This window comes from Panthera pardus, unplaced genomic scaffold, assembly GCF_024362965.1.
Source record: "Panthera pardus isolate Hobbes unplaced genomic scaffold, ASM2436296v1 HiC_scaffold_7, whole genome shotgun sequence".
Lineage (NCBI taxonomy): Eukaryota > Metazoa > Chordata > Mammalia > Carnivora > Felidae > Panthera > Panthera pardus.
Genome location: NW_026527002.1, coordinates 61,564,715 through 62,704,340, shown reverse-complemented (window position 1 = coordinate 62,704,340; position 1,139,626 = coordinate 61,564,715). Strand labels below are relative to the sequence as shown.

General features: G+C 40.5%; 5 protein-coding genes, 7 long non-coding RNA genes and 1 other non-coding gene across 26 annotated transcripts; 6 read left to right on the top strand and 7 right to left on the bottom strand.

Moving 5' to 3' along the window:
* Positions 1-75,116: 75,116 nt before the first annotated feature.
* On the bottom strand, positions 75,117-83,210 carry CCN3 (cellular communication network factor 3). Its single transcript, XM_019459969.2, has 5 exons — positions 83,010-83,210; positions 82,667-82,892; positions 81,375-81,626; positions 79,954-80,168; positions 75,117-76,605 (listed from the first exon to the last, which is right to left on the bottom strand). The coding sequence occupies exons 1-5, from the start codon at positions 83,079-83,081 to the stop codon at positions 76,309-76,311; spliced, it is 1,062 nt and encodes a 353-aa protein (XP_019315514.1). The 5' UTR covers positions 83,082-83,210; the 3' UTR covers positions 75,117-76,308.
* A 75,136-nt stretch (positions 83,211-158,346) lies between these two features.
* LOC109273274 (uncharacterized) lies at positions 158,347-165,742 on the top strand. Its single transcript, XR_002082961.2, has 2 exons — positions 158,347-158,554; positions 165,292-165,742. It is a non-coding gene; the product is annotated as an uncharacterized LOC109273274 (long non-coding RNA).
* Positions 165,743-179,761: 14,019 nt separating this feature from the next.
* Positions 179,762-208,913, bottom strand: MAL2 (mal, T cell differentiation protein 2). Its single transcript, XM_019459970.2, has 4 exons — positions 208,666-208,913; positions 195,092-195,262; positions 184,822-184,977; positions 179,762-182,021 (listed from the first exon to the last, which is right to left on the bottom strand). Exons 1-4 carry the CDS (start codon positions 208,795-208,797, stop codon positions 181,950-181,952), a joined length of 531 nt encoding a protein of 176 aa, XP_019315515.1. The 5' UTR covers positions 208,798-208,913; the 3' UTR covers positions 179,762-181,949.
* A 68,568-nt stretch (positions 208,914-277,481) lies between these two features.
* Positions 277,482-316,515, bottom strand: COLEC10 (collectin subfamily member 10). 2 transcript variants are annotated; one of them, XM_019459971.2, is made up of 6 exons: positions 316,239-316,511; positions 294,937-295,008; positions 293,492-293,563; positions 283,679-283,732; positions 281,949-282,044; positions 277,482-280,105 (listed from the first exon to the last, which is right to left on the bottom strand). In XM_019459971.2, the coding sequence occupies exons 1-6, from the start codon at positions 316,384-316,386 to the stop codon at positions 279,714-279,716; spliced, it is 834 nt and encodes a 277-aa protein (XP_019315516.1). In that variant the 5' UTR covers positions 316,387-316,511; the 3' UTR covers positions 277,482-279,713. The 2 variants fall into 2 exon arrangements, with proteins under 2 accessions (XP_019315516.1, XP_019315518.1); XM_019459973.2 differs by lacking the exon at positions 283,679-283,732 and having other exon boundaries at positions 316,239-316,515.
* A 62,503-nt stretch (positions 316,516-379,018) lies between these two features.
* LOC109273226 (uncharacterized) lies at positions 379,019-397,540 on the top strand. Its single transcript, XR_002082926.2, has 3 exons — positions 379,019-379,185; positions 396,990-397,103; positions 397,276-397,540. It is a non-coding gene; the product is annotated as an uncharacterized LOC109273226 (long non-coding RNA).
* A 49-nt stretch (positions 397,541-397,589) lies between these two features.
* LOC128775389 (U6 spliceosomal RNA) lies at positions 397,590-397,696 on the bottom strand. The gene has a single exon (XR_008420113.1). It is a non-coding gene; the product is annotated as a U6 spliceosomal RNA (small nuclear RNA).
* Positions 397,697-415,199: 17,503 nt separating this feature from the next.
* TNFRSF11B (TNF receptor superfamily member 11b) lies at positions 415,200-444,751 on the top strand. The gene is made up of 5 exons (XM_019459974.2): positions 415,200-415,487; positions 433,950-434,319; positions 438,012-438,203; positions 440,764-440,988; positions 443,536-444,751. The coding sequence occupies exons 1-5, from the start codon at positions 415,458-415,460 to the stop codon at positions 443,922-443,924; spliced, it is 1,206 nt and encodes a 401-aa protein (XP_019315519.2). The 5' UTR covers positions 415,200-415,457; the 3' UTR covers positions 443,925-444,751.
* LOC109273229 (uncharacterized) lies at positions 439,323-692,691 on the bottom strand. 8 transcript variants are annotated; one of them, XR_008419897.1, is made up of 11 exons: positions 692,379-692,691; positions 678,992-679,094; positions 642,919-643,046; positions 579,524-579,775; positions 549,316-549,512; positions 496,438-496,510; positions 487,842-488,202; positions 483,240-483,396; positions 476,338-476,521; positions 445,882-459,609; positions 439,323-442,991 (listed from the first exon to the last, which is right to left on the bottom strand). It is a non-coding gene; the product is annotated as an uncharacterized LOC109273229 (long non-coding RNA). The 8 variants fall into 8 exon arrangements; XR_002082929.2 differs by lacking the exon at positions 439,323-442,991 and having other exon boundaries at positions 444,280-445,957; positions 459,493-459,609; XR_008419894.1 differs by lacking the exon at positions 439,323-442,991 and having other exon boundaries at positions 444,280-459,609.
* Positions 692,692-692,703: 12 nt separating this feature from the next.
* Positions 692,704-1,074,903, top strand: SAMD12 (sterile alpha motif domain containing 12). Of its 6 annotated transcripts, none has more exons than XM_019459978.2 (6): positions 692,704-692,831; positions 730,041-730,219; positions 858,802-858,931; positions 913,176-913,316; positions 992,826-992,903; positions 1,071,801-1,074,903. In XM_019459978.2, the coding sequence occupies exons 1-5, from the start codon at positions 692,819-692,821 to the stop codon at positions 992,852-992,854; spliced, it is 492 nt and encodes a 163-aa protein (XP_019315523.1). In that variant the 5' UTR covers positions 692,704-692,818; the 3' UTR covers positions 992,855-992,903; positions 1,071,801-1,074,903. The 6 variants fall into 6 exon arrangements, with proteins under 6 accessions (XP_019315523.1, XP_019315522.1, XP_053752104.1 ...); XM_019459977.2 differs by lacking the exon at positions 692,704-692,831 and adding an exon at positions 693,648-693,787; XM_053896125.1 differs by lacking the exon at positions 692,704-692,831 and adding an exon at positions 728,300-728,560.
* Positions 917,380-925,536, bottom strand: LOC109273232 (uncharacterized). Its single transcript, XR_002082933.2, has 3 exons — positions 925,440-925,536; positions 920,258-920,395; positions 917,380-917,713 (listed from the first exon to the last, which is right to left on the bottom strand). It is a non-coding gene; the product is annotated as an uncharacterized LOC109273232 (long non-coding RNA).
* On the bottom strand, positions 927,856-931,321 carry LOC109273231 (uncharacterized). Its single transcript, XR_002082932.2, has 2 exons — positions 931,239-931,321; positions 927,856-928,425 (listed from the first exon to the last, which is right to left on the bottom strand). It is a non-coding gene; the product is annotated as an uncharacterized LOC109273231 (long non-coding RNA).
* A 9,933-nt stretch (positions 1,074,904-1,084,836) lies between the features above and the next one.
* On the top strand, positions 1,084,837-1,103,650 carry LOC109273235 (uncharacterized). Its single transcript, XR_002082936.2, has 4 exons — positions 1,084,837-1,084,962; positions 1,085,563-1,085,642; positions 1,097,729-1,097,904; positions 1,103,309-1,103,650. It is a non-coding gene; the product is annotated as an uncharacterized LOC109273235 (long non-coding RNA).
* A 17,062-nt stretch (positions 1,103,651-1,120,712) lies between these two features.
* Positions 1,120,713-1,125,342, top strand: LOC128775343 (uncharacterized). Its single transcript, XR_008420071.1, has 2 exons — positions 1,120,713-1,120,810; positions 1,125,117-1,125,342. It is a non-coding gene; the product is annotated as an uncharacterized LOC128775343 (long non-coding RNA).
* The last annotated feature ends 14,284 nt before the right edge of the window (positions 1,125,343-1,139,626 follow it).

Below are 1,139,626 nucleotides of genomic sequence, written 5' to 3'. Positions count from 1 at the left end.
AGGGTATGGTGGAAATGAGTTGGAATATGACTTCTTATACATTTAATGGTCAATAATGATTTATTGGTGAGTTGCTACACTCCAGTATTTATACTTGCTATGGGGATGACACTGGAAAAGATAACCACGGTTCCAGATGTCATGCTTGTGACATGTGCTGTGAAAGGATTAAATAGGTGCAGAGAGACACAGGGGTAGAAAGAGAGGAGCGTTGTAGGTGACATTAAAGCTGACACTTGGAGGATGAGAAGAGCTGGGACCAGGAAGAAGGGCATGGCCAAAGACTGGGGGTGGGAAAGATCTTGGAATGGGTGAGGATGTGAAAGGAGACAGGTATACCTGATATAGCAGCGAGGTTGATAGGGACCAGGTGAGTAGATCCTTAGAGGCCCATTGAGGCATTTGGATTAGATTCTAAGTACGGTGGAAAATAAAGAAGCCTCAAGCAGCGATGTGACGGAATCTGATTTACAATTTCAGGATGTTGACATAGATATGCGACAATTATAGTATGCTCTAAATGTAATTCCACACAAAATACACCTAATACCTATTAGGTGCCGTAATTCTGTTTCCCAGCAGCAACATTGCAGGAGAAGGGGCAGTTCTGTTTTTTATTAATAGTGGCAATGGTCGCAAGCTCTTTGCTTAGCCAGATTGCTAGATCACCTCAAATTGAACTCTTCTCAAAATAGGTTATACTCGAGGCTTTTGGGGTGAGCAGTTGCAAATTTAGTTGAGTACTTCTGCTCTATTTTTATCGTTAGGTCAGATCTTTCTTTCTCATGAATAAACTTCATATCCAGAGAGAACATCAACCAGTCTGTATTTCAGGTGAGTGGCTTTGCCGATAAACACATGTCATTAATTGTGGGGTTATTTACAAAAGTCCCTGAATGGACAGGGGCTCTATTAAAATGAGAACCGAAAGACTATTTTAAGTTGGGGTACTTGGTATTTTTTTACATGGAGACCTTCATGCTTTCATTGAGCAAGTTGCCAACTGCTTGCTAGCATGGTGGTCCTGTTCTAGTGGATGGATTCAGAAACTGCCTCTCTAAAATGAGCTCATTGTAAACAGTGTAAACCAGGAAAGCAGCCACATAGTTTCCCAAGAGCAAAATCATTCTGAATTGTTTTTAGGAGAGTTGACTTAAAAAAAAAAATCTCTGAACGAAAGTAATGGTTGGTGCCAGTTGGGTTTGTACGACTGCCTATGGGCCAGAGACCCCCAGTCCAGTGCCCATTATTCCTTGTGGTGGTTGGGAAGAGGGTGGCTGCAGTGAAGTCCAGATGATTCCTCCTGTTGGTATTTCTCTCACTTCAACTGTCTTTCACTACGTCTTTGCTGAGTCAGGACTGGGCTGCCTTGTGGGTGGGAAGTGGTAAAGGCAAAGGGAATTCTCCCATGGCTTTGAGCAGAGGGATTGTATGGGACAGTGAGGAACCAGATTTAGATGTTTGAGTTTGTAGGCTGGGGTAAATAGAGCAGTGCCGGAGGACCAACCACGTGTGGCAGTAGGTTCCTCTTTGGGCTGCGTTTCTAGGAAGCGCATGTGCTTGACCCCTCTTGGCAAGGATGTTCAGTTTGGGCTGGAATATAAAAATGGAAATGGTGCCCTTGCCCAATGGAATTTTGCACTCTGGTTATTGGGAGCAGGCAAAACTCCATTACTTGTGTGACACTGGGCACTGTTCCTTCCAATCCCTTCGGGTGGCTCTTTCCCTGCCTTTAGGTAGTTCCTCCCCAAAAGCCTCAAGTGCTGATTAGTGTTCGACTGAATACTCGAGACCCTCTGCAGGATTCTGGAAGAAGAAGACCACCAGCATTTCAGGGTGGAGGCAAGGTGACAGGCTATGAGGCCATGGTTAAAAGCTGGAGATTTGCAGTTACATGGCATTGAGTGATGTACACTCTAAATTTTTTCATCTGCAAAATAGTGATAGTAACGTCTACTTCTCAGAGTTGGTGTAAGAATTGTGGCAGGAAGTCTCACTGGAATATAATTTGTTAAATTTTTCCCTTCATTTTTATCTCCATTTCCTACCAAGGAAGACATCCCTCTTTAAAGTATTTTCTTGGCTTTGGGTCTTTTTGCAGAGTAGGGGTGGAGAGCAGAAGCAGTCTGCAGTTCATGGCTTTCCTGCCTTTTATGAATCAGAAACCCACTGAAGAGGTGAAAAGACGTAGCCTTTAGAGTGCTGAGAGAGGGACCTTTCCTGAGATTCAGATTGGAGAAGTCTGTGGGTTTGAGCAGGTGGTTACACTTCAGGATGTGCTGTGTGATCCTTTCAGGGAGGTGGGACCCTAGGCCCTGGGGGTCCTGGCCACAACTTGGAAACAACAGATCAGCAAACCTCAGGGGACCTAGACACAGGTACAGTGAAGAAATGCATGCTAACTGCACTTCTCGTCATTTTTCATTTATTAGATTCTGGTATGACCTGGGGGGATGATGGGAGCTTCAAGAAAGACTGAATGAAAACATCATGTAAGCCATGCGCACTGGAAGCATAGATTAGAAGTGAAATTTGGGGTGCCTGGGTGGCTCAGTCAGTTAAGCATCTGACTCTTGATTTCAGCTCAGGTCATGATCTTGTGGTTCGCGAGTTTGAATCCCTGCACCGGTCTCTGCTCTGGTGGTGCAGAGCCTGCTTGGGATTCTCTTTCCCTCTCTCTCGGCCTCTCCCTGCTCTCTCTCTCTCTCTCTCTCTCAAAATAAATAAATAAACTTAAGGACGTGAAATTTATTTTAGGGAGATGAAGTTTTATTTCTTGTGCAGTGAGATATATACCAGCTACATTTGGAAAATGCTTAGCCCTGTGCTTGCTACATGCCAGGTGTTCAATAAATATGAGCTGAATAAAATCAAGCTAGGAAAAAAGAAAAAAAAAAAACATGGAAGGAGCAGACTGAGAGGTAGAGAAAGAACCAAGAAACAGTGGGTATTATGAAACCTAAGGATAAGACACTTTCAAAATGGAGGAAGCGGTCAGTGACATCAAATGCCAGAGAGAAATTAGATGGGAATTTGAAAGCATCCATTGAATTTTGCGATAAGGTGGTCATTTCTGACCTTCCTGGGAGCATATTCAATGAAGTAGTCTGAAAAACAGCCAAATTGCACTGGGTTGGGAGGGAATGGGAGAGCAAACTGGAGGCAGTGAGTAGAGACTACTCTTCGAAGAAATTAGAAATAGGATGAACAGACAATAATGAAGGATGGGGGTAGACTTGAGGGAGGATTTGATTCTATTTAGGATGCGAAAAATCTTTTACAGGCTGTTGAGAAGATTTGATAATACTGGAAAGGCACTACTGGATCAAGCAATTGGATTGTAAACAAATTTGAAATTGAAAGCAACTGATAAATATTGAGTCAGCTGTAATAGATTTGCCTTCAAGTTAAGAAACTAATAGAATTCCCTCTTGGGGTCGGTGTTAGTATAGAACACATTATGTACATCACGCTTTGCAAAATGGTAGCCTGAAGGCTGGATACAGACCACCGATTGCTTTGTTATGCTCGTGGGATGTCTAAAAAAAAAATGGGTTAGATGTCAAATTTGAAAATCAACAAATTTCACATAAAAATCCAGCCTTTTGACTTTCCCTAAAATGTTAAACTATTTTAGTTAGTCCTCGTAAGCTATGTTTCTGTCAACAATCAGTGGAAGCCTACTTGACTGCCCTTAGGGCAATCACTCTCTAGAACAGGCGTTGGCAAATATTTTCCATAAAAGGTTCTGCCATACAGTTTCTAATTATTCACTTCTGTCATTGCAGTGCAAAGGGACCATGGGCACTACATAAATGAAAGACCTTTGCTCTTGCTTTGTTCCACTAAATTTTATTTGTGGACACTGAAATTTCCATTTCATTTAATTTTCATGCATCAAGAAATATTTTTCTTTGGATTTTTTAACAACCATTAAAAATTTTAACTACTCTTAGTTTTTTTTTTGTTTTTGTTTTTTTTTTTTTTTGGCCAGAGAGAAACAGGGAACTGGCTGGATTTGGCCGTTAGGCCATAGTTCCTAACTGCTGCTCTGGATCACCACTTGTCCTATTGTTCTTTCCATTCTAGGTGGAGAACAAGTTCCATTTTATATTGTGTTTGTGCGTTTGTTTCTCTTCAAGTTATCCTTCTACATTAATTTACTTTGCTTGTCTTTAGGCATTTGACTCTGACCCCCACGTAGGGCGACCAGATGTCTGGGACTAAAGGACTGTCAATACTAAAACCAGGAAAGTCTTGGGAAAACCATGATGAGCTGGTTTGCATTATTTTACATTTCTGTTAGTACTTTGCCTTTGAAAAGGCATTGCCATTTTAATTAACTAATTTAATAATCTTCAATAATCTTTCATCGTTTTCTCTCCATAGGGCTTTGTTTGCCATCTCAGTAGTAACTTCAACCAGTGTTGTATTTTAATCTCTTTATCTCCTCCATCTTAAAAGTGGTAGATCTTTTCTTGTTCATTATATTCAGAGAACTTTGCATAGTGCCTCACACAGATATGATTATCATCAAGTTATAGATGAGTGATTGACGAACCTTATTCTCTTTTTATCCTCTGAGACAGTTAATGTCCTTACAAGTGAAAAATGGAGATGAGATGAAGACATAATGGCCTACATTTTACTCATGACTTCTGGCTTCCTAAAATGAGAACTGTGTTTTTTCTCTGTGTTGGTGAAATCCACTCTGGGCCATGAAAACACCCCAGCAAGAAACCTGAAGTTTGTTTTGTCTTGTTCCCCCACTTTGCTGAAACTTACTTGCCCACTTGGTCAAATAAGTCTCACCTCTCCGCTGTCCCCTTTCACATAAACAGCTTGAATCTGCAACATAAGGAAAGACCCTAGGGCCCTGAAATCAGAAGTGGGTTCAAGTCTGGGCTCTGCCATGTGTTGATTCTCAGACATGTTTCTTGCATTGTGGCCAGCTCATTTGTAACATAGGGATGGTCATATGTACCTCTTTGGATATTGTGAAAATTAGAGATAATGAACGTACAGCACCTAGTATTGTGTCTGATTCAATGAATATTTGGTATCTCCATGGAAAAGAAAAGCCATGGGTCTGGCAATGGGGATATATACTAATCGTATTGATATTTTGAGAGCTTCTTATGTTCCAGACACTGTGTGCATCACTTCACAGGCATTATTTTATTTAATCTTAACAAAGGATAGAGTCACCCACTGACCTAGGAATGAGGGGGTTCTTGGGACTTCAGTTCTGACACAGGGACAGTACCAGGCACACTGGGATAAACTGGTCCCCAAAAGCCCATAAGTTAAGTATCTTAGTGAGACCATTGAATTAATTCATTTATTTATCTTTCTACACAAAGATATTTTTATTGTTCTCTACTCTTTCTTGCAGTCCTTTTGGGTGGGTTTTTTTTTTTTGGTATCATTTTTAAAGTTTTTATTTAAATTCCAGTTAGCATACAGTGTAGTATTAGTTTCAAGTATACAATATAATGATTCAACAATTCTGTATATCACCCAGTGCTCATTACAACAAGTGTACTCCTTAATTCCCATAACCTCTTTCCCCCATCCCTTCCCCTCCGGTGACCATCAGTTCTCTATGTTAAGAGTCTGTTTCTTGGAGTGGGACCATTTTACAGATAAGGAAGCCAAAGTTTAGAGATAATAAATGCATAGCATCTAGTATTATGCCTATCTCTCTCATGTTGGTGCATCCCATTGGTAAGCCCAACTGGATGCCAAAGGACAAGAGAGCCTGATAATAAGTCACTGCCCCAGTTGAACAAAATGGGGGGGGGGTGGTAGTGAAGAGCGGAGATGCAGGAACAAATAGAGGATATATAGCATAATTTCTGGCAATGAAGATAAACCTTTAATCTCTTCACAGTATCCTTTTGTCCCTTCTTCCTCTGGCTAACTTTCAAAGGAGTATCTCCTCTAGAAAGCATTTGCTGTTTGCTATCCCCTTCTTGTGCTCTCTTCATCCCTACTGTTAGTATTTAGTGATTTTTGTCTGGGGTAGGCTTTACCTCTAGAGATCCTCAGGAGCATAGACTGTGCTTCATTCAACAGTTTTCCACCCTCAGGTCTCAGCACCATGTTTGACCCACAGCACGTACTCAGTGCATGCTGAGTACGACTGGACTAAAGCAGCAAGATAAACCCTTGGTTAAATCATGAATTTGAAAACCAGGGTTTGCATTTTATGTTGCCACTAATTTTGGGAGTTATGTACCTTGATTGTCTCAAATGCAAAATGAAAGCTAGTTGGATGATCTCTCTAGTCTGATTCAAGGATTAGAATTTTGTAATTTTGAGTTTATAAACTTTCCATCCCACTCTACTCCTAATCTCTGAATCATTCTGTCTACTCAAGTCAAATGTAGAATTCTTTATGTAACCTTTACCAATAATTTGTTCCAAAGTCAAGATTTTTATTCCCATCTTCATGCTCCCATTGTAATCTATCCAAGTAAGAGATAACACTTATCTCATCATTCTTTTTTTTAATGTTTACTTATTTATTGTGAGAGAGACACACACACACGCCTCAGCAAGGGAAGGGCAGAGAGAGAGTGTGTGTGTGAGAGAGAGAGAATCCCAAGCAGGCTCCATGCTGTCAGTGCAGAACCCAACATGGGGCTTGATCTCACAAACAATGAGATCATGAGCTGAGCTGAAATCAAGAGTTGGGCGCTTAACCCACTGAGCCACCCAGTCGCCCCTAAGCCAGACTATTTAATTGACTCTAGTTTTGTTGATCTTCTTTGAAGCTATCAGAATCTAGAGATTATCACAAAGACTAAATAAACTATGAGGGACATTTGCAATGTTTTTGGCTGCTGGGACCTACACCTCCCCCTTTGGGTAGCAGCAATCCAATCTTCTTCTAAGATACCACCATTTTTTATCCCTCTCTGAGTTCATGCAATTTGTGTGATACAGATCCACTCCAGTTTTATGAATGTTACTCAGATCTGACCAATTATATATTTGTATTTTCCTGGGCACAGTGAGTTGTTCTGAATGACATGTGACCTGATCAGGACCAATGAGACACAGTAGGACTTTGGCGGGAACATCCAGAAAGGAGAAACTCCTTCCCAGTAGACTTGAACCCAGTAGGATGTAAAGCTGGACCATTATATTCTTCTTTCTTCCTGGAGGAAAGACCACTCCAGATATGGTGTATTATAGTGGACACAGAGAGAGATAAAGAGAAATAACCGGGGTCCCCTGCCTAAATGTGGCATGTTAGGTAGGCACTATCACTAACCTTTTCAGTAACATGGGTCAACAAATGTTTTTTGTTTTTGTTTTTGTTTTGTTTTTGTTTTTGCTTCAGCTAGTTTGGGCTTGAATATGACACAATGGAAAGAATTCTGATTACATAGGAGCTAGTCATTTTGTCCTTCTCTAGATTAAGGTATATGAATCAATCCAAGACTCAGAAAACAGTCATAGCCACACAGCCCCCTTCCACCTCTACCATCGTCAGCTGCTTTGTTTCAAAGCTCTTGCTTCAACTCCTTTTTGCCACACTGCCATCTCCACTAATTTATCTCCTCTATGTCCTGCCTAGTCACAATCATACCCTCCTCACTAGCTCCCTCCCAGTGCCTGGCTCCCTCATCAGCACCCACTGGTCTATGACCGACTCTAACCTGGCCACCAACACCCTTCAAATGCAGCAATGAACAAATACATAATCAATACTAATCTAGCAATTGGTCCTGTCATATTCCTTCTGAGATTTCTGAGTTATAAGGATAAACTTGAGGGTCCAGATGCTGCATGAGGCTAGTGAGAGACCTAGTTCATTTCATTTCACAAACCCACAGGCCATTTCATTCAGCTGAATTAGATGAGAGTAGCTCCAGAGGCTTCCACTGTTAAGCTTGTAGGCTCCTCATATGTAAAGGCTGGAGAAGAAGGGAGGAGCAAAGGAGAGCCAGAGTGTGGTGTGATCACAGTATAATTTTCCTCCCTCTGGGAGCAGTTCAAGCATATTCTACAAATGTCAGGGAACCGATGACTCATCAAATAGTCGAGTGTTGGTTTTGGAAAAGGGAGAGGAAGTCACTGCTTTGGAGCTCAGTGATGGATTTGCACTAAGGTGAGATCTCATCACACCAGTGGAACTGAAATGTTGGCAGTAATCCCTTGCTCTCTTTGAGCCCGGGAGAGGTGCCATGTCCCCTAGATCCAGGAGTGGGGTGACGTGCTTGTAGCCAGAAAATATTGAGCCTAAGCCTTCCAAAGGTAACACCTCCTGTGCCTCCAAGGACCAGGGAGCTGATTGTAAAGTGAAGCCTCAATTTCCTTAAGACAAATAGGGGACAAGCCTCACCTATCCCACAACACTGGCAAAAGTGAAGGTGGGGAGAGCATCTGTTGCTTGGTTAATCTGGGCAAATGTGAGCTGCAGATGAAAAACAGCGATAAGAGAGAATCTTCTAGACATTTCCACTCTTGACCCATATCTCTGCTACACTTGCTGAGTTTGGGAAGTAAGAAAGCACAATTATTGACTCAGAAGCATGAGAGGGGGACACAAACCCAAGAAAGGGAAAAACAACAATGGGTGGGGCTATTCAGAAAAACCACAGTTCCTTATGTAACACTTGCTTCATGTGAACTCATGTTACCTACATATTACAGATCACATGTGTGGCTGATGTAAATGATGTGTTGAAGTGGAGATAGCTCATGGAGAGTGAGACACCTTCTATGACTCTCCTTTTTTTTATGGTCTTGAGCAAAGATCATAACTTCCTGAACACTTCTGCATCCTCCAGAAAGTCTATAACTCTCCTGTTCAGTCTTTTCTTTTTCAAAATTATGAAGAGGTACATGTAGATGCTTGTGTAGGTTTGGTGGCAGTGATTGGGAGTTAGGAATGAAGTCCCATGGTCATAGGGCCTGTTCCATCTCTTAGTAAGTCCTGGTGGTAAAAGTAGGGAAAGGGAGGGAGACAAGAGCCTGGCCCTAGTTGTTGACAGCCAGTGACGGACATTCCAATTGGAATGTAGTTTACAGGTGGCAACTGGGTCATCACTCAGCTTTTGGCCTCTATTGCAACTCTGGAATGCTGGGAAAAGGGCTACTTAGTAGCCTGTAACACCTACATGTAAAAAGAGAAGTTCAGTAGCAGTCCTCAGACTTCCTCTTCTCTCCTTTCTACTTTCTTGACCATTTGTCTTTGTCTCACATTGAAATGGCAAAATCCTAATGTTATTTTCTACTTTTCCAGGTCCATATCTGAGCAGTGTGGTGATGCTGGAGAAAGCCACATGACAGGGACATAGTGGATTCACAACATTCATGATCATCCCTCATATGGGCCCTCCATCTGTCCCATCAGCTCTCTCACGACCTTCTACAGTGACCACTGTCAGTCTGCCCCAACATCTGACCATGTTTCATGCCCCTTTGCTCTGAGCTTTTGATTTCTTCTCTTACTTTCAGTGGCAGTTGAAACCGTCAGATGTGAATTTCTTCAAACTCAGATTAGCAAGGCTATACCTGCCTTATAGCAGAACCCATTTTTACTTCAAGTTATATTATTGGGGTGTCCCTCTTCCTGAGATCAACCCCCCCTTGTTTTTTAGATTCTGTATTCTTCTGTCTTTGCAGAGACCTTACACTAGCAATGAGTCCTCACAATAGGATCTTTTTATAAACAATTAAATATGCTTAACTCTCTTCAATCTGCAAAAAAAAAAAAAAAAAAATTAAGTTCCTTTTATATTGTACATGTTTTCTTTTACAGCTTCTTCTTATATTTTTCTTCCAATAGTCTTCTAATCCTTTCCAAGTTTCAGAGCTAAACTTCTCAAAAAAAAAAATCGGTCTACACTTGGGGCCTCCATTTCCTCTGGACCCCGCACCTGGCTTCTGCCCTTACTCCTCCAACATAGCTTGCTAGGTTCACTAATGATCTTGATGCCGCTTAATCCAATGACCGCTTTTTAGTTCACATTTTCACGACCTTTCAGCAGTATTTGACACTATTGACGCCTGCCTCTTCCACCATTACTCCAAAATTCTATACCTTCTTGAACTGCCTCCTCCATCTTTGGTTGAGTCTTCTTTCTCTTTGTAGCATCTTGCTTTTGTAACCTGCCATTAAATATGAAAGTTTCTCAAAGCTTGGTCTTAGGCCTGCTTCTCTTCCTTTTTCCTCTTCTTCCCTTTCCTATCAGAAACCTCGCTGATCATGTGGCTGCCTTTAGCATGTAACCAGGGATGACCTCCCACTCAGTCTCCAGTCCAGATCTTATCTCACAGTCTCATACTTGTATATCCAAATTTCTATTCAGTATCACTCCTGTATGTTTCAAAGCCACCTTATGCTCATGATACCCAAGACAATGTATATACTTTCCCTAAACCCACTTTTCCCCCCAGTGTTCACTATTTCAAAGAATGGTAGAAAGTTGAATCCCTTTTGCTATTATCTTTGATCCTACTCCACTGTCACCAAACCTGTCAGGTTTACCCCTCTTTCTTCTTCCTCCTTTCACTTTGCTGCCTTTATCCTATGCTTGTTTTATCCTTGCTGCTCACATGAGCTACAGTAAGAGCTTCCTGTTTGGTCTCCCTGCATGTGTTGTGGTCCTTTTCCAACCCACACTTCATGTGACAACACGAGTGGTCTTCCCAAATGCAAATCTAACTATGGGTACCAATCTTCTCCTTCCTCTTTCCTCTGTAAACTACTTAAAAGTCTTTAATATTCCATTTCTCTTTGCCAAACACACACACACACACACACACACACACACACCAAAACAAAAAGACAAAAACACACGTGCAAAAAAACCAAAAAAACAGAGACCTTTAATGCGACCAACAGAATCATTTTTTGCACTGGTTCCTGCCTCCCTCTCCAGCTCCATCACCCACCATTTTCTTCCTCACTTTGTGTGCTCCTGTCACACAGGACCTTTCTTGTGTCTCTTGACTAGGTTGGGTTCCACGTGGACACAAGGCTTTTGCATGTGCTATTCCTTTTTCCTGGAATAAACTTCCTTTCCTCTTCTGCCTCATTCAGTTCGAGTTATTCTTAAGCTCTCAAGATAAACATCATGTTCTCAAGCATTAGATTACCTCACAGTACAGATCAGATTCTTTTGGGGTGGCATAGTATCACAGCACACATCTTTGCTTCGGATAGTACATTCATTTAGGCTTCATATCTGTCTGTCTGAGTGGACCATATGGACCATAATGGACCATAATGGACCAAATGTAGTGATTTGCTCAGCATTGTATCCCAGTATCCAGCAACTGTCTCATATTTGTTAAGCACACAACAAATATTTGTAGAATGAATGAATCAAAAGTCCTATTAGGCCCCATTTTCTTCATTTTGTCTTCACTGTGAGGCTTACACAGTAAGTGATAAGAGTTGCGTGACCAGTATGGGTATATCTGACTCTAGAACCCCAAGAAATACTGGTATACAATAGCTTGTGCAGTTACTAGGGAAACAACCCATTCACAGTGTGTTATGTGTATGTGTGTGTGTTTTATTGTTGTTATTGTTTTAAAATAGGGACCCAGAATACAAGATAACTTTTTAAAGTCTCAAATAATCTCGTAATTATCACACAGGCTGTTATTAGGAGAAATACCTAGAAAATGTAGAGCTTTCTGTGAAACAAGGACCATGAAATTTTACCATAGTTTAAAGGGGCTTAGATGTAGGTTGATTATAGTTCTGATTTACACTTGTTGCTTAGGTGTAATTATTAATTTAACTACATATAATTACAACAATACAATAATTATGATAATAATTAATAATTTAATTTTACTAATTCTAAGCTGAATTATTAAAGGTAGGTAGGTTTTCAACATGGGTAGAATGGCCTGCTAACCTTAAGGTACGTATGAGCAAGGCCACAGAGACATCAAACATGCATAAATTATTTAGGATCACCAGGAACTTAGTAAGAGAGGGCAGAAATAGGTTGGAGAATGCAAATTAGATCATATCTTTTTACTGTCTAATTAGGAGAGAATATTTAATGAATGAAGAAAGATGGTTGAAACACATACTTTAGATAAATCTGTAGGAACAGACATGGATCTGAGATATGTAAGAGGGATGTAAGAGAAACTTACTTGAAACAGATACAGTAAAAGGTGATGGAGAGTTAAAGTTGGACAATAACAGCAGTAAAGAAAAGGGACTTGGTATGCAGAACCAGTATGAGGTAGAAATGAATGTTTGGTGACTGAGGAATGATTAGATTGGGGAATGATTTATTCAACAAATTCTTTTAACACTTACTTTGTGCCAGATATTAGGAGTGTTGTGGTACAAAGGTGAAAAGACTTGATTATTGATCTCAAGGAAATATACAAAGTAATACTTGTAATGAATACAAAAAATATTGGAATGGGGCTATGTTCAAGGAGCAGTTAAATCATAAAGAAGAAACTTTTAAGTCTTCATGAGTGCATGAGGATAAGCATCATAGAGGAGGTATTGACCTGAGGCTGAAAGAATGAGCACAGGAGGTGGTTGGGATGAGACAGATCAATGCTTATGTCTTTATCATCTTTATGTTCCTAGAACCCATTATAGTGTCTAGAAAATTAGAAGATCCTAAGATGCTTGGGTCTAGCAAGAGGCTGCTACAAAGGGAGGTAGAAGATGATGAAGCAATGAAGGAGAGGAAGGAAATAATGACAATTCAGAGGTTGAACTTAAAGACTGCTTTGGTATCTTCCACATCCTGAATGGTGCTGTACTAGCTTGAAAGAGCTGGTACTGTCTTTGAAGTTTGCTAGCCTGCAATTAGGAGAGCTTAGCCACCAGGGGACTCTGACTCAATAAACAGAATTGCAAATTTCTATTCTAATTACATTCAGAAACCTTAAAAGATTTGATTATATTTTGGTCTAAGGGACAGGCCACAGATTTAAAGGAGTCAGAAGTCTTGATATTTTCTGGAATCTTTCTGCTCATCTTTAATTGAAAGGATACTTACTTTGAAACTCTATTTTCAGGTCAATCCAATTATGCCTCTCCGTAACACATGCTCTCATTTCACCTTGGCAGATTGGTTTCATTAGAAATAATCCATGGTGGGGGTAATGTTAACATAATATTGCTTCTAAACTAGGCACAGTTTGATGAAAGATTTGGATGTACTTGGTGGGTTGCCGTTCCAATTTCAGACGTTTTGCTGGCATTCCCTGAAAGTCTGCCAAGAGCAGGGGATGACAGCTAAATGGGCTTTTCATACTCCTAGTGTGGTGGTGGAGGTTTAGCCTTGTGACTCTCTCTAAAAGCCTTGGGGAACTGATGATCAAGAGGCCCCAAAACTCCTCGGGGAAATGTTATTTCAAATGAGTACTTGCCAATTCCAAATTCACCAGTTAAAATTTGAAGATGAATTAAGTCATCTCTCATATTTATACATTGTTTAATATAATTTGCAATGCAATGCCACATGCATTATCCCATTTGTTCTTCATAGTAACTCTGGGTTGTAGTCAAGAATGGCCTTGCTTTTTCCATTTTATGGGTTTTACGGATGAGGACTAGGTTTAAAGAGAGTAGCTTGTTTGTCCATATTTGCACAGATAATTAAATGTTTATGAGGTCTGGGAATCCACTTGGTCTACTCACTCCCAGTCGAGTGCTTATTATACTTAACCATGAGGACTTTAGATGGTAGAAGTTTAAAATATACTCATTGAATAAATGACATTTCAGTCTTTGCAGCAGATAATGTCCAGACAACAGGTTTAGGCAGGCAGGCATGATGAAGATAGAAAAGGCGTGAAAGACAATGAAATTGCTCTTCAAGGTTTGGACTTTGGTATATCTTCCTGTTAGCACAATGGCAGTCTTACTGATCCACTAATCCAAATTGTGTCACTATATCTTTTTTTTAAAGTTTATTTATTTTGAGAGAGAGTGTGAGCGTGGGGAACGGCAGAGAGAGAGAATTCCAAGCAGCCTCTTCATGTCAGAGCAGAGCCCAATGCGGGGCTCGATCCTGTGAACCTGAGGTCATGACCTGAACTGAAATCAAGAGTCAGGGGCTTAACCAACTGAGCCACCTAGGCGCCCCCTTATTACTTTATCATACATTTGCCAAGACTCTCCTCCCAAGACAGAGAGGGCTCTATTAAGAATAGGGAATGCCTGTAATGGAAATCTTTTATGGGTAGAAATTTCATTTAACAAAGGTGATCTGCCTTACCAGCTTAATGGTATAAATGAAGCTCCTTTTTTGATTCTTTTGATATTCAAATTAATTGCATCTCAAGTTGCTTTAGCAGAATGGCATTGCCAGTCTAGATTCCTGTACCTGCCACAGTGATTTTTCAAGAGAACAATATGACTCCCGTATTGTGTTCTGCTGCTAAAGATAGCTCTTTGGTTTATTCTTGTATGAAGATGTTATTTTCACAATGCTCATAAGTGCTGTTCAATCAGGAAGAACTTCCACATCAGCAAAAATCAGTGCTCTTCCTATGAGCAGCATACCTTGAATTTGAACCTAAATCTTATGTCCAGGCTCCATCTTTCTTCATTGTGAGTTCCCTCTTGAAGGTCTTTAGTGGACATCATCATAATCTAATAAAGAGAGTGGAATGTTGAAACATGGAATGGAAGCTGATGAAGCTTCTACCACTCATGTATCTAAAAGTTCTTTAGCCTCTGTGCAAACTTGTCCATCTAATCATGCCAGGGTTTTCAATGCAACAGAGTATCAGGAGGGGAATGGTTTGGGAAAATACCCCCAAACAATTCCATTTAATAATGTCCACTCACTTTATCATTACATGTCTAAGAGAGGCATTTTAAATGACTCTTCCTGGAATCAAGAAAGCAAGAAGATATGTCCTCCACATCTTTTGCATAGCAAAAATGAAGAACAAATTAATGTTTGCCTGTCAAGGCAACTTGATATAACAGTGTTGCAGACTGAAAAAGTTGAAAGCCTTAGTGTCACACAGATATTTGAATACCTTTGGTGTGGGAATAGACATTTGTTCTGACATTTGAATATGAATGGATCTAAAAAAGAAATCTAAACAATTATATAGGAATAATGAATTTATGAACATCTGATTTATACCCACATAAGCTAAATTTCACTCTATTGTCAGAAAAAGAGAGCAGAATGAATTTTCTTATGTTAGAATGCTTGAAAGGGAGGGGCACCTGGGTGGCTCAGTCAGTTAAGCATCTGACCCTTGATTTCCACTCAGGTCATGATCTCGTGGTTCGAGAGTTTGAGCCCTTCATCAGTCTCTGTGCTGACAGTGTGAAGCCTGTTTGGGATTCTCTCTCTCCCTCTCACTCTCTGCCCATCACCACCCCCTCTCAAAAGAAATAAATAAACTTAAAAAAATAGAATTTTTGAAAGGGAGAGAAATGGACAAAAATGATTTGACAGGAAAGGCAATGGAGCTGAGTCCAAGAAGGATAAGAAGCCTCAACTACGTGTCGACATTAATACCAACGTTGATCTGTGGCTTGTGTAGAAATGTTGGGGTCAATGGACTAGAGAAAGAACTGCCATGAAGTTACAGGTTACTGGGACAGCTGCAGTGGAGCTGAGTAGCCAATGGCAGAGGGGTTCAAGTCCAGGGGCACTGGTGCCATCTATAATGACAGTGAGTATTTTATGGCAATGACATCAGTGGGAGTGGTGATGATGTTTTGGTTGTTTTGTCTCATTTTATTTTCTTTGGAACATCATTTTCCAGCTTTCCTGTCAATTCTGTGAGCTACCAATTATCTTCCAGTGACTTGCTATTTTTGCCTAAAAAGTACTTTGTCACTTTTTGTCATTTATAAACAAGAACCCTCACTGATGTAGATACTGGTACCAGGAGTACATGCAGGTGTATCTCGGAAAATGTGAGAAATATGAGGCAACCTGAATCAATTAGAATTGAAGCAGTGGAAGTTCAGCTTGAACTCAGGGATGAGAATCTGAAAGCTCATGGCACACAGTTGGGAATCTGCTAATTAAATTACCATCCATGGTAATGTAGAATGAAGTGTACACCAAAGGCAAGAATTTGGTAGACTGAGTAGTTTAATGCCCTAGAATGGAATTGAGACCCACAGGAATTTGAGAAGTATGGGTTGGGGTGTGTATTATTTGGGATCTCAGCAGGAAAGAGATGGTACACTCAGATGGGATTTTTGAGGTGAGTTTAACAGAGGGCTGCTTATTTAAAATATTGTGGGCAGGGCTAAGAAAAGTCAACAAGGGATGGTGAAGTATCTTAGGGATTTGAACTACAAGATCCCTTGCTGCCCCCTATGCTTAAAAGTGCAAGGTGTAATTATTAGAACCTAGAGAGAACTATCGTTGCAGCTGTAGCTGTAAGGTTTTCCAACAGAAACTGTGGGCTTTGGTAGAAGAATCCAGCCACTGCTAACTCATGGCCTAGAAGGTTGGGGGCCAGGAAACAAATTCCCCCCATCTCCATCTGAATCTCCCCCTCATCCATTCCATTGGCTGGACCCAACTCAAAGCTGGAAGGTTAAGGTCACCTGGTTGATGCAGTACATGGAGATCACTTTTCTGGAGTAAAGAGCAGGAGGAAAGAATGAAGTGTAGATCAGGATGGGCAAGTGGAGACTAAACATCACAGGGCAACTAATTCTAATGACACTAGCTAACTTTGAAAAGATTGACCAATTCAAATTCCTGCATTCTTGGCTCAAGGAACAGACTGAAAGAGAGGTATTTTTTATGACTGTGAATAAAGAATATCTTATTGCTTGGAGGCTTAAGATTGGGATAGTCAACAAGGGATACAGGAGTGCTGAGGCACAGGGGCACTTGTACCCCAATGTTTATAGCAGCACTCTCAACAATAGCCAAATTATGGAAAGAGCCTAAATGTCCACCAACTGATGAATGGATAAAGAAATTGTGGTTTATATACACAATGGAGTACTATGTGGCAATGAGAAAGAATGAAATATGGCCCTTTGTAGCAACATGGATGGAACTGGAGAGTGTGATGCTAAGTGAAATAAGCCATACAGAGAAAGACAGATACCATATGGTTTCACTCTTATGTGGATCCTGAGAAACTTAACAGAAACCCATGGGGGAGGGGACAAAACAAACAAACTAACTAACAAACAAACAAAAAGAGGTTAGAGTGGGAGAGAGCCAAAGCATAAGAGACTCTTAAAAACTGAGAACAGGGGTGCCTGGGTGGCTCAGTCGGTTAAGCATCTGACTTCGGCTCAGGTCATGATCTCATAGTCTGAGTTCAAGCCTCACGTCGGGCTCTGTGCTGACAGCTTGGAGCCTGGAGCCTGCTTCTGATTCTGTGTCTCCCTCTCTGTGACCCTCCCCCATTCATGCTCTGTCTCTCTCTGTCTCAAAAATAAACATTAAAAAAATTTAAAAAAACCAAAACCTGAGAACAAACTGAGGGCTGATGGGGGGTGTGAGGGAAGGGAGGGTGGGTGATGGGTATTGAGGAGGGCACCTTTTGGGATGAGCACTGGGTGTTGTATGGAAACCAATTTGACAATAAATTTCAAATAAACAAACAAACAAACAAACAAAAAAGATTGGGATGGTCAAAAACCAGTTTCATTCTATGGTTTAACAATTTACAATATCAATTCAATTCAAAGTTTCATTAGACTTCTCCTAAAGCTGGGACAATGAAATAGGAAGAGACTCCTAGATTAGAATGGGAATATGTGGGAGAATTTAGTGTAACTGAAGTGAGCCTTCATGTTCACTTGAAAGAGCTCCTCCCTTTCCTAGCTTGCTGGAAGGCTTTGTTGCAAGGGAAAGCCAATTCTCCCTTCGTCCTTTCTCCACCAACTGCATTGACTTTCTATGTCTGTAAAGTTTGCTCCTAGAATACATGAGATAAAAAATTGGGGTGCCTGTGTGGCTCAGTCGGTTAAGCATCTGCCTTCATCTCAGGTCATGATCTCATGGTCAGTGAGTTTGAGCCCCGCGTCGGGCTCTGCACTGACAGCTCAGAGCCTGGAGCCTGCTTTGGATTCTGTCTCCTTCTCTCTCTGCCCCTCCCCAGCTCATGCTCTGTTCTCTCTGTCTCTCAAAGGTGAATAAACGTTAAAATTTTTTTTAATAATAAAAAATTAAAAAATTAAATTAAAAAAATTAAATATGAGAAGAGAAATCTTATACTTCAAAAGTATTACAAGAATTTACTAATTTATGTGGACCAATATCTAAGATATATGTGCAGGAATGTATTCTAAGGGTGTCAGATTAAACATAGAAGATGCTCATTTTATTTCAGGCAGAATTTCTTGGTATGGATCCATTTTCTGGTTATTTTGGGCTCAATGTGTAGGACTGAACATCTGGGAGTGGTTCTACTTGTTCACTTTGTTGATTGAAACCCGGGCCTATATGAAAAAGATGCCAGTTTCATTGTAGAGATAGAATTCATAGACTTTCAGAGATAAGAAGGTTGAAATGGATTAATTACGTATGACTCACTCATTCATTGCCTAATCATGGCCTTCCAAATAGCCCACACTGCAGCTTGACTCTTTTGTTTGTCTACTCTGCTTCCCTCCTCACTTTTCCATTGGTGTTGATCCCAAGGGTTCTCCTAAATAAATATCCTGAAAACTAAATGCCATCTCAGAGTCTACTTTCCAAAGAACTCAACTTGTAGCAACAGTTATAGCCTCATCTCAATTACAAACAGGAGAAACGTTTGAAACCATATTACTTTCCTTAGTGTGCATGTGTTTGTGTGTGTGTGTGTGTGTGTGTGTGCATGTGCGCACTTGTTTTCCTTTTTCTTCTCTCTCACTGTAACCCATCTTTACATGTATGAACATATAGTGTATTGTTGGGGGCTGACTTTTAGTTTAGTCAAAGTGGCGGGATAACAAGAAGGAGAATGGACATCATTCTAAGATGCTGGACCTGGAGCTGGTGACAGAACCAGATGAGGCCATATTTTGCATCCCATTAGGAGATGGTGAGAATTGGTTGTCCTTTGGTTGTCATTGTGTTCAGAGCAATATTTTTGGAAATGTTAAAAAGAGAAGAAGGATCTGGGAAGACGTTAGGCAAAGTGGAAGATTGTGATGAACACTCCACTTTGGCTGCCCAGAATCTAAGAATGTCCTTTGTATTTGGGGAAAAGTCCTAAGAGAGGTGGGAGGTGATTCTGTCTACAGAACTGAAAGAAGTGGACCATCTTCTCCTTAGCTCCGCCATCTAGTAGCTGGGGCAGTGACATGTGACTCATGTTTAGCCAGTGAGATTCTTCAGCATCAAAGTTTAAATGTTGAGGGAACGATGCAAGTGGCATGGTCAGGTAACATGAATTCCTGCAGACTGGCAGATTCACAAGTCCATGTCATTAGAGCAAGAATTTGGTGGCTGAGAAACATTCCACCTGGAAGTGTGGCATTCTAGTCAGACAATCTCTAGGCGGGACCTTGGCTGGGTTTCATTTGGTTCCCGCTTCTCTTATCTTCTTGTCACTTCTGTAAGGTCTCCAACGCCTGTTCAGTCAATTCCCTTTCTTCTTGAGTTAGGCAGAATCTGTCTCTATAATTTGCATTCCAAGCTCTAACTAGTCATACAATACTCCAGGGCAACTAAGTCCTAAGAGTACAGGTACCTAATGGGGTTGGGTAGTTCAAGCACTTGAACTTTAAGGTAGATCAGTGCAGGGTAGCTAGAGATAGAGGGGAATGAGCACTCCTGAAAGGAGATCCTGGGATGAAATAACCTCCCTGTTTTTTGCCCTAAAAAGCCTGGGGCATTGCAGTGAGGGAAATGACTCACTGATAGGCCAGCAAATATAACTGACAGGGACCTACTGTTCTGTGGCCCTGTCCCTTGTAGTCTTTATTCCCTGTTTTCCATATTTATATGTGACACTGGGACATTTTGTGTTGGCAGGAATACATCTCAGATACTCCCTCCCTAAAAATGAGAAAAACCTGATTTTATTTACAAGTGATTACCAGTGAATTGAGTAGCAGCTGTATCATAGACTAGGACTGGTCACTTAGTGAAGGGCCCAGGGTTATCTTAAAGGCCCCCTTTCCAGTTCTGCCACAGCTGTAAAACTAGAAGAAACAAAGAAGTCTGTTGGGTCCTCCAGTCAGGAACTTGAGAGCCATGGACCTTCTCTCCATCAGAGTAATTCCCTAATTCATTCACTTAGATGCATTCTCAAATTTATAGGTCAGATTTATGAAAACCATAGCAATGGCAAGCAAAGAGTTTGCTTGGCAAATCCCAATAGGCTGCCAAGGCAACTACCAGCCATTACACATTTCTTCATGACTCTTATGACATCCTCATTGCAACAGGTAATTAACACATCTCCTCTTATATAAATGACAGATGATGTTAGAGAGTGTTACACTTGTTTTAGTAAATCCATAAGAGGGGAAAGTTAAGGGGCACCTGGGTGGCTCAGTTGGTTAAGCATCTATCTCTAGATTTCCACTCAGGTCATGATCTTACAGTTTGTGAGTTTGAGCTTTGCATCGGGCTCTGCACTGACAGCGTAGAACCTGATTGGGATTATGTCTCTCCCTCTCTCTTTGCCCATTCCTGGCTCATTCTCTCTCACTCTCTCTCCCTCTCTGAAAATAAAGAAATAAACTTTTTTTAAAGAAAGGTGGGGGGGGGGGAGTTAATCCCTTAGGATTAAGGAAGGGGTTGAGAAAGGAATTCTGAGCTGTAAAGACCATCCTAGAGACCAAGAATAAACAGAGCAGAGTTTCTCTTGTAGTCTGAATTTGGGACACTGTTAGCAAAACACGAATATTCCCTTCTGCTATGGACTGCCTTTTTGTGTCCCCCCACCCCACCTCCTACACCTTCAAATTCAAATTTCCCAATACGATGGTATTTAGAGGTGGGACATTTGGGAGGGAACTAGGTCATGAGGGTGAAGTCTTCATGAATGAGATTAGTGCCCTTCTAAGAAGGGACATGAGAGAGCTCTCTCTCTACCATGTGAGACACAGCCAGAGGATGGCTATCTGCAAGCCAGAAAAGGAATCAAACTGGCCAGCACCTTGACCTTGGACTTTCTAGCTTCTAGAGCTATAACAAATAAATAATTATTGATTAAGTTGCCCAGTCTACGATATATTCTATTAGAGCAGCCTGAGCAGAGTAAGACCAAGATAGCTTTCAACTAGGAAGACAGCACGTTTCTCTTGACGAGATGGGAAGTCATTCACTGAAGGACTGTGAATAGAGTAATGGCTTGGATCTCATATACAACTGAACTACAGTACTAATTCACCAGGAATTGAGAAAATATATAACCTTAGGAGAATTATAAATGGAACATCCATCATTTTGCTTGTTAAAATTCATCGAGCCCTTACTATATGCCAGCTACGTGCTCAATGCTGTACATACATTCTCTTATTTCAGTCTCAGCCATGCTCTGTGGTAGGTTTCACTCTGTTCACTTTACGGATGAGGCTCAGAGAAGATAAAGTCACTCGTCAAAGCCTCTTTTTCTGTGTGACAGGGTAAATCGGAACCCAGTTTTGTCTGATTCTGAAGCCCAGGCTGTTTTTACTAGAGATGGAGCAAAACATCCATGAAACTTCTGCCCACAAGATAGGCGTGTTTGTCCGCGCAGAGCTCATCCCTGTCCTTTTGAGGTTAACAACAACCAGTGTTTTTTTTTTTTTTTTTTTTTTACCACATGTCCCTGGGTACCACTGTCAGATTCAGAACCCCAGGCTGCCCTGAAATTCGATCCTACCCAGTGTGGGATCTTTCATATTTTTCTGTTCTTTGGCCTCACGGTTTACATAAAGCACAACATCAATCCAGTTTACCCTGGAATGAGTTCTAAAAGAAAGCACATTACTTTACATGCATGAGGAAGAGAAGATAAGGGAGTTAGGTTTGAAACCAACTTTGTTTGTGAGAGCCTTTGTTTTGTCACAAGGGCCTCTGTCACGTGTACTTTAAAAGAACCCAAACAACCAAACCACTGAGATGAAGAGTGGTTTTAAAGACATACGGTTTGAATCACCCCTGTTCCATGGAGTCACAGAAATAAGAGCTGAAAATGACCTGCTTGGCCATCTTGCCCTTCCGGAGCCAGAACAGATGGCTCCCTGTAGATGAGGCTGCCTTAGTTCTGTGGGGTTCGATGAGCTAAGTGTTGGGGGACTCCTCATTTCCCTCCTCTATGAGTCGGCCACCAAACAGTTCTTATTGCTTGGAAATGTTCCCAACCCCAAGCCCAAGTTTTCCTTTGCTCCATTTCATTTAATTATTCCTCCTTTATGCTGCTGGGCCTCTGACTCATTCTTTTGTCTCTAGCAGTTTCCACTCTCCCCAAAGAGTGGAAGTTTCCCCAGTGCCGGGGCTTTCCCAAACGTTCACCAGTGCTTCACCTTCTCTGAGCTAGGGAACCTCCAGAATGAAGCCCCGAGACTGGCACACAAACCAGATGGTGCTTCCAGAGGTGGTGATGACCCTGAGTTTTCCCCAGGTCTTCTCTTTGTAACTAATATATATATTTTTAATGTTTATTTATTTTTGAGAGATCGCAAGCAGGGGTGGCGCAGAGGGAAGGAGACAGTGGATCTGAAGCAGGTTCTGCACTGACAGCCAGCAAGTTCAATGTGGGGCTTGAGCTCATGAACCTCGAGATCATGACCTGAGCCGAAGTCAGCTCAACCTACTGAGCCACCCAGGCAATCCCATAACTAATATTTTTTAAAAGCTGCTCTCAATATCCCAAACGACAGAGAGGAGTGAACACATATCTCAGAGGGATCTGCAGGTAGTCCGAAGTAGCTTGAAATTTCTTTGACGTCCCCTATTTTTGTCTTGAATATTTAGATCTTAAGTGCACCTGTGTTTTATTTCGTGAGAAAATGTTTTAAACACTAACCAGTTAAAATCCTCAACCCTCCTCCATCCCCCAATCTGCAACCCCGCCCTGCAAAATCCTCAAGTCAAATTGTCATTGCAGGAATGTGCTTCATGCTAAGTCTGTGACCTCAAAAAACCTTAAACATTATAACAAGATTACAAATTCCAGTTTGAGAAGCATGACTCTAAGAAGTACAAAGTGCTATCAGAGTCAGGTGAGGAATGAAGGATCTGGAATAAAGGAAGTGTTGAGAGAGAGTTTAGTTAGTAGGAAATGATTGTGCTCTGTCTTTGGGCAGACTAGAGTTTGAGTCCTGAATCTGTGAGACTCAGGATGGTTATTTAACATTTATGACATTCAGCTTCTGCATTGGGAAAAATGAGGATAACAGACTTCTTCGTAAGGTTTTAAAGGGAGAATATTTGCAAAAACACTTAGTGCAGTCTTAGCAGAGATGGCAGTAAATGAACGTTACTTGCTTTTTCTTTTGGGGGAGGGCTCTGGAGGAGATGGAGACGGTCTTGGCCCATATTTTAAGGCCCCCCAGCCCCCTTAGCATTGAAAAGAATTTGTGTTGTGTTGGGGGCAGGGGGCATGGGTGTCTACGCATTTTCTGAGCTTCACTTCTCCTCTCCAATCTCCACCTTTGGCCTTGGTTTCCTGAGTCTTTTCTCAGCACCGCATCTATCCAGCTGGACCTAGGATCTGCACGAATCTCATTAACTCCTTCTCACCAAGAGATGGTCTGGTGTTCAGTGCTTCTTTCCCTGTTTTGTTTTATCAGCCCCTTATCTGTCTCCCTTTCATATGTTGTTAGGCCCTGATATCTTTTTGACTCATTTACCCCTTCTCACAAGTGGGGAGCCAAGTTGATAGGTCTTTGTCCTTTGAGCATTTTTAAAAAACCAGTCCAGTGTCTGATTCCCTTCTGATTTTGATAATACGTTGAGGTAGGAGGCAGGACCTCACCTCCGGCTAAGGAAGCCCAAGGAGCCATATGTTTCCCTATCCTCAGCTCTGACAGCTAGAACATGGGCACCTGCTTATACTTGGTCAAACAGGTGCTTCTGCCTGGATCTCTGAATTTGAAGCCAGTAATTCAGAGCAGCAGGAAACAGGTCAGAATTTATTCCAGAGGCTCAACTGGTGGCCCACACTGCACTGGCATCAGAAGTGGCACCCAATCCAGGCTCCTTCTGTGGCAGAAGCTTGGTTGAGATTTTAGATGTCTACCCTCTCTCTGCTATCTCTGCCCATTATTAAGCTTGTTTCTTGGGGGCATCCCATCAATGTCCTGAATGAATTCAGGCTCTTCCATAAATCCTTTCATGCTTTAGGTAAAAGGCACCCAATTTGGTGGCTTGCATCCAAGAAACACTGACCCAACACAATCTTTTAATCCCAGCTGACCAACCATAATTGTAATACTGCCATCTGCTGGAAGAGTTGTTTCATGTTTGTACCTCAGAGGAGACCATGACCTCCAGGAAGCAGAAACTGTACTGTTCTTGGGGTGATTACTGTGACGTGTCTCCCAATTCTTTGTCAGCGAAGGATTTATTCCACTAGATGCTGGCAGTGCTATTGATAGATGGCCTTCAGCTGTCAGCCCCTTCAGTGATGCCTCATCAGTACAGAGCTATCTTGCCAAGCCCACATCCCAGGATGGTTGCCACCTAAGGTCTGGTGGATGTGGCCATCTCAGCCCTGCTGGGGACAAGTATGAAGGGCCATGCCAACTCCAGGGTTCCCTGTGAGGTTTGCTGAGGCTGTCAGTGGCTGTGCCTTGCAGCTTGAGCCCTCCCTCTCTCTGTCCAACCCTACTTTGCCCAACCCACTCCCCTTTATCAGGTGTTGGTCTTCACAAACTCTTTAAAAAGCCTTCTGCATGCTGATCTCCATCTCAGAGTCTGCTTCCTGGGAAGTACAGTCTTTCGATAAGTGAATTGTGGAATCTAGCTCACTTTCTCACAAAGAGTAAGTGCAAATATATATTTGCTGGAAAATGGAGTGATCCTTTTATAAACAGAGAGGCTACCCTTCTCTTCCCTAAGATGGATCACCACTTCTGTTCTGGATCCCATCTCTTCTCACAAACTCTTGCTTATCCACAGACCTCCTTTCACCCTCTTCCTCAAGTTTCTTACATATCTGCAGTCCTTAAATATAGGAGTATCACAGGACTTTGTCCCGGGCCATCTTTTCTAGATGTTATCAACCACCAACATGAATTGCCAGCTCCAAGGTCAGTTGACAAGTCTGTTTTTTATATTCCCAATATCTATAACAGTGCTTGGTACTTAATAGCTACTCAATAAATACTCATTTTATCCACTGCAAGTTCATATCCTTTACATTTCTTTGTTAGGGGACAAGAAAAGCTAACCTATTAGCAGCATGGAAGAAATTTTGAAGAGAAGAAGGTTTATGTTCAGCCTCCTAAGTGACCTGTTTTTGTTTTTTTGCTTTCTTGGTGTAGTCTCACGTTTTTGCTGTTTAGAGCCCTCCTTTGGTCATCTCTTCTCCCTTACTTTAATTCTTCATTCACATTACAGTGCAAATAATCAGTGTGGCTAATGGGCTATTCTCAAAGGGAAAAAACTGTTTTAACAGATACCAGTGATAGAAATTAGAGGTGTACTGAGTAATAATTATAACCATCTTAATGTTAATCATGTTTATTTTGTTTGGCTTTGCAAAGGAGAATGACCTCCGTTCTCTCATTTGATATGTACAATGCCATGAAGCCATCCAAATGATTTCCATTTTATAGTTGGTGAAACTGACACTCATAGAATGTAACCTTTCCAACCCAAATTACACAGCCAGCAAGCAGAAGATCTGGAATCAAATTCTTCTGTTTCATTCTAAATTGCATGTTCTATTTTTAATATGATGTTTTTGAAGCAAAAACCTAGAATTGCAGGCACATTTGGATTGCCAGGTAGGAGAGGATTGGTCAGGTTCTAGTGTATGCTCCAGCAAGATCTGTCCTGTTGACTAAATCTGAAACCTAGTTCCTTTCTGATGCCTCTTAGAAGAAAGACTAAGGCTCCTTAGTCCCACTGTCTGGCTGTCTAGCCTTTTCTTTAAAAAAAAAAAAAGAAAGAAAACAACTCCTAGATGAAATAGAAGCCTATCTTCATGTGGAGAAGACATCCAATTCATAGGATTTAGGGACGACACTTATTGTGGGAATCAAAATATTAACAGGTAGAAAAAACAAAACTAAGTAACAAGGCATAGATGTGCCATCTGTACTGATTAAAATTTGACAATTTTACCCAACTTCCATTGAAGCAAAAGCACAATAATGAAGCTTATTTCTTTAAAATGGAGGAAGGAGAAAAGAGTGAGTGCTTCTTGAGAGAAGAACCAAGGGACATCCTGATAGTGATCTGGCCCCAGGCTCAAAAATCAATTTCTGTCCCCCCAAGGCATGGTCTTACCAGAGCTCTTCATGCCAGAATACCAGCTGTGATTATGCTATACTTTTCATTTGGAAAAAAATCTTCCTTTCCAGTTTTCCAAGCCTTTCTGTCTAACCATGTTCTTGGCACACTATTTCATCACAGCTCAGAGATTTTAACCTGCCTGAAAAATACTGTGGATGGATTTTCCAGGAATGCTAACCTAGACTTGAAAACAATGTTTGATCTTAAGTCATAGTTTCTTTTTTCACTTTATTCACTGTCATGCACAAAATATACCTCAGTAAGCTGCTGTGTGTGTGTGTGTGTGTGTGTGTGTGTGCATTTGGATGCTGGAAAAGCAATTTCATCTTATTGATGGAGGAAGGAATTGCCTGAAAGGTTGTGCTCTGATCTTTCACATACGTGATAGGCAAATTCATTATTTGAGAATGTGGAAGAATTGTTAAAGGATGAGGCAAGAAAATGTCAGTATAGACTCCCGAGGAGGTCTGGGTAATACTTCTTAAACATCTGCATGACCTGCTCCCTGTGACTCATCTGAAAATCACCCTTACCCGGATGTTTAACCAGAAGTGGAGGTTGCTATTATTATTTCCACTTCCCCTACTTTTTCATAGCTAATATTTCTTGAGTGCTCACTATCTGCTAGGCACTGTGTTAAGTGATTTGTGGAGATCACTTTACCAAAGCTGTACAACCCCAAGAGGTGGGTATTAATTGTCATCTCCATCTACAGATTAGGATGTGAAGTATGTATAGGTTAAGAACTGTGTCTAACGTCACAGAACGAGTGAGAAAACAGACCCAGGAGTGTCTGACTCCAGAGACTCCACTCATCACATTAAGCCAGACTGTCTCCACCTAGAAGCTGCTGAAGGTGCTTGCTTGCCCAGAAATTTCCGAACTGTCTCCAGGTTCCAGCCTTCCAGCTGTGGCCCCCAAGCCTTCTGGGAGAGCTTGGTAGAGTAGGTGTCTGTGTGCTTTTCAGACCAAATGTGGGGGTGAAACTTAGTAACCTGGGAAGCCAAAAAGAAGATGAGTTTAACAAACACAGACTTTCTCTACTGCAGAACTGTGTTGCTGGCTGAGGGCTATGATGTTTATTAGCAGTGGGGACAAGGATCTGCTCAGCTGAGGAGTTTTATGACATACAAAGAACTGTGTCTGTGGCCTTAACTACTTCTGAGAAAAGCAAATGCCAGGAAACAGGATTTGAGTGAGTAAAATATAAAATTGGTGTAGAGCACACCCCAGCTATTCTGATGCCTTCTGAGGACATCAACACTAAGAAAAACCATCACAGTCTTTTTTGGTCCAAGTTTTGGTTCTTTTTCACTTCCTGCTTCAGTTCGAGTTTTGTTTCTTTGTTGCTTCCCCTGAGTGGGGCACTTTCTTTAAGGTGCTTTAGGAAATGCCAGACATCTCAACATTATGGAGGGAAATACAACTTTGATGTTTTTAAAAGATCTGGCCCATACAGATGGTGTGTGTGAAGTAACTTTTAGGATGTTTTTGGTTGCACCTAGTAAAAAAATAAACTCAAGCTCTTGAGCTGTTGTAATCATAAAGAAACTGTGTTAATTTAAATAAGTGTAAAGTCCAGTGTTACTGTGTACTTCAGGCAGGGTTTGATCTAGTGGCTCAATGATGGAACCAAGGCATCAGTTTCTTTTTATTGTTCTTCTTTGCCTTCCAAGGGCTTAACATCATTATAAAGTCCTCTCGTGGTTTAAACTGGTTGCTGGCAGAAATTCAGGCCAAATGTCTTCTTGTTTATATCTGGGAAAGAAAGAGGGAATCTTCTCTCCACCATCTAGCTCAAGTTCTTTGCTTAACTATGATCAATTTAGACATAAGTGCATCTGTGAATCAACCATGGTTGCCACGTGAACTGGAAGAGATTCACTCCACCAGCTCCAGGAATGGGTCCAGACTGGCTTAAGTCAGTCAGTATAATCCCATCTCCCTTCCTGTAGTAATTGGTTCAGGATTGGATGTGTAGCTGGCGCCTAAGCCAAGCTGGAAATGGCACTCTTTGGCAACAGTGTTTGTTTCATACTAAGTGGGGGCAGGACCAATGGATGAGAAGCCTACAGCTACGCCATCCACCTCAGATGGCAAAGCAAAATACAATCAACAAGTCAGGACTATTTAAGTTTTTGGTCATTGAGAGAAATGCTTACATATAAGAAAATTAGTCACACTGTTTTAAACAACTCTAATCTTTTTTGCATGCCAATTCTGCCCCTACTTAACTAAACAGATTAGAAATTCTTAGTTTGCCTCCCATGCAGCATTGAGGTAGATAATGTAAGCTGATAGAGTCACTCTTTCTGGTCAGAAGAGTTCAGGAACCGCTCTAGCTTTGGGGAATGTGTCTTGTTTTTCCTCAAAGACTTTCTTATTAAATTTCTCTGTAAAACTACACATACACATAAAATGACAAGAAAATGTTCATACTACATTCACTGTATAAATGCAAAATTACATAAAGCAAATGTTAATCAATTTTTTTTCATCCAAGTTACCCCAGAGATAATTAATGTCAACATTTTAGTATATGTTTTCCATGCTTTTCCCACAAAGAGCATAAACACATGTATAGAGTTGGTTTGGCTCTGTTTTTTAAATTAAAAGAAATGAAATTATATCATGAACATTACAAATATCTTTTCTCACTTAACAATATACCACTGATATATTTCCATTTCAGTAGCTGTAGATAGAACTTATTTTTTCAGTAGATCCTGATTTGGAATATGTTCTACAAAATTTATCCAACTATTGTGTTATTCTATTCTATTATTGATGGACATTCAAGTTATTTGCATTTATTTGCTACAGAAAACAATGTGATTTCACTTCATTTAACTCAGAATGGTATGTAAATTATACTTCAATAAAGCTGTTATAAAGTGTGTGTGTGTGTGTGTGTGTGTGTGTACGTGTGTGTATGTGCGTGTGTGTATTCTTTATTAATGAATCTATCCTCAGAGCTTAATGATGTGCTTGGCACATGGTATCAACTAAATAAATGTTCACTTAATTTCACTTTGTAACATGGATTTAGAACATTGACCTAAGTAGTGAGTAATTCATGAGAAGTAGATTCCAAGGCATTTATGAAACTTCAAATTCTTAGCACCACTTTTTATCAGTCAAGTTTTGACAGGAAACAGATTAAACAGGGCGATAGAGGTGAGTTTAATGAATGGACTAATGATGAGGGTAAGAGTTGATTTAAGGGAAATCAATTCAGAATAGTGAAGTAGCCCAGGGCTAGCAGGGAGCCTTACCTTACCCCCGAGCCTGCAGGTGAAGGAGTGGAGCCAACACTGGAATCCAGAGAAGGGGCTACATCTGGTGGAGAAGGTAACTGCCTGGAACAGTGAAGTGGCTTCAACAGAGGAACATGGCCCCTAACTATCCATGGCTGGCCAAGGAAGAGTTCTAGGGAGATAAATGTCCCAACCTCATTCTTCTCCTGTCCTTTTCTCTCCTGTTGCTGCTTTCCATTGGACAATACTAAGTGGAGAGAAAGGAAACCCAAAGATGTTGTTGACAAAGGTCAGTCTTTTTGGCCCCTGAGTAAGATGGAAAAGTATAGAGAATATTCACTATACCCAGATGGGCTATAAAATAAGTCGTCCCAGAAAAGAACTCCATTCTACCTTGGTGAGACTGATAATGAATGACATTGTATGATTCAATTACCTCAGCAACACACTCTGCAACAGGATTTGTACCAGGTACCAGGAAGAATTTAAAGAGGAATTAGACATAACCCTCAAGAATCTCACCATCTCCTGGAAGACAGAGGCAGGTAAGCAGATGTTTGCAGTGTACTGTGTAAATTGAGTACTGGAGCCATGAATGGACAGTAGAGTGTAGGAGTTATGTGCTTGTTTGAAATATGTTTTTATCGCCTACCACATCTGTGGCCGTTAGCCAGTCATTTAACTTCATATGTAGAATAATAACTGTAGCAGATTATAGTTTCTCAAAATGGCACAAAACAATTCCCATCCCACATGTGACATGATCTTGCCATCTAAGCCCCCCCAGAAAAGGGTGGAATTAACTTTTCTGCCCCCTTGAATCTGACAGTGTCCTGGGACTGCTTTGACCAACAGAATATGGTAGGAGTAACACTGCCAGTTCTAGATATAGCCCACATTCATTTGGTCTGACAAATTTCATGTCTAGCTTTCTTGAATACTGTATGATTGCAGTCAGTGATGAACATGGAGTTCATGTTAACCATCTGGCTAACCTCAGTAGAGCCTAGATCTATAAAAAACCTAAGTTGGACAAGGCTGGTAATAGAATACAAAAATACAAGAGGGTAAGAATGGAAAAATTTAGGAGTCTGATGGTTACAGATAGTCACTTCTGTCATAACACCTCCCAGAATAGCAGACAAAGGTACTGCCTTCTAAATATTTAGTGGAAAATGCAAAGTAAGTCTACATTTCGGCTCAGACTTTGAGACAGGTAGGCAGTCAAGGTGGTTGCAATCTTTCATGGATTTGTTGTTCCTATTGCTAACTGACATTCCCCCTATTTGTGGCTTTGGAAAATTCAATCTCTCTGGGCTTTAGTTTCTTCACTGATAAAACTGGGATAATGTAAAAACTTACCTCATGGGATGATTGTGAAAATTCTTGAAGCATTGTATGTGGTGGCTTAGCCCAATGCTGGCTGATATAGACCACTCAACAAAGGTTTACCAATTGCTATAGACTCAACATTTGTGTCCCCTCAGTATTCAGATGCTGAAACCTAACCCCCAATGTGATGGTATTTAGAGCGGGACCTTTGGGAGGTGATTAGGTAATGAGGGTGAAGCTCTCATGATATGGGATTAGTTCCCTTATAAAAGAGACCACAGAGAATTTCCTAGGTCATTCTACCATGTGAAGACAGAGCAAGAAGGCTATCTATGAACTAAGAAGCAGGTTCCCACCAGACACTGAATCTGCTGGTGCCTTGATCTTGGGCTTCGCAACTTCCAGAATTGTGAGAAATAAATTTCTGTTGTTTAAGCACCCTCCCACCCCTGCCAATCCATGGTATTTTGCTATGACAGCCTGAATGGACTTAGACATAATTAAGGCTATTAATTATTATTGATAAACATTAAATCAGTGCTCAACTCCAGGGGAAGTTAGGCTAATTTTGTAAACTTCCAATTTAGAGTTTCAGCATCAAAATATACATTCAGGAAAGTTCCCACCTGTTGTTGGGACTGTGGCATTCCCATCTCTTTAATGCAAGAAGTTTCCTCTGAGATGTGAGTTGGGAAAATAATGGCTCGTAAAGGATATTTTTGTCTTTGCCTGCTCAGAGATCTGCCAATGACTGGGTTGGGTCCTGAAATTTAGAGAGGAGATTGATTCTGAAACTCTCTCTAGAAGGTCAGTTCAGCTGCCCCTACCACTTAAATAATCATAGACTATTTACCTAATACTTCTGAGCTTCAGTTTACTTATTTGTAGAATGAAACTATAATAGGTTTATAGGAAGATTACACAAAACTAAATACACAAAGCACCTAGTATAGTGCCTGGAGAAGGTGATCTATATACATTAGTTTCTGCTCTCCTTGTATTCATTCCCAACCACTGTGAATATTCACTGTAAACAGCTCACAACTGCTTGCCCTTTTCCCAGGCAAGAAAAGCCACCTAGCCTAGAAGGGTACATACCACTGGAGCCAATGACTGAGGGATATGGGAGTACAAAAGATTGACCTTGGCTTTAATGTGGGATTACTCTGAGGAGCAATTTATGTTCCAGAGGGCCACCATGGATAAGGCCAAGACTAGACTTTATGAAATATTCTTGCTTCTTCCCTTGCTTCCTTAGAGGTTCTTCCTGAAGACTAATCCTTCTATACATCACAATTACTGGCCACCCCAATTCCTGCTTCTAAGAGATCCAGACATTAGATACTTAACGAAGGGCCCAAGCTAAAATAATTATCCTCAAAGTCTTTGACAACAATTCCTGTAGAAACTACCTAAATGTCTTTTTCTATTTTGAATCAAAGAATTCCTCCATTCTGACGTGGTCCCAGGAAACTTGCTTGATTACTAGGGACCTTTCACCCAAAGGATGCCAGTCTCCTATTGTTTAAATGATTGACCTCTACAGGGTTGATACCTCTGTGCCCCTCTTTGAATGCCATTTTACTTCTACCCTTCTACAGTTTTTCAGAAAAGTGGAGATTATGTGGAACCCAGAAAGGTTGTGTGAGATTTCTTTATGTTGATGAGCCTGTTTTTGAAATTGGTAGATTTCTAGAGGCAAGTATTTTCAGACTAACCTGGTTGATATATTTGCATGGTTATTTATTTATTTATTTATTTATTTATTTTATTTTTTATTTTTGGTTTCTCATGAAGCAAGTTCTGGAGGCTGGTAACTGGAAGAGGAATAAAGACTTTTGTGAGAAAACATTGGGTTTAAAAACTATTCCATGTGGTTCAAAACACGTTTCAGGCACTCAGTGGGAAAAAAGTGTGGACTTAATCATAATAGTGTGATTTGAAAAAAAGTTCCTATCAGAAGACTCCAGTGTATAGCTGGGGATTGTGAGACATAACCTTGAATGTTGCTGTGCAATGATTGTTCTCACTAGGAAGCTTCAAAAGAGAGCACAGGTTGACTAAAAGAGGGTCGATGATTATGGGGAAATAGCATAGGGTGGAGGGGTATTTAAAAGGGTTGGAAGTGTTGCTCTGGACATTTAATAAGGAAATGGCTATGAATGGGTACAAATATTATCAACAATCAAGTAGCATCTAGTATAACTCTGGTAGTAGGAATTTTAGTAGAGCTAAATACATTGATTCTGTCATACGTGTGTTCAAAACTCTAAAGTGCCTTTTATGTACTGGGTATACAAGGACAAATAAGACTTAGTGAAATTTCTGTACTCAAGGCCAGCTGTAAGAATGGAACCTAGCTTATTCCACTTACCATAATGTCCTCAATGTTCATCCATGTTATTGCATATGGCAGAATCATATTCTTCTTTTTTATGGCTGAATACCACCCCCCCCCCCCACCACACACACACACATTCACTTTCTTTACCCATTCATCCATCAATGGATTTAGGTTGTTTCAAATTATATGAGGTAGCTAAAATAGTCAAAGTCATAGAAACAGAAAAGAGAATGGTGGTTGCCAGGTGCTAGGGGCAGGGAGAAATGAGCAGTTCTTGTTCAACTGGTACAAAGTTTCAGTTATACAAGATGAATAAGTTCTAGAGATCTGCTGTATGACCTTGTGCTTATGGATAATAATATTGTACTGTACACTTAAAGATTTAAGAAGGTAGCCTCAAAAAAGAATTGAACCCAGGAGCATCTTGATCTTGGATTTAACAAGAAAGGGAAATGAAAATTTGAGAGAATAAGGGTTCTATGGTTCTAAGAAAAGGCCAGGTTAGAAGACCAGTGAAGCCAGAAGACGGTTAAATATGAGAAAATAAGAAGAAATGAGTGCCTCTGGTGACACTAAGCACAGAGCAGGAAGATATGTCAATATAGGACATTAGGGACAGAGAAGGCAATTTCACAGCTTGCTACGATGAATACGAACAATTAAACTTCAGGAAGCCTAACTTTTTGGGCATATGTGTTTTCTAAAAATTTTTCTTTCTCTATCTCATATATCCAAAATTTTGTGTGAGCTCATCAGTTTTACCCCCTCTCCTGCCTAGTGAGGACTGTTCCATCCTAGTCAATCTGATTCTTTTTTTAAAGCATACTTATGAAAGTAAGAAGAGAGGGAGACAGGACTGGAGGGTTGGAAAAAACTGGAAAAGAGTAATTCTTCAAGCTCTCCTTTGTTGTGGAGAATCTGAGGGATAGGTCAGGCAGAAAGTGAAACTCCAAAGAAAGTATCAGTGAAGCTAGGCCAACATGCATATTAAAGAGCTAAGAGAGACAGAAGGAGGAGGAAAAAACCCGGCAAAATGACAGGAAGAGAAAGAAAGAAAGAAGAAAGAAAGAAAGAAAGAAAGAAAGAAAGAAAGAAAGAAGAGAGAGACAGTTGGGAACAATTATAGGATGGGAGAATAAAAAAAGGAAAAGGGATTTTAAAAAATTTGCCTTGTGGGGCATCTGGGTTGCTCAGTCCATTAAGCATCTCACTCTTCACATCTTCTCAGGTCATGATATCACGGGTTCCTGAGTCTAAGCCCTGCGTCGGGCTCTGCACTTACAGTGTGGAGCCTGCTTGAGATTCTGTCTCCCTCCAACTCTAGCTCTTTGCCCCTCCCCCACTCATTTGGTCTCTCTCTCTCAAAAAAAATTTGCCTTGCATTATTGACAAAATTTCTCTAGGAGATGAATGTGATTCATGGAATTATAATGTTTTTTATAATGGAACTATTGCTTTGATTGCCACATTTAGCTGAGACTGGACCATATTGAGACTCATTCAAGATGCAGAAGTTCTATAGTTGAATATAACTTCAAATTGATCCATTGAGGATCAAAAATTAATTGTAATCATCTCCCAGTTTGCATGTGCAACCTGGGGATAGCTACCATTAACTGATTTGCCCATGTCACAATACTAGTAAGTGATGGACTCAAGGACTGAACTCCAATTTTTTGGATTCCATAGGCTTTGAGTTTTCTGCTGTTTAAAAATGGAATGACTCCAAAAGAGAATTTATTTCAAGGAATAATAGCCTCGTATGTGTGAGCAGCACACAGCTCACCAAAGTTGGACGAAACGAACAAATGTCAAGCCTGCAGATGTGTGGGTGATGGTATCTTGTCAGATAATAGGCTAATGAAGGAATCAGAAGCCAGATTCACAGAGCATTTATCCAACTCTCATCACATTATCACCACATACTCAAATAAATATTCATCCCTGAATGAAAATGAGTTAAAATCCTGAAGTTGATAGATGCCCCAAAGGAAGAGAATGGTTTGGGGAGATGGCATGAATTCACCAACGGTGGGATTATTAGGCAATGGTGGGGGAATAGGTTTTTCATTCTGTCAAATAAATGGTGTGAGTGGGAGAACAGCAGGAGAAACTGTTTTATAGACTTGTCATAATTTCTCTGAATCTTCCAAACTTTCTGTAGTGATATTACATTATTTCTTTACTTTTAAAACTATCTTTTAGATGAAAGCAATCGGGTTCCAGAAGCCAAGTCTTAATTCTGTTCTGTCTTGAAAATTACTTAACTATTTGCAGTTTGGGTTTCTCGATCTGTAAACTAAAACTTACGATAGTATCATCCTCTTAAGATCATTATGTGGTGTTATTTATTATTTCATTTAGGTAAATTATGTGTAAAGGACTTTGTAAACAAAAAAAAACACCCCATTTCTATGAATGCTAGTTTTACTAGTAATGAAAGAAATTTTGTGTTCATAAAATGTTGTAAATATTTTTCATATTTCATAATTCTCATCCTTGTTCTAATGCCTAATATTCTACCAAACTGATGTATCGTAAGTAAGTTAGTATGTGAAATTCAGTGACTTGACCCAGGTAGTGTTGGCACCAGGATTTGAACATGATTCTGCCTGACCTCAAAACTTATGCCATTAATACAATATTGCCTAGAAATGGAAATAACTGTGCTGCAGTTACCCCAAGTCTCTATCTCTGAACTATAAAGAAAATAAGGACAGAAAGGTAACTCTGCAAGGCTAGGGCTTAAATCTAAAACTGCCAATGTTCTCAGCTAGGAAAAGAGTATTCACATGTGTTGGGTGTGAGAAAGAATAAAAGGTATAAAAATAAGTTTTGCCCGGAACAGCTGACCAAGGGAGAAGGCACAAAGAGTAGTCCTCACTGGGGAGTCAAAGCTTCAGTGCATTTGCAGCTCAAGGTTGAGGGAGCCGCCCTTTAGACAAACACAGGGTTGGGGCGGAGGGATGCTGTCTTGTTCAGGCCAGACCTGCTCTGGAGAGCCACGCACTCACCTGGGCTCTGTGGTCAGCGATGTGGAACACCTTTGAAATAACATTTGTTCCCCTTCAACTGTTATTCTGTTATTCCTAGGAATTGGTTTTTTTCCCCCTCCCAGAAAGCCACAGCATTGGGTATTACTCTTCAATAATACAGACTAACTTGGCAATGAAATAGGACAGATTGCTGTTACAGATTCAATATGAAAGAGTTATAAAATAACCCTTCAGCTTTTTGAGGAAACTGATCTTCAAACTTGGTCTGCCCTCCAAAGGAAAGAAAAATGTCATGTCCTCGGAAAGTTAGATTTATTTTCCTTCTCCAGATTGTGTTTAGAAGCTGTGGGCCAACCTTTCATTCAGCAAATACCCAATGTTACTGGAGTAGGATGCCCAGAGCCACAGTAACTGGAATGTATTGGCTTGCCACCTTTCTTCCTTACAGTTCTCTGACATGTCCCCGGCTCCACCCTCTTGCCCACGTGGCACCTGTAAGGAGGCCCAGGCACAGCCATCTTGGTCACTTTCATGGAGCTATGGGTCAAATGATCAGCAACGTTTATTTAGTTAGTGCACATTGAATGCAGAGTGCTCTGTTAGGCTCACCGTGGCAAGTGGGAGCAAATCAAGGAAGATTATCAAACTGCACCGAGGATAGAAAAATAAATAAAATACCATCCCTGTTCTTAGGGAGCACACAGTCCATTGATGAATTACATAATCAAATGCTTATACAGAAACCAGGCAGGTAAGGTCAGTGAGGGAAGAAAGCCATGTGGGGACTGTGGGATTTTGGAGAGCAATTTCTTTATGTAAAGGGGCATCCACAACTCAACTCCAAAAATGGTTGCTATTTTGGAGGATGAAACAGTGTGGCCTGATGTTTTAAAAGATACTAAAAATCCAATTTTTTAAAAAAAATTATGGAAAATCCCCAGATTTTTAATGTTGTCAACGAACCTAGGGTGTGATTTTAAAGGGTTGTTTGGGTAAAAATAAAATACACATACGGGTTGGATACAGTGTGTGGGAAATCATTTTGTGACCTCCAAGGGAAGACAGATAAGAATAGTGATCCCTTGCTGTCCTGCCCACTGCTCCCTTGCAGTCTCTTCAATAAACTTTTTTCCTTTCTTTTTAAAAAATGTATTTAAATCCAAGTTAGTTAACATATAGTGTAATAATGATTTCGGGAATAGAATTTAGTGATTCATCATTTACATATGACACCCAGTGCTCATCCCAGCAAGTGCCCTCCTTAATGCCCATCACCCACTCAGCCCATCCCCCCACCCCCCTCCCCTCCAGCAACCCTCAGTTTGTTCTATTTGTAAGAGTCTCTAATGATTTGCCTCCCTCTCTGTTTTAAAAACAAAATACATACATACATACATACATACATACATACATACACAAACTTTTATCCCTTTCAGAGGAAAAAAAAAAGTGATCCTACACCAATTTGACAGGAGTTATGATAGGGAAGGTCCAGATGCTGTGCGAGCAGAGGCAGGCACTAGTACCGGAACAGAAATTCAAGATGGGCTTTCTGGAGGAGGTGGCATGTGTGTGAACTGTGCCTGCACAGTCCTGGCTGGTGAGAAGAAGGTGTAGTACATTGTGAGTTCTTGGCTAAGGAGACTGCACGTCCAAGGGCAGGGCCGTACATGAGGGAGGATTTGCTGGGGTATCTGGACATGATTTAGAGGAAATGAGGCCTGCATACAAGTTAGGAAGCATTGAGAAATGAAGCTTGTGAACCAAGCTGGCACCAGATTACAAAGGACCTTGAACATCCTGCTAAGGATTTTGCACTTTATTCTGCAGCATTAGGATTTTTTTTAAAGTAAGTTTAAGCAGAGGATTAGCATAATCAGATTTGAGGTTTAGAAAGTCTCTGCTGATGGAAAAAAGGCAAAAGTGGGTAAGTTTGGTGTTTCTTTGGAGGCTCTTTCAGTGATTTGAATGAGACCTGATGAAGTATACCAGTGGCAACAGAAATACAGAAGAGAGATTGAAATGATTGATGTTTAGAAGCTGACTTCAACTGGGGCTTGATGAGAAAGGGGAAGCTGAGAGATGAGTCCAGAAAGACTCCCAGGTGTCTGGCTTGGGGGACTAAGCTGGTTGTGTCCCCAAAGAAGGGAGGAGGTACAAGAGACATAGTTTTGTGTTGGAAACGCAGGAATTCAGTTTCAGACAGGCTGAGTTTGAGGTGAGCAGGCAGAGGCTGGCACGGGGGGTATCACCTAGAGGACCCGGCTTGAGAAGCGAGCTCTAGGTGGAAGGTGTAGATTTGGGTTCCTTGGCTCTATCGGTTAATACAGGAGGGGGAGGAAGGATGTATGATGACTCCGAGGATAGAAGATTGAACCTGGTGAACACAGCACCTGGGGAGGGCAGGTCAAAGTGGAGGCATCTGAAAGAGGCAGCCATTTAGGAAGTCGGAGGAACAGGGGGAGGCAGGGATGCTCTGCTGGCTAACCGACCGGAGAGAGACTTAAGGAGAAAGTGGTACCTGCAGCCGAATGCCATTAAAAGGCCAGCGTGTGGAGAATGATAAGTATTTGTCTAACGGATTTAACCTCAGGATGGTCATAGTTGATCTTAGCGGTGGCAACTTTAGGGACGGTGGGGGAAGAAGCTGGCTGAACACCGAAGAAAGTGGAAGGAGGTGAGAAAGTGGACCAGGGAGTTCTGAATGCCCTTGTGAAGGTAGTTTGGCTGTAAAGGGGACGAGAGATAAAGGACAATGATGGAAGGACCTTATGTGGTAAAGGGAGGAATATATAAACTGAAGATGCTTAGCAGTGCTGGCGTGTTAACAAAAGAGCTAATACGGATCCAGATCAGGGGCTCAGCTACTGAAGACAGGGGCGTGGCTGGTACTGTGAGTGGCACAAAATGGGTGACCAGATGGCTCTGTAGCAAATTTCATCCACTGTCTCTTGTCTATCCTGCCGCCACCCCCCCCCCCCCCCCACTCCTGGTGCCGTGGTCACCTTGCTTTGCGCTTTTCGCTCAGCTCCTGCTTCTTTGCCCCTTTTGTTTGGGTCGATTTTATGCTAAACATTTCAACTGCTGCCAATGCCCACACCCTTCTCATCCCCCACCCCCAGCTCCCATTTCCAGCCTAACTCAGACTGGATACCGGAATCTTAATGAAATTTTTATCAAAGCATGACCCCGAAAGCCCAGGCACAATGAAGAAGGCACCTATGGAGACTCAGGGTGAGAAGGACACTCACTTGGATGAGGGCAGCTTAGTGCGGGAAGTCAGAATCCAGATGCAATAGGGAGGGTGTCTGCATGGGAGACTGCTGGGGAATGTCAACGCCTCATTGGATGGGAGGGCAACTATCTGAGGGAGGGGTTGCTGAGACTATGGAAGATTTGTTACATAAAATGGGATTAATCATGTCAGTAAATATATTAAAGATAATGAGAGTAAGACTTCTCTGTCAGAAAAAGGAGTTACAAATATGGAAAGAAAGAATACCCAAATTAACTTGATGGTGTTGAACTGGACTTGGAAGTATAATTGTAAACTCATGGTATTCAGTATATAGGTATATAGAAATACAGTGGCTGTACATGTGTGTATACGTGTATGTGTGTGTGTGTGTGTGTGTGTGTGTGTGTGTGTGTGTATGTGTGTGTGCATGTATCTGTTCCTTGTTTCTGTTCACTGAGAGGGCCTGGGAACAGGGACATCCCTATAGTGGGAGGCATGCCTAGCACTTAGATCTTGGCTTCTTTTTTTTTTCTTAAATGTTTATTTATTTTGAGAGAGAAAGAGAGAGGGGGAGAGAGAGACAGAGAGAGAGAGAACCCCAAGCAGGCTCTGCTCTATTAGCAAGGAGCCTGAGGTGGGGCTTGATCCCATGAGCACGTGAGATCATGACCTGACCTGAAATCAAGAGTCGAGCATGTAACTGACTGAGCCACCCAGGTGCCCCAAGATCTTGGCTTCTAAATTATGTTCTCCACTAAAAAGAACCAGGGCTCCTCAGAGAAGTGGCTAATTCCAAGTCCAGGGCAGGAAAAATGCAACATGAGCCTAGAACATCTGCAAGGAAGCAAGGGAATGCTTAAACAGGGATGGAGATTTGTCAAAGGAAGTAGCAGCCAGTCTGAAGTGCTTCCTGCCAAGAACACAGAGATGACAGTAATTGGTGGTAAATAGGTGGTAAATAAATAGGTGGTAATGGATAAATTTGAGTAAATTAAGAAACTATACTCCATATAAACATATAAAAATATATCTATAGATGGATATATATAGATATATAGATTCATTTTTATATATAATTTATATATAGATAGATATAAATAAATACATGAATAAATTGAAAGTTTTCTGAGGAATGCAACATTTACATGGCTTCCAATCACTTTCTCCCAAAACATTTATTAATTTCAAAGGTAAAAGAATTACTTAGCAGAAAAGTCTGGAAGACATCATTCCAAATAAGGACTAAAGGGAATGCCATCACTAGCAGGACAAATGGAAATCATGTGTCACTTGATTAGATACAATGAAAACAAATTCTCAACATTACATTTGGGGTATCCCTGCCCAAAGTGGGTAACTTGAATCTAATCATGAGGATACTTTAGTAGAAAGACCTAAACTGAGAGCTATTATACAACGTAACTTGCCTGTAATCTCCAAAAGAAACAAGGTCATGAAAGCCAGAAAAAAAGGAGAGAAGTTGAGATCAGAGAAACTGTTAAGACTGAAGGAGTCTCGAGAGACTTGATAACTAATGTAATAAGGGATTTCTTTCAGTATAGACGATATTATCAGGACAACTGGTGGAGGTTAAGAGAAGCTGGAAGAGTGATGGTGGGAAGGTGTCAGTGTTAATTCCTGATTTTGATGGTTGCACTGTGGTCATGTACATGTCCCTGTTTGTAAGATATGTACCCTGGGGAGGTTAGGACATCATAGTTGCAACTGAATCTTAAATAAAGTTTCAACTTAAATCTTAAATCTAAATCTTAAATCATTAAAAAATCTCTTTGCACTGTATTTGCTATTTTTCTGTAAGTTTGTGATTACTTCAAAAGGAAAACAGTATATAGATATAGTGTGTGTGTGTATCTATCTATCTATCTATCTGAATTTATTTTTTAAAAACAGTTTTAAATTCACAGTAAAATTGAGGAGAAGGTACAGAAATTTCCCATATACCCCCTGCCCCACATACAAACAATTTCTCCCATTGCACTCCCTGCCAGAGCACTACATTTGTTACAATAGATCAACCTGGTGCTGTACATTCTATGGGTTTGGACAAATGTGTAATGATATTATCCATCATTATCGTTTCATGCAGAGAACTTTCACTGCCCTAAAAATCCTCTGTGTTCTGTGTAGTCATCTCTCTCCCCATTCCAACCTCTGGCAGCACTAATCATTTTACTGTCTCCATAGTTCTGCCTTTTCCAGAATGTATAGTTGGAATCACACAGTATGTAGCCTTTTCAGACTGACTTCTCCCAGTGATATGCATTTAAATTTCCACCCTGTCATTTCATGGCTTGATAGCGCTCCTCCCCCGCCATTTTTAAGCGCTGAATAATAGCCCCTTGTCTGGATATACCACCTCCATTTACTTTATCCATTGGCGAACTGAAGGACGTCTTGACTGCTTCCAAGTTTTGGCAATTACGAACAAAACTGTCATAAACACCCATGTGCAGGTTTTTGTGTGTCTTTGTGTATATCAATTAGAGGTAGATGTATAGATCAAACCTATTTAAATCCAATCACTGGATTAGGAGGCATGAAATCCTAGCCTTTTCCTTAGTTAGATTCATCGCACTCAATAGGTTTCCAGGCAGGGCTACTAATATAATGTGCATTCACCTCATGACATAAATATGCTCATTTTTGTCAGATGAGGAGACTAATTCCCAGATGGTTTCAACAATGTGTTTTCCAGGTTTCTGGCCCCCTGACACCTAAAGCCAGCATCCTTTCTCCATGTCAGATTCATCTCTTCCCCTTTCGACACCTACAATGCTAATGGCCCAAGTAAAACTCTCAAAGTCAACATTTTCCATGTCTTCTTTTCCTATTTTTTTTCCTCAGCTAGATTTTTCCCTGTCAATGGCTTACTGGACTTGGTGCTCCCCTGGGGATACTTGTTTGAGGTTTTGGAGGTGTGGATGATGGCGTGCTTGGATTAACTCTTTGGATGTACTGCCCAGTCTCATTTCAGGTCAATTTAACAGACTCTTTGGATAACACAGCAGTATTTGGCCTCAGGTACTTCCATGCGTAGAGTGCAAATGGCATGAACTTCAAAGTTAGCTCTTTCATGGTGCCAGTGCCATGAGTACTGATCATTTATTTGAGCTTTGACAGTTGTAAATTAATCTCAAATATACCTGGAGGCCAGAACTAGCTGGAGGTGTGGGAACAGAGTGCTTTTACCCTTGCTTCCTGAAAATTTCGAATATTTCCCATTTTCAGTGTTTAGAAGTTTAGGGTCAATTTGAAGGTTATATTTATTTTCACGGCTTTAAACAGACCTGAGCTTCTTCTGGGATCTTTTCCTTGATCAAGATAATGTTATTTTATTTATGTCCCATGTATTTTATCAATATTTCTTTTTGATTCATTTTCCATTCTATAATCTTTTTATTTTTTAAAAGTTTTATTTATTTTAATGTTTGTTTGTTTATTTATTTATTTATTTATTTATTTATTTATTTATTTATTTTAGAGAGAGTGAAAGAGAGCGGACAAGCAGGGGAGGGTCAGTGAGGGAGGGAGAGAGAGAATCCCAAGCAGGCTCTGTACTGTCAGCTCAGAGCCTGATGTGGGGCTCGAACTCACAAACCATGAGATCATGACCTGAGCCAAAATCAAAAGTTGGATGCTTAACTGACTGAGCCACCCAGTGCCCCTATTATCTTTTTCAGAAGCAAACCTATTTTTGAGGTATAATTTACAGCCAGTAAACACACCTTTGAAAATACAGTTTGATAAGATTTTATAAATGTGAATACCCATATACACATCACTCCAGTTAAGATACAGGCTATTTCCACTAGCCTAGAAAGCTCCCTCATATCCTTTTGCAGCCATTTTCACTCTGTGTAGGGGGTTTCACCACTAAAATTTCTATCACCATTACTTTGGCCTGTTCTTGTAGTCCATATAAATCGAGCCATACAGCAAGTCCTCTTAGGTCTAGCTTCTTTTGCTTAGCATAATTTTTTGGAGATTCATCCATGCTTTTGCATCTATCAGTAGTTCATTATTACTCTTTTCTACCTTTAATTTTTTTTCTTAATGTTTGTTTTTTAAAGAGAGAGAGAGAGAGAGAGAGATTGAGTGTGTGTGTGTGTGTGTGTGTGTGTGTGTGTGTGTGTGCATGAGTGGGGCAGCAAGCCCAATGCAGTGCTGGAACTCACAAACCAACCATGAGATCATGACCTGAGCCCAAATGGGATGCTCAACTGACTGTTGAGAGGTGCCTCAGCTAGGCACCTCTGTTTTCTACTTTTAATATAGCATTTAATTGTAAGTTTACATAATTTGTTCTTTAAAATTTTTATTCTGAAACAATTTAGACTTACAGAAAAGTGGCAATAATATTACAAAGAGTTCTTATAAACATCAGGGAAATTTCCTATTAACATCAAGGAAATACATGTGTTTCTACTAAGTCTTGTGTACATAGAGCAGGTAAACACACGGATCCTAATATGAACACACACATCAGAACAAACATGAGGTCACTGTGGTATCTTTAACCTGAATCCAGCAGCATTCCAACAGTGAGAAGCCTGATTCTCATTACCTACAACTTATTCACTAAATCGTTCATTCCTAACATACCTGTAAAGTACATTCGGAATGGTTATCCATATTCCCCTGAAAAACAAATTGTCCAGCTAGAGTACAATGTCTGTATATAGTTTTTGTCTTTAGTTTTATAGTACACAGTCAAAACACGTTTGCTTGGGTTTTTTTGCTTTTTTTTTTTTTTTAATAACAGATGTGTCCTCTCAGCCCCAAATACTTTTTTTTACAAAGATATTTAGGCCAGTTCATTTTTTCCCCATCCGCTTCAGTTGGGTGATATCTTTTATTTGTAATAAAGTTAGATTTACTTGTTACAGTTTGTGTTTAATCTTGGTTTCTCTTCACTATCTTGGTTGAGTTTTTAAATTTTGCATATGGTAACATTCACTCTTTGTGGGGCATAGTTTTAGGGATTTTTAAAAATGCATAAAGAGGTCCCGGGGTGACTCAGTTGGTTAAACGTCTGACTTCAGCTCAGGTCATGATCTCATATGTCTTGAGTTTGAGCCCTGCATGGATCTCTCTGTTGTCAGCACAGAACCTGCTTCAGATCTTCTGTCCCCCTCTCTCTGCCCCTCCCCTGCACTCTCTCTCTTTCTCTCTCTCTCAAAAATAAATAAACATTTAAAAAATGCATAAAGTCATGTACCTACTACCAGTAACATGCAGAACAGTTCCATTACTTTTGGGTAGTGTTCCATTGAATAAATGGTATATTATTTTTAGCAGTATGTATAAAGCGTCTATGAACACGTGTGTGTAGGTTTTCCTGTGAATATGTTTTCACATCCCTGGGATAAATGAGCAAGAGTGCAATTACTAGGTTGTGTCATTGTTAATGTGTTTAATTTTTAGAAGAAATTTCCACATGATTTTCCAGATTGACTGTACCATTTTACACCTCCACCAGCAATGTCTGAGTGACCCAGCTTCTCCACATCCCCAGTACTTGGTGTTATCGCTACTTTTTATGAGTCATTTTGACAGGAGTGTGGCAATATCCCAGTGTAGTTTTAATTTAAATTTCCCTTATGGCTAATGTTGTTGAACATCTGCTTTTGTTTCAACTGTACGCTCTTGTTGCATGCCTTTTGCCTACTTTCAAATTGAGTTGCTTGTTTTTCAATGTTGGGTTTGTAGAATTTCTTTATATATCCTAGATAATAGTTCTTTGTCAGATCTGTGGTTTGCTCGTATTTTATCCCACATTATAGCTTGGCTTTTCATCCTCTTGTCAGGATCTTTTGCAAAGTAAATTGTTTTTAATTCTGAGAAAAAAAATCCAGTTTATCAGTTTCCTTTCATGGGTCATGTTTTTGCATCAAGGCTAGCCTTTGATCCTGAAGTTTTTCTCACACGGTTTTCTAAACGTTTCATAGTTCTACATTTACATCTAAGTTTGTGACCCATTTTGTGGTTTTTGTTTTTTTTTTGTTTTTTTTTTTTTCTCTTAAGGTATGAGGTTTAGGCTAAGGATTATCTTTTTCTCTGTTGATGTCCACTTGGTCCAGCACCATTGTTAAAAGGCCATCTTTCCTCCACTGAATTGCCTTTCCACTTTTGCAAAAAATTGGTTCTATATACCTACTCCTCTGCTGGTTCACATGGTCTTGATTTCTGTATTTAATATTCTTGGTTTTCTAAATTGTTTTAGCTACTCTGTTTCCATTGCCTTCCTATATAACTTTTTGAGTAATCCTGTTTATATGTACAAAAAAAAAATCTTGCTTAGATGTTGATACCAATTACATTAAAATTTTGCATCAATTTGGTGAGACTTGATATCTTTACTATATTGAGCCTTTCAATTCATGAACATGATATGTCTCTCTGTTACAGCAAATACTTGGTGCCCAGGAAGAGACAAGCGACATGCACTTGGGGAATCAGGGAAGACTGTTTATTTTGCACTGGTGCCTGCCCAGTGGAGTCACCTCTGAAGGCTGAGCCCCGAGTCTTGGCATCGGCCTCTTTTTATGGGTGGGATTGCAGGGGCTCGAGAGAGAAAAAAAGGGGGGCACTTATCAGTTGTACTACAAAGGCAGTTGGCAGATGCAGGAGGCAAGCAAGATTACAGAAGCCAAAAGCATGCGAGGGGAGTATCCGACCTGGGACATCTGGCTGGCCTCTTTTATCTTGCTGTTCCCACTTTTCCTTCTCATTTCAATTTATTTTATAGTTTTCAGAATACAGATCCAGACATGTTTTATTGGATTCACACCAAGCTTTACTTTATGTAAACAGTTTATAGCTATTTTATATTCTGAGCTTGATCATTCTGTGCTCCAAAGTCTTAGGGAATCTAAATTGTCTGTTGCTGGTAGCTTTTACCCATGGTGGCTTATTTTCTGTGCTTGGTGACCTTTGATTATAAGCTCGTATATGGGCTGCTGTGAATTTGTGGGAATTAAGGGTGTTGCCCTCCAGAGATTATTTATATTTGCTTTGGCTCAAAAGCAAAAGCTGATTCCAACTTGGGATCTTCCATGATCCTTGGTAAGTGTAGGGTCTAAAGTTTATCTCCCTCTTTGGAATCCTCCTTCTGTTCCAAAGCTACTTTTCTTATTTACATTGAAAATATAGCTTTAAGGCAACCTTAGCTTTTGTCTTTACTTACTTGCCCGTCAATTATTTTGAGGCTATTCTACATTTCTTTTTTATTCTATAAAGGCAATCTTGGAAGTTTCCTTTTTTTTTTTTTTTTTTAACTTTATTTTTTAATTTTTAAAAATTTACATCCAAATTAGTATATAGTGAAGCAATGATTTCAAGAGTAGATTCCTTAATGCCCCTTACCCATTTAGCCCATCCCCCCTCCCACAACCCCTTCAGCAACCCTCAGTTTGTTCTCCATATTTATGAGTCTCTTTTTGTTTTGTCCCCCTCCCTGTTTTTATATTATTTTTGTTTCCCTTCCTTTATGCTCATCTGTTTTGTCTCTTAAAGTCCTCATATGAGTGAAGTCATATGATTTTTGTCTTTCTCTGACTGACTAATTTCACTGAGCATAATACCCTCCAGTTCCATCCACATAGTTGCAAATGGCAAGATTTCATTCTTTTTGATTGCCGAGTAATACTCCATTGTATGTGTATATATATACCACATCTTCTTTATGCATTCATCCATCGATGGACATTTGGGCTCTTTCCATACTTTGCTATTGTTGATAGTGCTGCTATAAACATGGTGGTGCATGTGTCCCTTTGAAACAGCACACCTGTATCCTTTGGGTAAATGCCTAGAAGTGCAATTGCTGGGTCGTAGGGTAGTTCTATTTTTAGTTTTTTGAGAAACCTCCATACTGTTTTCCAGAGTGGCTGCACCAGCTTGCATTCCCACCAACAATGCAAAAGAGAGCCTCTTTCTCCACATCCTTGCCAACATCTGTTGTTGCCTGAGTTGTTAATGTTAGCCATTCTGACAGGTGTGAGGTGGTATCTCAGTGTGGTTTTGATTTGTATTCCCCTGATGATGAGTGATGTTGAGCATTTTTTCATGTGTCAGTTGGCCATCTGCATGTCTTCTTTGGAGAAGTGTCTCTTCATGTCTTTTGCCCATTTCTTCACTGGATTATTTGTTTTTTGGGTGTTGAGTTTGATAAGTTCTTTGTAGATTTTGGATACTAACCCTTTATCTGATATGTCATTTGCAAATATCTTCTCCCATTCTGTCAGTTGCCTTTTAGTTTTGCTGATTGTTTCCTTTGCTGTGCAGAAGCTTTTTATTTTGATGAGGTCCCAGTAGTTCATTTTTGCTTTTGTTTCCCTTCCCTCCAGAGATGTATTGAGTAAGAAATTGCTGCGGGCAAGATCAAAGAGGTTTTTGCCTGCTTTCTCCTTGAGGATTTTGATGGCTTCCTGTCTTACATTGAGGTCTTTCATCCACTTTGAGTTTATTTTTGTGTATGGTGTAAGAAAGTGGTCCAGGTCCATTCTTCTGCATGTCCCTGTCCAGTTTTCCCAGCACCACTTGCTGAAGAGACTTTCTTTATTCCATTGGATATTCTTTCCTGCTTTGTCAAAGATTAGTTGCCCATATGTTTGTGGGTCCATTTCTGGGTTCTCTATTCTATTCCATTGAGCTTCATGTCTGTTCTTGTGCCAGTACTGTACTGTCTTGATGATTACAGCTTTGTAGTATAGCTTGAAGTCTGGGATTGTGATGTCTCCTGCTTTGGTTTTCTTTTTCAAGATTGCTTTGGCTATTTGGGGTCTTTTCTGGTTCCATACAAATTTTAGGATTATTTGTTCTAGCTCTGTGAAGAATGCTGGTGTTACTTTGATGGGGATCGCGTTGAATATGTAGATTGCTTTGGGTAGTATCGACATTTTAACAATATTTGTTCTTCCTATCCAGGAGCATGGAATCTTTTTCCATTTCTTTGTGTCTTCTTCAATTTCTTTCACAAGCTTTCTATAGTTTTCAGTGTACAGATTTTTCACCTCTTTGGTTAGATTTATTCCTAGGTATTTTATGGTTTTTGGTGCAACTGTAAATGGGATTGATTCCTTGATTTCTCTTTCTGTCACTTCATTGTTGGTGTATAGGAATGCAAACGATTTCTGTGCATTGATTTTATATCCTGCAACTTTGCTGAATTCATGAATCAGTTCTAGCAGTTTTTTGGTGGAATCTTTTGGGTTTTCCATATAGAGTATCATGTCACCTGAAAAGAGTGAAAGTTTAACCTCCTCCTGGCTGATTTGGATGCCTTTTATTTCTTTGTGTTGTCTGATTGCAGAAGCTAAGACTTCCAATACTATGTTGAATAACAATGGTGAGAGTGGATATCCCTGTCTTGTTCCTGACCTTAAGGGGAAAGCTCTCAGTTTTTCCCCATTGAGGATGATATTAGTGTTGGGTCACTCATATATGGCTTTTATCATCTCGAGGTATGATCCTTCTATCCCTACTCTCTTGAGGGTTTTTATCAAGAATGGATGCTGTCTTTTGTCAAATGCTTTCTCTGCATCTATTGAGAGGATCATATGGTTCTTGTCCTTTCTTTTATTGATGTGATGAATCATATTAATTGTTTTGCGAATATTGAACCAACCCTGCATCCCAGGTATAAATCCCACTTGGTCGTGGTGAATAATTTTTTTAATGTATTGTTGGAGCCAGTTGGCTAATATCTTGTTTAGGATTTTTCATCCATGTTCATCAGGGAAATTGGTCTATAGTTCTCCTTTTTAGTGGGGTCTCTGTCTGGTTTTGGAATTAGGGTAATGCTGGCTTCATAGAAAGAGTTTGGAATTTTCCCTTCCATTTCTATTTTTTGGAACAGTTTCAAGAGAATAGGTGTTAACTCTTCCTTAAATGTTTGGTAGAATTCCCCCTGGAAAGCTATCTGGCTCTGGACTCTTTTGGCAGATTTTTGATTAATAATTCGATTTCCTTACTGGTTATGGGTCTGTTCAACTTTTCTATTTCTTCCTGTTTCAGTTTTGGTAGTGTATATGTTTCTAGGAATTTGTCCACTTCTTCCAGATTGCCCATTTTATTGGCATATAATTGCTCATAATATTCTCTTATTATTGTTTTTATTTCTGTTGTGTTGGTTGTGATTTCTCCTCTTTCATTCTTGATTATACTTATTTGGGTCCTTTCCTTTTTCTTCTTGATCAAACTGGCTAGTGGTTTATCAATTTTGTTAATTCTTTCAAAGAACCAACTTCTGGTTTCACTGATCTGTTCTACTGTTTTTTTGGTTTCGATAGCATTAATTTCTGCTCTAATCTTTATTATTTCCTGTCTTCTGCTGGTTTTGAGTTTTATTTGCTGTTCTTTTTCCAGCTCCTTAAGGTGTAAGGTTAGGTTGTGTATCTGAGATCTTTCTTCCTTCTTAGGAAGGCCTGGATTGCTATATACTTTCCTCTTATGACCACCTTTGCTGCGTCCCAAAGGTTTTGGGTTGTGGTGCTATCATTTTCATTGACTTTCATATACTTTTTAATTTCTTCTTTAACTGCTTGGTTAGCCCATTCATTATTTAGTAGGATGTTCTTCAGTCTCCAAGTATTTGTTAGATTTCCAATTTTTTCTTGTGGTTGATTTCAAGTTTCATAGCATTGTGGTCTGAAAATATGCACGGTATGATCTCGATCTCTTTGTACTTACTTAGGGCTGATTTGTGTCCCAGTATATGGTCTATTCTGGAGAACGTTCCATGTGCACTGGAGAAGAATGTACATTCTGCTGCTTTAGGATGAAATGTTCTGAATATATCTGTTAAGTCCATTTGGTCCAATGAGTCATTCAAAGCCATTGTTTCCTTGTTGGTTTTTTTATTAGATGATCTGTCCATTGCTGTGAGTGGGGTGTTGAAGTCTCCTACTATTATGGTATTACTATCGATGAGTTTCTTGATGTTTGTGATTAATTGATTTATATATTTGGGTGCTCGCACATTTGGCACATAAATGTTTACAATTGTTAGGTCTTCTTGGTCTGTAGACCCCTTGATTATGATATAATGCCCTTCCGCATCTCTTGATACAGTCTTTAAAGTCTAGATTGTCTGATATAAGTATGGCTACTGCGGCTTTCTTTTGTTGACCATTAGCATGATAGATGGTTCTCCATCCTCTTATTTTCAATCTGTAGGTATCTTTAGGTCTAACGTGGGTGTCTTGTAAACAGCATATAGATGGGTCTTATTTTCTTATCCATTCTGTTACCCTATGTTTTTTGATTGGAGCATTGAGTCCATTGACGTTTAGAGTGAGTACTGAAAGATATGAATTTATTGCCATTATGATGCTTGTACAGTTGGAGTTTCTGGTGGTGTTCTCTGGTCTTTTCTAATCTTTTGTTGGTTCTGGTATTTACATATATATATATATATATATATATATTTTTTTTTTTTTTTTTTCCATCTTTTCTCCCCTCAGAGAGTCCCCCTTAAAATTTCTTGCAGGGCTGGTTTAGTGGTCACAAACTCCTTTAATTTTTATTTGCCTGGGAAACTTTTTATCTCTCCTTCTATTTTGAATGATAGCCTTGCTGGATGAAGAATTCTTGGCTGCATATTTTTCTGATTGAGCACACTGAATACATCCCGCCACTCCTTTCTGGCCTGCCAAGTTTCTGTGGATAGGTCTGCTGCAAACCTGATCTGTCTTCCCTTGTAGGTTAGGGACTTTTTTTCCCTTGCTGCTTTCATGATTCTCTCCTTGCCTGAGTACTTTGTGAATTTGACTATGATATGCCTTGTTGATGGTTGGTTTTTGTTGAATCTAATGGGAGGCCTCTGTGCTTCCTGGATTTTGATGTGTCTTTCCCCAGGTTAGGAAAGTTTTCCGCTATGATTTGCTCACATAACCCTTCTATCCCTATTTCTCTCTCTTCCTCCTCTGGGACCCCTATGATTCTGATGTTGTTCCTTTTTAATGAGTCACTGATTTCTCTAATTCTTAAATCGTGTTCTTTTGCCTTAATCTCCCTCTTTTTTCCTGCTTCATTATTCTCTATAAGTTTGTCCTCTATATCGCTGATTCTCTGTTCTGCCTCGTCCATCCTTGCCGCTGCTGCATCCATCCATGATTGCAGCTCAGTTATAGCATATTTAATTTCATTCTGGCTATTTTTTACTTCTTTTAGCTCTGCAGAAAGGGATTCTAACCTATTCTCGACTCCAGCTAGTATTCTTATTATCATGATTCTAAATTCTGGTTCAGACATCTTGCTTGTGTCTGTGTTGGTTAAATCCCTGGCTGTCGTTTCTTTGTGCTCTTTCTTTTGAGGTGAATTCCTTCGTTTTGTCTTTTTGAAGGGAGAAAAGGAATTAATGACGTAGAAAAATTAAAATTAAAAATTAAACACACACACACACACACACACACACACACACAAATCGAATAGATGATGCTAGATCCTAGGTGTGTTTTGGTCTGGGTGTAGAAAGTGGTTTGACAGATTAGAGAAACAAAACAAAACAAAACAAAAACAAAAAAAGGGAGGGGAGAGAAAGAAAAGGAAATCGTTTGAGAATTTGAAAAAATGAATACACTAAAGTAGACTAAAATACACAAAAGTAGAGAATATAGTGGAAAAAATTATAGAAAAATATTTTTAATAAAAATTAAGAAGAAAAAATATGATTTTTAAATTTTCTGTATTTAAGAAAAAAGAAAAGAGAAAACGATAAGAAAAGAAAAAAGAAATCATTTAAAAATTTGAAAAAGTGAATGCACTGTAGTAGACTGAAATAAAATGATGGGAGTAAGATAGAATTTGAAAAAATTTACATAAAAGCAAAAAATATAGTAATAAAAAATTAAATAAAAATATTTTTAAAAGAAATTGTAAGTAAAAATGAAGTTTTTCTCTTTATTCATTCAAAAAAAAGAAAAGAGAAAAAAGAGAAAAAAAGAAAAAGAAAGAAAAAAGGAAATTGTTTGAAAATTTGAAAAGGTGAGTACACTGAAGCAGACTAAAATAAAATGATGGAAGTAAAGTAGAATTTGAAAAAATTTACACAAAAGTAAAAAATATAGTAATAAAAATTAAAGACAGATATTTTTTAATAAAAATTGAAAATAAAAATGAGTTTTTTTCCCTTTCGGTATTCAAGAAAAAGAAAAGAATTGTAAAAGAGAAAAAGGAAAAAGAGAGAGGAAAAAAATTGAATAGATGAACCTGCTAACAGATTGAAGTAGGACTGAAATTGCTTCGTTTTCCCCTAGAGGTCAGTCCATATAGCTCTTTATAGTCCATAAATGAAGCCGGAGGTGAGGTTGTGTTCTTGAAGAGCGAAGTTGGCCCAGTTGGGTAGGGCTCAGTGTAACATCTCCGCTCTCCCCTAGATGGTGCTGCTAGCCTACTGGGGTGGATTGTTGCGGTGCTCGTTGGTGCACATGCACATGCGCAGGAGTGGTGAAAAATGGCGTCACCCAGCCACCCAGTCTGTTCTCCCGGATCAGCAGTCGCATACCGTTCCTGTGTCTTCAGCTCTCATTCACTCCCCGCTTTTCCACTCTCAGTGACCAGGCCCCAGGCAGTACCTTTCTCCTAAGTTTTGTCTCAGATGCGGCTGTTTTCCTCGGCCCCTTACTTCTGAAGGACTGCAGCTTTGACCCGCTCCGCCCCTCTGCAGGAGGGTCTCACCGAGCAATGGCTGAATGAGCAAATGCTGCTGGACCCTGCTGTTGCCGGTGCCCTGAGACTGCGGCCAGGTGCCAGCCTGCCCCCCACAAAAAAAATTGCAAGACAGTGTGGCCTCAGCGTTTCAAGGACCATGGAAAATTGCAACACACATCTGGCACTAGGCTTCACCCTCAACAACCTTGCCCCAGCACCAGCGAATGTGGCTGCCTTCCGGGGTCTGCTGGGACCAGGTGGCTTCAAGAGTCTCTACCAAATGTTCTTCCAGCAGTGGAACCGCTTTTCCCCGTGTGGCCTGAGAACCTCCCGGACCCCACGCTGTTCCTGGGGATTCACCTTTCCCACCACAGCACCGCCAGGTATGGAGCTGCCGAGTTGTAGCCTTTGCGCTCCCCTTGTCTACAGTGTTAATGGAATTGAAACCCTCTCCTTTCTCCTTTCTCCCTTTTTAGTTTAGTTCCTGCGGCTGTTTCCAATTTTCCACTTTCTCTCCAGCTGCTTTTGGGGAGGGGTGATTTTCCTGTATGCTCCCCCCTCCCCAGTCTCTGTCCTTTCTCCGCCCACAAAAGGGTTTTCTTACCTTTCGGGGCTTCTTGCTCCCCAAGTTCAGCTCTTCGTGTCACGTACCTGCTGAATTCTGTGGTTCAGGTTGTGCAGATTGTTGTGTTAATCTTCCAATCGGTTTTCTAGGTGTGTAGGATGGTTTACTGTTGGTCTGGCTGTATTTCATGGATGTGAGACACACAAAAAGCTTCCATGCTCTTCCGCCATCTTGGCTCCTCTCTGGAAGTTTCCTTTTCTTCATTCATTTTGAAAGCACATTTTGTACAGAATTTTTTTTTTTCTTAGAAAATAGGCCTTAAATAGTTGAAATCCATGCCTCGTTCTTTTAAATTTCTAGATTGGCTTTCCTTTCCCCTAAGTTTGGCCAACTCTAGTGGATTCAACCCATTTGTTTCCAAATTCCTTCTTTGCTGCCTTATTTGCATATATATTCTCTTATATTGCTCACCTCTTGCAAATGTAAGAAGTTATTTGCTTTTTATCTTTTTTTACTAAAGGTAAATATGAACCACCTCTTACTTTTTTTGTATCTTTACACTCCAGTACAGTGCCTTACCTCTGACAAATGTTGGTTGAAATTTTTCTACCCTCCATATTTTCTATTAAAGTAGCTTGCACATAGTTGGAGATTTGGAGATGTTTGTTTCATGAAGAGTTTGCTAGAATTAGAGAAAAGTGGAGAGTTGAATTTTCTTCTTTGAAAATATTTGAAAGAGGACTGTAGAAAGATTTCTGAGTTGTATGAAGAATGGAGATATGGGTTAGGAAGTTTACATGCTAATTTTCTTTGAAAAATCATGAATAAACAAATTGGGCCAGAAAAGAATTTTCATTTTCAAAACTGATTTTTGCCCTAAAGTAAATTACTTGAAAGATACAAACTATATGTAACTATAATGCTCCCTAGTGGCTATTTTCTGCCAAAGCAAAGAACAGAATTTTAGCATTCAACAAATAGATGTGTTGGATATTCTGAAATGCAAAGACTATATATATATTTTTCAAGTCTTTATTTAAATTCTAGTTAGTTAACAGACAGTTATAATATTTTTAAGTCAAAATTGCCCATGCAGAAATCTAAAAAAGTTTTCCTTTTTCTATCAAATATACCAATTACTCATAAAATAATATAATCTTGGCTGAAGAATAAACACTCCTCCTTTAAAAAAAAAACCATTTTACATACTAAAATCTTTTCCCCTCAGCAACATATGGACATTTGCTCTCTGACAGTCAAAAAGTTGAATTACTCATGACTCCTGCTTCCAAAGAGATTAGAATTTTGTGAGGATACAGATATAAATAAAAACCATTGCTCACTGAGATAAATTCAATAGTATGGGTTTGCACAAAGGGAAGAGAGGGAGTAGATTGAGGATGGTCTAAAGAGAAAGTAATCTTTGATTTATGCTTTGAAGGGTAGGTTTGCATCTATTAGCTAGAGCAGTAGGAGAAGGGCATTCCAGGCAGATGACGGGCGTGGTACAAAAGCTTGGAGAGGAAAACATACCACCTACTCAGGCACTTCCTGGTAGGGGCTTGCACATAGGCTACATGTGGGACTCAAGCAGAAAATACTGGCAGGAGATGAGTACAGGAGTCAAACAATGCAAAAATAGTATAGTATAGTGTAGTGTAGTATAGTATAGTATGAAGGAATTTGGGTTAATGTGTCAGAAATGGAAGATCACAGATTTTAATCTGGACAGTTTTAGTGAAAGATCTCTGGTACTAGTGTGAAGGAAGGATTGGAGAGGAATTAGTACAAATCTATTATAACAATCCAGTAAAAAAAAAATTATGAGGTGCCTATCAAGAATGTTGCAGTAGTGATGGAGAGCAGGAGAAAAATTCCAGAGAGGCTTTGTTAGACAATTGAACAGACTTGGTGACCAACTGAATGCAGGAGGTGGGAATAATGGTAAAAGCTGTTACCTGTCTGCATGGGGGAAATACAATTAATCCAGAGGAAAAAAATATAAAAGGAGAAGCAGACTGGGGCAGAGGTCAATGATAATAAGGATAATGAATTTATTTGGGGGTAAGTTCAGTATGAGACATCGACAACACATGTCGAGAGAGCTTTTACTAGGCATTTGGAGATAGGAATTTGGAGCTCAAGAGAGAGAGGTCTGGAGTGGTTCTACATTTGTGAGGGAATCTCCCACCCTTTGATTTGAGTGTAGTTAACTTAGTGATCACATCTAATGAGTGGAAAAGAATGGAAATGATAGTTTGTGTCTTCAGACCCCCAGGTTGTAAAAGCATTGTGGATTTCTGCTTGCTTTCTTCCTTGGATCTCTTGTTCTGGGGGAAGCCAGTTGCCACATTATAAGGACGCTCACCTATAATGAAATCCACATGGCAAAGCAGTAAATTCTCTGGCCATCAGATAGCAAGGAACTGAGGCTTTCTGTCAATAACCTCATTAGTGAGACTGGAAGAGGACCTTTCAGTCCCAATTAAACCTTCAGATGGCTGTAGCCCTGTCCAAAATCTGTGCTGCAAACTCATGAAATACCCTGCAACTAAGCTGCTCCTGAATTCCTGATCCACAAAAACTCTGCAATAATAATAATAAAAAAAATGTGCATTATTTTAAGCCACGAGGTTTGGGGATAATTTGTTATGCCTCATTAGACATCTAACACATAAGGCCACATGCAGGTACAAACAAGGAGGACAGTGTCCCTGGCTGGGGAGCTGCATCTCTGCTACAACTCTTAACAGAGAGGAAGAGAAGAGATTTCAGTAGATGGCAGTGGAGTTGTCTTCCCCAGCCTAGGGCAACTAATTTGGGTTTTATTTAAAATACAATGGGAAGCTGCTAAATAGAGGAGTGAACTATTCCAGTGATTTGTGATGAAAACAATAAAGCCGGGTTAGGGAAGATGTGGGAAGATGAGTCAGAAACGTCTTGAAGTAGTTCAGGCAAGACCTGCTTCTGCTTTGAACCTGGGCGGAGGCAACTGGGAGACAGAAGTAGGTTATTTCAGAAGTAGGAAAGATGAGAGGACTAAAGAAAGGTTTAAAGTTTTCACCATTCCCCAAAAGTGCCCGGGCAAAGAGGAGAGGCCAAAGTCTGAAGCCCCACAAGACGAAGACCTTATGAAGCCAGTGTGTGAGATAAATGTAAAGAACACATGCTAGAGCCCCTCTCAAATTTACCTCTGGACCTCCGTGATTGGTTTTGATCTGGTCTATGAGTGCATGTGCTGCTGTGTTTAAGACAACCCAGTGCAACAGATGTAATACAGGTTTGCATCCCCAGGACCAAACACATCGGGAACCTAAATGAGAATGAGAGCTGCTGTATTTTGATCATGGTGCCAACATTACATACATCATGACATGTAATTCTCATAGCAAACCTGTGAGAGAAGTCCATTAGATTTACATTTTGCAGGAAAAAAAAAAAAAACAGGCTCAGGGAGAATAAGGAACTTGACCAAGTTCACAAAGCTTGTAAACGCCAGAGTAGGATTTGAATGTGAGTATGTTTGACACCAAAGTCCTTACGCTTAACCACTAAGTGCATTTCTTCCCACCTCTGCTCAGAACCCAGCACCTCTCTGACACTTCCAACCTGGCCAGCTTGGAGCATCCAGAGACAGCTCCCTTGGGTATTATATTCACATTCTCAAAATGGTTGTTGACAATGACAATGGAAAACCTATCTCAAGCAATTTGGTGGACAAGAATTGACTCAGGGAAATCAGAGCGAGACAGAAAGAATACAGAAGATTTTCAAATGGTGTCAGTAGCTAACAGACTGAATGTGAGGATACATGAACATTTGCTTTGGAGGATTCTCAAAATGCTTGAGGGAAAAATTTGTGTGTGTGTGTGCGTGTGTATTCTGCAGATGTAGTTCGAGGTCAAGAACAGAAACTTTTATTATGGACGTAAAGGTCACTTCATTTTTATCTGCAGACAAGAAGGATCTGGTGACTTTGAGTTATAGCAGTGCCTGATCCAGGGAGTAATTTGTGCAGAACTGATAAGCCATCGATTTGAATAAACCTGAGTAGACTTAAACATAGAAGCTTAGAGTTAGAAGGACTCTTAGAGGTCATATACTTTAGCTGCTGGCTCAAACGTGAACACTTCTGTTAGTAGGAAAGGCAATCATCTCCCTCATACTGGCCTGGGAATGATAAAAGAAGTATATTCTATATTTCCTTAAAAATATAGCTTTCTTAGAGGGTTAGGGAAGAAATGGGAAGATTAGTCAGAAACCTTTTGAAATAGTTCAAATGCAAATATTACAGAATGCAAATATTTTATGAACATTTCTCACACATTTCTCTGACGTTACCTGGAATATGAGATAAAAACTCAGCTTATAGACAGTGGCCTAATATTTTGGAAGTATAATAATAATGATAATAATAGTAGTTATATACATTATAACAATTTCATAATTTGATTATGAATTAATCATAATACTAGTTTCCATATCTTCTGAATTTGAAACATCACCTAATTCTGTTGCTTTATAATAATAATGATAAGGATAGTCATTATTATTGACATTATAAGCAACAGAATCAGGCAATCTTTCAAATTAAAAAAGATTTATGGAAAAACCAGTATTTGATGTTTGTACATACACTACCTCATGCAATTCTGGAGTAGGTATGATGATCCATATTTTGTATATGAGAATACAGAGGCCCAAAGAGTTGAAGGAACTTGTACAAACTTACACAGATAATCAATAGAAGAGACAGGACTTGAACGTATGGCCTATTAAGCTTATCTTGCTAACATTCATTCCATCTTTATCTAATATTACTTCAGTTTCCAATTGTTCTTGGGAAATCAGTGCTTTCCCACATGTAGTTCGTGGGTTGCCTCAAGTTGGGTCGACCACACTCCCAATGCAGTAAATGGTGCCTTACTGAATCCAACCAGTCTTAGTGCTGTGCACAAGTCCTCTTGTATTGCCTGGTCTACCACTAATGTCCACTTCCTCCTTCTTATTGCCGCCCCCCCCCCCCACTTTTATCAGGGTGGGAAATTTTCGGCAACGAGAGAAGAAATTCAACAAATTCTCACCACACCATCTCCCCACCTGCCTTACTGTGTGCTTACTTTCTCTGCATTACCTTCTGTTATTATGGATAAAATGTCTACATATAGCAAAGGCCAGTTCTTCTGTGTCTTAGATGCCATAGCTGCAGCGATTCTCTTCTCTCCAGCTCCTGATTCCGACAATTTTTTCCCTCTTTCTCTAGTTCGTTCCCATCGGCATGCAAAAATTCTGTGTCTTCCATATTAAAAACCAAAGCAAACCAAACCTCTTGACCCTATGTCATTCTTTTTCCTTCATTTTATTGTAAGCTCCCTGAAATGTTATCTGGAATCACTGTCTCTGATTTATCTCTACTGAACCCAGTCTACTCAGGCGATCATCCCATCACACCCATGAAACTGCTCTGGTTGACATTTCCAATAGGGTGACTCACGTCTCAGTTTGTACAGACAGTTGTGGCCTCTGCCTGTTCTCCAGGGATAATTTTTCACTCTCAAAGTGTCTTCATTTGGATGACAAATTTTATATTCACCCTATTTATGACCTCCACATTGGTAAATCCAGCTAACCACAGCACTTCTCAGTGCTCATTATACTTAAACTGATAGCATTTCACACATCCTATCCCATCTTTGTTCACTTGTTTTCCAGGATCTCACGTGGTCCTCCTCTTGTCTTTCTAGTAGCTTCTTTTAGCATCCTTAACTGGTTCCTTCTCATCTCCCCCATTAGTGGGGGTTGCAGTTCCCTCAGGATCAATCATTTGAACCCCCTTCTTCTCTTCTCCTCTATACTTATTCCCTTGTTAACCTCATTTGGTCTAATGGCTTTAAACACCACTTACATACTAATTGTGCCTACAATTAAATCTTTATCCTAGAATTTCCCCCTGACCTTCAGACTCCTATATCTATCTATTTACCTGATAGCATCAAAATCATGACATGTCCAGAAGTGAAGTTTTGACCTACTCCGACACAAAAAGTTGCACTTATCCAATCTTCCCTGTCGTAGGGACCAACTACAGTTTGCAGGAAGTAAACACCTTGATCTAATATTTGAGCCTCATTTTCTCTCATTATAGCACATTCAATATGTCATCAGATCCTGTTCTACCAGCAAACCCTACACTTCTCACCACCTCCACTACTTGTGCATGTATCTCTCACCTGGATTATTGCAGTATCCTCAAAATAGATCTTTGCTTCTGTAGGATATATTCTCAACAGAACAGCCAGGGCAATCCTTTTCACAGAGAAGTCATGTTATATGTCACTTTTTTTGTTCAAAATTCTCTAATATCATATCTCACTCAGTATAACACCTAAATTCCATGCAGGGACCTACAGACCTGCTATTATCCTGATCCTTTACCTCTCTGACGTTATTGCTTTCCTTTCTCCTCATGGCCCACTCTGCCCTAGGCATCCTTGTGTTCACTCCTGCCTCAGGACCTTCACGCTCACTGTTCCCTCTGCTTGGATTCCCTTCACACAGTTAGCCCTGTGAATCACTCCCTCACCTTCTCACTGAAGCTTTTCCTTCCCGTCCCTTTTCCAATGGTAATTCCCTCCCTTCCTGTATGGTAGTTTCTTAGAGCTGCTGTAACTTAGTACCACAAACTGTGTGGCTTAAAACAACAGAAATTTATTCTTTCATAGTTCTGGAGGCTAGGGGTCTGCAGTCAGGTTGTCATGAGGGCCTTGCTCCCTCTGAGACTCTGAGTAGAATCCTTTCCTGCGTCTTCCTAGCTCTGGCAGTGGCCAGCAGTGCTTGGCTTCCTTGGCCTGCAGCTACATCCCTCCAGGATCTGTGTCTGCCAGGGTCCTCCCAGTGTGTCTCTGTCCTCACTTGGGATTTTGTCTCCTTATAAGGACTCCTGTCATATTGGATTAGGGCCCACCCTAATGACTTCAGCTTAATTTGGTTACATTTGTGATGACTCTATTTCCAAGATAGAATTGAAGATCACATTCACAGGTACCAGAACTTAGGACTTCAACGTACGTTGCTGGGGGACACAGTTCACCCTATAACACTTCCTTGGCACAGTATTTCTTACCTTTCTTACCTTTGAAATTTTCTGCATAGCACTGTCATTTCCCTTATAAGACATTTTCATTCTTTAATGTTTGTTTGTTTGTTTATTTAATGTTTATTTATTATTGAGAGACAGAGAGACAGAGCATGAGCAGGGGAGGGGCAGAGAGAGCAGGAGACACAGAATCTGAAGCAGGCTCCAGGCTCCGAGCTGTCAGCACAGAGCCCCACGCGGGGCTTGAACTCACAAACCGTGAGATCATGACCTGAGCCAAAGTCAGATGTTCAACCTACTGAGCCACCCAGGCGCCCCTGTTTATTTATTTATTTTGAGAGAGAGTGAGAAAGAAAGAGTGGGGGAGAGGCAGAGAGAGAAGAGGAGAGAGAGAGAATCACAAGCAGGCTGCCAGCCCAGAGCCTGACGCAGGGCTCAAACTCACCAACTGTGAGATCATGACCTGACTGGATATTAAGTCAGATGCTTAACCACGTGAGCCACCCAGGCGCCCCATAGGACATTTTAAATTCTTTTTTTTTTTTTTTCAACGTTTTTTATTTATTTTTGGGACAGAGAGAGACAGAGCATGAACGGGGGAGGGGCAGAGAGAGAGGGAGACACAGAATCAGAAACAGGCTCCAGGCTCCGAGCCATCAGCCCAGAGCCTGACGCGGGGCTCGAACTCACGGACCGCCAGATCGTGACCTGGCTGAAGTCGGACGCTTAACCGACTGCGCCACCCAGGTGCCCTTAGGACATTTTATTTTATAGATTATATTACAGATGGTAAATGTGAGCTCCACAGTGACAGAGATTTTTGACTGTCTTGTACCTTGCTGTTACCCTGGTATTTAGAACGTGACTGGAACCTAGAACACATACAATAAATAGTTGTACCAGTGTTATTGACTAAATGTTGATGTTCCTTCTTTTTGCAGTGATTCTTTCAAGTCTCCTGAAATTTGTGGAGGGCGTGGGTGTGGTGGGGCAGTTGTTGTGCAGATTGAAGGAGCACATAGAGCCGCCTGGGTGACTCAGTCAGTTAAGTGTCCGACTTTGGCTCGGGTCACTATCCCACGGTTCATGAGTTCAAGCCCAGCATCAGGCTTTCTGCTGTCAGCGCAGAGTCTACTTTGGATCTTCTGTCTCCCTCTCTCTCTGCCCCTCCCTCGCTCTCTCTCTCAAAAATAAATAAACACTAAAAAAAAAAAAACAAAAAAAAAACACATAAATACTATCTTCCTTTGCAGAGGTTGGTACACTATTGCCTGTGGCCCACATCTGGTCTGCTGCCTGCTTTTGTAAATAAAATTATATTGTAATACCGATATGCTCATTTGTTTCTGTATTGTCTAAGGCTGCTTTCCTGCTACAGTGGCAGGGTTGAGTAGTTGCAACAGAGACCACATCCCCCACAAAGCCTAAAATATTTACTCTTCCATCCTTTATAGAAAAAGTAAGTGTTCCAACCTCGTTCTTCTGCTGTTTCCATATGTTTAACAGTGGGGAATGTTAATCATTAAAAGAGGATCAGATTTAAGAGTCAAGAAACATCTTCCAAGTGAAAATAAAATGAAGTGGAAGATGTTTTCCAGTAGCTCAGTGAATTTACACCACTGGGTGTCTCTCTTCCCTAAACTTTACAAGTAAATGTTGAACCAGACATCAGCCAACTGGGACTGTGACATACCAGACAAATATTGACAGTTGCTAAGGCAACTGGGATAAAGTATTGGCCAAAGGATAATATAGGCGCCAATTGTGCGTGCCATGTTTCTCACATAGGGGAGAGACACAGAGAATATGAATGAAAAATATATTTCAATATCCCTTTTCAACTGTGGCTTAAGAACAACTCACAGCTGATGTTTATCTTAACTCCTCTTTCAGCTTTTCTGGAAAATTAACACTTTGGGGACTTGGGGGCCCTTAAGTCAGCTAGCATATGTCACAAGGGGGAAATCTGGGTATCAATTCTCTTTTCCAGTTATCCCTGGAATTTACTGTTCTGCATTGTGTTCTCATGGCCAAGTGTAAGGCCACATGTAGTTTTTGGCTTGCCTGCTCTTTTCACAGAAGTGGTTTCTGCAACACCTCCTTTCAGAGATTTCTTATTAGTCAACATTGGAATAATTAGCCTGCCTTTTTAGTTGTCTCCTGCAATGTGGTCTGAGGGAGTTTTTAACCTGTGGTTGAATTTGAGCTTTTGTCACTGATTAAACTCGGGCTTTTGTCATTACGCTAGTGCAAGGCTTCCTAACAGTGGAATTAGTGACATTTTGGATGGATGATTCCTTGTTGCGTAGGCTGTCTTGTGCATTGCAAGGTGTTGGGAAGTATCCCTAGCCTCTATCCACTTGTTGCCAGTAGCAGCCCCCCAGTTATGAGGATCAAAAATGTCTTCAAATATTACCAAACATTCCCTGTGTAGCAAAATTATCATCAGTTGAAAACATTGTGCTAGTAAATGCTAAACCATATTTCTTTTCAGGTTATTCTTAAAGCATCCTCAAATAGAGCTGGAGTTGCAAAACACTAATGGGAGAAACTGTGGAAATTATAGATTTTTCAAATTGCACAGGAGAACTTCAGTCTTTCACAAAATTAGGAAATTCAGAAATTAAAACATTGATGATGAACCCAGAGAGATCACACAACAGGAGCTGCTTTCATTCAGTGAGAAACAAGATAAGATCTCCCAGAGGATATTTTGGGGTCTTTTCTGTATGGACTATTTAGAAGTCCTGCAATCGAGATCTCTTGTTTAGTGAGAAGTCTTTCAGGATGGTCTCTGAACATGCCCCCGCTTTGCTGTCCCCTGAGCCTTTCAAATGACTGAGATTGGATCAGGCAGGTGGGATTGATAATGGCATGGCATCTAGGAAACTTGTACATCTGATATTTGTCTTCTGGAAAACCATCCGCTTGTCCACAGCCCCTGTGAACTCCCAGTCTTTGAGTCCCTCCTTGAAGGCTGAGTAATCCCATTTCCCCACTGGACAGGAGGGGCTGGCTGAGGTCATTATGACGATTCATTAGTAGCATGTTGGGCTGTAACTCCCAGAGGAACTTGAAATATTGATTTTATGCATGCCATGCTAAAGATTGAGCAGTTGTACTCCTACTTTGTATATTCCTTCCTTCAGATTTAAAACAAGATGGCTTTGCCACCAGGGTAGCTGACTTGCTCTAATTAATCTTTATGGAAAGAGTTGACATGTTTAAATGAGCTCATCCAAATAGCATCAGTTATTCTTCTCTGATATTGAGGATAAATTGGAATGAAGCATGATTTAGAAAGAATAGAAATCTCACCCTTATTTCTTTATTTTTCTTGGCTGTATCTGTCATCTGCAAAATGGGTTGTGATTTATAAAGTCTATGAGAATAGTGTTGTATAACATTTTTTGCTATCCCTTGCAATACATAGGAAATAGGCAAACTCCCAGTGTATGATCATGGGGTGACATCCATTTAATAAAGGTTGTCTTCTCCATGTTCTCTAATGGATACTGTTTAAGAGCTTTCTAGAAAAGGCTGTAAGCCACAAAACCAGCAGGATTCTTAACTATTCCTTTGGAAAAGTTAGGCAATTAAAAGCTTTTGTCATTTGCGGGAAACATGACTGATGGTTCAAATGAACTTATTATAAGTTATTTCTTTTGAGCTTACAGATTGCATATTTTTCTCTCAAATGCCAAGATCATTAACTAAAATGTGAGAGCACTAGAACTCTAAGGGATCTTAACAAGCAAAATGGGCAGAAAAATCAGTACCTCAGTGGGCAGTTATGAGAATTGAATGAGATAATGTGTGTAAGGATAATTTGGAATGAAAACCACCCTAATTAAAGTTGGAGCTATCTCATTAGGATGGAGAAGCATATATCAGACCTAAGAATCAAAGTTTCCTCCCTCAATAATTCCACGGTCAATTGTTTCCACAAAGGGTGAGGTCAAAATCATGCTGAGAGGACATATATCATTTTTCATGTATCAGAATAGACTTTTTTTTTCCTTTTGGTTTGGGCTTGTTTTGTTTTTGACAAAAAAAATCAATCCTTGCCCTGAGATATTCTCCCTCCTTGGGCTAACCCATGAGGAAATCAGCTGAATCTCTTGATGACAAAATATGGAACTTCAAACATTCACTCTCTGCCTCATTCACAGGACTCTGATCCAGCCCTAATCTCTTAAGTCAAACAGGTCCAGTTGAGTAGGCCTCCCATCAGCCTGAGGCTAATTCTCCAGGCACCTGAGTTAGGGAGTTGAGTAGCACTAAAGGGACTTTATTGGGAAGGGATGAAGTTATCTGAGAGACCGTTTTGGACTTTGGAGTAGAGGGCTTGGGAGAATGTTATGTGAAAAAGAAAAGGAATATTAAGAAAATATAAAAATTCATTTGGAGCATGCTTTCAAGAATTTCCTTCACTAGTGAGGCACAAAGGAGTGCCTGAAGTTGGACAAAGTTAACCTCTCCTTTATTCCCCTGTACTCTTCTTTTGAGATCTACACTACCTGTCCCTTTGTATGTTTCCATCATAGCCTAGTAAATGTTAGTATAAGGAAGAAAGGTAAGGTGGCTCTCAGGGAAGGGAAGGTATTAGTTTCCCAGGCATCTTGTTGATTCTTGTGGTCATGTAATTGGGAGAGCATATTTCCCCTATTTTATCCCTCACCCTATGGTAGATTACCAAATGAAGCTATTGTTAAGTATCGGCATGATGGAGCAGGTAAAAGGTTCAGAATCTGGTAATATCAGCAGAAACGTTCCTTCCAGGCTGGAGAGAAAATAAAATTGAATTCTTTGAGTACCCTACATAAGTTAGGAATGAGTATCTTTTGCAATAGGAAAGGAGGATCTTGCTGTATTTGAGTCTCATATGTGCTCAGTAAATGTTAGGTTAATTGATTCTCACATAATGATATACTATGTTTTCATGGAATTAAGTTTAGAGTTCAAAACAACAAAATCACAGGTAGTTTTGCCTATCACCTTCATGAGAATAATCTTATCTAACTGGTTGCTTAGTAAACATTGTCTTGTTAAATTGAATCAAGATAGAGAGGTATTATTTGTGACACATCATCTTCTTACCATCATGAAAAATACTTGTAATAGACGTTGCACTCTAAAACATTTGATATGATCGTCTGCAAAGTACAGAAACATATCCAAAACCAAGGTAATTGTTTTGTCTGCTAGTGGTCATTTATTCTTTTAGCTAAATGACTCACATTGCTTGACCATTTTTGCATATGGTCAAAAATTTTAAAACCTAGCTATAATATTTCCTTCTCTGCAGCACAGTTAAGATACTTAAACTTTATAGGGAAAATGTCTACAAGATGACAAACATTGACTTTTCCTCCTTATTGCTCCATTAATCATCCAGAGGGTTGGGACTAGAATGTCAAATGGGCTTTTTCAAATACAAGCATCTGGATGATGAAAAATTTGAATTTATACTCAAATGTCTTAGAGTTACATAGACAGCTAATGACCCCTAATAGTAACTTACTCCAAGTGGGAATTTAGAATTTACAGATTACTTTTACACACATTTCCCCCCCTAGAGCTGAAGAGAGTACTGCCTTCTTTAAAACACTATTGACTTAATCCTGATAAAAATTGGGTGTCTGGTGGTGAAGAAGAATCTCTAATACACAATGATGTTAGAGTCTTTTGTTATTCAGGCAAGGACAAAGGGAATCAACAACATTATTTAAAACTGTGCTCATTTTGAGTCTAACAGTTTAAGTAAGCTATCCAATTCCTATGTCTTGATGGATAGTTTGGGAGATGGAAGTCCAAACTCTCTGGCCAGGCTCAAGGAGACAGAAAGGACAAATTTAGGGAGAGCATGATTGGAGGACGTATATCAGAAAAATGGGCCAGGTTAAGGCTGGGAGCAAGAATCAGCAGGAGCAGTGCAAACTAAGGCATATAACTAAAAGGAGGGTTGGGGCGCCTGGGTGGCTCGGTCGGTTAAGCGTCCGACTTCGGCTCAGGTCATGATCTCACGGTCCGTGAGTTCGGTCCGTGAGTTCGAGCCCCGCGTCGGGCTCTGTGCTGACTGCTCAGAGCCTGGAGCCTGTTTCAGATTCTGTGTCTCCCTCTCTCTCTCTGCCCCTCCCCTGTTCACGCTCTGTCTCTCTGTCTCAAAAATAAACGTTAAAAAAAATTTTTTTTTAAAAATAAAAGGAGGGTTGCTGCGAACCAGGAAAGGAAGCATAGGGCAGTATGTGTGGGCAGGTGTGTTGGAAAAATTCCTGACATCATTGATGATGGAACTTTCCAGAATTTTAGTATCAGTTTTACAAAGGTAAACTGTTTTTTTAAAGGATTAGGGAATGGCAGTCATAAAATTCCATTTCTATTTGTTTACTCATCAGTTAATAACTTTATCCACCCATCTACTCTTTTTGTCTAATCATACTTCCATCTTTTCATCAACTTATTCTTTTATGTTTTATCCAACATTTTATTGAGTACCCATCTTGTGCAGAATTATTGCTTGGTATTTCATGGAGGAGTGAATAGAGTTAAACATAGCCCATAAGGTATTATCTATGACCCATAATAATGCATATGATAATTTCAGATGGAGCTGAGGTGGCTCAATGGACTCTATTATGGATGAATAAAGGCTTTTCCTTAGTTGTGCTTATGTAGAGATTTATTCTGTGTTTGCTTTCCACCTCTTATGTTTAGAGGTAATCCCAAAGATGGGTTTGTAAACTCAATAAAGGCAATTTGAAAGTTTAGCCTAGAAAAGAGGCCATCAGTGGCCCACGGAGCAAATGTTACAACTTAATGTCACCCCAGTGGACCAATGGACTAGAGAGTGCCTGCACTTTCCAAAAATCTTTTGAAGAAAAGAAAGCAAGAAACTTGTAATTTGGAGAGAGAGAGGCAAACATAAAAGCTTGGAAACAAAGCAGAACCCTTTCAATATTCCTCTAGGTGGTTCCTCATGAGTTGTGATGTATCAACTATTCCTTAAAACCAAATCATGTAACTAGTAGGGGAATCTGAAATTACAAAGACCACCTACATAGGTTTTGTTCTATAAAATACACAAATCCTGAGTAGGTTAAAATTTGGCCAATTGCCTAGAAGAGCTCTATATAACCAATAAAAGCACATTTGCCTCTGGGCTTACTGCCCATGTACAACATGCTACATACACCTAGCTATCCAGGGTGGGGTGAAGGCTTGTAGCAAAAATCAAGGGGTCCTGGCTGTTACTATATATTTCAGAGTGAGACTACAGAGTTCAGGGAATATCCAAGCCAAATAATGTTATCTTCCTTTCCCCCAGAATACAATAAAATGTCTTCTCTGGACATTTTCAAAGCTATTTGCTCACCAAAGAAGAGAAAGGCACAAAATTAAAAGAGTGGTAGAAAATCAGTGAAAACAATGGCAGGGTGTAAGGGAGGATTGGGTAAGAGAAAATTAAGTAAAACTTAATAGATAGCATTTTGTGATGGGCCTTGAATCATAGGTAAGATTTCAAAAGGTAAAGCTAATGGGAGAAGGACATCCAGGTAGATGATATAGCAACAAGAAGAGTCTGGACACAAAAAAACTTGAGCCCTTACGCCGAAGGGAGAAAAGAACACATGATCCCTCTAAATAAACTATTAAACATAGGCTTGGAGGATAGATAGTTCTCTTAATGATTGAGGGATTACTGGGAGGCCTCACAAACTCCTACATCACTGTCTTGAAGTCTTCCAGATATGTGCTTATTGGGCTTAAGAGATGCCCTTTTCCCATAGTTGCTATAGAGAGATCTCTGTGAGTAGCTGACCTTCAGATGTGAAACTGGCTTATGTAAGAACAGAGGTCTGAACTGCTTCAGACTTAGTTTTGGGACATTACTTTCTCTGGAAATTCTCTGGAATTTGGGGGCACCCAACATGGGACTGAGCTCTAGAGAGTCCACTCTCATGAAAATAGTCAAAATGACAAGCAGAAGAGGAAAGGCTGGAAAGTCTTGATAATTTAATATGAAAACCTGAGGTCTAAGGACAAACTAACACAATACCCCAGACTATAAGCTTCGTGAAGGCAAGCACTGCATTTGCTTTGTTCACTGCTTCCCAGTTCCAGCACATTACTTGGAATGTGGTAGGTAATCAATCCATATTTGTTGAATTGATTTATTACTTAATTTATTAAGACATAAAAGAAGGAACACTTGCTTTCATCCCAATGGTTGGTGAAAAGCTCAAGACCACATTCCTCACAGTTCTTGGTCTCAGAATTATTACCCAGATTCAATGGTTTTTCTTGGCAAAGAGCTGCACATACCCCCCATGCCTCCTGTTAGGGAAGTTCCTTAGGTGGTGACCGGTACTCAGAGGACAATTTCTCCAAGCTTAGTAGTAGCCCTTCATCTATTTGACTGTCTTGAACATGTATTACCTACTTTCCCAACTGGACTATATGTAACTCAGAATGTAGACAATAGCACAGAGTGATTAAATGCACAAATTCTTGTTTCAGAATCCAGGCTTTGATGTATAATAAATTTATGTTCCCGTATAAACTATTTATCTCCCCAAAGCTTTGTTTTCCTCATCTGTAATTTTGAGATATAGTAGTACCCAACTCATAGGATATTTATAAGAACTAAATGTAGTAATCTATGTAAAGCACTTTGCCTATTGCCTGGCACTTAATAATCTTGTAAGTATTATTTCTCTTTTTCCTCTACTTTTCCCTTAAAATTTCTAAATTTTATATACTCTAAAATCAACATTTAAAATATTTTCATATTTATGAAAGTAAGATAAATCTCACAATTGATGGTGTGTCCTAGGTAAATTATCATAGTTTTTATTTCTTTTTGATACACAAATTAATGGTACATTTTACAATTGACATCATCTAAAATAAGATAAAAATTGACATTATTGTTATTACTGCTAATTTGACTATGTGAGGTACACAAGGAGATACGAAGCTTCAGGGTAGACATTGTGCATCATTCTGGGGGCATCAATTCTACTTGAAGATTTGGGTGGGAAAAGTCAAATACACCAGCCAATTAGAGATTTTAGATGTTAGGGGTGCCTGGGTGGCTCAGTCTATTAAGCATCTGACTCTTGATCTCAGCTCAGGTCTTGATCTCAGGGTAGTGAGTTCAAGCCCCACACTGGGTGTGACACCTACTTAAAAAAAGAGAAATATTTTGGGGTTGCCTGTGTGTCTCAGTCTGTTAAGTGTCTGACTTTGGCTCAGGTTACAATCTCACAATTTGTGGGTTTGAGCCCTGCATGGGGCTCTGTGCTGATAGCTCAGAGCATAGAGCCTGCTTCCTATTCCGTGTCTCCCTCTCTCTTTGCCCTCCCCCATTCACTCTCTGTCTCTCAAAAATAAATATTAATTTTTTTAAAAAAGAAATTTTAGATGTTATTTTTATATTTAACAAACATGGATATATGAAAGAGAAGTCAAGATTTAGCTGAATTTTTTATTGAAAACTGTGGCGTGCCATAGAAACTTTGGCCTGAGATACTGGATTTCTGCTGTAGGTGTTCATTATGCTTTGCTGCTTGGAGTCATGTGACAGAAAAGTGTGAGAAGTACAGCGTGAAGCAGTGGTGAGATAATCAGACAAAGTCCCTGCCCTCCTGGAGCTTAAAGTCTAGTGGGGGACAGACTTCAAAACTGGTAACAGGGGCGGGGCGCTTTAGCTGTTGCGGTAGTCATTGTGACAAGAAGCAGCTGAGCACAAAGCAGGGTGTGGTCAGTTCCACTGGAGGCAAATGGGTGCCAGTCAAGAAATCTTAGAGAAGGTGAACTTACATTTGATTCTTGAACAAGGATATGGAGTTTGTTTGGGGAGATGACAGAGCCCACCCAACAGGATCCTTGTAGTCTTTGTCCTTTTTTTTTCTGGGGGCTGAGATGCTCTGCAAAGTATCAGGGAAGATCCTCATGGCTGAAATTTTAGAACTAGAACTTGCATTTATTGGCATCAACTCTGCCAAGGTCCTCTGAGCATCTTGGGGGTGGCCTTGCTTCAGCAGGACAAATCTGGGTCCCTTTGGAGCATACTGACCCTTATTTAACCCACACAGAGAACTCTGTAACCTCTTCCAGACTTCTGAGCCTCTGCCACAAGTAGAGCCCGCTTCTCAGATTTTGCTAATAAAATAGAAGTCCAAGCAATGTCCTCTTCTTGGATTATAAAATATTCATTTCCAGGATCCTTCCAGTAGAGCCAGCAGACAGTTCGTTCTGTGAAACACTGCCATTTGAATGGAACTATATATTCTTTTGTAGAGCTCCCTGGGCTGAAATTCAGACCTTCCTTTTCTTGTCCTAAGGAGAGATACACATCCTTTAGGAAGAATGGTACAACATTGACATCCTTACCCTTTGCACCTCTTGATTATCCCCAGAACAGCTGGCTTAATGTAACAGTAATTCACAGTCCTCAGCTGGATGGCTGCAGAGAATTCATCATTATTCAGAGTTCAGCAAGTGCCAGTAGTGTTATTGAAGTGGTAATTGAATTTGGTGAACCCTCTGTGGTCCAGACAGCATAGCACTGCCGGCAAGAGCCATGCAGTGTGGTTAAGATGAATACATTTCCAATAATAATGAACCTTCAAACTAGGCTTGATAGCACACAGCCAAAAGGACATACTGTTTTGATAATTTGACTTATGATACTGAGCATTTTGGATCGAAGCCATGTGGAAGGATGACAATGTGTACCTGCGGGAAGATCCTGGGAGAAAAATCCAGTACTTCCTAGAAATCTCTGTGGAAAGTTCTATTGATAATCTCATCAGGCAGAGATATGTCTGTGGCCAATTATTTCCTTGTACAAAAACGTCCTTGCCACATTCTTGAACTGAACCCTTGTGTGGTAAAAGAAAAATTTCCAAATAATTTTCAATGAAGTGTGCCTTATCACTAAACAGCAATTAAGTGCTTTCAAAATTTCACATTCACAGAATGATCTCAACAATCTCACTACTTTGCAATGCTGTTTCTAAAAGAGAACATTTATAGTTTGGGAAAATAGCACAAAAATGAAAACTGCTGGAATTGTTTTGGTTGCTGAAAATATACTTGGCCTCATGGCTGCGGCACTGAAGAGGGAAAGAGCTTTGGCTCTGAGCTCAGGCAGACCCTGACTTTGAACCCCATCTCCTTCATTTACTGTGTCCTTAATAGGTCATTAGCTTCCTTTATATTCTCCATCTTTCCCCGTAAAAATGAGGTCAGTAGTATCTACCTCTGAACATGACAAGCAATGAATAAGGAACAGAGCTTGGCTTCACTGGATACTTACTATTAGAATAGCTGTCATTTGCTGGCCTACTATGTGCCTCGCAGTCAAGTGCTTATGAACGTGTATTATTTTACAACAGTGTGTGGTTGCTACTAAGGGTGACCTGGTTTTCCTGGTACTGTCCGATCTTACAACCAAAAGTCCTGAGTCCCAGAAACCCTCTTGGTCCAGGACAAACAAGGGTGGTTGGCCACTCAATCAATATTATGGTCTCCTCTTACAGGTGTGGAAACTGAGGCTCAGAGAGTATGTACAAGTTGTCCAATATCCCACAGCTAGGAAAGAGTAGGCCTGGTATTCAAACCCAGGCTTGAACAGCTCCCAAACCTGCACTCTTTCTCCAGCCTTCAACCCTGCTCAGTAAATGTTGCTTTCCTTGCTGTATTACTAGAACATTCTGGATTTAACAGATATTTGTAGATCAGATCACATTTTTTCAAATGTCTTCAGTTATTTCAGGATTGCATGCATGCATGCGTGCCTGTGTGTGTCAGAGAGTGGGGGATTGCTCTCCAAGTGATAGTAATAATGAAATTGATAGTTTAAAAGCCTAACATTTATTTCAAAGAAATTTCTACCTTTTGTTCATTCATTCATTCATTCATTCATTCATTTAATAGATATATAGTGAAGTCCTACCGTGTGCCAGATACTGGGGCAGATACAAAGAAGACTTAAGATGCTGGCCTCAAGATGCTCAGTGTAAAGGAATTTAAAGAATTGGTTGTAAAAGACTGGGAGATTATGATGGTAGAGGGAAGCCTACATCATTCCTATCTCCCCTTGCACACTCAAGCCATGCAGATCTTCTGTAATGAAGCTACAAGCTTATTCCTGACACTAGGTTTTCTGCACTAGCTGTTACTTCTGCCTTGCAGATTCTTTCTCCTAATCTTGGTCATTCAGATCTAGGATGAAATGTTACCTCTTCAGAAAGAGCTTCCTTGCCACCTCCAGCTAAATTGGCCACGAGAAATTCTTAGCTCACCCTGTTTTGATGATCTTCTAGGATTTATTTATCACTATTTGATACTCACCTTCTTTGACCGTTTACTGCTTTTTGCCTGCTTGTGCCAACAGGGAGAATGGAAATTCCAGGGAGGAGAGATAACTTGTTTATTTTATTGTTTCTTTTACTGATGGCGATATTCCCAGAACTTAAAACAATGCTAGGCACCCAGAAGCAGTCAGTAAGTATTTTTTGAATGAACAAAATGAATGCCCTAACAAGTGTTTTGGATGCTGGAAAGGGCAGCCAACTCAATGAGTAGAGGTAGGAGGGGAACTTTGCTTGAAGGGATCTCTGAATTTAGCTTTGCCCTTCCCCCTCACCACCTGACCACCACCCCTCTGCTCTTAAAGGTATGTTTTCAGTTAAAAAAAGAAAATACAAGAAAAAAAAAAGGGCCCAACTTGGCATAACACTATACTGCTTTACTGCCCATTGTCTCTAGTTCTCTTTACATTTGTGTCCATAAATATTCTTGAACAAAACCCACTTTTTTTCATAGTTCTACACCTTTTTTGGGGACGTAAGTATTTTCTGACATTTTCATTTTAAAGGTAACTTTGTTCTTCATCATAATGGCTGTACCGGGATTTATCTAAACAAATCTACATCATTGGACCTTTGGATGTCCCCATCTTGCCATTATGGACAATATTGGACTGAGCAGCCTCATAGATAGATTATCTTTGACAGATCCACATGATAAAGTAGAAACAAAAGGACTTTGGTTTGAGTTCTAGATCCATATGTTTAAAAATTTTTGAGTTTACTCATGTGTAACATGGGGAGGAGTGTCTACTTCACAGGGCCACTGGGAAATTAAAGGCTTTTAATGAAGGTAAGTGCTCAGCACAAAGTAAGTGTGCAGTAAATATTAGCTATCCTCAATAATTTCCTTTGACTAAACTCTAGAAATCCAATTGGCTTTCCAATCTATCTTAAGGGACAAATAGAGACATCCTAGATAAATGGGTAAGGAAGGAGGCTGCAGGTAAGGGGAAGTAAAGTTGGGAATATGATTTTTTTTTAATTATGAGAGAACTATAGACCCATTGCAACCACCAGGACTTTAACATAAAGGTTATATTAACTCTGACCCTCACCCTGCCCAGATGGCAGCCCTGGTCCCTGCTGGGCTTTGCATTGCCCCTGGATATATGCTTTTCTGGGCACAAGGTAAGAGCAGGTTGATCGAGATAATGCTGGTGGTTTAAGCTGGGTAATTGGGAGGATGGAGAGCCCTTTGACTAGAGAATGAAGCCAGAGAGGCAAGTTTTGTTTGATCCATGTTTAATTTTTAATACACAGATGTGTCTAGCAGGTTGTCCAGAAAAAAATATTAGGGCTCAAGATGTTGGCTTGAGTAAACAGTGTGGAGAATATCCGAGGCCTTAGGAATAGAGATCACCTAACTCAGCAAGAACTGTCTTTTGCTTCCCTGCTGCTAAGACATTGCAAGCTCATCTAAAAATAGCTACATTGCTTTCAATAGATGCTGTCACTTGGTGTCTGATTGAATTTGTTAATTTTAATTTTAGTTATATTTTCCTTTTAATATTGAAGTATAATGAACATATAGTGTTATATTAGTTTCAGGTGTACAATATAAGGGGCCAACAATTCGTTACATTACTCAGTGTTCATCGCGAGAAGTGTGCTCTTACCCCCCTCTATCTATTTCACCCAACCCCGGACTCACATCCCCTCTGACAACCACCAGTGTGTTCTCTGTATTTAAGAGTCTGGCTTCTTTTGTTTGTCTCTTTTTTTCTTTGTTTTGTTCCCAAAATTCCACATGTGAGTGAAATCATATGGCATTGGTCTTTGTCTGAGTTACTTCACTTAGCACTGTGCTCTCTAGGTCCATCCATTATTTATATTTTCAATGAACAACTCATAAGCCCATAAGTAATGGCATAGTCACACACTGATAAAATCGTGTTTATTTAGTGATGTCTGACAAATAGAGAAAGTAAAAAGAATATTAAAAAATGTATAATTTACATATAAATACTTTAAAAGAGAAAAGCTGAACACATATGGTGACATTAAAAGGATGTATACATTTAAGTTTGCAGGCTATCTTATAGCTTGACAAATTAGATACACATATGTATACACATCTATCTTGTTTGTGAGTTTGCATAATTAGGGCCCAAGGATAAGTTTTGGGCATGTCTACAATAATTCTGAACTCCCATAAAATTTATGGTATTTTACCACCACGGTCATGGTGATTTTGTTCTTCTTTTTCAAAATCTACTACCAGCACATTTGAAAGTCATCAGAGGGCCCCGGTTTCCTCATCAGTAAGGTGAGAAAGTCTCTGCCGATATGTTCTGCTTCTTCTGAATGAAAAAGTGGGGAGCTCCAGCAGCCTCCAGCGTGTAGAAATGGAAGGGCTGAGCGGCCTGGTCTCCTCTGCATCAAGCAGAGTTTTCTGTTGGCTTCTTTCTTTGGAAAGGAGTCAACTCGTGTGAAATGGAGCAAGTTTATCGCACCAGTCCACTTAACTAACAAACATTCCATTCCTGTAGATACAGTCTGCTTCCTAGTATGCAACGAAACAGAAGACTAATGGTCTCTGGATTTCAAATTGAACAGCTACACGTGTCCTCGGATCTTGAACTTGGAAGTTCAGAGTTGAGCTGCTCAAAAAGAGTGCTCTACAGAGGCCTGTCAAGTCAAAGATATATGCCAAGATATTTGTATGACAACGTGTTCAGTATGATATTAAACATCACTGACATTTGTGACAGTGACATTTTCTTGACATTCCACTAGTGTATAACAAAGTAAGATGAGTGTAATGTGATCATCTACACAGTAAAAACATGTATCTGATTTCTTACATTTATAGAAATTTTCATTTGTAGCCAATACCACAGAAAAGTAAATCACCCCTAAGTACTATCCTGAGCTTAACTTGATTTCAAGTTTACAGTTAATCAGATCTTTTATTAAAAAAACAAGACAGATATAACTGACCTCATATGACTACAGGCAATACATAGGACTCAGGGGTAAAGTAATAATTCTTCCTAATTTTTCTTATATTCATTTGATGTTGGGTAGCTACACTTTGCCTCTGTAGGTATCCTCCTCAAGGAACACATCTTACATTTCCCCTCTGCTGGTGTTTGGCTTTAACTCTTGGAGTAAGGCCTCGTGGTTATGAGGACAGTTGCTGTGACAGGTGCAGGTCCCGATGGTCATCACTGGTTTCTTGATGATTTGCCCTGGGGAGCACTGGAACTCTACCTGGATGGTTTTGGTGTTATGGGGGGTGCAGCACCGGCCATCGCTGCAGACCCCACAGTACCTGGGCTTGTAGGTGTGCAGGCTGGTACAGTTCTTGAACTGCAGGTGGATGGCTTTGAGTGACTTTGTGGTACGAAGACACTTCTTACCTTTCTAAGAAAGAAGAAAAGGAGCAATTCATGGAATGGCTACCATTCCTCTGTGGGACCATTTTAGGGATACGGAATAAATTGCTAGTTGCCTACCCAATATCCATTGTGCTTTCTTCTTTGCTGACATACATTAGTTTTGTTTGGACAATCTGGTCAGGTAAAAGTATTTGCTTCCCCAGAGTATTTGGGAGCTTGAAATGGCTTTGTGCTAAAGTTCTGGCCAATGATATATAAACCAAGGGATTCTTGGAAACCCTTTGCCTTTCAGACAGGTACAGTTCTTTATTGCTTCCTGGATTCATTTTCTTTCCTGCCTAGAATGTGAAAACCTGGCCTAACCGTACACAACTATCTTTTGACCTTGTGCCGATGAGGATGAGGGTAAACGTGCATATAGGCTAAAGAAAGCTATTTTTTCAAGGCACTGAAACAGTCTTTGATGTTTTTTTATCCAATGCATTCTTAGGTGTTATAAAGAGAAAGGAAATATACCTGGCCACATTGCACGCCTTCTAATGTTTCAAATACTTTTCAGCATTAACTCACTTAACCTTATTAACAACATTCACCCCTACAAGGATCTGTTATTCACATAAGGGACAACTACCCACGTTTCACAGATGAGTAAATGGAGTCTCACAGGGTTAACATCACCCGAAATATCTAGTTAGTGAATGAATGAATGACACAAGCCCAATCTTTCTAATATACTATAACCTCAGGAACGTCTAAGACAATGAGATATTAAGGTTATTTTCCATGAAGGCAAGGTAAGTGGAGAATTTATTCAATATGCCATTAGTAATGGTTGATAAGGACCCCCCCATATTTATAATTCAGGACAACATTGACTCTATGGTTATTTTCCACTTAGATTTCTTCACATACTAATTCGCCACAATTCTCTTCTGCTTTTCACCTTCTTAGGCAGAGCCCACAGCTATGGAGAGCTGAGGCTTGGGATTCTCTTAAATCAGTGGCTCTCAAATTGTATTGTACATCAGAATCTTCTAGAAAGTTTGCTAAAACATAGATTATTGGGCCTTAGATCCATGGTTTCCGATTCAATAGGTCTGATGTGAGCCCCAGTAATTTGTATTTCTAACGAGTTCTTAGATGCTGCTGCTGGTCTTTGAGAAGCACACTGAAACATCTCTTGGTGTTAGGAAGTAATGATTATTATGCTAGTATTTCCCTAGATTCCAAATAAATTTTTGAATCTTTATGAAATGTATGTATCTCAAGTATAATACTTCCTAATATTATACTGGGTGCAAGTTACATTAAAAATATAAATTTTGGCGAAAGAAACAATAGAAAAAGCAAAATTTTAGAGGCATGACATGGAAATGCCTTATTTAATAAAGAAGCAAGTGTGTCCTTGACAATAGTAAGGGTCTCTTGTTTCTTACCTTTTCATATTTAATGTGTAGCATATATTCTTGATAATGTCCACAAAAAAGGGTACAAGATCAGTAACATCTGAGTGTGTGGATGTGTGTGTGTGTGTGTGTGTGAGAGAGAGAGAGAGAGAGAGAGAGAGAGAGAGAGAAGCAGAGAGACAGACAGGAGAGGGGAACAGAGAAAGAGAGACAAAGGTGGCTTTGTGGGTGAATCTACATAACTGTGCAATAGGTATGTTAGAATTCCCTAAGTGTGTGGGGCACCTGTGTGGCTCAGTTGGTTAAGCGTCTGATGTCAGCTCAGGTCATGATCTCTTGGTTCATGAGTTTGAGCCCTGCGTCAGGCTCTGTGCTGACAGCTCAGAGCCTGGAGCCTGCTTCGGATTCTGTGTCTCCCTCTTTCTCTGCCCCTCCCCTGCTCATATACTATCTCTCTCTCAAAAATAAATAAAAATATAAAAAAAAATTTTAATAAAAAAATAATTAAGCGGCTCAGTTGGTTAAATGTCCAACTTCAGCTCAGGTCATGATCTCATGGTTCGTGAGTTTGAGCCCCGCATCAGGCTCTAGCTTGAGCCTGCTTGGATTCTGTGTCTCCCTCTCTCTGCCCCTCCCTCACTCTCACTGTGTGTGTGTGTGTCTCTCAAAAATAAATACACATTACATAAATAAATAAATAAATAAATAAATAAATAAATAGAATTCCCCTAAGTGTGGGAAGGTGCAGCTTCTAGCTTATCTTAGAGATAAGATGCTTCTAGGTGTTATTTCAAAATTGGTGGAAGAAACATAAATTAGGATGGACTTCCAAGTCATATAGCTAAGTAGCTATTTAACTAATATGACCACTAGAGACTCTCATTTTAGCAACAAATGGAAATGAGGCCTAATGTTAAGTAATGGTGCCTAATGTTAACAGAGTAATCTATGCCCAGACACTTTGCAAATTCATTCTACTTAATCTTCATGACAACTTTGAGGTAGGTACTGTCGACGGTCCCATTATATGGGGGAAGGAATTGAGGCTTAGAGGTTAAGAAAATGGACCCAGATTCCACAGCTAGTTCATGGAGTAAGCCAGGGTTTTAGGCTGTCTGGCTCCAGAGTTGCACCCTTAGGCATTCGATGATATTGCCTCAGTGTGGAGATATGTAAATCTTTCATTGCTAGAAACCGTTTTATTTTAGCATTAAGTTTGTACAAATTTCCAACTAATGGTTCAATTTGGGTATTGAATTTATCTGATCTAGGGCTCTGGTAACAAGACGTGTGATGTCATCAGGAACCAATCAGAGCTTCTGATCCACATGCCTTATACTCCGTGTTAACATACTGAGTTGATATAATTCCAGCAAAAAAGGAAAGAAATGTGCTATTTTATTTGGCACATATCGCCTTATGCTGGCAAATATACTATTCCCACTAGACTTTTTAAAATACTGAAAATAATTCCCAGACACCCATTCATTTATTCGTCCACGATTGTGTATCAAGCACACAATATGTACAGGTAGGATGTTGGGGACTGAGGGCTGAGTAAGGAAGACATGGTTTCTATCCTGTGCTTCCTGCAGATCAAGCCTAAAGGGGTGAAGAAAACTGAGGTCAGAAATCACTTCTCTCAAATCAACTGTGCTCGGCAACTGAGCTGCCAGTTTTTCTCCAGGAATGCAGTGAGATTTGCCAGATCATTCTCAACTCGGGCTCCACCCTCTTTACCTGTGGACCGGCTGTGAGTTGCTTGGGATATTTCAATACATTAAAGAGAAGGAAGAAAAACAAGGTAAACTCACTCATTTCAGGAACCTCTCTGCCTTTCCTCTGGGGCTCACTCCCCGCTACAGCTGACCTCCGAGTCAATAAGTATCACAGTGTCACGGTGACTGTCTAGAGCCCAGATGCCCATCAGGCAACATGACCTCCTCTGGCTGCCTCCAGGCTCCTACCTTATCTGTCGGTTGCTTGTGTTCTTGTTCACAGGGCCGCACCATGCAGAGGCGAGTCTGCTTCACCATCTCACACTGTGGATTCCGGTTGGTGACCCGGGTGGAAAAACCCATGCCACAGCTCTTGGAGCATGCGCTCCACTCCGTGGTCTGCTCAATGCAGTTGATGCTTGAGTCAGAGACTGCAACACCTACAGTGGCTTCTGTCCTGTAGGCTGTGGGATGTACAAATCAAGGTGGCCATATTGAGTAAACCATGGGGATTGCTGAGTGGTCCTTTCAACCATCATTGGAAAGAGGGTTCATTCAATTCTGTACCTACTAAACTCAGGTGCTTTCAGGGGCCAGAACTGGATCTCTGTATTTATAAACCCTAAAGAGGTAGCACAATACCAGCACAGTGTAGGCCTTTAAGAAAGCTTTGAAGGACTGTTGAATTGTCCTTAAGAAGCTTGGGAGACGCTGTCTTAAAGAAGCCTGGTAGTCTCAAGAATGTAGAACAGTATAGCATCAACAGCCATTCCATAAACTGTAACATTTTCAACATGCGATTTTGTACAGAAAAAGGATCATGATGGAATTTTAAGTAGATGAGCAATTAGAACCTCTCAATTCAAGGCAATACTTTGAAATACTTTGCTCTAGACTGGTAAAACTGGTTGTTTGGATTATGGGATATAGACACTTGGACTTTGATTACAAAAAGTTCTGTCCCAACACTTAACATGTATGGCTTGGGGCTCTCTCTTCTACATGGCAGTTTTCCTATCTGTAGGTCATGGTTGATCATTTCTGACCTCAGAAAAACTGTAAAGCTCCATGTACTGCCAGTATAAATAATCTGGGTGATTAATGGCTTCTAAAATAGTCTCTCCTGACTCTTGAATTTTTCTTTTCAAAAAACAATTTCCTTTATATGATAAAACAAAAAGAAAAGCAAAACAAAGACCCTTCACCCTTCCGCCAGCATCTGGAAAAGTGACAGGTCTCTGTGATACCGGTTCAGGGAAAAGTAGCAGTCTTTACGGATGCTACTTGAGAGCCCAAGGTAATACACAGAATCCAGAAAAGAGTGATAATTTATATTTTTTACTTTTATCTTTGTGATGTTTTTAAGGGTCAAATGGGGGCAGATGAAAATCTAAACAGCAGTCATCCAATAAGACAAAATCAATCCTCTTGCTCAAAAGAACCACTGAATGCAGCAGGTTCTCTTTAGGAGAAACTGTGTGCATACTTCAACAACTTGGCTAGGATTCCAACATGTGATGTGCTTGATCTCAGTGGGCAATCTGGAATCCACAACCGAATGGGCAGAAACTGAGGCCAGTTTCTCGTTGCAGATCCCCAAAGAGGATACGTGCCTCCTGCCTGCATTTAACCTGGGCTCTGATCACCGTCAGGTATCCTGAGTATCTTACCTGGAAGGGCAAGGCCTCCTAATTCTGCCTTCTCATTTGAGTCACAGATCCACTTTTCACAGCACTCCCCGGGCACTTCGACTTTCCTGGGAGCTGGGCAGTCAGGCTGGGGCAGGAGCAGGTCTTCCTCGCAGCGGGGCACACAGCCAATCTGCCCGTCTCTGCAGGTGCACTGGTATTTGCAGCTTGGCTGAAAGGTCTCTCCACTTTGGTAAATGACCCCATCAAACACGCAGTTGTCTCCTTCTACAGCTAGGGCGTCAGGGGAGCAAGGCACAGAGGGAAGGGCAGAGAGAATAAACAACAACACAGCTAGAAAAGCTACATGCAAACCTCGGGTCCTTCTTTTCCTAGTTTCTTCTCTATCTCTGGCAGAGAGATGTCCTCCCGGAGGCCTCCCTAAGCAAGAAGAAACCCATCTCATCCTGCCACTTATTTTGCAGATGAAGAAAGAGGAGCACAGCTAAGAAGTGACACTCCCCAGGTGCCACAGCTCTTGCTCCCAATGATAAAGTCATTTAGCTAGAACCTCCTTGACCTCTCCTATTCCAGCAGGTTAGAATTAAAAAGACAAAAGTGCACTTTGTATTCTCCAAACAGGTTAACTGGTCAAATCAGCAAGGGTGCTGGGATTCCTTGGCACTCCAGCACAATAAATCATCACCAGCTTAGAGAAGAAAGGAGAAGCCTATTCCAATCCCTCTTGTGGGGTTGGAGGGATGCAGGCAGCCTCAGACTAAATGGTGCATCACGTGGAAAAATGATCCCCCATCGATTAGGTCTCACCAGCCTGGACTGGCCCGTTGCCTGCATTTTATTTTATTCACAGTCCAAACTGGGGTTACATAGTGGTCCCAGGAGACCAGGGGCTGTTTTAGCTCAAACAGGACCATTACAGGTGTGAAAACAAACGTGCTGGGGAACTGTGAGCATGGGAGTTATCCCAGAATCCCGTCACCCACAAGCATCCCCTTGGAAATGTCCAAAGGAAATGATTTCACTGGCTCTAAACTCTGCTCCGCTGCCCCTCTATCTAGAGGCAAGTGACGAATGCTTCTCACCTTTGCGGGCAGGTTTCCTCTCTGGCTTCTGGCGGCTCCCCAAAGCCGCAAGCACCCGCACCCCGCCCCGCCCCGCCCCAGACCATACCTGGCGCACAGTAAGCGCTCCACAAACATCACCTACTGCACCATCACCATTATTATTATTTGCACGTCACCCTCTGGGAAGAGGAGGAGAGGAAAAGGCAGCTTGCGGGAGCAGAGGGCAGGAGGCGCAGGGGGCCGGATTACCCATGCAGATGCCGGTTCCCGCGTTGGGGTCCGCTCTGCGGTCGCAGAAGAGGCCGCGGCTCTCCTCGCAAGGCTCCAGCAGCGAGCAGCTCTCGCCGCGCTGGCGGGCGCACACCAGACAGCAGGAGCAGTCGTCCAGCACGGCCCTCACCCCGGGGGCGCAGGTTGGCGGCGTCTTGGGACACCGCACGGGACACTGGGCGGGACAGCGCTGGGTCGCAGCGACCTGGTGCAGGACAAAGCTCTCAGCAGGAAAGATCGAAGGCAGAGCCACTCGGTCACCGGGCGCGGGCCACTCATTAGGGCAAAGTAACCAGACGCAGCTTAGGGGCGCGCCACTCACCTGTCCCAGGACGTGGAGCAGCAGAAAGCCCAGGCAAAAGCACCGCTTCGACAGACTCTGCACACTCTGCATGATCGGGCTTTTCCCTCCCGCTTTGACGAGACGAGACTTGGCGCCCCAGATCGGCCCGGCTGGCCCCGCTGCAGGTCCGGCGCCCGCCTCTGTCCCCCGGCGGCACCGGCGCAGGTTTTATAGCGCGTTCCCGGGACGCGCTCGCGCGGGTTGGCTGCAGGGCCGGCAAGGGGAGGGGGGGGTTGATCTGCTGGGTGGGGAATGGAACGAACCCCGGGGTTGCCATGGCAATTGGCCGTGGGTGCCGCTCTCCTTAGGGCGCGGCCCCGGGGCCTGCGTGTGCCTGTGTGTGGCGACTGGCTTTTTCCCGAAGCGCCGGGAGGGGCAGGGTGGAGTCTCGGGGCCGGGACCCAGGGCTCGCTCGAGCGCGTGGGAAGGAAACGCCCGTTTCCTCCTGGAAGCCGCTTTGCCTTCCCCCAGGACCGAGACACCGGCACTCCCCACCACGCTGCGCGCTGGCCGTTCCAAGCACACGTGGGGCTCTCCTCCGGGGGTGCCTGCAGTTCGGGGCCATCTGTGGGGGGTTGGCGAGAGGCCCAGGGGTTTAGTCATAAGGGAAGCACATGCAAGTTTGTCACCGTTTAGGGCACTCTTTGAATGTGTTGAGAGAAGGGGAGGAGAGGAAAGAAGGGAGGGAAGCAGAAAGAGAGAAGCAAGAAAGTGGAGGGGAATGCAAGAAAAGAAAAAGAGCAAAGCAGAGCATCGCAGCTATGGGTTGAGGGATACTTTTGGCCAAATGGCAAAGTTTCTTTGATTCTAATCATTCCCAGCACCAACCCCCCCCCCCCCCCGCCCAGTCCCCCATTCTTAAACTCACGATTTCTGCAGGCTGAGAAGAAATAAAAGCAAAACATAATAACATAAAAATGTAAGAGGTAAATACAAACTTTCTTCCTGATGGAAGAAAGCCTTGAAACACCTGTCGTGTCATGCCTGATGTGAATCAGCACATGCCAAAATCCAAGAGAAGTTGAGTGTCGGCGAGGCAGGTTCAGCTCAGCCACTGTCCAAACGTCAGTGAATCAGGTGAGGAGTGAGGCCGGTCGCTGCTTTACTTGGCTGACTCCCGCAGCAAACCCAGTCTCTCCCTCACTACTCTCCCTTATCCACGATCAAAAAAGGGCTGCCGTGCCATTTCCATCATTGGGCATCTCTCGTGAGGTGGAGAGCGGTTTTGACCGCTCCGAAGGTGATACTGCTCCATGGAGTAACAGAAAATTTCTCCCCTGTACTTCAGCTTGGCTGCTGCCTCGGGAATGATGATGCCCAGCTCCTTTGAAGATAGCCACATTGGAAAGACACTTTATAAGAAATACTGTACAGTCTTGTGATGTAACTCTACACTTTAAAAAGAAATGAATTTCCTCTGCATCATCCATCTCCGGCATGAAGGAAATCAAAGGCAGCTTGTATAAAGGGCCAGGCCTGCCCCCGTAAGGCCTGTGCCCCATGGTGACGTCATCCCAAGCCCCTGCAGGATAGTTCTTAGAGCAGCTGGAAACGGCTATTACCTATTTCCAAGCCTGCAGTCATTCCGCTTTCTGTGAGGTAAACCAGACTCGGCAGTTCTCGAAGCTTGACGAGAGATTGAGCAGTTAATTTGTGCCATGTCTAAGACACTCCTATACTCTTCAAGTTGACAAGCTTCTTGGCTCATCTGGCCTAGTGATGCTTCCATCTGGCTGCACATCAGAATCAACCAGCGTGTATTTTTTAAAACTACAGATCCTTGGGCCCTACTCTTGGCCTACTCTCAGTTGGATTCTCTGGTGAGGGCTCCTGGTTGTAGTTTGAAATGGGAGCTGGCTTTGAGAAACCTATCGATCCAGAACTACTAGAGGCATAGCTAGAAGCAAGAATATTAGCCAGGTTTTCAAAATATAAATAGCCAGAGTCAGGAGAAATTGGCAGCACTGAGGCTGGGCTGACTCTTCTTGGAAAGGGGGAAGAGGAGAGGAGCAGTGTGAAATCAAAGGTAAGGATGAAAATGTCAAGAAGTTGCGGCTAACATGAGACCCTTGACTGCAAGTGGTAGAAACCAAATTGGAACCAGCTTCGGCAAGAGGACTTTTGCAGGGATGCTGTGGTATTTCCCACATAACTGAAGAGGAAGGGTGCTACTAGGCCTCAGGGGCCGCTCGGATCAGGGCCTTGGAACTATCAGACCCAGTGTCTGCCATCTATTTTCATTGTGTCTTTTGGGTGTCAGTTTCTTTACTCTGTCCCACTCCAGACCAGCTTCTCCCATATAAGGGAAGTGTCCATCTTAAAGTTTTCCTAACCTCTTACATTGTGACCTTATCACCACAGAAGGAATGTCCCTCTCCCTTGGCTCAATTTGGAAAGTTCCAGGAGAGGATTTGGATGAGTTCACCCTGGGTTAAGTGAAAGAGACAAGAAAAATGAGGAATGGGGATTAGCGAACACCACATAGTTGGAATGGGGTGGGAGAACAGTTCCCTAGGAAAGAAGGGATTATTCTTTAAGAAGAAAGCAAGTGTGACAGGCAAAGCCATACATGTCCACCCTACCATCTGCTGTAAATGCTTCTAGACAAGGATCTCCACATTACAACAATGGGAAACTGAAAGTGAAGCTGTCTGATGATTATCAGGTCATGCTTTGCTGTGTCCAGGTCATCTTCTGGCAAATCCTCCATGCTGGGATAGATTTTTGTCCTCCGTAGGCCTGACACTGGGTGCTTTCCCCCTCTATCTCTGAATACATTGAATAACAATGATATGACCATTTCTGGGTCTGTCTCCCTCTCCTGCCCAGGAGAACAGGGAGAATGTCATAGTTCCCATAACACTCCCAAGGATGGACTAGTGGTCAGTCCACTTGTTTGAGTCTGAGATACTGCATACCTCGCTTTAAGTTTTGTGACTTGTTACTGCTCCGCATAAGTTGAGGTAAGAAAGAATTGGGGGGCTGTTTGTTCCTCAGCAGCAGCCTATCAGCCATCACCATCTGCTTCTGACATGCACCTTCTCTCAATCTTTCCTGGCACTATGAGTCTAACCGATGGCATACAGGCTGGTTATTGTTCTGTCTGAAATAGACCCTGTGTCATCAGAGATCTCTGGGGAGGTCAGGGGAGGTCAGCAACTCTTCATGAGTGGCTGGTCTTGGCTGCCTATCAAGATGGCAGCTCTCCTTGGTTATGAGGTGCAAGTACTTGGGTGGATTCTTTCCTTTCCTTTCCTTTCCTTTCCTTTCCTTTCCTTTCCTTTCCTTTCCTTCTTTCCTTTCCTTTCCTTTCCTTTCCTTTCCTTTCCTTTCCTTTCCTTTCCTTTCCTTTCCTTTCCTTTCCTTCCTCTTTCCTTTCCTTTCCTTTCCTTTCCTTTCCTTTCCTTTCCTTTCCTTTCCTTTCCTTTCCTTTCCTTTCCTTTCCCTCACCCCAGATGTGACACCACAGACTCATTTCTTCTTCTCTGTTAATTGATTTATATTCTTATTACTTATCAATCAATACTCCTACCTATAATACATTTAGAAAACTTCTTACATTCTATAAAAGTTTCCACTGTTGTTGTTTTATATTTTCCAGTTTTATAAAAGATTTAAAAATATTTTGGCCCTGGTTTCTGTAGCAGGAAATGCAAAGCACAGAACCTCGTATTAAAAATGAAGTGAAGAAAAAGCAGGGTCTATGATGTTATCACCTCCAGGACAACTCTATCCCTCTTCTTTCCTCAGTGATTACATTCTCCATAAACTCATAGACATTTATTGCATCTTCGTTCAGTCATTGTTTAGTGAAGCCACATGTCCTTAGCTCTTGTAATGTGCCTCGTAAATCACCCTCACAGCTCTTTAATAATTTGGTTGCTCTTTTCTGAATTTCCTTCACATGTCCCTTTTCTGGGGCCCTCGGGAGTTGGTAGAACACAAGGTAATGCCCATTATGTGTTAGGCAGTCCAGCTCTACATGGTGTACAGTGTGACATGGCTAATTTCAATCACACCCTCTTGCTTTTCTGACAGATCTTTTGAGTTCTTGCTTTTCTGGAAACAATGAGGGGCAGAGGAGAGGCAGTGATGGGAAGTGAAATAGCAAGCATATAATGTTTAATGTTATCCCCTTTTGCAAACATCTTGCTATTGCCCACATTTTTAAAATTTGCTTTTTTAGTAAAAAAAAAATTTTTAGTGTATTTCTTAAAGAAAACAGAAGTCCAGAAGATTGAGTAGAAAGAAACTCAAGCTAGAAATTAATTAGAAATGTGAGAAATATGTTAATTTCTCCCACTGTTAAATGACCTCCTCATAGGGGAAACGAGCTCTTTGAAAAGGAAATAATTTTTTTTAAAGTTTTTGAACTGGAATGGAGTCAATCAAACTTATACACATGTCATACTCCCTGCCCCCTGGCACTAACACTACCCATGTCCAGCCCCAGCTGAGGAAAGTGGCCATGAGCAGTTCTCTCCATGTGACTCCTCTATGGCTTATAATAGCCAGCTAGAGTATAACCAGTTCTGCTCCATGGACCAGAATCCTTTGGACCAGGAATTTGTGTCAGAGACAAAGGCACATGTATATGGACTGGATATCAGGTTAGTCAGCAGCCTCTCGGGAGGGCTCCATATTAGATGACACGGGCCCAACTCATAAATGTTGGTGGCCAAGTGAGCATAGAGAAGGGAAGTAGCATCACTTAAATATAGGCAAAGTCCTGAATAAATTTAAATGATTGTTTCTGAAGAAAGAAAAAAAATGTAGATTGTTTTTTGGGAGAGTCCCTATTCCCAAATGATATCTCAGAGCCAGAAAAGTTTGTACAGCCTCTCCTACCCAGTTTATGAATTCACAGCAACAAATAATGTAGACTTTTAGGAGAGGCGTGACCACAGAACTGTGTTGCACTTGACAATGTGAATGTTCTTAATGTCTAATTTATTAAGTGATAGCTTTTTATACTTCATGGCATGAATCAAAAAGGAATAGGATGTTTTGTGCTTTCAAGGATTTTATAGCCTAGTATGAAAATGAGGTAAAAAAAATAGCTATCACGTAAGGCAGAATGTGGTAATTTCTGTAAACAAATATAGGCAAAGTAACTGAGGAGCATAGAGGAGGATGAAATTAATTGCTGTGAGGTCATGGGAGTAGTGGAGGCTGGGGAATGAGTGTTGGGAAAACTAATCGCTCCATGTTCATTGTTTGTCTTTTCATGAAGCCACATTGCCTTGAAGACTAAATAACATTGAGCTGGATAATGCATGGGTGGGATTTTGCAACCTGGAAATGTGGGTTGAAGAGAGACAATGGAAGAAAAGTGTAAGGATAGAAAAACTCAGAACTTCTTCAGGAAATGAAGAGCAGCTTAATTTATCTGGAACAGAGAAAGGTAATGAGAAATAAGGTTGGAAAAGTGGAACCACAGCCACCAACCCTTGGAAGGATATAAATGCCAAACTATAGAGTTTAGTTGGTTTTTTAAAAAATATCTCTCCATATATTATCTATCTATCTATCTATCTATCTATCTATCTATCAATCTATCCATCTATCTATCTATGAGCCATCTGTCAGCAAGGAATTACATGACCAGAGCCATATTTAGGAACACTTTCTTCAGAAATTGTATGCTTGATTACAAGAGAAGGTGACTAGGGGTGAATAATGCTGTAATGATATTTTTGCAACAGTTCAGGGAGAGATAGTGAGGACTGGACCTAGCAGACAGGAACTGGGAATGGAAAGTGGAGGTTGAGATAAAAGAGGATTTGCTTTCCATGGAGCTCTGGATGGCTGTGGAAGGCTGGGGTAGTGTTTATAGAAGTATGAGTCTAGGTTTTGACTCTAGATGACTAAGTAGCTGTGACAGCATTTTGGTGGAAAACAAATAGTTTCTGTGATGAAACACCTCTACCAACAGACAACCTGGGTTCAAATTCTTAGATCTTAGACTATTTACCTGGCTAGTCTGTGCCTCAGTTTCTTTCTCTGTTTGTCAGATAGAAATGATAAATAATAGGTCTTTCTTTCCAGGATTGCTGATTGCATGAATAAGGGGTAGATGGAAAGCCCTAGGGCCCTTCTCAATGGGGCTCTGTGAAAGAATTAAGCCCTAACACACCGTGAGGCAGCCCTTTCAATGACTTAACTTCTCCTTCCACATCTGGAACAGTATTAGCATGGAAATGCACACTGGGGAATCACAGGGCATCTCAGAAAGAACTTAGGAGAGACTTATTATAATACTCGGGCTTGGGTTAGACGATATGGAGGATAGTTCAAAGAACTTGGATTCTGTTCTGGATTGGGCACTGACAGAAAGTGGAAGCAGTTTCACAATTTGTTATCTTTTTTTTTTTTTTAATTTTTTTTCAACGTTTTTTATTTATTTTTGGAACAGAGAGAGACAGAGCATGAACGGGGGAGGGTCAGAGAGAGAGGGAGACACAGAATCGGAAACAGGCTCCAGGCTCCGAGCCATCAGCCCAGAGCCTGACGCGGGGCTCGAACTCACGGACCGCGAGATCGTGACCTGGCTGAAGTCGGACGCGTAACCGACTGCGCCACCCAGGCGCCCCTGTTATCTTAATCTTTATTGCAAAAGTAGGATAAATGAAGTATGGATAGAATTGTTTTGGAGGAAGAAATGATAGTTGCTCAGGTTAGCTGGGTGAGGGGAAGCTCGATCATTTTTGTGTTCGCACCATATCTTTATTTTAATTTCTGTCACACATGATTATAGAGTCTTGTCATGGAGAGGCCCCATCAAATGTTAATTATTTGCAGCAGCAGAAACTCATAACCTAGTTGGTAGCAACAGTTTTAAGTAGTCAGGGCTGCTCTTTTTTTTTTCTTTTTCTTTTTGTGCGTAGCTTTGATCCCCCCCCCCCCCCCCCCCCTTTGAGAGGAGTAGAAGTAGTCTTATCAAAGCAAAAGTTTGAGTAATTTATGGTTTGGGATACAAATTCCCAATTTGCTTTCTAGGAGTATGTCAATGTACTCTTCTGCTAACAGTGTATGAAAGTAGGATAAAAGTTGGACAGTTACCAAAAAAGCCAGTCCCCTGGGTAGTTGGCGTGATTTATTAGAATGACCCAAACTTGTGATGCTTTTAATGGTTCTTCCTACCTGTTCTCTTTCTTGAGGTTTTACTGCTGAATTTGCTGCTCACATGAGGAGGACTCATTCATATTCATTCCTTGCCACTAGTCTTCCCTCTTCCTGTATTAGCGGACTTTTTCCTTCCTGTTGCTTGAGATCAACAATACCAGCCAACACTGGGAAACCGTTTTTTTTCTCGTTACCAACTCCTGCCCATTTTGTCCTCCCCATGTCACGAATCAGGAATTGCTATAGTTCATTCCTTCAAGTCATGTGTCCTTCAGGTTAAATGGACCAAAAGATGTCACCAAGCAAACTTCTCTTTTTCATGGTCTTTCTGGACTTTCCAGCATCCTGCCAGACACTACAAGTCTTCTTTCAGAAGAAACTCCTCCTGTTGGTGCTCGCCTATATGTACCAGGTCACGTGTAAACCAGCAAGAACAGCGGTCTCAAATATTTCTGACCGTGACACTTGGTAAGACATACTGAAAATTTACATCATTGGCAGATATGCAGAAATGCATGTTCACATACACACATACCAGTTTATATAAATCATTTCACACGCGTAGCTGTGTAATTGGAAAAAAAGTTTCACAAAACAAATGTGTCTTTACTACATCCCCTGTGTCCCAGATATTTGCTATTCTAGTCTCTTTTATTTAAAGAAAAAGCTTGTCATGATCCTCTATAAACTCATGTTTTAGCTTCTTAGTGATGGAGGAGTGTCTCCTTGGTTAGGGGAGGGGAATGGTGACATATAACAAATCTCTTCCTGCATTCCTGTTTTCTCCGTCTTAGAATGTCTTCCTTTTTCTTGGATCAAGAAGTTTCAGTTTGGTTGGTACAGCTTAGCCCTGATTCCAGCTATTCATAACTCACCACCAGTTACCTAAGCTAGAATATTTAATTCAGAATCTCCGGTAAATTCAACCACAACCATAAATTCAGCCTGCTCTGAAATGATGTTTCCTTCCTCCTTGGATATTACCGGCATCCATTTTCATGAACACAGTCCCCATATTTTTGTCCAAAGCTTGACAATTATTTTATGAGTTGTAAATCTGTACTCCCTTCTTCTGGATTCTGAGGAACAGGAAGTTAGGACAGGAGGAGAATTGGACCACCTGGGCAAGGTTAGAGTCTCAGGTAAAGAGGAGGCCTGCCTTTAAGTAAGAGAGAAAACATCTTTATTAGACAAGGAAAGAGGAGCTCCTTCTGTTGCTAAGCTATTCTTAGAGGATCTGTAGCCCCATTTCATTCCTCTTATCAGCATCCAACACTTTCCTTATCTCCAGGATACTGCTAAGGCTTAGATACTTGACTCCACTGACATTTCTCCACTGTGAAAAAATTGGGTTTTGTTTTGTTTATCTCAGCCTTGCAGCTGAAAGAGAGGAGAAGGGATGAGATTCTTTTGACTTCGCTAAGAGATTGCCCCTTCATCCTCTGCTATCCCATCAATACCACACAAAGTGGGAACTTTCCCCCCAGGTGGATAGAAAGGTTCAATATTAAAATAGATAAAAACCTACTGTCTGTATACTATGAATAATTTTCTAGTTTGTCCTGTACCCTTAAATTTATTTTTCATGATTTTTGACATACAGAGGTTTATAAGTTTAAGTCAACAAACTTGTAGAGTGTTTTTTCATTCAGGTAGTTATTTTAATTAGTTTTTAAAAATTTCAATTTTTTATCAGAAAATCTTGTGGTCTTTAAAAGTTAGTTTTTATGAAAACAGTACTTAGTCTAAAAATATCGACAAGTGCTATGCAATTGTAAGGGACAATAGTCTTCTGCCCTACCCCTACATTAATTTTCATTCTTTATAGTCAAACATTTAAAAATCTTTTAACTGGTTGTATGTAAGCGATGAATCATGGAAATCTACTCCTGAAGCCAAGAGCACACTGTATACACTGTATATTAGCTAACTTGACAATAAATTATATATATTTTTAAAAAAAAATCTTTTTTTAATGTTTATTTATTTTTGAAAGAGAGAGAGAGAGGGAAAGAGTGAGAGTGAGCGGGGGAGGGTCAGAGAGAGGGAGGGAGACACAGAAACCAAAGCAGGCTCCAGGCTCTGAGCTTTCAACACAGAGTCCAACTTGGGGCTCGAACCCACGAGCTGTGAGACCATGACCTAAGCCCAAGTCAGACGCTTAACTGACTGAGGCACCTAGGCGTCCCACCCCCCCCAATCTTTTAGCTGCATTTATCTTCAAATATTTGTCCATGTATTTAGTCATAATATAGCTTACACTGGTATTTTTTGCTTTTTCAAATTTTCATATTACCCACTGACTTTCTTGTTTGGAAGATGAGGGTTTAGGTTTCTTACATCACGACCACAACATATTCCTATGCTTCCTTCTCCCCTGTAGATTCTTTCTTCATTTTTCCAGTTTTTTGTCCTAATGTCTGTTTAAATAAATACTATCTACACCATCTACTACTGTAATATGAGTTACAGGTGACAATGTACTATAACTACATTTCCTTTCTTATAAAACCCTTTGTTTTCCCTGGAATTACTATTTCATCTTTTTGCTTTTCTTTGTATTCATTAGTAATTAAGCTTCAAATTTTATGATAAACTTATAAAATTCCTCAAAAAATGGCCAAGAACTTCAGATAAATGACCTGTTGCCTTTTCTTTGCTCTTGGTTACATCTTACCTGGGACCCTGCAATCTTTTATTCCAGATCGGAGTGGTACTTTCCAAATCTGCTTATTAGTTGTTGCACTGAGACCTCCTTACCTCTGGGGCCTCTTTTTGCTACACTGCTGTGTTGGATCTTCTATTTTTAAATCCTAGGTATTACTTTACACTTAAGATAATAACTTATATTTAAGTAAAGCTGTATTGATAATTGTTAAGCAGTGGAATTAAATGATCCACAAATACAATAGTCCCCTTGTCTGCAGGGTATATGTTTCCAGACCCCCATTGGATGTCTGAAACTGCTAATAGTTCTGAACCCAACATATACTGTGTTTTTCCTATACACACATACATATGCACCTATGAGAAAGTTTAATTTATAAATTAGGCACAGTAAGAGATTAACAACAACTAATAAGAACAGAACCATAAGAATAGAACAATTGTAACAACATTCTGTAATAAAAGTTATGTGAATGTCGTCTCTCTCTCCAAATATCTGACAATTCTGTACGCACCCTTCTTCTTATGATGATGTGAGATGATAGAATGATGTACCTACGTGATGAAATCAAGTGAGGGGAATGATGTAAGCATTGTGACCTAGTGTTAGACTACTATTGACCTTCCGATGCTACATCAGAAGGAGGGTCATCTGCTTCCATGGTGCTTAACCATGGGTAAGTGAAACTGTGGAAAGTGAAACTGGAGATAAGTGGGGGGTGGGGTGGGTAGAGGGTGAGGGTGGGGAGGGTAGGTGGTGGTGACTATTGTAATCCAATTCAAGAGTTGACTGGGTGGACCAAGAGGACATGTAGGGAGACTAGTTAGACCACTGCAATTGTCCAGCTAAGAGATGATGGATGGCCTGGACCAGAGTTTGGCAGTGGAGATGGGGATAAGAGAAAATGTTCCAGAAACAATTACAAAATAAATGCTCTGGATTTATGATTTTTAGTAGAAGTGACAGAAACCAACCAAAACTAGAAGAATAAGCCTAAAGGTACGATTATGGGATGCCTCCACAGAAATGAAGGTATATAGCTGAGGCTTAGAAAGTGCTTGGAACCAAGAAATGGACAATCTTAGAAAACTCATACAGTATTTTTTTTGTTTTTTAATTAATTAATTAGTTAATTAATTATTAAAATTTACCTCCAAGTTAGCATATAGTACAATAATGATTGTAGGAGTAGAAGCAACTTGTTTTTATCTCTCAGTGTTATTTCTAAGTTTTCACTACCTTCTCTATCTATGCACACTGGTTTAATCTACCCCATGGACATAGGGTGAAAGATGGCCATAGCACATTGCCCCCATTTATATCTCTATTCAAAAGAAAACATGCAAAACTGTATTTTTAGTTCTTTAGTTTCAATTCTAATTATTCAAGAATGTGAACCAGGTTAGTCCACTTTGAAACTTTTTAAGTGGATTCAGGGAGAAGTTCTTTGGTAAAAATAAGATTCTGAGCACCCACCATATTGAATGGGGCTAAGGTTAGGGTTAAAAATCTAATGATTTTTATTTTCTCCTAAAGAGGTAGAGGAGGTAACTGTTGAGAGTAAGAGAAAGTGATAGAGTCAAAGATTTTAAGAGCCTGGTTAAGGTTTGAAATTGCAATTGCAGAAAGAGAGAGTCTGAGGAGAGAGACTTAGTATGAACTTAGGTAACATTGAGAGCCCACTGGGATGAATAAACTTCAATATATGATGGTACAAATCTGAAAATTGACAGGCACAAAGAGTTTAGGTATTAGATAATGACATTGATGGACCATGCATATTAAGGATGAGGACATATGCAAAGAGAGGAGACTTCCTAGAAAATTCAAAGAACAGCATGTATAAAGGCCCTGAGGTAGGAGAGATTTGGTGCGTTTGAGGCACCATGAGAAGTATAGACTGGGCACACTATTTGCAGGCTGGAGTCACAAGTTAGCTTTTCTTCATCATTCAGCAGAGTGATTCCAATGTCCAAGCCAGTATCTGTTTGTAGTAGGTACTCAGTAAATATTTGTTGAATGAATGTAGCCTTATCTCTATCTAGCAATTTTCCTTCAAATTCTCTGTCCTCTAGATGGCACCCTTCCATAATTTACAGAGGTAATGCAAGCTTTCATCCATTTTTATATTGGAAAAATTACTTAAATATTTTGGGTCTCATTTTCCTGATCTGTAAAACATAAGTATAATAATAACCCCAACTTCATAGGTAGTTGTGATGTTTCAATCAAGTAAAACATAAAAGTGTGTAGCTTTTGATTTGGTAGTCAATCAATACCTATTACCTAATGTAATTATTAATTTTATTGTTGTTATGGGTATTATTTCAGCCTATGAGACTATTTGTGTTCATGTCCTTGTCTTGAACAAAAATCTTACAGTTTTTACTGGACACTTTAAGTTGAAGGACACCAAACACCCTTCCCCATCTTAATTATATCCTGACTTTTCCTTTGAGATGCTAGCCCTTCCTAATTCTGAGTCCACAGTGTTTCGAGGGAGATATTTGCTCCCAGTTACAGGGGAGCCACCCTAAAGGCTTAATGTCAATATTTGTATTTCATCCCCCTTATCATGGGGAGTCTGGGAGTCCAACCAAAGCCAATGAAATGTACAATAATTTGGGACTTTTGTCTCTCCTCTGTGGAAACCGTGAGATCATCACTTTTTCCCACAATAATAAGAGGTGAGGTCATGAGGTCTGTATCAATGGAAGCCACTGCTGCTAGAAGGATGGCCGAGAGGGTCCTAAAGGAGATCCTGAGGGTCAAGCAAAGGACAGAACAGAGAGAGGCTTAAGAATGAAGTTCTAGGTAATATTTTTTTGAGCCCCTGGATTCAGCCCTGCCTGAAACTAGTTGTATTTCTGATCTTTTTGCATTATATGAGCTAATACATTTCATTTATTGTTTAAACTGGTTTAAGTTGGGATTTTGTTCCTTACAATATACAATCTTAATTTACACATGATTTTTATTAAGAATGCAATATGTCCATCTTATGTTAAATATGCAGACAAAAGTAGAATATTCTTTTAGTAATCTTTATCTAAAAATTCCATTAGTGCAATAATCAATTGATGTTATGCCATTAAGTAGTACATTCATTAATTTTTTCCAGTATAACTTAAACTCTAGGACAATATGGTCTTTTGAAAATTAGTGACTGTTTTAATAATTATTTGTGGTTCTCAGGGGCTTTAACTGGGTAAAGACATTTCTACATACAGATTAGTTTTTATTTTATGGCTTATTTCACTTTTCAATGTAAAATAAGAAAGTTACTGAAATTTGTTATTGTCCACTTATTATAAAGTTGAGTTCAACTTTTTGCTATTTAAATCCATTATTTAATTTCTACCTTTCCATTATATCCAAATTTTGAGAGACTATGGTTTTTATTACTCACAGAGGGAACATTTGAAGTGGAAGGAATTTTGGACTCAGACAGAACTGGGTTCCAATCTCAGCTCTGCTACTTGCTAGCTCAGTGAACTTAGACTAATTATTTAACTCTAAGCCTCAATTGTTTGTTTTCAAATTGGGAGTGACAATACAAACTTTCAGAGACAGAGGAATAGTGAGGAATACTGAGACAGTACATAATACTCCTAGTGTATACTATGATACCTAAAGGCTCATAACAAGTATGAGTTCCCCTTTTCTAATTAGTACATTTAGCTTTGTCTCCAAAAATTTTAGTGAGAAGTCATGCCAAGCCAATATATTGTTCTGTGAATCAAAAGTATTAAATGTTTTTTCTTTATTTACTAGTTTCTAAATACTTAGTGAGAAACTAACGTGTATTCAGATTAGATCTTGTTCATTGCTAATTTGATGTCAGGTTTACGAATTACTTGATGTGGTGTATCTATGGATGACGATAGGAATACCCATATTTCTTAGCACAGTGTACGTTTGGAATTATGGGGAGCTTAGAAAGCCATTAACTCCCTCTCTTATCATAGTGTCCATACATCAGTTTTTCTGTGTATTGTTCCAGTTCCACTGGAGAATTTTGGCTTCGTGTTTTTTCATTTATTTTTAAACTTTATATTATTTTGTGTTGCTGGCTGTGTAGCTCATAATAAGGAAATTAAAAAAATATGTGTGCAATCATGTTACACACTATGACCCATCCATTTAATATGAGCTGGGAGAGAAGTAGCTCCCCCTTTATTTTATTTGTATTATTCAAACGTTCTCGACATTTGGATTTCAAGTCCAAAGGAAGAGTTTTGTTCTTCACAGTGTTTTTTGTATAAATGTCTTGAATGGTTTTCATGTGAAATAAATTTTGCTTTCCCCCTGGACCTCAGTCCTAACTCTGACAATCATTTTAGAATCTCCCAATTACATACCCTGCCCAATGGACTAATGGCCATGACCTTTTCCTGCCAATTGGATCCTTCCTCAGTTCCCAGCTGGAGAGTGAGCTGGAGTAGCTAAGGAACCTTCTTAAACAGAGGGATAAACATATCCAAGTTTAAATTTGTCTGAGTACTAGTATAATTACATGAATGACTTAGCTATCCTTTTTTATTGTTCAAGGTGAATTAGAAGGGAGAAATAAGCTCCTGAAAGATAGTGAAGACGGAAGTCAGGACAGGACACTATACCAGAGATGTCTCTTTATATGTAATGATACAATTTAGGACCAAGATACAAGATGGTACGATGGTTAGAAGCAAGGGCTCTGGTGCTGCTGGGTGTGAACCCAGATCTGCCACTTGGTAAGCGTGCGGTATTGGGAAGGGAGCCTCCCGTGTGCTTCTGTGAAATGGAGATAAAACACAGGACCTACCTCATGGATTCTCGGAGAAGAGGTAGAGGTAAATTAAATACATACACTTAGAACAGTGCCTGGCATATTGTAAATGCTCAAGAAAAATGTTACTTTTGGTTGTTACTGTTATGTTTCTGGATATTTAATTCAACAATACTCTGAACAGAAATTTCACATAAGTAAGTAAATAATATATGCTGACTAAATACAAATATAATTTTAGGATTCCAGCAAATTCAGTCATGTGGGAATCAGGGAGATGATATTTTATACTAATTTACATCAATCAAAATGGTGACCATTGGCTCTCATATAAATTTTACAGAAAGCTTCAGAAATCTCTTGATAAGCACAAAAAGTAGCACTTTACAAACAGACCCTAAAGCCGAAAAGGGACGAAAGCATTTTGACTTCCTAACAGTGTTTCTGTTATTTTTCTGGAAACCAAATCTGATACCTTCTTTAAGCTATTCCAGTTCTCGCCTTACCTCCTTTCTTAAACCAAAATTATTGAATGAATCCTCTCCACTTGAGGCTGCAATTTATTACCTGCAGTTTTCTCCTGGCCCCAGCATAACCTCACTTTGCTGTTCCTCTGCAGCTGTCTTTTCGGAAGCCACTGGAAAATTTGGAACTTCTCAAATGCAATGATCCTTTTTAGTCTTTATTGATGGATGCTTCAAAACATCAGACAGTGTTTGCTTTTCTTTCCTTCTTGAGGCTCTTCTGCTTTGGCTTTCTTATGCCTATTCCCGCCACCCCCCGCCCCCCCCCATCTCTCTGTACTTCCTAATCTTCTCAGATACTTATTTTTGCAGCAATTTTGTTGATTATTATATTCCTTAGGATTTGTACCCCAGACATCTCACTGTGAGACTCTCCTTGGTTGATTTGATCCAAGCGACTAATTTCTGGTGCCACCTAGAATTGTCCCAATTTATATTCCCCAATTTCTGTTTCAGTTGTTTATATTTCAGTCTCTTAGATACCAGGGGGCCCCATAAACATCTCAAGGTCACTGTGACCTCAACTAAAACTAAATATTTTTCTTCCAACTCCAAAATTGCTTCTACGTTAATCCTTATTTAGATGAATGATTCTACTCTCAACATACTTGAAAGTACACTAGACTGTTTGCTTCGCATTTTCCAATATTTCCCATCGGTCCCCAAGGCAAATGGCATTTACCTTTTAAATTATCAATCCTTTTGTTTATATTTATAGTCCTATAACTTGGTTTCAGGTTTCCTCATCGTTTGCTTACATTATTACAACAACCCCTACATTGAAGGGGAAGGAAAGACCATAAAGACACCTGAAGAATATTGAATTTTCAGAGAAAGAGAAATCTAGATAAGTAGAACCTTTAATATAAAGTGAAGAAAAGGTGCGGGTAGTTGGCATTTGATTGAGAAATTTTGCAATAAGATGAAATCTCGAGCTACTGTCACTGACGTGTTATCCTGAAGGTCAGATAATAGTTTATGGGTGAAGTGGCATTTGAAGACTACTGAGGGATTGTCTACTCTAATGATCAGCCATGCCAGTCAATGCACCATGCACAGGTGCATTTTTAAAGTTTTAATTCATTTCAGAAGGGTTTGTCAATAGTGCAATAAAAATTTGGCATGCACAGATACAGAGCTAAACCTATCACCTTGCCCCAAACCATCCTTCTTTCTGTTTTTCCTCTCTTGGTAAGTGGTACCCATAAATGCTCATTCTCTCACTCTGAAACCCCAAGAATTTTCCTCCTTTCCCATCCCAGAATGCTCACTTGATTCCCCACTGTCGACAGCTTAGTTCCAAGTTCACCGTTCATTTTCTTGAGAGGTGTAGTTAATTTTGGATCTTTAGCGCTCTATTGGACATTGACTAGTTTTTTTATTTTTATTTATTTTGAGAGGGGTGAGGGGCAGAGAGAGAGAGAGAGAGAGAGAGAGGGGGGGGGGGGAGAGAGTAAATGCCAGTCAGTTTCTGTGCTGTGAGCGCAGAGCCTGATACAGGGCTTGATTCCACAAACTGTGAGATCATGACCTGAGCCAAAATCAAGAGTTGAAGGCTCAACTGACTGAGTCACCCAGGTGCCCCTGGACATTGACTATTTTTAAATAACTTTTTATTGATTCTCATTTCAAAATCCTAGACATTGTCATCTATGATGTGGACTACTCCAATAAACCTCTACCTTGACTTTCTAACCCTAGCATTTTTCCCCAGTTCAACTTATCCTCCATGTTGCCTGCACAGTTGTCTGCCTGAACACTGAAGTCAGTAAGTCCTTTCTTCTTCTGGCTTCCAACAGCCTCAAGTACAAAGCTCAGTGTCCATTTGCCAGTCCAGACCTTTTACCAGTTGGCTCCATTTTTCCCCCTATAGTCATATTCCTGTACTTTCCTTCCTACATCCTATGCCCCTGTTGCTTCTTGTGGCTCCTCAAATAAGCTACACCCTCCTCCCTGTGTTTTTGCACATGCTGTTCCCTTTGCAAAGAAGCCCATCTCCCTTCGTGGATACCCTGCAAATTTCTTTTGTGTTCACAGGTCACTCAGGCAGCTAGCCTTTCCCCCACCATCCTCACCACCTTCACAAGGCTCCATTCTACCTTTTGGTATTCTAATAACTCATTCTTGCCTATATACCCCACACTTTATGAGCACGTGGAAGGCATGAATTTTGATGTAGACACCTCAATATTCTCAGAGCTTCTTATGCAGTGTGTATGTAGTTACTCCAGTAAAGATTTATTAAATGAATAATGAGATTCTAAGATGACATTCTATTTTCAGCTATGGACATATCTTAAGGTCTTACACACCATGTGCAGGTGCATTTTTAAAGTTTTGTTCTAATCTTTGATGAGAGAGATATTTTTTATGTATGTTCTACAGAAAAAAAAGGAATCACTATAATTTCACAAGATTTCAATGGAAGTATTTAGTGGTCTTATTAGGCTCTTGAAAGAAAGAGAAAGAGAGAGAGAGAAGAAAAAGAAAGAAAAGAAGGGAAAGAAAGAAGAGAAAACAAAAGGAACGGAAAGGGCAGAAAAGAAAAGAAAAGAAGGGAAAGGAAAGGAAAGGAAAGGAAAAAAAGGAATGTTAATTAAGCACAAATGCTAGAAAAATAATAGACTAGCATGGGCCTAAATGTGACCTGGCTCCAGGAAATGAGACCTTTTATAATGAAAGTTCTGAGTTGTTAGCTCCCTGGCAGTCATTCTGCAGTGGCCCAACCCACTTTTTCATCCATATCTTCAACTTCCTCCAACCATTCAGTGTGATTAATTCATTACTAAGAACACATCTTCAGTTCCCACTCTATTTTTTACTCCACTATTTCCTTTGTCAGAATGCCTTTAACCCTCTATTCTTTCTCTCCTCTCAAGATCCTACCTAGTACTGAAGACACTTCAAGATGTCTCCTCTTCCAGGAAGACTTTTCTGATACTTCCACTAAATGAAAACTTTTTTCCTCCTGACTTCTTAAATACTTTATACCTTTTTGATGGCACTTACCACAACCTGCTGTATACTATGATTATTTGTGTACTTGGTTCATCTTACCTATCAGAGTTTAAGTTTTTTAAGGTCAAGCACTTTTTTTTTTTTTTTTTTTTATTCTTCCACCTTCACCCAGGCAATGTTTGGTACAGTTTTGGTATTCAATAAATATTTGCAACATAAAGTTGAAATGGGTTATGAGCCTGAATTTTATCATTGATAAATTTCTTGGGGCCTTGACTATCAGACACATACATGCACTTGCCTTAATCTCCGTTAAATTGTGTGGAATGTCCCTGTCTACTTATTTCCACCACTAGAAATCTCTTTTTTCAGAGCTATTACACAAAACGTTGTTATAACAACCATAAGAATAATTGTAAAGATATTTAAAGTAGCAGTCCCTAGACATCTTAGCCCTGAAGCCTCATCATGTGGAGGAGGCAATAAGGTGTATTGTCAGGAGCACAGACTCTGAATCTGGAGTTGGTTGGTTAGGTCTGAATCCTGGCCCTGTCACGTACAAGCAGTGTGATGTGGGTAAACTACTTAACCCATCAGTGCCTCACTTTTAGTATCTATAAAACAGGTATTATACCAGTACCTACCTCATGGGGTTGGTGTGAGAATGAAATGAGTTAATATATGTAAAATGTGTAAAATGTAAAAGTATGGCACATGGTTAGTTTTAGTTTTTACTGTATTATTATTATTATTATTATGTGCACGTAGGGTATATGCCTACCACCTATTTGAAAGCATGAGCTTTTAAATGGTTGAAACTGTGTTTTCTTCGTCTTGGCATTTCAGGTGACTGGTATGGTACCTCATACAAAGTTAACGCTGAAAGACATGAACCTGGAAGAAAATTCCTCCCTGCCCTAGAGGTGAACCTGAACTTGCTTTCTCCCTGTCATGGATATCCAAAGAACTTCCTTTTTGTGCTCTCAGCAACCTCATATTTAACCCTGCTGGTTTTCATTTACTTTATAATTGAATCATAATGAATTTTAAAATCCATTCTAACTTCCTAAGATCTCTAGAGATTTGCTTCATCAGTCTGACATCACGTTCATTTACATTTCTTCTTTTTTCGTTTCCTTGTATGAGGTCTAAGAATTGTTCCAATAAAACACTTTTAAGATTGTATTACACATACTGTATGCTATTTATTCCTGGCTACATGTTCAAATTAACAAGCACGAAATTGCTAATGCCGTGATCGACTATTACAAACTGTAATGCTATAGCTGTCATAATTGAAAAAATTGGAACTGGACTATTCTTTTGTAACCATCTAAGCTAATAGTTTAAGTGGAAAATATTTATACAAAAATCAAAGCCAATTCAAGTTCAGGGAGTTGTTAGAGGCCATCCAGCTTGGTCATTCTCCTAAGATGGTAAGTTCCTCAGTAGCCCCCAGGATAAATAATCGTCTTTTGCCTAAATTGTTCCAGGAAAACAGAATACATTAATTCTAAGGTCATTTTCTTGCCTTGGTGGGCAATTATAATTGGTGGGAAACTATTTCTCCTGTTGAATATAAACCATTGCTCTGAAAAACAACAGAGTAGATCACCATCTTCTGTGATAGCCTTCAAATATTTGCAAACAGGTGCTTTACTTCCCACTATGTTATAAATTAACAGATCATAATGAAGCAACTCAAGAATTTTTAGACCTACAAGGCACATGAATATGATTTAATCTTATTGTTTTATAGATGAATACATTAAAAAGAAGAGAGGTTGAGTAGTTATATGCCCACATAACACATTTGTTCATTTGATCATTGTGTACTTAGCTACCAGCTTAATAAACTTATAATTTTGTAATTTAAAATAACATAGTTTTATAACTTAATATAACACAATTTACTATTTATTATAACAAATAAATTATGAAGGAATTTATAGTTTATTAGATAAACAACACTGAAGACCTTGGTGAATTATAGCCAGCTCATTCTCCTTCTTTCCCCCCAAGCTATCACTAACGTATAATTGTTATCCAGCATCCCTTTTTTCTTTTAAATGCTTGTTTATTTTGAGAGAGAGGGAGAGAGAGACAGAGAGAAAATGAGCAGGGGAGGGGCAAAGAGAGGGAGAGAGAGAGAATCCCAAGCACTCTCTGAGCTATCAGTGCAGAGCCTGATGTGAGGCTTGAACTCACAAACTGAGATTGTGACCTGAGCTGAAATCAAGAGTCAGACACTTAACCAACTGAGCCATCCAGGCGCCCCTATTCAACATTCAAAGATTCAAACATATTGTGTCATTACTTCTCCAGCAGAGAAACAGAACAACTACAAGTGATGTGGAATAAGGGATTTATGATGAGGACTTGATTTTACGTGGTTGTAGGTGTGGAAGAAGTGGAAGCCTCTGCATCTGGGCTTGAAGTCATTGTTGGTTAGTAGAAATTGCAGTCAAGAACACAATCCAGACGTGAAGTGGGATGAAATGAGGACAAACAGGAACATACATCCATCCCTCACTGCCTCCAACCTTGACAATGATGGTGAAATGGAAGGAGCCGGTGCTTGTTGCCGTGGAGCTGCACACACACCTACCATTGGACTGAGTAGCTGAAGGAGGAGTTGTAGGCCTGCCTGCTGTTCCCTGCCAACAAGATGGGTAACAGCTAGACACAGTGCACATGGATGTAGTGACTCCTGGCACCCACGCTGACCTTTGGAGCAAAACAGCTGCCCCACAGAGCTCTGCAATTCTCTGAATGTTGTGATTGTCTATGGTTGAGTGTTTAACCTCTGCAGATCGTCTAATGCTGGGGCTCATCACCAGTGATGAGCTACAGGTCTCTTCTCTCACCCTGTTTATTCCAGCAACTTTCTCTGTGTGGCTCAGTTTTCTTATTTTCTACAGGCTCCTGGGTTGGACTAAAAAATGGCATCATGCTGGTCAATTCCAATATCTGAAACATTTGCTCCTTTAATCACTAGCAAATGGAAAATGAATGATGAAAAATGAGAATCAGCATATTTCCTACATCATCTTGAGGGTGAAATGAGATGTTTATGAAATACTAAGTTTAGTGAGAGGCATTTGCTCAATAAATCTTTGTAAATAATATTATTACTGCACCTAAAATCTCTTGCGGTTTCTACTTTGTGTGTCTCACCATTAAACTATACAGTTCTTGAAAATAGGATCTGTGCCCGATTCAGTCCTACATCCTCAGAAGCTTAGCTAGTAAAGCCATCAAATTTGGGGGGAAAATATGTAGAAATGAACATGAGACCTTGGGGTAACATTTTCTAAGCATGTCACCAAAGGAAGATTTGATAGAAGATTTAATCTTATAAGAAGAAAAATGGTCTATTTAAAAATCTTAATGAACTAAAGAAGAAAAAACAAATTATAATGATATTTGCAAGTGGTATGTCTTAGCGTTCATATTCGCAACATGAAAGAGACTCCAATAAACAAGTATGGAAAACAAAAAAAAATCAACAGAAAAATGGAAAAGAGCATGAACAGATATTTCAACACATGTGTTCTCTTAAAGTTCTAGAAGTCAGAAGTTCAAAATGCATCTTATGGGGTTGAAATCATAGTGTCAGCTGGGCAGCTCGGTTTTAAAGTCTCTAAAGGAGAATCCATTCCTTGCCTGGTCCAGCATCCAGAGGCTTCCAGAATTTCCTGGCTCATGGCCACGTCACTCCAATCCCTGCTTCTCTGGTCACGTTACCTCCTATCAACTTCTTGCTTTGTTGTTGTAAGGACCATAGTGATTACACTGGGCCTATTGGAAAATCCAAAATAATCTCCCCATCTTGACTTAAAAATATCTCCAAAGTCCCTTTTGTCATATATGTAAAATAATATGTTTGCAAGGTTCTGGGAAGTATGATGTAGATAGACACTTTTGGGGAACCATTATTGAACCTACCAGAGTAGGTTAAAAGTCATTGACTATTATCTAGATTTGTCATACTCTTCTCCTCTGGGAGAGAGCACCAATACACAGGGCAATCAGGAAAAGTATGCTAGTTAGTGACTGGCTATAACAACTTTCCTGGCATTTGAGTGGTCTGGGCATGGCCACATGACTCTACCCTTTTTAATTAATTTTTTTTTTCTGATCATCTCTGCTACATATTTCTTTTTTTTTCTTCAATATATGAAATTTATTGTCAAATTGGTTTCCATACAACACCCAGTTCTCATCCCAAAAGGTGCCCTCCTCAATACCCATCACCCACCCTGCCCTCCCTCCCACCCCCCATCAACCCTCAGTTTGTTCTCAGTTTTTAAAAGTCTCTTATGCTTTGGCTCTCTCCCACTCTAACCTCTTTTTTTTTATCCTTCCCCTCCCCCATGGGTTTCTGTTAAGTTTCTCAGGATCCACATAAGAGTGAAACCATATGGTATCTGTCTTTCTCTGTATGGCTTATTTCACTTAGCATCACACTCTCCAGTTCCATCCACGTTGCTACAAAGGGCCATATTTCATTCTTTCTCATTGCCATGTAGTACTCCATTGTGTATATAAACCACAATTTCTTTATCCATTCATCAGTTGATGGACATTTAGGCTCTTTCCATACTTTGGCTATTGTTGAGAGTGCTGCTATAAACATTGGGGTACACGTGCCCCTATGCATCAGTCCTCCTGTATCCCTTGGGTAAATTGCTAGCAGTGCTATTGCTGGGCCATAGGGTAGGTCTATTTTTAATTTTTTGAGGAACCTCCACACTGTTTTCCAGAGCGGCTGCACCAGTTTGCATTCCCACCAACAGTGCAAGAGGGTTCCCGTTTCTCCACATCCTCTCCAGCATCTATAGTCTCCTGATTTGTTCATTTTGGCCACTCTGACTGGCGTGAGGTGATATCTGAGTGTGGTTTTGATTTGTATTTCCCTGATGAGGAGCGACGTTGAGCATCTTTTCATGTGCCTGTTGGCCATCCGGATGTCTTCTTTAGAGAAGTGTCTATTCATGTTTTCTGCCCATTTCTTCACTGGGTTATTGGTTTTTTGGGTGTGGAGTTTGGTGAGCTCTTTATAGATTTTGGATACTAGCCCTTTGTCCGATATGTCATTTGCAAATATCTTTTCCCATTCCATTGGTTGCCTTTTAGTTTTGTTGGTTGTTTCCTTTGCTGTGCAGAAGCTTTTTATCTTCATAAGGTCCCAGTAATTCATTTTTGCTTTTAATTCCCTTGCCTTTGGGGATGTGTCAAATAAGAAATTGCTACAGCTGAGGTCAGAGAGGTCTTTTCCTGCTTTCTCCTCTAAGGTTTTGATGGTTTCCTGTCTCACATTCAGGTCCTTTATCCATTTTGAGTTTATTTTTTGTGAATGGTGTGAGAAAGTGGTCTAGTTTCAACCTTCTGCATGTTGCTGTCCAGTTCTCCCAGCACCATTTGTTAAAGAGACTGTCGTTTTTCCATTGGATGTTCTTTCCTGCTTTGTCAAAGATGAGTTGGCCATACGTTTGTGGGTCTAGTTCTGGGGTTTCTATTCTATTCCATTGGTCTATGTGTCTCTTTTTGTGCCATTATTTTTTTTTTTTAATTCAAAGAGAAGTGAGTCTTTCAAGTTGTTGGTTCTGAACCTAAAAAACATTTTTTTATTTAAAGAAATTAAATAACCATAAATAATAATTTTTTGCTTTTTCATCTCTCATTACTCAGCTTTATGGTGTGTTGAGTATTATTTTATGCCCAAAATATTTTGGGGGAGGGGCATTAAATTGAGGGCTGAAACAAAGGAAAACATCTCATCAAGGAGTAATGATACTCTCTAGCAGCATGGGGGAATCACCACTCCCCCCATCTTCCCAATCTGGACCCTTCTTGCAGTTCTTTTTTTTTTTTTTTTTAGACAGAGAGAGACAGAGCATGAACAGGGGAGGGGCAGAGAGAGAGGGAGACACAGAATCTGAAACAGGCTCCAGGCTCCGAGCTGTCAGCACAGAGCCTGACGCGGGGCTCGAACTCACGGACGGTGAGATCATGACCTGAGCCGAAGTGGGACGCTTAACTGACCAAGCCACCCAGGCGCCCCCCTTCTTGCAGTTCTTATGGGACAAAAGATTGGGTTGCCATCCAGACCCACTGACCCCCAATACATCATTCAAAATAGCCATAAAATCTGTAAAAGGAAATTATAGCAATTCTTACTTCGAACTTAGTTGCATGTTTATTTGTCCAGCTTTGGCAGGAGGTTAGGTTTCTTTGAGGGCATTGATTAGTACTTTATCCAGCACCTAACACAATGCTTGACACGTAGTAATTACCAAAATATTTGTTAAATATGTAAATGAATGGAAGGATGAATGACTTCACTTTATGGCAGCCTGTCTATAGAGTGGCCCCTGACATGGATAAGGATGATTAGTATGTAATTTTAGTACCTTCAGTTTAAGGAGGGAGGGGAATACTTTAGGAAAAAGTGTTCGTTCTTCTTAGATGTTTGAATATATATCTGACTGCCATTGGCAGTGGAAGAACTGACCTCAGAGGTCTGGAAAGGCATTTCTTAGGCATTTTCCAGAAATATTTAGAAATTGCAATTCCTGGGGAGAAAGGTTGACCTCAATGTTGCCCAGAGCAGGTGTGGAGGCTTCCTATTGGGTAATCAATTCCTCCCACGCATCAAGCATTTTCTTGCTTAAGGCATCACCTTGAGGCAGCTGGAGCAAAACTGTGAAAAGGAATTGAATGTTCTCAGAAATAGTTTGGATTTTAAAAAGAAGGTTCTTAAGATTAGGATCTTAGAATTCTAAGGATTCTAGGGATTTCTAAGAGTCTTAAGAATCCTAAGATTCCTTAAGAAGTTCACACTATAAAGGACTAAAATAAGCAAGATATAAACGGGAGAGAAAGAGGCAGATGAGAGGCATTAATCTTACGGTGCAAAGTTTTATTTTATGAATAGAAATACATGTAGAAAGTTACACATAGGACACTCGAGTCGACTGGAAACTTTGGGAAGATTTGATTCCGAATTCTTCATTCTATAAATCAGGGGCCCGTGGCCAGGGTGTTTAAGCAAACTATCCAGAGTGACACAGGGAATTGGCGGCAGAGCCAGGATTGTAAAGTGGGGCGCCCAGTTTCTAACCCCTCTTTCCACTCTCCGAGCCGGCGGCCCGAGCCCAGTGCAGAAGGAGAAACCACTCCTGGGGTTTTTTGGAAGAGCAGCTGTCATCTGGCTGCCACACTCAGGGAAGAGCCAGACCACTTGACGGTGGAAAAAGAGGATGGAAACGCAAAAGGCGAAGATGCAACTGTAGATTTTATATGGAAAACATGAACCAACTATGGTTTGAAATATTAAAAATAGGTTAACTTCGATTTAAATTCTATTGGACACCAACTTAAGGTCTATAAAGAAAATGTCTGGAAAAATTTGTGCAGCTATCTCTCTTTTTGCTGCATTAGGCAAATTAATAGGATTGTCTCCCTCCTCTAGGAACTTATTTAAAACTTGAAAACATTAACCTTAATAAAAGAACTTATTTAAAACTTGCAAACATTAACCTTAATAAAGAAAAGGGAGTGAAATATAGAACAAAGATTACTCCCATGATCTCTTGGTCTTGCCCTCTGTGATGTAGAACCAACAGCCTGGGCTGGAAATGCCAGAACTAGAGTCTAATCCTGTTTAAGCTACGACTTTATTCAATTCATCAACAACATTCTGGCATTCAGTTTATTTATCTGTAAAAAGGGGAACAGATTAGATGGAGGTCTCTAGCAGTCTTTGTCAAATTTAACATTCTAAAACAACTTTTTTTTTGTTTTAATGAGCACAGATGTTCATTTATTGACTACTTGCTATGCATCAGGTACTGGGTCTGATGTTGTGCATAAGGTGGTGAATAAGACAAATATGATCCCTGACCTCATGGAGCTCAGAGAGACAAGAAGTAAACAGGAAACACTAAATAGATAACTCATTACACTTTATCCATAATAAGTAGATAATACAACTAGTAATAGGAGTTAAGCTGGATTAAAAAGTAAACGTCAAGGATGGAAGGCCTCGTTTGAGTCTCATCCTCAAAGACAAACATTTAAATAGACATAGGAACAATGTGCCCAGCAGAGAAGGTAGCATATGCAAAGGCACAGAGGTCAGAAAGAGTTTGCTACAATTGAGGACTTGACAGAAGATGGGAGTGGCTCGGAGATAGTAATTAAAGGAAAAGAGGCATAAAAGAAGGGCAGAGCAGGTCTTGCAAGATATTGCAGATTACAGGAGGCAGTTTGGATTTTATCCCACAGGCAATGGGAAGCCATAAGAAGCTTTAAAAGAGATGAGTGTCATGTTTTAATTCATGTAACAAACAAACAAAAATACCCTCAGGGCACCTGGGTAGCTCAGTTGGTTAAGCTTTTGACTCTTAGTTTCAGCTTAGGTCATGATCTTGCAGTTTATGGGCTCGAGCCTCATGTTGGGATCTGCGCTGGCAGTGCAGAGCCTGCTTGGGATTCCCTGTCTCTCTCCCTGTCTCTCTGCCCCTCCCCTGCTCATGCTCTCTCTTTCTCTCTCAAAATAAATAAATCAACTTAAAAAAATTACCCTCAATTCTGTGTAGAGAGAATGTAGCGAGGCCACGGTACAGAAGGGAGTTTGGGAAAAGGTAGTTGTAGAAATTTAGTTAAGTGATGTGGTGGCTTGGGTGAGAGTTACACAGTGGAAATGAAAAAGAGTGAGTAGATTTAAGATCTGTTTTAGGGGGTACCTGGCTGGCTCAGTCAGTTAAGCATCAGACTCTGGATTTCTGCTCACGTCAAGATCTCATCAGGTCATGATCTCATGGTTGGTGGGATCAAGCCCTGTGTAGGGCCCTGTGCTGACAGCGTGGAGCCTGCTTGGGATTCCCTCTTTGTCTCCCACTCTCTCTGACTCTCCCCTGCTCTCTCTCTCTCTCTCTCTCTAAATAAATAAATAAATAAACATTAAAAAAATCTCTATTTTACAGGTTTATTGACAGGACTTATTTAGCATATGGTGGATGGGGGGAAGAGAAATCAAGGTAGATGATTTGAGCAAGGAGATGAGATCGTGGTGCCATTTATTGGTAAAGGTTGGAGGAAGAAGAGGAGTCAGAAAACAGTGACTCAGGTTGTCCTTGTCAACTTTGAGATACCTCTTTGACACATGCAGGGACATACTAATTAGATAATTAGTTAGAGGGGTCTGGAGATCAAAGGTATGGCCTGGGCAAAAGAGGTATATGTTTTCAGAATTGCCAAAATATAGGTTATAGCTAAGGCTACAGGGATGCTGAAAGAGTGGGTGAAAACAGGGAAGAAGAAGACCCAGGAACTGTGGCCTAAGTGGAAGAATCAGCTGCAGAGACTGAGAAGGGATGACCAGTGGGGTAGTTGGCTAAAAGTAAAATAGAATGTTTCTCCTTCTCCTTCTCCTTCCTTCTTCTCCTTCTCCTTCTTCTCCTTCTCCTTCTCCTTCTCCTTCTCCTTCTCCTTCTCCTTCTCCTTCTCCTTCTCCTTCTCTTCTCTTCTCTTCTCTTCTCTTCTCTTCTCTTCTCTTCTCTTCTCCTTCTCCTTCTCCTTCTCCTTCTCCTCTCCTTCCTTCTTCTCCTTCTCCTTCTCCTTCTCTTTTCCTTCTCCTTCTCTTCTCCTCTTCTCCTTCTCTTTCTTCTTCTTCTTCTTCTTCTTCTTCTTCTTCTTCTTCTTCTTCTTCTTCTTCTTCCAGGAGAAACACACCAAAGATTTATTATTTGAACACAAATTCTCAGTGATGAAATTGAGACAAAAAAATGTCCAAGTTAGGCAGCTTTTGTATTTTCTAGACAAAGAAGTATAAATCTTTGATAATTTATGAGACAATTATGTTTTTGTTTTTAATATTTGGGAGCTAAAATTAGTAAGGAATTTTAGAAACGATTGGGTCTAGGGTTGTAAATTAATAAAAGTAACAAAAGTTATTTATACAAAACTCTTGGAACTGAATTCTTTGACAATGGGAATGTCTCTCTACCTTCTGGTGTGTGAAGTGGTACCTTTCATATGGGAAATTAACTTCCTTCTTTCTGGAGACAAAGGAGGGGTAAGTGTTCTTTTTGCATTTCTTAATGCAAGTACTTACATTTCTTAAGTAACTTGAATTCAAAATAATCAATATACCACTGTGGGACATTTTGTGGTAGACACCCCCCAAAGACCCTAGAGTTCCCTCTCTAAAACTTTCCTGGAAGATTCCCATCCTAAAAGCTGTGGTGGTAATTTGTTCTATATCATGGAATCAGTTCTTAGTCCTGACAATGGGTCAGTTTGGTTAAAGTTATTTCAGGAGGTGGTGATGCAGGTGTGTTCCCAAAGTTAGGTCATTGGTTCAAGTAATCATGTATTAAATTACAGGTATTTCTATAGAGGTAAATGAAAAACAATGGTTAATGAGTGTAGTAAATTATAAACCAGTTTCTGAGTTCTGGGTGTAGCCAATTGAGAAGATTTTTGATATCAGGGTTGAAGCATCTTTAGATGGAGTGAAGCAGGCAGTGGCAAGAGGAGAGGTTTCCCTGGTTTGAGACTGTGATATTATTATATCTCTGGTGATCTTTTTTCCTTTTTCTTTTTTTTTAAATGTTAATGAAAGAACATGTTAGTTGAACGATGCATTACACCCAGTGTAATTTCAATGATTTAAGCATACAGCTATTTTCATATGTAAGAAGAGAATGTTTCAAGGAGGGAGTGGTCAGCTGTGTTGAAAACTGCTGAGAAGTGGAATAAAATGTAGACTGAAAAGTATCCTTAGATTTGAAACCATGGAGATAATTGGTGACCTTTACAAGAGAAGATTTCTTTTTTATAGTGGCAGAATGAAAACTACATTAGAATGGTATGAAGAATAATTGAGAGATGAATACGTGGAAGAATGTGTAGAAAAAAATTTAAGCAGTTTTGCTGCGAAATCAACAGAGAAATAATATGCTGGCTAGAAACACTTGAAGAATCAAGAGAAGATAAAAGTTTTTAAGAATATAAGACACCAGAGCATATAAAATAGTTGTCAATAGTCTTTTAAGTAGTGAGAGAGAAATAATGTAGAGCAGGGACGGGCAAGCGATGGCCCGTGGGCCAAATCTGGCTTGTTGCCCATTTTTGTAGACTATTGATGGTCCATGAGCAAGGAATAGTTTTTAGGTTTGTAAATAGTTTTAAAATTTTTTAAAAGAATAATATTTAGTGATGTGTGGAGATTATACAAAAATCAGATTCTAGTGTTCATAAAGAAACTTTTATTAGAACACAGTTACACCCAGTGGTTTATGTATTGTCTCTAGCTGCTTTTAAGCTATGGTGGCAGAGTTCTGATGTAATGACAGAGAATGTATGGCCAGCATAGCCTCAAGTACTTACTACCCGGGCCTTTAGAGAAAAAGTTTGTTGACCCCTGATGTAGAAGAAAAAAGAATTATTTGGTGAGATTAATTTGTGAAGGGAATGAGTCTGGGTCCTAGAGAATGAGAGGCTGGCCTCTCACAGGGTTGGGGACACTTAATCAGTAGAGCTGGAAGAAAGATGTTAAGCATGAATATAGATGCACAAAGAGTCTTGACTGTGATGACTGTGGGACAATATCATTCTTCTTTGTGCCTCTTTTCTCAATGACAGGTAGGTAACCTGATATAGGCATAGTCACCCTGGAAAGTCTGACCTAAGCCTTCTTTTTCTCAAGAAAGAAATGTCACAGTGAAACAGAGATCAATGTATAAAATTCATGAATTTTAAATCTCAAAAGTGAAGTATAAAGGAATATCTTAAACTTGAGATAATTCTCTGAGCTGGGGAAGGAGAGAGACTCTGAGGGAAAGTCAATTAGTTGGATGCTAATGGTTCTCCAAAGGGCTCTGCCCTTTCCCTTCTCCTGGGATTAGTCATAAAAAGCAGGAAGAGAGACCTCCCAAGCAATTTGGGGCAAATTCAAATAAAGGGGACAAGGCTTTGATCTTTCCCTTTGAAGCCTGAGAACCACATGACTTGGAAACAGTAGAGGAAATGGCTACATGGAGGCCAGAGCAGAGAGAGATGAGGCCATCCTTCCGAGGTCTCTTTAGCTGCAGAGAATTGTGGTAGACAATCCAGCCATGCCATGGGACCACTGTAGTAGTGGACAGAAACATGGAAGTGGATGGAAGTAGAGGATAAAAGACAGGGACCAAACATAAATGATATCAATGAAGACAACATACGTCTGAGGAAAACCACGGATCAAATGGGGCTTTGTAAATCTCAGTATAGTCAGCAAGGACAGCTGAGGACCAAGAACCATTCTGGATGCTAAAGTAATTTTGAAGAATGTTGGAGGCTACCACAGACAGGGCAGGTGTTGAACCATATGTTGACTGAGTTTACTTTGAATTAACTGAGAAAACCCTTAAGTAACTGAATTTCTCTTGAAATTGCAAAATCCAGTTTCTGCTGTAGATGCCATAGGAGTTTTGGACAGAAACTAGGAAAAACACATTTTTTGCATACTTGAGTTTTGTGGTTTGAAAACTTTAAAAATCTTAATAGAAGTTGAAAGAGAGAGGGGGAGTTTGAAATTGTTACTTATGCTCTCTGGAAAGAGAAAAATGTTTTTACCACATAAATAATTTCTTCCTCCTGATACACTAAGAAGTTTACTTCTTTAATCATAATTGTCATATATTATTATGTGCTTATTATTTGCAGAACATGATATAAAATACTTCTTGTGCATATTTCATTCAATTCCTACATTATTCTATATCCTTATGCCATAAGGAGTTATGATCATTTTATCAATGAAAAAACAAAGGTCTAGAATATGTTAAATACTTTGCAAAATGTATTTGAGAGCAGAATCCACTTAATCACAAAGTTTTTCTTTCTAATCTCTCTTTCTACTCTCTGTTTCTCCTAGTCAATAGCTAACAGTAATAACTTCCATTTGGTAAAACTGCTTTTTGATGAGTATTGAGCTGATTGCTTTTAAATATTTAGTTTCCCTTAGTCCTTAGAAAAAGCCCATGCCATATAATTACTCTGATTTTTATAGATGAGCAAACCGAAGGTCAGGGATGTCAAGTAATTTATTCCAAATCATCCAACTAGTAAACAGCAGAGCCAAGGTTTAAATTCCATGAAACCCACATTCTAATACTATTCCCCCTTCTGCCACTCAGACATCTGAAAGTCAAGTGCACGTGGAAACCTTTTCTAACAAAAAGCAAGAGTGATGACAAACAATCTTCTCTCTGTGCTAACTTAAAGGGCATATACTAGGCATCTGCAAAAAAATTCATGCCCCCTTCTTCTTGGGCACTTAACTAGGCTCCTTTGCACCTGGGCATGGCCATATATAATATGAGTGGAAACTATATGTGTTATTTCCAGGCTTGGCCCATTAATCCTCCTGTGCCATCCATCAGGATCTTTCGCCTTGATCTGGTTGGATGCAAATGTGGAGTAGACCCTAGGTGATGGAAGAGAGAAAACATAGGAGCAGCTGGGGTCCCTGAATAACAGCTTGGAACAGAATCATCCCCAGAGAACTGATACCTATTCAGGACTGTATTTGGCAGGGGATGCAGAAGAGAGGAATGGCCTTCATTGTATTGGATTATTATATTTTGGCCTATTTAGTATTTGCTACCGTATCATAGTTTATTCTGAAAAATACAGATGGAAAAGGAACTTTTCAGGTAAAACAGAACCAGAAGGAAGTAGGGGAGCTGTGCTAAAATCAGACAGAAATCATAATTGTGAGATTATAGTAGGCTCATGGCAGCCATCCCTCAGAGAGAGAGAGAGAGAGAGAGAGAGAGAGAGAGAGAGAGCACATTCTGGGCATAATGTTTGGACGGGAAGAAGCCCAGAACAACACTGAGTAGGAAGGTCAATTAAGAAGCCGTAGTAGCAACTCAGGAAATAAATAGTCATGGAATGACCTGGAATGGTAGGAGAAGGGTGAACAGGTTTAAGCTATTTTAAGATTGTACAATCAATAGGACCTGTAGTTGATTATGCATGAACTGAGAAAGGGGAAGGCCTCAAGGATAATACCTATGTTTCTGGCTGAATGATGGTGGTGCCATTCACAGATGCATGTAGCACAGGAGAAAGGCCAGGTTGGTGGGATGGAGTTGGGGGGGGGGGGGTGGTGTGACATATATTATGTATATAGATAAGGAATCTAGCATGAGAAGATTTAGTATCTCTTCTAAAATGACAGAAGCCATTCTTCTGCCTTCCAAACCCAGGTTCTTTTCACTAAGACAGGTTGCAAGAAAATTCAGAGCTTCTAGTTTCTAGTACCTTTCTCTTTGCTCTGTTCAACACTGCTTTCTTATAGAAGCGAGTTGTCTTTAACAGGTGTGGTCACTGGAGTGTTTAGGAGAGTTATGTGCAAAGATGACATTTCCATGGCTAGAAGAAATTCTTGGGAGGAATCAGACTGAATGAAATATGATTCCTTTCTATAGGGTTATATTTCTGATCCACAATAGTGCTGTATGCCAAAATTAGCTTCCCCTCATTCTTGCCTCCCTCGTGGTACCTTTAATGCCTAATTTATTTCAGCTCCACACCCAGTATCTGTACCAATCTGAGTGATTCATGAAGCTTAAAGCATAGCTGTATTCAAAGGTGTCCTGGGTGACCTGCATTTCATGGGCTGCTGCATCAGAGCTGAGCATGGTTCCCTGGGTTTCTGTGATGTTCTCATCTGCCAGAGACTGATTGGAATGTGCAGTCGCTCACGGTGGAAGGGGAAACATGTTTCTCATTCAGCAAGAATGTGGTCCCATCCACAGAGTTTACAGCACGGTTACATTTGAAGTTCAGCCCTAGAACTCTGTGGCAGTAAAAATGGTCGTGATTTATAGGAAAATGTCACTCGTCTGTCTCCTCTATAAAAGCCTTTTACAACTCTCATTGAATATAAATCAGAGTGTATGCAGCCAACAAAATGATGGTTTTGGCATAACATCTTCAAGACAAAAAGAAATGGACTAGAATTGTCTTGGCCTTTTTGCTGAAGACAGATATTACAGGAATTTATTGCTGGTCCAAAATCAATATTCTTGTTTTTAAAAATAGGTATGAGTAAATTTATGCCTCGGTGAAATTCCAGATTAATTAAAGCTATCATTATAGAGTTTACCCACAGATACTGAGGGTGCCATGCTTTTGTAGTTTGAATTTAGCTGAAAGTGTTTTCCTTTTAGTTTTTGTCTTGCTAAACCATATTCTTAGATACACAACTTAAGCTTAAAGCTGTATTTCATTCTAATGTGGAGAAAAGATTCGGCCTCCAAAGGATTGATTTGCTAAATTCATTTTGGAGGTACATAAGAAGTCTTACAGTATATTCTTCTCCAAGTCTCAAAAAGATGTTAAAAACGAATGATCAAGGAATTAAGATCTGTGTTTGAAACAGCATTCTCCATTTCCTTGTGTATTTCGGCATCCTAGGGCACTCAAAGGAGAGATCAGGATAAAGAATTGACAGATGGAGGGAGCCTGTGGTTCTCTGAGAATCTGGAGAGAATGTCTAATATCGTGGCAGGAGAGAGGGAGAAGACAAAATGTCTTCATGTGACCGCTTAGGGGGTGGAAACAGAATGTTGAGAGGCATATGGAAGGATGATCCTATAAAAGACTATCAGGAGGATTTGAGAGAGCAAGTCAGGCAAATGGCAGAAAGATTTGGCTTCTCTTCCTGGCAACCCTGGCCCTCCCCTACACAATACTTGCCTTGGCCAGATCCCACTTGAAATATTCTTTTCTGAGTGCTACATACTGGGGGAGGGAAATCAATGATATATTCAAATATATTCAATATATATTGAATGATATATTCAATATATATTGAATGATATATTCAATATATTCAAACATATTATGAATATTTGAATAACTATCAGAAGACTCATAATACTCATTCTCAACAAGTAAAGACCTCAGTAGGTACCATGTTGTATGGAAGAGGAAATCCACCTGTTCTGTGAAGTCTCAGTGTAATATCAGTAGGAAGATCTTTCTTTCATGCACTCCATGAGAGGTGTATTGAGTGATATGTAGTGGGCAGAGGTTTAGGCACTGGGTTCCAGTGCAGTGAGATAGAGTTTTTGTTTAAAATAAAGAACACCATTCTGTCCCTCTTCCATAATCAACATTATTGATTCTAAACAGGATTCTTAAAAGTCATTTGACGTATGGTTCCACTGCTCTTTTCGTTGGTCCCCGTTCTCTCAGTCTTTCTTAATGTGGACATGTAATCTCTATGGTGACTATAAATTTACTTGCTAAATTTAACAATAAATCAATAGCTTCCTACGAGTATGAAGTATGAGCTTTTCAGTGATGGGCTGAGCTGACTTAAAATCTGTGAGTTTCCTACCCTGGGGTCTTTTAAGCAGAATCTAGGTGGTTATTTGGAAGAGATAGAGTCGTAGTTATTCCAACATTTATGACAGAGAGGTGGGGCTTGTTTTTGAGATGATATAAAAGGAAGCATAGTATTGTGGAAAGAGGCCTAGTGACTCAGAGGTATGGTATTAATATTTACAAAGATATTTAATATTAAAGCAATATTAGAAGCAAACTCAGAGAAGTTTATATTTCTCTCTTCTACTGTCTAGTTTATGTTTCAACATTTCTGGATAATAGTGTTTTCTATTTTTTTCCTAGTTATTTTCTTAACAATACTATGACTTTTTCTTCTTAATATTCCTCTGATAAGGAAAAATTCTTCTCATATAGAAAATTCAGTTACCTTGGGATCTTCTAAACATACTGCCATACTTCTAGTATTAGACTAAAAATCTCCAAGGAAGAGACAAAGTTCCTAGATGAGATAGTGTTAGGTTTCTATTTCTCTGCCTTTTTGTTAAGTGAATAATCATGGTACAAAAGAGGGCAAAATTGAGCATAGAATTAGCAATATGTTATACTAATTAGACATACAAAATCTTTGTAAAAAAATTTTCTCTCTGAGTTGCACTTGAGCCCTGTGGCCTCCATGACATGGTTGAAGCCATTAGTCTACAAGTAACATTATAAAATTACAAAGTTCTACTAGCTACATGATCTTAGATTCTTCTATGTTACCCTAGAATTATGAAGTATTATGACATAGGTCCTAGTACTCATAACATTATCAAATGGACATATTATCCATTGAGTTATGTTAAACTTTTCAAAAGGGTAACAAATGTATGTAAGGAAACACGGTTAAAAACATCAGAAAAAAAATCAGTTTGAATACTGAGGCAATGGCAACCTCAGTATGACTGGAGCTTGATATAGTGTCCCTAAACGCTAAAGTCATTTTAGTTTGCTTTATTAAAGGACCCATTTGCAGAAGAGAGCCATAAGACTACCCTTGGATTTTGTTCAGTTAAGAGCACATCTGAAGCATAAGTTTCTTTTCTGCACACTACACCTTTGTGAGGAACATTGGCAAATGAAATGCGCCCAGAAGTGGTTCCTGGTATGCATGGCAAATCATCTGGAAATAATTGAAAGGACCGAGTACATTTAATATGACTTAAGTAGTTTTCATCAAATAAAGGACAGATGGAAGAAGAACCCCTATGCCTGAACTACTCTAAGACCAGAAGTATAATTCAGGCTCAACATAAGGAAATGTTTTCTAATGGTCCATATTACACAAAGATAGAAAGAATTTCCTTTTGAAATGTCCTTATCATTGGACATGTTCACGAAGATAAATAACAATCCCACTGGGGCTATTGGAGAAAGGATTCTTGCAATCATTAGAAGATCAAAGTGGAGGGGCGCCTGGGTGGCTCAGTTGGTTGAGCAGCCGACTTCAGTCAGGTCATGATCTCGCGGTCCGTGAGTTCGAGCCCTGCGTCGGGCTCTGTGCTGACAGCTCAGAGCCTGGAGCCTGTTTCAGATTCTGTGTCTCACTCTCTCTCTGACCTTCCCCCATTCATGCTCTGTCTCTCTCTGTCTCAAAAATGAATAAGCATTTAAAAAAAAATTAAAAAAAAAAAGAAGATCAAACTGGATATTTCTATTTCCCTCAACTCTGTTATTATTGTTATCATCAGGGTTCTCTAAGCTTGTTGGCCAGAATACAGTGTTTAGAGGCCTATAGGAGAAGCAATACTTTGCGGAGATAGTGCAAGGCTGTCTGGAGGAAGGAGTGATTTGGATGGCCTTTTGCAAGGGGGCTGTAACTTGTGCAATGATAGTACCATATCTGACTGAACTTCAAATTTCCTAGAGTATGGATCCCCAGCCTTTTATTTAAGGAAATTCTCTTAATGCCTTATGGTTGCTACAGAGTAAAAAGATATAGGAGAGCAGATGGGGACATCAAGAGAAATAGCAGGTGTGTAGGAAAGGAATTTTGTTGCCATTTTTGATCACAGCCATGTGTCGGGGCTATTGAAAGGGCATGATGTCAATAACTTTCTAGACATTTCTTCTATTGACACACTCCTGGTGGGTTGAGGGAACTGATACCAAGACAATAGGATCTTGTTGATCAACTATAATTCAGGTGTGTGATTTCCGTCACATTTATATAAACTAACTCATTCCATCTTTCTTATCCATGGGACGCACACTGACTTCCTACAGCCATGCGGACATCTCTACTTCTAATTTCCTGTGCTTTCTGAACCCTATGTCTTACCCTTTTCTCACCACCCTGTTCCAATATAGATATGGAATAGCATCCCTTTTACTTTTCAAATACTTCTTTTTTTTAAATTTTTAAAATTTTTATTTATTTTTGAGAGAGAGAGAGAGAGAGGGGACAGGGGAGGGGCAGAGAGAGAGGGAGACACAGAATCCAAAGCAGGTTCCAGGCTCTGAGCTGTCAGCATAGAGCCCAATGTGGGGCTTGAACTCATGGACCACAAGTTCATGACCTGAGCCGAATCGGATGCTTTACTGACTGAGCTACCCAGGTGCCCAGCTTTTCAGATACTTCTTATACAAGAGTTGTGAGCTGAGTAGATTTTACTGGAAGTTTGGGAAGATAAAAGATGCTTTTGTATAGCAAATAACTTGAACACCAAATGTAGGTAATCCTTTGTTATGAGAAGTCTTTGGAACAATTTGCCACTGGAGATTTCTCATACACAGCATTTCTTTTAGGCAATAGACCACTGCAGTGTCGTCTAGCTCCCTCTCTCGTTTGTTCTTCTCCTTCCATTTTCATTATTTATTCCAAATCCAAATTCCTGTTTTCTTCTCAAACAGAGCCGTTAAGCTTCTTTTCTCACTCAAATCATGCTGTCACCTTCCCCCAGCTAAAGTGACTAGTCATCGTCAATGTCTCACAGAGAAAAATTCTTTCCTCAAGGGAATTCAAGGTGCCAATTGTTAAAATATTTTTTTCTACCAATTTCTCCTTTTGGTTGTCTGAAGGGGGACCTCTGATCGCTGTATCATTGAATCTGGACTATTGATCATTGAAGGTAGAGAGTTAGGTGGAAGGAATGTGAGATATGAAGTAAAAAGGTCTATGTTTTGAATACCTGCTTTGCCATTGAATGGCTACATGACCTTGGACTTTTGACACAGCCTCTTTGAGCCTCTTTTGTCCTCATAAAATGCAGATAACTTATACCTTACAGAATAATTATGAGAATTATTTGAGCATGTGTAGACAAATCATCCAGTTAAGTACTTAGCATATGCTAACCTCTCAATAAATGTTTATTTCTATCATCTGGGAACCCATTTCTGTTCTTTCTAGCATTTTCTCAACTTCTTAGAATCATGTCCTGAGCTATAGCTTGGAATACTGGGAAATATTTGTACTATTGAATAGACACAGATGAAAAAAAAAGTAAGTGTGGTTTATAGACACATTCTAGTCTCTCTTTATACATTCTCAAACCAAACTCCTACATTATTATACATCCAAACAATGAAGTTGAGAAACAAGATTCTAACAAAGTTAGAAGCAGAATAACTGGTGACAGACAATTTACTCAGGAGTTTGGAATTCCAAGCTTTCCTTGCAATTTACCCTGGAAGCTTTTAAATGTTGGGATTGTGTGGAAATATTCCATACACTGTTATTAATATGTTTCCCTCATTGTGGCAGCTGATGAAACTGGGGGAGGGAAGGGTAGGGCAGAGCATTTCTCAGAGAATGATGTCAAGCAGGGTAAAAGGTTGCAGTCCAAGCCGGACACAGGTCTGGTCTTAGGCAGCTCTTTGGAAAGTCTAATGACAATCTGATAATGGAAAAAGAGTGCTGTTTACAGCAAAATCTAAAAAATTATGTCCATCTCTCCTTTGGCAATTTTTATCTTTAACAGATCTTTTCTCCTGTTTGCAGAGTGGCTGGACATCAACATCAGATCAATTTGGATTTTCACGCAAATAAAATACACTAACTTAATGGGATGTGAAAGAGCCAGCTTCAAAGTAAATCTCTGTTGAAAGGCACTTGAATTACATTTGAAATGGAAGTGAAACAAAGTTGAATTTTATGGCATTGGCTTACAGGCACTGTCTTACACCATTTACAGATTGACCTAGATAAAGTAGAGAACAGAATCAATCAATCCCGCCATATGCATTTCCACTGTTTGATAACACAGACTGATTCCATTTTAATATACGTCTTTCTTTTTTATTTATTTATATCTGTTTTTCCAATAAATGTTTTCCCTCGAAATACTAACATTAGTTAGCCTTTAAATACAGAACTGTCAGTTTAAAATAGATTGTGTTGGAATAGATACCATATAAAATTTCCTAATCATCACTCTCCTGTTTCATTTAATTTGTAGAGTTCCTTGCAGTATTCAAATCTGTCTTCCAAAATCTCATTTTGCCTCAATTGTTAATCCAGCATTGATCAGGTATTATCCCTAAACTACAGTTAAAGATACTCTAACTCAGAAAGATGAAGAGATTTACCTAATCCATGTATCCAAAAGCAACATAGCTGCTTTCTTGTGGATCTAATTTCCTGACAACCTGGCTTTGGTGGTAGTAAATAAACACATATGGTTTTGGTACTAGAATGTAGATTTTAATTTCTAGTGAGCTATGTTCTCTCACCTGTGGTGAGCCCAGGCCTCACCATACCCTCCATGCTGCTGTCAGAGGCAGCACTAAAAGGTACCCTGTACACATCCTTCTCTCAAACTCCTCCAACTCCCTGGGACCTTCATGTTTTCACGTTGACTGTCGGCGATGAAAATCATGGGGAATTTTACTTCATTTTGTTTAGACTAGATTTTGCATGAGCCTTATTTATAAAGGATAGATTGTGCTTTCTATACACGAATGGAGACTTGCAGAAAATCAATGCCTATAGGGTTCCAATTCTTATGACTATACAAAACCATCAAGAAAGAAGTATTATAGAATAGGACACACCATCAAGGACTACCATGCTCATTCAATTCTTAATTAAGTACTTGGATTCTCCTTTCTTCTTTCCTTTACCCCCATGGGGATATGGGCAGGAGCGCCCTAGTATACTTTTGAAGGAGATTTTGGAGGGAGAGGAAGAACGTCTCTGTATCACTCAATTCTCTGGAATTGCATTTATCTGCAGCAGCTATGCAGACCCTTTGGCACCCAGCTCTCAAAGAGGTGTTGTGTTTTGGGAAGCTGTGAATATGCAGAAATTACAAACTAAGGTATGAATTGTCTTCTGCTGTATAACAACTATAAAGTAAGTAACTTTCCTACTCAGTGAGTCTGTAGGTTGAGTATGGTTTGCTGATTCAGAGAAATATTAAGGAAACTCAGAGAAGTAAGGTGAGAATGCTACTTGGTATCTTCTCTCTGGGGCCAAAGAATATGGAGTTCTTAGAAGAGTACTATAGTACATCTAGAGAGAGACAAATGTCTTTTCAAAACAGAAGCTTGGACCTAATGGGCGCTGCTTATCTCTCTCTTTGGAAACTAGAATACTGATTCTAAGTAGCAGTAAAGTTGGATTGTACACAGAACAATACCTCAAAAAGTTTCAGGCTAAGGATTTTATGAAAATGACATCAACATTTGTTGAGAATGTCTGTCTGACCTAGCACCCGAAAAGCATGGCAGTGAAGTGTTTACACTGTATATGTAAGAAACTATAAAGGACACACACTGAGTAATAAATTCCAGTCATACATTCCAGTCACACTGAAAATAAATTTGTCTCACATTCCTCTTCAGTTAGAAGCTAAGGCACATGGGGACAAGTAGGGGACCACCTCCCAAGATAGCCAGTTACATTGATATCTAGTTCTGGAGTTTATAAATCCACCAAAGGAATGTTTTCTGTTCTGGTCTGTACTCTTTGACTTTCATGTCCTGAGACCTTTCCAGTAGCTCCCACAACACTGAGCTGGAAAGAGCTCTGTAACGATGAACAGTGTCACTTCCCTCAGCATCTTCTGAAGCAGCATCTTACTGCTTAATGACTCATTTCTGTTGGTCTGAGGTCTTCAAGCACACAACATACATATTGTGGATCCATGCAATCTCCATGCTTGAAGGGACTCTAAAGAGACTTGTAGTCCAGAAAGGCTCACCGAATCATAAACACCCTCATACAGTCTCTGAGCCTTCATAATATCTCATTCTTTCAGAAAGGTGTACAGGAATAGGAACCTGTGTCCTGTGGTTGCAAATTTCATTTTGTGTGTTCCAGCTGTTAAGGATTTTTTGGTTTTTGTTTCCATCATTTTGAGAAGGATTTCATCTCCCTACAAGCTCCTCTCTGGAGTCCTAATTAAACCTTATTGGATTAAAATCAGCTATAAAAACTCAGTTTTTGTAGCTCTCTGCACACCATACTGGGGGTTCTTGGGACAGAACGTTTGCTCAAGGACTCCATGCTTTTGACTTACCTGTCTATTCTTACAGTTCTCTCCTTAACTAAACTGGAAACACCAAGAGGCCTCCAGGGTAGAATATGGAGCCCTAAACAATTAACAGATGCTGAGGGTTATAGGAACACCGAGAATTACTATAATTGGTGTTTGGGGAGTCATAGCCAGGGCTTGTAGCCCAGAGACAGATGATTCGGATTTCCCACCTCCCTTTGATGTCCTTGTTGACAGATGATGTGAAACTAGCTCCCCTGAGCCTAGTTTGCCTGAATTTACTGGATTCACAGGTGTTTGGCTTCATCCCATTAATGAAAGATGATACAAATCGTCTCTCAAGGCTTACTCAGTAAGGAAGGATCTCATGTATCATAGAAAACCGGAACGGTAGAGTGAGAAGTGACTGTAAAGATCTAGTCTTCTCTCTCATTTTCCCTTTTTTAAATCTTTTATTTCTTTATTTTAGAGAGAGAGTGAGTGAGCAGGGGAGAAGGGCAGAGGGAGAGGGAGAGACAATCTTAAGTGGGCTCAACTCCACAACCCCGGGGTTAATGACCTGAGCTGAAAGCAAGAATTGGATGCTCAACTGACTGAGCCACCCAGGCGCTCCTTATCTCTTTCTTTTATTAAAAAAGATTTTTCTTTCTCCTAGATTGCAAGTATAAAACATCAGGTTAATCCTATTTCCTAATAATCAATATTATCATTAGAAGCAATGCACTCCTCTTATCTCTTTTCAGTATTTTCTCCTTAATCCCCCATCTTTCTCTGTTCTCCTCTTGGGGGCATGAACACCACTCTGATGTCCTTAAAGATAGATGGTTCTTTGGAAAATGAGTGTTATTATTTTGTGTATATAGGTGCTTTAAATTTGCATGAATGCAAGGTAACTTATATCTTATGATTCTTAGGATTTTTTTTTTTAAATCCACATTTGTTTTGTATGTTTGTATTTAACTTTGCTTCTGATAACTGCTTAGTAAACCGTTGAACACACTCACCACTTTCTATTTGTGTGTCCATCGTAGATGCATACCTAGGTTGTCATCAATCCCCCACTTCCATACATAATGCTGAGATGATCATACTTAGATAAGCCTGTTTATGGATGTGGACAATTCTCTCTGGGATATATATTAAGGAGGCGCTTACTAAGATTTATTAATATTTCATTTCATTTCATATTTCAAATTATTCTCCAGATGACTGCATCAGCCTACAGTTCCACCTGCAGGTGTGTTTCCTTTCCCCTCCACCCATCTCAAATGTGGCATTGCCCGTATTTCGTGTAAGTCTCAGCCTATCTATAGGGGTGCCTGTGGGCGCTCACCTGAACCCTAACTACTTGTGGCAAGCCCCCACAGAGATTTCCCTACCAGAGCCAGTGTTGTGGCTGGACCTGTTCCTGTGGTTCTTATTATGATTGCAGCAACACACCCAGGGCCACACAGCAAGGTCACAGAGGGAGAGAGTGCACTCGCGTGCGCAGACCTGGGACTGTGTCTTTATTAAGGTTAAGGGTGGGGTCCCAAGGGTTTTACAGGGGATCACTCTTTATTGGTGAATTTAAAACAAAGTATGAGAATTAAAACATGAGAAGGGAAACAGGGTCACCGAAGAGGTCAGTTATCTAAATCACCCAGGGCTTTCTAAAACGGGAACTTAGTGGGTGGAGGGACCTGACTCTTTATCCAGATGTGTTCATTTGAGATGGATATCTTTGAAATGGATGCCTCAGCAATCAAAGGCTTAATGTCAGGTACTTCTATTACATTTAAAAAAGCTAACTGTCGACACTTACACTACAACTCTCTTCCTAATTTTTGTCAAATTAGTGGGTATAAAGTAGTCTAATGTTAGTCTGAGTTACATTTCTCTGATTACTTGTATTTCAAGCATATCATCGTACTTTCGTTAACTTTTTGGGTTTCATTGTGAATTGCCTGTTGATAAACTTCGCCTATTTTCCAACTCACCAGTTTTTAATGTATACGGTAAGAATTCTTTCAATGTTATAGATATTAACCTATGTTAATTTTTCACATTGTAGGTGTTTATATCAATTAAGCTGCGTGGGCATGATAAATCAGGTTCCCATATTACACAGATCTGTTTTGACTATTATGTTTTATTGCTTAATTTACTTCTTATGTACTACACCCTAACTATTTCTAAGGCTTTTTTTTTTCAATATATGAAATTTATTGTCAAATTGGTTTCCATAAAACACCCAGTGTTCATCCCAAAGGTGCCCTCCTCAATACCCATCACCCACCCTCCCCTCCCTCCCACCCCCATCAACCCTCAGTTTGTTCTCAGTTTTTAACAGTCTCTTATGCTTTGGCTCTCTCCCACTCTAACCTCTTTTTTTTTTTTCCTTCCCCTCCCCCATGGGTTTCTGTTAAGCTTCTCAGGATCCACATAAGAGTGAAACCATATGGTATCTGTCTTTCTCTGTATGGCTTATTTCACTTAGCATCACACTCTCCAGTTCCACCCACGTTGCTGCAAAAGGCCATATTTCATTCTTTCTCATTGCCATGTAGTATTCCATTGTGTATATAAACCACAATTTCTTTATCCATTCATCAGTTGATGGACATTTAGGCTCTTTCCATAATTTGGCTATTGTTGAGAGTGCTGCTATAAACATTGGGGTACACGTGCCCCTATGCATCAGTCCTCCTGTATCCCTTGGGTACATTCCTAGCAGTGCTATTGCTGGGTCATAGGGTAGGTCTATTTTTAATTTTCTGAGGAACCTCCACACTGCTTTCCAGAGCGGCTGCACCAATTTGCATTCCCACCAACAGTGCAAGAGGGTTCCCGTTTCTCCACATCCTCTCCAGCATCTATAGTCTCCTGATTTGTTCATTTTGGCCACTCTGACTGGCGTGAGGTGATATCTGAGTGTGGTTTTGATTTGTATTTCCCTGATGAGGAGCGACGTTGAACATCTTTTCATGTGCCTGTTGGCCATCCGGATGTCTTCTTTAGAGAAGTGTCTATTCATGTTTTCTGCCCATTTCTTCACTGGGTTATTGGTTTTTCGGGTGTGGAGTTTGGTGAGCTCTTTATAGATTTTGGATACTAGCCCTTTGTCCGATATGTCATTTGCAAATATCTTTTCCCATTCCGTTGGTTGCCTTTTAGTTTTGTTGTTTGTTTCCTTTGCTGTGCAGAAGCTTTTTATCTTCATAAGGTCCAAGTAATTCATTTTTGCTTTTAATTCCCTTGCCTTTGGGGATGTGTCGAGTAAGAGATTGCTACGGCTGAGGTCAGAGAGGTCTTTTCCTGCTTTCTCCTCTAGGGTTTTGATGGTTTCCTGTCTCACATTCAGATCCTTTATCCATTTTGAGTTTATTTTTGTGAATGGTGTGAGAAAGTGGTCTAGTTTCAACCTTCTGCATGTTGCTGTCCAGTTCTCCCAGCACCATTTGTTAAAGAGACTGTCGTTTTTCCATTGGATATTCTTTCCTGCTTTGTCAAAGATGAGTTGGCCATACGTTTGTGGGTCTAGTTCTGGGGTTTCTATTCTATTCCATTGGTCTATGTGTCTGTTTTTGTGCCAATACCATGCTGTCTTGATGATGACAGCTTTGTAGTAGAGGCTAAAGTCTGGGATTGTGATGCCTCCTGCTTTGGTCTTCTTCTTCAAAATTACTTTGGCTATTCGGGGCCTTTTGTGGTTCCATATGAATTTTAGGATTGCTTGTTCTAGTTTCAAGAAGAATGCTGGTGCAATTTTGATTGGGATTGCATTGAATGTGTAGATAGCTTTGGGTAGTATTGACATTTTGACAATATTTATTCTTCCAATCCATGAGCAGGGAATGTCTTTCCATTTCTTTATATCTTCTTCAATTACCTTCATAAGCTTTCTATAGTTTTCAGCATACAGATCTTTTACATCTTTGGTTAGATTTGTTCCTAGGTATTTTATGCTTCTTGGTGCAATTGTGAATGGGATCAGTTTCTTTATTTGTCTTTCTGTTGCTTCATTGTTAGTGTATAAGAATGCAACTGATTTCTGTACATTGATTTTGTATCCTGCAACTTTGCTGAATTCATGTATCAGTTCTAGCAGACTTTTGGTGGAGTCTATCGGATTTTCCATGTATAATATCATGTCATCTGCAAAAACGAAAGCTTGACTTCATCTTTGCCAATTTGAATGCCTTTGATTTCCTTTTGTTGTCTGATTGCTGATGCTAGAACTTCCAACGCTATGTTAAACAACAGCGGTGAGAGTGGGCATCCCTGTCGTGTTCCTGATCTCAGGGAAAAAGCTCTCAGTTTTTCCCCATTGAGGATGATGTTAGCTGTGGGCTTTTCATAAATGGCTTTTATGATGTTTAAGTATGTTCCTTCTATCCCGACTTTCTCAAGGGTTTTTATTAAGAAAGGGTGCTGGATTTTGTCAAAGGCCTTTTCTGCATCGATTGACAGGATCATATGGTTCTTCTCTTTTTTTTTTTTATTAATGTGATGTATCACGTTGATTGATTTGCGAATGTTGAACCAGCCCTGCATCCCGGGAATGAATCCCACTTGATCATGGTGAATAATTCTTTTTATATGCTGTTGAATTCTATTTGCTAGTTATTGAGAATTTTTGAATCCATATTCATCAGGGATATTGGCCTGTAGTTCTCTTTTTTTACTGGGTCTCTGTCTGGTTTAGGAATCAAAGTAATACTGGCTTCATAGAATGACTCTGGAAGTTTTCCTTCCCTTTCTATTTCTTGGAATAGCTTGAGAAGGATAGGTATTATCTCTGCTTTAAACGTCTGGTAGAACTCCCCTGGGAAGCCATCTGGTCCTGGACTCTTATTTGTTGGGAGATTTTTGATAACCGATTCAATTTCTTCGCTGGTTATGGGTCTGTTCAAGCTTTCTATTTCCTCCTGATTGAGTTTTGGAAGAGTGTGGGTGTTTAGGAATTTGTCCATTTCTTCCAGGGTGTCCAGTTTGTTGGCATATAATTTTTCATAGTATTCCCTGATAATTGTTTGTATCTCTGAGGGATTGGTTGTAATCATTCCATTTTCATTCATGATTTTATCTATTTGGGTCATCTCCCTTTTCTTTTTGAGAAGCCTGGCTAGAGGTTTGTCAATTTTGTTTATTTTTTCAAAAAACCAACTCTTGGTTTCGTTGATCTGCTCTACAGTTTTTTAGATTCTATATTGTTTATTTCTGCTCTGATCTTTATTATTTCTCTTCTTCTGCTGGGTTTAGGCTGCCTTTGCTGTTCTGCTTCTATTTCCTTTAGGTGTGCTGTTAGATTTTGTATTGGGGATTTTTCTTGTTTCTTGAGATAGGCCTGGATTGCGATGAATTTTCCTCTCAGGACTGCCTTCGCTGCATCCCAAAGCGTCTGGATTGTTGTATTTTCATTTTCATTTGTTTCCATATATTTTTTAATTTCTTCTCTAATTGCCTGGTTGACCCACTCATTCTTTAGTAGGGTGTTCTTTAACCTCCATGCTTTTGGAGGTTTTCCAGACTTTTTCCTGTGGTTGATTTCAAGCTTCATGGCATTGTGGTCTGAAAGTATGCATGGTATAATTTCAATTCTTGTAAACTTATGAAGAGCTGTTTTGTGACCCAGTATATGATCTATCTTGGAGAATGTTCCATGTGCACTCGAGAAGAAAGTATATTCTGTTGCTTTGGGATGCAGAGTTCTAAATGTATCTGTCAAGTCCATCTGATCCAATGTGTCATTCAGGGCCCTTGTTTCTTTATTGACTGTGTGTCTAGATGATCTATCCATTTCTGTAAGTGGAGTGTTAAAGTCCCCTGCAATGACCACATTCTTATCAATAAGGTTGCTTATGTTTATGAGTAATTGTTTTATATATTTGAGGGCTCCAGTATTCGGCACATAGACATTTATAATTGTTAGCTCTTCCTGATGGATAGACCCTGTAATTATTATATAATGCCCTTCTTCATCTCTTGTTACAGCCTTTAATTTAAAGTCTAGTTTGTCTGACATAAATATGGCTACTCCAGCTTTCTTTTGGCTTCCAGTAGCATGATAAATAGTTCTCCATCCCCTCACTCTCAATCTAAAGGTGTCCTCAGATCTAACATGAGTCTCTTGTAGACAGCAAATAGATGGGTCTTGTTTTTTTATCCATTCTGATACCCTATGTCTTTTGGTTGGAGCATTTAATCCATTTACATTCAGTGTTATTATAGAAAGATACGGGTTTAGAGTCATTGTGATGTCTGTATGTTTTATGCTTGTAGTGATGTCTCTGGTACTTTGTCTCACAGGATCCCCCTTAGGATCTGTTGTAGGGCTGGTTTCGTGGTGACAAATTCCTTCAGTTTTTGTTTGTTTGGGAAGACCTTTATCTCTCCTTCTATTCTAAATGACAGACTTGCTGGATAAAGGATTCTCGGCTGCATATTTTTTCTGTTTAGCACACTGAAGATCTCGTGCCAATCCTTTCTGGCCTGCCAAGTTTCAAAAGAGAGATCAGTCATGAGTCTTATAGGTCTCCCTTTATATGTGAGGGCACGTTTATCCCTTGCTGCTTTCAAAATTTTCTCTTTATCCTTGTATTTTGCCAGTTTCACTATGATATGTCGTGCAGAAGATCGATTCAAGTTACGTCTGAAGGGAGTTCTCTGTGCCTCTTGGATTTCAATGCCTTTTTCCTTCCCCAGTTCAGGGAAGTTCTCAGCTATTATTTCTTCAACTACCCCTTCAGCACCTTTCCCTCTCTCTTCCTCCTCTGGGATACCAATTATGCGTATATTATTTCTTTTTAGTGTATCACTTTGTTCTCTAATTTTCCCCTCATACTCCTGGATTTTTTTATCTCTCTTTTTCTCAGCTTCCTCTTTTTCCATAACTTTATCTTCTAGTTCACCTATTCTCTCCTCTGCCTCTTCAATCCGAGATGTCGTCGTTTCCATTTTGTTTTGCATTTCGTTTAAAGTGTTTTTCAGCTCCTCGTGACTGTTCCTTAGTCCTTTGATCTCTGTGGCAAGAGATTCTCTGCTGTCCTTTATACTGTTTTCAAGCCCAGTGATTAATTTTATGACTATTATTCTAAATTCACTTTCTGTTATATTATTTAAATCCTTTTTGATCAGTTCATTAGCTGTTGTTATTTCCTGGAGATTCTTCTGAGGGGAATTCTTCCGTTTGGTCATTTTGGATAGTCCCTGGAGTGGTGAGGACCTGCAGGGCACTTCCCCTGTGCTGTGGTGTATAACTGGAGTTGGTGGGCGGGGGCCGCAGTCAGACCTGATGTCTGCCCCCAGCCCACCGCTGGGGCCACAGTCAGACTGGTGTGTGCCTTCTCTTCCCCTCTCCTCGGGGCGGGATTCACTGTGGGGTGGCATGGCCCATCTGGGCTACTTGCACACTGCCAGGCTTGTGTTGCTGGGGATCTGGCGTATTAGCTGGGGTGGGTAGGCAAGGTGCACGGGGGCAGGAGGGGCAGGCTTAGCTCGCTTCTCCTTAGGTGATCCACTTCAGGAGGGGCCCTGTGGCAGCGGGAGGGAGTCAGATCCACTGCCGGAGGTTTGCCTCCGCAGAAGCACAGAGTTGGGTGTTTGCGAGGAGAGAGAAAGTTCCCTGGCAGGAACTGTTTCCCTTTGGGATTTTGGCTGGGGGATGGACGAGGGAGATGGCGCTGGCAAGCGCCTTTGTTCCCCACCAAGCTGAGCTCTGTCATCCGGGGGCTCAGCAGCTCTCCCTCCCTTTGTCCTCCAGCCTTCCAGCTTTCTGAGCAGAGCTGTTAACTTATGACCTCCCAGAGGCTAAGTCGCGCTTGCTGTCGGAACACAGTCCGTCCGGCCCCTCCGCTTTTGCCAGCCAGACTCGGGGGCTCTGCTTGGCCGGCGAGCCGCCCCTCCGCCCCGGCTCCCTCCGGCCAGTCCGTGGAGCGCGCACCGCCTCGGCGCCCTTCCTACCCTCTTCCGTCTGCGCCTGGCTCCGGAGACTCCGTTCTGCTAATCCTCTGGCGGTTTTCTGGGTTATTTAGGCAGGTGTAGGTGGAATCTAAGTGATCAGCAGGACGCGCAGTGAGCCCAGCATCCTTCTATGCCGCCATCTTCCAACCGCCCTCTAAGGCTTTATTGTAAGTCTTCACATGTAACCAAGTGAACTTCTCTTTCCTTTTTATTTAAAAAATGACAACTAATCACATCATTTTATATTTTCATCTAAGTTTTAGAATGCATTTGTATGGAATTCTGATTGGAATAGCATTAGATTTATAAATTTGGGGAAAAGTAACATGCTTATGATGCTAATCAGTCTCATTCATGAACATGGTATACTGCTATTTTTTGTAAATTTTCTTTTACATATTTTAGTGGAATTTAAAATGTTTCTCCATGAAGTCTTGATCAATATTTATAGAGTTGTTGAGAGGATTTGTTTCTACTTGTAGACTGGTATTTTAATTTTTACTGTATTTTCTAATTGGTCATTACTGGTAGAGGAAACTTGATTTTTTTGTATTAAACTTATTGATGTCTTTGGAGATCTATAAATATTAACTCCTTAACATGAGCTTCAACTCAGTTTATTCCAATCTTCCCTATGTTTTTAATAAAGTTAAAAAATTTTTTCCTGTAAGAACCATGGGCATTTTTGTTCAATTAGTGCCTAGACAATGTACAGATTTCTTTATTTGCTCTTATAAATCACATATTGATTTTTACAATATTTTCTTGTTGATGTATTTGTCACAGAGGAACACTATTGTTTCATAAATTGGCCTCAAATCCAGCAACCATGCTCATCTCTAACTTTTCCCACATATTTTCTGTTGATCTTTTTCAGGTTTTCAATGTGAATTACATCATCTGCAAATAAGAGCAGTTTTATCTCATTCTTTTATATCTTTATTCCTTTGTTTTTCTTTTTTAAGTTGTATTAGAGTACTCCTCAGTTCAAAAACTTACAATGGCTTCCCATCTTATTCAGATCAAAGCCAACCTCTTTGCAGTGCCCCAGAGGCCTTGCATTGGCCACTTTATACCTCTAACCTAGTGAGGTGCTGTCCATACAGGATGGATGCCTGGATGCCCTTTGCATGGGGCACAAAAGGCCACATTGGTTCTGAAACCTTCTGGGGACAGTTTGCCTCCCAGCCTTTCCAGGATCAACTGTATTTGCATAAACCAAGAGGGGGGGCTTCCTTAAATTTTACAACCCAGGCATCTTTTACTCTAGTCCAAGCTTCACTTCTCACTTAATCTGTGTTTGCCTACAAGCTCTGATCCCATATATCTGCATGGCTTACCCCCTCACTTTTTTCAAATCCTTGCTCAGATAACCCCTTCTCAGAACATTTAAAACAGACACCTGCAAGCATTTTCTAGCCTTATGTATTGCTCTATTTGTTCTCTCAAGTATTTGTAACTACTTAACACACTCTGTGACACGTATTGATTTATTATTTTTTACTTCTCTCTTTCCCCTCTAGAATATAATATCTCTAAGGGGACACATTTTTCATCTGTTTTGCTTACTAGAATATCCTCAATGCATGTAACTCTCTGGCATACAGGAGTCCTATAACCATTTGTTGATAAGTAAACAAATGAGTAAATTAAATTATTGATGTTCTCGTCTTGTTCTAGATTAAAAAAGAGAGAATTAATCTAACATTTTTCCAATAACAGGAGCTTCACAGGTTTTTGACATTTAGCCTTTTTCATATTAAAGAAGTTAGACCTGATGTATCCAATATTATTTTTTAAGGTAAATAATAGAAAATAAATTCAGTTAAAAAAACCTTTATAACATACAAAAAGGATATCGATATCTAAGTAAAAAATATCAAAGTATTAGAAAGAAATGCAAAAGAAGTAACAACAGTGGCTATCTCTGGATGATGGCATTATCGTCTTTGTTATATTTACAATTTTTCTATATTAAAAATAATGTTTTTCCAATAAAAAGAAAATGTCAGAAAATAAGCTCACTGCTAGGCAATTAAACTGTTCATGAATTTACAAGAACATTAAATTCCATTTTATTCTATTTATTTCCATTTACCAATCCTCTATTGAGCAAAACGTTGTGCCAGATACTAGGAAAGATACAAAGATGAATAAAACACAAGCCATGTCCTTAAAAGAGTTTATAATCTGACGTGCACCAATAATATAAGGGAGCAAAGTGCTGAGTGCGCACCAGCCATGGAACTCCTGACCCTCTGGATTCCAAATTGGAATGCTGGCATACTTCCGAGCCTTTGCAATTTCCATCCCAGGAGTATGCTTGACATTATTCTTCCATGAACCAAACCAGAGTTACTGTCTAGGAAGACTTAAGAAAACCCTCAAACACTAGAAGAGGCATGGAAAATTTTTTGAAATGGAAGAAAGAAGGGAGAATAAGGTAGGTTGATGAGAAGGTGACTTGATCAGGTGGACTGGTTGATGGTAGAGCATGGCGGCAGAGCAGAGCATGAGTCGGTGCTGTTTCCCATGGCTGCTAAGAGCATTCCTTCCATGGAGAGGACAAAGAGGGTGAGGATGAGGCAGGAGCGGTGGGGAAGCTTTTAGGATTGGGCATGTTCCCCAACTTTTAAATCACAAAATCTCTGAAACTCTGCCTTAAAGGAGATTATAAAAGGCCGTTGGGTCATTCTCTTGCCTGTAAAACAACCACAAACTGTCCTCAAGATGGGAAAAAATCACAACCAAACTTACAGGGTGTTCATTATATGGGAGACACTGATCTAGGTGTTTTAATGTACTTGAACATGTTTATTATCACAACAACCCTCTGAAATAGGTACTGTTGTTATCTCTGTTTTACAGAGAAGGAGAGTGAGACACCAAGATGCTAAGCAACTGGTCCAATGAAAGCTCATAAGAAGTAGAGATAAGATCGAACCCAAACAACCTGGCTTGGGAGTCCATGCTTTTTAACTACTATGCTTTCCTGCCTCTCTTTAAGATGTCCAATTTCTTTAATAATAAATAAATAAATAAATAAATAAATAAATAAATTCTTTCAACAAAGAAAGAATACCTATAACTCTCTCACCAAGAGACAAATTATTTATTTTGCCTGGGTCAAATCCCTTTATTTTCCTCATTGATACTCATATCATACTTGAAGATTGTTACAAAGTCAGCCATCAACAATTATTATTGCTTTAACTCAGAAGTTTAATTATGGGCAACAAGGGTGTGTATAAATGCCAGGCTGACAAGGGACGGACCATGGTAAAGTGTCTGTGGTTAACTTGGTCTCACAGCCAACTCCTTCTAGGTGCTCTATATCACAGAAGAAGGTAAGAACTGTATTTCCTGAATTCTCTTGCTCAATTGGTTCCTGGGTCATTTTCCAATGAAAGGCATTCATAGGAGATTTGGGACTAGGAAGAGAAATAGAGGCTATTATTCTCATGAGACAGAAGCAGCCAGATGCACAGCAGACATGAGATTCACAGTGATCCAATATAGTTATCTTGTCACCAGGTGGCTGGGCAGTCTCCTCAAGGAATAGGGCCATGTTAGGGATACACTTTGGGGCTCTGTTGTTAAAGGTTAGATTTTCAGAGGAATTCGTAAGGGAGAGCCCATGATTATTCTTCATCTCTGTTGCTGTAGCCACTACATTCATGGAACCATCATGCCAGTACAAGGGTGGCTGATGATAAACACTGGCTAATGTCAAATGGCTCAGCCAATTTTTCTCCTTGTTTACTCAATGCCTTTTCAATTATGAATACTTTCTGGGAGTTATTAATATGTGATAAGAATATATTTCAAATACATATATGCTCACTCCCATGTGTACATCTTCACCCTCCTACACCGAAATTTTAGTCTCGAAGTCTTTTTTCAAGAATTCACCTCCAACCTTCTAGCCTCTTTTCCTTCAGACTCCTGACCAACTTGCCAGGCTTATATGCTACTGATGTTGATTCCATATATAGTTTCACCTTAAGCCACTTATCTTTCCGTTAAAAGTGGATAAACCAGTTGTGCTGTTTAAGATTCAGCCCAGCGTAAAGATTTTCCTCTCTCTGTCTTTCAAGGTCATTTCTGAGTGTGGCTGTCATGCAGTTATCATTTAGTTTTGGCTTGCACCCATATACTGAACTGTTCATTAACTAAGTTCAGGCTGTTTCTTGTTGCTTCTGATGGTTTTGTAGATTCTCTCTGCTGTAGGTTCATTAGTGTGAGCTGATGGAGGGGCACGCGGCCATTATGATGACATGGGGGTCTGGTATGCTTGATCATATAGCTTTCTTGTACCCTCTGGTCTTGCCAGTGCTTAATCCTGGATGCATCTACCATTTGCATCTTAGTGTGAATTGCTGCTGGGACTATTTGACTTGACGACTTGATAGTTCCAATATAACTCAGCTCTTGAGAATTTCTGGCATGGTTACTTGGTGTCCCATGGTCAAGTATTCCATCTCAGCCAAGGCCTACTAACTCCCAGGAAGCTGTTTTTAAAAGGCAAATAACTCTCCCCTGCATATGGCGTGCCCTTGCTGTTGAACCTCAGGACACTGCCTTGTAGTACGCCCGATGGTCCTTGCCATAAACTCCATGCTGCGTCTTCTTCCACAACAGACACCTCCAATAATACAGGATCTTCTAGAATGTACGGCCCAAGTGCTATGACTACTCGTACCACAGCCTGGACCTGCTGCATAGCTCTTCATGTTCACTCAAAGCTGGCTCCTTTTCATGTCGATCAGCGTGTAGGTGAGAGCATTATTCCTGGAACCAAAGAAGTTCCTTCCTTGTTGTAGGAGATGCACATTGAAACGATTTGTCTTTTACTTCACAGATGTCCTGGCAAAGTTCTGACCACTTGCGTCCCCTTACTGGCAGCTTGAAGGTAAGGGATTCAGTTCTCAAATCCTATTCTCAACCCATTCAGAGTATTAACTCTGGTAGTTCTCGTCCTTCAGGAAGTAGACACTGAGATGAAGTTAGCAGTGGAAGAGGTTCCCTATAAGAATCTCTGAAAGGTAAAGGGGGAAGGAAGCAGATTAATAGGGGAAAACTTTAGTTCATGATCCATATCTGACATCTGTGAGATAAAGGGGATAGAAGCAGCATTGAGTAGGGAGAGCTTCAGAGAAAGCAAAGGGAAATTTTGGAGCAAAATTTCTTATTAAATGAATCCCATGTTGAGGAGAAATAGATCCTAGTAACGTTTTAATGGTCCATGATTAGCTGAGGGCTATACAGGAAACCAAAGTCTTACCTTGAAAGCTAGATCCAAAAAAGCTCTGAAGTTGAAGGCTATCATCTAACTGCCCTCCTTGCAACTGAATAGCAAGTTTGTTTCTTCTTACAATTTTTTTTTACTGTTTCTTTATTTTTGAGAGAGAGACAGAGAGAGACAGAGCATGAGTGGGGGAGGGGCAGAGAGAGAGAGAGGGAGACACAGAATCCGAAGCAGGCTCCAGGCTCTGAGCTGTCAGCACAGAGCCCAACGCGGGGCTTGAACTCACAGACCGTGAGATCATGACCTGAGCCGAAGTCTGATGCTCAGCTGACTGAGCCACCCAGGCACCCCGCAAGTTTTTTTCTTGAAGGGAGATCTCAGTGGAGTAATGGCCTTGGGCCAACAAGAACATAAGGATCTAGCACAAACATACAGGGGCCGGCCTTGCATAGAAGCATGGGCATTTTATCTATAGTAACAAGAAGAAAGGCAGTGTTTATAGGTACAGATGCTACGGGGTCTATAGTTATGGTGCTGAGAGCGGTGTATTTTCTTCAGTTTTCTTAGCGAAGCAGAAAGCAACGTTATCTCTTCACTGTTCTTAGCGAAATAAAAGGCAAAGTTATCTGCTGTGTATGAGGAAGGAAGAGGAGGCATTAGAAGTTTGAAAAAAGAGAGAGTCCGTATGGTGCCAAATAGAGAAGGATGTTCCAGAGAGAGGAACCAGTACGTGTGTATGGATTGTTTGAGCAAGGGCCTTTGTATGGTTTAGAACATAACTGGCAGAGGTTAGGATGGGGCTGGAGAGATAGGCTGAGTCGGGTTATGAACGGCCTCGAATGGCATGTTCATGGTTTGGAATTTTTTTCATACTTGTGAAAAACTATTAATGGTTTCAAATAGGGAAACTTATTAATTAGAATAGCATTGACATTAGAAATATAAGCCTTTTGGCAACAGAGAGTACAAAGCAGAGAGGAGAGGCATCCCTCACTATGGGAATGCTCTCTCCAAATATTTCCTGTGTGTGACGCCTTGTAAAATATTTAGCCCAAACTTACTACTTTAGTTGAAATCCATGCTAATGGATCTGCATACATTTGCTCGCTGTTAGGTTGGAATCTTTACCGGAGGATTCAGAGAGCACTGTTTCCATGTCTCCACTGCTCTGTTGGGATGGCATCTCATGCTCCTGTGTTTAAACCTTTTGTGTACCTCTGTATCATGTGCCCAGCATTCTTAAGTAAAAAATATTTTCAAAGAGAATTAGAAAAAAACTAGAAAGAAATGAATTGTGTAGAAAAGTCCATATACTTAAAAGAAATGCTAGAGGTGATAAAGTATGTTGAGTGAAGGGAATGCATGAAATATATAAAGCTTGTCCATGCACATGTATGTATCCACTGTGCACATGATAAGAAAATAAATATCGTGAAAGTGCTGTTGATGCTGGAGAGCTTCACTGTGTTACTTGAGTCCAGCATAATATTTTTCAATAACTAGAGAAATGCCTTATGTAATTGGATTGAGAGCCACACTCAGCATGGGATGTCCTTGCACCCATGTCAAAATAGCAGAAGGCTCTAGACATCCCTAAAGATCTGAAGAAGGCAATGGAGAAAGTGAGTGATTAGGTGGGGGAGCTGAGTTTCAAAGCAAGTCAGGAGTGGTTTGAGAAATTTGAGAAACTGTAAGATTTTATAATTTGAGGATCATTGGAAGAACCACCCCTAACACTTACAGAGCCTGCAGGAGAATAAAAAGAAGGGTCAAACCCACACCCAAGCCGCCCCCCACCAGTTCTAACCCATGCTGTGAGGGATCTCATACACATAAGTGTGGACACTCCAGCCCATACTTCAGAGCTGCATCCACTGACTCTCTCCCAACCCTATGCTTAGCAAAGAGCCGTGGCATGGACACCCCACACGTGGCACCCAACTTGTGCAGGCCTTGGAAGTGGACTTGTGTCCGTTTAGGCAGGGGACTCCTGAGTCTTTCCCTGATTTTGGTCTAAAAGAGGGACAGAGGCACGGGGTGGTCACTTTCTCTTGATTTCTAGGCCTACCGGTCTGTGGGGAGGGGTCTGGCAGGAGGAGGGCCAGAGCTCCGCCCGGGGTTAGGTTTGCTGAGACCGGAGGGCAATACTGATGATGGTCAAAGCAGTCCCTACTAATAGTGAAGACGAATCGATCTTTCTCAGTGAAAGAGGGAACCACTGGTGAAAAAGAAGAGCCATGAATAGTGAGGACAAACCTTCAAAATATATTTTAGATGATGCAGACAAAATTATTGCAATTGCTTGTGAATGTGATCATGCCCTGAGCAGCAACATCACAATTTAAAGAGTGATGATATACACCATCTCATACTATCAGGAGATATACAACTGCAACCAAAGGGCTTGAAAGAAATGACTAATGAGACTTCCGTCCCAGTGCCTTGTCTACGGTATCTGATAGTGATCTGTTTTTGAAGTACTGAGAGCCAACAAATGAAGTCTTTACACCTCAGGTGTTTACTTTTCCACTCACTTTTTTCACCAGCTTACTCTGGCTGATTTTCACTCACCACCAAATGGCTCCCATGACTATAAACTCCCTCCGCCTCTGCTCAAACCAAACCTCACTCAAGCAACTCTTGAAGTAGTACTGAACAGTTTGTCTTTTTGTGTTTATTTGTTAAGTATTATTTGCTTTCACTATGTACCTTAAACGTATTACTGTATTTTATTGTTTATTTACATTATAGTTCATATTCATTGAAGTATAAAAGGAATAAAAACATAATTTGTCTAAAATTCCTAGAGTTGCATTGTGTACTGCAGGCAAATATATCTACTGTGTCCATTAAACGGTAGATAATTAGGTAATTAGTGTTTTGAATGCTTTGTATCATGTAGGAATCCTTGAAGGGTTACTGTACAGAAATCTACAGCAGTGTCTCTGAGGCCAGCTGAGGAGGAAGGTCCACTCATTTTAAAAATTTCCAACCCCACACAGGAAGTATTATAGAAAATATAATAAAAGGAAATGACAAGCATATGAGGTAGGGTTAAACTGATTGAATTCAGGGAGCACTGCTGGATGGTGGCAGTTCCTACTGTCATTCATATGCTGCTACCATCTAGCTCTTCAGGAAAGCCAGAGCCCCCTCATGAACGTATTCCCCACAGCCCTGGAGAGGGGAGTGTGCTCTGAACCCACTGGAGGAAGACAGTTGGAAGTTGAGTGAGCAGATTTTACTTAAAAAATCCACTCTAGCATTCCAAAGCCATTCTAAGTCTCTGGGTACCTTATTCGACAGCATACAAGAACATTCTGGCATTTAAATTGTACTTAGTGTAATGTTATCTATGGGTCCAGGTTTGAGTTAACAAACCAAGCAAAATGATAAAGCCAGTTCATGACCTTTGAGACATGTATTGAATCCAGACTCTACTTAGTGCACTCACATTAATGAAGGGTATCAACATCCTTCTTTCACCCTGGTCCAATACCATTAGGATCCATTCCCATACATATTCCTTTGGTCTGACAATTTCCAGCATCGACACCCATGTGGAGCAGCAGGAGCTTCACACATTTTTATGATGGCCAATTTTAGGTGTCAACTTGGCTGGGTTGTAGTCCTCAGTTATTCATTCAAACACTAATCTAGGAGTTGCTCTGAAGACATTTTGTAGGTGTGATCAACATTCAAAATCAGTTGACTTTAAGTAAAGGAGATTATCTTAGGTAATCTAGGTGGGCCTGGTTTAATCAATTGAAAGTTCTTAACTGTAGAACTGAGATTTCCTTGGGAAAAAAGAAGAAATTTCACTCATCTACAGCAGCTTTAGCTAATATCCGAGAATTTTGGTTTTCCCTTACGAATGGCCGGGACACACCAGACCCCACAGGAGCAGAAGCCAGTTGTTTGCAACAAATCCCTTAATATACATGCACTACTGCTCTGTGTCTCTTGTTGAACCATGACAGATACTGCTTAGGATGCAAATTAATTTGTATCTTCGTAGGCAATTTGAGATATTTAGAAAGTTGAAAGCATGCTCACCCTAAATCCAAGTTTAGTATAAATGTTTAAACATTTATTTTAGACATCTAGTTTAAACACGATTACTTAAAACCCCAAGGAAACTCTCTTTCATTTGTGCGAAAGAAATATATATTTAAGAATTTTTCTTGTAATATTGTTTACTGTGTTACTATTTAGAAACTAATTGTTCACCAACTGGAGAATGAATGAATGAATGAATGAGTACCGTGTAAGAGCAGGAAGTAGCAAACCAAACTCTCTGTATCAATACACATAAATATAATAATATACTATATAATAATATACTAATAATATAATATATAATATAATAATATTATTATATATACATATATATAATCATATACTATGGATACGATACAATATAATGTAATATAATGTAACATAACATTATATTTTATATAAGAAGAAAAATGGTGATGGTGAGATATCAGGGGAGTAGTTTCTCATTCTCTTTGAATTAAAGTCAAAACAAAATAAACAACCACCATAGAAACCAAACAAATGAAAAACAGGAAATATCTTCAACCAAATTAGGTAACAAAATATTCTCACGAATTCTAAATTGTAAGTGAGTGGGGCCAAGGTATCAAAACCAGAAAGACCCTATGTGATTAAACAAACAAACAAAAAGTAGAGCATAAAACAAAATAAAACAAAACAAACCCCAGAATATCTAAAGGCCCTTGACCTGGAGCACTCAGAAATCACTAACAAGTACTCATTTCCTAAGGCAAAGTCTTCTTGGGAGCTCAGTGCCCCTATTACAAAAAGTGGACGAGACCGCACAGCCCTAATTCAAGGGCAAGTGTAAGAGTACCATAGAGAGGTCAAATAATGCTGGGCAGTCTGGGCCTTATCAAGTCTTGAAATTACTCAGGATGCACCCTCTTCCAGGGCTAAGACCTGCATTGAGGAGAAACCCAAATTAAGCAGGAGAGAGTGACTGGGGGTGACTCTGGAGTGATCCTCCAACCAGCTGGTGGCACTCTGGACATGGAAGAGGCAGCTCTTTGTTCTTACTGGAAGAGTCCCTTACTCTGGATTTGGATTCCAGTGTTGCTGATACCTTAGCCTCTGTCATAGTATTCTACACACCCTATTCCTTGTCACTGCTGTCAGAATCCTCAAGCTTCTCTCTCACGTGTGCTTTCTCATTTCCTGCTGGTACACAGTAGCCAAGTTCTGTAGGTCTTCTGGTGAATAATCTCTTCCCTCTCTTAGCAGGACAGACTACCTCCAGTAATGCGATGCTGATAATTAAACTTGGTTATCGTCTAGTGGCCAGCAATGGAGGTAGAGGCAGATCTTGAAGGGCATGTATATTAGTTGAGGTCCATGTACATCCTTCAGGCAGGAAGGTTGCAGGGGTTGGAGACCTGGTGTTATCTTCTAGCAAGGAGAAAATAGTCCACTTATGCAGACCCAGAAGGCTCCAGGGCATGTAGAGATTCAAGATTTTCAGTCACATATAGCCTGTGGCCCCTATCCTAAGTCTTAGGGCCCAACTCTTCTGATCTGGCCTCTGACTTTGGTTAGGAGCTTGTTGAGGCTGTTAATTCTGACTTTCTTGAAGTTTTACTTCGGTTAAATGCTGTTAAAGAGGCTTTCTGATTTTATGCCATGCTTTAAGTTGTCAAGCGGCTGACCTGAGCCCATCATTTAGTTTTCTCTTCAAACAAAGGTGCCAAGAGTATGAAACCATCTGAGTATCAAAATGAATAATTTCTGCCATTGATAGAAGCACCAAATCTGTTATAATCCATGAGATTATAAAGGTAATTTTTAAAAATACCATTGGTCACCTTTGGAGGTTGCAAGGGAAACAACTTATTCTGAAACCTGGTGAATAAAGGAAAATGATAATAAATAAAATTTTCCAAAATGAAATAATAGCAAAGTTGTAACATGAAATAAAAAAAAAAATAGTCAAAAGGTATGTATGGTATGATGCTTTTTGTGTAACATGCAAAAGAATAGTGTATATTACTTATAGATACAAGCATATGCAGCAAACTTTAAAATATATACAAAGTGATAAACAACATTTCAGGATAGTAATTATCTCAGAGAGAAGAGAAGATAATGAGATCAGGGAGTTTTATACAAAAAACTTTATAGTATTTATAATGTACTTCTCTAAAAACAATTAGAAAAAATATCTGAAGCAAATATTGCAAAATGTTAATATTTGGCAAACTTAAGAGGTGGTTGGTACACAGTTGCTTGATTATTCTCTCATGATTATGCTTGAGGTTTTTCCTGATTTTTAAAACAAATAAATAAAATTGGGGCACCTGGGTGGCTCAGTCAGTTAAGCATCTGACTTCGGCTTAGGTCATGATCTCATGGTTCATGGGTTCGAGCCCCATATTGGGCTCTGTGCTGACAGCTCAGAGCCTGGAGCCTGTTCTGGATTCTGTTTCTCCCTCTCTCTCTCTGCCATTCCCTGCTTGTGCTCTGAATCTCTCTCACAAAAATAAATAAACATTAAAAACATAAATAAAATAAAATAGTAGACTTCATAAGTTCTGTGTCTAGTCTGAGTGCCTGAATGATGGTGGTATCCTTCAATGTGACCTAGAGGAAAAGAACAACCGATTTCCCAGCGAGGGAATAAGGGCTGAAGCTTTGCCTATATTAGTTCAGAGAAACTAGTGTATTTCCACCTTGCACAGAGCAAACACCTTCATGCCTTTCTTTTCTTTTCTTTTTCTTTTTTAATTGATTTTCTAGACTAGTTAGGCATGTCATGAGAATGAATGGCCTCACCTTAGTATGTCTAGATTTTTATAAGAATGTAATAACATTTTCTATGTTTTCTGAAGGCCTGAAGGAGACACATGGACGAAATAGAAGGCCAGTTATGTGTGCTCAAGGTTTTGCATAGGATTATAGTTTGACCCTGAATAGATTAGTATCAAACAGTGAAGATGTCTTCAGCTTTGGCTCAGGTCATGATCTCACAGTCCGTGAGTTCGAGCCCCATGTCAGGCTCTGTGCTGACAGCTCAGAGCCCGGAGCCTGTCCCAGATTCTGTGTCTCCCTCTCTCTCTCTGCCCCTCCCCTGCTCATGCTGTCTCTCTCTCAAAAATAGTAAGTAAACATTAAAAAAAATTTCAAGTCCATTTTTAAAAACATGGATGATAAAACACCTCATGGTCAAACTGATGTGAATGAATTATGTCTGCTGTGGACACTCTCCTCACATACTGATGAAGCTGAAGTACATGGGCTAGTTGAGCAGCCTGCGATGAAGGGGCAGCAGTAGCAGGTGTTGCTGAAAAGATGATGTCCCCAACAATCCCTTTCTGCTGAGGATCTGCCCCTTTGTCCTATTTATTTTGTCCCAATTTGTAAGTTTAAGAATGTGAATTCTAGGGGCGCCTGGGTGGCTCAGTCGCTTAAGCGTCCGACTTTGGTTCAAGTCATGATCTCACAGTCCGTGAGTTCGAGCCCCGCGTCGGGCTCTGTGCTGACAGCTCGGAGCCTGGAGCCTGCTTCGGATTCTGTGTCTCCCTCTCTCCCCGCCCCTCCCCCACTCATGCTCTGTCTCTTTCTGTCTCTCAGAAATAAATAAAACATAAAAAAAAGAGATATCTCTAATATTTAAAATGCATTTTGTTGGAGTTGTTATATTGGAAGGAGTAAGAACAGGTAATGAGCTAATCTTCAGAGCAAATAATAGACTAACATTCATTTAGCATTCTGAGTGCTAGGCTGTCTCATAAACACTTTGTGTGCATTATTGCCTTTTAATAATTACAACAACCCTTTCAAATAAGAATTGTTACTTAGTTTCACAACTACGGGAGCTCCAACTCAGATGGGTTAAGTAACTTGCCAAGGTCATTCAGTAGCTCACACACTTACTTACTGCTTTGCCTGAAATTCCCCAGGAGTCTGGGGAAAAGGCAATATAGCAGGATGGTTATGAGTATGGGGTGTGGGAGTCAGGCCAGACCTGAGTTTGAGTCTGAGTTTTTTGTTCACTATCCCTATGGCTTCCGGCAGTCCCTTAATCTACTTCTTAATTTCCTCACTAAAAATGGCAATAATACCAAGTCCCTGATTTCACAGGGTTTTTGTAAAGAGAAATGAGATGATCCATATAAAGCCCTTCTTACGTGGACAAGACCTTGTATCGTTGCATGCCAGCTAGGAGATGCTTTAGGATAATACAGAGGTATGACTAATATGAATGGTAGGCTTTTGGCAAGATATTTTTGCATGGTACCTTTGGGATTAAACTATCTAGTTGGCTCCTATATATAGACTGGCTCTAGGTTAATCCATGGATCCATGGATCATATGCATGTGGATCATTTTAGAAAGAGCTCTTCTCCACAATGGTGACAAAGCAGAGAAATGACTTCTCGGACTTCCTTTTCTTGTTCGGAGTCCAGGAGGCTAGGATCCAAGTTCATTTCTCCTCTGAGTGATGAGAAAGAGTAACCCTGTTGACGGGTGAGGTTATCACATATTTTTAAGTTTTGGACAAGCAATGAACTCACAGTGGATGTCCTGTCCGTGCTGAGCAGGCCACGGTGGAGCAGCTTCAAATGAGAAGTCAGTGGTAGATGCTTCTCTCAGTCAACTTGCCAAGCTCAGTCAGACCCAATGAGAATTGTTAGCAAAGAGCCGAGGAGACCAGCTCAAAGTTTTTAAAGGCTTTTATTATTTTTTAACTTTATTTATTTATTTTGAGACAGAGAGAGAGAGAGAGAGAGAGAGAGAATGCACAAGAATGAATGGGGGAGGGGCAGAGAGAGAGAGGGAGAGAATCAAGCAGGCTCTGTGCTGTCAGCGCAGAGCCTGATGGGGGACTCAACCCCACAAACTGTGAGATCACAACCTGAGCAGAAATCAGGAGCCTGACGCCTAACCCAATGAGGCACACAGGCACCCCTAAAGGCTTTTGAGCATAACTACTAATTATAAATGTAAAATACTATTTATTGTGCTAAATGGGAAAATAGAGAATTTCTATGTATACTGTGAAAGTAGGGACATTTTCCAGTAACAGTCCTAGTTATAATCACGTCCTCCTCTACATTTTCTCTGAAATATGCATTTTCATGGGAAAAAAAAGGGATTATTTTAAAAGACAATTTCACAGATATTTTTCATGGCTGCTGTGTATTTCCACCATTCTGTTGAAAAGACTTCTTTTTGTGTCATGCTATGAAATTTAAGTCAACATGACATAATTCTTTCCCCCTTAGAAAAGCAAGCTCACCTCCTTGGGTGCAGCAGTTGGCTAATTTAAACATCAAAGAGAGGGCCTATGAAAGTGGTCACCTTTCATCTGGGGTTTCATTCTGGGAGATGGGGTTTCATTCTGGGAGATGGTGTTTCACACACTAATCTTAACGTATAGCTGAACCGAGCCCCCATACAGTATGGTTCTTTGGAGGAATGATTGCTTGCCTTTAGCTTCTTGCATTCAGGCAGGAATTCTCCAAGTGCAGAGATCGGGATAGTACAAGCATTTGTTTTTGATAAGGCCTGGGGGATTTTCTCAAAAGTGTGTTAAAAAACATATTTTTCTTTTTTTGAAAAAATTTTTAATTTTTTTAAAAAATTTATTTCTGAGAGAGAGGGAGACAGAGCATGAGTGGCGGAGGGGCAGAGAGAGAGGGAGACACAGAATCTGAAGCAGGCTCCAGGCTCCAAGCTGTCAGCACAGAGCCCGATGGGGGGCTTGAACTCATGAACCAGGAGATCATGACCAAGCCAAATTGGACGCTTATCTAAATGAGCCATCTGGGTGTCCCTGTTTTTTTTTTTTTAATTAAAAAACCAAAGATTTTTAAATTTATTTTGAGAGGGAGACAGAAAAAACATATTTTTCAATCATTTTTTTTTTGTAGTTGCTCAGAGAAAGTTTGGAAAGCTAGAAATTATAATTTTTATCTTTCAAATGAAAGGCTTATTTTCTGGAACTGGCTACTTGGTCTCTTCCTCAGGCTGTGTCCTCACTTTCTGAACAACTGATAAGGCATTTCGAGTCACCTATCAGGTGCCATGGGAGAACCTGGGATTTTCAGATTTGGTGATGCCTGTTGTGTGTGTTTATGTAAATCCAGGAATATCTATTTTACCCACTAGCAAAAAAACCCAAACAAACAAAACAACAAAAAAAAAAAAACCCCCAAAACGAAAACAAAAACAAAAAAACCCTGAGGCAAATAAGTCGATGTATAAAATGACATAGGAAAATGTGAAACTTCTCTTGGAGATTTTTGGGATACAGATAGAAAAAAAATATACTACTTAATTAAAAAAATTGTCTTGTATTTTAGAGACTCTTTTAAAGCTTGGTTGTACCTGGAAATAATTACTCAAGTGGCAAGTCTGATTTGCAGTCAAGTGAGCTCTGAAGTCAGGAAGTTTAGCTTCTAGGAAAGCTATTCCTTAAACCTCCACCAAAGGGTGAGTCTCAGACTGCTTCTCGAAAAGAGTCTCTGAAGCCGTGACCATCAATGGAGGAGGGTGAAGGTGAGGGTGCTATCTCCTATGGGTTTTGGTTTTGTCTTTTAACTGTATATGATCCCAGATTAAGACCTCTGGATATGTGTACCGAGAGTGAATTATATATAACATTGGGGGAAAATATGGCTAGACCTCCATGAATTAGCTGACTAGCCAAATCCAACTGAATCTCTTTCTGAGAACATCCAGATTGCCTGAATCAAGGAAAAGCACTCAAGAACCAAAACATCTGAAAATATCTGAGAGCTGCTGACACAGCCAGGATTTGTGCACCCAAGATCCAAGAGAAAAAACAAAGGGCCGAAAGCATAGCGTTTGGCATCACTTTTCTTTCAAGGTGTTTGCATATTTGAAAGCGACAGAGAAGTTGAGGAGCTAGGCAGAGATTTTGGCTAACCATAGGGCGAGAAGGATAATAGTTGAAATGTGGAGCCCTTCAAGGTTTTGCCCTACCTGTGAGGGTGAACTGGAAACCCACCAGTCCTCAAAAGACAGAAGCCCAGCTTCAGATGTATTCGCTCTCAAAATGGAAACAAAACAAGATGCAAGACAGTTGTCCCCTCTGTCCATCCTATGTCCTATCAGTATTGGGAAGGAAGTGACCTCTCGTACCCAAGGTCAACCCCTCCAGGGCTCTCTGTTAGTTATCCTCCATCTATCTCCATTAATTACCATCTCTCTCTTTCCTATACCAATAGGCACACCATATTGCTTTTTCATCAACCAATATTTTTTGCTCCTTTGGCATGAACTGTGCCATGAATTGTTTCTTGTGATTGCACTTCATCAAAATGCTTCTCTGAGTAGAAAGGATGGGCACTTCAGCTGGACACAGGGCCTTTTCTGGGCTTCCTTTTTTTCTTCCCCAGGTGATTTTTTTAAACACATTTCAGGAACAATAGAGTGCTTATTATGTTAAACACATTATGTTTTTGTCAAGAATCTTGCTTTTCCCGGCTTATTTGTCACAGCACCAGCCATGTGACATGGCAGACCCCCTTGGATAAGTCCATGAAACCCGTGGGCTAGGGACACCAAATACACATTTTGGCTGAATGTTAATGACCAAGGGTTAAAATGAGTATTCAGCCAAAACTGAAGCTGAAGACTAATGTCACCTCATGGAGTGAATTTCTGGGACATAAGAATACATATTAAATTTTCCAATTTTAATTTTATCATTTGAAATGCCAGTAGTCAAATTTTTAAAGTTTGACATTATTGTACAAGACTATAATTTCTTAGACCTCTTAGTTGAGGTCAAGATACTCAACCTTTGCTATGCTAAATAGATTCTAACCTTCACTTCAGGTCAAGAGGGGTGAAGCTATTCTCTGCTGAGCTTTGCCATTGTAAATGCTGCAGTGGTAAAGTGACCCCCGGGGCACTGAGATTTCCTTTTGGACAGAAGTGTAACACACAAAGCACATAAGGGGATTACTTTTTACCCTAGGTCAATTTTGAAAGTCTATCTATATTTGGAAGTGAATATTTAGATATTAATATTTAACCTGGTAATTCATAACTAATATTGCTCATATGATATGTGCATATGGGCATATTACATATATTATATTAATATAATTAATTATATTAATTATCATTAATATAATTAATTATATTAATATCATTAATATAATTAATTATATTAATATCATTAATATAATTAATTATATTAATTATATTATATTATATTATATTATATTGCCATGTTGGAATATAGTTTCTTTTGTTAGCTGTGCATCACCTCCATGGCCATTCCTGCTCTCATAAGAAATAGAAAACAGTAGCAATCTCATCACCTGACAGATTCATATTATGCGTGTGCTGTTCTCTGAGTCAGGACACTCTTCAATCCCTCTTAACCCTTCACTAACCTGCTCACATTGATTTCTTAGTTTAAACATATTCCTGAGAGAAGTTTAGATGACCCTCTGTATTTATTTCCTAGGTATGCTACAACTAATTACCATAGATGTGGTGGCTTAAAACAACAATTTATTTTTTCACAGTCTGGAGGCTGGAAATTTGCAATCAAGGTGTTAGAAGAGTCACAGTCCCACCAAAACTTCTAGAAGAGAATGCTTCCTTGCTTTTTTCAGCTTCCGGGGGGTCCTGGCATTTCTGGGTTTGTGGCAGCTCTTATTTTCTGCCTTCAGATCTTCATGTGGTTCCCTTTCCTTACCTCCGTGTCATCTCCCTGTTTCTTCTCTTATAAGTACACTAATCATTGGATTTAGGGACCACTCTAAATCCAGGATGATGATCTCATCTTGTGATCCTTAATTATGTTTGCAAATGCCCTATTTCCAAAAGCCATATTCATAGGAACCAGGAGTTAGGGCTTGGATACACCGTTTGAAGGAGACACAATTCAACCCAGTCCACCCCTCCATATCTAGGTAAGTGCGCTCCCATATGTCACCCATAAGCATTGTGCTTAGCTCCAGAGGAACAATTTTTATAATATGTTTTAATTGCTTTTGCATTGTCTCTAGATCACTGAGGGCAGGAATTGGGTCTTTACATTCCTCAATACCTAGCCTGGTGCCTAGCACATTAGTAAAAAATCAGTAACCATCATGGAATAAAAATCAATAGACACAAACATCAAGAAGACACATTTTGGGCCAACATAAGGGTTTAGGGAAGACGTCTGGGATATTTTAAAGCTAGTTACAGTTTGAGCTGGTTACGTTAGGAATCAAGGGAATAGGGTTAATCAACGTGAGAAAATTGTTCTTTTGCACACAAAAAACACCCTATAATACAATTTTACTGTACAAATATAATCTCCTACACCAAAACTAGTCTGAGTGGGAGAAACTAGAAAGAGTTACTTTCCATAATAAGGTAAGACAGAATTGACTATTTTTAGATGTCAGTTCTGGACATTCAAGGTTGGAAGACAGAGAGAAGGAGGGAGGGAAGACGGGAGGGAGGGATAGAGAGAGAGAGAAAGAGAGAGAGAGAGAGAGAGGGAGGACTCATAGAGAGGGTGAGAGAGGTAGTGAAAGACCAGAGACTGAGGAGAACGGCCAGTGAGAAACTGAACCTGTGTGTTGACCAAGTGACTTCATAACTGTCATATCTCATAATTGCTCTCCTTCTGTGACCCCACCAATTTACAATAACAGGTTTCATAAATGGCTTTTAGTAGTGGGTGCTTTGAGAAATGAAATATGGGCAAGGCTATCACATCTGGGGCACAATAATGTGACAAATGAACAGCTGCCTCCAAAAGTAAGATAATGAACCCGGGTGGTGCATTCAATGTGAGCAGGAATCTAAAATCAGAAGGTCCAGGAAGCCCAGTGAACCCACAGATCATCCCCCAGACTATTGTAAGAAAACTAAAATTTTCAAGTATGTAGGATGGAGGCTTGAGTCCTTTTGCTTTTGCATTAATGAAAACTGATGTCCAGAAAGTTTCATATTAGCAGCTTAGAGACCCTTGAATTGTAAAAGTTTTTTTTTTTTAACAGCCTGAAGTGTCTTTAGATGAAAAAGAACTGAGTGTTTTGGCATCATAAGTGTATAAGCATGATCCAAAAGAAAGCTTGGCAGGGACATTGTGTAGAGAATTCATGCTTTTGATTTTTTATATCTATCATCCATGTTGCTCTACGGAGCAATGATTTTAAGATTCTGAGGTTCACTGTGATCAATATATCTCTCTTTTTAGTTAGAATTTTTTTATACAGTTCAACTCCATACACAGATAATCTATGGTGAGTGGCTTCAAAAAATTAGAAAGTTCTGTCCTTTCGTCTACTTAAATGAGATGTGAGTTTCTATCTCATGTGGCCCAAGGTTGTGTTCTGTCCATGGTATGTTCATTCTTACTGCATTTCTTGTTTGTTCTCTGGAGTCTTCAGTGGGTTTGGGATCCACATGCATGGAAGCCTGGGTAGCTATTCCTCCCCACCCCAGCTACCATCCTCTATGAGCTTGTTATAAAGAAATTCACAGTGTTCTACAAATTCTGGCTGGCATTCAATGCAGATTTGAATTACAGCTCCAGATGGAGACACCTACATGAATCTACAAGAACGACTAAGGAAAACAAGTAAATGTCACCACCGCCTTCTATGTTAAAAGCAGAATGGGAGATGTAAACAGGCCATGTAAGTGGCATCTCCCCACATTGATATTCTGTGCCCACCAGAGCTGCCTTGATTATTGCCTAAAGTTTACACTATAGAAATTTATCAAAGAATCTTAGCAATACAAGCAAGATGGCAAATTTGCCTTCAGATGTAGGCCCTGCTATTTGTTTTTATTTGGAATTAAATAAAATTGGACTTTCTTTCTTACACTCTTATATTGGTTTACTGATTACCTAAATCAAATGTAATCTCTGAGACGGCAGGATATTGGTCACCGCTGTATTCTAGTGCCCAGAAAAACATCAGAAACATAGCAAGAACTTGTAAAATGCTTGTAGAATTGATAAATCGTGCTTATATTCCATAAATAAGGACATAGATTATCAAAAAGGAACTGACTGAAAACTGACTAATCACACCAAGAAAGAAACACAAAGAGTGAACGTGTAGTTAGGGTGTGGGAGGAGTGGCCCTGGAGGAGACCTAAACCACGTGCAAAGGCAGAAAAAGAACATCACAGGCAGAGAACGAACTCTGGAAGTCCAGAGAAAGAAAAGGCTTTAGTTGCTCTAGGAATTCAAGAGGGTGGTGTGGTTGGAGCAGAATGAGCGAGAGGAAGAATCAGTTAAGTTTAAAGGAGGAGGCAGGAGGCCAATAGTCTCCACTTCTCTACAGAGTCACAGTGTTCTCCAAATGCTGGCCCGTCTACTCAGTGCAGTAAGATATCACTGAAGAAAACTCATGATCTGACTTAGGTTTTTAAGTTTATTCTGGTTGGTGTGTGAAGATAACATTAGAGGTGGTTAGGGGTATTGGGAGGTCAGAGAGGGATGATTGTCACTTAGATTAGGGTGGGTGGCTTTGCAATACACTTTGGAGAGAAAATGGAACCAATTTACTTATGTATTGGAGTCAGGGGAGGGCAGGGAGAAGGACAGAGAATGATGAGTAACTTTTCTTCCTTTAGCTTGAACAAATAGTGGTGGCTTCTTGAAATAATTTGTTTGTTTGGGGATGTGAGCAATTACGAGCTTTGTTTGAACTATCTATTAGAGGGGTTAAGTGCATAGCTGAAGATACGAGCTGGAGCTCCGTGGGGTACGGGTTGGAGGTGTAATTTTGGGAGCCATCAGCATCTGGATGCTATTTTAAACGAGGTACTAGATGAGATAACTGGAAGATAAATATATATAGGGAAGAAAAGATAAGCTAGGGATGAGCCCGGAGTCACTCTCTCTAGGAACCCACCTTATGAGAGGTCCTGGCCACACCACATGGAACGGTAAGTCAATAAGGGTCTAGTCAGGAGACAGAAACCACACCTGTTATCAGAACAGGGAAAATGTAATGTAGGTAATTGTCATCTAGTAGAGGTGGTCAACTACTAAACGAAGAAAGAGTGGATTTTCAGAGGCCCAGAAATAGCAGGTGCAAACCATCATCTCTAGGATGAGAGAAGGAATTTCGGACTAGGAGAGAGTCCTGTTCCCCAGTGCTGAGATTTGAACTTTTTAGAAGCGGTTGTGACTACCCCAGAGACACAGCTTGTAAGTGGCAAGAAGGTGAGAGAGGAGGGTTGAGGAGCAAGCCGGGGCTGCCCAGAGGAGGCCCTGGTGGTAGCACGTGGCCCGAGTGCACAACAGAGCTACAGCTGAAGCTGCCGGCTGCAAGTACGCCAACGGTGGCCAGGGGCAGAGCCTGATCTGAGGGTGGATCTGGAGCTTGTCCACAAGGACCATCAGACTCTCAGGCTGCATGATAACAATGGAGATCACAACCCTGAAGAGAAGTGTCTTCTTGCCACTGTCACCCAGGGATACCAGGGTCACTCCAAAGCCCCCTGTGAAAAGCCTGACGTTTCACTAGCTGGCAATGAAGAATTGATTGCAGGGTCCAGTTGCGGTATCCCGCCAAAGGGCAGGGAAAGGTAGATTTGGAGCTGAGAGACAACACACTTAACATTGGCATGAGAAGCCACGCGTAGATGCTCCAGGAGATAGCCCCAGCTGAGCCCCGCGCCCCCCCGGCTGACAGACAGCCTGAACCACCAACCATGTGAACGATCCATCCTGTTGGCTCACCCCAGTTAAGCATTCAGATGATGGTAGGCCTAGCAGATATCTGACTGCGTCTGCATAAGAGACTGTGAGCAAGAAACATCTAGCTAAGTCCAGTCAATCCAGAACTATGAAAGATGATACGTTGTTTTCAGTCAGTAAGTCTCGGGGTAGTTTGTTATATAGCAATACATTAACTGGAACAGAGGGAGGCGCTAACTGTACAGAAGGTGGCTGAAAGACCGTTTGATACGAAGACAGACCAGAAGTGTCCATGCAGGGGTGTCTGGGTAGTTCAGTCGGTTAAGCATCAGACTCTTGATTTTGACTCAGGTCACAGTTCCATGGTTTGTGAGATAGAGCCCCACATCTGGCTCTGCACTGATAGCACGAAGCCTTCTTGAGATTCTCTCTCACCCTCTCTCTCTCTCTCTCTCTCTCTCTCTATGCTCCTCCCCCACTTGCGAATGTGTACTCTCTCTCAAAATAAATAAATAAACATTAAAAAAAAATAACCTCAAAAGCCACACGTGCAGCATCAATTTTTTCCTGGGGCTTGGACATACACATTCAACTCCCCATTTAACATTTACACTTGCTTCTTCCCAAACTGTTTATGTCCAAAATTGAAGTCATGAGCTTCCCTAACCAACTTCCTCCTCTGCTTGCCCTATCTCAGTGAGTGCTCCATTGTGTACTCAGTTGTCCAAGCCAGAGTCCTGGGGGTGACCATGGATATGTCTGTCTCTCCCATCTTTCGCATCCAGTTCTAAGTCCAGATTTATTCTACCTTTTATTTATTTTTATTTTTTTAATGTTTACTTGTTTATTTTGAGAGAGAGAGAAAGTGAAGGGGAGGGGCAGAGAGAGAGGGAGACAGAGAATCCCAGGCAGTCTGTCACTGTCAGCGCCTACATTGTCAGCGTCTACACTGTCAGCGTAGAGCCCCATGTGGGGCTCAAACCCACGAACCATGAGATCATGATCTGAGCCGAAACCAAGATTTGGATGCTTAACTGACTGAGCCACTAAGGTGCCCCAGATTTATCCTACCTTTCAGCATCTCCTGAATCTTTCTTCTTTTCTCCATTTCTATGATCATTACCTAAGTCTGAAATAGTTTTGTCTCTTGCCTGTGTTGCCTCACTAAACTCCCAAATGGTCTTTTCATAGCCTGTATTAACCCGGTTGTAACCAGTCCGCCCCCAGCCTGCCAGTGTAGTCTTCAGATGTTGCCAACGCAAATCTGTTGCACCTCTGTTAGAAGCCCTGAAGTGACTTTCCGTTGCTTCCCTGGTCAATATTAATGGTTCTCAGATGTTCCAAGTGGCCTGCAAAGATTTTCCCTTTATGGTTTCCTCAGCCTCATGATTTCTCGGTTCCTCACACCCCTCATTTATCTTTATACACTATCATCCTATCAAGGGTTTTAGCTTTTTTTTTTTTTTTGCCTGAGACACTCTTGTAGATCAGATCAGTTGCCCAATCCAGACTAGGTTAGGTACATTTATTCTTCTATAGAGTGAACTGTTCTTTTCCATTTATGAATTCACTGTAATTTCAATGCATTATATTATCACTTGCCTCCTCTGTTCTACCAAAAATTCCATGAGGGCTGGGAACATGTCTGTATTAGTCTGTACTATATCTCTAGTGCTAACTATAGTACGTAGCATTGAATATGGAATTCAAGATTAATTGCTGAATTTTTAAATAAAAAAGGACCTATAAATATGAGAATTTAAGTTTTATCATTAAGTTGCTATTTCAGACTGTGCCCATTTAAATGAAAATTCCACTTATATCCTAACTGGGCACGATGAATTCTATTTATACCAAGTATTAGGAGAGTTTGCAAATACCATCTTTGGTAAAAGGAATACAAATAAGAATGTGAAGCTTCTTCCCCTTATTCTAGGGCTAGAATAAGGCTCTTGCCATAAAGTACAAGCTCTTTGTCTCAGAAAATCTTTTCATTAGGCCTCACTGAAACAATATTGTACTCTTATTAAATGTAGAAATGACAAGGGAAATAGAAAAATTATCATTCGGCAAAACTAACAGCAATAATTTTGCACATAAGAACACTTGATAAATGTTAAAATTAGTGAGCAAAAGTGTGTGACTAAAAGCATATTTGTATGAAAAGATGCTATACATTATATGTCATCAGAAAGATGCAAATTAAAACAACCATGAGATACTACTATATACCTTTTGGAATGCCCCAAATCTGGAACCCCGACAATGCCAAGTACTGGGGAGGGTGTGGAACGACAGGAACTCTCATTCATTGCTAGGTAGGAATGTAAAATGGCACATTTTAGAAGACATTCTGACTATTTCCTACAGGACTAAATATACTATATGATCCAGTAATCTTTTTTCTTAATACTTACACAAAGGACTTGAAAACTTACGTCCATGTGAAAACCTTCGCATGAATGTTTATACCAACTTGATTCATAAGTGCTAAAATTTGGAAGCAACCAAGATGTCCTTCAGTAGGCAAATGGATAGACTGTGGTACATCTAGAAAATGGAATATTATTAGTGTTACAAAGAAATGAGCTATCAAGCCATGAAAAAACATGGAAGTAGCATTAAATGCGTATTAGTAAGTGAAGGAAGCCAATCAGAAAAAGCTACATATTTTATGATGCCAGCTGTATGTATTTTGGAAAAAGACAAACCTGTAGAGACAGTAAAAAGAGCCATGGTTGGGTTATAGAGGGATGAATAGGTGAGGCACAGCGGACTTCTAAGGCAGTGCAAAGAGTCTGCATGATACTATAATGATAGATACATGCCATTATACTTTTGTCCAAACCCATAGAATGTACCCCACCAAGAGTGAACCCTAAGGCAAAGTATGGACTTTGTGTGATTAGTAGGTGTCAACGTACATTCACTGATTGTAACAAATACCCCTCTGTACCAAATACCACTCTGCATCACTCTGGTGCGGGATACTGAAAATGGGGGAGGTTATGAATGTGTAGAGTAGGGGGTATACGGGAAAGTTCTATCTTCTCCTTAATTTTGCTGTGACCCTAAAACTGCACTATACACATAAAGTTGTGTTTTTTTTTAAGAAAATTATATTTGCATGATCTCAGAATATTTCTTCATAATCTAATCATAAATTACAATGGGGGAAAGCGTTTTATAGCAAAGAACTCCGACAGGCACCGTGTTAACCAGTGATCAAAGTTGACGTCACCAGTAATCAGGCATATCAACATAGTGTCCACCTGATCTGATGTACTGAGAAAGGCACGGCATCACTTCTGTGACATCCTGGCCCAATTTCTCCTATCTAACATGAGGAAGTCTCGGACAAACCCAAACGGAAGAATATTCCACAGAATAAATGACCAGTATTCTTTGAAAATGACAAGGTAAAGAATAAAAGAAATGACTCATAAACTGTCACTAATTGGAGGAGACAGAGGAGATGTGGCAATGAAGTTCAATGTAGGATCCTAAATTGGATCCTCCTGCAGAAAAAGGACATAGTGGGAAAACCAGGGAAATTTGAATGAAGTTTGTAGGTTAGTTAAGAGTATTGTATCAATGTTGCTCAGGTCATTAACTTGCAGTTCATGAGTTTGAGCCCCACATCGGGCTCTGCACTTGACAATATGGAGCCTGCTTGGGATTCTCTCTCTCTCCCTCTCTCTCTGTCCCTTCCCTGCTTGTGCTCTCTCTCTCTCTCAAAATAAATAAATAAACTTAAAAAAAAAAAAAGAGTATTGAATCAATGTTAATTTCCTGGTTTTAATAATTGTACTATTGTTATGTAAGATGTTAACATTAGGGGAAGTTTGGTGAACAGTATATGTGAACTTGCTTTACTATTTTTTGCAACTACTCAGTAAATCTAAACTTATTTCAAAACAAAAAGTTTAAAAAAAACCACACGTGCTCAATCTTCTTAACTGGACTGATGAGCAAGATCTTTTTGCTTGACATTTTCAAATACCTATTATGTCTTTCAAATTCTCTACATCAGAAGTTTTCTCTTTCCTAGTTTAGATTTTCTATTTAAATACACTCATTTTCCTTTTCTAAATGCCACCTATGCCTCTTCCTGCCCTGATGTACAGCTACTCGTTTTTCAATTGTCCTCTCATTTATACTCTACAGGGAAGCCCTCCTGATTTATATATCACCAATTTCCTGCTACATGGAGATCCAAAGCCTCTCCATTATCCTGCATTCATAGTATACCCAAGTGCCTATGGGTGAAGTCACCAAAGCCTTAGATGGTATTTAATCTATCTTCAGCCTTGTTTGAGTGGTTTTCAAAAATAATAATGTCAAATTTGTAGTCTCAAAATTTTAATCCCGGGAACAAAACAAGCCCAGGCTGGTATCCTGACCTTTTATATGGCAGCTTTCACCAAGGAATGCAAAGCATTTTATGGCATTGAATTGTGGTCATTAGGCCTGGCAAGTTGGGCAAGAGCTGCGAGGCTTATTTTTATGAAGGGATAAAATACTCAGCCCAGAACTTGAGTGCTTCATCCAACACTTACAACAAACTGGCAGCAGGAGAGGCAGTGGAGTCTGTCTTCTGTCCTTCATTTTCCTGCCTTCATTTAGAACTCCAACGGCTCTTCCTTTTTTGAGATTTCTTATTTGCCAGTTGACAGGCCGGAGGCTAACTGAGAAGTCAGCAGAGAGGTCATTGCTCTGTCGAGTCTCCCAGCTGTGGTTGCATGAGGTGGGGAGGTAGGTCATGGCTTTGTTGGTCACACTCGTGCTGAACAGCTCAGGTCCTCTACTCAGAAAGTAGGCTTTCAATTCATGTTTGCAAGTCGTTTGTTCTTGTTCTCAAGGAGACGGACTATTTTTCTTTTCTCTTCTTTGGTGAAGTGCACTATATTATAGGCACTACTTCAAAGGGAATGCTTGGATCGGGCTACACTGAAAAATCCCCAGTAACCTGCCATAAATTTAAAACTTTTCAGTACAGTCAATATTTTTCAAATGCTAAAGATAGGAAATGTGGCAATTTGAAAAAATTCAGCAAATGTATTCCCCATGGAGAACTCTTGCCTTCTCCCCACTCCTGGCTGCTGGCTTGTTCTAAGGAATCTTTCTTATCTTAAAAATGTTGACCATAGGAGCGAGCCAATAGGAGCCAGCTCCCAGATTGGAGATATGGATATCTGGAGTGGGAACCCTGGGATTCATATCTGAATAGATGTATCTTTGTTCATTTCATATCAATTCGGTATACTGAACTCTTTTAAGAAAACATTAGTGCACCGAGGATCCTGAGACTGCAGATACTGTAACCTAATAACTCCAAGGCAAATAACTTCTCACTTTAAAATAGAGGGTTAATATTTCTCTCCACCAGAACAAACCGTATGAGAATAAAGTAAATCTATCAGGTGATCATTGCAGAGATGTAGTTTCTTAAATCCAGACCAACTGGATGTGGGTTGAATAAGAATCACCCAGAAATTTTGCTAAAAATACAGATTCTTTAGCCCCAATATCTGGTAACCCAGTTCAGTGATTCAGATGCATAGCCAGGCTAGGAAATCATTCACCTTGAAGGAAATGAAAACTGAATCATATCAGTGGGTTACAAGTTTGGAAAACAACTTATTTTTTTATCCTTTCAATTACCCATGTACCCATTTATCCTCTCAACATGTATTTATTAAACCTCTATATAAATGCCTCCTTTATAGTAGGAATGGAACTATGTACTAGGTGTTTAATTACAGTAAAGAAGCATCCAATCAGAGGGGCAGATGTACAAGAAAGCAGATGTGCGTGTGATCTATTAAATGTAACCCTAGGGCATGCACATGGTGAAATGGAACCAAAAAAACCATCACTGAATCCGGCCTCAAGGAGTTGGGGTGGGGGGAATTTCATAGAGGAAGTAAACTCTGATCTGGGTTCTAAAGGGTAGCTGGGTGAAGAACAATTGGTGAAGAGAGATGAGATAATGAGAAAGTGTGTATTAAGACCCCAGAAGTGAAAATACTATGATGTAGGGATTTCCAGTAGCTTAGTCCAGCAAGAGTACAAGAAGGCCATGGGGAATTGGTGAAGGGTGAGTAGGAAAGTAATGAGCAGGTCATGAAAGGCTCTCTAGTAAGAGATCACATGTCCTTATTTACGTGGGACAGTCCTCATTCATGCCTCTTGTCCCAGGTTAATTTTAGTAGCCTCCCCTTCTCTTTCAAAAGAAGATACATTTTTAAAAAGTGTATCTTATTTGTTTATTTATTTATTTATTTAGGAGCAGGGGAGAGGGAGAGAGAGACACAGAGAGAGAATCCCCAGCAGGCTGCATGCTATCAGCACAGAGCCCAACAGGGAGTTTGAACTCACAAACTGTGGGGTCATGACTTGAGCAGAATTTAAAAGCAGACGCTTAATGGGCTGAGCCATCCAGGCACCCGAAAAGAAGATACATTGTATGGTTGGCCCACTTATAGCCATGGCTAAGGAGTCTGGCATTTTGGTCAGAGGAAAACATATTGTCTTTGGAAGGATCAAGCAGGAGAGTGAGTTGATCTGATTTTTGGTTTGATAAGCTCACCTAGCTGCAGCACAGAGAATAGATTGTAGCCGGACAGGATTGGAGTCAGGGGTATTGTTTGGTGAGTGACTATAGGAATCCCGGCAAGAGCTGTAATGGGTTGAAAAGAAAGGATGGCTGTGGGGGTGAGCGGAAGGAATGGATTTCAGCAACGTTAAGAATCAGACTGGACTTACCACTTAACATGTGATTGTGGATAAGTTACTTAATTTTTTTTCCCTCCGTTTGAATGAGGGGCTATAACAATTCCTCTTGGGATTCTCCTAAGACATAAAAGAACAAATTTAGCACACATCCTGTGAGGCCCTCATTAGTTGTTTTCCCTTTTCCTGCCAGCCAAGGCCCTCATCTCCATAGGGCACTTCCCAGCTCCACCTCTGGTGGTCTCTTCTGCATCTCCCAAATTAGGTGACGTTAATTCTATTCTCAATTTCCTGGTGCTTCTATCCCTGCCTCTCATTCCCTCAATGCCCAGATACCAGGTGGATGTCTCCCAGAATAGCTTAATTTTGTTGGAAGATGTGCTTATGATTTATAGTTGCTTGAAGGATGCACGTATCCATTAAAACAATGACAGCAACAAAAACCCTATCAGGCTTTAACTTAAAAACATGCCTCAAAGGCTGTACAGGTAAGCAGTCTGACCTATGGACGTGGTAGCTATGCACCCAGAATTTTCTATAGCAGCCAGTCATCTGTCCTAGTGTTTTCGGTTTAGGAAATAAGGTGTCTTTAGGGACACCTGGGTGGCTCCGTTGGTTAAGTGTTCGACTTGAGCGCCGGTCATAACTTTGGTCCATGAGTTTGGCCCCGTATCAGCCTCTGTGCTGACAGCTCAGAGTCTGGATCCTGCTTCAGATTCTGTGTCTCCTTCTCTCTGTCCATTGCCACCCCCACCCCCACCCCACTGTGCTTGTGCTCTGCCTCTCTCTCAAAAATAAATGAACATTAAAAAAATTAGAAAATAAGTTGTCTTTGAAGAAAAATGACAATTTTTTTTGGGATCAGCTTCACCCTCTACTATAAAACACTTCTTCCTTTTCTTTCTCTCCTTTTCTCCACTCCTTCTTCCCTTTCATTTCTTGTCTACATCTTTCCCTTTTACTCACTTTCCTCTTCCTCTGCTGTATATATGTTTGCCTCTAATGACACCACCAGGCACCTTGACCTCTAGTTTGGCTTCAAGATTTGTGTGTGTGTGTGCGTGTGTGTGTATATGTGTGTGTGTGTGTGAGAGAGAGAGAGAGAGAGAGAGAGAGAGAGAGAAGAGAATCTTAAGCAAACTCCACACTCAGCACAGAGCCTGATGCGGGGCTTGGTCTCATGACCACAAGATCATGACCTGAGCCAAAATCAAGAGTCAGGTGCTCAACCGACTGAGCCACCCAGGTGCCCCTTTGGCTTTAAGGTTCTTTATAACCCAGCTTCTCTCCATCAAGGTAGACCCTTTGTCCAAGTCAGTTTCTTTCCCAAGGTATGGCATACTTTCCCCCTTGTCAGTGTTTATGTGAAGACTTTATCCACCAAGCCCTTGTGTCTGAGTTGGCTCTGCTGAGCTGAATTTCCATCTTCTTCAAGAAGCACTTTTGTTGTCTACTCCAGTCGTGGGTTGATGCCCTCCTTTTCACCTCTGCCTAATTCCTTTAGCACCAACGATCTGAATCTGCAACTCTTACAAAACCTTTTATGTGTGCATGTCTGATCTTACACTATGTCGATAGCTCCTGGTCAGGAGATTTTTGTCGTACAAACTCTTATGTCACCCACCAAACCCAGCATGAACTTTACACACAATAAGTTATCGATTTTTAATTATATGAGAAGTATAGAGAAAAGCTCCTTATTATTCCCTTTCTTAAAACTAGGCTTTTCTTTTCACTAGGCTTACAGACACCATGAGTATTCTTGTCTGTCAGTAGCAACCAGTGGTCTTATCTTCAGAATTTCTGGTTTGGGAAGTTGGGAAAGGTTAGGGTCTCACATCGAAAATACGGATATGAAATGCTTATTATTCCTGTATTCTGAGTTTTCATAAAGTTAATTTTTTTAATGTTTATTTTTGAGAGAGAAAGAGAGAGACTGCATGTGCCTGAATGCGCCCTTATGAGAGGGGAAGCGGCAGAGAGAGAGGGAAACAGAGGATCTGAAGCTATCAGTGCAGAGCCTGATGTGGGGCTCAAATTCACAAACCCTGAGATCATGGCCTGAGCCAAAGTCGGACACTTCACCAACTAAGCCAACCAGGCACCCCTGAGTTGTCATAAAATTAAATGAAGCAATGTATTTATGGTTTCTGTTCAACTTATTTTGTGAGTACACATAGATAGATGGGCAATTGACATATTGTTTTAAATAATTGATCTTACCATGGACAATATCCAGCCTGATATCTTTCCTGTTTTCCATTAAGACTGAGTCACTTCTCCTGCGGGCAGTTAGTGTTTGTCCTTAAACTTAGGGCAAACTGTACTCCTGGTTCATCTCTAAGAGAAGGTCCAAGGTAAAAAAAAATCATAGAACTCATTCTAGTACCCTAGAATTCTGGATGTTTGGTTTTTCCTAATTTGTAGAGACAGTTTAACAGTGTATGGTCATTGGTGAAGCAGTTCCTGATGAAGTATTAATGTTTTTTAGATTAATGTTTTTTGGATCATGAAGTCATGGTTCATGTTGCTTTTCTTAATGGAACTTAATGGAAACTAAACAAGTAGAGAGAAGCCTGCTTATTCAACCTTATCTAGAATAGCTAACATTTGAGCACAATAACCTTCCCCTTCTATAAATAATCCTTTAGGTGAAGGAGCATATTTGCACAGTTTCATCCTTCATTCCTTCACCCTCTCATTCATTCCACAAATATTTATTGTTTGTACACTATGTGGTGGTCACTGTTCACAGCTCTGGAGATATAGCAGTAAACAAACAAAAAAATGATCTCTTCACTTTAGGTGCTTATACTTTAAAAGGGAGAGACAGACAAAAGAGTTAATAAATAGGATGCATACAATTGTTATAATAGCTATGAAGGAAGTTGATAGGATGATATGAGAGAGAATAATGGGGCATGGAGATAGGATGAGCAGTGAAGGTTCTTCTGAGAATATCATATGGACCAATTTGCAAGGAGTCATCAAAAGAGTCTTCTAGATAGAGGGAATGGCAATGCAAAGGCCCCAAGGCATGAAAGAGTTTGACAAGTTCAAGATAGAGAAAGGAGCATGATATATAGCTAAATAGGCGTTAAGAAAGAGGAGAGTGGCATAAGGTTGGAGAAGCAGGCAGCCAAAGCCAAGAATGAGAATAGAAATGAGTAGGCAGGTGGTTTGGAAGCTGAACAAGGGGACTGAAGTCTCCTTTCAAAAGAAGATGTGCATAATCAGTTGCTGTTGGTGTCTTTAAGCAACCATGTCCTTTTCTCCTAAACCTGAAATTGCCTTGCGACTGGCTCATCTCATCTGAGTAGTGGCACATGAGCTGTCTTCTTCATTGATTTTACTCAAGAAAACACCCTGTTTGGGAGGCCTTTCCATATGCAAAGGAGATAACTATTCAATAAAAAGGGCCTAATTTGGCATAGACCAACATGTTAAATATTACCCACTCTCCCATGGGCTTTTTAACGTATCAAAGCTTCCCTTTGGTCTATAAACTTATGTGGATTTGAAGGTAAATTTAATCTGAAAGTTTCTGATTCATTTACATTTAGCTCATATCATGTCATTCTTTTACAGTGGTTTGAAGTTTACGAAACCTCTTAAGACTTATTTATTTAAAAAAAAACTATGTAACATAAAAAAAAAAACACCCTTGTAACTCTTCTTGTTCTTAAGAACAAGAGACGATGATTTTATAAACACAAATAAACAGAAAAGCCCAATGCCAGAGCTCAGTTTGCAACATTAAAAGTTAGGATGCTTGCATACGTTTCAAATTAAGCAAATGGAGTCACACACCCAGCATAAAATGAGAACATCGGACTTTGGTAAAATGTGCAATGCTATCATTTATGTAGAGTAGAAACTATAGCGTATTATCGAGACACAAGTGTCCCTCTGTGTATTTCCTCACTTCACCTCAATTCCGCAAGTTATTGAATTTCAGAGATTCCAGAAATACCAGACCTTTAGAAAAAAATCATCAAACCACAAACAGACAGTATTTGAAGAGGCTTTATAAAAGGTCATTTTATGTGGTAAGGAATTTTTGTTTGCAAGTGACAGATAATCCACTCAGAGTGAGCTTAAACAGAAGAAGAAATTAATTGGTTTATGTGACTGAAAAAATCAGAGGTAGAAGGGGTTCAGGCATGGGAGAATTTGGAAACTCAGTGTCATCAGAACACCCTGTCTTTCCACCTCTAGGCTCTGGCTTCCCTTCTTGGCTTCATGTGATAGTCAGATGGCTCTAAATAACTCTGGGCCATGTGGTCCCAGATGCCACTGAAGTCCAATGGGGATTAAAGAGTGCACATATGCCCTCCTCTTGGTAATTGTTCCAAAGCTTCCCAGATCTCTGTCCGACTGGTTTGGGAGTTTATTTCTGTGACTGGCCTGGCTCCAGTTATTTGCTACCCATGGAATTAGGGAGTTGAGTACATTTGCTTGAACCACAGGGATAAAGATGCGGAAGTGATATCCCAGAGGAAAACTGGAGAGTAAAATAAATAATCCAACAAACAAAGCAAACAAAAGTGTCCACTACAGAACCTACTGCACCCATGCATCTGATGTTTGGCTCCCTTGAGCTGGGGAGGTGAAATAGCAGGCTGGATTGAAGTCCTCACTTGGTCATAAATTACCTAGGCAATGTGGCCAAGTCCCCTCATTTCTCTGCCCCTCAGTGTCCTTGTTTCTACAAGGATGGGGACTAAACACAATGCTCTCTCTGAATTTTCTTCCAGCTCTGAAATGGTAATGATCCCAAGCTTGCCAAATAAGAATGGGAAGAGTCTCCTGGCCTAAGATTTCATGGAAAAGAAAACGGAAGCAGGCCCAGGTGCAGGGCAGAAAAGGGAGCCAGCAGACCCTGGGCCATAGAGCGAAGGAAGCAGAGAGAACGCTCAGGGGAGTGAGGTCAGCTCTGGGACAGGACATCTCTTTGCAAGCTGAGGAGCACCCTCCAGTCTCTGCTGCTATACTCGGAGTGAATGCAGTGGCACAGTGGTGATAGTTGCCATAGAGAGGGACAAATAGACTATTGTTTAGTGCAAGGACTTGATTTCTGCCAGAAAGTTTCACACTCAAAATAAATATTATATATGGCTCCCATCAGAAGTATCTAATCTAGAAAGAAGAAAAATGTCTATTTTCTGAGGTGTTTTAATAAAGTGCTTTAATTCTAGATGTCCATAATCTCGCATCGTATGTGTTTTGGAATTTAATTATTGAAGGGGGAGAGATTTTAAGAAGCAAATAAAGAACACGTGCCATGTATTTTATGACCATAAGTGGGGTACAGTACAGTACGTTATAATCATCTGTATCAATATTTCTGCAGTCAAACATATGAATGTTCACATTAAGAGATAAATAAAGACTAAAAATAACCTCTTATTTGTCCAGGTCAGATTCTTGAAACAAAACAAAACACAGTTTCCAGAGCTGTTTGGAGCTTAAAGTTGTGGATAAAGTACTATGGACCTATAGGTACATAGGCACCTATAGAGCGGACTGAGATCATTTTGGATAAGACAAAGGAAAGACCTGGGATTTTGGAATGTCACAGAATGAATTGAATTGTTTTTCTTCATGTCAAGGGACCTAGAATTTACTCTCCTGTTTTTTTCCTCAACACCCAGTCTCTAGTAGGTGTTCAGTGACTATGACATAAATACTTTCTACCTAGTTTGGCTGCTTGGCTGTGTTCTCATCATTGCTTTGGAGTCTCTACGGAACAGCCAACAACAAGTTCATGCCTCTACAGCATTTGATGGGTTGGTGACTATTCCTAGGTCTCTCTTTCACTGACTATGTCAAGCCACGTTGTATCTAAACCTCTGGAGAGTGCCCTTTGGTTTCTTTTTTGGGCTGTTTTTCCTCCACCTGCTTTGATGTGCCAGTGTTCTCATCCCTTTTCCCTCTGTACATTTCTCCATGGTGAGCTAGAGATCACCATGGCATCACTGACCACTTGTACGCTCACATATCCAAAGCTGTACCTCTCTCTAGCTTATATCGTTCTTCTGAGATCAGGACTTGTCGTTGGCAAGGCATTTCCAAATTCAAACGTGCGAATGAGTTTCAAATAGAATTTATTACTTTCCCTTTCCCCCAACTCCACTCCCATAGATTACTTTAGTGAAAGGTATCACCTTTTATTCAGGTGCTCGAGACAGAATCCAGCTCTATCAATTACACCTAGTTTATATCTTCCCTATGCATTTTTTTTCTCCATTTTTACTCTGCCACTATCTTATTCTAAACTCCATCATCTCTTGCCTGGATTTGTTCCGTGGCCTCCTAACTCAATTCTCTGTTTTCAGTTACCACTTCCTACAATCCACCTATTCTGTCAGTATTCGCGAAATCTTTCTCGAGTGAAAAATCTGATCAAGTTATGACTCTGCATCAAATCTTGTGGCTTTCCTCACCCTCAAGATCAAGTCCAAACTTCTTTACATAGATGCTAAACTCCAAGTGGCCAAACCTCTAATTTCTAGACTCATTTTTGGCTCTCACTCTATGCCCCAATCACAGGAACTATTTGTGGCTCTCCCAACACACTCAAGCCATTTTGCCTTTTGCTCCTCTGCACATGGTGTCCTTACTTTCTAAAACTGCTCATCCCCTCAAATGCCTAATTAACTTACGTTTGTAATTCAGACTCAACTTAGAAACCTGCTCCCTTAGCAAGTTGTTGTAGTCATACCCACCTGGGATTAGTGTCCTCTCTGCACACCTACAGCACTCTGCTTCTATTATGTAGTATAACATGCTTTCTGATGTCTATTCTCTTTCATAAGATCGTTAGCTCTTTGTGAGCAGAGGCCAAGAAACTCATATCTTCATTGCCTAAAAAAATGCTTGACCCATAATATCCCTCAGTAGATTTTTGTCAAATGGAGGAATGAATGAATGAATGAATGAATACACACACACACACACACACACACACACAGGCTCCTATAAAGCATTCTTTTTTTTTTTTTTTTTTTTTTTTTTTACTTTCCTGAAATGTTAAATGTTGGCTAATTAACTCTAGGAAATTCCTTTTTAATTTTTTCATGATTCAAACAACTAGTATATCATTCAGGATAAGTGAGGTTCTTCTGCAGTAACAATCTTTTTTTTTTTTTTTAACGTTTTTATTCATTCTTTGAGAGACAGAGAGACAGAGCGCAAGCAGGGGAGGGGCAGAGAGGTAGACGCAGAATCTGAAGCAGGCTCTGAGCTGTCAGTACAGAGCCCAACACGGGGCTCAAACCCACAAACTATGAGATCACGACCCGAGCCAAAGTTGGCCGCTTAACCGACTGAGCCACCCAGGCCCCCCCGCAGTAACAATCTTTAATCTCAGAGGTCATATGACCTCAATTCATTTCTTGGGCCCCAAGTAGTGCAAGCCTACTATGTACTCAGAATCATGGAACATCTGGAAAATTTGAGGACCAGCAGAAATTTATTTATTTATTTATTTATTTATTTATTTATTTATGTTAATGTTTATTTATTTATTAAAAAAAATTTTAAATATGAAATTTATTGTCAGATTGGTTTCCATACAATACCCAGTGCTCATCCCAACAGGTGCCCTCCTCAGTGCCCATCACCCACCTTCCTCTCCCTCCCACCCCCCCATCAACCCTCAGTTTATTCTCAGTTTTTAAGAGTCTCTTATGGTTTGCCTCCTTCCGTCTCTGTAACTTTTTTTTCCCTTTCCCTTCCCCCATGGTCTTCTGTTAAGTTTCTCAGGATCCACATAAAAGTGAAAACATATGGTATCTGTCTTTCTCTGTATGACTTATTTCACTTAGCATAACACTCTCCAGTTCCATCCACATTGCTACAAAAGGCCAGATTTCATTCTTTCTCATTGCCAAGTAGTATTCCATTGTATATATAAACCACAACTTCTTTATCCATTCATCAGTTGGTGGACATTTAGGCTCTTTCCATCATTTGGCTATTGTTGAAAGTGCTGCTATAAACATTGGGGTACAAGTGCCCCTATGCATCAGCACTCCTGTATTCCATCAATAGCACTGCTAGGAATTTACCCAAGGCATGCAGAGTTTTAAATATAAAGACTTTTCGTTTGTTTTTTCATTTAGAATGTCACATTTATGTGTAAAAACATGCAGTTTGACATCAGTTTGATTTTTAAAAAGCAACTCCTACACCACTAGGAATTTGATTCATCCATCTTCTTCGACGTCAGCACCCGAAGTCCTGATTCTCTCTGCCTCTAAATCCTGATAACTTCCTCTGAGCACTACACACCCCATCACCAAAGGAATCCCTCCCTCCTTTCCTTCCTTCCTTCCTTCCTCTCCCTATTCCTCCTACCCTGACCATTATCTCTCCATGTCTGAATTATAGCACTAGCTTGCAGGAGATCTCCAGTCTCTCCTCCTTCAATCTGCCCTTACACATTGCAGCTAGAATGATCCTACTAAAGCACTGCTTTGTGTTTCTTCAGAGTTTACAGAATAAAATATTAAACCTATAGCTTATCACCCAAGGCCTGTTATAATTTGTTCCTGACCTCCACTGTGACCTCATTTTCTCATTATCTTCCTGCAAAAGCCTTTGGCTTATGCAAAGGGGCCCTCCTTGAGCCTTCTCCTTCTTATCTGGACTGGTTTAATAATGACAGCCCTTATCTCATAGGATTGTCATGAAGATTGAATGAAACAATATGAGGAGGGCTTCTAGCATACTGTCCTGCCATACACTCGGCCCATGATATTGTGGCACATGGTTAAAAATATGTATTACACCTTTATAACACTCTTATTAGCAATCTCTTATTAAGTATCAGCACTAGGTAGGATGCCAGTGTCCCTGTCATTCTTTAGGATTCCCTGAGAATAAAGAGTATACTAACAAACACACAAATTCTTGTCATTCATACTGAAAAAACTAGATAGTTATAATTCAGGTTTTTTGCAAAAAATAATCCTGGTTTGTATCACCCAAATGATGGCATGCACTTACATAGTCTTCAGTTTTGCTGAGTTTCACTGTGCCTTCCAAAAATTAAACAGCACTCAAAGTGTTATTATTTTGAAGATGGAAGAATTTGCTTTTTTTTGTTGCCAGGCTGTGTTATAAATCTGCTATGCTTTGTAGTAGTAAAGGTGGTCAAAAGATGTTACATCAGCTACTTGTGCACTCTCTGAGAATAGGGATGGTACACCTGTGGGTCCCTTATAAATGCACCCATATTTAGATTGCCTGAGGTAGGGCTGTGAAGATGATGCTGTACTGAAGCAAGAGCACTAGACTAGGAGTCTGAAAAAATCTGTCTTCTGAGATCTATTTAGAGCTAATGAACCATTAACATCATTTTCTCAGTAGGATGTGAACCATATCTGCTTTCTTAGAAGATTGTTGTAAATAACAAACTATACCTGTCAAAGTGTTTTGCTCAAATTGGTAGATTGATTTCTGCATGCAATTTACATATGTAAAACGTAACGTAATATGCAAAGCATGTAAGAAAGATTTTCATTACATATGTGGTATTTGTTGAAACATTCTTTCTTTAAGACCAAACTAGATTCCTTTCTAAGAGGAATTAGAATTCCTTCTAAGAGGAATTCAGAGTCAACTACAAGTACTAAAAATGCTTTTTACTATTATTTCTTATTTTTGGTGCTGGTATTCCTGAAGAGAAGGAAGACATAAAGAAGGAAAAGGTTTTATATAAAAAAGGAAATTTGAGAAATATGACCTTATTTGGTGAATGAAAACAAAAATTAATTTATCTCCTTGACATTGAAACTAGGGTTGTTAGATAAAAACCAGATTTCTTTGGGCTACTGTCTGTATTTCCAGAATGAATCAAAGTCTCTGCTACCCTTTGGGAGGATGTCACTGGTTAGTACCTTGCTACTTTGGTCAAAATATCAGTGGCAAAAACAACAGCAATAGCAATTTCTGCTTCAAGTCCTACCGTGCAGTAAAATCAGAGCATTGCACATCTGCCAGACTGGAGAAAAAACTGATCCAGAAATTAAGACACTGGCTCTGAATCGCACAACTGAGCCAAAATATGAAACAAGTCCCACCTGGCTCCGAACTCCGTTTCTATCATGGCACCACCCGACCAAGCTTGTTGTGGGAATCACAGTGACTTCAATCAAGAAGGCGAAGGTGGAATGAGAAAGTTTACTACAAGATGCAGCATTGTAAATAGTTTTGATTATTGCATGAAGCACAGGACGGCCTTCAGTGTGTGTTGTTATAAACAATTCAATCACCACATGGGTATAAGGTGAAGGCTAGAAGAGCAATGCCCAAACTCAGAAGTCATGGCCAACTTTTGCAAGTGGAGCCCAGTGAGTATGTTCCACAATTGCGTTTTGATGAACAGCGAAAGAGATTGAAAGGTGTTGAAAAGGGGACATTTAATTATAATATAGTGAGTATCTCAAGGACATGAAAGACACTGATGTTTTTAGTCCCTCTCCACTGTGGAAACAGGCATTCTGATGACAATTATTGCTATCTATGCTTTTTAATGATTAAGTTTTAACTAGTGACTCAAGAGAGGCCTTAGCTCTCAGCTCTTAACTTAGACCAGCATGCTGCATAGAGCCTTACACTTTGGGTTTGCGCGTTACCCTGAGGAAAGGGACTTGAGAGGACATCGTCTTAAAGTGGAAAACCTTTCTGCAGTCCCCCACCCTTAAGCAGCTGCCTCTGAAGTCTCTAACATGTACTCTGACTGCCCTCTCCTGGTTGGATGGAAAAACAGCTAAAAGAAAAGTGAACATGGGTTTTTAGCACTGCATGCTCTTAGACTAACCTGAATTTCATAGAAATGGAAATTGCCAAGGGATCAAAAGCGAAAAACAACAGGACAGAAAGAGAATTCTTACTTGTGACTTTGTAGTGCAAATGTAAACCGAGACTAAACAAATTCCACAAAAAAGTATCCCCATGTTGGAATTAAGTCATGCTTTAGAGTCATTTGATCAATAGGGCTGTCCCAGAGCTATCTAGTGCGTGACCAGAATTCATCCAAGTTCTGGACAGGTTTGTCTCAGATCCCATAAACTATAAGGCAGGACTCAGTGGAGCCGGGGACACCGAAATTGCATTGATTTCCATTCACTGACACACTCATTGCCTGGTGCGCTCTGTAGTACCCTACTGGCAGCTCTAAAGGCTGATACCAGACTGAAATGCAAACAAAGAGGTAGCTGGTGATCCATGGAAATAGTTTGTGTTTCACCGTAAAATACTCCAGCATTTCTCCAGTGTTTATCGACCAAATTCGTGGCTATGATAACACCTAAAAGTGTGTATCCACTCAACTCCTTGCACTTCGTTCAGAATTGTAATCTTTAAAAATGTTTTGGATCCCAGTACTTACTGGGTTCTTGGACCACACTGCTTAGGTTTGAAATGTGACTGTGCTCCTTGCTGCATGATCTTACACAAGTCTCAAAATTTCAGCGTCCTCAATTTCTGTACCTGGAAAATGGTGATCATGAGTGTCTTGGGTTATTGGAGAGAGTAAATGGGAAACATCTAATATTCTTAGATTAGTAACTAGCACCTAATAAATGTTCAGTAAATGTTACCTGCTAGTGTTATTCTATGTCATTAAGGAGGTCCTTTAAAAAATAGAACTGTGGGTAGGCAAGACATTTACAGAGCTTGACTCATCAAAAGAAATAAGGATGATGGAGCCATGATGCAGTAGAATCCAGGTGATACTTAACCACCCAAATCCAGGGCGGGGGGGCTATAAATTTTGGGAGAGGTCATCACAGAGCCTTGACCCACTGGAGTTTATGCAGTTGGTTAGTAGAACGTGGCTCCTGTAGGGGCAAAAACAGATGAGCAACCAATGAGAGTACTGCATATTACATCCAGCCAAAACCAGGAGAAAATGGATGAGCATGAAACTATTGGCAATTATTCACTTTTCTTTCTCAGCCACAACCTGAACCTATTTTCAGACCTGGAAACTTATTAACTGAAGGAGTGGCTAATTCCCCACGAGGAAGGACCTCAGATGTACACTATAATAATACCCTTGATCCTTCTCCATGTGATTAATATTGATTAAAGGAGAGTGGCAAGATATTTTGAGGGACTTTGGACAGAAGGGCTGAGTTGGCATGGATGTTTGGAGATTCAAGCATGATTATCATCCCTGTTTGAGTAGGGACATAGGGGGACAATAGATTCCTGGCCAAAATCCAGCTTACAAAGAACCTACTATGTGTGTGAACCAACTTGGTTATCATCTTCCTGGTTCCTAAATGTATAACTGGATTTACCATACTTGGCAATTAGAGTAAACTTCATATTGGATCCTTGGTCTGTAGATTAAGAGCTATCATAGAAGGAGAGGCCAAGTGGAAGCTTCTGAAACTGCACAGCCCCTCAGCCAATATACGAAATGAAAAAAAAAAAAATATATATATATATATTACATTCTGGGGGAAGGGATATGACCTAGAATAGTGCCATCATTAGGATTTTAAGGATGCAGGGGAGAAGGTCCCTAACATATCTCTAATTCAACAGTTTGGCCTCTGAAGGAATCAGAAACATCTTTGTGAATGACCATAGAATGGTCCTGATTGTGGCTGGCATGCCAGACAAGATGTCAGGCACTTGGTAAGGTGAAGGAGTTCCATCTTAATCAAAAAAGGGGATCAGAAACAGTTGGCTTTCATATGGATCGGATAGTAATACACATCACAGATGTGTCCAGAACTAGAATAAATTTTCTGTTATGTGCCATGATATAGTCTGCAGAGATCTGGACGATCTTGACATAACCACAGCACAGTTTACTGAACATGACATTAATACTACTAGGATGAGCACAAGAGCCAGCTTAAGACCTTGGTATGATGTGCGCTCCAGAGGGCATGAGAGAAACCCTGCAAAGATTCAGGGATCCTCCTTTTCTTACAAAACTTGTAGTCAGCAGCATGTTGGAGCACCCTTTCTAAAGAAGTCAAATTGCTGCGTCTTGCTTTCTTAACCACAAAGATGGAAGCACCATGGTTTTCTCAAGCCAATACATTCCATGTGTAGGAATATTGTTCTGGTCCGTATTCTGGCTGACATAAAAAGGATACTTCTTTGAGGTCCAGACCCAAGTTCTGGCACAGCACCCTGTCTTAGTCATCTCAGACTGCCAGAACAAAACACCAGACTGAGTGGCTTAAATAACAGAAATGTATTTCCTTATGGTTCTGGAGGCTCTAAGTCCCAGATCCCAGTCCAGCAGAGACAGTTTCTGGTGAGGACTCTCTCCCTGGTTTGCAGAAAGCCCATCGTCTCGCTGTGTCCTCACAGTGGGGAGGGAGAAGAATCTCCCCAATGTCGCCTCCCTCTAGCCTTTGGCAACCACTAATTTGTTCTCTGTCTCTAGATTTATTCTGTATATTTCATATAAATGGAGTCATACAATATGTGACCTTTTGTGTCTGTCTTGTTTCACTTAGCATAATGTTTTCTAGGTTCATCCACATTTAGCAGGTATTCTTTTTTATGACTTATTAATATTCCATTATATGGATAGACCACATTTGTGTATCCATTCATGCATTGATGGACATTTGGGTTTGTTTCCCAATGTGCTACAATGGTCATTCGTGTACAAGTACTTGTTTGAATATCTGTTTCAACTCTTTTGGGTATATATTTAGGAATGGAATTGCTTGCCAGGTCATGTGATAACTCTCTGAATATCTGCTAAAATATTTTGAGGAACTGCCAAAGTGTCATTCCACAGTGATGGTATCATTTTACATTTTTTTTTAGAAGTAAGTTATTTTGTTTTATTTATTTTGAGAGAGAGAGAGAGCATGCATGAGCAGGGGAGAGGCAGACGGAGATAGAGAATCTCAAGCAGGTTCCACATTGGGCGTGGAGCCCGATGGACACAGGGCTCAATCTCATGACCATTAGATCACGATCTGAACCGAAATCAAGAGTTGGATGCTTAACAAACTGAGCCAGGCACCCCTCATTTTACATTCTTATAAGTGATTAATGAGGGTTCCAATTTAGTTATTTTTCTTCTAAAAAACATTACAGCCACCCTAGTGAATGTGAAGTGGTTTTGATTTTCATTCCTTGGTGGCTAATGATATTTAGCATCTTTTCGCGTATTTGTTGGCTATTTGTGTATCTTCTTTATAGAACTGTCCATTCAAGTCCTTTGTTTCTAAACTGGGTTGCTTTTTGTTGTTGAGTTATGAGTTATTTATATATTCTAGATACTAGACCCTTACCATATATATGATTTGCAATTTTTCCCCCTATTCTGTAAGTTGTGGACAGTGTCTTTCTGGACAGTGTCTCTTGATGCACAAGAATTTTGAATTTTGATGTTAAATTTATCTATTTTGTCATATCCACAAAGCCACTGTTTAAACCAAGGTCATGAGGATTTAACCTTATATTTTCTCCAGTTTTAGCTCATGCTCCTCTTGTGAGAGGAAAAATATCTTGAGGTGAGAATGTTTACAAACTCATGCACCACAACATTATGGAGTGCTGGTCCATAAGCGTGGAATCCCAGTCAACATAGCATCTAACCAGGGAGAAAGCTCTGTGACGGCGGTCATTGATCATGAGAGACCATGCAGCATCCATAAGCAGCTGGCCTGAAATGGCCTGTGGAAAGCAGAGGTGAAGCACCAGCACAGAGGCAATAATACACTGTGAGGGTGGGGAGTCATCTTCCTAGATGCTAGATATGCCTTGAATCTGAAACTTCTATAAGACACTATGTCCTCAAAAGGACTCATGGGGCTGGGGCAAAAGAAGGTGGAACAGGAGTAGCCCCATTTATCATCACTCCCCATAACTCACTATGGACTTGATACTGCCTGCCTTTGCAACTTTGGGTTCTGCATGGTTACTGCTCAGATCCTCAAGAGAAATTCATTCTTGCCAGGGACAAAGCAAAGGTCTCATAAGCTGTGGCTTCTGTTGAGGCATTTAGGATTTTAGAAACCAACAGGCAGAAAGGATTCACCATCGTGACAGGGGTAACTGATCCTGGTCAGGAAGGAGTAGGGCTATCACACAATGGAGACAGGGAGGAATGTGTATGGAACTCAGGTGATACACATGGGTACCTTCTTGGTATTTCCTTGCCCAACAGTGATGGTGAGTGGACAAGGACAGTGACCCATACCTGTAGAAAGTATCGCTGCCAGGAGTTTAGACCTCTTAGGGATTTGAGTCACAACACCAAATCAGTGACCCAGACCTGGAGAGGCTGGTGGTAGCTGCTAGGAAGTCAGAATGGATAATCACAGAGAGAGTATGGGTACCAGTGATGACCCCAAGGCTAACTGCTGTGATGGAGCTAGTAGTTTGTCTAACCTCCTTGTTCTGATCCTTCCCTTAGGACAAGAGGCCCACTGGAACCTCAGAGGAGGGGCGCCCAGGACAGGTATGGAGAAGTGGACTTATACGGCAAAGGGGCAGAAAGTGGCAGTCACCAAGTGTGCCATTCAGCTCTCCAACAGGTTACCATCCACAGGGAGGGCAGTTATTGGACAGCCTCCACTTGCAGGTGCCTTAGGATATTCCTTCAGGTTTTAAGCCGAGGAGGTGAGATCACATTCTTTCTGGGCAATCCAAGGCCAATGACTGAGCATCGTGTTGGTACAGGATTCCCTCTTCCTAGCTAGTGTGGGAGTGCTCTATGGGCGATCTTGGTGTGGGAGCTCCCTCCTAAGTTGGTTGAGACTTTTCTCATAACTAGAACACGGTCTGAAACTCTTCCTGCCTAATCTTATTTGTCCTTCTCTTTATCTTTCATAGGCATTACCTCCAATCAATTTCTTGTATTTTTAAATCTTGGGTTCTTCTTCCCAAAGGAATTATTGCCACAGGCTTGTATATATGATCACCACTGTAGACAAATATATAAACTTAAATAAAGTGGTTCAAGTCACACAGCTCTTAATGGAATATTTTTTCCTACTTAAATGTTTAGTTTCATGCTGAACAATATCCATGAAATCATGCCTTTGATGTGCAACTTATACTTTCCTAGTGCACACTGGAAGTATAACTATTTAAAAAAGCTATCTGAGGCAACCCTTACTCATCTCACATTGGGAAAGAGCATAGTATCCTATGCATTTGCTGAGAATATATTCGTTCCATAAAAATTTATATGACCAGAGTATTTTTTGAAAGACAGGCAATTTTCCACTCAAAAGAAATGGAGCAGTACCTATCATCTCGCTAGGAAACCAAAGATATTGATAAAAGACAATGTCTATGGTTGCCAGACCCTATATTAGACATTTTCCTCTCTGATTTTATTCAAAACTTTCATCACACCAGTAGAAGAGATAAATCCAGATAAATCTGACCTCTGGATCAATGATCCATTCATTCCTATGGCCTCCAAAATGAGTATATGTGCCTTAAGAAATATTCAGAATAAATTTATTACACAGCATGATACAAGAAAATACTTTAACTGTATTTTATGATTTAAAATTAAAATGCTTTACTAATAGTTAAAATAAGTTGACACTAATTCACATATTTCATATACATAAATAGGGTATGCATGGTCAAAAATTGAGACAACTGTTAAATTGTTCAAAAGTAACAAATCTTTAGTTAACCACTGTTAAATATTCTATATACTTATGTATATAAACAAATGAGTTTATTCACATTCCAAAAATTTTCCACACAAAAGTTTTAGGGTATTCAGCAAGATGGCATATTTAATAAGCAATAACATGCGCAATTTCATGAAAAGGCAATGTGGCCCAGTACACGGATGCTTTGGCAAAACTATACATTGCCTCAGGACAGAAGACGTACTTAGAATGATACAGGAAACTGTAGATAGAAAATTCAACAATATCCTTCATCTGGAATACCTCTCACGCATATCTGAGGATAAAACTTGGAGTTGGGAGACATAAAAAATCAAAATGTCACATGATATATACAGATATCTCCACCTCTTGTTAGTCTTAGAACAGTGACTATTGTAATTTTTAGCAAACACCACTAGCCATAGCCCTCCACTCCCATCGTAATTATAGAAAAATGACAGCCTTTGACCATTAATTCTTAGTTCTGATGATGCCTTGAGGACTATGTCAGTTGAGTCTACAGTGACATCTTTTGTCATGAAAAAGGCTGGAATAATGACCTAATGAGTTTACATGGGATGCCTCATTTTTATATGCAAAGCTCCTCTGCTATAGAAGACTGATTATAAGGCAGTTTTACAATACACATATATTTAATTACTAGGGAACCTGTAAGGTAGAATTTGCCCTAAATACATCCAGAGCTAGGTGAAAAATCCCTAGTCATTTTACACCAGAAATTTGCAAGTGCTAACAAGATCAATTTTTATAGAGTATATTGATTAGAACACAAAAGTAAGTAATGCTACAACATTCATCCATTTGCCAATTCAATATATAGTTACTGAGTACATGCTTTTTGCTATGCTCTTTTCTAGGCACTGGAGAGAGAGCTGTGAACAGATGGCTCCTCTCCATAAGCCTTACATCCTAGTGGAGAAGAGGACAAATACAGTAAGTACGTAAAATATATGCTATTTCTATTGATGCCATATTTAAAGGTATGTCGTAAGTGCCTAGGAGAAAAGCAGGTATGGAGGAGGAGTGTGCCGGTATGAGACTCAGGGTGATGATTGAGCAAAAACCCAAAGAGGGTGAGGGAACAAGTCGTGCAAGTAATTGAGAGAAGAATGCTCCAGAGAAAGCAACTAGTCTTGACCTACTGCCCAGGGCACAGTTAGTACTCTCTCAAAAAGCCAAACTTTCAGAGCATTAAACAAAATGCATACATGTTCTAAAGATGATCACCTCCCCTTAACTCTGGACCCGTCCCCCATGAATCTATTCCATTGCCACCTGACACTGGCTCACTCAATGACAAACCTGAAGCATCATGATGTTAGAACCTTCGTGACGATGGCTCAGGATTCCAGATTCTGGCAAATGCAGAGGTGCAAATTCAGAGTTTACGTATGAAGATCGAATGGGGGGGTCTCAGACTAGAGACCCTCCTGATGTCAGCTCCAGGGCCGATCAGGAAGCCAGGCCAATTCAGGAAAGAGCTGACTCTTGATGTAAGAGTCAATGAGGAGCTGACAACGTTGATGTAAGGCAGCAGAGGAGACCGAAGCCCCGCAGTCCATGCCAGAATTAACGGACTAGAGAAACAGGCAGTCAAGCACTCTGGGGACCTTTGCAGACCAAAGCTGCCTAACTTTTCCCTTATATGGCAGGTTTGGCCTAAATTCTTACAGCTAAACTCATGAGTCCTTGGTTATGACAAAAAAAGTTCTAAAAGATGGCATCTAACACAATTAAACATTCTGCTAAAAACTTCTTTAGGGGAAAAAAGGGTCATATATATATATGATATGTATCATATATTTTATACATCATATATATATATATTCATACGTAAAATCTTGAACTGAGGGATGCACAGCCATTGAGTGCCTGAACTTTGGAGCCAGACTACTAGGGTCCAAAGGCCAGCTTTCCCTCTTGGTAGGCACATGACCCTGGGTGCTCCTTAGGTCTGTTTTAGTTCCCTCATCTGTTTTCTTTTTTTAATTTTTTTAGGTTAATGTATTTATTTTGAGAGAAAGAGAGCACGAGCAGAGGAGGGGCGGAGAGATGGAGACAGAGAATCCCAAGCAGGCTCCACGTTGTCAGCGCAGAGCCCGATGTGGGGCTAGACCTCACAAACCGTGAGTGAGATCACGGCCTGAGCCAAAATTAGGAGTCGGACACTTAACCGGCTGAGGCACCCAGGTGCCCCAGTTCCCTCATCTTTAAGAGGAGATGTTATCTACTTCACAGAGTGGTCATGATGAAGATGATGAGCGATATTTGAAAAAATGCTTAGAGCGCTGCCTGGCATATATTAAGCACTATATAAATGCTTTTAAAATAAAATAGAGCATAATTTTAACTTCCTTTAAAATATGACTTCCAAAGACTTACCTCTTTGACCTTCATCAAAGAAAAAAGGCTCAATGACATTTCCTGAGAGACCATTTTTTACATAGAAAGGTTTAAAGCAGAATTTTTATATGGTATGAGTCTAGAAATTCCAAATCTGTCAAGTTTATATCAAACCTTTAACTGAGTTTCAAAGTGAATTGTATAAAAAATAGATGACCAAAAAAGATTAGCAAATGAATACTTTATTAGAGTCATAACACTTATAAAATAAATTTCTTTTCATCGTGGAGTTACCAGATTTTAAAACCAACCAATACTTTCTCATTTCTACAGCATATATAAAGAATTCTCAAATACCATAATTTTTGTTCAAGTGCTTTGTCACTCAATTCACAAACCCAGAACACGATTAATCTACAAATATAACTATTCACAGTCAGATGAGTTTTAGGCTTGGTTCTTAATGATCTAGAAGCAATCCATTTACAAAAATGCCACCAAAGCCATTTCATGAAATCATTTAATTTAATGCCACCAAGCATGAACCTGTTATACTTTGGAAACAAAAATAAAATCTCACAACTAAATCTAGCAGACTAACTTTAAACGATTCCAACTTGCATGGACTATATATCCTTATGGCACATTTATGACTTTGTAATATACAATTCATAATACAGGTTTAAGTGTGTGGTATGGTGCTAGAAAAAACATGGAAGTCAGGTCATAAGACTGATTTCTTCTTGCCACATATTGAAACACGTCTTTATATCACAAACCAAACTCTAAGAAGATTCTTCTTTTTGGAGATGATTATATAAACAGCATCTGATCACTGAGCATTGATCATGTTACTCATTCAAGACTGTTCTACGTCCATGAAATCTACCAGCATAACTTATACATGGCACTCTTAGGGGATGATTCAGCCACAAAAGCAAAGGGCTGAAGATTTAGCACTATCAAAAGGCTTCTTTTCCTGGAGGCAGCCCTCCTGGGGCAGGACAAAAGTACCCCACTTGGATGTGTCATGGGAGTGGGATCTAACTCTTGCCTGTTTTCCCATTCAAGCCATTTTGGCACTTGCCACAACCAGGATACCTCTAACAGATGCATTCAAATATTTTCTGTGCAATTCAGTCAGAGACAAGTTTTTATGATGGCTATTGTTTTAAAATGGATTCTGTACATGTCACCAATGCAAACCAACATAAATGTCGGGGCTACTATTAAAACACATATGAAGTTACAACTTTAAGTTATATTTAGTATTCTACTGAAATTTAACCCAAAGTAATGTAAAAGAATGAGAAGTAAAAAGTTAACTCTTCAGGGAGTTCTATTTGGTAGAGCCTCATATAGCCACACATGAATATTCCCATGTTCATGCACAGGGACAAACAGCTGTATTCTGAAGCATAAATAAATCCAAAGTAAGACAGAAGTAGAAGAGACCAGTTCCAGGAGTGGTGAAGGGTCTCTGGGGATCTCATTGGAAGGATGCCGGATGACAGGTTTGCTCAGTTGTTAAAGAGACCCTTGGTCAGATTAGGCCACTAGGATTTAGTTCATAAATTACTTTTTCTTGTATCCAAGACTCTGCTTGAATTAGCTTGAGCAACCATCCACCACCTCAAGGGTAAGCACTTGACCATCAACACAAAGGTGATATGATTATTGCATAATGAGGCTAAATATTATGTGGCTTATCTAGTTTTATAGCTTTCAGGATCAGTTCAATAAAATACATAACATAGAACTAAGGTTTTACACCAGAGGTCGGCAAACCGTAACTCACAGCCCACAGGCCAAATCCAGCTTGCTGCCTGTCTTTGCGAATAAAGTTTTGTTGGAACCCAGGCGCGCTCATTCACTGATGTGTGGTCTATGGCTGCTTTCACGAAGTAACAGCAAGGCTGAGTCGCTGCAACACAGACTGTATGGCCCACAAAGCCTAAAATATTTACCATCTGGACTTTTACAGAAAAATGGTGCCAATCTCTGTTTTACGCTAAAAAGACAGAATTCAGTGGGAAGACTATTTAAAATGTGTCTTTTTTCTTTTTATGAAATTTTAGTTACCTAGTAAAATTAAGGTTTAGGTGACTCAATAACCAAAAGATATACCTCTTTTTCATGAACAATATCGGTATATTTTATGGATATAAGGGAAAATTTTCTTAAAAAAGGAAAGAGGCAGCTGTAAAATTAAAGGCCACTTCTCTGTTTATCATCATAATAAAATTAAAATTCCATCCATGCAATGAACCAAAACTTGTCCTTAGGTGCTCTCTCTATATAAACAAGTTGCTTTTGGAATGTTACTACATTTGGACAAAATGGTATCCAAATTGATCAGACATGTAAAGTAGACAAATGAAACCAACACATAGACTGTTAGTTTCTCAGGAGTGTCACGGTCGCCATCTTCGCAACGCCAGGCCCAAACTGCAACCATAACAGGCTGTCGTCACAAAGGCAAAAATCTAAGAAAAAGGAAACAAAAGCTCACATCAGATTTATAACACTGACTTTAATTTTAGAAAAACCCACTCATCCCAAGGAACAACTATCTGAAGACTGAAGTACCTAAAGATACTTCAACACTTACGAAAATGGTTTGTATTCATTCATCTTTTTGATGATTGTACTACCATCTAATCCCCTCACACCATTAACCCTTCCTTTCAACATTCTAGCCCCTAATAATGTTTTGGTTTGTGGACAGGCCTAGCTTTAACGTTTGTTCACATGCTGGACTCACTTGTTAAGTATTTATGAAACTCTCAACACCGTATTCAAAAATTCGCTGCGAGGTGTCTATTCATACAGTGATCTCATGGCCAAGAAAAGTGCAAGTATGAGAGCTGGAGGATGTATAAAATCCTACCGGTGACAGTGGAAAGGGATTTTAGAAGTAAACAAAGAAAACCCATAGAAATGAATCAACAGATTCATTGGGCGTGGGAGATACTTCTGAAACCCGCACTGGACTCTGAATTACTGTCCTTACTATTTGACAAGGATTTCTTAGCAACAGCTACGTGTACATCAGTGCATTTGGTGCATATAAACAAACAGTAGCTATTCTCCTCATCCTTTTTGAATTCACGATCCATAGAAAAGTATAAGACGAAGCAATTAAATGTGATAAAACATTATGACTTAGTGCAGCAATCCTTTACCAGAAAACTCCAGCTCTGAGAGGGAATATCGGATTCACCTACAGAACGTGACCATTCTCTAATTGCCATTCTGCTATTCTCCCCAGCCGCCTTCTGCTGGTTGTCTCTCTGATGCATCTCTAATCTAGACATCGTCTACTGAATGAGAATGACCACTGTTGATATCTATTGTTAACAAAAATGAATTTTCCTCTCTCAGGTATATTGAAATAAAAAATAAAGTGAGGGACTCAATATAGTGTTACAAAAGAACAAATCATACATTTAGGTATGATTAAAACTCAGAAACTAAAGGTTTACTTCTATGAGAACATATGGATGAGCTGCTATGTAATGCAGAAGGAAAGCATGTAGAGGTTTACTAAGGCAGTTTCACTTAGGCACAGAGAGAGGGAAGGATAACAGGGACAAAGTCACAGAAGAGCGTCAGCCACAATGGAATCACAACATGGCAACACTGAAAACTGGGCTCCTGGGACAAAGGAACGTTAGTGAGAAATTAATGACATGGATCAAGTCCTTAAGCACCTGCTACTCTTATGAAAGTAGGATCTTAAGGCGACTATAAATAGACCAATTTGGTGCTAGTACAAGGATCTGGCAGGTAGTGCGAAGACAGCCTGCAGCACTAAAAAGGAGGGGACAGAAGTAGAAAAGGAAAATTCTGTGAGAATTGAGGACTAATAGGAAGGACACCTGGTAGGAAAAAAGTCAACTCCAAGGCCCTGAACTTTTCTTCACTTCATAAAATTGTTAAAAGTCCAGTGGCTTTCTAGCTGTGGTCTTTGGTAATAAGGATCTCACAAAAGTGCCTCAGAGATGATGAGGCCGACAGAGGTGGCTTAAGAGAAGGAAGAACGTCTTCTCCCAATCCAACTAGAGCATCTGTGCTCTTGCCTTCTATATTCATTGGGTTTTCAGTAAGGTTTCATTACGTGAGACAGTTTCACTTCCTATAAAAGAAAGTATAAAAACACTGATCTAAACTATAAGCCTGTCAAAGCTGGAGCCATGCTCCTTTCTGTTGCAATCTATCATCAGTCTAATCATTGGAGATGCTCAATGAATTCTGACAAATTGTCACAGAGGTTTGAGAACCCGGGGGATGATAGGAGGTCTTAGAATCATCACAGCTCTCCCCTTTGAAACCCAGACTCTAGACCTGTGCTGTCCAATAGGATGGCCACAGCCACATGTGGCTGTTCAAATTGAAGTGTAAATTAATTAAAATGAATGGATTAATTGGATTAATTAGTGGCCGCTATATCAAATAGTGCACACACACAACATTTCTACCATTTTAGTAAGTGCTGCTGGACAGCGCTGCTCCAGAGAGATTTTAATGGCCACATGGGGAGTCCTGGGATGTCTGTATGTGCTGTCTGCATAGAACAGTAAAACTTGAGGGTCACTAACTTACTATATAGTCATATTAAATATCGGCACATTTTAGGGAGTAAGTTGGATTTCTGGCATTTTCAAGATTATAAAAACAGAAATAATATGTCTTCAAATTCCCCATATCAACACAAAACAACAAACTCACTTAAGTATTATGAATTAAGGAAGATAAAAAAAATCAAAATATTTCTCCACAGCATGTATTTCATCTGTCATCTATCGTACTGGCTGGCGTATTCACCCCCTCACTCACGGGGACTTTCCCCAGTGGCAGGAACTGGACCTTGTTCATCCCTGTCCCCAAAACCCAGCAAATTACCTACCTCGTGCTAGGCTCTCCATAAATATTCACTGAATTGAAAGGAATTACAATTATAATTAAGATGAATTACCACGTCTGGAGTTACAGGAATTCTTTTCACAAAGTAGACTTGGTTGTACCATGCCAGCCACAACCACGGACTGGCTGTCATCTTACACGGACGTCAGCCTCTGTGCTTCAACGTCATTGTCTACAACACGAGGGGTAACGGCAGTACTTTGCCCAGCAGGTTATTACATAGATACTTAGCTAGTATATGTTTAAAGCCAACGGCTATTATTAGAGAAAACTACTGCTGCCTGAGGAGCTTCTGGGAGACCATGACAGCGAACGCAGGGCAGGGGTGGGTGCTGGTAACCGGGACTCCTCGACACTCACTGTGGCTGCTACATTTATGTTATACTGGTTATCACTCAAGAGTGGCTGCACAGCCGTGGTCACATTGCAATGCAGGTCATGCAGGGATGTGGCTGCTGCCTCCAGTAAAAAGGCTCCAAAGTAGAAGACGAACACGGTAAAATGATACGCAAAATCCTGAAACAGGAAAAAAAAAGACAGCTACAATTTAAAGTAGTACTTTTCCCCCCCCGTTCCTTATTTCAGTTGATGAGGTTTAGGTTCCGGAAGGTTAGAACATGTAGTCAATCCTTCACCATACTCACCATTTGCTTTGGCTGCTTGAGCAACGTCAAGCTATCAAAATCCAAAGGAAAATCAACCGACTCACCGTAATCGGTAGTGGCAAACCTTCTGCTACACTTAATTTTACAGTAAAATATGTAATTTCAGCATAGAGTAAGGTGCCACAGAGATCAATATTAACATAAAAAAGGAATAACGTATGCTGTTCTTAAAATTCAAGTAAAACAACATTTAAATTACACCTTGTTTGAAGCATCTGGGTGGCTCAGTCCGTTAAGCATCCGACTCTTGGTTTTGGCTCAGGTCATGATCTCACGGTGTGTGAGTCTGAGCCCCCGACCGGGCTCTGTGCTGACAGTGCAGAGCCTGCTTGGAATTCTCTCTCCCTCTCTCTCTCTGTCCCTCCCCCACTCACACACACACTCTCTCTCTCAAAATAAATAATAAACTTAAAAAAATTACACCTTGTTCTTATAGTTACTAGATAATAATTATATTACTGTAGTACATTATACAGTTATGTAATAATATACACACATTTATAATTAAGTCTTTTATTTCTGAGCAATTATGATTTTCATCCACGAGACTGTCACCTCATACACTGAAAAATGCAGACGACCTATGACATCACAGAATTCAATAACGTATCTCCTGATATTCTAACAAAGCAAATATTATATCATAGGCTTCTACAAAAAGTACAGGAACTTCTCACACAAAAGTTAATTGTCATCAGGTGATTTCGTACATTGCTGGCACTGTGAGGCGCGACTCTACTGGAACTCACATCGTCTCACGTGAACGGATAACATCCATCAACACATTGCTGTGTGTGTCTGTCAGCAGCTCCCAGGTACCAGGTACTTTACACTCATTATCATCCATCCTTACAACTACCATTTATTATTCCCATTTTACAAACAAGTAATTTTTTGTTTTTTTAATTAACTAAATGTTCTTTAAAAACAATTTTTTTTAATGTTTATTTATTTTTGAGAGAGACAGAGACAGAGACAGAGAGACAGACAGACAGCGCATAAGCAGGGGCGGGGCAGAGAGAGAGGGAGACACAGAATCCGAAACAGGCTCCGGGCTCTGAGTTGTCAGCACAGAGACTGACACGGCACTCAAACCCTCGAACTGTGAGATCATGACCCAAGCCCAAGTCTGATGTTCAACCATTTGAGCCATCCAGGCACCCCTAATTAAATAACTGTTCTAAAATCATACAAAGATGAACTTCTGAAAGGAGAACTCAAAGCCACATAAGTCTGTCTGGTTCCAAAGTCCACTTTCTTTCCTCTATCACATGGTCTATTACTGATACAGCAACATTACAGAGAAAGAACACAGCTCTGCCTTGGTAAATGCCCATTCAGCAAACAAAATTATCCATAGGAATTGTTCTTACCCTGCCTAGAATAATAAGGAAAAGTTAACTCATCAGGAGAATTAAAGGTACACGCTAAAAATGCTTTCTACTGAACACCTAATTCATAAGCTAACTCACCAGTGCCTTCAAAAGTTTTAAGAACAGTGTTACATACTGACCATGTGTTTAGTCCAGAGGAGAAATGCTCAGATATATGTAGTTATTCAACAATGTTAATTGATGAAAGTCAAAGTCCACGTGTGACTACTTTTAGGGATTAAAAATAATAGAGCTGGATCTCAATTAGTAACAAAGATTGAGAGGATATGTTTGAGATCATTAGGCACTCAACTAATTTACTGCGGTGGATCCTCAGGAGCAGCTCATGTTACCTTGAAGAGGCGAGGAGTTTGGTGACATGGCCTGCCACTCTTGGTCCGATGAGGCCTTTATCATCTTCACCAACCTCATCTCCTGCCACCCTCACATCTCTGAATATCGGCCACTTCGGCCTCAAGGTGGTGGCCTTTGGTGCTAGGAAGCACTCTATGCCTCAAGGCTGATGCTCCTCACACAGTATTGTGTGGCTGGAGAGACTCTTCCCACAACCAATTACCACTTGCACCCTTCCCCACCTCCCACCAACTTTCTATTCTTGTCTAATTTTACCTTCTCCCTCCTTTTCAGGAGTATCAGAATTGACCTGTGGTAAAGGCTTCCCTGTCCAACCCTTTTCCTTCCCTCTTCATCTTTCATGGTGTTAACCATCCAGTAAACTTTGTGCACTCCTAACTCTGTTTGGCTTAGGCCATGTTGTCCAGCTACCCATATTATTCTAGGGCCACATGTACCCTAAAGTGTTGGAGGAAAAGAATTGAATTCATGGCAACACTGGAGAGAAAATCACCACGCAGGCGCTTGGAGTTCTAGAGTCAGGCAGGTAACCTGCAGCAAGGGGTTACATGTCCTTGTAAAGCAAGTTGCTCCTGATGTTCTACGGGGCCCACGTGGAGAAGGAGCATTTTGACTTGAGACACCAAGGACTAAGTATTCAGAATGTCCCACCATGAATGGAATTCTGTCAAAACTACCACCCAGTAAGTCAAACAGGTCAAAAGCAATCCTTAAGATGGGGTGGCACATCAGAGATCAATCTGAGCCGGGCTAGAGGGCACATCAGGTGCTAGCCTGAACCCCCAATCACCTACCACAGTGGAACTGTCCCCCTTCCTCACTCACTTGTGGCCACATGAAGGAGGGGGTCCCTTATGTCTAGCTGAAGGAGAAAGAAAACACCTGCGCTTCTTTATGGTGGCATGATTCGTGGCTGCAAGGTGACAAGGGACAGTGGCTGTATCATATGTGCACTGTAGCCACAGTCAGGGTTGGCTTTGAAAGACAGTGGTTAGGGAATATTTTCCTAATGGGTTGAACTGTGAATGGTGCATTATGCCATGTACTTTGTTTGGAAAACAAAGTGGCCCAGAGTGAGGATATACAGAGACTCATGGTCAATGGTAATGGTCAGGGCCCTGGGAGAATAAAAGACTGAAAGTTCTGAGACAAGGAAGTACAGAGCAGGGAGATGGACATATGGGATTTGGTGTGAAGTGTGATCTGTCTGTCACATGGTGATGCCCACCAGCAGCATCCAGGCATGGAATGACACACAGAAAAAATGGCCCAGCCAGTTGATGCAAGCCAGGCTTTGTCACCAGCTACCTGATTACTGGCATTATGGGCCCAAGAGCAGAACGACCATAGTTGGGAGAAGGCTATGTAACGCCCAGTAGCATTGACTTCCAATCGCCAAAGCTGATTTAGTTACTGCCTCTTCTGAATGTTGAACCTGCCAACAGCAGAGACTGAGACTTTGATATAGCACAATCCTTACCTGGTAGCAAATTGATGAAACTGGGCTCCTAGCTTCCTGGAAGGCATATGGTTTATTCTCATAAATCAAACACTCATTTTGAGTTTGTATTAGCTATTCCTTTCCTGAAAGCCTCAGCCACCACCACTATACAGGGACTTACAGAATGCCTGATTCACCGGCATCTACTCAACAGAGTATGTGACCAAAGGACCAACTTCTCAGCAGAGGAAGAGTGGGAATGGGCCCATGACCATGAGTTGTGTCATAGTGCACCATTTAGAAGCTGCTGGCCTGGGAGCATGACGGAATGACTGGCTAAAGGCACAGTTTGGAGAACGTGTGGCCATCTTTTGGGATGCGGTAGGTATAGGGCACATGAGTTTTCTACATGGTGTTATATCCCCACTGAAAGAACGGGAAACGAGGGGTAGAAGCAGGAATTTCTCCACTTACTATTACTCCCAATAACCTGATGACTTTGTGATTGCTGCCCCTGCGACTCTGAGCTCTGCATGTCCAGAGGCCCTGGTCCCCCAAAGGGTATACTCCTGCTGGAGGATACAGCAAGGGTCCCACTGAGCTATAAGCTATGCTGCCTGCCTGTGAATTTGGGGAACAAAAGGCAAGAGAAGGAATCACCATCCTGACAAGGGTAGCTTGCCCGTATCATCAAGGGAAGGGAAGGCTGCAGATACATAGGAGGGCAGTGCATGTGGAACTCAGGTGATCTTGCTCTTGGAACTCTCATGCCCGGTTGGGACTAAAAATGGACAGCTGCAGCAAAACAAGGATATGGTTACCAGGGGCTCAGCCACCTTCAGGAAGGAGGGTTTGGATGACACCGCCAGGTAAACCACCGAGACCAGCAGACCTGAGTGTCGAGCAAGGGCAGTAAGACGGCTCGTGGAGGAGGGAGATGATGAGCACCGGTTGTGGCCCTGAGACCAATGCCAGTTAGAGGGGCTGTGCTTTGTCCATCTGGCCTAAGTGCTCACTCAGGAAGAGAACCTTGGAGGAGCAGTTCCTCGGACACAGAGAAGTGGATCCACCGGTGCAAGAAGTGGACAGTAGCCTCTGTAATCACGCACTGCACGCATTCCCCGTTAAGAAAGAACCTGGCATTAGCTGACAGCTTCGGCTTCAGTGGGGTGGGGACCTACTGCTGTGTTTCAGCCAATGCCACATTCCTCCTGGCAGCCCCCAGCTAATGATGCTCCAGTGGGGATGCTGGATGCCTGGCCACTTTTGCCCAATACAAGACTTTTGAAGGAAGGACTGTGCTCTTCAGCTTCTCATTAATTTGAACAAGACTGCCAATCTACATCCCACTCTAAGACTTTCCTGCTTTATCCTACTTCCTTGCCCATTACCTTTGACAGGTGTTATCTCTTCCCCTCCTTCTAAAAAAAAAAAAAAAAAATCTTGCACTTTTAAATCCATCTTACAGTCCGCTTCCCAGTGGACCTGAGATGACAGATATGTTCTTCTAGTACCCTGAGCACTCCCTGCTTGGCCAATAACATCATTTTGATTAATGCATCAATCGTGTAATCATTTCTTTAATGCCACTGCCTGCTACAACAAGCTCTGAGAGCCACTGCAGGCCTGTCTTGTTCACCACTCTATTGCTAGGGTCTAGGATAGGGCCAGATACGTATTAGGTGCTCAGTAAAGATCCCCCGCCACTGGAGAGCCACGGCCATGTTTATATTTGGCCATCCTTGTCATCTTATTCCAACTGCTGTTCTGTGTGGAATGTGTGCAAGAAGGTCTTCCACACGTTTTGCTCGTTCTGGACAACGCAGATTGTTTATGCAAAACAAGTGGTTCTCAAAGGTAAGCATGCCTCAAAATCATCTGAAAAGCTTGTTAAAACACAAACTATGGGGCCCCACCTTCTGAGTTCCTGACTCAGTAGGTCTGGGTAGGATGGGAGAGTTTACATTCTACCAAGTTCCCAGGTTGACGCTGCTGCGGCTGGTCAGGGACCACCCTTTGGGAACCACCTGTCCTGAGTCCTTGGCACATCCCCATCAGCAGATGGCCCCGTCCTTCTTGAGTCTCCTTTGCATACCCTTGCTCTTCTGCCAAACTTTCCAATATTCATACACCCCAGAGTGCCGCCCACTTGTCTTCACCTTTTGCTCAGGTAAATGGCCTCAAGCATAGCTTGATTTTTTTCAGCAACAAATGACCGCCCCCCCCCCCCATATTCTTATCTTAAGGCCATGTTTTGCTCCACGCTTCAAGGTGAAATTTTTACTAGTTAAAAAAAAAGCTACATCATAAATAGGGGAATCCTGGTTTCTGCAACGGCAGCATGAAAAGGGGTGATGGCCACACAGAGCCTCAGCCTTCTCATCTGAAAAAATGAGAAAATGGTATCCCATAGGAATCGACCTAAAGATCAAATAAGTAAATGAAGTGTCAGGACAGAAAATACAGATCAAGACATTCACAGTATTAAGTGATGTCCATAATGGGCAAATGTGGGTCAACTGTGTTGGGGGAATAAAATGAATTTGTTTAATTGTACAGGACTTCTTTTTGTAGCTTTTATTTTCCTAAAATATATCTTTCCTTCACACCCCTCCTCTCCAAAAGTGGAAAATAAGTATGGTATCCCTTGTTTAAAGTTAGGCAGAATGGTGTTATTTCCTCTACACACACACACACACACACACGCATACGCACACACACAGAGTACAGAAAAACCATTTCAAAATGAAAACCTGTTTCTTTTCTCAGAATAGGGCAAGTTTTTCGCATTTAGTATAGCTTATTACATATATTACATATTATATTTTTATTTCATCATTTATACCGAAGCTAGAAAGCTTGGGGAAAAATACTGAGGACATCTACCACCACGGATGTTAACTCAATCTCATGATCAACAACAGTTAGAAGCTATGAATATTTTAGTCAATATCCCACAACAAATACTTTTAGAAAATAAATTCTTCATCAAAATGTATTTCTGCTTCCTTTGTGCATTGTATGCAGGTAGCATTAAACTGTCACCACTAGGGAAAATGATTATCTTTTGAGCAGTTAATGTCTAACAGTTCCAGAACACAGCAATTGAAAGTTGTTACCATCTGGTGGCAACTCCCACAGTACGTTTGGCTCAAAATTCTTTCTGGCTAGGAGTACACAACATAGGTTATGAAACCCACCAAAAGCAGCCATGTGGTCAAAAAATGACTGATTATGTAGAAAATCACACAAGAGGAGAAACAAAAGGAGCCCTCTGGAAACATGGCAAGCGTTTAAGTCTGCTCCTTGAAGGCGTGAGCCAGGTCTGTAAAACGTGGCTACCGTCACCAGGCTGCGCAGTGACCCCGCTGCACCGTGTGCTGTGTGTGGCCACCACCGTTCGCTCCCTCAGGGTGGACGGCCGCAGCTAAGAAAACCACAGGATACACTCTGCAGGGGACCATGCAACAGACTGGGAGGTCTTCCAATTTCAACGGCCTCTTCCATAAAGTGGTTTAATTAGGAAAAACAAAAAACCAAAAAACCAAAACCCACTCTTACATTTTATTGCCCGAACAACAGATATAACATTACAGACTGGGGGGAGGAACACAAGTTTAGGAAACCTAATACATTTATAAGAATATTAACAACGTACTCAATATCAAAAATTAGACTCAATATAAACAAAAGGAAAACAGATGTTTACAAGTCTTTCATGGTTTGTTTCCCTCTTTCTCCCCTCCCCACCCCCATCCCATATGTTCATCTATTTTGTTTCTTAAATTCCACATATGTGTGAAATCATACGGGATTTGTCATTCTCTGACTTCTCTCACTTACCATAATACACACTAGCTCCATCCATGCTGTTGCAAATGGCAAGATTTCATTCTTTCTGAAGGCTGAGTAATATTCCATTGTGTATATATACCACCTTTTCTTTACCCTTTCATCAGCTGATGGACATTTGGGCTGTTTATAGAGTTTGGCTATTGTTGACAATGCTGCTCTAAACATCAGAGTGCATACCCCTTTGAATCTGTATTTTTGTATCCTTTGGGTTAAATACCTAGTAGTGCAATTCTGGATCATAGGGTAGTCTATTTTTAACTTTTTGAGGAACTTCCATACTATTCCCCAGAGTGGCTGTATCAGTTTGCATTCCCAACAACAGTGCAAGAGAGCTCCCCTTTCTCCACATCCTTGCCAACACCTGTTGTTTTCTGTATTGTTAATGTTAGCCATTCTGACAGGTGGGAGGTGGTACCTCATCGTGGTTTTGGTTTGTATCTCCCTGATGATGAGTGATGTTGAGCATCTTTTCATGTGTCTGTCAGCCATCCAGAGGTCTTCTTTGGAAAACTTTCTATTCATGTCTTCTGTCCTTTTCATATCTGGATTATTTGTTTTTTTGGACTAGATGGGTGATGGGTATTAGGAGGGCACTAGTTATGATAAGCCGGGGTGTTGTATGCAAGTGATGAATCATTGAATTCTACTCCTGAAACCAATATTGTACTATATGTTAACTAACTAGAATCTGAATAAAATTTGAAAATAAATTAAATAAATGAAAAAAAGATTGTATGTCTAATAAAACCAGGAGTGATGTTGGCAAAACATTTAAACATTGGTACAGCATGTGCATCAACCAGTTAGAAGGAACGCTGGGCAGTGCAGGCTCCTGGAGACTCACTACCTTTCCAGGCATTAACCTTTTAGTTGCTGAGCTATTCGGCAGTCCGGGAAAGTCCCAGAGGAAGGGCCAGGATGATGGGGAGCACAGCACTGGGGAAGAGGTAGCAGGGTGGGGGCAGTGACTGTGTATTAGCTAGGACTGAAGGCTATACTGGTACATGGTGGCCAAACACCATCTTTGAACCTAATACTAGAAGAGGCTGCTGCTGTACCAACGTTAGGTATCGATGGTTCATTCATACATTATTACAGGAAAGCCAGGCAATTAGGGAGAGGAGATTAAGTGTCTATCTATAACTTAGACTGAGATTTCTGATCTTCATCACTTGACCATTTATTAGAAATATTTTCTCATCATTAATGAGAAATCAAGGCAAAAATGTAGGAACACACTGCAGCAGCAACCTCAGAAATAGGACTTCCTGTATGTGTGTGTGTGTGTGTGTGTGTGTGTGTGTGTGTGTGTGAGAGAGAGAGAGAGAGACAGAGACAGAGAGAGAGACAGAGAGACAGAGACAGAGAGAGACAGAGAGAGAATGAGAATATGTTTTTTTCTTAAGTCTTTATTTAAATTCCAGTTAGTTAACATACAGTATAACATTAGTTTCAGGTGTACAATTTAGTAATTCAACAGAAGGGCTTTTATTTATTTTTATTTCTTCTTCTTCTTCTTCTTCTTCTTCTTCTTCTTCTTCTTCTTCTTCTTCTTCCCATTTATTTATTTTTGAGAGACACAGCATGAGTGGAAGGGGCAGAGATAGAGGGAGACACAGAACATGAAGTAGGCTCCAGGCTCTGAGGTGTCAGCACAGAGCCCGACGTGGGGCTCGAACACACAAACCATGAGATCATGACCTGAGCCGAATTCGGATGCTTAACCGACTAAACCACCAAGGCATCCCTCAACAGAAGGGCTTTTAAAGTTTCAAACTGCAAGCCTTGTGTATTTATGGAATTATGACAATTGCTGATCACTTACTATAAATCACAAAGCTGATGAGCGCTTTAGAATGCATTCGTGCCATTATTCCTTAATGGTATCTAAGGGAGGTAGGTATCATTACTACCATTTTACAGAGGAAGAAATTGAAAGCCAAAGAGGTTCAGTATTTTGCCCAAGGCTACATAGTTATTAAGCAAACCAGACTTAAGTTCAAAGCCTGTGCAGGATTATAACCACTGTACCACACTTCCTCCTTAATTTTTTACACTAACCATTTGCCCCTGGGCTGGGTTAATGGGCAGCCACATTCACTAGACTTCACTGCTAGTAACATTTGGGATGATGGTTCTTCTAAGACTCTGTAACAAAGAACATTTTTTAATATGCCTAGCCTCTGTCCTAAAGCTGGTGAATACAATGTTACCATACTTGAAAGGAACAATATAAGCCTGATTTAAGGCTTGATTTAAATTTCTAACTACCGACTGATTGGAATTCAACCTCCACTGGCCATTATGAAATAGTCCCAGAGAATGAATAAGCATAAGCATGAAAAAGGACCCCTATGTTATATGGGAAAAGGGAAAGTAAGTGGATCCAATCTAATGGTGTCATAATTTTTAAAGTTATGTTGATTGTAAATTCATCTCTTAAAATTGACCAATTCTTAATAATTTAGGACAGGAATTAAAAATAAATACAAACTATCCCCTTTTGTAAGTATTTAGAGAAGAGAATATACCGCTCCTTGTTTTCTGAAAAGGATATATATATTTAATATCTGAAGCAGAAATCAATGGAAAATTTCAAGATGTATGTCATAGCATCCATCCCCCAAAAGCATCTCTTTGATAGTTCAATAACTGTAATGCAATTCATTTACTGTACGAAATAAAAGAGTCTTTGAGTAAAGGTCACCCAACTCATAAAGGAGTAACAGATTTCTCGGCTCTATTGACAGAAATTTCACAAAGAGGGACCCTGCTGTCCAGCAAGGCACTAGCACAGCAGACCCGGTGGTCAGACCTCTCTCTCTCACTGGGGATCGAAGAGGAGATCAGGCATTTCACGACAGAATAAGATATTTATACGTCTCTCTCATTTTCCTGAAATAGACTTAAAAATCCCTTACCAGGAAGTTCCAGTTGGCATCAATCTGAGTCACCATGCCAGAGAGGAACACGCCCAGGAAGAGGAGGGAAAAGATAAAAGCCGTCACGGACACGAACATGACCCATCCTTGTAGCAGAGGTAGAGGAACGTTGGAGGAGGCAACCAGAATCCAGACGAGTCCCCCGAACAGCTGAAGGAAGAAAGAAAGATGTCACAGGAGTGGGCAACAGAACTGAACGTCCATGCTTACACCTCTACCTCTACCTTTGCTTCCCCCCCAGACCCCTGTACACATGCTGCAAGCCCCCTACACAGACACCTGCTTTCCTCAAGGGCAAGGCCAGAGCTTCCATGCACAGGTCTGACCTGGAGCCACACCTGTTTCTGTACCTGCCTCCGTGGTGGATGCTCATCCCCAGTCCATGAACAGACACAGAACTCTTGCATCACCTAAAAATATCCTCCTTTGACCCCGTGGCCTTTCTAACTATTTCCTCTTCAGTCAACCATTTTTGCAAACTCATCTGTGCCTGGTCCTCACCTCCTATCCTAGCTGTGATCCTTCACACCTCTGGCTTCCGCTCTTACCACTTCTCAGAGAGTTTACTAGCACAGATCAGCCATGACTTCCTAACCTGTCAGCGCTAATGGCCACGTGTCCGTCCTTATCATGGCCTATTTGAACATGTGAGATTATTGCCCATCTGTCGAGTAAAAGCCGCAGCGGCTGTACGTGGTAGTGAACAAGGTCTACCTGATTTTTGATACTCTTCTATGTGCTGGGCACAGACCTAATATTCAGTAAGTAGCTGCTGCCTATCAGGGACTGTTCCAGATGCTGGGAATAAGATGGTCAACAAGCTACACCTGGTCTCCGCCATCACAGAATTCCTGGCCTCTTACAGGAAAGAGACAAGTAAGTGTGTAAAATGCTGCTTCACACCTGTCACAATTGGGCAAATACTGGGCACTGCAGGTTCACCGAGTGAGGGCTCTAAAAATCCAGAGCTGAAAAGACAGGAAATACACCCCAGTAGCAGCAACCCAAAAGACAAAGCTAGGGAGTGTAGAGGTGGGAGGAGAAGGCTGTTTCCTGCAGGAGATGAGCCCTGACTCGGGGGGGGGGGGGGGGGGGGGGGGGGGAGCTGAGGGGCGGAGCCCAGCACTACAGGGGCAGCAGGGACCACATAGGGGGTGGCCACAGGCGAGGGCTGGATGCTGAGCTGAAGGGTCCTGCGTTCTCCCAAAGGCAATGGGAGGCCACAGAATGCCTGAGCAGGAGTGAGCACCATCTAACGTGTATTTAGATGCTTCTCTCTGGCCAGAGAGCTGGACAGGGCTGGAGAGGAATGGATGCAGGGCTGGGGGACCACAGAGGAGACTGTGACAGCCACAGAGCACAGTCCAGACTCGGGCACGGAGGACAGAGGAAAGTGAGTGGATTAGACAGATACTAGAATGTTTCCAGTTTCTAGTTTCATGCCTAGAAGTAGGCATGGTGGCAGGTAGGGAACATGTCAGCAAAAGAACAGATAACGAAGAAACCCAGACTTCTGGTTTGGGCAACTAGGGGTGAGTGAGACATCATAGGAGGAGGAATGGTGTTGGGGTGAAGACGGCCAGTTTCACGAACCTAACCACAGCAATTCTCCTCTATGCTAGTGCTAATAGAGGCTACCCGTCCTTTGCATGGCATTCCAGGCCCTTTATGCTCTAACCTGTCTTTCCCATCTTTGTCTCCTGCCACTAAGCCCCTCACATTTTATATTAAAGAAAAAAAATCCATAGTCCAAAGACAAAGCACTTTCACATTTGAGTGGCCTCACATATGCTGGCCGAGAATGTCATTCCCTCCCCATGAGTATTTGAGAAACTTCCACTCACAGCTCATCTTGAAGAGGACAACACCCCAAAGTCTTTCCTGAGTCCCACCCCATGCTCAGGTACCCTGTCCCCTGGGCAAGCTCCCTGTATGGATATGTTATACTGATGTAATTGTAATTGTAAATGTTCTGGCTTCCACGCCAACTGCACGATGAGACCTTCTTGGCAGCCAGCCGCCTTATAGGCCTCTGCATCCTAAGCCATTCATCCATCAACATAATGATCCCTTCCTAACTGTCAGTCAGGCAGTGTGCTGGACTTGGTGACCCAAAAGCTGAGGCTGAAGAAACCTGTTCTGAAGAAACCTATAGGCAAGTAGGAATCAGCCCCCCTCCCTCCTCCACCCCCCCCCCCCATATACATGGAAGTGATATCATAGAAACATGTCTGTCTGGCAGGCAGAAGGCTCTCCCATATTTGTTTAGAAAAAAAGCTCCAAGTTTCCAAGAATAGCTAGAGCTCCACATATTAACAAACAGTAATCCCATGTATCTCGCTTAAGTGTGTAGATAATATCCAAATTGCACAAGTCGCTAAAAGTCAAAACCACAAGTTTAATTCAAGTTTCTCTACAAAGGCCAAGTCATACAATTCACTACCACTTTGAAAAATATTTTTATTTTTTTATTTTTTTTATTAAATTTTTTTTTTTAACGTTTTTTTATTTATTTTTGAGACAGAGAGAGACAGAGCATGAATGGGGCAGGGGCAGAGAGAGAGGGAGACACAGAATCGGAAGCAGGCTCCAGGCTCTGAGCCATCAGCCCAGAGCCCGACGCGGGGCTCGAACTCACGGACCGTGAGATCGTGACCTGAGCTGAAGTCGGACGCTTAACCGACTAAGCCACCCAGGTGCCCCTGAAAAATATTTTTGAAAGCATAATGAATTATGACTTGAGTATGATAACTAAAGCACCAATCGTTACATTTACAGTTGTGGTTTCTGGTATACCTGAAGTCCTGATTTCAAATTAAAAAAAAATAACAATAAACAAATTAACAATCAACCCACAAAGTTTTATGAAATAAATCTAAGTCATGAATATTAATGTACATTAAAAAATTTAACCACAAACTGATTAGTTGTTACGAAAGAAATAATGTTCCTCGTAAAAAGATTCTCTACTCTTTCATACTGTCTACTAAATACCCGAAGGTGATAAGATCTTCAAATTGTTTCCTTTATTCTCAGCATCCTCTTTCTGGTAACCTTTTCTTACTCTCCCACCACAAATAACTTATGTTACTTTAAATACTATTTAAGAAATACACATCACTAATAAATATCTATTCATTCAACCAGGGTAATAAAGAACCTGTTTATTAGGGGCAGGCAGACTCAGATATTAAAGCATAAATATATGCTACAGGGATTATGATAAATTTGACACTCTGAAGAAGGGCTATATGATCCCCCAGAATTAGGCATAACATTTAATAAACCCAGACTGGATCTCAAACTAGTTGACCTCAAATCTACTGCCAGGTACTGCAGAAGAATACTCGGGGAAAAAAGACAAAAAGGCGAGGTTCTGTATCCTGGAGCTCTAGATTAGGGAGAAACAGACACCATCAAAGCTGATTCCGGAGCAGATTGTGGCGAGTGCTATAAAAAGAGCTCCATGCAGTGTGCTCTGAGAGGCTGGGAGAGGAGAGAAGAAATCTAATGGGAGGCATGGAGAAAGAGAGGCAGGGAGGCGGGTTTTGAAGCAGGTTTACAGAGCAGACCAGGGCTCTGACAGCAGATGCTTATGTGAAACAGTACAGATAAACCGTTCTTACTCAAAATCAGAGCCCTTCCAACACCTCAAAGGCTTGGGAAGGAAACCAAGCACTTACATGGAAAGAGAACAGATTCGCCTCCTCATTCGCGGTGTGTGTTGTGTGGGAAGGGGGCAGGAGAGGGAGGAAGGTGTGCGAATGCCCCTCCCCCACGTAAACATACTCCACATCCCGGGTTTGAAAAGTCTGTGAAATCCGGATTTAAGTCCTGCTCACCACGGTAGCTTTAGCTTTGGGAGATACTGGAGGGACAGGTCAGAGAACGTAATTAAGCTCACTACAGAGCTCCACCTTCCTCACTGCACAGACTCACGTTGGCATATAGGTCACTAGGGCTCTGACACAGTTTTTTCTTCCTCACTTCATGACTTCCTTCTGCCAAAAGCTTCCCCTTCTCCTGAGCTTCCCAACCTGGCTGCAACTGTAACGACTGATCTTTTAATAATATTACCAACGCTCACTACACTCACCTCTTCTAATCCTGGGTGTTACTAAGCTGAGAGCATTTACCAGCCATACTGTAAATATTAGCATCCCTGTTTAGTAGAGGTGACTCTGGAGGGAGCCTTGATTGTAGAGGTGAAAAGCAGAGTCAAAAATGGTTAAAATCTGAGGGAGAACAGTTGATAAAGTATCGTAGCAACTGCACAGTACACACACTGTGAAGAAGGATGGGGTGCTGTGTCCGCCCACGTTTTCTCTTCTTGGATCTGAATCCACATTCTGACCTCTTGTCTACCACTGTCTTCCATCACTCTAGTGTCCTGAAAAGTCTGATAATTACACACAAAACTCCCCAATGCACCACATTTTGACATTTCTCTCAGGAACAAAGCTGGGGCGCATGACTCTGTACCTCAAGCTCTAACAAAAAGACAACCAGACTTCCAGGTATGTTGCAAAGGCAAACATTTCCTAGAAGTAGGTGTCAGCCTTCCCCTGTGTCTCAGTTTCCCCTTCCCTTCTGCGCTCAAATTCAGGGGTCCCTGGCAGCCACCTGGAGTGTTCATGTCTGTGTCGAGTTGCAGTTGTTAAACTGCTACACATCCCTGAAACCACAGATCTCCTTTGTGGCTTCCCATGTGTTGACCACTTCAGCTTGGCTCCTGCAGCCCACGAGGGTGTGAGTCGATTGAAGCCTTCCCATAAGAAAGTCGCGGACGTTTTCATCCGCCCATCACACTGAACTGAGCCCTCCGAGTTGGACTTAAAACGTGTTTTCACTAGAAACCGTGGACGGGTGAAAACCCATAACCCTGCAGGAAAACAGGGTGTTGTGCCAGAAACAACTCTGGCCACATCCTGGCTGTGCGATGACACACTTCGCGACTTGTCTCCTATTTGGATGGTTTCGTGTCTCGAAAGGATTCATTTTGCAAATAGCCTATGTCTTTTCAAATGTCACTTATTTCCTAATAGCATGCTTTTAAACATGCCCTCCAACATCTTAGCTGACAGTTTCCAAACCAATCTGACACCTTCACCTTAGTGCACTGCACTCTTATTATTGCACTAAGTAAACAGGCCAGTCCCTACTCTGACCTATTTTTAGTCAATGTTTGGAATGAGAACAGGGAAAGGTAAGTGAATCTGAAGGTAGGAAGGACTGGTTAGACTACCCCTAAGGAGAAATATTTAATTGTTTAGAACTTTCTGTATATAACAGAAAGTTTCCAATTTTCCTGCAATTTATATATTGAGCATTTCAGGGGTGCCTGGGTGGCTCAGTCGGTTAAGCGCCGACTTCGGCTCAGGTCACGATCTCGTGGTTTGTGAGTTCAAGCCCTGCATCGGGCTCTATGCTGACAGCTCAGAGCCTGGAGCCTCCTTCGGATTCTGTGTCTCCCTCTCTCTCTCTGCTCCTTCCCCAGTCGTGCTCTGTCTCTCAAAAATAAACATTAAAAAAATTTATATATTGAGAATTTCATCACTGTAGCAGTGAGAATGAACCCACCAGCAAGCCTAGAGGAAAAAAAAATGGTCTCTTAGTCTGGTTTATAGAGTCAGTTTGACTAAGAGGTTGAAGCTAATGAGGATAAAAGAAATACTAGCCAGCATTTATTGAATGCATATGTTCCAAGAACTGCTCTAAGGGTTTTATTTGTACCAATTTAATCCTCACAAACACTGAGAGATAATTACTATTATTACTCCCATTTCACAGATAAGTTGAAGCAGATAGCCATTAATAACTTGCCCTAAGTTACAGTTAATAAATGTTAGAATGAGACTCGAACTGACACCTGGCTTCCAGAGCCTATGCTCTCGATACTATGCTATTGTGTCTCCCCCAAAGGGTTTCTATCCTTTTGCTGTGGAGTCGCTTGGTGGATGTGGGAGCGCTGACTCCCTAAAGTCATATCCAGCTGGGTAAAGTGCATGTGCAGTTTTCTGAGGACACAACTTTCATCAGGATCACAAAGGAGTTTGTGCCCTCCAAAAGTTCAGAATATCGGGGCACTTGGCTGGCTCAGTCAGTTAAGGGTCCGACTCTTGACTTCAGCTCAGGTCATGATCTCACAGTTTTGTGGATTCAAGCCCTGCGTCAAGCTCCACGCCATGAGCTTGAATTTCTCTCTCTCCCTCTCTCTCTTGGCCCTACCCCACTCATGCTCCCTCACTGTCTCTCTCAAAATAAATAAATAAACTTGGTTTAAACATGGTTAAAGAGTGTTTAGTATATTGGGACTATTTATAGTCTAATGAATAGATGACCTACAGTTAGCTCTTTATACATAACCTGTATTCCAAGATTTTTTTTTTAACTGGGAACATACTTTGGTCAGCAGATAGATGTGCTTGCGAGGCAGCCCATAAGTATATAAATTCGTTCACCGTGGGACTGCAGTCAAGCTCACCTTCTTCCCGGCACTGCTGCTTCCCCAGCCACCCTCGCCTGGCACTCCGGGCTCTGGTCTCTTACCCCCTGCACGCGAGTCCATCACACTGGTTCATGCTTCTGCCTAGCATGCTGCCATCAAAGTTTTCTCTGGATAACTAAACTCTGGCAGCACGTCTTCCACATACACTTCCCTGGCTGGATGCCACCACCTGGTCCTTCCATGGTTACTGATAGGTGTATCCTCTGTAGCACTGACATCTACTGGTTTGAAATCATGGGTTCATATGGCTGTTTGCCCACCGGATTGTGAGGTCAGAGTCGGCAGCATTGCCTTAAATATCTCTGTACGCTCAGAACCCAGGACAGTGCTTTCTACAGGAGACGTTCAACTGCATTCTCCCTGAAAGAAGCGGAAACCAACCGGTATGTGTAATGAATGGTTCTAGAAGAAAATGATCCAGAAGTGCAGCTTGAGATGCTAAGAACACACTGCTGTCTGGAGCCTAGCTCATTCGCTGGTACATGGTGGGTGTTCAAAAATCGGCATGAAGTCTAGTGAAGCAGGAACATGTACTTCTCAATTTTTAAGTTATTATTGGCAACACCCACCCAGATCTTGTACTAGCAAGATCTCAGGAGGCGGGGATGGAAAGTTATGGGGAAGGTGGCAGCTTTTGCCAGTCTAGCTCATGACACTCCATTTTTACTCTTCTTCGAGTCTCAAATGTGTTCAATTCACCTATTCTCCTGCAATTGCGACTGGAACTCTTGACCAGGGTGGTGTTTATCTTGTGCCTTACCCGACCCCCTCCTGAGCCCTCCATCAATCCCCATCTGTTCTCTCACCATGCGGACATCCATCCAAACTGGTCCTGGCCCCGGACTAGCCCTGGTGCAGTTCTGATTTAGAGCTACAAGCTGGCAAGGTGTTTTTGTTTTAAATCAGAGAAAGGAGAACAAGACAAGTTCTGGGAAGCAATGGGAAATAGCATATACGGAAGGGGCCTAGGTACAAAACACACTAATGCAAAGGAAGTTTTACTTTTTAGATTCACATTTGAAAATTTCAAAAGTATGTTTGAGGATGCTGGGAAGCATTTGTTACTACAGGCCTTTCCTCCCCATCTGCCCCAAATTTCCATTTCAATTTCTTAAGTAGCTGAGGCTACTTAAGGTCCTAAAATGGAAAGCGCATCTTTATAGGGGAGAAATAAATTCTGGCCTCTTTTTATTCTTACTTATAACTGCCCTTGATTTCTTTTTTTTTTTTTTTTTAATCCTCTTTTCCTGTTTGCAGGTAACTAGTTATCACCTAGGTTAAAAACGTTCATGCAGGTCAACGCCTTGATGTCAGCAAGAACCACACAGATCAGTCATGCCTCTTTTCTTGCTTTTTACCTCCCTCCTTCTGAAAGCCATTATACAAAAGTTAAGAACGTCACATATGAAAGGACATGGCCCCTTTCATGTTAGAGAGGACACAGGAAATTCAGGTCAGACTGCAGATTCCTGGAGAAGAACCATGATGTTTTAAGAGTTGCTCAGGACATCTACCTCAAAGCTGCCCTTGTCCACTCCAGCCAGTTTCTCTAGAATATCTTCACACACCGTCCAGACCGTCCTCCAGATCAGATAGCATGGGTCAGGTGCTGTGCATGCACAATACTGTGTATGACAGCCCGGTCCCTGTCCTTGTCATTACGCAGTCTTTTCTATGCGGACACATCCACGCAGACATGCCACGGCCACGGCTCCTACCACCACGTCCAACATTTCTGTAGGGCTCTGCAAAACCAATCTCCTGTCCTTGACCTTTTCCTCTGGAGCTCCAGGTGAAGAGTTTCAGGAAACTGATGTAACTTTTTCTGAGCTGTAGTTCTTCCTATTTTGTAAGGGGCTGCTAGTCAGGGCGAAGCAAGTGCCGAAAATAATCTTTGGCAAGGGCATCAGTTCCTTTTCTCTTATGCAGTTTTAAGGACTCTTTTCACACGGCTGGAGATTTCTAACCCAGAGGAAAAAGGAAAATCCTACTTAGAGAATTAAAACCCCCACAGAGAAGGAAACATACCCACAGAGAGCCCCTCTTCACCGCTGCAAACACACAATGTCCCTGTGCAACTCAAATCTATTTTCTGGGCAAGAAAAGAAAACCCTACACATCTGACTGTTTATATGTTAGTATAATGTCAAAACTTCGGGTTGACAATAATCTGAAATCTCTTCCACAGGTTTCTCTGTGCACGCCCGCTCCAGAGCCCCTCCCTCCCCACCATCCTCTAACTTTTGTGCTCCTGCCGTAATTCCTCTGAGTTACATCTTATATTTAAGTTTACCGTAGTTTCACTTCAGAACATGTCAAACTTTATATACTTGGTTGACCTTCTTTCTAAAGGTCAGATCTCTCTTCTTCTGTACTTCTGTCATTTGTCATTGTCATTATCCCTCATTCAAACCACTGACATAAGTCCCTTAACTGATCTGCCTTCAGCCTCTGTTTTATCAGCAAACTTCACCACTTAAAGATTTTTTTGAATGTTTGTTTATTTTTGAGACGGGGTGGGGAATGAGTGGGGGAGGGGCAGAGAGAAAGGAGAACAGAGGATCTGAAGCTGGCTTTGTGCTGATGACAGAGAGCCCCATGCAGGGCTCAAACTCATGGACCACGAGATCATGATCTGAGCTGAAGTCGGACGTTTGACTGGACCAAGCCACGCAGGTGCTCGTACTCAAAGATTTCTAAAACACAAGTATGATCACATTTGCCCCTGGACTTCAGCAGCTCCCCATGTGATGCCTGGTCCAGTCAGTTCTCAGCAAATCACAACTCGGGCCTTTTCTGCTCTTTCTCCTTCTTCTGCCACCTTCCCATGTGTCATGTGAAAAAAATAAAAAACCAGAGGCACCTGGGTGGCTCAGTCGGTTGGGCATCCGACTCTGACTTTGGCTCAGGTCATGATCTCGTGATTCATGGGTTCGAGCCCCGCATTGGGCTCTGTGCTGACAGCTCAGAGCCTGGAGGCTGCCTCAGATTCTGTGTCTCCTTCTCTTTCTCTCTGCTGCTCCCTTACTGTCTCTCTCTCAAAAATAAACATTAAAAAAAAAATTAGAAAAAATAAAAAACAAAAACAAAAACAAACAGTTGCTGGAAACTTCGTGCCATGGTCTGTCTTGTCTCTAGGGTTTACACATGCCCTTGTTTCTACCTGGAATTCTCTTTCCCACTTTTCTTGTCTACTGAATGTCTACTCATCACTTAAGACTAAACTCCTGTGTCACCATCTCATGCGAGCTGCCTGGCTCGGACTCCCCAGTGGCCGGATGTGCTTTACCCCGTTTTTCAATAGTACTTTTCATGACCAATTTTATCACTTCAGACACTGGAATTCTTTCTTGACTGTATACTTCACTATACACGAATTTAAGGGCAAGAGCTATGTTAATTATCCTATTCCCAGGGCATAAAATAAGGCCTGATGCATAGCAGATTCTTAATTATTTGTTGGATGAGTGAAAGTTATTGGGACATCCACACCACTGCAGGTCAGAGCATGTGAATAGGAGTCCTAGAATATCTCCCATAAAGAAAAACGCTAGTGAATATCTTGGGGAATGTGGATAGTTTCCCAAACACCGAAACCATGCAATGCACTGAATTCAACATATTGACCTTTCTTCTTTTCCATGTTTAACTGTAACATCTGATCTATCTTGCGGATTATACAAGGTAAGCTCACTGAGGACAGGGACCTTAAGTATCTTGTTCGGCCCCATAGGACAGATGCTCTGACGTTCATTTTCTTATAAACAGACCTGCCTGGAAAACACTTTAGCTGTAGCCCACTCTCCATATTTACATCGTCCCTGAATGGCAGTTATTTGTATGCAGATCATCTCAACTAGGTTAGATGTTTTTTTCAGGTGAGGAAGGGTCTACCACCTTTTTTTCCCCCCAGACGAGTGTCTTGCACTCAGTAGGTATTCAATCAGCACCTGACAAAAGACTTAGAAAACACTAAACCAGGAAACACAGAGAATTTGAAAATGTAACTTTGAAGGTGATGTTTTCCATCCTAAACTAAAAGACTTAGCATTGCAAAAATAGCTTAGTATTACACTCTTCACGGCAAGCATGCATTGGTAAGTATAGCTCAGGGCAAAAACATAGGAGCTGACAACCTAAATCTCTGGGAGTGGACCACATTTGTCTCAAAAAACCGTGCCACGTCTATGTGGTTGCAATATTCTCCACCTATGAAGCCAGTGCTATAAATTGCCTTACCTGGTGCCATTAGGCAGGCACTGTTTGCATCTTTTGAATTATCTCTCAATAAACGGCTTACACTTGAGAGATTATGCATGGATATAATAAGAGGGACTGAAAATGAATTCTTAATGTAAATTTGAGAAAATTTATTATTGAAGTATAGTTGACATACAACGTTCTATTAGTTTCAGTGTATAACACAGTGACTTGACAATTCTATACATTACTGAGTACTCACCACAGTAAGTATAGGCACCATCTGGGACACTGAATTTTCTGAGCAAAGTTTCCAGTTAGTGTGAGAAGTGAACTCCAAGATCACGGTTTCATTAGCTTAGTCAGCTGCTGATAGCCCAGCCCACTTGTCAATTGCTGTTTTCCCACATCAAGCTTTAGATGGCAACAAGACGCAAAAAGAGAACTCACCAAGACAAATGCATTTGAACCGAAGGCCAAAATTGAGAAGGAGTTTGGGGATATCCAGAAACACTGGAAGAGGCCCCCAGAAAGGAGATCACCTGGAGTTGAGAACTGCTCCTAGCAAACTGTCACGTTTCATTCACAGGCAGAGGAATTTCTGAGGAGGAGCCGTGGGAGACTGAACACTTTAAAGCAACAAGAAAACTTGAAGAGATAAGGGGAACAGTCTGGATACTTCTTTGGGCCTGGGTCCCTATTAGAATGGGGAGGGGTAGAAGCTCTGGCTTTGCATGAGGGCTGTCTTGTCCACAGAGCCCTGGTAAAGGCCGCCCTCGGGGGTTCCCAGCCATGTGTTCACTAGACCCTCTGGGGAGCTTTTAGAAGAACCTAGCCGACTCAGGGTGCTTCCCCAGAGATTCTTATTTAATTAGTCTGGGCCAGCCACCGTATTTTTAAAAGCTGCCCAAGTAATTAAGTACAGCAGAGTTGAGAACTAACTCCTGGGCTAGATAAAGAGATATGGGGGCAGGGGAGAGAAAATAAATCACTTCCACTTTTTTCCCACAGAATTAGGCAGTGTTTCCAAAAGTATGACAAGACCATAGATGGCCCTTGGCACAGTATTTGATGTGATGGCACGTGTTTGAGCCTTCTTTGCGTATATATGTATACAGGTCCCTATATACATACATGTATCCTTACATATCTTTACATGTATGCATACATGTATGTAAACGCGAAAGTATATATTTGAGTAAATATTAAAAAAATATACCCAGTATATCAAATTCGAGAATTCATGTATACTGTTGCTTAGGATGAGGCTAAAGTAGGTACTGAAGTTTAGAAAGTGAATCGAAGTGAACATTCTGTAAATCCTAGAACAGGTGGAATGCAGATATGGCAAAAACTCCTAAAAGCGATATGCAAATGAGTAGAGTTTGAGGAACATGGGACTAAAGCAGCCCAGAACTTATACAAGCTTTCTACCGTTCTAAGAGTGTCTCCCCCTCCTACACACACACACACAACGGTGCCCGGGCCCAGTGCCATCCCCTCTCTACTCTCCTCACATGGATGCCCGCGCCTCATCCCAAGCATTCAGATGCTTCTGAACTGGGCTCAGACTCAAAACCAGCCTCTTCCAGCCTCGCAGTCACGATCCGATTACTGATGTCGTAGCCTGTAACTCACTTGTCTCCTTTTGCAGATTCAAATCTGAGCTAAACTTAACTTAGCACGCCTTAGCCACCTTCACACAATAGGGCAGAAAACCAATGCTCACAAGGCGTTCTGGCCCCACAAGCACAAAAGTGAAACCAAAGCGACCAAATCCAGGTTATGCAAACTCAGAGGAGGTGAGAAAAGAGAGATGAAAACTCCATAGGGAACAAACAACATCAGCCTACAGGAAGGGCAGGGACTGGCTAGCACTGCACTCTGGATCTGCCGTTCTCAGGGCATGATGCAACCTGGAGTTGCCCAATTTATGTTTGCACATTCCCCCTGGTCCACAAAGAGCTCCAAAATCTTCCAACTCCACAAAATAGCTTTAAAAAGGTTTAAAAAATCTCTAGCCCAATAAGGCGCACGGCAGGGCAGGTGACCTCACCTTCACCTAGGCCCAACAAAGTGGGCTGAGAAGTGTCGACTTGCACAGGTCGGCTAGGAAGCCAGTAGGCACAAAGGCAGGCAGCGAGGAACTTGACAGCCACCTCTGTACCTCCCCCACCAACGCCCCCGCCACTCTCAGGCCCACTTTATTAGAAACTGCCAAGGGCACGGTTCACTTGACCTTTTTCCCTGCCCTGCCTCCAGAGCTCTGCTCCTCTCCCCAATCCAAAGGGCACTAACAATGGAAAGGGAAGGGGGTGGGTAGGCTCAGGTCTTAAGCCCGCCTTCTCTTCCTGGCACCTCCCGCCTCCGGCTTTTCACGTCGTGGCAGCCTTCAGGTCACTCAGTCATCGGCTACACCTTTGCACCACCCAACAAAATGGCAGGTTAGCAACAGGCGAGGCCCAGAGAGCCTACTCTTGCCCTAGCCAAGCGCGGCCCCTGGCCAAGCCACCGGGGGTCTTCCGCGGCGCCCCAAGCCCAAGCACCCTTCCCCTCTCAAAGACCCCAATCCTTGGCCCCGGCGCTGGGACGTCTGCTCGCTCCCTCGGGGCCATTTCTGTCGCCAGCGGGAGAGCAGGTGCCAGCGTAACAGGTGCCAGGCGAGAGGGCCCAGGTTCGGGCTGCTCTGGGCATGGAGAGGGCAGGACCCCGGGAGGGGCGCAGGTAAAGGCCACGTCGAATGTAAGGGAGCTGGGGCGCGGGCAGAGGGAGCCAGCCCCGGGAAGCTAGGATGCCGCTGCCGGTCCTCGCTCCCCGGGCGACGCGCCGAGGTTGCCCCACTTACAATCTCCAGGCAGACGAAGGCACCCGAGTAGGTCCGCAGGATGTCCGGGCCGGCGGGCAGGGTGATCCGGGGCGCCGGGAAGGACACGGCGGGGTTTGGGGGCGGCGGGACTGGCGCTCCGCCGGCCGACATGCTGCCGCTGCCGCTCTGCGTCTCTGCGCGCCGCCGCCGCCTCCCTCCGCCCGCCTCCGCCGCCCGGGCTCCCGCCGCCGCCGCCGCCGCCGCCGCCGCCGCTCGGGTCCGCGGGGTCCCGGCGCGCCGCGCGGGAGGGGGCGTGGCCGCGCTGTCTAGGGCCGCGCGGGGCCCCGCCCCGTCACGTGGGTCCAGGTGAGCGCGCCGAGGCCGCCTTGGCGCCCGCACCGGTCACGTGCACAGGTGCGGCGGCCACCCGGCGCGGTCCTTCCCGCGCCCTCCTCGCCCCTCCGCGGGCCAGCGCCCTGCTCTTTATTTGTTTCTTCTAGCTCCCTTCGTTTCCACCTGTTCTCTTCCACCTGCCCTACCCCTCCTCCTACTCTCACGACTTCTCTACCCTACTTTCTTCAATGTAACTGTAAGACAAGTCTTGAAATTGTGACTCGGCAGGTAAAATGAAGGTCACTAGGCACACCTAAAAAGTGGAGTAGATCTGCCTTAAGTGAGACTCTAGTGGGATTTTTTAAACACCGCTAGGGCAGTCAGATGGCTCAGCTCCAACACCTGTTGGTGGTGGGTGCTGCAAAGGCTTCTTGGCGGGCCTGTGGTGTGTTCATCTGTGAAATGGGGTTAAGGATAGCTACCTCCTGTCATTACCGAAATTACACTAACATGGAAAGAGCTTAGACCATGGGAAGTGCTCTTTTAATGGTAGCTTTATGACGACTGCTATTTTTTTGAATTTTTACACATGTTCATATCGTGCTCTTGTGTACATATGATGTTGCCCAGGCTGTATTTTCCGCATAAAACTTTAATTGATTTTGCCTGTTCCAAACTTTGAATTGCTGTTGCCTTTTAAACACTTACGTGGATTTTTTTAAAAGGATGCTATGTATAGTTTAGATTCCCTACCCCAATTCATCCCCGTTTTATCTTTGATTTTAATGTCAACATTTCGTAAGTGAAATGAAGGATAGGAGATTAATCTTCTCAATGATCCGCTGAAGATAAACAAAAGTACACACACCAGTATGCACAGATAGACCAAGCTGGAAAAAATATTAGCTAACATCATCAGGCATTCCCCAAATTGAATACTGATCTTGTCTGTTGGTACTAGCCTTTATGGGACTGTGTATAGCTCTATGCATTGTCAGCAGCTTTTAGTCATTCTACCTCTTTATTATTTTAATAAGCGAAACTCATAGGTGTGGTGGCAGGATGAGGGCAAACACCACAAAACAGGGTGTGGGTGAAACCTTCTGTATATTCCTCCCATCTTCTCCACCTCTTCATCATTACTTTCTGATATTTAATGTGAGCTAGTTATTTCATAGGAAATAGAAAGTTTTCTCCTCTGACTTGTTTCATTAGTGAACTCTCTCTGTGTTCAGACCCTGACAGTAGGGAATAATCTTCCTGTGTATCATATCACATTGTATTTTCTGCCTAACGTTTCTCCATAAGCACTTGAAGAACATTCAAAAGGGAGCACTTGGGTGGCTCAGTTGGTTAAGTGTCAGACTTCGGTTCAGGTCATGATCTCCAGCCTGGCATCAGGCTCTCTGCTCTCAGTGCAGAGCCTGCTTTGGATCCTGTCCCCATCTTTCTCTGCCCCACTTACAATCTCCTCTCTCTCTCTCTCTAAAATAAATAAACATTAAAAAAATGAAAGGAAAATTCAAAGGGAAGACCTCTTCAAAGAATTTCATTAGGGAGATGCTCAGCAACTATGATGGGCCCCCCAAATTTTAGCAAATAAACTTAAAATGACTTTGGAGTTTCCAGAAATACAAATGACCCAGAGAGCCTCAATTTCACTTATTTTAAAAATTGCCACTGAGGGGAAAACTTTTCACTGTGTCCCTTCCAGCACGTTCCTTGCTATCCCATGTATCCCTGACCATCCCTGTTTTCCCTCTCCTACCCGCTTCCACAATGACCAGTGGAATGAAAAGAAGTATCCTCGAGGTTTCTTCTATTATTGTAACATACTATTTGCTTGAAAATTAATCCCTTCCTAGAATGGTTTTCCCTGCTCATGGTCGCCACCCATACCTCTTTTCTCGTGATAATACCAGTTTCCTTCTAATGAAAGTAATACCTCTGGACTCAGGAAGGAAAGCACTCACCCCCACCTCCACCTCACCACGGTGTCTCTTCCTCCACACAATTGACTCTGCGCTCTTCACAGTTTTACTTTCTGCTCTTTCCCTGTCCTGTTTCCATAACTGACTTCCAGCCTGACTTTTACCTTGTTCATAGACTTCCTGTGGAACCCCTATTTTGGAATGTCATCATTCATATTCATGACACTTCTAACAATCTTGCCTCACAACCACTTGCTGCCTTCTATGAAGTGAAATCACATCTGCACACACCTTTTGGAATTTCACTACTGCCATTCCTTTCAACGCTGACATTCTCTCTGATGGCTGTCTCCTATTCATCACACTCTCCTTCATTCTCAGTGCATTGGCCTCCAGACTTTCACTTTGCCTTTATTCTCCCATTGGCCCCATTCTGGCTTCCCTGTCCTTTCTATGCTCATGGGAAGGCATTTTAGAGATGCTCATGTTAGTCCCAGATATTGCCTTCCATCTTGTACTTTACTGTAAATTTACCCACACTGCCCCCATATTCTGCAGCTTGGCTTCCACCCGCCATCAATATCTGCTTTCTCTGATGCTACTTTCATAGTGTCCAGGGTTACTGAAAGAAGATCATAACCAAGCCTCTTGCTTCCACTAATTCATGTTATCTAACCTTGACTGGGACTTAAGGATTCCTGAGGTTGTCACTTTCTGCCACCACCCCTCCCCACTACTTGTCTTGTTTATTATCCCATAGCTTCTTTCACTTTCCCCATCTTTAAGCCTGGCACAGTAGACAAATATGTCCAGTGAACGAAAGCAAATCTAAACCATTCCAACCGTCCCTACTATCTCTTACTTTACAAGGAGTTTTAGGACATCTAACCAGTTATACTTGTTTCATTGAAAACAGGGCCGTCAATCCGGTTACCCAAGGCAAACATCTGAGTGTTTCCCCTGGTAGCTCCTCTTATGCCACATATTTAATCACTTATAAGATCTGGCAGTTCCACCATCTTATTCTCGAGGATGTATCACTTCTGTCCATCCCTACTATTCTCCTTCTATCTCAGGATATGATAGTATCCCTTGTCACAGTAACTACTCTAACAGTCTTGTTCCTTCCCTTATAGTCTCTACACTGATATCAGAATGATTTCTGACCACAAAATTGATTGCAGCCACTCCTCTACTTAAAACTCCTCTAGGATTCCCTACTGTTCTCAGGATCAGTTCCAAACACCCCAGAAAGCATTCAGGGTATTTGTGGGGGTGTAGCTTCTGATGAGCTCTCTGACCTCACCTGTCCTATTAATCCACCTGCAGTTCCAAAAATTCCTGCCTCCAGACCTTCACACATTCTCCTCCCTCTAATGGAGCATCCTTCCTTCTTACCAGTCCTACTCCCCTTATCTATCTGGCCTTTGAATATTATGTAGGGCCCCGGCCCATCCACTGTATTTCCATAACCTGATATGCAGAACGCTTACAGAACAGAACACTTGCTTTGCTAAATTGAAATTGTATTTTCACTTGTCTCATACCCCTTAGGTAATGTTATATCACAGGATTTTAAGTTGAAAAGATCAGTGGAGGCACCAAAAGATGATAAATACCAGATACCAATGTGAGCTGTGAATCAGACCACCAGAAGTTTTAAAGGAAGTTGGTTAAGAGCCCATCAGGTAATCTACAAAACACTCACTTTTATCAAGAATATGGAAAGCTCAGGAGGGAGGATTTGGAATGAGGGTGATTTGGGGGAGACATGTACTGGGTATCATGCTTCGCTCTCCTCCTCCATCCCCTGACCCACCCTGCAGAAAAGAGCTGAGATTTGTTCACATTACATAATAGGAGTGCACATAGTATCAGTTGACCACATGAAGCCTGCGTCTAAATTTCTATGCCTTATCACTATTGCTCTCCTACTTTCTTCCTGTCTCAGAAGAAGTGGGTTTTTTTTTTCCTTATCCAAAGTTAAGTCCCATCCCAGCTTTTCATTATATCTGCTTTGTACTTCCTTTAGGAAATTCATTCATTAATTTTTCCTTCTCTCTTCAATTTCAAATTCTACTTTACAATCTTTTCCCCTCTATGAGCACTTACAAAGTTCCTTTATTACCAAAAACAGCAACACGTGACTTCTGCCCAAAATATAATATCCAAGACTGGATTCATCTTTGTGGCTGAAACAAATTCCAGAAAAAATATGTGAAACACTGGTTTTCTGACATTGCACATCAGACAGTGCAGGGTAGTGATCGCTTAGGAATAAGAAAAAAGTCATGTGAACCCTATTACTTTCTCATTGAGGAGCAAGTTTCCAGAGTATGGGGGAGAAAGACCCTTGTGGAGGCTACCTGTCTTCATGAGTTGAGATGGTGAAGCTGGGTTTGAGGGGTCCAAAGGAGTTAGAGTTCACAGAATACTAGAGGAAAGAGCTGCATTCAGAGAAAGCTTGGGAGGTCAGCAAAGCGTTCTCCTTAAATCTTCAGATAAATGCTGATCAGCACATGAAGGTAAGTAACTTATCTGAGGCCAAGGAAGAAGCATGCCAAGGGAGCAGAGGAATAATTCCAGGAGTTCATACATGGCCAGGAACAATTTTTGTTTCCAGGAACTAGAGCAAAAAATTGATTAATTAATGGAGCACTGGATAGAGTACTCAGAAAAGTATTGTCTTGGTACTGGGACAAAGTCAGCCTTAGGTGAATGGCTGCTCTGGTCCTGCCTTACAAAGCTTTTTCAAAAGCCTCAAAATGCTCAAATTGTTTCTAGATAACTCAGCTGAATCACAGAGCAATCCTCAAGAATATTAAGGTATACAAAAATGTCTAGCACCCTAGAAGATAAGATTCGCAATGTCTGGCATCCAGTTAAAAACTACAAGGCACGCAAAGAAGCAGAAAATATGAAACATAATGAAGATAATATCAACCACCATAAACAAATCCAGAAATGGTACAGATGATAATTTTAGTGGAAAGATTATTAAGACAGTTAGTATAAATGTATGCCACATGTTCAAAACATAAGGATTGAGTATAGCATGTAGAAACAAATATAGGGTGCCTGGGTTCGGCTCAGGTCGTGATCTCGTGGTTAGTGAGTTCGAGCCCTGTGTCGGGCTCCGTGCTGACAGGTCAGAACCTGGAGCTTGCTTTGGATTCTGTGTCTCCTTCTCTCTCTCTGCCCCTCCTCTGCTCACACTCTGTCTCTCAAAAATAAATAAACGTAAAAAAAATTTTTTTTAAAGAAACAAATATAAAACACATAAAAAGGACCTAAATTGAACTTCTAGATATGGAAATTACAATGTGGAAGATGAAAAATACTCTGTGGAGGATTAACAGATTAGACACTGCAGATGAAAAGATTTGTTAACGTGAAGACATAGAAATAGAAACAGGAACTAAAATGAAACACAGAGGGAGGGAATACTGGACAATGAAAGTATAGTGATCAGTGGGAGAACCTTGTTTTAATATTTCTGCAATTAGAATCTCAAAAGGAAGAAAGACATAGAGAAAATTTTGAAGACATAATGGCTGACAGATTTCTAAATTTTATCAATTTATATCCACAGGTCTAATAAGTTCAGTGAACTTATGGACAATGGACACATGAAGAAATATATACCAAGCCATATCATAATAAAATTTCTTAGCAGCAATGATAAAGAGAAAAATCTTCAAAGTTACAAGCCAAAAAGATACATGACATACAGAGATGCAAAGATAAGAGTGGCAACAGACTTGTTGTTGGAAACAATGCAAGCAAGAAGAGAGTAAAATATGTTTAAGTTACTAAAACAGAAAAAACAAAACAAATACTACCAACCTAAAATTGGTTGCCTTTCAAAGTGCCTTTCAAAAATGAAGGTAAAATATGCACTTAAAATTTTTTTAAATTTATTTTCTAAGGCTTTATTGTTTTTTTTTATTAAAAAATTTTTTAACGTTTATTTTTGAAAGAGTGAGAAAGAGACAGAGCACAAACAGGGGTAGGGCAGAGAGAGAGGGAGACACAGAATCTGAAGCAGGCTCTAGGCTCTGCGCAGTCAGCACAGAGCCCGATGTGGGGCTCGAACCCTTATGACCTGAGCTGAAGTTGGACACTTAACCGACTGAGCCATCCAGGCGCCCCTAAGGCTTTATTGTTTTAGAGCAGTTTTTGGTTTACAGCAAAATTGAGAGAGACATAAAGATTTCCTATGTACACTCTGTTCCCATGCATACATAACCTCCCACATTTTCAGCATCTGTCACCAGAATGGTACATTTTATACAAAGAGTGAACCTACGTTGTCACATGTTAGTCACCCAGTCCATACTTTACATTATGGTTCACTCTTACTGAACTACACACTGATTAAAAAATGACTACTTTAACTATAAAGACACAAACATATTAAAAGTAGTAGGATGCAAATAGGCATGCCATGATAATAGTAATCAAAATAAAGCCTGAGGGGCTATATTAACATCAGACCGAATAACTTTCAATCACAACAAAGTTATTAGGATAAAGAGGGTAATATCATAATGATAAAACGTATCCCTTAACCAGGAGAACTTAAAACTCTTAAAGGTTTATGCAACTTATAACAGAGTTTTAAAAATCAGTGATGCATAAGCAGTAGAGTGTAAGGAGAAATAGAGAAATCCACAATTAGAATCAGAGATCTCATCACCCCTCACTCAAAAATTGATAAAACAAGCAGGAAGAACATCGGTGGCAATATGGAGGACTTGAGCCACATTGTGAGAACAACTCCCTGTGTTCCTTCTGGTTCCCCAGAGGCAGGCCCTGAGAAATGGATTCATATACAAATGATTCAGTGAAGAAGTGCTCTTATAGGAGACTGGAAAGGATTAGAGCAGGACAGGGAAGGGAGGAGGTCAGGCAAGGGTGTGATCTCAGGCATAAGTCAACCTGATCTTGCAGAACAATTGGAGTGTAAGGTACATCTCAGTGTTGCACAATTCAAGGCAAGGCTTTCATACTTCTTTACCTGATTGGCACCAGAAAGGGCTAAGGACAGAAGAGAAGAGCACGTAAACTCCAAACTCTTGTAGCAATCTGCACACGCAGGTAGTACATCTCCAGTAACTCACAGCTGTCCTCCAAAGTGGGCCACAGAGGCTGATGCCTGAACCCACACCGAACTGGGGAGAAGGGTACACAGAAATAATGTAAAGGGAGTTGAGGGGACCTAGAAGACCACGGACAGCATCTGCTTCTGTTCCTAATCTGGACCTCTAACTCTGATTTCTCTCTTGAGCTCCAGACCTCTACTTCCAGTTGCCTGTGGGAATGCATCTGTACCTTAAGCTCAAAATACCCTACAAAAAACTTTGATCTTTCTCTATAAAACTTCACCTTTCCCTATGATTTCTTTCCTCTGTTCTTGGTAGTACCATTTTCCTGGTTATCCATGCTTTATTTTCCCTTTTAAAAAACTCTTCACTTTTAAAGAAACTTCCCATATCCAGCCAGTTTCCAAATCTTTGCAATTCCACCTTTTTGTTGGCTCATAATTTGTCTCACTCATTTGTTTCTACTATTTACAACAGTGTCCTATTACCTCTCCTTTGAATTATACCCACAGCTTCTAAAACCTGATTTTTTTTTTTGGTCTACTCTTTCTACTCTGTTAAATTTTAAATAATTCTGTAATTTTGACTTTTTCATAGTGCAGCCTAGATATGCCATTTTCTTCCCTAATAGCTTTCCCCCTCCGGAATAGCTGTTAGTAGGGTGCCCATTACATTGTATGCATTTTGACCTCTGTGCCTTTGTCCATCCCTCCAACTGTCCAGACTTCATTGAATAATCCCTCTTCCAAATTTTGAATATCAAAATTTGATATACACTTCAAGATCCTGCCTGAAAGATATCTCTTTCATAATGCCTTCATTTCTTCTCCTTTTGACTTTTCTGTCTTTCCCACACTTTTCACGTTCTATCTTACATAATGGTCATTCATTAGTTCATATGTATGTATACAGTCATTAGTATATATATGTGTGTGTGTGTGGCTGTTTATAATTCATTATAAACAGATCCTCTCTATTGAGTATCATATATATGATTTTCCACTGTTGAACCTTATTATCCCCTCCCCTCTCTATCATTTAGGCACAGTGCTTTGCAGATATTAATTCACTGTTTTCATGCAGCAGATTGATTTTGTCCACTATGTGACAAACCTGTGCTAGGCAGCTGTGGCTCATGTAATAGACAAAGTACAAGTCTTCCAGCTTATAGTTCAGTTGGGGAAGCAGACATCACTGAAATATGTACTCCTTTTAAATCATAAGATTAAAAGGGAAATAGCGTTTTTTTCAGGGTTCTCAGTTGCAAGCAACAGAAATTGAACCTGGCTGCTTGAAACAGAAATATAATTTACTGAAAAGACATGTGTTAGTTTATAGATTTGTCAGGAGTGTTGGGAAACCAAGCTGAGAAATTGGATAAGGGTGGATGCATAGCTGGGTCACACCCAAAATTAAGCTACAAAACTAGTCAAGTATGGACACTACCAACTACTCCACTAACCACCAGGATCCATGACTTGTACTCCTTACATTGCCAGAATGGGATCAAGGATTCTACCATCGACAACAATCCTGTTGATGTCTCTGTGATTTCTCAAAACTGGGTGTCAGCACAGCCATTGTCACCATACTGGGGATAAATTCTCTTCTGTCCATGCTTCTTTCAGTCACGAGCTTCTCATTTGAGCTTGGAAGCAGGTGCATCTAATTTTCCACGCATCTGTGTTCTAGCTAAAAGACAGGCGGGAACAAGTATCTGCTTTTAGCCCTCCATAATGGGAGGTGGGCTCTATCCTTAACTATAACTTATACTTTGGGAAATTGACCAAATAAGGAATCAGTCCATCTTCAGGACAGCCAAAAAGACTTTGACAAATGTTTTCTTTATATATGGAATGTATGTGAATGAATAACAGGGTCTTCACCTAATGTGGAAAGTTGGGGAAAAGTTTGAAGAGGAAGCTACTTAAGCAGAGACCCAAAGGGTGAATAAAAGCTAGCCTGATTGAAGGGTGGAGGAGGAAGGGGTGTCATAAACAAAGGGGAGAACAGACATGAAAACTGGTATTTAAGAAGGAGCTTGGTGATAAGAACTGAGTGAAGTCCATGTACCTTGAAATGAAGCCAGGGAGTTAGGTGAAGGTTTGGTTCGTCAGGGCCTTCTAGGTCACACTTAAGACTATGAACTTTATCCCAAGAACCTCATAAGGACAATGCAAGGTTAGAGGAGAGCGAACTTATAAAGCACAAGTTTTACAGAGATAACTTGGGGCTCAGAGATAAATTGGCACTCAAATATTGAAACCATCCAACAGTGAATGGGAAAGCAGTGCGGTGAGGGCTTCCTTATCTTCAACAAATCATTTAACTTCCCTGAGGCTCATTTCTCACCCATAAAATGGGTTTATTTTCCTGTATTTGTTTCCTGTATTTATCTACCTTTGGGTTATTGTAAAGTGAAATGAAACAGAAGATGTAATTTTTTATTGTAAAATGCTCTCAGATATGATGGTGTGATAAATATTTAGTAAGCACTCAATTATTTTGCTAAGCATGGTAAAAGGTATACAAGTTTATGAAACTTATGGAGAAATATTCTAGTTTCACATTTCACAAAATGTCATTTATTCTCATGAGTCCTTGGTCTTTATATTTTTAACTACACTTCTATAGGGAGGCAGTATTATTCTGTAGATTGACACCTATCTGGAGAGCATTTATTGCTTTCCATGCTTTGTGCACCTAACACAAAGTAGGCACCTAATGAACGTTTAACATCATTAGTAATAACACATGAGTCATGAAATTATTCCTGAAATATACACAATTTTGTTCTTTATTTTGGTACTTATTTAAATGTATCCAATAGAAAATGACTTTCAACCCATATAATAGAAAAATGGGTTGATGTTTACAAAGGCAAGAGAGAGCAGGTGTTACAATTATTTTTATAGGGAAAAAACCCAAACACATTTCATCTGACCAATTTTACATTGAGCCCCTCATTACCCCAGAAGAGAGGAAAAAATCTTTCCCCAGGGAATTTGTACTAGTAATTATTCTTCAAAACCTTAGACATAATCAGATCTGACCTCACTAGAAGATTATCCAAGGATAGATATAGCCTATTAAGCGAATTTTCCTCTAATTATCTCACATATGAAGGCATAGACTTTCAAGAAATCATAGCAGAAATCAGTGACTTGTGATTTTTAAGGAGACAAATGAAGATACATTTTTTGAAGTGAGGAAAATAATTTACAGAAAAGTTAGGTAAAGTAAATACTTGGCATGAGTTACACTACCTATTACGCCCTACCCATGGCAAACATAAGTAATAAATCATAGCATTCTTTTCCTCAGAGAAGTTGGCACTTTTGGAAGAAAAGAAATCTTTTATCCTTGTTCTAGGTGTTCAAAATTGTCCTTCTTGTAGAAGGATGAGATATTCTAGAAGACTGGGAGATGGGAAGCTGAAAACCTTCCTGCTTTAAAAAAAAAAAAAATCCTTGAACTTTGCATCTAATAAAGGCTATTAATCTGTGTTGATGATCTCACCTATTACATTCTCAGAATCTCTTGGAGGATCCAGACAGGGTCACCTTTTTGCAGCCCTGGATTGAAACCCCCAATTCTGCTCTCCTCCACTCGCTATGCTCTTCCCTGTCCATTGGGCCACCAATGATTGTGTGACCTAAATAGGATGTGAAAACATGCTTTACATGTCATTGCTAAGTCCCACTACAAACTGGATCTGTACACATTTGGTTAATGTTTTGATTCTGTGAATGGATTTTAACACTATCCTGAATGAAACTTGCTATAAGTTGCATTTTCTAAGAATTTATATTAAAATATATTTTTTCCAAATGTATATCAAAATGTATTTAAATGATTCTCCTAAGACTTTCTTTTATTTCCAACTGGGCATTGCCCTCAGAAATCAGGGAGTATTACATGAAAAGAGCCTAGGATAGCTAGAATGCTTACTTTAGACCACAGTAGACACATTTATTTACCCTTCTTGTGTAAACCTTCCTTGTAGCCTTTATATATATCGTCTTTAGCTGTCTTTGGGGTTTTCCAAACTGGTTTACAGTCAGTATAATCATTAGGAAGCAGACTTCTTTTTAATTAAACATATTTCATTGCAATAATTAGTCTGCTGTATACTCATTAAATGGAATTATCTATCATTTTCTTCTAAACATTGAATTTGTTTCACAGCCTTATACTGTCTCATGGATCCTCCCACGCAGAGTACTTATTAACTTTCTCGATTCAAATGCATCCTTGCTTGAACATTAATGAGCTCAGCCCTTTCTTTCTTTCTTTCTTTCTTTCTTTCTTTCTTTCTTTCTTTCTTTCACCAATATTATCCAAAAAAGCAGTTTCACCCATTCCTTTTGGTTTGTAGGACAGTTTAGCTCTGGGATTTTATAGAAACTGGTTTTTCAAGTATTGCTTCTAATATCAAGATACCAAATGTATACAGTTGAGAATATATGTACATGTATGTATATTTTTAATTATACACAGGTGGTGATTTATTAGCTATTAGCGAAAACAGTTGAAAAATCAATTTCTATAAATTCCTAGAGTTAAATTCTATATATAAGTTGAATGTCTCTATATAATCAGTTACATAGTTTATGTAATATATATATGGTATCTGCTACTTATAATGCATCCTATATATATATATATATATATATATATATATCACATAGTATCGATATTATATATGATATGTATGATATATACCATCTATATGTACTGTAATGGCAACTATATAGTGCCTGTCTCTCTATATCTTCTGTTATGGCAGTCTATTATGATAGTTAACCAGATATTAAGTCAAAAAATTAGTATGGATTCAAATCTTACAGTACTCATCAGGTGTATGACTTTGGGAAAATAATTTTCCCTCTTTGTGCCTCTTTCCCTGTGAAGTAGAAATAATAATAGCACCTCCCTCCTAAAGTCAGAATGAGTGTGAGTTAATGTTCAATCAGGGAGTAGAAACCTTGCGAGAGCATGGAGTAAACAATAGGAGTATAAACATGTAGGAGTCCCAACTTCCACAACAGTGGGAGGAATCTAGAGAAATAAAGGTCTGAAAAGATTGGGGGAAATTCACCAACCATCAACCCTGGCATGGGTAAATGAATAAGAGTTTCTTAGAAGCTACAGACATCAAGCTGCCTTAGAAGTTCCAGCTTAGCTAAAACTTGATTGGTACAAAACCGCACACTGTGCAGTAAATGTGTCAGGTCTTAGAACGGCACTTACGCATCAGACACATTCATAAAGTGATCACTCTTTCATATTACTGTTATTTTTGCTGTTGTCATCGTTTCAGCAGTTTTGCCAAATGGAAGCTAGGACTAAGAGGGTCATGGGTTTTGATGACCAGTCGTGAGTAAGAGGAGAGGTACCATGGAATCGAACTGGTAAGAAAAGAGTTTCTTTACTGAAACAAAAGTCAACTTTGCCTTGCGGGTATAAAAGAGAGCTCTCTGGGGGCTGTAAATAGTTTCTCCAGCCAGAGGCCGAGGCCTGCAGGGCAGGCCAATGAATGGTGTGATAACAGTGGACTCTTGTGTGGGTGCCGATACCTTTGGTCTGTTGTGGTGATGGCGGTTGTAATGATTGCTGGATACTTGAACGTCAGTTTGTGCCTTTTAATCCTTCCAATGCAGACAGGAGTATTGGCAAATGGGCTGCAAAGAGGTTATACAGAACTGTTTAAAAATTTTTTTTATTTAATTAAAATTTTTATTTATTTTTGAGAGAGAGAGTGCAAAAGGGGGGGGTGCAGAGAGAGAGGGAGACACAGAATGTGAGGCAGGCTCGAGGCTCTGAGGTGTCAGCACAGAGCCCATCACAGGGATCGAACTCACAGACTGTGAGATTATGAGCTGGGCCAAAGTCAGACGCTTCACTGACCAAGCCATCCCAGTGCCCCTATACAGCACAGTTTTAGAAACATCACCCTCAGTATGGTGATCCTGGGCAGCCGTGGAAGAGAACTGACCTAACAATCTGTTTTCAAAACAAACAAACAAACAAACAAACAAACAAACAAACAAAACCAATCTGTTTTCAGAGCCCAGCTGTGCCCCTCACTGCCCACGTCCCTGCAGGAGCACTTAGTGTCTATTGTCCTTCTCATGGTAACAGGACCTAACTTTGTTTTGGGGAAACTCTTTCTCCTACTTGTTCCAGAGCTCTTTTTTTCCTCTTCTTCCAATAACTTTGTGAGATCGTGATGGGTTATCCCTTATTTATTCCACCTCACTGATTACAGTATGCCTGATGTAAGTGGGACAGGACTTTTACAAAGAGAGAGTTATTTTTCCAGATCACATTTACCTTTCCTGGAGAAGGATGTCCCATCCCGATTGTCCTTGTCAGTGACCATAGCCCCGCAGTTTTGTTGTTGCTTGTAATTCTAAAATGTCTGTCCTCTTCCCTTCTTTGGGCTGGTATTCCCTGATTTTCTTCATGATGCATATTTGCTTGACTGCATGTTTCTGAATGCATGTTCATTTCCCCTTTATGCTATGCATTTAAAAATGCTGTCTGTGGACACGTAAAACTTCTGAACTTATCAAATTTCATAGTTTGTATTCTATCCTTCTTTCTCTTGGATACCTGAGAAGCCTACAGTTCTCTCTGAAGCAGAGATCGCACATGGATTCATCATCAGCCATAACTGGCCCATGGACATATCTGTCATGAAATATCTAAACTTAAAAAAAATAAATTACCAATGTTTAAAAATCATGAGATTTTATTTACAAGTTCAGATTCAGCTCCTCTTAAAAAAAAAAAAAAAGTCTCTTGATATGGGAACACTGAGCCCACTTTATGGACGTGAGGAATGGTCTGGGCGTTAAGTGATGCCCGCTCCCTTCAGTGTGGTGGTGGGCCCTTCTACCATCATAGGCCCCACCCCATTTTATGATGCATATTTCTTTAAAGAAAGGCAACAGCACTTCATGGTTTGGAGCATGCTCAGACTGCTGGCTGCAAACCCCAGCTCTACCAGCTTCCTAACTATGTGTCCTTGGTGAGTTCCTTTGCTTTCATGTGCCTCAGTGTTCTTCCTGTCATATAGGATTGAGAATACCTACTTCATGGGGCTACTGTTTTTAGAAAACATTTTTTTAAGTGTTTATTTATTTTTGAGAGAAAGAGAGAGCATGAGTGGGGACTGGGCAGAGAGAGAGGGAGACACAGAATCCAAAGCAGGCTCCAGGCTCCGAGCTGTCAGCACAGACCCTGACGCAGGGCTCCAATCCACGAGCTGTGAGATCATGACCTGAGCCAAAGTTAGATGTTGAACAGACTGAGCCACCCAGACACTCCTATATTTTTTAATATAATAGCTTTATTAAGATATAATTTATATATCATACAATGCAATGGTTTTTGTTGTGTTCAAAGAATTATCCAATATTGACCTCAGTGACTTTTAGACCATTTTTATCACCCCAAAAAGAAATTCCATACCAATTAGCAATCATTCCCCATTTTCCCTCAAGTCTGCCTTCCCAGCCCTAGACAATCTCAAATGTATTTTCTGTCTCTATAGATTTACCTTTTTGGGACATGCCATATGAATGGAATCATACAATATGGCCTTTGTGACTATCTTTGTTTATTTAGCATAGTATTTTCAAGGTTCAATCATGTGGTAGCTGATAGTATATCAGTACTCTGTTTATATGACTGAATATTATTCCATTGAATGGTTATACCACATTTTTGTTTGTACATTCTTCAGTTGATACACATTTGAGTTGTTTCCACTTTTGTCCTATTATGGATAATGTTCCTATGAACATTTGTATATAGCTTTTTATGTGATGTATATTTTTTAAATTCTCTTGTGTATGCATCTGCTGTTTTCTCATTCGCATTTTTCATTTACATTTTTCTCATCTCTAGAAATTCCACTTAGTTTTGTAATATATTTTCCACTTCTCTCCTTTTATGTTGATGCTTTTTCCTTAAAAGTTTGAGCATGTGTACAATAGCTGTTATGCTCGTATCTGCCAATTCCATCATCTCTTTCATTTCAATGTTTGTTTCTGTTGACCAACTCCTGCTATGGGTCACATTTTCCTGCATCTTGGCAAGGATAATAGTTTTTGATTGGATAGTGGATATTTTGAAAGTTACAGTGTTGACTATCTGGGTTTTGTTCTCCTTTAAGTAGTGTTGGACTTTTTTGTGGTAGGTAATTTTGTTACTTGTGGACCAATTGGATGCTTTTAAGGCTTATTCTTAAGCCTTGTTAGAGTGGGTCTAGAGTAGCTTTTACTAGTAGTCTTATTACTAAAGTGTGGCCCTTCCGGAGTCTTTCCCAAATGTTCTAGTCATTATTAAGGTGTGGTCCCTAGACTAGCAATATCAGCATCACCTTATTAATAATGCAAACTCTTAGGCCACTCTAGACCTACTGAATCAGAAACTCTGGGGTTGGGGCCCAGCCATCTGTGTTTTAACAAGTTCTCCAGGTACTTATGATATATGCTAAAGTCTGAGAAGTCTACTAGAGCAATCCTTCTGAAACTTTCATTTGCAGATGAGTCACCTGGGGATTTTGTTAAAATGCATTTTCTGATCCAGTAGTCTGGATAATGCCTGAGGTTCTAAAATTTGGACAAGCTCCTAGGTGCTGATACTGCTGCTGAGTCTCTCACCTCACTTTGAGTACTAAAAACCTAGAAAGCTTACTTTCTAAGTAAGTCTAAGGAGTCAATGACATATTAGTTTTTAAGTAAATTCATAATAATTAGCAGCCCCATTCTGGAATTTCTGTATTGAGGCTCCTTCTTACTGGATATGCCACTCACAAAAACCAAACATATGTTAGTTGGAAACAGTATCGGAATTTATCTTAATTTCTAAATCTGAGCCAAGTATGAGAAGCCCATTATATTTAGTAATATGAATCTAATGTCACTTGTTGGAAATGTGCACCATATGCTGGACACTGCCTAATTTTTAAAATCCTTGAAATAACTCTAGGAGGTCACTATCATTGTTTTCACCTTTTTATGTTTCCTATTTTAATCTCTCCAATTGAAACACAGTTTAAATTACTTGTTTGATGTCAGCCAGTAGCAGTTGACAAAACCTTTACTTAAATCCAGGTCTGTCGATGGGGCGCCTGGGTGGCGCAGTCGGTTAAGCGTCCGACTTCAGCCAGGTCACGATCTCGCGGTCTGTGAGTTCGAGCCCCGCGTCAGGCTCTGGGCTGATGGCTCGGAGCCTGGAGCCTGTTTCCGATTCTGTGTCTCCCTCTCTCTCTGCCCCTCCCCCGTTCATGCTCTGCCTCTCTCTGTCCCAAAAATAAATAAAAAACGTTGAAAAAAAAAATTTAAAAAAAAAAATAAAAAAAAAAATAAATCCAGGTCTGTCGAATTCAAGTGCCAACACTGTAGTGTTGTTTTATTTTAGTATTTTAGCTTGAATACAGTCTTAAGAAGAAGAAGAACAACAACAACAACAAACAAACTTACTATGTATTGGGTCACCTTGATTACTATACCAAATCTGAGTTAAACATGAGTTCCAAGTCAATGCCACTGGCATAATGCCTACACTGCTGTGGGCTCATATAATCACTTTTAAACAAGAGCCTCTATACAGGTATTCCATTGCTTTAAAAAGTCATGTGCTAACACAGACATTGTGTGATTTTCTTTTTATTAACTAGCAAAACAATAGTTTTATTTTACTTAGAGAAAAGAGGTTAATCTTGGCAGATAAAGGGAAGACTTTGAAAAGATTGGCAAAACCCAGAGCTTTATATACTGTGGCTAATGCTGTATCACCTGTTACAAAGTCAGGGCACCTTGACTTTGAAATGGTGGCTCAGTGAGGGTTGCAGGGAGGGAAGATGAATTTGCTCAATGGTTCTCTCTCTCTCTCTCTCTCTCTCTCTCTTTCTTATTTGAAACACAGGCAAGAGAACTCTGTTCTCTGTAGTAATTACCTTATAGCCTGAAGCATGAGATTTGATCATGAATATCTTACCTTGGATCAGGAAATACATTATTATCAGTTTAAAAGTTATTCATATTTAAAAGGAATAGCAAACCAGCACAATACCCCACAGTTTTGGTCGTTACATACTGAATTTTACAAGTTGGGTAACTGCCACTGGAAAGACTCTCTCCCTTTATAAAAATTATTCAAATGTTGTTTTCTGTGTAGTTAAGAAACTTTCTTAAATCTGATGCTCTTTAGTATGAATGGTCCTAGGTGAGAGATATCCTAAATACATCATCTCCTCAGGGCTTTTTTTTTTTTTTTTTTTAGGATATGATTCTCCCCATGGGGCACCTGGGTGGCTCAGTCCATTAAGCTGCCAATTCTTGATTTTGGCTCAGGTCATGACCTCACAGCTTGTGAGTTCGAGCCCCACGTCTGGCTCTGTGTGGGCAGTGTGGAGCCCGCTTGGGATTCTCTCTCTCCCTCTTTCTCTTCCCTTCTCCTGCTCATGCTTGCTCTTTCTTTCTCAAAATAAATAAATAAAATTAAATACATATATTTAACAAACTTTAGTTTACAAACTCTACAAACTTTAGTCATGTTCCTACCTAAGGGTAAAAGGCAGGCTAAATGATCATTCAGAGATTTTTTTAATGTTTATTTATTTTTGAGAGAGAGAGACAGAGACAAAGACAGAGAATCTGAAGCAGGCTCTTCACTATCAGAGCAAAAGCCTGACATGGGGCTCGAGCCCATGAACCGTGAGATCGTGACTGGCGCTGAAGTTGATGCTCAACCCACTGAGCCACCCATGTACCCCTCTCTATATTCTAAGACCAAATTACTCATAAGCCTGATTTCACTGTCTGTATTCAGTGTGTGAGAAATAGCTGGGTCTAATTGGCTCCTAAGTCTTTAATCAAAATGGAAAGCATCGGTATCTCATCACAAAGCTCTCCATGGCTTCACTTGGAAAAATAAAGCAACATGTTTTTAAATGATCAGTGGGAGGAGGTAGAGGAAACAGAGCAGTTCACAAAGATCTCCCTCAATGAAGGGTCTGATAAAAAGGACTGACAGGCTTTGGATCAGAGGTTTTATAGGTGCTTAGAAACTGGGTCCTGTCCAGGCAGTGCTGGGAGATAGAGGTTTTAAGGGACAGAATGGAGCTGACACTGGAGCGTGAGTGGCTCAGAGCTGGGCACAAACCAAAGAGGAAATGGGTATCCTCGTGTCAGCGATCAAGAACTAGGAGGTTATCAACACCCAAAGGGAAAGTAACATGAAGACTCCAGAGTCTGAATGGGCAGGTAGTTACAAACAGACAGTGCCACAGGGAAGGGAAAGCAGGGAACCAGAAACTTGGGAGGCTGCGTGAGTACCGGCACCAGTAACAAAAGACCTCAATAAAAGGACCAAGCCCTGTTTATGATGTAGTTGGAAAGGCATGAGCCCAAAGAATCTGTCCTCATATCCCTCCCTGACCACACCCTGTGGCCCTGAACTTCTAGCCCAGTGCCCCAGTGCCTGGCACAGAAAAAGGAGAAATAAATCACCATGAAACCCAATTTCTCAAGTGCAGAATAGAGATTTTACTTGCCTCACTGGGTTGCTATCAGGAAAAAAAAAAAAAAAAAAAAGGAATGTGGTAAAGGTATCAGGAAATACCTAACATGCCTTGAACAGGTACTCTGTAAATACTGGTTCCTTTTCCTTCTTGTCAGTGACGATCTTCCACATTTACCTTCAGTTGAGGCAGGAGACAAAAAATGATAATAAGGAAAGGTCAGTGGTTCATGTAACTTGAAAGGGAGGTGAGAGGCCGTAGAAAAAGACTCCTACTGACACATGGTTGGGAACCTGCCGGCAGGATGTGGTGTATTTAAATTGTTGGTAGCTTTTAGAAGCAACTTCCAGCTGCAAATTCTTATTAGGACACACACTTTTAGAAGCAACTTCCAGCTGCAAATTCTTATTAGGACACAATTGTGTGATGTTTTCTATTTTGAACTCAAATAAACTAATGCTTTAAAATAGCCTGGTTAGTTTCTGTGCATGATCTCTTGACCTTATTTCCATTGTCAGTAAAGTTTCTCTTGGGAGGGCGTGGTGGTCTTGTGGGCAGTATGTATCCACATGTAATGGCAGGTAAGGAGAGAGAGAGGGATTGTCTTGAAGCTGTGTTTGCAAAGTGAGTGTAATGTTTTTCCTTCCATAATGTATTATTTGAAGTGGGTTGTTAGGTGTGTGTGGTGGGGTGGGGGAGGCTTGGTGAAGAGAACTTTCCGCTACAAAGAGATGATCTAAAACTAAATTCTGATTATGTTGTTCCCTTGGTTATAACCCTCAGCGATCCCGTGGCCTCTCCTCCCCAAACCAGTGCCCCAAGGATAGAATCCCAACTTCTCAAGACGACAGGCAAACCTTGTGATTTATCCTTAGCATTCTGTGTGGCCTCACTGGTCAGTCTTCACCCCTTCACTACAGCCTGAAGCCAGACTAAACTATTTTAGGTTCCAGTAGCATCCCTTGTTCTCTCTGAATCCTTGTAACTGATATTCACTCTACCTGCAATCTTTTTCTCCTTCTACCCTGTTTATCTTTAAACTCCTGCTTCTGCTTTACATCCTGATTTAGAAGTCGCTTCTTCCAGGAAGCCTCCCTGAATCTCCTAACACCAGGCCAATGTCCTTCTCACCTGTGCTTCTGTAGTACCTGGTGCCTATTTCTATTGCAGCAAAAAAAAAAAAAATACAAAATAAAAATAAAAATCACACCATGTAATAGTTATCTACATACTAATCTTTTTTTCCTCCTACAAAACGGTGAATACTTAAGGGATAAGACCTGTCCAGTTAATCCTGTATACCGAACACCTGAAAGATAGTAAATATTCAATGAATATTTGTTAAATAAAGAGTGAACTGTGTCTAACCTCTATATTTCTAGAACTGAAATGAATACCTGGTGCATAGCAGTGTGCAATGAAGTTATGAGGAATAAAAAGATGAGGGAATGAATAAATAGATTATATAGTTGTGAAAGAAATGTGAATACACTATGAAGTTATTATTTGGATCTCAGGATAAGTCTTTGTTTCAGTCTCTGCCTGTACAAGCTCTGCCCTAACTCCCAAATGATGCCTGCCCCCTCATGCTCAGCTTCCAGGCTTATACCCAGGCTGAGTTATGGTGTCTGTCATGTGTTGGGGTCATCACCTTCTGCCTTGGTCTTGGTTTCCAGATACACTGTGACTTCCTGTTGTGACTTCCTGTAAGGGCTCGTGTCCAGCGTTGGTCACCAGTGGACACCCTGGAGCTCCTGACATTAGATACTTGCTCTCACATTCTCAGGCTGTTTTCCCACAGGCTTCCCTACATGGTGTGTGGTACCATGCAGCTATATGGGAGGTGAAAGCAAAATCTCAGTGAGTTTTGAATAGAAGAATGTACTGAGCCTGAAAACACCAGTACTCTGAAATCTTGGTTTTCTATATAGGAACCTCAATCCTTGGCCACTGAACTTCACCCATAATGGATTCGAGTTTGCCATAATTCCTTGGGCTTTGTTTTGAACTGCTGACACCCTTCATGGTCATTGTTTTCCTCCGGACTCTATTATACGTTGGCCCAGTTTCAAGTTATCTCTTAGTTTTATTCCTTTATTATGTTATATCCCATGATTTGGACAATAGGATGTATTTATATTGACTCTATTCCAAAAAAAACATATTATCGTTTGTTGACATCATATTGAAATTTCAGGATCGAGCTTTGAGGGGAAAACAAGCCTATGAGAGTTGAATCTTGAAACACTGTGTGACAAAATGATTGCTCAGTCTCGTGGTGGCATCTTTCACTCCTCCCCCACCATTACTACACTCCGTGTGGAAAAAGTATCTGGTAAGACAGTCTTTAAGGTTTCTCAGCATACCATGTTCTCCTTTCCCTGGCCTTCACACTAACTGTACTGCTTGCCTCAGCAGTACCCTTCTTTACTCTTCATTCGGCTGATTTGGTTTAGGGTGTTATATTCTCCCAAATCTTTTCGCTGAGCACCCAAGACTGAATCTTCATTTGTCCTGTAGTAACAGCCTATTATCTGCTTTTTCTGCAACTAATTAGCTTTCAACCCCTGGATAATAGGATGAATATTGGCGCCCAGTGGCATGGTCCTAAAGCCTAGAACCTATGAACAATACCTTATATGGCAAAAGAGATTTTGCAGACGTTATTAAGAATTTTGAGGTGGGTTATCCAGGTGGGTCTTATATGCAATCGCAAGCACCCTTATAAGAGAGAAGCAGAGGCAGACTGGACACACAGAAGAGGAGGGCATGTGACCACTGAAGCAAGATGCTGTCACGGGCTTTGAAGATGGAGGAAGAAAATCCCATGAGCCAAGGAATGCTAAGGACTCTATATGTTGAAGCTGGAGAAGGCAAGGAAATAAATTCCTCCCAGAGTCTCCAGAGGTAGTTCAATCCTGCCTATACCTTGATTTTGCCCCACGAAACCAATTTTGGGTTCCTGATTTCCAGAACAATAAGAGAATAAAGGAATGTGTTATTTTAATCCACCAAATTTGTGGTAATTTGTTGCAGTAGCTTTAGGGAAGCTAATATCCCTCCAAACTATTATGACCCACTTGTTTGGTTTCTCTGAGGAGAGCTTTTTCTTGCCCTACCTTTACCCCTTTGAGTGTGGTTCATGGGTAGATGCTATTTTCTGCCATAACATCCTTTGTCTCTTTCCCCTTGGCACATTGTTTGTGTGCCTCACTACCTGAAGCATCAGTTTTGTGAGCACAGGGCCCACATTTGTCTGGTTAATCATGGCATCCTTAACCCTTCATCTCAGGTATTTTACATTTGATTGTATGAAATTACTTTTAACCTTAAAAATATAAAACTGCCTGTTACTTTACCAGCCAAAATGGGTTTATTCAGGAATAGCAGAGAATTGGGTCCAGGACAAGCAAGTTGTAGGCCAGTCCACAGAACAGAGAGGAATGCTCTGTTATAGAGGAAAGGGGAGGTAGAAAGACTATTACAAACAAAAAATCTCTGGGAGTAAACTGGACGCTTGAGCTATAGTGGGCTTTTCTTTGACTGAGTTGTGACTGTTATTGGTGGGGTGCTGCCAGGGGAGGAGAAAAGCCTTTCTTCCTCCTACTGGGATAGTAAAGTAGTGTCCATGTGCAGGGTCCCTCTTTTCCTGTTGGGTGTGCACTTGATAAGGAGTGATAGGGTGTGAGAGCTCCCCCTGCTTGCCTCCCCACTTCATTCTAAACAAGATTTCCTTTTATTAATTTTCATATTACCCGTGTTAGACCATTTGCAATTTCACATGACTCAGCTCAATAGGTTCACAATAAAGATGTATGGAATGCACACATCTAAGAAGGGTATTTTAAGTGCCAGGGGCTGGTCCTGGACACCATCCCCACCTCTTGAAGTTTCCCAATCAGAGAAGCTGGGAAGACCACATAAGTGAGGGAGTCGTGTGGCTGAAAGCCTCTTTTCCTGTAAATCCTGCTCCAAAATACAATAGTTACACCCAATTACTAAATGTTAGCAAATCCAGAATTATAAGACAAAGAACGGGAGTCTGGATCTCATCATGTTAAGTGTTTTGCAAGCATTAGCTCACTAACCCTGGCAGCAGCCCTAACGTAGATGCCATTTGATTCTCAGTTTACAGACAAGGAAATCGAGACACAGAGAGTTTAAGTAGCTTGTCCAGGGTCGTGTTTCTTGCTAGTGGCTGCACTGGGATTCAAGTTCAAAGGGACTCCAAACCCCACCCTCCATTGCCTCCTGTTAGAGGCATTAACACAACAAGTAACATATGAGAAATTTGTGTGTGTCTGCCCATCCTGGCAGGGTGGATGTCGCTGTGATTCGGCACGCTAGGGAGGGACTCATGAAAGTGTACACGAGCACAGTGAGCCCCACTATTTGGGAAAAGGAGACAGTTCTGCTGATAACGCTTCCTCCGTAATGTAGTAAGTCATGTTTTCTGCCGCATGGGTGCTAATATTTTTGCTAGAAAGCTTACATTTTACAAGACCTGGAAGTTTAAACAGTTCAGAAAGGTCACAGGAAACAAGAGACAAAGAGAGTGGGTCTGTGTGAAAATAAAATAATTGTATACAAAGCTTCTTTGGAGTGCTACTATATTATTAAGATAAAACTAACACATTTATGCTATTATCATATGGTCATAAAGAAGATGGGTTGTTTTGTTTTGTTTTGAGGATAATTTTCCTTGATAGGCTATTTCCCCCCAGATTTATTAAGGTATAATTGACAAATCAAATTGTATCTATTTAAAGCACACAATAGGATGATTAGATACATGTATATATTGTGAAATGATTACCATAACCCCATTAATTAACACATCCATCACCTCACATAGCTAGCTACCTGTGTGTGTGTGTGTGTGTGTGTGTGTGTGTGGTAAGAATACTTAGGATTTACTCTCTTAGCAAATGTCAACTGTAAAATATGGTATTATTAACTATAACTATCATGCTCTGCATTAAACAACCAGACCTTACTCATCTTATAACTAGAAGTTTGTACCCTTTGACATCTCTCCATTCTCTCCAACCTCCCAGTGCCTGGACCCTCTGTTTCTATGTTTTTGACTTTTTAGATTCTGCAAGTAAGCGATGCCATGCAGTATTTGTCTATCTCTGTCCGACTTATCATGATAAGTCTTTACCTTTTTTACATTGCAATTTTCTGAGATCTATCATTTTGCAAACTCCAACAAGGTTTAGCGAAAATAACCCAAGGTGGGTTTTTGAATAACAGCAATGGTGGATTTATCACTGCCCCACTTGCAACTTGAATGCACTAATTGAGAACCCATGGTTTTTGTTATAATAGAGGCTATAGTAGAGGTAGAGTCTTCTGAGACTAAATGCATGACGCTGGCGCATTTCTCATTATAAACATGTAAAGATCTAAATGTCCAAGTTGTTTTATTCTGGGTATTTAGTTGAGCTTCCAAACATCAAGAGCCACATTTACATGGCAAATGAAAGATGTCAAAGGTAAGGGATATCTGCTGTATCTTATTTCGTACAAGTGTGTCTTACCACAGAGTAATGTCCTTTTTATTAACTGGTGTTGAGACTCAACACTGCAATGCCCACTTGCAATCTCCTTCCTTATCACTTTGGAAATGAGACAGATGGTGAGGGGCACTCAGGACCCACATTTACTACATGCATCACACCGTCCAAGTTAAATGGAGCTTTTGATTCAATTTTGTCGAGTGCAGTATTTGTTGAAAGCCAGCTATTTCTAAGATGCCTTGATAGTCACAGCTGTTGATTGATGGCTGTTATTCAGCCTCATTTTCTGGAGTGCATCCAGAGTAGAAAGGATGACCTGAGAACACTTATTTATACCTGGAGGTTGGGATCGTGAGTGGAGTTTCGTCAGAGGCGTGCTTCAGATGAGTGAATTTTGTGAATACCTATTGTGCTATTCTGTGCCTTTCTCACAACACAACCCCAAATACTTAACTCAGTGGCCGTTCACTGCATATTCAGAGGCTGCCTATCATGAGCCGAGTGCAGCGTGGAGTGGAGGAGATTTGTTGCAGAGCAGTTGAGTCTTCAAAGAATGTACATCCTAGAAGCATGATGAGAAAACAAAGTCAGCAGAAGGGCAGCTACAATACAGCAGAGGCTCAAGCAACTCAGCTTCTGGCCCTGGTTGTTTTCATTTGCTCCTCCTGACTCTGTTTCCCCTTTTGTCAACCCTGCTCTACACCAAGGAGGCCAGTCTGTAAGTACTGCTTGGGGGACGCCATTTCCCTCTGGCTCCATGTTGTGCATGGGGACCACCAGAAGGAGACTGAAGAAGTGAACACGGTGAGGTCTGGACATGGGTCCCCAGCATCTTCCCTGGTCTCTCCTTTAGACCCTCTAGGCTGTAGCATTTGGCCTACAGGTACTAGACCTGATAGCACAGTTATCTTTGTGGATTCTTTTACCCTACCCACATCTTGTAAATGGTCCCTTTATTCATCAGCCCTTAAACTTTTCCCCGTATGTGATGTGTGTTTTCTGTATATTGCAGGCACCCAACTGTACAGTCCCTCCATTCCCACATGAAGTAGAACCTGCGGCTGACCTACAATAAACCTTTGTTGGCTTAAGTCTCTGAAGTGTGGAGGTTAATGTGCAGTGAGGCTGTGCTTAATATAGCCATCAACACAGCTGAACCGGTATGTGAAGGTCTTAAACACCATTCAAATCTACAGGATTGGAGGAAACCATACCAAGGGGTATGGCTTCCTCTAAAATACAGTAAGTTCGGGAAGGGAATGAACTATGTTAAGAGGCTTCACGCTTGAAGACCAATTGGACAATTGGTTACTGAACAAAGAATCTGCACCAGAGATGCCCATCACCAATAGTCTTTGAAGACGTAGGCAGTTGGGCACAATTAGACACTAGAAACTTAGGAGATGTTCCTTCTCTTGATCCCCCTTGGGGATCTACTGGATATGATGAGGGGCGCTGGCCTGACATTCTCCCTAGTATAAATAGATGAGTATCTGGAAAATATTTCTCATCTCCATTTTCTATCATTTTCCTCCAGTGGAGAGTTGAAGCTTATTAGAATATAAAGCAGAATCAAACAGAGGAGTTATACTTTTGCCAGAAACCTGGCCTTAGTCATTTTAGTCCACACGGATATTTACATAAATGTACAAACTATTGAAGTAAAACCATCAGGCTTCGAATTACCTTAGGCATGAGTTCTTATTTATTTTTGGGGTTCATCCTTAGCAAGTAGCTCAGACCCTAACATAAAGGATAGATTCACAGACACTTATTTAATGAATGAGAAATTAATGAGTGAAAGAATAAGAGTACAAAAGTAAATGGTAGTAGCTTTGTATTATGGCACGCTGTTATAGTCTTTCAGAGTCGGCCATGCATTCTTTTAGATAGTGGCAAATATCAATCCTGTGGGAGTTTAATTTTTTTGTTTTAAAACTGCTGAAAGTTATACAGACTCACCTTTTGCATGCACGTATATTACATATTGTATGTATGCATAAATATATACATACACACACTCATATAGTTTTTAAAAAGGCATGATTGCAAACTAATGAGATAGCTTTCTTTTTATTTTCCTTATGGACACAAATGTGCTACGGACGTAATTGAATTTCAAAGTGTAGCAATTCCACAGATATTCTGAGCAATGCCAGGCTGGAAAAGTGAGTGTATAGTTTACCAAGGTGATTAGTGTGAGGGGTAACAACCTTTTGAATGTTTAGTTTCTGGCCTGTTTCTTGAATAAATGTTACCTTACAGTGCCTGGTACTTGGCAAACATTCAATACAAATTAGTTGAATGAAAGTATCATTTCCTTATAATTACACTTCAGTTTTCCCTCCCTCCCTCCCATCTTCTTTTCCTTCCTCCCTTCCTTCCTTCCTCCCTTCTCTCACTCTGGATCTCTTCCACAATTCATGGCACACTCTCACTGTTGGTCTATGGAAGATCCTACTTTTAAAAAATATCATTTGACCATTTTCCCATTTTTTTCTGATCCTCACTACTGTCCCCCACCCTTCCCCTGTCTGGCACCTTTTAAAATCTATTTGTATATATTTTTGGATGTATATGTGTCTATAATAATGTAGAGTGTTGTTTGAGGAGGCATATTTTTTTCTATTTTTCACTCAATATTATGTTTTAACATTATATTTTCATGTTCCTGGATACACCTCTAGCTCATTGCTTTTGACTTGCATGATATCCCCTTGCATCTAGTGATGGAGACCCAGGGTGCCTTCACCTCCATGCTACAGCTGATATCCTTGGCATGTTCCCTTATGGAACTATGGGTGACTTTTGTCTCTGGGGAGTGTACCGGCAAATGAGATTGCAAATTTAATTCCACTGTGTTATCAGATTTCTCTTCAAAAAAGCGACATTAGAATATGCCCTATCAAATAGTGTGCAAGAATCTGTGTTTCTTTTCTTCAGGTCCATAGTGTCGTTGGGTATTTTCCAACTTTCTCATTTTTACCACCGTGGCGGATACAAAGTGGTTGCCGTTATCATTTTAAGTTACGTTACTCATACTGTCAGTGGGCTGGGGCATCTCTTCATATGCTTGTGGTTCATTTGGAAATCGCCTTCAGAATACTGCCTAATCCTGTTTTTGCCTCTTTTTATCTTGTTTGGTTCCATGCCTATTATCTTGTTGATTTGCTGGAGTTCCTTATACATTCTAATTTTTGTTCCTAACAATCTGGATCTATATTTATTCTTTTCTAAGTGATTCGTTCCTGTGACCTGTTGTTATTTTCTAGACTATTTAGCTAGTTTGAGATAAATGGTGCTAATTAACAACACATTAGAAGAATTTTAATGATTCAAGGCCAAATATTCATCCTTATTTTTTTAAATATATATATTTTTTACATTTTATTTATTTTTGATAGAGAGAGACAGAACACAAGTGGGGGAGGGGCAGAGAGAGACGGACACAGAATCTGAAGCAGGCAACAGGCTCCGAGCTGTCAGCACAGAGCCCGACGCGGGGCTTGAACTCACAAACCGCAAGATCATGACCTAAGCCGAAGCCGGACGCTTAACCGACTGAGCTACCCAGGTGCCCCTAATATTCATCCTTCTTAATACTTGTTCCCAATAAGCTTATTCTGTAGGTAACTTCTGCCATTGCCACAGATGTCTGTCTGATCTAGAGCTCACCGACTTCTGTTTTCTATTAAAGATCTCATCAAGGCTACTAACAAACTTGGGAGTGGCCAGGAGGTGAATCTTTCAGTCATAAAGATTGAGGGCTAAAACAATAAATAAACCATAATATCTAAAGCAAATAATCACAGTGTTGTTTAAATTTAGATTATTCTGTCTGCTGACGTGCGGTTTTTTCTTAGCACTGTATATTAAAAACCCCATTTTTTCCCCCCAAAATAAGATTACATCTGAGGAGACTGGTAATATGCAAAGAAATTCCTTCCCAGAGTACTTCATCCTTATGTACCAGGTAGACTGAGAATTAAAGATTAACCTGATTGTAGCAATACACTTGGATCCTCTTTAGATAAGGAATGATGCGACTGCCTCGTGAAGGAGGTACCAGTGGAGCAGCGATTTCATACACTTCTTTCCTATGTTTCTTAAACAACCAACAGGATGTTCTAAGTTCAGTACCCTTGCCTGCATATAGCAATGCTCTGGAAGAGCTGACTTAACAATTTAGTTAACATAGATAATATGTGAACCCAACAGTCAGTTTCTTAAACTAAACTTCCAGTCCCTTATCATCTGGCTTCTAATTCCGTCTTTGGGTTTTATGCTTTACAACCTTCCTACACATTCCAGACTGAACTGGACACTTCACAATTCCCTGAACTCTCCAACACATTCTCACTTTCATGCTCTTGACCCTCTTCTGGTCAAGAGCTGGTACCTCCTGCTGAAATCCTCCCCATCCTCGAGGCTCAAAAAGAGGCCATGCCTCCACGATGTCGTCACACACCTATCACTAGATGTGACCTCACTTTTCTGTTAAACACCATAGCATTTATTCATTTACTTATTCATTTATTTATGAGAGAGTGTGCAAGTGGGGGAGGGGGAGAGAGAGAATCTCAAGCAGGCTCCACGCCTAGCACAGAGCCCAATGTGGAGCTCCATCTCATGACCCACCATGAGATTATGACCTGAGCCAAAGTCAGGAGTCACACACTTGGCCAACTGAGCCACCCAGGTGTCCCTAAATACCATGGCATTTAAAACATGCATCTTATATGGCTCTTTTAAAATAATCTATTTCTGGGGCACCTGGGTGGCTCCGTCCATTTGGGCATCTGACTTTGGCTCAGGTCATGATCTCACAGCATGTGAGTTCAAGCCCCATGTCAGGCTCTGTGCTGACAGCTCAGAGAGTGGAGCCTGCTTAGGATTCTGTGTCTCCCTCTCTCTCTGCCCCTCCCCTGCACACACTCTGTCTCTCTCCCTCTCTCTCTCCTTCAAAAATAAATAAACATTAAAAAAATAAATAAAATAATCGATTTCCTGGAATTCTGCATACTGGGATATTTGAATTTGTTCACAGATGAGAGTGTTAACTCTGCAGGACAAAGTTCGGGTCTTGTTGATGTCTATCCTAATGGTGCCTGGCATGGTGCTGCTTACAAACCGAGTGTTCAAGTAATAATTACTGAATATTAAATGAATGTGCAGGAGATCAATGAACTGTTAAAAATATTGCACAGAGGATGAGGAAGAAATTGTCTCATATTTGCACTGGACCAAGGATGTGTGGCAGTAATATCTCTGAAGCCTGGGAAAAGCCAAGACAAGCCTTCTCGATTTACCGCCCATTTGGAAGACTGTTGTTCTTGACCATGGGCTCAAACACTTTAATCCTTATTTCCTAATTTCTATAATAGCAATAATAATATCACCCACCCAAAGTAATTTTGTTTAGGATTAAATACGATAATTTCTATGAAAGACTTTTCCTGAATGTCCATATACTCATTATCTGTTGGTTGGGGTAAGTATTGTTTTTGTTAGGATCTTCATGTGGGTACAGATTTTATTTAAAATTATGTTGGTTGTAGGTGGTATTTTGCCTGCCTAAATGACAGTCAGTGATGAGAAATATGTAACCAAAAAATATTAGAAGGTAAAATGAAAACTTAGTCAATGTAATTGGATAAGTTTTTTGTTAAAACAGGATGTACCCAAGTTCAAGAATAAAATTACAAGATTCTTCTTATATCAGAGTCATTTCTTTGTATATTACTATTCAAATGAGCAACATTTTTTCACCCAAGAGCTCCTTTAATAACCAAATTGACTTTTTAGATTTGGTTGGAAATGTAGGCTTTGGAAATTAGGTAGAAAAAAACTTTCTAATTTCATCTCAATTTTCCAGGACATGCTCTTTCACAATTTTATCATAAATTAAATATAAGCTTGAACAAACATGAAATGTAGTGTCAAAGCAAATTAATTCTATTGGATATCAGTGCTCAGATCAGTGAGCACATTCCCAGATTGATTTCCCAGTTCTCTGATGAATGTGTAAGGGGAGTAGAAAAGAAAGAGAAAGACATGAGTTAACCTCCAGCTTGCAGTTTCAGCATAAGAGCATGGAGGAGTGAGATTCGTATTTTGAGCTTCAGAACCAGACAGATGGACTCAAATCCTGTCTTGCTCACTCATTCGCTGCATGCGTCTTTCAGGCTTTCAGATGGTTCCTTCATTTACAATATGGGAGAGATGTTAGTTACATTATGAATCTGTTGTCTGAGCGGCTTGTGATTTATGCCAAGTGCTCACATCACAAAATTATCTTAATAATTAATGTAAAATTTTGAGCTCAAAAATGCACTAAAGTACATCCATGACACTGTGGATTTGAGGGGAGGGATGCATCTTTGCATGCCCCATGCCAACCACAAGGCCCGTACATAGCGGGTGAGTGTTAAATATAATCAGATGAAAAGAAAGACTTCAACCTCATTCTGTGAATACAGAGTAAATATCCTATAATTTTCATGCTCTCTATGTATAGACATCTCTTGTCAATTCTTCTTTGGGATGCAATGGCATTTGGCAGGAACTCAAGATCCAGGACTTCTCCAATAGCTGGTTAACACCTCCGTTGATTCAAGAATGCATTCTACCAAAGGGATACTCTAGGAAAAATCGTTCTGTTTATTTTTTAAAGACTTTTCACCAAATCCCAATAGAGTCTTCTTATCGTATAATGCCGTGAGAAAGCCTTTAGCAGGGACTATAGTCAGCAGGACAGCTGGTCTCCTTGGCCTCATTTTTCTAGGTCTACACCCTAATCTCAACTTTCCATCTTAATACCACGATGGTGAATAAAGTAGATCCCAAAGAAAAGAAAGTAGAGCAATTATTTATTTATACTTCTTGTACTAATAATAAAGTAACATGGCCTGAATTGTCCTTGGACTTGATCCCTGCACAGCAATAAATCTCTTGTGAGGTTGACATGTAAAGATGAGCCCTGAACACCAATCACTACTTTCTCATAATTTCCACCATCAGCTGAATCCGCACCAGCCCCACTGCATTTTTTTCTTTTCCAGTTGAATGTACACAGGTCTCTAGTTGCAGCTTAGCCCTTGCTAATTATGTCATCTTGAAGCAGCTATTTATTATCACTGAGTATTAATTTGTTTATATGGGAAAGGAGTTATCTCACTTCAGGGCTGTTCGAGGGAGAAAATAAAAGATTGTAGAAGAAATTTCTGGAAATTGGCTGGTACTCAAGAAGTATTAATTCTCCAACAAAGCTTTTTTTTTCAGATTCATTTGCTTTTCCTATTCATTAGTCACCTTGACTTTAAGAAAGATTGCACATAAACAAAAGGCAGAGATTAATAGGGAAAATAGGAAAACCAAAAGAGCAAAAGATAATATGCCAACTGGGTATTTACCCCAATAAACAGCCATTGCCTTGTCCAGTCATTCACCCCTCCTCCTTCTGGAAGTTGTTTCTCTGCACTCTCTCCTTTTGGGAAATGGTATTTCTCCCACTGAAGCCATCTGTTTTGAACGGGAGCTGTCACTTGTTGTATATCCCAGCAACACTTAATGATCTGAGGTGAGTAAATAAATCCAGAGTAACACCACTTACTGCCTGACCTTAGCTGCTTGGTCTGGGAATGAACCCTTCCATCAAACTGGGCAAAGTACACATCTTCTCCCTGGTTTTTAATTTGAGAAAAAGAGACAGCAGAAGCCAGCCACTTTCTGGTGATGACTCTGGAAGACTGAAGACGGAGGTGATGCCAGATTCTGTGTTTCCTGCTGGTGGGAAAACCTTTCCTAAGAAAATGAAGCCAACATGTGGATACAAGACATGTAGTACATTCTGGAGACACTGGAGTTTCTATTCCCTGTTGGTCCCTGGGCCATATTTGCTCTTTTTGTGGTTATACGTCTTCCAATAAATTTCCATTTTTTGGCTCAACTAGTTTTGTGTTGGCTTGCTGCCACTTTCAACTAGAAATAAACCTGACTTAGGCAATTATTTTTCAAAACTCAAGACTCCATAAACTTTCACTCCAGGGCCAACAGGAGATTCTAGGATCTGCCCAGATAGGAGAACTTGAAGCTGGGGCTGACTGAGGAGTGGATGTTGCCCTTGCCTGGCTCTAAGCAGGACTAAGTTGTAAGGGACCCAAGGTGGGGACAAAGGAGAGGCTGGGGACTAAGAGGCCATCCTCATGAATCTTCTAATCCTTATGAGCTCAGTCACATAATAAGTAACAAGAATAACAAACATAGAATCAAAGGAGGGGAGGTGTGTCAAAATCCAGAATCTGTGACAGGTCATAGTCAAATGGAGCAAACAGGCTAGAATGGGTAGTTAAGAGTCAGTATCTATCATACAGATGACAGTGTTTGGGGACTGACACAAAAAGGCCAGTACTTCAGTTAAAGGGTGACTGTGACTCTGCTTGCAGAAGGAACCCCATTAATTATTAAATGAGTAATAGTGTTTTAATTCTTTACTTATATTGTCTGTTAGTCCCACGTAGCTACTTTTTCCTAGTTCACATTAAAACAAAATCCTGGTGGAGTATATCCCCACTTTCACAATACTAGGCTTATAAAAATCCAAATTTACAACACCATTATTTTTCTACAGTGAAGGACTCTTTATTCTACAAAAAAAAAAAATTATCACAGCATTTCTTTAAATAATAACCTGTTTCCAATATGAGTCAATTTGTATGTAACATATTTGGATACATCTCTTACATGAAGAAAAACAAACCTATAAGCATAAGTAAATTGTACAATGTATTTAAATTTGCAAGGTTTTAAGCCTGCTGTCGATGACATGTAGGAGTTCAGAGGTTGGACATAAACGCATCTCATTACAGATGAGTCATATTTACTTTACTATTTTAACATTTCTGAGATGTTCTCTCTATGTTGATTCATTCATGCTACAATCAGGAAGAAAATGTTGTAAGGTCTTTAGAACTCAACATCCAAGGTCATAAATTCGCTAATACCATGGCAAGGACTATTGAATGGAGAATCATAACCATCATCTCTTAGATGAGTAGTCTTTTAGAACAGAGAGCACTTTCGCATTTATGATCTTATATGAGCCTCATTGTGGTCCTTTGAAGCAGGTATTATAGCCTTTTTAAGGATGATAAAATTGAGACTGTAACATTAAATGACTTGCCCGAGATTATACATGAGAGTAGTACATGGGAGAGCCAGGATTCATATCCATTTCTTGTGACTATTTCCTTTTCCAGTACAATACAGATGCTTCACAGCAAAATACCGTCCTTGTCCTTGAATGAGCTGTCTGAGATATCTTACAAATGACAGTAACAACTTCCTCTTAAGGCAGTTTCCTGTTTTCCAAGCATGATACTGCATAATTGGCCCAGGACTGAACTTCTTGATAGTTGCTCAGAAGTCAGAGCATGAAATGCATTCAAGCAGTTTCTCAATTACTTGGCACCAAACTTTTCTTGGCTATGATCCTGCTGTCAGATAACTGATAGATATGCCCGATTTCTCTCTGGTAAATTGACTACTGCTATTTGTCTGTGTTAAACTGATTTAGCGAAACATGTTTATTCTAAAACCAGCTGAAGTATATACTAAAGTGGAGTAAAACTTTGGTGGTTAATTTTGCATGAATAAGTCGGAGAATCATTTTTTAAAAATTGAATCCATATTTAAATATTTGAATTTTATTGCATTTTTAGAAGCTTTATTACATTTTTAGAAGTTTATATATTCACCATGAACATATATTTTTGTGAGTGTGAGAAATACATAGTCATCATTTGTATGGCAATGTGTTTGCTTTATTGAACAAATCCCCAGCTAAATACTCATTAGAGGCTAGGGACAATAACATAGGATAATGAGATTGCTTTGTTTTAATTGACGGATAGGTTTGTAGAAGGACAAAATATTACAACCATGTTAGAAATAAGACACCTTTAGGGATTCATCAAAAGTATTAGGGAAAGTTAGAATGTGCTTACGATTATAGGCAAGCAAAAACTTGAGAAATAGAGAAACTGTGATTAGCTAGGTTGTTTAATAAATAATTAGAAAAAAATTAACCTTCTCTAGTCAACTAATTCCACCACATCACTTTCCCTCCTCAAATGGGAAGTTTTAGTTATGTAATAAAACTCTGTTTGTATGAGGGAATAAATATTACTAGCCTTAACATGTTCTCATTATGGTTTTACATACACATTTACATATTTTAAAAAATAAAAGGAAGAACTTAATCACTTCACACTAGAGAATTTTGAGGGGACAGAGAATTAAGTAGCTGTTATTCTGCTTTAAAATCTGTAACAACTCTATCATATTAATGTTGGTGACATTCAGAGAGCCCCTTAGTGGGCATGTTCAGTCTTCAGCTAATTTGAATCTGTGAAAAGGTGAAAGTTTGTCTGAAGAATCCTATTGTTTCCATGGTTGCTTCCGTCTTAAAATCATTATCTGGTAAGGTTATCTGCTGAGCCCTTTTCCTTCAAATATGTGTGCAAAAGACGTTCGATTTAGTACTCCATTTATATGTGTTATTTACAGCACAAATCTTACAGCAAGGATTTCATGCTTGGAAAAGCCCTCTTGAAATGACTGCACGTTTTGCTTAATTTACAGTGTTGCAATCTGCAGCCAGTTTTTCAAATAAATGCCACATTAACAGGGTAATTATTTACATACGGGCTTCATCTTACAGTAGGAGAACCCAGGCCTTCCACATATTGTATCAGACACTCTGACCATGTCACATAATTAAGTCAATAAAACATTATACCTAGACAGACGTGCTTGCAGCATAGGTATTTATACAAATCTCTTCCCAGACACTTGGCCCATATTCATGGCCTTAGGGAGAGTGCTCTCAAGGGAAGCCAACCAGTTTTGGCCCTTCATCCTGACTTGGAATGAGATTTTTGTGGGTTAGATTCCAAATGTTATTGAAGTTGCCTAGCTACCATGTCTCAGTAGAAGAAACAGAACGTAGACAGCAATTGGTCATGTAGCCAATTCCCAGAGCCTTTCTTGACACCTGGGTGGTAGGGAGTTTTCCATTTTCACCTACCAGATCTCCTCTGAGTAAGACTGACTGTGGGCAAAGGCTAGGGTGGATATTCCCCCTTTGCTCCTGATTCACACTAAGTTGTAGAAGCTTTCAGGCCCTTGTGACCTGGGAGAGAAGTTAAAAGTCAGGGAACATGTATTGTGGAGCCCTGATTGTGTGTCAGGATAGGATAGAGAGGTACATAATGCTTGTTCTGAGGGAGCGGTGATGCTGAAGGAAACTTCCCCGAGGAAGAGATCATCAATCTGGAGCAGGAAGAGTGTGCTGGCACAGAAAAGAGCAAGAGACCTGTAGGCAGGAGCAAGTGCCCGTGTGACTCAAGGAAAAGAGCATCATGCGTTCAAGGCTCTTGGGCATGCTTACCGGGGCTGAAAACAAGATGATCACCTAAGAGGAGCAAGAGGTTTGGGCCGATCCTTGCAAGGTCTTAAAAGAATTATGAAGAATCTTAGACTTTCTTCTAAACACAATAGGGAATTATTACAGGGCCTTCGCAGAGGAGCTTTATGAGTCACAGTTATGGTTTTCAAGAGAACCTACTGGCTCCTCATAAAGAAAATGGATCAGTGCTGGCATGAGTGAGGCAGTATTGGATGCAGGAGACCAACAGGAAGCTATTATGTGTTTATTCTACTATTCCAGACAGAAGACAGTGGAGACATGTACTAGGATAATGCCACCAGAGATGGAGGGGATGAGGGACCCAGGGGGCATTTTAGAGGTACAACTGGCAGGACTGGATGTCTGGTTTGGCAAGTGATAAAGGGAAAGTAGGGGTCAAGAACAAAGACATATTCTCATGAATGCCCATGAGAAGCAGAGGAGGAGCAGTAATCCTTCTTTGGGAAGGTAGAGTTCCAGATACTTGTGAGAAATGCGAATCTTAAGTGATCGCTGGTTTTCACTGGCTCTCCCCGATTCACGGCAGAGAGGTCTATTGGCTCATCTAGATCTCTGATGCAGCTGTATTTATGTTCATTGCATTTGCTGTTTCTTTTTCTGGTTAATTTATGGATATAATAATAGGATCTAGGGGGAAAATAAACCTTTTCTCTTTTTTCTTTCTCTATAATTTTCCCCCTAATTTCTCTTTTGAGGCCATCCAGAAAGGCTATGAAATAGAAAGCAGAAGATTGTGAGGGTATGTGGATTGTTGTTGGTATTTGGGGAAGTTTTAATTTATGGTGAGTCTACCAATGATTGCTAAAATCGCCTTAAACCCACCACTCCCAAGACTTAAATGAAAAAACTCATGATAGTTCAGTATAATATCTCTGCCAGGAGATTTCTAATAACTATAATTTGTGCTAATAGAAAATGCATGATCTCTCATTACAGAGTTTGTGGGAAGGTAATAATTGCTCTATTGCCTAGACAAGAGGAGGAGTCCTAACCAGTAATGGCAGGGAAGGAAAACAGGAAGAAGCACCCATTTCCCCTGCCTGTTACTCTCAGAATAGTTTTTGTTAAGTCTATTCAAAATTCCTACCTGAGTTTTGGAATCCACATTGTTTAGTAATTTCAATCACTCACAATAAGACGTTTATGAAAAACATGCAGCATAAAGCCCCCTGTATAGATGAATTCCAACTGAGAAATGCAGAAAGAATGGTAAAATTAGAGAAATCACAATTTTATAATTCCTAATCAGGCAGAAGGGCCTTTAGGGCTCCTGTTTGTGACTTATCCCCTTAGATCTTGTAGAGTCCCATGGCTAGTAATAACATGGGCAACCGAGCAGAGCGATATGTTTCTGAAGTCGCCATTTTCTACCTGTGGGACCACATAGGGAATTTACATAGCCAGAATACGTTTGTTTTCTCATCTGTAAAATGGTGCCATTAATCACATCTGTCTCTAAGGATGAAATGCTATAAGACATAAAGTGTTTAACCTTCGTTAACAAAAAGTCTCTAAGTACCTACTCTGTAACAGGCACGAATTTAACACTCAGTTTGTTGTAGACATTGCTCCAGGTGCTAAAAATCAAAAGTGGTCGGGGCGCCTGGGTGGCTCAGTCGGTTGAGCGTCCGACTTCAGCTCAGGTCACGATCTCGTGGTTCGTGAGTTCGAGCCCCGCGTCAGGCTCTGGGCTGATGGCTCAGAGCCTGGAGCCTGTTTCCTATTCTGTGTCTCCCTCTCTCTCTGCCCCTCCTCCGTTCATGCTCTGTCTCAAAAATAAATAAACGTTAAAAAAAAATTTTAGGGGCGCCTGGGTGGCTCAGTCGGTTGAGCGTCCGACTTCAGCTCAGGTCACGATCTCGTGGTCCGTGAGTTCGAGCCCCGCGTCAGGCTCTGGGCTGATGGCTCAGAGCCTGGAGCCTGTTTCCGATTCTGTGTCTCCCTCTCTCTCTGCCCCTCCTCCATTCATGCTCTGTCTCTCTCTGTCTCAAAAATAAATAAATGTTAAAAAAATTTTTTTTTCAAAAGTGGACGAGACACCCCAGCCCCAAGCTTCATAAAACTTACGTGTTTGTGGTGGGAAGGCACCAAACACGGTGTAGAGACCAATAAGGAAACAATTACAAGTCATAATAAATGCTGGAAGGAAAGTAACTATCTCATTCTGGGTGGTCAGGGAAGGCATCTCTGAGGAGGTGACATTTTAACAATGCAAAAAGAGGGGATAATGTGGGTGGGGGAAGGAATATTTGTGTCAAGACTCTAAAAAGCTTTGGCTTCTTTGTGGAATCTGCTCTAGATTGAATGTTTGTGCCCACACCCCCAATTCATTTGTTAAAATCTAAGTCACAATGTGATGGTATTAGGAAGCAGAGTCTTTGGGAGATGAATAGGTATATAAAGATGAAACTCTCATCTATAGGATTGTGCCTTTATTAAAGAGCTCCCTTGACCCTTCTGTCACATGAGACACTGCCTATGAACCAGGAAGTGGGCCCTCACCAGACACGGGACCTTGATCTTGGACTTTCCAGCCTTCTGAACTATAAGAAATAAATTTGTGTTGTTTATATGTTACACAGTTCATGGTGTTTTTGTTATAGCAGCGTGAACGGGCTAAGACAATCGGTGGAGATAAAGCCAGCGCTGTGTCAAGGAGCAGGAGAAAATGAGCCTGAAGTCAGAGCCAGAGCCTGATCATTCCAGGTAAGGTTAGAAATTAGGGTTTTTTCCCAAGAGTGACAGGAAACCAGAGCATAGCTTTGAGAGAGATAAGTTAAGTGACCCGGTGTATGTTTTAAGCACACCTTTAATGTTATATGGACTTAGAGTGGGTAAGAGTGGAGAGGGCACAGTCAGGAGACCGTCGTGCTGATCCGTGAAAGAAGCAATGGCGGCCGGTCTAAGGTGGCAGGAGTGGAGAGGGAGAGAAAGACAGGGATTCCAGATGCACTTGTGACAGAATTAAGAGGACTGGATGGCAATTGGTGCAAGGAAATAGAGAGGAGAAAGTGGGAATCAGGATGGGGACCTGGGCTTCTGGCTAATTCACTGGGTGGGTGGCCATGCCATTTACAGGGCTGAGGAGAGAATAGGACCAGGGAGGAAATGGCCAGATCAAATCAGCAGCTCTTTCCAAGAAATACTAAATGTGAGCCATCTAGGAGAAAATCGAGGACAGAAACTTTATCCCAGCATGGGAACAAATCAGTGTCATTCATTGTTATTAATAATAACCTTACTATCTTTAGTGAATGGAACTGTTGCTTGGAGTATTTCCTTAGCAATTCTTCCTTGTGAACCTCAGATAATTACAAGTAACTATTCAGATATTTGGGGATTCTATTTTGGCAAAATGTAATTTTATCACGATTAAATTCAGCGTGCTAAATGATGTCAGAATTTGTTAACTTTTGAAAACCATAATTTTAAACACCGCACAAATAGAAAAAAAAAATAACATTAAATCCCGAGTGGCCACATTGAAATGGAGACCTCGCTTCCTTCAGTCAATAAAATCAGTCAGTAAAACTGTGCAGTTTTGAAAGCCAATGATAGCTCACCAATTTTTATTGTAGTTACATGAAAGGACAATATACATTCTTGGATTGAGTTAATGTGTTTGTTTTATGCTCCAAATTACCTTAACAGCAGCATTCTTGAAAAAGCAAATGGTATAATACCTTTCCTTCAGATCCTGGAACATTTAATCTACATCGCTATAAAAACAGATGTTCATTCACACTGTCACTTAAAAATATAGATACAAGGCCCCAGAGGGAGGTGATTGTAAGTTACTGTTCCCTCAGCAATTATAAATTGCTTGCATTCAGCTGACATTTCTTGTTTAACTGAGACCCATATGATTTGAAGGCTTGCACCTTGTTATCATTTGAAAAGTATAAGGCATTGTTATCATTTGAAAAGTATCAGGCACCTTGTTATCATTTGAAAAGTATTACTGCTTTTTCAAATAAAGAGATAAATAAAATTAAAACATTCTGTTCATTACGTGTGTTATGTTGACAAACAATCAAATGCTTGGTTGGAGCAAAAGTTTATATACTATTCGTAGCAGAGCACTAGACACAGCTGAGCAAAACCATTGAGCGCTTTTTAAATTAAACTAACTTGAATCTGGTCATGTGTGAGCAGGGTGGCCCTGTGCCCTAGCCCACTCAGGACTGAGGGAGTTTCAGCACAGAGACTGTTTTTAAATTGGGACTTTCTTGAGCAACCTGAACAAGTTGTTCACACTCTAAAGAGTCTGGTTAATTATGGCCCTTGAGTTGGGCGAGGAGGAGTGTTATTTTTACATATGTGTATTTTTTTTAGTTTGTGAGACCCTCCCCCCAAATCACTAAAAATTGAATCTGTTGATTTTGAGATTAAAAAAAAAAAAAAAATAGATCTTTAGGTGGTGCCTGGGTGGCTCAGTCGGTTAAGCATCTGACTTCAGCCCAGGTCATGATCTCATGGCCCATGAGTTCGGGCCCAGCGTCGGACTCTGTGCTGCCAGTTCAGAGCCTGGAGCCTGCTTCGAATTCTGTGTCTCCCCCTCTCTCTGCCCCTCCCCTGTTCACACTCTGTTTCTCAGACAATGGATAAATGTTTAAAAAAATTAAAATAAAAAGATAGATCTTTAAAAATATACAAAATTTTATTTGCATGTTTCAACATAGGGGTTGGGTCTTACCCTATTTTATTTAATTTATTTTTTTTATTTGAGAGAGAGAGAGTATATGAGCTGGAGAGAGGGGCAGAGGGAGAGAGTGAGAGAATATTAAGCATGTTCCATGCTCAGGGCAGAGTCTGATGTGGGGCTCCATCCCACAAACCATGAGATCATGACTAAAGCTGAAATTGAGAGTCGGATACTTAACCAACTGAGCCACCCAGGCGCCCCGTTCTTACCCTCTTTCTATGCTTGGCATCTCAATAACGCCTGCCATAGGCACTTGATACGTATTTGATTTAACAGGATGTTGATTTGTCAAGAAAATTAAAAGGGAGAGAGATACCACAGTGTAAAAGTTTCCTTTCCTTCCCCAAGGCCCCAAACTCTCAGATTTATATTAAAAAGGGAAAATTACTATAATCCATGCTTTATGAAATTTACCTTGGTGGGGGGAGAGAAATGTGTGAGAAACTTTCAGTTTCCAGACTGATGCAAAAAGTTTTATGAGCCAGAATGCAGCTTGGTAATAAAAGCATTCTCTTCATCAGAACTAGAGTTTGTTATATCGCTGCAACAAAGCCAAATATTAAGCCAAATTTGTCCCTTTTTTTGCTCTTTAATGAAATAGCTGTTCTTTCATGTATTTTTCAATGTTTAACTGAAGCATTTGATTGGTGGATTTTAAAGAAACTAAAGTTAAAGGAAACATTCTCTTTCTGTTCCTTTTATTTAATTTTTAAAAAAATAAACCCAGCAAACCAGTTAGTCTACATTCTTGGTAAAGCATTACCTGTTTCTTAACACGAGGAAGTAAAAATACATAAAATATATATAAAACAGTGTTGGATCAAGGCCACGTACCTCACTGCTTATGTTGTCATTTGAGACCAAAGATCAGAAACTCCCTTTTGCCACCCACATCCTCTTTTCCAGCCAAGCAATTGATTCAATGGAGATGCTAAGTGCATCTGTGAACACGGGTAAAGTTTCATTGTAAATGGGAAAAGGAGCAAGGCAGAAACGTTAGTGGGTTTCCCTTTCCTGTCATTTATAAACAGGGATAGGTTAAAGTTACTGAACGAGAACTGGGTGTGGGGGATGCCAAGGGAATAGGCGGTAGGGGTGGGTAGTGCCAGCAAAAGGGGAGGCTTCTGTCACGGGCTTAAACGTCTCAAGAGCAGTGGAATAACAAGACAATTTTCTCACCATGTCGATTATATCTTAATTTTCACAAAATTGGACAAGTTTCATAATGGCAGATATTCTCAAAATCCTGGAAATGTTTGTATCAATAATAGGTGTTCGTTTTAAAGCAAAAATATACTTCGTAGTAGTTTTTGTGACTGCCTGCCAATGTACATGCAGATACACATCTTTTTGCCCCTTTTATTTAAGAACTCTGCATTTAAAGAGATGTCTGACTTAGGTATCTTGTCTTTGGAGATTATAGTTAAATTCCTGTGAATTGCTACAGCAATTTGGAATGAGTTCAGAGAGATTTGAAAAATTTTTTTTAATGTTTATTTATTTTTGAGACAGAGAGAGACAGAGCATGAATGGGGGAGGGTCAGAGAGAGGGAGACACAGAATCTGAAACAGGCTCCAGGCTCTGAGCTGTCAGCACAAAGCCCGACGCGGGGCTTGAACTCACGGACCGCGAGATCATGACCTGAGCTGAAGTCGGCCGCTTAACCGACTGAGCCACCCAGGCACCCCAAGTTCAGATTGATTTGGATTGGTTGTGTCTACCCATAAACTATTAGATTAAACAAATTCCGAAAAGAATAAAAGGAAAATGTACTAGTTTCCTATTGCCTCCCTAAGAAATTCAGTGGCATGGAATAAACTTAAATATGTTATCTGACAGTTCTGAAAGCCAGAATTAGTGAAAACATATGTCTAAGAAATTTGCAAATGCATGACCTAAGATGGTTTTCCCAAAATAGCCCCAAACTAAAAACACCCAAAATATCTATCAGTAGGTAAATGGCTGAACGAATTGTGATGTAGCCATTTACCCTACTGATACACATGACCACATGGATGCGTCTCCCAAACGTTCCACTGATCCAAAGAAGCAGGACAGAAAAGCAGGAATTCCTAGGAATTCTGCATGCTTCCATTTATAAGAAGTTTTCCAGAACAGGCAAAATTAACCCGGGGCCGTAGAAATCAGAACAGGGTTTTCCGCAGTTGGAGGTATTGATTGCAAAGGATCCTAAGGAAAGTTTCTGGGGTAAAGGGACTGTTCCATACCTCGATGAGGCTGTTGGGTATATGGGTACCCACATTTGCCAAAACTTATTGAACCGCATTTTATTTCTAAAAGGAGTGAATTGTAGTGTATACTAATTTTAGCTTTATAATAAGCAAATAAAAATAATAGCGAACTAAATACATAGCATTATTCTAATTTCATTTTCATGAAAAGTATGTTTTATGTTTTCCACAAATTACTAGAGGTAAATAGATCCATGAATAAGGGTTATCTCCAGTTGGTAAAATCATTGGTACTTTTGCTTCTTTACATTGTCGATGTTGCCTGCAATCTATATTTTGTAAGGAAGTCACTTAATAAATGCATGCCATCACATACATGTCAGGTCTATGACAAAAGTATTTGTAACTTTTCATATCCTATTTTGTATTTATTTATTTAACTTAGATGTTAGTTATTAATATTTATTATATTTATTTACTTATATGTATATATTTATAATATATCACATATAATGCTTATTTCATTATATTTGGTTGTTTTATATTTATCTTTATTTTAAATTATATATTACTTATTTTATTATTTTTATTTTATTTATTATATTATTTTATACAAGTAATATTTATTGGAAGCCAAACATAATTTTTCAGTATAACCACACTGTTTAAAAATTAAAACCAAATTGCGATGCCTGGGTGGCTCAATCCATTAAGCATACGACTCTTGGTTTTGGCTCAGCTCATGATCTCATAGTTGTGATGTGGAGCCCCATGGTGGGCTCTACACTGACAGTGCGGAGCCTGCTTGGGATATTCTCTCTCCTCTCTCTCCTCCCCTCCCCTGCTCACACTCTCAATCCTTCTCAAAATAAATAAATAAAACTTAAAAAAAAATTAAAACCAAACAACAAAGAATGTCTTGAAGAAATCAAGACTTGATCCTGAGAAGCATGGCGGAGCTCTTTAAATGTTGGGTAGTTCCAGGGTTCCTGTCATTGGTTCCCTATCTTTTTATCCACTCTATATGCATTTTTGAGTGACCTTAATTATGTTTAATAACTGCCTCACCGCCAAGCTAACAACTTCCAATGTCTTTTTCTATAGGGCTAATCTCTCTCCTGAGTTTCACTCCTACATATTTATCTACCTTCTGGGTATCTCCAGCTGAATGGCAATTACCTCAAATTCAACACTTTCCTACTGGAAATAATTAACAAACCACTTGCCTAACTCTTTATGCATCTTTAGGACACACACTTGCTCCTCACTTAGCCAGGAACCAAAGGATTCCCCTGGTTTTCCCCTTTACCTTCACTGTGCATCTCATGGGCGCTAAGTTCTGGCCATTGAATCTTCTAGATAGCTCTTGTGTCTGCCTCTTGTTTTTTCTCCTGTTGTCACACAGAACCACAGTTGGGTCTGTCCTTTATTAGCTTGAGCCTGACCCATGTCAGTAACTTACTGCCTTATTTTTCTGCTCCCACCTCAACTTTTATAGCTATTGTGTTTGGGCCACGTGCCAGCGTGCCCTTATCAAATGCAACTTGGCTTCCAAAGAGGACAGAGAGCAGTAAGCAGTGTGGGTGCTAGAATTTTCCACTTACTATGTGCGACGTGGGCTAGGTAATTAACTTTGACTTCCTCATCTACAGTGAGCAAATAATAATGCTTATATCAAAGTGCAGTAAGGAGCCTTAAATGAAATGATCAATAAAAAGCGCTTTACATGGTGACTGGCTCATTCCAAGAGATCAATAAATTCTATGTTTTTACCTGTTATTCATTAAAAAAATGTTTTGTCCATTGTTTATTGGTGGTTTCATTCTGTTTTTATTTTTATTTATTTATTTTGAGAGAGAGAGAGGGAGAGAGAAAGCAATCGGGGGTAGGGGGGCAGATAGACGGGGAGAGAGAATCCCAAGCAGGCTCCATACTGTCAGCATGGAGCCCAATGCGGGGCCTGAACCCACGAACCTGTGAAATCATGACCTAAGCTGAAACCAAGAGTCGCACATTGAACCGACTGAGCCACCCAGGAGCCCCTCACCTGTTCTTCATAAACTTAGCTTGATTCTGTAGTTTAGCATATCTGAAATCTTGGAATAACTTATTGCAATTTGCTATTTTCTGTCTACTCAGTCATTTCTGTCCACTGTCTACAGTACAAAAAGCAAGGCAGAGGTTAAAAAGAATCCGTTGATTAATGGAATGCACTGAAGTGTACATACTACAAAAACACACCCCAATTCTCTTTTCTTTCTGCAACAGAAGGCATAACCTGACTTCTAACTGAGTGGTCTGTACCCATGTGTACTTCACAAGTTCTGACTAGGAATGTCTCCTTCTCTTTCTTTCCTTTTTCTTTCCTTCTTTCCTTCTTTCCTTCCTTTTCTTTTTCTGTAGTCATATAAGAAGTTTGCCAAACAGTGAAGGTGACATTGTTTTCCATTTATTTTCTACTACCTATAGAATTAGGCTGTTTCTTTCTCTGTAAAATAGGAATAAAACTGCAATGACCTAGCAGTGCAGTTGTGAGAATTAATTCATGTAAAGCGCATATTCCTGGCACATAGTAAGGACTCTATAAATGTTTATATATATTATTTATTGCTGCTACTATTACTATTATTATTATATCCTCAACTCATTCAAACTCTATGGCAATCTAGAGATGGCATCAAAATGGACACATGCACACACATTTAGACAGCAACATTTGTATATATACATACATAACACATAAAATACATTAAGGACTTCAGTTCATTTTCTTTGATGTAGTTTGAATTTTCTTTGCAGTAGGAATTTCTCATATTTTCAACAATGATTGAAATGACTTCCATACTGCTTCACCTGTTCAGTTTTGTTCCATGTAACTGATATTTATTGGGCTGAATATTATGTGTCAGGCACTTTTGTGTGGTAATGGGTACCGAGTGGCAGGTGGTATTAATATATCCCTGTTCTTGTGGGGTTTAGAGTCCAATCGTGAATATAAATATTAAACAAGAGATTACAAGTTTGATTAATGTTATGTTTGGGGAGATAAATGGTACTATGGGAAGGTGTGGCTGTCATCCATTGATTTATTGGTTTCCAGGCAGTGCATTAACCGAGTTATTTAATTCATTTTGATAATAGTTTCTCAGACTATATATCCTAAACAAGGAAACTTCTGCACTTCTTGCCTATATTATTTTAAAAACAAAACCTTTGAGCAGTGGACTTACCTTGGTAATCAGACATTTAAAAGCTTAGAATGAAATAACAAAAGTTTTGAACCAGGTTACTCGTAAAATTAGAATATACAAAGTAAATGAAAGAAATTTAGGCACTAAATCATACTCTGGAGAGATCAGTGCATTTAATGAATGAATAAGTGAATTCAATAAGTAGAATAGAAGTTTAATTATTACATAATTAAATAATTAATTTAATTAATTATCTAATTAAATTAATTAAATAATAATTAAAAATACATTATTTTTTTTTCAGTGCATACTATTTTGCTGCTAGCTTTTTTCTCATAGCAGTACATCATGACTTTCTATATCCATGAATAGATTCATAGTGGGTTTTTTGTTTTGCTTTTTTATTTATTTTTGAGAGACAGAGGGAGACAGAGCGTGAGCAGGTGGAGGGGCAGAGAGAGAGGGAGACACAGAATCTGAAGCAGGCTCCGGGCTCTGAGCTGTCAACACAGAGCCTGACGTGGGGCTTAAACCCAAGAACCGTGAGATCATGACCTAAGCTGAAGTCGGAAGCTCAACCAACTGAGCCACCCAGGCACCCCAAATAACATTCTTTAATTTTATATTTCCACATACTAACTTTGTAACCCTTGGCAATTCATATTTGCTCTCTTTTTCTAAGGTAGCGCTTTCAAAACAAAATAGAGATAAAATTGTGTACCTTAAAGTCTACAAACTACATCAACTATTTTGAATAAAAGTAGGTAATAAATGTGAGAAATCACATTGCAAAATTTTATAAACTTCAGTTTTACTTGACATTTAAAAAAGCTATGCTGCTGAATATTGTAGAAACAAACAAGCCTTAGATGTCGTCGTGTATGTTGTATCATTCAAAGGAACCACAGTCCTCTTTAAGGCAGGAAGTTTCATTGATCCATTTAACTTAAAGACAATACATAAATATCTTTGCAAGGAATGAAGTGGTTTTATTTATAATTAATCAAATAACTAATGAAAGATTTTTTCCCAATACATTTATCTATATATGCATGCATGTGTTCATCGACATAGCCAGCCAGCCAGCCAGCCATGTGTTTTGAGTTTATGCGGAGTTGACAGTCATTCTTTCAAAAACCCTTTCTAAGCACCTGCTGTATGCAGTGCTAGGCTAGGTGTGGATGGGAAGTGAGATGAACAAGATTGGTCCCTGGCTTCAAGCGGTTTACATTTATTTTCTAAAGATTATTCTCTAAATATAAATTATGTTAGTCATTTGTTTGCTCAAAGGCACTGAATTTTTATGGCTGAAACCATGTAATTCGTGTAGTTTAATGTAATGTAGACTGCCACTGAAAATAGTATGGACCAAACATTTCTTCAAATAATTTTCCATTTTTACGTTGCAATTCTTTTATAGTCGCAATTTCAGAATTTGAATTGTAATCCTGCCATCAGTCTAATATTTCTCTATCAAAGTCTTTGTCTTGGTTTCTTTCTTAATCTCACTCACTTTACTATATCTTCAAGTATATAAATATAATTGTCTATTATGAAATCATAATACCATAATCCTTCCCTTCCTTGTAACATATGCTTCATGCCTTACACTGTGTGTGTGCATATATGCAGTACGCACACAGGATGCACACACGTGTATTTATTTCCACATCATGCATGAGACTGCCTTTATATGAGGGGCAGAGTGAGATGCACAGAAATGAGAATGAGCAAACAAGTGAGCAAGAGAGAGAGACAGAGAGAGAGTTAGGTTTACTGCGAACCTGAAATGGCTGGCAAATAGCACAACTTAGAAGGCTAAGGAGCTTTACAACAGGGTGCCTTTAAGCTGTCAGTCATTAACTCCAGCTTACATACACTTCCTCTTCCTTAGAAAATAAGGGCACCAGGCACCTGGGTGGCTCAGTCGGTTAAGCATCCAACTCTTGGTTCCAGCTCAGGTCATGATCTCATGTTTCCTGAGATGGAGCCCCGTGTCAGGGTCTTGGCTGGCAGCGTGGAGCCTGCTGGGGATTCTTTCTTCTCTCTCCCTGTCTCTCTCTCCTCTCTCTCTCTGTCTCTGCCCCTCCCCTCTGCTTGCTCACTCTCTCTCTCTATTTCAAAATAAATAAATAAACATTAAAAAAAAAAAAAAAAGAAAGTAAGGGCACCCAAACGTACTGACCAGCCAGTGAGAACCTAAAGTCATTAAACCCATAATAGGAAAGGATAACTGGTAACTTAACATAAAGAAGGCTAATGTTTATGATGATGATGATAGCAATAATAATAATAATAATAATAATGATATCCAGACACAAAAATTCTGCATGCACAGACATCAGGATTAGTGAAAAAGTCCAAATACTTTAGAAGTCCTCAAGGCATTTTTATTTTATAATACAATACCATAATTTATATTCATCATAATCACTTCAGCTATCAAAAATGTTTCTACATTTCATGTGGCCTTTTGAAGAAGAAATGAAGTTATAATGATTCGGTGTGTAAAGTTGTCTTCTAAAATAGTTAACATTGTTTAAGAGTTTGATCACCCCACAGGGAAAGTTCCAACAATGTAGACACCCTTCTGTGAAATACTTTAATCCCAAATATCTGTGTAAACAAAACACTCACTTACTTTTCCTGGGCTCTCATGCTATACATTTCTTTCTTTCTTTATGGATCTTCTCCAATTAATTTTCCTCCCCTCAGTAATGAGATTTCCTTTAAAGTAATGCAGTATTCTAAGCATCAATAAACACCAGGTTTGCCTCTGCTGTGCAATGGGGTATCACTTTAAGTTTGCCATGCCTTGTCAGTGACAAAGTTCTTAGAAGTTTTTACCAGAAATATTGTATTTTCAAAGTTACTCCAAAGTCAAGAATATGACTCAATCATATGATCTTCCATTTGTGGTGTGCAATTCCGTTTACTTGGCTTTTTTGTTAATGTATCCAATTTCTCTGAATGACTCTAACATTTCTTGGCTGTTGACACCACCAGCCCTTCCAGAATCCTGAAATTTAAAAGCACAAGACCTTATAAATCTTTCAAAAAATATTATCTAATGTCTGTCTTCGATTATTTTAATTCCTTATACAACCACCAAATCTGATTACAATTTGGTTTTCAATCCAGATTCGGTGACTTATTGCTTATGTTGTTTCCATTTTCTTTTTTCCCTTTCTTCTACTTTTTCCCCCTGGTTGTCTACATCCATTTCTTCTTCTTCTGTTAACCCCAATTTCCTTCCCCTACTAAGGGCAATGGTTGGTGGTATGCCCATCAGAGTTCCTTGCCCTTTCTTAGCTAAGAGGCATCTGAAGTCTCAAAGACTGAAGTGTGAATTTGCGTAAATAAGTCATATGGGAATGCAGAAGATTATAGATTTTACGCTATCCACCAGGGAAAAAATGGGTAATATTTTTTCTTCATGTGCCAACTAGGTGATTATGAGTTATTCCCATTATTTCCTAGTGCAGATGGCTCTCTTCATGCAAAGGAAGATTTTTGTGATAGCTCTTGTTTCCATAACCTTTATTGTTTATACTCCCAGAGGAAGACAGACGCACAAACTCTACCATCATACAAATATACTAAACCTTGAAAAAAAGTGACTGGACTTGTGCTGGAGTCACATGCCTACTTCTTTTTTTTTTTTTTCTTTTCATGTTTATCTATTTTTGAGAGAAAGAGAGACAGAGCTTGAGCAGGGAAGGGCAGACAGAGGGAGACACAGAATCAGAAGCAAGCTCCAGGCTCAGAGCTATAAGCACAGAGCCAGACACAGGGCTCAAACCCTCGAACAATGAGATCATGACCTGAGCCAAAGTTGGACACTTAACCAACTGGGCTACGCAAGGGCCCCATCACATGCCTATTTCTGAACCAACCATAATAGCTGGAGAAAGAAATGTATCTAATTGGTCATTTTAGCCCTTGTCCTCATCCATGGCAAGAAAGAGGCCAATTAACATTTGGTAGCTGGATCACAACCACGTAGAAGTATTAAGCAAATTTCACCACTGTCTAATACAGAGAACATTCCAGCACTCTACTTTAGTAGACACCTGGTTTTATTTGTAATATTAAACACACAAATTCTACATTTAAAAAATGCTGTCTTGGGGTCAAATGTCCATTGATTAGACCTGCAGCTTTGTAGTAAATGTTTTTCTTTTCTAAATGGAACATAATAAATTGTCACCTGGAATGCAGGTTGACTTTTTAAAAAATGTAAGTCTGTGGATAGTGCCTAACAATGACAAGTAACAACATGTAAACCAGGAACATGAAAAGATCATATAAGAGCAGAATCATGTTAACAGTGGTGAAATCTATTTTAAATCCATTAGAAAGGCTTCAGTAGGTACAAGTAATGAGTTTTAAAGCACCTCGGCCAGACACACCAAACAAGCTGCTAGTTCACCACACAGGATTCATTCATCATTTATGTTGCCTGCCAAACTGGTCGCTTAAAACGGACCAGGCATGCAGTGGAGATGCTGATCCAGGAGATTTTCAGACATGAGGCCTGCACAGATGTTAACTACCAACAACAGCTTCAATAAGAAACGCAAGAGTTTTGATACTGCAAGGAAGAAAAGATTAGGAAAAATGACTTCTAGAATATTCTAGCCAGACACATATTTCTCCATTTAAGGTTCCAAGCAAAACAGTCAGATGCTCAGCATAGAACTTCACTAGAGGCTCTCTTTTCTTTAAATCTGATGTGCTGGTTTTCCTGATGTACTTCCTCACTTGGTAAACCATAATGACCCATTCCTCTGGCCATTGAATTCCTACAGAGACCAGGCACCTGTGTTACGTCTGCTGCTTCAGCTATTGCCCGCTGATATGCATGCCTGTTGAGAGCGAAATGGGTGATGTGTTTGTTCCCAAACCTGGTTTGGCCAGGTCGTTTATTACTATAATAAAATAATTAAGTATTAATAAGCTGAGGTAATATTTACAGTAAACGAGAGTTGTTTATATGAAAATTAGGTTAAATCCATTGTAAAATCTTGGCTAATATAATTTTTTAAATGCTGTGCAATTAGGTGTGTGAACCAATTTTAGAGTGGCTGTGGTGGCCACCTTGTTTTCTACCTCAGATTCATTTTCCTCCATTTTTCACCTGTGATATCATCTGATGCCCCCCACAAATTCACTCTTCTTTCTTTTCCCTCTCTTCTTCGGTTCTTTGGAAGGCTGACTCGCATGGACTCGTTCAGCAACGGGCTCCCCTGATCTCTGACTTCTGCTCGTTTTGGTCAGTGAGGGTCCCTGGCAGGAAATCAAAGAGAAGGAAGTATTGAGTATTTCTTGCCTCGGTTCCTTCCCTGTGGGATCACATTAGGTTGCTTACACTCTTGGACCGAAATTCTCATTTTCTGACAGGGAGCCTTCTCTCTCTGGCTTCTGGCAACCATCCCTTCTCTCTTCCTTTCAAACCTACAGGTAGGAACTTTAGTTAGATTTTACCAGCCCTACTGTATGACATTACCCCTGGTGTCTCCCCATACTTTGCCCACATTTTTATTTGTAGTCCCTTTTGAGAACTCACCTTGACTTACCCGTTTTGAGTGCACCAGCCATTTCCTGCCAGTGTTCTGGCTGACATGCTGGAGGGGTGAAACGAGGGGAGCTACTGACATGAGACAATCTGGATGCAAATTTTAACTCTTCTCCTATAGTAAGTGGAGAAAGCAGGCATCAGTGGTATCTTTTCAAACTCTGCATTCTTCTTTTTAAATTTAGAGAGAGAGTGTGTGTGAGGAGGGGACGGGGGAGAGAGAGAGAGAGAGAGAGAGAGAGACTTAAGCAGGCTCCACACTCAGCATGAAGCCCAAAGGGGGGCTCAGTCCCACGACCCTGGGATCACAACCTGAGCCAAAATCAAGAGTCTGACACTCAACCAACTGAGCCACCCAGGTACCTCTCCACATCCTCCTCCTCCCCCTTCTTCTTCTTTTCTTCTTCTTCTTCTTCTTCTTCTTCTTCTTCTTCTTCTTCTTCTTCCTTCTTCTTCTTCTTCTTCTCCTCCTCCTCCCCTCCCCCCCTTCTCCTCCTCCTCCTTCTTTTTTAAGTTTATTTGTTTACTTTTGAGACTGACAGAAAGCACAAGCGGGGGGAGGGGTGGTGGTGGTGAGGATCTGAAGAAGGCTCTGTGCTGACAGCAGAGAGCCTGACGCGAAGCTCCAACTCACGGACTGTGACCTCATGACCTGAGCCGGAAGTTAGATGCTAACTGACTGAGCCACCCAGGCGCCTCCTTCTTTGTAAAAATGTAGATAATAATAAATGCTACTCCACAGACATACCATCTCCTTCTACTGTCACAGGGAGAATCCATTATGTGTAGCTTTTTTTGGTTAGCTCAGTGTCTGGCACATGCTAAGTGCTTATTAAGTTTTGATACATGAATCAGTTATTTTATGAATGAACGACAATTATCTTCTCGTGCAGACTCACTTCTTGGTAAATTTGACAGTCGTCAATCAGACGACTCCTTATGTGTCTTTAGGAAGAACTCCTCGACTGAGAACACATCTGAAGAACTTTCACTAATGTCTCATCCCACTGGTTTAACACATAATCTGAAATAAATCCTGCAAAACTGAAATGAGCTAAAGTAAAAGGACAAAACGAGTTATGAAGGTTTGCACTATTTTGGCCTTAAAGCCATATGGGTTAGGACGTTTAAATGTCTGACTTCCTAACCAACTAAACTTTCTAGAAAATGGCACACTTGCTAATTATCCTGGTGTGCTCTGTACTGACATATTAACAGTTTGTTATTCAACACTTATATAACCTTACATAACACTTCCTGTGGACCAGACTTATTCGGATTACCCTATATATACAAAAACACCTTGGTTTGTGAGCATAATTCATTCCAGAAACATGCTTATAATCCAAAGCACTTGTATATCAAAGCAAATTTACCCATAAGAAAGAATGGGAACTCAGATATTTGTTCCACAACCCCAAAATATTGATATAAAAATGATTACAATACTGTAATCTAATACAAAATAATAAATAAAATACAAAATAAAAATAAACACATCAACCTGCACTTACCTTTGAAAACCTCCATGGCTGGTGTGAGGGAAACAAGAGAGAGGAGGGTTATTGTATAGGACAACTTTCACTATCCCTATGAGAATCACTGCTATCTATTGGCTCAATGGAATCTATTTCTGAGCGAGGGCCATTGTATACACTTGGCCGGAAGTTGACTACAGTACAGTATTAATAAACTTGTGTCAAATGCTATATTTAATGTAACTGGGGATAAGGCAGCAGAGGAAAGGATCTACAATCTGCAGGCAGCCTGAACTAGAATGAAGCAAAGTATTCCTAAGCTTCGTCTTGTATGGAAAAGCAAGCAAAGAAAGGACTGTCCACGGGTGCTTTGAAGTGACAAAAAATACACTAGTGCCAGATGTGGGCATCTTCCAATGTTCTGAAAAACCACTGATTCCTGCCAAACACCGTGGCCTGACACTTAGCATCCAAGCATGGGAGAAGATTACCCACAATCCTGCAGTGAGAGGGAGAGAGAGAGCGAGAGAGAGAACCATTGGCTCAGTTGTGATCATGTGATGTTCGGTGTCACATACTACTCATATTGCAAGACATTGCTCGTTTATCAGGTTAAAATTTATTTCAAATGTTTGCTCATCTTGCAGAACACTCACAGAACAAGTTACTTGCAATCCAAGGCTTTACTGTATAAACTTATGACCCCCCCCCCCACTGCCCACCATGTACTAATCCTTTTATTAGCCCATTTTACAGAGAGAGAAACTGAAGCACACAGAGGTTAAGTAACTTGGTTAATGGCCCATGGCCTATGCATGGTGAAATCAGAACCTGGACACTTAACTACTAGCTTGTAGTTGCCTATAGCAGAGAAACGGTTATGTGTTTACTACAACGTTTCCTTTTTCAGATAACACAGAGAGGCTACATTTCCTAGATTGTCCTGCAACTAGATGGGGCCTGTTAACTGGGTTCTGGACAGAGGAATGTAGGTAATGGTGTAACCTCCCCTTTCAGGCTTGGCCTTTGAAATCACCGTATGTAGTCCTCCCACTCTTCTGTGGCAGCTTAGGAAGTCAGGGGACCACCAGGGCCCACAGAGGACCGCAGGGGGCCACTATCAGATGGAAAAGGGCTGCCTGACCTATTTTCAACTATGTATGAATAAGAAATAAACTTTCATTACCTCAAACTATTATTATTTAAGAGTGCACTTATTCAGACATAGCTTAGTGTGTGCTAACAAAGAAATTGGTATTTTGAATCATATTGCTTTAACGTAAAACAGTAATCTATGGCATTGGCTTCATTGCTAGGCAACAGTAAGGCCAATATGAGAGATGAGGATATATAAGAAACGAACTCTCCATTTCATACTGTGGAAGCAGCTGGAAAAAACTGTTGCCTGTAGTAACTTGGGAGACAGAGTAAGTGTCTTTAACTTGTACGTTAAAAGAAATAGAATAATGGGATTAGAGAATTAGTGTCTATTGGCTATTATTGGCTGCCTTTGGAAAGGTTAGTGCCAAAAAAAAAAAAAAAAAAAATCAGAAGATACCTGGCCAGCATGAAAGCAGAATTGAAAGAGAATAGATTCTGGAAAACGGGGTCCTGCTAAGTGAGAAGATGCAACCAGATAGTTAAAGATGAGACTTTGGGAGACACTCAAGAAAAGAATCAGGCTTCAAAGGTTGTAAGGCCCCCAAAGAAGACATTGTCTCTTACACCCACATCAGACTGTATCCAAGAAGAATAAGGTACAAGGAGGAACTTCCCTGCAGATAGAACCAGGGGCAGCCGAGAACAGTGGTCAAATACACCCCCTGGGAGTAGAGCAGGAGCAGTGGGTCAGCAGAACAAGAGAGTACTCGTGCCCTTATTCCCGCACGCTGAACAACTTCACGTTCTCAAACTGGCTGATGGCCCTGTCATATTGCCAGGTACAGTGTGCGAATTTAACAGCGATATCTTGCCTTAAATCATAAAACAGCAGCTTTCTCACCTCAAAAATGCCACCTTGATAAAAAAATATATATATAACAGATAATAAGATCACCATGGACATGGCAATAATTTTAAATATCTCATGGCAGCTGCTTTCTGAAAAACTTTAATTGCTCTTTCCTCTTTTGGGAAATATCTAGTAATTGTCAAAACACTTAGGGGAACTGAAATTTTATTTTTTTAATTTTTTTTAACGTTTATTTATTTTTTTTGAGACAGAGAGAGACAGAGCATGAATAGGGGAGGAACAGAGAGAGAGGGAGACACAGAATCTGAAACAGGCTCCAGGCTCTGAGCTGTCAGCACAGAGCCCGACACGGGGCTCGAACTCATGGATCATGAGATCATGACCTGAGCCGAAGTTGGACGCTTAACCGACCAGCCACCCAGGCGCCCCGGGAACTGAAATTTTAGTATGAACGTGATACTGGAACACAGGATTGATCTCTGACTGGCAGGCATATCCCCATGGGCTTACCCACGTTTGGTTTCTGTGTGAGGTAGGAAGCTGAGCCTTGTCTGTTGGATGAAGGTATTCAGAGAAGGGTGCAGAAGAGGCGCAGGGCGAAGGAGAAATATGGTGGGCGGAATTCTTCTACTACTAGTTTACTTAAATGACTGGTAGATACATTCTTTTACCTTAAAACCAAAACATTATATTGTAGATGAGATTGTAGCATCTAGATGAGTTTTTGAGATAAGATATAGAACTACAAATAAATTTATTTCTGCATCATCCATAGACTTCAGCTTCCCTGGGCTGAATCATTTGGCAGGAACGAGTTTGTGTGTCTAAGTTAACCAAGAAGCTGGGAGGTGAGAGAGAACAGAAGGAAAGAAGGGGTGTAGGAGGCATCTTACAATTTAGCAGAGTGGGGGTTGGTGCTTCTTGATATTTATATCTAAATCCCAGTGGTCTTAGGTCACTGGAAAGAAGAACAAAATTCAGGCCTGGGATTTCTAAGGGTGAATGTTCCAAGTAATTATGATGCATGATGCCCTCCTGGCAGAATGAAGATGGAGTAACGGCACACCTGTGCCCTTTGTCCCTTTTCATTTCTTTCCCTTTCTGTCCTTAAGTCCTTCAGTTCAGTTCAAATGAACATGATTCCAAATGCTATCACTCCAGACAAAGGTATATTGATTTCTAGATAAGTAAGTGAATGGATGTATGGATAGAAAGATAGAAAGAAAAAGAGAGACACAGAGAAAGAGAGAGATCCCATGAGTTAATTAAAACATGACTCCTCTCCCCCAATCACCATTTCACCCATTCACCTGCCACCGTGGTGGCACAAGACCCAGCTACTTGGGGACAACAACAGGACATTGTGCCGCAGAAAGCAGGGCACACCGTATTTTTTTTCTGCAGTTGGTAAAGTGGAAGAATGGGGACCCGGGCTTGCAAGGGATCATCTTTCTTATCATGGGATGAGTCTGTAGAAAGGAGTCGAGCAAAGACCAGAGAACCCAGAGAAGACAGAGCCTTTCCAGGGCCTGGATCCAGATGAGTCATAGTCTAGCCCTTGTGTTTCCCACTTTCTTTCCCTGCTTCAATTAGTCTGAGTTGAGTTTCTGTTTCTTCCCATTAAAAGATTCTGGGCTGAAGCAGAACGAGAAGGCATCTACAAGAGTTGGTGGTGCAGAGGGAACGGGTATAGTCTGGAGAAACCATTACTTTTCCAAACGACCTTTTTCTTGATTGAACTGATGTGTTGAGATTTTATTAGAATTTAGATAACATTCAAAAAGGCAACTCACTGGTAATTTTTTTGAAGAACATAAGAATATCATTATATTATAATTATATAATATAATTATATTTTTATTTTATTATAATATAATTATATAATTATAACATAATTATATTATAACATAATTATATTAATAATGTATTTAATTATGTATTTAATATTATATTTATATTTATAATGATAAAATCTATAATAATATATTATTATAATTAGCATATAATTAATATATAATGGTGTAATTGATATATAATGTTAATCATTTGTTATATTGTTGTTATATATGTGCATATATATATATATATATATATCCACTTTATAAGCATGATGGCCGTGATGTCAAAGAATTTCAGAGTCTTTTGGAAATGTTCAAAAATAATTCTCAAGTATTGGGGTCACAAGAGAGATGTAATAGAACTGAGATGCTAAGATATGCCAAGGGGTAGACAGCACTCTTGGAATGCGTCCAGCCCCTTTGATTTTAGCAATTTAGGATGTTCCTAAAGTTAGGAGTCCTATCTTTTTTTTTTTTTTTTTTAATTTAAATTCGAGTTAGTTGACATACAGTGTAGTCTTGGCTTCAGGAGTAGAACCCAGTGATATATCTCTTACATATGACACCCGGTGGTCATCCCAAAAAGTGCCCCCCCTTAATTGCCATCACCCATTTAACTCACCTCCCCACCCACCTCCCCTCCAGTCTCCTATGGTTTGCCTCCCTCTCTACTTTTATTTTTCCTTCCCTTCCCCTATGTTCATCTATTGTGTTTCTCAAATTCCACATATGAGTGAAATCATATGATATCTGTCTTTGACTTATTTCACCTAGCATAATACACGTAGTTGAAAATGACAAGATTTCATTCTTTTTCATCACCGAGTAGTATTCCATTGCATATATATACCACATCTTCCAGCAATTACACTAGTAGGTATTTATCCAAAGGATACAAAAATGTTGATTTGTAGGTGCACATGCACCCCAATGTTTGTAGCAGCGCTATCCACAATAGCCAAATTATGGAAAAAGCCCAAATGTCCATGGATTGATGAACATATAAAGAAGGAGTCACATCTTAATCCTCTTTGTTATCTGCCAAAACCAGTTCTGTAGACTTACCAGCTCCTTCTTCACCTACGAGTAAATCTGTATATATTTTGAAAACAAGGCACTACAACCAACTGTATTGTTTTAGATAATTTATCCTGGCCACACCTTCTGTATTTCATTAAAACTACTCAGTTCTGGATTCCTGTCCCATTGGCTCACATCTGACTTCTACCAGAAATCTGCCTAGCTCTTTACTAGCTCTGATGCTTTATGAGGATTGACTATACTAATCCTGGCTGTACACTATTAGTTGCCTTTCTAATTTTGAAGCTCTTTCAACTTCTCCATCTCATCTTGGTCCCCAGAATCCACAATAAACCATCATCAGACTGCTTGCTGAAGAAGAGTTTGGACTCCAGTCTCTGTGCTGGATACCTTTGTTCAACCTTCGGTTCCAATTCTATCCGGTTCCACCATGTTCAAAGCCTCAGAAGGCTGAATTTTATAGCTTACAACTGGGGAATAAGATTAGGAACTCCCTAGGCTTGCACCAATGGGTTAACAAGGCATAAAGAAGTACAAAGTCATAGGATGAGATGGAGAAGTTGGAAGAGCTTCTTTTCTCAAGTTTGGATAAACAAGATTAAGACCCAGGATAGAAAGGGGGGTGCAAGGCACCCAGAATGGAGAGGGGGTGAAAAGGCACCCAGAATAGAGAGAAGGGCAAAGGCCCCCCAAATCAAAGGTATATGAGGTAAGCAAGATTGGGCATTCATGGCGAAAATGCCCCCCAATTTAGTATTATAGCAGAAAGCTGCTTTCACAGGAGGGAAGGACGAAATTAGGTAAGCAGATAAATACAGCCATAGACCACTGCACTGTGCTGTGGGTGATGCTGCCCAGAGCACAGATGGTTAACAAAAGAAAAGGTGCCTTGTTAACCCTGAGGTTATTTGCCCTATCTGTCTTATCCCCTAGGCTAGCTAAGATAAACAGACACGGCGCCTCCTGTCTGCTGTTAACAACCATCTGCCCATCTGCCCAGTGCCAGGATTTTGTTTTATATTGACCCAAACCCCAAACACCGTATATCTTCAAAACCCCTTTTCCCTCATGCCCATGAGTTAATGCTCACCGATTCATTGTCTCTTTGTGCACACCCATCATGTTTTTAAGCCTCCTGATCTTAATAAATACAGGGCAAGGACCCTTATTCGGGGTTCTTGTCTTTTCCCAGACATCAGCCATGTCTCGCTTTTCATCCTGCATCCCGCTCTCTTGCGGGACACGAGAGAACTTCAGACCCAGAGTCTATGACAACAACAACTGGATCCTTTACCCTCTGGCTCCCAGGTGGGATTGGCCAACGGGAAGCATTTTTATGAAAACAGAGAACAGTGAGAGATGTGAGTCAGCTAATGACCTCTTGGCTTCCCTGTGGTCCCAGCAGCAGAAGTGGGACCTCGCTGCTAAGGCCATAGGTCTTGTCAGGTATCTCTCACCTGTGGCTCTTTCCACATCTGGTAAGCTGACCCTCACACTGGCTCCTACAGGCCTTGCTGCCCTTCATGTTTCATGACCCCTAATGGTTTCCCTTAATTCTATTTACACCTTTGTGGAAGGTTTCCCTTTCAACTCCTCAATTACCTCATTTATGTGTGACATGTCTTTCCCATAAGAACCCGGATTGAAACACCCCTAGTTTCTAGAATTCTGCCCTGCACATAGTGGGGCACCAGGAGACCTTGAATTCTATTCCTGGATTCGCCACTTTTAACATAGTTATTGGGCAAACATGCACTGGTTAGTTCCTATATCCTGGACACTTTGCCTTTGCCTTTAATCCCTGTTCTCAACACAAGATGCCATGACAGGAACATGTAGAGCTGGGCTTACAGAACAGTGGGAGAGCCCCTGAGGGCCTTTGGGAAGCTGAGGTTGTGAGCCGCATCCCACTAGATGCATGAGAGGTTGCTGAACACAAAACAGGGAACAATACACAAGGGCAAAACACACAAATCAGAGAGATGAACTTGTTGTGGAAACTTCTAGCACATGTGTAGATTTGTAGATTTGTAGATTTGCTACCCACCTGGAAGTGGGTAGCATAAGGAGGGACTAAAAAGGCTGGCAGAAGCCATATTACAAAGAGTGGATATTCATTTATCAAATATCCAAGTTTGATAATACATTATATTATGAATTTGTGGCTCTATTCTTTTTTTAAAACTTAAATCCAAGTTAGTTAACACATAGTGTAATGATGGTTTCAGGAGTAGAATTTAGTGATTTGCCACTTACATATAACACCCAGTGCTCATCTCAACAAATGCCCTCTTTAATGCCCGTCATCCATTTAGTCCATCCCCCTACCGACCTCCCCCCTCCAGAAACCCTCAGTTTGTTCTCTGTGTTTAAGAGTCTTTTATGGCTTGCCTCCCTCTCTGTTTTTGTGTTATTTTTCCTTCCCTTCTCCTATATCCATTTTGTTTCTTGAGTTTCACATATGGGTGAAATCATATGATATTTGTCTTTCTCTGACTGACTTATTTTGCTTAGCATAAGACACTCTAGTCCTATCCACGTTGTTTCAAATGGCAAGATTTCATTCTTTTTGATTGTGTGGCTCTATTCTATAAGACTATGGGTACGAGATATAATTGGACATTAGAGTTAAGTGACTTTATACCTGCAACATTTAAAAAATTGCTTCCATCATGGAATAAGTGATTTTGCATTCTTAAAATTAAATAAAGACAACATATCATATTAAGTACATCACAATAATAAGAGAGGGAGGCAGCAATCATTTAAAAGAGCTAGGGGGTTGTTTTCCCAGTCTAGAATACTGTCTATACAGCAGAGGGACCCGAATGCTTTCAGAAGCCCAAACAGAGGACTTGATGTCCTCACCACATGGAATTCCCTCCAGAGGCACTCATGGTGTCCTAACGGAGGATCTTGTGTTCTCCATCTTCTTGTCACACTCCATCCCAGGATAACATCACTTCAGCCCAGGGGACCCCAATTATGTCATTTTTCCTTCTCTTAGAGCAATTGCTTCTCAAGGTTTTTTTCAGAGACTTCATGTTTGGTTTTAAGTGTTTTCAACCAGATCCCCCTGGAACAATCTATCTCTATTAGAATGTTTTCCTTTATGTGAGGCAGTATTTTTCCTTGCCTTCTGAAGGACAGAATAAAAGAGTTGTCTTCAGAATTCTTGAAATATCTGTTTATTCTTTTTGGGGAATGGATGAAATGTTCCTGAGTTTCCAACCTATCCATAACTGATGGAGGTATTGTGAAACAGTCAGGGCTTTGTACAGTTTTTCCTCTTTTCCATACATCCATCAATACGTGAATTGTATACGCAGATAACAAGCTCAGAAAAGTTATGTGAATTGTGAGCAGTCGCATAGAACATGAGTAGCAAGGCAGAAACTCTGGACCTTCCAGATATGCCCATTATCCTATGGTGAGAATAGTGCAGTGACAAATAATGCAAACGCTGGACTGGATGGCCTGCATGGAATCTCAGCAGGGTGAACTTAGGGATGTTACTTAATCTTTGTGTCCCAATTTACCCATAGGCAGACACAGATAATAATAGTATGTACCACATAGGGTTGGTTTGTGGATTCAATTAAAAACCACAAACCGCATGTAAAATGCTTAGCATAACACTCGAGTTACATCAGTTATTACCTTTGTTTTGATTGACAATGTCCAACCACCATTCTTGATCTTGTTGCTTTAACTCTCCTTTACAGAAGCTTCTTAAAAATATTTTTCGTCAGCAGATGTGACTTCCCTTTTCTGTCAAATCCTGTGGTTTTAAATTAAAACATGTGTCTCACATGGCACTTTTATTTTTTTATTTTTTATTTAAAAAATTTTTTTAAATGTTTATTTATTATTGAGAGAGAGAGACAGAGAGACAGGGAGACACAGAATCCGAAGCAGGCTCCAGGCTCTGAGCTGTCAGCACAGAGCCTGACACGGGGCTCGAACTCACAAACCGCGAGTTCCTGACCTGAGCTGCAGTCAGATGCTTAACCGAATGAGCCCCCAAAGCGCCCCTCACATGGTACTTTTAAAATGATCTACTTCCTGGAATTCTGTATGTTGGGATGTTTTCTATATCATCTCTACCTTCTTGCAGCCCATTTCTCCATCAACCCTACTGTACTTTGTCTTCTGCCTCCATCATACTACTGATATGTCTTCTGCTAAGTTCCTTTATGACTTCATGTTGACAAATTCATCATCATTGGGGACCAATAGAAGAAACCATACTAACAGTAAAGGAACTAAGGACCTATAATCCCAGTGGCTACATCGTTATTATACTTCAGGAAAGTGTGAGGGTATTTTCCAACAACTATGGCTAGAAATGCCCAGGAAATAAGGGGCCATAAAGATTATGATAAATGCAAGGGTGTTTCAGAATCTTAAACTCCTAAAATTATTTAGGAGTATTTGCAGAAAATTTAACAGTAAATATTTCCAGTGTAAGGAGATTGCACACCAGGACCCAGATATCACGTAATTTCTATCCATACGGATCTGAGGGCGTGTTTGTGGTGCTCAGAGGAACACATTCTTTGGTGTGTATAATTTCACCCTGTAAATATTATCTTGATAATTGGTAGTGGTATGAATCGGTGAGGCCAGAACATTAATGCATACCGAGCTACTGAATTTTTGAAAATGCAGGAAGGAGGGAAACTGATAATATAACATTTTGAAGGAGAGGCAGCAGTGTCATGCCCCGTCCCATTCCCAATGAGACGTTAGCTGAAAAAGGAAGAGCTTAGGTAGTTTTCCTTTTGCACTTTCAAAGGTGGAGATACAAACACACATATTCACCCCCTTCCTTTTTTTTTTTTTTTTTTTTTTTTTAAATAAAATCTCTCCATGCGGGGGCACCTGGGTGGCTCAGTCAGTTAAGCGAACAACTTTTGATTTTGACTCAGGTCACGATCTCAAGATTTGTGAGTTCAAGCCCCACACACAAAAAAGCTCTCTATGAATCCTTCTGGGTTTCTTAACACTAAATATTTTATTTTATTTTATTTTATTTTTTTATTTTATTTTATTTTAAAGATTTCTTTTTAAAAATATTTATTTATTTTTGACAGAGAGAGTGTGTGAGCACGAACTGAAGAGGGTCAGACAGAAGGAGACAGAAGATCCAAAGCAGCTCTGTGCATCAGCGCAGAGCCTGATGCAGGGCTTGAACTCATGAACTGTGAGATCATGACCCGAGCTGAAATCAAGAGTTGGACGCTTAACCGACTGAGCCACCCAAGCGCACCGGCATAGTAAGATTTTATTTAAAAACAAAACAAAACAAAAAAGTAAGGAAGGGGGTAAATATGTGGGTTTGTATCTCCACCTTTGTAAGTGCAAAAGGAAAACTACCTAAGCTCTTCTTTTTTCAGATAATCTCTTATTGGGAATGGGATGGGACTTTGAGAAATTTAACAGAAGACCATGGGAGAAGGGAAGGAGGAAGACAGTTACAAACAGAGAGGGAGGCAAACCTTAAGAGACTCTTAAATACAGAGAACAAACTGAGGGTTGATGGGGGAGGCGAGGGAGAGGGGAAAATGGGTGATGGGCATTGAGGAGGGCACTTGTTGGGAGGAGCGCTGGGTGTTCTATGTAAGTGATCAATCATGGGAATCTACTCCCGAAGCAAAGAGCACACTGTATACACTGTATGTTAGCTAACTTGACAATAAATTATATTAAAAAATAAATGAATAAATAAAAGTTAAAAAAAAAAAGAAAGAAACCCAGAAAAAATATTTTCAAGCTTCTTTAAAAACTGCGCTTTTTGGTACTTTATTTTGGTGTCTCCATATGTATTTTTGGACATATCAACCTATCACTTTTCTCAAGTATAGAGACCAAAATTAGAAATAACTTCTTGTGTTCATTCACTCTATTCTTAAGTTCTAAGGTCCTTTAGGGCAAAGACAATAACCCGATTCTGTGGAAGAGGGAATTATAGTGCTTGTAAGTTGCTAGTACAAAAATCCTCATCCACCCTGAAGGTTGTGTCTCTGTAAAATACCAAGCTCATCAAATTCAGAGATAAGATTACACAAAACGGGGTTGGGGAAGATATTTTTAAACGTAAACATTTCCAGAAATCATCCACTTATACAACACATGTTTCTCCTGGTAGCCTTCTCCAGAATCACCCTCTCCAAGTTGATTTAGGAAATATCCATGTGAAATTGTTACCTACTATGAGAAGAGTCTCCCATAATTCTTTGCCATGTTAACTGTACTTAATAAAAATATTCATCTAGACTTTATTGGATTTCAATTAAATGTGTTTGCAATTACATCTCTCCTTACCTCAGTTTCTCAAGACTTAGAAGATGTTCCTATGCCTGCCTGGGCTTTTCACACATCATGAAAGAGCTTATGAGTACTCGTCCCTGGAGCTGACATTCTATCAATATATCCAGGGGTTGACTGTAGACAGTCCTCATCTCCATCCCCTCTCCCAAAGGCCCACCAATCAGGTTTACACAAAGAGTAAGTGTTACCTATTGATAAATTAGTCTGCTTAAGGGTTTTAAAGTGAAAAATACATGTGCCAAAGGGTCATATAGCTTTAAAATTGCGTGGACACACATTAATCTCCATTATCTCTCAAATGCAGAGGCTAACATAGTGATTAATTTGGGGTTGCTGTACTCACATTTTAATGAATTGCAAAATGTCTGACTCACTTCTCGTCCCTTCCTCCTAAGTGTCCCTATTTTATTATGAAAGTGACAATCTATGGCAAATCTGAGTTTCACTGAAGGTCAGCTATAGGTCGCCAGGAAAAAATAAGACAAGGGGACATTTACCAGGTATCAATGCTCATTTATGCACAACCTCAAGGATACATTCTATCTTTGTGAGGAAGTGATGTGGGTGAGCATAGACACTGATATGAGAGCTTTTTGTTCACCTCAAAATGAGTCAGTTAAAATGGATGTGTAAATGTATTCAAAGGAATGTGTCTGTGTTACTCTTTGAGAAAGGGTAATGTGGTATTGTGACATGAAAATTCCTTGCCCAACTTATTTCAGGAGATCTTTGAAGAGGTGTTATGTTGAAGAGGAAGTACACATAAAAATAGGATAGATTTATATATTCCATCCCTGACAATGGAATAAATCTTGGGCCTCAGCGTGGTAGACTTGATGTTCAATGAGCATGAAGGGAGTTCTGCCCATCAGTCTAGAAATCCGATTTGTCTTCTTTTCCATTGTGTCTCCAGCCTTATCATAGTGCCTGCCACTTAACACATATTCAATGCTCCGTAAATATATTTGATAAATTAATGAACTTTACTATCCACCCAGGCCAGTTACTCATCGTGTAGGCTCTATGCACATGGACTCTGATTTGGACTTCATTCTCCCACTAGCATTGGGACACCTGCTCTGAACCCTCTCATCGAGGCCTTCCCCCACCATCTACCTTTTAACAGTATCCTTCCTGGGGTTGAACCCTGTGCACCCATGCACCTTCCTAATAAATAGATTATTTATGACTGAGATGCCCCACATGACTTCGAACACCATTCATACTCTACCTCTGTGCCCCTCATGCCTCACCAAAAAAATTTGAATTCACTGAATGTGGAGAATACCATCTAGGTTTAAAGAAACGTGTAAAACTGGATATCCACCTTAGTAGTCAGTGCCATAGTGAGGACAGTTCTCCCTGCCCTGATTCGTACTTTCATTAAGTACCTGCTCTAGCTTGTCTCTGGGCCAGAACTTTCAGAGGTATAAACAGCAGAGACCATAACAAGGACGATGGGTGGGAATTAGAAGGAAGAAGATTTTAGTTCACCATCAGGAAAATTTCTCTAATGGGGTTAGCGAATTACCAAAACCATTCAAATATGGATTGTATTACCATCTGTTACAAGTGTAGTGAAAGAAATTCCTATATTCAGAAAAAGATTTGTGTATAGAATATCTGTGGCAAATGGTTCCTTTCCTTTAATCTTCACTCTAAAGGACATGACTATTTTCCCTTCAAATTTTAAGGGACGCAGCTAGATGATGAAGGCCTTACAACCTCAAGGTGATGGTTTCCTTTTTAATTTTTAAAAAAATAGTTATTTTTTATGTGATCAACATGAGTTCAGATGAACCGCATCTTAGAAAAAGTAGAAATGATTTTAGGAATCAGTCATATCCAGTTATGAACCTCAACACTAATTCTAATCAGCAAATTTATTCACTGCCCTGAGGATGAAAATTTTCTCTAGAAATGAGGATAAGAAAAGTTATCTGCCTGTGTATACATACACAGACACACATATACAGCACATTCATATATATATATATATATATACACACACACACATATACAATGTATATATATGTGTATAATGTGTACAGAAATACATGCATATAGCGTATATGCTGTATACATATATTTTTTCACTTAAGTAATTTTTTGTGTATAAAATGTATATAGGTATCCCCCACTTTAAGAAAGTTCACATTGTGCCACTTTGCTTTTACAGAAGACCTACATTAGTATCTGCTTTCACTAACTGAAAGAATCTGCAGAGAATTTTCACTTCCCCGGGGAAAAAATCTGGAAAGTGAACACAGCGTTCAGCGTTGGTCTTGCAGGATCCGGGAGAGAAGGAGCCACACCCTGAGGAGCATGAGTCGTCCCACCAAGCTCCGTCCCTTGTGACCTACACTCAACATCTCAGCATCAACCGCCAGAGCTTTGACGTGTGCCCATGAGCATCTAGACTTTACCTCGATTTGTTTTGCGGATCATTAGCAAGATGTGTCCAAAGGCATCAAAAAAGCCTAAGACAGGTGATCTTTTTTTTTTTTTTTTTTTTAGGTCTGGAACACTCAAAAAATATTCCATATACATTAATGGTAATTGTTTCTTCACACCATTTCAGTTCACAAAAAGGTTTCATGGGAATGCTCTACTTTCGGATACTAGGGGGAAACCTGTATCTTAGAATATGACTTGTTTCTTTTCAACATGTGGCTGATGGTAATGGTCAAGTTTTATCGCACCCCTGTAATGTGCCTGGCTGGTACCCTGGTTCTTACCTCATTACACATCCTGTCTTTAATTGTCACAGTACTCTGTGGAGGAATTATACAGATTAGGAAAATGAGGTTTAGAGCGTGGAAATTTCCCCCTTAATAGGGCTAATAAGTGGCACAGTTGGCATTGGAATTCAAGACATCATGACACCAGATCTGGCTTTTTAATTTTTTTTTAAATTTGTATTTATTTCTGAGAGAGAGAGAGAGAGACAGAGAGACAGAGAACCAGCAGAGGAGAGGCAGAGAGAGAGGGAGACACAGAATCCAAAGCAGGCTCCAGGCTCTGAGCTGTCAGCACAGAGCCCAAGGCGTCGCTCAGACCCACAAACTGTGAGATCATTACCTGAGCCAAAGTCGGACTCTTAACTGACTGAGCCATCCAGGCATCCCTGGATTTTTACTTTTAAAGTGATACTCAAAGCTGCAGGGTTTTACATGGAATCCCATCATGATTTTCTTTCTTTTTTCTAAGTTTATTTATTTACTTTGAGAAAGAGAGGAAGAGGGAAAGGGAGAGAGAGAGACAGACAGACAGACCCGAGCAGGCTCCACATTGCCAGCATGGAGCCTGAAGTGGGGCTTGAACTCACGAACCTCAAGATCATGACCTGAGCCAAAATCTCGAGTCGGAAGCTTAACTGACTGAGTTACCCAGACGTCCCAAAATTTTTTTATTAGAGATAATACCCGCAGACATTTAGTCTCAAATCTGTTGACAATGTAGTGGGTGCTGCTATTTAATTAACCTTTCCTATTCAATAGATATCTTATTGTCTCAAAGTATGCAATCCAGAGAGCTGAAAATTAGTCGGTTAGTAACAATCAAATCAGCCCATATTTGGTTAATATATATCCAAGCAGGACAAAATACACACATATTTTTAATGCCAAGTTTTTATGGGTGAGGTGTCCAAAGTGTAATCAATGTCAGTTATATATGTCTCAACTCTGGGTATACACCTTTCCACAGTGTTTGGGCAATAACTCAATGATATTTCTTCTCACCTAGTTATGGAATGTGTTCCTCTGAGAAGGTAGTGCTGTGAAGTTGTCAATGTATTTTTAAAATTTTCTTCCCATGGAAACTCTATGTAGTCTTTGGGAAGTACACAGATGTACCCCTGAAAAGTTGAGTATAAACTTAACTTTTTGAGAATAAAATTGATTTTAAATGCTAATTATTTAAGGGAGTTCTTATGAATTTTATGGGGCAAATAAATTATTTTTTCATCTTTACTTTGAGCAGATCTTGATTTTCATATATCTGTTCTGCTTTCCTTTAGCAGTAGTTATCTGCAAAACTATAGGGAGGTCGTACTAAATCACCTCCCCAGCACTAAGGCCATGTAAAGACATTTATGAATTAAAAAATAAGCTAGTGAACACCAAATTTGTAAGGCAAGTTTCTCTATCTCCAGCATGTCTGTTAACTGACTCTAATCTTTAGCTTTGGAAAGTAATCAAGAGAGATAATTTGAGTGCCCACTATCATGAGAGAATCATGAATGAGCTTCCATTTAACATGATCAGTAAACAGGCTGGAGAGAGCACTGGAGAGAACACTGGATTGGAAGTTTTGATCAGCAGGTTGGTCTTGTTTTTCTCCCAAATGAATTGACTTTGGTAAATTGGTTAGCTTTCCTGGGTTTCAGTATTCTCGTTGTGAAAATGGCAGCAAAATGGGATGCCTTCCTACTGCACAAAGCGTATCAGGACCAAATGAGAAGTGGTGTGTAAGGGAATTTGTTTTGTTATTTTGTAAAGCACACAGGGCTTCATAAAACTGAAGCAAGTTTTATAGTAAATCTAAATGTGTGGTACCTTAGACATTCTGTCATCTTCTCTTAAAAGCATTGGCAGCAAAGATGAGTCATTGAAAGAAATGTTTTAATAGTAACAATGATAATAATAACTAATAATAGTGCTTACAGTACACACAATAAATATTCATATTTCTGCCACTGAGAACAAATCAGAATATGGATCTCACTGCAAGTGACCTCTAAGCAATGCTTGCTGTCCATTCTTTCTCTCCTTTCTTCTTATTTCTTTCTTTTCCTCCAACTGTTTCTAGGTTCTTGTTCCTTAGGCTCCATCCAAGGTTACCGGCTTTGATATCGTGTCCTGCTTTGTAATTTTTATTAAACTGTCTTGCCTTCCAAATATCATATGCCACATTCTCAAAAGTCTGATTAAGTAACGAGTTTATTAACTCCATCAATGGCAAACCCTGGACAAATTCCTGTCATTGAGCTGAACTGATTGAAGTACAAATGGGAGACCTTGACTTTGATGTCATTGTATCCTAATGACATTCGACATGGTTAAAACCTTCAGAACTTTTCCTCAGAGGTGAGAAATGAAAAGTTCAGCCTTTTGGCTAGGAGACTGTTTTGTATAACTTAGATATTTGGGCTAAAAATGGACTGATTGCAGTATTTTCAAACATGGATATACATTATGAAGTTGCAGGTTTCTGACTTCTCTTGAAATATCAGAGCATGTAGTGATATTGGATCTTCCGTAGGAAAAACAGCAGTGACTGAGGAGCAGCCAGTTTCTTTAGGAGAATAAGCTGTGTTTAACACTGGGATCCCCACCCGTTCCGCTTGATTTATTTATGTCATCTTGTATGGCCCCTGTAGGACCTGAGTCTGTGACTCTCAATAAACCCACAGAAATAACCTAATTAAATCTTATCTCATAACCAGTTAGTCATGGGTGAAATCATGGACAGATGGTTGAAGGTGAACATATGTTGTTGATCTGTTTCTCTTATTTCATTAACCATTTTGCCAGCATTTTGAATAGTCTGATCATATGTCACAAACTATAACTGGCACAGCAGTTTAGAAGGGGAAAAATCTAGAGTTTTGTTGACTATATTATTTTCAAATTTGAAACGAAAGCTGCTTTGAGTTTTGATCTGCAGTTCAAAGTAGAATTTTACCAGCTCAATAAATGTGAGTTCTAGGCAAGTTCCAAGCTCCACACCCGCCACATTCCTATGATGTCAGAGCATGACAAAGAGCATCTCTGGTATGGGGTTTTTATAACATACAGTTATGGAAAGTAAAAGGTCTCCCATGAAATGTCACCGTAAGTGATATATTAGGGGCAAGAAGGAGAGGACTTAGCAATTTGACATTGGTAGCACCTTGAAGCTTCTAGAGTTTTCTGAAGGTTTCACAAACTCCTTCCTTTGTTCCCCATGCCTAAGGGGAAGAAAGTTGATATGGATAAACCCAAGACACAGAAAAATGGAGCGATATTAGTAGCAAGGGGCAATTTAACAGGTTTACAAATAATACTGTTTGGGAAAAAATTCTCCCTTCCTTTTTTCTTTTCAATTTCTAAAGTTCCCCTTTCCTCAAATCAGAGTCAGAACCTGGAGCCCTAGGATTCAGTTGTGGGCCTATAGAAAGAGACCAAAGCAACTTCCTGGTAGATCTCAGTGAACGCTGTTAATCAGAAGCACAGTTCTCTGTGTGATTCCTTACGGTCTGGAACAGGTCATGGGCTAGAAGTTTCTCATACAGAGGCTTGGGGTTGAAAATAATCTTATGTCTGAGCAAACAAGAGGACCTTGCAAGTGTGGCTACAGGCATGGTGGGTGACCACTAAAAGAATAGGGGATCTCGGCTTCAAAGACAGATAACATCTCTGCACCCCTAGCAGAAGGCCTTCCGATGCATCTGGCTTTGAGCAAGGGTAAGTTAGCCTAGTCGTCACCAACCAGCTGTCCAATTATCCACTGGGTTAAATGGACAGTGGTTTAGGAACCCAAGGAGAGACAGCGGAGCAAATGCCAAGAGAACACTTCATCTGACACATGGATAGCCACATTCTGCACAACTAGTAATTCAAACTCTCTCTCAGGATCCATGTAACTCGGTGTGCTACTGACTCAATAATATACTGTGTATGAAAATGTTCAAGATCATCAGAGAAGACGACAGCAATGGAGATTCCAAACCTCAGTTCAGCATTTTCTACTTGTTTTGAGTCAGAATGAATTTGGCATAATTAGAAAGAAAAGGATGGATACAAATAACTGCAATGGTAGTCGCAGAGAAAGAACAAATGTGTAGCACGAGGGAAGTTACTTTTTCTTCTTGACAAACTCACAGACAAAGTACATGGTAAGATGGCACTCGGTGTCATTCCATCTGCCTGAACTCAGCATTTCCACACAGTCCTCATGACCGTAGGGGTCACTGGGCTCCCCCTCTCTCCAGTTGCTGTAGTTCTGCAGTGGAGTGTTGTCTGTGAACACATACTGTCCCTCCTTCTCAAGGTCGTTCACCCCGATGAACACCCGGAAGAAGCCACTCTTGGCGACATAGTCGGCAATGAGGGTGTTGGCAGCTTCGTCCTTTGGCATGGCCAGCATTCCACCCCGGATCCGGCAGTGGGTCAGGGATTCCCTATAGTTCTTCTCCTCCTGCACGATGTAGTAGAATTTCTCCTCAGTTTCCCTAATCCCTGCGATGACTTGGCAGAGAGGAAAAGATGAGCAAGATTATGTATCTCAAAAAGGGAAAAAGCAAGTATATAATATTGCTGTGATTAAATTCGTGTATTCGATGTTCAACAATTATTTTGCAAGCCCCTATTATGAGGTAGGCACTGGTTTAATATTTTTATCACCCTCGTAGTTATCAAATGGAGAACAAAGACTTCCCATTTGCCCTCCTTGTCCTTCCTCCTTAACTTCCCACGCGACTGTGAAGAAGAGACTGTTTTGACAAAGACTTGTCATATGAACTGCACTGAGCTCCTCTCAGACTGTTCTCCTGTCCTACTTTACGCTCTGCCATACAGAGTCCAACAGCCTGTCCTTCTCTCTTCCACTTCAATGACTTTTATGCCTGGGAAGTCTTCTCACTGATTTACCTGGAAAACTCCTTGTCAATTAGATCTAAGTGGAAGTATTTCCTCCTGTACGAGCTTTTCTAACATCCCCGCACAGACACAGGGCTCTTGTGCACCTTCCCCACATTTCCACTGCTCTTGGCTTTTTCTCTTGTGTATCCCTCAGTGCATTCCAGTCTAATGATTTGTCTGCATGTCTCGTGTACTAAACTATGAGTGTCTTGAGGACAATGTCTGTGTCTTTACCACTCTGTAGGCTCAGAGACTGCAATAGTGCCCAGGATGGTAAAAGCTTATCAAGCAGATATCAGAATAATGCAGAAATGTGTCTGTTTGGGGCCGAATTTCTGGGCTATGAACGTGTACATAGATTGAAATTGTCCATAGTTCACTCCTGATACATGAAGTACTGAGATACTATATAAGATTCAGGGCAGAATTGGGGACTCAGAATCGTCCTGAGCTCATAATACGGTAAATATGTTTTAGGTTTCAGGGACATCTGCATATATTTCTTAGGGTCTATAAATTAAAATTTGCCAAGAAATCTGTGACCATGCCAATATAGATCAAAAACTGTTGCTCTGTGTTGAACCTCAAGGGTCTGGAGTTTTCATGAGAATCCATGTCAGAGACAACATCTCTAAGAGTAGTTTACAAGATGAAGAGGAACACAGATGGCATATGTGTGTTTCTAATAATGTACAACAAACATAGTTGGATTACAGTAAATAAAAGTGTAGCAAAGGAAACCAATTTCAACTGTAACTACCATAGATTCTTCATTCATACTGTCTCCGAAGAGAACACATAGGCCCTACTTTAAGGGTTTCACCGCTAACTACAATGGGGAAATGGACCAGGGATAACAAAAATGGCTAGCGTGGGAAGTTGCACAGTTCTGAGAAACACATAATGATCTGTTGGTTTGTATTGAGGGTAGAGGAATCAGTGAAACCCACAGTCAAATCCCCGCTCCCCTGTTAATTAGCTCTGTATCTATGGGCAAGGTAATTTCTCTAAGCTTCAGTGTAAACATAATACCCACATGGCGATCACTATTTCAAATTCTCAAGAAAGTAGCTATTGTTTTTACTATTACTTCTCTTTTCTGAGATGCTAACTCTGTTGGACTCTTCCTGTCCTTTTTTATTCTTAAGGCATGGCTTGCTAAACTCTGCCCTTTTCTCCATTCCCTTTTCTCCAAAAAGTATCTTTTTCTATCCATAGGCAAATGAATGTATTATGTATGAATATATGTAGGTAGTGTCCTGGAGTCTGAAGGGATAATTAGCATTTGAGAGACCTGCAAAGTGGTGACACTATCTCAGTAGGCCTTTGCCTGACCCAAGGTATTTGCCGCTAAAATACTGGAAATACTTTGGAATTGTATTCTTGAATACTGGAATTAGTGTTGAAAGAGGTTGAATTGTCAGCATAAAGCAAAAGAGGATATACTCACCATTCTTGACAAACTTCATAGATGTCTTGAGGCGAGCAACACTAATATCCAGTTGTCCAACAACTTTCCGGTATCTTCCACAATCACAGACAGTGCCTTTGAAATGACAAAAACTGTGAATTCATGTTGAAGTACACATAGTTCAGTTGGAAAGGACAATGACTCTCTTCTCAATATTTACTATCATCTTTTCCTAGTCTGGCTGTGTCTTTCTGTGAATGGCTATACTTTTAGTCTTTTATTTAAAACAAAGTTTCCAGGGGCGCCTGGGTGGCTCAGTCGGTTAAGCAGTTGACTTCGGCTTGGGTCATGATCTCGTGGTCCGTGAGTTCGAGCCCCACGTCGGGCTCTGTGCTGATCGCTCAGAGCCCGGAGCCTGTTTCAGATTCTGTGTCTCCCTCTCTCTGACCCTCCCCTGTTCATGCTCTGTCTCTCCCTGTCTCAAAAATAAAAAAATAAAAATAAATAAATAAATAAAACAAAGTTTCCAATTGACATTGTCTTCAGGAATTTACAGAGTATCTTTTGAAGTATTTTAGATGAGCTAAAACACAGCCCTAAGCCAGATTTTTAAAGTGAAGAGTAAATTGTGGCAAACCACTGCACACACACTGTGGACCACTTGGCATTTTTGTTGAACACAGAATGTGCCCATCCAATCTCAAAATAGAATCTTTACAGCTTTCTTAAAACAAATTTCTAGCCAGTCTTCTCTTCTGTTACTGCATTGCTCACTGGCTCACACAACTCTCCCAAGACAGGAGAAAACTTTCATGATGAAATCCAATGGTAATTTTGATTATCCATTTCAAGTATAGCTTGAATGATCCTTGAATGTTTCAAAGACTAAATTTAAATCTTGTGAATAGATTCAACTTATAATTTCAAGAGCCAGTCCCCCCATTTGTGGATTAACTCTGATTTTAATTTCCACCATTCATTCTCGCTTTGCTCATTTACCTTTTCAACTACCTGCTGATGCCGAGGCAGAGAAAGAATTATAAGGGAAGTGATGTGAAATTCAAATGATTCCCTTTTTCTATTTAATGGCTGCTTCATGTAATCAGTTCCTTTTGCCTTCTTTTTTGGCAATTGAGAAGCAAAAAAATTTTATTACCCAAAGAGGGGGGGAAATCTGTGGCTTTACTTATCTGTGTTCACAGTTAAATATAAGGAATTTAAAACAGTTCTTACAATTAGTCTTCACTGCACCTCTGTGAGCTCCCCTCGAAGCAATCTACCTACATTCCCTGCACAGAGCATTGGAAACAAAACTCTTTCAGGACTCAGGAAGACTCTTTCTGGCCACCGAAGGTGTGTCCTGTACCCATGGGGTCTCTCTGGATCAGGCCAGTTTGCTGCGGGCCTCCCCTCCGTTTGGTTGAGATGCCGGTGGAATGCAGGGAACGCCGCTTCGGTCCCACTGCCACGGCCAACGTGGATTTTCCTCTGGCTCTGGGAGAATGAGGGCTGCTTCCTGATGTGCTGGGTTTGCTTCTCCCACTAAGCATGACTGGGATGGAATGTGCCATCACTCCCTTCCCCAGGGCTTGGAAAGTCACCAGCAGATGGAGAGGAAAGTTCCCTTCTTTCCTTTCCCCCAGCCCGAGTAAAACCAGATTAAGCACCGAGAGGACTATTTTTTTCTTTCATGAAAATGTATTTATTTTTAAAGATGAATATATTTGGAATGATGCCAGACATTGAAGAGAAAAATGAGCAAGCCTTACCTGCTTTGCCTTTTCCTCCTGGGATCCCCGGCAAACCCTTTTCCCCTTTGTCACCTGAATAAAAACAATCACCATGAAAAGAACAATGAACTAAAATGGCAGATTGTTTCTGGCAGACAATATCTTATACACCTAAAATCATAGGAAACAGTTTTTGAATTCCACTTGTAGTGTCGCCAACTAATATTCTTTGGTTTTATGTAAATAATTTGATTTTGCGTTGGCTGCACAGGTACGACTAATCAAACAAGTCATCCTTTATTTAGATTGTAGAATTCCTATAGAATGGGTAGGGAACATTTAAATTTGTGTCACCTGCCCTACTAACGTGGCCTTCTGAGAAAGGCTAATACAATGCTCTGCATATTTTTAACTTTAAAAGCACCATTGTTTTGTATACCTGGATCAGTTGATTAGCACATTGTGGTGCCCCAATTCTCCCATATGGCTTCACCCTTGGCTTCTCAAAAACATATTGTGCTTTTCCAATTTAATTCAAATATTTACTATTTATTACTTACACAGTGCGAGACAAAAGGCTTGGTACTTTGAGAAGGTATAAAGAGAGACAAGATTAAACTTCTGACTTGAAGGGGTTTATACATTTTGGAAAAGATGTGATGTATGCAAATATCTGTAATATAAAGCTGTGTCAAATATATTACGCCAAAATATCAACCTTGATAATTTTCTCTTCTGCTCTTCTTTGTATGTGTCCATTTTCTTATTCAGTCAGAGGCATCCACAAAATAACTCTCAGAGAATCAGGAGTATTAAAGCAGAGAGGAAAAAAATGTTGATTTTTTTTTCAACTTCAAAACAAGCCCTTGAAGCCTACATCAGACACAATAATTGAAAGCAAAAGCTTTTGATTTCCAAGAGGAAATGTTTGGCTGAAGTTCTTGAGAATCAAAAGAGAAGACCCTGATAGAAGTAAAATAGAGTTTATGCTTCAATGGTGAACTAGAAAAAGAAAGAAAAAAAAAAAAGGAATTTGGGAGGGATGAATATAGGGTGAAGGTCATCCAGGCCAGAAGTGTATGGGGCTTATCTCTGTAGGAGTTTGGTGAGTCCAGGGAATTAGTTATGTCCCCCAAAGGGGCAATATGAATGGAAATGGAGTCAGCATGAAGGTTCTACCTAACCCCATCCTTTACCAGCAAAAGGGAAAAAAATGGGAGCCACTCTAAAACCCGTAGGGTGGCCCATGTTGCCTGCTCATTAGCTATTCTTTTCATCACTGTCTGCTGAGTGCCTTTCATTAAGAGTCCTGTACATATTGGGGACGCCTCAGTGGCTCAGTCCGTTAAACGTCCCACTTTGGCTTGGGTCCTGATCTCACGGTTGGTGAGTTCGAGCCCCGTGTCAGGCTCTGTGCTGACAGCTCAGAGCCTGGAGCCTGCTTCAGATTCTGTGTCTCCCTTGCTCTCTGCCCTTTCCCCACTCTCACTCTGTCTCTTTATCTCTCTCAAAAACAAAGAGTAAAAGGAGTCCTGTACATATTGACTGTTGATCTTTCAGGAAAGCCCGCTTGCCCAGGCCCCAGGAATTTGCTGAACATTTCCAAATTGACCCATGTGGACACTTCTTTTTACAGGGATGCCAGATGGTCATGGGCTCCCCAAAGAGAAAAAGCAGTCCTTGAAACCCAAAATGCAATTTAAGTGTGTAGGAGGAAGCCTCAGAACTTGCACTTGAATGAAATAAGGCAATGATGAAATCCATGACAACAGAATGTGATAAATGCTGTAAGAGAGACATTGAACATTGGACAGAGATAACATCCTCTGGTTGGGGGAGGTAGAAGAGGCAGTACTTCAGCTGGAGGGATGAAGAAGACAGCATTGGAGCTTGGTTCTGAAGAACTTCAGCAGGTGAAGATGGGAGCAAGTTAGGGGACAATGTCCAACAGAGGTACAGTGGAAAAAGTGAGAAAAAATGGGAAACATGCCATGCACCCTGATGAGGAAGACTGATCTGCTCACACCTAAGTGGTGTCCTGCAAATGCCTCCATTTCTCTTTTATGTAAATTGTTAAAGGTAAAAATAGAATTTGAGGACATATTAATGGAAGAAAGGAATATGCCTTTGCTAAGTGCCAATCATTTTGTAAGTACTGTTCCAGATACTTTATAGATATTCATATTATTAGAGATATTATCGAGTTAAATCCATTAAGCTAGCTATTATCATTATCTTTATTCTACAGCTGAAAGAATGGAGGATCCTAGAGGCAAAATAACTTGTTCATGGACATCTAGCAATTCAGTGGCAGTGCTGGCATTGAAACCCAATCATTTCTGACTCCCTAGTTCATGGCGCTTCCCAAATGAGTGAACCAATGATTTAATGAAAGAAAGTGAAGTATTTAAAAAATGCTCTCAGTAGTTGAAAGGCATGCCAAGTCCTTGTCACCACGAGACACAATATGGACTTAAAAGTTCATATGAATATAGTTTAATATGCTATCTTTTTAAAACAGTGTGTTTTCTTTATATGTGGATCCCTTTCAATTCAACATGGGCTCAAAGTTGACTAGTCCTGCTATCATCCTAGTTCTGGGCTAAACCCAGTGGTGGACATTAAAGAAGCCTAAATGGAGTATTTGCTTTATAAAAGTAATGGGGTTTTAAGGAAAACAAAGCACACATCGCAGACCAAGGAAATGGGACACGATCACTATTACCTACTCACAGAATGAAATAAAGGAAATGCCTGCTGGGTTTTCGGCCAAAATGGCCATGGATCCAGGCAGAGAAGATGTTCACTGAAGCAAGAGCCTTCAGCTGGATACTAATAATGTGGAAAACGGATTTTTGAATTGAAAAATGGCATTTTTTGGAAGCATATACGTTTACAGATGTAAGCACTGTGACTACTTTCCAGTATTTTCCCATGAATGTCTTTCCTTTTTTGACAGATGGGAAAGTCAAACCAGTGTGGTAGAGTGAACAACCAAGGCAGTCTGAAAAACCAGGGCTTCAATCCTGGCTCTGCCGCTCACTAGCTAAACGTGCCCAGGTTACTTAATTTCTTTAAGCCTTTGTTTCTTCATTTTTTAAGTGAAAATAATGGCACCTAAAATCAGAAGATTATTAAGGAGGATTCCTTGGATAATGTTGTCTTATCATGGGATTAGCTCTGTGCTTAAGCCATAGAGGCTGCTCAACCAATGTGAGCTTCTGCCACATACTTAGCTGGTTCATGGAGGATGTGAGCTTACAATGCCTGTTTCCTGAAAATGAATTCAGGTTTAAGGCCATACACAAAAACTTATTTTGGCCCATGAGTGGGAACGTGTCAGTAATAACTGTCTTAAGCTTGAAGAATTAGAGGTTGTATTTAAAAAACAAACAAAAAAAATCATAATGCTTCCACTGTAAAAGGATTATTGACCTTAAGTAAAAACATTTATTTTGCTATGAGGTTGAATTTGCCTGTACTAAATCATTCTCTCTTATTCCTAAAATGAAATATCGACATCCAGAAAGCTACCTTGTCCATGCAAGTGACAACATTAAGGTCATCCCAGAAAGTTGAGATTAATCTGAGTCAGTGAAAAATTTAGAAGAGCCCCTGACAAAATGAGGACAATAAATTTCAAAGTACAGATTAAAAATGAAATTAATCCAGGTGAGCCAGAACACTAAACCTCAATTTTTTTTAAACTCCGAGACATGCTCATAAATTTTGATGGCATATCTCTGGAAGAGAAAGAAATTAGTGAATGGTGGAAATTGATGTTAAGGGACAGTAGTACTTATAGAAACAAAGAGTCAAAAAGAGGGCCACATCACAGGAAATAAAATATTTTATCATTCACATTTTCATTCTTAATGCAAAAAACATTTAGAAAGTTTCCACTGTATAATAGGCACTAGGATAAAAATGATTAAAAGGTAGGGTCCCCACATAGAGCTGATCTTTAAGCGAATAGAGCCAGTAAATCTTTCATTCATTTGTTCTTCCAGAAGTTCACAGTCTAGAGGGGGCAAAAAAGACAAGCTAATAAGCCATGACAATGAATAAAGTAATAATGGTATGCAGGTATGGAATTGGCTTGAAGAAGATAAGGTTAGTTAACCCTATAATTTCCAGACTGTTACTTATTCAACATTTGTGGAAATTCATCCACTGAGGCTCAGAAAATCATACTGAACTCGACTCTTCATCATCTCTGTTATCTACCACCCTCCCGAGACACATCGTCTTATTCTACGAAAGGTTTAAGACTTGATTCAAGATCACGAACTCCAATTCCCCTAGCTGGAGCCTCATCTGTGTTTGACACACTTAAATCTGGAAAATGAAGTCTTGAATTCTGGACGTGTTCATGAGCGTGACTCTCCCTCCGCCTCCACTTCTGCTCATCTCCAGGGAAATACTTAGGATCTCAACCTTACTGAACATGGCTATATCTCAGAAATCTTGAAGTCCAGCATCCCACTTTCTGGCTACATCTTTCCTCCTCTTAACTAGTTGCTACATGAAACTGATATAGCCAGGGGCAGATCCACGATTCATTTTATCTGAAACTTATACAATTTGGGGAGCCCTGTTTAAGAAAAATAATACACAATTACAAATAGAAAAGTGGTATAAAAATGAATACTTATAAGAAATAAAAACAAATCATTAAACTTTAAAAGTAGTCAAACACCACAAAATTCACTAATAATCATAACACTTTAATTAATAAATTTGTGCCTCTATAATTCTTTTTTCATACCTATGGCCTGCATATGTTTGGCTGCTTTCATGAGTATCCAATTGACCTCGCACTATTTATTGATAACTGCGTCATTTCCCATTGCCAAGTAATGTCAACTTTGCATAAACCAAATTTAGGAGTCTGTTTCTGCATATTCCGTTCCCTTTCATTGGTGTATTTAACAATCTCTGCATAAATTAACACTATCTTGATGGATGTAGCTTTAAAATAAATGTTTAAATTCAGGCTCCCAGCTTTGTTTTTCTTTTTTAAGATTGTCTCTGGGTATTCTTGGCGCCTTTCATTTCCAAATAATTTTTGAATTGGCTTATTAAATTCCAAGAGAGCTGCTTCTGGGATGTTGATGGAGATAACATTGATCGATACATAAATTTGGGGATCAACTTAACAATATTGATCATCTTAACGATATTGAGTGTTTCAATCTCTGAATGTAGTTTTAGTTCCATTTTTTCAAACATTCATTAATTTCTCTCATTATCATTATGTATTGTTTGTTGAAGAAGACTAAGCACCTTCTGTTTTAGCTTTGTTCCTAGATATTTAAGAATTTTAATGCTGTAATAAGTGGCATCGTTTTAATTTCATTTTTAACTGTTTCTGGTATATAGAAACAAAATTGTTTTTTGTGTGGCTAAACTGTGTAAAAAACTTAATACAAATAGTTAATCTGTAGATTCTTTTTTTTTTTAATTTTTAAAATTTTATTTTTGAGACAGAGAGAGAGAGAGCAGGGCAGGGGCAGAGAGAAAGGGAGACAGAATTCCGAAGCAGGCTCCAGGCTCTGAACTGTCAGCACAGAGCCTGACTCAGGGTTTGAACCCACGAACCATGAGGTTGAGACCTGAACCAAAGTCAGACACTTAACCAACTGAGCCACCCCAGGCACCCCAATCTGTAGATTCTTTTGTATTTTCTGATCATGCGGTCACATCATCTGCAAATAATGACCCTTTTGTTTCTTTGTTTCCAATGATTGTGATTCTTCTCTCTCATGCTTGCAGTTTTACTCTAGCTAGAACCACTGCTATTATGCTGGTTAAAATTGGTGATGAGGGCTCCAGATCTCAGGAGAGAAGTGTTCGAGGTTTCATTATTGAGTATGATTTTTAATGGGTTTTTGTTGCTGTTTTTGATGTTCTCTTTCATATTGAATATGTTACCCTCTATTTCTAGCTTGCTAATAGTTTTTGAAACGTGAATGGGTTTATGTTTAATTCAGTGTTTTTCAGAATTTCTGGAGTTCTAACTGAAAATGTTGATTTTTGAAATGAAAAAGAGTACCATTTTCCTGGGCCACCCTTCTTTGGCAGGCCTTGAATACCAACTCAGTTTGAGCAACTTTCTGCTTGAGCTTCTTAGTCTCATAGTGCTGCCTCGCTCATGAATTGATGAACAACTTGAAAGGAAAATTAGAATAGAATGCATAGCTCATCTTAGTGTGGTTCCCTTCTCCTCCAGATCAAGACCCTAAAGTCCTATTCAATTTGGTACCTCTCCCGTTTGTTTTGTCTTGTGGTTTTTTCTTTTTCTTTTCTTTTTTTCTTTTTTTAATTTTTTGGTGGTGGTTGTTTGCTTTTTTTTTTTTTCCTTTTTTTTTGACTCAGGTAGTCATTCTTTTTTTTCTTTTTGATTTTTTTTTAACATTTATTTATTTTGAGACAGAGAGAGACAGAGCATGAACGGGGGAGGGGCAGAGAGAGAGGGAGACACAGAATCGGAAGCAGGCTCCAGGCTCCGAGCCATCAGCCCAGAGCCCGACGCGGGGCTCGAACTCACGGACCGCAATTCGTGATCTGAGTCGAAGTCGGACGCTTAACCAACTGAGCCACCCAGGCGCCCCTCCTTTTGATTTTTTTAATGTTTACTTACTTTTGAGAGAGAAAGAGAGAGACAGAGTGCAAGCAGGGGAGGGACAGAGAGAGAGGGTGACACAGAATCCGAAGCAGGCTCCATGTTCTGAGCTGTTAGCACAGGGCCCTACATGGGGCTCAAACTCACAAACTGGGAGATCATGACCTAAGCCAAAGTCGGATGCTTAGCTGACTGAGCCACGTGGGCGCCCCTTAGGTAGTCATTCTTAAAGAATTAATGCAAGTGAATTTCTCATGACTTATAGCAGAAATCTGGCTTTTGTTTTATTATTAATAATGTAAGAAATTTCTTTCACCTTTACAACTTATTATTGATGATGTATGTAAATTAAGAATATTATCAAATTTGAGAACACCTCTGTAAAGTCTTGTCCATATAGGAGCTGTTGGATTTAGAAAAATTTTCCACAGCCTGTCTCTTGCCCTGTACATTTCAAATGTTGTTTCTTTTCTGCAACTCACACATTTCTTGTGCTGGGGTCCCAAGACACATTCTTGTGATGATTGGATCTCTGCACTTTTTCATCATGACTTCAGATAGATCTGTGCAGTAAGTGGTAGGAATATTCTTGGAAGCAATTCCTACACTGATATTGTTAGCAATAACTTAATTGTACCTGGAAGTAACTGCACACTATGTAAGTATATCCCATGAAGTCCAAACTAAATGTTTCTTTCCCCCACTCAGATTCCTCTTGGCGAGCTCCCTGAATACTTGTGTCCACTCCCATAAGCAGCTGATACAAGGAGAAGTCTGATGGAAGGAAGCTGGAGCAGAGGGAGACAGTAGGGGCACCTGTGTGGCTCAGTTAAGTCTGACCTAGATTTCAGCTCAGGTCATGATCTCATGGTTTGTGAGTTCAAGCCCTGCATCAGGCTCTGTGCTGACAGTGTGGATCCTGGTTGGGACTCTCTCCCTCTTTCTCTCTCTCAAAGTAAATAAACAAACTTTATTATTTTTTTAAAAAAGGAAGGAGACAGTAGTGTTAACCTGCGCATTCTTGATAAGGACAATACCAGTTCAAGGATATAAAAGGAGGTTCTAGAAGGGTGAAAAATCTTGCTCTCTTTTATATATAAAGCACAAATATACACATAATACATAATAGATATATAGTCCATGGATGGTATTAAAAATTCATAGGGGAGGGCAATTAGAAAAAAATACGCATAAAAAGACTTGTAAGGGGGGAAATAGTTTTGTTTTGTTTGTTTGTTTGTTTGTTTGTTTGTTTTTATGTTGAGGGGTACTATTTTAACCAATTGAGGATAAATGCCTTACTTCGCAAACTTTCCCAAGCCATACGGACATGTGTACCCATTGCTAAGGCTCCTTGTCAGGGTCTTGGGAAGGACCCAAACAAGTGTGGGGCTCCAAAGCCAAAGCTTCATTTGTTTCATGGTAAAACCACCCCAAATACATAAAATGGGAAGAGTCATAATCTCTGAGGAGTCCACGTAGCTCTTCCCCAACTACGAGAATTTCAGTCACAGGCAAACATACACTATAAGCCACGGGATCAAAAAAAGCACAGCACTTTCTTTTCAGTGGCACTACCCTCTGTCCCTGCCCTCAAATGCAGGCTGAGGGAAAATTATCAAAGGAATGAGTTGGAAAAGGATGGGAGAGAGGAGATAACCAAGCTCCAGGATGAATGGAGAGGGACCGCAGCCTCTCTCCCACTGTGCCAGTTCACCGCTCAAGAACGCACCTCTGGTGACCGGGGGCACAATATTGACTATGCCGCTGCTGGGGACGCGGATGGCAGGAAGGCTGCCGGGTGCACATCCAGGCTGCGGAGTCCCGTCGCCTGTGGCACTGAGTTTCCCCGGATCTGTACCTTTGCACTAGAATCTCTTGCCTCCCCTTCAAATGTCTTTCCCTCCATTTCCATACACGTCACCGCTCCTCAAGACCTAGGTAGGTTCTTTATATCAGTCAGGCCTTCCTCTCCCACCTGGCTCCTATAGTAGTCTTTTAGTTATTCAGAATTATGATTCTTTCTGAGCAAGTCCTGTCCTCCCAAATAGTCTATGAACTTCTTGCAAGAAAATTGGGATTCTCATTCAGCTTGGTATCTTCAAACCAAGTGGAACAAAGCATGAACTGCTGACCATCAGGAACAGTTAGAACCTGCTGTCATTGTGGGGCTTTATAAGAAGACAGGAGGGAGGAGTGCTCAGATGATAAAGAGGAAGCCACCCCTATTGTATAAGAGGAAAGCAGTAATTTTGTGCAGGATGGGGACAGGATGCAAAACAAAAGAAAATACATACATACACTCAAAGCTTCTAACCTATTAATAAATTCCAGATGAAGAATCTTTATTATTTCATTCAGTTTAAGAAAGAAAATTCCAGGGGCGCCTGGGTGGCTCAGTCCGTTAAGCATCCAACTTCACCTCAGGTCGTGATCTCACCGTTCATGGGTTAAAGCCTTACGTTGGGCTCTGCGCTGACAGTTCAGAGCCTGGAGCCTGCTTCAGATTCTGTGTCTCCCTCTCCCTCTGCTCCTCCCCTGCTCATGCTCTGTCTCTCTGTCTCTGTCTCTGTCTCTCTCAAAAATAAATAAACATTAAAAAATTTTTTCAAAGAAAATTCCACTGCCCTTCACTGCATTGAGTTTTAGGAATAATTGTTTTCTGTTACTGAACATGCATCATGGTGGTGATACCCATTTTAACTGTATCAAGGATTACAACCAGCAGATCCCAGGAAATAGTTCAATGTAGAGACCACCAATACTATTTTTTTAATTAATTAATTAATTAATTAATTTTGAGAGAGAGAGAGAGCATGCATACAAGCAGGGGAGGGACAGAGAGAGAATCCCAAGCAGGCTTCACGCTGTCAGCGCAGAATCTGACGCGGGGCTGGAACTCACGAACCATGAGCTCATGACCTGCGTCGAAATCAAGGAGTCAGCTGCTTAACGGACTGAGCCACCCGGGCGTCCCAAGGCTACCAGAACTTTATATGTGATTCTGTCCTTGAATTTCTGTTTAGTTTTGTTCAAGCCCCTTATTTATTTTTTAGACACATTGTTTATGTAAAGAAGGAACAGCCAAGATACGAAGAAAGAAAAAAACTCATATTTTAAAAGAAAGACAAGGGGTCATTTTCATGATACAGAACGTTTTGGAATATATCAAGGGTATGTTTGATTTGCCTCAAATTACCACTGGAGGAAAGAAAAATGCAGCTTACCCTTCTTGCCAATGGGCCCGGTCTTGCCAATGTTGCCCTGGTCTCCTGCATCACCCAGCTCCCCCTTAATTCCTGAAAAGCAAAGCATGTGTCATCTTTACATCCTAAGGTTTTAAATTCCCTTTGAAGATGTGGCTAGTACATGATATCCGCTTGAAGGAAATCCAAAAAGCATAGTCTTCTGTCTGTGGTATGGAACATATATCCTATGTTTTATTATCTATCTTAATAGCATTGTAGTGCATATACGAAAACTAAATGTGGGTAAGAATGAAAATCCTGGACCCAATGGTACTGAAATGTTTCCTGATATGATATTCCTAAAAGGTCTATAGCAGAGGATGTCTAATCTAGAGGTCAAATAAGGGGCTGAGTGGAAGAATTCTTGAGTTTTATTCTAATTCTGTTCCTTTCTAGATCCTTTTGGGCTTCACTTGGGAACTCTGTTTCCTCCCTATTTCAAAACAAGATTTGACTATCTTAGCCATTTTTAAGAAGGGGAGAGAATGTATAATCGTAAAACTTCATGATCAAGGGGACATCAGAGATTGCCCTACTGAGTTTTTACCCCCCAAAAATATGATCGGGATCATGATTTCCTCCAAAATTATCAGTTTTGTTTTTTTTCTATGATGACCTAAAAAACATTTACCAGTAATAAAGATGTATAATTTTGCAACTGATTGTACATAATTATAGAATATTATACATATTTATAGAATAGGAAGAGTATAAATCAGCATTTCTCAAATTGAGGTTTCAAAAGCTTGTGAGTCTTTTCTTCTCTTTAACTTGCTAAAGATTTTGAAGTCAGTGATCTAGGGCCACCACCTTGTAACAGTTGACGGAGAATATGTCCAGTGCTTGGAAGACACACGCTTAGACACCACAATCCACAAGCTATGTATTGGTGAAGCTACTCTTGGCGTTATGAGTAAAAACACTCCCTAATGGCCTTTGTGTCATTCTCATCTTCCTTGGCCCTGTTCCTCCCACTCCATCATCTACTGACAGATCTTAGAAAGGTGAGTAAGCCAACGGATCAGTCAACTCTTTCTGTTCTTCTCATCCCCCTCCTTACACTCTAGGTCAGCCAAAAGGAGTTGCTTAGCAGTGGATTCTGAGAAAAGACACAGCTATGAACCCAGCTGTGTTTCTAAAACTCGTGGTTTCTTAGATATTTCTGGAGACTGCTCCTCCCTAGGTCTCCTGGAATATCCCACCCCTGCTCATCCTAAGGAGACAGCCTGAGAAATGTGTGGTGATTTATTGACAGCCACTGTCATAGGAGCTCTCTGGTAGCAAGTACATTCATATCTGAAGTACCTTTCATTCATCTTTGGAGCCGAGAGAGTTCCAAAAGCTGCCAATCTCCAGGACAAGGCCAGTAGAGAGAGGAAAGCAATTCTAATATTACAGTGTCACATTCACATCATTGCACTTACCTTTCGGGCCCATGCGTCCCACTTTGCCATGTTTCCCCTCCTCTCCTGGATCTCCCTTTTCGCCATCATCTCCTTTGGAAATGGAAAATGAATGAGTGGAGCAGCTCGAATAATAACATAGCACATCCTCCCCAGGATATGGTGGTGAACATGGTTGGAATCCATTCCTCAGCCAAGGGCTTGCCTTATAACTCTGATGTGACTATGTTCATGGGCCCACATAGACTGGACAGTCAGGGAAGGAGAGGACACTTCTGGTATCTTTATTCTTTCACTTTTCCCACGCTGTTGGGGGAGGTCATTAAAGGGATGTGACCACCCATTGACCTCTGAACCAGACCCAGGAAATCAGTTAAAAGCTACTCACCCCTTTCCCTATCTTGCAATGTATGACCACCATTCCCACAGTGGGAGCCATTTCAAGGATGCAGCTTTGACAGAGTGAGGTGTTGTTGCGACCATCTGGCAGGTATATGTGACTGAACCCTGAAAAGGCATCTATATAAACTTTTGAGATTCTGGCAGGCAGGTGTGGAAACTTTCTTGTCTTACCACCACCGAAGTCAAGCTTCATATGTAACTTCCCTTGCTTATTCACATCACCACCTACCGATCTGGAGTGGTCTGCCTCTTTCCTTCGTCTCCCCTTGCTCTCAGTATAGGTAGGATAGGAGGACAGTTTCAAATTTTTCCCAAGAAATTCTCAAGTTTGCAAACCTAGCTAACTTTATGTTTGAAGAAATGTCTTTGCTGGTGAATTCCTGAGAAGTTTGCAAATCTTTTTTTTAATGTTAATTTATTTTTGAGAGAGAGAATGTGCATGAGTGGGGTAGGGGCAGAGAGAGAGAGAGAGGCAGAGAGGGAATCCCAAGCAGGCTCCACACTGTCCGTGTAGAGTCAGATGTGGAACTCGATCTTACAAACCATGATATCATAACTTGAGTCCAAATCAAGAGTTGGATGCTTAACCAACTGAGCCACCCACGCTCCCCTCTTTTTTTTTTTAACTGAATATAGTTGACAATTTTATGTAAGTTTCAGGTATACAAGTCTGATCTGACAAGTCTGTAGGTCATGTTACGCTTGCCACAAGTGTAGCTACCATCTATCACCATACAAACTATTACAATACCATTGACTATATTCCTTATGCTGTACCTTTCATCTCTGTGATTTACTCATTTCATGACTGGAAGCCTGTACCTCCTATTCCCCTTCACCCATTTTTCCCATCTTCCCACCTCCCTTCCTTCTGGGAACTACCAGTTAGTTCTCCATATTTACATCTGTTTCTGCTTTTTGTTTGCTCATTCATTTTGCTTTTTAGGTTCTACATATAAGTAAAATCATATGGTATTTGTCTTTTTCTGTCTGACTTATTTTACTTAACATAATTCTCTCTAGGTCTATCCATGTTGTTGCAAATGGCAGGATCTCACTCTTACTTATGGCTGAGTAATATTCCAGTGTGTGTGTGTGTGTGTGTGTGTGTGTGTGTGTATCACATCTGGCATGACAAGTCTTTATTTTTATAGTGAATTTGGCCAGTTCTGGAAGCATGTACATGTTCAAACGTGTATATTGATGTGTAATACATATATAAATAATATTCTATACTTATATATAATTATATAAATATATACAAATTATAAAATATATAAATTATAACTTATACTTTGTAAACTCTTGCTCTCGGACTGCATGTGTGAGAGACCCCAAGTAGTAGGCATAGACCAGGAAGCTAAGAATAGAAGACAGGTAGGAAACAGGAACAGCTGCAAAGCAGTTCTGTGTGGGCAGCAACTATTTTTTTTTAACGTTTATTATTTATTGAGAGACAGAGCATGAGCATGGGAGGGGCAGAGAGAAGAGGAGACACAGAATACAAAGCAGGCTCCAGGCTCTTAGCTGTTCACACAGAGCCCGATGTGGGGCTCGAACTCACAAACCACAAGATCATGACCTGAGCTGAAGTCGGACCCTTAACCAACTGAGCCACCCAGGTGGGCAGCAACTATCTTAGTCATAGGTGGATCTAGCTCTCACACCCCATCTAGTCAAGGACAGAATGAGTGTTTTAATGAAAAGTGTCCTGGACCATAAATCAGGAGCCCTGGGTTCTAAGGTCATGTTAGTCTCTGATGGGTTGAGCAACCCTTCAAAAGTCAGTGATAGAGTTTATTGGCTTTAGAATAAGGCAGATCTGGACTTTATCACTTGACCACTCATTATCTGGAGAAAGTTAGGTATGTGATCTCCCTTTCTGAGTCTCGATTTCCCCTCATACAAATTGAGCTAATAATGCCTACAAAACAAGGGCCCTTATAAGAACTTTAATAAGATCAAATACATAAAAGACCTGGAACATAATCTGTTCTTAGCAATGGTGGATATTGTTATTCTTTATATCTCAGTGTCCTCATCCTTAATGTGGACTTAATACCTGCCTTCCCTACCTCTCTCAGTTGTTTTAGCATCAACAAGGTAAGTATGCAATTGTGCTTTGAAAATAAAGAGCACAACACACACGATATTATGACCAGCTACCTGAATTATCACCACAGCAATCTCAGGATATGAAGGAGTCCTGTCCATCACTAATGGAAAGAAGTAGATAAAAAAAAACTTCTAAAGACAAAAGTGAAGCTCCTCAGATTAGACAATTTGGGAGAGAGAAAGTTGAGATGTCATTTACTTGTCCAGAAAAAGCATGCTCAGCCATTCTCTATGTTTTCCTGACAGCAGAATGTAAATATTTTAAATGAAAGCTTAAGTCAAGTATGGAACCGTTGGATTTCCAGGTCAAAAAGCCAAGTATGGAACGGTTGGGTTTCCAGGTCATGAGATGGGTCAAGCATTAAAACACTTCCCACGTGAAGCTCTAAAATCTCCTTCCGGGGAAGCTTTCAAAAAAGAACACACAGATGATTTGTATGATCAGACCAGAGGGGTGAAGTGGATGGACAAAGTGGCATTTCTTTAGATAAAGTTAGTAGCCAATGTTTATTGAGTTATTATAATGTATGCCAGAACTGTTGATCATCATACCAATTCTAGGAGGTGAAAACTATTATTGTGCCATTTTTTGAATGGAAAAGTAGACTCAGTGAGGTTAAGTTCCTTGCCTAGTGTCATAGAGCTTGTGGATGGCAGAGCTAGGATTCAACATGTGTATTTCTGTGCCTCCAGATCCCTACCAGATTCCTCCATTTATCCCTTCCAATCCAGGATTCTGTGACCCTTAGCAAATTGTGGATTTTAAATAATTTGATATTGTGTCAAATTTTTCAGGGAGGAAAAGGAGAGATGCAGAAAGAATGGCTGTTTTTGTTCCTTTTTAAAAAAAGAAACAGTGGGGAAGAAAAGAAAAAAAAAACAACAGCCAAGCATCTCAATGACTTAATCCACAGGGAATGTATCCTTGAGGTAGTTCAGTATAATTGAGACCTGGCTTTGCCACTCACTAGCTGACGGAGCTTGGGACGTCCTTGACCTTTGTTGAGCCTTGATTCACTGATTTGGAGAATGGACAAAATACTATCTTCTGCAGAGCTTCAGAGGGTTTTAGTCAAGGTAAAATTAGAAAAGTATTTTCCTTCAGGAAGCCCTTTCTAACACTTTCAGGCTGGGCTAAATCCTCCCTTTAATTACCTTCATTGTTGAAAATATCACTTTATCCTGAGTCCATTTTTCTGTGTTATTCCTTACACTCATCTGTGACCTGTGGGATGGCTGGGGTTATGGGTGATTTATTGTAGCATCTTCATAAATTAACACATTGTTTGTGTCTGGTGCCTAATAAATACAGTTGAGCTGGATATATTTTGTGAGCCATAAAACATTTTACAAGTGTAATGATAGTGTTTATTGAATACTATGGGCCAAAGTGTACCTAGCACTTGATATACATCTTATCATTTGGCCTCTACAACAACTTTGAGATGGATATTATTCTTAGCTCCATTCTACAGATGAAGAAATGGGTCAAAGAAAGGTTATGTAACTTCCTAGGGTCACAGAGCTTGTAAGTAATAAAGCCAGGATTCAAACCAGGGCAGTTGCCTTCAAAGCCCATGTTCTGAACAAACTGTCTGATTGGGAACAAATTCTTGTTAACATTTCTGGGTTTTGGATTGCTATTCTGTACAATGGGACCAAAGATACGTGTCCTGCTCACCAAAAAGTGAGATCAAAGGCAGGGATGTATGTGATACACTTTGTGAATCATGAAACCACAAAAATTATTGGTGCCATTATTACTTCTCCTTCTTTTCCACCTTCCTCTGAGCTTTCCCATTCGTTTTCAAGCAAGTATCTAACTGAAAGCAGCCAGATGAGGGACTTAGTCATCTACTGCTCCCTGGTGGCTCCTGATGGAGACCTGGGAGGGTGAAAATAGGATTATTATTCTTCTGACCTGTGTGCCTGCATCCCAGCCCGGTGCTGAGCAGGCTGCTGGCAGAGATGAAGTAAACAACTCGTGCCCTTGCCTTCAGCTTGAACCCTGGGTTCATTTGATCTTTAAGACTTGCTTTAATGAGAACAGAAGAGAGGTATAAAAGCAAGCTTTGGAAAGGATCCCCCACATGGCTCACAGTTGTCTGCTTTCATCCTCTTGGCAATATTTCATTGGATTAGTAGTGCAATTTAGACTTTCTTTTTTCCTTTTAAAAATAGCTACTTACATTTTAAAATTAAATGAAAAGCTATCAATTGAAATGAACTAATTTCAATTTTACAAAAATGATTTGTTTTGGCCCCCCCAGGCCGCCAGCTTGCTGTGATAATCTCTCCACCAGAATTCCAGCAGAGCGCACAGCTGACTAATTTTTCTTAGGGAAAGGGAAAGTTTTTTTTCCCCCAACAAGCAAAAAGTCTTTAAAAATTAAAGTCTAGTTTGAGTTGAAATTGCTGAACCTAGGTCAGTACCCCCTGCTCAAAGGAAGCAATTACTAAAAATTAGCGAATTGGTTTTGGAAATGCTAAAGAAAGATCACTAGAAGCTGAACTTTTCCCACTGCCAAAATAGTCTTATAGACTAGGAGGAGGTTGTTAGCAATCCTCCTCCAGCTCAGCCTTTGAATTGAGTGCAGGAGGTGGTATGGGGTGCTTTATTAACGGGGCCAGCACTCTTCTCTAAAATATATCCTTCTCGTCTCTACCTACACCTTCTTGCCAATTACATTCTCATTCTTGGAAAGCTCTGTTGTCATATCGATTATTCCCTGGACCTCTCATATACACCACATATCTTAGTACAGTCATAAAATGGACTATCTCCCAGTACTTTTACCTCCTGGATCACCACCTCATCCTTTTACCGAAATATTCAGCCATCCTTGGGACCTACTACTTTTGCTTTCTCCCCAGTCCCTCTGTTTATCAGTCCCTCTGTGCCTTTACTTATCTCCCCATTAATCCTGAATTCTTTCAACTCAGTCACTCCTACACAGCTCTCCCTAAGGCAAAGGGACTGCCCTCCTTTGGTGAAGAGAGCTCTGGGACAAATTATATCATTTTTCTGAATCCCAGTGCCATCCATTAAATGGAGAAAATAATTGTTACTTCATAGGATTGTTGTAGACTAATGGAGACAATGCATAAAAAGTGTGCAGCACAGTGCCTAGTGCTTGGCAAACTCATCTGTTCTTCTTTTAACAAGAATAGAAGGGAGGTGTAAGAATGATTATCATCATCATCATCACCACCAGAAATGACATTTCTTTTAAACTTTCCTTTGTATTCACTACCTCAATCCTTATCCTACAATCGTCACTTACTTTTTTACTTAACTATGTGTGCTAAGTAAATTTTCACACAATTAAAGATAAATGGAAATATATATATACCCATTACTGAAGTTTAACAATTAACATGTTGTCATTGCTTCATCTATGTATTTTTACTGATTTTTTTAAAAAAAGTATATTACGGACATCACGACATATCTTCCTTAAATACTTCAGCAGGTCTCTAAAAGGTAGGAACATTCTCCTGTGTACACATAATATCATTATGTCAATCTTAAATTTTAATTGACTACCGGGATTTGCTAAAGCCATCTTTATAGAGTTCTGTGACCTCGTTTATCTTGAGCCTGTACTACTGTGCTGCATATAAACTAATAAAAAGAGGTGAGCCCTTAGAAAGAAAGACAGACATTCAGAGGAATAAACCTAGGTTCACTGAAAACAAATCATGACAAAAATTCCATTTTTAATTCTGAAAGGACTCCTAATAAATCAAGAAACTGTCATGACCAGAGTGGCTGGGAGAAGACACATTTCCATTGGTCATTCATAGAAGACTGCAGTCCCTGTGAGGCTGGGAGGATATATTGATAAAATCCATGGGCTTCATTCTTACAGATCTTGAATTCAATTTCTAATTATATCCCTTTGTGTGTGTGGTATTTAACCTCTCAAAGTTTCTGTTTTGTCTGTAAATGGAAATAAATAGAGTAACTACCTGTTTAGTCTCCTGAATTGAGGGCTGTTTCCTTATGCTGAAACACATGATATTTTTCTTTCATTTCAATAGCTTTGTGATGGAAATTGCAGGTAGAGGAAGAAATCAGTACAAAGGTTTCTTATTTTCTTTTTCCCCTATCCAGTGTATTGCCAGGTTATGTCTAGTGTTACCTGCCCATTCCTTGAAGTTGGGATTTTTCAGCTCTCCAAATGGTCTCATATCCTAGGACTGGCAACAAACACTCGGATAACAGGAACCAACAGGAGAAGGTGATCTGTAATTTAAAATCAGGCTTCTGCAAGCATGGCTCACTGACCCTCAAAGATAGTGGTCATAAACTGTGGAGAGATTACAGACCCTTGGTGACATTTCATCACAGCTCTCTTTCCCCATTTCAGACATGGAGGGGGTTTTCTTCATATTTCTTTTAATGAAAGCAGAAAAAATGAGCAAGCATAGTTTTTAAAGGAAGAATGATGTGTAGACATTACTTTGCATCTTCACTGCCATGAGGCAACTTATCTGTGGGTCAAGGGAGACCCAGACCTTGGCCATCTTGGCTTAAGAAGAACAGCAAAATAATAATAATAATAATAAATAATAAATAATAATAAAAATAAAAATAATAATTTTCTCATTAATGGAAAAACATCTTTCCATGACAGTAGGGCAAGGGTCCTCTAAGAGATTTTTCTGAGCTCCTCCCTAACATTATCTCACCCAGTTATAAAGAATGTGCATGAAATAAGACCATCCTTGTAAAACAATTAACATCTTTCCCAATACATTTAAAGCATTTGCGAAATGTTTATTTTGGTCCTACAGTCGGGATATGATTACAAAAGAACTAAGTTCATTTTAGTCCATAGGAAGCTGCCTGCCTCTAAGGAGAAAAGCTGTCCAAGGGACAATCTTCCGTGGAAGAAAGCAGCTCTTAACCAAGATACAATTTGGCAAGGGTCTCAGCCTTCAGAACCACAGGTCTTTGGAAGCTTGGTGCAATGGGAAGAATAGGAGTTTTATAGCCTGTTTTGGGCTGAATTGTTTCCTCATCTCCAAAATTCATATTGGAGCCCTTCATGTTGAAGCCCTACTCCCAGTACTTCAGAAGGCAAATGTATTTAGACATAAGGCCTTTAACGAGATGAGTAAGTTAAATTCTGGCTGTTTGGGCAGTCCTAATCCAATCTGGCAGTGTCCTTATGAGAAGAGGAAATTTGGACATACAAAAGGATACAAGGACAAATGTAAAAAAAAAAAAAAAATCCCTGCAAAGGCCATGTGAGGACACAGTGAGAAGGCGGCCATCTGCAAGCCAAGGAGAGAGGTCTTAGCTAAGAGAGACCAAATTTGTCAACAACTTGACCTTGGCCTTTCAGCCTCCAGAACTGCAAGACAATGACTTCCTGATGTTTAAGCCACTCAGTTTGTGGTATTTTGTTATGGTAGTCCTAGCAGACTAATTCATAGTCACAGAGACCTGGGCTCAACTCCTACATCTCCACTTAACAGCGCTTTCATATTATACTAATATAAGTATAGTGTGTACTCTATCTGCTTCAGTTTCCTAAACTAGAAAGTTGAGATAGTTACATTTTTCTTACGGAGTTGCTTGAAGATTAAACGATATTATGGATGGCAAATTTCACAGAGGATACCTGTGCATTGAGTGTGCCCTTAATGATCCACTAAATGTTGAGTGTATAGTGGGGATCTCTTGCTTTTACCTTCCTGGTATCTTCTTCTGTGCTTCTAGTACCAGTCCCACAAATTTCCATAGGAAACCACGCTTGCTTATTCTACGTCCATGTGTTTTAAACCTAACCCACAGTGATTGGTTCAGCAATGGACATGTGACTCACCAAGAGCCAGTGAGTCTCAATTCGTAGATAAGTCTCCTCAACAACTCAAGTAGTTATCACTTTCAAAAATGGAGACTTGCTCTTACTGCAAGGGTTGCAGAGAGGATAAACTACTATTGAAATATCTGAATCTATTTGACCACCACGAAGGGAGAAGCTTCTTTAAAGTGAAGTCATTATTGAGGAAAGCAGAAGCAAGGTATGAAGACTGAGTCCTGAGCACCTCACTCCGGACTGGATCTAGTGCAGCTTGAATCCCTCCCTGTTACATGAGTCTATGAATTCCCCTTCTCTCCTCTGTTTGCTTGTTTGACTAACCAGTTTAAGTTTACTTCCTTACTAATGTAAGGAAACTTATATTATGTGTCTACTAGACACAGATCAGGAAAAAAGGGCCTTCCTATGAGGAAATCAAAACCTCAGGAGAAGATAGGCATGTAAGCATATAATTAGTGTGATAAATGCTAGAAGAGGAGCTGTTATGGGAGCACAATGGAGGAAACACCTGCCTTTACCTGCTTACACCTGAAACTCTCCCCTATTCTTTCTCTGGAAGAAATGGGATCCCTTGCACTGGGCTCCACCAGAATAAATTTATAACTTAAGTGAAAAAGAAAATAAGATAAAATACAAATTTGTCATTATATGAGGGCAGGCTGTTACTACACTGTTCTCATCAATAAAAGTTCATGTGGATTTTTATTTTCCATCCAAACCATGCATCCTATGGGTTCCGCTCACGTGTCACATCCTTTCCCCAGGAGTCTTCCTGGTACAGACTTTCTTGCTGCCATCTCCCTCTTTAACTGTCAGGATCATCTCATTTTCTGAAGGGAACACCCCTCCTACTTCAAAGCATCCACCACACTGTGTCACGTGATGGGACAGGTCAGGGATATGCACTATTTTCTCTGTATCCCTAGCACTTGGCACAGCGTCTCAGATGTAATGGGTGCTTTCTCAACAAAGGTTTTCAAAAGAAAGGGAATAACACCCTTAAAGTTAAGATAGATAAATGTGAGCTTAATGAGAATACAGTTAAATAAATTAGTAATTGATTGAAATGTCATTCTCTCAAATGGCTGATTAATGAATTGACTGGAGTCAGCTGAGAAAGGTCTGTGTGATGGCTTGTAATCTAGGAAGGCAGCCAGACTGGCTCTACTACTCTCTCCACCCCATATTTTTTTCCCCTCTTCTTTTTTTTTAAGTTTATTCATTTATTTTGAGAGAGGGAAAGAGAGTAAGTGCATGCACATAAGCGGGGTAGAGGCAGAGAGAGAGGGGAAGAGAGAGAATCCCAAGAGGTTGAACTCATGAACCATGAGATCATGACCTGAGCTGAAATCAAGAGTCAGATGCCCAACCGACTGAGACACCCAGGCATCCCTGTTCCCTCTTCTAATTTGCCCGTGTCTCCCAGTGTTGCCACCATGCTCTAATCTCCCAGGCTCAGTACCCAGATTGGCTTTGGCTATTCCTCCTTCCTAACTTCCACCTTGATTCTTACTTTTTCTCACATGTGTCCTTTCTTTTTCTTCCTAACACTACTGCCATCATTCTACCTCTTCCTGTCCTCATATAATCCCTATTGCTTGTGGGTGGTCCCTAAATGGTCTGCATGGTGTTTTATTCACCAGTGACTCCAAGGGCCTAGAACAGTGTCTATTCAATGAATAATTGTTAAAATACTGGTTTCCTTAGATCTGAACTTCACTTTTTCAAACCATCTTGCAGATTAATCTTTATAAAATAGCATTTTCATTATAAAACTGCCCCATTCAAAACATTTCAGCAGTTTCTCTGTGTTTATAGGCCAAGCCCAAACTAGTTAGTCTAGCATTTGGACTTTCACAGACTGGCATCGGTGGAAATTTCTGGTGTTATTTTCTGTCATTGAGTTGCATAACCTTCTATTCCTGTTCAACTTGGTTATTCATTTTTTTTATTAAAATGTCTTTCAATTCATGCCTCCATTGAGTGCCACACACTTTTCTCTCTGTTTGAAGTTCGTCTCTTCAGAGGAAAAAAAACACAGACGTCATAAAAGAAAAGAAAAACATATATGACCACATGAGAAATTAAAAGTTTTTATATGATAAAAGATGCCTCGTAAATATATACAGTTTATAAACAAATATATGACAGACAAGGGAAAAAAATCAAGCACTAAGATACAGAAAATGATTAATATTCTTAACATGCAAAAAGGTTTTGCAAAAAGATAATAAGTGAAATAAAAAGATGATCTAAAAATATAAGTAATAAATGGTAGATGAAAAGTGCCCGTACTCACTATTAGTCAGAACAATAGTACCTATGGAAATGTCTTTATTGTACTTTGCCTTTAGATTTAGTAATTATCTAAAAAGACTAGCAGCATCAAACGATGCCACAGATGCAGAGAGCACTCAGTCATTGCTTCTGGCAACATCAATTGCTACACCATTTCTGGAAGCTAGTCTGTCAATAAGGATTAAAATAAAGAATCCAAACCATCTATTTTACCTTAGGGAACCTATTTTACGGGAATAACTGTAAGAACTAAAAACTACTTGTAAGAACGTGTGTGTGTTGTGTGTGTATTTACGTATATGAAAACACTTGTTTGCTGTGGCAAAAACAAAAACCATAAACAATCTGAAAGTTTGTCATCGTGGAACTGATGAAAATACAAGGAGAAATACTGTGCAGTTACTAAAAATAATGAGTCAGAGCGAGACCTCTGGAGAAAGCAAGAGCTCCATGTTATAGTATATAAAGAACGTCTCTTGGAGAGTCACATGCATATGATCTTACTTAGAAGAAAGAATAATAAACAGAAAAAATATAGAGAAAAGTGCCAATACCAAGCTCTTAATGATGATTACATGGGAGAAGTGGGTCTGGAAAAGGAAGAGTGACAGTGAAATGTGAAATCATTAGTTTTTTCTTTACACATCTTTATTCTGCATATATTTATACATGCTATATGTTTAACAAGCATAAAATACTCTTTCAATTTAAAAAATAAATCATTAATAATGTAAAGAAACTATGGCCCTTCTCTCCTTTGTAAATTTTACCCATCAGTCTGTCTCAAATTCTAAATTCTCTGAATTTATTGATAGAATTATTTCCTTGGTAATTCACCATCTGCTTCCCTGTTACTACTCTATAATTGCTGCCTTGGAGTATTATTTTAAAATGCACTGTTATTTAACTTTTTGTATTAATGTCAACTCCTTAACTGGAGGGTAAGTTCCGTGTGATGAGGGCAGATATTTTACACTTTGTTCTCAAGAGCTGCTCAAAACTTCACAATTTGCTCACTCATTCTTGAACAAATATTTATTGAGTCTCTACTAACTACTAAGTCCTGTGTTGAGTCCTAGGCCTACGGCACGGTCTCAGACTAGACATGATCTAAGCCTAAAAGTTTGGTTGGAAGGAGACACCAAACAAGGTCTTCTAAATGTCATGAGTATTACGAAAGGGAAATTGTCATGTGTGTTGTTGGCACCTAACAGGGTGCGATTTTGAAAAGATCGGTGATATGGGAGTAAGGAGATTTGGCTTTTATTCAACTCTACTGCTCTCTCCTCAGATGACAAGATAATGTGTCAAATAAGGAAACAGAAAAGAAGTGCTTTTTCTATATTAATATGCTAAGTAATGCAAGGAAATAACATATATAAGGACATATAATTACGTCATCTAATAACAATATCAATGTCAGTAATGATAACAACTGTGTTTGCTGGGGGCTTCCTGTGATCCAACCCAGGTTGTTGACGTGCATGACCATGATATCAACCAGTTCTCTTATTGTGCCCCATCAGTTTCAGAGACCGAAAAACCTGTATTCCTCCTTCAGCTCATTCCTGTGTGACCTGGCAAAGAAAAGTGAAGATTTCAAATATCCTGCAATATTTCCTACTTGGATTATAAAGCACCTCCTCTTGTTTTCAGGTTTACTTGGTTTAAAAAGAATTACTACTTGGAACCTCCAAGTCTTTTGTAGTCACTGCATGTCTGAGTAACAGGAAGAAAAAAACCCAACAACAACTAACATTGTACTTAATGAAAAATACAATATCAAGGTTTGTTGGGCAGGTTTCTCCTGCCTGCACATATCATTCACTATTAAAATTCATTCACAGCCATGTCAGTAGAAACAAATGCAAGGAGAAATCCCATCCATCCAGGACTAAGTGGCGAGTGCTTTTGCAATGCAGTGCGGTAGTTAGGAGTGGAAGATCTGGGATCTAAGGGCTCAGTTCAAGACCTGGATCCATCACTGGCTCACTGGCAACCCACTTAAATTGTACAAGTCTAAGTTGTTTATAAATCAGAGTAGTGAAATATCTCCCTCACAGTGTTGTTGAGGGGAGTAATGTGATAATTCACATGAAGGGTCAAATGGCGCCTGGAATGAGGTGAGCACTGGAGAAATTTATAACAGTATCATCCAATAGCCACCTAGAATTTCTAGCCAGTAGAAATTAGAGGGATGCAAAGAAGAGGCCAAGGGCAAGCAGTGCCTCTTTTAGCCCGTTCCTTGGCTGTGCAGATTTGCAACTCCCTGGCTGAAGTGTATTTTTGCTTCCAGAGATTTATGCCACTGGCATTGAAACGTTCACAACACTCTGTAGATGTAACATACAACATTCTGTCTAAAATTCTTTTCAGTACAAAGTGGGGCAGAAACTAATTTGAAGAAAAAGAGTAGCATTGTAAGTAATAACTGTGCGATTATATCCCAGCATCCCAATCCATGGGCATCCCACCTATCTGTGAGAATGGCGGTATCCTCCTCCCTGATGATTCCCCTAAATGAGACAAGTCACAAAAACCATGAGTCAAGACAAATAGTGTGATTTGTTTTTGTAGAGAAGAAATGCCTAAAAAATGTTTGCAATATCTATTTCCAACTGTCTGCTGGACTTTTCCATCTGAATGTCCAGAGGCAGCCCAAACTGTTTAGAACTCATTATAACCTGCCAGTTTTGCTTCTGAAATCTCTCTTTAATCTCCCCCTCTCTTCTTATCCCAACAGCCCTCATTAATCTCTTGCTTTTAGTTCATATCCCACTGGGAGCTTCTCACATCCTTCAGTGTTTCAGTCTACCTTCAACCTTGCCAAGAGATTCATCTACCTGAAAAAAAAATCTAAGTTGCTTCATTCTCCTACTCAGACTTCCAATGGCTCTTCTGGTTTAAACTATCATTTGGCTAGTCAGACCTGATACAATCTTACAACTTCTACAAAATAGCATGAAAACTGAAAAAAGAAAAAAAAAGAAGAAAGAAAACCCAAGGTATAATGAAAATTAGGTTAACAAAATGTAATGAGCTTCCATTTACAATGAAGCCCTTGGAGCTGGAATAGGGAAAACATTCTGTGCTCTACTTTATTAAAAGATTGATTTTAATAAAAGGAGATGGAATAACACTTATTTTCTCCTCGAGTGGACACCCCTGTTCCAAGAGTAAGTTGCCACTGACCAGAAAATTAAGTCAATAACTTTGTTGCATTAGTGATGCATTTTGACATGGCAGAGTACTATACCCTAACCTCCCACACCCACCCATGTTTCTAAATCCAAAAAGTAAGATAGGAAGGAATACAGGAGAACAGGGGGTAAGAGTGATGCATTTGGGAGATTCAGTTCTCAATAGAAAAGCCTTATAGGCAGGTGCAGAAACACCCTGGCATCAATGAATGCTGAGCGTTTTAATTTTGCATACACTCATCTGTGCAGAGTTAAAATGTTAGAGAATCAGGAAGAGGGAGCAGGAGAAAGTTCCACATTGGCATGATTGGGTCACCTTCAAAACATACTAACATGATATTTCCTCCTTTGATCATGAGGAGACAAAATATAGAGACAGTTGAGATAGGGAGAGAGAGAGAGAGAGAGAGAGAGAGAGATTAATCAAAATGTCGAGCCCATTCTAATTTGAAAAATAAAATGTTATCTTAATGGTCCTCTAACCTAGGAAAGTAGGTCATCTCCCTTGCTTTTGCACACTCTATGTGAGTATTATTTCAGTGTATTTGGTCTGTGTCTATGGACAAGTACTGACTTTGCCTTAAGATCACTGGCCCAGCCTTACTCTTCAAGTGCTAGGGTAACACTGATAAATGCATTCCAGAGAACTTCCTGTGTAATATGTCAAAGTCCCTCCATCTCTTTGGGGACTTTCGCTTTGGTCTAGAGCATATTGTCTTACTTGCTTACTTACTAGAGCATATTGTCCATCTGCCATTGGACATAAGGGTCTGTTTGGTCACAGAGCATGTGGTCTGAGGAGTGGGTGGGGTGGGGAACTTTGGTGCTGCCTGTCAAAATCCTTTTCTAGATTTTTGTTCATCTCAAGCCAGGCAGAGCAACATCATTTAAACTATTTTTGACTGTACTCAAGACGGCAGTGTCTGCACATACAGTCACCCCTGGGTGATAGCAAATAAATGACCCTCAGAAGGGTCACAGGCAAGAGTAGTGTGCTTTAGTTTCTTCTCTTTAAATAGGAATAATGATTCCTGTAGTATGTCACTACAGCCAATGAAAAATAATTGATAAACCTTTGTAAATTCTAAAGACTCGTATTCGTATACTTTATTTAACAGATACCAGTGTTTTCAAGTGGCCACAAGAGACGTGAAACGATGGTTCTAGAGTTTTCAAATCAAGAATGATTACAGTAAATAATTTGCAAACAATTACATTATTTAGCCGCTACTTCACTTGAGCCTTTGAGTGTCATATTTTCACTGCACATATTTGTAGCAGAGAACATTGCAAACGAATTTTGTGAAAGTATAGAATATTGCAGATCAAGTATGTGGTGCAAAAACCAGCCAGACTGGTTATAGGTTGGAATATCCTGAAAATATGCGAAAAGGCCAAAACACACCATTTCTAACAGAAGTATATCCCATAAACATAAAAAAAGAGTGAGAGACTTAAGTTTGTATCTGGCCTACGTATATGGTCAAGATCCAAGGAGAACAAACCTGCCGGCCTGGGTCACGGGAAAACATTCCTTAAAGGAAGAAAAAAAGACCCCCAACACAAGAAACACATTCCTGTTTTCTCTCGAGTTTTGCTAATCCACGGTTTTCTAATATTTCAAGAGTCCTTGGCAATATGTGAGAGACAGTGCTAAGTGCTTTGTGTGGCTTAACTCATTTCTCCTCACCACTAATAGTGTGAGTACACTATTATCATCCCATCTTTTCTTACTGGAAAGAAAACTGACTTTTGGTTTTGTGGGTTTTAACTCATTTAATCCCATCCCATCCATAGGGGTATTTACACTATTGTGATTCCTATTTAATGGATAAAGATTACCAGGCTCAGTTGGAGAACTGCCAACTGCGGAAAGAAGGCAACATTAGTGAAGGGTAAGGGTGGTCTCAAGTTTGTGAGCTCCTGATGAACAAGAGTGGACTTTGCCTTGGGGCTACACTAGGCAGGAAATTGCAGCCACCTGCGGAAGACGGTGGCATTTCCTGGGTGGTTTCTATTCATAGAGCCAACTTTACAGTCTGTGAGCCTTTTGTCAGGATGGGGGAAAGAAGCAGCTTATGGTGGCTGGTAATCGAAAATGGAAGCTAACGGCAAAAAGGAGGATGGCTAAGCTGTATGCCGAACATGTTTTAATTTTCAAATGAAGTATTTGACATGGACAATGTCATTATCTCCATTTTAAAAATGAAGGCCCTGAGGCTTGAAGGTCTCGTGAGCAGGTAAGTGGTGGAGCTCAAATTCAAAGTCCATGATCTTTACCAACATGCAGGTGCCTACTACTGTGGCCCTAGCAGTGACAAATAGGTGGTCAAGTTACTGTGCAAGAGAGTTGGGGAAAGAGGGGGCATGAGTAAAGGACACATCCTTATTAAAACGAAACAAGCTAATTTTTTTAAATCATTGTCATTCAGGGCCTCCTGACTCGTCTTTGCCCACACTTTGATTGACTGGAGTTTTACTCTTCTTTTTCTGGTTTAACCTTGAAGTACTTTCTTGGTAACTATCCAAAAGGAAAAGGAGAGGAAAAATCGTTCAGAACAACCTGGCCAAACCATTTAAAATTTTGGTTTGTCTTTAGGCGTAGAATGCATATTAAAACTCTCAATGAAAGAATCTAGTGAATTAAAGCCGTTAATATAAAGGTCTTGGGAAAATACCTACTTGCTTAACCTCTCTGATAAAGTCACCAGAAAGAAATTAGCAACTTAATTTATATCAAGGTGACCGAGCTAAAACAATTCTGTACCATGTTTATACATTGACCTCACAGAACTCCTTTTCTAATGTTAATTTATAAAACTAAGGGAAGGATCATTTCATGCTTAATGAGAATGACAGAATGTGAGGATGATGATATAACACGGTAGAATGGAACAATGACTGGCCTGACAAATGGAATATGAGTTCCAGTTCTAGCCCTGCCACCAATTAACCACTGTGTGACCTAGACCAAGTTATTCTACCTCTCTGGGCTTCAGCTTTAACGAATGTAAAATTTGTAATTTGGGATGAAACCAAATTACCTCTGATAGTTACATTACAGGTAGTGAGACTTCCAATTTGGCTGTGAAAGTGATCCTGACATTTCTGGGCATATTTGGCCATCCGTCTGGGGAAGCCACAAGAAGGCTTGTTTGCACTAGAGACTGAGAAGATTCCCGGAAGCAACTCGAGTTTGTGCCAATTACCAGGACCAGAAAATGAAGGGTATCAGGTAGGGCCTCCTGTGAAAATGGCATTTGAGCTAAAACCTGAATGAGGAGAAGGAACTATCTTTGGGAAAATCTGGACTGGGGTAAAGTTGCGCCAGACAGAGGGGAGCATTGAGTACAAAGGTTCTGGATTAAGAATGAGAGACAAAGCAACGGCGCCTGAAGCAGACTACAGGTGAAGAAGCAGTTTCATGTGGTACAAGTAGGGAGAAGCCAGATGGATCGCAAAGGAACTTTTAGGCCACACACACAAAAGTCATTGAAAAGCAAAAATCTCCGAAAGAAAAGAAAACTAATGGAAGCCAACATAAGCTGTTAGGCAAAATACCTTTAATTTCCAAGCAAACTAATAAGGTAATGGAGTTGATTATCAAACGGGAGGCAATCATTATTTTCAGCGTATACTGGTACAATGTTGAGCTGTGATGTTGCATGAACACTGTGTTCTTAGGCATTCTTGCATCCATTTCTTACCAGCAAGGGTCAGTGGAATATACTTCCAAATCTGATTCTAATAGAAACCAGTGGGGGCGCCTGGGTGGCTCAGTCGGTTGGGCGTCCAACTTCGGCTCAGGTCATGATCTCGTGGTCCATGAGTTTGAGCCCCGCGTGGGGCTCTGTGCTGACAGCTCAGAGCCTGGAGCCTGTTTCAGATTCTGTGTCTCCCTCTCTCTCTGACCCTCCCCCGTTCATGCTCTGTCTCTCTCTGTCTCAAAAATACATCAATGTTAAAGAAATTAACAGAAACCAGCAGATGTCATGGAATGGCACTGGACCCAGAGCCAGACGCCCAGGGCTAAAGTTAAAATTGCATATCTGTTCTGTAAGTATGTGAAAGAGTTTGAGAGTTCCTCTTGGCCTCATTGAGATTGTTTCCTTATCTTTAAGTTTAAAGTAATTGCTACCACTTAGGGAAATTGTGAGAATTAAACAAGATAATCTACTTGAAAATACTTTGGAAATTGTGAATCATCACTCAAATATTTATTTTTTTACATTTCTTTTTAACATTTCTTGTTAAAATTTATCACCCCTGCTGTTTTCAATTAAAACCACTAGAGGTCAGACTTTTACACGAATTGTTTAAAGAAACAACATAGGTAGGAAAGAAAGAACATTTTCTGGCCGAACAGCATACAATAGTAAACTTAAGGCACAGAAAGAAAAGATGACTTTCAACAAAGAAGTTTTGATATTTGGAACAATGCTTATTCCCAAAATTGTTACTCAACAGACTTAGATAAACAAGGAGAGGAAGGAAAGATAAGTAGAATTTAATTATCTATTTATGATGTCTACATGGCTTAAAGTTTACGTTGTTTACCTTATATTATTCTTCAAACAGTTCTCTGATGAAGCTCACTTTGCAAATAAAGAAACTAAAAACTCAATAGGTGTAATAACATACTGAAGATCAGATTGAATTCAATGTCTTTCTTACCACCAAGTCATGCTCAGGAAATAATGCAGTAAAAAATGATCAGTGTATGTTGGAAAACATATTATATGACACATTAGCATTACTGGTTTTCCACGTACAACTCTAAATGATGTATTTAGCTCCCAGTCTCCCAAATGAATTTAGGGAAAACTCCTTTTAATGTTTCTCAGGGTATCTAGAGAAGTTTCTGCGTGCTATACTAGTGACTATGGTATTGACGTGATTAGCCTTGAAGAAAAATATAGACCAGCTTGCTCGTAGGAAGATATATTGAACAGAAGCAATAGTTCAGTCCTTTAAGATGTTTCTTTATCCATCAGGCTTGTTTCTTTATTTTTCTTTTTTCCTTCCTTCCTTCCTTCCTTCCTTCCTTCCTTCCTTCCTTCCTTCTTTTGTGGAAACAAATATGCAAATCTGCCTTGTTGGGAGGGGAGGAGCTATGCTCACTTTCACTAAGGAATGAGGTAGGGTAGATGGCAGTTTACATCTTGAGAGAAGACAAAAACTACGTCCTGTTTTTCCCTGTAAGCACAGCATCCAGCACAGGGCCTCGAGTGGCAGAAAGGCAGGGATGAACATGGATAAGTTGCTCCATATGCGTGCATACAGGCAATTTGCAAAGAGAAAAGGAATTAATTGAGCCCTGAGTCCAAGAGTTTGCAATCTGATAGCTTGAAATGAAGACACGTTCTAGGACAAGTGCTTTCATTTGAAACCTTTAGTATCTAACATGAGGCCTGAGATGTGATAGGTATTCAGCACGTTCCAGAATTGGGGAATCTCTTTTATTTTATTTATTTATTTATTTATTTATTTAAATTTTCTTTAACATTTATTTATTTTTGAGACAGAGAGAGAGCATGAACAGGGGAGGGTCAGAGAAAGAGGGAGACACAGAATCTGAAACAGGCTCCAGGCTCTGAGCTGTCAGCACAGAGCCGGACGCGGGGCTCGAACCCACGGACCGCGAGATCATGACCTGAGCCGAAGTCGGACGCTCAACCGACTGAGCCACCCAGGCGCCCCTGGGGAATCTCTTTTATAAGAAGGGACTTAAAATTCATTTTAATGCGAAGTCCCCCGGCTCTGGGAAAAGAAGAAGACATCATACCAGGTCCCTAATAGACTTAGTTCTGGAACCCAGGGTTCTAGAGGGCTCCTTTCCAAGTATCTCCACCCAGGAAGACTTACTTCTTCATTCTGTCATATTTTTGCTTGTAATCATCTCATAATTTCTACAAGGCTCAGGAAAAGAGTGAAGGAGATTTACATTGTTTGAAATCTTAGCAAGGTTTCTAGGAGCAAGGGGGAAATTTTGCATTAAGAAATGAGGGTAAGAAGACCATGGCAAATAGGCTGCTGCTATGCAATAAATATTAATTGCCCTCCGTCCCTCCTAAATTTTTTCTCTACTGTTCATGACACTGATGTATGTTATTGAATGCATCTATTATGCCTAAAACAATGCTTGGAACTTAATAGGTACTCAATATATGTTGGCTGATTGGAATAAATAGAATTGTTGAATAGGAATCCATTATATTTTGGATATTATTTTGGCAGAGCTTTGCCCATTCTTCTTATAGCTTGAACATTGTAGTTTCTCTGCAAGGAAAATTGTTCAACAGTGCTATTCTCAAATGGACTCTCCCATTTGCAGGAACAAAGAAAACTTAATTTTCAGCATTTTCCATGAGAGCCCAGGAATGGCACAAAGTTTCTTATACTCTTGATGGAAAGGCCACTAATAGTTCTAAGTAAATACTTTTATTTCTAATCAAAACTTTCTTTTCTGAACATTTGCCCTCACATTATTCATTTATTCACTCAAGAAATTATTTGGAAGCCCCAAGGTCTCATTGTTCTTCCCTGCATTTATTTTATGGTATCAAAGGTTAAAGCTTGGATTGCAATCTTAGGAGGAAATTAATTCACTGATTAAGAAAAATGCACTTTAAGCAATACACATTTAAATAACAGACAAGCATAGGGCGATGTATTTCTGCTTTTTCTGAAAGACCCTTTTTTTCTGCTTAAAATTTTAAGCAGCTGCGATTCTTCCACCCTATAGCCTGGAGAAACATAGCAGGAATTACTAATAAGGGCACCGATCTACACTGCAGTGACCACTTTCAGAACAAAAGGGTCAGAACTGAAACTAGGAAAACAGCAGCATTTTTTATCAACCAGTTGCTTGAAGCACATTTAGACCTTGGCTCTACTTGAAAAAATTTTGCAATAGTCTATCCTCCTTCCACTGAAGGCACTTGGCCCTGAAGACTCCACTTTCAATGAAGAAATGTTCATTTATATACTACCTGCAATCCTCAACAAAAATTTTCCTCCTCTTTGGAAGCCAGAACCCCATGAATTTATGGGATATATGAAATATTTAATTTTCTCTTTACTGAGCTTTTGCCTGGTAGCTTTACCAAAATCAGTACTGAGAAAGGCATTGGAATAGAGCAGCCCAAGAATAGAGATGATCTTCAGGAAAGTATCCCTGAAAGACCAAAGTTGTGGCTTGTGTATCTTCCCCTGGAAGATAGCACAATTTTTCCCCTGGAAAATTAGCACAGAGGAGGGAATTTTCCCCTGCCCTGGGCACATCCTGCCCCCTCCCCACATTCTCCTGCCTAACATGAAGGGAGGTTTTAAAATAAATAACAGGTTTTGCAAAATAGAAGGAAAGAAGGAGGAAGAGGGAGAAGAGAAAGTCATTGAGAGCTCCAGTAGGGTTGAGGGAGGAGAAAAGAGAGTTCGCTTATTATATATGAACATTTTGTTTTTCTTTCCTCACCTTTGGGTCCTGGTGCTATAGTGTGTGTGGCACAGACTTCAGTGGTAGGACGACTCTCCATGTCCAGACCCAGACTCTGAATTTGCAAAAGAAAAAGCACCAGAAGGATGAACTGCTTTCTTCCAAGTAGGGCTCCAAAGCCACTCATGGCTGTGGTTCTTCAAAAATGATTGCCCAGAAGTGCCAAACAAGCAGCTTTATTTTAAATAAAACTTCTGCTTTGGGGAAGAAGGTAGTGTATCTGGAGCACACATTCCAAAAAGGGCTACAAAGACAAGAAGAAAGCATATCCTAGGTTGTTTATTTTCTCAGTGCTCCAAATGGACCATACATTATCCAGACTGTTTATTTTCAAGTGACAACAGTTTACGGAAAATTATCTCTGAGCTAAACACTCTAGTGTGCAGGTCAGTAGAAACAACCTAGAGAGCAGAGAGGATAGAGATGCCTTCTGCTCAGTACATGAGCTGACAACTTAATATCCTATGTTGCATTTATATGTTGGGTTCCAGAAAGGTGGTGTCAGAGACTGCTTGAATCACCTGCATGACATGGAAGCACTATGCAGGGCTTTGAGCTTTTTCTTAAGGAAATATTCATTACCTGTTGGCGGCAGCTGAAAGCTAGGGCTCCCAGTGTTCTTCATGACCTTATTTCCTTCTCTCATTACAAAGAGTTGTCTTGGGATTAAACCCCCAAGGAATGAACAGCAGCTTTTCTACAAAGCAATTTGGCAATAAGTACCAAGAATATTAAAAATGTTTATAGCCTTTGGTCCAGTTATTGCCTTTCTGTTACACTATTTTAAGAAAATGTTCTGAAATGTGGACAGTATTTTATTTGAGAAAATGTGGCAAAAAGAGGAAGGGACATCAATTGCCTAACAATACATTATGGCTGGCAAATCATAGTAAATAACAAACATATGAGAGAGAGTGACATGACAATTTGACAACATTATTAAAATGATGTTTGTAGTAAGTTTTTGCTAAAATGGGGGGGATTCTATATTATTATATTTCTTTTTTTTTTAAGTTTATTCAATTATTTGAGAGAGAGCGGGGGAAAAGAGAGAAAATCCCAAGCTCCATGCTGTCAGCGCCGAGCTCAATGTAGGGCTCGAACTAATGAACCGCGAGATCATAACCTGAGCTGAAATCGAGTCAGACACTTAACCGACTGAGTCAACCAAGTGCCCCTATTATTGTTGCTTAAAAATCAGGACCTTATCCTGATAAGGTCTAATGAAGAATTATTTCTAAGAGATGTCATTACAAGTAATGCTCAATGTAAGAAATACAGGTGTATTCGTTTTTTAGGGCTGCTGTTAACAAAGTGCTGCAAGCTGAGTGGCTTAAGCAAACAAAAATTTACTTTTTCATAGTTCTGGAGGCTGGAAGTCTAAGACCAAGGTGTTGACAAAGCCATGCTTGCTCTGAAGACACCAGAAAAGGATCTAATCCAAGCCCCTCTCCTAGTTTCTGGTATTTGCTTGGCTTGTGACAGTACAACTCCAGTCTTCTCACAGCTTTCTCCCTGTGTGTTTCTCGATGTCAAAATGTTTCCCTTTTTATAAGCCTACCCATTCTTAGTGGATTAGGGCTGCCCCCCAATGATCTCATTTTAACTTGAATACCTCTTATAATCCTATCTCTGAATATGGTTATGTTATAAGGTACTAGGATTTAGGACTTCAACATATGAATTTTTTTTTTTTTTTTTTTTTGGTCTGGGAAGACACAATTCAACCCCTAACAAAAGGTTTATCATATGACATAACTGGACCTTTTTATCAGCAATACGAGGAGAGAGAGGAAAGGGAACTGGCATTAATCAAATAGTCATTACTGCAAAATAGGGTTGATCTCTTACGTGTATCTTTTTTAAGCCTTAAGATAGCCCTGTGAAATGCCCATTTTGCAGACAAAGTACTTGAGGTTCAAAAAGATAAGCGTTCTGTTTAACATCACTGTGAAGGTTAATTTTATGTATCAACTTGACTGCATCATAGAGTGCCCAAGTATTGGACTAAACATTGTTTCTGGGCTGCATGTGTCACTGTTTCCAGAGGAGGTTAGCAGTGGAATCTGTAGACTGTGTCAAGCAGATTTCCCTCCCCAATCCAGGTAGGCCTCATCCACATCACTGAGGGTTTTACTAGAACAAAAAGGTAGAGGAAGGAAGAATTCCCTCTCTGCCTCATTGGTGAAACTGAGATTTCAGTCTTTTCCTGCACTTGGATTGGAGCTCACAGCATCATCTCCCTGGGTCTCGGGCCTTTGCACCTAGACTGAACTTAGCACCATTACTTCCCTGATTCTCAGGCTTTTGGGCTTGGACTGAAACTATGCCACCAGCTTTCTCAGGCCTCCAGCTAGCAGATGGCAGATCATGGGACTTCTCAGCCTCCATAATCATGTGAGCCAATGTCTTATAACAAATCCTTCCATCTCTCAATTTAGAGATAATACTGATGTATACAGAATATGGATATCGATACAGACATATCTTGATGGTTCTGTTTCCTTGGAGAACTCTGATTAATAGTCACCAATTGAAAAAGGGACCAAAAAAGGAGTGCCGGGGTGGCTCAGTCTGCTAAGCGTTGGACTTCAGCTCAGGTCATGATCTCACAGTTCGTGAGTTGGAGCCCCATGTCAGGTTCTGTGCTGACAGCTCAGATCCTGGAGCCTGCTTCGGATTCTGTGTCTCCCTCTCTCTCTACCCCTACCCTGCTAGTGCTCTGTTTCTCTCTGTATCTCTCAAAAATAAATAAACATTTAAAAAAACGAAAAAAAAAAAATGAAAAAGGGACCAAAATAAGTCTAATACAAATCACTTCCCCAAATTCCTGCTTTTTAAAATGCTACTTGTCTTCCATAAAGGTGAATAAGCTTAAGCTTTGAAGATGCATTAATTTTCACATATTCTTAAAATGTCAAAATGGTTTCATTTGCCATATTAACAGTGATGGGATAATAGTGGGAATCCATAGAATGGTGTGAGCAACCTCAAATTCCACATCTATCATAACCAGACAAATGACATAGAGCAAAACACTCAATTTCAATTGCTATAAGGCATATAAAGTGAGTTTAGACTTGATATATAATGTATTTTCTTAATTCTAAGATACTCTGAGAAGAGGTGTTATTTAAGTTGTTTAGACTATTCTAAATCTATTTCATTTTTTTTCAAGCATTTCCTGGCAAACAGTGAAATACATTCATTACATTTATATGTAGAAATCCACTGGTAGCAGTTTGAAGCAAATAATAGTTCTTAGTACTTTTCCTTGGGATAGCCTATGCCTATTTTTTCCAACCTCTCCCTCCCCCCCCCCCTCCCCGCTCCTTTTTTTTTAGTTCAACAATTCATAGAGACTTCCAGAGAAGATGGCAGAGTAGGAGGACCCTAAACTCACTCATCCCACAGATACATCTAGATACACTCAGTTTAAATAACCCAGAAAATGACCCAAAGACTGGTAGAACAGACTCTCCCCAGCTAGATGTAGAGAAGAGGCAACATTGAAGAGGGTGGGAAGGGCAGAGACATGGTCAGAAGGCATACAGACCCTTGGTACTATCTGTGAGAGGGAGGAACACCACAGGTGTGAAAAGAGGGGAGGACCAGATCCCACCCCAGGCACCCCAGGCATGGGGAACTTGCAGGAAAAACAGAGGGACACAATTTCATGAGCTCTTACTCAGCTACATGCAAAAGAATGAAACTGGACCACTTTCTTACACCATATACAAAAATAGACGCAAAATGGATTAAAGACATACATGTGAGACTTGAAACCATAAAAATCCTACGAGAGAGCACAGGCAGTAATTTCTCTGACATCAGCCATCACAGCTCTTTCTAGATATTACTCCTGAGGCAAGGGGCATGAGCAGCATGGAGTCTGCTTAAGATTCTCTCTCTCTCCCTCTGCCCCTCCCCTGCTCTCTCTTTCTCAAAATAAATAAATAAATAAATAAATAACCTTTAAAAAATAAATAAAATAGAATAGGTCAGGTGATTGGATAAATGAAAAGAAGTAGTCAAATTATGTTAAGTGTATTCATTTTAGTGTGTGAATAATATACCTAATGCCCAGACAGATACCTAATGCCCCAAAGAATTTCTACTGAGATGTAAAACAATTCAATTGTTTTCTTTTTAGAAAAACATGGTTTGGAAATAGACAATAAACCTATCAAGTTTTCAGCAGGTATAAAATTGGAAGAAGTTAATGGTAACTAAAAAGACAGGACTTAGTGACTGGCTTATGAAACTGTCTCTGTAATTCCACATTTTCCTGAATGTTTTTCTCTTCCTCTTCCCAAGGCATTGAAATTTCAGGCTTGGTTTTGTGCTTGTCTGAATACAACATTCCACTAAAGTGAATGATATGTGATATTTCCCCACTCTTATTCTTTGACCCATTTTTCATGGGGTTGAATGGTGAGCCCATGAAAAATACGCCCACAACTTAATCCCTAGAACTTGTAAATGTGATCTTAGTTGGCAAAAGGGTCTTTGCAAATGTAATTAAGCTAAGGCTCTCAAGAGGGAATAATCTTGTATCATCTGGGTGATGGTGACAAGTGTCCTTAGGAGACACCCACAGGAGGGACATAGGGACAAAAGGAGAAGGTCATGTGAACACAGAGTCTGGAGAGGCTGAAGTTGTGCAGCTGAGGAACACTGGGAGCTACCAGAAACTAGAAGAGACAAGGAAGGGTCCTCTTGAACCTTCAGAAGGAATGCAGCTCTGCTGATGCCTTGATTCACCTCGGGCCTTCAGAACTGTGCGTTCATAAATTTTTCTTCTTTTTAATAATTTTTTTAATGTTTAATTATTTGGGGGGGGAGAGAGAGAGAGAGAGAGCAAGTATGAGTGGGGGAGGGGCAGAGAGAGAGAGAGAGGGAGACAGAGAATCCCACGCAGGCTCCACACACACTGTCAGCACACAGCCTGGTGTTGGGCTTGAACCCACGAACTGTGAGGTCATGACCTGAGCTGAAATAAAGAGCTGGATGCTCAACTGACTGAGCCACCCAGGTGCCCCCTCAAATTTTCTTGTTTTAAGCCATCACATTTGTGGTAATTTGTTACAGGAGCCCTAGGGAATTAATACACCATTCTTATGATATTCATGCACAGTTACTGGAAGGAATGACACATCAAAACATTTACTCAGTGCCTGACAGAGACCGAGCAACATCTATTCTTGTGCATTTAGTTGTCATGCATCCAGCTTATGTGATATCTGGAGGGAGATGAAATACATATGAAACCAGCACATCCTAGGCAGAACTCAGGCTATCTTCAGGATGGCAACAAAATGACACCCTCCTCTCCTGAAGGAATCTCCTGACAAATTGCTATACTTCCGTTTTGGACTTGGTTTTGTATGTGTCCATTCACATAAGCATCTTACTGGACTCAGGTTCTCTCTTGTGAGTTAATTCAATTGAATGCAGTTTGTAAAAAAAATGGGAATTAGTAGAATAGCTTTTAAAATGACATATAGTTAGGAAACAACATGCTAACAAACACACTCATAAAATTATTTTATTATCGTTCACTTTTTAAATTTCATATTTATAAAAACATATTTTTAAAAAATGGTTTTAACTGGCTTCTGAGATTAAATAGAAACCTCCTACTGTTCCCATCCCATTCTTGATTCTTACTTCTGTAAGAAAATTATTTTAATAATTGTAATGCTTCTTCTTTTATCTTTTCCATATTTTAAAATAAATTTATGCTAATGTTCTTGATTTTTATTTGTTTCAATTTGGATACTCATTGTCTTCTTAATATGGAAGATGGAGATTTTTTTCTCTTTCATTCTTAGCCCTACACCCCCCTCCATACACATTTCCTTTCTTTCTCTTGGTAATTTAATAATGTTATCATTTAATATAATATTCAATGTTTATATCATAAGGATGCTATAACAATTATTCATGCCGAATCACATGGTGCATTATGATTACATTCTGTTTCTTGTACTAATTTTGTTTTCACAAGGTTTAATAGTTGGGTTGTTTTCTTTTGCATAGCTTTCAATGTACCAATCCCACAATAACTACTAATTCTTTGAGATTTGTCAGTTCCGTGGAAAATGCAAAATGTCCAATTAGTTTTCATTGCTTTTCTAAGAAATACTTATTCTGGAACACTCATGCTTTTTGCTGCATCTGGACTGGATATTCTTTAGGCTTCTGGTAGAGCTATTCAATTGGGATGGGTCTTTGCCATTGTCTAGCAATGTGTTACAGCTCCTTTTCCTGTATCCACCTCTTTTTTTCCCTGGTTTCATAGTTGGTTTCTTTTCTCATTTTATGGTAGCATAAGTAATTTCTTATAAAGCATGTAGCTGTATATACATTTTTGAGATAGTGCACATCTGAAAATATGATAACTGTACCTCCAAATTATGACTATTTTGGCTGGGTATAGAATAAAACTTGTAGAAGAAAACATAATAGAAGATCGTTGTGACCTTGGGTTAGGGAAAAATTTCTTAGATATTGCACCCAAACCATGGTTCGTAAAAAAAATTTGATAAATCATACCAATTCAAAAGGTAAAATATTTATGCTTCGAACACACACACACACATGCACGCACACATCTTTAAGGAAAAAAAAAACAGACAAATCACAGACTGGAAGAAAATATTTGCAAATCATACATCCAATAAAGGACTTTTATCTAACTCAATAATAAGAATACTAATGACTAAGAAACATGACCTAAGTACTTGAACAGACACATCTACAAAGAAGATGAATAGCTAATATACGTAGGAAAAGATGCCCTATGTCATCACTTATTAAATCACAATGGGATACCACTACACACAGAGAAGACTAGTCAGAATACTGAAGAATGTGACAGGAGTAAGTGTTGGCTAATAAACTGACACTCTGATATACTGTTGGTATGGATGTAAAGTGGTACAGTCACTTTAGAAAGCAGTTTGGCAGTTTCTTAAGAAGTTAGTATAAACTTAAAATATAACCCAGCAATTCAACTCTTAGATATCTAACCAAGAGAAATTAAAAAGTGTGTCCACACAAGCACTTGTACATGAATGTTCATAATAGTATTATTCATAGTAGTAAAACACTGGAAACAATACACATGTCCATCAGGCAGTGAATGCATTTCGCCTGTCAAGTAGTGTATGTGTACAATGGGGAATGCTCTTCAATAATAAAAGGGAAAAACGACTGACAGATGCAGCAGCATGGATGACATCTCCTCTCCAAATTATGCTACGTGAAAGAATTAAGAAACAAATGACTACGTACGAGATGATTCTTTTTACATTACATTTCTAGAAAAAGCAAGATTTTACAGATAGAAAGTAGATGAGTGATTGCCTAGAACTGGGGGTAGAAGCAGGGATTGATCGCCTATTGGCACGATGGAACTTCTGGAAGCGACAGATAGCTATGTTGTAAAACTGAATCACAGGGATTGTTGTGCAAGTATACAAATACACTAAAGAATCCAACTCTCTACTTACAACGGGTCAGTTTTATGGTATATGATTTATACCTCCATAAAACTGTAAAAAATTTAACATTCAATTTGCAATCAAAACTCTTAGAATGTTTTCATTCTCAAGAAGTGTTTATAAGCCTGGAAATCATGAATGAGACAAACTTGGTTTTGCTCTACTTCGGAAAGCAGTCCTTACATGTTCAGTAAGTCATCAATCCTAAGATTGTTTCCAGTCCAGTGTATGTGGGTTTGGCACACCTGAAGAGTGTCTTTTTTCAGTTAAAGAAATCGATAGAAAATTACCAGAGAAAAGAAAAAATATGACTATACGTACACAGCTAAATTATATTACTTAAATACATCTAAGTATAAGGTTAATTATAACAATTAATTACAGTAAAGAGCACAGGCATCGCCAATCTTTTTTACCTACTAAGGGATCAATACCATCTGCTGGCCCTAATGGAAGTAGGGGCGAATTCTTGATTTTCATTATGTTTGTTCTGTGATTAATTATATATAGTAATCTCTTGAATAATATTGGATTAATGAGAATGGATAATTATACAGGCACATAATGATGGAAGTTTGAGTTTGGAAGATAGAAATGTGTGATGAAAATGCATTAATTCATCTACTCATTCGACAACTGGTACAATATCTGTAGCTACAATCACCCACAAGACAGTCTCTTCCTTAAGGATTTTATCATTGTCTTGTTGAGAAAACATAGAAGTTTAAAGTAGTTGCCATTACCTTTTTTTCCCCACCATTCAGATGGAGATAAATACCAGGTATCCAATTTCATAGACGCCTAGAGGAGAGGGACCTAGCTTAGACTTGGAGGCTCAGGAAACGTTTCCTTTAGGGGATATTTCCTAAGTGGGGTTTGGGAACCTGTCAGCGTTAGACAAATAAACTTGAAAAGGAATAAAGGGAAGATATTCCACATAAACAGACTAGTATATGCTAGTCTGTAGGAAGTAAAAGTAATTCATTGAGGCTAGAGTTTGGAACTTGGTGGGGAAGATGAGGCTCAAGCTATCAATAAAAACTAGATCCTGAAGGCACTTATGTGCCGCTCAAGAGTTTGAAAAATATTCTAAGGCCAGTGGGAGCACATAAAGGATTTTAAGAAAAGGGATGTCACTATTAGAACTAATAATCAGAATGTAAGAGATGTGTCAGAGATAAAACTTCATCAGCTTCGTGTAATAGAAACCCAGCAACAGTAACTTACTGGCTTAGTGAAATAAGACGTGTTTGGTTTGTTTGTTTGTTTGTTTGTTTTGATAATAAGGAATCTGAAGGCAGAGAATCCTAACAGAGCATTTCCATGCTGTCACCAGGAACTATGACTTCCACTTTCTGGCTTTCCCGTAATTTATTTGTGGCTTTTCTCCTCATTGTCACAAAAGGGCTGCTATAGTTCAAACACTCCACCTAAATTCTAGGCAGAATGAAGGGAATGGTTGTAGACAAAAGACTAAGAAAACAAGACAGCGAAGTTAGTCACATTTTTAAAGAACATTCCTGGAGAGCTTCTGGGGTGAAATCAACTTACACTTCATTAGCCAGGATTAGGTCCTATGGTGGCAGCAAGGGAGGCTAAGAGATCAACTATTTCAATTGGGTAAACCTGGGCTTTGGAAGCAAGAATGGACAGTAAGCAGGTAAACAGAAGTGCCTGACTCTGCGTGCCCTGAACTTTAGCAGGGCCAATGGGAATATAGAGAAGCAAATGGATTAAAAAAAAAAAAAAAAAGTGGAGGTAGCAAGACTTACTGACTGTTTAGAAATGGAAGGGAGGGGAGGGAAGAGTCTGAGGGATTCTCAGGTTCTTAACTTGAACAGTTGGACGTGGTGCCATTTACTGGGATACGCAAAGCAAATTTGGGGGGAAAGATGCTAAATTAAATTTTTGGATACATTAGTTCAACGTCCGTCTGTATTATTCAAGGGGATGCATCTGACGACCTGGAAGAAATCTCAGATTAGGTACAGATTAGAAAGTCATCCCCATATACACTGTATTTAAAGCCATGGGAGTGGATGAGAACTTGAGAGAATAAAAAGTGAGAAGAAAAGATAGTCAAGGTATTTCAAAGGTAGAATCAATAGAGTTTGGTAAATTGTCAAATCTGTGTAGAGAAGGAAAGTTCACATTTTATAACCGGGAGATGCTTGGATGCTTTTGGCAGCACAAAAACGAAATAATACTTTATGGCGCTTTTTTTTTTTTCCTTTTGACAAGGCATTTTATTATTTGCAGTCTGCTCAAATACATGATCTCTTTAGAATTGCTTTAATGCTCTCGAGGACAAATAGATGATTAAATTGAATATGTTTAATAGAAACTATGTTAAACAGTCGTCATGACTTGACATTTAAGAGGCCTGAGCCCAACTTTCAATTCCACTGCAGACTTTGCCTCTGGGAAGATTATTTACTTGTTCTACATCTTGCCTCTCCATGTGGCAAATGTGGAGATCCACATCCCTGCTCTGCTCGTGCAGATGGGTCAAATAAAGGTTCACGGTACCTGAGATCCAGGACACAGGCACCAGACAGATATAGATCGAGTAACTAAAGGGCATCTTTGTCTCTCTTCACTGTGCACAGAGGTCAGGGAAGAGGATTCTTCAGGGTAATTGCTCCTGTGCATTCGTCCCCTACCCCTTGCTTCCAAAAAGCCTAAAGCAGCAGGGTTTCCACACAGACAGAGAGTATGTGGTTGACCTGCTGTATCTGTTTGACGCTCAACACAGAGGAGTTAAAGACAGACTATCAGGCATTTGTTGAACTGATGAAATGCAGAATATAAGCCATTCCTGGGAAAATATTTCCTGCACTGTGGAGATAAATATTTATTTCAGCTGTGCTGGGAAGCATGTGACTAACAAATGGCATGCTCCTTTTTTTTAACGGTCTGTTTATGTTTTAGAGACTTCACATCACAAATCTTGGTCATTTACATCATATAGAACTCTCAAAACATATTTTCCTGAAATACTTTTGAGAAGATCTAAACTTAATAATCAAGCAAATATCCTTCGTTGCCTAAATTCTCATAAATGACTCTGAAGTTTCTAGTTGATAACATGCAGAGATACTGAAGCCTTTTACGCATGTAATTATTTTTTCCTTCAAAGGATACAAAAGCTCACAAGGACGTGTCACAATATATACAACACCGAAGGACATGTTTGTTTAAAAATGAATATTTCGTTACTAAAAATATTTTTTAAATGTGTTAATTTCAGAGGCAAGACTGTATCATAGAAAATGGAAGGCAGAACTTAGGGACTCCCAGGAATAATTTTGTGTATGTTTCTGGGCGCCGCAAGGATAGGTATGCAGGGGAATGTGTTAGGATATCGGGGCCATACCACTGAGCTCTGTTCACTTTTGGTGTCGTGTTCTGTTCCTCAATCTCAGTCCCCTGGTGCCTCTGCTAAGCGGCTCCCTGTCTGTCACATGCAATTCATCTCAATGTTCCACCCTGCTTCACTCACATGTAGGTGAATTCCTTCCTTAGATTTCTCTGACGCGTCACCGGCACGAGGTGGTTATATGCGGTCAGCATCCTACGGGAGCTGACAATTTCAGGGAATCTCAAACAACTGAAGTGTGAGTAGCAGGCATGTTCTTCAAAGTTCTGGAGCCAATAACATATGAGGAATATCCTCTTTGCTATCTTCTCTTGTGCTTTCCTTCTCCACATTTTTCTTGGAAATTTTACCTCTGCTCCTCTCTTCTTGGTTCCAGATACCCTCAGTTTCCATCTTCCCTGAGCTGCCAAAGAAGTCCCAAAATCATTTTTTGGGTTTGTTTTCATTTTGCAGATACTTTTGCTTTCTCACTGTGCGCCTTCACCTAAATTTACCCTATAATTTCTAAAATAAAATACCTTTTTACCAGTATGAATTGCCACCAGCAACGCTTCTTTCAATTAAATTAAAATGCGAAAATGGTTATTTTTTTCTCTCCTCTAAAAATGGAATGGGCACAAAAACAACATCACCAGCTGATGGGAGAGAACATTGGCTTGCTTTACTGTTTATAATTTGTTCCACAGATATTGCAGTGGTCTGATAGTCTTGTTAAGTAGGCGGAAATGGAGGTTCAGGGACTTTAAGCGACATAATAAATTTGTATAAGTAATAAGTGCCACAAACAGAACCTGAGTTATAGGAATTAAAGTATAGAAATTAAGCATAGAATTTAGAAGTTGAAGTACAGAAATTATACTTAAATACTTAAATAAACACTTAAAATAAATATATATTAAATAAATTATAGATGTATAGTGAAATATTACTAAGCCACAAAAAAGAATAAAGTCTTGCCATTTGCAACAACCCAGACCTAGAAGGTATTATGCTGAGTAAAGAAGTCAGGCAGAGAAAGACAGATATCATATGATTTCACTCACATGGAATCTAAACACCAAACCAAACCAAACAAATGAATAAATAAACAGAAATAGACTCAGAGATACAGACAACAAACTGGCAGTTGCCGGAGGGGAGGCGAGTGGGAAGGTGGATGAAATAGTTAAAGGGGATTAACAGGTACAAACTTCCAGTTATAAGGTAAGAGCACAGCCAAGGGAATATAGTCGATAATATTGTAATAGTGGTATCTGGTGACAGGTGGTAACTACATTTATTGTGGTGAGAATTGTCCCACCCCTACCTTGTACACCTGAAGCTAACGTGACATTGTATGTCAACTGTACGTCACTAAAAAAAATAATAATAATAAACAAAGTAAAAGAAAATTTGTTCGAAAAAATTAAAGTCAGCAATTGTCAGCTGTAGTAGCCTTAAAAACTGAATGAAATTATGCCTCGGGAAACGGAAGGGTCTGTCATTGTCATCTTAAAACACTTACCTGGCAGACAAACTTGTACGTGGCTCTCAGGGTTAAGTGTAGGTGACATTACCATGATCTTTGTGACAGATCAGTATGTGCACAGGCTTGGTGTCACTACTATTCTCCACACCTTGGCTAGCATCCGGCCTACTGGAAAAAAATGCATGTGTCTTGTGAGCCCTCGCCAGACTATGGGATGTTGGTGGAGCCACAGCGAATGAAATGTTTTGCTACGACCAAACCAAATGACTTCCTACGAATGAGAAACGTTGGTAATCTTGCGGGTGAGGATGATTACAGCAATTTCGCCATCCTGGTATATTTTCTACCAGTTCTTCAGGGGCTTACAAAGTTACCCCGCAAAGGTCCTATTTTGCTGAGTCCTGGGCACTCCGGCTATCTCTTTTGATGCTGTAAAAATATTAAAAATACATAATAAATAAAACTGTTACCTTTCCCACTGTACATGAGAGAAAACTGAGACACAGAGCGTTTAAGTGGCTGGCTTAGTATCACACGGCAATTGAGGCTCAGAGATGGGATTCAAGCGTGCCGTGGACTTAGGCTGTACTTAGGCTGAGCCTGGGTGTCTCTGAGCTCTGCCACCAGTTTGCCACGTTGCTCCGACGTGTTAAGCAAAGGGCATGTTATGCATTTGAGACCCTGACAAACGATGCTCTCACTGCCTCAAATGAGGGTGATGTCTGTGCCTTTGTCCATACCAGATGCACCTTTTTTCTTTTCTTTTCTTTTTAAGTTTTAGTTAACATACAGTGCAATATTGGTCTCAGAAGTAGAATTCAGTGCCTCATCGCTTACTTACGACACCCGCTGCTCATCACAGGTGCCCCCCTTAATACATCACCCATCTAGCCCATCTCCCACCCACCTCCCTCCATCAACTCTCAATTTGTTCTCTATCATTAAGAGTCTCCTGCGGTTTGTTTCCTTCTCTTCTCTCCACCCGACTTCCCATATGCGCATCTGTTTTGTTTCTTAAATTCTACATATGAGTGAAATGAGATGCAGTTTTATTTTCCTTCCTCAAGCGAAGATAAATGTCACAATCTTTCATTTATTGTACATTCATTTATTCATCCACACATTGATAAACATTCAAAGAACACGTATTTGGCTCCATCTGTGTGCCAAGCACACTTGTGTGTGATAAAGACCCAGACTTCCTGAGCAAAGTATTTTTGTTGCTGTTTTAAGACACTGATAACATTTTCATTAGATACATGATATTCATCTTCCTCATAAAAACCTGATTTTATAAATATAATAACTCAGTCTCAGGAAGGTCAAAAGACTTGCTTCAGTCTGCTGGTTAGGAAATAGCAGGGATTCGAGTTCAGAGCTTCTGATTGGCTTTCGTGGCTTTTGTCGCCGCAGCGCTGAAAAGGAAAGCAGTTGCTGTCAAGCAAGTTCTGCCTAAAACAGTTATCTGGGAAGAGCCAATAATGGGTACATTACTTGTATTTCATGCTTTTATTTCCAGTTCTCACAGGTGAATTGAAAATTTTTATTTTATTACAGACTCTTAATGTCCACAAGTAAATGCAGGTATGTTTTGAATTTTGCAGATCTTGGGGCGCCTGGGTGGCTCAGCCAGTTAAGCGTCCAACTCCAGCTCAGGTCATGATCTTGCGATTCGTGAGTTCAAGCCCGTGTGGGGCTCTGTGCTGACAGCTTGGAGCCTGGAGCCTGCTTTGGACTCTGTGTCTCCCTCTCTCTGCCCTTCCCCCACTCGTACTCTGTCTTTCTCTCTCTCTCAAAAATAAATAAACCTTAAAAAAACTGAATTTTGCAGCTCCTACTCCTCCAGCTTGGAAAGGAGCTTAAGTCAATAGCTCTGAAACATACATGTGTTTCAGTGAAACACTTGGTGGTGGGGGCGGGGTGGGGGGGGGAAGGATGGAAGGATTCATTCACTTTTAAAAAGCAGTTCATTTTCTCTTTTGCTCTATTTTATCGTTAGCCCAAGTATTTATAGATACATTAGTCTTTCTTGCTGGTAAGGAGGTTTCAGAATATTTTAGATGTATGAAAAGTTAATTGGCCTCATTGAAAATCGAGCACTGTAGGAGTGCTGGGCACATCACAGAGACCTGACCAAAACGGGCAGCAGAAACATGACTTTGGCCTCGTTGTTTCCATTCTGTAAACGAGTCAGTAAACCCAGGACAGAACTACTCAGATGTGGTTTCATAGGGGCAGAGAATTCCTTTGACAAGAATGTGGACTGATTCAATGGACTTTTTATGTCCAAAATATATATATATATTTTTTCACACGGTTCTTAGAATCATGCAGTCATTTACTTAATTTTGTGTTGTCTTAAAAGATAATAGCTTTAATAAAGTAAAATAAATTACCAAGTCAAACAAGATGAGTTTTTTCCTAAAAAAATATATCCACTCAGACATTTACTCAGACTATGAATGTATATATACTGTTGCTTGCAGATTCTATCTAATTAATAATTGATAAGATTTTTCTGGATAGAAAATCTTTTTACTGGCCAATTTCTGAGAAATTGTACCACTTTAAAGCTGCCATAAGGTGATTTCCATAGATGGGGTACCTGGGTGGCTCAGTTGGTTGCCTGTCTGACTCTTGATTTTGGCTCAGGTCATGATCCCAGGAGGTGAGATCAAGCTCCATGCTGGGCCCTGAGCTAAGCATGAAGCCTGCTTGGGATTCTCTCTCTCTCTCTCTCTCTCTCTCTTTCCCTCCCTCTGCCCTTATCCCCCACTTGTGCTCTCTCCCTCCCTCTCTCTCTCTTTCAAAAAAAAAAGGTGATTTCCATAGGTAACTGTGGGTTTATCATTAAAATTTTAAAGGGAAAATGAACTTTATTATTTATTTGTTTTCCTTGACCTCCAGGAATATATTAAAAGGAAACTCAGTTATTCTCTGGTTACTGTGGAGATTCTTAGAAATTATAAATGACGAGAGCTTTGAAATCGAGTGTTGACTTTTAGTTATCTCGTCAAAAATAGTGTAGCTAAGACATGTGGAGTGCTATGGAGTGCTAGGGAACATCCCATTTTACAAGATCTTTAATATACGAACTAGATTCTCACAAAAAGCCAAGTCATCAACTTCAGACTAGTTCAACCACAAACTATTCAACCATGCCAATAGTGTGTTCTCTGGAAATTGGAGGGAATTTAATCTTTAAATAACTGAATTCTCAGATCCCTGATGAAGATAGCCGGGAGTGCTGTAGCATGGCTCTTTTCCAGGTTCAGTCAGTGCTGAGGTGACTTTTTGTTTCTTCTTCATAGCCAATTATACAACTTCTATGATTGATGTTAAAAGAAGATTCCTTTGATTCATCAGAAATTTATGAGTAACTACTCTTCCCTGTACTTACCTAGTCAGTGGAGATAGTACAATGAATGACTTAGTCTTTGAACTTGAGAATCCCTCTTTGTTAAAAAACCAATTAAAAAAAATAAACCAAACTTTAAAAATACCATTACGCCACTCTTGTGTCTTGGTAAATAAGTATGTTAAAAAAATACTTTCTCGTTTTGATGATGAGCTTTGAGGATTGGGGCTGTTATGTGGAATGATGGCCCTTTATCTAGAGTAGATGACTATTATATATGGAGATAACACACAACTTGTTTGAACTCTAGAATTTACATTGAAAATCACCTTTTTCTAACATCTAGAAGATAAATATTTAGCCTGATATTTCCCTCTTTTTTTAAATAAAAGATGTTGGGCGCCTGGGTGGCTCAGCCGGTTAAGCATCAGACTTCAGCTCAGGTCATGACCTCATGGTTTGTGAGTTTGAGACCTGTGTTGGGCTCTGTGCTGACAGCTCAGAGCCTGGAGACTGCTTCAGATTCTGTGTCTCCCTCTCTCTCTTTCTGCCATCCCTGGCTCTCACTCTGTCTCTCTCTGTCTGTCACTCTCTCAAAAATAAATAAACATTAAAAAAATTAAAAATAAAAAATAAAAGAAGGCAACTCAGACTTTCCATGTGTTTGCATCATTGCTGAGAACTGTGCTTTTATTAATTGTTTTCTTTTTAGTATAATTGGCATGATATCCTTGGCATTGGACATTCAAAGCCATTTGTTTTTTCTTTTTTTTTTCTTTTTTTTTTTAATGTTTATTTATTTTTGAGACAGAGAGAGACAGGGCATGAATGGGGGGAGGGTCAGAGAGAGAGGGAGACACAGAATCGGAAGCAGGCTCCAGGCTCCGAGCTGTCAGCACAGAGCCCGATGCGGGGCTCGAGCTCGTGAACCACGAGATCATGACCTGAGCCGAAGTTGGACACTTAACTGACTGAGCCACCCAGGCACCCCCATTTGTTTTTTCTTACATGTTTTTTAGATTTTCTTTATATTAGGCAATCATATTCCTACAGAAAAATGTAGCAAATTGGAGAGCTTTAGTTCAGATATTAACAAAAACCATAAGCTAGTGGGATTTATGCTTAATAGAGTAAATATATGCTTTTTGTGCACATTTTTCAGAGAGGAAACTCTTCACCATTCCAACTGATGGGGAAGGTTTTGGAAAACCTGCCTCTGCCTAGTCTATACAGGTTAGCTCTATAAGAAGACAAATATGGATAGACTTTTGTCTTTTTATAGAAAGTAAAAGTTCACATTGCATTTTGGTCATTAGTTTCGCCACCTTTCTCCATCCTGATCCTTATAATTCAACTGAAGCTTCCTTGCTGGTGTACCAAATGCAAGAAAGACTCTCCCAACTTGATCTGCAAGGCTAATGGCTGGATTTGACACAGCATATGCTGTAACATACTATTGGTTACTGAGTACACACAGAGGCTAGAGATGGCTGGCCATGGCCACGCTTTTGGCTTGGAGTTGCGCCCTGAACTTCCACATTTGAAACGAGTCCATGATTTTCTGGCAGCCTGATCCATTACCCATGTGACAAGAGAGCCAAAGTGGTAAACCAGTTTCCCCAAGGCTCAGATGTACCCAAAATGTTTACCTTGTACACTGATCTATATACGCTTTTATTGGAAGGTGGTTGCTACTTTGTGAAAGTGCTGTACTATCTCTTTTGAGATGGTACCCATTAACATCTGTTGTTTTTTGGAATACCATATATTTAAAAAAATACATTTTTGAATAAAGTCCAAGGTAGGAGTGCTTGATGACTTAGGAGAGCTAAATCATCATTTAGGGGTTTCCCAAAGGAATGTTGTTGTCAACATCTTGTCACATTCTTAGCTGAGTTCTTGACATGCAAGTTCATGCTGGTTACTTCATACCAAAAGCTAAAGGTGAAGTAGACAATTCTATGATTCCATGTGTTTTAGGGACCATGGACTACACATGAGGCCATAGGAAGATAGTGTATGGCTCAGGATCAGGATTAAATGAAGAGAAACTTGATTCCTAAATAAGCAGCAACAGGCCAGAATCCATTTTTTATTTGTGTGTTTGGAAGCAGGTAGACAGAGAAGACATCACATAAAAGTCATGAAGACCGAGATAAAAATTACAACTGTTTGAAAATCAAGTCTTTTTTTTTTCATATTTGGAAGGAGTCTGACATCTCTAGCTTCGATTTAGAGATGGGATGTGTAGGGTGAAGCGTTTGAACTTTCTATTGTTTAAGAAGTGCCACTAAAGGGATGGGTTGGCCATTATAAAATATGAGCAAAGCAACCGCTAAAATAAGATGCAGCCAATATTTATCTAGATGATAAATTCATGTCAGGAATTCCAATTTACTGTACATCTATGGACTTATGATACCCACCATTAATCATACTTTTACCGAGAGAGCCCATTATCATCGGTACAGAGCCACCAATGAAGCAGAAGCAAGGATAAAATAAAAAGAGGTTGCTAGGATGAAGGTTGCAGATTCTAAACAAAGATGAGTGACACACGTTGGGTAGGATAAATCTACAAATAGCCTGGGGCCAGACATCAGACATTATTTGAAATGACAAACTTCACATTAACTAAAAGGGAGAGAAAAAGTTTATAGATGGAGACAGACGGTGGTGCTAAAAGTTATACAACTGCATGATTCATTTCCAGAAGAAATCAATGTTGAGGTGACTTTTTTCCTCCTTCAGAACCAATAATGAGCCTCCTATAATTAGGTAAACTTTCTCTGTCCTATCAAAACAAACTGTTAAGCCACAGCGAGGCCACTGACACATCTACCCCTCAACCAAAGCTATAGTATTTTAATCTAAGTACAATGCAAAGATGTATGAGTCAATCTACCGTAAATTTTCAGCAAGTAGTATGTGTCATTGGAAATAACTTCTGCTTTTCCGAAGACCGTAGATTTATTCTGTAGGAGTTTTAGAAACAAGCAACAATAATTTTAGCTAAAGCAATTCCCTGCGTTCACTAAACCATAACTGTCTGAAACTAGTTATTTCTAGAATTACACAGAACCAAAATAGCAAACATGTAAACAGAGAGCTATGGGTTAGATTCATCAAATGGGGGAAGAAAAAGTTTTGAATTTTAAGGTATAAAATATCACATCTGTGAACTATTTATAGGTGCCCAATTTTAATGCACAATTCAAGCACTAATTAAAAACATTCTCCATAAATAGAAAACCAATTTGCCCGTGTGTGCGCAGAGCGAGTAATACAATCAACTTTCTCCAGCTATCAGTTTTCTCTTCATACGGTCGGTCAAAAAGTAATTGACCTTTGGACTTCTCATTAAAACTCAGCAAGTGAGGCTGGAAAAATGAAGCTGGGTCTATTCATGCCATCAAATAGGGTTATAGCATATCTAATCCTGTCGTTTTCAGCTTTCTCTATTGTCAACACAAGTTGCTGGGCCGTGGTCTGAACCAACTAGGGGAAAGAGCAGAATTGAACCGATTGGCCATGCCACATTTATGCATCCACACCGACAGAGTCTTGGTTTGCCATAAAGCTAATAGACTAAAAATATAAGACAAGTGACATCTGAGCCAGCCTGGATACTGGGATGGAGAGACGGAGTCTCACTGTATCAACCCTATGTCTTTAGCTTGTGTGGATGCTTAAGGTAAATTCCAGGAGGAGAAATCCTCTTACCTTCTGAAAGTTCTGGGAAATACTTGTATTATAGACAACTTGGGGCAAATTGGTGGTGGGGGGAGAGATGGGTAATACGTTTTCCTGGGAAAGGATAAAATTATGGAAATTAATAAACAAGTCTATGGGAGTCTAAAATTGGAGCTGGGAATAACCAGAGATAGTGTCATTAATTCCCTTTATTTCACAGATCATGGAAAAGTGATAAGACCCAGAGATATAGAGCAACTAGCCCCAAGGCACACTTTGCTAAAATGTGTATTTGGGTCTCAACTCCAAGCTGTATTTTTTTTCTCAGTCACAGCATGGTTTTACTACTCTTTCATGTACTTTCATTTTGTTTGTTAAAAATAAAGAAAAATTTAAAAAGAGAACCAAAATTCTCATTGAGGACATCTTGCAAAGCCACACATATGTGCTTCCTGGTGAGGGTTCCCTCTGCTATGGCCTTCTCATGTGATCTTGGCCATTTTCAAGTACATAGTATCCCCTGCCCCCCTTTTTTAGTCCCAAGCTCTTGTGATGGTTTTTGTGCACTTCTTCATGGAAAGTCAAGATTTAGAATGTATCTTCAGATTTTTCGCAAATAAAGTGTGAATCTTTACATTCGACATGAAACTTGTGTTTAAATTAAGGTGATCATACGCATTATCTTTCAAAGCACACATTTGTGAGGATGGATGAAGCACTTTTCATTATCACAAAAGGGCAAAGGTGCAAACTTGAACTGTTCTTTGCAAACTAGCATATGTGATATCCCTAACTTTAGTGTTTCCAACATCCATAATAGTAAAAAGCTCCCTGTACATTCAGGTATCCGTTTCATTTGTGGGTATTTGATGATTTTGCTTTGTTTTTTTTTTTTTATTTTGAAAGGCAGCATTATGTAGTGGAAAGATAAAAAGAAATAGAAAAAGATCTGGTGGCCCAAGACCTACTTCCAACTGTAAGACCTTATGCAAATGTTCTCTCTTGGATCCAGTATTTACCCAATTAAAACACAGGGATGGACTAAATCATCATTAGATTTTCTTCTAGCCCTTAATAGCCGAGAGTTTATATGCCCTCCAAATTTCCATTTAACATGTATGTATTTTTATGTGTGTACATATACATATGTGCATATATACATATATATATACACACATATGCCTGTATAAAAAATAGAGGTCAATTATGAAAAAATACATAAAGTTTCAAAAATATTAAATAAGAAAATAACCAGTCTTGTGTCTGGAATATGCTGTTGGTAACGTTATCTTTGAAAAGAAAGCGAAATAGTTTATCTATATTTCAAACACACGTAGAGACATGATGTTAGAGCAACGTGGTAGTTCAGTGACAGACAGGAAATGTTTTTTCATGTGTGTTTTTGGCAAAACCCTACAGTTTGGGATACTGGTGGTTTTTTTGTTATACAAAGTCTTTCATGTGGCAAAGTCACATTAGACGCTGTCTGGTTGCTCTTGGTTACCAAGGCTTTTCCTATTTGACTCACCTTCAATTTTTAGGCAAATTCTGCAGCTTCCTGCCATTGTTTCTGGATGTCTGCAAGTTCTGGCAATCTTTTATGTGTCTACTGAAAGGAAAGACTAGGTGGGCGATAAAAGACTGTTACATGGCCCATGTAACTTTAGAGGTGCGAATTATTAAAAACATAAAGGTAGTTGGATAAGAAATAGAATTTATCATAAAGTTTAGATCCTTATCTAGTTTAATAAATCCCCCCTTTTAAATTATAAGCGATAAGCCTTATCTGCCTTCTGCATATGTCGCAGGCACAATCTAGGGCAGTGTTTTGTCTTTCCCTATTGCTTGTCTGAACTCATTTTGCAACTTCTTTAAGTAATCTTGCTCAGCCAGGGAGACAAGCACAAGCATGGGTGATTTCTCCCTTCTGCTATGACTTTTTTTAAAGGTTTTATTTTATTTTAATTTTAATAATCTCCACCCCCGACGTGAGGCTTGAACTCACAATGCCGAGAACAGAGATCGCGTGCTCTACCGACTGAGCCAGCCAGGTGTCCCTGCTATCACTCTTCGTTGTGAATTTTAGGCACAAGATTGTTTCTTCATACAATTACTATAATATATTCCTACTCAAGCTGCAGCAAAAGAATAGTTTTTTACAAAAGAACTTCTCAAGCTATGAGCTTGACAATGTGTTAAGCATTTTATACAAATAATCTCGGCCAATCCTCAATATGATCCATTACACAGATGAAACAAGGCTCAGAAGTGTCAATTACTCAACCAAGTCTGTACAGCTAGTTAGTGGCAAAACCAGACGCATATGAAATCCAAAACCTGTGTCCTGAACAACTGTAGTATGTTATCTCAGGGTATACTATGCGGTAACAACTCTGTTGGTTACTTTTTGAACAAAATCTTATACTTTAAAAACTCTTACTGGCACATCCATTTAGCATATTTGGTCCTCAAGATGCTCTATGAGGGCAGCATAAAGGGCGTGTGCTAAGGTTCGTTTCATAGATGAAGAATCAGTACTTGGAGAGGATGATCCAGTGTCCCCAAAATAGCAAGCCGTAGTGCCATCAGCCATCCCTCTGTTTTTGGGCAGCTGCTCTAGTGCAGAAATCCCTAAAACCAGAGTTATTTTCCAAATAAACTAAAAAAAAAAAAAAAGAGGTAAGTAATTAAAACCTTAAAGAGGCCAAAATCTGAAAGCTTAATTAATCAATCTTAAATAAGGAACAATTGCTATATTAATCACATGCTGGAGAAACCACTTAACACATCCTTCTCCCTCTCTCTTACCTATTTCACATCCCACACAATGACTGGCCAGTCTGAATTTGTGACAACCCCAGGAATGGTGGTTAATATGACCCAAATCTCTACGATTCCCTGTTTTATCATGCACCAGCTTATATGGAGTAGTCTGGTTTTCCTACTAAATGCTAGTGTTACATACAGAAACCATTCTTTATAGGTCTTTCCATCGAGTGGGTACTCACTAAAAGTGTGTTGACTAAAAGCAGAAGGTATTTTTACTAAGACATGTAATAACAACATTTATTAGTCCTTAATCTTTAATATACGCCGGGAGCTTTGTAAGTACTTTAAGTGTATTAAAATATTTCATCCTGACAGCTACCTTATTTTACCCCAGTCTCCCAGGTATGAAAAATGAAGCATAAAGAATTCAAGCAGTTTGCCAGAGTCATAACATACTAAGGGGCAAGGTGAGACTTTGAACACAGTTAGTGCAGTTTAGAAAAATTAAGATTTCTAACTCATTGGCACTTAGGGATTCTGTTAGGGAGTATTCTTTTTAGTCTCTGATTCATTTCATAAAAATAGAGAAAATGCATTCCAATAGTGTTTTGCTACTGAATTGATGTACTGGATGTAAAATCATTTTTAAAAAGAACTTCAAGTTTTTCTACCAGAATTAAATGGTACTCGATCGTTTGGGGATCAGACCAGGGGAAAAAAAAATGCTGCTTGAACAGATTCTCAGCTGAGTATCTGACAAGAGCTGGCATCAGGCAGTAGACAACAACAGGGGCCTTAGAGCAGGCGGAGCGAGGACAGGGACGCAGCTCCATCCCTGTTTCTGGCCAAGTTTGCCAGAAGCAGAACCCTTCGGCAAGGATGTGAACACCTCTTTGGCCTCGTGCCAAACTAAATGTGAAATTTTACTCCAGTTATGTCCGGGCACACAAACTATAATTTCCTGTTTGGGACTCATTCTATGTTACTGATTCTTGATTTGCCCCTGTTCTTTTATCCTGTCCTTTTTAGATGGTAGCACAGGCTCATTTGCCTTGTGGCTTCCAGGTTTGAATTTTCCCAGTAGGGAAGCAGCACTGGTTGGAGATCAGAAGGTGGGAAGAGAGAGAAGTGAGGTACTCCCTCCACACTCGCCCTGTGGGCCAGAAGGACATGTTCCTGTGAAGGACCTGACTAATATATCCCATATCTGAAAGGGTATCCTCATTGTGGATTTCAGCAGAGAGGAGAGCCACCACATGTTTATTTTTTTATATGCGTCTCTTACACCCCGCCCCCTCCCCCTGTGCCACTGGACCAGAAGGAATGGACTTTCCCCCTTTCTTTTGTGATAAATACATCTTTTACATCATATCCTTAATTTCACTTCCCATGGTTTGGAATAAAGCACAATTTGCAACCTCCCACTTGAATCTTCTGTAGAAACAGCTGTTTCAACTGCTGCAGGATGAGCAGGAGTGAACTGACCTTGGGACCGTCAGTGAGATTGGGATTTGGGGTGAGAGAGATCCAAGCAGAAGGAAGAGCTTATTCCAGAATAGAAAAAGGGTCTTAGTGCATTCAAAAGGAGATTCTACATGGTTGGAGCAAAGGCTTAAGGGGGAGTGTGGTGAGAGATGTGGCTGTCAGGGTGAGTAGGGGCAAAGGGACCATGCTTTACATGCTGAGACTGTGACCTCTGAGCCTTTGGGAACAGAATTTTGGTGATACAATTTGACACTATTAGCATGATGGTTACTATTACATATATGTAATCATTTATATTGTAATTTTGTGTATAATACTAATTAGATGGTCATGCAAAATTGCAAAGAACTTAAAGAAAACTAATGTGGCTAGAGTTGGCTGGTGTGGGGAGGCCTTGGAAGGGCTGGTGAGACAGCAGAGCCAAAGAAGGCAGTGTCTGATAAGGTTGGGAATCTGGTTCTGCAATCTGGTGATACCACCTCATACCTGTCAGAATGGCTAAAATTCACATCTCAGGAAACAACAGGTGCTGGCAACGATACAGAGAAAGGGGAACTTTTTTGCATTGTTGGTGGGAAGGCAAACTGGTGCAGCCACTCTGGAAAACAGTATGGAGGTTCCTCAGAATATTAAAAACAGAACTACCCTACGACCCAGCAATTGCACTATTGGGTATTTATCTAAAGCATACAAAAATGCTGACTCAAGGGGCACATGCACCCCAATGTTTATGGCAGTGCTATCAACAACAGCCAAACTATGGAATGAGCCCGAATGTCCATCGACTGATGAATGGATAAAGAAGATGTGGCATATTTATACAATGGGATATTACTCAGGGATCAAAAAGAATGAAATCTTTCCATTTGCAATAACGTGGGTAGAACTAGAGTGGAGTATGATACGTGAAATAAGTCAGTCAGAGAAAGACAAATATCATATAATTTCACTCATGTGGAATTTAAGAGACAAAATATATGAACATAGGAGAAGGGAAGGAAAAATAAGATAAAAACAGAGGGAGGCAAACCATAAGAGCCACTTAAATACAAAGAGCAAACTGAGGGCTGCTGGCGGGGGGTTGGGTGGGGGCTGGGTTAAATGGGTAATGGGTATTAAGGAGGGCACTTGTTGGCAAGAACACTGGGTGTTATATGTAAGTGATGAATCACTAAATTCTACTCCTGAAACCGTTATTACACTATATGTTAACTAACTTGGATTTAAATAATATTTTTTAAAAAGAAGAAAATACTGATCTGAAGCTTCACAAGGACTGGTCATAAGATTCACATATGGATGAGAGCAAGGGTGTTTCCTCCCCACTTAGGCTCCAACATCCATTGATCCAAATACAGTCCTAAAACAGTCTTAAGTAACAGCTTGTACAGAGAAAGGGGGAGTGAATGTACATAAACTCCTATGGTAGTTTCCTTAGTTGTTTATTTAGTTAAAATATTACTAACGTGAAATTTCCACAGCCTTAACTGAAGGGCAAACTTAAAGGAAAAATGCTGATTCCCATTATGTCATGCCCTTTTTCTAAAATTACAAAGTTCTTAAATCCCCTATTCAAATCCACTGCCCCAGCCCTTGACTTTAACCAGAGCAGTTTTTGATATCCTTTAGGGAAAGGTGATAGAGGAAGGGAAGCTAATATTTCATCATGTCAGTGAATTTACTATTTATGTAATCCTATTACATTCTCCTCGCAACCTCAGAGAAGTTGAATAATGCTCAAGGTTATCAAGCAAGGAATGGCAAAACTGTGTTGTGAGCTCAGGTATGCTTCCTATTAAAGCCCAAGTTTATTCTATCCTACCATGTTGATTTTCATGCTTTCTCTTCAGCAGCAGAAAAGAGGAGAATTAATTTTCTTGCTGCACATCTGAAGTCTAGGGATATATCAGGAAAAGGGAAGGAGAATGTTGGACTCTTGAATAAATTCTGTTCTATTTGATGAGCCTCTATTACGTGTTGAGCTCCATGAAAAAGATGGAGTCCAATCCCTCAGGTAGCTAGACAACAAAGTTCTGTATTTAATACAGTCGTTCAAGGAAAAAATGCAATTCAACATGATCAATGCTTTTATGGAATGAGCATTAACCAAGTCCAGAGAAAATTTCCAAGAATAATAATCTACATTTACATGGGCAAAAGAAGAAAAGTCTTCACCATGAAAATTGAAACTATGGGGGCGCCTGGGCGGCTCAGTCGGTTGAGTGTCTGACTTCGGCTCAGGTCATGGTTTTGCAGTTCGAGCCTCGCATCAGGCTCTTGCTGACAGCTCAGAGCCTGGAGCCTGCTTCGGATTTTGTGTCTCCCTCTCTCTCTGACCCTCCCCCGCTCATGCTCGCTCTCTCTCTCTCTCTCAAAAATACACATTAAAAAAAGGAAAAAAATTGATACTATGTATAGATGCTTGCGATGATCAATTCAGGGTTCAGAAAACTTTGGAGACTGAAGATCTAATGTACAGCATAGTGGCTCTAGTAACTATGGGAGGTGATGGATGTGTTAATTAACTTGATTGTAGTAATCATATAACATCATCACACTACACTTTAAATATATACAACCTTGTCAACTCTCAGGAAAGCTGGAGGAAAATAAAGCACTTTGGAGAGAGAAGGAATCCCTGCCATTACCTAGAATGCCATTTATACATCTGTAATTATTCCCATCAATTACACTCACTGTGTGGCTAAAATCCCATACACGCGGGCTGCACCACATAGGTGAACACATTGGAGGAACAGACTTAAGTATGATTTCAGGTTCTAGAAGTCCAGCCATTCTCTAGAAGGAGATTGTTCATCACCAACACTGAAAAGTTCATTAATAATGAAGAGATTGGCTTACTTAACAATATAAATTGTCAAGTTCCAAAATAAGAAATACTTTTTTCTGGCATTTATTTATTCACCCATTTATTCAACAACTAGTTATTAAGTGCTTCATCTGTGTCAGGCACTGTTCTAGGTTCTCCCAAAAGTGTAATGAATAAGTCCCTCCCTTCATACAATTAGTAAAGTGAGATAAGTAGATAACGGACAGGATAATATTGTACCAAAAAAATTTTACAGACTTTGCTTCTCAATGTAGTCTTTATCTGGTTTGAGATGGTTCATTCTTTTTTATTATTATTATTTAAATCCAAATTAGTTAACATATAGTGTAATAATGATTTCAGGAATAGAATTTAGTGATTCATCACTTACGTATAATACCCAGTGCTCATGCCAACAAGTGTCCTCCTTAATGCCCTATCACCCATTTAGCCCATTTCCCCCCAAAACCTGCCAGCAACCTTCAGTCTGTTCTCTGTATTCAAGAGTCTCTTATGGTTTGTCTCCCTTTATGTTTTTATTTTATTTTTCCTTACCTTTCCCTATGTTCATCTGTTTGGTTTCTCAAAATCCACATGAGTGAAATTATATATTTGCCTTTCTCTGACTGACTTATTTCACATATCATAGTACACTTTATCCACGTTGTTGCAAATGGCAAGATGTAATTCTTTTTGATCACTGAGTAATTTTCCCTTGTATATATATATACCACGTCTTCCTTATGCATTCTTCAGTCGATGGACATTTGGGCTCCTTCCATATGTTGGCTATTGTCAATAGTGCTGCCATAAACGTTGGGGTGCACGTGCCCTCCTGAATCAGCATTTTTTATCCTTTAGATAAATACCTAGTAGTGCAATTGCTGGGTTGTAGGGTAGTTCTATTTTTAATTTTCTGAGGAAACTCCATACTGTTCTGGAGAGTGGCTGCACCATTTTGCACTCCCACCGGCAGTGCAAAAATGTTTCTCTTTCCCCGCATCTTTGCCGACATCTGTTGTTTCTTGAGTTGTTAATTTTAGCCATTCTGACAGGTGTGATGTGATATCTCATTGTGGTTTTGATTTGTATTTCTTCAATGATGATTGATGTTGAGCATCTTTTCATGTGTCTGTTAACCATTTGGACATTTTCTTTGGAAAAGTGTCTATTTATATCATTGCCCATTTCTTCACTGGATTATTTGTCTTTTGGGTGTTGAGTTTGATACGTTCTTTATAGATTTTGGATACTAACCCTTTATCTGATATGTCATTTACAAATATCTTCTCCAATTCTGTTGATCACCTTTTAGTATTGCTGGTTGTTTTCTTCTTTGTGCAGATTTTATCTTGATGAGGTCCTAATAGTTCATTTTTGCTTTTGTTTTTCCTTGCCTCCAGAAACATGTCAAGTAAGAAGTTGCTGTGGCCAAGGTCAAAGAGTTGTTGCCTGTTTTCTCCTCTAGGATTTTGATGGTTTCCTGTCTTATGCTTAGATCTTTCATCCATTTTGAGGTTATTTTTGTGTATGGTGTAAGAAAATGGTCCAGGTTCATTCTTCTGCATGTTGCTGTCCAGTTTTCCCAACACCATTTGCTGAAAAGACTCTTGTTTCCATTGGATATTCTTTCTTGCTTTGTCAAAGATTAAACAAAACAAAACAGATGAACATATGGGGATGGGGAAGGAAAGAGGGAAACAACTACGAGAGTCTCTTAAAGATAGAGAACAAACTGCGGGTTGATGGAGGGAGGTGGGTGGTGGATGGGCTAGATGGGCGATGAGTATTAAGGAAGGCAGTTGTTCTGATGAGCACTGGGTGTTCAATGCAACTGATGAATCACTGAATTCTACTCCTGAAACCAATATTGCACCGTATGTTAACTACCTAGAATTTAAATGAAAATTTGGAGAAAAAAAATACCACCTTTGTTGTCTCTGAAGTTTCTATCCTTCGTTTACTTATCTGCTAACATTGACTGGTACCACACCCTCAACCAGGTGTAGAGGAGGACACATGGATAGAGACAAATAATGCCTGCCTAAATTAAGCACTCTCATATACTCTTAGTGGGAACTCAATTAATATATGTCAAAATTTAAAAATGCATTTACCCTTTGCCCCAGAAATACCATGCAAGAAAACTTACCCTTTTCATACAGCATTATTTGTAATAACAAAATACAGAAATCACTGGTTAGATACATTATGGTACATCCAAACAACAAATGATATGCATATGTTAAAAAAAATGTAATAAATCTGTATGTCTTAATATTGAAAACTGCCCAAGATACAATAAGTGAGAAATCAAAGTATTCGACAGTATGTTTATATACTGTTTGTGTAAAACAAACAAAATATATATGAGTAGGTTTACACATAAAATTTGCTTTGGTTTTGTTTTGAAGTTGGGTATTGGGATGGGTTTGTTTTCTTTTCTTATCTATTTATTTATTTATTTGACATATAGAGAGAGAATTTTTGAAAGGGATACTTTTGGGAAGCAAAGCTAGGGAAGGGAAATCACTACCTCATATTCTTTCTGCTTTCAGTATCTGTTTTATCTTTTAAAAACCATGAGCTTAAATTAATTTCATTAAACAACATAAAAGTGGGACTAGAAATGAAATCTCAATCCTCTATTTTGTTTAGCTTAATAAAGTAGTTCTGCCTTCCAAAATAGTTGTAATTCAGAGGAAATAAAGAAAGTCCCTAAAACAAACTTACAAGAAACAACATCAGGATGTTAAACAATATCACTTGTAAAACCTAAAACAGGAGCATATTACTAAACTTACTTCTCATGAAAATCTATTGAAATTGACTTCAAAGGCTGAACCACATGTCCTTGACAGCCACCAGGGGCCTGTTAACATAACCTCTGCTTGTTTTCTCTCATATTATTCTTGCAGTACAATTATAACTGGAAGTCCTCAAACCTTGTAATTGTCAACTAACTTTTGCAAATGTGAACGGTTGACCAAGAATTTAAAGGGAAGGCCCCTCCTACCTTCTCTGAACTTTGTGGTGGTCTTTGGGTGCAAAATGATCTAACTCAAACAATCCTCAAATAGGAGCCAAAGAATAAAATAATTGTCTTTTCAGGAAAGGTTTCTCTGCGGACAGCAAAGTTCTCTGAGAAGGAATCTGTATAAGATGATATCCTTTTCCCAGAAGTTATTGGCATCCATCCAAGATTTTTCTTTGAAAATTAACATCCTCATATATACAGATAGGTTTGCTATCTGAGCTCAGCTGGATCAGCCCATTTTTTGCACAAAGTGTATCAATATTCTGTCTATGCCCCAGACACTCTTATTAATCCAGCACAATTTCTCTTCTTCCTGTGTCTGCTTTTTACAAACAATCATAACCAACCATAGATAGCAAATATTCCCAAAAGTGCACAAAATAATAGCTAATACACGTAGAAAGCTGTTTGGAGCTCAAATTGCCTTCAAGAAGAATTCAGATCCTAAGCACTGTAATTTCTGATAGAAAGTCCCATGCGTATTAGCATATTGTGTTAATTATTTTCTATTTTTTTAATATAAGAAATTTATTGTCAAATTGGTTTCCATACAACACCCAGTGCTCATCCCAAAAGATGCCCTCTTCAATGCCCATCACCTACCCTCCCTTCCCTCCCACCCCCCTCTATTTTTCTTTTTTATTGATAGAGCAGCATCTGTTGCTATTGTTACTCAGGTGTGCTGTATAGAGACTAAATATGCAAGGTGGGAGAACATCTTGTAGACGGTCATGCCCAATGGACAGAGCATACTATGCCATTAGTGTTACTGCTGCCAGGCACTGGCCTAAGTGCTTGACATATACTATTGCAGTATACTTGACATATACTATTTCAACTTCCTGACGATCTTCGAAATAAAGGTGTTGATTCAATTCTACAGATGAGACATGGAGGTTCAAGAATATTATCTGGAATCACACAACTAGTAAGTGTTGTGACTTGAGTGTCTATGTATTTTCTTCGAAACCCCAAGAGTAGGACTAACATCACAGAGCTTTAAATGTCCAAAGTGGCCATTTTTTTTTTATCTCCTAAGAAGAGCAATGACCAAAAAGCCCCAATAACTTTCCTGTAGCCAAATAAAACATCAGTTTAAAGTCCAATGTAAAAGACCAAAGTTAGAAACAGTTAATATCTTCCCCTCTTCCTTTGCTGCCCCCATCTGCAGCTTGAAAAGACCCTTTCTGTGGGTTTTCCTGGAAATATTTATACTCTCCAATTCTCTAGTCAGAAGGGATTTTATTCTACCATATTTGGGCAGCATAACTACAAGGTAAAAAAAAATAGATGACAAAATTCAAGAGAACACAAAAAGTCCCAAGATCTTTATTTAAAGGAGAACAAGATTTTCCTCCTCCAGAGAAACTGGTCTCACTCCTTTTCCTATAAAGGAAGTGGCAATAATCCAAATAGTTCCTAGCCAGGGGAAACATTGCAGGAACTTTAAAAAAAAACGTCCAAATTAAACCAATGATCACATTTATTGGGCAACGTTCTGCCTTCTTTTCAGAGACATGCCTGTCCCCTCAGCATATTGTGTGTACCAGTCACCATATCCCTTTGAGCTCAGAGTCACTACCAGAATGAACACTCCACCGTGCACATCAAAACCATAGAATGCCATCACTTGAAGGGGCTACAGAGGTCTTTGATTTCAACTTTTCCAATGTCTTCCTGCCCTAGCAACTCGTTCCTTGACTTATATTTTTGCAGATGAAGAAGGGTGACATGACTGTGTTCTTGCCAATAAATGGTGATATGAGGACTCTAAACCAAGTTTCTGAATTCCCAGTCCTCTGCTCATACCACAACATGAGAGGACTTCACTTTGACTCCTGGCTAACTTCTTAACAGTGGGTGATCAAACTCTCTAAGCCTCAGATTTCTCCGTCTGTCAATGGAGAGAATACTGGTACTTGCCTTGTAGGTTTGTTGTGAGGCTTAAATGAATTGATGTCTGTGAAGAGCTTAATGTTTGATACACCGTAAGTGCCAATTTAACATCAGTTTGTATTATTATTATTATTATTATTATTAATGCAATGCTTTCTAAATCAAGGTCTTATTCCCTAAGATGTGACATATATGGGCTTTAAAAATTGCATTTACACTCTACAAATGCTCAATTTTCATGGCAAGTGAATTAAGGTCAAGTATAACATAATAGAAATTTATATGTAATTCTTCCTCCTATTTACCCTTCCCATGAATTGATGTGAAACACGATCAGGAGAAAGAATTCTGGATAACCAGAAGAAGTATTTGCAGTAGGTCATAGGTGAGTGGGAAGGCAGTCTGGAAATGGTCTAGCCCATCCCCCAATTTGCCATCTTTTTCAATTGTGTGCCCCATGTCAATCATCAGCATCTCTATTTACTAATTTATTTACTGATGTTAGAAACATGGTGATCTTCTTTGACTCCTACTTTTTCTCTTTTCATCCAACACTTCTAGAGTTAATCAATGACTTAGTCCTATAAGTTTTATCACCGTACTCTGCGTCTAATCTATCCCTCATCTCCATTCCCACCATGACATAAATGCTAACCTCATCACCTATCATTTTAATTGTACAAGAATCGCCATAGCTCTCCCCACCCCCACTGCATTTTCTACACCACAACTAGAGGAATCTCTATAAAACAAAAAATAAGATTGTATTACTCTCTTGTTGAAAATCACTCAGGGGTCCCAACTGTCCACAGAATAAGGTCTCAACTGCTCAACAAGATATTCAAAACCAAAGCCTTCTCCAGCCTCAATTACCACCAATATCCACTCCAGGTTATATGTCCTGGACATACTGAGACACTTGCAGTTTCCAAATATGGCATATTTCTGGCCTTTTTTCTAAGTAAAATGCTCCTCTCATGATAAGATCTTATTTAATGATTGACTCCTATTTGTCCTTCACAATTCAGCTCAGGTTCTGCCTCACCCTGTTCTCACTTCCCTTGTCTCCTTGTCTTAAATTTTACACACCTCCATTATCATACTGTATGGGAAATTTTTACTTGTCTCTTTCCTCTATTAATTGGAACTTTTTTGGCTAGAGGGTTTTCTCTTTATTGAAACCCTTATGTCGATCCAGATACCTGGCAGAGAGTAGGTTCTCAACAGATTTATTTTAATGAATAAGAACCTTCCACATTTTGGAGACTGGTTATCATTTGTTGCCACATGATATTTCATTCGGTCTACAATTTTCAGAGATGGAACTTTGAAGGAAGGTCCATGGGTCCTTGGTTGTGGAGTGCATACAACCATAAAACAGGGTGTGCACAACCACAACTCCAGAAACCTTTAATCTGGTCTGGAATATGACACAACACTGGCACCACCCTACGTCTTTCTTTCCAAAGAATACATTGGACCTTTAGATATGGGTTCCATGTGAGACGATCAGAGCCTAATGTGATGGGCTTCTCTCACAACTTCCCTTTCTGCATCCCAGAGTCATCCGTGGAATTTTGAAATCTTCATGTAAAATACAGGATGAATAATTATAAATTCTTTTCCATATAATAAGTCAGAATTGTGGGTGAGGAGTAGGGTAATAATTATCTTTAATATGAAATATGGTTAGTTCCACAAGCATGCATTCACATGTTCATAGCTTTATGGAGATTTATTAGCAGATAGGACCACATTTTCTCAAAATTTTCAAAACAATATAATAAATAAGTAATGTTTATGTGTCAAGTATTATTCTAAGCTCATGTATTGACCCATTTAATCTTCCCAACAGCTTAAGTGAGGTGACTACTCTCTTTACCTCTATCTTAGTGATGGGAATTGAGTCACAAAAGTGATAAGTAATCTATTTATGTTCATATGATGAGTCAAAGTAGAACCAGGATTCAAACTCCAGAGCAAACCACTGCAAAGTACTGACACATTTTTACATTTTGAACTGTATTTTCTTAAGAAACATTTAAGTTGCCTTATAAAAATTAAATTATTGCTGGTATCTTGAAAAGGAGAAACTGCCTGTGCTCTGAAAGTACATTTTTATTGCAGGAAAAATGTATGTCCAATGACTATGTATCTGAGGTTCCTCAAAGTCTTGTTACAAATGACCACAATTAAGATATTTCCACAGTATCTGACCATGTGTCTTCACCCTTCTGCACTGTCATATCCATTGTCTGCACTGGGGACAAGGAGGTAGATAATGTGGCTCCAAGTCCCAGTCATCTGAATGAGGGCTGAGTCCCACACAGTGAGAGGCTAAAGGAGGATGAATGGGGATATATTCTTATTCTATCCCTGTGTCTGTGAAAGCCTCATATAGAGAAGTGGAAAATTAAGCATTTCTTCAGAGCAAGTAGTGGTAGGCCTCCTGGAGAAACTCTAATACTGGCTATGAACTTATATAGGTTTGTTTAGAGCTGAAGCAGCCATAAAGATTTCCCATTCATCAGCAAGGGCATGGAAAATGCTTAGCTAGTGTGGTGGGAGCAAAATTAGCCTCGTATTCATTCTTTATCTTTGGCTTCAATTCACTTAAGTAGAGCTGTTTGTTTTCTTCAACCAGATTTAATCTTCCCTGGAATTAGGGAACATGCCTTCTATTTCTTTTCTCTTACTTTCAGGACATGGTACAATGTGAAGCACATGGGTTGTACCTAGGGAGTGGGACTCAGGTGAGATACTGGCCTTTGTGAGCCAAAATTTCTCCATCTGAAAGAGAGAGTCACAGAAAAGACGGTTTCAAAATGCTCCTTTACAGGGGAGCCTGCCTGGAGTCCAAGCTCTGCATAGGGTTCTCCTCTGTCAACACAGAGCCTGCTTTGGATCCTCTGTCCCCCTCTTTCTCTGCCCCTCCCCCACTTGCTTTCTCTCTCACTCTCTCTCTCTCAAAAATAAGCAGATTTTTAAAAAGTATTTTTAAAAATGCTCCTTTACGTGTAAGTATTTTTTTCTCCAGTAATCGCAGAGTCACTAATTGTCATTACATCTATGGTACCTGCTCTTTATTATTCCAATACCGTAATACTCATTCCTTGGAAGACAGAAATAGTGAATGGCCATCAGATTCTGAGGCTGAAGACTTAATTGTCCAGATTGTTGGTGGCCTCCCAGATGATTTTTCTGGCTTCAGTTTTGGACTTTTTAATCCAATCTCCATACAGAAACCAGAGTGGTCCTCACAAAAGAGAAATATGATTATTTTATTCTCTTGCATAAAGTCTAAAGGCTGAAAATGGACGACAAAGCCCCTCCGGAATTTTGTGCTCTGAGCTACTATACTGTACTCTTCCCTCCCTTGACTACCTCCAGACTAGTTAGGCAGTCTGTTACATGGTAGTATAGCATCCTGAACAACACTGTGAGAGAGGTCTCACACTTGACTATTGTTTTAACAGTCATCCCCCCACTTGCAGACTTCATGAGAGCAGGAACAGTGTTTGCCTCTGTTCAGCTTCTAATTGTTCGCACTTAGTATGGTTAACATTTAGCAGATGTTCAACAAATAACTGTTGAGTGAATGAATGAACAAATACCATGCTACCATTAATGAGCCAAAATGACTTCTACTCCTGTCAGCAGAGGAAAATAATGTTTATCTACCTGAGATGACACAACCACATATGAGTTAACCTTTGAAACAGCTTTCATTTTTTCAAAAGGATATTATGACTCATCCTCACTTTAAAATGGAGATAATAACTCCTTAAGTTTCTGTGTCATACATTTGACATTTCACTTTTTTTCCAAAAGTCTGTCCTTTACACTGCTGTGCAATTTCAATATGATATACGATATATATCAAACCTTTCTTTAGCCATGTATCCAGCAATTATTCGTTTAATATGCCAGACATTCTCCTAGATGTCAAAGCAATCAAGATGTATATGATAGGGCTTCTTCTGTCAAGGAGCTTGTACTAAATAAAGGAGACAAGTAGACGAACACAACAATACTCATATCTACTAAATACTGAGTACACACTTTGTGCATCTGGTATACATTTTCTCACCTAATCCTTACATGTACCTTCCAAAGTAAGTTGAGAAAATCAAGAGTGGAACTGGTCAAAGGCCACTCCACTAAGCGCTGAGTTAGGATTTAAATCTAGGACTGTCCCATTCCAGAGCTCACCATATCACATTATGATACAATATGTTAAGTGCTCTAAACCCAGACCTGAACAGAGGAGGCAGGGTAACAGAATCTGATAGGAATATTATTATAAATATTATTATTAAATATCTGTATTTAATAGGGTAATAGAAGTTTTCCTACAGGCAGAGAAAGGAAAGTCTGTGTGCATTTGTACACTCATATGTATGAGTTGGAGAAGGCTCCATAGAAGAAAAGATATTTTAGCTAATGGGAGAAGTTAAACTCACACACAAAAAAACTGGTTAAGGTCCCAGAGTAATAATGCCAGAGCCTCATAATGCGAGTTAAGAGTAATTAGCTGTTGCTGTAGAATTCACTGCATACGAGGGAGTGGCAAGAAATGGAATGATTGTCTCTCTAAGAAACTTGTACTTTGTCTTATTGGCAATAGTATTTTAAGTAGGGAAACGATGGTTGGATTTGAATTTGTATAGAAAATCACTCGCTATTAACAAAGACTTATTTGGAAGACGGAAAGACTGGAAGCAAAGACATGGTCCAGACAACAGAAAATAAGGATTTGAACTAGGAAAGTACTGTTGGAACTGGAGAAGAGGTCACAAACAAGAAAAATATTTAAAAGAAAGAATCCATAGAATTTATGACTTGAACGTGAGCACGAGTCTAGGACGAGTCCCAGGGTATAGCCTGACGATGGTCTGCTGAATTCAGGGGGCTAACACACGCCGTCTTGAGTGGCTATGAAATAAAACAGTAATTTTACTGGGCATGTACTAAATGCCAGAAATAATTTTAAGCAATCACAACAAACCCATGTGTTACGTACTATCATTGTTCCTCTTTTGTAGCTGTGGAAGTGAGGCACAGAAAGATGATTTCCTAAAGGATACAGAGCTGTGGTAATGGAAACTGTGAGGCTCTGCCCAGGGCATATTCCCCTAATGGGAGGCAGTGCTGCTGACTGACAGCCCTCGGCACTCAGACCCATTGCCCAATGGAGACCCATTGCCCGGAGAACCACATCGCCCAAAGTCCTAATGCCCCTTCCAGGGCTCAGCCTACAATCAGTGATCGACAAATACAGGGTTACAAAGGCAAGGCCTCTTCTCCACAGCTGCAGGTGATAACTCCACAAGCTTATTCCAGTTTTAGATCCCCACGCGATTACCTTTGATGAGTGACTGCACACAGCTCAACTTCTCTTTTTGCCCAATCTTGCTTCTTTCCCATGGTCTTGGTCTCAAGAACACTCCTTAATGAATCTCCTACAAACGAATCATTTCAGAACCTGCTCTCTGAGGACTCCCTTCTGAATGGCCACCAAGTGGCAGAGCTAGCATTTGAACTCAGGTCGGTTATAATAGCCATGGTTTTAAACACTCTTCTATGAGCTTCGCAAATTCAAAGACCCTAGGGCGATGCCTGAGACTGCAAAAATGATTCATAAATGGCCAAATTATGACTTCTTCTTTTGTATTAGTTCGTGATGCAGAACGGTCATTCAATAAAAAATTTACCTGAAATGAAAACGAGAGAACGGAGATCAGATGTTGAACCAGGTACTGGTAAAATCAAATAAGGAAAACATTTAAAGAAGGAACTAGTCAAATACATCAAATACTGAAGGGAGATTAAATGAGATAAGGACTAAAAATTGCCAATGGTTTTGGCAATGGAAGTTTGAGCAATCTGAGTGAGTTCTGTTGACATGACATGATGTAAGCATCACCATATTGCTGCGTGACAGACAGAATGGAGGCAAAATGTAAAGATGAGTGATTGTAAACTATGCTACCAAAGAGCGCGGGTTTCAAGGGAGCTACGATAGAGTCTTGATGGTTTCTAACATTGCCACCTGTCCAGGTTGAGTGGGGTCCACATCTGCTGCACACACACAGGGAATCCAGAGTAAGTAATAAGGTTTGCAATAAATCTTGAGCAAACATCCAAGCCTCTGGGAACACTCATTCATCACATCTTCTCCTTTCTCAAGAACTGGAGGTTCCCAAAAGTGAATTCTCAAATCCCACACTGTGATGTGGTCAAGCCGCGTGCTTAGTCACTTCGTGCCTAGTGTCCACACTGTCGACTTTTTGGAAGCCAGAGCTTTCCTTAAAGTCTTGCCCTGCCATTACACGATGAAGAACACCAAGCTCTGTTTCAGGTAAGAAGTTCCTGACCTAAGGCCACAGGGGTGGGTGGCCCAGGGAAATTAACCACAGAAAGTGTTTCCCACGAACCCGCAGAGCACAGAATCCATGTTCGAAATGCCTGTGTTCCTCTGTGCTTGTTTATTCTCAGCAGGGTGCAGTACCAGGCATTATGTAATAGAGGCAATGGCAGCTAAAACTTTAAAAAATAATCTCTGTGGTAAATTTGAAAGCAAATGTTGAAGACTGGAACATTTCAGATTTTCCACTCAGAGGATTGAATAGCCAGATACTTCAGTATCACTTTCTCTCCATTTAGCTTTGGAAAACAGAGATCAAATGCGTGACCTTGCAGTCAATTTCCACATTCTGGAAGGAATAGACACTGTAGATTTGAGCCGGAGACCCCAGCTCTGAAAACTGACACTACATAGATGCCGTTATGTGTTATTACAATTACTATAAATATGATATAGAAAGTGAGATCTTTTTGTTAGTTATGACAATCCATGTACATTCCCAGCTTACTATAACCGGTCGAGAGATCGCATGTCAATGGTCTTGCCCAGACCTCTTGTGGTTTAAAAAAGAGTGGTGTGAGAACTCTTAATTCATACATTATAAATCCTCCTTCAGTCTCCCTTTTGAACTATTATAGCAGGTGTAACTTTTGTTCCACATAACTTGGCCAGTAAGGAACTTTATATTACTCACTTTCGGGAAATTGGGTGGTCTGTTCTGAGCCTCCATGTTTCTGGCAAAAGTGAGCAACGTATCCAGGCTTCACTAGGCTCCCTTCTCCTCATTGTCATGCAAAAAGAGTTGAGGCCTCACACTATCTAGAAAATGCAGTGAAGGACCCTCCGCCCACTATTCTTAAGAGGTGGCCATACGTCATCACAGATGTGTGTGCATGCAATGTGTGTGCACATGCGTATGTTTGTGTGACCGTCTGTCTTTGTGTGTGTGTGTGTGGGGGGGTTCTACCCTGGGAACTGGGCCTTGACAGTCAGTGTCCACCATCCCTAGATGCTCCATGCAGCCATTCCCGTTTGAGGCTGCACCCATAATCTAGGCACTACAAGGAGTCCCACTATGAGAAAACTAGTAAAATACAATCTGCCCCCATCTCTGGGGAAGCTCTAAAAATAATAAAAATATTTTTCCTAGTTTGTTCTACTTCCAACTTTCCCAATCCTTGAAGCTTTTCTTTATACAAGGAGAGACCAAAATGTCCCAAAGAATATCTTAGGAATGAATGAGAGATAACGTCTGGGTACCAACCAACTATGTCTTTTGTCAAAAACTAACATGGCCGCCCCCTTCCCAAGCAGAGGCATGGAAACACGAAGTTTAAAACACTTTCTTGGAATCGAGTGCAGAAAATCTGTGAGAACAAAGCAAATTTCCTGTCTAAACTGCACTGCGTTCTCTCCAGCCCTTATCATGTTAGCGTGTGAACATGTTTCTGACAAACGAGACTGTCCAGAAGGAAGAGGCTTCCGTGTCCACGTGAGGCTTTGACCTGCAGTGCCTCTCTCTGGACAAAAGCAGCTGGGACGCAGGGCTGTCACACGGTCTTCTAAAACAAAAGCAGTGACAAAATCCTGCTTCTGCCTGTTCAAAAGCTGTTCTTCTGATTTCAAATGATGGTACATAATTGCAGCTTTTGCCAACTGTATTGACATCGAGTAAGCTGACTGAAAGATCGATATGGAAAGGGCTGTGGCTTTGGCTGTAAGATATAGTAATTGAGGTATAGATTCTAACAGAAACATCGTTGTTCTGTTTCACTAAATGTCACCCACTCTTCCAACATAACGAAAATTTAAAACCAGACTGTTTTCCAATTTTCATAGAAAGCACAAAGGGAGAACTAAGCTGAATAATTAATATGTTTAGAAACTGGAGGTTTAAAAGTTTCTGGAACATTTATCATCTCAGTTTTAGTCCTGTTCATTAAATCTGATGACACCATTTGTCTTTCTATAACTTGCCCTCTGTTTTTATTGGGTTTCCTCCCTTATTTACAAAGTACTCTCCTTTAGGCTCTGTGCTTCTCTCCGAAGTTACTCTTGAAAACACCTTCTTCAAAACTATGTGGTCAGGAATATCATCCAGTTATTCGTTCTATAAACTGCATACATACATGAAATGCATAGACATATATTCTTGCGTCCTTGGAATTTATATTAAAGGAAACAGATAGACGATAGGCAATCAATAATAAACATGATAAATAAGTAGATTATATGGTATATTACATGCTGACAAGGGCTACGAAAAAGTACAGAAGGGTCAGCAATATCGGGAAGCAGGGAGTGGGTGGGCAGGCTGTAGCTCAGGGTAGGCGTCGAGATGGTGCTATTTAGGCAAAGACTTGAAGCAGGTGAAAGTATGACCAGGTGGGTGTTGGGAAAAGAGCGTGGATGACTGCAGCTGCCTCCAGCAGAGCAAGTGGCCAGTGCAAAGGCCCTCAGGAGCCTTTGAGCTAATAAGGGATGATGTCAGAGAGTCAGAAGTGAGGTAAATACTGCCTTCTGGGCATTTTTTGGGATTTTGGCATTCACTCTGAGTGAGATGTAAGCTAATGAAGGGTTTTTAACAGAAGAATAATGACATGACTTTTTTTTTTTTTTTAAATCATTTTAAAAGGAGTACTCTGTTGCTGAATTGAGAAAAAACACAGTGGGGAAGACTAGTCCGGAGGCTACTGCACCGATCCAGGCAAGGCACTTTCTAATCTATTTTGAAGGAATAGCCAACAGGATTTCCTGAGAGACTGGATGTGGGTGTGAAAAACTGGCTGGCCTTCCTCCGGAGTTGTTACGCTACAAGAATGATGAGCATTTCTTTTATATTGTCCCCATTTTGAGCAGTTTCTTCTGCTTATTGTTGCAATCATTTTTATGAAATGCTAACACTCCACCCATATTTTCGTATCTTTGCTGTTTCATCCATCACAGACTTAGTAGGAAAAAAAAAAAGCTCGAGGAACATAACTGCTAGACAAAGGAGCAGCCTACCTCTCTAAAAGGGGGTGCTCATAGTCTGTTTCTCATCTGCTCCCCTTAAAAAAAACTGGCTATTTAAGCTCTCACAGAAAAAATAAAACCCATACGTGTTTCACAATTTATGTAGCTGATTTAATTTGCTTTCAACAATTCCATCAGAGTTCTGACAGTTACAGCTTTTATTTTTCCTCTGAAACGTCTGGACCTTGTATTTGGATGTTGCCAGGAGACAGGTATGCGGTATCTTGGCACTGAGCAAGATGACTGCCAGGGGCAGGGACACCAACCCTGAAATGGCCTCGCCAATTTCTGAGCCAGAGCCAGGTTTACGGGTAATGACGATACCACCTACCAAGTGTATACATTTCTCCTCAGTTGACTGAGCTGTTTTACGCACATTAACCTATGTAATCCTCAAAACCTCGGAGCTCTATGTCATTGGCTGCATCACGCAGAGAAGCGTATTGTCTGAAGCAGGTGAACTGATTTCCCCAGGTCGTATCACCCATAAATGGCTGATCCAGGCTCAAAACTGGGTTCAGAATTTGATTCTAGGCATATTCCTGCTAGGGGGCCCCGGGCATGTTCCTTCTTGTTGCAGTTGATGGTTCTGCAAAGACAAGGTGGACCGTAAACGAACACTATTCCGTTCCATAATCTTGCTGCGGACTGGTCTTTCCAAGAACAAAAGGTGGTGGTGTTCAAGAAGTTTCCAGGGTGCCTCAGGCCTTGACCTGAGAGGCAGACTCTGTCAGGATGAAACGCTGACTATTCCATTCCCCTCCAGAGGAAAGCCTTCAGCCTGTACCAACTCCAGTGGGAATGATTGCTGCTAGCTCCTCTGCTTTGATTGTAGAAGACATTCATTCCTTGCCCCTAAACTGCACGAGAGAATCCCTGTCGTAGATATAATTGCGGCTGTAGTTCATCGGCAGGGAGTAAAGATCTGTGATGAATGAGAGGACCGGTTTATGAAGTCTGCAGTGCCACAGAGCCCTTTAAAAAATGTTAAGTCCTGTTAGTATAAATCTAGAAATAATTTGATACATGTCTCCATTACAGGCTAGAAGAATAAAGAGTCACCATCTGCCTTTCCACAAAATAATATTAATGGGGCTAACACCACGGATTTAAATGGAGGCAGCTCCTAAAATTAGGGAAATAGAAGGCACAAAACTCACTCCATCAGAAGTTTATTGATTTTTCAATTAACGTTGAAGGTTTGCTCCCCCAAATTTTGCTTACTGGCTCAGAAATGAAGTGTGCCGGTAGATAATAATTGACATGAATTGCTATATTCCATGTATCGCCCTCAGTGTCAAAATGACTGATAATGAGCAACTCCTAGTTGTTTACACACTCTTCAACTAAAGTAGCATCATTAGAAGAGATAAAGATTGCACAGCATGAAATTCGTGTGCATTTTTAATGATTCCAGCTTAAAACAAACTACAAAAAATCTATTTCTAGGCGAATTTAATTTAAACATAATAAAGAGGATTATTTACTTAAGAAGGACCAGGCATTTTTTTCAAATGCAATTTAATTAAGTACAATTTTAAAAACTGGTTCAAGATTGCCAAGCTCTTAGCCTTCTGACATTTTAGGGTGCTTATAATGAAAAAGTGAAGAGCACCCTTACCGTTACACTGATATCTGTGCCCAGAAATTATTTGCTAACTTAGCTTCTTCTTGTATTTCCATCCATTATTGAATACACATCTTCAGGGTACTGAGTTCATCCATTAAGAATACCAGTAAGAAGAAATACCATTAAGCTTGACTTTTAATCACCACCTTAGAATTCAACACCTAGTATTTAGCAACTTGTACTAGCTGTCTATGTGCATGTCTTAGGTAAACAGCATTGCAAAACAAACCTGGAAACCATTTCTCTAGTTTTTGGAAAAGTTAATAACTTCCAAAATACTTATTTGCATAGGGAATATTTTATTGATACATTCCAAGCACCTGAAACGTCACCTGGTAAATAGTGGGGCTCTCAATAAATATTTATTGAATGTTGGTTAAATGAGTAGACGTTCTATTTTTCTCACCAAGATTTCAATCATTTCAGCAAATGTGAGTGCTTACCCAGTGCTCAGTAATGTGCGAGGTCCTAGGAAAAGTAGACTGAAGCAGAAGAGCCAGAGACCCAGTTCACCACTTTAGCTTGTGACCCAGTAAGACAGGATGAAAAGAATTGAAAAGAAACCCAGGCTGTGAGTAAGCACTGTGTGGTCATAGAAGAGAAAGCTTACTGACTGCCTGGGGAGCCTGGACGGGATCTCCAAGAGGATAGGATCTTGATCTGGACCTCTTGCAAGCCACATACTGAAGAATAAATGAAACTTCAAGAATCAATGATGACTCTGTTTACTTTTTGCTTCAATAGTCAATCCTCATCGTTCTTTAAGAAGCTAGATCACATCATATTGAAATTTCACCTGGGCTGTTTCACTCTATTCATCATTTATTGGGATAGACCTTCAAATGAACGAAGCGTATTAATTGTCCAGCACGGCCTGTGATCGATGTCAGGCCTCCATCCACATGGGAGATGCCACAACCCGTGTCCTAGAGGATTCCCACTCTAGTGTATCATTGGAGCCCTGAACAAGTGCACGCCCCTTCACCTGGGCTGGGGGCTGGAAGGCCTTCCCTCCCACAGGAAAGCACTTGGAAACTGAGATCTGATAAGTAGAGACAAACAGGGAAAACGGGAGGGGTAGAAAGGAGGGAAAGACATTCCAGGAAGAGGGAAGGGCATGTATGAAACCACCCACTCCCAATAGGATCCAAAGACCAATTTCTTGGGAGCCTTTCAAATGAATGGCTTCAAGAATGAGTGGAAAACTGGTTTTCCTGTCACTCCTCCTCCACTCCGCCTTCTCCCCAGCCCCTTCCATGCAGCCTGCACTGACAGGCAGCCAGGGACACGGGCTGTCAGTTTTCCGGTATTCTCCTCCCACTGACCCTGAATCTGCAAGCCACAGGTTTCTTGGAACTGCAAATATTGTTTGAACTCCAGCTAAAACTGGCCATGTGTTTTGAGTCACATTATGCAAGCATATTTATACCATCTGTTTATGACACTTACAGGTGGACACTATGATTCATTACACATACAGCTCACTAAAGATAGAAGCTTGGAAAATCCTGGGCCCTGGGGAGTCGCTGGGTATGGGCCAGGATGCAGAAGGAGAAGGTAATAGGGACCTTTTCTTCAGTTTTATGGCTTTTCACATAAAATCCTTACCTTGGTGAAAATGGTTTTGAGGGCATTTCATAAAATGGATTTGGTAGATAAGGATGGAGAAAAGGAAGTGAAAAAATAGGTGCTACCATGACCAGTTGTGGAAGAGTTCCCTCTTCTGCAGGGTGTGTGCGTGTGTGTATACGTGTGCACAAGTGTTAAGGAATCGGAAAATATTTGCTAACTATGGAGTCAGAAAGAAGTCATCTGGTGTCAGCAGGAGGGATTCCATTCTAAAACAATTCCTTCTTTCTCCTAAGTAATGTTTCTATATGATTTGGACTTTTTAGGTTGTGTTCCTTATCTTCATATACAAGTCATTCCTTGGTTTTTTAGTTTTTGTTTTGTTTTGTTTTTTCAATCTTTCAGGATGCTTTGCGACAGTGTACATGGACCTAAGATCAAGCTACAAGATTTATCCATTCTTTTGCTTTCAGAAACCATTCCCCAATCCATAAATTAGGAATATTACCCCCACAAGCTAAGGCTGGTACCACTGCATTCTCTCTGTTTTAGTCAAATGTGCAAACTTTTAACAGCATCATAAATAATAATAGCTTTTAAAGTCATTTCAATAAGCAAGTATCTCAAAGTCAAGCTGTCCGATCGGGACCCTTCCCCTTGGGGTAGTAGAAACATCCAAAAGAGTCAAGGAAGAAGGAAGTCACTGCTGTATTCAATTAGTTGAGAAACCATCAAAGTAAATAAGGCAATACCTTTAAGAACATACAAAAAGGGAGGCAGTGAAGTAGAACAGATTAAAAGAAAAAGGAGAAGTCTGTTTTAGCTACCAAGTGACCCCAGGGGTGAAGAATAATTTCTTCTTCAGGACAATTTTAGTAAAGGTCTCCTAGCAAGATGGCTCAGTGGAGACGATTCCTTTTCATGTCTGTGGGGAACTGATGAAGTTTTCAGGAAACACAGGCAGTGTAATTTCAAACAAAGTACAGTAGGTCAGTTAGAGAGAGCAAATTTAGAAGTCTTTTGTCGCCTCCTAGAATACTAATGGTTTTGAAAAGTCCCAGTGGTCATGAGGTAAGTAAGCCATTTGCATCTTAGGAATCAGATGCAGTGCAGAGAAAAATCTCATTAACTCTATGCCAACTCAAGATGGCTTTCACGGAATTCTCAACCTTCTTAAACTGACAGCTGATAATGCTCGTCTTACAAAATTATTTTTAGCTCTAACATGTTCAACAACTATTTATTGAATCCTGCTATGTGCCAGGATTCATGTCAGGCTGAAGAAATATCTGGATACATGAGATCTCTGACTTTAAGAGTCAGAGTAAGAAAAATGTCATTAGATATTTATATAGTTATTAATACAAAACCATAGAAGTATGAATGCAGTGATGTAGAATCTCTAAGGGGAATAACTCTACCTGGAAGAAGCAACATCTAAGACATCAACTGCTGGAACACAAATCTCAATGAGAGGTCCAGTGGATACGCTATGGGTGCTCCCTCAGTCAGGGCACACGTACCTGTGAAGTCGGTCATTGCACTCATTCCCGCAGAGCTGAGTGAGAGCCTCAGAATCCATCTTAACACAATTGACCACCGCTGACAGCTAAGAGCTGGTACAGAACCTACTTGCAAATCTGGCTCTTTACAAATGTAAGGCATTGTTACTAGATAGCTTTAAGAGCAAGTGCCCACCTACATTGCCCATTGCTAAAGGGTATAAGTTATCCAGATTATTTAAAGGGCACAGGACCAGGAATCAGATGATCCAAACGCTGGCTAGCTTTGTGATTGTGACTAAACCTTTTACATGAGAGCTTCTTTCCTCATCAGAAATGGCAGAAAATTCCCTCCCTGAGAAGTTTCTGGAAGTGTTAACTATAGAATTGTTACATATGTGGGTACTTTGAAAACTGAAGTGCTAAGCCAACACAAAATGTGAGCTTTTGTGACAATGTTTATTACATTCTTCATATTATGGTTTTAACTAATCTTTCCATAGTATTCTGCGATTTCTCCCCTGCATGCCTCCCAGCCCCCACCTTGCAAAATCCAGGATAAATACGTTCAGATGAAAATCAAAGTCATCCTTAAAAGGGAGAAGAAGTTTTAAAATGTGAAAGAAGGAAGAGATGGAGAGTTCCAGTGTAATAGTGTAGTGGTTGGGAGCAAAGGCTAAGGACCAGATTACGTGGGTTTAAATCTTGCATCTGCCACCAGCTGTGTGACCTTGGACAAATTGCTCAATCTCTCTGGCCTCAGCTTCCTCGTCTGTAAAATGAGGTTAACAGAAACTGTTTCACAATAATGTGAAACGTGAAGGAAATAATTCGTAAACTGTGTAAAGCTTACAGAACAGTGCCCATAGATAGCACATAATAAATATGAAATAGGTTTTTATTAATTAAATAGAAATTCACTGAGCAGAATGTGTTATATGCCAGATCCTTAGCAGCATGTAACGGCTTCCCCGACTCCCACCCAACCCCAGATTTGTTCAGTTTGGGATGAACATATTACTATGCTGAAGCCAATAATAGTCTGTGTTTCTCACCTAGAAAGTTTTCCAGCTATGGGGAAAAGATCAAGACTGTGTACAAAGTCTATGATCTTAAAGCTGCCTTAATGTTGTGTTAAAAAGATGTCAACTTTCCTTTCCTTCTTTACTTCTCTTCTTCTCCCCTTCCTTCCCTGATGCCTCCTTCCTGCCCTCCCTCCTTCCTTCCAACAATACTTTTTGAGAGTTCATTGTACATTAGATGCTATGCTAGAAATTTCAAAAGTTTGTGTTATGGTGGATCCGTCAGAAATATATGTAACTTTGATATAGCCCATAAATCCAGTGAGTCTTTAGAAGGCAGTTTAAATCATCCTGTAAAGGAGATGAAATTGATTCATTGAAATAAAACATTAAAGGTTAGTTTCCTAAATTCTAGGATTTTTAAAATAGGGATCTCCAAACTTGTTTGAATATTCACCTTTACAAAAAAAAATTTTGAGGGTTAACCTCCAATATAGGTTGAATATTAGTTTATAAATTACTCAGAAGGACTACTGTAACAATAAATATTATTTATTAAAAGACACTAACAATGGAACATTTAAACAAATGATAGAATAAATAGGTGCTCAGGTATTTTTTCTTATACCTTTGTGGATTGCCCTGTGCAGACTACTGTACTCACGCCTCACGTAGAGGACATCTTCTTTGGGTTTTATATAGGTTAAAAAAAAAAAAAAAAAACATGTAGAAGAAAATGTATCACTATAGAAGAGAAATGTTTTATTTGAATAAAGCCAGCATCTTGTGACATAACTGCCAACGTTTATTCTCTGTAAAGCCAAATAGGACTTTGCTGGAAGTAAAATATGCAACAAAAATTCCTCAAAAGAATGCAGCATATTTTGAGAGGCATTGCCTTTTAATTAAGAGCTGCTACATGAACTCAGCAGTAGGGCATAATGGTTAAACTCAAAGTCTCTGGAGCCACCTTTCTTGGATTCAGATTCTGTCCTCGACCACTCCCTAGTAATGTGTTCTCAGACAGGTCACTGAGGCTTTTGTGTGCCTCAGTTTCTTCATTTGTAACAGGTAGGATGATAGGATGCCTGTATGGTAAGTGGTTGTGAGGAGTAGGTAACTCCCTGGCACATACTATGTGTCCCAGGATTAGTTATTATTATTAACTTTAATAAAGACAGCATTAAAAGCTAAGCTTTCTTGGCTTCATTTTTGAGTAAGTTGTTAAACTGCGTTACAACCATCAGAAGCCAAAGCAGTCTTCTTGAAGTGAGTTTAATCCTTAATCCGAGGATTAGCAGATCAAAGGTGATTTACCCAGCTTCCCAGAGAAACAGAAGAGGAAAGAAAAACCAGACCCCCATTTGTACTGTGCCCCATGAATCTGTCACTTCTGTAGGATTTATTTTAACTTCGCACAGAATTCTTTCCCAACAGGAAGAGATTTGTACAGGGGATCTGAGTCAGTGGTCCTGTCCTCCCTCCCTCACCTGTCTGTATCTGTAGGGTTTTATCAGAAAGAATCTCAAAGGTGAATTTTATGGGTAAATGTTGGCAGAAACATGTATCAAGGTATGAAAGGCATGGCCTGCCTAAAGGAAGAAACTGAACAGTGTATGTTTGTGTTCAAGAATCCTAAGCTGGTACTCAATGAATTTTTTATTTTATTATTTTATTTTGTATTAGTTCATTTGTCTGTCTGCTTGTTTAACTAGGCTTCACACCCTAGTTAAACTGGGCCCACCACAGGGCTTGAACTCACGACCCTGAGATCAAGGGGTGAGCTGAGATCAAGAGTCAGATGCTCAACTGACTGAGTCACACAGGTGCCCCTTAATGATTTTTTAAATTGGACTTGCTCATTAAGGCCATCTCTTTTTACCCTTGCTGAATTCGAATGGAATGGAATGGGATGGAATGGAATGGAATGGAATGGAATGGAATGGAATGGAATGGCATGGCATGGGGGGGAGGGAGAAATTGTTACTGAGTACCTATTAAGTGCCAGGTACTGTGCTAGATCCTATATGTATATTCATTCTCTTTCAATGATTACCACAATTTGGTGGTGGAAGGCATCATCATCCTTATATTGCACATGAGGAAACTGAAGCTCTGAAGATTTAAGTAAATTTCTCAAGTTTACAAAGATATTAGGAGGCACAGCCAGGATTCATTGTCTAGAATCCCAGATGTGCCAGAATGTAGGCCACCACACATACTTGTCTCAGTGCCTCCCATGGGAAACTCACCAGGATCCTGAACAGTTCTAGGAGGCCAGGTTCCTAGAGTGATCATCCCACTGACTATTCTCTAGAAGGATCTCTCTAAATAAATGCAAACCTTTGAGCTCTCAGGGACCCCAAATGTAAGCACAAACTGAATCCTAAAGGCAAAATATATATAATATACTCTTTGGATAATGGTTTTATCAAGTTAGTCCTTCCTCGGTCCTATAGTATTACACTTAATAAATTACTCATTTTCATGGGAATCATGACTGAAGAATATTACCTCAAAATATGGGATCTAAGAATGTAAGGAGGGGCATGGTATTCTGGGACTTTCCAGCCTTCACAGTTGTCTGAGTTCCCAGATTACTTTTTGCTATGCCTTTTCCACTCACTGCTTGCAATTAATTGAAGTCACACATGTTACAAAAATGTCTTTCCAGAGAGTCCCAGTTTGAGAAACTATCATTGTTGTCCACAACTCACTTCAAATTCAATTGTTTAAGTCTTAAACTGCAATTTTTCCAGAGGATTCATGTTCTCAATTTAGAGACCAAAAATTCTCTGATCTAGAATATAGCTGAAATTTATTCAGTATCATCCTGGTAAAATGTAAATAATAGATTTGAATAAGAAATGTTCATTTTTTTGTCATTAGTAAAATTATAATAAATATAATAATAATAATTGCAACCTTGTACCAGGCTCAGTATTTAACATAATCTCATAAAAATCTATCAAGGTATCATATCCCATTTTTATAAATGAGAAATCCTTCCTGAGCCAGATTAAGTAATTAACCTAAAGATACATAATTAGTAAATCATCCAGATTTGAGCTCAAATCTGGTATATATTTGGTATTGTGGTTACTCAGTCTCTCTGGATTTTGATTAATAAAATACAGGTGTCAGAAACAGGATACTCAATTTTGCTAATATGCTTTGGGCAAGTTCTTTGACTTCCCTAGACTTAATTACTTCACTAATAAGTTTAGCAGTTTGGACAATTGGTATTTATTTATTTATTTATTTATTTATTTAAGTTTGTCCATTTATTTTGAGAGAGAGACAGCATGAGCCGGGGAGGGGCAGAGAGAGAGAAGGAGAGAGAGAAGCCCAAGCAAGCTCTGCACTGTCAGCGCAGAGTCTGATGCTGGGCTTGAACCCATGAAGCTGTGAGATCTTGACCTGAGCCCAAACAGAGTCAGATGCTTAACTGACTGAGCCACCCAGGTGCCCTGGTCTTTATTTCTTTAATATTTATTTATTTATTTTGAGAAAGAGAGAGAGGGAGAGAACATGAGTGAGGGAGGAGCAGTGAGAGAGGGAGAGAGAGAGAGAGAGAGAGAGAGAGAGAGAGAGAGAGAATGTGAGCGGGGGAGGGGCAGAGAGAGAGGGAGACAGAGAATCCGAAGCAGGCTGCAGGCTCTCATGATCCCATGAACCAAACTGTGAGATCATAACCTGAACTGAAATCAAGAGCTGGATGCTTAACCAACTAAGCCGCTCAGGTGCCCCTGGACAATTGGTCTTTAAATTCTAGGCCAACTAAGCCCCCCTGGTGATAAATTTCTCATCATTTATACCAGCAGCCCTATACCATTGCTCCATGGCTACATTTTTTAGAAAGTTTCTTTTTCCTAGTCAATCAAAAGACATCTCTCAATGATTTCTAAACATTTTTATCCTAGAATCATACAGAATAAGTCTACATGCCCTTCTCCATCCATTCATCTAATCAGTAAGTATGTAGTATCATACCAGCATTAGAGAACCCAAAGATGTTGCATTAAATGGATGGAAATGAAATGAACAATTAGAATTAAGTATTTATTTAATATAGTTACATTCTGATTGGAATGTATTAGTTATGATATGTTAGGCTATGCTGAAGTAGAAATAAAGGCTGACATGTCAGTGGCTTAATATGAAGAAAGTTTATTTTTCACCCAAAAGTAAAGTCTAATGAAGAGTGGGGATATTTCTAGGCAACTCTCCTCCAAGTGATGAACCAGGAACCAAGATGCTTCCAGCTTATAGTTTGGCCAAGTTCTATCCTTCATTTCCAACTGTATGGACAGAAATATATGGAGAATGGAAAATCATGCCAATTGTTTTATGGCTAGGGTTGTAAATCACTTATATCACCTCGGCCCACATTTCCCTGGCTAGAACTCAGTCACATTGTTCAACAGACATACAATGCTGACTGGGAAAGGTGTTCTTCCAGTATCTCCAGAAATCAAGCTGTTTGATGAACAAATTGCATTATGTTTCCTATAGGAACTGAAGGGAGTTTACATCGTAGACTTGCAAACAAATTAAGATTTGACAAATGGGTAGGAGTTTTATAGGTGATAAATCTGATGGAAGTGCGTAGGACAGAAAAGAAATTGCTGAGCAAAGAGCCAGACAGAGCCAAAGATACAGAAAGAACATGGCATGTCCAGGCACCAGCATTTATCACATAAATACTTATTGGGTCCGTACCATGTGCCCATCGTTTCCCTAGGTGCTGTAATTATTTTGGTAGTGTTGTTTAAAGTAGATGCCTTAGTAAAAGTTTCCCCCCAAAAAAGTTCCTGAGACAGATGTTTTAGTGAATATAGTTTATTTAGAAAGCAATGTCAAAAAGAAAATGTGATGGACACGGGAAAGCAACATAGAAAAAGAAAATAAACTGCCAGTTTGCATTGTCTAGTAGGCCCTGATACAGGCAACTGTGGCTCGGGCCTGAGAGTCATTACTGGCAGCTTATGAAATGTGTCTCATAACTGCTCTAAGAGGATTGGAAGTGGTGCACAAGATATATCCAACACCATCCATCTCCAGTGCCATCCACCTCTTATACTTGGGTCTTCCATTAGTCAATCCATTGCAAAGCCCCCTCTAAAGTAGAAGCCAGTTATTAAAAGTGGATTAGTGGAACCAGCCTCCGTCCCTGCTACTTTAACTCTCCTGAATCACATACTTCAAATGTATTCTCTTACTCTTACACTGTGCTGGGGACTGTATGTTTGGGTGCCCCCCAAAATTCCTACATTGAAGCCTTAAGCCCCAACATGATGGTATTTGGAGATAGAGATTTTAGCAGGTAATTAAGGGCAAGACCACATGAACACACAGTAGGAAGGATGCCACCCGCAAGTCAGGAAGAGAGCTCTCACAAGGAACCAAGTGGGCTAACACCTTAATCTTGGACTTCCAGTTTCCAGAACTTTGAGAAGTAAATTTCTGCCATTTAAGCAACCAGTCTATGGTGTTTTGTCATGGGTACCTGAGAGGACTAATGCACTATTTAATATTGTTTCCATCCTTAGCCAGCACTTTGGCTGGTCTAGTAGTCTTTCCTGTGGTCTAGGCTGCTTACCTAGAAAGATGGCCTGCACCTTCAATCCTGAGGGTTTTGGACTCATTGTTGTTATACTTGCCCAGTCATCGCTTTCAGTGTGTAGAGAACAAGCAGGACATTTCCAAGTAATTCCCTGGCTATACTTCAACTTATAGCAGCAACCCTAGCTCCTCATGGCGATAATGATCAATTACCCACACTAGTACTGTAATCATTCCTTGTTTGCTGGCCCACTAATATTAAGAATCCGGAGTGACAAAGTGGTAGTCCTAGCTTCAAATAGAGTGGAACCCTTCCTGTGGAGGTAAACTCTTTAGGAAAATAGGGCCTTGGGTCCAGCAGAGCTTAAGAACAAATTTTACAGGTTGGTAAACCTGTAAAACCACTCAGAGAATGATGATCAGTGTGCGTAATTTTCTGTAAACCTCTTGCTTCCTGAATCCATGTATTCTATGCACTGGGGACCCAGCACTGTCTTTTAACCATTGGCTCAGTACATTTAAAATCTTAGGGTCAATATTATTTATGTAACATATTACTTGAGTTTTTAATAGACCTTTCCACTATTAGGCCACTTACTTCCCGATGACTGGGTATATAATAATTCAAGTAGATCTCATGGTTATAATGATATTTCAGGCATTCTATAAGGCTCCAAATTGTGGGTGCTACTTACAGTATTGAAGAGATATAAGGCAACCCATATGCTTCCATTTAACAACTCCAGCAAAGAAGAATCATCAAAAGAGGTTTGATGTAATCAACCAATCAGCAAGACACTGGCTGGATTCATTGAGTTAAAGTACCATTAAAAAGGCTCAGCATTGGTCTATGACGCTTGCAGATACAGAGGTATCCAGATCAGCCTTTGGGAAAGGCATCTCATGTTATTGAGTCTGTGCATATAGACTTTATCTCTGCCACCACAGCCACTTAATTCATGAGCCCATTGTGTCATCCCCAAGCAGAAAACGGAGCTAGCTGTCATCTTCTCCAATTACTATTAGGTGTCTCCTCTTTGGTTTATGCTCTTCTCATAGTTTGAGTCTACTACCAGAGGTCTATTTGTATGAATCTATGAATCTTATGAAGACTTCCTTTTTGCCCATCTTCTTATCTTACTCATTCTATGTTGATGACCAATAGGCAAGCTATTTTCTAATAGCTATGAATTAATACATATCCATACTTCAAGCCATTTCTCCATCCATACAAAGTAAACAAACCAAGCATTTTACTCAATCTCATTTAGGAATACCCATGACTGGGTCTATGGTGTGGCAGCTGTCCTTTTAAAGTATTGTCCATATAACATACCAACACCAAAATATTCATTAATATGTCAGTACTCTGAATCATTGTGGAGTTTATTTCTCATCCGCTGGTTCTGGCTCACATGTCTCCTATGGGAGTATTTATATTTCTGGCTATTCATGATCTCAAGGTGCAACTACACAAAAGTATCCAATGCAGTGTAATACAAAGAGGAATCTTTATGATTTAGAAAGCTCTAGGCAATGCTTCAGCTACTCTATAGCCCAATGTTCCATCTTCTTTTTTTTTTTTAATTTTTTTAACGTTTATTTATTTTTGAGGCAGAGAGAGACAGAGCATGAACGGGGGAGGGGCAGAGAGAGAGGGAGACACAGAATCTGAAACAGGCTCCAGGCTCTGAGCGGTCAGCACAGAGCCCAACACGGGGCTCGAACTCATGGACCACGAGATCATGACCTGAGCCCAAGTCAGATGCTCAACCGACTGAGCCACCCAGGCGCCCCTTTAGACCAATGTTCCTTCTACCCATACTTCATCACAATCTACCACATGTGATAATCTTAATAATTATGATGCTACTGCATGCCAAATATTATCACCACCCACTTCCCACAAGTAATTAGAGTTTTAATTCTTTCTTATCTATGAGTGATTCAACTTCAAAATCTCATCACAGGGGTTTGCTTTATAAGAACTTTCTTAGTAACTACTAAGTCTTTCATATTTCTTTGAAAATAAATCCTCATTCAAAGACTTACATAAAAATAATCTTTTTGGGAAGTAATCTCATGTATCAAGAATTATGGAAAGAAGGACCAAAAAAGGAAAAGAGAAAAATAAATTAACAAGAATTGTTGCACTGGCCATTGGCACAGGTGGAACAATCTGAAACCTTCATGACCGGCAGTGGAAAGAGGCTTATAAAATATCTCTCTGAAATTTTGGCACAGGCTTCTATCCCCTGTACATCAAGGTAGTTCCATGTGTATGAATATCCCACACTTTGGGGCTACATCCCTGATAATGGGAGGCTTTCTCAGGGAGCCCCATGTTTTGATGACAGATATGCCCCAGGGAAGGAAGAGCTATGTGGCTTGAGCACAAGGTGAGGCACTTTCTGGATGCACCTGAGTGCAACTAGTCAAGTTCTATATAAAACTGGTCATGGTAACACCTCTGAAATAAGAGGTGAAGGTTGAGGAGATCTGACATAGTACACAAGTATCTGATGCATTGTAATGTGAAAACGATTGAGAAAAATTAGGATTGACACATAGAGAACTGATCCCAAGGATATTTCTATGAGATGAAAATTATTTCACCTTTTACCCTTTAGCAGGTGTCATTGAAGGATTTTGAGCATGGAAAAACTGTGCTCATATCTGAATGTTAAAACAATAAAGACAAGTTTGTAGGCAGTGTGAGCAGTGCTGGAACCAGAGGTATAAAGACAAACAAATAAGACTTCTCAGCAAAGAAGTGAGATTTGATGATAGTCAAAATCTGGACAGTAAGAATTCAGATGGAATACCCACTTAAAAGCTATTTTGGGGGAAGAGTCAGTGGACTGGGTTTGGGTTGACCAAGAAGAGTATAGGAGAGAGGAATCTAGGATTACTCTGAGGTGAGCTTCTGGGTGATTTAATTGTGTCATACACAAGTTAGAAACATATGCTAGGAAAAGTTGGATGGTATAGGTGAAACTGGAAATATGGGGTTCACTTTGGGTACATAGAGGTTAAAGAATGGGTTGGAAATTTGGATGTGTATATTCAAGGTAACTGGGAATATTAGTGTGGAATTCAAGAGAGAGACTTGGGCTAGAGTGGGATTCACAGCTTACAGGTGGAATTCCGAGGAAACTAAAAACAACAGCTTCAGAAAGATTATGACTCATCATGGGGTTCCCTCAAGGGTAGTTCTCGGCAGCTGTAAGGGAAAAGGGAAAAGATTGAAATTGAAGCAACAAGTCCATGACACTAGAAAAAAATGGCCTAGGATTCTTGGGATCATAGTTGTTGGTTTCCCCCCTTGATTCTATAGTTGGAGTTGCTAGAATCGATGGTAGGCATCATGGCTGAACGAGTACCTCATTTGGAGGAAATTGTTTTCCCAGGGGTCAAAACAGTTCTTCCCACTTAGACTGTCCATAAATAACAGCAGCTAACCACTTTTTAAAAACTGAAGTGTAGTTGACATACAATATTACATTAGTTTCAGGTAAACAACATAGTGATTCTGTAAGTCTATAGGTTATGCTATGCTCACCACAAACATAGCTACCATCTGTCAGCACACAACACTATTGTAATACCATTGAGTATATTCCCTATGCTGCACCTTTTATCCTTGTGAGAATATATCAGGTATTGTTTGAGTCTAGAGCTCCCCCAAAATGATACTGCTTGCTATGGATGGGTTATAGTTAGATTAAACATATGTCCTGGCTTGCCCAGTAGAATCTCAGTTTCTGCCTAATGTACTAATCCTAGTGTTATTATTAATATGCCCAATTCAACTCTCAGAAGCATCCATATCTGCATGATAAATTATACGATCCTCCTAATTATCAATGTGATGGAATATTGATCTCCTTAAGAATGCTAACCAGCTTAGCATAGTTGAAAACCTCGAACAAGTTTCCTCTGGCCTTAACCATTTGCTTCACTGTGCCCGGTGAATATCACAATTCTGTATCTGTGTTAAGATGTGGAAAAGGCGGAGAATCTGGACGACTTGCGTGGTGTTATTATCTCAACTCTAGAGGTAAGGATATACGGTAAGTGGCACAACCATGATCAAACAAGAGGAGAGAAGATAACAATGCCGGATCTCTCTAAAGTGTCCACACTGATTTCCAAGCATCTTCTATAAAAAGGACATTCTGTTAATTCAGGCTATGCTCAATGATGCCAATCACAGACTCATTCTGTTTGTGGTAAACTTATTTTGTGATGGCGACGTCACAAGGTCACCTTTTAAGAGGATATCAAAAAGAGAAATTGTTTTTGGAAGCCATTTTGCCATTTGAGGCCCAACCAAATATTTCAGGGAGTCTTAAAACCAGTGAACTAGAACCTGATACAGGGTATAATTTATTCTGTACACCATTTTCGTTTATGTGGTTCAAGATTTTGAATCTTCAAATAACATTGAAATATAGCCTTCTTGTCAAGCATAGTCTTAAAGTCATCTGACTTAGGAGGTTTATAAAAAGTAGCTGAAAAATATAATTTGGTAAGAACTTAGACTTCTCTCTGTTGTACCTGGTCACACATGAGTTTTTCCTAAGCACTTACCTATACATTTCAGTTCCTAAAACTAGTTATGACATTCAGCCAGAATATTTCCCTTTGCAAAGTACAAATTCAACTGGAACTAAGTCTGTGAAGAGACAGTTAAATAAATATGTTTATGTAAAGAACTTTTCTACCCTAACTTATTCAAGGTCACTCAGTTATTAAATGGCAGATCAGGGAATCGAAGCCAGGTTTAGATGATTTCAAAAGACCAGGGTTTTGAAATGGTGTTCATAGCTGTCTCCAATGATTTAGTCACTCACCCTTATGACAGTTCTCTTCATATTTCTTTCCGTTAGTGAAAACAGGTACATACTAATGTAGGTCTTTTGCAAAAACAAAGTGGTGTAACTCAGACTTTCAAAAGCAATCTGTAATCTGTCTAGGATACACTTCAAATAAATGGAATGGATAGCTAGAATTCGAGCCTGGCTCTCTTGACCCACATACCAAGTGCTTTTCACTCTCTACCTTATTTTAACTGTATAAAACCTCGATTTGAGTCCCACATCAATTACTCCCTGGGCAGGCAACTTTGGGTACGTCAACTCACTTCTCTGATGCTCAGATATCTTTTCTTAAAATAGGGACATCTAATTTCCTCCTAAGGCTTTAGAAAGACCAAAGGGTAGAAGGAACATCTGGATACCAGAGTTTTATTTTCCTGTTCCTGACGTGAAACATTTGAAAGTCAAGTAAGTAGAGGCTGATTGTCTAGCAAAATGGAAAGAGCGTGACCCCTGGGGATTTTCAGATCCAGGTCCAAGTTCTTGTTTTTGCCTTCCTAGCTTCACAACCTTACCCAAGTCCCTTATTTTCTGAGTCTCGGTTTCTTCGCCTGCAAAACTGGCGCACACAATAAATGCTGCTCCAGGATCTACCCGTTATTACTTTTAGAAAAATGAAATGGCTATACACAGGTTTTAATTACATTCAGGATATTTGTTTCAAGAGACATTTAGTATATACTCAGTACAGGCATATTTGCTTTCTTGAGAGTGACTAAATTTCATTAAAAAAATTTTTTTAATGTTTATTTCTGAAGGACAGAGGGACAGAGCATGAGTGGGGGAGGGGCAGAGAGAGAGGGAGACACAGATTCCAAAATGAGCTCCAGGCTCTGAGCTGTCAGCACAGAGCCCGACATGGGGCTTGAACTCACAAACTGCAAGATCATGACCTGAGCTGAAGTCGGATGCTTAACGGACTGAGCCACCCAGGTGCCCCTAAATTTCAGTTTTTAACTGCAAATCCCACTTTATGTTACAGACAGCCATATCAAATTGAGTTTAAAAAGAGGTCATTTATGTCCTTCTCAGTTAAAAACAAAACACGCCAAAACCTGAAATCCAAGCAGATGATAGACCTAAGAGAGAAAAGATCTGTATGAAAATGAAAGCTTTGCGCGGCTGTAAAAGTATGGGGAGAAACACAGAGGCTTTGATTGCTGTGTGAAGGACAGGCTGCTGGTATTGTTTCCTTGTTCAAAGCAGTCCATTCGGGCCACCTGGGGAGGCATGAGGCCTTGGAGGAGCCCAGCAAGCCGCAGAAATGACTCAGGTGCTGTGAAAGATCGCAGAGTAACGTGCTGATGTGAATTAGCTTCTTCCCCAGGCCCCATTAAGAAGGCCACCCACGGCCAAGTTCAAGCATTAAAATATATATTTGCCTTCCCGGTTTTGTGTTATTTGATTCTCAAACATTCCTTCTTGAAAATTCTGTAAATACAGCAGCAGCCAGGATTCATACCTTGCGATCACTTTCCCAAACTACTTTGGAGGGGGACCTGTCATATCCCACCCATGAGACCTCCTGCTGAGACGCTGACCAAAAAACAGATTGCTTCACACATCAGCAGCCCAGAGTTATTTTGGGTCTGCTACTTACCAGCAATGTGGCCTTGTATGGGTCACTTAAACTTTCTGGGTTTCTGTTTTCTTATCTATAAATCTATGAGGCTAGGCTGAATGTCAAATATCTGCCAGACCCCTCCTGTCCCCATTTTCTCTGATACAACATATGAACTGATAACAAGGATTCCCAAATGAAAACAAATTCAATGTTGCATCCAATTTGGAATGCACTGACGTGATGTGACTAGATTTAGCCTATCTGTGGAGAAGGGGAAAAAAAAAAAACACACCAGAGTTTACTGGCAGCCTGGGTGAGTCAAAAGGCCAAGCTATTTTTGGTAAAGACCACTAAACTGGTTCGGGCATTTATATGCATTTTCTCAGCAAAAGGACACAAGCATCCTGCTCAAATTCCAGGGAAAGACCTACCTACACTTTGGTGCAATTCAGTAGTAAAATAAATGTACTTAGCTGAATAAGGACAACACACACTGAATGCTGGCTTTGTAGCATTATTTGTTAGGCTTCTCAGTCTGCTGGTTTGGTTGGTAAGGTCATCAAGTGACCTAGTTATATGGTAGGATGCATAGCTTCAGTAGGGAATAAATAAGCATTTTTAGACTCTTTTAATTTTTTTCTTTTTGCCCACATTGAATTAATAACTTGTTGCCTTGCAAAGACATCTGTGGCCAGTGCTAGGAGATATAATGACCATTATTTGAATTTGGAAGGCAACTTTGCAAACTAAAGTCTTCCTAGTGCATGTTGATAATGCTAATAAATAATAGTACTTCCTATTCATCCTCGACATGGCTGTCATAATAAAACCAATGAAACCTAATTCCATAATAAAACCAATGAAAATGATTTCACATGTGAAGCAATCAGCATAGAGGCTAACACATATACATACGCATATACGTATACACATATATGCACTAAATCAACAGTAGTATTATTAGTCAATTGCTAAAGTAGACTTACAATTATACAAAGTATACTTTGTATCTTTTGTATTAGATCACGTGACAACTTACCCTTCAAAGCCTGGAAATTCACGTATTCTTATCCCTTCTCTATTTTGCTACTTAGGGTCTGTTTTTGCCACTTGACATTTATTTTGCCACTTTTCAGGTAAAAAAGTTAATCCGATTTACCCTTAACCCCACTAAATATGAACCTCTGAAGATGTAGGGCCTGGGTGAAGCCATCTTCCAACCACACGGGGACTGAGAAGTGGAGACAACATCGAGAAAGCAGATGGAAGAAATGTAAAAGGAGAAGCCAGGCTATTATGGCATCATTTACACTATAGAATGAGGTTATGGTACCCTTTAGGCTCTTGATCCAACCTAAAACCTTACTCTCCAAATGCTCAGTTATTCGTTTTGGTCGATCCAGCTTGAAATAGGTCTTATGCCATCTGCAAAAGAACAACTCCTATCAGACACTTGTTAAAAATGCAGTTCCCTTGACTTAATGAGTCATTCTTCAGTAGTGGAGCTGAGGGATTCTGAATCTCTAACCAGGACCCCAAGTGCTTCTCCTATAAAACCGGTGTTATGGACTGAATTGTGCCCCATCCTCCCCAGGACCTGTGCCGAAGTCCTAACCCCACTACCTCAGAAGGTGACTGTATTTGGAGATAGAGTATTTAAAGAAGCTATTTTAGGTACAAATTAGATATTAGGGTGGGTCCTAGTCCATTGTGACTGGTGTCTTTATGACAAGAGGAGATTGGACACAGACATGCATGGAGGGAAGACTGGGTAATGGATGACACAGGGAGAAGATGGCCGTCTACAAACCCATGAGGGGCGTCAGGAGAAGTTAACCCTAACCTTGACCTGGGACTGGAGGAAATAAATTTCTGTTGTCTTAAGCCACCCAGTATGTGGTCTATGACATGGCAGCCCTAGGAAACACGTATAATCACTTGGGGAAACATCAGTTCTGGGACAACTCATCCTATGCTAACATCTGTTTTGCAACCTTCCAGGCAAGCAATCCTGCAGCCTTTCTTTTCCCTGCAGAGGGAATCCATAAAGTTCCAGCATGGCCCGGTCCAAACTGGAACTACTCTCTCTGTGCAAAAGTCATCTTTACTTTATGCTGAAATTTATGTCATGATAATTAAGGTTCATAATGATGAATCTAAAGTGGTTTCAGAACAGTCAAAGACAACAGTTTACTTACTGAAATCCTAACATTATGTATTCTCTTTACAGTATAATATTTGATATGTATATTCTAGAATTTAATTTAGGACATTTGACAAATATTATTTGGTTATAACTAGCACTTTCAATGCACTGATCATTCTGGATAAAAGGTAGTTGATCATAGTTTCTAAAGCAGAATGAGATTAAAATGTTATATGTGAAGTTTTCCTCCCCTAGGGATTTTGAACTTCTGAAGTGTAATCACCAAATGATGATAAAATCTCAATAGGTTTAGCTTCCCAGTCCCTTTTGAGGACAGATCTTTTAGTCTGAGAAGAAACATTCCTTGCATACAGATTTCTATCTGCACATCACATGCAGATAAACTTAGAGGCAACACTCCCGTTAGGAATTAATATTTTTACTGTTTTATTTAAAACAGTTCTACCAACTCTTTTACTGAAATAATGAGTATTTTGGACAGGTGCTATCCAATGGAGTTGTAGAAACTGATTACCTGTATAAGTGACCCCCCAAAACCTTTCCATTTTAGAGACGATATTTCTCACATTAAAGCAGACCCTGACAGGCTTAAGTTTAACAAAGGTCCTTTCACTTCCGCTGACTGTATTGAAACTCATATTAATAGTGATAATAAAGTAACAACAATAATAATAACTAACATTTACTGACTGCTTACTGTGATTCTAGTAGAAGGCTTTAAATATATTGCCTCATTTAACATAATTGTCAACCGACAGAGGCTGTATTTACTATTTGCACTTTACAGATGAAACTCAAAGAAGTTTAATGACTCAAAATCATGCACGTCAGTAAGTAGCAGAACCAAGTTTGAGCCCAGCTGACACACAATGTTACATTAGTTTCAGGGGTACAACTTAGTGATCCCACAAGTCTATAGGCTCTGCTGTGATCACCACAAGCGTAGCTATCACCTGTCACCATACAACGCTATCATCATATTATTGACTGTATTTCCTGTGCTGTGCCTTTTATTCCCGTGACTTATTAGCAACCTTTTTTTTTAATGTTTATTTATTTTTGAGAGAGACAGAGACAGAGTGTGAGGGGGGCAGGGGCAGAGAGAGAGGGAGACACAGAATCCAAAGCAGCCCCCGGCCTCTGAGCGGTCGCTCAACACAGGGCTCAGACTCATGAACCGTGAGATCATGACCTGAACCGACATCAGACGCCTAATGGACTGAGCCACCTAGGCGCCCCTCCCATGACTTATTTATTCCACAGTTGGAAGCCTGTATCTCTCAGTCTCTTTCACCCATTTTGCCCATCCCTCTCCCCTCCCCTTTCCAAACTCTGGCAACCCTCACTTTGCAGATCCAAGTTTCTTACCAAGTTTGATTTGTCTTTAAAATCCTGCTCTCAATTACTGTGTTCGTTCCATAAGGAGAAAACATAGTCCGAGGAAAGAAAAAAATCATCCTCTAGGCAACATCTGTAAAACATCTGTAAAACAGGGATATTAACACCTGCCCCTTGAGAGTATGGTAAAGATTAAGTGTAAATGTAATTTACCTCAGTAGCCGGCCATAGTTCTTGGCAGATATTTCGTAAGTGCTTTGTAAATGTCAATTTCCTCTCTTTCAGCAATTGTTGCCATGTATTTCCAGGACACTAAACTGGGTCACACCAAAAAACCTGTACCAAGTGGAAGGCATAGTTGCTCCTGCCTTTCTAGAGTTTATATCCAAATGTAAATTCAAAAGACTGTGAAAGGAACAGGTTACAAAATACTCTATCTCAATGAGTGCTTCGTGTGGGCATTTTCAGCCAGACTCCGCTGGACTGGCATCCTGTCTCCACAATTGTTTATCCATCATCTGTAAACTCGTGGGCCAGTTACTTTCCGTCTCAAGATCCTTATCCATAGAATGAGGATCTACTTCATGGGGTTGACATGAGGCTTTTAAAGGTTATTCCTTATTGGTGTTCATTTGGACTAAGGAGGGTTGTGAGAAATTTGATTACTCATTGATGAGGTCATTCCGTCCTCACAATGACTTGGTGAGATGTGTACTAGTTAACTATTCTCAGGTTGAGGTAACCAAGGCACGGGAGAGTAAATAGGTGACAAATGGCACCTGGCCAATTCAGTGTTGCAGCCAGGATACCATTCCAGGCAGTGTGGCTGCACAGCCCAGTCACTCCTCAAACCACACAACACTGACTTACAGATCATAAACGAGGTATGTGAAGTTCCGGAAATATTCAAATGCCAAAAAGGGAATATTTATTATGTTATCAATGTGTACAAAATAAAAACATACTGATTAAAAAGTTTTCTTTCCCTTGGGCTGAAAGGAGAAAATAAAAGGTTGTCCAATTTGAGAGAATAATAATGCCCCTAAGGTACACTAAACAACATTATGCTTTTTTTTTCATTCCCTAAAAGAAAGGCCCAAGTACATGAAATTGATGACATTTCCAGACTCTTTACATTTTTGCTTCCTCATGTCATTTCAAAGGATGACTTCTAACTTGATGACTTTTCCCATTAGCTCTGGGCCACTCAGCTGGCTTTTTCTGACAAAGGTCCACAGATAAATCATGTGTGGCTGACGTGATTTCCTTGAAGTTCTCAGTGGTCTAATCTGCCTTGATGTGGCTCCTTTCATGGTTTCATGTGGCATTTGTGGTACATGAGTGGGCATAAGGCCAGCACGGTCATATTGCAGCCACTTGTCTCTTCAAAATGAAGATTGTGTTTAAATGAAAAATTGTGTTCCAGGCACAAATTATTTCTCTTTGAAGCTCTATCTCCTAACATGACATTTAAAGGTTTTGTGGAGAGGGGTGCCTGGGTGGCTCAGTTGGTTAAGCCTCTGACTTTGGCTCAGGTCATGATCTTGTGGTTCATGAGTTCGAGCCCTGTGTTGAGCTCTGTGCTGACAGCTCAGAGCCTGGAGCCTGCCTTGGATTTTATGTCTCCCTCTCCTTCTGCCCCTCCCCTTCTCACGCTCTCTCTCTCAAAAATAAATAAACATTAAAAATAAGGTTTTGCGGAGAGAAATAATTTGTACTTTTACATATTCATCAATGTTAATTTTGCACTTCAATTTACTGTGAGGAAGGAGAAATTCAGACCATCCTCCTTTCTTCAATACAATCCTTATTAAAATTCCAATGACATTTTTCACAGAAATAAAACAAACAGTCCTAAAATTTGCATGGAGCTATAAAAGACCCCAAATAGCTAAAACAATTTTTTAAATATTTATTTATTTTTGAGAATGAGAGAGAGAGCATGAGCAGGGGAGGGTCAGAAAGAGTGGGAGACAGAGGATTCGAAGGAGGCTCAAACTCACCAACCGTGAGATCATGACCTGATCATGATCTGAGCTGAAGTTTGACATTTAACCGACTGAGCCACCCAGGCACCCATCTCAAGCAGTCTTAAAAAGAACAAAGTGGGAGATCTCACATTCTCTGACTCCAAGTTCTATCACAAAGCTATAGTAACTAAAGCAGTGTCACACTGGCATAAAAATAGACACATAGATCAGTGGAATACGGTCAAAAGCCCAGAAATAAATCCATGCATTTATGGTCAACTAATTTTTTTTTCTAATTTTTTGAAATGTTTATTTATTTTTGAAGGAGAGAGAGAGAGACAGAGCATGAGTGGGGGAGGGGCAGAGAAAGAGAGAGGGAGACACAGAATCAGAAGCAGGCTCCAGGCTCTGAGCCAGTAGCACACAGCCTGACGTGGGGCTCGAACTCACGAGCTATGAGATCATGACCTGAGCAGTCAGTGCCGATTCTTGAGTTTTATGTACATATTTCTGTAACGAAGTAATATATTTATGACACTTAAAAAGAAAAGAAATAACTACTAGGATTATGGTCATTTATGAGAGCCATATTTTGAAAGGTTCAATAACCACATGATATATTTTTTTAAGTTTATTTATTGATTTTGAGGGATGCAGACAGAGGGGGAGGGCAGAGAGAGAGAAAGAGAATCCCAAGCTGGCTGTCAGTGCGGAGCCCAACGTGCAGCTCAATCTCACAAACCGTGAGATCATGACCAGAGAGGAGATTTAGATTTGGATGCTTAACCAACTGAACCACCCAGGCACCCCACCAAGGGTATCTTTAAATAGGATAATGATCTGTGAGAGGAGGGCACAGTTCTTAAAACAATAGCATGGTGTCTTACTACATTCTGGCTACTGTAACAGAAATACCACGAATTGGGTGATTTATAAACAGCAAACAGCAAACATTTATTTTTCACAGTCCTGGAGGTTGGGGGTTCAATATGATGGCACTGGCAGATAAGGTGTCAATTGGGGACCCTCTTTCTCATAGGCGGCATCTTTTGACTGTGTCTTTACGTGGTGGAAGGAGGAAGAGAGCTTTCTTAGGCCTCTTTTTTAAGAGACTAATTTCTTATAAAAAGCTCTGCTCTCTTGACCTAACCTACTCCTAAAGGTACAACCGCATAACCTCTTGGGCATTATGATTTCAACGTATGAATTTGAGAAGAGACATAAAGATTCCATTCAACATTCTACAAAACCATCATTGAAGTCAAAAGACAAGCCAAAAGCTGACAAAGGATTATCATCTAGAAGACATAAAGAACACTTCTAAGTCAATTGTGAGTTCCAAATCCAAATTTTTTTAAATGAGCAGAAGATTTGGGCAGATACATCATAAAAGTAAAAAAGATATTTGAAAGGTTAGAAGGCTCGTGGAAAGAGGCTCAACATCATTAGTCAGCAGATAAATGCAAATAAAAACACCGCTTAAATAAAATGTCGCTACCAACCATTAGAATAGCTAAAATAAAAAATACTGATGACACCAAGTGGTGCCAAGAATTTGAAGCAATAGAATTCTCTACATTTTGGGGAAAATGTAAAATCATACAGCTGCTTTGGAAGACAGTCTAGCTGTGTCTTATAAAGTTAAATAGACGCTTATTATATGTCTCAGCAATTGCATTTCTAGGTGTTTACCAAAGAGAGTTGAAAACATATGATCACACAATGACTTCTACGTAAATTTCCACAGGAATGTTTTTCATAATAATAAAAAAACTAGAAACAACCCACATGTCTAACAGCTAGTGGGAAGATAAATATTGTGGTACATCCATACTATGGAATACTACATAGAAATAAACAGGAGCAAGCTACTGATACATATACAGAATAACATTGATGAATCTCAAAATAATTATGCTGAATGAAAAAAGCCAGGCATGAAAGAGTACTTACTTTGTAATTTCTTATATTGAAGCAAAATGAATCCCCAGTTACAGAAAACAGATAAATGGCTGCCTGGGCCAGGGTGGAGAGATTGACTGAGATCAGGCACCAGGAAACTTCCTTGGGTAGTGTATTTATTCTATATCTTGATCTTGATGGTGATTATGTAAGTGCAGATATTTATCAAAATTTATTCAACTGTACACTAAGGAGTATGCATCTTGTGTGTAAATTATACTTCAATAGAGCTGATTCAAATAAAAACAATAGCCTGGGAACAAATAAAAATGCAAATGGTTATCTTGGAAGAGATAGAAGGTTTCAGGCAAAAGAATCCTTTTTATGTAATGTTTGATTGACTACCATGTGTTGGATAAGTATTCAACTCGTTCTGTGGCTCCTCAGATGATAAATAAGAAGAAGAACTGTCTTAGGAGAACATAAGTAAAATATTCTGAAAACTGGAAACTTTTGAGTTGGATATTTGAGAACTTTTCAAATTTTCTGAGTTGATAAAATGCAAAAGTCCTCTAACGTGAAAAGTTTTGACATCGTATTGACTTAATATAATTAATCGCATTACAACTTCCTTTGATAACACTGATGTTTTGTGATTTCCCTTGAAATACCTGAATTATGAAGCCAGAAATTAAAATTGCATTAAAATATGCATTAGAATGGGAAAATAATGGACCATGTTCCATCCTTGGCTCTGTGCTGGACTAGATATATGAACTTGAAATGAGTGGCCTTCATGCAACTTCTTTTGTAAGTTGTAAAATCAAAGTACATGTTAAACTTCTAGGTCCCTCCAGATCTTAAATCCCTCTACTAATTGCCCTAATTAAAGACTGGGATTTTATATTTGACCCTAAAAGGATTTGTGGAACCATAAGAGGGCAGCATTCCATTTACACAATTTCTTTTTTTTTTTTTTTTTTTTTTTAATATATGAAATTTACTGTCAAATTGGTTTCCATACAACACCCAGTGCTCATCCCAAAAGGTGCCCTCCTCAATACCCATCACCCACCCTGCCCTCCCTCCCACCCCCCATCAACCCTCAATTTGTTCTCAGTTTTTAACAGTCTCTTATGCTTTGGCTCTCTCCCACTCTAACCTCTTTTTTTTTTTTTTTTCCTTCCCCTCCCCCATGGGTTTCTGTTACGTTTCTCAGGATCCACATAAGAACCATTTACACAATTTCTTACACAATTTTCTATAAATGCTCAGTACACTAAAATTACAGGACTTTGACAACAAAAGACAACTGATAAAAAGATTCTGTCACAATGAGAGGGATTCCTATGTTTTGAATCAGTGCTCCAATTGTTAGCTATGTTATCTGCCTTACAAGTTCATCATCTGACAAGGACAGAAGGCCATGGAAGCTTGCTCAGTTCAAGGTTACAATAATAAATTCCAGATTTACAGACTGAACACTGTCTTCTCTTTGTGCTGTCCTGGATCATCATCTCCTGGTCACTGATCTTAACCCGGGGATTGGAAGTTCCTTTTTTCTCTCACATTGGCATTCAGTTCATCCTTCTATACAACGTTGAAGTACCTTCTCATTCTCTTAGGAAATCGCCTCCATCTTCCATAGTTAGAGGAAAAGAATGTTTAATCATTGGGAAAGAAAGATCCAAACACTGGGAAATTGGGGAAACTACCAGTTACCAGCTATGTCCATGCCCAAAGGACAATCTGTCATCCTGTTGGCTTCCATGTGTATCTGAAAGAATGCATTTGATTTGCTTCAAGTCACTACCTTCATTATACTAATTTGAGTATATAGTGTCTCATGGTAATGGAGTAAATACAAACAAACAAACAACACAACAAATCATAAAGCTTTTATTGACATAGAGAAACTTGCTTGGGCAGGCAAAATAATCCATGAGATAACACAGCAGAATTTACAAGTTGGGGGAATCTAGAAATGCTATATAAATCTGCACCTTGAAATGCTATATAAATCTGCACCTTGCTACAGGACCAGAGCAGTCATGCCTACAAATGAAAAAAATGTCATTTGATTACAAATGCTTTTCTAATTATACTCTGACTCCATTTTAATATGTAAAATCTATTTTGATGTAGTGTTAGGATGTTAATAAATGTAAATTGCTTTTATCCTGACCTTCTGTTTTATTGTTTCTCCTCAGCTTTTATTACAGAATTGTTATTGCTATGGAAATGTTAACTTCCTGTTTGTATTTCTGGAACCCTGAAGGGCATGGAAGTTGGCCAGTTTAGGCTTTATTAGGTAGCTACTGAGAGAAAAATGTCTGCAGCACTTTTGTTCTGTTTTGCTGCAGTTCACTAAATGAAAATCTGCCCATTAAAAGTAAACTTTGTGGTCAGTGCCTCAGAAATGTCTCCCTTTTCTCCCAGTAACAACCCATAAACCTTCAGCTCATTTAGGTTAATTCTGAAGATCTGCAATTGCTGCTTCTAAACAAATATGAACTTAAATCTAACCGTTCCCAAAATGTACATGTCTCTCTGGAATACTGGATGATAGCAGTAGTTAAAATTGGATGACTTTTCCGGATGTGTTTGATCATGTCTGCCTCCCACTGGAGGAAGATTACAGTGAAGAGTTGAGTCCTTGGCTTTTGAGTTCATAAACTCGATTCTGTGAGTTTACTCAAATTTTAGCTCTGATACTACCTCATAAACAGGAATGTCACTTTCCTAATTACTAAGGGAGATACTGAGAACAGTAAGAATGAACAACTAGCTCTCTATTCACAGTCTTTCCTCAGAACAAGGCAATTACAAAACTGAATTAGTGATAGAAAGCTGTTTGATGAGATAGCAGTAAAGGGAACTGAATGCCCTTGAAGGAATTCGCATCTTAATTAAAGGAAGATACACCTCTCTCTAGTGATTGGAACATAGTATGTCGGTCTCCTCTTTTGGATGATTACAGGATAATTATTAGAAGAAATTTGTGCTTTCTTTTTTCTCCTTCTGTAGTGCTCGCATTTGTTCTAACTAACATCCCCTTTATTTCACCAAATAGGTCATTTTATGTATATTGCATGGACAAAATAGACAATCTTTGCTCCATGGAGCTTTAATTTAAATGATGAAAACAGACAATTAAATGTGGTACGTAATATTTTATGTGGTTAAAAAACAACATTGGGAATAAAAATAAAGAAGGGTAAGGAGGGAGACAGCAATGAAGGAATTATTGTTTTATTTTATTTTTTTTTTTTAATTTATTTTATTTTTTTTAATTTTTTTAACGTTTATTTATTTTTGAGACAGAGAGATACAGAGCATGAATGGCGGAGGGTCAGAAAGAGGGAGACACAGAATCCGAAACAGGCTCCAGGCTCTGAGCTGTCAGCACAGAGCCCGACGCGGGGCTCGAACTCACGGACTGCGAGATCGTGACCTGAGCCGAAGTCGGCCGCTCAACTGACTGAGCCACCCAGGCGCCCCAGGAATTATTGTTTTAAATAGCATGGTCTAGAAAGGCCTCTCTAAAAACATGACATTGAAGGAAAAGACTGATTTAAGTGAAGGGCAGGCCATATGTATATGTGGGCAGGAGGGCTCCAGGCAGAATAATTTACAGTGCAAAGTCCCCCCAAATGGGACAGTGTTGTGTGGATTTGAGAAACCAGAAGGAAGTCAGTACATCTGGACAAGAGAATACAGGGGGAGTGGTTTAAGATGAGATATGGATGGAACAAGGTCATGATGAAGAATTTGGAGTGTATTATGAGTTAAATAGGAAATACCTGGAAGGTTCGGAAGAGAGAGATGACACAACCTGATTTGTGCTTTAAAGGGTCTCTCTGACCATTGCATGAAAAATAAACTAAAAATATGTGGTAGGCAATTTCTCAGATGCACCCAATGATTCTTGCCTCCTTCATGCTCTTATATAATCTCTTCCCCTTGAGTGTGGGCAGGATCTGTGACTTGAATTAACCAACAGAATATGATAAATATGATGGGAAAATTGCTTCCATGATTAGATTATATGAAATTGTAACTTCCATCTGGCTAGCAGACTATCTAGTGGCTTCTTGACTTACACACTTTGATGAAGAAAGAAACCATGTTGGAGAAGTCCATGTGGCAAAGGAGGGTGGATGAGGGTGGCCTCTGACTAGCAACCACATAAGAAATGAGGCCCTCTGTCCAACATCCCCTGAGGAACTGAACCTTGTCTATAGTCACGTGAGCTTGAAAGTGAATCTTTTCCCAGTCGTATCTTCAGATGAGACCTTTGCCCTGGATCACCTTGACTGCAGTTTTATTGGATTCCCTGAAGCAGAGGACCTGATGAGCTCTGTCCAGACTCCTGACCCACGGAAACTATTAAATAATAAATGTAGGTTGTTTTAAGTCAGTACAAACTGTGGTGATTTGTTATCCATCAACAGATAACTAATAAAGGAGATAAAGATAAAAGCTGGGAGAACATTTAGGTGAGAGGCACCAGTAACCTGGAATAGGGCTAGTGTAGTAGGGAAGAAGATCGATTCAGAATGCAGAGCTCATAGTTTTGCTGATGTTTCAAATGTGAACTATAAGAGAAAAAGAGGAGTCCAGGCTAATGCCAAGCTTTTTAGCCAGAGCAATTCAAGTTCCTGTTCACTGACCTAAGGAAAACTAGAAGAAAAGTTTTTTGTTTTTGTTTTGTTTTGTTTCGTTTTTGTTAAGTTTATCTTATATTTGACCTTTGGGGGGGGGGCGGTGAAGAGGGTACATGTTGGAAATAAAAGTTTTAGCTTAAATATGCCAAGTTTGAGATGTTTGTTAGACATTTCCAAGTAGATGTTAAATCTAGAGTCAAAGGGAAGGCCCGGGGGCGCCTGGGTGGCGCAGTCGGTTAAGCGTCCGACTTCAGCCAGATCACGATCTCACGGTCCGTGGGTTCGAGCCCTGCGTCGGGCTCTGCGCTGATGGCTCGGAGCCTGGAGCCTGTTTCCGATTCTGTGTCTCCGTCTCTCTCTGCCCCTCCCCCGTTCATGCTCTGTCTCTCTCTGTCCCAAAAATAAATTAAAAAAAAAAAAATTGTTTAAAAAAAAAAAGGGAAGGCCCAGGTTGGGTACACAAATTCAGAAGTTATGCAACTCATTCTCACATTCTCCTTGGGAAACAGTAAAGAAGGAAAACCCTGGAAAGTAAAGAAGAAAGTAAAGCATGAAAATAGCTTTTTACTTAATTCCCTGAGGGTCATGGATTGAGTAAAACCAGGAGAAGCTACAGAGAAGGGCTCAGAATCCATTACTGAGAGTCTCTGGTTTCTTCCAGTTCATGAGTGGGCTGGGTGGGAAATGAAGATAAACAAGTAAATGAAAGGTAAAGTCAAAAATTTAGTTATAAGCCCAACATAATTCTTTCCATTCAAGAAAATATGGCCACAAAGTAATAAATTAAAAGTTTCAAGTCTCCAATCAGGTGCCATTTTGTGAGGAGGGGTTAGGAAACAGACACACAAATAGTATTAACAAAAGAAGTGTGGGGTGCCTGGGTGGCTCTGTCAGTTAAGCCTCCAACTCTTGGTTTCGTCCCAGGTGATGATTTCACAGTTGGAGTGTGAGCCTTGTGTGGGGTTCTGCACTGACAGCATGTAGCCTGCTCGGGATTTTCTTTCTGCCCCCTATCCCCATCTCTCTATCTCTATCTCAAAACAAATAAATGAACTTAAAAAAACAAAACAGAACAAAAACAGGTGGTATCTGAGTTGCTAAGTTTCAGTAGAAACTGTACTTTAAATTTTGAATTGGGATCATTGCCCATTCCCCGGAGGGTACGAGCCTCTCTTGTGATACTGGGCAGGGACAGCAGGGTGCAGCCCCCAGTCAGCCACCTCATCATGAGGGTAAATAACCCCTCCACTGACAACCTATCTGTACGCATACGACCATTCTGCTTTTCACCTTCAGTACAGTATTTAATCAATGACATAAGATATTCGACACTGTATTATCAAATAGGCTTTGTGTTAGATGATTTTGCCCAACTGTAAGCATTGTAATGTAATGTAAGTAGTAGGAGCACATTTAAGGTTGGCTAGGCTAAGCAAGCTGTGGTGTTCAGGAGGTTGGGTGTATCAAGCGCATTTTCAAGGGGTGCCTGACCGGCTGAGTCGTTAGGGCATGTGCCTCTTGATTTCAGGCTTGTGAGTTCAAGCCCCATGTTGCGCACAGAGCTTACTTTAAAAAATAAAAAGAAAGAAAAAGCATTTTCGACTTAACAGTATTTTCAACTTACTATGGCCTTTTGGGGATGTAACCCCATCGTAAGTCAAGGAAGATTCATTCATTTAATTTGACCAGTTCTTGAGCTAATAAGGGGATGAGCTGGGAGTGGGGGTGGGAGGCAGTAAAGTAGGAACTCATCCTAAGATAAGAGAGGCTCAAGTCTGGTTTCAGACGGCAGTGTGAGACAGAAGTATCTGAAAGCTGGTGACCGTCCCCTCTAGGAGTTTTTATCCTAACATGTGGGTGATACTCTGACATTACTGAATAAGGCACCAACAGCTTCCCTGGAACGTGTTATATTTCTCTGGCAGAAGTCACTAGGAGGTGGGGCACCTGGGTGGCTCAGTCAGTTAAGCATCTGACTTCAGCTCAGGTCACGATCTCATGGTTCGTGGGTTCGAGCCCCGCATTGGGCTCTGTGCTGACAGCTCGGAGCCTGGGGCCTGCTTCGGATTCCGTGTCTCCCTCCCTCTCTGCCCCTCCCCTGCTCACGCTCTCTTTCTGTCTCTCAAAAAATGAGTAAACATTAAAAAAAAAAAGAAAGAAGTCACTAGGAGGTGAGGCAAGGACACATACATATGAAATCATTCCAGGACAATTTGTGAAATGTGCTTTCTGTTTTGCGAAGCAATATTGCACAATAATTAGCATATTAACAAGGTGTCTACAGTTTCCATGTCACTTTAAAGGAATGCTGCCTGGTCCTCTATCACTCAGAGCATTTCAATGTTTTTGTTTACTTTCACCCGTATTCCTGAGGCACCTCACATACAAACAACTTCAGGAATATCTAATGGGCATATATTAGTTCATTTAATTCTTATAATAACTCCACTAAGCAAATCTATTTTTTAATAGATGAAATTGAGGTACAAAGAGGTTAAGTAAACTGGGATTAAACAATTAGCAAGTGCTACTACTGAAACGTTCAACCGAGGAGATCTGACTCCATTGTTCTCACTACAATATTGCAATGGACTGAATGTTTGGGTCCTCCCAAATCCCCATGTTGAAGCCTTCACCCCAAATGTCACGGTATTAGGAGATAAAGCCTTTGGGAGCTAACTGGTCTTTGATGAGATCATGGAGGTGGAGCTTCTAGGATTAGTGTCCCTTATAAGAAGGGGAAGAGACCCCAGAGCTTGCTGTCTCTGCCATGAGAGGACACAGCAAGAAAGTGACATCTGCAAACCAGGAAGGGAGCCCTTAGCAGAACTCAACCCTGATGGCACCAGCTTGGACTCCCAGTTTCCAGAACTGGGAGAAATAAATTCTTGTTAAGCCACCCAGTCTATGGCATTTTGTTACAGCACCCAAGCAGATGAAACCAATTATATTCTACTACTTCTGAAGGTCAGCTGGGCAGTTGTTTGAAATTAAGTTCTATCAAAAATTATTGTGTCCACAGCACCAGCTCCCAACACTTTTTTGTATATAGGAAAAGCCAAATGAAAATTACTACTTAGGATAGTCTTAAAAGAGAAAAACCATCCTAAATGGATACAGTGCAATTGAGGACTTTGGTTTGGTAATGGGCAAAGAAACTGATATTGACGGTCCTTATCTACAGAAGGTATATTTTTCTTATACTATTTGGAACTATCTATTGTGTCACTCAAGGTCCTATCAAGAAATTAGGCTAAATTGAGGGAGGTATAGTAAAGCATCATTTACCCTAATGTGCAGCACCCTGATATTTTTACCAGTCCTAGGCCTCCTAAAATGAGGAGATGGCATGACTAATGGAACTCAGAAGAGAGTTAGACCTTGTGAGAAGCTGTGACTTTCAGTAGAGAAACCCAACCATCCAGAGGGGAACCTGCAAGGAGGGGTGTACTCCATGCCGATCAGCATCCCCAGGATGGGGTTGGGGTTTGCAGGTGAGGGATGGGTAGATAGCAGACACATCTTTTTTTCCCCTTTAGTTTGCCTGTCAGAGGCCCTACCAAGTTTAAAATGTGTGTCCCAGTCCTACAGAATAAAGGGGCTACACTCAACCTAATACGTACACAACTCCCCCTTTCCCAGTGAAGGTTCAACATGTCTAGAGTTGACTTTAGGTCAAGATTTTTCTAATGGCAGTGGAAGTAGGAAAAGTAGCAGGCAGAGACAGTGCTAACCTGGCTTGATCTTTGGCCACTACAGATTTCAGGCTCCATGCAAACCATGCAAATGTCAAAGAAGTAGTAAGGACTATGAAGAGAGGGGGTTCTAGGTCCAATGACTTGAGTGCAAGCCATCCCTGTGACAAGTATTATCTTTGTGATCACTGGTCAAGTTGCTTAATCTCTTTGTCAGTTTCTTTACCTATAAAATGAGCATAATTTTAGTACTTACTTATAAAATTATTGGGAGAATGAAAAAATATGTATGTGAAACAACATATGCAGAGAGCCACAGTGCTTTCTGATAAGCTCCCAGAGACATAAGAACAAAAGCACTTAGTTAAACCTGAATTAGAATTCCAGAAAAAGGAGGGGCACCTGCGTGGCCCAATGGGTTAAGCACCTGGCTCTCAGTTTCAGCTCAGGTCATGATCTCATGGTTTAGAGATGATCTCGCAGTTTTGTGAGTTCGAGCTCTGCATTGAGCTCTGTGCTAACAGTGCAGTGTCTGCTTGGGATTCTCTCCCCCCCCCCCCTTCCCTTTCTCTCTGCCCTCCTTTGCTCATTTTGTCTTTGTCTCTCTCACTTGATCTTAGCCAAAAGGCCAAGAAGTAATGTCTTTTTCTGTCCCAAAATAAATAAATAAATTTAAAAGAAAGAAGGAAAGAGAAAAAGGCACAAACATATATTGAGAGTCCGCTATGCTTCAAACATTACTAAATGTTTAACATATACTATCTCACTCAATTCTTTGAACACCAGCTATCAAATAGGTGTTGATATTACTATTTTACAGTAAGAAAACTGAGGCTCAGAGACATCAAACAATTTGCTCTAGATCACACATCATATAAGTAGGAAGGTCAGGATTTATACTAAAGCAATATGAATCTCAATCCAATGTATTTTGTTTGTCTCCCCCCACCCCCACCACATCACCAATCCTGCCTAGTGCTGCATCAGGAGTACAGAAAAATCGCGTCTCTCATTTCAGAGTTCTCCTGGGCATGAAGAAGACGGCCACCACCTGCCTCTGTGTCTCTGTGTGGTACCAAGAAAAAACCCTGGAAGCCCCAGAGCCCTCTGCTAGGTAGCAGCCAGGGCTGTGGCATCTCTGCCCAAGCTTCTCCCTGCTGGATTCAATATGAAAGGGTGTTCTGTCTCGAGTTTCAAAGTCCAACACCACCAATACTCCTTCTCATGTGGCAGCAAAAGTACAACAGGGATCTCTGCCTTCCCACCTCAGTGCAATGAAGCCCCACACCGCAAAGCTTAGGAACCCATGGGAAACCCATCATCACCATGCTTCACCAAATGCCGTTTGTTTCCAGAAAGGAAACGAAGTAAACAGCCCTTTGATTTGTTGCTTCTCGACTTCTAAAGAAATCTAGCCTGAGAATCTAGTTCAGCTGGGTCTAACACACCCAGAGTGGATGGGTGGTAGATCAGGAGGGTAAACATTTGGTTTTATTTTGGTTTGGTGAATGTGAGTTCCTCCAGATGAATGAGGCATGAGTTCTATAAAGGAGGGCCATTTTGCTAAGTGCAATAGTGACATGTTGTGTTAGGGAACTCAGAGCAGAAGCATCAGTCAATAATGGTGCTATTGGCTAGGCAGGATGGCACCTTTAGGCATGCCCAGAACCAATATCGACCAGGTTACATCCTTATACGCGTCAGATCTTAGTCAGGCATAACTATTATTTGCCCTTACGTCCATGTATGAAGAGTTTTGGCCAGCCCATTTTCATAGCTTTTCCTCTCCCACAGGGATGTGAAATTTTCTGATTGCTTTCCTCAGTTTTCGAATGGTAGTGAGTGGGCTCAGCAAAATCGAGAAGCTCATGGATATAAGGACTCTATCTGGCCCTCACCATGGAATTCATCACGTGTGGCATAAAGGATATAATCAGTAAACTTTTGTTAAATGAGTAAGCTAATCACCCCTGTGACCTCGCTTCTCATCCAAACTGACAGGTTACTAAGGGCTTTACATTTGGTTCCAGACTAGCTTGTGTGGTAGATATAAATAGTCCCCAAACATATCAATGATTTAAAACAACAAAGGCTTATTTCAGATGAGCTGGGGGCTCAGCACCATACTACCCTCACTCAAGGACCCCAGTGGATGGGGAGGCTACCATCTGGAATGCTGATGTTACTTGGAAGCAGACAATGAGACTCGCAATGGCTCTTTTTTTAATAGATTTTTATTTTTTTAATGTTTACTTATTTGAGAGACAGAGACAGAGCATGAGCAGGGGAGGGGCAGAGAGAGAGAAAGAGAGAGACAGAATCTGAAGCAGGCTCCAGGTTCTGAGCTGTCAGCCCAGAGCCCAATGCAGGGCTTGAACTCACCAGCCACGAGATCATGACCTGAGCCGAAGTCGGACGCTTAACTGACTGAGCCACCCAGGTGCCCCAACAATGGCTCTTAAAGACTTCTCCCAGAAGCAACAAATGCCAGTTATGCTCATATTTCATTGGCTAAAGTCAGTCACTTGCACTCTAAAAGAGATGAGAAAGTTCAGTCTTACCTACAAGGAGAAGAGAATGACAATATTTATAATGTCTCTATGACTGTCATCTGAGTGTTAGTTCACTTAAACCTTTTCAGCCAGAATGCAGACACTATTTTTGTCCCACTCTAAGGATCCCACTGAGGATCTTGAGGCTTAGCATGATCAACTGGGTTGATCAAGGAAATCAGACAGTGGAGCCTGAACTCAACTTCAATCATTTAACCAACCTGTTGAATGTTACTATTATCTGGCAAGTTCTATATGGAATGACAGTGAAGTCACAAGGGTGTGAGTCTAGGACAGAGTCTGTGCTTGAAATCACTATGCAAGCCTCATAGATCTGTGCCCATGCAGGCGGTGCCTCTGCTCTCTGATTTATCCTCTCTCTTTACTGGAAGAACTTACTATTCCTTGAGCAGGGTGATAGCTGCTTATTTAAGGCGTCACATGCCGGCCATCATCTCGTCCATGGCTATTTTTAAAAGCTAACCAACAACAGCAAATTTCCTTATTTGCCGATGGTAGATAATACTCATGGAAATTATTATGAAATTCATATTTACAACAAAACTATTATTTCCATAACAAATTCTAGTAGCTCAGACATCAGAAGATTGCAAATTCAATCTGTGGCTCACATTTTTCTTTCCACATAGACAAAGAAAAATATTTCCCAAATGCTGAGATTAGGATGTGGACTTAGCTTGTTGAGGATAAAACGTCAGTTGGCTAGTGACCTACAGAGAGTTTCTGTGAAATAAAATGAGCTCACTAAAAATAAATCATTGGTCTAAAGCACCATCACAAAACTTGGACATGATCAGAGGACACTATCAAGTGACTCTTTAGGTAATTTACCAGAGTGGGCATAATGGCCATAAAAACACTCTTGCCAGCTTGTGTAAATAAAGGAATTTATCATAAGGACCTGAGTGGCTCAAAAAATCAAAAGAAAAGCAAATTACCATACCTCTGGAAGGAATGGAAACAGCACAGCTCTGGGGATCAGGTGAACCACCATCAGAATTCATCAGTTCAGGGGTGCCTGGGTGGCTCGGTTGGTTAAGGGTCTGACTCTTGGTTTCGGCCTGAACTCATGGTTCGTGGGTTCGAGTCCCACACTGGGCTCTGGGCTGGCAGTGCGGAGCCTACTTAGGATTCTCTCTCTCTCCCTCTCTCTCTGCTCCTACCCCACTTGCACTGTCTCTGTCCCTCTCAAAATAAATAAACAAACTTAAAAATTAAAAAAAAAAAAAGAGTTCATCAGTTCAAACATCCTTCTCCTGAAGGGTAGTCTCTGTCCTGCACATTCTGATTCCCAGGGTCCCAAAGAAAGCTTCAGAAAGGCATAGCACGGGTTATATGCTTACTGTTAACAGTGTCTGGCAGATGTTAGCAGCTCAATAAATTGTTGTTGAGTGAGTGAATAAATGAATGACCAAGTTCTCTGGGCCTGCAAGAAATAACACCATCCTTAATTATCCAACCCAGTAATTTCTAGATGTCATTTTATGGTAGCTTAGGGTTTTATTAGTGCCATTAAAAGGGACTCTGGCATTCTCGATGCTAAGATAATTACTTAATTAAAATATGGCCCCAACATTTGTAATACCATGGTTCCCAAACAAAATCCCGCTTTGTATCTCAGGTTCTTAATGTTCTGTCTATCAAACAAAACACCTTTACTTACAATCATTCATGTTTTTTCATTTTTTAAAATCAGACATACTATTTAACTTCAAGTCTGAGCCTCTGAGCAGCCTGAAATAATAGCTGGCACTGTTTGAACAAATACTTTATGCTAGTCTATCAGCAAATACTTTATCAGTTTTAGTCTTATATGTAATATATGATTTAACCCCCAAATGACTGCAAGTATTATTGTTATATCCATTGTAAAATGAGTCAACTAAGGCATAGAGTGGCTACTTAATTTGATGCAGGTCACACACCAGAGCAGAAATTTGAATCCAGGGAGTTGATCTCTTAGCCCTTATCCCATGCCAATTCCCAGGACTGCCACTCTGGTTAGGTGTCATGGGAGTCAGATGCAAGAAAGTGGCTATGCAAGTTTCGCTTTCCTTTCTATTTCTTTTCGTTTTTTTTTTCTTTTGGTTTCTTTTGCCTTTTTTTTTTTTTTCTTTGAGGATAAATTCGATTTGAAGAGACTAATAATTCAAACCAGACCTGTACATCAGAATAATTCAAAGAAGTATTTCCAGGTATGTTCGCCAAGTCTAGCCCTAGAGATTCTGATTTGCTGTGCCAGGGCAAGTAGACACCTGTGTGTACGTGAAAGCTGCTTATGTAACTCGACACAGACTCCTGAGGAACAGCCGCTGCACCAGGGTTCGTTAGATGCCCAAAGAAGTGCAGAAATGACATCGTTACCTCCAACGACCTGGAGGAATCTAGGAAATCTAAGTGATGTTAGAAAGTTGATAAACAGGGGCACCTGGGTGGCTTAGTCGGTTAAGTGTCTCTTGATTTCGGCTCAGCATGATCTCATGGTTCCTGTGATCGAGCCCCTCGGTGCTGTTGGGATTCTCTCTCTCCCTCTCTCTCTGCCCCTCCTCTCTCTCTCTCTTTCTCTCTCTCTCTCTCAAAGTAAATAAATAAACTTAAAAAAAAAGTTGACTAACAAAAAGCATACCACAACTCCAAAACGATTGTGAATCCAGTCTAGGTGGGAAGAAAACTTTACAGCAGAAATGTGGTACAGCACACTATGGTATACAGCATACCGCTATGAAATTAGAAGCGTTTATAGAGGAGGCAACTGCCAATGGTCCTGTGTGGCCCCTTTTCCCGTGTTAGGGCATGCCTTTGTATTCATGAGAGGATAGGGTGGAGTGGAGCAAAATAATAAAACTCCAGATGAAAAAAACACTGAAAGTATATTGTGGTTAGAGTCAAATAGCCTCAGTCATTTAAAAATGGAGCCACCTCCTCCAAGAAAGAGCAGTGGGAAATAACTCCATACCTTTTATTCATTTCTAATGCTTTGCAGTCTCCAGGCAAGCTCTCGCTCTTCTGCAGAAGGGTTTAACGGACTTAAAAAGAAATGCGAGGAGTCATTTCAAAGGATCAGTGTGCTACAACGTGCTCATACTAATTTTGAAGTCTCTCTGCATTACTTCATATGAATTATTTAAAATAATCCACCCCCCTTTAACACGATGACTCATGTCTCTGTCAGTCTCTATGTGGTATTCTTTTTTGTTGTTGCTATAGTCAGAAGACAACTTTTTGGCTTTCTGCTTTGTTTGTACTTGTGAGAAAGGCAAAGGAAGTTTTTCAAACATGTTAATGGCTGCTTGTTTACATAGTCAATTTTTTCAAATAGACTAATTTCATGCCCTCTTCCTTGTTGTGAGTTTCCATGTGTAATCAACAGACACTAAGTACTTTATTAGGATGTACCGAATTTTTTCCATAGCCCTGGGGCCATCTTACACTCTGTTTTTTTCATTAGAACTTCACACATGGTGTTTTCCATAAACTCTTACTTCTTAGGATCTGGTCTTTTTCCATTTAACTCAGGTTTGTCCCTGATTTGCTTTTAGATTATATAACTGTTGCCAAATAAGACATGGTTTTGTAAAACCATCACCACCTCTCCTGATGTTGAATTAATATTTTAGTTTACCCACCCAGGAGAAATATCAACAGTTACCCATTTGAGTGACAAAATTAAAAATTTTTTCATCCAGTCTTGGACTGGAAAGAATAACCTATTTTACTATTCACTTGCCTGACCTGACATTGATTTTCCATTCCCATGACAATGATCCTACAATCAACAAATATCAGTTGAATGCCTATAATTCAGAAAGCAAAGGATTGTGCCAGAGCCTGACTATGAGATCCATTAATAACTCCCCACACCTTCTTTTCCTGTTTTGAAGATGATGTTGAAGGCTGACCCAGCAACCACACCCTTTATCACCTCCCTGCTTCACACATACACCTCCTCCTAGCGGACAGAATCTGCCATGTCATATGGAGACTGCAAATGACAGGTATATATATTATATATATATATGTATATAGGTATATATATTATATATGTATGTATATATAATATATTAAATATATTTAAATTATACAAATATATACTTATATTTATATACAGATAGATATAGATATAGATATAGATATAGATATAGATATTTTTTTTTTTTTTACCCCCAGCTTTCCTTGCATTTGGAGCACGAACATGCAGCCTGCCATGACCACTGGGATCCAAAGGGAACTCTACTGAGACAGGGGTGAGAAATGGAGGAAGCAAGGCAAGAAGAGCATAGTTCTTCTCTTTAATAAAAAGGATTTGGAGAACAGTTGTCCCTTTCAGCCTTTTTATGTACAATTGCTTAAAATACTATGCCAAATGACTTGGCTGCCATCTTGCAATCACGAGGGCAAAAAGCTTAAGAACAAAACCCAATATTCTGAAGAAGATGGAACAGAAGGTAGAAGATCTTGAGACTTCAATGATTTTTTTTTTTTTAAATATGGAAGGCTTCATGAATTTGTGTGTCATCCTTGTACAGGGGCCATGCTAATCTTCTCTGTATCATTCCAATTTTGATACCTGTGCTGCTGAAGCAAGCACTTCAATGACATTTTAAGCCATTGAACTAAACCCTTGCCTCTGTATTTTATATTATGTGGAACAACTATTGTACTTCTTATCAAATCCATCTTTAATTGGGTAGTCTATTTTGCAACTGAAGGCTAATATGTAAGGTAATTAGCCAACTAATAGACCTCCTTATTATTCTTCCTTCAAAACTCAACTGAGACATTAATGCCCTCCAAAACTTCCCTCAAAAGCATCTTTGACAACCGCCCCCCCCCCCCGGCATTCCCCCCCCCATCCTCTTCCAAGTGGAACAAAGCAAATTTTAGCTTCGATTCCCGTTACCCTGGCATACAGACACTTATTTTCCTACAAACAACTTAGGTTCTCAAAGCCACCTCTCATCTAATAGCCCTCAAATCCAATGCAATAGTGTCTAGTTGATATGACCACTTGCCCCAACTGTGGGTGGCAGGCGAGTTAAGTTCCTTTACTAAGAGGGGGACTTTGCTCACACCTGGAGGGGCAATAATAGTAGTTTAAAGTTCAGAAACAGAGGAAATTCTATGCTGCATTATATTTAAGTCATCAGTGTCCCAGTCTCTTCCTCAAGGTCCTAAATATCTTAAATGAATGTATTGTGCCTTTTTTCTTTCTTTCATCTCAATTCCTCCAGTGCCCTGCAGATAGGTTAGGAGCCTAGCACAATAGCTCCTCAATAACTCTGTTAAAACGGACCAATAATTAAAGAACTTAAATGTTAAAGCTCAGTAACACTTTAGATATCCTCTAATGTAAACTCTTAATTTTACAGGTACTGAGATCTGGAGAGTTTACACAACTTCTCCAGTATGTAAAGTAAGAGCAAAGCCAGAACTACCACCTAGGCCTACAGTCTCTTAATCCAGCGCTCTTTCTATTCTACCAGAAGCTGGATACATTTGTAATCTAAATGAACAGAAAGGATACCTGCGAAAATGTAACTACAAGTGCGTACAGAGACAGTAAGTGCCATCCATTGTTTCAAGAGGGGAAAAAATATTTTGGACTCTGATGGTCAAGATTGGCTATTATATATGTCAGGTAGCACAGTAGTCTGGATTCTTGAATTTATTGCCTTCACTCTTCTGACATCAGCTCGGAGAGGGCCTCTCTGGCTTCCCAGTCTAAATTTGGAAAGCACCCCATATTTTCTCTCCAAGCACCTTTAACATTTTCACTTCTCTCAACTCCCCACTTCCCATTTATTTATGTCTTTGTTTGTTTCTTTCACTTGAATCTCCTCCAGAAGGGTAAAGGCCATGTCTACTTTATTCCCCACTGTATATTCAGTGCCTCACACGGCTACTGATACATAAAGACACTCGCTATCTAATTGGTCATTAATTTATTCAACAACATTCCATGAGATGGGAGTACAAAGATGAACAAGGCAGACAAAAGTCCTGCCCTCTTAGAGCTTATATTCTGCTGGAGGAAGATAGAAAATAAGCAATATAACACAAGCACAATACTGCATATGACATCAACTTGATGCACTGTCATTTTTATGTCTAAACAAAGGAAAAGACATTACAAACTTTGCCATGCTATTGACGTTTCAATGAATAACTTTAAAGATACAAAAACACGAATAAAGGGGAATCTTAGAAATGATGAATATAGTATATTATATATTATATGAAGGCAAATGTGACAGTGAAAATTAAAAGCAGGCATGGTGTGTCGAGAGAGTTCCCTGAAGCGATGAGTGAATTAGATGGGAATGAGATAGAGAGATAGTGGGATATCAAAGGAGCAGGTAGTCGTAGAGAATTGATACATGAATTAGGAACCAACCTTGTATTTACATGGTATGTAGTACCTTTGTGGCAGCTATATCTTAACCCCAGTCCTTCCAATCATTTGTTGTAAGGGCTTGAGCAAGTTTTTGAGCCAAGGTTTCCTAATTTGGAAAATGGGTATTATAAAATGTGATATTTGAGATGAAGTATGTAAAAGACATTGAATTTAAGGGATACTTAAGTTGTAGTGTTTATTACTTTTATCATTTTATTCAGTAACTCCTGAATGGAATTCTAGTTGATATCCTGCTTGTTATTTGTTTGTTTATTTGTTTGCTTGTTTGAACTGTTAGACCCTCTCCTAGACTTGCAGTGCTGGGCTATTTTCCCCCTCAATTAACACTGTGTTTGTATTTTGCACCTTCTCTTTCAACTTGTCACTTATCTGTCTTCCCTACTAGATTATAAATTCCTTGAACGTGTGAACCCTGATCTACTCATATCTGTGATATTTGGAGTACAGTGCTTGGCACCTAGAAGGTCCTTATAATGTTTCTTGACTGAACGTAAGAACAAATGTGTTGGGTAATGGGTCTTCCAGGCAAAGGGAAAGTTTTCAATAAAGCCCTGGTGATGAATGCACTGGGCATCCATCCATCGCTCAACAAAACTTCTTTTGAGTGTTAACTGGCAATAGTTTCAGAGAATACTGCTCTTTGGAACACATAGGAATATCCCATGGAACGAATAGGTCAGTACCCCATCAGAATAGGGCTTTACCCATCACGCTAGTTAATCTCAGTTACTCCTTTCAGCTTGATTTAGATGACCCATTCTAGCAGTATCTTCTCATGGTAAGCTGTTAACTTCATAAGGTTCTAAAGAGATTGCAAATGTTTCTCAACATTTTTGTATGGGTGCCAGGATTTACACCCGCCCCGTGGGAGGGTTGCCTTTTCGATATTGCAAAACAACAGGGCAATGACTGGTTTCCCTGTGTCGTTTAGACAAGTATGCCCTGGACAGCATGAGCTCAGCTGTAGGCCCATAAGCTGACATGTCAACCTGCAAAGCCACTTCTTTGAAAATGATTTAACTTTTTTCATTTCTTAAGAACTGAGTAGGGCTTTAGAAAATGTCCAAAACCAAACTCCCCGTTGAAATTTTGAGGTCTCTAAGCAAAAATAACCTCCTTCTGGCTTCACAGGTCAAGAAACCATCAGAAAGAAACCATCTCAGCTGCCTGAGGATGGTCTTAAGTCCAGCCACCCAGGCGCCAAAGCCAACACCACTTTGACGCAGATGGGTATTGAGCCAGAAGAGGTACAGCTCCAGTGTCAGACTCTCTCTGCTTCTCCAGCCTAGGAGTGAAGGGAGTGCATGATGGGAAGAGAGGAATGCGGGCCAAAGACTCAACAAAGTGCAACATGTCTCATAGCCAACTCAACTGGCAGAGTCCCTTAATGCTACTAACCAGTTTGGGCACCATGCGGAGAGCCAGCTCCTGTATCAGATGAGCCACTTGTAGTCTTCCATATTGGCACCTGACCACAGGCCTCAAATAATTAGGAAAGGAAGAATTCTAATAACAGTTGAAAATAACCTTTAGTCTACAGAAGTTTACTGTCAAATGATGGAATTGAATTAAGCAGAAATAGCTAGCAAAAGAATGTAATGTATATAAATATCAAATCATTATGTTGTACACCTGAAATGAATACAGTATTGTACATATCAATCATTCTTCAATAAAAATAACAAAAATATGATGGAGCATGAAAGCTTTGAAATAATCGAGAGTTCAAGCTCTTTATTTAATTTTTAGCCCATTACTTGCTAACTGTGCCATCTTGGACTGGCCACTGGTCCTCGGAGTGTAACTTTCCTCACCATAGAAATACAAAGCATGTTTTAACCAATCTACCTGTCGGTTATTGGGAAGGTCAAATGATTAAATGATCTGATATTTTGCTGACCTAAGAACACAGTGCACATGTTTGATTTTGTCTTATGGCTTAAATGATAAAATGATGGGTATATTTAAAAGTACTGTGACAATATAGATATACTTTATGAATAAGAACATCATTCCTATTTAAACATTTGACCCAGTTCGAAACAAAGGCAGATTCTGTTTCCAGACAAGTAACTTTGCAAAGTGGTCCACAGGTGGTCCACGTCATCCAGTCCCTTTCCTCCTAATCCTTATCTGGGTGTGAACAGGACAATATCTTGATTTTTGGCTTTATTTGCAACGTGGGTGACATGGCTGGGCAGATGTGCGACAAATAATGGCTGCTTTCCTATTGCACTGTCTCACTCTAAGCACTAAAAGAACTGAAGTATGTAAAGTACTTTACAAAGAATAAAGTGGTTGGGGCGCCTGGGAGGCTCCATCGGTTGAGCGTTCAACTTCCAGGTCACGATCTCATGGTTCGTGCGTTTGAGCCCCGGGTCAGGGTCTGTGCCCACAGCTCAGGGCCTGGAGCCTGCTTCGGATTCTGTGTCTCCCCCTCTCTCTGCCCTCGCCTGCTCACACTCTCTTTCTTTCTTTCTCTCTCAAAAATAAATAAAGCATTAAAAAAAAAGAATAAAGTGGTTTATAAACGGTGCCTTAAGAGGTATCTCAAAAATCTTCTGAGCCTCCACTGTTCATAAAGCAATAGCAGCACCTGGCATTCAAAATCATCCCTATTTTTTCCTTCAGCCCCTCTCTTCCCTGCAGTTTCAGCCCCAATGACAAGGTGCTGTCCCACCTGCGCTGCTCACCTTCTCTCTGCTGGGGCCATGCATCCCGCAGCACCAGCTCAGCCACCACCACCACTCCGACTACCACACACACAACACCCCTGCCTGTCCCTGGGTCTTCAGTAGCCTCGTGTTTCCTGCCGGGAACCATTTCCTTCTCATATCTGTCTCTCCAAAGCCTGCTAATCTTTCAGAGCCCCTCTCTTTCAGGAAGCCTTTCCGGGTGCCTCCAATCCCATTTCAAATGCATCCTTCATGCCCCCTAAACCACTAAAGTCTTCATACCACGTTCACATCACTATGGCGTCTGACCTTGTGCAGCACTTCCTTCCTGTAATTTTTTACAAAGCATGTGTAACCGCATAAGCCAAGTTCTGATTAAGAGACCAAGTAATAAATTCCCAGAAGACAAGGAAGACACATGGACATCGGTGTTTGGTCAGTTTCCACGGTGCTCGGTGCAGGGCTGAACACACTGTAGGCACTCTCGGACACGTGTTCCAGCTGATTTCACTGCCACGGTTGCCAGATTTTCTAATTTGAATGTCTAGTTTATACTTTTAAACAGGTGGCACAAACAGTCTCTGGAACTATAAAGTCTCTCCATTCGATGGCCTGGACAACCACATCACATAGCCCAAGGTACAATCATTCTCAAGTAAGACACCAGTGAATTTGATTATAGATAACCGCTGAGGTTTGTGGAGAGCTTACTGCTTGCTAGGCATTGCTCTAAGCGACTTGCATATATTTGCCCATTTAATGCTCAGAAAAATTCTAACAGGTAAATAATATTATTAGCTTCTCCATTGTACAGATGGAGAAACTGAGACACAGACAAATGAAAGGGTGTAGAGCAAGGCAGCAAGGTTTCAAATCCTAGCAGTGCAGTTTCAGAGCCAGGGCTGAACTCTTGTTTTTCATCTAAAAGGGTCCCACATGACTTGACCATATTCGCTACTAAACGGCCAGATCTTCATTCTTTGCTATCTGAACTTTATCTTCCATGGTGTTTTGAAGTTTTTTTATTTTAGAGAGCGTGAGCAGGGGAGAGGGGAAGAGAGAGAGACATGGAGAGAGAGAATCTTAGGCAGGCTCCATGCTTAGCGTGGAGTCTGATGCAGGGTTTGATCCCACTACCCTGGGATCATGACCTGCATGGAAACAAGAATCGGACGCTCAACTGACTGAGCCACCCAGGTGTGCCTCATGGGTTGTTTTTGTTTTTTGTTTTTTAAGGTGACCAAAACCCCTTCTTTCACTCTTCCCACTGTGCATGCCCCTTGTGACTTATGCTTTTGTATTCCTTTTACCTCCCCTACTTCCAACAACCACTAAAGGAGGAGCAGAGTCTCCTTCAGATGTAAACTGTGGTAAGTACCAGGTTGTTAGGAAACCCAGGAGCTACTGAATCAGTCACTGTTTGCTGCTCCCTCTAACAAATATCTCTTTGAGATTCTAGAATGACTCAATCACACATCCCACACCTGCCAAATAGAATCAGCTACCCTGAGATCTGAGCTGTTCTGAGTGTACACAATTTCAAAGGGCAAGCCCATTTATAGTCTAGGTCAATAAAATGATGCACTAGGGAGGAGAAAACAACTCTCATCTATTAAACATCGAAAATTCAGGACAGGTATCTTAGACAAAAACCCAGGAAAAATAAATATTGAAATATGACAAATGATAATACAACGATATTATTCTTAACCAAGGTACATCTCTTTAAAACTGAGCAGAAAAGAGTTTCATCACATTCCAAATCAATCTCCCTCCTGGAGTCAGAAGCCAGGAAGCTTCTAAAATTCAATGCAAAACATAGGTGAGCCCATGTACATATTTTTGGCCAGAAGTCCCACAGCCTTTGTGAATTTGAAAGTCCCAGCTGTGAGGCTTGCTCTTGACAAGAAAGCATCCCTGCTGCACTATTGACTGGAGTTAGAACCACTAAGTCGCCATTTCTAGGTCCAGCCTTTGCTTCCACTGTGCAAATTCCTGCCAAGTGGCCAGGTTTCGAAGTTCAAGAGTGCTTTTACCTCTACTGGAACTCCTTTCCAGCAGAAGCAACATGTCTTTTGAGAGAAGAAATCAAAGCACAGATAATGTCCTTCTTACTGGGACCCAAAAGGTGACCTTAACTGTTTTTGGTTTTCATTGCTCCCACCTGCCTAATTCTCAGTGACTGCCATGTGGCGCCCACGGAAATATGAACCTTCAAAGGCCATTTCACATACGTGAGGAGAAACGGTAGTGACAGAATTTGGGTTGTTTTTCGTTCACACGTTGTTTATATTCTTCCAGAGCCAAACTCCATCCTTTTTCTCCCGTATTCTGAGCTACTTCCTGCACACAACTCTTTCCCCTGTCCACTCCCTTGCTCTGGGTTCTTGTTATTATGTCTGTAATTTATTTTAGAATATTTCAGCACAGTGTGATGTTATATATACATGAGTCAGGTGAATCTACCCTCTACAGGTAGACAGTTGACTTAACTAGGATTCCTACATTCTGAGAGGTGAGTTAGCATTTCAAGAGAAGGTCCACATTCCAGCAATTCAGCTCTATCCATCTCCTGGCACCACCAGACTGTGTTACTTAGCATGATGGTGGTAAAATGGGTTCTTATTTGGTGAAATCGTGGATATTCAAGGCCCTGGATTGGCTAAAACATGCATTCTTAGTGGGAGCAATATATCCCACAAGCAGACAAAATTTGTTAGGGGGGTGGCCTGAAAAAATTCTGAGATTTTGCAAGGATTTTATGTTTCTTTGGAGAAACATAGGCACAACCCTACCTGAAAAAAATCTTTTACCTTGGTATTTAATTTCTTTCTTTAAATTAAGTTAAATTAAAGTTTTCTCCTTTGGGGGCAATAATGAAAAAATAAGTGGGGAAACACTGGGCTAAATTTTTTTGGCCCCCTCTGTACCCTTGTAGGAAGATAGAATGTAGCCAGTTCTTTGCTCTTTCTTTTTAGAATTGGTGAATATGATAGCCGTGGGTTTGTCTGTATATGGCCTTTATTATATTGAGATACTTCCATTCTATACCTAATTTGTTGAGAGTTTTTATCATGAAAAGACACAGAATTGTGTCAAATGCTTTTTCTATAGCTATTGCAATTATCAAGTGGTTTTTATCTTTCTTTGTATTAATGTGGTTTATTAATTTGCATTAGTCAAAACATTCTGGCATCCCAGGGATAAATCCCACTTGATCATGGTGTAAGATCCTTTTAATATGCTGTTGAATTCAGTTTGCTAATATTCTGTTGAGGATTTTTGCATCAATTTTTATTAGGGTTATTGGCCTATACTTTTCTTGCAGTGTCCTTGTCTGACTTTGATATCAGGGTAATGCTACATAATATAATAAGTTTGGAAGAGTTCCTTTCTTTTCAATTTTTTTTTTCAAGAATTTGAGAAGGATTGGTATTAATTCTTCTTTAAATGCTTGGTATAATTACCTGTAAAACCATCTAGTTCTGGGCTTGTATTTTTTATTACTGATTTGATCTCCTTACTAGTGATTGGTCTGTTTAGACTTTCTATTTCTTCTTGATTTGGCCTTAGTGGTTGTTTGCTTTTAAGAATTTTTCCATTTTTTTCTAGGTTGTCCAGTTTATTGGCATATAGTTGTCCAGCATAGACTCTTATAATCCTTTGTATTTCTTTGGTATAAGTTGTCATCCTCAATGGTTCAACTTTTCTTTAGGATCAGGAACAAGACAAAGATGCCCAATCTCACCACTCCTTGTCAACATAGGACTGGATGTTCTAGCATCAACAATTAAGAAAAAGAAATAAATAGGATATAAACTGGAAAGGAAGAAGTAAAATGATCTCTGTTTGCAGATGGTATGATCTTATATATAGAAACCCCTACAGAGTCCACCAAAAATCTGTGAGAACTAACAAATAAATTCAGTAAAGTTGCAAGATACAAAATAAATAGACAAAAATCAATTTCATTTTATACCCAAGTGATGAACTATCTGAAAAAGAAATTACAAAAGCAATCTCCTTTTCAATAGCACCAAAAACAATAAAATATTTAGGAATAAAATATTTTTAGATCCGTGCCCTAGGTTTGATCCCTGAGCAGTGCTGTATCCTTGTGGCTGCATCCTCCCACTGGATATTGTCACATTTGCTTCAGGTCAACCTATAATACAAATTGTGCTTAGAAGATCAAATATTTGATGAGATCTGAGCCTTCATTAAAGTATAAATTTATGGGGCACCTGGGTGGCTCAGTTCACTAAGCAACCGACTTTGGCCCAGGTCATGATCTCTTGGTTCATGGATTTGAGCCCCCTGTTGGTCTCTGTGCTGACAGCTCAGAGCCTGGAGCCTGCTTCAGACTCCATGCCTCCCTCTCTGCCCCTCCCTCACTCATGCTCTATCTTTCTCTCTCTCAAAAATAAATAAACATTTAAAAAATTGTTTTTATAGTATAAATTCATATTACGTGACCATTGAGGGTCTTCTTGCTTATAAATATCTGTATATAGCAGATTCTGATCTAAGAAGAAAAGAAAACCCTCATCTACTTTTAACTGTTGGCTGTTACTGATACACCAAATACCTAATTTTTCTGCAGGACAAAATTTACTTCTACCTTTAGAAAATCCTCAAATTTATTATAAGCAGCAGAGCTAGTAGTTAAGAGGACAGGCTCTAGAATTAGACAATCTGGACTCAAATCCATTCATTAGCTGTTGATCTTGTGCAAGTTGCTTAAACTCTCAGAGCCTTAGCCCTCTTTTTAGTAAAATAGGAAGAATAATAGTGTCTGTATCATGGAAGTTAATAAATAGAAGACACTTAGCACAGTATCTTAAAAATTGTAGACACTAAAAAAATGCTGCCATTATTATTATTATTATTATCATTATTATTTATATTACCATTACTTTGGGGAACAATTAAACCTCAAGTATCTAGAAAAACATGTAGAAACTTGAACAAATGTGAAAGTTTAGGTACTCAGCATAAATGCTTCTTTTTGCATATTTGCTTCTTTTGCCATTTAGTTCTCTTGTTTCCTTCTTACATCTTAGTCACTTACTCCAAACATAGGACACAAGGAAATGTCCTTTATTAGTAGTATTGGAAATTTACATAGCACTTTAACACTAATGAGCTCTTCCACATATGTTATCTGATTCTCCTGGTATCCTTAGGAAGTACGTATAGATACAGTAGGTAACTAGAACATTCATTTTACAGACTATGAAATCAGAGGCTCAGAGAAACTAAATGACATGACTGAAGACAGCTGGTTATAAATGATGAAGCTAAGGAGTTATGTCCCCTCCTCGGGCTGCTGAGAACAACAGACACTCTGTTATCGTCTGTTGAGATTTTTGTTCCTTTTTCCCAACTTCCCCACCCAGAAATATCAGAAATTTGGCACAACCTTTGACAGACATTGCAACAAGGAAATTGTGATGTGTGTTGTAAGCTCAGAAAGCCTTGACATATGTTTTCCTCTGCTCAAGTGGGCAGGGTATACTTTTTAATGTAATTGAGCTCTTTTATTAAATCCTTTACCAAAGAATGTACATCTCAGGACCTAAGGGTTTGATGATGATTGTCCTGGTGACAACTACGTTCCCACTTCCTGTGGTCCTCTTGCTTCCGTTCTAGTGCATTACCACCACCAAAAACAATCCTTTTGCATGTATGTCAAATCACTTCACTCACATCTTGAGATAGGCCAGTGGCTTCCCTGCCCTTCAACTGAAGTGCTCAATCCTCACTGGGTATTTTATGAAAGCGATGAATCATGGGAATCTACCCTCGAAACCAAGAGCACACTGTATAACACTGTATGTTAGCTAACTTGACAATAAATTGTATTTAAAAAAATAAAAATTAAAAAAAAATAAAGTGCTCAGTCCTTACTCTGATCCTTTTGACACTGCATGGTGTGGCCCTGCCCACCTCTCTGGCCACATAGGGTTTAAATCTCCCTCTTCTTCCCTTAGCTCTAGCCCACTGAAGTTTCTCATCTGGGGTACCCCACTTATCCTTCTCTTGATCTGGAAGACTTTCACCCCACCTCATGGAATAGACCTCATCATTCCACTATCTGATCAGAAGTTGCTTCTTCAGAGGGTTCTTCCCTAAGGAGAACTCGGTGAAAGCAGCCCCTTCTTAGCTAAGCACCATTGTACCAACTTACATTATGGGCTTCAACCCTCTTACCACTCTCTGCAATTGGCTCATCCACCATCCAAAGAATTTATTTCCAGGTTTACTTCATTACTCTCTCACCCTAACTTCACAGGAAACTTCAAATGTGTGGGAACTATTTTTGTCTATATCAGGGGTACAATGTCTGGCAGCTACTAGGTACTAAGTAAATATTTGTTGTATAAATGAAGATAAGTTACTTTATTTGTACTGAAATAGATTTCCTTTCTCGGTTTTCTCAATGGTATCCCTTCAGCTGAATATTAAATAATTACCTTCTGCCCTTTAGATTGTATTCACCTAAAGAGACTCCTTTAGGCTAAACGTTTCATAGGCAAACTCTGGTTTCAGGAAGCATTTCTCTCTTGCAGGCTAGTTTCTCTGAAGACTATCTCACCAACAGCTTTATTTCTAAAGGTTTGTTTTAGTTAAAGGAGGGGAGTTTCCCAGGTAGAAGCACCTAATTGACTATTAAGAGAATAGTTCTAAGAGTTCTTATCTATCATATTTGTATGAGCCAGGTGCAGACAAATTACAGGGAGGTTGGGGAAGGGGGAAAATCTTTGCATTGACGCTAGAGGTGACCAAATTTCCTGAAGAATTTTTGAAGAGGAACTCTGAGTGCGTATGCAGTATTCCCTAACCCTCTTCAGATATAAACATTTATTTGTTCAGCCTCCCAGTGAGTAGTTGTTTGGGATATGCATCCCTGTTTAATTAGGAACCAATTTCTTGGGAATGAGTAGGCACTGGATGTATATCTGAGTTTCAGGAAACCCTAGTTGAAGTGACTAGAACAACTGGCAGATAAGGTCAAAGTATTTATAAACAGGAGTTATGTCCCTTCCTTGGACTGCTGAGAACAACAGATACTCTGTTATAGTCTGTTGAGATTTTTTGTTCCTTTTTCCCAACTTCCCCACCCAGAGATATTAGGAATTTGGCACAACCTTTGACAGAAATTTCAATGAGGAAATTGTGATTTGTGTTGTATGTGCAGAAAGGCTTGACATATGTTTTCCTCTGCTCAAGTGGGCAGGGTACAATCTTTAGTGTAATTGAGTTCTTCTATTAAAAACCTTTATCAAAGAGTGCACAAGATTTCCTCCCAGCTAGCGGCTTCCTGACCTCATACAGTCAGAGAAACCAGAATCCATAAATGGGTGATGATGTGTTTTATAAGATGATGTAGGCATAACTTGGAGCTGCCAGAACTATGGAGGCTATTTCATTAGATGGAAGAGGGGGAGAGTCCAGAGAAGGAGGAAAAAAGAAATGTAAGAGAGAGAAAAAGATTGACCTTACAGTTATATATCTATGACAGTAATTGAGACTTGTGGCAAAAGTCGAACTTCCCTGGAAACTTAAGCATGGGGTTGTGTCAAGAAAGAGGAAGGTAGACCTATGTGGCTAAGGACTGAATTGCATTTCCCCCAATTCATAGTTTGGAGTTCCAACCACCAACGTAGCTGCATTTGGACATAGGACTTTTAGGAGGTAATTAAGATTAAATGGGGTCCTGAGAGGGGAACTCTAGTCCAATGTGATTGGTGGCCTTTTAAGAAGAAGAAGAGAGATAGCTCTCTGAACAGGCACCAAGAAGAGGTTATACGAGCACACAGTGAGATGATGGGCCACATACAAGCCAGGAAAGAGGACTCAACAGAAGCTGGCACCTTGATCTTGGACTTTCAGGCTCCAAAACTATAAGAAAATAAATGCCTGTTCTTTAAGCCATCCAGTCTATGGCATTCTTATATGACAGCCCGAGCGGACTAAGACACGTTTCTACCCTCCACTTCTTGATGTGCTGATAGCAGTTGCTGAGCACTGAATTGTGAATGAGGCAGCTCTCCTTATAGATCTCATTTTGAAAGACCCAGTTTCCCGCTCAAAATGTGCAGAGCTCCCAAAGCATAAGAGACTGTTAAAAACTGAGAACAAACTGAGGGTTGATGGGGGGTGGGAGGGAGGGCAGGGTGGGTGATGGGTATTGAGGAGGGCACCTTTTGGGATGAGCACTGGGTGTTGTATGGAAACCAATTTGACAGTAAATTTCATATATTAAAAAATAAAAAAAAATAAAAATAAAAATAAAAAAAAAAATAAAAGTTTTTTGAAAAAAAAAAAAATGTGCAGAGCTCCTTCCAATGCCAGGGATAGGGGGTACAGGCAATAGTATTAACTGGTTTTACCGATCCCCCCCAAAAGTGGTAAGATTAATATTAAGAATAGTGACGTATTTGGGACACAATTTGGCAGCAGCTTTTGTAAAGGGGTGGGGGTGGTCTGAGGTGAAATGGAGATTTACCCTCCATTCTAGATGTGTCCATACTATTTGAATTTTTACCACCCGCAGGGATTTAAAAGGTTGAAACCTAGTTAAATTGATACAAATACTTGCGCACGTGTGCTGTGATTTTTCGTGTCGAGGACTTTTTCTTGAGTGTCTATGTTTGGACCTAGAACCCTAAGAAGTTGGTAGGGTGAAGTTCAAAGAATTCTACCTCATGGCAACTGTATTGATCATGTCACTTTCATACCTAAAAGCCCTCTGTGCTTGCCACGGTCCTTTGGAAAAATGCAAGAATCGATGACACTTTGCAGCCTGACCACTGTCCACTCACCTCTCCAATCTCACCCAGTCCACACGATGCTTTGCCTTCTATGTGTCAGCCATACTGGGCCGCTTCAGGTTCTTTTAAATCACACCCTGTTTCCTCCCGTCTCCAGGTCAGCTGGCCCCTGGCCTCCCTGCTCAAATGCTCTCCTTCCTACACCACCTTCTTAGCACTGATTAATACACATTTTGTTTAAAATCATACTGGGTCAGGTGCTCCTGCTCTAACTTATTTCTTTCCATGTAGCACACCGTCCTATTTATATTTATGCATTCGTGTGATTCTTTGCCAGTTTTCATCGAAAGGGTGATTACAATCGAATGAGTGACAATGCTGGTGTCACACCACTGAGTAGGGGGTGTGACAGTAATGGCTACTGACACCGGGTCTGACACTGCCAAGCAGACCCTTAAGTAACTGATGACTTACTCAGAAAGTGCTTTTGGTCCTCAACCTTGCTTTTCCATACATTATTTATTGCAAAGCAAATACACATTCTCTTCTGTACATAGTTTATAACACCTTAAAAGTCAAATAGCTTTTGTCTAGAATATTAACATTCTTAAAATCATGTGTGTTAGTGAAGAATTTGGCAAACATTAATAAGACAAAAGAAAATCAATAGGCAGGCTAGCTGCATCGTATTTCTCTTCCTTTCCTTCTGTTCTTTCTCCTGTGAAATCAGAAAGGGCTTCATTTTAATAGCAATGAAATAACAAGGAATATGTTTCTCTTCTCCAAGTTAATAACCTTTCATTTACATAACTCAGAACTAGTCTTTCCAATTTTCAGATGAGGGAACTTAGGCGCAAGATGATCTAGACACTTGATTAGTCACTTCAGAGCCCACGGCATTCCTGGTCTCCCAGATGACCTAAATCAATTCCCGTCCTGAGTTTCAGGCATTTCCATTATGATGATGGTTAAAGTGGCCTTCTGTAGCAGGTGCTTTGATGCTGTGCTAAAGAGATGAAGTGTTTTCCTCACGGGAGCTCCCAGTATGCGGGCGCTGTTTCTTAGGAGTGGCAGAAATGAAGGCAGGGGCAATCAGAGAAATAGAGGCAGTGAAGGGGCGCCTGGGTGGCTCAGTCAGTTAAGCATTTGACTTCAGTTCAGGTCATGATCTCACGGTTCATGGGTTCGGGCCCCACATTGCGCTCTGTGTTGACAGCTCAGAGCCTGGAGACTGCCTCAGATTCTGTGTCTCCCTCTCTCTCTGTCCCTCCCCCCCTCACACTCTGTCTCTCAAAAATAAATGTTTAAAAAAAAAAAAGAAAATACAGGCAGTGAAAATGTGTGCAACATGGGGCCTAAGTCAAAAGTGTTCAGGCAAGAGAAGATGAGAGTTATCTGAAGAGGTGTCACCTAGAAAGTCAGCATCAGACATAATCTGGTGACCAAAAACAAAAGGTTAAATTTACGGGACACTCCATTCAATGTCACCAATGGCCTCTGCCAATGAGGGATCCATCACAGGAAGATGAATGTAGTCTGCCAAGTTACTGTTCGTTCAAACGTCCCCCCTTGGGTTCAGACCCAACTCCCTGGGTCCATTCCAACTCAAGCTTCAGATGAACTCTGGCTTCAGAGTGTTCAGGGCCTGCTGCCCATAGCAGTGGGTCACATGGGATCAGCCAGATTGCTCCGGGAATATAACAAATGAGATGACCAATAACTCAGAGTGTCTGTTTCCTGTCAGTCAGTGATTAATAAATGATCCGGAGTCAGGCCCTGAAATATGTGGACAACAGGCAACACACGGTCGATTTTGTGATTCTAACCAAATGGTGCCCCAACTTTTCTCAAGATTACAGGTAATTATACCTCCCCCCACACCAGCTGCCACCATCACTATTCCCGTTACTATTATTTATAGTAATTCCCCATAGTTATAAGGAGCCAGATGCTGAGCTAAAAGCTTCAAGGAATATCACAAGAAGATACATGATTTCGGCTGTCAGGAGTTTATAATCTTAACTCACACTGTGCTCATATAAATGTACCAATGAGAACCTCAGATAAGAAGAATAATAATAGCTGGCAGGTAATGAGCACTTCCTCTGTGCCAGGCACCATTTTGAATGCTTTACATGTTTTATCCAATTTAATCCTCATTAACAACCTTTGTAATCCTCCGAAGTGGGTGAGATTTTTATCCTCATTATACAGATACAGGAACAAAACAGAAACACAAATAGGTTAAGGGAAAACTTGCCTGAGACCACAGAACTGGGATGTAGTAGATCTGGGGTTCAAGGTGAGGTGTCTGGCTCCAAAGATCAGTTCTTAGATGTTGCTAGAAAAATCATAGCTGTAATTTAGTAAATATTTCCTACAAGTCAGGCATTTTGCTAAGTTATCTTACATGCATTACTCTATGTGATGCTCACCACGAGTGAGTAACCTCCTTTATGTAAGACCTGGTGCGTGCTTTCATTTGTTCCCTCTTACATTTCTGTAATATCAGTATTATTTTTATCCTACAGATGAGCTTAGAGAGACCTGGAACTTCCCCACAGTTAACACTGCAGGACTCAATCCTTGATCAGTTTTCTCTAAGGTTTGGCTCCTGCATATTGGCATTATATTATATTTCAAGAAAAATGCCTTAAAGGGGCGCCTGGGTGGTTCAGTCGGTTAAACGTATGACTTCAGTTCAGGTCATGATCTCCTGGTTCTGAGATCGAGCCGCACATCAGGCTCTCTCTCTGCTGTCAGTGTGCAGAACCAACTTTGAATCTTCTGTCTCTGCCCCTCCCCAGCTCGAGGTCTCTCTCTCTCTCTCTCAAAACATAAATCAACTTAAAAAAATGCCTTCAAATAATAGCCTAGACAAACATCACCTTAATAAATACAATAATATTGTCATTTATAGAGTGCCTTCCTACTGACATTTGAATGTATTTGAGTCCCACGGTAAGTCTGTGTTAGTTGCACAGGCTGTAGACGTCAAAACCGAAGTTCCAAAGTTGAGATCTGAGATCATAGGACTTTGTCCTCACTCACTGACCTTCATTTATTCATAGTTCACTTAAGAAACCATCATGATGTTATGCTCCAGCACTGGGGAGACAAAGCTGAACAAGACAAGACCCTCTGCCCTCTGTCTTTTGATTCACAGACCAGAAGAGTTGCCATTTTCATCCTCTATGTTCTACTCTGTGGATCCTCTTTGAACTTCTGGTAGAAGCGCCTCCATTTGAAGGGGCAGATGCTCTGATCCCTGTGGGCAGTATTTACCCCTAGGGGGCTCCTTTTGTGAGTCATCCCCTTCCATCCTGGAACTCTGGCAGAGAGTAGAATTTGCCCATTTCACGAAAGCTATCAGGGAACACTTGGTCCTGATGGGGAAGCCGGCTCTGAAGTGATGTTTTCAGCACCTGGTGAAAACCTGGGAATCCGTGAACTGCAGGACCCCTCAGGACCGGACTAACTTTCAGACTAGCAGCTTGTGGGAGTCAGTGAGGAAGACAAGAGCCCTTTACGCAAGCACCAAACTTCTTTCAACAGCTTGGGGGTAGTGGAACGACCTTGGAGAATTCCAAGTACTTAGGATACTAAGGCAGCAAGAGCCCTTTGATGATGACGGTGTTGAAGAGGAAAACAGTGGCCAAGGTATCCCACAGCCTGCCAAGCTTTTTCCTGTCTTAGGCGGGAAGTTTTTCCTCTGCTGATTCTCTCTGGCCCGAACTACCCCAGACAGCAAGAAGTGCATGGGAGGAAGGCCCCAGCTCTAGAACCAGACAGAAGTTAGAGACGGTCCTTCCGCATGGTCTGTGCAACCTTGGAGATTCAGGACCGCTCCCAATAGGGCCCTGAGAGTGCGGTGCGTAGAGCAGAGGCCTTGTTACCGGAGCTCTCAGAACCCGCAGAGAAAGGGCCCGGACGGGAGGGGATCAAGTGTGGGGGACGCACGCCTGGCTGCGCCCCGATCTCGGCTGGGGCGGCCGTGCAGGGCGGACGAGAAGGGTACCGCGGCCCCCGGCGTGCGCCCGGCCCTCCCGCGGCCGGTGGCTGCTGCCAGGAGGCCGCCCGCTGGCGGGAAGCGGCCAGGAAACCTCAGGGCCGCGCGGAGACAGCGGCCTCCTTGTTTCGCAGCCTGGTGGCTTCTTCTTTTTTTTTTTCCTCCTGGGAGGGCCAGACATCCCCGCCCCACCCCCAGCCCCCACCCCTCCCGGCGGTTCTCCGCCCTGGCTCTGAAAGCGTTAACCCCGGAGCTCTGCGCACACCCCACGGCTCCCGCCCAAGTTCCTAAAAAAGAAAGGTGCAGAGTTGGGTCCAGATAGAGAATGGATGATCAAAGCCAAGCCGGTACTTCCTGTCGCCCGGACGCTATATATAACGTGATGAGTGCACGGGCTGCAGAGACGCACAGGAGCGCTCGCCCAGCCGCCGCCGCCGCCACCGCCCAGAGCCTGAGGTTTCCCGGGGACCGCAATGAACCGGCTGCTGTGCTGCGCCCTCGTGGTAAGTTCCCGCCCGGGACGCGGGCGCCTGGGAGCCCGCCCGCCCGCTGCTCTCCGACCTCCCCGCGGCCCGACGGGCCCCCCAGCTCAACGCCTCCCGGTCCCAGGAAAAGTCTGGGCTCAGGTTGGAAAGGGGGACCTTCCTGGAGAGCTCATCGCATGGCTCCTAGGGTGTCCCTTTGCCCTGGAAAGTTCCTGCAGGGTTTATGGAAAGGAGAGAAGAGTTCTAGACCTCTTTCTTTTGAATGATCTGTGTCATTGTATTTACTTTCTTCATTGCAGCTTATTTGACGCCCTCAAGGCGTTCATACCATCTTTGCTTAGTTATTGGATATTATTATCATTATCGTTAGTATTAAAGTAGCCCCTTAGTAGCAGGGTAAGGAGATGGCAGTCCTTTTAAAACTATTATAACTACAATAATATTTGGATGCAGTGAACACAATAGGGTACATGATCAGGCTCATGTTAAGCAAATGTTATGGGAAATTTTGCATAAGTGGCACCAGAGAAAAGATCATACATACATATGTATGCACACATACACACACACATTTCATAACTATGCGATTTAACATTCTAATAAAATTTTATTTTTTAAATGGTTCACTTCAGTTCTCAGTTCAATATAATGTGGTGGGCTAATGTTAATTATGTTCTAAAATTTAAATAATTGAAGGTCAGCACTAAATACAGCGACAAGTTATTTTTTTTTAAATTTTTTTAATGTTTATTTCTGAGACAGAGAGAGACAGAGCATGAGCGGGGGAGGGGCAGAGAGAGAGGGAGACACAGAATCAGAAGCAGGTTCCAGGCTCCAAGCTGTCAGCACAGAGCCTGACGCAGGGCTTGAACTCACAAACCATGAGATCATGACCTGAGCTGAAGTCCGTCCCTCAACCAACTGAGCCACCCAGGCGCCCTAACAAGTTATTTTTAATGTAGTGTTTGGAAAGAGTCTTTGTGACTTCACTTGGCTTTTTTTTTTTTTTTTAATTTAGATTTTTGACCAATCAAGTTAATAAGATTTGTATGTAGATCATTCTACACTATTGACCATTTCCTTTATGTCACTAAGGTGTAGAATACATTAAAATATGAATTGGACATTCACAAAGGCATAGGAAAACCCATATTTAAGTCACATGTGTGTTTTGAGCGTGTTCGAGTAAATGCTTGAATTTCAACATCTAACCCATGAATAGTGAGCAGTAGGCTAGGAAGTCTTCCAATTAGTTCCCAGGATACACAAGCATAAATAAGTAGATAAACAGCAAAGTCACTAAAGAAAATGTAGGTGAGACAGGAGTGCACCAAGAAGTATCTTATCTACCACTACATGTGTAAGATGCAATATAAAAATTGATCCACCAATATTGGTACCATGGAGAACTTTTGAAAAGATAGACTTCATTAAAACATAACACACATAGGGAATTGCACAACTCATAAGTGCCTAATAAAGTTTCTCAAAGTGAACACTTGTGATCTAGCACCCAGATGAAGAAATATGGCATTACCAGCAACCCAGAAGTTCCCTGGGCTCCCTCCCTATCACTACTATGTCTAATGCCAGAGTAATCAATATTCTGACTTCTAACATCAAATTTGGACTTTATATAAATGGACTTTATTACTTTTCTGTTTCTGGCCACTTTTACTTAAGTTCCATTATGAGATCATTTTGACTGTTGGATGTATAATAATTTATTTTCATTGGATGGTATTCCATTGTATGGATGTACCACAATTAATGTAATCATTCTAGTGTTTGGCTAGTTTACATAATTCTGCTCTTAATATGGGGACATTTTATTCTTCCTTGCCCTTTGTATTCTGTCAGAGATTTAATTAATAACATATTACCAATGGCTTTTAAATTTCAGAATTTCCACTAGATGATAATGTATGTACCTAATAAGTGTTCCTAAACAGTACGTAGGTGAAAGTTTTGATATGTAGTCTATCTAGGGAGATAGATGTGTGCCTAGCTAATACTAATTGTAGATGATGCAGAATTATCAAAAGAGAAGACTTCATATGTTGTTGGAACATAGTACATACTTTCAATGGGAAACATTCTTGTTTCCCTTTCTGTAGTTTCTGAGATTGACTTTATTTGCTAAATGATCGGAAACGAACACTTGGAACTTACACACAAGGGGTCCAGATGCCCTTTTGCAGGCACCGAGGAGCAGCTGTAAGAAGTAGAAGCGTTATAGGAATTTGTCCTTTGTAGCAGGCGTGCCCCTCGGCACCAGGGACAGAATGGAAAGGAAGATGGACACCATTCCTGTCCCCGTGAACCTCCCAGTCTAATGGAGAAGGCAGACACTGGACTATTAATTCTGTGTCTAATGAGAGTACCGAAAGGGGAAGTGCTCGGTGACCTGGGAGTATAAAAGATTCTGCTCTCCAGGTTCTTCTAAAGGAAGCCGCAGTACACATGAGTTATCAGTTGGACCAAACTTCAAATCCCGTAGCACCACTACTTGATCAATGACTGTGGCAAGTTACATCTTTCTGAGTTTTAGTTTTCTCCTCAGTAAAATAGAGCCAATGATATGTACACATGCAAGATACCACATACATTTCCTGCTTCATGTTAGCATGAAGCTTCTAGCTTCTAGCATTTTGCTCACAGACAACTGTAGCTAAATCTAGACCCAAGTGAATCATGGAAAAGAAATGCTGAGGATGCTCAGTGGAGAGAGAAGGCTTGAAGAAGGAGTGGAATGTTTTCATTGTTGCAGATAAAATCCACGTGTCCTGAACCGAAGAAGTGAGAGAAAGGAAAATCGTGTAGCAAACTGGAATTCTAGATTCTTTTGGGGATAGCAGAGGATATACTGGTAGGCAAGCAATGTGGGGGTGTGGCCATGAAGGCCAATGCCAAAGTCCCCTCATAGGCTCTCCGGGATGCTCACCAATGTGTCAAGCAGGGGCCTGCACTGCAAAGTGAGGTAAGCATATCAGCAGGCCGTTCCGTTCATGGTTGCTCAAGGGCCGTCCGAGACCCTGGGAACATCCTGGCCTAAGCCTAGATTTTAACTGGTGGCTGAAGCTTCCCATTGTGTAGTGCCCAACCATCCACTGGCCTTCTCAAAGCTAAGCTCCTAATTAATGTCATGGTGATAAGACTTGGGGTGGAGGGTGCGGATGATGGGTTTGGGGGAAAGCAGATGATGGCTTCTCGGGACTACCGCCTGGTTGGCCTGTACTTTAGGATAATGCCTTTTCCGGTTTGTTTTGTTGTTGTTTATTTTGGTTTCCTTCCCCTCGCCCGGTGATTGAGGGTGTGTATTTGTCTAGCCTTTATTTGTTGGCTTATCTACTTATTTTAAGAAAATGATCACTCTGAAGTTTCTAGGAGAATCTGACATATATTCAGTCCAAAACAGTTCTGATCCCTGTCCCTAGCAACCCTCCTGACCTTTGTCACCTAGCAACCTTCAACACAATTCCCTAATTTATTAAAGTGAATCTTTAATTTTACTTCTAAGGCTTAAACCACAGTTGTCAGATTCAACTGGTTGGGGAATAAAGCATTCTGTGCCAGATGTTTTATCCACTTAGTTCTAGAAGGAGAGCTATGGCCGTGTCTATCAAAGGGGCACTAAACACACACCCAACTATTCTTGCTCTCCTATCCACTAACTTGCCTGCTGGGTTTTGCCCTAAGCAACCCTCAGCCCCCCTGCCTGCATGTTCCCTATTCTGAAAGCTTCTTGTGAAAAGCATTATTTCCTTCAGCATCTCATTAACCAATAGCATTTGCTTTAGCCTGAGTTTCTCCTTTGCAGCTGAAAAAAGTGGACCGGGAAATAGAGTGCAGAGAAAGAGTAATTGTATAAAAATTTATGTTCGTGTTACTCACGGCCTAGACTAATGATGCCTGGCTGCCTATGATGGAGCTATGAAGGAGCAAAAATGCCCACATTATCAGTGTATTTGTATGTTTTGCCCTGTAGGGCAGTAATTCTCAATGCTATCACTTCTTCCATGCACTTTGAAAATAAATCCTTTGTAACAACTCTCTTGCTCTCCTGAAATGAAATTTAGAGTACATATATTTTACCTGCATCCATAATTTTTAAAGTCAATATACTGGCATAACTATAAAGGAGAAATAAAAGGAAAGTAGCTAATAATAAAATAAGCTTCACTGTAAGAGATAATGAAGCGGTGATATGTTAGCATCTTGATGTGATGCCATGAACAGGCCACTAGGAGCAAAGGCTGAAGCCCATGTGATACACTGGTGTTTGAAACCATGATCAATGTTGGCTTTGGTGCTGTGCTTTTCTGAAATGGTGACCAAACCTTGCTAAAATTTTAAACAAAGCAAAGTACAACCTTCAAACCAATTTTATGTTGTTAAATCCTATAAAATTTAGTATGTGTAAAAATCATGCAAACACCACTTTGTGTATATATAAAATGTAATCGGAATCTAGGTCAGGATAATGATAAATAGGTTTTTTGTTTAGATCACTTAAAAATTTTTGTTTTAAGTTTACTTATTTATTCTGAGAGAGAGAAAAACAGAGAGAGTGAGTGAGCGCAAGTGGAGGAAGGGCAGAGAGAGAGGGAGAGAGAGAATCCCAAGCACACTCCGCACCATCAACACGGAGCCCTACGTGGGGCTTGAACTCATGAACTGTAAGATCATGATCTGAGCTGAACTGAGTGGGACACTTAACCTATTGAGCCACCCAGGTGCCCTTAGATCACTTATATCAGTTGTCAATAGGACATTTTAAAGTGTGTGAGACATGAGATTATTCTTGATTGTCCAGGACATTTAGCAGTCTATAGTGATTGTGACAAAGAAATCCCCTAGAATTTTCCAGAACTGAAAGGGAGTAACATCACCACTTTCTGGGAAACAAAGTATAAGCTCTTTGCAAACACAGATTTCCATTTTCTTCATAACTGTACCCTCCCCAGGTCTCCACAGTGTATGATACTAAACGTGTGTTTGTGGAATCAAAGGAACTATAGTGAGATTTGGTGGGGTGTTATATAATCTACTGACAGTTTCCATGAGTGTCCCAACAGAATTTAGCTTACTGCCAGAGATTTAACATTCTAATGTTGGCTTTGATCTCTTTCAAAATATAAACATGACATCCTATCCACTTGGCCAATATTTTAGATATTCTTTTGCACATTTCTACTATGAAAATACCTTAGTGAAGACCCATTCTTCTTTTTTATTTTTAATGTTTATTTTTGAGAGAGAAAGAGAGAGAGCAGGGGGAGGGCAGAAAGAGAGGGAGGGGCAGAGACAGAGGGAGACAGAGGATCCCAAATGAAGCCGGTTCTGTGATGACAGCAGAGAGCCTGATGTGAGGCTGGAACTCACAAACTGCAAGATCATGACCTGAGCCAAAGGTGGACGCTTAACCAGCTGAGCCACCCAGGCGCCCCGAAGACCCATCCTTAAGTAAGCAACGGAAATGAACTAGATCCATGTAGTGACCCCTGGAGGTGCTACCTAAACTCAGTCGAACCCACTTTCTGACCTACCCATATGGTTGGTTTGGACATCAAGTATTTGTTTTTTGGTTGATCAGTTTTACATGTTTGTAAAATGTGCCAATGCAGATGTCAAGTAGACATTTGGATTCAAAATGTCAGAGCACAGGAGAAGCCTGGGCCGAGGGTAAAAAAAATCTGGTCATCGGCATACAGTGGGTGTCTAAAGTTGTAGATGTGGGAAGGGTGATTTCACACAGCGAGAGAGGAGTGGGGGAAGCAGCCTCAGCATGCGTTTCTGATACTGATAGTCCAGTAAACAAAATGCAAATATGAACAATAATAGCAGCCATGTTTAGAAAAGAAAACAAAAATCAAAATAAAACTGAGCAACCCACAATAGCAGGAACCAGTGAATCGGAAATCCTAGCAACATCTGTAAACTATCTGTGCAAGAAGAAAGACTGAGGTATGGCCAACTTGAAATAGATACAAGGACGGTATTTTTATGTGACATGTAATTAGTTTTTGGAACTCACTACCACAGAATATTTTGGGGTGACTAGCATAGAAAGTCTAAAAAAAGAATTCTTTTAAATGGTTGTAAGGGATAAGAATAGTGTGACAACACATTAGGTACGAAGCTGTGTGGTACCCACTCCCTCTCACATTTACCTGGCTTCTCTAAATTAACCTTCCGAAGGCCAGAACAGTCTTCAGACACACTAAAATGGTTTCTCCCAACTACAAGGTGACATGACTTCCCTGCCTGGGTAGATTGTTTTCACCCCAATTTCTGAGGAGCACCTGAATCAGCCAGACCATTATAGGTAGAGGATGCAGGAGGAAATGAAATCTCGTTCCTAAAAAAGTAATGTGCTCCTAATGGCCTTGATTTATTACTTTCTTATTTTGATTTTTTTAAAAATTTGCCTCTCTAAAATTATGTTTTAATACTGTGAAGACATTGTTTAGTTTCCTTGAAGCATCTTGTATAAAAATAAAAAGAATAGCCTTAGGATTTTTTACTTCAATTTAGTCTACCTTGGAAGCATTTTCTGTAAGAGTTTCTTAAATAATCAACTATAAAATAGGGAAATGGGTGTCAGGATGAATTTAGATTTAGAACAAGACAGTAATTCATCTAAACTTTCTGACTGCCTTTAGTCAATTCAATTTTCTTCTCTGGTCTTTGATTCAGAAACTTCAATTCCCTTCCCCATGTAATGTTGCTTTCTTGTTCAAAAAAGTGATTTTTTTTTTTTTTTTTTTATTCTTTGAAGATACGGATATCAGGAACCTATTCTTTAAAAAAGTTCCCCCCCCCCACCATCAATTTGCAGTAACAGCACCACCACCACCACCAACAACAAAAATGTAATTTAGGAACTCATTTGGACATAGTGACAGTAAGATCGCTGCAGTGGCAGACAGGAGGCAAAGGCTCTAACTTCTCAGTTGTGCCTTAGTCTGAGGTCCGGTTGGTGATTCCAGCGCTGTGAGTCTTGGCTTTACCCATCTCTAAAAATTGTTGCATCATTATATTGTATGCCCGAAACTAATACAACCCTGCGTGTTAATTACACTTGGATAAAAAAAATCATAGTAATATACATAAATAAAATAAAATAGGGGTATTGGACCAGGTGATATGGGGGAGGACTGCTTTAGTTTTAAGCTTTTGTCATTAAAAAATAATAGTAACAAGTTGATGATACACTACTCGACACTCCAAACACGCAAAAGTCAAAAGGACTTATTTATCTATAAAAAAATTACCTTTAAGGCATGGGCTTTTTTTTTTTTTTTTTAATCTATTTTCTTGCTGTTGTCTGTTTCTTCCACCCAGCTGGTTTCACATATAAGAAATTCTGTTGAAGTCCATGAGATCCCAGAGGACTTACTAAAGAGGTATAATTTTGGTTGCTAGCAATCTCCTTAGACTCACTGGGAAGAATTTTCTTTGCAATTGTCTTCACAAGGAAGTACTTGTCAACTGCACATGGCTTTTTGGAATAAATGTCAAACCTGCGGGCAGAATAAGCATGATAATGGGCTAAATACTACCCTTGAGAACTACACCAGGCTGATAGACAGAAATCCTGCTCCCACAATTTCTGTTTTCTGTCCCTTCTTTTAATATTCAGTAAAAAGAAGAGAAAATTACCTAGATTGTGCTAAAATGAAGGTCCACGAGAAAGTGTGAGTGATGTTTATTGAGCAATGATGTAGTTGTTAGTGCTATTTGTAAATTGTTCTCAGTCCTCCCTTCCGGAAACTTGTTAAGACTGTGCTTTCCAGCCTCCTGGTGAGGGTTGGGGGTTGGGAGAGGACACGAATAGTTCTGGCCAATGACTTGTGAATTAAAAGGGTATGCCACTTCCAAATTAGAATACTTAACTGTGGACATATGACCCCTTCCCTCGGCTTTTTTTTCTTCTCTTTCTCTCCTCCACAGCCAACCAGCCATGTTCTAGACATTAGTTGCTTTATCATCCTAGGTCCTGGACAAAGGACAATGTCAGTCGGCTTCAGTGGACTCACTAGGAATATAGCATGAATGAGAAATCAACCTTTGTTATTTTTAAAAAAAAATTTAAATGTTTTTATTTATTTTTGAGAGCAAGCAGGAGAGGGGCAGAGAGAAAAGGAGACACAGAATGGGAAGCAGGCTACAGGCTCTGAGCTGTCAGCACAGAGCCCACTCTGGGGCTCGAACTTGTGAACCTCAAGATCATGACCTGAGTCGAAGTCGGGCACTCCACCAACTCAGCCACTCAGGCACCCCAAACCTTTGTTATTTTTAAGCCACTGAAAATTTGAAGTTGTTTATTAGCACAGCATAAAACCCAGCCAGTCCTAACTGACACATTAGCCAAACCCCAGGTCTGTCTGATCACTGACAGGCAGGAACTTTATGGAGCACATAAAATCACAAATGCTTAAACTTATGATTTAAATGCTTAAATTCCTTCTTCGTCAAAGATATTAGAAGTGTTTATGAGGAAGGACCTCTTCTTTCTTCTGATGCTACGTGTTCAAAATTTAGTCAACTAAAATTACACAAAAGCTTAGCCAGGCTGCAAAAGGGAAAGGTGCACAGATACTTAACAATAGACTCTAAATGAGACACCCTATTATGCAAGACTAAGTGAGCAGGGATCATGTTTTTTCCTCTTTATCACTTTCAACTGATCCTTCCTTCATAGAAGTTCCCAGTCATCTTTCATCAGGGTAACTTCCACCCATTTAAGCTGAGTCAAAGAAGGAAATCATAAACTACAAAGACACTAATGATTCTTAGAACGTGTTAGTATATGGAAGTCACACATAATATTTCACTTAATTTTCATAAAAATGCAATAATGTGGAGATTAGTGTCTATTTTACAGATGAAGAAACTGAGGTTCAGAGAGTTTAAATAAATTTCCTTAAAGTTACCTAGCTGAGTTTTTTTGCCCTATAGGAATTTATATCTAGTAGCTGAGTCCAGTGGGGGAGAAAATATCCATTAAGTCAGAGCCAAGTTTCTGTGGGTGCCTTCAAACCCAGAGATCTCCTCTCTGCTGAGGTTAAGAAAGCCCCAGATGGGGCTCAGGAGGGTCAAATCTTCGGACAAAGTGATTCTGATGTATTCATTTTTCATCCTTTTTCAGCTCCTCCCTCAGCTCCTGGGGGTCACCATGCTTGTTTTCTTTTGAAATTAAATGTCCTGATCTCCTTATTGGACATGAGTTCTAAGTCCAGATGCTTTAGGAAACACAACATGAGGCAAACACTTATGTTTTAGTACCTTACTAGAAAGTACAATCTTAGGGAAAGAGGAATGCATGAAAGAAGACTAAGGCAGAAAAGGAAGGAGAGCAAAGTCAAGAGGGTGCATTACCAAGAAGCTACTACTTAGCATAAAGTACTGCTGAGTGTCACAGAACCATCCTGCAGAGAGGCTGCGTGAGTTACTGCATTTCACGATAAGAGAGGGAGAAGAAATTATTCAACAGGATAGATAGATGTCTGGATGGACAGATAAACAAGGCGGACAGATAGATAAGATGGATAGATAAAAGATAGATCTTATCCAACTTTATATTGTGTTGTAGTTGATTATTTAAATGCCTGTCTCTTTCATCAGACTGCAAGTTCCTAGAGGGAAGAATCATTTGTTAAAGGCTGAGATTCAGAGAGCATTGGCTTGGATCCCAGCTCAAACGTGTGTTGGCTCTGTGACTTTTGACAAGTCACTAAACTTCTCTGACACTCTGTGTCTTCATCTATGAAATGGGGGTAATCCTGACTCCTCAATGCTGGTGGAGGGGGTGGGTGATAATAGCATGGAAACAAAGAGCCCAGTATGTAATAATATAACGTACTGTGCTGTTATCATTTCCATGTCCCCGACTTCTAGAATTTCACATGTTGTAGGCACACAGTAAATGCCTCCAGGTTTAACTCACATCCTATTTGGTTCCATTTTGATTTGTGGTTTCTGTTCCATTTGATAACCACCGTGGCTTTTCATTTCTTTTTCTTACCAGCTACCTTTAACCATATGGTGATTGGACCCCAATCCATATCATTAACAACCAAAAGAGACTAATAAAATGATGGGAGTGATATATTATCGTCAAAGAAAAGCACTGTAAAAATAAAATGGAATTTAAAAATTGATGTTCAAAAATATCAGCGTACCAAATGTATTGCCAATTCTGAGCCCCAATGCCAGGAACCATCGCTGGAATCCTCTGAAGTAATGCTTATCAAGTGGGCCTGAATGGACATAATTATAGAGAAAACTGCAGCCAGCCCTGCTGTTGAGCTGAAGTTTTCAGAATTAATGTTCAATCTCAAATCTGGTGATTAACAGAAGCCCGAGAGAAGAAATGTTAAGATCCTGGGGGCCAAAATATGTGAGATCTCTACATAGCTTTCTTGGAAAGTTTTAAGTGTACCTGTATTACTTTTTTTCTCAGAGATTTTTTCTCCTTTTTATTTTTTAATCCATCAAACTCAATTGTCTGCAAAACTCCTCTGAAGCACCAAAAGCCTCCTCAGCAAATCTGTCCTGACAATTCTAGTTGATTCCAAACATAAACAAGGTACTGCTAATTAACTTTAAAGGCTTCAAACAGCTAAAGGAAAGATGTGAAGGGAACGCAAAATCACATTTAAAGTTAAAGTTTACTTGAGACAGTTCTTCAGCCCCAAGGGAAGCAAAATAGTGTAGAAACTGGCTCAGCGATTCATCTAATAAATCATAATTGCTGTGTTTCCTTTCCCGATCGCCTGGCGTTAGCTGTTGGCAGCAAATGAGTTCTGTAGAGATGAACAGATTTAATTCATTCGCGCTTACTTCTTAGAGACCTAATTCTCAACCAAACAACTGGCTATTGTGAAAATTATTATGCAGTGGGAGAGAGACCCTTAGGTGTGGACCTGGCAGCAGCAGATAAATGTCTCTGATGAACTACCTGCTTTTTTTCTACATTCGCCTTTAAAATGGAAACTAAATGCAAATAGAACAGTACCTACAAAACGCCATATAAGATGAAAGGTGCTTTAAACATTTTTTTCCTTCAAGGGTGCCTAGGTGGCTCAGTCGGTTGAGCATCCAACTCTTGATTGTAGATCAGGTGGTGATCCAAGGATTGTGGGCTCGAGTCCCAGGTCAGGCTCCGTGCTGAGCGTGGAGCCTGCTTAAGAGTCTCTCTCTCTCCCTCTGCCCCTTTCCCCCGATTGCACGCTCTCTCTTACTTTCTAAAATTAAAAAATAAAAAAAAAAATTTTCCTTTAGGCAAATTCTGTCGTCAGTATTATTTTACAGATGAGAAAATTGCAGATTTTTTACTTGTTCTTGCAAATTTACTCTTTATATATTGGATATTTGTCTGCATGCATATATCATCACCAGTAATCCTAATTACACATAGTAAGCATTCAATGTATCTAATGAATTGCATAAAATTAAATTAGATATATTGAATACCCGATATGTGTAAGATACCATGTTAAGCTTGTGAGGAGTATGGAGACAAATACTTTTCTATCTGGGCCCTCTAAGCAAACCCATGAAACTGCCTTGAAATATTTGATATGGAACAAGAAAATGATATCAGATGGGCAGATACTGAAACTAATTTTAAAAAAAGTCAGGGGCGCCTGGATGGCTCAGTCGGTTGAGCGTCCAGCTTTGGCTCAAGTCATGATCTCACGGCTCGTGAGTTCGAGCCCGCGTCGGGCTCTGTGCTGACAGCTCAGAGCCTGGAGCCTGCTTCAGATTCTGTGTCTCCCTCTCTCTCTGCCCCTCCCCCGCTCATGCTCTGTCTCTCTCTCTCTCAAAAATAAAACATTAAAAAAATTTTTTAAAAAATCAGAGACACTTTTTCTAGAGACAAGAATAAGGTAGAGAATCAACTTATGGCACATCATAGGTGTGTTACTTCCTACTGAACAAAAAACTTCAACATGTCTTCAGAAAGAAGTCTGGTTCAATATGTCTCCCATTTCCCCGCTCCTATGTAATTAGTATATGTAATAATGCCTCCTACGTGTCTGGAAGCATATTTACCAAGTGTATTTGTGTCCCTCCTTTTATTCATTTGAAATACAACAGTTGTACAGGGATAGTTAAAATAAGGAGTATCCTCGTCTTAGATGTAAGATAGTGGCTCAAGGTTATTAAACCTGGTGGTCGAACTGAGCTTGGAACTCCAGTATTTATATTCTAAATGCAAATCCCCAGCTGAAAGTGCTCTTCGTAATTAACATTGATCTAATGGCCAAGCTGTATACTTTTTAGAACTTATTAATTATCCATTTGGCATTCTTTTTGAAACACTGTGATATCCCTATCTTTTTCATCTTCTGTTTTCATCTCATCTTGCGTATGTTTATAAGTTCAAGGGTTAACTTTTTGTTCTTTTATGCTTATATGTAATATCCCTGGGTAATGCCATCTGATCTCTCTGCTTCTAGAGCCATTTGTGTGCTCTTAACATTGAAACCTATGTCTTTAGCTGCCTTTCTGTCCTAAGTTCCCAATACATATATCCACTTATCTAGTAGACATTACTTGAGTCTCATAGATGGAAGATGTTCCAAACCAAATTCATTTTCTTTCTCCATAACTGTCTCCTCCTATTGCTGTCAGCAATTAACGACAGTACTACGTACCTAATAGTTAAAATTCATGGGCTTGTTCGTCAATTGGTTTCTCTAGGACATCCCCCTATGCAGTCAGCCAACATATCATATCTATCCTTTCCTCTCTATCACCAGTGTCTAACTTAAGCCCCTCATAATTTCTGACCTGTTGCTCTGCTGAGTCTTTTCTTGATCCCCTATCTCCTCTCTTCTGTTTCTAATTGTTTTTCACTGATTTATGAGTATTTTACATCAGGCTGGGCTTTTAGTTGAATGTTCCCATGAAACAGGAACATTAACTTATTCAACTTCATTTAGCAGTATTTCCAGAGCATAGTAATTGTTTTGTGTTTGCTGAATGAATATATAAATGAATTATTTAAGGAATAGAGGAAAAAGGGAATGGACTACTACACTATAAAACTATAGAAAATCCAATACACTAAACTTCATGGGAAAATAGTTTTTTTAAAAATAAGCTTTATAGTTTATACTACGAGAGATCTTTCGGAAACTGAATGACTGTGTCCCTTCTTGGCTAAGTTGGACTGTAAAATGGCATGCTTTCCAAACTACCAGAGGTTTAGCTAACTCTGCATAGTCCTCAAATATTTCTCTGTGGCAAAGATCATGACAAGAGATCACAAAAGGAACTCCCAAACCAAGTAGTTATTTCAAGCTGTGCGTGGGCTCCTTTTAATGAATTTTCCATAAACGGAAACCCACTAGGTCACTCATGGTTCTGTATACCAGGGAGCAAGCCCAGTAGTATGGAATTGGCTGTACTGCATAATGCAAAAATAAATTTGCTGGAGGAAGTATATTCTTCTTTCGTCCTTTAGGACGAAGCATACACCAGTAAAGTGCTCTAGTCAAATCACCATCTGAGAAATTTCTATCTCGGTAGCTTTGGATGAGTAAGAGCTAGTCTCTGTACAAAAAAAAAAAAAGTCAGCATCAGTTCATCTGGACTTAGGAAAGGCTTCATTGATGTTTTGTGTTCTCCTAACTCTATGCCCTTGAGTCTAAATGAAATATTAGTGTGTTAGGTCTCAATTTTAGACTATAGCATAAATGAGAACATTTGATAAATGTTAAAAGGTTTGACAAAAAACCCCAGTATTCTATGGAACATGCTCTGGGTTTGAATTGTGCTTCCACTAGTTAGCGTGACGTAGGACAGTTACTTATTCATTCTAAGACTCATTCTTGTAGCTGGTAGAAACTTAATAATAATAATAAAACATCCTAATGTAGATGCAAACCAAATATCCTAAAGATTGTTTTTTGTTCTACTGCCTATCACAGAGTGGAGATTTCATGCATACATGTTAGAATGGAATAGACGAACCAGAATTCCATCTTCATTTCGTCCGTTTTTTGTTGCCTGCACATACCATTACCATACCACTCGACTTCCTAAATATTGGGAATTCTAATTAGAAATTTTGTATATTTGGGACTAAGAGTTAGATGATTAATAGATAAATCAATTAAAACCTTTAATAATTAAAATTGTGCACATATATCATAAACTAAAACATTTAAATAAACATTTATTCACCTGTGTTTTGAGATTTGGCCAAGGCTTTTCCTGGAATCTGTTTGCTAACTGAAATCCTACGTTGTCTTTCTTACAGAACCCTGATCTATGATGTATTGCCCAACCATTTCAACTCTGGTACTTAAAGACCAGTTTATGAAACAAACTGTTTACTCTAGATATTCCCCCCATTTTGTTATTATAATTGTCTCAGCTACTCCAAAGTCTATAGTAGATTTTTGTTTTTGCTTCTTTGTGGTTCCTCTTTATCAAGTTATTCCCAAATCTTTTTCATAGAAAAATAATTTTTTCACACCCATGTTCGTTGATTTACATAACATTTAATTGAATTACCTAAGGATAATTACAACTAGAGCATATACAGATATATATGTACAACTGGCATAAACAGATTCAGCAACAAACGTACAACTGACTTTGGTGAAGTACCAACTCCATGGTAAAAGCAGATGAAAGATGGTGTGTTAGAGAAGTACCTGAGAATTCAGGGTACTGGGGCATCAGTTGGTTCTACAGAGGGAGTAGAAGGCATGCGTGAGTGTAAGAAGTGCAGACTGGAAAAGAGGATTCTCCTGTAAAAAAGTGGTTTCACAAATAAACTGGTGCAAGAAGTAGGAAGGGAGTTAAAGCAAGACACTTGTTGCTAAGTCCATTAGCTAATTAAGTGCTATCAAAGCACAGAATCTTACAATGGTAGAGCTCAAAAAGGCTTTGGAGAGCAACTAATTCAAACCACTCTCCACCATCCTCCACTAACATTTGATAAATGAGGAAAGATGTTTGGGTTGAGATAGAAAATTCTTTTAACCACTGTCCACCAGTGGCTTCAGATCAGAGCAGGGTAGGGGAGGAAGCACGAGATTGGAGGCCTCTCAGACTCCCTTCAAGCACAGGTGCTCTACACCAAAGGATGGATGGATAGAGAATGGGAGGAGGAAGAAAGAAAAAATAGAGAAAAATCCCATTTACCTTTTCTTTAAAAGTCAAACATAAAACACCAAAACCAGAAAACAGAAAACCCTTCTACAGAAAGCACTTTGTGCTTCTGCAGACACACCTATGCACCTTTCCTAGCTTTTGCAGATGTTCATCAGTGGTTATGCATTTTACACAGAAATTTATTTTTGAACTCCTATATTTAAGTGCCACCAACTGACAAAGGAGATGGAACCAATGTTAAGATGATGTGTTCTCCTCTGGCATGTTTTTCATTGCTTTTCCAGGAAGTGCTGAAGAAACTAAGAGACAGGACTGAGATGAAGAGCCCTATTGATCTTGCCCATCCTCTGTCCAGTAACTAGTTCCAGAAATTCTGTGCGGGAATTGGGGCTAACCAGAGATTGAGACTTAACCATCCAGTTTTGGCCACACAGTTCTGTCTTTTTACCAAAGTGGAAAAGCTTCAAATAAAACACAGAGGCCCAATAGAAAGTTGCTAAAAACAAGTTATTTTGTAGTTCCTCAAGGCTTTCTGATTTTTAAAAATATATATGATAATCCCATGTGGTAGCCTTGGAGAAATGACCTTCACTAATATAATTGCCCTCTAATCCTTAAGTCAACCTTATTTATTCATTTCTCTGTGGATTCCTTTTACCTCAACTTCCCTGTATTTTGAAGAAATGGCAACCAATTTCCAAAGCATGGTTTCAGGAAACCAACAGTGTCACGTCCAGTTGCCTAGAAAAATATAAATTGCATCAGTGTTCTTGGTCAGATCTTCTATTTGTGTGGCTCCTTCTAGTGAGGAACACAGGCAGCATGTGGGGGGTTTCCCATCCCATACTCGTCACATCTTGGTCAGGGAGAAAAGAGTCAGCTCGTGAGTAAATGGGCGCAAGTCAACCATGCTGAAGTGAGAAAGGGGGAATGCTGGGGAGTCAGGCTGGAGGATGGTCTTTCAGGAAATCAAACGTGAACAGCAAGAGAGAAAAGCATTTCTTCTTGCTTCCGTGTGTCTGCAAATCGCATCAGGAAAACTTCATTCCCTAGCATTGAAGATTTTAGAAATATTTAAGCCAAATCTACACACGTAGCATAATACATTCAAATGACCAGGTAGCCACAAAGCTTTTTCTTCTTGCCTTGTTTCCTTCAAAACGTTGAGCGCTATTTGTAATTATTTATGTCTTCGCTTCTTGCCATCTGCCCCCTCGCTAGACTGTAAACCCTTGAAGGCAAGGACCATCTTTGTTTTGTGCACCATTATATGCTGAGTATGGTGAGTTATGCCTGGTACACAGCTGGTGCTCAACAAATGTGTGTTGAATGAAGAAATGGATTCCGTATTTCTGAAAGTCTCAGAGCAAACCAGAATTTCCACCCACTACTGGCTCATTTTTTCTGTCTCCTAATGTCAGTGTATTTTGTTTGCGTCAATAGAAAGCCCCAGGGAAATTCAAGAAGTATTTTCCCCAGAAACCCTCAGGTCATGAGGGTATCTTGAGAAGGCCCCTGGAGCAGCCCTGATTTTGCCCTGTATTCTACTTTTTGTTGGTTAGGAGTCCTTTAGGTCACAGAACTCTGAAAATTACTCTTGGTTCAAAGGTCCATGGCCCAAGGTGAGATATTTTGTTCTTTTCTTCTGGTTTATTAGCTCACGTTGGGTTCAGTCAGCCCTGACGCCTGTCATGTTCCAGTAAGAAGTGAATGATGTTAATTAGATTAAAATGCCCAAATGCTTATGAAAAGGGCCATTCTACACCTTTGTCACTCCTACTTCAAAAGGGAGTGCTGTTTCCCTAGCTTGGCATGCTTTTCCCAGGTCAAGGGGCTCGCTTCTGTGAGATTTTCTGTGTTCTGCAAAGAAGAGGAGTTTGGAAAAAATTATTGTGTTTGGTCTGCCACCTCCCCAAAGCCTGAAAATAGTCAGTGTCGATCCCTGTACCGTAAACAAACAATAAAAACCAAATAAACCACCCCCTACACACAGACAACACTGTTTCTTCTGAGCGTGTACTTTCTGTAGTTAGTGCGAAGAACTACTCCAATGTTCCCTTGAAGACATTTTCAGATATAGAATACAAGACAGAACACCCGTGGGAGCTGCCCTCCCAAGTGGCACTCTCACCCACAAAATTGTCTCTCTCCTGCTGCACTAGACCTCTTCCTGACATTATGTATGGAAACTTCCAGAACCCTGGCTAGTCCCTGAGGTTTTTCCCAGTCAACATGAAGAGAAGTGGTCATTTAATTTTCGAGACATTATTTACCTAGGAGAGTCCAGAGTAGGCCATATGATGTTCTGGAGGAAATATGAATCTTAAAATTCTAGGAATCTTTCCAGTGAATTGCAGCCTCCATGAGGACAAGAGTTAGGTCTTACTTATCATCACATTCTTGGTATATTCCTGGTAGGCATTCAGAGCCTAGCTGCTGCATGAATGAATGAATGAATGAATGATCAGGATGACTGTTGATGTAATCATGCAGTCTTCACACATCACCAACTCTTTATTTCACTATACATTCAGAATCAAGTCTCGGAATGGGAAAACTAAAAGAGAGATAGCATTTAGTCCTAAATACAGCTACTGTGACCTCCCATTTAAATGTCATTAATCACCCACCTTCCCTTCCATGTTTCTAGTCTCTTTGCCTTGCTTGTTTTTTGTGTTTTTTTTAACAACACTTACCTTCTAGCACATAATTTATCCATAATTTGTTATTTATTCTTTTGCCCACCCCCCCAAGAGCAGGGATTCCTGAATGTTTTACTTACTGCTGCATTCTGATTGCCCAGCACAGAGTTTGGCACATATTAATGGCTCTGTAACTATTTATGAAGTGGATAAATGAAAGAATCATTACTGAGGATGGACTCCACTCATCGGAGTCACTGCAGGAATATTTTTAAGCCCCCTGATCTCACCTTCACACCCGTGGAATCTGAATGGGCAGTAGAAGTATGAGTGCCAAGAGTTTGCATTTTATCGGGGAGTCTAGGAGATTCTGGCATAGCTGTTTTGAGAACCACTAATCCATCCAACTCACTAATTGAGACATAATCCTGAAGCCCAGGGAGATAAAGCCTCCTGTCACCCATGAGCCTGGGTTTGCTTACTATAATGTGTGTTGCCAGCCCCATCTTGGCCTTTGAGAGTAAGCTACTGGAGGCAAAAATCATGGCTTCTGAACTTACTTTGTGTGGCGCAGCCCTGCAGGCAGGAAGATAATGAGGCTTCATGTAGTAAAGGACTTTTGGAGTCTGACGGCGCCTTTGCCCCGAAGAGCCACCCTGTCTCCGTGCTAATGTGCCGCCGTTTCCCTCTCTCCTAGTTCCTGGACATCTCCATTAAATGGACCACCCAGGAAACCTTTCCTCCAAAGTATCTTCACTATGACCCAGAAACCTCGCGTCAGCTGATGTGTGACAAATGTCCTCCCGGCACCTTCCTAAAACAGCACTGTACGGCCAGGCAGAAGACCGTGTGTGCGCCTTGTCCCAACCACTACTACACAGACAAGTGGCACACCAGTGACGAGTGTCTGTACTGCACGACGGTGTGCAAGGAGCTGCAGTACGTCAAGCAGGAGTGCAGTCGCACCCACAACCGCGTGTGCGAGTGCGAGGAAGGGCGCTACCTCGAGGTTGAGTTCTGCCTGAAGCACAGAAGCTGCCCCCCCGGGTTTGGAGTGCTCCACGCTGGTACGCATTGGCTTTCAGCGCGCGGCAAAATTAACGAGATCGCACAAAGTCAGGTAGTAGTGAAGGTTTAAAGGAACACTTCTGCCCCGATGATATTATAGGATAGCAAATTGCAAAGGTAATGGAACCTGCTCGGTACGTGCTATGTGTCTGGATTGCTGCCAGAGGACCATTTCTTGGAGGAACACTTTGCCACGCTGGGGCAATCTGGTGACAAATCTCAAGTGTGGCAAACTGCCCTCTAATGAGATGCGTGATGGATTGCACTTTTTTAAAGGGGACACACTGTGAGTTGCACTGTTTATAGCTGATATATGATACCCCTATGTTTCCCTTCAGCATGGACAGCTTCAGACTGCTGTGCTTTTTGACAAACATCAGAAATGATAATTGATACCAAGAGAGTAATTAGACTGATATTAATGAGGCTCTGGAGTGCTAACAATGAGCAGTTACAATTAATTATGTAAAAAATGAGAATGGTTAGGGGAAATGCATTTCATCATCAAAAATGAAGCTAGTTCTTCCCTTGGTGTGGGAGTCGAGTGTCTGTGAGGGTAAAGACCAGCAGCATCTCTAAAATGAGCTTATTCTTTATCTGAGACAAAACAGATTGTCAAGCCAAAAGTGCTTGTCTATAAACAAAGTACTTTCTCGTTTTGCATTTTGAACAGCGTAGGTTAAGACCAGCGTGCATTGAATCTTTTAAAGCTGCAACCTACATTTTTCCCTATCACATTCATGAAGCTTCCGATGTAGTGTGTATTCTCGAGTGACTTGGGAAAATTAAGAATATTCCCTTACTTTAGCAGTATCCCTGGTCTCTACCCACTAGGTGCCAATAGCACTCTTCCCCCAGTTGTGATGACCAAAAATGTCTCCAGACATTGCCAGTTGTCTCCTGGATGCCAAAACTGCCCGAGGTTGAGGACCACTGGTTTAGAGGATGCTAATTATTTGTAACTATATTAACGTTCAGAAGTTGTGATACACACAGCCTAAATTACTGGCTGGCAAATACTTTCGGTTTAAAGGCATACATAGGAAACATGCATAAACTGAAATCTGTTTCGTTTCCTAAGTTGTGAATCGTAAACAAACAGTTGCAGGAGGTGCACACTGAATGAGTGTCCCTTAAAATGTCTCCAGCGTGACTATTGGAGGGAGAAATTGGTGACACTTCCTAGCTTTTATCAGATGATTCTTTCGAATTCAAAAGCTAAGCCAAATTGTAGGGGGTAAAACTCACCCAACAAAAACAAATCCATTTAAATCAATTCAGTAAGTTGCATGCATATGCAGGAAAATTAATTAAGCAGGGACCATGCAGCTTGGAAACTAGAAAAGTTTGGGAAATAATGGCAATATAAGGAAATTTTCCCACGTAAGCGTGAAAATGTGTTTGTGGAATGAAGTCAGCAGTCAGTCAGAAGAGTCAGACACAGATACCCATTTTATTTTGTGGCACCAGCATGGGGTTTATTTACCTGTCCCTCCCTGAAAACCCACGGAGCAGTTCCTCAGGGAATATAAGAGGTTTCCAGCCCAAAGGGAAGGAAGGACTATGTGGTGTTATTCCAAAGAGTATTAGCCATTCCGTGCTGTTGTTGCTTTGAAGTCAGATCATCTCCTCTCCACGTTTTACTGACTTTATTCTGTCTGTGAGTCCTGTAATTCCTGGGCCGTTCCTTATGGCTGGAATGGTGACATCCTTAACTGGAAAGCAGAACTCCTCTCCCCATTATGGTATCTCATATTTTGCCTGTCAGATTATACCTTTTATATTTCCACTGATATTAATAAGGCAAAATCATTTACTTAGATAGATAAATCTTTATTTTTCCATAAAGCTCTAACAATGGTAGAAGAAGGAAGTCCTGCTCAGGAAGGCCATTACATAAGGCCTCCAAATGTATTAAGAAACATTTACTTCCATTAGTCTTGGATTCTGTTTGTTAAAGAACTTTACAGGCGACATCACCTTAAAGAATGTCTTATATCTTTGACTTTCTCATCGGGAGGCATGGCAAGACCCAAGCCCTCAACACGTATCTGAAGAATGACAAGATTCTTCTTCGTGCAGTTTGCTTTCCAGAACATGTGGCAGTTGGCAGAGGGAGACTTGGATCCAGATGGCCAAGTCCACTGATTCCCAGCGTGTTAGCAGTGAAAGAATACTATGGAATTCTCGCCCAAACACCTCTGCTTATGATTTTGTAGGAACTGGTGTGGAGCTGGATCCCACTTAAGGGGAGAGGTGTAGTAAGAAAGTACTTAAAAAATTAGACCTCTGTGTAAGTTTTTTTCCTAACACGTTGTCACTGCAAAGATGGAAATGGCATGTGAAAGTTTTGGGCTTGTAGTTTGACCCTTCCTCTTTTTTTCCTGCCAGCCCTTTGTCATTTTTACTGGTCAACGCATCATCAATCCCATTAGAAGAGGCAGGAGCTAAAAGTAGAGTGAAATCATTTTGCTCTTTTCCTTCCTTCTTTCTTTCTTTCTTTCTTTCTTTCTTTCTTTCTTTCTTTCCTTCTCTTTCTCTTTCTTTCTTTCTTTCTTTCTTTCTTTCTTTCTTTCTTCCTTCTCTTTCTTCTTTCTTTCTCTCTCTCTCTCCTTCCCTCCCTTCCTTTCTCTCTCTTTCTCTCTTCTGGTTTTGATACAATGAAGTGGGAGGTTTGCATTTTTAATAAATGAAGTTTATTAACTTTCTGTAGCTTTCATGGTGTCTCTTTTGTATTTGTTATCTCCCCTGAGCCAGAATTGGCCTGGAAAAGCTACATTTGAATATTGAAGTCTGAATCTGTTCAACTAGCTTACACTAGATGGAGGTATTTTCATATGCAAATACCCTATAATGTATAATCTAGCCACGCATAATAGAGCCAAGGGTTTGAAGGTATTTATCTTTAGTTGTTGACTGGTTGAAATTTTTCTAATCAGTGAGTTTTCCAAACTTATCAAGTATCTTTCCACCATGAAATAAAATGCCCTTGCAGTCACCCTTCCCTGAAATTTTAACGACTGTGCTCTTTTAAAACTCAATAGTTTAAGCAAACGGTATATCATCTCCCATTTACCGTGTAGCTTAACTGCAGTCTTAAGCTTTGGAGTCACTGACCAACTTTATTGCCGCCTTCAAAAGTTTATTATAATGTTGTAAATTTTTACTTCTCAAGGTTAGCATACTTATGCGTTGCTTCACAATTAGGATTCAGGAAAGACAACTTCAGTGGGCACCGCTTGGAATTTAACGACATGGCATTCAGTGGGTACTGATCTCAAAGAATGACATTACCGCAGGTACACAGCAGTTATCTTCATGATTTTCCAGCAGAAATGTGTGAAGAATTATGGTTGACAACAAGACCTTACCAATGCTTCGCACAGGCAGGACAGATGAACACCCCTATTCTTTCCTTTCCTCTTGTTTCCTGTTTTGTAGGTAACAGCAAAACACATTTGTGTTTGGATGACAGGGATGGGAGGGGCTGTAGCCTGAGGGGCTACTAACTGCAGAAGTTTTGTTCTCTCTGTCTAATGAAGGGAAAAATCGAAATGCCTCAAGTCTGTGCAACATAATAGTAGCAGTAAAAACCAAGTGAAAAGTCTTTCCAAGACTGTCTTTATTTAGAGAATGTCTGCTGCAAAAGGGTTTGGGAAGAGGGTGCTAAATTGCTTGGTATTTTCTGTAGGAACCCCGGAGCGAAATACAGTTTGCAAGAGATGTCCAGATGGGTTCTTCTCGAATGAGACGTCATCTAAAGCACCCTGTAGAAAACACACAAACTGCAGTGCATTTGGTCTCCTTCTAACTCAAAAAGGAAATGCAACTCACGACAACGTGTGTTCTGGAAACAGTGAATCGCCTCAAAAATGTGGAATAGGTAATTATATTTCAAAATGTCAGCCTTGTTGTACCGCTTCTGAATTGAATACAAGACCCTCTGGCTCCCTTCTTAGCGAAACTCCTGTTTTCCCATTCTTGAATGTTAACCAGAGAAGATTGTTCTCTGTTCTCTATGCGTGGCTGCTAACACCCTAAGTCAAAATCTCTCCAGAGGTTTCCCCATGTCATGATCGCACTCCCAAACTTGACTTTCTGCCTTTCACACTTGAATCAAACCTTACCCATGGGGAAAGGGGTGGTGTAAAGATTATGTCCAAGGCCAAACTAGCAGTCCAAATTGTAGAGGTTTTGGTAAGTTCTGCATTTTCATCACTTTAAAAAAAAAATTTTTTTAACGTTTATTTTTCAGAGACAGAGATAGTGAGCGGGGGAGGGGCAGAGAGAGGGAGACACAGAATCCCAAGCAGGCTCCAGGCTCAGAGCTGTCAGCACAAAGCCCGATGAGGGGCTTGAACTCAGGAACCGTGAGACCATGACCTGAGCCGATGTCGGATGCTTAACCGACTGAGCCACCCAAGCGCCACATGCATTTTTATCACTTTTAAGAATAAAAATTGACAGCTAAGAGGCACCATGACATAAATCGGTAACAAATCAGAAAATGCAAAATCGGCTTTGTCGTGTATGGTGTTATGGCATACTGCCATATGGCACAGAGAGATTCTAAGTTCCTCTGGTTGTCCTAAACTCTGTATTCATGAAAGGTCACTAACTCCAACGTCATGTGAATGCATCCCATGTTGGTGAGGACGCTCATCAGCATGGTGTCCTCACCTTGTCATTCTTACCACTAGACTAATGTCAGACCTTCCATGGAGGGTGCGGCACACTGACGATGACCTGCCTTTCGGCATTTAACCAGCTGGACTCTCCCCCAGCATCTTTTTATCTGACACAGAAGAATACGGAACATGGGAATGGGGCTGAGACATTTAAGATTCCAACCCCGTTCCAGCATTTTTTCCCCACGGAGTCAGAACCTTAGATCATACAGCCGTTCTGCTCTCTTAGTCAAACAGTGGAACGAGGGAAGGGGGGACAAGAGGAGTGACTTCTAACTTTTACATTCTCTTTTCTTTATTTCATTCATTTCTCATTTTATTGTTTTAAATCTTTTTTTTTTTGAGAGAGAGAGAGTGTGCACACGTGTGCACACATGAGCAGGGGAGGGGCAGAGGGGGAGAGAGAGAGAATCTCAAGCAGACTCCATGCTCAGTGCAGAGCCTGATGTGGGGCTTAATTCCATGACCATGAAATCAACACCCAAGCTGAAATCAAAAGTCGGACACTTAACTGACTGAGCCACCCAGGCACCCCTAATTTTTAGTTTTATCATTCATTGAGCACTTAGTATGTGCCGGGTTCCTTTGCTACATGAGCTTTAAACTTTACAAAAACATGGTGAAGTTTGCTCAGGTTCAATATTGGTAGTGAAGAGCCAGAGTCAGAATTCAGGCCCACGTCTGACGAATCCAAAGACAAACGCTTAATCCCTGGGATAAACAGATTCTACCCCCTCAGGCCATTGTACCTCTTTTCTTTAAAAAAAATTTTTTTTTAATTTTTTTAACGTTTATTCGTTTTTGATAGAGACAGTGAACGGGAGAGGGGCAGAGAAAGAGGGAGACACAGAATCCAAAGCAGGCTCTAGGCTCTGGGCCATCAGCAGAGAGCCCGATGCGGGGCTCAAACTCACAAACTGTGAGATCATGACCCGAGCAGAAGTCAGATGCTTAATCGACTGAGCCACCCAGGTGCCCCCATTGTACCTCTTTTCTAAACAACATATTTTTTGTGTTTTCTTATTTTCCCACGGAATATATGCTTATACATCTATATCCCTCCTTATTCTTAAAGGTAAACTATGTGTTTATGTGTGTGTAGAAAACAAAATACTACTCCAGGTTGCTTTTCCAGGTCCCGTAAAGACAGTAATTATATTTGTTTTGACAATGATCTTGAAGTAACCTGTGGATGCTAACTAAACCTTTAATAGGATATTTAAGATCTACATTAAAATATGTTAATGTGGGGCACCTGGGTGGCTCAGTCAGTTAAGCGTCTGACTTCAGCTCAGGTCACGGTCTCATGGTTCCTGAGTTCTAGCGCTTGTCGGGCTCTGTGCTGACAGCTCAGAGCCTGGAGCCTGCTTCAGATTCTGTGTCTCCCTCTCTCTCTGCCCCTCCCCTGCTTGTGCTCTGTCTCTCTCTTTCTCTCCAGAATAAATAAAAAACACTAAAAAAATTTTTTTTAAATGTTAATGTGTACATTAGAATGTTTGCTACAATTCATTCATAGCAATATTTATTAGACATTTGTTTAAACTATCCCCCACAAATGCCCTAAGGACATAAGCCCATTTGGGGTGACATTCAGCTACCAAGACCAGCCAACAGAGGGTTGGTTTTATTCAAATTTCACATTTTAACATACTGTACTTTGAAAAACCTTATGGTGCTGGCTTATTTATTTATTTATTGTCCACTAGACTTCCAAGAATCCAGTTGTTAAGTAAATCTTGGTTTTCCCACCTTCAGATGTCACCCTGTGCGAGGAGGCATTCTTCAGGTTTGCTGTTCCTACAAAATTCACCCCTAACTGGCTTAGCATCCTGGCAGACAATTTGCCTGGCACCAGGGTAAATGCGGAGAGTGTGGAAAAGATAAAACGGCAATACAGTTCACAAGAACAAGCTTTCCAGCTACTGAAGTTATGGAAACATCAAAACAAAGATCAAGATATGGTCAAGAAGATCTTCCAAGGTAGGGTAGCCTGAAATAAGCAGATTGATCAGAAATCAAAGACACTCATTTATCATAAACAAGAAGAAGACAATGTACCTGTTTAGTCGTGTGGATGGTGTTTGCCTTTTGGAATTATTCTTGGATTAAAGATGTTTTCACTAAGTGATCATGTAGAAGCTATCCCTAAAACAGTCCTGCATTCTCACCTCCTCAACACCCCGACTTTTTTTGTTTTGAAGCTTATTTATTTTGAGAGAGCCAGAGCGAGTGAGAACAGGGAAGGGGTAGAAAGAGAGGAAGAGAGAGAGAATCCCAAGAGGATCTTTTCTCCCTGGCAGCGCAGAGCCCCACGTGGGGCTCAAACTCACAAACTGCGAGATGGTGACCTGAACCCAAATCAAGACTTGGATGCTTATCCGACTGATCCACCCAGGCACCCCTCTTTTTTCATACCCCAACTTCTTTTTTAAGTGTATGAACACTCTAAAGTGAGAGACAGTTCATGTCAAATACTGGACCTCGGGAATCGCACCTCCACATCCCTTAGCAGTTTTATCAGCATCCCCTCTGTCCTACCTGGATGTCCTTTAGACACGTTGGGTTTTCTCTTTCATTTCCACCAAGAAGCTATGCTGTATTTATTTGTTAATTCTCTCCGGAGAGCCTCCAAGTGTCTTACAGATGTCCTCTCATTAATCCTCACAACATAGCCTATTTTAAAATTACCATTTTAATAGCATATGTTGTGAGGATTAATGAGATGAGGTCTGTAAAATGTTCGGGCTTCTTAGAGAAAAGGGCTGGTGAACACCAAGTGCTCTCATGTTTTAATGTTTTATAAAGAATCTTCTTTAGAAACTGTGTGGGCACCTGGGTGGCTCCGTCAGTTAAGCGTCCAACTTCGGCTTGGGTCATGATCTCACAGTTCATGTGTTCGAGCCCCACGTCAGGCTCTGCGCTGATGGTGCAAAGCCTGCTTGGGATTCTCTCTTTCTCCCTCTCTCTTCCCCTTCCGCACACACACTCTCTCTTTCAAAATAAATGAATAAAAAAAAAAAAAAGAAAGAAAATAAAAGAAATTGCATGGGGTGTGTGTGTGTGTGTGTGTGTGTGTGTGTGTGTGTGTGTGTGTGTGTACAGAATCCAAAGGGGAAAAGGAAGCTGCATCCAGTGTGGACTATAGCTTTAGGATACACAGTGGAAAGAGTTCTGATGTCAGTTAGCATTGGGAAGGCATGCCTGAAAGAAGGAAGGTTTCATGATGCAGACGATGTCAGTGAGAAACCCATCTGCTCTTTACCTGTCACTAGTTAGATGACCGTGGAGTCCTACACTTCCTGAAAAGCTTCCACCATCTGAAACTGAGGCAGCAGATTTTAGGACACTGAGATCTTTGACAGCTGAATGCTTTCACTTGAGCAAAGAGTAAAGTTTTCTTCTGTTTTTGGCAAACAAAATGTATTCTTTGAAAGTATAATTAGCCCCGAAGCAGGAAAAAAAGGGGGGGGGGGGCGGTGAGCGGGTGGGATACAGAATCAGAGACTGTTAGAATTGGAAGGGGCCACATTCTCTGTTTCATAAATAAGGACATTTCATCCCCAAAAGATGAACTGACTTGCCTTAGGGCTTACAGACAGTAAATGACTCATGTCATTAATGGAAATGTTAGATACTCCCTCTTAGGTTTATGTCCTAGCTCGTTACCAAATTATTCTCTAAGCCATATGGATCCTACCATTCTTTGTCCTCATATTAGTGGGTTTTCAGATCTTCTCTGTAGTAATCCTCAGGTGCTATTTATTTTAAAGACCATTCGTCACACCTAACTCTTCACGTGGGGTATATATCAAATATCAACTAGTGAAAGTTTATATTACAAAATTGCTAACTTGAATACTTATATTTCTACTTTTCTGAAATGTTATGGTTTTAATTTTTCTTAGAAAACAGAGAGTGATGCGTTTATAGTATTTTACTGTTCATTTCCAAAATAGGGCTTTTCACAAAGCTTTGTCGGATGCCTAGAATACATAAAGCATATTATCATTTATAACAAGAAATAATATTTAACTCATTTCTCACCAATAACTAGCATTACTTAACCTTCCTTCACCACCATAAAAAGGAAGGAGAAGGTTATCCTTAAAGTAAATTTATGAAATTCTGGGAGAACCTTCTTTTGCCTCACAGTAGTTTTTTTTTTTTTAAATTTTTTTTTAATTTATTTTTTTAATTAATTAATTTATTTTTATTTATTTATTTTTTTTTTTAAATTTTTTTTCAACGTTTTTTATTTATTTTTGGGACAGAGAGAGACAGAGCATGAACGGGGGAGGGTCAGAGAGAGAGGGGGACACAGAATCGGAAACAGGCTCCAGGCTCCAAGCCATCAGCCCAGAGCCTGACGCGGGGCTCGAACTCACGGACCGTGAGATCGTGACCTGGCTGAAGTCGGACGCTTAACCGACTGCGCCACCCAGGCGCCCCTGCCTCACAGTAGTTTTGTGGTGGTGGCCTTGGAGTATGCATTATGTGAACATCTCTTTGGGCTTTGGCTTTCTACAGATATTGACCTATGTGAAAACAGCGTCCAGCGGCACCTCGGACACACAAACCTCACCTTCGAGCAGCTTCGCAGCTTGATGGAAAGCTTGCCGGGGAAGAAAGTCACCACAGAAGACATTGAGAAGACAGTGAAGACATGCAAATCAAGTGAGCAGATTCTAAAGCTGCTCAGCCTGTGGAGAATAAAAAATGGCGACCAAGACACCCTGAAGGCCCTGATGCACGCCCTGAAGCACTTGAAAACGTACCACTTCCCCAAGACGGTCACTCAGAGCCTGAAGAAGACCATCAGGTTCCTTCACAGCTTCACCATGTACAGATTATATCAGAAGCTATTTTTAGAAATGATAGGGAACCGGGTCCAATCAGTAAAAATAAGCTGCTTATAACCGGAAATGGTCACCGGGCTATTTCCTCACAATAGACCAGATCCAAGGAATGAGTAAACTGTTTCTCAGGCACTTGACGGGGGTGCAATGATTTCTTTCTCATCACCAAGGACTAGATTTGGCCACAGGGCACAAAAAGAAACAATGGTGTGGAGAAAGAACTAACATCTCCCCCAAAAGTTCAGTAAACCCCAAATGGTTTATCCAACTGATAGATCTGGTCCACTATCTACTGACTATATTTTCCCTTATTACTGCTCGCAGTAATTCAACTGGAAATAAGAAACTAGATTCCATTGTGCCTTACTAAATATGGGAATGTCTAACTTAAATAGCTTTGAGATTTCAGCTGTGCTAGAGGCTTTTATTAGAAAGCCATATTTTTTTTTCTGTAAAAGTTACTAATATATCTGTAACACTATTACAGTATTTCTATTTATATTCATTCAGATATAAGGTTTGTACATACTATCATCCTAAGGGGAAACTGTGTAAGACAATTTGAGAAAGGAAAATATATATTCTGTTTATAATTATGACAAATGAGAGATAAAATATATTTTTTAATGGAAAGTTTATAGCATTTCTTAATAAGTACTGCCATCCTTCCTGTGTGGAGTATTTTTGTAATGTACTTTTACTTATATAAGTTGTAATATCATTTTTTAGAAAATGCATTACTTAGTCAATTGTTTAATGTTGGAAAGTATATGAAATATAAATTATCTGAATATTAGATGCTCTGAGAAATTGAATGTACCTTATTTAAAAGATTTTATGTTTTTACTATATAAGCAATATCATTAAAGTTTTCAAGTTATTTTTCATTGCTTTTCCTTTTGCTTTTATTTGAATTGGATGTTAAAGGGTCTGAGCCTTTGTAATTTTTCCTGTTCTTTTCTCATTGGACCACCTGAGAATTGTTAAAATGCAGATTCCTGGACCAATTTATTGAGAAACTGGGGTGGGAGGCAGAAACTTGCACTTTCAGTAAGTTCCAAGGTAACACTTACTACATTGAAATTGCAGAATTTCTGAAGTCAAGCTTAGTATACAGGTGGTACAAACCACTTACAACTGTCATGGCTAGCATCGAGAGACCCTAAACTAATTTTTTTTTTTTTTGGTTGCAAGTGATGGAAACGGGCACTGCTTAGTTTGAGGAAGTAATTGGAAGGGTGGGGTATTGGGTTCAATGATGGTAACCCCCCCCAAAATACATTCACATCAGAACCCCCAGAACCTGTGAATGTGACTTTATTTAGAAAAAGGGTCTTTGTTGAGGTAATTAAGTTAAGGATCTTGAGATGAGGAAATAATACTGGTGGGCCCTAAATCCAATGGCAAGTGTCTCTATAAGACACACATAAAGGGGGAAAGACACGGGAGAAGATGATGTGCAGACACAGGCAGAGATGGGAGTGATGGAGCCATAAACCAAGGAACCTAGGGAAGGCAAGGAAGAAATTCTCCCCTAGAGCCTCCATAGGGAGTATAATACTGCTGACAACTTGATTTTGGACTTCTGGCCTCCAGAACTATGAGAGAAGTATTATTAATGTCTATTAAGGAACGAATTCATGTTTTTTAGCCACTCAGTGTGTACTAATTTGCCACAACAGCTACAGAAAACTAATATAGGCTATATCCAAACCACAGAGAAATAACAGAATTAAAATAACTCTGGGACCTTTAGGGGCAGAAGTTCCTACACTTTCTACTAGTCTTTCATTTCTGTATCTTTCAGCTCAAAATTTCAAACTCTTTGGAATAGACACTCTGGTTGTCCTAGATTGGCACTGGTGTAGAGACATGGCCAGTGAGGGTCTGTCTTCTCAGTTGCAATTCCCAAGAAGGGAACATCGCTGTGAACAGGGTCTATTCCATTCCATCATTTTGCAGGCTGCAAACGTATGACTATGACTTAGAGCATGATGTTGGCGCTGATCAGCCCTACCTTTGTGAGATCACATCCGTTATGGCCACTTTGACAGAAGGGCAGATCCAGGTGAATGCCACACAAACTCATAAATCTGGGGAAATGAAAAGCAGAGGCAAAGTCAAGAGACTCAAAACCTGGAGAATCAGAACCCCATCACTGCAATACTTGAAGTGGAAAAAAATCGTGGGAATTAAGTGCTGAAGGTTTAAGCAGCAGAGCATGAGTTAGCAAGGAGCTTGCATTTCCCCTTCAGAAGCTCCAGTTCTTCCATCAGAGTTCCTATTTACAGAAAATGAAATGGCCCGCTGGCACCAGCTAGGTTTAGGAAACATTGGAAAGTTAATGGCATCAAGTATAAATCACTGAAATGCTAATTTGATGGGCTTCCCTGGTTGCTACTTTGGGTTCACTCTACCTCAGCCTTATCCTCAAAGGGAGATATGGTGTATGACTTCACGTCTGTTTCTCTTTATTTCTTAACTTTCAATTTTAAAACAACTTTAGAGTTACAGAACCACTGAAAGGATGATGTAGAGTATCCCTAGTGAGCTGTTTTGTAAACTCTGTCTCAATATTGGTCTTTCTGATGTCTTCTCACGAATAGATCAATGTTACGGATCTGGGGGAAGAATATCGCGTAGTTAATGGCCCTTTTCGCATCGTATCAGGGGCCAGTGATATTAGCATGACTAATTACTATTAACATTTACCTTTATAACTGAGTTAGTTTCTATACAGGATGTGAGATATGTATTGAAGCCCTCCCACCCACCTTGTTTACGTATGGTTTGGGTTGTTTCAACATGATTTGTTGAAAAGATGAGTGTTTCTGCATTTAATTACCTTTGCATCTTTCCTAAAAGTCAGTTGATTATATTTGTGTGGGTCTATTTCTGGATTCTCTATTCTGTTCCATTTATCTGTAAATCTGTCCTTTCACCAATACCACTCTGTCTTAATTACTTGCAATTTATAGTAAAGCTGAAAATTATTTCTGATGATTACTCTGTCACGTGGTAGTATACTGGCTTTTTCTTGCCTTTTTGTATGTCTCATTTTTTTTTTTTTTTATTAAAAGCCAAATGTGTTGAGTAGGTCAGTGGAAATCAGGGTAAATAGTTTATATACCTGGATATGGGCATGCCTTTCCTTCTTCTAGAATTGTAATGGAAGGCTTTGCATTAATCGAGTTAGTAATTCACCAATTTTGTCCAATTCTTTTTCTTTCTCTTCCTTCCCTTCCCTTCCCTGCCCTTTCCTTCTCTTTCTTTTTTTCTTTTTGCAATGGTGATACTCAGTGCATCAGAGCTTTCAAATTCCTATAGATAGTTTGTTTCCAAGGTGGTGGATGTGTATTAGGGCAATGCTTGTTTGAGTTTTAGATCTTCCTCTTGAGCTGCTCCTCAAAAATCTTCTGTCTGAAAACAAACAAACAAACAAACAAACAAAACACGGCGCTTGGGTGGCTCAGTCAGTTGAGCATAGGACTTCTGCTCAGGTCATAATCTCATGGTTTGTGGGTTCCAGCCCTACGATAGGCCTGCTGCTGTGAGTTTGGAGCCCGCTTTGGATCTTCTGTCCCATTCTCTCTGCCCCTCCCCCACTCACACTATCTCTCTCAAAAATAAACATTAAAAAAAAATGCTCTGTCTGCACATTCTTATTCCTTTCCCATCCCTTGCCCAGCAGCATTTTGCTGTTACTCGTCATTTGACGTTCACTGATTGTGGGCTGCACTTAATTCTGCCCCTTGTCCCAAGAATAGACTTTCCTCACATCCTGCTCCCTTTCCTCAGCTATAATGAGTGGGCAGGACCAACATACCAGAACCAGCCAGTTTTCCCTTTCCCCTGCTACATTGATGTTTTCATTCGTCTGTCTGGGGGGTCTTACTTCTCCCTACAGGGCTACTGCCCCTCCCTTCAAGATCTTTGGTTCATTCTGATCTATTCTGTGAGTGCTCAATGGAGTTCATGGAGAAAGAGCCTGCAAAAGTGCTGAAGGAGGTCATCAAGTGGCTGTGATCACTGGTTGACCTGAGAGCTGAACAGAAGGCAACTGGAGACTCCTCACCTAGTCCCCTGTCCTTGGAACATACGTTCTTCCCACCATTCCCACACTAGGAGCCATTTCTAGGGTAGCCCAGGAGAGCAATGGGTTATTGGGACCATCTGGACTGAATGCACAACAGATCCCCCATTAAGGCCTCTATATAAACGTTAAGAATCTGGCGGGCAGGTGCAGAGATCTACTCATCTTACAACTACCCAAGACAAGCCTTGTATGTAATTCTCTTACTAATTAAGACTGACACCTACCACCTAGAGTGGTCTGTGTCTTTCTTCAGTCTCCCCTTGCTCTCCATGTATGGGGACCAATTTCTGATTTCACCTGAGAAGCTCCCAAGGTTGCAAAGCAACAAAAAGGGTGCAGACCCCTTCAGTTTCTGCAGCACCCAGTTCCACTCTATTCCACCAGCCCACACATAGCCTTAACCAACTTCTGAGCTATCCTAGCTGAGCTCTTCCGATTCATGTTCAGTTGCATCTACCCCCCAGAGAAGCACATATTTGTGTGCCCTCTCTCCCTGGAATCACTATCTCTTTTTAGATTTGGGGCCATATTTGTTCTGTGACCTCAGGTCTCTCATGAGTGGTTGGCTTGTTTGTTTGTTTTAAGTTAAGACTATTTTTTAAGAGAAGTTTTGGGTTCACAGAAGAATTGAGAGGAAGGTACAGAGATTTCCCACATCCTTCCTGGGCCTGCACATGCACAGCCTCCCTTACTATCAACTTGCCCCACCACACTCATGTGTTTGTTGCAACTGATGAACCTACACTAACACATCATTATCACCCAAAGTGCACAGTTTACATTAGGGTTCACTCTTGGTGTTGTAGAGCCAATGTTTGTTTTTTTTTTTAAGTCATGAAAGTGAATTTAATTTGTTTTTTTTTGTCATAAATTTGAGAACAACACTAATTCCATGTCTCTACATTCTTCCCAGGAAGAAGCTAGAACTGGTCAATTCTGTTGTTTAAAAATTTGATATGACAGTTTGGGTGGGAGTTTAAACTATCCTCATGAGTACAAACGCACTGTGTCCCCTTGTTCATCCAGAAACCTACACCAGTTGTGAAGTATTTTTGATGGATTAGTATTGTGGACTAAAGAATACAGACTGAGAAATAATTTTGAAATCCTTATTCTAGACTGGTCATGTAAAATATTCTATGAAGTTTTTACTTATGAACCAGGATTTTCTATTCTACTTATTTTATTAAGTATCTTATTCAATAGACTATCCAGTATTTTATTCATATGTTGAAAATCTAATTTGTTAATTCATTGAAAATAATATTTTTGAGTGCCAAATTATAGTACTCAATACAGTGTACTTTATACCCAGTTCTTTTTTCTTTTTTTTTTAACATTTATTTATTATTGAGAGACAGAGAGAGAGCATGAGCATGGGAGGGGCAGAGGGAGGAGGAGACAAAGAATCCAAAGCAGGTCCAGGCTCTGAGCTGTCAGCACAGAGCCCGACACGGGGCTCGAACTCACAAACCGTGAGATCATGACCCTGAGCTTACCCAGGAAGTTGGCCTGAAGTCGGATGCTTACCCAACTGAGCTAACCAGGCGTGCCAACTTTATACCCAGTTCTAAGCAAGAGATAAAGTGGCAAGCCATCATTACTCCCAGGAGCATAGTTTTGGGTTGTTTTAATTTGCTATTGGTGAAACCATCCCTGTCAAACACAAAAGTGTTTATGCTTGGGTGTATAAATCTGTGTAAGAGAAAGGGAGAGCTTTGAGAACAGAAAACTCTATGCTTTTCTTTGCCAATGGGGAGACTGGTAGCCCTGGAAGTAGCTTCTTTTCAAAATACTTTGTGCCTTTGGAGATGTTTCCTAACTGATACCCAAACTCAATCTAAGGGATAAACTTTTATTATTATCTTCCCTTGATCAAAGCTCAAAACAGAGGCTGACGCCAGTTCAATTACTGTATGATTGTTGATATTGAATACAACTATACTCTCTAATTCTTTGACTTTCTTGCTGTTATTTTCCAAATTTCTCTTTCCTCAAACCTAGGAAGCTATAAAACAGGAATTTAATAGTAATAATAACCAGAAGCAATTATTTCTGCAGCTGAGTTTAAACACATCTGTCCTGAAGATGGTTCTAAGAGAGTTGGAGAGACAGGATATACACGTGGCAGAGTAATTGCTAATGCCAGATGATATATACTTAGTACCAATTGAATTGCATAAACATGGCACATTCATCAAATGTCATCTCTGAAGCCCAGGGCAGGCCAAGAAGCAGTAACTTCAGCTAGGTCTTGTGGTCACATCTAGGCAGAGAGAAGGAAGTGGGATGTAGACATAAGGAATTGTACTGGAAAAGCCATAGTGGCTAAAATGTACATAACATGTTGAGGAAACATTGTCTAGACTCATGTAGTTTATATAAAAATTCAAAGAGTAGAATAAAATAGCTCAAAGAAGTTTATTATAGCACACTGTGGGTTGTAAAACTAACTGCTTTATCTACCCAGAACTCTGGTTTAGTCTGGTCAGCACCACCTTCTTTTAGGGAATTGCTCTCTCCCACCCCCACCCCCAACTCAACCACATAGTTCCAATGGGGTCTGACAATAACAGCCTCTGTTTCTGTGCACCCAACTCTTCCCATTGTTACACCAGGGCATTCAGTGAGAGACCTTCCTTAGAATGTCTGCATTTGGAATTAAAGGCAATTTTTTTTCTGTACAATGAAAATCTATAAAAGTGTGATCCTAAAGTTGCCAGAGGCCACAGAGAAAGGGAGCTATCAGAGAGAACTAGGAAAAAGAGACAAGCAAAGAAGCCTGATGATGTTCAAGCCCCTGGTTCCAGCCACATCTTTTCTTCCTGTTAGTTTCATGAACCATTGACCTTCCCTTCTTACCCAAGCCAGATTCTGTAATTCATAAACAAGAGTCCTGATTAATATATAGAGTAAATAAGCTGTCCTTGATTGCCAGACAAAGGTATTTGGATTTGGGGAGCTAACTGCAATGACTGTGAGGTTCTATCCTTCTGATAATCTTCAATTTCATAATATTTACTTATAAACACAGTAGGAACCATTGAAGTTTTAAGAAAGGTATTGATGTCTGCAAAGCAGAATTTCGAGATTATTGTGGCAGGAGCGTATAGAATGGATTGGAGTGGGGATAGGCTAGAGACTATTAAACCAGAAGAGCTGACCATTCAAACAGTTCAGCCACGAGGTAAATAGGCAACTCAGACTGCAGGTGGGAGCCCAGAGTGGAAAGGAAAGGTCACAGTAAAGAATCATTAATCTTTCCAGGATAGTCATCAGAGGCGAAGCACCATCACTGGGCATTTGGTTATGACTAACGGATTGAGATTCCTGTCTTTTTCCAAATATTTAATACAAAATAAGTCTCCCATTTCCTTGGGTTTTCTTGAGTCTTTTCCCAGGGAAATCCACCTCATCTTCTGAGACACAAAAGCTTAAGTCATATTTCCACAAAAATCCTTCTAAGTAAAACAAAGACGTTCTTCCAAATTGACATTTCAATAGCAATTTTGGTTTTTCATGACTCACTGACTTCAGACAAGAGGAGGTAAACAGGACAGATCATGCATAAAACCTGTGTCGTTCTCATGGAATCACAGGTTTCTGAAAGACAACACGAGGTCATCTGTTTATCCCTCCTGCCTTGTCCAGCCATTCCTAAACCCTCCTGGAGAGTGATGACCTCTGATTTAAGCACTTTTAAAGCATCTTATTGCTATAGTGATTCCCCCCAACACACATGCACACATGTACACACATGCACACCACACATGCATGTGCACACACACACACACATACACACATGTCCACACACATACACAAGCACACACATACACACATACACACACACACACACACACACACACACACACGCACAGCCAATGGAACCTAATTTCAGGACTTAACAGCTCTCATTCTGACGTTGAGATTGGGTAAAAATGGTGTCTTTAATAGAAACTCCTACTTTCTTGGGATTTTAGAGTAGGTGGCCTTTATAGATTGTTCCATCCTAGTGTTTATCAACCTGACCTAATCAAAGGCATCGCTTGGGATGTTTGTTCAAAATGTACATTCCCTAGCATCCACCCAGGATGAATTTTGAGTCACGGGTCAGGACTGGAGTGCTAGAGCTCTTATTGGGAAATTTTGGGGAATACTGTATGTAATCCTTGAGGATCCAAATGAGGCTGCAAGAAATTAAATTGCACAGCTGCTGTCAGAACTCAGAGCTCCTCAGTCCTATCAAGATTCTTGTTTAACTTTGTGCTTCTCATAACGAAAATGGGGAACCACCAGTTTTCTCTTTTGGAGTGGGTTTAATCCCACTGTGCATGTAACTATCATTGTACTTCACACCTGACAGTTTAACTGTCTCCCTTGATGCTGATGTCATGGAAATAATAACAGCAATAATAATACTCTCTACAATTTACGAAATGCTTTCCTATTAGATCTGAATCCATTTAGGTTTTGAGAAACAATGTTCTATAAAGGCAAAAGCTAGGAAGTCACTGATTCAGCTGATTTGCCCTTGTTTCTACATTGACCGTGGTACTCACAGGAAGGGCCCTTTATTGAGAACTTGTGAGGAACAGAGCCCTACACTTAAGACCATTACAGATATCATCTCATTAAATCCCAATAACCCAGTTATCATATCATCATCATTTTCCTAAAAGCCTACTTCAGCTGAATTCCCCTGACATCCACCATTCTTTTACTGGGACCTCTATTATTGTCTATTTCTTGGGCTGGGTGTAATATTTGCCTGACCTAGTCATAGCTATCTCAAGTCTTATACATCCTTCCAATGGTCTATCTCGATTACATCTTTGGATTTAAGCTTGAGATACCAAACATTACTCCTGAGACAGAGGGACAGCAAGAGTCAAGAAGGAAAAAAAAAACCCACAATTTTGAAAAACAGAAATCCACTAGCCAGGAACCCAAGAGTAATGGTTTTGCATGGAAAACTCCATCTGTTTTTTGTGGGATCTGGATCGTATTTTTCCCTCCAGCCACGGGAATATGCCACTCAAAAGGATCTGCCTTGGATGGTGACAAGATGTACTCTGCCATTAAGCACTCGTGGCAAGGAAAGCATCCAGGATTTGCTTACTAAGAGGCGATGGCAAAAGAAGTAAGCTGTGCTAAAGCCTCCAGAATAAATTTCTGTTTAAATCCAAGCCATGGATTTGAGACTGGGTATAAAAAAACTTAAAGCCAACAGACTGGCACTTGGGTGTAGCTGGCACTGTATGTTCTCCTAATTATTTGAAAATATGCTCTGTTGACTAAGCCACACTTAAAGAATAGGGAATGTCATCATAAAGGTTCTAGAAAAAATAAAATCTGATCAGGTCTTGGAATAAAAGAAAAATAAGAGCAAATTCTACCTCCAGGTAAGTAGTTGTCTTTCTCAGAAGCAGGCCCACGTGGATTAATGAACCTTCAGTAAAGGAAAAAGGGTTTGGAAGTGAGACACACCTAATTTTAAATCCTGTCTCTTCTCCTAAATAGTGTAATTGCTTTGGGGCTCAGCCTCCCTGTCTGCACAACTGATAGAATAAAACCACAGAAGTTTATCCGGTCACCCCACGGAAGTTACTATCACAGCACTTGGCATAGTAGGCAAGTGTTTTTTAAAACCTATTCCTTCGCAAGAGAGAAATTCACATGAGGGATGGCACCCAACCATTTTGTGTGATCATTTGAGGGAAATGAAACACGGGCGTTCCTCCAGGAAACGATGCTGGTTATTTGGTTCAGAGCTGAAACCACTTTACCACAAAATGGAAGAGAGGCGAGATCGGAGAAGGCAGCTGAAGGGACATGGAGGCCTGGCTTTCATTCTGGGCCCCAGACATGCTGGTCCTCCCTGGACAAGTCACCGAAACTTATGGTGTGCCGATGGCAATGGTGCTGTTCAGAGCATCCACACAGCGCACCTGCAGCCGGGATGAGTTTGGACAAATGTGGCACCAGGCCGTTGCAAGCATCGCAGAGACCGCAGATACAGGCGCTGTAGGGATGTTCTTTCTCCCTTCCGACGCGTAGCAGAGATGGTGAATTTTTCAATTACAGTAAGACCCTCTTAAAGACAAAACTCTCTAACAGCCACTGACATTTGAGAGGTTGAGTCAGCATATCCCCCCATAGTCCGATAGTTCGCTGAGTGTTCAGTGAAACCACATCAATCACTTTGACTTCCTTTTGATAAACTGGATAGAAGGAAATCTCGCTCAGAAAGAACCATTCCAATTGGAAATAATCTTAAAGGACAGCTGAAAATAACAATCACTGAACATCTCTCATGTGCCAAGATCTTACCGTTTTATGTGCATTCTCTTAGCAGTTTTCCAAATTAGGGCTTAATATTCCCATTTTAAAGATAAAGGGCTATAGCCCAAAGAGAATAAGTTACATGCCCACCATTTCACAGCAAGTGAGTAACAGAAACTCCATTTGCAATGCATTTTGTCTTTAAGACACCCTCATATCTCATTCCATCACGCTGGCTCAAGGACATTGGGGAAGTCAGAATGGACAATTAAGAAGTACGATGTGAGTACTTTAATGTTGTATTTAATGTTCTCTGCATTTTCTTTTGGCCTTAGTGTTGAGGGGGAAACTAGTTTCACATACTTCTGAGTTTTGCCCACGGATATTTATGTCATGTAGTATCTCCCAAGAAGGTGAGGAGGAATTCAATTCTGACACTAACTAGCCGGAGGCAGCATAGACCTCGCAGGTTAAGGGCAAAGTCCTCCACCAGACTACCTCCATTTCAGAGGTTAGCCACCAGCCGCAAGTCTCAGGGATCTTCAGGCCACAGAAACTTCAGACAGACTGGCTACAAAAGAAAGGGGTGCCCCATGCCCCCAGATTCAATGATTTGCTAGAATGACTCTCAGAACTCAGGAAAGCACTATACTTATGATTATACTTTTTACAAAGGATCCCCCTAGGGGTTAAGATCTGGGAAGGTCCTAGACGTGGAGCTTCTGTGCCCTTTCCCAGGGGAATCACAGGCATCACCTCCCCCCTTCCCCAAACACACACACACACATCACAGCAATAATGTGTATACTAACCAAGAAGCTCCACTGTCTAGTTTTTACTGGGGTTTCATTCCATGAGCATGATTGATTGGGCTCAATTTCTAGCCCTCCTCCATGCCACAGATGTCAAGGAAGCTCAAAGTCCCAACTCACTAATCAACATGGTGGGTCTTTCTTGTGACCAGCCCCTATGCTACAATTAAGTAGGGGCCTACTGGGAGCCATTTCATTAACATAAAAATGATACTCTTCATCACTTGGGATAGTCCATAGATTAGAGTCTCCTTCCCAGTCAAATTCTTTATTGTAATGCCATCACCCTGTGCCATCCCAGTCCCCAGATTTGTTCTGTTTTCTAGCACCTTCAATTCTATCAGAGATACTACCCACCACCCTTTAAGCCTGCCACAGCTGAACATCTGTAGATTTCTTTGGCTCTGTCTTTCCTTTGTCCTTCTCAAGTAGCCTAATTTCCCCTGGGCTGATTTTCATCTCTAGGTTTCCTAGATTCATCCTCTCCTCTCCACTTCTACTACCACCATTACCACTGCCATTTAGAATCCAAACCGTCAGGATCCTAAGTTGTTGTGGAACTTCCTGAGGAAAAGTACACAGTATGGTAATTGGAAGGAGTGCTGATTCTAGAGTCTTGAGTGTGAAGTCGAGCTCAACTGCAGGCTACAGATACATCGTAGAGTCACTGCATAGGGCAGAGATGTGAAGGGTGCAGCACATAGATACTTATACACAGAAAGTCAGATCTGCAGTTAAATGGGTATTTTTCACACTTACCACACATTTCTCTAAACCCATCCTTTTTAAGGCACTGTATTAATTTCTTATTACCACTGAAACAAATTGGCATGAACAGGGGTTTAAACAATATGAATTCATTTTCTTATAGTTTTAGAGGTCAGAAGTCCAAAATGAGTTTCACTAGGCTAGACTGAAGGTGTTGGCAAGGGTGTGTTCATCCTGGATGCTCTGGGGTAGCACCTGTTTCCTTGTCTTTTCCAGCTAGAGGCCACCTGCATTCCTTGAGTCTTTTCTCCATCTTCAAAGCCAGCTGAATTGGGCCAAGTCCTTCTCATGCTACCATCTCTCTGGTTCTCCCTCCTCTGCCTGTTTCTTCCACAGTTAAGGGCCCATGTGATTACATTGGGTCCACCTGAATAATCCAAGCTAACTCCTCATTTTAACATCAGCTAGTTAACAACCTTAACATCTCTGAACCCTTACTTCCCCTTGGCCATATAAGGTAACAGAAATTATTCCCAGGGATTAGGAAATGGACATCTTTGGCAAGGGAGGGCATTACTCTGTCTCATGCCAAGTTCAGGTGAAATATTACCTATGAAGCTTATCCTGATGACTCTCATTTATATTGCTCTCTTCCCTCTAATTCAGTAGTTTCCAATTTTGTCAGCTGCAACACTTCAAAAAATATTGATGTTTGGGTTCCGTTCTTGAGTCTGGGGGATTAAATTGGTCCAAGGTGTGACCTGAGCAAAGGACATTTTTACAAAACTCCCTTAATCATTCTAATTTGCAGCCAAGATTGAGAACCACTGCTCCAGTAAATGTCTGTGTTTTCATCTTATCTGTCAATGCAGAAAGGAGGTATCACGTGATAATTAAAAGGAAGACTGCACAATGCCTGCATTCATATCTCTTGGCTCCACTTCTAACTAGTGGTCAGACCTTGAGCTGTTTAAGCAATCCCTCAGTGCCTGTGCTTCTTCACTTGTAAACTGGAAGGAAAAATAAGGCCCCCTAGAGTTGTTGAGAAGGTTGAATAATTCAATGTATATAAAAGTGTTTAGTAGCCTTATCTTTGAAACTTACCTAAAAGCTTTGCCTGGGCATAACCAGCCACTCTTTCTGTGGTTCTCAAAAAATACTTGTTATTTGATGGATAGAAAACAAGCAAGTGTGGCCAAACCACATGATTGCAGTTCTTTGAGCCATAAATCTTATTTTAGTTTATTTTTAGAATAGTTCTGTCATATCTTTGCTCTCCAAATATCTTCAACCAGTGTAAGCTGAATGCACATTAGAATCTTTTTGGAAGCTTTTTAAAAGTAGTAGGCCTAGGATCCCCCTCCTCCCTGAGATATTAGCTCAACTGGAGCCCAGGCATCAGTATCTTTTAGCTCTCTAGGTAATTACAATACAGAGCAAAGGATTAGAATCTCAGACCTGGACTAGATGCCCACAACTGTTGTACTCTGAGTACATGTAACAAAGGTAATGACTTATGCCTGGGAATGACTAGGAAAGAGTGTAATAAAAGGGAAGTAGGAAAGGGAAAGGACTTAAAAAGAGAAAAAGGAAGGGAAAGAGGGAAAGGGAGAAATAGAGGGGAGAGAGAGAGAGACACACGGAGACACACACACACACACACACACACACACACACACACACACACACACACAGAGAGAGAGAGAGACCAGAAACAGAGAAAGTAAGGAAAGAAAGATGGTCAAGTACACCTAAAAGGTATGTCTTGATGACTTCTTCATACTCATGCTATGTGTTAACTATGTTCTTCCATCCCAACTGGGTCTTAAGGAGAGATGGGTATCCATGAACAGAATCTCAATAGAGAAGTGGAAATTCTATGCCCTTCCAGAGTATGTACTCAAAATATATTTCAGCAAACATGAATCCAACAGCAGCACAGATTTGTTCTGTGGCTATTCAGGTAAGTAGTTCTAGAAGTTGTGTTAAAAAAAGACTAAGCTGAAAGTTTGGGGCTATCCCTTAATTCCAGAGAAGAAATTCCTTGCTCATCCTGAGTAGCACACAGGTCACTCTGGGGATCGCAAGGAACATGAGTCAGAGGAGACAATTACTCAAGAAAGTTACCCAATCTCCTAACATCCGGTGGTGGAGAGAGGCTTTGAGTAACCTCAAGGTGACTCCCAGGCAGGTGGCCACAGCACAAAGACATTTCCTATCGGCTGCAAAAGGATCTATACCAAAAATCACGTCATCACTTGAATTTACTTACCTGTTATGATTTAGAAAATCTTTTCCCGCTTATGATCTTACCTGATTTTTTTTTTTCAGGGGCAAAATAACCTTTGTAAGACACATGGGTTAAATATTATCCCCATACTGGTGATGAAGACTCAAGTCTTAGGCAATGAGTGACTGAATGATAGAGATAATCCTCTCTCTTTTCAGAATGCACCCTTCCTTAAGAAAAGCATAATTAATCATGGTATAGATGATTATAAAATAAACAGTAAGAATTCAGCACCAGGAGGGCACCGGTGAGGGTCCATCTAAGAAAACTCCCTAAGGAAAGGTGAGCCTGGGGAGGGGTTTTGATACAGCAAGTTCCACTGGGAAATGGAAACTTAACATAGACAGTATATTTAGCCAGCAAAAGATTATATATAAGATACCACTACATATATATTTCTGGAGTGAACATGAAATCTCACTTACCAAATGTTACCATGTTAAAAGTCAGTCACTTTATTAATACTAGTGACTGATTACTAAATATCTGAGTAGCAGAATAGGACAAGATTCTTGACATGCACTAACAGTCCAACTCTAACAACTGCCCTACGATATGGGTCTTTATTAAATTATTCTCTATTCATGTACAAGGAGACTGAGACCCACCAGGCCAGGGCCCCACAGCTGGTGGACGGCAGGGCCATGATTCAGACCCAGGTCGCTCTGACTCCCGGCTCATGCTTTTTCCGCTGCTCTACGCCATCTCCTCAAAGCCCATAATTAAGCAAAATAATATGCTCTTCACAAATGAAAAGATCTCATGCACGAAAGTGACGAGACGACTCGTTTGGTTGATGGGCTTCCAAATATGCGGCGGATCCTTTTTCTGGAAACCGCATTTGGCATAAGGGGGCCTAAAGTCCAGACGGTTTTCATGACGTAACTTAAGGTCTCCGTGAATGTCAGCCTTGAGTCTGAAATAGCTCTGAGCCCTCCCATCCTGGCATCTTCCCTGCGACACCCCCCGGTGCCCCCGGCCGAGCTCAGACTGCCCACGGAACCTGCGGGTGGGTGAGCGGACAGTGCCGGCGGGGGTTTGAAACAAGGTACATCATGGTCCCCTCCTCCATCCCAGTAACTATTTCCGACGCTCTCACTCCCTCTCGGAGCTTATTCTCGGCTCCGTAGGACTTCATGTTTGTTTGTTTTGCTTTCAGGTTTAAAAAGGACTCTTAGCAGCAGTTCAAGACTTTTATAAAATTAATCCCTCGTCACTTAGAGCAATCCAGAGGGCTGCTGGAAAGGAATGGCACTCTGCGAGGTGGTGCCTGAGACCGGATTTTGAGTGTGGTCTGGTCTTGCATAAAAGTCATTTTCAAGGTGTTTCTCTTTGTCTCCATTCCTATCTACCTCGTCTTAATCAAACAGCATGTTCCCTCAAGTCATGAAGTCAGCCAACAGTACACCCCAGGGTTCTCATTGCACCCAACAGCCTTACCTGTGAGCCCCAGTGATTCTGCAGCTCCAGTGCCTCGGCAGGTCGCTGTCTCCCTCAGTCTTCCTTGGCCCCGTGCCTTGTCTCCCTTGGGACCCTTTTCCTACCAGGGTTTAGTTTCTGTCAAATGGAAGCAATAAAAAGTAGTGAAAAGGGGCACTGGGATTACAGCCCTAAGAACTCAGTCTGAGTTTACTTGCCTCTGCCCTCACATAGCTGACAGGAGACCACGGACTAGTCAGAAACTCCTGTTCTCATATAGAAAGCAGAGATCACAGTCATATGCGATATGAGTCTGTGACTTATCTCACAGACCTATAGTAAGGATCGGAGGACAGAGTGGACAAAAAAGAACTCGGAAAATGTGAGTGAACTAATGTGCATTAGTTCATTCACTGCCACTCCTGTGACTGGAGGCTATCGCTTTGACAGAGGGGAGGCAGAACCGGAAGAGAATTATTGTGTGTTGCCATGTGATGGAATAAGGTTCAGAGCGTCAAGGGGGCCTGGAGGAGGGATCCTGGCCGATGTCCTGGGTTTGGGGATGCAGCCAGGTGCCAGGAACTATCCCCAGAGGAAGTCAGATATGAGCTCGGCCATGATGGCTGAGTGGGTGAAAACAAAGGCCCAAAGAGCATCTCAGGACAAAAGACCAGCACATATAAAGAGATGCTTATGCTAACGTCAATTTCATCTCCTAAGTGCCAGGGAGGGCACAATGGCTTCAAGTAGATAGTGGAATAAGAAGAAGCATGTTTTAGGAAGATGATTTTAGAGGCCATGGGGCAAGGAAAACATGAGAAAAATTAGTTTTTGTTGTTGTTATTATTATTATCATTATTATGAGATTATCTCTCACATGAGCCTGAATAGAAATTAAGTATGAATTGAGTCAAGAGTTCAGTTATTCTCTGCATGAAGGAAAGAGAGTGAGCCCTGGGGCAAGACTGGGGGGGAAAGAGGACTGGCCTTCGTTCCAAGGCCAGGTGACACCCTGGAGTAGGATAAAGGCTCCCTTTCTAGGGAGTGGAGATTTCTACTATCAGTAACCTCAAGGAGGAGTTGATGCTGGAAAATGAAATGGAGCCCGGGATGACAAAATTTACCTCTGAGCCTGGTCTCAAAGGAGTCTAGATAAGTTCAAGGACATCCTTTTGCAGCAAAAACATCTTTTGTCATAGAAAGACAGCCCTGAAGTCATGCCAGGAAGCCCCTGAGAGGGACCCCAGGAGAAAGCACTTGGGTCTATCATACCTGAGCATCTCCATATCAAATAGCAGTTGCATTTCCCCCTTTCTCTTATCCCAGAGCCATCAACCATGTCATGAAAACTTGTTAACTAACTGGTCTCAGCTGTGCTGAAGCCTGAAGCTTGCCCAGGCCAGAACCATTATTCTGTGAGAATAATACTGTTCACTGAGCATTTTCTATGTGCCAGGAATAGAGTTAGGAGCTTAAGTGGATGACCTTATTTTCTCAACAATCTTGAGATTATAGAACTCCAGTTAACCTCATTTTCCAGGTAAGAAATCTAAGGTGTAGAGCGGTTAGAGAACATGCCCAAGTCCCACAGCTGATATGAGGCATTCTGTCCAGAGATAATTCCATTTGCTGCTACCCTAGACTACCTCCCAGCTATGGCCCAAGTGAGCAATGGCCATACCCGTGCATGGAGTGGATATGAAGGAGACTGGTAGTGTCATGGGGAGCTGTCTGAGATGGAGCAGCCATCATGGGTCCATGGCTGAAAGATGCCAGTACAGGCAATAACACGCATTGACACTGGGGACGGAGGCAGATGTGGCCTGGTGCTTCTTTGACAGCCAGAAAAAAGGTCAGGAAATCTCAGAATGAAACCTAAGCCCCTGGTCACGGTGATGAGTGGTACCAAGCTGCCAGACTTTAGCCTAACCAATGTGGCCGTCTTCATGCCTACTAGCTGGTGAGCCCTGAGGGGCTTCCAGCTTGCCATTGTATGGCCATGAGACCATTTTCACAGAGGAAAACATCAAGAAGTTACAAAGTGGCCCATAATCCAATTTCAAACTTGAAAATTCCCGAGAAAACGCTCCATTCTACTTGGGCCTAAACAAATTACACGCTGACAGCATGCTGTTTTTAGAGTCCTCTGACTTAATGTGCTGTTCTATTATCAACTCCACTGTTACTAATGGATTTTCTTTGGAACTCAATACTCGCAGGGCAAGGAAGAAACTAGCAGCAGCACCAGACGCTTCTTTATTTTATTTTTTTTTAATTTTTTTTTAATGTTTATTTATTTTTGAGAGAGACAGAGACAGAATGTGAGTGGGTTAGGGGCAGAGAGAGAGGGAGACACAGAAGCAGAAGCAGGCTCCAGGCTCTGAGCTGTCAGCACAGAGCCTGACACGGGGCTCGAACCCACGAGCTGTGAGATCATGACCTGAGCCCAAGTCAGACGCTCAACCGACTGAGCCACCCAGGCGCCCCGTCCAGACGCTTCTTTAAAGGCAAACAATATCAATGTCTACCCCAGGGGCCAAAGAGACATGTGGTTGCCTTCAGAACCAGGCCCAAGGGAGCTGTCTGGAGTCTTAGATTCTCAAGGGGAAGCCTCTTCATTTCCACAATCCCTGTAGAATGTTCCACAGTTCACAGATGACCCCACCACTGGAACTTTTCCAAATAAGGCAGTGGAATCTCAAGATCCCTACCACTCAAAATACAGAAATCCAAATTGTCATCAGCAGAAGCATCTGGAAGCTTGTTAGAAATGCAAGATCTCAGGCCCCACCAAAGACATAATAAATCAGAATCACATTTAACAAGATCCCCAGGTGATTTGTGTGCATGTTAAAATTAAGAATCCCAGTTTAAGATTGCTTCAGATCTCTAAAGAGCAAGCACCACATGGGTTGGAATAGCCATATTACAACATTCACTTGCGTATGGGATTGTGCTGCTCAAATAATTAATGAATCCATTAACTACTGACATCTCAACATGTGTCCCCTGCTCTGCTAAACACTGTTGGTGATACCAAAAAAAAAAAAAAAAAAAAAAAAAGTCAAGATATGATTCCTGTTGACTGCATGCTTACAATTCTGTCGGAGAAAGAAAATATACACATGCTCAGAGTGACCTTTCAGAAAAGGAATAATGACCCTAGCACCGTTCTACATAAAATAACTACGATTCCCCAGTGCGAACTGGGTGACGTCTACCCTACAGCGGAGCATCAGAAGCCTTCAAGAGCTCAGAGCACACCTTCCTCCCCCACCTTATCCACAGACACAGCCTTCCCCCCCGTGCTTTGTCCCAGCCACGCTGAACTTGAAATTCCTAGGTGAAAACCTTGCTCCTATGTCCATGCCTTGCCCTTGCAGAATGACCCCACCCCTTTCTGCCCTTCCCCCTTTTTTATGATCTCACCATTGAATTTTTTAGACTTAACACAAAAAGCTTTTCTTTGTTTTCAAATTTGAGGGAATTGTTGCCCTTCTTGAGTATTCCCACTGCAAGTTCTGTCTATGACTGTTTCCTAGGTATAAAGGTCTGATTGAAAGAAATAAAAATGGTATATGAAACAGCTATAAATCATTAATGCAATCCATCACATCACCATCTTCACCTCAGACACACCTAAGAGCCCAGTCCCAGGATGTATGCGCCCTGATCCTTCTCCCTCAGACGTCCCTCCACATCATCGGACCTGGTGGCTAAGCCCAGTGGGAACTAGAAGCTCAGTCCTAGGCCTGGGATAGCCTCCCACACCTTCTTATTTGGGAGACTCCTGCACATCCTTTGTATCTCATCTCAAATGCAACATTACTGAGCTTCCCCCACTTCCCAGAAGCATACTGGTCCTTCTCATCTCAGTTCCAACATCACTTCGTACCTGTCTCTATCGAAGAGCTTATCTGCTTGATTGTGTACCTTTGCTTGCCTGTCTCTCCCACCTGACTTAGTTTTTCTAGGACAGAGACTTGTCTTCTAAGGCATGAATAGGACTGTTTGTGCATTCTCAGTGTTCTGCAAATGTCTGGCACCAAATAGACCAGTGCTTCCCAACCCCTGCTAATTAATCATCAGAATCAACCACATGTCACACCCATATGCTTGTGCTTCATCCCAAAAGATCCTGCTTCCACAAGTCTAGGATATGGTTCGGGCATCTGTATTTTTCAAATGCCCCCCCCACCCCCTGATAATTCTATGTGCCACCAAGATTTAGAAACACTGCAGTAGGCCCATACTAAAGTTTGTTAATGACGGAATTATCCATCCTCTACCCCTGGGCATGACTCCTTGCCTTTCTAGATAAACCTGAGGTCCCTTGATTGGATTGCCTTGGTCCTTCCTGGCTAGATACACACCTTATACCTATTCACATCCTGATATCACTACACTGATATGTACTGAGCAGTATATGTACCTATGGGCTCAATTGTGTGTGGCCATCTTTATGTGTAATTGGAGGCAGACAAGAAAATGATGGATATGTAATTGCAATAGAATAATGGCAGAGACCTTTCAGGCACACCTAGTTTTCCCTGTCCAATGTTCTCAAGATATCATGCCCATACTTCTATAACATCATCCCTTAACTTCCCTAGAATGAGCATATCTGTGCTTGAAGTAGACTGTGCCCCAGCTAGACTCCTTGAAGGCAGGCTCTTCTCTCTGGTGCTGTTACCTCAGCTCCTATTCCAGTGCCTGCCACAAAATAAGTGCTCAGTAGAGGTCTAATGACTCCCTGATTCCATGAAGACTGAATGTCTGAATAAATGAATGAATGAGAGGATTTGGATTGATGGAAAGGAGGAAGAAAAGCATTCCCACAGGAGTGAGGATTCAGAATCAAGGTGTTCACAGGTCTGGAGAAGAGAATGAGCTTGGTACATAAGACAACTGGATAAGTTTTTGAAGATAGCTCCTCCTCTTTGGAGAAAGTCGGAGGCCTCTGTTGTTCCTTCCCATGGGATTTCTAATAATGGACTGTTGTCCTGTGCAGGAGGGAGGTGTCCTGGGAGTCAAGCAGAGTTATTCCTAACTCTGCTATAGGATTTCTGTGTTGCTATCAATAAAGGGAAGAAAGAAAATGAAAGAGAATATTTACTTAGTATCTATTTTGCGTCTGACACTTTGCTTATGTTGTTTCCCTGGATAGCGAGGACAGCTTCTTGTGCTATTACTGCCACTTGTCTGGTGATGGAAATTAAAGTAAAAGAGTTTAAATGACTCTGACAACTTGTTCTTTTCCCTGTGTACTTTGCTGCTTCCATTCACTTAAGCTATCTGGGCCTCAGTCTGTACTTGAAATGGATTGTGTTACATGATGTCTTAGGCCTTTTTAGTTCTAAAACCAATGGGTTTACCTTATTGTGGGGTTTCTCAACCTTGAGGCAACTTCCTTTGAAGCCTGTCTATTACTTAGTACTACCCTATGTACCATTCAATAATTGTTTACTGAATGCAAGAATTGAGTTTAATCACCTGGGCAGCTCTGAGAGATAAAGACAGTATAACATTTTGCTCTAGTTAAAAAAGGTTTACTCACCATCCCTAAGCAAACTTTGCATATTCCTGTTTCTTCACTTTTGCTTGTAATTTGCTGTCCACTTATCAAAATGCTACTCTGTCTTCAAAGTCTAGCTCGATTCTCCTCCTCCACCAAGGCCTCTCTGGCTGCCAATGAACCAATCAACATGGAAAGGAGGATGGGATTATCACAGTTAATCTGGGGATGGAGTCAGTCACATCTAAACCTTGGGCTATTCCATAGTTAGGGAACGATGATGGGAGGCTACCTCAGGGTCCGATATATTTCCTCAAGGGGATTTAAAGAAAGAATAGTTGAAAATTGTTCTTCTCTAGACTCTCTGGGCTTCAAAGAACCCCACTATTGCCTTAGAAATAAAATGACTATATCTAGTTTTAAAATTTATATCACCTGTAGCTTTTAGAATTCTTCACAGACTTTTCACAACCAATCTCTGCCATCACATACCATTGAACTTGCACGCACCCAGCTTCCTTACATGGAAGGCATCCCTCTGCCTGGGGTAGTGGTGGAAAATTCCTGAAGAGGACTGACTTCATGCATTACATCTCTGCCTGAGGACATGGTCACTATCTGTGCAAGCAGAATCGCCTGCCTTATGGAAACATTTCTTCCTTTTAATGCACCTTTGTTCACTCTTAGTAAAACAAGATGGACGTAGCATTACGTACCTACAACCAACAAAACTGAAGTGCTTATTCCCATGTACACACGTGTATTATGATCTCTGACATTCAACATAGATGACTAAGTAATATGTTAAATATTCTGGCTCAACGTGCTATATGAATCATAGTGCACAAGGCTCCTGAGAACTTTAAAATCAGACAATAATTTTTTGTTATCATTTAACATTTGCTTACTTCTATATCCCTGATACATGGCCCAATGACAAAACGAGTCATTCAGTAAATATTTGTTGACTAAATACAACAATCAATGGATTCATCTCTATTTCTTTTATTTTCTCTCCCCTAATATGACTCTGAAAATGTGTCATCAATATAATAAACACATTAATTTAATATTGGAAAACCTGAGTCACATAATGGAAGAAACCTGTGTCCCCAGGGCTTTGCTAATGTTTCTGTAGTAATTCTTGCAATTAATCTGTTTTTACACAGCTCTCTCCTCCACTGGACATGTGTTTTTTAAGGGAGGTGACTGTCTTACTCATCTCTGTATCATCAACATTTATTACAGTGCCCAGCTCATAATAAGTTTAGTAATTGTTTGTTAAATGAGTGAGTAAATATATTTCTAAAATGATTGCTGTGCCTCCAGTGACTTCCTGGCCCCTCCTCATCCCCGTTCTAGTATTTTTTTTTTAGAATTCTCAGCTACTTCTCTGTTATATTTAGACAAACAGCTTGTGGGAAAATTAAACCCCTCTTACAAAAAGTAGAAACTCCTGATAGAAATAATTTTTAAATGCCTTTTAAATCACAAAATTGTAAGGCTTGAAGGAACATCACAAATCTTTCAAACATAGGGGTGCCTGGGTGGCTCAGTCAGTTAAGTGGCCGACTTCAGCTCAGCTGACGATCTCACCATTTGTGAGTTTGAGTCCCGCATCGGGCTCTGTGCTGACGGTTTAGAGCCTGGAGGCTGCTTCAGATTCTGTGTCTCCCTCTCTCTCTGCCCTTCTCCAGCTTGCACTGTCCCTCCCTCTCAAAAACAAATACACGTTAAAAAATTTAAAAAAAAACAACAAATCTTTCAAACATAAATATCAAGAAACTTCCCTAGCAATAAGGTGAAATTGGTATAGCTTTTTTACAAAGAATATGTGAGATACATTAAAAATGAATACTTACAAAAACATATGAACAATCATTACACAGGAGAAATGAACACACAAGGGATAAGCATATAGAAAACCTTTCGTATGGGTGTTGGTAGGGAGTGGACGAGGGGTAAAAGAGCTCTCAGGCCCTGTTCATAGGAGGACAGGCTGGTGCTGCCACTCTAAAGACCCAAATGGCATTAATGGCTTTATAGGCATATAACCCAAGATCCTGAATGAATACCCCAAAGAAGTTCTTCCATAACATAGGAGAAACGAAGAGAATTTAGCAGCGAGTCAGAGGCAATCTGAACATCCATCTGTTGGAGCATGAATAGGTAAAATATGATACACAGACCCTAGGAAATTTCGTAGTGCAGTACAAGCTACAAATCAGATGTTCACACAGCAACAGTACTTACTGAGACACATGATACAAAACCACTTATGTAAATGAATCATATATGTACATGAAACAAATGATCTTTTTCAATAACATACACAATAAAAAACAAAGCAACCCACTTTAAATACATGATGATGGCAACCTATCATGGGAAGGGGTTAGGAATATGGAATAACAATAGTGATAACTGGGAACAAATAAATTTAAAATAAGAGGGAGCTCACATGGCCCATAGATGACAAAGTTCCATGAACTAAGCAATGTGATCAACTCAGGCCCAATACAGGAGGTCCAACAGAAAAAATTAAATGAAAAGAAAATGTTAGAACTTGCTAGTAATAAAATTAAGGTAAATTAAAACCAAAATAATAAAAGATGTATTTCACTTGAACCAGCAGCTCCATTTTTGTCATTATTCAGGATAAATAATGATCAGCACAGCTATTTAACTTTAATTCTGTAAGTATAATCCAATATAATGAAGCAAAAGAAAAATTAAAGGTGTAAAAATTAAAAATGTAGTATTTATTATTTTATTGTATACTTGAAAAACCAAAGAGAAACTGAAAAAGTTTTTTTCATTTTTTGTAGGTTTTTTTTGGGATAATTAAAAAATATATATTTATTTTAGAGAGCACAGAGCATGAACAGAGGAGAGGGGCAGAGGGAGGGAGGGAGGGAGAGAGAGAGAGAGAGAGAGAGAGAGAATCTTAAGTAGACTCCATGCTCAGCCCAGAGCCAAACATGGGGCTCAGTCCCATGACCCTGGGATGACTTGAGCTGAAATCAAGAGTTGAACCCTCAACAGACTGAGCCACCCAGGTGCCCCGGTAATTTTTTTATTACAAAGAACAAACAAATTTGCCAAGAAAACAGGGTGCACATTTCAAATCTATAAATTAGTAGCCCTTCAGTTAGAATCAACACTAGTTTGTGTTGATCACTCCATCCACAATGGAATGACAAAAACAAACTTACCATTAGTGTTTAAGATCTAGATAAAGAAAACAGTAACATTCTTCTGAGAGACAAAGAGAAAACGTGTTCAAATGACAAGGCATGCCATGATCCTGGATGGAGAAAACCTATGTCAATTCTTTCTAAATCAATCTATATGTGTAGTGTCATTTTACTGAATATACCAACAGGCTTATTTGAGAAACAAAGAGCTGATTTCAAAGCCAATACAAATGAATAAATAATAACATCCAAGTAAATTCTAAAAAGGAAGAATATTGAGAAGGGACAACCCTTAATGTTAAAATACTGTATAAAGCAAAATGATTTGGAAAGATCATAGATCATAGATCATAGCTACATGAATAGACACACCCGGGAAACAGAAAACAACTCAAATAAATGGTCCCAGATGTACACAGGGATTAAGTATAAAAGTGGCTTCAAATCAGTAAGGAATAGAAAGATTATTCAACAAATGGTACAGAATAACCAGATGGCTGTCTGAAAGAAAAGACTAGTTGGATCAACAGTATAATTTAAAAATGAAATTTAAGAGTACAAGAAAACATTGTAGTGATTTTTGATAGTCTCTAAGTGGAAAAGGTCTTCCTAAACATGACCAAAAAAAAAAAAAAAAACAACAAAAAAAACCCCCCAAAAAACCCACACCAGATGTAATGAAACAAAAAAAAAAAAATGTGAAAAATTGACAATGAAAAATTTTGGCATAGCAAAGCCCACAGTAGCCAAAATCAGAATTCTCAAGGGCAAAGTGAGAAAATATTTGCAATTTATATCTTAGGAAATGAGGACCCACTTCCCTAATATATATTAAAAAAAAAACAACCTCCCATAAACATTATGAAAAAGATCAACAATCCAATAGAAAAATTAAAGGGGTGTTTCAAGAAAAAATAATAGCCCTTAAACATATGTAATTATGTTCAAACTTTTAAGACGATAAATGCAAATACAAATTACAGTGAGATACCGTTCCCACTCATCATACTAGGAAATGTGTTAAAAATGTGTTACTACATGGGTTGTGAAGAATGTGGGAACAGCCACTTTCCTACACTGATGGCGGGAATGTAAACTGGTGGCACCTCTAGGGAGGACAATTCATCAGTAGCTATCAAAATTACAACTGCCAAGTATTTTTGACACAGAAATACCACATCTACATATTCCTCTACAAATATACTTGCACAAGTATATTCACTGTTGCCGTATTTATAAGAGCAAAAGATTGAAAACAATGTTTTTTCCAATACTCCACTGAAAATTTTTTCTCTTTATTGCCTTGGGCATGGTAACAATGTTGATTTTCAAGTTAGTCTCTGAATTTCTGGGACCCCTCTGGATCTGTGTTTATTTCCTATTGTTTCTATTAATTTTTCTTTGGCTTTCTTTGGCTTTCTTGGTTGGTTTGGGTGGCTGGGACTTTCTATTTGTAAAACTGTTTCTAAAAATAATGGGGAGTCATCTGCGGTTCTATTCCAACAGAGAAGATTTACCTTTGCTTCCACCAAGAGCTATTAGCAATCTTGAATCATCTCAATCCAATTTCAGAATTAGGAAGATGTGATCAGTCCCCATGAGGGCTTGTCACTTGGGGTTCATTCATTCCTCAGGTTCATCCCTTTGCAGTCTCAGCCCAAAGTTGAGAGGTCACCTTGGAGTGTCCATAACTCCTTCTCATCCCATGAGGTTGTCATGAAGTCCTCAGCATTTTTTTCATTCAGGTATAAAGCATCCTCAGAGGCTGGGCTCACTCACAGTCCTGGATTTCCATTCCCCTCAGCTCCTAACCAAGTACTTCCTGACTCTCTTTTTAACCCTCTACTATCTTCAGGTAGACATTTTTTTTTTTTTTTTTTTTTTTTTTAACACTTAGCTAGCTTTTCTGGTTGTCCTAATGGTTATTTATTCCATATTATCTTTCATGATGACCAGGGACAAAATTCCAAAAAAAACCCCATAGGTGTTCATCAATCAATAAATTATGGTACATTTATACAACAGAATAAATTATTGCATATTTATGGGTAAATAACATTATGGTTAAATAACAAAAATGTTAAGCCAATTACGGTACATTTACACAAATACAATGCTATTTGGCTACAGAGACTTTTAGGTGCTGATATAGACGAATCTTCAAAATATATTGCTTAGTGAAAAAGCAAGGTACAGAGCAGTGGATGTGGTATGCTATCATTCAGGCATAAGATGCCTCTAGAAGGAGTCAAAATAATTGAATACTTAGATTGTTTGGGGCCTAGAAAAATGTATAGCCAAGGCATGGAAGTGAGAAGAAAATTCTTCATTGTTTTTATCATTTTATACACTTGAATTTTGACACCGGTAATATATTATCTGTTTGATATAAAAGATAAAATAAACATTAAATGATAAAAAATGGGTGAAGCTATGTGCATGAACCTGTTTGTCGCCGCAGTACTTACAATAGCAAAAAATTAAGGCAAACTAAATGTTCGACTGTAAGAAAATAGTTATGTCGGGTGCCACTGATGGCATCTTCTGCGATGATATTAAAAATAAATAGGGAAGTTATGGAGAAGCCTGGATACACTACTTTTCTACTGCTGTGTGATAAATGAACACAAACTTAGTGGCATGAGACATCATTTATTCTCTCATAGTTGTAGAAATCAGAAGTCTCTCCTGATAAAGCTGGGTTCTCTGCTCAAGGCTTCACAAGGTTCAAATCGAGTTGTCAGGTGAGCTGAATTCTCATCCTAGAACTCTGCCTACCTCAATGGAAAATGCATTATCATTAAAGAAAGAAAAGAACGATGAGCCTTAAACATATGCAAAGATATTCAATCTTACTAGTAAGAGAAATTACACTGAAGTACACTTTTTATCAGTCAGACAAAAAGTTTTAAAAATTTGGTAACACGTTCAATTGGAAATGGTATATGGAGACCATTGCTTTCTTAAATTATTCTAACTTGTATTAAAATATTGTATACAGAAATATACATAAACTATGATAACAACCAGGTAAAAATAGGTGTGTGTGTGTGTGTGTGTGTGTGTGTGTGTGTGTGTGTGTGAAACAGAAATAAAAGGGAGGGTACAAAAATGTTAATAGTCACACAAAAGAATTTGTGTCACTTAATTTTTCATTATTTTTGAGATTTTTAAGTAAGGTTATTATTTTCTTCTATCATTAAAATTGTATTTAAAAGGAAGAACTCTAACTTTTTCAGTCTGTTTTTACCACTGCACACACAAAGAAGAGTAGATTTATTGCAGTGTACCAGATCATTGCTATTTGCTGGTATTGCTGAGATTAGGACATAGGTCCCCAACTCTGGGTCCTCATGTGCTATGTTGTCCGGTCTCTTGCTGGAAAACTCCAGGCATACGAGACTATGACAATTATGGAATGCCTGTTATTTCCTGTGTGCTCACTACTTGCTAGGTACGTTTATGTGCAGTTAACCCTCATGACAATCCTATACGATAAGTATTATTTCATAGTGTCACTGGGTTTTTAATTGCAGCTCTGCTCCAGAAAAACTGAGGGACTTGGCAAGGATTCCACCCCTCCTCGCTCAGTTTCCTCCTTTATAAAATGGATCAAGAGTCATAAGAGTTGTAACTAAAATGAGCCAGATACCATTAATACCCTGCCTGTATCCTCTCAGCACTTAACCACACCCATGCATGCTTAGTTAGCTTCCAACTGGCAGCACCTATGACTTTTTACCTGAGGTTTTCCTCTGACCAGGAAACCCCTTCTATTCACATGTGGGAAAGTCTAGAAGCCTTCTACCTTCCTCCAACAGCTCTTAATCAACGAATAACTGTGGAGTGCATACATAGTCCCTGAGCTACCTCAGCCCCTGGGCAAAATGACTGAAGCGCTTGTTCTATTCAATTTCCCATTGTTCTACTTACCCCCAGAGTAATCCCTTGACAATATTCTTTCTTTCTTTCTTTCTTTCTTTCTTTCTTTCTTTCTTTCTTTCTTTCTTTTTCTTTCTTTTCTTTCTTTCTTTCTTTCTTTCTTTCTTTCTTTCTTTCTTGTAGAAAGAATATTTAACATGAGATCTACCCTTTTAACAAGTGTTTGACTGTACAGTACAGTATTATTAACTATAGGCATGATGTTGTACAGCAGATTTCTAGAATTTATTCACCTTCCATAACTGAAACTTTATACCCATTAAACAACTCCCCATTTCCCCCTTTTCTAAAGCCTTAGCAATCACCATTCTACTCTCTGTTTTCCATGGGCTTGGCTATTTTAGATATCTCATATAAGTAGAATGATAAAGTATTTGTCCTTCTAGGACTTGCTCATTTCACTTAGCATAACAACCTGTAGGTACATCTGTGTTGTAGCATATTTCAGGATTTTCTTCTTTTTTAAGTTAAGGCTGAATAATATTCCATTGTACATTATACCACATATTCTTTATTCATCTGTCAGTGGACATTTGGGTTGTTTCCACATCTTGACTATTCTGACTAGTGCTGCAGTGAACATGACTTCAATCAAGGTTTGATCAGGGCTGTGGTCTCATCTGAAGACTTGACTGGGAAAGGATCTACTTCCACACTCACAGTCTTGGAAAAATTCAATTTTCCAGCAGTTATTGGACTGAGGGCCTGTTTACAGCTGGCTATTGGCTAGAAACATTCCTGAATTCCTTGCCACATGCGCCTTCCTACTTGGCAGTATGCAAATTGAGAAGGCAATAGAGAGAATCTGCTAGCAAGATGGAAGTCAAAATTTTATGTCACCCAATTAAAGAAGTGACATCCTACAATTTTTTTTCTTATTCTAATGGTTAGAAGTCACTAGGCAAGCCCACATTCAATGGGAAGGGATAGAAAGAGGCTGTGACTGCCAGGAGGCAGGGACCATTGGAAGACATACTGCAATATACCTGTCACACCAGTCAATTTTAGATGATTCTGATAGGAAGGAAGGAGCCTAGCTCTTTCACAAAACATTCTTTTTCTGTTTCTTTGAGGTATTCTTGCAATCTTAACAGGAGATTTCCCTCATGAAATTAGCTTTTACTTAAGCAAATATATTCCAAGAATGTGATATAGCTCTAACATTCTAACATGTTATGGGTAACAATAAGAAGCCAGAAGGAAATCAAAGTTATTCATGAATAGCTGAATTGCAGAAAACTGGGAGAGTACATTCAATATTGGTGGACCAATATGGATACTGGATGTTGACAAACTTAAATCAACATATATGCATTGAACATACTCTTTTGTATACAAAAGTAGAAACTTGAAATGTATTCAGAAAGAAATCAAATAGAATTAGACTTAAATGTATATATTTCAGTCATCTTTGCTGATATTGTTCATGCTTTCACTTTTAGCAAGAGCCATTATGCTTCTGCTTACAAATGTGATGAAGAAGAACTTGTTCCTTAAAGTAGAAATAAAAATGACTATAAAAATCAGAGTCCATGCTATTATTGCTCACTCCTGACAGAGGTGTGCTTACAGAGTACAAAGGGCTGCCTTCTCTCTAATCTGAGGGGATGTTCCAGCCCACCAAATGAAAAATAAAGCTACCTTCAACAGCAGCCAAGGAGTTAAGAAGCTGGGTATGAAATTGTGTCTCCCTCATTACCTGCAATGCATGGCTGAAATCATTTGAAGTAACGCCTGGAAATCTCTACTAAAACAATCACAAGGTGGGTTGGGAGTTTATGCCTTTTGACCAGGTCCACAGCCCACATTTGCCACAGAGAATTTTAATTGATATTATTCTAGAGAAGAATTCCTATGCTAGTATTAAATCAGGAAAAAAAACAATTGAATGCTGCATTATTCATCTTTCCAGCATAAATGAAAATAGAATGGATTTAGAGTAAAAAACTACTTTTCAGCAAGGAGAGGGCTTCTAAGTAACCAGACTATCAACTACAAGGATTGGGCCCAATAGTACAAAAATATATGTGACAAATGAATAAAAATGTTATTTCTTTTCTGTTTTTCTAACAATTGCACTCAGATATCTGTAGGCTTTTTGAGGAGTTGTTGACTTTTTTTTTAAGTTTATTTATTTACTGTGTGTGAGAGAGAGAGAGAGCGTGGGAGGGGCAGAGAGAGAGGGAGAGAGAGAGAATCTCAAGCAGGCTCTGTACCATCAGTGCAGAGCCCAATACAGGGTTCAAACTCACGAATCCTGAGATCACGACTCAAATGGAAGCCTGATGCTCAACCAACTGAGCCACACAGGCTTCCCTAAAAATGTTATTTCTAAATCACTTTTTCCATAGCACAAATAAGGCAACTGCTTTTTCTTTGTACTATCTATGATTCCAAAACATTGTTTTTATCTTTTTATTTTTATTTAATTTTTTTTTTAGAAAGAGAGAGTGAGCACATGTGCAAACACAAGTGGGGGAGGGACAGAGGGAAAGAGGGAGAGAATCCTAAGCAGGTTCCATGCTCAGCTCAGAGCCCAAAATGGGGCTGAATCTCATGACAGTGAGATCATGACCTGAGCTGAAACCAAGAGTCTGATGCTTAACTGATTGAGCCACTCAGGCACCCCTCCTTTTATTTTTATAAGTTTGGAATAAAAATTGTCAGGAGTTCTTGGGTGGTTCAGTCAGTTAAGTGTCGACTTCAGCTCAGGTCATGATCTGACCTGAGTTTGAGCCCCACATCAGTCTCTATGCTGACAGCTCAGAGCCTGGAGCCCACTTCAGATTCTGTGTCTCCCTCTCTCTCTCCCTGCCCCTCCCTGGCTTGCTCTCTCTCTCTCAAAATTAAATAAACACTAAAAAAGAGAAAAAAGCATAAAAATTATCAAGCCATTGAGTATACATCTATATGTATATGCATATGTATATGTATATGTATATGTATATGTATATGTATATCTATAGAGACAGATCATCTTACTGAATGTTTTAACTAGTACCATTGTATATTATATATCTTTGTGACCTGTCTCCAACTTTGTCTTTGTTTTTATTGTGTCCCTCCAGGCAAAGTGGAGAGCTTTAAGTGACCCTGAATCCAGAATGTAATTATTCATATACGTAAGATTTCTTTTCTTCTTAGAATTTATCAGAGAAGTTATCTTTGCTAATGAAGATAAGAAACCATTTACATTTTCAAAAATGTAAGAGAAAAGGCAAGGGGATTTGACATTTATTGAGCACCTAGTATGTGCCAACCATTTTTTGATGTATATCCTTTCATTGAATGATCAGTCCTACGAGGAAGTACTGTTATCCCAACACAATAAATGAGAAAACAGAAGCTGAGAAGACACAGAAGGAAGAAAATGAACATTTGTTGAGCAAGTGAACACTAACATGAGGTGCACTCTATATTTATACACTCATTTAAATTTTCCATATGCATACCCATGTTATGGGTAAAAAAGCTGGGCTCAGAGTTGTTTAATAATTTACACAATATCATACACTTAGTAAGCAATTAAGTTGAACTAGAACTTGAGTGGATCTGATTCCTCATAGTTTTCCCAATTATATCAAAATACTCCAGCATAAAATCCTTTAAATGTAGCCGCTAGCAGAGGCACTGAAAAATTTAGATGGCTTCCTCCTAGCTTATGAGGGAAAGGTTGCTATTTATAAAACTGTTGTGTTTCCCACCAGGGAAAGGCATCTGGGAACATTTCCAGAATTAAATTCATCCATAATTAAATAAATAAAATTAATAAGAGTAAATATTAGAAGCATCTTTCTTGGCTCAATTGTACATTCCAGTACAGGTACAGTCCCCAAATCTACTCTATTATAATTTCTTTGCCTTCTTTTTTCTTCCTACTAAAATTGTTGAACATTTATTCCTTCATTATAATTTGTTTTTAACTCACCCATCTCCTGCTCTAGATTAAGAGTTCCTTGGAGTCAGGTACCTTGGTATATCTTAGACATCTAATACTGGCAATGACTGAATAAACAGATGAATTAATTAATAAACAAACAAGAAACAACAGGATACCAAGCCAAACTCATTACGTAGCTCTACTAAGCTTTGGAATAGTCTACAATATGGCACTCCCATTGAAGGTGATGTGATACCTCCAGGCTGCTTCAAGTTGTAGATTTAGCCTGGCAAGTACTTAGGCAGGATTCAGCTTACTTGAGTAGTATCCACCTCTGTCCCAGCACCATTCAAGATGCTCCGTTCTCAGTCGCTGAGACTATAGTCCCTCTGACTCTGTGGTTCTCTAGGGCATACTTCTCCAACTTCTCCTCATTCCTCTATTCCAAATACATAATTTTGTTTTGATGTTTGCAAAAATGTTAAACGTAGGCTTTCCTTTTGCTTAATAGAATGCCTAGAGGAAATGGGGTAGAGGTTAAGAGCATGTCAGGTCAGACTAAACAGGTTCAAGACTAACTATCATTTATTTATTAGCATGTGACCTTCAAAAAGCAGTATATCTAAGTTTCCGCTTCTCATGAGTAGATGGGGATAATACGAGTACCTACCTCCAAGGATTACTGTAGAAATTATATGAGATGATGAACCAAATGCAGTGAGCATGGCTCCTGACATATTAATGTTTTAATAAACAGAATGAGAATACAAAAGTGTCTTTTTTCTTTGGCTGTCTGGTTTGTAAGTACTTAGGAATTAAAACCAAGAGAAAAGAGAGATCCCCTTTATCTTCCAAAAAAAAGTATTAATTGTGTAGTCTGGTTGCAAGGACAGGAATACCTATGGTTTGGCCCACCTTTAAATCCTGTGCCCATCCTGACATTGAGGCTGAGTGCTTTGGTTGGTGATGTAGGTGTTGGGACCTCCTCAAGGGTCTGGGGTGGGTAAGAGGGTGGAGAGGGGAGTGCTGTCTTACCCAAACCACATGGAGGCACTCACTAAGGGAAAACCAGACCAGAAAGAGCCTTAAAAGCTGCTCTGCATCCCTACAGGACTAAGCTAACCAGGAATAACCAACGCAAGATGAAGAAACCTTCAAATACCTGTTTTCTCATATTTAAAACCAAAATATTAAGATAAAAAAGAGAGACAATCCAATTCAAGGCCTGTTCTGATTTAATTTAATGGCCCCACAAAGGAATTATTGCCGTAGAGGTTACAGAGTTGGGTCTAAGCAGTGTTACTGCAACGGACATATCCAGATATCCAAGTAGGTTAATAAGGCTTTTCTTTAATTGCCAATTTAGCTAAGAAAGAATTTCCTTGTAAGGACTCTTTCTACCATCTCCCATAAACTACCTAGATGCTTACTTCAAATTTCCACTTTGCCTATAGAGTCACACAGCCTTGAAAGGCATAGCTCCCCAAATTCAGGCTAATCACTTGCCCCTACAGGAAGTATGCAAATAAAAGGATCAATTTTCTTCTCTATGTGTCTGTTCTTATTATATTTCAATATGACCACATGTATTCCCTTGTTAGAGTAAAGAATAAGTAACAAAATTCAGAGAGACATAAATTGCCAATACATCCGAATGTAGCTTTGTTCTAGAAGTTGTTACAAAAATAAAAGTCATATTGATGCCAAGCTCCATAGTACTTAAATCAGGCCATTTAACAGTCTGAGAGTCATTTACCCATGAGCGGTAGTGGTGGTGGTGTTGTGTAAGAGTGTCAGTGCAACTGTATTTGTGTTTCCCTTATTCTCTCCCCTCACATTTCTCCTTACAAGACATTTCTTCTCTCTATGATCCTCTACCACTCAAGCCATCAAACATGGTGGAATGAACACAATACTTAGACAATGTAACTTTGTTTCTTGAATAGAATATCAGACATACAAGCAATTTTTTAATATGTCCACGTGAAAAGAGAAATAAGTAAATGTAGAAGGTAATTATGGAGGTCACAGAGTTTCTTTTCTCCTTTTGTTTTTAAATGAAACGTTCATTTTCTGGTTACAAAGTACAAGAAAATTCTGGGAATATATTGGGATGACCATTAAAACAGGATACGAAATATGAAAATCTCAAGTAAAAAATAACGAACACAAATAGATGGTCTGCCAGTTTGTCAACCTTGAAGCCAAGCATTATAGTCTGGGATCTAAAATGAATAAAGAGGTCATAGAAAATGATACTGAGCCACACATACAAAGAAATCTCACTGAATTCTATTGTGTTCTTAAAACATGGATATTTGTGTGGATAGTGCATACACTGAAACATCACTTCTATTTAGTACCACTAATTTTGGAGGAGTACAGCACAAGAAAGGAAAACCTGGAACCAATTAGAGATATTCCCAGTTCTGGGTCGAGCCTGTTTTCCCTGGAGGTTCTATAAGCCTACAGCCAACATTACTTCTATCAAATAAAACAATGGTTTCACAAAATGAAAAGATCACTGGATATTGTAGACTACCTTTGGAAAAGGGTCTTATGAAAACATATCTCAATCATTTTACTTGACAGGGCAACTCCATTATTAAAAGTGTATCTATCTTTCAACAAATCTTGATTCATATCGGTAGCTTCCTTCCTAGTTCCAAAAGAGAATACTATCACCATGTGTTTACTATAGTAGAAAGGCTCTTATCATTGTATTATAAGTGGCCTGCTTCCTTAAAATTTGATCTTACTCCTTTCTTAAAGTCTAACTTAATATAATAATGTAATAGAATGTAATATAATAAATATAATATAATATAATATAATATAATATGTACCTATTACATAATACAATGTAACATGTTTATATTTATATTATTATTTAGATTATGTTTACTGTTATTCATATATTTATTTAACAGATAATACTTATATCTTATAATAATATAATTTATGAAATATATAACATAATATAATATATATTACTTACCTAATATGTAGTTATAATACATTAACACATATATTATATAAGTATCTATATATACATGCTTAATTATACCATTATGGGATGGACCGGAAATAGGGTTGAAAAAGAGTTCCCACTGAGATGTAATTCAGGGTCATGGATTAAGACATCGCAGTTTTAGTAATTCCCCAATCACCAGTATCTCATTCACAGAGCCTATTGCTTATAAATTTACCTCAGTTATCATCTTCTCTGAAGACACTTCCATGCCCATACTCTTACCACCAGAAAGATAGAGCTACTTTAAAAAATTCCACCAATATTTTGCACAACGAAGTAAAATGCCAGTGAACATACAGATAATTGCAGTCTTGCGCCAGCCATCTTGTACAAATTCTTATGATTACACTTGTCACATTGCACTGTAGTTGTTTATTTAATGCCAGTCTACACAGTGGGACTCTGACTTACCTGGGCATAAAGCCACATTCTACTCATTTTTGTATCCAGTGGCAGATACTGCCTGAACCAGGCCGCCATTACTGAGCCAATGCACCTATCTCTCAGCTGCTGGCAGTCTCAGCTGCTGATGGCCCATAGCAATTTTTCTCCAGACGGTTCTCTTTGGCCAATAGGAGCCCAGAAATGCCCAAGAGGAGAGCCCTCATCAAAGGACTGGATGATTGAAGGATACATGGGCCAACCTCTTGATTCAAGGTGGGAGGAGTCTGTGATATTTTTCATGCCCTGCAGTTCCCGTGGAGATCAGGGCTAGAGACTGCTGAACCCACATGCCTGCCTAGCTTTCTCCCCTTTCAGATCTGCTTCCTTCATTTCCTTCCAGGCTTCTCCTGGAAACACCTCATCAGCTAATCACTCACACAAAAAACCCCATGTCAGACTATGCTTTTAGGAAATCTGACCTGAGACAGTGCGCAGTGATTTCTGTGACAAATGGTCTTTTCCTCCTATTAAACTCTGAGATCCATAAGAACAGAAAAGATGACTTATTCATCTCTTCATATCCAGTCCCTAATTCAGTGCTGATAGTAAACACTCAAAAAAAGTTTATAAATTTGAATTTATGTGAGTATATTTACCTCATTCCTTATTCTTTTCTTGGATTGAATAGATAAATCCTAGGAAAAGAGAGCTATGGGTTTAAGGACTATAATTGCCATTATCATTTAATACCAACCTTTCTCTAAGACGTAATGAATACGAATTGTCAGGAGAAGTAGTAAGCTCTGAAATGAGGGTGGTGGTAAAGACACCCCTCCTCCCAATTCTATCTTATAGTAATATACACAATTAAACAGTATCTCATTAAATGGATAGATTCATTAACAGTAGCTAATGGCCATATATCAAACTGAATTTTCTTTTGTTTTCTTTTTCAGCTTCCCATGAGAATATTTTCCCACTCCTCACTTTCATCTTACTCCCATATTAAATCAGAATTAGGTTGGTAAATACAAAGCCAACTCTAGGAAGTAAAGATTTCTCAGTTGCGTTTTCTCAGTTCCAACACAATATATCACCAGAGATTAAAACAAATATGGGGCTCTGGTCTCTACTGTATCTCTTGGAAATGGTCCTATTTCTCTTCACTATGGAAGATAGATCAGATTTCACCAAATGAATTAACAAAATCATTTAGAAGGACAAGAACTCCAACATTAATAAAAAACATGTACATATATCTAAATTAATCCAAAGGCACAAGTTTCTCCATCAGTGTTTCTGCTTAGACCTGTGTCTTACTAAGAAAGTGGCAGAATTGCCATGGGCAGAAAATAGAACAATACTCTCAACGTTCTAATTATAATTCCTGTTACTAACTGATTGCCTCAAAGTCTGGCCAAGAAAGCATAAAAATAATTGACTCTTCACAAATACATTTTGTTTTGAGGTAGACATAGCTTTCTGATGAGAAAAGGCTCATTAGGTTTCTATTACTCAAACTTGTGTCCAATCGACAAGATCCAAGTCTTAACACAATGACAAAAAATGACTCAAATACCATCTCTAAGCGGATTCACTCCTTGGGAACATTGGTATTTGGTCAGCTCTTCTGCAAACCTCCAGCTATCAACTGTATCTCAATTACAGAGCTATGAACAAAACACGTGAGATGAGGTGGGGCAGGAGAGGCATGAGAAGGGCACAGGAATTCTAAAGAAAATTGGTCTTCAATATTTAATCAGCTGCCATTGCACCCAAGCGTGGGGCTGGATATGTTACGTTATCTCATCTACTCTTTACTATAACCCTGACAGGGCTGTATTTTTATCTTCATTTTATAAGTGATAAAAGTTGGCTTTACAGAGACCAGATAGCTTTTACAAGTCACATGGCTACTAAGTAGCACAGCTGGAATTCAAACCAGGGACTATCTGTTCCAAAGCCCATCATCTTTTTTTTTTTTTTTTAAATCATGTTTTAAATTTTTTCCCCCACATTTTATTTATTTTTGAGAGACAGAGAGAGACAGAGCATGAGCAGGGGAAGGGCAGAGAGAGAGGGAGACACAGAATCCGAAGCAGGCTCCAGGCTCTGAGCTGTCAGCACAGAGCCCGATGTGGGGCTCGAACCCACGAACCATGAGATCATGACCTGAGCCAAAGTCAGTTGCTTAACTGACTGAGCCACACAGGCGCCCCAAGCCCATCATCTTTTGACTTTACCACTCTTTATCCGGTTAGCCAGTATTCACTCAAGGTTTATTTTTCACTGAGCTCTTAAATATCCACATCTCTGTGACATGGGGGAGAAAACACTTTTGCAGACTCTTTCTTTATGACACCAGTACAACATAATACCCTTTTGATATATGACTTACTAACAAACAACTAGTGCCTGATTTGTTCTAAGAAGCAATTCTATATCCTGAGTAAGGATATAGTAAGGATCCTAGGTGCAGTCTTCTTTAAAGTTATCAACATGCATTAGTGACATGTGGTGGATGCTTTGAGGGCATGCTAAGGCTTTGGAATATGTCAGCAAATGAAGACAAATGAAGGTAATACTGGGTGCCCCCAATTTTGTGGATAAATGCCTATAGCAGACATAGGCATGTTCATAATTCCATGGCCCCCAAAGCCCTGGGGAAGTTCCAAAATGGTGCCTGATCTCCTGAGTCAGAAAAAAAGGGACTGAGGCTGGGTTCTATTCTAGAGGGAGATGGGGAGAAACCTGGGCTGCCACCCTCTGTTCTCTTTGTGAAGTCGTGTATGAAGTATCTGCTCTGAGTGAAGGATGTGAGACAAAGACGAGGGAACTTAGAGAGTTCTGGCAGAGGTTAAATGGGCTTGGATTCACTGTCTTGCGGAATGAGAGAAAGGACTGACTGATGACGGTGGGACTAGAATGTAAGCTTCATGAGATCAAGGAATTTTTCTCCCGGGTATCTCCTTGCTGTTTGCACATAGTAGATCTCAATATATGTTTGTGGAATGAGCAAACTTGAAAGTATTTTTTTTAAGTTTATTTATTTTTTAGAAAGAGAAAGACAGAGCATGAGCAGGGGAGGGGCCGAGAGAGAGGGAGACACAGAATCTGAAGTAGGCTCTAGGCTCTGAGCTGGACACTGGGCTCTAACTCATGAATGGTGAGATCAGGATCTGAGCCAAAGTTGGATGCTTAACTGACTGAGCCACCCAGGTGCCCTGGAAGAAATTCTTGAATTGATTTTATACATCATAGTATCCACAATATAATTTTAGAAATAAATTAAATTCCATTAATAGTATTTCAATGAAATTGGCAACATCTCATGCCATATCATTTCTCATGTTCTTCTTAATGCCAACCAAAGAGTCTTTGTGCAGTTGAGGTCTGGACAAAATGACTATCAAGGGTGAATTACAGGTGTAAAGATCAGTGTGATGATTACCTGTATAGGGTGGTTACAGGTCACCTTCTCAAGCTTTGCCCTGGTGATGCCGAAGAGGTTAGTGAGTGTTGTGAAAGATTGTATGTAGATGAGTCTGAGGTCCTTTGGGAACACAGCTAGCCATTCTGCAGGCTCTGACCTGACATTTAACTTTTCTTCTCTAAAGGCCAGTGTTTCTCAGATGCTGCATCTGAACTATTCCTTTTCTTGTTCTAGAGCTTCTTAGTGCTCTGTGTTTTCTTCTTTTCTTTGAGGAGTTTCTAGCAAGATTCCAGAGGGCTGTCCTAGCTTCCTTCCAACAGTTGCCCCAAAGTCTCAGGGCACTGTTTTGCAGGAGACTCTTAACTTCTGTAGGAAGCACTCACCTGGCCTAGAGATGTTGCATTGTGGTGATTTTAGGACTTGAGGTCTACCTTCTTCCTGGCTCCTCAACCTCTGGACCTCATCAACCTCCGGACCTCATCAGCCCTCGTGGCCTCCATTCCCTTAAGGCACCAGTTCCTGTGTGTTCAGCTCCTGCTTCTGCCAGTGGCAGTAGGAAGAAGGGGGACAGCAATGTGGTGTATCAGACAAGTTTAAGCTTTCAAATTGTACTTGCAAACTTGACAAAGCACTTTATAATCTCCATATAAAACCAAGTTTAAAGCAAAGACTTAAGTCAGTATAAAATATACAAATGAGTAAATTATTGTTAATGGAATGACTTTCTATTCTCATCTTCAAAGCTGAATCACAACCAATTACTTTTATTTTATTTTCAAATTTTTAATTTAAATTCTAGTTATTTAGCATATGGTGCAATACTGGTTTCAGGAGTAGAATTCAGTAATTCATCACTTACATACAATACCCAGTACTCATTACAAGTGACCTCCTAATGCCCATCACCCATTTAGCTCATCACCCACCCACCTTCCTCCATCAACCCTCAGTTTTTTCCATATCTTTAAGTCTCTTATGGTTTGTTTCCCTTTTTCTTTTTTTCTCCTTCCCATATGTTCATCTGTCGTGTTTCTTAAATTCCACATATGAGTGGGGCGCCTGGGTGGCTCAGTTGGTTAAGCGTCCAACTTCGGCTCAGGTCATGATCTCATGGTCCGTGAGTTCGAGCCCCGCGTCGGGCTCTGTGCTGACAGCTCAGAGCCTGAAGCCTGCTTCAGATTCTGTGTCTCCCTCTCTCTCTGACCCTCCCTGATTCATGTTCTGTCTCTCTCTGTCTCAAAAATAAATAAAACATTAAACAAAATTTTTTTAAAAAAATTCTACATATGAGTGAAATCATATGGCATTTGTCTTTCTCTGACTCACTTATTTCACTTAGCTAAATACACTCTAGCTCCATCTACATCACTGCAAGTGGTAAGATTTCATTATTTTAGATGGCTGAGTCATATTTCACCTTCATTATTTCATTATATGTATGTATGTGTGTTTGTATTCATATACACACACATACCACATCTTCTTTATCCATTCATCAGTTGATGGACAGTTGGGCTTAATCTCATGAAGCATGAGATCATGACCTGAGCTGAAATCAAGTCGGGCGCTTGACCAACTCAGCCACCCAGGCACCCCCTTTTATTTTACTGTTTATTTTATTTGGAGTCTTTTGGGATTCCATACAAATTTGAGGATTGTTTGTTCTACCTCTGTGAAAAATGCTGGTGGTATTTTGATAGGGATTACATTAAATGTGTAGATTGCTTTGGGTAGTATGGACATTTTAACAATGTTTGTTTTTCCAATCCATGAGTATGGAATGCTTTTCCATTTCTTTGTGTCCTCTTCAATTTCTTCCATTATTGTTCTATAGTTTTCAGAGCACAGATCTTTTACCTCTTTCGTTAGGTTTATTCCTAGGTATCTTATTGCAATTGTCTGGGTGCAATTGCAAATGGGATCAATCCCTTTTCTGCTGCCTCACTACTGGTGTACAGAAATGCAACAGATTTCTATATGCTGGTTTTATATTTTGCAACTTTGCTGAATTCATGTAATTAGTCCTAGCAATTTTTTTCTGGAGTCTTTTGGGTTTTCTACGTACAGTATCATGTCATCTGCAAATAAATTACTTTCATTTCAAACAATAAATTCATCTTTTGCAGTATCCAGGATACCTCACTAATCCATTTCAGGTTTTCAGTATAGTACAGATCTGTCTACATTTGTAAACAAAAGACTTAGCTGCAAGAGAAATGAAGAAAAGAACTAGGCCTGCAGTTTGGAGTTACATTCAAAAATCATTAAACCAGAATTCATTTTAAACAAGTTTCTGCTAGATAGTATGGGTTCAGTGTGATTACTAGTTCTGGGAACCCATTATGAAACAAATAAAAGCTAAACATTGCCCTGGAAAATTGATACAGTGAGTTGAATTCATTTATCTATTGAACAGCAAATAGGGCTCAATTTTGGCAAGAAGAGTAGGATATCTGGGGAGAGGACGTTATCCCAAGGATGTAGGTGAGAACACATTATGTTAAGAAAAGTAAAAGGTACACAGATGGAATTTTACACAATTATTCAGAGTGTGGCAGACTTATGTTATGTCAATTTAGCTCAGCTGGAACTGAATTTCACAAAATCCCCTTGCCTGCATAGTTTCTGGTTGGCATGAAGTAGCAGCCACACTCCTTTTGCATGCAGAAGGTGAAGGCAGGCAATGAGGCTCCTGGTAGCTTACACACACTTGTGTAACCAGCTGCTTGCTGGCTTCCCACCTGGGGGTAGCACCCCTCCTCTGGGTCCTGCACCTCTGGCCAGATCCTCATTTGGCTTCTCTGGCTCCTGGGCTAGGTGCAGATTTAGTTCCATAATGAAGGTCACTAGCTTCCTCCCATTATCCATGTGGCAGGAGGAGAGGCAGGAAGAGACTGCCATGGATTTTAAAAGCCTGCCCTCATGGGCTCCAGTCACCTCAGCTTTGTAGATTCCTGTTCGTACTCTCTTCCCTTCACATCTGATCTCCTTTTCAACTGCCTGCCTTGTGGATTTCCACCAGATCCAGAAGGAAACATCTTATATAATAGTTTAACCATATCCCACAACTGTGTAAGGCCTAGTCACCATTATAGATCCCTTATTTATAATGCATATTTTGGAGGTTTTGTGTTTCTCTGATCACAGTCTTGGTTAAACACAGGGTGACATTATTAGAATGGGGAAAATTGGGAAGATCATTGGATAAATCATCTGTAATTTCTCAGAAGAAACGCAATGACTTTGACTAAGCTCTTGTTGGCATAAAGTTCTCCACAGTGCTCAACAAAGCTAAACCAATGCTTTTTAAGACCTTCAGTATCTTCATATAACTTTATACATGCTATTAAAGTTCTTAGTCACACACTTTAATTTTTAATTTATTTTTATTTAAAAAAAAATTTTTTTAGTGTTTATTTATTTTTGAGAGACAGAGAGAGAGACAGCATGAGCGGGAGAGGGCAGAGAGAGAAAAAGGGAGACACAGAATCTGAAGCAGGCTCCAGGCTCTGAGCTGTTAGCCCAGAGCCCAATGCGGGGCTTGAACTCACAGACCGCGAGATCATGACCTGAGCCGAAGTCGGACGCTCAACCGACTGAGCCACCTAGGCGCCCCACACACTTTTAGATCATACACAATAGATTATATTTATGTATATTTATGGCTAACATTTCAAATATATTCAGTGTTTGACATTATCTAGGTGATTCCGCCATTCTTAGCTGATGTTCAATATTTAAGATTCTGCTTTGTATACCACTCTTGATGTGTATTTGTATCTGTGACCTGACTTTTTTCTCAAAATAATTCTGAGAGGTCAGAAAAGAGCCAGTAAGAAGTTGGGGTTTGGCACAGAAGAAGAGGACAAACATTTCCGAAGCCCATGCTGTCACATTTGCACTTTATAATTTCAATTAATTTTCACAAAAATTCTGGTTAGTTTCTTACTCCTATTTTGAAGTTGGGCACTGAGAATCAGAGAATAAAGTGTCTTGTTCAATATCTCACACCTAACAAAAAACTGCTTTTCCTTAAAAGTGAGTGAAACCATAACCATACCAATGGAAAAATTGGAATAACCTTCAGAACCCGAAAACTTTCAGGTGCTATGCATCAATAAAACTAGGAAGATAAGAAGCAAACAGAACCATATAACAAGGATTCAGTATTTCACATGTGGGCACAGCAACAAAAAACAGTGATAAACATTTTCATCTCTTGATAATAAAAGCTTTGCTGGTAGTAAACTATTTACAGTATACTTAATACATCAGAAAGCTGTTACATTTTTAATATGTAAAATGAATAAAATGGAAAAAAAAATGCCCAAGCTAGAGTTAAACATGAGGCCACAAAACTTCCAAGTGTCATCTAATGACTAGGGAGGAAGTGTGTATTTTAATGAAAAAAATCCCCAACGTATAACACCTAGAATTTTCATTTCAGCAATTGTCCCTTTAATATTGAGACCCTTTGTCTATTCCAGAGGGGTAATGGCAGGTAGAATTTTACCTGAAATCCCCTTAAGTTTCCAGTTCTCATGGTTACTTCCTCCTCAAATTTCTTTCAACACTAATCAATGGCACCTCGTTACAATCTCAGTGAAAGTTTGAACAAAAGGACCCATTTCCCAATGGTTGTAAAAATAAATGGAACATGAGGGGAAGTTACACTTTATACCGAAGTAGAGTCACAGAATTGTAGTGGCATTGAAGATTGATTCCCTATCTTTTACAAGTGACTTAACTGAAAATCAGAGAAGTTTTAGTCATTAAATTCAAAAGTGAGTTCAGGTTTATGGATGCACTAAACGTACACAATTTTGTGAGGAATTTTTTTAAAAAATAAAATCACAAATACAAAATTACATATAGGACTTTGGGTGTGGCTCATGAAAATGAGGGTTTAACATTCCAACCAGATCTGAATGAGGTAAAATCCAACTGGAAAAAGCAAAAGCCAGAAGTGTTCAACAAGCTGGTACCTGGAAGTGCACAGAAGCAGAGGGGCATCGGGAACAACCGGAACCAGAAACATGAACCTCACTGGGATTGTTTCTGTCTCTGTTTCTCTCCGTAGGTAGGCCTTATTCCCTCTCACTGTAAACCAGCACTCTTCAGAAGCAGGCAAATATGGCTACTGATAGTTCTTAAATTACATATCATAAAGTTTCAACCACTGAGATGCCAAGAAGCTCTCTGGGCCAAATCCAATGCTAGAGAAGGACCTTAGTTGGTCTGGTTGGGTCCAAGTTAACTGCTGTCAGTGGAGTTGAGTCTCATAAAAACATGGAGATAACCACAGGCACACGCTCAGCATAGAAAAGAATCTGTGCCAAGAAGAATCTGGAAAGACAAAACAACCCTCCATAAATTATTTGCTCAATGCTGAATAGCTAATAAGAAGTATAGTCAGAATCATAAACTAAGGGTTCATTTCTAGAACATTTTTTTCTCTAAATATTACAGCAGATACTAAAAAAATTAATTTTCCTGGCTCAGAATTTTTGTTTTCTTGGCATAGAAAATTATCAGAATACACAAACCAAAATAAGACCCAACAAAAATAAGCTTAATTTTTTCATTCAAAGGCAATTTAGAGTTCCTCTGAATGAGCATTATACACATCGATTCTCATTTAGAAACTTATTAAGAAAACACGACATTTGGGTTAAGCATGTATTATCTATTAACTTATACTAGAAACTTCCTTCTTTCTGCTATTCTGATGTAATTTGTTTACTTATTATCTCTTTATCGTAGATATAGAATAGATGAAAAGTGCTAATTGGCTGTGCTCTGTGATAAATGAAAGATTCTTGCACAGTGCTTTGATATGCAAATAGCATAACTACAAGTTTATTAAAGCCACATTTTTTAGAACAAATAGCATATTGCTAAACATTTCAGACCAAAAAGTTCCTGCATAAGGAAGTCGCTATTGATTTATATTTCCTAGTTAAGTAATTCTCTATCGATTTATATTTCTTTGCCTGAAACAAAGTGCCTCAATCATTAGAAAAATTAAAAGGAGGAGAATTGAAAATGGGAAATTTTGACACAATATATTACAATAGAAAGAAAACCCCAGGCCTTTGCTTTTCTTTCTTTAACTAAGCTTTAGCAGCATCTTTTTATTTTAATTTTTAAATTAATAAATTTCCATTGTTCTTGATTAGTTCCAAGAATTCTTCTCTACCTGGAAACATGACGTATGTTGAAGGCAATCCTGGAAAGGATTTGTAATAGTGCCTAAACCATGTCACTATGCTTAAGATGAGAAAAGATGGAGCTTGAAAATAAGTAACGGATTTCAGAGTTCAGCTCTTTCCTACCAGTGAGACTTTCTCTGGATTAGACTCAGCCTTATAGTCTGGTGAGGCATGGCCAAGGCTACATCTGTTGTACTGTGTGCTGTTAGGCAAGAGCAAAAAGTCTCAATTCAGAAGCTGGAGAAAAGAGTAGGATACTAAAACCAAGGGTAGCAGACGCCAAACCAAACTGAAGGCCTATGAATTATCTTCTAGATGAGTAAGAGAGCAACATCTGTTCATACTCATAAATCAAATCCTGCCCAGCAGGCTCAGGGCATGGGGTTCCTTCCACAGAAGCACAGGATGGGACACATGAAGAGAATGGATGACAGTGTGATCCTTCACACTGAAGTGCCATAGGGCAACAGTAAATAAGGTGTCCAGGAAACAGGGGCCCACAGAACTGTGAGCCAGTCAGAAACCAGAACTGAGTTCATACCACCTGGTAAATTCTATTGGCACAAGATAGGGAGCCAATTTAAAAGCAAAGCCACAAATGTGCAAGTTTGCCAGATTCTTTAAAATACAATTATAATCACTGATCAAGGGATGGATTTAACATAAACAACCTGGAGAAGACTCCTGATCATATTTGAACATTTTAAATTTCACCTACCTACACAATAGCATTACCTTCAGGATGTTGTCTTTTAATAAAAAGCCTTTCCCTCCTCTCACACTTAGAAGAATATGTTGTTTGTCATTTGTGCATAGTGTATCTTTGTTTTTTCTTGAATTGCTCCGTTTTCTTTTCTGATATCATACTAAGTGATCATGATTTAGAATAATATGACAGATGTGTTTAGTGTGGCAGAAAGTCTCCATTTTTCACTCCAAGTTTACTTTTCACCTATCTCAGCCTTAACCTGCACCCAAGAAGAATGACCTCCACCAACTGGGTCTCCTGAGCTCTCTTGCCCTCTGGCTTCCAGTTGGGTTTGGCCATTAAGAAGTACAGACATGAAGAGCACCTGGGTGGCTCAGTCAGTTAATTAAGCATCCAACTTCAGCTTAGGTCATGATCTCATGGTTGGTGAATTTGATCCCCATTTTGGACTATTGCTATCAGCCTGGGCATTTGGGCATTTGCTATCAGCCTGTCAGTGCAGAGCCCACTTTGGATCTTCTCTCCCCCTCTCTTGGTCCCTTCCCCGCTTGTGCTTTCCCAAAAATAAACATTTACAAAAAGAAGAAGAAGAAGAAGAAGAAGAAGAAGAAGAAGAAGAAGAAGAAGGAGGAGGAGGAGGAGGAGGAGGAGGAGGGGGAGGAGGAGGGGGAGGAGGAGGGGGAGGAGGAGGAGGAGGGGGAGGAGGAGGGGGAGGAGGAGGAGGAGGGGGAGGAGGAGGGGGAGGAGGAGGGGGAGGAGGAGGGGGAGGAGGAGAAGGAGAAGGAAAAGGAGAAGGAGAAGGAGAAGGAGAGAAATAAGATCAGATAATAAGAGAAGAGACAGGTAGGGGTATTTTACTCTTACTCTTTTCCAACCAGACAGTAGTTTAGCAGGGGTTGTGTTCCTCTTGAGTGAGTATCTCAGATGGCCCCTGTCAGATGGCTGCAGCTTTCTCCAGATTCCAGAGGTAGTCTCTTTGACCTTGTTTGTGTCATCTTGATGGTGGGAGTAGCTTCCTGTCACTGCTAGTCTTAGAGGGCTTTGCTACCCTTTTTGAATCACTTAACCTTGCGACACCTTGGTACAGACGCTCTTTATTATATTTTCTTAAATTATTCTTATATGTGTAACACCTCCTTTTCTTCTAGAACTCTCATTAATATAGTTAGCAAAGAAATATCATTTACAGGGCACTTGGGTGGTTCAGTTGTTTGAGCGTCCAACTCTTGATTCTGGCTTGGGTCATCATCCCAGGGTCATGGGATTGACCCCCACAGCAGGCTACACTGAGTGTGGAGCCTGTTTGAGATTCTCTTTCCCTTTACCCCTCTCCTGCTTGCACATGCTCTCTCTCTCTCAAATAAATAAATAAAAATTTTAAGAAGACATATCATTTACCACAATACCCAATCTGAAGAAGCATCAATCTATTACAAGCAAAGTCAATGCAAAGTACAAGGACAATCATCCCACAGATGAGAGGGAAGATTTCCAGAAAGCAGTATGGTGTAGTGGAGGAGTACCTTGTTTTTCATACCAGGGTCCAAATTCTGGTTCTGCCTCTTGCTAGATCCACGAACTAGAACAAATCTTTTAGTTTCTCAAAATCCGTTTTTCTTAATAAGATGAGACTAATAATAACATCTCTCTCATAAATTTGTTGCTAAGATTCAACAAGATAATTTGGTTTAATTTCATAGTATGACGTTGGCATTAAGACTGATAGCTTGGCAGCTATGATGGAAGCCATGTTTTTAAAATGATGCTTCCAGGGATGAGACATCAACTGAGAAGTATAATCTAAACACTTAAAGGATGACTTATAGTGTCCTATGCTAAGAAACATCCATAGCGCTACTTTACTCAGTTTATTAACTGCTACCAAACAATAATATGCAACATCCTGGATTACCATCTAGTCTCAAATCCGATAAAATTCCCAGCCTTGAAAATCCCCTTCCTCTATGCTCAGAAGATACAGCCTAGAGGTGAAGATGTTAAAGATGGTGGCAATGATGAGATCTCTTACTGAGATTAATTACTGACATTCATTCTTACTGAGACTAACTATATGATAGCGCTCACTATTCTAAGAATTTGATACATTTTAAATCTTTCAAGCCTCATAACAGGTAACGTATATCATTATTTTCTCATTTTACAGGAAGAGCAATTGAGGCAAAGATTAAATAACCTGCCCATGGTCACATCTAGTAACTGGCGGAAAGGAAGTTTGAACCCTGGAGCCGAGGCTTCAACACCCATGTGCTAAAGCACCCAGCTATACTGCCTCACCCGGCAATTTCTACCCCATTTTTTGATGCTATGGACATCTGGGTTCCATCTTCAGGAATACAAACATTTAACTTAGAATTATAACACCACTGACAAATTTTTGTCAAGCAAGCACTTTGCAGAGCAAATATCATTAGGCCAGTTTAATTTATTATTGAATTTTCTATTCAGCACAGTTAAAACATTTTTATGTTTACTTTACTAAAATTATATTCATCAGGATCTTTTTTTCTGTAAACTGTACACTGAACATCTGATTTATTGGTCAGTCATTTTGTCCATATAAAATGTGACTGATTATAGCTCCTACCCAGAGTACTTTTCTTTTATGGTTATTATAATAGAGCTTTAACAGACCCACATCTAATTTACATGAATTCAATCAGCTTGGCCAAAAATTAAAATAAATCTAAGAGTTTCTGTGATTTCCCAAATCCACCTCCAAGGGATTTTCATACATGAAAAGGGTTCATACGTGGTGAGGATAGAACTGAGTAGTGATTCCTCCAAGAAGAAATTAAGGAATTAACTTGGGGTGGGAAGAGGAGGGTGTTGATGAGAAACAGCTTATTAACGTAATCTCAAAATATCTCCCTGCAAATCACAATTTGCAAAAGCTATAATTTGCTATACAGTGGAGAAATAAACAACACCCCAACCAACTGATGGAAATTAGCCTCATGAATATAGGACAGGCATGACGTGCCTACAGGTGTGATAGCCTAAGAAGGACAGGCAGCACTTAATTTAGCAATCCTGCCAAAAAATACATAACCAGAATCACATTATGGGGAGACACTAGGTAAACCGCCTTCAAAGGCAGTTTGTAAAACCACTGGCCTTTATTCTTCAAAATTATCAAGGTCCCGAAAGACAAAATAGGGTAAGGAGCCATTCCAAATTAAATAATGATAACTAAGTGCAATACATGATCATAGTCTAGCTTCTGGAGAAAAACTGCTGCGAATGACATAATGGGGATAATCGACAAAACTGGAAATGAACTAGGGACGCCTGGGTGGCTCAGTCGGTTAAGCGTCCGACTTTGGCTCAGGTCATGATCTCACAGTTCGTGGGTTCGAGCCCCGCGTCCGGCTCTGTGCTGACAGCTCCGAGCCTGGAGCCTGCTTTGGATTCTGTGTGTGTGTCTCTCTCTGCCCCTCCCCTGATCTCTCTCTCTCTCTCTCTCTCAAAAATAAATGAGGATTAAAAAAAGAAGAAGCGCTCAATTGAGGTGAAAGGTGGTTTTCTGATTTTAAAATTCGTATCAGATTTTGGGTGCGCGTGGGTGGCTCAGTCGGTTGAGCCTCTGGCTCAGGTCACGATCTCATGGCTTGTGAGTTCAAGCCCTGCGTTGGGCTCTGTGCTGACAGCTCAGGGCCTGGAGCCTCCTTCGGATTCTGTCTCCCTCTCTCTCTGTTCTTCCCCTGCTCTCACTCTGTCTGTCTCTCACTTTCTCAAAAATAAAGATTAAAATTTTTTTTTTTTAACAGTTTAGACCTGCAAAAACTGATCTCGAAAAAGTGGACTTTCTAGAAATGCACTGAAGTAACACCTTCTAAGAACTGGTTTTAAGTACTCTAAAATGAGTTGAAAATCATGTAGAGTAAAAATGACCCTGGAAAATCTCTAAATTGCCCATAAATATAGAGTACACACATTTTTGGTAAATAGCCCTGTACAGTAATATGTATGTACAACTGGATAATGTATACGATATGCAATTTCATGGAAGGACCGTAATCAGCAGGTAAATAATTCAAGTATTTTGCAACACTTCCACAATTTTGTGAAAATTCCAAATTACAAGTGCTAGCATTATCATTATGTTCTACATTCAATTTTAACGGTTCTTCCAGTTTTAGTCACTGTTTCTTTAAGACCTTAAAGTAATCCTTTTTTTGTTTTAAAGCTTTATCTTGGAATAATTTCTGATTTAGAGACAAGTTTCATGAAATTATAAAGAATATCTGTATTCCCTTCCTACAGATTCACTAATTTTGACTATTTTGCCACATTTGCTTTTTAATTCTCTCACCGTGTGTGTGTGTGTGTGTGTGTGTGTGTGTGCATGTACACACACACACACACACAGTTTTTGCAGACCCATTTGAGAGTAGATTGAATACCTCAATGACTTTTTGTCACTTAATACTTCAGTGTGTATTTCTCAAGAACAAGAGTATTTTCTTCCATAACCACAGTCTAGCTATCAAATTTAGGAAATTTAACATGGCTGCGTTTATTATTTATATAATGTATAGTCCATTTCCAATTTTTCGAAATGTTTTTACTTTATTTATTTTGAGAGAGAGAGAGAGCATGGGAGGGGCAGAAAGAGAGGGAGAGAGAGGATCCCAACAGGCTCCACGAGGTCAGCGCAGAGCCCAATGTGGGGCTTGAGCTCACAAACTGTGACATCATGACCTGAGCCGAAGTCGGACACTTAATCGACTGAGCCACCCAGGCGCCCCTGCAGGTCTAAATTTTTAAGGATGCATCTTATACCTGCACTTAGGGGTTTGTGTTGATTTTTATTTCTGGTCAGTGTGCTGGATATTCTCCTTTTCTTCTCCACATCCGTATCTCACCCTTTGCCACCCTGCCCTGAATCTAGGACACCCAGAGCTTCCACACTCTCTGGTTTCCAGTTGAATGTGAATTTGGAGAGCCATCAGCAGGAGACCAGAGGGTGAGAGCTGAGTGACACTATTATATCCCCTAGCCTTGCCCTGACCTGGCCAATAAAGGCTGCATTCCCCTACTCTAGAGTCCCCAGCTCCCACTGGCCAGCTTTTGTTCCAGTTTGCAGTAACAGCTCTGTCAAATGCTGGGTCTCCAAAAATATTACCAAAAGTATCTGTGATAAAGCAAAGCTGAGTTTGTTGCTTCTCACAGGAAGGCAGATCACTACCTTGACAGTCTTAGCAGAAACTTGCAAGGGGAAAAGAAAAGTCAGGATATATATGTGGTCCTGAAGGTCTGGTTCAAGGTAGCTTTTCCAATGGGAGTGCTTGCCTAGGACTGGGCAAAGCTCATGATATAATAGTTTAGGATGGGTGGATATAGCAAGAGAGGGTCTCCAGGTGAGTTAAAGGAAAACAACTGCTTGATAAGCTTGGTTGAGCTGTTATCCTGAGTAGTGGATATTTACTCAAATGAGGATACGTTAAGCAGTATAGTGTGAAGATGAATGGACGTTCAGAAAGTTCCTAAAACAAGCAATAAAGTTATCTGAAACTTCATCTTCCTGGGCATGAGTTGCCTGAAATAGCAAAGTCATGTCAATGTAGACTGTACGCCCCATGGGTGTAGGTAGTTTCTGTTCTCAGCCCCCATCCTTTTAGGTCTAGGGATGGTGATGGCTCCTCACTGTGAGTTGCTGCAGGGTCCTTCATCACCCAGTGGTTGGTTTTCCTTTCCTGCCCTCACTTCTGTCAATAATCTATTAAAATTTTTGCAGTTACTCTATTTGAATGTGCCATCTGTCTCCTATTAGTACCCTAACTGATGAAGATAATTATGAGTTAGGTAAACATTTATTCATTTGTATATATTATTAACTCAGCAACTCACACAGTATTGCTCTATTTCCCAGTATTAATCGTGTCGCCAGTCCAAATCAGTATCATTGTGTATGGTTTGTTCACTGAAGGTGCAGTAAAATGTAAATTGCAAAGTCAAAAGACCCTGATTTGTGCCTAGATCTATTTTAGCCCACCTACAGAAGTGGTCTCATTGAGCTTTTGCACTCATCCTGACAGAGGACGGGAGATACTTAAGCTACTCTAGCCAATTACTGGGGATTTAGGACCTGTAGGACCTAGCCCTGCCCTTCTGCCCTGATTTTGAAAACTGTACTTCATTCTGCTTCTCTCTGGGTCCCCATCTCCATCATGATAAACTACACACTGACTCAAAACTGCTTTATTCTTGGCAGTCCTAGCTGCCAGGAACTGGAGACCTGACCATAGTTCCAAGTGCAAGGGTGGCTGCCAGCTGACTGCCTTGCCAGTTGCCTGTGAACAGTCCGCGAATTCCTCTCTCTAGCCACCTCCTGGGCGGGGGGAGGGTATATGTTTGTTTTTAAACCCCCAATGCCACTGCCCACCCACACTACCTGCCCTACTGCTAAACTCTTGGGTATGGTATCTGTCCTCTAAGTATCTAACAGAGAAAATGGAATCAAGGGTTGTATGCCAACTCCCCCCATAATACACTCACAAAAGCTCGAAAGAAACTAAATCTTTAGAAGAAACTAAGCAAAGAACATAAATGCATATCTAAACACATTCCCTGAATATGTGGAAACTCTCCGGTCCTTCTCCTCCCTAGGAATATCACCGTCATCTTTAATATACACACCTTGCAGACGTCTGGAAGTGCTGCCCTGAATTATTTAGTATGATTTAGCATGGCCATTTGTTCTGTGTTAGACCTGTTTGGAATGAAATGAAGGAAAGGACTTTAGACAGACACAGAGGAGCACAATCAAACTTGCTAATCATAGGTAAATCACACTAGGTTTCATTCATCAGTCTTTGCTTTCATGCCAGGAACCATTTCAGCTTAGTTATAGTATGCACATTATATTCATTTCAAGGAGATACAAAAACCCATATAATACATATCTCAGTACTTACAGAAATAAAAGTGAACTCTACACAAAAGCCTGTGCCACATGCAATTGCACTGACACTTTAAAAAGAGGCGGATAGTGTTTTCCTAAAGGACATGCTATGAATATCCAGTGTATGAGTAGGAAATATGAAATTTCCCTTTGGACTTTATATTGGACTGAGACAGCCAAGAAATTATAAAACTGGAGTCATTTCAGGAACTTTGTGGACCTCTTATGTAATGCATTACAAGGGACAGCCTTCCAGCTGAGAATATGCTTAATTTGTATTGCATAAATTATACACTATACAGCCTGATATAGTGCTTAAAAGCTTTGACTTTCAAGTTAAACAAACCTGGGTTTGAATGCCAGCTCACTAGCTCTGAGAGCTTCTGCAAATTATTTTATTTCATTAAGCCTTGCTTACTTCAACTAAAAATGGGGATAATGTTAGCACCTACTCATAAGGTAATTGGAAGAATTAAATGAAATAATGCACACACACACACAAACAAAGCATCGTGTCTAGCACATAGTAAGCACTTAACAACACTGTGTCATTCATGTTGCTGTTTTAATATTGAACCTGTACTGGGGTATGGCCAGTTTTTACATTTAGCCATACCATCTCCTTTTGGATGAAACCCAATAAATAACACTTCGCTAACTTCTTCCTGTACCACCAGTTGATAACATCCAACGGTCCATTAGGGATTTTTCATGTGGAAGTTACAGTTGCACATCAAAGTTGCTGTGTCTGAAGTCAAGCTTATCATCTTCTACCTAAAAGGAGTCCTCCTGATTTACCAACTTCTGTTAAACTGGAAAAATCCCTTTGTTCTCAAAGATGGCGAGAGTCATAAATTTGATCTGATTCAATTAAAGGCTAAGAAAATTGGAAAATAGAACCATGTATACATAGTTTATCTGGATATCACCACCAGTCATCATATTCATATCATGACTGTAATCCCTAAAATGAGAAGGAAAAAAAATGAACAGGTTTTCAAAAGGTCAATCCAATTTGGAAAAAAAAAAAATTTTTGGATCAATATTTAAATTTAAAACTCTTAGTAATTTTTTCCAGGTCTGAGTTATAAAAACAATGAAAATTCTTTATTTCTATAGTACCTTGAAGTTTACCAAGATTTTTCACATATCTTAACTCTTCAAATAGAGCTATTATTCTTGTTTTACATATAATAACACAGAGATGATACTTTAGATTGGATTATGAGGACAGTGCCATGCCACTTATAACATGGCAGAAGCAGACCTAAGGGAGGGACCAACGATGCAGCTCTTCAAAAGGAGAGCATTCCAGAGAGAGGGAGCAGCAGGTGCAAAGGCCCTGAGACAGAAGCATGCTTACTGTAGAGAGGAACTAGCAAGGTGGATCATGGGGCTGGAGCAGAGGTAGCCAGGAGCCCTATAATGTAGGGCCTTGTAGGCAGCGGGAAAAGCCTTAGAATCTTTACTGTGATCACCCAAAAGCTCTTAGCTACGAAGTGAAAGTTCGGAGGCATGACTTTGAGTCTTCCAGTTCGGAATCTGAGATGGTGACCCGTAAAAAGGGCTTTCTAGGTAAGCAGATAAGATCCTGGATGGCATCTTTAATTATCACCACAAAACTCCACCATTTTATGTCCTCTGCCACACCAGCCTCCAGCATATCTCGTATCTGTCTCGTTCAAACTCTCCTATGAAACCAGTTCACATTCTCAGACATTTTTCTTTTCTCTCCTTTTGCTCAAATCTGTTCATGAGAATGAACGAGCCAAGACAGCGATCACAGAAGAGACGATCCTTCTTGTGTTTTCTGCTTCAGCTACTTGTCAAAATTTAATTTTAATCCAAACTCTGTCACACTTTCCAGTTGTGACATAAGACAAGTCATTTTAATTTCGTTGTTTTTCTCTTTCTGCAAAACAAAGATTCTGATTCTATTGATATTTTCAAAAGCTACTTTATCCCAGAAAAATGAGGTAATGAATGTATACTGTTTAGGTCTCTCTTCCAGACGGATGATATGTCAGCAAGTATTCATTAAGCAAGTCTATGTTCCCAGCCTGTGCAAGGCTCCATGGAGCATAAAAAGAAGTAAACTGCCTGAGCCCTGACTACAGAGAACTCAAAATTCTCTTCAGGAAAAGAATAAGTCTCCATAAGCAACGACTAGAGCCTAAGGGTTTTAAAATTAAGAGAGGGATGTTGCCAGGTCTCTTAGGCTCTACTGCTTAACGGGACCATTGAATTCAGTTGGCATCTGACTGGCCTTAGGCTTCTTTGAATTAATAGGAAGCTTTGGTCCTCACATCCCCCTTCAAGGTTTAGTATAAGCTCTCTGTTGAAAAAGAAAATCATATTGGCCCTTACAAATAGAAAAAGATGTCAAGGTCATTTAGTCTTTTCAAGGAGATCAGGAATTTAATGCATTTATGTTCTGTTCAACAAGGCAGACAGAGTGGCTGTTTTCTAGTGATTTCTGAGAAGACCCCTCTACCCACCATCAGCCTTAACTTTGCTCACTGGCCCAACCTAAAATGCCTAAAATTTCTACTTTTTGAATCAGTTTTTTGGAATAAATACATTCTGCATATTGAAAATCCTTGTTAGAATGCAGGCAAGTTACTCAGAAGAAGTAACCCGTTAACTGATTAGCATGGATTAATATATCATTTCATACCAAGGATAAAGGCCTGAGGAGACTATAAATATGAAAGGTTTTGGAAAAAGAAGTAATGTTTGAGAGAACTGGAATAAAGAAACCCAGGATCAGAGACCTTGAGACTTTCATGGACCAAGATCAAAATACCTATCATCTGGGTACAGTGCTCAGAAGAGAAAAGGAATGTGAAGGTCAGATAAGAGCACTTAAGACCAACTCAGGCAACTCCCCAATGTGGTCTGGGTTGCTCTGGTGTTCTAGACTGAGACAGAACAACAGAAGTGACCTTAGAGATACCCTGTTTCATCTACTTATCGGTAGAGAAAATACCATCTGGGACATTTGGGACATTTGAGTGACTTACTCAAATCAATTCAATAAGTAAGTGACAGAATGAAAATTAGAAATCTAGATTCATGACTCCCCACTTGTTTTGCAAAGTTAAAAAAAAAGTGGCTCTCAAGATTAGGATCTTTGGTTAGGGTTTTTCCAGATCCTATTTTCAAGGCTTTCAGTCTCTGAATTAAAGGTTCTTTTATTTTGGCTATTCTGAATGTTTGTTCAAGAAAAAGCTATTAGACAGGGCTTAAACTGGGATTAGTATGTAAAGAAACTTAAATCCTTGGTAGAATATATCTCAAAATTCAGAAGTAGAAAAGTTCTCCTGGATCAGAGGTTGGTGCAATAGATAGACACATTTCCTCTTTTCTTCCCACACTCTCATCTTAAAAATAATACCAGACAGTACTAGACATCAAAGACAGCCAGCTGAGACAGGAGGAAGTGACTGTTCAAACAGGGAGGGATTCAGCAAGGTAAGTCCCTAACAAATAAGCCCTGGTGATAAATGACACAAAGCCATCACCCAACTAACTAATCAACGTATCCAAAAACATATGGATCTAGCCCGCAAACACCAACGTTCCTGATAATGTTGGTAATTGATTAAGTTTTGTACACAAATGGTGTTTGATAAAAATAACTAAAAAACAAAACATGCCCTTCCTATTTTTTCAGCTAAAGGGAAGACATCATGGTACAATGAAAAGAAAATAATGTTTGAATTGCATAGATATGCTTTTTTTATTCCTGGTTCCAGGATACGAGAAAGAGTATCATAAACAGAAGTGTGAAAAGGAAAAGATAAATTTTATTTGTTTTGCATATCTATGCGGTATCTGTATCGTTTAGGGATCATATCGCACCTTGGTTAAAGTCAATGTTAAGGAATTAAGAAGACCTGAACTCAATACTCTTTATTGACCATGTGAACATAAGCAAGCTATTAATCTTACTTCTCTTGAAACAGTAATAATAAAAACCAATTTACAGAATTATCATGAGGATTGACATTGGAAAAAAAAATCACGTGTAAAGCACCTAGTGTAATGCCTAGCATAAAGTAAGCACTTGACAAAAATATATTCTCTGTCCTTCAGGTGCCCTTATAAGAAAAGCAATTATCATAAGGGAAGGGAAACAAAAATAATATAAAACCAGGGAGGGGGACAAAACAGAAGAGACTCATAAATATGGAGAACAAACTGAGGGTTGCTGGAGGGCTTGTGGGAGGGGAGATGGGCTCAATGGGTAAGGGGCATTAAGGAATCTACCCCTGAAATCATTGTTGCACTATATGCTAACTAATTGGGATGTAAATTTTAAAAAATAAAAAATAAAATTAAAAAAAGAAAAGCAATTATCTATATAAAGTAATTTAAGAAATATTGTCCATATATTGAGTTATTTACACTTCAAAGATTTCTTGGTCCTTAAAAACAGCACCAAGAAGAGCAGCATAAGATAAAAAAATTGGGACGTATTCAATTTAAGAGCGATGAAATAAAAATGTTGAATTCCTGTGTGGGAACAAGTGTTACAAGCAAAGTCTAAGATCAACAACAGACTGGAAGAAAATATTTGCAATGCAAGAGTTAGTGGTTCTATTTTTGTTAAGAGCTCCTATTAATCAAAAATACAAATTTCAATGGAAAAATAGTCGAAATATTTGAATAGACAACTTACCAAAACTCTACAAATTTTCACTAGACATATAAAACAAAATGCTCAACTCTATTAATAAGAAAAGAAATACAAAATGCAAAATAAAACAAAGAGATAGTATTTTGCTTATCAGATTAGCAAAATTAAATAGATCGATAATATTCAGATCAGCAGACTTAAAAGTCAAAGAAAAGGTAATATTTTTAGAGGAAAATACGGTATTAGCTATAAAAGATTTATATGCTTATACTCTTTGACCCAGAAATACACTAGAGAAAGAATTATGAGCATAACCAATGATAAGTGTACAAGATATTGGCTGCACTATTATTTGAAATATCCAAATCACTGGAAACAGCTGCAAATAACAGTAAAATATTCCTAAGTGGCTAAAAAATAAGAAAGGTTTATTATCTCATGTGCCAAAAGACATGAAAGATTATCCTGAGTGTGGGTTAATTTACTGACTCAGGGATGTCATGAAGAACAATGGTTACTACCATCTTTTCCCTCTGCTTGGCATGTAAACTTTGTTCTCACAATAACTGCACTTACCAACATATGGTGCCACAAATCCAGGCTTTATACCAACTGGAACAAAAGATTAATAGCCATCTTTTTGTAACCTATGGAAATGTCTTTCGAAGAAACTTTGTGTTTAGATATCCTCTTATTCTCCTTTGGCCAGAATCATACCACATATCCATTTCTAAGCAAATGCCTAGCTAGCAAAGAGAATGTGATTCTCTTACTTGATTTAAGAAAGAACATGGCTTCCTAGACGTCAAGTGGGTCACCAAAACTACTTCTGGGACCTCCTTTAAAAGAACAGGACAAATAATGGTAGGGAAATATTCTATACTTTGATTGAAAAAACTGGATACACAGTTCGTTCCCTCTGTTGAGTGAGATTGAGAGGTAAATGAGTCAGAACAGAAAAGGTTATGTTGTGATAACAAATAGACCCTGAATTTCAAAAGGTTAATGCGATAACAATATAGGTTTCCTTTCATTCAAGTCATAGTCTTATTCGAGTTGCCTGGCTCTCCTTGACAGCTCATCTTCCAAGTGTCATAGGGGTCTAGATTTCTTCTAACTTGTAGTTCTACTTGATCTCAAACACATCACTGCCAAATTTATTGCAGAAGTTAAAGAGAGTATGAAGACTCCACAGGGATTTCATAGCCAGCCTTGGGAGTGGGTTACATTACTTCTACTGACCCCCCATTGGTCAGAACACACAGTCCTTCCCCTAACTGCAAGAGAGGTTGGGAAAGGTAGTTTGTGTGCTCAGAAAAGGAAAGCAAGATTCCAGTTGCATTACATAAAGCTTTGTCTCCATCAGAGGGGATTTTTTAAAAAATGACTTTTTTGCCACTGTGGAAAATAGTATAGAGATTCTTCAAAAAATAAAGATAGAACTAACCTATGATCCAGTAATTGCACTACTGGGTATTTATCCAAAGAATACAAAAACACTAATTCAAAGGGATACATGCACCCCTATGTTTACTGCAGCATTGTTTACAATGGCCAAGATACAGAAGCAGCCCAAGTGTCCACTGATAGATGAATAAGAAGATGTGATATATATATGTGGAATATTATTCAGCCATAAAAAGAATGAAATTTAGCCATTTGCAACAACATGGATGGAGTTGGAGAGTATTATACTAAGTGAAATAAGTTAGAGAAAGACAAATACCATATGATCTCACTCATACGTGGAATTTAAGAAACAAAACAAATAAGCAAAAGAAAAAAAAAGAGAGAGAGAAGCAAACCAAGAAACAGACTGTTAACTATAGACAATAGAGAGGAGGTGAGGGGGGATGGGTGAAATAGGTGATAGGGATTAAGGAGTGCACTTATCATGATGAAAAAAATAAAATCAATTAAAATAAAAGTTAAGATGGTAAATTTTATATTATGTGTATTTTACCACAATAAAAACAACCCCCCCCCCAAAGATTTTTCTTGTTTACTTCACACATTTATCCTAAGCATACAGAAAGTTATGTATAAATTATAACATTTACGTATAAAAAGGCGGGGGGAAAGTCCCTGGTCATTCCTGAGAAGTAATTTTGCCTGGTTTTGATCATATTTAATTCCATTTTCCTTGTATTAAAATCCTTTTTCTTTTTTTTATTCATCCTGGGGACTTTGATATAGAAGAAAATTCTAGTAGAGAGTCTGTAGGTTATGGATTCACCTTAGAGCATCCTAAAAGATCAAGGATTCACAATCTGGGAGGTAAAGAAAGTCAGGGCATTCTAGACAGAAGTCTCAGGAACACACAGGGATACACAGGAAATTGGCCTTACTACTTTTTGGGGAGGCTATTTGTATTTTTATTTACTTCTTTTTTTTTATTTTATTTCTTATTATGGCAAAATACACAACATAAAAGTTACTATTGTACACTTCTTAAGTGTACAATTCAGTGGCATTAAGAATATTCACAATCTTGGGGCACCTGGATGGCTCAGTCGGTTGGGTGGCTGACTTCAGGTTGTGATCTTACAGTCCATGAGTTCGAGCCCCGTGTCGGGCTCTGTGCTGACAGCTCAGAGAGAGCCTGGAGCCTGCTTCAGGTTCTGTCTCCCTCTCTCTCTCTGCCTCTCCCCAACTCGCACTCTGTCTCTCTCTCAAAAATAAAATAAAAACATTAAAAAATTTTTTTAAAAAAGAATATTTACAATGTTGTACAGCTGTCACCACTATTTAGTTACAGAAATTTTCATCACCCTACAAGGAAACCCCATATTCAATAAGCAATCATTTCCCATTTCCCTCTTCCCTCAGCCTTTCATAACCACTAATCTGTTTTCTATCTCTACAGATTTTGCCTTTTCTGGATAATTCATATAACAGCAATCATACAATATGTGGCCTTTTGTGTCGGGCTTCTTAGATGATTTAGCATGAGTCAGTTATGTGACCATCTTCTAGTTTATCTGAAACCAGTCCTATTTAGAAAAGGGACTTGACAAAAACATTTATTTTTCCCTACAGAAAGAAGAAGAGTCACAGAGTAGTTGGAAGAGGTAAACATATAAATAGGAAATTATAATAACATGTGGTAAATGCAATGACAGAAATTTGCATGGAGTGTTTGGGAGGAATGCAATTGTCCCAAACTGGGTAGCCTCAAAGGCATGTTATAGAGGTGACACCAGGTTTTTGTATTAATGGATTAAGAAATGTTAATAAAGCAAAGTGGTCTTAGGGAAAAGAAAGGAAAGCCATGTGAGGTGTGTATATGTATATATGTATATATATGTATACATGTATATGCATATGTGTCTGTATGTGTGTGTGTATATGTATATTGAAAAAGACACCTTAAAACACTTTAAGCAAATTGGCAGCTCAACAGTTGCTAAGTGAACTGTAACTCAGAGGCAAGGCCACGGAACATTCGGGGTTAGAAGGACAGTGCCACTGGAAGAATTCACTGTCGCAAACCTCCAAGTCATCATCACGATCGTTGGGGCCAGCCTTTCACTCAACTCAGATCTCACCTCTCTCAAAATCTTCAGTCACACTTGTTAATTCACACACATTTTAATACTTGAGTCTTCTTTGGCTCATTATCTTCTTTATTCACATTTTATTTCTGGCTGCCACAAGCAGATACTATCTCCTTCAAGGCACAGGCACATGGGAGACATTGCCTTGAATCATAGTGGAGTATCACTACCTCTTACAGGCAGTGTAAAATCAAGCAATCAGAAAGATGGTGAGGTAGAAATCTTTTATTTTTATGAAAAAAAATAAATGAATAATGTGATAAGTCTTAGCGTAGGCTGGGATGAGGATTAGTAACAAAACTAAGCAATTATGACCAATGCTTGTTTCAGGACTTAAATGGTTTCTTGCCTGTGCTACACACACTTTTCCTTTGGTAACTTCAACCTACCTATACTTCATTTCCTGTAGCTTTGCTTCTTCTGTCCATCAAGGCTTTTCCCCTTCTCGAGCCAAAGCATGCAAATGTGAGCCCAGCTCCAAGAACTCCCCAGAAACTAATGGACAACCTTTCTTACCAACACTTTTGGGATGATTCAGCATCATTATAGTTGCTTTTAAGATTCAAGCTTTGGGGAGGGCTAGATTAACCCACTGACTCGAGATCACATGCAATCTCTCTTGACTACTCAGGTTCTAGTTTATTTCCAAGCCTCCGGAGAACATGTAGAGTTGTGTTCAATGCTAGAGAAATGGTCCCACTAGGCATAAGGTTTCCACCATAAGGTGCTCTGTACCTTTACTAGCAACTCTTGCAAAAATTAAAAACTGCTTCTATCTCAACCTCCTTTCATGACCCTAAACCCAAGTCAAGAATTTCTCTGTTCTTTAGTCAAATTCATATCTACTGGTGATAAAAAATACAAAAAAGAAAAGTCATTGCTCTATGTACACTTTACATTGGGGTCATTTTCACTGTTGTATACAAGATGATCCTGAAAGATCCACCTTTTTAAAAGAATGAACAATCATCCTCAACGCATGGCACCCAACTCCTTTCAAGCTGAATTTTAAGATAAAGGAAACAAAGTAAGACCTAGACTTTCTTCTGAGGAACAAAGAAACGCAGAAGAGCCATATTCTTGGAGAAGTAAAAAACAGGCAGGAAGGAATGTGGAATCTTACCACAAATAATAGATTCAGGTAGTTCAAGGATAATATTTTCTTTTAAAAATATTCATTATACTTGCCTGGAGAACTGAAAACCATTGTTCTTTGGCCAAAGAAATCAGAGGAAGAATGTTGGATTTCATACAAACCATTTCCCTATGCACATAGTACTAGATAACCAAAATAAACATTAAAAAATACCCATCGTATTTTAGGCACTCAGAGAAGGTAATGTGTAAGGAGCCCTGCTCCTTCCTATAGCTGAAAAAGGGAAAATACATGAAAAAAAAAAGACATTTGGATTTTATATTATTATTAGGGGCTGGAAGGAAGAGGTTTTGGACAGTGATATGCACATTACTTGCAACTGCCACAAACAGAAGGCACAAAATATTGGGTACTATGGCAGGTGAAAGAACGGGCTTTGGAGTTGGGCACACCCGGCTTGAACCCAGACCCTCCTATTCACTTTCTCACTTGACTTCAGGCAAGCTTCTTTTTTTAATTTTTTTCTAAAGTTTATACATTTATTTTGAGAAAGAGAAAGAGGTGAGCAGGGGAGGGGCAAAGAGAGAGGGAGACAGAGAATCCCAAGCAGGTTCCATGCTGTCAGTGTGGAGCCCAACACGGGGTTCAATCCCATGAACTGTGAAATCATGATCTGGGCTGAAGTGGGACGCATAACCGACTGAGCCACAGGTGTCCCTCTAAGAAATTCTTTTTCTTTTTTAATGTTTATTTATTTTTGAGAGAGAGAGAGAGAGAGAGAGACAGAGCGAGAGTGGGGGAGGGTCAGAGAGACAGGGAGACACAGAATCTGAAGCAGGCTCCAGGCTCTGAGCTGTCAGCACACAGCCAGACCCTGGGCTTGAAGTCACAAACTGCGAGATCATGACCTGAGCCGAAGTCAGACACTTAACCGACTGAGCCACCCAGGTGCTCCCTCTAAGACAATTTTAAGCACAGGAAAGTCACTTACTCCTCAAGACTGGCATTCCACTTCAAGAAAACTTTCCAGGGGTCAGCAAACTATTTTCAGTAGAGGAGCAGACACTAAATACTTTTGGCTTTGTGGGCCACATACGGTCTCCATTGCTGCTGCTTCTTCCTTAATAACCCTCTGATACTATAAAAACTATTCTTCACTCAAAATCTGTTATGCATTGAATGTCTGTGTCTCCCCAAAATGTATATGTTAAAATCCTAACCTCCAATGCAATAGTATTTGGAGATGGGGCCTTTGGGAGGCAGTTAGGTTGTGAGGGTGGAGCCCTAATGAATGGCATTAGCCATTAGTGCCCTTAGAAGAGGAGGCATGAGAAAGCTTGCTGCTTTTCTCTCCCTCAGCCATGGGAGGATACAAGAGGGAGATGGCCATCTATAAACCAGGAAGTGGGTCCTTACCAGACACCAGGTCAGTAACCACCTTCATCTTGGACTTTCCAGGCACCCGAACTGGGACAAATAAATGTTTATTGTTTAAGATGCCCCACCTGTGGTATTCTGTTATAGCCACCCAAGCCAGGACACGGCCCATATGAAAACAGGCCACGAAAACAGTATGGAGGTTCCTCAAAAAATTAAAAGTAGAACTACCATATGATCCAGGAATTCCACCTCTGGGAATATATCCGAAGGAAATATAAACACTAACTGGAAAAGATATCCGTACCCACGTTCACAGCAACACTGCTTACAATAGCCAAGACATGGTAACAAGTTTCTATCGATGAATGAATGGATAAAGAAGTTGAGGTATATATATATATATATATATATATATATATATATATATATGTGTGTGTGTGTGTGTGTGTGTGTGTGTGTGTATGCAATAGAATATTATTCAGCCACTAAAAAACAAGGGCGTCCTACCATTTGCAACAATATGGATAAGGTTCAAAGGTATTGTGCTAAATGAAGTAAGTCAGACAGAGGAAGGCAAGCAAATACTGTATGATCTCACTTATATGTACAACCTAAATACACACACACATACCTACACACACCAAACCCATAGAAAAAGAGATCAGAGTTGTGGTTATCAGAGGAAGGGAAAGGAGGAAAAGAGAGGAAGGTGGTCAAAAGGTACAAACTTCTGGCTATAAGTACTAGGGATGTAATGTACAAGACGATGATTACAGACAGTGCTGCTGCAATATATCTAGGAAAAATTGTAAAGAAACTAGATCTAAGAGTTCTCTTCACAAGGATAATTTTTTTCTTTTCTTTTTATTGTCTCGTTTTGAGATGATGGATGTTAACTAAACCTATTAGGGTCATCATTTCGCAATATGTGTGAATCAAACACTCATGCTATATACCTTAAATTTATATAGTCATGTATGTCAATTATTTCTCAGTAAAAACGGAGACAAAAAACCCCTAAAGAGGCCCTGGGCAAAATCCCACTTGCCATAGTTTGCCAGCTCCTGTTCTAAAATGTGATGATCCTTAAAAAAATAAAAAAGTAAAATAAATAAAAATTAAAAATAATTAAATGTGATGATTCTTCTCAGTATTAAGCCAAAATCTACCCCCTCAATACGTCCTTCCCTTAGCTCTGGTTCAGTATTAGCAAATATAATAGAATCTATCCTTGATCTTCCACTTAACTCACTCTATCAACTCTATGGGATATGTACTATGATTATCCCACTTTACAGGCAGGAAGGTCTTGCCAGGAGTGGGGATTCGGGATACGAAACATAAAGTTTCAAAAAACTCTTTCCACCCTGAGGTCCTACTTCTGCCCCCCAGAGAACACAAAGGCATCAGAGTCCTCTTTTGGCAGTTCTTGAAATAGCTGTCAAACTCACAAAATACTTTCTTCTACATGTTAAATATTGTCTGCTTTCCTGCTGCTTAAATAATATAGTTTTAAATCTCCCTATGGTGATCATTTCCTTTAAGTAAGGTCTTTTTCTTTTTTTAACGTTGTTTTTTTTTTTTTTATTTTTGAGACAGAGAGAGACAGAGCATGAACAGGGGAGGGGCAGAGAGAGAGGGAGACACAGAATCGGAAGCAGGCTCCAGGCTCCGAGCCATCAGCCCAGAGCCTGACGCGGGGTTCGAACTCACGGACCGCGAGATCGTGACCTGAGCTGAAGTCGGAGGCTTAATCGACTGAGCCACCCAGGCACCCCAGTAAAGTCTTTTTCAAATTTGCTCCCCACTTAATAGCTTCAGCCAACACTGATCTTTTCCCATCTTACTTATCAATATAATTTTGCTCCATACCTAGTATATAGAATATGGATTTATGAGTATATACATTTGGGCACAGGATTATATAATTATTCAACTCTCTCTGCCTTTCTCTTTCGTGTGTGAGGCACATATATTCAAAATTTTATTTTGTTTTGTCTTGTTATGAATTTTGCCTGTGTAAATTTTCTCTCATCTAAATTAATGTAAATTCTTTTTGGATACACAATGGAAAAACCAAAATCATCTTTTAATTATCAAAGATTACTCAAAATTGGATAACAGATCCCCAAATGATGACCATTTTCAAAGAGAAAATAATGGAAGAAAGCCATAGCCAAGCAAGGTAGGTAGCCTCTGAGATGGCCTTCATTGACACCCACCTCTTGGCATAGTGGTAACTCATGCCTTTATGTATGTAACACCCTCCCTGAGTCTGGGCTGGACCTAATGACTGCTTCCAATAAATAGAATGCAGCACAAGTGATGGGATGTCACTTCCAAGATTGGTTGCACAGAGACTTACTTCCAACTTACTAGATCTCTGTTTCTCTCTCTCTCTCCCTCCTGAGTCCTCTATTATTCTCTCACTTGCTCACCCTGATGGTAGCTGTCGTGACGTGGACTTCCTTGTGGAGAAGCCCATGTGGCAAATAACTGAGGCTAACCTCTAGCCAAAACCAGCAAGCAACTGAGGCCCTCAGTCTAACAGCCTAGAGAGAACTGAATCTGGCCAACAGCCATGCGAGTGAGTTTGGAAACGGGCCCTTCCCAGTAAAGTGTTGACATGACTATAGCCCCTGACACTTTGATTATAGCCTACAAGAAACCCTAAGCTCAAGTCTAAGTTGTGTCTTTATTTCTGATCCCCGGAAACTATGAGATAATAAATGATTACTAGTTTAAGCTGGCATGTTTCAGAGTCATTTGTTACACAACAATAGATACCTAATATAATAAGGATTTGGTCTTATCAAAAGTAACGAGACTGCTCAGTGGGTAGGGGGTTTCCTTTCGGTATGATGAAAGTGCTCTGGAATTAGATGGTGGTAATGGGGACACAACATTGCAAATGTACTAAATGCCAACTGCAAAGTGGTTACATTTGGTTCTGTGAATTTTACCTCAGTGTTTTTTTTTTTTTTTTTTTTTTTAAAGGAAGCAGCACAAGACAAAGAAACAAGGAGAAAAATGGGAAGATAAAAGGAAAAAGAAAAGTTTACGTAAGAACACCCACAAGAAAAACTGTGCATCACAAAGAATGAAAACTATGACCAAAACTTGGCAAGTTACTCAACATAATGAATCTGTTGAGATAAATATAGAGACCCCAGGGCTCTGTTAGGAGAGGGCAAGATGACACAAGGAGCTAAAATTTACAAAGCAGCAGCAAGTGACAAAAAGGTTTTACTATGAAAGAAGGAAATAAGATGAGGGGAAAGAAGGTGCTGTTTTCTTAATAAATAGTTCTAGAATGATTTATCCCTTCAAATTACATAAATATATAATTTATTTCGAAACTAAACTTCACACAGCCAAAAGGGAAAGTAGATGATTTTAATTTTAAAACTCTAGCAAACTTTTTGTGCAGCTAAGGGTAGAATTAAGGGTGGCCACCTTTGAACGTGGTTTTTGTTTTTTTTCTCATGGGCCAAAAACCATCCTGATTACAGAAGTACATACACTCCACAATCAGGAATCCAATCAACAAACAGAAACTAGGACTTCTTTTCCTAATGAGGTAAGATGTTACATGCACTCTGGACAGGGACAATTGTTTAAATTATTTTGCAATTAGAAAAATGTTTCTTTGTCACGGCATGTATTTATACTGTACTGTCCCTGAGACTCAGTGTTTGCTTTGGGGAAATGTATATGTATCCTGTACTCGGGGTATCCAAGCCAGCCCCCCTCCTGCCCTTCCTCATGTTGCTTTTTTAGCACAGTGATTTTTAACTCAGTGTTGTAGAATCATGAAAGCTTAAAAAAAATCAGGGTCCCACAATCAGATATTCTGATTTGGCCGAGCTAGAATATGGTCTGGGCATTGGGTAGAAATAGACCACTGTTTCTAAACTGTACAACAGAGAAATATAATAGAACAAACCTGTGTTCTAGACAGGAAGATATCAGAATTTGAGAAATACAGCACTGAGAATTATTCTGTTCCAATATATCCTGGAAACATATCCTGGAAATGTGGGTGGGATTGATGGAAAACACCAGGGCCAAGTCAATGCCTGTGAATAAAATGGGATGAGGAAGGATGAAGTCTCAAAATGTAGGTTGGATGAAAGGGGCACAGTGCTGAGAACAGGACTACAAGGCTAGGCAGTTTGGTTGTCCGAGTAGGGACTTTCCAGGGAAAGATAATTTATGGTGTTTTCTCCTTAGAGTGTCCACACTACATGCTCTGAAATATTTCATCCAAAACAAGTCCTACTTATGTCTCTACCCCAAATCCCCCATAATAGCCCTTTGTGACTGATTCAAAAAGTGATCATCTCACATTTAGAGACAAACCACTGGCAAAGGTGGTGTTAGGGGCTGAACTGTGTGCCCCAAAGTTCATGTGTTAAAGTTCTAACATCTAGGATCTCAGGATGTAATCTTACTTGGAGATAGGTTCTTAATCAAGTAAAAGTGAGATCATATTAGGGTAGGTTTTCCCATATGACTCTTGTCCTTATTTAAAAGGGGGAATTTACACACAGAGATAAGAACAGATGAACGACAAAGATGATGAGACAAAGAACAGGGCCATGTACCAGCCATGAAGAGGCCCAGAACAGATCCCTCCTTCACAACCCTCAAAGGGAGCCAACCCTGCCATTCCTTTGATTTTCAACTTCTAGCCTCCAGAATTGTGAAAAAAAATACATTCTTGTTGTTTAAGCTACCCAGTTTGTGGCACTTTGTTACATCAGTTCTAGAAAACTAATACAGAGGATGTTGGCCTTTCCTTTAGGGTGAGAGGGCTTTTCAGAACAATAATTCCTGTTTCTTTGAGGGAAGGGGGAAATATCAGATTACCCCTAGAATGAGCCAAATGACTTATTCCAATGTAATAAAAAAAGTCACACCCCTCCCAAAGAGTTTAATTTTTAATATCAAAATGTGTCCTTGTGGCATAATGGGGAATATATATTTGGCCTTTGTCCCCAGTTCCTGGCACATTGATCCTAAAACTCTTGGAATTTCCTGAGTGATAGGAGTGCCTTTTGATATTCACGAGGCTTTCGATCATTCCTGAGTTTATGATAAGAAGGTGATCTTGACATCCCCTAGATAGCATCAGGATGGGGGCTACTCCCCAAAAAGAACAAGAACTTTCAGCCCCAATCCCTGGCCTCCAGGGAGAAAAGAAGGGCTAGAGATTGAATTCAATCACCAATGGCCAATTACTTAATCAATCATGTCTACACGAAGAAACCTCCATGGAAACACCTAAACAATGGGATTCAGAGAGCATCCTGGTTGGTGAATACATCTAGGTGCTAGGAGGATGGCATGCCTGGCAAGGGCATGGAAGATCTGCGCCCCTTGCCCCATACCTTGTCCTGTGCAATACTTCCTTTGCCCCTTTGTAATCTGTATCCTTTACAATAAACCCGTAGTAGTATGTAAAGTGCCTTCCTGAGTTCTGTGAGACATTCTAGGGAATTAATGAACTTTCTAGGAGGAGGTCGTGGGAACCTCCAAATTTGTAGCAAGTCAGACAGAAGTGTGGGTAAACTGGTACCTAATACTTGCAACTGGGTCTGAAGTGGGAACAGTTTTCGGACTGGGCCCTTAAGCCTGCAGAGTCCGATGTTAACTCCAGGTAGTTACTGTCAGGATCCAACTGAATTGTCAGAAACTCAGTTGATGTTTGGAAAACTGGAAAACCGTAGTCTCAAACGTGCATAACCTTGCAAGGCAAATAACAAGATGATGGTCATATTGCTACTCATTCATTCACTTACCCTTTAAGGGACACCTACCACATAAGAGCTTCTTGCTGCTGCCCCGATAACTCAATGGAGGGGGGACAAGGAGGTGACAACGGCTTCCCAGGAAACACAGCCACAGATTCTCAAAGAGTCACCAGCTCTCCTTAGCAGCCTCTGCCTGGGCGGCAGCTGAGCACAGACAGGAAGAGTGGGAGAGCGTGGGTGAGGTCAGGAAGGAAACCAACCTGGTTTCGGCTCCCACCAGCTCTTCCTTTCTTCTCCCTCCTCCCCTGGTTCTTCAAGGCCTTTTTTCTCCCTTTGGACAAGAAATAAAGGTGGCCTGAAGTGCAAATTACTGGTTGGCAGCCACTGCAGTTTTTGTCACTGACAATTCTCACTCCTGAGTCCCTTAGATTTCCCTGGGCCAAGTCAATTTACTGCCCCCTCTTCCGTCTATGTGAACATGCCAATCTGGATCCACAGGCAGCCCCAGAAACACAAACGCAAACCCTCTGCCTTCCCTGCGTCTCAGGCTTCTGATCTTTGACCTCCTGGAGTGGTGCATTTGTGAGTTGTTTTGCTACTTTTCTTACAACCTTCCCCTGCAGTTGGCGTAGGTGGAGAACCACACAGAGTGGGCTTAGGTTTGGTGCAGGTATGGATTCAAATTCCCCTGTGCTCATTACGTCTGCATCTTGTAGGAGTTCCTTAAAGCCTCCAAACTGGTTTCCCCTTTGTAAAATGCAGATTTTAATCCAAGGAGCTGATAGGCAGGCAGGTTTAATTTGTCAGGTAGGTTGGAGCGGTCACTTAAGGTAATTACAGGAAACCAACAAGATCATATAACTTTTGGAGAACTGAAGAAAACCTAACCTATACTACAAATGCAACTGACTATCTTCCCAAGAAGTGAACGTATTATGGTTTAGAAACACTTAATGAAATCTGAATGCAGTCAACTCTACAGGCAAGAAGGAATTCTTTAGAATTGTATATTCAGCCCTCTTCACCCTCATGTTTCCATGATTCTGTTAGAGCACAAGTGGCTACAGGCCCAGACATCTGCAAAGAGATTTTCTTTTGTTCCTCCTTAGGGATGTTTCATTTGTAAACTTTAACACGCAAAGAATTTTATAGGTTTGTATGCCAAAAACCAAGTATTACGTACTCTGTGAGTGATCTAAGGAATTTTTGGCGTAATTCTGATGATACTCAATTTACCTGATACAATGAGTTTGAACTTCATTTTTAATAAATGTTTATCCTATTATTCTAACATAGCATAGGCAATGGAAATATAAATATACATAACTTTTCAGTATTTCATGTTTTTCAAATATCCAAGTAAGATATTCTTATAATGTGTAAAAACACTATAAAAGAACAGATCAGCAAATCTGCAGGCTGCTACCATGCTCCACAACCTCTCCCTCACCCACACCCACACCCCCCCCTCCACACACACCCACACACACACACAGAGCTTCGTGGGTACCCTTTCAAACCATTCTCTCCATCAAATTCATACATGCATATATATACCCATCCATAGGACTTATACTGTTGTTACTGTTTTTAAAATATATGATTATTCTATACACATTACTGGGCAGTGTGGACCTTCTACACTTGTATATATTAATAATGTCCAATATTAGTAGACATAGATCTAACCTGATCTACTTTCTAGACTTTATGCATATAGTCACATACACTGAACATTTTGTACAAGCAGTTTTAAATCAAACATTCTGAAACACTTTCTGTTAAGCCTTTTTCTCTTAATTTTATTTTTTTTTCTCCACGCCTTTCTTCTCCTTTCCTATCTTCATATTTATTCTACCAACTGTGAGTTCAGGGATTTTACCATATGGTTTTGGGTTTCTAAGAATGTCCTATTTATATCCTTTGTTCACAGCTCTGAACTATGTTTTCATGTCAGTTTGAGGCCTGAATATTCCTTGTATTCTATAGATTTTTAAATGTTGTCTACATTTGTGTTACAAATACATTTTACAAATCTATCATCTACATCCATTCACTTTGGTGTCTTCTGCCATATATATATATATATATATATATATATATATATATATATATATATAAATAAATATGTCTTTTACACTTTTTGGATTTCTTGTCCTGTTTTAAAAGTTCTCTCTTATCCATAGGTAATAAGGGTAACCTCCTAGATTTTCTTCAAAGATTCTTATTTATTTCTTTAAAAAAATTTTTATATTCAAGTCTTGAATCCATCTGGAATTTATTTTCATATATGAGATGGGGCTCCCACTTAACTTTTTTCCAGATGAACTCAAATGTTAACTGTGCTTAAATAAACTGCCTTTTCCCCTAAAAAAACAAAGTGCCAACTTTATTATATATTCAAAATTCATAAATATTAGAGCTTATTTTTTCATTCTTTATTTTGTCCCAAAGATCTATTTATCCATTTTTTAAATGTTTATTTATTTTTGAGAGAGACAGACAGAGGGAGTGGGGGTGGGGCAGAGAGAAAGGGGGAACAGAGGATCTGAAGCAGGCTCTACGCTGACAGGGAGAGCCTGATGTGGGGGTTCAAACTCATGAACCATGAGATCATGACCTGAGATGAAGTTGGAAGCTTAACTGCTACCCAGGCATCCCTACTCATCCATTTAAATGCCAGAGCTCTAAACGGCACCTTCTAATGTCTGGTAAGGCAATATCCTTACCATGATATTTCTTTTTTGCACTTTTCTTAGTTATTTTTGTTAGTCTTTCATAAGAACATCTGTCATGAAATTCCCAGAAATAATTCTTACAATTATAATTGGAAATGATATTTTTATTTAGGAAAGTTACCATGTAAAACCATGGCATGTCTTTCTAACTGCATGAATATTCTTTTATGTCTTTTAATAAGAACTCATTTTTTCCCTAAAAGTTTACTGTTAAGTTTTCCTGTTAAATTCTGATGCTTTTCTTCTTAAATTCATTCCTAAGTATTTTATCATTTTTGCCACAATTATGAATGAAATATTTTCTTACTTTTATTTCTGGTTATCATTATTATAGAGGAAACCCACTGCTTTTTATGCCTTTATCTTATACAATCTTTATCTTATACTAATGTATGATAATACATATCTTTATTATATAAGTGACTTCCTTTCCTATTAATTCTTATTAATGTACTATATATAATGTACTTGTTGATTTTTCTAGTTACACAGTTTTTCGCTAGTAAAAATAAAAATTTTATAACTTCTTTTCTAAAACTTTTGCTTTTGTTTTAGTTGAAATAAGTTTCATATCTGACATTTAGGAGATCTATAATTATTTGGGGTGCTGAGGGTAAACAATTATTTCATATTCACCCAGCTATTTTCACCATTTATAATTATCTGGGTTTTAAAAATCAATATTAATAATCTCCAACAATTAAAAATGAATAAGAACTAAATGTCTACTTCACCACATACTTAGCAGACTGTATGTTAAAATGAATATAATCACATACCTATTTATTAGCAGTCAGGAACCAAAATGGTCACACACTCTGTATTCTAAACTCAGTGAAGCTCAGTATCCCTTCCACTTGTAAGAACTCCAAAGAATACCTTTTCTGGAAAGCTTACCCCTTCACAAATAAAACAAATATTCTGATGGTGGGATCCATTAATCTTCTAGTCATATTAGGCAGAAAACAGAGGTTCAGATGGCATTCTAGATGGAGGGGGCTGTTCTGAAGGTATTAAGTAAAGAACTAAGCCTCCAGCCAACAGCTACAAGAATGAACCATTTAAAACTGGATCTTCTGGCCCCATTCAAGCCTTCAGATGACTGACTCCCATGAATATCCTTACATCATGAGAGACCCTGAGCCATAACAATTCAGCTAAGTTTCTCCAAACTTCTTGACCCACATAAACTATGAGATAATATATGTTTGTTGTTTCAGGCCACCAAGGTTTAGGTTAACTTTTCATGCAGCTGTTTTTAAAAATATGTTCTATCTTACTCTATGCTAATTGATTTTAATTTGACATTTTTCTTTCGTCCCTTTTTGTATTTGTGGCTTATTTACAAGTTAGAACCGCTTATTAATTTGGGACCTGTAGTATACTTTTCTAATGTACTAATAGTTCCTTTATTTTTCCTGAGCTACAATCAAGCCTATTATTTCTCTATTAATATTAATTTTAGCTCAAAAAACCCTTACCAAGTGACCTATTCTTCTACTTCTCCCCTCCAAGTCCATGCACCTCTTAGGATGAGACTTCAGATTCTCCATTCTTCCTATCCCACTCACAGATCCAGGTCTATGCTGCCATCCCTCGAGCACCCCATTCTCATCTCTGTTATGATTTCTTTGTCGTTAGCTGTGGTCCATTCTCCAGAATTTTCCACCTATAGAATAATCAGTTGATGCATGCTTTAAGTCCTTTCATATCTACACATATTTGTATTTATTTCACTATGCTAGTGGAATGGCATTCTGGCTGCTTGTAGGAGCCATGGCTACACTTAGTTAAGTAGCCTGTAGATGTCATTCTATAGTCGGCAACTCTTCATTCTGCAGATGAGAAGCCCAATACCAAGCTGACTTTTTTATGATTATTAACCCTCCAAATAACTTGTTCTTTCTGTCTGGAAGTCTCTACATTTTTTTCTTTATCCTTGGACTTAAGGAATTTTATCAAGACCCACTGCAAAGGACCTCACTGTCTCAGGTCTTCCTTTCAGTTTAGGAAGTTTTTCTTCTATTATTTGTTTAATTATTGCCTTTCTTCCAAATCTTCTTGTTTTTCCTTTCTGAACTATTATTATTTGCATGTTAAATCTCCTGTGACTGTAATTCTCATCTGTCCCTCTTGATGTCTCTTTTCAGTTTGGCTAGATAGTCTCTGCAGGTTTTTTCCACTTATTTTCTCGGCCCCTAATGTGAAACTCAGGAAGGACTGTTTTCCCCTTCAATTTATCCACTGATATATTACTTAGAAAATAATGGGACTTAGTTCCCCAAATCATTTCTGTGCTGTAATGAAGCTCCTTATCTGCTCTTGTTTTATTTAAGTTGCCATTCACATCACCCTCCAGCTCTTGCATGGGCAGGGGCTGTCTCTCCTACTCTGCTTGTTCTTCTTTCTCTAGGCATGTTTGGAACATTGCGAATGTTCCCGTATATAGGTTTTGTTTTTGTTTTTGTCTGTTCATTTGGGACCGGCTGCTGGACCCTGAGTAGCATGGTGGATTCTGCTCCCCTGGAACTATATATGGATGTAGCCAACCAACAGATTTGCTCACTCCTGTCTTATCATCTGAGGAAGACTGTCTGCTCCTTGGTCTCTTCAAGCTTTCCAGTCTCAGGGGGTAGAGTGGGCTCAGCTCATTTGCTCAGTTTTTTCTTAGATGATCATAAATGACAGAACACCACTGACCCACCCCAGGATCTGGGCATGGTTCAAATCTTCACCTCAGGGCTCATCCGTCCTCGTCCCAGGCTCTTGTGATGCCCAACGCATGGATAGTCCTACAAAATCCTCTTATTCCCATCCTCCAGGCTCTGGCTCCCTTTTAGCCCCATCAGCCATTTGGCTCATGTGAAGGAAGGATTAAAGTTGAATTTTGGAATTCAGCAGGATGTTTTAACCATCATGTTTCCAGAATTCCTTTCTGTCTTTAGAACTTATTCCTTAACTAAGTTGTGATGCTAATCTGTGTCTAATACATGGCATTAGACAACATCCCTACCCCCAAGTATCTACTTACAGCCTCTTTTTTTCATGCAAGCAGAGCATTTTTGAGTGTGGTCTATAATTAGGATATTTCTGATAAAAGCCATATTGCAGGTACAGATGCTGAGGTACTGGAAGATCAATAAAAAACATTTCACTTTTCCTGGCCTCAGTTATGAATCGAATGGAAAGTAAAACAAAAGAGTAAGATAGATGGGGATACCAGCAGCACCTTAATTACTGATTTAAGAACACGGTTTAAGAATTTTGGTAGCCAGTTTCTAAAAAGACACCATTCATGTACACATCTTGAACCTCTGCCTGGTATGAACATCTCTGTGTTGCCATCCTTAACCTATTAAATCTTGGCTGGCCCCGTGACTCACTTGTAACCAACAGAATATATCAGAAGTGATGCTGTGTCACTTTCGTGACTAGGTCAGAAGCCTCCAGCTTCTACTTTGTTCACCTGGAATGCTCGCTCTGAAAAAAAGCCAGCCACAATGAACGTAGTCCAACTGCTCAGAGACCACTATAATGTGAGGAAACCAGAACTAACCTTGTAGAGTGTCCATTTGGAGAAATAGACATGCCCAGCTAGCCCTAATTATTTCAGCCAGCCTCGTCCAGGCAAAGAAATGTCAGTGAAAACCTTGGACATTCTGGCCCTGGAAGATGTGATGTGGAGAACTGAGAAACCCAGCTTATGGCTAGAATCAAGGCCCAAGATGTATGGCTCCAGTCAAACCAGTTGAGCCAAATGTAGCTATTTTATCCAACCTAACTAAAGGCTCTTGTCATTGCAGGGCACATACAGGTCATCCTTGCCGTATCCTGCCCAAATTTCGGACCCACAAAATTATGAACTGAGTAACATGATTGTTGTTTCACACTGCTAAATTTTAGGATAGTGTGCCATATAACACTAGGTAACTGGGCAAGACGTGTAGTAACAATGGGCTCTTCATGTTACCTTGTCCGTCACAGACAACACTGGATAATCACAACCTCTCCAGGCAGGGGTGCCCCAACATAATGAAGGGCACAGAAGAGCAGACTAGAATACATGCTTTGTGAAGGCAGACTGCCTTCCGTTACAATGAGGAAGGAAGGGGCTGAGATACTTCCACCCTGTTCCCCTCCCAAATTCCCCAGTCTGAAAACTCACTCCACTTCTGGGGGAGAGAGAAAACAGAAATGAGGGAGACTAAGATACCAGGAATTTTCAGGGAAACACTCTTCTCCTGGAAAGGAATGGGCAGAGAAGATACCTTCCCCCATGAAGGGTCCGTGATACCACAACAGAAAAGGATTCTGCCCCAGCAAGATGTAGCCTGCAAATGTGAGGAGGAGGAGTGGTTCTGAGGAATATGGTACGCACCACAGGTCCCATACTTGGTTGTATACGGCGTTTCAAGAAAAAGAGCTCATTGTCAGTTGAAAACGCTGCCTGCAGAATTTTGTAATTGTGCTAGTAACTAGGGCTGCCATAACAAAATACCACAGACTGGATGTGGTAAACAGCAGAAATTTATTTTCTCATAGTCCTGGAGCATGAAGTCCAAGATCAAAGAGTCGTCAGATTTGGTTTCTCGAGACCTCTCTCCTTGGCTTGCAGATGGCTGCCTTTTCACTATGTCCCCAGATGGCCTTTTCTTCTGTGTGCTAAAGTCTCTCTGCATGTCCTAATCTCCTCTTCTTATAGGGACATCATTCAGGTTGGGTTAGGACCCATCCTAATGGCCTCATTTGACTTAGGTACTTCTGCAAAGACCCTATATCCCAATATGGACCAGAATGCACTTATTTTACCATCAGAATCTTATTTGTCCATCTTGGATTAAATCTTGAGCAAAGTGATTATTCTTGAGCCTCGTTCGTAAGTCTTGCTTTCATTATGACACCTGATAGCAAAGAAGTAGGGGATAGAAGACTCAGACTTCTATCTACTTCTAATCACCAAAGGCTACTACTGTTGACTGAACTGATGACAAATGTGACACGTCAAATTGCACCTCATAAGTGGACCCAGCTCAGGGGTTAATTTAGCCATACTGCCACTTGGCAAGGGATAGTTGCAGGGATTTATTCCCCAACCCCACTACCCTCAGCCTCCCTCTTCATCATGGGGGCTCCTTGGTGTCATGATGCTCTAGAAAGACAACCCTCACCTAACCTGGCACTTTTCCCTAGTCTACTTCCCCTCCACGCTTTGACATAATTTAATCTGGGGAAAAACCCTTTCTCTTTCCAAGTTTCTTGAGAGCCACTTTCTCTCTCCTCTTCTTGTCCCACTCATTCTCCTCTGTTGTCATTTTTTTTTTCCCCCACGTTAACCTTTATGGCTCATTAAACCCAAAGTCAGAATCCTTAGCAACTGAAAAACCCGAGTTCCTCTTTTTCCTTGAAGGCAAGAAGAGCTTAAAGTTTAAGCTTTCCCTGAAGGTGAAGGGATATACTGCGTTTTCCATCCTTCTGATGCAACATAGGAAGAAATAAAAATTAAAAGCAAAAGTCAAGTTTCCATATTGAAATATTCTGACATTCGGGTGCAGCCACGGAGTTGAATATGCAAAGTACATAGCACACTTGGCTACCAGTGATTTCTCAAATATGGGCAGAATTTCTTACTTTATGAGCAGCTATAATTGCCATATTTCCTACTTGTTGAGGTTAGGTGACAGGAGTGAACCCTTCTGGAGCACCTAAGCATGTCAAAGTGGCTAGAGCTGTTAACCTGGTCTTGATGAGCTGTTAACCTGGTAGCACACTTGGCTACCAGTGATTTCTCAAATATGGGCAGAATTTCTTACTTTATGAGCAGCTATAATTGCCATATTTCCTACTTGTTGAGGTTAGGTGACAGGAGTGAACCCTTCTGGAGCACCTAAGCATGTCAAAGTGGCTAGAGCTGTTAACCTGGTCTTGATGAGGTGAGCTGGCCCTTCAGCTTGAGAGTATGGAAGTCGTCTGAGTTCAGCAAATGAAGCTGGGAGCTTATTCAGAAGGGAGGACTTAATGGGTGGCCCACGACAGGATTACAGATGCTGCAAAGGGAGAAAGACCCTATTTCCAGAAGTTGGAAGTCACATACAGGCTGCAGTCACATGGACTGTAGGGAAGCTGAGTTAATCCAGTATACAGAACTACTGGGCTGTCTGGTAAATAAACTATAGGTGAAATGATCGGGACAGACAGAGAGACACCACTGAGCTGAGTTGGTAGACACATGGCTGACTTCCCTTGAACTGTATGGCTAACACGTGCTGAGGCAAGATTAACATTAGTAAACCCATTCATTTCTAGGTCTTTTTGTTTGTTTCTACAATGAACTGAATGCTTATATCCACCCCCCTCCCAAGTTCATATTATTTTCAATACCAACCTTCAAGGTGATAGTGTTAAGATGTGGAGTGTTTGGGAAGTGATTAGGTCATGAGAGTGGTCAGGCTCTTTCTGTTCCAGCAGACGGAGGAGATAAGGCAGAAATTGGTGGCGAGAGTTAGGGTACTACCGTAACAAATACCCTAAAATGTGCAAGGGGCTTTGGAAGTGGGTAATGATGAGAGACTAGAAGAGTTTTGAGATTGCTGTGCATGGCATGACTGGTGTTTGTGCCCTGGTGTTTCGGGGAAGGCAGAAATTTGACAATGAAGCAGGTGAGGAAGGAAATGGGTATTTGGCTGAGGATATAACTAAGCAAAGTGTTGAAGGAGTGGCCTGGTTCCTCTTGTCTGCTTTTAGTGAAATGGGAGGAGACGTGAGGTAAGGATGGCATTGTTAATCAGAAGGGAAGTGAAACTTACAGGTATAGAATATTCTCAGCCCGTCCATACCATAAAGAATGAGAAGTCCTGTTTGAGAGAGAACTTTCGGGGTGTAGCCAAACGACTATCTGATAAGGAGATTAGTCAGCCTTCTAAACAGAAGCCAAAAGCTATGGCTCAAGACAATGGAAGAATGACCCCGTTCTTCTGAAGGTGATCCAGAGCTCACCAGGACAACTTCAAGGGAGGGGCTACCTATGCCTGCATTACCTCGGTGCACCTAGCCCTGCATAGGTATCCCCTCACATTTCAGGCACTGTTTCTCACACTCCAGTGCCAGGTTCTGGGGCCACCCAGGCACAGGTGTGGCTCTCATAGCTCCAGTGAGGCAGGGGCCATGGCAGCCATGCCTCTAGAGGGCACAGGCAGCAGATTTGGGCATCCCACACTCTGTCCACAGGTGTACATGGTGCAGGAGCCCTGGGGCCATGGGTACCTCCACCTAGGTTTGGAAGGATGGGGCTACTCAGAGCCACAGGCATGGCACTCAGGCAGAAAACATCTCCCAAACCCCAGAATGGTAGAGCCAGCCAGGGGAGCCACAGGCACAGGACAACAATCTGTGAGCGATATGGCTGGTCTGTCCCAGCAAGGCCGTGGGGAGAGGGCCTCCCAAAGCTTCTTGGCCTGGAGGGTCGAGCATAGAGCCAAAGATGATTCTGGAACCTTATCTTCAATGACCTTGAACCTTGGACTTACTAGGAATCTCTCACTCGTTTCGTCTTTTCTAGTTCTACTTCTTGGAATGGGAATGTCTGTCCTGTGCCGTCCCACCATTGTATTTTGGAAGCACATAATTTGATTCCATAGCCTCACAGCTGGAGGGAATGCTGCATCAAGATGAATCATAACTGAAGTCTCACCCATCTCTGATTTAGATGATATTTAGATGAGACTTTAAACCTTAGACTTTAAGGTTGATGCTGGAAGGCTATTTTGGGGCTATTGAATGTATTTTGCATGTGAGAAGAACATGAATTCGGGGGGCCAGGGGTAGAATGCAATGAACTGTTTATGTTCTTACCCAATAGTTATATGTTGAAATCCTAATTCCTAAGGCATTAGGAGGTGGGGCTTATGGGGGGTGAGTGGGTCATGAGCGTGAAGTCCTTATAAAAGAGGCGGAGATTCCTCATCCTTTCTGCCATGCAAAAGAGGCTGTCCAGGCATCAGGCTCCCCCAGACACTAAACCTGCCAGTGCCTTGATCTTGGACTTCCAGTCTCCAGAACTGTGAGAAATCAATTCTATTGTTTATAAGTCACCCAATCTATGGTCCTTCTGTTACAGTGTCCAAACTGACTACCTGAGTTTTCAAGATTTTTTAAAATACATTTTTTAGAGTGTAGTTTTAGTTTCATATCAAAATTGAGCAGAAAGTACAGAGTTCTACTCATGCACTCCCAATATGTTATAACTTTTTATCTTTTTTCTCTTATTATTTTTTTAAATGTTGATACCTGACAAAATTATCATTTGAATAGATGGTAGTCATTCTGGGCTGGGATTCTTTGGGATTCTAGAAGGTAGAAATGATAATATTAGAGAAAGATGAGGTAAGGCAGGATTTGGTCTCAACTTTGGCCTCATATGAGAGTCACCAGTCTTGATACCTGGGTCCCAACATCAGAGATTAATTGATCTGGAATGCAGAATTAAAAGGTATCCAGGTGATTCTAAGTATGTCAAGATTTTAGACCAAAGAGACAGAGCTATGTTCAACCAAACTGGGAAAAATTAGACATAGTTAAAGGGGTTTCTTTCATCCAGTCTGAAGTTATCTCTCAGCTTAGAGCCCAATGAGGTCAGTGTGTGTAAAAGCAGAAGGTAAGGTATGAGCCAGTCCCCTACCCTTGGGGCCATGGTCATCGGATCATGTCATTCCTGGTGCCCTGGCCCACAGCGTACCAAACGGAAACTGTTCTTTCAGCTCAAATAGCTGGTCCACTTTTACTTTCAATCTTCAAAGCTAACTTCTTTGAATAGAGTTTTGATTTTCCATTTCATTCTGAAAACTTTCTACCTGAATGAAGGGATGGCTTAGGTTTTAACAATTCTCTTTGGAGCCTTGCAGTTGAGAATCAACTATTTATTGCCTGACTATCTCACTGACATCTGCCTCCTTACAGTTTTCCATTTATAAATGGAGGCAGCTGCTAAAGAAAATGGAAAGAGGACAGTCCAAACGCCCCCTAAATCTCCATGTGTGTCTCAAGTCCTCTGGATTTCTAAAGCCTTTTATGAATAATCTCCAGAGGTTCCATTTAAAATGGACTCTTGTTTTACTGTTCTGAGAATTTTTATATATCCCCCCTGCCTTTTTCAAATCCAGATCTACCTGGTTTGGTTATACCCATTTAGCTATTGGCAGCATAGGAGTCACTGATCTGAGCCCCAACATTTTTTAGTTTCTCTGAAGCGGGGGCATGAGAGACTATTGGGATGTAAGTAGTAAGATTATGATTAAGTGGGATGTGGGCAGGACTTTCTTCTTGATGCTTTGTCAGCAATAATAGTCCACCCTTCATAGTAGAGTCAGCCAGCAAAAGCATGTGAGACCATGGGCTTGGGTCTTCCCATTTTGTAATGGAAATGCATTACATACCCGGACATGTGCAGGTACAAGTTCAGATTGCTGTTTCTGACATCCTCCAAGTCAGGGACAGGCACTGACGAAGAAGGACAAGATCAAACATGCCACATGCCCTCACAGCAGTTGTCTTCACTGACCCTTCTGTTGCCTCCAAGGACTCAGGGCACAGAGCCACTTCTGCATCACCTGCAGGCATCCTCCCCTCCCCATCCAGATCACTGCATGCAAGCCAGGTCTAGGCCTTCAACTCAGAAGCCCAGGATCTTCCTGGTCTCAAGAAGCTAACCCTATCTGTCCCTGTACCTTTCCAACTCCCAGTTCCAGCCTCTCTCCTCTTTCCTTCATTGAGTCTCCACGTCCCTAATAAAAGAAGACTGGGAAGGAGGAGTTAATTGCTTGTGGAGGCCTGAAAAATTCTATTTCCTGGTTTGAGGCCAAAGCTGCAAAAGAACTTCCAAGGCAAGGAAGTCCATCCTCTGGTAGAATAGGAAAGTCTGTCTACATACTTGGGATAGGGAAGGAAAAAAGGTGCTTCTCATTCACCTAAGGAGAACAAATAATATATCACATTATCCTGCCTCAAAACTAAACTTTTCCCCAGGCCACCAGCCTATCTTGCCCAATACAATCTAACGAGACCATCTAGAAGCAGCAACCTTTTGTACTCTTTTTAAAAAAACTTTTTAATATTTATTCATTTTTGAGAGAGAGACAGAGAAACAGAGAGTAAGTGGGGGGGGGGGCGGAGAGAGAGAGGGAGACATTGAATCTGTAGCAGGCTCCAGGCTCTGAGCTGTCAGCATAGAGCCCGAGGCGGGGCTCGAACTCACAAACCATGAGACCATGACCTAAGCCAAAGTCAGACGCCTAACCAACTGAGCCACCCAGGCGCCCCACCGTTTGCACTCTTAAAGCCCTTGTATTTTGGATTATCTAATCAATTACTTTTGCATTATCTAGTCACACATATGTGAGTCTCATTTTCCTCGTTGGGAATCAAAGCCCCTTAAGTGCCAAGAGCAGGGTGCTTGCTTCATTCTGCGACAACAATGATGATATCTCCTTACACCAGGCATCACGAAAGAAGGACCAGGCCTTTACGGCATTTCCAGAGCTGGTTGTACTTCTCTGGAATTATTGCACCACCCAAAGGTAGGATATACCCTCTATTTACATCCCACCTATTCCTCCCTCCTGCAAAACAATGAGATGGAATTTCCTTTTGCTCTCATGAACAAAAATTTGGACCCAATGTAATCTAACTTGAGAAAAAAAAAGGGGGGGACAACTCTCATACCATTCATATCTGGAAAACCACATGGAAACAAATACACTTTCTTATAGCTTATCAGATGAGTTGGACAAGTGGCCCAGGCTTAAGATGACCTGAGAACATGACATGTGGAAACCTGTCTATAAATTTGCTAAACCAAACTGCCTCTTTTTAGCCAGGAATCCTCTCCTTGTTAGGATTCCATAAATAGCACATCTTCCTCTCTATTTTTCTACCTCATCTATGAATAGAATCAAATTTTGTGTGTGCTGTGGAGTGGAAGATTATGAAACTTCCTGTCTTCCTTCAAATATTGTATTGTGGGTGAAGTTACGGTTTCAGTTGATGCTCGTTCAATAAAGTTCTATCCCAATCACTGCTTTAAGATCTGGGGCCTCTGCTATTCCCCCAAAGCTTCTATTACAATACAGCAATTGCTACAATGGTGAAACTGTTGTGAAAAGAACATTTTCAAGCTAGCATTTCAATCGCTAAGCAAGTTCTAGAAGAAAATTCACCTGGCATAGCCAAGATTAGGCTCAGATCTTCAATTACTCCCCAACCACCTACTTCAATGTTCTGCACAAAATAACAAGGGATTGCATCACTTTTACTAAATTTAGTATTGAGATGTAACTATTGCACCTGTAACCAACCAGGTATTTTTTTAGTTAGGGTAGTAGACAAGTCGTAATGCACAGAGTTGAACTACTTCTATAAATGAAGTAATTTGCTCTTGAACACACTAAACTTTACTGCACTCACACATATCCCATATTATTGTACCTACACCCACAGCAAATCCAGTGCCGTCATGTGATTTATCAGTCAATTTAGAAAAGTTACAATGCGGGGCTCAGTTGGTGAAGCATCTGACTCTTGATTTTGCCTCAGGTCATGATTTCACAGGTTCTTGAGATCAAGTCCTGCATAGGTCTCTTCACTGACATAACAGAGCCTGCTTGGGATTCTCTCTCTTCCTCTCTCTCTGTCCCTTCCACTGCTGGTGCACATGCATTCTCTCTCTCTCTCTCTCTCTCTCAAAATAAATAAACTTAAAAAAAAATAAAAGTTACAACGCTTTAAGTCTGTCAGCAGAAGAGTTCTTCATCCCGTCTCCTTGACTGGCTGGAGCAGGAAGGGATAGAAGACACAAGTTAGGTGAGGGTCTCGAAAATACTAATATTGATGCATGCTTTCTCTGGATTCCATGTAGACTGATCCCTTTCACCAGCAAAGGAGACTCCCCACCTGGCCGCCCACCCCACTGCTACTGGCCCCCTCAGTCCCCAAACTCTGTTCTCTGGTGACACTCTATAGTCACCCTAGTTACCGATTTTTCGCTCCCTCATCTGGATTTCTTCCATGGCAACGTGCGGGCTGCGGGAATGGAGGACAATCCATGCTGTTTCTTGCCCCATCACACCACGGTGTCAGTCCCCTCCAGTGCTCACCCTGTCACAGCAGACACAAGCCTGAGGGCTACAGCCTGATAGACTCCAGCAGAGAAAGGACAGTCTCCCACCCCTCCAAAGCTCCTTCTTGGAGAGACCTGTCAAAGAAGTGCTGCAAGCTCTTTTTAATCTCAACTGGGATGGGACGAAAGAAAGAAAGAAAGAAAGAAAGAAAGAAAGAAAGAAAGAAAGAAAGAAAGATATCTCTTGGTCTCTTCATGCTAGTCTAATGTCACATTAGGAGCGATGTCCTTTGGGCCTTATCTACTTAGGGTCTGGCGTTTCTGTTCTTGACAGTGTGTGTCTGCTGGGGCTACGACTTCCTCTGGGGAAAGGGCTGACGGGTACGATGAGAAAAGAGTTAGCAGGTCATACAGGAAAGGCTTATGGATGTTTTCCACTAAAACCTCCGATACAGGCAGCCTCCTACTTAACATTCATCAAATCTTTTCCTGTGTTGACTTTGTTTTCATACTACGATACTTGAGGTTTACAATAGCCTATGGGAGGTGGTGGGCTCTGTAGAAAAAGCAGTGTTAGGAGTCAGGCAGACCAAGTTGTCTTTAACTAGCTTCGTGAATATAATAATCAATTAAGTCTTCCTCACTGCTGGTTTGTTCGTTGTTACCTTGGATAATAACAAAATCTACCTCTTGAGGTTATAAAACTTCAGGGAAGTTATCGTAAGCACTGAGTATGTACACTCTGTAGAAACTTAATAAGCTTTTTAAAATTTTAAGCGTTCATTTAAAATATGAAATTAGGCAATAATCTTAATTTTCAATTCAACCTGCCGTTCTAAAACTTCTGCTCTACATTGTCAGTTCTAATACATAGGTTGATTAAGCACTAAATTGTCATTGCCCAGGTATTGGCAAAGATGCAGGGAAACTGTCAGTCTCATATGTAGCTCATTGAAAAGCAGTCTGCCAGAAAGAAATAAAATCTCTGAATCATGTGCATTTTAACCGAACAGATATACTTCTAAAATTATTGCAAATAATTGTGCAAAAATGCACATATAAATACTTTTATCATAGCATTTACACAGCTAAATATTAGGACAAATGGGGGATTAGTTAAATAACTGTGAATTTACCCAGAGCATATGTATAGAAGAATGATGTAGTTCTATTTACTGACTTAAAAAAGATGACCACCACACGGTGTGTGTCTGTGCATGCACACATAAAAACACACATACATACCTACACATGCATATGCAGGTACACAAACATTCACCACATATGTGATTCCATTCTACAAATATTTAAATAAATATGGAAGCATCTGGAAGGTTGAATCCTATCATCAGTGGTAGAAATAAGGTAGGATTATGGATGACTTAAAAAATATTTTTCTCTACCATTGAGCTTTTTATAGTGAGGATGTATCTTGTTTTAAATTTCTGAGGAGCAGAGATTCATGTGCAAATACTTCATGGAAGGAGAGTTCTCAGAAAGAACTTGGAAGGAAAAAGGAAGCAGGATAGGAAAGAGGAAGAAACCAAGCCAGAATGTCTAGCTTCAGCCTCATCCCATGGGGAGCTTTGGAGCATCTCCCTCATCCATCATCCAGATTACCCACCATCCTCTTCCTCTGACAGCACTTATTTCTGGTGGTGCAGACGTCTTGCCTAGTGCTCTGACCTATTCCCAAGGAGCCAGATCCCATGGTTTGCATGCCCTTATCAGGACAGTTATTTTCTTTCCTCACAAGCTACAGTGAGAGTACCTGATGCCCCAGTGGGTCATCTGGCTGCCAAACATATTTCTTCCTTCCCCTCATTATGTAGCAGCAGCCCCACTTCCCCAAAATGATCATGGTCAGTAGCCTGGCCTTTTATGGTGACTACTTGTTTTGACTACTTGTCTCCTGGCATAAAAATCCTAAGTGACCAATCGCAGCCATGGTGTTAAGTTTAGTAGGACTCTTGTGCCCCCGGTGGAAATAGACCTACGGAGCCTACAGTCGCTAGAGCAGAAGCAGATTGCCCTAGTGGGACATTGAGAATGACAGGGAATGAGATCATTCCTCTTTGTACCACACAGTATGGCTCCCTGTTTACAACTTCTCGAAATCTTTCAGTATCCATTGTTTTAAGATATATACCAGAACAGGGGCGCCTGGGTGGCGCAGTCGGTTAAGCGTCCGACTTCAGCCAGGTCACGATCTCGCGGTCCGTGAGTTCGAGCCCCGCGTCGGGCTCTGGGCTGATGGCTCGGAGCCTGGAGCCTGTTTCCAATTCTGTGTCTCCCTCTCTCTCTGCCCCTCCCCCGTTCATGCTCTGTCTCTCTCTCTCTGTCCCAAAAATAAATAAAAAACGTTGAAAAAAAAAAAAAAAAGATATATACCAGAACAATGGTGTTATCTCCAGGCTGGCAGCTCAGCTGCTGCTTCAAGGGTCTGTTCTGTCTTCTTCATCAGGTTAGCAGCAACTAGGTCACGAAATAGGGGGAAGGACCCGTGATCCCCTGGTTATGTATCCACACCTACTTTCCCATATAGTTGGTCCCTCAGTCCAAGGCTGGTCCCTTAGTCTGAAGCAGTATCAGTCATTCCTCAAGCTTCCCAGATTATTGGGGTGGGGATACCCACCTGAGCCAGCCTGTGAGCCATCAGCAACTAGCACTCATAGCAGCTGGAAGATAGGTACGATGACCCATAAAATAGATCTGGGCAAGAAACCAAGAAGTGCATCACTTCTATAATTAGAAAAAATACCAATAGAGCTAAAAGAAAGATTTTATATTCAGCTACATGTTAAAAATACTATACTTTTAAAGTGTTTCAAAATGCAATAATGTTTATTGTCCCCATTTCTTAACTCAATCATTTCTTAGTAATTTATAGCTTCTAAATTGAATTGTTAATTCAATCATTTATTTTATAATTTATATCTTGATGGACTTACAGATACTTATTTTACGCTTTGGGTTATAATCCAAACAAATTATTTAATTATCTTTTTTTTTCCCCTCAAATTGTTCTAGCTTAGGCCATTAGGAACTTTTCAGTTGGTTCTTGTGCCTCTTTTGGAACACCACCATAGATTTGGGTGCTTTAGGTTTTTTGAGTTAGCATATGCATTTTTTTCGACATATAATTCACATAACAAAATGTACAATTTTAAAATGTACACTTGAGTAGTTTTTAGTATATTCACTATATTGTCCAACCATCTCCTCTAATTCCAGAACATTCCATTACCCCCACAATAAATCCCATATCTATTGACAAGGCAATATTCTCCCCTTTCCCCAGCCCCTGAAACCAGTAATCTATGGATTTGTCTATTCTGGACATTTAATATAAATAGAAGCAAACACAAAGTGGCCTTCTGTGTCTAACTTCTTTTACTTAGCATTTTTTCTAGGTTCATCCATATTGTAGTATGTATCAGAACTTTGGTCCTTTTTTATTGCTCAATAGTATTCTGTTGTATGGATGTATCATATTTTGTTTATCTACTCAGCCTCTGGTGGACATTTATGTTATCTTTACTTATGAGCTAGTATGAAAAACATTGCTATGAACATTTTTTTTGTGCAGGTTTTTGTTTGTGCATGTGTTTTAAATTCTCTTGGGTATATACCTAGGAGTGGAATTTCTGGGTCACCCAGTAATTCAACGTTTAATTTTTGAGGAACCACAATACAACTATAAATCCATTAAATAATCATCATTCAGCACTATTTGTCCACTTTCATGTATCATTTATAACCCTCTTGTCAAAGTAATTTGAGATGGTTTAGAGTAAAGAAATGTGCAACATGATATTATTTTAAAAAATTAATGTAGTAAAAAGCACAGGATATGTAATATATGCATAAGTGGTTCTTAATCTTTTGGGACTATGGGTCCCTTTGAGAGGCAAATGGAAGCCATGGAGGTAGCTGAAGAGAATCTGATATTTAAGACAGGGAAGCCCTTTTATCTTGAACACGAGAGAAGATGGATTCAGCAAATGAGTGTTACATTTGATTTGGAAGTTTCCAGGAACCAGAGCTCCTCCTCCTATCGAAAGGAGATCCTAGTCTCCCTAGCTCCTTATTGCACAACTGTCACCCAACTACAGCTTTACGCTACAACTTAGTAGAGCAGAAAACAGACATATAACTGCATAATTTAAAACTGATCTGGGGCACCTGGGTGGCCCAGTCAGTTGAGCATCTGACCTCGGCTCAGGTCATGATCTCACGGCTCATGATCTCACGGGTTTGAACCCTGCGTTGCGCTCCGTGCTGGCAGCACAGAGCCTGAGCCTGCTTTGGATTCTGTGTCTCCCTCTCTCTCTGCCCCTCTCTGCTCACACACACACACTTTCTCTCAAAAATAAACATTAAAAAAAAGTTAAAACTGATCCTAGGAATCTTACTCTTTTTTTTTTTCTTCAATATATGAAGTTTATTATCAAATTGATTTCCATACAACACCCAGTGCTCATCCCAATAGGTACCCTCCTCAATACCCATCACCCACCCTCCCCTCCCTCCCACTCCCCATCAACCCTCAGTTTGTTCTCACTCTTAAAAGTTCATGGGCACAAACCAGTCTTAGAAACCTAAGATCAACTGGTACAATTCCCTGCCTAGTGTCGGCCTGCCTCCATATTGCAACAACTAGCTTACTGATAATATTCCCTGAAACATCCCAGTTTAGTCTACCTGCTCACCAGCCCCAGACAGGAGGAGGTTCTTCCTTTCCATGGTACCTGACTTAAGTCATTCGCTGTTACTGAATTAACTGCTTCCCAGGAGAACTGATAGTTCCTTCCTAGTGTACTCGGGTACAATGATCCAGACAAGACAATCACAACTGTCAACAATTTCTTTTCCCATCAGGCTTACTTAGTGTTAAATTCCATTGCATTGAAACACTGACATCCAGTGGTTTGCTGAACCTGGTTTGCACCAGTGAATAAAAGCCAATTACGCACATCAATTTCCAACTCTACATTCAGTGACAGGATGTTGTTAGTTTGAAATAGACCATGGTAGAAGTAGTTACACAATGTGAATTGGCATTTCCCCAAAGAGCCAATTGATACATCTTTACCAGCATACCACTGCTGACACCCCAGTCCTTACACACCAAATCTTACTCAATTATTCCTTTTACACAATGCTCCATCTAGCTTTGTACCTAAGTATTTGACATACACACACCTCACAACTGTCTCCATTACACAGATAAGAAAAGTTATATTTAGAAACATTAAATGTCCAAAGTTCACAGAAAGTAGCATGTCTGAAGCTCAAACTCAGGTCTTCTTGACCCCCAAATCTACACATATGTGTGCATGATTTATACAATAATGTTCTTAAAACCATTTACTATTTTGATATGAAAAACATTACACGTGTCTATATAAACTTGTGCATCTGTGTCTTACACCTAGGCTGAAACACAATAAAAAAATAAGTTAGAAGAGAATATTTCTTTGGTAGTTGCTAAAACAAGGCAACTCTACTTACCTTGCAAATTAATTTGGGAAAAAAATGTACCATAAATCCTTTTTTTGCGTGCTACCCCTCACCACCTGAGGGATTTGAAGGCTAATCCTAAATTATCTCATTTCATATGAATTTCTTCTTATCCCCTCCTCCCATTTATATCTCCCCTTTATACCACTGTTCTAGTCTCTTTTATTCAAGGATCATTTTCAGTGTTGGTTAGTGTCTCTTTCACTACACCGTGAGCACCCAGATATCGTCTTACTACCTTTCAGTTCCTAGAATAGCACTGTACACAGAGTCACTTCTCAATAGATAGTTGTTGAAATGAAATGAATCATCTCAAGATGACCCAAAAGAGCTGATCCTTGTTTTTATTTATTTTATGACCATCCCTTTCACCTTGCCACAAGAACCACTCACTGCTTCCATATTCAACACTCACCTTTTTTCTAAAGTCATAATTCTCTGTAAGTTTTGGCATCAAATCACATATAGGGAAGAAGTACTATTGAAGACACTGGGCACCTTGTCTGCTTGCTCTAAAATGGGTCCAACCCAAGAATTTCTTTACTATTTCCATGAAGAGAGTTACACAGTTTATACTCTCTCTGAACAATGACACAGCGTTGTCCAACACTCAGTAGAATCTGCATTATGGAAATATTTTACCTCATCTGTCTAAAATTATATATTGCTAACATGTGAGTCTATAAATCAGACAGTCTGAAAGAAGCATTCTAACTCTTAATGTATGTTTTAGTATATTCTAATTCTAAGCAGTTGAGTCAAAGAAACTGTATTTGCCAGTAACCTTAGCCATCCATGTTTTTGTCTCTAAAGGTCCCCAAAGCATCAATCATTATATTCTACCGCTGAGCCTCTTCATCTCCAAATCTATTGTATATTGCCATATTTTGTTTTCAGGCCCCCTAGGGTTGGAAGGTATAAGGTTCTCTACAAAAGTACTCAGTATATCATTAATCTGAATGTCTTGATACTTGTCATAAAGAACAAAATTGTTTTCTTTTCAATTTCAGCCTGTTAATCTTACCTAGAAGCCTTTGTACCAACCCACCTCATTTTTTCTCCCATCTCAAACTTCATAGGGACTTATGCTGTTGTTAGAACTTTATACTTTGTAGCCTTTACTCATAAATCATCTACTTAGGCCCATAATCATTTAATTTTCCTCTTCAGTTAACTCTCTCTAGGTAGTATAAATCAGATTATTACATTATGTATTTGCATAATTTTCCCAAAGCACATCAAAGAATTTCATGATCCCATGAACCATTCTCACAGCTCTAGATAGAAGATATGAGGGAAAATAGGTATGTTTAGCCATGGAGGAAACTGAGATGTGGAACATTTCAGTAGATTTGAACCTGGTGTTAAATATGATCCTATTTACGCCAGAATGACTAAATTTTATAATATCAGGCTACTAGACATGTTTCTATGGACAGCCAGATATGCTTTTGTCCATTCTGTTACTCTTGAGACTACAGACTTCCCACATTATTTCACAGAGCAGCCCCACAACACCATTCGCTCTGGTTTCCTTAGAAGCAACTTGCCACAAGCCTCTGGTGAGCTATTCCATGATGCTTATTTGCTAGTATTGATCCTGGCCATTCTGGCCTTTTTACCGCACATCCGATTCTAGATCAGGGTGAATAATACTCCACATCTAGAGACATGCAATCGAGAGAAATGGTTAAGAGCACTGGCTTTGCTCACGAATTTGAAACTCAATTCCAATACTTGAAGATGTTCTTTCAAGCTCCTATCTTGCTGTTTCCTCACCTGCAAAATGGAAGTTAGTAATGGTCCTCACAAGAGTTCTGTGAAGCTGGAATGACAGAATGCATATCGAGTCCCTGGCACTGGGTCTAGCCCAGTACTTGCTGAGGAACATTGGCTATAATTATGATGATTATTATTTTTTATCACCAGCACTGCCTTAGCTAAACTGCTAATCTGCCAACAGTTACTGCACCAGGCAAACCCTACTGGTTCCCTGGGTCTATGTAACCAGTTTTGTGTATTTTTCTTCCCCCTTCCCTTCTTCCTATCCATAACTCACTTCCTCCCTTAATTAGCTCCAGAGGAAAAGACTTCAGCATCCAGATTTCCTCACCTCTAACCTAAAAACCTAGTTCTCCAGAACAAGGGCTAGGTATCTAACAGAGTAATCCAGGGATTTAAAAAAGAAAGAATCCTTTTTGAGAAGGAAAACATGGCTTTGGATGAAATCCGGCTATCATAGCCTATGAACTTCCCTTAGGGCTTCTTTAAAAGAAACTATTTTTGCCCTGCTGTTCAAAGAGACACCTGGGATCGTTTCAGCAAATTAGCAATGATGACTTTCTACTTTTTTTTTTTTTTTATCTCTTTGCCCCTCACTAAAATCTTGTCCTTGGGGGCCAATGACAAGACATCATAAAAAATACCTTACGGTATAGACAACTTAATTCTAAGTGCTTATTCAGTGTAGTCCTGTAATTTTTGTGAAATAGGTGGAACCACATCAAGCTCTCACATTTAGTAATCGAGTTACTCAAATTAAATTCACCATTATAACCTGATGTAAAGTATGAAGTTATCACTCAAAGAGACAAAAAACTAAAACAAACAAGCAAACAAAGACTTACAGTTTAACTCTAAGTGGGTTAGCAGCTTAATCAGGGCAGTTGAGACAGGGAAAGCAAAGGGACCCCAGCAGAGAGAAAGCTGTTTTTTTCCCTCTGCTCCCTTTCCTGCTTCTACTCTAGCTAGGACCCGCATCCTCGCCCTACACACGCTTTAATGTATGTCTTCCTTGTAAGGGACAAGGAGTTAATGATTTCTCTGGAGTCTTCCAGCACAGTAGATAACATCTCAGGAATGACTAGGCAAGGCCATCATGTGCATATTCCAGATCACTGGTGCTCGCTAAACATCTTGGTGCCAAAACTCTCTGGCTCCAGGGAACGAATGACTTATGATGGACACCTGCGCCTCGTCCTTGTTCTCACCCATTCTTGGATGCCTGAAAGGTGACGTACAGCACAACTGTCAATAAAAACCCCATATCCCAAGCAAAGATGAGACTTGTGCTCCTTTCCTTTCTGAGTCTCCTAGACACTCTGTCTGTATCTGACCTCTCTCTATATGCCTTCAGTAAACTCTGCTTCCACTTCCTGGTGGCTTGCATTTGATTTCCATCCTACATGAAGACAAGGACCCTCTTGGCTGCTCCTGTGGGTCCCCTCTGAGTCCTCAGATGCAGCCTGTCTGAATCACAGTAGTCATAAAAATGAAATAACAATATGCATTAGCAACTATCATCCAAGACACAGTGCAAGATGCTCCACGTGCATTTTCTTATTTCATCCCTGTCTGAAATGCTCCTGCAGGCATGATTCAGAAAACAATGTTATTCTCAGTCTCCATTGAGTGGCACTCAAGGCACCTTTCAGAGATCAATAATCCCTGTCCAGAGACTGTCCTCACTCTCAGAGGCCAAAGTTAACTAGTTAAATGTCAAATTAAAGGGGGCATGAGAGGAGCCCCTGGGTGGCTCAGTCTGTTTAGCATCTGACTCTTGGTTTCAGCTCACGTCATGATCTTGTGGTTTTGTGAGTCCATGCCCTTTGTCGGGCTCTATGCTGACAGCATGGATCCTGCTTGGGATCCTCTCTCTCCCTCTCTCGGCCCCCCCACCCCCGCCATTCTCACTGTCTCTGTCTCTCCCTCAAAATAAATAAATAAACTTTAAAAAAGGGGGGGGGGGGAGGAACAGGAGAATCAAATATTGTCTAATTTCTTGTATCTTTAGCCAATAGAAGATCAAAACTTCCCTTAATGACTCAGGTTTTAACTCCAAAATCCATCATGAAGAGAAAATACTGGCTTCTCTTAAGTCTTCTAGCTCAAAATCTTCACTAAAATTCCAATTGACTATAATTTAAATGTTGGTTTCCACCTCCTGTTTCTAGTTAAACATCAATACAATCAATATAAAGATGAAAATATCTGGATGCTGAGTCAGGGGTTAATTTAAAAGTAAAAACCCATGAGAAGAATGACCATTTATTGGATAAAAGTGTGGGCTATAATAGCAGTTCACAACCGGGGGCAATGTTACTCCCTGGGGAATATCTGACAATGTCTGGAGACATGTTTGGTTGTCACAAGTCAAGAGCAGGGGGGACTGCTGGCATCTAGTGGGTAGAGAACAGTGATGCAGCTAAATATGCTCCTGTAGGATGCACAGGACAACCTCAAAGAATTCTCCAGCCGATGTTGTCATTCCTAGTCTAGAAAAATGTGAAGTTCCTTCTCAGTTATATTCCAATTCTCTAAAACTCCTCCAAAGAGATGGTTATACACCTCTCCTCTGTGTTCAACCAACTCTGTATTCTCACTCTTTTTTCCTGGTTAAGGCAACGATTACGGCAGATCAAATGAAAAATGGGGAGGTGGGTGAGAATCAGTCATGTTTCAACTTCATTCCTTCTGGGCCAATGTGAAGTGTCCAGCAGGGAAAATTAAGGGTTGGAATTAGGTAGATTTTGAAGAGATACGAGGAGAACACAGGACTGGCCCTAGAGAAAATGGTCAACTTTGTGTCCCTGTCCCTTCCATCTGATCCAATTCCTTTTATCCGGCTGCTTCCTCCTCCTGGCATCTCACACTGTCATTTTCCCTGCAGGGTGTTCCCCTTGCAGAGGCTACCTGATATAAATCTTTTTGATGCTCTTTCACTCAAAGAAACCAACCCACTATTGAATGATGCTTACCTAGAATGCATTTCATGAGAAAGGAAGGCAAGAACTAAGACGGGGCAGGTTTTTGCACCAAACCTGAAGCTAAGTGCTTACGTGCACTATCACAAAAAACTGAGGCAGGTCCTCTCAGTCTCATTCTGTGGTGACACATCTGCAGCACCATACAACTAAGTAACTGACCTAAGACTGTATGGTTAGCAAGTGGTGAATGTGAATTCAAACCCAGGTTTTTCTGTTCCCAAGGCCATGCCCTTTTTACCACGTAGCTCCCCAGGTCACATTTTACTTTCTCTCTATTAACTGGTGCATTCATCCATAAATCCCTGAAGGGTTCATTGTATTGGTAGTAATTACAGACATGTAACCATTTTGGCTTGACACATCTTCCAGTGGGCAGGTCCAACAATGCCCATTAATCAGGTCAAGTAGGCATGACATTCTACCACCTATGCAGAGTATCATACCTAGAAGGACTTTGAAATATAATTCAAGCAGACAGGTCTTCCTAAGACCAACTGCCAATCAATACCATTTATGATAATGTATTGTAATCATAAGCTAAAGCCTGACTTGCTTTAATAAATCCAGCTCATAAATGGGACATCAGCTCCCTACCCATCTTGTTTGACTCTGAATCAGGTCACTCCTCTCTCCTTCGACTTTATAAATACAATGAGTCATATCTCTATAAATTATTTCCTTATAGGGCATCAGGGATGAGAGTAGCTTTCTGTGCTCAAGTGGTAATACCCAGAAGGCACAGGGTCGTCTAAAAAGCTCCATCTTATCCCATGGGTTCTTAATTCATTAATGGATTTTAAGAGGTCCAGGTTTATAAAATTTCATATAAGTATGCATTTTTCTTCATATAATTGATGAAAACTTTCTTCAAATACTCAAAGATAACTATTGTTCCTGAATTTAGAAATCATATTCTCTCCTATCCTACAGAGCTTATCCCATAGTTTCTCCTGCTACTCCAGTGCCCCGAATTGCAGTATAAAGGATTTAATTCCTTAATACTAGCCTGGGATACTGGGTGCATGAGGACCGAGAGCATCCTTGTATCTACCCTCTCTATCACTACATGCCCAAAGTTCTGGGGATCCCATGATCTTTATCAAGAAGCCATCCATGAGTGCAGAAAGTGTACTGGCATATTAATAATAGATATTTTAAGTTGAAGGTGATAGAGTGAATGTGACCTCCTTTGACTTGTTTTTGGAATCTCTGTGGGAATTCAGTAGAAGTAAAATTCAAAACTTCCTGTGTACAGTAGCCACCATGCCTTCTGGTAGTTATTTCCCCACAAAATAGTCATTTTCCTATCCTTAAAATATAAGTATCTTAAAATTGAAATAAACTTTCAACATCTAACCCCCTATCGAGATCAGGAATTTGATCTTGCAATATCCTTTGCTGAAAGAGTCATCCCACCTATATATGGGTTCTCTCAATGATATGGTTCTGACTTGGCTTTTAAGGCAGCCTATTCCATTATTTTAAAGAGAGTCAGAAGTGTGCAGACCTTTATTCTGTTGAGTTACAATCTGAACCAACATAACATTTATTTGATTTCTTTTATTTAATCAAATATTGAGTATCTACTTTGTGGCCAGTACTATGCCAGGCCTGGGGGATACAATGCAATTGTGGCAGACACTATTCATAATCTCCTTGAGAGTAACATCTAGCTGATGACTGCTCTAGAAGTGAGCCAGAGTGATACCCTCCCCTACAGGACAGTCCAACATTTGAGATGGTGATCAGGTTCTCTCCAGTTGTGTCTTTTTTCTAGGCTATATACCTTCATTTCAAGTGTCTTACAGATACCTTCATTATCCCAGTCAGCCTCTTCTATGTTTCTCAGTGGTCATCTGAACAATGGGTTGCCTAGAATGAAATGCAATACTCAAGTCTGGTGAGTCTCAGAGTCTGAGATTTTTGTGAAGACAAAAATCAAGTCTGATGATTTATTGCACAGAGCCTAAATTATGTATTTCATAAAACTTCTCTCAGATGATACTGATGCTTTAGAAAATTTCTGATCAGCAAAGAGAACAGTGGAACCCATGGAGAATGCCAAGGTGACTCTCCAAAGATTCAGCCAGCCAAAGCAGAGCTCATTATGCTTACCCACCAGTACTGCTGTTCTTGCATGACAGCAATGAGGCTCCACCAATGCAGTCATGCCACCACTTCTGAGCTAAGCTAGGTGTAGGCACCCATGTCAGCTCCAGACTCTAAATCCAGTCACACTCTCTGCCTAGCACTACTTTCTTCACTCCCTTCAATCCCTACTTTCTTTACTCCCCCAGTAAAATTCTTGAGCAAAAAATGTCAGTCTGTTTCCTAGGGAATCTGACCAAAGACAGAAAACCCATTGGGGTCCAGATTTAAATAAGTCTAATTCAATGAAGTTTTAGAGCTGAAATGGTTCTTTAGAGTTGTCCCACCCTCCACAAGCGGCCCAGCTCTGAAATGGCCACATTGCCCAACTGTTGCTGTGGGTGAATGTGCCTTGGGTGTGGAATCTCTCTTCGGCTGTTAACAAGGTCCAACAGCTCAAAGGATTGAGTATCTAAGCCTTGTGGGTGACGGTCCACAGCATCCATTACAGCCCCAGAGTGACCATGTGGAGCAGTGTTCCATCTATCTGCATTGCATGCATAAACTGTGTGTGTGTGTGTGTGTGTGTGTGTGTGTGTGTGTGTGTGTGTGTGTGTGTTTAATCATGAGATTTCATGGCTAATTTGTTACTGGCAACAGAGCTTAGATACTACCCTGCCTAATAAACCTACCTCATAGCATTGCTAGAAGAATATCTGAAAATAAATGTGAATCACCTCATATGAGAGGAGCCTTATCCACCTCTTTCAATGTTTGCACTTCTCTGTTTTCTGCATGATAACAAGATTTTCAAGAACGGACTCTATTTATAGTGTTACCTCCCCATTCCTTCATGGTTCTCAATGTGTGTTCCCTAGGCCAGCATCATCAGCATTATCTGAGAACTTTCCAGAAATGTAAATTCTGAGACCCATCCTGGACCAACTAAATTAGAAACTCTGGGCATAATGCCCAGCAATCTGTGTTTTAACAACCTGCCTAGGTGATTCGCATTCATGTTAAACTTGGTAAGCACTGCTCTAACTCTAATTTCCTAGACAATATTCTTGCCATCCAAGACAAAGATGTGGGCTCATCTGACTGTTCCTCTTGCTTCTAGTCCCCCATACTCGTTTTTATATTCCTCTATTCTACCCATTTTCTTATTATATTCTATGATCTGTAGAAGTGTGTCTTTTCTCATCACTATGCCCTCATCTAGGGCAGGTGTCAGCTATGTTATTTTTGCATATCCAGTGCTTTGCATTGTTCTTAAACATAATGAATACTCAACAAATTCATTCCATTAATAAATATGCAGCACATACTGTTTGCCATGGACTTTTCTAGGTATCTCAAAAAACTCGTATTTAACAAGAAAAGATACAACCTCAAAAACAAATGCAATAAAGTGATCCAGATGCTATAGCAAAATATTAGTAATGATATCCCTTGTGTCTGGCACTCTCCTAAATCGTTTGCATGTGTTAATTCACTTAGTCTTCACAGTAATCCCATGAAGTATGATTCTAGGAAAAGAACAAATTCATCCTAAGGAAAATTTACTCTTTCATTTAGCTATAATTTTTAACAAGGTCTTGGTTATACAGGATAAGACCGTAGCCCAATCTGGGATACAAAGGATAAAGCAAAGGTAGCTAAAGTAAAAGATGATAAGTAGAAGGTTGTCTTCCTTGGAGGTTGGTGTTTTGATAACTGATTTTTTTCTTGTCTCCCATGCATGAACTGGGGAGACAGAATAAATGGATATATGATAATGTCTTAAAAATCAATAAAATCTTAGCCTAAAGAGTAACTCTCTCAGGGTAAAGTTTTAGACACTGGGAGTAGGGGTGGAGATATTGGGGTAAGGAGTCTTCAAATCATAGTGCCTATGATGATCAGCCTGCTTTACCTTTAAGGTTGTCTTCCTGTCATTTCTCAAAACTATGGAAAACATTTTCGTCATGTGATACTTCAAGCAGAAAATTAAGAAAGGTTGTTTTATAATCTGAAAGAGTTGTTGAAAAGTAGGATTTTAATACTACTCATCCACAGAAGAATTTCTTGGATTCCCTATCTTGAACTTATTTCTCGGCAGATTCATGACTGGTGTTTGAATTATTCACCACTATTTACATTGAGCAATTAATTCTCCCCAGTGTGATCTGACCATCTCTGAAAAGCTATATTATCAGGCAAGGAAAGAAAAATCCATAATATTGGGCAGCTGAAATGATTTTGTAATTAACATGACATGGTTTTCTATAATGTCACATTAACTCTGAACATGAGAGAAGACGGGGAGTAAATCGAGCTCAAGGTGTTAAGTAGCCCCCTTTCTAGCACATGTAAAGGAAACCATGCCATGTCCATCATGTTCCACACATCCCAATGCCTACTGTCATCAGAAAAACAAGGCTAGGAATCTGAATGATAGAAATCCCAGGAAAACAAAACAGGCAGGGTGGCATAGACTGTATAGACTGTAGTAATGGCCCGTTCTTCACCTCCCCCTCTATCCACAGGTGATTTAGTAGTTGTACCCATGAAAGAAACATAATACATTTCCTTGCCCTCTGATTTTGGGTTTGGCCACATGGCTTGCTCTGGTCAACAGAATGAAGCAGTGGTGACAGTCATGTTCAGTTTTGAGCCTAGGCAATCAGAGGCCTTGTTTGGTTGTGCCTGCTCTCTTAACCTCTGCCGTCTCCACGAGAAAAGTTTGCTCCACCTGTAGGTCCCTGGAGGAGGATGAAAGACTCATGGATCAGAGCCACAGCAGCAGCTGTCCTAAGCAGGCTCCTTCTAGGTTGAGCCGAATGCCTAGCCTCTGTGGTCACAGCATGAGAAATAAATGTTTACTGTGGAAAGCCAGGGACGTTTTATGCTACTATGCAGCAATACTGTGGCCACGGTTGACTGATACCAGGGGGCATCTGTTCTTTGTTTCAACATGACTTCAAATGCAAACTTGAAAGTTAGCAAATAATGATAACTGAGTTTCACCTTGAAGTGTACTAAAAATAGGAAACCAGAAACAAAGACTAAGGAAAATAAATGGCTCCTTGAACTGGCTTTCATTTTAAAGATGATAACAGAGAAGAATCCAGTTCTTTCAGTGAAACTCAGGGACTGCCGTTTGACACTTTTAATTAAAAAGACATTAAAAAATTAACACAGAACTCTTCCCACTTTGCTCCAGGGCAGCTCATGAAAGATTGCCTCTTCGCTATCAGAATGCATAATATCTATGTCCAGACCCATCTGCTTCCCCTTCTACAGGAAAGATTGTGAATGTCAGTGCCTCCAGTGAGAAACTGTCCTGTCGAGGCTTAATTTCCTCGCCACTGATAACATAAAAGCAATCTGGCAGAATAAATTAGTGGATGATTCCAAAGCACACATTTTTGATCTGCTGCCATATTCCTGACAGAAATCATAATAGTCAAACTATTTTTCACTACCAAGAATGGAAAGACCTATCTAAAAAGGCGCAATCCTGTTTTATCTTCTTAAAAAAACACCTTGCGAAAAACACCTTGTTATGCTGGGAGACATAACTTCTTGGACAGTGCTTCTAAAACACTAATCTACATACAAATCACAGAGAGAGCATGTTTAAAGTGGATTTGGATGCAGTAGGGAGGGAGTGAGCTCCAAGATGCTGAATTCTAAAAAGCTCCTGTATGCGGCTGATGCTGCTGGTCCAGATACCTCGAGGGGATCATTCTTTATCTATGAGCAATCTCTGTAAGTTGAAGTTATCCTGAACTTCAGGACTGATTTTCAGTACCAGGAGAGAATATGGTGCAGTGGAAAGAACAGAGTTCAGGGCCAATGTAGGTGGTTAAGTAGCAAGATTTAAATCTCGCCTACCTACTCAACTTGCTGCGTATTTTTAGACACTCTCAGCATGCACTTCTTTGCCAAAAAAATGAAAATAAGCACTGTGGGAAAGGAGTTAACCTAGAGAAAATCTTGTTAAATGGTCATCCGTCAATAAAGTGAGTTCCTCTCTTTTAACACAGTAAAATCTCAACCATAATCTCAGTTTCCCTAATAAACTGACCTATGTTGTATATTTGGAGGGGAGTTTATGCATGCATGTTCTGTTTGTTTATTTATCTTGTGACAAAATGCTTCAATCATGAGGAGACATGGAAACAACACGTTCTGAGATATCGAGATGGTTAAATGCTATTTATCTGATAAAATTTCATCAAAGGCACACTCTTCACTAAAACTGTGATAAGTGCTTTGAAGTATATAAAGACAAGATTTCACACCCTAAAGGAAGCTAAAATCTAGAAAGGATCAGAATTGCATTTTGTATGGATGGTGTTATCTTCTTCTTGAATCTGTTTAAGACTTCCCTGTATTCTGGGACTGAATACATTTCATTAGTATTGTCCTTGTGCTTTTAAGAGATATTGGGTTTTGTAAAAAAAAAAAAAAAAAATCCCTTTTCAAGAAAGGACTTTTAGAAGCTGTCTTCATGCCTTTCCAGCCGGTTTCTTCTGAAGTTAAGCAATATTAAACATTAAGTCACTGAAATGATTAGGACAAAACAAAGACACCTGACATCACTACACAATTCTTAATGTATATTTTTAGATGGGAGGAAATTGTTGAAGTGATGGATTCTTAGAAATAACTTCTTAGTTGCTGATTAATCCTTTAATATCACTAACCCTCATAACCCTCATTAAGAACATCTACTTTACATAATTTAGGAGGAACATAATAGTTGCTCAATAAATGACAACAATTACTTATTCCTTGATCCCTTTTTCTTAGGCTTTTCATATAAGATACCAGGTATCTCAAGGCAATACAAGCTAGACAAATTGGTCCACGGGGTTTTACCTTGTAATATCCCATGTAAAACACAAAGATGAATGTGTAGCTTCACGTTATACGGCCGTTTGTATTAAATTCAATCATTACTCTAGTTTGTCAGCACACTTTCTTTGTGGACCCCTATTACTTCCTCCCAGAGCTCTTATACAAAGCATCTTATAATCTTCTCCCCTGGAACTGGAAAGCCCCCACCTACATTCTGTCCCCAGCCCTAACTAACAGAGTATATCACCTGTGCCGGCAGCTGCTAGAACTGGTGATAAGCCCAACAGGGCCCTTCACTAATAACAAAGCCTGAAGCTATGGAAAATCACATAGTTGGAAAGCTTCTCAGGAAATGAATTGTAGAGCTGTGAAACTGAGAGCCAGGGGTGGGATTTGTTTGTTTGTTTGTTTCCAACTATGAATGCCAATCCTAGGCTTCACTAAGTTGGCAGAGTTTGTAATTCAATTGTAAACACTCCTATTATATATCTATGGAGTTGTAACTGGGTTATAGCAAAGGACAACCAACTCATGCACCACCTTCTAATATTAGAAGTCAAAGAGAATGTAGGAAGTAGAGAATTTTTATGTTTTTGCAAGACTTGCTTTCCTTAGTTTGAGATTCCTAGTGTACTCAATTGCCTCCATTTATTAAGCACCTACTGTGTTCTAGGTACATAGTTTATCCTATTTGACTATAATAACTTTATGAAGTATCTAAAGTTTTATCATGCCAATTTGCAGATGAGAAAACTGAGATTCAGAGGAGTTAAGTATGATTTTGCCTGGATCAGAAAACTGTGAATTGGTAGAGCTGGGATTTACAGTCTCTGTGACTTTAGTACAGCTCCAGCACACAAAATTGTTTTTATATTACACCAATGTATTAAGAAAGTGTCTCCTTTTCCTCTGGAAAGTGAACTTTAGAATTGATGAAATAGGGAAAATCAAATAAATGACAATCTCTAATTGCCACTGTAGTTTCTCACCCCTAAATCTTTTATAAAAGTTGTACATGAAACATTTGGCTGATTTGAGTTTCCCGTACCATCCATGGGCCCCTATCCAATCTTTAGGGAAAACGGTGAGCTAATGAGCAGTCAAATGTCAAGAGACTTGAGGTCAAGTTAGAGGATTGGAGAGAGAGATCTTCAGGCAGCCTAGGAAGACGGGACAACTGAGAAATGGAAGGCTTGAGCAGGTCTATGTATTCATGGAAGAAATTTCTACATGAAGAATTTGTTTTACTTGAAAAAAAAAAAATCCCTCCCTTAGCCAGATCTGCTTTGCTGGGAGAATATTTTCTTAAAATCTCTTCAGGGCAGGATTGGGAAAAGAATGTGCTGAGGTGGTAGCCAAAAGAGGGAGTGATAAGGAGAAAGAATGTGGTAGATGAGAGGAAAGACAGGAATCTGGGGAGGGAGCTTGAAGAAGAAAAATGTTGGATGGGGAACGTGCCGGATGAAATGCAGTGTGCTTCCTGAGGTGACCGAAGCTCATGATCTCTAGGATTTTCAGTGGAGGCTGCCAAAAGTACTGGAACCAATGAAGAGGTGGATTCCTTGTCATGATTGATGGCGCTGGACAAGAGAACATCCGACTTCGGGTTACATCCAGAATATGTTAGCTAATCTCCGGCACCACAAGAGAAAAGGACTCAGACTACACCAGGCGGTGGGGAGAATTAGAGCTTTTGATTCCCCTGAAATTGACAGCATTTAAACCTCTCAGAAGCCTCACGCCTTAGAGTCTTGATAACGTGGCTCTGCCCTCATCCTATAGCTCCTATTAGATGACAAAATAAATGCGCTGAGGCAAGATTCACTTTAGAAGCATCTTTGTACATCCTCTGATGTTTAGTAGATGTAATACTTGATACATTTTTATATTAGTAATTAATAAATTGATTTCCAATATATTTGGAATCCACATGAAACTTAAAGCTTTATGTCCTTGAACAATTTATGTAATCTCTCTGAGTCTTAATTTCTCTCAATGTGAAGCTGAGATAATAATACCCACTTTATAGGCCCAGTGTAAAGATTAAAAGGAGTACTCTTTGCATGTAGGTGTGTATATATATGAAATATAATATTCACATAAAGCATTTGGCACAGCGCCTGGAGTGTGGAAAGTGCACAAGTCATGGGTGTTAGCCGGTGTTTTAAGTTATGAATACTTTTTTTCAGATCTTGACTTTGATCTGAAGTACAATCCCATAGACTGGAAAGCAAGAGCTTTCATTACATTCCTGCCAGTACGCAAGGCTGGTTTTCTCTTTTTTTTCTCTACCTCCTCATTCCTATACCCAAGTTTAATACCACTCAGAATTAACATGAGTGCCACATGGGGTCCCTTCACAACTTCTGTGACTACTTCTCCCCATCTTCACACACACAGAACCCAGCATTTATGCATTTTTGAGAAAATTGAGTCTTTGAGGGTCACGGGGAAGAGTCACCCTGCAGACTGTGTAGCACTCTTACCATCACACTAGCCCCATCCCCCTCTCTCCCTTTTGCTATTTTCCTCCCCCTGAAAAGTGGCAAGAAAATCTGTTCCCTTAAGCAGTACGGAACAGTGAAACTCAAATTTACGCCCACTCAGTCCAGCCTTTCATTCTGAGTCCTTTTCCCAACAAATGTAGTTGTTTTCCCCTAGGGAATTCTCGTGAATAATAAGTCTCTGTTCTGATATGTTGTCACTAATACAATAAGGAACTCCCGATGGTGAGTTTCACTAAGCCTATAATAAGTTTACCAGGGCAGCTACTGAGTCTTTTCCTTCTTTAGGGTTCTTCACAAGTAGATTAATGTGTTTGTGCAGAAGGGAGCCTGAGATGCTCTATTTTCCAGCTTGTCTCATAATATAAGATCATGCATTTATAATAGGGGTTTTCCTAAATGATCTCAGATAGAAGGAGTTAGAATCACCAAAGCTCAGAAAGCTTCAGATACCTAATTAGCAGCAGAGCAAAGATAAGAAATTGGGTCTCCAGACCCCTAGTTCTATGTTCTTCTCACAGCCTATTACATTATACCCAATGCTCTAGCTCAACTAAATAAACCTCTGTAGACATCTGATTAGAGACCAGGAAGTGCCCTCCTTCCTGATCAAGGCTGACCTCAAAGTTCTAACTCATTTATTTCTATTTTAGTTCTTAAAAGAAGAAGAAGGAGAAGAAGAAGAAGAAGAAGAAGAAGAAGAAGAAGAAGAAGAAGAAGAGGAGGACATGCTTTTCTTTTAAAATGATGCGGTGTTTGGAAACACCCTCAAGAAGGTTCTTTCCTTTTTTCAAAAATAAATCTCAAGGTCTGGTTTTGTTTGTTTGTTTGCTTGTTTTTGGTGAGGTTGCTCTTCAAAAGGACCCGATGCACTTGGGTTGTGCAGCCATCTGCCACTACATGCTCAAGTATTGTGGTTAAAAAACTCTGGTCACCCTGCCTTTGATATAGAAGAACCACACAGGGTTGAGTCATATGCTGTGGAGAGAACACAGCTAATTATGGGATGTGCTGGGCCCAGAGAATATGTTAACTGCTACATAATTACAACTGCAATCCAAGGGGACAGAGTCATGGAAATCCAGTTAATATAAAGAAGTCAACATAAAAATACTCAATTCTAAGCCACAAACTACTGAAATATATTTCCATTCTTGAACTTCTATTCACATGAACTTCCCAACTGAAGATCTGGTTTGTCATCAGGGATGTCCATGAGCCTGGAGCCCTTTTTGCAATTAAATATAACATTGCTTTAAGAATTCTGGGTTGTGATGGTTTGAAAGAAGATGAGGGTCCCAGAGACACAAGACCTTGATTCTAGCTTCAGCTCTCCAATTAAAAAGGCAAGAGACCTTGTACAAGTCACTTAATTTGGTGAGGGGGGAGGTTGTGGGTAGATTTCTAGAGAGAGCCTCTAAAGTTTCCCTTCACAACAAATAGAAATAGTCCATTTCAAAGGAGTTATTGAGCACCAAGTTCATGCCATGCAAGTATTTAGAATTCAAAGATGAATAAAACATAGCCAAAAAGCCAATTTCACAAGGTTATTACACTTTTCTGAATGTTCTATAATTCAGTAAGATCATGACAGTAATAGAAACCTTACCTTTGGGAATTTTCTTTATTCTCTGAAAAAATTTCAACTCAAATTCTGATCAAGCAAAGTAACTTCTCATGACCAGTAGATTGAGAAGCTGAATGGTGGGGAAGTAGAAATAAAACTTTCACTGGAAATATTTCATGGCCACATTCGATGATGTCTAGGTTGTGTTCTACAACATTCCATCTGTAGGACATAACAGGCTGAAACCAGAAAAGAAAGCAGAGGAACATAAAAGGACCCCAGCACAACAGTTGTGTAATATACAGGTGTATGCGTGTGCATGTCTGCATATGTGCGAATATGCAGCCTTGTCTCTCAGGGTATGACACAGTGGTGGTTCTTAACCTGGGACCTGAATTAGGACCATTTAAGGTGCCCATGTCATACCATAAACTTGTCATTCAGTGGATGTGCACTTTACCCATTTTGATCCTTGGACACCCCTGCCAGGTTTATCTACAAAAGAAATATGGGAAGGTTATGGCCTTGAATTTTGAAAAGTCTCTCTGGTTTGTGTTTATTAATTTGCATATGGACACTGTTTTGTAGGACACTGGGAGAACCCATGGTCGGAATCAGAGATTAAAGTTGTATTCCCTACTATGTTGATTAATTAATTGGCTGGAGGACTTTGGCAAGTGACTTAATATTTCTAAAATTCATTTGTATCTGTAAAATGGGGACAATATCCAGCCCAGTCCTGAGGATTAAATGGGGCAATTTATATAGTTAGTTTTGTGACAGAAACTTAGTAATACTTCAAGGAATTGTAATAATGGTAATACTCCTGAAATGACTCTATGTACAGGGATGTAATGGAAGAAAACATATGATTTGTGAGGCATAGCTATCTCTCAATAATCTGTGACAATGAGAAAGTGTTATTGTAGGAAGTAAGATAATTAATAAATAATCTAAAAATTTCATTTTATAAAACGAAAAAATTATTTTTCATTATAAAACATGTATGTTCACTGTAAATTTTTAAATGATATAAATACGAATGAGGTAGAATATGAATTTTATACTTCCCAACTCCAAGATCCAGTGATTATTTTTTACATATACTTTAGGTATGCCTACATGTGTGTTTAATAAACAAATTATTTTATTTTATTTAAATGAACATTTTTCTGAGAGTGGGGGAGGAGCAGAGGAAGAGAGAGAGAGAGAGGGAGGGAGAGAGACAATCTTAAGTAGGGCCCACGCCCAGTGCAGAGCCCTGTGTGGGGCTCGATCTCACCACCCTGGGATCATGACCTGAGCAGAAATCAAGAGACGCTTAACTGACTGAGCTGCCCAGGTGCCCCAATAAACAAATTATTTTAAATAAAAATGGATCATGTTATATATGCTATTCTACAGAGTGATTCGATTCTGTTCAATAATATATCTTAAACCTTTCATGCAGTTACATATTACAAATAATCTTTCATTGTTTTAACATGCTGAATAATATAATGCTATATGGATATACAAAGATGTATTTACCAAGCTGCTTGAACATTTAGATTGCTTGCAATTTGTAAGAATCACAATGCTACAATAATAAGTAAAAACTATACTTTAGAGAATGGTACCTATGTTCTCCAATCTTTTAAAAATAAATTAAGGCATTATTGGAAGGAGGGAAAGAAAAAGTGAAAAGTTTATTAATTTATCTAATAATTTAATGTGCATAATGTTAAATAACATATTAGTGGGAATTTTTGTTGTTGTTGAATTTTACTGATAATTTTCCAGAATGAGAATTAACTGGATTGGGTGGCGCTCTTGTAGGCATGTTTGCATAGCCTTAGATGAAAGGGAGAGAATCCAATAAAATTGGTCTTCATTGAAAATGTGATGAATCTAACCTAATGAATCTAGTCCTTGGTTTCTGGAAAAATTCTCATACTTTGACATTGTGCAGATATCCCATTGTGAACCACCTTAGAGTCAGACAACAAAGCTTCTCACATGATGTACCCAGAACTTAACCAGGCAGACATCTGAGGATCGTAGTTGCATTTCAATGGTAATGTGAGACAGGGTTTGGACTTAACATTCATTAAGACAGGGAAGAGAAATATTTTTCTTCAGTGTTGACTTGGGGAGTGTGTTGAGCAACTCAAACATTTTAGAGGTACCAGTGCCTGATAACATGCTGGCAGAGATCCTGTGTGAGTGGATACAATTGCTTGGAAAGATTACTCACTTTTCTCTAGTGGATCTACATACACTGTGTAGTTTCAATCAAAACTCCATTGAAATTTTTCAAATGGACATTTACTCACCTGTTCCTAAAGTTCACTAAAAGAGTACATGACCAAAAACAGCCAAGAAATTCCAAACAACACAAAGAAAACAATGTAGCAAATCAAAATATAAAGTTATAGATATTAAAACATTGTGGTGACTGTGTCATGAATAGACAAATAAACTGGAACAGAATATAAAAGTCTAGAAATGAACATCCATAAGAATTTATTACATGATAAAGGTGACATTTCAATTGGAGGTAAAATTATGTGCTACTCAAAATTTAGATTCTATTTGGAAAAATAAGCTATATATTTCATTATATATACAACAGAAAGACTAAAATGCATAAAAGAAAGCTTTGAAAAGTATTAGAAAAAACATGCTAATAAGACAATTAAATTAGGACTTGAATTATGATCGTAGGGCACTAGAAAAAACTATAGTATATATATACATAAAAATGTACACACACACATACTGGCAATATACTTCCTATATATACATATGTAAGTCTTTCTAAGCAACTCACAAAACTCAAAGGACATAAATACGAATACTGGTAGACTTCACTACCTAAATCTTTCAACTTAGATACTTTGAAAGACATCATAAAGATCTTTAGAAAACAAGGAACAGTGGGAGAAAATATTTTCAAAAAAAAAATCAATACTCATAATATTAAAAGCTCTTACAAAGCTCTAAGAATAATGTAACAAGACCACTAGGGAAAAGCACAAAATATTTGAACAGACAGTTCAAAAAAGGAAGAGGGAAAATCCACCAAGAAACATCAAAAGATACTCAATCCGGGGTAATTGAGGAACTAGAAATAATTAACACCAAGAGGCCATTTTTCACCAATTACAAGAATTGCAAAAGATGATATCTGGTGCTGGCAAAAGTACAAGGCTAAGAAACGGACACTCTAAAGCACTCTACACAGGGCGACTGTTGTCGCCTTTTTCTGTGGTGTAATTTCGTAATGCTCATCAAATTCAAATGCATTTATACTTTTTCAGTTTCTCTCCCATGGGACTCCTCACTGATGCTTAGATATTTATGCAAGGGTGTTATTGTAGCATTATTTTCAGTCACCGGTGTAGCGCATACTAATTCCATAAAAGCATAAAATGGTTGAGCCATAGAAGGCTCACCAGGGAGAAACCTGGCTTGAGCAGACGCTCTACAGCTCAGTTTGCTAAAAAGGCTGGAAGACATGGAACATGAAAAGCAACAATCTTTTTTCAGATAATCCCTCCTTTCCAAGAAAGACCCAAACTCCATGTATAACACGTTCCGAGTCGGGCTTCTATTTTGTGCCCCCATTTGTGTTTCCTGTCTGCCTAAAATCAAGGCAATACTTCAGAAAACTTGAACGAATAAGAGGTTTCACGTCCGTGCATTCTAGTACTGGTGTCAAAAGTCAAATCCTTGCCGACCATGTTCATCTGAAAATACTCTTTCAGGGCAGTATGTAAAGTCACATATTTGCTAAAGCTTAAAGATAAAACTATCATTAAGGAAAGGCTGTTCCTTCGGCCATGGTCTTATAACTTCACCCAAAGATGACTGCAATATTCTTTTCCCTGCTGTTTGTTAGAGGTTCATGCTGTGCCAACTTCTACAGCCATGTTTATCTACCTAATTATATAGTGCAACCTGTGTTTGGAAGGCTAGTTCTGTTTTATTATAGTTTCCCACAGCAAAAACAAAAATATTTGTTTAAACTTATCTATTGAACACAAAAATCACTACTGCTTTCCTAGTCAATTGATACTAATGTTGGATTTGAACATTAAAATGACAACAGTGGTGCCTATCTGGCCGATCAGAGACTTTAGGCCTAGAGCAATCACCACATCGCCTTTTCAAAAAAGGATAAAGAGGCCCTTGGTGGCTCAGTCGGTTAAGCGTCTGACTCTTGATTTCGGCTCAGGTCACGATCTTGCAGTTCGTGAGATTGAGCCCTGCGCCAGGCTCCATGCTCACAGCACAGAGCCTGCTTGGGATTCTCTCTCTCCCTCTCTCTCTGCCCACCCCCCGCCCCACACTGTGTGCATGCTCTCTCAAAAATAATAAATGAATGAATAAATAAAATAAAATAAAATAAAATAATAAAAAGGCTATGAAACTGTTTCGTGGACCACTGTGAAGACAACATTCCAGCTGTTCTAACAACATACCTGCTCCCAACCACCACTGATACTGAAATCTGTCGCATTCGCTTCTCTTCTCCCCTAAAAACTGAAGACCACTACTTATCAGCATGGTACATGCTTCCCTTTCTGATGGTTAGCATTCCCACGGACCCTTCTGGATCCCTAGCATGGGCTCTTGGAGCTATTTGTACTCACTTGTGCTATGAAGTACTGGGTATCCAGGAACATGATGGTCAAGGCTTAGCATGTAGAGTTGGACTCCTGAAGGAAACCCCAGCTCTACCACTTAACTTGTGTGCCCTTGAGCATGTTACTGAACTTCCCTCAGCATCAGTTTCCTTATCTGTAAAATGGGAATGATAAAAGTACTTGCAGGATTGCTGAGATCATTAAATAGACTAATATGTTGACTGGCATGTAAAAAGAGCCAAAGAAAAAAAAAAAGAAAAAAAAAAGAAAAAAACAGTCAGCTCTCATTGCTAGCACTCTCATGATCTACCTGCAGGCCCCCGCTTTGGCCAGACCTGGGTTTACTCAGCAAAACAGATCACACCAATTCTCACAAGGCCACAGCACTGCTTGCAGATTTCCCAGGCTGTGGGCATGCACGCCACATTGGAGGCAACTCTATCCACAAGAAGGTGAAGAGAAGTTCCACCCTGAGTCCCAGCCATGCCTGCCCTTCCATTTTCACTTTCTCAGGATCCAGATAAAAAGGAAAGAAGTTCCATGGCTCTATGCCACTGTGTGCATACCTGCCTTCCAAAACCAGGCCCTCTGCAGACCTAACTGTGCACACATGTGCCCTTTGCTAGACTGTGAACCTGAAGGAGGAGGAATCAAGTTCCCTTTTTCTTTGTATCTCTTTTGGTGATTTGCCTTGTACTGTGTCTGGAAAAGAAGGAAGAGAGGGAGAGACATTTGTAAGCAAGATGACTGAAACAGCCTAAGGGAAAAGGGAATTTACCTGGTTTCCCAATCTCTTTGTTCCCAACTGTGAAAGATGTTCTTCCCCTTGGTTTATCAATGCCTTCCAGCATGCCTTAGCTTGTCTCCATCATGTGATGGATTCCTTCCCCATTTCTTTGTCTCAGAACACTTTCTCTCTCTCTCTCTCTCTCTCTCTCTCTCTCTCTCACTTTCTCTCTCTCTCTCTCTCTCTCTTTCTCTCTGCCAAATGGCAATCAAGTGTGAATGCATTACTACTCTAAGACAAGGTACTAATAAATCGATGTAACAGAAAACCAAAATCCTTAATCCAGGGAAAGCTATTCTCTACAAAGACTCTAATATGGGTCACTATAATGGGGCAATGTCAAGTTCTGTATTGGGCGGCTGAGAGAAAGACACCTGTATGATTTTTCTTTCTCCTTCCTTTCTGTACTAGCTTCCTTAGCTAGCTCTGAGAAATGTACCTGTAGGGTCTGAATGAGTCTGGCCACCCTGCTGCGGCTATACCAATTCTATCTTCTCTTTGGTTTTCCCAGAGCCAGCCTTAAAAGAAGCAAAGTTCATGCAGAAGGTATTGTGAGAATAGCCACTGCACAGTTTGTAGAACTGTACCAGAGAAACAAGAGATAACAGAAGGGCTTTCTAGTTCCTCCACAGAACAGCGGCATTGTTCTGAACACAATCAAGTGTTTGATTTCTTTGCATGACCACATGCAACCCCTATGGAGAGACGATGAGTAAACATGACCAAAGGCTGGTACTTTCCCTTTCAGTTCAAACCTCCAGCTAAATGAATCATAGTAGTTCTATGAGAAAGTGAGGGGAAAACCCACCAATAGGTAGTGAAAAAACTTTAAAGTATGACTGAGCAAGTACCTGGGGGGGAAAAAAGAAAGCCTCGCAAAGCATTGCTTTTCAGATGGCGCCTTCTCTGTGCCTCAAATTGCCTGAGGTCCTTGGATTGGAGCATGTATTGCTCTGTATCAATTGACTCTGTTCAATTTGAGCGTAACCTGCCTGAGGACAGAATCTCACGTGGCACTGTAGTCACAGTGGGTTTGGTGAACAAGAGTGCCTGGTTTTGAGCACAATGTCTACCCCTTACACCTTTATAAATTTGGACTGGTTATTCCATTTCCATGGGCTTCATTTTCATTTTTATAAAATGAAGACAACACTACTATCTACCTCATGAAGTTATCGTTGGTGTTGCCTGTATTAAACCGCTATGCCCACGCCCAGGCATAATCATTGATGATCAATAATCATCAATTCTTATTGCTGACTATTGCTGTCCTCCAGGTACAGAGTCCAGTGCACCCATAATTCTCAAGATCGACATGATTCAATAAACTAATCACCAGTGCTGCCCCATGGAATTACTACTTTGGTGAATAAATTAGTCTGGAACAATTGCATCATCCTATTCTCTCACCTCTGTTTACCTTGTCAAACAATTCTTTTCCTTATTTATTTAGTAGCAGTGTATGAAATTTTATAGCAGTTCTATATGTATAATAAGAACTTTTAGACATCAAGGGAGTTATTTCTTTATTCAACAAACAATTTTGAAACAGATACAGTTTCCAGATACTGGGAACACACTAAGAAAATGACACAAAGACAAAATGCCTAAATCAGTGTAACTGATAATAACCACTTCGAGCTATTATCTACCTTGTAGTAAACATTGTATTAGGCTCTTTACATACATTAGCTCATTTTATGCTGACAAAAATTGGCAAGGTGATTGTGATGTACACTTTAGAGAGAAGAAAACTAAGATTCAAACAGACTCAATAACCTTGCTTAACACTTTTCAGTTAGAATTTTCCATAGCTAAAACCCCCTCTGTATTTCCAATGCCTGTTCGTTTTCTACTCTCTTGTGATCCCTCTTTTAACATCTCACTACACTGTCAGGCAGAATGAAATAAGCACTCAGTTGGAGGCATTAGTAAATCACTATGGAACTCTGGAACTCTGGGAGGAAGAACAATGAACTTGGATAGTGGAGGACGAGGGTACTTAGAAGGAAACATACAACGTAAGCGAGATAACAGAGGGCAAAAATGAAGGGCTCCAGGAAGTGAAAACATATCAGCAAAGACCCAGCAGTAACCATTTGCAGGGGGAAGTAGCCTGTGCACCAGGATATAGAAAATCAGCTGCAAGTCGGAGTGAATTATTTATGGGTGGGGTAGGATGTCCAGAGTTTTGGAAAAGATTGCTTTTTAAAGTACAAACACAATCTACCTGCATATTCACACACCTTTGTTGCATAGCTGAAGTAAAGATAAACTTGAGCCCCACCGTGGGTTTGGAGTCCCACCTTGGGTTTGAGCAAGTGTGACTTAATGATGTTTGTACCTAAAGCACGCGCGCGCGCACACACACACACACACACACACACACACACACAAACATCCAATGCCTAAATAATCCTACCTTGATCATTCTTTCTCCCAAGGCAAAATACCCAGAGATTATTCTCAATTCCACAGACACTCAATGAGCAAATATGTATGATGAAGTCTATCTGTTGCAAGACCTAAAAGAGAGAGAGAGTGCTTGCTTTACATGTGACCTAAAAGCAGGTGTTTTAAGAGGAATAGAGGGGTTAGAAAAGGACACACCTGGGCATTCACATACAGAATGGGCGGGGGACGTTTGGAGAACTGTGGACCTTTAAGGTGGTCTATTTCCCCCAACTTTATAGACAAAAGGCTTAGGGACACCTGGACTTGCCCCAGAACCCAACACCCTTGTTGCCCTGGACTCTCCCACCACTTCATCATTGAGTTGTTCTGAAAGCAGTGGTTGCTTCCTCTAGAATACATCCCGTTTGCCTCTACAGGGAAGGCTTTTTTTGGCTACAGCGAAAGGAAAGTGGGAAGATAAAACAAACTTTAATTCATCTGTTCTTACTCATAGGCTTCCCATCAAGGATGGGTTTTATCCTTATTTAGAATCAATACTAAGTAAAGAAAGTATAAATATACCAATTGAAAAACTCTTTCTGTGGATGCCTTAGCAGCCACAGTTAAATTGCCTGAGGTTTAGAGACACCATGCATTTTCCCTAGCCCTTATTCTGGAACCCTCAAGTGTTAAACTCAATCATTTCCTGGGACCCTTGATATAACAGCATCTAGGATCTGTTAAATTTTTTACAATTTGATTTTTGGACTTAAAAAAAATAGTTCTGGGACAGAGTTAGGTAAATCCCTAGTAGGCCAATGGACTTTTTGAACCCTAATTGCTTATGCTGAATATTTTTTCCCCAAGAGTTAAGAGCAACGGTTTCAGTTGAGTGTTACCTTGTCTGACAAGAGCAAGAGGATCTGGGTGGAAGGGAGGAATTTCCCCTGGGCATTTCCCACAGATTAGCCCTGTGTCAAGGGAATCACACCTCCGGGGTGAACCTATGGTCTCTGTGTGCCCGCACAGGAAGCAGCATAGACTGAATCAGATGACCTTAATCTGTCCCCCACTGTCCCTCACACAAACTAGCACTATAATCCAAGGGAAAGTCAAACTGAAGAAAGTTTAGATTCTTCACCTGTAAACTAGGACACTTGAACACATGTGTCCCTTTTAGGACCTTGATCTCTTCATTTTCTTGGGTTGCCCCAGAGAAACACAAAAGAAGCCACCAGGTAACGTCTCAGAGCTGAGTACTTTGAGAAAATAAAAGGAAAATGCATGTTAGGAATGCATCTTAAGGGTTCATGGCTAGATCTGTTCCCTGGTTAAGGAAACTGGAAATCTGCGGGTGACTGAGTCTCAAGTAAAATAACTTGTTGAGGACAGTGTGTGTGTGATGGGGGGGGGGGGGAGGGGCTTATTTTCATAGAAGGTGAAATCAAAACAGCCTTGAGTGATGAGCCTAGATCTTCGGCTACTCTCTGGTCAATTTTCCACTACATTACGCTGTCTAGATTTTTCTCCTCCAGACCTAAAGAAAAGAGAACATGAAATGACAGGCAGGTGATTTGGAAAAGGTTAAACCATTGTTTCCAACCTTTCCAAAGACTAGTTCCAGAAGACATTGCATATAAAAATGTTTTCAAGGTGCAAAACGGGATTCTAGAAAATCTACCTCTGTCTTGGAGCTTCAATATTAGCATTAAGAACAAGTCAGGAAGATCTTACTGTAGAGAAACCTGCATATATTTTCTTTAGTATTTACTACCTTATTTGGCCACTGAAGACATACTTTATACAAACCACCAATTGTCACTGTATCTGATTGGCAAATACATAGAAACAATCACTTCTATAGATGTAAGGAAAGGTCCTTTTACCTACACTGCGAAGTGACCATCTCTTTCATCTTAGCATGTGTCCATTTGCTCTCCTATTGCTAATTACCTTCACTCAGCACAGACTTGGTTTTTAGCACAATATTTGTCAGCCTCATCTCAGTTGTTTCTTTATTCCAGCCTCTGACATCACACCTCTGAATCCACACAATTACCTGGCTTAATACTTGCAGGTCATGGATACTCAATTACTTGTGATGATTCTGTAACTAACCTTTATAACATTTTTGAGTCATTTCAGTCATGCAAATATGAATTTCTAAGTTGATTACATATACATATGGCGCAACTGACTTCTATAGCCCGTTGGTTTTGTGGGAAGCTATCCAATGATGCACACCCAAAACCTTCATGTGTCAGTGAGAAGTGTGTAGCAAATCTAATCTTTGCTTAAATATAAACCCACAGTGAAAAGAAGCCACAAGAATCCTCCCTCAAAGCCAGTACACACAAATCAGGGTCAGCAGTTAAAGGCACATGGTCATCTGCCCAGTGACCTATCTTTCCCTTTGGGAGCTGGCCAAGTTCCAGAGAAGCCCTGGTGGGGAGGATGGATGGTGAGGAGGAATGAGTCCAGACCAGAGTGACCAGAGGGGCCATGTGGCCTGGAGCGGTTCCATGCAGTCCCGCCCAGCTCCAGCTGGAACCCCAAATGAGAAGGTCACAGCCAGTAACAAGGAGCCAGTACAAATGGGCACGGATAACCAGACCTAGACATATGCACATGTTGATCAGCAGGAACAAAAACAAATTATTTAAGATAAATATGTTGAGGTGAGGACAAACATAGGTGGACAAACTGGAACTCTTGTGCATTATTGTAGGAGCGTAAAATGGTACAGCCACTCTGGAAACATTATGGGGGTTCTTCAAAAAATGGAAAATAGAACTTCATGATCCAGCAATACCACTTCTGGGTAATTATCCAAAAGATCTGAAATCAAGATCTCAAAAGGATATTAACACAACTGTGTTTATTGCAGCATTATTCACAAAAGCCAAGATGCGGAAACAACTTACATATCCCTTGACAGATGAATGGATAAGGAAAATGTGGTATTTACACATGGCGGAATATTATTCATCCTTTAAAAATGAAGTTCTGCAATATGTGACAACATGGATAAACTTTGAGGACATTATGCTACGTGAATAAACTAGTCACAAAAAGATAAATACTAAGTGATTCCGTTTACATGAAATACTGACATAGTCAAGTTCACAGAATCACAATGTGGAATTGTGGTTACCAAGGGCTGGAGGTAAGAGATAAATAGGGAGTTACTAATCAGTAGACATAAAGTTTCAGTTAAGCAAAATGAATAAGTTCTAGATACATGCAGTACAACATTGCACCTACAGTCAATAATAAACATACTCTACATCATGGTTTCGTTAGGAGGGGAGACCTCATGTAAGTGTTCTTACCATGATAAAATCAAAAGAAAACAAAAGATGAAAAAGACATGCTTGGGATGTCTTAGGCACTGAACATATTGCATTATTATTTTTATATTCAGTGGGCTCTTAATAAGAGGATATAGGTTAGTGAATAAGGAGGGACTCTTAATAAGAGGATATAGATATAGGTTAGTGAATAAGGAGGGATTAGACTGTAGTCTGACATTACTGTGTTCATTCTCCTGATCCCTCAGTTTTTATCATCTGTAAGATTAAAATTAAATAGAATTATACAGGGTATATAGGATGAAGGTCATTCCTAGCATATTCTAAGTATATTTTAAACATTTGTTTAAAAATAGGACAGTGTGAAGACCTGACCCTTTTGTCACTCTTGGTTGGTCTTTCCTTGAAGCTTACAAGCTCCAGATACCTCAACACATCTCTCTTGACCTCCTCCACTTTTCTCTTTTCTTTACCGCTTCATCTTTCTTCTCATTCCTCTGTCCTCTTTCTTCTCTCTGATCTCTCATATACCAGGTCAACCATAGTCTTTCAATGCCTACTCCCCGTGTGTGTGTGTGTGTGTGTGTGTGTGTGTGTGTGTGTGTGTGTGTGAGAGAGAGAGAGAGAGAGAGAGAGAGAGAGAGAGAGAGAGAGACTGTTTCCACTGGAGAAGGGAGTGAGCAGGTTCTCCCAGATGTGCTGGTTAAAAGTGAGCCACAGTGCAAAGGAGGGTGATAGACTCTGGTGACAGTAGCTGCCATACCTTTCAGGATCTGAGGAGTAATGGAGTAAGAACATTTTTCTTTATCTACCATGAAATTGCCATAATCTAGCCCTGCTTCCCTCCTCCTGAGTCCAGAGAGAGCACACTAAGAGGACTCAGTTCTTGGCTTCACTGCCTTTGATTATGAAGAGGGCACATATCCATCGCTAATACCTAGGTATCCATCAGGCTACTGCCCAAGACTCACTGGCTCCTTTTCTGTAACCAGAAATTAATAACAAATATCTCTCAGAAATCAAGTGTTAGTCAGCTACTAATTTGAAAAACCAAGCAGAGACAGCTCTTTAGAAGTTTTTAGCAGCTCCGTAACGACATATATGCAAGCGAACATCTAATAGACATTAGCAATTTTAAAATAATCTTTTAAAATTAAATACAAAATATATACAGAAAAATACACAAGTTATAAGTATACAGCTGGATACATTTATAAAAGGGGACACACCCATACAGCCAGCACCCTGACCAAGACACAGAGCATTTCGAACAGCCCAGAGCACCACATCACCCCTTCTTTCAGTCACCACCCCTGCCGAGGGCCAAATTCTGCAGAGTCCTAACATCATAGCTTAATTTGTCTGGTTTTTTTTTAACTTTTATTTAAATGGAATGAGTCGGTCCCTAGGCTCTTGGGTCTGACTTCTTGGGCTCAACATATGGTCGCAAGGTTCATCCATGCTATTGCATGTGTCAATAGTCCACCACATTTTTACTGACATTGATATCATTGAACTCGCCAGCAGATTTCAGTCAGCTTTATATCTCAAACCTAGCACACTCTGGAGTGCTTACAAGCAAGAGCTACGTATGGATTAGGGGCAAGATCAACAATTTGCTTAACTTGTAAACAGCTCAACTTATTCCTTCTTGTACAGGCTTCCATTTGGCAATAGCTCGACACCAGCCATAAAAATGAGCCTGCAGATTACGTATTTCTTGCCTCCCTTTTCCACATTCTGTCACATTGGTCGTCCTCTCCCTCCCCTGACCACCTCTCCCACTTCACCCACTCTTCCCAAAGGTATGAACATCACAGAGTCTGAAGTGAAATATTTTCCTTCCCTACCTATGTGGGGAAAAACTACATGGGCAGAGGGTGCTGGCTGATTTTCAACCGCTGCCTAGCTGGATGGGTGTTCACACTCAAGATTCACAATTTTATTTGAAGTGCCACAGCACCCACACAATTGTCTCTAAGAAAAAAAATATTTGTTCCCACACATACAAAAAATTACTTAGGGTTGATCTGGACCAACACTTTTTGCTACCACCACAGTGGGTGGAGATAAATGAGATTCAACTAGAATAAACTAAGATGAGGGCAAACATTACATCAAAACAAGTGGATGCTGAAACACCATGTATGTGGTTAAGTCAGGCATGGAAAAAGCCCTGGAGTATGGAAGACAGATGGACATGCTAAAAATGGAAGAAAGGAAGCATACTAAGCAATGCAGTTGTTCCACAATGTCATTCCTGCCCATCCCAACAGGGCATAAATAGAAATATTCTGGAATTTAGCACCACTGATATTTAAGCCCAATTTCCAGCAAGGTCAAGACTAATAGCAAGTTATTTGTTTTACTAACTTAGGTTGCAGCGCCTTGGGCGGATCCTGTACCTTCTTCTATATCTCACTCAGCGCCAAGAACACTGTTAGCCATCAACAAAACCATAATAGACCTAGAGTCTTCTCTAAAGGCCAATGAAAACATTCACACTGAGCTAATAGAGACATTTACAAGCAGAGGATTCCAGTTTCCTTTCTGAAAATGCCACCAAGGCAGCCTAGCTAATTAGGTCTTAGTAAGTGACACCGACTGAGCAGAATGGCCCACCTGCCTGGAGCTTTGTGTGTGCACCAAGCCTGTTTTCCATTTGTTGGGTTTTTGTTTTTGTTCTTCTAACTATAAATCAAAAGGGCTATTTCTGAAATTTCAAAGGCTCTCTTTGAGATCTGGCCTGTGAGTTCACAGTAATTTCAGGAAAATGGGAATGCAATACTTAGTGTGGCAAAGAATAAATTTATTTATTTGGGGATGTTTGCTCATTCCCCTCCTACTTCTATTATCTTCCCTTTGGAGAAACATAGAAAAATAATGATGTCCCAGGCCACCTTGAAATGCAGGGACAATTCCAGGAATGAAACTCAGATGTTTCTTGCAACCTTATCTGCAATCCAGCCTGGGAGTAGCCACAATTTTCCCAGTTTTTCCCAATATAAGTGTCCTTGTGAAGGGCTATCTCAACCCTGGTTTGTGTTTCTGAAAATAATGTAAATTGTGGACAGGAGACACTGGAGTAACACAGACACAAAGACTAGCAGGTCTCTCTATGAATAAGAATGGTGTTGACTTCAACCAACGTGCTGGAAAACGGGAAAGACCATGTGTGCTGAATATTAATCCCTGAAAAACTCAATGAATATTAATGGAGCTTCTATTACAAGTACTTAGAACACAAACGTTTCTATGTCCGTCATAATCTCTTCCTCCAAAATACTAGTAGAAAATGATACCACTGCAAATCTAGGCCTTTATCTGTCCCACCTTCCCAGATAAATACATACATTTATTTTCACAGAGCCAGAACATACCAGCAAAGCATACCAGAAAACTACAGTGGAGAAGAGGGAATGGACCATGGAGGTAGATACACCTGACTGCTAATTCTAGTTTTGCTCTGCAATTTTCTAAACCTCTCTCAGCTTAATTCCCTCATCTATAAAGCTGGGACTAACATATTTATTCAGAGCTTTTTCTTTTTTTTAAGTGTTTATTTATTTATTTTGAGGGGGGAGGGGCAGAGAGAGAGGGAGAGAGAGAATCCACTCTCAGCTCTGACCCCGACACAGGGCTCTATCTCACAAACCGGGAGATCATTACCTGAGCCGAAATCAAGATTCAGACACTGAACCAACTGAGCCACACAGGCGCTCCCAGAGTTCTTTCAATTGCAAATATCAAAAACTTAACCTAAACTTTCTTAAGCAAAAAAGTAAATACATAAGTAAAACTGAAATACATTTATTGACCATGTAATTGAAAACCCTAGGAGTCTCTAGCTTCTGGCACACCTGGATTCAGGTGTTCCACACTGTCAGGAAGTGGTCTGTCCCTATGCCTTCTTTCTTCTGAAATGGCTTAATTTTCAAGTTTGCTTGCCCATCAAAATGGCCTCTGGAACTCAAGGATAATATCCTCACAGCCCAATGCCAATGCAATGAAGACTTCTTAGGTACTGAACCTCATTTACTCCGATCAGTTATAGGTCCACACTGTGGGCATCACTAGTAGAAGTCCCAAGGTATATCAGATGCTATTACCTGGATAAATGTTAACTGGTTTGTGGAAGGACCAAAACAATGTCCCCTACGATGCATCTCAGTTGTTAAATAGCAAGCAAACAAACAAAACTTATCCCAGTGCCTATAATTTCCATTATAATAGTACATTCATTTTTATAAGTGGACAAATTTTGACACCCAGGTAATATTTGCCTGCATTGACTCCAATTAGGGCATACAATACAGTTAGTAGCGGCACCTCCATGATCTACAGAACGTTTTGCCAAAATCAGGTAAAGCTGTAAGGTGAGATTTCACCTGGATTGACAGGGGCAGAGGAGTTAGCTAAGCAGAGAGGAACACAGAGCTCATTCTAAAGGAATTAATAAAACAAGTTAACGACTACATATTTTCATATAAGAAAGAGTGTCACGGGTAAGGTGCACATTCTAAACAACAGTAAATGGCGTATCATGAAGTAGATTTGTAAATACTAGTAGGAAGAGTTTGCATATTTCCAGCAAAAATAACATCTATAGAATTAAGTTTTTAAAATGTCATTAGTGGGGAGCCTGGGTGGCTCAGTCGGTTAAACATCTGATTCTTGATTTTGGGTCAGGTCATGATCTCACAGTCATGATCTCATGGTCATGAGATGGAGCCCCCCCCATAGGGTTTGGTGCTGGGGGCAGAGCCTGCTTGGGATTCTCTCTCTCCCTCAAAATAAATAAACAATATAAATAAACAAACAAACAAATAAATAAATAAATAAATAAATAAATAAATAAAAATATCATTAGTAAGGAAATATTTTTTTTAAGTACTCATTCAATGTATTTTTTGAAAAGACACTCCTTAAGCTGGTCTGCTTTCAATGAGGTGGCCTATGTATAAACATAAACTTGACAAGTGAAGTTCAGATCTCTTCATTATAGGACACGATTAGCTCACTCCAGTAAAGATGAAGATTTACTGGTTTAAGCATGTTAATAAAAGCCTGGCTGCAACTGAGAAACAAAAAGTAGTTTCGAATGAGAAAATTGCATGAATATACATGATGTGGGTTCTCCGGAACAGGGGCCAAAATGAAAACTATTTCCTGGATTTCAGATAGAGCTGTGTCCAACAACAACCTTACTTTGAGAATTTTGAAGGTAGACTTCAACTAAATAATGAAAAGCAAGACAGAAACATTTAACCAAATGTGAAAAGAGTTTTTTTTAAACACACTGGGAGTGCCAACCATAAATAATTTCTGTAAGCAATACTAAGCCAGGCTACCAACCTTCCGGTAATGCACCTACATCAGGCACCAAGAATATTTATTTCTGGCTAAGATGAAGTCAGATGAGTTATCCCATTCTCCAAAAGATGTCTACAGAAGGCTCCCCTGGCTGCCAAAAGCAGTATTCTCTCAAAATAGAAATCCTTTCTCAATTCGATTTAGCAAGTCTGTTATGATAATCTCAGGGAATTTACCAGTCTGGGGAGATTTATTTCATGGAACTGAAGTGTTTCCAAGGTTTGAAGATACTCACTCCATATTTCGGGAAATGAGCATGTGATATATTTTGCATATATGTTAGCTCTTTCTACAGGGTGCTGTGAGTTGGTGATTAAAAGCTGTGTATGTTCACAATCAAAAAGTAAAAACAAAGCATTAAAATAAGTGAATAAGTTAAGACCTTGAGAAAAAGATGAAAGGGCATTTTAGGGCCACGACAGCAAAACATTAGATTCCAAACAAAAACATAAGTGACTCATCCAATTCTTCTTCATTAGTATAAAGTTGTTTCTAAATACGAACACATTGAGGAATGTCCACACCAAATACTCATCGAATGGCATGATGACCGCCAAGCATGTCTACTGTTTTGGGTCCTGTACCTTTATGTTTGTGGTCTAAAGGGACCCTTCCTCAGCTCTTCCCTCAACCAAGAGCTGTGAAGCCAAAACAGAGTTCATGATGTGGCTAAACAAACAGAATTTTGATTACAAGAAGAGAGTGCATGGCTGTCTGGATGTCTGATTAGCTGCTGAAGATCAAATCCGCCTTGGAGTGAGGCTCATAGGAGAGACACCTAACCTCATCTTCAGAAAATAGGTGAGGCTTGTGTGACTAGGAAAAATGTAAGCCATGGCCTGAAGCAGGTGGGGAAAAAGCTCTATAGGTAAATAAGTCCTTGAAGGGCACTGGTATATGCAGATGACTAGCAGGCAGTGACAGCATGGCTCTTTTGGGAAATTGGTTAAGTGTTCAGTAGAGTAAAAGAACAGTGTATAATGGGGAGGCAGGAGTGAGAGAAGAGGTTAGAAATGCAGGGCAGAAACAGGATCGTGCCAAATCTTGTAGGCCATGGCCAAGATCTGTACTTATTCTGAGAGCAACGGGGAGCCATATAAATCATCAGAAAATCCTATCATCCCTACATATGAAGTATATCTAGAATCTGACCCCATTTTTAAAAAACATCTTCATCCCCACTGTGGTCCAAACTACCATCAACTCCTGCCCAGAGTATTGCAATAGCGTCCTAACTGGCCTTCCTACTGTCCCTTGCTCTCCACAGGCTCTCCCCCGGGTACTCCCTGCACTGTGACCCCACTCCACTTTTCTCCAGAACACTTATCATCTGACCTATTCCATATTGACTTAGGAGTTCCTTGTCTATCTGCACTGCCAGCAGAGCAGGAATAAACTGATTTTGTTCACTGCTATAATACTGGCTTTTAGAGCAGTGCCTGGCACAAAGTACATGCTCAATAAAATTTTGATCATGGCGGACTTGCTTATGCTTCCTATATTCAAAACTCCTTCACTGGGTTACTGTATCACTTTGATGAAAAGTTAAAATGCTGACTATGGCTCCCAGAGCCCTGCAGGATCTGGTCGTCCAGTCTCCTCTTTGCTTTCATCTCCCAGTACTTTTCCTACTTGCTCCCTTTATTACAGACACACTGGCCTTTCCATTCCCTGGCCATCCAGCAAGCCTGCTTGCTCAAGGGACTTTGCACTTCCAAATCTCTCTGCCCCAAACATTGTGGCTCCACATAGCTATATAATTTGATCCTATTCTTCCTTCAAAAACATTGATATGTGCAGGCCTGCCCAGAGAGGGCTTTTCTCTACCGTCCAAACAACAGCAGCCTCTTCCTGCCACCCAGGCACTCTCTTCTCCCTTACCGGCCTTTATTATTTTTTTTTTTTTGCATAATAATGAAAAAGTATCATTTGTTTTAATATAGTTAAACCTTGGATTGCGAGTAACTTGTTCTGTGAGTGTTCTGCAAAGCGAGCACACGTTTCTAATAAATTTTAACTTGATAAATGAGCAGTGACTTGTAATACAAGTAGTACGTGTCACATGGTCACAACAGAGCCAATGGTTCGTCTCTCTCTCACTGCGGGATTGTGGGTGATTGTTTCCCGTGCTCAGATGCTTAATCTCAGGCTGCAGTGTCTGGCAGAAATCAGTGGTTTTTCAGAACGTTGGAAGGTGCCCACAGCTGGCACTAGTGTATTTTTTGTCACTTCAAAGCACTTACAGACAGTCCTTTGCTTTTCCAGACAACAGTAAGCTTAGGAATGCTCTGCTTCATTCTAGGTCAGGCTGCCTGCAGATATAGACACTTTCCTCTACTCTCTCATTGCCAGTTACATTAAATATAGTATATGACAGGAGTTTATTAATGCTGTACTGTAGTCCATTAGTGATAGTGAAAGTCATCTTGCATAAAAACCCTCCTCTCTCTTGTCTCCCTCACACCAGCCATGCAAGTTTTCAAAGGTAAGTACAGGTTAATTTTTTTTATCTTTCTTTACATTTTATATTTTCTTTATTATTTTGTATTTACAGTCCCTTGCTCTCCACAGGCTCTCCCCCGGGTACTCCCTGCACTGTGTAAATATTTACAAAATTTATTATTTTGTATTTTGTATTTGTATTTTGTATTTATATTTACAGTATTGTAATCATTTTTATATGTATATTTTTGGGTTGTAGAACGAATCATCTGAGTTTCCACTCTTTTTTTTTTTTAAGTTTATTTATTTATTTATTTTGAGAGAGAGAGAAAGAGTATATGCAAGTGGGGGAGGGTCAGAGAGAGGGAGAGAGAGAATCGCAAGAGAATCGTAGCTTGAACCCACAAACTGTGAGATCATAACCTGAGCTGAAGTTGGATGCTTAACCGACTGAGCCACCCAGTCGCTCCAGTTTCCATTATTTCTTATGGGGAAATTGATATACAAGTGCTTTGGATTACAAGCATGTTTATGAAATGAATTATGCTCACAGACTAAGGTTTTACTGTATGTATTTATGCATGTTGCCTGTCCAACCCTACAAGAAGATCAATTCTATGAAAGTAGCAGATTTATCTGGGTCAGGGCCATTCCATGGCACTTAAAACTATACCGCATTCATGTTAAGCATCTCCATTAGTTAGGAGCCAGCTGGGCGTCAGAGACTATACCAATTATTTGATGAGAGGGAATTTAATATAAACAAGTACTAATTATTATGAAGTCAACTAGGCACCTGAAGGAATACAGACAGAACTCACAAGTATTTCACAAGTGGCAACTGTTGGAAGTGACTACCACCTGTCAGGCTGGGGGAGCAAAGGGGATGTTGGAAATAATAAATCCTAGAAACCTAGAGAGGGTCCTTGCAAGTTGAAATTCTGGGCTCTGAGGAGGGAGCTCTCCACAGCTGGTGTCTCTAAGCATCAAAGAGCAACGTGGTGAGCTCAGCATCCACATCTTCAAAGAGGGACTGTGACAGGTCACGACTGGCAAGATGGTAAGTGAGATGAAATGAGCTTTGCTCACTCTGGAAGAAGTAACTGCACTTTGGATCCGGTGGTTGCTATGGGAAAGATCAACTGCTAAGAGATAAAGAAGTATTGTTTGGGTAATATGCTGGGAACAGAAAGCTGAAAGGTAGCCAGCCCATGGGAAGCTGAGAGGAAGGAAAATATCCCTTTTTCCTCTTCAAACCTGCCAGTCTCCCTCTGTTGCCCCCTACTGGCAGATCCCAACATGAATCCAGCCTACCAGGAGTCGCAATGAGGCCTGCACATTGCCAGTGAGCCAGCCTCACAAAGCTGAGTACAGAGGGTAGGTTTGAAACTAAGAGACAATGCCTTATTGGCATAGTACTCAGTAAAGTTCTGCTGAAAGAAGTTATTGAAATGCATTGGAATTTCTTTAAAAATCATTTAAATTGCTTAAGAATGAAACACACCACTGAATATAATAAGTAACAATAAAAAAATTCTCCAAAGGACATAGAAGCAATTGTGAGGCTTGTCAAGAGGCTAGGGTCCAGTTAAATAATCAATTACTATCGAGAGTGAATGCTATTCTGTTTCCTGGAAGCTGAGGCAAAAATGGAAATATGCCATGCATTAAAATTTAACTATAACAATGGAGAGCAGCAGTGAGGTCTAAAGATAAAGTTAATATTTTTTTTTTCAGAGCAGAGGTTTGATCCTTTTAAGCACGTGTATTTGTCTGAAACTCCAAAGTTCAAAACCAGGCAACATGGAATAAAAAGATTTAGTCTTGCCTAACTTTTATCTCATAGCAGTGTGTATGTGTGTGTGACCAGATGTTGGCCTCATCTATAAAAGAAACATCAATACATAAGCTAGCAAATATCTCATTTTAAGAACTAGATATCCTCAGGAGCCATCAGAACGAATTAAGAATAAAATGCATCTGAATAAGAGAATAGCTGCACTTGTGGCCCCAGAGCGACTGAATCCCTACAAAAGACATAATTAATTGACTTGTTGCCTGAGGGTATTGAAAATTGAGTTCCTGCCAAATACAATGATTTTTTGTTTTGTTTTGTTTTGTTTTGTAGAATTTTATGCTGAGTTGTTCCTTATGGAAGTCAGATGCCAATGGACTCCTACTGCCTCTTAAATTCACTCTGAGAAAATACAACCAGGTTATCAGCTTAAAGGACTCTGTTTCTGTTTGTTGCAGTAGGAGGGGATAAAGTCAATTCATTTTATGTTTATACTATGTTGATAAAGATTATAAAAATCAGTGCTGAACTTAGTCCTGTTTGACATCACTTAAGGCTGTACTGCATTTCTCCTATCTCTGCCTATGCGAATTTTGGCAAATATGTTGAATGGAAGAGACAGTAGTAATAGCTGAGGTGACTGTCTGGAATGCATGAGTTGGCCCAGAGACAACTGCTGTCCATAAAATCAGAGGTGGATGATGGAGCAGTGATGAAATTTATACATGGCCTTGAGATGTTCTTAAACCTGAGGTGTACCAGTGCACACACATCAAAAGAAATAGTTCTATTTTCAATTTCAAAAACATAGATTATAAAGACAATCTCAAGAAAATAGGAACACAAGCCACAGACTAGAAGAAAATATTTGCATAGGAAACATCTGATAAAGGACTATTATCCAAAATATATAAAGAACTCTTAAATCCCACAATAAGAAAACAAACACTGATTAACCAATGAGCCAAAGACCTGGCAGACACCTAACCAAAGAAGATATATAGATGGCAAAGAGGCATATGAAAAGAGACTCCACATTATATGTCATCACAGAAATGCAAATTAAAACTATAATGAGATATCACCACATCTCTATTAGACTGGCCAAAATCCAAAACACTGACAACACTAAATGCTGGTGGGGATGAAGGCAAGGAGCAACAGGAACTCATTTATTGCTGGCAGGAATGGAAAATGGTACCATCACCTTGGGGGATAGTTTGGCAACTTCTTACAAAACTAAGCATCCTCTTCCCATATGATCCAGTAACCATGCTTCTTGGTATTTACCCAAATGAATCAAAACTTATGTCCACGCAAACCTACAAATGGATGATTACAGTAGTTTTAGTCATAATTGCTGAAATTTGGAAAACTTTGAACAAAAACAGGGTTTCCTTCAATACAAGATAAACTGTGGCATATCCAGACACTGGAATATGATTCGCTGCTAAAATGAAATGAGCTAGCAAGCCAAGAAAAGAACTGGAGGAAACCGAAATGCATATTGCTAAGTGAAGGAAGATTGTAGCAAGTATACTACTCTGGATGTTGATAACGGGGAGGTCGGATGCGGGGGGAGGGGAGCAGAATGGATACGGGAACTCTGTTCTTTCGGCTCAACTTTGCTGTGAGCCTAAAACCGCTCTAAAAACAAAGTTTATTGATGAAAAAAAGCATAAATTGGCTGTCTATGTTACAGTGAAACTAATATTTTATCATACCTTGCTTTCTTCTCCTCTGTTATTTAAGGGGGAGAAGAAATGGCTCTGTGTTTGTATTCTTCACCTCTAGAACGCCTGTCTTAAAACTCTTGCTCTGTTTTCTATCATTTCCCTCATTTTCTGTTTCCTACCACTTCTGTTAACAGCAGATGTTAGGTAAGAAAATGCTGTTTGGGGGGGTAGCAATCACAAGTTTTATTTGCAATGTGACCAAGATGATTTAAATTGGTACTCTGGAGACTGACTAGTTAGAACTCTTAAAGAAATTCAGATCATGTCAGCCTTGCTAATCTCTCTTTTCATTACTCATCAATTCCAAATTCCATTAACTCCTTAGCCTGACTAAAACGAGAGCTTTCCAGAAGTCTCTGTCAGAAACACTTCCTGCTTCTAGTACCTCTGGTGCACATTCAGTCTGCTTTTTCTTACAAGGCCCACTCACAAGGCACAATGGGACAGAAGGTGAGTGGGTCAAAGAGAGTCTATCACTAACAGGAGTATATTGTTAATGATAAGAACAGCTACCTAATAGGAATCACCAACCATGTATCAGGCACCATATAGGTTTTTAAATGTAAGTAAGTATTGCGCCCTTGACAGTGAAGGAAACTAAGGCTCAGAGAAGGCACATAACTTACAAAAGGCCACTGGCTTCTGGATACCCTGTTTGCAAGTGTCAGAAACAGGACTCTGACTCATTGAGGCAAGAAAGGATGAATTATGACTAAAAAAATTCCAAAGAAGTTTAAACAAGCAGACCAAATGAGGGTTATGGATATAGCAGGACTTTAGGAATGTTTAGAACCAGCAACTCAAAGTCTACCAAGTCTTTTACGGCATGATTTCTCCACGGCCTTCTCTGCACGTGCCTTTTATTTCCTCTTGTTGCAGACAAGTTTTCTCCCTTTGGCAGGAAACTGGCCTACCAACAGCTCCAAAGATTTATATCTTAAAATGTCTGGCCCTACAGAGATACTAACTTCCTTTGCACTTGTCAATTCCAAAATTCCTGGCAACAAATGTTCTGTTGATCCTGCCTACCCTGCTGGGCTAATGAACTCTCTCTATTCCTGAAGTCACCATATGGATGACAAGAAATGGGAGCAGAATTTGGAGGAAGATCCAGGAGAGTTGGAGATGATCCCCAAGAGACAAACTCAGAAATGTTCACTACAAAAACCATAATATAAGGCCTGCAAGCGAAAATTTATTTTCACTACGCAGATGAGGAAAACAAAAGTTAAGTGATAAGAATAAATTAAAATTTAACTGTCTTGCCCAATGCAACCCAATAAACAAGTCGATGGGACTGTACTCAGGCACCTCTAAGTTCGCTTTGTTTTCGTCTAAATCTGCTTCCAAATCAAAGAAGAGAAAGTGGCTCAGAGAAAGTGTTGCTAACAGGGTCATACTCAGCATCTCACAGGACTAGCTGATGCCAGTGGAATTTGAGGTCCATAGATTGGATCAAAGCCCAATTCCTCAGGCATCTATCTTCTTAAGAAAATTGCAGATACAACAAATTAATAAAGAATAATAACAGTGATATTGATCGATCACTACCTTCATGCAGTGAAATTTGCTTGTTTATCCCAGCAAATAAAACTCTGAAAAGTAAGTAAAATTATCACCACTTTATATAAGAGGAAATTGAGACTAAGAGAGGTGAAGATTTTACCTAACGCCATGGCTGATATTATATCATGGCTGATATAAGCCTATAACCAACAAGCTTCAAAGTTTTCTGCTTTCTAAATATCTTCTACTTCCAAAGAGAAGAAGGTGGAACAGAATGTATAAAGATTCTCCCACATAAAAATGGTAAAGTGCATTAGCACCTGTATTTGCTATGATCTCAACCAGATGAATAATCCTTGGAAGCAACAGGGACAATGGACATCTATGGTCTTAGGAGACCTGGAATCCTGGCAACTAACAGTGAGGTCCTGAATCTGACATAGAGACTCCAAATATAAACTGACACCAGGGATACAGTTAAAAAAGACAGGGTCCTCCACCTAAGGAGCTTATACTGTCATTGGGAAATAGGCCATAATTTTATACAAAACAAATAAACAGATAGCTAAATCGTTGGATGGTTTTAAGAGAAGTAACTTAATCTGACTTATATTTTAAAATGATTACCCTGAAGAAGAACTCAGCGAGGGAAGAGCACATCACTGTGTGAAGGCATGGAGATCAGCAAGGCTGGAGGCCACTATAGAACAGGCAACGATGAAGGCTGGAACTCAAGTATTAGCAGTAAGATTTGTGGGTAGTAGCTGAACTCAGGACACATTCTGGAGAAAAAGCCTGCAAAGTTGTGTACGGGGTGTAAGGAAAATAAAGTAATAAAAATCCCCAAATCCTGGATTTTTTACCTGTACCAAGGGTTCTGTGGTAAGGACATTTACTAAGACAGCAAAACCTTATAGGAGGGCCAATATTGTGAGTAGGGGGTGGACACTTCCATTTTGCCCATGTGATGACTAGTATGGCTAGTTGACATCAAAGTGCAGATGCCAGTTAGGTAGTTAGGTACGTGAGTCTGCCATTCAGAAAGGAGACTGGGACTGTAGATTTAAAAGTAAGAGTCTTTCGGGGCGCCTGGGTGGCTCAGTAGATTGAGCGTCCTACTTTGGCTTGGGTCATGATCTTGTGGTCTGTGAGTTCGAGGCCCGTGTCAGGCTCTGTGCTGACAGCTCAGAGCCTGGAGCCTGCTTCAGATTCTGTGTCTCCCTCTCTCTCTGCCCCTCCCCTGCTCATGCTCTGTCTCTCTCTCTCTGTGAAAAATAAATAAACATTAAAAAATTTTTTTAAAAAAGTAAGAGTCTTTAGCTTACAAATTCCACTGGAATGGGTGAATTCTCTATGGAGACACTATAAAGAAACCAAGAGAAGTAAGAATGGGTCGTGTGACGTATTAAAGTTTACAGTCCTGATGGAATTGCAGACAGCAAGTTACTCAAGATGTAGTGTTAGGTGGCAGAAAAAGAAAGGGACTGTGAGTCACAGAAACCTAAAGATACATGAGTTTCAGGAAGGATGGAGAGGAGATCAACAATGACAAATGCTACCAAATGCAAGGCATCAAGTAAATAGGGATAGAGAAATCTGGATCAGAAATCATTTTGCTGCAAGCTACAAAAACCCACCTGAGATTATCTTAAACAACAGAGGGCTAGTTGCTTAACATAACAATATGCCTAGACCCTGGGCTATTCTAGGGTTTCTTTTTTTTTTTTTTTTTTTAATTTTTTTTTTAACGTTTATTTATTTTTGAGACAGAGAGAGCATGAACAGGGGAGGGTCAGAGAAAGAGGGAGACACAGAATCTGAAACAGGCTCCAGGCTCTGAGCTGTCAGCACAGAGCCCGACGAAGGGCTTGAACTCACAGACCGCGAGATCATGACCTGAGCTGAAGTCAGACTCTTAACCGACTGAGCCACCCAGGCGCCCCTATTCTAGGGTTTCTTAATTCAAAGGGTCAACAACACTACCAAGAACCAGATATTCTCCATCTTGTTTTTCTGCCATCCTCAGAGTATGGACAAAGTCTTTTTAGGTATTAGCAAGATGATTATACATCTTCAAAACTTCATGTAGACATAATCCCATCTAAGAAAGGAGGTTTTTTTCTTCTATTCTCTCTTTAGTAGGAAGTGCCCAGATATGCCCCCACTAAAATTTTACTCAAAATCCACTAGCCTTGACTGGTCTTAAATCAGTCTATACCAGTCACTGTCAAGAAAAATAGAATTACTTTTTCTTTTTTGTTTTGACCAATTACAATTCACATCCCAAGGACTGGGAAGGGGTTTGGTTATCTCCTGTATCACATGAGAAAAATAACCAAATGTAATAAAAGACTTAACTAAAATAAGAGGAAGATGAAGACAAAAAAGAAAAAGGAAGGAGTGAAGAATAGGAAGAAAAGGAAGGGGAGGAAGTGAGGTACAAGAAGAAAAGTAGGGATGGAAATATCTTTGGGATAGATAATCAGCAGTATCTGTATCACAGTTTTATAAAGACAATTTCAGTGGAGGATGGGATTGAAAGTTCTATTAAAGCAACTGCAGAGAGAAGGGGAGGCCAAGAACACAAGACAGTAAATATAGACAATATTTTTAAAAGGTTTTTATACACCAGAGAAAACAAACACAATAGTTTCCAAAGAAGGATATAGGGTCAAAGAAGTTTGGGGTTGATTTCAGGTTTGTTTTAGGATGGGTGATTTTGTGCCATTTGTATGTCAGTATGAATGAGCCTAAAATGGGAAAAATTTTGATGTAGGAAATATGCAGGGGCCAAGTCCTTGAGAAAAGCAGTTGGAAAGGAATCTAAGACATTAGCAGTAACAAAAATAAACTTCATCTTTTATTTTTTTATTTTTTAATTTTTTTTTATGTTTATTTATTATTAAGAGACAGAGAAACAGAGCATGAGCATGGGAGGGGTGGAGAGAGGGAGAGACACAGAATCTGAAGCAGGCTCCAGGCTCTGAGCTGTCAGCACAGAGCCCGATGCGGGGCTCGAACTCACAAACAGCGAGATCATGACCTGACCTGCAGTCGGACGCTTAACCGACTGAGCCACCCAGGCGCCCCTAAACTTAATCTTTAATAGATGGGTAATTCAGTAGTTGGGTACAAATGCTAAATAGATGATTACATTGTTAAAAGATAAGGTAGTTCAGATCCAATGGTATCTGTTTTTTCTACAAAGTAAGCTTCACTGGTATGAAGAGAGTAGTCAGATGTAAAGGGGATGCTTGAAATTTGGGGAGAGAGGGTAAGAATTAAGAGTCTCTGAGAGTGAGGAAGTGTATTGATCAGAGAAGTATTATGGGGCAGGTAGGCAGAGTACAATTTGTTTTACTGTGTACAAAGTGCTTTCCACAGGGCCTAGCACCTAGGAAGCATTCAATAGGTATTTGTATTATGTATTCATTGCTTTATTTTTCAATGATGGTGAAGGCTCTGGATATTAAGTGTTCACTTCATGACAGACACTGATCTAAGCACTTCTTTAAAAAAACAAATTGCATTTAATCTTCACAATGCCCTTATATGGTAGGCGCTATTTTTATACCCATCTCATAGCTTAAGAGAGAGAGAGAACAGCAAGTAAGTGACAGTGCGAAGCTTTGAACCGAGTCAGCCCGATTCCAGATTCCCTGCCCTTCACCACCATTCTATGTGGCAATTCACAGAGGAATAGATAAGGCCAGGAAGTGAAGACACAGCTTGGTGGTGTGTATGAGGGCCACAAGGAAGGGCAACGGGTAATGAAGTCAATGACATGCACTCAAAGAATCTGGGGTTTTGAAAAAGGAAGGAGGAGAGACAGGCTGAAGTGACAGCAGGGAGCAAGGCTTACGAGACACAGAAGCATTTCAAGCATTTCCGACCAAAAGAACAACATGAAAAAACAACTTCAAATTTGGGCAACCAGTGGGCTTGGCAGTTCCTTAGGGTTCTGTCCTTGTCATTGTATTTTTATCCCAGGGAGAGGAAGTTCTTGCGAAGTCCTTGCTCTCTATCCCAGCCTTGCTAAGAATCATACGAAGTTTAGGAGTGAGGTTATCTTAACCTGATAAGAGGATATCAAAGTAAATTTTATTTTTGGAGGGGGTGGGGGTGGGATGGTTCTCAGACCAATACCCACATGAAAGTAGTTTTTAAAAAACAGAGAAAAACTCTCAAATTTAGAGACTCTTCTGCTATGCGAGATATTGTAAATAATGAAATTAGGTACATATTTTCGAATTCAATTTTCCATGATGGTTTTGAGAATAAATAAATAAATTGAACACTTTTCAAAACCAGCCAGTATAGATCAGGGGTCAGTCAGCAAAGTGCAGCCTATGGGCCAAATCCAGTCCACCACCTGTGTTTGTATGGCTTAAGAACTAAGAACGGCTAAGAACTAAGAATTATATGTTTAAATGATAGGGGAAAAATCAAAAGACAAAGAATATTTAGTGATACACAAATACTATACAAAATTCAAACTCTAAATGAAATAATGAAAATCTCATTACATGTCAGCATTAATAGATGAACATTTGCAAACTATTTTGAGGATGGGGACATCAAACCCAGTTAAATGAAATGTTATCCCCTCCAAAAGAATTTGATTCTTTTCATTCCATTGCAAAAAAATGTGTATTCAATGATCATTATATATATACATATATATATATGTATATATATATATGTATATATATATATTTTTTTTTTTAGCGTTTATTTATTTTTGAGACAGAGAGAGACAAAGCATGAACGGGGGAGGGTCAGAGAGAGGGAGACACAGAATCTGAAACAGGCTCCAGGCTCTGAGCTGTCAGCACAGAGCCCGACGCGGGGCTCGAACTCACGGACCGCGAGATCATGACCTGGGCCGAAGTCGGCCGCCCAACTGACTGAGCCACCCAGGCACCCCTATATTTTTAATTTCATCAGTGAAATATAGTGGAAATTTGTTTTCCCTCATGTTATATAAGTACCTACAAAATCTGCTCTATTTTATCTCTTAGCCTAAAAAGTTTAAAAGTATTGCCTTTTGGTAATAGATAAAGGGTAGACAAAGTTTACATTACTATAGGTAACATAGTATAAATATAGCCATTTGATCACATATCCCTTCAGCCAACAGACATTTATTGAGCACTGGAAACTATCTTGGTTGCTGAGGATACAAAGTTGAAAATATATGCCTTTTACTGTCAAGAAAATCACAGCCTTATTATTTTATCGTTGTGGAAATTCTGGTAGAATTTAAGCACAAAGGATTTCTACAAAATTCTCCTTCAAATGAATATACCCTCCACTTTCTCCCACTCAATCTCCAGCTTTTATTGGTTATTGGATTTTATATTTCTATATAACTTTAAGTGATTCACTGTTTTTCAATCCAGGATAAAAAGTGGGAGTTAACAAATGTGACATCGCTCCCCTGTCTTTAAGCCCACTGGAATATCTTGTGACCTCTCCTTCCTATGCTTAACCCCCATTATGTCATTTAATTTGTTGGGGTGCTAGCATGTCACTTGAATAAAGTCATCCAAGGTATGTGTCTTGCCAAGTGGAACTGAGCATTGTCTATCATTGTTGCAACTGCATCGCTCACACATAGAAGCAAGACCCAAAGTCATTTCCATATTTTTCGGTAGCTAACTCTTATCCTTTTCTTTCTAAATTGCCTCTGACATCAATAGCCCTACAGGATTTCAGTGTGGGTTTAGGAGACTGAACAACCAATGAATATGGGGCATTCTTATAGCATGCAATCATAACTTGTGCTTAGCTTTCATAACAAAATCTTGTCCAAAACCATCTCAAAGAAGCCAAAACCAATCCAAAACCACTTCCTAGGTCCATATTGCATAACAAGTGGATATGTTCTTTCCCACCACATGATGAAAGGCCCTAGGTGCCTAGATGCCTAATCATGTGAATAGTGAAAGTGTTGTCTATTAGGTCCAGGCTACAAAAATTGTAAGATTTCTGGGTCCATGCTATTTATTAAACATTCTTCTATTCACATCCATTGCTATTCCTTCTCTGACTCCTGAGAAGAGTGTTGCTTTCTCTCTTCCCTCACATCCTAATAAAACTTTGTGGGATTTGGCAAGGGGAACTTAAGGCTTTCACTTAATTAATACCCATAGATCAAGAAACAGAGGAAAATGTGAATGAATATTTAAGAGCTGCACTGATAGAAACAATAGAAATTGGGACATGGAGCTTTTTAACATTAAACTATTTTTCTCATTTCCCAAGGAACTTACCTCCCTAAGCTCTGTCAATACTGTTGAGCTCATGTGTCTGGGAAATAGCAAGGATTTGGGAATGCTCACTTGGCTCAGTAATCACATCTTTCCGAAATGTCTTCTGTGGTAGCAGCAGAGATTCTCTGGATTCTGAGTCCATGGGAGGAAGCCTCCATTCCATTCCTTGTGGATTTACCAATACACAGAACTGGGAGGTCTCCATGCTGACGCCCACTGCACTTTGTACAGAGGGGGAGGGTTTGGACAGTGCTGGAATGGCAAAGGAGAAAAGAATGAATTAAAAGCTAAAGGGGACAGAAATTAGAGATTTTTTTTTAAGTAAGAGAAAAAGTAAGTGTGCATGGAGGGCAGGGTTGCATGTAAACACAACGACCAGGGGTCCAGATCATGCGAAGTTATTCTAAATAGCTCCATAACCTGTTCCACCCCACCATCCAACCAAAAGAAGGTCATTTCTTCTTCATAATGACTTATTATGGTCTCTACAACTGCCAGTATTATCAAAATTCTTTAAAGGCATAATAAAAGAGATATGTATTTTAACTTAATGAAGCCAATCTGATGTCATTTTGGTATGAAAATAACATACAAAATTATTAAATAGATTTCTGAGATCTATACCCACCACCATCAAAAGAAGAGTCTTCAAATAATCTCACTTTGTGCATCCCACATCTCTGGGAAGATACCATTCCCTAGCCTTCATCAGAAACCTAAAAAATTCTTTATCTCCCCCAAACAAAGATATAAGCAATAACCAAAGTGTGCAATTTCTATCTCCTAAATATCTCTCAAATCTGCCCCTTCCTTTGTATCCATACTGCCACAACTTGCATCAAGATCAACCCATCTCTCATCTAGATTTCTGCTATAAACTTGGTGATCCTATTTGCTGATTCTCTTCAGAGACCTTTCTAATTTGTAGATCTGATCTTGTCACCTTCTTGCCTAACTTGCCTTTGGGTCTCCCACAGCCTTCAGGATAAAGTTCATTCTTATCTCCATCTTTACAGCACACTTGTTTAGTGGCCTTTGCAGAACAAATCCCAGCATGGCTTTAGTGACATGCTCTGCCATCGTGACATTTCTTCCAATGTTTTATGCTGTCTCGTACCTTTGCATCTTTGTTGTAATACTGGATATTCTTGCCTATATGTCTCATGAAACTGTGTCCTCCATAAGCATAGGAAACATGTCTTCTTTACTGTTATAGCCATGACATTTGACATAGTGTCTGGCACATGGTAGAATGGGACAAAAGACCGGTAACTTTTAAATCAAGTTAACAATTCCAAAAGGAAGGATTATTTGCTGGCTGAGTACAGACATCACAGGGCTGAGGGTATAGTTATCTTGACAGTCATAAGAAAATGTAAAGGTCTCAAAACTGTGGGCCAAGGGGAGTAGGACAGGGTGAGTGATAGGCACCAGAGGGGGAAAAGTGCTTAAAAACAGTCTACTGCATAATTTTGCAGAAGGCTGGCCCTGATGTGAAGGGTGGCTCAAAGGGAACTTGCTGCCCGACACAGGCGTAAAGAATACCAATTATTTTCCTCTTAAGTAGGGCCAGACCAACTCCACAGAAAACCAGAGAGGATGGGCACAGCATTCCTGGAAGGAGCTGATGGTGCTGGTGCCATCAGCTGGGTTGCCTAAGGAGACACGCTGCAGGAGCCACCCAGCTGAAGGCTGGTACACCACAGATGGGCATGCTTCTTGGAAAAGACCTGCGGCAATTAGGAATTCAAGCTGAGCCCCAACTTTTAAGATGAAGCCTTCTAATTTTCCTTTTCCCTCCCCTGAGCTTCTTCCAGGAAACCTGCCTTGTCCTCTGCTGTGGTTAGGAAAGATCAAATGTGCCTTTTACCGAAAGGCAAGCTTTCCTCTCCTCCTTGCTCCTTCATGTGAACCCGCATGCTCACATAGGGACGCTCCTGGGCATCTGACATGGAGTTACCTCCACTCTGTATCTATCTATGATCCTTCATGTAGAATGGGAAGTCACGATGTCACAGTGGAAGGCCAGATCAGACAGCCTAAGATGGTTAAGGATGACAGAATAATGTGACCATGAAAACCACTTTGAATAGAATTTTTTTCTGAGATGCATTTTAAATGCAGACAACTTTTAGATACTTTTGTGCCATGCCTTCATAATTTCACTCATGCTAACTAATTTTGTAGCCAAAAATGCTACCAGGAGAATTAGGGAGAAGGAGAAGGACAAGGACAAGGACAAGGAGAAGGACAAGGAGAAGAAGAAAAGGCATGGCCTAGCCTACTACTTAAATCACAATTGGTTTTTGGAACAGGAGAAAGAAATTTGACGCAATCTTTTCACCCCATATTCCAAAAAAATTTCCAAACTTGTCAAGTCTTGTCCTGCTTCCCATGGGCACACAGCATAACCTTCTAGCAGGTTTCTTCTATATACCTACTTCCTCCATTCTCTCCAGTACTTTAACTCTCACACCATAGAATCATTCCCCTTCCACTTCTGTCCCTCTCATCAGCTTGTGAACTCCTGGAAGATAGGAATTTATACCAGATTTCTCAACTTGTCACCATTAGGTCACTCTTTTCTTTGAAATACTCCTTCCTGTGTGTCACTGCAGGACTGTAAGCTCATCATGGGCAGGGATCATGGCTTATTTCAGTGCATAGAAGTCAATGAATGTGTAAGTACTGACTGCTTGTCTAATTTGGCCAAAACGTTGGTTGGCCACATACTGCCATGTCCAAAGTTTGCATGCAAAAACACTGTTGCTCTTTTCTGAAACATTCATTTTTGTCACATTAAGTAAAATATTGCAGGTGGAAGGATTTAACTACCTCAGCCCGTGAGAGGGCTATGAAGGTGCAGGTGTTGTTAGCACTTAACAGGATTTTGAACTTGAGGCATTATGCAGTGGTGATGATGATCTAGGTTATTTCTCACCCAAGACACTCATAGAAAAATATCCACAGAACTCAATCAGTGGCCCCTTTGAGGCTAGAAAAGCTAGGTAGTCCTGGAAATAGAAGGACCATGAGGTCATGATAGAACAGTCATGAAGGGAAATGTACTGTGTTTTATAAATCACAGGGTTCCTGACCCAAGGAAGAACTCAATTTCTTTGATGATTCCACAGTATTTTTAGCCATAGAGTTGGTTAGTTCCTTGTCTGAATAATATTCCTCCTTTGTTTACTTAACTCCTGATTCTTCCTTCCTTCCTTCCTTCCTGCTGTGAAATGGTATGTTTACTGTGTATTGCTAAATCACTACCATATTTACTTGTGTTTTTATTGCCATGGCACTCACAACCCTTTTTTTCCTCCAATCTGTAAGGAAAAAACATAACTTGAGAGAGAGAGAGAGAGAGAGAGAGAGGAGAAAGAAAGAAAGAAAAGAAAAGAAAGAAAGAAAGAAAGAAAGAAAGAAAGAAAGAAAGAAAGAAAGAAAAGAAAGAAGAGAGAGGAAGGCAGGCAGGCAGGCAGGCAGTAGGAAAGAAAAAGAGAGAAAGAGAAAAGCTTGGCTTTTACACGAGCAGAAATGTTTCATTTTATTTACTACTACATTCTGAGCACTTTCAAGTTATCAGGTATTATTAAGCACTTAACATATATTATCTCAGTTCACACTGATCACATTGATAGCCAGATACCTGTTATTACCCTCAGTTTTATTTACGGGGAAATAAGCACAGAGAAGCTTTCCCAACATCATCTGCTAATATATGTAAAGACAGAATTTGAACCCAGGTCGGTGGGACTCCAAACTTTAACTCATAGCTAATAGACTTCTATTATCTTCAAGACCGATGACCATGTTCATCAGTTTCAAAGACATCACTTGCCTGAGAGAACTGAGTATCACACAAGACCACAGAAGTCATAGGTTTCCTCATCTTACTGATGATATAACAAAGACGTAAAGAATTTAAATAACCCATGTAAGATGTCAAAGCTACTTTGTGCTATCTCAAATCAAAACTAGGTTTTCTTGTCTTCCTGTTGGTCTCTTACCCTCATAACAACACTGACTGCTTGTGCCTTTATATCTTTATCATGGTTTTTCCGTCAAGCACTATTTCTTTTTCCTCACTTAAGAAGCTCTGTGTTTGGCAAAGGAGAATGAAACATCTCAGAGGGCTCTGTCCAAATATATCATTTGAGGCTATTGTGCACACACTGGATCCATTAAGCCTTTTGGATGCTTAAGACATCTTGGTTATGAAAGATGATTATGTAAATGAAGATGCTAATTCACACTTTCTCACTTTATAAATTACCCCTAGGAATTCATTTGGCCGGTGGATGAGACAAAATACAAGCCAGGCCAACGCCAGGCCAACTTCAAATAGGCGTATTTGTTTTGGATGACTTCCCGTGTCCCCTCCACCCTTCCCCCACCTCCTAGCATTCATCTTCCCTGCTCAGCTGTCACCTGCCCTTTGGCTGCCTGAGCACACACTGTACCAACTTCTCTCTTTCTTACCTCCATGACTCTCTCTTCCCCTCTCCCCTAGCTCTCCTTCCCTAAGCTGGATGATCTCCCTCAAGGTTTTCAGGGCCCCTATCCTTTTTTCCTATGCTCTTTCCTGTCCTTTTCCCTATATTCTGAGAGTATTTGTGACCTTCCAATACCTCCTTCAACCTACTCCCTACAGAAGAATTCCACCAGAATGGGGCATTGCTGTAACCTTGGGATCTTTCCTCTTTTTCATGACTACCACCTGGTCAACACTCAGCTGTCTGAATACCATTCCTTCATGTCCTGCTCTTTCAGGTAGTTAAGACAATTAACTACTAATGTCACTACTAATATTAGTTAATAATTAATAATAATAATTTATTGGTAGTAATACTCTTGTTGATATTAATATTATTATTAATTTCCTTAAATGAAACCAATACACCAATCTCTGCCAACGTGTGAACTTCCTGATATGTTACCTCACATAGTAATCAAATTCAAAAGTACATGTGAGAATCCCAAAGACTTTCTAGGAATAACTACATTTAAAGACAGGTAGCAATACTCATTCCTTTTTTTTAATTAAAAAAAATTAATTATTTTTAAGAAAATTTTTTGAGAGAGAGAGAGAGAGAGTGAGTACACATGTGCACATGCATGGCTGGGGGTGGGGGTGGGGAGGGATAGAGGGAGGAACAGAGGGAAAGGCAGAGGGAGAATCCCAAGCAGGTTGCATATCTAGCACAGAGCCAGATGTGAGGTTTGATCTCACAAACTGTGAGATCATGACCCGAGCCAAAATCAAGAGTTGAATGCTTAAGTGACTGAACCACCCAGGCACCCCTAATTTTTATTTTAAGTAGGCTCCACACTCAATGTGGCCCTTGAACTCATGATCCTGAGAGTAAGAGTTGCATGCTCTACCAAATGAGCCAGCCAGGTGCCCCCAATTTTTTTTTTAAATTTTAAGTAATCTCTATACCCAACATGGGGCTTGAACTCATGATCTTGATATCAAGAGTCACATGCTCCTCCAAATGAGCCAGCCAGGTGCCCCTTTTCAATTATTTTATGTTATTCATTAAAAAAAATTTTTTTCTTAATGTTTATTCATCATTTTTGAGAGACAGAGAGAGACAGAGCATGAGTGGAGAAGGGGCAGAGAGAGAGAGACACAGCATCTGAAACAGGCTCCAGTCTCTGAGCTGTCAGCACAAAGCCCAACACGGGCCTCGAAATCATGAACTGTGAGATCATGACCTGCGCCTAAGTCAGATGCTCAACTGACTGAGCCACCCAGGTACCCCTTTATGTTATTTTTAAGTAAGCTCTATGTCCAATGTGGAGCTTGAACTCACAACCCCAAGATAAAGAATTACATGCTCTACTGACTGAGTCAGCCAGGTGCCCCCATATTGATATCTCAAATCACATCATAGAGATAAATTACTGCCAGCATCCTTTAACTCCAAAGTTAAGATTATTTATCCAAATCTTACTAATTTCTGTTTCATTCCTCATTGTGTCTATTACATCTTGTTCCCAGATAAGTGGTTTATAATTTCATGAGATAGTAGTGAAAGCTTTATTTTTCCTTTCATTTACAGTGTTTATTTTTTAATTGAAAAAGTAATGTAAGCCTGTTCTAATAATCAAGTCTAAAAATGCAGAGGGATAGAAGGAAACCATTAACAATTTCACTCTACCTCATTTCTACTCAATTCTGAAATAACCAATGTAAAGAGTTTGGTGAGAATCCCTCCATCCCTTTCTCTATGACTCAAAAAATCATATTCAAAATAAATATGTATTTTCACACAGAGATATAAATACAGAAGTAAAATGTTTTAATTATGTTCCAAATACGGGATAATGTTATGCATATGGATTTCTTCCTTGCTTTTATTCTTAGTAATATATCATGGACATCCCTTTGGTCTTTATAATTTAGTTAACTTTCCTCCTATTAATAATATATTCAGATTGTTTCCAGTACTATTGCCACTACAAATAATAATACAGGAAATATCATCGATTATAGTTCTGCATTTTAGTGGCTATTTTTATCTGTAGGATATATTTCCCAAAATGAGATTGCCTAGGTCAAAGAATCCATACATTATTTTTCTGGAAGAGATTGGTTAGAGGAATTCACACTTTCATGAACCATGTCTGAGAGTGTCTGTTCCTTAACAGCTTTATAATAGATAAAGTTTTTTTGATAAAAATATTATATGAGTTACAAGCATACAACAAGTCTATGTGGGCTGTGTCTAAAATACTGAGATGTCTAAAATGAGGGGCTTAAGGTGGAAGGAAGAAGTCCATCTTTCAAGATGGATTTTCAAAAATAGTAGTAGGGGTGCCTGGCTGGCTCAGTAGGTAGAACATGCTACTCTTGATCACAAAGTTCTGAGTTCAAGCCCCATGTTGGGTGTGGAGCCTACTTAAAATTATACACATACATATATACATACATACATATATAAATAACACCAGAACACTGACAATCCTTTTTGGAGTGTGAATGTAGAAAGGGCCATTTTAGAAAGGATGAATGTAGCTTTCAGGAGGGCAGTGGAAAGAGGGAGGACATAGTGTCATTGCCAGGCAACCCTCAAGCCAATTGCTCTGATCTGATGTATGTAGATGAATAATTTGGCCAGTCCCTCATTTTCCCCATTCATTGTCAAGCTGTTCAGTCAGTTGTTCCTTGCAGTGGCTCAGAGTAGACATAAGAGGCAACAGAGTGTGTGTCTAATGACAGTGTCAATTCCAACATAAGCAAATGATTGAGTGCTTGCAATGAACCAGGCACTCTTCTAAGTGCTAAGTTCAATTACTTGGATATCACTATCCACTGCATCACAGACACTCCCAAACTTCCTACAATGTCTAGTATATTTAAGCCACATAAACGCCTCAATGGTATGGATTGTTGGGAGTCTTGCTTGAGCCCATACTGTCTACATCCTAACTTCCTTTCCCCCATTCTCTTCTCAATCCCTTGCAGTTGGCCCCCTGCCCACATTGCTCCACAGAAACTGCTAAAGTGACCATCACTGGGTGCCTTCCATGTGGCCAAATCCAGCAAGCACCATTTTTTGTTTTCTCCTTTTTGACGTGGTCTCTGTATGCCTTTATGAACACAACTCTCACCTCTTGGTACGCATAATAAGACTCTTTCCTGGCTTCCTCCTAACACCACCATTTTAGCCCAAGCTCAGTCACGGACTTCTTTTTCTCCATCATTACCCTCAAAAGTTTGAAACTTGCGTCTTTTTCCCCTCTCTGGAAAATCCAATCCATATTCATAGAATCAGATACAACTTATTTGCTGCCAATACACAAGGCTAAATCCTTAGGCCTGAATCACTTCTGAGAAGCATATCCTTATATCCAACTACCTAACAGAAACACCAGATAAACTCATCCATGATTAAAATAAAACTCATTCTTTTTTTCTTTAAACAAGTTTGTTTTTCCTCCATATTCTCTGCATATCATGACTATCCAGCTAGTACTCACTTTAAAATTTAAGGATGTCATTCTCAACATCTCTTTCCCAATCAGCCTCCAAGAATGGTAGCAATCACTTATTGAGTTTTGATCTGGGGCTATGTTTTTTTTCATTCTTTGATCCATTTCATTGAAAAGGGCCCCACAAAATAAATAGTATAGTCCCAACTCCACAGATGACAAAACTGAGGCTCAGAGATATTAAGCAACTTGACCAACATCTTGCTGATAATACAAAGCAGTGATGGAATTTAAATAAAAGAAAGGATTGGAAAAAAGTTCACTTCTCACCCAAGTTCCATTTCTGATTGTAATTGTAAAGGTGTGATGTTTAATTTTATATGCCAACTTGACAGGGCCATGGGGTGCCCAGATATTTGGTTAAACCTTATTCTAGGTATGTCTGTGGGGTTATTTCTGGATGAGATTAACATTTGAATAGGTCAACTGAATAAAGCAGATGGTCCTCCCCAATGTGGTTGGGGCATCTCCAATCTATTGGAGACCTGAATAGAACACAAGGTGGGGTAAGGAAAAATTTGCTCTCTCTGACTTTCAAGCTAGGACATAGGTCTTCTCCAGCATTCAAATTGGAACTTACACAATGAGTTCTCCTGGTTTTCAGGCCTCCAGATTCAGACTAGCATGACACTACCCATTCTCCTGAGTCTCCCACTTGTAGACAGTAGACCATAGGACTTCTCAGCCTTCATAATTGTATAAGCTACTTCTTTATAATAAATAGGATAATACATACCTACATACCATATACCTACATACCACTGTTTCTCTGGAGAAGCCCAACTAACACTACAGGTAACATATATAGAATTACTGTATTTGAAGCATTTGTATTGGATACCCCTTGTCCAGACCCTCATTTGTATTGGATACCAAGAACTCTTCAGAAATTATCTCATTTAATCCATATAACAACCATTTGAGGTCAGTACTATTATCCCATTTTACCAATAAACAAACCAAGATTCAAAGAATTTTAAAACCTTATTCAATATGAATGATCCAACTAGTTGGATGCTACAAGAATCCAACTACAAATGCTACAAAGAAGTACTACCAGGATACTAGGACTCAGAACCAAACTTAACTTCTGTGATTTCCCTCTTCCCAAAGCAGTTTAATCTACTTCTCCACCATCACTGCTACTCCCCTTGTCCAGACCCTCTTTATTTCACCTTGTGTTATTTGTCTCCTCCCTTTCTATTCCCTTGAACTCACTACATTCCATACATGCCTCTGTTATTAGCACATACTACATTATTTGCTGACTGCTATTTGCCAGGGGCTTTTTAAGGGCAAATATTTCATCTCTATCTCCATCTGAACATCAACACATTTTAGACGAATGGACAGAGAGTTGCATATCCTTCCCCATCACCAGGATGGCTTATTCATGAACAACTCTAAGGTTTCATCCCAGCTGCTCATGGACAAAGAGATGAGTCAATGAAAAATGAAGAAGCAAATCAATACAGTGAAACCATTATTGGCAGCTCAGTAATTCTACCATTCCTCATCTGATTTCCTCTACAAAGTCCTCACCTAGAAACTTCACAAGGGTATCAAATGGAACATCAGTTTGTTTGTTTGTGATGATTTTCAACACAATAAAGAATCACAACTAATTATGATCAAGGAAAGTATATTTCTTTATCCTATAATCATACCCAAACCCACTTTAGCATTAAATCTAAAGGAGGTATTCCCTATCATTAGAACTTGAACCATGATATGTCATATAGTGTGTATACATAGGATAGTGTTATGTGGTTTTATAAGTGATTTTTTTTCTTTGCCACAGCTTTTTAAAGATGTCAGCTTCCTAAGAATTAACATGATGGTGGGAATGTAGCATTTTCAGGTTTCAGACGGAATTGGCCAATGTCGACCCAAACACCCAAATTTGTAACCACAAAAATTGATTCCTTTGAAGAGGGCATTTTTTCCCCTTCCCACAGACATGTGAGCTGAGCAACCCTGCACATGGAAAATCTAGAGAACCAGTGGAAAGAGGAAAGAAACCATGGGCTTCTTCCCAACATGCCAAGAAAGACACAGTGGCCAGACTTTTAGAACACTGGACTTTGGTAAGACAATGCCCCATTTATAAACCTCAGTTCATTCTTAGAGAACCAGTAGGTTCAATTCCTCTTGATATCTCAAACTCTTCTGGTTTCTAAAGATGGCCATTCAATGATAAATTTAGTAATTATTTACTTTGTATGAAAAAAATTTTTTAGTCTATCCCAGACATAAAGATGGAATGCCTTATCCATGAACAAACCACTAAAGGTTTATTCCTGGCCAATCCTTTTCTCTTTCAATGAAAAAAAAATTCAATATAGAATCTGACTTGCTCTGAATTCAACTATTCTCTCTTAAAATAGATGAGACAGTTTATCCTTTAGTATCTACAACTTCTACTTATAACCTATCCTTTACCAAGTTGCTAAAAACATTTTAGATAGCATCTACCTCACTAAATCAGATGAACAAAAAAGACTGAATGATAGATTAGGGAGTGGAGTGGCTTTAAGTCCATGACTTCCACACAGTGGGTAAACCCAGGAAGACTTCAGAATGGCCAATGCTTGAAGCTCTATCGTGGGGAGTCCAGGTCAAGGAAATCTTTGGCCTGAGGGTTGCAGGTGGAGCTTAGCTGTACCTGAGAAGACAAAGTACTGGTGTGCTATGTAACCAGGTATAAAGTTATTCAATGTGTTCTTTGTTTTAGAGGTTTGCTACATATTCAAAATAAATATAGAGAGGAAGAGAGTTAGTAAGAAAACTACAGGCCCTTGGTGCAACCAGTTGTTCCCAAGATGGCAAACCAAGACTTAATTGCAGTTTCAACCTCTCCAGGAGTAGGATTTTAAGCCAATCAAACTGGATTTTCATTATCCATAAAGTAATCTGTCACTGGGGCCTTCTCCAGCCTGCAAAGAAAGATGAGGTAATCTGCCTAAGACCTCCTGCCCTTCCCCCTCAGGGAAAGTGACCAGACCTGAAATATCCTTTCTTTTCTTTTGCTAATAACTTCTTGCTCCGCCTCTCTCCTACCTACAAAAATTCCTCAGAGCTCCCATCTACTTGCTAGATCTTCAAATTTACTCAAATTTTGTTTTTTAACAATATATATAACTATATATTTTTAAAATATGTACTTAACTATATATATATATATATATATATATATGTTTTAATATAATATTGTATATTCCAATATGCAAAATCTAGTGGTTAATCTTAAACAGAAACACAAGTGTAAAATATACAACTTCAAGGAGTTTTTTCACCTAGTCTCTGTGGCCTCAACTTCATGATCTGGTATGAACCACAGGATTTTTCTTCTCTCACTGTCCCTTCGGTAATGGTGATTGTCCTTTGACTGCCCCTAAAGGCTGCCTTTCAATATTCTGACCTCAGCACTGTGCTCTTCTACTTCTAGTCTTCTGCTTTCCTAAACTGCCTCTTTCACAACACAGCAAATGGCATGCATCAAAAGAGCAAATTAGGGATACTTGGGTGGCTCAGTCAGTAAAGCATCTGAATTTGGCTCAGGTTATAATCTCACAGTTCATGACTTTAAGCCCCACATCAGGCTCTCTGTTCTCAGAGAAGAGCCTGCTTGGGATCCTCTGTCCCCACCTTCTCTCTCTGCCTCCCCGACTTGTGCTCGCACAAGTGTGTGTGTGCGCGCGTGTGTGTGTGCGCGCGCGCGCTCTGTCAAAAATAAACGTTAAAAAAAAGAGAGAAAATATTAAGTGGTCATGTGTGTGCATAAAACGAATGGGTTCCTGATCAAGTACAAAATAAATCTAAGTCCCTAAGACTCACTCTCTGTGAACCGGTTGAAATCATGCACAGAAGGTGATTTATATTCCTATAATAAAAAAGAAAAAAACACATCCTAATATCAAAGATCACATTGTGAGAAATAAACCCACTGCCCCAATCAAAGAAGGGACTGGAGCACAGTGAAGGGAGGCTTTAATCAACATTGTTGCAAGAGCCATGTCTGATGGCCAGGCACCCTCTGAGCAGTCACAGCAGGCGATTTACCTGCTAGCGTGCAAGCCCCTCCCCTGATTCCTCATTGGCTGAGTACTACAGAGGTTACAGCCTTACCGGGAAGTCGCCCATGCCCATGGAAGGTGAAAAGTACGTTCCTTGAGGTGACACAGAGACTTCAGTTCTTTGGCGCATACTCATTGCAAAGCCCGTGAAAATAAGCCCGCAAAATGGAGAGAGGTAGAAGAACCAGGACGTGAAGTGTCTAAGACTTTGGGACTCACTTGGTTGGTAGTGGGGTGGGGGGTGGTGGGGGGGGGGCGTGGAGGGGTACATATTTACACTAGGTTGTAAACATATTGTTAACTAGACGGCGCTGCTTTTATTTGGTATTTCTGAAAATGAGTCATCTCACTTACTTCTCATAAAACTATTCAGCCCAAGAAGGTAGAGGTGCAAACTAAAGACTAAACAACAAAAAGGGGAAAAAATGGAAGTATAAATTAACGGAAATGAAAACATAAAGACAATAAACAACCCAAAGGTTAATTCCTCAAAAAGACTAATTAAATTGATAAACCTCTAGTGACAGTAAGCAAAGAAAAAAAAAGAGAGAAAGAAAAGGCACAAATAACTACTCATTCAGACATTCGAAATATAATGAGGACATTATAGGGTTGCTAGAAAAATACAGGATGTGGTTCAATCTGAATTTCAGATAAACAACAGATAATGTTTTAGTTTAAGTATGTTCCAAATATTGTTTATCTGAAATAGATCAGAATAATTTTATATCTTTAAAGAAATTGAAACCATAGTTAAAAATGTTTCCACACCAACTCAGGACTCCAGGTCTAGTTGGAATCATCGAGAATTACATCAAACATTTAAGCAAGAAATTATACCAATCTTACATAAAAATCTAACAAAGAATAGAAAAGCAAATACTTCCCAATTCATTTTATGAAGCCAGCATAAACTTGATAACAAACCAGAGAGAACATCACAATAATAATACATAAATCTGGCCATTTTACTTATTAAAAGTAGCACAAAAGACATATATGATCCATAAAGATTATACAACACAACAAAGTAGGGTTTATTCTAGGAATGGAAGGTTAGTTTAACATTTCGAAGATCAGACAATGTTACTTACATATTAATAGAAAAAAGGAAAAAATTATCTGATTTTGTCACATGTAGAAGAAAAAGCATGTGGTAAAATTCTGTTTGCGCAAGGATGTGTTGCCCATACCATGTCCTGACCACAGTGTGAACGGTTGGTTTGTAGTGTATGTAGAGTGATCAGAAGTATACGTAATACATACATTAGCAATTCCAGACTTGTTCCAGGAGAAAATAATTTCAAACAAATGCAAAATTGGAAATAGTGTCACTGTGATGCGTATAAATTCTTTGGGGGAGCTATGCCTGCATTCCTGGAATCCTAAGAATAACGATAAGACACGAATGTTTTGGTTCAGGCCACATGAGGCAAAGCTCTTTAAAAAGGTGACATTATGTCTGTTCTGCAATTAACAGGATGGTTATAAACCTCTGCCCCATGTCAATGATATTTTGAGAAGAAAAGCCCCATGCAAATAAATTGAACAGTAAATTGGGCAGAACGACCAGGCTTTAGCTGGTTCTGCTTAGTGGTAGTGTTGGAGAGGTTGGGGAGAGATGTTGAGGAACTCACAAATGTAAGATCATAGCAGTTTAATCTTGGGTTATAAATGAGACAGCACAGTACAGAGGTCTGCCTTCATCAACCAGCAGAAGGGAATGAAATGTTCTAACATCCACGTTGTCATGGCTGCTGTTCCTCGTGGCCTTTCTTGCATGGGAGGAAGTCCTAGAACTGGAGCAAGTCTCCTTCCCTGGGTATGGTGGCTTTTGCAGATTGGCCTGGGTTCCCAGAAAGTAAGGCAGCCTTTTGTCTTAATTGCTCTTGGGTGGGCCTTGAGCCCATCGAGGGGGTTAGACAAATAAACAAGAAACTCAACATAAGTCTTTATGTATAAAAAAAGGGGTTCTCCTACCTTGTTAATAACCACATTATATATTCAACTTTATGTTTAGATTTTTTTTCATTTAATTTTATATTATGAGAATTCTTTCCCTTGAGGTCAGAGTCTTTATCATGGTTTTCCTGATGCCTGACTCTTAAATAAAAGCAAGTTCAATATTAAAAATAATGTTAAGAGGTTGATTATACAGACACAAAGGTTGAAATGAGTTGAAAACTTTTAAGAAACATTAAGAGTAGAGTCGAATAAGATAAAGTTGAGAAGTATTGGGTAGGGTGTAGCAGCCTTACATGCCAGAGTTTAAACTTTAATCTCTCAAAACAACACTCCCTGTTCAAAAGCTTCACTTTGCTTATTGCAATGCTTTCCAACTTCTGTTCATCAGAACCCAGGAATTACACAAAGGTGACTTAGGGTCTCAGTAATGGTTCGGTGGGTAGAAAGGGGAAGTGTGTGTAAGTTAATAGAAAGACCATTTAAATAATATTTTTGACAGTTCATTCCTACTCCAGCCAGAACAGCTATATATTTATCTATTTCTAACATCCTGAATTGCATAGAATATTTCATTTGGAAAAAAGCAGTTCACTTCCTTGGTTTGAAATCCATTGACCATCTAGTGGTATTTCACTGCATGTTAAGAACAGGGAGAGATGCACAGACACCATTTAATAAGCTATTGCAATGGTAGAAAGGTGCAGGAGTAGCAGCTTGATCACAGATAGAGTGACTGAGCTGTCTAGATGCTCACCGATCCTGTTCCCTCTTCCTTATCTCACAGGAAGACTCTATTTCTCAGCCTTTTTTGCTGATAGTTTGGTGCTAGTTAGTTGGATTTGGCCAACTGGATGCAGATGGAAGTGATATATGCTATTTCCAGGCTTGTCCATAAAATGTCTTGCCTAATCTTCAGCATTCTCTTGTCCTCTATATCTCTTTCTCCATCTATTAGCAGGACAGTAACCAAATCAACTCTGAACCTGGAAGAGGTAGCAATCAGGTAGCAAACCTCACAGAGGCTCAAGATGGTGGTTCCTGGAGTCTCTGGCACCAAGGATCGCCATCAGTCAGGAACTTCCATCTTTGATTTTTGTGCTAACCAGCCACAAATGTTAGTTGGGTTAAGCCACTGAGATTTCAGAGTTTCTGTGTTACTATAACAGAGCCCACTGTGACCCATCAATATGGGGAAAGATATTTGGCATCCGAAGGATCATTTTCAACACATTTTTAACATTTTGAGTAACACTTATACCGTGAAGTGAAAAAAAAAGTTAGAAAATAGAAGCGGGATGAATTTTTTACTTCATAGAACTTTTTATATATTATGTCTTAAGTTTTTTAATACAAAGTAAAATAAATATGACAACATAAGGAAAAAAGGTAGTAGGTTAATTATTTTAACTGCATCACTGTACTTTTCAGAGGGGAAAATTTTATACCTAAATGTCGATCTATTGTAGTAATAAACAATAAAATTATAGTTTCCATTTTTCTAGCCTTAACATTCTACAAACTTATCAATGATTTTGTCAAAATTAATTTTCTTTACATATTTCTGTTCAATAGACGATAAAGACCTTTTTTGTCATCTGTTCGACGAGAGTTAATGGAAGAACACTTTTTAAATTAATTTTAATGTCATAAAGTTTCTTCTACATTAAGGAACAGATATACAAACAGCTAAGAAAACTCCTAAACATAAATGTAAGCCTGGCAAAGCTCCATAAAAGTCTTGTTTCATAATCAACTCCAGAAACTGCATACTGTCCATGTCTTTGTTTCATTGTCAAAAAAGTCCCATGAAACACTTTCGCCAGAAATTCATCTTAAATTTCTATTACATTTAGTAAAATCTCAGTATTTTTTTCTGCTTTAGAACTAGTATCCAGATCTTAATGAAAAGGATGATATTCAAATACTGTCTTGTTATTTCTCCCACAATGTAAGACCAGTATCTTTCTGTTATTACTCTGGTTACTTTTCTTCTAATTGGATTTCTTTTTCTATGTAAATGTCCAATTCCTTACATTTTGCATATGTAATAGCCTATCCCCCTATTTCTGTGCAGCAGTCTTCAAGGAACAAGTTTGAAGCTTGCTGTATTCACTGCATCATTAAACTGATTCTGGCTGTTTGCAATTATTTTTAGGCCTTTATCACACCAGAAAAAATATATATATAATTCAGAAAAGAAAAAAAACACATACAGATATCTTTATTTCCAATGTACTGTTCAAAAGTAAGAATATATAGCACCACAAGAGTTGGAAATATAAACTGCCCCAGAAGTAAGCTTAAAAGACTCTGAGCCATTACCAACTTCCTCTTGAAATGAACTTGGTAGCCAAGTACACGTGTGTTGGAGGCCAATAGTATAGCTGGGAATTCTCTGAATTAACTACCACACGGAATGTTTATTGAAGAAGTGAATTAAGTGGGCTAATTTATTTTTATTTTTTTAATATTTTTTTAACATTTATTCATTTTTGACAGAGACAGAGAGAGAGAAATAGAGAGAGAGAGAAAGCAATCAGGGGACAGGCACAAAGAGAGGGAGACACACAATCTGAAGCAGGCCCCAGCCTCTGAGCTGTCAGCACAGAGCCTGACGCGGGGTTCCAACTCGCTAGCCATGAGATCATGACTTGAGCTGAAGTTGGATGCTTAAACCACTGAGCCACCGAGATGCCCCAAGTGTGCCAATTTAAAGCATACATAAATGTATGGAAACTCAGCTGCAACCATGGCAAGTATTTGGAAATCAGTAGACCAGAAAAAATACATATATTTTTTCAATGAAAAGTGCTTAAGAATTACTGGGCATGATGATAATTTAAAAGCCGACTAACTTTTTGTCAGTTTCATTACATTTTTAAATTCTCTACAGGTAATGCACCCCCTGATTGTCTGTACCCCAGCTAGACTGAGTATCCAACCCCTTGTCACATACAGATGGATGATCATGCAACTATCCACTTATTGGAATGGAATCTAAGCAAGCCCTCAACAGACAGAGAGAGTTGCAATAGAACCAGGAAGCTGTGAATGGCTCTCTTGATGCCTTTATGCTTAAATCTGTAAAGTTTTTCACTACAATTATATGGATAGAGTTTTATCACCCTGAATTCCAGGATCTCGTTAAAAAGTTGAGTCAAAACAACAGTCTTAGTTTCAATAGCTTCCTGGGAAAAGAAACATTTGCAGAAATTCCCGACCTGTGCCCCGGTGCCGTCCACTTCCATGGGATCCAAGCCTTCTCCCTAACAATGGATTGTGGCATTTTCTTTAAACAGCCCTGTTCCCACACATGTCTGGTGAGACACACTCAAAAAACCAAACCAAATGTAAACAGACAAAATGTGACTTTTGCTTAGTCACAGAAACCACACTGCAGGTGGAGAAATAGGAATGTCCTCTTAATGCCATGTAACCCCTGCACCTGTCCCAAAGCCAGCTCACCATCTACAAAAAGCAAGGCAACCACTTAACCAGTGGGAAAGAAGAGTGACCAAACCCAGCTGAGTTGCGGTGCAGAAATCCAGGAAAACATAATGAAGTGGAAGCTGGAATGATAGCTACATATGCAATGTCTTCCTTCCAGCTGGAGAAAAACCCTTATTCTTCCTATAAAGAACTCCTCTGGGGGGTGCCTGGGTGGCTCAGTTGGCTGAGCGTCTGACTTCAGCTCAGGTCATGATCTCATGGTTCGTGAGTTTGAGCCCACGTCGGGCTCTGTGCTGGCAGCTCAGGGCCTGGAGCCTGCTTCGGATTCTGTGTCTCCCTCTCTCTCTCTGCTCCTCTCCTGCTCACACACTCTTTCTTCCAAAAATAAATAAAGATTTAAAAAAAAAAAAGTAAAAAAAAAAAAAAGAACTCCTTTGGAAATATCATCTCTATGGAAGAAAGAAAAGTTCTAAGATTTCTAATTTCACTTCTGAGTTTCTTTTGTTTTTCCCCTACCCTGTCTAGCCACCCAGAGCTCAGTTAATCCTCCTGAAAATAAAATACTTTCGCAGTTGTTCTCAGCCTTATTCTCTTGGCCATTATGTTTTCATGCCAGCTCCTCAACCATGATTATATTGATCCACGTATCAGTGAAACAAAGCCCAGAATAAGCCCAAGACCTTGGGATGCTCACCTCATAGCTCATTTTGACAGATTTATTTACGGATTTTTGTTGTTGGTGGTGTTGCTGGGTTTTTTGCTTTGCTTTGTTTTGTTTTTCACTCAATTTTGTTTCCTTTTCCAACTAAGTATATCTTCAGATTCAAAGCCAAATTCATATGTTTATGTAGTGGATTCACTGGAATTAGTCTCTATACAAGTTACCCCTCCCATCAAGTCACAGAGTACATCAGACCCTCCCTCCATGAACAGGACAAATTCCTGGTGTTCTAAAACTTCACTTAATGCCAAAGTGCAGTGTGGTGTGACTGCCATCTGCTGGCGTGGGGTTGACATTACAGTATGGACGACTGTGCACGCCAAGGCAAAATAATCAGGTGACACTTAAAAAACAAAAGCTTTCTCTGAAGAAATGAAAAACAAGATTCTTCATAATCCTTGTCCATCTTTAACACCCAAAAAATAAACCTGTACACTGCAAAAGCTGAAGAACAGTATAAAATTCGTTTACGGCAGATTTCCAAGTGCTAAATACAGTGAGGTTATCGGCTACTAACCGCCTCATTGTGGTGGAATCCATTACTGTAAACCTGGAGGGCAAACCTCATTGACTCTGGGATCCTCCCTGGTGAAGCCCATGGTGGGCTAACATGAAACCAGTAACAGGATAAGTGTCTTCCTTAAGATAAATGACAATTTCTATAACCTCTTTCCCTTTAAAGCAAAAGATTTTGTTTCTTAGAAGCCAAATAACAAAACATAAGCATTGATGTTTGGGGGAGGTAGAGAGGTTTTTCTTCCTCATTATAAAAGCCATTCTCCAATGTTTAAGAATAAGAATCATGCTTAAGAAATGTTTACACAAGCTCACCCTTGAAATCAGAGTCAGCCACTTTTTGCTTAGTCCTGACTCTTTCTTTCCAACCCTTCAGGATCTGTGAAAGTGCACAATTCATGGCCACGAAAGGCAAATGCCTACTGCTGATTCCAGTGGGCGTTGCCACTGATTTCCATGTCACAGAATGGAAACTTGTACAATTGTGAATAGACAACCACAGGGAAGAATTTCCCAGAGAGAACACCCCTGATGGTGGAACAAAACTTAACTTCTTGAAAGGACCTTATTCTTCACAGAAACAAAACATTCAACACTGAAGGCACTGTCTGCTATTAATCAGCATATATTTCTTCATCAAAGGCCATGGGAACCGAAACAAACTTCAAGTTGCATAAAACTAGAAGCATGTAATAAATAGCGTATTTTTATACATACATAAATATGGTTTACCCTATCCCCAATGTCTGTTTCTCCCTCAGCCTTCCCCAACTTAGAAAATGGCAAACACTGGCTCAGTGGCTTGACCCCCAAATGCAGGGAGCCATCTTTCCAAGCTCTGTGCCCTCACTCACCGCATCCAATCCATCTCCAGGTCTTGGCAGCCCTAATTCAAAATCCAAGTCTGTTTACATTTCTCCATATCCACGGTGCCCATCTTAGTCCAGTCAGCTATGCCAATCACACACTAGCTGGACCCTATTTTCATTCTTCAACTCTCAGCAGTATGGCTGGAATTATCTTCTAAAATCTAAACCTCCAGTGGTGACCCTGGAATGAAATTCACAAACCACGCCATGGTTTACAAGCCTTTCCATGTCTTTGTTTCTACCTGTTATTCTTTATTTCCTTCATCTTCTTCTCTTTCCCTCATTCACTATACTCCAGCTACTCTGCCTTTCCTTCTGTTCTTTGAACTCTCCATGCCTGCCCCCACTTAGGAGTTTAAATATGCTTTTCTTCTGCAAGGTGCCAGATGTCCACATGATCAGCTCCTTCTTTTCATTCGGGTCTTCCAGAGACCATTACTCGGGGCTTCACCTCAGTGCTCCTTCTGTGACCACCCTGTCAAAATCAGACCCTCTCTTTGTTCTATTTGCTTCATATTACTTATCATTATCAACAATTATCTTGTTCCTTTTTTTAAAAAAAAACGTATCACTTCTATTTAGATAAATCCATGAAAACAGGAACCCTGCTTGTTTAACATTGTATCCCCAGTACCTAGATCAGACCTAGCATATGTTAAATACATACTAAATGAATGATTGAATGAATCTGTATGCATATTATGAAGAATGAATGAATGGATGGTGTATATACCATGCATCTCATTACATTTGCTTATAACAGAGTTTTCTCATAAGGGAGGATAACTGGCTACTGTTAAAACTAACATTAAAACCTAACATAGTTTCTGATAAGTGTTTAGCGATGGCTCTGAGCTCTGCATGAGGAAGTGGGGTTACGTTACTGGGAACACCAAGAGTAATGTCCTCATTCTCTGCTGCTTCCCAAGCCTTTAGTCCTAGCTTCCTGACTGCATCCCCATTCAGAAGAAATACAAAAGCCTTTAAGTGAACTAGACACCCCTCTTCTTAACAGGCAACTTAGTAAATATGGATTGTTACCCTGGTTCTCCCATTAGACAAATGGCTTAAGAAAAATCCTTCCAATCACATCCATTATTTCTCTGACAAGAGTTCTGCTAGATTCTATTTTCTCCATGTAATTATCTTCTCTGAGCTGTTTAGGCAACCTGTATTAGTCACAGTTAGATCAGAGAAGCGCAGCCACTAGGAGATTTATATAATAAGGGATTTATTATAGGGATTTGATCTTAGATGATTGTGGGTTAAAGCATCTACTGAGCTATGGTTTCTCAAAAAGGGAAGTCAGCTGGTCTGGCATCTGGGAATGGGAGGAGAATATGCAGTGAGGAAAGCAAGCTCACAAGGAACCCTGTAGGAATGGGCTGGAACCAAGGAGAATGGACAAGAATCCATATCAAAGTCTCACCACCTCTGAGCCTCTCACTTTGAGGATGGGAATAACGTGAAGGAGAAGCTGGTGTCCTTTGTCCTGGGGCTAACTGACCCAGGAATCAGAAAAATGGAAACAGGGAGTCTGGCTGGAGTTGCCCCATGCCAACAAGGTGTGCCAGCAGGTAAATGTCAACAGTCATGAGGTGCAACACCACTTCATACCATGCACTGATGTCTTGAGCATAAGAGGAGTATCATTATTGCTTCACTTCTGCCTCCCAAATCTGGTGCAGAAGTCTTTTGTGACTCACCTCAGTCTGGAGCTATTCATGGAAGGGAATGTCAGGAATTCTAGTTCCAGATTGGCTAAACTGACACAATTTAAATCTACCACATAGCCCTTATGACTTGGTTCTTCAGAAAAATTCTTGGCGGGCATATTTATGAATCCAGCTATCATAACCAAATAGTTTTGTGATGTCAGGATACAAAGGAGAGACACAAGAGAATATCAGTACTGGGATGAGCTTACAGGTAGCCCAACAGACCCTCCCTTTTGACAAATGAGCGAAGTGAAAGAGCCAGGAAGGTACAGAAACTTGCCCAGTCTCATAACTGCCCAGAGGCAGTGCAAGAAAGTGGTTTATTTGTCTGCTAACCCATTGTATTTGAACTGAGAAAGGCTTGTATGAAGCAGTAGAAATTCCCAGGTGGACCTGCCCTGAGTCTAACACATGCAGGCCTCCTTGAAGGCTGCATATGTGAACATATAGTAAACCATGACCTTGGTATTCTTTCTCCCTTAAAAAAATCATTGCATCACCTCTGTTCATCATTTTTATTTTGGCATTCACAATTTCGTTAAGCATTATATCTTTTATGATAATGGGATATCAGCAAATTCATCTGGCAATCAGGTGCAGGAATTTAAATTTTTCTTTCAAATTAGCTTTTCAATTAGTTTTAATTTGTGATGCTCCTACGTAAAAGATTTGGGTAAATACAATCAAGGTACAGGTCACATTAAAGTTGATATTCTAAATGTTAGCCCTAAAAAAAGAAGTACAGTGTGTAATACTAAGAACATAATCTTTGGATTCATTGAGTCTCAGTTTCATGTAGAAGCTCTACCACATACCAGCTGTTGGGCCTACACCAAGTTTCCCAAACTCATAGGGACACTTTCCTTTTACTTAAAATATAAATCAGAGTGTTGTTAGGATTAAATGAGATCATTCATATACAATATTTACTACAGTGCCAGACGAATAGAAAGAGCATTAAAACAAGCCATTAATTACTATCATTGTTATAATTGGCTCTATTAGTAATGGTGTTGTAGTAATAAATACTAATATAATTATTATTCATTAGTATTGTCGATAGTAATTAATCATTAAGAATATGTTGGACCTGGGGTGCCTGGGTGGCTCAGTCGGTTGAGCGTCTGACTTCAGCTCAGGTCATGATCTCATGGTTTGTGAGTTCAAGCCCCCCATCAGGCTCTGCGTTGACAGTTCAGAGTCTGGAGCCTGCTTTGGATTCTGTGTCTCCCTCTCTGTCTGCCCCTCCCCCACTTGTGCTCCGTCTCTCTCAAAAATAAACATAAACATAAAAAAAAAAAAAAAAGAATATGTTGGACCCGAAGAACTGAATGTGGTACAAAACAACTTTTATAAGTTTTCTTATTGAAAAGGATAATTTATGTAATTCCTTTCAGAGCTCATATTAATGAAACTAGGGTTTAATATTAAAAAAAAAAAAACAAAAAACAACCCTGATGTTATCACCATAGGCCTTAGAGTCCCTTAGATTTCCCAATATAAGAATTGTTACACAAATTCAAGCCTAGGTTTTGGGATGAGAAATGGTAGTTGTATGAAATTAGTGTATATTTTTGTCAACATCCTTTCTCTAGTTGTTTATCTTTCTTCCATCACTCAGGTTCCCCTTCAAAATTTGCAAATGTATATGAAAACACGACTGCTTATTCAACATCTTATCTTCAACTGCTCTGCAGGGCCCTCTGATATGGGAACAATTTATTCTAAAGCTGTTGGGCCCCACCATAGACCCTCAGCCACCTTTTTTTTTTCCACTCTACAAATAATGCTGCACTGATAAGTGTTTTAGAAGCATTTCATTCAGGGCTCTACAAATTGCCTAATTTAGGAAGGTTTCTAAGCTTTCCTGATGTCCTCATTCAGGGTCCTGCAGGTTGTTGACAAACACAGGATCACTCGAATCCAACTTCAGAGAATTCATCCTTCTGTTAGTTCTGTTGCTACCTTGACTTCTGTCTTTCTTTATTCACAATCCTGGCTTTAGCTCCGTGTTTAGACATGTATCAGTGTGCTGACTTGAAAAATCAAAGATTTATTTCTTTTCCATATTATATGTCCACTGCAGGTTGCCAAGAGGTTCCTGCTCATGCTAGCATTCAGGGTCCCAAGTCTATGGAGCAGGCACCATATTCGCCCATTGCCAGATGCTGTGCCAGCAGAGAAAGAGCTGAGGTGTGTTGCCTCAGCAATTAAATGCCCGATCCAAAGAAGCACGCATGGCTTCTTCTCATAACTCATTGGCCAGAACGGCCACATGGCCCCATTGAACCATAACAGGGCTTGGAAGTACCATTAAACTGGAAGGGGGTAAACTGGAAATGCCTGGGGAAGTCCTAATGACTACACATAGAATTGCTATTTTATTCCAAACGGCAATATCCTTCTTTTGTTTGAAAAACCGTAACTTTGAGAAGGTTGTTTATTTATTTCCTGTGGAGAATTTTGGTGGTAAGTCACAGGATATAAACATTATGTGAAAGGATTTCAAAATCAGGTAAGTATGTAGCATATTACATACGCTCAGATGCAGGTAAATTTCAGTCTAGGAGGGTTTCCAATAGCAAACTGCCATCAGATCCTGGAAAGCACCCTCATGTGGAGAATTACATACTCACCCTCTCCCCTCCAACTGAGATGAAAATGAAGACAACCAAGAGTGACAGACCTATTCAAGAGTCCTGCAAAGAACCAGACCTATAGTTGTGAACAAAATGCCTCCATGATGATGTGTCTTTATTTGAGAAAATGAGATTTGACCCTTTCACTTGATTTAGGCATGAGAATTCCAATTATTAGTCTGGGAGCCTGTATGCTTATGGCAATGATAGCAATCTAAATCTGCACTAACAGTAGCCACTAGCCACAAATGTACCTCTTTACACTTAAATGTAAATAAATTAAAATTAAATTACATTAAATTAAAAATTCACTTCCTCAGTCATAGTAGCCACATTTCGAGTGTTCAATAAGCCTGTGTACTTAGTGGCCACTGAATTGGAACAGCACAGATATCAAACATTCCCATCATTGCAGAAAGCTTCATTGGAGGGCTCCTTTGCTCTTGGAAACAGCTGAATGTTCCACATTTCCTGAAGTCATACTTTCAGAAGAGTAAGGTAACTTCCAAGATCTTAAAGACCTAAATTGAAACTCCTGACTGGAATATGCTAACAGTCGGTCTCTGGGGTTGGAACACTAATAGTTGGTCTTGCTTTTATCTCTCTCATTGGTTTGATATGCCTTGTACCTCAGTTGCAGAGAAGACCTATAGTAATACAAAAAAAACAGTTCAAATTCAAGGTTATCCAAGCTAGAAAAGGCAAGGAGGATATCAGAAATCCTACTGACTTGTCTCATTTCTACTATCCCTGTGCTTCATAGCTCCAGGATAAAACTCAGACTAAGAGGAAACTGGTATAAGATTTGCTTTATTTTTTTCTGTGAAAGTGTTATAGAAAGTCTAGGTCAAGAGTTATAATATATGATCATTTATCTTGATTTTTCTGTTAACTCACTCAAAAGCTTCCTTCCATGAAATTAAGAACATCTTACATCATTCAATCAGAATAAAGTAGTAGATCAGCCTGGGGGGTGAGAACCAAGAGGATATGACAAAGGAGCCCCCATTCTGCTCCTCCTCATGTATGATATTCATATAATCTGTGCATTGTTCTGCGAGACTGGTGTAGTTGGTGAGCCACATGATGACCGTGGCCCTTGAAAACATGACTTGGCAGCTGGTCAGGTTTCACTTTCAGCTCCTGCTGCTTTGTTTTGGGAATGGAATACACAAATACTACCAAACAAACAAGATGCATTTGCTGCGCCCCCAACTCCTCATTGCTGAACCCTCTCAGCTTCTGTTTAATCAGGCACCTTTTCCCCATTTACACAAAGGCTGTTGCCGCACAAACGAAAGCTTATTTTTCACCACCTCCTATAAGTTTGTCAAGATTCAGTGACAGGACTGAGGATCTAATTATAAATGTCTTAAGTACTCTATCTGATTGGAGCAGACATTTCTCTGGATGAGTTTTATTGAACCATGGTGTATTTTAGGCCATGATATGCTCATTCTCTACAACCTACACATACTCAACAAAATTTCACCTTTTTTTTTGCAACTGGGCAAAAAAGAGGAAGATTTTAATCAAGACACTGGCAAATGCTCTACCTTTTTGCAGCCCAACTCCTGAAATTATAATGACAAGAAGAACTTTAAGAAATACTCATGAAACATGATGTATGCATGTCTAGTAGGTACTGTGAAACATTTTACCATTGAATGTAAAGCTGTAGTCATCAGGAGTTGTTGCTATGAATATTCGTATTGTGCCAGCATCTGCAGTGACCAGCATTGAGTCTATTTCTAAAGGATCGAAACTTGAACATGATGGTTAGAAGTCCAGCCTTAGGGTCAGAGGGGTTAAAATATTAGCAATGTCACTTTGTTACTGTGATTTGGGAAAAATTATCTTATCTCTCCTGGGTTTTCTTTTCTTTTCTTTTCTTTTCTTTTCTTTTCTTTTCTTCTCTCTTTTCTTTTCTCTTCTCTTCCTTTCCTTGCCTTTCCTTTTTTCTTTTCTTGTCACTTATAAGATTCAGAAAGCAATATGTCAGGGTGGTTGTAAGGATTAGAAGTAATAGATGAAGGGGCGCCTGGTGGTTTAGTCAGTTAAGTGTCCGACTCTTGACTTTGGCTCAGGTCATGATCTCACAGTTTGTGAGTTTGAGCCCTGCATTGTGTAGATCCTGCTTGAGATTGTTCTCTCTCCCTCTCTGTCCCTCCCCTGCTTGCACTGTCTCTCCCTCTCTCTCAAAATAAATAAATAAAACTTAAGAAAAAAAGAAGTAATGGATGAAAAGTGTCTGATATATGGCATGAGGTCAATGGATGTTGTTGCCATTATGTTGTGGCTGCTCTTGGTCATGAGCAAGACAGTGCCACGTGCTTTAGGATGTAAATATGCTTATGGAAGGAGCAGTGACATCACAAACTCTGGAAAGTGAAAGTACTTTTGCCTGATCATTAGAGATATACTTTAAGCAGTGAAGAAATAAAGGACTGACTCCCCCCGTATGATTGGACTTAGTGATAACCAGACCACTGTCACATGAAATACCATCCTGACCTCCATATGAGCAATGTAGGAACTTCTCCCCTTTGAGAGAGAGGTCATCCTGGTAGAGGCTTTTTTGTTGTTTGCTGCTGTGGCTATTATTGTTTTTAATGCCCTGGATTTGAAATCTGGAATCCAAGGTTTGAATTCCAGCCCTGTCATTAACAAGTTGTGTGACCTTAGCTGCTAAGTCTCTTGGTCTCACTGAATCTCAATTTCCTCAGCTATAAAAATGGAGGTTGTTTTGAGCAATGTAATACTTGGACTTTTGAAAATGCTTTGCAAACTGTAAATGCTAGTTAGGGTGTGGCTTAAGCACAAGTCACCAGGAAATGTTGCTGCAAGGCAACTATGTTACCAAATGTGCCACTATACAACTGGTCTCCTGGGATTTTACTGTTTGTTGGTATTAGTCTGACCTCACTTCATTCATTCAGGTATTTACCGAATGCCTACCATGTGCCAGCTGTAGTTCTAGGGGCTGGGAGTGCAGCGGATGAAGTCCCTCTCTTCCTGAAACCCACATTCTAGGTCAGGAGACAGACAATAGCCAGATCAATGAATATATGCTCTAATCTCAGGAAATGGTTAAGTGTAATGAGAACAGATAAAGTAGCATAGGGGGTGGGGTGGTGATATTTCTCTCTGAAGAGGCAATGTTTATGCAGAGACTTGAATGAAGTGAGAGAATGAGCCATGGGAGTGGCTCAGAAAGAATGTTCCTGGCAGAGAGAACATAAGTATGCATTGAGGCAGGAGCATAATTGGAATCTTGGAGGAACATTAAGGAAATGGGGGTAGCTGAAGCCTAGTAGGAAAATGGAAGGAGATGGAATCCAGATCAGTTAGTACTTGTAAGCCTTAGTGAGAAGTGTGGATTTTATTTGCGTAAGGTGGAAGATCCGAACAGCATAGGAGCTGAAAGAATAGAAGTTTTGATGACCATAGGGAAGGGAGATGGAAGGAATTCTAATGTGGGGCAGAGTGGGAGAAGGTGAACACTGACGTGGGGCCACAGTGCGGAGTCCTGAACCACCAGAGCCCCAAGTGCTTAGAAAATGCCAGGGGTGGATGAGGTCAAAGGCACCCATTCCCAAGACTAGCCAATTACTCCAGTGGGGAGTGGGATGGGTTTGGAGAACAAGCACGTTTTCAGAATAACACTTGGTACAAGTAAGGTTCAAGAAATTAGCATTCACATTTAAAATGACATTTGGCAAAACTTGTTCCGATGCTCATGTGAATGTAGAAGAGACCACAAGTACTCACAGTAAGAGAAAATTAAGAAAAGACATGGTACATCCCTCAAATGTTATAAGAAACAAAATATACACATATCTCTTTTTTTAATGATTACTTATTTTTGAGAGAGAGAAAGAGAGTGAGAGTGGGGAGGGGCAGAGAGAGGGAGACTCAGAATCTGAAGCAGGCTCCAAGCTCTGAGCTGTCAGCACAGAGCCTGATGTGGGGCTCAAACTCACGAACCACGAGATCATGACCTAAGCCGAAGTTGGAGGCTGAACCAACTGAGCCACCCAGGAATTCCTATATACATCTCTTTATTTTAGAGAGAGAGAGAGCAAGCAGAGGAGAGGGGCAGAGGCCGGGGTGGGGGGAGAGAGAGAGAATCTTAAGCAGACTCTGCACCAAGCACGGCCTGACACAGGGCTTGATCCCACGACCCTGGGATCATGACCTGAGCCAAAATCAAGAGTCGATGCTTAACTGACTGAGCCACCCCGGTGCCCCATAAGTGTGGGTTTTGTCTCAGAATGTGTCATTGCCAATCAAACAGACTGGTCACACAAGATGCACCCTCATTTCCATTCCTAGGTCTAAACCTTTTTCAACCTGTGTATTGTCCCTTCCAGTTTCTCATTCTCAGCAAATTATGACCAACTGGCTATCATTATCAGGCATTTTTCCTCAAATCCCTTTGCTTTAGCAGACTGGTTTTCCATCTCAGGATCAAAAGGAAAATATGTCCCTCTCTGATAGTCACCTTGTTTTCAGTATCTCAGAAGCAACAGAGCATGAACGTACTCCTCTGGCCCCTTTTTCCTTCCCAAGGACATGATGTACCACAGTCCAGGACCAAAGGAGGACAGTTGGAGAAAGGAGATAACAAAGGGGAAATACCATTTCCCAAATGCCATTAGAAAGCTCTAAAAGTTTTTTGTTTTTTTTATCCAAAATACTTTCAATTGTAACACACTCTTCACATGTAATAGTACTTATCCTCCTGGGTGCAGAGAGAAGGAATCACCCTGACAACCCATCTGTTCCCCTCTTTGTTCTGATGGGACATCCAGCCAACTCCCCAACTTGAAGATTTAGTAATTTGCTCACATGCATATGACCTTCACTTCTCTGACTCTATCTAATATAACAAAACAAATGATTGCTCCCGGAAGTCCACAAAAAGCAGTGACAAATAAAAGTATTATGTTAAAGAGGAGAGCTTTTAAGAAAGTTTGCTGAAGAAAAGAAGAGGCCTAACCACCAGAGATATTAACACACAATTCAGAAAGGAAGAGCAAATAGTCATAAAATACAGCATTTTCAACTCAAGAAATGCAAATATAAGCCATCATTAATTTTCCTCATTTTGCCTATTACTGTGCCAAAGTTGAAAAATACTGACAGTTCCTAGTGCATGAGTGTGAAGACATGCCATTCTGATATTGCTGTTGCTGGAAGTTTCTTTGGTACACACTTCCTGAAAAGCAATTTGGCAATGTGTCCTGCATTGATCTCGGTGAAATTGGGAGAAGGGAAGCCACTTGTTCTGAGGCTTACACCCTAGGAGTCTGGACAAGTGTAGATCAGAAAGGCCCTTTTCAGGAAAATGGGAGTATAGGATCATAAAGGAGTCACACTGATACCCCAGTTTCCTGCAACACAGAAATAGATAGTTCTCAGGAAGACACCTGGAGACTGATGACTTCCCAGAGGATGTCTGAAAGTCATAGGCAAAACTCCACTGCTGCTTTAGAGAATGGCTTCTCCTCTTGCTTGTGTGAATGCCTCTTATTGGTAGATTCCAAACAAAACCCTACATCAAGAGAATCTGGAAAATATTTCTGGGCTTTAAGCCCCTGTGTTACACAGTTGAACTTAGAAAGGTAGGGATGAGTGGCATCTAGTATCTATTATTAACTATTTATTTAACTATTATGTTCCTATCATTGACTCAGGGATTCCTCCTGTAAGAATTTAAACTGAGTTAATGGATCTGACTATATGATGCATAGGCAAATGCATTCACCTTGGCATTATTTATAACAGAGAACGAATGGTAACTATCTAAATATCCATCAAGAGAGGATTAGTTAATGATAGTCCATTCACACAGCAGACTCCCCATGAGGGAGATGTTACCAGAGCTCACTAATTTCTGAATTTCCTCATCTTCCCAAGGCACACAGAGACTATCCATGTCCTAGTCTTCCTGAAGTCAGACGGCACCACATGCTCAGAAGAGCAAGAACAAAGTATTTTGTTGCACTTCTAGATTGAAGCCAGGAAAAGCATTCTCTTTCCCTGCTGAGGACCCAGATGTCTCACAAAGAGATGAGATCCACGAGATGGAAGAGACATGGACTGCTGAATCACTATTTACGGACACGAGATCCACAGCCAATTATGTGAACAAGTTATCCCTATGTCCTTAAGCCAACTGAGTTCTAGGCGTTGATGTTATTGCAGAATAACCTTACCTATCCTGACTAATACAACTTATTATTCACAAAATGATCAATCTTTCTGTACCTTAAAATAGGAGAATGTGGACAACATATTGTTTTCAGCATATTGCTTCATAAATGTCAAGCTTTCCATAAATATCTTGACTGATGAACAGATAAAAGCAGGTTACAAATCGTACCTCTAGTATTAGTCCATTTACCTTAAAATTGCATGATTATACCTATGGTGCATACATAAAATGTAAAGATGCCTGTAAAGATTCCCATGAGGATGTTAACTGTGGTTATCTAGAATTGTGAGATTTCCAATGACTTTGGCTTTCTTGTATACATTCTTCTATATACTGATTGATTTTCATAAAATGTGCATTATCTCAATAAAGTAGATAATATATGTATATTAATACTAACGCTTGGAACATATCATTAATATTATCATTATAGTAGAGAAGTAACAAAACTTAACTCTGGAGCCAGAATGTCACTGTTCGAACTCCAGCTTAGTCCCTGGTTAGATGTGTGCCTCTGGCAGCTCTCTTCATCTCTCCATACTCTATTTTCCTTATCTGGAACATGCGGGTGAATAATCGTATCTATTTAGAAGGTTCTTTTGAAGACTGAATGAGTTAAGGTTCAATGAGTTTTTAGACCAATGCCTGACACATTTAAGTACTTATAAGTAAAAATAAGTATATACTACCTGTGATGTGTTTGAAAAAGTGCCCCGCACATAGTAAGCACTCTATAAATTTCAGTTGTGCATAAACCCTGCCTGATGCATAGTGAGTACACTACAGAAAGTATATGCTTCTGTTCAGAAAAACTAAAATGTTACAGAGGACATTCTTATTCAGTGAGCCTGTCATATGGAAAGTGGATGCCTGCAGACAAATCTTCCCATTCTCTAAAATGTCCCATGGTACCGCATTACAAAGGACACCCAAGGTGGCTAGACAGGAGTTGGATCTGCCCCTCTTCAGCCATTCTTCCATTCTGAGGTGAGAAATGTCATGATAGGTGTGTGTGGTTTTAAAGAGAGGTTTTCCTCATATGACAGTAATGGCTTTTAAATTGAGATCATGGACCCTCCAGGGCTCCTCAAGGTAACTCAGGAACTCTCAAGACACTGAGTGGGAAGAACCTCAAGCCAAATCCTCCTTACACTACAGCATCTACAATTCTGTCTTTTCTGCACTTCGACAGTCAACATGTCATAACAGGTCAGCATGGTGATTTGCTGAAAATTTAATATAACAGTTATAACCTATTTGAAAATTAAATTAGGGTATATATATATTTTTTTCTCGACTAATCTATTATAAAGGAACCAAACATTTATTAGTGACACATCTCAGGACAATGGCCAGGCCCCATTTCCTAGGTCTATACTCCCTAATTTTCTAGGTTGCGAGATAAAACGTCTTTTACTATCCCTGTGTCCACTACTCCTCCCGCCGAGAGTCAGGATCAGGAGATTATCCTACCATCTCCTACAGAGATACTGGAAGTTCTAAACTCTAGGTGATTTGAAAGTAAGTGGAACCACTGAGGACAGAGATGGAGGCTTTAGGTCTTAGAAAATCTCCCAGTAAGGGCAGCTCCGAGCTGCTGTAAGGTATTGAGTCCACTGGACTTGAATAAAATAATGATGGTGGAAGCCCTTTTCTTTTTCATTTCTTTTTCTAATGTTTATTTATTCTTGAGAGAGAGAGAGAGGGAGAGAGCGAGCGCACTAGCGGGGGAGGGGCAGAGAGAGAGGGAGACAAAGAATCTGAAGTAGGCTCCAGGCTCTGACCTGTCAGCACAGAGCCCAACGCAGGGCTTGAACTCACGGACTGGGAGATCATGACCTGAGCCGAAGTCGGGTGCTGAACTTACTGAGCCACCCAGGTGCTGTTTTTATATTATTATTGTTATTGTTATTGTTATTGTTATTGTTATTGTTATTGAAGCCCTTTTCAAATTCCTTTGAGGGAAACCAGTTCTCATCAGGGGCTGGCAATGTGGGTCCTTATCAGAACTTAGCGTTAAGTACATGGCCTCAGAAACCTCAGCCGAGATGCTTCATAGTTGAAACAGAAAAAAAGGAAATGAAGTGGGTAGAAACCATCCTCCCCTGATGGTTACGGCACCGTGGTGGAGAGTCAGGGCAGCACTAACCACGGTGAAGGGATGGCTAGGGCCATATTAGCCCCAGAGCTTTATCAAATACGAGAGAGCCAGAGAAAGCAAGAGAAAGGGTGGATTTCTATCCATATTGGCAAGAAGAGGTTGGAAGCCAGATTTAATTTGGTTTAAACAAATATGTAAATATGGCATTATCTGTATCCCAAGCATCATGTAATTAAGACTGTTATTTTCATAAAACTTTGGAAAAATGGTTTTAATGCTTTAAAAAAAAGTTAGAAAAGCACTTGCTGGACCTTACTACTCCTTCTGACCACACTACTCTTTACCTACTTCAAGGAAGAAGTCCACTGAAAGAATCCTTAGTTCTTATGCGTTCACACCCATGGGCAACATATACATGACTTTGCTGAAGCCTGATAGCAGATACGACAACGCACATGCCAGCTTCTACAATGAAAGAGAGAGGAAAACCCAGAGCAATGGGAAGATCAGAGTGGCAGCATCCACAAAGATACTGAATATCATGCCATAAGGATAGCTGAGTTCCAGTAAATTGAAGAATACATTCTTTCTATGTTTCATCTCACTCCCATTAAGCTTGACTTAGACCCTCAGTCTTTTCAAAATGGTGAAAATACATTGGATCACAGCTGGAAAATATGGCAGACCTTGGATTTTTACCCTCTGATTATTTCCACCCGGGGGAAGAACTACCATGAAAGTCCTGTTTCTAGTGGTTGAAACTGTGGCCCTGTAGGAATTCAAATAGTCTAAAGAAGATAAACAGCTGATGGCACAAGTCTGGAGATTAAACTCTCATTATCACTTTTGTCTGAGTTCAGAAAGAAATGTGGAACAAAGTCACTGAAGCAGAGCCAGAAGCCACTCTCATTTTGGTCCAAGCAACTCCTGCTGCCTTTTTTGTTTCTCCTGTGCAATTTATCATGAAAGCATGGCTTCTATTCCAGGGGATTGGGGAAGGGAGAAGTCAATTTTAACCACCTCTTTTAAAAGAGTATGATGGGTGACTATGGGAATTAAAGCAAAAGGAAAAAAATCACATCTTAAGCCAGAAAAAATAATATTCAACAGCATAAAGGAGATAAGTACCACTACTTACTCTCTAGAATTAATGAGGCCTCAAGGCAACCTGAAAAGCTTTCTTTTTAGAAAATTGAGTGGTATGTTAAGTGACTCTCTGAATAACAAAACCAAAGTGGGCACCCCTTCTCTTGCATGGTGGGCACTAGGAAAGGTGGTCTTTTTTGATTATTTCTTTCTTTTCAATGAATTGTCTATACTGTGATCTAGCTCCCTGGGCAATGAGGTAGAGGGTTGGAAGTTAGAAGATGGATTATTTGGGGGAAAATATGTCAGGTTAGATACTCATCTCACACACAAATCACAATGAAATCCAAGTGGAATTAAAGAGTGAAATGTAAAAAATAAGCAAGACCCAGAGAAAATAGATTATGTAGGGAATATTGGTAGAGAAAGACTTTTTAAGCCCAAAAGCAGAAAGCACAAAGGAGCATTTTAATAGAATTTGTCACATAAATATTTATGAAACATTGTAAATAAAATCATAGATAACAGAAAATATTTACAATGTTTAAGATAGACAAAAGATTAATATTTATGATATATAATTAGTTCTTGTAACTCAGTAAGAGAAACCTCCAGTGAAAAAATAGAGGACTTAAATAGCTAACTCTCAGAAATACAAATTATCAATAAGCATTTGAACAAAACTTTCATTGCCTATATAATTCAAAAATTATTAAAATAATAATATTCTCACCAGATGACAAAGTTGTTTTTTAAATTACAAACTCCATGCTGATGAAGCTTTTGAAAAACAGGTAGTGAAAACTGTAAATGGTGAGGAAGGTGAAATTGAAGCATTTACAGTCTAACAGAACACTAGTTAGGAGATTGGGAAAAGTGGGTCCCGCCGGGTCACAGGAAGACCAGAGGAAAAACGTTCTGTTTTTGTACCTCTAGCATCACAACCACACTGCTATTAAGGATATACTTCTGGGTTCTTGATGTGACCTCTTCCTTCATCATGAACATGGCCAGATCATGTAACAGCAGTTGGACCTCACATATCCCTCGTCCTATGGGAAGTATATAATGATAGCCAGCCTGTAGGCACACCATCTCATGTGTTACTGAAGGGTAGTAGAATATGTCACCCCAAAATATGCCACTTTGGCATACTGATTATTTTGAATTAAAGGCACTTAATTAATAGTTGGTACAAGAAAGACACCCTGAGCCTCCTTTGTCCTCCTGAAAGCGGGAGATAAACCTCCCATGTGAAAGGTGCCCTCCCTGTAACAGAAGGGAAAACATTTTTATTACCAAAGACAGGGAATCTGGGGGCCAAGAAATCTGTACAAACCTTGTTAAACTGACCCTTATCTTCCTAGTTACTTCCTCACCATTTACTACAGTTGCCCTTGAACAACAGGGGTTTGAATTGCACAGATCCATCTACAGGTGGATTTTTTACAGTACAGTACTCTAAATGTATTTTATCTCCCTTATGATTGTCTTAATATTTTCTTTTCTCTAGTTTACTTTATTGTAAGGGTATAGTATATAATACATATAACATAAAAAATATGTTAGCTGACTGTTCTTGTTATCAGTAAGCATTCTTTCTGGTCAACAACAGGCTATCGGTAGTTGAGTTTTGAGGGAGTCCAAGTTATACATAGATTTTCAAGTGCATAGGGTGTTGGCACGCCCAATCCCTGCACTGTGCAAAGGTCAGAGGTACATCGAACACAAACCCCTTTGTCTTGCAATTCCTCATAAATTTATTGTCTGAAAAGTATAAAAGCTCCCTACTTTGGTCATTTCTTTGTGTCTTCATTCACTTGTCAAGGCTCTCATGTCCGATACAAAAATTTAATACAATTTATGTGCTTTTCTCCTGTTAATCTGTCTTCATCAGTTTAATTTTCAGATCCAGTGAGGGACCCTAAGAGATGTGAGGAAAACTTTGTCTTCCCCACACCGTTATGGCTCTGAGTACCCGAGGCCATTAAGCTCAGTATGCCCAGCCATGAAGGTCTACAGCAATACCTATTGAAGGTCCTCATTTTTGTGGACCCAGAGATTCCACTTCCAGAAATCTGACCTAATGAAACAGAGATACAAACAGAAAAGTCTGTCCCAGGGATATTGATGGAGTCACTTTTTATTATTGAGGAAACCTGGAAACAATCTCAATGTTCTATACCTGAGGAATAGTTAAATTATGAAAAACTCAAGTGATGAAACACTATTTAGTGTTATTTAAATTATTTAATTTAAAATAATGTTTTTAAGGAATTTTTAATGATATGAGAAGAAACTCAAGATATTATAAGTGAAAAAAGTTGAAACAATAATTTCTAGAGTGTGATCAAAATTTTTAAAAAAGGACCAGAAGGACGAAAAATGTTAACATGGGTTATCTCTGATACAAGAGATTTATATTGCTTTGCTTAATTATAAACTTACAATTAAAAAATTATAACTATAAAAGTAGAATGTGATTGTTCAAATAACCTAGAAGCATATAAGCCAACAAGGAAAGTCCCCTGACATACTTCAATCTTCATCCCAGACTAACTCCCCCCAAGAATGTATTGATGCTTACCTAGGCAAGTTTATGTTTACAATATTTTAGGAAAATGGAGTCATGTTAGAGTCACATTCAGAACATATTTAGTTCTAAAACTTTATTTTTGTCACTCAAAAATATATCATGGATATCTTCCATGAATGTGCATATAGGTATGCTTGGTTATTTTTTAACAGGAAGCTAAATCTCTTAGTTTCTTTTCTTTTTTTTTTTTATAATTTCAGTTTTTCCTTAATGTTCAATAATTCTACCATAAGCATATATTGCTTTTAGGATCAGAAAAATTTATAAACATTTTTTAAGGAGAGGAGTCTCCTTAAAATGCAGTCTACTGCATTGCAGAGAGAGAGAGAGAGAGTCACTCCTGGCAATATCCCCTCACCATGTAAAGAGAAAAAGCGTTACTTCACTTAGCCATGGAACAGATGTCAGCTGAGGACCTGCTGTGTGTCAGCACCTCTGTGGGCACTGGGGAGACAGGGTCTGATCTCAGTGCCTGACTCAGAGTCAGCCAAGATAAATGACGAAACTGCACTGTGCCACCACGGCTGGAAGGGAGTAGGGAGCTCCCCATGCCCAGCGAGGAGGTTACAGGTGGGAGCAGGGAGGGGGACTTCAGAGCTTTCTACGGGTCAATGATTTTCCATTAATGCCTACTAAGAGTAAAACAAATCTTTTTCCCTGCCCCCAGTCTCCAGTAATTTAGTTTGACTTAGCAACCAGTGTAATCTCTAAAATGCTTTGATAATAATGGGTAGGGATTATGGGAAAATCCAGGTGAAATGCCCAGCAAGGGCATGACACATGGTGTATTCAATAAATGATGCCACCCAGAGTTCCTTCCATTCTCTGACGGCATTGACTTTCATCAGAAAAGACAAACAGCTTCATCTGGAGCTGAGTGATCCCTCTGACTGTGGGTAAAGTGCCATGTTCAGAGGCTCTGAGACTGAATCTAGGGTCAGTGTGACTAAACTCTACCCAGGCATAGGAGAAGGGAGCGGAGTCATTATTTGCCCTTTGTAAACTGAGATATTTTCAGAAGTGTAAGCTTATTTTAAATTGCTCCCATGCAAACAGAAGTAGGAAAAACAGTTCTGTTACTACAAAATTATTTTAAAATACGGTGACAGGAAGTAGGATTGTCAGTGATTCTGGCTTATGGACAACACTTCTCTCACAACATCACACATGTCTCTCAAACCTACACCTGGTTACGAAAAAAGAGAAGAGCAAAAGAAAATACTGAGTTAAGAGATAAGCCTAAATGGGACTACGGAAAGTGACCTCAGCATGGCTTTGAATCAAACCTACAGTGGTCATAAGGTTTTTTCCCTAGCTGTCACTGATGAAGCAAAACAATTGAAATATGTGACTACTGCTAACATTGTTAAAGGGCACGACCTCACATTTGATCGAGAAGCTAGTTCTCCCACTCAAAGCGAGAGACCCTTACTGGCTTGCAAATGGATGTGAAACAAACTGTAGAAAGCAGTTCATTAAAAGGATGCAGAAGAGTAATGGCCACTCAGCAAGTCTAAAGACATTACTATTGTGTGTAAAGACATGTATGCCAAAGTCAGGGTCAACCGAAGCACTGTGCCACTAGATTTCTGACCTACTCAATCAACAATGGGTTTGCCTTGGTATCATAGTATCAGTGGAGTTTACCCAGGATCAGGTGTCCCTATATTAACCACCACCTGTACGAAGTTTTTAAATCCCTGAGGCATTTAAAAATAAAACCATTAATTTAGAAAAATATCTCCTAATGAAGCCTTCCTTGATGTTTGCTCAGATTGAAGCAGTCTTTACCTGCTCTGAGTTCCTATGACCTTTTAGCTATACCAGTCTTAACTTACATAACACTACAGTTTTCACACAGTGAAGTTCTACCAGAGCATAAGCTCTGTGAAAGCAAAGTCTAGGTCTGCTGTCTTTGGGTCTCTCCTTATATTTAGCTCAGTGCATAACAGATGCTTGGTAATTGTTTATGATATATAAAAATGAACACACACATACACACTAATCACTCTACACAAATGACACACAGCCTTTGCCATACTCACCCTAAGTCAGGGTTTCCTTCAGCAACTCCAATGTCTTAAGAGGCCAAGCGGCTAAGGTCTGTGAGTGAACGAAGCAGGTGTGAGGTGTGGCATCTGACGAATTGGTGAAGGCATACTTTATCTAGAGGGCAGCTGCTGCCGCTCAGATCCATGTAACTGTTGCTCTGTGGAAATCTGGGCACTGATTTGCCAGATCTTCCCATTTTCTCGAGGCTAAAAATCTTGACCTATGTGAAATCTCTCGGTTTTGAAATATTATCAACTAACACATATCTAAGTGTGTAGCAGGATGAGTAGAAGCTGTCTCTGGGCCAGACGCAGACTACAGCTGCCAGCCTGCAACCTCTGTGTTAGGTATACGAGTCACCATGTCCTTGACCCACACAATTTTCTCCTTAATTTCTCTCTGCCAGGGATGAGTAATGCTCCTCAGCCTGGAAACCTCTATCCTCGTCTTCACTGTTTCTGTCCTCTTGCCTCGCTGAAGGATTGTCCCAAAGATAGGGTTTGCTGCTATTTGCCTGAAACTTGCCCTGTTTTTCTTGACTCTAGTTAGGATAAACACAATTTCCAACCCCAAACCTGTGCCTGCTGCTCACATCTAATACCTATTTTCTTGTGTTTTTGCCAAGGGAAGGCTATGTTTTCTCTTTATAGTATAAACCACTGCAAACCTTCTTTATATCCAATTTGCTTTGAAATACATTGATCTCAGTTAGGCTGAGTTTCTTTCATTTCACTTTAACCTGAGTATCCTTCTTTTGTGTCAATTAACTCCTTTCTACATTTTAAGTCTCTCTTTGCTGTTTTTTCCTTGGGAATAAGTTTTAGGTTTCATATTTGTCCACACAACTGTGCCCTTAACCACATACCCACCAATCCTGAAGCTCACTGGTTCCCTCTTCTCTGTGGGTTTGCTCATCCATTGTGGGATTTTTAATGAGTAGCCAGGCTGATTTACAGAAGATATCATTCAATATCCTGTAACCCTGATCACCATTTTATCAATATGTTTTGACTCTTGGGACTTAGAGATGGCATTGGGCTATCCTATTCTTAACATGCCCATGACATTCTGGTCTCTTCTGTGAAAACAACAGCAGGGGCAATTGGTTTTGACTCCATGGTTTTAGCAAGAAAGAAGAGCTTCTGGGCAATGTGTAATACACACATATGTCTAATTACACATACTTTTGTGGAATAAAAGTCCTCTGTGTTATCTCATCCAGTTCATCTTTTCAAAGTTTTTCTCCATCTCCAGAGCCAAATAACCCTTACAACCTGCCATATTTCAAATAGAAAGACTGATGTTCACATTCAGGTTTCTGCTACTCCACTGAAAAGGCTTTTCACACTGAACTCCTTTAACTAGTTCCTGTCCCAGTGTGGGTGGGCTTACAGATCCAACTTAAAGATCTCATTTCTCTGAGGCACGTGGGTGGCTCAGTCCTTTAAACATCTGACTTTGGCTCAGGTCATAATCTCATGGTTCATGGGTTTGAGTTCCACATCAGGCTCTGTGCCATCAGCATGGAGCCTGCTTTGGATCCTCTGTCCGTCTCTCTCTCCCACCCTCCCACTTGCTCTCTCTCTCTCTCAAAAATAAATAAACATTTTTTTTTAATCTCATTTTTCCTAATCTGTAAAAGGTAGATCCCAAAGAATTCACATGATTGGGCTTGAAAATGAAGAGTATGTTAAAAGAGTTTTTTAAACAGGTAAAGATTTAGACACACATTTTCAGTGCATTTTTAAAGCATACAATAATCAAAATAATAATAATCAAATATGACAAAATAATTAAAAGTAGTGTACAAGAAAATTAGCCTACAGAAAACACAAATAATCTAGAGTAATCTTCTGAGGATACATAGAGGACAGTCAAGAGGAACTAAAATGTACTAAATATTCATTCCATGATTAGTCTGGACTCGTATTACTTAATACTCCTCACAAGTTTCATCAGAATAAGACAAATAATTGCAAAATAAAATTAAAAGCAGCAGTAGGGAGTGGGAGGATGGGGGTAGGGGGTAAAAATTAACCAAGGAGAGAATGGAGACCTCAGAACTCTGGGGGACCTGGTGACCTTCTGAAAACTATCTGCCAATATCAGAGCTTCAATTGAAGCCTGTATTTGGTAAACAGAATTGTTGTTGTGAACAAATTTAAAATCAAACATCTACTTAGTGACTGGCTACAGTATTTGTTTTAATGTTTGTTTTTGAGAGGGAAAGCATGAGTGGGGGAGGGACAGAAAGAGGGGGAGGGGGAACAGAGGCTCACAAGTGGTCTCAGGGCTCATGCTGACAGCAGTGAGACCGATGTGGGGCTTGAACTCACAAACCGTGAGATCATGACCTGAGCTGAAGTCAAAGTCTCAACTGAATGAGCCACCCAGGAGCCCTAAAGTATTTTTTAAGAGTTCCCATGATCACTTAAAAGGGAAACTGAACTTCACATCTTGCTACCCTCATCTTCAAATACCGAAGTCTTCAGGAGTCTCAAACTTCTAAGCCACTTTACTTGCCCAATTTAATTCCTGGTCCCATGGTCTGAACAAGGGGGGACAATTGCACTTGTTTGTTAAGGCTTAAATAGGGTTTAGTGGTTCAGAGAATCCCCTCCCTGAAGAAGCAAGTCATGGTACCTGAGAACTCTTCTAGGACCAAATGAAAATCTTGTTGTATCTTGTGATCAAGAGACGAAACTTCATTTCTGCAGGCACCACACACATGATCTCAAGTCCTGGTCACCAGGGTTGCTTTTGCACTTTTTTTTCCTTTTAACTTTTCCATCATTCCATCTATTCTTCATCATGAGAAAGTGACTAGGTTTTAAAATAGCAGACATTTTCTTTACATGAAAATGAACCAAAATATTCAAACATCAAAGCTGAGTTCACTTTGAAGCAATGTGAAGCTGCCTCTTATTTAAGATTGACTCTCTTCCCCAAATCACGTTAGTTCTAGCTCTCAGTTTATCGATTTTGTGTTTGGTATTCAAGGTTAACTCCCTAGTTGATTAGATGTAAGCCAATATTAACCGCAGCAACCGCCACTGTGAAAATGAGATGCTATACAACATTTGGTCTTAAAAGTCAAGAACGTATGAGTTAACTAGATGATCTAATCTAGCTTCAAATTAACCACATTAAAATAAATTAAATGCTCTTTCCTCTTCACGTTGCAAAGCACAAACATGTAATACTCTGTAATTTGAGAATGACTGTTCTCATTTGATTCAGGGGATGGCATGGTATCTTTAATTCCTTTATCAATATTATCCCAGGCCAACAGACGGATGATCAAGCAATTACATAGAAATGAGTACTTACCATGTTTTTTTGTTCCCCCTGAAGTTTGCTTACTCAAGTCTGTTTTGCTATATTCACCAGTCAGGGCTGTTTACAGCCAAGAAATGACAAAGAAAAAAATTAAAGAGCTCAGAGAAATCCATGATATATTTTAGAGGCAGGGACAGAGGACAAACTCACCTCTCTTTTCTCAATCAATAACTCTGTTGCAAGATTTTTATGCTAATAGACAGGTATCTAATAACCCTTGCTTTTTTTCCAAATGGGAAAATTGTGACCTAGATTTTGTCAAGTTAATAAGTCAATGGGGCGCCTGGGTGGCTCAGTTGGTTAAGTGTCTGACTGCGGCTCAGGTCATGATCTCACGGCTCGTGAGTTCAAGGCCCACATCAGGCTCTGTGCTGACAGCTTGAAGCCTGGAGCCTGCCTCAGATTCTGTGTCCCTCTCTTGCTCTGCCCCTCCCCTGCTCATGCTCTGTCTCTGTCTCTCTCAAGAGCAAATAAACATTAAAGAAAAATATTTTTTAAAAAAGACAGTAAATCAGTGAGCAAGTATTTATTGAGTATCTACCTATATGCTGAGTCCATTGCTAGGCTCTGCAGACACACTGGTGACAACTCAGATTGTAGCCCCATCTACTAAGGGAGCCAGAAAACTAGTGGGGAAGACAAATATTAAGGAAGTAACTTCATTTACTAAATGTGAAAGAGTTGAATTTTTCATCATAGCTCTGGGGATCAAGACAAGTGACATGCTATATCACTTTGGGTCCCAGCAGAAAAGAGAGGCACACTTACATAAGTAAATGGGAGGCTTTAATATAAAAGTACAAGTCATAAAGGTGTAAGCAGGATTTAGTCCCCAAAAGGACTAGTAACAAGGGATAGTGGTGTCCTCCAGGGTAATCACAAGGGATGATAGAGTGCTCTAGGTCTAGCAATACCAGGGAGCCAATTACCCCAGTCCCTCTCCTGTCTCCCACCCTGCACCCCACATACACACTCACAGGAGTATGGCCATGCTCTGGAGCGCCTGGAGGAAGAGATACACGGAGAGGTCGGCCTGATGGGAACCGCTGTCCCAATGCAGGAATGTAACCAACCCTCAGCAAGAGCTGAGGAATAAACACCCCAGCCTCACCCTCCTCTGTCCTGACTCCCACTTGTGAATACAGGGCTGAGACTAGGTACAACACATAAGGAGGCCATCCCCATGCTCAAAGGACCTTGCTTGCTCCTTTCACCCTATATCTGGCCCAGGGTGAGCCCAATTAAAGCCAGACAGCAAGACAGCCTGTTGATGCGGCCATGCAGGCCACAGAGCAAGGCTGAGAGAATACGGGGCAAATGAATAAACATGAACAGCAAACACACCTGCTTAATTTTTCTAAATCACATGACATCTGCTCTAAGTCTCCATCAACCTGGTTGGAAAGACATTCAATGTCAGTAAATGTTGGGCCCCTTTCAACTCTTCCATGGGATTATAGAAGAATCCTGGGAATTTGTGGCAGAAATATTGGGAAAGGGTCTAGGTCTTGGAGTCTGTTGCCATCTCTAACTTTGCCGCTGGGCCACTCAAATATTTCCCTCCTTTAGATGTGCACGTGTCCAGGGACTGCCTATATTATTATTTTCTTGACACATTCTTCAAGTCAATCTATTTAGTTTATAAAACACCAATGGCCATAAAACCACGGTTTTAATGTGCAAATTATATATTTTTCCTATATGCATTAAGATAAATAAGTAAATGTCTGCCTAAAATCCTCCTGCATTGTTACCATTGTTCAGGCATTTTTGGCTTATTCACTATTTCAGCTTGTTTTCCCCGGACAAGCTCAGGGGTACATCTCCTAGGAGTTGTCCTCTCAGACTCTGATTCTGCACCTTCTCCCACTTTCTGAGACACATCAGGGCCTTGACCATTTTTAGTCTCAGAGGTCACCCTAACTCTGTCCATCCAAACATTGGCCTCCTCCCCCCACTCCATGAGAAACCCACAGTTAATCATTGTGAAAGGACCCAAACCTTAAAAGCTCCTAATTCTTCTAGTTCACGAGAACTTGGAAATTTAGAAACAGTATTGGCTTCTCTGTCACAGGTTAGGAGAAGAGAAAGGAGTTACTAATATTACTTATGTATAGTATGTGTTCTTCTTAATCATTCACTCTGTCACTAAATAATAACAGCTGCTATAAGAAGACAAATAATGGTGGGAAAAAATGTCAGGGGGGAGAGAGGGTACGATCTGTACAAACGATGAAAGGATTGGCTGCAGGCAGCCTTGTGAAAGGCGTGCAGAAGTCAGAGTGCCTGAGCTTGGCAGGCATCTCTCTAGTTTAGGAGGAGACCTTCCAAGTTTTGTTGGTACCTGCCTTTTCAGCTGTGCTAATGATGATAAACTGTTGCCTCAGAATCACAGCCAACCCTTTGCACTGCATAAGTGCTTATCACTATCACCCTCAAACAACAGATAGTAATTGGGAAATATGAGTGTGTGGTTTAGTATAAAAACTCACAGGTGTTGTTCTGATCCAAAGTGACACCGACATCTAATTGAGCAGGCTTCTGGGGACAGATCTCCTAAGAGATATGTAACGAAGCTATTGATGGTTTAAAAACATTTCTTTTTTTAAATAAAATAGCGGTCACTTAAGCCATGCACTGCAGTGGCCCATGTTGAGGGTCCATGTAGTGAAAGCTTTGAACCCGGAAGAGGGATCACCCAGCTGGGTTGCGATCACCAAATACTATTATTGCTAAGGAAGTGGCACTCACACGTGGAGGCACCAGGCGAGAAATTCCTCAACCTCTTGCTCCTTTCACAGACTCACTTCCTTCTTCTTGTCTCCCATTGGCTGAAGCCAATGAGAAGCCAGCCAGAAAGGGAGGTGGGGAAATGTAGTCCCCAGGGATCAGCCTTGCAGGGTGCAGAGCAGAGCAGAGCAGAGAAGAACAAGATCAAGGTGATGAGCAGAGGGACTATTTTAGTTATTTTTATCTCCTCTATTCAGGCTCTGGGGATCCACTGAGCTCATCTGAACCTGAGTGAGATCAGAAAGAAATATGGCTAAAGGAGGGCAGAAAATGGTCACTCCCCCTGGACAGAGTGTACAAAAGTGATGTTTTTTTCAATAATTTTCAAGGTAACATACTGACAAGGCTATAAGACTAGGATATAAAAACATGATAGGAAAAATGTGAAACTGACCATGAGATGCATATAAAAATATTAAAGGCACCTTTTATTGTGGTTTTATTCCTTTAATCACCACTGGTGTAGGTATCAGATATTGGGTTAGTAGAGAATATTTCATAACAGGATGGCAAAACTGAATTTCTAGAAAATTATCCCTCTGTAAGCCTCCCCATCAGAGTATGTAGGACACAGTGATGCACCATCCAGATTCCTCATTAGGAATGAAGGTCTCAGCCCCTCACCTGCTGGGAATGCTGGTAACAGATGGTTCTTAGGTATCAGTTCTCTCCAGGGATTGCCTTAGCTCTGGGACAGTCATTCCCGCAAGGCCACTCGCCACTTCCCAGTCACAGAACAGCTCACATCCCATGACTGATTAACACAGGATTATAAAAGACCAGCTCTCTGACCCCAACCAGGGACAGTTCTGAAGGGTTGTGCATTTTCAGGATTCCTCCTAGGGATGGCTGAGCCTTCCACTGAGACTGTATCTCAGCCTGACTTCTCCCTCTGTGTAATCACGCTCACCTCTCTTCCCTTCCACAAGTTGATCCTATGGAACACTCTCTAATAAAAACCCCAAAAGGCTGGTCTCCATCACAGAGTCTGTTTCCTGGGACCCAACCTGCATCACAGAGAGCCCCTAACAAATAAATACTCATATTTCTCTATATCGTTCAACATGCCTTTATTATAAAACATCTAAATGAAGAAATTATTTTCCTGCTAATATTTTATTAGACTCTCTGCGCATTAGCCTCCCTTTCCAAGTTTCTAATTTTGCTTTTGAAATGTACTTGAGAAAATTAATAGACCTGGATATTTCAAAATAAAACCCAAAGCACACTAAGTCTTCTACCAGAAAAATCAGAGGGTGAAAAGGAGAACCAAAGGCCAAGCTAAAAAGGAATGGGGACTTAAGAAAAATAGGTACAAGAGCTATGCATATAGTACAATTTGGTTTTAACTTTGCGGGACAAAAAGGGGAGAGAGTGAGGGAGAGAGTGATAAATTCACAGAGTTACACACTCAGTGGAAAACACACTTTAAAAGGAAAGGGGATGTCTGGCCCCATGGACTTCCTGCTCTAGAAATCCACTTCTGTTAGGAATCAGAAGAAATCCACTTTTGTTAGGAATCAGAATCCTTTTCCTTCATGAAGCACCACTGAAGCACACCAGATTTGTCATGGGTGCAAATTCCCTCCACACTGTCTGAGCTCTACCCTCAAAAATGTCAAAGCCAGAGTAGTCAAGAGCCTTCTTCAGTGATTGATAGGAAAGGTCAATCTTGCAAAATGATAATGAAATCATATCATATTCTGTAATGACAAAATAACAATAGCTAACTTTTAAGTGTCATGCATGTGCAAGGCACTGTACTAAATGCTTTAATGATAACTCATTTAAGGGAAAAAAGGAGGAGATGCTGAGAATTATAAATCATGTATTATCTCAGTTACTAAATGATTATGGGAATCCAAAAAAAGGGAAAAATCAAAGACAAGCTATAGGGGTTTTGCAATATGTTAAGTTGGCTTGGGTGAACCACAAATTTGTTGACCAACAAATTCCCTTTCTTGTATGTTTCAGGTTGCGTTAGACAACCAAGGAGGTTCTTATTAGAGATTTGGAAGGCAATCCTTTTATAACTCAGATACACTGTTGCTGGTTGTCTTGTTAGCATGAGAGTGGCTGAGCCTTCAATGGTTCCACCTTTCCCTGAATCTTCCAACTTTTTTGTGTTCCCCCCACAGAGGTGGGATGGATCCTCCCACATGAAAATTTGGTTTAGACATTGAGACTACGTATGCACAAGGAGAGAATGAAGAGGTCTGTTACTCAACATATGAGGTTTTCTGGGGAGAGCAAGGCAGGCTATCATGGAGGTTGGAAAATGGCTTCAGAGAGCACAGAAAAGAGATTCACTTGGGGTTTTATGGTGGTTGGAGGGTGAGGCTGTGGTATTAGCTCCCATACATGTGCTGGGGCTCATATGGCTTGAATTTCCCACATGTACCCAGGGCAAGAATACCCAGTCTTTCTTACCAGCCTGCCAGGTATGAGACAGAATGGGGAAGGGGGAGTGGTAAAACTTGAAAGCTATTAGCAGTCAAAAAAAAAAAAAAAAAAAAAAAAAAAGGAGTCAATCTTTCTAGTAGAAGCTTCTTTGATTCCTGACCACGTGTCAGTGTTTTACCCCATGACTAAGGGCCTTGGCTGTTGCAGAGCACTCACAGCACCAAGACCGGGGACGATGAGAACGGACACAGGTTTCCATGTATTCTCGTGGGTTTCACCTCATGCTTGTGGGTTCCAGCTTGATCTTACGCTCCCCCACCTTACGTCCATCTTCCCTTCAGGAATGCCTGAACTGCATGGACTTTGAGCTCTAGCATTAAGTGCAAAGTAACAGCCTTAGAGAGAATACTTAACCACCTCCATCATTGCATATGGCCAAATCCCTGAAACAAATACGTGTGTGTGCACACACATGTGTAAACATTAGTGCTTCTGCTTCTCTGACTGAATTGTGACTGATACAGAAATCCAAATCCTAATTGTCTGGGGGTGGGAACATGGTTCAAGAAAGGTTTGGCATCTCTGACCACAAAATACTCCCATTCTATATATTTAATGGTTCTCATGGGGCTCCTAATTAAGTATCCAGGTGTTTAAAGCCCTAGTCCTACACTTCTACTCTGCATTGTAGCCAAACTGGGCTGCTAGCAGCCCTCTGACCAGACAGACATATTTACGTACCCAAAGGCCCTAGCCAATTGTCCCTGTTAGACATGATGAACTTATTTGTATGGAGGTATGTGTGTTCTTTGGATAACCCTCCACCTCATCAGCCTCATTTTGAAAAACATAACTCCATGTGTGTAACTGGTGAGATTTGTTTTTTCAAAGAAAGACTCTCTCTATATATTGAGCCTCTCTTAATTACTATTTTTGTTAGAAACTAATTCTCAAGGCCCTCTTCACAAAGCATACTTTCTAACTTTTAGATCATAGGGTCTGTGTCAGTCATGATATCTACATATGGATTTCCTCCCTTTCATTTTTGTCTCCTTTTCCTTATTTAACATATCAAATGCCACAGCAATTTCCTACGATGCCCAATTTATGCCAAGTGAAGATTTTTCATACTTGAAGACAGGACTTAAAAGTGCCAGCATTTAAAAGCTTAAGTTCTTATCAAGGCAAATGATTATAGTCATTTGTGTAATTCTTGTTGACAGTTTTCTTTGACTTTGGTCTCCATGTCATAAAAATTAATGTCTATAATTTGCTTTATGTTCCCACAGAGAGGGACAGCAAAAGAAAGAGGGAAAATACCCGCTCTGTTAGAGAGTGTGGCCAGAATTGATCATGTCAGTGAAAATCCAGAATAAAATTAATGCAGCTAAGAGGCAAAGAAAAGGATGGAATAAAAAAAGCATTAAACAAATATACCAGGGGAGAAATATAAACTCTACAGAAGACAGGCTTGCTAATAAAAAGATAGAGGACTAAATTATTATGACTCTGAACGTAGCTGAATGATTGTAGTCATTTTTCAATTCCTGTTTACCAAGTCAAATTAGAAAAATAAACTTGCACAATAAGAATAACGGAGACACTGGAGAATAAGTACTGGCAAAATGCAGGTGGGGAGTATGTAGAGTAACTGTGCACATAAACATTTGGTCTGGATGATATGCATTCCAGCATAATAAGAACATTAGCAAACCTCTATTGAATTGCTTCTACTTGTCTTTAAACAAAGCACTCAAGACGCACCATAAGATTAGAGGAAAACAGACGTGGTATCATTCCACAGAGCAGGTAAGAATGGCTGAGCCAGCTATTGTAATTCAGAAACTCTACTTTAGCCTATAATGAACAAATATAATAAGATGAAAAATCTTTAAACAGTTAGAACACAATGGAACCGTAAGCAAAAGATAAGATGGGCTTACAAAGAAAATAGCACGTTAGACTGAAGTCATAGATTTTTGCCAACAAATTAGAAAATCAATGACCAAAGGAAATGAAGTAGATGTTTCATAATTGGCCTTTGGTGAAGCTTGTGACAAAATCTCATAAAATTCTATTTGTTAAATTGGTTTGAATTGGCTTAGAGATGAATATAGTCATCTGGACTGAAAATTGGTTGAAGGAATATGCCTAGAAGACTCTGACAAGGATGAGTATTTATATTTTTCAGTGCTCCTAGATTTTCCTTCTTCCTTTCAAGGCCTTGAGGAAAATGACGGTAAAGTTACAGATTCAGGCACTACCCATATGCAGACATTAAATTTTATATTTTTAGCCAGCTAAATGGTAGTGTGTCCATTTGAAGAACACAGATGTAGAAGGAAATGAAGGAATGGAGTAAAATGAAATATTTCTGATAAAGACATGAAGTTTAAAATTTTGGCTGTTTCTGATTATGTCTGTGCAAACAAACTGAAGTAGGGTTTTGTTTGGGTGGATTTTTTTTTTTTTTTTACTTTACTTTGGTTGAGCTATCATCTGTACATGTTCTGGATTAAAAATAGCGGGGCACCTGGGTGGCTCAGTTGGTTAAGCGTCCGACTTCAGCTCAGGTCATGATCTCATGGTCCGTGAGTTCAAGCCCCACGTTGGGCTCTGTGCTGACAGCTCAGAGCCTAGAGCCTGCTTTGGATTCTGTCTCCCTCTTTCTCTGCCCCTCCCCTGCTCGTGCTCTGTCTGTCTCAAAAATAAATAAAAACATTTAAAAAAAAAAACCAAAAAAAACAAAAAAAAAAAAAGCTAGAGTATAACTAAGAACTTAACCCTTTAGTGATCCCCCTTCTTGATCCTTGGACCTTGAATGATCTCACCAGCTACTCTTCCTACCCCCACCCAAAAATCACCCTTGTCAATGGAAAGAGAAGCTTCTTAAAGACATACTTTGTGTGACAACTAATGTTAAGAGCCCTGCTCACTCAAGCCAGGTAACAAGGAGAGCCTAGAGCTTGCTGATCCCCTCTGATCTGACAGGTAGAAATGAGTAAGGGACAAATTTTGTCAGGCAGTATCTTAGGGTGTGAATGGGGGCCTTTTGCTCACTGGGACAAAAGCAATGAACAAATAGCATGATTTTGTAAGATGCCTAAAAACTAGTCACCTAATCTGATACAGAAGGTAGGAGAAACCGTGGAAATGGATAAGCAAAGTGGCAGAGAGGAAGGCTTGAACTGGATATTAAAGGATAAGCAGGAGATCATCTGAGATTTAGGAAAGAAAAGCAGGGGAAAGAATGTTCCAGGCAGAGGGAACCTTACACACAAAGGTACAGAAGCAGGTACAGCCTGAAATTGAGAGCAGCTGCAGGTAATTTGTTGTTAGATTGACTCTACACCCTGCCACCAAGCCACTACCACTTAAAAGTTTTAGTAATGTTCTATTGTGCACAGGATAGTGGGGTAGTAGAGAATCCCTATTATGGTCTATAAGATCTACATGAGGGGCGCCCGGGTGGCTCAGTCGGTTAAGCATCCAACTTTAGCTCAGGTCATGATCTCACGGTTGGTGAGTTCGAGCCCCGCATCGGGCTCTGTGATGACAGTTCAGAGCCTGGAGCATGCTTTGGATTCTGTGTTTCACTCTGTCTCTGCCCTTTCCCTGTCCTCTCTCTCTTTCAAAATTAAATAAACATTAAAAAAAAAAAAGACCTACATGATCTGGCCCATGTCTAACCTTGCTGCTTCATCTTGCTGCATCCTATTGGGAGACAATTCTCCATGAGTCAGTCATGTTTCTGCACTTCTTTCAAGGAGAAGTATTAACTGTCCTTTTGTTCCAGAGTATCTTTTCAAGGATGATTGTATAGGTAACCGCCCTGGAATTTAGAGATAGTTTCTCCCTCTGGAGCAGAAGGCAGGTTTGCTCACTGTCTAATATAATAAAGACAATATTTCCCTCCAGACCAAAGCTCAGACGGGCTTACTTCCTATTTTAAAAGATTCAGGTTCCCAAGCTCAGGATTCCTCAATGGTAACACAAATTCACTGTGTGTTCAGCTCCACCTTGGTCTCTCCACGCTGCTATGCTGAGGCCATGGCAGTGGCAGTGGCGGTGGTGGTGGAGGACGCACAGTGGAAGTGGATGATGCAAATGTGAAGCTCCTGCTACTTGCTGGGTCATGAGTAATGGAGTCTTATCTCTGATCCCAGAGTCTTGTATCTTCTGTCAATATCCATAGAGGTGACATGCTACTTTGTGTATGTGTAGAGTACAATCTCGAACCCATCACAGCTCTTGACACACTCTCATTTTCTGAACTCCAATCACACTCAACATTATTAGACATCAGAAAAATGCAAATTAAGATAATAGAGAGCTACCGCTACATACGTATTAGAAAGGAAAAAATACAAGATAGTGACATCATTAAATGCAGGAAAGAATGAGGAGAAACCAGATCACTCATACCTTACTGATGGGAGCATGAAATGGTACAGCCACTCTAGAAACAGTACAGCAGTTTCTTAAAAAAACTAAATATGCAATTATCGTACAATCCAACCACTGCACTCTTGGACACTTACCTTAGAGAAAAGAAAACTATGTTCACATGAAAACCAGTACATAAATGTTTACTGCAGTTTTATTCATAACAGACAAAAACTGGAAACAGGATACCCATATTCAATATGTGAATGGTTCAACAAATTGTGGTACAACCATACCGTGGAATACTACTTGGTAATAAAAAGGAACAAACTTGTTACATGCAACAATTTGGAGAAGCCTCAAGAAAGTTATGAGTAAAAAAAAAAAAGCCAATCTAAAAAAGTTACACAATGCATGATTCCATTTATATAACACTTTGAAATGGCAAAATTTTAGAAATGGAGAATAGATAAATGGTTTCCACAAGTTAGAGACAAAGGGGGGAACATGGAGAGAGGTGGATGCTGTTAGAAAACAGTGGCATAAGGGATCTTTATAGTGATGACACTGCCCAGTATCTTGACTGCGATAGGAGATATTTCAAACTATATATGCAATAAAATTATATAGAACTACATACACACACACATATTCACACACAAATGAACACAGGTAAAACTGGGGAACTATGAATAAAATCAGTGGATTGTATTAATGTCAATATCTTGATTATGATACGGTGCTATGGTTTTGTATAATGTCATCATTGGGGGAAACTGAGTAAAGAGTACATGGGCTCTCTCTGTGTTATTTTTTATAAGTGATGTAAATCTAAAATTTTCTCTATAAAAATTTCAATTAAAAACTTCTGGGACATGCCAAAGATTTTTTTTTTTTGATAAGAAAAAAAAATCTATCAAAGTGTGTTTAAAGGCAGAAACAGAAAAAAGATGAATCATTTCCTATTTATACCACATCAAGCCCAACCAGTTTAAGTCACTGTTACAACATTACATAATTCCACATTTATTTCTGTGTATTTTGATGGATTCATTTTGCCTTATTATACTACAAGCTTCTTTATGTCAGGGCTGTATCTGCTTTGCTCATTATTTTAGCCCTAGGGCCTGACAGTTATTAGGTGATTAAATATTGCTCAATAAATTAATGAAGGAAATTCTAAGAGGCAATGTTAATGAATCAGAATTTCACAACCATGAACATAATATTTTAAGTAGTAACAATGTCAAAGAAAGTGCCAGGACAACAGTGGACCAAGTGTACCCAAGTGTCATACTGAGCAGGGTTCACATTCTGCCTCTGCCACTTGTCTGATGGGTAACCAGGCTCTCTAAGTTTTGACTTCCTCATCTCTGAGGCATCTCTTTCAGTGGCATCCATCCTAGAGGTTGTTATGAGAACTGCGATTGCAGAGGTGAAGCACAGTTCTTGGAACACAGATGTTCAATAAATGCTGCTGCTTCTTCTACTAAAATTATTGATTCCACTTTTCAAAACTCATGTCACCAAACCAGTTGTTCCAACTGAAGAAGGGAGACACTGGTCAGAAGGCTTTAGACCGATAAAGAGATTTTTTTTCCCAACATGTGTTTCTGTAGTAAGAGTGTTCTGTAAGTATATTGTTCCAATGAGAAATAAAAACAATGAACTAATTAAATAAAAACATTAAAAAGTTTCATATTCACCCAGATTCTGGGCCATAAAATATATCTTAACATATTCTTAAAAAAATAGAGATCATTTAAATATGTTCTCATCCCACAATAGATATGAGAAATCAATAACAGAAAGATAGTTAAAAAATCCCCCAAATATCTGAAGATTAAACAACACACTTACAAATAACATGGATCAAAAAAGAAGGTATAAGACAAATGAAAAAGTATTTTGAACGAAATGAAAACGAAGACACAACTTAATCAAAAACTGTGGGATTGTGTGAAAATACTGCCCTAAAAAAACACTTATAGCATCAAATGCATATATTAAAATTGAAGAAAGATAAAAAATTCATAACCTAAACTTCTGCCTTAGAAGCCAGAGAAAGAAGAATTTATGCCAAAAGCAAGCAGAAGAAAAAAAAATAATAAAAAGGAAGAATCAATCATAAAAACAGGAAAACAATAGAGAAAAATCAATAAAATCAAAAGCTGGTTCTTTGGAAAGTACAATAAAATTGATAAGCTTCTAGCAAGGTTAACCAGAAAAAAAAGAGAGAAGTCATAAATTTAACAGTATCAGAAATGAAAAAAGGGTCATCACTACTGATACTGGGGATATTAAAAAGATAATAAAGGAATATTATGACCAACTTCGTGTCCATTAATTTGAATACTTAGGTGAAATGGACCGATTCCTTGAAAGACACAAAATACTAAAACTGACAAAGGAGAAATAGATAATCTGAATAGGCCTGTATTATTAAATAAAAACTTTCTGAAAATAAAAAGCACTAAATCCAGACAATCTCACTGGTGAATTCTACCAAAAATTTAATGAAGTCATGACACAATTCTCTACGATCCCTTTCAGAAAATAAAAGTAGATGGAACACTTTTCAACTTATTCTATGAAATCAGCATTACCCTAATACCAAAACCAGATAAAGTCATTACAAAAAAGAAAAGCTACAAACCAGTATCTCTCATGAATATAGATAAAAAATCCTTCACAAAACATTAGCAAATAAAATATAATGATGTATAAAAATAATTACAACATGAACAAATGGGATTTATTCCAAACATGCAAGGCTGGTTCAAATATATATTAAAAATCAATATAATCCACACAACAGACAAAAGTAAAAAAATATATATATGATCATATCAGTATATACAGACACAGATTTTTGTAAAATCCAACACAATCATGATAAAAACCCTCAGCATACTAGGAATAGAGGGGAACTTTCTCATCCTAATGAAGATAATGTACAAAAAATGTTACAGGTAGTGTAGGAGCCAATGGCAGGTCACCTCAAGATGAGCCACTTTGGCATGAAGACTATTTCAAGTTAAAAAAGTAAACAAAACCCAACAGATTCAGGAAAAGCTCTTCACTGCCCCCTCAACTGCCTAAAAAGAATTTAGGTAGAGGACCTGCTCCAGGAAGAGAGCTATCACCATAGATAACTACATTATGATATGAACTAGGTATGGTGGACAGGGAGGATCCTAGCAAGCCCTGTTTAATCATCCTTCTCCTTGCCCCAATTGTTTCTGAGTGGCCCAGCAAACATTTGTTTACCAAACATTTACTTTTTTTCATTCTTTTTGAGGATTGCATTCCTTCCCTTGGAAATCCCTGACCCATATCCCTTTTTCCTTAGTTCAGGATGGCAAATATATATCATTTTGCCTGTCTTTGAAATTTCCATGTCTGTGTGGTTTCTTGTATGCACACTATTAAATCAGATTTTCTCCTGTCAATCTGTTTCATCAATTTGATTCTTAGTCTGGCTAGAAGGATCTAGAAGGGAACAGGTCATTCTTGCTCCTTGACGGTAACATCATACTCAATGGTAATATACTGAACTCTTTCCACACAAGATGAGGAACAAGGCAGTGATATCCTATCTTTACTGATCCTTTTTAACATCATCCTGAAAATCCTAGCTAGTGCAATAAGACAAGAAAAGGAGACAAACAGTAGAATAGAAATTGATTTAAAAGACAGAAATAAAACTTATTCTCAAGTGACATGATTGCCTATGCAGAAAACCCTAAAGTATCAGCAAAAGCACTCTTGGAACTGATAAGCAAGTTTAGCAAGGTCATGGGATACAAGGTTAATATATATATAAGTCAATTACTTTCCTATGTATCAGTAGTGACCAACTGGAATTTGAATTTTAAAAAACAATACCATTTACAATATCACAAAAAATGCAATACTTAGGCATAATTTAATACACATATGGGAAAAATTATAAAATTCTGACAAAACAAATCAGAGGAAGATCTTGGAAAATGGAAACAAAATCCAGGTTCATGGATTGGAAAACTCAGTATTATTAAGATGGCAATACTTCCCAAATTGATTTATAGATTCAGTGTAATTCCAGTCAAAATCCCAGCAAGCTTTTTGTAGATATTAACGAACTGATTCTAAAGTTTATATAAAAATGCAAAAGGCCTAGAATAGCCAACACAGTACTGAAGAAGAACAAAGTTGAAGGACTCACACTGCTGATGTCAAGACTTATAACAAAGCTACAGTAATCAAGACAGTTGTGATCCTGAATAAAGAACAGATTCATAGATCAATGGAATAAAATAGCTTAGAAGTAGACTCATACAAATATAGTCAATTGATCTTTGAAAAAGGAGCAAAGCCAATGTAATGGAGAAAAGACCATCTTTACAAAAAGGGTGCTAGAATAATTAAAAGTCCATATGGAAAAAAAAATCTCTGCACTCTTATAGCTTTCACAACAAGGAACTCAAAATGGATAACATACAAATGTAAAACTATAAAAACTTCTATACAAGAGCAGGGGAGAGGCAGAGAGAGAGAGGGAGAGAGAGAATCCCAAGCAGGCTCCTCCACACTTTCAGTGTGGAGCTGACCTGGGGCTTGATCCCACCTACCTTGGGATCACAACCTGAGCCAAAATCAGAAGTCAGACACTTAATCCCCTGAGCTACCCAGGCACCCCAATAAAAAAAAAATTCTTAAAAACACATTTTCACTTTTAGCCACACAGTCAGGAGTTTCTCATTCACTTCAATTGCCTTTAACATTAAATATTAATTATTACAACACCATCATTACTAGTGTAGCTTCGAGCATCAACAGAATGCTTAGTGTATGTAAATGCTGTGCTAAGCATTTCATAAAAGTCCTTCAGTTGAATCCTTACAGCAACTCCATTAGGTGGATATTCGTATGTTTCCCATGCTAGGGGTGGTAACTATGAAGCTCAGAGGATTTAAGCAAATTGCCGTGATCACATTGCTGGTAAGGGGTTCTAATTTCCAGAGCAATTTAACTCCGAAAATTCATATTCACACCTACTTTGCTATATTTGCAAATTTCACTGACAGCAGTTCACAACCTCCAGGAATTAAAACAAAATAAAACAAATAAAAAAGCATAAGAGTAAACAAATGAATAAATGCCAGGCCAGCAGAGCAGCCAGCCGATTGAGTAAAGTGGCTTTGAATTCCTTATGCATTTCCCACAACAGCTTTTCACCATTGTACAGATCGCTAGTCCCCAATTGTGATCTCATTACAAACAATATTGGTTGCTGAGATGTAGACCATGCTCCCTATCACTTACTCATATTCAATTAATCTCATGAAAACTGGGAGGGGAAAAAAAAATGCTATGCCTTAGGGGCCAGAAAAATCTTAAAGGTTGTCACTGTCAACGAACTCTATTCTCGGAAAACCAGGCCACACAAGGTCCATTCTAAATGCCTTTCCTCTTGGAGGAAGAGAGAGTCTTAGGACAAAGAAGGGTAGAAGTACCCCGAAGAAATAGGTTAATCCTTCATTTTGTTTAAAAAGACTTGCATTTACCTGTCTAAGAACCCCCCGTGCATTTGTCAAGCAGGGGCTGTGACTGATGGAAAAGCAATCTCACACTGAGATTTGTAAAATCTCATACTGCTCTTCTGGCATTTTTAAAAAGGCAGAAAGCTCACAGCAGGCTAAACTGGATAGTTCCTTGCAGGTTAAAGTTGGAAACCTCTGAGGAAAGTATTTCAAGCTCTGTCTGATGTAAAAACCAGCACCAGAGCTTACTTTTAATATGGAAAATCATAAATCGCTGGAATAAATGCCTGTTTGGGATAAGCCTGGCCGCGTGAATGGAACATGGAAAACGCATACATAATTTTGAGTAGAAAAAGCGAACACATTTTCTAACTTTGAAAGTGCTGTAGAATGTTAAGCCAGGGTTCAAACTCTATGACTTCCCCTACCCATCAGCTTTCATTAATTGTACTTTCAAAGACTCACATGAAAGGAAGGCATAACCTCTGTGATCAGGTTCAGATTTCAATACAGATTCATTAGCTCCACTTCATGGATTATGTTAGTTGAGGTTTCTCTATCCCTGTTTGTGTTTTGTCCTCTGATTTTCCCAGGATTGAGAGAAGTACGTTAAAATCTTCTCTTAGTAGGGTATCTATTTCTGATCCCTAGTAGTTTCTGCTTTTTGAAAGTTGTTGCTGTGTTATTGGAGGCACAGATAATAATAATGATGACTTTTGCATCTTGTGATTTTCAGTCTTTAGTGTTATGAAATATCCTCCTTTATCTATTTTAGTATTGGGGGGCTTAATTCTGTCTTGCCTATATCAGAACCCTTGTTTTTTTTTATTGCAATTGCCTATATTTTTTATTTTTAAACTTCAAAATCATTCCATTTTAGGCATGTCCCTTTTAAACAGTGGAGAGCAAGATTTTGCTTTGGTGGACAGTCAGAAAACCATTTTTTTTCCTTTTGTAATAAGCGAGGAAAGCCTGTTATGTTTATTAATATGATCTATACGTCTGGTCTCTGTTGTGTCATATTGTTTTATGATTTTTTTTTGGTTGTTGACTGTGTGATCCTTTTCTTGCCCCCTCCAATTTTTAAGATGCATACTAAAGTACTGGGTAGTAAAATGATACAATGTCTGAGATTTTCTTTAGAACACTTTAGCCATCAAATGCGGTGGTGGGCAAGGAGAAGTAAGTACAGATAACACTGATGGCTAGTGAAGCTGGATATCGGGGTTCATTGTAGTTTCCACTTTTATATGTGTTTGGAAATTTTTGGTTTTAAATACAGCTTGCTTTTAAAACAGTTATAAAAAATAATTTCATCTTTTTCATGTTACACAAAGTTTGCATGGTTTTTATTTACTTTTATAATAAGCCAAGTTCTATCTTCATGAACATAGACCTGAAATAATGAAAACTTAAGAGCTTCATAAAGAGAAGTGTTAGTCTCTAAATCAAATAAAGACCTCCTCTATTGCCTCAAGCGCTGCAATAAATTATACATACTGTAAATGAGCACAGCTTCTTTTAAAGTTACAAGAAACAATTTTGTCTTTGTGAGAGTTTTATAACTACATCCAATAGCCTATAAAAAGCCTCTCTTGATGTGGTTCCCATGGTGACAGGACATAATATATGTGTCCATTAAATTTGGAAATGTAATGAAGTGTAATAAAAATCTACTTCAGAAAAATACACTTCTCAGCATATTTTTATTAATTAAAATATTGCATTGCGCATTTTTCATGTCTGCGTGCCTGACAGCAAATAAAAGCTTTGCCACATATTAACTGTGACTCTTGAGTTCCATCCAATATTAATTGGTACAAAATAGGAAAGGCATTTTTGCAGAGAAAATATTTTGACTGGTGGCCCAGAGTGATTAATGGGTAAACAGTTATGCCTCTTGAACTGTGCATATACTATTTCAAATGCCACCAGCAATACGGATTCTGACATTTGTATCCACAGGGACAGGAACAGACTAGAAAGTGAGTATCGTTAATCCTTGAGGAAGAAGAGAAGTTCCTCATTGTGGACTCCCTACCAGAGCCCTGCCGAGAGTATGTGACCATTTTGCTTGTGCGGGAGGCAGGGTATCAGAAAAGCAGTTTGAGAAAATCCTGCACAAATTCAACAAACAGGAACACAAGCAAAGGCCACCAAAGCCATCTCAGTACACAACTAGAGGCACAGAAGTTACAAAAAAAGAAAAAAAAAGTGGGGGATGACAGAAGAGCTGAAGAGCAATGAGCAAATCACTCTCATCTTCAACTCTCGATAGTTAGAATTTTAAGCAGACTAAGAGGAAAGGAAGGAGTCTTACTCTCAGGACGATTACTCAGTCATCTTCAAATAAGGAGCAGAACATTCTTAACTACCACCCATTTGAAACCCTCTGTGTGTCCTCGCAAATTAACAATATCCAAATGACTTTGACTACTTGAAAGCACATGCAAAACATAACTGGGGAAAGTGTACATAGCTTCCACTCACCCCTAAAATCAAGAAGAGTATGAACTGCCTCTCATATATGACATTAATCTGAGAGACATTTGCCTTTTGAGCTCTTCTGTCGTATTGCAATGTAATATCTACAAGAATTGTTCACTGACCTGGTTGCTGTTCCATGAAGAACCCGATCAATCAAACCACACTGAACAAACCACCCAACTAAAGGATTAATAAGTGGGACTCACTATGTCATAAACTTTCTCTCAAAAATATTTTGTAAAAACGCTCTTAAAAGGAGGGGTGCTTGGGTGGTTCAGTTGGTTAAGAACCGACTCTTGATTTTGGCTCAGGTCATGATCTCACGGTTCGTGAGTTCGAACCCCACATCTAGCTCTGACTGGCAGTGTGGAGCCTGCTTGGGATTCTCTCTCTCCCTCTTTCTCTCTCTGCCCCTCCCCTGCTCATGATCTCTCTCTCTCTCGCTCTCAAAATACATAAATAAACTTTAAAAAATACACTCTTATAGGATTCCCATTACATACCTACACCTCAAGACCCTAGATACATTTTCTGGAATTATGGAAAATACCTGAAAAAAAAAAAAACCACTGCTCCCACGTAAATAGAACCATACTCAAAAATGAGAGGAAACATTTGGGCACCATAGTTATACTAGACTTGTCACTGAGGGCAGAGTATTTGTATTATATCACTATTTGATGGTACAGATTTGTCTAGCCGTGGCAGTGAAAAGGCAGTTGATGGCAATACACAAATGTTTGTTCTTCTAAAGCAAATTTCTTTTCTTCCTGGTTCAGAAGGTTTTTTGGAAGTTGGAAACTCTGGGTGTTATACATATATCAAGGCAAAATGGAAAGAAAAAGAAGTGAAGAAAGGCCTTCCAAATCTGGCGGCTCCTGGGGCCATGGAGTACAGCCAATTCCCAAAGCTACTCCTTACTTAATGAGGCACCTTCCTTTCTCTAATCACGGGAGGGATACTCTACCCAAATACATCAGAGTATTCTGCGAATTAGAACTCTGGTCAGGCTTCCCTGATTCCCAACACATATACTCCAGCTCCTGATTCCCAACACATATACTCCAGCTCCTGTCTGTTCCAGAGTTTCTCTGAAGTGTTCCCCTAGCCCCTGATGCTTCATTTCACATTGAAGCACTCCTCAGATTATCTTTAATGGTCTCCTTCTCTGTGCCTGTGCACCCATCAGACTGTGAGCCCCTTGATGGTGGGAAATGAATTTTACTCTTTTCAGCATTCCACACTTGAGTACTCAACACAAAAATGTTGGCTTATATAGATGCAAAAAGTCTTGAGGATGAATTTTTAAAATACTGTTTACATATGCACACTGATTCTGTCAAATTCATAATGGCACACTTCCTCCTTTGCACCTCAAGATCACATTGTCTGGATAATAGATACAGGAGGATGTTTACATTGTTCTCGGTACTGGTTTAACTCTTTGAAATATTTTAAATATTACTAAATTGTCAACTCTGAATATGGAAAAAGAGAAAATATACATACTGAGTCTCTACCTCTGCCTACTTGTACCCATGTATTTATTTTTTTTTCACAGTATATTTTTTGAGCACCTATAAAGAATTGGATTTGTCCTAGGCATTGGGCAAGGGGAGTAGTGAACAAATAGAAATGCCCTTTGCACCCATAGAGTTTATCTTCTACTGTACTTGGGGAAAAAAACAATAAAATCATAAAACAGAGATACCAAGCAAACTCAGGCTATAATAAGCACTTACAGAGTGCTTATTATATATATATAATATATATATATATATTATATATATAATAAAACAGATGATATAACAGTGTGGCTGGAAGGAAGGAGGCACTATTTTCAGAGATGGGCAGAAAAGGCCTCTCTGAGGTACTCCAACCAGGATAAATGCAGAAGAGTGAGGGAAGGAAGTGGGGTAACCTATGAGGTCAGAGAGTGAGCTGGCGCAAGATTACGGAAGGTCTTAAAAAAATGTTGCAAGGAGTTGAGATTTTATTGCAGTGCCAAGAGAAGCCATCAGAATGTTTTAAGTAGGGAGGGGACAAGAGTTTATTTTAGGGAAGACCACTATGACTGTTGGGTAGACAATGGAATGTGCTCTGCCAAGAGGTGAAGTAGAGGATCCCTTATGAAAACTGGGCTACATTTACTCGACTTCCTTCTAATGGTTCCCAACCAGGGACACTTTTGCCGCTAAAAGGACATCTGGCAATGTCTGCAAATATTTTTGTTTGTCACAACTAGGAAAGAGGTGGGTGCTAGTGGGCAGGAGCCCCGGATGCTGCTAAACATACTACGATGCACAGGACAGCCCTATTCAACAGACAACTATTCATCTAATGGTGCCAAGGTTGAGAAATCCTAATTTGTCCTATGCAGATCTGCTCTTTGACCTCTGGGTTGCATGACAGAAGCAACAGAAAAAACAAGTTATATAAATTCTAAGGTGTGTGTGTTCATAGGAAGCAAAGAAGCAAACTATGGAGGGGAAAAAAGGCCCAATAAGAAGAAACTGTAAAACTAGACTCAGAGTCACTCCAAACATGGAGCCAGCCACTAGCCCCGCCTTGTGTGCCAAAAGCAAAGACACTTAGCTCTTAACATCAGCTGACCCCCCCTTAATTTCTTATTGCATCATCGACATGGTGAACTTCGAAGATGGAGAATACATCCAGTTATTTTTTTTAGTTTCCTTTAATTAAACTAAATGCCATCCCATTTAGACTACATTAACATTGAGAAAGTCTTGATGAATGGCATTTCTTGTCCTTGGATGTATTTTCCCTTCAATATGTTGATAATTTGCCTTCAGAATTTGATAATTTTATATTAGTGATTGGGATTAAAACTGTTCTCTATGACAATACCTGGTCCTTTTCCATTCATATGTCTAAAAGTAGAGATAGCATTCCACACTGGACAGCAATGCCATATGCTGATCTAGGTTAAGCTGGATTTTTTTTTCCATGAAGAGACTGATGCAACAGGATTCTCCCAACAAATTATTACGCTGAGTCTCAGAGAAGGTTTCACACTCTAAGGGAGCCCCTGGGATGCTGTTATTACTCTTTGAAGGACACTTGACTTTCACCGAACATCTGCCTTGTTTAATGTACCTCTGCTAAATGTGAGCACCTGAACTGAATATGTTAACCAAGGAAAGCAACTAGCAAGAAACCATTCTGAAAACCCTGGGACTTTGCAGTAGGCTACAATACAACTTAGATCCTCAAAAGAAAATCCTTAAAAATAGGTTTCAGGAGTTTCTTTTAAAGTCTGTATTTTCTGAATGGTAATAATGAGTGAACATCAACAGAAATGAATGGAAAAACAAAGATTATATATTTACATTCAAATGTGAACATTAGACCTACTGGAACAAACAGATTCTAATATGAGGCAATCCATAGGCAGACAAATATATTTAACAATTAAATACAAGTTAATGCCAGTGAGGGTGGCAGGATGGTTACTCTGACACACTACTGGGGCAGGGTTACAAATTATTACCAATAATTATTAGTATTATAAAAATATTTGTATATTATTATCTGCATAATTTGCTTTTGTAGAAGCATCTCACAATAATTTTTTGAATAGTTTATGCCATATAATCTGATGGCTACCCTCCTAACTTCCCTTCTATCCTGAGTGATCAGAGAAGAACACAAAGATTAATCAATGAGGGTACTTGTTGCAGAATTATTAATAATAGTGTGAAATGGTAACAACAACAACAAGCAATTCAAATGAATTATGGTTAACCTCAATTAGGAAATATTAGTAAGTCATTAAAAATGAATTTTTTAGACAAACATTCAGGATACTAGTGTATCCCTAGACCTTCAAATAGTGCCTGGTACATGGTATTACGCCCTCTAGATAGTTGCCAAATGAAAGAATATAACTTTAGGGGAGCCTGGTTGGCTCAGTCAGTTAAGCATCCAACTTCAGCTCAGGTCATGATCTCAGAGTTTGTGGGTTCAAGCCCCACGTCAGGATCTGTGCTGACAGCTCAGAGCCTGGAGCCTGCTTCAGATTTTGTATCTCCTTCTCTCTCTGCCCCTCCCTTGCTTGTTCTCTCTCTCTCTCTCTCTCTCTCTCTCAAAAATAAACATTAAAAACAAAAATTAAAAAAAAAGAAAGAATATAACTTTAAATGGAAAAGGGCACAAAAATCACTTTTTTCAGTATAATCCACATTCTCTTATAAGCATACTTTAGATAGATATAGATAGGGAGATGGACAGACAGACCTGTACCAATGCATAGAAAAAGATCAGAAAGGAAATACTCAGACTTTAAAATGGTTATTTTGGGGTGGTGAGTTTATACATCATTTTTATATTCTTCATTTCTTCCTTTATTTTAAAAATCTTCTACAATAAATATTCACCATTTTTAGAATCAGAGTGATCTTTTTAAGCATACATGAGAAATATAAATCACTATACCTTTTGGTGGTGTTTCTTACTGGACTTGACTCCACCTCTCTAATAGGATCTTTTAAGTGTTATGGGATCAGTCAATTAATGTAGTTTAATAAACATTTGCTGACACTCTGTTAGGTGTCTTCCATGATCTGGGGACACATGAATAGACAATAAAATTCTTACTCTTAAAGATATTACAATAAATACAAAGTTTTATTAGTTATGTTTTTAATATAAAGATAATACAGTTAGGATAAAACAGAAGAAACCTTCATAATGGAAGTAAGTGGGCACAGGCCACCATGAGAGAGTAAAGGCAAGAAGAGTCTCTTTGCCAACCTGAGGGAGACCAGTTCTAGAAGTGAAGGAAAGGAAATGAGCACAGGAGGAGACCAAGTTGGCATGCGGCCAAGGAACCAAATGAGACAACACCTGAGATGTGAAGTGAACAGACAGCAAGGGTAGCTTTGCTTTTTGGTTTGTATTCTAGTCACATCTTCGTTTCTACCCAAGGAGAAATGATAAATGACATGTCTATTGCCTTCGCCAGCCGTAAGGCCAATTTACCCACCCCCCTCTGCCTGACTTTGTCAGTAAAACCCCCCTCTCTTGGTTATATCTCCACAACCCTGATCATTCCATTCTCCACTTTTTCCACATCTCCAAATCTTCCAGCTTTCTTCCCTGCCCAAGAAACACATTCCATAATGTTTTTGACATTTTAAGACAGGGAAAAGCATTTTAAGACAGGGAATTCATGACTGAAGCTGCATAGAGGATCAGTTCAAATAATTAAGTAACTAGTAAGATGGTAACTTTCCAACAAGACCCCCGCAGCCCTTCTCTGCTTATTGTCGTATAGAGCACGAGTGATGGATTACCTTAATACCAGGCCCTTTGCATTAGTAAATACCAAGTCCAATGGGAATAGCCCCAGGTAAGAAGTATCTCCAGTAAGGGTCACACCAACATACACTTTATTCAACAGCCACAGATACAGTATTTACCAATTTAAGACCATGTGGCCAATAGGAATTTCATGCATTTTGTGGTATAGTATATAAATATGAAACTAATGTGGACATTCTTTTAATTTTCTTTTTTAAACACAGAGTTCAGAAATAATTCAAAACATAAAGCAGCATAACCAATATGTGGACTACAGAATGCTAGTTTCATGCGATTATAATGGATGTTATAAAAAAAATGAGGATCCTGGTTAAAAATTCTGGGAAACACTAGGTACAACAAGTGTCTTTATCATTAGTCTTGAACGAGTCAAGGCAAATTGAGTTTCTCCTAGAAAATGATGAGATAGGTAATATTTCCCAAGTTTATGTGACCATAGAATCTCTTTGCACAGGTTATTTTGCAGGTCTAGAGTTCTCTTAGGGACCATACTTTAAAATTTAATCATAGTACCACATTAGATTTTAAAATTACAGAATCAGATTAGATCTCTAATCTCTGTCAGGAGTGATTTCAGAACAACTGTCCTCAATAGTGTCTGCACATTAAAATCACACGAGAGAGGCACGTGGGTGGCTCAGACGGTTAAGCATCCCACTTCAGCTCAGGTGATGATCTCTGTTACGATTTCATGGTTCATGGGTTCAAGCCCCACGTCAGGCTCTGTGCTGACAGCTCAGAGCCTGGATCCTGCTTCGGATACTGTGTCTCCCTCTCTCTCTGCCCCTTCCCTGCTCATGCTCTGTCTCTCTCTGTCTCTCAAAAATGAATAAATACATTAAAAAAATAAAAAAAATAAAATCACATGAGAAACTTAAAAAATTTCCAATGCCCAGCCCTTACTTCAAATCAGTCAAATCAGAATCCCTGGGGCAAAGACCAAGGCATCAGTATTTTGTAAAGCTCTGAGGGGATTATAATGGGCAGCTGGGTTGAGAGCCGCCACCTTGGTGTCTCCTACCAATGCAGGACGCTCTTCTTAAGGCATCCCTGATATCTTGGTGTTCTAGCTTTTCAACACGGTGAGCCTCTGTGGCCCCTTGTCACAGCAAAACATTCCTCTGCTATGTTAAGTACAAGACGAAAGCCACTGTGTCTAAGATAACATTTATCTCAGTAATATCTTATATTGCTAAAACTGTAGGGCACATGCTACATTCCTATCTCCCATCAGTAAATGAAGGGCCTATTTTATTTTTGCCCCTTAGTAGTTTGAACATAGCGCTCCACATAAAATTCCCACAAAGGGAAAAACAAGCCTCACATTTATTAATAAAGTTCTAACAGCAAATATTGAAAACCTGATATCCAGACAGAGTACAGAATATTAACTGTGACATGTAATATTTAAGGGCAGAAATTTTTTATTAATATTTATATACCTAATATGTACAATCGAGAAGTCTAAATAGCAGAGATGCTTTTTGCATTATGCAGACACGGGCCCAGTGAATCTCTCCAGCCTCCAGGGCACAGAGTAAGACTGCCTTGGAGGTGGGAGCTGACACAGGACTCTTTGCCAGACTTTGCCTTGGTAGGAGCCTTAATTAATTTTATTTATAGTTCTACCAAGTCCTGCTCTGTTTCTTCTCATTGAATTACTTGGAATGCGTGTTTAGTTGTAAGGCAGTGCTTTTGGTTGAACAGTGAAAATAAAAATACTTGAACTCCAGGGACTCCAGCCACACAAATAACCATTCAAAACTTGGAACCTAAAATGATATGCCTTTGAGTGAACGGAGCAAAAACCATTCTCATAAATGATACCTCCCAAATCACTGTCCCCAATTTGGCATGAGTCGTGATGCTATAGGCCATTCTGTTAAAATGTGTGAACAGTTTAACTTCTAGCTACCCACGGATTTCATGCAAAATTTGCACCAAAGAAAACAAAAACACCTAGTGCTTTATCCTTAAAACTGAAAAGGTTTATGACAAGGTAGTTACATTATTTATTTGAATAACAAAATAAAGCCCAGTATCAACCTGACTTGCAAACCAGCTATCTGATCTTAGAGTCACTAATCTTTATTTCCTTCATAAGCCAATTTCCTTTATTATTTGCAATGCTAATGACTGTTTTGATTAAAGAATTAGGGATAGAAATGATAATGCTGTATAATTAAGTATGCAGATTTGGAGCTTTTTGCTTTTAAATGCAGTGTATTCAAAGAGCTAGATCTTGGTACTAGATAATTTGTGAAATTATATATTGCATTAATAATGTGCTGGAATAGTTAGGGGGCTAAAAATTTCACGATTATCCCACACCCAATAGTTGGTGGTCCATAAATATACCAAATGAATCTAAGTAGGCCTTTAGAAAATCCAATTTATTGAATTAAGTATGAGTTTTAATAGCCCAATAAAACATAACTGAAAGAAAAATATTGCATGTTACACTGCCCAACTTCGGCATAGCAATTCATTGAATTTTATCTCTCAACAAAAAAATAAATACTATAATTATTTCTCATGACAAATTTGTATCTAATTTAAATGATACTCCTTTGTGAACCTGAGAGTTTCTATGATAATGGAGTAAAGCTATCTGCTTGTTAGGTGTTTTAAGACTGAAATATAAAAGGAGCCTCAGGGAATGTGTAGCACTTATGCTAAAGAAGAGGGAACTGGGAAAGCAGCTGAGAGGCTGGGGCAATTTACGGCTGTGTTTAATTTTGTGGTTGGGCTGCTGTCACACAGAAGAGGGACTGAACTTTCTCAGAAGCTTCTGAGGCCTGCAGAGCAAATAGATAGTCTGTAAAACAACTTACGGAAATCTTTTCAAGCAGTCAGAATTATTTCAAGAATGGAAAATCCCCAAAAGGAAGTGAGTCTTTCATTAAAGAAGCAATCAAGTCCAGGCTTGAAACACACAGGCAGAAATACATGAAGAAGAGATGTGGCATGGGAATCAGGAGTCAACTGGATTACTTGCAAAGTCTGGTTCTACCCCGAGGTCCTAGAGTTTTCTGAGATTAATTACAGCCAATTGGGAAATATTAAAAAGCCAAGGAATTTAAATGAATTATTTAAAATACCAGAAATCAGAATCTAAAATGAAACTTTTAACTCAAGGTGCAGGCACTGGAAGACACACAGATTTTTGTAATTAAATCATTCTCTATTAAAAATCTGTACAAGTATTGTCATATTCCTCTCTCTCTCTCTCTCTCTCTGTGTGTGTGTGTGTGTGTGTGTGTGTGTGTGTGTGTGTGTATGGAGACTTTTTGGGAGTGGTCTTTTTTGATATTTCAATCTGAAATCTATCAACTATTAGATACCTACATGCTTACAGTTGCTATCTCTAGCATGCAAGGTCATAGATGATTTTTATTTTCTTCTTTTTGCTTATGTTAATATATTGGTTTTCTTCAAAGGTCCTGTTGGGGTGCCTGGGTGGCTCAGTTGGTTGAGCGTCTGACTTTGGCTCAGGTCATGATCTTGTGGTTCATGGGTTCAAGTCCCATATTGGGCTCTGTGCTGTCAGTGCAGAGCCTGTTTCTGATTCTCTGCCCCCTCCCCCCCTTGTGTTCTCTCTCTCTCTCAAAAATAAATATACATTTTTTAAGAAGTGGCATTTTTAGGGGCACCTGGGTGGCTCAGTTTGTTAAGGCTCTTGACTTCGGCTCAGGTCATGATCTCATGGGTTGTGAGTTCAAGCCCCGCATCAGGATCCATGCTGACAGTGTGGAGCTTGCTTGGGATTCTCTCTATCTCTCTCTCTCTCTTCTCCTCCCCACTTGTGCTCTCTTTCTCTTTCAAAACAAATAAATAACTTAAAAAATTGTTTAAAAAAAGAAAATAAAAATAAAAAAGGGTCATTTTTAATTGAGAATTAATAAATTTCCATAAAATATTAGATGTTTTGACTACATGTGTACATTCACAGAATAAAATTAAAAACTGAGACACTTAGATAATCCTTTATCAAAGCCTCCTTTTGACCTTAGTTATCTGGGTATTATGTAAAAGAAAAAGTTTAAGAACCTAAATTAAGGGCACCTCGGTGGCTCAGTAGGTTAAGCATCTGACTTTGGCTCAGGTCATGATCTCGTGGTCCATGAGTTCGAGCCCCGAGTTGGGATCTGTGCTGACAGCTCAGAACCTGGAGGGATTCTGTCTGTCTCTGACCCTCCCCACCTCATGCTCTTTCTCTTTCTCTCTCTCCCTCTAAAAAATAAACATTAAAAAAAGAAAGTAAATTATAATTATCTAAATTTGTTCTTTAATTTCTCAGTGAAGTAGCCTATGTATTCTTTCATCTGAAAGCTCATACAAATAAATAAAATCAGCATTCTGGACACACTTTACTGATAGAGAGCACTGTCTTAATATCTTTCACAATATAATTGCACACTGAGGGGTATTTTAAATTTCATAATATTTTAGTTTAAAATTAAATCATTGTTGATAATTATTTAGGATTATAATAGCAACAACTGTACTATAATCATGGGGGTAAAAAGGTACCAAGATTTAATTCTGGTAAAATTAAGTATTTTACCAAGCTATTAGCATTGTAGTCAAAATTAAAGCAATAGCCACATGGTGCAAGTTCAGAGAAAAAAAGTATGATTTATCTGCTGCTCCCTGCTAATATTAAGCAAGAGAACTTACAGAAAAAAATCCATAATATTTGCTGTGTACCTACCATCTAAGTACTCTATTTTCAAATTACAGCTGTCTTCATTTAAATGTTGTGACTGACAGTTAAAGATATCACAGAAGGCCCTCCAAAGGGATTCAGGCACCATAATTGCAAGATTATTTGAACCTTCTGGAAACCACTGCATTGGATAACTCAGCTCCCAAATAAAGTCTCTAGTGTCTACCAGCCTTCCTCAGTGTGTAACTCAATTTGTTGTTTTAGGAGACTGCAATTTTGGAATCATGCCAAGGAAACTAGTGTGCCATTAAGAAAAATATGATTCTCTTCCTGTAGGGATAGAACCATACACACAGGTGAGCAAACAGCTAAAAGCAGCTACCGTTGAGGAAAAAAAAAAAGGTAGTGACACCAATTCCTTCTGCGAGCACTTGCTTCATTCTCTGAGTCCGTATCCTTCCTCCCACCCATACTCAGAGACAATTGGTCCCCTCCTGCAGACTCAGCTTTATTCTCCAGGCCCTATGACCAATATGATCCTTCTTCAGAAACCATTAAAAAGCATTTAAGTTATCTCAAACTTTAAGTCAACTTAACTCTGGCCTGCCATTGGTCCTTTGTCTAGTCTGATATGCAGCCTTTTCACCAAGACTCCCATCTTTCATTTCTGTCCTGATCAATGATTCCTGCCTTGTTCTTCTGCACCTAGCCATCTGCTTGAAAACCAGGTCAGGAAGCCAGTCTTTCTGACGCTGGGACCCAACACTGCCCTTGTGCTTGAAAAAAATTGAGGCTCCCACATGTTTAAAAAGTAATACAGTCATGAGCATGTACATGTATGCATGTGCAAACACACAAAACTCTTTTTTTGGGTTAAATGTATCTGTATCTCCCTATTCCATTGAATCAAACACTCTAAATCTCATCTGTGCCATAAGATCCCATTTAAACTATAAAATAGTTCAACCGTTCCCTTTCACAATCACTGCAATATCTTTGCTTTGGGTGGTACAAGAGGTAAATAGGCATGTAGCCACCATTCACTTTCAGAAGTGTGGTTTAATCTGCATTCCCTCACTTGCCTTCCCAGTACAGGATACTAGTGGATACCCCTAGCTGGAGTATCCACAGCTCTCCTTTCACGCCTCTGCTTTACTAAACATATTTAGGATGAAGTCATAGACCATAAGGCAAAATTGCTTTGGGATCTTGGTAGCTTCCACTACCACCAAGAAGAATCCAGAAACACACTTGTGACACTGGTGGATATTTGGGAGAAATGGTTATTTTGCATGCACTACAGTATGGTTGGGCCACAGTGATTTACTTTGTAACAGGTAGAACAAGAAAACTGCTCAAAATTGTTCTGTTGATGTATAAAGCATACCATCTGCTTTGCTGCTGTCTATTAAGTCTCTAAGAACATTAGAAACAAAATTTGGAGTTAGCTTGAACTAACTCATTTTAAACTAAATTATTTTGGGAAAAGCAGGGAAGCACTGTGCTCTCCGAAGGGCTGAAAGCAACTCACGTGGGGAATTTTTACACCAAAATGATAACATAACTGAATCCCTTGAAGAGCCCAGTTGAGAACTGACTTTCCTGGCAACTCTTGCCTAGATGATTTCATCTTGTCTCATGGATTAATTACAAGCTCATGACTCCTACATTTAAACCTTGAGCCAGGGGCGCCTGGGTGGCTCAGTCAGTTGAGTGTCTGACTTAAGCTCAGGTCATGATCTCACGGTCCGGGAGTTCGAGCCCTGTGTGGGGCTCTGCGCTGTCAGTTCAGAGCCTGGAGCCTGCGTCAGATTCTGTCTCCCTCTCTCTCTGTCCCTCCCCCACTCACGCTCTGTCTTTCTCTATCAAAACATGAATAAATGTTAAAAAAAAAATTTCAACCTTGAGCCCAAACCTGTCCCTGACCTCCAGGCTCACTACCTAACTGCCTCCTCTGTTACCTTACATGATGTTTATCAAGCATCTCACAACAAACACATCCAAAATGGAGATAATGTTAGTCCTGAAATCTTTCCTTTCTTACTAAATACCACCTCCATTCTTCCAGGTATGCAGGTACAAATCTCGATTTCTCTCACACTCAACCTATTAGCAAATCCTATAAGCTCTTCCTTTTAAATACCCAGAATCTGATCCCTACTTACCATCTCTACCATGACAATTCTGCTGCAAGCAGCACCATGTCTTGCTTGGACTAACACAGCTTCCAACCTATGGCTTCCCTGCTTCCACTTTTGCTCCTGCATGTATTCTACACAGAGCAGGCAGAGGAAGCCTTCAAAAGGTAAGTCGGATCGTGTCACTCCTCTGCACAAACCCTTGCAGTGGCTGTTCAATCCATACAGCATAAAATCCGGACTCTTCACCAAGGCTTATATGAAGCTAGCTGGTCTACACCTCAACCTTCCTCCGTCCCTCACCTCCATTTTCCTGCTGATGCCCCCTCTCACTCTCCCCCTTACCCACTCTTTTTCAGCCACAAGGGCATCCGTGTTGCTACACCAAACACACCCTCATCCCCGGGACTTTGCCATGGTTGTCTGGAACACTCTTCCCTGATATCTGCAAGTCTTGTTCCATCACTTCCTGTAGGTCTCCGCTAGTATAACCTGAAGGATGCCTTTTCTTTTCTACATAAAAGCATGTACATAATAGCATGTCACACCCATATCACTCCTTGTTGCCTAATCCTGCTTCATTTGTCCTGATAGTATGTAATTTACTTATTTATGTACTGCCTGTCCTCTCTCGGAGGATGTAAATGGCCTGAGGGTAGGGACTCCGCATTCTCAGCATCAAACAGTTCCTGAGACAGAGCGGGCACTCACTATGTATTCGTTGGTTGATTAAATGAATGAAGAATGTACTTTTTTGTCCCTACTCTCCCTCATAATGGAAGCCTGCATGTTTGTACATCCTTGCACATCATCTGGAACACATCAGACCGTGATCCAGGCTTTCACAACGTCCCAAGGATGGAAAATCTGGAGTTAATCATCCTTTTCAAATTGGCACTGCCCTATGGGCACTTTATCATCCTTACCCCTAAACTGCTGGAAAATCCAGATTGAGCAATGACAATGTTCTCCTCAGGAGCCATTTGCTGTTCATAAAACTCTAAAAAATAGCATCTATGGAACAAAGAGTCTGATGCAATGTTAGAGATACATTATCCTGAACAGCTTAAGATGGCTTCCAGGAATAGGATGTACCACGTAATGGCATAATCGCCTGTCTATTTCTCATTAAAAGGGGCCTGAAAGTGCACGGGCACCAAACATTTATTTCTAAAGCTCTTTTGTGAAGTTGTTCTGATAGATGGATGTGAGTGTGTAAATGAGAATAGAATAGAATTTCTAATAGCTTAGAAAATCCTTAAGATACCACATCCCTTCTGAATGTGCAATTAGAAAATAAGGTAGTGGAAAATAGAGGGAAGAAATTACTGCAGAGAAGACAGCAAGTGAATTTTAGACAAATCTTACTTTTTCAGAATGGAGTAAATGATTAGAGCAAATATATTATTATATTTTTATGCATTATGTATGTAAAGTGCTTGGCTCAGAGGAGGCACTATTTAGTAGTTATTATTTTATTCTCTGTGATAGTGGTTAAGATCACAGACTTTGAGGTCAGATCCACAAGGGTTAATTCTTAGGTGACACTTACACCCCGTGGAACTGGACCAGTCACTTAGCATCTCTGATCTTCCATTGTCTTATCTAGAAAGTGGACATAACACCCTTCTCATGGAAGGACCAAATAAAATATGCATATAAGGGAAAGCATATAACGCAGCATCTAGCATATAAATAACAATAACATTTTTATATGAACAATAGGTAAAATGGCAGGCATCACAGGAAGAGATTGAGAAGAAAGAGGGGTATCTAAAGGATGTTGTGCTTACTCTTCCATTCTTTCAGGTCTCTGCTCAACTGCGTATGACAGGAGATTGGAAGAGCTGCTAACAAAAGAAAAGGCTTGGACTCCTGTTTCTCATAAAGTATGGAGTGGGGATCATTTCCTTCTCTTTGCCAACTGATTTGCTGCCTGCCTTCACACTAACTTAACAATCCTCCAAGGGTTTGATAAGGCCACTCTTCCCTAGGAAGCTCAACCTCTTAGAAATAAGGTGGGCACATCCTTTGTCACTGCTCCAGTCCTGCCAGTTCCTCCCTTGCAGGGAGGTTGTAGGTTGGCTCTACTCATGACACTCCAATCCAAGTACACTTGACTAGTTTTCCAGCACCTTGTCCTCTGGTTACAGAAGACTCCTCATTCCTCCCTGAAGAAAGAGGCTGGTCACAATCCAGCCTGTGCATCACATCCCTGTGAAAAACCTGCTGTCCTCTCCACCAACCACAAACACAGATGATTTCTGACTCCTTTGCCTCATCTGTTTGCCTTATTAGAACTACATCATGCCTTCTAGAACCTGCATTGCCACTGCTGGTTCATCTGCAGCACAGGTTAGGATCCGACAGACCTGATGTCTACTTCCCACTCCCCATTTGCTAACGTGACCTTGAGAATGTTATTTAATGTTCTTAAGCCTCAGTACCCTTATCTGTAAAATGGAAATAATCATATCTGAGAGGATTATTCTAGGAATTCAATGAGATCATGGAAACAAATGTTCACTCAGTGCTATCACATGACAAGTGTTTTATGGGCACAGTGTCTGGCACATAGAACTCCGTGAGTCATCAAAAAAATACTTATAAAGCATTTATTATGTGTCAGGCATTGTAGTGGGAGCTTGCGGTTCAATAGAGGAAGTAACACTCAGTTCTGGCATTCAAGAAGCTCCAAGACTATCACTGGGGTGGGTGAGAGAGTGTTGGTCGGGAGAGGTGGGGTAGAGCAGGCATGATGTGGATGGATGTATAACAAAAGCTGCAATCACACCACAGTGTGGTAGGTGCTATAATGGGGTGGGATTATAAGGGACTAGGCACCCTGAAATCTTGAAGGGGCAAAAAGGAGTTTTGGGATTCAAGCTGAAACCTCAAGGGTGACCCGTAATTAGCCACCCAATGGTGGTGGGGGGCAACAATAGAGGCAGGAGAGATGATAAGGTTGGCGGGTAGGTTGGTGCTAGGGGAGGCAGAGGATGAAGGATATTCTTGGCAGGAAATGTGCAGAAATCTGGACACAAAAGAGAGCATACTGAGATCAGAGAGCCAAAACTATGTCAGTATGGTTCAACACAACGAAGATAACCAATAATACTGAATAAATTAACTAGCTAAGTAATTGGTTAACTGGACTCTCCACACTTCCTACCCTCACTAAGCTCTGATTGCACTTTTCTGCTATATACTGCATACATTTGAAGACATTTTCACATCCAGTGGGAAATAAGGGCTAAGAGCAAATTCTCTGGACTCAGACTGCCTACGCTCAAAGCTTAACTCTGCTACTTACTAGCTGTGTGACTTCAATTACTTACCTCCAGTTTCCTCTCTCATAAAACTGAGATAAAAATAGTGCCTTCTGTGGTTACACGGATTTAGTTATTAGCATGGCAGCTGACACAGAGTAATCATCCAATAAATGTTATTAACATGACATACACTCCTCCGTAATTTTCGCTGAGTGTACTTCTTGTCTCCTCACCTGACTGCAAGCTTCTTGGGGTCAAGGATATAGTCTTCAACATTTTCTCTTCTCTGATAGGATAGAGTGGCACTGGTTTAAAATGCTCAATAAATGTGTGCTGACAGAGCTGTATTAGCTCAGGCAGCATAGCAGAATGCTTAAGACTGTGAGTTCCAGAGCTAGATGTGCCTGGGCTCATATTTACAGCTCTTCCATTTACTGGCTTTTTGACCTTAGGCAAGTTACTTAACCTCTCATTGCCTCAGTTTTCTCATCTGTAAAGTAGGGATCATCATAATAACGACTTCATTGGCTAGTTATGAGCATTTAATGGGTAAAGCCCTTAGATTAGGGCTGGTATTTAACTAAGAGCTGGTATAGTTACTATCATTCTCTTGTATTTGTAGCATCAGAATGAAAAATTGCAACTGAGGTGGGAATTCAAGATGTCTAAATATGCAGCCTATCTAAAGATATAATGGAAATTAGACGTGTATAGTTTCTATGTATTTCTGTAAAATCAACTGCACATATGCACAAATATTCACAACCTCATTATATTAAAAGTAACAGTGTCTAATGTAATAGGTCATACATAGATTTCCTTCTGGTTCATACCTGATTTTGCCTTATTAATCTTGAGTCACAGAATCCTGGCTTTAGCACAACCCAAATAAGAGACTGGAGGGCTTCCCAGAAATAAGAAACCAAACAACAAGAGACCAAGACCGCATCTTAATATCCTGATACCAACAAGTAACAAAAATTACAGCTTTAAAAAGTTAGATATTAATGATTGATCCAATCCTTAAGAGACTCTGTGCAATTTGAACCATCAAAGTCAGTTCTAAAGCTGGATCAAATCCACTTACCCATCCCTGATTTAGAGCTTATGGATTTTATTCTTCTAAGGATCTGTAATCCAAATATCTCATTTAGGGCTCACGGGGGAAGATGCAATAAAGTGTACAGAATGCTAGGAATTCAAATGGGGAAATTCCTAACTCCTTAATTAAACTTGCAGGGATAATGCTTTCTGCATGAATCAGATTCATAAAAGTATAATAACAACCATAGATTTATAGCTGGACAACAGATATATGTCATGCTCTGAGTTACAGCTGAGAACAGAGTTTGTTAAAGCTGAATTATGGCAAATGCCTTCAACTGAAAAAACGTATGCATAAAATATTAGCCATGATACACACTTAGAATACTCTGCAGTATAATAAAGACAGTTTCTTTTAAAGGTTATAAATTAAGAATGCTTCCTTTCAAATGAATTACAATTACCACGTTCTTTTTAAAAGTGGCTGAGCATGTATCTTATGCCTAATTCCTATTTAAAGGATATATCCTTAACCTTAACAGTTGCCTATGTAACTTTCTCTAGGGTTCCTGGATTACAGGCACACAGCTACTATAAAAATGAGAAAGAAATACACCTCAGTCATCTCAATTGATAATTATTGTGCTTGCTACCAAGCTGCTTCTTTGATTCAGTGAACAGGTTTGCAGATGTTTGGAGCACTCCCCTCCCCCCCCCCCTTCCTTATTATTTTAAGAAAATCCAAGTAGGACTGCCTAGGCAGTAAATATCCCTTGGACAACCACCATGAAAGTATACTTCTTCTTCCAAGCCAGGAAATGAGAATAGAAAAATTTTCAAAACATTTGAAGGTACATTTTCATTAAGAAACTTGGGGATTTGAGCTCATAATTCACCCCTTCAGGAAAGAGAATTTATAGGATGGAATACGTGATCCCCCCTCACCCCAAAGCCAGTAAGAGGACTCTCTCACTTAGCTGGTAGATGATGGAGTGAGTTCTGGTACTTTCAGTTGTCAGATTTGCAATAACATTTAGTCTTTGCAAATTACTTTACCAACTCCCAAGATCATCAGTCTGTAGTTTTTTCTTCCCCCTTGAAAGTTGGCTTTGGTTCCTACGGGTCTACTGACTTGAGTTATTGTTGAATTTATCCAAAACTCATCAGCTTTTGCTTCATCAACTCTCTGCCAGGACATGAGCCACCACTTTAAGGTTTTTTTTTAAAAGGAGGATAAATGTATACATACATAATGCTGTTTACTAAAAAGACACTCTCCAGTTAGACAGATCTAAAACTGTATCTTGCTTTAAAAATTGCTATTCTTTGAAGACATTCAAGATTCTAATTTTGTATGTTTATCCAGCAGCTTGGTGGTGGTGGTGGTGGCGGGGGGGAGTTATGTAATATAAGTCTTTTCCTTTCCCTGTGTTACCTTTTTTTTTTTTTTTTTTAACTTTTTCCTCCATGTTTGTGGAAAATTTTGAAATGGTGGAAAAGATAAAGAACAAAATATAAAAGGTACGCCTGGGTAGCTCAGTCAATAAAGTGCCTGACTCTTGATTTTGACTCAGGTATTGACCTCCAGGTTTGTGAGATCGAGCCCCGTGTGGGGGTCCATGCTTACAGTACTGAGCCTGCTTGGGATTCTCTCTCCCTGTCTCTCTCTCTCTCTGCCCCTCCCCTGTTCTCTCTCTCTCTCTCAAAAATAAATAAATAAAATTAAAAAAAGAACAAAATTATTTTTTAAAATATTCCTAATTTCAATACCCTGAGATAATCACCATTAATATCTGACATTTCTTTCTAGAATTTTTCCTATGCACCTTCTAACAACATTAGGATCATAATATGTGGCGGTAATTTGACATACTGCTTTCAAAACGTAACATTCTATCTGAGAACGTTTCCATTTCCATGTGCTTTGAAAACCCATTTTTTTAATGGTTGTATAATACTCTGTAATGTGGACATGCCTTAATGAATTGAACCATTTCTATTAAGTTTGATATTTAAGATATATTTAAATGTTCATACTTACACTCAGATTCTTATTCTCATCTCTAATTATTTCCTCAGTTTCTACAAGTGCAAATATTGTGTCCAGAGATATTTTAGAAGGTTATTTAGCACAAACTGTTTGCTGGACACCAGCCCTTACTTTAGTAATATTGGCTTTATAACAGGCAGGTACTATTGTTACCCTTATTTTACAGATGAGGAAGATTAAGTAATTCCCCACAGTCACACCACAGAGGAACTGAGCTTTGAATGCAGGTAAATGGTCCTAAACACTGTGCCAAGCTGCCTTTTGGGAAAAGTTGTAAGGCTTTTGATAAATATTGGCAATTTTTATAAAGATGCTACCCTATGCAGCTACCTATAAAAGCACACACCTCACCTTACATCACCTTAAATCCACCAACACAGGATATTATTGTTTTTAGTATCTGTCCCAAAATTTTAGATTTTAAATTTGCATTTATTCAACTCAGTCCCTTTTTTCTGAATTATATACGTATGTTTGCTCTTCAATAAAATAGGACTGTGAACGTAATTGGAGCTCATGCTGTACTTGTAGATTGACTGATTAATTGACAGATTGAGAACAAAGGATAATTAATTCAAGTTATTATCAAGAAGTACTGATTTGGACAACTTGAATACAGGCCAGCAGTCTTGAAAGAACAGGGTGTCCATCTGAGCCAGTAAAGACAAGGCAAATATGCGTTGGTACAAAAAAAACCACACACCATCCATTCTTCCACTAAGTGGGGTTCCGTTCCTAACTCAGACACAAGCTGAAAGATGATCCTTCAAAGAGTTTACCACTTCTGAAGGGTCAGACAGAAAGCAGTTGGAAAATAACAGGATGGTATCCAGTCATGAGCTAAATGAAACAGAAATGGTAAAGTAGGTCTGAGCGGGGAGAAAACTCACAAATGCTAGACCCAGCGTGGAACCCCAACAAATGCTGAGACATCATCTTATGCAATTGTATTGAATTGGGGAAGCACATCCTTCTGAGAAATAGCGAGCCCACTCTTTCGGATGAAACCTAACTCGGGAAAAGTAGAAATGTCTGCAAATGGCAACAGTTTTAATTGCCTTTTATTTTTAAGCAGGAAATGTAATACCTGTAATCATACCTAATCATTTTCTTATTATTACTTCGGTTTCCTGGAAGTGGTTCATTTTGTTTCATTTTATGTCAAAAATGTAGAAACTACATAACTAGGCTGACTGTATGCTGTGCTTCTAAACAAATTTTGAGTTTGAATCAGATATATTGATGCTTATGTAAGTCACCTAATTATGAAATGTGGCTTGTCTAGTTTACTTTGTAATGAAGTGTTCTTTAAAATGAGAACTTATTTTTTTGTTGCAGAGGCTATTAATAGTAGCTTCTTAAATACAGAACTACTTCTCATGCGTGTGGAAAAATGGGCTTACTTCCAGACACTTCTTGAAAGCAAATTCTGCAGAAGTGTAAATACTGTACTATGTATTATGTTTTTCAGTTGTTAAAAATGTAATTATAAATTGACTAAAAAATTTTAAAACATTGCGATACAAACACACCCAATTTCTTTCACTAGGCACCAAAAACACAATGCTTAAACCTATAAAATTTGCAAAACCCACCTGTGACACACAAAAATGCAACAAAATGTATTGGCTCTAAAATAAGAAAATTGCAAAATAGGGATTAATACATTCCATTTTTATACCTACAGAATGCAACATTTTTAAAAGTTTATTTCTTTTTGAGAGAAGGTGGGGGGAGGGGCAGAGAGGGAGAAGATCCAAAGCAGAGCCTGATGTGGGGCTCAAACCCACGAACCATGAGATCACAACCTGAACCAAAGCCTGACACTTAATCGACTAAGCCACCAGGCACCTCCAGAATGCAACATTTTGTTAGCTATCCAATGACAATTAAATCTTATGATAGTTACATATAAGTTAAAATGTACCACTTCTCTTATTAACATATGTTTTACATGATTTGAGACTCTAAAAACAAGAGAACCTAAGACCTGCAAAGATCTTAAATTGGTCCTCAGTTTGAAGAGGCACTTCTGGGGGCACCTGGATGGCTCAGTTGGTTAATCATCAGACTCTTGATCTCGGCTCTGGTCACAATCTTGTGGTTGTGAGATTGAGCCCTGGCATCACTGGGCTCTGTGCTGGGCACAGAACCTGCTTAAGATTCTCTCCCTCCTTCCCTCCCTAGCGCATGCTTGCTTGGTCTCTCTCTCCTTCCCTCTCTTTATCGGTCTCAAGAAAAAAAAAAAAAAAAGAATTGAATAGGCACCGCTGTCTGATCAAGCTGTTTTCAGGCACTCCTCTATTAAGCATGGCTCTCATTTCTCCATTAAGTAATGTATATAACATACCTAGGGAATATTTAAGATATCAACAGGTATTATAAAATTTTTCCATCTGTCTACAGCCTCTGTAATAAAAGTTAGCTGCTTCAGGCATTCGCTTCTGACTATACTATTTGAGATGCTTGCAGTGTAGTTTCCTTTATTTTAGTCACTGTTTAGTCTTCATTGGATATGCAGTTTCCTCCTGCTTTTTGCTCAGACCCTGGAACAAACTATTCACTGCTCCTCCCCACTGGCCACCCAGTTTGTGATACTTTGTTAAAAACAAAAACAAAACAAAAAAACAGCCCTAGAAAACTACACATTGTCTCTAGGTTGAAATTCCAAATTCCCCAAGAAGAAAACTGATCCATCTGGGGCCAGGTGCCCTTCTCTGCCCTAATTAACCATGGTCATGGGGCAGGATTGTAACTTCTGCAGACACAGTATGCATATGAGACAAAGGTCGGGGCGGGGGGAGGGGTGTCTTAGCCTGCACCCCAAGATAATAGAGCAGGAGTCAAGAATTAAGTGCCAATGCTTTGTGTGAGAGGTGCAAAACCAGGGCAGCAAGAGTGTGGAAAAGGTAGGATACCATACATCCCAGATTATACCCATTGTCCTGGTGGTTTGTGAGAGAGGAATGAGCAAATGCAGAAGTGGAGGAGTGCCTCATGATCTCCCATGAAGAGAGGCAGAGTGGTATTCTCCACTCCACACATGAAGCCCCCTCTTTTTCTTTAAGAAAAACTATTTGGTGGCAAGTGAACAAAAGGTTCACAGGAATAGAAGTCAGGGCCCCAGGGTTGTAGTTTTGTATTTGTTCTTGTCTTCCATTTGGCTTAACAATTTCCAGGAAGTATCAAGTTTGGAAGGCATCTAGTTTCGGGTTTACTGACAGATGTATGTTTTTTATAGTTACTTTTGTGTTTTAATGAATATTACAAAATATCAAATATCAAATGTGCAGAATATAGTTTTAAAATAAATTTATCTAAAACACGAATGAATTATTTAAAGATTCAAATAATAGTACAGAGAACGTTGCAGCAAAAAAATTGTGGGGATGGTTCACAAAAGAAGTTGATTCATAAATCTGGTGTTTAATTCCTTGTGCAACATGCAAGATGTGGTTCAGCCTGATCTTGAACAGTTCCAACGACCAGTTTCTCCTGCTAATCCTTACCCCACACCTCAACCAGGTCTTTCCTCTTTTTTTTTTTTTTTTTGTCTTGATTCTATCTTGTGAAGTCATACTGAATTGTTGTCTTGTTTTTTCTTCATGGCTATCCTTTGAATACTTGCAGTCAGTAATCAAAACCTTTTTTTAATGTTCTTTTACTCAGTGCTAACTATTTCTATGGTCCTTTCTCATTGAGAATCTTTATATGCTCTTGTGTGTCATTTTATGAAGAAAGAGACAGAATGCCCACATCTCAAGAGCATACATTTCTCATGTAATCCACCTGGGATTGTTCCAGAAGAATAATAAGGTTCAACAACTACAAGGCTCAAATTTTTGAAATACTTACCTAAAAATCATCTCATTTGATCCCTTCTGTAACTTTGCGAGGTAGACAGGTAACACTGCCCCCATTTATTAATTAGAAAACTAGGGGATAAAAAATATTAAGTGATTTCCTTTAATCAGAAGAAAAATAATAAAATTTCTGAGCATAAAAATAGTCTCTATACACTAATATTTTTGTTTTCTGCTAAATCTGCTGTTTATAGAGTCTTTGGCATCATGAAATTCATAGCCCAAGATGGAAGATAAGACAAACGGAATCACTGGGGAAAAAAACAGGAAGGAAAACACAAAGTAAGAAATTAAAAAGAAAAACATATGTGATCTGGAGAGGGGCAGATGGACAAATCAGAAGGAAACAATGGGTATAAAAGAGATGTAATGTTACATTTGAGTATTTTAGAGTGGACTGTCTTTCTTCATATTGATTCTTGAACTTGAGCTCCTTAAAGATAGAGCCTGCTGCTTCAGTGGTGTTAGGGAAGCCTCCAAAAAAAATGAAATGAAATAAAATAAAGTAAAATAAATATATTCTCCCTAAGGAAGTGAAGAAGTGTCACGACCAGCCCCAGGGTCAGTGACTTGCTAGGAGGAATTACAGGACTTGGTATACAGTGGTACTCACAGCCAAGATTTACTGTAGTGAAAAGGATGTAAAGCAAAATCAACAAAGGTAAAGGCACGTAGAACAAAATCCAAAGGAAACCAAATGCAAGCTTCCAAGGGGCATACCCTGTGGCAGCCACACAGGACACACTTAATTCCCTCAGCAATGGGTTGCTGCAGCACATGTGAAATATTGCCTCCCGTAGAAGCTCACTGGAAACCATGACCTAAGTTTTTATCGGGAATGGGCACATAAGCACCCATTGTCTGGCACATACCAATGTTCCAGAATTCCAGAAGGGCAGCAGGGATTCAGCATGAATGATACCATTTGTACAAACAGTTTAAGCACAGTGAGTCACTCTTATCAGTTAGGGGCCACTTCGGATCAGTGTAAGGAACGATTCGCCATTCAAGTTCCCGGATGCCAGCCAAGGCCACTGTTGCAAAGAAGACTTCCTAAGGATGGAGGTCTCAGGTCTACTATGCTAATATTCCTGCAAACACAGTAAATGCTTCATCAATCTTTACTACAATCTCGCTTGATTGGGCTCTAGAACAGAGTTTCTTTCTTCCTCTTGGAAAAAGGAAGCCCAGCCTGTTCTAATAAATAAATACATCATCAGAAATACATTGGGATAATAGAGGACAAAGAGTACAGCCAGGTAGCTAATGACTAAATCCCTCTGATGGATACATAAATCTCCAGTCCCATTGATGATCCCCAAAGAACATTTCTCAGTCCCACCTGAGAGTTAGTACTGGCAACTGAATTATTTCTGTTCCTTAAATCCAACCTAAATCTTCCCTTCTTATTGAACTGGGTCTTTCTATCTGGCTATAAGAAAGCCTTCTATTTCCTGTGGGAGCTCAGATGGTGGTGGTCTTACAGATCATTGGGGTCCACGATGAGGTCTGCACTGAATCATATCCAAAAGAAGTGAGATGTGGTCCTTAGATCACCACGTCAGGCTTTAAACTTTGAAACATACAAAAGTAATCGATTCAGATTACTTGAGGAAAGCATGTCAGGAGATCTTCAGAGAAAACTGAGTCACTACTTAGCTGTGTCTCCTTGGGCAATTAAACCTCCAAACCTCATTTTTTCTTACCTATAAAATGAAAGAGGCAAGCTATGTGGCCTGCAAAGTCCCTTCTGACTCAAATACCCTCGGATGCAATGGGTTGCACAATACTATATACACAACACCATTGGCATTATTAAAAAGTCATGATGCTCTTGACTCAAATGTCTTTTATCCCACTCAAATGTAAGGGCGAGATGACAGAAGCCAAGGAGCTGGGGTAGAGGGGGAGTGACATCAAAAGAAATAATTGCTGGGATTAAAAGACCATCTGAATAAAAAAAAGGGGTCTTCCAAATATTCTCCCTACTCAGACACTTTTATTTGGATCATCTAGAACTATTTCTCTGTGCACCAACTGAACTCCACCCCCCCCCCTTGGTTTTTAATAATAAACCAGCACATTAATTTTTTAAAACAGGAAATGATAGGGCCAAGACTCCATAAACAGCTAAAATGTTAATCACACAAAGGCTCCCAAAGCAATTTCATTCTGGACTCCTCATGGTTATGCATTACAATAGGAATTTTCATCAGAACGCTGGCCTGAGGATGGGCTGCCTGGCATCCTACTAAAGCTTGAATCCCTGGGCCACTCTTGAAGGGGCAACCAGGACAGAATGTTCCAAAAAAGACATTTGCACAGAGGGGGTAATAAATCCATGTTGAGGATACTAGGTACTCTGGATATATTACCTCAATTGATTTCAACAACAGTTCATGAGGGGATAAGATTATCACACTCAGTTCACAGATGATGAAAATGAGGTTCAGAGAAGATTATCACACTCAGTTCACGGATGATGAAAATGAGGTTCAGAGAAGGTAGGTAACTGTCTGAAGTCAGACAATCACACAGCATGTTAGCATTCCATTGACATGTCCTTGCTGCATAAAAAATTACCACAATATTGGCAGCTTAAAGCAACACAATTGTATCATCTCATAGCTCTTAGGGATCAGGAGTCCAGGTATGACGTTAGCTGGGTCCTCTGCTCAGCTTTCCCCAAGCTAAAATCAAGGTGTCGGCCAGGGTTGCGATTCTTACCTGAGGTTTGCAGTCCTCATCCAAGCTCACTGGTTATTGGCAGAATTCATGTCAGCCAGTAGAGGTCATATACTCCCTTGCCATATGACTCCATTAGTTAATTTATAAGTTGGTCATTTGCTCCCAGGCCAGTCAGTCCCCTCCAGGATAATCTCCCATTTGGTTAACTCAAAGTCAACTGGTTAGTAACCTAACCACAGGAGTGTAGCCTATCATATTCACAGGTGCCACCCATACTTGGGGTGGGGGAGGCAGGAAGATTGAACAGGGTGAAAGAGACAGCTAGCTGGTCACCTTAGAATTCCACCCACCATGCAAAGTCAGTAAATGGCAGAGCTAAGGTATGACTTCAGGTCCGTTTACTTCCAAAGCCATGGTGCTGCCTATCCACCTGAGCCAGTCTAGGTTGAAGCGGGAGCCTAGACAGGTACTCCCAATGGTGGCAATTGGTTCAGAAAATTAAAAAAGACAGGTGAAGCCCTAGCTGGCCTGAGTTACTCAGAGGGAAGGGTGGTGGCAAGATCTTGTGCCTAAGTTTCTGGGCAAAGTGTCATCTCTGGATGAGATCATTCTGAGATTCCTCAAAAACAAATGTTCTCAGTTGTAAAGGCCCAGACCATCAGGAGGCATCAGTGGCTACACTTCCTTCTAGATTGGATCCTCCCAAGGCTCCTTTCCTTCTGCTGATTCTTCTTGCCACATTTACAGAGCAACTGCTAAGAGCCAAGAATTTTGGAAGTCAGTGAGATGAAAAGACCAGGCCCTGCCCCTAAGATTTTTAGATCTTAAGTTTAGGAAAGGGATGAAAGTGAATAGATATAAAATAAATGTGTTCAGGGAAAAAAAAAAAAAAAAAAAAAAAAAAAAAAATATATATATATATATATATATATATATATATAAATAAATATTTATATAAATATATAAAGTTGGAGAAGAAGTAGCTATATCTCCCTGGGAAGATTCCACAGAGTTCAATCTGACTCTAAAGAGAAAGAGGGTGTTGAGTGGATTAGATGAGAAGTGGTGGGGGTTGGGTGGGGAGGGCATTAGAAGCAGAGGAAACAACTTCCTTGAAACTCCTCAGTGGCTCCCATTGATTCTTGAGATAAAATCCAGGGCCTGAATATGAGCTAGAAGTTCCTATATGATCAAGCTTCTCCTTCCTTTCCAGACAATTCCCCTCCTTAACACCTGTGGTCTGGATTCATCACTGGTCATTCACATGTGTGGTTTCCTCTCTTGGAATATTCTTTATCAGTATACTGCTACCACACATAATTCCCCAACCTACCTTTACACACACACACACGCACACACACACACACACACACACACACACACTTTTCCTGACTTATTACTATTTATTCTTCAGGTCTTGGATTAGACATCACTTCCTCTAGAAAGCCTTCCTCAGTGCCAAAGCCCTGATTTAAAATGCTTACTATAGGTGCTCCTATAACATTGTATCCGTTACCAGCATAGCATTTATCACAGTGTCTTGTACCTGTCTCCTTGAGGCTAGTAGAAGATATAATACAACCGATTTAAGGGACCAGGCTTATCTGCTCACTCTTCCATCTCCAGAAATTACTGGTTACTTAGTAGGTGATCAAAAACTATTTGTTGTGTAAATAGACAAAGGGCACAGAGGCAATCCTTGTTCATGGAAGAAAATTAAAGGCATCATAAACTAAACGGAAACTAAATTTCTCAAGTCTTCCATAGCTTAGAGCCTGCACTGGGGTACCTGACATAGACATTAGCAGAGAATTTATATATCTAAGTTATATATGTCTGTGTGTGTGTGTGTGTATATATATACGTGTGTGTGTGTATATATATATGTATATATATATACACACACACGTATATATGACATACATACCATAAGTATATAGCGCATGTACATATGACACATACATATATCATATATATATATGATAGTACTTAAAGGAAGATCAGAGAAAAGAGAGACTGTTCTTAAAAAAATATTTAGAACTCTGATTTTCTGTTGGAATCATACTCAAGAAATCAGAATGGTTTTTCATAGTTGTCCATTCCTAAAATCTTGTTTTGGCATGATAACAAGTGATCCCCAAAATTGCAGTGGCTTAAAGCAAAGGTTTATTTCTTGCTCACAATGCATGACCATTAACTACTCCAAATATCGGTCACTCCAGACTCAGGCTAAGAAAACATCCTCTATCCCCAATATATCTATGGGGAAAAGAGACATGATGAATCTAAAATGCTCATCTTAGAAGTGACATATGTTCATTCCATCTGTATTCCATTAAATAAAGCATGTTCACATGGCCACTCCTGACTTCAACAGGGCATCTACATATAAACCTCACAAAAGAAGGGGTTCTTCAAGGAGGGAAAGTGAAATATTTGACCAACAGTAATATAATCCATCACACCAGGCATCAGCAGGCTTTAAACCTCTTTTCTGACATTTGGATTTTCCCTTTTCATTTGTTGGCAATTAAACTTTACAATACCACCCTGTGGTTGTAGTGAAGAAAACAAGTTAAGGTTCTAAAGAGAAAGAATCAGAATGCTCAAGTTGGGACAGTCCCTACAGTTCATAGTCGCAGCACTATATTTTATGAACGCAAAAACTGGCTCAGAGAACCTGATGGCTTCCCCAAGGCAACTGTGCATCATGTGAGGGCTAAGACCAAATCCCAAAGCACTGGTCTCAGGACTTAGGGTCATTCTTCCATTTCCCACATAAGAGGACCCAACTTAATGGCAATGAATCAGACCCACAGCTTTGCACCGCATAGATATAGCTCCTGCCCTTGAACCTGATTCATGGTACTGCTGAGAGAACTCCCCCAGTGCAATGAGCTACAATAGGGCTTTTCTCAAACCAATTCTCACTCTGTTGAGAGAGGCTGTGATTATGCTCAGTTCTTTGCCTGTTTTATAGCTTGGTACTGACATAGTGAGAACATCTACAATAAAAAAACATCTATAGGGCTTTGTTTCCTTTGTATAAATTCATTGTCTAGAATTTGGCAGTCCCATGTCTTGGTGATTTATCAGAATTAGTCTATTTAGGAAGGAGCGCCTTGCTCAACTGAAACCTGTTCTCTTTATTTTACCCAAACCCTAGTATTGTCATGTAGCTTCAACTAAACTCAGGTACGTATTTTAAAGTAACAAAACAAAACAATTCTTCTCCTAAAGCCTCTCTATTCTAATCTTTATCATGCTCCTTGGTTGTATAATGAACACTATTTCTTCATCACTTTCTTCTCCAACGACACTCCATATATTTTGACTACACAATCCGAAGGCTACCTTCACTTAGGAGTTGGTCAAATCTTAGAAATGGCAGAAAATGTAATGAAACAAAGAGCTGTTTTTAAAGATAAAGTATGGTTTATTTAGACTTTTGTCCTCAGTTTTTAACATAAGCTTTTCCATATATCGTGGATTTTATGTCCTTCAAATTGTCTATGTAAAAACAGGAGCACATACTCCAATGTTCTCAAATCCTTAAGAAAAAGATATGTGCATACTAATGCACACTATTAGCATTTTGTTTATTCTCTGATTTTTGAGTCCATTATTTTACTCTCTCTTGTTTGCTGTTTTTTGATACATTTAGGGCTGCACTTTTTTTTCTTCTAATAGATTCACGGTATTGATGTGCAAGGCTCAGGGCTAAGAATTGAGCAAACAGTAGACATGTGGAGGAGTCTGAAGATACAGAGATTGGGTTATTCTAAGAAGTGAAATAAATGTTCACTACCCGCAGAGAGGTTAAAAAATTTTTTCTGACAATTTTAGGATTTGGAGTCTAAAAAGGTTGTTTTGGGGTTCCGCCACCCCTAAATTGTATTCTGACACCCTCTTCTCATTTGCTGGCTCTGGGCAAAAGATACACAGAAGTAACTTATGTGGCTTATTTTGAACAGCTCCTAGGAATTTGATAAGTGAATTTACCTTCTAATGATTTGTTGTTCTGCAATTTATATCCACACATACGCATATATAACACAGGTGTAGTATTTCCCTCAGGGTTCTCCAACATAAATAAACTCAATGATGTCATGTCAGACAAGAGAAATTCTTCAGAGAAAGCCAGCTTGGCATATAGAATCCAGATTATCAGGAGTATATCTGAATAGGTAGACTGTGTGCTGAAAAGCTGCTCTCTACAATGCCAGAGTGTGGAAAGGCTGAAAAGTTTGGTTACTATTCTTAGAAGACATCAGCAAGGTCTGGACAGATCACTGGACTAGGATGAAGAAGCCATCTTTATGCCCTGGAGACCTAGGAACTTGACCTGCTCCATGACTTCATTTCCACAGCTCAGTTTATGTGCTTTTGGCCATGCTAACTACACTACGACCCTTTCTCTCTTTACCTAAACACAGCTGACATAATATAAAACATATGGCCAAACACCACGATTCTATACCACAGTACCTTTTCCATATTAATTATTCTCCTGTATATAAAAATAGCACATGTTCACTATAGAAAATACTGGAAAATAAGAAAAGTATAAAAAAGAAAAATTGTATGAAATGTTACTGCTCAGACATAAAACTTCTAGAAAGTGACTTAACTTTTTTGCTTCTTAGTTTTCCTACCAAAATTCAGATAAAAGTAATGCCTGCCTCACACAACTAGTATAACTATTCAATCAGTGAGTTAGTATATGTGAATGCTTAAAGCCTTGTCTGGCCATAATGGATACTCAACAAATGTTGGCTACTATTATCTTACGTATATATAGTAAGTATAGCTTACTGTCCCCCGCTTTTTTCAACTTAAAATAAAATACAAACTGTCTCCCCACCTTCACTGCTATAACCCTAGTCTTAAGCCAGCATCATCATCTCTCTCCTGAATTACTGCAATGATAATTTATGCCCTCAGTAGGACCTACAGTCTAGTCTCCATATAGCAGTTAAGATCATGTGTTACAAATATAAATCAGATCATATTGCTCTCCTACTTAAAACTTTCCAATGGTTTCCAGTTACACATAAAATGAAATATATTTACTTACATATTAGAAATATGTAATATATCTACTATATTTATCATTTAAGGATTGGATTCCACTTCATGTCAAAAAACTCTGGTTCATGTAGCCCAGCCAAACAGGAATCCGGAGGCAGGTTTTCAAGAATGCGAGTAAGACCCGCAGGGTGCCCTCAAGCTCCCAGGTGCCTTTCAGCTGCCAGCTCCAAAATTGTCAGCCCAAGGCTCTCGATCTCATGGTGGCGAGGCACTGCTACATTTTTAGGACATTGTCCATGTTCCAGAAAGAAAGAACTAAAAGGGTAGAGGTCAAAGTCCTCCATCTGCACTCTGATTTCACTGGACATCTTCATTGCCCTGGACATACCACACTGCCCCCCTCCCCGTCCCTACTTCAGGTGTAAGAGACACCAGGAAAACCAGCATTTTCATTATATACATTGATGCTTGACGTTGAACGGTTTCCTCTGTGAGAAAAGAGGAGAGATGGGGTGTTAGGTGAGCAACCAGCAGTACCTGCCAGCCGCTGGCCTCCAACATCCTTCCTCATGCCTACTTCCTCTACCTCTCTCTCCTTGACACTATGTCCAGACACACTGGCCTTAGTCCTTAGTGTGCACCAAACATCTGCCCGACTCGAGAGAGGTCATTAGCCTTGCTTTCCCTTCTGCCTAGAAGGTTCTACCCAGTAGTTGGCAGATGACTGGCTCCTTCTCTTCATCAGGTCTTAGTGAACATGTAACTTCTTCAGGGAGTCTTGATTCCCCGTGCAGGGTCACCCCTCTTCTCCCCCCACCCAATTTGCTTCACAGCTCTTATCACTAGTTGAAATTACACTGTTTTAAATTATTTGTTTATCCTCTGTCTCCTTGACCAGGACATAAGATGCAAGAGAGCTGGGCCTTTACTCTTGACTGTATCCCCTGTGCTCAAAACAGAGCCTGGAACACAAGAAGTGTTAGATTTGGTGAGCAAATGTCGAATGCATTACAATCACATTCTGTTTTCATTAAATGCTGTTCAAGAGATTTAACAGCTGTAAAATATGCCACTGAATAAATGTTAACACTATTAACTGCTTCCTATGGTTTGCTACTATAGTAAGCTGAATAATGGTCCCCCAAACATGTCTACATCGTAATCCCTGGAAACTGAGAATGTTACTTTATAAGGTGAAAGGGATTTGCAGATGTAGACAAATGAAGGATCTTAAATTTAAGAGATTAAGCTTAAAAAATATTACCTTGGATTATTTTCACGGGCCTGATGTAATCGTAACGGTCCGCATACAAAGGATGCAGGAAGAGTCAAAATTAGAGGAGAAGGCAATATAATGATGAATCAGATTAAAATGATGAACTTTGAAGATGGAGGAAGGGGCCCACAAGCCAAGGAACATGGGTGGCCAACTGAGTGGAAAGAAGACAAGGAAACAACATCCCCTCAGACAACCTCACCACAAATCAATCCTGACGCCATTGGAGCCCCTTTAAAGCAACCAACTTGAGCAATGGAAACCTGCGTAAGGAAGAAAGGCCCCTAGTGACCTCCTACCTGCTAGCTGAATACAAACAGGCTTGTTAGACCACCTACCTCACAATACCCATAAGCCCTAGCTGACCAATGAGTTACTGACACCTAGTCACAGGTACTAAAAAAGGAAAATTCCGTATGTTCCCATGCCTCCTCACCTCCCCACTTTACTAGAGCCTCCACGCACCTCCTCATGGCAGACACTTTCTCCTTCAGTGTCCTGCCCTCTGCTTCCTTGGAATGTGTTCACTAAAGTTCTATCTCCTTTCTTCTGCCGTGAGTGAATTCTTTCACTGCCCACACCTCCAGCCTCCACCCAGTTGGGTCACCCCACACACACACCTTGACTTTAGCTCAGCAAAAGTGATTGCACACTTCTGACCTCCAGAACTTTGAGAATGGATATGCGTGTCAAAGTCACTAAATCTGAAACAGTTTGTTGCAGCAGCAATAGGAAACTAATATAGACATTTAGGTTTTCTTCCCTCTAAGTATTTACTTAAATAACATGATGTCGTAAAGAACTTCATTTTGCAGGTATTTTTGTCTGCCTTTCCAATGATTTCATTAGAATAGTTTCCTAGAGGCAGAATTCCAGTAAGCTTGCACCACCATACGAGCCCGGGCTGTGCCAGGGTAAATGCCTGAGCAACCTGGCTGTTTAGACGTCAGCTATTTTGAGCCATAGCCACAGGGTCTACAAAGAATTAGCCCACTTTGTGCAACAATCACACAAACACAAAGAGATTGCTTTCCAGGGGAAAGAACGCATATAAAAAATAAAAACAAGGGTGCTTTTTTCCTTTTTTTCATTCTTATCATTAACATTATAGAAGAGAAATGGGGAGGAGGAAGAGTTAAAATATAAGGCCAGAAAAAGCTCAAGTTCAGCTCCAAAGATCTACACACCTTTGATACCTGCCAGATGGGCTTTTGAAGTGCAAAACAAGATCAGATCCCTAAGGGAAGGCTGACACTCCAGTCCTGACCTGTGAATTAATCAGAGAAGCCTCTGGATGTGAACAGACCTCAGGCTTAGGGTGTGGTCTGTGTAGGCTGTTTGGCCAGGGTGGTCTCCATGACAAAAGAGAGAAATAATTTACTTGGGGGCCAAGTGACCTGTGTGGGGTCCCTCAGGGCAGAGCATGTCAATGACCCTCCCTCAGCACAGACAAGGAGGCTGTTGCAAATATTTCAGTATGGAAACTCATGAATGATAACTTCTGTGTTCTCCAAAATTTTCCTGCATTCCACCCCAGAACCTTGCAAATCAAAGTGTGTTTTGTACACCAGCAGCATTGCCATTGCGTGGGAGTTTGTTAAAAATTCAGGTCTTGGGTGCCTGGGTGGCTCCTCTGCCTTCAGCTCAGGCCATGATCTCATGTTCGTGAGTTTGAGAGTTCGAGCCCTGTGTCGGGCTCTGTGCTGACAGCTCAAAGCCTGGATGGCGCCTTCTTCAGACTCTGTGTCTCCCTCTCTCTCTGTCCCTCCCCACTCACGCTTTGTCTCTCTCTCAAAAATAAATAAACATTACAAAAAAAATTTAAAAATGCAGATCTCGAACAACATCCAGACCTTATGGAATCAGTAACTACATTTTAACACTATCGCCATGTGATTCTTAGGCACCTTGCAGTCTGAAAACATAGGCCCTAGAGTCTAAGCTGCATAAAGGCAGAACGTTTGTTGCCTTTGTTCAGTGCTGTACTTCCAGTGCTGCAAACACAGCCTGCCATTGCTTGGAGGGGCTCAGTAAATATTTGTTTTAAGAATGATTAAATGAGTGAATGTACTGATTCTTACACATTGAAGCTGAATTTGAAAAGATAAGGTACTTGTGTATTATAGTCTTTGTCTTTTACACACATATCCACAGGTGCATGCATGCAGACACGTACTAAAGTCAAAGAATATTTTTTCAATCCATACTTCAGATGCATGAGCGCAACCTAAAGTAGCAGCACCTGAGCAGGGCAGGGGCAAAGAGAGAGAGAGAATCTCAAGCAGGCTCCACGCTCAGCACAGAGCATGATGCAGGGCTTGATCCCATGACCCTGGGATCATGACCTGCACCGAAATCAAGAGTTGGACGCTCAACTGACTGAGCCACCCAGGGGCCCCAAGATGAACTTTTTTCCTGGCCCTTGTGAAAGCCAAAATTGAGAGGACGTTCAGATTAGAGAGCTGGAATGAGCCTGGAGAAGTTACTGTCACAGCTGTAAAGAGGATGCAGGTCTATGGTTTACTCCACTGTCAAAAAGTCATACCTCTCCTGGGGCACAAATGGATCAAGACTCAGAGGGGGATGACAGCTCAGGTTCCCTTCCTGAACCAGAAGGGATCTAAGCAGGCTGGCCCTAAGCATGGGTACGACAGACTACAGAGATTCCAACTCCATCCTTGGCATAAATGCAGCTTTGCTGACTTCTTTCTAGGAACCATTCATACAAGATAGTGCTCATGTCACCATGACCCTGATGGCCTGAAGATTTTGCGCACCACGTGAGCCTCCCCAGAATGTTGAGTGATCCTAGCAAGGGGCCTCTGCGATGATGGAGATTTAATTATCCTTCAGCCTTGTGATATAAAGACTGAGTCCGACTTCATTTCACTTAAAGAAATAAAGTGTGACATTTCCCTTGTTTATTGTTTCTTTTTAATTTTTTGTTATGCATATTTTCAATAGACGCAAAGGGCAAAAAGGAAAAATATATAATGAACCTTCATTACCTATTATCTAGTCTCAAGAAATATCAATATATTGCTAAACTTGTTTCATCTGTACCTCCCACTCTTCATTCTGTGCTGGAAATTTTTATTTAACAGCTATACTGAGGTATAATATCCTTGGAATTCACTCATTATAAGAGCACAGGTCAATGGTTTTTAGTAAAAGTATACAGATGTGCAAATGTCACCACAAACCGGTTTTACAGCATTGTCATTGCCCTTGGGTCCCCCAGACTCCCTCCTCCCCACTCCTGTGCCTATTTACAGTCAATTCCCAGACCAGGCTAGCAACTGCTGATCTGCTTTAGTCTCTATAAATTGCCTCCTGGGCTTCCTATAGAGAGAATTACACAATATGTAATCTAGTTTCTGGATTCTCTCAGCATAGCGGTCTCCTCCATGTTGTAGTGTATATAAGGAGGTCCGTTCTTTTTATTACTGAAGAGTATTCCAATGTGTGATTATACCACATTTTGTTTAAGCATTTTCATGTTGATGGACATATGGATCTAGTCTGAGGTTTCTGTGTTATAATAACACTGTGAACATTCACTTATAAGTTTTGTGTATTATATTTTCATTTTTCTTGGGTAGATTACATAAGTATGAAATTGCTGAGTCATATAGTAGCTTTTTAAAAATTAAAAAAAATTTATTTTAGAGAGAGAAAGTGCATGCACATGAGCAGGGGAGAGGGGCGGGGGGGTGCAGGGAAAGGTAGAGAGGTAGAGAGAGAGAGAGAGAGAGAGAGAGAGAATATCTTAAGCAGGCTCCACCCTCAGACATAGGGCTCAATCCCACTCCCCTGGGATCATGACCTGAGCCAAAATCAAGAGTTAGACGCTCAAACAACTGAGCCACACAGGCATCCCTCATATGGTAGCTTTTTAAGAGACTGAGAACTTGTCTTCCAACGTGGTTGCACCATTTTACCTCCCATCAGCAATGTGTGAAAGTTCCAGTTTCTCCACACCCTCTCCAACACTTATTTTTGTCTCTTTTTTATTATAGCCATTCCAGTGCACTGAAGTCATTGTGGTTTTCATTTGCATTTCCTTAACGTCTAATGATGTTGAACATCCTTTCAGGTATTTGTGAACACTTCATACATCTTTTCTAGTGAAAAGTCGATTCAAATATTGTGCCTATGTATTAAATGCATTGTCCATCTTATTATTAAGGTAAAAGAGTGTTTTTATATATTCCAGACATAAGTCCTTTATGAAATATATGATTTGCCAAATTTTTTGCAAGCCAGTCTGTAGCTTGTCCTTTCATTTGGTTAATGATGTTTTTTGAGCCCTTGGGACCATTGATGGTGACAGTATCTGCTCACTCAGAATGTGTAGGGGTCTCGTTTACCTACAGTTAGCTCGTTTGGCTACAATGGATGATTGGGAAACCAGTTTCAATGGAAACTTCTCAACCTCTACAAAGCGCCAAGATCTGTATCTGGAGAAACTAGCTCTGGCCCAGCTTCTGGCTCACAGGATGGCCCAGGAGAGGGGCAGCATAGGGGGTAGCAAAATCCCTAAGGATTGTGATAGCAGTGAAGGAGAATTAACATCTTCCAACATGGGATGTTTCTCCATTCGTTTACACCTTCTTTAATTTTTGTCACCAACGTTTTATAGTTTTCAGCATACAAGTCTTACACTCCTTTTGTTAAATTTATTCCTAAGTATTTTATTCTTCTTGGTGTGACTGAGTGAAACTGTTTTCTAAATCTCATTTTCAGATTGCTCATTGTCAGTATATAAAATTGCAATTGATTTTTATAAATCGATCTTGTATCCTGTGACCTTGATGAACTCACTTATTATTTCCAGTAGGTTTTTTTTTTTTTTTTTTTTTTTTTTTTTCTGGAGGTCTCCATAGGACTCTAAACATACAAGTAAGACATTTTTTTGGCATTGTGTGTTTATGTAATAAAATTCATAGCAACCTGATTTTAAATTAAACAAATTTGCACTCAAAATTATTCCAATTATAGTGTTGCATATGCTTCAAGGGCAGAGTGAGAGAGGTGCCATTGGGCCATCCTGTGAATCATAGGTCATCTGCAGCCTGTCTTACCTCTTCTACATCCTTATGAGACAGCCTTTCAGTTAGGGATTTGGCCAAAATGTGCCTGTAACTATAGGATTGTGTCATTGTGTCATTGAGAACCACTGGAAAATTGCTTGACCTAAGATACATCCTTAAGGAAGATTCTAGGGAGTCAGAAATGGTCCTCAGGAGCAGGAGCAGCATGGAAAGAAACAAACCAGAAGGCAATGTATTTTGATGCACCCATACGAAAAGTATAAAAATGTAAGAAGAGGCATCTTCCCCACTTCACAGAGGGCATAGATAATGGCGCAAAATTGGCATTTTGAGTCTTTCACAGAGGATAACATTCAAAGAACTAGATGAAGTTAGTGAAAGAAGAGGTGTGGCAATGACTAACTTATTGCCACAAAAGTCACAAAATCCCAATACTGTAATATAATTGAATCCCAACGCACTGATTTAGCGTGTGTAAAGCACTTAGCAGAGTTTGGTTAATAATATATGTTAAAAAAATAAATGGTAGCTATTTATAATATTACTATTACTTTTGCAATTAAGATGAGAGGCCTTCTGTGACTGTGTATAGTCAATATTTATTTACTTAAGAGCAGTTCCCTGCTCAATTTGGTGGTCATTTCAAAGACCATTGCTATGGGTCTCTGGAAGTAGATAAGGCAATTCAGGATAGAGTTGGGCTTCAGAGGAAAACTTTAAGAAAGATGACAAACACCAAAAGCCATGGAACCACCCATGGAAATCAAAACTACACACTGCTTTTCCCATGGCCATTGTGGCATTATTCACAGTAGCCACGACAGGGAAACAACTAAGTGTCCATCGTGTATATGGAGATATATATGTGTATATGCACGCACGCACGCGCGCGCACACACACACACACACACACACACACAATGGAATATTATTCAGCCATGAGAAAGAAGGAAATTCTGCTATTTGTGACAATAGGGATGAACCTTGAGAGCACTATGGTAAGTGAAATAAACCAGAGAAAGATAAGCACTGAATGGTATCACCTACATAGGGAATCTAAAAAAGCTAAGCTCATAGAAAGAGAGTGGAGTGGTAATTATCAGGGGCTGGGGGCTAGGGGGAAATTGAGGAAATGTTTTTTCAAAGGGTACAAACTTCCAGTTATAAAACAAATAAGTTCTGGAGATCTAATGTACAGCATGGTGACTATAGCTAATAATGCTATATTATATACTTGAAAGTTACTATGAGAGCAGGTATTAAATGTTCTTACCACACACACAAAAATGGTAATTATGTGATGTGATGGAGGTGTTAGCTAACAGTATCGTGGTAATCATTTTGCAGTTTATAAGTGTACCAAATCAACACATTGTACGTTAAACTTACATAATGTTATACATCAATTAAAGCCCAATAAAGCTGGGAGAAAAAGACAACAAAGTGCTTGTAGAGAGACTAGTGAATAAATGCGTGCATCTGTACATCTGAATGTTTATATTCAGAAAATCTATTTCAAGCTTATTCGTAATCATATTTAGTTGCATCTTTAATTTCTAAATTGCTAGATTAAGAAATGAGCTCCCTTCTCATTGATAACTGCAATTGCCTGACAAAAAGGAGGCTGTGTGGCCAGGGACTGCAGCCTGAAGGGGCAGTTTCAGAACAAGAGACGTCTCCTCCCCTCCCCTACCTTCCCTCTCCTTGCCTCCTTTCCTCACCCCTGCTCTAGCTAAGGGCACAGCCCTCTAACCCTGGAGGTTACAGTATCACTGATTTGGGAAGAGAGGTTCTTTTGGCTACATCTAGTTCATCTGGCTACAACATACAACCCAGAAACCAAGTTCAACTTGGTTGGAAGATTTTCAGACCCTACAAAGCACAGGAATCCACATCTGGAGAAACCACCTGTGTCTTGCCCAGTCTTTGTGCTCCAAGTAACTGAAAGCCAAAGCCGGTCTGACAGGATGGCCCAGGGCAGGAGTCCCCAGAAGTGGCCTGAATGCAGTAAGGTAGCAAGAATGCTGCCTGGGTGGCCAGCCCTTCAAGAGAAATTGACATTGCTGGGGCTTCCTGGTCACAAGGCATTCTCTGCCTATCTCAGCCTCTCTGCTCCTAAGCAGACAGATAATCCTACAGCCAGGAGAGAGAGGCCCAGGTTGCTAAAAGAAGCAGGGAGCCGGCACATTGATTTCATCTGTGTGACGCCTGGCACATAGGGGCTGCTGCCTCAGGAAATGCTGCACTAAGTGGAATGAACATTCTAGACTCAATTTTGCCACGTGCCAAGTGAAGCCATTTCCCTTCTTTCTTCAGTTCTGCTTCTGTGTTTTAAAAATGTATGATAATTGCTACCTACAAGGTTGCATCTAGGATAAAAAAGGAACATACTCTAGAATGTTCTTTGTGAGGTCCAAACACCACATGAATAGGAACCAAAACTTGACAAGCTGCCTCCATGGTGCTATGTCTCAACTTGGCTCAGATATTAATATTTAAGTGCCTAGAAGTATGGCCCGTTTTCTTACTGATATTTTTCTAACAAAGATAATTTAAGTTAGAAGATTAGACATATTATTTTAATAGAATTCTATAAAGGTATTTTCATTTGATTGAAGTGGATATGGTCACAAACTTTTTTTTTTTTTGGTCCCTGAATGGGTCCCTGTACAAAACTACATTGTTGATCATGGCTCTAATTGGTTCCCTTGTTTCAGCCTGACAGTCTCTCAGATTCATTCTTCACACTGCCAGCCTGCTGTGGCTCAAAGACAAATCTGAGGTTGACTCCTCTTTTTCCCTAAAGACCCGTATCCAATCAGTCAAGTCTTATGGATTTTGCTTCCTTAATATCTCTCAAATCCAGCCATTTCTCTCCATCCCACCTGACATGCCTCCATTTTAAGTCACTATCATTTCTCACTGAAACTAATGAACTAGCAGCCCACACGGTCACTCCTAGGGGCCCCCCTGTGTTACTCTTTTGTCTCGATCCCTTTCCCCTAACTGCAGCCAGAATTATCTTCCTGAAGTGCAAATGCTACCAGTAACTCCCTGCTGGGACCTGTGATTGTCAGGATCATCAGGATAACCCCCCCACCCCCCACCCCTGCTGCTGGACCAGGTGTCCCTGCTCTTTCAGGTCTAGGTTCAAGCCCTTGCTCAGCTCCTTTGCCGGACCTTGCACCATTCATACCACACTTTCCCCTCTGGCCATTCCTAGCTATGTAAGGCCCCCTGTGCCAAGTTCTCAGGAGGGCGCCTTCTCTGTTACGGCTCCCATGCCCACTGCCTTCACATGCCCTGTCTCTTCATTGTGGTCACCTCCTCTGGGGATCCTTCTCAGGACGCCTAGGACTGGACTAGGTGCTCTTGCCCTGCATCTTCACAGCACTTACCACCTTTCTTACTTACTTATTTGCACTTTTACTTATCTGTTTGCTGCTAAGGCTCATCAACCAAACTATCAGCTCCCTGAGAGCATGAACAGATCTTTGTTCCTGGTATATCCCAGTATGTTGTATTCTTGCACAGATTTCTTCCCATCTCCTAGCTCCAGGGAATACTGATAACTGATGGCTCAAAGCCGAGTCCTTCGCTGGGCATTGCCCCAGGCTGCAAAAACCTGCCTTCCCTGCAGCCACAGCCCCCTCTCAGGGACACTGGGCTACCAATGACCGGGTGACATTGGCATACAAATGCCTGGCCTCCTTTCTACTTTGAGACAACTCTAAAGGGTTAGCGCCAACACTCCGGGTAAGACTGGGCTGGGCCTCAGCCGCAACCCCATGGAGCACCTGCTTTTCTCCTAGCCCCGTCCTGCTATCCTCACTTCCGGTCAGGTGTCTCTCCCCAAAATATTCCCCAGTAAACCATCTGCACAAAATTCACAATTCTCAGTCTATTGCCAGGGAACCCAGTCAAAAACAGTCCTCCTCCCCAAAACAGTTCCTGGCACATAGTAGGTGCCCAAAATGTATCTGACATATGAACAAGCAATGAACAAGGGCCTTTTTAAAGCCAACTCTCAGAGCAGAAAATTTATATCACTCATGTTTCCATTTCCAGGCCCAGCACAGGAGTGACTACTTAATTCTTACTTGCTTGAATGGTCCTTCCAATGTTCTCTCTTATGGCCAAGGGAGCAGTCTTCTGGAGGTATATGGCTCCTTTCTTTAGCCATCAGGTCCAAAGTGATAAAAGCTAGAAGCATCAAAGGAATGTAACATTACTCTGCATGATAATGAAATTTACTGCCTTCAAGGAAAAAAAAAATTATGTGGCAAATTACAAAGCAGTTAAAAACCACTGTTTTTCATTAGGGTTTAGAGGGACGGTGTTCTCCCTCAGAATTAAAATAACTTTATGGAGAGCTATGTGCTTTTCTAATAAATCTAAAGAATCTAATAAATCCCCTAACAGACCTGCTGTGGAGGATATATGCCCTGAATGATGCTGTGAGACTTGAAGCACCATGACCTCCTCCTCCTGAACCACTCTGCAGCTCTTTGGGTTATCAGAAGAAAACACTGCCTGTCCAAATAAAACCTCTAGGAATCTACACTGAACTCAATGGCTTGGACTTGGGGAGATGTCTTAGCGAGGAAAATCACAATGGGTCCTGGAAGGACCTAATGGGTAAAGGTTAGAGTTTTCCAGAACATGAATAGAGTTAGAATGGGGAAATCCAGAAGATAAGGCTCCCTAGGATATAAGGGCAAAGCTAGGGATAGGGAAGTTAGATTAGAAACTGTGGACGTATTTAAAGAGGACACATCTGAGAAAGGGTTGACTTCTCAGTCACCACACATACACATTTGGACCCTGGGGAAGTTATATTTAGTACTTGGCTCTAATTTTTTTTCTTTTTAAACAGACTATTTTTTTTTTTAGAGCAGTTTTAGGTTCACAGCAAAATTGGTCAGAGGGTACAGAGAATCCTCACATACACTCTGCCCCCACACATGCATAGCCTCCTCTATTACCAACATCCCCCACCAGAGTGTATATTTGTTATGACTGATTAACCTACCTTGATACATTCTCACCCAAACTCCATACTTTACATTCGGGTTTATTCTTGGTGTTTTATATTCTATGGGTTTGAACAAGTGTATAGTAACATTTACCTACTATTACAGTATCATGAAGAGTAGTTTCTATCCCCTAAAAACATCTGTGGGTCAGTTCCCTTTAAAATGGCCCAGTTCTGGGGCACCTGGGTGGCTTAGTTGGTTAAGCATGCATTCTTGATTTTGGCTCAGGTCATGATCTCACGGTTTGTGAGACTGAGCCCCGGGTAGGGCTCTACACTGAGTGAAGAACCTGCTTGGGATTCTCTCTCATTCTCTCTCTCTCTCTCTCTCTCTCTCTCAAAATAAATAAATAAACTTAAAAAATTACCTGGGCCTTCAGCAAAGAAAGTTATGTATATGTATACCTGTATCCACATAGCTTGACACTCTAAAAGTGGTGATTCTGGGGAGGCTGAGGGTTGAGATCTACAGCAACATTCTATTGAGGGATGGCCTTCAGAACTTCTATGTGGTCGGGTGCAGTATCATGAGTGGGGCTCATCACCAAACAGTAAGTGTCAGGGAAGAGGCCCAGTGGTAAGAAACAGCTATCAAATGGATAATTCAAGAAAGTTTCATGATGTGAAGGCTGTTTTTGTCCACCACAAACCCAAGACAGTAAACTTCTCGGGTTACATTCTCTCTCCCCCAGGGAGCTTCATACTGAACCTCAACGCATCAAAGTCTGCAGGAATTTCTATTAGTGAAGAAAACTGCTAACTTCTTTTAACACCACATTCTCCAAAAACTCTCTCTCAATATCTACTAGTATTCATGGTATCCCATGTGAGGACTGCTACACAGCCAACTGAAGAGGTTTATTTTTTTTTTAATTTTTTTAATGTTTATTGATTTGTGAGAGAGAGAGAGAGAGAGAGAGAGAGAGAGAGAGAGAGAGAGAGACCGAGCATGAACAGGGGAGGGGAAGAGAGAGAGGAAGACACAGATCCGAAGCAGGCTCCAGGCTCTGAGCTGTCAGCACAGAGACGGACGTGGGGCTTGAACTCACAAACCATGAGATCATGACCTGAGCCGAAGTCAGATACTCAACTGACTGAGCCAGCCAGGCGCCCCTGAAGGGCTTTATTTTAACAGTAGTGTGGTATAAGCAGAGAGGATATTCTTGGAGAATTATGTGATCATAAAAAAGCCTGGAGATGTTGGCCCTATAAAGACGGTGCTACAATGTTTCCATCTCAGTCTTACCAGGTGTAGAATGAGGACAGTGGCTAAGGGACAGAAAAAGGAGAGCCAACAGTGTCATTGTTGAGGACAAATTGAGGAGAAATGAGTCCTCTTCCCTGGTCACTCATTTCTATGAGGATGGGGATCCAAGAAGAAGGAGGAATCTTATAATCATAAAACTTTAGGACAGGAGGGGCGCCTGGGTGGCTCAGTCGATTGAATGTCTGACTTCGGCTCAGGTCATGATCTCACAGTTGGTGGGTTCAAACTCCATTGTCAGGCTCTGTGCTGACACCTCTGAGCCTGGAGCCTGCTTCAGATTCTATGTCTCCCTCTTTCTGCCCCTCCCCTGCTCATGCACTCTCTCTCTCTCAAAAATAAACATACAAATAAAAAAATTAAAAAAAAAAAAAACCTTTAGGGCAGGAAATGAGCTTTACGATCATCTACTTTGGTCTTCAAACTTGTATTCAGCCTTTGGACCTCCAAACAACCAAGTTTCCAGGGGAAACCTAAAATGCAGACCAGAAGAAAGCAGAGGTGTGGGCATGCTTTACCAAATAACAGAGAAAGGAAGAGTTTGGGGGAGGAATTCTGGTGCTTCCCGTTGTGAAATTTTGGCTGGGAATTTTTAGAACATTTTAGATCTGAGAGAAGTGCCTCAACATACAGACCTCACAATTCAAGTAGCATTTTCTCCCGCTCTCAAAATATTCCTGGATAACAAGTTTCAGAGGCAGGAATATTTCACACAAATAATTTTAGAGGCCTTGCTTTATGACAAGACCCATACTTTGGTAGTTAAAAGCTGCATCCTGGAGCTGACAGAGACTAGTTCTGGGCTCTATCACACTCCTCCATATGTTAACATCCAACAAATTGCTCAACTTGTCTGTGCACACTTAAGTTTTCCCACCAATAAAATTGAGATAATAATAGTGTCCATTTTCTAGGGATATTGTGAAAATGGAATGAACTTTTCCGACAGAAATGCTTAGCACAACACCAGACACAAAGCAAACAACAAATTTAGCTCGTTATTTAATTAACATTAGCTCCTTATTTAAGACGGCCGCTGCACACCAAGTACTATGCTAGGTACTAGAGAGATGGAGTGGAACCAGGTACTTTTAAAGCCTTCAAATACTAAGTGCGTTCATTTATCCAACACTTATTTTTTCCAAAAATTTTACTTATGTTATCTCTTGTGGTGATTTAAAATATGACCACAAATTCTTAGACACTCCCTTCAAAAAAATAGAGCCTGATTCTCCTCCCCTTGAGTGAAGGTTGGACCAAGTAGCTTGCTTCTAGCATGTAGAATAGGCAAGAGTGACGATTTGTGACTCCCAAGACAGGTCACAAAAGGCATGTGGCCTCTCCTGCCTTTCTTGGATAACTCTCTCTGTGGGGAAGCCAGTTGTCATTTTGTGAGGAAAAAGCCAGCAGTCTTGTGAAGATGTCTACGTTGCAGGCACTGAGGCCTCCTGCCAAGAGCCAGCACTAACTTGCCAATTGTGTGAGAGAGACACTATGGAAACCAGTCCTCTACCCCCAGTCAAGCCTTTGGAAGACGGCAGCCCTGGCCACCATCTTGACTGCAACCTCATGAGAGACACTGTGCTGGAAATCACCCAGAGAAGTTTCTCAGATTCCTGGAACCACAGAAATTCTGTGAGAGGAGAAATTATTTTAAGCAACTAAATTTCGGGGGTTAATTTGTTAGATAGATAGCTGATCCTCAAAAAGCCCCTGACACAGATAAATTGTGGTCCATTTTATAGATGAGCAAATCAAGGGCAGAGACGGGACTTTGTTTCAATTCACCCAGCTGGTATGTGGTGAGAGGCAGACTTCAAACTCACATCTATAGTTTCCAGGGTACTTCTACTCTATCGCTGTGCCTCCATGGGCAAAGTCAACAATACATACAGCACATATAAGGCAGCACCATAAGGAGCCGGGCCTCAGAGAAGCTTCGTGGTTGGGTTTGTTTTTTTCCTGAGACCAGCCCAGGGGATCGGAACGAAGGACCCACCCCCACCTCCCACGCACATCAATCCAAGAGTCCATACAACCCATGAAGAGTTGTATGAGGAAGGCAGAGATCACCTTAGCAAATATACACTGCATCAGTTAAGACACCTGACATATTACACCATTAACATTTAAAACCATGGGGAAAAAATTAGCTGATAATATCCCTTGCACTCATAACATTTACGTTTCCAGCTTTTAGTTTGCCTGAACAAAGTCAGACCTCACGGAGATAACTTTCACAAGCCACATATTTTCTCTAACAGTTACCACGGGCTGGAAAAAGCAAGGAGAAGGCAAATAATGGGGATGCTCTATGCTAATGCTCGCCTTATCTCACAAGGCACATCTTGGGTGCACTACATCCTTTCTCTCCCAGGTGCAATCTAAATCATCTCCCATGTCTCATTTTTCTTTAACTTCTCTGAGTTTGGCAGACATTAGGATTGAGCCCTAGATCATGCCTTCAGGTTTATGAGGACAGTAATCTGTCATCGGTAGCTGCAGTGCCTTTTATCGGGCCCTGGCTGCACAAATTCCCCTAACTCTGACTTTCTGACAACTGATGGACTTTTCTCATCTCTAACCACGAAGGCTCAACTTGATTCTTTTCTTTTGAGACAACACAATATGCTATTTTTTCTGCCCCTGGGAAAATAAGAAAGCATAGAGCTCGCTTCCTAAAAAGAAAAGGCCATAGAAGTTTTATCCATATTACTTGCTACCCTTCAAGGAAAGAGGCGTCAGGGTTGGGGTGGGGGCACTCCTTTGAGCCCACACCCGATATCAGTGTATCCAACTCCATGCTTTGACTTTTGAGGTCTGCCTCTCACCACATACCAGCTGGGTGAATTAAGCAAAGTCACGTCTCTGCCCTTGATTTGCTCATCTATAAAATGGAGAACAATTTATCTGTGTCAGGGGCTTTTTGAGGATCAGTTATCTATCTAACACATTAACCCCCCAAATTTAGCCACTCTCCAAAGCTGCATATAGAAGAGACACAACATGTGCAAAAACAGAAAGGCAACATAGTACGGTAGTCAAGCACATGGCCTCCAGAGCCAGAATGTCTGCATGTTTTTAAAGTACTTGGAATTTCTGGCAAATCGTAAGCACTCCATAATGTTTGATTCATGTAGGTAGGTTAAATTTATTGAACAAACTCCCATTTCTTTAGAGACCTACCTCTAAGATGGGAATTTTAATTTCCTCATTTAATCCTTGAAAAGCCAAGCAGCACATTGGAGTCCAAAAGAAAAAGTTTGGAACAGTCTATCCGCCCCCCACATTCAGAATGAGGACTTTATTTTAAAGGCAGGATGTTTTGAATATACAGACATCTGCATAAAGATTTTCCTTGTAGTCTTTTCTTTATGCTCTAAGTTTGGCGTGCTAGGGAATTACTCCATAGGACTGTATACATAAAATTCCATGCCTTGTGTTTCAAGGGACAACGTAAGGTATTTTCAAGCACAAAGTTGCCCATTCGTGATTTTTACTCTGTTTTTATTTGATAATCTAACCCCATCTCAGCGCTGACTCCCTTTGTTAAATTTAGTTGTGCATTAGATGGGACCTCACTGGTAAACTAACTTCCTATGTCTCATGCCTGAAATGCTGTACCGAACTGTGGCACGTTTTCCTTCTCAGCCCTGCACATACATTCTTCTCCAGAACTGGCTGAAGACAGAAGTGTGGAGTCAGCAGTTGGTCTTTGGTAATAATCATTTTCACAAGTGCACTGAACACTGTGCAGAACACCGTGGCTACGTTCTTTTCATGGATTCTCCCCAGCGTAGCTCACGCTGCAGACTCAGGAACCAGCTCTGATAACGCCTCCCAGCTTTCTCACACCCACAGGAAATGACAATTCAGTGATGACTTTTGCGTATAGGAACAGTGCTTTGTCAAAGCCACTGAACCATTAGGCAAGGGGGACCTGGAGTCCTTAGAATTATATTCTTATTACTCAAGTGATTAGTTAAACCCACTCTACTTCCAACATCTGCTTTCTTTTGTGTAATTACCTTCACCATCACTTATTCCAACAACACTACATATTCAGAACACACGGACGGGACACCCAACTGGGTTTGGGTCTTACCTCTCACTCCTGAACAATTATGGCCACATTTACCTTTTTGCAAAGCCTAGCTTCTACTCTCTTCTACGGTAGGTGGTTCTCCAACTCTAGCATGAATTAATGTCACCTGGAGAACTTGTAACATCACACATTGCTGGGTCCCACCCCACTAGTTTCTGATTCTGTAGGTCTGGGTTGGGGCCCAAGAATTTGAACTTTTAACCACCTCCCAGATGATGTTCATTGTGTGGATCCAGGACCCAGACTTTGAGAACAACTTCTCTAGTTTATAAAAGACGGTACAGGATTCTGGTCTGTTCGTTGTGGGTTGAGTTGAATTGTATCCCCAAAATAAATGTGTAGAATTCCTAACCCCACATATTTGTGAATGTGACCTTATCTGGGAATAATGTCTTTCCAAAGACAATCGATTAAGAAGAGGTAATACAGGGTTAGGGTCGGCCCTGAATCTAATGAGTGGTGCTCTTATAAGGAAGAGCGACCTAAAAAGTCAGAGACATACTCATGAGGAACAAGACCGTGTGATGACAAAGGCAAAGATACGAGTGATGTAGCAACACACATGGAACCTAAAGACTGCCAGCAACCACTAGAAACTAGGAAGAAGACAGGACTCTCCCGTAGAGACTTCGGAGGAAGTATGGCTCTGCCAATACTCTGATTTCAGACTTCTAGTCTCCCGGATGTAAAGGGATACGTTTCTGTTGTCTTAAGCCACCCAGCTGGGTCACTTTGTTATGGCAACAACAGAAGACTCATACACAGCCACTGTGGAGATTGAGTAATTAACCCAACGAACGTTTCATCCTTCCCCACATTCACATCCCTGCCACGGCTTCCTCATGGGCATAGTATATTTCCTCATGCCTTAATGATGAGATTGGTCATGTGACTTACATTGACAAATGACAAAAGGAAACAACTGAACATGCCCCAGCTCTGAGCCAGGACTTAAAAGTCTTGATGCTTCCTTTGCCCTCTTGTTCCTCTGCCGTTACTATGAGAATAACGGTCCCTCCAGTAGCCACTGCCCCTCCAGCCTGAGGTAGAGCTACCCCAACCTGTCCTCAAAACTGCAGCGAGAAGTACAGCTACCCCAGCCTCCTCACTTGGCAACCAAGCCAAGCCTAAAGCAACAGAAATCTTCCCATCCTGCACCCCCAACCCCCTAAAAAAAACCCTTGCCTGGATCTGGGTTCTAGACATTGTTCTACCATGGTGCAACCTGGGCATGCTCTTTCTCTGCCCTGACTCTGAAATGAGAAGGCTCAGATTAACTTGCCTCTAAGTCAGTTTTGAATTGATCCCAGGTGTAGAAATGCCTACTTCTTCCAGCGTGGACCATCACAACAAACAAAAATAAAACATTAACTTGAAGTTTCATTGGGGAGAATGCAGACCTAATCGTGACCAGGTAGTTTATTCATGTAAGCAAACCAGAGTCCATCCCTGTCCTCCTGGAGCCAGGGGAAGCGCTTATGTTATTTAAACGAAACCCATGTCTGACTCCTCCAGCAGGGTAGCAGAGGGAACGGAGAGGAAGCCCACATTCAAAAGGCATGTTGCAAGACTCTATGACAAGACTCGGTGTCAGGTTAACAGAACATGTGACAGAGGGGAATGCCAAATATCTCTTCTTCCCCAGGCGGTTTTGTCTCTGTCCCTTTAACAAGAGTGCTCAATAGAAGCTTCCAATTAGAATCTCCTGAAATACTTAAAAAACTTGAAAAAAGAAAAAAAAATGCTGGTGGTGAGAGTCCTACCTCCAGAGATTCTGATTTCCTTTATCAGCATTAAAATCATTTTTTTAAACTGTCCCCGCCAACAAAACAGGTCCCATATAACTCTCTGCTGTGTACAGGATGCATCCTATATTAGCTTCTATTGCTGCATAACAAACTAACAGATTAACAGACAGAAAATAAGCATATTTAGGGGCACCTGCGTGGTTCAGTTGGTTAAGTGTCCGACTCTTGGTTTTGGCTCAGGTCATGATTTCATGGGTTTGTGGGTTCAAGCCCCACATTGGGCTCCATGCTGATAGTGTGGAGCCTGCTTGGGATTCTCATGCTCCCTCTCTCTCTGCCCCTCCCCTGATCACTCTCTCTTTTTCTCAAAAACAAAAACAACAACAAAAAAAAGGAAGTACATTTAGCAGCTTAAAACAATATTGATTTACTAGCTCACAGTTCTGTAGCTAAGAGGGATGTGTGGGCTCACTTGTGTTCTATGTTCGGGTTTTACAAGACCTGAGTCAAAGTGTCAGGTGGGTTGAATGCTTATCTGAAGTCTCTGGGGAAGAATCCATTTCCAGGCTCATTCAAGTTGTTAGCAGAATCCAGCTCCTTATACCTTTAGGACTGAGGCCCTTTTTTCCTTGCCTCTGTCTGCCAGGAACCACTTATATCCCTACTCACACGCCTCTCTCTTCAAAGGAGTAACCTATGTGTTGAGTCTTCTTCATGCCTAGAATCTCTTTGAGTTCCTCTTCTGCCCTCCTCTTTTGCTACCAGTTAGAGAAAATGCTTTCTTTTTCTTTTTCTTTTTTAACATTTATTTATTTTTGAGACAGAGAGAGACAGAGAGAGACAGCATGAACAGGGGAGGGTCAGAGAGAGGGAGACACAGAATCTGAACAGGATCCAGGCTCTGAGCTGTCAGCACAGACCCCGACACGGGGCTCAAACTCACGGACCCCGAAATCATGACCTGAGCCGAAGTCGGCCGCTTAACCGACGGAACCACCCAGGCGCCCCGAGAAAATGCTTTCTTGATTGACTATATTAGGCCCACCTGGATAGTCTTCTACTTTTAAAGTCAACTGTGTCTTTTAACATAACACAATCACAGGAGGAATGACTCGTCACATACACAAGTTCAGGGGATAATGGTATGGAATCTTAAGGGCCATTTCTAGAAATTCAGCCTGCCATATATTACAAACATCTAGACAAGGACCTAGTACTTAGTAGGTCCTCAAAACATAACTTATTAAATGGAATGGAACCAACCCCCACTTTACTGTGGCAAAGAAAGAGAAAGCATGGATAATCAGAGTGGCTGATGAATGGGTCATTTATCATGTTTAACTGAATCTAAGCATACATTACTTCTTATCAATTTTCACTGGAGTATCTCTCACACACATACACACTTCACAAATCAGATACATATGGCTTAATACCTTTCACAAACATTATACACATGTCTAAACAGCGGACAGCTGAAGAATCACAATACCCCAGCATTCCAGATGCCCTCATGGGCCTTCCTTCCAGTTACTAACCATTCCCTGCTCTTATACTCCCCCCCTCACACACTTAGGGAACCCCTACCCTGACTTCCAATGCCATAGATTTTGTCCAGTTTTTGAATTTTACATAAAATGGAATCACACAAATGTACTTCTTTTCGTCTGGCTTTTTTAGTTCAGCATCTTACCTGTGTGTTGTGGTAGGAAGGCTCTAAGATGACTCCCAATGATCCAATCTCCTGATATTTATAGCTTCCCCTTGAGTAACTTACATCTAACCAATAGATGACAACATGGCAACATTAAGGGGATGGCAACATTAAGATAACATTAATCTTGTTAGCAAACTCTATTTTCCTTTCTTAGCTTGTGTGTTTCGATGAAGCAGCCTGCCATGTTGGAAAGGCTCTTGTGGCAAAGTACTAAGGGCAGCCTCTGGCCAACAGCCGGCAAAGAACTGAAGCCTTCCATCCAACAGCCTGTGAGGAAGTGAGTTCCACCAACGACCATGTGAACTTGGAAGCTTAAGCTTCCCAAGTTGAGCCTTCAGATGACTTTGGCCCAGGCAACACCTTGATTGCAACCTGTAAAAGACCATGAAATGGGACACCTCGGTGGCTCATTTGGTTAAGTATCCGACTCTTGGTTTTGGCTAGGTTATGATCTCACAGTTCGTGGGTTCAAGCCCTGCATCGGGCTCTGTGCTGATAGTGCGGAGATTGCTTGGGATTTCTCTCTCCCTCTCTCTGTGCTCCTCCCTGGCTTGCATGGGTGCGCTCTTTCTCTCTCCCTCTCTCTCAAAAAATTAAAACAAAACAAAACAAAAAACCATGAAGCAGAAATTCCAGCTTAGCTATGCCCAAATCTCTTTCCCACAGAAACTGAGGTAATAAAAGGGTGTTATTATAAGCCACTCAATTTTGCGGTGATTTGTCACCAGCAATAGACACCTAATGCATGTGGTTTATCTTTGTTGTTGTATGCAGTTGTAATTCATTCATTTCCATTACTTTATTGTAGAATTTGCTAAAACTTTTTTCTGTAAGGGATAGGAAATATTTTAAGTTTAACAGGCCAAAAAGCAAAACTGAAGCTATTATGTAGGTACTTCTATATAATTTTCACAAGTGACAAGATATTCTTCTTTTTCCCCCAACCATTTAAACATGTAAAATCCAAACTTAGCTCATGAACAAGACAGAGATAGGCAGCAGGCCATATTTGGTCCATGGGGCATAGTCTGCTCACCTGCAGGACAGGTTGGTTTGTTTATACCACAGCTCATTTATCTAGTGTTGATTAACATCTGGGCTGTTTCCAGTTTGTAGCTATTACAAATAATACACCATGAACATTCCTGTATATGTCTTTTGGAGATGTGTATGCATATCTGTCTGCTATACACCTATAAGAGGAACTACTGGGTCACAGGATAAGCGTATATTTGACTTAATATGCCAAATGGTTTTCCAAAGTGGTTGCATCAATTCGCACAACAACAGCAGTATTTATGAGTTCTTACTGCCTCACAGTCTTGCCAAGAGTTGGTATTTTCTGTCTTTTCCTTTTGGCCATTCTAGTGGGAATTGTTTCCCCCTACCCCCCCAGATGATCAACCAGAATTGAAAACCCCAGGTTAACTTCTGCTTATCCTTCATTAGGTTGAACAATATGATACTGCTCTATTTCTAGGTTAAAAAAAAAAAAAAAAAGAATTCAGTATTGGCTATTTCTTATTGGTTAAATTAATACTTCCTTCACATCTTAGATTTATACTAAAAGTGAAACTTAAACAAGAATGCACATCAATTGAGAAAGGTCTTAAATATTTGAGTTGAAATAAAGTTTTTAAATTAAAAATGGATTTCAGTGACTCTTATTTATTTTTTAATGCTTATTTATTTTTGAGAGAGAAAGAGAGACAGGGTGCAAGTGAGGGAAGGGCAGAGAGGGAGGGAGACATGGAATCTGAAGCAGGCTCCAGGCTCTGTCAGCATAGAGCCCGATGGGGGGGGGCTTGAACTCACAAACCTTGAGATCACGGCCTGAGCCGAAGTCGGAAGCTCAACCGACTGAGCCACCCAGGTGCTCCCAGGGACTTTTACATTTTAGTATCACCCAGATCCTTAAAAGCTTAAAAACAGACCAATGATTTTCACCTTCACTGCACATAGAATCACCTGTGGGTTTTTAAAACTTAATTGTCCCTATCCAAACACTCAGAAATCCAGATTCTGTGAGATCAACTTGAAGCTTTAAAACGTGTGCTTGGAAAAGACTGGTGCACAGACAAGGTCAAGAACCACTGATATTGCCTGTCCATTGGTTTTTTTTCCCCAAACATTCTAAGGAAAAACTTAATGCTTTGGTGATGTTACATACATGAGAGGGGAGAGAAACACCCAGATTTCACTTCCGTCCATATATTTTTTTAAGTAATCTCTACACCCAATATGGAGTTCAAACTTACAACCCTGAGATCAAGGGTTGTGTGCTCCACCAACTGACCCATCCAGGTGCCCCTTGTTCCTCCCAGATTTTAAAATGCTTTGTTGCATATTAAGTTGGAAAAATGATTTTACCAATGGCAAATACCCGCTGTGTCTCACTGAAAAGGTCTCTGGCTACTGCACCAAAGATGGAAATCTTGGGTTTGATTTGCACACAGCTCTACGGACTCACAGTTAAAGTATCACCAACGGCATTTAATGTTTACACACAGGTATTCTAAAAGTACCCAGACACAGGGGGAGGGGAAAATAAAAGGAAAAAAAAAAAAAGGACCCAGACACAGTCATATTACCAGATAGCAGGACTAGGCACATACTCCATGACCAGAAAAGCAGGTGTGCATGTACACCCTCAGAAAGAAAATTATTTAAAAAAAATTTATGACCAAGACAAAATCTAACTAGTCATCTTTTGGGAAGAATCAAATCTTTATACTTCCTTAGAGTTATTTTCCAGAGTAGTTTTTAGATAGATAGGGATAGTGATATATCTAACGATATAGAACCATTGCAACTTTCAAGCTCAAGACCTTTAAAAGTCTTACTGCAGTCCTGAATCAGATTTTTTCCGCAAGACCCTTCCCTTATCTCTACCAGCCATAACTGCATCTACATTTCTACATGTGAAAAGAAAAGAAAAGAAAAGAAAAGAAAAGAAAAGAAAAGAAAAGAAAAGAAAAGAAAAAAGAAAAGGAAAGAAAAGAAAAAGGCCTGGGAACGTCATTTTTATCAGTATTTACCAGCTCTGGAATTCTATTGCCCTCCACGTGATTCTTTCCCCTGTCTGCTTATAGAGCAACCCAACACCTGCAGTTAGGACACAGGGTCAGAAGTTGAAAGGACACTAATTCTTAGGCGCTGTTAATTATTAGGCCCTACCACAGACCGTCAACTGGCTTCCAGGCCAAACAAGCTAAAAGCCTCCTAGTTGGGAAGCAAGACAGCCTTCCATCATCTGACATCCTCAGGTGGGATTTGGTTCTCAATAACCCCTGGAGGCTGATGCCTGTTCAGCGTTTTCAAGCCATCCCCCACTCCGTTTTAAGTGTTTATACACCTGTACAACTTGGAGGATTAGACGAAGGCTACGTCACCTGGCGGTTTTCTCCAGAACCCCGCGTATTCCAGGGCGCAGAGGAACAAGTTTGAGCCGCACCCGGGCAGCGGCTCTCTGGCCCAGGCGGGAACCACTGCCAGCCGGAGCTCTGCTCCCCTTACTAAATGACGGGCCAAGCACGCCGGCGAACAGGCCCAGAAGATTCCACCACAGACCCAGCTACCCCCTGCCCCCCGCACGACCCCTGCCTGCCAGGTGCTTACCCACTTCCAATTGTCCGCGAAGAGCTCAATTTCGGGTCTCTATTCAGCGCCGAACGAAACCCAGCGCACGGCATCCTGGGAAATGTAGTCCTCGCCACGTCCGGGGGTCGCTGGCTCTGCCCGCGAGACGCCCCCCAGGAGGGATTATTCTGCCTAGGCGGGCTGAGGCCGGAGCTGCCGTCTGAGCGTGGAGATGGAGCAGTTCCCCGCGGAGGATTCGGGGTGCTCTCCCGGGTCGGAGGGAAGTGAGAGAACTACACTTCCCGGGCCGCCCTGCGCCGAGCCGAGCCGGCAGCCTCGCTTTGCGTGACCGCGGCAGGTTGGTCCTGGAGCAGATGAGCGCAGAATATTTAGGCGAAAGCGCGAGGAGGGGGGAGCGCGGGGCAGGAGGAGTACCTCGGCCGAGAAAATTATGCATGCGTTAGGGAAGCTCTAGGAGAATGGCTGTGGAAGGTAAGGGACGCTTGGGCATTTTAAGCTCCCTCTTAACCCGCGCACCCCACTACACACATCCCTGATGAATCCTGGGGAACGTGGGGAGGAGAGGAAAGAGGGTGGTGGCGAGCGGGCCCTTTCCTCCTACACCTCTTGGCACTCACCTGAGTCCCGGAAGGCGAATAGGCGCTTTCTTCAGTTGCTTTAGAAAGACATGTAGGTGCGCAGGACTTTGGGGTTGGAGGCAAACAGTACCCCTGATGCGAAACGATGTGCTGGAAGTGGGAAAATCGGAGAGACGGGCATGAGGTCTCAGCTCCGAGGTGTCCCTTTCGCTGTCCCCTCTAACCGGGGCGGGCTGGGTGGCCGCAGGACTGGGAATGCCCATTTTGTAACACCCCCTCCCCCCACGTGGGAGAGGACCCCCGGCCGGGTGCGTCATCGGGAAGCCTGGACTTCGATTGGGTCCAGGGCCCCTATCATGCGCACCCGACAGCGGTAGCAGCGGATGTACTCAGAGGGTGGAGGTGCCCCTACACCTGTCTCTGTTTATACCACCATCCCCGGGGTTAGCAAAGTTTACAAAAAAGAAATGGAATCAGCCAGGAATAAAAAAGAATAGCCAGCCTCTTCCGTTGGGGTGAATCCTTTCCTTTGAAGATACCTTCCTCTTTTTCTAGTGTGATTTTGGCCTTTTGGCTTTGCGGTTGGAGCTCTACGATACTGCCTCTCCTGAACCTCCTGGTTGAAAGCAGAGACAGGAGGTTTGTGAGGGATCCCGAAGTTTTACTTCAGAATATCTTACCTTGGAACACAAGACTTTTTTGTGTGCAGGGTAATTTATGGGGAAATATGCGTGGACCAGATGTGTTTGTGATGTCAAATTTGAGGTCAAAGTGTGCCTGAATGATAAAAATGCAATAATTATGGGACCGAAGTTACCTGCAGAGTTATGGTTCCTGAATGTGCCTCAGGTAAGAGGGGAACTGGGGCAGGAAAATGAGGGCATGCCTGCCTACCGCATCTGGCTCCTTGCCAAGGGGAAATGAGCCCGTTCCTTGTAGGCTAGAGGCAAGAGGGAGCCACAAGGGCTTGCTTCCCTCACCCCTTCCTGCCCCAGGAGAGAACAATTGAACTACTCTGACTCCTGCTCTCATAATTATTTAACCACCTGAAGTGGCAACAACCCAGTTTCTGTGCTCAGTACCTTAACTCAAAAAACTATTGCCTTTGGGCTGAGTTTCCCAGTTGGCTACTTTTAGTTACCTATTTATTAATATACTCACATAATAGTTTCTATATTACATATATAGCATACATGGTTTTGAAAAAATAGCCAAAATAAGCTTCCTGTGCAAATAGAATAATGTGAGAATCAGGCTTCGTGCATTGGTACAGTTGATGGTAAGTGAAACAAGGCTTCATAGGAGTGAAAAAAGCTAACAGAGGATAAGGATCATCTTGAGCTTCAGGTCAAGGGTAAGTTGACCTGCTGGCACCCCTTCTGCCTCACCCTTCAGCTGACCTTGATTATCCTCTTTTTCTCTTCACTCTTCTGTGTTCCCAAGTGAGGGACACTCCCATGGTTGCCAGTCCACAGTGCATTTGAAAAGAATGTCCTGCTTGCTGTAAGAAGTATAAAATTAGTCATATTTCTTGTCTGATGGGTTATTATACCAGCAAAGGCAGACCTTGCAAAAACAAGGGCTTTGGAATGAAGTACACGTGGACTGCAGAGATTTATTGGTTCAAGTGCTTGTCTAGTAAACAGGAGATCCTGAGTTTGAATCACAATGAGGTCTCCACTTGAGGAATGAAGGAAGTAGTTTAAAGTTTGGCTGCAAATAGGATTCCTAGCTCAGTTTTTGCAAAGTCTGTTTGCTCAGCCTAGACTGGGCTCTTCCTGGCTGCTCTCACCTGATCTTTAAAGGCTCAGGGAAAACTTCACTTCCTCTGCGAACCTGACTCAGCCCTGCCTTCCAGCTCTCTGCCCTAGTCTATGGGAGGGGCTTCTGCACTGAGCTTCCCTCGTACCTGTGGTTACACCTATTTTAACATCTCCAAACTTAATCTCTCACTGGAGTATAAGACTAACCCCTTGGGGCTTGGGACCTTATATTCCCAGCCAGTAGCACAGTACCAGACCCATAGTAGGTACTCAATAAATGCTTATGGAATGTATGGGAAATAAACTCATGGCCACTTTTGTAACTGACTCCATAAGTGTGCATGGGGCTTTCTTAGCCCAAGTGCCATAAAATCAAGGACTTTCTGAGAGATTTGAAGGTAGGAGAGACTCTTAAAGGAAGTTCCCCTCTCCTCAGTTTTTAGTCTTGATACTCACAATCTGATAGAGCAGTACTCATCCAGGGAGTCTTGAACTTCCTAGCTCATGGCTGGGATATATTGGGGCTGTTGTTCCTATTTTTTGTCCATAGGCCAGGGATGCTGTATGTCCCTCAGTGCATGGCCATCCCATGCAAAGTTCACAACCCCAAACTAGGTAACAACCCATGTCCCTAAGTTCATTGAGAAACATTGATTGGGGGAAGGAATTTTGCCAGAGGAACTGGAATAGGAAATAACAATATGTGTTACTTAACATCTGAACTTTAGTTTCTGAATCTGGGAAAAAGGACACACTACTGTTTACTTCCTAGGAAAGTTGAGAGGATTTAATAAAGGAGAGGCCTTATAGGAGGGTACTTAGAACATAGATCCTTAGTAAATGTTTTTGTATTCCCATCCTTAAAAAAAAAAAAAAAAAAAAAAATTACTATTTGGCATGTTTTGTGTTCTGAATTTTCACTTATTCACACAAGTCTAATTAGCAAATTAGAAGGTGTTTTATCATGTGTAATCTGTTTGGTTAAGTAAGCTTGACCATGTGTTAAATATAAAGTGTTAGAAGTATTAAAAGTGTTAAGAACAAATAGGGAGCTGATTCATTTTGTTGAACCTGTAGCCTTGAGTTTAAGATGATAAAGAGGTGCCCTATGTTTTATGGCCACCCTGGGTTGTGTTTTCTTCTCTGAATTTCATTACGACATCCTGTTTCTATTCCCTAGCCTGGTTGCGACCCATGCCTTGCATTTATGGGCAGCTGGGCAGCTTAGAGTTGTACCTTCCAGCCATAGAATGCATGGTCTGCTTTCAGGTGGGGATTATATTTACATCCATTGTCTTTTTTGAAAAAAAAAAAAATTGTAGTAAATTACCCCAAATAGCTGGAAAAACTAGGGCCACCAGGGAGGAGGTAGCACGCAGAAACCACAAAGTAATCCATTCTCCATGGACAGACTGTATAGATGATTGTGTCCGTGAGGTGATGTTTTTAACAGAAATAGATTGCGTTATTATACAGGGAACAGAAAAAGTGGACTCATCAGGGACAGTGTTTTATTCATCTCTGTAGTCCAAGGTTGGTGCCTGGCACTCGGAGGACTGCAGGAATTGTTCATGAATGGAGTAGAAATGCCCCGAAGCAAGCAAAGGGTATTCCTACTCTTTGTTCTCATTTCCTTTCCTGCTTGCTTCATCCTTAGAGCTGCATTTAAAAAAGGGAGTAGATAAACATTGTAGTGTTTCTATTCCAGATGTAATAGACTTGTCCCTCTTATGTGGCAGAAAAATGACTTCCAATATTCAGCACTTCACCTCCCTAAAGATTTCAAATGGAAAGTTATATGCTCTAAATGACATCTGTTAAGGAATCTGAATTTCCCATCCTAAATGAACAAACTGGCTATCAAATGGCCTCTAAGTCATTCAAGGTTCAGGTTCTGTAGTTTCTCTCCTGCAAAAGAGTAAAAACAAAAAACAAAACAAAACAAAAAAAAAAAACACCTGCCCATGACCAAGGTATTGTAAGGATACATGACAGCAGCTGGAGGAGAGGGCAAAGGAGATAGTCAAACACTCCTAGCAAAGAGAAGCTGTTGTAAGTGATGGCTCTCTACCCTGCTATCCTGTTTGAATTCAGAACCAGGTCACAGACTCCCGACGGGAGATAAAAATGTCTTTATTACAGGACTCCTCGGGCTGGTTTGTTTGGCTTTGGGTTGGATGATAAAGCAGACTTGCTGATCTTGCATCCAAGCAGGGAACTTGCCCCTCATGGACGTACCTGCCCCTGTAACAGCCTGAAGAGCCAGGAGAACGTGGGCTCCTGCAGCAGGCAGGTGGGACTCAAAGGGAAGGAGAGAGACCAGAGCCACATATGCTTTGTTCCCTTTCATAGACGTGAGTCTATAGTTGTCTCCTTTCTGAAAAGAACCTGTGAGAGTGGAGAGAGACCAGAAGTGTCCACGTGGATTTCCCCTCTTATGAAACCTGGAACAAGGAGGAAGATGGCCCTCCATTCTAACCCCCCTGACATTTTTCTAAGTGCATTTTCTTCTTGAGAACATTGTAATCACCTCTTGTACTTGGTGGTGCTCGTGCTGTCTGCAGGTGGGCCTGTCTTCAGCCTGGGCCATGGTAGACCCTTGGTGAATTTTGTTGAATGAGGGAAGACAACAAATTAGTGGGTAGGGTTATGGATGCTTCTGATTGCCCCAGTAGCTCCTTAGATCACAGAGAACTCCCCTCTGTGTTCACCTACAGAGTAGGGCTGTAGAAGCGGTAGGAGCGTGTAGACCGGTTTCCATAAGCAGCTCTTCCCTGTGCATGGTGATGTTATTAGTTCAACTAACTGCCTGATTCGCTTCCATTTCACTTATCCCCAAGGGTTTTTTTTCCCCCTTTTCCTGTTTTTTTTTTTTTTTCTTCTAAATTTATTTTGTTCTCTGGCCCAGAAGATTGGACTTTACTGTACCAGCAGCTTGTATTAATCACTTTTTTTTTTTTTTTTTTTTTTTTTTAAGACCTGGGAGTGGTGAATCGAAGCTCGTCCTCAAAAATTCTTGTCTAGAGTGTGAGAAGCGGGGCCTCAAACCCTGCCACTGTGCTTGCCGAGGCTGGTTCCTGCCACTCCTGTCACTTCTTTGGGACCTCTCAGCCAGTTCAGACAGGGTGTCAGTTTAATCCTATTCTTGCCTGGCCTGGCCCGGCCCTTTCCTTCTCCTGTCTTGCTGTACTCCGGAGCCAGAGGAAACGAGGGCTGGTGTTCATAGGGGGAGATCGTGTAGAACGTTGTTGCCGTGTTCTGCTACGCTGAGTCACGGTAGATGCTGTGGTGACCTACTGGAGGGGCAGCCCGGGGTCTGAAGCTGGTGCTTGAACTCTAGGGAGTGTCACGTGTTGTGCCTTTAACTAGGAGAAAGGTAGGGAATTGCAAACTCCTTGGCATTGTATAGGTTTTGCATTTTCTGTGTGCAGGGAACTTGACTAAATGTGGGGGGAGGAGTCAATAAAGAAGGGAGCTTAGCCTGTTCTGTACCCGCCCCCATCATCCCTTTGCTGAAGGGAGACAAGAAGCAGATGAGGTGGAATGATACAAGTGCTAATAAGTAAAAGCACAAACAACGTGATGTGGGAGGTCTGAGAACAAATGGAGCATCTAGTTCTGAACTGGATGGGATAGCCTTGCCAGAGGAGTAGCATCAAGCGAGCTTTGGACCAGGATATTGATGGCTGGGGAATGGGGGGAAAGGCATAAAACAGGGTGTATGTAGAGTATGTTCCACCTAATGGATCCCCCCCACCCCCCACGGTCCTGGTGTTGTGGTTGTTTAGCCCTTTATGGACAGGAAAGTGAATGAGGATGCTCCTGAGTCCTATCTGGTTATTACTTTTCCTGTGGGCTCTATTAGCTGCTTGGCCAAACCTTCAGCACTCCCCACAGCCCAGTTGGATCTTGGGTATGGTCCTTTTGAAACCACAGGAGCAAGCGGGGAAAGCTGCTCTCTTGTAAATCGAGCTGATTTCTCCCCAATTTGCTGAAGTGGAATGTAGCCGTGCTCCCAGCTCTGAGCTGGCTCATGAGAGCAGCATTGGCTATATTTAGTCTGGTTTGTCTAAAGTGTGGGTGCAAGAAGCTGCTTGCACAGCTTGCCTCCCCGAGTGAAGAGCATGAAGGGGTGGCAGCTGTTGGGTGCCAGGGGCAGCTGCCTCATTGCCTTCAGATTTTTTCCAAGGGCACTGAGGCTGGGAGGAGCCAGCTGCCAAGTTCAGTTCCTTTGCTCCTTGGCTGCCCTTGTTGCTATGCTTATATGGTATTCTGTCCAGGAAATCCCAAGTCTTCAGTGATTTGACAGATGTGTATAGACTAATCATGGGGTGTGAAATCTCAGATCCAGCTAACCTGGAGAGCTGGGGGCAGAATGGCCCCAGACTGTGAGGGCTGTTGCTGTCTTTAAACGTACAAACTCCGCAGCTTTAGACGGGATGTGAACCCCAACTCTGCTGAAGACTTGCTGTGTGCACCTGGGCAATTTACTGAATAGTTCTGAGACTCCTTGTTTAGCAAATGAGAGTATTAATAGTAATGACCTCATAGGTATGTTGAGAAACTTAAGTTAGTATCAGTAAAGCTCTTAGGACCCATTCTGGTCATTGCTCAATAAACAGTAAATGTTAGACAACATGATGGCAATGATGTCTCCTTCCTGCCACACTTAAGAAAGCATCTAACCCATCTTTATGGCCTTGTAATATACTGTCATATATAATAGGTGCTCAGTGAAGGAATGTAGGTTCTCAGAGTTGGGATAAAACCAACCAAATGTGATGGTAAAATATGAGTCATCTTTACTTTTAAATGTATTATTTGATTATCTGATTCCCTGCAGTTATGAGGCAACAGAGGGAGGTAAAAGTTTTCATAACAGGTGTATATTCACTTAAGTCTCATCACTTAATGATATTTCCCCACCCAAAATTTACTTGTCACTTAATACACACTGTTTCATTGGCTGGGCTCTCTAATGGTCTGATAATAACTCAGCCATACAATAAATAAATTGATTGCAAAGACAAATTTCAGATCTTGCAAAAGAAAAAAAATTTCAAGCACTCTATGAAATTGACATTGGACAACGGATGTTATACGGCTGTGACCCAGAGAAGATCTGGCTAAGTTAGGCCAGATAACTATTAAAGAGGACAATAATCAACCTAAGATGGTGATTTGATAGTCACCAAAGGAACATGTTAGGATCATCTAAGGATTATAAAGTCTTTGTCAAAAATTGTTGCCCTAATATATTTTGGGGGAGAAAGATCTATGTAAATAGACTGTTTAAGAGTCAAATGTGAAATGAGCAAGGTTTTGTCCTGCTGATCTAAATCTTACAGAAGTTACTTAACAAAAAATGGATTATTTTGGTCTAAGAATTAACACATATTTACAATTATCTAAATTTGGTTAAATACAAGTTCTTAGTTTCTCCATCTCAGATAAAGTATCATTTAAACTGTTTCAGTGTTTTCTTTGTGTTAGTATGCTAAATTTAAAATTTAGGTATCCTTTATATATCATAAAATGTATCTTTTGTGCCTCTTAGAGTTTTGACAAATATATTCAGTCTCACCACCACCGCCATCAAGTTCAGTTCCTACACCCCAAAAAGTTTCCTTTTGCCTCTTTGTAGTTACCTTTCACCCATAGCCCCTGACAACCACTGCTCTGAATTCTGCTCTCACACTCTGGTCTTTTTCAGAATGTCCTGTAAATGACACATTCTGTTGCCATTTGAGTCTGGCTTCTTTCATTTAGTGTAATGCACTTGAGATTCACCCATGTTGTTACATGTATCCATTCAGTCCTTTTTATTGCTGAGTAGTAGTCCACCGAGTGGACATACCACTATTTATCCATTCACCAATTGAAGTACATTGGGTTGTTTTCAGTTTTTGGTAGATGTGAATAACCACTATAAATAGTTGCCTATAAGTTTTTTGTGTGAACAGAAGTTTCTCTTGTATAAATAAGTAGGAGTGAGGTTTTTGAGTCCTATAGTAAATGTGTTTTAATTTTATAAGAAACTGTCAAACCGTTCTTTAGAGTTACTATGCCCCACACATAGTACTGTGCCAAATTTTCCTCAATTTGGATTTTCTTTTAAGTTTTGAGTTTTGTTTTGAGAGAGCGAGAGGCAGAGCACATGAGTGAGAAAGAGCACGAGAGAGCGCCCCAGGCAGGCTCCACTCTGCCAGTGCACAGCCTGATGTGGGGCTCAATCCCAGGAACCTGGAGATAGGGATCTGAGCAGAAACTAAGAGTTTCAGAAGCTCTATCAACTGAGCCACCCTGGCACCCCTGGATTTTCTCTATTAACAAATCTTCTGATAATGAGGGTCTCACAGAAATAAGATAATTATTTTAATGGGTAGAATGTAGGCATTTGGATGGTATTAGGAGGAAGTAACTTTCCAGAGGTGGGCTCTTGGGGCCGCATTATACAAGAGTGTGCCATATGGCTATGGCAAATATACACCCTTGGTTTCCAGGTTAGTCCAGATCCCGAGGATGAAGATAGCCTAAAAATGCCACTGGTTTTGCATCCAAAAGAAAGCTGTTAACAAATTCTTGTGTTACTTTCTATAAAGGGACTTGTATCAAGCTCTGGATACTGAGTCATTGTTGTCAAATAAGGAAAGCGGCCCAGATTAGGAAAGGCTTACCTTGGAGAAAGATAGGCAAGAGCCTGTGGACAGCAAAGGGAAGACCATGTGGGAGGCCACAGAAGAGCTTAACTGGAGTGGGGAACAAACTTCCTTGTCCTTGAAAGGAGTTGGCCTTATTTGCCAAGGGGAGTCCTGACCTGTTTTGTGAAGCCTAAGAAAAAGTTAGCCGTTTCTAGTGTGACTTAAATTATGAGGATGCCTGGGCCAGGGGCTTGTTCTGTGGCTTTGGGCCATTCCGATTCCGAATTGGCTCTTCAGTGAGCTGTTCGTTTATATAGTGGGAGCAGTGCTTTCCCTTGCTAGGAGCACATTTTATTCAGCTGCAGTCTGGATATAGGACCCAAGGGCAGAGTTGTTTCCAAGTGCAAACAATCGTCTTGGAGGTATCATTTGGACAGTAACACACTAGGGCTTCCAGGATTTTCCACTGTCTGTGTGACTGTGGCATAGAATACTTGAATCTGGGATTGCTACAGAATTCCTAGATGCATGATTGCCTTAACTATTGTGTGAGGTTGTAAAATGTTTTCTCAGGGTTTCTTTTTAAAAAAAATTTAAGAATGTACCTGTGCATTACATGGAGGTGAGTATGTTAACCAGACTTCGGTAGATGTACTTTGCACTTTTGTCTCGAGGTTGTGATTACCCCCTTGATGACCAGTGATGTGTATTCAGGTATAGGAGAGTTCAACCAGTCACCAAGAAGTGGAGCTGGGGCGTGCCAGCTCCTGGCCTTGGCTCAATCAGTAGATGTGTATCAGGGCCTTGTGATGCCCGAGCTCTTGCTTTCTCTTTCTGCTTTCTGATTTTTTCTGTTAAAAAAAAAAAAAAAACAAAAAAAAAAACCCCACTTTTTTTACATGGTGGTCCTTTAATAAATCTGCGTGGATAAACTGGGATTGATATTTTGTATTGGAGTCATCTAGGAAGTTTGTAGGGGTACGGCATTTACCTCTGTAGCCTAGAATTGGAATATTTTTCATTTTATACTCACAAATCTTAAGCACTTGCTAATAGGAAGTAATAGGTTCCTAATAGGTTGGGTAAGTCTAGGAAAAGCAGGTGTGCTGGAGACTGAACTCTAAGTCTTTCCTTGATGATGAGATTCTCCTGGGACACCTAATGACACCCACATTCCTAATCCCCTCCTTTGGGTGTATTGTTGTTTTGGTAAATCAGAAGTGGGGCCCTGACTATAACATGTTCCCTGAGTCATTAATAAGCAAATTCGGGAGACACTGATATAGGGGCAGGATTCTTAATCTCACGTCCTGAGAGGAGATCCTTAACCCCTTTAAAACTGTATGCACAATTTGTAGATGGACATAATGTTTTTTTTTTGTTTGTTTTGTTTTTTTTACTGGGAGAAAAAAAAACTGGGGTTTACATTCTGTTCTTAAAGAGGCTAGGGATGAGTAATAAGAGCCTTATGAGAACATGCATTTGACTTTTTCTTCTGATACGTCTCCATTGCCTACAACTGTGTCTGACCCAATGAAGGCATACAATTATTTATTGAGAAAACAAGAGAACTAATGTTATTTTGTGCCTACTCTCAGCCAGGTTCTTGGTGTCCGTTCTAAACATTAGTTTTCATAATGCAGTGGGATACGTGGTTTCCCCTTCCAATAGTTGAGGGAATTTAGGTCCAGAGAAGATGTGTGATCTCCCCAAGGCCACACAGCTCATTTGTGGTGGAACCAGGCTTTGTTGCCAAATTTGCCATATTCCAGAGTCCTTACTGTACTATGTTCCTTTTCTGGTTTTGTACCAGTTCAGGAGGTGGGTTCTAGTTTACTAGCTCTCTCATGGAAATGTTGGTAATTTAAGAAAAAAAAAAAATTACATTAAAATACAACATTGCTTATTTGGGCTCTACAATAGAAAAAAACTCTTTAAGGTTTTTGGATCAGATCTGTAATAAGGTGTTTGTCTCGATTTTGCTTTGTAGAGTATTGCTTCTTTCCTTTTAGGGAGCCCCAGGTCTTCAGGCATTTGTTGCTGCTGTTGCTGTTTTCCCATGCTGCCTTGCAAGTTCACTTGCATGCCCAGCACAAATTAGTGTAAATCTGTATATCTGTGATAGGCTCAGCACTGTGAATGGCACTGGGCAATATACCAGAATCTAAGGCTGTGGACCTTCCCATCACGGGGTTTATTGTCAGGTCAGAGGTTCAAGAATTGTGTTGTAAATGTATCCCAGTTTAAAAAAAAAAAAAGTTCAGACATGGGCAGGACATGTAGGCAGGGTAGTCTGTGTGGGGGCTCTGCTCTCTCAATCAGGAGCTACCCTGCCCACGGCAATGACCCACCCATTGCCCTGGACTCCCCAGGAGAAGTCTTTTTCTATTTTAAAGAGTGAAGGGGCACCTGGGTGGCTCAGTCAGTTAAGCATCTGACTCTTGATTTCAGCTCAGGTCATGATTGCGTGGTTTGTGAGTTTGAGCCCCAAGTTCTACTCTATGCTGACAGCATGGGGCCTGCTTGGTGTTCTCTCTTTCCCCCTTTCTTCCACTCCTCCACTTGCTTGCAGGCTCTCTCAAAATAAACATTAAAAAAAAAAAAGTGAATTAACTGCTGCAGAAAGCTTGGTCCTAACCTGGAGAAACTGAAAAACCAAGCAAGCTGAAGTATTAAGAGAAAAGAAAGCAATGGATGTGAGAAATATTTCACAGGGGGAAAGGAAGACAGGATTGGGGCTTGTTTCCTTACAGGGTGTGGCAGGCCCTTAATTGCTCCCAACTCTCCACTGCCAATAAAATACCAGTCCAAACTCCTTAGCAGCCAGAGCCCTTCCCAGAGTGCTAAGACCTTCCTGCTCTGGGCTGATTTCCCTCCCTTTCCCCTTCAGAGTCTACCCTGATAGTCAGTGGGGCCCAGCACTCAGTTGTTTGCTGGCTCGTGGCACACCTTGAATCCCCCCCCCCCCCCCACCGTCTTTGTGCTCTTCTCCCACCTCAAATGCCCTTTCTCCCACGGGTTCGTGTGATGTCCTTCTGCTCTCCTTCTATGTCTACAGCAAGAGAATAGATGGGCAAGAGATGAAGATCTCCGTGTGTGGGAAGAGTGTGTCTGCCAGGCGAGGGCAGTGTTGAAGGGGTAGGATGAAGAAGCGGAAGGAGGCAGGAAGAAGCAGCTGTGGTAGCAGTGAGCCATTTTGGAATGGAGCATGTCAGCATCACCTGATGGTCAAAGACCACCAGCAAGGTATTAGCTGTGAGAGTCCATGAGTTTGGCAAGTAGTAAAAGATACTCTGATGAAATGAGAAGCAAATCCATATTAAAATAATTCAAAGATTAAATGGATGATGACACTACCCTTGATACACATGTATTGAAGTGGAACAAAGGGAGAAGTTGTTACAGCAAGAGAGTGATCCAGGTTTAAAGAGTTGCACTGTTCTCACCATTGAGAAGATGTGGGAAGGAAGATGAAGGCCTTTACCTAGATAGGAAACCAGTTCAAAGGAAGCTTTTTTTTTTTTTTTCTTCTTTAAGCTAGAAATATTTGAAAGAGTTTGTAGATGGGGGGTGTGTGTGTGTGTGTGTGTGTCCGTCCATCCATCCATCCATCCATCCATCCCAGTGGATAGGGAGATTTTGAAGATCCATAGGATGGAAGGGAAAATGGATAGAAAGCAAGGACCATCACGAGTTTAGATGCAGAAGGTTTTTTTTTTTTTTTCTGGAAGGGGTGGGTGGTGGGTGATGGGTGGTGCAGGTAAGGAGTGTTATTAAGATATGTAATCTTCAAGAAATACTAATACCTATACTGTGTGACCAGCACTGTCCTGCTTATATATTAACTCCTTAACCTTCCCATCAATCCTATGTGGGAGGTACCATTATCATCCCTATTTATAATTAACAAAGGGGCACAGAGAGTTAAGTAACTTGGGCATGGTCACTCAACTGGTAATGCTCAAGCCAGAATTTGATAAAAACAGAAGATGTCTGTCCATTTTCCTAGTTAGGAAACACTGGGAATACTGGATTAAGACATTATCATCCTTAGAATTTTCTTTAAAAATGAGGGTCTTAAAGTATGACCTTTAAGGGGGTACCTGGGTGGCCTCATCAGTTGACTGACTCTTGATTTCGGTTCAGGTCATGATCCCAATGTCATGGGATTGAGCCCCACATTGGGCTCTGTGCTGGGCACAAAGCCTGCTTGGAATTCTCTCTGTCCCTCTGCCCCTCTCCCTGGCTCGCACGTGCGCAGTCTCTCTCAAAAGGATGACCTTTAATAACATAGATCATTGACATTTTGTTAGTTTATTTTGTAATAATTGACTCCAGGTAGGTCAGGTGTGGAATAGGATTTCGGATTTCAAATTCACAGATGTTGGAGGAGGGTATCATTTTCAGAATGCAAGTCATTTCCTAGAGAGGTTAGGCCTTGGTGGGTGCTGGTCAGCCAGCTGGTGCCATGAGGGCACCCTGACCCTACAGGCTGGGTTTGGTGTTTCAGGAAAACTAATAGGGGTAATGTCAGAAAGGAAAAGCGAAAAAGGTACTGAAAATAAACTTGGCCAATTTCATAATTTTGCCAAGATAAGATCATGTTCCCTATTTTCTTCGATCTCCTGCCCCCTTCCTGCTTTTAAAGTTTTAAGATTTAGGTTTCCAGGGTGCTGCTGCCATTGTCCCTGATTCTAATGGTAATGGTAGTGATTTTCTGATTGATGCTTGGTCTATTGCCTGCTAAGTGCCTCTGTAGAGCCCCCAGGAAACTCTGCCTCCCTCTGACCTGCTTTGCCTGGCCAGAGTTTCTTAATTGAAACTCAATAGCTGGTAGCTTTTGGCACCCGTGTGTTTGCTGGGGCTCACCCCAAGGCCATCATCATTGAAATCCTACCGCCTTGGCTTTACAGAGTACTTGGTGCTTTCCAAAGTACAGTTTCTCATCTGAACCGCAGCTGATCCATTGGCAGCTGGAACAGGGGCTCTTGTTCCCATTTCATAAAGAAGGATGTGAAGGTTCACTTGTCCAAGGTCACATAACATATTAGTGACAGAGCTTAGATTAAAAACTTGGGGTCTTGAGTCTTTGATGGCTTCTATTACTGCTGCCATGATTGAAGGGATGGCACAGGGCCTACTTTGAAGGGCTTTGCAAATGGGCTGTTCTAGAAGGTATCCAGAATTCTCTGAAATTATGGATGGAGGCAGCCAGAGTCGGGCCAGAGGTCATGTAGTTCTCTGGAAGCACCCAATCCTTGGCTCCGGTAGTGAGAAGCTAAATTCCTTCCCCCCTCCCCATTATTTTGTTGATTTGCCATAACTAGATCTTCTAAATAGCTATATTAAAGTAATATTTAAACACTTTTTTCTAGGTGTGAAAATCTTTCATACTCACCACAGACAGAAAAAAAACCCACAAATAAGAAACTAGGAATACCAATAGCTAATGTTTACTAGGCACTCACTGATAGTAGCAGCTGGAGCTGCTCTCCAGCCAGTCTTCCTTGGTACAGCTACACTGGCTGTTGATAGCCAATGACTTCTGATGGGTTGTGGTCTGGACCATACTGGTTGTTTATTTTGAATATCCTACCTGTTCACAACAATCCCATGCGATGGTTCTTAATATTCATTTCCTACATGAAAAATGAAGGCCCAGAGAGATTAAATAATTGCCTCAAGGTCACCAGCTGGTAAATGATGGAGTAAGAATTCAGACCAAAGTTCAAATGACTTCAGTGCCCATTCTGTTGCCACTAAGAAAGCCAGTAGATCACCCCAGGGAAAGTTCATATTTCCTTCTGGGCTTTCTATAAGTAATTCATGATAGCTGGTGTAACCTGTCATTTTAGCAAATCTCAGCGGTTGGTTAGTTGATAAAATATAAATGCGTTTGTGTTTTTGCTTTGTTTTTTGGTCATTGTGTATGGTCAGCCTAATGAACAATTTCATTCTCTGTAGATACAACATTTAATGAGGCCCAAGTTCCAGAAAGTATCCTCTCTGTCAGTTCTGTCCCTGTGACTTGGTGGTGAATGTCAAAGTCAGAGTCATAGAAAACCCCTATCTTGTGTAATAAAAAGATGGGGGTGGGATTCAAGGTGCACCATGAGCCAACAAACAACTCACTGCTGGGCAGATTCCAAAGGGGAAAGGGAAGGAAATCAGCCCAGAGCAGGAAGGCCTTAGCATTCTGGGAAGGGCTCTAGCTGCTAAGGAGTTTGGACTGGTATTTTATTGGCAGTGGAGAGTTGGGAGCAATTAAGGGTCTGCCACACCCTGTAAGGAAACAAGCCCCAATCCTGTCTTCCTTTCCCCCTGTGAAATATTTCTTAGATCCATTCCTTTCTCTTATTGTTGGACTAGTTTTTAGTTTAAGTCTGTTTCCTATTTCTCATCTGTTTTTGTTGTATTTTCTGATAAAATTTATCTTTCAAGCATGTACCATTCTTAATTTTTCAACAGCTTGTTTTGCCTGAAATTTTTATAGCATCTAATCTTTGTGGATATAGTATCTTGCCATACTTCATTGAGGTTATTAATGCTAACATTTCTGTTGTTTGATTGAAGTTTACCTGGCTCTCCATATGCCTTCAAGGTGGGGTTTTTTTGGTTTTTTGTTTGTTTGTTTGTTTGTTTTTTTTTGGTTTTTTTTGGTCTTCATTCTGGTCTCTGTTCTTGTTAGATATTCAAGTATTTGTAGATATTAGACTCTCTGCTCATATTTGAGTGACCTTAATTTTTTTAATGGTGGATGGATGGGGCCTGTCAATCATGGTTTTCATTATAAGATGTATTGGCTGGATTTTTAGAATGAGGGAGGAAGTTGTCTTACATCAGAATATTTAGATCATTTTTTCTTGGACTGGTTAATCGCTCAGAAGATCCAATATTCAAACTCCCAAATCTGATTCTAGAGTCTATGGCCTTATCTACTCATTTTCTTAATTTCCAGATAAGGTTCAATGTCTGGGTATATTTAATTGTATTACTTCTAGAAAGTTAGCAATCTAAATGTAGAATTTATAGGAATTATCATTTCTGAGGATGATAGTTTTAACCAGAAATTTCCCTCACTACAAAAAAAGATACGTGGTGTATGCTCAGAAGATCATTGTGAAATGTTATTTTGCTCAGTGCATCACGTCTTCATAAGAGCGTGTAATAGGATGGAGAAAGTTTCCTAACTCCCACCCTAGCGCTGTAGTGCATGTGTATACATTCAGATGTGACAAAAGTGGTCATGCAAACCAAAACAGATTCAACTCCAAGAGCGGTGTCCTGTTTATGGGACTTGTTGGGGCAAGAGTGTTTCTTGATACTTGGGATTAGGAGTTAGTATTGAGGTGGCACCAATCATGTGTTGGTCTGAAAAGGGTTAGGGGAGAAAGGGCTGGCTGGACTCTTAGTAACTTGTCATGTACTTGTGTGTTCAGGTTATAGCATTTTGATTTAAGCATGCATTCTGCTGACTGCTTCTAGAGACTTTCCCATGTGGTCCCTTCTGCTGACTAGGTCTTTTTGAACTTAGAATGGAGAGATGTCCCCAAGGGCCACCCACAGTTGCCTCTTTCTGTCCTGATTAGGTTTTTCTCCTCTCTTTTCCTCTGTATCTACCCACTGGTATTTCATCATTGAAGTGGGAATGGGGATAAGGGCTTGATAATGTTGAGCTAGCATTTTTAGAAGAGCCAGCTGTCCTCCATTGGCCTGGCCACTTGTCCTCCATTTTTGAAATCTGGGCTCCCATTCTCAAGGAGGGACAGTGGGGTCCAGATTCCATGAAAGAAGCAAGCGGAATGAGACCACAGCACTAAGAATTCTCTCCTGTTGAGAATGTGAGGCAACCTGCTTAAAGATAATGGTCTGGAAAAATTTGAATTTATGATACTTCACCAACCATGTTGGGTTTGTCAAAGGATGAGAAAAAAGGAAGATACACTGGAAAATAGGACAACAGTGAAGAGGGTTTGGTGTCTGGAAATACTTAAACAGTCATTCACTAGGCATGAAGAGAAAATTTATCCAGTTAGAAAGGCTACATCAGCTATTTAGACCTGAAAGCATAGTTTTGTTGTAAACCTAAAGGTTTTAATAATTTTTACATAATTTAATATAGTCTGTTAATATCCTGGAGCAAAATACTATTAGAAATTCAAGAATTTTTTTAAATGCAACATAGCAACATTTCCCAACTTTTTAAATTAACCTTTTAAAATAATTATGATTACATGCTTATATATACTCTTTGGAAAGTAAGTAGAAAGAAAAAAAAATTATCCATGGATCCACCTCTTAAAAGACCGGTATTGCTAGTAGTTGGCATATTTTTTTCCTAGCCTTTTTTCTTTGTATGGTTTTTGGTTTTGCCTAGCAGTCAGAAAGCATTTTGCTTGCCTTTTAGTAGGATATTTTGGTCTTCAATTGGAGTTGACTGTGGTTATGTTCAGATAATGCATGTCTGGGATTTATTCTTTTCTTGTCATGAGGCTGAATAAGCAGTTCTTCAGTTCTTGGCTTGAATAAATTCACTGTGCTTTTAACATAAAACATTGTTCAGATTAGAAAGTGAATAATCCTTAGAGTGAAGAAGTATGATGTATGTTTTACAACCACTTAAAAAAATGTCAAATCTAAAAAAATCAAAAGCACAAAAATGGCTTGGGGAAAATATGTATAACAAAGATAAGACCAAGTCTCCTGAGGGACAGACTGTCCTAGGACCACTGAGAGACTCATTATAGATGTCTAGTAATATTTATTAAATATACAATAATTACATGCAACACAGTGGTCTCAAAAAAGAGTGACATCTTTATCTAGAGGCATAGAAGAGAGGAACATAGTGTGATAGATACACTACTGAAACCAGGGCTAAATTCTAGTCCTGCTTGCCCTGCTAACTAGTTGCTACCTCAGCGGAAGCTGCCCTCAATATTATCACCAATAAAACAAGGCTGTTGAGCTATATAATTTTAATGAGTTTCTATCCTCCTCTGACATTCGGTGACTCAATCAATTTATGATTCTGGGACCAAACACGGAGAACATAAAGATCCAAAAAATCTAGCAGCTACCTTGACTCATTTCCCTCCTCCCTCACATCCAGTCAATTACCAAGTTGGACCCATTTTACCAAGTCTGGGGTTAGCAGATAACATTGGTCAACCCTTGACTGAAATAATTTGCAGGGGTGCCTGGGTGGCTCAGACGATTGGGCATCCGATATAGGCCTAGGTCATGATCTTGCCAATCCTGAGTTCTAGCCCCACGTCAGGCTCTGTGCTGACAGCTCGGAACCTGGAGCCTGTTTCAGATTCTGTGTCTTCCTCTCTCTCTATCTGCTCCTCCCCCACTCATATTCTGCCTCTCCCTCTCAAAAATAAATAAACATTAAAAAACTAAAAAAAAAAAAAAAATCTGTAAACCAATCTCCTTCTCTCCTCGCTACCTTTGCCCTAACTTAGGTCTTCCTCTCTTCTCACCAGGTGAATCCGGGAGCTTCTAAAATGAGTTTTTTCTGACTCCAGTTCTGAGCCTCCCAAGGGTGCTGTGTATGGAAACAGTGTAATGTTTAAAAAGAAAATCTTAACACGAACTTGCTTAAAACCCTTCCTGGGCAGCCTTCTAATCGCAAGATGAAATTCACGATAAAATACCTAACACACCAGGTTAGAAAGCCACAGCACTTTACTGACATCGGAAGACCCTTGTAGTCACCAAAGACCAGGTGTGGTTTGGCGCATGTGGGTGACTCAGTCAGTTAAGCATCCGACTTCAGGTCAGGTCATGATCTCACAGTTTGTGAGTTCGGCCCAGTGTCAGGCTCTGTGGTGACATCTCAGAGTCTGGAGACTGCTTTGGATTCTGTGTCTCCCTCTCTCTGCCCTCCCCTGCTCACTCGCTTACTCTCTCTCTCTCAACATATTTTTTTAAAAATTAAAAAAAAAAAAAAAAAAAAGACCAGGGTGGTTTGACATGATATAAGCTGTAGGGACTGGAAAACCCAACTAGCTTTAAGTAGTAAGAGGCTGTGTATTAGCTCATCTAATTGAGAAGCCTGGCTATTCATCTGGCCTGGAGAGAAGTTTAATCCAGATTTCTAGTTGTTTCACCTGGACTTCCTTTCCATTCTGACCCTATTCACCCAGAGACTTTTTGTCTTGAGAGGTCAGAACTGCTGTGGCAGTTTCTGTCTCCTCCTGTGAACACATCTGGTAGGAAAGAAAACAAGTCTCTTCCCTGTAATTCCCACACCAGTGCAGAGGTGTCTGATTGGACAGCATAGGTCATGTGGTCAGAGATATGGAATGTGCTGATTGGCTTAGCACCAGTTCATGCATTCAAGCCCTGGAGTTGGGGTAAGATCCCAGATGAACTATAAAAACTGGGAAGAGTGGAACTATCCCCAATCAAATATTGGGCTGTGGTGGAGACAGGGTGAATGGAGGTGGGTTGAGACAAAATAAGATTCACTGAGCATACCATGCGCAGGATTGCAGTGATGGTCAGAAGCAGTAGCAAGTGACCTGGGGAGGCCAGCAATCAGAGAATCCCAAAGTTGGGGGATGATGGTTGCCTCACTCACTGGTTCTTAATTCCAACCAGTCATTAGAAGTACCTGATGCCTGGGCTGTTTGAGGACACATTAACTTGGGTTCTCTTTTTGGTTGGCTAGGTCTGAGGGATTTTACAAGTTCTCTGGGTGTTTCTAATATGCAGACAGACTGAACTGTTGATTGGGTTTAGGTCCAGGTTTCATTTCCTGATTCTGTGGAATGGCAACAATCGTAATTACCCAGCAGGATTGTTGTGTATTGATGTGAATAAGGAATACAACCTACTTAGGTGCTCCAATAAATGGTAGTTTCTTATCCGTGGTTCTTACCTTTACAGGATACTGTATTAGATTCCTGAGACTGCCATCACAAAATCTGGTGACATAACCAGCAGAGAATTTCCCATATTTCTGGAGGCTAGAAGCCCAAGATGAAGGTGTTGGCTGGTTTGCTTTCTCTTGAGACCTTTCTCCTAAGTTTTCAAGTAGCCTTTTTTGTGTGCATACACCTCTGATATCTCTTCCTCTTTTTGTAAGGACACCAGTCCTATTGGATTAGGGCCCACTCTTATGGCCTATTTAACCTTAATTACCTCCTTAAATATCCTGTCTTCAAAACGTAGTCACATTGGGGTTAAGACTTCAAGTGAATTGCAGGGAGGACACAATTCTGTCTATAAGAGAGATGGATCCTTTGATTCTCTGATAGCTAGGGTTCCTTTGCCTGGAAAAAAGCAGACACACAAATGTATGTCAGACTTTGTATGCATTTATAGGACTTTGAAGATCCCGCTTACACAGGAACATCTGAAGCAGCCTTGCAGAGGAAAACCAAAACCCAAGAGGAGGATGTGTATAAAAGAAGGCATTTCATCTCCTCAGCCCATTCATTTAACAAGTATTCACTGAGTGCTGCCCATGTGTCAGGCACTGTGCTAGGGTTATAACAATGAATGGCACAGGCAAGCCTCCTTCTCTTACCACTTAAAACTTTTATTGGATGCAATAAACACATAAGCCATCTCTACATGGCGGTACCAAGTGCCATGTAGAGAACCAAAACAACGATGGGGGATGGGGTGGGATTTGCCTGGGAAGCTACTTAGAGAAGGTGGTTAGGAATGTCTTCACTGAGACGATTAAGCGGAGGCTTGCACAACCAGGAGTCAGCCATGCAAATGGGAGTAGAGGGTTTATGGCTGATGAAATGCCTGCTATTCTCTGGTTTATTTTAGTATCAGCTGGTGGAACCACCTCCTCTCTCAGCAGCTGCTCCCCTGATTGGGTTCTTCTGCCTGCAGAGCAAGAAATAGGAATCTGCTCTGAGACGGGCATAGCTGTTGTGGATTGCTCCCCTGTCTTTGGATGTCTTTCTCTTCTCCTATATCTGAAATGTTTAGGTCATGTATTTGAAGGGATAAGACCCATCAATTCAAACATCTGTTCCTCTGAATTCTCATGGACATGACGAGACTTCAATCGTTATTTTGACTTCAGCATGAAATAGAGTAACCCTGTGGGAGAAGCAGTCGTATCGGTGGCGTGGTAAATGCATAAACAATAATTGTATTGTAGTACATGTTTCTATAATAGTACGCTGTGGGTCTGAAGGGTCTAAAGGGACCCCAGATGGCATCTGGATGGAGTGGAGAAGACTTCTAGAAGCTGCATCCTAAAGGTCCCCCACTGTCTTTAGGATAAAGAACAAAATCCTGTCATGAATCACAGGCTCCTGTAGGTCTAGTACTTGTTACCCCCGCCAGTTCTCTCCATCTCTCTGCCAAGAGAGGCTGGACTTGGCTCCTTACTTTAGGCTGGGGTCAGTTCTGCTCTGTGATTCTCCTTCTGGGTTCCAGGTTGAAGGAGCAGTAGCCCCTAAGGCATGCTTTTTTTTTTTTTTCTAGTTATCACAAGTGTGTAAGAGGCCAAATCAAACTTCGTAACCACTGTTCACATCTCGTCCACTTCTATCCGTTGGTCAAGTTAAATCACACGGCCAAGGCCAAAGTCCTTGTCTAAGCATACACACTTTGCTCTGAAAGAAGAGGAGTAAGTGTTTATCAAACAGTTGATCTATCATAGCATGTAAGGTGCTTAGAATAGTGCCCGTTTAGGTTTGCCTAAAGTATGAACAATAATGTACTTTTAATAGTCTTACTTTGGAGAAGGGAAAAAGAAGGGAGTAATAAACAGGGGAGAGGATTATTATGTAGGGCAAGACTTGCCTTATGGGAGGAGTGTGTGGGTTGAAGATGGAACATAAGGCAGAGCTTGAAGATTCAGCTAAAATGTGAGAACATGAGCTTAGAGTGGTGCCATCTTCCTCATGGCTTTTGTTTGCAGCCAAGGGGGCAAGTGGCTGGATTGATAGACTTTCCCTGATCTGAGCTCTATGTACTTGATTCTTTTCCCCCTTCTCTCTAATCTTAAAGGAGAGGTTTAGATTGTGACAGTTGGTGTTTACAATGTTTTAATGTCTATCATATTGAGAACTGAGTAGAAGCATCTTTAGAAATAATTTACACCACCATAAAATGACTTGCTAATCTTTCAGAGTGTGTTCTTTAGAATTGTTTTTGTTTTTTGTATACCAGCCAAGACGATCTAGACCAATGAGGAACCTGGTAAAATATTTTAGAAGCATCATCTGATTTGCAAAGCTAAGTGGGAATATAAATCCTTTCTTAAATACACAATCATGCTTTCTGCCATTTACTTGTGTTTTGTTTCTTTAGTTGTCTCTTAGGGCAATGTTTATATATGTGATTAAAACGTCCACAGGATGTGTGCCCGCCCACCAGTGTTCGACTGTAGGATTCATGAGTGGGAACATAAGGGCTGTGGGATATGCTGGCTTGTACCAGCAGGCCTCATGTCGCCCCTATTATGCGTCTGGTCTTTAAAAGGATACAGGTAATGAAGTTGATAATTAACAGCCATACGATTTATTAGATGCCTAATTTGCAGTAGTGACTTGCCCTGTGAAGTGTAGATGGATGCTTTGGGAGTTAGGATTAAGGAATACAGATAGGTGTTGGAATGAAGAGGTTTTAACGAGACCTGAACTGCATCTTGAAGGGTGCCCACATCAAACAGATGAAGATTGTCACATGTTTATTCATCCATATAGCTAAAATACAACATTGGCTGTTTCCCTGTGTTTAAAGCATTTCTTCACCGTCCAGTTGTTTAGTGAAAAGTCCCAGACTTCTGATCCTATTACCAAAACCCCATGCACTCAAAAGCTCCCTGATCATCTTCCTGTCCCATCTCCATAATTTCTTTTCAAATGACCTACTTTTCCTTGTAAATGTTCCAAACTTACCTAATCTGTACCTTCTTTTAAATTGGTCACTCTTGGGGTGCCTGGGTGGCTCAGTTGGTTAAGTGTCCAACTTTGGCTCAGATCATGATCTCACAGTTCCTGAGTTCGAGCCCACGCCCGGCTCTGTGCTGATAGCTCAGAGCCTGGAGCCTGCTTTGGATCTGTGTCTCCCTCTCTCTCTGCCCCTCCCCTGCTCATGCTCTGTCTCTGTCTCAAAAATAAATAAAACATTAAAAAAAAAAAATTGGTCCCTCTTGCTTGGACATCTTCCTTGATATTTGGATGCAAAGCTGGCCTTTTCTTCAAAACCTATCAGAAATACCAAGTTCTATGGAGTCTTGCCTGTTCTGTTGTTTTCTTGGAAGTAATCCTTTTCTCAGTTTTTGAACCCTCTTAGCATTACTTTCTCTGCAGCTCATATTCCCAGCTTCCCTTGCTCTCATGCCATCTGCAAGTAACTATGGCTTGCTTATTTTTGCTCAATAGCATAAAAGTACTCAAACCTTTAGCTTTTATAGACAAGTAAAAAAAATTTTTTTAATGGGACACTCACCGTTTATATAACTTTTACTAACATTAAAACTCACGTGAACAGAAACACCACCTCTAATCTAATTTCATAAAAATCAGCATTTGACCCCCAAAAATGCAGAGTATGAGAGGACAGGGCTTTATGCTGAAAACTGGCCAATGGAAAACTCCTGAGGCTATCTGGTTTTGTTTTGTTTTGTTTTCCATTTCACAGAGGACCAGTGAAATGTTCATCCTGTATCTGCCCTCTCTGGGTAGACGTTTTCAAGTCACTCTTTTAGTAGACTGTGAGCTTTGCCAGAGCTGACTTCTCTGATTCCCAGTTTATCTCTGTCTCCCTCCAAGATAATCTTGGATCTCTAAAAGCTTATAACCATGACAAAAATAACACTGATCTGTGACACAGAAGCAACGAGGCTGGGGAATAAAGATCTGACTCTGTCTGAAATAACTAAACAAATAGTCACTTTTATACACACACACTTCAGATATACTTTTATAAAAGTCAGAGCAATAGACAGGTTCTAAGTGCTGTTCATTCTCAAAGAGCAAAAAATTTATAAAACCCCTAATACGTCATTATATCTTCTTTTGTCTTATCCCTAAAATGTGCATATGGTTATTTAAATGACTGAAAAAAATCTTAAAACTGTAGAAAAGTCCAACTATTTTAGTCAGTTTGTTTTTTTTTCCCCCCTCAGGTAACATTTACAGAACAGAACAAATTGGTTTTAACATTGGGAAGACCCTGATCTTTTAAACTGGCACTATCCAGTAGAACTTTGTGATGATGAATAATGTTCAGTAATCTGTACCATCCAGTATAGTGGTCACAGCCACATGTGGCTATTGAGCAATTGAAATGTGGGTGATGTAACTGAGGAATTAAATTAAAAATTGTATTTAAATGTAATTAAAATAACCACATACTACTATTGGGCTCCTTTTTTGGACAGCGTGGCCTCAAAGATTGACTAAGGAGTATTGAGCTTTAATTTGTGATGTCAAGCTGCATGGTGTTTTATTCATTTTCTTTGTATACTTGAGAAATTTCAAAGGAGCATTTTTTTGAGTCTTCAGCGAGTTGTATATGTATCAATGGCTCTGTTGACCTTTGAGCTCCTTTCCATCTTCACAAGTCTTGAAGATGCTGATTGTCAATCCATAAATTAAGATCCGTCCATTTCCTCCATCATGGCTCTCCTTTCAGATACTATGATCTTCGACTTGTGTATCTGTATACACAGGCACGTACATTTAGGAAGATCCAGTGAAACAGTAATAGGGCTGGTTCACCTGGAGTGTTCCTGCAAGTTACCATGAATAGAAGGTGTGAGCAAGCAAGATCGCGTGTGCTCTCACTCCAGCCCCTTGGGGAAGGGGAAGTCCTATCCCTTCATCCTGCCCATCAAGTCCAACCGGAACCTGTTGAGCCTTTTGCATGTTGGTGTGACTTGACACCTGTTTAGTTTCTCCTGAGATAGTCCTTTTTCTTTAGTTGCCAGGATTACTCTTCCCAGAGAATTTTAAGCTGCTCTTTTTCTTCTCTGAAATCATTATCTGACCTTTTGTCCTCCTACACTGACCTGACCCCTGACCAGTCACTTTTTTTTTCCTTTTTTATTAATGGAGCTGCTCTGTGTACATGTACTCAGACGTATATACCAAGGGTAAAGATACTTCTGATGAAATCAGGATCATTAAGGTGATATTAGCAAGAGCAAAGGATGTAATAAAGCAATAGTTACCATTTGTGGGGCACGTACTGGGTGCCAGGCGCTGGGCACTTTTCTTCTAAAGCTAAATTATAAAGACGTTACGATTATTCCAATTTCATAGGTAAGTTAACCTTAACCTAAAGCTGAGTAACTTGCCTGAAGCCACACAGCTCAACAGTGGAAGAGCCAGGTTTATTCAACTCCAAAGCCTGTGGTTTTACCAACTAAGCAATAATTAAGGTGTAGAGGGGAAACTGCGTTGTGTGTGATGTACGAATCCTGGTTTTCATGTCTCCTTCTCCATTTTCATGGTGGTCTTAACCAAGTTGCTTAGCATCTCTGTCTTTCCCTCCCTCTCCACGCCCCTCTTTTTTTCTTTTTTGCCCTCCCCTGTCCCCCTCCCCACTCAGGGTCAGCTCAGGCTCCTGAGCGTTCCAGGCCAGGGCCTCACCAGTAGACACCGGGGAGGGCTCTGACTGTGTGTGTTTGGTCCCCCAGTGTCCTGGCTGGGTTTGGGGAGGGCCCCCTGAGGGTGGTGGTACTGAGCCTGGGGGCAGAGGTGGCAGGCCGGCAGGCCCAGAGTATAGCACATATGGGGGCAATACATACGGGCCAGCACGTGAGTCCAGGCCCGGGTGGGACGAGTCATGCTCAGCCTCTAGCTTTGTCCAGCGAGGGCTGTCCGCTGGTGCTGCGCCCAGTGGGACAAAGAAGGCAGAGGTGGGAGGACACTTGGCCACCCAGACGGAGGTGGAGTCAGCTTCAGTTTTGGCAGTGTGATTTTCCCCAGGCCCCTGGAGCTGTCCCCACAGCCCTGGCAGGGAGAGGGGGCTGGCTAGGCCCTGGCTGGTGAGGGAGCAGCAGCAGCACATCCTACACACGCCTCCCTGGGCCACAGGGGTTGTGGGTGGGGCAGGGAGTGGGGGGACCACTTGCTCATGCAGACGTGGGGGTCAGAGCTTAGTGACCGCCCCCACAGCACGCACTCACATGTTGAGGCAGCGGGGTGAGATGGTTACTGAGGGCGACGGATGGACTGACCAGGGGCAGGTGAAAGCATCCCTCCTTCTAATTTCTAATACCTTATCGATAGGGGAGGAAGAGTCCCCCGTATGTTAATTTGGTACCACCGCTTCCTCTTCCCTTCCTGGAATACCAGATTGTAGTGTGTAAAGGCTTCCTAAACCATCAGTCACTTTTCCCCCCCGTGGTACTGTTTGACAGAGAATGCCGTCAGCTCACCTGTACAAAGTATGTTACAGGGTGCACGTATTTGCTTTTATCTTTATCCCTTCATTCCTCAACTCTCTCACTAAAGTTGTTTGTGTATTTGAAAAGCTGTTCTTTTTGCCTTCTGACTATGCCTCCCTCCCCCATTTCACTTTAGTTTGTTCTTTTCATTCAGGATTGTCACTTTTCAAGTCTGTACTATGTTACAATACTACCATTTTGTTTACTTAACAATTGTTAAAAATGTTAATGCCAAAGACCCCTCCGTTGTGATGGAGGAGGGCACTAAGATAAAAATGGAGATTGATGTTCATTGAACATTTGGCAGATGCCATGTGTCCTATATCAATATAGCAAGATGTCATGTGTCCATCAATATAGCAAGAAAGTAGAACTTGGACTTGAATCAGTGGGTAGCGGTGTGTTGGGTGGGGGAGAGGTATATGAATCAAAACAGATGAATCAAAAATCATTTCTCCACTCTATCTAAAAGCATATCTAGTGTCTGTATTGTTTTGTTACATTCTTAAGGTAGATGCTTACTGTTGTGGATTAAATAACCTTAGTGTTGAGTCCTGAGTTTTGATACTTGTATATTATACAACCAAAGCAAGATTTAGAACATTTCCATTTGCAAGAAAGGTCCTTCTACTTTTTGCAGTGAAATCTTTGTCTTTTCCATTTGGCTCTTGAACCCATCCGTTGCGCTTTTCCTTTTGGTTATTACATTTTTTAGTTATAACATTTCCATTGGGTAGTTCTTTATGTCTTCTGTTTCCTGCAACTTTGTTTCTTGGGTGAAGCTTTCTAGTTTCTCATTTGTGGCAGGTGTAATTACTCTTTGAAGATTTTTATCTTGGCTGCTTTCAAATATTTGTCAGATCTGAGATTTCTGTCATCTTGGTGTTGGCATTTGCTGATTGTCTTTCTCATTTACTATGAGATCTTCTTGGTTCTTGGTTATGAGTGCTTTTTTAATCAAAATTTGGACATTTTCATTTTATGAGACTTGATCTTATGTAAAACTTGTTTTAGCTGGCTTTAACATCACTCTGGCTGGGTATTACCTGGGAGGTGGGGCCTCCTCATTATCACTGGGTGATGGTGAAGAGTCCTGAGTCTCTCCACCAAGCTTCCTCTGACACTATCCCAGGAAGGAGGAGGCAGTCTCATGGCCTGGTGGAAGTGGATGTCCTGCCTCCTCACCTCAGCTCAACTGATGCTGCAAGGGTGGGGAAGTGGCCTTGATAATGGTGGACAGATCAGAAATTGTGGGCTCCCTATGTGGCTTTCTATGACCCCACCCTCTAGGGGGTTTTGGAGTACCTAGGTACAGCCTGGTGAGGGTGGAAGTCTAGGCTCTCCACTCAGCCTTTGCTGATACGGGTGGTTGGGTGACCTTTTTTTCTGCAGTGTAAACTACCTACTTCTGTCTGATACCTGAATCCTCCATCTAAAGCTTCACAGAAGCTCTGATTATATCTGCTGTTGTATTCTCCTCATGAAAGAGAGGAATTAACGTTTGTGCCTTACAGCTTGTCCATAGCCTTTCCCTGCGCTGATGTTGACCTATGTAAGTTAAGTGTTGTTTTAATTTCTGTTGTATTGAGATTGCTTAGTCTGTTTATCATGAGTGGGAAGGGTGAAGGTTTGCTGTGGTGATCACACTTAAGTTAGTCTTTGGATGAGCAGGGTTCCCTTATAGCAAACTGTTTTTACAAAGGTGAAATCATCTCTAAATGAGTGAGCCAGGGTGAGTGTGCTTCATGTGGCTCAGAGGGGGCAGTGTGCTGACCCATCTACATGTGGTCTGAATATCTGTCTCGGATGGACAGTCATGAAGGCTCAGCTCCGGTGGCCACACAGTAGTTATCAAGGCTACCTATGGGCAGACTTCTGACGACAATGGAGTATTCTTTAGGTTCAATCCTTCATGTCTCAGGATATCTGCTCCCATCTCTTCTCATCAGCAGGTTGCCTTTCTCTCCAGCCCCCTCGTAGTAACAGATGGGGAGCCATCTATTACTGGTCAGTTGCAGACTTTTTGGGAACAGACATGTCCTTTTTTAATGCCCTTGAATTACTGGTTTGGAAATTTGTATTTTACCCCTATTCTTTTTGATAGGAAAGGACTTCAACCTGTATGTTGAATGTTAAGCTTCAATATATATTGTAAATATATGTTTATATTTTTATTATGTGTAATCCCTATCTCTCTCTCTCTCTCTCTCTCTCTCTCTCTCTCTAAACATATCTGTATCTATAGATACAGATAGAGAGCGAGAATATACCACATTTAGCTGACCAAGGAGAGGTCTGGAAATCCTATTCTCTTTCCACATAGCCTGACCAAAATAATAAAATCAAACATAATTGAGCTCATTTAAATTGCCTGGGAGTGGGGGAGTGCAGCATAAGTAGGTGAGTCCCTCAGACCCATGAGGCTCTTCCTTGATGTTATGATGGAGGGGGCTAGAGTGCTCAGATCCCACTGTCCTCCGGGACATGGGGGCACTCTACCCTAGAACAAGGCTCAGCAAACTGTTTTGGTAAAGGACCAGTTAGTAAATATTTAATTTTTGCAGTCCGTTTGGTATGTCCCAACTACTCACCTCTACCTCTGCCATCATACTACAATGGCAGCATAGAAAACGTATAAATAAGCATAGCTATGTTTGACATTTGAGTTTCATATAATTTTCAAAGATCACAAAACATCCTTTTTAATTCTTTTTTCCCCCCCAACATTTAAAAATGTAAAAACTGTTTTTGACTCATAAGGCATATGTAAACAGGCAGTGGGTTGGATTTGCCCATCGACCCTAGTTTGCTGACCTGCGTTTGTAGATATGTGCTGGACAGGTTCCTTTGCCCAAAGAGACATTGTGCCCTGTCAATTAGCTTAACCCAAGGTTGTGCTTCTTGGCACATTCCCATTCATTCCCATTCATTCCCATTCATTCATGCATAAATTCTTTTTTTTTAAACATTTTTAATGTTCATTTTTGAGAGAGACCCCGAGCACGAGAAGGGGAGGGGCAGAGTGAGAGAGAGAGGGAAACACAAAATCCAAAGCAGGCTCAGACCCGGAGCTGTTAGCACAGAGTCCGATGTGGTGCTTGAACTCACAAGCCGTGAGATCGTGACCTGAGCCGAAGTTGGGCGTTCAACCGACTGAGCCACCCCAGCGTCCAATGCACACATTCTTATGAGTGATCTAGGCACTTTTCTGGGCACCGGAGGCTCCTCAATGAGTAAGAGTTATGCCCTCAGGTATTCACTGTATCATCTAGATTGATTCTACCTCTGATAACATTTTTCTTGATAACAGCATGTACTCATGTTACATGTATTCATGTACGTGTACCTCCTCCTTGCTAAGGTATTGCTATATTCAGCTTTTGAAGTCCTAATGGGAGTTAAGAAACCCAGAGCAGAATATTTTGCTAGGATTCCAGTTTTCATTTTTATCCTTTAGGAAGAGCTAAGCAACGATATATTGTTAAAGTGGTATCATGTGTCAGTTTGGAATGGTTCATCTGAAGTCCCAGAAGAGGCCTGATTTGGTGTTGTCACAAGGGATTACTTTTCTCATGTAGTGTCAAGTCCGGAGATAGGTGGTTAAGAACCTAGTTTGAGCCACTCGGTGATGGTAGAGCCTTTGTTGCTCTTAGCCTCTTGGCTTTCATGTTTATAGCCTATGATCTGTAGCAGCTCTAGATACCACCTCTCCATTCAAGGTGACAAGATGGTGAGAAGGGTGATATAAAAATTCGTTCTCTTCTGTCACTTCCAGAACTGCATCTTTACACATCAAACTTCTGCTTCGGCCCCATAGGCAGGAATCTGTTCACAGCTACAGATAGCTGCAAGGGGGGCTGGGAAATTGAGTGCCTTTGTGGGTACATTCCAAGAGTCTCTAGGAGAACTTTGGGAAGTGTTTCCTACAAAGAGAGGTCTCTTGGATTACCTGTAGAGGTCCAGATTACTTGTAGAGGGTAGTGCTGTGCTGAATTTGAACTCAGAGTATGATAAGGCACTTCTGTTAATTAAACACATTTAGAGAGTATCTGCTATGTGGTTATCTTATAAGAGTGGTTTGAAACAAGGGCTGTGTTTTCCATGAACTTTAGCAAAAGCAGGACGTAGAAATGAAATTTTAAACGATCTCCATTCCAATAGATAATGATGGGGATTGAAGTACTCTTGTTTCTAAGGTCATGTATTTATTTAGCAGCGTTTATTGGATGCCAAATATGTACAGCTGTTTAGTCTCTGCAGGCACACAGACCACCATGACAGTTTCTCCTCTGCAGAAGGCAGTCAAGAAAATCAGTTTGACATCAGTTGTCTGGTTCTGTGACTTAACATATCTTTGAATTATACAATGAGATAGGAAACAACTTTTATTTGCCCTTTTTGAAAAATAAAAGCTGTAAGTTTTCCTAAGAAGGGAATGGCAGTGAGTAGGATTGAATTGGTATCTTTCCACCATACCTCTGCTTATTCTATAAACAATGATTGAGTACTTACAGTAGGCACTTGGCTAGGCACTCGGTTTGTCAAGCTTTAATGAGCAGTCACTTGCTTCAAGGGGTTCCTAGTCATAGACTAAGCCGACATGTTAATATACTCTTGCGGTGCGTTGTGTATATATACATGGGGTGGCTGGGGGGAATTAGGAGGGGAGAGAATAAGAAAAAAAGGTGAATTGTCAACATTGCTTAGAGAGGATATAATGGTTGCAAAATCAGTTAAAGCTTCACGATGAGAAGAATAGATTATTTAATTTCCTGAAGGATCATCCATGAAAATAAGGGAAGAGTATATTTTGTACAAAGATCAATTCTGTCAAAGTGGAGAAGCACCAAACCTCTCAGCTACAGGCAGCATCTGTGTGGTGGTAGAAACCCTTGGTGCAGGATCTGGAGCAGCCTGCTGGACCTTGGGGGTGTTTGCACAGCGTCTCTGTTAACAGCAAAGCCCAAAATAAAGGAATCTTCAGCTTGAATGGGGCTCAGCCCCTTGTTTCACTGCAGAGAGAGAGTGGTGTGGGTGGGGATTGGAAGACCTGGAAGCTGGGTGACTTCTTGGCAAGTAGGAGGCACTTGTTCATGCAAGTGGAGCCAGCACACCCCTTGGTTCTCTCGTCATCTTGAGACAAAATGCCTGGCACTTCTCCATAGCCTGTGACTGTGAGCTAAGTCCTGTCAGAATGGGATCTTTCAGAGGTCAGGTCCAGCAGGGTCTAGGCTCACTTCCAGCAATGAAACACCTCTTCTGCTAGTCAGACTGGGGCCCCTTTTTGCAGCATATGCCCTTTCCAGCAAAATTCTAAAGTAATATGATAGTGTTGAGCTATCCGTGTTTTTTTGTTTTGTTTTGTTTTAAAGAAAACAACATGTTTTGGTTGAAAATCACAATGAACTTACTGAAAAAACTCTAAAACTTGTGAATAAAGTATTTTTGGAGGGGTGCCTGGGTGGTTCAGTTGGTTAAGCGTCTGACTCTTGGTTTCAGCTCAGGTCATGATCTCTCTGTTTATCAGTTCGAGCCCTGCATCAGGCTCTGTGCTGGCAGCGTGGAGTTTGCTTGGGATCCTCTCTCTCACTCTATCTCTGCCCCTCCCCTGCTTGCTTGGTCTCTCTCAAAATAAATATCTTTGGAGTTTCTCTTTCCAGCTATGGAGGCAATATGGGGGAATGAGATGAGAGGGAATGGGCTGTTTTTGTTTTTAAATTCTTTTTTGTTCTAGAATATGTGTAGCATAAAATTTATCATTTTAACCCCCTTTCAGCGTATGACTTAGTAGCATTAAGTATATTCACATTGTTGTGCGACTATCACCTCTATGCGTCTCGAGGACCTTTTCATCCCAAAGAGAAACTGGACTAAGCACATCCCCATTCACCTCTCCTCCAGCTCCTGCTCACCACTGTTTGACTTCATCTGTGTGAACTTGACTACTACAAGTGCGTCGTATACAGTATTTGTCCTTTTGTGACCAGCTTATTTCACTTAGCATGTCTTCAAGGTTCATCCTGTATCAGAATTTCATTTCTTAAAACTGAAAAGTCCACTGTATGACTGAAAATTCCGTCGTATGTATCACATTTTCTTTATCCATTCATCAGTGGACATTTGGGTTCTTTCCACCTATTGGCTATTGTGAATAATGTTGCTGTGAACATGGACGTACAAATATCTGTTCAAGTCCCTACTTTCAATTCTTTGGTTGAATTGCCAGATCAGATGGTAATTCTGTGTTGAATATTTTAAAGGAATCCCCAGCTGCTCCCAGCAGCTGCACCATTTTACATTCCCACTAGCAAAGCACAAGGGTACCGGTTTCTGAGGGAATGGGCTTTTCCACACGAGAGACAGATGGTACCTTTGCTCTGGCATCTCAAAACATTGTGAAAACTAATGTCCCTGTTGACTCTTTTAAAGGACTATTTATGAAATCTATTTGGTTTTTAATTCTTGATTTTGAAGAGCTTAGTATTAGCAACTTTAATGTGAAAATTATTAGGGCGGCCCTGGAAGGAAAGACCACAAACAGCTTTCGATGTCAAATCGGTAACTAGAAATCAGTAAGGCACAGAGTGGTCCGGAAGCCCGGGGAAACAGGAAGAGGGTCTCCAAGCCGACCTGTGAGCTGCTGAGCCCATTAAATTGAGTAAATAACTTGAGTGAAAACAAGAAAGGGCAGTGATGAGGACAGAAAAGAGGACTCAAACAGGGGCACCTTTTACATGATGAACAAAGAAATGGAGGTCACAGCTTGTAAAGAGGCCATTTGAAAGTTGCTTGATTTGTAAATATTAGGGACATGAAATTTCAGGGAAAACAAAGCAAAGCCTGTCAGAAATGGTTTTAAATAAATAAACCTAAGCACAAAACCTAAATCAACTACTGGGTTTGCAGGCGAGGAGGGAACAGCTATGGAGGATTAAAATATTTGTGTGAAGAAGGTGACTACGTGTGTAGAAAGTCAAAACACCGTAGTCTGCCTCATGTTTATAGTTCTCTTACATTTTGAATGCTAGGTATTTACCAGCCGAGGGAAGTTTCCTTTTGATTTAAGGCAGGGCTGTATAAAAAGAGGAGATTGCTGGTTCATTTAGCAGCTGAATAAATGTTTTTTTTAAATTTATTATTTTTTACTGTATTTTTGAGAGAGTGTGAGTGGGGAAGGGAGGGGGAGAGAGAGGGGAACAGAGAATCCAAAGCAGGCTCCACGCTGCAGCACAAAGCAGCCCCAACGTGGGGCTCAAACCCACAAACTACAAGATCGTGACCCAAGCTGAAGTCGGGTGCTCAACCAACTGAGCCACCAGGCACCCCTGAACAAATGTTTCTTTAATGCCTATTATGTGCCAGGTTCTAGACTGGGGAGAGGAGGTCATGGAGGTGACTAAGGGCCTGCCTTGAAGAGCTTGCAGGGGTGGGAGACAAGGTGTACAGATCAGTGAGGTAGACCTCATTACAGCGAGGGAAGTGAAGCACCAGGGCACTGTGTGCATGGTCGAAGCATAGCTAAGTGGTTCTTGGTCTGGTATCCAGAAACTCCTAGGTGGCTTTCTAAGGGTCCGAGCTGACACATCGGGTGAGTGGACTTAGCCTCCCAAAGGAGGAAGTAAAACTGGGGTGAAGTAGAACCTCTTTCTAGGAGGAGGGACCAGCATGAGCAAAGGTGAAGGAAGTATGAGAATCCAGTTTGGTGGGGGAGGTATTGGGAGAACAGGAAGTACTGGAAATTCCCAGCAAGTCAGTGGTATTCTGAAGCTGTAAATTTCAAGGCAGCTGGGGATCAGTCTGGAGAGAAAGATCAAAGCTATATATTTTTCTTCCTCTAGTGTCCAAATCCATCCTGTGCTAATCTCTCATCTCCTTTTATAAGAAAAAAATTTTTTAATAGTCATGATTTTAAAATACTGTGAATATTCGTTGCAATAGGCCATTCTTCGGAGATGGAGAAGCTGATCTGATATTAACAGTAATGAGCCTTCTGCTCTTACAGATTTTGGCTGCTCCATTCTCTTTCTCCATATACCTGAAGTTGGCACTGCTGTTGGTTCTCCAGCATCTATTCCGCCCCTGCCTTCTTGAATACTAGCAGTGTGGTTTGAGAAACTGACTCTAGCAGAAGGGTCAGCTGGTTAACAGTGATGCTACCTCCACTGCCAGGGTTTTAGTTCGTTAATAGGTATGTGATTCACCTTGAGCTGATGGGGAAAAAAAATGAATATTTGAAAGAGGATTAGGGGAAAGAGAACCAGACAACTGAACTGTCACTATTTCTAGATGAGACCCAGAAGCTTGTAGCTCAAGGTGCCATGAGGGGACTCAGGCTTATGATCTAGGTGATGTTCTGGATAGAAGAATGGCAAGATGAAAGAAAAAAAATAAGAATCCTTGATGAATCCTCTGCTGAGCTGGCAAATCCATGAACTCTGAACCTGTACCATTATTGGACTTCCTTTTCTGAAAGCTAATAATTTTCCTTACTGCTTAACCTATTTTGGGTTGCTCATCTGAAGCTTGAAATCATCCATATCCTAAATGATGCTTGATCTCTGTGACCTTCAGTAGACACCTGCATGACTTTGTGACTGTGCACCTTGAGTCTCCTCTCCCTTACCTGTGAAATGAATGTAATTATGTCTTATCGAGTTTTTATGAAGATCATTTGAGATCCGGCATAAAGCCTGAGGGAGGAGGTGTGAACTAATACATGTTGAACATCTATTGTGTACCATGAAATGGGCTGGTTCTTGGCTCTAGGAAGCTTAGAAGCTAAAAGAGAAATTCAGATAATTTTCATATTGAAAGGTACAAAGCCACATGCATATGGACCTTTGTATAGTTAGGTAAGGTCATCGATTCAGTATTTGAATACTTCCTGTTCCAGGTACAGTGATCTAAAATGGGGTGGAGGCAGGGGATGAGGAAGAGATTAAGGGAAGGCATATCTGAAGTGTTCTTTAAGCCAAAACCTGACAGATGAGTAGGAGTTAGGTGAGGAATAGGGAGAACATTTCAGGCAGAGAAACATTACGTACAAAATCTGAGAAGTGTGAAAGAACTTGATGTGTTCAAGAAGTAGGAAGTGTGAAAAGGAAGTGTGTGGTCAGAGTACAGTGAACGAAGGATAATGTGGGTGATGAAGTTGGAAAGGTAGAAGGGAACAGATAATTCAGAGCCTTGGTGGTCATGCTAAAGACTTTTGAGTGATCTAGATCTAAAATGAAGCCATTGGAAAGTTTTAGGCCAAAGGGTCTCACGATCTGACCTGTACCTTTTTTTTTTTTTTTTTAATTGGGTTTCAGGGCTCAGTCGAGGAAGAGCAGTTAGGCTGGTCAGCATTGTGGGTGAGAGACGTGGGTGGTTCGGACCAGGGTGATGGCAGTGCAGATGGAGCCACATGGATGGATTTGAGCAGCACTGTGGGTGTAGAGCTTGCTGGACCTGATGATAGATGGAAGGGATGTGGTAAATCGTGGAGAGAGTCCTGCCAAGGATGACTCTGGTTTCTGTGGAACTGGAAAAGGCATTTTGGGGGGTAGTGGTAGAAAATCCAAGATTCAGTTTTGAACATGTTAAATCTGAGCTATCTGATACTGGAATTAGGGTGTTGAGCTCCAGTTTCACTTAGGTCTGAAGCTCCTAACAGGTCTATCTAGGCCGTGGTTAAAATTTGGACGTCATCAGCAGGTTGTTGATTGTGTCCGAGTGTGGGAATGAATGGCTCCTCTGAAGGAGAGCATGGAGAGCAGGAAGGGAACCCCTGCCTCACTTCTGCGAAGCCAGCCCTCTTCTCTCAAGTGTCACATACTCTCTTGGAAGCCTGGTAAGAGGAAGCCCTGACCTGAATGGGGTGTTGAGTAAGGGAAGAATTGTAGAATTGCAGCAGTTGGCTAAAAGGGAAGCATGCTGAGGGGAGCCTGGGTGGCTCAGTCGGTTAAGCTTCTGACTCCTGATTTCTCATGGTTTGTGAGATGGAGCCTCACATCGGGCTCTGTGCTGGGATTTTTCTCTCTCTCTCTTTCTCAAAATAAACCTTTAAAAACCTCTATATGTGTGTGTGTGTGTGTGTGTGTGTGTGTGTGTGTGTGTGTGTGTGTGTATAAAGGGAAAAAAATGTGTATATATATATATATATAAATATATATATATATATATATATATATATATATATATATATATATATATATATATAAAGGGAGGCATGCTGAGAATGGAGGGAAAGTGAAGATATTGAGTAAAAGTCACCAATGAAGTAGAGTCCTGAGTGGGATGGAGGAGTGAAGGTTCTGGCCCTGAATCCTCTGAGGCCAGAGGGAAGGGGATAAGGAATTTAATTAAATTTAAAGGGGTGGAGTCCCAGGGAGGTGAGAGAATTTACTACCAGAAACCTTGAAGCGTGCGCACGCGCGCGCGCACACACACACACACGTATTGTGTGCACGTGCACATGCACACCAAGCCTCACACATGCTGGATGCTTCGTGGAGGTCATCTGCGGGGAATGTATGGTTCCTGCTATTTCTTTGATGAATGCTGGGTACTTTGGAGGGGCTCAGTAAGTATTTGTTGAATAAATAATTATGCTCAGAAAATGAGCTGTAGATTTTATTTATGGTCCTATCCATGTTAGGATGTGGAGAGGGTAAGGCAGGAAAAATCTAGGCTTGACTCCATTGAATCCTTCACTTTGGTCTTTCCTTCTCTTTCATGTAGCTGTAATAACTGTTCTAAAGTCACTTGTCCTTTTGTTTGCCTCTTCTATTGGACCATAAGATCTTGGAAGGGAACATCTGTCATATATGAATCCATGTTTCCAGGATCTAATCCAGGGGATGTCTCATGGTACACGCTCAGCAAATAGTTGCACAGTCCATGCAAGCAGGGGTACTTGAGTGGATGCTTGAATAGATTCAGAGGAGGAGGGAACAAGCACTCTTCCAGATGGAGGCAGAGATAAGAAGCTGAACTGCAGGGGTTGAATGAGTTGCATGTGTGGGAGGCAGGAACGAAGTTGCCCGATTTGGTAATCTCATCTGTGATGTGGGCATTAGTAACTTGCTCAAGGTCAAACAACTTGGAACTGATGGTTTCTGGATTTGTGCTGAAATCTTTCTGACTTGAGAGTTCAGGGTTTCCTCTATGCCATGCTCCCTCCTCCCCAGATCATTTCCCATAGTTATCACACCACTTGTAAACTTACCACTGCTTTGTTTCTTGCCTCTGAGGCCACACGAAATACTGTCTGTCGTGGACGCCTTCTTTGCAGGACTTGTTTTCAGTTATATTTTTTTCCTCTTTGCTAGCTCTCCACTGTGGCTTGAATCCACGGGGTATTGATCATCCTGCCCGTGCCGAAGGTATTAAACTACAGATTGAAGGTGAAGGTGTTGAATCTCAATCCATTAAAAACAAAAATTTTCAGAAGGTGCTTGACCAAAAAGGAACCCCCAAGCGACTGCCAGCAGAAGCTGAGACTGCTAAGGTAGGTAGTAATCCACTAAATTATGGAGATTGTGGAAGCTGCAGCTTTGATACTTTGTGGTCCAGCCACAGAGAACGGATGGTCCTTTCACTCCGTCCCGGTGTATCTTCAGTTAAATGAACACCGACTGCTTCTGGGTTCTAGGCAATAATGAAAATGTTGACTGCATCCCCTTTGGAGTTAAACACGTTTGTGGTCCATGTCCTGCCATGAGTATGGTACAGAATGGGCTATTGAGAAAGATGCCCTGGACTTAAAGGTGAAAGGTGTGTTTGCCAGGCTCACGCTTACCATTTTATGAACTTAAGCATGGCATGTGATTATGCAGGCCTTAGATTCTTCTTCTATAGAATGGTATCATAAAAACTCCCTCCACCATGGGTAGAACAGATGAAATAATAGCATGCATTGGAAGGATTGTGCAAAAGGTCCAGTGCTGCTTGTGCATGAGGGTCTTTGGCAGACAAACACTGTTAATTAATCACTGATGTTTTATTCAGTATATCCGTGTATTCCGGGTACTGTTTTAAGGACTCTTGATATACTGGCCTACTTTGTCCCTATAACAATTCTGTGAGGTAGACCATCATAAACAGAACTCTGATGGAAGATAGAATGATCCTACTTTGTTTTAGGATGCTTAGTTCTTTTTCGTTTTTAGTCTTAAATGTAGGTACATAACATACATACACTGGTAAAATGGGGCTTGGAGGGTAGATGGTCCTCTAGTAAGGACCACCTCTTCTAAAGGTTTTCCACAGTGGAACTGGAACTTGATGGATTCTTTGTGTGAAATCAGTAAAGATGCTCGTGTCAAGCGCACAGTTGAAGATGTTCATATTAGTTTGCCCCTTGGAAATTGAAGAAACTAGTCTTCATGTGGTGTTCAGTTTTTCCCTTCTGCATTCTCTGCAGAGGAATTTCCTTTCAAATGTTTGCGTGAATGAATATGTGCGTGCCTTGGAAAGCAAATGTTACAGTCAGCCAAGAAAAACTTGAAGTAGAAAGGTCACTTTGCTGTCCTATAGGAACCAACTCCCTCCCCACCCCAAACGTCTTCCAAAATCAAATGTGAATGTCTCTGCTTTATCCACAGTTGTGAATAACTGCTACTGTTACTTCCCTTCTTTAGTGTAGATAATTAAAACCGATGACCTTAAGTGCATGCCTTTGTGTGTTGTAGAGTTGGGAAATGATTAGCAAGGATACTGTAGATATTTGGCCCTAGACATTTTAGTGGAAAGAAATTGCATCTCCTAGGAAATTGGTCGATGGTTGAAGTTTGGTTTGTGAGGAGAGTTGGAAATAAGTGAGCCCTGTTATATTTAAACCTCCTCCATCTCTGATGCTACACAGACGTCTTGAAAGAGCAAGGGGAAAAAGTGTATGAAGGATCTTCTTTAGGAAGATAAATAGCTTGAGTGGGATCTTTTTAGAAGGATGGTTAAAATATTAAAAAGTAGAGTGGAGGAAAAGAAAATTGCTGGTATTTGTCTGATTTTAATTCAGTTTTAAACATTTCCAGATCATATTGCTGGTCTGTTTTCCAATAAAAAATAAAGTTTTATTTAAATCTTATATGATTTGATTACTTCTGAAGTATTTGGAATATGTGATACTGTAGTAATTCCTGAATTTCACGTTGATAGCATTTGCTTTTGCCTCTAGATCACTTTATATTTGCTTTGCTGAAAGCATACTTCACTGAGAATAAAGTAGTCTATAATGACCCTTTTCTCAAGCATAGTCCACATATTGGAAACCAGATTCATTTGAATTACCCAGATCATCTACAGTGTAAGGTGTTAAGGGGATTGAGTATTTTCACGTTGACATCATATTTAGAAGTGGACAGACCAGAAGCCTTAGTAGAGCTCAGGCAAGGTATTTATTCCCTTTTTCATGGAGGACCCGAGGACAACTGTGTTTGCTGGGCAGACAGAATTAAAAGTAAGTACCATAGTGTGATTACTACAGATGTACAGTGTTACAGACACTGAACCTTCCGTGCCACAGTGTGAACTTATTTTGTGTGTGTACAAACACCTTTAAAGGGTTTTTGTTGCCTTAGAGGGTTATTGGAGGTGCAAGTTTTCTTTTTTTCTTGAGTAAGTAATTGAATGTTGGGTAAACTGACCTACTCTAAATAAAAAATCTGTTAGAAATGTATAAATTTAAAGGCACTCAGTAATGTAAATTGGTACAACTTTTCTGGAGGACAGTCTGATAGTAGCTATCAAAATTTTAAATGTGTGTAACTTCTGAGCCAATAATTCCCTCTAGTAACTTGTCCTAAGAAATAATCATCCAGATGTGCAAAAATGCCTACAGGACAATGGTCACTCTGGCGTGGTTTATAATATGAAAATGTTGGGAACAGCCCAACTGTTCATTCCTAGAATGCTGGCTAAAGGTACTATGTATATTCATGCAAAGGAATAGGATTCTGTTCCTCCCTTTATAAGGGTAGGAGAGACCTGTGGATTCATCTTAGTCTGTTCAGTCTGCTGTAACAAAATACCATAGACTAGGTGGCTTATAAACAATAGAAATTTATTTCTCACAGTTTTAGAGGCTGGGAAGTTCAAGATCAAGGTGTCACCAGAATCATTGTCTGATGAAGCCCCACCTCCTGTTCAGGTGGCCATTATGTCACTGTGTTACATGGTGGAGAGGGACAAGAATGCTCTCTGGAGCCTCTTTTAGAGCACTGATCCCATTTATGAGGACTCCACTGTCATGACCTACGCATGTAAAAGGGCCCCACCTCCTAATACCATCACAATGGGGGTCAATATAGGAATTTTAGCAGAACATAGACATTCAGTCTACAGCAATATTTATGTGGGAACATAAGTGTGATGATACTTTAAAGTGAGGGGAAGAGAAGGACACAGTGTGTATAGCATGTCCCCATTTATGTAAAAATGTCTGTTTCTGAATAAAGACGTCACTGAGTCTGGAAGAGTTTATTGCACAATATGAACAGCGGTTTATATCCAGAGTTGAGATTATGGGGGAAAACCTTCTCTTCACTTCTGTTTTGAGGGGGTTTTTTCTTTTGTTTTTTAAAGATATGCATGCTTTTAGGTGTATTGACTTCAAATCCCTTTTCAGATTGCTCTATTTATTAACTTGAGTAGCTCAACTGAGACTTTCCTATTTGAGTCGATATTGGGCCTTTTAGGGTGCTGATTTCCTCCCATGGCTTCCAATTCTTGTTGGTAAGTTATTTGCCAAAGGAGTAAGTTCGTTGGGGGACTTTTTGCCTATATGTGCCTTGAGTTGTGGAGACCATTTGGTGTGGTGCTTTTGCTTGTCTCCTGTTGAACTTTTTGAGATGTAACAGCTCTGACCAGTGTTACATTACAGTTCAGTTTGACTTTGGATCCCTTTGCTATTGATTATGCAAATCAAGTGGTCCTCCCCCATCTCCCCATCCCATATGCACTTTCTTGTTTGCAGGCTTCACACGAACCTGGTTCCAGCTTCCCGTCATGCCTGTGGGCCTTGCCACTTGGAGTCTAGCCATGCTGGGTTTGAAACCAGTCCCTCTCCATGTCACCTGTCCCAGATCCCAGCAGGCATAGTGACCTTCATGCCACCTCATTGCTGCGGTTTTCTGACACCTAAAAATTTCTCTTCTGTGACTTCAAGCTTGGCTTTACATCAATTTAGAGATTGATTTTCTAGTGCCTTTAAGTTCTAGAACCCAAGGAATGGGAGATTGTAGCATGACATGCTTAATATACCATCTTGACTCTGAAATTTGTGTTACTTTCATAATCTAAAGATACATCTCTCTTTCTATTTTATGTTCTTGAAATAATTATCTTTTTTGCTTCTCTTAGAATGTGATTTTGGAGCCATTGACTCTAATCCCCAAAAGACTAGGACTCTCATTCCAGAAAGACGTGGTTTCTGCCAGGAGATGCCTGTAGCTCTTACCATAAGAGAAACCAATGGAGAACCAAGCTCACTTTTTTAAAATTTATTTATTTATTTATTTTTGAGACAGAGACAGAGCATGAACGGGGGAGGGTCAGAGAGAGGGAGACACAGAATCTGAAACAGGCTCCAGGCTCTGAGCTGTCAGCACAGAGCCCGACGTGGGGCTTGAACTCATGAACCATGAGATCATGACCTGAGCCGAAGTCGGATGCTTAACCTACTGAGCCACCCAGGCGCCTCCCAAGCTCACTTTTAATTAAGCTTTATAACTGGGCAGCAGTGAGTCTAGTTGGAAAAAAAAATGGAGCCAACTGAAATGTTGGATCTACAAAAGATACTTACCAATGTAAATTCTAATTGCTTATGTGCACTTGGGACTCGAGAGAGTACACATGCCATCAGGGCTGCAGTTACAAGTTCAAGATGGGAAAGAAAAAAAAAAGAAAAGCCATGTTAACGGTTAATTTTATGCTACAGTTGGATTCAAGGCAAGAGATAAGAAGTATAACATTTTTATCTCCTATGGAGGTGCAAAAATTATAAAGGTACACATATGGGGGAACGTACAGCCACCACAGATGAGAGCCAAGGTGAGGGTCTTAACACAGAGAAGGCACAGCCTCTGTTGTCCATCAACTTATTTTTATTCTTAATCTTTTTACCATTGTAGTCACGGAGGCCCAAGGCCAGCTCCTGGTCCTGCAGACCAGGTATATGCCCACATAGAAGTTTCCAAGGAGACAGTCCTATGAGAGACCAAGGTCCTTCCTGGAGAGGCCCTGGCCTGAGGTTTGTTCCCCCTTTTCTCACAAGCCGTGGAGATGGAGCAGCCAGAGAGAAGGTGTACCAGTAAAGTAGAACTTGACCTATGTTGTGAAATATGGGTAAAGCTCAAATATGCAGCAGTTAAGAATGGAAGCGATGAAGTCTAAGTACCTTGAGCCAAGGTTTGGCAGCAGACTTCCTCAGGTGTGCTCAGCAGCAGTCTCCTTAGAGTCAAGATTCATGTTTTGGAAACAGGTTAGAACAATACGTTGGAGCCAAGTTTATGGGATGTGAATGCTAGGATGAGGAATGTGAGTTTGTTTTCTGCCTGCACTGCTCAATATGGTAGCCACTAGGCATATATGGCTATTTACATTTATTAAAACTGAATACAGTAGATCTACTTCCTTGGTCATACCAGCCAAATTTCAAATGGGCAGTTGCCACATGTGTCCAGAGGCTATTGTTTTGGATAGCACAGACCTAGAACATCACAGAAACTTCTATCAGCCAGCACTGTCCTGATCTGTAGAAAGCTATTGATGAGACACTTGGGTGGCTCAGTCTGTTAAGCATCTGACTCTTGGTTTTGGTTCAGGTCATGATGTCATGGTTCATGAGATTGAACCCCTTGTCGGGCTTCATGCTGACAGCACGGAGCCTGCTTGGGATTCTCTTCCTCTGTCTCTGCTCCTTCCCAGCTCTCATGCAGGACATGCCTGCATGCTTGTTCATGCTCTCTCTCTAAAAATGAACTTTAAAAAAAAAAAAGTTACGTAAGTTCTCTGGGTATAGGAGTAAAATGAGAAAACAGTATTGTTGACATTGTCTCTAATTCTTGTCCTTGGGTCTTGGAGGACGTGTGCATCAGTCATAAGAAAGGTTGAAATAGGAGTCTGTTTGAGAATAATGTTCCCAACTGTTCTGATGGTTGCGATTTCCATTTCCATGGCAACTCTGGCTATGGCATAAATCAGCCTATCAGCAGGCAGTATCCTGCCTGTTCCCTGTTGGAATTCTGGGATGTATCCTCACCAGTGGCCTAAACACAGCATTGGGAAATGAGAAACTTTTGCCTTCTAGACTTGATTTTCTAGGTGCTCACAAGGAAACTCCCTTTCTGTGTTCTTATGCCTATAAAATAAGGGTTTCCTACAGTTTGTATTTTTTCTTGCCAATGATTCTAATTTGCTAGAGTCTGTAAAGTGGCACAGAGTGATAATCAAGAGTCTTGGTGGATTTTTGAAGATGGCATTTTGAGTGTCCCTCATACATGCATGACTGCCTTGTATTTTTTTTTTTTTTAATAAAATACGTATCCCTATTTAGCAGCTAAGAAAACAAAGCGTTCAAATGAGTTGCCAAAATTTAGTTTCTGGCTAACAACTAGAGAAAGATGGCATTCAAGTGTAAGTCAAATGACTCCAAACCCAGGGTTTTTTATTCCCTTGACATTAAATGTACAAATGACTTATTTATTGGAAAAGAAAATATAATCTGTTATACTGAGAATCTGGCCGGCTGGGCTGAAAATGAGGTTAAAAAAACACTGCACGTGATCTGTATTCCTCAGAGAGAAACACAAAATCTTGATCTCTGTTTTATATAAGGGAGAAGCAATGCCAGGATCTAAAACAGTGAATAATTGCCTGCATTTGGCTTTGGGATGCATTATGTGAATCTTTGGCAGCAGATAGCCTTTTCTCATTAGGCTAATATTAGATTTAGTTTGTATTTCTTTGGCACCAAGTTAAAGGAGCTGGCCTGGAACTTGGTGCTGGAGGCAGGAGGAGAAAGCTTGGTGCTTTGGATAAGCCACAGGCGGATAAATGAGAGTTGACTGGAGATGGCTGGTGGACGTTTGTAACTCTGAGCAAGAAGCATTCCTTTGGGATTAAAATAGAAAACTAAAAGAATTTTGACTTGGGTTAAAAGGTGAAGGGTGGATTGTACTTAACCTTGATCAAATTACATTGCTCAGCTGCCTCTGAGAAGGTCTATGGCAATTTGGGGATAGAATGATCTAATTCTTGGCTCTCTGTATTTCTTGGCTTGGGGAGGAAGCATGTCTCCAAAAGAAGCTGCCAATCCAATATAATGTCACCAATGATATGAAAGGACATAATGCATTGGAAATGTAATGAGCACACACTTTAAGAATTGTCAGAAGGGTCAGAACAAGAGAGGCAAGCCAGAATGACTTCATGCTATGTGAGTTCCAGGGCCCCAGCACATATATACTGGGCACTTGGAAAGCTCTCAGGAGAAACTATAACAAGTCCATATTTGAAGAGGTAAGCATTTATTACTGAAGTATCAAGCTCTTAAAAGCGTAAGAAATAGGGTGTATTTGCACCAAAGATTCATGGTATGGTCAACAAAGAAGGAACCTTAGGGAGCATCTGACCACCTAATTTATAGGTAAGGAAACTGACTCTAGGCTTCTCCAAGATTTGGAGGCCAGTAGTGGCCCAGTCTAGTCTCAAATATAGTTCAATACATGGCCAGTGCTCTCCATTCTATCATGCTGACAAATTTATGTGAAACAAGTTCTTGGAGCCATTTGGTTAATGGTACTTTTCTGGTGTAGTAAGACTATGATGTGTGCCATTTGAAGGTACAGAATGAAAGGTGCTGCTCAGGAAAAGTGGAGCCCGTAACAGCAGGTGGATCAGAACCAAGTTACAATTTCACTGACCATTTTGACATAGCAGAGGTAGGCCTCTGGAGGAGAGGGCATTTGAGTTCTAGGGATGGCCTGTCTGATGGCTCTCTGCCCCAGTGCTTTTCTTTTCCAGTCTGAAATGTAAAGATCAGTAACCCACTATGGAAGCAGTTTAAAGAGTCCTTAACAGAACTGAGTTAAGAACCTCAGTCAGAACTGAGATATTTCAGGAGAGTATGCATCTACATGAAGGCAAATGTATATCTTGGGCCTGAGAAAGAGACAAACATAGGTGGGACTCAGGACAACAGTGAGCTTTTGCTGTAGTTGTGATGAAGAATCCTAGTCCTCAATGACTGAGGTTGGAAAAGCTTAGCACTTAAGGGCCTTAGTTAACCCAGCTGAGTAAGCTTAAGAAGCAGGTAAAGCGGAGTCACAGGTTCAAGTGTGAGAAGGAGTAAGATGAACATTATTAGAGGGCTGTGGGAGAAAGCAGGGTTTGGCCTTTGCCTGCAACCATAGCTAAGGGCTATTGCTAGTTCTTAGGGAGGGGCATTACAGTTTAGCAAATACACATCTTCCCAGAGCACATACAGTCTGTCCCTCTCCCCCTCTCCCCCTCTCCCCCTCTCCCCCTCTCCCCCTCTCCCCCTCTCCCATACATATGCTAAAATACCTTCTTTATAAAATGCATGTTTAGTAAGGTTTTTAAGTGAATCTTTGCTTTCCTTGGTATCCTACGTTGTAGTTGCTGTTGAGCTGTGAACACCTCAACTCAGGTGACCATTTAGAACGGGGTTTGCAAACTTACAAAAGGACAGATGGTAAATGGCTCTGCACTGTTAGAGGGGAGTGTTGCTATCCCCATGTGACTTTGAGGAAGTGGATGCATTTCTCTGAGATAGTCAAGTGGTGGGCCTGTGGCTGAGTTGCATGTCTGCATATCCTCACTGCTCCATATCCTTCAGCTGTGCCTCTGCCTCTGAGGGGTGCTAGGCATCTCAGCTTCTGACGCTGCACACCCAGTATGATGGAGAACTGTGGGGAGAGGGGTGGGAGGTAGAGGGGTACTTCAAATCATTTTAAAAGAACACTTTTTCTCTTCTCTATAATTATACAAATGAGCACAGTGTATGTTCTATTTGGACATAAGTTGCCAAAAGTTTATAGTTGGAAAGGAAAAAAAATGTAGTAAGTAATCACTTAAAACTACCCTGATTTACTCATACATTGAGAAAGATTTTGTAATGATTGAATTGGAAAAAGAGTATTCCACTATGTAAAAGAAACAAAATGCCAACTGCATAGGCACATCTGTTGTACAGAGATGGAGTATTCACCAATATATCCTGTTCATTCATCTGCCCCTACAACCTATTCTGAAAGCCACGCATGTTCCGTCTCCACTGTCCTCACAGGTCCACATCACCATCTCCTCTCCCGTGGACCACCTCAGAAGTCCCTTAACTGGCTTCTGCTTCACTCTTGTCCTCCTGCAGTCATGCTCCACACAGCAGTATTGAATCAGAGGATGCCATTCACCTGCTAGGCATTCTTAATGGTTTTCCATAGCACTTCATGAATTTAAATTGTTACTTATCGTGACTGATAAGACCCTAAGACCTTTGGGCTTTGCTTGCCTTCTCAACTTTGTCACATGGCAGGCTCTCTTCTGGTTAGTTGAGCTCCAGACATACTTATCTGTTTCCTGAATATACCAAGGTCATTCTGTCTTGAGAGCATTGGTACTTGTCCTCCCTCCTCCTGGTTTCCTCCCCTTCATCATTGCACAGCTGATTCTTTGTCATTTAGGTCCTAGCTCAAAGCTCAAATGTGCCTCTCTAGAGAAGCCTGACCACCCTAACTAAATTAGTTCCCCAGTCACATTCTGACATCACTGTCCTTCATGGAAGTTCTACCTGTCTGAAATCCTCCTGTTTATTTTCTGTGTCTCCAGTAAAATTGAAACACCTTGAGAGCAGTGGTCTTGTCTGTCTCATTCCCTGCTATAACATCAGTACCTGCTACAGTGTCTAGCACATAATGAAGAATGCATTTTTGATAAACGAATGAATCCGTTGATGTGAGACAGAAGTCTCTTGCCTCTGAGCCCTCCTCTCTTTTGCCTCATCGTTAATTCATTATGTTTAGCCTCTCTACAAGCGAACAGAAAGATAAATCTTGCAACATCCTATAGTGGTTGGCCATGTGGGGGGAATAGTTTTCTGAACAGTTTTCTCACTGAGTGATGAGTGAGACCTCATCTGCAGGGTGAGCAATGAATACTTCCATAGCCAATCAACTATTCTTCATCCTCAAAATCTAGATTGTCTCTAAGCCAGAGAAAATAGCTTTTTGCAGTGTGGCAAGCATTCTAAACTTAGATTCTCCAACCTCCATGTCAGGACTCAGTAATCTCTTCTACCTCCAGGGTTGGCCAAGATTTCAGATGGCAAGGTTCTCTCACCCCCACGCATAACTCTCTTTCAGCATCCTCAGCATAAGCATCTGTTGACTCTCCCGATTTCTTACCCTATTTTCTTTTCTTTTTTTAATTTTTTTAAGTTTATTTGAGAGAGATGGCATGAGTGGGGGAGGGGCAGAGAGAGGAGACACAGAATCCAAAACAGGCTCCAGGCTCTGAGCTGTCAACACAGAGCCTGATGCAGAGCTCAAACTCCCAAACCATGAGATCATGACCTGAGCCAAAGTTGGACACTTAACCGACTGAGCCACCCAGGTGCCCCTCTACCCCCATTTTCTTGAAGTCAAAACTGGAAGGAGATGGAAAGCAACGGCTTCTCCTTAAATGATTAAGAACTTTGCCTTAAATTGAAAATCAGACCAACAGGCACCAATAAATACCTAAAACATTATTTTCAGTTCTTAATGAATTAGAAATGGCTTTTAAATGTTGCTTTCACAGGTAACCTTAGACATATGCTATCATAGTCTGCTTGGGTTGCTATAACAAAATATGCCTAGTCCATACTAGGTGACCTTAAACAGTAGATCTATATCTCTCAGAGTTCCAGAGGCTGGGAAGTCCCAAGATCAAGGTGCCAGCCAGTTGATTCCTGGTGAGAGCCCTCTACCTACCTGGTTTGGAGAAAGATAGCCTTCTGGCTGTGTTCTCACATGTTTGGGAGAGAGTGAGCTCTAGTCTGTCTTCTTCTTAAAGGGACATTAATCCTATGTGGTTCCACCCTCATGATCTCATCTAAAACTATGTCTCAAAGCCCCATCACCAAATGCTATCACATTGAGGTTAGGGCTTCAAGATAGGAATTGGGGAGGGCACACAAACATCTGGTCCATAACATATACTAAACATGCATTTTGGCTAAAAGCTAAACGGCTGAGTGTTAAATCATTATTTGGCTGAAGTTGAATATCACCATCATAGAATGAATATCTTGCTGGCATACAAGAATAAACCTGAAATATTAATAAGACTGCCTATTTATTACAACTTAATTAAAATTATACCAAGCAGATTCTGTTAAAAATTGGCATTGTGGTAAGTGGTAATAATTTCTCAGAGCTGTCCGCTCCTGTGGTTTTTATATTGTACATTTATGATACTGAAAATGTACTCTCTCTCAGCTGAGGTCAGTAATGGAGCAACCTAAGATTTTTGTCAAGCTCTGTCATGACAGGGTCATGCTAATGGTGATATTCCCCCTTCAAGTCATTAAGTTTTCTCCTTCTCCAGTAGTAACTACTAAAATGAAGGCTTCTACTCTTGGGCTTGCCATCTTGGTTGAAAGTCATGAGGCAATTTCATTGAAACAGTCCCATAAACTAAAGCTTTGGGCTATACTTGAAAAAGATGCTTTTTTAAAATTTCAAAATGAAGCTTAATTTTGTTGCTATTGCTTGTGGTTTTTTTAAGCAACGTTTTCACAATATTCATTGTAAAGCAGGATTCTCAACTCAGCAGCCAGAATGGTCTAGTTAATGTGCGAGTCAGATCATGTTCTTCATCAGCTTCCCGTTTTCCTCAAAAGCCAATGTCCTTCAGATGCCCTACCAGGCCCTGCGTGATCTGTCCCCTGGCACGCCACTCATGTCATCTGCTACCACACTAGCAAAAGCTCAGACTGTTCCTACGTTAAACCGGGCATCTTCCCACCTCAGAGCCTTTGTACTGGCTGTTCCCTCTGCCCACAATTCCTTTTCCTCAGGATGCACAAGCTGTGCTCCTTCATCTCCTTCAAATCCTCACTGCTCAGCCTTCTCAGTGAGGTTTACATGGGCTCTTCTATCTAAAGAATGAACTTTTTCCCAATGCCCCTGATCCCCTCCCACCCCCAGTATACCCATCACTTGCTAAAACCGTGTACCAATTCCTTATTATGCACATTATTATCCTACATCACCATCCACCACAGTGTAAACTCCAAGGGCAGGGACCTGTTTTGTTCAGTAATCCCTATGACTGCTAACCATGCCTGGTATGTCCTAGGAGTGCAGCCATTTTTTGTTTACATGAATATTTGTAATAATCGGTATACATTCATCATCTGGCTGATAAACTTTTAATCTTGTATGAAGCAAACCAGGAGAATCTTACTCTAAGCGACATGCCTAGTTTTATTGGAAAGGGAATTTTCATATAGGGACAATAAACCTAAAGAACACCCCTGTTTGTGTTACTGATGATGCCATGGTGATGAGATATGTAAATAACTTGTAAGATCAAATGATAATAATTGCACACAAGTTTGGGGTTGCCAAAAACACAGTTGAAATGGCATTTGGCTACTTGGCCTGCCAAAAACCAAGGTCGAAGCCAAATCCTAATAGCAGATTTTTGACCAAATGCTACAACCAAAGCTGGACTTAGGCACCTCCTCATTCTTAATATAATTAACCAGTTTAGATCCTAATTGGTCACATGTCTACCTTCCACACTGTGTAATCTATTTTGGGGGGGAAATCTGATACTAGCCTTTCACATGTTGTAAATACACAAAAAGGGTTAACCCTACAAAGGCCTGGATAATAGTAACCGCTTGCAGGTGGCCAGTACAGGCCAGAACTATAACAAAACAGAAGAGAGGAAGATCTCAAAACTTGGATTTGTTATCACACAGACATTCTTTTACAGGATATGTGACTTCACTATTTTGATTTATCTTCAAATTACATCATAAAGCTCGCCAGGCTCTAGGGCCTAGGTCTGATCCCTGTCCTACTACTTACTAGCTGTATTACCTGGGGCTCATTTCTTGACCTCTCTCTGATTCAGTGTCTTCATCTACCCAGTAGGGACAATCCTTGTATATACCTCACAGTATGGTTGTTAGAATCACTGCAGTTGATGTATATGGTGCTTAAAACAGCTTCTGGCATATTGTAATCATGATGTAAGTTTGCTACTATTGTTGTTCTTAATATCATCCTCCAGGTATTTTGGCCAGATAGATTAGAGAATACTTTTTTTTTTTTTTTTTTTTTTTTTTTTTTTTTAGCAGTGGGTTTCAAATTAGGTGCCTATAGCCATATTGGATTTATCAACAAGTTTTGTTTGCCCACACAAACTTAAAGTTCAGATTCAACAGTGGAAAAACCCAGAAATTCTTTATTTAAAAGCTCTAGATTTTCTACTTCTCGAACTTAAAAAACCTGGAAATGATAAGCCTAAATTTATACCAGCTGCAGCTGTCAACTGTTGCCCCTTTTAGTTTGGTTCTGGCCCTCTTTACTCATTGTGTTTCCAGCTAGGTTTCTCTAAGCAGTTTAGTTTGTGACCCTTGATAAACAGGACCCTGACATAGTATAAAAGTCAGTTAACCTTTTCTTATTCTGTGAAAATGGCTCTTCTACCCTTAAAAAATGTACAGGTCATTCTATATTCAAAGTATCTATTGGACCCTCTCTCTGGTGATACTATATTGAGCAAGACAGAAGTAGAAACTGGATCTCAAACACATACTTGATGCAAATTCTAATATATATTTGGAAGGAAACCAACTGAGGTCTGAGAAACCGTTAAAAATGTTAAAAATAGCAGCCATGCCCAAAGAAGCAAGAACACTTCTTGGGAGCAAGAATGCTTCATGGAGCTAGGTCAGCTTGTGCAAAGACCCTCAAGTACAGAAGATTGTATCCTGCTTAGGAAAGGAGAGAAGACCAGTGTGGCAGGTTTACAAATGGCTCAAGAGGATACTGGACCGATTGTGTGATTTTTGTCTGAATTTTATACTTAGTGCAATGCAAATCCTTGAAAGGTTTTAGGTAGGTGAGGGACTTAGGAAGAGAAGACTTGAGCTGTTCTTCAGAGTTGATTGGAAGCAAGCAAGAGTAGAAATGGGGAGACTGGAAAGTGACCGTTGAAGTTGATGGCATTGACAGATGGTGGTGTGTGGGTCCAGGGTGGAGTCAATAGAAATGGAGAGAGGTAGGCAAATTTAAGTTCATTTTGAAGATAGAATTGGTGAGACATGATTAGATAGAATTCATGAGGCAAGGGAGGAATCAAGGATAACTCCTATGTTTCTGGTTGGAGTAGCTAACTGGACATTGGTAAGATAGGGAAAATTGGCAAAGGAGGCTGTTAAAAAGGGGAAGCTTTGGGGGGGAAATCAGAAATTTCATTTTGACCGTGTTAATTTTATAATTTCTCAGTTATATCCAGAGAAGATAGCAAGTAGGTTATTAAACTTGGGAATCCAGATTTATGAGGGAGGTCTCAGCCACAGATAGACTGGAGGCCATATCTGTCACATTGTACATGAGTGAGAGAGAGAAAGTATAGAAACCAAGAGTTTCTCCATTGGTCCTTATCTCTAGGAGGTGGTATCTCTTTGGCTGCTCTGCTTCTGTTGCTGCTTCTTTGATGGTTATCCTTGACCTCTTGTCATTGCACTTTGAGCTTCAGGGCTAGACTGTTGAGTTTGAAGGGTAATGGTAGCAGAATAAAAGGCCTTTTGTAGAAACACAGCTCCTCCTACTTTTTTCTGTCCAGCCTAATTTTGACCTCTCTCACCCACAGTCATACTTGCCTACTGTTAATGGTTTTAAACTTCTAGTGAAGAGGCTAGTGCATATGGTCAGTATTCAGAAAAGGGGAGGAGTAGGGTTGTTGGGGATGAGCTGCTGATACAGTCTTTAGGCTTTAAGGCTTACTAGCTTTGCATATGGATGTGAGAGTGTGTTTGCTTTTACCAGTGCTGTCATGGGAGAGGACACTTGTGTTTGTTCACACTATCTGCTTCTCTCCTGTGCTCGTGGAAGTCTGCACTTCCCAATTTCTTAAGCAGCAAAACCCTGGTACAAACTTCGAACTCCCTCTTTTCTTTTGGGGGAGTATGGTGGCTGCATGTTCAGATGGCAGAGCACAAAGTCAAAAGAACTTTGATCACTAAGTCAATGGAGGACAGCTACTCAGGAGCTGAATTGTAGCTGACTTTCTGTAGAAGCAAGAAATAAACTTGTGTCCTGAGGTTTTGAGGGATGTTTCTTACTGCAGCAGAAGCGTAGCCTAACCAGGTCAATCTAGGTGACATCTGGAACAATGCAGTAATGCTTGCTCAAAACATAAGCTAATCAAGGGCAGGCATCTTGCTGAACCTCAGGCCAAAATCAACCCCCCAACAAAGATGGGTGTGCTTAACGATTACTTACAAGTCAGTATTGATCATAACTTTCTTTTTAACAGAGTCTATCAGTGTTCTTTTTACTCTCAACTAGTGAACTAAAATTAAATGTCTATTTGAAGATTTTCAAGCTCTTCTCCTGGGTCCCAGTGATTGCTACCAATATAGAGACATTCTGGGTCATGTGTATCCCTAGTGCCCCATTTTGTGTTCATATGTAATTGACAGCAATTAGCCACCATTTCCTTCTCATTTTGATGCTGTGATTTCCTTTCATGTGGCTCTTGCTTTCTTCTAGCATGTGTCACAAAATGCTCAGCGCTTGTAACTGGCCTGAACTGTTGGGCTTAAAAGGTAGAGGTGAGTGTTTTTTCCAATGTCCTGTGGGGGAGGAGCAGGAGCTAATCTGCTTAAGCAATTATTCTGTTTTGGAAAAGCTGACCTATTTTTCCCTCCTGAATGCAAATCTGGGCTGCATCTCTTACTGTTTACACGTTGACTTTCTGAGACACAAGTTCTTCTCCTTGAATGACCTCTTTCTCTCTTGGGCTTACATGGCTACTATTTATCGGCAACATCTGGGGTTTAGTGCAAGGAAGTTATTTACAGCAGTGCTTATTAGTGCACTTCTGTGAGTCATGGGAATTTCTAGCCAGTGCTGCCATTTTGTTGAGGATGGCCCCCAGCGGAGCCCTGAGATTTGCAGCTATTTTTCAGGAAGCAGAAGGCTTGTGTACCTTGATGAAAAGTTAGAGGCTATAGGGGAAAGGAATGGTTACAATTAGAATGGACATTAGGAATTTTGTAATCCCACCCTTTCATTTGACTGATGAGAAACCTGATGGGCAAAGAAGGGAAATGACTTATAGCCGCCTGTAAGAAATAAGTTAGAGATGCAAGCAGGAGTCAGGTTTCTTTTGTTCTCATCGTGCCTTTTCTTTCTTGGGACTTTATTCAATATTTGTCCAGGATGTCTACAGAAAAGAAGCTTTCTTGGATCATAGATGATTACTTCACCGTAGATTATTGTTCAAAGAAGAAAAATACAAGAAAATCTTAGTTAAATTTGGATTTTTTTTAAATCCCTGACATTTGAAGGGTTTCTCCCCCTTCCTTTTAGGGATCTTCTAGGCATCAGCTAGTGAGGAGAACAAGCAGTTGCCTTGGGCTTTGTGCTCTGGGCATAGATGGTGAGGACTCCTGCTGAGCCTGGAATGGGAAGGACTTACATCTCCAGCCGCTGCTAAGGGACTCCTGAGCTCATGTGTGTTTTCCACTCAGCCTTTTAGAACATGTGTACTAATTGACACCTACCACAGCATATAACATATGTATGTCAGACTAATGGTTTAAAAAAAAAAAAAAAAAGACACTGGTGAACCCACCATCACACTTAGAAAAGCGTGCTCACTTTTAAACTCATCTTCTCTTGCGTTCCCTGGAAATGGCTGGCTTCCTTAGCTCCATCTTTTTTGGTTTTTTTTTTCCTTGTTTTCTTTCTGTATAATATTATGGACTAAACCTGTACATATATCCTCTATTTTTAAGATGGCCATGAGTCACAACAGTCTCTCATTTTTTAACTTCATTCCTCAAATAGAGTGATTTTTCAAGATTGTCATCAATGCTTTTCCAGTCAGTCTCACTGTTGGCCTTTCTGGCAGTGTCTGCAGGTGACAGCCAGATCCTCATCTGCAGGACTGACTTCTCCCCAGTCCCCCATTTTCAGCTGCCTGGTAGACCGTTCCACTTGGACTTGGTGTGGTTACGTCAAGGGCAGGGTCAAAGAGAACAAAAGAAATCTCTCCCCTTTGACCACCAACCTAATTTATGAAAATCTTTTTAATCTTGAACAAACCTCTCAGAGGAATAATTGTGTCCCTTCCCTGTATTTATTGCATCATCCATACTTCAATTTCTTGCGATTTGATCTCTGGCTATGTTGCTGAAATTATAGTCTCCCAAGTTATCAATGAGTTGGGTTTTTCTACCTTATGCGCCTTGCCTCCATGCACATCCTTAGTACTTCTCTGCAGTGTTTTACATTGTTGGTCAATTCCTGTTTGTTTTTGGAAATGTACTTCTCTCTTAGTCTATGAAATACAGCTAAAGCATGGCTTTTTGGTTTTTGTTTTTGTTTTTTTTTTTTTGCCTTTTTTCTCCCTTTTCCCATCCTTTTTTTTTAAATTTTTTTTTTTACATTTATTTTTTTTTTTGAGAAACAGAGTGAGACAAAGCATGAGCAGGGGAGGGGCAGAGAGAGAAGGAGACACAGACTCCAAAGCAGGCTCCAGGCTCTGAGCTATCAGCACAGAGCCCGACGCAGGGCTCGAACCCACGAACCGTGAGATCATAACCTGAGTTGAAGTCGGATGCTCAACCGACTGAGCCACCCAGGCACCCCGATTCCCATCCTTTTTTTAATGTTTCTTTGTTTTTGAGAGAGAGAGAGAGAGAGAGAGAGAGAGAGAGAGAGAGAGAGAGAGAGAAAGAAAAAATTCCAAGCAGGCTCCATACCACCAGCACAGATCCCGATGCAGGGCTCAAAACCCACGATCTGTGAGATCATGACCTGAGCCCAAGTCAGATGCTTAACCTGAGCCATCCAGGCGCCCCATTTCCCTCCTTTTTTGAATGGCCTCTTTTGTTTTTCTTTAATCTTCAAATGCAGTGATTTACAAGTCTGTCATAATCCTTCTCTGGTTGGTCTTGCTGTTCCTTTCCTGGGGAGTGTCTCTGCACATGACCACCAGATCCTCCTCTCCAGGCCTGATTCCTTTCCTGAAGCCACCTTCATTTTCCAGTGCTGGTGGACAGCTCCGCTTAGACCTCTTGCACGACATGAGGGAAGGCTGCATCCTTCCTCTAGGAATATAGGGTCCTTTGACACAAAAATCAAGGAGGAAAAGCTTAATGTATACTATATTAAACGGCAGTCCAGCCCATTACTCACAGATTTTGTAATTTTCAAGGAAGGTATTTCTTTTTAGAAATGCTGTACATCTACGTTACTGGATTAACATGACTTCTCTAAAGCATTTCCTTTCATACTGAATTATGGGTACCAATTTCTATATTTATAGACTGAGGAGGAATTAATATCTTTATAGCTTTCTGAACAAAATTTATCAGCTAGTCCCATGAACCATGAACTTTAATACACTAACTTCCTTGATTTTGAGTCAGGTTGAGACTTGCACCTGAGCATTTTGGCTTCTTTCACTGAAGAAGACAGTTTTAGGACAATGATTATATCCCCTAAGTTAAAGTTTGGGATATTTATAGTTTTAATTCACATTTCAAATTGACCCTATGGAGGAACAGTGCAGATTTAAACTAAAATACAGAACTGTGCTTTTCTTGAAAAATTTTTCTTATCACATGAATAAGTAAAAGGATTTCCTTGCTATGCATTATCCGATGTTTAAATTTTTTAAATATTGGGCTCAAAATCTCATTTCATTATATGTGTTCTTATAGTTTCACTTTTACTGTAGTTGCTGCTTTTTTTGTTTTTGTCCCTAAACTAGGTGCAGGTTTTAGGGCCTGTGGCTTAGTTTTTGGTAATTTTGCTACAAAATTTCAAAAACAAAAAATAGTATGAGTACTAGGAAAAATCACAAAAGTTACAAATTTGAAAGAGCTGGCAAATACCACAACCGTCCCAAAGTCCCCAAAAAATCCATTTTTATTAACTGATTGACCTACCTCTGTAATACTTTTTTCCCCTTTATATTTTGACTGCTTGCTGACAGATTGCCTTTCCTAAATCATTGATTTTTATAATATTTTCATAACAAGATTGAAAGGATAATTGTCTTTTTTGTAGTATGATTTGAGCAATGATTTTGTAGTATGTTTGAGCAAGATTTCTTGATGGTATTGATATTAGGGTTTATATCATGTGACCTCTCATACAAATGTACTTTCTGGTTACAGGAGTGCTACAGGTTTGAGCCCTAAAATAAGAATTATGATAAATTCTATTTCCTGTGATTCCTAGAAACACAACTTATTTTTTTTTTTTTTATAATAGTAGTTGCCAAAGTGTCTATTCCATAGTTACCTTTGACTTGGTGTTTATGAGAACTAGATTCTGAGCTTTCAGGGTTCCATATCTAAATATGAGAAGAATTTTCCAAAAAGTAGCTTCCTGCTTCACTACATCTCAAAGCTTGCTTCCTTCACTGCACAGGAACTTCAGTGCCAAAGGCTGTGGTCTCATGACTGAGTCCCTGCAGGTGGGAGTGGGCACAAAGTATTCTTGGAAGTCATTTCTACATGGAGACACCTCCTAATAACTATACATGGAAGTCAAGTAACCATATGGTACCTTATAGACAATATAAATACGTCCTGCTCAACCCAAACAAAATGTGATTCTACTTAAACTTCTCCATAGCTGGATCCCCCAAATGTCTGTGGATACTCCAGTACTACCGACATGAGGAAGGTGTGTCAGAGTCAGAGTAGAGAGACTGTTACCTTAGTTAAGGTAAGGTAACTAGGGTAACTGTGGATGAGCTACCTTATCTTAGTAAATCTCATAGATTTTAATAAAATATATGATTACCTGATTCAGTTGGTAAAGCCCTTTCCTGGCCCTGAGGAAATGAGAGTCTGGAAGCTTCCCCAACTTAAGTCATAGTACATTTGCCCTATTTAGCCTTAAATGTATGTGATGATTCCTAAAAAGCATTAGCTTTCTGAATCTTAGCTACTTTAACTCTCTTTATGATGTAGTGCTCTTTGAGATTTAATCTTTAAATTTGTGTTTTAAATAAAAATACAGAGAGAGCAATCTCCCGCAATTTAAAATTGAATTAAAAAAAAAAAAAACCCCACCAGATTTGCTGTACAGAAATTTACTTAAAGGGCATAGTTTTGTGTAATCATTCAATAAGTATGCCACATGAGATTTGCTATGGGCATTACCTATCTATGCAAAGAGGGTGAGGGGAGAGAAGGTTTTTAATCACAGAGAACACTTGTCTACCAGTTGTCACATGCCATGTGCTGCTCCAAGTGCATTTCACGTGTCACCATTTGTAATTCTGGCAGAATTGCACACTAGACAAACCGAATGCCCTCCCGTTAAGAATCTTGAGAAATGCTAGACAAAATATAACAGAAATCTTAATGCATGATGGAACTTGTAAGGATGTAAAGGAAGTCTTGCTAAAAATGAGGAGACTAAAAGCCAGGAGGTGAGAATAAGGGAGGGGGCTATGTTACCTTTGTAGACCATTGACATTTAGGTTTTAATACTCGTGTGGGGTTAGAAGTGAGACCATGGAAACAGCCACCCCTGCATAAAATAGGGACTGTCAAAAGGGAGTATTCTGTATTCTTTGGGAGTGAGTGGTCTAAAGAGTCTTCCCATTAGTACAGGAAAGCAAAAGGAAATTTATCTGTCTTAATTTGAGTTTTGGGTAGGGGAAAAAAGGTCTTCCTAGAAGAACTTGAGTTCATGTACTTGATTTCCTGTGAGTTCAGGATTTATAATTCCCATGTTCCATAAGCCAAAGGCTAAGAAATTAATTCCCAAATTAGTTTTGTGCTAGTAATAGCCCTGGGACAAATCCCAGAACAAAAATCTACTCTGAAGGGAGTCTTTTTGAGATATTAGGAAATCAATAAATAGCTCTGCTTTCTTCTTCTCCCTAAATTGGGACCTGACTGAATTATTGAGTCAAGCAGCTCATAGTCAGAATTTCACTTCTATTCCTGATAAATCTGGTTGGGCAAGGTGCAGTATGAGCTTACACATACTTTACCATCTGACCTGATCAGCGTCTTCATTGAGCTCAACTTCGCAGGTACAGGTCACCCACACGGGACAGACCAAAGATTGTGTATGGTCTGGCAGTTATCCATGTCACTATGTAATGACAGAACAATTCACTAGTAACATATAATGATTCTAAAGTTTCATGCATTTGATAGGATAGCCTCACAATGTATTAAAAAATCACATGAGGAAACTGACAAATTCACAATCATAGAAGAAAGCTTTGACTTCCATTTCTTTGTAATTGATACCCTAAGTTGACCAGCGTTAGAAACCATGTAGAAGGTACAACAACACAATAATCTTGATCTTGGTACAACAATCTCAATAATCTTGACACAAAGTAGAATGTTGTACCAAAAATTAAAGAGTATTGGTTCTATTGGTACGTGCAAGCCAGTAAGCTGCAGGTGGCAAATTAAAGGCCGTACATGCTGTATATAACCTGGAGACTGTGTCCTCTACCCTTGCATAGAGAAAGTCTTGGATACGGGAAAGATGACCTTTACAGAAATGGTATAGCATTATTTATAATACCAAAAAAATCTAAATATCTGTGAGAAGACCAGGTAAGTTAATTCTGTTGTGTTCATACAAGGAATACTAAATATTGTTTAAAAAGATTGGAATAGAGTCACATAACCCAAAACGGGGAGGTCTCATAAACATGAGTGACAACTAAATTGTAGAATAATCTACTCAGCATAGGGAGATTTATGTGAATTGTAAAATGTAAAAAAAAAATACTGTTTGTGGATATATATATAAATAGAAGAGGATGCTAGATTTTATAAACAACAGTATTAGGATATTTTTTTTCCTGTTCATTTTTTAAAAGTGTTTACTTACATTCCAGTTAACATACAGTACAGTATTAATTTCTGGTGTACAATGTAGTGATTCAACACTTCACAACAGTATTGGGATATGAGGATATTATTTTCGGTGGTGGGGTAAACCTGGGGCAAGCAAGGATAACAGGTTTTACCACGGTGCTTTAACTGTGTTTGAAATTTTGTTTGTTTCTAAAAGCTCTGGAGTAACACTAAACATAATTTCAAGATTTTACAAATCTCAGTGAAACCATAAAGACCTCTATAGATCAGCTATGTAAAAAAGTCTACATACCACTGGGACTCAGATTGTGTGTCAAGACACTTGAGTAGTTTGGTTCACGATGTGTCCTTGGACTACAGTGCCCTTTCTGACCTACTGTAGTGTGCTCCTGCCTGAAGACTCATTTTGGATAACATCGTTTTCCATGAAAGCTGCTCTGATCTACCCTAATGCCAATCAATATTAACCTTCCTAAGTGTTCCCTCAGCATTTTGCTATTCCTCTATTACGTCCCTTATGGTCTGCATGATTGCATATCACTATGATGTGTGTTGGTTACTAGATTGTGAATTTCTTGAGGACAAACCTGGGGTCTGTATCATCCTTAGCTATTAACGTCTTTATACTTACTAGGCTCTGAAGATCACATTAACCAGCTTTATTGACAGTTTCAATTCGACGATTGTTGTACTCTAAAAACTATTCTTTGTTGACACCCAGAGACACGCACACATACGCGTCACTCGCCAGTTGGCAAAGGTAAGTCCTAGGGATGGCCAAATACTGTGACACATGGATGGTATTTACTAGGGAGTCTTAGTCATTCCTGCCACCTAAGTCTTGAAGAAAATCACACAGCATCTGTAACTCCTTTCACCTCACCATGGCCTTATCAGCAATTCTAGAAGATCATGCTTGGGGGCATGGGAGTGACATTCTCGGCTATAGAATGTAAAGGAACAAATGTTGCATCTTTGAGAATATCAAAGAAAAAATACTCTAATTGGAATAGTTTTCCATTTAAAAAAAATTTAATGTTCATTTTTGAGAGAGAGCAAAGGAGAGAGAGTGTACAGGTGGGGGAGGGGCAGAAAGAGAAGGAGACACAGAATCTAAAACAGGTTCCAGGCTCTGAGCTGTCAGCACAGAGGCCCACGCTGGGCTCAAACTCACAAACCATGAGGTCATGACCTGAGCCAAAGTCGGACACTTTACCAACTGAGCCACCCAGGCGCCCTGGAATTGTTTTCCATGTAAACATTTGGCCTTTCCTTATAAAGTGATTGGTAGGTAGATTTTGCCCCACTCTCCATTTTAAAGATGAGAATACAGATGAGCTTAACAGCAAGGACTCCAAATTTAAATTCTTATGCCTCTTGCTCAGTGTTCTGTCCATAGTTCTTTTACCCTGACCTTTTCTAGTTTCCCATTCTCAGGGTATGATTTCTTCCTTTTCTTCTAAACCAGTGTAGAAATAACTAATGACTAAGGTGTTCATTGGAAGTCACCAAATATCAGGGACTGGTGATTGTGCCCCCAAATCATTTAAAAAAGTCTCTACTAGTGAGTTGACACAGTGCTCAAGGATCCCATCATACCTTTTACCCAATTTCGTGCTGCAGTGAGAAAGCCGCCTCATTGGTTGTGATTAGGCTACTTACAGTATAACTGACATTTTCCTATGGTTTGTTTCTGTTCAGGAAAAGTAATGATAAACACATGGGAGAGCCAGGAACCGGTCTGGACTTCATTGGCACTCTGTTATTTAGTGGCAATGGGGAGATGTACAATGTGATTTACAGAGTAGAAGAGACCTCTTATTTAAACTTTATAGTATTAATATTTTTGAATATTGATTTGGTTGTCACCATGAGCTGTAGAATTCATTCATTTGTTTGATTTGTTAACAAAAGGCTTTCTATCTAACATCTCTGTGCAGAGGAAGACAAGTTTGTTGTATGTATATCAGTAATACAGAGTGAGGCGCTGGAAGAAATCTGGGCGGCTTCACTAGGGTTGAGCAAATGAAGAGGAGGAGGACTGTTTTGGGGAAATTTTAGATATGCCTTCTGGCACCCACTCAAACTGTGAAAGTTGGGTAAGAATATCTGAGTTGTTCTATCAGTGATTTAAACAAAACAAAGAATGGAAACCAAGTGTAAAGATAAACAACATCAAGAAAGGAATTCTTCAGTGTGTACCCGGAGAAAGTTGTAATGGAAACTAATGTATAATTACTTACGTGTGGAGCTACTGTGTTGCTTATTTTGCTTTATTCTCACATTTGCTGTGTTAACAAACAACAGATGAGTGTTAGCTCTTTTGTAGTTATTGAATTACCGGTTATTTGTCTCCCAGATTCCTGATTGGTCATCCTAAGGTGTCACCATTCTCCTGCAGATGCACAGACGTGGAAAAATACTGTTATTAACTAATCAGAGTTCTCTGGAGAAACGGAGCCAAAAGGATATATAGATAGGGATCTAGCTCTGTGTGTTTTCGCTATGTGTCGAGAGACTAGTTCACGAAGTAGCTCATGTGATTGTGGGGCTGGCAAGTTTGAAATCCACAGGGCAAGGGGCAGGCTGGAAACTCAGTCGCGACTTATATGTTGAAGTTTTGAGGTAGCATTCCTTCTTTGGGAAGCCTCAGTCTTTGTTCCTAAGACCTTTAACTGATTGGATGAGGCCCACTTGCGCTATGGAGGGTGTTTTATTAGGGTTCTCCAAAGAAACAGAACCAATAAGGGTGTGTATGTAAGATTATGGAGGCTGAGCAGTCTCAAAATATATGCAGTCAGCAACAAACTGGAGACCCAAGAGAGCTGCTGGTATAGTTCCAGTCCAAAAGCCAGCAGGCTCAGCACCCAAGAAGAGCCAGTATTTTACTTGGAGTCCAAAGGCAGGGGGACACACACACACACACTGCTGTCTCAACTCAAAGCAGTCAAGTGGAAAAGGTTCCCTTTGACTCAGGAGGTCAGCTTTTTTTGTCTATTCAGGTCTGCAGTTGTTGGGCCACATTGGGGAGTGCAGTCTACTTTACTCAGTCTATGGATTAAAAAGTTATTCTCATCAAAAACACCCTCCCAGATGTGGGAGGCACCCATGGCCCAGTCAAGTTGACACATAAAATTAACCATCATGGAGGATAATCTACTTAAAGTCAACTGATTGAGTGTTTAAAAAAAAAAAAAAAAAAGTACTGTCACACTAACATGTAGATGAGTATCTGACCAAATGGTTGGGTACATAACCTAGTCAACACATGCAATTAATCATCACATAGGGTGTACTTAAAATTTTTTCCGTTATAAAAGTACTGTGACCACATTATAAGTTATTAAGAAGGAGAAAAAGTAATATATCCATTACCCCACCAGAACTTTGTATTTTCTTTGTCTTTTTGGTAAAAGGGTACATTTTAAAGTACCTTGAAAATATTTGCAATACTGTTTTAGATTTTTGAAAGCCTTTATCTCTCCTGTTTGTTTCAGTAGTCAGTGCAAAAACACTGTAATGGGAGCTAGGGCTCGGGATGCCTGTCCCATCCCTCCCACTACTAGTTTTATCAGTTAAGAAAGAAACAGAATTCTCCTAAGCCTTGGTTTCCTTATCTGTTAATTAATAGTTTGGGCTTGGCAATCTCTAATGACCTTTACAGCTTGAATATGTTACTAACCCACGATTTCTTAAAGTGGGGTAACTGTGCCACTGTTACTCTTGGCTGGAGGACTGGAGGTACTATACAGATGAGAATGCTTATTCAGTAATTCGTGTTTTCTGTATTTGAACAAAAACTACTTAGCACACAAAACCATGGCTTCCTCATTGTTCCTCAGGACAGGGTGAAAACTAGCAAAGGGAAGCATTTTAAAGAAAAATATTAAGAAAACACATGTTTTAGACCAATATGGAAAACCATTACAAACGAGTTTGGACTGTATGTTAATCTGTGAGTCTACCTTGTACTTAATGTGCTTTCTGCTGCTTTTCCACAGACCCATCAAGACCAGAGTTCTCTTAGCAGAAAGCGGTACAGATGTTCGTTTCACATCTTGCTCAACCTGTATTGAGTACAACGTGTGCCAAATACTGGCCAGGGGCAAGGATCCTTGGGTAAATGCAGTGTGGCTATATTTGGCCCTTAGTACCTTACAGTCTCATGGGGCATCAGAAGTATTGATGATGACTCACAACCCAGTATCCTATCTGCAGTAATAGAAGTGTGTAGTGGGGACCATCTCGGGGGTGATAGAGGAAAGGACACCCTGCCTTCGGGAGACCAGGTAAAGCCTGAGTATAGTCGTTCTTAACATGGCTGACAAATTGGAGGTGAGCACTCTACATAAAAGGAATAGGATGTCCAGAGGCCTTCAAGAGACTCTTCGGTGTTTTCAGATATGTATTTTGATACAGAACGTGCCTAATACAGAAAGAGCTCTCTCCCCAGTTCCTGGTGGCAAGCCTGAGCTAATCTTTCAGCATTCATGGATTAGATTCTGGAATATGTGCCATCTCCTGCTTATCTGTTACCTGACTTGAGGCTTCTGTTTTTTTATTCTTGAAGAAGTCTCAAGCAGAAGTCTACATGCCCTATAAATATGCTTTTTCAATATGGCTTCTGTCATTTAAAAAAAAGGCAAGAGAAGAAAAATGATTTTTGGTGATCTTGGATGAGGAAAAACTTTGTATCCCTGATGACATGGCTGAGTTTGGTTTTGTGTTTGCTGGGAGCCTACTGTAAAGCAAACCGATGTGGCCTTCTGTTCTGTTCCACGTGCCAGGAGCTTGCTGGGCTGGGTTCCCACTGAGTCTGTGTAATGCATTCCTTCTGTCCCACCCCATATTGCAGATCTGCCGAGGCTGACATCATCACCTTGGATAATAAAGCCATTCCCAAATGTATTACAAGTGGAACTGCCTTAAAGGAGGCCTAGGGGTGGGGGTGCAGAGGGGCTTGCCAATTAGCTCAACGTTGTAATTTCATTTGCCTTCTTTTAAAAAAAGTCCTCTGTAGAAAGAGCAATTACACGTTTAAATTTGAAGTATTTTACAAGGCTAATTTATTGCTCCATTGCTGTCTGCCCTGCAAGCGGGTCTGTTCATCTGTTCTTTTGGCAGCCTGCCGGACTGAAGTTTGCTTACCCTCCCGGTGGGCCTCATCAGGGCACCTTGGGAACTGGTGGGAATCGTATGGACTAAGCGGGTGCGGGCTGCTGGGGGGAATTGTTTGATGCGGTGTTACTCTGGTTGGGAGCAGAGTTGTGCAGTGTTCTTCTCTCTCGGCCGGGGCTGGGGTTTACAGAACCTTTCCCCATTCCAACCCCTTGCTTTCATAGCTAAATGCTGCTGGTTACTGGTAAAGCCCTATCTTAAACCTTACTTAGTCCAGGAATTTTCCCTGACCCACCCAAGGCATGGGTGAGGCCCCTTGTTACATTCTCAGACAGCACCCTGTGTTTCTCTCTCAACATACTTGTTGGCAGTTCCTTTCCTGTCCCCTCGCTGCATTGCAGGCTGTGAAGGCAGGGACGATGGCATTTCTCGAGCCCTTGCTTCATGCCAGACCTTGTTCTCAGCTTTTCCATGTCTACAGTGTAGGTCGAGATCCAGTCCTGGAGCTGTGTGGCTCATGTAAACTCTGGGGGGGCGGTGAAGGAAGGCAGTACCTGAGCTGAGGTTGGACACCAGACAGCAACATGCCCTGCCTGTCAAGGTAGAAGTGATTCTCAAGTTAGAAATGGTCTCTTGTGAGCTGTGTAACTTGGGGAGCTTAACTTCAATTGCCAGGCATATAACCACAGATTAACCCTGACCACTGTGGGCACTTGACACGTGTTAACCATATTTTGGCAGTTCTAAGGTAACATGTTTTTCAAACCTTTTAACATTGCTGAAATTGAGAGGCATCTTACAATGCTTGCATAATCTGGTTTAATTGGCAAGGAGTTTTCTTTCTTAGTGATAGGTGGAATAATGATGCATCTTGGGTGTCTCAGCATTTATAAAATATGATAGCTTGCTCTCATCTATGAGGGAGAGAGTATCCGATTCCTCTGCTTCAGTATACAGCACCTGTCTAGAAGTGCCTGGGCTGCTTATTTTTTAATGCGTATGTTTATATATACATATATATGCGTGCGTGTGTATGTGTATGCACCCATGCACGTACACACAAACGTGTATATTTATATAGTTTTGGGCCTCATCCCAGGTCTAGTGCATTGTTTGACTGGCCTGGGCTTCTGCATTCCAGCAGTTGCCCTGGGGGTTCTGTCACAGCTAGCACGAAACAGTTTGAGAACCAGTGCCCTCATTGATCTTCTGTTGGCTTGATTCTACTTCTGATCACTCCTCTCTGCCTTTTTCTTTTGGCTTTGGCTTCCTTCTCTCTTTATATATGTAAGCATCTAGCGAACACCTGGCACAAAGCATGCTCTCAATATATATATAACTCCTTTCTTCATCCTTTCTCCTTCGTATTTTCAAAATTGGTGAGTGAATAAGATAGGTAGGGGACAGAGTTGCAGGATATGTGGAGGATGCAGTGCAGGAGTTGGGAGAGAGCTACTGACCTTTCCCTGTGTTGTTAGCATGGAACGGGGACTGGAGAGAGGGAGAAAGCCAGACACCTTGCTTGTGTGGTTTTGGGCTGTCTCCATATCATGGCTTTTCCTACTCCTTTGGTACTCTAAAGTGTACTTCAAGCCCTTTAGTTTCTATTTTTCTTGTGGTGTATGGCCTGGGGTGAAATCCCCAGACCAAATCTCTACCCTCTTCGGCTGACTTACAGTCCTGACCAACCTAAATAGCATGTACCCAGGAAAACTCAGAGTATTGGAAGGCCTTGTGATTGGCCTGTTCTTGCTTATACTTAAGTGTGACTCTTATCTGGAGAACCCTGGAGACAGATCCCTCTTGTGTGCTCTCCCACATTTCTAAGCTATTGCTTCTTTTGGTCTGGAGTGCATCCTTTGGTCCTTCCGCACCCTTCCCTGAGGACTGTGCCACTTAACCAAGGCCTCAAAGAGAAGAATGGATTCTTATTCTCCTCTTAGGTTTTTCCACCCTTAGAACTAATCTGTTGCTGGTCAAAGACACCTGTAAACTTTATATAGCTAATAGCTTTCACTTAAAGTATTGTAGTATAATTATAAGAGTGGAATATGACCAATGTTGGTGCCCCAGTATGTCTAGCACATAACTGTTAAATGTGAATATGTGATGGGGGAAAGGTGGGAATGAGCATTACTATCTGAGAAGAACTGATGGATCAGCTTAGGTTATGGAGAGATTCTGTCTTGGGGGGATGGGAAGGGTAGAGTGGGAACCGATGGTGAAAGACCTATGACCCCAGACCCAAGAACTTAGACTGTTCTGTACATACAGGGCCCCCTCCCCCAATTTTTTGAACAGGAGACTAGTAGAGTAAAAATATTTTGGTAAGATTCATGTAGCTCCCATGGTTTGGAACTGGGAGATGGTGGAGGTAAAGTGACAGAGGATGAAGAAGACTATTGTAGAAATTCCTGAGTGCCTAAGACTTTGAATGTTATCACAAGGGATGTAAAGGAAGGAATGGTTCCAAAAATATGTCATGAAGTAAGAGTCCTTATTGTTGAGGGATGTGGGGTCAAGATCCCTTAGGCTTCGACTGTAGGCTGAAATAGGGTACACAAAAGGAGAGCTAACTAGAGGAAAAGAAAAGGGTGATAATTTTGTTTGATTTAATTAGGGTTTGAAATGAAGGTAGCTCTTTATTTTTTTTTTTTTTAAGTCTATTTATTTTGAGAGAGAGAAGAGCGAGAATATCCCAAGCAGGCTCTGCACTGTCAGCATGGAGCCCAATGTGGAGCTCAAACTCCTGAACCACGAGATCATGACCTGAGCCAAAGTCAAGAGTTGGATGCTTAACCAGCTGAGCCACCCAGGTGCCCCTGAAGGTAGTTCTTCTAAAGGGAGGTGTCCAGCTGACAAAGAGAGACTTGGAGATGGATTAGTGATGGAGATAAGAGACTTGGAAGTTGGGCACATAGAGGTGCAGTTGGCATCATGAGTGTGGAAAGATGAGCTGAGGACTAAACACACAGACTATGATAACACCCTAAGTGAAGACAGGAGCCAAGCAGGAAATCTGCAGGGCTATAGGCCTGGAATAGTCCGTTCAAGGGTCTCTGACTTCTCTGCATTTTGGGGGCAGTGGGGTGGTGCTAGGACTATAGAATAGCCCTTTTTCTCTTTGTTCTTGGGTTGTTTAATTCTTTTTTTCTCTCATCTTCCCTCTTTCATCTGCCTTTGCTGTTTTTGAAAAAAAAAAAAAAAAGGATTTCTTACATTTTATTTTTGCAGCTTTATTGATACATAATTACCATATAACATTGTAAGTTTAAGATGTACAGTGTGAGGATTTGATACATATTGTGAAATGATGACATTAAGGTTAATTAATATATCCTTTACCTCGAATAGTTATCACTTTTCTGTGTGCTTAAGTGTTCTCACCAACATCTATTCTCTCAGCAACTTTGAGACTTAATTGAAATATATCATTGTAGAAGTTTAAGGTGTACAATGTGTTGATTGGATACATTTGTATGTTGAGAATTGATTATCACCTTAGGGTTGGCTAACACTTAGGTCACATAATCACCATTCTTTTTTGTGATGAGAATATTTAAGATCTCTCTTGGTAGATTTCAAGTATGTAATACAGTATTGGTTCACTGTGATCACCATGCTATGTGTTAGATCCCCAGAAATTATAGTCCCTGTGCTCTAATTATATTGCCTTCCTTCTTTTCTTTCTTTTCTTTCCTTCTCTCCCTCCTTCACTTCTTTGGTTCTTGAGTATTTAGGTAGAACAGGGACAATCTTGGATGCAAGAGAGAGGAGTACAGACAGAAAGGAAAATGTGGGCAACCTTGGAAAGTTCATAGTCCTGTTTTACGTACTACTCACAAGACTACTTTGTCCCTCAAGGGCAAATTATTCTTCATTATAGAGATAAAATGCATTTTGTTAAATGGTATTTGCAGGTAGCCTATTATTGCCTAAGTGTGTATAGACTCAGAAATTAACTTTGACTTGGATTTAGTTATAAGTAACCTCATAAAAGTGATGGTCTTAAAATTGCCTTCGTTTGTTCTCTGGTTTCCTAATTCTGGAAGACCTAGAACAGCTCCCTTTTATTTCTATTGGAAGTTGACATCGGAATCCTGCCTCCTCCTTCCAATATGCTTAGAACCATATTCACGTAGAAATCAGATTTTAAAAGATACATCAAGAATTGTACTGCATCGTTAGTATAACATTTTAAGTACTAATTTATATTCATAGCAAATATTATCTCAGGGATATTTTAATTTATATCTAAATTTTTAAACATATAATTTTAATTTTATATAGAGGTGTTTAATTTATAGCTAAATATTTCAATTTATATCTAAATATTTAATTATTCATAAAGTGACTTGATTTTAAAAACAAATACTGTTTGGGAAGTTAATGGAAACATCCTTCTTTTCCCACCGAGAATGAGCCAATCTAATGTTTACCCATCCCAGAGAGAATAGTTTCTTGATTCCGCTCTTTCTTATCTTGCTGTTGCCTTGAAGTCCCAAGCACGTTCTCCTTGCAGTCTGGGTAGCCCACTTCTCACTAGCTTAATAGTTTGTTCATCTTTTCATGGAGTGAAATGGACTACCCTCTTCATAGGGGTTGCACACCCCCTAGCATTGCCTGCTCACCTTGACCTTCTTTGGTTTATCACCACTAAGGTATTTGGTGCACTCCTCTTTAAGAATCAAAATACTGGCAGGTGGGAGGGTGGGGGCAGGCTTGCTCAGTACAGGCCTTGACTCTTGATCTCAGGGTCATGAATTCAAGCCCTGTATTGGGCATAGACCTTACTTAAAAAACCAATCAATAAAAAGAAAGTACTTAAAGTCATCATGATGTGACATTTATCAGTTTGGTTCATGGTTTTGTGTACTTTTTGTGTGTCTGGCAGTTTTTCAGTTACTGAAGTGTGTGTATAGGTGCGTGTGTTTAGTCATGAACAAGTTATAAAGCAACATAAACATGCTTGATATGGAATTTGTTTATAAAGAATTTACAATCTAGTTCCATGGTGAATAATGGCTTAGAATAGCAAACTATTCCCCCATAGGCCAAATTCTACCTTTTGCTACCTATTTTGTAGTTTTGTTTACGTATTGCCTAGCATTACTTTCAAACCACAGTGGCAGATTTGAGTAGTTTTGGCAGATTATGTGGCCCAAAAAGCCTAAAATATTTATTATCAGGTCCTTTACAGATGAAGGTCTCTGGACTCCAAGCTTAAAACCACTGAAGTGTAGGTCAGCTGATGCCCAAAGACTTGCCTGGGGTCTCATGGATGGGTATTTTCAGAATACCTACAAATTCATTTAAAACATTGTATACCTACTTGCAAGAGGGCAAGCCAGAAAGACCTAGACTGAAACCCCTGCTCTTTGCTGATTGGATGACTTTGGATGGGGACACAAACCCAGAGTCTTAGTTTCCTCATCAGAAATGTGGGCTTAGTAGCTATCTACTTCCCTGGGTCACAAGAATTTAGTGAAATAACATACATGTAGTGTCTAACATGGTTATGTGCTAGTTTCTCTGGGAAAGACGGGTCCTCATATGTAGCTCCAGGCTTACAGCATTCTGCTAGTTGACAGTGAAGAAGACTCCCTTGTTTTCTCTAATTTCAACTTAGGAGAAAGGTTCCTGATTGGCCCACTCTAGTCACATGCCTACCTCTAGGCCAGTCACTGTCCTACCAGGATCCTATGGCCTGAAGAAGTATTTCCCATCAGAATAGGATGCAAACTAAAAGTAATATGTTAACTACTTGCCTTTACCTGCATTTGACCTCCTTATTTGACTTTACCCAACCTTTGCATATATTCTAGCTTGAGATAAATTTTTTAAGGAGGAAGACGTTACACACGGACATTTACTATATGGCTAATTGCAGTCCTTTTGCGGCATCAGCAGTAACAACAGCAGCAGTTTATGAAGCTCCTAGGACACACCCAGGGTTATGTGCAATTCCCTACATGCTAGCTATATCAAATTTCCACTAAGAAAGCATATGGCCATGCAAGTGAGGCTGACATTATTACAAATGACCTTGTATCTGCTGGGAGGGTGAGGAAACCATCATAAAGGACTAGCCAGCTCTAGTGCTGCATTATACTTTAAAATTACTAATGGCAAACCTCATCACTGATCACAACGCACTGGGGACCTGTGTCATGCTGGTTGAGAATCACTATCCTGGAAGAACTTAGAGTCACTTTAGGATGATGGAAGAGGCTTAATAAATGAGTCCTGATACAAGGTAGATAGGTGGAGTGCCTAATAAATGGAGACGGTGTCAGGAATAGTTGAGAGTGTAAAACATCCTATGGGTAAAGGATTTTTTTCATTTGTGGACCTGTGTTCATTGTATGTCTCTGTTAGAACAGTTGGAGACCCCTGTCATTAGCTTAAGCAAAAAAAGGGGAATTTCTTAAAATGATGAAATAGATCTTCTAGTCCTCAGTCATCTAAAAGGATGTCTGACATATATTAGGTGCTCACTAAATATTTGAATTGAATGATCCCAATGAAAAAGTCATTCTAACAAAGTCAGTACTCAGTCTCCAGGTCTTATCTCTGATTCTCAGTACACAACACCCCATCCTTCTCTCCCCTGCAACTTGTATTTCCGCTTCCCAGTCCATGTGGCAGCATATAGCCACATACAGCTCCTAGGTTGATACTGTGCAGCTTCGGGCATGTGATGAAGCTGGCTCGATTCCCTTACTCCCAACTCTAAATTCTGGTAGTGACGGAGTCTGATTGGCACAGTGTGAGTTAGTGGTCCACTCCTCGTAAATCACTCATGACACAAACATGGTGGCCAGCGGCATCTTTCCTAGCATCCTGTGGCTCTGTTTTGGGTGATACAGAAAACATTCCAAGAGAGAAATTCATTATAAACTAGTAATACAGTCCTCGGGGTATCTACTATGTGCCCCATTGAATAGATGAGTTAAAAAGTACCAAAACCAACCCTCCATGCCACTTGCATCAGAACAGCATTGGTTAGGGATTGGTGGTTGTAGCTGGAGTCAGAATAGTTGAGCCTCCTGGTCTTGGGTAGAATGTCAGCCTTGCTCTTCTGTGCTTATTATCTCTTGGGTTCTATGCCAAGCAAGAGAACACAGAAGTGTCTTTTGAGAAAGTGTCAATTTGAGGCATCCTCATTTTCATGATAGCAGCTAGTTGGTGTTGAATAATAATGCAATTCTATTCCTGGACTTCGTGATTCCATCTCTGAGCAAATGCAAAGCAGATCTTGGCAGGTATATCTATATATGATCAGCAATGCCAAGGCACCTCTCGCTGCTAACGCAGTACAGCAGACGTGAGTGACATTTTTAGGTTGTTTGTACTGAGTGTAATGTTTTAATGTGGAATGTATCGTGCGTTACTCTTGAGAGACCGCTTGGTTTGGTGGAAAGGGTCAAGTGGGTTTATATCCCAGTTAGACCACTTGCTACCTCAGAATTATCAGGTAAGTTCTTTAACCTTTCTGAGTTTAAGTTTTGTTATTTGGAAAATGGAGATGATGACATTTTAAGAGAAAGAAGTAGGCACCTTACCTTATATGCAAAAAATAAATTCAAAATAGGTTCAAGAGTTAATATGATAAAGCTTTCCAAGTTTCAGAAGGCAATAAGGAAAAACGCTTTCTTAAGCATCATAAACCTACTTCTAAATACAAAGTCGCTGAGAACACAGTTAAACACAGCATGGGAGAAGATTTGTGACTCACATATATCCTAGACATTGAATTAATATCCATACATGTTCAGTAAAACAAATATCCACAACAAATCAGTAAAACAAGCCATTGAATAAATAGGCTAATAAACAGGCAGTTCAGAGAAGAAATTTTTAAATGACTATAAACTTACAGACTCAATTCATCCTTAAAAAATCATTTTTAAAAAATGAGATTGCCTTGCATGGGATTAGCACAAATGAAAATGTATTAAACTATCAGGTACTGACAAGTAATGTGAAACAACGAGCACTGTCACACACTGTTAGTGGAAAGCTTCTAAGTTATTTTGGCATTAATTCTGAGATATAAGACGTGTGCGCTCTTTGACCCAGCCATTCCACGTCCAAGAATCTATCAAGAAGTCTTCAGTTGTGGACAATTAAATGTACATGGATTCTTATTTCAGAATATTTTGTTGTAGGGAAAAACTTAGAAACAACCTTCATTAACAGAGTAATTATGTATATCTATTAGAAAAGCTCTAAGCAAATTCGTGCCTATCAATAAAGGGGTCACCAAATCAACCAGGTATATTCATTCTGTGAAATATTATGCAGAGATTTAAAAGAATGAGGTAGATCTCCAAATAATATGGAAGTGGCTCTCCAAGACCTATTGTTAAATGAATAAAATCGGATCATAGAATAACATAGTATGATCCAATTTATGTAAATGGTACTTATATTTAGGTATGTGAGCATATGGAAAAGAGAAAGAGCCACACCTAATTTGACACGAGTGGCTTTGCGGAATGTTTAGATGTATGGGGTGAAGGATGATAGTCAGTTTGTTATTGTGTTGTTTATTTTAGGTGAAGCTTTTATTAATTGGTTTCTTCTGAAACCTAAAGTGATAAAGTATATTTTAAGTGGTGATCATGTAAGGGTAAAATATTAAATGAAAAATATCGAAGACCATGTGTGGCATATAATAGGTTCTTGATACCTATTAATGTTTTTCTTTTACTCCTAAGCTAGAAAGTATAGGAATTGTATGAATTGAGAAACATTAAATTAGTGCCTACTATATGTCCTGGGGAAGACATCCCTGTAAGGACATTCCAATGTACCTGTGAAGATAAGACAGATTCACAGATCCATCCAGAAGTGATTTGGATTGGTTTCCCCACTCCAGTGGTTGCTTTTGCCTAGACTCTGGACCGTTTCTTAGAACCTTTCCTGTTGTCCTGTCAACATTCAGTGCAGAGTGATCATCTTTATAAGCAGCTCACTTTTGTTATGTGTTCTTATACCTTACCCAAAGGTTTCTGGTACCATCAATCCCCTGTCTCCCCCACTCCCTTTTATGAGTTGGCTCTTCTTGCCCGTAAAGTTTTGGTATACCTGTGCCTTTTGTTTCAAGCTGCCTTGACTCTTTCTTTTTTTTTCCAGAAGACAAACATGCAATAAATACATATTGCCTCTGTGTTACCACAAGCTTCTATCATCACTGCATCCCTTGTTACCATTAAGTTGTTGCTTTTCTTTAGTTAGCTACATTCCTGATCACTTGCCATTCCTCCCCTTCCTAATGAGAACAAATCCATTCTTTCATGCACGTCCTTTCTTCCTTTCTGCATATCCATCTGCTATATAGAATATCTTTTTTACCTGTGTCTTCATGGCTGGATTTGAGACTTCCAAAGAGAACAAAGATCATGTGTGTTCATCCATGGGCTAGATATCATGCCGGTCTAGGGCTGTAAGAGAAGCAGTTGATTACAGCATGGCATGAACACTCACATGTTGAAGGCAGACAGAAGTACTTAGGAAGGACATGGAACTGAGAATCATGCTATTGGGCTTGTGCCAGTGGGCAGGAGGTGAGTAGGTACAAAGAGTACAAAAATAGTTGCTACAATAAGGAAGACAGAGAATGTGTGTTTTGACTGTCAAAAGCCCAGAGAGAAATAAATGGAAAGCTGAGAGAGATGATGCTAGAGAGAAGACTATAGCCGGATTAAGACTTGGTAAGCTCTACCTTGGAATTTGCCTGGGGAAAATGGTGGCATATAACAGGATCTGGTCCCTGCTGCCCTCCATCCTAATTCCAGCCCAACTGACTTCCATCTGTCCTGAGTGGAACAGATACGGGTTAGGCAGGAACACCTGGGGATTTGCTGGAATCTGGAACCAGAGGGCCAAGCTGAGAGCCAGCTCAACGGGCGGTGCAGTGGTGGGGAGCCCTTCAGGAGTATTGGGATGCCTTGCCTCCCCGAGAACGTGGTGTACAGAGTGCTGTAGACCCTGGGACTAAGGGCAGTGTCATCCCTGAAGGTGGCTCCTGAAGGACTCCTGACCCCTAAAGAGCCATGACAAGGAGTGAAAATACACTGGTTGAATCTTCCCACGTGAGCAGGAGAATGCCAGCTTTCGCAGCTGAGCAATCCAAGGAGGAAATTTAATCCCTTGTTATGGTACATAGTCCTAGTAGGCTTAGTTTCATCTGTGGAAACAAAAATCCCCCAAACCTCAGTGATAAAAGTACAGCAAACATTTCTTTTTTCGTTGTCACTTTACATGTCAGTAGTTTATGATCTGAGGTCTCTGCCATCAGGGACCTGGATGAAGCTCCACTGTCTGGAAAGTCAGTGGTTGTCATAGCAGGGAGGAGGAGAGATGGGTGTTCACACAGTGACCTTGAAATGGTTTCACCCAGAAGGACACATGTCACTTTTTCTCATATTCATTGGACAGAACAAGTCACATGGGTACACTTAACTTTGGGGGTTAGGGTAGAGTATAATCATTCCTATACCAGAAACAGAGGGAACTGTATATTGGTGAACAGTGTAAAAGCCCACTATCTTTGGGAATGACACCTGCCAACCTGGCCGTTGCTAGTCTGTGGGCCCATTGTGCTTCCTCCCTCTTACCAGATTACTGCTTAAAGGGTCTCCGCAGTTGGACCTGAGCCTCAGGAGTGAATGGAGTTATGTATGGGTAAAGGAAGATAACCTAGAAGGGGCTCAGAAAGTGGAGAGAGGAAAGATATGCAGAATACCCTAAATAGGTAGCAGCTCTTGGAGAGATTGGTACATCATAGCCTATGGACCAAGTCTGGCCCAACTATCTACTTTTGTGAGGCCTGCAAGCGAAGAAAGATCTTAAAATTTAAATGGCTGGGAAAAAATTGAAACAAAACTAACACCTATCAAATGCTTTATAGTGTGTCACAAATTCTTTGAAATCTTTGCATTTATCAGTGCAATGAATCTTTCTGCCAGTCCTATGAAAGAGGTACTGGTAGTCATTTTATAGAAGAAGCAACTGAAGTTTCTAAGATAGGTCAAATAGGTAGGGTTGATGAGTCATCCAGCTGAATTCAAATCCAGAAGGTTTCATCCAGAGCCTATGCTCTTAATCTGGTTTTCTTTAACACTGTGAGTGCTGTATTTAAATTATGAAAGAAAGATAAAGGTGTCATACATTCTGGTGAATTCCCAGAAAAGGTGATCACTCTATTTCAGAGAAGCAAAAAACAAAGGGGGAGGGGTACTCTGTAGGAGAATGAGGCTATGTTTCTACCATGATGGTGGGGAACTCTAACTTTGAACCCCAATTAAGCAAAATTAGGAACCCATCCAAAAAAAATTCCATTCTTCTGCTTGGTAGACTTTAGACTTGTATTACAAAAATCATACTCCACTATTGACATTATATTTTGTGTTTATCCAATGAAGAATCTTGTGGAAATTGATTCTCTCTAGTTATGTATGTACCTACATAATATCCTCAGTTTTGCCTAATGGCCCCTAAAGGCTGAAATACTTACTATCTGACTCCTTGCAGAAACAGCTTGCTGACCCCTGAACAGATGCTGTAAAAGGAGCAGGAGATCACCAGTAATATTAATGAAAACGATGATAGGAACATTTGTGTAAATAAATAATTCTCCCTTAACTTTTTTTAATAGGAAGTTTTCAAACATACACAAAATAGTTACAAGAGTAGTGAAATGGATTCCCAGGTGCCCAACAGTTTCAATAAATGCCTGGTTTTACATACTGCCTCAACTGTTCCCCCACCTGAATATTGGGCAATGATATCCTGACTTTTCATTGAAAAATACTCTAGTATGTATCTATAATAGGTGAGGACTTCTGTTTTTTTTTAATGCATAACCACACACTTATAATACCTAACAAAATTAATAATACCTTAAAGTTACTACCAAGTCCATGTTCGACTTTTCCTAATTGTCTCCAGAAAAGCAGAACTTAGAACTTTGTACAAGCAAGGGAGAGGCAGTGAGCAGTAATTTGATCAACCCAAGAAATAGAAGGAAAAGGAAAAGACACACACGAAACAAAAACAGGAAACAGTAGAAGATACAAATAAATTGACAAATTCCCTTATTTTATATAGATTCAGTTAAAATCCAGAAACATGAAGCACCTTTAAACCAAAGAGATGAACAATGGTATAACTTACAGGAATGTGCAAAGAGATACTAAGAAAAGTAGATTATATTTGTAATACCGAGCTTATGGGAGTTTAAGGTTAAAAAGCACTAAGTAGGATAAATAAGGACATTGCAATAGGCACAATATAAAAGAAGATGTATTAGTCATAAGCATAAGTGTATCAAGTGAGACCAAAATATAAAGCAAAAGTTATTAAAATGCAGAGGGAACTTGATATTAGTAAAACTTTACAATATGACCTTGTTATGTATCTTTCAGGATCATCCAGGCAGACTATGTTATAATAAAATGGAATATATTTAACTTTGGATTCTATGAAGGGGAAAGGTGTGTGTATTTTTGTATGTCTGCGGAATAGTTCTAAGGATTGATTGTTTTTAGCCTCAGATTTTCATGGGCCATGTTTTGTAATCATAATCCAGTTAAAAATTTTTTAAAAAGATCGGTACTAATATGGTAACCAAAAAATGTCATTGTGTGTTTGTAAAATTCTTTATTATCCTTGGATCAAAATAGAAATCAAACTTTGAGTTATAAACTGTCTAAAAGGTGATTAAAAAGAGAAAATCTTAAACCAAAATCCATGAGGCATGCCAAAAGCTGAAATCAGGAAATGTATGGTCTTAAACATCAGTACTTAAAAAGTGAAATAGAGGAACTTAAAAAGATGGATCTCAAGAATTTAGGAAAAGATGAGATGCCTGGGTGGCTCAGTTGGTTAAGCGTCTGACTCTTGATTTCAGCTCAAGTCATGATCTCACGTCTTGTGAGTTCAAGCCCTGTGTCAGGCTCTGTGCTGACAATGAGGAGCCTGCTGGGGATCCTTTCTCCCTCTCTGCCCCTTACCTCTCCCCCAAAGTAGATAAATAAACTTAAAAAATTTTTTTAAGAATTTAGGGAAAAAAGTAGAAGTAGAAATTGTTGAAGTAGAAAAGTTAGATGAATCAAAATCTGGGTCTTTGAAAAGGCCAATAAAACTACTGATAACATCTTCTTGGTTGTATTTGAAAATAGACAGCAAAAAATGTATATAATTAAAAACAAAGATAAAAAAACAAAAAAATAAAAACAAATAGAAAACCATAGGGAGTAAAATCAAAAGACTTATAAGAGAATGCAGCATAAATCCTTGTGATCCTAAAATTGAAAGGCCAAAGGAAATGTTGAGGACACAAGTTAAAACTCATTTCTCGTGCTGGCCAAGATGGAGAAGCCCCACCAGGCCTCGGTTTTGAACAGAACACCAAAAGCCACAACCTGTGGCCTCTGAAAAGTAAACAATACAGACCGATTGGGGGTGGGGGGCAGGACCTGAATTGTATCGTGGTGAGGTTCCTGGTTTTTCTCTTTCACCCCTGGCTGGAACCTGAGGGTGGCTCAAGTTCTGGAACTGTGCGGAGGGTATCTGTGGCCACAAGTTAACAAACTCCTAATTCTGGCCAGAAGATCAGGAAAAGGGAGCCCCCTGCAAGCTGGAGAGTGTGGGAGAAATCTTTTTTTTTTTTTCTTCCTTTTTTTTTTTTCTTCCTTTTTTTTTTTTTTCATCTTTTAGCCTTACCCCAAGGGTGGCCTCTCTGTGGCACTTTCTGGGTCACAGCCAAGATGGAGGCATCTAAAACCTTGAGAGAAAATAGTCTCTGGCCAGAAGAATCAAAAAAAGGTAACTCTGTGATCCAAAGTGTGATGGGGGTAGGTAAACCCCCATTAATTTTTCTCCTGTCTTTAACCACTTTGCCCAAGGGTACCCCCAGTTGTGTGTGAGTGTGGACAATGGGGTTTCTTTTTTTTTTTTTTAATGTTTTTATTTTTGAGAGAGTACGAGTCAGAGAGGGGCAGAGAGAAGGAGACACAATCCGGAGCAGGCTCCAAGCTCCTAGCTGTCAGTGCAGAGCCCAATACGGGGCTCGAACTTGTGAACTGTGAGATCATGACCTGAGCTGAAGTCAGACACTTAACCAACTGAGCCACCCAGGCACCCCTGGACAATGGGTTTTCTAAAACTCAGTCTCACCTTTGTAGGTGGAGGAAACGGGAAGACCAGCTCCTGTCATGATTGATATGACCGTGCATTGGTTGAATTTATAGATCTGTATGCTGTAAAGAATGATTTTTACTGGCTATAAATTCAAAAGTAAAATGAGAAAAACTATATACTCATTCACTTGAGGTTTGCTAGAAGATACTAGAAATATGATTAAAGGTCTCCCATTTAAAAGTCATAAGAGCTTGGGGCACCTGGGTTGAGCATCCGACTTCAGGTCATGATCTCACTGTTCATGGGTTCAAGCCCTGTATCGGGCTCTTGTGCTGACAGCTTGGAGCCTGGAGCCTGCTTCTGATCTGTGTCTCCCTCTCTCTCTCTGCCCCTCCCCAACTTGTGCTCTCTTTCACAAAAATAAAACATTAAAAAAAAAAAAAACTAAAATAAAAATAAGTCACAAGAACCAAACCATTATACACCTGTGCTCTGCATATCAGAAATCATTTGATCCTAATATTACTGCAACATTCCAGACTCTAAAGGAAGACAGCATAACATGAATAGCAAAACGTGACTTTAAAAAAAGTATAAGGAACAATACCTACAGACCAATATTGTGTGATTACATCAAATCTAGCATTGTGTCAATGAATAATATATTACAACTAGGTAGGCTTTTTTTTTTTTTTTTTAAGGAATAGAAAATAGGAAATAGATTTCCTTATGTGAATAGGAAATCTATCTGGGGGCGCCTGGGTGGCGCAGTCGGTTAAGCGTCCGACTTCAGCCAGGTCACGATCTCGCGGTCCGTGAGTTCGAGCCCCGCGTCAGGCTCTGGGCTGATGGCTCAGAGCCTGGAGCCTGTTTCCGATTCTGTGTCTTCCTCTCTCTGCCCCTCCCCCGTTCATGCTCTGTCTCTCTCTGTCCCAAAAATAAATTAAAAAAAAAAAAAAAAAAAAAAAAGAAAAAAAAAAAAAAAGAAATCTATCTGTATAATTCATTCCTATGACAAATAAAATATAGTGTATTAAAAGGCAGTTCCTAAACTTCAGCAGGTATTTCTAATGAAGCAAACCTAAGGGTAAGTGGGGTAAGTGAGAATAGGTGGGAACTTCATGAATAAAACTCCATGAAATAAAGGCTGTTATTTCAAAAAACAAAAACAGTGGCTAATATTTTAAATGTCAAAACACTTGAATAATTTCATCAGTTAAAATCAGGATCTAGGGACATTTGGGTAGCTCAGTGGGTTAAGCATCTAACTCTTGATGCTTAGAGGCCAGGTCTGTGGGTTTGAGCTGACAGTGTGGAGCCTGCTTGGGATTCTCTCTCCCCCTTTCTCTCTGCCCCACACTCACACACTCTCTCTCTCTCTCTCTCTCTCTCTCTCTCTCTCTCTCTCTCTCTCTCTCTCAAAACAAATACACAAGAACTAGACAAGGATGGCTACTGTCACCATTATTCAGCATTGTTTTGGACACTCTAGTATACTAAGGAAAGAAAATGTAAAAATGTGTATAAATGGAAAGAATACAAGTATATCACGTTATAAAATTGCGTGCTTAGAAAATTTATATAGACTGATAAAGTACTAAAAGACTTTGGCCATGGTAAATGTATAAAAATCAGTATCTTTTTTTTCTTCTCTATTAGCAAAAACTGGTCTAGAAACAGAACTAAGAAAATACCGTGTTCACATTTGGTGGCTGCAGTTTACCCGTGTGCTGTGGGGGATGACTGGGGGATACTAAACCTGGGAGAAAGAGGGGCAGGTTTGCATTTTGAAAAGAAGGTTTCAGCAGCTCTGAAGAGACTGGCTGGAAGCAGGGAGACCAATTATGAGGCTCCTGCAGTGATCCAGGCAGCGATGACGTGGCCTCAAGCAGTAACAATGGCAGTGAGAAAGAAGAAGAGGAGGAGAGAGAGCAAAGATTTCCCATTGGCTGATTGGGAGGGAGAGGGAAAAGTTAGAGATGAATCCCTAGATTCTGGCCAGGGGCCTGGGGGAGGGGATGGGTGCTATTCATCGCGTAGGCATGCAGGAAGATGAGCAGGTTCCGTGTGTTGGGGGTGGAGGCCCATGTACAGTTTAGGCGTGTCGTGTCCAGGACCTAGAAGTATTCAGCAGGCAGGTGGTTACATGGGTTTGGAGCTGAGAGTGAAGGAGGCATTCAAGGAAGACACTAAATGTCACTAGCAGGTTGGTCTGATAGGCTCAGTGTGATTACTAGGCTAATGTTTTTCCCATAGGAAATGGATTCCCAAATGCGTGGCATACGGAAAGTTTTCCTTTCAGCCCTACAGATCAGCATACCTCTCCATTTCTCCACTTGGCTCCACACCTCAGAACGCTGTCTGGTGGACTGTGTCAAGCCTTTCTTGCTCTTGCTCTTCTGATTGCCTTTGTTCTTGCCGGAATGTTTGAGCCCCTGCCAGGCTGTCTTCTCTTGAGCTGTAGCAACTCTGCAGCCTTGTGGCAACCGCTCCCTTACCTTGTCCCTTTCTGCCGAGAGGTATTAGCAGCTCTCTGCTGCTATTCTACTCTACCTTACCTCTGCCCGGGCCTTTCTAAGTAGTCCCTTCATTAAATTCCTCCTAATGACCCACTTGATGTGTTGTTGGTTTCTTCCTCACTATACCTGGCTAGTGAATTGGCTACATCAAAATCACCTGGGGTGCCTGTTAAAAATACGGATCTCTGGACTCCGTCACAAAACAGTTCCTAGGAGTGAAACCAAAGACTGCAATTTATCAAGCATCTCTCAAGTGATTCTGATCTATATAGCCAGTTTGGGGAACCTTCCCTAGTCTTCTTGGCAACACTTCCAACACCGTGGAAGCTCATGAGCCAGATGGTTGAAGTTAAAGAATTCAATCCCAGCCTCTGCCATTGCCCTTGTGTGACCTTGGGCAACATTTCCATCTGTCTAAGCTTTGGATTCCACCAATGTAAAGAGAATTTGTAGTTCGTGCTTCATCTTATTGTTCAGAGACTTAAATGAGGTAATCCGTGTAAAACATCAGGATGCTAATCAGCTTCCAGTGTTACTATTGATGGTATCCATTTAATCTTCACACTTTCCTATTTTGCCAGTTTTAGGACAAATAAGACTTGGTCCCAGTGTTCAGTCTTGTGAATGACACAGAGAAGTGAGATAAATTCAATTAGAGGCCTCAATATTTATAAACTTCTAATTTAGGAACTTTCACTGATGTCAACAAAACTGTGGCCCAAAGCAGATATTTTTCTACTCTGTCGTCCTTCTGTAGGGTAGGGTTATGGATTTATACACCTAATTCCACAGAGATGTTTTGTAATGAATCGCTTTGGAGTATAGAAGAAATTAGGAGAAGTAGGGCAGATTTCAGTAACATTTGTCAAATGTCACAGACTTGTCAGGCTGTCCATCTATCGGACAAGGATGCAGGGCAAGGGTTCCAGGGACTAGCACATAGAGTCCATGAAATGTGAAAGTGTGGGATCATTTGGAGGGGCACAGGTATACCTGATAGATTCGAAGAGAGAGCCAACAGAGCCAACATGTTTCAGTGATGGATCACGTGTGGGGTGTGCACAAGAGACAGGGAGCAGTTGCCAGTGTGCAACTGTGTGTGACTCAAGGTTTTTGACCTAAGCAGTTGAAAGGTGACAGTTGTTAGTAACTGAATTGGAGAACTGTGTGAGAAGAGAAATCAGGAAATCTCTTCTAGATATTTTTAGGTGGAGATGTTGAGCAGGCAGTTAAGGGGAATGAGTCTGAAGTTCAAGGGAGAAGTCCAGGCTCCAGGCTGCAGGTGGGAATTTGGGAGGCAGTAGTGTATAGTGGTATTTATGCCTTGAGGCTGGGTAAATCCCGAGAAGAGCTACAGGGACTGAATGCTGGGGTACCCAATATTTAGACATTGTGGAGACTAGAAGGAATCAAGCGTCCAAGAAGGGGGTAACCCATGAGGTTGGAAGGAAGGGAAGTGAGTCTTGTCCTAGGTGCTAAAACAAGAGATTGTTTCCAAAGGGGGTTGGCAGAAGCAGATACTCCTGATGTGTCAAATGTGGTAGCTCAGAGTTGGCCATTGGTTTTGACAATGTGGTTCAGTCATTGGTGACCCTGAAGAGTTGTCTCAGTGGAGTGGTGGGGCCCAAAAGCTCAAGAAACATGGGGTTCAGGAGAGAATGGGCCCTAAGGATTCGGAGAACAAAAGTGAGGACAGCACTCTTGAGGCTTTTTACTCTAACAGAGGTAAAGAGAAATGGAGTAGGATCTGGAAGGGGCACAGAGATACGACAGGTGGGTAGTAGGATGATGAGGGTTGGGAAGCGCTGTTCTGTTGGCTCCTGTTTTCTCAGAAATAAGAAGTGGAGTTTCCATTCAACAGTGAGGACAGAGAATGTATGTTGGAGGGAGTGGGCAAGCGATTGGGTTGGGGGTTGGACTGCTTGTGTATTATTCTCTAGCCTTATTCAGCTGAGCACATGCAGGTATTAAGTAGAGTTGGATTTATCTAAGGGTGGAGTTTTGCCAGGCAAAACAGCCAAATGAAGAAAGGCAAAATATGTCATGTAAGAAGTTTAGTTTTATTTTCTAAACACTGGGAGTCTTTTACGATTACGGGTCCTCAGTGTTTATAAGGATAAGTCTGAAAGCAGTGGAAAGGGGAGGACCTGCATAATTGTAACAGATGCCAAGAGTTGATTCTTAATTCCACTTTGGCCACCCTGACTTGGTGCCTGCTTTCAGTTTGATGTTCTGTCACCATTCTAGTGATAGGTCCGGACTTGGATCTTTGCATCCATGAACAAATAATACCTTCCATTTGCACAGGAGGTTAAGGGAGGGCCCCTTCACCCCCTTTGCCCCCGGTCTTCAATATGCCAAGTGCCAAGTCAGAGTTCTCTAAAAGGTTTGTGGCTCCCAGAGCTAACTTTAAAACTCCTGTACATCAAAGTGCATGCATGGGGTGCTACCCTTTTGGCTCAACTGGGACAACTACTTTCAGGTACAAAATATATTTTATCAGTTAGATACATATCTAAAAGTACATTTTGTAAAGCCAGATAAAATTGCATTTTCAGCTAGGGAAATATCAAATATCAGAATGACCTCCAAGGACCAAAACAGCCAGGAACATTGTGTATTTTATGAAGTAGAGAGATCTAAACAAAATCCATCGTGTGGGTATGTATAAAATGTATTTACACCAGAATAATCTGTCTTAGGATGGCCTCCTCATGGCTACTTGCCTATGCCCTCAGGAGCAGTTGGATATCTTGATTTTGTTTAATTCATGTAAATAAAAAAAACCTTGAAAACGTGTTTATTCTCTTAAACTGTGCCAGTTTCATTCAGTGTCTGATACACCGGTTTCTCAGTGTCACAACTCAAGAGCCCTGCTGACAAGGCCTTCAGTTAAACTGGATATTAAATTCTTTAATCTGAAATTGTCACAAAAAAAGTTAAGAGTTCACAGCAACTTTGTGGAAACGTGTCACTCGAAGGGATTCCTTTCATTTTCTCTTTGATAGAAACTTCAGTAAAGCTTTTGTTAAGGGAAGATGACTATTTAGTACTGAACTTTGTATCGTCTTAGCGTGTGGGCATTCATGTGTAATTTAATTTGGTATGGAGTTCTTAAGTTACTGTAAACGTCGCACGGATATGCTCATGTCTCCCCCAAATACTGCTGAAAACCTCTTCTTCTGTTCACCAAACTGTCAGGAGTGGTTTCTCCAACGTGAACTGCAGTCGTTGGGTGAGGTGCCTGGGTTCTGTCTACTGCTTTCCACCTAGGTCTTGCTCTCGTTTGCGTGTGTGCACGCATTTGCGTGCTCTCTCTTGCTCTCTGCCCCTCAATCAGTAACTGTATACTAAACAGCCTCCACAGCATTGGATTCTGTAAACATGCCAGAGTTATGGGAAGACACAACTCTCACCCCAAAAGCTCACAATTGGGGGAATACTGGGTGGTATATTTATTACCAGATAGTTAGCTGACCAATACTTCCTTGGGACTGTGTTTTTCTCTTGACAAATGTGTATGGTAAGTCACTTTAAGATTCCCTGTTGAGTAATCCAAAGTGAATTTGGAAACTAGGCACAACTATCCCCTTTCTCCCTCCCCCTTCCACCCCCCCCCCACACCCAGTAGAGGGGAAGCCGTTCTTCTGCATTTGTTCTATAGCTTCTGATTCTGGCCAAATGCCAACAAAAGGAGGCGGTCACAAGGATATGACAGTTAATTACCTGGGAAGAAAGAAGTCTAATAAATTCATGGCCTTATCACTTAGCATTGTTATTACCACTAAGGAAAATAAGGACCTGGATAGAGATCATCAGGAGAGCCCAAACAATCTTGGATGAAGCCTGAATGTGTGTATTAAGCATAGAAAGCGCTGAAGGTCACGCATCAGTCACTTCAGCCATACGTGTGCATATCTCGTGGTATAACACTATCAGCAATAACGTTGTCAAATATGCAGGCGGCTAAAGGATAAATATGGAAGTAGTGTGAAAGGTAAAAGCGAGAATGGAAGAAGAAGTGACAGTGAACACTTATCTCTCAATAAGAGAAATGATTTCAAATGTGCCCTCCTTCAGGCCAGCTCTGACAGATCTCTAATACAAAATCCTTCGCCTAACATAGCCTGCATCTGAGAGTTACAGACCCTGTGCTCAGCCACCTCGGCTCAGCAGAGGGATGAAGGAAATAGACATGGCAGCCCTTGTAAAGGAGCTTAGCTCAAAGGGAGGATCAGGAGAAATGTGACAGACAGTGAGTGCTGGGTAGAGATAACAGCTGCATGATGGATGTTTAGAAATGTGTGAAAAATTGGACAATGCAATAAATAAAGTGGAGGGGGGGCAGATACTACCATTTTTAGATCAGCATGCACAATGATGCTAGTTTAGAATAAAAGGATAGCATCAGGCATTCTGACATGGACTAGACGACATGAAGGAAGGGAAATTTACACCTATGCATTTAATATACATTTCAATCATATATACACAGATTCCAACAAACTCTTAGTGCCTGAGCAAATACAGATTGACGAGACGGATGGTGAATCTGTGCTACATAATAGGTTTACCCTTGTCCTAATTATTTTTTATGGATCACTACTCAGAATGGATATAAAAAAGAATGGCTTTAACCTTTCTCTCAGGCTGATTAGAGTTTTACTATCTTTTTGCTCTTCTCCTTTCTAAATCAATGAAAAAAAGTTTGTATAAGAAACAATAAATTGAGCCACTCTGACCTTTTGATATTTGGATAAAGCAAAAAATGTAAGTGATTGTCTTTAGACATCTTATTGATGAGTCTTCCAGAAGAGAAACATAGGCCACCTGGTTTTCTGATTATTTTTCCTCAGTATCTGGTCCTTTAATCTCTTAGTATTTTACCATGGAGAGTCCTGTATCTTCACAAGTAGGCTATATGTTTTCAGAAACAGTTAATTCATGTAAGTTTCCTGGACTAAATGTCAGTATATAGATTCCACTGAGTATTTATATTTTAAAATGATCTTTTTTTTTTTATTCCCTCTATCCTCCTCCTCATAGCATAGAGGAAAATCAGCTTGCATTGTGTTGGGGTGTTTTTTCTTTGCCTGATGGTAATAATGGCCATGTTTTGAAGTATCTCACACCCGTGCAGTGTGATCTCTCATCACGCCTGCTAGTTCAGATATTTCAGATGTAAAAATGTTCAGGTAGGCTTCCAAATGATTTAAATTGACTTTTCTGAAAAGTCAGGAATTTGAAGATGCAAAGGTATTTTCATATATAGTTTTTTTTTTGTTTTTTTTTTTTTTTTTTTGCTTAAAGGTGGTATTGTGTTTCAGCATATGGTTGTCATATGAGGTAATTAAATCATTAGATTCTAGCAATGTACTTATTTTAGAGAATAAACCAAGCAAATTATACTATGCATGTTCACAACCACCCCCCTTCCTCAACTCCTCTCTAAGCTCTGTAATGCCTTCCCTAGAGTCATACCTAGTGTGGGACCACAAAAAGCTCTTTCATATTGCTGACAATTACCTGAAATTATCAGTAATCATACAAGAGGCAATTATAACTCCTAGAAGCACCAACATAATTATTACATCTTTTTCAGTGCTCTAAACTAAACTTAAATGTACTCGGATAGCTTGAACACAAATAATGTTGCTGTGACTGTATTAATCAAATTATATAGAATACACAGGCCACAAGTTAAATTACTTTAGTTGTGACCAGTGAAAGCAAGTCCTATTTTAAAAGTGTATAGCTTTAGACAATTTGTAGACCTCTTTCTTTTTTTTTAATGAAATTTATTGTCAAATTGGTTTCCATACAACACCTAGTGCTCATCCCAACAAGTGCCCTCCTCAATGCCCATCACCCATCCTCCCCTCCCTCCCACCCCCCCATCAACCCTCAGTTTAGTCTCAGTTTTTAAGAGTCTCTTATGGTTTGGCTCCCTCCCTCTCTTTTTTTTTTTTTCCTTCCTTCCCCTCCCCCATGGTCTTCTGTTAAGTTTCTCAGGATCCACATAAGAGTGAAAACATACAGTATCTGTCTTTCTCTGCATGACTGATGAATGGATAAAGAAATTGTGGTTTATATACACAATGGAATACTACTTGGCAATGAGAAAGGATGAAATATAGCCTTTTGTAGCAATGTGGATGGAACTGGAGAGTGTTAGGCTAAGTGAAATAAGCCTTTCTCCTTTTTATAGTTACAACGTGTTCTTTTAAAAAACATTTTTTTTAGTGTTTATTTTTGAGACAGAGACAGAGCATGAACAGGGGAGGGGCAGAGAGAGAGAGGGAGACACAGAATTGGAAGCAGGTTCCAGGCTCTTAGCTGTCAGCACGGAGCCCAACGTGGGGCTTGAACTCACCGACCGCGAGATCATGACCTGAACTGAAGTCGGACGCTCAACCAAGCTGAGCCACCCAGGCGCCTCAGTTACAGCATGTTCTTTAAGGCCATACCTTAATAGTGACTATCAGATCATCTGTAGGCAGCATTGTATTACTCGGAATGCGTACTCAACTGGCATCAGCATCCCTCAACTTAGAGATACAATCACCAAACACTTGAAATCAAAGGTACAGCCACTGTGTGTCTATAAATCATCAAAAAGGATAAAACTGTGCTCCATGTATTTTAGAATGGACACAAATATATTGCACTACATTGATTAGGAAAACAGCCCCTTGTGGAAAGAGCCCAAATGTCCATCAACTGATGAATGGAGAAAGAAGATGTGGTATATGTATATAATGCAATACTACTCAGTGATCAAAAAGAATGAAATCTTGCCATTTGCATCAATGGTGGATGGAACAAGAGTATATTCTAACCGAAATAAGTCAGAGAAAGACAGATACATGATTTCACTCATGTGGAGTTTAAGAAACAAAACAGGTGAACATAGGGGAAGGGAGGCAAAAATAAGATAAAAACAGAGGGAGCCAAACCATAGAGACTCTTAAATACGGAGAACAAACTGAGGGTTGCTGGAAAGAATATGGTTGGAGGATGGGCTGAGTGAGCAAGGGGCATTAAGGAGGGCACTTGCTGGGATGAGCACTGGATGTCTTATGTAAGTGATGAATCACTGGGTTCTACTCCTGAAACCAATACTACCAATAGCATGTTAACTAACTTGAATTTAAATAAATAAATTGACAAAAGAAAAAGAAAATAGCCCCAGGGGACTTGAGATTTCTATGAAGGGGAAAGAATGTAAGAATCTCATCCAGGCTTGCATTGAAATTTGGATATAACTGAGGCTCATTCTTAAGCTTTAGCCATTTAGACCTTTCTTCATTCATGATTCACAAAACTGAAGCTGTTACATGCCTGGCAAAATGCCTGGCGTATAGTAGGTGCTTAGTATTTGGTAGCTCATGTTACATATAGAATATTGCGGTGAAGTTCCCTAGAATTTGGTGGGGAAATTAAGTTAGGGGTGTGTAGAGAAACACAAATCTCCTAATAGACCTCAGGACTCTGGGAAGGTGTTTATCCACTGAGAGTCTAATTGAGGAGGAGACAGACCAGTGCCATTCTGTGGTTGGTTTTCTTTAATTCCCACGTGATGGACTGACTTGTCTGTTAGTATAAATCAGGCTGGACCTCAGTCCCAATAACTGTTGACTTTTGTCCCTCTCTGCTGATAGTTTTCTGCATTCTTATGTCTCTCATCTCTTAAATCTAGTTCTGTTCGATGAAGCTGGCCATCTTATGCCTGTGGTTTCCATGTCCCCCTTCCTTAAGAATTCATACTTTTCTGTTTCCTAACATTGATCGGACACATGCTATGTACCAGGCCCTTGTGTCTGACATTGGGGATAAGGAGGTAAAACAACAGAGCTATGCATTCCAGCTCAGAAACCTAACAAAGACTTGGTGGCACTTAATGAGGCATGGAACACATTTCCTCAAGCCTTTCTTCAAGAGGTCAGAGGCACTCAGTGTGATGGTGGTACAGTAGAGGATGAAAGAACTTACCATCCAAGGAAAGTTCTATATATGCTATGTAATAAGGTCTGAGAAGGGCGTTTGAGGCTCCTATGTTACTCGGTGATTTCCCTTTACCCCCAGTTTAGTAGAACAGAAGTTAATTGATAACTTAGAAAGTTTCCGGCAAGCATTGTGTTAAATGCTTGACTATGTGTACCCTGCTCATAGTCTTGATTATTCTATAACCTTTTGGGCATGGGGGCATAGGAAGTGTATTAGAAGGAGGGATGGGGCAAAAGAGACTATTGTCTATCTTACCAAGTTATGAGTACTGACCCCATAGCTAACAGGATGATATTTTCGTGGAAAGGGACTTCTCTTGGCTTATATGTCCTCCACCCTTCTCCCATTTCTATACTCATACAGGCCCTCAGTTTTATAAGAACCCATTTTTGTGGTTTGGTGGAGTCAGCTGTGCCCCTCATAGTGGTGGGTATGTGATTTATGCCCGGTTGGTCCTCATCTCTTTGGCCACACTGATGAGTTCAGAGGCAGACATGCCCAAACTAGGTCATTTAGAAGTGCACAGAAGATGTTTTTGCCAGGGCTAATGAGAGACCACAGTCTGTTTCCTTTGGGTTGCTAAGCTAGTAGGGAGTGAGTCTGGGGCTCCTGCTGACCATCTGCTCCCTCTGTTGGAGAGAAACAGAACTTCAATGGCACTAAGGCCCCAGAATCCCAATTGTGTGTGCGAGCTAATCCCCCTCTCCCAGCCTTTTCTGCAGGTGGGTGGGCAGGTATAGCTAATTTAGAGTTGATTGAGTCGAATTATTCTTACAAACTCCTGCATTCAAAAGCTAAGACATTACCGATAAATGCTGGTTGATTTTATAACAGTCTACCAGTGTTGAGGCCATATTGCCTTTGGAAACCACCACATGTGTGTGTGACTGATGCCTAACTTTTTTTCCTTTCTTTTTTTTTTTTTTTTTTTTTTGTTTAACATTTCTTTATTTTTGAGAGAGCACAAATGGGAAAGGGGCAGACAGAGGGAGACACAGAATCCAAAGCAGGCGCCAGGTTCTGAGTTACCAGCACAGAGCCTGACACAGGGCTCTAACTCACGAACCATGAGACTATGACCTGAGCCAAAGTCGGACGCTTAACCGGCTAAGCAACCCATTTACCCCAATTCTGAACTTTTATATGACTCGTCCCATCCTTATGATGGGCAGGCACCAGCAGACGCCATGGTTTTTGGTGGTTTTGTTAACAATCCTATGTTCTATAAGCATCTGTGTGATACATCATCTGGAATTCCTATAGGTTGCCTTTATGGGTATGATATACCTCCCTTCTACTGGTTGTTTTAAACATTCCTCAAGCACTTACCATGTACTAAGAAGTACTTAGACATTAGCATTATAACCTTTACTCTATAGCCCTAGAGAGGATGATACTGTTACTATTCCCATTTTGCAAATGAGGAAACTAAGGGTAGAACAGTTGAGTAATAGAACTGGCAAGCAAGTAGTGCTAAAGCCGTGATTGATGTTTGAGCCTGACTCCAGAGCATTGTGCCAGGGTTATCCGTGCACCCGACATAGTTTTGGTTTGTGCTTATTCAGACTCACTGTAGACAGTCTTGCCCTTTTCTTCCCAACTTCTTGTTCCTCTAGGTGACCAATGTGCCTAGTACCCACTTTGAGGTTGGAACTATTAAGAAATTAAAATGGTTCCTCCCCCACTGATGAGGGATGTGGAGAGTAGATGAGGGATGTGATGAGGGATGTGGGAGAGGTAGTCACCCACATAAGGAAAATAAGAGTCAACTTAAAAAGAAGGTTCTAGGTTTTCTCAGAAGTTCTTGGAATATGGACCTTGTAGAAATATAGCGTCTGCATAATGTTGTCAAGATTACAATAGTTTGTCTGAAACAAAAATGTCAACAATAGCAAAGAGCTACAGATTAGATATAAAGAAAAAGGCAAAAGGAACATTTATAGTCAAAGGAGAAATGGACACTTTTGAGCTCTCCTAGGTGCTAAGCTGCATTTCTGTACTAAGGAGAGCCTTCTATATGCCCACAACTCCTAGGGTTCCCTGCACTAAGCAGCTGTATATGTCTGATATAAGCAGCATGTTGTTAAAAAATGTAACACATTGGTCCAAAGTTTATACAAAATTGAGATGTCCTTGTGCCAGCCCAGATGAACATAAATGAGTCTTTAAACCAGCATATAATACTAGGTAATAAACTTTATAAGTAATATCCATAACATAGAGGAAAAGAACTGTTAACTGTGTGATAGAGACGAGAAGGGTGGAGAAATCAATGGCAAAATAGAGTGGACTATTATTCAGCTTTAAAGAAGAGAATCCTGTATGAAATAATATGGATGAAGTTGGAGGGCATTATGCTAAGTGAAATAAGTCTGTCACAGAAAGACATCACATGATCTTATATGTGGAATCTTAAAAGTCAAACTCATAAGTAACAGTAGAATGATGATTACCAGAGGTTCTCATAACCTGCAATTGTCATATTTAATTTTTTTTAATGTTTGTTTATTTTTGAGAGAGAGTGTGAGCAGGGGAGGGGCAGAGAGAGAGAGGTGACAGAGAATCCGAAGCAGGTTCCAAAGCACTGTCAGCACAGAGCCAGACACAGGGCTTGAACCCATGAACCATGAGATCATGACCTGAGCCGAAGTCGGACACTCAACCAGCTGAGCCACCCAGGCGCCCCTGTAATTGTCCTATTGAATTACCTTGACTAAAGGGGTATTTCATGTTCAAAGAGCATAATGGCAGGCAAATGGTCTACAACCTGAACACTTTGTGAGCCAGCCGCCTTAAATACATTATAGACAAGGGAGAAAGGATACATTTCTTGACAGTTAGCCTTCCTCATCCTGTGGCTGTGAAGAGAGATGGAATGGGAATGGCTGGCTCATAGATGTCACTCAATAAATACTTGCTGCGAACAAAGATCAGTGAGAAAACTGATGACTCAGGGGACTCCCTTCTACCTTCTCCAGAGCCTGCTGTAAAGTCAGTCTGAAAATAGGTGTATCTTTCTCCACAGGTGCTCCAAGGATGAATTGAGAGAATGCGTAAGGAAACACCTTCTAAACATAAAACAAGCACTATCCACTTATTCTGAATTCCTACTTCGGCCCCATGGTTCTATCCCATGGTCAAAAATTAGAGAGTGTCAGGGGAGTATAAAAAATAGCTTTAAATGCTGGGTGACCGGGAAAGCTTGCTGGCCTCACATGCTCGTCTTATATCAGAGAGGCTACAAACTTGAAGTTAAGCCAACATGTGCATTTAGCTGACCTGCCCACTGCTTTAGTAAAAGTATTATTTAATCAGTTGCCAGCATTTAATAATAGCAAATTACACTTAAAATATGAATTTTAAGAGGTTCTTGGAAAATTGGATTTTCTGCAAACTTTGGAGCTGAATTTCCATGTGGAAGTAATGGATGGGAATGGGGTAGTGGAGGCTCCCTATAGGAGAGGCATACCTTTTTATCAGCTCTCATCCCCAGTATTGCCCATTTCCCCCCTAAAACTGAAGGCACATGTTATTTGCTGTTGATATTAGAGCTTTCTTTTCTTTCCCTGTGACCTTTTCTATTCATTTTTATTACCTGCTAGCCCATTAGGTGGTCAAGTTTGTGAGCTTTGTCAAGGGGCTCTGTCACCACTGCATACAACTCCCCCATCTTCTCCCTACTTCCTACTCCCTTGAACTATTTGCCTTGTAGGCATTTTCTTCTTTTCTCTCTGCAGCAACCAAATCCTATTCTTACACTTGACTCTGCTATTTTGACCTGGTCTTTGTTCTAACATGTGTACAGACATATGTGTATAGTGTGGTTTGGTGTGTATATAGAGGGAAGCATCTTCTGACTTTTAAGATTTCTTGACAGATATATTCAAACCATTTTTCCTTTAAGATTTTGAACTCTGTATTTACTGAGTTATTTGTATGTTTTATTTGTAAAATATTATTTAAATTTCTCTCTCCTTGGGCTAATTGCATTTGCGGTTGGCAAATTTTTAAATTTTTATGGGCTTTGGTTTTGCAAGAGAAAAGTCAAATGACTAGTGCATATCTGAAATAAATGAATACTATGGTATGTATTATGCCAGCACAATGAATACATAGCATTTATTATGCCAGGACAATTGACTAGGCTGTGGAGAAATAAAGCTAGTGTCTGCCTTCAAGGTGTTCAGTCTAGTGAAGGTGATATACATAAAACATAAGTAAAAGAAAATAACATAAGTGCTTAGTAACATTAAAAATGACCTTTGTGTAGCTCCCAATAGTGCACAAAATATCTTTCCCATATGTTTATATAAGCAAGAGCTTTGCAGAGAAAAGAATTAGAACTGACTGCAAGACTTGAGAGAAGCTTCATGGAGGTGATATTTGAACTTAGCTGTGTAGGGTAGTCTGAATAGTGGAGAAGAGGTTAGAGAGGGTGCATTCAAGCCAAGAGAATGACATAAGCAATATTAAAAAGGCACAAAAGGGTAAGGTATGTTTGGATATGATGAGTAGATCAGTATAGAAGGATCTTAGAAATCAGGTAACAGTGTTCTAGGTGATTTCATTGGAAAAAATAAGTAGGACTGGATCATAAGGAACTCTGTCAGTCTAAGGATTTAAGCACTGAAATAAAAAAGTGTTCCTGACAACACTCAGTGCTCTTTATTTCCCTTTGTCACGGGCTCATAAAAATATTGTTTGAGTATCTGATATGGCCCTATTTCAGTACAAGCTCATATATGGTGGAATTCTCTAGGATTTGTTCACTGTAGGTGCTAGAAAAGGAACAAGCTATTTATGCAACCAGTCAGATAATGGGCTAAATATTTATTGACACACAACACTGAAAACGCCAATCATAGCTCAGGCATGGCAGATCCAGGGCTCACCCATTGTCATGAATCCCATCTTTTAGGTCTGTTTTGTGTGTCTTTGCTTTACTGTCCAGCAGGGTATCTGCATGTAGCAGTCCCCAGCCTCAAGTCCAGTAGACAAGTGTCTCTTTATTGGAAATTCCTGCCAGGGTCTTCAAAATTAAGGAGTCACTCAATTGTTAACACTTGCCCAATGGAAATGTAGTCTAAGTGTTACAGAAGTGCCTCTAAGGAAAGTATAGATCCTATTTCCAGATAAAGGGGAATGGATCAGAGTTGGAAGGCGGAAAATGTCCACTACGGTACTCTGTTCTCTCAGAAAAGTGCAATAACTGATTGATTTATTCATTTACTAATCCACACATTTATAAGATTGGAGGCTCAGATTTCTTTGATAAACAGAAAAGGCAAGTTTGATTTGTCTTAATAAAAGCAACAAGTGCTTGCAAAGGGCCAATGCTTTGTTCATTGCAGACGTGGTGTGTTCCTTTATGTGCTTTTACAAAACAAATGGATACTTTTTAAAGTCTTCACAATGAGCAATGATTTAACTGCAACCAAATCGTGTCTGTTTAATTTTCTACTCACTGATCTACACGACATGGTAGAGCCCAAGGCAAACCTTCATTCTGTTGATTTTGTGTGGCATTGTGTTGAGAGAGATTTTAAATTGTCTTTTTTCTCCCCTTTACTTTAGAGCTTTCTATAGAAGCTTGAATGTAGGGTTTTAAGAAAGAAAGTGCCTTTTCAACCGGAACTATAGAGTTGCTAGGGCCCCACCATGATAATTGACACAGCAGAGGTTCAGCAAACATTGCTCTGAAGTTTGCATTATCAAATCTACCCAGATTTTCCAATCCACAAAACGTCTATTCAAGCACTTTTTTTTTTTTTTTAAGCATCAAGGGATTTCTAAATTTGTCAATTGACCTGCTAGACACTGCATATTATGTTGCCTAAAATAGCGCCATAACTGTGGGGGGAAAATGTAGAATTGTGAAATCACCTATGGTGTTAATGGCTTTCTCTTTCATATGAACATTTCAATTTCAATTGCTGTCAGTTCCTCTAAATAAGAATCGATCTTTTTTTCCCCCCTTCCTAATTCCCATCATTCTGAGTGCTTTCCAGGGAAGTAACCAAATTAAATTAATCTCCACAGCTTTGAGTTTTTGTATTTATTTATTTATTCTTTTCTAATTTGGTGAATCTGTTGCCCTAAGACATCCCTTTTGTTAACAGTTCAATTTCCTTCTACCATTCTAGATGAGTTGCCAATGATAAGCAAAGTAATATTTGAATTCTAGTAGGTTCTTTGTGAAGAAAAATATAATATGCCAGACTGTCACAGTCAGTTTATTTTTTAAATGACAGAGGTATTGTTAATACCTTTTAACTTGAATTTCCTGAAGAACTTCAAGCTTTAATAGTTTTAAAGTCAGTAGAAAAGTAACCACATTCACACTTTATTTGCTTGGAGGAAATGTACTTTACTGAATATGCGAGTTGTTAGCATTTTTAACTATTAACTAAAGCTCTTGATAGAAGGACTCTGAAGAATTGTTAAAGGAATAAATCGTGTTTTTGGTGGGGGGTGTGGTTGGAGAGGGTTTGGGCGTTTAGTGCCTATTACAGCTAGGCTTTGATGTCTAACCTTGACCACTAGGTGCCATTCTCCAACATATGATGCCCCCTTTCCACTGCCTATAATGGCCAAAGTGTACACTCCACTTGGGGAAGAAGGGATGCTCTCGGTTGATTTATGATATGAATGACTCTTCCTGGAATTGTCTCGCCAAACCTCTTTGTCAAATTTCAAGATTGAGTTATATAAATGAAATTATCATTCTACTTCATAGGCAATAATAGAATGTCATAAAAGAAATTTCCATAAATATGTGTAGTTCCCTTTCTTGTTTAAAAACAAACGGCCAACTCAACTACCTCCTTGCTGTTCAGTGGGATCTGCGCCAGAATCCCATGGCCTGCTTGTACCCGAAGGCTCCTGGGCCCCACTCGAAGCCTGCTCAAGCAGAAGCTTTCCAGGGGATTCTTCCATAAAACAAAAACTGAGAACCACTGTTAAAAAAGCTGTACTAGGGGAGCGGCTTGCCCACTAAAATGAGAGGAGTGTGTAAAGGAGAGAATTGTATTTATTTATATGTGTGTGTATGTGTGTGTGACTGTTTCAGCTCACACACAATATGAATTCTCTCCCTCAATATTACCATCTTTAAATATCAGTGTTATTGGGGTGTCTGGGTGGCTCAGTCAGTTAAGCATCCGACTTCAGCTCAGGTCATGAGCTCACCGTTTGTGGGTTTGAGTCTCTCATCGGGCTCTGTGCTGACAGCTCAGAGCCTGCTTCCGATTCTGTGTCTCCCTCTCTCTCTGCCCCTCCCCCACTCACACTTATCTCTCTCTCTCTCTCTCTCTCTCTCTGAAAAATAAGTAAACTTAAAAAAATATCAATATTATTCACTACTGAAGTAATTGTAACACATTAACTATAATGTTACACTTGAGGGTATGTTAGTGCTTTATTATACAGGTATCATCTTTTCAACAAGATCTATAACCTAAGACAGTAATCACTGTTGGATACTTAGGATACCTATTAAGGACAGAAGTTTTTCTTTTTTTAAATTAAATATTTAAACTACATATAAATTAAACTGTTCATGTTATATTTTAATTAAAAATAAACTAAACAGGGGTACCTGGGTGGCTCAGTCGGTTAAGCGACTGACTCTTGATTTCAGCTCAGGTCATAATCTTGTGGTTCATGGGTTCAAGCCCCTCGTTGGGCTCTGTGCTGACCGTGAGGAGCCTGCTTGGGATTTTCTCTCGCGCTCCTCTCCCTCTCTCCCATAATAAATAAACTTAAAAAAAAAAAAAACAAACAAAACCTAAACATAATCTTTCATGATACCAAAGGTGTCAGAGAAGGGATGAGTGTGTGTGTATAATGTTCAGTTTTGAGTTTGGGAGAAGCTGTGTGTAGGACTGTCACGAAATCATGCGCTTATACATTTCAGAGGTAAAACCATTTCCAAAAGAAGATGTACAAATACGTTCATTCCTGCCCTCAGAGTTAAGGCCAGTTTCATGAAGGCACAATAAAATTTCTGCTCGTTAGGAAGTGATATCTGAAACTCTTAGGCTATTTTGCTTCAGTTCAGGTTCCAACTAGTCAGACCCTCCTCATCCCTCGCTCAGCCTGTGCGTTTAATCAGGATAGACAAGGTGAGTTTTTGGCTGTCCATCAATGCTTGGGGTTAAATATTATTAAATTGTGGATAGTTGGCCAAATCCGTTCACACGAAGTTTTTAAAAGTTTTAGCATAATTACTTGGCCCTTCTGGGATACAAACACACACAGATGAACATTTCACGGGATTTGTGATCTTTTTCACCTTCGTTGAAGACCAGTTCAGAATCACCTAAGAAGGTAATGCTTTTCTTATACCAGAAAAAATTGAACCTTAAGGGAAGAAGGCTAATATTCTTGGTATATTTTTTATCATCCACTTGTCTCCCAAGTGGCAACTCCCTGTCAATATTTAGACCAGAGTGTTATTAAGAATAAGAAATGTTATTACAGAGCAGATTTTATAAGAAATTTGATCCATCACTTTGGTATGACACCAGACTTTCAATCATGGTGTAGCATTAAAGTTCCATTTTTAATGTTGCCTGGGCCTGGAATTATGTTCAAAATTGAATAAAATGTGTTTGAAGAAAACACATTCATCCCTTCCATTCATTGTTCCCCTCTGTCCTGCTCTGCCTCCCTTTGTGACTGCTCACAGGACTTTGGTTGAAAGTAAGATAGTGTGTATTAATTGGGCACTTGCTGTGTGCCTCAAACTGCCCCATATTTAGCAATAATGAAAATAACTCCCTGCCCAAAATAAGAACAAGTACATAAAGTGGTCATTGCACGAGTGATGTTGAAGCAAGAATATAAGATTACTTGGAGATAGGAGTCTGTCTTTATCTGACTAGACATGCAATCATACATACATTGAAATGTTATTGACAGGCCAAAGTTTATTATTAGTTGTGAAAATGGTGACTTTATAGATGGGAGAGAAAAACCTTTGAGAAGGCAGCTTTAGTCTTTGATTCATTAATTCTTAAAAGGAAGAAAATTGTATTGTCTGGGAATGTGTTCAGCTTAAGTAAGCTTCATCTTCCTTTTCAGAGGAAATAAGATCGGGCCTTGGAGAATGCTTCTCTCATAAATTGGAAATTTAAGTTGTTTTCCACTTGTTTTAGAGCTTAGTTCTATATTCCATACAACAGCTATCGTATAATTGACTCTTACCATTGGTACTGTAATTGAGAATTCAAATCCCAGGTAGTTCTGGGACCTTGAGCAAATTGCCAAGCCTCCTAAGCCTCAGTTTTTTTGTCTACAAAATAGGAATAATAGGCAGTAAATGAGATGATGACTGCACCATGCTTGGCATGCATCAGACTTTGTGCATAATAGCCTTTCAATGCTTTCAATCCGTGCCTTGTGGTAGATGTCTGTGTTTTACATACCTTCAAGGAGTTTACAGTCTTACTAGACAGGACATATATTCGTGTGGTTATAATTTAATACAAGATGAAGTTCAAAATTAAGTGCTCAAAGCCATAGGAAAGTAAGTTACTAAGTTTTGTGAATAATCAAGATAGTGAAAAACTGAAGAGAGCAAAGCTATTGATTAGTGGGTAGATATAATTGAGTGTAAATAAAGAGGAGTTCCAGAAATGTCTAGGCAAGAAAATGTGTCAACCTTCAAAGCTGGAGCTTGGTCTTCCCCAGATTGCTGCCAACTCTGATCCATCCTGCTGCTGTATAGGGACCAGTGTTCTGGTGTGCAGTGTTCTGTACCAAGACCATTGGGGTGTCCATGGATATAGGCACTGAGTTCTGTTAGTGACTATAGTAAACAAGAGAGCTAACTTCTACTGAAAGGTTCCTTTTAGGGATAACAATGAGATTGAAGTGTTAATGGATGATATTATGGCCAAAGCACCAAAGGATACTCAAGATCTTGTCTGAGGGCCCAAGGAAGATATTCTGGTGACTGCAAAATAGGAGGCAAATAATGCCTCACTTTTGGCTCTGATTTCACCTTAAGTGTTGATATAGAAAGCTCTAGTAATTGAGTGAGTTCACAAGGAACATTCTGTTTTTTTAAGCTGGTGGACATATTAGGATGTGACTGTTACAGAAAGCCCAGTTAAATAGTAGCTCAAATAGATGGTTGAAATTCTCACATGATATGAAGTCCAGAGTATGCAATGCATGACGGGCTTTCATATGTACAGTATCTTCAGTGTCACAGGCTTGTTCTCTTCTGCCTGCCTTAGCATAAGGCTTTGCCGTTTTTGTAGTTTCAGCTCTTATCATATTTGCATGTCAGGTGGGAAGGGGGTAAGACCTAGGGCCACATGTGAGTGCCAGAGGAGTCCGCCCCCTTTAAAAATGGTTTTCCTATGGGGCGCCTGGGTGGCTCAGTGGGTTAAGCGTCCGACTTGGGTTCAGGTCATGACCTCATGGTTTGTGGGTTCGAGCCCCGCGTCGGGCTCTGTGCTAACAGCTGGGAGCCTGGACCCTGCTTTGGATTCTGTGCTTCCCTCTTGCTCTGCTCCTCCCCCACTCACACTCTGCCTCTCTCTCTCTCTCTCCCAAAAATAAATAAACATTAATTTTTTTTCAAATGGTTTTCCTAGAGACCAACCTAACCACTTACATTTATCTTTCAGACTAGATCTCAGTCACATGGCCACCTGCAAAGGATCCTGGGAAGTGTGGTTTACACATAGCTGCCCTGAAAAAAAAACCAGAGTTGTGTTCATAAGAAAGGAGAGGATGAATAGTGCAGAAACCAGTAACACCAATTGCCAAGGTCCATTAAGCCCGAAAAGCTTCAGAATGAAGTGGGTTCTGAGACTTGCTCACCAAAACCCAATCTCAGATTTCATTGCTATGTCCCCCTATTCTAATAGTGGCAGGTAGTGCACTATTAAAACTATTAGTTTTATGTTCCTCCCGTAACAAATTACAGTGATTTTTATTTTCTCAAGTTTCTGGAGTCCAGAAGTCTGAAATCTTACAAGAATTGCACTCACCCAGAAGGCTCTGGGGAAGAAACTCTTCCTCCTCATTCTAATTGCTGGCACCTGTAAGCGGTCCTTGACTTGTGACTGTATCTCTCTCTACTCCTTCTTCACGTTTCCTTTTCTGTGTGTCTGTCTCCTCTTCTATCACAAATCTCCTTATGCTGTTCTCCTCTAAGGGAACTTGATATAGAGCCCACCTGGATAATCTCAATGGACTCCTCTCAAAAGCCTTAACTTAATTAGATCTGTAAAAATCCTGTTTCCAAGTAAGGTCCCATTCAGAGGCTCCAGGAATCAGGACATGGATTTGGCTTTTGGAGGACACCATTCAACTCACTACAGCCTCTGCTAAGCACTGAGTTTCCCTGGTCACTAAGCTGACCTGGGAAAACTTTTAGAAATAGCAGCTAAAAGGCCCATCCACCATATGGTCTCACCAGCTGTGCATGTATGTAGAGAAAGTAGAACAGTTAGCAGCCAGGTTACCTTCCACTTATGGGTAGACCTTATACAGTTGTCTTGAGGACTAGATGGACATGGAACTAAGTATGTATTTAATAAAGAGAATCTATCCATTATTGGTGTGTTGCTTTGGTCTGGGCTTTTCTGTAATATCTAGTCTAGGAGAGGACATCACAGGAATATGTTGTTTTGCTATATGGGTTAAGAAGGCTGGTGCAGATGGGGCACCTGGGTGGCTCAGTCGGTTGAGCATCCGACTTCGGCTCAGGTTATGACCTTGGGGTTCGTGAGTTCGAGCCCCACGTTGGGCTCTGTGCTGACAGCTCGGAGCCTGGAGCCTGCTTCGGATTCTGTGTCCCCCCCCTCTCTGTCCACCCCACCTCTGCTTGTGTTCTGTCTCTCTCCGTCTTATGAATAAACATAATTTTTTTTTAATAAAAAATAAAAAAGGCTGGTGCAGAACTGTGTTGAAGATATTGACCTTTCCTTCACACTCACCTATGGCCTCAAGATATAACTGAAGGTGCGGTGAATACGAATTGTATAATATGCTGACAGGAAAAGACGGGAATATCAGCTGATTTCAATGGTAGCTAAGGATGGAGGTAAACCAAGAAAACCATGGGACGTGGGCTATTTATAGGGTATAGTTAATTTAAGAAACTGTTTTTTCAGGACTTATGCTTTGAGGCACCCCAAAAGACAGTTTAATAAGGAGGTTGGATATGACCACCACCCAGTATGGCCAACTGGCAAAATTAGTGTTCCCATTCCTCTCAGACTCTACAGAATCATTTCAGGCAAGCATTTTGTGGTAAGATTAATTTTTCTTTTGGTTATGCTTTAGGTGTTTATTTTAATTGGATTTTATAGGGAACAGAGAAAGAGGTGGTGGTTCTAGAAGACTGATGAGAGAATGAGAGGTGGAAGGATGTGGTGGTGGTGGTGGTGATTCCCTTCCCATCGCTAGGTGGCGCTTGGTTTCTGAATTAGCCTCAGAACATTGTCTTTCTCCTCAGTTTTCTTAGACATGGTACCAGGCAACATCATTTTGAAACAAATAGGTAACTCTCCATGGACTCTTTTTTACCTTGAGGATAAATTTTAGCCTTATTGGAAGTTCTCTGTAGGGTCGTGAGGAGGGCTTGGAGAGATGAGCCTTCGAAATGCTTTTGGCTAGTTGGAAGGAAGCTCTGAGCAGTTACCCTCTTCATAAACATTTGTTAAATGAATAGATGACTCTGATACCTTTCCATGAAAGAACCTTCCCCATTAAAGGCCCAGGCCCAGGGGCGCCTGGGTGGCTCAGTCAGTTAAGCGGCCGACTTCGGCTCAGGTCACGATCTCGCGGTCCATGAGTTCGAGCCCCGCGTCGGGCTTTGTGCTGACGGCTCGGAGCCTGAAGCCTGTTTCGGATTCTGTGTCTCCCTCTCTCTGACCCTCCCCTGTTCATGCTCTGTCTCTCTCTGTCTCAAAAATAAATAAACGTTAAAAAAAAGATTTTTTTTTTAAATAAAAAATAAAAAAATAAAGGCCCAGGCCCAGCCACATAAATAATCACTTAAGTTTCTTAATTTCCCTTCATAAGCACTACTGGTAGAAGAGCTTGTTTTCTAGTATTAAACCAAACCGCAGTGCATGATACATTTCCTTTGACTTGCGAGAAATCCCCACAGACAGCATTAATGGATTTATTTTAAATTGTTGTTTGTAAAATGAAAGCAAACTCCAAATAATTATATAAAATTGTTTTTTAATGTTTGTATAATTTTTTCATCATTAAAAGCCACTGAGCTCTTTAATATTGAGGCAGAACCATCCATTGAACATAAAAAATTGTTACCTTGATGCTTTTAATATCTCTGCCTCACACACAGGCATTCTCTGCGTAGTTATTTATAGTGCTTGTCACATTAGTGGTTTCTTCTGACAAATGTATTGTTTGGGCATGAACTTCACTAGGAGGGTGGTGGTGGGGTGGGGGTCCTTAGCCTGGAACCTCCTGGAAACCAAGCCTTTGTGCTTGACTGGCCTTAGAGAATTGGACAGAGGTGCTTTTGTCACTTTATTGTTTGAAGGACCCTTACGTGATGCTCTTCTCAGCGCTGCCCCTTGTTTGCAAAATCCTCCTCTGCATGGGCCAGAACTCAGTGCTGGAAAAGCCCACAAAGTCTACTTATTAGGATCAAGGGTATAGTTTTTAAAACATCATCCTCACAATCACAGAGGTGGCTCAGGAATTGACCAGATGTTGGCTTTGAATTTAATTTCACATGCACTTTTACTTACTGAAAATTAACTCTTAACAGTCTTCCAGATTTGCCTATACTGGAGACCATTAGTATTTTAATTTGCCCTTTCATACAGATATTAGCAGCTTTTCCTGTCAGTTCTGTTTCATTAACACCTAGCCTGAGACTGTAAGGCATGCTGCTAAATAGTTGTAAATTATTTCTAGTTTTATGTCTGTGCATGAGGACATTTATCAGGAAACAACATGCAAAATTAACCTAATGCTAATATATATTTGTCTTCTGTAACCCATGATTTCAAATTTTGCATTCAGCAAAACAGCTTCACTGGCCTTTTGAATTGACTGACTTTAAGAGTTGCTACAAATTTGAACTTAAATGTTAATAGAATATCACTAACATCACTAATAGAATATCACTTTTGTCTGTGATAAGATATTTTTTTTTTTTGCATGTTTATTGTGAAAGAAAGAGCATCAGCACAGGGGAGGGGCAGACAGGGAGAGAGTGAGAATCCCAAGCAGCCTCTGCAATGTCAGCACAGAGCCCGATGCAGGGCTTGAACCCACAAACCGCGAGATCATGACCTGAGCTGAAATCAAGAGTCAGATACTTAACCGACTGAACTACCCAGGTGCCCTGGAAGATTATTTTTTAAATAGCTTCCTAATCGAATGAACAAAACAATTCAGGGTGTGGTCTTGCTGCTCAAAGTATGGTTTGTACACCAAAAGTTTGGAGGTTAGAAATGCAAAAGCTTGGATCCCACCCTAGGCCTGCTGAATCAGAATCTGCATTTTAACAAGACCCCCAGGTGATTCATATGCATGTTAGAGAGCATTGTACTGCATAAAACAGACATCTCAGCTAAGGCACTCATAGCACATGGGAGTACCACATTATCAGCCATGAACACTTTTTGTAAAGGTGCTTTCCAAATGTCACTCAGCCGGCCAGTGTCCAAGCTGGATAGATTCCCAAGCCGCATTCACAAAATGATGCTTTAATAGGTCTCAAAAAAGCTAGTTTTCTAGAAAGCAACACATTGGAGAATAGGATACAAAACTGAGTTTTTGAAGGTTGGATGAATAGGGAGGGTTCGCATTGAGAAAGAGATGATACTACATTGGCTCTAAAGTGCCAACTCCTCATCAGTCAGGGACCACTTGAGAAGAACAAAAGAAAATGGAAAGGACAGAACAAGTGGCTAGAGAAGTGTGGGTGTCTCTTTTATACCATCCCACACCTGTTGGTATCTGTTGTATACAGACCACCATGCTAGACAGTGATGGACAGTGAGGTAAGTAATTAGACACTCTCTGTGCCCTCTAGCACTCTCTAATAGAGTAGGGAAGGCAAGAATATCAATAACTCTGATCCAAGTGAGAATAAATATGAAAACAAGGTGAAATAATTGCCTTCTCACCATAGAGGAAGGACCGATTGGTTTTAGCTGAAAGAATCAGGAAAGGCTTTTTGCAGGGTAACTTCTAGGCGTTGTTCTAATCACATGGGAGAAAGATTGATGTGGAAAGAAAAGCTGGAGGAGGGGTTCAAAGACAGAGTAAACCTCAGTCATAAAAGGTCTCTTGGGGTCCAGATCAGCATATACTCTGATGTGGGCGGAAAGGAGGCATATCTCAAGAGACCCCATAAAAGCACTTGGTTGTACTAGCATGAAGGACCGTGGAGCCATATTAAGGACAGTCTTCTCTGGATCCTGGCTCCAAACTTAGGGAGACTTTTAAGGAGATTCAGAGGTCAGGGGGTTCAGAACGTTTTTTTGTTTGTTTGTTTGTTTGTTTGTTTGTTTTTTGTTATTGTTCCCTCATTACCCAAGAGAATAAATGCTTGAAGTTCTTGGCCTTCAGCTGAGTCGTGTTGGAGCCTGTGGTCAAGATTCATAAATTATTTGTGTTTTTATCCACACTGATCTTTTGGCAGCTTCCAATGTTCATCACTTTTTCTCTAGCTCTGGCCAACTATGTCCGCCTTGAACACAAGCAACTCCTATTCAACAGTACTGTATGTGTCTGGAGCATGTTTAGGCTTCCAGAGAATTTTCATATGCTACTGCTTCATTGCAGCTTTAGATCCACCATCCAAGCTGGGCAGGAGAGCTGTTATTGCCATATATTATTGCCAGTTTGCAGGCATGTGGCTGATGAATCTTCAGGCTGGGAATAGGTTGTTAATAGTCCATTCCACATATCCATACTTTTCCTTATTCCTTTTTGTAAACCACTGGGGTAATCACTGGTTCTAATTAACAGTATTTTATCCTCCTCGTCTTCTGGGTATGGAAGAGTGAAATTCCCAGTTTCCACTCCTGTACTGGGCAAGTAGTACCGACAGAAAATAAACTTTGTTAAGTGATTCAGACTGGGAAGATACTGTAGCACAACCTAGCCTATCCTGAATGGTACAGGCCCCACATCAAACCATGTATGAAAGCCAGCATGTATCCATGGGAGAATGTGGGCATATAAAGTGAACTTAGCAGGGTGATAAAGCATACATATACTGAAAACACTTCATGGGGCAAGACTGTGTTCTCAGAGGTGAGATGCTGTGCTTACCTCTCCCCTGTTGTATCGATCAGTTCTATGCACCTCATACCTCTTGTGCCCTGTCTATATTTGTTGAATGAATAAACATATATTTGTACTTCAAACCCTATGGATATGTCCTTTCTATCAAGACCTGCCTTAGCAATAATACCACTTCTCTCATATTTTCCGTGCTATAACACCATAAACCATGGGAACTCTGGTTGTGAACACCGACCTTTATCCAGGAATTTAGTTTGGGTAGGATATCTGTATTACCACTGAACTGCTAGTCTCATTGATTTTAGAAGAAGAAAGGGATGAAGTAATGATAACATAGAAATTCAGAGAAGGAACTCTCCAGCTTGATTTGCTGATATGCCTGGAGTGATCCATGTACCTCTGGAGTGCAGTGAGGTAATAAATGTTAGAAACCTAACATGCCAATGTAGCAGATCTTAAATACATTAGTGTGTTTTTTTAGGTTTCATTGGAAACACCATTGTCTTCATCTTTTATTTACCATACTAATGAGCATGTATTCAAAGGAACAGCATATAGCTGTGTAAACAGGTCCTGTGACTATTTCTGGGACTAGTGGTCATTGGTATATTCAATGGATTACAAAACACCTTTTTTGAAAAGTGAAGGTACGTTTGTCGCACCTAAAATCTGAAGCGGGTTGAGCCGGAGAACAATGTCTGTGATTGCCGTGTTGCACTCTGCGGTAGCACATTCCCCACATTAGTTCAGTTCCTTGATTATTGGCTTCCAGTGATTCTGTTTAATTAGTCCTATGTTGCTTCATTCTTCCTGACTTTTTTCATCTATTTCATATTCTCCATCTGTTTCTGTCTCTGAAAATTTCATTTTGGTCTTTAAGTTTAATTGATGTCTCCTCTAACATTTCATAGTTCATTAACATTTCTTATCAGATTTCTTATATTCAGTTTTGCCATTTTGACAAATCTAAAAACTTTTAAGCCCTTGATTAAGTATATCAGTCCTCAAAAAGTCATCTATTTTTTGAGTAAATATTCCCAAATGTTTGATTCTTATAAACATTTTCCCTTGAGTCCAAAGTAGATGGCCTGTGTGATACCCTTGATGTTACAGGTTGTATTTCAAAATATAATAATAGTAATAGCTAACATTTAATGAGCACCTAAACATGTCAGGCACTTTCCTTAAATGCTTTGTATTATCCCATGTAATCCTTACGAAAACCCTAAGAGGTCAGAGCTGTTGTTCTCCATGTTTTACGGAGAAGGAGACTGACACACAGGTTGTGCACCACCAGCCATGGAGTTCACCCAGTCAGCTGGATCCAGGTCCTAGTCTCCTAACCGAGTTAAAGAGAAAAAGAGATGAGATAAATAACTGGCCAGAAATACTTACAAGTCTTTGAAGATTAATTATCTTCCTATCAGTGACAAAACTGACTACCCAGTTTTCAACTGGTCATTATGTACATATTTACTGGCTGAAGTGATCAATTAAAAATCACACCCAACTGAACTTGAAAGAGAAGGGTTTCACAGAGTCTTTATATTTTGGAACCATTTTTAGACTAAGAGAGAACATGAATGTCATGACGTTACACCTCCTCAAAGCTTTGGAATTTGGGGCTCTGAGACTCACATACTGTGGTTTGCGTGGTGTCCAAGAGCCAACCTAGTCCTATATCCACAGGGGCACCTACATCCCATGACCATCTAATGACCCCAGTTGACATTTGGTTCTCTTCCCTTTTGATACATTATTGCCTGAGCTCACCCTGCATTCTGTCATCTTCTAGTGACAAGAATGATGACAGCTAACATTTACTTTAAACCTTGTGTTGGGTACTTGTGCTATATGCTTTCTGGGCATATTATCATGTGATTCTTACAACAACTCTGTAAGGTACATACTGTCATACCCCCGACCTATAGTTGGGGTACCTGAGCCGTGGAGAATCCATGTAATTTCTTATGATGATACAGATGGATGATTGCAGAACTGGGTAATCTGTTTTCACCATATGTGATTTGGGGTGTATGGAAGTTGTTCATCAGAATTTTTTAAATTTTTTTAAATTTTATTTTAGAGAGCAAGTTGGGGAAAGAGGCAGAGGGGAGGAGAGAAAGGGGGAGCGAGGGAGGGATGGAGAGAAAATGAGAGAGAATGAGAATCTTAAACTGGCTCCACACTCAGTGCAGAGCCTCACCTGGGCAGGGCTCAATCCCACAACCCTGGGATCATGACCAGGCTATAATCAAGAGTTGGACGTTCAACTGCCTGAGCCACCCTCTTTCATCAGACTTTTATTACACCGTGATTCATGTAACACGTGCTGAGCACTCAGAGGAAGGGGAAGGTTTTTGCCCTCACAAACTTGTAGTCACATAGGTGGACAAATAATTGAGATAAAGAAATGGTGCTGGGGAAGCACGATAGAAAGATCAACCAGTTCCTTGGGGGAAACAGAACAAAGTCAATATATTTGATAACTGGGCAAGAATTTAACCAGGATAATAAGAGTAAGACATTCAAGATGAAGGGAACCCCATGTGCGGAGGCCTGAGGTCCTTCACTGATTTGTTCAACAAATATTTTTGAGTACGTAACTTCATTGCAGACATTAGGAACTGCCCTCCTGGACTCAATGTTCCAAATATGTAATAGCATCGAATGGAGTTTCATTAAAGTGCACCACACATTTAGCTCATAGCTACACCCAGGGTTTGCAGAGGGAAAGGGTGGGAAGCTTTGTATTAGTTTCTTATCACTGCTATAACAAATTACCACAAATTTGATATCTTACGGTTCTGGGGATCAGAAGTCCAAATGAGTTGTATAGCTTTGCCAGGGCTGTGTTCCTTCTGGAGGCTCTAGGGAGGGATCCATTTCTTTGTCTTTTTGGCATCCAGAGGACACTTCTATTCCTTGACTCATGCCCCCTTCCACCATCTTCAAAGGATAGTGCCTTCGACTTTATCCTACTCTGATACTGCTGTCTTCTCCTTGAAAGGACTCTGTGATTACAGTGTCCTGGGTAATCCAGGATGATCTTCCCTTAATCACGAAGTGCTTACAATGGGCCTTGTGCCATGGAAGGTAACACCTTCACAGGTTTTGAGGATTAGGATATGGACACCTTTGAGGGCCTGTAATTTTGCAGTGGAGGCAGATGATAAAGAGCTTCATTTGACATACCAGGACCTAAGCTTTGTTTAATAGAAGCTAAAAGAGGCTGGGGAAAAAAAGCTTAGAGTCTTTTGCTGGTGAGAGCTGATGAGGGTCTGAAGGTGGTATCAGTGGGAATGGAAAAGGGTAATCAATTTGAGAGAAATTGGTACATAAAGCGCTTGGCGGTTAACTGGTTACATGGATGAAGGAGACGGAGAATTCAAAGACAGCTCCAGTGGTTCTCACTTGGTTAGCTGGTTAGCAAATGTTCTTAATTCTCTGCTTAAAATGACATATTCTGAAGTATTCAGTGTCAGCACGAATATTAAGGCAGTGTAACATTAGCTGCATTGACTTGTAACAAAACACTAGTGTTATGCCTTCCACCTGAAGTTATTCAGATCTTCTGTTTTTATATTTTTCTTTCTTATTCTTTCTTATTCCTTTGTCTTTCCTAAGCTGTTCTTTAATATGATGGCATACCCAGATGTCTTGACTATGTTGTATTTTAATAGAGTATCTTAAGCTTGCCTACGATTGGAGCTTTTAAGGGTTGACACACATCACTCTTTTTGTCTCTGTCTCATGACATGTTAAAGAAAGTAATTTCTGATCTGCCAGTCCCACTTCTGAGTATTTATCTAAAAGAAAAAAAATTATCGTCTCAATGAGACATCTGTACTCCTATGTTCATTGCAGTATTTTCATAGTAGCAAAGATATGAAAACTACTTAAGTGTCTGTCGATAGACGTGAATGGATACAGAAAATGTGTTGTGTGTGTGTGTGTGTGTGTGTGTATGTGACTCAGAAATTCCACAACTAGGTATTTTCAAAAGAAATGAAAATATATAGTCACACAAATACTTGTACATGAATATTTGTAACACTTTTATTCATAATACTCCCAAAGTATAAACAAGTCAAATGTCCAACAAAGGAGTGGGTCAACAGATTTTAGTATATTTGTATAATGGAGTTCTCTGCAGCATTAAAATAAAACAGACAACTTGTATACCCAGCAACATGATTGAATCTTACAGATACTGTGTTAAGAAGTCATACCCAAAAAGCATATATACTGTATGATTCCATTTAGATGAAGTAGGAAAACAGGCAAAACCAATCTATGGAGGTAAAAATGTTGCTAAAGGAGTGAGGATTGATCGGAAGACAACATGAGGGGATTTTGAGGGGATGGGAATGTTCTAGATTTGATTGGGGTATTGGTTACATGGGTGAACACACTTGTCAAAACTCCTCAAATTGTATTCTTAAGGCATATACATGTTACTATATGTAAATTTTACCTAAAAAATGAAAATACTGTACTCAGGTACCAGGAATGAAAGGATGAACAAAATAGGTGAGATCCCTACCTTCATGGATTTTGCAGTCAAAAGAGTGAGAAAGACCGTAAAGAAGAGATTACTGTGGGATAAGCCTTACAATGTGGTGTTATGGGAGCATAAAGCAAGGGGAGACACTCGGGAAAGGTTAGTGTCCCAAGGGAAATGACCTTTAAGCAGACTTTTAAAGGATGAGGAAGAGTGACTTGGGTGAGGTTGAAGAAGCAAAGATGGAGAAGAGTTTCCTAAGAACTTGGAAAGTGAAAAAGAACTCTCTCCCGAGGAGCCAGAACATGGAGAAGGATGAGGGAAGTGACAGGAGATGATGTACTGGAGAGGTTGCCGGAAGCCACACAATGAAGAATCTTGCAGATTATGTCAGGGGCTTTGATATTTATCCTGGGGTAATGGGGAGATGGTGTCTGGTGTTACTTTGCAGAAGGACGTCTTTGGGGTAGCAGAGCCAGGTTTACCCCTGTATTCATCCTTTCCTTAATGTTAACAAAAATTTTAGCTGGGCATGGCTGCCCAAAGTAAAGCCTTTGTTTTCTCACCTAACTTGCAGCTCTCTGTGGTTATGTGGCTAAGTTCTGGCCAGGGGGATGCAAATGGGAGCGGTCCTTAGCAGTTCTGGGAGACTTCTCTAGGAGAGAGCTGGAGTATGCCCTCCTTCATTCACTTCCTCTTCCTCCCTGCCTTCGGAAACTTGGATGTAGCCTTGGACCTTGAGGATGCTGGCTACATCCTCAGGTCAGATTCTAGGGACTTCATGGAAAAGAGCTTACTTACACAGTGGTCCTTGTTGCAAACCTCTAGACTTTCATGAGCGGGAGAGAGAGAGGGAAGACCAAAGAGAAAGTATCTTTGGAATGGTGTTACTGTGAGGTGATCCTAATCCTAACACAATCTGATTTACACTTTTAAAAGATCATCCTGGCTTCATTGTGATTCCTAAACACAAAGTTTCATTCATACTCCTATGATACTTTGCTTTCTCTTTTGTTTCCTTGTCCCTTAGGGATGAAGATGATGAAAAGGAGGTAGTCCTTCATCAACATGAATAATGCTTTGTGGTTTTTACTTTCAATTTCTTAATTTTTTCGAGTGGTTGGTCTAAAGTATAGGAAAATGATAGATGTGATACACAATTATAAATTAATTGCCAAGAACCTGGAAACCAAATCTCAATAAATGGGTTCCCCCACTTCTGTTTGTGTTAAGCAAAGTTGATTAGCATCTTAAATAGGAAAGTTACATGACTCTCATATATGAGTAACTGCAAAATGTTAACATATGATAATAATTTGCTACATCAACAGTATCAGACCTCTTCTTTAAAAAAATGCCCAGCTAGTAAGGACTTCATGCATTTTACTCAATAAAGACTGTCTCTCTGCAAGGAGGAAACATAGTTCGGGACTGTGCACTGGTGATATGCAAAGGAACTGTCGCTTCTCTGTATTAATCTGAATTCTCTAGGATGCTTCTGGAAAACAGAGCTGTCTTTTTCCCTCCCATCCCCCCATCCCAGTGTCCACCAGGACCTCAATATCTTAATAACCAGCAATTTGCATAGATGTTTTGAACAATTAAATCACATTACTTTCAGTGCCTCAAAAACAAAGGCAAAGCTAACATAAAAACACTATAAAATAAAAGCCATTACAACAGCTGTACTTAGAATATCCTTAGAACAGAAGGATATTATGGGATAAAAATGTTTTAAATTAGTTTTTAATGTGAATATTAAAGGCATTATAAATCCATCACATGAACAGGATTGTAATTTCCAGTCAATATAGAGAAAAAACATCCTGATAGGAAGGGTTTTAAAGCGCCGGAACAGATTACTGAAGGAGATTGGTCAAGGTGGTTTCTCTAGAGATCTTTAAAGGGGAAGAAGCTTATTTGTCTTAGTTGGTTTAGAAGAAAGTTGGTAGGAGGCAAGAGGCTGAAATTTCTGGCATTTGAAGGGCTCTTCTGCAAGAGTATTTTTAAAGTTCTATGCAAAGGGAATGTCTTCATGACCTTAAGGTGGGCAAAAGTTTCTGAAACAAGACACACGAAGCACTAACCACACGAAAAAATGATAAACTGGTTGTCATTAAAATTAAGAACTCCGGGTCATTCAAAGATACAGTAGAATGAAAAGGTAAGCCACAGATTAGGTGTGACTATATTTGCAATGCATAATTCCAGCAAAGGACTTGTATCTAGAGTTTATAAAGAAGTGCTATCTCGTAGTGAGAAAAGCGATAAAGACCCAATTACAGATGGTCAAAAGATTGGAGCATGCACTTCGCAAAAGGGGATGTCGAAGTGGCAATAAACACGTGAAATAATGGAGCATCACTGCTAATCTGAGAAAGGTGAATGAAAAACAAAATGAGATGCCATGGCATCCTCCCCAGAATATCTACCAGTTCAAACTGCCAAGACCAAGGTCTGGCCAAGATGGTGAGTGATTGGAAGGTTCATACATTGTTGCTAAAGTATGAATTGACACCACCTCTTCGGAAAACTATTAGGCAGTTTTTTGTTTTGTTTTGTAAAGTTGAACAAATACCCTTTGACTCTGCAGATGCAGCCCTAGGTATTTGCTCAAGAGAAAGGAAAATGTGTCCAAAGACTTATACAAAACTGTCGTAGCAGCTTTACCCAAAATAGCTACAAACTGTAAGCGTAGGTGCCCACTAATAGGAGAAGGGAGATGAAATACTAACCAAGGATGGTATAGTCTTTACATGGTACTAAAGAAGAATGAAGTATGGATACATGTACAATATAGAAAAATCTTAGCACTGAGCAAACAAAGCCGGTCACAAAAAGATGCTTATAGTATTGTTCATGTGCAGAAGAGAAGGCAAAATTAAGAAATAGAGGCACGAGAACAGCTGCCTTGGGGCTAGTGGTTGGAGCCAAGGGATGGTGTGGCAGGTTGACAAGGGATGTGAGTGGAAACCTTCTGCAGTGATGGAAATTTCCAGTGTCTTGACCTAAGCTGTGATTACAGGGTATGTAAAAAATCATTACATTGTACATATTACATTGTACACTTTTGTCTACTTGAATAAAAAAGAAAAATAATACAATATATTCTGTATTGTGATTCTGAATCCTTGTGGAGTGTAGTCCAGTATTTTATTGAACATATTATTTAAAGCACCTGTCCTCAAGCACTTTAGTACACTGTCATTTGAAAAAAAAAAAAAAAAAGGACACTTGGGTGGCTCAGTTGATTAAGCATCCAACTTTGGCTCAGGTCATGATCTTACAGTTCGTGGGTTCGAGCTCCCGCCCCCGCCCCCATTGGGCTCTGTGCTGACAGCTCAGAGCCTAGAGCCTGCTTCAGATTCTGTCTCTCCCTCTCTTTCTGTCCCTCCCCCACTCATGCTCGCTCGCTCACTTGCATGTACACATGCTCTCTCACTCTCTCTGTCTCTCTCCATCTCTCTCAAAAAAATAAACATCAAAAACTTCTTTTAAAAAGTAATTGTGGAATTAGTGAGTGGAGCATGTACATAGTGCATGTGTTATTAACTGTATCCCATGGAACAAAATGTGTTTGAAGTAAAGGTCATTATTATTGAGAGTGATTGTGAACCCACAACTGATACTAGTCTTGATATTTTTTATTTCTATTGCTGACTTGAAGGCTTTGATGGCAGAGACCTACTCTCACAAATGATTACTTATGGAAGTAAGCATTTTCCCATTTTAACTCACCACCTGCATTGTTGAACTTTACAGTGGATATCTTGATGTTGCAGGGTAAAATGGATTATATTAAGTATATCCCAGTGGTGAAATTAATCCAACTGTAGGATTAAAAAGCCATGCTGCATTAGAGAGATCTGTCTCTCAAGTCATGAAGCCAGGATTTAGGGCCATCTTATACCATGTTAATGGACAAGAAGGTAGACTTGGGATAGGAAAGAGTTCTATTACCTAACAGCTCTGACCAAGTTATTTTTCATCTCTGCATTTCATTTTTTTCTTCCCATAAAAGGACCAATAATATCTACCTTAGCTGTAATAAAATAACTGGGAAAAAAATAATAACAAAGACCTAGAGCCACTAACATCCCAGGATGGTGGCATGGGTTGTCTTGGTAGGAAAGCCTACCATGTATTGGCTGTGTACCAGGTTCTCTATATATAGCTGTGCTGGGTATTCCATTTGCCCCCGTACATCCACTCTTGCCTATTTTTGCCTTACTCAGACCCTGGTAAGACCACACCACTGAGGCCCCTTTGCCCTTTGATTTCCATCTGGGAAACATCGACAGGAAGACAGCAAAGTTAGTGTTTATTTCTCCCCTCTCCGCATACTGGGTTGTGGTCTGACAGTGGCTCATTCTGCTGCCTGCAGCCAAGGCTCACTGCCTGGCAGGGTCTCTCCTTTGGCTGCAGCTCTCTCCCTGTCCCCTTCTGGCTTTGAGGTGGTATCTGCCTTCCACAGTTGCTGATACAGACCTGTTCCACTTTTTCCTTGATGGTTCCATTAAACCAAGTTGTCACCACAACTTACTGTGTTTTCTATTGCTTCCATAACAAATTACCACGAGTTCTGGAACTTAATACAGATTGAAGATATTACAGTCCTGTATGTTAGAAGTCTCACATCAGGTGCCAATGGGCTTAGATCAGGATGTCAGCAGGGCTCCAGTTCTTCCTGAGGCTCTAGGAAAGACTCTGTCCACTTGTCTTTTGCAGCTTCCAGAGGCCACCTGCATTCCTTGGCTCATGGCAGCTTTCTCTCCCTTCAGATCCAATGGCAGAGGGTGAATCTTCCTGTCCTCTCTGACTCCCTCTTCTGCTACCTTCTTCTACTTTTTAAATTTGGGCCCACTCAGATAATTAAGGATAATCTCTATATTTTATTTGTATATAATTACCCTTAATCAAGCCAGCAACGTTTCTTTTGCCATGTAAGGTAACACATTTACAGGTTCCAGAGTTTAAAGTGTGGACATCCTTTTGGGTCATCATTCTGCACAACCACCTTGATTACAGTCTGTTCAACTATTTTGTGTCATCTGCTTTCTGCCAGGACGTTGATAAAGCACTGTTTAATTCCATCTCGTAGAGATTCTGTGAGGTAGATGTTGTTGCCACAGATGAGGAAATTGAGGATAGAAAACAATCAACTGCATTCATATTTACAATACTGGTATTAGGTAATTTTAATGATACTGGTTAGTTTTAAAAATCAGAATATCCAAAGTTATTTATGCCCACTAGCTGCTAGAACTGCTGAACGCATCCAGTCAGTCAACTTATTTGTTCTTTCTCTGTTCCCTATTTCCAATCCCACTTCTGCCATTTACAGGGGAAAAGTGTGTTTAATAAGTTATTGCAGCATTTGGTGTGAATTGGTTTAATGTGTCACCTCCTCAAGAGAATTGATATTAAAGAGATCCCAGGGCAGGGAAATATTTGCTAACCAAGCCATCTGGTCTGTTTACTTAATGTTAGTGGGTATTTTGGGCCCATGGGTCTTTCAGTCCTATCTGATAGGAAGCTGCTTGCTCTTTTTACTGATGGTCCTATGTGCTAGGTTAACCAATGTAACATAGGAATTATGCCATTGAAAGAGCACAGAGTAGAGGAATAGTACAGGTGGGCACCCATGGCTTAGGTCTATAGATCATGATGATGTATTTGTGGACAGACCAAGAGCAGATTCCTAGCAGGGAGAGCAGGGCAATCAAAAGCATCATTGAGTAGATCCATTAGCATGAAATTCCTTTAGGACTAGGAAGCATTGTCTGGATTCTTTGATCTCCATTTTCCCAGTGCCCAGAGCAAATACTCTGTAGATCTTTAAGTGAAAGACTCAAAGAGAAGAGGAGAAAGAAGTGACATTTCAGGATTTGTAACCACCCTTTCAGAGACAGAAGCTGATTGCTTTTATCTGGCCGTCTTTTGTCCCTCACAGTAGAGCACTTAAGGGTTGACAAGTATGTTGATAGCTAGAGGGAGGGAAGGCTCCCTAGGAGATACTAGCTGTTTATTTTGTGAAGGAATTTTAATGTGTTATGCTGCATCATAAGGGGATAGTGGTATTTGGACCATAAAGTTATATCAGTAATACATATGTAACTTATTTGTAAAAGAATATTATAGATCAGTGAAAATTCCACTTGGCTAATACGTCTAAACCCATTCTTCAGATATTCACATGACCACTTCAACCATGTGACTTATTTCATTGAGGTCTTTGTTCACATGTTCCCTTCTCAGATATGGTCCTCCAGTTTTCCTCCTAGCATTCATCATAGCATGACATCATATAAGTTTATTATCAGTGTATCCCCACTTTAATGAACTGTGCAGCTAGACTCTCTGTGTAGTTTCCTTTTCCAGTACTGAGAACAGTACTTAATACACTGTTGGCATTCAGTGTATATTTGCCAAATGCATGAATCTGACTTAAAGTCTGGATTTGACTTTAACTGGAGAGCTTCTACTGGCCCATCTCTGTGATCCTCAGTTCTCTCACCTATGAAATGGGGGTAAGAATTACAATGTAGAGTTATTTTCAAAGCAAACAGTATGTGAAAGATCCTGGCACAGCATCTGGCCCTTAGAAGGCCCTTGAAAATGTGAGTTTCTTAAACATTGTGTAATTGTGTATGTTCCCCAGGGGAGTAGGCAGTTTTTGTTACATATGGGTATTGTTATTTAAGAAATTTGTTAATATTAATGATCTAGACATGGGTTACAGTCGTCACTTTGATCATTGAGACAGAAAATCAAAGTTGGCTGCTGACCATTAAAGCAGTATAATGAAATTCACTAGATGGCAATCTTCCTCTCGGTATTTCAAGAGTTGAGTGATTGACAGAAGTTCTTATTTGTTAAAGCAAATTGTAAATGACCACATTAGATGACACAAGCAGAGCAATAAATGTAGAAAGTGATTTAAGACTAGTTCTTATAATGTCAGTCTTTTTCGATTTACAAATCTAAGTGGTATGTTTCTCCATAAAAAGTACAAGTTAATGCAAAATAGTGTCTCCTTAAAATGTCAAGTGCAATGAATTACTAAGATGTGGCTGATGGTTTGTGTTTTAACCTCAAACACTCCCAGTTATTGTCTTGATTGTTACAAATAGCAGGTATGCTTTCTGACATGATTATTACTTTATTAAATAATTTTGTTTAATGACCTCTTATACCTCTTCCATGTCTCTGTAATAATTTATTCATGAGGCTCATCATATTCTGCATAAAACTAGCATGATTATATTTGCACCTGAAATTTTTTTTTTAGATTGAGATGGATGGCAAAGATCAGATACTTTTAAAAAAATACTTTGCTGCGCTGCCCTCTAATAGCCAATTTTACTGAATGTGAAATGTATTTACTTTCTCTTCATTGTGGCTTCCCTGGGAATAATACGCAAAAAGCCAACGAAAACCCTGTTCACTACAGAGCAGGCTTTCAGGTAGGTCCTACTTGGACTCCTTCCAAGAGAGATTTATTGCAAAAGTATCAGAATGTCTTTATTATAGGGTGAGCTCTCTGGGTGTCCTAAATTATTGATCCTTGGACAGCTTTAAAGCCAGTAATAAAACATATACCAGTTTTGCTTATCTTTTGTTTGGTAGCCATTCGGTGAAAGTTGGAGCTGCAGTGTGGGGTGAGCTGTGACAAGTTAAAGGGATCTTTGCTTCAAAAAGTCTCCATTAGTCTAGGGAGAAGACTGAAGTGACTGAAAGTGCTCGTTTTCAGAGGGTGGGTATCCTCTTGTATCAAGGGGCTGACTTGCTGCCTTAAATGTTCACTTCATGTCTTTGAAGCTCTGGGGTCCTGTGCCTATTGAATTAAGAAGATACTCTACTCATGATCAATTTTAGGGAATAAAACTAATGGATGGTCATTTAGCAACTGTCATTAGACATCCTTTGAGGGGCAAGACTGCCTGGACCCCCTGCTCTTGCAGTAATTAGCTGCATGATCTTGCCTCTTTTGTACAATGGAGGTCATAACTGGAATCTACCTCATGGGGTTGTTGGCGGGATTAAATGAGCTAATATACGTAAGGCTGTCGGAACGCAGCCTGGTTCCCAGTAAGCACGTCTAGTATGTTTCTTCCAAGGCACCCTGAAAATCCTGCTTTCTGTGTGGGGTCTTCCTGTGTCTCTGCTCTTTCTGGCTGCCTGTGTGACTTCATGTCTGAACCATATATTTTGGAGCTTTGTTATATTTAATGTAACCCTTTCTTGTACCTTTATTTTCCCCCCAGTTGTCCATCTTGGCCACACATTTATAAGATTATTGAAGGCAAGGATAGTAATCAACTGTTTTTAAATTCCTCCTGTGCCCCGAATAGCAGAGACTGGCTAAATCTTTGACTTTGGATCTTTGATTTAAAAAAAAAAAAAAAAAAAAAAAATCAAAATAACCCTCCTCTGCAAAGTCTGTTGGGGTCTAGCTTTGCTATCCCTGTGGAGAATTGGTAGGGTTGGGTTTGGGTTTGTTGTTTGTTTGTGTTTGTTTGTTTTTAGCATTTCTTTATCATCCAAAAATCTATTTCCTCTTTTCTTCCTTTCCTTCCAGCCAATCCAACCACCTAGTCAGCTGTTCAACTATTTTATGTATTTACTTTTAAATACTTATTTTTGATAGCACAAGCAGGGGAGGGGCAGAGGGAGAGAGAGACACAGAATCTGAAGCAGCTCCAGGCTCTGAGCTGTCAGTGCAGAGCCTGACATGGGGCTCAAACTTACGAACCGTGAGATCATGACCTGAGCTGAAGTTGGATGCTTAACCAACTGAGCCACCCAGGCACCCCAGCAGTTTTATTTTTAACCTCTTGCTGTGGTTCCAAAACAGTGCTAGGTGTTAAGTATACAAATGGCCAACCTAGAGATAGCCCATGTTTTCATGAAACTTCTACTATATTGTGAGCAAATAGTTGAATACCTAATTATAAATTACTTTAAAGGCTAGAAAAACCGGAGGGCCCAGAATGCCGTGAATGAATCATAAGGACCTACTTTAAATTGCATAGGTGAGGCTGCTCTGAGGAGGTGTTACATAACCTGAGACAGGACAGTTGAGAAGAAACCATGGTGCTAACGTGAGTGATAGGAAGGAAGGTGAGGAAAGCCATGACAGAGGGGACTATCTGTAGGGAGACAAAGAGGCTTTCGATGAACTCAAGAGGACCAGTGCCCCTGAAGCCCTGTGAGCCTGGAGGCAATCACCAAAGGTGACACCAGAGGAGTAAATGGTGGTGATCCCATGGAGCCTTGCAGGCCACACTTAGGGTGTAGACCTGACATGTAATGAAAGTCAGTGGGATGGCTGAAGGGTTACATTTTCTCATTTTCATTAAAAAATTTTTCTGGTTGCTGCTGGGAATGTTGCTCTTGAGGGGACTCACGGCAACATGAGGAGACCTGGAGAATATTGCAAAAGTCCATACCTCTGTTACCATGTTTAACACATTGGGCTGTTTGAAAGATTGATTTACTTGGCTCTTCATGTTTACATCACTAGGTCCTAACATACTACCCAACATATGGTAAGATATGTCAGAAAGCACCGTAGGGGAGATAAATGCCTGAATTAAGGGCCCCTGTTAGTGCAGTCCGGGGGAACTGCCTCTCTTGTCTGATTGTCTGAAGTACTCATGATCCTGTGGTCATCTGCTGCTGTCTCCTACTTACGGCACATGATGTGTGCACTAACTCCTTAGGCACCAATAATCAAGTATAATATCCCTTCCTACTAAAGTGGGCCTGGGGGAGAAAACCACTTACTTCTCCTTGCCTGGAGGGTTGGTGTCATTCATATTCTTCAAGGACCTTGCCTATTAAACCCAAATATGACTCTGGTCATGGTGGGTTTATACTTCTGCCTTCTCATTTATACTCCTTTCAAGAAGCCAGTGACACAACTTCAGAATAAGAGGTGCTGTGAGAGTGTGTTGGGATTAAGCAGTGAACACAAATGACAAAAATACCTGTCTTTACAGAGGTTGTTTTCTAAGAGCAATTATATAAGATGGTGAGTATTAAGGTGAGGTGGGAAGGAATCCTGGTAGCTGGGGTTATTATGGTCATAGAAGGCTTCACTGAGAAGGCAATATTTGAGCACATACCTGAAGAGTGAGCTATAAGGATACTAGGGAAGAGCATTCTAGCTGAGAGCAGCCATTGCAAAGGCCCTGAGGTATAGTGTGCCTGGCAAGTTAGAAGACAAGGAGGGGTGAGCTCAGGGTGATGGGTAGATGTGATCAGTGAGATAACAGTGGAGAGACAGATGGGGAAAGGCCTGTGGTTCACTGTAAGGACTTGGTTTTTACTTTGAGGGAAACAGGGAGCCAGTGGACATTATTGACTAAAGAAATTACAAGTGTATTGACTCTTAACTGCTCATTAAGTGACAGAGAGAAAACAACCTACCACATTCATTTGTCTTAAAAATTGGTGTCCCAGGTGTGGTGTAGGAATTTGCTGACATCGGCCTTGAGTAACTATGACATATTGTCATTGCTTGGGTGGCTTAATATCAAATAATGGAGTGTAAGCTCTTCTCTAATGAGGTCCTAGAGCTCCTACTCACTGCTGGAGAGAAGTAGTCAGGGTCATGAGAAGTAGGTCTGTGCAGCAGAGACCTATGGTGACAGAAACCGCCCCAAGCAGCTGGCCGTTAGGAAGAGACCCTCACATTACTGAAGTGGGGAAGCATCCAGGCTATGGTTAACAGCTGGGATTCTTGGGCCAGGCTGCTTGGATTGGAATCCACTTCTGACCTTTGCAAGCTGTGTCATATTAGGTAAGTTAACTTCTTTGTGCCTCAGTTGCCACACCATGAAATGGGAATAGCTGTGGTACCTCTTAGAGTTACCGTGAGGATGTTATGACATGTAAAGGGCTTTGTAGATATTTTAAATAAAATCCACATATACCCCTACCCTTTTGTGGAGTTTTTGCATCAGTTTCCTTACCTTGCGGCTCAAGGAAATGAGATTGCTCTCTGCAAAGCCCTGTTGGCTCTTCCCTGGGTTCCTGTGTTTTCCTCTCTGTGTTTGGATGGTTAGTAGCTCTGCAGTTAAGCCGGATAGTTGAGGGCTCTCCTCCAGTCCTGACTGAAAATGGAACAGCAGGTTTCCTTTAAGGCGAACACCCTGTTAGAGGAAAATATATTGGCCAAGTCATCATGCTAATTATCTAAGGCTCAAAGGAATTAATTTTCTGGTAGTTGTTGAGCTTATTCCCTTTATAAAAAAATAGTTTATTAAAATAATATGATATAAGAGGATTTATATTTTAAGTAATTGGGTAGTGCCTGGAATAAGAATGAAGGCTTATTGAAACTAAAGCCCCAGGGTCAGATGGGCAATATCATTGAACATATATTCTTCATAGGTCCTTAGGTTTTTGAGGGATTGGCACTGTGTGATGAATGCCATGTGAGAAGCGCATCTAGTTCTTTTTTTACTCTAGAATCTTTTTTTTTTTTTTGAGAGAGAGCTAGTATAAGTTGGATAGAAGGGTAGAGGGGCAGAGGGGGAGAGAGCAAGAATCTTCAGCAGGCACAGAGCCCAATACAGGGCTCGATCTCGCAACCCTGATCCCGACCTGAGCCGAAATCAAGAGTCAGACACGTAACCAACTGAGCACCCAGGCACCTAGAATTAAGTAATTAAGAGAGTGCAACCAAGTACTGAGTACTATCCTATTCCAGGTGCTTTTTAAAAACTGTCCCCATTACTCATTTGGTGAAGTAGATGATATCATCTCTACCTCACAGTTGGAGGAAACTGAAGCCAAGAGGCTCACAGCTACAAATGGCAGAGCCAGCGTTCAGAATTTTGTGTTTCCCGAGACCCCATTCTTTGTTCTCTCCTCTCCCTGCTTGGTAGGTCACTGCTAGGCATTATGAGGCAAAGGACTTGAGTCTTCTATCTTGGTAGGTCGTGTTAATGTTTCCCTGTAAGAATGTTAGATCCTACAGTCGATGTTGTACACCTGGCCTGGGAATAAGTCCCTGGGTATACCGTGTCCTCAGTGTTGACTGGGACGTACAAACTTTCAACTGGTATTCAGACCAAAGGGTCATGACCATTCATATGGAGGTCTTAGCCATTCATGTAAAGATGAAAGATGAGAAAAATGACAAAGACACCAGCTCAAACTACGGAAATGGAAAAAGTAAATAATTTGAGTTGAATATCTCTGGGTTATGTTGCAGCAAAGGCTCTCTTATCAGCTGCTAACTTTGCATGGCTGTTAGAGAAGGAGCAGAAGTTGCTGTTTGAGGGTTACGAAGCAGCCATCATGAATGGGCATCAAACAAAGCACAGAATCAGACTTTGCTCCGCCTTGGGTCAATACCTCATTTGGGTGATGAGAGAGGCCTGCTGAAGTGTGCAGGGACAGAAAGTGATGTGTCAAGGTGGGAACCAGTTGATGACAGGGTCTCTAGGAGACTTGCATTTGTATTGTTGCCAGCAGTTGGGAAGAAGTATGGAGCATTGCTTAAGAGCTGGCAGAGAACCACTTGAGCTGGAGGAACAAATGCCATTTTCTGAGCACTAAGGTTTCTTGGCAGAAATTGATATTTGATGCTACCAGAATGGCAATGAGGGCACGAAATAATTTTAATAGTTATTTTTAGTAATTTTGAGAACACGCCTAGTATTGTCTTGCTCCTGAAGCCACCTGTTCAGATTTGTTGAATGCGGATAGAAATAATGTCAAGCCTCATTGGTCTCCTTCCCTACCACGTAGAAGCCCCTCCGTATGATTTCCATCCGTTCCTCGTGTGACGGTAATATCAGCCGTGTAGTGGACTGAACTGCAGTCCGGGAGTTTGGGAATTGCTGGAAGGTTTGGCAAAATTAAAAGTGTCTTACCTTTCTGGGCTAGATTCTGCTTAGATTCTTTATCACCATAAAATGAAAATTTCAGGCACCAAGGGGCAGAAAACATGCAAAACATATTCTTTCTTCCTTGAGTCCCCAAAAAAGTAGTGCCCGGCAAACCCAGAAGTTACTCACACTGCTCCTGGCCTCTGCCTCAAGGCGAGAGGTCTTCCCTTACCTGCCTTCCCAGGGCATGAGGACAGGGTCCGTTCACCCAGGCGTGGGGGAGGATGGCAGAGGTCACATCTGCAACATGCAGCTGAGATGCATGACCATCCCCAAGGGGTGGTCATTCCAGTGTGAGGAGGTGTTGTGAGTCCTCAGGTGAGGAAATGTGGACCACCGGCGACAAGTCACAGTTTTGATGCTTTGGGAGCAGGTAGGACAGCGACATCCTCACAGACCCTTTGCCTGCCATTTGAGACACCAAGTGGCAAATGTTGTATACTTGAATTATTTCTATAAAGGGGAGGGATTTCTCACAGGAAGCTTTGAAGCATTGTACTGTCTCTGCCCACCATGTTGCAGATGCAGTTACTTCTCTGGGAAGGGGCTGCTAGGAAGGGGAGCTCTGAACAGAGCCTTGCTGGAGAGTGCTGAAGAACTTTTGTTACTCCGTCTACCCCACCTGCTTCTCACGAGAAGGGGGAACCACACGGGGACGTTAGTGGATCTCTGAAATTGGGATTTTTCCCAAAGTCTTCTATAACCAGACTTAGTTGTGTCTTCCTCTCTTTGCTTTCCTGGTACCCAATTTGACATCTAGTAAGCCCATTAGAATTTACTAATTAATCCAACAAATGTTAATTAAGTGCCCCTGAGGAGTAGTAGAACATGGAGGGTAAGGGTGCAGACCAGGGCTATACGGCCTGGGTCTCAGCCCTGACTCTGCAACTCACTACTTACATGGTCTGGTCAGTTAATCATTCTGTGCCTCAGTTGCCACATCTACAAGGTGGAGGTGAACTTTGTATCTGCATCCTTGAGTTGACGGGAGTGGTAAATATATCAAAAGCATAAAGAACAATGTTTGGCATGGAACAAACACTGCTCAGGAGTCTGTTGGATGATAGTGTTGATGACGGTGATGGTATTGTTGCTGTAAAGCTGAGAATAAAAATTATGTTTCTGTTATCACGTAGCTGGTGATCGAGGTGGGGCTATAGCCAGGCCAATCCACAGTTTCATCACAGAGTGGTGCTGTGCTTGGATAGAAATGTGTAGTGGGAGCGTAGGGGAGACTTGGTATGAGGTAATGGGATGAATGCTAGAGGGTTCGATGTGCTAGCTGCCCCTAAGGCAATAAGCAGGGTTCGCAGGGAGAGCAGTGCCTTCCAGTAGGAGCACCGCACGTGTGAAAACCTGCACAGACCAGTTTGAGAACCCCAGTTAGTTTGTAAGTTAGCACGTGAGGTTGCAGGTGAGGGAGGGGGTGAGAGACCGAATTGGAGAGAGAAGGAGGAGCCACATCGCACAGGGTCTCCTGTTCCTAGTCAGGTTTCATCTGGAAGGTCTGAAGCAGAGGAGTGACAGAGCCAGCAAATGAAGCAACCGAAAACAAGTGAAAACATCGATAACCCTGAAAGCATTTCAAGTGTCCTCCTCTATAAAATCAGGGACCGTGGGGTTGCAGAGTGTTAAGTACAGAGCAAGTGGACAGAATGTTCTCTTTCCGAATTCTCGATCAGTGAGGCAGGAAACAGATGGCATACTCAAGTGGGGTATATGAAAATAAATGTTAAGGAGGAGACAACTTAGAGGTATGGGCAGGGTTTAGAAAACTAACAGGGTGTGGTGAGGGTGGCCGTAGAAGGGAGCCTGAGGGATGTGAGGTGGCAACACTGTGGCAGAGCTGGGTTTAGGGCTGAAGCCGTGGACAAGGGGCTGCTGATGGAGGGCAGAGAGGAGGGAAGAGTCACTGCCAGTACTTCTGGAAGAAGCAGGGAGCAAACTACCCTTTCCCACACACTCCTCTCCTGGTGCCCACCATCACTCAGCACCACCCCCCGCCCCCCCACCCCCCCAACGCAAAACAGCAATGTGTCGAGGTCAGGAAAATGGGGAATATCCAGCACTCCTCTCAGGACACATTGTTTGAGACTATTTTAAATCTTTTTTTCTTTTTTTCTGTCAAAATTCACTATAAGACAATAGCTGTGGTTATATGACTGGAATTTGTGAAATTTTTCAAACCACCTTCCTATTCTGACTCAGAAAGTTATACAAGTCCCCCCTCCTTTTTTTTTTAATATAATCAGCTGCTTTCTTCTAGTAGAGCATTCTAATGGGAAACCACAGAATAAGTACAATAATTCTACCACCTCCCCCTATTTATTGAAACTCGTGTGTGTGTGACAGACTCTAGAAACTTATCACCAATTCTTACAAAGATCTAGAAGACGCTTTGTATGACTCACACTTCATGGATAAGGAAATTGAGGCAGTGATGTTCCAATGACACTACAGCTGTAACTAATGAACCTGGGATTCACACTCAGTTTGGGTTTGTTTATACCCCACTGCCTTTAGGCAATAAAGGTCCTTTAGGTCGGTCCTTGCTTTGTGGAAGGCACTGAGTTCCTGTGTCTCTGCTGTCACCACCACTGTTATCGCCAGCAGCAACAAAATAAGCAACATAAACGTGGAACCAGGAGAGGGCTCAATGGACACTAAACCTGACCATCTTAAGGAAGAGTTATTTTTGTGTGTCTCAGTTTTGGCTTTGTAAAGGGATTTTTATCAGATTCCTTCTTGCAGATGCTTTCGGTAGTGACATATTGGTTATAATTTGGTACCATAGAGCATTTCAGTGGAATTATTGGTTTCGCCACTACTTTAATACTATTTTGATGCAACTAAAATTTCTGCAACATAATGTAAGAATAAATTGCTTCGTGTTCTGGGCTGTCCTCCCGCTCTCATCCAAAATGGTGGTGGTGGCTGAAAGTCCTTACAACTGCAGACTAGGTAATTGAATAATTTGTATACCAAATTAAGGTCCAAATGATGCTTTTAATAGCATAATTACTCATAATCTGGAAAAGGTCAGCATTCACTAGTAATTATCTATTCTCTATAATTTTTAAAACATGAAAAAAATGCTGTGGCCAGCACATCCAAAGGGGAAAAGGCACTGTAAAACATGCCTGGTATGAGAGATCCATGCGTTATTAAATTAGTAATTTCATTTGAGAGACACAATGTATAATTGATCAGCTAATTCGCCTGAAGCCTTTCATGTAAGTACTGTATTTCACAGATCCTTAAATGAACATTTTCTTTCACATTTTCACATTTCCAAAATCTGGCATCATTGCGTGCCATAGTTTCTTTGGCATCTTTCTTTTTCTGTCGCGGTGGTACATAAAATAAATGTTTGTCTTAAAATCAGTGACATCTTAGATCTAGTGACAGAGGGAATCAGACCTTTTTGTTTTAATGTTTTCTCAATGAGATTGCTCTGAAAGACCCCAGAATCCTTCGGAAGGAGCTAATTCCAAAGACTAAATTCACATATTCTAACAGAGTTATTTTTCTGATTTGTATTATGTGCTTTATCTGTGTGAGACATGGCATTAGTACTTGATGGCAGTAATAATTGTGATGATAAGTAGTATCTTCTGCATTTGGATAGTGCTTTGTAAGTTTGAAAGGGGCTCTTGTATTCTTCATCTTACTTAGTCTCAGTGTTACCTTAGAAGACGTCCTTTCTACTTTCAGGCTAAAGAGTGAGCAACAAACCTTCTGAAGGTTCAGTGATCCCACTCAGGTCCCCGTCGACTGAGCCAGAACGTGGGTGTCTCCTCTCCAAGTCCATCCTTTAGAGCAGGGCCTTCTGAAGCAGCCGGGCCTAGATGCAGCGGCTGCCCTGCAATCCAGCATCTGAGCAACCTCTCTTCTCGGCTTAATTGCATAAGTAAAACGTGAACATCAACTCACTGTTTAAAACAAATGAGTAAAATATGGAGTAAAAAGTGGCCTATCCCCATACCACAGTGCCTTTTCTAGTAGATGCTATATGTGTGTAAATAGCTTTCCAGCATAAATGGAGTTCTATATATAGTATTTTGCAATTTGCTTTTCTTACTTATAGTGTATCTTAGAGATTTACTCGTTCAACAAATATTCACTGTTCTCAGCACTGAGAAATCCTCATGTCCATATATATAATTGTACCTCCCTATCTTTTTTTAATTGAGAAAGAATACTCCATTCTATGTATTTATCATCATTTATTAAAGCATTTCCCTATCACTGAACATTTGGCTTGTTTCCAATGTAATTTCAATTACAATTAATGCTAGAATAAAAATAAAAAATCCTAGCACCTACCAGTTTGTGCAAATGCATATACCTATGGGCTAATGCCCCACGTGGAGGACTGAAGGATGGGGATACTTCTATTTTAGTTAATTTTGCCTAACTATTCACCAAGGAAGCTGAAACAGTAGTATGTCAGAGTGAGCTACCTGAATCTCCATGATCTCTCTCTCTCTCTCTCTCTCTCTATTTTTGCCATTTATAAAAGGGAGGAAATAACACTACAGCGTTCTACTGGAAATTCTGTGGAGTGAGAGTTGGATCAAAGTAATGATAGCCACGCTGCAGGATTTCACTCTTTCATGGATAAGACAAATCCACAGAATAGGACATAACGCAACAATAAATTCCAGGAGCATCTGGATGTCACAGGCAGTTTTCAAAGGTCAGAGGAGGACCAGGGGACTTCTGGCTGCCATGGGCTGGGAAGGCAGAAGAGTGAGCTGTGGACTGTTTGCTGGATGGGTAGAAACACACCAGGCTGCAACCTTCCAGGCAGAAAGAGTAGTGTGGACAGGGGCAGAGAGGGGAGAGGAATGTGATGGGAGATTCTTGAAGTCCACCAGAATCCTATATGCAGATGGAGTCGCAGCCTCTCCTTGGATTGAAGCTTCTGCTTCGCACTGCACTGGTCCTGCAGCAAGATAGGCCACATGGCTTTGTCTCCCCAGGTTGGCCATTGCATTCTGTACCCCACTTCTGTGCACAGTAACAAAAATTATATACCCAGGGGCAGGCTACCAAAAGTCCCACATAGTCCTCTAGTAGGGAAGAGTGTTCATAAACATGGCACTGATCGAGTTGGAACTGAGGGAGAAATCTTTTATTGCCATCACGAAGCTACATTTTGGTTCAGCTCCCCTCACCTGAACAGCTCTGTGCCTAGCGTTCTGCCAGGAGTGGCAAAGAGAGGACAAAGAAGAGTGAAGGGGATGAGGAGGTAATGAAGCCAGCTCTAAACCCATGAAATAAAAGCTTCCGTGATAGAAAGAGAACATTGTTTCACATCAACAAAGCCCTGTGAAATACCACATACGTCACTGGATCTCCCTTTACAATGGGTTATTTTCCGAAGGCGTCTCTGAGCCAATGGAAATAACATCAGGGTAGTTGAAAGCCATGTTGGCATTTTTAAGGAAGATGTTCCTGCCTGTAGGAGAGGGGTTTTTGTGAGCGTGTTGAGGACAGATTGGTTTTCAGAGGCAGTTGGCAAAAACCCATCCCTCCTTGTAGTTCATGTTACCACCTGGTGAATCTGCCAGAGATCAAGATGACATGCTTTTTGGTCTGCTTGCCATAGCTGTTCACCCACCACCCGCTACCATTTCATACTGATAGGAACTGGGCCCTAGTGTACGTGTGTGTTTACTTCCTGTCCCAGGGTACACTGCTGTGTGCTACTGTTCACTGATTTCCACGTTTATACAATGGACATACTGTCATGTAAGAGCTGGGGTTTGCAGGGAATGGGATTACCAAAGGAGAAAGAGCTGGTGTCTTGTAGCAGGACTCAGTCTCACACTGAACCAGCATGGTATCACACTGTCCCCTCTCCTTATACGCTGGCAGGGCTAAGAAAGCCACAAGTCTTGTGATCTCCTCAAAGCCCTTTGGGCTTTTGAATTGGAAGAGTGTCTTGGTGATTCAAATGTGTAGTCTAAATAGCCACACTGAGGGGCGCCTGGGTGGTTCAGTCAGCTGAGCTTTCGACTTTGACTCAGGTCATGATCTCGCAGTCCGCGTGTTCAAGTCCTGTGTCGGACTCTATCCTAACAGCCCAGAGCCTGGAGCTTGCTTTGGATTCTGTGTCTCCCTCTCTCTTTGCCCCTCCCTTACTCATGCTCTTTCTCAAGGAAAAAATAAACATTAAAAAAAAATTTTTTTAAAGCAACACTGAGTCATAAATGCATTGATCCTGTCATTGATAGATCGAATCCTGCCCCGGGAATTGTGGTCTGAGACAAAAATGCAGATGAGGTGGTTCTCAAACAGATCCTTACCAACCAGCATATTTGGCCTATGGCAACGTGCTTACGGGCTGCTTGAGCCCAAAGCTATCCTAGAGGAATGTCCAAGAAGTCTCTAAGGTAAGTAGCTGCAGCCTACATGTCCTGACGCCGTCCACTTTTTACTGAGTCTGCGTTGCAACAAAGATCCCCGCCACATGCTTTTCTGCAGGGGAGCCCACAGATGGCTCTTCCACTTTTCTGACTGAACCTGGATCAGAGATCCTAACTTTAAAGTAGAGGTAGTGCAGCTTTTGAAATACAGAACAACAAAAACAATAATGAAAATAGTAATAAACCTTCATTTAAGTTTTTCCATGGAGTAGACCTTCCTCTAAGCACTCTACATGGATTATACCACTTAATCCTTCAACAATCCTGTAAGGTAGGTATACAGTTACCCACACTTTACAAACAGGGAGCCATGATATGCTCTGGGTCATATAGATGTTGAGTGGTGATTTGAGCCCAGGGTCTGATTCTAGCACCCCTAGGGTATAATTGTTTATAAGGGTTCAAAGGGGCCCAGAAGTAGCCATGTGGACAAAGAAGTATAGACAGGGCACAGAAGCATTTGATGACTGACTGGCCCATTGTCTCTGAATAGATGATTCAAGAAAATGCAGTGCTGTCATTTTCTGTTCCCAGCAGACCGGTACCTTCTTTTGTGATTCCTACTAGGAATCATTGATTACTGAAAATGGTTTGTGAAGCAATCCAATTAAGTGAGCCAAGAATTACATGTCAAGTGTTACCATCTTTATTTGCTTATGTCAAGTGGAGTCAGAGCCCTTTTGTGATCAGCAAAGCAAGTGTAAAGTGGTTGATTAATTTCCTTTAAGTTTTGTCAAAATTTGTGGGCAGGGAATCTAATTTTCAGTTTAATTTTCCTTCCTGACACACATTCCATTCTTTTTTTCATTCTATTACTGTTAGCCAGAACACATCACTTGTAGTTTCACTTTGTTTGAGTGTTGGGTTAATAATAATAATCTGGATCCTTCTCCCTTTTTATCTTTAAGTAATTTGTAAAGGATGGTCAGTTATAGGCCTGCTTAAGTAGATGTCAGCCATTTTGCAGAATAGCTGGGAAAAAAAGCAAAAGATTTTTATTAAAGTATTCATGCTTCCCACACTACAATTTTGTGTGTATGGTTAATATTTTTGTGTGATGTGCTGTGTGTCTACTATGGGCTAGAAATACAAGGGTGAATAAAAATCCATTCAGCTTCAGTTTTATCATATTTAAAATGAAGATGATAGATTTATTTCATAGAGCTCTGATTAACTTACATCCTTTTGTAATATCTTAGTCTAAGTATTCAGGAAATGTCAGCTGAGGCCACATGGCTTCAAGGTCGTCTTGGCTATTAATTATGGGACCTAGGACCAGCTGACTGCCTTGATCAAAGATCTCCCCTACACTCTAAGCTCTCAGACATGTGTTGAGACTCCTGTTGACTCTCTTCGTGTTGCCAGTACCTGAACTGTGACTCTTTTCAATCTTTTTTAATGTGTATTTAATTTTGAGAGAGAGTGTGAACAAGGTAGGGGCAGAGAGAGAGGGAGACACAGAATCGGAAGCAGGCTCCGAGCTGTCAGCACAGAGCCCGACGTGGGGATCGAACCATGAACCACGAGATCGTGACCTAAGCCAAAGTCGGTTGGTCAACTGACTGAGCCACCCAGGCACCCCTATTTTCAATCTTAAACTGAGATTTCGTCTGTAGAAACACTGTGGTAGGTCTTATATCTGAGCTGTACATGGAGTATTTGCTGGTTTCTCTAGTGTTGAAGAATTGTGATGTGAAGTGGAGAACATTTTTAATTCCTCCTCTCATCTGTTTCATTTTAGTTATCATTAGGTGATAGTGAAATCTCTTTTGTAAAGTAGATCCATCCTAGAAAACTAGGGGTATACCTGGGGGTAACCACCCCATCATCCTGTATTTAACTGCAAAAGTCTTGAGTTCTGGGAAATACCTCCCAACCCCATGCCCCCAGGATGGTCTCAGTTTTAAAACTGAAAATTCCTGCTTCCAGGAATCTCCTTGGTTCCAAGAAAACAGATTAGTGACCTTAGATGCGGAAGACCAAGACAGTCAAGAATGCATACCTACCATCTTGTTTGTATATAATTATTTTGCCGTAATAAAAAAAAGGGAATTAATTATTCCCTTTGAAATACAATAACTGCCTTCAAAGTTATTTCACAGAGATGAAGCTATTTATTACATAGCTCTCCTGAGGGCAGCACCTGAGAGAGCTGTGAGAAATCCAGATCTCATCCTCTGCTTTGTTATGTATTTGAAGCCATGTAGATTTCTTCCTCTCTGGTTAAACAGATTCTGGAGATTGTGCATGACTTTTCAAAATAACAAGACAATAAATGAGATGTTCCTTTTATTGATTTAAAATAAGAACTATAACTGGCAAGCAGGCAGATTCCGTGGGTCAGATGATCACCCTTTTTTAAGCCCTTATTAAAAAAAAAAAAAAAAGTCAACCTAAAAAGTAAAATAACCATATGAAGTTTGCTTATTAATCCTGGTACCAGAGCAAAGGAAGTTGAGTAATCATATTAGAAAGCCATCAAGTTTTATGAGTTCCACTCACCCATCTGAAAGCTTATGTCAGTTCTCAACGCTGGCTATGAAGTATAATAATTACTTCCTAGGTCTGCCCCCTCCCATTCCCCACCCCTCGGAAATTCAAATTTAACTTGATTGGGGTAGATCTCAGACATTGCTATTTTTAGAGTTAAAACAAAATATTTTTAATGTTTATTTATGAGAGAGAGACAGAATGTGAGCAGGGGAGGGGCAGAGAGGGAGACACAGAATTCAAAGCAGCCTCCGGATTCTGAGCTGTCAGCACAGAGCCTGAGGCGGGGCTTGTACCCACAAACCGCGAGATCTTGACCTGAGCGGAAGTAGGATGTTAACCAACTAGCCACCCAGATGCCCCAGACATTGCTTTAAAAACAAACAAACAAACAAAACAAACAAAAAAACACCTCCAGGTTATCCTAATTTTTCTCCAGGGTTGCAGCTAAGGATATAGGAAACCTGGTCCTCTGCCAATATGTGGGACCCTCTTGATAGTGGATAGTACCAAAGACCTGGAAAATCATGTACTTGGCCTCTGCTTTAACTCCATAAAGAGTGAACCATTCTGTTGAGACAAAACAGCAAAGCATAACATCCATTACATTCTGTTTGTGATTTCCTGGGGAAACTCCACATTATCTCAACAGGACTTGGAGGTGTTTCCAAATTATTTCTCGTGGTGGGATGAGTTTTTGAGTGTCCATTCAAAATTGATATTAGCTCCATTTTTAGATAATACCATTCCAAATCTTGTCCCCAGAGCTTAGTTGGGCAGCCCACTGGCAGTATTTAAGAGGCACGGTATTAGCTCAAAATAAGGAAACCAAAATAATACCAAATAGAATTGTTTATCCTTTACTACAATTTTTTTTTCTTTACTGTGCTTTCAAAAGACTTTCTTTGTTCCTTCTTAACTTGCCTTTGGCAACTTTGGGGAGAAGCCCTTTATTCTTAGCTAAATAGTCAACATTCCCCTGGGTAAACTCCAAATTCGTACCATTTTCCCAAATATAAACAGCCCTCTACTTAATCTGACTCTCTCCCTGGCTCTAACTATGGTCAACCTCTAATACCCTTTTCCTGGAGCCACTTCTTTTCTCTGAAGTGTTCTCTGTAGTGATTCTGATCCAACATTCATGGGCCAATAGAAATACAAAGTCTCTTTGTCCTTGCTATTTCTCTTCTGCAGGTTTCTTCAAGATGAATGGTTCGGTCATACTATACTAGTTTACAGCACAACCAAGTTAGGTTTGGCAAAGTTAACTCCATGACGTATCATAAGTACAAAGCAAGTGCATTTCTTTGCAATGGTTATTTTAGGGGACTTCTCCCAGCCTTGCTTTATTTTATTTTTTATTTTTTTATTTTATTTTATTTTTTATTTTATCTATTTATTTGCAAGGCCAGAGGGTGAAGGGCAGTATATAATTGAAGGATCAGCTGAAATCCTAATCCTTTTAGCAATACTGTTGCTCTTCAGGGTTTCTTCTATAGTTGCCTCTGAAATATTTTCATTTTTTTAGATGTAGAAACTCAGACATAGTCTGAAAGAGAGATTAAACGACCTCCCCAAGGACATTCATTGCTAGTCAGAGGTTGATTCAGTAATCTAATTAAGGCCTTATAATTCCAGCACCGTTGCCAAAACCACACTTTTCCCTCCTCCTCCTGCCAAACCCGGTAATTGAGTATAATGACTTGCCTGGCCCCTGGCCCTGGAAGTCCTCTGATGCCCACAGCTGAAGCTATCTGACCACATTTAAGGATTCTACCCCAGCCCAAGGGTGTAGGATGATTAGTGGTTGTTAATCAGAAGGAATTTGAGGAACCCTCCTCAGGGGTCAGGTCTTGCTACTTGGGCTTCTTTGGGCTTGCCCTTTGTGGCAGTGACACAGCCCCATGTTGTAAGCTGGTCCTGGTAATAAATAGGATGACTGTTCTTTTTCTCTTGGTTGGATTTTCCTGTTTGTCCTTCAACCCCTGCGAGACTCGGATGCCCCGTCCTGGTGCCTTACCTACCTTCCCATAGTCCCTCTTCTTTCTGTGAGCCTCTGCCAGGAGGTGGGAGAGCTGCCTTCTCCTGCACACTCACCACCTGCTCGCCTTCCCACATGACACTGGCATTGACAGGTGCCATTACTGTCTGACTCCTGGATAAATCCTTACCTTGATTCCAGGCCTCCTGGTCTGTTGGTGCGGCCTGCCTGAGCCAGTGTGTCTCAGCATACACCCAGCATCTATGCTGCCCCTGACTCCCTGGGCTTCCCCCTGTTTACAGCTAGGCCTGCCTTGCTCTGTGGATCTGTCTAGGTTCAGGGTTCCAGTCTTAGTCCACCACCTGTGAAGTTCCAGTTTCTTGGCCTGGAAAGGAGCCATACGTTCCCATAGCGATTGAATTCTGTTTGGACTCAGCACTTTCCTCTACTTTTCATTTATTTCTTGTAGGACTTAACCTTTTATTCTGGCCTCTGTGGGTAGCCAGAAATTGCCTGTTGCATTTCCGTGTGATGTTAGACCTCTCTGCTTTTGATTTTGTAAATTGTCCTCATTTCTCATTTCCTTATTTTCAGCCATGATGTCAGATTTGGTTTCTTTTTGTTCTCCTTTCTTATTTGATTTCATGGAGGTTTCTGTTTGATCTCTTTTCACTGCATTGATCTAGTCAGCAGATAGATGGATGGACTGGTGGATGGACAAAACCATACAAACTTTCTGCTCACTTCCTTTTTAATCTAAGGCTGCCACACTCAGTATCTGGTACATGTAAAATGGAGTGCTGTTGTGTCTAGTGTACCTCCACAATCCCTTAAATGTGGTTAACATTCAACACATGTCTATTATTAATAATAAAGCAAAAACTATTGTCAAGTTCGGGTTTGGTGTCAGGATGAAGGAGAGCCTTGTTCAAGTTTACCAGAATAACCATATCCTTCACTTCATGTAGGAAGAAAAGCAAGACAAGGCTATTAAAATCTCTGAAAATAAGTAATGTCTCTAAAGGAATCCCATTATCAGATGTGCACATAGTCCTGGATTGCAGTTTTTGAAAGTATTAAAAATGAGAGAGACTTGAAATAAAGCAGCTTTGGGAAGGGACAGATGGGGGGCTGGAGTAAAGTTGGGTTCAATGCTCCAAAACTGACAGAATAAATGCAGGTATTCCACAGTTTTTTTAAACCCTTATAGATGTTGAAGATGTTTCCAAGTTTTCACTGTTGCGAATCCCATAGCAGTGCACATCTGGGTATGCCCTCTTACACATATGCATTTGTGTGTTTTCAGGATAGAGACCTTGGAGTTACACGTTGTAAACTTTTAGAAAAACATTAACTGGCACTTTGAAAAGGCAAAACTAGTCTAAGAGCAAACCGCCCACTGGATAATATCAGTCATCTCCATGCTTGCATATTTCTTTTTTTTTTTTTTTTTTTTTTTTTAATGTTTATTTTTATTTATTTTTGAGACAGAGAGAGAGCATGAATGGGGGAGGGTCAGAGAGAGAGAGGGAGACACAGAATCTGAAACAGGCTCCAGGCTCTGAGCTGTCAGCCCAGAGCCCGACGCGGGGCTCGAACCCCCAGACCGTGAGATTGTGACCTGAGCCGAAGTCGGACGCTTAACCGACTGAGCCACCCAGGCGCCCCCATGCTTGCATATTTCTTGAGTGAAAACTTAATCATAGTTTCCCTTGGCACATCTTTTTACTAGTGAACACTATACAATAGTTGAAAATGAGGTGACTTTGTATGCTTTAGGGTGGAAAGTATCTCTAAATCCATTAAGCAAAAATAAGTCAAAAGCAATGCATATGGGACTGTCCCATATGGAGGAGTGAGTGGAGCTTATAGAAAACTATATATTCCTATTTTATATATATACACGTAAAATGCATCAAAAAGAAAATGTGCACAAACCTATACCTCAAAATCCTGATGGTTTCTGCCTCTGCTGAGAAGAATAAATTGGGAAAATAGTACAAAAAGAGTGTATATGCCTATTATACACCTGTATTGTTTGAATTGTTACGGTGAGAATGCGTTCTTGAGTCGCTATACTATTTTAAAATTAAGACATCCATAGTGTAATATTGTCTGAGTATCTGAGCCTTTGTTAAGTGACTGCTAGAATAATAAATTATATAAAAGGAAACATTTATATAATCAACACCTATCTGGCAGACCTTGTATTGAAGCTGTGAAGGGTAGAAATGATGGATAGAACTGTCGGTACCCTGGAAATGCTCATGGTTCTGTGTGGGAGCAGATATTTAGATAATTAAGCCTCATCAGGAAAGGGACTCTCATTGGAGGCTACCAAGAACTATGGGAATAAGGTAGGGGGAAATTAGGTTTTATTTGGTTTGGGGCTTGAAAGGCATGCAGGAATTCTCCTGGTAAAGATGGTGGGAGTGACATCCTAGCAAGATAAAACATTCTGTGCAAGGGCACAGGACCATAAAAGGGGCAAGTGTTCATGTGGCCCAAGAAATAGTTCCAGGGAAATGAAGAGTGACAAAGCTGGGAAGTTATGTCGGGGATACCAGTCATGACAGGTTTACCAGATGGTGTGTCGCAGTGGGTCTCTTTCACCTTTGCTTCACCAGCATCGTACTTAGCACTGAGTGTGTGCATGCAGGCGTCCCTGCTACACGTGGGAACAATACCGCATCAGTCTTGACGGCTTCCTCATCCTTAGTCTATCCCAGCTTTTCTTCCATACTCCTATACGTCTATCCATAGTGTTTCTCAGTCAGCTGGTTTCTTTTTTCCATCACATTAATATCCTCATGTGGCTCTGTCCTAAAAATACACACTGTTGGCTCAGACTCCCCATCACCTTCACTCATGCAGGCAGCAGGCTGGGTGCCTTCCTGTAGGTGCTCCTCTAAATTTTTCTGTCTTGCAGTTCTACCACAAACTGCTCTAACCTAATTATCTTTCTCTTTGTTCTTCGCTTTTGAAACCTTTGGCCCCAGCCCTGATTTTTCATCTTTCCCCAGCAGATAGCACAGTGCCTGGCATGTAGTAAGTGCCTAATAAATGTTGAATAAATGAATCTTCACTCCATTTAGTGGTGGGTTGTTGATTGTTAGCATGTATTTTTACACCTGGCCCCGGAAACTGTGTTGTGTGTGCTTGTTGAACAGTGTAATTATGTAAATCCTAATTCATGGAAGAAGGGTAGTAATGGAGATGGAGTACTTGGGAGGGGGGCAGAGCAGATTGGAGACAGTGATATTACCTGAACATACATTTCTTTTGAAAAATCAAAGATTTTTCAGTAAAATCAATGTCGTGACACAGTTTTTAATTTTCATGTTCTCATGCTGAGGTTCGTATATGTTAATTTTTTACAAAATACCTCCAACTTATATCAGCATTTTTATCTTATAGGCTAGCTGTCATATGAAATAAACATGCCCACCGTATCTGAAAGACCTTTCTTTCTCATGGTTCCCATCTCCTGTGCCCTAGTCCCAAGCTCTCTCCTCATCCAGTTTTCTTCATGGCACTCACCACCATTTGTTGACATGTTTAGTGTCTGTCTCTTATGCCAGAACATAAGTCATGTGCAGGCAGGTGTCTTTTTGTTCTTTCTCACCAGCGCATCTCAAAGTGCCTTGCATGTAGTGGACACTTGATCAAGTATTTCACTAATGAATGATTCTTGTAATTAATCTATAGAGAAAACTGTCTAACCATTTGCCTTCTGCCTGATATTAAAAATTTATCATATTTAAGTCCTCTTAAACTGGGGGTGGGGGTGGAAGGGACCACTTATTCTGTAGAATTAAAAACCTTTGAATGCACCTGACACAAAATAATCATCCATAGTTATTAATAATTGTTTGGTTAAAGTGGCTCTTAAATCATTTGAATTACAATATGCAGAGGCCTTTCCCTGTTCTCAGAGCTGCCCTTCTGTCCAGTCCTTCATCATCTGGGTGTACAGTTGACTTGTTTAAGGTAGAAAATAAAGAAAAATGTAGAAGTGCCACTGAATATGTTAGCCATAGAAATCAGAACACTTTGCAAATAGGAACTGCAAAACTAATGTGATAAGTAATAAATTATTATTTGACACCTTTCCTGTATAGCGGATTACTTTTAAAGAGCACTATATTAGTACTGTAAAAACTAGAGCCATGAACTAAACACACACACACACACACACACACACACACACACACACACACACACAGATCTAGGGACTTAAATACTATTTGCTTTGAACAATGGGGCAAACAGAGCATGAAATTAAGTGTTGGGCACATTAAATCTACAGATTTTAAACTTTTTATATGGTCACTTTTCAATGAGTAATAGTAACTTGAAAACTAGTTTGACTCTAAAAAGAATTATGGAATAAAATACATTTGATGAGTAGGAATAATATGATTGAAAGGGTAGCTGAGAGATAGAGGCTGGAATCACCCTGCTTGCCGTATGAAGGATTTCTGCTGCCTCATAATCAATAATCCCAAATGACTCTGAAGGGCTCCACTGATGTATAAAAGGTACAGAAAAATAATGTAATGGAGGAACAGAGAATCAGTGGAAAATTAGTTTGGAATCCTCTTCTGGGCTTTTCTTTAAAGGATCATAAAAATGTCCTGCACTCAATTCTCTCTGGTCTGTATATCAAATGTGTAACCCAGATATTTTTATTATTAAGGTAATGTGCTTTCAAATCAAAGAGGTCAAGAAATGCAGAAGATACCTTTGAACCTCCAGTCTCTTTTTGCACCTGCTGAGAATGCCAAATGGCTAAACATTCAGAACAGGCCCCAGAATAGAAGTGGAAAATAATGTGCCTGCAAAGGCAGAGAATGAAGGTTTTTTTTTTTTTAATTTAAAAACCTGTGTAAATTCAAGGAAAAATGGAAATGGAATGAAAATGAAAAGAGGACCTTATTAAAAAGGAATAAACAGAAGATAGAAAAAATGAAAACCTTAGGATTTTCGAGGATGATTTGTGGGGAAAGGCAGTTTTAGTTCAGTAGGGGAACTGCATTTGTGGTGTATCATTTAGTGTCATTATTCATTCCCACAGACTCTGGATGATGCTTGTTGAGCGCAAGAGTTTTTCTGGTTTTGGATTTGTTCAGCACTTCCATAGGAAACCGAATTTCATTTCCACAAATAACATTCGTGAGCCGAGCAGGCACTGCTCAGTGAGATCCAAATTTCTGTTAATGGCCCCCAGTGATCCTCCCTGGGGAAGGTCAGAAGCCACACAGACCCAAAAGACAAGATATATTGGAAGAAAGACTGAGCAAATGAAAATGCTTCTCTTGGCCATGGTGTGTGTGTGTGTGTGTGTGTGTGTGTGTACACGTGTGTGTGTGTGTACACGTGTGTGTGCTGACTGGGAGCTGTGATTCATGTTCAATTGGGTACTTGCGGCCAGAAAGAATGTGGAGATTTTGTTCATGAATAAGTGCCAGCTTCATGCCTGAATATTAGAAATGACCAAGGTATGATGGCATGTTTCTTTTCGTGCTGTTTTCTGGAAAAGAACCATAAGATGGAAACCATCAAGTCATTTGCATTTTTGCTGTCCTCTGGGTCTGGGTAAATTATGCCACTGGAAAATAATTGATGTGGCTTATTATGTAGCTGTCAATGGATATATCTAAAAATGTGTTGCAACCCTGATTACCATCTGACCCACACTTCTTCAATAACAAGTACTAGTAGCAGTAATGGGAATAGCAACTGAAGTAATGATAAAATAATAAGAGGGACTACCATTTATTAACTATCATTAGTGCCAGGGACTAAACAACATATTTTGTGTTTATTTTCTAATCAAATCATCATAGAAAACCTGTAAGAACAATATATTGTCTCCTTTTCCTTTATTGTGAAGCAGAGATGTAGAGAAATCTAGTCACCTGCTTACAATTAAATGGCTACTAAATAGGGGCGCCTGGGTGGCGCAGTCAGTTAAGCGTCCGACTTCAGCCAGGTCACAATCCCGCGGTCCATGAGTTCGAGCCCCGCGTCAGGCCCTGGGCTGATGGCTCGGAGCCTGGAGCCTGTTTCCGATTCTGTGTCTCCCTCTCTCTCTGCCCCTACCCCGTTCATGCTCTGTCTCTCTCTGTCCCAAAAATAAATGGAAAAAAAAAATTTTAAATGGCTACTAAATAGAAAATTCAAGATTCAAACCTAGGCCTCTGGAATTCCATTTGAGCAAAGTTAAGCAGAGTGCCCAGTCACAATGTCATTGAGCCTCACCTATTTAAATCTCTTGGTCTGTCAGGCTTATACCTGTGAGTACAAAGTATACCATGGAGGGAAGGCCTCTTCTGTGTTTCCAGTATGCCATACATGTATATGAAGCATTGGACAAGTATTCAGTAAAAATATTTGAATGAATAGGCAGGGAAGAACCCTCACTATTTTCAAATTCAGATGGACATAACTGCTCCTGGGCTTTGCAGACTGCTGCGTCACTTCCAGTGGTCTGACATCAAAGCCTTGCTCTACTATCCAATCAGGACAGGAAAAGACACAAGGAGCAAGGAGGACTTGTGGCTTCTGGTCAAGTATGAGAGAAGCTTGGAAGTTGCCACTCAGTCCTAACACTAAAAAGTTGAACAAACTGAAAAATCAGTAACTCTTCTTAGATTCATAAGAGAAATGACGCTATACAGCAAATTGCTGTCCCCCAAATTGGAGAGAGCAACAGGTGAATATAGAGGATCACAACTTAACAGTGCAGAAACCTCCATGGGAATCAGTACCAGGTTGGGAAAACATGACCTGTAATTGATGAATTGCTAGAGGCTCAGTGTGGATAACTCTGAGAGAGAAACTCTAGGGGGACCCAGTCATTGGGGGGTATTATTCTTTGGTGAATTTTACCTTTTGGAGCTCTACAAGGCTCTCACAGTGAATATCAGAGATGAATCCCCTTGTGCATCTGGCAGAAAGAAGGGAAAAGGTCCATTTTGAAATACATGGGAGTATTCTGTTCATAATAAGTTCTTCCCTCATGAAAAACTAACCAGTGCCTAACTGACCTGGAAGAAGAAAAACACCCAATTCCAGCCTATTCTAGCTATCGTGTTGTACCTAAAGGAGGGGGGAGGGTGGGACTGAGAAGCATGTATAAAGTTCACAGTGCAGTCATAGACTTAATAAAATACTGAACTCTAATCAGAGAATTCTAGAATTCTTTGCCTCCTCCCACACCTTACATCACATTGCTAAGGACCTATTTTTAGTAGTTACTTTTACACAGTACATCATATGGCTATCATGGGAAAAACTACAAGATCTACTAAAGATTGAAAAACCATCAGAATCAGACTCAGGAATGGCAAGGATGTTGGAATTACCAGAAATTTAAAACTTACATAATTGATGTGCCAAGAACTTTAATGGATAGACAACAGATGGGCAATGCAAGTAAAGAGATAGGCATTCTAAGAAGCAAAAAGAAATGCTAGACATAAAAAAGAAAAAAAAAAACATTTTAACAGAAATGAAAAATACCTTTGATGGGCTTATCAGTAGACTAGACAGAGCCGAGGAAAGGATCTCTGTGTTTGAGGATATCTCAATAGAAATCTCCAAAAATGAAAATAAAGCAGAAAGAAAAGACTTGGGGTGGGGGAGGGGAACAGAAAATATCCAGGAACTATGGGACAATTACAAAACGTGGAATGTACGTATAATACCAGAAGAAAGAGGAAAACAGGAAGAAATATTTGAAACAATGACCAAGAATTTCCCTAAATTAATGTGAGATACCAAACCGCAGATCTAGGAAGCTCAGAGGACACTAAGCAAGATAAATATCAAAAATATATATACCTACATATATCCTGTTCAAACCACAGAAAATCAAAGATAAAAAAAAATCCTGAAAGAACCCATGGGGGGGGGGGGAAACATCTTATCTGTAAAGGAATAAATATAAGAATTACACTGACTTCTCAGAAACCATGCAGACAAGAAGAGAGTGCAATAAAATATTTTAAATGTTGAGGGGAAAAAATCACCAATCTAGAATTCTATACCATGCAAAATTATCCTTCAAAAATAAAAAGCATTCTTAGACAAACAAAAACTGAGAGGATTTCTTGCCAGTAGTCTTTCTTGCAAAGAAAGGACAAATTTCAGGAAAGGAATCAGTGAAGGTAAAAGAAAAACTCATTTTTCTGACTCTTAGTCAATTCAAAAAATATGTTCAAAATAATGGCCACAATGTATTCAATAATTATGAATATTCATATACTTATGTGTAAGTGAAGTGAATGACAGCAGTGATACAAGGGAGGGGAGGGAGGAATTAAGATTATTTTGTTAGTATAAAGTACTTACATTCCCTTGAAGTAGTATTATATTATTTGAAAGTGGACTTAGATCAGTTGTAAATATATATTGCAAACTCTAAAGGAAAGACTATAAAATTTTTTTCAAAAAAGAAATATAGCTGGTACACTAATAAAGGTGAGAAAAGAAAATTATACAAAATGCTCAATTAAAACAAAAAATGATACACTTACAGCATTGGACAGATCACCTAAGAAGAAAATCAACAAGGAAACAATTGCTTTGAATGACACGCTGGACCAGATGGACTTAACAGGTATATTCAGAACATTTCATCCTAAAGCATCAGAATACACATTCTTCTTGAGCGTACATGGAACATTCTCCAGAATAGATCACATACTGGGTCACAAATCAGCCCTCCAAATACAAAAAGATAGAGATCATACCATGTATATTTTCAGATCACAATGCTATAAATCTTGAAGTCAACCACAAGAAAGAATTTGGAAAGCCCTGAAATACATGAAAGTTAAAGAACATCCTACTAAAGAATGAATGGGTCAACCAGGAAATTAAGGAAGAAATTTAAAAAATACTTGCAAGCAAATGAAAATGAAAAGACAATAGTCCAAAACCTTACGGATGCAGAAAAAGAAGTCCTAAGAGGGAAGTATATTGCAATTCAGGCCTATCTCAAGAAGCAGAAAGGTCCCAAATATACAACCTAAGCTTATCCCTAAAGGAGCTAGAAAAGGAACAGCAAATAAAGCCTAAAGCCAGCAGAAGAAATGAAATAATAAAGATTAGAGCAGAAATAAATGATATAGAACTCCCCCCACCCAAAACACAGGAAAGATCAGCAAAACTAAGAGCTACTTCTTTGAAAGAATTGATAAAATTGATAAACTCTTAGCCAGATTTATCAAAAAGAAAAGAGAAAGGACCCAAATAGATAAAATCATGAATGAAAGAGGTGAGATCACAACCAATACCACAGAAATACAATTATAAGAAAATGCTATGAGAAATTATATGCCAATGAACTGGGAAATCTGAAAATAAATGGACAAATTACTAGAAACTCACAAACTATCAAAACTAAAATAGGAATAAATAGAAAATTTGAACAGACCCATAACCAGCAAAGAAATTGAATTAGTAATCAAAAATCTTCCAACAAACAAGAGTCCTGGGTCAGATAGCTTCCCAGGGAAATTTCACCAGACATTTAAAGAATTAATATCTATCTTCTCAAACTTTTACAAAAAAATAGAAATAGGAGGGTAACTTCCAAACTCATTCTAGAAAGTCAGCATTACCTTGATCCCAAAATCAAAGACCCCACTAAAAAGGAGACTTACAGACCAATATCCCTGATGAACATGGATGCAAAAATTCTCAACAAGATAGTAGCAAATCGAATTCAACAGTACATTCAAAGAATTATGCACCATCATCAAGTGGGATTTATTCCTGAGCTGCATGGCTGGTTCAACATTCGCAAATCAATCAATGTTATATGCCATGTTAATAAATAATAACCATATGATTCTGTTAATAGATGCATAAAAAATATTTGACAAAATGTAGCACCCATACTTGATAAAAATCCTCAGAAAGTAGGGATAGATGGAATATACCTCAACATCATAAAGGTCATATACAAAAGATCCACAGCTAATATCATCCTCAGTGGGGAAAAACTGAGAGCTTTTCCCCTATAGTCAGGAACAAGACAAGGATGTCCACTCTCATCATTACAGTTTAACATAGCACTGGAAGTCTTAGCCTCAGCAGACAAGAAAACAAAAAGCACCCAAATCAACAAAGAGGAAGTCAAACTTCCACTGTTTGCAGATGACATGATGTTCTATGTAGAAAACCCAAAATACTCCACCAAAAAATTGCTAGAACTAATACATGAATTCAGCAAATTTTCAGGATATGAAATCAATGTGCAGAAATCTGTTACATTTCTATATGCCAATAATGAAACAGCAGGAAAAAAAAATCAAGGAATCAATCCCATTGGCAATTGCATTAAAAACAATAAGATATCTAGGAATAAACCTAACTAAAGAAGTAAAAGATCTATACTCTGAAAATAGAAGACTTATGAAAGAGATTGAAGAGGACACAAAGAAATGGGAAACTATTCCATGCCCATGGATTGGAAGAACAGTGTTAAAATGTCTATACTACCTGAAGCAATCTACACATTTAATGGAGTCCCTATCAAAATACCACCAGCATTTTTCACAGAACTAGAACAAACAATTGTAAAATTTTCACGGAACCACAAAAGACACCAAAAAGCCAAAGCAATCCTGAAAAAGAAAAACAGAACAGGAGGCATCACGATTCCAGATTTCAAGCTATATTACAAAGCTGTAGTCATCAAGACAGTATGGTAGTGGCACAAAAATAGACACATAGATCAATGGAACAGAATAGAGAAGCCAGAAATGGGCCCACAACTATGTGGTCAACTCCTCTTTGACAAAGCAGGCAAGAATATCCAGTGGAAAACAACAAATGGGGTTGGGAAAACTGGACAGTGACATAGAGAAAAATGAAACTGGACCACTTTCTTATACACAAAAATAAATTCAAAATGGTTGAAAGACCTAAATGTGAGACAGGAAACCATTAAAATCCTCGAGGAGAACATGGGCTAAACTTCTTTGGCCTTGCCCAGAACAACTTCTTACTAGACTCATTGCCAAAGACAAGGGAAGCAAAAGCAAACATGAACTATTGGGACTTCATCAAGACAAAAAGCTTCTGTAAAGCAAAGGAAGCAGTCAACAAAACAGGCAGCCCACAGAATGGGAGAAGATATTTGCAAATAATATATCAGATAAAAGATTAGTATCCAAAATCTATAAAGAATTTATCAAACTCAACACCCAAGAAACAACTCAGTTAAGAAATGGGCAGAAGACATGAGTAGACACTTTTCCAAAGAAGACATCTAGATGGCTAACAGATACATGAAAAGATCACTCATCATCACATGAGTGAATACAAATAAAAGCCATGATGAGATAACTACCTCACACCTATCAGAAGGTTAAAATTAACAACACAAGAAATAACAAGTGTTGGCAAGGATGTGGAGAAAGGGAACCCTCTTGAACTGTTAGTGGGAATGCAAACTAATGCAACCTCTCTGGAGAATGGTATGGAGATTCCTCAAGAAACTAAAAATAGAGCTACCCTATGACCCAGCGATTGCACTGCTAGGTATTTATCCAAAGGATACAAAAATACAGATTCAAAGGGGTACATGCACCACCCCACTGTTTATAGCAGCATTATCAACAATAGTCTAATTGTGGGAAGAGCCCAAATGTTCATCGACTGATGAATGGATAAAGAAGATATGGTGTGTATGTGTAGTGTGTGTGTAGTGTACACACACATATACATACAATGGAATATTACTTGGCCATCAACAAGAATAAAATCTTACTATTTGCAGTGATGTGGATGAAGCTCTAATGTATTATGCTAAACAGAACAAGCCAATCAGAGAAGGAGAAATACCATATAATTTCGTGTGGAATTTAAGAAACAAAGTAAGTGAATATATGGGAAAGGGGGGTGAGAAGAGAGGGAAAGGAACCACAAGAGACCCTTAATGACAGAGAACAAACTATGGGTTGATGGAGGGAGGTGGATGGAGAGATGGGTTAGATGAATGATAGGTATCAAGGAGGGCACTTGTGAAGAGCATTGGGTATTGTATGTAAGTGACAAATCACTGAATTCTGGTCTTATAACTAATATTGCACTGTATGTTAACTAAAATTTAAACTAAAAAAGAAGGAAAAAAAATTTAAAGTGTACTTATATATTTAAAAAAAAACAGAGAAGAAATGGAAGACAAATAGAAACACAGAACAAGGGCAACAAATAGAAAACAGTAACAAATATGGTATACATTAATCCTGCTATGTCAATAAGCACTTTGCATGTCAGGGGTCTAAATGCATCACAATTAAAAGATAGATTTTCAGAGTGGATCAGTAAATGAGACCATACTATATGTTGTTTACAAGAAACCCACATTATTTATAAAGACACATAGATTTAAAGTAAATGAATAGAGAAAGATAAATCATGCTGACACTAATCAAAAGAAAGCAGGAATAGATATGTTAATTTCAAAGCAGTTTTCAAAGCAAACAGAGTTAGGGTAAAAGAGGAGCATTATATAACAGGAAGGGAATCAGTTTTCCAGGAAAACATAATAATCCTTAATGTGTAGGCATCTAGCAACAGATTATCAGAACATGTAAGGAAGAACTGATAGAACTGCAAGGAGAAATAGATTGAATCCACTGTTATAGTTGGAGATTTCAAGACTTGTGTATAGAAATGGACAGATTCAGCAGACAGTAAATCAGTAAGGATAGAGTTGAACTCAACAATACCACTGATCAACTGTATATAATGAACATCTATAGATACTTCATTCAAGAACAGCAGAATACACACTCTTCTCAAGATCCATAGAGCATTTACCAAAAGAGACCACATTCCGGGCCATAAAACACACCTTAAGAAAATTAGAACAGAAATCATACGGTGATTTCTTAGACCATCATAGAATTAAACTAACAGAATTAAATTTAAATGTAACCAGAATTAATATCTGCAGAATCACAAAATATTTGGACAGTAAATGACACTTTTAAACACATGAATCTTAAATGTTTTGAACTAAATGAGCGTGAAAATAGCAAAATGTATCAAAATTTATAGTATGAAAATAGTTCAAGGAAAAATGGTAATATTAAATGTGCATAAATTAGAAAATAAGAGTCTAAAACCAATCATCTAAACTTCCACCTTTGGAAACTGGGAAAAGAAGAGAAAATTAAATCCAAAGTAAAAAGAAATAGTAAAAATTAGTGAGCAATCAACTAAATTGAAAACAGGAATCAATAGATAAAATCGATGAAATCAAACACTGGTTCATTTAAAAGATCAATAAAATTGATAAGCCACTAACCAGGCTAAGAAAAAAAAAAAAACACAGATTACTAATATCAGAAATGAAAGCAGAGACATCATTACCAGTCCCCTGGACATGAATAAGACAATAAAGGACTATGAATAACTCTCTGCCCATAAATTTGATGGCATAGATGAAATGGACTAACTCCTCAAAAGACACAATCTACTAAAACTCAAAACTCATACAATAAGAAACAGGCAAGCTGAATGGGCTTATATGTGTCTACTTAAAAATTAAATAATAGTAACCTTCTAAAACAAAGCACCAGTCCTAGATGGTTTCACTGTGAATTCTATCAAACATTTAAGAAAGAAATTACACCAGTTGTCTACATACTCTTTTAGAGGATAAAATCTGAGAGAACACTTTCTAACTCATTGTATGAGGCAGGCATTGCCCTAATAACAATACTGATGAAGACATTACAAAAGAAAACTACAGGAGTGCCTGGGCAGTTCAGTCAGTTAAGCTTCTGACTCTTGCTTTCAGCTCACAATGTCAACTTTATGAGATTGAGCCCTGCATCAGGCTCCACACTGTTAGCACGGAGCCTGCTTTGGATTCTCTCTCTCCCTCTCTCTCTGCCCCTTGCCTGCTTGCATGCATGTACTCTGTCTCTCTCTCTAAATAAACGTTAAAAAAAACCAAAACAAAACTGCAGACAGATATCATTCACAAATGTAGATGCAAAAATCCTCAACAAACTATTATTAAATCGAATTTAACAATGTAAAAAATAGTTACATACCATGATCAAATTGGATTTATCTCATGTGTGCAAGGCTTGTTCAATATTTGAAAACCAATTACTGCAATCCCCAACAATAGGCTAGAGAAGAAAAGTCTCATGATCATATCAATAGATGTAGAAAAAGCATTTGACAAAATTCAGTTCCCATTTATGATAAAACTTCTCACCAAACTTTCAAAACAGGGAACTTTCTCAACTTGATCAAGAATATCTACAAAAGCATCTACATTTAATATACTTAAAAGTGAGAAACTCAAAGCTTTCCCACTAAGATGAGGAACAAGACAAGTCTCTCTTGCCACTGTCTTTCAACATCATACTGGAAGTCCTAACTAATGAAGTAAGAAAAGGAAGTAAAAGGGATGCAGATTAAAAAGAAGAAATAGTGTTTTTATTGACAGATATCATGAGTGAAAATGATGTAGAAGTTCAAAATAATTGAGCCCCCAAAATTTTCTGGGACTAGTAATGCATTATAACAAGGTTGCAGGATACAAGGTTAATATACGAAAGTCAATTTCTTATATACCAACAATAAACAAGTGGAGTATGAAATTAAAAACACTATATACTATTTATATTAGCACCCCCCCAAAATGATATGCTTAGGTTAAATCTAACAAAATAAGTACAAGATCTATATGAGGAAAATTATAAAACTCTGATCAAGAAATCAAAGAAGACTAAGCAGAGATATTCCATGTTCATGGGTAGGAAGACTTGATATCATCAAGATGTTCTTTCTAACTTGGATATGTAGATTCAGTACAATGTCAGTCAAAATCCCAGCAGGTTATTTAGTGGATATTGGCAAACAGATTTTATAGTTTAGAGAGAGAGGCAAAAGACCCAGAATAGCCAATGCAGTATTGAAGAAGAATAAAGTTGGAAGACTGACCCTACCCTAATCCAAGATTTACTATAAAGTTTTAGTAATCAAGACAGAGTGGTACTGGTGAATGAATAGACAAAAGATCAGTGAAACAGAATGGTGAGCCCAGAAATAGAATTACATGAATATAATTAACTGATCACTGACAAAGAAGTAAGGGCAATACAATGGAGACAAGGTAGTCTATTCAACAAATTGTGGAACATCTGGGCATCCACATGCAAAAAAAAAAAAAAAACAAAAAACTAAAACTTTATATTCTTCGCAAAAATTAACTCAAAATGGATCACAAACCTAAATGTAAAATTCAAAATCATAAAATTCCTAGAAGTTAACAAGAGACAAGCCAGGTGATCTTGGATTTGCCTATGACTTTTTAGATAGGACACACTAAAGACATGATCCATGTGAGCAGTAATTGATAAATTAGAGTTCATTAAAATTAAAACTTTCTGCTGTGTGAAATACACCATCAATAGAATGAAACAAGTCACCACCTGGGAAAAAATATTTGCAAAACACATATCTAATGAAGAGCCATTATTCATAATATACAGGGAACTGTTATAACTCAACAATAGGAAAACAACCCTATCAAAAATTAGACCAAAGACATGGACAGACACCTCAGTAAATGACATACACAGATGGCAAATAAGCATATGAGAGGATGTTCCACATTATGCCATCAGGAAAATAAAAATTGAAACAACAAGATACCATTATATAGCCATTAAAATGGCCAAAAAATTGGACACTGATAATACCAAATGTTGGTGAGAATGTGGAGCAACAGGAAATCTCATTTGTTGATCATGGAATGCAAAGTGGTACAGCTATTGTGGAAGACAGTTGGACAGTTTCTTAGAAAAATAAAAATACTTTTACCATATAATCTAACAATCACCAGTGTTAGTATATTCCCAAAGGAGTTGAAAACTTCTGTCCACACAGAAACTTGCACATGGATGTTTCTATTGCCAAAACTTGAAAGCAACCAATATGTCCTTTAGAAGGTAAAGGGGTTTTTAAAAACTGTGGTACCATAGAAATTCTAGAAGAGAACACAGGCACTAATTTCTCTAATATCTGCCATAGCAATGTTTTCTAGATATGTTTCCTAAGGCAAGGAAAACAAAAGCAAAAATAAGTTATTGGGACTGCATCAAAATAAAAAGCTTTTGCACGGCAATGGAAACCATCAACAAAACAAAAAAGCAATCTAGTGAATGGGAAGATATTTGGAAATGATATATACATTTGGGGGTTGGTATACCACAACTCAGCATCAGAAAAAACAAACCAACACAACAACAAAAACACTAAACAATCCAGTTAAAAAATGTTCAGAGGACCTGAAGAGACATTTTTTCAATTACCTATTGATGGCCCACAGACGTGTGAAAAGATGCTTAACATCACTCATCATCAGGGCAGTGCAAATCAAAACCACAATGAGAGATCACCTTATACCTGTTAGAATGGCTAAAGTCAAAAAGACAGAAATAACAAGTTTTGGGGAGGGTAAGGAGGAAAAGGAACCATTGTGCACTGTTGATGGGAATGTAAATTGGTATAGCCACTATGGAAAACATGATGGAGGTTCCTCAAAAAATTAAAAATAGAAATACCATATGATTCAGTAATTCTGCTATTGGATATTTGTCCAAAGAAAATGAAATGTTTATTTCAGCATTATTTACAATAACCAAAATATGGAATCAACCTAAGTGTCCATCAGTAGGTGAATGGATAAGGAAGACGTGGTATACATACAAAATGGGATATCGCACAGCCATCATAAAGAATGATATTATTCCACTTGAGAGAACATGAATAGACCCAGAGGGTAGTATTCTAGGTGAAGTAAGTCAACCTGAAAAAGACAAATTCCATATGATTTCACTGATAAGTGGAATCTAAAAAACAGAAATAAACCAAAAAACCAAATTAGACCTATAAATACAGAGACCAAACTGATGTTTGCTAGAGGAAGGGGGGGATGAGAAAAATGGACGAAGGAGAAAGGGAGATATAGGCTTCCAGTTATGGAATGAATAAGTCACAGGAATAAAAGGCTCAGCATAAGGAATATAGTCAATGATCTCATAATAGCAATGTATTGGGACAAATGGTATCTACATTTGTGAGCACAGCATAATGTACCAACTTGTCCAATCACTATGTTGAACACCTGAAACTAACACTGTGTCAACTCTACTAAAAAAAAAAATAAAGTAAAATTAAAAAGTAATAAACTGCGGTACATGTAGGCAATGGAATATGGATTCAGCGCTAAAAAGAAATGAGCTATGAAGCCAGGAAAAGACACGGAGGAAACCTAAATGCATATCACTAAGTGGAAGAAGCCAACCTGAAAAAGCTGCATACTGTGTAATTCTGTGTGGCCTTCTGGAATAGGCAAAATTATGCAGACAGTAAAAATATCAGTGGTTCTCAGGGGTTAGAGAGGAAGGATGGATGAATTTCCCGAGCACAGAGGATTTTTATGGCAGCGAAATTACTCTTTATGACACTATAATAGTGGATACATGTCATATGCATTTGTCCAGATTGTTAGAATGTGCAATATTGAGTGTGAACCCTAACATAAACTATGAACTTTGGGTAATAATGATGTGTCAGTGTAGGTTCATCACTTATTCCCCACCAGAGAGGTACATTTGTTGTATCGATAATGAGGGAGACAGTGTTTGGGGCAGAAGTATGTGGGAAAGCTCTGTACCTCCCACTGAATGTTGCTGTGATTCTAAAGTATTTTTTTTTTTAAGCTAGGAAAGGTTTTTTAAAGCTATGAAAAACATAAGGTGAAAAATGATTCTGTCATTTTCTAGAATTGATGTATCCTATCATCAAGAAATCAGTCCAGACGATAGAGATTTACTGTATTTGCTTTATAGTTCATTCATTAAAGAATAGTTATTTTGTATGTAGGTGCTAGTTATAGGGAATATTGTAGTAATAAGTAAATGTAAAACTATCATATAATAATAAGGCTATAAGGAGTTAAAAACATCACGGGGAACCATTACTATCTTATGCTAAGGAAAGATAGCCCTGAAGAAATGACATTTAAACTGAGATGTGAATGACAAGCCAAAGCTAGTCATGAGGACATGTGAGAGAAGAGCTAGCTTTCATTCATTCAAGCTAAAGTAGGATAGGGTCCATGTCTTAGTCTTGGAACATTAAAACCAAGGCAAAGAAGAGTCAGAGATGTATGAAGAAAGGGCCTTACAGACTGGAGGATGGAATTTGGATTTTATTATAAGTGGAAAAAGACCGTAAAGGACCCAGTGAGACCTACATATTTAAAATTTTACTCTGAAGCTACGGATAGTAGATTATAGGTGGCAAGTGTGGAAGTTGGGGATTTGGGCAGGAGAGTTTTGCTGGAGTCTCGGTGAGAAATCATTGCCTTTTGAACTGGGTTGGAAGTGGTAAAGGTGGTGATCAGTGTTGGGATCCTGGACACCTTTTCCTTGCAGACAACAGTCCTATATGGGTTATATGGACGGATGTATTTGTGTATTAGGAACAGGGCGAGGGAAAACTAAGGATGAAAAGATTATTGGGCTTTTGGTCAGTATCTACCAAGATGTAGAAACACTTATGGTAGAACAGAATTGAGGGAAATCAGAATTCTGTTTTGAAACATGTTATGTTTGAAAGTCCTACTGGATGTCTGAGTGAGCTATCGGGTAAGCAGCTTGCATAAATGAGTCAAATTACAGAGATCTATTGAGGGAGAGGTATGAATTTGAACATCATTGACTTATTGACAGGATCTAAAGACAAAGGGACTTGAAATTACCACAGGAGAGAATATAGAGAGTAGAAGGGGTACCAGGGCTAAACCCCAAAGCACACTATTTAGGGTTTGATCAGAAGGGAAGAACCTGGCAACAAAAAGGTAGCTAATGAGGAAGAAAGAAAACCATTTGAGTGAGATACATGGAATCGAGAAGAAAGTACTTCAAGAACAAAGTGAGTCTCCTTGTGTCAAATGTTACTAAGCGGCCACGTGAAGGGAAGGGTGACATTGGAAGAAGTGTTGTCAGAACTAGCAGCTCTGGTGCTTCAGCGGCCGTGGCAGGAGGATGCTTGGTGAAGAGCAGGAAAGGAAGCCAACTAGAGTGACATGACCCAGTGCTGAAACAGATGACCTCCGGCAATTCTTTCAAGATGTTCTTGAAGAGAACAGAGAAATGGAATGAGACAGAAGTGGGGACAGGGAGGTTAGGGTTTTCAAACTAGTGGCAAAAAAACTGGAAACAACATAAACGTCTACTAGTAGAGGAATGAGCAAGACATTAGCTTTCCAGTGGAATACAAGTATGTGCATGAATATGGAAATATGTTCTTTTGTATGAATAAAATATATCATGGTAACAACTTAAAAAATAAATGTGGAGATTGCACATACAAGATGACAGCACAGGTGTCTATTTCCTCATCCACTGAACACCATTTGAAAGTAGTAAAGAAATATAAGATGGTAGTAACAATGAGAACAGAAGAGAAGACATCAGTAGATTTGAAGATAAAATCTCAAAGAGGCTCTAGACTTGGGGACAGGAGTGAGAAACAGGATATAACATGGGGATCGGGGCACCTGGGTGGCTCAGTGAGTTAAGCGTTTGACTTCAGCTTGGGTCAGTTTGTGAGTTCGAGTCCCGCATCAGGCTCCCCACTGACAATGTGGCGCCTGCTGGGGATTCTTTCACTCTCCCCCTCTTTCTACCCCTCCCCTGCATGCATGTGCACTTTCTCTCTCTCTCTCAAACTAAATAAACTTAAAAAGTTTTTTTAAATAAAATGGGGATCAAGTAAAAAATGTCAATCAGTCTTTGCCTTGCCTTCTGCTTGTAGGAACAGATCCCACTGGCCAGATGATTGTGTGTCGGGGGCGGGGGGTGGGGGGGAGTCTGTTTCTAAAAAGTTTTAAGTGTCTAGGTTGAATTGGAGCATATTTGTATATCCGCTCTCCAGAGTGATGTCCTCTTCGTTGTGGCATTTGGGAAGCATTCTGAGTAACAGGCCACTCGGGCAACAAGCCCAGTTCAGATGCACAAGAAATCCAAGTCTGGTCTCTATTGCCTAGTTTTTTGTTTTTTTTTTTTTTAATTGATAAATCTGTAAACCAGATATTTAACTTACAGATAAAATCAAACATGCACATTGAGAACATTTGAGAAATACCAACCCTCCTTTTAAAAAAATGTTAATTAGTATCCTCAAAGAAATTCAAAACAATATTGCATCCACTGGGAAAAAAAAAATCCCCAGATGCTTTGAAAAAGGAACACATCAGAGAACAAGACATTTCCTGGAAATTAAAACACAATTTTGGAATTTTACAATTTAGTAGATGATTTGGCAGATGAAATTGAGAACGTGTCCGACCATGTGGAAGAGGGGTAGGCAAGCTTTTTGCATAAAGAACCAGATAGTAAATATTTTAAGTTTACTGCGAGCAGTTATTTGGTCTCAGTCACAACCCTTCACTCTGGCTTTGCAGCATAAAAGCAAATGAGCAAGGCTGTGTTCCAGTAAAACTTTATGAACACTGAAGTTTGAGTGGCATATGATTTTTACACATTACAAAATATTATTCTTTTGATCTTTTTCAGCCATTTAAAATATAAAAAAACATTATAATTAGCCTGTGGACTGTATAAAAATATGCAGTGGGCCGGATTTGGTCCTGGGGGCCATAGTTTACTGACCTGTGATATAAAAGAAAAGTATGAATGACATGAGGGGAAAGCAAACTAAATGGTGGCATGAATTGAAGCAATTGATGGAATATAAGAAAAAGTCTATTTGATTTTTGTCTTAGGAAACTTCTTTGAGATTCTGAACGGATATGACATTGGACAGCTGAGGATGTTATACCAGAAAAAATAATGAAAGCTAGAATAATTGGCCCAGCATCTGAACAGTATTTTTACACAGTCACAATATAGTAAATGCTACTTACTGATTTTTTAACTTTGAATCAATCCATATGACATAGCAGATCTGATAGAGATAGAAAATATGTGCTGTTATCCTTGACAATATAAAAATAATAGTGCAAATGACAGAAGGTGGAACATGGAAGGAGATGATCGATTACAAAAGAGGAATGAAAACAAAGAGGAGTCCTTATTTGGAAAAATCATACAGATTTAAGTATATTAAGGGTCAAAAAATAACCAATTAAGAACTAAAATTAATCATCCTGATTAAGGAAGCTAGCATATATGTGCCAAATCCTGATCATTCTCTTAAGAGTATCCAAAGATAATTAATTCTCTAAGTCTGACCAATTAAGGAGACTGAGGAGAGAAACCTTCATGTGCAGCTAGGGTTGGAAAAAAGGGACAGGTTTGAGTTTGATCATAATGTGAATGCTGCTTTGAAGAAATAATCGTTTCCAGTGAGAAAAATGGGACAAGAGACTGGTGTTTTTCACTCTACATCCTTTTGCTTCAATTTTTTTTTAAACTCTGTGCATGCTTTCTTTGATAGCAAGAAGATTAGGGATAGGATGATTATAGAAGCATAAAAGTTATTTAAATTGTTAAATAAGGATATAGAATTTTTTTGTTACAAGGGTCATGTGGCCATAAAGACATGTGCAGGGACATGGATTCTAGGAAGACAGTTTATAAATATGTAATTAAGGAGATCAATCCTAGGTTAAGATTTCCTTTAATTGCATAAAAGTATTTGAAAAGTAAATGTAAATGTATAAAGAAATTTTCTTCTGTTGTCTTATAATTTATCTCCCCTCCATTTTATCCTCTTCTTTATTAAGCGTATGTAGTAAAATTTTCCAAGTTCTATCAATTGTAGATTGTCAGACTATTTTGCAAGTTCACCAGTTTCTCTGAACCAGAGTTTGGCCCTGTATTAGCTTGGGCTGCTGTAATAAAGTACCATAAACTAGGGGGCTCAAATAACAGAAATGTATTTTGTCAGTTTTGGAGGCTGGAATTTCAAGATCAAGGTCCCAATATGGTCAAATTCTGTTGAGTGCTCTCTTCCTGGCTTACAGATAGGTGCCTTCTTCCCATGTGCTCACAAGATGGAGGGAGAGCCTTCTTGTGTCTCTCCTTATATAAGGATGCCAGTCTTACGGAGTCAAGACCCCACTTGGTGACCTCATTTAACCTTAATTACTTTCATAAGGACCCAAACTCCAAATACAGTCACATCAGGGGGTTAGGACTTCAACATATGTATTTTGGAGGTTACAAACTTTCAGTATATAACAACCCCCATTGAACTGTTATTTGGCCGAATTGAACATAGGGACAAATTGTTTTGCCACCAAGAAGTCACATGGAACTGGAGAGTAGCTGCCCTTTATGTAGGCTTAACTTTTAAAACCCAAGTGCACTAATTGGAAGCTTTGCACAGACTGACTTCTACCCTAACAGAGTCTAGAGTTTTTAGGCTCTCCAAACCCCAGTGTCCCTGCCCTGTTAAATACAACTGGAACTGTATTTTCTTAGTGCCTTTGTTTTCTCTGAGTGTCAACAGTATGGTAGCCCCAACTTCCCAAGAACCATCAGCCCTCTCTTTTCTGTAAAATGATCCAAAGCACTACTCAGCCTTTTGATTTTCATTTTACCTTTACCACAGCTTTGTAAGATGGTTCACGTTTTGCTGGCGATGTAATTGAGAGACTGTGATTAGTCCTGCCTTCTTGTATAGAGCAGACAATGTGCTGCTGCCCATAATGAAGAGAGTGGAAAGAACCCTGGGGGACTGATGACTGGTGTGGATCCCAGCTCTACCCTAGGCATACCCAGGTTAGGACAAAAGCAGGATTGCTTTTGACAGATTGATCTTAATTGATTCAATTAAGGAAGCAAACTAGCCCTAGGAACTTCAATAAGGTGGCTCATGTCTTTTTTTCCCCTATGACCAGGAAGCCGGAGTGACCTCATGAGCCTCATTTTTTCTCGCATGTTCATCAAACTAGAGTGATGTCATGGAATAAGCATAGACTTTGGAATTATTGCAGATGTGGACTGAATGCAACTCTGAAGTTCACCAGCAGTGTGACCTTCCATGAGTTACTTCAACGTCCTATGCCTGTTCTTCTGTCAGACGAAAGCAATAACTACTTTATAGGTTGTTGGGATGATTAAAGATGATTTATCTAAACTGCTTAGAACAATTCTTCCTATATGCTGTTATAAAATTGAATCTAATGTTCTGTCTGGAATGACATAATAAGCTCTTCTATCATGTTACCAAGCCTGAAATGGTCAGACCTGGCCAGGCATGTTCTTACAATGATTTCACAGGAGCGAGAAAGCATGCACAAGCCCCAAAGACCTCTCGAGAACTCCCCCTCAGACCTGGCCCATCATCACCTGTGCCTTGAACTTTTGATCAAAGCAGGTCACACTGCTCCCCTTCCATCCCCACCCCCACCCCCAGAGTCAAGACTTGGAGAAACATGCCACCTTGTGCCTAATGGACCTCCATCTGTATTCAGAGAGTCGTTTTGTACTTAGGACATTTTGGTATCAATCCACCACATTGTTACTCCAAAGGAATTGTCCTAGAAATATGAACTCATGAACATTTTCTGGTCCTTACATTCCTTTTTGTTTTAGCATGCTTTCACTCATCCAACATCTGCACGGGGTTTTGCTCTATCAGGCACATGCTCAGAGCATATTTGTGCCTTTGTACCTTGCAGCACAGCACCTCCCATAGGGTGTGCGCATTTGGGCAGGTGAGCAATGGGCTTTCCTCTGTACTGAGATGGAGCAGACACCAAGTACAGTGTGATCCTCTCCCTCCACGTTTCTCTTAACAAGCACAACACTCTGGGCTTACAGGAAGAACAGGCCTTGATAAACAGCCATCCAGGATGCCACAGACATCTCGTTTCCTATTGACTGCCTGCGCATGCCTGTTTACCCCTCCGTGAGGTTTTAATGTTAGAAACTCTTATGCCCAGCAGCATGCATTTGGAAATCAGATCTTCACCAGCATGACATACAGGCATCCACCTCACAGCTTGTGAGCAGTAGAGCGTATGCCTCTCGATGGTGCGCCTTTATATATAGTTCCATCAGGTGCCTGGGGAGTCCAGACAGTATCTTTGGCATGGCATTGGGACATGTTGTGCATGACTGTTCCTGGAGACAGGGAAGAGCAGGTTCTGAGTGTCAGGGAAACCACTGGCATGACCTATCATGGGAAAACACGAAGTGATGCTTTTTGGCTGCAGCAAAGCAGATTTGAGTAAGGCGACCATCCCTTTGATTCTCCTAATTTGGTATCTTTGCCTCTCCAGGTTTCTTCTTTTTTCCTACATTTTCTCATTTCTTGTTCCTAAGCATGCCATTTTTACTGGTGCCTTTTAATACTTCCCCTTTCCTTCAGCTGTCTTCCTTTGAGTTCACTAACCTTACCACCACCTCCCAATGCCTGCAACTCGGCTCAGGTCAGCTGGACTCCAGGGATCACCTCTGTCTGCTGTACTGCATGGCTGCTTCCCCAGCGAGGCTTGCAAATTCCAGCAGGGCAGCATATCACTGACATGTGAGAGATTAGAAGATACACTTTCCTGAACACATAGTATGTGACAGGCACCTTTAAAGTGCTTTGAGTAAACTATTTCTTACCTCCACAAATGACAAGCTACGTTTTATTTTCAGTGTACTGAGGGACATGTTTAGAAAGGTTCAGTGACCTGCCCAAGGTCACCGTGCTAGTGAATGCCACAACTAACCTTCAGTCTAGGTCCGCATGATTCCAAATGCCAACCTTGTTTCGTTACATCACTCTCTGTGTCAATCGGAAAAGAAAAATCGAGAATCAGAAATGTGAGCTGTCTTGCTAAGAATTATACTGCTAGAATGTCTCTGCATATTTGGCTCAGTGTAAGAGAAATCTAATTGGAGAAAAGGCTGTTCTAGTTCTAACCTGGGAATGTCAAGAGCACAGCTGGGACTTGAATCATCTTTCTGACACTCAAGGATATAGGAGCTGTGATATATGATGACGGACCAGACAGTTCTTCATTCGTTCAACAAATAATTATTGAGTGCCTGCTGTGTGCTAGGTACTGTTCTAAAGTTTGGGACTCTTCATGAAATAAAAAAGATCCCTGCCTTTGTGGAGATGGCAGGCGGGTGGGAAGAGACAGATGAGGATGATAACAGACGAAATAAGTGAGCTACATAGTACCGTAGATGATGCTTGCTCTTGAGAAGGAAACACTGGAGCAGTGTAATAAGTATCAGAAGTGCCAGAGGGAAGAGGGTTGCATTTTTAAATAGGAAGATCGGGGTAAGACTTACTGAGGAGGTAGAACTTGAGCAAAGGTTTGAAAGAAGGGAGGGAATTAGCACTGTCACTGTCGGAGAGAGGAGCCTCTCAAGCAACATACGAACTGAGGAGAGTTGGCACTTATAAGCAGCAGCATTAAAGTGAGGGTAGTGGGAGCAGTATATAAAGGTAGTAAAGGAGTCCATCAGAGATACTGGGTTGCCAGATGGCTTGAGGCTTTGCAAGCCATTGCAAAGATTTAAAACAAGGGAAAAACAGAATGATCTGTTAGGTGCATCTCACCTAGATGAAGTAGGCTAGGTGTGGTATGATTGTGTTTTTGATCAAAATTGTAGCAGTCATTGTTGGTGATGAAAGGAGATTGGGGTCTGGATGTAGTTAAAGGTAGACCTCTTAGGTTTTGCCAATAGATTCAGTGTAGAATACAAGAGAAAGGAGTCTGGTGAATTTAAGATTTGGAGCTATGGCAACATGAAGTATAAAGCTTCTCTTAGAGGAGGTGAGAAGTGTAGTTTTGAGAAGAAGGACAGGAGGTCAGTTTTGGACATGATGAATTTGAAATGTTTACTGGATCTGCAGATGAAACTGTGAGGTTATGGATGGTATATATAATTTCTTAGTTTGGGGAGAGAAGACTGGGCTGAAAATACAATTTGGGATTCATCAACAAATACCATGGTTAAAAAAAATAATAAAGCAAGATACCCAGTGGAGAGTACCAGTATGATGTGTGAAATGGAAATCAGTGCATTGGGTGGTAAGGAGACTTGTCTTGCATTACTGAAAAGGCAGGACTCACAATCAGTGAGAGCATAGAAGCCTGACTTTGACTTCAACACACAAAAAAAATTTTTTTTGAAGACTTTAAGTAATCTCGACACCCAACATGGGGCTCAAACTCACGACCCTGAGATCAAGAGTCACACACCTCACCAACTGAGCCAGGCACCCCAATACAAAAATAACATTTTAACCTATTAGAGCTTATTAGCAGTGGAATAACCCTTTTCACAGGTGCTTTTGCTGATGCTGCAAATTTTCAGGGAGAATCTTGAACCTAGATCATTGTTTTTCCAAATTTTGTATAGCTCTAAAAAAAGAGAATGGTAATTATTTTCCATTAGGGGATTAACATTGGTCTTTATCCAAGAAGTTAACACACATGTATATCTTGATATATTTATCATAGCCCTGGTTTACTCACCACCGTTTTAGACGTGTTAAAGTGGATTGGATTCTTGCCTTAGGTTTAAACTTGAACCTACTGGCTATGTAGAGTCCTCCAAAATTTCAGTTCCTGTGAGGCTGTGGTTCTGAGGATTTAGGAATGAAAAAAGCCATCACTAAAATTCAATATGGGCAAATTAAGGGGAAAATTATATCAGGTCAATTTTTTTTTTATTTTAATGACACTACTATAATGATGTCTTAGAACAATGGTTCTCAAACTTTTAATCGTAGGATCCTATTATAATCTTAAAAGGTTTTGAGCACCTCAAAGGGCTTGTGTCTACAGGGATGGTGCAAATATGGGAGAACAACCAATACACTGGTTAATAAGGATTCCCGATGATGCACTGAAACCTGCAAAATAAAGTTGAAGTTCTTAAGAATCTACTTGCAGGAAAGGAGAACCCCTACTTTGACAGAAGTTAATTTGAAGAAGACCCAAAACTGTAGATTTCCGCTAAGTTCAGTGTAAGCCAATGATCTGACTTTGTAAAAGAAAGGACGGAAGGTAGGTAAGTTTGGGTTTCAATACTGTGTTTCTTTTTGTAGTCAGTGCTTTTGAGATACTGCCTTTTGAAGGAAATGTTAACAAGCTACCATGCCCTGTGGAGGAGACTGGAAATCGAAAGGTCTAAAGCAGGTACCATGTGAAGAACAGATGGAGAAACTAATAATGCCACTGTGTTTACTTGGAAAAATTCCTAAAGTTGCTCACCCATTACTGCTACTGAGGGATGCTACACTGGTTAGAAGAGACAAACACCGGAAACAAGGAAGTACAGAATGGTTGAGGTGATGTTAAAGCAATGGTTAAAGACAGAAAAATGTGAAATAACATGACATATATTTATCTTGCATTTATCTAAGACATTTTACTGTAAACTTAACAGCAGTGAGATGCCTTCTCATTGAGAAGCATGAAATTTAAGAGGTTCATTCATCACGTTTTCATTTAAACCTAAGAAAGTGACCAAGTGGAGTTCAGAAGCTACACTGTGAACAGGATAGGATAGAAGAGATAACCGTTACGACTTTCTAACCAGCTCCTTGCATGAAAGAGTGAAGGCTACGGAAGAGGGCATTATTAGTACTTGAAAATCAATTCATTCAGAGCCAAGGATTCTGTGAACTAGCCCATGGATCCATTTTTGGGGTGAATGAGCTTCAGAAGCTGTTAAAGGAGACGCAAATGGCTTGTTGTATATGTTTGTCCTTCCCCTCCTCCACCTTGTCATTCCTTTTTCCAATCTTGAGTAAGATTACACAGTGGTTAAACCAATGAAAGAGGAAACCAGCATCTAAAGGAAAATCACTGCAGGCTGGTTAAGAGAAGAGGCAATGTTGAGAGCTTGCAAACACCTGTTTATAATGAGATGCTGCAGATGTGTTTGCCACTTGCTGATATTTGGGCACAACAGTCACTCCGACCTGCCAGTACATATCAGCAATCTACATGTTGCCTACTTTTTCCCCTGTCGGCCCGCTCGGCCTTGTGTAAGCTTTCCTAGTTGAGTTTATACAACCATTGGGAGCTTTAGGTTGCAGTGTTCTCTTATAAATCAAAACCTAGTAAATTAAAGAGATTTTATATTACAAAACAAGTAAGTTGAGGGATAATCAAATGACAAAATTTAACTTGAAAAGCATTTTGTAATATGTTCTTTCACTATCAAGCTTCTTCTTTAAAGCATTTAATTATTTTATAAGTTAGAAAAGCTTCCAGTTTACCTTAAAGAACTTAAAACTGAAGAGTTTTCTCCATTTTAGTACAAACCAGAACTATAGACTGAAATTGTTGAATAAAGGTGAGGAATCATTTGCCAAAAGTAATTTGCAAACAGATTTTCCCTCAGGGATGTGTCTTTCGCATCAAGTGAGGCCTCCTTGTAAAATAGACCCTAAAAGTGTCTCAAGTGCACTTTCAGCATCTCTACAGAAAGGTCAGGACCAATTCGGAGAGGAAATGCCCGGAATTCTGTTTGGTATCACAATGCTTGCAGTTAAGATAACAAACTGCCTCTGGCTCCTTTCAGGGCAACAAAACAAACTAAAATCATCACCAGGGCTGTAAATCCTGGAGAATGGTATGGTAAACCTGAGCCCAGAGAAAGGGAACTAGGGCAAATGTTTTTTTTAATGTTTGCCTTTCGGCAGGATAGATGTTTCGTTTGTTTTTTTTTTTTTTTTTTTTAATTACTATTTCTAATAAATATGAAATACTATTGATTTCTTTTGTGAACTGTTTTGGATTTGGCTCCCACCGGGGGTGGGGAGAGGGAAACAACATATCAGAAAATTTGGGGCCGGAGTTGTATGTAAGCTGTGAGTATAGCAGAGCAAAGGAGGGCGGTTGAAACATCACTATGGAGCTATTAGGTTTGACAACTCTGTACCTCCCAGTGGGAAGATGCTGTAAGTAGATTGACATGGGTTTGACATATGCTCATTGTTGTTCCAAATGACACATGGAAGTTAAGCTCTTTAAAAGAGTTAGGTTATGGCATTCACTTCCAAAATTTGGTTGCTACTGGGGATGGGGTAATCCTGATGGGAAAAGTGACTGAAGTTCACCCGGGTGCTGTGCAAAGAGCAGTTCAGGCAGAAAAAATGAAGTCGGCTCTGAGAATCCATAAGCAGCTGGATACTGAGGGAAGTGGAGTCTTTATAGCTCTTAACCAATTAATGTGTGGCAAATTAATAATTCCATAATAAAGCCAAGGCTAAGAATTGGCTAATAAATGGGGCCAGTGCTTTTATCACTATCTGAGTAAGAAGAGACAAGCAATTGCCCGATAGGAATCTTTATCCCTCCCCATTTTATTTATGCCAGTTGACATGGAGGCAGATCCATGTAGGTTCCTGCAGTCTTAAAACTCTGTGCCTAAAGCATTGAGTGTATTGCCCTCCGAGCAAGTGATACCAAATTACTGCTTAGTAAGAGTATATTCTGAAGGAAAAGCAAGGCACCTCCTTGCATGTTAGCCGCAGAACATCCGAATTTATGACAAAGGGATAATTTGTAACAAAAGCATACTTGGGGGCTGATGGGGATGCATCCTGAGTTCACTTGGCATGTATGGGTTAATCTCGACCTGAAGCCCAGGTGAGGGGGCTTTACTTTGTGCCAAGGGGCCTCTGTTTCCTAAGAAATGAGCAAGTTAAAGGTGCTCTTCCAGGAAATTTAGTATATTGATATATAAGCAACTTCACCCTCTTGTCTTTCCCTTCCTAATTTACACCTGTCCTATAATTGGTTTATAGGAGTTTTCAAAAGATGTGATTAGCTTTACCTGCAGTAAACTTGTAAAGGGTTTCAGGGTAATGATGTGTCAGTTATGAACTCATTTAGTTAATCTGAAGAAAAATTTTTAGCGCAGGAAGGAGCCAGATTCAGACTTGTAAAACATGATGGTAGTGCCTTTCTAGCTAAAAGAGCCAAAATTCTAGTTTCCTCATCATGGAAAGGAAAAGAGGGAATGACGAGCAAATAAGAAACCAAACAACAAAACATTAACTCATTTGCACCAACCCCCTCAGAGGCCCTCCTTGCTCATCAAAATTAGAACAATTGATACGGGTGCATACAGAGCTTAGAGGGACCATGGTGGACAGCCTGTGACTCAGGGATATGGGGTGTGGAAGGAAGAGGCTGATACGTTTGACTAGGAGCCACGTGGGAGCAAGACACAGTTGGTGGAAAGCAGCAAAACGCTATGCTTGAAATTCACTGCTGGGTCCATTTCATTAATCCATTCACTTATTCATCATGGCTGCATAGCATCTCTTAAATGCAGGGCATTCTGAGAGCACAGTTGTAACACATCTATCCTCACCAGCATATAACTTAGTATTGTAATTGTTACTAACATTATAGAACATGGTACCTGAACTTCGTGATGAAAGACAATGGCTTATGACGCTCATGGATTATGCGAGTCAGGAATTCACTCAGGGCACAGCAGGGATGGCTTGTCTCTGCATCCTGGTGTCTGGGAGCCTCAGCTGGAAGATTCAAAGACTGATGGCTGGAATCATCTGCAACTTGTTGACTCATTTGTCTGATGGTTGGTTGGTGCTGGCTGTCAGCTGAAACATCAGTTTGGGGATTGGCCAAAATTTCTACACATCATCTCTTCACGTGGTCTGAGCTTCCCCACAGCATGTGGCTGGGTTCCAAAGCTGAATGCCAAAGAGGACGAGCCAGGCAGAAGTTGTATCTTTTTTGTGACCTTGCCTTAGAAGTCAATCACTTCCACTGTGCTCCACTGGCCAGAACCACTACAGACCTTGCCAAAATTCAAGGAAAAAGAACATCAATCCCAAATATCAGTGTAGGAATATCAAGTACAATGAATGAAGAACAGATATATGTGTACGGATGTGTATATATGTACATGTATAAAGTCATCCTTGAGAAATATAATCTACCACAATAAGAGTGAAAGAAAAAATTATAAAGTAAATTAGCAAAAAGTAAAAACTATTGCTTGTGATGATTTTGTAAGTCATGGCCCAAAGAATCCTATTGGAAATATACTAACAGAAAAAAGAAACACCTGAGCACTGTGTTTCACAAATGTGAATCATGTGCATGTGACTTCTGTTAGTATCTTGTTACCATCTATATCACTGTTCATTCCCTTCATTTTTTTAATTGACCAACGGTTGTTAAACTCAAATTTGTTTTAAAAGCAAACTAGGGGCACCTGGGTGGCTCAGTCAGTTGAGTGTCTGACTCAGGTCATGATCTCTCAGATCGTGGGTTTGAGTCCCACGTTGGGCTCTGTGCTGACAGCTCAGAGCCTGGAACCTGCTTCAGATTCATATTTCCTCTCTTTCTCTCTCTCTCTCTCTCAAAAATAAACACTAAAAATAAATAAAAGCAAACTAGATATTACTACTGAAAATAAATTTTTTTTGCCTTTATTTGCCATAATACAAAAGTAACCTTAAATATAATAAAAATAAAATCAAACAGTCGCTAGGTGTGTTGCTTTCTGATGAAGGTTGTAATGGCAAAGCGTGCCCTCTTTGTCAGAAATGTTAGCAGGTATTCGAAAGATATTAAATCACAGTCCTACAAAATTGAGGCTCTCTTTGCCTTAATCTGAAAGATTGAAAGAGAAGTAAAAGTGAATGATCCCTAGTGAGAAGGGACATTGACCAGGTCTGGGTGCTGCCCAATATCGTTTAAAGATTTTTCTATATTACAATCCTAGATTTTTGACAAATGCTGATAAAAAAAATATAAAAAAACTAAGCTTTCATCTTGTCCCAGCCAAGTTGTTAGGATCCATGAGGAAGATGGGCATCTGGCACAGAGCTGATGCACATTAATTGATGAATTAATTCTGTCAAAGGCTAGGTCCTAACACACCTTTGTTTTGTTTCATAAACCCCTTCCTGAAAGATCTGTTGAGCAATAAAAGGCCTTAATTAGTTGGCTTCTACATCAGGTTTAGCCACCCCATTATCTTATTACCATTCTCCACATGCTGGCAGAATTGACTTTTTGCTTCCCCGCTGTGGCATAACTAATTCCTAGACTTTACAGGACCACTCCCAGGCCAGTGTGCACTCTTTAGTACGTAGGTATCTAAATCCAATAACATTCGTTCCTGAAATAATTATTAGCGCCTGCCAGGGCTAGTGTGCACTAGACCCTAGAGATCTCAAAATGGACACTTTTGTGGAATACAAAGAAAGGCCATTTGGGGGCAGCTATTTCACCCCTAAAATTTAATTAAATGCTTAGCAATAGCATTGTCTTACTGTTGAAGTGTTTGTCAGAAAACACTACTTTCTGGGGACTTTTTCCAGTGGAGATGATAACTTGAGGATAAGTATAATTTTCATGGCCTTTTCCACCTAGACCTTTTCTTCTGGTTTTCATGGGTGTGGAAAAGGTCTATAGAGGTTAGGAGGAAAAGAGCCAGATACTTACCTTCAGGGATTCCAGCCTGTAGCCTTGACCACACCCTCTAGGACTTCTAACAGTAGTGCCTTTCTGGGCACTGTCATGGGGCTGACATTAACCTTTTCCTTCTTCATTTATAGTCGGCTACAGTGAAGCTGTCAAAACCAGTGGCTCTGTGGACTCAGCAGGATGTCTGCAAGTGGTTGAAGAAACATTGTCCGAATCAGTATCAGATCTACAGTGAGTCATTCAAACAGCATGACATAACTGGTAAAGTATGCGGCATCCAAAATATTTTACTCCCTCTTTCTCTCCCCATCACGGTGGCCTTTCCCATACCCTTACAATGAACTGCATCTCCCTACTGAAATTTTCTGGCATGGGTTTGCTTACTTTAAAAGGAGAATGGATTCCAGACCCATGCAAATTATGCTACTGAAAAAGCATAAGAAGTTCTAGAGAAGCTTGGATTCTGCGGGTTCAGTACGAGTATGTGGGAGTCAAGCTAAGGGGGTGGGTGGGGGACTCTAGAGAAAATGTGTACCAATCCTAGAGAAAAGGAAGGAAGTCTTCCAAATTATCTGGGTTTGCGGGATCAGTATTTGATGTTCTAAGTAGGAAAGATTTCTAAACAGGAAAATTCTGAGGTGAATATGATAATACTTACAGTCCCTGAGATGAATACCTTCAAAGCACAAATGAAGATTCCATTTACAGCAAGGGGCTCTGAGTATTATATTTGAAGGCCAAGAGACACTTGGAAGCAGAAACCATGACAGTATAATGAACTGTAGAAGCCCTTAGGATCCTGTCTCTCGATTGGAGAACAGGCTGGGTGAGAAGAAGTCGATAGGGCCCGCCGTGGGAGCCCATCAGAACAAGGGCATCTTCACACTTCCCCTGTGTTCCCCTCCCACCCTGAGGGTCTGCATGAATATGGGCCTCGTCCCTCCCCTTGTCCCTCTCCCATTGCAAACACTGTGATGAAACATAGGACTGAAAAACATGCTCTGTGCACTAAAACTGCGCTTCAGAGGAAAAACGTGTTGAGGAGTCCTGATTCTAGTCCAGATCCTTCCCCTTTTCCAAGAGAAGACTATCCTCTAGTGGGAAAGTGACTTGATCTTGAGTAGCCCAGCACTGTGGATACCAAGCCTCTTTCCAAACTGGGTGGTTTTCAAGGTGTGTTCCGTGGAGCCCTTGGGTGCGCTAAAGGTTGACAACGGGATGGGGTGTGCTTTGGGTAGAGATAAGTGTGTCAACTAAACCAGCTCCCTTTATATCTGTTTTACATGTTTGAGTTATATGAAAAACTTCATTTGGAAAAAAGGTTTCTAATACTAAAGAACATTTTTCTTTTCTTTTCTTTTTTTATGTTTATTTTTGAGAGACAGAGTGCAAGCGAGGGAGGGGCAGAGAGAGGGAGACACAGAATCCTAAGCAGGCTCCAGGCTCTGAGATGTCAGCACAGAGCCTGACGCGGGGCTTGATCTCATGAACTGTGAGATCATAACCTGAGCCAAAGGCAGACGCTTAACTGATTGAGCCACCTAGGTGCCCCTAAAGAATATTTTTCAAATCCTGAGCTGGATTTTCCTAGATTCCTTCTGACCAAACTGGTAATGTTTTAATATTTAAGGAGCACACCCAAGTGTAGCTCAGGCTGAGTAGTTAACAGAGAGTGAAGTGTTAAAATTGTACTTAATTAATTCACTTTGCTTCCCCCCCCACCCCCAAGTAGAATAAAATGGCTTTTTAGGTGAAATTCCTGAAATTCTGAAGGCACTGTCAGAACTTAGCTTAGATTCCAAGTGTCAAATTGTTTTTTCTTTGGCCCTCCCTTAACAATACAAGAGCATCTCAGAGTCTGTTTTTCCACCCCTTAAGTAATCAGTTAGTAACCATTTGACTGATTATGGTCGCCTTCATCCCAAAATGTGTGCTTAATGTTTCTTAATGCCTGTGTGATAGAGTAAAGGCAAAGCCTTTTTCATGATCTTGTTTGAAAGTAGTGTTATCTTTTATTATGGGCGGGCATTATGGGATACCCTTGAGGGAAGGGAGGCATTTATAATGGTTTGTCAGGGAGGGGCATTACATCCCTTAGAAGTAAAGGTCCCATGCTTCAGTGCTCCGAGTCAATGGTACCACTTCCCAAGGCTTTCTGCTAAGTGACTTGAAGAAAAAGAGTGTGGACATGAGATACACCTGTCATTGCTTCTAGTGGCACATTTGGTCTCCATGAAATGCCACTGATACTGGTAAACCACAACCTTCTTGAAATCCCAGGCAAGCTGCTTTAGGTGGTTGAGTTATTTAACCTCCCTCTTCATCTCCAAAATAAAGATGATAATACTACCTGTCCGCAAGAGTTGTTATGAAGACTAAATGAAATAATATTAAGTAAACTACTAAGTTGGCCATTTCTTGACACCTTCTACATGTCAGCATTTTGCTATCATGTCAAGACTCATCTGGATGTGTTTAAAAACATACTCTTCATTCTAAGGGCAGCCTTTTTTCAGGCAAGAAAGGAAAGCAGAAAATTATTGGGGACTCAGGGAACAGAGAGAATGATTTCACATTAACTATTGGCCCACATCTTTTTGACATTCACCTATGAGACCTCAGAAAGCCACTCTCTTCCCCTGTTCTCTGGGCCTCGCCTCTCCAAATATGAATGTGAAATACCTGAATGATCACAAGCGCCAAGTGGTCAAATAATAGACGGGACTGCAGCTGGCCCGCGGTGACCAGCCCTAGGATGCTGGAGGCTGGGGGGATCTCCGTGCCCTTGGAGACTAGGCTGTGATAAGCAGGACAGAGAGGTCTGTGAAAAATTGAGACCTATAGTAACAGAGCAAATGTCGCCAGCCCCCAAAAAACAGTGGACTACTGAGGGTGAGGGCCGGCAGTGCTGACAGGTGCCGGGTGGAAGCCCAGAGCTGCAGCTGTGTTGTGTCATCTTGTGAAGGTCACTGGTGCCCTTCAGCTTTCTTTATCTGCAAAAAGAGGATGGTACCAGTACCTGCCTCATAGCGTTGCTGTGAAAGGAGTTCATGGTCCTGGGAAGCATGCATTGAACGCTGCTTCTGTTCTGAATAGCTGCTGCTGTTCTCCTAAGTGCTGTTCTGATTTTGGTGAAAACAACACACATAAACAGTGTTGAATTCGTCTGTCTTTATTATCCTGAAAACTGGGAAATGAGCAACCGGGGGTGGCAGGGTGAGGGTAGTCTAGGCTGGTAAATATCCTGTGCTTATCTGCAAGGCCGCAACAAAAATGCTCACCTGTCTCTTATTTATGCCTAGATCCTCTTGAGTGTTGCTGTTCCTTTGCTTTTTCTTAAAGGGTGGGTCTCCAATATCATGCTTATCAAGCAAGTGTGTCATACCAGTATAACATATAAACAGCCCCTTAATTTAGAGGCAGATGGTACAGTGATGGCAAATAAAAAGGACATATATTAAATGGAAAAAAGAAAAAAGGGCTTTCACAGACCTGAGTGTGATCCTCCCTGCTTGTCCTCCACCCCCAACCTTTGACAAGCAATATCTATACAATATTACACGAGTTAGTTTTTCATCAGTGAAATGAGAATAAATATTTTAAGAGTTGTCGGGAGAATTAAATGGAATGATGCTCGTGAAGGGCCTAGCTTAACGCCTGATACATAGTAGACATTTATCCATTTGCAGGTATTTATGGAGCATCTACCTTGTACCGGGTTTGGGGAATACAGAAATAAATAAGACAGTCAGTGGTCTGTGCAGGGAAAAAATTGGGCTTCTGTGAAAAACTGTGCCTCGTCAATAGCACACCATTTGGGGCTATCTAATTCCACGGAGCTGTTTTTACAACTCCTTACGTTGTAGATAGCTGATAGCGATACAAAATAATCCTTGTTGTGGATGTGTAAATTCTGTCCCACAGAGGTTCAGCTGGCTTTCCTAGCCACTGTGGAAAATCTGACTTTTGCCTGCCATTGCCACCTTCATTTACTCTCGCTGATCTACGTGTGTTTGCTCTTTGGATTCTCCTTTGTAGTATCTTTCTCCTGCTTATTATATCTTACTAGCTTCTTCACTAATGAGTTAAAAACAAACCTTAAACGTGTTCATTTTGTATTTTATGAGAATACTGGTTTTAACCTTTTTTGAAAATTACCGTTTTAACTTCAGTAGCTCAATTCCTTTTTTATGTTTTAGGCAGCAAGTCCATTAATATTTTTTAAGCCTTTGTTTGAAAGACACTGAATTGTACACAAACATTCCCCCCTTTATCTCCAAAATCTAAGAAAAGTTAAAATGTGTTTCAGTATAGGAGCATTCGAAACCTTTTGCAAGTTTCCTACTAGAATTTCTGAGAATCTCATTGTGTCCAGAAGGCACCTGCTATTTTGTGGCAGATGTGTTTAATCAGAGGAGAAGTTACTAGTGTTACCTCCCTGCAGAAGCGCTCTTACGCTCTTAAAAGGCATAAGATAGTTAGAACACCTGAGAGGCGTTAGGATAGATAGATTTAAATCATCAGATTAGGCTTGAAGGAAAGAAATTTGTCTATTTTCCTGTGCTTGCAAGATTCTCTCTACAGCTTTCTGAGGCTGGCTTGGAATGCTGATGAGGAAGCTCTACTGGGGCCAGGTGTAAGCTCACAGGCAACTTTCAGATTCTCTTTTATGCACAGTTAAGAATATTTTCAGGTTTGAGGCGATTTCAGCCCCTGGCTGTGCCTTGTGTTGTTCCCGTGGCTGCTGAAGTGGTTTACCTCCTTCAGCATCAAGTTCTCCATCTGGAAAGGGTTCTTTCCCCTGCCAACTTGAAAGGCTTATTTTTTATGGGTGAAGCACTTAGAGTTCCCTAGAATATAAAATATTTTTAAAAGCTATTTTGAATGTGTAAAAGGTTTCCGTGGAGTCTGCTTTGTGGCACAGCAATGGGAATTCTTCAGATGTCCAGATGTCTGCAGGAATAAATACTCATCATATGAATATCCCCTGCAAGTGGTCAGTATTGATTTGTAGTACTTCCCAGTGGTCTCCTGCGACATAAGTGAATATTTCTGTTCTTTTTGTCCTTCAAACACACCCCGTACCTCTTCTTTTCCCCTCTTCAAAATGTTCTGCTGAGATGTAGCACCCTGAAATGTGGCACTTCTGCCTAGGTTATTGAACAAAAGGGAAACCTCTGTCTCTTTCAGACCTTTGGCTTGTGGCTCTGTGACTTTGCTAACATTATTCCCTTCAGTGCGGATTTCTCTTTTTCACCCCTTCACCTTCTGCTATTGCCCTCCTCCTCTTTACTATGGTTGGAGTTACCCATAGGGACTATGGGCTGTATAGTTAACAAGTATCACAAGAAGAGGAATGGTTACTTTATGTGACTAGGTATGAGTGTACTACTTAATAGAATCCAATATAGCCACATAAAGTCTGGGCATATTTACAGACAGTGCCTCATCTGTACATTTTCTTGTTGCTGTTTTCCCTCTGGATACTGTGTTTTACTTTTCTATGTCTTTGTGTTTTGTTACCTATCTCTTTTTGTATGAACTACTCTACATTTTTTTTTTTATCTCAAGCAGCATAGATTTGCATAGTAAAGTTTCTGACATCATCAAGGCCGAAGTTTCCCAAAAGTTAATTTTCCAATAACAACATATATTGCTTTTAACCCCTTTTGATGGCGAAAGCTTACTAATATCACCTTTCCACTCTTCAGAATTCCCAAACCAAGGGTACTGAATCTGGTTGTCTTGATGATCCAGGATAATAGACTTCTAAATGTTGGGAAGGGGGTTAGATGTCATCCCAGGTTTTATGAGGTCGATAAAAAAAATATTCCTTTAAATGTAATGTGTACATGGAGATCAGAATATCAGCTTCATTCCTGATAAAGCTTTTTGGAGAATGTCGTTTAGGTCTTCAGACAAATTGGTTTGCTCAGACTATTTTCCCTCTAAATTAGGCATTCCAGGGGGTGGAGGGAGGTGGGGCTGGGTGCCTCAGTTGGTTGAGCATTCAACTCTTCATTTCGGCTCAGGTCATGATCCCGGGATTGTGGGATTGAGCCCTGTGTCAGGCTCCGCACTGAGCGTGGTGCCTGCTTAAGATCTCCCTCCCCCCTCCCTCCTTCCTCCCTCCTTCCTCCCTCCTTCCTCCCTCCTTCCTCCCTCCTTCCTCCCTCCTTCCTCCCTCCTTCCTCCCTCCTTCCTCCCTCCTTCCTCCCTCCTTCCTCCCTCCTTCCTCCCTCCTTCCTCCCTCCTTCCTCCCTCCTTCCTCCCTCCTTCCTCCCTCCTTGCTCCCTCCTTCCTCCCTCCTTCCTCCCTCCTTCCTCCCTCCTCCCTCCTCCCTCCCTCCTCCCTCCCTCCTCCCTCCCTCCTCCCTCTCTCCTCCCTCTCTCCTCCCTCTCCCCTCTCCCCTCTCGCCTCCCTCTCTCCTCCCTCTCTGCCTGTCTCCTCCACTCACATATGCACACTCTCTCTCTAAAATAGTAAATAAATAAAAATAGGTCTTTCCCTCCCAGGCATGACTGGCCATGTCCCTTTTGCCACATAACAGAAAGCAGATTACATGAGGCATGCAGGTCACAAGAGAGGAAAGAACATTGTACTAGCTGAGCAAGCCCAATTCCTGCTTCCAAAGGCACCAAACAGAAGGCAGGAGAGGATCCAGGAGCATTAGTCCAGGAAGTCCTTCCACAAGGGACTAGGAAGAGTGGGGAAGTGGGTCCCCTTACCGAATCAACACAATGCCTCCCTGTGTACCTAGATAGCCGGCCAGCCAGCCTTTGCTCAAACATCTCCAGGAATGTGCATTTCATAACTTTTAAAAGCAACCTTTTATCTAAGAGTTGGAGTGGTGGTGGTTACAGTGTTTGGTTTTTCTTATTCTCTTTTCCTTCTAAGCTGCAGGCCTGCCAAACTGCTTTGCAGGCATCAAATGCTATGTTCTTTTCTACCATCCTCAAAGCCACTCATATACCTGGATAATCCCAACTTCCGTTCAGGCTTTAGTTCAGACACCATCTCCTACAGAAAGCCTTTTTTACTCCTCCTCTGGATTAAGTAACCCATGCTGTAGCTCCCAGGGTAAGCCCTGGTGTAGGACTTGTCACGTTAAGTTGATAGGTAAAAAGTTTAATTATTAGAAGGTTCTGCTGAGGTTTAACTGAAACCCACCTGTAGGTCCTATTTAGGTTCCAGGTTAGAAACCTTTGCTGAGGAAAGCCCTTAATGACTGCTACAAGGACAGATTGTTGCCACCAGGCTCCAGGGGAACCACGGCATAGTCCTCAATCCTTTCCTTCATCCCAGCCAACTGTTGGTTGGAGATCCCAAAATGTCTGCCTCTGAGTTCCTTCATCTCTAGTAGATGTCCTCCTTCTGCTACACGGAGAAGGTATAGACCATCTGATGGCATTTCCCTGAATATTCTTCCCCTCCACTCCATCTTCCAGAAGATGATATGACCCTCTTTTACAAATCGCCTTTTCTGCCTCTGATTTAACCAGATATCCTCTATCACCCCCTGGGTCCTTGCTTCCTCAGCTGCAGTCATTCTCTCTTGAGTCTGGCTACACTGGCTTCCTCCTTTTCTCTAAATAGTTCCATTCTAGCCCCTTGTCCATTCTTTCTATTTCATTATTTTTTAAATCACAGTTAATTCGTACATTTGAAAATACGTACATAGCCACAACCATATGCCAAGCAGAACACCATACCCAACAACTTACAAACACTCTCTTCAAGTTCATGAGAATTATCCTCCATGGTATACTGCACTTAAGTGTATAAATAAATCTCAGCAAATTTCAAAACATTGAAGTCTTACAAGCACATTCTTTGACCACAACAGAATGTCATTAGGAATTGTTCATAAGATCTCCAGAAAATTCCAAATACTTAGAAACTTAACGCACACTCAGGAACTGCGTGGGTGAAGGAAAAAAAAATCACAACAGAAATGAGAAAATGTTTTGAATGGGATAATAATAGAAACGTGAATATTCCAAATATCAGTCTTGTGCAGCTACAGGACAACTTAGAGGAAAATTATATCACTAAATACCTGTATTAAAAAAGACTTGAAATCAGTAAAGGTTTACCTTAAGACATTAGAAAAGAACACACTCATCCCAAAGTAGGAGCTGAAACCAGTGAGATAAACATACGAGCAATAAAGAAAATTAACAAAGATGAAGTTGATTCTTTAAAGAGATAACAAAATTGGTAAACATTTACCTAGACCGAACCAGGAAAATAGACAATACCAAGAAAGAAAGTGGAGGTATCATTAAATTTCCTGTATACATTAAAAAAACAATAAGAAAATAGTATGAACAAGTTTATGCCAATGTACTTAGATGAAATGGACATGTTCCTTAAAAACTATTACTTAGCACCCACTTAAAGCTGGAAAATATAAATAGCCACGTATCTCCTAATAAATTTTAAATCACAACCCCCGCCACACGTACACAGCCTAAGCCCTGAAGCCTTTTGCAATGAATTCAAATAATGATAACCAAACCTATGTAGATTCAGTGAGACAAGAGAGGAAAATGGGAGTACTTCCAAAGTCATAAGTTCAGAATAACCATAACACCAAAACCTGACAAAGATACAAGAATTGTATGGCATAGACTAATGTCCTTCACGAACGTAAACCTAAAATCCTTGACGAAATACAAATAAGTTCAACATAGCCATAAACAAAAATGATACTATATCATGATTGTGTGTGCATCAGAATTCAAGGTTAAGTTTTTGAAAATTCAGCTTGATTCGTTACATTAATAGGATAAATGCAGAAAGTCATATGATCATCTCACCAGATGCAGAAGGCTTCAGATTTCAGCTGTCATAGGTGAGGACCTTGGAAGTCATCACCCCAATCCTTACAACAGGAATAAGCTGGACAAAATAAAAATTCTGTTGGGACCTATCAAAGAACTGATGTCATAAGGCAGATGATCACCCTGAAATGTGGAGCAGAAGCCAACCCAATAATAATGGACAAAAGATTTGACCCTTTGCAAGGAAGACGAAAGAATAGACAATAAGCACATGAAAATATGCTAAAGAATATTAACACCAGGAAAATGCAAATAAAGCCACAGTGAGATACCACTTCACGGTCAGTAAAATGGCTTAAATTCAAACGACTGGCAATAGTGAGGGTTGCTGAGTATATGTAGCAACTAGATTTCTCATACGATGTTACCGAGTATAATATGGTACCACCTAATTCAAAAACTATAAAGGTTTTTATGTGGTTAATCACACAATTATTAAATGATCCTGCAAATCTACTCTGAGGTATTTACCCAAGAACATTGGAAACACATATTCATAAAAATTCCCGTCCACTAATATCCAAAGGACTGTTTCTCAGAATGGACAAAAATTCTAAACAATTGTTAGGTCCCTCAGGAGTAGCATGGATAAACTGGTCTATATTCACACCGAAAGCACTGCTGGGCAGTAGAAAGGAGCCAGCTACTGATGCGTGCAACATGAAAGCATGTCACATGCTGAGCGAAGGAAGTTAGAAACACAAGAGTATGCACGGTGTGATTCCATCGTGTGAGATCCGAAGACACAAAATTGGCAGTGCAGCATCTGGATCAATGGTTGCTTGGATTCGGGTGTGGGGGGGAGATGGGGAAGAAGGGCAAAGGAACTTTCTGTGGTGATGAAAATGCTTATATCTTTGTCAGAAGTTATCAGCTTGGCACCTCTGATGTGTGAAGTTTGTTGTATGTAAATTATATCTCAACGTTGGTTTTTGGAGACTTGTGTGCTTTCCAAATTTTCTAAAATGGCATAGTGTTTTTTAAAAGGAGAAAATGAAAATGTCATCCTATGTCTTTCCATACGGGCTGTTGGATCATTTCTATTAAAGATGTTGGAGACGGATCTATATTCATCTTCTATTACAAATTCATCTATATTTACCTATGTTATAAACATATAGGTACAAATATATAAAATGATATATAGATGCATTGTATATGATATAGAATAATATAAATATATGGAACTATAAAGAAAGGTATCTACATATAAAGAAACGGAGTTTGAAAATCCACTTGGTGCATTTTTCACTGGAAGAATAACCTGAAGTTACCAGAACATTCTTATAAAGAAAGGTACGGTTTTACCAATTGTTGGAAGATGACAGCTGACAAGAGAGCAGCTCTCTTCTCGTACTGAGACTTGCTCGTCTGAGCTACACTTGTGTATCCAAGACTTTTGGCTTTCACAGATGACTTAAATTTCAGAAAATATTTTTGCAGTAGCATATAATTGCTACCTCACTGTTTCACTCATTCATATTTTTAAATTAAAAATTACCCTCACCACCCTTTTATGAACCAAAGGAATTTTGACACATACACAAAATCTCATTTAAAAACACGCTAAATTTTACTTTAAGGAAAGCATACATTATTTCTCCCATTTGCATCACATAATGTGCCACTCTAAGGGGACATTCCTTGATGTTCTAAATACAGCATTTATTTAAAGTTATCTTTGAAAGGATAAGAATGGAGGTGATCACACAATGAATTATTTGCTTCATACATCAAAGAACTAGAAGGATTTTTTTTTTCAAACCAATCGCATAGACTTAAATGATCAAGACTACTCTTACAGGTGGGAGGATTTTTACTTGCTCCCTGATTCAGTTTTTTCTTGGATGATGATCTCCCTCCGCTCACTGCTGTTCTAGGTTCTGTAGTTTGCAAAACTGAGACTTGAAGGGAAAGGTCTGCCTAGGTATCAGGGCCGGGGAATGCAGGGCTAGGCTCAAGAGCTGGCTTTCTGCACCTTTGGATAGTTACAAAAGATCAGAGAAAGCCTGGATTGTGGAGACCCATGATAGGGTCCCCTCCACTGATTATTCACCCTGTGGGGCCTTGGCAAAGACTGTTTCACCTCCTTGAGCCTCAGTTTCCCTTTCTCACAAAATAATATGTGTTTCTTACAAAGTTGCTACTGGTTGTTTTTATTATTGGTCTGTGATTATATGGACTCCATACGTGGGTTTATAAGAAGCAAAGGAGGGTATAGAAATCAGTTTTCGGGGGTGCCTGGGGGGCTCAGTCAGTTAAGCTTCCAGTTCTTGATTTCAGCTGAGGTCATGATCTCACGTTGTGAGGTCAGGCTCCATGCTCAGTGTGGAGCCTGCTTGGAATTCTCTTTCTCCTTCTCTCTGCCCCTTGCCCACTCACACCTTCTCTCTCAAAATAAATAAACATTAAAAAAATTTTTTTGAGGGGCGCCTGGGTGGCTCAGTCGGTTGAGCGTCCGACTTCAGCTCAGGTCACGATCTCACGGTTCGTGAGTTCGAACCCCGCGTCAGGCTCTGGGCTGACGGCTCAGAGCCTGGAGCCTGCTTCCGATTCTGTGTCTCCCTCTCTTTCTGCCCCTCCCCCATTCATGCTCTGTCTCTCTCTGTCTCAAAAATAAACAAACATTAAAAAAAAAATTTAAAAAAAAATTTTTTTTTGAATGTTTACATGCCAGGACTCCAGTAAGTCCTTTGCTATATTATTTAAGTTTATTTTCACAGTAACCCCATAAGGTAATATTATTTCCATTTTACGAGTCAATTGACTCTCCAAAAACTTAGGTATCTTGTCTCATGTCATAGAAGCCTAAAAATGGCAAAGTCAGGGTTTTAACCCAGGGCTGTCTGAATCCAGAGCTCAGGGAGCTGACCTCTGTGCTATGAAAGATAGCATCTTATAAGTACAAGCAAGTGATGAAAGAAGAGGAACACAAGGATAAACACCAAAGGAGACTTGAGAAGGAACTCTTATCTATTATCCGGGTTGATCAGGAAGTCTGCTTGGAGGAGGCTGGATTTGTCCTGTGTAGGATTTTAAAAGAGAAAATCCCTGAAATATCAAGGTGTATTTATGTATTTCATGTGACCCTCAGAGAGCTTAACAAGAGAATGTAACAACTTTTAAGCCATTGACCTCACCACCCCCTCTTGTGTCAGACCCTGACTCTTCTTCCCACACTGGGTTACCTGCCTGAGCCTGAAAACATTTGGGTCTCTGAACCTGAGGATGGGTCAGTGATGGAGGTGGAGATAGATTGGAAGAGTAGACTGAGGACTACATTAGAAGAGGCTTTGAATGTCGGGGCAAGGAAACCAGAGTTTCCTCTTGTGGATGTCATTCACCACCCATCAGTGAGGGTAGCATCACCACTGATGAGGGAACTGATGAGTTCAGACCACTCTTGGGAAAAAAAACGGAAGGTGTGGATGAGAGAGGTCACCAGTGTGTGAATTGTTGGCCCAAGTGGATCCTGGGTCATGACCTATCAGATATTTCTTTTACCAATCTCCAGCTTTTGCCTTTTCCAGCCTCCAATGGTGGGGCCACTCCTAGCTCCTTGTCCACAAAGCCCACCCCTCTCCCCTTTGATTATTCTGAGTAAGCACCAGTGGTAGTAAATTTTCTTAACATTACTTTCTGCAGTATTACATCTGTTTTCACCCCCTTCTTATTGGCTTCCTTTATGTCTCTGAGGAAAAGATACTTTGTCTCCCAAGGCCAATCCCCTAACCTGTGCTTTTTCACTGCCTGTGTGACCCTCCCTCCTCCCCCACCAAATTCTGTTCATCTCTTCTTTGCCTGTCAGACTTTTCTGCCTCCACTTTTGCATTCCAGTTTGAAGCCTTGCTGTATCCACCATCTATCCCCTTCTTGCTACTCTTAACTGCAATCCTTCTGGTCTAGGTTTTCTGAGCCTCTGCATGAACAGTCTCCTACGATCCTACTTTATGTCTCTCAGGGAAAGCATCTATTCTTTTGTCTTTTTAAATCAGACTTGCCCGGGTCTCTTCCTGCTTAAAAAGACTTAGTGCCTACTGGATAAAGCCCAGATTCTTAAGCTTGGAGCATGAGGCCCTTGATAAATCTTCCTCAGGTTCGTTTGCAGCCATTCCTTGAATCCATCCTATCCCCAAACCCCAGCAGACCACTCTCACTCTTGCCCCACTGTCCACCTAGTGAACTTGTAGTCATTTGTGAGGGCTAGCTCCAATTATGCCTGTCTTCCCCACCCTCCCTGGGCCTTTCCAAACAAAATTAATGTTTCCATTCCGTATTTCCTTCACATTTTTTGCAGTGAATAATCGCTGTTGTTAGTATTAGAACACTTATCACATTATATTAACTTTACTTGATAAGAATACTTGATTAGTCCTTCAGTTTCCTGATTTGCCTCCTTTTCATGAAGCCCATCCTACACTTTTCTATCTGCAGCTTCTTATAATTATGTTCCATTGATGTTCAAGTCTCTTTTCCTGTCTCATTCTTGGAGAAGCCCCATTTTATTATTATTATTTTTTTTTTTAATGAACTCCTGTGTTGGATCTGTACTAACCCCCAAAATGCTTTACTTGGTTACATGTTTATCTTCCTTCCATCAGCCCAGAAACTCCTATAAGGTAGAAATAGCATCTGGTTTATCTTACTGTCTCTAGCTGTGTTAACCCACTGCCTGGCGTAAAATAGGCATTTAATAAGTGTTGATTGAATTAAATTGAGTTTGTTCTTCCTTTGATAGGCTTAGCACTGAACTTAAAGCCCTTCTACATTTCCTTGATAAGAATACTTGATTAGTCCTTCAGTTTCCTGATTGGCCTCCTTTTCATGAAGCCCATCCTACACTTTTCTATCTGCAGCTTCTTATAATTACGTTCCATTGATGTTCGAGTCTCTTTTCCTGTCTCATTCTTGGAGAAGCCCCATTTTATTATTATTTTTTTTTTAACAAACTCCTATGTTGGGTCTGTACTAACCCCCAAATGCTATCTTTAAGTGGACTTGAATGACAGACTCTCAAAACTTTGCAGGATCCAGAGCCCCATATTCAGGCAGGTCTTCCCAGAGATGTTGTGGCAGAATGTGTCTAGATTTCTGCTTAGTGCCAAGAGTGATTGTCACAGTGTCATGGAAGCTTGTTGGGCCTGCCGAAAGTCAAGAGACAGGTGTTATTTTGGAAGATGGAAAGAATATCCTTTATCTGAAAAGCTTCTGTTTAGGGCAGCAGGGCAAGAGCCCAAAGTCTGTCCCACCACTCATACATTTAGTGCCGATTTGCCAGTGTTTCACAGGTAACAAAAGCATAATACAAATATAGCATTATTGTTTCTGACATCCATGTTGCCTGGATTTGGGTACAGCCGTCCTAGATTTTTATTCTCAACTCTCCGTGGCAGATTAGCTAACCCCAAACTGCTTTAGTGACATTGATACTATCTCAGAGATTACAGCTTACACCAGACAAATGAGAACAGTGAGTGGGTGAAATAGGGTTACAATTGAACCCTATAAAGTTGCCAATATTGAACAATTTTCACCAACAAAATGGCAGCTTCATTAGGTTTACCCCGATAGTGGAATAACGTATCTTGTTTAAAAGGAAGTACGTTGGGGCGCCTGGGTGGCTCAGTCAGTTGAGCGTCCGACTTCGGCTCAGGTCACCATCTCACAGTTCGTGAGTTCGAGCCCCATGTCAGGCTTTGTGCTCACAGCTCAGAGCCTAGAGCCTGCTTCGGATTCTGTGTCTTCCTCTCTCTCTGCTCCTCCCCTGCTCACACTTTGTCTCTCTCTCAAAAATAAACAAACATTAAAAAAAATTTTTTTCTCAGTAAAAGGAAGTACGTAATAAATGTTTTTGAGACTTACATAATGTGCCAGACACAGCAGTAAGTACTTTTTATGCATTAACTCACTTAATACTCAAGACAACTCTAAGATGTATTATCCTTCTCTTTACATATGGGGAAACTGAGACACAGAGGTTATGACTTCCTCAAGCTGACGCAGCTAATAATGTGCAGTGGATATTCCAATAGCACGAGAAGGATTCTTCTGGCCCAGGGGTTGGCAAACTTCTTTTGTAAAGGGCCAGCTAAGGCCATTTGGCTTTGCAGGTCATGTGGCCTTTGTCCCAACTACTAGACTCTGTGCAGTATGTAAATGAATGAGGTGGCTGTGTTCCAGTAAAACTTTATTTACAAAAATAGGCAGCAGGCTGGATTCAGCCTACAGGCTCTGGTTTATAGATCCTTATTCTAACTCTTCCTCCCTATCCCCAAATATGTTTTCTCAGTGATGGTTACAAAAGAAATTTAGAAGTTACAGTTTTTAAAAATGTGTGTTACTTTTCCCTCTTGTGTACCCAATGTAGAAAAATTAGAAAGTGTACATACACAAAAAAGGAAAACATATTAAAATCTCCCTCTGATTCCAACACTCAGAAATAATCCCTGGCATAAAGATTTTGATGTGTTTCCTTTCAGATTATTGTCTCTGCACACTTATTTGTGTGCATCAGACCTTAGGGAGTGGCACAGCCTCTTTTTAAGTGGCTTAAAAATACATTTATATGACAAATACATTTTTAAGTTAAATGCAAACTGTTTTCTTTGGCTGTTAGTAGTTATTCTCTGGGGATGTTGCATATATTTACGCTTTTCAGATAAATTGTGTATCTGGTTCCATAGGCTCCTCTATTTCACACCCACCCTCCCTTCCCTGGCTATGCCTGTCTTACATTCTTTGTTGTATTATGGAGTCACGGTTTTCTTTCTCTGGTATTTTTACCTCTGGTATTGATCTTCTCCCTTCACCTTTGCCCTGGTGATGGCCAGCCACAGAAGTGAAACCAGCCCTGTAGGTAAATGGGCACTAGAAAAATAAAGCGTCTCCAAGTCCCTGTCACTGTCCTCTATAGATGCCACCCTTGGGGGCTGTGTAATTTCTTTGAATGTTTTCCTTCTGTTTGCTTCCCTCTTCCCCAAGGCTCCTCCAAAAGAGAAGCTTGCACAGCTTTTCTTAAGTTCATTAAATTTTCAGTGCCTTTCCCCCATGGTTGGTACACGGCAGGCAACACAAGACAAGAGGACATTAGAATTCCTTCCGGGGAGAGAACATACTGTGAGCAGTTTCAAAAGGTCGCATGTTGCCACAGTGTCCTTCTTTATAAATCTTTCAGAGGACGGTGAGGTGTATCTAGAGAGGAAAGATGGGATTGCTGTAGTCATTCCAGAAGAATCTTAACCTCAAATCTGCCTTTAGCAGTAAACTCACAGTGATGATCAGTTAAGCACACAGCCGGGGCGGGGGGGGGGGGGGCGGGTGGAGGTATAATTACCTGTGTTTTTGCAAAATATGCTCCCACTAAGTTCAAGTCAAAGACTAGCCTGTCTCCCAACAAACATAGACAGCTGTAGGGTAAAGGATGCAGTGATGGCTGGGTGCTGACAAAAAGTGCTGCTATAGAATGTGAAAGGGAAGCCACATTGTTTCTCTAAGCAATTTCCTGAATGTGTTTAGTTAACCATTCTGTGGATCTCCCCAGAATCTTCGATTGTTTTATTCGTAAAAAACTTCCCACTGACATTTGTATCACCTGAAATTTACAAAAGTGATATTTCCCACACATTATCTAAGTGTGAGTCTCTCTTCAGATGAGGAACCTGAAGCTCGGAGAAGTTAAGAAAATTGACCCAGACCTCATGGCCAGTAGATGGCAGTACTCAACTCCTGACACCTAAGGCTACATTTTTTGCTCCCGTCAGAGGCAGGTTTTGTCTTCTTTACTCTCATCATTTTCCCCTTTGTTAAATGCTCAGCACAATCCTATTTCTCTCTTCTAGAATGTGCTTTGCTATTCTATAGTATAGAACACACAAACTGTAGGGGAAGATTTTTGACGCCAAGGAGAAGATTGCCCTAGGAGATTCAGAACTCCAGAATGGTGTGTATATGCCAATCACGGTTGTTCATGATCATTTAATGCTGAAGCTATTATTCACCAAGAGATATTGTTACCTTTAACTAGAAATAGAAGGGAAAGGAAAATTATACCAAAACCCATTTTTGAGATAATTAGCAAAATGTCAGGGACAGATGGACTAGAAACTATGGAAAAACATATGTTTTACTGATGTTTTCTCTTTGATCATATGTTGGATGCTATAATGGCAAAAGCCTGTTTCCTGGCTTGAAAACTATCCTTTTCATTTTTTCTGCTTTTTACTTAAGAAACTGGCTGGCTTTCTTTTGGAAGTTTTTGTAGTCTGTATCCCTCCCTCTTTATCACCTCTGGCTGCACACACTTGAGTTGGATTTTCTTAGTACATTCAAAAGGACTAGGAAATAAATTGAATCTACAAACAGGACTACTCTGCTTTTTAGAAGCAGTATCAATAGAAACAATTATTGCATGCACTACTAAGGGTAAAACCAGGTCACGGTCAGAAAGTAATGGATAGTATAGTACCTATCTTTGAAATTTTATAGTTTAAGAAGATAAGTGTTACAAAGATACCCTCACTTATTTGTTACCCACCGCTTCTCAATTCACAAAAAAATGGACTGGTGCATAAAAATGGCACGTTGGTCACTGGAGAAACAGGAATTGACCGAATGGCGGGGAGAACAGAAAAAAAGAAAGGACCAACTGGAAAGAAGGCCAGCAATGTACTAGCCAAGTAAACGTGGGTAGGTCGGACATCTGAAATGGGGCTCAAATTTCCCATCGCAAAACCAGTGGCGTTTGAGTAGAAAACCTCTCAAGTGTATTTTAATAGTAAGATTCTATCAGGCATTTAGCAGTTGACTCTCAAGAATTCTTCGTTGGTAATAGGTGAGGATGCAAGATGGCACAGTGAATGGTCCTGCTCGCGGTGTGTCTCATTTTGTTTCAGCGCCCATTTACAGCTTACAGTGTTTGAAAACAATAACCTTTCTTTTCGTTGCACATATAGTGTAGCTTGGACCTTAGATTTTTTTAGTAGGAGTTTCCTCTTTCATTCCAGTAATTTGTTTACTTACTGAATATTTTATCATTATCTCGATTGAAGTTCAATTATTTACAGATTAGATAATTTGTAATTTATTATAGATTGCTAATTTGCAGATCATTCATTACCTACTAATTATTCAATTATCTTTAAATTAGTGCTCATTAATTTGCTCCATAAACACTTGCTCGGCAATTACTAAATGGTCAACACTTCCAGAATGGAGACACAAAGAAGCTTGAGAAGGATGTCGGGCTCCTTCTTTAAAGGAGGAGTTCACTTTGTGTCGATTCTGAGAAACTGGATCTTCTTTAGTACAGACACATATGTTCACATCTCTTCATTAACCTAATTCTGTTTATCTCCATATAAAAAAAAAGAAAAAAGGGACGCCTGGTTGCTCAGTCGTTAAGCGTCCTACTCGTGATTTTGGCTCAGGTCATGATCTCAGGATTGTGAGACTGAGCCCCGCATTGGAGCCTTCCTGGGATTCTCTCCCCACCTCGCTCTCTGCCCCTCCCACCTCTCTCTTGAGCTCAGGTGTGTGCGTGCTCTCAAAAAAAAAAATAAATAAATAAAGGAAATCCAGAAGAAATATGAAATTTAGAAACTGTTATTTGATGCCTTTTTTTCCAAGATTGGTAAAATGAAAAAAAAAAGTTTGATAATCTGAAAACATTTTGAAAAATCAGAATGCACAAAGTTAATGGAATCATGAAAATCAGGTTTTTGTAATATATAATCATAAATACTATGCACCTATTACTCATAATATTTACATATTTGAGGGATGAAAGGAGAAAAGATGGATGGAGATACAGTGGCGGGGGAGGGGGAGGGACAAGCCTGAAAGAGTTAAATGGTGTTTAAGGATTATCCTGTGGTATCTTTGTTCTTGTTATCATGGGGAATACTGGTCAGGCTAATCAAGCCCAAATGAATGAAACCCTGTACCACTAGATGGTTGGATTTTTCATGCAGGACAATTCCTTCGATCTGGAATTTTGGCAGCTGCAACATTCAGTTCAACAAGCTAAATGTTGTTTTAGATGAAACCCAGTCTTTGTTATTTGATTGTGCCCAAGTTTAAAGATTTCCTTGATTTCAGCAGGCTCCCTAGGGCACATTGGAGATACACTAAGTAGAAGTGTAGTATCATCCATTATCCTTTGCCAGAATTTGAGTAATATGCCCCGGAAAAAAAAATAATAATGACCCTGGTCCTAAATTCTTTCCCTGGTCTGATTAACTTATTATCATTATGGTTAATAATAGCTAATGTAGCTAATATAGTTAAAAAGCTCCTCTCACTTCATACAACATCTTCTGTCTCTCTGTACATCCAGCATTTAGTGCCATCACACTGTGACTTAGATGGACAATACGTATTGCAAACTGCCTCCTCGATTCCACTTCAGTAGAAACTATTAAACTATTATTGGAACTGACCTGCCCTGATCTGATAGAAAGAAAATCCTATTCTCCTTTTATAACACAGAGCATTGATGTCTCTTATTCATTGTGCTGAGGGAAATGTGTCCAAAAACTTGAAAGGAAAAGGGGGGAAAGCCACGCTAGATAAATGGGGATATTGAGACAGCTTTAATGGAAGGTCTGTTCCAGTTGTCCTCGGCCTCAGGCACGGTGGGTCTGAAGAAGCCCGCTCCTCAGTTCTAGCACTGGATGGGCAGATCCTGACTTGTGAGTCACCCTTCGCCTGTGGAATGTGCCCTGGAGGTTTGTTTGTTTGACTTATGTGGGCAGATTGGATATCTCATTCTTAAAACATACTTGGAAAGGGAGACTGTTTACCCTGGGGGAGAATAGTTGCTGAAGACGCTAGAGGAGAACATCTCCTTTTTTTCTCTCTCTTTCAAAAACCCCAGTAAGAGTCAGCTTCAGGGTATGCTCATCTTGAACAGAAAGCAGAATCCTCAAATGCTCACCCAGCAAAATTGTTTTCCAATTCATTATGACCTCTGGACAAGAAGTGTTTTGTCCTCCCTCACATTATTCTCAGAAGTAAAGCGACTATTTTTGGTAGCAGTCTACACACACAAAAAATGATACCTTAGAACAGGGTTAATCTCCCACCCCACCCCACCCCACCCCCCCCCCCCCATTGGGTTTTCCTCACATCTATTGAAGGAGATGAGTCCTAGCTGGAGACAATAAGCATGACAATGTGGTTCATTATATGGGTCTTATTTCATGTTCAAGGTACCAGTTAAATAATATCTCGGATGGGAGCAAAAACAAAAAAAGCACCGTTGGTAAAATAGCCTTTGGCAGAAATATTTGTGAAGGATTTTTTTTTTCCCTTTGTCCTAAGGAAGTGCGTAGCCTTTCCTTCTGAAGAAGAGCTGGCAATGTAATTTTTCAGTGGAGTTTTACAGTTGTTTTGAGCTCCTCAAGGGGGAGCTTTCACACAAGCTAACTGGTATACTCACCTCTCAGGTTTGACGTGGACTTTCACTGGGGACTTTATCCTCCCATTTAGTCTGAATAGGACTCTCCCTTTGATAAGCAAGTTTTGCTCTCTCAATTGACATGAAGGGAGACAACAGACAGCCAGTTACAATCTTTAAAATAATTATGTCAAGTTGTACTTGGATGTGAGTTAATCAGTTTCATTGTTAGGTGTTCTACTACATGTAAGGGGAGTGACCAGTCTGGTCAGTGTCCCCACTAGGGCATGAAAACAATGGCAACTGGGCTTTAGACATGTACTTTTCATTAGGACATTCTGTGTGGGTAGGATTATTCAAACCCACCAATGCACAGTGCCTCATAGGCAGTCCCAGTTTGTGGCTGCTATGAGATTGCTCTTGGGAGCTGTTCCCCACCCCACCTCCAAACCCTGGCCCTTCCACATGAATCTCTTTCAGTGTAGAATGCCTATTTACCCTCATTTTTAATGTCTAGATGTAAGGACTGGTTAAGTCCTATTGAAAATCGTCTTTTACAAAAGTAAGAGGAAATGTAACAACTAGGTTTCCTCTCCTTGTGGTTGAAATGAAGGTACATTGGGTACAAAGAAGACTTCAGTTTTTCCCCCAACAAATGTTAAAACATTATTTCCTATTGCTTTTCTTACTTTCAGTAAAAAAAAAAAAAAAAAAAAAAAAAAAAAAAAAATCAGATATGGTAAATTGTCACTAAAATGTGGTTTTTGGCAGGTGATTATTTGTCCTAATTCAGCCTCCCCATTATCCTCAGAGGTAATTTCCCTGGGGGAAAAGGTGAGACCAAGAGAAGGTACAGAGTAACACTTCTTTTTATGATTCTTGGAAAAATAACGTTCTTTCATGAGAAATACAATCTTTTAAAGACAAATGATTCTTTTGTTTCAACTCTAAATACAGTGGGAGGATATCTGTGGAATATAAATATTTGCAAACTCTTTATGTAAGCCTGCTTTAACCAAACACCTGGTAAATGGTGCACAGGCTATTAATGACTTGCAAAACCTCCAGATTGGGAAATACAGCTATGCCATTATGATCAGTCATTGGGCAGATAGTCAAGCCTGACAACAATTGTTTAATACCTTTTTACCCATGAAGACTCTGATTCACTGAAAACATTCAAGATTCCAGCATATTTTCCTCCCACCCCCTGACCCTACACCAAATTGCTCAATTATCTCCCATAAAGAGATGTATTATTCTTTCAAATTTGAGGTATAGTGTCCCCCTGTTAGCTGAAAGTAGAAAGTTCCTATGAAACCTTTCCTAAACTGAAATGGTATAAAGTGAATAGCAATACCATTAATTCATACAGAAAAATTTTTGAGTGTTCTCAGACCCAACAAGTCACCTCTTTTAGGCTTTGCTGATACCTGAGGACACCGCTTCCTAACAGATGCACGAAATAAATCAAGATAAAGCACAGATGCCCACAGACACAAATCCCAATTCTAGTGGCTTGATGCTGAGATGCTGAGCCTAGGTCCTGGGGAAGGTGCTTGGGGACGTGGGTGGCGAGGATGCTGCTGCTGCCTGGGGTGCAGCAGCCTCTACTACAGCTGCTGCAAAATCAGCACTGAATGCTGTTTTCGTTTCTCACCTTTTCTCTGTAAATCGAAAATCCTCTTCAGATGTCTTTCAGTTAGGGAAACTAGTACTAATGTGGGTCTTTCATAAATGCAAAGTGGCATCAAGGGAACTTCCGACAAGTGGGGGTTATCTCTAATAGGAACCGGTTAAGCAGTGTTACAAAATGTGTAGTCTGTTGTCTCTGCCTGGCGAGACCCTTTTAAAAGCTACAACGTGTTCTTTACTTTCTTCTTATGTTAACACCTAGTATTTACATGAAACTGGGCTGTGCAGCATAGGGTGTTGTTGAGATGGATAGTAAGAGGCAGGAGAACACAAGATACCACCCTTCAGAGATCTCAAAATACAAGCAGGGAGAAATGAGTTAAGTAGCCTCTCATAGCAATACACAGTTAATTGTCCAGAAGATGGTCCAGAGAGTGAATTCTGCTTGAATCCAGAGGTGAACTTATTGCGAGGCAGAGTGATGTAGATTGATTTTAGGGCTACAGAATTTAAACTAGGCTGTTAAGAATCTGCAGGATTAGGAGATGCAGAAAGAGGACAAAGGGCATTCTGGAAGGAAGGGCATAGCAAGAAAAAAGAGACTAGATTGAATATACCCAGTGAGTTTGTTTTGTTGTTTTGTTTTTTATTTACAAATGTTTAAAATTTTGTTAACGTTTGTTTATTTTTGAGAGTCAGAGCGTGAGCAGGGGAGTGGCAGAGAGAATGGGAGACAGAATCCAAAGCAGGCTCCAGACTCTGAACTGTCAGCACCCGATGTGGGGCTTGAACTCGTCAACCGCGAGATCATGACCTGAGCTAAAGTCAGATGCTCAACCGACTGAGCCACCCAGGCGCCCCTTAAAAACATTTTTTTTTTTAAGTTTATTTATTTATTTAGAGAGAGAGAGAGCACAAGCGGGTGAGGGACAGAGAGAAGGAGAGACAGAATCCCAAGCAGGCTCCACGCCATCAGTGCAGAGCCCAATGTGGGGCTCAAACCCACAAACAGATTGTGACCTGAACTGAGATCAAGAGTCAGACGCTTAATGACCACGCCACCCAGGCACCACTGAATATGCCAAGTGTTTTTAGGGACAGTGCACAAAACTGTGTGATTAGAAACAACGTGTTTTTAATTTTTTTTTAATGTTTATTTGTTTTTGAGAGAGACAGAGCATGAGCAGGGGAGGGGCAGAGAGAGACGGAGACACAGAATCCAAAGCAGGCTCCAGGCTCTGAGCTGTCAGCACAGAGCCCATTGTGGGGCTCAAACTCACAAACCGTGAGATCATGACCTGAGCTGAAGTCAGCCACTTAACCGACTGAGCCACCCAGACGCCCCAGAAACAACATGTTTTTTTTTTTCCAAGATGTATTTAATTGTATTTATTTTTTAAAAAATTTTTTAATATTTATTTTTTTCAATATATGAAGTTTATTGTCAAATTGGTTTCCATACAATACCCAGTGCTCATCCCAAAAGGTGCCCTCCTCAATACCCATCACCCACCCTCCCCTCCCTCCCACCCCCCATCAACCCTCAGTTTGTTCTCAGTTTTTAAGAGTCTCTTATGCTTTGGCTCTCTCCCACTCTAACCTCTTTTTTTTTTTCCCCCTTCCCCTCCCCCATGGGTTTCTGTTAAGTTTCTCAGGATCCACATAAGAGTGAAAACATATGGTATCTGTCTTTCTCTGTATGGCTTATTTCACTTAGCATCACACTCTCCAGTTCCATCCACGTTGCTACAAAGGGCCATATTTCATTCTTTCTCATTGCCACGTAGTATTCCATTGTGTATATAAACCACAATTTCTTTATCCATTCATCAGTTGATGGACATTTAGGCTCTTTCCATAATTTGGCTATTGTTGAGAGTGCTGCTATAAACATTGGGGTACAAGTGCCCCTATGCATCAGCACTCCTGTATCCCTTGGGTAAATTCCTAGCAGTGCTATTGCTGGGTCATAGGGTAGGTCTATTTTTAATTTTTTGAGGAACCTCCACACTGTTTTCCAGAGTGGCTATACCAGTTTGCATTCCCACCAACAGTGCAAGAGGGTTCCCGAGAAACAACATGTTTTTAATCGAGAAGTACCTTAACATAAAAATCTTCATGTATCTACCAAAGGTACATAACACACATTCACGCTCTCCAGATGAGTGATGTAAAACAAAACATTAACTCACAAGTTTATGGCCTGGTGATTTGGGTTAGAATTGATGAGTGGTCCTTCTGGTCTTGGCTGGGCTCATTCACTTGTCTGTGAGCCAGCTGGCTATTCCTTTGTGTAGGACAGACTTGACCAGGATGGCAGCAACAACTAGGACCTCTGTTGCCATGTCTCTCGCCTGCCAGCAGGCTGGCCCCAGCGTATCTTCTCATAGTGATGACGGGCGTGCAAGAGAAGAGAACTCCAGTCTTCTGCTTGTGTCACGTTTGCTAACGTTCCACGACCAAAGCAAGTCCCATGGCTGGGATCACATTGCCTCTTCATTGTAGAGTGTATCCCACTTATAAATAGTGAGCTGTTCTGGTTATTTATTGCTGCTTAATAAAGTACCCCAAACATTAGTTGCTTAAAGATTCAGCCGTTTATAGTACCTCCTACAATCTGGGTGTCAGGAACTCAGGAAAGGCTTGGCTGAGCTCTTTTCATCCTTATGACATTACTGGTACTCAGCTAGTAGATGGACTGACCTGGATGGTCCAAGACCACATCACTCATCTGTCTGATATCTTGGGTAGAAGTCTGTGCTCCACTGGACTGTCAGAAAGAGTGGCTGAACTCCAGTCCACTTGGTGGTCTTAGGGTAATCAAAATCCTTCCATGGCAGGGGCACCTGGGTGGCTCAGTCAGTTGAGCATCCCACTTAGGTTTGTGAGCTCGAGCCCCACGTCGGGCTCTGCACTGACAGCTCAGAGACTGGAGCCTGCTTCAGATTCTATGTCCCCCTCTGTCTCTCTCTGCCCCTCCCCTGCTCATGCACTGTCTCTCTCTCTCTCTCAAAGATAAATAAACATTAAAAAAAAATTTTTTTTTTAATCTTATATGGCAGAGGCTTTTCCCAGAGCCAGTCTCCCAAAGGAACAAGGCAGAAACAGCATGGCTCTTTCTGACCTAACCTTAGAACTTATGCAGAAAGCTGTGTTCTACTCTATGGGTCAAAGCAGACACAAGCCCTCCCTGACTCCAAGAGATGGGAAACACACCCCATCTCTTTATGGGAGGAACATAAAAGAATTTGCAGATATGTTTTGAAACCATACGGGCATTCTGTAAGCAACAAATTGTTTCCATTTTTACCATGCTGTGAATAATAGCCCCTTGTGAAGCCCACATACCCAAAGAGAGGACCCAGTATGATAATCAGGCTCAGGTGCACGATCCAGGATCTTGTTATCTAAATCAGGTGCAGATAAAACTCCTACCTCAAGTGCTATTCACTGGGGAAGGTTACTTTTGATCTAAAGATAAGTGAGCGCAAGAATCGAGTTAGCTGCTCTCCAACGTAAAATGGCAGTAGACCCAAGTCCCTATCAATTCTGAGATATAGCCAGGACTATACTACCAGTTCTCTGGTCAGAGCCCATTATGGCTCCCTGGCAATGATTCTCCATCTTTCTTAGCTTTGCCCGCTAGATAAAGGTCAGTAAACATTTTTTGTAAAGGGCCAAATAGTAAATAGTCTTCACGCTTGCCATGTATAGTCTTTATTTAATTTTATTTTTTTAATTAATCCTCTAAAAATGTAAAAACATTCTGGAGCACCTGGGTGCCTCAGCCGGTTAAGCATTAGACTTCAGCTCAGGTCATGATCTCACAGTTTGTGAGTTCAAGCCCCACATCAGGCTTGCTGCTATCAGCACAAAGCCCACCTCAGATCTCTTCCACCACCCCCCCCCAACCCTCCCTTGATCGTTTTCTCTTTCTCTCTCTCTCTATAAAAATAAATAAATTTTACAGAAAGAAAGAAAGAAAGAAAGAAAGAAAGAAAGAAAGAAAGAAGGGAGGGAGGGAGAGAGAGAGAAAGAAAGGAAAGAAAGAAGGGAAAAAAATGTAGAAACATTCTTAGCTTACTGGGCATATAAAATCAGGCCACCACCCAAATCTGGCTCATTGGCCCTAATTTGCCAACCCCCTGCTGTATACTTGTGATTCTATCCTTTGAAGGCCATTATTCCTTTCCCACAGAAAGGAAATAACCTATGTTTATTTGTGAGTAATTATCTCAGTGTGTTTCCAGCTCATAGAATTCTGGGGAGTGCAAGGCACTCTCTATATATGACCTTTTAGGTCTAAGTTGGGAATGTATTCTACCAATACAATTCTCATAAAAACTTTCTGGGTTTTCTAGAATCTTACTAGAATTCATTGTACTAGACAAAGTCACATGCATAAAAGTCTTTGAAATATGCCCTTCTCTCTTGTGGGTCCTCTGAGACTACTGAGGGACAGTGCCCTTAAGATTTCTTAGAGGCCCTATTGTTTAACAAAGGGTCTGTAATGCTCACTATTTTTTTTTAAAGATTATTTATTTATTTTGAGAGAGTGTGTACATGAGTTGGGGAGAGGCAGAGAGAGAGAATCCTAAGCAGGGTCTGCATCATCAGCCCAGAGCCCAGCACGGGGCTCGATCTCAAGAACCGTGAGATCATGACCTGAACCAAAATCAAGAGTCAGACACTTAAGTGACTGAGCCACCCATGGGCCCCTGTAATGCACACTCTTAAGATCCTTATGAAGCTTGGATTTTTGTTGTTTTACTAAAATAATCTATGATACGGCACCTCAAATCTTTTGAGGGGCTAAAAAATGGTTTTCTAGCCACACCTGGTGTTCATATGTACTGTGAGAACACGTCTTCCCCGCAGCATTCTGGTTTTGGCCTTTGCTTTTATACCTTTTCTTTCTTACTTTGATAATGTTCTGCTGAGAAACACGGGCTGAGAAATAGTTTTATTTTTGAACTAAGCCAAGTCCTGACTCCTTTATATTTTCTCTAAATTCTGCTTGAAACAGCATATTTCCTTTTTTAGTTCATCTCTCTGTATTTGTAACTTATGAAACACGGTTAAAAGAAACCAATGGAACTTTTGATATCCCGTTGGAAATTTCCTTAGCCAGGTTCTTCAATTCATTAGTACAGTTTGTTTTCCAAAATACTGTAGGCAACAGTTTTTCTAGAATTTCCACCGCTGTGTAATGAGGGTTTCCTTCCCTCCATCTTCCAACAGTGTTTTCCTCACTTTCCCTGTAACATTTTCCTCACTCAACCTTACTGAAGACATCCTCAAGGTCTTTCTATCTTTTGCCCACTACCTGGTGTTAAAGTCACTATGACTTGCTATTTCAGCACCTCACTTCTGGTAACAAGTTCTGTTAGTTATCTATTGCTGTATGACAAAGAACCCCCAAATTTTGTGGTCTTAAAAAGCCATTTTATTTTATCTCAGAGATTTTATGTTTAAGGAATTGGGACAAGGCTCTGCTAAGTGATTGTTCTGTACCTTGTAATGTCAATTGAGGTAGGTAGGTTGGTTCAGAAGGTGCAACATGGCCCGCTTACATGTATGGGTCAGGAGATGTGCTCCACCTGAACCATTCACCTACATGTGGCCTCTCCAACATGGTTATTTGAGGGCAGGTGAACTTGTTATGTAACAGGTAGCTTCCTCAGTAGAATAGCAAGCATCCCAGTTTCCAAGAAAATGATTAATGGCTTTTACTGACAGCAATGTATGTTGGTTAGAAGAAACACAAACCCACCCAGATACAAGAGGAAGGGACATAGTTCCCACCTGTCAATGAGAGGAGAATGAAAAGATTCAAGTCTATATTTTGAAACTACCATAGGGACTATTAACACAGGTAGTATTTCATATGAGATAATTTTCATATCCCTTGTAGAGAGAATTGAACTTGAGCTTGGACTGTCTGTATTCCTTTGTATTCAATTAGACATAATTTCAGCCTTCATCTCCCCAAATCTTGCTTTCTTGCAGTTACAATCTTTTTATAGCACATCACAGTGTAAAACAAAACACTTTGGAACATGTATGCCCAATATGTGTAAATACTCTAACATATACACATTATAAACAGATAACTTTGTGATTAAGCTCATGATAATAGAAAATTAAAATGGATCTGGTAAACTCAAATGTAAAAATATTCTTAAATATCTTGCTAATTATGATGACTTCATATTATCACATTTCAAGGCAGAAAGATCTACTTAAAACTACATTCACAGTTAACAACAGTGAATATAAATATGTATATTTGAGTTGGTCTTTCTCAATAATTTTGAATTCAGGGACCATTTTCTTGGGTGATTGGTATATTATGGCTTTTACCACATAGTGTAGCTAATTAAATGTTTTCCATTGGAGTAAAAAGTGCCAGTTTCACCATTTTACTGGTTTTCAATAACCATGTTAACTTTTTTTTGTCTTGTATTTTATGTAAGGCAGTTTAGTTAAAACTGTTATAGGCTACAGATGCATTTAACCAAGCACATGTAGATACTACACATCTCAGTACACTGATCAGGGACCAATGAGTGGGGGTAGCACTGCTGTCCCTCAAGCCTATGGAATCTGACTTTGCTCTCGGGGATATTGTATATACACCATTACCTTCCAACTAATGGAGTCTTTTTTTCTTTTAATATAAAAAATAAGATAGGGGAGCCTGGGTGGCTCAGTCAGTTAAGCATCCGACTTCAGCTCAGGTCAGGATCTTGTAGTTTGTGAGTTCGAGCCCCGCATCGGGCTCTGTGCTGACAGCTCAGAGCCTGGAGCCTGCTTCAGATTCTGTGTGTGTCTCCCTCTCTCTCTGCCCCTCACCTGCTTGTGCTCTGTATCTGTCTCTCAAAAATGAGTAAATGTAAAAAAAAAAAAATTTTTTTAAAGAGTTTGTTTTTTGGTTTGACTCTTTTTTTTCCCATTTGCCCATTTGTTTCTTAAATTCCAAACTGATGGTTACCATGGGGGAAGTGGGTGGGAAGTGATGGGGTTTAAGGGGTGCATTTGTCAAGTTCACAACACTTCCTTGTATGGTAGTGTTGAATAACTGTACTGTACACCTGAAACTAATATTATACTGTATGTCAACAAACTGGAATTTAAATGAAAAGTTAAAAAATAAAAAATAAGAATATGTAGCCTGATTTTTTTTTTTACCACACCCTAACGGTCTTCTGACACACCCCCTGGAGTGCAGACATGTCATGATGAAAGCAATTGACATAGAGAACCTTCAATAAATGTTGCATTAATTTTTAAAAATGTCTGACACAAAGTAGGCACTCAGTATTTGTTAAGCGTAGAAGGAAATTCCTGTACCTGCAACAAAAATAAAATTGCAGAAATCTCCATCGTTCTCAACAACTCACCTCCTCCATGAGCTGGTCAAAATATTGTGGAAGATTAGAGCTTATTTTCCTATGAAATACATTCCCACTGGAGGCCACTTTGAAAAATTAACTTTCTGTATCAGTGATGATTAACAATTTTTCCTCCCCTTCACACCCTTCCTATTTGTAACTTCATCTTGATGTCTGGGGTTTTACATTTCATAACAGCCTCATAAATCATTTAATTTCCTTCCAACAATTAGCGGAGTTGGGTTAGCAGTATTAATATCCTTTTCTTTATAGAGGGAGAGCTAAGGCATATTGAGTTGAAATTTCTTGCTGAAGGCCTTAACGAGTGTCTGTAACCATGCTGGGATTAAATGTTTAAGATTCTTTCTCAGAAGCTTTACCTGGCTTCCTTTGAGCTACTGTGGCTTTTTGATCTTATCTTGAAATAAGAATTCTTGATGATTAAATAAATGGAGTTTGTCTTAGACCAGCAAACAGTAGAGCTTTCAAAACTAAAGGCAGTTAGCAAAGCACATTCAATATCAATGGTATTTTTTGGGAATAGAGTTACTATAAAACAAGCCTATTAAGTTGAAAAAACTAGGATGGTGGACGATTTGGTTCTTTCAGAATCCTTTTGAGGAAGGTGAAAGATGAAAATTTGTCCACCTCTGTCCCATATTTTTACATATATGCATACACTCATGTAAACCTCACTGAGCTCATGACGTGGAATGCTATCTTTCCAGTGGAGTCCCTTGTGCCACCTCCCAGCTGATTGTCTTCAAAGTGAACCACTTTTTCTGACCTCTGTCACCAGAGATTGGATTTATTCATTTTTAAATAAGTGTTTAATAAGTCTGTTGGTAGGTATTAGAGCATAAAATTGAAAGAGTTCTGCCATTTCCTGGGTTTCTGAGCAAAGCAGAACTTTTCTGGTGGTGATATTGGGTAGTTGTTCAATAAGGAGGCTGGGATCGTGGAGAGAGTGGAATAGCAATGGTGCAGAATTGAAAACGGGTTCCCAGACAGAATGGAAGGTCCAGGTGAGGATGAAGAACATGACTTAGCCTGTAGTGGTACAATTTTCGCTGGTAGTATGTCAGTTGGGAAAGCAGATGGTATGATCTTTGAGTTTAGCGAGTCTTTTGAAGCATAGGTACAAGGGACACCAGATTTGAGGATAGTGTCAAGGGAGTCTGGTATGTAGCTGAGTGTAGGATTACAGTGAAAGTGAATGCACATGGGAATTGATAGGCGTGGGGAAAAGGAAGGTACAAAGAACTTGAGGGTGCAGAACTGGAGTGTGATATCGCTGGCCAGAGAAGAGGTTGGTGATGAATTTTAAACTTTGAGAGCTCAGGGGTGCCTGGGTGGCTCAGTCGGTTAAGTGTCAGACTTCGGCTCAGGTCATGATCTCACAGCTCATGCATTCAAGCCCCACATCAGGCTCTGTGCTGACAGCTCAGAGCCTGGAGCCTGCTTCAGATTCTGTCTCCATCTCTCTCTCTCTCTCTCTGCCCCTGCTCTGCTTGTGCACTCTCTCTCTCAAATATAAATAAACATTAAAAAGTTAAAAAAATAAAAACAAACTTTGAAAGCTCAAATAATTCACAGTGATGACAAAGTCTGGAGTGTGGTTATGAGGGTGGTGGTGGTTGAAGTGGGGTAATACTTGGATAATAGATTCATTTGTATGGTGGAGAGTAGAATTTAAAGTAAAAATGAGTCTGGGATACAAGTGCTGTAGTCCTCAAGGGATGTGGTTACAAATGCCATAGTCCTCAAGGGATGTAGTCCTCAAGGAATGGGAAGGTGGCTGCTATTGGAGGATGGCATTGAACATCAAAGGGAAAGGATCTCTTCTGAAAGACCAGACTAATAGGGGTGCCTGGGTGGCTCAGTGGATTAAGCATCCTACTCTTGATCTAGGCTCAGGTCTTAATCTCATGGTTCCTGAGATCCATCCCCTGCTTGGGATTCTCTCTCTCCTTCTCTCTCTCTTGACCTCCTTTGTTCATGCTCTTAAACTTTACAAGAACAAACTAGTAATTTGGAAGCAGCAAGAGGAAGCTGTTGTCAACAATCACCCTGGACCCACCTCACTGCCCCTCCAGTGACATTTGTCAAGGAAGCAAGAAGGAGGACATTCATAGTTGATTATTTTAAACATAATTTAAATTATAAAGTAAACTTGAGATTTTGTTCTGTGCATTGTCCTTCCTAGTTGACTGAATGTAGAAATATAGGGCTGACCTCCCTCTCCTCCCTTAACATTTTTCCTGCTGAGTTTATCACTTTGTGATTTATTTTAAGAATGCATAGTGTTTATTTTAACCTGTCACATAAGAAATGTTAGAGCCAGGAATTTCAGGGAAAGCCTTGTGTATTTTTCCTCTTTAAGACTCTTCTGGTCAGAGGGAAATACTTAAATATGGTTCAATCCAGTTTATGTAACTTAGTTAAATCAACATACCCCAGCCTCCTGAAGTCATTGAACCTTGTATTTATCCAGGGAAATCTTTTTTTTTTTCAATGCTATAGAGAGAAAACCAAAAAGAGACAGCAAGATTTTCCTTGTTATCTATGTGGGCATATGATTTCTATCGATTATTAATACTTATTAACAAAAGATATTTTCTCCAGACTTCCTTTATAGTCTGGGAACATGAGGGCTAAAAAGGAACTTAATAAAATCTGTGAAGTCATTAGTGGCAAGGACCAAAGGGCTTTCAAACTTGTTTTCCAGACTTTCAAATTCTTGGACAAAGTGGTTTACCTTTTTTTTCTTCCTTCCTCCCTTCCCGCTGCTCCCCCCCACCCCCGGTGTAACTTATATATAATAAAAAGTGCAAATTGTAAATGTACAGGTCAATAAAATTTTATACATGTGTAGCCTCATGTAAACCTCACTCAGCTCATGACGTAGAATATTTCTGTCATTACTATAATCCCTCGTACCTCCTCCCAGTTGATTATCTTCAGAGTGAACCACTATTCTGAATTACTGTGATAGATTTTTTTTTAATTCTTTTGTGTATGGCTTTTTTCACTTAATATTTTCTCAATAAGATTTATCCATGTTTTCAAGTATCACTGTGGTCTGTGGTTTTTCATTAATGAATAATATCTCATTGTGCGAATATTTCCTAATTTCTCTATTCCATTGCTAAGAGACATTGGATGATTTCCAATTTGGAACTGTTTTGAATAAAGCTGCTGTGAACAGTCTTGCACATGTCTTCATGAAACGAGTACTCATTTCCATACGGAGGAATGGAATTTCTGGGTCTTAGGTATATTCAGCTTAATAGGTACTAAAAGGCTGTTAAGAGTAATTATTTCAGCTTACGCTTTGACCAGCTGTTCATGATAGTTCATACCATCCATATGCTTGTCAACACTTGGTATTGTTAGTGCTGTAATTTTAGCCATTCTAGGAGAGTTTTAAAAATAGTTAAAATAAGTCAACTTTAAAGTACATAAAAGAAAGTTTAGGTTCAAGCAGAGGACCATTAATTTTACAGAGTTTATTAGAGTACCACAAATAGAAAATAGTAAAGGATTTGTTACACTGATATTTCTGTAAATATAAGACCAAGATCACCTTTCTTAGCCTCCTTCAAGGTGTTTGGTGAGTATACATACTCCTGGCCTCACCCCCAGTCCACTGAGTCAGAATTCCTGTCCCTGAATTCTGCGTGTGTACCAAATCCCTTGTTAACTGTTACAGACCTTAAGGTTTGTATGTACAACACTACATACATACTTAAATGACGGAAACCTCAAATGGCAACTGAGAAACACTGAGTTAAATCTATGTTGACTGTTCTAGAGGCTAACAATTGAGGTTATCTCAAATCAGGACAGCCTCAGAAAATTTCAGCCACTCTTGGTATCAGGTGTCTAACATACGAGTAGTTAGAATTCCAGAAGGAAAAGAGGGAATGAAGCCAAGGGAATTTTTAAATTTTTTTCAGGAGGCCGAGAATTGTCTAAAATTAGCACAGGCACCAAACCACATATCCCAGAAGGTCCTAGAACACCAAGTAGAATAAATACCAAAAATCAACAAAACGTATCACACTGAGACCTATCCTGTTGCAAAATCAACAAAACGTATCACACTGAGACCTATCCTGTTGCTAAAGACCAAATGCAATATACTGTCTGTATTCCAAAGACATGGAAGCATTTTTGTCATTGATCACCCATGGCCTTCTGAATTCCGGTTATAGGTTCTTCTAGTAGGAGGGATAGGTTCTTCTCTTGCTCTTCCACCTCATCAGAACTTTCTCCCATTTGTTTCTCATTGTGCACTTGACTGTATTAGTTCATGATAGGCCTGTCAAATGCCAGTCTTTAAAGTTGACCCCTTAAGGTCATTTTCTCCAAATATTCACAACTTATTTTTAGAAACTGTTTTTTGTTGTTTTTAATTTAATAATGGCATCTCTTACTAGGTCCTTACTGTGGGTCATGTACTAGCTGTATATGTATATCATCTCTTTAATCTGCATTCTCATGGCAACCTTATTAAAGAAATACTATTTTTTTTAATACATGTAGAAACTGATGATAAAAGAACTTCAAATATTGTTCAAATTTCCCAAGCAAACAAGTAAAACAGCCAGTATTGAAACCCAGGCAATTGGACTTCAAAACTGCTACTTTTTTTCCTATCTTTATTGAGCTATAATCAGCAAATAAAAATTGTACATATTTAAGATACATAACACGATATTTTGATATATGTACGTGAGGGAAGAAAAACTACTCTTAATCATCTCAATTTTTTTAAAAAATGCCACCACCAGAGAGATTGTGTATGTGATACTTCTGAAATTATACCAGACCCTAGTCTCCATTTCCACTGAGAATTATATCCCAATTTGCTCAACAGGTTAGGGCACAATTTACCTCTTTACCTTTGTTTTCATTAGCCCAGTTGCGCAGCGACCTGGTTGAAATGAACAAACTCTTGAATTCTGAGCATTGCCTTAAAGGAAAGGGCAGGCTGGAGTGTGGGTGCAGTGCACCCACACAGGCAGATGCTAGCCTCAGTGTTTGTGTGGAGAAACACGATACCTCAGGAGAGAAGCTTTGTACCCACTCCCCAGTGCAGGGTGTGTGGGTGGACTCTTGATTCGGATTCTGATCAACTTCAGAGGTTGCTCACCAGCAAGTTTTACTATGTTTTCTGGCATGCTTCTCCTTTTAAGTGGCTTACAGCAACTAGTTAGTACCGTACTTTTTTTTAATGATGAAAAGACAATAAAAGATCAACAAGACCATGCCTTACAAAAGATTTATATTGTTAAAGGTCACACGGTGAGATCTGAAGAAGCTTACGATTTGGGGGTGATTCTAATGTGATTATCTTGGTAAATGCCAGCATCCGCCCTGTTGTGCTTTATCAGCCTGAGCCCAGGCTCCTGTATCTTCTCCCTCCCCAGCACACTCAGAAGAATGTGTACTACTAACCTTTGCTCTTTGCTAGAAGAGAAAGCAGATTTCTAAGGGTTAAGTTACATTCCTTAGATGAAAGGTTGGCGTTTTGCACACAATAATATCCTTTAGCCTTTGACCCCTCTGGCTTTTCTGGCTGTAAGTTCCCTATAAACCCCAATCCCTGGACACTTTGTCCTTGTGGAAATCCCAGGCCTTGCCTCTCAAAGTTTTATCTCCTTGATGTTTCGGTGTTACGTTGTTTGCCTCTCCTCTGCATCTTACATATTTCTCTCTGATATTTTGATCCGTGAGGACTTGCCTTTGATTAAGGGCTCTGATCCTTAAATGTTCTGTTTTACTTTCTCCACTTTTTCAGAAGATTGGAGGCACCTTGGGTGACCAGACATCTCTGGCATATTGAATCTGGGTGTCGAATGCATATACTTTCTTTGATAGATGACCTAATAAGCCTTTTCCATCTCTAATTTCAGTGATTTTGTAATACTGAATTATTTCTTTTTGTGAGCATACAATTTTCTTCCCCTCTTAACTTTCCTGTGTTGTATAGGTTTTCATAATTACATGCAGAGGGTTGTTTAGAATCTAATCTCGGAAACATGTGCCTTTTTTCTTATGGCAAGACAAGGAAATGGAGCTTCATAAATCAGAATAGTGAGCTTAAAATATAATTTATAAGGAACAAATAAAGGAAATGTAAATCATGCTCAAGAAAGGCTCACTTTCATCTTAAAAGTTGGAATGAAAAATCATGTGGCTACATTTGTAAGTGATGAAAAGACATGCTGAAAATAAAATCTCAAGGTTAAATGAAGAAAGCACATTTAGTGTGTATCTGAACAATCCTGATATCTTTAAAACTTTTGTTTCTGCGTGCATGTGTGTGTGCGTGCATGCATGCGTGTGATCCCAGCAATGGACCTCCTGACTTAGCTCATTTAAAAGGTGAATTCTTATGGGTTCTGACTTCTGCGTCTTCACAAGCTTTTAATATTTTAAATAAAGCCTAGAGCTGTAATCAATCCAAAAAAATATGGCACCTTGGGCAAAAAGGAACCTGGGAGACTGTTGCTTTACTATGAAAGAAAGTCTGGAAGAAATGTTAATAAATTCAAAGTTTCAGATGTGTCCAGTTTGCACACCCCTCTGATTAAGGGAGAACTCTAGGAACATTCAAAAAGCACATATGTTCTTTTTGTTAGAAGCAAGATACAAATATGATCCAGGTGGCTTGGGTTAGGATGGTGTGCCGAAAAATACAACCCAAACCAAGAGAAACTTGATGTTCGAACACAGATTTAGGATTTGAGACCCAACAACTCCGTAAAGTCGTTTCTCAGGATGGTATCCTCTAATTAATTCTTCAGTTTAGGCACATTTTGGAGCTATTCTTCACCATAATAGTGAAGTTGTAACGTTTGACATCTTTATGTAGAAGACTTAATTTAACCGATACAGTTTTCATTGAATTCAAGCTGTTGATGTTATGATAGCAATACATTTATCAGTTAGAAGATGGTTTTTCTATCTCACTTGTTTTTAGTGGCTGTTCAGTATTCATTGGAATCAGCCCTTCCTTCTGACAGAGGCTGTCTCCTGGCTTGTGAGGGCGTATGTTCTCACAGACACAACATGGTGGAGTGTGTGTTGATTTACAGATTTTTGTAGCTGAAGGCATGTATTCTGCTATGCTCCATTACTCTGCATGCAGAGGAAAACATTTTGATTGTAAAAGCAAGCTTACTTCAGTTGTTGAGAAGATGGACCTTTTGCATGGGCAAAAGGACAATGCTGCATTTCCCTGTAGCTTTGCTATTTCTGATGGACCTAATTTGTTTTTTTAGGTGTCTCCCGATTTAAAGAAACCCATTATACCAAACCCAAATTTACACAATGAGGAATCAGTGAGTCTCACTGATTGTTTTTGTTATTCTTTTACCAAATCCACATTTTTATAAGAAATTTGCTCAAATTAATGTGTGGCATAGTGATGAAAAGTCCAGGGTTTGAAAACTCCAGTGGTCCCAGGAGTGACTCAAGGTATCAGCTCTAACAGCTGGGAAGTCTTTGTCAGGATTCTTCATCTCTCTGGGCTTTAGTTTTCTCCTCTGAAAAATGAGAGAAATCGTGCCTGCCTGTGAAAATACAATGAGGAAGTTCATGTCCAACACTCTTCATGGTGGTCGGCATATAGCAAGCCTTCAGTAAGATGGATCTTACATAGGTTTCCATGTATGCAAGAAAGTATGCGTATGTGTGTGTGTTTATACCTATGTATTTTATGTTCAGATACATAACGTGCTATGATTATTTAGTGTTACCAGTGTTTTATGGAAAACGAGGCACACTTAGAAAATCAATAGATGGTGTGCACGTGGAATTTTTAGCAGATTTATCTTGCTAATTATCTATTGTAGAGGCCACTCTTAAAATTCATTTTCATTCCCTGCACACACACCTACTAACAATGGAGGTAGATGACCTAGAAGTGTGCTGGCCGGTACAGCGAAGCCCCCAGGGCTGTTTTAAAGTCACCACAGACAACATGTGATGTTTATTTCAGAGAATCGATCAGGTACCCTTTGCCTGGTGAAACCCTGTGAGAGTTTCATGTCCCCAGAAAGCAGGCTCAGAGGAGAAGATCTGCATGTTGGAAGTGTCTTGGGTGTTATCCTTTTGTTCAGCATCTATGGAGGAAGTGAAAGAAGCAGGTTGGGCAGAGGGAGAAGTCAGGTTGTGATTCAGTCACGATAAGACCACGGTCAGTCCCACCTCTGGGGTTGTTCCAAGCTGGGGGTGGGTTACCTTGGGAGCCTGGGTCTTTATACCTTCTTCCCCAACTGTCCACCAGGCATTGGATGCAGGCTGCTCTCAGGAAGAGGGGCATGACCTTGGGCTAAGTGGCTCTTCTCAGCTCAGGTTTAAAGAAAGGTTGACACCAGGCAACACTCCCTTGTAGGGAGTTTCCTCTTTTAAGTTTATATGAAGAGAAAGGCCAGGCTACAGAATAGGAGGAAGAGATGAGTTTTGGAATTGAAAAATAATAATTGAAAATTCTATCCCTTGCTACCCATGTGATCGTAGTTATTCAAATTCTCAAACCCCATTTTCATCCTTTTAAAAATGGGGATAATAATTGAACCTGTCCAGAGGGCTGTCCCAAAGAATAAATTGAAGAATGAGAAATTGTTCATTTATACCTAGCTCCTCATAATGGTCCAATAAATAAAGATGTTTTTATTATTGATAATGATCATGTTAACGGTTTGTGGCTCCATCTCCGTGCAACTCTGTACCTTTGTCTGTTGGGCCAAACAAAAGCTATCTAGCCTAGGAGGAGAGTTCAGTGATTGAGTGGCCTGAAGTATTATCCCTTCCCTCTTCTTCACATAGTTGTACGCCTAGGGTTCCTTCCTATACATCAAGGACCTTCCATTTCAGTAAGTCACATGTTCCAGTGACCACACTTAGACTTCTCAGCATTCGGCACCAATGGCCCCTTCTCTTTCTTGAACCACACTCCTCCTCATTCTCCCACCTTTCTTTCCAAGTCTCCAGCCACTCCTTAGAGGTGTCCCTGTTGGCTCATCTCACTGGTCTACCCACTTAATGCTAGAGTTCCTCAAAGACTCAGTCTTAGGGCCACTACCCTGTTCATGCTTCGTTTCTCTTCGACTGTGGGTTTGCATGTCAACTCTATGATGGGGGCTCCACGCTAAACCCCAGACCTGACCTTTGTTTAGAGCATGTACACCTACATGCCAACTTTACATTTTTGTTGAATATCTCATAGTTCAGATTTATTGCCTATCTTCACCAGAATTATTGATCTTTTCCCTTGAATTTGCTCACTCAATATGCCCCACACCACCAACTGCACTTTATTCTATTGTTCAAACCAGAAATACTGGGATCATCCTTAACAGTCCCTTCTCTTCTGCCTCAAATACCTAATCTACCACCAAATCCTTTTGATTTTACATGCAACATGCACATTTTCCCATCAGCACCTCTCTAGAAAAAGCAACCACCATCTATGGGCTCAACAAAAGCTCCAGTCTCCTGACCAGTTTCTCTACTTCCAGATGTCACACCCTCAACTGAGACTATTTTGATAGCCAGAGAGAGCTTTAAAATATAAATTGTATCATGTCACTTCCCTGCTTGAAGCTCTACACGGACTCCTCTTGCACTTGCAGCAAATAATGAGATCCTTGATTTACCTCCAAGACCATGAATGATCCTGCCCTTGGCTGCCCCTCTGTCTTCCTCTTGAACTCCTGGCCTCTGCCCTTCCCACAAACCCACCTCATTGGCTTTCTTGCCTTCTCTGAAAGCAATACTCCACAGAATATTGTGCATTTTTTCCTTTGCCACATTTTTTCCTTTCACTCTTTTACTCTTGTCTTTTTCATCCTTCATCTCTTAGCCTTAAGGCCCGTCACATTTGCTGTCACCCTACCTCAGTCTCACTTGGGTTTCTGCTGTTTCTCTCATGAAGAGCATTTTGGTTTCCTTTATTGAAAGTATTTATTTGGATGTCACTAAACAACTCTGTGAGCACAGAGACCACATAGACTGGATTCACCACGGCTTATACCCAGCATCTAGTCGAATGGGTGATGTTAGAAGATCATTAATTATTTATTAAATGAACACTGGACTTCGATTTTTTATAGATTAAAAAAATTGTTTTTAACATTTATTTATTTTTGAGAGACACAGAGCATGAGCAGGGAAGGCCAGAGAGAGAGGAAGACACAGAATCTAAAGCAGGTTCTAGGCTCTGAGCTTTCAGCACAGAGCCTGACACAGGGCTCAAACCCACAAACTGTGAGATCATGACCTGAGCTGAAGTCAGACACAACCTACTGAGCACCCAGCTGCCCCAACACTGGGCTTTTCTAAATAGAGTTATCATGAATTTGAATCAAGCATCCTGGTTCGAGTTTTTGCCCTGCCAATTACTAGCCATATGACTTTGAGCAAGTCACATCACTTTTCTGAACCTGTTTTCTTTTAAATGGGGATGATGCCATTTCTTCTCCCTTTCTCACAGGAGAAACTTATTCATTCATTTAGCAGCACTTTAATAAACTTCTACCAACTGCTGAGTGCTGGAGTTGCTCAGTTAAATGAAGCCCACATTCTCTTCATTAAAGAGCCCAGAGTTTAGAAGGGAAGACAGGCATTTGAACAAATTCATGATTATAATATAGTAAGTGTGAAGGTAGAAACCTATTTGAGGCACATCTTTAATCTGTATGTTTAATTTGAAAGAAATGTGTTGAGCCAGATACTGTACTAGGCATTTTCAAATGTATTACCTGTTTAACTTGCACACAGAAAACTCCAAGTGACCAAAATCATTATTCCCATTTTACAGATGAGGAAACTGTGACTCAGTGGCATTAAGCAAGCTGTCCAGGTTCATAGCACCCATGTATGGAGGCACCAGGCTTCAAACCCAAACATTGTACTACAAGTTTAGGTCCCTACCCCCTCCCCAGAAATTAACATGATTAGAGTATAAGTTATTAATTACATTATTGCTAAAAGAATGAACTAATATTGAACTAAAAATTTTATAACCAAATCTAAGTCAGAAGGAAAAAAATCATACCAAAGAATCTCACTTTTTCCTTCAACTTCCTCTGTTTTTCCAACTTATTTGGGGTCTATTTTGATTATCATTTGTAACTGATTATAAAGAGTTCAGTATCGATTATAGCATGCCTTTATTCGTACCCACAGTGAACAAAGTGTTACTTACAACAAAAATTTGAAATTTGAAACCTTTCAAGGTTGGAGAACCCTTGTACATGGCCGTCCCAGAACACTGGCTCTAGTGTGCTTGTTGGAGAAAACCCAAGTTGACCTTGTTTTGTTTCTTTCCAAGTAATTCTTGAAATGTCTCATTGCAACTTAGAGCTCTTTAGGAAAAAATATCAATTTGAGATTACTTTAAATATCTTATAAAGTGGAATTATAAAAAGGGAAATTAAGGGGAAAAAAGGGAAATTGAGGGCAGCGAAGTAATTTGAGTCCTCAGGCAGAGGTTGAGTAACAATGAGCAAAGGTATGTGCTACTTAAGTGTTGGTATTTGTAGTTAGCGTGGAGATGCCATACATTTCACCTGTGAGAACAGAGGAGCCACACTGCTGATCATAGGCTCACCTGTGACTAGTCCTCAGTCTTAGGACTGATCATCATCTTCCATTGCTAACCTCTATTGAAAGCTTACATGTGTCAGGCACGGTGCTAAGTGCTTTCGTGTATCATCTCATTTATTCTTTATAAATATTTCCATGATAGAGGTACCCTTATCATACCCACTGATAGGATGGAAAAATGAACTTGCCTAAATCAGCTTAAGTAACTTGCTTAAAGTAGTGTGTCATGTAAGCAGTAGAGACATGATTTGTACTCAAGCATCTGACTCTATGGGTTATGCCCTTAATCATTGTAAAGCCATTTGTCCATGCTGTGACAGCCATCCAGTGCCCCTTCCCCGGTGCTGCCACTCTTCAGGAGTGATCAAACTCATCACAGCATGAGCCCTTCTCTCATTCTGTTCTTCCCACCTTTCTCTCGCTCTAGCATTATAATCTCTGAGCTGAAAGAAAGAATAAGAGAAGAAAGCTGTTATCCATTCTTGTTTCCAGCCCCACAATCATTAGCACCATCAGCAGCCTGGACTATTGGATGGCTGTTGCAAGCCTACAGGTCTTTTTGCAAAGTCAAGGTATTGGCATTGCAGACATAGGAAAAGCTAGTCAATTCAAATGTCCGTGACAATGCAACATGGGACTGCTTTCCTTAGGGTCTGCCACATTCTCTAACTTCAGTTTCCTTTGACAGAGTTCATTGTCATACTGTCCAAATATTATTTCACTAGTTTATCAAATAGTTTCCTGGATGTTGATAGTATATAAATGAAAAGATATACCTTTGCTTTAAGGACATTTAAGTCAGGAAATAGAAATCCTTACTGTAGCACTTACCAGCTATATTTTACCTTCCAAAGGTGAGGTTGCAAAGGGAGTCAGGGGGCACTTTCTGAGAAAGACAGGCCTGAGGCAGCCCTTTAAGCCGATCAGATAAGAAAAGAGGGAAGTCATTAGAAGGGGAAATGTATGGAGACATAGACATAGATAAACGAGACTGAGAATCTGTTCACATTGCTTATCTTAATATAACTTTTAGTGATAATAACCTATTGACATCAAATTTTGGGCTTCAAGCTTGATGAACTTATTTTTACTCCCTTTTGGAGGACAAAAGAACATTATGTTGATGTTCATTTTCATTATTTCTTCAGCAGCGAAGCAGTGTCAGCCAGTGTTAGTCAATGTTTATGGTCTTGGTTCCCTCAAATTTTAGTCACTTATCAGATAAGGAAACTTCAGTCAACTTTTTTTTTTTTTTTTTTTTTACTCCACTAGGCCCCTTAAGTTAAATGTCATTTGAAGTGCTATGGTTATGGGCTCAAGACATTTCAACATCAAATACATGGAACTTTTTACTTGTAGAACTGGGTTGGGATCCCCATTCTGCTATGTGGTTGCTTTGCTGCTTTATCACTATGAACTTCCGTTTCCTCATTTTTAAAATGGAGTTAAGAGTACTTTCCAGGGTGCTTTGTGGATTAAATGGGACAATGAATGGAAAAAGGTCTGACACATAGTAGGTGCTTTTCCCAAAAGTAAGTTTTGTGTTGGTTTGCCTTCTCACCCACCAGAGTCCCATGAACCTTCCATGCTGAGGATTAGTCTGTCTCTTGGAGATGAGCATTTTAAGAATCGGTTGCAAGCAAACCTCCGGATAAATGGTTCTTAAGCTGGGGATTTTGCCCTCCAGCAGACATTTGGCAAGACTCTAGAGACTATTTTGACTGGCCCAACTGGGAGCAGGTGCTATGGGCATCTAGAAGCCAGAGACTCTGCAAAACAGCCTGTTACACACAGGACACCTACCACCCCACAACAAAGAATCTAGCCTCAAATGTCAACAGTGCCAAAATTGACCAAGTTAAGCAGATAAGTTCCACTCTACTTGCATACCTTATTGATAGCTTTTGAAATTTGGCATGCAATAAATAGAATTTCATTTTCCTTGTTACCCTTCACTCCTGGTAAAGGATTTTAGCTGCCACCACGAGGTTCCATTTCCATCCTTTCAAGTAACCCCATCTGTTTTGGAGTGACCTACACCATGCCCCAGAGGATCTTGGGTGGGCTCCCTACCTTTCTTTCTTTCTTAAAGTGGCAACATTATTTCCTACTTGCTTACTTTCTTGGCTATTTAATCAGGACAACATGAGAAGAGAGGGTCTCATAGCACACCCAGAAACTGAAGCCTAACAAGGTATATCTTCACAGGGAAACAACCAGGCAGCTAATAACTGTTTAATCCAGCCCTGACTTTCAACTCCAAACTCAAGACCCCTTTCTTTCTACCAGAGCTTTCCTAATAGATCTTATGGTCCTCGTGGTCATTGCTATGGTTTTATTACATAATTGCTTTAAAGCTGTTTAATGCTTGCTGATCTTACATCACAGGTAATTTTTCATCTCCTCAAAGGCAGGAGTACTGTTTCCATGTCTTTTGCTGAATGTATCTGGAGCTGGGACGATACTCATTGCTTTTTCTACTAAAAAAATCCCTGATACTAATAAAGTTAAACATTTAAAAGTTTAAGGTAAAACAAATCCCTACATATCAAAAAGAGAAAGTCAAATAGCTTTAAAATTTTTTTTAACATTACTTTGGCTGTGAGTCACTAGTTCAAATTAATCTACATGGAGACGCCAGTATGCCCCGTGCCCGTCTTCAGCATATGAACACTATACGTGTTTGGCTGTTGTGGCCGTGAGCAGATTATCACAGGCTGGGAGGACACTTGTCAATAGAAATCTCAGGTGCTTCTTGGCAATTAATTTTAAAAGATGTCTAACGCAGAGTGGGTTGCTCACCTAGTGCACTCAATTAACAGAGAATCCCAAAACAATTCATACAAATGCTAATAAATAAAAGCAAGCATACCAAGAGGTTGGGTCTACCTATCAAAACCAGAAAAGACCTTGAAGGTTGTTTACGACATCATAAATCTTCAGCTATAGTCTCCGTTATGTTGGTACTAGATTTCTTTGCTTCAAAAATCTGCTCTGAGGTACAAGGGAAGTAATTACTGAGTCTTCCCAGGGACTGAAACAGAATCCCCAAACAAAATGTTTTAGAGTTTTCTTAAATTAATTTTTGAAGGGGATTTGGTAACTCTTCGTACTACCAACAACATAAAAGGATTTAACCTTTAATTTACTGTTTGAAAGATGTGCATTCCTCCAAAAAAAAATAGTGCAAGGCCACATTTTCAATCTGAAAAGCACTGTAATATAATTTCTTTCTGAGTTTATATTTCAGATGGGAAACAACATTATCCCAGTTTCTTCCCATTAGCATCATAAGTACGTGAATATATTCAACCAAAAAACTAGTTTGTCTAAAACAGTCTGTTTATCCCAGACTGGTTTAAAAAACAAAACAAAAAAATGTACAGTTCCCATCAGTATGGTAAATTACTTACAGTACTACAATGGAAATAAATGTCCATCAATCCTTCTCTTAAGCACAGAGAAGAGGCCTTCAATTAATGGCTAATCATTCTTAATGTAACCAAGTGAGTGACCAGGCTTGGCAGTGGGCTGTGCTCTCAGGTAGAAGTGAGAAGAGATTTATTGGTCTTGGAAGGTTTTGCACACGTTCTTGCCAGCAAATGAGGCAATAGTTTGGCTGACCTCAGAGTCCTTGTTAGCTCTGGTATTGGTGATTCGCAGTCACCTTTAGGAAATCAAGCACTGGGGTGGGGGCTACTTAAGAAGATGGATTTGCAAGGCACATCCAGGTTATAAAAACTGGAGGGGCCAGTTCAGACTAGTCTTCAACTACCTTTGGACTCAGTAGCTGTTAAATTAGAATAGGCTGTAGAGAATGGAATCTCAAAACTTGGAGTCTGTTCCTAAAGTCTGCTGAAACTCTGAAGGTGAGGTTGCCTGAATTACTTTCCATTGCGAGTGGGAGGGATGTGGGGGAGGGAAGGTTAAAAGTCAGATGTTGCAAGTGGCAACTTGTGAGCTGAATACGACCCATATACATGAATTGTTTGGCTCTCATAGTATGGGAAAATAATGGGCAAATATTAAATTGGGAGGATTCATAAAACTTCCAGATTTTCAGTTGTTGTCAATTTAAAAATAGTAGAAGAAGCAACACTTAGCCTGTATTCTAGCAGAGCAAAAATGGGTTGGAATTGCTCATTTTAGAAAATTAAAAAACCGGTGTCCAATAGGCTATGGTCCACCTAATCCCTGTTGTCCCTTAGAGTCGTTCTCTTCACACATCTGACAACATTTGAGTTTGTGACCTCTGGTCACAAATTGGATAAGGAGTTTGCTGGTGCATCAAATAGAAGTATGCAGTCAGATTTAAGGTGCATTCCAAACAATTTGTGAGGAATAAAGATAGCAGAATTTGCCAGTGATTAACTTTTGAAAGCCAATTATTGTAGAATAAGTTCAAATCATCCCTACTGGCCTACACCATCATGGGCTTTCTTGACATGGACATAAGAGGGACCGAGTAGGGACTCAACCATGCATTACACATGAGCTTTTATCTGTAAGTCAAGATTCCTTTGGGTGCAAATGGTATAAATGAGCTCAACTTGCTAACCTCTCCCACCCCAATATTGACTTACATATATGAGAAACCCAGGGGTATCTGACTTCAGGCAAGGCTGTATTCAGGAAATCTCATATTGTTATCTTCCTTTCTCATTCTTTTTTTGTTTTTCTCTCAGCTCTGCTCCCTCCGTTGGCTTAATTCTCTAGCAATTTCTCTCTGTATGTTGGCAAAGGTAGCCACCAACAGCAAATCTAGGCTTATGTTGTCCCTTGGGACATGATCTAAGAAAGAAAGAGACTTCTCTCTTAGAAACCATGGAAATTCTAGTGAATTTTAGCAATTCTGATGAATTCTAGTGCACATTACTAGAACCAGTATTACTTTCACCAATATTTATTTAGTGCCGACTTTGAGTTTGGCTCTAGCGAGGTGCTTGGAGACATCCATGAAGCCCTGATCTTCTGGATCTTACATTATGGGAGGAGGTGGAAGGGAATCAGAAAATGAAAAATAAACAGAATAAGCAGGAACATTATATAGTACTGTAGATGTGGAAAGTACTGCCGGGATTTTTTTTTTTTTTTTTTAATTATTTAAAGGCCCGTGGGGTGAGAAGGACCAGTTCCCAAAAGTCAAAAGAGATTCTTTTACCAGAAATTGGCAGGGGTACAATGTAGGCAAAAATGAGGTATTTATATTAGTCCTATAAATGGGAATGTTTTACAACTATGAACATCATCCCTTAAGTGCTGCTTTGGGGTGGACAGAGAAAGAAAAAGCCTGACTCATCTATAGGGTAGACATCATGAAATGGCATATAAGACCCCTCATGATGTGTTTCTTGCCTCAAGCTTCACATGCAACAATATCAAGTTTCTTGGAGTTCCCTAAATGCACCTTTTGGTTCTCAGATCCCTGTCTTAGTCTATGCTGTTCCCGGTGTCTTGAATGCCCTTCTCCCTCCTACTCATCCCCTTGGCTTTTGTGGGGGTTTTGGTTGTTGTTCAAGGACCCCAGCTAAGTTAGGCGCCCTTCCAGTAGGTTCTTAAAGAGCTTGTGTTTGTCCCTCCATGGGGAAATCATCGTCTTTTCTTCAGCCTACCTCCTAGTGACATAATATGTTCAGTTCTTGTACAGACTATGGTACAGACTATGTAGATAGTCTGTATGGTGGAGAGGATGAATCTGTTTAAAGGCTACTCTCAAAGACCACTCAGCCCCCTGTGATACTCCACCAAGTGAAGGCCATCACAGCCTTGAGTATCATGAAGTTATACCAGTGTTTGCACTCTCTGGCTTTAAGGCATCAGAGATGATGACCTTTTTCTGCTCCTTAGTCTCTTGCCTGCCCTACTGGTGCTCTCTACACAAGAACTGGCAGAAATGGGTTTGGGGGACACATAAGGTCTGTTTGAAGAATTCTTGGGTGGCAGGTTAGAGGGTGGTTAAGAGCATGGCCATTATGTATATTAGTATCTCACATCTGCAGCTTAGTAGGTATGTGACCTCCAGCTGGGTATAGTTGCTCTTAATCAGGTCTAGACAATAGTAGTATCTTCAGAGAACTGTTGAAAGTGAGGTAATCCATGTAAAACTCCCAGGACAGTGTTTAAAACTCCTAACAACTGTTCAGTAAATGTTTACTCTCATGATCATTGCTATGAAGAGGAGGAAGCATTCTCAGCCAGCCAAAGAATTATAGGACCTTTATTGCATGAGCTTAGTGTTCATGTTTGCAAAGGACATGTATATGTCATTTGATGCTCAGACACTATGAAATAGTGTCATTTTCATCCCCATTACAGACATGAGAAAACTAAGACCCAAATAATGCTTGCTTAGGCATTTATACCTTTTAGCTCCCAGTTCCATGCTGTTGCCATTATAGCTCTCTCTGTCTTTCTTTGTTCCAGATATCCCAACTTTGAAATGATGGTGAGATGGAGATTCAAGGATCCAGGCTGTGGGATGCTGGCTCTGTGTCCAGCAACCATCACTGGTTGCTCTTGACCAGCCAGGAGTGGGGTAGGGCTAGGGACATCTACCTGATGCTTGATAGGGGACTTTACCTGAGAGCAAGTTTGGAGCTAACGCAGGGCACAAATGACCCTTTCTCTGGGGAGCTGTAAGTGACCTCTATTTCTAGCAGAAAGGAGGCCCTGTAGGACAGCCTCTTCTCTGGGAAAATGGGCAGTCCCCACCCACTTACAGTGGCACTGAGACTTCCCAGTAGGGTAGGGCCTGAAGCCACATCCTTTGTGCTCCTGGCAGCTTACCCAGAAATTTCCACTTGTGCCCTCTGGCATATAATCGTCCATCTTGAATAGGTGTGACAGGGCTTCTGTTACAGTTCTCTGAGCAGAAGGTAGGAGACACCTGAACTAGGGACCAAAGACCAGATTGGGCCTAAAGGTCAGAGACACGTATCCAGACCTGCCTTCCCCCCTTTTCCTGTGTGGCTTTCGTCAGTTCCCCCTCTGAGCCTCAATTTTCTATGAGGAACACGATAAATTTCGTGCCATCTTCCAAAGTCTCAAATATTCCTTCCTGCTTATGGTAGAGTGAATGATGGCCACCCAGAGGTAGGAAGTCCTGATCCCTGGAACTGGTAAATGCTTACCTTATAAAGAAATAGTCCCCAAACATGTGGTCTTCACATGAAGAGATTATCCAGGATTATTTTAGTGGACCCTAAATCAAATCACAAGCATGCTTACTAGAGAGAAGCAGAGTGAAAGGACACACACGGAGAAGAACGTAATGTGAAGATACAGACAGATTAGAGTGACATGGCCACCAGCAAAGGGATGCTGGAAGCCAGCAAAAGCTAGAAGTTTCAAGAACCAATTGTCCCTTTCAGCTTCCAAGGGGAGTGTAACCCTGCTGACACTTTGATTTCAGCCCAGGGAAATGGATGCTGGACTTCTGGCTTCCAGAGCTACGTGGAAATACATTTCTGCTGTGTTAAATTCCCCCGTTTGCAGTCTGTTACAGCGACTATAGGAAATGAGTACACTGCTCTCTGTGTCCATGACCTGTCATCCATTCTTGCTGCCTATCTGCCCATCGAGGCTTACAGTCCCACTTGGTGCCTGTTGAAAAGAAGCACAAGACACTTGTCTTTTCTTTAAACCCGCAGGAAAGCAAAGTACTCATTTAGCGTCAAGTTCCCTATTCCTTTTTACTTGGCATCTGCGGTCACCACCAACACAATACAGCCTCCACCCTCTGCTATTTTCAGTTTCACATCGTCCTGGGAGTCAGTTTCCAGCCAAGTCTCTTCATCAGAAAAGATAGTAATTTAATGACCTTGAGATCATCAGTATGTGAGTAAAGAAGAGAACATTCATTTAGTAGAACTAAATGTATTCATTCAATAAATATTTCTTGAGCATTGCATGTAGCCATAGGGAGTAAGTGACAGTAGGGAAGCTGACGGCAAAGATACTGACTCTTATGGAGCTGGCATTGTGGTGGGCCACGCTTGATAAAGCTTTCACGTATATGCTAAAGCTTACATTGCAGCAAAGTACTAATTTTCCAGGCCCGTTAGCAGGGCATCAGATCCACGTTTCTGCTGGGTGAACTTTCTCATTGAATATTCCCTGGCTTGAGCTTCTGCAGAGGGTCCTAGGTAACATTTTTAGCACTGAAACCATTGTTGGGGGTCAAGCAGTACAGAACTTGGGTCATAATGGGTTTCTCGTGTTTCTCTAAATTCCACTGGGATGTGCTCATGCGCACCTTGCCCCAGTCAGCTCAGAGATTTGGGATCGGAGAAGAATGTTGAAGGATTGAAAGCACTACAGGGAAGAAGGAAGAGTATTCTAATCATCCTCCTTTGTTTCATTCTGTTCTTTTCATCACTTCTCTATATCCCAGATGACTTCAAGAGAAGAAAATAGCACTGACACTACCATGATTTCCTTTGCCTCTAACACACCTCTCTCCAAGTAGTGACTCAACTTCCTGTGCTGAAATGGTGCCCCCCTCCCATCTCACACTGAAAACCTGCATCATCTTTGAGGTCTGCCTTTTGCTCACACCCCGCTTCTAGGTGTCACAGTTCAGAATTCTACTACTTATGACTTCTTCTCCTCCACCCTCGTCCAAGGCACCAGCACCTCATGGTTTGACTACCATGGCAGTGTGCTCACTCTTCCCACTCTTCCTTACCTCCCCCCCTCCACACCCCCAGTCCGTTCTCCACATCGTGACCAGAGGAATTCAGTACATGAGATCCCACCCACGTCATCCCTTGCTCAAAATTTCCCATATTCAGAATAAAATCCAAAGTCCTCACCAAGGCCTAGGAGACCCTGTGTGATCTGACACCTGCCTTCTTTCAGGCCTCATTTCTTATTTTTCTCTCATCTACTCTGCCCTAGTGACGCTAGCCTTCCTGCCATTCCTCTGATTGCTTTGACACTTCTGGATGCTCCACTGTCACCTCTTGAGGGAGGTCTTGCCTCTCCACCCAAACTACGAAGTGCCATCCTTCCAGTAGGGGTCCCTGCATGTCAGTTCATTTGTAAATTGTCTGCCTCTCACACTAAATGGTAAGCTCCATGAAGACAGAAGATACTGCTCCTCTCCACAGCCTCAGTACCCAGAATAATGTCAGGCATACAGTGGTGCTCAATAAATGCTTAATAAAGGAAAGAAGTAAAAGGTCAGCATATGATCAGTGTGAAGGGCTTTAAGTCTTTTCCAACTCTAAGAACCTAGCAGCCTGCATTAATGAAATACCATTTATAACCGGTTTGGAGTATCAGGACATTTAGTTGGTGTTCCTCTTTTGATACTGAATTGATTTTTCTCGATTCCTCCTCCGTCTAGACAACTGACTGCAGAGCAAGGTGCCCAACACACTCTCGGGAGAAAAGGCGGGGAATGTAAAAGCCATAACAGCACGCCTCTGTCTGCACGTTCTCTGTCTGCAATAGTGGTATCCCTTTTCATCCCTGGGTTGCTGGACTTCTTAAAAAATCTTTGCTTTATCCAATGGTCTTGGTCTGACTAACGCTTACTCACTCCCAAAGTCCTAGGTTAAATATTCTTTACTCAAAGACTGCTTCCTGGACCAAGTTAGGTCACCCAGTTCTGTGATCTCCTATTTGTTCTTTCTTAGGACTTCTCACATACGTGTAAACATTTATCATTTACTGCCTGCCTTGCTATTCTGAAGGCACCAAGATTGGCCCTGTCTGTCCTGTTCATTATACTCAAAGTGAATAACAAAGTGACAGGGACATAGTGGGTGCTCAGTAAGTGTTGAATTAACAATTGGATATTAATGCTAAGCAACAAAAAGTGACAATATACGTTGCAAAAATAAAATGTGGTTGTTGATTGACGACTTAACACTTTCCTGACACCAGCATCAGAAGCAGATCCACTTTTATTTGGATACTATTTTGTGGTCACTATTTTGTAGTCAGGTGGTGGGACAGGCAGTTAATGGGACTTTTCCTGCTGAAAATGATCTAATTATTGGGCAGATTTTTCAGAACCGTGGACCTTCCATCCAAGAAAGACAGTGAGTCAGATTTTGTTCATAACATCCTCAGCGTACAGATCATGATCTGTTTTTTTTTTTTAATTTTTTTTTTAACGTTTATTTATTTTTGAGACAGAGAGAGACAGAGCGTGAACAGGGGAGGGGCAGAGAGAGAGGGAGACACAGAATCCGAAACAGGCTCCAGGCTCTGAGCTGTCAGCACAGAGTCCGACGCGGGGCTCGAACTCACAGACCGTGAGATTCATGATCTGTTTTAAAAGTTGTTTTATCAGTAAATTCTTCTATACAATTTCCCCATAATCTCCCTTCTTGTGATCTAAGCCTTTTGGTTTCCTCCCAAAGAAGAGAAAGCACAACTGAAGGTATAGTAGGAGGAATTCGGAAAAGCTCTTGTGGTTTTTTTTTTTTTTTTTTTTATCAACTTCTCAATTTTCCTTCCTACAAGATGGAAATAATAACATCTATTTCCTCAGGATTTGGATAAAACCGTTTGAACAGCTGAGTATTTAACATGTGATGTGTTGATAGGCACTATTGTTTGTACCACAAAGTCTTCAATGCACAGATTTTTATAGCTATTGGAATTTTGTAACTTGCGTTTTCAGAGCTGAGGCTGTTAACCCACCCGAGTAGGAGATAACATTCTGATAGGGCTTTTAGCTACACTTTGACCAGTCAGGTACATTACTGGAAAGGCTGAGGCTACAGGTCCTCGGGGGGCCACCAAAGAGAGAAGCTGAGCTATGCACACTGGAACAAAATCCTCACTCTGACTTACTGCACTGTGCTCTAGTGGCAGACCAGCCGACTTACCGTGACCGAACCCCCGTGTGTGTTACCATTGCCTCAGCGGAGCTGGCTCCTGAATGTCACAGCTTGTGAAGCCACAGCTCAGTTAATTGCTGAAAGGAACAGAAATAAGGATGGGTGATCTACGTGAGATGTTGAGAAGGATTTAGATCATCTGAACTTCAGGGATTTTTTTTCCTATACACTATTTGTAAGTTGAGAACACGTATAGAGAGTTGGAGGTCTTATTTGGAAGTGGGTTATCCACATAAAGGCTGCCAGATCCCATTCTGTAGTTTTCTAATGGAACTTCAGGACCAAGGTCTGACAGTGAGGAGAGCATTTGATGGCAGGGCTGTCCTGGAAGCCTGGGACTTGGGCTCACCACCCCCTTAGTTCTCTACCTTTTAGTATGTCACTGCCCAGAAATTAGGAAAGGGAATCTGAATCCATTGGTTGATTTCTTAAAAATATGTTAAATTTCAGTCAAAAGACCAGTTGTTGCTCTAACAAATGACCACGAACTTCGTGGTATAAAGCCACACAAGTTTACTGTGTTCCAGTTTTAGAGCTTAGAAGTCCAAAATGAGTCTTACGGAAAAATCACAGTTTTGGTAGAGATGCTTCCTCATGGTGAATATGAGAGAGAATCCATGTCCTTGTCTTTTACAGCTTCTAGAAGCATGAATTCCTTGACTTGCGGCTACCTCACTCTGACTTCTGCCTTCATTATCACAACTCTGTCTATGACGCTCCTGTCTCTTTCACTTATAAATACCTGTGTCATTAGATAGGACTCACCTACTAATGCCAGATAATCTCCCGTCTTGAGACCCTTACCATAATCACACCTACAAAGTCCCTTTTGTCACATAAGGTAACAAATTCACGGGTCCCAGAGGTGAAGACATGGACATCTTGGGAGGGGAGGGCGTTATTCTATCACAGGAGACTACCAGAACTACTTGAGTCTGTGTATGCTCTTCGTTTCCTTTCTCATGGCCACCACGAGCTGCCTGGTGTTACCAAGCCTCAGTGTAGCTACCTCGGATTCCTTTCCCCTTGCCTCTCCTTCCTCTTCCACACGTCGATTTTTTTTTTTTTAATTTTTTTTTTCCAACGTTTTTTATTTATTTTTGGGACAGAGAGAAACAGAGCATGAACGGGGGAGGGGCAGAGAGAGAGGGAGACACAGAATCGGAAACAGGCTCCAGGCTCCGAGCCATCAGCCCAGAGCCTGACGCGGGGCTCGAACTCACGGACCGCGAGATCGTGACCTGGCTGAAGTCGGACGCTTAACCGACTGTGCCACCCAGGCGCCCCAACGTCGATTTTACTGAAGCTTCAGAACACCACAGCTCACTGCACTCACTTTCTTGCCAGGCACTGGTCCAAAGCCACGTCTGTCTTGGTGTAGTTCTTATCAGTGCCGCTCATCAAATATTTCTCTCCGTTTCCTGACACATGCCAGAAGCCATGTGTGAACCTGTGTGGGTGGGAAAGTTCATGGGATTAGTTCCAGCCTATGATTTGTAAATGACCTCTAGGCTGAGCCTTTTGTTGATGCTATGAGACCTTTTAATATCTTCTCTTTTCCCTTTGCTACAATAATCAACGTTCAAGGTGGACGGACTTGCATTTGATGTGCACACTAAACAGGAAGTAAACCGTATTGCAGCCACTGATATTTGGGGATCATTTGTTACTGTAACATGTTACCTAACATCCCACCTGATGCATTTAGCAAGGGCTAAAGGGAGGTAAAAAGAGCAAACGAAATAGATTGTTCCTACCTGGTTCTTTCCATTTGCCTGTCTCTCTTGTCCCAGGCCACATACACTTCCCTATTTCTCTGATGAAAATGTCTGTGAACCCCACCTTGTGGCTGTGGGGTTTCTACTCTGAGGAGGTAGAGAACTTATTTTCTGAAGTGCATATGATAATACACCCAAAGATAGACCATTGATCACAAGTAGTTGACTCTCCCTCAGTTGAAATGAGAAAGGTGTGCAGGTACGACGAGGGAGTGCTTGGGAAGCGGAAGACCAGGCAGACCTCCTGGGGAAAGAGGGGTTGGAAGGAAACCAGGCCAGGCTGCCCAGGACCCCGGGTGTCTGCACACTGCAGGCTCTTCCACCCGGGGGCTCCTGGTTTTGCAATCTTTAGATGCCCTCACTCACCCTGCTTCCCTCACCCATCAGGCTGCTGCAGCCCTTGCCTTGGGCCAGAGATTGGGATTAAGCTTTAGCTCCCACCAGCTGGAGATGGATCTCTAGCCCAGCACGAGGGCTGCAATGCCTGCAGGTGACTGCCTACAGATTAAAACTGGAACTTTAAATGCATGTTTCACAGAAACATTATTGTAACCCGGGTGAAACATTGGTGGAGTTTCTCTATAACCACACATACAGCATCCAGGTCTTCCGCTGGGCTCCTGTGGGCCAGCCTCAGGCAGGACCCATCACCCGACGAAGTGCGTTGTTTCTATGGAAACCTGCAATCTGTGTCCAAAATACCCAGGTTAAAATTTTGCGATTTTATTTAACTCAGTGTGTTTTCAGTTGAGGATTGCCAAAATTAGATGAAAATTGGGGTTCTTTTTTTTAAATTTGTGTGTTTTCTTTATCTGGATTATCAATTCTTCTTGTCAGTAAGAATAATCGAGGACCCTCTCTTCTAAATTATCTGTTTGGAAGGAAACTACTATTATGGCAGGGTTAGCCAAAACGAAGATGGAAATCCTTTCCAGCCATTGTTCATTTGCTTTTTCTTTTATTTCTTGAAACCCTGCAGGGCGAGCCCTGCTGAGACTCACTGACAAAAAGCTTGAGCGAATGGGGATTGCCCAGGAAAACCTCCGGCAGCACATCTTACAACAGGTGCTCCAGCTGAAGGTGCGAGAAGAAGTCAGAAACCTACAGTTACTCACACAAGGTACCCCGCTGCTGCCTCGTGGGTGGATATAAGGGGAAGATGGGAAGAAAGAAACCATTCCCATCATGACAAAGGGGAGCCAGAGAGAAACTATTGTTTTTTTGCAGAATTGCTTTTATTTAAAAAAAAAAAAAAAAAGGATATAGATGTAAAGGCCACTTCCCTCCTTTTCATAGGGAAACTTCTCTTTTTCATAGGTCACTGGGGGAAGGATGCACAAACAAATAATGAGCAAATGGAAATATCTCGTGACCTAGTTTCAAGGACATCACATATAGCTGTATGGGATGTGCCCTGCACAACCTAGAGATACAGATACAGTTGCACCCCCTAGAGTTGTACAGTGCAGCCCAAGCTCTCTTAGTCTGACTACCAGTTCTGAGGGGGCCTTGGAATTTGCGTGATTCCATAGTTCATACGATCATGATACAAGTAGGATTTTTGTTATGTTTCATGTTACTTTGCTTTTCACTAACTAATGGGAGGAAAACATTTTAAAGGTATGTGTCTGTGTATATATACACGTATGAACACATACACTCTTTAGAGATTTTTGAGAATGCTATTTGGCATCCTGAAAATAGAATCACTTAAAAAATTTTTAATGTTTATTTATTTTTGAGAGACAGAGAGAGAGAGACAGAGCATGAGCAGGGGAGGGGCAGAGAGAGAGGGAGACACAGAATCCAAAGCAAGCTCCAGGCTCTAAGCTGTCAGCCCGGAGCCCAACGTGGGGCTCGAACTCACGAACTATAAGATCACGACGTGAGCCGAAGTCAGACACTTAACTGACTAAGCTGCCCAGGCGCCCCGGTAGAATCACTTTTTAAAAATAGACTGTAGAGAATTTAAGCCTGGGATATTATGACCATGTAATTCTAAATAAGGATCATTAATAAATTCAATATATTGGGAACACTGGAGAGGACTCAAGTGACAGAATAAAGCTAGAATTTGAAGAAAAGTTTTAAGTTAATGCTGTATGTAATTTGCGTGTCTACATAAGATTTGGTTGCTATCAATGTCCACTGGCTATAACCCTTTATTTATTTTAATGTCCATTATACATCGTTGTGAAAGGATGATAAAATATGTGTTTTTGAGAGCCTGGGGTATTTTTCAATCTGTAGAATATTGTAATTGCATGCATACTGATATTGGAGAAATCTGGGTCAGCCAACTTTCGTGTTATTGCATTTAGATTATAACCCAGTAATAGACCATTTGCCTAGAGAAAGCGATGTACTGCCTGAAGATGACCGCTCTTCAAGGATGAATACAGACTTTGAGTGATACGAAAACAGTGTGTTTATTTGATACGCATTATTCGCATTTGTCTCCAGAGGTATCCAGTGGTAAATTTATAGGTACAAGTACACTGAGTGATTTAAATCTGAATCTGACATCCTGATATACTTTTTGGTTTCTTTGAAGAAGTAAATAGAGATTCAGAGATTTATTACAAGAAAGTCCATCCCCAGTGCTATTTATAAAACTGAAAAATTATGAACAGCCTAGAGCTTCAGCAATATGGAAAGAAACAAGTAAGTCTGCTGAAACTCATGAGATAAAATACAATGCAGTCATTAGAATGAAATCTTCACAAAATATTTGACAACATGGGGAAGTGCTCAAGAAGTAGTAGGAAGTGGCGGGGGGGGGAAGACCATGTAAAAATTTCGTATTTACAATATGAACCAAATTTCTTAGAAAGAACATATTTTTATTGTACACAGAAAAAGGGATGCCAGTGAATGTGCCAATATTTTGATAATGGTTCTCTGTAGGTGGTGGGATCGTGGGTGATTTTATTTTTTTTAATATATTTTCCAAGTTTTCTAGTTTGAATCTGTATTATGGTTATAATCAGAAAACACATGCACATTTTTAAACTTCAATCACGTGTATCGTTCTGCCAGGTTCTGTTCAGCGTCAGGCTTCCTCTTCTCTTTTGTTTTCCTCCTGTGATGATATGTAGAAAATGAGACCTAAACTCCTCCCATGTGCCTTGGACTCTTTTTTTTTCCCCTCTGCTACTGTCAGCCTGCAGTGTGTTTGCTTTGCAAAATCATTTTCTACAGCTTTCATTGCCCTAGATGCATAATATATAAGATTTTTCCTGAGATACTACTCAAGTCTATTAAGCTAAATATATGTTTGTGTTCTGGGAAGGTAATGCTAAGTTCAGCCTTTTCAATTCAGTTCTTGTCACTTTCTTTAGCTTTGAAAAGCTGTGCCTTTTGCATTCTCTCATTCCACTCCTTTTAGGAGAGATCACGTTCTCCAGCTCTTCGATATTTTGTCTGCACTCATATTACCTTTTTTATTGCTTGTCCTTTACATGTTAATGTTCAGACTCATTTCATGCCAGGCAGACTTTAGAAAATCTATAGCCTTAGTGAAATGATGGTTTCTTTTTGAAAAACACAAAACAAAAAAAAATTGACAAGTTGTTTTTAATCACTGATAATAGAAGTTCTAAAGACAGCTGGGGTAGGCTTAAAATATTTGGGGTCTATGTTGGCTATAATAAAAATTGGAACACTATTCCACCCAAGTTATCTGACTGGCATAACATACATATTGTATGGAAATTCACCATAAGAATGATACGTGGTTCAGTATTGAATATTTGATTCTTTATCTCTGCAAATATTAATCAGTAAGAAATAATATGCTGGATAAGTACAAACAAAGATTATAGAATGCTACATAACTTTTAGAAATCCCTGAACATGTTTCTAAAGGAAACAGTGGATAATTAAGCCTACTTTTCCAACTTTTTGATGGCTGTTTTAAAACTGGCTTAAGCTATTGATTCTATACACACAGTTGGTCAGGAGCCATGTAACCGTTTTAGGACTAAGACGGTCTCAAAAGGACTATGAGGGCTCTAGCTGGTTACTGTGGGTCATCTGAACACAGGGAATATGAAGTTTCTACCCTCCTTCTTTCTTACTCTCCTCCTTCTGGATGCTGACCCAAAGACAAATACAAACAAACTCTAAGGTATTTTTTAAACGTGTGTGGGATTCATAGTAAATATATCAGTTAATAGACACCATCATTGAATCGTGACAAAAATTTTTAAAACCGCTTATCACCTAAAGCCAGAACTGTTCTTCAGCTGAAATACTGGCCTCTGATTTTCCTTCTTTTATCCACAGTGGCCCTATAACTACCTGACATTTGCAAGAAACATAATCAATGTTTGGCCCTGCTTTAAATGTTGTTCCCTTGGGTCCCATTTAGGCGGTTTCTTCCTCCATACAGCCTTTTAGTCTTCTGTGTCCTGTCCATGGAGTGGCCAGGATGTCAGTCTGGTGGGCTTATGACTTTGTTCATTCCTGCAGAAAACTCACTCATGTCAGGGCACCTCCAGTTATCTCTTGGGAAATGCAGTACTGGGCTGGAAACATCATTATTCTCTTCTTGATTCATGAGAGACAGGAGAAACGTTCCTTATGTAATAGCAACAGTTCATGGTATCAAATTAATTCATAACCAAGCATATGAGGGGCATCCTTAGCTTTTTAATAATGGACAGTGTTTGTGGGAAGAAAAACACCCCAGGGATACTGAAAGCTGACTTTCTCATATGGCTAATGAGTTTCAAATTTTACTGTATACAAATCACTGCGCTAATTGTCACGTCAACTCCTGACAGTACTGTTGTTAGCCCCGACTTACATATGGGGAAATGGAGGATGAAGAATTTACATGACAGACAAAGTCAGACAGCTAGTAAAAAAGCACTATACAGGTCTATCTGAGTCAACAGCAAACTTTTATGCATTACATTTCAGTACCTCTCATCTGTCAAATGGCGATAAGAACTCCTATTTCATGGTGGTGCTATGATGAGTCCTGAAATTTTATGTGGAAACCATATAGCGTAGTTCATGACATATTCTATGAAAATGGGTTGGCAGACATTGTTTTTTCTTCCTGAAAAGGGCCACCTGTAAACATTTTAGTCTTTAAGGGCTATACAGTATCGATTACAACTACTACATCATGTGAAAACAACCACAGATAATCTTAAATGAATTGAGCATAGCAGTATACCAATAAAACTTTATTATTACAGACATAGTTGGTGGGCCATAGATTGTGGGTTCCTGCTCTTCAGGGTTAAAAATGTAAACTTTTAACATCATTATCAAGATTATGATTTATTCTTAGTGTCTTCCCTTTTGAGTTGTAAATACTTCCCTCAATCTCAGGAACACTTTTCAATGTCTTCCTTGGCTACAAATACTTGGATAGTGTAAAAATGTAACCACAACGATGAGGGTTGAGTAACTTCGGGCAGTAGAAACCAGTATCCAGACTGGAGGATAAAGCAGATGAAGACAGTAAATGCCACCATCTTCAAATGCCTTTATAACTAGTGCCTACAAAGTGAAAAAAAGAAGACCATGATTGTTTACCAGGGCCACTTATAGCTCATTAAACATTAGCATTTCCCAAAGGACTTTTTCCACATTGTCCAAATATATGTGTTAAATTTTAGTTAAGAATTGCATGACCAGAGGACTTTCCTAGAGCTTCATCTTTTGGAACGACACAAATTAGAAACACTACTTTCTAATCCAAGAAGACTTTTCAGAACCATGTGTACAGATTGGGTATTTTAGTCCAGTCACCCCCGCAGTGATACTTCAACTGAAGTAGGCCATCTGATCTGAAATAGGCCATCTGGTCCACCACATTGCTTAAAGAAGGAAGTCTTTGTAGAACATAGCAATAGACTCTTTGAGAAAAATTTTTCAATCTCATTTTACAGTTTTGGGCTCCAAGACCCAAAGAGGATTAGAGCATAGTTCGTGGTTACACAGCTGGTTAGTGGCATAACTGAAACTAGATCCCTGTTCTAATTCCCAGACCAGTATTCTTTTTTTCTTACTGTTTTTAATTAAAGTATAATTTACATACAGTAAAATTCACCATTTTTAGTATATAGCTCTGCAGCTTTTGACAAATGCATATAGTTGTATAACCACCACCACAATCAAGATATAAAATAAAAGTTCTCATTACCCCCAGCCTCTGGCAACCAGTGCTTTGTTTTCTGTCTCTTTAGTTCTGCCTTTTCCAGAATGTCATAAATGGAATCGTAGAGTCGGACTTCTTTCACATACTATAATTCACTGAGACTTATCAAAGCTATGGTGTGCTTCCATTCATTCATTTTAAGTGCCTAGTATTCCATTGGATGGATAGCCCACAGTTGTATATACCACATTCTCCAGGTGAGGGACATCTGGGCTTCCAGTTTTGTAAATACTCATAAAACTATTACAAGCATACATGTACAGGTTTTTGTATAAACATGAGTTTTCATTTCATTGAATAAGTATCTAGAAATGGCATTGCTGGGTCATATTGTAATTATATGACTAATTTCATAAGAAACTGCCAGGCCAGTATTCTTAAGGTAATAAAAGAAGAAAAATAGTCTTAGAGACTGGCTTTAATACATACAAAAATGTTACAAGCTTTCTGAAAATCATTCCATCTTTGTATAAGTCTTACCTAATGCCCTACCTTGAGTTACCACCATCGTAAGAGGCCTCTGTTTTCCTGAGAGTTTCTAGTAAATTGTCTCAAAGTAAGTCAAGGTCAAATATGTGTACAGTTCACTGCTTCATTTGACTAAATTTTTCTTAGCATCTCAATTGTCATTAAGAAATGCTTTCTTTGTCTTTGTTCTGAGGAACATAATTATAGCAATATTTCCAGCTTCTGGGAAAGAAAACTTGAGCCAATCAGATTTCCTTTTATGCATATGTCAGGTATGTCTGATGGCCTTTCCTAGGGTCTTCCAAATTACACTATTTGGGTTTCCAGTCTTCTCCATGTCTTTTATTTAGTTGTGCCACTGGTGTTACAAATCTGTGTTCACATTCCGTTGTCTTCATACTCAGCTTTTCTTCCTTATTATTGTACAACATTGAGCCTTGACTCCCTGGTGCTCATCTGTCTGCATGAGCGTGATAATGACTCCCTTGGTTCTCCTCTTTTTCTAATGGCTCCTTCTCTGGTTGATAGCAAGCCACCTTCCTGTATCACTCCAGAATGTTGATGCCGCCTGGAGAATAGACCCTCTTAGCTCTTCTCATCATTCATGCTGTCTGGAGAATGTTGTCCACTGCCATTGTTTTTAACCATCCCTTGCTCCATAGTGACTCTCAAATACATCTTAGACCTCTATGAAACTTCAGATCTTTAATCTCCCTAAAAGGTGAACTCTGAATATTCTACTGACATCTCAAATTTAAAATGTCCAAAATAGACTCCATTGTCTTTCTGACCATCTCCCCAGCCTATTTTAACCCTTGTGCTGCTTCTCAAGCTTAATAATGCCATTATTCATTCCATCACCTATCGTAGAAGGTTCAGAGTCACCTGACCTGTGATTACACCTTTTCCCTCACCATGCACGTATAATCAGTGACCAAACCTTCTGACTCCTGCCTGTTAAATGGGTTTCCAGTCATTCCATACCCCATGACCCTGCTGGCCACTGTGTTAAACCATTCCTCTTTAGCTCCTTCCCAGGCCGTAAGAATAACCTACTAGCTACTTGATCTTTAGTCTCTGCTCTGCCCCATTTGTTCTCCTTTAATTAACTTCCTGCTTCTATTGCCAGACTTAATTGTAATATATTTCTGATGACATTATATCCCTCCTTAAAACATTTGATGGCTCCCAAATGCCTATAGAATAAAATCTAAACTTTTTAGCGTTCCATAGAAAGCCATTCTGGGCATTTCATAGATGCATTAACTTTGGGCAAGTTACTTGTCAGAGATTAAGAATATTCAGTTATAAAAATGGGAATAGGACCTATTTCAGAGTTGTTATGAATATGGTATAATAAAACTCATGAAAGGACCTAGTCTTGATGAGATACAACCTCTTCTGAGAAGACTTACCTCATTTGTCAGGCAGAACCAATCATTCTCTCTTCTTCATTACTAAGCACTTTGTTCATACTAATAATGTCTTTATTGCATAGTATCCATTTAGTATCCATTTGTACTTCCATCCAGTGAGGACCAGGTTCTGTGGTACTGGGGTTAGAAAGGAACACTCAGTCTAGCAATGAGGATAGGATGTATATGCCCCTATAGAAATGCATAGATGTGTAGTAATGCCACGGAACTGGAACCTAGCCTCACCTGGGAATAGGTGGGGTAAAGGAAGACATGCCAAAGGTATAATACATGAACTAGATCTTGCAAGATACAAGTTTTGGTAGATGGCCAAGGGCTGGCATGAGGCAGAGGAGGAGCCTATACAAAGGCAAGGTAGCATGAGATCTCTCCATCTCCCCTATAGAACATGGACAACTTCATGGTCTTCTGATTTCCCTTTGCTCTCCTACCGCCTAGCATGGTACTTAGCAGAGAGTGGATCCTCTGCATATATTTACTCATTTAAAATTAATTGTTCTACTTTTCTCTTATTTACTATTCTCAACTTAATCTTCTCAAAGAAGTAAATACAATGTCAATTTTTTACAGATTCATAATAAAAAAAAAATAGTAGCTACAAAGCTATTTTGAATCTTCCACGAGCAAAATTGCACAAAATCTCTTTTATTCCTTTGTGATCTTTTTGTATTATTTTGACTAGTAAACTTGATGGCAATGGCTCTTAAATATACCTTTTTCAAGGGGCTCTTAAATATATAAGCCACTCCTTCCTTGAGTCTTTTGGCCCACTATTTTCAATTTTAAATGTGAGAGATACTGTCAAGCAACTATAAGTTGAGCCTTTTCTCCTAAGACCCAGGAATTGCCCAGTGGCCCACGGTAGATGAGAATGTTGGATCAGGAATCTTCTAAGACTTCATGGAGATTATTCTTCTATAATTGGGGTCTTTCATTACCACTTGCTCGTCCAGTGTTATTTGATTAGGACCTGCCAACCACATGTCACTTCTAAGTTGCCTCCAAGATAGCATTTCCTCAATCTGCTACCTTCTTGAGCTTTTCCCCCAACACATTTCAGAATCCCCATACCCTGTTATACAAATTGTATGGCCAGGAATAGTTCTAATTTTATCAAGTATTTGAGCTTTCAGAGAAATTCTCTCTGTTACAGCTTTATATTTAAAGGCCTAAACATAGACTTCTTTGGGGGATTGTTGAGCTCACACATCAGTGAGTCAGTAGGGGTTAGCATTGTGATGTGTACACTCTAGTTAGCATCCACCCCTGTTTCATTTTCATCATGGGACTCCATTATGGCTGGTGTTTGAAGTGAGGCTTCAAATGGACCCTTCTTATCTGTTCCATTCTTCATGGTAGAAAAATATCTGGGGGCGCCTGGGTGGCTCAGTTGGTTAAGCATTCGACTTCAGCTCAGGTCATGATCTCACAGTTCATGAGTTTGAGTCCTGTGTCGGGCTCCATGCTGACAGCTCAGAGCCTGGAGGCTGCTTTGGATTCTGTGTCTTCCTCTCTCTCTGCCCTTCTCCCGCCCATGCTGTGTGTGTGTGTGTGTGTGTGTGTGTGTGTGTGTGTGTGTGTGAAAAACAAATAAACATTAAGAAAATTTTTTTTTTTCAACGTTTTTAATTTATTTTTGGGACAGAGAGAGACAGAGCATGAACGGGGGAGGGGCAGAGAGAGAGGGAGACACAGAATCGGAAACAGGCTCCAGGCTCCGAGCCATCAGCCCAGAGCCCGACGCGGGGCTCGAACTCACGGACCGCGAGATCGTGACCTGGCTGAAGTCGGACGCTTAACCGACTGCGCCACCCAGGCGCCCCAAGAAAAATTTTTTTAAGAAAGAAAGAAAAATATCTGTTCTGACTGCATTGATGGTCCCTCTAACCAGTGTAATTATTTAATTTGGACATGTTCTATGAGGAATTATTTGTCACTACTTCTGCATGACTCCATTTTTTATGGCATTTTCGCATTCTGAAAAGTAACCATTAGGGAACCCCCAAAACTCCAAATATTTATGTCTGCCTCTGCAGAAATCACTAACTTAAAAATTCTTTGCTATTGACTTCTTTGCTATTGACATTTAAATGTCCTGGGTGAAGGGGCACCTGGGTGGCTCAGTCGGTTAAGCGGCCGACTTCGGCTCAGGTCACGATCTCGTGGTCAGTTAGTTCAAGCCCCGCGTCGAGCTCTGTGCTGACAGCTCAGAGCCTGGAGCCTGTTTCAGATTCTGTGTCACCCTCTCTCTCTGACCCTCCCCCGTTCATGCTCTGTCTCTCTCTGTCTCAAAAATAAACGTTAAAAAAATTTAAAAAAATAAATAAATAAAAAATAAATGTCCTGGGTGAAGTTAAAGATACATTTGATGTTTTTTGTTTGAGCAATTCAAGATAGCCATGGGATTGCATTGTTATTTCACCTTGTGGTTTGACTGTGCATTTGAAGGATCTTGAACAACTGATACTGTATTGGCATTTGTTTTCCACAACTAACATTGGATTCCTTTCTTGAGGGGAAGGCTAAATCCTGAGATTTGGGTTCTGTGGTGTTCGAATCTCCTATGGGCTTCATTTAAAAGGCAGCTGTAGTAGGACAATGGCATGTGGACCTGAGGAGAGAAAATCAAAGCCAATTTCAGGGATGCCCTGAGCTGCCTTGGCTTCTCCAAGAGGAAACAGATAAATATACCATCTGCATGTTTTAGAATTTCTGTCCCTAATATTATATATTGCCTGCTTTCCTATGGCCTTTTCTTTGGGACCACCAATTCTCAGTGCCTAGAGCAAAACTCTACAGAGCTTAGATATTCAAGATTCTCATTGCATCCATGTTTCTGCCTGCCATCTCCAGGAGTCATCACATGTAGGCTACACTGTGATTGCTCCAACCTTGTGCTCCAGCCATGTGTCAAAATCTTCTCTGCTTCTCTGAAATAACCCCTTCATTATTAGTATCCCTTTTTTCATCCCTTTATGTAGTAGCAATTACACGGCGATTCATTCAGTGTATACCATGAACCCAGCACTCCATGCTGTGTGTTAGGGATACAGGGATGGATACAATAATCCTTGATGTGGAAGTCAAGTGAAAGAGACACAACAGAGTTGTAAACATAGAATTCAAGGATCGTGTAGGAAGTGCATCCAAACCAGAAAGAATATGTTAGGAAAGATTACAAGAGGCAGTGACCTCTGAACTGAGTCAGCTATTTAGTTAGGGCGTGTTAATTTTCTATTTAGTCATCAAACAAATATATAAAATGGCCAAAATGAGTCTCAGAGAGACATACCATGGTGTAACACTTATATTTACTTAAAAAAAAAAAAAAAATCTGTATTTACTGAGTGCCTGAACTTTACTGGGTGTTGGTGAAATTCAGTAAGCAAGAGAGACATAGTTCTCAGATGTACAGATTTTACATTTCAATGGAGAAGACACTTCCAAACAAATTATCTTTTGTAGCATGGTGAATGATCCAAAAGGGGATGTTATTTATGCTTTGGGAGCTGTAAGCAGCCGGGACCTCCCTGACTCTGAGTGGTCAGGAAAATCTCCCTCAGGAGATGTAGCAGGGGAGTAGGGCAGGTCGGCTTTGAGACTATGGAAAGAAAAAATGTCCCAGTTGGAGGCAACAGCCTCTGTTCTGTTGCCAACATTGAAGAGGAAGCTTGGTGCATCCCAGAAACACGTGGAAGGCTGGACAGAAGGCTCATTTGGTTAGAAGGTGGAGAGCATGAGAGGGAGGGGAGCTGGTGGTGAGAGGCAAGACTAAGAGGGGCCGGGGTGAAGTGAACACGCTCTGTATTTGCTCTCCTAAGTAATTTAGAGACAGTGGCGGGCCACTAAAAGGTTTGAACCAGAGACCACCCTGATGAGCTTTGTATAACAAAAGATGAGCACATGCCCTGAAGAGGGACAAGACTGGAGGCAGGACTCCTGTGAGGCAGCTCTTGCATTAATCTGTGCAGGAGATGATGGCAGCCTGAAGGAGGGTGGTGGCAAGAGAGAGTGGAGAGAGGTCAACTCAAGAGACCAGACAACCCGTGGTGATAGATCGAGGAACAGTAAAGAAGACGGTTGTAAAGGATCATCCCTCACTTCTCTGCACCACATTCTCCTCCCCCAAATCCATGTTCCCTGCGGCAGACTTTTCTTCATGCTTCTTCACAACTCTAGATTCTTGGACCTTCCTCCAGAGCTTGTGGAATTAGGCTCTCCAGTCCAGGCATCAGTATGGTTTTCCACAGCTTTACCCCCACATGATGTTTATGCAGATGAAAGCTTAAGGGCCATTACCCAACACATTGCAGATTCCACATGTGCAGTGTACCAGGCACAGCATGAGTAAAGCTCGTTTGGGCTTAATGACCAGGTAAACTCAGAGAAAGTCTTCAGCTCTTGGGGTAAATGAGAACATCTCATAGTAAAGCCCACAATGGAGTGGATCCCGTCCTACATAGCCACCTAACCTTGCAGGTGATGTCCTCAAGGTCTAAGAAACTGGCCCACCCTCCATCCTTCCCAAGAGACAGTGACTGAAATCCCATCTCTCCCATTTCCCTGCGGCAAAATGAGATGGGTTCTCTTGGGCAGTCCGACAGGGCAGTAAAGAAGGTACTTTACGCCAAGACTCCCACCATTTCCTGTGCAAGACAGGTTAAAGATGACGCTGTCAAAGCTGTTCTGGTAGGACCTCCTCTACAAATAGAAGGCGGGAGAAGAGAAAACAAAGTGGCTGCTTCAGCTCACAAGGAACAGTTCAGGGATCCATATTTGAAACCGTCGAGGTTTTATAAAGTTTGGCAACCGTTTCAAAATCATTACTATTTAACATCAGCATCAGATACTGTATTTCCATACAAGGGCACAAGTTACCAAATCTTCAATTTATCACAAAAGCGAAGCCTGGAGCTAATATTGATTGTGCACCTATTTGCACACTTGGCATTTTGAATTCTATATTTAGTCCCCACAATAATTTTGTAAGATGGATATCATGAACCCCATTCTATAGATAAAGAGACTTGGCCCAGAGAGCTGCAGTGCCTGTTCAAGGTCACAATTTAAAAGTGCACATATTAGGGTTCTCCAGAGAAACAGAGCCATTAGGAGATAGATGTTTAATATTTTAGTCATATATGAGGAGAGAGAGGCTTACTATAAGGAATTGGCTCTCATAGTTGTGGAGGCTGAGAAGTCCCAGGGTCTTGTTGTCATAGGAGAGCCAGTGGTATTCTAGTTTAAAAACCAGCAGTCTAAAAATCCAAGAAGAGCCAGTGTTTCAGTTAGAGCCCGAAGACAGGGAAAAACCCATGCCCTAACTCAAAATGGGCAGAAAGGATCCCCTTTAACTTGAGGGAGGATCAGCCTTGTTGTTCTTTTCAGACATTCAACTGATTGGATGAGGCCCACCCACATTGGAGACAGCAAACTGCTTTACTTCTACCTATTCAAATGTTAATCTCATCCAAAGACACCATCCCAGACACACTCAGAATAATGTTTGACCAAATATATGGGTACCCCCTGGCCTGGTCAAGTTGACACATAAAATTAACCATCACAGGGGGAGAGATAACTAGTCATTTCCAAAACCAGTGCTCTTTCTTGCTGCCCTACCTGCCTGCTGTTAAGTCTCAGTTCTTCCAAAGATACATTTTTTCTTTTACAAAAAACCTCTTGACACCAGTGTACTTTTAAAAATTACTGCTTGAGACTATTCACATGAAAGGTTTCACTTAATGCCTTGCTTATCACACATAGTTTTCACTCTCCATCCTCCATTTCCCATTATTCTGGGCTGCTAGGAATGGTAGGTGTATGTTTTTGCTAAGCCCCTCCTGCATACCCAAGATATTGTGACAATAAGAAATTTGTCTCCCTATTTGATGACATAATGAAGCAGAGATGCCAGCCTAGCATTTCCTGATGCCCCCACATACCCCCAAGTAATCTGAACCTTGTTGGATCAATGACATGAAATTTTGCCAGCTGGCGTTTTAATTGATTTAATGGAAATTGATTCAAAATAAATGAATGCACAGAAAATTATTAACAGTGACCTCAAAGGTTTCAAGTGTCTGCTATGTAAGAGGTGGTGTGGCTTTGATATATCCATCTGAAGTCTCCCGCTTTCCATGTTATGTCGGAGAAACAGCACAGATGTTTAGCACTAAAAACTATTAAACACGAAGCATTGATGAAGGCAGTGTGGGGGGGTTCTGAAAATACGTGAGAAGCACTGTAGTATATGTTTTGGTTTGTCCCATTTCTATCCCATTGGTTGGTTGTCATGGTTCATGCTTCCTGTAAACTACACATGTAGCTATTATCCTTCTAAGTATCATGAAACTTGGTTTTTCTTTTGTCATTTGATCATGCCATGGAAAGGAGGAAGAGATGACATAATAACAGAACAAATTTCATTGACCTGGATTTGTTTGTTGTTTTTTTTTAAATTGATCCTTTCCTGAGACTTGAATATTTGTTTTGTTACACAGAGAGTTTGACTGTAATACTTTTGGTCTAGCAGGATTTGGCATGTGTGAAAGCATAAATAAATGGTCTCTAATTTTCTATTTCTAAAAGTTTAAGTATGCATTGTCTTCTGGCTTATCCCTCTCTAGTTCCCTCTTTTTTCTCCCCAGTGTACTTCTCCCCTAAAGACTACTCAGTCCACAGAAGAACTATTAGAAATTTATTAATTAAGGACCAGTTTCTGCTTCTTTGTCTGGGATAATCATTCGTTTTGGAACTGATTTTCTGCTTTAATTAAATGAAAATGTCACTCAGTCAAATGAATTCATTTATATTTATTTATCCAGTTCTCCAGGCTTGAATTTCTTAGTAGGGACTTGGACTCATCACATTTGTTCACGCAATGCACTGAAAAATGTCTCTTTCAGCAGTTTAAAAGGCTCACGAGTGTTTACTCCTTCCTCCCTGTAGAAGCACTGCGTAAACAAAGCCGTGACTAACAAATGTGTGAACGGTTGTTTTCCTGTGTAGACGTTATCTAGGTGCACATCGGGATATGTATTTGAGGGTGTCGGTTTAGACACATGCACCTATGTATGCTAGAGCAGAGAAGTGAGGGATACCCACTACCACAATCCCTTCAGACTTTAAGAAAGTACCAGGGTCATATTTGAACCATTTGTGTGTCTTTATTTGCCTTTCCAAAATGCTAATTGGCGGGTGCAACATTTAAATGCTACCTAATCTTTCCCTTCATATTTTTTAAAGGATTTCTTACTGAGTATGGTCTATGTATCTAACACTGTAAAAGCACCCGTTGAAATGGAATAAACATACTTATTCACCCATTCATCAACTTTTGAGTATGTACTGCACATCAGGCTAGGTATTGGGACTCAGTGATAAGCAGTGTAATCCTTGACACAAATAGGCTAGCTGCCAAAGCCTCACCAAAATCTTTTTGGCATGAGCAAATTATGTTCCATTTCCAGAAGGCTGGCACACTGGTGCTAAGGCCTTCTACCCTCTTTTCCAGAACACAGACTGAGAGCTGTAAGTGTTATCTTGAATTCTCTTCAGGAAAAAAACAAGGGCAGTGGAAGCAATTCTCTGCTTTATTGAAAGGGTGGAAATGGGTGCCGATACGCACCTGACACGAGGAAACTTTGATTTAGACTTTCTGGTGGGCGCACAGCCACAGATGTGAAGTCCTTAATCACCCACGCTGCGGCAAAATCCCTGTGGGTGCGAAGAGTAGCTCAGGTCTTGTGCTACAACACTGGGTCCCTCACATGCACTGCCATTGTCCGTCCTGTGATTCAAGCAGACTTTTAACTCCTCTGTTTTGGTGGTAGTGGTGGTGGCTGTCTGGTTGCCTTAAATAATCTGGAGGCAACGCTGAGTTCAAAGGGCTCGAAAATTGAGTTTCCAACAGCTTACAGAGTCCATAAAATAGGCACAATTTTAATTTTCAAATAAATCATCCTTTTGTTTTCTTCTCTGCGTCATAATATGAGCTAAAATTATGATGGCTTGGCAGTTTCTGCAGTGAGAAACAGTTGTACTGGGAGTCAATTGGTCCCCTGGGTTAATCCGGCACTGGGGTTAGGAACTGCCAGTACTTGAGTTTCCTCATCCTTAAAATAGCTCCTGGTAGCTTCTAAGTGCTGTGACAGTAAAGATAATTGAAATAATTATTACTTAGACTCCAGGGAACCTATCCGATTCAAGCCCTGGGCTTAGAAAGAAAAGGTTGAAAAAGAATTGATATCCTGGTCCCTTGATATGGATGTTGAGCATGTTGACTCTGGCTGAAACGCCCCCCCCTTCCCAACACTGCCCCAGTGGAGAGGATAAGGTGATGGGCATCTCTAAAGGTAGGATTGGAGCCCCCCCCAGACCCTATCAGGGCAGTTTATGGAGTATTTGGATAAGCATTTATTGAGCTTTTATTACATTATAGATACCTGCTAAGCCCCAGATAGCTCCTGCCTTCAAGGAGTCTTCAGTCCTGTGATTATTCCCAAAACTTAGACTTTTATCCAAGTCTTATCAGAATTGGTTCTGAAACCCAGGGTACTTAGTCCCATATGAGGCCAAGGTGAACAGCCACAACAGAGGTAATCGCTGTCATTTAGCGTGTGCTGTCTGCTCATCAACACTGTCCCAGGCACTCTGCATTGTCGTTTTGGGAGCTGTTGGGGTCCCTATTCAGCAGACCAAAAAAACTGATGCACAGAAGATCGAAGTGACTTTTGAACCAGGTCACCCAGTCTGAGAAGTGATGGAGTGAGGATTTGAGCCCCAGCTTTCTCCAAAGCCCATGGTCTGAGACACCAGCTGGGTTTGTTGCTGTAACTCTGTGTATGTATTGCATGAGACTGGGAAGAACAGTCACCATTATCTAATGTCAGGGAGCTAACTGGAGGGTCTGTACTGCACTGCCCCTACAGAATTGTTCAGCTAGCATACCCTTTTCTAGAGTTCTAGCCACAGGAAAGGAGATATGTGCAAAATTGTGTTAAGGGCAGTGAAGGAAAAATATAAAATGCAAGGAGAGGCTCTAAGTTGGACCATGGGATAACAGTGACATTTGAGTGGTAACAAGATGGAGAAGTGAGGGTGCCTAGGTGAAAGCAGAGGAAGAGCAAGCAGGCAGACGGAAAAGCATATGCTAAGCTCTGAGGCACAGAAGAGTTTAGCATTACCTAAGAACTGAACAAAGACCACAAGTAGGATCGCAGAGCTCTGAAGAGAGTTCTGTAGCCTGGACACAGCAAGGGACAGATCCATAGGGCCTTGGAGCCACCTTAAGGATTTGGAATTAGCATCTCAAGAAGTGCAGTGAGAGGCCATTAAAGGATTTTAAGCACAGAAGTGATGAGATCATAGTTACATTTAAAAAAAATGGCAGCTGACTAGAAGAATGGGTCAGATGACAGCAGAGCTGGAACCAGGGAGTCCCGCCAGGGACTCTTGCAGAAATCCAGGTGAGGACAGGTGATCACCAGAACTGGGTGGTGGCCCCTGAGCTGAAAGGGGACAGGTCTGTCTGCTGGTAGGATTCGCAGGGTGTGGGATGGGTTGGATGTGGCCAGGAGAGGGAGAACCGAGGGTGAGTCAGGATTCCTGGTCTGAGCTGCTACAGACTGGGCCAGCCTGTGCTCGGGAGGAACCTGGATGGGGGAGTGGGAGGCAGAGTCTTGATAGGAATGAAGAGGTCAGTGTGTAACACGTTATATTTGAGGTCCTTTGAAACATTGAAGAAAGCAGTTAGATATCGAGTACGAAGGTCTCATGTGGGATGTGCACCGAACAGTAAAATTGAGGAGTCGTCCAAATATGTGCCAAGGATGCCATGCGGGTGGTGCATTGGCTTGACCACCAAGAGTTCCTGCCTTTTACTCACAACAGGTTTTGTTGTACGTCAAATAAGAGAGCACGAGGGGCAAACTCCAAGTGCCCTGGGTGTGCTTCCTTCACTGAGCCGCCTGTCAGCTTTTGTGCATCTCCTGAGTGTCTTCAGGTGTTTTGTTCAAATGAACATCAGAAGAGACCTTGGGAGGGACAAGAAGCTGTGCTGAGGAGAGCGATCACAAAACGGTGCCACCCTGCCATGCCCTCCAACCACAGCATCACCTCTGTCGATGCCCTGGTGAACTGTCACAGAGTGACTCAAAGCACAACATTTATAGTCGAAAAATCTGAGTTGTTATCCCAGCTCTGTCCCTCGCTATCTATTTAACTTTAGGCAAATGACATATCCTTTCTGAAAGCAAGTTTTCTGTGCTGTAAAATCAGAACAAAGATACCTCGGTCACAGGGTTGCTATGCGGATTAGAAGAGATTTTTGCCAAGTGATTATTAGCACAGATCTGAATAAAAGATAGGAAGTGGATCCATATCTAAGAAGACATTCTTGCCAGAGATTAGCATAAGGCTGAAATATGTATTTCATAAGCCTATTCCATTAAGTCAAACACTGAATTTTTGCTAAAATTCTGCAATCATCCCAAGGCAGAGAGATGAGAGAGGCCATTGTGTAGAATATATAGCTTTATCACTTCCATTAAATTGCTTTTGACAGAGGCCAGTTTGTCAACCAGAATCACACTCAAAAGTGTACCAGTATCTTAAGATAGTTTTTCATTGTCTGTGAACAAGTCTAGAGGATGGTATGGAAGCTTCTATATATAGCTATGCACTTGAGTTCTTTTGATGACTTCATTTAATCAGACTATTTATCTTATTGAAGACTCATTGCTAATATTATAGATGGGTTCTTTGTGAGTACATAAGGAGGACATTGTATAGGATGCCTCTGTTTTTGTGGGATTAGAAGAATCCCTACCTACCACTACCGGCAGGTTGTCCCATGATACCCTTGTTATACCATTGCTTCAATCATTAATAGTTCTTTGCGTTTTAGTGTTCTGAGAAAATCGTCATGGTCATTACCCAAGTCAGCAGCTGTACTTACTGTGCCAGCACTGCTAGGACTGAGAATGAAGAAGACAGGCTCTTCCTTGTTATTCCCTAGTATTCTTGACCCTACAACGAAAGAACAGTACAAGGGTATTTGTGATATAATGCTCTTTGGAATCCTACATAATTAAGTGCTCTAGAATAGCCCTGTCCAATAGAACTTCCTGAAATGGAAATGCTCTAGACCTGTGCTGTTGAGTACAATAGCCACCAGCCACATGTGGCTATTGAGTACTTGAACTGTGGCTAGTATGACTAAGAAACTGAATTTATAACTTAACTTTAATTGACCTAAATTGAAGTAGCCATATGTGGCTCCCAGCTACCATGTTGAGTACCACAGATCCAGCAATTGTGAGGAAGGGTGGGTGTGGGCTCCAAAAATTCAGGAAGGAAATAGGGCTTCAGGTGGAGCTTAGAATAAAGGGGAAAGTGAAGGATGCTCCATCTAGGGTAACAGCGTGAGCAAAGGCTGCAGGAAGGGGGAAAGCATGTGGTTTGCGAACATTACACAGAGAAGAGAATTGAAGGAAATTCACTGAGAGACTTTCTGAAAATCAAGGAAGAAGTTTCTAGAATCTAGACCATTCTTCTATTTTATTAAGTTTCGTGTAAGTATTTTACCTGTGGTAAGCCTCCCATTATTTGGAATGGGTTACATGATATTGACTTTGTTACACTTTTTATAAATAAGTGATCTCCACAGGGTTATACCATGTCATGTACAAGTTGTTCATTGAAGCTGTCCATACTGGTGAGATGGCAATCTAAAGGTAATTTAAGGAAGCACTGACATAGCAGAGGTTAAAGGAACCTACTGGGGTTGAGTCACCTAGCGACTAACAACAGCTTCTGCTGAAGGGTACAGAGAGCTGGAGCCATGGAAGAGGGGTCAGCTGACCAGAGAACCTTGTGAGAGGTGCAGCCATTACCACAAGCGCCGGTTCCACACAGGGAGGGAAGGAGAGAACGGTCAAACCTCCTGTCTACTGCTTCCCACTGGTGCCTCTAACTAGCTAAACACAACCAGAGATCAGAAGGCAGAGGGTCACAGGTAACGCACTCCTCAGGGGGTCAGCCTCCCATGGCAGAGATGGACAGAAAAAGCAAGAATGGATTATGGGGAAGAAGCAGGGAAAGGAAGTGTGAATAAACAGCTCTTTTCTTGATATTGAAAGAATAATGTCTTAGTTTGAGTTGTTACAACAAAAATACCATAGACTGGGTAGCTTAAACAAAATAAATTTATTTCTCATAGTTCTGGGCTGGGAGGGCCAAGATCAAAGTGCCAGCTGATTTGGTTTCTGGTGGGGAACTTTATAGATGATTACCTCTTTGCTGTGTCCTCACATGGTAAAGAGAGAGAAACAAGATCTCTTGTGTCTCATCTCACAAGTGTGCTAATTTTTTTCCTGAGGGCTCCAGCCTTATAACCTAAATACCTCCCACAAGGTGCCCTCCCCCCATCATCATCGTATTGGAAATTAGGGCTTAGGCAGATGAGATTTGGGAAAACATAAACATTTGGTCAATAGCTAATAGTAAAATGGAAACCATATAAATAGCTAATATGGTGGTTAAATTATGACAAAATCATACGATTGAAAGTGGTGTGCAGCACTGAAATTCTATGCAATGGCAAGAAAAAATCTTCGTGTGATTATTTATTTATTTTCTTTATTGAGAGAGAGCGTGTGTGAGCAGGGGAGGGGCAGAGAGAGAGGGAGAGAGAGAGTCTCAAGCGGGCTCTGTGTCAACACAGAGCCCGACATGGGGCTCAATGCCACAAACCATGAGATCATGACCTGAGCTGAAATCAACAGATGCTTAACCCACTGAGCCACTCAGGGGCCCCTTCACTAGCTATTCAGTGAAAAGAATATGAAAACAGTAGAAACAGGAAGATCCAAATGTTGTTTTTAAATAGTGTATATACAGTAAAATATTAGTGCATAGTATTCACACTCACAGGAAAAAAAAAAAGAATACTGGAAAGAAATGCACCAGAATTTTAACAGTGGTATCTCTGGATGGTGGTTTAAGGATGTTTTTTATTTTCTTCTTTGTACTCTCCTGGGCTTTCAAGATTTTCTAAAGCAACATAATTATGGTATATTTCTAGTCTGGAACAATGCTTCTGTTGTTCTTGATATATCTGCAGGGTAGATATGCAGGGCTATATACTCAGTAGAGAGAGGTATGTGACTAAGTTCCTTATTATTCAGTCAGCTTAAGTTTCATTGTATACCCATTTCTGCAGGATTGATGGGCACCTGCACATCTCCAAGTGCATTAAAAATGGGATGAACCAGTAAAATGCTCTTTTAAATATTCCACTAAGAAACTTTTAGGTCCTAGAGAATGGCCTGATTTCCTATTGATCTTTTTATTGCCTCAATCATTTTCTCAAACATGGTTAGTTAATTCAGATCCCTACCAGCCACCTTTCCTCATTATCTATTACATTTGGGTTTGTTAAATATGAATCTTTGGTGGCACTTCCATTATTAAATTGACAGTTGAGTAATGCTTTATTGACATATGTAAGATAGAAGCATATTTCTTAGGATCCGTGGTGGTGGTAGCCATGTTTTTTTCTGAACCACCTAAGCATAGCCAGTTTTTTGTGCTCTTGTAATCTTCATCTTAAAAACAGCAATCCATCTGTTTCATCGTTTTATTCTTTCCTGATAGAAAAACATTTCCCTCCACTGTCTTACTGATCTACAGTCACCCATCCTTGATGGACTCTTGTAAGCAGAATCGTTGCCAGTGATGTGATGACTTATGCTGGTTATCATTTCAGTAAATCCGCTCCCTCTCCATGGCTTGCTTTTTAACCTCCAGCTGCTACCCAATTATTAGTTCGTGGATGGCTGCTTCAGCAGCATTATTCTAGCACTTGCTTGTAGCGGATATTAATAATAATCAGTTAGTAAATGTGCACAGTGTTAAATGCTTGTAAGGATCGTTGTTGATAACCTTAATTGTAATCATAGTTTTGTGATGGCTAAGTTAAGATTCTTGTGGTTGTAAGGAATGGAAATCTGAAGGTGCTTTAGCCAAACATATGGGGCTCGATGGGGTATTCATTTTTTTTTTTACTGTTTTTTCATTTATTTTGAGAGAATGTGTGTGTGTGTGTGTGTGTGTGTGAGAGACAGAGAGAGAGAGAGAGAGCAGGGGAGGGACAGAGAGAGGGGGAGAGAGAGAATATCAAGCAGACTCTGTGCCATCAACACACAATCCGACACGGGGCTTGATCTCACAAACCATGAGATCATGACCTGAGCCAAAATCAAGAGTCAGATGCTTAACTGACTGAGCCACCCAGGCGCCTCTTGGTGAGGTATTCATACAACCCATATGGGAGTCTTTGATAGGACTTCTGAGCAGAGGTAGCAAGACCTCAGGGAGGAGTAGAACTGTGAGAGCCAGCAAGAATCCAGACAACAGACTGCCCTCTTTCTGTGGTTTCTCCTTTTCTGTCCGCTTTATTCTTTATATACAATATCTCTTTGATTCAAGTCTTGACCCCTTTCGAGTTTATGGACTGTGACTGGAGCACTCAGAATGTTCTCGAGTGCTCTCTCAATTTCTCCTCTCTCTGTTCCCAATTACTTTCTACATCTCCTCATCTCAAGTCCATAATCCCGAGACAGGAACTCTGATTGTCCCAGCTTTGATGCAATCAACAACAACCAGCAGCGGGAGGTAATGCTGCCCAGAGACATCCCCTGTGACCATTACGAGGCAGTCAGCCACCCTGAAAGGTGTTGATCCATAGTTATCATGCCCTCAATGCCTTCATTGTACCTAATGACAGAAATATAAATTTACTACATTAACCTATTTTTGCATTAATATTTAGAAGAAGGAGCATATAGCTCATAAAGATGGAGGTATGGAAAAAATGAATCTTGAAGACCTCTTTTCTACATAACAAGAAAGAACAGTTTTGTGTTTTCAACTTAAGATATTGTTACAGAGAGATGTCAGGGAGATGATGGGATATGATCAAAGGAACTGAAGTAAGGATCAGAACTAGTAATGACACCAGAAGAGTAAAAGTAGCCCATAGGAGGCAGGCAGCTTTGCCGTAGTGAAGATGGCCGCTTTGGTACCACATTTAAGAATCTACTATGCTGTGTCTAGACAGCAGCCCACGCGTGTTTTATGAAGCTTGAATTCTGGAAAGAGAAAAAAAAAAAGGATCCATTTTAAGGCAACCAAAATACAGTTAGCTGTTCTGTGTGTGTCTTACTGTATTGGATTCCCAAATTTGTTTATCTAATAGACGATTGTAGAACACCCAGTAAGCCTCAGGCTGATCATAGCATGGTTATCAAACGAACCTTTAAACGAGCATGAGTATCAGATAAAGTTTGTGCTCGACACTTGAGTATGCACTTCATGTTCTTTAATTTGTTTAATTCTTAAAGCAAATGCCATGAAGCAGGTTTTGTAATTTCTGTTTTATAAAGAGAAAACCGATACCCTGAAAGACTAAAATAACTTGGTCAAGGTCACAAGGCTAGGGTTTGGAGAGGCTGGAGCTCAAGCCAGATCTGTCTGACTACAGAATCCTTGGTTTTACTTTTTGATGTCCGAGTCGTGTTGTCATGGGTTATTCAATCTGTTGTATTGATTATTTGAGGAATTGTGTGAGGGACACCTGTGCCCCATCACGGATAGCTCCCCGGCTGGCACTGGTGTGAAGCAATGAATGATTAGGCCATGATAAGCCACATATGATGTGGTAAATACTATGATTGAGACATCTTGACAGAAGGCATCTGCCCCTTCCGAGCTATGGATCCTTGGGCAAGTTCTTTTGTTCTCTGAGCTTCGTTGTCCTGCACCTGTAAAAGTGAAGGTGTAGTCCTATAAAAAGTCCTACTTTGTGGGTATTATGTGGAGTACAAGAGTTGATACACGCAAAGGTCCTGGAGCAGTGACAGGAACAAAGTGCTCCCATAATGGTAGCCAGGACTACTGTCCACAGAGCCCTGCCTGAAGGAATCAGGCAGGATTTACAGAGGAAACACGCTTTGACGTATCAGATGTTGCCAGGTAGGGAGGCAAATGTTGGACATTTAAAGTGGAAAGATCTGTGAACAAAGGCCTTTGTATATTCAACCCACATTTAATTGAGCATATGCTATCCGCCAAGCACCCAGGTCGTTGTTAGTTTGGGAGAGGCATGGCACTATGAGAGTATATGGAATATTCCAGATCCTGACTTTATAAAAGAGGTGAGTCCCAGGAAAATGGCCACAAGGAATCATCTCTGAGAACAATTTTGTACATGACTAGCCCAGGATGGTCTCAAGGGGATATCAGATGAATTTCTTCACCTAGCCCTTTAGAAATTCTTCATTCAAATTCCTTTAGCACACCCAAGCACACTGAGAGGTCTTCCCCCACCCCCCACCCCGCCACTTTTTACACCCACCTGTACCTGCACACTAATAAAATATATCACAGTCCTTCGTTTTACAGGGTGACACTGCTGACTCTTTATATATCTCCATGAAGGATTATTCAGTTACATGGAACATTGCTTAACTGAAGATAGCCTGAGAAGGGATAAAGAAACAGTGTTAAGGCATATTAAAAATTGGCTTTTTCCTGGTGGCATTTTGTCATTTTTCAGTTTGGCATCTTTCCCTATTCTTTCTTTCTACCATGTAGATCTGTATGAGGCTTGAATCAGAAGGGATTTTCTTGCGAGGTGCCTTTCTTCAAGCATGTGGATAAAATTGCCAGGTTTAGTCAAAGTTTGTCTAGAGTCTTGCTCTATTTAGTCAAAAGCATATCACTTCTGTTGCTGGCCTCAGTCCCAGACTCCCAGGAAATTCATAGTGCCTCTTGACCTGTGACAGTCTTCATTTACTCCCTAGAGTGGCCCTGGTTTTGAATGGTGTTGGTGTCGAGCCTTCCTGGGTCCTGGAGCAAGCTCCACCTGCTACCGCTCTGATTCCCTCAGGCCACCCTCACCATCCCATCCCATCCCATCCCATCCCATCCCATCCCATCCCATCCCATCCCATCCCATCACCTCTGAAGCCACATGAGTCTGTTGCTACGCCTGCCATGATTCATGGCCTAGAGCTACGGGATCAAAACTTCTCAAACTTTCATTTATTTAAAAGAAAGCTCAATAAGCACATGTGGAGTTCTTCCTGTATGTGAAGGCTGCTCTCACTTTGCAGTTGAGGAAATGGAGGCACACCAAGGTTAAGAAAGTGGTCATACAGCTGGTAACTGGTGAAGCCAAGAAACTAGTGCTCCAGTCTAATTCAGGGTTTCCATCCTTAACCCCCGCTGTGCTGCTTCTCTGTGCTTAGAGCTACCTCGTCCAACCTCGTTTGGTCAAATGAGTTATTACATAAAAAGCTCCTAACACACAGTAAGAAGAATTTTTGTGCCAGCTCTTGTTATTTGCATGTTTAATAAAGGGTGAAAGCTGAGGCCATAGAAGTGATGCAAGTCTATACATTTAGGCCAGGATTTCTCAAACTGTATTCTGTAGGATGCTAGTATCCTTTGGATATTTATTTTTGAGAGAGAGAGAAGGAGACAGAGTGTGAATGGGGGAGGGGCAGAGAGAGGGAGACACAGAATCCAAAGCAGGCTCCAGGCTCTGAATTGTCAGCACAGAGCCTGACGCAGGACTCGAACTCACGAACTGTGAGATCATGACCTGAGCCGAAGTCAGACACTTAACCAACTGAGCCACCCAGGCATCCCATAAGATATCTTTAAAAAAAAAAAAAAGTGATCAAAAAGGTTTGAGAAATGTTGGTTTCAGAAAAAAGTCTTTCATACCACAATACCTTTCAGATCCTTTAGTATGCTAATGTGCATTATTTATTTTCAAAAGGTAGCCATGGCATATAGAATTCTCTTAACTTACTAGACCCTCCATAGGAAAAAGTTAAGGTAGGGGGCCTGCGATTCTTTTGTTAGAAGGTCCTACTTGCAAGATTGGCCCTTTCTGGTGTCCTGAAACTTGATTTTCAGGAGGGTTCCCAGCTCTCCCTGATCAGATGGCCCATGTACTTAAATTGTCTGTATGGACAGTGTCATTTATCCTGAACACGTGTTTTCCTTCTGGGAGTTCGGAGTTTGGGTACATGCTAGGCAGAGGATGCCATGTGAACAGCCTCCAATAAAAATCCTGGCCAGTGAGTCTCTAATGAGCTTCCCTGGTAGATAGCATTTCACACAACATTCTCACCACTCGTTGCTGGAGGAATTAAATGCATCGTGTGTGACTCCCCCGGGAGGGACTCTTGGAAGCCCGTGCCTGCTTCCTTCCAGACTTCACCCTGTGTGCCTTTCTCTTTGTTGATCTTGCTCTGTATGCTTCTGCTGTAATAAATGTCGGCTGTGAGTATGACTATTTGCTGAGTCCTGTTGGTTCCCCTAGCAAATCACCAACCCTGGGGATGTTTTTAGGGAACATTTTCCCAACAAGAAAATCCTATTCCTCACAGTGTTTTTTTAACATCCCATGGGCACTGGGGTTCTACAGCACACAGTATGTGCAGTGATGAGCTGTTCAGTCCCACATTTCAGAGGTAGAGATCGCCCCACACAACCACTCTGGGCTTCTTGGTAAAAACTCTTAGGGTTCCTAAGGCCCACGTGGAGGCCATCACCAAGTAACAATTTTCTTCCTGGCTGAGACACATAGATTAAATATATACTGACAGAGCAGAACTGTTACAATTTTATTATTCTTTTGGAACAATCGGCTGGGAAGGGTAAGGATGCAACCAGTAGCCTCAAGATAGAGCCATCTGTTACATTCTTCCATTTTTAGACTTAGCTCTTTAGCCCAGGATAAAACTACTTATATAAATTTATATGAAATTATATTTCCATTTATGTGAAAATGTATTAAATTATATAAAATTATATATGTGTAGAGGAGATTTCTATATATATCTAGACAACCCTACTTAAAAGGACTTTATGGCTTTTTGAGCCCTATGGATCATAACTCACCCCTTAGTAAATATGATTTCCCTGAGTTCATTTTACAGCATAAACAGATGCACCAAGGGTCTCCTGAGAGCAGGTAGGCTGCTATGGTGCATGAAACCCAAATAGAGGGGGTGATCAGCCTCAGAATGCGTTCCTCCAAGACCTTTCCCGGTACTCCTCCTCCTCCGCATTCTTCATGGCTGACTTGTCCTCCTCTTATGCTTTTCACAGCTGCCAAAAGTTATATTTGCATATCCTCTACCATGGGTGGGGAACCGTGCTTCCTGCAATCCAGCCTGCTTCAGCTGACTTCCCTACCTTCTGTGTCTAGACCAGCCTACCCTGTGTTTCCTTTGACCTTGTTGACCTGTTTCCAGATAATGGCCAGTCTTACACCAAGACCCTGCCAACTCTTACTAGACTGGCCCTTTACCAAGCTGACTAGTTCACAATTTTCTAAGCACTTTGCTCTCCTCACTGTCTCAACACCCCGTGCTTATGCTACAGCATGTCGTGATTGATGTGTTTCTTCTGTCTTCTCTGCCCTTTTCAACCTGTCTGAATCCCATCTCAGGTTCCAATCTGCTTTCCATGAAGCTGGCCTTCTCCCTTGGACCCCTGTGGACCTCCCTGGACCTTGAACCCCCACCAATATCTGGGCCTGTGGCACACACCTTAACATTTATCCTTTTATTTGCTTAGACATCTAACACATGGTGATTGAGCTCCTAATAAGGGCTATCCATCGCCCTAGAAAATAGGGGAATAAAAAGAGAGAATGAAACAAAGCCCCCACCCTCAAAGAGCTCACCATGTGGTTGAGCCCATACCATGCCATACTGTTCTTTTTCATATGCTGGTCCTGATTATTCTCTGCACCTCAAAACTCTCTGGGAACAATGGGTTCCTCTTGTGTTTTCTTGCATTTTCAGAGTAATGAATGTTCAATCGTAAATAATGGTTAATCAGGAAAAGAGCTGATTTCTATTCATTTCTACACTTCATGAGCCATATTAGCCTCTGTTTCCTCATCTGCAAACTAGCAATAGTCATATCTACTTCTTATAGTACTGTAAGGGCTGACTTAAATAATGTTTATAAGTGCCTAGCCCTGGGCCAACCACATACTAATCCCTTAAGTGAATGGTAGCTATAATTCTTATTAGGCAAGCCTGTGACACAGGTTTATAATTTTTTGTACCTAGAACTTTGGCCTCAGAGCAGCACTGGGAGATTTTTCCTAATGGGCCAGATCCTGGCATTGTACTGCCAACCTTCCTGCACGAGGTCTAACCTGAGCAGAATGGGTGGATTTAAAAGAGAAAGCAATTATGAGTCAGAAAGTCAACAATGCATGTAAAAACCTGCCAGGCTTCCTCTGCATGAGGATGTGGATTTCTACGACCATTTTTGGCATGAATTTTGCTGTCCGTAACTTGCTTCATTTCCTGACACTCAAGGCAGAGGGAGAGGGAGAAAGAGAGAAGGGAAGAAAAGAGAACAAAGAAAAGAAAATTAATTTCCATGTAATAACTGAATACTGTGTGCCAAGTGCCACAGACGCATATTCTGTCCTGACAGCATCTCCGCCAAGAAGGGGTTCTTGTTTGCATTTTACAAATTGGGAAATGGAGACTTAAAGAGGTTAAGTAACCTGACAGAGTTGCACAGCTAACCTAGCACAAATCTGAAGCCAGTGCCCTTCACGTCAGATGTCCTTCGGGAAATCACGTCCATGGAATTCCTGGCCTGATCAGGCCTGATCCATCTGGATCTCACCTTCTACACAACCCATTCCCACTCTGCTCAGTGGGTCTGTGGCAGAGAAGACAGCTTCACAGCAAGCTCGCAACTCCACTGGAGTAGTACCTCTCCCCAGGCCTGGGACCAGGTCGAGGCCAGCAAGGTGCCTGGTACCAAATGTAAGGAGGCACTCACTCCCAGCTTCATTATGTGCAGACCCACGATTTTGCTCACCCTGATCCCAACCCTGCTCCTCCTACGGACTGTCCTGGGATATTGTTGCTGGGATTTTCTAGAGGCAACTATACCAAGACCTCCATCATCGAGAGAACCAAGGTACGTCTGAGACTGGCTGGCAAGTTGTTTGCCATTCCCACCCTTCTCAAATCACATGTTTCTGTTTCTGGATAGCTCCTGCCCTAAAACTGTTTTCCCACCTTCAAAACTACCTTTCATGGCTTCTTTTCAACTGACTTTCCCTCCAAAACTATAATATGCCATACAAGCAGGAGAAACGACAGAGATCCTTCACCACAGCTACACCATGGGGTATCACCCCATGTGTTAATTCTACCCTGTTGGAAAGTGGCCAGGAAAAAGAACTGGAAGGCCAGGCCAGGGCATAGCAGAAAACATGGTGCTCTTGGTGGAAAGGTGCTGGTTTGCAAACTGGCCCTTATGCACAGAGGGCAAGGAGAGACCAATGAAGGAAGCAGTTCAGTCCAGATCAGTAGGTAGCAGCATTAATAAGCAAGAGAACTTATATACAAGGCTTGTGTTGGGCAACTGCAGGACAAGTAGATCTCCACACCCACCCGCCAGATTCTTAAAGTTTACAGAGAAGCCCTAATGGGGCTCAGTCACATATTCATCCAGATGGTCTCAACAACACTTTACTCTGTTAAGGTCCTTGGAACAGCTCCCACTGTGGAAACAGCGGGCAGAACACACATTCCACGACAGAGGAGGGGCGCAGAGCCCTTGATTCCCCAAGTCTGGTTTGCAGGTCAACTAGCGGTCATGTCTTCTCCATGACCTCTTGCCACAACAGGGTGACCCTCGGACACAGAGTATGGGCAGTTGTACTTGCCACTGTTGAAACCCAGGCTAGCCCTCCTCATCTTACAGAAGAGGAAGCTGAGGCCATGAGAGGGAAAATGACTTTCTGCAGTTAGCTAGCTAATGCAAAATCAGGGCTAGAAACCCTGTCTCCTGCTTCTAACATGATTTTGACACTGAGCCAGGGAAATGGGGACCATGATATACTTTCTTCTCTTGGCTCTGTTATTACCACAGCTACCACCAACTCCTAAAATGAGGCACAATTCAGCATGCCTGGGTGGCTCAGTTGGTTAGTTGTCTGGTTCTTGATTTCAGCTCAGCTCATGATCTCATGGTTCATAGGATCAAGCCCTGCATTGAGCTCTATGCCAACATCGTGCAGCCTGCTTGGGATTCTCTCTCTTGGCACCTTCTCTGTTTGCACACGTGTGCGCTCTCTCTCTCTCTGAAATAAACATTTTTTTTTTTTAATGAGGCACAGTTCATACTGTAGCTGTGCACCGTTTTGCTCTCCCTCAAAACTTATCCCTCTAATTGAGTACCAGCAACGTGGTTCATGGGCCACTTCCATCAGAGTCATCTCAAGCATTGACTCAAAATGCTGAGTCTTGGGACATTACCTGGTTCTTCTCAGCCAGAGGTGCTTTGGTCACTAAAGTTTAAGTACTAATGTGGAATTTATATTGTTTGTATCAGTGACTTCTTGGTTTCTGTGCTTCTCTTTGGTTTTCTTTCCTTTGGGGCACTAAAGTCAATACCTCTATCGTGTATTTTCAGTTTTCAAATTCAAGAGATGAAAGTCACTATACTTTTCATCAAACTGTGATTTGGCTAAGAAAGAAATGGGAGAAGGGAATTCTCAGATAGCAGACATTCAGTATTCCCTTGTGGGTCATGATAGTCATGTAGAAAGATCCCTCATTTACCAAGTGGTGTGTTTTCAATAAAAATCTATTGTCAAAGATGGTAAAAAGCTTTTAAGATCTTCATTTTCAGTTGTAGGCAAAATATTTCCAAGTGCACATCAGTACTTTCTTAAGTGTCCTTTATAAGAATTTGGTTTGTTGTGTGAAAGAAAGGGGACATGCTGGTGGGCATGGGCAGTGTCCACAAATGTGTATGCCTGACAGAGCTTTTCAGAAAATCTGAATCTTTTGCCAGCATTTAAAAATCAGGAGATTGCACCTTTTTAAATTTGAATTTCCATCATCTCTTTTAAATATTCATAATATCTCATGCTGGACTATAGTCTCACAATGCGACAACCTGGTATCTTGATACCTACTCTCTGAAACAGACTATGGCACATTAGAGATGTTTATAAATTCTTTAACATTCTTCCTGTTGAGATATGTGGTCTGGGTTTCCTCCCTTTGAGTCTGGGAAAGCTTAGACTTCTCTGACCAGTAAAATATGGCAGAGGTAATGCTATGTAAGTTTTTGGACACAGGCTTACAGAAACTGGCAGCATTTACTTCCTGTCTCTTTTTTGTATGTATGTATGTATGTATTCATTCCTTCCTTCATTCATTCATTCATTTAAAAGAGCAAGCAGGAACAGGGGAGGGGAAGAGAGCGAGGGAGAAAGAGAATCCTAAGCAGGCTCGCCCTGTCAGCGTGGAGCCTGACATGGGGTTCGATCTCAAGAAGCACGAGATCATGACCTGAACCAAAATCAAAAGTCAGGTGCATAACCAACTGAGCCACCCAGGTGCCCCTCCTTCCTGTCTCTTGAGACAATGATTCAGGGAAATGAGCCACCATATATCAAGTGCAACTGTCCTGAGACCATATGCTATGAAAGCCCAAGCCACATGAAGAGGCCCTAGAAGAAGAAATGCCATAGGGACAAAGACAGAAGGTCAAAGAGCATCAAAGTGCCAGACACACGATTGAGGAGGCCACCTTGCAAGTAGATCTTCCATCCCCATGAGGGGCTGTCACATGGGTAAGAGATGAATCACCAAGCTGAGCCCTTTATGAATTCCTGACCCACAAAAGCATAAGCAAAATAAAATAATTGCCTTAAGCCATAAATTTGGAGTAGATAAGTGAACAAGAGCTTGTGTTTCCATTTTGTTCTATTCTGACCTCCATTCTTTCCCCTGGCTTCAGTTGCTTAAATTATTTTACATCCTGGTTCCTGTAAGAATTTGGATTCATAATCTTTATTTAAACCATGGTCTGGAGACCCTTGAATTATGTGAACTCTTGGAAATTAAACTATTAAAAATAAATATATATATGACAAAATTAGGTTGTAAAGGCGGGAGGGATACCGAAAAAAATGGAAATTTCTACTTGAAGTACTTTATCTTTCATGAACCACCTTGCTCAAGGTGAAAAGAGTATAAGATCAAGGATTGGTAAGCTTTTTCTGACAGTTGGCTTCCTTATCTTTAAAAGCAGGTCCTTGGGGTGCCTGGGTGGCTCAGTCGGTTAAGCATCTGACTTTGGCTCAGCTCATGATTTCGCAGTTCGTGAGTTCGAGCCCTGCGCTCCCCATCAGGCTCTATGCTGACAGCTCAAAGCCTGGAGCCTGCTTTCAGATACTGTGTCTCCCTTTCTCTCTACCTCTCTCTCCCTCCTACTCTTTCTCTCCAAAATAAACATTAAAAAAAAAAAAAAAACACGTCCTATTCATCTTTGACATTCGTTGAGTCTTTTAGTAAGATAGCTCAGCTTTTGTATTATTTATTTTGAGTGTGTATTTGTGTATCTGGTAACACATTAGAAAGTATATTTATTCCATGGCATGCTAGCCTGTGGGACAAAAGAAATGTCTAGTTCTTTGTTGAAGTCTTGTACCTCCAGCTCTCAGTAAATACTTGTTGAATAAATGAATGGACAAATGGATGTGTATTAGTCACCCAGAATACAAAGACAAATGAGACACGGTCCCTGCCCTTGAGGAGCTCACAGTCTATCGAACCCAGGCAGCAAATTAAATACTGGTTATGCCTCCTGGGTAGCACATTCTTTTATTCAAAAACACTACTTCATCTGTGTCTAGCCACTGTTCACACCATACCCAGATGAAACAGTAAGCTACATGAAAAAAAAATGTAGCTTTGTATGGTGGCAGATGGCAACTAGACTTGTTCTGGTCCTCATCTGCCAAATATCCAAATATCAGATTTTTACTTTGCACACCTGAAACAAATATAATGCCATAGGTCAATTATACCTCAATGAAGAGAAAACAACACACATTTCTTGGAGGAGCCCAGAATGAGACAGGGGGCTGCTAGCCACCTCCCCTGAAGAGACTGCCTCCCCATACTGAGTTTAGGTAGGAGGGAGCTGGGTCCCATCAGAGCTGCGGGAAGCAAGGCACAATCACTCAGAGGCACCATCAGGGACTCATCAGAGAGGCAAGAACAGAATCACTGACGTGTCACTCCATCAGGCTCTGCTTACACAGACCACAGAAAAAAACAGTGAGGCTGTTGGATCAACACCACTCCTCAAAGCTGCAGCCAGAGCTGAAAGATTCAGGGAAAACACCAAAGTTTTGTTTTGTTTTGTTTTGTTTTGTTTTGTTTTGTTTTGTTTTGTTTTGCTAAGGGAAATGGAGGAAGGCCTTGGTTGTAATCAGCCTGCCCCATATGGACTTGAAGGAATTCTCTTTTTTCCTTCCCAGCTATGTTGGGCAAAGTGTCAGCTTTTGCATTTTCCCCCTTTCTTTATAATTGAGGACTTTGCAAAACCAGACAGAGAGGAAGCAAAAACATTTGTTTAATCTTAAAGATAGGTGGCTCCTGGGCTCCTGGGTGGCTCAGTCGGTTGAGAGTCTGACATCAGCTCAGGTCATGATCTCATGGTCTTTGAGTTCTAGCCCCACATGGAGCTCTGTGCTGATAGCTCAGAGCCTGAAGTCTGCTTCAGATTCTATGTCTCCCTCTCTCTCTCTCTCTGCCCCCTCCTCCACTTGCACTCTGTCTCTCTCTCTCAAAAATAAGTAAACGTTAAATACATACATATCTATATCTATATCTGTATCTATATCTATCTATATATATATAATGTTGATATGATCAACATTGCACAGAGTGTTGATTAAAATGCTTTTGGGTTTTGAAGGGTTTCTTGTTGTTTATGTTGAACAGCAACCATGAGGATGTCAGGAAGTCATCAGGGGGTGATGGCAGGGCTGTCTCACCAATTTCCAAGCAGTAGAGTCACATTCAAGTCCAGGGAGGCCAAACCCTGCAGCTGGAAATGACTTTCTGTTTATCAAGTAGAACCTGGTGAAATACTTAACCAGTAGTTAATTTGCTGCTGGACTGAGCTTCTTCAAGCAGAAATCTTCTGAGGAAAAGTAAAAGAACAACAGAAACCATATTTCCCTCCAGTTTCTCACAGTTTTTAAAACTGCCAACATCTTAACCATATAAGGAGAAAGTATCATCTTTATCAAGGGTCATTTTTTTTTTCTTTAAAAAGTAGCTGTTTCACCATTTCAACATTGGAATCAAGAGTAAATATAAACTCACTGTCTTAGGAATTAGGTAAAATTATGAAAACAAACCAAGTATTAAAATTAAATAGTAAGTGCAGAAACCATCGATAGGAGATGGCAATTTGCTTGCACACGATGTCCTGCTGACCGTCAGCTTTATCCAGTTCTGCCTGAACAGATCCACTCTCAGAGGAGAACTTGGTATCTTCCTGAGAACTGATCCTGCTTGCTAATTTTTGACTTTATTCTTTCAAGTTTCACAACCTTTCTTTGATCTGTATCTCGGCTATGCATCGCTGTCAGCTGTTACAAGTGTTTCCTGTGTGATCCACTACCCCTGGTGATTTCCATACGTTTAAATCTAGAATCTCACATCCCAAGATTCCTGTCTGTAGATAGGCGGTACGTTATTAAGTGAATAAAGGTTTTATTGCCTAGCCTGTAGGCGGTGACTGCAAGGTGAAGTAAGGTTGAAGAAAGCATGTCAAGACAGCATGCTTGGTCTCCCTGCCTTGAAGAGGTCTGAAAACACTTAGTACCTGGGGACCCAGGGCCTGGAAGAGACACTCGCTGATGTGGAAAAGCAGAACTGGCAAGTGACATGGCTTACTGGCCCAAAGCCAGCAATTACTAGGGACCCAGTCGGTTGCATAGTCTTGTCCCCTTAATGTAGTGAGCCGAGCATTTTAAATGAGGACTACGTAGATAAAATTCCTGAAGCATGAGCCTCTTTTTTCCTCAATTCATGAAGACTGTTCTATAATCATAAAAATCACAGACCTAAAAGGAACTGTAAAAGATTATTTGTCCATGCCCCTGACTTCAGGTAGAACCATGTACAACGTATCTATAAAGAACAATGCACCTGTTTTTAAGCATTCAAGAAAATGACAGTAGCCAGCTTTCTTTGGTAACCTATCCTGATGCTTAATTACCTTCCCCAGAAGAAAAATCCTAGAATAGCTTCAGAGTCAGAACTGGATTCAAATGTCTGTGTTGTCACTGTCTGGCTATGTGATTGTCAGCAGATGACAGATCTTGATAAATCTTATTTGGAACGTGGAATACAGAACAGTCTACTTACATCACAAGGTGGTTTTTGGAAGTAAAGAGATAATGTAGCACCTGACACAAAGAAAACATGGTCCTTTTCTATTCCTCTTTCACCCAACCGGATACCCTCCTGTTGTGTTCTTAGTGTCCTCTGGCTCAGTGTGGAGAGACCATGTCAAGTGTCTGATCATTCTCTAAGGTAGCAGGTAGCATGGCGTAACTGGAAGACGGCACAAACGTTAAAGGGAAGTTGGCTTGCCACCTTCTGGAGAGCAAGACAGAGTGAGAAAGCAGCTAGTGTATCAGCATGTATTCGTTGCCACCATAATAAAGTGCCACCAACTGGACAGCTTAGAACAACAGAAACGTGTCCTCTCAGTTCCAGAGGCTGATAGTATGACATCATCAAGGTGCCAACGGGGCCGTGCTCCATTTGAAGGCACTAGGAAAGGGTCTGTTATGGGCCCCTCTCTCAGCTTCTGGTAGTTCCTTATATGGCTACATAACTCCAGTCTTCATGTGGCATTCTCCTGTGTGTGTGTCTTTGCCCAAAGTCCCCATCTTTATAAGGACACTAGTCTTATTGGGGAGCACACTACTCCAGTTTGACCTCATCTTAACTAACTGCATGTACAACACCAAATAAGATCACATTCTGATTTGCTGGGGGCTAGGACTTCATGCGTGAGCTTTGGGGGTACCCGGTTCAACAGTTTACTAGGTTGTGAAATAGTAATTCCTAAAAATCTCTTGCCAGGCATTATTTGATATTATATTTAGTACTTAGAACAACATAGCTTTGCAGCCAGCCTCAAACAGTACGGGAAGACAATTCCTTGGAAAACCAGTCCCAAGACCCTCACTTGTTCGGAGAGAAGGGGAAACGTCATAGTGGAGAACCCCAGAGTCATGTGCACAAATGGAAGAGGGAGACAGCATGGACTCAGAAGGGTGAGGCAACAACAGATGTCCTGGTTGAGCCACAGGAGGAATATTACAGGATAAAGAAAGGACTTGAGAGGCAGGGGCTTGTGAACTCTTCTCAGATCTGGGAGGTTTCTCTTCCTCTCGCCAGGGCTGTGTCCCCCTCCAGGGCTGGGAAGCTTCTGGCCCCACAACTGCAGGATGATGCAAAGGCCTTCAGCAGTCCAAGGAGAAAATATTTTTAATGTTTTTTTTATTTTTGACAGAGCGCGCATGAGCTGGGGAAGGGCAGAGAGAGAGGGACAGAGGATCCAAAGCGGGCTCTGTGCTGGCAGCGGTGAGCCCAATGTGGGGCTCAAACTCACGAACTGTGAGATCAAGACCTAAGCTTAAGTCAGACACTCCCCTGACTGAGCTATCCAGGTGCCCACAAAGAGAAAATATTTTTAAAAGAGCTCTTGCCCTGAAAAGTAGCCTTCATGAAAAGAATAATGGTAATTGAGATTCTCAACACCACATTTTTGGGAAGTTGGGACTGAGAAAAGTTTAGAGTAATTTTCACAATATCAAGAGAGATGAAGAGCAACATTTTGTAATTTTAAAGCAAGGGGGAACAAGAGGAGGCTTGAATTATGAGAGGTGTGATTCAGATTAGAAAAGAACTTCCTGATAGTAAAAGAAAGAAATTGTGGTATTTTCCCTACTTATCTTAGAAAGGCACCCATGTCTCTATGACAAGCATAGTCATATGAGAGACTGGACTTTTCCCATCCCTTTTTGAATGAACCGGCAAGATACTGTGTGCATAACCTATGCCAGGTGCAGGGCTAACGTCTAGGGTCATAGGGATGAAGGGCACAGGCCAAGTCTTTATTGAATTCATTGACTCATGCTTCATGCTCAATACCTAGCTGTTGAAGAAATACAGAATGGAGGCGTATAAATAGATTGTAACACAATGACAGAGTACTGCCCCGTACTGTGATTATATTTCTGACTGTGGGTAAAGTAATTAATGCTTGGCGGATGAGCCACTTGAGCATCTTGAAAGATTACTGTTAGTTTGTGAAGTAGGTGTGGAAGGATGGGACACGCACAAGAGTCATGGCGCTGGGCCATCTGGACACCTGCTACAGTGTGATTGGAGTAGAGGTTACGTAGTAGAGACAAGAGGACCAGTGATTAGGAGGTGGGAGGAGAATGAAATATACAAACCCCAGTTCTTCAGAGTCCCGTGAGCTCCTAGTGACTCTAATGGTTTATTTACCATAAGTCAAGTCTTATTTAATACTTTCCTGGCCTGTCCTGAAAATAGGACAACCTTTTTTGAGCTTCATTTGTAAATTTGTAAAACAAAAGAATGATTGCTGAGTTCATATTCTAAAAAATAGGCACAAGTGAGGTGATTCTTCAGTTTGGGAATATTTGACCTCAGCCATGGATATCTGTGAACATCCCTTCTCTTTCAGGAGTGACATGTTTCATGATCATGATACAGAAAACTGAACTAGCCTGGCATCAGCTGCTTAACAGAGAGTGGTGGGGCTTCACGTAGGAGGTACATGAGGAGAAGGCACGAGCTATCTGGGATTCTCAATGAGGTTGGAGCCACAGAGCACAGGGAACTTGCTATTTAGCTCTTGCCAACTTCTTGCAGAAACATCTCTGTGCACAAGGAGAGGGTGGCTCGGAGGGGCTCAGAAGCTCAGGGAACATGCTGCTACAAATGCTGCGTCTTGGACCCTCTGATCTCTCCCACCAAGAAAGGAGATGTAAGCCAGGCAAGAAGGAGGTGGGAGCTGAGGTGAATCAGCTGTGAGAGGAGCCCTCCCCGGGTGACTGTCTACTGAGTACTTCCTCCTTTTCAGACTCGGTGCTAATGCTGGAAGGCAAATACCATACATTCCTGACCAGCAGGCACCCCAGGTTTTCCTTTAGAGACAGACATTTCCTTTGCAAAACAGTTGAATAAGCAGTCACTGTACCACAGGAGAAAATAAGGAGATAAGCAGAGGACGCTGTGGACCCTAGAGGGGGCCCCTAACTCCCCCCTAACACGGCAGAGCATTCCAGGCATAGCAGCAAGATTCAAGAAGTGACTTGCTCAGTATAGCTGGAGTTTGCTGTTTGTGGCAGGGGCTGAGACTGAAGTGTAGATAGAAGTGTATGGTGCTAAGGGACTGGAATGTCACCTCTAAGCCCCCACAGGGCAGAGGACCCAGAGTCATTTGGCTATAAGCCAAGGTCCCACACCTTCTGCATACACATGCACAAGCAATCATTCAAGGGCACTTTCCTACCATTGCGATGGTTATGCTGAGAAAACCAGGGAAGAGCACAATTGTAAAGAGTAATTAGTGTTGTGACTAAATAAATGAACGCCACCTGTGCATCCTGTTTGGGGAAATGAGTCAAATTAGTGAAACAAGTTGCATAATCACAGCAAATGCCAATCTCAGCCATTGCCGCTATGCCGGTCATTTCTAGTTTTAATGAGTGGCTTCGTGATCAGTGTTCATTCAGATGAATGAAGAGGAATTTTAGGTTTATGTTTTATTTTCAATCACATACGTAATATGTAATCGTTGCCAGAATTTTTATTTTTTTAAATTTAGTTAAGCAAAAATAAAAAAGATACTCTAAGCCCACCATGCAGAAATGACCATCAACATTTTGGTGCATATACTCTCAGACTTTCATAAATATGTATATTTGTGAAATGTATATGCATATGTGTATTTATGCATATATGCATATGTGTGTGTTTATGCATGTGTGCATATATTATGCATATGCATATATATGAAAATATTATTTTGTTATTTCTTCTGTTGTCTTAGTTTACATTGGACTTTTTTGTTGCTGTTTCCTTTATTCCTCTTCTCTCTCTCTCTCTCTCTCTTTTTTTTTTTTTAAGTGGGGGCTAGTTTTACTATACAATCAATCGGAGTTTTTCTTTGATTCACTTTTCCTTCCCTATCCCACTCCAGGAATTTGGAAGGTATGGTACTTGTTTTAAGTTCCTCTGATAGTTACTATTGAATTTTTAAATAAGAGTGATGCTTAAAACCCATGTTCTAAACTTATGTCTCTCAAATTATCAGTGTCAAGCATGAAACAGTGTCTGTTGACTCACCACTTTTTATAAGTGGAAGATGACTGCAGGTTCCTTCCTCCAGCTGGCCGCCCCTCCCACCCAGTTTTTGTTGCTCTGCTGGGAGATTGATATCCTGGATTGTAGTAGCTAGGGTCTGGAATAACTAAATCGTTGATCCTCGTGTAATTGGACGTCTTGTTTCAAGAATGACAGTGTTTACATTCTTCATGGAAATGATGCTATTTAGCAATGTCTGCATTCCATTTTCCGTGCTCTTGCCTAATCTCAGTTACCATAGAGAACATCAGTGTTCTAGAACTGTTTCTCAGCTGAAAATGTCTTCTCGTTGCCTTCCATTTCATACTGACAGCAGCTTAAGCAGATAATAGAATTTGGGAATCATAGCCTAAGCATTCTCCCTGGAAACTAGGTGGACAAACTCTACTAACTTCTTTTTCTTTTATGTTATATTTTTTTTCCTGGATTTGGGGAAGATTTTTTTTTTTAGACTTACTATTGAAAGCATCTAAATGTTTATCAGTTTTCACTGAGTCCTCAGTAAAAACCTTTTACACTAGAGATATTTTTTTTCATTTCCAGGAAATTTCCTGCAATATACATTTTTGAGATTGTTTCTGTTGCATTGGCTCAGACTGCTTCCTCTTTTATTCCCATCATACACCTGTTACAGATTCTGTTTCGGTGATTCCAGCCCGTCTATTCCTCTTTCATCGTTCCACTTGTTTTTTGTTTTTTTTTTTCTCCTTCTGAACTCTGGGTGATTGTCTCACGTTTGTACTCACCAGTTTCCAAACCAGATTAATTTTTGGATCCACTTCAGGGAATTTTTGTAAATATAGATTTCATAGCTACACCCAAGGCCCACTGATTCAAAATCTCCTATATTTCACCCTAGGAATGTGTATTTTAAGTATGCCCCCCCCCCCCCAGTTTATCTGGGTTTGGGAGCCACTGTCCTATTTCACTAATCTAATTCCATTTAATTCAGGGACGATTCTCCCCTTTACTGCTTTTCATGCAGTTTTAAATTCTGCAATGGAATTATTTGCTTGCTTGTATTCTTTTCATAAAATCCCTTTTTTATCTCTGTTTGTTGCCTCATTACCTCTCTTATAGCAACATGGTGTGTTGAGTAATTACCTTGAGAATACAAAGTGGTTACTCTTAAACTTTTGTCTTTGTCTTATGGCAATTCTTTTCTAAAGTGTGCTTTTCTCTTTTATGTGTTACATTTAGTCCCTTGTGTTTATATTATGTTTATAATTTGTGTTGTGGAACTTTTCTTATTCCGTGCTAGGGCCTATTTGATAGCTCACTGTTCAATGGTGCCTTAGGTGATTTCTCTGCATCCCCAGGCACTCTTCCCTTGAGGGCTGGCTGATATGCCTTTACAAGTCTTGTCATTCAGCAGTCTGAGGAGCATGGAAAGGAGCCAGCTTTATGAGTAGACCCAGGGATAGAATTTTGCTTTACTCAGCATTTCCTACATATCTGGGGGCTCTTGCATCGAGACCAATTCCTCCACATCTTGGGTGTGTAGTTGACCCTGCCCAGTATTCTGCGTAGCATGGCTACCTCTACTAATATCTGTCGATCTGAGTTGGGTAGAACTTACATGAGTTGGAGCAGTATCCTATCTAGTTCGAGGATGTTTCTCCTGGTGTTTTGTTTTGTTTTGTTTTCTTTTGTTTTGTTTTTTGTGTGGAATGGCCATATTGTTGACAATTGGGTTAGAGAAAAATCCCCACTTTTGCTGGAGGTGCATGTGGTTGGGCCATGTGCATTTCTTCCCCAGACTGCATGTTCCACGTTGTTCCTGTTAGTGAGCCCTTCTACCTCCTGTAGACTACAGTTGGCCCCAGATCTCAAACCTCTACAGAGAGAACCTGTCCTCTGGTTGTCAGAGTAAGTCCACAAGAAAAGGCAAGTAATAGCCAAACACTGGAAAAAAGCTCAGTATCCATGTGCAGCTGTGGTTAATAAATTGTGTATTTGTACAATGGAGTGCAAACCCTAATAGCCACATGCTATTTTGACATATGGACAAAGGTCAGAAACAAAGTTGAACAAGAGTCGAATGGAAGACCCCAAACAGCTGTGCCTCACCCTGAGAATGGGAACTGGTATGTCTTCCCTCAGTTTGAGGCCATCTACGTGGTGGCTGATGCAGGTTTCTAGATGCTTGTAAAACAGCTGTGTTAGGTGACCTAGTTCAGATACGGAGAGGCTATTCCCCATTTTCTCTTTGCATTTCTGAAAGGAGGAAGGTGGGAAGCTGGCTTTAATGAGAGATTCTTCCCCCAAAACACAGAATAACTACGCTTATACACAGGGCATTGTTACTGGTAGCATGGGGATGAACAGTGCAGGCCATTTTCAAGCAGTACCGTGTGCATACATTTTCTTTAGAGGTATGGTTAGTGCCATGATGCCTGCAGGGCTGAGGAAGTGAAGCTTGGCGAACTGAATGGATTTATCCCTCTTTCTGTCAAAGACAGAAGCCGAATTCAAACAGAGTCCAGAGTCCCCTCGCTGTCCAGTACATCACAATGCCTGATGCTTCAAATCTATATAGTCAACTCAAGCTGAAAGATACTTCCAATCATTCAACAAATATTTATTGAGTGCCTGTTATATGCTGGGCCAGGTGCTGAAGACACAGCATTGAACAAGACATATCTTTTTACTGCTGTCATGACACTTAAAATATTTAATGGAACATAGACATTAAAGAATTACATGAAAAACCATTAAATAACGGTTGGGAAGAAGATACTGTATGATAGTAGGAAAGGGGAGGAACCTAGACAGGGTCAGGAGAAGGATTTCTTAAGTGACCATTAATAGGAACCCCAGGGGCGCCTGGGTGGCTCAGTCGGTTAAGCGGCCGACTTCGGCTCAGATCATGTTCTCGCAGTGTGTGAGTTCGAGCCCCGCGTCGGGCTCTGTGCTGACAGCTCAGAGCCTGGAGCCTGTTTCAGATTCTGCGTCTCCCTCTCTCTGACCCTCCCCCATTCATGCTCTGTCTCTCTCTGTCTCAAAAATAAATAAAGGTTAAAATAATAATAATTAATTAATTAATTAATTTTAAAAAAATAGGAACCCCAATTGATAAACAAGTTAAGCAAAGAAACAAGGAAAACGGTATACAATAAAGTCACAGCCAGTAGGAAGAGCCCAGAGGCTGGGAAGGACTTGGCAAACTAAAGGAATTAGCATAAAGGCATAGTGAAGAAGGTAGGCAGTGGCCAAAGACGAGGGGAAAACTCGCTGCAGAGCCATGGCAGCCACGAGGACAGGATTTGGGTGTCACATTAAAAGTAAGGGCAGGTTTCCACAGGGTTTAAAAGTAGGAAGGGAATGTGGTCTTATCCATTGTTACCTACTAAAAAGAGGGTGAAGAGAGCAGACCAGCTTATTCCTGAGCCACAGTATAATTGGGAATATTTAATGACCTGTTACATTATTGTAGATTTGCTTATAAATATGTAGCATCTAAAAGACTACTCTCAGTCTACAGATTAAAAATTGAACATAGATTTGGCAAGCCTTAAAAGACATCCCTGATCACAATTTTTCAAGTTGAAAATTTGTTTTCTGAATCAGGATCATGATGAAACCCCCACGGATCTTGCCACAGCTCACCACCTTTGCCGCTCAGACGTGGCTGCCCTCCTGCCCGCGAAAGATTGTGTTCATGACCCGAGGGTGGCTTAAGCTCTTCAATAGACCAAGGGAATCTACCACATAGCAGAATGGATAGGCCTTTATTTTAAATCAACATTTTATTTTTATAGATTCTCACTCAATGACTATAAAGAGTCCATTCAGTAGATCTTTTTCATATCAGAGAATTAATTTTTTTAATGTTTATTTATTTATTTTTGAGAGAGAGAACACAAGCGGGGGAGAGGCAGAGGGAGACACAGAATCTGAAGCAGGCTTCAGGCTTTGAGCTGTCAGCACAGAGCCCGACGCGGGGCTCAAACCCACGAACTGTGAGCTAATGAACTGAGCCAAAGTCGGACACTAAACTGACTGAGCCACCCCGGTGCCCCGAGAATTAATTTCAATATAACTTCATTTGATTGCCTGCCATCCTTCCTCTCCTCTCCCCACTTCCTCTGACATTTACTCATTGTTTCTTCAGAGGCTGGAAGATAAGTAATTACTCTCCAGAATAATGTGACCTACAGTGACGAATGGTCCGATTCACACCTGTTTATTGAGTACCTATGGCATGGAGGTACTGCATCATACACTTTGACAATGAGTGACAAAGATGAATGAGCCAGGTTTTCTGCCTACAAGAAGCCTCCAGTTCCAGAGGAGATCAGAGGATCACAACAGGCTGTATATAAGTGCTACCCAGATGGCTAACATAGTCAGGATTTTCAGAAGCAAGAGTGAAACAAGGACTTTTAGTTACCTGGGTCTCTGGCAATAAGGAACTATACTTAGGAGATTATTTTCAAAATATATATTGAAATCCCATGCTTCTGAAAATTGATTATGTCAGAATTCTGAGCACTCCATTCATGTATTCCCTATGTAATTCCTTTCACTGAGTCGATCTCTTTAAACAAATCTTCTCTAAACCAGCAGTGCATCTTTGGGAATCACTCACTTGTGTGCGGGTTTGCAGGCCATCGTGTGATTACTCCCTGGGAAGGATCAAAATAGCTATTGTCTAGTTCTCATTTTTTATTTCCTTCACCGTAAATGGGATGTAAAGCTGTCAATGTTAAGCTAATTATACTTAAGCTTTTATTTTCTGCTGCTAAATGGAATCATGTAGAAAGTACCCCCCCCCACCCCAGAAAATGGGACATTTAATTGCAGTAATCATTGTGACATTAGGTGAAGCACCTTGCTATCCTTTAGAACCTCCTTGCCATAAAGTGTCTGACTAGCCAGAGAAACATGTGCAGGTCCCTATAGAAATACAGTGTGTGTAATACTTAGTAGAAATCCCCTTAGGCCACAAGGTAGCAGTTCCTTAGTGAGGGGGCCAGGGAAGGGGAGGTGATCTCTGTATATACCAATTCCAGTACAGATTAATGAAATTTTAACCTCACGAACATACATTCCTAAATAAGCTACAGTGGTTCATGCTGCCTCTTCTGGGTGCCTAGCTATCATCCTCCTAGAATCTGAAACAATATGATTCACACTCTTGGCCATCAGGCCAGAAGAAAGCGTGACCTGGAATATACTTTGGGTATTAAAATACAGAATCTCCCCTAAGTCACCCCCAGCTTGGGAGCCTGAGGTTTTGGCCTCTTTTAGGAGGTGAAATTTCATGGCTTACCCCTCAGTTATGGTGACTTTATGCCAGTCCAGGCCCAAAGATAATTGCTCTGAAATTCTTTACGAGGAAACCTTATTTATCATTTGCATATTAGATCCCCTACAACGGACTGGCAGGCATCAGAGTCAGTCTATCCTCTGGCTGTAATTTCTACGTGTGCACACACGCACACACGCAAACCAATTTGACACAGTGGAGCAGGGTGCTGTTATTGAGAAATTGAAGCACTGGGTGTGATTAAATAAGATCACACATCTCATTCTGTCCTTAATTTCACATCACTTTTCAGCAGCTGAATCCACGTGCTCCTCCCATGGCGTCAGGCCACATTGTGCATTTTTAGTATGCCCAGCAGAGCGGTGGCAAAATGTTTCCAAAGTAAGCCACCCTGCTGGGCTGCTGTGAGTCAAATCTGCTTTGTCTCCAAATTATTCACTATTGCTAGATCCGGTTTATTAATCCGCTCATTTCCCTAGAAGGTAAGACTTCTGGCACTTTGACATCATCGATGCTCAGTTTCAACTAAAAGTAGTTGCAAAGCATAGAGAAGACTACAGTCAAAGATAGACACACAAGTAGCAGTCTTCACAACACTTCTTCTTAGCCCCTCTTGTTTCCTCCCCAGCTCCCCCACATCTTCACACCCACCCCGATGCTCTCGGCCTCTAGGATTAGGAATTGGAAATGGCGTTAATGTATTGTGTTTGCAAGCATGTCCTGAGAACTACATGTGTGGCATTCTTGATGCCACTGAAAACTGAAATTGAGGCAAGGGGGGCATTCAGCGTGTCTGACCCTGCTGTTTAGCAGTTCAGGACCACCAGGAATAAAGCAGCATCCCTGAGAGGAGAAGCTAGCAGGGATCACGTGGCACCCCCAGCATGGCGGTAAGCACCATCATAGATGCAGTCTCTAGAGACAAAGGAATAGCTGTCGTTCACAGCTGTGTGTGTGTGTACCCTTCCTTTGTAGCCAGAGGCCAATCACAGTGACCAGTCATGGGTCAACTGTGTAGCATGGTGTGGGTTAATTCATTCCACAAAGACAGATGGAAAGCCTATTTGCCAGGTGCTGTCCTAGGTGGCACGGAGCAAACACCTCACTGCTCTGAGGAAGCTTATCCACTCTTCCTGATCTGACCTCTGCTTACTTCTCCATTCTCATCCACTCATCCATTCACCACCAGCATGCTCTGCTAGCATCCTAACAGTAACTTGCATGCCCATGAGTACCGTGTACTTTCTTGCTTTCATTCATTCAGGTCCGTGTGCTTGGGAAGCCTGGACCCACCTCTGCCCCATTACCTGCCTAACTCCCAGCCAGATGTTGGGTCTCATTTCCTCCAGCTACTGCCCCAGGCCTCTGAGCTCACCACAGTATCTCTTCTTGTCTTTCATCCCTACTTTAACCTTTTCAGGGGTAGAGACTGTGTCTTATGGTCCACGTTATGTTTAACACATAATAGGAACTCAATAAATATTTGTTGAATTAATCATCGAATTCGCTTATAGCCTTGAATAAGATCCATACGCACTCATCTGCCCCCCATGTAATTTTTGTAAGACCCACAAGATAGCTCTTAAATTGCAAGTGGAGAGATTGTGACATTTATAATCGTGATCACCCTAATCATAGTGAGAATTAAGACCCCCCATGTACTTTCTTATGAAAATCACCTCTTCTCCCTGGTATACTTTTTAATAAGAGTGGAACCCCTTGGCAAAATTAAATTGGAACTGTTAGAAATATTAGGTGATTCTTTGTTGGAATCACTCCTGGAGAATTACCAAGCCTTTGCTTTCCTTACCAAGTACAAATTAAAAGTTACTTTAAAAATAATAAGAAGAAACAGATTTACATCTAAGAAAAGTAGGCATGCACATAGGTAGAAAGCACTGGGTGAAAATGAAAGCTGTGTTTGGACGGTGAGATTAAGGGTCTGTTTTCCTTTTTTAAAATGTTTGATATTTTATAATTTATTTTGATGGAAAAAGTGTTAAAAAGAAAAACAAGAATCTTCTTGAAGAAGCTCATATCTAAGGGTTTTGCTTTACCTGTATGAATTCAAGTGAATCAAACATTTTCCCTGACCGAACAAATATTTTGTCAGTGCTATAGTGTTGGATAGAATTTTTTTTATCTCAGCCTTTTTTCAGCAAGATGTTCATTGATGCATTCATTCATTCATTCAACAAATAAATATTAAATATCTACTATGTGTCAGGCACTTAAGTATGCACTTTTCTCTATTAATAGTATTGGTGATTTGCAATAGATACATTTCTCAAATCATTACATTGTATACCTTTAACATACGGTGTTGTACGTCAACTATATCTCAATAAAGCTAGAAAAAAATAATGATGACTTGAGAGTACTTGCTCCTTCTCAAAGCTCTTTCCCATACATTAGGCATATTATCACAATCCTATAAAGTAAATAGGACTTGTGTATTAGTCACAAATACACTAGCTGCTCTAACAAATATATTCCGGAAAGCAAGTGGCTTAATTCTCTCTTATTTAACAACCCTAGCCGAAGGTTGCAGATCAGGGACTGACTGCTTTACGTAGCCATTTAGGGACCCAGGCTCATAGCAGCTCTGCCACCTTTAATAAGCCACTTTTGAGATTGCCCTGGTCCGCACCATTCAAACCTGGAAGTAAAGGGCCTTGACCAAGTAAACACAGGTTACAAATGACACTTGTGCTTACATTCTGCTAGCAAGACTTTAATCGCATAACCACACAAGCCTTGAGGGGAATTTGGAAGTGTAGCCTACTCCTGTATTCAGGGTGAAGGGAAGAATAGATTTTGCTTGGTAGCAGCAGATGTTTTTAAATTGCTGTTTGTAAGTTGAAAACAACTAAGGCTCAAAGAGGTTGACCTGCTTACGATCACCCAGTCAAACATGAAAAATCAGAATTAGAAGTCAGGATCCTAAATGCTGGACCAAGATCTTTTCCATCACGTGTTGCCTAGAAGTGAAGTGATAGCAGAATACTGGCTTTGGAGACACATCACCTGTGGATTTCCTAGGCACGGCCTGCATGAATCTGGATAGTCATAGCACAGCTCAGAATTTGACATTCTTGTCCTGCTTTACTTGATTCAGTCTAGACCAGAGAGGGGATCCTCCTAGTGTTTGAGGAAAGGCTAAATGCTACCTTGCAGACATTTTAATGTAAGCAATGTGTTTGGCTTTCCAACGCCTCTAAAAACAAATCTGAGAACAATCTTAATAAAATCCATACCCACGTTGTAAGTTGAAGCACTGTTCACAGGCATTAATATAGCCAGGGTGTCCCTGTTTCTTTCCTCAGTTTCTCCCTATCCAGTGGCTCATTTAATGACTGTTGATGGAGAGTTTATGATGTGGCGGGCACAGGGCTACACAGATGATCAAGACAGACACAAGCCCAGCCATGATGGAGCTCGTTGTAGAGAATAATGGCGGAAGGCCTCTTCGGACATAGCTTTTGGGAAAGCATTTCTGAGCGATAATATTTCAGCTGAGCCCCAAAGGATGAGAAAGAGTCAGTTATGTGAAGAATAGATGGGGAGAGTCTCTCAGAAAAACACGGTATGAGCAGCAGTCTGAGCAAGAATGTGGAGCATTCAAGGAAGTGAAGGTGTCCCATGCAGCTAGGGGTATTGAGTGAGTGGAAAGTGGTCAAGATGATAATGGCTAACGTATGCTTCTTATACCCACACAACCTATGAGGTGGGTTCCTGCTGTCATCCCCACTTTACACATAAGGAAACTGAGGAATAAAGAAGTTAAGTGGCTAAATAATTTGCAAAGTGTCACACAGCTAGTGAACGAGGCCAAGATTCAAACTCAAGGAGTCTAGACTTGTGGAATCACTGTGTTGTACACCTGACACTATGTGATAATGCCAACCATACTTCAGTTAAAAAAAAAACTCAAAGGGTCTAGTTCCAGAGGCTACCCTTGTACCATTGCGTTACACTTCCATACCACCAAAGGAAGACTCAAAACTTTCCAGTCTCCATGAACAATTTTTCTCTCCTTTAATTAAAAACAAAACCAACAAACCACCTCTTTCTCTTAGCTGAATAGTCTTAACCTAAGATTTCTAGATCCTTCCCAACTCCAACGGAGTCATGGATAGAATTTAGTGGCGCTGATGAATTTAGATGTATGTATATATAATATTTTACAGAATACTGCATTACATATATTGTATATTTAATCAACTTTTACTGAAGTTTAACATTTTATTATGAATGTAACAAAACCTCAGTATTCTTAGCAGTTTATGTGACTTTGTCACTAGAAACACAAGTAAGGTTGAATCGCATAAAGATTTCTTGAAACATCATCGGCACTCATCACTACTGCCAAATTACAAAAGTTATTTCTGCCAATAGATTTTACTCTTTAATGCATTGACAAAGATACACATGTATTGTTAAACCACAAATTCTTAAAACTGTTTTGATAGGTGTTTTTTTTTTAATATAAGTTGTGTATTTTCTAATCTTACATATTTTCTTTCTGCATTTAAAAAGATTCTTGAGAGGGAATTCATAGGCTTTCCCAGACTGCCAAATAAATATCAGTTTATAACCCCTTGAAAATTTTTCTGTGACTTTAACAATCTTTCCCTGGGCCACAGCTTCCACCAGAAGCGATCGGGCTGACTTACAACTTAAAATTCAAATTTTAATGGTGTTTCTCTCTCTCTCTCAGTGTGGAACATGTTGAAAAGGAGTTGAAAAGTAAGACTCCCTTCCTTTAACCCTTTCTATGTTTAAACTTTTGCCCTCCTTTCCTGTGTCACCAGATTTCTAGAATAGTCTGTGGAGTGTCTGGATTTTCCTCATGTCCCATTTTTCCATAGCTCTGTTTTCTGGCTTGTCCCCCAAGTTCTTTTCACAAGATCATCACTCTAAGATCATTGGGAGTCCTCTGATGTTAAATGAATCCTTCTCGGTGTTTCTTTTCCCTGACATCTGTAGAAGTTTGCTACTTCTTATCCCTTTTTCTTCAGGGGACCTTCTTGCTTCAGCTTCAGGAAAAATCATTCTCCCTTTCATACCTCCTTCACTGTGTCCTCGCAGGCTGTCCTACTCTCCACTCCTCATAAGTTTCTAAATATTTCTTGTTGGGAAACCACATCTACCCCTCAGACATGACCTGAATCTATACACTAATTATTCTAATCTGAGCTAGTTCTTCTCAATTTCTTTACTCAGTTCCCAGATCTCCATGGAAAAATTTTACCCTCAGAGCCCAAAGACACCACCAATGCAGCACACCGAAGGTGAACTCATGCATTGCCTGCTGTCTTCTCCTGCAGCCATGTTTTGATCGTTGACGTGAGACTTTTCCGATTACCCAAGTGAAAAACACCGGGGCTGTCCTCAGTTCATCCCTCCCCATCGCCCCTACCTCTGCTGAACATTAGTCTACACTACTGAGGAAGTCGTTTTGATCTGGCCCAAGAGTCATTTGTAGTACTGGGAGGGAAGCAGACTTTCTAGGTGTAAGTTTTGTGAGTATAAAATCAATTTATAACCCCTTGAAAATTTCTCTGTGATTTTAACTCTCTTTCTCTGGGCCATAATGGGTGACTTATGACTTAAAATTCAAATATGAATGATTTTCTCTCTTTCTCAGTGTGAAACATGTTGGAAACACAGGCCACATTCCTCTGCCTAGACCTCCTTCTCTTGATGACGAGGGGTTTCTAACCTTTTCCTGATTAGGGCAAGGTGAGAGAGGTGCAGGGGTCAGGAAAGGTCTTATTTGACAAACACTGATAGAAGCCAGCCCACTCTTGAGGGCTGACAAGTGTTTAGTCTGTGATGGGTTCTTCAGACACCACTACCACCCCCATTGCTGGAGATGGCTCACTTGTGGTTCCCGCGACAAGAGAAAATGCATCCGCACTCTTCCACAAGTTTATTTTTCTTAAACCAACAGCATTTCAGCAATGCATCAGCCTTTCAGCTTGAGTCGTGTTTTCGCCTTTTAAGTGGCTTCTTTTGGGAGGTCTTAGCTCCTCCACACCAGCTCTGTCCTGCGGGATGGCCGTGATCTGCCTCATGGGAAATGCTTCTGTAGTCCTTCCCTGACAAACAAGGGCAGACTGTCCCTAGCATGAAAATATTTTGTTTGGTCTGCCACCAGAGCAGTTAGCAAGCCACAGGTCCTGACTCTTTATATGTTTCACTTTGTCCCCCAAACTCCCCAAAACACACACGCCAGGTAGTTTAAGAGATCCCTGGAAGCTTCCTCAGAAGACCTGGCATCATGGAGCAGCCCCTTCTCTCTCTCCTGTACCCCCAAGCAAATAGAGGCAGGGAAGCCTGTCACGGACTCGCACCCAGCTTTCTTAATAGAAAACCTCCTTCGCAAACTTTTCCACCAAATTATATATACACTTATAGATTAACTGTATAGGTCACTGAATTTTCACAAATTGTGCACACCCATGAAATAGCACCCAGACCAGGAAATAGAACATTACTAGTAGCCCCAAAGCCTTCCTTGTTGCTTCCTTCCAGTTGCTTCCCCCCGAAGGGTAAACACTGCTCTATATTCTGTTAGTAAAGAATAGTATCATCTGTTTTTGTTCATCATATAAATGGAATCATTCATTATGTACTCTTCGTGTCTGACCTCTTCCATTCAACATTACACTTGAAATTTGTCCACATTGTTGTCTGTAGTTTGAGATGGTTTATTCTCATTGCTCTAAATCGTTCAATGTGTGCACAGATCACAATTATTTACATATTCTGCAGTTCACAGGCATTTGGGTAGTTTCCAGTTTGAGACTATTTTGTGAAAAGGGATACTCTGAGTATTATTAAATATATCTTTGGCAGGGGGCACCTGGGTGGCTCAGTTGGTTAAGCGTCTGACTCTTGATTTTGGCTCAGGTCATGATCTCACGGTTGGTGGATTTGAGCATTGCATCAGGCTCCATGTTGACATTGTGGAGCCTGCTTGGAATTCTTTCTCTCTCTGTCTCTCTCTGTCTCTCTCTCTCTCTCTCAAAATAAAATAAACTTAAAAAATATGTCTTTGAGTGATAAAATTACACATTTTAGTTGGTACATCCTAAAAGTGGATTTGCTGAGTCATTGGGTATATGATGTGTTGGCTTGCTAAGGCTGCCATAACCAAGTAGTACCACAAACTGGCTGACATAAACAACAGAAGCTTGTATATTCTCACGGCTCTGGAAGCTGGAAGTCTGAAATAAAGGAGTTGGTAGGGTTGATTTCTTCTGAAGCCTCTCTCCTTGATTTGTAGATGGCCATCTTCTCCCTCTGTCTTCACCTGGCCTTTCTGTATGTGTCTGTGTCCACATTTACTCCTCTTATAAGGATACCAGTCATATTGGATTAGGGCTCACCCATATGACTTCACTTTACTTTAGTTACCTCCTTAAGATCTTGTCTCCAAATATGGTCGCATTCTGAGGTAACAAGCATTTGGACTTCCAATATATGAATTTGGTGGGGGACACAATTCATCTATACATATGTATTCAGCTTTAGTAGGTTCTTCTGCTGTCTCAAAGTGGTTGTACCTATAAACATTCCCTCCAGAAGTGTATGAGAGAGTTCTGGGTGTTCCACATCTTCACCAACACTTGATTTTTTTTTTTTTTTAAGGAAATCTTTAACCACAAGATCCCAACTTTTATATGCTCTTGATCACTCTGAAACATAAAGGTAATGGGACTGGTTTTCATATCTCTTTTGCAAACCTTGTATTGCATCTCCAAAGTATGTGGCATCTGTTATGTTCATGGAAAGTTTCATTCCAACATCATGTTATCTAGTTCTCGAATTTTTGCTTACTTGTTTTTTACATCATTAGGCAGAAAAATAAGTTGGCACCACCAGTACATTTATTATTATTATTATTTTGAAATTTGGCCCTTCCATACCTGGCCCCATATTTGGAGAGTAACTCTGAGAAGTTAGACATTTTCATTCTGGTGTTGGCCCCACAGCTCTAAGGATGAACCTCTCAGTAGATGTTGCCCCCACCTAGAGGTGTCAGTCAGTCCCAGTGAGGGGTGGCTGCCCACATGTGGCCCATAGCAGGTCTCTCTTACTCAGCTCCATAGCTGGACTGTATGTATCAAAGAACAAGAAGGCACATTTGGATCCTAGATAACTGCCAAAGTACTACTGGGATTGAAGATCTGTGTAATATAATCCGTTCCTTATGGTTGCAAATTCTAAATATTTCTTTTCATGGTTGTCTCTCAGTTTGGTTCAGTCATCTTGAGAAAGGACAAGATTCCTTAGTAGTAATATGGGAATATTGTTATTTAATACCAAACTAAGGTAACTAAGTTTCCCTGTGCTATTCTGTATGTCATCTGTGAGTCGAGTCTGGGAAGAGCAGGAGTTTTGATGTTAGCCTGGCTTTGGAACCTAGCACTGTTTCTTACTGAGTGTGCCTCCTTAGGCATGTCATTTAACCTTTCTGAACCTCAACTTTCCCTGTTATATGCTTCAGATAAAATTATTACCATAAACGTTATTATATTAAATATGTTAAAAAAAAAAATACAGCGGGGCGCCTGGGTGGCTCAGTCGGTTGAGCGTCCAACTTTGACTCAGGTCATGATCTCGCCGTCGGTGAGTTCGAGCCCCGCGTCCGGCTCTCTGCTGACAGCTCAGAGCCTGGAACCTGCTTCAGATTCTGTGTCTCGCTCTCTCTCTGCTCCTCCCCCACTCATGATCTGTCTCTCTCTCTCTCTCTGTCAAAAATAAATAAACATTACAAAAATTGTTTTAAAAAAAAAAATACAGCATGAACTACCTAGATATCCACTTTCTAAAAGGTTCAATAGAAGCTATAGTGGGAGGTGGTCATGTAAGGAGGGAGCAGCAGCAGTTGTGGGAGAGAGGTATAGACATATTCACATGGAGGAGAAAAGACTAATCCACATTAAACAGTCTTCGAGGACAATATGTCATTAAATGTTATAAAGGCTCTAAGGACTTAGAGAACAGAGCAAAGGTATGGCTGACGTGGTCACACAAATATTCATGAGCTGAGACAATCTGAGCCTTAAGGAATGGTAAGGACGGACTTATTTCACTTAACATAATACTCTCTAGGTTTATTCACGTTGTTGCAAATGGTAAGCTTTCGTTCTTTTTTATGCCTGAGTAATATTCCCTTGTATGTATACCTCATCTTTATCCATTCACCGTTCAATGGACACTTAAGTAGCTTTCAAAATAAGGCTGCAATAATATAGGAGTGCATGTATTTTTTTATCCATATCTTTTGGTTTTGGGGGGTAAATACCCAGCAGTGGAATTACTGCATTGCATGGTATATGTCTTCACCTATATGTGGAATCCAAAAAAACAAAAGAACAAACAAAAACAGAAACAGACTCATAAATACAGAGAACAAACTGGTGGTTGCCAGAAGAAAGGCTATGAAATAGATAAAGGGGATTATAGGGTGTAGACTTCCAGTTATAAAATAAATAAGTCACAGAGATGAAAAGCACAGCATAGAGGATATACTCAATTTTTAAAAAGAATGGTAAGGATTGAGATGTGGACTCCAATAAGAGTTGTGGGACTGTTGTGAATGCTAAGAGGTTATTAAAATAATCCAGAGGGCCACTTGGTTGGCTCATTCAGTAGAACATGCAACTCTTGATCTTGGGGGTTGTGAGTTTGAGCCCCACATTGGGTGTAGAGATTACTTTAAAAAATAAATGAAATCTTGAAAATAATCCAGATATGAGAGGGTGAACGTTTGGATAGGAGAAGTGATTTCAAGAATGAAGAAGAAATAGCATATTACAAGCCCTTTCTAAGGCAAATAAAATTGAGGAGGCCACCTGATTTCAAGTCCCAATATAAGCAGAATCATAGGATGATACTAAAGACAACACCGAAGAGAAGACAGATAATTAATTACCTTTCAGACACATTAATTTTGAGGTCAGAGTAAGATGTAAAAGCAAATATGATTGATCTGCTATTGGGCATTTGGTTGTAGATGTCAAAGGGAATTAACTAGAGAATAGGGCTTGTGGTCAAAAACGCAGAGGAGATTGTTTGGAATCAGGTGAAAAGGTGGCTCTCCCAGGGCCAGAGAGAAAATAAGAGCTGGGGGAAGCCGAGTGCCACAAAAGGAGGGTCCTAGTCCAGAGGCAGGAGGAGAAAGATCAGCCAACTAAGAAAAGTAAAAGGGGAATGTTTTCTGGGAGACTTAATCAGGGCTGAGAGGCCCTTACATTGATTCCAAGCGCTCAGGAACCACAGAGTTCATGTCTTATTTTCAGTCACCTAGACTTGCCTTTATAAATTAGAGCATTTGTTCTTCGCATCAAATCATGTAAACCAAGAGTGAATATTTCAGACTTAGGGAAAAAATGCAATAAACGAGGTCGCAAGTGATGTTCCTTACAAAGGTGTGTAGGCTGAACCTCTCTGCTTTATCCCATCCCCATGCACCACTTTCTACATGGAAGAACCATGTTGCTCTTTGAAATTGCTTATTATATATCCTGCCTGCTATCCCAAATGCTCCCAATATAGCATGCTTTCTAAGGAAAAAGAAAATGAATTCATTAAGTTCCACGTACTTATTTTTTTTTAAGGTTGTTTATTTATTTTGAGAGAGAGCGTGCGCACGCACATGTGAGCAAGTGGGAGAGAGGCAGAGAGGGAAAGAGATTCAATCCAAAGCAGGCTCTGTGCTGTCGGCACAGTGCAGTGAGTAGAGCCTAACTCAGGGCTCAAACTCACGACTGTGAGATCATGACCTGAGCGGAGATCAAGAGTCGGACGCCCAATTGACTGAGCCACCCAGGCGCCCCTCCACATACTTCTTGATAAACATGAGTACTTTCAGGTTGCTAACAGATTATCAGGTCTCACATTTAATATCTTGGAGGAATTCCGTAATCACCATCTCAGTTTTTCTGTATTTGGCCAAGTGGAAAAATATAAGTGAAGAAAAGCCAGAATACCTCTCTCAACCTGTAAACTAGCAAATTACCAAGAGATTATCTAATTTTCCTCCCTGCTGTTCTCACACCTGCATGCCATCAGTGTTTGGAACTAATTACTATGTCCATACAGGGGCATAAAGTGGTTTATGCTCTATATTGGCTTTCTAGTTTGGGTGTGTGAATGTTTATGATGGAAAGTGCCTTCCTTAAGTCCCACCAAAGACATGTGACAGGAAGGAATCTCTCTTTTTTTGTAAATATATGAAATTTATTGTCAAATTGGTTTCCGTACAACACCCAGTGCTCATCCCAAAAGATGCCCTCTTCAATGCTCGTCACCTACCCTACCCTCCCTCCCACCCCCCATCAACCCTCAGTTCTCAGTTTTTAAGAGTCTCTTCTGGGGCGCCTGGGTGGCGCAGTCGGTTAAGCGTCCGACTTCAGCCAGGTCACGATCTCGCGGTCCGTGAGTTCGAGCCCCGCGTCAGGCTCTGTGCTGACAGCTCGGAGCCTGGAGCCTGTTTCCGATTCTGTGTCTCCCTCTCTCTCTGCCCCTCCCCCGTTCATGCTCTGTCTCTCTCTGTCCCAAAAATAAATAAAAACGTTGAAAAAAAAATTAAAAAAAAGAGTCTCTTCTGCTTTGGCTCTCTCCCACTCTAACCTCTTTTTTTTGGGGGGGGGGGGGGAAGGAATCTCTTAAATACCTTCATTACTGGTTTTGTACCAGTGGCTCTTGATAAAGGGAAAATTGCAATTTTGAGATCTGTATCTTTAACATCTTAGCTTGCCCACATTCTATTGACCACTTTGTGACTAACTACAAAGTCATGGGGTGAGTTAATATTCCAGGGAACACTATAGACCACTTATTACAACATCTTACACACGCAGTAGGAAACAGACTATTTTAAGAATGTAATCCTTACCCTCAAGAGTCAGAATTTGCAGCCCTATGATAGTGTTTTCAATGAATCATTAAGATAATCAGTCATATATTTTCTGTTGTTTTCTTGTGAAATACCTTTATCTTACAAGAAGGCAGTGGCATAGTACAAGGAACAAGAATTTTGAAGACTGAAAAGCTGGGTTTAAATCTGGCAATAGATACCAGGTCCTATATCGGATTTTTTGAGTAATTTGCTAAATCTCTCTAAGTCTATTTGTAAAATTATGCAAATTATTCCCATCTTATAGGACAGTTGTAAGAATTAGTTTATAGAGAATATTTAGCACATTGTTGGACTTGTAAAGTGCTTATTCACATCAATACACATTAATGTCTTTCCACTATACAACAGGCACTATTCTAGACACAGAGGAGACAAAGATATCAACCCTGCCATCAACAACTCTCTGTCTGGTAGGGATATCAGTCAGGGCTCAGATGTGAGAAGTAGAAACTCTCTAGCCATTTCATGCAGAAAATATTTAAGATAGGGAATTAAGTACTTATAAAATTGTTGGAAGGGCTAAGAAGAGGTCCAGGGTCCCTGAGAATTCTAGAAATGACTCCCAAACAATACCAGCCATCTGGCCTTATGAGGTCAATTACTCTGTCTGCCTAAATGAGGAAGGTAGGGATTCAGGACAGTACCAGGGAAGTTGCTGAAATTAAGGGCCCACTGCCTTAGCTGTTATTCAGGGCTAAGGGAGCCCATCATTGCAAGTGATTCTGGATACCCTTGGAGTAATGGCTGTTCCCAGGAGCCCTGCCACAGAAAAGCCCAGTGTCTCCACCACTGGGGATACAGCATCCAACTCACTTCCTCTATCAAAATCTCATGAAAGAGTAATTCATCAAACTTATAGTCTAGCTGCAAAGGAGTCTGGAAAATATAGTACTTAGTTTCACAGCCACCGCAGGACAAGGAAACCTGCTAGAAACAAGGTAGAATAGATATTGAATACTCCATACCCAACCCTGGAGAGACAAGCAGATAAACCAACAATATGAGGGCTGAAACATTATTGGAATTAAAGGAGACGAAGCAAAGGAAATGGGCTGTCAAAGGAAGGAAAAGGATTCTTTTCAAACTAGAGAGGAAGTTGCTGGGGAGGAAGAATGAAAAGAGAATAATGAGACATGGATGAAAGAAAGAATTCTGAGCAGGAGAAACGGCCCAGGCAAAATGTTAGTGCTTCTTCTCATCCCCATTTCCAGAAGTGACCACAAACGTCTGGAGTATGAAGATTCACTTTTCCTTAAGAAAGGCAGAAGAGGCTTCCGAAATTATTTTTTAAGTACCAGAAGGTAAATTCTGTGGATGCAGAGAATAAGTCTGTTTTGTTCCAGGGATGCGAGGCTATACTGCGTGTCAGGAGCATAGATGGGACTCAGCAAATAAGAGCAGAATTAGTTTCCTTAAGCGGGAGCATAAACTGCAATAAGGCAGGACAATAAATATGGAAGTAAGGTTATCAGAGACCCAAGAGCTAAATAAATATCCAGAGATAAGGGATGTCTCTATGGAACTTTTGAGAGGGAGTGGAATTCTAAGCAAAGAGAACTCTGTAAGCAAAGACCTATATGTTATAAGCATAAGACATATTCAAAGAGTATGGCTTAATCATGCATACAATTTGATTTTATAGGCTTCTGGATATATAAGAGAGTAGTTGCATTCAAGGCCAGAAAAATAATTTGGGAATCATGGAAGATCTTATCCTGGAATTTTGGTGTACTTTAGCAGTAATCTTTGAATTACATTGATAATTTCCAGAGATGTGACCATAATCAGAATACATTTTCGGCACGTTTATCTAGTACTGTGATAAGCAGGATGCCAAGGAATACAGGGAGAGGCTGGAGGGTGTTAGGCAGCCATGACAACACACCATGTGTTCAATGGAAGGGTTCGAACTGAGTTGTGCTCGAGAGAGTAGAAAGAAAACTGTCACATAACACCATATTCCCTTTTGGGGCAAAGTGAATTTTTTCAAATTCAGGTCTGAAAAATAAGTGACACAGACTTTTCATTCAACATTTTTATTTTTATGAATTTTATTCACACACATTTGGCTGGACAAATAATGTGTGATGGCACTGACACTCACTTGAAGGAGTAAGTATTGCTCATGTATCTTTGTGCCACCTTTTACTGGCTTCTCTGGGTTCTACTACTTAATCATACTGATCCTTGTTTTCTTCCGCCATACAAAGGAAGTGAAACAGGGCCTAATACCCAAGGCACTTGTGGAAATTAAATAAGAATGTCCATGTGAAGCACTCAGCACAACAACCTGCGTGTAAGTGCTCAGCCAGTGTGGTCACTGCTGCCATTATTATCTACTTCTTCATCATCACCACCATCATCGTCCTCCTCACCAGGGGACTGATGTAGGCCATGTAGAACAGGGGCAAGGAAGACTTTGGAGCCAAGCAAACTCTATCAGTCAGATTCCTGGCAGGAAACAGACGTAACACTCAAATGGGGTGATTGGAAGGGAATTTAATAAAGAAATAATCATACTTACAAAGTCACAGGCAGGCTGTGGGGAAAGAAAAAGGTCAATATCCTACTTCATCCTAGTTAGATGACAAAGGACACCGGTTATCAGCCCTAGACCTGAAGGGGCAAGAAGAGGGAACAGTTATAGGAACCTAGAAAGAGTCATGTAGCAGGAGCCGTTGATAAGAACTGTGATATGACCTGCAGTGAGGGAGGATGGGAATCAATACCCTGACCTCCCTTTCTCTCTCCCCCAGCCCTTCTTCCAGGACCTCCCGTTGGCAGGACCCAACCCAACGGGAGGGTCAGAGGGCCCTGTGATGCAGTGTGTATAGGCCAGCGTCTAGGAGTACAGAGCATGGTAGGGAGGGGTGCAGAGCAAAACTAGGAAAATAAATAGGATATATCCAGCACGCACATACCCAGCTTTGAAGCCACTTTGCAACTTTAGGCAAGTTGCTTCATTTCCCTGAGCCTCGGGTTGCTCACTGTAAAGCAAGGGTATTAATAATAGTAATTATTAAGAGTTATGCAGGTTATCATAAGCATAAGCAAAGATGATGTCTGGAAAATGCCTAGCAGAGCCCCTGGAACATAGTAGGCATCAATTAATGTTCTCCAGCCCCTCCCCCACAGCTGATGACAGCTCTCTCCACTTGTGGCTTGTTTTATAACCTTCATGAGTTCCTCAGGAGCAGCATCTCACATAGTGCGGTCCATAGACCATGAGCTTTAGAGGCATCTGGGGTCCTTTTCAACAGACAAGTTTGTGGCCCCCACTTCAGACCATCTAAATCACAAGCAGAAGGGTGGGGATCCTCATTTCAGACAAGTTCCCCCAAGTGATTTTTATGCACAATAAAGTTTGAGAGCCATCATCCTAGTCGTCCATATTTCTAATTGACGCCCACTTGGGTAAAGTATAGGTGAGATTTATCTGTGCTTGGCAGCCATTAGGTATAGTTACAGCCCATCAGCTCTGTGAAGAGAGGCTATCAGACCGGGACACTAACAGTCTGTCTTGTGGTGTTAGGCCATGCTGATTCTCCATTTTACTGGCTTTATTAATACTTGAGGAACAATGTTCCCAAGCTTTTAATTAAGAATTCTCTAACATCCCAGGCTCTAATCATTTTCTGTGTTGGATATGGGCTTGGTGAGGGGCTGGGTTTTACCCCCCTTTCAAAGAAAATTTAATAAGCAAAGCAGAGGATGTTAGAGGGAATAAAGCTTTTTCAAAGCTTTGTAGATGAGAATAGGTCAATTCCAAGTATAAACAGGAGGAGACCCAAATGTAGAATGAGATCAGAGGATCAAGGATCTTGCTTTAATCTAGTAAGAAAAAGCATAAGAAAATTCAGCCATGTGGGACAAATCAAGCTCATGATATGGGTCCTGAATTTGTAAGGATTCAGATTGGGTGCGATAAACAGAGACTCAAAATAGCAGCAGCTTAGACAAAAGAAGATTTTATTTTCTTCTCACATAAAATTGCAGAGGTAGAACAGGGCTGTGATGGTGGCTTTATTCCACAAGGTTCTCAAGGGCTCAGGCTCTTTCCAGCTTTAGGTCCTGCCCTCCCCAGAGTGTGGCCCATGTCCTCTTGTTCCATGATGGGACTCCAATTGTCAGATCCTTGCTCCAACCATGGGAAGATGGTGTGGCCTATGTCCTCTTGTTCCACAATGGGACTCCAATTATCATCGTTGCTCCAACCATGGGAAGATGGTACAGAGTATGGAGCAGCTTACTTACAAAGAAGGTTTAGAACGTGACACACAGTGCATCAGATTACATCACTTTGGCCAGAACTTGCTGTCGCGGCCACACCGAGCTACCAGGGAGGTGTGGAAATGGAATCGCAGCTAAATATTCTGTTAAGTAAATGGTACACTGAAGACAGGTAGGAGTTGCTGCTATAGGTTCTGCATCCTGAGAAATTTTAGATCTTCTTTTCCCCATAGGACGGTTATCAGTCAAGCTCCAGTCAGGAGCCCAGAAACTACTCCAGGTATATTTAGAGAAGGGAACTTAAAGAAGGGAATTAGCAGCACAGGTGTGACAGTGAGACAACACAGAAATTAGCAAAGTAGGAAGTTTCTACCTTTCCTGGGGCTGGAGGGACAGAGGAGGAGGCAGAACTTAGAACCTCACTGGCCTCTTCTGGTGGGAGCTGGAGCCAAGAGGAGATGCAGCCACTGCCCAAGTGCCTCCAGAAGCAAAGTGATAGAGGAAGAAATGTGCTGGGCTTTCCCTTCTTCTATCCCTCAGTCTCTTCTTAGTGTCCCATTGGTTAAAACTGCCTGGAGGCCAGAGGGCAAAGGAGTCTGGGGAATGTAGTTGCCTGCAAACAGAGCAGGCAAAGGCAAGTAAAGCATGGATCTGAAATCAAACAGGTGACTAGAACCACAGCCACTCCCCAGTTGTAGGCCAGGATAAATTAGTAATCAAGACCTTGCTGGACATTATTCCTGGATACAGTTGAGAAATTTGCAAACAAAAGAGGGTCCTTCTGTGGAAAGCAAAGACTAAAACTGATCTTGTACATCAAGGTTCACAGCATCGTGCAGAATAAGCAAAAACAGAAACAACCCAAATGTGTATCAACACATAAATGGATAAACAGAATGTGTATGTGTTGGAATATTATTCAACCCTCAAAAGCAATGTAATTTTGAAAAGTACTAGAACATGAATGAACATTGAAAACAGAAACAAGCCAGACACAAAAGAACAAATATATTATTCCGCTTATATGGAGTACTTAGAATAGGCAAATTCATGGAGACAGAAAGTAGACTGGAGGTTACCTGAGGCTGGGGGTGGGGACAAGGGAGGCTGTTATTGAATGAATACAAAGTTTCTATTTTGGATGATGAAAAAGTTCCGGAAATGGATGATGATAATGGTCATACGATACTATGAAATACTTGGTGGCACTGGATTTTGCATTTAGAGTAGTTAAATACTAAGTTTTTAAAAAGTAAAAATTTAAAGCATAAGTGCATTTGGGAAGCAAATGTATTTACTGATTACAGAACCCTTTATGAAAAGGTGAATGTTGGTAATAAGACAGTAGAAGCTAAAAAATGGACAAAAGAGTGGGATCAAAAGACCATGAAGATTAAAGACAAAAAAAACAAAAAAACAAACAAAAACAAACCAAAAACTCTGTTTCCAGGATTGTTGTGAAGTTTTAATAATACTTTCTGGGGAAAAAATATTGCTTCCCTCTTCCCCAAACTGAAGTTGCTATGGTCAGGAAGCATATACATAAGTCCAAATGAAAAGGCAAAGGCAATATCAGAAACATACAGGTAGAATTGGATGTCATACACACACACACACACACGCACACGCACACGCACACACACATATAGGAGAGAGCAAGTGAGCATGAGAGTGCATGCTTCTGAAAACTCAAAAATAGGTAATCTCACAAAGGACTAAGAGAAGATGCAAGCACCTAAAAAGCCTATAGGGAATCCTTTGAAGAATGGAGATACCTGGGGAAAGGTTCAGTTTCTGGGTCACCTGTTAACAAAGAGTGGAAGGGGTCAGGCTATACTCAGCTATGTCAAAAGCAGCCCAGAAATGTCATGGAGGACAAGCACTCAAAGATGGTTGTTGGCACTTGTACCTGAGAAGGTCATTGGCTGCTTGATGAAGGCCATTTCTGTGCATGGTGGGGGAATCTGAGCTGGGATGGGATGAGCAGAACAGTCTTTTCTGTATTTCTCTATTTGCTTGCTCAACAGAAGCAGTAAACAAACCCTATTCCCAGAACTGTGCTGACAACATTGATGATGGCGGTGCACAAATTAGGAGGTAAACAAAAAGCCATGTTAATTTCAAGCTCCATTAGAAACACAGGCTGGAAAAAAAAAATCAACGTCTGCCAAATAAAAAAGGTCAAAATTGGAAGGGAAAGAAACTTTGATTTTGAGATCCTAAGAAGATTGTGCCAACACTGAAAACATGGGAAGATTCGTTTCCTCTTTCACTTTTGTTAATCATAGGATTTTTAAAAAGCTCTCTTGTTAAGTCTTCTCTGATCAGATATGTGAGGTGATGGAGTCTGAGTCGCATGTTCTTTCTCCTGGAAAAGGAAACCATGCAGAGTTTGGAGTGTAGCCACAGGGTTCCGTTCCAGAGCTGTCTGCTATTTTGTCTCTTATCATTTTTTTAAGAATCTCCAGTACTGTTTATGACCTTAGCATAATGTGTAAGTATTATTCTTTTGCAGATTCCACAACGTAAGTTGTCTCTGAGGTGAAGCTGACATAACATAGTCTTGTCTAAGAGACCTTGGACCCTTTAATCCCTTGTGAAATGTGTTGCAAAAACCCAAGATCAAGTCCAGGAAATGCACATGTCTTTCTCATAGTTGCTTGTGTTGAAGGGGATGATACATAAATGAAAACCGATATCTCTCTTAAGTTCTTTTCTATGTCAGGGCAATGATCATTCTGAGTCTTTGATGATGAATGGGTCTTCATCTGTAAATGTAAAGCCATATGTATTAACTTAGTTTCCTTCCAGGCATTTTTGTAATAGTGAGCCTCACATATGGCTTTATAATGTTCCAGTACCAGATGCCTGGCTGTATTTTGATTCAGTATATGCAAGAAGAAAATATATACAAGAACATCACTGTAACTTTCTGGCTAGGTAATCAGTCAGGAGTTCCATCCCACCAGAGGCAAGAGGTTGACCTTGTTGATTTCTCAGGCTTCTCTCTCTCTCTGGATTTTATGATGCTATGACTTCTTTTCCCAGAGGTACTAAATTTGAAGAATCAATCACTACATGCAATCAAATCCACCCTGCCTCCCCCTGAAACTGGGTATTTTTAAACATGCACACACATGTAAACATACATACATTTCAAGAACAACAGATTTCCCTTTTAATAATGGAAATATACTTGTTGCTAAATTACATTTTAGGACTGAGATCCAGGTATTAGTTACAGTGGAAAGTGAGAAATTGTAGGAGGTTCTTTTCTTAGAACCAGAACATGGATTATAGCCTGAGTTTAATTAAGTGTTGCTCATGGCACCATGCAGGGCTGGCACTTAATTATATTCAGTTTATCTTTTTATATACCATCTTGACTAGTCTCCAAATATCTTGTCTTCTCCATCTCTGTTAGAAACTCTTTGATATCAGAACTAATGTCATCCAGTAGACACGAATTAATGTATCTTAAATTAATGGGCAAAGGAATAGATGTGGCTACAGATTCCAGATGTTACCATTCAGGTTTGAGATGTGACCTAAGAAATTTGAGTGAACAAGTGAGGATGTTCCCTGTTCTTCCCTGGAGGGCATCCAAATTCTCCTCCTCTGGCTTCCCTGAGTATTAGACAAGTTTGATTTTTCTCCCTTTCCTTTGCCCTTTTAATCTGCCCCGGCAAAAATGCACAACTCTGTATTACTAGAACGTATTGTGAGGAGTGTTCCCATCTTCCAGCACTTGTGTATTGATACACTTACTTTATTGTTGGCCTTAGCTTGAGTTTTATAATTCTCTCAGTTTCCACTGTTATTTTCTAAGTATGTTGTCTTTGCCTTATTTGTCACAGCTTATCAAGATGCCTGTTCTAAATGAGATAGTCCTAAAATACAGGTCAAGGACTCTTGGCCTGTGGACATGTTCCCTAAGAATAACATCAGGCACTAGTGGCAGTGGTTATGTCTGGGAAGCGTAGAAATATGGAAGAGGACAACGTTTACTTTTCATTCTGCAACCGTCTGTATCAGATCATTTTTGTCCATGAGCCTGTATTACTTTTATAACTTACAAACCGATTAGAAAGAAAATACTTGCATTCATCATGACATATGCCATTCTAGCAGATCTTAAAAGTGTTAATGAGGGGTGCCTGGGTGGCGCAGTCAGTTAAGCATCTGACTCTTGATCTCGGCTCAGGTCATGATCTCAGTTTGTGAGTTCGAGCCCCACATCAGGTTCTGCACTGATGGTGTGGAGCCTGCTTGGGATTCTGTCTCTCCTCTCTGCCCCTCCCCTGCGTGCTCATTCTCTCTCTCTCTCTCTCTCTCTCTCTCTCTCTCTCTCTGTCTCCCTTTCTCCCTCTCTCCCTCTCTCTCATTCTCAAAAATAAATGAATAAACTTAAAAAAAGTTTTAAGTGTTAATGAAATATTGATGAGGTTTATGTATATCTTTAAACAAATGAACAATCTCATTGTTTTAACATACAACACTTCAAGAGTCCAGTATTTCAGCTTTTGAAGCATTTCATAGGTGGCTGTAATTAAATACTGGTTGGTGATTCATGCTGGGGTCCATTTCTGGGTGGACAGTAGCTGAGCTGCTTTTGAATCTGCAGCTTTTAGTTTTGAATGACACGCCCCCACTGGGCATTTTAATAATATAGAAGGGGTTTCAGTCAACGGATCAAGAGAACCACTTGCATCAACGCTTTTCATATTTTTATTTCACATTTTCACTCTTGGTCGTGTTCACAGCTGTAACACTGTTCACGTGTATGGGTCCTCCATGAGGGTCACAACTTGCTGATTACCCACATCCAGTGGTCCCACCGCATTTCACTCTTTGCATTTCCAATTTTTTTCTTTAAGAAAAAATCTTCAAGATTATGTCATTTTTGTCCTGGGCTTTTAGTCCCATGCCAGGCTATTTGATCCTGCTTCTAATTTGTCATTGGCATTTCTACTCAGACTTGTTTGACTTCCTGCAGATGGCTCAACCGTAGTTAGACATCCTCAAAACCTTTTAACCTTTAAGTAAATAAATGCTTACAAGTACCTAAAATTACTTGACTCCATAAACGAATGCTCAAAATTGCATTCGGTTCTTATGAACATCTTTGTGTATTGTATGAAGTTCAAAATTGGTAAGGTATGTTTAGATTTGCACATTGTAGAAGCTGTAAGCTTACTTCCCAGTAGAGTCTGTGGGTAAACGCTCAAAAGCATATACAGTTTTATGAACATGCAGTATCTATGTGTAATCTGTAACATTTACAAATTAACAACAAATACGTAAAAGAGAATGGCTAAATAATCCCTGACCCTGGGCTTTTCCAACCTTAATTGCATCAGAATCACCTGAAGGGTTTGTGGAAACACTGCTGAACTCCTGATTCAGTCAGTCTTTTCTAACAAGATCCCAGTTGATTTTGACTCTGTTGATCCAGGACCACATGTCGAGAACTGTCACCACCCCATTTCTCTTCCTGAGCACACAGAAACACTGTATTTCCCAGCTGCACTTGTAGTCGGATTGGGACAGATGGCTGCATCCAGGCCAGAGGCATGCGTGTACCACTTCCAAATCCAGCCGCAAAATTCCCAGTGTCGTCTTCTACTGCGTCCCTTCCCTTTTCTAGGCAATATGGAGGCTACGTATTGAAGATGGTGGCTTGCCAAAATGGAAGGCACCTGGATCTCTGAGTTTGTGCGTGGAGGAAAGCTGCCTTACTCTCTTAAAACTATCATGTGAAAGAGGAATACACCTCTGTTATAGCAAGTCACTGAGGTTGGGGCAGCATTGCCCCAACTACCCAAGTACACACGACTTTCATGTGATGAGTGCCTAACACTCAGGATACTTTTATTATGTAAATTTAAGTGGAGATTAAATTAATCTACCGCATACTCTCCCAATCCAAATATATATATATATTTAAATTTATTAATACATACTTAGCCTAAAGCCACATGTCAGTTGACCACAAAGAGATTTTTGCCAGTCCTTCAGATCATCTCCTAAATCTGCCTTAGTACATTTTGGGCGGGCTTCCATCTGAAATTTTCTACCTGCTGCTTCTGGAACTCCTGTATTCTCACATTCTCAAAATGGTTACACCCCCAAATCCTTTGCTTCAAATTGGATGAGACCCATGTCCTTTTCCTCTCAAAGTCTGTCACAGGACAGCTCTGCCTGACTCTGTCCTCTGTTCCTCCCATTCCTAGTTCTGCCAAGGAGCTCATCCCAGAATTTGTGACTCTAACTTGATTGAGGCAGAATTTCCCCTCAAAATTCCCCCTCAGAATTCCCCTCAGAATTTCAGAGTAAGGTCAGTGGGCTCAGAATGATTCATCTTTCATCACAGTCCTAAGCCATGAGACCCTCCAGAAAAATCCCATTCATTGATTCTACGCCAGCACTACTTTTGCTGAATGTTACCCACCCCCTTTCTCTGGACCCTGACTAGATGTGCATGTCCCCCTTCCTGCACCTCCCAATCTTGCTGGATTTGACCACTTGCCTACTTGGGTTTCTGCTGGGGTTTGGTACCCCATTTATCTGTCAGTTCTGCACAGACCTCCATGTATTGTATTGCATGACTAAAGTAGACTCTAGTCAAGCTCTTTCCCTTCTGGTATGCAGATACCATATCATTGCCCATATTAATATGTTTCCCCAACACAGAACTGGACCAAAAGCAAAGATGTCTCCGAAACATGTCTTAGGAAAACAACCACTTCACTCAATCCTTTTCTTGCAAACTGCCCCACCACTACATTACATGAAATCAAAGTCTCAAGATTCAAGAAAATAGAAGATGCACATTTTAAAACAGTGACCATTTTTCTGATTATACGAAAGCATACATTTATTGAAGAGAATCTTGTAATTAAGAAGAGTACAGAAAGAAAAATCCATCTTCGATATCAGCCTTTAGCCAGAGGTAATCTCTTACATATTTATGTAATTTATAGTTTTTTTTTTAATTTATTGCCATGCCATTTTTATATAGGTGGCTACTTAATATTTCAATCATATGTTTAGGCCATCATTTATTCAAACAATCCAGACAAATATCGCTTGTGATTTTCTTATCATATTTAAATAGCAACATAATGAACATCCCTGTACCTAATCTTGTACCCATTCCTTTTCATATTTCTAGGGTACATGTTTTGCAAGGTAATCCCTTGGTAGAAGCATCAACAATTGAGTTCAATACTATAAGAAAGAGCTAAAATGATTAAAAGTGATTATGTCTGGCAAGAAGTTTATGAGGATGGGCAGAAATGGGCAGATGAATACCGTTTTCCATTATAAGTACTACATTTTATTTTTTCTGCTTATGATTAAAAGTAAACATTGTATAGAAACAATTTTTCCCAAGTAAAACAAAATTATGCCCATTTTGAAGAGTTCATACAATATCCCCATATGGGCAAGCTGCCCTTCTGAGAATTTATAACAATTTACCCTCCCATCAGAAATGTGAAACCATTCCTTACCTACAAAAGGCTCTATAAACTAGGTATTTCTTTTTCCTTTTAAATATCTTCCAGTTAGGTTTAAAATGACATGCAATTTAAATTTGCATTTATTTTACTGATAAGATTGAATTGTTTTCCTCTCTGCTTGGCCATTTATTTTTCTCCTTTTGGCTTTAAAAGGAACATACCAAAGCTCATACATTCGATGTATGCTGTTCTGGTGAAATTAGTGACTTCAGAAGATGATGTCCTTATACCAGTGATATGGCCACGGCTTAAACATTTGGATAACTCTTTCTGATTGACCATCAGAGTCTGAGTGACATTCTTTTGGATATTCTTAGGATCAGTTACATCATCAGGTTTTCTTCTGCGCTTCTAAACCATCCATGAAAACAACTGTCCCTGGAGCCATGAGAACATGAACAGAATAACGCCCTTGTAAAGCACCACAATCATTTCAGTATATCTGCTATGGAAGGCTTCTCACTACCTTCACCTCATTGCAGAGACTTCATATTTAATACATTAGTTAAAAGTTGTCCATTAGTCTATATGTCTATGTGTCATGATGAAACCTTATGCACATGGCCTTACATATGGCAGACACTTAGAAATTGGATCAAGAGTATGGACTGAGCATACTTTTGACAAGAATGTCATTCATCCTACCATTTTTGTTTGTTTTATTCACTGTTCTATCCCAGATAGCTAGGAGACTTCCTAGCACAGGCCAGGTGGTCAACCAGTGTTTCTTGGATAAATGGATACATGATGAACATATAAATGAATGCATGCACAAACCAACACTTAACAATCGGACGTCAAGGCGCAAGCTTCGTTTCCCTTATTTTGTAAGATAACACATGATGGCAAGTGCTTCTGAATAACATTGGTGAGAAATACATAATAAAAGTTGAATGGCACTGAAAAAGGAACAAGCTTCAGTTCTAACCTTAGCTCTGTCAGGGAGTGGCTGTTACCTTATTCACTCCATCAGTGTTTATGGAGTACCCACGATGTGCTCTGCACTTTTTTTCCTTCAGCTCTATGGAGGAATAATTGACAGGTATAACTGCATATACTTAAAGTGTATGAAAAGTGTCTGATCATTCGATAGACATTGCCAAGGTGAAGATAATTAACATATCCATCCTGTCACTGGTTAACTCTTTGGGGGAGGGGGGAGGATTCGTAAGATCTACTCTCAGCAAATTTCATGTGTACAATACAGTATTATTAACTGTAATCACCATACTGTGCATTAGATCCTCAGGAATTATTCTTCTTCTAATTCAAAATTTGTACCCTTTGATCTACATCTCCCCGTTTCCATACCTCTAGTCACTAGCAACCACTTTTACACTGTTTAGATAAGTGTGACCCTTTTTTAGATCCCCTATAAGTGATACCCCGCAGTTGTTATCTTTCTCTGGCCAGCTTATTACAGTGCCCTACCTATCCATCCACGTTGTCACAGATAGCAAGATTTCCTTCTTTTTTATGGCTGAATAATATCCCATTGTGTATATATACCAATTTTCTTTATCCATTCATCTATCAACAGACACTTGGTTATTTCCATATCTTACCTATTGTGAATAATGCTGGAATGAGCATGGAGTGCAGGTATCTCTTTAAGATACAGATTTCAGGGGCGCCTGGGTGTCTCAGTCAGTTAAACATCTGACTTCAGCTCAGGTCATGATCTCACAGTTTGTGAATTCGAGCCCCACTTCAGGCTCTCCATTGACAGTGCAGAGCCTGCTTGGAATTCTCTTTCCCCTTCCTCACCTCTCCTCCCCCGCTCAGGCTTTCTCTCTCAAATAGACAAACTTAAAAATTAACAACAACAACAAAAAAAGATACAGATTTCATTTCCTTCAGATACATTCCCAGGAGTGGGGTTGTGGGATCATATGGTAGTTCTATTTTAGATTTTTTGAGGAACCACCATACTTTTTCCCATTATTACCATACCAGATACATTCTTACCAACGGTGCACTGGCGAGGTAGGGTATAGCATCTCTGGTTTCAAGGAGGGCAGAGAGGCATAGTCTCCATGAAGCCCCATCAGTTGAGGTTAATTTTGGTAAAGACTGGGGGTCCTTAGTGGCCAAAACTGCAGGGATCCTGGCAGGCAGGGCTCTTGAGGTCCTCAGTAGCAAAGGCTGCTAGGGTCCTCCCGTTGTCCCTTTCCCTCCTGGGGGGATGTTCTAGCCACGGGAGTCCCCCTTCACCCCAAGTCTGGCATGCTGGCACTCAGAAGGGCAGCATAGCTGGGGTTGTGGCCTCAGGAACACACGGAACTACCTGGGGCCTGGAGCACAGGTGTACTGGCCGCGGTGGTGGTGCTGGTGCCTGAGTTGCGGGGCTCACACAGTGACTTGGGCCCTAGGGGAGATGGAATGGTGTGCAGCAGCAACAAGGGCCCAGTGCTAACAGGGTGCAGCAGTGGCCTGAGCTGAGGGGGCGGGGGGTGCAGCACAGTGCACCCCGGGATGGCAGTGAGAGTCCCGATTCGGGCCTCAGGGGACAAGATGCAGAGCAGTAGCGGGTCAGCCCTGGTGGTCACGAGTGGCATCAGGACCCAGAGAGCAGCACACGGCAGCAGCATGACCCAGCGATGGAATGTCAGAGCCTTAACCCGGGACCTACGGTGCAGGTTGCAGAGCAGCGATTCAGCCGCAGTGGCCGTGGATCAGTGCTTGGACCCAGGACCTGGGGAGTGGGGCTCAGAGAAACAGCAGCACAGCCCCGTGACGGCGAGTCGGAGCCCCGGCCCAGGACTCGGCCTGGGGTGCCATGCGGCAATAGCTCTGGTCCCCATAGATGGCAAGGTGCTACAGTGTCCCAATCCTGGAGGGCAGGACACAGCAGCGAGTCAAGCCCCTGAGGGCAGGTCTCACCTCAATGGCAGCTCCAGCCTGGGGAGGACTCCAGGCAGCTCTTTCTGCTGGATCTCCCATTCCTTGTGTGGTGTGATTCTGCCCCCTCCCACCCCCTCTCCCCTCATGGGGGGGTGGGGGGGTACTCCCTCCAGGTGCTGAGCCGCTCCGGACCGGGCAATGGGATGATGTGGGTAAAATACTTCCCGCGCTTTTTCTCTGCCACCACCTTCAGTCTGTGAAGGATTCTCTGAAGGATTGTTGCTTCTTCACGGTAGTGCTCTGCTTTCCCAAAGGTGTTTTCATCAGCTTGTAGTTGTTTATTGTTTTTGTTGGGGAGATGCACCTTGCAGCCTCCTAGCCCGCCATCTTGCTGGCGTCAGCCTTGCCGTGCACTGGGCTGAAGGCCAGAGACGCCCCTGGGGTATGACCTACAAGCCCTGTCCCCAGGGAATTTACAGTCTAGTGAGAGACAGACAGTAATCAAATGTTCCCGGATAAATAGGGAACGGCAGACATTGTTAAGTGCCTGGCATGTAACGGGTTCGCCTGGCCTGAGAGCTCAGGGAAGCCTTCCTTCTCTGACGAAGGGATATTTGAACTGGATAGTAAGGCAGAAGGAACATTTTGAACAGAAGCTCAAAGACAGAAAATAAAAGCCCTGTGCATTGGAGAAGCGGACGACAAATGACTCTAGGGAAGCACAAGAGAGGGTAGAGAGCTTTGAGAGATGAAGCTGGAGAGGTCTTTGTTGCTCTTTGCTCTGTGATGAGGGAGAGACACACGGACCTTTTTTAGGGACATAGTACCAGACAGGTTTATTGTGAGTAGAAAACATACGTGTGCACCTCTTTGCTTAATGTCTGATATGACATTAATTAAACAGGAAATGTTTGGTTATGGTCACTTTCTTTTCCTCTTTCTTTCCTTTTATTGCCTGTCTTTTGAGTTCATTACGAACAAGAATTTGGTCTTCTGTTTCGGTGGATCCCCTTAGTGCCCGTGCTGGCTGTGAACTGCTTGGTAAATGCTCAATACATGACAGCTGGCTTACCATTATTATTACTAAGCAGTCCTTTGTATGCTAGGATTTTACATATATTTTCTTACTTGGGCTTTTTCTTAATAAAAATTACTTTGGATTTATAGTAATAAATTGAGTTTCTGGCATCTGATACTTTCATATGTGGAATTCTGCATCTTATCCACTGATATTTGGGGTTTGTGTCATTTGGACACGGTTTTATTTTCCAATAAGTGGAGTATTGGTTATTTCACAGCTTCAAAGCATCTCTAAGATTTAGAATGATGAAAAATGTAATCTATATATATTGAATCGCAACATGTATTTTGCATCAGAGCATTTTTTGATAGCTATTAGAAAAGTGTATAAATACAGAGATTAAATGAATGCATAAAAGAAAAATATTCTTTCACCAATAATTCGCTGCTCAAACAACAAAGCAATAATTTAGAGCTCTGACCTTGTAATTCAGCTGATTAGAGGAATCTAATTCTCTTTTTATTTCATGTTATGTTGTATCTAATTGATGGAGAAGTCTAAGTGAATCAATATGCCAAAAATTGACCTGGACAGACTCCATTTCTTTTGTGTCTGGATGACTCGTGTGCCCTGTCTTTCCAATTTTCAAGAAAAAAAAGTTTTCTTTTTTATAACTGCCAAAACTTCAAAGAAAGGCTGCCTCTTTCTCTTTCTCACATAATCACATGGTAAAGTTTCTGCACCCCAGACTTTGCTGACAATCTAGTGACAATACACAAAATGGGATAGAATGCGCCCCGGTCTCCCTTAAGTGGATGAGCCTCAACAGTTGTAAAAACCCCCTTTTAACCAGATCTGTGCAATCTGACCCAGCCCAGTGCTCAGAGAGCAGGTCAGAGGGGAAGGTACAAAGCATCACCTCTTGATGCGGGAGCCTACATGGTTCTTTTCTTTTTCTCCCTGCTTATTGATGGTAGATACAAGATAATATTTACTCTTCACACATCACCCACCAGGATTTATTGTTGTTACCATCTTTTTCATCCTTCTGCTTTTATTGAGAAGTCAAGTTCCTATTTATCTCACCTCTCGGTCCCTCTTGCACATCCGGTTTTGTGCACTGGCCTATTCATAAATTATTAATGCACAGTGTAAAAAACCATTCTGTTTTTTTTTTTCTTTATAGAAACAGGCCCTCCTGACTTGTAGCTACTGGTAATTTTAGCTGAGCTTCGGGGTGCCTGAAGCACGCCCCACTCTCCTGGTGAAGAAAGCGTCTGAAGCTCTTCTTCTGCTAGTGAAACAATTAACTCTATGTTCCGTTAGGCAACAGCGGTGCTCACCTAGGTCGGTCGTATTTGTTAAGCCGGTGTCAGTCTGTTCAGCCTGCTCAGCTCAGGGGGAGAGTCAAGATGTGTAGCCGGGCTCCAGAGATTTGGGGTAGAAATGAAAAGATTTGCACTCATCGAACAAGAAAATGGCATTCCTGGCTGTCAATCTGGAAGGAAGCGCTTTTCTCTCCAGTGTTGCACAGCAGGCCCTGCTCATGTCCCCGAGTGTCAGCTCACGCCTCGTTGCTGAGTGAGCATTTCCCCCACCTAGCCTGTCAGGCAGACGTGTCTGACATAAAAGCAGGCTATCATCGGACTGGGAAGCAATGATGCCCCAAATTGGGGGCCAGTTCTGTTCAACTGAGGAGATTGTGCTGAATCTTACCTTGGTGTTGGGTTTATTACCAACTCTGACATGTGACTTCACTGCCCAAGAAATCACAGGTCAGAGTGGGTAGAGCTGGCTTGAGTCTGGAGACCTGGTGAGGGGCACTCCATTTCCCCGCCACGAGCCCTCACCTCTCCCTGCAACACCTCCTACATTGTTGAGGACCTGAGTGTGCCAGTCGAATGGTTGTAGAGGGAGTTGGGATGGCTTGAAAGAACACGCTTTGAGCCCTATGGGTAGAAACTGTCATCAACTGGGACCCATGATCAGATTGCATATTGGGGGTATTTTGCATTTCACATCTTCAGCTGGCTTCTAGCTGCACACATCTGGCTCTGATTTTCACCAAAGTGTTAAAAAAAAAAAAACTGGGCTGTGGTAATCTAAAAAAGATATAATTTCCTAAGATAAATCTGCTGAAGAGAACATGCATTTCGAAACCAAATGTAAATTGACTTATATGTTTTCTGTTTTCAGCTTTATATATTGGCTTTTCATCCACAAATACTGATTAAATGACTAGAGTGTGCTACCACTAAAGTGAGCAAAATACACATTTTTCTGGCCCCCAAGAATCTCACCATCAAGGTAACATTCCTTTCAGTTATCCTGAATCATCAGACTTGAGTGTGTCTAAATCCATAGCCTTAACACTTTAAATCCACTATTTTACCACATCGAAATACCTTATAGCTCTAAATTTCAGCATCTTGTGTGTTAAAACAAGGGGAATGGGTCTGTGTAGTCCTTAAGTACCTGGGAAACATTCGGCTGTCCTCTGCCATTAGTACCTGTGGGTTCTTAAGGCTGCTTAACATTTCTGAGTTATGAACCCTGAGTAAGTATAAAATAAAATATTGTCCACTTTGCAAGGGTTTATGTTTTGTGTTTTTTAATGGAATGAAGATTCAAGTCCAGCCTGGCCTAACAGTATTGCAAAACAGAAGTAGCTATTGTTGTATTGTTGCTATTTTTTTTTCTGTGAATCTGTAAATACTGCTTTTGATCCAAGGATTCCAGAATGTGTTTTATTAGATTTACCAAAATCCCCTGATTCTGGCATGCTGCAGTTTATACTAGGCAATAGAATTGGGATGCTAAAGCATTGCTCTGTCGCATTTTTCTTCTTTTATAGACTCACATGCAGGAGCACAGATGAAAAGGGACACATATATTCACTTTCGCCTGGTAAAGCAGGGGCACACTTAGGATCCATTGTTAGGTGCCTAAGGAGTTATCATCAGAGAGTCAGCTGTGCCAGCTTGACCTGGCCGTGGTGACTTGCTCCATGCTGACAGATTCTGAAGCCACACTATTGTGGTTTCAAGAAACAAAACACATGACAGTTTACATCCACCTTTTATGTTCCTCCAGCTTTTTCTTTCCATGTTAGAAAAGTGACAAAAAGTTCTTTTTTCAGGGAACTAAATGGTAATAGATGATAATAAGGTAACTTCAGGAAGTTAGTAAATATTTTCTTTCAGAGCCAAGGACACGTGAAAATCAGGCCTCTGAAACATCAGCCAGACACTGGAAACTCTCGTGATTTAGTTTCATTAAAGATACCAAAGAATAATTAGACCATAAGGGGATTTCTGTTTTCCATTCCCCAAAGACTATGATTAGTAGGTGACTTTCCAGGTCATTCTTTTTTCCACTTCCTGATTTTCCCCCTTTACGAAAATTGTTTGCTAACGATGGGAACAAATAGGTTGGGAGTACTGAAGCACCCTGAGCGATATGGGTGGCCCGGGTGTGCTGGATTTTCATTTTCATCCAGTAGACCTGGGCTTTCCTGCAGGCCCGGATGGGGACTCTCTTTTCTCCTCATCTAGACAGCCAAAATGATAGAACTTGGCAGTCTTTTCTTTGCATTATTAATCTTTAAAAAAAAGGGGCAGGGTGGGGAGTGGGCACTTGGGTGGCTCAGTAGGTGAAACTTCCAACTTCTGTTCAGGTCATGTTCTCACAGTTCGTGGATTCAACCTGCATGGGCTCTGTGCTGACGGCTCAGAGCCCGGAGCCTGCTTCAGATTCTGTGTCTCCCTCTCTCTCTGCCCCTCCCCTGCTCAAGCTCTGTCTCTCCCCAAAATAAATAAACATTAAAAAAAACATAAAAAAAAAACATTAAAAATACCATACATAAAAAAATGTATGTTTAGAGATAAAGTGAAGTTATTTTATTTGTTAGTGTCCCTAACACATAGACACAGGGAAATACTGTCACAAATAGGGAAAGACTTTCAAGGTTTTCACTGTACTAGGAACTGTACACAATTAAATTGAAATTTAAATATAAGCCAGCATTTCAGTTAAGCTGCTTATTAAAATAATTAGGCCAGTGAAGCGAGGAGCATGTAAGCCAAGAAAATTGTGAGGTTGGTTAAAATGCTCTCACTGTAGGTATATACAGAATTGAATGAGAAAGTTGTAAAGCCATTGGTTTAATAAAAACTGTTCTACACTAAAAGTCAAAAGACAACCAGAAAAGGACCAAATAATTTCTTTTATATTTATAAATTCATAGTAATAGAAATCCTGAGTTGGCAGGGATTTTTGTGAAGCCATTTCTAAACTGGCCATTACCAAGTTCCTGTTTAAAACTTATGTGTGCCTGTAAGTTTTACTTTTTGAAAGATTCCCTTTACAATTTGCACTTATTAAGTGCCAATTAACTTGATTTCCCACTAAGTAAAACCATGATCCTCCAATTAGAGTATTGGATCAGCATGAAATAACTAGTGTTACCTCTTTCAGTTAATACAATTTAAACAAAAAGCAAATAAATGTGACATTTTGATTATCCTGTGTAATCTTATTATGGGTAAATGTATGATTTTTGTGAGTCTTTTTCTGAAAAGCAAAAATAGGGCAAGGAGACTGACTGCCACCTTTGAGGGCTACAAGTTGGAAGCCACTGTCTGTTCCAGCCCCTTTATTCCACGGTGGGTTTAATGGCTCAGCCTCTGACCATAAAGTGCTGCACAAGGTCAAGGCTAAAATATAGTTCTCCCTATTTTTTGTCTAGCCCTCTCTTTGCTAAACCATACAGCCACTTTATGAACTTGTGAGGCTGAGAAGTTTTGAGTGTTGTTAATTCCAAGATTTTAGAAGTACAACTGCATTCGAAAGACCATAGAAATAGCACTGTGGTAACCCATTCTGTATTCTGGATTTCTCATTAGATTTTCTTCGTATCAAATTGGTCATTTAAAAAAAAAATGTGGTCTCATGTGCAATGCCGTTATATAAGGACCATAATTTCTACTCGGCTGCTCCACTGTAAGAGTTAGCAAATCATTGAATCTTCCTTATTTGAGTCCTTTAGTGTGAAAAGTGCCACCCTCAAACCCTTCTGTTTGATCATATAATCAAGCAAGACCTGGAAGAGCTCGGAAGACCTCTCTCTTAAATGAATAACTGCGTTAAGATTGCTTCTTTCTGATTATAGCTACGTTTCGAATCCAACTCTGTATTCTGGGTATCACAAAGCAAGCTCTGTATTCTGTGTATCACAAAGCAAACTCAGGTGTGCTGGTGGGGATTTAATAAAGATTACGTGAAAATTATTTGAGCAGTACTAAAGTGCGGTTAGAACTGTGTCCTTTCATGGGGCACCTGGGTGGCTCAGTCGGTTAAGGGTCCAACTCTTGATCTCGGCCCAGGTCAGGTTATGATCCTGGGTCATGAGATCAAGCCCTGTGTTGGGAGCCTGCCTGGGAGTCTCTTGCTGTGCCCCACCCCATGCACATGGGCGCTCTCTCTCTGTCTCTCTCTCTCAAAATAAATAACCTTAAGAAAAAATAGAACCGTGCCCTTCCAGAACTTTAGGGAGAGTAGGGTTGACATTAGAAAAGTCATAACAGATAAAAAATATAGTGTGGCCAGGAATTAGAGTTGGTGACAGCAACTTAGGGAAGTAGCCACAACCCTGAGTCTGGTTAGCACTATTGTAGGCTAGGACATCATAATGAATGGCTGGTCCATCACACCTGGCGACGTCCTATTTTTAGACCACCTGAGCATGCCGTGAATGTGTGGAAGGCTGCCATTGCTTACTAAAGCCCTTTGGAAAATGTGGACTCACTGAATGCCACACAGGCCCCCTCATATCAGTCAAGTCACATTTGGAAAACAGAACCTTTAACTGCCTGCCATTTTGAGCTCCTGCCACGGAGCCTCTATCCCTAGGCAGCTTCACGGGGACAGTTGCGAGATCTAGCGGGTGTCTCTGTCAACCTATCCATTAGGAAAAGAGCAGAGTCAGATGTGATATATTAGATGGCCCTAAGATGGATCGCTCTGAAAAATCTCATATTGGCAAGAGTAATTCAAGTTGCCGGGAATCCAAAGTTTGCCATGTGACGTCCCCAGAAGTCTGATGAGGTTTGACTGGTTTACTCTGCTAAATGAAACTGCTGAGATGGCTGTCACGAGGTGATTAATACAGTGCATAAATCTTAACTATGGGGAAAAAAGGAGATGAATCAATGTGTGCATATATTGGAAATGTAATGAAGCCAAATTGAAGCTACCAGGATTTGCTAATATATTACAGAAAAACAATATCGTGGTTAGTGTTCCTCCTTGGTTGGTCTCCTTTTGAAAATGGCCAGGAAGACATGTTTGGTTTTATTTTTTATTGTTTAACGCAAGACACCTGAATTGGCAACAGAACAGGAGAGTAATAATGACATAGTGAATATGTGCTGCTGGTATTTACCATTCGCTATTTATTCCCACCATGTTAATGGAGAAGAAAAAAAGAAAAGAAAGAAAAAGATTGGCTCAGGTTCCCTCCAAGCTGCTATTGAATGCTGTTAGTAATCATATACAAAGTTTTGGTAGTTTTCAGAGTAATTAGAACCCCAGAGCAAATAAACACTAAATGAGCTCTCATCTTTGAAGTTATTTTTTTTTTCCTAACTAAATAGCTCTGTTCTGCTATAATTATATACCAGTCATTATGAAATTAAAAATCATTTTAAGTGATTGGATTTTTTTTAAGAAGCATTTGTTTCTTGCTAATTATTATGAACTAATTGTACTTTATGATGGTCTACAAGAAATCTGAAATCACTGCCTTAGAGCCCCAGTCCCCGGTGGTTGCAAGCTGCATTCCAGAAGGAAAACAAGTGATGAGAAAGAAGGTCCATGGCCATCAAAATCTGAATTTTCAAAACTTTGAAAATATCTGACTTTCTGAAGGTCATCCCAGACAGCACGGGGTGATGGCCTAAAAAAATTTTATTGTCATATGGACCTGAATTTCATTCATTCCAGCACTACTAGAAGCTAACTATGATCTCTGGCATTTTAGTTAACGTCTCTAATCCTCGACTTTTGTATTCGTAAATGGGGATGATAATACCTACCTAAAGCCTTGTTTTCAGGATTAAAGATAATATCTATAAAACTTTTAGCACAGAAACCGGCATCGTAGTAACTATTGTTATCACTGCTTATCATCATTTCCATTGTTATTTTTGTGATAGGAAAATTTACTCCTGCTCAGAGGCCAGAGCTTGGTCTTCAGGACAGGTAGCGCGTGACATCCTGTGATAGTGTTTTCAATGGCAAGTTTGGATCTCTCAGGAATTAAGGGATTTAAATGTTCGGCAATCCAGAAAAGCAGAAGTTTTCCATGTTATTTTCCTATCCTTATGATCCAAGGCCAGAGTAAGCATGGGTAGAAAGTGTGACTGTGCAGACTGTATATTTATTAGGGGCTTTCTCATAAATGAACAAGTTCTTGAAACCCCACCCATTCATAATTTCATGAAGATCCATACTTTGCCAATACCTCCCTAGGGCAACAAGGAAAACAAAAGGTGTAAACAGTAGTAATCGTAAATTAAAACATCAAACAAAAAAACCCCTATAGATGTATCACGAGTGACCCTTTTCCCCTAGTCCTCTCTTTTTTTTCTTTTTTCTTTTTTTTTCCATTTATTACAAATTAATATCATGAGTTATACAGATGAGTAAAAACTGGGTACCAGCTGATTCTGTCAGGAGGCAGGGTGATGATGAATGTCAAAGTTAGGGTTTCCCTCTGACTCTCTGCATTATCCCAACTCTTTTGATAGATAAACTATTTCATTTTACTGTCCTTAGGTCTTTTTTCTGCCTGTTCATTTTTAATTTTGCTGTTAGTTTAGAAAACATTCTTCCTTCATTTCTTGGTTCCAGATACTGAGTTTGCTGAGTGTTTCTTATTTTCTAGGCACAAGGTGCTTCACACATGTTATTTTAAATAGTCTTTAAGTCAGCTCAGTATTAAAGCTGAGAAAAAAAAAAATGCAGGGTCATAGAGATAGTAAATGGTAGAGCAAAAGTTTAAGAGGGTCCTTTCAGACTTGTGAAGCCAGGCTGCCTTCCTGACTGTATTCAACGTGGTAGGCACAGATTGGTGATTTCAGGAATACCCACCTAAGAAACCAAATTCTGATTCTGAATATAGATTCTGTGATGGACACTGAGACTGTGGCTTCTTAATCTGACCTATCTAAACCTCTCTTACCACTCTCAAATGGAATCTACCTAGTTCTTCTAGTGCATAGGTTGATTAAGAGTCACAAATCCACCTGACACACAGGCTTGCTTCCTTCCTGCCTTGATCCGTCCCCTTCATACTCACAGCCTCCTGGTCCACCACCCTGGATTCCTAGTTTAATGGAGCAGGAGAACTCTGCCCGCTTATGACACATCGCCTCAGGGGTAAGAGAAGAAAATGTTCTCATCTCTGTGGAGTAAGGGAGTGGTAGTGTTGGCCTTTATTACATTTCTTAAAGATACTGGAAGGAAAAGGCTGGATGGATTTCACAAAAGGAAAGGAAGACAGATTGATGAGAAACAGGAAACAAACCACGTACAGACATGAACAGTCCCCAACAAAGACAAGAAAATTGCCATCCCTAACTGCCTCTTGGACGGAAAAGCCCAACACATCTTTCTGACATATGCTTGCCCCCACCCACCAAACTCAAGCATCAGTGTTGTACAACCAGCCATGCCCTGTCTTTCTCCAGGTATCAAACGAGGGTTCCCAAAGGGTCTTCTACAATAGCAGTAGAAGACTTCTACAATAGCAGTTACTAGCAATTGTCATATACCCACCCTATGCCACATACTGGACTAGGTCCCATTCAGTCTCTGCAATAATTCTGTGAAATTGGTAAATTATTCCCAGCTTACAAACAAGAAAACCAAGGCTGAACAAATGTCAGCGAATTGTCTGCTGCCACACAATTAGAAAGGAACAGATCTGGTATTGAAATGATCCCATGTTGTCTCCAAATTCTGTGTCCATTTCCACTATGCCATATTATCTACGCAGGACAGTGCTTCAAACATGCCATTCTAGGGGTGCCTGGATGGCTCAATCACATGAGTGTCTGACTCTTGATTTGGGTTCAGGTCACGATTTCTCATTTTGTGAGTTTGGGCCCCACATCAGGGTCCTGGCAGTAAAGATGCAGAGCCTGCTTGGGATTCATTCTCTCTCTCTCTCTCTCTCTCTCTCTCTCTCTCTCTCTCTCTCTCTTCCTCTCTCTGCCCCTCTGCTGCTTGTTCATTCTCTCTTTCTCACTCACTCACTCAAAATAAACAAACTTTATTTTTTTGATAAACTGTAAAAGAAAAAAACATGCCATTCTAAATTAATAGGTCTTTTGGAAGGATGATAGTAGAAAGGGGAAAAGGGTCTGGGCACCTGGGTGGCTCAGTCAGTTAAGCTTCCAACTCAAGTCATGATCTCACAGTTCATGAGTTCAAGCCCCGCATTGGGCTCTGTGCTGACACCCTGGAGCCTGCTTCGAATTCTGTGTCTCCCTCTTTCTCTGCCCCTCCCTGTCTTGTGCTCTGTCTCTGTCTCTCAAAAAATGAATAAACGTTAAAAAAAAATTTTTTAATAAGAAAGGGGAAAAGGGTTTTCGGAAGTTTGTTGATGCCACAACCACCTGAGAAAATAGCATTGGTTTCTTGTTTTTTAATGGCAACATTCCTAGTTCATTAAATACAACAAATTCAAGCTGTTATTTGAATTGTTTAGCTTTTTCTGCTTACCTACTTCTTTAAAAAAAATCCTGTGTTCTCCCAAAGTTTATATGATGGCTATAATATGGGCACTATCAGATTTCGCATGGAAAGATTCAAGACTCATGAGCGCCTGCTGCAAAATTTGGGCAAAATGGATTACAAAACCCCTCAGAATTGTGAGGTGTCATCTAGAAGTCCACCCATGCAGCTAATATTCCAGACTCCTTCTTATGACCATTTCTGAACAAATATGACTAAAAGCAGAGAAATCAAACAGGAAATCAGGAGGAGGCTGCCTGGATATAAGAGGATAAGGCACATGTGTGCTAGGGCAGCACATAATCCACACTTCTGAACCTACACAGAAATCAGAAGAAACTTTAGCAAGGTCACTTACCTGTCTGGGATCATGTAGTTTCAACATCACATGACTTTCTATCCACGACTTTTCCAAGATTCTCCTATAGTCTATTTTCTAGAAAACAGTGATGCCGAGTATATAGTATGTCACCTCTAGTAATTGCAAGGAACTTAATGAATTTTACACCAGCATTTACAGTCGGTCTGGATGTTTCATTTTTGTCTAGATAGTAAAAAATGTCCTATGGGTGAAGTTTGGAGGGAACAGGGGTACACCAGGAAATCACAGGCATTCACGTGTCAGCCTAACTATGTAGATGTTCAAAGCAGGATATGTGGATTCTTGTCCAATTCAGTGGGAAAATTTATAGAATCTTGCCACTTGAAGGGAAGTTAAGAGGTCATCCTAGCCAGTCCTGCCTCAAGCAAGGTCCATGCCCAAACTGCAGAAGACAAGGGGGTTGGCTTATTGTTTCATCTATCTGTAAGAAGTGCAGGAAAGTTGGAGCTTTCTTCATTTTATCATAAAGGGGGCAAAAAGTGACTATCAGGTTTGCCTATAATGAATCTAAAATAATATATTTGGAAAGGTTTCATTTAAAGAGCTTAGTAGAAAATTACCCATTGGGGCACCTGGGTGGCTCAGTCAGTTAAGCATCTGACTCTTGATTTCAGCTCAGGTCATGATCTTGCCGTTCATGAGATCAAGCCCCAAGCCTGCTTGGGATTCTCTCTGTCCCTCCCTCTCTACCCCTCCCCTGTATGTTCGCTCGCATGTGCTCTCTCACAAAGTAAATAAATAAACTTAGAAAAAGAAAATTACCCATTTTATTGACATGAAAGCTATGACTCTCTCTGTTTTGAGAATGAGCTAATACTGCTTCCAGAATGTGATACATAGTAGTTTAGGGTGCCACTGGGCATCTATACATCAGAAACCACTATGTCTCCATACTTAGGATTTATGCATTGGAACATAACCACAATAGGGAAAGTTTCTGAATGAAATTCCCAGATAATGAGAACAGAACCCTACTCTGCAATCCCAAGACAAACCCTATTCCATATTCATATTCCATTTTCATCTCCTCTATCCATACATTTGCTCTTTGGAATCTGTTAATTCTGTTACCCTTCATCTCTCTAAGTTCTGGCCCTGCCCATAAGACCCAATGGAAACCCTCTCTATAGAAGTCTCATCACCCGAGTCTAGGAGGTACTGCCCTTCCCTAGGATTCAACACTTGGTCTTTCTTACTCTTGTCTTTAGCTTTGCCTCACAAACTAGTTCAGGTGTGGCCAGTGAGCTTTTCACCTCATTCTTGTACCAATTTAAATTGGATATGGCTGATTAGATGAAGATTGCAAGACCATTTACCAGGTGTGTGTGAAGAATGCTGTGGTGGAATCACGGCATCTTTCATGGGTTTGCAAATGAGGAATAGAACATTTGGGCTGCATATCTACCCTTCCAAAGCTAGCCCATCAGTACCTAAAGAATAAGAATCTCTCACTCTGGCTTTTATATTCCTTGCATGCCTGGTGTGGTTCTGACCTCATAGTAGGGGCTGAAACCATATTTGTTGATCAGTGTCCCAAAAGGTACCATTGACACGTCAGAGAATAAATTCTAAAGGAGTCTGAAAAGCAGTATCTTGTTTTTACCAGGAGACAACACTTCCCCTAAAAGTGAAGTGCCAGAGAGGGAGCACCAAGCATTTTTCTCCATGAGTCCTAGCCAAATATAAAGCGAAATTCCACATGCAGCCACACTTGGAGCTGGATTTATTTGTAATATGTCGAGGCTCATTCGAATTTTTATTGTTTGTATATTTAATCCATGGTAGCAGTTGTGTCCAACTCATCCTACCTGATGCCTAATTTGGGTTTAAATGATCTACTTAAAGGGAAAAGAGGAAAAAATACAAAATATATCTGACTGATGAAAAGATAAAATGAAAATATGGCAGGGAACCACAGCTCATGAAAACAGCCTGCCTGATAAAAATAGTCATATTTGCTTTGAAAACCTGCACCTCTTCCTGGGTTTCTAGAGGGAACAACTGGGTGGTGTCAGCTGAAGCATCTGAATCCTGATCTCTGTCCAGTTTCAGCAAATTCCAGTAACATTTGAGGTACCTTCTCATTTCGTTGAAAATAAAACTCCCGTATAGTTACAGCACTTACTGCCTGGGTTAATTGGAATTTCAACTTCAACAATTTCTGTAAGCTTAGAGCAAAATGTATGTTTGAAAGGCAAGAGAAACAAATTGCAGAAGACTGACAGGTTGGGCTTACAGAGAAGTTTCATGTTCTTTGGATCATAGGAGAAATGGCCAGCTGCTGGAGCCCAGCTTTCAACCTGCTCAGCAGATAGCCTGCACCAGCCTGTACAGGGAGATCAGAGGCAGCAAGAGCCTTTACCTGGCTTGGACCTCACATCTGTAGAAAAATGGGAAGGAAAATGGACTTGGAATGAGAAGACCTGAGTTCAAGTTTCTCCACATGTTTGACCTTGAACATGTGTCGTAGCTACTCCAAACCTTGGTTTCCTCTCTGAAAAAAAGTGGAAATATATATCCTTGCAGTATAGGATCATGATGGCCAGATAAGAAAATGGAAGCCAGAGGACTTGAACTGTAACCAAGGCAAATTAAGCTATTACCAAGCAGTGTCACTCAACCCCAGTTGCTTACCCCTTTCCCCAAATCACTTGCCTTAAAACAGAGATCATTTAGTCTTCAGTGGTATTGACCTCATTTCTACCAAAAGTACCTGAAGGATATAATTCCTGTATAAACAGTGGCTCTCCATACCTACTTGGTGGGAGAGGATATACAGTTTGATGTGACTCTCTAGGGACAAACCTAGCCTTTAATGTAGAAAAATGGATGCCAAGCAAACTTTAGGGAGGGTAGAGGAGCTATGGCTTTAGAAATTGGGGGCTGGCTTCTAACCATCCTACTCACTAGGATGTCTACTGAGTCATACTAAGGAAGCCTATGACCGGGGTTACTCAGCACTCTACCAGCTTACCTGAGGGCCTGAGTCAGAACCCCTCCCCCATCCAAGGCAGGTTTCTAAGGTACTTCTAGATGTTTCATGTCATTTACGGAGATGACAGCAAAAGATAACAGATCTTCTTTTTCTCTGGTCAAGAGATTGTTACTTTATGCCAAATGTCAGCAACATATTCCTTTTTTTTTTTCTTTTTTCTTTTTTTTTTTTTAATGTTTTATATCTTTTTGAGAGAGCACAGGCAGGGCAGGGGCAGAGAGAGGGCGGGGGCGGGGGGGAACAGAGTTCTGAAGCAGGCTCTGTGCTGAGAGCAGCGAGCCCAATGTCAGCAATCTATTCCTAAAAATGCCTAGTATCTACTAGAAGACATCCATTCATTCACCTAACATTTGTTACACACTTGTCACAGAATGTTTTCTGCTCTAGGAATTGACGGTAAAAGGGTGAGCAAGAAAGAGTCCCTGCCTCACAGCACTTGCATTTCTAGACCCACAACCACTGCACACAGGAAAGCATGGAAGGAGAGGGGCCTCCTGTCTAGACATGTGCAACACGACATTTTAAAAGAGCACTGGATTCTGAGTCTTTAGTCTGGCACTTCTTTCTCTCTTACTAACTCACCATGTGACCTTTCTTTCTCATCCTCTATGTCCTGATCTATGAAATTAGAGGCCAGAATGAGTTCCCACAGGACCCTTTCAGTTCTAGAGTAAGCTAATTGGCAGACCTTAGGAAAATCTGTGCATCAGGTTCCATATTTAAGAGAAATTATGGTATTCTCTAGACTGATATACCACTAGCTGTTCCTGCAATTGAATTTAGATAAGATGTGAATGAGTTTTAACTATGTCCCTGTAAACATAAGGTGCCATGAAGGCTGTTACTAGGATGAGGTCACCAATGTAGGACGAGGGAGGGCAACCTTGTGATTTCTATTTGGGGACCCAGAGTGTACCTGTCTGCCACTTAAACTAAAAACACAGAGATAACTTGTTCCTGAGCAGGTGGTTGACATAGCCTGCAATTATACTTTCTAGAGAACGCAGAGTGCTTGAGGCACGGTACGTATATAGTCATACAGTTAAGATAAGTCTCAGTTGCCTAATGAGAAAATAACCCCCTGCCACCATTTATGTGTGTTCTCAAACCGGTTTCTTCTCATTTCTGAAGAATGCGTGAACCTTTTCTTTCCCTTTTGCTGCTGTTTGGAGCCTGCTCTTGGAAGCTGACCAAAAACTTTTTTTTTTTTATTGCTCCTAAGCTTGATAGTCCAGAGTCATAACCTCCCCCCACCCCCTCCCCAGGTCATTAAGTACTATCAGCAGCGTTCAGGCCACCTTTGCTATATTTCCACTGAGGGCTGTAGTACAAAATCACCCTGGAGGTATCAACGATGATAATTTTGTCCTTGATTCTATCTCAAACTCGAGTTTACCCTGCCCTGGTAACATAGAGTGGGCAACGCAGCTGACTGGAGATAAGCTGTATGTAGTCTGAGTGACCATGCTCCTCTCGGAGTTGCTTGGCTACAAAATGGCACTAGGGGAATGCTTTGCATTTGTTCTAACACCATAACAATGGACTCAAAAGTCTGTTTTGACTAAGAATGAAGACATTGTGCTATCATTTACACAGGGATTTGCTTTTGGAATTCCTTGTTCAGCTAAAGAAAATGTTATGACTATTGATTTTGTGGTTTATCTGGGCACTTGCAGCAGAAGGAAGCCTACAAGCATTTATTGTGCTTCCCGCCACCCCCCGCCCCCACCCGTCACCACCACTAAAATGGCCCAGTCCTATGTGCCAGTGGAGAGAAAGTGCAAGGGTCCACTCTGAATCTCAGTAGTATCCTTTAGAAGGGAATTATTTGCAGATGAGAAACTCGCCAAGGTAAGTGTGTTGGAATGTGTTGCTGTCTGTGCTCACGTTGTCTGCTGACCCAACTCTTTCTTTGGTGAAATGAATCCCACCGGGTCAAGCAGTGCATCTCCCCTTAGCTGTTCCACAAAGAAACACAGACCTCTCAGACGCACATGAACAGGATTGTGCTGCACGGAAGTCAGCAAAATTCATCAAATATGCATGTCTTGATTACAATGTTAAAATAGACTTTACTTATTCCCTCTTATGTATATAAAACACTGATGATGCACCCCACAATGTCAAACTGAGGAAATGGTGGGAGCATTAACTATTTCAGTTCTGTATCTGACGGTTATAGTCTTTGCTACAGTTGAGAGCATAATTCAGATGTGGACCAGAAATGGGTGATTAAAAGCAAGTTTAAAAAGATACAGTGTTTCTCTTTAAGGTTTTCCCGAGTCACTCTAACCCATGGAAATGTCTTCTGTCTTTATCTTCTTTCTCTGAGCTTACTGTTTTATGCCCCTCAGTTGGAAATTCTGTACTGCTTTAAAATACCTAGATTTAAAGATTACATTTCCAGGGTGCCTGTGGGGCTCAGTCTGTTAGGCATCAGACTCTTGATTTCGGCCCAGGTCATGATCTCATGGTTGTGAGATTGAGCCCCAACATCGGGGTCTGCACTGAGCATGGAGCCTGCTTAAGATTCTCTGTCTCCCTTTCCGCTCCCTCCCCCACTCTCTCAAAAAAATAAAGTAATAAAAATAAAACATAAAAATTAAATTTGCTTAGATGTTAAAAAAAAAAAAAAGATACAGCGTTTGCCTCACTTCTCACGTAACCATTTCCGATTAATGTTCATCATAAACATTAATGAGAAGAGGGTAGTGTATGATTATTGCCTAATATTAAAATACACAAGGCACACCCCAGTTTGATCTAGATTTCCTTCCAGTTAAAATCATGGGAAAGTGTTAGGATGTTTTTTCTTTTCATGTGTACTCAATAATAAAATACTATTAGTCCGATCAGTAGAAGGTCTTAAAAAAATAATAAAACTAACACCAGCTGATTGTAATTTATCTTTCAGAAAAACAGTTGTTATAATTTCCATTCCAGGGAGGGAAAAAATTGTCAGGGGTGAGCACTTCTGCGCATTTTGATCACTTGGAATTCATCTTCATTTTTGCATCAGAGGCTGAAGCAGCCCCAGACCCAGATGTGCAATTGATTTTTGTTCAATTTCAACTCTGGGGAAAATTACACAGAACTGCGTAATTTTTTCCCTGAATACCCAGATTATGTAAACACACCCATTTCGTTTTAATAACAGAACTAGAGACATCCACTGGGAGAGCATGCTAATACTTTTTCCCCCTCTAAATCGTATTTTGGGGCAAACCTTGCACAAAGGAGTTAGAGCCTTTTATAAGCCAGGGAATGACAACATCTTAGGAGCCACTTTGCAGATACATATGGCCACGTGTCATGGAAACAATGCACCTTCACTTCTCTTCACTTTACACTGCCATGTTGGTGTCTTTGATCATGTATGAAGCCTTGAAATAGAAAAGTTGCCTTGCTTGGTTTGCATTTGTGATCACTGACCCCTAAATTACAGTGATCCAAACTCGAACCCCTTCCCATATGTCTCGAGAGTGAGTTGTTGGAGTATGTTGCTTCCAACCTGGTTTTGAGCAGAAATGGTTATGTTCCACTGGAAAGGCAGCCAATGACCAGTGAATGGTCTAGTGACATAACCAGGGAAAACGGGCCCATGTGCCATCTTTATGGTTTGTTCTCTAAGCTGCCAAGATGCTGGAGCTCTCTTGGATACACTTCAGACATTCAGGTTAAGCTAGGGAAAGGGGGATGTGTAGAAAGACAGGGAGAGAGAGCCTTTTTCTCAACCTTTTGCCTGAGGTAAGTTCCATGGTGATAAAGCAGAGACATAAAATAAGATTAGCTTGTCTATGGCACTCTTGGGTCATCCGTTAGACTTGGCAAGGTGGCCTTCAGTAACAGTGTAGGCTTGGCCTGCAGGGCTGCATAGGCACTTGCATAAACAGATATATACATATATACATACATGTATATATATATACACACACACACACACACACACACACATATATACATGTATACATATGTATACATATACATATATACATCTGTGTGTGTGTGTGTGTGTGTGTGTGTGTGTATTATGAGATTTAGTATATGAACTGACATCAGGAGATTTTATGGAAGGCTTAATTACTCTCAGGGGTTTAAAGAGTATTGAATGGGAGAGATTTGGTCAAAAGTAAAAATGACAATTAAAAATAAAAACTGTTTGACACTAGGGCCCAAACAAAGGTTTGCTTTGAAAGGATTTGTGTATTTTATCACTGTTTATGTTTTCCCACAATCTGGACTCTTTCTGGAGTCAATAAATACCATGTTTGCTAACAGAATGAGTGCTAGCAATTAGCAGAGTTCTAACCAATGCTGGGTAAACAGCTGCATTGTTTGCTATGAAAATTACCAGGGAAAGACTAACCAGGATTGTTTTTACCAGCTCCAAAAAGAATCCCTCTGAGCCCTCTGGAGAAAGGCAGTATAACTCAGGAAAGGGTGCAGACTGTGGAATTAGATAGGCAAGAGTTTGAATCCCAATTCGGTAATTTAATATCCTCAAAATGTGGTCTCAGGTACCTCATCCATAAAATGAGGATAATAATAACTATCTCATGGAGTCGTTATATGGATTAAATAAAGTGAGTATACGAACATAATATGCATAGTGGAAGGAAGGCATTTTATTAGGGTTCATCCCTTTTGTTTCCTTGATTCCCTAAAGAATATCATCTGAGAGTTTAATCCTGCAAATTTTGCAGGAGACCTACAAATCAAATATATTACTTTTCCCCCTTTGTTCCAGGCTTGCATAAACCTGTCAAAACTACATAAGGATATGGTTACATCAGAACCAAAGTGTGGTGTTCCATTTCTAGCAAGATTAATGGCCAAATATTTAGAGAAAACCCTCCCAGTCTGCACCTAAATGTGCTAGATGATAGATAAATAGGTAGGTAGGTAGGTAGACAAATAGATACAGAGATAGAGGGGAGAACAGTCAAAGTCAAGGAACATCCAGAAAACTCTACTTCACAGGAGTAAGCAAATTTTACAGCTGGCATCCTCTGGTCTGTTTTAGCACTATGACCAGGGTGGGAGAAGGATGGACAGGAGTTAAAGTGGATACTGAGCAGGATGGGAGGTTGAATCTTTACAAAAAATACTTTACCAAAAGCCAGGACCCCAAAAGGTGACATGCTTAATAGGTGAATTAGGAAAAAAAAAAAAAAAAAGACCCACACCACAGAAAAGCTGTTGTTTGTGACTCCAAGTGATGGAGGGTACCTGTAGTCTATAATTTCTTTTTAGTTAAATCCAAGTTAGTTAATGTATAGTGTAATAATGGTTTCAGTAGAACCCAGTGATTCACCACTTACATGTAACACCCAGTGCCCATCCCAACAGGTGCACTCCTTAATGCCCATCACCCATCTAACCCATTTCCCCACCCCAAATCCCTCCAGCATCCCTCAGTTTGTTCTCGGTATTTAAGAGTCTCTCATGGTTTGTCTTCCTCTCTGCTTTTATCTTATTCTTCCTTCCCCTATGTTCGTCTGTTTTATTTCTTAAATTCTACATAGTCTATAATTTCTAAGCTCATAGAAGAAATACTTCAAAAGCAAAAAACCTCCGTAAGTCAAGAAGGAAAAGTGGTAATAAAATAGAAATAGTGAAAAGTGGAACAGATGCCACAAAATAAAATTGGAAAAATGAATCCAGATACTTCAGTAACCAAAAATCAACGCAATTGCATTATCCTTCCCTGTTAAAAGACGAAGATTGTCAGACCAGTTAAAACACACACACACGCGCACACACACACATGATCACACACACTATCACACAAAATTCACCTATATGTTTCTTAGACACAGGATGGTCAAAAGTAAAGGTTAGAAAAAGGTATTCCAGGCAAACATTAACCTAAAGGAAGCCATCATTAATAAAACAAGCAAAGATACTATTAAAGGCAAAAAATAATACACAGAAGAGGTGAATTTTCTTGAAAGTTAACATTTCTCAGGACACTGTAATCATGTTGTGTTATATATATAATGAATAGGATAGTTTCAAATACTAAAAACAAATGAACAGAATTACAGTGAAAAATATACAACCCCACATCATAGTAGGAAGTTGTTACTTAACGGTTTTCAGTACAATATACAAAAGTAGGACAGCACAAAGAATAAGCCTGACCTCAAGGACATATGGAGAACACTGTTCCAACAGGGAATAGAAATTCCTTTGAGGGAGACACAGGAATTTATAAAAATTATTCATGTTGTGAGGCATAAAGTCCATCTCTACAAAAAATAAAGAATCCATTTTACCATAAGAAGATGAACAAATCAGTTATAAAAAGACAAATGGATACATACAGAAATTTTAGAACCCACTTTCAAATACCCGTTGGGTCAAATCATAATAAAATCATAATAAGAATTATGGAAATTATAAGTACTAAACAATATATGAGATGAAGCTACAGTAGTACTTAATAAGAAATTTATAGCCTTGAATGCTTATATCAGAAAAAAAAATTAGTGCTAATTATCAACTGAAAACCTTAGAAAAAGAGCAGTGTAAACCCAAAGATAATGGGGAGAAAACTAAGATAACACAAATAGAGGATCACCAACATCAAAAGCCGATGCTGTGAAAAGAATAATGAATTAGTAAGACTGGAAAAAATGAAATTGCACAAATAACATAAAAGATGCAAAGGGTCTATAAAGGGCACATGATGTTAATCAGATAATGCGAATTATCAACTACTTTACTCAGATAACTTTGAAAATTTGTGTACAATGGACAATCTAAAAACATATTGTCAAAACTAATTTGAGAAGAAAAATGATCCTTTGACCATGGAAGAAATGAAATTGGTAATAATGTTTTTTTTCTACTGGAAAACACTAGACCAGAAGGTCTTACATTTGAGTTATGCCAATTATTCAATCCAAAATACATAGTCTTTTAGGCAACAGAAAAAGTGGGAATATTCCCAAACTTCCTCCACAAGGCCAATATTAACCTTGGATCCAAAACTTGACACAGAGTATAAGAAAATAAAATTATACACCATTCAAATATCTAGAACATTAACCATTAAAAGAACATTAGCAAGCCAAATTAAGCAATGGATTTTTAAATGATATATCATAAATTTGAGTACATCCCTGGAAGCAAGGTTAGTTTGTTACTAGAAAATTATTTAATGTAATTTATCATGTCAATTAATTAGAGGAGGAAGTTTTATGTCATCTCAGTATATACCAAAAAAATCATTCAATAAAACTTTACAACCATCCACAATAAAAATTCTTAGCGAACAAGGAATCAAACGGACCTTTCTTAATCTGATAAAGTATACCCACAAAAAACTTATAGCAAACATCGTATTCAATGGTGAAATATTTTTTAAAGCCCCTTTAAAATCAAGATTAAAATGAGGATGCTAGCTCACAACTTCTATTCCATGTAATTTGGGAAGTTCTGGAGACACATGACCTAGGGAATAACTTTGTATATCAGGAGACAGGCAATCAGAGTGTTTCTAGCAGCTTTGATTTTAATAGCAAAAAACTGGAAATTACCCAATTGTCCTTTGACTTAGAATGGATAAATCAGTTGTGGCATCAACGGCCTTCTATACAGGAGGAAAACAAATGGACCATAGCTGTGTGTGTCCACATGGATGAATAATATTGACCAAAAAAGCCAATCACTGAAGAATACATACATAGTATCTGGAATTCCGTTTATATGAAGCTTACATAAATTTCGTAAGCAGGAAGATTTCAATGTATGCTTTAAAATATGTGTATAAACTATAAAGAAAATTAAGGAAATGATTAACACAAAATTCAGAATTTTGATTACATGGGAGGGGAGCATGGTGGACAGGATCTGGGAAGGGCTTATATATAATTTTCTATATCTTGAGCTGGTGATAGGTGCATTGTTGATTCCAACAATGAATCATGGCTTCCCAGCCTAATAATGAGAGATATGGTAACTTACCCCTGATCCATTTGGCTTAAACTTGAAATTCCTCTGACCCCTCACTTACCCAATAATTATATCCAACTGATACAATTACTCATTGGCCTGGTCATAGTATAAATATGTCTTCTTTAGCCTGGTTTTGTTTTCTGTTTTTTGCTATGTGTCCTCTCTCTCTGTAATCCAGGACTTACGTCACTGCTGTTGTCTTTTGGATTATAAGATCAAGTGTATGATCTAGAGAATGGTCAAGGATGTACAGAGGGGACTGCTAGGAAAGACTATCTTATGTCTGTGTCATTTATTTTCCTTTTAATAACCAGGCTCCAAAAAGCAATAAAATTTAGCACACAGTGTGTTCCGTGACTCCCTAAAAAAGACTAAATAAAAATGAATGTTTCCATTCGATATGCTGTATGTACAATGCAAAAATTGTAATCCAAATAAACATTTAGAAACGAAAGATGAAAACTCAAGCAAGACCATTCTACCCTCTGGGAATTCACAATTTAAATATGACAAACATATAGTGAGATAGAAAAGAAAGTGGGTGGTAATGATATTGCTGACACTAATGTCTATTCAGGAAATGGAAATATACAGAAAGAAGAGTCAGCTAGTTCTTGGGCATTTGATCAAAGGAAAAACATATAGAAAGAGGGGAAGATCACTGTATTTTATAACAGTCTCATTCTGACTTCAGGTGATCACACAGCTGGTCTACCTCTGCTGTCCCAGGGTTCTGCGGTATTTTGGCTAAACTATTTGCAGTGCCCATAAACTCAAAGGAAGTTAGTACTAAAGGGGATATGACAGAATAATCATTGTACAAAAAAACTCAAATACATTGAAGAAGTGTAAAAGTCATAGGCTTTTGTGAAGCAACCTGGTAATGTTAACAGAGTAGGAAGTAGTGATTACTGCAGAAAATTATGGAGTACTTTCCCCTCCCCCACTATCGCTAAGACAGTTCCATTCCAGAAACTTCCTTCGTTGTGCCAGCCACACTAAATATGTCTGTTGACTCCAACAGACCCATGGAATACCAGTTTGTGAGCTTTATCAGCTCCCACTGCACAAATGGGAGACACAAATAGAGGCAGAGATGAGTCTAGGATCCAAATCTGTTCAGCATGAGGGACTCCGTCTGAAACCGTGAGGGAAGGCATGTGCAGGTGTTTTTATGCGAACAATTTTTGCTAGCTGGAATAAACAAGAGGAGTATAGAAGTTTTGTAAACAGAGAAGTTTAGTATTGGGGTCAATAAAGGAGACCAAAAACTTGATTGAATAAAACATCTTGCTTCCAGCTCGTTGCATCCTTGTCCATATTGATCAGCTGTAATAGAGCATGACAGAGGTATCGATTGACTGAAGCAATTCTCAGGTATTTGGGACCTGAAAGCAGCCGTAGACTATCAGGAAGGCAATGCTCTACAAAAGCCTACAATTAGGAAGGTTAAGCGAAAAAAAGGACTTGGGCATAAGGTGTTCTGTATTTATATCAATCTAGCAAATGACATATTTGAAGGAGAATGCGCCTCATTTTCTTCACCTGTAAATTAACTGATAAGCATATGTTGGCTATTGTCTTATAAAAAGCCGTTGATGAAATGGCTACTTAAAGTAGGTGCCTGGGTTCTCACTAATATTGATTTTTAAAACACTGTCAAAAACAATGACGGCAGATTGGATACACACTTATACATTTGTTGTCTACCAAAAAAAAAAAAAAAAAAAAAAAAGGCAGCAAAGAAAAAGGTTAAGGACATAAATCTATCAAGACATGAGACCAGAGGGAGGATGGCTGTACACACATTTTGGAAGCTGGAAAGCAGACAGACATATGGTAAATTCATTAGCAGACCCAAGATATTAATATCTGAGCTAAGATAAAGAAGATCACTGAAAAGTTTGAGAATAAACAAGACCCCACACCCCCTCTCCCACTCATTATATTTGATTCAGGAGACTCCCACGCTCCCGCCCCAGCCAGTGGCTGAAGATTTGTTCCTGAAGAGGGTAAAATAGTCTCTGGGAATGGATTGCACCAGTCTCAGTTGAGAACAAGGCTCCAGGAGAGGCTTCTCCAGGAAGATGAGATTGATAGAATACCTAAAGTATGGGACATCTTGACAGCGTATTTACATAAATGGTGAAGAGTTTGGGGCTGAGTGAGCCGTAAGTATTTAGAAAACCAAACATATTAAGAAACCAGATAATTTTACCTCCTGGGAAAACAGTAGTTCTGCAGGGAAGGAATCCTGATAGTAGTTCACTCCGTGCTCAGTTTTGGGTAGCATTTAAATAGTATAATAATGTAAACACTGCGTCTTGATTTAGTGAAAATTATTGGGGTGAAGAGGGATTGGAAAGCACATGTGTAAGTCTGCTGTTCACAGTGTTAGACCCATTTTTTCAAGTTGGACACTTTAAAGTAGCCATAGAGGGGCATCTGGGTGGCTCAGTTGGTTGAGCATCTGACTCTCGATTTTGCTCAGGTCATGATTCTAGGGTCATGGGATCAAGCCCCACATCAGGCTCCACGGTGAGCATGGAGTCTGCTTAAGATTCTGTTTCTCGCTCTCTCTCTTTCTCCCTCTGCCTGTCTTTCCCGCTCACTTTCTCTCTCTCAAATTTTTTTTTTAAAGTAGCGATATAAGTATGTGATTAAGAGATAAAAAGAAGTAAATGCCAAAATAAGCTGGGGAAGGGGGGGCAGTTGAGGAGAGGGAAGAGGGATATCGTAGGATTTTTTTTATGGCAAATCCTGTAGAACAATTCAATTCTTTAAAATTAGGCCTAAGTATCTTTGATTTAAAATCTGTGTATTATTTATTGTTTTCAGACCAATTAATAAAAATAAGATGGCAGTATGTGCTGAAAAGCCGACCCAGTGTTTGTTCAACAGCCAGAGGTGAGGAGGAACAGAGAATGATGTTCTCTCCATGTTTACGTCTTTCCTAGCAAACCCACTCTGTCCACATGTTGTTCAAGTGATGCCTTCATCCCAGGTGGACAAAAATGATATACCCTAGCTTAAGAATAATAGGAACCATGGGTGCCTGGGTGGCTCAGTTGGTTAAGCATCCAGTTTTGGCTCAGGTCATGATCTCGTGGTTCGTGAGTTCAAACCTCGTGTCAGGCTCTGTGCTGACAGCTCAGAGCCTGGAGTCTGCTTTGTGTTCTGTGTCTCCCTCTCTCTCTGCCCCTTCCACACTCATAGCCTGTCTCTGTCTCTGTCTCTGTCTTAAAAATAATGATTAAAAAAATTTAAAAAAAAAAGAATCATAGGAATTAGATGGCCTCAGCCTTCTCAAACCTCTCATTTGTAACTGATTTTATTTATCTTCCACTTTGGGTTGTATTTCTTTAGGACATTTTTTGATCTTACAGATAACAAAAATTATTTTCTGAGAATCATAACAACATTAGATGTGCAACATTTTCTGGGGTTTATGGATTCTCCTTACTTTCTTCAGCATAACCCGAGTATACACCTTTTACTTAAAACGGCTGGGTGGGGAAGAGAGCACTCACTGCTCACTCACCTTAGTGTCTTACATTTGTATGCCTTACAGTCTTGGATGTGGAGCTTTGTGGCTCTTGACCTTTTTTCAGTTATGAGGCTTTTAATCTCATTACAGCTGTGGACTCGCTCTTTAGAAACATTCCTGTACACAGATTTTACATACACTTTAGGAGAATTACAGAGTCCCTGATGCCCATTCATGGATCACTTAAGTGTTCATGAACCTGTTATGAGTATGATCCATATCACTTGCTATACTAATAGACTCTAAATAAGTATTGAATTAAATGAATGGACCCAAAGAGAGGGACTCTAGTTCCAGCTGACTTATTAGGTGAAAACAAGGGCACACAATCAATGCACTGTTTTATTATATGTCTTTGATGTTCCTCTTGGAATATGGAAAATTGGTTTTGAATCTCTTTCTCTCCTTGCTCTTTGGACTCTGTCGGTCCTTATATCTTCTTCCATTTATCCTAAAGCAGTAACTAGAGAATGTCTTCTATACTACCTAGACTCCGGAATTTCTAGCCTCAACTTGTAAAAAGTACCCTCAACAGTACATCTTGTTATTCTTAAATAAATAAGTAAATAAATAAAGAAAGAAGCAAGCAAGCTTCATTATGTCCAATTTGTTCCACATATTCAGGGCTGCCATATGGCTTCAATGGCTATCTAGTGAAAATGCATTTAATATCTCATAAAACCTACATAAAGATGTCAAATGCCCACAATTAAAGGCGAATACTCTTTGAGAGATTGCTTTACCAATTAGCCACCTGGAGCTGTCTGGCCGAGTCCTAATCAATTAGGCAGTTGTGGACGTTTTGAAGATGTACAAGTCCTAAGGAGAGTTGAGAAAACTCCGCAAATTAAGTAGTGATGGTAGGGCCGGGATAACGGGCCTGTGGATGTTCTCATTAGGAAAATGCCTCATCTCAGCCCATTTCTCCTCCCTCGGGCAATCATCATTGGAAGGAACGGCAACATAACCTGAGCCCTGCCCTGTGGGATAATAAAACTTGCCATGGCCACGTGAAGAGCAATATAGTAGAGGTAATAGGAAGGTACTTGAGGAATTAACCTTACTCTGTTGGTGGTCCTTCCCACACTACACAGGGCAGTTATGTCTCAATTTAAGTCCTTCCCTTGCAGTGCTTCCAGGTCCCCAAAACTGTGTCATTCCCTTCTCCAGCAGTTAGTTCTCCAACCAGGTAAGAACAGCTTCGGGGAGTGTAAGTTTGGGCGTGGCTCAGAATTCCCTGGGCAGACATATAAAACCATTCGGGTGTCCATGTCACCATCCTAAAGATTTCAGTTGTCACTCCAGTACCTCGAGTTCATGTTCTTCCCCTGGCCTCTGCCTTCACCCATTTCACCCTTGTGCATATGGCCACAATCTTAGTTTCATGCTGATGGTTATCCTAAACAGCCAGCTATGAGTATCCTGAAGACCTTGTGATGGGTCACCTAGGCTTGAAGACTGTTTTCTAGAATAACAATTTTGTCCTCCCTTTTTGGCTCTGAAAGCCAAAAGACTACTCCAATACATGATTACTGATGTCATTAAAATGAAACATGAGGACACATTTTAGAGTGGAAAATTTTGTAAATATGGCCAGAAATCCCAGATTTGAGCCTATCCTTTAGGGGATCTTGGGAGGGACAGAAGGTGGAGGAGGTGGTGCCATTGTTGATATTACCAAGACCCCTCCAAGGATGGTAAAGTTGCCAATAGTTCAAAAGCCACGGCGGGGGGCGGGGGGGGGGGGGCGGCTACCAGGAAGCACTAGGATAGAGCGTTAGCTAGGAGATTGTGTTAATTTTTGCAGGTGTTCTTAAGAAACGGAGTAAGAAACTTGGACTTAAACCGAAAATAAAACTGAAACTTATGTTAAGCAACAGAATGTAGCACTATTTCGATTGCAATGGAATCTGGCTTTAGCTTGCACCAAGTAAAGGAAGTCTCAAATTACATGATTAAAACCATCTTCTCTTGGCTTAGGAGAGGACCGTTCCATGTATTTACATTTTCGCAAGCCTTTTAAGGAGTGTTTATGTGTTTCCTGTCAGCGCCCTGTGAGAGCACGATCTCCATCCCCACCGTCCCAATGGCAGGGCCAACTGCTTTCTACGTGCCAGGCTGCCTCTGAGCAGGACCCATTACTCAGCACCTCCTAAGCCTTTACATACAAGATTCTAATGTTGTATTTTCAAGAGCACCCCTCTTTATCTTCGCTGGGGTCTTTCTCCTGAAGTGTTTCAGCTCTGGCTTCAACATAGAAGTCAGCTTCCTTGAAGCTAAGCAGCCATTTTCCCCCATCTTCCGGTGGCATTTATGGCAAGACGATGAATAAAAGGGCTCTTGCGCTTGTGGACTGACAAACTGATAGGTTTTTTTTCTGAGGTACACATCTCTGTGCCTTGGAACAACATTCTGTTACTTAACTTCATTTAAATGTGTGTCCAAAGAGTTTCACATTTCCGAATAGCCAATACTTAAAACAATGCTAGAACATAAAAGCACCTAATATCCCTGTCCTGTTTTGTTCTATCCCAACACTTGACAATGAAAGTCCTCTCTTCCCACACCCTCTGTCATTGTTTTTATGTGATGTGTCCACACATAAGAATTAAAAGGCACATTTATTGAATACTTCCCTTTGTCAGGATTTTGCGCTTAACATCTTATAACCTTTCCCCCCAACATCAACTGTAGGAAGTAGATGCACTTTATAAACAGGGAAACTAAGAAAAAGCATTTTATCTAGAATGGTTTAAAATACCAAGAGAAATAACTAGGGAGTAAGAAATGAAACAAGAATGGCAGACGTTGATGGTTGTTGAAATGGGGTGGTGATTGTAATGTGATTTCATCATACCGTTCTCACCACTTTTGTATATGTTTGGGAATGTCCATAAAGTAAAAGTGTTAGAATTATAAAAATACAGCTAATACATTTTAAAACTTAGGAGAAAGAACGTCTCTTCTTTAGCCCACGGTTACGATTACTTGGGTGCCTCCCCCCGGTATGAAAGTACTCGTAATAGCTGAGCCCTCTGCTAGAAGTCCGTTGAGACCCTGGGTAGTTTGTTTTTGCCCCTTCTTACCTACCCATGGCCTTAAATTTTTCACATTTCCTTCAGCTTTCCTCCTGAGTGTTCCACGGAAGCCTGTTTGTACCCCAGGAAGACATAAGGGGATGTCATTTTGCCACAAAGTAGTCTTTTTGCACTGCCCCGTTGTGATAATGTGTACATTTCCCTGTAGCTTCTCTCCCGTGACAACTGCTCCTTTTCCACGTCGTCTGTGCTGCCACCTCATTTTCTTGTTGTTAACTGAAGAATTGTTCGTCTCTATTTAGACTTCAGATCTGCATCTGCTTTATGCTGTTCCATCTGTTCTGCGTTGTAGTGTATATGTAATATATTAGGTGCTGGGTACCATTTAAAGAGACAGTCAAGTTAGCATGAGCCTTGAGCTTTCTGTCTCTTAGTGGGGAAGGTCCTTAGACTATTCACAGAAATACAAGTGGCATTTGGTTACCAGATAGATTTCACTTTACCATTTGAAAATTTGGGCACCTGCTTTTTAAAAATTCTCATCTTCTCTCTCATTCTTTTTCAATTATTTTTCTCTTTACCTTCTTCTTTAGCATCATCCCAAACCCACTCTCAGAACTAAGCAACTTGGTCTCCTGGATAGATTAAGAGTCAAACACGTCCACACCAAAAGAATGGGTATATGATGGACTGAAAACTTCAAGCGTCCCCATGTGTCCATGTGTCTGTGTTTGATACGAGAATGAGCAGCTATCGAGCACAGAAGGGCAGTTTCCAGTCTTTGGTTTCTGTGTCAGCATAGTTGGACTGAAATCCCAATGCTTCCAGTAGCCTTCCCTTGGTTCATCTGTGTCTTCTGTAGGGCAGCAGGATGATACCTTCCTCATAGTATTGTCTTGAAGATCACCTTTAAAAAGTTTCCAGTATAGGACCCATCACCTCCTGCAAAAAAACTTCAGAAATGGTCAGTAGCTGTAATTACTATTAATTCTACAAGTCACTGACAACATGGGAAAGTGCTAACTGTGGACCATAATAGCTACAAAAAAATAATGTGTTTTCTTGGTTGCCAAATTAAGTTGAGACCAATTTTCACATTAACAGCAGGCATTTGCTAACTTAGAAAACACAGCTACCAACGAGGCTCCAAAAGAAGGTCTTTGAGACTGATGCTCATTTAATGTGTCATATTCGCTTTGGGTGAAAACTTTTGCTGAAATGTGAGAGGCTCGTTGGATTTATTTTTTCCCTTTCTTGTCTACCCAGCTGTCATTATGTGTATCCTCAGAGGTGGAAGTCTTCTGACCAGGGCTTGGTTAGGACAGCAGTTTCGTGCTTTGATTTTGTTTTGTGTTTGAGGTTTGTAATGAAGAATTCAGAAGGAGAATTGTTAGATGCTCTAGGGAAAGCACAGACGTCACCGTATTTCTGTTTTGTGAAAGTTGAAAATGACAAAGAACAGCAATGCTAATAAGTGGTACTGTGTCTAGTCAAGTTCAAAAATGTAATTCACTACTTCTGAGGAAATCGAAACCTTTGATGAGTGCAGCTATTTTGGCAAATGAAAAATTCCAAAGCTGACAGTAAAAAAATTTTTTGTAACATCTGTATTCATTCATTTACACTTTTAGCAAACATTTAGTGAACATCTTTTGTTCGATATATTGTATATTGTTAGATGCTGGGATGCTAAATTGAGTAAGACTGTTGTAAAAAGAGAAAAGTGGCTCAATTAAATTCTGTAATTTTAGGAGAGGTTTGAAAAGGAGCTAATTGCAAATGTACGGACTGGGTTTAGATCAAGTCACAAGGGATGGTGCTATACCCTGGGGCATCGTGACAGTGGGGAGCCATTACCACCCCTTGGCCTAAATGCACAAGGGGAAAGAGTAAGGGCCTGGGACCTGGAGAGAGGCCGGCAGGAGTCGCCCATCTCTGGGAGATGCATGGGCCTCATGCCGTGAGCTATACATAGTCCAGGATGGCCTGCCCCAGACATAGCTGAAGAAGATAAACTCCACCATTAATCCTCTTCTGACTTCTAAACCCCCTGCTGGTGCTGCCCGTTGGCAAATCCTCACTGGTACCCAGAGGAAGAGGGAGACCCCTGGTGCAGTTCACAGGGGTGAGCCTCCCAGGGCACAGAGCAGAGTGGAGAAGGATCTGGAAAGGGCAAAGGGAAAAAATCACAACATGACCTCCCTCAAGAGACTCAGTGTAAGGGTAGCAGACTGAGGCGCAAGCAGATAAATTGAATACCCATAGTAATTAATGTGGTTCTGATATTTATAGAATAATAGGAGAGCCCGGATGACAAAGCTACCAGCTCTGGTATTAGGGAACATTTATCCTGGATCCCAAAAAATGAATATGAGTTTGCTGGATGACAGAAAGAAGGAGGAAATAGTGCAAGGGGCAGAGGAAAAGGCAAGTATATAAATCACACAAATGTGCAAAGCCTGCTTAGAAATCAAGTGTGACTCCAGCATGAGGTTTATGGGACACAGGGAAAGGACGTGGGATTTTGCAAGGCTTTGTTTGCATTGGTGGAGAATATTATCCAGACTCACTGCAACATGTCCAGTCAGCAAGTATAAGGTACTTGTGACCTGCAGGCTTCGAGGGAGGAGGTGTCTGTGTGTGTCACATGTCCCACTCTCAATAGCTCTTTGGAAAATGAATGAACAGATGAACCTAAGTCCCAAGATTGCATTTTAATTTATTAAAACTAAATTTGATATAGATTAGCAACAAGCACTATTTTGATTCTTCCCATTTTGTTCTAGAAATAAGTAGATCTAAGGAGAAGTGGTCTTGTGGAACAGGCACAAAATGAGGAGTCAGGACATCTATTCATCACTAGAAACACCATTTAGCCTTCTGTTTCTCAGCAGTCCTGTCTGTGAAGTGAAATTGTGCTCACTCCCTTAGCTATCTCGTTGGGTTATTGTGGAGATCAAATAGATCAAAGGTGCCTTGATAGGTATAAAGAACTTGAAGGATATGACACAGTAATGCCCCCTTCTCCCCTGCATCGGTAGCATCTGAGATGAGCCACATTAAGTGAATTTTTCAAATAATGCAATGTTGTTCCATTAACAAGGGTTTCTCATTCTCAGCACCGTGTGCATTTGGGGCCAGAATACTTCTCCGGGTGGGAGGGCTGTCCTGTGCGCCGCAGGGTATTTTGCAGTGTCCCTGGCTTCTGCCCATTGGCCATCAGTACCCACCCCTGCCCTCCGCTCCCACAATCGGCTATGACAACCAAAAATGTCTCCAGATTGCCAGATCTCCCCTAGAGGGCAAAATCATTCCCTGGTTGAGAACAACTGCATTCAACTTTCTTTTTCAATCTTAACCATTCTAGATGGAAATCTTTCTAAAATATGTTGGTCACATCCCTGCCTGTTAACCATGGGCTCCTGAGTTGCTACATGCGAATACTGGCTGCGACCATCATAACATCTTTAAGACGTCTCCCTGGTCTGCCAGCTTTTTGTAGGCCTTGTGCCTGCATTTCATGCTTTTTATTTTCCCTCCCTCTCTCCCTGGGAGGCTGACAGCTGTCATTTTCCCGTAAGCATCGAAGTGTACTAATTTGCTATTTCTAATCTGCTGAGGATTTAAAAAGCAGTTAGCCAGCTTTCCGAGAATGCATCTAAAATGAGAATCAACAGCCCCTGAGTTTGGGTGTGCAGGAGCCTGGCAGATGGACTTGGTCTGTGTAAGCCATGCAGAGGCCTTTCTGTTCTCACTTTCTAGCTCCTCTGCTGTTAGGGACATCTGCCAGGTAAGCGTGGTGTCATCCTGATTATTATACTATGACCGTATGATGTTACAGACATCAGCTTTCCCATATCCTTGAGTGAGGATGAACGAAGGGGGGTGGGAATGGATGTCTGATAATAGTTCAAACATCCCTGCCAATTGTGTACCAACACTTCAGAGAACAGTTAGCCTTTCATTTTCCCACCACCCTTCTCACTCCTTCCAGCTAGAAATTATATGAGGGGCAATACGTCATTTGTGTTCTCTATGAGGCCACACAGAGCCTGGAATAATGTGGGCTAATAAGACGGTCTTTGATATCTTTTGTTTTTAATTTTTTTAATGAATTTTTTTAATGTTTATTTTTGAGAAAGAGAGAGAGCGAGCACAAGCAGTGAGGGAGCAGAGAGAGAGGGAGACACAGAATCCGAAGCAGGCTCCAGGCTCTGAGCTGTCAGCACAGAGCCCGAGGCGGGGCTCCAACCACGAACCATGAGATCATGACCTGAGCCGAAGTTGGACGCTTAACCGGCTGAGCCACCCAGGTGCCCCAACGGTCTTTGATATCTTAAGTAAAATAGGTCTAATGTATTAGCCCTGAGTCTAGTGGCAGGTGTGGGGCACATAGTTGGCCTCTTTGTGGAAGGAAGCACGTGGATGACGAACAAGCCTCTAACCTCACTTTCCAGTTGCTAGTGTGAAAAAGCGCATGTGAGGTGTGGCAAGCCAGAGATAAGGACTTCAAAACTCCAGATGTGGAAAGTGGTTTAGAATGAAAGTACAGGCTAATCTTTCATGTCACAGATAAAGAGGGAACTGTAATAGTCCCACAGATGGGAAAATAAAATGATGAAATGTCAACCTGTTTCCTGTTCTGCTGCAGTTCTCTTTCAAGTTCACTGATTGGGGATGGCCCCGCGGACTCGCAGGACCAATTCGCCTCCCTTTGTTTCCTCCATTGCGAACGCTGGTGTGTTTCACTGGGCGGGAGAAAAGGGCAAGACTCGCAGCGCCCGCCTGACACCAATGCGTAGGATCTCAGATGTCTCTAACAGCTCGCTTGTCCACGTTGTTAGGCTATTTCTGTCTCCTGTCGCAAGGTATAATCCTTCATGCCAGAATAAAGCAACCTGTAGGGGAACTCTTACCTGAGCGCTGTGCAAGGTCAGAGGAAAGCATTCCATTTCAAAATGGCTCTGTACCTAATAAGAAAGGGATCGGTGTCCAATAGGACTCTGAACACTGGCAGAGGAATAGCATTTGACTTGCTGCATTTTCTCAAGGTCATGCCTGGTCTTAACAGTCCCCATGGGTGACAGATTTCCAGATGGTGATTCTGGCCCGGCCAGACCCTTGAGAAAGGAAGCCAAGACTGACCAGTTTCCACTGGGGAATATGAAACCTGAGATCTTGCGGGTAGCAAGATCACCCTCAGGGCTTGTCCCAGAATCCATGCTAACACCAGAGTGTCTCATCTCCTGAATGAATAAACCCAGGGATTCTGTGACTTGCAGATTGTATCTGGCCACTTCAGTAAGGAGTTCCACTGAAGCCATCCTGACAGCCTTCACTGGCCGGAGTCAGGAGAATAGCCAGTCCTCAAAATATAAATTCTTAGAACATAGTGACCCATCCACTTGTATTTTCAAAAAGGCAACATTAGTCAGAAAACATCTATGTGCCGTACTTCTGCAGTCTCGACGTTTCAGATAGGTCACTGGTTAATTGGGCTGGGTTAATGGTTCTTTTCATTACGGTGACTTTTGACCATCTTTCTGGCAGAAGGGGCCTGATTAAATCATGAGTTGCTGTGGGTGAAAGATATCACTTCTATGGCATTTAGCCTCCCCAGAGACGACAGAGCGGGAATTACACGGAGTGACTCTGGAACGTGGTGGGAACTTAGCTGTGTTTTGTTTACATTCACAACAAAGAGCAGCAGTCAGTGGTTCTGAGTGCCTTTTCTAAGGAGATGATTACACAGAATCTCTGGCAGTTTCTTGAGGCCAATGTGTCTACAGTGGGAGCAAACAGGAAGGGTATGAGAGGAGCTCAGCCAAGGCAGGGCTCAGGATTAGTACCCTATCAGGAAATGAGGGTGAAGGGGCTGCTTAGACAAAGTTGGGGCAGTGCAGTTGGTAAATTATGGGTTGAATTCTTGCAATCTGTTCGAATCCAAAATATCCTTAAAAACTCCTTGAACAATGATTCTGTGGCTCAAAAGAGATACAGAGATGTTACGGAGGTCCTGATGCCAAGTTTGTAATTATTTATTGAGTCCTTGGTAGGTGGCCGCCATTTTCATATATGTGATTTAAGAGAATTTTTACGAGCCTTTGAGATGTGAATTATTCTCTTTATTTTGAAGATGGAGGAATGGGGGCTTTGCCCCTATTTGTCTTACATACTCTGGCTGAAACTTGACCTGTAGTGGGGCTTTGTTTGGGAATGGTAGAACTAAAATTGGAAAAGTGGATTTCTGATTCTGTTTTGTCCATTTTTTAGTAGATAAAGTTCTTCTTATGCTTCATAGGTTACATTAATTTTTGAGTTCTAGCTCAGGAAACTAAATACCAGGAATAGTACTGTTTCAATGAGAAAAAAAAATCTTCTCATAGTAAATGTAAAAAGAAGTTGTGAAAACATAGCCCATTTGTAACTGGTAGGCTAATCACATATGTTTATGCTATTTATAAAGAATAAGTTCTGTATATATTAAGTAAATACATGTATACGTGCATATGTATATGATTACCTATTTATTTACGTACCCTGTATCCACTATACCCAGAAAAATTCCCAAAGAATAGATATTAAAATGTTAACAATACCTGTCTCCAGAAAATAGGATTTAGGATCATTTCATTTTGTTTATTTATGTGTTTATTTGCTTATTCCCAATCTAAACTTTTTTCCTATAATGGGAATGGACCACAAAGTTTATTTCTTAGAGACAAGAAATAAAGAAGGCCCACACCTGGCTTGTTTTAGATTCAGTTGTATTTGATGTTCCTTCCAGTTGTCTGTTCCTCCATAAGTATTGGTTTCATCACAAGGATACAGCTTAAGTGATGTAAATTTGAAGGTGATTCTTTGAGTTTATTACAGTATGAGCAGGTACCAAGATTACAAAAGCATCAACTCTATAAAAAGGAGGCCCATTGTGATAATTAAGATGGGGAGAACATTTGGGCAAGTCCCTGGGGAGGAATTAGGACAAACCCAAGGGAAGGAATAGAAATACCTGATCTAGGGGTAACTGGGTGGCTCAGCCAGTTAAGCATCTGACTTCGGATCAGGACATAATCTCACAGTTCATGAGTTCGAGCCCTGTGTCAGGCTCGTGCTGACAGTGTGGAGCCTGCTTGGAAATCTCTCTTTCTCTCTCTGTCTCTCAAAATAAATAAACTAAAAAAAAGGAAAAAAAAGAAAGAAAGAAAGAAATATGTGATCTATAAGACCATCACCAGGAGACATCGTTTTGGGGAAGGGGATAAGCAAGGGGAAACATACACCAGAATTGTCAGTCACAGCGTCTGAAATCAGTCTGGGAGAGGAACAAAGGGCAAATCTCAGGGGCCCTAGAAAGATAGAAAAACATAGGCTAAGGAGACTAAGTAAAGACAAGTCCTGAGCTGCATGGTGGAAAGTTCGAGGGAACAGCACCTACCTGCACTGGGCACTGGTGTGTTTGAAAGGCTCCTCATGTGGTGTGATCATGTAGGAAGCAGAGGGACTCTCATGACTCATCTGTCATAGGAAGAAGAGGGGTGGGGGCAGGGGCTGTGTAGGAAGAAGGGGCAAGGCCCCCAGGACAGAGGGAATGGAAACAATTTAGATACATGTTATTAATTATTGTCTCCAAGAGCCTGGTGTGGCAAGACAGATGATGACATAGGGGGTATTACTTAAATCCCTTCCAACATAGCTCACTGTCTCTTTCCATGTGGCATGAATCATAATCTCTGGAACTTTCTTGTTTCCAGCAAGGAGGCCGCAGCACTGATAAAGGCTATTGGGGAGATTGAGTGTTACATCACTGCCATTTTTGCAGCTGTCCGTCACCTTCTTGTCAACCCCAGCCTGCAAGACCCCAGGGTGGAAACATTCACTGCAACCTAATGCTTGATATATAGGGGATTGACTTGAATGATTTTTCAAAACACTTAAGTTATATTCTAAAATGAGTGGTTTCTGGCCCCTATTCCCAGCCATCCTCCTCTGCATCTTTTATCTTTTGCCCACAACAGATGTGGCCAATTTTCGCATAGATGGAATCTATTTTACTTGCGGGAGACTATGGCTTAAACATCATTATTGTTGTGGTGGTGGTTGTCATTGTCATTTCAACTTCACCTATTTCTAGAGAGCATTTGAGACCATTTTCTTGGATACAATAGAACCTTTCAACAAGATTGAAATATAAGAACTTTTTATTAGAAGGGATAGTTATAAACTACAAGTCCAAGTGTTATATTCCCCATTCTGGGCATTTTCTTCTTGGTGTATAGCAGGTACTCGATTAATATTTTAGAATTAAGAATTGTGGGCTTTGATTTCATGTAATACACCTCTCTTTTGCCCATTAGTGTCATATCCATTGCTCAGATTATTTTCCTCTTCTGAGACCTGACTTAGTTGGCCAAGTCATTTGTTAATTCAACTAACAACACATGCTAAACATCAGAGGTGACATGAGGCATGGAGAATGAGTCACTACCCTGTGTCCACATCTGAGCAGCAGCAACATCATCAGGAACATAAATATCCCCAAGTTCCTGCTGTCACCAGCCACGATTCCCAAGACAAATTGGGAACCTACCATTTTCAAGGCAACTCACTAGGTCATAAGATACAAAGACTATGTAGGATATCCTCATAAGTACAAGAAGAATGTGGGACATTTTATTTTAAAATAATACATAGCAAAACACACTATTATATCCTACTATAGGTAGTTTATTTAACTATTTGTACGAAAATGGTACAAAATGTGTCTTGTCACTATTCGCAGTTTGGCACTGAGAAAACCGAGTTCTATAACTCAGAACTTCAAAACGTGATGTATTAGTCTGGGTTCTCCAGAGAAATAGAACCAACAGGAGCAGGGGGTAAAGGGTTGATTTACTATAAGAAATCCACTCACACAATTATGGAAGTTGAGAAGTCCAGAATCTGCAGTTGGCAGGCTGGAAACCCACGAGAGCTAATGGCATAAGTTTTGGTCCAATTCGGAGTCTAAAGGCAGGAGGGGACTGATGGCCAGCTCAAAGACAGTCAGGAAGAGAGACTCTTTCCTTACTCAGTCTTTTATTCTACTTGGGTTTTGAATGGATTGGACGAGGCCCACGCACACTGGGGAGGGCAATACCTTTATTCAGCCTACTGATTCAAATATTAATCTCATCTGAGAACACCCTCACTGACATGCCAGGAAATAGTGTCGAACCAAACATCTGGGCACCCTGTAGCCCAGTGAAGTTGACCTGTAAAATTAGCCATCCTCTGTGAGTTCCCCAAGATTACACACCCATGAAGAGGGAGCGCCAGTAACACACAGCCTTCCCACAAGCCTTCTCATTGAAATACCAGCCACTCCCAACTTTGCTTAGTTTAGGTGAACGCAAAAGATTGGTTATGTTTGGATGTGTATTATCTGTGTTTGGCTCACAAAGAAATATGCAGCCATTGTCCCATCTCTCACCCTACCAGCTACATTGGCCAAAAGGCTCTCCACCTCCTTGATGGGAGCTTCCAGCTCTTCCCCCGTAGAGCTGTCCATGACATGCCTGTGCTCAGCTCAGCTTCTCATTACATGGACCCCTTCTTCCTTTCTCTATGCTACCCCAAGCTCTCTGCTTACCCCATGGCCATGTTCCTAGCAATTCCCACAGACAGGGGCCTGCTACAGGGACTGGCAGAGCAGCCGGGTCCCACAGAGGACAAAGGGTGGGACTTGCCTTATCTCTGAAGGCTTTGCACAGCCTCCAGCTCCTTGTGGGGATGTGGTAGGTTGGACCGCCTGTGTGTTCCCAGTGCTTGTTACCAACGCCGGCCCTTAATAGGCAGTCAATCAATACTTGCTAGATGAAGGGATGGCATGGGAAAGGATAGTAATTGGAAGAGGATGGAAGACAAAGAAAAAGAAGTCGAAAAAGTGAAGGAAAAGAGAATGTGTAAGAGAAAGGAGAGGGAAGAAGAAAGAGAAATAAGAAAAGTCAGAGAGGAGGAAGAAGAAGGAGCCCAAAAAGCAAGCAAAGCAGCAGAAAGGGTGCTGGAGCTGGACAGGGCGGGTGCATGGCCCCTAATCCAAATAGAGACTGCCTGCACCCAGAGGTAATGACTTCCAACAAGTCATCAGCCTTTGTGGACGATGGAGGAAGGCCTTATGTGTGACAGGAGAGGATCAGGCCAGGTCCCCTGAGCCCCCGTCTACATGAGCACCCCTACCCCCTCTGGTTCTCCAAGGATCAGCAAACGTCATCTGACCCAGACCCATTCTTTGTTCATCTTCCCCAGTCTTTATTTCTTACTAGGTGCACAAGTGCCCTAAATGAATGATGTAGGGGAGAAAACACGATGACCATTGCCATAGGAGCTAAATTGCAGAAAAGGGAGAGAATTTGAGGACACATCTTATTTTGTTCAACCTCTTCTTGAAGCCAAGATACACACAAACAAAGAGCCTGGGTGTTCTGTGGTACCCAGGCAGAGCCGGATTCAGAAGCTCCAGAAAGGAGAATGTAAAATGAAATATAGATATTTATAATTGAAGTATCTCTCCCCCTGGGTATCTCTCCGTCTCCCTCCCTCTCTCTCTCTCTCTCTCTCTCTCTCTCTCTTTTTAATGAAAATTCAGTCAACTGAATATTTAGTTCCCCAAGGAAGACTCAGCTGTCGATTACACTGTGCGCATGGGGAGACACTCTAACAGAAAATGACGCCCGCTCTTGGCTAATGATCACCTTGCTCAGGATCAGTACAAGACAAGGTCTTTGAGGTCGGCCCCTTTGGAGCTTCGAATTAGGTATTAGGTACAGAATATAGCTAAAAGCATTTTGTGTGAGCCCTGCAAGCCAAATGGACGCTGGATCCAATTTTATACATGTACAGGTATATCAAATAAATTTAATTTCCCCATTGAAGGTGCTTGCTTTTAATTCTGAGGCCAGCAGTGCAGAACAGTTTTGAAGATTAAATTTCCATTCCAAGAAAGAAGTAGTTGGGGACAGAACTTCTAAAGCAGGAGTAACCAAAAAGCAAAAGGTTTTCAGTGCTCACAGAGAAGGTGGGGGTGTAGAAAGATCTAGTGAGTCCTAGGGAGACAAGAAAACTTCAGGTAGAAGATTACCCCTGCCATCTCCTTTCAAACCAGATAATTGCCTTATTTATAACCAAAGCAGCGCTGGCTTTGGTAACCCGATTGCAGCAGGGGGACCCTGAGACATCTGGTGCCCCTCTGTGTTGTATGTGGCTGCCCAGAGTCCTTAAGGTATAATTTTAAGACCAAACTCAAAGGTTTTAAAGAATAATCTTATATCACTTTCCCCACAAAAGCTTTCCTAGTTTCTGGCAGTCACCCACCGCCAGTTGACCACTCTGTCTTATAAGTCACTGAATCAGACCCTATGCTCATTTCAGTGACAGCAACTGAAATGGTGAGGTAGGGTTACCTTGGGGTTGAGCCCTGGAACCATAGGCAAGTTACTTAACCTCTGTGTGTCTTAAGCTTTATGTACTTTCTTTTTTTTTTTTAATTTTTTAACTTTTTATTTATTTTTGAGAGATAGAGACAGAGCTCAAATGAGGCAGGGGTAGAGAGAGAGACACACACACACAGAATCTGAAGCAGGCTGCAGGCTCTGAGCTGTCAGCACAGAGCCCGAAGCGGGGCTCGAACCCATGAACCATGAGATCATGACCTGAGCCCAAGTGGGACACTTAACCGACTGAGCCACCCAGGCACCCCTATTTTATTTCTTTTTTAATGTTTATTTTTGAGAGAGAAAGAGCACAAGTGAAGGAGAGGCAGACAAAGAGGGAGACACAGAATCTGAAGCAGGCTCTAAGCTCCAAGCTGTCAGCACAGAGCCCACATGGAGCTTGAACTCACAAACTGTGAGATCATGACCTGAGCTGAAGTCGGAGGCTTAACTGACTGAACCACCCAGGCGCCCCAAGTTTTATGCATTTTATTTTTTAAATTTTTTTAAATTTTTTAATGTTTATTTATTTTTGAGAGAAACAGAAAGACAAAACATGAGCAGGGGAGGGGCAGTGAGAGAGGGAGACACAGAATCCAAAGCAGGTTCCAGGCTCTGAGCTGTCAGTGCAGAGCCTGATGTGGGGCTCGAACCCATGAACCATGAGATCATGATCTAAGCTGAAGTCGGAGGCTTAACTGACTGAACCACCTAGGTGCCCCATGTTTTATGCATTTGAAATGGCAGTAATAATCATAGAGTCGGGGGGATTGAGTGAGAAGTACTTAAGCCAGTACTTGGCACACATTAAATATTGTAGGTAAATACCATAGGGATGTGGAGGACAGACCCTGTCTTTGACTCTAGAACTTAGCCCAGCTGAGCAGGAAAACAGTTTATTGACTGACGTTTGGTCTCAGTGTTTTACCTGCCCAGCGTTCCACACTTCAAGCCTGGGGGCATTGAGAGGCCTTCAGCAAACTGAGCAAGTTTAGGTTCCCATTTGTTGTATGTGCCGACTGCATGGCAAGTGCTGTTTGTGGGTCCTTGATATAAAATATTCTAGGGACGCCTGGGTGGCTCAGTCGGTTGAGCGTCCGACTTCGGCTCAGTCATGATTTCACGGTTCGTGGGTTCGAGCCCCGCGTCGGGCTCTGTGCTGACAGCTCAGAGCCTGGAGCCTGCTTCGGATTCTGTGTCTCCCTCTCTCTCTGCTCCTCTGCTGCTCTCTCTCTCTCTCTCTCTCTCAAAAATAAATAAACATTAAAAAATAAGTAAATAGATAAAATATTCTATTTCATCCTTATGTAACCCTCTTATTTTGTCCAATCTAAATATTGGCAAAGTGAGACTCAAGAGTTTAAACAGGCTGCTTAAGGTGATAAGCAGGTATTTAATGAGCTGGGATTCTAACAAGGGGCTCCAACTCCATGCTATTCCCACCTCCCCCAGCCTCCTACACGTTAAAATGGTGTGCTGGCACTCTGGCATGCTCTACCTGCCCACACAGATCCCTCTCCTGTGTGATCGAGGAAACTCCTAGTCAGCCTAACTGGCTGTGCCTCCTGTCCCAAAGGCCGGACACTCAGTTTAAATTAAGACACAGGGGAGATGTGCTCAGCTTATCTATCCTGCAGCCTCCCATCAGGCCTCCCACCCCAAAACCTGGAGCGTGGAATCACCCGTGTGTACTAAGAGGCTCCGGGTCACCCAATTAGTATGAGGCCAACAGCACACTAGGCCTCTAACGCCTTCCGCCCGCGACTCCATCGGAAGTTCATAGTGTAGTTGAAAAATAATCCTATTTAAAGTTTACGTTTCATCTCTGATCACTGTCAGGGACTGTAGCTGCTGCTTAAAGTAAGAGCAAAAGGAGCCTGCTATCGTAGAGTCAGTACACAGAAGTCCTGCATGTCTTTTATTAGTGAGAAGCTAGCTGTCATTAGAATGATCTTTCTTGAAAATACAGAATCTTTTAGGAGGTGCTGTTGTATAGGATTTCTAAAATGATTTATGAGAATAGAAAACTGGTGAAAAATAGATATGTATGTATGGATGGATGGATGGATATATACATATGTGTGTGTATATATATATATATATGTATATATTCCTTTTTAATAAAATGAAATAATTGTCAGTTCAAGTAGTATTTTGACAATAAGAGCAGTTCCATTCAACGGATGGTCCTTGAGCATGAACAGATTCTCATGAATAAAGAGGTGCTCATAACTGTATTTATCTGAAAATGGATTTGTTTTAGTGTCTTGAGTATTTTAAGGAGAAACGTATGTTAAGAACTTAAAAGAGTGTTTTAATAAGAAAGCTTTCTGGGGCTTTTTGTCAGTGCTGATCATATTTTAATTGGCTTCCATTTGTTACACTGATGTTTCAGAAGAAGGTGTACATCTTCTGATGTTTAAAAAAACAAAGTCGCCTACTCACTAATCGTTTTATCAGAGAGTGGGCTAAGACCAGGTTAGCCAGTATGCGGTGTGATTGCCACCAGATCCTGCCCCCGCCCATGGCAGACATCAAAAATCAATCTGAGCAGCCTTATTCTTCTCCACAGCACTCCTCATGCAGCCACCGCCAGTCCATTCCGCCAGTCTGAACCAGACAACAGCCCTTTTGTCTTTCCACAGCTGAAGCCAATGTTCATACAAGAGTAGCCAAGAGTAAGAACAGGATTCCATATGAAAAAACAAAGGGTGAAATATTCACTGTGGAAACTATCCCACGTGATCCTGTATTATCAGCAGAAGTGGAATAGTAGCATTCAGTGGAGGAAAACAACTGATGGTATGGAGTCAGGCTCTATTTTAGGGTAAGGAAAGCATGGTTCCTACCATACATAAATTTCACGTGTTGCGCTACTGAGACGTCTTTACCCACCTGTCTGCAGAGATGCTGTCCCAGTCTGCCACTTACCATCTCTTACCTTAACTTCTGTAATCATCTCAGCCAACCGTACGCTTGTCAAGGGCAGGGACTGTTTTCCTTACCGTTCGTTGTAGTGAGTGTCTAGTACCATTTGGCACCGTGAGTGCGTGTGAGTGATTTCATCCCCCGTAACTGAGCTCCCGACTCCCCTAATTTTACCCTCCACCTTACAGCTATATGTAAACCTAGATACATCACTCCACTGCCTAAAACTTTATCTCATTTTCACCCACTGAGTAAAGCTCAAACTGCTCTCCAGCCACATTGCTTGTCAGCCAAGCATTACGCTTTATCATCTAGTAATTTCCCCACAAATATCATCTAGTCATTTCCCCAAAAATATCATCTAGTGAATTTCCCCACAAATATCATACAGTTCATGCTTTTGTGTCTTTACTCCTGTGGTTTCCTCTGTCTAAAACTCCTTCCCCACCTAATTCTAGTTCACCCTTCAAAGCTCAGTTAAATCATCATTTCCTTAGAAATGCTTGCCTCTATCCCAAGAGCTGTGGTCAGTGTCTCCTCTAAAATCTCCTGTTACTCTCTTCATATTTTTACTATAGTACTCACCTTACGATATTGGAATGATCTATTTTTATATTTCCTTTAAATGATGGTGTTTTTGCTGCCTGATACAGAAAATCCAACTCAAACTGGAATATATTGGTTCACATAAATGAAAAGAGGAATCAGGCTTCAGGTATAGTTTAATCCAGAGATTCATTTAGATATGGGGCTTCATTTTTATGTATTTCTTTTGGCCTTGTCTTCCTGGGTTTACCTTCAGATTAGTTCCTCCTGGTATCAAAGTGATTACCAAGTTTTGTCACTGATAGCCAGATGAGAAGAATTTCTTTTCTCCTCACTAGCTAATGAAAGCTCTAAGATTTCACTAGTTGAGTCCGTGAAAAGACTGGTATCCATCTCTAAACCAGTCGTGAGTACAAAAGAGATGGGAGTCTGCTCATTGGCCAGGACTCCATGACTGGAAAGTTCAGGTCCTTGTGGGAAGTGGTAAGAGGTAAAGGATACTTTGGAGACCATCAACATGATTCAGTATACTTTCCAATTGGACCATGCTCCTAATGGTCATGCATACCTTGCCACAGTCATCTTTGGGTTCCCAGTGCTTGATACATGCAGAGTAGATAATCAGAACATATTTGCTTAGCTGAAGCAATTGAGCCTTTGGAAGTGAAAAACACATCTGTACCCTTGCCCATCTTTATCGATGCAGATTCCATCTCTATGCTGGCTACTGTCTACAACTACTTTTCACCCTTCCACTCTACGATTTCTGCTTGCAACTCATTTCCCTTATCCTGGGTTATCTTTACTCAATCAAATTCATCTTTAACCACACCCATCCCCACCCTAATTCCAAAAAGATCTTCCTGTTTAGAGGCTCTCTAAAGTTTCCCTTACAAGTTGAAGGTTCTGTGATAAATGCACAAACATATTATCCCAAATGATAGAAATATGAAAAGAGGATGATTTGTCAGCCAGTCCTTTTTTATTTAATGTTCCCCAAAGGTAGCTGCTGTGTATCTTTTGATTGTTTCTTCAAAAGAAAGAGTATAACAGTACAAAGAGACTAGACTTTGCAAACAGGCCTGGGTCAAATCCACTTCTTAACTCTGTGAAATGTTGGGTGACTAATTTAATCTTTCCGAGCTCAGCCCCCTCCTGTGTAAAGTGGGGATAATAATACTCACCTTCCAGGATTATAATAAAGGCTAAGTAAGTTGAGCTATGTAATGTGGCTGGGACAGTACATGGTCAATTGATGTCACTTCTCTCCCTGTGCCATCCAGAATACATTATTGGCATGCCTAATTTCAGTTCCATAATTCTTTCCAATTTTCATGTGACCCAGGCTGTTGGAGAAGCTCCTAGTTACTGAAGTTAGTCTGTCTTCCCAGTGTTTAAGCATGGGAACTCGAGACTCCTTAGCAATTTTTGAGAATTTGTCCAGTTCCCCCAAAAGGCTGGTATCTACCTACTTTGGCATGCCCTGGTTTTATTTTCCTGGTGAAGCAGAAAATAGACAGCTTGCCGGCTGTGGTCACACTGAAGAAATAGATAGGATGGTGTGAAAGTCAGGACCACCTATGGAGCTTTAAATGTCCTCAGGGCTCCTCCGTCTCAAGGCTCTAGCTTCTGTACATGCTGTGTCCCTGATGTAAAACTCAGCGTCGTCTCCTCACTCCAAAAATAAACCTTGCTTAAAATTGTGGCAGGGAGGAGAAGTTCTTTCTCGACCTCACACAACATCAGATTTATCATTAGAGATCCTGTTATAGAACCTCTCTCAGGGCTGTTACCTGGTTGCTACTTCAGACCTTCTTACCTGCTCTTGGTTCCTCTCTACATCATCTCTTCTCAGCGTTTGCTCTACTGTCCTTCTGGGAACAAAACAAAATCTCATTCAGGGTATTTTATCATCAACTTTTGTGGTTTTCACTACTAACCTCATATGCTGTAGAGCTCATCAAAAAATTTTATCAAACAAAGATAGTTCCCTTCCTCAGAAGAATTCTAATGTCAGCTGTTAATAGTTGTTATTAATAACACATTCACCTCATATATAAATGTGAGTGGGTTTTTTTTCCCTGCAAAATGAACACAAAGGGCCACCCCCTGGACTGCAAATGCTCTAAAATGCCAGGGACTGAAAAACAGAAGCCAGTGGCTTTATTTGACACCCAAATGGGAGAAGGGCACATATTTTAAGTGTTCCTTTCCAATGGACTTCTAGTAGGGGTAAAAGACATGGCAGGTCTTAGACTGAGACAACAGTTTTTAACACTTGGATTTCTTGGGGGACTCAGTGAAAAACACTCGTTGCCCAAGTGTGCCATTTTCTCTCTCTTCATGCAGAATTCATTCTTGTGGTAAATACAATTGCCAAAGGCTCAACTCTTTAAAGTTTTGCACCTCTCCATTTTCATGAGAAGGACAACCAGAAAGAAAAACTTCTGGTCAAGTCTTCAAAGCCCCACACCATGGGCAGATATACAGGTTAATAAGAGAGAAAAATATGGCACCTATCTTTAGGATTTCTTTTTTAAAGATTTTACTTTTGGGCACCTGGGGGGCTCAGTCTGCTAAGCATCTGACTTTTGATTTTGGCTGAGGTCATGGTCTCATGGATTGTGGGATTGAGCCCTGCATCGGGCTCTGCACTCATAGCACAGAGCCTGCCTGGGATTCTCTCTCTACCTCTCTCTCTGCCCCTCTCTCCTGCTTGTGTGCACTCTCTCTCCCAAAATAAATAAATAAATATTTTTTAAAAAGACTTTATTTTTAAGTAATCTCTACACCCAGCATGGGGCTCAAACTCACAACCCCGAGATCGAGACTCACATGCTCCACCGACTGAGCCAGCCAGACACCCCATCTGTCTGTGGGATTCTTGAGTAAAGTTGTTTGCCTTTGTGCAAACTTTGTTCATCCTCAAAAAGCTATAAATAGAACTACCCTGATGTTTATAGCAACATTATCTATGATAGCCAAATTATACACATACACATACACACAATGGAATATTACTCAGCCAAAAAACAGAATGAAATCTTGCCATTTGCAAGGACATAGATGGAGCTGGAGAATATAATGCTAAGCAAAATAAGTCAGAGAAAGACAAATACCATATGATTTCACTCATATGTGGAATTTAAGAAACAAAAAAAAAATGAGTATAAGGAAAAAGAGAGAGAGAGAGAGAGAGAGAGGCAAACCAAGAAACAGACTCTTAACTATAGAGAGCAAACTGATAGTTTCCAGCAGGGAGGTGGGTTGGGCAATGGGTTAAACAGGTGATGGGGATTAAGGAGGGCACATGTTATGATGAGCATCAGGTGTTGTATGGAAGTATTGAATTACTAAATTGTACACCTGAAACTAATATTACACTGTATATTAACCGGAATTCAAACAAAAACTTTAAAAAAAGGAATGTATGTCCATTGTGGAAAGTCCAAAATATGAAGATACACAAAAGAAGAAAATAAGAGTTGAATCCCATTCCAGAAGTATACAGAAACAGCCACAGTTAATATTTCATTGCAAATATTTTTGACCTTTTCAGGTATATATGTTCACCTGGGTACATAGTTGTTATAAAAATGAATCATAGTGTTTGCATGCAGGTTTTCTTTTTAGACTTCAGGTACACAGAGTTGGGTTAACTGTACTACCTGATTCGGCATACGATTTTTTCCGGTCTTTCAAGGGACTCCTGTGGGTTTTGCCTCTCCTTTCCTTTTCCCGAATTTCATTTCCAGTCCTCCTCTCCTCACACTTAAGCAAAAACTCCAGTGTGTTTGATGTACTGTTAATATATACTGTTGTTTTGTGTGAATGTTTATAATCCATGCAAATGATACTGTGTTATAGACCTCCTAGTTTCTTTTTTTTTTTTTTTCCATTTAACACTTTTTGAAATCTCTCCATGTTGCTGTATCTATTTCTAGTCCGTAGTCCTAAATGCTGCCTAGCAGGTCATCACATTTTACTTAGGTAAAACCCTACATATGCTTAGTTGCCTCATACAAAGACCTGGGAAGAATTTACTTGCTCTAGACCAAGGATGGAGCTTCCAGGGTCCCAAGGTAACTTTGTGTCTGATTTCACTAAGTCTTGTCAGATTACAGTTCATAAGGGTGAACCAGTGTGTATTTCTGCTGGAGTGGTTGTCATTACCCACATTTCTAATTTTGGCCAGTCTGATGGGTGTGAAGTGCTATGTGGCTGTTTGAACGTACGTGTTCTGATAATAAAGGAATCTGAGCATAGCCTTACATACCTCTTAGCCAATTAGATTTCCCCATTCTAAGATTAGCCTGTGGGAAGCCTTCGGTTATTTAGAATGGGATGTTTCCTGCCTCTTGCTCTGTTTCTTTGTCTTACTTTCTTGCGGATTAAAGAGAATACCTACTTCGACATTTTTGACAGTGCCTATATTTTGACAATCTGTCACCTTGTGTTAACTTTCTTTCAATAGTGTTTTTTGCCAAACATAAATTCTTCATTTTTTTGGTCTATACAGCTTGATTTACACATATGGCACATATCTTTCATATGTCATTGTTTTGTGTTGGGTGTGTGGGGGGGAATGCTGGTTAAACCTGGTTTATTTATTGGAAAGTTTCTCGTTGCAACGGGAATGGTTATATGAATTGAAGGTACTTAAACTATTATTTTTCAGTGTACTTCTGTTGATATCATCTCATTTGATCTTTCTAAAAACCCTGAAAACTAGGCAAAACAGGTATTATTCTCCCCACTTCATGAATGAGGAAATTTATTTTACTCAGAGACATGTAGTTCACATAACTGATTGGTGACCAAGCCAAGATCAACAGTTAAACCTCTTTTCCCTGAGCAATATCCCCATGCAGCTTATTAAGAGTTAGAGTTGTTTCCAACAGAGTACAATCATCTTAATCTTCTCCATGAGAAAGTCATTCACTGCCTAATGAGATGGACTTATCAAAACAGATGTTTTAATAAACCTGGCTTGACCTCTCATTTTGGTCTAAAAGGTGAGCCAAGTGGTCTTCTTCTCAAAAAAAGGCAGAGGTGTCCGTGTGGGAAGGGATCAGTCATCTCTTTGAACAGTTGTAGGAGATAAGTTGCTTTGAGTCCTGTTCTGAATGTGGTGACTGCAGATAAATTATGGTTTTCAAGGGAAACCATCTTCCAGACCTGCCCTCAGCTTAGGGATGGAATGAATCATAGGGCCAAGCAGAGCATAAATGTGGATATGCAGATGGGAAGCAGGAAGAGTTTCCACCCACTGTCACATCAGAAAATGTCCTCCCAGAAAATGAGTATGTCATTCATTGTGACCTCAGTGTAGGCCATTAAAAGACAGCTTCAAGAGAAATGTTGGACTCTGGCCCCTAAAATCAATGAATACTGTCCCAGGGATGGGACTAATGAGCTGGAGGTCAGATGATTATCTGTAGGGGAAAGTGAAGTCCAGCTCTCAGCTCCTGCTGGCGAAGGAAAAGGTGATTGAATGATGGGGTGATGGAGAACTCATTCTTCAGTGTGATCTTAATTACATTACAAAATGCTGTTCATCAGCATTTTGTGGCCAAGGAGAGGGAAGCTCAGTTGGCTGCTGGTTGGTTAGGGCTTTTCAATCTTGGCATGTCCTTCTGCACCACGGGCAACAGCAGGGCAACACCTGTGTTCTCTGACCGAGCATGTCTCCCTCATAAAAACATTCCTTCTGTATAATCCAACTAAGCAAGGCTTATAGTTGGTACTTTAAGAATGAGTATTTCAAAGACTTGCCAAATGGAGCTCATAAAATTGTAATAACAATAATAATTATAACTTCCAAATACTGACTGCTTACTGTGTGCCAAGCTCTGTGTTTAACAAGCATCATTTTATTTACTCTTGTCGGGGGTGGGGGGAACTTGGGCATAAATACTGTTATTATCTCCATTTTTCAGGTGAGGAAATTGAGGCTTAGAGAGAGATGGAATGAGTTGCCCAATAACTGGCAAAACTGGAATGCAAATCCAGAACTGCCTGACTCCGAAGGTGAATGTCTGTGCTCCCAAAATTAGTGTTCGTTATCTATTTCTGCATAACAAATTGCCCTAACGTTTAGCTGTAAAAACAAAAAATGTTACCTCTTATGAGGGTTACAAATTTAAGAGTGGCCTGGTTGGGTGTTTCTGGCTCAGAATTGCTCGTGAAGTTGTACTAAAGGTGTCCACCAGCTCTTTGCCATGTGAGCCTTACTAGAGAGCCACCGGAATTTCATCCATAAAATAAAGACATCCTCCAGGTTTTTACAAGGATCCACTGAAACAACCTATGGGAGAGTGCTATGTAAGCTGAAATAGCAATAACATTATACGAATTTACTGCCATCTTGCCTAGGGTATTCAGGGAAGTGGAGATATCCCTGACTCCTGCAGAATGACCAAGATCATGCCTAATACACTCCATGCCCTAGAAGAAGCCCAGCCACTGTGAGGTGACGCTGTAGAGTGAAGCGTCTGCACACAGTCCCCATGAGGCAGTTTATAGTCAGTGGTCTGGCTGGGATTCCCTGCTTTCCCTCATAATGGAAAGAAGAGGGGGAAGACGTTCTCATCTACAGAGACCTGGTCGCTTCTAGAAAGTAAACACCCAACCCCTTTTGCTTTCTAGCCCAAGATGTTGGGATCTAAACCCAGGATGGAAGTAACAAATGGTCTCAATAGAAAATGAAGCCTGGATGGCTTGGTCAGTTAAGCATCCAACTCTTGATTTGGACTCAGGTCATGGTCTCACGGTTCGTGAGTTTGAGCCCCACGTCAGGCTCTGCACTGACAGTGCAGAGCCTGCTTGGAATTCTCTCTCCCTTTCTCTCTGCCCCTCCCCCACTCACTCTCAAAAATAAATAAACATTAAAAAAAAGAAAAAAGAAAAGAAAAGAAAAGAAAAGAAAAGAAAAGAAAAGAAAAGAAAAGAAAAGAAAATGAAGCCAGAGCTTAGCCTAAGAGAGGAGAATATGGTAGAAAGTCTTTGGTGTCAGACCCATATATGCCCATTTTTGTTATGACGAAACTAATGCTCACGGAAGTTCTATAATCTGAAGAATGACATACTTTGTGTGTAAAGCACCTAGGGGACTGTCTGGCACGTAGTAAGTTCTCTAAAGAGAAGTTTGGTGGTAGTTTCTGTTATGACTGTCATCTTTCTAATCTCATATGGTTGTTTTCAGGATCAAGGTGACATGTCCTATTGCTTATTAGATTATAAGCTCCAGGAGAATGGGAATCTTGTGTATCCTATGTATCTGTCTTCCTACTGTATTCCCAGCAGCTATGAATGTGCCTAACACAAACCCAGTATGTAGGAGACACTCCATGGTTGATAGTTATGAGCATTTTCATCATCAACAACCCCATCATCATCATCACTGTCAGCGTTTCCATCCCAAGGCGTGAGAATACCCTGCTGTGATATTTCAATAATGCTCTCGGTCTGTGAACATGAGACGTAATTCCTTTTTGCTCCAGGTACCCTTCATTCACAGAAGAGTCTGTTTCTTTTTACCATGGTAACAAAAATGTACTCTGCATATTGGTATTATGTTGTTATGGCTTAAGGCAAAAAAAAAAAAAAAAATTCCTAGAAAGCCTTAATAAACCCTGTCACCAGATTCATTATATGTTGGACCTCTGTCCATCTGGTATTGGACCGCATCTGCACTATTTACTATGTGCCTTTGAAGAAGTTACCAACCTTCTCTGGCCCTGAATGGACTCATTTATAAAGTGAAAAACAAACAAACAAACAAAAAACTAAATAACACCAGCCAAATACCAATAATGGCTGTTGTAAAGAATAACTGAGATTCTCTTTGCCAGTTCTCTTGCATGCATCCTTCCATGGCAGGTAGATACCCAAGAAGTATCTATGGAAATAAATGTGTTAACTTAATGAACACGGTAATTTTATCCCTGACTTCATTACTCATTCCAAAACTTGAGTCTGTGTGAGAGGAAGAAGAGATCCTTCCAAAGTCTGGGGAATTCTGAAAGAGTAGAAGACACAGGTTCCAGGATTCGGTGTAACTTTGGGCAAGTCACAAGGTCTGATTCAGAGTCTCATGGGACTTACCCACAAAATAAGAGGAAATGATGGTTGCACCAAATGTGAATGTTCTTAATGGCCCTGAACTCTCCATTTAAAAATAGTTAAAATGATAAATGTTATGTATATTTTATAACAATGAAAATGGTGGGGGGAAGGAAAATCCTAGCTGGCTAGAGTAGTAACTTTCTGATACTGGAATCCCAAAGCTTGAGACAAGTAACATTGGCTAATATACGATCCTGTACTTTGTGCCAGACACTGCTCAAATGTCAGGGGCATGAACTCATGCAACCTTCCGAGTGGTCCTGTGAGCAAGGTAGAATTATTACCCCCATTTTACACATGGGTGAAAACAGACGCTCAAGCTAGCGTTTCCAGAGGTGGGGATTGAACCAATCACAGAGGCAGGCACCCCAAATCCCGATCAAGGAGAACTTTGATGGAGAAGGTACTAGGGAGCCCTGTCAGAGTTTGGGAAGAGTCTTGGCTACTTCTCTTCTTTGAAGCTCCTGGTATATTGGAGCAGACGGAGAGAGGGAATGAGGAAAAGGAAGAAGAATCAGGTGGGAGAGCGGGGAATGAAGGCACACAGTTACTATTTTTCTGGGGTTTTTTAAATTTTGTTTTAATGTTTATTTATGAGAGAAGAGAGACAGAGTGCAAGCAGGGGAGGGGCAGAGAGAGAGGAAGACACAGAATCTGAAGCAGGCTCCAGGCTCTGAGCTGTCAGCACAGAACCCGATGAGGGACTCAAACTCACGGACCGCAAGATCATGACCTGTGCCAAAGTCGGATGCTTAACTGACTGAAGCCACCCAGGCGCCCCTCCATTTTGTTTTGTTTTGTTTAATATTAACATTTAATTGTTACATTGGGGTGATCCTAATAATAAAAAAAAATTTATTAAGCCATGACATCAAAAGCCCCAAAATTTGGGAGGGCTGAGCAGTTTCCAAGCCTCTCCCACCCTCCAGTTCTTCCTGTGGAGAGAGGCTCAAAGTGGTATTGTGATGTAGCCTCAGGTGGCTCATCTTGGCATATCCATAGATTATAGAGGTGGCTTCTAGGACCCCACAGCCGGAGAGCAACAACAAGCCCAAGTCTTCCATCATATCATTAGTTTGACAAGATAGAGCTGTCAGGACCACATCCTGAGAAGCGTCACTCCCCCTAGTCACCTATCATGGACTTGATTGATTCTTAAAATAGCTGTAGTAGTAAAATGAATGAATGAACGAATAAGTTGTAGTAGTCATCATAATAATAATAATAATAATAATAATAATAGTAATAATAATAATAGCAGCTAACACATAGAAGGCTTATATGTCTGAGAAGCATGTTTTACACAGCTCATTCGTCCCTCCCCAACAATTTGGTCTGGTAGGTACAGTACAATCATCAATCATTATCTTCTTAAATATGAGGAAACAGCTGTATGTAGAAATTACATAATCTGCCCGAGGTCACAAAGGTTTTAAGTTGCAGAAGCAGAATGGAATTATGGAGAGTGGCTACCATTTATGGAACATTTACAATGGAGTTGAATGGAACAATTCATATAAACATTTAACCCAGAGCCTTACACCATCCCTATGAAGAAGGTCCTATGACTATCATCCTAAATTTACCAATGGGGAAAGCATGGCTTACGGAAGGCAAGAGACACAGCTCAAAAGTGGGGAGTCTGCCTTATGTCAAAGCACAAATGGTAATTCTGTCCTTTGGGCTGCTTGGAAACTGATTAGAAACCAAGAAGGTATATTTTTGACGATGTTGTGACATCACTTTGTCTACTTTTTGGGCTTTGAACCAATGTTGTTTTTTTGTTTTGTTTTTTCATCCACATGAAGCATAAGAGAGGGTTCCAGTCTCCCAAAACATGTCTTTTCATCTTAAGGGTCAAATGTGATAATGAAATAAACTGTTCCATTCAGTCCCTCTATCATATTTCTCATAGAAGATGGATTATGTTTGTGTGCCTTTCTTGGACACGAGTTGTGATCACTTTTCCATAATCTTTCCATGTAGCAATGCAGAGTCACTCTAGGCAGCCCAGGCAGGGTTTTTCCCATAATTGTGCCCATAATAATCCATCATTTTATATTTACTTCATCATCTTCCACAGTTGACAAGAACACCCATAATGTTAGATGCAGTAATCAACTGTTTCACAATTGCCCCATCCTAAATTTAGGCCCTGAACTTGGTTATTTAGCTAGAGCGCTTCATTGTTGAGTGCCACTCTTTCACGATGGAGGGAAAGTGCTACTGTTTGGACTGTATTTAATTCTTATTATTTCTCAAGTTGAACTGGATACCATGGAGTTTAATAACGCAGGGGATAATTGCTTTAATGCTGTTAAGGCACAACGCTGCCCACTTCCCTAGTCTTTGCTAGGACTGTCTCACAAGTGGGAGGCTGCTGCTCACTGAGGCTTTTCTGCTTCAATATTTTAATAAAACAAACATCGTTGCAGTGCACAATTCATGGATGGTTCAGGGAAGGGTATGAAGTAGTTACCAAACAGCTTTTCATAGCTGCTAACACTCACTGATTGAGGACTTACTAAGTGCTTAGCACAGTACCATCAGCTTATTCAAACCACACCAAGCCTAGAAGGTAACTGTTATTACTGTTATGCTGACACTGGCTTGAAGGGATTCGTTTATAGCAGGTCACATGGTCTGCAGCAAGCGGGTTGGGGGGACAGCTCCAGAGTCAAAGTGTACAATTCCTGCTACATTGTCTTCCAGAACAGGCTACTTTGTTGTTTTTGCAGCGTGAAGGAGGGAATCAGAGTCCAGACAGAAAACTCAACACAAAATAACCTTAGGAAGAATAGAGAGTCCCTTGTGAGTTGTGAATTCTGGGTGCCCATTTGCCTGTTCTCTCAGTGGACTGTCACAGTACTAACTGACAATCAGCATTGTCCTTATTTCTGTGTGTCCCCTCCTATCTACTTTTTAATGTTTATTTATTTTTGACAGAGAGAGAGAGAGAGAGAGAGACAGAGCATGAGTGGGGGAGGGGCAGAGAGAGAGAGGGAGACACAGAATCTGAAACAGGCTCCAGGCTCTGAGCTGTCAGCACAGAGCCCGACGCAGGGCTCAAACTCACAGACCACGAGATCATGACCTGAGCCGAAGTCGGACGCTCAACCGACTGAGCCACCCAGGCGCCCCTCTTATCTACCTTTTAAATATGACCCCAACATCCAAGAGCCGAGTGAATTTTTCCCTGAAGTATAAAGTATCTTATGAAGTATCCATTCCAGCTGCTAAGATCCCGTTCACATTGTAGTGAGACTCTCACATTCGATTGCCTGCTGAAAAGCCATTTTCCCTTTATCAAAATGATAAAACCCTGTGGACACCAGTACACATGTGAAAAAATAGATTTACAGTAATTGTGTTCATTTAAAATGTTTATAATATGTACGTTTTCCACTAACAAATTGATAGTGATATCATACTGACCCTAAAATATAAGGCTTATACATTTGAGATAATGGAGCTGATTTTAAGATAAATGATGGTACAAATGGCCGCTTACTGGGATAATACCTTCTGATTACCAAGAAATGGGATGAAATTCTAAAATGGAAGCATATTTATCTAAACATAACTTGGAATTCATTGGCCAAACATTGAACTTTTTGATGATACTTCTATAAGGAAAAGTGGATAAAAATCAATTCTGCTTCTGAAAGTACTTATAAATCAAGAAAAAATAGCTGTGTTTTGTGGAGAATTATCTATTTGTAATGTCTTATTTTATATCAATAATTTTACTTTTTCTTAATCATCCCCCTAACCTCTAAAAATAAAAACAGCAGTCACTATAAACAACATATATATTTTGTTCATCGCTTCGTCCAAGAAATATTTCTGTATCGGGCATTATGCCCTAGGGATACGGTAAGCAAGCAAGCTGCAGAAACTACCATCACAGGTGCATTCCACTGGGGACGACAAATTATGAACACAGAGCCAAATCAATATGTGTCATTTGGGATGATGACAAATATTGCGATGAACGTAAAGCGAGGTAAGGAGGTACCTTCTTTGGGGAGAGGGGTAGTCAGGGAAGGCCTTTTATAGAGATAACATTCCAGCAGAGACTAATGAATGAGAAAGAATGTTCCAACCCCCTTTGTGCACAGACTTCTCACCAAAAGCAATTGGAGAGCCACCAGTCCTACCGAAAGGAGAATGATTCCCTCCTACCTTCTTCCCTGTCATTTTTTTTTCCTAGTTCTGTTTTCCTCAGAAAATATTCATCTGTCTAAGATGAAAGGTCTTCGTTCATCTTCCCCTACATTATTCCCCAAAATGAAACCAGAGCATTCCACTTGTCCTGGAGCTGAGCCAAATGTGAGCCTCTCTGCCAAGGGACCCAGTTCTAATACCTAGCTTGCAGCCTGTTTTAAGGCCCTTATGTGCTTGGGACTTCAAGGACTCTTCAGATACCTTTCTCCCTGTGGGAAGCACCTTAACATGTCACCAGCCCACATCACCCCCTGATCTGCCTATTTTGCCAGGACTGAGGGGGACATCTGGACCTTTCCCATTCACAGAGCTGGGTGTAAGGAGTCTACATGCCAATGTGGAAACAGTCTATGTGCTGCTTCACAACCCTTCTCTCTGCCTTAGGGAAGAGGAGGAAGAGGAAAGGAAATGCCATTTGATAGGATTCTCCTAAAAGGCAGGCACTACCACAGACATTTGATGCACCTTACCTTATCTTCCCACCTTACCTGGGAACTCAAGGACCCCAGAATGCTTAAACCATGTCTGTCTTCAAAGTCACCCAGTTCATAAGTGGTTGATCTGGGATTTGGTCCCATTTCAGTTTCCAAAACCATCTCATGTTCTTTCTACTACATGGATCCAGAAAGCTGTCAACTTCCTTGTCTCAGAGGGAAATGAGATATGGAACTCTCCCGCTACTCGGCCTATTCAAAACCCTTCTAATTCTCACAGGCACTGCCTGGCAACTGGTATATCAAAGCTACAAATTAAGGTTTCAACTAAGTAAAGTTCCAGTTTCCAGAATACAATTTCCAATAAGAAGATATTTCAGGCAGTGAACCAACTACCTTAACAGTGGGTGCCAAAACCCTATGGGCGATTTATAGCGAAGTTGAAATAAGGAATGAAACAAATACATTTAGACTTTACTGAATTTCTCTCCATTTGGGAGGAAGAAAAAATATTATTCTCTGCAAATGGAAAAAAATAGATTCATTTCTCTCTGCTATTACATGGGTCCAGCTAAGCAATAATGCACGGCAAAGCCAAATGCTCTGATCGGTTTCTCTGAGCTGTTATTAAAGTTTGCAAAATATTGCTCAGATTCTTCCTGGCAGGGTTTCAATATTGTCTGTTTAAACCAGAATCGGGCTAGCACTCTTCATTTCTGTTAAGCTTACCAGAGCTGGTGACCCCACCTCACAAATCTGGTGCCATGGCCTCCATCCAGCACACCCTGAGAACCAACACCCTCTGTTGCCTCTGATATGACTCAGTTCAAAATGACTGAATCAACTTTGTCTTCCCCTTCACTTTGCCTCCCTTTTTCACCCTCAACATATGTGCACGTGCGCGCGCGCACACACACACACACACACACACACACACACACACACACACATTGGACTTCCACGCTGGTATTCCTGCAATGATGTTGGGGCTCTGAGCCCAGTAATCTAAAAGGGACATGAGACTCTTAATTCCCTCTGCTGATCTGGCAGATGATCTTAACCCTACAACAGCACCCCTCACCACTACCCAACTTTGCCCCTGACCTCACTCTGGCCCTACTCAACCTGTTCCATTTCCTCAGATACCCCATGTACTTTGTTGCCCCTGGCTATGCTCTGAAGGGATCACCCTTCCTCCCTCCCATTCTGATGAATTCCAGTTTACCCTCCAGTCTCAAGTTGGCTGCCATTTCTGTGATCCCCTAGGATGATGGTTTACATGCTCCTGTTTTGTGCTACTGCGGGGAGTTTATATTGTCACAACCTTGATTGTAATTTGTGTCTTCAGTGCAGCTGGGAGCTCTGAGATACAGAACAAGTTCTGTCTTTTTTTTTAAATTTTTCTTTTTTCATATATTTTTTTAATGTTTATTTATTTTTGACACAGAGAGAAAGACAGAGTGTAAGTGGGGGAGGGGCAGAGAGAGAGGGAGACACAGAATCGGAAGCACCTCCAGGCTCTGAGCTGTCAGCACAGAGCCTGATGCAAGGCTCGAATTTACAAACTGCAACATCATGACCTGAGCCAAAGTCGGATGCTTAACCGACTGAGCCACCCAGGCGCCCCAGGGTAAGGTCTTTCTTGTTCATAGACCTATATGAAGGTAGGCTGACTGCTATAACATGCAAAGTCACGTATAAAAGTTCCAATGTGATAGACTCGTTTTTGCATGGATAACAGTCCTAGGCAAGTTTGACAGGTGGACAGGATGGCCCTCATGCATGCAATCAGTGACCCAGGCCAACAGAGGCTCTGCCATCATCAACGAGTGGCTTTCAAAGTGTCCCTAGAGGTTTCCTCCTTTCAATCCAGCCCAAAAGAAAAAGAGTGCTAAAGGAGTGCCTCAGGAGAGGCTTTAACGGACCAGGTCTAGAGGTGTATATATCACTGTTCACATCCTGTTGGCAAGAATTCAGTCACGTGGCCACACCTCATTGTGAGGGGTTCTAGGACATATGGTCCCTAGCTGGACAGCTGTTTCTACTGAAAAGTATATGGAAGGGAGAACACAAATTTTGGTAGATAGGTAGCCATCTAACACACAATACCCAATCAACAAATGTTTGCTAAATAAATAAATGAATCAGTGAGTGAAAAAACTTAGGGTCAAAGACACCCCTAACATAGCTGTGGTACAGGATCACCTTCTCATAGCTACTTCAAATGAAAAAACTACACACAACCACTGGTTGTGCAGTTGGAAACTGCAATGGCCTTAGCCGTGTTCCATGATCACTGGGAGAATAAAGGTGCCTGGCACAGTACCCGGCATATAGTTTGTGCCCAATGAATACCAGCTAAATGAATTAATGAATGGAACTCATAGACTGTTGAGGTTAGAAGTGACTTAAACATCACTATGTCTGTATTGTGCTGGCTTCCAGTCCCCACACACAGGAAGCCTGTTTGCTCCCAGAGCAGCACCTGCCTCCTCGGGTCATCCCTAACCGTCCTTCACTGACCTGAAACCTGTCTCCCCACACTGTCCCCACATTGGTACTGGATCTGTCCCTTGAGATCATATAAAGCACATGTCCTCCAGAGGTACTCAAACCTGGATGAACATCAAAACCACCAGGGAAGCTTTTGGGAAACGACACAGTCCCAGATGGCATCCCTAGATACTGATTTAATATATCCCCTGTGTTGTTCACGAATCAACAGTGTGATCAGCTCCCCCAAATGATCCTCACATATAGCCTGTCTAGGAGACCATGTGTCTGAGATTTCTCTCAATGATAGAGTCCTGCTTCCATCTCTTACTAGTCATAGTCCCTTGGGCAAATCATTTAGCCTCTTTATCTGTCATCTCTAAAACTGTGACAGGAATAGTATCTACGTCCTAAGCTTTAAAAAACAAAAAAATAAGGGTGGGGCGGGTGCCTGAATTGCTTTGTTGGTTGAGCGTTCGACTCAATTTTGGCTAAGGTCATGATCTCACGGTTTGTAAGTTCAAGCCCCACATTGGGGCACTGTTAGTGCAGAGTCTGCTTGGGATTCTCTCTCTCTCCCTCTCTCTCTGCCCCACCCCTGCTCGCTCTCTCGCTCTCTCTCTCTCTCAAAATAAATGAACTTAAAAAAAAATAGTATCTGTGTCACAGGGTTGTTGTGAGGTCCAGATGAGAATTCCAAATAAAGCCCTTAGCATGGTGCCTGCACTATAGTAGGCCCTCATTAAACATAGATGACCGTTTTCATTGTCACCTTCCTGCTCCTTTTGCTGGTTTCTGCTCAGCCTCCTTAGCAGGTCTTCAGGTATGCCAAAGTGACCATTACAGAACACTTCTTTTCCAGGCCACTAACCCTCAGATTTCTTTTCTTAAAATCCCTTTCCCCGCATGGCAGATTCATATTTCCTCTCTCATAGGTAGATCACATCCCAGGAGGAAGTGTGTTGTTGGTGCAGCTCAGAATTAGCAGGGACTGAAGCATCTGATGCGATAAATGCAATCATTGGGCTTCAGCTCTGAACTTCAAATGGCAGTCACTACTGGTCATAGTAAGACAGCTGTACATTCTCTCTTTTTCCAGGAAAATCCTCCCAGAGGGGAACCCAAGAGGTGCAAACATCTGTAACAAAGGGGGAAAACAGAGAGAGGAAAGGGGAGCTCATCATCTGAATGCTTTCATCTTGGTATGCTTAGTTTTGAGTCGGAGCCTAGACCTAGTTAGCTCATGAAGTTCCCAGAGCTTGTTATGGATTTTCAGCCTTTAGTCCTTATACTCGACACCATGGGAACCAAAATAATGAAAATGGTGCCTGGGGAGTTGGAAAGGGCAGGCCTAAAAGTTCAGTGTGAAGTTAGAAAGGCGGGGGGAGAACAGGCCAAATGTGCAAAGCAAGGTGTGGTGCGGACTTTGGGAGGGCCAAAAGAAGTCAGGGAGAAAAAAGCCTGCACAGTACAGGAGACACAGTTTTTCTAACTCTTATTTGTCAGCCATGGGTTGCTTTCCTTTCCCTTGTGGCTAAAGCCTGTCCTTACACAGTTGGGGAATGGAGAGGATAAATTCACTTTTAATCATAATAATTTGTATTAATAAAATGTTCTTCTTAAAGCTGCAGAAATGTTCAGTCCCATCCCTGTGAGTGAGAGGTCAACTAAATATCAATATTCTTGTCTAATAAATAACGAAAGCAAGTCTCAGAAAGGCAAGTGACTAAGCCAGTGTCATACTTCCTTGTTGTGCTAGACCCAGGAGGAAAACACATTGTCTTCTAATTCCAACTGCAGTGTCCTTCACTCCAAATGCTGCCAGTGGTTTCTGAAATGTTCCACTCATTCACCCTCTCACTGTTCCTCAGTCTTTACACACACACACACACACACACACACACACACACACACACACACACACTCAAAGCTGCCCAGTTTTTCTCAGCAGCTATCATCCTCGGCTTACGTGTCAACCCCTCTGGAAGTTCTTGATTTCCACAAGCTGACCTACTTCCTTCTTCCTCCGTGCACCCATAAAACTTTGCTTCTTCCTAAGATAGAACAGGGGTATCATTAGATTCTAATGTTTTTTGCAAGACCCCCTCCCCACTGCCGCACCGTGCACTGCGATGACTTAATTGAGGGCAGGGACTGTGTAAATTTTTATCTTTGTATCCCCAGCACCTCACACAGCGCATAGCATGTAGTGGGTCCACCACAAATGTTTGCTGAATGGTTGATGGATAGATGGACAGATGGATGGATAGAAGGACTTTCAAGGTTGAAATTTATAGAAATATATGAGAAGTCAGCTTGCTGTCAACAGAGGGCTTTCTTGACCTTCGATAGAATTCTTTTATATCCTATATATCCATATTCTGCCAGAATTCCCATTGCTGAAATGTTTATTTGATAACAATCTTCAATATGCCCAAAAGGGAAAGAGCTTGTCCCAGGCAGCAGGGTAATAGGAACAGCAGTCTCCAGATAACCAGAATTTGAATCCTGATTCATCAAGTTACTGGGTGTATGGATTTTTGCTAGAAACTTAGCCTCCTTATACCTCAGTTTCTTCTTGTGTTAAATGGAGATGGTCATGCCCCTCCCCCACCTGTTCAGATGGTTTGTGAGGATTAAATGAGATAATAAGTATAAAATACTTATTATGCACCAGCACTTTGGACAGCGCCTGACACAGAGCAAGCGCTCAGTGTGTGTGAACTCTTCTATTTTCCTGCTGCATACACACAAATCCTGTGACCCAGACAGTTGTCTGAGTCAAGTCTGTATCTGGATACCCAGTTTGTAGAACACCTGAAGGGGTGACTCAAGCTACTCTGGGGACTGAACCAGCTGTAATTCATGGCAGCCTTAGCTACTTTCCTGCCCCTCTCGGAGCCTCGGCCCCATCATCTGTTCTTGCAGGGCTGCTTCAGTGTTGTCTCGAGCTCCAGATCGAGCTTCCTCCTGCCCTTAGCACATCGAGAGGTATGACTAGGACTGTAAGCTCTTTGAAGGCAGAAAGTGCTCAATCCGCATCCTTGCATATACAGGCCCAACTTGCTCCTCTGAAGTCCCTTCGTAAAGTTTTGCTGAGTTGAAATAAACTTACCTAAATTGCTTAACATGCTCTTTTGGGGACTTAGTCAAACTCCTGAGTACTAAGCTCCAGAAAGGTTCTGGCCCATTAACCCTATTCCCCTGCAAGCAGTTAGTGAACTTAATGATCCTACTGCCCCCAGCATGGCACCAAGCCCACTCCCTCCCAGATTACTCCCAGATCTTCTCTGAGAGCTGGCAGCCTCCGAAAGCCCTGGCAACATAGCCTTCCCAGCAGCATTTGGGAAGCAAGGTCAAGTTCTCTGTAAAGTCAATGGAATGACCTTCTTTTAGGTTCTGGGTAATCCAGCCTCATGTTCATAGACAGAATGCTCTCCCTGGAGTTGTGAGCTCTTAGTTTTTATGTCTGTGCCTACCTAGCACAGCACCCAGAACATAACCAACATTCAACGTAGAATGAATGAATGGAGACATAGTTTTTTTAAAAAATAATATTAGCCTCAAAATGTGTGGTATTTACCTAATACAGGAAGGAGACCAGCCTCAGCTGCTTTTACTGTTTTCTAATAAAAAAACGTCCTCTCCCATGAGTGATTTTATGACCTCTATAAGCAGAGGGCAGGGCAGGGGAAGCGGGGAGCAACAAAATCTTTTGGTCATTTCAATACATACTCTCTCCAACCCTCTGCCCTTTTGAGAAGTCTCAGTTGAGAAATCTCTGTAATAGGTGAGCAATGATAATGTCATTGAATAAAGATTGATGGAAACAGATATAAACCCAAAATGTTTTTAGTGCCAGAAATACTGTTTGCTCAACAATAAGTTACATCAAAGGACTTAAACATTTCCCACAGAGGTCAGCAGTTCTGTAAGTGATGCACTGAAATTCATACCTCTTCCAGACATGCTCTGTGTCTGGCACGAAAAAGAAAAAGTCAAATCTGTTAACGTCAATTCCCAGAGGAGGCAGTTTTGCCTTTTCTGATTATTGTTCAGGTGTGTTGTTCTCCACACAGCTAGCCTCTGGAGGCTGGTTAGACCTGTTATAAAATTAAAGAGCTTTGTTTTATAATTTACAAATCTACTTTTTTTTTTTTTTTTTTTTACTCCTGGAACTAAAAATATAGCCTGCAGATGTCTGTCCAGTGTGTGAATCTTAGAGGCACTCCACTTCAGCAAGCATTGCTGTTCCGTAATCGGCCAGGTCTTGAGGCAAACCACCTGGGCTAAATTATATCCTTGGTTTCCTTTGTGATTTTTAAATATTGCCCTTTGTTATTATGACACCTGTTATCTGAGAATCATGATTTGGGGGTCAAAGTATTTGAGATTAGAAAGCATAATTACAATACAAATAATAAATTTAAAAAGGGGGGCACCTGGCTGGCTTGCTTGGAAGAGCATGCAGCTCTTGATCTCAGGGTCATGAGTTGGAGCCCCACATTGGGTATAGAGATTACTAAAAAAGTAAAACTTAAAAAAAGAAAATATAATAATTATTAGAAATTATAAATTGGAAAATATAATAGTAACATTTGAGTGCTAGGGGCTTTTTCTTCTACTTTGTTGCGTTATTACAACAACCTATGATCTGAGTACATTATCATTTATCTGGTGTGGATGAGGGGAGTCATCACTCATCAACTTCTGAAATACAAAATAACGTACTTATGTATGTTTTTTATCGTGTCTGCCCTCACTAAAATGGGAGTTTTATGAACGGAAGAAATCTTCTGTTCGTTGACTTACGCCAAGGTCAAGAACAGAGCCTAGCACATAGTAAGTCTTCACTGTGTCATTATTCACAGTTGTCATTATTATCTCTTTACCTACTGAACCATGCCACTTCTGCCCATGGCAGGAAAACTGAGGTCCAGAGCCGCCCAGTGACTTCCTGAAGATGGACACAACGCACGCACTGGCAAGGAAAACCGGGTCTCCTTCCCGCCTGCCCGGCGCTTTGTCTAAACCCCAATTCAATCTTGCCATACGTTTATTGTGGTGTAAAATGAATAACTGTTTATGACTTCATTCCCAGGCCCATTATTGCTTTTATATCACATCAAGGAACTTGAGACAGGCGAAAGATATAGCCCTATCAATTTTTCTCAGAAACTCAACTTTGCCTTCTTACGTGGAATCCGTGCTCAAGTCCCATTTTGAGAACAGGAGCCAGTCTCTAATAGAAAACTGTCCCCAATGACTATCTCCATATCAGGGCAGGGTTGTGGTAGTGTTCTGCTTTAGGAATTTTAAAATCAGTCATCTGAATTGAGGGCCCTTTTCTGTTCCTACCTGCCAGACTCCCACAGAACCTTAGGACCGACCTAAAGTCAAAATGCTGAGATGTTTTCAGCTCTTGGATTCTGAGCAGACTAATATCTTCTAGAGAAAATCCAGATCCTAGAAGAAGTAACATGGGAGTGACTCACCGCTGCCTGAATAAGGCATTGAGTTCCATGGGTCTGGTGGATACAGAGGAGGTTCTGGATGTTGGCTTAAGAAGGAAGTGACAACTTTAGAAGTAAGGATGCATTAAAACAAAGGGACTTGTATTTGGCTTTCTGAAAAAAGGAAAGGCTCCAGAACCTGTCAAGAGGATACATTTGTTTGAGCATGAGTTGTTTTCTCATTACCTGCAATACCATATCTCCTTTTCCTGGTATTCATATCTCCTCGTTCTGTTAAAACTGGAATATGTCACTCTCAGTACAAGACATATGTAGAGAATTTTTCTACTTCTGATGATGTGCCCAGACTATTCTGCCATCATACCATTTACAAGGCTGCTGACTGGAAGGGAGGGACTTACCTGTACTTTTACCAAGTTAGATGGCACACATTCATTAAATCCATGACCTTTAACTGACTAGTACCATGCTCTATTAAGGGATGCATTGCAGTCTTTTAGGGTAATGATAATAAGTATGAGTCCTCATAAAGTTCTATATACTTTAAAAATCACTTTCTCATATGTTTTTAAAGTTTACGTTATTGGGATGCCTGAGTGGCTCAGTCAGTTGAGCGACCAACTTTTGGTCTCGTCTCAGGTCATGATCTCGAGGTCGTGGGATCAGGCCCTGCATTGGGCTCCATGCTGGGTGTGAAGCTTGTTTGGGATTCTCTCTCTCCTTCCTCTCTCTCTCTCTCTCTCTCTTTCAAAATAAGTAAATAAAACATTAAAAAAAATAAAGTTTACATTATTATCAAATCATCCTGGGGTACTTGGGTGGCTCAGTTGGTTAAGCGTCCAACTTCGGCTCAGGTCACAATCTTGTGAGTTCAAGCCCTGCATCAGGCTCTGTGCTACCGGTTCAGAGCCTGGGGCCTGCTTTGGATTCTGTGTCTCCCTCTCTCTCTGCCCCTCCACCACTGATGCTCGCTCTCTCTCTCTCTCTCTCTCTGTCTCAAAAATAAATAAACATCAAAAAAAAATTTTAAATCATCCTAAATTAGTTATGGCAGAGATTCTTATCTCCATTTTACAAGTTAGAAACCCAAGTTGAGGGAAGCTCATGACATGCCCTCGGTCACATAGCTGGTAAATTACAAAGCCCAAACCCAATGTCCACTTCTCAGTTCTTTCTACCAAGACATTCTCCCTGTTGCCCATACGGTATCTCTACCTCGATGTCCTGGAGGCTTCTCAAATACATGTTGAAACCAAATGCTTCCCCTCTCAAGAACACCCACTTCTCTTCCTTCTGGTTCTTAAACAACTGCACTTCCCCCTAGAAACTTTGGAGTACCCTTCTAATATCCATCCTTTCTCCTAACCTCTTAGAGTTAACCCAGGATTTTCATTTTAAAGGTGTTAATCAGTTATTCTTTCTTACCTGTTGTCACTGGCGTTGCCTTGATGTAGGCCTTCATCATGTCTTGGTTGGCCTATGCGAATATCAAATAGTTTGATTCATTCAATGACTCATCATTGAACCCCTGCTATGTGCCAGGCACCATGCTTGGTACTGGGAAGACTCTTCTGAGCAAAAACAAACATGGATCTTGTTTGCATGGTGTTCTGTTCTCTAATTAGTAGTAATCAAATAATCACACCAACAAATGTAAAACGACCACTGTGACAATTGCTACAAAAGCAAATATATGATCATCCTAAGGGCAGTGCCAGTACAAAGTGATATTTCTAAACCATAAATATGATCACGGCACACACCCTCTGCTTTAAAAGTTTCCTAATTGCCCATTGTCTACATGATAAAATCCAAACACATTAGCCAGGTGTACATGTCTCTTCATGATCTGGCTCCAAACTCTAGGTTAGGTTGCAAGCCACTGCGCCCTCATTTTTCCCCCTACTCCTCACTCAATTAACTCATCCTGTGACTAAGCCATATCTGATATTTGTTCACATCCTAACCTTCTGGAAACAACTCTGTTCCTTCATTCTTCCACATCGTGGCTTAAGCAAAACTCTCTTCTGGAAATGCTATTCCTCTAGCTATACACAGAGGGCTCCTACTCACCCTTCAGACTCTGCTTAAATTCCCCTTCCCACTCCCTGGATGTAATTAACAATTACGTATGTTTCCAGCACGTTTTCCACACTACTCCTGCAGCACTTATCCACTGGAATATAGTCTGTTACTTTCTCTTTCTACCTTCCACCTTACCAGATGTTGAACCACTTGTGGGCAGAGATTGTTTTAATTAATGTACATTTGAATTTATGTATATGTGATTTCATGAATCAGACCATAAACACATAATAGGGGAGACTACAGTATTTTGTTCATTTGCTATCTGTCTTCACTATGGGTCTTTAACTTCCCATGAGCACTCCTTTGTCTCCAATTTAGTTCTGAGAAGTTTTCTCTTCTGTTATTTATGAATAATGTTATTAATATTATTGCTATTTAGAAATGATGTACAAATAATTCCAGAGGTTTCACTTCACCATATTCGCCTGTGTGTTTGTTATCTCTTCTCTATGCAGAGTGAGTCCCCCACCCCTCCTGCTTTTTAAACCTCTGGCCCAAGGACACCTTTTGCATTCAAAGGACAGGATTTGCATAATCATCAGTTAAATGATTACAAAGTGGCCATATCAAGAAAATAGAACAGGTGTTCTTTGGGAAGGCTTTCATCTGTTTGTTTAATGGGGTTAAATTATCAGAAATGGATGAAGTAACTGTCAACTGTTTCCATTACCTTTCCAACCTTAGCCAAGTCTGGATCTTGTCTCTCCGCGCTTGAAGCATGATTGTTGCCAATTAGTTCCCAGGAAATTGAGAAACACATGAGAATGGTTGAGAAGAGATCTTTAATAAACTGATTTTACAGTGTGTTATGAATGGTAGAAGAAAAACGTAGTGATTAACTAAAAACAGATTCTTGGGAAGGAGGTAAGCTTTTATTAAAAATGTACACTTCTTTTAAAAACCTACAGATTTCTAAGATCTGTCAACTGAAATGAAACCTTTCTTAAAGACTATAAAATTTCATATTCCACAACCTGACAGTCACAGAAACAAAGTCATAAAATACAGAATCACGGCCAGATTATTTATGTAGATCAGAATAATGGATAGATATCTTTGTAAGATTAAAAAAAACTAATAGCCCAGCAGAGTTGCTGTGGAGAACGAGATATTACTTAGCGTTCCGTTACTGAAGGACGTGACAGTGGAAGTGTGCACAGGCAAGTGCTTGCTAACACCGACCTGCATGCCAAGAGACACGAGTTCTCTCGGCAACAGAGTTCCCAGGTCAGCCCTTCCACCCGCCAGCAGCCTCAACCATTTACCTAGAACACCAGATAGGTGTTATTACTTTCGTTGTATGCCATAACTTTAAAACGGCAAGTAAGGACTTTAATGTTACTAATAAGGATGTCATTCCAGTAAACAGTGCAAACTCGGGATAAATTCTGTTTTATTCATTTATCACTGTTTAGTAACAAACTGCATCCACAACTTAGTAGCTTAAGACAACACGCATTTTATTATATGTCACGGTTTTGAGGATTGGGGATTGGCTCCGGCCTCAGCTGGACAGCTGTTCAGCTTCACAGGGCAGTGAATGTGGTTCCTGTGTGGTATTCAGCTGGTGGCCGGGCTGACCATGACACCTTTACTTGCTGTCCTGGTGCTTTGGATGAGATGGCTTGAAAACTTGGCTCAGCTGGGCCCTCCCCCCTCTCCAGAGATTAGGAAGGTTTCTCCACATGGTCTTTCCTGCAGAGTAAGTCAGATTTCTCAAGAGACCAAGTAGCCCCCTGTCCTCGTACAGGCCAGCTCTAGAACTAGCAGTCAGAAGGGAGGGGAAACAGACCCCCAGCTGTCACTAGGAGGTGTCAGAGAATTCGTAGCTGCCTTTAATCCACCAGAGAGTATTAACAAAATTACCTCGTATATTTGACTTAGGATATGTACTTTAGATTTACAACCTAAACAACATCGATCATTTGTTCATTGAGCTATTTAAAAAGTACTAAGCACTTGTTCATGTGCATAGCGTTGTCGTATCTACTGAGAGACGTTGAGAAAAAATACAGAGCACAGTCTCTCCCCTCTAGGACTTTGCATCTTGATGTGAACTCAAAACAAACAACACAGCAAGCAATTAGAGTATGTGATAATATAATTAAAGTGGCAGAATGCACATCATAGAATGCACAGTGTGGCTGACACAAATGCCTACAGGGCTCAGGCAAACACACGAAGAGAGATGAGCTGTCCTGAGAATACCAGGAGGTGTCATGGGGACTACAGGGAACTGGAGAGTGCATGCCACATCCAAAGAGGTGGGTCTGGGGCGCCCTGCTGGCTTAGTGGAGCATGTGACTCTTGATCTCAGGGTTGTGAGTTCAAGTCCCACGTTGGGTGTAGAGGTTAATTAAAAATATATTCTAAAAATAAATAAATTGGCAGGCCTGCTCAGCTCTAGCCGGTGACTGTCATTTGAGAATATGCGGCGATGAGGCCCCAACTGACAATTTTTGCAGGAAGTATACGTCTCCCAATTTTTACATGTTGGCAATTCAAATTTGGCCTGTGTGCCGCCAGTTTTTACCCCCCTGAAATGGACAACATGTGCTTTGCAGACTCAGGAGAAGAAATGAGGTTAGACTAGAGCAGTGTGCTATACTGTAGGATGCAGAACCATGCCAGACTGTGGGCTGTTTGTTACCGATTTGCAGTGGAATCAGTAAATGACTTGAGAATAAGCATTTAGATTCTCAGAGCAATTTAACATCCGAGGCTGTAATTGGTGTACTTGTCCTATTGGGCACTGGCCAGCTCTGGTGTTGCAGAACTTGGGCTTCAAGCCATGTTTGGTGTGAGCTGCATGGTAGGCGTGCACAGCAGGAGTGGACGGGACCATGCTCCCGGATGGGGCCCCATGCAGAGGCCCCAAGAAGTTAGTCCTCAAATAATAGGTCAAGTTGGGATAAGCTCGAGGGGACAGAAAGCTTTTCTAGGCATTAGGACTAGCACGCTCAAAAATCAGAGTCCAGAAAACACTGAGGTCGTCAGGGGAGAGTTTATTTGTGAGAGATGCTGGGGATGGTGTGATGGTTGGGTAGTGACTACAGGGAGCCTCAGATGAGGAATGTGGGAACCCTGGGTGGCTTTGAACGGAGCCGGGCATCACCAACGTCCTCGAATGCCCTTCCTCTCAATTCCACCCTCTCCAGGACCAATCCATGAAGCAGTAATCACTTGCTTATATGAAATCCAATAAACCTTTTTTTTATGTATCATCTTATACCTTATACTATTAATTATCTTTCTCTAAGTATATTATGTTTCCTTCCTTTTCACCTTTTAAGCCCTTTGGGAACAAAAACTCCCTTACCCCAGCTCTGAGTCTCCTTCAGAATCTAGTACAATCTCTTGCCCATAGTGGATATTCATTTGGTATGTGCTGATGAACAAGACTGGTAGTTTTTCAGGGGAGACCCAAGGGATAGGAGTGTTTGGGATAGATTTGCACAGAAGAATAAAGAGCTAGAGACCAGATAGGAAGGTGCTGCAGGGGCCTAAGAGGAATGCTGAAGCCAGGGACTAGAAAGGACAAACTAATGTAGGGATGTAGATAGTGAAGGGATATTTACATATGCACACCGAGCCATAGCATTGATTTCCTGAGGTCTCATGCTACACTCATGTATGGCTGATACTTTAGTGAGAAAGATTTAAATAAGCTCCAATACTTAAAAATTTTCCAAATGACCAAAGTTTACTCTTTCAAGCACCTAAATGTAAACATTTTTTAAATCTCTCATTGTGCACATCAGTTTATTTATTTTATGCCATAGTCCACGTGCCCCTATACTAAATGGCTCCAGATTGCTGCTTTTCAGTTACTTCAACCCTCTTCCAACTACTAATCAATACTATCTACAGGTCCCTACTACTTCTATCCTGCTGTCTTACTCCACCGAGCTTGTTCTGAGAATGAAAGAACTTGATGCATATCCATGGAGTAGAAAGTATTTGGTAACACATCTTTTCCTTGCACTATGTAAACTTCTTAAAGCCTTTTCGCTAACACTTAGATTTATTTTGATATTTTACATCAGGAGTCCACAAACTTTTTTTTTTTATACAAAGAATCACGTACTAAATATTTTAGGCTTTTTGAGTCCTATGATCTCAGTAGCAAGCACTCAACCCTTCCACTGCAATTGGAAAAGCAGCCATAGACAATACATACGTGACAGGTGTGGCTGGGTTTCAATAAAACTTTATTTACAAAAACAGGTAGTGGGCTGGATATGCCTCATAGGTGCTATAATTTTCCAGCTCCTATTCTAGATTATTAAAATTGCCAGAGCTTGACTTTTGAAATAGAGGAGTTTGACTATAACCTGGTTTATTTTTTAAAAAAAAGACAAATAGAATTTTTCATGTGTAGAGAAGTTACATTCCTCTAGCTTGATCATTTTTCTTCAGAATTTTTTAAATGCTTCCAATAAATTCTCCTTACGTCTCACAACTGCAGTAACAGGCAGACCCCTTTGTTTAACCTCTCGTCTGAATAGTGGTCCTATACAGCCTCGACTTCCACCTCCAGCCATTGCTCTCCTGCATTCTCGACTCCTCTCTATTATGTCCGTGTGCCACAAGGCACCGTCTCCTATTCCACTGGTTTCGTTAAGAAATGGGAGCTTTGCCATCAACCAGCAAGTCATGGGAAAGAATTACAATTTCCTAAGCGCTACAGCTTTAAAGCAAAAATAAACAACAGCTATTTGTATTGAATTCAACACTAAAGTTTATGTTCCCTCCCTGCCTTGATTTCCAAAATAAATTACACACCATGTTTCTAACATTCATACCCATGGTAGATAGCATCCTGTATATATGCCTAATAAAGGGCTTCCTGCTTCAGTGATATTTGGAGTTTGTCTGACACGAAGAAGATCTGTCTCCCTAAGCGTCTTTAGCTGATTGCACGGTAAGATGACATAGTTGACAGTGTGGCCTGTGTAGACCTAGATGTCTCCACCAGGGTCCTACGCTCTTACCATTAGCTCTATCATGCTGCAGAAACCATAGCCTCAACACACAGACCACTAGATGTGGAAACAAAAGATCTTGACATCCTGGCCTAGAACGTGAACAACAATGTGAAATATACTTGCTTGCTGTCTGAAGTGACACTGTGGTCAACCAGACTTCTACCCCTACATGGAGCCTTCATGTCACAAGGACATGACTGACTCCACGCCCTGTGTTTTAGTCTGTCAACAAGGTAATCTTTGTCTACTTGGGATTCCATTCTGAATAATCTGTGACTGATATGGATGAATTCCCTGAGACTCTTGCTTGTTTCTACTACGATATTATTCCTTGAGGCCACCACCACCAGGTATGTTAAAAAGCTTGGGAGTTCAGGGTGCCTGGTTGGTTCAGGATAATCATCTGACTCTTGATTTTGGCTCAGGTCGTGATCTTGCAGTTCATGAGTTTGAGCCCCACGTCGGGCTCCATGCTGACAGTACAGAGCCTGCATGAGATTCTCTCTCTCTCTCTCTCTCTCTCTCTCTCTCTCCCTCCCTCCCCCACTCACTCACTCTCTCTCAAAATAAATAAATAAACTTTAAAAAAAAAAGCTTGGAAATATCACAAGCACATTTGCATCTAATTCATAAAGTCTACTCTCAAATTCCAAGTAAGCCTTAAGAGTGTGTGTGTGGGGGGGGGGGGGGGGGGAAGAGAGAGAGAGAGAGAGAGAGAAAGAGATTGAAAAATTGAAACTTTTCCACTCTTGAGTGTTTGTTATTCTTATTTCTTTCCTGAACCCACAGATTGGCCTAGACCAATTGGCTCTCATCATATAATTAGATGAGAGCTAAGGCGTAAGACAGTAGGACATGCCCTGATTAGCCTCTGATAACTGCAGTGCACAGAATAATTATGCAAGGGCCTCAGTGCAGGAATCAGAAGATCTAGGTTCACTTCTGTGTTCTACTCCTTGAGGTTCTAGAACAGGTCTTGCTGAGCATCTGTGAAAATTAACAAGGTAATGAATTTCAGTTATCTATTGCTGTATAACAAGCTGCTCCATATTTTAGAGCGTCAAAACTCAACAGTCATCATTTGGCTATGATTTGCAATTTGGGCAAGGCTCAGCAGGGACCTCCTGTTTTCTCCCACATGCTATCAGCTGGGACTGAGAGACCCACATCCAAGATGGTGCACTCAAATGGCTGGCAAGTTAGTCCAAACAGTTGGCTGGTTGTGCAGCTGGAGTGTCAGCTGAGAGCCTTAATTCTCCACGTGGGTCTCTCCGATGTAGTTTCCTTGACTTATATATAGCATGGTGACAGGTTCTAGAGAGGAGCAAACAAGTTTCCAGTCCTCCTAAATATTAGACCCAGGATTGGCCCAATGCTATTTCTGCCATATTCTATTAGACAAAGCAGTCACAGACCTGCTCCAGAGTCAAGGGAGTAGGAAACAAGACCCTACCTCTCAATGGGAGGTAAGGAAATGGGCTCCAACAAAGAACTTACAGCCATCACTCACATAGTGTTTGGAAAAGTACTTTGATCTCTCTGGAGATTATTCATGGCTTTGTACTTTCTGAAATGTAAACTGTATCTAACAGGAATCAGATTTAAATTCAGTATCTTATTGTTTTGGGGGAAAAAAATGAGGTCCAGACTCCATGCACCTTTGAGACTCACCACATTCTCCTTCCTTATTTAAAAGAGAAGGAAAAAACAAAAACAAAAACAACAAAAAAATCTTAAAAATAATAAAAAAATAAATAAAAGAGAAGGGATTTGAGATTTGTTGGGCATCTCCTGGGTGCAAGACCCATAATATATGCTCATCACTTACCGTGTTTCACTGCAACTGGAATGCCCTTTTTTTCATGCTTAACATTTCTGAATTGTACATTTTACAATCTAGGGATTCTTATAATCATCGAAGGCCAAATGGCAGTCTTGCATGCATGAATTTGGCTCTGATCACATTTTCATCTCTTCACTCAAGTTATATATACTGTTAGTACTTCACCTGTTGAGTTTAATTGCTATTTAAAAATGTCTTTAGAAATAGTGCACTACAATTTGGCACTGAAGCGAAAATTTATCTCGTATGCCCAAAGCCACGGAAATAGGGCACCATTAGTGAGGCAAATGTCTGACATCGGAGGAACGGCCTCAATTTCATCTATTTCTGCAAAGCAGCAATTGTGAACTTTACACGACCACCTCGGATAGGAGGTTATCACAAGCAGGTGAAGGCGTCTTGTGTTTTATTACGGGAGTGCATGCAGGATTGCCTACAGTACAGAAAGCTTATACCTGACAGCAGAGAAATGACCAGGTTCTTCAGAATAAATGAAAGAAATTCCAAAGGAGCAAAAGGCTAATATTATTCCTTGTCCAGGACTATCAAATATCATTATGTCATAGTTCAACTGGCAGGGTTTTTGTGTTGTTGTTTTTTGTCCTTTCTTCATGGTACATTAAAAATTGCATCTTGTGGGGCACCTGGCTGGCTCAGTCAGCAGAGCATGTAACTCTTGATCTCAGGGTTGTGAGTCTGAACCCTGAGTTGGGTGTAGAGATTACTAAAAAAAAATTAAACAAACTTTGGGGCTCCTGGGTGTCTCCATCAGTTAAGCATCTGACTCTTGACTGCAGCTCAGATCATGATCTCACAGTTCGTGAGATCGAGCCCCATTTTGGGCTCTGTGCTGACAGCGCAGAGCCTGCTTGGGATTCTCTCTCTCTCTCCCTCTCACTCCCTGTCCCTCCCCTTCACATTCTCCCTCAAAATAAAAAAAAAAAAACATTTAAATAAATAAATAAACTTTAAAAATAAATTACATCTTGGATTCAGGGGAAAGTAGTTCTAATAAAAACATCTGCATAGCTCCTTTAGTAGGTGAGGAACACGTGAATTCCCTCCTTTTGCAGATGAAGCAGCTGTGGCTTGAAGAGGTTCAGTAACATGACCGGTCTCAAAACTAGCAAGATGTGAAAGACTGTTATTTTTATTATTTTACACTGATTCCCTAAAATTTGGGGGCAACGCAGGTTGGCGGTTCAGAGAAGAAAGGCGTGTTGTACAGTGATAGCCATCCCACCTCCTGTCTCCAACAAACTTCAAAACTGAATGAAATGCTGCTGCAGTTTCCCAAAACCAAACTCGAACTTTCTAGAGAAAGAGCTTTACTCTTTCAGGGGCTGGGCCACTGACCAGGGTTCCCTCACAATCCTGTTGAGAAGAGTAATAAGAATAGCTTATCTGCACGGAGCACTTATAAGGGGCCAAATAATGCGAAATAATGAGAGGAATCGTTCTTAAATGGGAATAAAAACAAGAAATATTTCCCAGCCTTTGAAGGCAGGAGTAGGTTTGGGGAAGGCTGGCCCAAACTGTGGATGTGAAGGCAGTACATGAAACATCCCTTGACCCCTTACTCAGGAGCGCTAAGGTTTGGGCCACTGCTGGACACTGACCCTCTCCCCCTCCCTCTGGGCTAACACCATTGGGAAGGCACTGTGGGCATCTGCAAAGGCCTGCCTCCCTCTGTGCACAGAAGCGGCAAGGCTGTGCACAGAGACCCCATCACTTCTACTACAACCCTTCATTGTTTATCATATATTTGCTCAGGTTAGAGATGATGCCGAATCTCAGCACTGTACATAGATGCATCAAATACAAGCCCCCTGAACATGAAGTCTCCCTAACTAGGAGGGGAGATGAGGCTTGGGCAGATTTTCCAGCCATATCTGCAAACAGCAATGAGCAACCCCCTTCTCTCTGCTCCCCTGGCATCTTGCCCTTCTATAATAGCATACAGGACATTATGCGGTCATGGTTTGCCTGTGTGCACATATCCCCAGTGTTTCATATAGCACCAGGTACAGCGGTCAAAAAGTGATGTTATTTTTTCCATTTGTTCATCCGTTCATTCAACAAAATCATACAGAGGTTCAGAACACGGAAAAATGGGCTTTGTGAGGCTATGTGAAGCCTTTGTAAAGCGGCCTGTGAGCTGGCCTTATAGGAAAGGGAGAAGTTGAGCAGGGGGATGAGGAAGGAAGGAGGGGCCATATAATCAAAGAAGAGGCAGAGTGGGACAAATTCCATCAATTCCTCTGTCTGGAATGCAGAATGGATAAGGCTGGAAGGATAGGCTGAAGTGTCATCTAAAGGACCTAGAATATTAGGCCAAGTATTTTTTTCAAATGGGATGCCATTCAACAGAATCTCCCTCCTCCCTCAGAGCATTCAGGAGGCAGCATTGCTCTGGAAGAAAGCAGGGAATAGGAATACAGAAGGCTTCTCCTTAGAAAAATGTGCCTGGGATCTGTCTTCTGTCTTGCAAATGATGTAAAATGAATGCTGTGTTAGCAACAACAGACTCCGAGGTCTTGTCTGTGATGCCACCGATACTCCTTAAAGAGGTAACTGAGAGCAAGAGTACCAGCTTCCAGCCTGGCTCCCTCAGTAATTAGCAGGGTGACCCAAACTCTGCGTGCCTTTGTTTTCTGGGTTTCAAAGTGTAGCTGATAATCATATCAATCTCAAAGCTGTTGTTAGGCTTAAAGGAAATGCTGCACAAGAAGCTCCCATGGGAACAGTACTTCTTGGCACACAGGGTCCACAAATGTTAGCTATTATTATTCCTTCTCTTCTGTGCACCTTGGTTTCCTCATCCAAATGGAGATAATAATACCTGTCCCGGCCCATTTCTTCTAGACCCTGACCGAATAAGATGCAATTAAATGTGTGAAAGCAGTTTGGAAGTGAAGTGCTGTATAGTAGCAAGGTGGTAGAAGGGCTGTTAATTACCATATTTTTGGCTGAAAGATAATCCCAAGAGCCAGGGCAGGAAGGTAGGGAGCTTGTGTATCTCCAGGCTGTTGGCTACAGGTGCATGTTTGTGAATGGCTTCTCTAGATGCCGTATGCCAAAATGAAGACCTTAGCATTTGACTGGTCCAAGGTGACATAAAGATGGGAACAGGAAAATTTACTAAGCAAGAAATAAATAAGGTTTAAGCCCCGAAGCCTTGCAAGCAGTGTAATTTCAAACATCATAGTCTTGGACATCTGGGCTCTATTACCTGAAATCCCATTAAACCTCCAGTTTCATAATTCTGTGTAGAGCCCGGCAAAATGCAAGATCCTGCTGATGGCCACCAGCCAGTTCAAGCAATTAATCACAAGGGTCCCCAAGCAGGTTTGCAACTCATGCCAAGTGAATTCTTTAAGTGGAAACTGTGTACACAGAAGAAATAGCCCGATCTATGCAGTTTCATAGCAACGTGCTTTGTAGCTGTGCCAACACAGAGAAATTATCTGTTATCATTAAGACATCCAAGCCTCATAACTTTTTCCTCAATGGAAATTAGTACTCACCAGCCCAGGGCAGAGCCCCCAACCTCGTTAGCTGTAATATAGACTGTAACCTGCTGAGAGCTGATAAATCCAGTTTAGACAAAACTAAACCCTACCGTTTCCCCACCCTCAGCATTTTCTCATTTGGGGGAACTCAACTTGAACTGAGCTCTTTTTCCTTTTGAACTTTTCTTGACTATCTGAACGGTTTGCATGTGTTCCTGCATTCCAGGCCAAAACCCACAGTGAAGAAATAACCTTGGAGCCTGTCTTCAGAGTCCTGCTCCATGTACCCAAGGTGAAAGTGCCTGTAACAAAAGAATTACTTCTTATAAGACTTCTGACTTGGTTTTTGCCAACTCAAAAGGGTTTATGTAAACGAGATAATCTTCTGCACTTCAGAATGTTTATAAAGCCTTTCCTAATTACACTATTTTGTTTATAGAATGATTCTGGAGAACAGAGGGGAAACCTTGAGCCCTTGCTACAGAAAGCAGGAAGGGGAGGGTGGGAATCAGTATAAATTTACAATAGGATTGAGGGGAATCTGTGGTTTTCCCTGGTTTTTAGGGGTTTTTTTCCTTTCTTTCAGAAACCTTTTTCCTAAATTTTTCAGTCTGTTTTCTACCCTACAAAGCTGTTTTCCAATATGGTGGCCACTAGGCACAGGTGACCATTTAAATCTAAAAGAATTGCAATTAAATAAAATTTGGGGTACCTGGGTGGCTCAGTCGGTTAAGTGCCTGACTTCAGCTCAGATCATGATCTCACAGTCCATGAATTCAAGCCCCACATCGGGGTCTGTGCTGACAGCTCAGAGCCTGGAGCCTGCTTTGGATTCTGTGTCTCTCTCTGTCTCTCTGTCTCTCTCTCTCTCTCTCTCTCTCTCTCTCTCCCTCCCTGCCCCTCCCCCACTTGCTCGCTCTCTCTCTCTCTCTCTCTCTCTCTCTTTCTCTCTCAAAAATAAATAAACATGAAAACATTTTAATTAAATAAAATTCAAAGTTTAGTTTCCTCCAGGCACTAGCCACATGTCAAGTGCTCAATGGCCACATGTGGCTAATGGCTGCCATATTGGACAAAGCAGATATAGAACATCTGTATCACTGCAGAAGCCTCCACTGGGCAGTGCTGCTCTGCATTAAGAACTCTGTGGCCTTGCTACTCGAAATGTGGTCCATGGACCACCAGCAGCACCAGTATCGCCTGAGAGTTTGTTAGACCCGCATGATCAGCATTTTAACAAGATACCCAGGTGACTCATATGCACATTAAAATTTGAGAAGTACTGCTGTAAAATACCCTTCCACTCTAAGCTTCTGTTTGGTGAAATCCATCATTGTTATCAGCTTTATATGTTCATATTTATTTAGCTTGTGTGGCATGAATTCAAAAAGACACTTGCCCCCATGCAAAAAGAGGAAAAATAAGTATACTTTGTGTACTCCTTTAACGTTTATTTATTTTTGAGACAGAGAGACAGAGCATGAATGGGGGAGGGTCAGAAAGAGGGAGACACAGAATCTGAAAGCAGGCTCCAGGCTCTGAGCTGTCAGCACAGAGCCCGACGCGGGGCTCGAACTCACAGACCGCGAGATCATGACCTGAGCCAAAGTCGGCTGCTCAACCGACTGAGCCACCCAGGCGCCCCTGTATACTCCTTTAAAAGCATGCTTTTCTTGGGGCTCCTGGGTGGCTCAGTCAGTTAAGCACCCAACTTCAGCTCAGGTCGTGATCTTGCAGTTCATGGGTTCGAGCCCCACCTCAGGCTCTGCGCTGACAGCTCAGAGCCTGGAGCCTGCTTTGGATTCTGTGTGTTTTCCTTCCCTGTGGCCCTCCCCCACTCACACTCTTTCTCTCAAAAATAAGCGTTTTTAAAAAAGTGTGCTTTCTTCTTTCTCTTGGAAAAGCTGCAGGATCTGAAGAGTTTTTTTGGACATGTTTTTCTGAAGTTGTGAATCTAATAGAATATTTTTCCAATGAAGAAGCTATTGCACTGGTCCAAAGAGAGGCCTTTGAGATTAAAGAAGGGTTAACTAGACAAAGAAGGAAATAGATAAACTTCAAAAAAAAAAAAAAAAAAAAGGAAAAGGAACTTGACTTACTCATTTGGCAAACACAAAGGGCACCCTGCTCTGTGAGTGAGTGAGGTGGGAAGCAGAAGCAATGGGAGAAATTAGGAAACAGTCCTTCAGAATATAATCTGCCAGCCCGTCTGACATTGTGGAGATGGGAGGGAATTTTAAAGGCAACTTGGACCAAACTTCAAGGCATATTTTTATGATCTCCCATGAGATTCGTTGTTGTTTGTGCCAGTGGACACAGTTTTCTTCTGGAAGGCTATGTGGGCTTTTAGAGTGGCTGTTGGAATTTAATGACTTGAAATGCTTACCTATGTCCAGTGCTGAGAATGGAATCACTGGATTGCCTCCTCCAAATTGGCTGTCCAAACACATCCCTGCGGGGAGCATCTAGCCTGATGATACTTCCTCCCAGAAAGACATCAAATCATATTCATGTGGTGCAAGATGGCAGCCACTGTGGTCAGCAGTTCTAGTTCAGAATGGCCATAAAGCTGGGTGAGGTGTTGCCATTTTCCTGGGGAAACCGTGCCCTGAGACTGATCCTGATAGGTGTCCTGGTTTTTCAGAGAGTCTTCACGGAGTTCAGATGCTTGTATACGTTGAAACTTCTCAACCAGTTCTCATTAGAGAACAATATTATGTTGCCCAAATAAATTCTGCCTCTACTTTAAGTAAGTGCTAATGTTACTCAGGTAGCTTAGCCATTATATTTATTCAACAAACATTTCAAGAGCACTTTTGATATTCTAGACATTCTTCTACACCCTGCAGAAGGAGAAGATGACATATTCTTTGCCTGAAGAAGCCTGGGGTTGGGAGCAAATGGTTCTTAAAGAGTGCTCCTCAGACTAGCAACATTGGGGTCCCCTGCAAGCTTGTTAGAAATGCACATTTACAGACCTACTCCAGACCTACTAAATCAGATTCTTTCCATTCAGGGCTCAAAATCTATGCCCTACCAATCTCCCCAGGGGATTTCTAAACACAGTAAAGTGTGAGAAGCATTTTTATAGACAAAGACTGTAAAATTGTCTATATTTATAGACAAAGACATCATCAGGTGGTTCTAATACAGTGTGACAAGTACAATGATATAGATATGAAACTCCTCCAGCCCTGAAGGCCCGAAGGCAATGTTGGGCATTTAGTAAGTACTCAATGGAATAAATGTTACTTGCTTGCTTGATTAATTGATGCATGCATCAGCCTGTAAATAATACTGGAATGATAGAGCATGCCTAAGTTTCCAGGACTGTGAGTGGGTTGAATGGCTTGCTTAGGCTTCACTGCTCTTTTCTTGTCCCATTCTAAAAGCCAATATTTGGATCACTGCATTGTATTATATCCAAGATTCTTGGTATTTTATTATGTGAACTGAACAAGACTAAACCAAATTTCCCCACAGTCTACACACTTTTCTCTGTCTGAAGGACAAATAACTACTATTTAAGTACTGGGGAAAAGGCATAGATGCTTCCATGGACTTAGGCCATGCTGATCTCGTGAGAATCACTGTACCGTTTGTAAACAGAGAGCTTTGCAGACCTCCCCCTGGACATTTGCAATCAGTGGAAATGCAGAGAGTCTGGACAAAAATAAAATTTTAAGACGCTCTTTAAGATGAATCCAATGCAGTCAAGTTTGAGAACCTCTGGCTGAAATGTCAGAGTTCTCAAACCTTGAAGTGCAGAAACTAAATTTTACCCATAGGACCTAGAGTTAGGAGAGGGACAGCTTACACACAAGTGCATTCCTTCTCTCATTCACTGTGTGTGTGTGCGGTGATCCAGCTTCATCTCATGGACCCTCTAAAACCCCAGAGAGAGGTGACAATCCAAGCCAATGAGGACTGCAAAGCCAACTGCAGAAAGACTCTTAAAGTATCGGGAGCCAATCACATTCTAATTGAACCAATAAAACTGAGGGCTGAGAGGATGGGGAATGGAGGCCAAAGCCTTCCTATCCCAACTAGGTAGAAATGCTTACCTGAATATGTTCCCATGGGGCTTTGGGGCTGCACATTTCCTGCTTAGCACTTCCATAATCAATAGGCCCCTGACACGTTATAACCAGATCAAGGGTCATAGGCTGGCCTAAAGTATAGCCCGTGTTAGTTCATTTATCCCTCCAAGCCTAACTTCCTTCATCTGTGGAGTGAAGTCACGATATCTGCCTCCTCAAGTTGCTTCACAGTGGACACAGGTTCTTAGCATGATGCTAGGGCATGTAGTAAGTACTTGGTTAATAATAGTGCTTACTATTATGGTCATTGTCATCTACAGACTCTGTGTTAGTGTTCTCCAGAGAAACAGTAAGAGACCTTGCTTCTTCAACAGGAGATATATCAATGTATCTATATCTACCCATCTCTAGTTATTGAAAGACAGACAAATCTATCTATCTAGAGAGAGAAAGTGCACACGGGTCAGAGAGATGTCAGGGAGAGAGATAAAGGAATTGTCTCACATAATTATGGAGGCTAAGAAGGCCCAAGGTCTACAAGCTGGACACCTGGGAAAGCTGATGGTGTAAGTTTCAGTCCAAGTCTGACTCCAAGTCCAAAGACAGAAGACCAGTGTCCTAACTCAAAGACAGACATAGAGAGTGAATTCTCCCTTACTTGGCTGTTTTTTTGTTTTTTGGGTTTTTTTTAGAAAAGCATTTCTTTCTTTCTTTTTTTCTTTTCATTTTTTTGAATTCCAGTATAGTTAACATACAGTGTTATATTAGTTTCAGGTGCACAGTATAGTGATTCAACAATTCTGTACATGACTCAGTGCTCATCATGATAAATGTACTCCTCACCCCCTTCACCTAGTTCACCCATCCCCCACCCACCACCCCTCTGGCAACCACCAATTTGTTCTCTGTAGTGAAGAGTCTGGTTTTTGGTTTGTCTCTTTTTGTTCATTTGTTTAGTTTCTTAAATTCCACATATAAGTGAAATCATATGGTATTTGTCTTTCTCTGACTGATGTATGTCACTTAGCATCATACTCTCTGGCTCCATCTGTGTTGTTGCAGATGGCAAGATTTCATTCTTTCTCCTGGCTGAGGCTTACTCAGCCTTTTGTTCAACTCAGGCCTTCAGTTGATTGGATGGGGACCACCCACATTAGAGACAGCAATGTACGGTACTCACTCTACTGATGCAGATGTTCATCTCATCCAGAAACACCCTCATGGACATACTCAGGATAATGTTTAACCAAATATCAGGGTACTCTGTGGCCCGGTCCGGTGGACACAAAAGTTACCCATAACAGCACCATTGTCATTTCCGGTTTAATGGGGTTTATGAGAAGCTGCAAGCTAGTTTGTATGCATCATCTGTTCTATTGCCCTTCACCCAGGTCCTCTGCCAGCCTGATACTCATTTTGTCCAAGATTCAGACCTTGATTTTCACGCAGTCAGGGGGGTATAGTTAATTTCTTAACCATACTCTCAGGGGCCAAAGACCCCCCAAACAATAGGGAAGCAGGCAGTGGCAGAAAGGAACCTCATGAAATGGAGAAGGCATATGAGCTCTCCCACCAAAGGACTTGTGGTAGAGTTTAGCTTTATCGCCACATAAATCCTCTTCTGTCCTTCTTTTATCTCCTGACTTCTCCCCTACGTGCTAACTAATTAAGTGTGCATACCTGTTTAAATCATCCACTCTTGATTCTTATGATGGTATGCCCGTGAGGGTTCTAAAAGTTAGAAATAATTTAGTATTAGAGGTTTTGATTACATTGAATATAAAATAAAACAAGCAAATGATGAATAGAAGGAGTGAGGTTTGAGCTCAGCCTTATTTCCTGTACACACAATGGGCACACTTAAGTTGGTTTTTATCTTGGCCTATTTCGGGAGTGATATATTTGGCTCACAACGAGGAAGAGAAGATAAACAAGGACCTGTATCCTCTAAACCAACCTCAGTAGCTGGATAATTCTTTGATGGGGGATGGGGCGTCTGTCCTAGGCAATTCTAGGATGCTTAGTAGGGTCTCTGGCCTCTACCCCCCAGTTGCAGTAATACTCCCCTAGTTGTAACAATCAAAAATGTCTTTTGACAGTGCAGATATCTCTTTGGGGAGGCTGGGGGTGGGGGGAACTGTACACAGTTGAAGACTACTGCTCTAAACATAGGAAAGATTTCAGACTGTTAAATAGAAATGTACTAACTTTCTCTATTTATGGTACTTTATGTATAGGGTGATGAGCATTCTTTTATACAAACACAGCTACTTGCTTTCCTGCATTCCTGTTGGGAGTTAAAGAATTTGCTTTCCTAACATGTTTTTGTTTTTTTGTTTGTTTTTTTTTTTTTTGAGAGAGAGAGAGAGCGAGCACAAGTGGGGGAGAGGGGCAGAGGGAGAAAGAGGGAGAGAGAAAATCTTAAGCAGTTTCCACACTAAGCATGGGCTCAATCTCACGACTATGAGATCATGGCCTGAGTGGAAATCAAGAGTCAGACACTTAACCAACTGAGTCACCCAAGCACCCCCTTATGTTTCTTATTGAGTCAGGAAAGCATTGTGGTAAGAGCAGATCCAGGTTCTAGTCTTGGCCCTAGACCTTCTAGTGTTATGACTGTGAGGAGTTAATGAACCTGGCCTCATTTTTTCCAGGTCTATTTTAAGAAGATCATACAATTCAGGCCTCAGAGATGGTAGTAAGGATCCAATGAGTGACTGCCTATAAAACTTCCGTTGGCCCATTGTAGCTGCTCAACAAATGTTAGTTTTGCTTGTTATTTCCATAATGGAGGGGCAACTGTGGACTTCACTCCTTTGGAGTGTGCATCTCACATCTGACATAAATAGCCCCACCTCAAAATGCAAAGTCCTCAAACTTGAGTCACATAAAAGACACTTTCACATAGAGGATATGGCCCCTTTATTTATTTATTATGGCTCTCCCTTTTGAATGGAAAACCCTAAACACCTTCTAAGAAACTATCTTATTTCCTTCCCTCAGCCCATGAGAGGTAAGGCTGCCTATACACAGTATCTTTTCTCCTTCCCTAAAGACACGAATCCCATCAGCCCCTTGATGCTGGAGTAGGGAAAGGTGGAGCTGGACACACTCAGTCCCAGATCTGTTCTTTGATTCCTGTGCCAAGCTGACCATTGCCTCCCGGGCCCCTTCCTGCCTTTGAAGTGAAATCTCCTTATCATGGAACCGTCTGTCATTGTCTGCACTAATCTGGGGGAGAGTAGAAGCCAGAGTGTGTTGACTGTGGCCTTGGCAGGCAAGAAGAGTGTTATCTTTCTCCTGGAGGGTGCAAAGGCTTGACCCCTGGGCATGGTGTTTCTTTTAACTGCCCCCAGCTGTGGCATTAGAACCTTGCCTTGCCCTATTTGTATTTCTTGTTTCTCTAAGGAATTTTGGGAATTTGTGGTAATAATAATAAATAGTAGCCATCACTCAGCAGATATTTACTATTTGCCAAACACCATGCAAGGTGCTTTTTCTATGAGCCCATTTTATCATTCCAGCAACCCGTTTTAAAATGATCACCATTTTAAAAGTAAAGAAATTGAAGGTTGGGGAAATCAATGTTTTCAACATCATATAGCTGGTAAGTGGCAAGCCTGGGATGTCAGCCCAGATCTGCCTGATTCCAGAGCCCATGCCCTTAATCACTGGACTTAAATGCTTCTCTACTTTTCCCAAACTCTGGAGGCATTGGACATAAGAGGTGGTTAGTTCCCAGAATACTTGAATAGTAATGTTGACCCTCAAACAGAGATCTGAGGAAGAACCCTTCACTATATGTTAGTTGCAAATCCATACATAGCCAGCACATACATAAAGCACATGTGGCTTTAGCTCTTAGATGGCAAGAAAAGAATTAGAACAATCGCCCTCTCCATATGCAGACTTGAGCTACAGGACTAAATCTCCTATAAAATTAAGCATTGAATTAAATTGAAAAGAAAAGAAGAGAAGAGAAGAGAACTCTTTTTCTCCAACATCATTCATTTCTTCATTAATTTTACTATTCATTAAGCACTTTCTATACACAGGGCACTGCACTTTGCACTAGGAAGACACACACTAAAAAGCCATGATATCAGCCTCAAGAAATTTAGGAGAGATGGATACATTAAAATAAAGTGTTCATGGTGGGTTTGGTGATAAAGGTTTCAGATGCCATGCTGGCTGATAGGGGGAAGTTGTCAGCTGTATCAAGGGGAAAGGAGACTTTGTAAAGAATGTGCCACAAGACCACAAGGTGGTTTTGGAAGACGGAGGGGTAGGTGTTCACTAGTGTCAGAGGGCATGCAAAGAAGGCATCCTAGGCAGGCGGAAAGGCTGAGCAAAGGCTCAAACGCTCAGTGTGTATGAGGAGCTGGAAGGAATCTGGGATGGCTGAAGCCTGGGGGATGGCACCCAAAAAGAGCACCATCTGGAAGATCACGAACTGCCACTTTACATTCTGACCTCAGGTAGCTCTTCTGTGCCTGAAGACATGATTCCAGCTGCAGATAACAAAACTCTAGGGCAAAGGGATGACAGCAGAGTCCATCATTGCACATCTGTGATAGAAAACCAGTGGTTCAAGCCTGACCCGAGGCCAATACCTTTCACATGTAGCCTGAGTAAACAGAGGCCTCTTGCTCCCACATAAAGCCCAACTCAATGTGGTGACACAGTCAAGTGAAAGACAACTCACTGTGAAAGCATCAAGGAGCAATGAATTCCTTACTCTTCCGTGGAAAGATGGTCAAGGGGGCATTACGCCATAGCACGCGCTTCTCATTGGCCATCTGTTTGCCAAAGGCCCAGTTCCCACTGCTGCCATCTAAGTTCTCTGTCTCACTTCCTAAACCCCCACTTGGTATCTCTGTGAACTCTACGTCTGCCTCTGTCAGTGTTTTACAAGAGTACCTCTCTGCTCTTCCTATCATCTGTCTGTGTAACATAAATTAAGTCTTCAATTTTCTTCCATGCCCAGCAGGGCCCTTTATAGTGCTGACTGGGCCGATGGATAAACACAGAATCCTACTTAGGAGAGAGGAGAATGCGGAAGGCTACGAATATTTACACTTTATATATGTGTCCCTGTCACTCCTGCATGTCGCTAGACTGGGACATACCTAAGTCTGAGCACAGGTTCAATCCTCACAAACTGTGTGGCTTTGGTTCTGGGCCTCAATTTCCTTATCCATAAAATGGGGATATTCCTACCTATCCTAAGAAGTGAACTGAGGAACCACAGGTGAAAGAGTTGTGAAGTACAGTGGGCTCAGCTTATGTTAGTGTTTATAAGATTATTACAGATCTTGACACACCTGCTTTCCATCATCTGTTAGAAGTTCATGTGGAAAACATGGTTATTTGGAAGAATAGCAACTGTGATAAGCCTAGTTCTCAACTCTTGATTCAGGGTTCAATGTATAGTGATTAATTGGAATTCACTATTATCTTTATTCACTTTTAAATTTTATTCTATGGTCATTCATAGGAATACTTTTCCAAGGTCACACGTTTTTCCAGAGTGGATTTTAGAAGTCTCAAAAGGCTGGTGTACTGTGTCAGGTTCCCAGAAATTCCCTAGGCCGCCCTTTTCCCTCGCAGGTTGACCTGGGTAGAAGATTTTTATTCATGTTGGTTTCTGTTCGCCCCCTTCCATATTACTAGAGTGTTATCTCTCTTTTTTTAAGGTTTATTTATTAATTTTGAGACAGAGCATGTGTGAGCGGGGGAGGGGCAGAGACAGAAGGAGAAAATCCCACAGGGCTTGAACCCACAAATCATGAGCCAAAATCAAGAATCAGACACGTAACCAACTGAACCATCCAGGTTCCCCTAGAGTGTTATCTCTTAATGAAACTGCAAAGTAGTTATTTTTGAGGTAGTATTAGTATGAGTACGGATGCTTTCATTAGTCACTGCTCGTGGGTCACATCTGCATTCTTGTGAACCTAATTTTTGGTGTTTTGCAAAATACTTAAGACAACAATAATAAAAATCCTAGCGTTTTCTTCCTTTCACTTAGAATTCTTTTCTATGCATATGTGTAAGTATTATAGTGTAGTATATCATAACTGTTTACCATGTAGCTACATAATCATCATAATTATTACTTTAATAGCCATATAAGCATCTATCCTGCTAATGCACCATCATTTACTTAACCTGCATTTTCAACAATGGAAGACTCATTTCCCAATTTTTCCACTATTATAAATAATCTCTGGGTTGTATATTTGTGCATATAGTTTCTATCATTTTTTGGAGATTGTTTCCTTAGGATACACTCCTTGAATGGGAACAGTGAATGTGAATGTGAATGTGAATTTTTAATAGTTTTTAAATAAATTGACATTATTTTTCCAGTTTACAATGCCATCAGCAATTTATTAGTATTCTACTTTCATTGCAACCTTATCAGTAGTGTGTATTATTTTATATTTAGTATGCTTAAATAGTACCTTACTTTTGTTTTTGCATTTTCTCAAAAACAGTAAGTTGTAATCAAACGTGCTTATAAATTTTGCGTTCTCTCATTATTTTGAAAAGCCAGTTTTAAAAACTAGGTCAGTTTTTTTCTTTTTTTTTAACATCAAGAATTCTTGCTTTTTTTCTCTTCCAATGCCCAATAGTTTTGTGTATTAAATAAAGCTAATGTTGATATTTTTCTGAACAAGACATTCCATGGCACTCTCATATTAACTAATAAATGAGGACCTCCATATAAGGAACTATAGGGAGGACTCAGATAAAATAAAAGGAACATTATAAAATAAAAAATTACAAAACCCAGGAAGAGATCTGCACCAGCATTCCCAAAGTCAAAAGCAAGATTGCAGTGCAGGTAGTTTAATCTCTGGTCAGACTTTGACAACTTTCTCTGTCTCTTCTCTGACTTGCTCAGCTAGTCTCACTTTTCAACTAGCAAGCTCAGGAGCTCCAGTCATATTGCTTCCTTCTAGGTTTTATCCCAGGAAATCTCCCTGATAAATAAAACCACCATTATGCCCTACACACACACACACACACACACACACACACACACACACACACACAAATGCCTTCACACCACTCCCAGTCTTATCCTGTTCCAGATCAGGTAACTTCACGAAGCTCTATAATGTATGAAATGGTTTCTCAAACCACAGACTATCGAGGGATGAATGCCAGCTCCAGAGATCTGATTTTGCCCTGCCTTCCAGGCAACTTCGCCTATCCCCGAGATGGATGTTTTCCATACTCTGCCAAATGGTAGAAGGACCATTCCAAGAGCCATCATAAATTTGTCCTGCAGTTGAGTAACTATTAGATCTGTTAGAGCTTTCTCTTCGACCTAAAGGATGTTAGAGTTTGTTTGAGTAGGATAATTGCTTCATACCAGTATCTGGGAACATAAAGAAATGACTCACCGCGTTTTTCCCCTTTTTCCTCTTGCAGCCTCAACCGAGGGTTCTCCATAAACGTGGTTAGCCTTCCAAGCTGCTGTCCTGCCAGTTGATATGAACATGGCCTGTTCCTCACAGAAAGACTAACTCATGGCACCTGCCAGAAGATATCCATGGAGCATTGACAGATTAACCAGATTAACTGAAAAAAAACACCCATTCAGTCAAGATTATGGGCTTTGGAAAATCTTAGTTTGCTGTGGATTTTTAAATGAGGTGCATAATATACAGTGCCAACTTGTTCCAAGTGGTCATTGGCAGACCATTAGCTGGAAAATTGCTTCCAGTTTTCATCACTGTGCATAACTCAAGCTCCCTTTGGGGGCTGTCTGTGCCCTTCACTAGAAGTCCTATTTTAGCATGGCAACTACTGGATTATTTTATTATGTGTGCAGATGGCATGATATGTTAGAAAAAAATCACAGCAGTTCTGCAATGTCAGTGGAAGTGTTCACGATACTCTGCCCTGGTAGGAATGTAAACACGTCTTGGTTATGTTAGTTACGACGTCTAAAGGTATTCTGTCCAACTCTTAAGCACTTTATATGAGAAAACTACGCCAAAAGGAATCAGCACGTTCTGTACCTATGGGAAAACAAGTATCCTCTCTCTCTTTTTTTTTTTTTATAAATCTTGTCCTCTTTCTGGCTCAGACTGTCCAAGACAAACTCCACCCCTAGCATATGGCAGTCATTTGTGGTAGATTGGTGTATATATGGCCACAATACTGTTAGGCTTAACCTGTTGACACTTTAGTGAACCAATTGGATTTCTTGTAGCTCTAGAGGGAAGGAGAAGGGGGCTGGTGGTTGAAACATCTTAGTTCTTGGTTCCTGGTACCCAGGCACAACTTAGCACATGCACATACAGATAAACACAGGGGGGCTTGTATGTGGCCAGTGTATATATCCTGTCCTATAGAAGAATGTTTTCAAGAACAAAAGGAGATGGCCATTTAATCAAAGACCATGGTGGGTTGAGGGTAAGGGTGGCAGAATGCCGTTTTCCTGTGTGGTCTGACTTTACAACTTGAGAAGGCTTTCTAGGTCAAGTTTAAATCACAGCTCTCTGAAGAGGAAAAACAGCAAGTGTCCCCCTGTGTGCCTAAAGAAGGAAAAGGGCCCAATCCACACTAGGTTCCTACCTCAGTAGAGAACCTACTAGTCCCTTTTTAATCCTTTCTGGGATTATATCCACAAATAATTCTTTTTTTTACGATGTCTTACAACAAAGCACACTATTGCTTGTCTTTGGGCATTAGAGAAATGTCCACATTGACTGACCTTACGTAATGCTTTCGCTTTCCTTTCCCCTGAAAATATAAACTTGGCTGAATCAAAAATTCAGCAAATATGTTCTGTGTACCCACAATCCCAATCTGGGACTGATAGGCACTGGAGGCTTTTCTTTAAATATATATAACAACTCTGGGACCCTGCCAGCACAAGGAAGTTTGGCATCTTAGGGGGTCTCCATACACGCGCTCACGGTCTGCTTTCCCCCGGGGGCCTCAGGAAATGCACAGCACTTTGGAAAACGCTCCCCGTCCCCACTGAGATTTGGAAAGCTGACAGGGGAAGGGAAAGAAAGCCAAATGTGATTTGGGTGAGTCACCTCATAGGATGACTCACCCCAACCTGTCAGGCTGTATTGTCAAAGAAGGGGGCTTCCAAGAGGGAACTCAGAGGGATTTCAGTCACCAACAAGTTCTGGCCTCTCAATGGGTCAGCCCAGGACCACCAGGCCCTCACAGACCCTAATTCTTCACAAATCCAGAATTACGAGGCCAAACCCTGTTGCCAATGCCCCTGGGGAGAACATTCCAATTTCTACTGCCCACCTCTTGAATTTCACTTCCAACAGCAGGGCTTCCTTCTTCTTTCCTTTATCCAGCACACGTTTGTTGAGCACCTACTGTGTGCCAAACATTGTGTTGGGGTAACAACAGGGTACAAGGCCGGCTCCCCATGTCCTTCTGAGACAATATCTCCTCCTCCCAAACCCTGTCCCTGTCCCAGCTTTCCCACAATGAAAACAGAATTCAAGCAGCATTCACCTCCTGCCAGAGGGACCTCAGAAAATGCACATGGCAGCAGGCAGTTCCCTTGCCTGAGGAAGAAGACAGTGGAAGAAGAGGTAGTGGACAGCATCGGGACACATATTTGGATCCTTGTGCACAGCCTGCCCTTCCAGGGCCCGGACTTTGCTGGTTAGGGCTTCCCCCAAACAGCTTTTAATTCCTTTCCTTGATAGTCACCCTGGTCACCTGTATTCCCATCCTTTACATAGGCACAACCGTTCATTGTTACGCTGGATTCTCTAAAGCTCCAATTCTAAACTTAGTCTTGGGGACACAGAAGAGGACCTGCTGAATCCAAAAGAACTACCAGCTGCTGAAATAGTGTAGCTGGGAATTTGTTGGTTCACTAATTGAGGGTCATTCGGAGTCGACCCTTTAGTTGTTACAGGTAACAACCTTGGAAAACTGGACATACTTTATGGTGCAGGTGGTCATCCAGTGATGCTGGTTCATCCTTGCTTTGGCTTTTGCAAAATGTGTTCTGAACAATTAAATAAGTAGAGTTTCCTAGCTTTTTTTTTTTTTCAGTCAGAAGTGTGCTGACAAATTTTTAAAAGGTGATGGCTAAGGGTGGAGATGGGAAAAGGCAAAGCTGAAGTCAATGAAAGAACCCAGTTGAAAATGGCTTCTCTATAAATGCCTTAATTCCTGGTGTATCACATATTTTCGTAGTAACTGTGACTGTTTTCCAAACTGTTAGCCTCATTTTGCAGTCTTTGGCAGGGATAGTTTTGGAAACATGGAGGCATAAAATCTGAGCAGTTACTTGCTAAACCAGCAAAATGGAGAACCGACTTCATTCACAGCCTTTAGGTTCTTTGTTCCGTGTTAAGCCACGATTTCTGGTTGTTACTTCCTCCTGTGCTGTACCTTATTCCCAAGATGTATGTTGGAGATTTTACCTCCCAGAAGTTCAGGAATGGCTGTGGGGAGTTTTGTTTAGTAGGCAGCGGGAGACCAGGAGGTAAGGGATAAATATTTTGATGTCTAAGGGCTATAAACTGTTGATGCTTAACTTTTCCTTTTACTTAAACCTGTGCGACACCTTTTATTGAAAGGCTGACACCCACACTTGAGCAGGAAAGACACTCTTGGGAAGGAACAGAAATGAATAATTATCAGACTCTCTGGGGTGCCAAGGGGATTAGCTTGTACCAGCTTGAGAACTGAATTTGAGATGCAGAGTATCGGTGGTTCTGCTAGGGTGAAAAGCAAATCACTTCTGTAGTTGAAGACATACCTAGAGGACAGAGATCCTACAAACTTCCCTATGGATGATGGCCACCTGCAGACCCCTGCACAGGCTCTCTGAGCTGTGTCGCTGCACATGGGGCTTCTACCTCCAGAATGGGGGAAGCAGCCCTGAGTTCTCTCCAAAGTCACTTCTCGGTTGCTCAGAGGTTAATGGTCCTTAGTTCTGAGGGAATTCTGCCATTTTTAACACTCAAGGGGAAAAGGAGTATCAACCTTACTGAAAATATAACCTAAGGATAGAAACCTCCAATGGATTATGGATTTACCCCAGTGTTACTTGCAAATGCTTTCTTTGTCTGCAAATGTCACCTGATTGATTTTGAATGGGAACTACAAAAGTCTCTCTGAAGAAAAGTTTAGAAGACTCCCTTTACCCAAACCTCCTCTCCCCGGTGCATTAGCAGCTTTATTCTTGGTGATGTTTTCCTCTATATTCTTTAGAGTAATTTTGTTGCTTGACAACTAGACTTAAGACTGCCGTAGACTCTTTTTAAAAATCTAATCTTTGAAAATGACATACATTCTTTTATGTCTTAAAGGCTGTTTTTATTCACCTCTCCCACAACCCCCTCCACCTCACTTTCTTTTTTTTTTTTTCTTTTAATCTCTTCTTTTAACAAAATTTCTTGGGTAGATTTTGAGTATTCTCTAAAGAACACAAACAGAAAACCTTAGCCGTCCCCCTTTTCCCCACTACTGACTAATAATTCCTTCTTATGCTTGATCTTGGTGAAGGCTTGCTGCCCAAACAGCAGTGGATGTGAATTCACATCTCCAGGGAGTGACTGGTCAAAGCTGCTAATCAAAACTGAACCCGTGAGATTATGAGAAAGGACAGACCAGGAGATGCTTCTGCTCAGGGCACAGCTGGGGACTCTATTTCAAAGACAAACAGGTCCTGCTCCTTTGTTTTTTTAGATCTGCATCTAATCCTGTGGCCAGAGAACTGTCTTATGAATTCTGCTTTGTCAATGTGCACGATTTCTGGCACCACTGCATAGCTTCCAGGTCAAACAGGACCACATTTCCATTCTTTTGCTCTGGTGACTTACTCTAGTGGGGAGACAAGGAACATTCTTTTGAAAGCTGACCACCTGTGGGAAGCTTGAGGAAGAGTTGGCCATGTGCACAGGGAGGTTCCGCTGCACTTTAATAAAAAGAACAAAATAGATCCTTCCCTGGAGATTCTCATGTGGGAACGTGGCCAGAGGGATGATACCAAAACTGGTTTTCTTCTGGCCATTATCTTGGCCCTGCAGGGAAAATTCTGGGCTGGAGTGCGGGTGGGAGGGGCACCATTTCTAAGATCTAAAAATTTTAGGATGAAATTCACCTCTAAGATAAATGTAAAGGAGGAAGTGCCAGTGAGTATGGGACCAGTTTTAGACCTCTTGCCCAACAGCACCAAGACGGACAGATGACTTCCACAGAGCAGCAGAAAATGGGTGTAGAAGGCTTTGTAAGATGGGAGTTTCATGCACCATGTAGGGCTATTTTACAATCTTGAAGAGCCCCAAGCACTCTTACTTCAGAGTCTCCCTTCTCCAGTTACTTCAAACACCAAAAAGCACCAACAACATGCACCTAATAAAATTTCAAAGTCACCATCTGACTTGCACAGAATTGCAGTTGACTGGTTGACATAACATTAAATGTTGTAGATACATTCTTTGTAATTATACGATATTCTTTTCATATTTTGGAGCCAATGGTTGAGGGGTTTCATTTATTTAATGGCTTGTTTTGTTGCTGTTGTTATTTCCAAACCTCAAACATTTACGGAAGCCTTAGGCTCTTAAACCTAGGCCTTTTGGCCTCAAGTGCAGAGTGATAGAGACAGCCCTGCTGATGTGAATGATAAGAAGAATGTTACATTAACCCAGTTGGAGATACTAATACGTAAAACAATGAAGACACTGAAGACGCTGCTGGTTGCTTTCTGCATTGTTATAATCTTTTAAATTTCAATAATTTGGATCAAAGGAAACAAACAGGGTGTTTACGCATGGCTATGCCCTATGAGCACACACACAGCTATCAAATGTGCAATTCTAAGCTGAGTTGATAAGAGCACACAGCTCTGTTTTATGTGATTCTATTTAAATACAACCCTCCCCAAATTCGATAACAATGTATTCAAGAGTTCTCTTTTAAAAAAAAAATCTGAAACAAGAGATTCTCATTAGATCATTATTTCTCCTGCGGTTGGGGAGTGATTTTGTGACCTGACTTTGAAGAAATACTTACGCTTGCCATTAAATACAAGTGTCTGATCGTTGCTCTGCTCCACAAACTGATGGTGGCCACCTCCCATTCTGCAGAGGAAGCTGGCCTGGCCTCCCCCTAAAATAGCACAAGTATCATGAAGATACCTTTTGAAGCTCTGGGTAGTCCCCCTATTCATGCATAATTCCAAGAATATGATTTGGATTGAGCAGCGTCCTGGTCTTTGATTATGTCACCCCTAAATCAATTTGAATTATATATTCAATTATATATTATATGTATTATAATATATAATATATATAATTTCCAAGATTTTTTATTGACCACCATCAACTGCGTTTAGTGTGTGTTTGCATTGAGATCTGCCAGTTGACTCTGTGGCAGCTTTGAACAGTTCCTGTTTCCCATACAGCAGAAGACCCACACACCAGCTGCAGAAGTTTTGGAGTGTGTGACCAGGTTCTTTTTCACATCAACAGGCCCTGTTTATAGGAGGGAAGCTTAAAGAGAATTGGGGCAAGGGGTGGGGATGGGGGATGCATTCGCGTTTGAACACTAGAACCTTTATCTTTTCCATTGTAATGCAACTCTCATCTCCAGGCACCATGAAGAGAAGCATTTGCCTCTCCAGTGCCCACTGGAGGTAGTTGGGCTTTTACTGGCTTAAACTCACATGTAGGCAATTTGAAGGCTCTCTGGGGCTCTGAATGGTTTGTCCACCACTACCTTTCCTCCACCAATAGAAAAATGCTATCCTTACAAGGCCATGTTTGAGAAGACCATGGCTTGGCTAGTGAAAGAAGTTCACATCGCAGAGAGTTGAATAATGTTAGGCTCTTGACTGCACCGTAAGTCTCAGTCATGCTTGGCACAGAAGCAGCTAGTCTGCTGAAAAGCCAAGCCAGCACAAATATTTTGAAACTAATTCCACTAAAACTCTTGTGTCATTAAACCATACTACTGTAGTTCCAATTAATCCAACTCTTTAATATCATTAGCCACTAAATTAAATAGCTGTACCCAAAACTTTAGAAAAGATCAATATTGTAACAAAATGACATATTAGCAGTAAAAAGTACCTGGGAAAAGAAAATATTGATCTATTGTGGTTTATATACTGGAGTTATTTTTGGGACTTTGTGGATCTGGCACTGCTCTGAGAAAGGGGAAGAAGATGTTTTGAATTCAAGAATACTTGGATTCAAGAGAAATTGCCCATTTCTCTGGGCTTCTGCTCATGTGTCCCACCTTAGCAGACAGTGTTGTCTGCAGGCTAAAATGAGCTAAGGGGAGAAGGTGTCCCATGCCACTAATATATATGCAATTATCATAGTGACCTGGGCTTTAATTGTGAGCCCTTTCTCTTTATGCTTTCTCCTTGTAGCTGGTATTACTGAGAGTCCATTCTGGGATTAGAAAAGAAAAGAAAGAATGATAAGAAAGTAACAATCAACATTTTGCAGGCACACACAAGCTTTTTCTAATATGTAGGGACCGATCTGCAGAGCCCATGGCCAAGTATCTCCACTTCTCTGCCTCCAGAAGACAGAGTTAACCTAGCCGAGGGAGAGAGCCTCAGCTTTGGCTTAGTGCGGGGGGGGGGGGGGGGGGGGGGGGGGGGAATCACCAGTCCCCGGGTCGGAGAAGACTAACGAAAGTGTGAAGTTGACAAATTAAGGGTCACAGGAAGTAGAGAGCCCTATCGAACTTCATTGATGAGCTACTGTCTACTAGCATTTGTCCTAGGGAAGAAAGAAGAAAAATCACACAATGTAAACTGAACGGACGACTAGTAGGGTCTTCCATTCCCTCCCCTCAGTAGGGTATGACGGGGAAATCTCATGAAAAAAACTGGTTCACAGTTTTACAAACACTAACAAACATGGACTATAAAAAGCACATTTCATAACACAAAAGCCTACATAGAGGGTAGACATTTTTATAGCTTCCTTGAGTGAGCAGTTAAACCAGCAGTCTGAATTCTCTTAGTCCCCTAAGAGTGGTTAATTAAATAAGTATTTTCCTTATCCATTGCCCACAACTGTGGTTTTTTTTTTTTTTTTTCTTCTCTATGCACCCTAGAAAAACTCCCAGGACGAGACTTAGGAGGACTCAAGCAAGTTACATGGTAAAATCAGAGTGCCTTTTCTGTTGGATGTTCACTTTGGTTTCCTGCTTTCCCAGGACATACGATGTTTAGAAACTTTTTTCTCTAAACATAAGAATTATTGTGCACCACAATCTTGAACCAACGATTTCCATATCTTACGCAGCTATCAACTTGCCAATTCCCTCTGGGTCTCCTTTATATTTTCTTATAGTGTTTCTTTCTGTTTTGGGTTGTCGTCAAAAAGAGTTGGGGGGCATGATTCTTTTTAAATCAATAGAAATGGAACTGTACAGATTTTTGCCCCCTTGTATCTGTGAGCATGATCTCTATCAGGCCTGAAAATCTGCTTTATCATTTTGTATATTTGACTATTTTGTATTCAGCATTACTTGATTCCTTATGTGCATGGCAATGTATTAAAATGTGGGATTTCTATTACCGTGTAAAAGTGTTTTGATTCTGATTTTCAACATATATCCTTAGAAAAAAAATTACATTAAACTTTTTATCTCTGTTTTCTTCAGCTCATCAGCTTTGCAGAAGGAAAAGAAAAGTTAACAGCATTTCACTTTCCCTGTGTTAGCTAATGATGCAATTCATGGTGGAAAATTGTCCTCAATTATGCTGTGTTTCCTGGAGAAATAATGTATGTGAAATGGATTGGTGGCCTCCCTCCAGCTCCCAGCACACAGAATTCCCCCAGCAACAAATCCCACCAGCATGATTGCTATTACTGGTGAAGGCTTTAGTGTTGAGCACAGCCGGGCAAAAGATGCAATTCTCTTCATCTCCAGATCCTGGAAAGAGATGGAAGGAGATGGGACAACAGATCTTGCCCACCAATTTGCTCTCACCCCACAGAGTCTTAAGTGCTTATAATAGCATGATTGATGGCATTCCCCAGCACCTCCAGTTCCGTCTGTCACAGGTAGTGGCCAACGGTAAGCTACCTGTATTTTATCAGTAGAGATACTGACCTTCAAATAACACCTGCCCAGGAGATCTCGGGTTAGAAACTAGTTCTCCCAAACATGTGGCACAGCCAGTTGTGCATTTCAGAAAACATCTAGATACACTCCACTCTCAACCACGTATTTAAAAGATGCCAAACATTTTTTTCTCAAATTAAAAAAAATTTTACTGAATAATACAATGCACCAAATATAAACAACAGGCCATTTGACCAGCTCTAAACTACCATTTTCACCCTTTCTTTTCTCAAGGAGACATCCTAATGAGTACTTATAGCCACTATGACATTACTGAGTATGATGAATTGCTTCAACTTATACTAGAGAAACACTTCTTTCCCAGAAAGGAAAAAGCACTTATAAATTGCATGAAAAAGAAAGGAAACACCCATTGCCTTTTTTATTATATGTTTACTGTGAATATAGTTTTGGGTTCCGCCCCACCTAGAAAAGTCTTCCAAAAGCAAAACCCGTGATAATCTTTTAAGTTAGCTTACTGACTCAATGTGTAAACCTTCTAAATCTGCCTACGCACCTTATAACTCTAAAAGCACAATTTTCTCCCACTCTTAATTCACACAGATTAAGAACATGGAAAATGGGGCAACATTTTGCCATTCTTGAGAAGATGTAAAACTAGAGCCCCCAACATTTCCTTCATATTGACCTTTCTTGGATAATTTCTGACCATTCCCCCTCTTTTATTTGTCTCTCCTATCATTTTCTAACTTTTTCTCTGTCATTCCTCTGCCTTTAACTTACTGCCCCCTTTCCATGTAGTTGTTTTCTTTTCTCTGCCTTACCTTCCTCTCCATCTTATCTCCTTCTCTTTCCCTTTTCAGTCTCATCTCAGTCTCTCTCTTCCAACCCATTTTACCCTTCTCCTTCTTTCTTTTTCTCTTATAAGGTAGGGTATTCATCCTCTTGGTATTTGTATCCCCACATCATGGTGCTTAATAGTTGCTCAACAGAGGTTAGGGTTAAGTGAATTAAACTTGGTGTCATGTTCTTCTCAGCTTATTTTCCTTCTTCCTGCTGAGCCCAGCAAGCCCTGCTCCAATAAGCATGTTAACTCAAAGTAATAAAGACTAAAGTCAGGTGTCTTTTCTGAGGGAGGTGAAATCTTTAGGTAGCAGATCACCTAGGCAGCTTTAGGTCGTCCCAGCCAGGCACAGACAGATTCCGCTACCATTTTGCCATGCAAAGAAAAGTTTCCCTGCTATCTCAGTGTTTTGGGAACTCATACTTGCCTGGGCAAACATGGTGGCCGTATTGGGATCAAGTACAGTCATGTCATGAGCAGCTCAGTTGAGACCACCAAAATTATTTATTGACCCAAGATTATTCAGAATCTAGTAAGACCTAGTGAGACCTAGTAAATGTATACTGCAGTGCTAGATATTTTGTACCAGAGAAAGCTCTCCCCGGCTGATGCGGGTTCTTATGGTGATTATGAAATCACAAGGGTTATTAATACATTCCCCTTCACATATCTGTTTTTATGGCATCTGGGAAAATGTACACTGAAAAATAGCTTTCCATTACCTTTCCTGATTTTGTACGTATATTGAAAAATCAACTAAAAATAAAGTTTAAGAAAGACAACCACATTCTTGTTTTGGTATAGCACTGGGGAGGTGTAAGGTGGGAGTGGATAATGAGAATTGCATGCAGTTTTTTCACAAATGAGCACGCCCCCATTCTCATGAGAAATGGAAAACTTGCTGGGGTCCTGTTTCTCACTTGTATCTGTCCTTTGGTAGTACAATCCGAATATTATTAGGCACCCCCTGTTGCCCAGTTTCTGCTGGCAATTCCAAGAGGGAACACTGATATATCTAAAAAAATTTTCCGGATTTTACTTGGTCCTTAATGAAACGTCCAAAATGGAATGTGTGGGTGTTGATATGGGTATGTGTTACACAGGAAATATCCCAAAAGTCCTTCTTCCCATGCATGCCACCCTCATTATCCATCCAAAGGCAGCCACTTCTGTTCCTCACCCCAAACCCTTCTCCCTCTGTCACTCTCAACTCCCAATGAAGAACTCTCCCTGCCACCAGACTTTTCTGGTTCTGTCCTCCCTCTACACCCTCTTTACTTCTATTCCATACTTCTCTTCTAAATCTCGGCCCTTGCGTATGCAATTTCCCCACTTTTGCCTCTCCAGCTCTGCTTTTCTCTACCAAAGTCACTGATTCTGCCTCACAAAAGCTAGTATTAGATTATTTTTTTTTAGTGAGCAAGGGAGGAAAAAATGTAACAATATGTTTTCTTAATAATTTTCTTTATCATTTTTTTACAAATAAGTCTTGCTCCAGAACTGTAGACTAGATTTTTAAAAAATTAAGGGTAATGGAAGATTAATGCAGTTGCCTTTGATGGCTCGAATTCTACTTCCAGAAAGTAAGTCTGTGTATTCATTTAACAAATGTAGAGGCTATTCAACCTATGTGCCAGGAACTGTGCATGGTATGGGGCTAATTGTTGATGACTCAGAGATAAATGACTTTTTTTTTCCTGCCCTTAAAGATTGTACCTCCTAAAAGAAATAAGGAGCTCAACATATAATTTCTTCTTTAAGAATCTCTTATTAAAATGCAAATATCTCTGGAAGGATAACTGAAATCCCTACTCATTCTCAGATGCTGGGATTGCAGAAAGATGGAAAGTTACAGTCAAGTAAGCTCTGAAAACATGATTTATGTTATTTACCCCACTCCTAGAGACACATGCAACACATTAGCATATTAAAGGCTCTGAGAAGTCTTGCAGGAAATAATCATATGCTTTGTTCAGTGCGGTACTTTCCAAATGCATTCAAGGACCAACAGTTTCCCCCAGAGAATACTAACAACCCACAGAACAAGCACTTTTGGAAATGTGGGTCCATGCCAGTCATTAGCTTGACAGCAATGTTATTTCAACCAGGTGAGTGAAAAGGCCCTCAGAAATAAATGGTGCAAAAGATGAGCTCTCCAACGAGTGATGGAGCAGCCAGAAAATGGGCTAAAAACGAACTTGCTAATGTGTATTAATAAAAATAATTATAGAGCAACACTGTGAGCCTATCATACTCTACCCTGCCATCATCCATGGCTGCGAGAGGGGACAACAGTAGCCTTACTTGGACCAAGGCTCATATACCACTGGATTTTAATATTGTTTTTTGGACTATTAGGGGTTTGTAATAGGTCTTACACCACAGAATTTTTTTTTTTTTTTTTTTTAAATTTTTTTTTTTAACGTTTTATTTATTTTTGAGACAGGGAGAGACAGAGCATGAACAGGGGAGGGGCAGAGAGAGGGAGACACAGAATCTGAAACAGGCTCCAGGCTCTGAGCTGTCAGCACAGAGTCCGACGCGGGGCTCGAACTCACTGACCACGAGATCATGACCTGAGCCGAAGTCGGCCGCTTAACCGACTGAGCCACCCAGGCACCCCTACACCACAGAATTTTAAGCTCAACTACAACTTACATCTTACCTCCAATTTTGCTTTTAAAAAGAAGTAAGCATCCATTTAAAAATCTAAACACTTCAGTCCACTGTAGCTTACCTTCCTTCTTAAGATTGAAAAATATTTTTTAGTGGGGCGCCTGGCTGGCTCAGTCAGCGGAGCTTGTGACTCTTGATCTCAGGGTTGTGAGTTCCAGCCCCACGATGGGCGTAGGGATTACTTAAAAATATAATTAAAAAAAAACTATTTTGGGGGCGCCTGGGTGGCTCAGTCAGTGAAGCATCTGACTTTGGCTCAGGTCATGGTCTCTCGGCTGGTGAGTTCGAGCTCCAAGGCTGACTCTGACAGCTCAGAGCCCAGAACCCGCTTCAGACTCTGAGTCTCCCTCTGCCCCTCCCCCACCTGTGCATTTTCTCTAATATAAACAAACATTAAAAACAAAGTCTATTTTTAAAAAAGACTTTTAATTTTACATAGCTTTGTGTCACAGAATTATGCGAGATTTTCAAAGGAAACAAGTTTGGAATACAAGTTGAGCAACTGCGCCAAACACACAAGCCCACAGTCAGCAACTTCAACACGAAAAGGTATTGATTTTGATTGGTTAAGCAAAAAAAAAAAAAAAAAATCTTTAAAATTATTTTTGCACATATGGAACCAGGAGAAAAAGAAGCCAAAGAATAAGCGGTATCAAATTTGACACCTTTGTTACTCTTCCTTTCATGACACCCTATGAGAAATTAAGTTAGGGCAGTTCGCGACTGAGTTCAGAACTACATCTTAAAGACGGGTTCCGAAAGATTGCCGCTAACGTTCAGGAGAGATTTCCAAAAGTTCGTGCACGTGCGCATGCACGTGAGCGCGCACATGTGTGCGTGCGCGTGCGTGTTTATGCGTGCGTTGGCACGTGCCTGCGTGCGTGTGCACGTAGTCGTTGATGGAGGCAGGAAGCGAGAAGGAAGCGGGAAGGTGGAAGAGATCCGAAGAGTTTCAAACAAGGCCCGATTCTCCTTAGGTCAGCTCGATTTGCTCTCTAATCCTGGGCGACGCAGGTAAATTTCCTGCCTTGGTTTTTACTTTGTATTTGTCTCTGTTACATTCCAAAATCATCCGAATAACTGTTTAGGTTTTTAGTTATTTTATTTTATTTTGAACAACAAAAATTGTTACGATGAGAATCAGCCCTGACGGGTATGTGATAATTCTGCCTGAAATGCAGTTTAACTGACAAGAACAAAAACAATAGCCGCCTTGACTGAGTGCCCACTATAGGTGAGGCATTCTTTATTCTACCTCATGTAATTCTTACTGTATTCTGTTAGGTATTATTACTCCCTTTTAATTGAGCAGTGAAGTGATCAAAATTTAAAGGGATTAAATTCTCAGACCTGGTCCTACAGCTCACTTAGCTATTTATGACCGGGAAGCACAGAATCTCAGCTTCACACACATATTTATTGAGCCCATACTACCCACAAGGCACTGTGCTAGATAATCCACTAGCCTTCACATCATCACTGGTCCTTGACCTCTCCAGATCACAAGTATTTTCAAAAATCTGCTGAGAGCTATGGATGCTCTCTCATCAAAAAAAAAAAAAAAAAAAAAAAAAAAAAAGTACACAACACAAATCTTTGCATTCATTTTCAAAGGGTTCAAGGATCTTCTGAATCTCATCCCATTGTAGGAACTCCTGCTGTACTCAGAGAATGTTGTTCAGAAGGGGAGACAGGTAAGTAAATGGGCCTTAGATCCATAGCCCTCATCTTGCATTTTCAAGCTTCTCAGTGCTTCCAAGCATGTCCAAAAGACCAGCTAACTCAGTTCTGGATATACGTAGTAAAGGTATTGCTATTGCCCAGTTTCTGTCCCAATGTGTGAAGTTGAAAGTGTAACGAGTACTTCTGTTAACAAAAATATTTTTCATTATTGCCCTTGGTAAAAAAAAGAAGCAAATAGACCCACTCTTGCCAATGCCAATTCCAACATCTGTCTTCCAAAATCAGTATTAATGTATTCTCTTCAAATTAGGACTTTTGATTTTCTGTGGATAACAAGAATATTAGCTATGCCTTTTTCATGCTGTTTCTGTTAAAATTTTAAACACTTCTTTTGGTTCAATGTGTTGTTCAATTCAGCTGAGGTTGGGGGGTAAGATGTCTATTAGTAGGAAACCAAGTACACATCCTGTGTCCTCATATGGTATCATTTCAAGCTTGTCAATTCTTTTTTTTATGTTTATATGAATGCTTTTATTTATTCATAACCCATTTGCTTCCACAAAGTCGTTGAAGCAATTCACAAGAAAATATACCATAAAATAGAAAGTTATAAATAAACTACAATCAGAATCAGAGAAATTGTAGAGTAATTAGGATATCGAGACAAGGATGTAGGTTGCAGTCTATATACTCTGGCCATCATTATTGAAGAGAAATTAGAAATTTCTTTTTTTTTTTTTTTTAACGTTTATTTATTTTTGAGACAGAGAGAGACAGAGCATGAACAGGAGAGGGTCAGAGAGAGGGAGACACAGAATCTGAAACAGGCTCCAGGCTCTGAGCTGTCAGCACAGAGCCCGACGCGGGGCTTGAACTCATGGACCATGAGATCATGACCTGAGCCGAAGCCGGATGCCTAACCGACTGAGCCACCCAGGCGCCCCGAGAAATTAGAAATTTCATGTCAACCTTGAGGCAATCAAAGATCTGATGCAGGATTTACAACATCCATAAAAATAAACATGGATGTCTAGTGGAGAATACAAAAGTCACATGAATTTTTAACATAAACAGAAGAAATCGTACTCCCCGTGCTGAGGGCTGTGCCTCCTGGAAGTATGAGTTCGGTCTTTTCTGGTGATGAGGGTGAAAAAGTTGGAGAAGTACCACTTTGGGGGAAGTCAAATTTTCCTTCCCACATAAGTCTGAGAAAAATTTCTTAATGTATATTTCTAGATGGGACCCTGAGTAAAGCTGTAGACAATATCCCTATAGCATATGCAATAAAGGTTTTCAAGTAGCTGCTTCTTAGGATGTCCCTCAAAGGCAACAAAGGACACAGCAAGGACGTATACAGCCCAGTGGAAAAAATCCTGTGAGCGCAGAATCATGTGGTTTCAGTTTATGAACTGCTTCCTAAAGGATTGAGGATAAGGAATAAGCTAGAACCCCTAGCAACCAACCTCAGTCATAATAGCATCAACTTGTAATGTGTCAGGCACTTTAATAAATTATTTTGTTTAATTTTTACAATAACTCTCCAAGGTTGGTACATTGGTCAAGACTTTTTGTTGCAGGTGCCTAAACCCCAACTCAAACTGCCTTAAGGAGAGAAAGAGAGAGAGAGAGAGAGAGATTTATGAGTTGGTATATCAAAAAGTCCAGGGCTAGGTGGAGCTTGTGGCTCTCCCAGTATCCACAGGTGCTGCTTTTTTGTCTGAGTGGGAAAAAATGGCATCTCACAGCTCCAGGTTTACGTGGAAAGAGACTTGGTCTTACAACATCCATGCCAGCCTAGAAAATAGACTCCAATTAACCATTTTGGGGTCTCTTGACCATCCCTTGGTCCAGTCAGTATGTCCATGAGGATGTGGCTCTCTGAATGGCTGGCCCATGGGAGGGAAGGTGAGTCCCTACATTGACAAGAATCACCACCACAAGAATCCCATGGAGTTAGAGGAGAAGGAGAATTTACACCCCCCCACCCCCCGCCCCGCCACAATGGATGCAGGACAGACAAAATGACCAGACAGACACTGCAGGAGGTATTATTATCCCCACTTTACAGATGAGAGCATAGGGGCCAACAATAACAAATGGCAGAGACTAGATGAGGTTGTAAATCCTGCCTTAGGCATAATTGGTTAGGTTACGCTGTGGTAACCAGAAATGAAACTCCGAATTTAATGGTTTAGTACCCTCAAAACTCACTCACCTTACATGCCTCACTCAGGTTGAGGTTTAGGGGAGGCTCTGTTCCCACAGTACTCAAGGACCCAGGCCAACAGGGAAGATTCTAGCATCTGGAAGACCTAGATTCCAGGCCCATAAAGCAGAGGAAAAAAAGAAGCATGAAACACTCACAGCCATTGCTCACAGAGTGAGTCACATGGTTCTGCTCAACAGCAGGATGGTTAGGGAATCACTGGGGGGATGGAAAGGCTGGTGGAATGTACATAGGTATTTATGAGTATTAAATATCTCTGCCATTTAGGTCTCTATGACTCCAAACCTTTGTCTCTTACCTATCGTACCTCAGTCACGTGTTCCTCCAGTGCCACAGAAGCAAATGTGAGCAGTCAGAATTTCTGGGCAGCCTAGTCCCCTAAGAGTCATGAATGAGAAACAGATGGATATACTCGACCCTCAAGTGATCCTAGGAGAAAGGATTTAGAACACAGCAGGCTTATAATGGCTGTTCAGCCTTCTGCCTTCCCCTCAGGAGCCACAGAGAATGGGGGTGGCGGGGTGACTGATTGGTCTGTCGGACTGCCTAGAGCTGGTCCAGCTTCCTTCAGGCTGCCAGGTACGGGCTAAACCTCCAAAGCCTTGTGCTTTGAAGCTGCGATTGTGTTTCTGAATTTAGCTCTTCACATGATTTGAATTCCTGTCTTTAGTGACAACAACAGGCTGTGATGGTGGATGCAGGAATCCAAGGGCATCTGGACTAATCAGGAATAATCTAGATAAATCCTTGCCTCGTTAATGCCCACTGTTTTGATCCCAAACACCTACCAGGTCCCATATCTGCAAGAGCCAGACTGTGGACCTTGAACACCCTCTCTGCCTTTCTGGCCTAAACCAGAATTTGACTGAAGAGGTAACATCAGGCCTCTTTCACCTGGGGCCCAGGTCTTCAAAAGTTTCAAGAGGAAACCTGAGGCCAAGAGGAAAGAGAAAAGGAAGCTTTCCAGATGAGAGTGCTAAGAGAAGACAACGCTTTTAACTTCTTTGCTTCTCCTGCTGTAAACTCTACCCCTAGTGCCACGGCCACCCCCTCAGATGGCCCTGAAGACGCCATTATTGAGAGTTTCCTACTTTCACATGTAATATCTGGGGAGAGACCACTGACCCTCTCCAGCTACTCCAAGTACTCCCTTACATGGCCCAGTGATGAGACCAGCTGGCACCTTTGAAGTGTCAGCAGAAGTGATGACCCTCCCTAACCCCCTGGGGAAAAGCAAGGAACAGCCAGTGTCTTCTTCCACCCTTCTCCTCCGGGCATCCAAGGCCACTTGGGAGGTTACATATACCAGATGGTGAGGCTATAAGGAGAGATGCCCCATCTTATCAGATTTTACACGTGTAAGAAATAAAATTTTATTGTGTAAGCTGAGATTTCAGGATTTGCCTGCTATGGCAGTTAGCATTAATTATCCTAATCCAATATGAGACATGTGTAAAAAAATCTTAATGTTTAAAAAAATCATATAGAGGGTGCCTGGGTGGCTCCGTCAGTTAAGTGTCCAAATCTTGGTTTCAGTTGCGGTTATGATCTCATGGGTTCGTGAGTTTGAGCCCCATGTCAGGCTTTGTGCTGACAGTGCAGAGCTTGCATGGGATTCTCTCTCTCTCTCCCTCTCCCCCCGCTCATGCATGCTCTCTCTTTCTCTATATAAATAAATAAACATTTTTTTAAAGTTTTTTTATTTTGGGAGAGAGAGAGCACAAACAGGGGAGGGACAGAGAGACTGTCAGCACAGAGCCTGATGTGGGGCTCAAACTCACAAACTGAGATTATGACCTGAGCCAAAATAGAGCCAGACACTTAGCCAACTGAGGCACTCAGGTGCCCCTGTATTATTAATTTTTGAGTCATAATGGCACTGTGGTTTGTACAGGTGAATGTCTTATTCTTGGGAGGTATTTGTTGGACTATTTAGAGATAAAGTTTCATGCTATCTGTAACTTACTTTAAAGGTTTCAACAACAACGAACACATGTGTATGCAAACATATAAAGACCTGCACACCTAGAAGAGGGAGAGAAGACAAATGTGGCATAGTAATGTGGATTTAGGCAAAGGAAAAATGAGTGTTCATTGCATATTGTTATTTCAACTTCTCCGTAGATCTGAAATTGTTCAAAAAAAAAAAAAAAAAAAGAGTCTCCACTCCTACTTTCTATCCTTTGTTTTGCTGTATTTTCTGCACCTCGAGTTCTTTGAAATTATGTATTTATTTATGTCATTGATTATTGGATCTTTTTCTTTCACTAGAATGTAAGCCTCTGGGAGAAGATGTTTGTCAGTCTGATAAACCAGTTTATCCCAAGTACCTAGACCAGAGTAGCACTCAATTAATAATTGTTAAATGAGTGAATGAATGACCCATCCAGAAACCTTGACCCATGCTGGATCCCAGCCTCCTTAAGGATGAGTCAGGGGAGAGTATCTTGAATACCTCCAACCCCCCCAACAACCCAAGGACTCCCAAAACAACCAGCAAATCAGCAAATCTGATCTGAGTATGCACACTCAGCCTCATGGAGCTACACAAACAGAGAGATTTCAGTCCCCTGAAACATCACACAGGTCCACATACAACAAAGATGGCTGTGAGGGCCCTTTTGGCTTTATAAAGGCACATTAGCAATGTTGCCCCATTGAACACTCAGGTATAGCCTACAAGATAGGTAAAATTATTAGCCTGTTGACAGAGGGAACCAAAACACAGAAGGGCCCACATGATTTGCCCAAGGTGCAACACTTTTATTATTTTTTTATTTTTTTATTTAAAAATAAACACTTTTAGTTGGCTAAGATGCGAACCCTGCTCTTCTGACTCAGAACATTTGTGCTTTTCACTATATATCAGACCATCTAAAAATATTACAGTTACTAACAGGCAGCATTTCTAATTGCCAAATGAGTTCCATATATATATATATACACACACATCCCCAAATAGTTCATTACATGAAAGAAAACAGGGATCACTTGTCTAAAAGGTAGACCCTTGTGATGTACAATGACAACTATTTATTTTGTCATTGAGATGGAGGTTCTAAGGGCACTGGTTTTGAGCTAAGCCTGGGTCCTCGAAGGCAAGTGCTTTAGTTCCTTAATCCACTAGCTTGCCCTTTTGTACTTCACCTCCATAAAGACAGTCAACCCATTACAATAGTGGCCTCAGAGCTCTAACATCACACCGTGACAACACCTGACACCTTGTAAGCTACACAGAGCCCTGTCTCAATCAATACTCGAATGGAAAGCAGAAACTGAAAAGAAATTTCAAGCATTGCAAGGAATAGTGCTGCTCGCTGAGAAGGTTGCCCTCTTAACCATGAGTCAATCCGTACCACTTGCCTGATAGGAAAGGGGGGGGGGGGGGGGCGGTTAAAAGCATTGTTCTATCTTATTCCGGAAGCAGAAAGCCTGACTCCTAGGAGCCGGCACTTATTAAAAATCCAGTAGTGCCTTCTGGTTAGACTGGAATGCCTTTTGATCATGGTTCAACTCAGGTAATTACATTCCCATCCAAATTTCCATTGGTCTCCAATTAGCTCAAACAGGCTTGCAGAATTTGCTATAAAATACAGTGTTAAGCTTAATCAGTGCAATGATCAAATATGTATTTTATATGTTAGAAACCTATGTGGAGGTAACGGACTATAAAGTCTATATTTAAGATCTGTTTGGAGACTTTTTCCTTTCTTTTCTAAAGCAACCTTATTGACATGTAATTAATATATACCATAATTCACCATTGTCAGTACACAATTCAATATTTTTAAGTATATTCACAGAGCTGTTCAACCATCTACCACAATCTAATTTTAGAACATTTTTTTATCGGCCAAGAAATGAACTCTGTCCCCATTAGCAGTCACTCCCCATTCTCTCCAGCCCTCCCCTTCCTCCAGTCCCCAGCAACCGCTAGTCTACTTTCTAAGTCTATAGATTCGCCTATTCTAGACATTTCGTATGTATGAAATTATACAATGTGTGATCTTTTGTAACTGGCTTCTTTCACTTAGCATAATGTTTCAAACGTTCATCCGTATTGTAGCATTATCAGTACTTCATTCCTTTTTATTCTCGACTAACATTCCATTGTATGAATATGCAACATTTTGCTTGTCCCTTCATCAGTTGATAGGCATTTGGGTTGTTTCCACTTTTGACTATTAAGAATAACACTGTCAGAAGAATTCATCTGCAAGTTTTTGTGCGGACATAAGCTTTCATTTCTCTTGGGTATATACCAAGGACTGAAATTGCTAGATTGTAGGTAACTATATGTTTAACTTTTTCAGGATCTGCCAGACTGTTTTCCAAAGTGGCTGAAACTTTTTACATTCCCCTTTGCAATGTGTGAGAGTTGCAATCTCCCACATCCTTGTCAATACTCGTTACTGTGATTTTTTGATGATAGCCACCCTAATCAATATGAAGTGATATATTAACGTGGTTTTGACTTGCATTTCCATAATAACTAACGATGTTAAGCATCTTTTCCTGTGTCTGTCAGTCATATGGTATATCTTCTTTGGGGAAATGTCTATTCATATCCTCTAATCACTTCTTAAATTTGGTGATTTGTCTTTTCATTGAGTTGTAAGCATCTCTATATCTTAGATATAAGTCCTTTATCAGAGATACGATTTGCAGATATTTACTATCATTCTATCTATTTGTTGCCTTTGTACGTTCTCGATGGTGTCATTTGCCGCACAGAAGTTTTAAATTTTGGTGTAGTCTAACTTATCTTTTTTTTTTTTTTTTTTTTGGTCACTTGTGCTTTTGTTGTTCAGTTGGAAAAACTTACTTTTTCTCCTGTGTTTTTCTCCTTTACCTTCATACGACTACCAGACTCAGTACTTCCGACACCAGACGTGTTGGTGGGGGGGGGGCGGGTTTCCACATGAAACAGTTCTCTGATGCCAGCCAGGTGTCCTGCGGTTCAACTCAATTCTGACACTGTTTACCTGGAGATAGCATCCCATAAGCTAAGGGCTCAGTCCCACAAGACGTCTCTCTCTTCAGATACCAGTTACAAGTTCCCATTGTTACCTGTGCTTCTGACTGACTGACCATAAATTGGAGATTACCATGACCCCCTCCTTGGGTTCAGTTAATTTGCTAGAGATACAGAACTCAAAGAAATATGTCCTTACATTCACCACTTTATTATAAAAGAACATGGTAAAGGATACAGGTGAATAGCCAGATGAAGAGATGCATAAAGAGAGGTCTGGGAGAACCCCAAGTGCAGGAGCTTCTGTCCTGTGGAGCTAGAGAGTCACCCTCCTGGTGTATGGATGTGTCCACCAACTGGCAGCTTTCCAAACCCTGTTTGGGATTTTTATAGAGGCTTCATTACGCTGGCATGTTGATCATTAATTCAATTCCCAGCCTCCTCTCCTCTTCCCAGAGGATAGGGGATGGGGTTGGAAGTTACAGTCTTGTAATCGTGGTTTGGTTTTTCTGCTGACCAGCCCTCATCCAGGAGCCCCCCAAATATTGTCTCATTAGAACAAAAGAGACTCCTGTCACCCAGGAGATTCCAAGGGATTTGAGAGCTCTGTGTGAGGAACCAAGGTCAAAGATCAAACATTTGAACAAAAGATGCTCCTTCTGCTCTTATCACTTAGGAAGTTACAAGAGTTTTAGAAGCTCTATGCCAGGAATAGGAGGCAGAGACCAATATATATATATATATATATTTTTTCTATTATTTGATAGCTGTCCTATTCAAGTAACTGTTGCCTAACCAAAGGTCATGAAGATTTACTCCTACGTTATTTTTAAAGACTTTCATAGTTTTAGCACTTACATCTAGGCCTATGGTCTGTTTTTACTTCATCTTTGTATACGGTGTGAGTTAGGAGTCCAGCTTCATTGTCTTGCATGTGGATGTTTAGTCGTCTCAGAACCATTTGCTGAAAAGGTTATTTTCTCCCATTGAATTGTCTTGACATCTGTGTCGAAATCAATTAACCAGAAATGTAGAGGTTGGGTTTATTTTTTTTTCATCAGCATGCTGTACATATTCCCCTAAAAGTTAGAGTTAACTAAATTGGTTTGTTTTATTGTTTGGGAAATACCTGATATGTTCCTAGAAAAGAGGATTTGCAAAGTACACATTGGCCCATAGAACATGACATGTTAAAGATGACCTTAAGCCCCTTCCATATTTTATAAGGGATAGTAATTTTCAAGTCCAAATACTAAACTACTATGTCTGCAATAATTATAACTATGCTAGCTATTACTATAGCTAGCATATATTGGACCTGGGACTGTGCAGAGCTCTTTGAGTATCTGTGGCACTTAATCTTCCCAAGAAGATTCAGTGCATATGTGTTTCCCCAGATAAGGAAATTGAGGCTTAGAGGGGTTTTGTGGGCTTTTTGCCTCACACAGCTAGGGAGTCACTTCTGTATTTCCAAATCTCACATGAGCTGATCACTGTCTGTATAATGGGTATAACTTGTAGGTATTGCCTAATGGTAGAAATAAACATTTCAATGCTCCCCCAGGGTCTGAGAGCAAAGTCCCAAAAGAGCTAATTACAACCCGGAAGTGTCCTTGAAGGTACCATGTTTAATCTTTAAATTCATGCAAAATTTTCCATCACCATGATATGTGTGTTTATTGAAACTACATAACATATGTGTTTATTTAAAATAAATCTGGGTCCTGAAGGTAATCTATAGAAGTAGGGAATTCCTATATTGACGCCCCGTCCTTCTTCTTTTTTTTTTTTTTTTAATTACAACCAAAGTGTTTCAGAAACAGTACATATTCCCTCCTCTAAAAACTCTCTAGAACTATCCTTAGGCCTCCCTGAAAGAGCCCTTAGGGTCACAGGATTCTGCTGTGACTGATGGACTCCACATGCTCCTGAAGCATGGCTATAAAACAATTTCCTTTAAGCAAATCTTATTTTCTTACTGACTTACATTATACCAGTGAAGATGTATTCCCACAGGAACAAAGAAATGTAGCCCCAACATATAATTTTGAAACAATTGCATCTACAGGAAAGCTTTTCAAAATCACATCGTTTTTTAAAAAGTATATCATTTTTGAAAAATAATAATAAAGCCAAACTGAGTCACAAGGAGAATGAATAGTGTGCTAAAACTTAAAATACTTTGCCAACATCTGCATTTCCTTGTGGAGTAGTTTCCCCAAAAGGAAATTTGTCCACTGTGTTCTCTGGGCTTTTCAGCAATCAGTAACTAGTTTTAAAAGAAAAAAAAAAAAGAGTGTTAAAATGCTTAACATTTTCAATGTATTAATTAAGGATGATCTCTTAAGTAATCCATGGCTAGAGCCATTAATGTGTTTGCTTAATATTCCGTGTATTTTCTTTAGAGTGAAAATGGGTTTATTCTGCATACATATACCTGCATAGTCCTAATTCTTTTTCTTCTGGGCTTTGATTTCCACAACGGGTGTGCAGTTTTCTGACACAGAAGAGGAAAGGAAATACTTGCTAGTCAGCTGATCTTGAAATTTCATAATTTCTGAAGGTCTTTCCTAAGCCTATTAATTAAGCTTGATAGGGCAACAAAAGGGAAAACTTATGGAAGCATGATTCTGCCCTACTGGGGATGTGCCTGGCAAGCTGGTGAAGCAAACAAGCCAGAAGTCTGTTTGCAAGAGGACTGAAATGTGTCTTAGGAGGACACAGATCCTAGAGAAAAAAGAGTGTAATACGGAGAATCCAGTAAGAAAGTTTGGTCCCAACAATAAATTGACAGCACTCTTAAGCTGGAGAGTGAAAGAGCCTTTAATAGACTATACAAATGTGTAGTCAGAAGTTACAGAAACAACTAGACCTGGTGTGATGTCTCAGGGCTAACAACACAGGGGAGCCTGTGTGGTCACTGGAATGTAGGAAGAAAAGACATGGGTCTTGCAAGGGAGAATGAGGGGAATAAATACCCGGACCTCATTCTCCTCTTACCCCCTATCTTCTGCTGGTTCTTTCCGTTGGTCAAACGCAACAAAACCCCAGAGCCCATTGTTGTGTCCACTTGGATGTCAGTACTTTCCAGCCAAAGCCCTCCAGGAACACGTCTGTAGTTGAACAGTTGGGTTTATTGCTCATTAAATGAATAGGAATGCACACCATGGAGAACACTGGGGAGTCTTAATAAGGGGATGTTAGAGAGGATTTGTTTCTAGGGTTCGGCCTGCTGGTAAGTAGTTTTGGAAAAGGCTGAAGAAGAAAGAGGCTTTGCTCTGGGCTGAATGCTAAGTAAGGCAAAAGCAACTTATTGACCAATTACAGCTTTAGCATCCCCTCATTGTTCCCTAATTCTAGGTAAGATTTATTCAGGTACCCAATCATAGAATTGTTCCCACTTCCTGACAGCATTCCCCTCCCCCCAACTAAAATGGTGGACCATTTTTATGGCTTAGACAATAATCAGTTTTTGTCTGTTTTCCCATGTAATTGCAGAGTGGACTTGCTGTCTTGATTCATCCCGATCACAGAGTGTCCTTGTCTGATGTTGGGGCTCTGTGCTAGATTCCATGCTCTGCCTCTCCACATTCACCCAGTGTGTGCTCTGGGAGGCTGACTCATGAGCAAGGAAAGCAGCCCCTAGCTTCTAGGACTGGCCTGATCCAGTTGGCTTGGCCTTGGGTTTCAGTTATTGAACACAAATTTGCACAGAACCTCAGCATCAGTTAAGATCACTGAAGATGCCAATTCTGAGTCCGTGATACTTGTCATCAGCATACACCTCTGAGCCCAGCTCTCCATGGGGAAAAGTAAAAAGTGAGAGAACTTTTGAAAAGAAAAGCCACTTACAAAACACTAGAGCTTAAGACAGAAGACTGTCTCTATCAGAACATGACCCAAAGGGAAGAGGACCTTCTCCCACACCGCTACAGGTCACTGGGCACTGTGCGTTGGGCACTTTTTGTGAGGATGTCTCCAGGACAATGGGGGATGAGTGCACATGATTGGAAACAGCATATGATTGGAAACTGATGCTCGGTGAAGCAGAGGAGGTCCAGCAGGGATGGATGATCCATGAGCATAGAAGGAATGCCCCCTGGGGACACCCAGATACAAACAGGGGACTTTGCAGGGAGACAAGGTCTTGAATTTTGTAGGAGGGAAGAACCAGAGGAATTTGGGCTTACCATTATCGTAACTTTGTTAGTATCCATGGGCTGTTGAAGCCTAGAGGAACTTAGTATACATATTTTTAAACACCAAGCAAACTAATTTTATATGCATTTAATTAAAATGAGCTTTTCCTTGAGTTTGGCAATGATGCACAATACGCTTTTAACAGCTTTGTGCATCATTCCCAACCTGTAAATGTGAATAATCATGCTTACTTATTTATAAAGTTCTTTGAGGTTTTTGGATGAAAGGCTCTTTTAAAGTACAAAGCATTAATTTTTTGTGACAGAGCACTATACCAGAAGTGAACATGAAGCAATATAAAAATTTTGTGTTCTTTCTTCCTTTAAGTTTTTAGTTGCTTTCTTCACAAAGACACAAAAGCCAGTCTCCAACAGGAGATCTGGTGTTTGAGATAACAGAACTAATAAAGTACTGTAAGTATAAAATCCTAGATAGGCTTGAATTGGCTACTCCTTTTGAGAATGTGAGAAATGAATTGATAGACAAAGTATTTTGTACAAATGAACTCATTTCAGTAAGTCGCACTGATAATCTTAAGAGTATGTAAATGGACCTCTATTTATAGACTCGTTATATCCATTTTTGACCAGGACGAGCAAGTGAAGCAGTAGCAATAGTCAATCATTACAAGTAACTAGACCACAAGAGAAAAATGTGCCAGTTGCTAGGTGATGACTTTCAATCTATCATTTTAGGCAATAAATATAAGATGAAGTTATGAGGAGAGAAGCTATTCATAGCTAAAACTCTAGCTAAAATGGCTATTATTTATTGCACGGAACTGAAATCGGATGAAGTCGAGAAACCCAACGTACAAACCCAGAAGCTGAGATACTACACAAGCGGACGTATTTCAAGGACAAATCCAAAGGTAAACAGAAAACGAGGATTTAGGGGAGGGTGGAGAGGATAAAAGGTTTAAGATAAAAATGGACTCAACTGCATCACTTATTACCATGTTTCAAACCATAAAATAAAATGGAAAAAACATTTTTCCGAACTTTACCATTCTGAGAAAGACGACAAGTCTTTCGGCCCCTATCAGTTACTTCGCAGGTGGCAATAATACATTTGGCACAATGGCATATGCAAATGCTGTGTGAGACCCTGTGTTTCCGCCCTCTGAGAGCACAGAGATTGGCTTGGAAGTATAGGTAACGCAAATGAAATGATCAGAGAAGAGCAGGGGCATTAAAAACATTCGGTTAAAACCTATGCCTAGCCTAAAACAAGCACTCAATCAGTGCTGGCTAAATAATAAAGAATTGTGTGTGCCGTAAGGGTGCCTGTTGCTGGTTCTATAAGGGGAAAACCATAGCTGCCTCAAACACAGCTGAGAATTACAAAGCATACGAAATAGCCTCCCTCATTACCCATTTACTTTAGCAAGCCCGATAATCTAGAACAGTGGTTCTCATACTCTAGTGTGCATCAGAATTACCTGGAGAACTTGGTAAAACACAAATCACTGGGTCCCACCCACAGAGTTTCTGACCCAGTAGGTCTGAGCAGGATAATTTTCATTCTTAACATACTCCCAGGTGATATGGGTACTTCTGATCTGGGGAGCACATTTTGAGAATTACTGGTCTAAAAGATTGTAAGTAAATTTAAAAGCATGAAAGAGGATACTCATAACAGCTAACATTTACTGTGTACCCACAATACCACTATGCTTCAAATCCTCCTAGGTGATAGATGATAGATATAGATAGATAGATAGGTAGGTAGGTAGGTGATAGATAGATAGATGGAAGGAAGGAAGGAAGGAAGGAAGGAAGGAAGGAAGGAAGGAAGGGAGGGAGGGAGGAAGGGAGGGAGGGAGGGAGGGAGGGAAGAAGGAAGGGAGATGAGACAAAGACCAAAGGGAAGTCTCTAATTTTAATGCATATGCAAACATAAAGAATAGGCATTTTTATTTGTATCTTATAGCTGAAGAACTAGAAGTAGGCTCTGAGAAGTTAAAACATTTGCCTACAGCATGTAAGAGGTAGAGCACAGACTTGAACCCTGATATGTCTCCTTCAAAGCCCATGCTGTTTCTGCCATATCCTTCTGGATCTCTCTGCAGTCACATGCTAACAGAAAAAAAAACAAAAAGCAAAACCAGCTTATGGTGTTAGAGGAGCCTGAAAATCAACCAAAACCAGATGGAAGATCACAAAATGCACAGCAGCCTGAGGTTTTTAAGACAAGACAAGACAGCCTGACCTTCTTCAGGCTGGAGACAAGGGACCAGTGTTGAGCTACACAGTTTTATTGCTTAGGGTGACCCTTGACAGTGGTGTGGGTGGCTGGGCCTCCCTTATGGCTCTGTGTTACAGCCAAAGCAGAAGCTGGCTGGCATGACCTTCCAAATCCAGAGAAGGGATAAGAGGACATGCTTCAAAATTACATTTTCTCTTTGAAGGGTTCACATTGCCCCCATTGACCTCTACCTCAAATAATAATTATAAGTGGAAACGGAGGGGGTAAAAGCCATAGAAGTGTCTCCTGACCATAACAGACACCAAAGAATGGGGGGAGGAGTTCCTCCTCTCCTTCCTCCTCCCCTCCTCCTCCTCTTCACATGAAGAAAAGCCCTTGTTTCCTAGCCCGATCTGTTTCTCCTCTCTCCTCTTTTTGCAGAACCAACATGTTCATCAATCACCCAAAGTCGAAATTCATCTTTGATTTCTTTCTTTCCTGTCATAAGAGCACATTCCCTATAACCATGCTAACACCTTTGTTGGGGTACAGTTGAGAAACTAAATGCACCTTAAAAAATGCACCTCAAGTGTATACTTTGATAGATTTTAACATATGTATATATCCATGAAACACACTAGATAGTGAAAATCAGCATAATAGAACCCTTAGAAGTTGCCTGTGGCTTACCTTTCCAACTGTGAGCATCCTTCTCAACCCAGGTGACCACTGTCTGCTTTCTACCCTCCCCCCCCCCCCCCCCCGCCCCGGCGGAAATAACCTAAAGGTTATTTTGCCCTTTTCAGAGTGACATTAACCTTTTCCTGTGATTATTTGCCATTTATGTTCTTTTGTGAAATGTCTGTTTAAATCTTTTCCTAAAGTACTAATTTATTAAACAAATTAAACAATACTCATTTATTGTTATTATTGAATTTTAAGTGTTCTTCATATGCATCCTGGATGCAAGCCCTTGGCCAGATACATCTAAAAATATTGCCTCCCAGTCTGTGCCTTGTCTTTTCATTCTCATCACAGTGTCTTTTGAAGAGAAGCTTAAAATTTGGTGAGGTCCAATTTACTTTTTTAATAGATTATGCTTTTGGTGTATCTGAAAAATGTTTCGCCTTACCTAAAGTGAAAAAAATGTTCTCCTGTGTTTCCTTGTGGAAGTTGTACAGTTACAGGCTTTACATGTAAGTCTATGATTCATTTTCAGTCAGTTTTGTATGTGGCTCAAGGTATAGATTGAAATTCCTTTTTTTTTCCTCTTTTGCATATGGATAGCAAATTGTTCCACGCCATTTATTGGAAAACTAATCAAAATCTTTCTCCACTTTTTTGCTGTCAGTGGGCCATGTATGTGTGTGTCTGTTTTGGTTTTCTGGACTCTGTTTTGTACCATTGACCAGTTTGTCTACAACGATATCATTATGCCATGGTCTTGATGACTGTAATGTTATGGTGAGCCTTGAGATCGAGAAGTGTGATGTTTGTTCTTCGTTTTGAAAGTTTTATTGGTGTGCTCTCTTTAGCAGCACATACACCGAAGGTCATATTGGCTATTCTAGGTCCCTTGTATTTCCACACAGCTTTTATGGTTTTTGCCTGGGACTGCTTTAAATATATAGATCAACTTGGAGAAAATTGGTGTATTAAAATACCAAGCCTTCAGATCCTTGGGCATAGAATATCTCTCCATTTTTCAGGTCTGCTTAAATTGACTTCAACATTGTGCGGTTTTCAGTGTACAGGTATTACTCATCTTTTTTAGATCAATCATTAAATATTGTAAGTCTTACCTTGTTGGGTTCTGTATATTTTTATATTCCTATAAATATGTGTGACCTTTGTTCTGGAATAGAATTAAGTTACTCGGAGATTGGAAATGGTTTGATTCTTTTGGAGTTTGCTGTAAAGCTTTGTTAGGCACAACCAGAACAGCACTCAGTCCAAGATTAATTTTTTCCCTGCTAGCGAAGTAAAACCCTTCTGAGTACTCTCCTTTCTGCCTTATGAATTATGACATTTTCTATTCTTGCTGGTGTGAGCACACAATCTTCCTGGCCCCATGGGAGGAGATCTTAAGGGCTGTTTCCTCTAATCCTTCCAGATGGTTCTTTTCAGGCCTCAGGATGCTTCCTTACATGTAGGCACTGCCACTGCTTAGCAGAATACACACGGGTGCCTTCTGCAGACCCAGAATCCTCTCTCTGGAGCCCTCTCTTCTTATCTGTTGTCCCATGCAAGCTCTGCATGCTTGGGAGACTGGCCCCCTGGTAGCCCCGTCTTTGTCTCCGCAAGTCAGAGAGACCACTAGGATCCACCTGAGTTCCCTTTCCTACTCCAAGGCCTGGAAGCCCTTTCTGAGCAGTAAGCTGGGGCCATCACGGAGAATCATTTGTCTCCCAACTTTCTGACAATACTGCCCTTCCTTCGTTGTCTGATGTCCACCGTCTTGAAAAACTTTGTTTCATATAATTGTCTATTTTTTCAGTTGTTTTAAGTGGGAAGGCAAAACTAGTCCCTGTTATTCTGTCTTGGCACAGTGGAAGTCCTGCGTGCCCTATGATTTTATTCTGTTTCTCTTTTATCACATGTTTTCTATTCTACCACCCCCATTGCTACATTGTAAAAACAACAATGAAACAGCTTTCCTTTATGAAAACCTGCTCTGTGCCAGGGCCTCTATCACACGCTTGATAAACATCATATCCACCAACCATGGCTATAAGTTGGGCTTGTTTTTTTATTTACAAAATATTTCAGACATTCGGAAAAGTTGAAAGTGATGTGAATACTCTCGACACCTAGAAGTGACAATGTTAGCGTTTGTGGCATTTGCTTCAGCAAAAGCAAAGTTTCTTTGTGACCTGTTCCCTAGTGCCGCTCCCACCCTCTCTCACGTGAAGTAGCTATTATGCTGGAGCTGGAATCGGTAAGGTGGGTTTATTACCTCCACTTACTGATGAGAATTCTGAGGCTCAGAGAGATTAAGTAGCACGCAGAGGGCCGTTCAGTTTATAACAGGACGGACTAATACTGGAGTTCTGGTCTCTCTGGCCCAAAGCCATGTGCTGCACCACAAGTATACATTCGTCTTCCTGAAGCCCCATCTGAATCATAGAGTTTCCCAATTTTGAATCCTATCCCTGAATTAAATATGTTTCTCATCTTGGCTTTATAGTCCTGACAAGGCGTGACTTGCATGTACCTGTACGTTAGACACTCCTATTTTCTGTAAACCTCTTCAGATCATGCAAAACCATCCTATTCTATGTAAACCTCTTCAGATCATACAAAACCATTTGGTCGCCCCCAGTAGTACAGTGAATTTTCTTGCTGTTGCATCATTGCTTGTATTTTTTCCTCCATCTGGAATGTTCTCCTCTCCCCATTTCCACAGTTCAAAAACCATGCTGATTCTTCATAGTTTATCTGACAAAAAAAACATTGATTGAGTCATTTATTCATGTCCCATATCAATGACTGCACAGAGCAGATGACCAGTGGCTGTTTGAGTCTTTACTCCTTCCCTTCACCCGGGCACTTTGTCACTCAGAACCCTATCGCAAAGCATTTTTCATGTCTTCCCCCAGCATTTCGTCATATTTGATAGTATTTTGTATATGTGCCTTCCCTCTTGTATGTTGTAACTTTATCTCTGTATTACCATGAGTGTCTAGTATAGAGCCTTTGTACATAACAAGGGCCCAATCAATGCTTATTAAATTGAATTACACATTCAAAATCTGGATATCCTGGGAAATATAGGAATTGGTAAATGTAGTAGTATTTGTTTTTCATTTACTTTTACCTTAAAAAAAATACCGAGCATGAGAGTTTTCTTATGCTGGTGTATACACAGAGCCCTTTCTGAATGTCCAGTGCTTGCGCCCACGTGGAGCCTTTTTTGTTCCTCCAACAAACCTCTGAAACACAAAAAGAAATCTCAACTCTGTCCTTGCACCCATAGAAAATGGCATTAACATCTTAAAGCAAGTTGGCTGAAAGACATTTGGATCCAAGCAAGTGATATTCGGCCAAATTTTCACACTGATACGATCTTACGCTATCTTCTACCGCAGGTGTTTTGTTCTGTGTTGGCCCGAACGATTGCATGTTGTTGTCATCATTGCCATGGAAAGTGCCACTGGAATGAAAGGGGTTGCCATCAATGGGTCTTTTTATGGTTACTGAGCTGCGGAGCGAACCTGTTTGAGCTGGAATAATGGATACGGTGGATTCCCCAGCTAATTCCATGCAAGTTTAGTCCCATTTTATAGTTCCAGTTGCCTTCAACTAAAACAAGATGGTAACTTTGAGATTATCATTACATAAGGCAGAAAATAAATCTTGTGTTAATGCTATCTATAGTGAAAAAAAAAGTATGCTTTCTGATACAAAGAGAATTTGGTGCTGGAAAGAAATGCTTGGATTTACTTCTATTCTTGTGCCACATAAATTTACTAAGCGAGGCGGATTAACTAAAGATCGAGAAGGGAAAAAAATACCTAAAGCCAGAATAAAAATTCCAGGTCGCTTCCCCTTATCCAACTCTGTGTGCATGGACACTGCTGATTTGGGCATGTACCATTTCCTTTTCATTATTCATCCTCCAGAAGCTGGGCAGACTAGCAATGTGTTAAGGCGTGTTGTGAGAAAGTAATGAACTCTCGGCCAAAGGCACCCTCCCCATTGCATGCTCTATCTACTGGGTGTAGCCACACAGGAACACCTTGAGGTCCCCGTTCAAGGAGGAGCCTAGCATCCCCCTCCTGAAAGCATGTCCACCGCCAGTCCAGCCCATGGTGCATCAGTGGCATCCTCGTGATCCCAGTGGGGTTCGGATCAGTGAGCACTGGCTGAGGACCTCCTGTGTGCCAGAACCTACTGTGCCATGTTCCACGGTGAATACAATATAACGTCTGGTTTAGGAGCCCTCACAACTGAATAGAGCCATAAAGAACTTTAAGATACTCTTGTTAGGAAGTCTCATTATGGGTGGCCCACCCAAAAAGGAAACACATTGTTCAGCCGCCCTGTTCTGAAATGATGCGTCTGGTCTGGTCTGTGCGCTCTGACCATTAGATTGTTAATTTAATTTTTTTTTTTTAACATTTATTTATTTTTGAGACAGAGAGAGACAGAGCATGAACGGGGGAGGGTCAGAGAGAGGGAGACACAGAATCCGAAACAGGCTCCAAGCTCTGAGCTGTCAGCACAGAGCCCGACGCGGGGCTCGAACTCACAGACCGCGAGATCATGACCCGAGCCAAAGTCGGCCGCCCAACTGACTGAGCCACCCAGGCGCCCCTAGATTGTTAATTTTAATTTAGAGTTGGGTCCATGCTGACTTCGGTAAAATTCAACAGAGTTTTCTACCCAGGACTTAATGAAAAACAATGAAAAGGATCAAATAGCTTGATTGAATCCATACCTTAAAAATAGCTTAGGTATAATACACTACATAGATATTAATAAGTAATTATATGTATGTTGATATACATGTATATACAGTATTAAAGTTTAATAACTGAGCCATAACTAATACACAGAGCTAACTAAAATTTAAGTGTAGTGTGAGCAGTCCTGTTAACAGTGTCACCCAAAGGAATTGCACCATCATGGTGGGGTCTAGCCTTTTCAGCTTATCTCCAGCTTCTAGGTCTGCTTTTTAGTCCTTTTGGTGACCCAGACTGGTCCCATGCTAGGCCATTTGCTTACCTTTTTTATTCTAAGGTTGATACATTATTACAGAGAATTTCATTCTCTTTTTCTGTCAGTGCTCAAGGTTTTAAGTCTTCACTAGGTATCTCACTCTTCCCCAAGCTATTACTGTTCCTAACGTACTATTGCACATATGGGTGCAGTGCTGGACCATGGCATGCTCACTAACCTTTGATGCCTGCTCTGCCCTGCTCTCTGTTACAGCCATGCAGATTCCTTGCCTCTACTGAAATTTAGTGGTGGAAGGGATTCTCTAGAACACCCTGGACCTGAAATTTAGTGGTGGAAGGGAAAGAACAGCTTCCAGGCTAAGTGCTTTCTGAAGAGTTTTCTGCATTGTGAAGGAGTTATTGATGCTCTTCTTTCTTCCCAGGGTTTCTGTGAGCAATCAATACATGCACACTTATGTGAGGCCTGCACTACGATAACATGATGAACAAGGGCCCATGGAAGCATGGAGGAGGGAATGATTAATTCTGAAAGGACAGTGATGTTTGAGGATAATGATTAGAAATTTTGGTCTGGTAGAGGACACATGAAAGAGCATTCTAAGCATATGGAACAGCAGGGGAAAATGCATTAATTTATTGAAGTGAGTGGACTGTATATAAAATGTGGGGCCCAGTGTGACTGGCATACCAGGGGTTTGAGATGAGGTGAATCTGGAAAGGGAGCAAGATTTCAGAGATCCTTGAATGTCATGATAAAGATTTGGAGATTTGTCTCTCAAAACAAAACAAAACAAAAACTCTCCTTTGACTTCTGTTTAAGCAGGTTTTGACATAATCTAATTTGCTTTTTCCAAAGGAAATTGACTGCAATGCAGTGGATGGACTGGGGAGGTGAGGGACAGTGGCAGGCAGACCAGTTAGGGTCACTGTAGTAATCCATGTGAGAAGCAAGATAGATCTCAAAGAAAGGTAGCAGAGAGAGTGGGGCAGTATGTCATTTCAGTTGTAGATCAAAGAGACTTAAATGAGATGAAGGGATAAAGAAAACGGAATCAAGGGTGAAGTTCAGGTTTCTGAACTGGATAACTGTGTAGGTTGTTGTATCATTAATTCACATTAAAAATATAGGGTGTGGACAGATTTTTGCTTTGGGGGGATATGGAGGAACAGGAAAGGTAGAGATGCCACTCTTGCCTAGAAGAATCCTTAGCTCATGGCTGGCCTTTGGTCATTGCCCTTCTAAAGCAGTATCAAGGGGCAAAGTCATTTCTATGGCCCACATGGGAAATCAAGCATAGTTCAGCCAAAGCAAGCAAGAATACACCTGCATGAGCCATTCTGGTACCAACCCACACCTTAGTACTGGGTCTTTCAGGTCTAAGCTACTTGAGTGATTGACCTTTCCTCTCTCTGCAGGAAGGAGGTACTGGCCCCCAATTCTTCACTCGTTTCTGTATCCATACCCTTTGCCTTGGATCTTTGCAGTGCCTCCTACAAAAGACCTATGTACTTTCCAGTCTCGTGATGTTGAGTTTGATGAATGAGATATTAGTAGACCTGATACAAGCAAGGACCTGAGATGTGCTTGTGCAGTGGGGCTTTCTTCCTCTTTTGCGTTTTACTTTTCACCAGTAGAAATAGTTTCCCCTGGGTAGATGTCTCCCCTTTACCCAGGTTCTACAACAAATACGCAAGAAGCAGAGCCAATCCAGCATCTGCAACTTGAAGCCAAACCACCTCAGCCCACAGGAAGAAATAGTTACATTGTGCCACTGAGTTTGGGCATGTTTTGTTATGCAGTGAAAACTCACTGATAAAGCCATTAGGTGAAATACTTGGTTATGGATAGTAATCTTCTCAGCTCCCATACTGATGCTTCAGCCAGCTGTGTTGAGTCTGGCACAGCCCCCAGCATATCAAATGCTGGTCTGAACAGCAGCTGCAGTGGTGACAACTGGAGTTAGATCTGTTCACATTGATTATGTGACCTTTCATGGATTTTCAGCCACCATTAAAAAAAAATCCACTTCTGCTAATGATTGGCATTGTGCTTGTATTTTACAGATTACTGGGAATAAAGCTTCTGCTACCAGGAGTAGACTTTTGCATACCTTACTTACCCCTGAATCAAGAAATTCTTCCTCATTTGAATCTTAGTTTCTTATTCTATTCTAAGTCTTAAATTCGCTAATTTTGGGGGTGGGGGGTCAGGGAGGTGGATCGTGGGCTTAGTTAGTTTTGTTTTCTGGAGATGTAGAATATCTGATCAGATGCCAACTTTAAATTCTTGAAGAAAAGTATTAAGTAAACTTTTGGCCTTTCTTTCTCTGGGTAAACAACCCAAACTCATTTAACCTTTCCTCAGAGCTTCAATTTGCCAATTATTTGACTGTTTCTCTGCTCTTTTCTGAACCCATCCTACTTTGTTATATCTCCTCTAAGTTATAAAGACCGAGATTGGACATGGTCTTTACATCTGAACTGGTGCTTAGTATAATTCTTTTACTCCTGGGTCTTTAAGACAGTGCCAGCTCAGAAACATCAGGAATTAGCTTTTATTGCATTGTAATAGAGAATATGTGCTCTCTGTGAATTTCCCAGCTGCCCCTGGGGTCCCCCAACTTATACTTTGGTGATGATTTTTAAAAATATTTTATTTTATTATTTTATTTTATTTTAGAGAGAGAAAGAGTAATGGCAGGGGAGAAGGGCAGAGGGAGAGGGAGACAGAGAGAGAGAGAGAGAGAGAGAGAGAGAGAGGGAGAGAATCCCAAGCAGTCTCCTTGCCCAGCATAGAGCCCAAAACGGGGCTCGATCCCATGACCCTGGGATCACAACCTGAGCTGAAATCAAGAGTCAAACACTCAGCTGACTGAGCCACCCAGGTGCCCTTGGCAATGATTTTTGAGATCTCAAAGTCTTTATCTGCATTTGGTCCTGGACATGATCACTCCAGGTTGTTGATGATTGCTCTGTTTTATTTTTTATTTCTTCTGCTGAGACTGATCTGTGTCATCCAGATTTGGGGTTTCCACAGTTAAAAAAAGAGAGCCACATTAAATAATTAGAATGAACACACACCATTCTTGTAATACCAGTCAAAGGTAATTTATATTTAGGTAAGTACTAAGTATAAATAATTTACTAAGATACATAAGAATAAATATTAAGCTAGGTACTAAGGAGAAATACTAAGATAGTTAAATACTACCATAATTTTATAGCCTGCCCAAAGGAATACTGCAAATGCAATTTGTCACTTTTGTAAAGGGAGCCCCTCAAAAAATGAGGTGAGGAAAATTAACAGCAGCAATAGTAGTAATAATAACAGCTAACATTTATTGATTACTAATAATGTTCCAGGCACTGTACTGTTTTCACATCTTAGGTTCCACAGAAGAAGGCTCCTAGATAAGGAATTAGTGTGAATGGTTAATTCAGTTGTGTTCCCAGGACAAACCAGGAAGGGGGAGGAGAAAGCAAGACAGGGAAGAAAAAAGAAATCATGCTAGTGTGCAATTTCAGCCAAATTCCCGCTGTGGAGCAAAGTCACTTCCAGTTGAGAGTTACTGGTACAAAGTCCTCGTGATAGTGTGGTATTGGTGGCAAAAAGGACAATTAGATCAGTGGTAAAGAGTAAAGAATCCAGGGGTGCCTGGGTGGCTCAGTTAGTTAAGCATCCGACTTCGGCTCAGGTCATGATCTCACAGTTCGTGGGTTTGGGCCCCATGTTGGGTTCTGTGCTGACAGCTCAGAGCCTGGAGCCTGCTTCGGATTCTGTGTCTCCCTCTGTCTGTGCCCCTCCCCCCACTCATGCTCTCTCACTCTCTCTCAAAAATAAATAAATATTTAAAAAAAATTTTTTAAAGAATAAAGAATCCAGAAATAGATCTATACACATGTGGCCAATTTATTTTCAACAAAGGTGCAAAGGTGATTCTTTTGAGAATGATGGTCTTTTTAACAAATTATGCTGAAATAATTGGCTGTCAATATAAAAAATAAAAATAAAGTAAATGAAAAATAAGCCACATCAGTACATGCTTGACATGACACACAAAAATCACTAAAAATGTATCATGGGCTTAAAAAACTGAAAACTATTAAATTTCTTAAGGAAAACAGGAGAAACTCTTTGGTACCATGGATTGGTCAGGACTTTCTTGGACAAGCACCAAAAGCACATTCCATAGAAGAAAAAATTACTGTACTTCATCGAAATTAAGAACTTCTGCTCTTTGAAAGGCTCTGCGAAAAGAAGGAAAAACCAAGCCACAAACTGAAAAAGAAAATATTCGTAAATCTTTTATCTGGTAAGGGGCTTGCACTCACAAGATATAAAGAACTCTCAACTTTCAATTATAAGAAAGCAAACAACCCAGTAAAAATCAACAAAAGATTTGAAGATATATGAATGGCAAGTAAGTGTTCAGCATCATTAGTCTTCAGGTAAATGCAGATTAAAACCGCAAGGAACTCTCACTTCACACCTACTAGAACGGCTATAAAAAATATACACAGAATTGTAAGTGTTAGTGAGGATGTGGAGAAACTGTAGTTCTCATGAATTTCTGGGGGCGATGGGACACCCATTTTGAAAACCATTCTGTCATTTCTTGAAAAGTTAAACATATATTTACCACATTACCCAGCAATTTCACACTGGGATATCTAAGAAAGGGGGTGGGAGGGAAAGGAAGGAAGGAAGGAAGGGGAAAGAAAGAGAAAGAAAAGAAAAAGGAAAGAAAGAAAGAAAGAAAGAAAGAAAAGAAAGAAAAGAAGAAAACATAATGTCCACACAAAGATTTGCACACGAATATTCATAGCAGCGTTTTTCATAATAGCCAAAGAGTAGAAACAGTCCAGTTATCCATCAGCTGGTGAATGGGTAAAAAAGATGTGTAACAACCATGTAATGGAATGCTTTTTAGCACGTGAAAGCAACAAACTATGATATATGCTACAACATGGATAAACTTTAAAAACATTATCTTATGCTAATTGAAAGAAACCATATGCAAATTGTCACATGATTCCATCTATATAAAATGTAGAAAAAAAAATCTGTAGAGAAAAAAATCTGTTTGGGTCAACTCTGGCTGGGGGTAGGAATAGGGATTAACCACAAACAGGCATGAGAGATTTTTTTTGGTGGGAGGGGAATGATGGAAATACTCTAAAACTGGATTGTGGTAATACTTGCACAACTGTAGATTTTCCAAAAATCATTGAACTGTACGCTTAAAATCGTTAAGTTTTATGGTATGTAAATTATACCTCAGCGAAGCTGGGTTTTTTTTTTTAAAGAAGGTCATGTTGTATGTGTAATTTTGCATTCCATTCTTTTCACTAAACACCATACCATAATGGCGTTGTTAATGTCATTAAAGACAATTCAAAAACATCTTTTTAATAATTACTATTTCTTTTAATATACATACCCAAAATTTGTATAATACTTTCCCTTTAAATTGTTTCTGATTTTTTCAAAGTAATGTTTTATTTTCCTTGTGCACTTAACTATGTGACCTAGAATATGTTAACCTCTCCCAGCTTTAATTTTCTGATAGAAAAATGGGCATAATTAATACCATTCGTCCTTCTTAGGTACAATGTGGTCATTCTGAACATTGTATAAAATCAGGTGTGAAGCACTTAGCTATGGCAATGGCAAACACCAACCTTTAGAAGTTAGCCGTCATTACTGTCATCAGCAATCATTATAAAACCTTAAATTTATGATTTTTCTCAGAATAGAATCACAGAAGTGAAATCTCAGGGGTCGTTTTTAAAAACACTGCTCTCTAAATCAGAAGTAGGCAAAACACATTCTTGTCTGTGCCCCTTTTTCCTGGGATACTGGAAACTCAGAATAGTTCCTCAGATTCTGATTCTTCTTAGAGTTCCATAATGCTAACCTTCTCAATCTCGCCAACCAGTCCTGTGATTTCTCTCCTAGTTGGGGTAGACTGGTGGCCTTGGATACAAATATTGGACAAAATGACAATGGGTGATAATTATATTCTTCCTCAGAGGTAACACAGTTGCCTTTTCATAGGATCACTAGGGGGCGCCTGGGTGGCTCGGTGGGTTAAGCATAAGGATCACTAGTGTCTCAGTAAGTACAGAGAATTGGGACATGGGGTCTTCAGGATTGTCTACTGATTGGGAGAAAAATGTGGGTAATTGTATGTTCCAATCACAGACCATTTTGCATGTGGTTATGCTGCCCGAATTCCTTAGCACAGTGTCCAAGCCTGTTCATTATTTACCCCTTACTTACTTCTCCAGCCTTATCTCTTGCTATTACCTCCCCACAATGTAATACTAAAATCAAACTGTAGGTCCTGCCATTCCCCGAACTGTGCTATGCTTTCTCTCCCACAAGGCTTTGTACACAACGTTTCCTTGCCCTGAACCATGTCTAGTTAGCCCTCCCCCCTTCGTTTGACTAACTTCTACTTGTAATCCTGGCTCCATCTTAAATGCTACGTCTTCTTGGAAGTGTTCCTGTCCCCAAGTCTGAGTGTGGTGCTCCACCTTTAAGCTCCGGTGGCACCCTGTCATTACCCTCACTGGATTTAAATCGCCTGTTTACTTGCCTTCTTCCTGATCGCACCATGTGGCAGCCAGGGGGTTGCGTCACTTTGATCTCCCTTCAAGAAAGAACTTGCTATTTAACTGCAAGGAGTGCAGTTAGCTGACGGCCTCCAGCTGTTAATGCCATAGAGATCTACCTCCCTTTCAAGTGGAGGCCTTGGTCTTTGGGGGCAGCGCCAGCCAGTGAGCGGAAGAGTGGTGCTGGGGCTAATGCAGGACTTCTAGTGGGAAATCTTTGGGTTGGCAGAGACTTCATCAGCTCTGCATTGTGGTCTGAGGCTTGTTCTGCCTCAGCCTGTGCTCAGAGACATTGACTGTATGAGTCTCTCTGAACTTTCTTCATCCCATTCATGGGGCAGAAAAACCCTGAATTTGAGTCTTGTCTTCTGTTCTCTTTACTCTCCATACAGCAAGCCCAGGTTTTTCACTGGCCAGAGAGGATTTGCCTGAGCCTACCTCTCTTTCCTTTCTCAGATGTCTTATCTGCTTTTGGGGAGAAAGGGTTCCCTCACCCTTTCACTTCCGTGGATCATTCTCTAATAACCCTCTTGCATTCCTAAATTTGTCACAGCATCCGCTCTCTGGTTAACCCAATTAACACAGACTGCAACTCTTTGAAGGTAAGGGCTATATTCTTTTTTTTTTTTTTTAATTTTTTTTTTTAATATATGAAATTTACTGTCAAATTGGTTTCCATACAACACCCAGTGCTCATCCCAAAAGGTGCCCTCCTCAATACCCATCACCCACCCTGCCCTCCCTCCCACCCTGCCCTCCCTCCCCCCCCCCATCAACCCTCAGTTTGTTCTCAGTTTTTAACAGTCTCTAATGCTTTGGCTCTCTCCCACTCTAACCTCTTTTTTTTTTTTTTTTTTTTTTCCTTCCCCTCCCCCATGGGTTTCTGTTATGTTTCTCAGGATCCACATAAGAGTGAAACCATATGGTATCTGTCTTTCTCTGTATGGCTTATTTCACTTAGCATCACACTCTCCAGTTCCATCCATGTTGCTACAAAAGGCCATATTTCATTTTTTCTCATTGCCACGTAGTATTCCATTGTGTATATAAACCACAATTTCTTTATCCATTCATCAGTTGATGGACATTTAGGCTCTTTCCATAATTTGGCTATTGTTGAGAGTGCCGCTATAAACATTGGGGTACAGGTGCCCCTATGCATCAGTACTCCTGTATCCCTTGGATAAATTCCTAGCAGTGCTATTGCTGGGTCATAGGGTAGGTCTATTTTTAATTTTCTGAGGAACCTCCACACTGCTTTCCAGAGCGGCTGCACCAATTTGCATTCCCACCAACAGTGCAAGAGGGTTCCTGTTTCTCCACATCCTCTCCAGCATCTATAGTCTCCTGATTTCTTCATTTTGGCCACTCTGACTGGCGTGAGGTGGTATCTGAGTGTGGTTTTGATTTGTATTTCCCTGATAAGGAGCGACGTTGAACATCTTTTCATGTGCCTGTTGGCCATCCGGATGTCTTCTTTAGAGAAGTGTCTATTCATGTTTTCTGCCCATTTCTTCACTGGGTTATTTGTTTTTCGGGTGTGGAGTTTGATGGGCTCTTTATAGATTTTGGATACTAGCCCTTTGTCCGATGTGTCATTTGCAAATATCTTTTCCCATTCCGTTGGTTGCCTTTTAGTTTTGTTGGTTGTTTCCTTTGCTGTGCAGAAGCTTTTTATCTTCATAAGGTCCCAGTAATTCACTTTTGCTTTTAATTCCCGGTAAGGGCTATATTCTTATTCAAATTGTATCTTCAGCTCCCAGAACAACACACATTAGGATCTCAATAAACAACCATGTTAATGACTGAATGAACGAATGAATGAATGAATGAATGCTCAAGACAGTGTTCAACACTAAATAATGTCTTGATCCTGTACAGTTCACAGATGTTGGTCAAAATTCAAGAATATTCGGATTTGAAGACTTAGATTCATACATGAAATGCATTTCAGGAATGACATAATTGTGCATTTTCAAGTGGGTATTTTCCAGTGGTTGGATTTAGGCCAAGTATGTAATTTACCCTTTAGGATAATCCCATGGGCTAATGTAGTTGAGTATGAGTCATAATAGATATTTGTACTTAAAATTACACAATAGCTACAAAATTGTTATTTACTATCAAAATAGCAAATTTTGAATATTACTGCTTATGCCTGGAAATCTCATCTAAATATTGCTTTATAGAATAAAATCCAAAGGCATTAAAATCTTTCAGAATCCAGGCCCTGTTTATTTGGTACTTGTCACACTACCATCTGTATAAAGAGAGTAGCTAGCTGGATCCCCCAGGAGACTGTGAACTCCTTGAGGGCAAGCATTCCATGTACTTCTCTGTACACCAATCCTCCCACCCTAACCTAACCCCCAGCATCTGCCAGGGCTGCTTGTACTGGATAGCAATGGATTTCAAATACAAGCTTCATCACTTACTAATTGTGACCTTCAACTTATAAAACCCATCCTTGTTTCTCCCACCTTTGCCCCTGTGATAAGAACTAGTAGTGAGATATGGAGATTTCCTCTCCTCTCCTTTCTCTGTCTTTGCTCCCACTCTCCGTCCCCCCGCCACCCCCAACATTCCTTCTTACCCACCTTCCTCCTTGCTCACCCCTCCCTCTTATGTTTTTTTCCCCTCCCTCCCTTTCTCCCTTCTTCCTTCCTTCCCTCCTTACTTTTAATCCCCATGCATTTATTAAATATCTGCTATGTCCCAGGTACTATTGCTAGGTGCTTTGGAAGCAGCAGTGAATAAAGCAGACAAGACTTATGTCCTTCTGGATGCTTACATTAAGGGTGGAGGCTATTAAAAGTAATTATCCAAATAATGAATATGTGCAATAAAGTTATAAGTGAAAGGGTGTGATGGGCAAAAAAATGCCCCCTCTCACAAGAGATCCATGTAAATTCCTAGATCCTGTGAATATGACCATATTTAGAAAAAGGGATTTTTGCAAATGTGATTGAGTTAAAGATCTTGAGATGAAGAGATAACACTGGGTTACCTGGGTAAGCCTTAAATGGGCCCTGCTGACATTTTGATTTTGGATTTCTGGCCTCCAGAACTGTGAACAAACACACTGCTATTGTTTTAAGCCAGTAAGTTGGTCACAAGTTGTTATGGCAGCCACAGGAAACAAACACAAGGGGTTATATAAACAAGCTGCTGTAACCTAGGCTGGGGACCCAGGAAAAGACTGTACATAGACCTTGTCCTCCTCAGGTCTTCCCACCTTCTGTTTTCCATAACACTTGAGAATATTGTCTCACTTCCTGGAATCTACATTCTTTCCTCTCTATTTGGAACACTCCCACCTTTCCCTTGCCCAGAAAGTTGGAGATTAATAAAATTGGAGACTAATTCTTTTTTTTTTTTAATTTTAGAGGAGTGGGGGGTGCACAGAGAGAGAGACAGAGAATTTTAAGTAGGCCCCACACTCAGCATGGAGCCCAACATCAGGCTCGATCCCCCAACACCGGGATCATGACCTGAGCTGTAATAAATAAGTCACTCAACTGACTGAGCCACTGAGTCACCCCTGGAGATTAATTCTTGTAAGTTTGACTTGATCCCCCTTTGCTGTAGATTCTCTGAGGTCTATACTCCACATTTCTAAAAAATTACCACTGATAATTACTATTTATCAGCCTGGGTATGTATAACACAGATAGAAGGAAATTGCTACGGTGCACTTTGCCAGCAGGTGCCGTTCCCTAACTCAGTCACCATGATGTGGTGTAAAAGGCACAGGTAAGCGTCATGAGTTCCACATTTTAATTCAGCTTCTTTTTTTTTATATATTTTTTTAAAAATTTTTGTTTAAATGTTTATTTCTGAGACAGAGAGAGACAGAGAATGAGTGGGGAAGGGGCAGAGAGAGAGGGAGACACAGAATCCGAAGCAAGCTCTAGGTTCCGAGCTGTCAGCACAGAGCCCAACGTGGGGCTTGGACTCACAAACCGTGAGATCGTGACCTGAGCTGAAGTCGGTCGCTCAACCGACTGAGCCACCCAGGCGCCCCTTTAATTCAGCTTCTGATCCCAATTGATTATATGATCTATGGTGAGTCATTTAGGTTATTTATGCTTCAGTTTCCTCATGTGTGAAATGGAGGGTTTCAGACAGGTTTAACCCTAAAGTTTTCTTCTGGCTTTAAAAATAATCATAATGCCATAGTCAAATCTTTTTACAATTGTGAAAAAATTATGTAGATTGACTTGGGGATCCTATAACATTAATACTATAAATAAGAAGTCTGCAAAACACATTATCTAAAAGGAAGAGGACTTGAACTCATAGGTACTGTGCATCTGTTGGTTTCACCCAGCCCCAATGATTCCCAGTATCATATGTACAGGTAATCACAGGTCCTTGACTATGCCCCCAAAACACACAACTCAAAGTCCACCTTAGGGAATTCACTGGTTTTTTTTTCCCCAGCGTCATGAATTTCCTGGTGTAGTATCTATTGGTAAGCTAAAACAAGTAGTATGAGCTGAGTTATTCAACCAGAAGAAGTTCCATATCAAACTTCTTAAAGCAGATTGGAAATAAACAGGTCCTAGTCCATGCCTGCTATGGATTATTCATCATTCTAACAAATCTCTGTGTCTGTGCTCTAGGCAAACCAAGTCTAAACATGCCTCCTGTTCCCTCACTCTCCTCTCTCTATGCACCCCCACAAAGTATATGACACAGGATAATATTAGTCACTTGTATATATCAATAGATGTTCCTCAATCAGCCCACTTTTGCCTGACACTGCAGGGACCAGAAATGTACAAGACATGTATGGTTCATACCATCAAAGAGCTTACTTGTACAAAGGTAGCCAAGCATTCATGCCAGCATTGTGTTCTAAGGGCCAATGTAAGAGTGCTTGAATTTGTTGTAGAAGCAGAAAGCAGGAAACAAATACTCTGGTCTGTTAACACTGGAATTTAGCCCATAGATCTGAGCTGCCCAACTTACCATAGTGTCTCCAGTGCCTAACACAGTTTGCCCAATAAAGTTAGCACTCAAAAGATATGAATTGAATAGATAAATGTACAGTCCGAAGTGGGTAGGGATGGTCAGGGGAAGGTTCCAGAATGAGAGAGACTTGATTTAGGGTTTGAAGCATTGAAAGATATTAGATGATATAAGGCAAGAGGGAACTTATAGAAGAATATAAGGGAAGTTGCAGAAGTAGACTCTACACAGAGATAAAAGTAGGATTTGGATGTAGAGTTCATGCTGAGATGGATTCTTAAAAGGTTAATATCATTTCAGTTCGTGACTTATACATTGTCGAGTAGCAGAGTCTGCGTCTAACATTTGTTAATTTTGGCAGTGGCAACAAGAGGTTCAAAGACCCAGGAGAGATGCATGGTCTTTCTTTGGGGCTGACTTGCAAAAACTTTCCTAATTAAGTGCCAGTGTTTTTATGTGTCTCTGCAGTCTCCAGATATGTAGTGAAAATATTTAGTTAAGGCTACAAGATTTGTGTGGCTACCCACTGCTAAGCCTAAGAAGGTCTTGTTTCATGGTACAGTGAGCTGAGGTTGTTATCCTAGAACATAGACCGTTGAGAACTGTCCCAACAAGAGGCTCTTTTCCGAAATTTGCCAGAAACGGTCATAATGGATGACCAGGACCATGTTCAGGACCATGACTCTTCCTAGCCCTCCTTTATTCTTCTCCTTGGATGTGGTTGTCTAGATTTGAATGCCCAGATATTGTCTTTCTTCTTTGCTCACCTCCTAGTAATTTTCATGGAGTCAGGTGGAATCACAAAGATAAATTAAGTATGATGATATTCCATTTAAGATCCATATGGCTTCTGTTACTCACTGAATTGGAGCTAACATTCTTACTCTTTATGCCAAAACTACTAGAGTTCTTTCCTGTCTCATTCGTGTCCTCTTAACCTACATCTCAGCTTCTGTGCTTGTATTTTTGCATCATGGAAAGTTAAACATCAGACTGTTTGTTGGAAAGCAGCTTGTTGCATAGGCTCTCTGCTGCCTAGACTTCATTTTCCACTATGGTAATGGGAATAATAATACCTAACTTGTCATCCTCATAGGTTTATGAAGAAGAATCTAGTAAGATCATGCACATGACAGCCTTTGCAAAATGTAAGACATGTAAGATGTAAGGATGTTTTCATTTTTGAGTCTTCTCTAAGCATATGGCAGTCTCAATTTACTAAGTATTTCTGTTCTATTATACAAATAGCCACAGAAATCCCAAGGCTTTCCTAAGCCTGAGTCAGGAAAATATTGTCAACCTCTTAAAATTTCTATAGCTTCATATCTTTTATGCCAGTCTCTTGTCCCCTGTGACCAACACTCTGGAGAACTCAATACATGTCTGCTGAATTAATGTATGAATGGTTCAGCATCTATCAGTCAGGATAGTCTAGGTCATGCTGCCGTAACATAAAAACCCTGAAATCTCAGGTAGCCCAACAAAACTCATGTAAAATCTGATGCAGATCGGTGAGGCAAGGGGAGGCATCCAGTGACTCAGAGGTCCAGTGTTCTGTATTTTGAGTCAAGACATGGTTTCCAAGGTTCCTGCAGGGAAGGGAGAGAAAGGTGGAGAAAGCTCAGAGCTTTTAACTACCCTTTCCTAGAGGTGACACATGTCATTTCCACTCATAGCCTGTTGGCCAGAACTAATAATCATACAGACCAACTGAACTGCAAAAGAGGCTACAGAATGTCAGGGAATGCTGAGTGCTGACTTCTCCGTGGTACAGTGCCCTCCATCTCAGTGAGGCATTGCCTGCTACACCCTCGATCCTGTTCCAGGCACAGGGAAACAGCAATATGTAAGACAGAGAGACTCCCGGATTTCGTGGAGGGTATGCTGAGGTGGGAGTGTGAAAGCATTTTGGCTGTGCTCGAGTGTTCTACTGTGTGCTAGCTATTCTTCCACTACACTTGTTTATTCTTCTACCTCAATTGTGCCACTTTCTAGAGTGTCCACGTTTTTAAAAGGCTAGGACTTGCTACCCTTCTGCTAGATCTGTGCTCCTCCCTGGGAAGTGGGACTTGCTTCTCTTACTTTATCTCATGTCTACTTGTCAGAAGGTTCAGAAGCCCCTGTGGTTTCAGTGGGGAGGAGGGGAAAGGGAAGGAAGGCTGGGAGGCAGCGACTTCCAGCTGGACATGTTTGAGTTGGCACAGTCTCTGTAAGCAGCCTTGACTCCAGAGCTGCTGGAAAATGTGCTTATCACCCTAGGGGGTTGAGCAGGAAGGGGAAGGTCCCAGCTCATAGAGTCTGAATGAGAGCTAATGGTAAAGGGGTCTCGGCCTTCTGGTGGATAAGCAGGAGGAAGACGTGGGGGTCCGGCTTCAGGGGATGAGCAAGCTGTGATAGTGTCTTCTCTACCCTAGCCAGACAGAATGGAAGCTATTGTTAGTTTCCATTGGATGAATGGGAGAAGCATGCACTTATGTTTCCTTCTCTGCCAGTTTCTTGTGACAGTCCTTTCCTTCTGTCATTGGACTTCCCTTCAGCTTGAAGGAAATATTTTTTTTAATTTATTATTTGCCAAAACCCTGACATCAGTCTTTGAGCTGACTTCACCCAACATGACTTATTCCTCTAATGCAGACCAGTGTTTCTTGCTTCTCTGCACTGTACTTGATACTTATACCATATATCGTTAGCATCCATTTTCACACCTCTGTCTCCAGTTTTCCTCATACCTTACAGCCCAGAAAGCTGAAAACTTCATTCCCCAGTCTGTCCTTGCTGTTAGGTCCAGATGCAATTTAGGGTTTACCAATGAGTTGGACTCTCATGAGATTGGTCAGTGGAAAGGAGGAGGACCATTCATCTTCAGTGTTGGTGTTGGCTGATTCACAGTCTCATCAAATGGGAGCATTGGCGGTGACCAGGAAGGCTGGTCTAGGAACCACATTTGGGACTGTGGAGCACTGGTAATGGTGAAAGTGGTTTTCCTTTAGCTTCCTGAAATGGGGTGGTAACTGCAGGAGAAGCCTGGAAGCCTAGTGGTGGCCTCTGTTTTCAGTCCCTGCCATCCTTCCCACAATTTTGTAACCACTTATTTCCCTATTTTAAATCCTCTTCTGCTTGAAATACCTAGAGTAGTTTCTATTTCCTTCACTTATTTCCTAACCCATGCAGTGCTTTTATGCACTCACTTGGATATCCACTGACTACAGCCACTCACTAACAGGTGATCAGAACACATACTCTAAGCCTCATTCTCTTATCACTACTCCATGCCACCTCCGTCCTTATTTTTTACATTCCAAATCAAGTTTTCCTCCATCGCTCTGTCCCTGATTCCTGCATTCCAAGCAGATGTCCTTCCCATACCTCTTCTTGTTGGCTCATTCTGCCTAATATTGATACCTACATTTCCCCTCTAAACTTACCTCCACAGGAAGAGAAGAAAGAAGTTAGCTTTTATGGTCAAGAGAAGTGCTTTCTATACGTGTGCAACCACTGCTCATGTGCATTCTTAATATTTGTTGGGTGACACTGTGTTAACCTATAGAGTATAAGAACACGGCAAAGAACGAAAACCTCTGTTCCTAAATTTAAGTTGATACTTCTCCCAATCTCATAAGTCAAGAAGACTATAGGGCAATTATAAGACTATAGGGATGTACATTCTGGTGGAAGAAAAACCACCAAAGAAGAAATGGTGGAGGAAAAAGAGTCAGGAGGAAACCAGTAGGAATTTACCCATACAACAAAGCCCTGGGTTTTCTTCCTTGCTGACAGATCACCCCTTTGCTTTATTTTTCATGTCTCTAAAGCTCTCTTGCTGTTGTTCCACAGCAGATATCAAAGTGGCCCCTTCCACCAATTCACACACCTGCAGCTAGGCTAGGGGAGCCAGACCTGGGGGTAAAGAGATCAGCTGTGCACACCACCAGCTTTCCTCAAAGGGAAACTTGGAAGTAATTCTCAAAGGTTAAAGGAAATTTGCCAATCTGGAAGCTGCTGGAAAAATCCAACATAACACTTAATTTCTTTCCCGTCTAAAGGGAGAGATTGAAACGATGGAGAAGCTATATAGCTCATTGGATGGAGAACACCAGGGAAATCAGAACTCAGTAGTGAACAACTGGATTTGCAACTGGAAAAGCTTCTCTAGGTGGTAAAGTTAGGTCTTCTCCTTAAATTCCACCTTCTGGTTTTCCCACCAGATCCGTGCGCAAGGGTTGGCCCTGGTTCTAGCTTTTCGGTTCATGAGAACTGGTGCCAGGATTGACAAAGAACCCAGCTTCGGTCTGAAAGGAGCAGGCAGGTGAACAAAGTGTGAGTGGGGGTGGAGTGGCGGAAGGAAAGCGAGGGGGGTGTTGTGTGGGAGGAGGGAGGGAAGAGAGAGGGAGGGTCTCAGGGAGCCCAGGGAGGAAGAAGGCAGACATAAAGAACATTTCTGCAATGGACAGATCTCGTCCAAGCCTCTTCAAGTCCTGACCTGATAAACTCTTCTATTTCTTAGATTTCTCATTTGTACTGATAAAGGTTTTTAGGACGGTTTGTAGTTTTTCCCGTGCCTACTTGGTTTCACAATTAGATGCCACCTCCTCCAGTCTCTGCGTGATCTCTGGACCAGCAGCAGCCCCTTGGAACTTGTTAGAAAGGCAGGGGGTCGGAACCCCACTTTGGCCGTGCTAAATCAGAACCTGCATTTTAACAAGATTGCCGTACGATTCGTTTGTACATTACAGACTGCGGCTGTGCCCTGCAACTCCAGAAACAAATGAGGAAAAGAGAGTGTCAATGAGTGAGTGAGTTTGCTCTGAGGAGGCTGGTGTAAAGGACTATGAACTTTACACGTATGTAAAAGTGCCATACGCTCTATTTTGTGAGAGACTAACGGCGGTAGGCAGTAGATAGGCTGGCAGTCGGCCATCACAAACCAGGAAAACCTGGTGAGACCCTAAACCAGTGGGTCTGAAAAATGCAGTATGCATCAGAATCACGCGGAGAGCTTGTTAAAACAGACTGCTAGTTCCTGCCTCTTCCAGACTTTCTGATTCAATAGTTCCAGGGTGGCCCTGAGAATCTGAATGTCTAGTCAGTTCCTAGGTGATGCTGTTGGTGCTGATCCAGGGATGACACTTTGAGAACAACTGCCCTAAGCCATAAAGATATTCAGATAAAAGAACCTCCCTTCTACAGCTGATTTGGGATAATTATGGTCTCAAATCCCCTATTGAAATTTGCCATTGGAGACCAGACCACTTTACAATGACTTCCAGAAAGAGGCCCTCGTGGGAAAGCCCTGATACATTTCGACCAGCTGTGTTGGGTTGAGAGCTAATTAGGAGGGAAGCTAGCTAGAATGGTCTTGCTTTCCCAGCCGTGTCATGCAGCAAACCAGGAGACAGTGGGTTGGTAAAGAAAATTACACAGATGAGACCCGGAAGCTGCCATTTCATTGGAAAAGGTTTTGCCTTTTCATTACAAGAGAAAGCTAACATTTCCCATCCTTCCTTCCACCAAAAGTAGGCAAGCATAAAGCCAAAGTCAGTTTCTTACAATTTAGTAACCTCAGTACCAACCAATTATATTCTGGGACATGAGAAACAGCTGTTGTAACATTAGAGCCTGAACAGTTCCATCTCAGCTATTTAAAGGGATAAAAGAGCCAATATTTTCATTCCCTTGTGATATTATCAAGACATGATAAACAACCAAGACTATAGTATTAATTACATTAATTTGGAGAGGAGAGAGACCACTTTAATTGCTCCAAGCTGGAGAATAATTTTTTATGGGCAGACAATCATTCCATAAATTCACATTAGAAAGGGTACTTTGTCTCTTTCTATCAGCAGCAAAACTTCTGGAGGCAAAAAACAGCTACAACCCCCATTTAAGATGGATTTCAATAGAAAAAAAATTCTCACTGTTGCCATGTATTATTTATTGAACTCTGACATGTTGAACTATCTGGTAGAAACAAACATAGGGAAGGCATTTGTCTTGAAATAATTCATAATCTGAAACAGGAAGTAGGATTAACACAGCTAGATTTAAATACCTTCTCGTACATAGAATGGACATAGATGTGCCACCCTGTCAGGGTTTACAAGACCAAATGAATGATGGGCATCAAAGTGCTTTGTAAGCTGTAACCCCTTATAAGAGCAGAAAAGGAAAGAGATCTCGTGTATTGTGTGCCTTATACATGAGGTACCGAGCCAGGTGCTTGACTTGTATAATCATATTTTCACACTCATAAGAAATCTTAGAAAAATAAAAACATAAAAAAGAGAATGTAATAAATAGGTAACGAAAATGCCAATTTTTGTCAGTGTGGAAATTATTCAGATAACTCGTATGGCTCAGGTTAATTAATGGGATACGTGCTAGGGGTATCCTCTCTCACCCCCAAATACACACTAACTATCTGTTGATCAATAAGTGGTCACATTCTGAAGTCACCCGAGCATGTGCTATAGTTTTGGTAATGAAAATGTACCAAAGTCAATCTATCTGCTGAAATTCCTCGGATTAAAACCCACATTTGGCTTCCGTAGTTGCAAGGGAAGGGGAGGATTTAAGATGGCTCCAGGAAGTAGCTCCTCAGAGGTGTTGAATGCAGCAGGCATTACTGTGGCTTTGGACTAGCCATTTGTAACTTCACGCCCAGGGGACTCTGTCCAGGTTTCTAGAAGTATTGTTCTAGAGACTCTCAATAAGCACTGCTAACAGCGTTGTCCTTTGCCAGGTTCCCCTGCCTGTGCTTCCAGAGGTGCCATGAACAGTCATAAGGAATAGGTCTTCCAGTCCTCTGAATGCTCTGGAAACTTACTTGAGGATAAGAGCAATTCGACACTCCTCTAGTAATACACAAAAGAAGGGCTTGGAAGCAATTGAGAGAACACGCTAAGATCGTGCGTTCCTCAGTTGCTGGACCGAGGGACATGCTGTAAAGGGGAGCGCTTACTGGAGTATAAAAAACTGAATATTGCGAAGTTCTGCACCATCCAATTCCTTTTTATGTAGAAATATTTTCATAACTTAAATGTCCAATAGGGGATTGCCTGAGCAAAATGTGGAGCAACTCTCTGAACACAAAAAATCATGCAGCGAAACTGTATATCAATATGAAATAATGTGTGAAATGCATCGTAAGAGAGGCTTTCAGTTGCAAAGCAGCATTGTTCAATATTGTCTCACCTTTAGTCAAAAATGTATAAACGTGAATGGAAAGATGTTTGAAGTGCATGTATATATAATCACTTGATAATGGAATTACAGGTTATTTTTATCCTTTCTTTGCTTATCTACGTTTTCTGAATTTTCTACAAGAACATGACTGGTAAAAATAAAATTTTTCTGAACAAGTGTTATTTTTCTTAGCATCAGGATAATAATACATAACATTTATCGGAAGCTTACTACTGGACACAGTGCTTTACCCTTGTTAGGTCGTTTTCTCCTCACAATGGCATTATGAAGTCATTCTTTCGTGAGAAGTGTTCCCCAGCAAAGCAAATGAATCAACGTTAATTGTAGAATCACATTTCTTTCTACTATTCCTCAGTCATCTGGAAATTCGACTCTTCCTAACTTCCACCTATAGTCTCCATTTTGAAAACAGGCAATAAAATTAGGAAGAAGATTTGTGGAGGAGATTACTGGTATAGAAAAGGTGACGACTATGGATCTTGATACAGCTATATGCTTAGGCCTGTCACAGAGTCCGGGTTATCTTAGCAAAATAGCTTTTCCTAAGTGAAGGCAAAGGGAAAATACACAGATAATACTAAAATTGCTTTCAAAGAAACACCTCGGGGCGCCTGGGTGGCTCAGTTGGTTAAGCGGTTAAGCATCTGACTCTTGTTTTTGGCTCAGGTCATAATCTCACAGTGTTGAGATCAAGCTCCACATGGGGCTCCACTGTGAACACACTTAAGATTCTCTCTCTCCCTCTCTGTCTTCCCCTTCCTCCCCTCTTAAAAAAATAAATAAGGAATACCTTTACTGTAGTTTCAGTATACAAATGGGATGGAATAGGGTATACTCAAAAAGCTAAACACCTTGTAGCCCTGAAAAACAACTAGACCCCAAACTAGTAGATCTCCCAAGAGACCTCAAGCATGTCCATACCCAAATGATCCCCCCAAAATACCACTTATTCTCATTTTTTGATGCCCCAGGGAAATGGCGGTATGAACCAAATTTCTTTTGGGTTTGTTGTTAACCCGCTTTTAAAACCTTAATTTCCGTAAACACATAAATAACTGCAGAAGACACTATCTGTGGCCTATCCATTATCCATTTTTCTTCTCTGCTAACACAATCAAAATTTTGTTTCGGTATTGAGCAGTAACATGCTAGGGAAAGCAGGCTCGGCTCTGCTGGACTATTCTCAGTCTAAGTCACTGTGCTGCTTAAGTTGTGTCAACTTGACTGGGCCATGGCGTGCCCAGATATTTGGCTCAACTGGGAGTGTCTGTAAATGAAATTAACATTTGAACCAGTTGGCTTAGTAGAACAGATTGGTCTTCCCACTGTGGGTGAGCCTCATCCAGTCGATTGGAGGCCTGACTAGAACAGGCAGAGTAAAAGAAAATTCTCTGTGACTGTCTTCTCTTGTCTTCAGAATCAAACTTGGTCTGTGACTAGAATGTACACCATCGTCTCTCCTGAGTCTCCAGCTTGCCGACTGCAGATCTTGGGACTTGCCAGCCTTGATAATCACGTAAGCCAATTCCTTATAACAGATCTCTTTGTAAGCAAAAATATAACATGTATATATAAATATAAATACACGTATATCTTCTATGGGTTCTTTTTCTCTGCAGAGCCCAGATGAATACGGACAACCATGGTTATTGTATTCTCTTTTGCTGGTGATTGGTAACCATGTAACTTGTTTCTGGTCAATGAGATGTAAGGGGAATGTTGGGGTGGGGTGGGATGTTCTGGGACAAGTTTCCTCTTTAATAAGAAAGAGAGTGACACAGCCAGAGCTGCTGTGGTTCCCCTTGCTTCCAGCTTTTGGTTGGGGTTATGTGAAGACAGAATGCCTGGAACTGGGGTAGACATATTGTATCATTGTTGCAGATCTCACTGACACGTTAAAAATGGCAAAATGCCAGGGGTGAGGGTACCTGGCTGGCTCAGTCAGTGGAACATGTGACTTTTGATCTTGGGGTTGTGAGTTTAAGCCCCGTGTGGAGTGTAGAGTTTACTTTAAAAACATTTTTCGGAAAAAAAGAAAAATAAATGGTAAAATGGGAAGCCGGAAAACCCCTGGATTCTTCTTGGCATTGCTGACCTTCTCCTCCGACCAATGCCAACTTCTAGACCACCTGTTAAGTGAGAAGCTAGCAATAAGGTAAGTTGTGTAAGCCCGTTTGAGTTTGAGTGTGCTGTTACTTGAATCAGAAACTAGCCAGAGAATGGAAAAGTGTAATTCTGTATCTACTACTATCGTATTTTGTCAATCTGTTTTTTAAAGTTTACTCTTTATGATCATTTCAGAATCAAAATTAGAAACTTTTAAAAATGTATCAGTTATTGTTTGTAAGACAGGGAAAGGAGTGTCTGCAGGAGGACGAGGAATGTATAGACATGTAGATCCCTCCCACCGGTGAAGTTGTGTTCACGTGGTTGACTAGACGCACAGCTGTAGTTGGAGGTGGGGTGGGGGAAAGGGAGAAGACTCCCTCTCTTCTCTTGACCACGGGGCCATCAAGAGCCAAATCACTCTCAGACTTTAGAGTTATTGTAGGAAAAAATCATTCCAGCTTCTAAGGGGTAAAACTGGTTTTCTCTGGCAGTATAGTTTCATAGTAAATTTCCTCTTTTCTTGTCCAACAAGAGAAACCTTTATTTTAAAAGGTTTAAAGTGGGAAGCAGTTTATTGATGATACTGGCCACGAAGCCAGAGGAGACACGCACACACGCGCACACAGCCTTGGACCTTGGCAGCTCGCCTCCAAGCCCAGCCACCTCAGGAGACCTGGAGCAGGGCCAGGAAGATGGCTGGGATGCAGAACTTGGTGGCCAGGGGGCCACTCCATTACTGTGGGCACACTCATTCTGGGACAGTTAATGACCGCTCCTTAGAGCCAAATAAATTGAACACTTGGGTGAAGGATTTAGTCTTAAAAATAAGCCCTAGCTAGTAGCAAACCTAGTGAGAATGAGGCGAATGGGCTTACGGAAATATAGTAATTCTAAATGTGTGCCACCTCCTACTGATTCTAAAATGAGTGAAAATCAACTTACTGTAAAGAAAATCCCATTCCCTATCAGCCTGTGTCATTTCAAAGATGATTTATCAGGCTAATTAATTTTCAGGTGGTATTTGTTTCCAACCCTTTAAAAACTGTCTTTTCTCAGTATGTGGAATGTGAGACTCTTGATCGCGGGGCTGTGGGTTTGAGCCCCACTTTGGGTGTAGAGATTACTTAGAAATCTTTTAAAAAATTCTTTTCTCTTCTGAAACTCTTAGTAAATTTGCATTACATTAAATTAGGGATTCACTCGGGGCGCCTGGGTGGCTCAGTCGGTTAAGCGTCCGACTTCGGCTCAGGTCATGATCTCACGGTCCGTGGGTTCAAGCCCCGCGTCGGGCTCTGTGCTGACAGCTCGGAGCCTGGAGCCTGCTTCAGATTCTGTGTCTCCCTCTCTCTCTGACCCTCCCCCGTTCAGCTCTGTCTCTCTCTGTCTCAAAAATAAATAAACATTAAAAAAAAAAAAAGATAAAAAAATTAGGGATTCACTCCATTCATTCATCCAACACAAATTTAAGGAGCACTTCACAGGGTGTCAGGGTGCCATGCTAGGTGTCCAGGAAATGGGTGAAAAGTAGATCATCCTCGTTCTTATGAAGTTAACAGCCTTCTGAGGCTTCTGATGTGTAAACCAGCAATTGAAATAAGGTGGGAGCAGCATTACTACAGAATCTTGGGCAAGGAATGAACAGAGTAACTTAGTTTCCTGATAGAAACATCCCAGACAACATAATGTTAATGATCTGATTTAAGGTCATACTTCTGCACACACACAAATGTCATACGCATATAATACATGTAATATTTTTATAGTGTTCTGGAAATTGATTTATGGTTTAGGCAGGAATGACGGAAGGCACTAACTTGGGGGTAACTTGCTTGCATCTTAAAGAGACTCCCTCCCTGGCAATCTCAAGCGCGTTACCCTGAGTGCCTCCCTGAGAAAGACTGGTGTTGAAAACAAGCCTGAAAGGCTAAGAGACTCTGAGACCAAGCCGTGGATGTGGTGGGAGTGGTAGAATGCACCAGAAGCTGTCAGAATGTGACAAGAGGGCATTTATTTTAAGGGTGTGGGGAGAAAAATAAATTAGACTGCAATTGGATTCTTCAGTCAGGGGCAGGAGTTGAGAGGTGCACTGTGCTTGTGTGAAGAATTTTTTTTAAAGAACACCCAAGTGGAGAACAAGGAGATATAATTTTTCTTGACGTGCCAGTATACAGCAAGAACATATATTTAGTAACATTTGCTTCCCTGCACCCTGAGCAGCTGTTCGGCACCAGCACACCCTCCACTTCCATCCAGGCAGGGAAGGGGGAGTGTGCCTCGCACGAAGTTTCTGGAGTTGCAGGAGCTGAGGCCCTGCTCCTGGAGCTGATTTCTCCTGCCTCTTCCTGGCAGCAGGCGGCCCAAACGGGGCCTGGTTTGGGAAGTGAGAGAAGTTACTCCAGGGCAAGACCGACTGGAGAGCCCAGTTTAACTTGGGTAGGAAGAGCAAGTCTCCTTGGATTTGGCCATCACTGTTTGGTCAGGCTCTTAAAGACCCTAGTGGAGTTAAAGGGTCCTCCTTGCACTGTATTTTTTTAAACGCAGGGAGCAGGAAAGAGAAACTCTAAAAATCATCCCTCTTTGCTCTGTGAGACTGTAACTCACTAGGCAAGGTTTTTGGCTTTCGGGGAATGTTTTACATCCCTTAACATAGGACTGTAGGAGGTGGAAAACAGGATGAATCCACTTCAGCTCAGGCTATCCTTATCCAAGGAGTGACACTGTGGACATCGGTTTTTCTAAGTTCACAGTCAACTTCTTGGCACTTTTTCATAGGGCCTAGGGGGTATAGGTGACAGTGAGACTGACCAAGGTGGAGAGGGGCCCTAGGTAAATAGGTAAGTATTCATTGGTTTGCCCATTTCCTCCCTCCCTCCCAGCCTCTCTCTTCCTCCCTCCCAGGGTAGCACACTGGTGCTACTCAAAGTGTGGTCCTCTACTGGCTACATCACCATCTCTTGAGAGCTTGGTAGAAATACAAATTCTTGGGTCCCCCACCATACTACTGTGGTAGGCAATGTCTAAGACGAGGCAGAAGTGATAGGATGTCACTTCCCAGAGGAGGTTACAAAAAGATTTGGCTATAGTCCTGGATGCGGTCTCTCATTCACTTTGAGAGAAGCCTGCTGTCAGGCTGTGAACAGCGTTTTGGGGAGGCCCATGTGGCAAAGAACTGATGTCTCAGGTCAACAGCCAGTGAAAACCTGAGGTCCACCAACAGCCATGTGAGTGAGCGTGGGATTGGAGCTTCCCTAGTCAAGCCTTGAAACGACAGCGGCCTCTGACCTCCTGATGGAAGCCTTGTGAAAGACTCAGTGCCAGAGAACCCAACTCACCTGTGCCTGGATTACTGACTCACAGAAGGTAGGAGATAATAAACATTTGCTGTTTTAAGCCTCTACTTTGGGTTAATTTGTTATGCAGCAACAGAACCTAACACAAGTACTGAATCAGAAATCTGTGTAAGGGGGGCCCTGAAATGTGTATTTTAACATGTTCTTCGGTTGATTTTCATGCCTAGTAGTTTGAGAAGCTCTGCCGTGACTAAGTTAACAGCTAGGGGGGTGGGGAGGGGCTTTGGCACCCAGGCCGGCTGGGTTCAAATCCTAGCTCAACTCCTTCTAGTTCTAAGAGCTATGTGAGTTACGTAACCTCTCTGTGCCTCCATTTCTTCTGTGAGGTATTGCTAACAATAGTACATATCTTTAGGTAATATAAAGAGGATTAGTTGAGTTAATATACTTAAAGCACTTAGCATATTGCCTGGCAACAATGAGTACAATAAATTTAGTGAAGATTCATTCATTCAACAAACATGTAAAGGGTCAGGCATAATTCCAGATGCTGGTTACAAAGATAATAAGACATGGTCCGCTTCTTCTGGGACTATTCTCCTATAAGGGGGATAGGCATATAGAAGAATACACACAATAATGGCTTAAAGATGCTGGGATTGACTTCTGGAGCCCAGAAATGTCAGTTCTATCGAGGATGAGCGCATTAAGGAGAGGCTTAATAAGTGGGGTGGTTGGAGGGTTGGAAAAGAATAGAGGATATGGGCTGGATTCTCCCCCAGTGCCTCGCCTCAGTTTTTCTGAGCTTCCTTTGTTATGTGGAAAACGAACAAACCTATCGTCACAAACAGGTTCCTTTGGCAGAAGCTGCTTGAATGCAGGACCTGGGTGTCTTATTCACAAAATGCCAGCCACTTGGTCCCGTTTCCTATGCCTAGATCAGGCAGCTTAGTTTATCTGACCTTCAGATGTTGGCATCTGCTCTTTTGTCCCTCTGAAGGCTTCTCTTCCCACTCCCTCCCTCTGCTCCCCTCAGTCCTTGCAAGTCCTTCCTGTATGGGCTTAAATGCCTCCTCAAGGAAGTTTTCCTGAGTACTCTGTTTAAATAACACCTCCATGTCAGGGCACTGTTTGTTTCCTGAGTAGCACAAGAGTTTGGCATTAACTTAATTAGTTTATTTTCCTGCTCACCATCCTCTCCCTGAGTAGACTTTACTCTAAGGGCTAGCATGTGGTCCATTTACCTCACATGGTGCATGCCCAGTGCCCAGTGCCCTCCCTGGGACATAGTAGGCATTCAATAAATATTTATTGAGTGGGTAAATGAATGAATGAACATGTCCTTTCCCAGCCACTGGAACACTTCAGCATGATTTGCTGAAATGTCAATCTTAATCATGAAGGACATTAATTCAAATTCTGGGAGACAAAACTGCTGAAAAAACAGAATGTGAAACCGAGTCACTTTTACTCTAAGGGGCTGCTGGGGAAGTGGTAAGGGATGGGGCGGGGAGGCTCTTATGCCATTTAACATTTACTAAGTCCCTCCTCCTAGGTGCTGGGCACTGATTAAGTGTTTTATATACATTATTTCATGTACATCTGAAGTAGTTATTATCATTGTGTATGTGTGTTGGGGGGATGATGGGGAAACTGAGGCTTACACCCCTTAATGAACTTGCCTAACGTCACAGCCAGTCTGGGGTAGAACTGTAACTGGATCCAGGTGGTCAGGCTCCAAAGCTCTTTTGTTCGACAACTCTACTCCCCTGCCTCCAACGGAATGCAGCTCATTAAGTAAATATCCTGCACAAATAGAAGTGTATACAGTTGGACGGCTATAAGACTGACACTGTAACACCCGACCAGACAGGGAAATATCAGAAAGGTTCTCCAGGTCACAGCCAGGAGGCAGTATCCACGATTACCGGAACTGGGCTGTGGGCCAAGCGGGAGCTCATTCTCAGGGGCCCCTTCCCCCCATCCAGGGCTCCTTCATGTGGTCAGGACTACAGTAGAGTCCCACGCCCTCCAGGTGATGTAAGTGGTCTCCCCCTAAAGCAGATCTGGTGGGCTCTTAAACGCGAAAGGATTAGCATTCTCCTTGTCAAAGCAGCATGGAATTTATAGCAATCGGCAGTTCCTGTTGCAAAGAGTTCCAACATCAGACAAGCCAAGCGGGGAGGGGGGGGTGGTGGTAACAGGTCAGATGTGAGCTTAGATGGAGAGGTGGTCAGGGGTGGGGTCAGGACAAGAACTAGTGGGGAGGAGACATTTTACAAAGCAGTGAGGCCTGTCTGCATTGCGCCTGGAGAAGTCTTTGACTGGGGTTTCCCATTAGCAACAAGTCCCCACAGGCCTAAAAGAACAAGAAAGGAACCAGGCTTCTCCAGGCTTAAATAAGACTAAAGTCTGCATTTTTTTCCCCGCATGGTAAGGAATTATTGGGCCAGCAGCTAAGGTAGGCTAACTCAGGCTAAAATCCCCAGTAGGAGAGAACAATTAGAGAAATCATGAATTATGGTTCTGTGGGCAATTCCCTTCTCAAGGCTTACTTAAAGCCAGAAAGTATATTTTTAGTCTACTTTTGTGACACTTAAATATTCAGATTTTGAGAGAGACAAAGCTTATACTGAAATTTACATATAAATGTACCAAAATATGTTTAAATACTAGCCTTCTTCATAACTTTCTCTTATAGTTCCCGAGCTATTTGCACTTCCACAATGTGATCAGTCTCTGGGAAATGAAGACTACAGAAGTGTAAGGAGACAGAAATTGAGCTAGAATTACTGGGAGGTTGATGTCCTAGGGTGGACCTAAAGTTAGGCACAGTTTATAATTAGAGGAATGGTTTTGTTTGTTTAGATTGTAAGTTCTCAGAATGAGTCTCCAGACATGCAGAATTTTGTAGACGTATGTGTGCGTTTTTACTTCTTTAGAAAGGCTAGTCTCTGTGAAATTGACCTGAAGACTTCCCCTTAAGACTTCAAGAATCTAGGGTTCATAGGAATAGAAGAAATTTGATCAGACAAGCTTGGAGCATCCAAGGGAGCATTCAATGTTTTTTTGTTTGTTTGTTTGAGAGAGAGAGAGAGAGAGAGAGAGAGAGAGAGAACGCACACAAGTGCAATTAGGGAAAGGACAGAGAATGAGGGGGAGAGAGAATCTCAAGCAGGCTCTGCACTGTCAGTGCAGAGCCTAACACAGGGCTTGAACCCACAGACTGTCAGATCTAGGCCCGAGCTGAAATCAAGAGTCAGATGCTCAACAAACTAAGCCACCTAGGCGCCCTCTACAACACACCATTCAAATAACTACCTCTAGAGTCCATCTTATATACTGTGCTAATAACAAGTTACCCCATGGGGTGCCTGGGTGACTGACGTTTGCAGAGCCTGCTTGGGATTCTCTCTCTCTCCCTCTCCCTCTGCCCCTTCCCCACTTGCATACTCTCGCTCTCTCTCTGAAAATAAAATATACTATACATGGTTCACTAACTTTAATTTTTGACAATCATGAAGTGCACTTAAATCATTGAAATAGGACTAGACATGATATAACTTCCCTCCAGCAAGTTGGCAGTTATGATCCTATGGGGTCTCACAGTTACCATTGTGAGCATCAGTAATTATTGTTCCATAGTAACCTAGAAGGGTCAGGTGATTAAAAAAATTCTGCTGACAGAAGATAAGGCAAACTTGGTTCTATTGGGTATCAGAAGTTATAAAAAGAAAAAAAGGGCGGGTCAAGGGAGCATTGACAGACTACTGCATAATAAAATGTGTTACAGTCTAATGGGAAACATTGGCTCGAATAGTGGGTGACTTCCTGATTTCATCACCTTCCATAGTTGATGTTTCCATCTCTTATTTTCTCTCTCTCACCCATCTATTAAACAGATCTACACCCGTTAATAGGGACCCACACAAATTTAGCCACTTCTTCCTCTAGTAAATTACACCATAGAGCCAGATTTATTGTGATCATTTCTTCCCATGTCTTGTTTTATGCCTGAGGTTTGAGTCTGTAGAAGGCCATGCATTGCTAAAGGGATGAAAGTCTTTGGAGAAAACAGAAGTTACCAAGACAAGCTAGCAGGGCAGAATGTTTGTGTCTTCCACCAGGGGTCAGTAAAACTTTTATAAGACTCCTAGGATGGCATCCAGACTTCCATAAGGGCAACATCTTGGTCACTCTTTGTCCCTCAGAAAGCATTCACCAACAAGACGATGTCCTGTCACTGGGAATACCAGTTCCAAGTTGTTAAACACATACAACAGGCACAGTTAGATATAAATATATATGGCTTGGACTGTATCAATTCTATGTGAACATCATAGAGAGAACATCATATCAAGCACTGGAGTTTTATTCTCATAAAAAGAATTCTCAATTTAAACATGCAGTTTTGATATATACTAAGGCAAGCTATCTTGCCTAATTAGGAATCACAGGCTGAATGTCCAGTGACTAGACCTTATGGCTCAACTCTGATTGTCATCATTTCTGGGTCATGAACACAAGGCTTGAAGTTCTCCTTCCCTTCCTGGTTTGCTATCCTGGTTTGCAATAGTTGTTATGCTAAGGAATAAAGACTTTCAAAAATATGTACTAGATACACCAACTTGCCTTCCTGCTTCCACTTTTGCCATACTGTCAGCTAGAGGGAGCTGTGAAAAACGGAAGTCGCATCCTATTACTCCCCTGCTTAAAGTCTCCAAGGCCTACCCACCCCACAGAAAATAAAATGCCAACACTTCACCCACCTGCGGTGCCAGGGCATGCTCAATTTCCTGCAACTTCTCTGATGTTATCTCGTGACCCTCTTCCCTGCACTCAGCACACTCCCAAAACAGTAGCCTTTCTGCTCATGCTCTCAGTGGTTCTCAAAGTGTGGTCCCTGGATCTGCAGCATCAGCATCACCTGGGAAGCTGTTGGAAAGGCACATTCTTGGGTCATACCCCCAGATCTACTGGATCAGAAAACTCTGGGGGCAGGCCCCATCCATCTATGTTTTCACCAACCCATCTGGTGATTCTGGTGACCGCTGAAGTTTGAAAACCACCTCTAATTTTTCAAATGCACTTCTGCCTCCAGACCTTTGTACCAGCCAGACACTTTCCCTGGTACACTCTTCCCAGGGCTCTTTCCTCATCAACGAGATGTCAGCTGAAATGTTAGCTCCTCAGAGAGACTTTCACCAGCCACCTACTTAAAGTGAGTTTCCCTGCTCTACTTCATCCTACTCTATGCCGTAATCCTTTAATTAGAACTATTTGAAATTATCTGGCCTATTTATTTATTTGCTCTCTTACTATCTCCCCCCTCAGAATGAGAGGAGACACCTTATCTACTTTTTATACGCTGGATCCCAAGTATCTAGAAGCATGCCTTGTATGTACATAAGTTCATAATAAAAGTTTCTTAAATTAACGTCTGTGAGATTTTTTCAATCAGGCTGACTTATAGAAAGGAGATAAATTAGACTCTCTACAGGGAGCTGCAGTATTGTGGCAGAGCCCAGGGATGGAGTCAGACGATGAATGTCAAATTCTAAATTCTCCACTTGAAAATCACCTGACCTTGGGTAAGTCATCTAACTAGTTTAGGTGATTTTGCCTCCTACGGGCATTTAGCCATGTCTAGAGGTGTTTTTGGTGTCAACCAGAGATCCAGGTGGGGCTGGGACTGCTATTGGCACCTGTTTGGTAGAGGATAGGATGTGGCTAAACATCCTGCAGTGCATAGGCCAGCCCCCTGCAACAGAGAATTCTGCCTGTGACTGGCAACATGCCTTATACAGAACAGATGCTCAAAAAATATTTGTTCAGTGAAGGAAGGAAGGGAGGGAGGAAGAGAGGAAGGGAGGAAGAAAGGAAGGAAGGAAGGAAGGAAGGAAGGGAGGGAGGGAGGGAGGGAGGGAGAGAGGGAGGGAGGGCCAGGAGTCCCTTCCCAAGATTGAGTTTTTGTTTTCTCATTTGTGACAGAGAATAAGGATAGTACTCATGCCCTGGAAACCTTGTGAGATTACAGAGACCACGTATATAAAGCAGCTGGTTCAGGATTTAACACACCCGGGGGAGAATTGCCCTTGTTTGGCCTTTGGTCAGTTTTCCTGCTTGGCTGCCCTGACTTAGAGGCCTGATGGGGCCTCTCGCTTCCGCTTCAGTTTTCCTTCCCTTTTCAGCCGGGTTGCCACTTCCTTCCTCCCCAGTCCATCCCTTCTCCATCCCTTTGGTCTAAACAGGGCATGTTTGTTTCAGGTGGAAAGGTATCACCAAGTCCTACTCTGTGCTTTCCAGGTGGAACCCTCAAGGCCTGATATTCAGAAACAATATGCTCCAGGTTTCCCTGAGTTTCCTGGCTCCTGGTTCCTGGTTGGGAATCTTTCCACTCCTTCACAATGTCCCAACTCTTTTCAGCCATTTTGGTCTTTTCTGTCTTCTGCAGCCAGTCAGTCAGCATGTACCCAGGAGGGGCTCCAGCCTTCCAGGTATACTTACTGTCAGAGACCCCATCACACATCACCAAAACGTGATATGTTTTGGTGCCCACATCAAATTAAAAAAAAAAAAAAGTATATAACTATATGAAGATTGGATTGCCTTACCCCCTCAACCTTACAGTTACATTTTACAGAATATAAATATTTGTTAAATTCAGTATTTTAGTTTGTTTTCCCATTTTGGAGTCAATTATTTTCTCTTATGGCAAATATAATTATAGACCCTTGAAAAGCATTTATGCCTTTGGTGCTTTATACATTTAAAAAATCTTCTTTTTGTCCATTGGTGAGTTTTCCTTCTTCCCTTTTCCTGTTTGCTTACAACAGTCAATGACCATTCCAGAGTCTATAAAGCATCTGGAAATTGTTGTATTTGGTAGGTGATATTTCATGTATTTAATGCTGTCAGCATGGAAACATGATCTCATGCACTTGTGTCCATATCTGTCCAAGAGTGTGATGACCAGACCTTGCATTTGCTATGTGCATTGTGGGCTGCAGAGAGCTTTCTCATACATTATCCATTTGTTCTCATTTGATTCTCACAGTGGTCCACTGAGCTGAGCATGATATATATATACAAACATACAGTTACTCCTGATTTTACCAATGAGAATCCAAAGCTTAGAGAAGTGAAGGGACTCATTCAAGGTTATAGAGTAAGTGACAGAACCAAGATGAGAATCCCCATCTTCTGGGTTTCATGTGTGCCATGCTGTTTTCACCTGTGGGAAAGAATTATTCCTGGAAGAGGAAATTAAGCAAGACTTGAACAGTGGGATAGCTGTAGGGATGTGTGTGTGTGTGTGTGTGTGTGTGTGTGTGTGTGTGTGTGTTTTGTAATAGAACTCTAGCCTTTAACATTCTCTGTTTGCTCTATAGACAATGGGTTCAAATTTGTTACTTCAACAAATACTTAGTGATGAGCATTGTTGTAGGTCCTGGGGATATGAAAGAGAAAAGACCACATCCTTGCCTCATGGAGCTCATCTTCTAGATACAACGGATAAATGATAAATTAACAATCAACATATAGTATGGTAGATGTTGATTACCATTAAGGAAAAAAAAATAAAGTGGGGTGACAGGGTCGGAAAATGAGGGAGGGATTGCTGTTTTACTTAGGGAGGTCAGAGGTGGCCTCAAACAGTAAAGTGGCATTTGAAAAGAGACTGAAAAGAAGTGATGGAGTGTGTCATGTGATACTGGGGGCAGACTGGCAGAGGTGAAGATGTGCAAAGGCCTTGAGGCAGGACCATGTTGGGTACATATGAGAAACAGCAAGGAAACCAATCTGGCTGGAGAAGAAAGGGAAGATTGGGATGGGGGGAGTGTTACTGGCAGGAAAATGAGGTGAGAGGCATCTGGGGAGGAGATGAAAGAGAAGATCCTGAAGGAGCTTACAGGTCATTGTGAGGGCTTAGGCTCTTATTCAGAGACAGAGATGCCTTAAGGGCTTTGACCAGAGAGGCGTTACACCATCTGACATACAATGCTGGAGGATTTATGATGCACGGATTTGCCCTCTCTTAAGATACTCCTGGTTAGTAATATTTCTGTTGTGAACAAGAGACTTAGTCCTGCCGGGGTGGGCTTTCCTTTCAAGCATGTTCAAGTGGTGAGGTTGAATTTTAGTAATTCATTCATCATTCACATCGGTGATTGAGCTGCACCTACGTGCCAGGAATTACCCCGAGCCTTTAGGGATTCAGGAGTAAGACAGACAGGGCGCCTGCTCTCAGGCAGCTTCTCTTACAGTGAAGAAACACAGACACTAAACAAATGAACAAATAAAAGATTTCAGCTAATGAAAGGGGCTAGGGAGAAAATAAAACAGGGAGATCTAATGATGATGCCATTTTCAGGGGCTACTTTAGAGTTCAGTTGGATTTTGAAATGTGGAACTTAGGCAAAAAATGTTACATGTGTGGAACAATTTACAGTTTACAAATTCAAAGAGGCTGGCAAAAAAAAAAAAAGTTAATTATTCTGACTTTTTAAATGAGAAACTGAGGTTCAGTGAGATTAGGCCACATGCCCAAGGCACTGGTAAATGGCAGATGTGGGATCTGAATCCAAGTTTTCTTCAATTTTCAGTACCCGAACATTTCTTACAACATACGCCACTGTGAAACAGACAGTGGGGCTGGGTAACCCTGGAACATGGGATGAGGGGATCAGCAATGGTTAGGCAAGACTAGAAACGTGTGCCAAAGCAGGAAGAGAATGCGAAAGAATAAGAATGGTAGCTGGCTCCTCGTAAGGTCACATAGGACGACTGGTAGGATATAGAGGAGCTAAAATCCCCACATGCCAACTTCTCATAGGGCCCAGATAATCCGCATCCTGATCTCAACAGGATCCCTGCCTTGGGTGGCTGCTCTCAGGCTCCCAACCCTAGGCTGGAGAGAACCGAGGGTCACATGTGGTTTCAATCACTGCATTTATCTGCATCGTTGTCATCATATTTGGAAGATGACTGGACCCTCATTTCTGTCCCAGGCCTCTCCGAATTGTGCAGGGGGTACAGATCAAATCTGGAAAAGCTAGCTCATCAGAAATAGGGAGAGGCTTTGGGGATGTACAGTAATGTCCCACCCATGCCCCCTTCCCCCCTTTATTAAAACAAATCTAAAACAACAAATGTCTAAAATTTTCCACTGGATCATTTCACCCTGCCTTGTTATAACCATGCCCTTCGTCCACGCCCTGCTGGAGTTTTTTTGCAGCCTGAGGGAAGCTGGGAAGTGTCTGTCCCTAGCTCTCAGTCACTCCCATAATAAACAATCACTAAACAGCTTGCTGCCCTAGGCAACTGTTTGTCCTGCTTGGCCAGACCCTGCAGACTTCAGCTAGGGAAGAAGGTGGGTGGGAGATGTTCTCTGTAAAGCAGAAATCGCGCTCTGAGGCCCGGAAGCGTGGCTTTGACCAGAAACCTTGTTTGGGACCTAGCACATCTTTGTGGGCCTGGAGGACACCTTCCAGAGGCTGTAGGTCTTTATCTGAGCTAATGAAGTTCCCTGGGGGCAGCTGGAGCTTGGGGCTGCAGTGTGGGAGGGCAGTCCAAAGAAGGACCAACCGTCTTGCACTAACTGGAAATAAGGTCATTTCCTGCCTCAAGTTCCCCTTGTACAGCTGGGACAGTTGGCAGTTCTACTAGTCATCCATTCCTAAGAGACATCTCCTTAGAAACCACCACCCCACCGCTACAAAAAGAGGAGAACATCACGTTAGGGACTGGAACCAGCTTAAATTTACCAGTTCCTCTTTAACCATTAGAAAATCTTTTTTTCACTGTGATTGGATCTCTTGGAAGCTTTCTACAGAACAGACTAGGGGCTTCAGGAAGCAAGGAAAGGATGTGCATGTAATGAGAATTTAGAATAGATGTCCTTTCTCAGCACAGAAACAGACATGAATTGCAACGACTCCTCTTGATTATAAGATTTCCTCTTTATTTTTTTCGGGGGCGGGGGATTGGGGTGTGTCTCTGGGGACAGAAAAAGCAAAGATGGGCTATGTAGGGAATAAGGGAGCTGTTTAAACGCTTGGTAAGAAATTAAAATACTGGTCCTCAGAGGGTCGAAGGTGGGCGGGGAGAGACTTCCTTCTGGTCAGCGGTCGCGTTCTTTGAAGTCTTTCTTTCCTCCCCCATCCCTCGGGCTCGCCTCACCGCTCCATTTTCGAGCATCCTTCCCCAGGAACCCGCACACTCCCTGCCGCCTGCCCGGGGAGGCGTTCCCGGCAGGCAGCCGAGAAGACGGGATTCACGGGGGCGCCCGGGGAGAGCCGGCCGGTCCCTGCCTCGCCGGCGGCCGCGCGCCCTCGGGCGCCTCTGGGCGGCGCTGGCTCCCGGCGTGGCGGCTGCAGGCGGTGCGGCCCAGGCCCACGTACCGGCCCGGGCGCCCTCTGGGCCGCGGGGCTCGCACCGGGCCGCCCCGCGCTCCGCCCGCCGACCGCGGCCGAGGCGCCCCAGGCTCCCCGCGCCCCCGCGCCCCCGCGCCGCGCCGGCGCCTCTG

Excerpts from the sequence above, each read along its gene's own strand:
- CCN3 (XM_019459969.2), bottom strand. The coding sequence starts at position 83,081 with ATGCAGAGTGTGCAGAGTCTGTCGAAGCGGTGCTTTTGCCTGGGCTTT. Across the intron at positions 80,169-81,374 it reads AGGAGGCCTTGCCCTTCCAG|CCTACAGGACAGAAGCCACT; the intron begins GTAAGATACTCA and ends TACATCCCACAG. Across the intron at positions 76,606-79,953 it reads ACAAGCAACCGACAGATAAG|AAAGGTAAGAAGTGTCTTCG; the intron begins GTAGGAGCCTGG and ends CTTCTTTCTTAG.
- MAL2 (XM_019459970.2), bottom strand. The coding sequence starts at position 208,797 with ATGTCGGCCGGCGGAGCGCCAGTCCCGCCGCCCCCAAACCCCGCCGTG. Across the intron at positions 195,263-208,665 it reads CCTTCGTCTGCCTGGAGATT|CTGTTCGGGGGACTCGTCTG; the intron begins GTAAGTGGGGCA and ends TTCTTCCTTCAG. Across the intron at positions 184,978-195,091 it reads ATGCCAACTGGAACTTCCTG|GATTTTGCGTATCATTTTAC; the intron begins GTAAGGGATTTT and ends TTCCTGTTTCAG.
- COLEC10 (XM_019459971.2), bottom strand. The coding sequence starts at position 316,386 with ATGAGTGGCTTTGGAGCCCTACTTGGAAGAAAGCAGTTCATCCTTCTG. Across the intron at positions 293,564-294,936 it reads GGGACGCATGGGCCCGAAAG|GAATTAAGGGGGAGCTGGGT; the intron begins GTAAGTGCAATG and ends TTTGCTTTTCAG. Across the intron at positions 280,106-281,948 it reads TATGAAGTTTGTCAAGAATG|TCATCGCAGGGATTAGGGAA; the intron begins GTGAGTATATCC and ends CTCTCTGCCAAG.
- TNFRSF11B (XM_019459974.2), top strand. The coding sequence starts at position 415,458 with ATGAACCGGCTGCTGTGCTGCGCCCTCGTG. Across the intron at positions 415,488-433,949 it reads TGCTGTGCTGCGCCCTCGTG|TTCCTGGACATCTCCATTAA; the intron begins GTAAGTTCCCGC and ends CCTCTCTCCTAG. Across the intron at positions 434,320-438,011 it reads GTTTGGAGTGCTCCACGCTG|GAACCCCGGAGCGAAATACA; the intron begins GTACGCATTGGC and ends TATTTTCTGTAG.
- SAMD12 (XM_053896125.1), top strand. The coding sequence starts at position 728,455 with ATGGCTCCTCTGAAGGAGAGCATGGAGAGCAGGAAGGGAACCCCTGCC. Across the intron at positions 730,220-858,801 it reads CAGAAGCTGAGACTGCTAAG|TCGGCTACAGTGAAGCTGTC; the intron begins GTAGGTAGTAAT and ends CTTCATTTATAG. Across the intron at positions 913,317-992,825 it reads CCTACAGTTACTCACACAAG|CCTCCTGGTCCACCACCCTG; the intron begins GTACCCCGCTGC and ends TCATACTCACAG.